This window comes from Bos mutus, chromosome 1 (genome assembly GCF_027580195.1).
Source record: "Bos mutus isolate GX-2022 chromosome 1, NWIPB_WYAK_1.1, whole genome shotgun sequence".
NCBI lineage: Eukaryota > Metazoa > Chordata > Mammalia > Artiodactyla > Bovidae > Bos > Bos mutus.
In genome coordinates, this window is record NC_091617.1 from 91,952,370 (window position 1) to 93,105,802 (window position 1,153,433).

Consider the following 1,153,433-nt stretch of genomic DNA (forward strand, 5'->3'; position numbering starts at 1 on the left):
CCCTGCAGAGGGAATTGGTTTGGGCATGAACCCATGAGCAGTTTAATGTCATTCCGCTTATGCCTTGTGTTATCCTTGAGCTAACTAAACTCTGCCATCAGAAGCAGTGTTGCTGCTTGGGGGCTGAGGATTGGGGGTTTCAAGAGATAGTATTCTATTAAACTTGACATTAACTCCTCCTCTGCTTATCTGCAAACCAAATGATTTCTCAGGACTCCCTCCCTTCCTCTTTTCTTCCCTCTCTTCTTTCCTGCCGTTCTCTCTCTTTTCCTTCTTTACTTGCTCATGTAGTCTGTAAATTTTTATCCCACTGTTGCTGGGCCCTGTGCTAGATGATAAAGGTGTAGGGATAAAAAGTATGGTCTTTTTTCTTGTAAAGCTCATACAGGAAGAACATACAAACAGTCGTAATTCAGCTTGATAACTGTTCAGATAGTATTGTGCAATAAAGAGAAAGAGGAGTGATACATCTAAAGAGAAAGAAGACATGGATGATGGTGAGGGGAGACGTTTTGAATGGAGTCTTGAAGCATAGCCATGTGTGCATTTGTGCATATGTTTTGAGGGGAGATACTATTGCATCTTCAGAAGTTCTGAGGCAAGAAAGGGTCACAAGTAGGAGAGTCTGATCGAAGTCTGAACATTTTGTTTCTGTTCCAAATGGCGGAAGAGAAGTAGAACCTTAACCCTACTTCTGCCACTTACCTGCTAGAGTATATCCATCCTTCTCTCCTATTGTCTCACATCTTCTCTTCAATTGAAATTTCATCAAGGAACACCTCCTACACACACACACACACACACACACACAAGTCACAGGACCTTGTCTTAATCTATTTGCACTACTCAGAAAAAAAAAAGTAACTTTCTTGTTGTTGTAGAGTGTCTATGTGCTATTATCCATTTTTACTAGTCAGGCTGCTGCTAAGAACAGGACAGAGTCATTAGGGTAAGTTCCAGTGGTTTGGAAGGGCTATAGGGTACACAGAAAAGAGTGCATAGTATGAGGTTGCGAAGGTGGACAGAGGTCATATCTCCACGTACCTAATGCCACTCTGAAGAGAATGAATCTTACTCAGAAGGTGATGAGAGCCACTGAAGCTATTCAAGGAAGGAAAGACAAAACCAGACCTATATTCTGTTGGCCATGATTTAATCTGAATCATGAATCATATTTCATAGTATATAGTCAAGAATTTGGCATGGCCATAAGAGGTCTGGTTTTTGCCCTGAGCTTCTTGGTGGTGAAGTGAAATGAAGTCGTTCAGTTGTGTCTGACTCTTTGCAACCCCAAGGACTATAGTCTACCAGGCTCCTTGGTCCATGGGATTTTCCAGGCAAGAGTACTGGAGTGGGTTGCCATTTCCTTCTCCAGGGGATCTTCCCAACCCAGGGATCGAACCTAGGTCTCCTGCATTGTAGGCAGACGCTTATACAGTCTGAGCCACCAATCCACATCAAAACTGATAGGAGTATCTTTGTTCAGAGTAGGGGATGGCCATACCAGATTTTAGGATAAAGCCAGTCATATTTTATAATCTTAAGGTCAAGATTAGTTATGACAGGGAGACCAATCATGTGATTTAGTCATGTGGTATCAGTCAAACTGGAGGCTGAGATCAATGACATGGGGAATAAATCAATATTATGTAGGAAATTCTGACAGTCCAGTGTGTACTTCCACCTCAGGCTGCAAGGGTTCAATCCCTGTTTGGGGAACTAAGATCCCATATGCAGCAAGGTGTGGCCAAAAAAAAAAGTCAATCTTTTATGTAATGGAACACCAATAAAAATGATGAATTCTGATGCTTGGGTAAGCCTTCTTGGTGGCAATGCTCCATGAGTACTGCCACAAGTTGATGCTGGGAAAGTAATGCATCCCGACTCCATGGGGAGCAGACCAAGGAAGCTCACATTTAGAACCTCCTAGACAGTAAGTTTTATGAGTCATTTCAGTGAGTTATTGAAACCAATGATGACTTTGGGACACCGCTCTCCCCACCCCACCACACACTGCCAAACTTGCAGTTGGTATAAAAATTGAGGCCAGTTTTGGGGACTGTGCCTTCTAATTTTAAGGTTGCCTGAAACCTCTTACATTAGTTAGTGTTAGTCACTCAGTAGTATCCAACCCTTTATGACCCCATGGACTGCAGCTCTCCAGGCTCCACTGCCCATGGAATTCTCCAAGCAAGAACACTGGTGGGGGTAGCCGTTCCCTTCTCCAGGGGATCTTCCCAGCCCAGGGATTGAACCTGGGTCTCCTGAGTTGTTGGCCAATTCTTTACCATCTGAACCACCAGGGAAGCCCCACTTCTTACACATAGGAGTTAAAAGTAGAGGCTTTGGAGTCAGACTTGAATATAAATCCTAGTTTGGTTGCTTTTCAATCTGTGTTACCTCTCAAAGTTTTACTTTCTTCATCAGAAGCAGATGCTTTGGTGCTCTGTATCACCTCCCTTGACTTACTTGGGTTTAGCTGAAGCTGTGCTTAATAGTTCATGTGAGCTCGGACTCACTTTGCTCTGGTAGTAGATCAACTCTGGTGTAGGCTGTGTATCTCCCTGGGCTGTAGGAAGCTCTCAATCAAAACAAACATGGCCCAGGGCCAGTCCTCTAACAAAGGGGGACAGCAGCTGTAGTAAATGCCTCAAACTCTCACCATTTGGATGGCCATTTCTTGGAGGCCTCCTGTCCGTTTCTCAGATATTCCTGCTCCTGTTGCCAACAGCGGCAATCATAGCAATTCATCTTATATTGGCTTTTCCTCCCTTCCTTACTTCTGCTTTTCTTACCTAAGACCTTTCTCATGCTCTAGTTCAGAACCTAAACTAGGACACTATCACACTCTTACTATGAAGATTAAATGAGATAACATGTTTATTTAAAAGAGAATTAGTGCTTTGCATATAAAGGCTGCTATTAGAACAGGACATAAAACAAGCAGTATTTAAATGGCTGGAGAGAAGGGGATTCATTTGAGAGATTTGGGGAATTCATCTGAGAGATTTAAAAGATATTGGATGGGTATAATATATACTTAAATATGCTAAGAGATAGTGTGAAATCTGAGATGACTTTGACATTCATCAAGGAAGAGACTATGAGAGAGAGGCAGGTTTAGTGGTGGGAAACATTGAATTTAATATTTGACATATGAAGTTTGATATTCTTGTGAATAGACAAGTATGACTGTTCATTATGATGTTCTTTCTACATCTCCACAACTAGAAAGACAGGCAGTCTAAACACCAAGTTACCACTGATCCTAAGTAACTCTCAAAATCATCAGATGTGTATAGAATAGATTACAAATCAGACGTGTGGCCATTCACATAAATGACTTTTGTTTGATCTGCATAGTGCTTCCCCATGTTTTGGTATGTTTTGTTGTTTGTTTTATTTATTTTTGAATCGTTTTCTAAGTGATTTTATATGAAAATCAAGATTTTTATTTTTTCTTAAAAACAAAATCAACTTAACAACACTAACCCTGCATTTTTGAATGGTAACACTCAGGTGGGCCTGAACAGCCTGTCACTTGTAGAATAGGACATGCTTTCTTCAGCTGACCACACACCAAACCATCTGCCTTTTAGATCAAGGGTGAATTGCTATTCACAATGCAGGCAATTTTTAGTTGTTCTTATAACAGAAGCACATCATTCATTTTTGTTATGTGTTTGCTTCCTTGTAGGCATTTGTGATCAAAACCTGTGCAGAATAGGACAGTAGGGGATATTAAAGGGCAGGTACTTTGAAAAAAAGGTGAAAGAGAGGATCTTGTGCTGAGTTGAATAGTTTTCCATCGAAATTCATGTTCACTGGGAACCCAGGAATGTGACCATATTTGGAAATAGGTTGTTTGCAGATGTAAGCAAGTTAAGATGAGGTAATTCTGAGTTAGAATGGACCCTAGATTCAATATAACTCAAATCCATGTAAGAGGGCACACACACAGAACACTATGTGGCAACAGAGGCAGAAACTGGAATGATGCATCTACAAGCCAAGGAGCATCAAGGACTGCTAGCGACCAGAAGTTAGGCAGAGGCAAGGAAGAATCCTCCCTTAGAGAGGGTATGGCCCTCCCATCCTTAATTTTGGAACTCTAGCCTCCAGAAATTTGAAAGGAAAAGTTTCTTTTTGTTTAAGCCACATATTTTGTGGTACTTGATTATAGCAGCCCTGTTATAGCAGCAGGTTTCATAGAAACCTAATAAGGATAAGATGAAGAAAAGAGGAAAACAACAGAAAAGCTGGTTCAAGGAAAATTCAAATGCTGAAAAGTGGTCAAGTAAAATAAGGACTGAGATGGTGCAAATGACAAGTAAGAGTTTAGTGATGAGCCTGGGAGGAGCCCTTTCAAGCGAGTGATGGGAGTGAGTGGAAACCAGAGGGAAGTGGGCAAAGGAATGAATGTGAATTCAAAAGACAATGCCAGTGAGTAGATTCAAGAAGCCTCTCTTGGAAGGAGATGAGAGCAACAGGATAATAGAGGCTTATCGCACTTAGGGAGCAAAGATAATTTTTTTTTAAGATAGATACTGTGCATATCAGTGTAGTGTACTGTGTAGTGATCGATTGCTGATGTGCCTACTGATCCACTCAGCACCCTGCTCCAGCTGTTCTATTAGGAAGTCAACATGGATGAATCACACTGGCGGGCTCTGGTGCACTCTGACTGCTGGTGAGTTTGCTCAGTGGGAGATACCAGCAAAAACAGAAGCAGTGTCCAAAAGTGAGATCCCTGCCTTCGTCCCTTCAGGGGTCATGGGTTAGCATGGCTAAATTCTCCACAGCTTCTGTCTGGTGGTACTCTTCCATACCAATGGTTCTCTCCCAGCCTTCTGATAAACGCTCCCTCCTCTTGCCCCTTGGAAATGGCTCTTCCCCTGATTCCTCCTCACCTTCCCTCATAGGCACTCCTCCTTGTCAATCTTCTCAAACAATTAAATCCATCTCCCTGTCTGCTGTTTGCTGGACATGGATTAGCACATAAAGGAACCTTCTCCCAGGGCCCAAGGCACACAGCATTGCCTTCTTGCACAAGTCCTTTTCTTTCCTAGAAAGCATTTTGATGACAAATCCCAAGATATTTGTAAAATTATTCTTAAATTAATGGCTTACAAGGAGGAATTTCCTCCCTATTTTCTGTTATTGTCATTATTCTATTTTCTGACCCTTCTCATAGTTCCCTCTCTTCCATTCTGGTTCTCTCCACTGTCAGAGAAAGTAAAGACCTCCACCGGTTTTAAGGCATGACAGTTAAGTGCAGGCTTCTTTATTTGAGGGGAATACAACACATCACCTGCAGATAATGGTGAACTATGTGCACAGAAATGAGGCTTATTATTTAGAGTGTATGTGTATGTGCATGCATGCAAGCACATGTATATAAAACAGTATTTGTTGTCATCCTAGAAGTGCCCAGGAGGAAGAGAAATTTGATTTGATGTGGCTGAGATGTCAGGTTTTGGGGCTGTAGTCCATGCTCTGCTAATGAACTGCACATGACCAATGATAATTCCCAGTTTGGAGTTTTCTTCCCTGTCTCTTGCTTCTGAGTTCCTTTCTCACATCCTCCTCAAGGGACTTAAATTTTTTTTCCTTCCTTCTCACATTCTGCATCTGCTGCCCCTCAAACGGGGTCTTCTCTAAAGCAGTAAGAATGCTTAACTGTCTCTTATTTAAACAAACAAACACATAAACAAAACTCAAAAGATCAAAACTTCTGTACCTGCTTTACAGGAATGTTATAGGGAGCATGAAACCGACTTGGGTGTAAACTCCATGCAAGCAGCGATTATATCAACCTTAATCTGTGCTGCATCTCCAGTGCCTCACCTGTTACCTGGATAATGACAGAAAATAAACTGACCAATGAACAATTACGAAATAGATAAATAAAACAAAATAATACATGTGCTTTGAAAGTGGTGTAAGATATAAATATAAAAGCATATATCCTAATTCATTTTTGAGTAAACTTCTACGAACTATAAAGCACAAGCAGAAACATGCACACACCATAGCACAGCTCAATGACCTTTTATAAAGTACTTTCATAAAGTACTCACAATGCAGAGCCAGGACCAAGGTCAAGAACCAGAATATTAGTGACACCAGGCACCCCAGCATTCCCCACCTTGTTCCCTTCCAGTCCCTACAAACTTCCTCACAGGAAGCTCTCTTGTATCCAGCTTCCCTGATGTGACATTTTGCTTGGCAATTTTAACCGTATTGTTCTGTGACATTAATCCATTCTCATGGATACACAATATTCCATTGTATGATATGTGGAAGGAGGGGAAAGGGATAGGGCACAACCCTTAAAGAATGACACAGCCAGTTGAGAAAAACTTAGGACAGACACTGGTTAGAACCGATTAGATGGAAGATGGTGGAAAGCTCAACTCCCTGTAGACCTTGGGCCTCCTTTGCACTCATTGTAATATATTGCCATATGCTGAGTGATACGCCCACAGGCGCCATGACAGTTCAGAGGTAGACCACAAAAGGCCAAAGAGCGGGCAGAGGTCCAATTCCTGGAAATCCCTACCCCTTCCTCAAAATAGTTGGAATAATCTAGTTAGCATATGAAATTACCCAGCCAGTAAAAGCGAACCACCTTCACAACCTCGACTGCTCTCACCAGATTGCATTCTGCCTATTGATGCATCTCTCTCAATAAACCTGTTTTCACTTCACCACTGCTGGCTCTTGAATTCTTTTCTGCTGCTGCTGCTAAGTCGCTTCAGTCGTGTCTGACTCTGTGCGACCCCATAGACGGCAGCCCACCAGGCTCCCCGGTCCCTGGGATTCTCCAGGCAAGAACACTGGAGTGGGTTGCCATTTCCTTCTCCAATGCATGAAAGTGAAAAGGGAAAGTGAAGTTGTTCAGCCGTGTCCGACTCTTCTCGACCCCATGGACTGCAGCCCACCAGGCTCCTCCATCCATGGGATTTTCCAGGCAAGAGTACTGGAGTGGGTTGCCATCGCCTTCTCCTGGAATTCTTTCCTATAAGAAGCCAACAAATCTTACTTGGTGGGTCATTCCAGGAGCTTGCTAAAATGTGGGACATGACCATCCTCTCACACCGGGTTTTCCTGCAACAAATATACTAAAATTTAGGAATCAGTTCTACTTTCAATAGACATTAGCTTTATCGCCAGGTTTTGGCTACTGTGAATAGTGCTTCTCTGAACATTGTCCTAAGCGTCTTAGGTTGGATTATAACCAGTAGTAGAATTGCTGGGTTATATAGTTTTGTTTTAAAGGCTATGTATTAAAATGTCTCATGTAAACACTCCTAAAATACCTAATAAGTAATAGAAACTCAAATTTACTCAAGTAAAAAGGATTTTATTGCAAGCTACACAAATTCCACCAAATTAAAAAAAAAAGGAAAATTACCAAAAGCAGACATATGAATTCATAAAGCACAGCATTTGTGTTTAAACCACTCTACATATTTTAATAGATCCAGAAGCACTTAAAATTTTATAACCCAGAAGGATGCTCATGAGGAGGCCACTCAGTCATCAAGAGCAGATTAAATTGTCAGGATAATGTACTATATTTTAGGAAAATTTTTATTAAAAAAATTAAAATATAATTTGAATCTTAATAAGAAAAATATTTAGCAATGTGGGAATATCTTCCACCCCAAACTTGCTTTACTTAGGAGTCTAAATAACCGCTATTTATTGAGAGGGAAAACAGCACACTTTTTGTATGGTGAGGAAAAACATAATGGGGAAAACTTAAATTTACTTTCAGCATATTTTAAATAAGGTATATTTTCTATACATTAAAAACACATTTTGTAAGAACATATGCACAGTAACCATTTAATAAATATTAGTTATTTATAAATTATTTACTTTTCTTACATATAATATACATGTAATGAAGTAAAAATAGAAGGATTTTCATTAAAATTTGTTGATTAAATATCTATATAGTGCATATAATATGCATCATGTAAATTTTATATTCATGTACCTACATTATTAAAAGTTCTATTGGCCACACAGTTCCTCACAGGTGATGAATTTGTGCTGGAATCTTTATTCTGATTTCCACAGTGATATTCTACCTACATCATTAGGGAGGTAATCACTGTTTTCTCTAGGTTCTTATAAAGATGACCTCGTGCTTTGTTATTCAACCTTCACTGAAATGTGTCATGAAGTGCAAGAGAGAACAGGACTATTATATTATTAGATAAGCATACCTGTCCCTTGGCTAGTTCAAAAGGACATTGTAAGAATTAATGAGATTATATCACTGAAGTACTTTTAAATACTGGAAAAATTTGAACAATGTAATAGCTATGACTTAAAATAATCACCAAAGGTATATATCGGGAATTTGATTGTATTTCATTCAAAAATTATTAAGTCAATAAATTAGCTTTATAATGTCATTTTTTACTAAATTCAAAGGGTAGAGTATGGGATTAATTTAACTTTTGTGAGAGAGACCTTTTCTGTAAAGCAAGATTCTGCCAGTGGCAAGTTTGAAAATGCAGCCCAAAGGGGCTTAACCATTATAGGGAATTGATTAACTCAAGTAATTGAAAAGGCGGGGGGTGGTATACCTTCAAGCTTGGCTGGGTGCCAGAGGATGGAGCAATGAAATGGCTACACTCTTCAGTCTCTTCTCAGTCCTGCTTTCTCCTCAGGTGATTGCCGTTGTCAGGCAAGCTGTGCTACATAAGAGCGAATTGGGTCAACAGCAGTTTCACAGGCTTTTCAACCCAAGTGGAAACCCAGAGAAAACAGCAGCTTATCTTTCCCAACAGTTTTATGCAAGTCCCCAGAATACTGTTGGTCCACAGGCATTCCCCACTGTGGTCAGTATGACGTGACCTCTGTTAGCCAGGACTGGGCCACCAGTGAGTGGATCCAGGAGTCAGTAGTTTCAGCCTTGTCTGATCCCTAGGCTGAATGGGAAAGTGCTCTCTGCCCAAAGGAAAAGTAGGTGCTGCTACCAGTGGATGAGACTAAAGGCAAAATCAGCAAAGGACCAACTTTTCTTTTCGTTTTAAAAAATTTTAGTCATTTATTTATTTTTGGCTGTGCTGGGTCTTTGTTGCTGCAGCGAGTGGAGCTGCTCTTCATTGAGGTGCACAGGCTTCACTGCACTGGCTTCTCTTATTGCCGAGCACTGACTCAGTAATTGTGGCGCGCAGGCTTTGCCCCAGGCATGTGGAATCTTCTGTGACCAGAGATCAAACCTGTGTACCCTACAGTGGCAGGTGGATTCTTAACCACTAGACAAACAGGGAAGTCCCAGGTTTTCTTTCATCAGTGTGAAACATATGTATCAGAAAGCTAAAAAAAAAAAACAAAAAAAAAACAACTTCCACAGAACCCAGTTTTGTTTTTAACAGTTCTTGAAGATTGATGAAACATTTAACAGTTAGCGCCTAAATGTTCTGGCACTCTAAATTACCTTCTGTGTTTAGTGAAACTACTTGTCAAAATCTTATTGACTCTGTTTTTCAGACTCACTGCCATGTTTTATCCCCATCAAGATCACAACTGTACACATGTTAATCAGGATATTTGGGACTCGTGATCAAATACAATGAATATGTAGACTAAATCTGATGACCCTGGTATGTTCGAACACCTACTAATTAGGAAGCTGTGAGGTTTCCGAGAGCGAGTGACACGTTAAAACTCCAAAAATTAGAGGAAAACCAGAAGACCCATCAACCCGATTTTATCTGTAGAAGATATTCTCCACAAATAAATAATTAAAAAGGAATTTAGAGCCTCAAGGGGAAAATCAAAGATCTCAGAGAATAGTAGGAAAAAGTAACAAGGGCAAGGAAAGTCAAATAGCAACAGATGCACTTGTTGGTGGGCCATTTGAATTTTGCTGGCGGGAAAACCCCAGCAGGAGGGGCATTTTCACATTGTTTAGCAGAGGCCACAGCAAGGATAAGGAGTTCTAATCACTTTATTAGAATTGCAAAGTCATCATAGGAGGTATGGCATGCGGGAAATATTTATAGAACTATTCAATGAAATGCTTGTATGACCACAAGAAATAACGGAAAGTAGATGTTGTTCATGGACACATTAAGAGAAAAAAATTGATTTACCTTGGCTATATAGATGGATTCATGAGATTTTCTTTGGTGAAGAAAAATAATTGTTCTGAGAATGAGGTCTTAAGCTGGCAGCTTTAGTGCACAATCTTGGACCATCAACTCCAATTAAGTTCTTATGCCCCTTTGGTAATGGTGATTAAAATATTAATCTACCTTATAATGTTGATTGTAACATATAAACTTGAACAGAGGTTTTAAAAATCACTTCTGATAGGGAAGTTTTGAACTACTATATCTGGGATTCTGTTCTTCCTATCAAAAATTTCTTAATGAATTTTTTAAACTTAGACACAACAGATCTTAGTGATTTTATAAACCTAATTTGATATGTAAAATCTACTGGTTCATTACACCAATCTCTTATTATGGATGAGGTTCAAAGAAATCAATGTGTGCATAGCAGTGTCTGGGTTCAGAGAGACACCTGTCACCACAGGTCAGGTCACCTTGGTGCAGTTGGGTATCAATTCGTTTTTTATTGCTGTGAAACAAATCTCATACATGTAACAGCTTAAAATAACATCCATTTGTTACTCCACAGTTTATTTTAGGTTAGAAGTTCAGATGTGGAATGACAGAATTCTCTGTTCTGGGTCTTATAGAATTGAAACTGATGGCCAGCTTTATTTTCATTTGGAGACTGGGAGAAAATTTGTTTCCATGTTCATTAAGCTTGTTGGCTAAATTCCACTCCTTGTGGTTATAAGACCACAGACCCTGTTTCCTTGCTGGCTATCATGTGGGGGCTTCTCTTTGTTCCTAGAGACTGCCACATGGCTCTGTTAATCTGCAAATCTAGCAATTGGGACTCTTATATATTGAATCACAAACTTTAGGAAGAGCCCATTCTCTTTCAAAGGCTCACCTGATTAGGTCAGGCTAACCCAGGATAATTTCTTTTTCTCAAAATCAACTGTCCCATCTAATGTAACCCAATAATGAGAGTAAAATCCATCATAGTCACATTATCAGGGATTACACAGGCTATGTACCCCAGGGAGGGGGCATCTTGGAAGTCATCTCAGAATTCTGTCTACCGTAATATATTTTTTTGACCCAAATGTAGGTGGCTTACTCTATAACGGTCTATGTTTCAGGTCAAGTATTTTCAATCCAGTTTTCAACCTATTTCTTCTTATCACTGTCCTGTCTCCCAATGGAGTGCAAAGCCAAGTGGGCCTTAGGAAGCAAACACTACAAACAGAGTTAGTGGAGGTGATAGAATTCCAGTTGAGCTATTTTAAATTCTAAAAGATGATGCTGTTAAAGTGCTACACTCAATATGCCAGCAAATTTGGAAAACTCAGCAGTGGCCACATACTGGAAAAGGTCACTTTTCATTCCAGTACCAAAGAAAGGCAATGCCAGAGAATGTTCAAACGACTGCACAATTGCACTCATCTCACACGCTACCAAAGTAATGCTCAAAATTCTCCAAGCCAGGCTTCAACACAACATGAACCAAGAACTTCCAGATGCACAAGCTAGATTTAGAAAAGATAGACGAACCAGAGATCAAATTGCTAACATCCATTGGATCATAGAAAAAGCGAGAGAGTCCCAGAAAAAAACATCTATTTCTGCTTTCTTGACTATGCCAAAGCCTTTGACTGTGTGGCTCACAACAAACTATGGAAAATTCTAAATGATGAGAATACCAGACGACCTTACCTGACTCCTGAGAAATCTGTATGCAGGTCAAGAAGCAACAGTTAGAACTGGACATAGAACCACAGGCTAGTTCCAAATTGGGAAAGGTGTATGTCAAGGGTGTATATGTCACCCTACTTATTTAACTTATATGCAGAGAACATCAAGGGAAATGCTGGGCTAGATGAAGCACAAACTGGAATAAAGATTGCTGTGAGAAATATCAGTAACCTCAGATATGCAGATGACACCAACCTTATGGCAGAAAGCAAAGAGGAACTGAAGAGCCTCTGGATGAAAGTGAAAAACAAGAGTGAATAAGCTGGCTTAAAACTCAGCATTCAAAAAACTAAGATCATAGTATCTGGTCCCATCACTTCATGGCAAATAAATGGGGAAACAATGGAAACAGTGACAGATTTTATTTTTTGGGGGGCTCCAAAATCACTGCAGATGGTGACTGCAGCCATGAAATTAAAAGACGCTTGCTCCTTGGAAGAAGAGCTGTGACCAACCTAGACAGCATATTAAAAAGCAGAGGCATTACTTTGCCAACAAAGTAGGTCTGTCTAGTCAAAGCTATGGTTTTTCTAGTAGTCATGTATGGATGTGAGAGCTGGACCGTAAAGAAAGCTGAGCGCCAAATAATTGATGCTTTTGAACTGTGGTGTTGGAGAAGACTCTGGAGCATCCCTTGGACTGCAAGGAGATCCAACCAGTCAATCCTAAAGGAAATAACTCCTGAATATTAATTGGAAGGACTGCTGCTGAAGTTGAAGCTTCAATACTTTGGCTACCTGATGCGAAGAACTAACTTATTAGAAAAGACCCTGGTGCTGGGAAAGATTGAAGGCGGGAGGAGAAGGAGATGACAGAGGATGAGATGGTTGGACGGCGTCACCGATTTGATGGACATGAGTTTGAGCAAGGTCTGGGAGTTGGTGATGGACAGGGAAGCCTGGTGTGCTGCAGTCCATGGGATTACAAAGAGTAGGACATGACTGAGCGACTGAGCTGAACTGATCTGATCTCCCCACAATTGTGAAAATTGACAAACTATGACACAACATTAGGTGGTAGTTTCCAAATTTAAGTATGTATGAATCTCCTGGGGAAAATATTAAATTTTCTGATTGCTGTCTGCCAATCCTAAGAAATTCTGGCACAATAGGTCTCAGAGAGAGCCCAATAATACACATTTTAATAGTGATTCTGATGTATCCAATCATTAGAAAAAAGTTCAAGCAACACTATGACTTCAACATCTGTATATTGATCCTGGCAGTCTGGCCACATGTACTCCTTATATCCTGGCATATCTAGCATTGTTCAGACTTGAAAACTGGAATTTCTGAAATCTGAGAAAATGACAAATTAATGTAAAGCTACTTCAGATGAGAAACACAAAACAAAATATATATATATAGAGAGAGGAGAAGGCAATGGCACCCGACTCCAGTACTCTTGCCTGGAATATCCCATGGACCGAGGAGCCTGGTGGGCTGCAGTCCATGGGGCTGCTAAGAGTCGGATACGACTGAGTGACTTCACTTTCACTTTCCACTTTCATGCATTGGAGAAGGAAATGGCAACCCACTCCAGTGTTCTTGCCTGGAGAATCCCAGGGACGGGGAAGCCTGGTAGGCTGCCGTCTATGGGGTCGCATAGAGTCGGACACGACTGAAGCGACTTAGGATGTATATATATATACACATGTGATAGAGAAATCACTTTTCTTAAAGAATTTTAATGACATCCTGTGTCATTATTAAAAATTTTATCAAACAAAACAAAACAAAAAAATTTTATCTTTTTTATCTGTGCTGTAGTTTGTTAGGTTTGCACTAGGAAATTTAAGGCATTCTTTATTGAGATTAAGTATCATGAATATTTAGCTTCTCAGGTGGTGCTAACGGTAAAGAACCTGCCTGCCAATGTAGGAGCCCCAGAAGACATGGGTTAGATCCCCAGGTTGAGTTTGAGCAAACTCTGGGAGGTAGTGAAGGACAGGGAATCCTGGTGTGCTGCAGTCCGTGGGGTCAAAAAGAGTCAGACATGAGCTACTGAACAACAAAATCAAGAATATTGACTGCATTTTCCTTTTATTCATACATAATAATGATCATGGAACAAAGCATGAAAAGTGTTGCAGACTCCGTGTGTGTATGTTAGTTATTCAGCAATGTCCAATTCTTTGTGACCCCATTGGCTCAAGTCCACCAGTCTCCTCTGTCCATGCAATTCTCCAGGCAAGAATATTGGAGTGGGTTGACATTCCCTTCTGCAAGGGATCTTCCCAACACAGGGACTGAACCCAGGTCTCCTGATAGTAGGTGGATTCTTTACCATCTGAACCACCAGGGAACCCTGCAGACTCCACACTCATGCTGAAATAGACCTTGTATTTTGGGATCATTAGTTAAAGCCTGAATACAGAGCCAAAATCTTGATTTATGAATAGAAATGAGAAATGAAATATAAAAAAATAGCATCATAATGAGAGACACATTAAAAAAGAATGCTGTTTTTTAGGACAATTTTTTAGAGTTACTCTGAATATAGGATTGTTTTGTCTTTTAAAATTTAACTCTAGTGATTTAAATTTTATTCATATTTTATTTTCAAGGGCTTTCACTCCAAAATTAAATTAAACCCTGTTTGTTCTGCAAAGTATTAAACATTTTAAACAAGAAATGTGTACATTGCAACTAAGACATTTGCAATCAGGAATGAAGTAAATTTTCCTGAAGAATATGCCACTTTTTTGAAAGTGAGAGCGTTAGTTGCTCAGTCGATCCCAACTCTTTGGACTCCATTGACGACAGCCTGCCAGGTTCCTCTGTCCATGGAATTCTTCAGGCAAGAACACTGGAGTGGTTGCCATTTCCTTTAAAATAATTTTATTTATTTAGGCTGTATTGGGTGTTTGTTGCCGCTCCTGGGCTTGCTTTTGTTGTGGTGAGCCAGGGCTACTCTCTAGCTGTGGTGTGCAGGCTTCTCATTGCAGTGGATTCTCTGGTTTCAGAACATGGGCTCTAGGGCACTCAGGTTTCAGTAGTTTTGGCACGTGGGCTCAGTAGTTGCAATTCCTGGGCTCTAGAGCATAGGCTCAATTTCTGTGGCATTGGGCTTCATTGCTCTGCGGCAAGTGGAATCTTCCTGGATCAAAGATCGAACCCATGTCTCCTGTATTGGCAGGCAGATTCTTTAACACTGCCTGCCACCAAGGAAGCCCTTATGCCACTTTTTGATAAAACAAGGTAGTAGATACAACTTCAGATACTCTTTTTAGGACCTGGTAAAATGCAAATAAATCTTTTTAATTGCCATTAGTAACAATAATTGTGGTAATAAATGAATATGAATATCCAACTTTACTTTTACTTACCCATTCACAGAAACCAGTATAAGATTAATTTATCAAATTTTCATGCCTGCTAATTCTACTATTAGATAAAAACCTGGAGCCTATTATACAGAGTGAAGTAGGCCAGAAAGAAAAACACCAATACAGTATACTAATGCATATATATGGAATTTAGAAAGATGGTAACAATAACCCTGTATACGAGACAGCAAAAGAAACACTGATGTATAGAACAGTCTTTTGGACTCTGTGGGAGAGGGAGAGGGTGGGATGATTTGGGAGAATGGCATTGAAACATGTATAATATCATATATGAAACGAGTTGCCAGTCCAGGTTTGATGCACGATACTGGATGCTTGGGGCTGGTGCACTGGGACGACCCAGAGGGATGGTATGGGGAGGGAGGAGGGTTCAGGATGGGGAACACATGTATACCTGTGGTGGATTCATTTTGATATATGACAAAACCAATACAATATTGTAAAGTTAAAAAAAAAAAAAACCTTACCTTTTTAATAGCAGAGTTCCATTTGATATCTAAACCAAGTGTAGTTACTAAAATCTATTAATTTCAAAATATATGTGGTTATAATACATGATTATTATCAAAGAGAATTCTAGAGCACGATTTGGCTAGTATGGTTATAGATAGAAACCATATATAGACAGAAACCATACATAGATACGGTTATACATAGAGAATGAAGCATAAATCAGGGTGTTTTTTCTTAACCATTGCATTTCCAAATGAATTTTCTCCCAGGAAATAATTTTCTTTTTCTTTCCTTCTTTCTTTTCTAATTCACATTTTTTCCAAGTCACCCCTCAATGAATTGAAAGGCAGATTTTTTTCTTCAAGCTCCTATCTTTCTTCAGTATCTCCTTAGGCACATGTCCTTTCTTTTCTATACAGCTTCTTTCCCTTCTTGGTTTAAATTCTAGGGTCTTGAATTTTGCTAAATTGTTGGAAGGTAAAGGTGGTAATTTAAAAAATTTCCATAACCTTCATCACCTTTCTCATTACCCTTATCACCTGAAGAAATGGCATATAATCTTCCTCCTCCTTTATGGAGTAAAACCTAAGCTCTCATACATAAACTCCCTTTGCTTTCTTCTCTGCAATTCAAAGTATTAATATATTCATACAGCATCCCCTGCTTGCTTGACAGAAGAAATGCCTTATCATATTAATGCTAATACCTTTCACTATGGTCCAGATTCCAAATGATTATGTCTCATCAATCTCTTGCTTTTGGTTCTTCAATTTGTCTACTACTTTTTTCTGTTTAGTTTTGTAGTGGAGAGAAAATAATTTTCCCTCTACTCTTCTAGATTATTGGCTGAAACCCCCATATAATAAAAAAAAAAAAAAAACAGATTAACAGGAAGATAAGCACAATTTTAAACCCTGGTAAGGCTCCTTTTCTGGAGAAGGCAATGGCACCCCACTCCAGTACTCTTGCCTGGGAAATCCCATGGACAGAGGAGCCTGGTAGGCTGCAGTCCATGGGGTCGCTAAGAGTCCGGCATGACTGAGCGACTTCACTTTCACTTTTCACTTTCATGCATTGGAGAAGGAAATGGCAACCCACTCCAGTGTTCTTGCCTGGAGAATCCCAGGGATGGAGGAGCCTAGTGGGCTGCTGTCTATGGGGTCGCACAGAGTTGGACATGACTGGAGGGACTTAGCAGCAGCAGCAGTAAGGCCCCTTTTCTAATGTAAATTTCCCTTACAAAAGAGAAAAGATTACTATTTTCAGAACTTCTTTTGTGTCTGCACTTTTTCAAAATAATCAGTTCAAAATAATCCATAAGCCAAAAGGATATATTTTGGGGTGGCACCTTCTGCTAACCCTTCAGCTTATAAACATACTCAAGTCTCTGTTAATAAATTTTCCCTCAGAAGACTAGCACCACATCTGTAGACTACTCATCTACAACCAAGTTTTTCTTTTTCTGATGTGGACCATTCTTAAAGCCTTTATTGAAAATTTGTTACAATATTGCTTCTGTTTTATATTTGGATTTTTTGGCCATGAGATATGTGGGATCTTGGCTCCTCAAACAGGGATTGAACCTGCACTCTCTTCGCTGGAATGCAACGTCTTGACCTCTGGATCACCAGGGAAGTCCCCCAAGTTTTCTTAAAAGAGTAGTTTACATGAAATTTCTCCATTTCTGATCTTTAACAAACAATCCCTTGTATTCTGGCTTTTCCTCTCATGAATGGAAACATTTATTTATCTTCTAGTCTCTTTCTATTCAGTCTCTGCCCATTTTGTTACTGATTACTTTTGGATTCTTTCATATAGATTAATATCACTTTCATAATATTCCAGCATTTTTCCTTCACTATGAGTTTATATTCATCTCTATCACCATTCTGACTTAGTCTTCTTTGTTTCCTCTTAATGTATACATATAAATATCAGTGTTCTAGTTTTTGTCTCTGGCTGTTGCCTCTTCTTCTATTATTTTTCTCTCAGTGATTTCATTTATGATAACTAGAAAAATCACTTCCTAATCAGATTTTGCTTAACTGCTCCCTTGAATTTTAAAACCAACTCTTCAAATGTTTTGGTGAATATTTCACAAGGATATCCTTCCTGAATCAGAACTTTAGCTTGTCCAGAACTGCCAGTCTCATCATAGCAGTCACATATCCAGAATGGTGCTCCTTCCTGTTCATCTTTATGTCCCTAGTGCTTGGCACTGGGAAGGATTCAACATATGCTGAATAGGTTGCTGCCTCTTTATCAATGGTCTTTCTATTTAATTTCTTATTTAGGTTTCAGTTCAGTTCAGTCGCTCAGTCATGTCCGACTCTTTGCGACCCCGTGGACTACAGCGTGCCAGGCTTCCCTGTCCATCACCAACTCCTGGAGTTCACTCAGACTCATGTCTATCGAGTCCGTGATGCCATCCAGCCATCTCATTCTCTGTTGTCCCCTTCTCCTCCTGCCCTCAACCTTTCCCAGCATCAGGGGCTTTTCAAACGAGTCACTTCTTCACATCAGGTGGCCAAAGTATTGGAGTTTCAGCATCAGTCCTTCCAATGAATATTCAGAACTAATTTCCTTTAGGATTGACTGGTTGGATCTCCTTGAAGTCCAAGGGACTTTCCGGAGTCTTCTACAACACCACAGTTCAAAAGCATCAATTATTTGGCGCTCAGCTTTCTTTATGGTCCAGCTCTCACATCCATACATGACTATTGGAAAAACCATAGCTTTGACTAGACAGACCTACTTGTTGGCAAAGTAATGCCTCTGCTTTTTAATATGCTGTCTAGGTTGGTCATAGCTCTTCTTCCAAGGAGCAAGCATCTTTTAATTTCATGGCTGCAGTCACCATCTGCAGTGATTTTGGAGCCCCAAAACTAAAGTCTGTCACTGTTTCCATTGCTTCCCCATCTATTTGCCATGAAGTGATGGGACCAGATACCATAATCTTAGTTTTCTGAATGTTGAGTTTTAAGCATAGAATTTTCTTGGAATTCTTCCTTTTCTTGACCATCAATATTAAGAAGATCCTGTCAACTCAGTCCTTCCAATATCTCTTGCTGTCATTGTCTTCTTTCCCATTGCTTTTGCCCTGAGTTGATTCACAAGAGGGTAAGAACATCAGACTATTTTGTTCACAATTTTAACCTGAACAGCTATAAGAGTGCTTGGTACGTAGTCATTGTTCAATAAATATTTGATGAAATGGATTGAAGCAAGGGCTCTCTCTCTCTCTCTTTTTTCCAAAACTATTACAATAGACTTCTATCTGAACTCTCTGTACCCAGTCATTTCCCTAATTCATTGTGCACATCAGAGTCACTTACAAACTTCTACTCCTCTATCTTGGTATACAAATTTTCATTTATTTGAAATGTATGCCACTCTTAATCCAGCCTCATAGTGATCAGTGACCAAACTCCTGATTATTCCCAAACATCTGTTCAAGTTGTAGGTGCACAAAACACACTTATCTTTTCCATTTCAAATTCTTTCTTCACTGAGAGTACATCTGTATCTATGTATGCCTCCTGGGAAATCTGTATGCAGGTCAAGAAGCAACAGTTAGAACTAGATATGAAACAACAGACTGGTTCCAAATTGGAAAAGGAGTACATTAAGGCTGTATAAGCTGTCACTCTGCTTATTTAACTTGTATGCAGAGTACATCATGTGAAATGCTGGGCTGGATGAAGCACAAACTGGAATTAAGTTTTCTGGGAGAAATATCAATAACCTCAGATATGCAGATGATACTACCCTTATGGCAGAAGGTGAGGAAGAACTAAAGAGCCTCTAGATGAAAGTGAAAAAGGAGAGTGAAAAAGTTGGCTTAAAACTCAATATTCAGAAAACTAAGATCATGGCATCTGGTCCCATCACTTCATGGGAAGTAGATGGGGAAATAGTGGAAACAGTGGCAGACTTTATGTTTTTGGGCTCCAAAATCACTGCAGATGTTGACTGCAGCCATGAAATTAAAAGAGGCTTACTCCTTGGAAGGAAAGTTATGACCAACCTAGACAGCATATTCAAAATCAGAGACATCACTTTGCCAACAAAAATCTATCTAGTCAAAGCTATGGTTTTTCCCATAGTCATGCATGGATGTGAGAGCTGGACTGTAAAGAAAGCTGAGCACCAAAAAGTTGATGCTTTTGAACTGTGGTGTTGGAGAAGACTCTTGAGAGTCCCTTGAACATCAAGGAGATCCAACCAGTCCATCCTAAAGGAGATCAGTCCTGAATATTCATTGGAAGGACTGATGTCAAACCTGAAGCTCCAATATTTTGGCCACCTGATGCAAAGAACTGACTCATCGAAAAAGACCCTGATGCTGGGACATATTGTGAGCAGGAGGAGAAAGGGGCGACAGAGGATGAGATGGTTGGATGGCATCACTGTCTCAATGGACATGAGTTTGAGCAAGCTCTGGGAATTGGTGATGGACAGGGAAGCCTGGCCTGCTGCAGTCCATAGGGTCACAAAGAGTTGGACATGACTGAGTAACTGAACAGAACTGAACTGACATGACTTTTACATCAAATATCATAATTTCTACTTTACTGTGTCAACCTTCCAGTAACTACTGAATATATTTTAACTTGAAAGGGTACAGTCTAGGCCTTTGCTGAGGTATCTCTGTATATTTTAGTTTGTCCAATGTATTCTTAGAAGTTACCTAATATCAAAAAATAGCTTTCATGATCTATTTGAGTTTTCATAATCTTTTGGTTCCATGAAAATAAATTGGATGCCCACAGGGCTCTCTCTCTCTTTCTGATACTGAAAAGAATGGAATGAGATCAAGAAGCTCATTTTTAATCAAGTTACAAATTATTAATTTAATATATTCCAAGGGTAATATTCCATAAATGACACTGCCAGACATTTTAGAGGACTGAGGTCTTATGAATATCTGTCCTGAGAAAAATAGATTAGTTATTTTCTGCATCTGAATTGCCAGTCCACTTATGTTAAACTTTAATTAGATTAGCAAGACTTTATTTCTCATTTTACTCTTTGCATTGTATTACTATAAAGCATTGTATTTTCATTGGTTTTATAACTATATGGTGCAAGTTGATCTTGCTTTCTGCTCTAGATGTGTTTTGAAAAATAAGTTATAAAATAAACACTGTGATTTAAAGCCATGTTTCTTTTTAACCTTTTGTCAGATCAGCAGTGGCATTAGATTAAAAATAAAGTGCACAATAAATGTAACGCACTTGAATCATCCCCAAATCGTGCCCCCACCACTCATCTGGGGAAAAACTGTCTTCTAAGAAATCAGTCCCTGGTGCCAAAAAGGTTGGGGACCACTGTCCGTACATCTGTTCCATTTCTTTCTCAGGATAATATTCCTTTGGCAATAAACAGAATATGTTCCTTGAACTCTCCTCCATATTTTGATTATAACTTGCATGGTTTTTGGTGTTCCACTCGTTAGGAAATAATCCAGAGATAATTTCCTTTTTAAATTATGTGAAATTATAATGTGTTATTATCACTTAACGGTATTTAATAGTTTAAGGTATCATCTTGCCATTACCAGGAGTCTTGGGCAGAAAGTTTAGAAATGTTATCAACAGATACTATTACAAATCAAGCTTATATGATTAAATATTATTAAAGACTATTATTAAATAGTATTAATTTATTAATAATAGTATTGAGTACTATTAATAATAGTATTATTAAATACTATTATTAAATAGTATTATTAAATACTATTAAGTGATAATAACATTATAATTTCATATAATTTAAAAAGGAAATTATCTCTGGATTATTTCCTAACAAGTGGAACACCAAAAACCATGCAAGTTATAATTAAAATATGGAGGAGAGTTCAAGGAACATATTCTGCTCATATAATATGCGGAGAAGGCAATGGCACCCCATTCCAGTACTCTTGCCTGGAAAATCCCATGGATGGAGGAGCCTGGTAGGCTGCAATCCATGGGTTCGCTGAGGGTCGGACACGACTGAGCGATTTCACTTTCACTTTTCCCTTTCCTGCATTGGAGAAGGAAATGGCAACCCACTCCAGTGTTCTTGCCTGGAGAATCCCAGGGACGGGGGAGCCTGGTGGGCTGCCGTCTATGGGGTCGCACAGAGTCGGACATGCCTGAAGTGACAGCAGCGACATATAATATGAGGCATTCCCTATATTACCACAGATGCAATAGATTTTATGTTTTAAATTTGACTTGATAGATTAAGTAACTACTAAGGTGAGTTAACAATTCAAGTTAATAAAAAAATCAATAAAATTAAAATTAAGAAAGACAGTAAAAGAATAAATGATTTAATACATTTGAAAATCATACTGAAAGGATAATTTTCTGGAAAAATATATATTGCCAATTTGAATCAGGAGTATTATAAAAATGTAATTAGAAAAATACAGGGAAATTTATAATATAAAATAATTATTTTAGCATAGATCTGGTGTAAAATGGCTTATTGGTCAGTTATTTAAAACTTCAAAAGACATATAATGCTTATGCCATATAATATGTTACAGATGTTTTAAAAAAGGAGAAAACTATTTAAATTTATTTTTGAAATTGTAAAACCTTGATACCCAAACTTGACAAATAATAAAACAAGCTCTGGGTCAATATCATTGAGAAATATATATGTATGAATTATAAACAAAATATTAGCATATAGAATTCAACTCTACATTAAAAAGTATAATCTATCATGACCTAGTAGAATTTATTTTAGGAATATGGATGATTTAAACTTAGAAAATCTACTAATAAATTTATCACTTCAAACTGTCAAGTGAGAGAAGTCTTATGGTCATCTCCATCGAATCCAAAAAAGTTATTTCCTGAGAATATCTCTAAGGAAACTCAGAGAGAAAAATGCTTACTTAAAATCATAAACAATATCTACTTTGACCAATAGCTCATGTCATACTTAATGGTGAAACATTTAGAAGACTGCCTTTAAAAATCATGAACAAAATAAGGATAGCTTCTGGTTGTCATTTCTAAAGGAAATATAGCCAGGATCCCTAAATCTTCTAATCTTTTCCAATCATCAGTTGCTAATATAGTTGCTGCTGCCAAACCTTAGTTTTTACACATGAAATATGATAGTCAAACTGATAGTTTTTTGTGTGTTATGGCTTTAACCATGCTATCATGGGAGATGCATGATTCTGAAGGATCAGACTTAGCCTGTTATTTACCTGCTGCTGCTGCTAAGTCGCTTCAGCCGTGTCTGACTCTGTGAGACCCCATAGCCTCCTACCAGGCTCGTCTGTCTCTGGGATTCTCCAGGCAAGAACACTGGAGTGGGTTGCCATTTACCTACTAGTGCGAAAAGAGTCAGTCAAACAGGAAGTCGTATGTGTCTTAATATTATTCACCCATTCACATTAGATAAAGAAGAGAAGAGAGATATACAGGGCAGAGAAAGAAAGAAAACTTGAAATGAGTGACCCTTCCTAATTGATTTCTTCTTATTAATCTGTTAGTATAGTCTAGGTTTTGCTATTGTGACAAAGTATCTATGAGAACTTAGATACTCAAGTAACAAAAATTTGTTTCTCTTTCATGCTGCCTGTTCAGTGAGGATTGATATGGAGCTTTGTTCCACTTAGTTATCAGGGGCATAGGCTGATAGTGGCTTCAGCATCTTGTGCCTGTATCATCTGGCACACGTGGTCTCCTCCTATGGAGGTTGCTCATGGGGTTTTTGTTGCGTGCATGCTAAGTCTCTTCAATTGTGTCCAACTCTTTGCAACACTATGGACTGTAGCCCACCAGGCTCCTCTCTCCATGGGATTCTCCTGGCAAGAATACTGGAGTAGGTTGCCATGACGTCCTCCAGCTCATCTTCCCAACCTATAGATCAAACCTGTGTTTCTTATGTCTCCTGCATTGGCAGGTGGGTTCTTTACCATGAACACCACTTGGGAAGCTTAGGCTTTTTACTGCCTCAGTCAGAAAGTGATTAGTGTCGTTTCAATCACACTTAATTGAATAGAAAATATGATCCTTTAGAATACTCCTTTAAAATAACAAGTGGGATATTTGTTGAGCATCTACCACAAAGATGAAAACTAGTCCTCCTTGGTGGGCCTCAGACTTTAACCAGTGTATGAGTGGGATTACACTGACTGGATGTAAAAAAGTGTAAAAAGTGGAGTGATTATTATCACTGTATTATTATATTATATATATATCACTATATTATTATATATATATATAATATATCAACTATATTATTATCAGTTCAATTATTCCTTACTACAAGTGTGACATCCCAGGTGTTACTAATAAATTGACTTGAAATGTAAATATCAAATATATTCTGTAGTTGTTAGCTTGATCAGCACTCTGTGCTCATAAATAAGCCATAGCAGATGCCAACATTATCAGAATGTTGAGGTGAGCCTAGATTCAGAAACAGGAATATAGTTCAATGATTTAAACTATATTAATGGTAATGATATCACAACAACAAAAGGTCTACTAGTTGTATTATTTTTCTATAGTTGCATAACAAATTGACATAAATTTAGTGGCTCAAAACAACACAGATCTATTATCTTACTATTTCCATGAGTCAGGAATCTGATTATGGTTTACTGGGTCATCTGGTCAAGATCTCATCATGAAGAAATCAAGATAACAGCCAGGGCTATAGTCTCACCTGAGGTTTGAGGTCCTCGTCTAGTCTCACTGGTTATTGGTAGAATTTATGTCCCTGAAGTTCTGAGAGGTCCCCATTTTCTGGCTGGTTTTCAGCTGGGGACCAACCTCAGACTAGATCTTGCCCTCAGGTTCTTGCACATGGCCACCTCCCCTCATAAAGCGGCAGTTTGCTTAGTCTTTGAAGCCAGCAGGAGAATCCTCCTAACTTTAAAGGATTCACCTGATTGTGCCTGGCCTACTGAGGATAATCTCTCTTCGGTTAACTTACAGTCGACTGGATTAGGAACTGTTTTTTTTTTTTTGGCTGTGCTGGGTCATCGTCGCTGCACGTGTGCTCTCTCCAGTTGCAGTGAGCGGGGCTACTCTTCAGTTGCAGTGCTCAGACTTCTCACTGCAGTGGCTTTTCTTGTTGTGGCTTGCGGGCTCTAGACCATGCAGCTCTCATTAGTTGTGGTGCAGGGCCTTAGTCGCCCACAGCTCGTAGAACCTTCTGAGACCAGGATTCAAACCTGTGTCCCCTGCATTGGCTGGCAGATTCTTTACCACTAGACTACTGTGGATGTCCACGATTAGGAACCTTACAATACAAGTGATGACTCCATCATGTTTTTGGGCACATTCAAGGGGAGGTGGTTACCTGAGAGGAGGAAATCTTTGAGGCCACCTTTTAATTTAGTCTACTGCGCTTATAATATTTGAGTGTATACTTTGGGTCAGGCATTACGATAGGCATTTGATGTGCCTTATTTCAGGATTTCCTTTCACAAAACCCTATAAAGTAGGTATCAATAGTCTTATTTTAAAGATAAGAAAATGGAATGTCCCGGAATAACCTGCTCTAAGTATCATAAGCAGCAATTACTGAGACAGAATTTGAACCTAGGTTTGATAGATGCAAAGTCAGTCTGCTTCCCCTCTACACTACATGGTGATTCCTTTTATTGCCACCTACTTAATAGAACAACTGCTGGGTGTGCCCAGCACATCCTGGACAGCATTTGTGTTGATGTCGTGCAGTATGTCTTTTTTGCTACGCATGATCACATCCTCTTCTGATGGATAAAATCTTTAAGGTTTTAGACTTAACTGCTGCTGACCCTAGAACTGTTCTGTTTTCTTGGGAGGACTTTGGTTATCTCTGACTTCATCCATCCATTTTTTAAATATTAAAAAAAAATCCCTCTCTATTAAAAAAATAGAGGTATAATTGATGTACGATAGTACATAAATTTAAGGGGTGCAGCATGCATGCATATGTGGTCAGACGTGTCTGACTCTTTGCAACACCATGGACTGTAACCTAGCAGGCTCCTCTTTCCGGGATTTCCTAAGCAAGAATACTGGAGTGGGTTGCCATTTCTTTCTTCAGGGGAGCTTCCCAACCCAGGGATCAAACCCCTGTCTCCTGTGTCTCCACATTGACAGATGGATTTCTTACCACTGAGCCACCAGGGAAAGTTGTAGCATAGTGAGTCACAATTTTTAAAGATTATACTCTGCTTACAGTTATTATAAGGTGCTGGCTGCATTTCCTGTGCTGTACAATATTTGTTCATTTATGGCGTATGGTAGAATAGGCCTGGGAGAACACGAGATGTCGTTCAAGAGTGTGGATGTGTTCAGAGAAGGGAGTAGTAAGGGTCACACTTGCCTGTCTTTAAGCATTGTGCATAAGACACAGATGCTCACACCTGGTTCAGATCTCTTGATCAGAGGAGACCTGAAGGAGACACCAAAGAACTGGTTGGAAGTAACAAGCATGAAGTAGCTTGGGATATAACACATACACGTCAAATGTAGGGTTAATGATGTGTGGTTCAAAGTATTTTGGGTGCTGGTATCTTCCTTTTACATTACAAATGCTAACTATTAAGAACATTGTTCTCAAATTTCTTTTCCTTGTATAGAGATAAGTTGACTCCTCAACAATGCACTTTTAGTATCTCTGTTGTAGGGGCTTCCAAAGCTAAATACTTATCACAGGAGTAACCATGCAACCCAGTGGGGATAGTTCCCAGGGCAGGGGCTTTCTTTCCAAACGAAAAGCAAAATCTCACTCCGAGAAAGCCCTTTACCCCTTCACTTTTCAGTCTATTCCCTGCTGGGAATGCAGGAGGAATGCCCAAGGGGGAGAGCCATCTAGAAATGGTGATGCAAAAAAGACAATAAACTAAGCAGAAAAAAAAGCAGCTGCTAGGCAGACTTGTCTTTTTCCCAACTTCTTTAGGTAAACTTAGTTGACATCTAACAGATACAGAAAAGTATAGAAGTCATAAGAATACAGCACACATTTTTGTAACCACTACCTGAACCAAGATATGATTAGCACCAGAGAAAACCCTCTCATGCCCTCTACCTGCTATTATCCTCTCTTCAAAGGTTATCCTGTTCTGATATGTATCATCAGTAAATATTTTTCCTGTCTTGAAATATCATATAAATGGAATCACATGATATAGAAGAATTGTACAAAAAAGATCTTCACGACCCAGATAATCACGATGGTGTGATCACTGACCTAGAGCCAGACATCCTGGAATGTGAAGTCAAGTGGGCCTTAGAGAGCATCACTATGAACAAAGCTAGTGGAGGTGATGGAATTCCAGTTGAGCTATTTCAAATCCTGAAAGATGATGCTGTGAAAGTGCTGCACTCAATATGCCAGCAAATTGGGAAAACTCAGCAGTGGCCACAGGACAGGAAAAGTCAGTTTTCATTCCAATCCCAAAGAAAAGCAATGCCAAAGAACACTCAAACTACCACACAATTGCACTCATCTCACACGCTAGTAAAGTAATGCTCAAAATTCTCCAAGCCAGGCTTCAGCAATATATGAACCATGAACTTCCAGATGTTCAAGCTGGATTTAGAAAAGGTAGAGGAACCAGAGACCAAATTGCCAACATCCACTGGATCATGGAAAAAGCAAGAGAGTTCCAGAAAAACATCTATTTCTGCTTTCTTGACTATGCCAAAGCCTTTGACTGTGTGGATCACAATAAACTGTGGAAAATTCTGAAAGAGATGGGAATACCAGACCACTTGACCTGCCCCTTGAGAAACCTGTATGCAAGTCAGGAAGCAACAGTTAGAACTGGACATGGAACCATGGGCTGGTTCCAAATAGGAAAAGGGATACGTCAAGGCTGTATATTGTCACCCTGCTTATTTAACTTATGTGCAGAGTACATCATGAGAAACGCTGGGCAGGAAGAAGCACAAGCAGGAATCAAGGTTGCTGGGAGAAATATCAATAACTTCAGATATGCAGATGACACCACCCTTATGGCAGAAAGTGAAGAGGAACTAAAAAGCCTCTTGATGAAAGTGAGGGAGGAGAGTGAAAAAGTTGGCTTAAAGCTCAACATTCAGAAAACGAAGATCATGGCATCTGGTCCCATCACTTCATGGGAAATAGATGGGGAAACAGTGGAAGCAGTGTCAGACTTTATTTTTGGGGGCTCCAAAATCACTGCAGATGGTGACTGCAGCCATGAAATTAAAAGACGCTTACTCCTTGGAAGGAAAGTTATGACCAACCTAGATAGCATATTCAAAAGCAGAGACATTACTTTGCCAACAAAGGTCTGTCTAGTGAAAGCTATGGTTTTTCCAGTGGTTATGTATGGATGTGAGAGTTGGACTGTGAAGAAAGCTGAGCCCCAAAGAATTGATGCTTTTGACCTGTGAGACTCTTGAGAGTCCCTTGGACTACAAGGAGATCCAACCATCCATCCTGATGGAGACCTGTCCTGGGTATTCATTGGAAGGACTGATTCCAAGGCTGAAACTCCAATACTTAGGCCACCTCATGCGAAGAGCTGACTCATTGGAAAAGACCCTGTTGCTGGGAGGGATTGGGGGCAGGAGGAGAAGAGGACGGCAGAGGATGAGATGGCTGGATGGCATCACCGACTCGATGGACATGAGTTTGGGTGAACTCCAAGAGTTGGTGATGGACAGGGAAGCCTGGCGTGCTGCGATTCATGGGGTCAAAAAGAGTCGGACATGACTGAGCAACTGAACTGAACTGAACTGATGTATGTATATTCATTCATTCAAGTGGGGGCTACTCCCTAGTTGTGGTGCATGGGCTTTTCATCGCAATGTCTTCTCTTGTTGCGGAACACAGGCTCTAGGTGCTCAGGCTCAGTAGCTGTGGTGCATGGGAATTTTAGTTGCCCTGGAGACACAATTTAAGGACTAAACAAGGACAACAATGTGAGATCTTAGTCTCACAGACCAGAGATTGAACCTGTTGTCCCCTACATTAGCAGGCAGATTCTTAACCACTCGGCCACCATGAAGTCCTCCATCTATATTCTTTTTTAATTTTTTTTTTTAATTGGTAACAATGTGGTTGGTACTTCTCTTAACACACTGGGAATACAGCACTCAGGAACTCATGGTGCTTGTATTTTAGTGAAATAAACACAAAATAAAATAGGTAAAATATATGTTAGATGATGATAATTGCCATTGAAAAGAATTGCAAGAAGATAGAGTATTTTGCAGGGGGCCCAGGCAGACCACAATTTTAAATCAAGTAGTCAAAGAATGCAATGATAGGAAAACATTTCGGCAAAGGCCTGGGTGAGGATAGGCAGGCAGACCAAGATTTGGAGTCTGGATATTTGCCAGACTACTCTTAGAAAAAACATTTTCAAGTTTTTTTAAACACAATTTTTTCTAGTGTTTTTAAAACACATAATAGTACCAGCTTTTCTGTACTTTTAAGGGAACATGCAACAGTGTTTCCTTCCAGTCATCCTGAGAGCTTTTCCACCAGTCTGTTCAGACTTTCATTTTTCAAGACCAAGTGATGGAATTCCATTAATTAGCACAAAGTGAGGAGGAAGCAATCCTGAAAAGGTCAAAATCTACAACATGAAAAGAAAGACAGCAGAATTGGATTATTGACAAATGGAACATGGTGCTTGTGACATTGAGCCCTTTGCCTTCCCTCCCTGCTTACAGGGGCCATGTTCTATGGATTGGTGAGTGTTTCTTTACAACCATAAGAGGAGGCTGTACATACTGATGATGCTTTGCTTTTGCTGGCCCCCAAGATGTCTCTATTCCAGCAGCCCCTGGTTCATCTCCAGTCCATTTCAGTTCTCATGTTACACTGATGTCAGAGGGTCCTTCTTTTTTTTTAATTTTAAATTTTAATTAATTAATTAATTTTTGGCTGCACTGGATCTTCATATCTGCACACTGGATTTCTCTAGTTGTGGTGAGCCAGGGCTACTTTTCATTGTGGTGTGTGGGCTTCTCACTGTGGTAGCCTCTCTTGTTGTGGAGTACAGTCTTTAGGTGAGCAGACTTTAGAAGTCGCATCACCTTTCTAATATCTAAAAGTGATCCAGTCCTTCTTTCTTAACACTCCTTTGGGTAGAAAACACTCATTAAGATTTACAAGACCCATCAAGGCTAGTCTGTGCCTAAGTTTCAAGGTTCCTATATCACACTTCTGCCACTTGCTACTGTATTCTAACCAGACACTGCACCCTTTCGCCTTTCTGGATACTGTTTTTATTTTCTTAGGTGTCCTCTCTTCTTTCTCTTTCTCAATAATGTAGTTCTGCCATGGTGCCCTGGCAACCTTGCACACATCCACATAGATCATGCAGGCAAAATCTTTAGCCACAGCTAATCTGAGTCTTGGCAGAGTGCCTTTTGCTCTTTCTAGGACATGAAAGGATGGGGAGCTGTGGTGAGGTCATCTCTCACTTGCCTCTCTATTTCCCTGAGAGGCTTTTGGGAGATAGTTTCTCATCACCTGTGATGAAGTATGAGGCTTTCTGTCCTATCTCCTTCAGAGTACAGCTGCATAAAACCACTTAACAACAGTCCTAGAATTGAGTTTGAAGCAGTGGGGTATCCCACGGCTCATATAGCAGTCCACCAGCACCTTTTTGTTTTCCCGTCACCCTTTTTGGTATGTAGGACAAAGAGGGAATTGGCATTTTTAGCTGTTCTTTCTTTCACTGTCAATATAAGTAATAAATTTCCTATATCTAAGTGTAGCTCATTATATCTTTACTGAGTCAATCAGAACTTAGCCTTGAACCTTGCCTTGACTCTGCCTGGTGGTTTGTGCTTAACAAATAACTCCCAGTTCCTTCCATTCCCAACTCAGCCCTCTCCTCAGTCTGAAGCCTTTCTTGTCTCACGTGTCGTGCTCAGTCATTCAGTCGTGTCTGAGTCTGTGTGACCCTACAGACTGTAGCCCACCAGGCTCCTCTGTCCATGGGATTTCCCAGGCAAGAATATTGGAGAGGGTTACTATTTTCTTCTCCAGGGAAATCTTCCTGACCCATGCATCAAACCCACGTCTCCTGCATTGGCTGTCAGGTTTTTTGTTTTTTTGTTTTTTGTTTTTACCACTGAGCCACCTGGAAAGCCCACAGGCTGCCTTAAATACCCCTTTCCCTCCTTTATTTTTTTTTCTATATATCTATAAATATCTCTGTTCTAACAATTAAGATGAATCTATCTACACCTGCACTGTAAATATGGTAGATATTAGTCAGATGTGGCTATTAAGGACTTGAAATGTAGCTAATGAATTACAAATATGTAGTATGGACAAAAGTATAATTTTTTTCTTAATACTTTAAAAATATTGATTTACCATTGAAATAATACTTTGGAACTGTAAAATTGAGTATATTATTAAAATTAACTTTACTCATTTTTATTTCTTTTTAAAAATAGACTTTATTGTGTAGTAGTTTTAAGTTTACAAAAAAAAATTCCCCAGAAATTACAGTTTCTCATGACTCCTGGTCTCCCAGTTTCCCCTACTACCAATACCTTGCATTAGTGTGGTACAGTTGTCACTCTGATGAACAAATATGATGTATTATTATTAATAACTAAAGTCTATGGTTTACATTAGGATGTGCTCTTCCCTGGTGGCTCAGATGGTAAAGAACTTGCCTGCAATATGGGAGACCCAGGATTGATCCCTGGCTCAGGAAGATACCCTGGAGAAGGGAATGGCAACCCACTCCAGTATTCTTGCTTGGGGGATTGCATGGACGGAGAAGCCTGGTAGGCTACAGTCCATGGGGTCGCGAAGAGTCGGACAGGACTGAGTGACTTCACTTTCACTTTTCACTTTCATGCACTGGAGAAGGAAATGGTAGCCCACTCCAGTATTCTTGCCTGGAGAATCCCAGGGACGGGAGCCTGGTGGGCTGCTGTCTATGGGGTCACACAGAGTCAGACACGACTGAAGTGACTTAGCAGCAGCAGCAGGTCACAACTTAGCGACTGAACAACAACAAATCTTCAGTTCTAGGGTTGGTTGTTTTTTTTGTTTCGGTTTGTTTTAATTTCGTTTCTTGAGGCCAGTTCTTGGAATTGTAGCAGCTTATGTCATGGCTTCAGCCTGGTCATCATGTAGTTAACTTCACATGGTGGGGGTTTCCGTAGCTATAAGATAGCTCACAGGATATAGCTCAGAATATTATCTATAGCCTTTGAGAAGAAGCTAAAGATCCTTGACTATGCTTAATGACTAAACTACTATTACTTGGTCTCCTTTGCTTCTGCATGTTATTGTTTCTCTGATTAAACTTATTCTTTGGCTAAAGTTTTTCCACAGACAAAGGCAGGCTGAGGTCATGGATGGGGAGCAAGGACCATAGGGTTCATAGCCTCTCCATTTCCGTAGTTGTTTATCCAGTTGCACACTGCACCCTGGTTTGGGAGTACATTGAAGGTACATTTTTAAACAGTCTAGTTCAGTTTCTTGGTGGCTTATGGGTACAAATAAATGTTTTCCAAATCAGTAAATACATTGATGGATTGAAATATTAGTGGTGTCAGATGTGTTGTAACATCACCGACCAATAAGCATATGCACCGGGAATAACTGCGTGCTATAAGTGTTGAATTCAGAAAGCCAGCACAAAGCACGGGGTTTTGAAAGGAGAGTGACATCCGTGTCACCCCAGGAGGCACAACAAGTAATCCGTGTTTGAAGACATGAATAACACTTCATTACAAAAGTCAATTTCCTACCTTATCCCTGGAGGGCTAACACAGGAACTGTCGGTTTTCAACCTATTTGCAACTGCTTTATTTTATTTTCCTCTTTGAGGGCAGTATGGATTTTGGTAATTTTAGTGCTCTAGAGAAGCAACGTATTTGTGCATAAACCTCTGTTCAAATAAAGCAGGTAGCTGACCTTTTAATTCTCTGAGTGTTATATTGTTATTTTGTTGTTTCTCTCAGTGATATGAAAGACTGGGAAATTTTTAGAAAGGTTTAGGAGCAGACAGTGAGCCAGAGGAAAAGATAAAAGGAAGAAATCTGTAAAATTCATACATACATTCATCATTCACTGTATATCACTTAGCCTACAGCAATCAAAGCAGGTTTAAACTTGTAAAACCAATATGTGAAATTGTTTTTCAATTTGCTTCAGATTTCAAAGATAATTTGCTTTATTGTTAATTTTCATTTTTGCATTTGTCATCTAATATTTTATACTAATACAATAATTTATATGAAAGAGTTTATCTGTTATCAGAAAAGGCTTTTGTCTATACTTACATATTCTTTGCCTTTTTAATTTTTACATGTCTATATTTGGCAAGCCTTTTATGCCTACTAATCACAAATAGACATTTCCAGCTATATTTAAATTTGTTTAAATTTGGAATTTATCTTTGTTTGAAAATAAAATGAAATTATTAGTCACTCAGTCGTGTCTGACTCTTTGCGACCCCGTTAACTGTAGCCTGCCAAGACTCTTTTTGTACATGGAATTCTCTAGGCAAGAATACTGGAGTGGGTTGCTGTCTCCAGGGGATTTTCGTAACCCAGGGATTGAACCTGCATCTCCTGCATTGCAGGCAGATTCTTTACTATCTGAGCCACCAAGATTTTACATCAGATTTGCTTGACTCTCATGTAATTGATACATGCTTTTTGGTGACAATCATGTTGATAATACTCTCTTGATCCTGACCAGAATAAGAGCATACCTAATTATGTAACAGAAGTTCATGGGGAAGAACAATGGTTTCACAGAGTACTAAAACAAGAGCACCAGTGTCCTTGGTAACTTGGTTGGGAAAGCTTACAAAAGGAAATGTGAGGCCATACTATGAAAGAATACAGTTTTTTTACATGTATTGTGATATTCAACTCCTTATTATTACCCTCATGGATCAGAGGGTCAGACAAGTTAAACAATGACCCCAACATTTCTCCTTTCAAAGATGTGGCAGAGATACCAGTTGAACTCATGCCATCCCAGGGTATATTTAACAGACAAACTGTTAGGAACACATCTGTTCAGAGTACGTTTATGAAACATCTCATTCAACCTTAAGAAAAAGCAAATGTAGCCTGTTTCCTAGAGCAAACCCACCAATCCCTAACAACAATAAACAGGTACATCCATGCATAAACCAATTTCATTGCCAGCACTAAAGTAATTGATACATCAGTTTCCTCCAAATCTTGTAGGGCTTGTAACGGTAATATTACAATGCTTCAATTGATGCTGTATGGAGTCTACTTGCAGTAGCATTCTGTAATAGAAGATCAACAATTTCTTTTCGAAATCCTTGTTAATCGCTTTCAAAGTACCAGCTACTCACCACAATGTCACTTCCGAAAGGTAGTTGTTTAATATTTATAGCATTCTCATGTATGTTAGCCTCTGTGCAGAATACAAACAGCCTAAATCTTTGTTCCCTGAGTAGTAGTTACCAACCTTACACCACCAAGAGCTCTTTTTGTAATTCGTCTTTCCAATGATGGTTCAGACAAATATTTTGTCTTCCAAGTAAATTGTTTATAATAATTTACCATGGTCTTACATTGGGAAAATACAATTTTTATCTCAGGACTTTTCAAATATTTAATTTAGGGTTCCTGTGGTTACCTCATGGATGTCTGGGTTCCAAGAATTCTAGACTCTCTTGTGCCAAAGTTTGGGTCTTTGACAGCCCACATAGTCATGTGCATGGAGCAGGCAGCACCTCCATAAAGTGACTGAAATGGTAACAATTTACTCTGTCTGGACACACTCCAGACCCTAAAATTCCTGCGTTTTCACTGTTTCCTTGGGTGCACTGATTTTAGGCTCCAGAAGGGTCTTCTTTTTTATTTCAGAAGTAGCTCTGAATGAAAGAACAGTGTACAGCATGGGGAGCTGGAAAATAAAAACATCCTGGGCATAGAATTAGGAAACATTGAGAAAAGTTGATTAAATGAGAGGGGGCAGGATAAAAAGAGGTTAGACTGAAGAGTTGTGGGATGCTTGGAAAGGAGTTGAGAACAGTGACTGAGTTTGATGCTTGGGAGATGGTAAGGTGGTAAAAAGTAACTAAGTGATTATTTAGGTGACTGAGTTTAACCCATGTCTGTGCTAAAGAAGCATATCTTCTTCTGTTTCATTTTAGCATCCTCCCACTGCAACTGCAAATGAAGCATTCTTTAGAAAACATTGATTTTTTTTTTCTCTTCTGCATTCATCTTTCTGTATTTGGTGTGATATTGGTGGGATAAGACTTCCTTGGGTCTGTCTGTGCTCAAGTTTCAGTTCTTATAAATTCTATTGAACTTAATTTATGGATAGTGATTAGAAAATTTTAAAACTTAGAATTAAATGCATTATATGCATAGTCAAATAGGATTTATTTTAGGTTGAGATATGATAAGAGTACTACTCTTGGGCTCAAACAATCTGTCTCCAGCTTTGTAGTTATGGATAAGTCACTCATGGTACCTGAACTTTAAGCTCTGTAGCCTGGGCTGGGGAGCACCTGAGGAGACTTCTAGAAGTAGTATCACCTCATGTTTGGGAGTGAGCACCCAGTATCCTTGGGTACTTAGCTGGGAGAACTTACTGAAGACAGTCTAGAAGAGCAGATTAGGAAATGTGACGTCATATTATGAAAGAATATAAAGAGATCCCAAGGCTTTCTCTCTCTCTCAAAGTCACTCAGTCCTGTCTGACTCTTGGCAACTTCAGGGACTGTAGTCCACCTGGCTCCTCTGTCCATGCAGTTCTTCTGGAAAGACTACTGGAGTGGTTAGCCATTCCCTTCTCCAGGGGATCTTCCCAACCCAGGGATCAAACCTGAGTTCCCTGCATTGCAGGCAGATTCTTTACTGTCTGTGCCCCCAAGGAAGCCCGATTCTAAGACTATTGGTACTCAAACCAAGAAAAGTTCAATTGGAAATATTAAACAAAAGTGGGCTCCTATAGGTTTAACTAGATGCCAGAAATGTTGGTGTAGATACATCTTTACTGAAGAAGGAAAACCATATACATGAATATGCGTGCTTACACACATACATACATAATCTTTCTCTATACATAATCTTTTTTTTCCTTTGGCTTCATCTTGCAGCTTGCATGATTTCAGTTCTCTGACTAGGGATGGAGCCTGGGTCATGCATAGCAGTGAAAGCCTGAAATCCTCACCACTAAGCAACCAGGGAAGTCCTTGTATATAGTATTCTTAAACAGTGGAACTTGCTCTTGAAAATTCTGATTTGGTTCCTGTTCCAGATCAGTCAGAACCATGATGAACAAACCAGATGTATAAATCACATCCTCTTCGGTAGTTGTTTTATTGAAACATTTAACAAAAAATTGTGTAATACAATATACATTTAAAAAGGTATAAAACATAAATACATAGACTGATGAATTTTGTATATACCAGTACCTGTGTGGTGAATCTCTCAGTTTAAGTAAGAGAATGTTGTCAGCACCCTGAAGCCCTCGTCCCCCTTCCCAAAGACAACTCTTGGTCTCCCCTTAGAAGCATCCACTGATCCAGCTTCTAGGGTAATATCTTCTTTGCTTTGTTTGATAAGTTTCACACCAAAGATTACACTCCTAAACAATAGAATTTAGTTTAGCTTGTTTATGAAGACAATATATTTTTGGATAGAAATGATTTAGCATTTGCAGAAGCCCAGATCATCACCATTCAGTACTGATTAAGCACAGCCAACATGCTTCACTGATGACATGAGAGGCAAAGTGTGTTCCCCCAAACAACTTAGCTATGTCTTTGTTGACAAGAAGTTAGATGATTTTCAAACAATATTTTCTGTTACTTAAGCTCTTTTCCTCTTGGTTCCTTCTTTTTAATTTCCCGGCTCCTTTAAAAATGTCCCTGGATGTGAAGTTCGAACATAGTTTCATAGTAATGCTTTTTTTTTTTTTTTAATCATTATTTCTATATTCATGGCTGTGAAAGTGAAAAGTGAAGTCACTCAGTCGTGCCCAACTCTTTGCAACCCCACGGATAGTAACCTGCACCAAGCTCCTCCATCCATGGGATTTTCAAGGCAAGAGTACTGGAGTGGGTTGCCATTTCCTTCTCCAGGGAATCTTCCCAACCCAGGGATCGAACCCACGTCTCCCACATTGTAGACAGACGCTTTACTGTCTGAGCCCCCGGGGAAGTCATTCATGGCTGTAGACTGTTCCAACCTTGACTTTGATTAAGCTAATCAATTTCCATTTCTTTACACAGCAGTGTGATTTGCAGAAGCTGGGAGATATGGATCAGTTCATACTTGCTGGTGTCTGTAAAGACTGTTGAGCTGTTTGAAAGAAAGTTGTGGCTTGGACAACTCTCAGTACCATTCTGCCATCTCCTGTGTAGACTAGTCTATTGATCTCATAAAACTTATAGATGTACTTCAAATTGTTTTACTTGTAGAAACCAATCTAAGAAGAGTTTAGCCCTTTAAAAAGCAGCTGCCGGGCATAGAGAGGCTAAGAGTTCAATGCCTCAGAGTATTCGGGGCTAGTAGAAAAAAAAATGAAGTTATTTTTCTTCAGATCAGAAAAGACTAAAGGGACAAAGACTCCAACACATTAATAAATGAGACATGACCTTTTCCACTGATCCCAGATATTAAAGTTGCTTTTCCAAAGTAAGAGTTTTATTTTTCAAGAGAAACAGGGTCATGTGGGAGAGAAAAAGATCAGAAAATAAAAGGTGATGTCACATCAGAGTAGTTATAATTAATAAGTGCTGCTGGAAACAAGATGAGAAATGTCAAGAAACTAAAAAACATCATTTTAAATTACTACTGTAATCTAGAATATTGTTTTCAAAAGAAAAAATTCTTTCAGATACAAATCTGTGTGTGTTTAATCAGATATAGCTCAGTTGAAATTAAACAACCAGAGGTATACTAAGTGATTTCAGGGCATGTGGGATTAATCTTTTTTAGTTCACCATGTGAAAAGAAAGATAAGTCACCCTATGGCCAATGTCTCTTTCTTATTTTGGGAACAACATGTAGCAACATGTTAACAGACTTTGTAGTATAGGAAATTTAAAATGCATACAGAAATAAAATAATAATGATGCCGTATTTCCATCACCTAGCCTCAATAATGATCAGTCAGGATTAATGATTCTCAACCTGGACACTGCATCATTTCATTAGTAAATATTATTTTAGCATTCATCTCCAAACATGTGGATATGTATTGTCATTTTCATAGTTATAATCAATGTTTTCTGTTTGTAAAATCCTTTCTCTCAAATGATCTCTACTATTTCTTCTCTCACATATTAGTTCTCCAACATTAATGTGGGTGAGAATCACCAGGAAAGCATATAGGATGGAGATCAAGAGTGTGCATTTTAAACACACATACTGGAAATTTTCATACTGTTGATCTGTGGAACACTTTGAAAAACAGGACTATGGAAATTCATATTAGAGTTTCGAGGTAATCCTGTGAGGTTAAAACTAAAGTGTTTCATGTGAAGTCGAATTTTAAAGTTTTTTCTCTATGTCCATCATTAGTATTTAGAACTCATCAGTGTACCACTATTTGCCACTTCCTCTTATGATAATTTTACATTTGTTCTCTGTTTAAGTGATTTTCAAGTTTCATGGAAGTGAGGTCTCTGTGTTATATTCTTAAGTAAATTGAAGTTTTATCACTTTTTTATGAAATGTTTGGTTTTAATTATTATTATTATTGCCACTCTGCCCAGCATGTTGGACCATAGTTCTCTCGACCAGGGATCTAACCTGTGCTTCTGCAGTGGAAGCATGAGTTTTAACTTCCCCTCCAGGGAAGGCCCATGGAGGAGTATGTTTTAGGAAGCAGTTGTTTCTGATCCTGTCTACAATATTTGCTATGGGACTTATTAAATATTTACTTTATAAATTGGATAGCTGAAGTTCTCATCAGGAAGGAAGAGATAGATTTGGTTTTCTCTTAGAGAAAATAAACTGTATAGTCCATGGGGTCACAAAGAGTTGGACACAACTGAGCGACTTCCACTTTCACTTTCAATATAAAAAGGCATTCCTCCTATCACTTAAAGTAAAATTACAAAACCATTCCTCTGGTAGAGAAATGCTTGGGATGATCTTTGTCTCTCTGACTCTGCCCAGAAAGAGAGGCAGACAAACAAAATATGAGTGGGCAGACTTAAAAGCCAAGCTAAAAAACTTGGGCCAAAATTCTTGGAGTAGAAGCATTATTGTGAGGAAAAACTAATGATTGCTCTTTTATAAGTTGCAAGAAAGCAAGGATTCTTACTAGAGAGACAAACAATGCTTTCCCTGATCAAGAAAGGCAGAGAGACATTGACAAACACTCTCAGCAAGCATCATTATAAAGAATTTGGATCTCTACTGGCCCCAAAGGAAAGTCTGACCAGAAGAGATGTGGTCACCAAAAATTACCAAAGGGAAATGAAAATCATCCTACTTTTAGGATGAAGGTAAGTCTAGAATTTGCAAGAAGGCCTAAAGAACACCTCATATCAGAGCCTGGGGCTGCTTAATGTCATTCTTGTGTAGTTACAAGTATGTTTGAGGTCCACCTTGGTCCCCAGTTGTACAAATCAGCTGGACATTATTAGTAGATGAAAAAAGCAGATGTGGCACTTAAGTTTGAAGCGAAGCAATAGAAATAGAACTCATAACTTCTCTGGAAAAAAGTATTATAGGTAGAAGAATGCAGGGAATTATATTCAAATTCTGTGGTGTCAAGTAGATGAACCAGGTAGGTGCTAATAGGCAGTATAGGAGTAAAACTTCTCTAGTGATTAACGGATATGCTCCACGAGGCCACCTTTTATTTCTGAGTTGGGGATTTGTTAATGTAGCTTGTGAGTTCCTTAAACAGTATGATTTAAAGCCAGAGGAGGACTTCTCTGGTGATTCAGTGGTTAATAATCTGCCAGCCAATGCAGGGGATATGGGTTTGATCCCTGGTCTGGAAAGATTCCACATGCTGAGGGGCAACTAAGCCCATGTGCCACAACTACTGAGCCTGTTGCTTTTCAGCCCATGCAACTAGTAGTTCTTGAAGCCTGCATGCCATAGAGCCCATGCTCTGCAACAAGAGAGAAGCCACTGTAATGAGAAGCCCGTGCATCACAACTAGAGAAAACCCACGCACAGCAACGAAGACCCTGCACAGCCAAAAAAAATTAAAGAGCCAGAAGACATTTGGCATAAACATACCCTTCTTTTAGAATACATGTGCTTAAGTATTTGGTTGTAAAGTGTCATAATATGTATGATGTACAGTCAAATATTTCATTCAAAAGAGATAGGAGCATAAAGCAGATGTGGCAAAATGTTATCAACTGGTAGATCTCAATGAAAACTGCCATTTGTTCAGTGTTTCTGTGGCTTTGAAAATAAAAGTTGGAGAGTAAAAGAAATAGTACAAGTATGTTTATAAATATAAAGGAAAATACCATATAAAATAGTCAAAAGACTTGAAATTTATTTTCTCTGGAGAGAAAAACCAGGTAATATTGACTGTTTGCTGTTTTTCATTACATGATTTTTGGTACTGTTTGTGTCTTTACAGCCTATGAAGGCAATTCTTCCACAAGAACTAAACACTGGCTTAAAAGAAAAATCCGAATAGGCAAACTGGGAGATCGGATCGCTAGGTGCTTCATAGAATCAGAAAACTGATTGATAAATATACCAGAACAGTTTTATCTATGTGCATGAGGACAAATGTGTACCATCTAAATGAACAGAATCACTCGAGAAAAGAGAATGATAGCCACATCAGGGAGCAAGTCAAAGATGAAATACAGGGAGCCCAAGTGTCAGGAGAGGGGTCAACATTCCCTATGGTCAATCAATTCAGTTTTTCTTCTTTTTTTTATTTAATTTTTTTTTTTTGGCTGCGCTGGTCTTTATCTCTGTGAGTGGGCTTTCTCTAGTTTTGGTGAGTACAGGTTTCCCTTCTGTTGTGGAGCATGGGCTCTAGGCATGCAGGCTCAGTAATTGTGGTCCTTGGGCTTATCCCACAGCATGTAGGATCTTCCAGATCACTGATCAGACCCGTGTTCCGTGTGTTGGCAGGTGGATTCTTAACCAGTGGACCACCAGGGAAGTCCCAATCTATCTCCAGAGATAATACAGGATTATTTATTCATGAAGGATTACCTGAGCAAGGACATTTCCTAAAACAATAAAATTAACCAAATACGCATTTACTGACATCTTAAAGTTCATTCTCTATAATTTGGCTTCATGGACAGGTCATAGGTACCCTAGAAAATTAACTTACTAACTACTAGCTCTTGTTTGAGAGGTCAGAGATCATTCATGGGTGAACAAATGTAAAAAGATACTTCACATTTTGTGATTGTGACAGGGAAACTACATGTCAGGGTCTCTGTCTTGCTGATCGAACCTAGCTGACTTGGACTTTAGACCTTGCTGAGGTTCTAGGAACCAGGTTTGGATAAGTCATGGAAATGGACCTCTAAATGTAGGGAGAAAGACAGAGGGTGATGCCACTGGATGTATAGAGGATTCGGAAAAGATTCTTGGAAGAAACGGATACCAAGGAAGGAGGATGTCTTCGATGGGATACCCACATTTGAGTGGTTATGTGAGGAGTGTGCATTTTCTGCACCCTGTTAACCAAGTTTTGGTCTCAATTTCAAGTATGTGTACTTGGGAAACCCTCAGAGTACTTACTTTGCAAATGGTTTACTAGCTCATTGCTGCTAAGTCACTTCAGTCGTGTCCAACTCTGTGCAACCCCATAGATGGCAGCCCACCAGGCCCCACCATCCATGGGATTCTTCAGGCAAGAACACTGGAGTGGGTTGCTATTTCCTCCTTCAATGCATGAAATTGAAAAATGAAAGTGATGTCGCTCAGTCATGTCCGACTCTTAGCGATCCCATGGACTGCAGACTATCAGGCTCCTCCATCCATGGGATTTTCCAGGCAAGAGTACTGGAGTGGGTTGCCATTGCCTTCTCTGACTAGCTCATTAGTAAGACCTGAATCTGAGTTTCCCTCCAAATGAACAAGAAGACTTCCTGTTGCTCCTGGTATCCAGGGCAAGATGTAGACCTTGGTGAAACAAAGTTGTTTTTGGAATATCTAAGCTGGTTTTCTCAGGTCAGTTTTCTCTTGCATCTAGTTGGTTTGCCTTTGGTAGGTTATAAGGCCCATATGCAGACTCTGATCCACTTCTTATCATGCCAATGCTCAAAGAACTTGGATTCAGGTTCACAAAGGTAATTATTGAAGTGAAAAATAGAGACAAAAATAATTAAACTAATACATTTTTCACTTTTTCTTCCCAGAACACTACCTATGAATACAATGGCTTTCCAGGTGGCACCAGAGGTAAAGAATCCACCTGCCAATACAGGAGACACAGAGACATGGGTTTGATCCCTGGGTTGGGAAGATCACCTGAAGAAGGAAATGGCAACCCGCTCCAGTATTCTTGCCTGGAAAATTCCATGGACAGAGGAGCATGGTGGGCTACAGTCCATGAGGTTGCAAAGAGTTGGACAGGAGTGAGCATGCACACATGAATACAAGAAAAGCTTTTCTATCAACTTAATTAGAGATTGACCATGAAAATGTACTAGGCTCTATCTAGAGCAATTAATATAGATTTCACTAATGTTTATTTATTTGAGGGATCATCCAGTTAGTGTTCCAGTACACTCCTTTAGCAGCCACTTATGAACTACTTTAATTGGGCTCATTATATTTCCATTCAACTCTTCTAATATAACTTACTATTATTTTTCTTTAATTGTGTATATGTGTTGGTAAAGAACCAAGTGCCACCATAATATCCTTAAAAGTCTCAAATATAGGTTCCCTGATTTTCTACTTATATGTTCACCATTCACACTGAAATGTGAGAGAAAAAGAAAAGAAAAAAATGAACTTAAATGCCATGAACTTGAATTTGTTCTAAGCTTTTGGAGAGAAGACATAAATTGCTAAGGAGGAACTTTAAAGACAAACTGAAAAACACTCTATTTCATTGTAGCATGCTTCATTTCATGGGTTTTTAAACTTAACCACAGCAATATGTACCCACGGTGGCAGAGACGTTCCACGATTGTTTGCGCAATTCCACTCAAACAAACTGGGTCAGGCAAGGAGGCATGATTGAAATGACAAATCGTCTGCGTTCTCTTTCAATTCTTCCTGCTCTCTAGCTACTCATCCCTAACCTATTATTTAAGGCCACTGCAAACCCTGCTTCTTTTGTACAGATTTTCTTCTTTGGGAACCCCCTGCTTTTTCCTAACCTATTTGCTTTTACTGTTAGTACCTGTAGTTAGCACATTACGTGGTAGAAAATTTTATTCCATAGTTTTTTTCCATTGTACCATGTAACAGATTATTTTCTTTCAGATATGACATCACTTAAATTGAAAAGAAAAACAAGGGGAGCAGTCATGTTGTCAAGAACTCAATACTAAATTTAGTTATAGGTTAAGGTGGTTACGTCTTTCTATTTTTTCCTTTCTAGGACCGTTTCTTTCTCAGATATAACTACCTCAACTCAACTTTTTCACATGTATGCCTTCAAGCTTCTGTGCCTTTTCAGTTGTTTTGTTCTCAGCCTGGGATGTGTTCTCACATTCTTTGCCCATCTTTCAAGGCTCTTGAAAGTGGTACACTCTAGAGTCTTCTTTGGTGTGCTTGCTCACTGCTTTCTTCTTTGTACTTCCTGGATATGCTTCTTAGACCACTGTTTAATGCTCATTTCATTCTGTCCTGTTTTGCAACAAACTCTTCTGCTCTTATGAACTTCACTATAGTATGATATTCCTTCCTTGAGGGAAGGTGCCTATTTTATTCATCTTTGTACTGCTTGCAAAATCAAAATTCCACTCTTACTATATACTGAAGTCAATGAACTGAATATATATGACAGAGTACATCCATTATCTGTTTTATGAGGCTTTTTCAAAGCCAGACTATCAACATCTTTGGGGCAGAGGCTGAGACTTTTTGCTTTTGTAATACAATAAAAATGAAGTTAGTTAAAATATTGCAATCTCATCTTCCTGTATATTTCACTTTAAAAAAACTCTTTAATTTACAAAAACTCGTTTGGATGTCACAACATCCTATATCAGCAGGCTGTAATGGTCTAAAGAAAAAAAAAAAGTGCATGGTCTTTTCCATGGTCTTAGAGTTAGCCAGACCTGATTTTTAATTCCTTCTCCACTACCTACAGGCTATGAGATCTTGGAAAAATTCCTTAACTTCTCTAAAAGCTGCATTTTTCTCACATTAAGGCTAACAATTAATTTTACAGAATTGTTGGGAGGAAAGTGTGATATATGGATGTAAAGACATATGATACATATTTGACACTGAATATAAGTGAAGATTTCCCTTCCCATCATGCTCCCTAGGAAACAGAGCCTTAGATGGGCTAAAGGATTGTCCAAAACCACACAGCTGGCAAAGGATTAAAAATAGTAACAAAACTAGGAGTGGAATCAAGGCCTCCTGAATCTAGGTGTATGCACATACCTGTTCCTTTGTGCTTAAAATCTGGGCTGAGACTGCACATTCCTGCAGGAAGCTGGAAACTACTCACTTGCTATCATTCTGCTACCACACAAACTCCATAACCTAAGATACCACTGCAGAACTTCTGCTTCCTGGTATTATGAGGAAACTGAGGTTCACAGAGGGTAACTGCCTTGACCAAGGCCATATGGCTCCGTGGGGGCCATGTCCACCTTGCTGTCATCACTCTTGTCTCATGTGACTGAGACACTGTGGTTAAATCTGGATGGATCCTGGATGGAAGAGACAGGCACAGCTGCAGGACAGCAGCATGAAGCCTGGCTCCAGAGCATCACACAGAAAAACAGAAACTTGGTATTTCTTTGGCAAGCTAGACTCAGACCACTCTGACAAGAAGGAGGAGGATTAAGATGGCCAGGAGAGAGGAGACTCAGAGGACAGTAAGGACATGGGTGAGATGAATGATTACAATGAGTAGCCTGATGATGGAGAATCATTGAGATGGACACGGAAAGCAACAGAAAGAATTAGGGCCAGTGGATGACCGTGGTAGACAGAGAAGGTAGCCCCAGGAAGGTTCCTCACCAGCCAATCTGCTCTATACGTGCTGCAGAACCAGCTGATGGTTGTACAGGAAAAAGAAAAACAAAACACAGGGAACTTCTGTGGAAGTCCACAGGTTAAGGCTCTGGGCTTTCAACACAGGAAGCATGGGTTCAATCCCTGACTGGGAAACTAACATCCCACATGTTGTGCACCTTGATCAAAACAAACAAAAACAATACCCAAACAAGCAGTTAAAAAAATGCAATTAAAAACCCCACAAAACACAGCAAGAAAGACTTCTGCTCACCTGGCCTATGAGTGAGGAAATGTCACACTCACAAGGAAATGCAAATAATAAAATTGTGGGTAATTTATTAAATTTCAGAGATGTATCTGTTGCTGATGAGTGAGTATCTAGCTAACATAAATTGGTTAAAATCATACATTCAGTAATTGAAATTATTACCCATGAAGTGGAACCAGGGAGAAAAAGATACTGACCTGTAATGCATTCCACTTTATCCCAACACGTTCTTTCTGCCAACTGCATTCCCTATTCCTTCCTTGCTAAGATTTGTACAAATTAAGTTGGAAAAAAGGAAATGTGGCATGTATATAGTTAAGCAAGAAGTGTGTTTAGTTTAAAAAAATTAACCCTCATATGTATTCAACAACTATCCTCCAGTACAAGAAGCCTGGAAACCATTTGGATAATTGACTACTGATGATTTCATGGAAACTGTCAAAAGAAGTAAAGAAATAGGAAACTTAAGGGCTTGGAACTCCTGTGATGTCACAGAAATGGATTTCAGGAGATAAAATTCAAAGCAATTTCTGAAATATCTGTGCTTTAAATCAGAGCTTCTCAAATTTCTAAGGTGGATATGAATTGCCTGGGGATATTGTTTGAAAATGAAGATCCTGATTCTGTAGATTCCCAGGAAGTCACTAGCTTTCCCTTCTCTAACAAGCTCCCATGTGTGCTGATGTTGCTGGCCCTCAGACCTCACTTTGAACAACATGGCTTTAGACCATGTTGACCATTTATAGGTTACTGAAACGCTGAGATCCTCTAAATAGTTGCTAATATTTGCATTTTGAAAATAGTGGTTTATCTGGATTAATGATGATGTAAAACCAAGTCATGAGTCAAAACTGAACTTCAGGTTGAGCTTGAGTCATAGTGACATCAGCTTTAGAATTTGTTTTAATCCATATGAAGATAAGCCTACATTGTTTCTTGTGTCTGTAAGTGCTGAATTATTCATATGAATGCTTCAGAGCAGCCTTCTATAAATCAAACGGTGAGAACTGAACTGGGAATTGTAATGGTGAGAAATTTTGAGCTCCTAACCTGATTTACCTGGGCATTCTCTCAGTTATCTTTCTTCTGTTCTGACCCAATCATTCCTGGTGATTTAACAGCACCTAAATATAGCCCCAGAGACTCTTTCATTGCAGTCTGTGATCTTTAAGCTCTGTGATTTTAAAGTCTTGTTAGAGTTAAAATTGAAATCTTGAAGTGCCATATCAGAGACCTTCTAGAGAAGGTCTGCAGTTGGTTCATCCAAATGCTTTCACTTGGTTAACAAAGTTGGCCTAATGTGACTTTTCTGGAAACAGTTATTTGTGATAAAAGCATCTGATTTGACTTATTTTACAGCAATATTTTGTTATACCCTTTAATGATAATACAATGTTCTCCCCACTCCTTCTCAGGACAACTTGGTTTGTGTAAGGATTCAAATATTTTATATGGATGATAATCATTTATTTAAGCTGATTTTCTATTGATTAATGGATCCTGAATGTTAGAGGCTAGGAATTTGACCAAGAACCCTAATACATTGATTAGAGGAGTAAGAAGTTGAGCACATTGCAAGTTAGATGTAAAACTCTAAAAGTAAGTTGAAATATCATCAATATGATGCAAGTGGTATTATGATGATAAAACAAAAAGTTGGCCTTTGATGATGCTTTGTCTTATCTGCCTCACAAGGCTGCTGTGAGGAAAAATAGGAAAGTGTCTTTGAAAGTGATCTGTAAAGTCTAAATGGCATCTCTGCCTTTACTACCAATCTGTTTTACATAAGATCACCACACAAACCTTCTTAAAGCATCAGTTTGATGACTTAATTTCCCAGTCCAAGTGCCTTCAACTGCCCATTCCAATGTCCTCCTGATGAATCGGTTTGGCTTCCCTTGGCCTTTAAGAAGCATCATGCTGCCTTTTTAGTCTTCCAGTTATTTTGCTATTCTAACCTTGTATTCCAATGCTATGGGATCATGTCAGATATCCTCTGAGTTCCTGGACCAAATTTTCCATTGTCTCCTGGACATTTCCATCTGGTTGTCCCATAGTGGCCCTAATTCCAAATGTGTCCCAAACTAAGATCATAACCCTTCCTTATATATTTTCCATTATCCATTTAGTTGCCTAAACCATACAATGGGGAGTTTGGGTTTTTGGGTTTTACCTGCACCTGTCTCACAAGCCCACTGTCAATGAGTAATGGGAACTTTTGCTTTACCTGCCCCTCTCTCACAGGCAAACCCTCTTGATTGCCCACATCCATTAACTCTACCAGACATTTTTTCAGAGATAATATCCTGTAGTTCTTTTAATAAACAAATATTGATGAATCACCTGCCATGTGTTTATTGTTGCATGAGTTTTACTTGTTGCTATAATATATTACTGCAAATTTGGTGTATTGAAACATTATTTTACTTTTGGAAGTTAGAAGTCCGATATGGATCTCACTGGGCTAAAATCAAGGTGTGGGCAGAACTATGTTTCTCCTGAAGTTTCTCCATTTCAAAATTCATAACACAGTAACATCTACAAAGTAACTTTTGCCATATTAGGTAACATATGAATAGGATGTGGAGGTCTTTGGTGGAGACAGAGGTGGTTAGGTGAACATTATTCTGCCCATCCTAAGCAGTGTGAACACAAGAGTCAATATGATGATATAATCCCTGTCCTCAAGGAGTCAAAGCAATGAAATGAGTGGGTAGCTATTTTATACATATTCTGTAATTATTGCTGTGTAATTATAATAAAAATGCTAGTATTTCTTTGGGAATCAGGGAAGGCTTTGGAATGAAGTGATATCTAAGACATATGATTAAAACTCTCTTTGAGGTTTTTGTTACATTTTAGGATGGAGAATAATGGCACCAAAATAAGTTTGGTACAGCAATTAAGATGTTTGGGGCTAGTGCACTGGGACGACCCAGAGGGATGGTATGGTGAGGGAGAAGGGTGGAGGGTTCAGGATGGGGAACACATGTATACCTGTGGCGGATTCATTTTGATATTTGGCAAAACTAATACAATTTTGTAAAGTTTAAAAATAAAATAAAATAAAATAAAAAAGATATTAACGATATCAATATGATTCTCTCACTTTTACAGTGATCACCAGACTGGCTTAATATAGACATTAGTTCTACTGCAAAGATACAAATATGGGTACTGTATGTATGTACTATATTTATACACATAATCTTTATATATATACAGTATACCATTTAACAGATAACATCAGTTATAGAACCAACACATAAATGCAAGGCACTTTTCTATGGGCAGAGTGGAATAGCAAATCAGGCAAAATTCTTCTGTCTAGGAACTCACACTTCAGAAGGGATACAGGACATGGGCATACATATTTACAAAAATATGAGGCAGAAAGAACTGACTGTCATAGGAAAGATACAGATACAGCATTGTGTATATAGAGCTGGAAGGTGAATACTTCCAACTTAAAGAAACCAAGGAAGAGACTTGCCTGGTGATCCAGTGATTAAGAATCTGCCTTGCAATGCAGGGGCCCCAGGTTCAATCCCTGGTCAGGGAACTAGATCCCACACACTGCAACCAAGGATCTTGTGTGCTGCAACTAAGACCTGACATGGCCAAATAAATAGAATAAAATAAATGATAAAAAGGAGAAACCAGGAAGACTTTACAAATCATGATTTGAGTTGGAGTATTGAAATATGGGCAGCTGAACTTTTTCACTTTGGTGATGAGGGAAAAAAGCATTTAAAAGGCCATGTGTGGTACTTACCTGGTGGTCCAATGGTTAAGAATCTACCTTGTAGTGCAGGGATGCAAGTTTGATCCCTGGAGGGGAACTAAGATCCCACATGCTGGGGAGCAACTAAGCCCTTGCCCTGAAGAGTTTAATTAATTAATTTAAAATAAATTAATTTTTTAAAGTTATTTTATGAAAAGGCCATGTGCTCCACATTGCTCTTAGACAGAAGAGAGCACAGTTCCTGTGGGGATCTTTGAGTCTTTGGAGATGAGAATTCTAATTACAATTTCACCTACACTGAACAAAATTATTTATGCACTTCTACTGCTCCCACCAAATCTTCAGAGGAATCTTTCTGCTGAAGTTTGGTAAGGGAAATGTAGAGAAATAAATCACATACTTTGTTAGAAAGGGACAGATTAAGAAATTTACAAGGGGGAAAAGTACAATTACTGAACATTTTCTAGAGGGAAAACAGAAATATTTATAGTTTTGGGAAATTATTTTACAATAATTCATTTGGTATATATTAAGCACTGACTCTGCAAAACACTGTGAAAGATGATTTGGGGAATACAAATATTTTAAGACATAGTCCTTATTTTTAATTCATCTATTTGGGGAGGAAAAAACAGAGATTGAGTACATGATAAAACTGTATATTTCATGTTACATGGCTAGGATATAAATTGGATCAATTCTAGTGGGTCTGATTTGTGAATGCTCATGAGAGAGAGAACAACCAAGTCTGACCTAGAAGAATAAGCAGGGTTACAATAGATTAAGGCATGGTCACTGGACAAAGGTTAAACTTGTAGGGATAAAATTTTGGCAAAAAGAATCACAGGTGAAAAATCATGGAGGTAGAGTAGTCAAGACATTTTCAGGGATTTATATGTCATTTTCTTTTACCAAATTTGAACTGAGCAGTAATTTCAGGGAGTAAACTGCAAAGAAGATGGTCCCCGACTTCTTTGAGTTTATAGCCTTGAGGAGGGTACAGAGAAAGACAATTAAGTAAAGTGTGATTTATGTTGTGGCAGAGATAAAGCAGAAAACTGTTTTGCCTAGTTAGAAGTCACCAAGAGCAAAGGGAGGTGCCCAGTGCCATTTGAGCTGAGTCCTAAGGGATGACCTTGAGCTGGCCAACCAATGAGCAGGGAGATGAAGTTGTCTGCTTAAAGACCCAGAGCACAAACAGCACAATGCATCTGAAGAACTTGAGAACATTTCTTTGTGATTGAAGTCCAGGCCTTTGGGACAAGAAGATGAAGAAACTTGTTGATATAAACAGCAGTTGGATCATATGGGATTTTGGAGACTATGTACAAGGTTGTTTTAGCATCCAGATTAGAATGATTAAGAGTGAAAACTATAAAATGGAATCAGAGTCTTCCCTGGTGGCTCAGTGGTTAAGAATTCACCTGCCAATGCAGGAGACATGGGTTCAGTCCTTGATCTGGGAAGATCCCAAATGCCGCAGAGCACCTAAGCCCATGAGCCACAACTATTGAGCCTGTGCTCTAGAGCATGGGAACCACAATCACAGAGCCCACATGCTACATCTACTGAAGGCTGTATGACCTAGAGCCTGTACTCAGCAACAAGAGAAGCCACTGCAATGGGAAGCAACTAGAGAGTAGCCCCTACTTGCTGCCAACTAAAGAAAATCCTACACAGCAATGAAGAATCAGCACAGTCTTCATTAGTCAGTCTTGTATAGACAAAACTAGGTTGAAGACAGTCTTGGCAATGGAGTGACCTTAGCTAGGTAAATGCAACTGATGGGTCTTTTTATCTAACATTCAGAAGAGTAAGTAGTTTAATGATTGACCAATATATTCAAGGCTGAGTCCTCACAAGAGAAAACTAATCTCTCCATTTTACTGTTTTTGCTGGTCTACATAGCAAAGAAAGTCTTCCCTGGTGGCTTAGTGGTAAAGAATCTACCTGCCAATGCAGGAGACTCAGGTTCTATCCCTAGGTCAAGAAGATCCCTGGAGAAGGAAATGGCAACCCACTTGAGTATTCTTACCTGGGAAATGTCATAGACTGAGGAGCCTGGTGGGCTGCAGTCCATGGGGTCATAAAGGGTCAGACATGACAGTGACTTAACAAGAACAATAGCATAGCAAAGAAAGGATAAAGTATTTTCTGATAGATGAGCATAATTGTCTCCATGTCAAATGTATATACAGCTATAGTTTTATATTTCTTAGTTTTTGGTAAAAAGAACTTTCTGATTTAGGACATGGAAAGAAAATGTAGCTTAACATAGAAAGTGAACTGTGGGGAATTCAAGGAGGAACTAGAAGAGCTTGAATCCTAATTGATGAATATCATCTTGATGACTGTTTCCTCCCTCTTTAGATTTTTTTTTTCTGCAAATGATGATTCATCAGCTTCAGCTATAATTATTCAGGACTTCAATCTTTCCCCATGGTTTACAGCCCTTGAAACAGACATGTGTTCAAAGAAACTGTTGGTTGCCAGAGGAAAATATTACTTAAACTTCTCCCTCCCTCTTTAACACATCTTTTCACATCTGCTGGGCATGCCAGTTTTTTCCCCTTTCTCTTCCTCGCCTAACTCTCCAAAATGTTTTATTCTAAACTGTGCATATATCCCTAAGCTCTTTCATTTTGTCTCCCGGAACATGATATAGGCTCAGTGTAGAATGGCAACCTGATGTAGACATAAGATATAACGAATGTTAAGTGTACTTAGATCATCAACTAAAGAGTTCCTTCTATATACACTCTTACACAGTACCCAATTATCCTTTCATCCCTTTTAAAAACATGCACAGCTCCACTGCATGAACTCACTCATGTTGCTAAAAGCCTCGTGAAAATCTGAACAAAAATAGTTTTCATTAGATATTTTCCAACTCTAATGTGGAACCTTTCCTTTATCACTTCCGTTTAGTTTTTTCTTCTTTTTTGTAAAATAACCAATTGCTGTTCCTAGGCTCTTTAGGACTTAAGATTAAAAAAAAAAAACATACTAATAAGTCATACAGCAATAGTGTGGGTTCCAAGAATCAACCTCAAATAAAGATGGCCAGAGAATTAGAGATGACATAGACATCTTGGGCAATGGACAAAGAAATAAAGCAAACAAATAAGATCTTTATCAGCAGCAGGGGAAAAAGTGATTAAAGAACTGTTGCTGTATAATTTGGGAAGAAACTCAAGACCATCACCTAGGGTATTTTTATTGGAGTATAATTGCTGTACAATGTTGTGTTAGTTTCTGCTATACAATGAAGTGAATCAGTTATATGTATGTGTTTGTGTATATTAGAGAAGGAAATGGCAACCCACTCCGGTATTCTTGCCTGGAGAATCCCAGGGACAGAGGAGCCTGGTGGGCTTCCACCTACAGGGTTGCACAGAGTTGGACACGACTGATGCGACTTAGCAGCAGTAGCAGCAGCAGTGTATATATATATATGTATGTATGCATGCATGTATCACCTTCCTATTGCACCTTCCTCCCACCTGTATCCAGTCAACCCCTCTGGGTCACCACAGAGCACCAAGCTGAGCTCCCTGCACTATACAGCAAGTTCCCACTAGCTAGCTATCTTACACATGATAGTATATATAGTGTATCTTAAAGTTAAGACAAACACCTTTGTCTTTAAGATACCCTGCTGCTGCTAAGTCACTTCAGTCGTGTCCGACTCTGCAACCCCATAGATAGCAGCCCACCAGGCTCCCCGGTCCCTGGGATTCTCCAGGCAAGAACACTGGAATGGGTTGCCATTTCCTTCTCCAATGCATGAAAGTGAAAGTGAAGTTGCTCAGTCCTGTCTTGACTCTTAGCGACCATGGACTGCAGCCTACCAGGCTCCTCTGTCCATGGGATTTTCCAGGCTAGAGTACCGGAGTGGGGTGCCACCCTACTTTTTAGAAATTCCTTGCAATTCTGTGGTAGCATCTATCAGACACTGGTTTAGGTTTGTAAAACCAGGGACAGGTGAAGGCGTACTTTTGTTGTTGCTCCTTTCTGACTCCAATCTAGATCAAACTGCTTACCCATCACAGATTGTTTTCTTACTATTGATTTTCTTCTGATTATAGGACTCTGCAAACTTGTTGTTTTTAAGCTAGTTTAATAGTAAGTGGTAGTTAGAAAATATGGTCTGTATATGTGAAGTATATATAAAACATATATACTTAATAACACAAAGCCCTGTGATGCCTTTGTGTGGACTGGGATGATAAGCCAGAGGACCTCCCTTTCACTGACCAGATGGTTTTAAACTCCTTGGGAATTTCCCATCTGGATGTCACATACTAAGGCAACAAGCAGGTTTCAGTCATAAGCACACAAGATAGACAGAGGTAGTAACAATCCACATGAGGTTTAGCTAGTGTCATGCTCTTCTACAGTCTTGTAGATTTTAGAAACTAGAGCTAAAAAGTTTTCAGTTTTACAACACCATCCATTTTACTCAGGCCTGAAATCTTAGCTGGAAAAAAAAAATAAAGCTAAATTCCTCCTTACCTGTTAAGTCAATATAACTTTTAGATGGATCAAAAAAATTGAACTTTAAATAACCAGGCTGTAAATACAGAAGAAAATATGAGCAAATAAACAAAAAATCTTGGAATGGGAAATGTCTTTCTAAGCAAGACACAAAATCCAGAAAACACAAAGGAAACACTAACACATTTAAATAACAAAACACAATCATTTCTTCCCAGCACAAAATAACATAAAATTCAAAGAAAAATTGAGCAAAATTATCTACAACACACATGACAAAAAGTACTGATTTTATTTATCTGTAGAGAGCTCTTATAATTCCATAAGAAGAGATTAATAAATAGAAAAATATACAAAGGAAAGGAAGTCATTTAATATAAAAAGAAATACAATGGTTTATACGCATAAGAAAAGATGTTTTACCTCAATTAAAAAAAAAACTAATTAATACAATAATGACTTTTCACTCATATTAAAATGGAAAAGATAAAAAAGTAATAATTGCATTTTTGGCCATAGTGGAGGGAGATGGGTACTCTAATACACTGTTGGTGGGAGTGTATGTTTGTATAACATCTTTGAAAATCAATCAGGAAATAGTCAAATAAGAAAAAATATCCTTTGATACAACCTTATTCTTACAACCTACTTGTAAGAATTATCCCTTAAGTGTGTATTTCCATTCATGTGAACAAATAAATGTTTCAGGAATACATTTTGTATAATACTTTTTGCTTTTTTCTGTAATAACAATGATCATTCTGTTTGTTGCTTAGTTTTCTATATCCTTCTCAAATTCAGAAGAAAAATTTAAATCCATACAAATGACTTTTTTTTCACTTGCTGAAACATATCAAATACTCCATTTTATATTCAAGACCTCTCTATCATGGTCCCCAGTGACACATCTGAGCTAGACTGGTTGTTCTCTGGTCTCCTGAGCAGTTGTTCTGTCTATTCTCTCCTTCTGTCTCCTGAACCCATGACTTCTTGAATTGATACATCTGGATCAATATTTTATTTATATATAGAATTCTAAGTAGATCATTAATTTGTTCAATATCTTCCACTTTCCAGCGCTGATGCTGAGATCCCCTTTTCTTTGTCTCTAGAAGCTTTAGAAACTTTTCTTCTGATGCCCTGACATTTCATGACTATATGCCCTGATGGAGTGCCCTGTCCATCCATTACGCTAGGCAGGGATAGGCGCTTTCATTTAATAAAATCATATCCTTTAAGGCTGAAACATTTTCATGTATTACCTCTTTTATTGCAATTCTTTTTATTTCATTGCAAATTATGATACAGGTGCAGAAAAACCTCACGAAATAAGGGTTTGATAATATGTCATTATAAGAAAAATACTCCGGAAAAAACCACCCAGATTGAGAAATAGAACTTTGCAGACCTCCTCAAAAGTCCTTCACATGCCCCATCCCAATCACAACTTCTTTTCTCTCCTTTAAATTAACACCATCTTGCGTGTTTGTGATCCATCTTGCTTTTCTTTATAATTTTTTCACCCAAGGGTACTTTATTAAGCATTTTTCTAGTTTCTGTAAGTTTTCTTTTAATCTACATATTATCTCACCATAGTTTTTCCTGCAATTTTTTGTTGAAGAAGGCAGAAATTTTAATTGAGAAAATTTCCTATATGGTTTATTTTAACTGCTCTTTTGACCTTTATACTTCTCAGTAGTTGGACCTAGAGATCTAATCAGATCCAGGTTCACTTTTGGGTGCAAAACTTCTTCAGAGCTGATGGACTTCCATCCAGAGGCACATCATGACTGGTTGTTTCTATTTTTATAATGATGCTAATGCACAATAGTTAGATCTATTAATTTATCAGAAGTGAGAAAATGTGAAATTCTAATACAATCATCCTTCTTTTATTGGCTGAAATGATTCTATAAAGAATAAATTCTTTGCATCTACAATTTGGCTACCTAGTAATATAATTCATAGAGGAGTGATAAGACAAATTCTTTAATGCTTTTTTTTATTTATCAGTTTTCAAAACAATGAACTGAACTCCAGTCAGCATCCATAAGTGACAGAAGAGCTTTTCTTTTAAATCTATTATTGACTTATGAATTTTGATCAACTGAAATTATCCTTATCAATATTAACATTGATAGTGAGATCTTCAAGTTGACTCCTGAGTCCATCAGATATATTTATAGAAGTCTTTGGCAAGATGTTCCAGATTCATCTCATACAGTTTGTTCCCCAGGTCTCTCTTTCTCCTTTATCTCTCTGTTTGCTTTTAAAGTAGTGAACGTTATTTGAAGACCACAATTCAAACTCTGGTGCTGCTCATTGCTACTGACTTGGTGATTCCTTGCATAACTTTTTTTTTTTTTTAATGTTTATTCTGACACTTCCATTTTAAAATCCAAACCACAGCACTTTAATTTAACCTATTCTATCTTGCATCAGCATATCATTCCTTCCACATTAAGATTACTGGTTCTCAAAACAGTGGAGATGATTGAATTAGCATATCACAATATTGTTCGTTTGCTGTAACCCTCACTACACAGGTAAAAATTTGTGTAGCAATAGCACTATTACCAAACCCAACATGATTGCTGAAAGTAATGATAATTTTGCATATGATTTTCCTTTCTCCTCACATTTTTTATAGTTGTATTATGTCTACATTGTCAAAGCATGTAGCTATTGTCTAATGTACTCTACTTTATAACCCTCATTTAGTCATAGTTATATGAGTGAATATACATTTAGTGTTCGACATCAGTCTTTACATCAATGTCTTCTTTCTGTTTGTCTGGGATCATTTTCTGGTAAATTTCTCAGGAAATGTTCATGGAAACAATATTCCCAGAGTTCTTGAATGTTGTTAATGGTTTGTCTATGGCCTTCATAGCTGTATCTTAAGTAAAGATACTTTACTGAATATAAAAATTATTGGCTCACATTCTGTTTCCTTGAGCATCTTACATATGATAATCAATTCTCTTCTGGCATAAAACATTGCTTTGGAAAAGTCTGATGATTACCTCATTATGACAATCTCCATCATAAAAAATTTGACCTTATTACCTGGATATAAATACCCTAAGAATTGTTTCTTTTATTTCCAATAGTCTCACCAGAAAAGAATATGTCTTAATATCATTTTTGTCAGTTTTCTCCAGTATTCAGTGCATTTTTTCAAAATGTAATTTCAAATCTTTTTCTACTACATTGAGAACATTTTCTGAAATGTTTTACACTTTTATCATATTAATTTTGTTCTGTGTTTTGATTTCCTTTTATGAAGATTCCATATACACATATGTTGAGTCTCGTTTGTCTACTTCCTTATTTGTCATTTATACTTGAATCTTTTTCCTTTTTCCTTCTTTTCATCTTTATTTATGGACTTTTTTCCTCCTTTTTACCCTCTATTTCCCTTTAAGAATTTTTAAAAGTTTCTTAAAGCAGTCTTTGCTCTTGTGTTTAATTTGACCTTGATTGTTTCTTTTATTTATAATTATTTCTTGAGTTCTATTAAAGCACTTTTTAACTTTTCTAATGCTGATTTATGTTATTTTTATAGGTTTTATTATTTTCTTAATATCATTTATCTAATTTTTATTTTCCAAAAGCTTTATAGAAATCCTAGTCTCTTCTTCTATTCTTGTTCTGATAGATGTATGTATTTTTCATCTCTTGTTTTTGTGAGGATTAGGGAGAGGGAAGAAATAGACACAGTTTCAATCCACAGTATTTCATCAGCCCCTTTTTACTTGTGAGTTGTTATTTTCCTATTAATTTACAGGAGCTTTATATTCAATGTGTTAATTAATCTTTCATTGCTTATATATGCTCTAAATATTTACTTTCAGTATGTGCTTGAAATTGTTTAAAAAATCTTATTTGATGTATTGAGATTTTAATTCCAATTTCTTATCCTTTCCTTTATTATTTATACTATTTTTATTTCTTGTTTAATAAATTCTTCTCTATTTCAGGGCATGACAATATTTTCTTATATGTTCTTCTGAAACATTTGAAGTTTGCTTTTCACATTTATATCTTTAATTTATCTGGGATTCCTTTTTGAGTGTAGTTTGGCATAGAGATAATTTTCTGTCATGCAGATAACCATTTTTAGCTGAAGAGTTTTCCTTTCCTCTTGATTTGTAATGTTGCTCTGGCATACACCAAATTCTTCTTTTTTCATTGATCTGTTTATGAGTTTACTTTTATTCTCCATTTGTACCTCTGAATCAATACTACATTATTTTAATTAAAACAGCTTAATAGTAACTCTTGAATTATGGTAGGTGAATTTGTTGCTCCTTACTCTTTTGCTTCAAAATAATCTTGGTCATTTTTGATCTTTACCCATCTAAGGTTTGGAAACAAACAAACATACTCTGATGCAATTTTGATTAGTTTGGATTCATGGATAAATTTGAAACAGTTTTATTTACTTAATTTAATAAAGCAGACATATTACATGCTCCTGTGGAGCATTTCCAGATAACTTAAAAAAGAATATATACATTTTCTCCTCCATGTCCACACATAGGCAATACATATTTGCACATTATCCATATATGAATGTAATATTTGTAGAAATATATATATAAATTTGTAACTGTCAATGTTTCTGGGAAGGAATTGGGATTTGAAGTGAGAGAGATGATTACTTTAAAATATGTTATGCTATTTGGATTCTTTTACCTTGTTCATGAGTCATTTTTTTCTATGAAATAATCCCATTCGTTTTTTCTATGAAACAATCCCATGCCTGGCCTAAATTAGCATCTAAACTATGACAGATTTTTAGTGTAAGAATTGGGCAAAGTATTAAAGTGGCAGAACCACATTCTTTTTCTATGATACCATTTACCATAAAAGCGCTAACCACTCAGAAATCTTTAAATAGAAGTTCTAGAGTAATTACCCTAATTTTCCTACTAAAGATGACTATGATGCCATTCAAATATTTTAAATGCAAGAAAATCAGTTCTTGAAATTTACCTGATAATGTCTCTGACTATATGTGTAGACAAAATGAAGAATTAAATCATTCTTCATCATAGGGTGTACACATGCTATATTTTATTCACTTTTCTATCATGAATAGCTCAATGACCTACATGTAATAGATATTTAATATTTTTTAAAGAATTATTTAATGAATAAGTGCATGGAAAACAATTGATGGATGCTTTGAGGGTGGTGTGTGGCAGTTTGCTGTGGGGTGTACTTACAAAACCTAGAATATAATAGGCGCTCGGCAAATGTAGCTGCTGCTGTTCTCAGTACTATACATACTACTTCTTTAATTATTACTCCAAAGCTTTATTCTCATCCTGAGTCTGGACAGTACATTTGTTAATAGTCTGGGTCAATAAAGAAGGAAGTTTACCATTTTGAAGGATTTCATTCCTCTTGGATGGAAAGATTTTCAGGCGGCATTTAATAGTGTTCAATATCCTAAAGATGAGGTAAAACAAATTATCAAGGACAAGATAAAGGTAGAATTTTCTTAATGGCTGTATGTGTGTAAGATTTTAAACAGGCTTAATAGGGAGAATGTCTCAGTCTGAATTGCTAGTGTGCTATGACCATTAAAGAAGGTAATACAGTCATAAATTATATTTAAAAATAGTTTCTACAATGAGGATATTTATAGTGGTCTATGAAGTAGAAATCAACCTGTACTTGAAGCGTTTGCTATGTTCAACTCTTGACATCAAACTTTCTGAAAAGTTTGGTAGTATATCCAAAAAATAATGTTCAGAATGATGTATTGAAAAGAGAAAATTTTCCTTGGAGAAGAAAATGATTCATGGAAGATATAATAACTGACTTAAAATATTTAAAAGGAAGTGAGATGTTGGAAACTTTATGACTCAGGCCAAAAAAAAAAAGAACAGTAGATCATAATAAGGAACAAATTCCAAACAGTCCCATATGTAGTAGGCTGCTTTAGAATTCCAGACTCATAGTATTAGATAGGGTTGACAACCACATGTTAGGACTGTAGAAGAGTATTAAGAAATCAGTTAAGTGGTTGGATCAGATGAGCTTTGAGTATTTTGTATTCCATGATCTATTTTGGCCTAATACAGGGTGACTTTAGATATGGCCATATTTATTATTAGGAATAATTGTTATACATTTGCCTCTGTTGATGGACTTGCTCAATAGAACTCATATAATATTTCTGGGAACTCAACAAATGTTTTATGTTTACTATTTTGAGACCTATCAGATAGATAAAATAAGATGTTGCATAATAATGTGGCATAGTTGGTAGCATAGATGGCAATCTGAGTAGTTTAAGGGTTTAAACCTATTCCTGGTGTGGCAATTATTATCTGTTATTGGGTAAATCACAGAGTTGGCTCATGTGTTTAACACTCAGCACATTGTCTGACACACCTTGCATACCATTTGGTGAGTGAATAGATGTCTAATTTCTCTCATTGCTTGATTGGTGGTCACTAGCTTCCAACCTGCCTGAAGCATTGCTTATTGACCAACCTAGATAGCATATTCAAAAGTAGAGACATTACTTTGCCAACAAAGGTCCGTCTAGTCAAGGCTATGGTTTTTCCAGTGGTCATGTATGGATATAAGAGTTGAACTGTGAAGAAAGCTGAGCACCAAATAATTGATGCTTTTGAATTGTGGTGTTGGAGAAGACTCTTGAGAGTCCCTTGGACTGCAAGGAGATCCAACCAGTCCATTCTAAAGGAGATCAGTCCTGGGTGTTCTTTGGAAGGACTGATGCTAAAGCTGAAACTCCAATACTTTGGCCACCTCATGCAAAGAGTTGACTCACTGGAAAAGACCCTGATGCTGGGAGGGATTGGGGGCAGGAGGAGAAGGGGATGACAGAGGATGAGATGGCTGGATGGCATCACCGACTTGATGGATGTGAGTTTGAGTGAACTCCAGGTGTTGGTGATGGACAGGGAGGCCTGGCGTGCTGCAGTTCATGGGGTCACAAAGAGTTGGACACAACTGAGTGACTAAACTGAACTGAAGACTTTCCCCATAAATTCCACATCCTTGAAGAAGAAGGCATAAATAAAAATGGGAGAAGGCATGGGAATGGAAGCTGCAGGAACTGGGTGGGGGTGCGATTTCCTGTAGTACAGAGGAATTCCACTCTGAGAGGGAAGCCGAGTGTTTTCAGGAGAGAAATAGAAGTGTCTAAAGGGAGATAAAAAGCAACTTTCCAGGATGGGAGCAGTATAAAAGTCTTTAGATTATGATACTCCATTAGAAAATATTGCTTTCATATGAACATTTACAGAATATATTTGGGACTTTTTTTTTGAACTTAAAAATAACATTGTCACCTGTAAGGAAATGTAAAAATATAGTGAGAAAATGAAATCATACCAACATGAAATCCCACTAAACATCAAAATCCTTTCGTGGAAAGTAAAACTCTGAAAATGTGTTTTTGAACTGTTTATTTGATACTGATACATATGTGGCCACAGAGACCAGCAAAGAAAGCAATGACAACAATTTTTAGCAGTCTGAAAATACTGGTCTTTAGACCATGCATAGGGAAATTCTATGATGTCCTATTTGTTGACTGTACTTCCATCATGGGCAATATTCAGATGAGAGATACCACACTTCATTTAGTCTTCCCTACCAAGATCATTACTGATTAGATTGTACAAGGCTAGAAATATCTCTCTCTAGATTTTATTTTTGTGACACAAAATAAAATTTTGTGACTTTTATCTACTGACACAATTTAACCAAGACTTGGATCAAGGATTAAACTTGGTGCCTCTTTCTAATTATGATTAATCTTGTTCTCTAAGGAAAATAAATTATGGTTTAATGGGTTTTGTTCAAATCCCTGTCTTCTCTTTTAAAGTAACTACCATACAACTCTGCTTTTAAAAGCAACTATTTGGAGGCAAGAAGTCATTAATTAAAAACTGAGAAGCTTTTCTTTCTTTCTTTCTCCTTCAGTTCCCCACTCCTCTTTTTCTTTTTCTCATCTCTCTCTCTTTTGACAAGCTGTGTATCAACTGTATCCAAGTTCCCAAACTTTACTCTCCAAATTCTTTCCCTGCCTTCACCAAGAGGTGAACACATCATAAAATATCATTGTTTCCATCAAATCAGAACTGTCAGCATATGTGTGGGCAATAGAAAGAAGTTGCAAGGGAACATTTATTTTGGAAATGTCTTTGTGTGTGTCAAGTGAAGAAAAAAATTATTTCTGAGTTTAAAAATGGTCAACACAACTTGGAAAACATGGTAATATTTATTTGTGATGATGAATTTGTTTTAATGAAAGCCATGGATGTCAAACACAAACTGAAACATGACAACCCAATGGCCTTTTATTACATAATACATGACATATGTCCCATTAATATGCTAAATGATAAGTGCAGAGAGGGATGAATCAAAAACACTAAAGTCCTTCTAAACACACCATCTAATACAGATATCAGTTCTGGATATGGCATTCAAAAATAGTTTCTCTGCTTTAATTTCATCTGCTGAGTTTTTGTAACTGTATTTGTACAGGTTTCTTTAAAGCTCTAATTATTATCATTCATTTCAACACAAAACTGCTAGCACTTTGGCTTGACTTTTCAGAGAACTAAATTCTGTCACATGGATACATATATAGATAGATATATTAATACAATGTCATTTTTCATTTGTAAATATATGAGTCTGAAAGGGCCATCATAAATATTCTATAAACCATATAGTTCCTAAGCTATATATACCATATGGTATATATAATGATTGACTAGAAAAAATTACATAACTGTTTGATTTATTATTGTTGCTGACAACTTAGACTTCTTTTACATTAAAATTACTTATTTGGAAAAAAAAAAGTTTGCTATAGATTTAAATTTCTGCATGTACCATTAAATAAAATGCTAAATAATTGTTGTTATCCAGAAACTCACCTAGATCTGTCCAGAAGTCATTTGGACCCATTTGGTAACATACAAAAATCAAACTAAATGTAAGAAAAGACTTTTCTAAATACAATTTTCTTATTGAAAACTTATAACATGGTCATCCAATTATACCTTTTAAATTGAATTATTAGGAGCTGTAAATTAAAAAAAGACAATATTCATAAATAAAATCCTAGGAAGAAAGGCACTTATGCCCTGCACATGGTTATTCTAGTTTGTAGATGCTATAACCTTTTTCAAATTGAGCTGGTTTAGGCTTGCATACAAATACAGCAAAGTGTCAGAATAAAACCAAATAAGAATGCTTATGAAAAATAATCAAGCTGGTTACTAAATACTTCACCTCAGTAGGAAATTTCTTTAGCGACTTCTGACGGAAATTTGTAGTGCATGATGCTATATCAAGTGCAGGAGAGGTATAAGGCTGTTGGAGAAATTCCCTTAGTTTATTGACTAAAAAACCAAAACAACTGTCGTTAACAATAAAGCTTGACAAGATAATTAAATGAATGATAACAAAATCTCAGCAGGGAAGTGCCCATTAATTGAATTTATTTGGGAGCATGTTTTCACAAGTATAACCAAATCATCTAATTTTCACTCACATTAAAAAGTGATAGTCTATAACAACTAATTGCTAGAAATGAAGGGGAAGGCCAGTACCTTGAACCAATAACACAGAAGAAAACAAACTTCAAAGGATTGCCAGGATATTTGACAGCTTCCTAAGAACTCCATTCATCATTTTACCCTGTGAAAGTATTTCTGTGAAACTCGCCAAAGAAAAGAATCCCAGTAAGTTCTACGTAGCAGTGTCTTTAAAACTGGAACACGAAACCACATTCTTTGAATCTTTTCATTACATTAACATGTGTCATTATAAATATGTCAAGAGGTGAAATAAATGAGAATATGTTATAGATAAAACAACTGAGTTTTGGCATTTCTTTTCTGTAAGAAGATTAATGTCATCCTGCTATATTCTTTACTATTATGTATGGTTGATTGTTTTGAAAATTTTTGCTGCTGCTTTCATGTGGTACAGATCAAAAAAATTAGAAATAAAGCATTATTTGGTCAACTTTCAAATTTGAAATGAAGAATAAAATAATCTATATGTTACTCAAATTTTCTGCTTTGAGCTATTAGCATGATCTCTCCAGATTCAAGCTGGGTATTTTTCATGCTAGAGTAAATTATTTTCCAATTTCTTATAGTTAATAATGGAACTCATGAGAAATCTGTAGTAGTCAAGTAGATTTTGTTCACAGTCAACATATTCAACAAAAATTTAAAACTATGAGAACTGTCACTTTTATATTGCTAATCCCATTCTCTAAAACAACATTAAACCATTGATAAACTTTTGACAATAATTTGTGTAATAGCAAGACAATGAAATCAGATCATGAACTTTTTATTGCCAAATTTAGAAGTAAGTTGAAGAAAGTAGGATAAACCACTAGACCATTATGTATAACCTAAATCATATCCCTTATGATTATACAGTGGAAGAGACAAATAATTCAAGAAATTAGATCTGAGAGACAGAGTTTCTGAAGAACTATGGATGGAGGTTCATGACATTGTATAAGAGGCAGTGATCAAGACCATCCCCAAGAAAAAGAAATGCAGAAAGGCAAAATGGCTGTCTGAGGAGGCATCACAAATAGCTATGAAAAGAAGAGAAGTGAAAGGAAAAGGAGAAAAGGAAAGATATACTCATTTGAATGCAGAGTTCCAAAGAATAGCAAGGAGAGATAAGAAAGCCTTCCTCAGTGATCAATGCAAAGAAATAGAGGAAAATAATAGAATAGGAAAGACCAGAGTTCTCTTCAAGAAAATTAGAGATACCAAGGGAAACATTTCATGCAAAGATGGGCACAATATAGGACAGAAATGGTAGGGACCTAACAGAAGCAGAAGATATTAAGAAGAGGTAACCAGAATACACAGAAGAACTGTACAAAAAAGATCTTCATGACCCAGATAACCACAATGGTGTGATCACTCACCTAGAGCTAGACATCCTGGAATGCAAAGTCAAGATTACAAACAAAGCTAGTGGAGGTGATGGAATTCCAGTTGAGCTATTTCAAATCCTATAAGATGATGCTACAAAAGTGCTGCACTCAATATGCCAGCAAATTTGGAAAATTCAGCAGTGGCCACAGGTCTGGAAAAAGTCAGTTTTCATTCCAATTCAAAAGAAGGGCAATGACAAAGAATGCTCAAACTACTGCACAATTGCACTCATCTCACACACTAGCAAAGTAATGCTCAAAATTCTTTAAGCCAGGCTTCAACAGTATGTGAACTATGAACTTCCAGATGTTCAAGCTGGGTTTAGAAAAGGCAGAGAAATCAGAGATCAAATTGCCAACATCCGTTGGATCACCGAAAAAGCAAGAGAGTTCCAGAAAAACATATACTTCTGCTTTATTGACTATGCCAAAGCATTTGACTGTGTGGATCACAACAAACTGTGGAAAATTCTTAAAGAGATGGGAATGCCAGACCACCTTACCTGCCTCCCAAGAAATCTGTATGCAGGTCAAGAAACAACAGTTAGACGTGGACATAGAACAACAGACTGGTTCCAAACAGGGAAAGGAGTACATCAAGGCTGTATATTGTCACCCTGCTTATTTAACCTATATGCAGAGTACATCATGCAATATGCCAGGCTGGATAAAGCACAAGCTGGAATCAAGATTGCTGGGAGAAATATCCATAAACTCAGATATGCAGATGACACTACCCTTATGGCAGAAAGCAAAGAACTAAAGAGTCTCTTGATGAAAGTGAAAGAGGAGAGTGAAAAAGTTGGCTTGAAACTCAACATTCAGAAAACTAAGATCATGGCATCTGGTCCCATCAATTCTTGGCAAACAGATGGGGAAACAGTGGAAACAGTGAGACTTTATTATTTGGGCTCCAAAATCACTGTAGATGGTGACTGCAGCCATGAAATAAAAGACACTTGCTCCTTGGAAGAAAAGCTATGACCAACCTAGACAGCATATTCAAAAGCTGAGACATCACTTTGCTAACAAAGGTCCATATAGTCAAAGCTATGGTTTTTCCAGTAGTCATGTATGGATGTAAGAGTTGGACTATAAATAAAGCTGAGTGCCAAAGAACAGATGTTTTTGAACTGTGGTGTTGGAGAAAACTCTTGAGAGTCCCTTCGAAAGCATGGAGATCCAACGAGTCCATCCTAAAGGAAATCAGTCCTGAATATTCATTGGAAGGACTGATGCTGAAGATGAAACTCCAACACTTTGGCTACCTGATGCGAAGAACTGACTCACTGAAAAAGACCCTGATGCTGGGAAAGATTGAAAGTGGGAGGAGAAGGGGATGACAGAGGATGAGATGGTTGGATGGCATCACCCACTTGATGGACATGAATTTGAGCAAGTTCTGGGAGTTGGTGATGGACAGGGAAGCCTGGAGTGCAGTAGTCCATGGGGTCACAAAGAGTTGGACATGACTGAGTGACTGAAATGAACTGAACTGAAGACAATGAAATAAAGTTAATTTGGCTTAATGTTTGTATAAATTGTAAGCAGCCTTGGCTATTTGCAGTTTCAGCAAAGGCAGGGAAATCTGAATTAATATGTGATGACAAAAATACTCTTTTAATTTTGTGATTTGTTTTCTAAAGAAAATCATCATAAATAAATATATTTAAAACATTTGGGTAAAATCTAATAACATTATTCAAAATACTTATTGCATTTAAAATTTGTTTCAGCTTTAAAAACAGCTCTTCATATTCTATTTATTGTGGGACATCATTTTACATTCAGAAAACTAGCTGCTGTAATATAAACTAGCAACTAACGTTCACAATGACATCATCATGACCTCAAACAGTAATAAAACTTAGAGCTGCTTTATCTTCCACAAAGTTTTTGCTACATTAATAAAACCAAAATAGGGCTATGCTTTGTTTTCCTAGGTCATTTCCCTAACTTATCTGTTACTCAGTCTACCTAGCTATCATAACAGACATTTATTTTATACTAATTCCCTAAATTAGTATAATTTAGGGAATAAATAAATGTCTGTTATGATAGCTAGGTAGATTGAGTAACAGATAAGTTTAGAGCAACAGATAAGTAGATAGATATAAATAAGGCCATCATTAAAATAGAACGGTTTTGCTAACTGAAGTAAAGCATATGAAAGATTTCGTTTATATCTTATTTTGTTGTCATTTCTATTTTTGTCTTTATCTTTTGTTTAATCAATATAGTAAAAGACAGTTTTTTGATTAAACAATATTTAAGATGCAAAACAATTCTTTATGTTTACACTGGCAGTTCACAGCCTAAAAGCATCATCACATCAGGCAAAAACTGAACATAGACCGCTCTGGATTTTGAAGACTTTGTTTTTCTCCCAACAGATTTTTATTTGAAGCTATGGAGCAACATCTACATTTTACTGATAGTTAATAATTGGGAGGGGGAATTATAAGTAAATAAATTCCTCAAAATGGAAGATTTTTATCTTTATTGTTAGCTTAAAGTCTTGCTCAGCACTTTAAAATTTTCTTAGAATGATAACTTTCTATCCATTACTTTATGGGAATTGAATCACCTTGATATTGGGAACCTAGATATTGTATTTCATAAATGTTGCACATTTATTTCCAATAGACCTGTTTCTTGATGATCAGAATTGGAACGTGTGTTTCTAACTGAAAACAATTGGCACATTTTATTTCCACGCCACTTTCACAAGAAGAGGTATTAAAAAATACATTGCTAATACTTTCCATGAGTTCCTGGGCTTATAAATTCATAATAAAATTAATGTTTCATCAGTTTCATTTTAGATGAGACTTGACTTTAAATACATAGTGTGTCTTCTGTAGAAGTTAACTGCATGTCTTCAAAAACCCGACTGGTCTAGAGAAATGACTCTCTGAGACGGTCATGTTTCATTTTTTTTCTTCTTTTTTTGTTTTTAAAAAAAGACAAAACAGCAATAAACATTTTAGCTCTTTAATGAGCAAAGATCATGTCTCTTAGCATTGGACTAATAGTCATTATTATCTTTATTTCACGCAATGACCAGTGACATGGCCAAGATGTACAAAGTTGTTTCCATCAAGTAGTATACAATTTTTTTTTTGTATAATAAGCTTTCATTCTTGAAAAAGAGTAACTGAAAAGAAAGGTTTCTGTTACTGCAGTTAGTTTGTCAGAGAAAGTTCTTTGCATTATCTTACAAACTATCAAAATTGCTAGTCATCTGAAAAAATGTAAAAAAAAATCACATAACTTTAGTCTAATAGAAATATAGTACAGGTAAGAGAGAAAGTATTTATCAGGATGTGCTCTTTAAGTCCATCTCGATTTTTTTTAATATAAATGTACATCTGATTACATATACAAACATTTGGAAAGGTCTGTGATATACTGTTACTGGTAAACAACAAGGGGATGAAGAGTTTTCTGTGGTCTTAGAATATTCATTTAAAATCACACGTACGTGTAAGACTACAATCCTCCAGGTGTTGACGCTCCTTCTAGGTTCTTTATCTACGTTGCACTCTATTGAGACTGTGTGAGTAAATTCCAGTGAATGAACCTCAGTGAGAAAGATAAGTGACATGAGGAGGGACATAACTTCATATTGAATTATTAGTAGTAAACATTTTGTCATGCAACATGAGTAAATCAATGAACTGAGAATTGTAATCAGAGTGGTAATTTGGGGCATCCTCAGATCATAAAGACTTGCAAGTTACTCTTTGGACACACTTCACCTTACCCTAAGGAACAAAATACAGAATAACAAAAACCACAGCAAATTATAGATCCTGTAACACATGTCCGATTAGGGTTATATTTCTAGAAAATATTTAGATGGGAATGAAAAGAACATTAAAAACACAGGAAATTTTTTTTTTCTGGGATTCATATCAGCGAGTATTCACCACTATACCTATAGTTTCTTCAGATACATTTAGTAACTAATTCCTTCTATTATCAAAACTACTGTGAATTATTTTATTGTAATTACTTTTGCCCCCTAAATTCTTCTTTAGGTTCTGCCAATTGATGGAGGAAGCTTCTATTAAAAACTTCAATGGGATGAGAAGAATTTTAATTACGGCTTAATCAGCAGCACAGCCACCAAGCATATAAATTATCATGCACATCGTGCTAAAAATATCCAGTTTCCTTTATCCCCACAACTTTATACTGACAGCACTTATGTGATAATGTTGTACCTGCCAGTCTTTAAACTTCTTTGTTTTACTGGCAAATTTCAGCATGAGCCTCCGCTAAGGCCATTAACAGCATTGGTGCTTTGTGTACTTATCCAAATATGTAAATATGGTCTACACAATAAAACAGCTCCAAATAAAAACTGGTGAAAATTATCTGACATTCCATTGGTGTGTCCCTTGTGCATATTCATGGTTATTTTTAAAATTTTTATATTTTATATTTCAGACATAGTTCTTTCCTGTTTGGTGTTCCACATGCCTAATTCCATTATGTAACATAAATCTTCAAAAAATTAATTCTTGAATGTGAATGAAAAAGTATCATTCAGAACAATTGCTTCAAGCAATTGAAATTCGCTTTTAAAGTTGATTTGTTATATATGTACAATTCTTTTTTTTTTCCAAAACCCCCGAAGTTCTTGATATGTATATTCACATAATATTCCTCCTTATTTAAATAGTAAGAGTCTTGTAGGTTGAAAGCCAAGGAATCTTCAGTAATCTTTTACTGCAATCCATCAAAAAAATAGTTTGTTTCTCTTATCTGGCTATACCCTGGTTGTTGAATGTGAATGGGGGTGGGGGTGGGGATGGGGCAGAGTATTGTTCTGTCCTCCAGTAAATGTATTGAATGTGTGTAAGGGTTGAATCCCTGGTATAGTGTTGGGAATCATTGTGATGGTGTTGGGTGTCATTAAGGGAACATCATCAGGTGACCTCCTCATAGCTAGTGTGTAATCTGGGGGACAGGCGGTCCGAAGAACCACCTCATGTGGATGGATGGACTCACATTCATGATCCAAATCAGTGTGCTTCATTTGGAGGGACATGATCTCCTCTTCTTGTGCGTGGGTCAGATCATTGGTAGTCGTGCGCTGGGGGCTGCATCTCCTGTGAACGTCATGTCTCCTCTTATCCTTTTTGTAGTACAGGGCTGCAAAGGCCAAGATGTTCAGAAATAGTAGGGATGCTCCAACGGCAATAGTGACGCTCAGCTCTGTTGAGTAGTCCCTTTGATCCACTGAAAATGGACTTGGCTGTTGTTTGGGATCATCCTGCTTGGCAGTGGGAAAGGCTGATGTGACAGGTACGGAATTTTTTCTCGTAGGTCTGAAAGTGATGTCAGTTGATGGCACTTTAGTTGTTGTCGAGGTATACTGAGAAATGTCATTGAGATTATGCAGATGAGGTACCAGCTCCAACCAGAGGTTTACCTTATTGGCTCTGTAATGTTCTTTAACTCTTGGTTTTAATCCAATATGGAGATAAAGTTGGTCTTTCTGGGAATATCTGGTCCATGCTACTTCTTCAAAGCGGTTGGGTTTGGTATGGATGAATTTTGTGTCTTGAGGGACTGGTTGATTTGGGTCACTAGAAAAGAGAAATTATGAGAAAGAAATTTACTTTATTCTTTTAAAAATCACAATGGCACTAGTTTAACATTTAATTGAAGAGGTAACTCAGCAAGGCTTTAGACGGTTTTAATATAACTTGGGTTAATTTAGAAATAGCAATTCCATTTCAGGCAGGTTGTTAAATGTTTGATAACACAATTTGAGTAAATCTCACTTTCTTGTTCTCTCTACCCATGGACTGCTACACATCCAAAGATAAAAAAATTCAAGTACAAGTGAGTTTTCTCATAGGCAAGCTAAGCAGAGACAGCAGTGGGAAAAAGTTGGGATTTGGAATTGGCAGGTGAGGACTGGAGTCCTAATGCTGCTATATACTGGACATTTGAATATATCTATGTGAAGCTTTCATAGACTAAGGCCCCTTTTCTGTAAAATGGGATTATCGTATTTGACCTGCTCTCCTCACAAGGTACTTGGGAGGATCAAAAGGCATACAGTACTGAAACTAAACTAAACTGAAAATCTCTATAAAATAAAACTTGTCATTATTGAATAATAGTAATAAATCCTGTGTAATTAAAAAAGAAACAAAATAAATTTAATTATTGAGTAATGCAATAAAGATAAAAGACTTTCTAATAAGCTTTACAAAGTAAGGATAAAGCAGTGATTTCTGAAACACCACAAATATAAATTTTGAATAAAGGAACTTAAATATTGTTGGCATTAACCTATTAAATTAAATCATTTGGACACAAAACATGTATATTTTAAGTGCTCAAGAGGATATTTTTACTAAAGTATAGCAAATTTCATTCCTTAGGTACCTACCCAGTTTTAGCAAAATTTGTCCAGTATGTCATTACAACTGCACTCAGCATCACATCATTTTTGGAGAAATTGCAAGGAAATAATTCTGTAGGTCCAATCATGGGTATTCCTAGTACATAGGGAACCTCATCTCCATGAGCTGCATCAGCCCAAGCTGGAACCTGATCTGTTTGGCAATGATGGTAAAAGGCATAGAAATAGGTGGGTGAACCAAAATTTGAGTGAAGATCTGCTGTAGCTACAGCTGGTGCCACCCACTGATGGTCCGTAAACAAAGCTAATAATGTCTTCCTTCTGGTTTCAGGGTTATGACGGTCAGCCCAGTCAGTATACATGAATTTAATGGTTTCTCTCAAAACATCCTTGCCTTCAGGATATCCATATAAGTTATCAACAAAATTGGAAACAGCAAAGTCAAAGTCACTAGCAGATATACCATCATCACTATCTACTATATTTTCAACAAATTTTAATCCTTCCCCTTGGTTTACTCCTAACATTATATCATAGTTGAGAAACTCTCCTTGCTCCATCAGTATCTGAGGGTCATCCGGTATCACATCACCATCAATCACAGGTCCAAAGGCTATGTGGTATCGTGCTGGTTGAATATCTTGGTCAACAAGTTCTTTGTAAGGCTTCTTCTGCAGGCATTCCACTAACTCTACTGTATCTGAAACATTGCAACCAACTTTTGTGGCCAACATTCTAGCATATTTTGCAGGTTGGAAACTAACAGCCCAGCTGGAAAGGGCTGTTCCACTTTGAGCTATTGCTCGTTGAAAGAGTCCTATGGGGAAAAAAAAAAACAACAACAAAATGTTTCAGATGACCTTTGAATAATGTTGTGGTAAAACAATCAAATCTGATATTTGAGATGTGTATATAAAAACCCAGATATGACTCAAGAAACAGGGAGATAGAGACATTTTTGCTTAAGAGAAGGTACACAAATTCATCCCCAGGGTACAATGAATTGGAAAGATGGATTAGAGTCTTCTGCTTTCAGTAGCAACTACTTTGAGAAGAAAGAGATCTAAATTGTGCACTGTCTCAAAAAGGCAGTAAACAAGGAGAAATGGAGAATGTGTAAATGGTAGTGGTAAAAGCAGTCTCAAGTATTCATTTGCTCAGCATGTAAACACCTATGTTACTGTCACAGCCAACCAGATGGGGCTCTCTCCCCTTTAGCTTTACATCAGACTTTGTCTTGTCTTTTGAGGTTATTTCCTCCAATTTGGCTGCATGTATCTTTCTTCAAAATGGCTCTGTGTTTGTTTTAATCAGAATTTATTTGAAAACAATTGTTGATATGTTTACACAATTACTGGGGCTGGGAATCTGCTAATACCCTGGGGATGGCCTTAAAGGCACACAAAACAGAATACCACTTCAGACATATTCTTTCCAGCTCTTTATATCAGACACAGTATGTTGAAAACTCATCTTCCTGAGGAAGATATAACATTTTCAGTGTATTCGCTAGGTTAAAGAGAAAACCATCAGCAGAAGGATTTAGTGGGGGCAGGGGGTGATTTAACTTTTTCCACTGTTGAATGTGCACTGCTATATTTTATCAAAAAGATGAAAAGTACATGGTCCATTGCTTTTCACTTAATTACATTTAAAAATGATAAATCATGGTACCATATGCAGCTTGATAAGAGCTGCATACCATTCAAATTTATAAATGAACTTTACTTATTAGGGTATTTTCTAATAAAATTCTCATTTTAAAAATATAATTCATCTATTCTATTTTAAAAATTACCTTTATTGTCAACTTCCAAATACAGCTTTGTATTTCAGTTATTCAAACACATGCTCAATCATTCATATGTGTTAATATATAAGAATTCTTTTCCACAAAGGTGCTAAATTAATGACTAAATTAGAAGCAAAGCTTTCACTTTTTTTCTCCAAACACATATATGTATTCAAAATGCCTGTAATAATGTTTCCAGATAATTATAAAATATTCAAAAAGTCAAACAATACTAATAATATTTGTTTTGATTTCTGACATCTTTATGAAAATATTTTCAGTTTGCTACAGCAAAGAGAATACCTATAGTAACGAATAACTTTTTAAAACTGTGTTTGTCAACATTGGCTCAGAGAAATATTTTACTGCTTAAAAACTTTATAGCTAAAATAAGACTTCTATAAGATTCTTTCCCATTTTAGGGACTTAATGACATTAACTAAATACACCCAAAAAATACATATCACATTTAATATAGTCTGAAATATGCCATCTAAATGGTATTGGGAAAATCCACATATTCTATTAGTGAGAGTGCTCGTATGCATGATTGTTACAGGCCTGAGAATTGTTGCAGCTCTAGGAAGTTCCCAAACGTTAAAGTCTGTAACAGAGATAAAATTAGCCTGATGATTCCAAGACCCCTTCTGAGCATCTCCTGGTCAATTTAGGCAGCTTTGTTACTAGAAATAAGCTTAGAACTAGATCACACATAAGTACATTTATCTAGCCAGGCATGGATAGATTTCCTTGAAGAGTGTGTGTGATGGAATGTTATGTTTTCACCTCTTTGCACAGCCATTTGCCACTGTTTACCACATTGATTGATTGATGAATAGCAACACTAGCTGATGGACTAATTGATTCATCTCTTTATAAAATGCTAGTTTTATATTGGCTGAAAATGGCTTTGATACCCATGTTCACTTTACATTTAGAAAAAAAATTTAGAAAAAAAATCAGTGCAAATAGGCTTTGAGACCAAATGACCCTAAGAATCTGAAGAGATTGGCTAACATTATCCTAGATAAGTACTGGTGTTAGTTTAGTCTTCAAGCTAGAACATTCTAATCTGTTCAAGTACGGAAAAAAACAACAAACTTTATTATTTCAAAATAAGTCATTTCACTGAAGACCAAAATCTCTATACTTTGGGAGAGTTCTCATACAGGTGTCATTTTGTTATCTTGAATCAGAACTCTACTGATAAAGTGAGATATTACATAAACTATGTCTACAAATTAAGTCAGTAATAATATATGATCCTCCAAATACATAAACTCATTTAATGACTGTTATTCTGAAATTTGACATTAATGTGTCTTTGATGCCAAAAACAAATATTCTGTGTCTAATGCTCATATACTAAAACTTAGTCTTACAAACTCACAAGCTTCATGATTTAAAACTGACAGTGTATACTTTCTTAATATCCATAAACTGACAATGGAAAAGCAGAAAATATAAGATGGTTGATATGTATTCTCTCTTTTCCTATCTATTCTGTATGTATAATGGAGAGAAAGTATTTACTTTACAGATTTCTCTAACAAAACACCTCTATTCTTGTGGATATTTCAAGTTAATAATGCTATAAGAATGGGTGACTAAACTCATGGTAAAATGGGAGTTCATAAAGACCAGCATGATAAGCCTTGCACAGGCATTTTGGAAAAAAGATGTCAAGGCCAGAAAATGGAGACAAAAACAATATCTCATGGATTTAACCAGCCTCAGTGTTCCAGGCTGCTTTGCCAGGCTTCAGGGGGAAAAATAACATTTTTGAGTTGAAAATAGAAAAAGCACAAAATCAAACATATTTTTCTTTTTAATCAAAAGCTCTACTAGTGACCTTAATGCTTTGACAATTTTGGATCATGCATGCAAAATAATCAAACGTCTGTCCTCTACTCAGACAAGTGAAAATGATGTTTCCAGACGAACTAGCTAACAACCGCTTCCTTATTATCTTCATACTAGTAAAGGGTTTAAAAGTTTACCATCTAGAAAATAGATTATATACAAGCCTTGCATTAAACGATATTTTTTTAAAAACCCATGTCTTTGATTTTGATTACTGAATCAACATAACAGAAATGTGAACATCTTTGATTTTCCCCAGAATCACCCTTTGGAGGAGAGAAAAGTTACTGTAATGTTAATTATTCTGAAGTGTGCTTGTAAGGGCATCCAAACCAAGCTCCACAGGAAACAAAGAAAAGAGTTTGACAAAAATTTAAACATGCATAGAGAAGCTGAAGAAACAAAGTTTGAAACAGTTATTGAGTTCATTCTAACATTTAGTTTAAACAGAAATATATACAGAGCATCACATACTACTGATGGTGGTGGCATGCAGACACCAAAATTGTCAAAATTTGCAACCTGCATAATACCTTTGGTTGAATTGCTCCAACGGTTACCTTCAGAATAATGGGATAAAGTCAGCAGATTGACACATGAACCCCCAGCGCCAGATCCAAAAACAGTGATTCTTAAGGGGTCACCACCAAAGAATCCAATATTCTCACTAGTCCATCTTAAAGCCTGTATGAGATCAAGGAGTCCATAGTTTCCTTTTGCAGCCTGATCCCCTGTGCTCAAGAAACCTGGAAAATAGAAACCAAAAGACATCAAAGAACACCATTTTGAGTTGACATGAGTCAAACAGATATAAAATTTAAATAAAATTGAAACCTGTTTTCATCAAGATGAGTAAAACCCAAGTTCTTTAGGAAAAAATTATTTTCCACCAGAATAAACTAATTTACTTTAGGAAGAATAGCAGAGACTAAAATCTGGAAAATGATATTTATCTTCCCCAAATGTTTCCCAAGCTATCCAGGTAACAGGTAACAGGTAGCAGGTAAAGACAGAATGAAAACATTGTGAAAGACCTCAAGAGAGACATTCTAGGGGCTGACTTACTTGGTGGAGATATTTGAGATAGTATCATGGGGTGTATGAGGGTGTGTTTTTGCATAAAAACTGTCAGTCCTCAAGTTGCTTGTGGTCTTATATGGCTGGAATTTAATGTATGTGTGGCAGACTGGCAGGATATGAGGACACAGAACAGGGGTATTTTTCTAAGACTTGTGCATAAAATTATATGCAACTCTTTGCATGTATAGGTATATGCACATATTTATTGATGATGCGCCATGGTTAAGAATCACTGTAGCTGATATAATTTGAGATTATATTTTAGAATATAATGCCCAAGATGCTAAACTGAGATAATATAAGAAGTTAGAAAACAATATAGAACATTTGAAGATTCTTGAAAAGTTGAGATTCATATTTCTCCAATGTTCAAAGCTCAATTTCATAGTGAATTTAATAATGAAGAGGAATATATGTTGATTAATAGAATGAGGGTGGGGAGAGGTTACAAAGATCTAAACTGACAGAGTAGAAAAGGCAATTTAAAAAAAGGAGATGGATAGTGCAAAACTGATAAAGAGAAACCTCAATTAAAATAGAGTTGGGAAGTCAGAAAGGGGAGCTCTCATGCACTGTGACAATAGCAGAGCCCAAAAGGAAGAAAAGCTTTCCTTGCCTGGCAAGAGCTCAGCCAATGAGAGACTCTCACAACTCGGTCCCTGAAAAGCCACTATACTTCAAACTCTTCAAAGTCCTCCAACAGACTCTTTGTTTACTATATGCTCCCACCTTCCTTTTCCCTTTTTTTAAAAAAGTCCTTCTTTCCTTGCTGTGGGGGGACTGGCATGTGGCTCGCCATAGTTGTAGACCCCAAACTGCAATTCTTCGTTGATCCCAAGCAAACCCATTTCTACTGGGGAAATTGCTGGCTGTCTATTTAAGTCAACATTTTGGTGGCCTGCATGGAGATCCAGACAAGACCCCTGATGATTTCCAGGCTAGTGATGGTAGACAAGTGTGATGCTCACATTGAACCCATTGCTGCTCACTGCTTTTCTTGTCAGCCCTGGGATTTAAGAGTTAGTCTTTCTTCTGGACCTAAGCTTCTGCCCTATTTGCACTTTGAAGTCCTCCAGGCTTCACTGGGGCTCTGTTTTAAGACTATGTCTCTTCTGGCTACCTGGAGAAGGAAATGACAATCCACTCCAGTACTATTGCCTGGAAAATACCATGGACAAAGGAGCCTGGTAGGCTACAGTCCATGGGGTCGCAAAGAGTCGGACACTACTGAACGACTTCACTTCACTTCACTTCTTTTCTGGCTAAGACTTTGTTCTGTATGTGTGCGAGTACTTATTTGGCATCTGCCTGATTTTTGAAATTGGCCTTTTTGAATTGGAACTGTGCTCATCTTCGGCAGGATTCCTTCTGGAACGGGGAGGGGGAGGTGGGGTGGGGGCTGTTCCTCCTGGAATTGGCTAGCCTTTGGTTCATTCCACTGGGATCAGGGGCTGCTTCATTATAACTGTGTGGGTTCAGCCTTTGACTCAATTCCTTTTGGAAGAGGGGCTATTTTATTGGCACTGTGCTATTAAGCCTTTGGCCTGATTCCCTTTGAATTGGGCTGTTACATTAGAGCTGTACTGAGCAGACCTTCAGAACTAGAGTGTTCCTTCTGAACTGGCTGGTATTAGACCTGCAGGCTGTTTGAGCTGTTTGCGTTGCTTGAGATGTTTATGCTATTTGAAAATTATCCTTTTACTCTAGGTAGAAATCTTTGAGAAATGGGATCCCTACTATCTAGAGTTTTGAGCATGCCCATTTACAGGGACTCTGGCCAATTTTATGTTTAAAAACTATAGTCCTTCCTCAGGCGTATTTCTAACCAAATGGACCAACCTAACTAAAGGTGATTTAGAATATCAGTGGCCATTATGGGGAATTTTTAAAATCCCCAAACTCATTTTTCTTAAAACCAAATTGGAAAATGATCCAACATTTCCAGAAACTTAATGCAATACTTATTTTAATTGGTATTCTGAGGTTTCCAAATGTTATCAGGAGCCTAAAATTGCTTCTCTGCAAAATAAGATGTTTAAGATGAGTTGAGGCAAAAGAAAGAAAACAACAAAGAAAGATTCAGTTCAGTTCAGTCGCTCAGTCGTGTCCAACTCTTTGCGACCCCATGAACCACAGCACGCCAGGCCTCCCTGTCCATCACCAACTCCCAGAGTCCACCCAAACCCATGTCCACTGAGTCTGTGATGCCATCCAACCATCTCATCCTCTGTTGTCCCCTTCTCCTCCTGCCCTCAATCTTTCCCAGGATCATGGTCTTTTCAAATGAGTCAGCTCTTTGCATCAGGTGGCCAAAGTATTGGAGTTTCAGCTTCAACATCAGTCCTTCCAATTCTTGTAAAACCTCATGCTCCTTCCCTGCCTTCTTTGTCTCAGGACCTGCCTCTGGTGCCATCTTCCTCTTCCCTCTATATCACCTGGTGGTGGTGGTGGTTTAGTCACACTAAGTTGTGTCCATCTCTTGCAATCCCATGAACTGTAGCCTGACAGGATCCTCTACCGTGGGATTTCCCAGGCAAGAATACTAGAGGGGGTTGCCATTTCCTCCTCCAGGGTATCTTCCTGACCCAGAGATTGAACCTGGGTCTCCTGCATTGCAGCCAAATTCTTTACCGCTGAGCCTCCAGGGAAGATCTTATATCACCTACACCTTCTTTATAAGCTAAATTCCTCCACACTAATTCTCTTGCCAAACTTCCCTTTTCCTTGAAACCACAGTCAAAGATTTTCCCAAAGTAACAAAAAATCCTCACAGAATTACTAAGGAATTTAATATAGTCATTCAGACTTATCTACCTGGTTTGTCTGACCTATATCAGCTAGTTCATAAGTTTGTTGGTGAAGGCCAGACCCACTACTGGATGAAAACCGCTGAGAATATCCTGAAAGGTGTCTAGAATCACAACTGAAAGAGCAGCCTGCTACTTTACTATCTGATCAGGCTCAAGCAATCACCGGTGACTCATCAGGCAATTCCTAGGGATTTACCTAAGTTTGTTGATTGGACAAAATTCAGGCTTGCACACAAAAATCTGATGAAACTGGTCATAACTATTAAAATCAACTTCAGATTATTTTTAGAGAAAATTCTTTTCTTCTTTCAGATGTTGATTCTATCCTGGTAACTTTAAACTCTGTATTCATGAATGGGCTAACCTGGGACCTTTTCTTCCAGTAAAAAGAATCAGGATGGAATGGGAAACCACATCCACTCCTGGTTTAGTTAATCTGACAAGCCAGCTCTCTCTCACTCTAAATGAGTTACCTAAAAGGAAAAACATCAACCTTCTTAATCTTGAGCTCCAGCAAATGAAGATTCCCTAAACAAAACCTTAGTCTTTCCTGATGGCTCAGAGTAAAGAATCAGCCTGCAATGCGGAAGACATGGATTTGATCCCTGGGTCAGGAAGATCCTCTGGAGAAGGAAATGGCAAACCACTCCAATATTCTTGCCTGTGAAGGCCCATGGACAGTGGAGCCTGGAGGGCTACTACAGTCCATGGGGTCGAAAAAGAGTTGGATACGACTTACAACAACAAACAAAACCCAAACTACCCTGGTTTCTTCTATTATTGAAAGGAGCCAGGAAATTGAAAAAGAGATTGTTACAAATTTAAGTGCTATAGGCACCTTCAGTTTTCCAACCTGCCTTTCTATGTTCCTTTCACTTCTTTTTTTTTTTCCTTTCACTTCTTAATGACGGGGCTCCAAAGGACCACAGGGGCTCTTCCCAACCCTCCCTCTTGATCGGCTTGGAGAAATATTACTCCAGATTGGGGATGAATCTCTTCCAGTCCTAAATAACACTAAAGTCACACTCTCCATGTTCAAACACACTCCTGTAAAGCAGCTCTGCTTTGGAATACTAAAAAGTTCAACTAGTGGAGTTGAACCTCAAGAGGTTCCTGTCTCTGAATCTATTGTCTTTGTTTAGGCCCTTTGAAAGATACACATCCTATGAGGCCAAGACTTCTTAGAGAAGTATCATGCCAGAATTGCTTTCTCCCAAAAGGGGAAGACAATTCTAGAACTTTACAGCAATCATCAAAGTAACCTACCGGTGGAATTAAATTACCCTTTGACATGTTTTATTCACTCTGTCTCTGATGACACTAGGGCTGATCCTGGAAACACTGATCTTTGGCCCTATTACATCTGTTACCACCTTCCTTATGGGTAAATCATCAACTGATGTTGGTAATTCCACATCACATCTCTTATGAGATTCAGATGGGAACTTCCCTGCTGGTTAAGAATCTGCCCGCCAATGCAGGGGATATGGGTTGGATCCATTCCTGGACCGGAAAGATCCAACATGCCGTGAAGCAACTAAGCACATGTGCTCTAACTACTGAGCCAGGTGTTCTAGAGCCCAGGCTCTGCAGCAAGAGAAGCTCCAGCAATCCACAACTAGAGAAAGCCAGCGTGCAGCAACTAAGACCCAGCGCAGCCAAAAAAAAAAAAATTAAGTTCAAATAGATTCCTCAAAATCTTTTCCCAGAATTAATCAATACCCTACAGTAAAGAAGGCATGAAGCCCGTAATAGAAGGTTACAAGGCTCAAGGGCTCATTGTCCCTTGTACTAGTCCCTGTAACACTACCATTTTACTGATGAGAAAACCTAAAAGCCAAAGGTGAAAGTCTGTCCAGGACCTCTGAGCAATAAACAAATTGTTATCCCTTAACACCCTGTTATTCTTAACCTTTATGCTCTACTGATATCCATTCCTGCTGGAAGGGAATCCTTTACAGTAATTGATTATGTGGCACATTCTTTAGTATTCCAGTTGTTGAAGGTAGCCAATAACTTTTTGCTTTCACTTAGGAAGAAAAACAATTCACCTAGCCAGTAAAATAATGTCTGATGGTTTTGCTGAGAGTTTTTATTATTGTCAATCCTGAAGGATGACCTGGATGACACAAAGTTCCTCAGAGGTTCTACTTTGGTGCAATATGTGGAGATTTGCTTCCTTGCTTTCTTCAAGCCTTTTTACAAGAAGGCATCCACCACTTGCTAAGACTTTCAGCCTTAAAGGGACATGAGGTCTCCAAGGGAAAATTGCAGTTTGTTCAAACCTGGGCTCGATAATAAGGGCATCTGATGTTATTAATAGAACAAGGGCTTTACCTAGATCCAAATATATTTCATGGTGTCTTAAATTTCCTTAAACCCAAAACTAAGCACCGACTCTGAGGTTTTAAGTTCAGTCGCTCAGTCGTGTCCCATTCTTTGCGACCCCATGGACTGCAGCATGCCAGGCCTCCCTGTCCATCACCAACTCCTGGAGTTAAGCTAGTCAGTTACTGCCAAAACTGGATTCCAAAATTTCTCTCTTATGGCGAAATGTCTATATGTTTTACTCAACAGTAACAACCTTGACCCAATTTTATGGGAAGAACTGGATGATGACATAGCCTTTGAAGCCTTAAAGAACAGTTTGATGAACTTACCTGACCCTTGGATATCCTAATGACCAGATTCTCTTTTTCTTTTTTTTTTTATATATATAAAAAGGAAATGAATGCCTTGTATGTACTCGCTCATAAACATGGGAACCACCACTGACCCATGCATGCAATAGCCAGCAAATGGACCCCCTGGCACAGGGATATCCCCCTTGGCTTAGAGCCATTATGACTCCTGCCCTTCTGATTAAGGCCACTGAGAAAATTGCTATCCCCTTTAACTATTTTTGTATACCACAGAGTAGAAGCCCTCCTAAACTCTCATCACACTCAACATTTCTTTGTCAGCCACTTAATGTCTTATGAAGTTCTGTTGTTAACTGCTCCTCACATAAGTCTTCTATGTTGTAACAACCTTAACCCTGCTACTCTTCTCCCCTGTGTCTCTGATGAGGTCCCTCACAACTGCTTAATGCTGATGTACCACCTCCTGACTCTCCCGATGATCTACAGAAAATTCTTTTGGGTAACATTTACTTCTCACGGTTCACTGATGGTTCATATTTAAAAGGTAACAATGGGAAATACTGTGCTGGGTTTGCTACTTCAACTCCTTCTGTTAGTGTTGAGACAGCACCTTTACTTACGGCTACTTCAGCCCAACATGCTGAATTATACTCTCTTACAGTGGCTTGTACTTTAGCCAAGGGCAAAACTGCTAATATTTATACTAATAGGAGACATGGTTTCAGAGTACCTCACAATTTTGGAATATTGTGAAAGCTGTGTGGTTTCCTTACTTTCAGCATAAATAAAAGTGAACCCTATGTTCAGGAACTATTGAATACAATATTTTTATTTGCTGTTTTAGTATTAAGATCCTGGGGCATTATAAATTTGAGTCTCTTGAAGCTAAGGGAAATCACCTTGCTGACCTTTCCACAAAGAAATGCTACCTCTAAAGGAACCAATAAACAAATTTAATAACACGTATACATAAGAAAGACTCAGGAAAACTTTGCCAAAATGATTGAAGCCTTCACCTTAAATGCCATTTCAGCTAAAGACAAAAGAGGATGCTGGTTTGGGAATTCAAAGGGAATGAAGGAGATTCACGTGAAGATGGGCCAGGCAGAATGGAGATGCAGATGTAGAAAATGGACTTGTGGACACAGTTGGGGAGAGAGAGTGGGATGAAGGGAGAAAGTAGCCTCAGCGTATTTACACCATCAGGCATGAGACGGATAGCTGGTGAGAAGTTGCTGTAGAGCACATGGAGCCCAGTGTGGCACTCTCTGATGACCTAGAGGGATGGGATGGGGGGTGGCTTGGGAGGCTTGGGAGGGAGGGAAGGAGGAAGAGGATGTATGTAAAATTATGGCTGATTTGTATTGTTGTGTGGCAGAAAACAACACAACATTGTAAAAACTAAAAAACAAAAAATTAAAAAATTAAATTTTTAAAAGATAGACCAGGCAGAGACATGGGACACAGAGCTGAGTTTAATTTATATGAATTGCTAAACTCTCCCTACCACATTGAGCCCATATTCTTCATAGCTATCCCTGGGGACACTTCACTTCCTGTTAAGGGTCCTTTTATCTAACTTTTTAGGCAGCCCAAGGGGGAGGTAAAAGAAAGACTTATTGAGTCTTCTGTTTCTTAAAAATAAACAGCCTAAAATAATCCTCATTCCAAAGACACATTTTGGGGTGGCAAATTTTACTTCCCTGAAATATAAATGAAAAAGTATTTTATAAAATGTTCTGTTTTATAGATTATTAATTTATTACATAGAAAATATTTAGAGATATATAAAGGAGCCTGGTAGGCTGCAGTCCATGGGGTCGCTGAGGGTCGGACATGACTGAGCAATTTCACTTTCACTTTTCACTTTCATGCATTGGAGATGGAAATGGCACCCCACTCCAGTACTCCTGCCTGGAGAATCCCAGGGACGGGGAGCCTGGTCGACTGCCGTCTATGGGGTCACATAGAGTCGGACATGACTGAAGTGACTTAGCAGCAGCAGCAGAGATTGATTAAGTATATTAAGGGATGTATTTTCCAATCTCTGCAAGTTTATGGAACTAATTAATTTTAAAAAGTAGATTTACTCTTATTGAAGACCCATTATAGAAACAACATAATAGTTCCATGTTTGTGATAAAAATTATTTTATTCAATTTAAAATATACTTTTAATTTACTTTTTTAAAAAACAGGAAGTCAATTACATTTGTGAAAACCAGACTGTGATAATAATCTCTATTGACTGAATAACTCAATCCATTCTCAGAATGGATATATGAATCAGAAATTCTTTAGGGTCATTGTGGGAAACAATAGATGAAGTCAAATCTTCCTGGATAATTTTGAAAAACACTAAGAAATACATGATTAGTCTTTTTTTTCCTATGAGACTCAACATGCTAAGAAACAAAAGGACAATCCCTAGTCTATCAGGTGAGTGAGTGTATGTGTGTACAATCCTGGAAATATTAAATCATTCTTGAGATGGAAGTTTTTAAAAATAGGTTCCAAAGACACATATCTTTCTAGTTAACTCATCTTTTATTGAATCTACATAATAATTTAAGGAACATTTCATGATATCTTCTTACATAAAAGAATATTGCCAATATGTAATATTCATATATATGAAAGCATATTAAAATATAAAACAAAGTGACAAGGAATTCTTTTACTTTACTTGCTATTAAGTGAATTTTGGTATAATACAGAACCATTAGTTTAAATTCCTGACAAGGAATTCTTTTACTTTACTTGCTATTAAGTGAATTTTGGTATAATACAGAACCATTAGTTTAAATTCCTGGAGGAATTTGTTACAAATGTTTAGATCTATAAAAATAGGTTGATGGCATGAACCCTGAAAACAACATTATGGAAGGATTACTGTGCATTAGATAGACGGGACTCTTGAAGGATAAAGGAGATATGAGAGTGTCTGTGTTTGTGTGTGTGAGACAAAGAGAAGTTGATTGAGAGAATAAGAATACATTCTAGGTAGTTTATTGCTTATAATTCTACATCAAAATATAGGTATAGATCAAATATTTTCAGATCAAAATTTGATATCTAAATATAACTTATGACACTTGGTGCAAAACCCAGGATTTGTATTTAATTCCTCTTGAAATAATATTGAATGAGTCCAGTTACAGTCAAATAAATCTCTACATTCACACAAAAACTGACTTACTGATAATGATCATTCAATACATAACATGTAAAAAAAAAAGTAGTAATAAATTATCTCTACAATAACTAAATATGTCTCCTCTATAATTCCAGTTTTAGTTGCATCATTTAAATCACTCTGGAAGATTGGTCAAATAGTTCTGTTTGTATAATACTGTAAAGCATGTCAATTATCTCCTTATAAATAGAACCACCTCTATATACAATTAAAAGAATCTTATAGCATCTTAAAAAAAAACGAAAATCAATTCTCCCAAATTGCACTAAGTCATAGCATAAAAAATGGAACAAATCACTGGGTAAAAGACTGTGTCCTAGGCACCTTAAACATAAAGATATTTAAAACTGTGTGACTAATACCTCAAACTCTCTGGCTAAAAATCCAATCAGAAATCCCAGATACTAACTCTCCTGATCTTCTTAGTTGCTAAGTCCGGTCAATTCTTCCCTTACACTCTGTCTCTGTATTCTACTTTGTATTCTACTCATGTCACTGACTTATTCTAGATAGTCTTTTCTTTTTAGATTCATACAATCTTTCTGACTAGTTGCTCAGCCTTGGAGCAAACAAGTTTTCCTTATACTCTGTCACCAAACTCACTTTGAAAAATACTCTGTTTTGAGGGGAGACAGTAATAGCAAAATAAAACCCTTATGTTAAGATATAATTGGTTAGTTTCTCTTTATTTTTTGAGTCAAGATTGTTTAAAATATGATGACTTAAAAATTCTTCAAATTGGATAATTTGGGGTCTGAGTAGGGAAAAAGAACACACATGGTATATTTAATTATATATCATCTTTAGCTAGCTTCCTTTTTTTTGTGTTCTCTTGAGAGCTACTGTCCAAATTCTTCTTGGAAAATAACAAAGGATAAAGTCAAAATAGTTTCTTTTTTGTATATATCCTCCAGAAACAAATTGCTCTGAAATGATGCTCATATCTTAATATCATATTACTAAGTGGTATTTCTAAACTTTTATATTTCGATACATTGTCTTATTTATTTCTTGTGAGATAATTTGCTTTTTAATGTCCCATGTTTGGGAAAAGGAAACTGTGTTACTGACCAAGGCTCTTGTTCCTGGAAGCTGAACATGAAGGAATACAATGGGAAAGCAGGTGAATGCTAAAAGATGTATGGAAAGAAAACAGCTGTTGATATTTTATTTTTTGTCCCCAAATTCCCAATATTTTCAACATGCCCAATGTCAATAGATGAGACTGATCCTTCTATATTATAATCTAATTTTAATATTTTGTCACTCCTTTGGCCAAACAGGACTAAAATAGTTATTTTAATCAATTCCTTCTGAATATAGATAGTAATGGAGAGGAAAAGACCACAATTTGCTTAGCCCTGAATTATGTATACTATTCCCATTATTAAGAATGGCTCAAGGGACTTCCCTGGAGGTTGAGTGGCTAAGACTCTGTGCTCCCAATTCAGGGGATCCAGGTTCAATCCCTCATCAGGGAATTAGATCCCACATGCCACAACTTAAAGATCTTATGTGCCACAACAAAAGATCTTGCATGCCTCAACTAAGACCTGGTACAGCCAAATAAACAAACAAATAAATATATATATATATATATTTTTTTTAAAGAAGGGTTCAAGATGCTGGGGAAAACATCATCCTCAACCCCAGGTTCAGTGCCATGGTCTCCATTCTCCACCCCAACCTAAGATTGTTAACATTCACGCTTCTTGGTCTCTGTGTCAAGAAAAGCTTATCCAACATTCCCTGAATTAGGCTATTGTGTGCTTATCTATTTCAATCTGGAAAAGAAACCTGCTACCAAAACTGACAAAATTTCTGTGTTTTCTGGATAATCTTTCTCACAAAGAAGTGTAAAAAGAGAAATCTCCTTTCTAAAAGGCCCAATAGACAAGAAATCACACTGTTCGTTTCTAATTGTTTTGATTATGCAGGAATGTGGCTAGTGATTTAAATGCATACTTTACAATGAGGGACCCACAACGGTTGCCATATAAAGAAAAGTTTTTAGGAATTACTACACAGTTTAGAACTATACTATATTGCTTCAGGAACAGTAAAGACTATACAAATTTTTATAAATATCTAACTGTCTAACATATATTTTGGTCTCTCTTATGTAGTATGTGTGTGTGTGTGTGTGTGTGTGTGTGTATGTACTTTATAATTATAATTTATATTTACAATTTTCTCGTCTTCTTAATTTTTTTCTGAACTGAATGTTTCACTACATCCACCCCCAATGGCCATGCTATACCTGTTTGCTGAACAAGAATTAATATATTACAATTCTGTTACCACATGGAGACCAACAACTAAACTTTCCAAATGAAACTGTCTTTCTTTGATGGCAACAGAAGAGTGAAAATTTAGGAGCAAACCCTCTCAGCAGACAACCTCTGGGGAAAATGCTTTTAGACGTAAAGTGGGTGGCAGTAATTTTAAAGGAATTAAAATAGGACCATCCTGGGCAAAGCCTATGTGAAAAAAGAAAAATACTATTTTAGCATAGTTACCAAAACTGCTAACACATATTAGTTGCACATATTTACTTTGGACTGTGGGATGAAATAGCAAAACACAAAACAAAACAAAACCCAATTTAAAACAAGTGATACTTGAGTCACTTTGACCATTATAAAACAAGCAGCAGTAGTCAACTGCACAGAGCTGCAATTTGAGGAGGAAGGAGGCAGGCTGTGTTCCTCAATCCCACACTAGCTGATCCCTGAGGACACAAATAATAAAAAGAGAAGGACAGGAAATAAAGTCTGGGCAATGAAGAAATCTGATAATACAGCTTAATTTTTCTATAATCATAGAATATTTGAGAAGATACACATCGTTCTAAGGTATGACTAGCAAAACCTGGTCTTTACTAAGTGCTGCTTTTACTATATTGCTCCTTATTAAAAGGTAATCTGACTGATTTAATGATTTATATTTTTTATTTTTGAATACTTTCAGTATTACAAAAACTTTTCAAAAACCAGAATTAAAAATTACCGTGTATTTCTTCACCCAAATTTCCTACAAGCCAATGCTTCCCTTCTTCCCTCTTTTCTCTCTTCTTCCTTCCTTCCTTCCCTCCCTCTCAATCTCTTTCCCATCACATCTGGAATCACAAATGGAATTTAGTTTTCCACTTAATCTCCTCAATTTCAAACAGTTTGTTGGTCTGTCTTTGCTTTTCTTATTTTTGCATATTTAACATATGTGCAGAGTACATCATGAGAAATGCTGGGCTGGATGAAGCACAAGCTGGAATCAAGATTGCCAGGAGAAATATCAATAACCTCAGATACGCAGACAACTACCTTAGGACAGAAAGTGAAGAAGAACCAAAGAGCCTCTTGATGACACTGAAAGAGGAGAGTGAAAAAGTTGGCTTAAAACTACACATTCAGAAAACTAAGGTCATGGCATCCAGTCCCATCACTTTATGGCAAATAGATGGGGAAACAATGGAAATAGAGGCTTTATTTTTGGGGGGTTCAAAATCACTGCAGATGGTGGCTGCAGCAATGAAATTAAAAGACCCTTGCTCCTTCCAAGAAAAGTTATAACCAACCTAGACAGCATATTAAGAAACAGACACATTACTTTACCAACAAAGGTCCGTCTCATCAAGGCTACGGTTTTTCCAGTAGTCATGTGTGGATGTGAGAGTTGGACTATAAAGAAACCTGAGCACCAAAGAATTGATGCTTTTGAACTGCGGTGCTGGAGAAGACTCTTGAGAGTCCCTTGGACTACAAGGAGATCCAACCAGTCAATCCTAAAGGAAATCAGTCCTGAATATTCACTGGAAGGACTGATGCTGAAGCTGAAACTCAAATACTTTGGCCACCTGATGTGAAGAGTTGATTCATTTGAAAGACTCTGATGCTGGGAAAGATTGACTGCAGGAGGAGAAGAGGATGACAGAGGATGAGATGGTTGGATGGCATCACCGACAACATGGAGATGAATTTGAGTAAACTCCGGGAGTTGGTGATGGACAGGGAGGCCTGGCGTCTGTGGTCCATGGGGTCATGAAGAGTCAGACACGACTGAGCAACTGAACTGAACTGAACTTGCTTTCCTTGACTTCGTTATTTTTTGAGAAATATAGGTCAGTTATGGTGTAAAATGTCCCTCAACTAAGGTTTATATGCTGTGTTTCCTCATGATTATACTTCCTCAGGTTATGAATTTTGGGCAGAAAAACCATAGATATAATGTTTTTTTTTATCTCAGTGTAGCATAATGGGGGGCACTGGTTGATTTGAAACAAATATTAAATTTATCACATTTTATTATTAGATGGAATTGGCTGCTGTAAGAAAAAGCTTTTCTTTCTCCCCAGTTTGGATTAATTCATCCCTTCATTCTTAGCAGTATAGTCTCATGGCTTCTTATTATATCCTGGGGATTATAATCTTTTACTACTATTATTTATTTTGATGCTTAGATGGTCCCACATTTGGCCAATGGAAGCCTCTTTATATTGCTTCCAATGTCATTTTGACATGTTCCCATAATCTTTGAGCACATTCTTATTTCTCTTTGGTACAATAAATTGTCATTTTTTTGCAAGAAATCTCTAACTAATAGTTGAATTCTTTGACTTTCCTTTAGTTAAAATTTTTGATTAGTCTTTTCATATATAAAGAAATGAAAAACTTTTAGTAATTACAAAACTAAGTAAATTTACAAAGAAATTTGGTAAAGTATGTTAATTAAGGTTACATAAAATAATTACAGAGATTACAAAAAGCTTTAGCACTTTCAAAAGAAACTGAAGCATCCTGAATTTTGGAATACAGGAACATCTCACTGTGTAAAAAAGTGGAATACAATAAAACTGCTAATCTGGAACAACACTAAATAATCTCACTAATATCACAAATAGAAGTACCAACATCCCATTATACTCACACACAAACACACATGCACACATCAAACAAAACAGGTAGCAAAAATAAATCTATAACTCTCCTTGTGTGTGCTCAGTCACTCAGTCATGTCCGACTCTTTGTGACTCCATGGACTGTAGCCCACCAGGTACCTCTGTCTATGGGGATTCTCCAGGCAAGAATACTGGAATGGGTTGCCATGCCCTCCTCCAGAGCATCTCCCAACCCAGGGATCAAACCCAGGTCTCCCGCATTGCAGGGAGATTCTTAACATCTGAGCTATCAGGGAAACCCAAGAATACTGGAGTGGGTAGCCTATTCCTTCACCGGGGCAACTTCCAGAGCCAGGAATTGAACCGGGGTCTCCTGCACTGCAGGTGGATTCTTTCCCAGCTGAGTCACCAGGGAAGCCCATAATTCTCCTTAGCTAAAAATAATTTTAATGACAAAGTTTGAGGATTATGTAAATTTCATGGTAGTTTGGAGAAGGGAAGGGCTACCCACTCCAGTATTCTGGCCTAGAGAATTCCCTGGACTGTATAGTCCACGGGGTCGCAAAGAGTCAGACATGACTGAGCAACTTTCACTTTCACCAAATTTTCACTTTCAACTTTGAATTACCTAGATGATGCGAACAGAACAAAATAAAGGCAATGGGCAGGGCAGAGAAACAACTCCTTTTTTGAACCCTTCAAATGCACTTTGAAAACTGTATAAGATAGGAAACATGTAGACAAGATGGTTTAGCAACCAATCTCTGGCTTACCTCTATCTGAGCTCTTGCCAAAGTATATTATCACTGGTGTATAGCCTATCTCCCTGATTAAACAGAGGCCATCTTTGTGTTTCTAACACTTAATTACCATTGAATAAACATTCCATGAAACAATTAATCCATAAATAATGAATGAACTTTGTAGTAGAACTTTTACCACTCTGCTCTCTCACCTGATGGAGTATGTAGCTAATGTGTATAGTACCTCTCAGTTGATTGTCAAACTATCCCAGGAATCAGATAATATTAATATTGTTGTTGTTCAGTCACTAAGTTATGTTCAAGGTTTTTGCGATGCCCCCCAGGACTACAGTCTGCCATGCTTCTTTGTCCATGGGATTTTCTAGGCAAGAACATTGGAGTGGGTTGCCATTTCCTTCTCCAGGGCATCCTTCCAACCCAGCGATCGAACCTGCATCTCTACACTATGTTTAATACATTTAGAACCGCCTTTGTCATTTTTGAATAAAAATTTTCTTTTAAGAAAAAGCCTATAGGGTGAGATGGATTGGGAGAGCAGCACTGACACATATTCACTACCATGTGTAAAAGATATAGCTAGTGGGAAGCACAGGGAGCTCCGCTTGGTGCTCTGTGATGACCTACAGGGGCGGGATAGGAGTACGGGGGCGGGAGGGAGGCTCAAGAGGGAGAAGATATATGTATACATGCAGTTGATTCACGTTGCACAGTAGAAACCGACACAACATTGTAAGGTAATTATCCTCTAGTTAATAATTTTTTTTAAAAAGAAAAATCCTAAGAACTGTAATAATCTTGAATATTCCCTTTAAATTTCCAAATTCACCAAAATATTACAGTCATTGTAGTTAGTGGGATCCTGGCTCTGATTCCATCACTCTCATCCACTGATTCTTCTCTGCAGAGGACCACTGTTTTTTTGGCTTGTTTAAATGGTCAACTTGTACTCAATCTCCAAGCCTCAGCTCAAATATTGTTGTTGCCAGAACTTCAAACCCAGTTAGCCCATCTTCCTTTAAATGCCCAGTTTACTCTGAACATTCCTTTGTAGGTATGTCCCAACACTGGACTGTAATCATTTGTTTGATCCCACCCCCAGATGGGGCACAGTGCCGTACATATAGCGGATATGCAAGAAATGCTTGTGAAGTTAAAGATGCCTATTTCTCAGTACTTCTAATTCCAGAAAAAAACAGTTAAAATATATATGGGAAAAGAGAATTAATGATTTTTTTAATGCAAAAGTAAATAGGTATGTAGTTGGAGTATCCTGGTTTACAAATACCAGAAAAATCTAGCACCATTCTTGATGCTATGTAAACACAGTCACTGAGGAAAAACTAAACATCCATGAGATAAACCTTGTAAAGGTAATATGTTAACTTTCCTCTAACACAATTAGCCAGGCAATGGCAACCCACTCCAGTACTCTTGCCTGGAAAATCCCATGGACGAAGGAGCTTGGTAGGCTGCAGTCCATGGGGTCTCGAAGAGTCGGACACGACTGAAAGACTTCACTTTCACTTTTCACTTTCATGCATTGGAGAAGGAAATGGCAACGCACTCCAGTGTTCTTGCCTGGAGAATCCCAGGAATGGGGGAGCCTGGTGGGCTACCGTCTATGGGGTCGCACAGAGTTGGACACGACTGAAACGACTTAGCAGCAGTAACAGCAGCATAGCCATTATAGTTAGATTCAAAGGCAGAAACCAAGCATGGGTAACTATTCTACAGCAAATGATCTAGAAATATGTTGAAAGAGAAACGTCTCAGGTTAAAAGTAGTGAAAGCTACAATACAAAGAAAACCACACTAAATTACTTCCCAATAACCTCTGATTAAGCTTGAGTGATAATCCAAATTTCCCACTCTCCCAAATTTTAAATTTTATATTTTTAAACCTAACTTTTCTTAGTTTCAATTAGTGGTTCTTAAAAGAAGCTTGTGAACTCTAGATTAGGGTCATATGGCATGCTTTTTAGAGTGGCTGTTAAGTGTACATAAAGGCACTAAAACAGGGACCCAGAATATCCTGAGGCAAATCACCAATTCCAGAGTCCAAAGTAGCATCACCAGCAACTAGCCTCAGGTGATCTTATTTATTGACGCCAAAAGGACATGAGATAAGTCTTGATTAGATGTTAACAATAAATCCACCTAATACTGAAAACTGGAATAATTCTTTGCTTTTGGATTCTACTGAAGCCTAAGTGACATGGTGATATTGGTTCTTGCAATCCATCAGAAATATTGCCTGAAGCCTCAAATCTATTGCTGTGTTAACCAGTGAAGGCTCATCGTGGAGGAAATTCTATATGTAACTTGGCCTTCAGTTAAAGAAATTCTTCAAAAGTTTTCCTAGCCCAGCAATTCCTATAGTAGCTAATATGGATCTTCAGCTCAGAGGGTCATGGGATGCTGTTCAATAGCGAAGGAAATATTGAAACAAATAGAAGGTCAATTTAGAAGAAGCAATGATCTGAATCTCCTCCACGGTGGCCTCGCATTAAGCTTGGATTTGTAATTGAAAATAAATCTTTCATGTCTGGGTGACAAGTCCGAGGTCCTGTCCTGGGTGCAGTTTTCATGAAGCATTATATTTTCCAACTTGAAGTCACTGTCCTTTGCAGCTGATTTTGACCTGCCATGCCACAGTAGGCTGTAGGCTGCCAAGTGATTAGCTATTCAGGAAAAAAGTGAAACTAATCTCTGTATTAATATACATGAAGTGAAATGAGAAAGGATCAGAGACTTGGAGGCACAGAGGCTGATGTTACAAGCTGTGCAGCGAGGCAGACTCCCCCAGACCTGGGAGGAGAACCAAATCCCAGAGAGGAAGGGTGACATTTGGCAGAGGTGCTGGAAGAGACAGTTGCTGCGAGTTGAAGTGACAACTTGATTTTCTTGCACTTTAATGTAAAGAGTTAGTCCTTTTTCAGAGTAAAAAGAGCATTCTGTTACTATGCCACTTAGCGAAAGGCATGCAAGTGGAGAACTCAATTTTTTTTTCTTTTGCTTTGAGGATGGGAAGGGAGCTATACTGAAGAGATGTATGACTTAAAAAAAGTTGCTAACTTACAAAGCATTTCTGCATCAATTTGGAGTTTTCTGAGGAACATAAATATATCGTATATCTTCCAGTAGAAATACCTTCTTTCTCTTAGAGAATTAGATAATCGTGGAGATGAATTAATATCACAAATATGAATCTTTTCATGAAAATTAGTTCATTGAATCAGCATTCATTGGGAGCCTACTTTTTTGCCAGGCACTCTGCAAGATCCCCTGGAGAAGGAAATGGCAACCCTCTCCAGTATTCTTGCCTGGAGAATCCCATGGACAGAGGAGCCTGGTGGGCTACAGTCCGTAGTGTCACAAAGAATTGGACATGACTGAAGCAACTTAGCATGTATGCACTGCTAGTTATGCAACGTACAAAGTCTAGTCAGACATGTCTCCTGTTATTCAGAAAGTTAATTTTATCCAAATGTTTCCTGAACATATTTCTTGGTCTTCCTGCAGTCTTACCACGGAGAAAGTATATGAAAAAGATTCTTAGGAATCTACCTACTGAATCAGAATGTCTGGACAAGGGGTCCAGAATGCCTGTGGGTGGAATATGCACTTTCAGCAAGTTCCCAGATGAGTTCCACGTGCACTAAAACTTGAGAATTCTGATGTCTTAAAGGTAAAGAGTGCAAGAATTTCCTACCCAAAATATTAGGGCTGGAAGTAACTTTAGTAACTAATGTCATCATGTAATTGTATGGATGAGAAACTAGTATCAGAGACTGAACATAAATTGCCTGATGTCACACAGCTGTTTAGGAGTCCAGTTTTCCTATCTTCTAAGCCCTATGCTTGCAAAAGGTAGCTACGTTGTCCACGTTCACTCTTCTTTTTGCTCAACTAACCAACTATTCCCATGTAATAGTGTTTTGGGTTATAGGATTATGATGGCAAAAATTAGCTATATGAAATTATTTACCCTGTTGACTTCTTCTCCAGACTACCTTATATTTGCCCTTAACTCTTCTAGAAAAACAGGGGTATTTACTCATGTAAAAATCAATTCTCCCACAACAAAAAATGAATATATGAAGTCTATTCTATGTACCTTTATTAACTTTTCTTGCAGTGAAAAATGCTGATTATTATCTATAAATTATCCTTATGTTTCCAAAGGAAAGGGAAAACTGAATTTTAAATGCAGGGAAATAAAATCTTTACTCTTACTTGTAAAGCTCTAGCTAGCTTGGAATGAAAATTCTCTTGTCAACTAATTTTTTATTATTCTTTTTGGTAGGAAATTCTTTTCAGAGTTGAAATACCTATATAGTGCAAGCTAGTTTTCTTTTGTTCTGTACTCAGAGAAGATAGAAAACCTCTGGCAGCTTCTGGCAAGATATTCAAGAAAAATCTTTATACTCTCAGGCAAAACAATCCAGTTTTTTTCCCCCCTCCATTGTATGAATCTATTTCCCATCTCTTATATAAATGGATAAATACATAATATAGATGAATATTTGTTGATCAGAGCCAAGTTATAGTAGTTCAATTTGCAATTTATTTAAATAAAGTTAATTATAGCAAAAGCAATGTTATTCTACAGAAAATAGCGTGCTCTTTAGGCTTTTCACCTATTATCCATGCCAAGAGGAAAATCATTATGTAGCATGCTAAGAATTTTTTTGATCTTCTCTAAGAGGAAAGGCAGCTTGCATATTGCATTTGACCAGCTCTACCTCCATGAGGTAAAGATGCTCATTAATAGAGCCACCTGAGTGAGGAAATTGCTGCAGCACAAAGGAGTCGGCCTGTAGAGGGAGCCTTTTTCTAATTTACACAGCGGTGCATTCTGTGTTTCGCAGAATTCAGGGTAGCTGGCCCAAGGGGTAACCAACACGCTTCCTCCAATTGTTTAGGATTATATTTGTGTGTAAACAGGCTTAGACTCTTTCCCCATCTCACCATTCTTACAAAGAAAATAAATAATAAATGATACGCTGTAATTAAATACACATTATTTGTAAAGCTTTCATTAGTTCTTAATCATTTCTGTAAATATCTTAGAATTATAAAAATAGAAGTTTTGTATTTTATACTTGGTTGCCTTTTGTTTCTTAACATTGAAACTGGAGTATTGCTAGCACCGAAGAGGAAAAAGTCCACCAAAGTGCACGTGAGGGGCTGACTCAACAAAAGCAGTCAGCCCCAGTTATAGGCACAAGTTTGCCAATGGAGCAAACCTGGATTTCCTACTAAGCTGAGCTGGTATGGTCATACTGTACCCAGTGGTAAAACAGAAAAATCTCTTTCCTTATTAAAAACAGCATGTCAGATTCTGCCCAGAGAAACTTCACTCAGAGGAACAAGTAGGGCTCGGAGGGTAAGAAGGAGTGATCGGTATTTGATTACATAGATCCTAGGTCACAGCTGCTCCTTTCCTGATCTGGGCCACTGCTGCTGCTGCTGCTAAGACGCTTCAGTCGTGTCCGACTCTGGCAGCCCAGAGGCAGCCCATCAGGCTCCACTGTCCCTGGGATTCTCCAGGCAAGAACATTGGAGTGGGTTGCCATTTCCTTCTCCAATGCATGAAAGTGAAAGTGAAGTCGCTCAGTTGTGTCCGACTCTTAGTGACTCCGTAGACGGCAGCCCACCACGCTCCACCATCCCTGGGATTCTCCAGGCAAGAGTACTGGAGTGGGTTGCCATCGCCTTCTCCATAGCTCCTCTTAAATTACTTGCAATCAGAAGTAAAGAATGTTAATTTCTCAAACTCAGCTTTCAGACCCAGCACCTAGTCTGCTCAACTAGTATGACCTCCTTCTCCTCTTTTATTCAGCCAGGTTCCCAGACTCTTCCTCCAGGCTTTCAGTTATGTCAGTGTCATTCTACTTGTGTTTTCTTTACATCTGAAATTTTCTCTTCATTAGATTCTCACTCCTCAAGGTGCCATTTTTTCTTTTACAACTTTTTACCCTGCACACGAATAAACACTTTGATTTACACCAAATAAAATTAAAATATATTTTAATATATAATAAATTACATACATATGATCTTTCCATAATATGGACTAATTACATGGATTTTAGTAATATCTATTCTATATGCTTCCCAGGAATCTCAGGGGTTAAGAATCCACCTGCAATGCAGGAGACACCGGTTCAGTCCCTGGGTCAGGTATATCTCCTGGAGAAGGAAATGGCGACCCACTCCAGTATTCTTGCCTGGAAAATCCCATGGACAGAGGAGCCTTAATGGGCTACAGTCCATGGGGTCGCAAAAGAGTCGAACACGAGTAAGCAACTAAAACATTCTATTCTAAAATAATTCTATTCTAAAATAAACCATTCTATTATATGAGATTAGTCACTCAGGCATATCTGAATCTTTGTGACCCTATGGACTGTATAGCCCACCAGGCTTCTCTGTCCATGGGGAGATTCTCCAGGCAAGAATACTAGAGATCTTCTTAGAATCGAACCCAAGTCTCCCTCATTGCTGGCAGATTCTTTACCGTCTGAGCCACCAGGGAAGCCCATTCTATTCAAAGCAATCAATAATAATTCTTGTCTTATGTACCATAACTAGAATTTGGTGAGAACATTACACTACACAAGGCTCTTGGTTAGGTACTTTACATATCACATTTCATTTAACTGGATAATGACCCTGAATAGTAGATAAGAGTGTGAGGTCACCTAGTGAGTTAATGAAAAAGTAAGACTTAAAGGTTTTGTCTTGAAAAAAATGCACTTAATATTTTGATAAAGAAGTTTGCCTGTGTGTATGATCTTTCTTTAAATCAAATATTCATCTTCTGCAGCAACCTAAAGGGTGACTTTTCCAGGGCTTCTAAGCATCCCTCTTTTCAACACTTAACTTTTTTCTCCTTAACAAATCATCCAACCGACATAACCCCCATTTCTTCCTTGATAATATAATCTTCTCCTTTCTACAGGTCACACATTGGAACCAATGCATGATCCATTTGTGACAATGAAACACAGCAGTCTCCTTCTTATAATACAAAGGCACAATCAGAGAAGAGAAAAATAACTAAGCAAAAAAGGAAAGTGAGGGGAACTCCTCTGGTTTTAAACATAACTCAATAGAAAATTTGTCTTTCATCAAAAGTATTTCCAGGATAATGACTTGTGGTTTCTTCAGATTTCATATAAGTAGAACAGGACTCCTTTTTCATAAAGTAGGTAAGTGGATAAAGTACTCATTCATTACTACATTAATTTTAAAGGGAATGTGAACTAGCTGCACCTGATATCAGCACTCATCTCAAAGAAAACCGCTGTCAGTCAGAGCTCCGGGGTCAGGACTGTCTAGTCTTATTTCAAGGAAGGGCTATGTTCCCTTAAATAGACTGGCCTTGGATCTTTGCCCTGAGGTCATCATTCTTCACATCTTCTATACAAGACCATATGGTTCTGGTGGGAGGGGGCTCCTTTAATTATGTTCCGAACATACAGTTCAGCTCAAGGGAAAAATGTGCTGGAGCAAGTGACAGGCACAGCATCAGGCACTGAGTGTAGAGAGGCATGGGAATAAGGAACACACATAATTAGAACAATCACAGTGTAATAAAAATGAAGGAAGAAATGCTTGTCTCAACTTACTGCTGTTCTTAAATGAAGTAGTACATAATATTAAAGGCTAGAGTACAGTAGGGTATTACCTACAACAGGTATATTTATAACACCTAGAAAACAGGACTTTAGATGTGCAACATCTTATTCAGAGTCTAAGGCTGTATCATTGAGAGACAAATGTATGGGCACTAATACAATTGTTATATTCCCTTGAGGGCTCCTTACAACTTTCATCTGAAACTTTCCATTGTATGGAGGGCCATCACAAATCTTCTGGGCATGGAAAAGTCACAGAGTAAAGGGCAGAGAAACAAGGGTGGGGAATTTGATAGTATTAAAGTAAAATAAAGAGCTCTAAATCAAGGCTGTATATGGGATTATAGGGTCCATTTTTGGCTCTAACTTCCCATATTCTATACGGAGATATAACCTTTATATTAGAATTCTTTATTTTGCAGTATTTATCTCCCAGTACACTTCCTAACAAACCATTAGTACTCACTAAGTGTTTGCTAAATTGGTGACTATACATATTTATTGTGGATAATCTGTTTTTAAAGTTTCATTTATTTTTGATTGTGTTAGGTCTTCACTGCTGTGTGCAAGCTTTCTCTAGTTGTCGTGAGTGGGGGGCTGTTCTCTAGCTGCTGGGCACAGGCTTCTCTTTGCATTGGCCTCTCTTGTTGCAGAACACAGGTTCTTGGGCACGCAGGCTTCAGTAGTTGTGGCACGTGGGCTCAGCAGCTGCAGCTCCCAGGCTCCAGAGCACAGACTCAACAGTTGTGGCACATGGGCTTAGTTGCTCCAAGGCATGCACGATCTTCCCGGATCAGGGATCGACCCTGTGTCTCCTGCATTGGCAAGTGGATTATTTACCAAGGAGCCACCAGGGAAGCCCCTTATTGTGGATAATATTTATAAAAAATTATGTACAAGACTCTTTTTCATATTAGACTATAAACGTTTGAATGAGATGGAGGGGAGTGAAAAAAATTCATCTTTGTATCCTCCTCCAGCTTCTAGCACACAATAGGTCATAAATTTATAGGATGACACAATGTATAAATGAAGTTGGGTTCTTGGCTCTGCCATTCTCTCTTCGCCTCCCCTCACTTGCTAATGACCTGGCTAAGTCCCACTTGCAAATCTGAAGATAGAGCTGGAAGCCTGGCCCCTACCAGATCTGAAGTAGAACTGACTGTGTGGTGAGCCACCTCACTCACTAACGCAGCCAGTGTGAATGACTAAGGCACTCCTGGTCTGCTAATTTCTTGTGTACAGACACAGGCTAAAAACGTCCTGTGGATGATTATTTTTCAAGAATACGTAAATTTACGCATACCACACATCCGTAAATTTTCAGGCACATTTATAGACACTCTCAGGACTCATTCAGAGGAGCTCAGACACTGGAACAAAGCAGAGCAGAAGCCACTGCTGTGGAGCCTGAAATTCTATCCTGTAACAGCTGGAAGGTTTCTGGCTGAGACGGCTGTTTGTGACTTCCTGCCATAGCTGTGATGGACCTTGGCATTAGCTCGCTATCTCATTTCCTAGCTGGGCCGCTTGATTGGTGAATGATGAATGCAAGTTGGTCTGGCTGACAGCTGTCTACTACCCAGGAACTACGGAAAACTGTGAGTAAGGTTAAAAGATTGGAGAGACTTCTCAGCTGCATTGATAAAATCATTTAGATGAGAAGTCTGAATAAGAGGTAAAGTTGTGAGAGAGACCTGTCACAAGATCCTTTGTGTAAGTTTTGAGAAACAGACTTTTAAGAGAGAAATGGAGGGAGGCTTTTCTCTCAAAGACATTGAACATACCAGATAAAGTTGAAGAACTCATGTTAAAAAGAAACTCAGTGAGTAGTGAGGCTGTTGAGGTCAAGGTTATTTTTACAATTTTTAGGAATTGTGTATTCACATGGCTTACTGTATAATAGGCTCTCAATAAATGTCCATGGACTTGAACTGAAAATGGACACAATACTGTCAAGACTAGAGAATCACCTGTAATGCTGGTCTCTAAACTGGCCTAAATACACGGATGACTCATAAAATTTAGTGGCATTATAAAGAAGCATATACAATCTTCCTTAATGCATGACTGACTCCCAGCAATGTAGAGAATATTTAAGATGTATCAATTTTCAGACTTGGAAATTCTCCAATTAAATAGGCTCTTGAGGTATTGGTTCTTGAGGATTATTCTATTCTGAATGCCTACCTGCAACATGACATAACACTGTTAAGGATCAATGGGCATTTAAGTTGAATTAGTTCGATTTACTCATCATCTTCTTAAGGTAGACTAACCATGTTCTCTCTGGTTCCTACTGAACCATTCATTGCTGTGGCCATCTGCTAATTATCAAGAACCATTTTTCTCTATTGCAAGGAACTTATCCACTCATTCATTCATGAGTGTAATTCCTCTAGAATCAAGGAAAAGATTTTATTAAAAATGAAACTAGGGTCATCCCAGGGAGACTTTTACTGAAGCATAGCCTCACCAATTCCTATCAAATTTTGTCTGTGTGTGGAAAGCTGGTTTTACAATTATAACTAGTTGGATTTAGAGACAAAATCACATACAGAGCAACCAATACAATTGAAAGAGCAATGATTTTATTTTCATTAAATTTGGCTTAGGCTAAATAGATAAGTAAGTGTGTGGTGGGAATCTTGCTATTTTCTCATTTCTTTTAGATTTTTAGGTGTCTTCTAATCTCAGCCTGAACCAGGATTAGCACTATTCTCATTCTAAAATACTTGCTTTGGGACTAGCTAAATAATCTCATGAATGACTATTGAATCTCTAGGAGTCACCTGATGTGTATCCCTAGAGGTTTGTCACCTAATAGGTATTCAATAAATATATATATTGAATTGAATTAAGAATGGGCACAATTTTGTTAATGTGAGAACCACCTTTGATATTAATCTCCAAGTAATGCCAGTTAGGTTCCATTACCATATTAGGTAACATTTTTCATGTAGTAGGGGACTTTTGGAGACAACATTCAGAGTTGGTTATGTCTTAAAAATGTGAAAAGAAATTGAGCAGATTATTTGAATCAAAACATAAACTGATCACTTTTTTCATAGAGAGAGCTTTTGAAACTTACTTTCAGAAAACACCTAGAGGTGTAACACTTGATGTCAATGATATTTACTAGTGATATCAAGAACTGGGAAACAATGCCATCATTATTTATGACCTTTGCAGGGTTAATTGTATCTCTTATCCATTCAGTTATCTGTGTTTAGAGATCAGATTTATTTTCCTCATGTTTTCTAATTCCAGGGAAAAGCTATTCAACCAAGAATATTTTCCTAAATAATACTGGCTAGGGAAATAGGAGAGTATAGTTTTAAATCAGTTGCCTATTATTATTTGTCAGTTATTGGCAATATGTTCTTCCAAGAGTTTTCAAAATTGATAGAATGGAATGCCTAATATTGAGTTAACTCTTATTGCCCTTCCCCACAATCTCAACAGAAAACTTAAGTCATGTTTCATATATTAAACAACAACAGCTATGTAGGATAATTAGTTAAAAATAAGGGTGGTTGTCTTTTGAATTAAAAATCACAGAGACTCTAAATGCCACTTTGGGAAAAAAAAAAAAAAAAAAGATTGCTATGAATCTACACTTCCCAAATGGAATCTAGGGAGATTAAGCTACTGCTGGCTGTACATCTGTTACACAAAACAGCTGCATCAGAGGGTATGGATTAAAATAGAAATAGATTGTGTAGATGCTCTTTTGGCTCCAGAACATCCTTATAAAACACCTAGTCACACACATCCTCCATCTAATTTTCTACCAACAATTTAAATAAATACAAGATGTCAGACAATAGTCCCAGTTCAGGGAAAAAAGGACTTCAATTCCACCCAAGTTAATCGGGGCTAGAATCATTCCTGTGACATCTATGGCAATTTCACATTGGTGCACTTCAATTAAGGAATAATAAGAGTGCAAAGTAATTTATACTCATAGATTAGATGTCGTCTGTGAAAAATTACCGATTAACTCAAAGGCGGCCTCTGGAGTGCTCACCAAGCATTTTAATGGGGGTCTCTCTGTCACCTCTTGTCCTGGTATCTGGTCAGAAACTAGCAACACTCTAAATCTGCCTTTTAGAAGATTCAATATACCTGTTTTGCACATCTATGACTTCCCCTCTTAAAAATTCTCTAAACCATAACTGTTTTGCAGTAATAATCAATTTTAATCACCTCTTACTGTTTTATTTTCTTCACACTTTTTTCTTTTATTTCAACTCTTCCAGTATTACTCAGCATTAAAAGGCATTTTCTTCAATAAGGTAACAATAAAAATACATTTTGAGGGGGATAATATTGTTATTCAAATGTTCTGTATTGATTTTTTCACCTAAATGAGTACACATAACTACCTTTCAATAATGAGAAAATGTGATGTTTCTTGTAAAGAGGGACTCGATTCTTAATCACTGTTTTCTCTAAAGTAAAATTTTATGTCTTAGTCAATGATGATTATCATGTAGAAAATTTTGTGCATAATATTTGACCTTTTTAAACTCTCCACAAATTAAGCAGGAGGATTATTACTTGATTATTTGTTCTCAAAATCTTGAAGTGTCTAAAGACAATAAATAAATAAATAAAGACAATAAATAAATAAATGAAGACAATAAACTAAAAATAGCTTAACTGAAACCATTACTCTCTTTCTCTTCTTCAGTTATTATCTGAAAAAAAAAAAACCTAACAACAACAAAGGAAAACAAAGAAAACCTGCACTTATTTTATTAAGAAAGAAAATGGTCTACTTTCAGTTGTTAGTAATTTATTCTAAAAGATGAAAAACCACAATTAAACACAAGTGAAGCAAGTTGACTTCCCCTTTCTCTGTGATGATGGAAGTGTCAGAGAGCTTGGCCTAACATGAAAGACAATCTGGGTACTAAGGTGAGTTGTCCCACTTATTAGGGGCGTGAATTTCAATGAACTGAACATATTAACTTCTGTGCAACATTGTTTTCTGAAGGCCAAACACGGGAACAATGAAACTACCGTGCCGGGCTGACTAATTGCATTAACAAGGGTTGACCCTGTGAGCTAAGGGCAGTTATCATTTTTGTAGGTCACTTTTCATATAGGATCCCAGAACTTTTAAATGTTTATTTCTATCTGTAACAAGTATTTTGTGGTTCTCTTCCTAAGAATAAGGAATTGGCTACACTGTAATTAATGAGAGCCTGCAACGTTACCAACCTCATATGCCTTTCAGAGAACATAGTGTGTGTGTGCATGTGTGTGGGGCTCTGTTGTGTCCAACTCTTTGTGACACCATGGACTGTAGCCTGCCAAGTTTCTCTGTCCCTGAGATTTTCCAGGCAAAAATACTGGAGTGGGTTGCCATTTCCTCTTCCAGGGGATCTTCCCAACCCAGGGATCGAATCTGGGTCTCCTCAGTCTCCTGCATTTGGCAGGTGGGTTCTTTACTACTAGCTCCAGCCACCTGGGGAGTCAGAGGACATATTTGTTGTTCTTCACTTGCTAAGTCACGTATGACTCTCTGTGACCCCATGCACTGCAGCACCAGGCTTCCCTGTCCTTCCCTATCTTCCCAGAGTTTGCTCAAATTCATGTCCATTCAGTGGGTGATGCTATCTAACATCTGATCACCACCCTCTTCTCCTTTTGCCTTCAGTCTTTCCCTGCATCAGGATCCTTTCCAGTGAGTTGGCTTTTCACATCAGGTGGCCAAAGTACTGGAGCTTCAGCTTCATCAACAGTTCTTCCAACGAATATTCAGGGTTGATTTCCTTTAGGATTGACTGGTTTGATCTCCTTGCTGTCCAAGGGACTCTCAAGAGTCTACTCTTCTCTAGCACCACAGTTCAAAGGCATCAATTCTTTGGTGCTCAGCCATCTTTATGGTCCAACTCTCACATCCATACATGACTACTGAAAAAACTATAGCTTTGACAAGATGGACCTTTATCAGCAAAGTGATATCTTTGCTTTTTAATATGCTATCTATTTTTGTCATAGCTTTCTTCCCAAGGAGCAAGTACCTTTGAATTTCATGGCTGTAGTCAACATCTGTAGTTGATTTTGGAACCCAAGAAAATAAAACCCAAAATCTGTAGATTTTGGAACCCAAGAAAATAAAATCTGTCACCATCTGCACTTTTTCCCTATTTGCCATGAAGTGATGGGCCCAGATGCCGTGATCTTAGTTTTTTGAATGTTTTTAGTCAGCTTTTTCACTCTCCTGTTTCATCTTCATCAAGAGGTGCTTTGGTTCCTCTTCCATACCTTAGAATGGTATCATCTGCATATCTGAACTTGTTGACATTTCTTCTGGCAATCTTGATTCCACTTTGTGATTCATCCAGCCCAGCATTTTGTATGATGTACTCTGCATAGAAATTAAATAAGCTAGGTGACAATATACAGCCTTGACTATTCCTTTCCCAATTTTGAACTAGTCCATTGTTCCATGTCCGTTTCTAATTGTTGCTTCTTGACCTGCACACAGGTTTCTCAGGAGACCGGTAAGGTGGTCTGATATTTTCATCTCTTTAGGAATTTTCCACAGTTTGTTGTGATGCACTGTCAGAAGCTTTCATGTAGTCAATGAAGCAGGAGTAGATGTTTTTCTGAAATTCTCTTTCTTTCTCTATGATCCAATGAACGTTGGCAATTTGATCTCTGGTTCCTCTGCCAGAGATCCTTTTCTAAATCCAGCTTGTACATCTGGAACTTCCCTTTCATGAATCACAGGCTTGTCATGGCAAAGGGGCTTGCATAACTCAATGAAGCTATAAGCCATGTTGGGCAGGGCCACCAAAGACAGGTCATAGTGGAGAGTTCTGACAAAATGTGGTCCATTGGAGGCGAGAATGGCAAAACACTCCAGTGTTCTTGCCACAAGAACCCCACAAAGAGTATGAAAAGAGAACATATTAGAAAAGTTTAAAAAGTGGTTGGGATATAAAAAGTGATACAGAGGGGGATTTGAAGATTTCATGAAGGAAAAGGCCCAGAGGAAATGTGTGTGTGCTGAGGTGCGTTAGTCATGTCTGACTCTTTGCAACTCTATGGTCTATATCCCACCAGGCTCCTCTGACCATGGGATTCCCCAAGCAAGAATACTGGAGTGGGATGCCATGTCCTCCTTCAGGGGATCGTCCCAACCCAGGGATCAAACCTGTGTTTCTCATGTCTTCTGCTTTGGCAGGTGGTTCTTTACCACAAGTGCCACCTGGGAAGCCCAAGAGTAGGGACCTGGCTAATTTAATGTTAGGTAATAATTTCTGAACTTCAGTCATGAAAATGTCATTTTTCTTTGGTTTGGAAATCTTGCTTTGTGGCAGCAGCTTATTTATATTTCTGACTCTGTTCATTTAAACCTGTCATTGCCAAAGTAACTATATCTCCAGCCTGCCCACCTAAAAGCCTAAAAAGCCAGTAAAGTCATTAGATCCAAGAAGATAAACATGTTTAAAAGGAGGAATTTAAATATAATCTTCCTCTTCCTTGAAGCAAAGGGTTATTGAAGCAGTATGTAAAGGACATACTTGTTTTAGAAATTAGGGATGTCTATAAGTGAATATTTAAATACCCCCATGGCTTGGGCCTGTTTAAACATTCTATTCAGCTTTGCAAGATATGTGATTAAAAATGGTAGGTGATTAAACAAACCCAACATACCCTCTCTCAATTTTCCCTCAAATAATGAAAAAGATGTGGAGAAACAAAATGCTTTAATGTTTTAAATGAAAATAAAAATCAAGTCTGGAAGTTAGACTATGACAAACCTCTTGGAGAACATGGAACTGATCATAAAATTGATCAAACTGGATTTTATTCATTTCATACTTACAGATCATTTACAATAGGCTAAGCAGTATAAGCCAGAGAAGGCAATGGCAACCCACTCCAGCACTCTTGCCTGGAAAATCCCATGGAAGGAGGAGCCTGGTAGGCTGCAGTCCATGGGGTTGCTGAGGGTCGGACACGACTGAGCAATTTCACTTTCACTTTTCACTTTCATGCATTGGAGAAGGAAATGGCAACCCACTCCAGTGTTCTTGCCTGGAGAATCCCAGGGACTGGGGAGCCTGCTGGTCTGCCGTCTATGGGGTCGCACAGAGTTGGACACAACTCAAGTGACTTAGCAGCAGCAGCAGCCCCAAGCAGTGTAAGCAACTTACAAATGCTGATTTATTGAATCTTGATTAACCTTATTACTAACCTCAACTCAAAAATCACACAGTTGATAAGTAGTAGAGTCTGGATTTGAACTTAGATGCTCTGACTCAAAAGTCCATGTTCAACCCCAACATATTCTGCTGTGAAAACTAGACTAAAGATGACTTCATGGAGCTGAGCTGCTGTGCTGAGCACACAGTCAAATTGGCAAGGATGTGGGTGTAGGTGGGCTTACTGGTTTAGAACCTATTTCCCCAAAGACCGTAAGATCCTTCAGGACAAGAGCCATGCTGTGTTTGTTCTCTTATGTACATTAAATACCAGGAAGATGTTCTTTTTTTTTTTTTTTATTGGCAGATAAATGTATCCCTGAATGTTGGTTAGAAAACTGTTTCCTAGGTCTCCTGGCTGAGAAGTCCAAGGTCAACACCTGGTTAGGCATTTATCTCTCTATCGCATGAGAGTCTAAGGCCATGCCATCCTGAACACTCCCGATCTCATCTCTACTGCATGAGAACTACATTTAAAATTTGTCTTTTTTTAATGAAAAAAAGCAATACACTAAAGAAAACTTAAAAGCTGAAGAAGAAGAAAATAAAAACATAAAATGGAAAAAAATTCTTACTAAAAAGACAGAAAAACTATGACTTACATTATAAAATGAGAATTTTCCAAAGAAAAGGAGGGTTATGATTACAGTTTCTAGTATTAAAATGATTATAATAGGATGTTATTCACCTTTGCTTTTTTAGGAGAAAAGTAAAGGAGAAAAAAAGATGCAGTGTTCAAAGCATTGTGTGACTCTCAAGACTAGGTTTTGTCATTTTTAGCAACTGTTAGTCCAGGATAGCACCTGTTATTTTAAGTAGATACCAGATAAGTCATGCAAGGCCATCTCAGTTGTAAAGTAGAAGATTTCGCACAAAGAACACATTTTGGAAATTGGTGAAGTGTGGAAAGAGAAGAGAAACAGCTGAGGAAAAAGGGAGAACCTAGTGTCTCCCCCAGTTTGCAGAATTTTCCATTTTCTACTTGGATTCCTGGGTTGGGACCAAACAAAGTAGGAGAGGAACCATAAACCCGCTTGCATATTTCATGTACTTGAATTCTTACTTTGTTTCAAGATGATGCAGGTGTGGTATTAATTCTGAGCCCTTGAATGTCTGAGAACAGGAATTTTGTTGTGTATATTATCCTTGTGCCATGATGTTTTTGCCTAAAACTTGTGTTGTCTTCCGGAAAGAAGTTGGATACAAGGCTAGGGCCAGTGTGATTTTTTGGTTTCTTTCTAGGTATTCTATTTTATGTTGGTTTTTATTGTTTGCTTTATATATATACTTTATTTGGGGGAAACACAAGATGAGAGTATGAATTTTTTCAGTCTTTGTAATTAAAAAAAAAGTTTTAGGACTTGTCTGAATGTGGGTATCTATTTTTAGTCTTTGCTTATAATAAGGGAAAGCTCTTTTATTTGGGATATTCATTTTTTCAGCTCAAGGAAACTGTTCCATAATACATTTTATTATGCTTCTGTTCCAATTTTTATAACTTTCTTAGAAAACTCTATTTTAAAGTTAGTTTTCTGTATTTTTAATATCATATCTGTTATTTTCTCCCTCTGCATTGCAACTCTATTCTCCTTTCCCCCTATATTATAAGTGGGCTTTTAAAGTATAACCTCTGTATCAGTGGGGCTTCCCAGGTTGTTCCCAGTGGTAAAGAATCCACCTGCCAATGCAAGAGATGCAGGAGACATGGGTTCAGTCCCTGGATCAGGAAGATGCCCTGGAGCAGGGCATGGCAACCCATTCCAGTACTCTTGCCTGGAGAATCACATGGACAGAGGAGCCTGGAGGACTATAGTAGTGTCACAAAGAATCAGCCACGACTGAGCACCCATGCGTGGCATGGCTAAGTCTGTACCAATGAATCAGTTTTCTACTGTATTGATTCTACTCTTTGCTAACATCAATCATTGTGGATTTAAAATCTGTCACTATTATTTAATTCTCTTGATATCCTCCCTTATCTCACCATCCATTTTTAAATATCAGTCTGATGTTTTTTATTTCAATCTATTCTCTCCAAGTTGATTTATACCTCTGTTTCAGAGGTAATACATTATACATTCTAGGAAGTATGTCAAATTTCTATAATTATATTCTGGCTTCTGTATCATTTTCAGAGGTCTGCTTTTTTTATTTTCATCATGGTAATAACTTTCTTTTGGTTGGTAGTATTTTTAAATGGGAAAATATTTTTAGTTTTGATGTGTTCTCCTTTATTTTTTCTTGAGCATAATATCCAGACCCAGAATTTGTCAAATTACAAGTTATGACTTGTTCTTAGTCCTACTCAGTTAACTTTTCAACTGGCAAAATTCTCTTCTTAGATCTAAAACTAAATACCTGTTTTATGGACACTGTCCTTGACATAGTTTTCAGCAGTTACAATTTTATGGACTGCCTCTGTCTCCAACATGCTAAAACACATAAAGATATAATAACTATCATATTAGCTAGGATTCTTTTAATTTATAAAAGGAAAAATGTTTAAAGGAATCAAGCAAAAAAAAGCAACCATAAAGGGAATTTATTGGGTCATATAATAAAATATTAATAGCTAAAAAGTCATTGACATCATGCCTGGGTGCATCCAAAGATTTAACCTCTACTGTCATGACCCTCTCTTGCAAAAGTTCTAGATACAAGGGGCCAAGAGAAGATTAGCACAGTACAAACATACTAGATGCAAAGATGTAAGTTCTCAGATTTGGGCAGCACTTCACTCTGCTTTTTAGCCATAAGTATGAAATGGGAATGTAATCAGTTCCCAGGTAGGTTATCGATGATCAGAGCCAAAGCATTTCATTCGCCCTAGTGAGTAGTAAGCATACAGTCAGTGTAGATGACATACCATTTGAAAATAAAATAAAAAATTAAAGAGACATTGAGAAAGAGATAGAGAATAATATCAGCATGGCTGAGAAAAAGTGCTTATCTCCATAAATTATTTACTAAGGGGATTGGAAAACAAATATGGACAATATTATTTTACACTCTCTGTGGGGTACAAAAATGTATAGTATGTGAAGCTGGATTAGAAAGTTATAAAGATAAAATAAGTGTGTACTGAAAATGCAATCCTGAAGGAGGAAGAAAAATTTAAACTCCCCTATAATAGAGAATAAAGGACAAAGATAGAAAAAGAAAGAAAAGAAATTAGAGTTTGAGACAATGGCTATGTAACCTTAGAGTTGTAGATATACATTTTAGAGGAAAACATCATCAAGGTTACTGCAAAGAAGGCAATTATCAAGTACAAATTAACAAGGCAAAATTTCAAGTACAAGGATGGTATATCCCTGAGTTTAAAAATGAATATTATAATAGCTTAGAATAAAAAGATACAAATAAATAAACACCTACTAGAACAAAATGTTTGAATCACAAGGATAATTAATACATCCTTTCATCAACTGTATAGATAAAAAGTTGCCCACAAAGGAATAAAAGCCTGACAAGCAACTGACTACTTTGAGACATGAACTAGAAAACAGAAAAGGTGCTACTGAGTTTTCAGGGCAGGATATCAACCTATGACTTAAATTTTTTTTCCTAAATAAATAATTTATTCACACATGAAAGCAATAGAATGATAATGTCAGATATGCTTGGCTCAGAAATTATGTCCATTCTGCAGATATTATTTAAAAATGCATTCCAACTGACTGAATGGCAAATTAAAACTCAGAATTTAAAAACTGGAATAATGTATGATTAAAGGACATCAGTCATGTCCAACTCTTTATGACCGCATGGACTTAGCCCACCAGACACCTCTGTCCATGGGATTCTCCAGGCAAGAATACTGAAGTGTGTTGCCATGCCCTCCTCCAGGGGATCTTCCTGACCCAGGGATCAAACCCAGGTCACTTGTATTGCAGACAAATTCTTAACCATTTGAGCCACTAGGGAAGCCCAGTTAAATGACTGGATATGATGTAAAATTGTTAAACATAGTTAATACTTTTAGTAACTATAGTTTTAGATAGACGAACAAAATGTAAAACATTTCTGGAATAGAAGCTGTTTAAGCTATAAATAAAAATAATGTAAATTTTTAGATTTAAACAAGTAGATTACATTAATAAGGGCTTTAAATTGTGTGTGTGCTCGGTTGCTCAGTCATGTTTGACTCTTTTGTGACCCCATGGAGTGCAGTTCGCTGGGTTCCTCCGTCCATGGGATTTTCCAGGCAAGAATACTGGAGTGGGTTTCCATTTCCTCCTTCAGAGCTTTAAATTGGGAGGAAAGCAAATAAAAGTGAAGATATAGTATTTAAAATTATTCACACTAAAGGAAAGCAGAAAAGACTTTAATTTTGGAGTTTACCCATGAATTAACTATAATATAACTAACTCCTTGAAAACAACTCACTAGGATTCAAGTTCCATGTTTTCTTGACTTTTAATTATTGATGTATCTCAGCTGCCTAGAACATTTCCTAGCATACAGTAAGTGTACAGTAAATATTAGTTGAATGAATTAATTAATGAACTCACTCTTTAAAGCATAGCATGTATGTGCATTTACTTCTATAGATTTAGAAACAATTGTCCTCATTGGAAAATTAAAAATAAACTCACAGAACCCATACAACAAAAACTGAGAACATAAAGATAACTCTTCAGGAATTTTAACCAAGATAAAGAATAATAATAATAAAAAAAAACCCTAAAACTAAGCTACATAAGGCCAAGCAGAGTGGCAATGATAAAACATCTAAGTAGGATAAATTCTACTTTTAAAAAATGAATTTCTGTTTGATTAAGAAACAAAATCCAAATACATGCTGATTACAAGCAACATGTAAAAAATACAAAAGTCATTGTATATAAAAGCATTACAAGGTAAAGAAACTAAAAGCAAGCCTTGAGGGCAGTAGTAAATTTAGATAAAGGAAAAGTCAAAAAATATTAAATAACATATATTTACATTTTTTCCTAAAGAAAAAAATTCAGAGTTGGACCAGAGTTATAACTTACAATGAAAATAGTTGTCATGAATATTTACATGACAAAGAGAATAACATTAAAATATAAAAATAATCCTCCTAGAAAAATAACAACTTTAAAAATTAATCCATTGGTAAAAGAACAATTACTTAAAAGACATTTATGTAACTGGGTATTTGAGAGACTAAGCAGGAAATATATATAGACATAGAGTATTTGAATTATATGATTTGAATTATGGATTATAGGTTGAATTAATTTGCTTGTAGTGAACCATGAGCACCCTGCAGAGAACACAAGTTCTTTTCACCCACCTGTATCATAGTTGGGTTCCCCAGATGATGCTAATGGTAAAGAATCCCCCTGCCAATGCAGGAGATGCAAGAGACATGGATTCTATCTTTGGGTTGGGAGGATTCTATCTCTAGATTGAAGTAGTAAATGGCAACCCTCTCTAGTATTCTTGTCTGGAAAATTCCACGGGCAGAGGAGCCTGGTGGGCTATGGTCCATGGGTCTGCAAAGCGTTGAACATGACTAACTACTACTCTTATTTATGCCCTGTAAGAAAACACTATTCCATTTGTAATAAAGCCTTTTATAATTTTACATATTCTCTCTCACTATCATTCAAAGGATGTTAACAAATCCAAACTTTCAATATTCAAGTAGCAATCATAAATCTCATTTTTAATCACAAAGGACACATACATCAATAAAATATCACGTCTGTTAAGGAGGACTTCCCAATTTAATTAAAACAGATTCCCTATTTTTAAAAATTAATTAATTTATTTCAACTGGAGGCTAATTACTTTACATTATTGTGGTAGTTTTTGCCATACATTGACATGAATCCTCCATGGGTGTACATGTGTCCCCCATCTCGAATTCTCCTCCCACCTCCCTCCCCATCCCATCCCTCTGGGTTGTCCCAGTGCACCAGCTTTGAGTGCCGTAATTCATACATTGAACTTGGACTGGTGGTCTACTTCACATATGGTAATATACAAGTTTCAGTGCTATTCTCTCAAATCATCCCACCCTTCCCTTCTCCCACAGAGTCCAAAAGTCTGTTCTTTATATCTGTGTCTCTTTTGCTGTCTTGCATATAGGGTCATCATTACCATCTTTTTAAATTCCATATACATGTGTTAATATACTGTATTGGTGTTTTGCTTTTGGACTTCCTTCACTCTGTATATAATAGACTCCAGTTTTATCCACCTCATTAGAACTGATCCAAATGCATTCTTTTTAATGGTTGAGTAATATTCCATTGTTTATATGTACCACAGCTTTCTTATCCATTCGTTTGCCTATGGACATGTAGGCTGCTTCCATGTCTTGGCTATTATAAACAGTGCTGTGGTGAACACTGGGGTATATGTATCTCTTTCAATTCTGGTTTCCTTGGTGTGTATGCCCAGCAGTGGAATTGCTGGGTCATATGCAGTCCCTAGAACTGAAGTCTCAGCCAAGAAGAAATGTTCAGGGGATGGGAATGGAAACAGTTGGAGTTATAGACTTTGCATATAACAAGGAGGGTTAAAGAGGTGGATAATCCTTATTTAGGGGCTTCCTAGGTGACTCAGCAGCCAAGAATCTGCCTGTCAATGCAGGAGACATAGGAGACTCAGGTTCAATCCCTGGGTAGGGAAGATCTCCTGGAGGAGGAAATGGCAAGCCACTCCAGTATTCTTGCCTGGGAAATCCCATAGACTGAGAATTCTGGTTGGCTACAGTTCATAGGTGACAAAGAGTTGGACACAACTGAGCGTGAACATGGACACGCCCAATTTCATTGGGTTAAATGTTCTCAATAGTAGATTTCTAAATGAATTTAGGGGATATATCAAACTTTAGGGCATATGAAATCTGAGTTCCCAGCCCAAGTCAGTGACAAGGTTGAGAAAATTCAGATCAAATGCTCTTACATGTTGGTTTGTTGATGTGTTAACTAAAAAGAAACTAGCTGTCATTAGAATGATAAGAACAATTGCTTATTTTTTTTACCGAAGTCGAGAAGGATGGGATATAAAACATGTGTCAAAGGAAGAAATGTGAAGGGAAATTATTTAAAAATGCAAAATATAAGATAATTTTAGGGAAGAGATTATCTTATATATTTAAAAATTGCAGTTGTAAACTGCACAATTTTATTTTACATTAATTTGGTGCTAAAAGCATAACTGAGTGATTTAGTGGGGCAAAACTAATTTTCATATTCTTTTATTCACATTAAATTGAAAGTAGGTTACTGAAAATAAATATAAAGAATTAAAGTTTAAATGCCCAAATAAAGAATAAAAGGAAAGAGAAACTATATGTCAATATGTCATAGGCAAAACAAAAAATAATCTAGAAATTAGTATATAACACAGATGTAATAAATACTGAAACTGCATTATTGCTAAAGAAGTACATGGCTGGGGTGGTCTAGGTGGCCACTCTTCAGAGATTTGTATTCACTAAATGTCAACTTCAGTGCAGGACTCCTCTTGGCTGAAATTCCCACACTTGCAAATCGTTTCTTTGGCTCAAGAGGATATGCATCTACATATTTAGCTATCTCTATGCTATAAAGCCAGGGAATGTGCAACTCCATAGTTTAAAGATTAACCCGGTCTTAGAAAGGTGGACTCTTTTCTCTATATAATCACCAGGAAAAAGAACCTTAGGGGTGGAGCCAGGATGAGAAAATAGGCAAATGTGGAAGCATGCCAGACTGGCAGAGCCAGCTTCAGTTAGCAGAAGCATCCCAGTTTGGGGTTCTGGAATGAGAGCCCTGCAGACCAGGAATCATGAGTCTAGGGACACTTTATTTAGGGACAAGTGATACTGTGCAGAGGAGATGAGAGCCACCAGAATTCTCCTACAATGCCATTCTTCTATGCTGTCTTGCTGGCAGCCTGCAGTCTTGAACACTGAGGGCACATTTCTTTCGGAAATTGTGGAAGAGTCTGTTGTCCAGACTACTTATCTCTCATCACTTCTACCATCAGTATTTCTTTTTTTTTTCTTTTTAATTAATTAATATAGATATATTTTTTTTTACTGTAGGATAATTGGTTTACAGAATTTTGTTGTTTTCTGTCAAACCTCAACATGAATCAGCCATAGGTATACATATATCCCCTCCTTTTTGAACCTCCCTCCCAGCTCCTTCCCCATCCCACCTCTCTAGGTTGATACAAAGCCCCCTGTTTGAGTTTCCTGAGACATACAGCAAATTCCCATTGGCTATCTATTTTACATATGGTAATGTAAGTTTCCATGTTACTTTCCATACATCTCACCCTCTCCTCCCCTCTCCCCAGTTCTACCATCAGTATGTCTTTTTTGTCACGAGTTAGCCATGCACATTTAGACTCCTAAGGCCCTAATTTTCTCCATTCCTTTTTGAAAATCTACCCTTAGCAAGCTGACTCATTGGAAAGACTGATGAACATCAATCAAAAATTAAATTTCATTTGACTCAAAATTCACTCTTATGTACCTATTCCTAGGTACTCTGGGAATATTTGGGCTTCCCTGGTGGCAAAGTTGGTAAAGAATCTGCCTGCAATTCAGGAGACCCGGGTTGGATCCCTGGATTGGGAAGATTCCCTGGAGAAGCAAATGGTAATCTGCTCCAGTATTCTTGCCTGGGAAATCCCATGGACAGAGGAGCTTGGTGTGCTACAGTCCATGGGGTCACAAAGAGGTAGATACGACTTAGCAACTAACCCACCACTATCACTGGCAATACAGAGACAAATAAGATCCAGTCTTTGCCAGTCAATGAGGAACCCAAACCTATAGTAAAATATAGTATGAAAAGTACAACAATACAAGGTGTAGAAAACAGTGAGGCAGCATAAGAAATCTTGGGAAGGCTTCCTGGAGAAAATGATAAAGCTGGATTTTGCAGGATAATAAAAACAAAAGCCAATATTCATTGAGTATTTTCTATGTTGTTGGTTGAAGCTGTATTATGAAGGATCATATGTACAGTCTTCTTATCTCCTAACCTTACACCACGAGGATTTGAGGCAAGGTTTTAACAAGCAGGGGGAAAAGGAGATTACATGACTCTTCTATCAACTTGGCATCAACATGTAAAGTATGTTGGAGAAATGTAAGGCCAGAGAGAGAGCATTTATTTAGAAGGCTATTGGATTACTCTCAGTGTGGAATGATGTCACCTAAAACAAAAATCATAATAATGAGGAGGGAAAATAGTAGATGGTTTGTTTCAAGTAAACATTTAATCTGCTACTCTTTGAGGTATGTTTGCATAGTTTCAGGGGTTATACCTTCACTAAACTAGGACATTTTTCAGAGTGAAATGGGACACTAATAACAATTATATCTAAAGAGGAGGTATAAACAAAAAGACTATTCCAGGTAACCTGTTAAAATTAGATTTAAGTAAACTAGTGGTAAACTGGCAAAGAGGTCCCTTAGGGGTAGAAATGAAAGAGACATCTCAGAATGCCCGAGATATAAGTGGTCAGCTCTGAAGGACTGCCCTGCTGACACCTAATTCAATGTGTGTTTTTGGAAAGCAGAGGGCAGATTTGCATACTTTTTCAGCTATAACTGTCATACATAAAGCTACTCAACATTTAGAAGCTTCCAGACATTGTAACAAGTAACTTCTCACTGGGGTGATTTCTCAATACCATGTACTACCCTGTGGCTCTAGTTGGCTCTTCCTTGGAGTAATCCCCAATTCTCTCTGAGCTCCTAAGAAGTATGAATATTCTGCTAAGGGGCAGAATATTCCATTAACCCAGCTGTGCTGTGACTGATACAGCAGAAGCTTTCACAAAGCTCTCCTTAGAGCTGGAGCAGCATAAACTTTAGCAACAGGTCAGATGTGCTTTTGAGCTGCTGCTGGACAGCAAGTTGACACTGTTATCATTATTGTTCAGTTGCTCAGTGGTGTCTGACTCTTTGCAACCCCATGAATTGCAGTGCACCAGGCTTCCCTGTCCTTCACCATCTTGCAGAGCTTGTTCAGACTCATGTCCATTGAGTCAGTGATGGCATCCAACCATCTCTTCCTCTGTTGCCCTCTTCTCCTCCTGCCCTCAATCTTTCCTAGAATCAGAGTCTTTTTCGGTAAGATGGCTCTTGGCATCAGGTGGCCAAAGTATTGAAGCTTTACTGATATGACACTGATATGAAAAGGGAAAGTATCAGAAAACATTATGTACCAATGGATAGAATTTTTCTACTTCCTGCCATGTGGAATAGGGATTAAAATAATTCCCATAAGTCAACCACATGCTAATATTTTAAAATACTTTGCTGGGCTTCATAATGTCATTTGTAATCATATTTTTGTAGTTTTAAAAGGTATTTAAGTGACAGTATTAGCAGTACATGCCATTGTTGGAGAATCAAGAAAAAGAAAACTATGATCATGAAAATGATTATTCAACATTTCTTCACTTGAGTACCAACTGTTAAATGATAAGAGAATTTCTTACATCTATATACACAACATGTACAACTTTCATTTGGCTTTTTCATTTAAAATTGTATCAAAAATAATTCCCTACACTATTAAAGTCATTTCAAAGTATAATATGAAACAGGGTAACATTTTGTCTTATAAGTATACTATAATCTCATGGTCATATCCCTATACTTAAATGTTTAGATTGATGCCAATATTTCACCAAAACAAATAATGCTGAAGTAAACACCTTTGCACAAGAATCATTTTTTCCTATATTCTGATCACCTTTAGATTTTTAACAGTGAAAACACTGGGAAGAGCTCTATTCATATTTTAAGGTAGATATATGCATGCTGCAGTTCATGGGGTCACAGAGAGTTGGACACGATCTGGCAACTGAATAGCAACAACTACAACAACAACAATATATTATGGCATTTCTTTCAAAAAAGTTCATATCATTTTATATACCGGTAATTGTGAATGTTAGATCCATATCACTCTCCTACTCTTAGCACCAGGTATTATAATTTTTGTAATCATCTTTGATAACTTCATGAGGTGAAATGGCATCTCATTTTCTTTTAATTTGTCTCTTTGATTTTTTAGTGAGAATGCAAATTTTCTCATGCTGTTCACAAATACATTTAAGCTTTCTTGATTGAAATTTTCCAGGAAAATAGTCATTTCAATTCTCAGTCAGCTTTTGAGGTGCATGCAGTTTTTTCTGTCCTACACTTCTGCAATGACAAAAGGCTCAAAAGGTGCAGAGCAAGGCGCTGTGTACATGGTGGGTGTTCAAGACACATCAGGGTGTCTCATTTGCGCCTGGCTACATTGCCACCTATGAACATGGGAGGCCTTCAAGTGTAGGAAAAGCTTCTGGAAAAATGTATCTGAAGACTGTAGCGAAATGGGAGGAAAGGTTAACGAGAAGTAATTTAAGGACGTCACTGAACTTCTTTTAATTCATCCATTTAGGAAGAGGGTGTTTCTTGTCAAGTCAATATCACACAAGAACTGCAGGCTCAAGGATATTCTGCTCACACAAGAGAGGAGAGATAGGTTCCCATATGCAGGCCACAGAAACAACAGTAACAGCCTTAGGGAAACCAGGCCTAAGAATCAGTAGTCACCTTCCTACCAAAAGAAATCCTTCTAAAAGTCATTATCACATAATCACAATTATAATAAATGAAAATTTACTGTAATCTTTTGCTTCATTCTTATTGATAACTTCTTTGAATGAATTAGCAAATCATACAAATATGTATATCTACTAGTTGTTTTTTATTTTTTTAGTATTCATTGGCAGGAGATCTTTGCCTAAGACAAAGATATGAAGGAAAGTTTATTATGCCTCAAATCAAGCTACTGAAACAAATCTCATTTCAATTTTATTAGTGTGGGAATTATATAATTTGATATTGTTGCAAATTTATAAACTGAGAGTTTTGAAAAGAAGGGGCAAGGGATTAGGTGGGTATATATCATGAGCAGACATGGGTTCAATCTCTGGATCAGGAAGATCCCCTAAAATAGGATATGGCATTATTATTCTTGGCTGGGAAATCCCATGGACAGAGGTGCCTGGTGGGCTACAGTCCATGGGGTCACAAATAATTGGACATGACTGAACAGCTGAACACAGAGATACATATATTATGAGCTGGGCTTGATGGAGATCTCAGTCCCATGTTAGTTCCATTTGAAACATAACTTTTAGGAAACTTGCCTAAGGTCATACAGTTAATGCATGGAAGACTCATAATTAAAACCTACTTCTGTCTGGCACCAAAGCACACTTTCCTTCTGCTTCACTTTCTATCTCCAAAGTCTGTTATGAGTCCTTTAGAAATAGTAGCTCATTTAATTTTCTTAGTAATTCTATATTGTGGGAACTATAATTAATCCTACTTTACTGTGGTGAAGCTAAATGGAGAGAGGTAAAGAATTTACCCTAGGTCACATAGCTGGTAAGTGGTAGAGCTAGGAATCAAAATCCAGTTTGAGGTTGGCGCCTGTCCCCTGAACCACATCACTGCATTACTTGTTGTGCTATGGAAACAGATGGAATTGCTGATCATCAGTGGGAGCAGAACCTACAGCCTAATTTCTACACAGTAACACCCTCCTGGAAATTATCAATGTCTGCTTTACAATCTATATAATACAATAGTCTACTTACATAATGAATATTTGTGCTATTTCTTGGTTCCCACAGAAATCTGGCAGATGAGGAAAATCATACTATTATCTCATCAACAGGTGTGCAAAAAAATGCTTACTGGGGGCAGGGCATACTCTGAAGAAGAGCTGTGAAAAAGAAGGGCACATTTCATGCTGTAGTTTGAAATGAATTTTTTTTCACCCGATGTAGATAAAGGGCAAATGGAATTTTATTTGCAGGAGATTATCACTGAAGAATCAAAAATGGCAACCATGTAGTTACCCCATGCTGAGTAGCATCTATGTCACACTTATTTTCTAAAAGATATTTTATATCCCCTTATATATACATGGTAAAGAAAATACACTGATGTTTTTAGTTTGTTTCCTTAGCCCCTACCACATAGTAAGTATCCTGCAAATATGTGCCTCTGGAGATAAAAGCACAAGCTGGAACGAAGATTGCCAGGAGAAATATCAATAACCTCAGCTATTCAGATGACACCATCCTTACGACAGAAAGCAAAAAGGAACTAAGAAGCCTCTGGATGAAAGTGAAAGAGGAGAGTGAAAAAGCTGGCTTAAAACTCAAGCATTCAGAAAACGAAGATCATGGCATCCAGTCCCATCACTTCATGGCAAATAGATGGGGAAACAATGGAAACAGTGACAGATTTTCTTTTCTTGGGCTCCAAAATCACTGCAGATGGTGACTGAAACCATGAAATTAAAAGATGTTTGCTCTTTGGAAGAAAAGCTATGACAAACCAAGGCAGCAGAGATATTAAAAAGCAGAGACATTACTTTGCCTACAAAGGTCCATATAGTCAAAGCTATGGTTTTCCCAGTAATCATGTATGGATGTGAGAGTTGGACCATAAACAAAGCTGAGGGCCAAAAAATTGATGCTTTTGAACTGTAGTGTTGGAGAAAACTCTTGAGTTCCTTGGACTGGAAGGAGATCAAACTAGTCAACCCTAAAGGAAGTCAGTCCTAAGTATTCATTGGAAAGCTTTGGCCACCTGATGTGAAGAACTGATTCATTAGAAAAGACCCTGATGCTGGGAAATATTGAAGGCAGGAAGAGAAGCAGATGACAGAGTATGAGATGATTGGATAGTATCAACGACTTGGACATGAGAAAGCTCTGGGAGTTGGTGATGGACAGGGAAGCCTGGAGTGCTGCAGTCAATGGGGTTGCAAAGAGCTGGACACGACTGAGTGATCCACTCTGGGGATAAAAGTAAGTGATCTGTGCTAATAGAACCATGATTAAACTCATAATTGAGCCAAATCTCTGTTATGTGGAACTGCATCACATTTGATTTGCAAAAGTTGTTCCATCTGACTTTACAGGAAGACACACTGATGATGCATCATTTTAATTTCTCCCCTGAGCATTCACTGGAAAAATGTAGCAAATGACAAGGTTGTTTATTTGTTACATTAGTGCTCCTCCAAAATCAAATGAACAAAGGTAATCTTAATTTCATGAATCAATTATCTTAATAAATACCTACATAATTAACTGAGGAATTCCCTTTGGAAAAGCCAATTGAGTAATGATTTCAATATAAGGAAAAAGAGGGAAAAAACAACAATTCTGAGGTAATATAAAACTTTCTTACCATTATCAAATGTGATGTACAAACTTTCATAAATATATATACAAATATATATTACAACCACTTAGGTATATATAATGCACAAATAATGTCAGATCTGATTGTTATTTGTGCTCACACAATGACCAAATTTAATGGCAACCAGGAGAATTGTATTTTTAATACACCAGGGATGTATATATAGCAAATAAATATTAGATTATGATAACATTAATTTCTTTCTCCATCTCTGTACATTGAAGATTATTTCATTTGCATTAATTAAATAACACTAATAAATATTTTTGAAAGATGGTTGGAAATCCAGGTTCCAGCATTTGACATATTTATCACCAGACATCTATTAGTCTTTAAGAAATTTTCTTTGCCTTTTTTTGGTCATAGTTTTCTCATCTATAAAATAAACAGATTGACAAAAAATGGGCCAAAGAACTAAATAGACATTTCTCCAAAGAAGACATACAGATGGCTAACAAACACATGAAAAGATGCTCATCATCACTCATTATCAGAGAAATGCAAATCAAAACCACTATGAGGTACCATTTCATGCCAGTCAGAATGGCTGCGATCCAGAAACCTACAAGCAATAAATGCTGGAGAGGGTGTGGAGAAAAGGGAACCCTCTTACACTGTTGGTGGGAATGCAAACTAGTACAGCCACTATGGAGAACAGTGTGGAGATTCCTTAAAAACCTGGAAATAGAACTGCCTTATGACCCAGCAATCCCACTGCTGGGCATACACACTGAGGAAACCAGAATTGAAAGAGACACGTGTACCCCAATGTTCATCACAGCACTGTTTATAATAGCCAGGACATGGAAGCAACCTAGGTGTCCATCAGCAGATGAATAGATAAGAAAGCTGTGGTACATATACACAATGGAGTATTACTCAGCCATTAAAAAGAATACATTTGAATCAGTTCTAATGAGGCAGGTGAAACTGGAGCCTATTATACAGAGTGAAGCAAACCAGAAAGAAAAACACCAATACAGTATACTAACGCATATATATGGAATTTAGAAAGATGGTAACAATAAACTCTGTATGCGAGACAGCAAAAGAGACACTGATGTATAGAACAGTCTTTTGGACTCTGTGGGAGAGGGAGAGGGTGGGATGATTTGGGAGAATGGCATTGAAATATGTATAATATCATATATGAAACAAGCCGCCAGTCCAGGTTCGATGCACGATACTGGATGCTTGGGGCTGGTGCACTGGGACGACCCAGAGGGATGGTATGGGGAGGGGGAGGAGGAGGGTTCGGGATGGGGAATGCATGTATGCCTGTGGAGGATTCATTTAGATATATGGCAAAACCAATACAATATTGTAAAGTTAAAAAATAAAATAAAATTTAAAAAAAAGAAAAAAAAACCAAACAGATTGAGCTAGATGAATTGTGAAGCTCTTTTCCTGTTATAAAATTACACTCTCTTAAAAAAATAAAGTCGGGAACACGTGGTGTTCTGGGAGCCTGTGACCGCCATTCACAAGACCCTCACGCCTTCAAGGGTCGCCTGAGTTCCCTCTACCCTGCAGCCTCTGAAAGAGGAGACCGGAGCCGAGCTCTCAAAGTTAAAATAAATAAATAAATAAATAAAGTCAACACAATATTGTAAAGCAATTATCCTCCAATTAAAAATAAATTATAATTTAAAATATTTTTGAAAATCTTCCAAAACAAAATAGGACTGATATCAATTAGCTAATTGTTAAATTATAAAATATTGGCAGTAAAAATAAAATAATTATTGGGTTGGCCAAAAAGTTCATTGGGACTTTGGGTAACATTTTACAGAAAACTCGAACGAACTTTTTGGCCAACCCAATGTATTAAGTGGTATGACTACTATGTACTGTAGATAAATCAAGAGAAGATTACAGATTATGTAGTTGTTCTACATGCCATTGAGTTTTATAATATCTCTACAGATGGAAATCAGTATCTGCTCTCCCGAACTGCTGAAAATCATTACAAAATAAAAATCTTGTAAAAAAAATAGAGATTATAGAATTGAAAACAATTGTGTTTGCATCTCTGCCATGATTCACATGAGTTTTGTGAACTTCTATTTATTTTCCTAATATTTATATTCCTTAAAATGTAGCTGATAGTAGAAATATTATTGTTATAATTTTTCCCCAGTAAGTAGGAAGAATGAGTATTCCCTTGGGTGGCCATGCTTTAGCCTTACAATTGCACAGGAATTTGGTTGATATAATGAATCCATTGTGTTTAAAATTACCATTGTGTTCAATTAGTTAATTGTACTGGTAATAAACATTGCTTTATATTTTTCACAGAACATCTATGTGAACTTGGCAGGTGAGTGTAACAATTGCTTGTTCCCACTTATAAATTTAAATAAAGCTTTATTATGCTTGACTTGCCTATTATTACTAGACCTAGTCTAGAATTATTTTCAATATTTGAATCACTTGAAGTCAAGGATCCTAGCTCTACTTGCTTTCATTTCTTGTATACCAGTAATAAATAACCAGATCTTTAAGATATAACTTCATTAAAACACACGTGCTCCTTTGCATCAGGGATAAATGGAAAAAGATACTACCCCAGACGTGAATAATTCCCTGAACTGCCAATTTGGATAGAATGACCACAATCAGGCAGCCCAAGATATGGGGGAATATTCACAAAGGAACATTTCAGCAAGTCACTTCTTCATTTTAGTGTTGTTTTAAATTTTAGTGGATGGTATATAGCTCTTTTTAATTGAGTAACAGACATATAGCACCTGGTTCTTATGTTGTAGATACTTAAAAAGTAGAGGAAGTAACAATAAAATTCGATGCGTCGTGAGTTTAGTAAAAGCTGAGCTCAACAAAAACTAGCCTAAAAGCATCTTATATATTCTTTAATAGTATCCCAGTGTTACAGCAATTGCAAAGTCACATACAGACTAGAATTTAAAATTACCACTTCTGTGTCATGCTAATTGAACCTGGAAAAACAAAACAAAACAAAACACAACTCTGGAGAAAATCCGTCTCACAGTATGACCTGCTTAACTTCCTACTCAGCTAGGCCTGGGTCCTGCATTGTATGAGAAATGGATGGTCACATATACACCTAGATAACTAGGGAGGAATAGCTAATACTCCATCCCTTTCCTGCAGATACAGTATATACCTTTAATTAGAAACCATATACTTTCTTGGCATCCATGATCATTTCCTAGCTGTGCTCATAAAAAACTTCCATGCTTTCTTCATAACAGAGACAATTCCAGCCATCTGTCTCTTAATCATCTCTTTGAACAGATTTTGATGATCCAGGAGATAATTAAGTCTTGGCGATTGTTAGTGAATTTCAATTTTATTTCATATAGGAAACATGACATTCAGCATAAAGGAGAAAATTATACGGAATTTTGTGATCATGTCTATACAACTTCTAATAAAATAAGATTGTTATGCTCTTTTGCTATATTTCATATTGGTATTTCTGCTCCAGAAATCTCTTCTTTGATATGGGTAATATATCTTGTTTCTCTAGAGTTTAATTATAGTGATACAAAAAACCCCCAAAACATTAAAAAAAAATACTTCCTAAAATGAAGATAATTCATGGTCCAAATTATAAAACTTGTTTTTCTGCAAGCTTATATTTCTGACTTGCAAGAATAATCTAATAATACAGGGATAGACCAATGGTCTTCCTCGGTGGCTCAGTGGTAAAGAATCTGCCTGTAATGCAGGAGACACAGGAGACATGGGTTGGATCCCTGGGTTGGGAGGATTCACTGGAGGAGGGCATGGCAACCCACTCCATTATTCTTGCCTGGAGAATTGCATGGATAGAGGAGCCTGGCAGGCTGTAGTCCAGTGGATTGCAAAGAGTCAGACACGACTAAAGCAACTAAGCACATACACACAGACCAACAGTACAAGGCATGATGCATCACTTTGGTTATTTATGTTGCAAATTGGTTGACCAGATGCTGGTTGTTGAATTTCTTCTCCCTTTTTCCATTACATAAATTGAATGTCTATGGGATCCCTGGAAGCGTTTAGTGGCATCTGAAAAACCCTTTAAAGTCCCAGGCATATTTTTGTTTGTAGAAAAAGACTATATTTTCCATTAATATTCAAGCAAGATCCAAAACATCTGTATTAGGATGTTTTTGAGACTATTATATGGTAACTAACATCTCAGACTGCATAGACAGCCCTGCCCAAGTCAGGTATAGTATTAGGGAGATACTTAAGACAGTTGTCATTTTCTGTTCTGGGAGAGGGGAAAAGGGCAGCAGAGACAAGTAAAGAACCTGCCCCAAACCTAAAATAAAACCATGGACTATTACTTGTAAGGTTTGTTTTTTCCTTTTGATTCAACCTCTGAGCTCTCTGAATTTAGACACATTAATTGTTGGCTCTTGGCTTCAGATTCCCTATCTTTAAACAGAGGTACATCAGTGACGTTCAAAGCCTGTTCTGTGAAAAATCCTGGGGTTTTTGGAAAAATAATTGAGTGACTTTCCAAAGATGAAAGACTAGTGCAAAAATGTTGTTAGCTTCACACACCTCCTAAAGGGAAAGGCACATGTGGTAGATGCCAAGTGAATGTATGTGTCTACATTTACTTCCTCAAGACAATGACTTTAAGTTGTGTAAGATGGTTCTTTAGGATTTACATGTCATTCCTTTTTTGAGATGTTGAAACTGTTCAAACTTCTAGAATACTTTATATCTGGTATGGTAATTATTGGGTCTCCCAGGTGGACTAGCGGTAAAGAACCTACTTGCCAATGCAGGAGACATAATAGATTTGGTTTCAATCCCTGGATTGGGACGATTCCTTGGAGGAGGTCATGGAAACCCACTCCAGTATTCTTGCCTAAAGAATCCCATGGACAGAGGAGCCTGGTGGGCTATAGTCCACAGGGTTGCAAAGAGTTGGACATGACTGAGGTGACTTAGCACACATGCATGTGTGATCATTATTGGGCTTCCCAGGTGGCTCAGTGGTATAGAATTCACCTGCCAATGCAGGAGACACAGTCTTGATTCCTGGGTCAGGTAGAACCCCTGGAAAAGTGAATGGCAACCCATTCCAGTACTCTTGCCTGGAAACTTGCATGGACAGAGAAGTCAGGAGGGCTAGAGTCCCTGGGTTCTCAAAGAGTCAGACATGACTGAGCACACAAGCATGGAAACTATGAGTTTATAATTCTGTTTCCTCCTCTGCATTGTAAGTATCTCAGGAGAGGCATTATTTCTTGCTTATCTATAGAACCTAGAAAGTGATTGAAACATGGAAGGAGAAAGATAAGCAAACAAAAGTGAAGAAAAATAATGTATGCAGCAATATGAAAGGTGGGTTAGAATTTCATGAGGCAAATAAAAGACAAGCAGAACTTTTGAGATTATCATGCAATAATAGATCTATGTGGTGGGATAGTCAGTCAGTTCAGTTGCTCAGTCGTGTCCGACTTTTTGAGACCCCATGGACTGCAGCACGCCAGGCTTCCCTGTCCATCACCAACTCCTGTAGCTTGCTCAAACTCGCGTCCATCGAGCTGGTGATGCCATCCAACCATCTCATACTCTGTCATCTGCTTCTCCTCCTGCCTTCAATCTTTCCCAGCATCAGTGTCTTTTCCAATGAGCCAGTTCTTTGCATCAGGTGGCCAAAGTACTGGAGTGGGATAGAGTGGGGGTTAAACTCGAGAGATATTTAAGAATTTTATGCTAATGACTTTGTGGCCAATTTGGTAAGAAATGTAGAAGAGAAAAGCCCAAAATAACTTTTGTATTTCTATATTAGGTTCCCCCAAACCAAGAGAAAATAGAAGTAAGACAATTTGGAAAGTGGTAATGATTTAATTATGGTCATGTTAATGGGAACACCAACTCATGCAGTCCTTTTGTGTCTCTGGGTATACTTTTGTGATTTGAGATGCAAAATGCATTTATTTCTGTGGAAAGAAGTCAACAAAGTTTGAAAAACATCTCGGAAAGGTATTCCTGAGCTATTCAGTTGTCAACCGAGCAGTTGTTCTGGATCTAGGATACATATTTAGAAGTTGGCCAAAGACATCTGACTGCACACACTGACTTGAGAGATGCCAGTGGACAGGTTGGTTGGAGGCAGGTGAGTGGGTGAGATTAGGAACAGGCAAAGTGAGAAGGAGGTATTAACAGACTGACAGAAGGAAAGAAGGTAGGAAAAGAAACTGAAAGTGAAGGGACTTGTTATGAACTTTACTGTGATACTTTTCTAGGTTTAATGCCAAAAAACTACACAGATTTGAACTTTCCCCATAGGAACTTATCATCAAGGGCCAAAAGAGGCATTGATCAGATTAATGATAAATACAAAAAGCAGAAGCGGCACACCCGTTTGGCACAAAGGGAGAGAAAGCACACATTTAGTTAGGAAGGGAAGGAGATGTGAGAGATTCTGTCAGTGGGAACAAGGTGAAGTTGTCAACTCTCTTTGATCCGTGTGAGAACCCTGTTAGGAGAAGGTAAAATATTCTCAGTAATTTATGGAAAAGATATAAAACCCCCGAAGGATTCAAGACTGGCTACTCTTCTCTCTGGTGGCACAAGCTATGTAAGAATCTCGGCACATAAGTTCCATGAAATGTGAGAATTGATTTTGGAAAGGTGAAAAAAATATTAGTGGTATACTTTAAAAAGTACGACCTCAGCATAGAAAAAGGATAAGGGGGAAAAAGTGATATTTTCAAATAAACACTTGCATTTACATCAATTCAACAACTCTGTACAGTAAAATAGATACAAATAGCAACTGGGATGGTCTAATCAACACCTGGGAAGAAATGGAAGAAAGAAATGAATCAGTGGTGTGCAGAAAGGAGATTACATTTACATGTGTCTTGTGAACCTGAAAAACGGAAGAGAACTGCAAATTCAGAGAAAAGAAAACTTCGCTTGCCCAAACAGGAATCTTATTTGGCCAGCTATATTGACTGAGCTGAATCTAATGAGTTTTTGTGCCAATGCAAAATGGACCCCAACTATAACCTAGTAACCTTTTATTCAAAAAAAGTGAGTAAGTGAGACAGAACCATGCTGACTGTGAAGTAAATTATTTACTTTGCAAGCCACATACTACATCTGTTTACTGTGTGAAATAATGCATGCATTGACTTGAGGCATGACGACAGCTTTAATTTATCAGTTTTTTAAACTTTGAATCAGATTGACGTTTGCTACCAAGTTTCTATATAGAGCAGAAGAATGTACTCTTAAGTATGGAAGTCTTTTGTTAGTTGAAGTACTTGCAAAATAAAGCACAAGAAGGAATTACACAATCTTCTTGTTATAGCTAACTAAAAGGTTTCAAACAAAATTAACACTTGCTGCATGAGTTAACATACCATAAAGTCAAGCAAACTGCATCTGTATTTAACATGTATATGGAGTAACCCATTAATGAAAAACTATATGATTTAAATTATTTGAATATTTATGTCTACTCACATCAAAATATTAAAAGGTTTAGGGCTATATATTTAATTCTACTGAAGAGGGTTGAATAGTGTTTCCCCAAAACTTATGTCCACCAGGAAACTCAGAATGTGATTTTATTTATAAATGTAGTCTTTGCAAGTATAGTAAGATAAAGTTACACTGGATTAGGGTAGGCCCTAAATCCAATGACTAGGGTCTTTATAAAAGATAAGAGAGGATGATGAAATTCAGACAGACAGCTTGACATTTTCAGAAAAGTAACGTTTATGTATGTTTTTGTGCATGCATGCACAGTCGTGTCCGACTCTTTGCAACACCATGGACTATAGCCCGCCAGGCTCCTCTGTCCATGGGATTTCCCAAGCAAGAATTCCTCCTCCAGGGGATCTTCTCAACCCTGGGATCAAACCCACATCTCCTGCACCTCCTGCATCCAGGCAGATTCTTTACCACTGAGCCACCTGGGAAGCCCGTATGTTTATGTAGGTACTTCTTATCCAGGAAACTGGTTCTAAATAAACGTCAAGGATTGTTCATGACACCAAAAAGTTGAATGACTTGCCCAAGGTCATTTGGTAAATCTGTGTAACTGTTAAAATTGGAACCCAGGACCCTCACACATTTGGAGTCTTTGCTGTAGATACTGTCTCTTGCTGCCTCTGACTTTATGAGGATAATGCTATAGAAAAATGACTCCTGTAAACGCTACTGTCAGTCAGTAGGAGCTGGAAAAGTGCTCCTGTTGATGGCTTTCGTGATTAGAATGCAGTGCAAAAGCCCCACACTCTGGCTTATAAAACAAGCTAAAGTGTCCCCTGCTTCCTCACCTCATCATTTCTGGAATGGTACTTATCTTTCAAGCCACAAAACAGTGCTGATGCCAAGGCCATAAAAAGTATTATACGGCTCTGCCTGCCATCTTTTCAAGGTGGGCTGGCAAAGCAGAGGACCACAGACAGAAAAATGGAGTAGTAAAGTTTAAATAGTAGGCAATAATATTAATCTGCTGTGCTGCAGTGCCGATTAAGAGATTGAACCAACTCCCTGCAGTTCTAATTGGATTTTCCTGTGTTTTCTACAACCCTTAGGGCTTTACCCTGGTAAATCCTATTTTTGCTTGCCTTTTATTCCCCATGAATGACTCCCTGTAATGGATTTATCTGTAAAAACACACTAGTGCTTATATTGACATAGAATTATTTTGTAGTTTTCTTTGTAGATTGCTGGCATGTTTCTTCCTAAAAATCAAGTAATTAATACACTGAATCGTTGGGCTAATTGCTGTCTAAATATTTCATATGCATAATAAGATATAAGACTATAACTCAAGTACTGGGAAAGCACAATCATGTGTAAAGTGATGCCCTGGAAAACTGTATTATGATAAGACTAGGAAAATAGATCCATACAGCATTATGGATAATGTCTAAGGTAATCAAATGTAAAATGAAAGAGGAATAAAGCTTTATGCACACATATGTCAGGTATATTTCTCAAATCCATAAGATCATTTTCACATGGTCAATTCACTATTATTTTTGAAATAATGCTATATTCCTCTAAATTTGTCTTCAAGTGTATGAGTGTAGGAAAAGAATACCTTTGTCAGGATATTCTGCTCTTAAGGATCAAATCACTGCTTGGTTATGATTCCAATAACAACCATGATAGCTCCAGCTATAAAACATTAATCATATATATTCCTAGGTCTAGATCAGAGGTGGAGAGTGTGTGAAATAGGGTCCCAATAGGTGCATTTGTTCAGGGGATCACCATACAAATTTACAACTAAATTTTTGATTGAGTTAAATAGGGCTGTTCAATTTGTCTTTTATCATACATCTAGTGATGCTTCTATTTTCCTTCAGTGTGTTTTAAATTTTGATTTAGGCTAGTACCATCCATGAAACCACCTACCTCTGGTGATTTGCTTACCAGAATCTACCCTCAAATTCCCACTCTCTGCTAGGTGATCAAATTTTCTGCTTCAAACTCTCAGAGCACACTCTCTGCTCTCCATCTTAGGGTGTCTTGCCCTTCGGATTTTGTAGACATCTTAATCCTGATTGCCAATGAGTTTTTCATCCTCTCTCTGCCTAGTTCCTTCCTGCTATAGTATCTACTAGATGTCTAACTTCTTTCCACTGTCTTCCTAATGGCTTCTACCTGATACCAGATGGCTGTTTTTTCCGCTAGTGTTGACATCTGGAACACTGAACTGCACTCAGCCATCCTGCTTATTTTCTGATGGGATGTTTTGCTTTTATGCTGTTTCACTTGCATCAAAGATTCTCTGACTCTCCCAGTCTCTGCTTCCACCTCTGACTAGTGATTTCTAACCATCCATATTAACAAACATTTACTGAGCCTCTCTTATGGGCCAGGGCATTGGGCTAATGGGAATACAAGAGTAAACAGACATCATTCCTGTTTTCAAGGAGCGAATGGTTTGTCCAGGATCTGTTTTGTTATACTCCTTCCACGTACCAGGTGGTTTACCCTTAAATCTCACAGCTGTGGTTTTCTAGGCTTGGCAGGATCTGAGATGTTCGCTGAAATGTCAGAGATCTGGGGTTTTCAATGGTGTTCTAATTGTTAAGAATCCACCTTCCAATGCAGGAGATGTGGGTTTCATCTCTGGCTGGGAAACTAAGATCCTGTATGCTGCAGTGCAACTAAGCACACATTTCAGCAACAAAGACCCAATGCAGCCAAAAAACAAAAAAGTCGGCGATACGGGCTGCATTCCAGATTTATTCAATCAGAATCTTCAGGGACGGGTTCTATGAATCTGCCTAAGCAAGTAACCCCTATAATTATGTGATTGTATAAGAGATGATCTAAGAACCCTATCTTGAGAACTACTCAAGTGCAAGTCTCAGTACAAGTCTATGGAACAGCTTTAATAATCCCCAGTTTACAGATAGAGACACAGAGGAGTACAGAGTTGCATATCCTTCCCAACTGAAGAGTAGAAGAGGCAGGGTGCAAACCCAATCTATATAGTTTTAAAACCCTTGGCATTTTCACTCTGCTCCTTCATAGTCTCTTATCTGTGTCTTTCATGGGTCCTGGTTCCTATTCCAGAGTGGTCTACTAAACAAACTACTTAATTATGGCACTAGCTGACCCTAGTAACAGCAGCGATGGTTACTTTTATGTGTCAATTTGACTGGGCCATGGTGTGCCCAGACATTTTGGCCAAATATTATTCTGGATGTATTGTTTAAATTAATACTTTCTAGATGAGATTAACATTTGAATCAGTACACTGAGTAAAGCATATTACCTTCCATAATATGCCTGTGCATAGTCACTCAGTCATATCTGACTCTTTGCAACCCCATGGACTGTAGCCCACCAGGCCCCTCTGGCCATGGGATTCTCCAGGCAAGAATACTGGGGTGGATTGCCATTTCCTTCTCCAGGGATCAAACCCTCATCTCCTGCATTGGCAGGCAGATTCTTTATCACTGAGCCACCTAGGAAACGCCCTTCCTAATGTGGGTGGGCCTCATCTAATCAACTGAAGACCTGAGTAGAACAAAAGTCCTAAGTAAGAAAGCTTGGCTGTTGAGCTGGGCAGGTGGTCTTTTTTGGTCTTTGGACTCGGACTGAAATACTGGTTCTTCTTGGGTCTTGTGCCTCCTGGCTTTTGGACTAGAACTTTGTCAGCTTTCCTGGGTCTCCATCAGATAGATTGCAGATCTTGGGATTTCTCAGCCTCCATAATTGCATGGACCAATTATATATATATATATATATATATATATATATACACATACACATATATGTATAAATTCTTTTATAGGTTCTGTTCCTCTGTGGAACTCTGACTAATACAAAAGTATTTGCCAGCATTTTAGAAAATAGGGAATCATCTTTTGGTATCATGACAAGTTACCTGAAATAAAGTAGGATATTTCATACTTACTTGAAAGAGGGAAGACTGAGTATGAACAAATATGGCAGAAAATGATCTAGGTCAGAATGAGTCACCAGCTGAACATAAACCAAAATTATTCTATCAGGACTCGAGCATTATCCCAATCTCAATAAATGGCAATAACAGCCAGAGGCAAGCCTCCCACTTTAGGGAACTGATGAAATGCTTCCAAACAATAGAAAAAGGGCTACTGTCAGCTGGATCCCTGCACAGAGTGGGAAACTTAGAGAATAACAAGAACCAAGAAACTACAGTTACAATGAATTCTATGGGGGGAAATAAAACTTGGGAAATGTTGGTAACTTATCTAGCACAAGGCTTAATGAGCAATGTCTTAATTACACTGTTCTGACCCACTTCTCTTCAGAGTGGTCTTAATTTTGAAGTGACACATTAGCTCCCATCTAAGAGTTTTCCAAAGACAAGGATGCCTTTTTTTTTTCAAGGTGTTTACTGAATTTATTAACAATATTGCTTCAGTTTTATATTTTTGGCCATGAGGCATGTGGGATCTCAGATCCCCAACTAGGGACTGAATCCACGTCTTCTGCCTTGGAAGGCAAAGTCCTAACCCCGGGACCATCAGCGAAGTCCCAAGGTTGACTTTTTTGGAGAAGGTCCACAACGTGAGAGTGGGGGACTTCCTAGGTGGTGTTAGTGGTAAAGAACCCACCTCTTAATGCAGGAGATGTGGGTTGGATCCCTGGGTCGGGAAGACCCCCTGGAGGAGGAAACGGAAACTCACTCTAGTATTCTTGCCTGGGAAATCCCATGGACAGAGGCACCTGGAGGGTTACAGTCCATCGGGTCGCAAAGAGTTGGACATAACTGAAGTGACCTAGTATGCACTCACACACCACAACATGGACCTTGGCTGCAAAACTACATGAGGTGAGATTCTTAAGGACATAACTGCTGTTTATTGAAAAAGCAATTCTCTGTGCTGAGGGGCAAAGAAAAAGAGTATTTGTGCTAGGAAATATTCTGGCTATACTAAAAAAAATTTATAAGAGTGAGTGAAGTAAAGCAGCATCACACTTAAACCACCTCTGATAATCTCCTTCCTATTCCTTAATCTCCCTCAAGGAAAAATGATGAAGCAATACTTAAAAAAAAAAAAAAAAACTGTACTGGGAGCATTTTTATTATCTGTCTTAAATCCTCCCTACTGCAATTTTACCTTATTACTCTCAGGAAGGTAAGGAGTGGTCAAAGAATGATATTAGTCATAGTTTTCTTGGTAAGTGATATTCCCCTGGTGGCAGATTCTATTACCATGAATATTCTCATTTTAACCTTGCTTGATTATTTAAAGGGAACTTAAGTGGTATGGATTCAGCTTGTCTAAAGCTTTAATTTTTCCCATGAAAAAAATAGAGTAAGCCATAAAAGAACTGTGAGAGGGCCAAAGACAATTTTCTGAGGAAATTATTCATCGACTTAATTTACTTTAAATTGCAAAACTCTGCATCTAAAGTTCATTTATTTTCTGGTGCAGGCAAACTTATGAAGTAGGTGAGGCTTGTCTTCCTCAGCCCCCCTCACTCTTTTGCTGGCAAATCTTGTGGTGCCCCTTTCCCCTTTGATGCCTGCTATGGCTCCAGTACTCTTGCCTGGAAAATCCCATGGACGGAGGAGCCTGGTAGGCTGCAGTCCATGGGGTCGCTAAGAGTCAGACATGACTGAGTGACTTCCCCTTCACTTTTCACTCTCATGCATTGGAGAAGGAAATGGCAACCCACTCCAGTGTTCTTGCCTGGAGAATCCCAGGGACAGGGGAGCCAGGTGGGCTGCCGTCTATGGGGTCACACAGAGTCAGACACAACTGAAGTGACTTAGCAGCAGCAGCATGGTTCTGGGGTCTTCTGGTTGACCCATTGTCTGTCATTGCACCTCACTTGGGACTGCCATACTGGCTTAATCCCATTCTTCACATATCCTCCCTGTCTTCTCACTCTCCCCTTCACTTCAGAAAAACTTACTGGCTTTATCATTCTTCCAGAGTTCTTGCTTCCTGTGGGTAAGGTCCACTAACATGATGAACAATTTTATGTGTTATGGAAAACTGTTTGTATTGTGTCTCCTCCACAAAAGATATGTTGAAGTCCTAACTCTTATTACCTCAGAATATAGAAATAGGGTTATAAGAAGTGTAGTTAGTTAACATGAGGTCTTTGCTTGCCTTTTCCAATTTCTGGTGGCCTTAGGTATTCCTCAGCTGTGGCAGCATAATTCCAATCTCCACCACTGATGCCTCGTGAAGTTTTCTTTTCCTGTGTCTGCTTCTTATAGGACCCCAGTCATACTGAATTTATAGCCCTTCCTAATAGACTATTACCTCATATTAACTAATTACATCTTGTCAAACATGATTTCAGAGTTCTAACCTACAGAACTGTGAGAGAATGAATTTCTGTTATTAAAAAAAACACCCACAGTGGAATACTACTACGTCATGAAAAAGAACAAATTTTTGCCATCTGTAGCAACAGAGATGGACTTGGAAGGCATTATGCTAAGTGCAATAAGTCAGAGAGAAAAAAGAGAATACTTTTATACATAAAGAATACTTTATGATATCACCTACATATGGGATATAAAACATACAACCAACTAGTGAATAAAACAGAAAAGAAGAAGACTCACAGGTATAGAGAACAAACTAGTGGTTACCAGTGTTGGGGAGGCACAAATTACAGGGTATAAGATTGGCTTAGGATTGTATTGTACAGCACAATGAATACAGCCAATAATTTATAACAACTGTAAGTGAAAAGTAAAGTCACCTTTAAAATAGTATAAAATTAAAAAATAAAGTACTTAAAGCAGTAACAAAAAACCACCACTAAGTTTATGATGCTTTGCTGTGGCAGCCCTAGGACAGCAATACAGAGCCTAATTTGTTAAAATGTTACATCTGAATAACTTACATATGTCTATTACAATAAGACCTTCAGTAGAAAATGATATAGCTGAAGCAATACTACTAAGGATGTGACTCAGGTACCTGACAGGTCAACGGGAAAGGTATTTTGAGATGGAAAGGGATGTGTGGTATCCACCCACTCCACCTAATCCTGTATCAGGGTTTTTTGAGCTGACCCAGTATCACAATCTGAGATCTAAACTATCCTAAATATTGATGTTCCTTAATATTGCATATACAGATGAGTACATGGCATGGAGGTAGTTATCACTGGTTGAGAGCCTAAAGTATTAGGTGCTCTCGTAGATCTTTGCTCTTCTCCTGCAATTTTCCTCCTTACACAGTCTTCTTCATTTCCATCTACCATTTGTTCAAGGCCAACATGATTGGCAGATAGAAAAAGAGATTTTTTTTACCCGCCTTAAATTCTCAGAACCTTGCATAGTGCATGCTACAGAACTTGTTTGAAAGACCTGGGCTGGCTTATCATCTGTCACCGCTGGGGGAGCCCTATGTCCTTCAATTGGTCTCTCTCTCTCACTGGTTCCATGGAGCCTTTTTAAACTCAGAATGCAAATCCATTTGCTGATGACAGGATGTGTAGAGGGAGGTACAGGGAATCAAAGGGAGGAGTCTAGAGTCTGCCCTCAGCTCAACTACTAACCAGATCCCCAAACGTGGACAAGGCACAATTTAACAGGAATTACTAAAGAACACTGCAATGCAATTGAAAGTGAACTGAAAATCCAGTACAATTGGATTTCTAATCTCTGTACTGCCAAAACTTCACCTGTGGGATTTTCATGAATCTCCTCTGTGTCACAGTTTTCTCCTCTGAAAATTAAGAAGATTTGAATATTTAAGAGGAAGGCATAAAACCACTAGGTTCTGTGGGGTAAAGGTCTGCAAGAGTGAAAGCAATGGAAGGAGAAGGGTTGTCACAGTGGGAAGCTGGAGTAGGAAAGATAAAAGCACCATTTTATTTGGAGCCAGTGATGAGCGTAGAAATACTTTTCTTTTACTGTCCTCGAGTATATTCATTGGCAACACACTGCCCTTCTGTTAGATTTCCATGGTTTTCTGTGACCTACATTTGCTGTGATGTTTTACTGACTCCTTCATTTGAATTAGCTGCTTTTTTACAGGTCTCCAAATGCCATTATGAATCACCGAAGCTCACGCCATCTATCACAGTTATAAGGCATATAAAAGATGACAATCATCAGTCAAATAGCTTCACTCCTCCTGAAACAAAGTTTTCTCAGTGCAAAATAAATACTTTCCCTCCTGCTAGGTTAGCTAAAATTTATACTCCTGGTATGCAAATAGTCCTCAAAGTTTCAGAGTAAAGAAAGTATTCAGTATGTTGGTTCAGTCATAGGCAGGAGATATCATTTTAAATGGGAGTTTTTGCTTTGAGACTTATGCACAGGCTTCTGAAAGTATCACACTTTTATTAGTGGGACAACAAGGGGTGTTCGTATGCTTAACTATATCTCAAAAAAACCCGCTTTTAGTTTATGTCTTGAGCATTCCAGAACCTTACATGATAATAGTTAAATCCAACCATAATTTGTTTCTTAGGCCAAGAAAGAAACATTATAAGAATCTCTTTAGTTGCTCAGTCATGTCTGACTCTTTGTGACCCCATGGACTGTGGCCTGCCAGGCTCTTTTTTTTCATGGGATTCTCCAGGCAAGAAGAGTGGAATGGGTTGGTATTCCCTCCTCCAGGAGATCTTCCTAACCCAAGGATCAAATCCCAGTCTCCTGCATTGCAGGCAGAGTCTTTAAATAGGAAAATATAAATTTTAGGTTTTATTATAAATAAATACATGATAGTATAAAATCAGTGAATTTTTACCTAGAAGAAATCCAAGATATGTTCACTGTTAAGTCAAATGATGATTTGAGATTCAAGGTTCAGGTCATTTAGCCAGGGAAAACTCCTAATTAATAATAGCTGGACCTGAAATTGGAGAAGGCAATGGCACCCCACTCCAGTACTCTTGCCTGGAAAATCCCATGGACGGAGGAGCCTGGTAGGCTGCAGTCCACGGGGTTGCTGAGTCGGACACGACTGAAGCGACTTAGCAGCAGCAGCTTTGATTTGAGCTCCCTGTCAATTCCATCAGATTCTAATAGTTTAAACAATTAATTAAACATGGCAGAAACTCCTCATTGCCAATGAATGTTAATTTTTCCCTTCTTGTTCTGATTTGATTTTGGGCATCCATGCATCCAATCAAAACAATATATTTCCCAGGAAATTTTAGACAATGACGTTAAGTGTAAGGATTTTGTGTAATTTCTAAGAAGCTGGCATCTTGGGTTGTAAAATGACCTTCTAGAAGGAACTGAGACTAAGATTATAGAATCCTGGATTACTGATAACCATAGATCTACTCTACAGATTATCTCTGAATTTCTTTTACTTGAGAAATGGATAATCACCTTTTTAATGAGCCACTATATTTTGTTTTTTCTATACTATATATATATATATATATATATATATATATAGTCAAGACTATTTCTAAATACTCACTAGGTTATTCTACAATTGAAAAAAATCTGAAAGCTTTCTCAGTAACTGAATGTTTTGGAATCTGCCATCTCAGATAACCAAAAGGGCACCAAAGGGACTTGAGTATGGGTCCATTCTTAAAGAAATAAGCCTTATTTCAAGAGATAACACTACAATACGTCCCATAAATGTGTTATGTACTTACTAACGCTTTTATTAGGGACCACTATTGTCACACAGCAAAGGAGATTAAGAACTCACTAATAATTATCTGTTTTTATAAGCTAGTTTCATAACAATTTACTAAACATTTCAGAATAGCTAATGTAAATCCAAGTAAATCAGAAAGAGAAACACAAATACTGTATATTGATGCATATATATATTGAATCAAGGAAGATGGTAACAGTGACCCTATATGCAAGGCAGCAAAAGCTGCAAAAGAGACAAAGATGTAAAGAACAGACTCTTGGACTCTGTGGGAGAAGGCAAGGGTGGGATGATTTGAGAGAATAGCATTGAAACAGGTATATTACCATACGTAAAATTGATAAAGAGTGCAGGTTCAGTGCATGAAAGCAAGGCACTCAAAGCTGGTGCTCTGGGACAACCCAGAGGGATGCGGTGGGGAGGGAGATGGGAGGGGCATTCAAGATGGGGACACATGTCCACCTGTGACTGATTCATATCAATGTGTGGCAAAAACCATCACAATTTTGTAAAGTACCCTCTAATATTATACCCTCGAATTAAAATAATTTAAAAAAAGAAACAGAAAAATATTTATCTTAAACTTATATGAGACTCCTATTTTTACCTTTTGAAAAATTATACTTTAACAGAAAAATTAACTATGTATGTAGGCAACTATTTCAGCAGAATTTTATTAATATCAAAAATTGCCTACAATTCAAATGGTGTCACATACTCCAAAAGGTAAACCATAGTGATTTTGAAAAAGTGTGACTTATCAAAATTTTTTTTCATATTGATTCTTGTAGGATGAATGATGCACATAATGTGCCCTCCCTCAAAATTTTCAGTCTATTCCGCAGAATGTGTGAATATGTTACACAGGGGAACGTTGCAGATGTAATTAAGATGAATAATTTGCTAGTCTTAAAATTAGGACATTATCTTAGATTATGCAGGGTGGTCCAGGGTAATCACAAGGGTCCTTAAATGTAGAAGAGTGAGGCAGAAAGAAAAGGTCAGAATGATTTGATGTGAGAAGGACTTGACCAGTTGTTGCTGCCTTGAAGTTAGAATCAGGGAACAGGGTTGGCTTCTAGAAGCCAAAAAAATCAAAGAAATGGATTCCTCACAAAAGCCTTGAGAAGAGAATGTTGTTCTGCCAACACTTTACTTTTAGCCCAGGAAGACCTGTGTCAGACATATACAGCTGACATATACAGCTATAAGTTAATAACGTTGTTCTATTTTAATCCACTAAATTTTAGGTAATCTGTTACAGCAGGTATGGAAAACAATCCTCTCTATAATGAAATATGTCATTTGTAATAAAGCTAGTTTTAGAATTCAGTTCTTAAGGTAGGGACTGGTAGGGAGAGGAAAACAGTACAAAGACTTTGAACTTAGTCTCAGCTTTGTCAATTATTAGTCAAGGGACTATGAATCTCATTTTCTTTGCACCTTAAGCTCTTTCCAGCTTCTCAATTCTATGACATTTCAGGAAACAGAAAATTTAGCCAACGGGGAAAACAGGCAAAGCCCCTCCCCCCTTTGCTAACATCAGTCACCTTGTTAAACCTGTCTATAGTACTCTTTGACGGGCACATTAATGTATTCCAGAAATATTTGTTTTGTACCTGTTCTGTACCGACAGAGGATGAGATGTTTGGATGGCATCACTGACTCAATGGACAAGAGTGTGAACAACCTCTGGGAGATGGTGAAGGGCAGGGAAGACTGGCGTGCTGCAGTCGACTGATGGGGTTGCAAAGAGTCAGACACGACTGAGTGACTGAACAACAACAACCAGGTATTTCAAGGAGCTGGAGATACAACAGCAGGCAAGAGAGACAGGCTGTTTTTACAATGGGGAAGATCTTTTACAATGGGGAAGAGAGAAATACACAGGGAATACATCAGGACATAAATGCAAGTTCAGATAGTGAAAAGTAAAAGGAAGACTATCAAAGAAGGGGATGTGACAGATAAAAACTGGTGTTAGCATATAAGAAGGAGGTTGGGGACTATTAGGCAATATAATTTATGGAAATGATATATAAGTTCAGGTGGGAATGTTAAGGAGGAGCCTGCCATGTGATGATCTGCAGGAAGAGCATTTCAGGAAGAGGGAACAAAGTCCCTAAAGGTGGGAATGACCTTGGTGGGTCTAGAAAAAGATACAATGCCAGGGTTCCCAATTCAATGCATAGCAGTCTGGGTGAGCAGAGGAGGAGATGAAGGGTAGAAAGCTGGACGGGCACCAGAGTAGCTAGTGGGGATGTACTAGTGTCATGAACATCATCCTGCTCCAGAGTGACAAGATGCCTCCTCAAATCAACACGTATCTCATCTGATCTAACCAGTTCTTTAAGCATTTACCTGTAGGAATATGTCTACCCCTGTGTGATGCAGAGATCTACTGGAAAATACAGTGGATACTATTTTCATGTTGACAAGAATGTAGTAACAACAAACTTTGTGATGTTCTTCCATACCATGGTTTGAAGTATGTATTATAATGCACAGGGTTAAACATTGTAATACAAGAGAAGCAGAGTAATGGTGCTGTCAAACGAAAGGATGGAGGAAGACTAACAAAATACAAAAACAAAAGTAGCAGCACCTCAGTTAAAAACATAGAATTACTACCTGCCTATATCCCTAAGTGATATAGGGCTCCCCAGGCAGTGCAGTGGTAAAGAATCTGCCTGCCAAGCAGAAGATTTGGGTTCGATCCCTGGGTCTGGAAGATGCCCCGGAGAAGGAAATGGCAACCCGCTCCAGTATTCTTGCCTGGAAAATTCCATAGACAAAGGAGCCTGCTGGGCTACAGCCCCGGGGTCGCAAAGAGTTGGACACGACTGAGTGATGACTGACACTTCCATCACTTTTCACACTTGCTATATCACTAGGCTAAGGCACACATTGCTCCCTGCTGCACATGTACTAAAGACCTTCACAAACACAGACAAGAACAAAGAGTATTCAGTTCTTTTAGGGCAGTTGATGATTTCCTTTGGGATTTTGCTGACTGAATTGAGGTTTTAGGCACTGTGCTTATTTTCTTGACTCTCGAGATTGATAAATTTTCATTCCCTTTTCACCCTTAAGGGCATTATCTTGTAATAATAGTACACATTAGATGACAACATATGGATAGGCCATCAGATTTATAAATGCAAGCTACCTAAGGCAAGCTCTGTGTCAGCAATACTACAGAGGACTAGCAAACTTTCCATGAGAGCTTAGACTATATCTGATCCCAGACTTAGCTCTGAAGTCCTTGTGATCAGATTTAAATTAGGTGTTTGGAATGGAAGTCATGTCAGCTACAGTAATGGCGAATCATCTGCCTTGACCTACCATTTATTTCCTCTTCTGGTCTGAATAAACTCACTGTTATGCTGTGGGAGCAAACTGGATCACCCTCACCCTGCTCTTTGCTTCATAGATTTACTGCAAATTTGGTGAAGAGAAATAAAGTTTGACTTGATAAAATTCAACCATGTCTTCCACTTCCCACAGACTACCCTCAATTTGAAATGAGAATACAAAGTCACACTGCTGCTTTCCTTTGGGTGGTCAGGCCGGAAGCATAGAATTGAAAATGTACGATATTTTCATGATCTGGAAATAATGGCGAGTGGATGCCCTTTGTATATCATCCATTCATGTCCCCAAAAGGCATTCTTAAGAAGTCTCTTTAAAATAAATTGATTTGCCTTTTGCTAAAGCTTTGTTTTATGTGTCAAGGGGTTTGAAAAATATAGGCAGTATTCAAAGAAAGCAAAGCAAACACAAGCAGTGCTTACAGTATTTACCAATTAGAAATTGGCACACACTTCTAGTTTGCATATATTTGAATTAAGAGAAATTCATTTATACATCTCTAACAAGAATATTAATTCAACTTTTACTGAAGGCATAGAATGTGTAAATTTCTATGCCTGGCACCATGAGGGGTTCAAAGAGGAAAAAGAGATTATAGTTTGGTCAGGCAGCAATACACACAAAGAATGAATAGTTTTGAGAAGGTATAAGCAAATGTCTCTGAGGACAGTTCTTTGTCTGTCTTACTTGGAAAATAGGATAAGAAAATTATCCTGGTGTACAAAATCTCTCTCTAGTAGAACTTTCTCATAGCTTGTGCTACCCATGTAAAGGAGCCATAGGCATGTGGATTATAATAGTCATTCAGTTCACACACTAAGCTTGGCAAGATAATATGAATCAATTTCTTTGTAATAAAAATGCTCATTTTATTTCTCATTGAGTTGAAAACAGAATTGCATGTATTCTGTCTGTATCCTTGTACTGGATCATTTGTACCATAGTTGGTGGCTGAGATGATAAAGAATCTGTCTCTAATGCAGGGAACCCAGGTTTGATCCCTGGGTTGAGAAGATCCCCTGGAGAAGGCAATGGCAACCCACTCCAGTATTTTTGCTTGGGAAATTCCATGGACAGAGGAGCTTGGTGGGCTATAGTCCATGGGATCGCAGAGAATCAGACACAACTGAGCAACTATCACAAATACAAACACACACACACAGGTAGTACACTACACTACTACATGCCTACTACACGCCAGGCCTAGCGCCTGAATCCTTTGGAGTCTCATTCTATGTAGGATCTGGGCACGACCTTTATGCTGGGAGATAGAATTAAAGGTTACACTGGCCAAGTATGTTGTCTTTGTTAATTATGAGCATGCTTTGTTTCCCAGTCTTGCCCTCTTCATCATGGATGAGCTATATAAAATAATGCAAAGTCCTCATGCAATCCCTACAAGTCTAAATGCCAACTCACTAGGCCCGAGCACCCAGGTAGTTTTTATTCACTGTTCTGTTCACTTTTTTTCAGACCCACTTGGTTCTCCAGAGGTATAAACACTCAAAACAAGCAATATTCATTTTTCAAATATCATCAGGCTAGAAGAAGAGGAAAGAGAAAAAAGAATTTTTAATATCCTTTCACATTTCCCACAAAAGCCTGAATCAGGAGTCCACTGTAAGTCATTGGTGTGTGTTTCCACTGTAACTTGGAAAGCAGTCCAGGGTCTAGGAAAAGAGTGTGTGCATGCTAAGTCCCTCAGTCATGTTCGACTTTCTGCAACCCCATTGACTGTAGCCCACCAGGCTCCTCTGTCCATGTGATTCTCCAGGCAAGAATACTGGAATGGGTTGCCATGCCCTCCTCCAGGGGATTTTCCTGACCCAGGCATTGAACCCCCATCTCTGATGTCTCCTGCATTGGCAGGTGGGTTCTTTACCACTAACAGCACTGGGGAAGCCCCCAGGGAAAGGGAGGATAAGGCAAATACACACAAATCACGTTTTACACTCCCAACCATAAATAGGTTCTCTGGAATAATCTAGGAGGCTCAGGCCAATTGAGTATCATATTGTTTCCAGCCCTGTACTAGGTCTTGCTGGGTAAATAAAGGCTTATCTTTTCCCTCTAAAGCCTATCGTTTCACAAGAATAGGAACATTTGGTGCTGCCTGGGTTCTAATGCTCTTTCTCCCTTTCTACACAGGACTTCAGAATGCCAGTTAAGATGAAAAGTCCAGAAAGCAGTTCTCAGCAGAGATCTTAGCCTGCATTTATCTCACCAGGAGCTGAAAAGAAGGCCTGGGAAACTGCAGGAGGCAAGTTCTCTAGAAGATTGACAGATGTCCAAAGCAGTTCAGAATGAACAGCAGTGAGGGGATGAGGCTTGAACACAAGTCCCTCCCTTCCTATCTTCCTTGCAGAGTGGGTGACCTCAGTGGAGAGCAGTGATGAGAAGTTTGAAATATAGGATTTGACAGGAAGTCTGTGAGTCAAGGGAAGTGGTGTGAGGTAAAAGAAGGCTTCTCTCTGGAAAGATGAAAGGGTGTTCTAACTAAAACACAATTCATACTTTTGCCAGTTATTGGCCCTGCTTCCATGATGCCTGATAGTGCCTCCTTGATCTGGATCTGCCTCCTTGACCTTGGTGGCTGAAAGCTGATGTGAGCCTGGAGCACACTGTCTGAGTTCTTTCCTCTCATCACAGACAAACAGGAGACCAATGAGAAAAGAATCACGATGTCTCCTCAAGGCCCTTGGAGGTATCTGCTCAGGAGATGACCTGTGATTATTTGTAGAATGCATGGTACATTTTCCTTAAAATTTTTTTTCAATTGTTATGTTTTTATTTTTGGCTGCTTACAGGATCTTAGATCCCTGACCAAGGATTGAACCTGTGCCCTTGTCAGTGAAAATGCAGAGTCCTGAACACTGGACTGCAGGAAATTCTCTGTATTTCTTGATCTGAAATCAGATTTGTGGCTCAGATGGTAAAGAGTCTGCCTGCAGTGCAGGAGACCTGTGTTTGATCCCTGGGCCAGGAAGATCCCCTGGAGATGGGAATGGCTACCTGCTCTAGTATTCTTGCCTGGAGAATTTCATGGACAGAGGAGCCTTGGAGGGCTGCAGTCCATGGATTGCAAAGAGTCAGACACAGCTGAGCAACTAACACTTTTACTTTCTTATTTTTGACCTGAAACAAATATGATCATCTTTGCTAGAGAGTTCTGGTAGACTCACTTGGACTTTAACAACAGAGGTGTTTGCTTGGTTTCTCCATTTGTTTTCCTATGTTCTAGATACACTGAATTAATAACATGATTTCCATATTTACTTCATCTATGTTGATTAAAATAGTTAATAAAAATAGTCATGGCCACTGCCTATTGAGCACTGGATACCAGGCACTACATTGAAGTATGTTACATGTAGTAACCTCAGTTACCTTCACATGAACCTTCTAAGGTTGGACTTAAGTTTAAGGACTTTTAAAGCCACACAGTTTTTCAAACAGATTTCTTCTCTACAGTATATTGTGGAAACATGTTAAAATTAAAAGAGTATGTATTTTTCAATCAGAATTTAAATGCTACTAAATTTATTATTTTGGAGAAGGCAATGGCACCCCACTCCAGTACTCTTGCCTGGAAAATCCCATGGATGGAGGAGCCTGGTGGGCTGCAGTCCATGGGGTCGCGAAGAGTCAGACACGACTGAGAGACTTCACTTATGTATACAATATATAGTCATCTGTCTCAGTATTTTCTTTTTAAATGGAAAATCATAGAAATTAAAAAGAGGGACATACCTTCAGGTGGTTTAATTCATTATTTAACTCTTATAAAATTTACCTTCCAAATGCCTATGGTAAAAAAAAAAAAAGTCAAGAGATCTGCACATATATAGATACTATGACTGAAATAATACATAAAACTCTTTAAGAGTGGAAAACTTTAAAAATGGCTGCTATAATAAAGAAAAGAATGAAATAATGCCACTTGAGGCTACATGGATGGACCTAGAGATTACTATACTAAGTGAAGTAAATCAGAAAGAAAGACAAATATCATATGATATCACTTAATGTGGACTCTAAAAGTGACATAAATGAATTTATCTATGAAACAGAAACAGACTCATAGACATAGAGAACAGACGTGCAGTTGCCAAGGGTTGGGGAAGGGGGATGGAGTGGGAGTTCAGGATCAGCAGATGAGACTATTATATATAGGATGAACAGACAACAAGGTCCTACTGCATAGCACAGGGAACTATCTTCAGTATCCTATAAATAAACCATAATGGAAGAGGAAAAAAATGGCAACTAATATAAACATTACAATATTATTTGCAGTAACAAAAATACAGTTACTTGGCTTTTTTAATGTTAACTAAAGGCCTGGCATGCTGCGATTCATGGGGTCGCAAAAAGTCAGACATGACTGAGCGACTGAACTGAACTGAAAGTTAAAATTTTAATTTATTATTGTATTTGGAGAGTTGTGCAGACTCATTGTACATGGTGTACATGTAAAATAATGAACATGAACTTGGGCAGACTCCAGGGGATGGTTAGGGACAGGGAGGCCTGGCACGTTGCAGTCCATGGGGTCCAGAGTTGGACACCACTGGTTGACTGAACAACAACAACAACTGACTAATCATAAAGAAGTGCTGAAGTAGTAGCAACAGAATTCTAAACATCTCCATTTTCTTTCTGAAAATTGTAAAGATATAATATTTAGCTTTAACCTCAGGCTAACTGTATTCTGAAAGGAGAATATGACAGAATCAATGTTAAATCTTCAAGGGCTTTATTTTCAATAACTTAGTTTTCTTAAGAGAGGAATTCAGTGGCTTCGGAGAAGGCAATGGCATCGCACTCCAGTACTCTTGCCTGGAAAATCCCATGGACGGAGGAGCCTGGTAGGCTGCAGTCCATGGGGTCGCTGAGGGTTGGACATGACTGAGTGACTTCACTTTCACTTTTCACTTTCATGCATTGGAGAAGGAAATGGCAACCCACTCCAGTGTTCTTGCCTGAAGAATCCTAGGGACGGGGGAGCCTGGTGGGCTGCCGTCCATGGGGTCACACAGAGTTGGACACGACTGAAGCGACTTAGCAGCAGCAGCAGCAAGGGTAAAATTACCACAATTATATTTTCATGTCACTTGAAATATTTGTTGAACATATAAAAATGGTTTCTTATTTTGAATCATATTGAAATTAATAAAAGTGCCACAACAATTTGTTAACTATTTGTGTTAAGCACAATTACATAATTTCTGGATCAAGAGGTTTTGCGGCCACATGATCATGTGACTAGTTTCTAAGTACCATTTTTGCCAATTCATTGCCAGTAATCACATTTAAATCCTTCTTTAATAAACCTCTTCAGACTTTAAGATACGCTATCTGGAGGTAAATAATCCAGAAGGATTTACAGGTGGCATCTAAAAAAAAAAAACCTGTTTAAAGTTTAGTTAATATGTATTTTAATGTTTTGCCTGCCTAGAAATTCAAAAGTTGGGAAATTGTGGTCAGATGATATCCTAAACTGTTGTAGAAAGAGTATCCACATTAAAAATTAAAGTCTTCATCTGTGAAGCTTTTCTTGGGTGTTAGTCATAGAAATGCCATAATCTTCTATAATTTACCATGCATAGATACAAATCTGGTGAATCAAATTACATGTTTTTGCTTCCTCATGAACTTTTACTATCTCAGAACTTTCACTTCAAATTTTGTTATTTAGGAAAAAATATTTATATATTTAGTGGAGAAAATAGCAACAGAATCTGACACACTCCAATGAAACCACAAGGACTTGTTACCATTCATGAATGAGTTTATCTTATGAACTAATCCAGTGACTGATCAGCTGAAACTTTCAATAAGGATTTCTCTGTATCAGTGAAAACACAATTAATCCATGCTTTTGCTTCATTATATTTTAAGTTAAAATATTTTTGACATGCGGAGACTATTTCTCTCTCTGGGAACAAGTCTGGAGTGCTGCAAAATCCTAAAATATACTCTGATTCATTGTCCTTAAAGAACAACAACAACAAAGCTGCTCTTGTATTAGAAGTCATTAAAGACTTGAGCTAATAATATGCTAATTTTATAAAAGTTTTTTTTAAAAAAACAAACCTCCCACTGCTATAAAAAATTAGAGATTTGAAGAAATAAAAAGTATTCAATAAATGATTAGTATCTGATTTAATTTAACTTATGTAGCTATAACTCTGTTGTCTCAAGTTTAATAGAAAAATATAAAAGTATATTTTGGGCAAGATATATTTTACTTACTTTCCCTAAAAATCTTAATATTATTGCTTTAAGGAAAATACCTGTACAATCATTATAATTTTAAAGTAATGACTCCATAAGAAGTTCTGTATTATCTGAATTAAATTATAATATCTACCCATAAAATCTGTTTTGTGTCTGTGTTGCTATGGAAGTTTTTTTTTTTTTTTCCACAAAGAATGATTGGATTTTTCTCTAATAACAACAGAATAGCCACACAGCTTTATCATTCAGTTCTAGAAATTCTGTAGAGAAAGACCTAATAAAAAAAAATTCTGCCTCTTTCAAGAACTTGCTTCATGAGCATTCCGCAACTCTTAGTCTGTATTCATGTAACCTGGCTTCCTATGTTGGTAATGCTGGAGGAGAGGGTACGGACGGGTGTTCTGTGGTCTTTCATCCATTTTCTTCATATATCTGGCTACTCTGGATGGATCAGATCTGTATCTGCCTTCTGCAGCTGAAATAGCGTGGCTGTTGATGGAATAACAGTGCCCTGGGAAACAGAAGAAAGTCCTGAGACAAAGCACCACAGGAAACATCCGCCTTGAGCTGTCCAAAAACGAATGTGCAACCAACTAACCTGCGGGGTGAATGCCTGCATCCTCCAGTCACCCTCTGCCCACTTCACGACCCTCCAACAAGAATCCTAGACATCCTTCAGTGAAGGAAATCCTCACAGCAACTGGAATAATAACCTTTGCCAGACTGTACAGGGCCAGAAAATTACTTCTCTTGTCTAGGTCACTGCAGCATCAGGCAATTTCTGCTAGTGGGGATGTGAGAAGGTGGTCCCCATGCCAAGAACTAATAAACATAGGGGAGGAGATCTTAACTGTGTGCTTCAGTAAGTAAGCCCTTCATACACATATCTGTTCAGTGACACGTTCAAATCTGTCTGCAAAAAAATTGTTAAGGGAGTGTTCCCTCTCTTAAAAGAAAAAAAAAACACACCCAGGAGTTCTAACAGAAAAATAAGGGCAATTTACTTGACTGGCATGTATCACCACTCACTGAGGGTTAGAATCCTGCCCTCAGCCACCTCTGTTCAACTCACTGACTTCCATGAGGGCCAGCCTCTATTATTACTGCTGCAGATATTTATTCTCAAATAACAGATTTTTTAAATGAGTCATATCCAGGTTTTCTTCTACTTCTTCCCTGCAGTAACACCAGAATATTTCATCTGCATCTCTGTTGCCATGGAAAAATGAACATTCTGAAAAGCAGGCAGGATTATGAGTCAAAGGCAAAGTCTAATAGTAAGGAACAGAAAGAACTCAGGTTGAAAACATATACACACCACAGTTAATATTACAGAAAAATGGCAGCTTGAATAACAAGGAAAAAAGGATAGAATTTCATTGAATCTCTGACCTTTTGGATAAAGTACTTTGAGTTTCAAAACTATTTTTTTGGGTTTTGTGGAGTTTTTTCCATTTTTTTTAAAGTGGAAAAGCATTCTTATGCTTAGGAATAAAGTAGGCACACTATTTTCACCACCTGTGCATGGTTGGCAGGCACAAGACCACTGTGCAGCAAACAGCAGATTATTGGATTCCGTTTACACAGTGAACCTGCTAGATCATTAGTAGCCTTTCATGTTGAAAATAGACATGATTAACAGGAGCTGGGAACCAGCCTTTGTATTTCACTTAATGGAGCAAGAAGATTTGTGTTGGACCCAGGTCATTTGACCCCAAATTCTTCAGGTACCATAGGTATTGTGTGCACAAGATATGTGTCAAGGGAGAGAGATAAGAAAAAAGGTAGAGAGATAGCAAGAGATATGAGAAAAAGAAGTGAATTGAGAGTGTAAGAAGTGAAATGAAGAAATAGAAATGGGAAAAGAAAGAAGCGTAAGAGAAAAAGAAGGGATGATCAAAGAATAATATGCAGAGAGAGAAGATGAGCAGGAAGAAATATGAAGGAAAAAGAGAACACACAGGGGAAAAAAAATCTGCCTTCAACAAAAAACTTCACTTAACAGGTCTTGGAAAATTAGGTAAAGGAGAACCACGGAAAGTGCAGTGGCATGTTACCATCATATTAGTCTCATGATCTTGTCCATCTATTGAAGTTTCTGTCCCTCACATCCTAGACATGTAACCTAGCAGGACACTATCGGGTCTTCCTGGGATAGACCCCTCCCTCCACGTCCTCTGCCTACCTCTTGTTTGTAGAAAAACTGTGATCTCCTAGACCTCCCCTGAGTCACAAAAGCCTGAGTCAAGAATGAATGATTGAAAGTATGTGAACAGGTAGTGACACAATTAGTAGTTGGGCCGTGAGGACTGGTAACAATATCTGAAGCACATTTCTTGTATTATATTATAGATGTTAAGACCTCTACCAAATGGAAGACATTAACTATGTGATGATCATGAGCTTACAGCCCCCAGACCAGTTACTAAAGCCAGAGAATTGATGTTAATCCCTCTGACACTGGCCTGTTGCCTTGCCATCAACCAGTCAGAATATTGTGCAGGAGCTGATCACAAACCCTATAACTAGCCTCCCTACTTGGCCTTTAAAAGTGCTTTCCTGAAACCCATTGAGGAATTTGGGTTTTTTGAGCATTAGCTGCCCTGGACTCCTTTTCTGGCACCTTACACTGAATGGTGTACTTTCCTTCACAATCTGGTGTCAGTAGATTGGCCTTTCTGTGAGTAGGCAAGAAGACCCTTTTCTGTTCAGTCATAGGCACAAACTTTAGCTGAGAGTGGATGGAAACCCTGGTGGGAGCTATCTATGTGTGAGAAATCTCTTTCAAGGTTGTCCTCTCCTTTTGCATTTAAACTCTGAGAAGAACTTGAGGATTTTCTGACATCTTGATTCCTACTCGTTAGACCTTATCCATCCAAATGATCAATCCCTGAATCTCCAGACTGCAATTTTAACCTGACTGTCCATGGGGTGAGAAAGCTGTCAGTAGCCCTCCATTGCTGAGGAAAGATGATGCTGTGTAGTAAGGAGAACAGTGAAATGCAAGAGACCTGGACTCAATCTCAGCAGGGCCACTAACGAAAAGAGACCTTAGCAGATGCAAGAACAAATGAAGCAATTTCTACCCTTCTGAGGGTGCTCCTTCTCTAGGTGAGATAAAAAAAGGTTATCAGTACTTTGGACCCCACACAATTGGAATATTTCTCCTGATGGCTGAGAAGAATAGCTAGAGAGAGGAAGGCTAATTGGTCTTTTTAAGGTTGAGTAAGACAAAGTTGCCCAATTTAATGGCTGAGAGGGAGGCTGGAGTGAGATTTTAGTCCCAGATAAAGGCCCATATAAAAGGAAAGGGTTGTTAATATTATTACCTTGTGACCTTTATTAGTTGAAATTAATCTTTCCTCAACATTTATAGCACTTGCTCTGAAATCTTATTCTACTGAAGCATCGATCACTTTCTGCTATATGTACCAATTCATACCTCATTGCAACCGATAGACTGTGAGGACATTCAAGGCTGAATCTGTGTTGGAATAATCTTAATGCCTTCCACGGCATGTAAGTTGAGCCTGTGCACAGTAAGCACTTGCCTTATAGGTGATATAGAAATGACAGAAGCAGTGGAAGAGGTCTGTTTCTGGGCCAGGATATGAAGACTTAAGTTCTGTGCTTATTTTGAGCCAGCTGAGTTGGGAGCACAGGATTCAAGCCTTAGAAGCTGAGTGGCTACTGTCTTGAATATAACTATAAATTACTATTATGTGCTAGGAGCTTGAAAAGTTACCTTTCCTCTCAGCATTGACACTACGAGGTAAATGTTATTATCTCCATTTTACAGATAAGGAAACAGGTAATTAAGTAATTCGTCCAAGGGGACTTAATGAGTAAAGGGCAGAGGCAGGAAGGCTCAAACTCAGGGCTGCTGGTGCATTAGTATTGGAACCCAAGCCAGATTAGGAACTATAAGACTTCCTTTATTAAATTTGGTCTCCAGAGAGAGGTCTCCGTGCCTACAAGTCCCAAAACAGGTCACTGGCAGGGAAAAAAATGCCAGACTAACTTGACTATAATGTGGGCTTTGGGCAGATATTAAACTTCTATGTCATTTGCTTCCTCCTCTGTCAGTAACACTATTCTGTAAATAACAGGACCTCCCTCACAGTTGTTAGGTATATTTCTGTTAAGTTGAACTGGGATGCTTGGAAAACTCCTAGAAACGTGTGTTGGTTCACAGTAGTCACCTCAGTGAATGCCACTTAAATCTGAATTTCTGAAGAAGTGAAATGGTAGAATTTGAAAAATGTGGACACTTCCTTTACATGAGCCATTCAGGGCATATATTTGACAGCCCCTCCATCTCTGGCCATAAGTTCATGGCAAATCTCAAGTATTGTATTCATTCATTGACACAGTTGTCTGCGCAGTGAAAAGACCGCTCTGAGAGGGACTCTCCTAGACTCTGAACTCTAGGACAACTGTTCCACACTGTGGACTTGCTTCCTTCTGCTAGTTAGTTCAGATCTCCCAGAATTAGAAAATAGTGCCCTGACCATACATCCACACTCATTCTTGGTACTATTACTACTGATCAGATCAGATCAGTCGCTCAGTCGTGTCCAACTCTTTGTGACCCCATGAATCACTGCACGCCAGGCCTCCCTTTCCATCACCAACTCCAAGAGTTCACTCAGACTCATGTCCATCAAGTCAGTGATGCCATCCAGCTATCTCATCCTCTGTCGTCCCCTTCTCCTCCTGCCCCCAATCCCTCCCAGCATCAGAGTCTTTTCCAGTGAGTCAACTCTTCACATGAGGTGGCCAAAGTACTGGAGTTCCAGCTTTAGCATCATTCCTTCCAAAGAAATCCCAGGGCTGATCTCCTTCAGAATGGACTGGTTGGATCTCCTTGCAGTCCAAGGGACTCTCAAGAGTCTTCTCCAACACCACAGTTCAAAAGCATCAATTCTTCGGCGCTCAGCCTTCTTCACAGTCCAACTCTCACATCCATACATGACCACAGGAAAAACCGTAGCCTTGACTAGATGAACCTTTGTTGGCAAAGTAATGTCTCTGCTTTTGAATATGCTATCTAGGTTGGTCATAACTTTCCTTCCAAGGAGTAAGTGTTTTTTAATTTCATGGCTGCCGTCACCATCTGTAGTGATTTTGGAGCCCAGAAAAATAAAGTCTGACACTGTTTCCACTGTTTCCCCATCTATTTCTCATGAAGTGGTGGGACTGGATAGTAGCTAACATTTATAAACATTTAGCTCCAATACTTTGGTCACCTGATGGGAAGAGCCAACTCATTGGAAAAGACTCTGATGCTGGGAAAGATCGAAAGGCAGGAGGCAAAGGGTGTGAGAGAAGATGAGATGGCTGGATTGCATCATCGACAAAACGGACATGAATTTGAGCAAATTCCGGAAATAGTGAGGGACAGGGAAGCGTGGCGTGCTGCAGTCCATGGGGTCACAAAGAGTCAGACATGACTGAGCGACTGAACAACAACAAACACTTAGGATGAGTCCCATATTGTCCTAAGTCCTTTATGTCTTACTTAATCCTCACAACAAACCTATGACATACATACTATTCTTGTTGTCATTTTACAGATGAGGAACACGTAGTGTACATCCACAGTCACAGCATTATGTACTCTCAGGATAGCAAGGGTAAATGGACTCCCACAAAGCTGCTCCACGTGTTGAGGGTGCACAACTCATCATAAGACCAAATCAGAAAAAAGAATCCAACCATATTATCTTTGTCATTAAATAATACCTCAGAGGAGGGAAGTGTGGGCATTAGATAAATATGGTGCAGTGAATATCACTTAATTACAATAAAGACAAAAATAATTAATGGAAATATAGCCAATATTGTTATTATTTAAAATGAAAATAAAAATAAGATCCCATTTTTTTTAAATCGTCAAATTTGGAAAGTTAAGCAATAATGTCCAGTTTTGGGAATAGTGTTATGAAATGAACATTTTCATATTCTGCCAGGAAGAGTGATAATTAGTCTATTTGTGGAGGCAAAATATATCAAGGGCTTTGCAAATTTTCATAATCTTTGATTCAATAATTTCCCCATCTAGGAATTTATTTCAAGTAAATAAGCTGTACAAAATATTTATATGTGAGGATTATATCATATTCTATTTAATAAAGCACAAATAGAAACCCAAGACCCAGGCTCAAAAAAGCATCTGGGTTCAAATCTTAACCCTATAGTCACTAGCTCTTTAAGCTTTAGGAATTTTATCTTGCTAAGTCTCAGTTTCTACAACTGTAAATGGGGTTTGGTGTAGAGCACTCTGCAGAATGCCTGACACACAGTATGTGCTCAACAAATATTAGTTGTCTCATTTTCATTATTCTATTATCATTATTACTTGTTAATCTAAACGTACAGCAGTGTGGAATGGTTGTAGTGCTTATAATCATCTATTTAATGGAATCGTGTTTTTGAAGATTAATGATGTATGCTGCTGCTGCTGCTGCTGCTGCCAAGTCACTTCAGTCGTGTCCGAGTCTGTGTGACCCCATAGACAGCAGCCACCAGGCTCCCCCGTCCCTGGGATTCTCCAGACAAGAACACTGGAGTGGGTTGCCATTTCCTTCTCCAATGCATGAAAGTGAAAAGGGAAAGTGAAGTCGCTCAGTCGTGTCCGATTCTTGCGACCCCATGGACTGTAGCCCACAGGCTCCTCAGTCCATGGAATTTTCCAGGCAAGAATACTGGAGTGGGTTGCCATTTCCTTCTCCAGGAGATCTTCCTGACCCAGGGATTGAACCCAGGTCCCACATTGCAGGCAGATGCTTTACCATCTGAGCCACCAGGGAAGCTCTTTTATTATATAGTGTATAGATATATGTAATACTTTGCCTGGAAAGTCCCATGGCTGGAGGAGCCTGCTGGGCTGCAGTCCATGGGGTCGCTAACAGTCAGACACGACTGAGCGAATTCACTTTCACTTTTCACTTTCATGAATTGGAGAAGGAAATGGCAACCCACTCCAGTGTTCTTGCCTGGAGAATCCCAGGGACGGGGGAGCCTGGTGGCTCCTGTCTATGGGGTCACACAGACTCGGACACGACTGAAGTGACTTAGCAGCAGCAGCAGCAGCATAGATACATGTGTGTACGTATAACTGGTTGTAGGAAGGAAAAAAAGAAAACATTAGCATGTTAATACTAGAGAATTCTTGAGATGACAGGTAACTCTGTATTTTCCAAGTTTTCTATAGAGAATATGTGTGACTGTTATAGCTAGAAAAATATTTTAACAAAATATGATTTTAAAACAGTTTTCACAAAAGATTAATACACACACACAAGATGATAGTAATCATTTTCAAAATTGCAACCATGAATTTTTGTGGGATTTTGACTGCCCATATCCATTTCCATTGTCTAATAGCAAGCTCACTGGTCATTAGGAAAGGTATGTTGTCTTCATTAAACAGTCTAGCAGGATTGTATTCTAGTCCCTTCCCTCTCCTAGCCAAGGAAGAGTCATGTTTTTGAAGTGAAACTAATTCAGTCCTCCTTTATTATAATTTGAATCTAGAATCTGAGTATAGCAGCACACAGATTGAAGATATTTGGAATTCATTCATCGTGGTATGGCTCTCCTAAACACTCTATACCTGATATAAACTGGATCTATAGTTCTGCCTTATTTCTCCACCAATATGACTTGGTTCTTGCATTTCCAAGGTTGATTTTTCAGTCTTCCTGTCATTCTGTGGCTTTTTACTATTGTTTCAGTACATTTCCTTTTGCTTACGGTAGTCAGAGATGTCTTCTGTTGCTTGCAACCAGAGATCACGTCTCCTGTATTTAATCTATAGTCTTGAGGAAATGGCTAAAGAAAAACTCATTAGCTTATTAGCTGTGGCCTCAAGACAGACAAGAATTTTGGCTCATCATTAGAACACAACACATGCGCTACATTTTTGAAAAGTATCCTTTTTTTCAGTCCTATGCTCTATTTGTCAAAACTGTTTACATAAAATTTTCTCACTTTCTGTGGTCATGGCCTGCCCAACATATCAGCAAAATTGATAGCAGAAAAGGATAATGATTTTTTTGTAATTCATGCATTCCCAGTAACAAGAAAATGTTATAAAAGATTTTGTTCCAGAGAGACCAAATAAAACATTCATTAAGAGCATGAACTCAGGGACTTGACCACCTAAGTGGTCTAATTAATTCCTTCTTTTCCACTTGCGAGCTAAAGACCTTGGGAAAAGCTACTTAACCTTCAGTTTTCTTCATCTGTAAAACTGAGATAACAACAGTTCCTATTCATATAGCTGATATAAAGATTAATAAAGTCAACATATTTAAATCATTAGGATAGAGCTTGACATATATGAAGTTCTACATGTGTTAACAATTTTTTATACACTGTAGATCTTGACAATAGTGATTATTTGCCACTATTTAAAATCTAGCTGATTTATTCTTCAAATTATAATTCAAGTGTCAAATGAGTATTTTTTATAGAAAATAAACCCCAAAAGATGTCTGAGTACATTTTGACCTATGATCGATGAAAATGTGTAGAAAAGAGTCAATTCTATAAAAATACACCAAAACTTTAATGAAATAGCAACTTCTGTGCATGAAAAGTTAAGATCATTAGTTACAGTAGATGGTTATAATAATTTTTAAAACATATATACATTTAATATTGCATATGAGGTGTATCCAAAATGAAAAATTCAAATTGAGAACTTTTGAAAATGAATTTCAACTCTAATTAACAAATGAATATTCATGAAACCCTAAGTAAGTATAATTTTGGATAACTACTGGAATCCTCTGATTTATCAATAGCTATAAACTTATGTTAGGTTCTGGAGATAAAAGCTGACTATGACAAAATCCTAGGTTATAAAAAGTTTATAAACTACTGCTAGGTACACAATAGGCATTTGTGAAGGAAATGATGCTACTTAAATGAAAGCATTATATTAATGAAAATCATTTTAAGAACTGGTTTTTAAGTTTATTATTGTCAATCTATGCTTTCTAGAATAGTCTATATACTGCTGAAGATTCAACTTACACAGGTTTCGAGCTTCTTTTCTAGTGAATCCTCATTCATCTTGGCAGAGGATGAGAAAACCAGTGAACTTCTATATTCGGGGCCTAGGATTTAGGTTTACTCTCCAGGTTTGGCACTTAGTAAACTTGAAATGAGCTCACTGAACAGCAGCTGATCCCCAAACCATGTGAATGTTTGGCCATTCTACATTAGTAGATTTCCATTTTGACCTCTGATTATACGTCATCTCCCCTGATACAGGGAATTATTTTCTAAACTGTAGCCTGCTTCACTGATGGTTTCCAAGAGTTGGGTAGTGTTTTCTGTACTCACTGTTCTTTAGTGACATCTGTTCTAACCTAGATGAATCATGTGGAATCAAGAGGATGTGGTCCATCGGAGAGGGATACTGGTTGTACACAGATGCATGACCTGTCTTGTATAATCAACAAACCTGACTCCTGGAGATTTCTAAGGCCCCACTAAGTTCAAGTCTAAATTCAAACCCTGTATTGGCTGGATGTACAAGCTCATAGATTAATTGGCCTCCTAATATCTGCAGTGTCTTTCCCTGGTTTATTAATTATCTCTTTGAGTGTTCATATAATAAACTCTCAATTATTCATTTGTATACTTACTGCAGCTTTTTAACTTATATTTTAATGATAAAATAATAATTGATGTTAAGAAGGAGTCTCTGAAATGCCATCAATATCTTTTAAAGCTCCGTTTTCCAGACAAGCAAGATAATAAACTTGCTTGTTTACTCTGTTTTGAACATAAAATTCCAAGAATTATCATATATGATGGAAAGTAAGTAGTCTAAATGTCAGTACTTCTGTGTTTGCATCCAGCTCTGACTGGAAAAAAAAAAAAGACCTTGAGTAGGTCACTGAAACTTTCTGGGACTTTTTTCCTGTATTTTTAGAGTGAAGAGGTTACATTTTATTATCTACAAGATTCTTTTCAGTTTTAAAAGGTAGTGCTAAATCTATTGATGTTTATATCTATGTATATGTCATCTGTTTATACCTATTGATCTAATTTCTTTTCAAAAAAATAGTTTTTTCTCTACAAATAGCTTTTTTACAGCCCAGTTAGCTTTAGTTCTGGATATAATCTAAATAAATTGATTTAGTTGGAAGCACTGAAAATGGATAGGTAGAGTATGTATGAAAGAGAACAATAGAGATTGTTTCTCAAATTAAGGTTGTACATGTTTGGTATTGGGGGAACTTTTAGAAAGTGATCTGACATTAGATTAAGAAATATCATGTTCCTTTACTATAAGTAAATAAAACAATAGAAGTAGAGGAGAATCATGATCCAGGGAATAGAAGCACCATTTCAGCAACTAGTTGAAGAAGTAATGTTCCCCAAAGAAATGACTAGTCATCAAGCAGGCAAAAAAATTGTGGTCATTCAAAATTCAACATCCATTTGTGATAAAAACCCTCCAGAAAGCAGGCATAGAAGGAACATACCTCAACATAATAAAAGACATATATGATAAACCCACAGCAAACATTATCTTCAATGGTGAAAAATTGAAAGACTTTCCCCAAAAGTCAGGAACAAGACAAGGGTGCCCACTCTCACCACTAGTATTCAACATAGTTTTGGAAGTTTTAGCCACAATAATCGAAGAAGAAAAATAAATAAAAGGAATTCAGATTGGAAAAGAAGAAGTAAAACTCTCACTGTTTGCAGATGACATGATCCTCTACATAGAAAACCATAAAGACACCACCAGAAAATTACTAGAGCTAATCAATGAATATAGCAAAGTTGCAGGATATAAAATTCATACACAGAAATCCCTTGCATTCCTATACACTAACAATGAGAAAACAGAAAGAGAAATTAAGGAAACAATTTCATTCACCATTGCAATGAAAAGAATAAAATACTTAGGAATAAATCTACCTAAAGAAACAAAAGATCTATATATAAAAAACTATAAAACACTGATGAATGAAATCAAAGATGACACAAATAGATGGAGAAATATACTACATTCATGGATTGGAAGAATCAATATGATGAAAATGAGTATACCACCTAAAGCAATCTATAGAGTCAATGCAATGCCTATCAAGCTACCAATGGTATTTTTCACAGAACTAGAACAAATAATTTCACAATTTGTATGGAAATACAAAAAACCTCAAATAGCCAAAGCAACCTTGAGAAAGAAGAATGGAATGGGAGGAATCAACCCACCGGACTTCAGACTACACTACAAAGCTACAGTCATCAAGACAGTATGGCTGGCACTGGCACAAAGACAAAAATATAGATCAGCGGAACAAAATAGAAAACCCAGAGATAAATCCACACACCTATGGACACCTTATCTTTGACAAAGGAGGCAAGAATACACAATGGAGAAAAGACAATCTCTTTAACAAGTGGTGCTGGGAAAACTGGTCAACCACCTGTAAAAGAATGAAACTAGAACACTTTCTAACACCATACGCAAAAATAAACTCAAAACGGATTAAAGATCTAAACATAAGACCAGAAACTATAAAACTCCTAGAGGAGAACACAGGCAAAACAGTCTCCAACATAAATCACAGTAGGATTCTCTATGACCCACCTCCCAGAGTAATGTAAATAGAAGCAAAAATAAACAAATGGGACCTAATTAAACTTAAAATCTTTTGCACAACAAAGAAAACTATAAGCAAGATGCAAAGACAGCCTTCAGAATGGGAGAAAATAATAGCAAACGAAGCAATGGACAAAGAATTAATCTCAAAAATATACAAGCAACTCCTGTAGCTCAATTCCAGAAAAATAAATGACCCAATCAAAAAATAGGCCAAAGAACTAAACAGACATTTCTCCAAAGAAGACATACAGATGGCTAACAAACACATGAAAAGATACTCAACATCATTCATTATCAGCGAAATATAAATCAAAACCACAATGAGGTACCATCTCATGCTGGTCAGAATGGCTGCCATCAAAAAGTCTACAAACAATAAATGCTGGAGAGGATGTGCAGGAAAGGGAACCCTCTTACACTGTTGGTGGGAATGCAAACTAGTACAGCCACTATGGAGAACAGGGTGGAGATTCCTTAAAAAACTGGAAATAGAACTGTCATACGACCCAGCAATTCCACTGCTGGGCATAAACACTGAGGAAACCAGAATTGAAAGAGACACGTGTACCCTAGTGCTCATTGCAGCACTGTTTACAATAGCTAGGACACGGAAGCAACCTAGATGTCCATCAGCAGACAAATGGATAAGAAAGCTGTGGTACATATACACAATGGAATATCACTCAGCTATTAAAAAGAACACATTTGAATCAGTTCTAATGAGGTGGATGAAACTGGAACCTATTATGCAGAGTGAAGTAAGTCAGAAAGAAAAATAACAAAACAGTATATTAACACATATATATGGAATTTAGAAAGATGGTAATGATGACCCTATATGCGAGACAGCAAAGGAGACACAGATATAAAGAACAGATCTTTGGACTCTGTGGGAGAAGGCAAGGGTGGGATGATTTGAGAGAATAGCATTGAAACATGTATATTATCATATGTGAAATAGATCACCAGTCCAAGTTCGATGCATGAAACAGGGCATTCAAGCTGGTGCACTGGGACAACCCTGAGGGATGGGATGGGGAGGGAAGTAGGAGGGGGGTTCAGGATGGGGGACACATGCCATAGCTGATTCATGTCAATGTATGGCAAAAACCACTGCAGTATTGTAAAGTAATTAGCCTCCAATTAAAATAAATAAATTAATTAAAAAAAAAAAAACTTTGGTCATTTGATTGAACTCAATTATTTTTCAAAAATTTAAGAGAGTAAACAGTGGTTCTGTTCAAGACTTTGAATTTTTCAAGATAAAATTTCTGTAATGTCTTTCAAAAATCCTATTACAGCATATCTTTTATAATCTCTTCAAATAAAACAATGTGTCTGTTTTTTTCATCATCTGACACTGTCAAAAGTAAAACATATATCTTCTCTGGATATCCTGTTATATGGTCAACACAAAGTTAAATTTCAGAGGTTTAGGAACAATAGAAAAATTAAAATATAAGTATAATAAGTATAGGGAGAAGGCAATGGCACCGCACTCCAGTACTGTTGCCTGGAAAATCCCATGGAAGGGGGAGCCTGGTAGGCTGCAGTCCATGGGGTCGCTAAGAGTTGGACATGACTGAGCGACTTCATTTTCACTTTCCACTTTCATGCATTGGAGAAGGAAATGGCAACCCACTCCAGTGTTCTTGACTGGAGAATCCCATGGATGGAGAAGCCTGGTAGGCTGCACTCCACGGGGTCGCACAGAGTTGGACACGACTGAAGCGACTTAGCAGCAACAGCATAATAAGTATAAAAGTATAAGTATAATAAGCCACAATCACATTTGTTTGTTTTAATAAACCTCTTTATATTGTATAAACAAGTAGTTCTAGTAGACCTTATTTGCAGTATTAATTAAGGACCCCACTTGAAGGAAATTTTATAGATGCTCAGACACTCAGGTTATTTTATTTGAAGATAAACCTTTGAAATTGATTAAAAAAAAAAAAAAACAAAAACTCCAAAACTCCAAAATCTGAAAGTGTAGGTTTGAGCTTCAAAGCCTGGGATACAGCATTTCAGTATTCTTAATGATTCCACTTCTTGATATGGCATTTTGCTAAGCAGGCAATGCCTGTCAGCACTTTATTCGTAGTTTCAGTGAGGTGTCATGCAAACAAGTACATGAACACTACCAAACAACATGTGATTTGTAGCTTCATTTTTGTCTGGGGACACACTTTCACATAATGGCATGCCATAGAATTGCAAGTCAGCCTTCCTTTTTGATCTCTGTCAAGAACAAAACTGGGAAGCAAAAATGGCTTTGCTCATTTGTCTTTTGCTTACTAGTTGCATAATTTGACTAACAGCTTAAAAGGAAGCATAGCTGTACAACTCACTATGTATAATACTAATAAACAACTACATTCTGCACTTTGATTACTTCTTCTCACATGCATATTAGAGCAGTCTCCTAACAGCAGGTGGAACTCTGACAGGGCAAAAATAGGTTAGTGTATAGATGAGTGTATAGATGTATACACTGTAGTGTCAGTGTATAGATCACTGTATAGATCTGTTTATTTGCATAAGAAAAGCTCCTTACAATTAACACATAGAGAACTGAAAGCAGATTTCTAAGAAAAACTTGATCCATGAAGGACCAAACAAGTCTGATTACTTTGGCTTCCTTTCACAATACATGCCATTTTTACCCATGAAAAGGCTTCGATTAACTGAAAAAACAAGTGTAACGTATTGGGTGTATGTAGAAAATAAAAGTTTTATAAATATACATAAATATTTATGTAAGTTATCTGCTGTTTAAATATAAATATGGATTATATAAGATATATAACTATAAATATGCAAGTGAATTTATATAAAATAATGTATAAATTTTATATATAAATATGTGTTATTTACTATTCCTAGGTGGCTCAGTGGTAAAGAATCCGAATGCTAATGCAGGTGATGCAAGAGACCTGGGTTCTGTCCCTGGGTTGGAAAGATCCTCTGGAGTAGGAAATGGCAACCCATTGTAACATTCTTGCCTAAAAATCCCATGGACAGAGGAGCCTTGTGGGCTAAAGTCCATGGGGTTGCAAACAGTCAGACACGACTAAGAACACACTATATATATAATACATGATATACATAAATAACATATAAGTATGTACAGTTATATGAATATAAAGTTTTATAATATTTATTAGTTGGCTGTATATAACTATTATGTAAATAAGTTATTATATATTATTATAATATATATTACTGTCAACAGAAAGAGAACAGAATAAAATCATCTCAAGTATCAGATTATCTCTGCTCCAATGAAACCCTTAATATTTGTCTTTGGAAAGAGATTTCTGGAAAATCAGTTCCTTTGTCCATGTGAAGAGTCAAAAGTGACATTCCCTGATGACTGTATGTAGATCAGAGCCTGTTCGGGCACAAGGGAAAGGACTTTGGAAATGTACAGACACCATTAAAGTGATGAGAGCTTAAGGTATTTAGGTATCAAGAGTATAGAGTCAACTAATAAATCATAAACCAGTACCTGTACATAAACTTAAAATTCCTTCTTAAATGTGTACACATGCACACATGAATATACTAATGATGAGAAAAACATAATCTTGGTAAACATGTGCCGTGCTGCACTTAGCTGACTACTCAGTTGTGTCCGACTCTTTGTGACCCTGTTGACTGTAGCTGGCCTGGCTCCTCTGTCCATGGGGCTTTTCCAGGCAAGATTACTGGAGTGGGTCCATGCCCTCCTCCAGGGTATCTTCCCAACCCAAGGATCAAACCCAGGTCTTTCGCATTGCAGGAAGATTCTTTACTGTCTGAGCCACCAGGAAAGCCCAAGAATACTGGAGTGGGTAGTCTATCCTGTCTCCAGGGGAACTTCTCAACCCAGGAATCAAGCTGGTATCTCCTGCATTGCAGGTGGATTCTTTACCAGCTGAACTACCAGTGAAGCCCCTTGGTAAACATAACCTATGTTAAAAACGTTTGATGTTTTTATAATCTTTTATAGTTTTTATAATCTTTTATTGTTTATATAAAATTATATAATTATCATTATGTATATACTATATATAATTATGAACTTTTAGTAATTAAAACTGTACTTCTCTGAGTGCCTTAAAAAGTTGCATGCTTCCATTTTTTCCCCTAAAATTTGCCACCTTTTATAATACTGTAAGTTTCACAATAGGATGAGGGTTTTTCTTTTTTTGCTTTTTAAACAGACCAAAATTCTAGTAGATGCTATTTTTTCACTTGATACTTTCTTTCTTTTTAAAAATATGGAGTAAAAATTGCATTTGAAATCATAAAAAAAAAAGTCTAGAACTCTTATTCACCATGCTACTTAAATATGACTCAACAAACTAGAAAACATGCTACGTCACATGATAATTCACTTTTTAAAATTGAATTGTAACACAGTGCTCAAGTGTTGTACCTTTTTTTACTATTAAGTCCCAGGTGGCATCATGTTCTCATTTATTGAATGCCCCTGATAGTCAAGTCACCTAGCTGTAAACTGGCTTCCCTCCTAGCCTAATAACTTAGACAACTCTTGTAAAACAATTGTAATATTAAAATTCAGACAAGTGACCCAAAAATGGTCCTAGAGGGCAGGCCTGCCATTTCCTAATTTGTACTTTCCTTATTCCTCATTTGTTAAGTTTCGCAACATCAATTTTTATACTATTGCTGTTTTATCCCGGCCAAATGGTTGTTGAATTTTAATGAACTGTCTCCCTTTGACAAATGAGTTATTGTTTGATATATTACATTAGGGATATAGAGAATAAACAACTTATGGATACTAGATATTTGGATAAAACACATTTACATAAACTAGACTATTAGTGTAATGAGTTCTATTAGTTGTAAAAAAGATAATACACAGCAGATTTTGAAACCTGCTGAAGAATGATGGACAAATGCATACTTTAAATCCCAGTACCTTAAAAGAAATGGTAAGTACTTTCACATAACTTGAATTTCTTTCCTTTGCTACGGTGCTAGAAAAATTTTACTTTCATGAAACAGATCTGAAGGATGGAGAAGCTTTTTCTAGCCCTCTTGGAGGAGGTCACCATTAACCCCACTAGAGAGCTGCTAGAACTTACACAGGACTGGGGAAATAGACTCTTGGAACTTACACAGGATTGGGAAAATAGACCCTTGGAGGGCACAAACAGAACCTGTGTGCACCAGGACCCAAGAGAAAGGAACAGTGACCCCGTAAGAGATTGACCCAGACTTGCCCATGAGTGTCCAGGAGTCTCTGACACAGGAATGGGTTGGCAGTGGCCTACTGCAGGGTTGGGGGTATGGAGTGTAGCAGTGCCTGCATGGGACCTTTCTAAGGAGGTCACCACTATCTTCATACCTCCACCATAGTTTCAGTTCAATTCAGTCACTCAGTCATGTCTGACTCTTTGTGACCCCATGAACTGCAGCACTCCAGGCCTCCCTTTCCATCACCAGCTCCTGGAGTTCACCCAACCCATGACTGTCAAGTCGGTGATGCCATCCAACCATCTCATCCTCTGTCATCCCCTTCTCCTCCTGCCTTCAATCTTTCCCAGCATCAGGGTCTTTTCAAATGAGTCAGCTCTTCGCATCAGGTGGCCAAAAGATTGGAGTTTCAGCTTTAACATCAGTCCTTCCAATGAACACCCAGGACTGATCTCCTTTCGGATGGACTGGTTGGGTCTCCTTGTAGTCTAAGAGACTCTCAAGAGTCTTCTCCAACACCACAGTTCAAAAGCATCAATTCTTCGGTGTTCAGTTTTCTTTATAGTCCAACTCTCACATCCATACATGACCACTGGAAAAACCATGGCCTTGACTAGACAGACCTTTGCTGACAAACTTATGTCTCTGCTTTTAAATATGCTGTTTAGGTTGGTCATAACTTTCCTTCCAAGGACTAAGCTTCTTTTAAATTTCATGGCTGCAGTCACCATCTGCAGTGATTTTGCAGCCCAGAAAAATAAAGTCAGCCACTGTTTCCACTGTTTCCCCATCTATTTGCCATGAAGTGATGGGACTGGATGCCATGATCTTAGTTTTCTGAATGTTGAGCTTTAAGCCAACTTTTTCACTCTCTTCTTTCACTTTCATCAAGAGGCTTTTTAGTTCCTCTTCACTTTCTACCATAAAAGTGGTGTCATCTGCATAGCTGAGGTTACTGATATTTCTCCTGGCAATCTTGATTCCATCTTGTGCTTCTTGCAGCCCAGCGTTTCTCATGATATACTCTGCATATAAGTTAAATAAGCAGGGTGACAATATACAGCCTTAATGTACTCCTTTTCCTATTTGGAACCAGTCTGCTGTTCCATGTCCAGTTCTAACTATTGCTTCCTGACCTGCATATAGGTTTCTCAGAAGGCAGGTCAGGTGGTCTGGTATGCCCATCTCTTTCAGAATATTCCACAGTTTATTGTGATCCACACAGCCAAAGGCTTTGGCATAGTCAATAAGCAGAAATAGATGTTTTTCTGGAACTCTCTTGCTTTTTTGATGATCCAGCAGATGTTGGCAATTGGATCTCTGGTTCCTCTGCCTTTTCTAAAACCAGCTTGAACATCTGGAAATTCACGGCTCATGTATTGCTGAAGCTAGGCTTGGAGAATTTTAAGCATTACTTGACTAGCTTGTGAGATAAGTGCAATTGTGTGGTAGTTTGAGCATTTTTGGTATTGCCTTTCTTTGCTGGCATATTGAGCACAGCACTTTCACAGAGTCATCTTTCAGGATTTGAAATAGCTCAACTGGTATTATATCACCTCCACTAGCTTTGTTCGTAGTGATGCTTTCTAAGGCCCACTTGACTTCACATTCCAGGATGTCTGGCTCTAGGTCAGTGATCACACCATCGTGATTATCTGGGTCGTGAAGATTTTTTTTGTTCAGTTCTTCTGTGTGTTCTTGCCACCTCTTCTTAATACCTTCTGCTTCTGTTAGGTCCATACCATTTATGACTTTATTGTGCCCATCTTGGCATGAAATTTTCCCTTGGTATCTCTAATTTTCTTGAAGAGATCTCTAGTCTTTCCCATTCTGTTGTTTTCCTCTATTTCTTTGCACTGATCACTGAGGAAGGCTTTCTTATCTCTCCTTGCTATTCTTTGGAACTTTGCATTCAAATGGTATATCTTTCCTTTTCTCCTTTGCTTTTTGCTTCCCTTCTTTTCACAGCTATTCGTAAGGCCTCCCCAGACAGCCATTTTGCTTTTTTGCATTTCTTTTTCTTGGGGATGGTCTTGATTCCTGTCTTTTGTACAATGTCACGAATCTCCATCCATAGTTCATCAGGCACTCTATCTATCAGATCTAGGCCCTTAAATCTATTTCTCACTTCCACTGTATAGTCATAAGGGATTTGATTCAGGTCATACCTGAATGGTCTAGTCATTTTCTCCACTTTCTTCAATTTCAGTCTGAATTTGGCAATAAGGAGTTTATGATCTGAGCCACAGTCAGCTCCTGGTCTTGTTTTTGCTGACTGTATAGAGCTTCTCCATCTTTGGCTGCAAAGAATATAATCAACCTGATTTCGGTGTTGACCATCTGGTGATGTCCATGTGTAGAGTCTTCTCTTTTGTTGCTGACAGAATGTGGTCCACTGGAGGAGGGAATGTCAAACCACTCAGTATTCTTGCCTTGAGAACCCCATGAACAGTATGAAAAGGCAAAAAGATAGGACACTGAAATATGAACTCCACTGAAATATGAACTCCCCAGGTCTGTAGTTGCCCAATATGCTACTGGAGATCAGTGGAGAAATAACTCCAGAAAGAATGAAGGGATGGAGCCAAAGCAAAAACAACACCCAGCTGTGAATGGGACTGGTGATGGAAGCAGGGTTCAATGGTATAAAGAGCAATATTGTATAGGAACCTGGAATGTTAGTTCCATAAACCAAGGCAAATTGAAAGTGGTCAAACAGGAGATGGCAAGAGTGAACATTGACATTCTAGGAATCAGTGAACTAAGATAGACTGGAATGGGTGAATTTAACTTAGATGACCATTATATATACTACTGTGGGCAGGAATTCCTTAGAAGAAATGGAGTAGCCATCATAGTCAACAAAAGAGTCTGAAATGCAGTAGTTGGATGCAATCTCAAAAATGACAGAATGATCTCTGATCATTTCCAAGGCAAACTATTCACTATCACGGTAATCCAAGTCTGTGCCCCAATCACTAACGTGGAAGAAGCTGAAGTTGAACAGTTCTACGAAGACCTACAAGACCTTCTAGAACTAACACCCAAAAATATGTCCTTTTCATTATAGGGGACTGGAATTAAAAAGTAGGAAGTCAAGAAACACCTGGAATAACAGGCAAATTTGGCCTTGGAGTACAGAATGAATCAGGGCAAAGTTAATAGAGTTTTGCCAAGCGAATGCACTGGTCATAGCAAACACCCTTTTCCAACAACAGAAGAGAAGACTCTACACATGGACATCACCAGATGGTCAATACCAAAATCAGACTGATTATATTCTTTGCAGCCAAAGATAAAGATGGAGAAGTTCTATACAGTCAGCAAAAACAAGTCCAGAAGCTGACTGTAGTGCAGATCATGAACTCTTTATTGCCAAATTGAGACTTAAATGGAAGAAAGTAGGGAAAACCACTACACCATTCAGGTATGACCTAAATCAAATCCCTTATGATTATACAGTGGAAGTGAGAAACAGATTCAAGGGATTAGCTCTGATAGAAAGAGTACCTGAAGAAATATGGATGGATGTTTGTGACATTTTACAGGAGACAGGAATCAAGACCATCCCCAAGAAAAATAAATGCAAAAATGTCTGAGAAGCCCTTACAAATAGCTGTGAAAAGAAGAGAAGTGAAAGGCAAAGGAAAAAAAGAAAGATACACCCATTTGAATGCACAGTTCCAAAATATAGCAAGGAGAAATAAGAAAGCCTTCCTCAGTGATCAGTGCAAAGAAATAGAGGAAAGCAATAGAATGGGAAAGACTAGAGATCTCTTCAGGAAAATTAGAGATACCAAGAGAACATTTCATGCAAAGATGGGCACAATAAAGGAAAGAAATGGTATGGACCTAACAGAAGCAGAAGATATTAAGAATAGGTGGCAGGAATACATAGAACTATACAAAAAAAATCTTCATGACCCAGATAATCATGACGGTGTGATCACTCACTTAGAGCCAGACATCCTGGAATGTGAAGTGAACTGGGCCTTAGAAAGCATCACTATGAACAAAGCTAGTGGAGGTGAGTCCAGTTGAGCTATTCCAACTATTGAGCTATTTCCAAGTCCAGTTGAGCTAGGAAAGTCCAGTTGACCTATTTCCAGTCCCAAAAGATGATGCTGTGAAAGTGCTGCACTCAATATGTCAGCAAATTGGGAAAACTCAGCAGTGGCCACAGGCCTGGAAAAGGTCAGTTTTCATTTCAATCCCAAAGAAAGGCAATGCAAAACAATGCTCAAACTACCACACAGTTGCACTCATCTCACATGCTAGTAAAATAATACTCAAAATTCTCCAAGCCAGGCTTTGACAATACATGAACTGTGAACTTCCAGATGTTCAAGCTGGATTTAGAAAGGCAGCGGAACCAGAGATCCAAATGCCAACATCCGTTGGGTCATCGAAAAAGCAAGAGAGTTCCAGAAAAACATCTATTTCTGCTTTCTTGATGATGCCAAAGCCTTTGACTGTGTGGTCACAACAAACTGTGGAATATTCTTCAAGAGATGGGAATACCAGACCACATGACTTGCCTCCTGAGAAATCTGTATGCAGGTCAGGAAGCAACAGTTAGAACTGTACATAGAACAGTTTTTCTTTTCTGATTTTCCAAATCGGGAAAGGAATACGTCAAGGTTGTATATTGTCACCCTGCTTATTTAACTTATAAGCAGAGTACATCATGAGAAATGCCGGGCTGGATGAAGCACAAGCTGCAATAAAGATTGCCGGGAGAAATATCAATAACCTCAGATATGCAGATGACATCACCCTTATGGCAGAAAGTGAAGAACTAAAGAGCCTCTTGATAAAAGTGAAAGAGGAGAGTGAAAAAGCTTGCTTAAAGCTCAACATTCAGAAAACTAAGACCATGGCTCTGGTCCCATCACTTCATGGGAAATAGATGGGGAAACAATGGAAACCGTGAGAGACTTTATTTTGGGGGGCTCAAAAATCACTACAATAGTGACTGCAACCATGAAAATAAAAGATGCTTGCTCCTTGGAAGAAAAGTTATGACCAACCTAGACAGAATATTACAAAGCAGAAACATTACTTTGCCAACAAAGGTCCATCTAGTCAAAGCCATAATTTTTCCAGTAGTCATGTATGGATATGAGAGTTGGATTATAAAGACAGCTGCATGCTGAAGAATTGATGCTTTTGAACTGTGGTGTTGGAGAAGACTTGAGAGTCGCTTGGACTGTAAGGCGATGCAACCAGTTCATCCTAAAGGAAATCAGTCCTGAATATTCACTGGAAGGACTGATGCTGAAGCTGAAACTCCAATACTTTGGCCACCTGATGTGAAGAACTGATTCATTGTGAAAGACCCCTTCCACTAGGGAAGGGTGATATTTTTTCTCTCATGGAGGGTGTAGGGCTTGGATTACAAGTACTCTTTGCTCTGTGTTTTCCATTACTACTTGATTTCAAAACTATTTACTCAGGCACTATTTCAGTAAAGGAAAATATTTCAAGCAAACTCCCACATACTCAGAGGCTGAATGGCCCAAAGGTTCAAATGCCAGCACTTAAAAAATATTATTATATGCTAATTATGGGCATGGTGATGAGGCACTTCAAGATTCTGAAGTGCCTTTCTAATCATTGTGTAAAGAGCAAATTGTATTTGATCTGAGTTTAATGTCAAGAGTATGTATATTATTCTAGCTATAGTAAAAATTCACATACTCTAAATATAATAATTTCCTGCTTACTAGGATACTTAAATTCCATTAACATCAATTGGTGAAAAGAACCCTGCTGACTCTCTGAAGTGAGCTTGAGTCTATTCTCTACCACTGACTAGGTTTGTAAACACAGGCAAGGAGCCAAGATTCCTTAAGCCTTGGTTCTCTCACCTGGAATATAGAATAATCAAACCTACAGCTTCCTAATGTTTTGAGGATAAATAATACAATGAAGACCCTATACACAGAACACATGATGGATGGGTTTGCAAGTAGTATTTGTTGTTGTTGTTGTTATTGCTATTTAGGAGTGGGAAGGTGGAACTAGTGGTAAAGAACTCGCCTGCCAATGCAGGAGACATAAGAGATGTGGGTTTGATCCCTTGGTGGGGAAGATCGCCTGGAGAAGGAAATGGCAACTCACTCCAGTATTCTTGCCTGGTGAATCCCATGGACAGAGGAGCCTGGTGGGCTACAGTCCAAAGGCTCACAGAGAGTCAGACAGGACTGAAGCGACTTAGCACACATGCAGGTAGTTAGTGAGTTGGTTAATAGCAAGGACTTTGGGATAAACACACGTGGATTCCAATCCTGGTCTTACTAACTTCCTGCTGTATGATATTTGACGTTCTTTCTGATTTCTAACTCTGAGTTCCCTCCATGGTAGCAAGGAGCTTGCAACAGTTCCTATTTCATAGGATTGTTGTGAGGATTAAGTAAGATGGCCCATGCTGCTAAGTCGCTTCAGTTGTGTCCGACTCTGTGCGACCCCATAGACGGCAGCCCACCAGCCTCCCCAGTCCCTGGGATTCTCAAGGCAAGAACACTGGAGTGGGTTGCCATTTCCTTCTCCAATGCATGAAAGTGAAAAGTGAAAGTGAAGTCGCTCAGTCGTGTCTGACTTTTAGCGACCCCATGGACTGCAACTTACCAGGCTCCTCCTTCCATGGGATTTTCCAGGCGAGACTACTGGAGTGGGGTGTCATTGCCTTCTCTGAAGATGGCCCATGAAAGGTATTTATTACACTAGCTGGAACATATCAACTACTCAGTGAAAGATAGCTTGTGTTTTTGACATTATTACTGTTTTTATGTTTACTATTATTGGCTATTATTTTGTACCTTTTCCTTTTCTTGAAACATTTCTTGGTGAAAGATATTTATACAACTTCAAATCACCATATTTCATAAAAATACAAAGCTGTAAACCAAAAGAACTTTGGAAAAGCATGAAGCACAATGCAAATATGCCATGATGTTATCACAAATACCATTTTTGTTATTAAAATCATTCGGCAGCTGTTAGTTCTACCTTCAAAACCTTGTTCTCTTTGATAAATATCATTTAAGTATTTATATCCTTAAACTCAAAGAGTTTAAATTATTTTATAAGTCTTTTAATTTTACTATGGAGTAAACACTAGAATACATTCATTCAATAATATGTGTGTTGATTCACTCATTCATACATATGTAATGTGTATCTACTAGGCTCTAAGAGCTGAGCTTAGTGTGGAGGATACAAGGGCATTTGAAGCACTATCCTTGGCATCTAGGAGCCCATCGTCCTGGTAAACCCACAATAACAGTTTTACCAATGAGAGAACCATGAGTAGAGGTTAGGGATTAGGGAAAATTTCTCCCAGGAGTCCATCAAGCCAAGGTGGAACTAGAAATAGTTAATGCCATCATTTCATGACTTCCAAGAAGCTCTCCAGATAGAGGTCCCACCTCCTAAAGTATGCAGGTGTTTTTGGAACTCTGATGGATTTGGTTGACTCCCTGTCATGGTTGCCAAATTTCCATTAAGTTGCTCTGTGTTTACAAATCCCCAGCCTTTGGATATGAGCTTTTAAGCATGTCACTAAGATGGGATTTGAATTTGTTCTTCTCTCTGGCCCTTGATCTACCTACTAGATGAGGATAAAATAATCAACCATTATTTCCACAGGACTGGATCTGTGTTTAAGACTGTGCTGATTTGAGATATAAAGAATGTGAAATCTAGAAAAATGCTACAGATGAATTTATTTGCAAAGCAGACGTAGAGACACATATGTATAGAACAAACATATGGATGCCAAAGGGGGAAAGAAGGAGTTGGATGAATTGGGAAATTGGGATTGACATATATACACTGCTGCTGCTGCTTCGAAGTCGCTTCAGTCGTGTCCGACTCTGTGCGACCCCATAGACGGCAGCCCACCAGGCTCCCCAGTCCCTGGGATTCTCTAGGCAAGAATACTGGAGTGGGTTGCCATTTCCTTCTCCAATGCATGAAAGTGAAAAGTGAAAGTGAAGTCGCTCAGTCGTGTCTGACTTTTAGCGACCCCATGGACTGCAACCTACCAGGCTCCTCCGTCCATGGGATTTTCCAGGCAAGAGTACTGGAGTGGGGTGCCATTGCCTTCTCCGCATATGTACACTACTATGTATAAAATAGATAACTAATGAGAACCTACTGCATAGCAAAGGGAACTCCACTCAATGTTCTGTGGTGACCTAAATGGGAAGAAATCTGAAAAAGAGTGGATACATGTATACATATAGCTGATTCACTTTGCTATCAGCATAAATTAATACATTGTAAAGCAACCATACTCAAATAAAACTTTTTAAAAAATTGGCTACTTTCACACTTAGCCCTCTCTGTGTCCTTGTTCTGCGGCCCCTTTCTTTTTATACCCCACCATTATGTTTGTACACATTTTCCTCTTCTAGTTAATTACCCTTGTAAGAGTAGAGAGCATTTAAATTTGTGCCATCCCTCCCCCAGGCACCTAGCATGGTGCTTCATACTCTGAAGGCATTAATACTTAGATAAATATAATTATTAAGAAAATTAATAATATGCCAATCTCCTGGCCTTTGGAATGATTACGTACAGTCAACGTCCTTCTCCTTCCACCTTGCATTTGCATTTTCTACATTCCAATTCTATCAGTCTTTCTGTCTCAGATAAAATTCAGGTAACCCATACAGTGAAAACATCTGTCTAAACTTGGAAAGTACTTTGTTTTGTGCCAGATACTAAGTGTTTCATCCATGTGCCAGGGTCAGAACTATGTTAAGGTATGCACATGGTTGGCCTTAATCATCCTCCACCAGAGGGTTTGGCTTTATTCAGATTATAGCTCAAGAATTTAGAGACAAAAATCTGTCTTTTCCATGTCACAGATGAGGAAAATAAAACTCAAAGTTAATGCATTTTGCCTGATGTCACACATCCTCTAATACAGGAGACAAGATACAAATCCAAGGCTCTGCTCTAAACAACTGTACTAAATTTATTCATTTCTGCTTTGTAACTAATATATATATATATATATATATAATATATATAAAGTATATAAATAGATAGATATCTTAAGTTTCAGAAGAGACCATATATTCTTTGAGTGCAGATTCATGCACTATTTACCTCTATATCCCTCAAAGCACTTAGAACATGGTCTTGGATAGTAAGTGCTCAGTAAATATCTTTGGAATTACTATGTCTTATTTAAGCAATGACAATTAAAGACTTGCTTTCATATTGATTTCTGAGCTTCTTAGATGATAAAAAAAAAGGTAACGATGGCACTTCTTGAGAGAGAAGCGAAAACAATACCTTCTGACATGACAACACGGTAAAAATTTATGTTCTGAGAAGCTGCATTGGCTGGCAAATATAAAGCAGACTCTAATCTATCAGAAATGATAAATTGGATATGCTAGTTAACACGTCAAGCTTGATGCACAAGCATTAGGCAAAATTCCTTCAATTTGTTCTGATTAGTCTATGGTGACATTTTTCTCCTTGCATAGGTTAACCACCCACCACGAGAAAGTAAAAGAAACTCAACTTTATTCTCTTAAGACAACAAAAATACTAAAATAGTGAAAGAGCCAAAGAGGCTAACACCAAACGTAAAACTAAAATCAATGGGACTGTATAGAACAATGGATGGGGGACAGGGAGAAAAAGATAATTGTGATTTTGTTTTAGGAAAAGTTACTTGAAATAACTTACAGGTTTCTCAAGCACAAGGTGTAAATGCTCACATACAATAGATGCCACAGGGTGATTTATTGATGAGAGTCACTTAGGAGTTTTGTAATAGCTATCTTTCCTTTCTGAGCATCAGCTCTACTAGTTTTATTAATTCCTGTTTGATCATTAACTTTCATTTATCCAATAAACATTTGTTGAGCACCTACTATGTTCTAGACTTTATGTTAGGATCTGAAGATACAGTGAGATTAAAAGGCCCTGTTCTCAAGGAGGTCAAGCTTAGTATATGAAGACTTAGATATAATAAAGACAGTACGAAATAAGAGGATGTGTGTGTGGTAGTTGCTCAGTCACGTCTGACTCTTTTCGACCCCATGGACTGTAGCCCACCAGGCTCTTCTGTCCATGGAGTTCTCCAGGCAAGAATACTGGAGTGGGTTGCCACTCCGTTCCCTGAGGGATCATCCCAACCCAGGAATGGAACCTGGGTGTCTTGCATTGGAGGCATAGTCTTTACTGTCCTACACATATAAATTATATGGAGTACCAATATTTCAGCTGATTTTTTTTTGTTAATTTCTATTCTAGACCACTACTGCCAATAATTATTTAAAAATATACTTCCATCCCTCATTACTTTCCATTCTCATGTTTCAGTGCTTATTGTGTCATTAAGATTTGTAAATTTTTCGTGTATCTAATATTTGTGTTCATTACATTGTCAAAAACACACTGAGATCCATCCAGATTTGAGCTTCATTCAGCAAAACTTTCTTGAATAAATACCACAATTGAGCACACTGAGACATATGGATGATAATAAATAATTCTTTCCCACAAGAAGCACATAGTTTAGAATTTCACTGTGTGATACAGTAGCCACTAGCCACATGTGGCTGGTTAAATTTTTATTTTAATCTATTAAAATAAAATGAAATAAGAAGTTCATATTCTCTGTAACAACTACCTTTCAAGTGCTCCATAGCCAATGTGGCTAGAGGCTCTTGCACTGGGAAGTGCAGAAAAATTCTCATCATCATAGAAAGTTGTACTAAGCAGTGCTGTTTTAGATTATGTGGAGAAGGGAGTGGAGAAGTTGGTAGGCTTGAGTATATACAATCATGGCCTATGGAGAGAATTGTTAATAGATGTACAGAGTGCGATAGAAGGTTGAGGATCTGGAAAGGCTTCACAGAGGCAGAGACATTGGGTCTCAAAGGACAGAATCAAGTGAGTTCAGGGAGACTTAAAACAGCACAGTGTATTCAAGGAGCTTTACAGCAGGGCCTCTGAATACAGTTGGGCAGGTTGTACATGTCACAATTCGAAAAGGGCCCTCCTTAAGTCTTAGTTGTGCTACAGGCACCTTACTCCTACAGGCCTCCCTACATTTCTTCACTCTGGGCTTCACTTTATATCTGCTGCTGCTGCTGCTCCTAAGTCTCTTCAGCCGTGTTCGACTCTGTGCCACCCCATAGATGGCAGCCCACCAGGCTCCTCTATCCCTGGGATTCTCCAGAACACTGGAATGGGTTGCCAGTTCCTTCTCCAGTGCATGAAAGTGAAAAGTGAAAGTGAAATCGCTCAGTCGTGTCCGACTCTTAGCAACCCTGTGGACTGCAGCCTACCAGGCTCCTCCATCCATGGATTTTCCAGGCAAGAGTACCAGAGTGGTTGCCATTGCCTTCTCTGTACTTTATATCTAGCTCCTCCTAAAGTCTTTTTTCATCTTTCTATCCCCATCCCATAAAACCAAGCCTGAATTGTAGAACTTCTGAACACTGAATCCCACCGGCCCTTGTCTTCTGAGCTACATGATAGAGTGTATTTACTAGCTTCCAGAGTTCCTCACTATTTCAACTGTTAGTATTGTCTTTTGTCTACATTTTAATGCCCAGGAAGGAAGGCAGTGTCCAAGTTCCCTATTTCTTTTATGTCCTTCACTGCAGCACTTGGAATATAGGTAGATGCTCTGATTGACTGATATGGTTCAGTTCAGTCACTCAGTCGTGTCTGACTCTTTGTAACCCCATGATTCGCAGCACGCCAGGCCTCCCTGTCCATCACCAACTCCCGGAGTTGATATGGTAACTTATTACAAATCATTTTTGTTCAACTTCAATCCATATTGAACTTACAACCTGCTAAGCACTCTAAAGTACTGGGGATAAAAATGATTAAAATGAAGGATGATATAGAAAAGTATGTTATAATTTTGGGGATGGGGAAAAATTACATATATTTAATTGCTATAGAAGAATAATATGAAGTAACCTTGAGGTTAATCCTTATGTAATGTGACAATACTTTACCATATAACTTCCCATTGATGTTTCTGGTGGTGGTGTTTTAGTGCTAAGTCATGTCTGACTCTTGTGACTTCCTGAACTGTAGCTCGTCAGGTTCTTCTGTGGGTAGGATTTCCCAGGCAAGAATACCAGAGTGGGTTGCCATTTCCTCCTCCAGAGGGTCTTCCTGACCCAGGGACTGAACCCATGTTTCCTTTATAGCAGGTGGATTCTTTACTGCTGAGCCACTAGGGAAAGTTCTATTGATTTTGCTACTTTAATTTTTGGTTTAGTGCTTTTTGTTTGGGGTGAGATAGACTGAATACTTTTAAGTTCTTTTACTCATTGTCAGGTTCCTATTAATGATGTAAGTTCTGAGTAAGAATAATTTTGATAATATAATTTATTGATTGTAAATGGCAAGTAATCTTTCCATCGGTCTGATTGCTTATCATTATGTCTAATATTTTTGGGTTTTGTATTTTTCTATTGAGTGGTGGTCCAGAAAAGATGCTAAATATATTTTCTCTCTTAACAATGTGATCATTTATGTGGCTTTTCTCAGGACTTGGTATGAGGTATGCTTTATTTTTATTTGGAACCATCTTTGAATTGTTCCCTGACATTCAAGGTTGAGCTTCACTTTCAACTGAAAAATAATAATTCACATATGTTGTCCATAAGCCTAGTCATGTCTTCTGTAAATAAGAGGAACATTGATTGTTCTCATCCTGAGACCTTTCAGTTCAGTTCAATCCAATATCTGAGACATAACTTTCAGGACTTAGGCAAATATTAAGTGACCTGGAAAAGGAGTAATCATACACTTTCCTGCCTTTTCTACTGATTTCTGGAGATGAGCTTTAATTTGGTAGCATTTTTAGGGCAGCTTAAATTATGAATGGCATGTGTATATGTGGGCATGTACAAGGGAACAGAGACGATGCAGAAGTGAAAAATATTTGTCTTCCTGCTCCTGTTGTAGTGTTTCCTAGCACTTCCCTCCTTTACCTTCTTTTTCTCCTCCCTTTTCACCCCAACATTTACATCTTCAGCATACTGAAATCTCATCACAATAGGCACTGATTTTGTTTATTAGTGCTGTTATAAATTATCTTTTAGTAGTAACTCAGTTCAATTCAGTTCAGTTCAGTCGCTCAGTCTTGTCTGACTCTTTGCGACCCCATGAATCGCAGCACGCCAGGCCTCCCTGTCCATCACCAACTCCCGGAGTTCACTGAGACTCATGTCCATCGAGTCAGTGATGCCATCCAGCCATCTCATCCTCTGTCGTCCCCTTCTCCTCCTGCCCCAAATCCCTCCCAGCATCAGGGTCTTTTCCAATGAGTCAACTCTTCGCATGAGGTGGCCAAAGTATTGGAGTGTCAGCTTCAACATAAGTCCTTCCAAAGAATACCCAGGACTGATCTCCCTTAGGATGGACTGGTTGAATAGTTGGAATTTATTCATTCATTCATTCTCTTAGCCAATAGTTACTGAAGCACCATCTATATTTTGAACAAAGTTTTCTAGGTAGGAACTGCAAAGAAAGAGGAATTTCAGATCGTTCCAAATAGAGGCTCATATGGGGGTGAAATAAAACATATGAAGGTGATATTATATTATGTACTCTGGAACTAAGAGAGGCATTGAGATATCTAACTCTGCCTTGCAAGACAAGAAAAACAGGACAGACAATGGGAACAGGGCTTTCCAACAAAGGGTGCAGCCTGTGAAAAGCAAGGATAAGACAGCTCAAAGTAAAGTCTGGCAACACAGTTTCCATGCGGTGGCAGTGGTGGAAAGTGTGGCTAGAGAGTTGGGCATGGTTGTGGGATGGATTTTCAAGTATGAAATTTATATAGCAGGTGACGGAAAGATATACAAGTGGCAAAATTAGATTTGTATTTTAGAACAATCTTTCTGAGTGCAGTTCAGAGGACAGATAAGGAACTGGGAAAAATAACAGCAGTGTGATTATACGAGGGTGATTCAGGAAGGTTTTAGAAAGGATAGGAGAAATGAGCCAAGTCTTAACAACTGACTTGGAATAGGGTATGAACTTCTATTTTCTTAGCATATATTCTTATCTCAACTTGGAGACTTTCTCATTTTATCTCCTACTGCCTCTGAACTCTACTTGCCCTTAGAATCTTCATATAAGGCCACTCTAAGTCACTTAATGGGTTTTAATGTTTTTCTACTGAAAGAATTGTGCATAGGCCAGTGACACCAGCATCACCCAGGAACTTATCAGAAATCCAAAATCTCAGGTGTCAACCAAGACCTACTGAATCTGTATTTCAGAAGGATCCCCAGGTGATTTGTATGCATGGTGCACTTTAAGAAGCACTTTCTCATGGTTCTCCAGGCCCACATTGTAGTGGTTTGGGAGTAGAATGGTAGTTTCTATGCTCTGTTTCTTCTGACTCCCCCAAAGCACATAATAGTGCTTATTGTTGGTGGGTAGCAGGTACTTTCTAGCTGATTTATTTTCAAAATAAGAGTGTGACTTTAAGCAATTCAACCATTTCAATTTAATAGACATTTATTGCAACTGGGAGACCAGTTAAGAGTTTATTGCAATATTGTCCAGGTGAAAAATGATGTACGGCATTAAGGCAATGTTAGTAGAGATTTGAAAAAGAAGAAGAAGAAGAGGCAAAGGAAAAGAAATATCTAGAAGGAAAGATTGGTATGTTATGCTCATTACAGATATGACAAGTGAAGGTGCGAGAAAGACATGACCTATGGGTGAGGTGACTATAATCACCTATGATTTTCTGGCCAACTAAAGATCAGATGAGATGCCAAGTTTATTCAGAGTCATTCTTTCTACATTTTTCTACTTTTCTTTTTCCCAGCCAACAAATATTTATTGAGTTGGTACCTTCCAGAGGGTAGGTTTTTTTCCAGATGCTATAGATAAAAAAAGCTTATTCAATATTATTTGGTCTTTGCCCTCAAGGAATTTACAGCCTAACAGAGGACACAGAAAAACAAACTGGCAACTGAAATAGAATGAAGTAAGTGATATGATAAAGGTAACAGCCATGGGCTGGTGGCCCTAAGGAGAAATATTGAATCTAGATTTGGAATGGATGATTTCAGAAAATGCTTCTCAGATGAGGGAACTCCCGCAAAGAGCTCTCAAGACCTAATAAATAGCCAGGTATATGTGCATACGTGCAGTGGATAAGATCGGAGGCTGGAAGTAGAATTCCAGAATACAAAGGAAATCTTACAGAGAATGCCTTGCAGAATGAGCACAGAGAGTTTATTCAGTAAATTTATGTCATTCCATGTGGCAGCAGAATGCTGTGTCAGGAGGAGGTTTGCTACACTGAAAAATACAGGTGATTAACATTATGAATGTCACTCATCTAGTTATTGCAGATCAAGGTATACAGTAATTTCTTATAAACCATGTCTCTCACATGGAAAACAGGAAAACTTAGTGAAATCCTGCTCCTTGTCTGCAAAGAAATAAATCAAATGTAAATCTGTTTTCTCTGCACTCCAATCACTTGTTAGACTCTTGCTGATCTTTCAAAACCCACTTAAATATCTCGGTCTCTCTTTTTTTTAAGTAGCAAACACATATTCTTTTTCCACAGTTCCCAAGGTTTTTGTACCTTATAATTCATGGGCTTCCCTTTTTCTTTCTTATAGTCTGAGTTTTCTACTTGCTTATGATCTCTAAGCAGTAAGGAATACTATCTATTTTTATAAACATCTTGGTCATTGACATCATGTTTGGTACAGAGTAGGCACTCAGAGAATATATGTACTATCTTAAATTAACTGGATTCTTAATTATGGGGTGAGGCATATAAATGATGATGAAGGTGAGATTTACCATCTTCATAGGAATAAAATTATAAGTGAGGATTTTCCCACATTGGCTTTATATGTATAAATCATTAGTAGATTAATACTAGGCTTTAAGAGGGTAAAGATTAGCACCTTTGACCCTTCATTAAAGCTATTTGTATCCTGTAAAATATTTCTGAATGAATGCCACATCTGTTTTGGCTATAATTGCATGACATTTCTCTACAAACTGTTCAAAAATAAATTTGCACTTGTTAATTTTCTTTGTTAGCTAAATGCAACCATTCAGCTAGGTCAGATTGCACAAAAATTGGACAACACATTGTAGACTACAAGAAGAGAAAGAAAAGGTGATAAAGCTGCAAACCTTCCTCAGTCACTGGTGGTTTCTTTTTGGAGGGAACGATTCCCGTGATACCGGTGTCCTTGACATTTTACTCTCATCCCCTGAATGCATGCTAAAAGGCTCTCTCACTTCTGCATTGGGTTTAATTTTTCTTTCGTCTCTAACTCTTCTGTGACTTTTTTGCCTTCTTACTAGATTGAAAGAAGGGGCTGCATTCTTTCCATATAGAAATGGCAGCAGGGGGTATAAATAGTGCTTGACAGCTCTTTTATTTTATTAAAGAAAAATAGATGGTCTCACTGAATCAGCTTGGGATTATATTGCTATAATTCTATCACTGTTTTGGCAAAAATGTCCCTCCCCATCCAGGGCATCATAAATGATTAACTGTGAGGGCAGATCAAAAGCTTTTCTATGTAGGTTCTATTGGAGGGAGGAGGTCATATGTTAAAAGAAGGTGTCAGAGGGTGGCTTTGTGAATGTTGCCCCTTAGAAATGGATTTCAAATTAAAATTCTATTCTTAAACCAGTAAGGATCTTGTGGGAAAGCTGAGATCACCTTTGGGTAGCACTCTTAGGGAGATAACTCCCAGACATGTTCCATTTCTCTAGAGTTGAAACACACCCATTTGCCTAAAGCAGTGTAACTACTCTGGCTTTGCCATGGACTCTGCATTGCCCTCCTTCCTCTCAAGGGTTGACAAGGCATGATTTAAAAATCAACAAAGTAAGTGTTTTAAGTTTAAAATACAATTATATCACACTAACCTTTCTTCTTGCCAACATCTAGCAAATAGTATTAAGATGGTGTGATCAGTTAGGGAGACTAAAAAAATCCACTTGACATTTGACCCTGACTCTGTATATACCAGAAACTGTCTGAATACTGATGTTTTTCATTACTCAATTGCAACACTACAATATATTTTCTCTTCCACTGTACTCATTACTTTCTCAAATACACACAATCGGTTTTATCTACTCAAGTCTTTTCTGCAACTTCTTTGTTTCTAAATAATCTTGTAGGTACACATGACCTTGAAATCTCACTTATTCTTCATAACCTATTATGTAGCCAAGAACTCAATTTAATCCTATCTAAGCTTTAATTGAATAGTTTAAAATACTATTCTCCTGTGAGGCAAGCAATTCATTTAAAAATAAATACAGCCTTTCTTATATCATAATCCTGGCCCTGCAATTGTTGAATATTTGAGGAATCTAATGACAACCTTTAGTTTATCACTGTGATTATCATAATTTCACTACTAATAATTACCTACCGACTTTAAAAAGTGATCTGAAGAAGAATGATATGGTAGATGAAATGAGCTTGAATTACATATACTTTATGCTTTTCCCCAGATTTATCAGAATGATTTTATAACCTTGGGAAAGTCACTGAACCTCTCAATATTTCTATTCTGATCTCTTTAAAATAAAGATAATAACTTCATCTTATCATCTACTTCAGTGATGAAGGTGTAAAGACTCATAATCATAAAAAGCACATCAGGCTTTACGAAAGCCAGACTCAGTGTAAGTATAAAGTATTTCTGAGAAAGAGCACATGAAGAGTTTGCAAACACAAAGTTTTTATAACGTGTTTTGGAAAAAAAAATACATAAAGGGAATAAATCATACCTCGATACTCATTTTCTGAGGTAAACTCCTGTATCCACTGTATCCCCTGCATTATTAGTTCAAGTGAAGGACCTGACAAAATTTTAATGTCACTGCAGTTAGCATTCAGCTATGGCTTCCCATTGCCAGGCAGTGAAATACTCATCTTCTTCTTTAAGCACCGGATTTACTGCTCCTAATAGGAGATTTGCATTTGTTCTAAGATTACAAATAACAATTATGCCAAAGCAATTACTCTTAACCTCAATTTGTAGCTCTTGCTTGCAGCAGGGCACTTTCATCTGTTCCATTTATTTTCATTCTCATTTTGGCCTGGAGGTATTTCTAAATAAATCAATCACAGTAGATGTTGGAACAGGTCTATTGAATAACAGCTAGACTGACTACACACGCTGTGTGGAGAATGGAGGAAATTATAACTATAAATCAAGTAAAAAAAGAAGGCATGCTTTGTGGGTCAGTTATCTGAATAGATTAAGGGAAAAAACTTTTCCCCTAGATTAGCTTAATACTTTGCTCTTCTTTCTGCTTATTCTTGTGAATACAGAGATAGCATTTTAAGTGGAAAATATAAAATAAATAATACACTGCCTACTTTATAAATAATTTGCAAATACTTTGCATAGTATACATGAACTTCCTTTATCAACAACCATAATTTGTAGAAATCACTAGTGATTATAAAAATTGTTTGTTTTCATCATAAGTTTCCTACTGTGTCAGGAAATATTAAGCCCTTTATCTTTTTTGTACCTATTTTACAGATGAGAAAACTGAAGCAAAGGGAGATTAAAAAACTTGCCCCAATTCATGAAACTAGTGAGTGGCAGAGTTGAGAATCCATCTTGGGTGTGATTCTGGAGCCTGTGTTCTCCTCACTTCACTCTTCTACTTTCCCAGGATGTGTCAAATGCATGACAAAGCAGTATTTTTTATCTGAAATGTCACTACATCATGGTTAAACACTGATTCCAACATGTAGAATAAAGCAAAAATTTATTAATTGTGACTACACTTTTATTAGAGATACCAAGGGAACATTTCATGCAAAGATGGGCTCGATAAAGGACAGAAATGGTATGGACCTAACAGAAGCAGAAGATATTAAGAAGAGGTGGCAAGAATACACAGAAGAACTGTACAAAAAAGATCTTCACGACCCAGATAATCACGATGGTGTGATCACTGACCTAGAGCCAGACATCCTGGAATGTGAAGTCAAGTGGGCCTTAGAAAGCATCACTACAAACAAAGCTAATGGAGGTGATGGAATTCCAGTTGAGCTATTTTAAATCCTGAAAGATGATGCTGTGAAAGTGCTGCACTCAATATGCCAGCAAATTTGGAAAACTCAGCAGTGGCCACAGGACTGGAAAAGACTGGGACGGATTGGGGGCAGGAGGAGAAGGGGACAACAGAGGATGAGATGGCTGGATGGTATCACTGACTCGATGGACGTGAGTTTGAGTGAACTCTGGGAGTTGGTGATGGACAGGGAGGCCTGGCGTGCTGCAATTCATGGGTTCACAAAGAGTCGGACATGACTGAGTGACTGAACTGAACTGAACTGATGCTTTTATTTCTATAGTCAATACTACTCATATTTCTTAAGAGTATAGCACAATGAAAGGTCATAAGTAAATGATATTTTGACTGTATGGAAGTATATTGAATCAAAAATCTTGCATTTTAAAAAATGTTTAGACTTATTAATATATGAACCACTTCTTACTTGGTATCCAAATAATTATTCCTTATCTATAAAACTGAAAATAATTGTGTTCCATAAATTTCAGTAGTGTGTTCTCCCTTGCTGAAGACAGTGCCTTATACTTAGTTATTTTTTCATAGTTATCACATATGATATATCTCTAAAACCAGTAATGGAGCTTATGAATGAAGGAATTAAAGAGAATTTATCACCAAGTATGGCCACTCCTTCTAATCATAATACAGATGAATGTTTCTCAGTAGATTTTAAAATTTAGTACTCTACTTGTTGTTTAGTATTCTAGTTAGCTATTTTTAAAGTAGTTTTATAAAATCAAAAGCTATAAAATATGTAACTGGGGAGAAATGAAATGCAAAAGGTAGCAGAAACATTACTCCAAATACCTTCTGTCAGAGAAAAATAATCACTTGATATATTTCCTTCCAAATATTTTCCATAAATATTTTTGTGGTTGAAGTACAGTATCTACATAGCCCCAAATTCTGAAATACTTTTCAAATGTTCAGTATAGTGCACAGTTAAATCAGTATATTTTTCTAAATTATTTCTATGTTGTACAATAGCATCATTTCAAATTAAATATTTATAGCTTGTCAGATTATAAAAATCTCCTATTCAGGCCTGACTAGGTAACTCTTTATTTGATGTTTTCCATAAAATTTACCACTGAACAGTTAAAAGCATGCATGGATTAGTTTTGAGTCATCAAACCTGAGTCATCTTTCAGTTGAGGTAAGTCATACACATCACTAGGAACTCTTTCCTGTCCCTATGTTATGCATATAAATTATGGCCAAATGATATCAATATTAACTGTGAGTGTGCATGAGTGTCTGTATGATTGCACACACAACTTGCATTTCAAGTGTATGCTTTTGATTTTTAGGTCCAATTAAAATGATGTACCTGGCCTCTGTTCTGTTCCCTTTGGACAGCAATCTATATCACAAAGTCATCATTCACCATTCTGCACTTGTGCAGACAAAACAATTTACAACATTCCTTAAAAAAAAAAAATTCAGAATACTAAGCTGTAATGGCTTTCTCCTTCCCAAGGAAGCAGTCTGCTCATTAGAGAAAGGGACTTTTAACAGCTGATGGCCTGCAGAAAAGCTTCTCAGTATAAATGCAGAATTCTGTTTTTCCATACATCACGATTTGAATTTTATTTTGATTTTGGCCATGCTGTATGGCATGTGGGATCTTCGTTCCCCAGTCAGGGATTGAACCTGTGCCCCTTGCATTGGGAGCACAGAGTCTTAATCACTGGACCACCATGGCAGTCCCTGGATGGCTAGAACTTTTAAAATGCTATTAGTGGTTTATCTTATTTATATCTGTGTACAACTATAGTTAACTTAAGACAGTTTTAAATATTGTATGAAGAATTTTATTCTAAAAATTCTGAATGTTTCTGTAGGTAACAGATTCAAGGAAATTCTTATTTGACTGCTTCTTATATTCAATTGATATAAATATATTTAATGAAGCTTTACTTGGGTACTGTAAGGTAAAAGGTGAAGGGTATTTTCCACTTAAAAATATACAGTTGCATTTTCCTATTTCCCCACATGACTTCTAAATTACACAGTAAAATACAATATTCAACAAAACTGATTTTACATCCAGAAATCTGAACCCAAAACAGAACTTATGGATGTGTTAAGTACAAACCCTCATAATAATGTATTCCCTGACTTGTTTGTGGCTGTGGATGTGGATTTAATATAGGAAACATATACTGAGTGCAGCAAATGGGAAAGACTAATATTTTCACCACAGGTAGGAGAAGAGAAATATTTCAAAGATTTTCTTATTGGCAATTTTGCCAATGGCAAGCATGGCAGAGGTGTTAAGAAGGCATTATAAATATTTCTAGCATAGCATGGACTGTACTAGGATTATATTACTTTGGGCAAGTCTTTTAACCTCCGAGTCTCATTTTCCTCACTCTGAAAATGGTGAAAAAGATTGTGATACCTCACAAATAATCTAAAATAATTAAATACTGAGGCACTTTATAAATACTAATGCCTACTGCACATGAGAGGTGAAGGGGTTAATAGATGCCACAGGATTCTGGGAATGGGATTTTAATGATAATCTTCTGTGCAATATCCATGCCACTTAAGTAGTGAGTGGATATTTTAAAGATTAGAGATTCCAAAGCGATAGAAAGCCTTGGGAAAACTCTTGGCATCGAAAGACCCAAATATCTGAATATAAACCCTATATAAAGATTGCATTAAAATGTGGGGTTCAGCAAGTAAATTAGGAAGACATTATTATATTGACCAGAATGATTCATTGGGCATAGAAATAAACATTTGGGAGAAGAATCACAGAATTGAAACCTTGTCACCCAAGCTGGAGACCCTGACATGCGGAATGTGAGCTTCTCAAGGCCACAAAACTTGGAGTGAAAGGTGAGAAAATTGGTGGCAAGGAGAGTCCTGGGACTATGAAAGAAGTCTATTGATGTAACTAAATGTTTCAAATTTGGGAATAATGTAATACCTGAAAATTCAAAATAAAGTAAAATATGATTTGAGGTGCTGGCATTATAAGAGTTCTGAAAAATGCTTATGAATTCATTTCAGCCTATTTTATTCGTGGCCTTAGAAGGAAATTAAATACCTTAATATTTAATTTTTCCACATGAAAGATCTCTTAAAAAAACACTAAATGAGTTATTAAATAGAAAAGGGTAGAAACTAGTTTACAACCACATATTATGACAACCCACTCCAGTATTCTTGCATGTAACTTTCCATGGACAGAGGAGCCTGGAGGGCTATAGTCCATGGGGTTGCAAAGAGTCATACATGAATGAGCACACACAGCACATTCTAGATCAGAGTTCTCTTTGATCATAGCATAATGTGCAGCTATTTATTTTCAATGGGCAAATTCTACAATTGAAAAATGATGCAGAGGGAGCATATTCAGGATAATCGATATAACAGACTTTGTCCTCAAACTCATTTTGTTCATGATGCTATTTAATTTAGGATAAAAAACAACAGAGTAGGCAAATTAAAATACACATTAAATCTTGCAAAATTTATGTTTTTCATACAACTCTCTGATGATAATAGACACCTAATTTTAAATTATTTTTCATAAAGTTTTGTATTTTTTTATTTGTTTGCAAAAACATTTGACTCACTATTCTAAAATATGTGATGTTACTATATATTTCAAACTAATTTCTTTAGAAAAAGAAAGAAATGAGAGATTTAATTATATAGCAGTCTACCAATTCTTTCAACAAACTTATGAAAACCCTACTAAAGATATATCAAGTACACAGATAGCATGGCTCATGACTTCTTTTCCTTAAAAAGAATGCAAATTTTTGTTTCACATTTTTCATGTATAAATGTAAAACAGGTATATTTAAGTTCAGTGATAAATCTGTTACCTGGTAAGGATACAGAATGCTGAAAGTTGTGAATTAAACATTTGGGTTAATAGAGCAACAGTATACACGCCTGTGCTTCCCTGGTGGCTTTCCTGGTGGGAAGGGCTTCTCTGGTGGCTCAGACAGTAAAGAATCCTCCTGCAATGCAGGAGCCCTGGGTTCGATCCCTTCGTTGGGAAGATCCCCTTGAGGAAGGAACGGCAACCTGTCCCAGTATTCTAACCTGGAGAATTCCATGGACAGAGGAGCCTGGTTGGCTACAGTCTGTAGGTTGCAAAGAGTCGGACATGACTGAGCAACTAACTTACATGTATAAAATGTTAATGAAAAACCAAAGTTCTTTAATTAAGATGATCAAATTTCTTCGAGATTCTTCCAAATACGGTGGTCACTTACGCACATTAGCTGGTTTCACTGTGTTAAAACAAAAACAAAATTCTATCTTGAGAACTGAAAATATTTGGTGGCTGCTCTCATGTACATATAATTCAATACAGAGCTGAAGGTATAGTAAGTTTTCCTACTCATCTATACCCTTTCGAATCATTTTTTCTTTCATTAGAACTAAAACAATTTATGAAAGAAGTCTGTTTGAAGCACTTTCTTTCCTGTCAGCCTCTGGGCTGATGATGTAATACAACAATCCATCTTGGAGCCAGGGAGCCCTGCTGATAGATTACAGCAGTGGATCATCCATGTGCTGCTCTGCACTGTAGCACGCCTTTACCAGAGCACAAAAGCAAAGTAGTTTTGAAAGAAGTAAAAATTCCAAGGAAAGCACTGTTTAGATTTTATTTTTCAGTCTCAAAAGATCTTATTAAAGGTTGTAGGAGGTGAGAAATGTTGATGGAAAAGTGAATAAAAACTTAAAAGATATACAAAAAAGAAAGTAAAGCTTCCTAGGTTCTGATTCATATGGAAATGTACTTTATATACTGGAGTGGGTAGCCATTCCCTTCTACAGGGGATCTTCCCCACCCAGGGATCGAACCCTGGTCTCCTGCATAGCAGGCAGATTCTTTACCAACTGAACCACCAGGGAAGCTCCTTATATATTAGAGAAAAAAATGTATATTTTATTAGAGAGATTAGAAATAACCTTGGGTAATGAATGATGATCTCATGAAAGGAGAAAAAAAGAAAATAATTAACTTAAGTTTCAGAAGAAGGTTGGTGTTTTCCCCATACCTACCCATTAATAGAAAATATTCTAGTGCAGTAGATAGTGCTGTCCTGTAGTTAGTAATAATCTTAATACAAATAGCACTTAATGAGACTTCTCTTTGTAAGGTTTAGTCTCATTTGTTCTCCACTTTAAAATGAAGATTCAAGGAACTTGCTTATAACACATGGCTAGCAAATGCTGGGAAAAAGACGCAAGCCTAAGCGCCCAGATTTTAAATCCAGTATGGTAGAGTACAAAGAGAACAGATCTGTATATATCTTCCTCTTAGGATTGGGTGTCAATAAAAAGTGATAAATCATTTACCTAATCCTATGCTTGACAAGAGAACAGTTGAAGAATTAAAGTGATTTTTTTCCTTTGCTTTCCCTCATCCTTATTTAATCAGATGCTTCTGCCCTGAATTACAGGCTATTATAGCATCCTATATGTTAAGCCATGGAGAGTTTGCATATTCACAAGATGGCAGAAGAGCCCTAAGAATGCTTTAAACTTGTCACATTTCTTACCGCAAATCCTTAATCAGGTTCCATAGGCATTTTATCGTTGAGGACAATCTGATAGTTTCTTTGGAAAATAATGAAGCAGAATTTAAAAGAATAAATAAAAATCTTGAATAAATTCAATAAACCAATTTCATGATACAGAATGGGATATGATTCAGTTGTTAGCAGTTGATCTTATAAAGCAGAACAAAAATATGGTTTTATAGATGACTTTCTTAGTGAATGAGGCAACTGCTCTGGTGAGAATGATTTGTGATTAGAGTTTATAGTCCCATCAAACCCAGTCCATACATGGATTACTTGATGTGGATCTAGATGTTTCATTTTGACAAACTAAAGAACAAGGTCAGAATCTGGAAGCCATCTCATGTTAGTAAGGCACAGAAGCATTGAGTAAATAGACACAGGGGAAGGGGAAAAAAAGCCCTAAGAAGAATATGAGACCTGCTTCTATCTGTGGGTGAGGGGTACAAGGCAATCATGTTTATATTTCTCAGAGAGTCATAGCTGGGACACACAGGACAAGATACTGGAGGGCCAGCTTATTCCTCAGTTTAGGTACTGTATTGTTCTTTGGTTTAACTGCTTTTTTAGATGACTGCTGAGGTTCCTGTGGAACTACATGCCAGAAGATTCCTGGATTGGACGCAGATTTGAATTAGTCCTCTGAGACCTTCTATCCCTAGAATTCTTGATTTTTTGGTAGCAGATGGAAGCTGAACCTCACAATGATGAAAATCTTGGATCACGTTGAAACAGCCTTTTTTAACAAAATAGTTTTGGTGTTTTGTCAAAGTCAGAGATTTATGGGTGTGTTTACCATGGTTTATGTTGTGGCAGAAAAAAATTGAGAATTTCTGATCTAATCTGTACACCTTGTTTATTGGGCTTAAGGAAAATTAAAGATGACAATTAGAACTCTAGTGCTTGTAAAAATTGGTGTACTATAGCATTGCTTTCTTTTACTTGAAACAATAACACAAAAGAGACAGCTCATAGAAGTGAAAATGTCTCAGGCTTGTATTTGTGCAAATATTCATCAACAGGCTCAAGAGATTTTACAGAGAAAAGCAATGAAGAAAATTTGGAAATATTTAGTGCTCAAAGTCCTCCTTAACACATATGAATCTTGGTCAGTGGCTATTAACATCTTGAACTTCTCAGCAGTAGGGGGAATACCTGACATCCTGTGGATATACTCAAGACGGGAAGCAATAAATCAGTCATTCCTTAATTTCCCTTAAGAATACATTTGGGTATTGTAAGCGATCACTGTTTTTCATTATAGCTTAATAAGAATTCACCATTTTTAATGCCTCTGGTGTTTCTTCATTTATTTTTAAATACTGAATGATATTTTTTTTTTATTGTGGAAGACTCTTTAAATAATAATGAAAGTCCACTTGTGCATCTCCTATAACACACATGACTCAACCAAAATGACAACAGACTAAACAGTCATGGCCAAGTCACAGCAGAGTCAGTGATAATCACGTCACAACTGCTGTCTAGCTCATAGCGATTGTAAGAGGCCATCAACTGTAAGGTATCTGAGTCAAAATAGAGGGGAAAAAGTGTCTTTGAATTGACGAAATATGACATGTGGAGAGAAATTGAGCCTGGCATAAAGTATTTCTCATGTGTCTCAAAAATATTTTATGTAAAGGTACAAACATTTGATGTTAATCAGCTTTTCTTAATAGATTGTTATTTTAAAGCCATGTACTTAATCAATGTAAAGAAAAATATGCTATAATAAAAAGAAAAACACAATTAAACTTTAAAAGCTTACTTTTTAAAAATTCAAAATGGTTTTCTCTTCCTCATGCATGCTAAGTCTCTTCAGTCGTGTCTGACTGTGTGCGACCCTATGGACTGTAACCCACCAGGCTCCTTTGTCCATGAGGTTCTCCAGGCAAGGATATCGGAATAGATTGCCATGCCCTTCTCCAGGGGATCTTCCCAACCCAGGGATCAAACCCGTGTCTCTTACATCTCCTGCATTGGCAGGCAAGTTCTTGACTACTAGCACCACCTGGGAAGCACAGTCTCTTCCTCAATTTATAAATTTATTCATCAGAAAACTAGGCCTATTTATTTAAGATCTTACTACCATCAAGATAGCTGAAATTTCTAAGCAGCATGCACAGTGTTGAAACTAGTATTCTATTATTTTATTACTTAGCTCTATAGCTTTTTTTCACAAAATTTCCTAGGTAGAAAAAGTATCTTCAGTAGATACTAAGCTCTTTTTCCACAAGTTTGCTAGATTCTGAATAATGTCAATTAAATAACAAAAACTGACTTAATAATATTTTGGGCATGCTAATCCGCTTCATTAGTGTCTGACTCTGTGCAACTATTTGGATATCTGATATTGTATATATTGTGTAGATATATCTCTCATTCAGTAGGTAGTTTGTTCTTTCTGTTAACGGTTTCCTTTGTTTTGCAGAAGCTTTTTAGTTTGCTTTAGTCCACTTGGCTAACAGCTTTGCTTTTGTGGCTTCTGCTTTTGGTGTCCTATTTAAAAAATTGTCGCCAAGACCTATATCAAAGAGATTATTACTTATATTTTCTTCTGGGAGTTTCATGGTTTTGGATTTCTATACAAGTCTCTAATCCATATTGAGTTAGTTTTTGTGTAATGGTCAAGCTTCATTCTTTGCAAGTGGTTGTTCAGTTTTCCCGACACCATTACTTGAGACTGTCTTTCCCTGTTGTATATTCTTGCCTCCTTTATCATATATTAACTGACTTTATATGTGTGGGTTTATTTCTGGGGTCCATATTATCTGTCATCTATGTGTTTGATTTTACACGAATACAGTACTGCTTTATAATAGTTTTGCAATATAGTTTGAAATCATGGAGGGTAATGTTTCAGGTTTATTTTTCCTCTCAAAATTGCTTTTTCAAGATTGGTTTTTCAAGATCTTTAATGATTTCCTACAAATTTTAGGATTATTTTTATCTTGCCATGAAAAATGCCACTTAAATTTTGATAGGAATTGCATGGAATCAGTAGATTGCTATGAGTAGTATGAATATTTTAGTAGTATAAAATTTCCTAACCCATGAATATGGAGTATCTTTTCATTTATTTTTGTTTTCTTCCATTTATTTCATTAATGTATATTAGTTTTTAATATATAGGTCTTTCACCTCTTGATAAAATTTATTCCGAAATTTTTTATTATTTTTAAGCATTTTTAAATGAGTTTAAATGAGACTATTTTCTTAATTTCTCTTTCTGATATTTCATTTTATTTCAGCATATAGAAACACAATAGATTTTTTTGGTTTTGCTTTTGTATTCTGCAACATGATGAATTCCTTTGTTAGTTCTAACAGTTTTTAATGGGGGTCTCAGTGTTTTCTGTATATAATATCATATCATCTGTGAATCAGTTCAGTTCAGTCGCTCAGTCATGTCCAACTCACTGGGATCCCATGAACTGCAGCACACCAGGCCTCCCTGTCCATCACCAATGCTCGGAGTTTACCCAAAGTCATGTCCATTGAGTTGGTGATGCCATGCAACCATCTCATTCTCTGTCGTCCCCTTCTCCTCCTGCCCTCAATCTTTCCCAACATCAGGATCTTTTCAAATGAGTCAGCTCTTCACATCAGGTGGCCAAAATATTGGAGTTTCAGCTTCAACATCAGTCCTTCCAATGAACACCCAGGACTGATCTCCTTTAGGATGGACTGGTTGGATCTCCTTGGAATCCAAGTGACTTTCAAGAGTCCTCTCCAACACCACAGTTCAAAAGCATCAATTCTTCGGTGCTCAGCTTTCTTTATAGTCCAACTCTCACATCCATACATGACTCCTGGAAAAACCATAGCCTTGACTAGATGGATCTTTGTTGACAAGTAATGTCTCAGCTTTTTAATATGGTGTCTAGGTTGGTCATAACTTTCCTTTCAAGGAGTAAGCGTCTTTTAATTTCATGGCTGCAATCACCATCTGCAGTGATTTGGGAGCCCAAAAAAATAAAGTCAGCCACTGTTTCCCCATCTATTTGCCATGAAGTGATGGGACCAGATGCCATGACCTTAGTTTTCTGAATGTTGAGCTTTAAGCCAACTTTTTCACTCTCCTCTTTCACTTTCCTCAAGAGGCTCTTTAGATCTTCTTCACTTTCTGCCATAAGGGTGGTGTCATCTGCATATCTGAGGTTAGTGATATTTCTCCCAGCAATCTTGATTCCAGCTTATGCTTCCTCCAGCCCAATATTTCTCATGATGGACTCTACATATAAGTTAAATAAGCAGGGTACAATATACAGCCTTGACGTACTCCTTTACTGATTTGGAACCAGTCTGTTGTTCCATATCCAGTTCTAAGTGTTGTTTCCTGACCTGCATATAGGTTTCTCAAGAGGCAAGTCAGGTGGTCTGGTATTCCCATCTCTTTCAGAATTTTCCACAGTTTCTTGTGATCCACACAGTCAAAGGCTTTGGCATAGTCAATAAAGCAGAAATAGATATTTTTCTGGAACCCTCCTGCTTTTTTGATGATTGCTTAGTTTCCAATTTGGATGATCTTTCCAATTTGGATGATCTTTTTTTTTTTTTTAATTGCCTAATTTCTCTGGCTAGGATTTCCAATATACTATGTTGAGTAAAAGTAGTGACAGTGAGCATTCTTGTCTTGTTTTTGATCCTAGAGGAAACATATTCAGTTTTGCACTGTAGAACATGCTGTCATGTGGTACATTTGTCATATATGGCTTGTATTATGTTGAGGCATGTTCCCTCTATACCTGTTTTATTGAGAATTTTTGTCATAAATAGATGTTGAGTTTTGTCAAATTCTATTTCTGCATCTATTGAGAAAATCATGTGCTTTTTACCCTTCATTTTGTTAATATGTCATATCATATAGACTTATTTGTGGATCTTGAAACATTCTTGCACCCCTGAAATAAATCTTAGTTGGTTATGATTATGATCCTTTTAAACTATTGTTTAATTCCATTGTTAATCTTTTATTAAGGATTTTTGCATCTATGCTCATCAAGTACAGTGGCCTATAGTTTTCTTTTCCTGTGGTATCCTTGTCTGGTTTTGGTATTAGGTAATGCTTGTCTCATAAAATGAACTTGGAAGAGCTCTCTTCTTATTGGAAGAGCTTGAGAAGGATTTGTATTAATTCTTCTTTGAATGTCTAGCTGGAAATTACCAGTGAAGCCATATGTTCCTGGACTTCTGTTTTGGGGAGTTTTTGATTATTGATTCAATCTCCTTACTAGTAATTGGTCTGTTCAGAGTTTCTGTTTCATCATTAATTAATCTGGTAGGTTGTATGTTTCTAGGAATTTATCCACTTCTAAGTTGTCCAATTTGTTGGCGTATGATTGTTCATAGTAGTCTCTTATGAGCTTTTATATTTCTGTGGTATCAATTGTAACATCTCTTTTCTGAAAATAATTTTATATAAGCACATATTTATTGAGCACATAGTAGATACTCAATAAATATTTCCTTTTCTTGATTTCCTCCAGAAGCTTCATGATCAGTTCAGTTCAGTTCAGTCGCTCAGTCGTGTCCGACTCTTTGCGACTCCATGAATTGCAGCACGCCAGGCCTCCCTGTCCATCACCAATTCCCGGAGTTCACTCAGACTCACGTCCATCGAGTCAGTGATGCCATCCAGCCATCTCATCCTCTGTCGCCCCCTTCTCCTCCTGCCCCGAGTCCCTCCCAGCATCAGAGTCTTTTCCAGTGAGTCAACTTTTCTCATGAGGTGGTCAAAGTACTGGAGTTTCAGCTTCAGCATCATTCCTTCCAAAGAAATCCCAGGACTGATCTCCTTTAGAATGGACTGGTTGGATCTCCTTGCAGTCCAAGGGACTCTCAAGAGTCTTCTCCAACACCACAGTTCAAAAGCATCACTTCTTCAGGGCTCAGCCTTCTTCACAGTCCAACTCTCACATCCATACATGACCACAGGAAAAACCATAGCCTTGACTAGACGAACCTTTGTTGGCAAAGTAATGTCTCTGCTTTTGAATATGCTATCTAGGTTGGTCATAACTTTCAAAACTATGTGGAAGTCAAACATAATATTTTCCTTGCTGAGTAAATATTTTACTTCTACGTGTGAAAATTTGACAGTGAATAACAGTTTTCAGGTGAATTGTTTTAGTTGTTATTGCATTTCTAAGCTATGATCCATGAGCCTGAATATTATTCATACAATTTTCCATCACAGATTTGGAATTGCTTTCACAATGCTTTACTCAACTCAGTAGAAAAAGGGAAAGACAAAGAAAACACAAATCTACAGTATCAAGCTTTCTTAAAATTGGTCACTATTTTCTACATAAAAATGAAAATGAAAAAATTTATATTTAAAGGAAGTAATAAAGTTGATATTTAGTTAAGTTAACCCTTTAAAGACACACTAATCTTCAGGGGTTTTTATGAGTTTTTTTCTGGTGTTGTCACATTTATTCAAGAATCAGACTATCGATAACACTAATAGGATATTCTCCTAACAACTGATTAAAACCCACAGCTTAAGTTACAATGTAGCATAACAATAAAATCTCACAGAGGACTCTATACTTCACAAAGTGTATTCACAAATACTCTCATTTAATGGACAGATAAAAAAAGATATATGTTCCAGTGAGCAGGAGTATTTGGTGTGAAGAGGCTGAGGCAGGATGCTGTGTTTCCAATACCTTGGAAGAAAATCACCTGGGGAAGGGAATCTGATAATGCTGTATAGAAAAACTGGATGGGAGAAGAACTAAAACTGTGTAACTAATGTTACCAGACACATGATGTAGTGAGGTCTGGCCCAGACTGATGGCAGTAACATCCGGAACAAATGCAATTACAAAAGTAGAAATAATCAGATGTGTTTGCCTAGAGGTAGAAGTAGGAATAAAGTGGAAGGGAAACAAGAGAGAAAGTTGATGATCACTCTGACATTGAACCTATGTGGCTAAGAATATGACATAACCACAGAGAGAAGTAGGAAAATAATGGGAAGGAAAGATGGCTTTGAAGAATTATTTTATATTAAAATATAATAATAGCAGCTCTCATATAAAACTTAAACCTGCCAAATATTTTTCTTAAGTGCTTTACATTTATTAACAAACTTAATATTCAACAACTTTATGTATAGACAGTCAAGCTGACATGATTTCAATGATGTTAGAAGCACAAAACTTGTTGTTCTGGAATTTGACACTGACTGACCAAAATAAATCATGTTTCTTCAGATGCCATTGTTAAAAGTGTATTTTATATTGATCTGTTTGGAAGTGAGATAGCATCACACTATTTGCAGGGTCAAGCATGAAATTTAGGAAGAAAATGGGAATTTAGAGATTAAAAACAAAAATGTTCAGTTAAAGTATTATGCTTTGCAGTCCTCTCTTCCAAAATACTTCACAAAAGTATAAGAATGAACAGGAAAAAATGAGATGTCAGCAACTCAAGTAAATGTCTTGTGGGAAAAAAATGCTAGATTTAAAAAAAAAGATGTTTAATTTCAATTTTATTGTAAATAAAGTATTTTGGTGGTGAAGGATGCCAAACAATTTTACTAATAGAAACAGTATTTAAATAACTGATTAGTTAAGTGTAAAAAAAATTCTTTTTCTCTCTTTCTTCTTTAGTTTTTTGGAGAGGTGGAAATACTGAAGCATTTGGAGAAAGAGACGATTAGGATCTACAGGTCTACAATGTTCTCACAAATGACTGAGGTAAAAAATAATGAGAGAGAATGCCAGTATGGTAAAATATTAACATTTGAAAAATCTTGAAGTTTTTCATATAATTTTCATAAATCTTCTTTAAGTTTGAAGTTATTTACAAATAGAAGCTAAAAAAGAAAAAACAAGTATTGGATTCTGTTCGTAAAGCCTGTGCTTATGTGCGTGTGTGCCTATCTGAAGGCTCTGGAGTTGGGTAAAAGGAAAAGAATCCATGCTAAAATCAGGGAACAGACTGAATACTTTTATTTGCATGAAAAAGAAGATTCCATAAGAAATTGATTTCATCTGGTCCATCCAAAGTATCTATGAAATAATATTGCTATGGATGTTAACAATGCATCTACGAGAATGAAATCAATCCCCTATGGAGGCTGCATGGCATCTTGTTAAATGCCTACCCAAGGTTAAACTAAATGTAATAGGAATAGTTGAAGAGCAATGGCTAGTGTATAATTGCTGAGAAGCTCATTGCAATTTCAAAGGAGAAGGATAACAGGTGATCACTTCCTTTGATGGTTATAGTACAGATGAACTGGAGTCAGACCAACAACCTAACTCGATTAACACATCAGCCTCATAGCTTAGAGAACTTGTCCCTTCCTGCCTCTCTAAATTTTAGCTTTTCTGTGTGATCTTCTCTTTATAAATATTTCTCTCCACCAAAATAATTTTCCCTATTGAGCTTTCTTTCTCTTTTCCACTCCCAGATTTCACTAGATTCTGTTTCTCTTTTTTTATCTTTCATGTCTGCATAATCAGAATAAATTGGGCTTTATAAAATTGAGTTGTGTATTTAGTGAATACACATGTGAGTCTTATCAGATTTAGAGCTGAATTTTTAAAAAAATGTTTCTCTCAATTAAAAACTGCCCTTAAAATGACTATTTCCTTGGATTTGGCCCTTCACTGGTTTGTTTGTTGGTTGGTTGGCTGGTAGTTGAGTGACTCTTATCAGTTCTAAATATGGATCAAAACTTAACTGTAGTCAGGCAGGTACAGACAGCTAGGGTGAAAATCTCTAAAGTATCTTACTTCACACTTGGTTTTCAGAGTGCCATAAATCCGGAGAGCTGCGGGTAAAGAATAGGAAGTCTTACTTCCGTGGTAGCAGCCGTTCCCTAGGGAGCTACTCAAGCTATTTTTATAACCAATACAATGATGTCCACTGCATCCTGGATGAGTATCAACCTGGCTGTTCCTGTTGACTCAGTGGTTACTCAGGAGGGAATTCTTCTCTACCCTGCAGAAAGGAAATTTTTATGTCTTTCATGTACATTGTGGAGATTTCAGAAACAAGATTTTAGAAAGGAAGACTAAAAAAAGGGTGAAGGCATCCAGTAATTGTGAGCAGCTGTTACCACAGTCTAGATTAACACAGAAGGTTGCCAGAAAGGCCTGAAGAATGAAGGAGGTTGGTTTTTAAGGTGGGTTAAGGAGCGTCGGAGAAGGCAATGGCAACCCACTCCAGTACTCTTGCCTGGAAAATCCCATGGATGGAGGAGCCTGGTAGGCTGCAGTCCATGGGGTCGCTAAGAGTTGGACACGACTGAACGACTTCACTTTCACTTTCAAGGAGCTCAGACATAGTGAGCCTGATGTCTGTACCAAGTAAGTCTTGATAGTTTGATTAATGGCTTTATCAAACTATAGGACATATACTCTGTCCTAGCTCCCCTCACCCCCTCCCACCTCCCCAGCCTGTCACCTTATGAGATACATATACACCCATATAAAAAATACTGCTCTCCGTAAGTGTTTCTCAAACATTAACTTGTTTTAAATTTTGGCATTAATTGTAAATTTTGTGCAAAAATCAGACTTTATTAAAATTATAAATTTCATACTTTTTCAAACTTGCACATTACAGATTAAATTTCCCTCTGAAGTACAAGGACTTCCTTAAGTGAGATGCCCCCCTTATGTTTTATGTTAGACTATGTCTTAATGTCATTCTCAAAACTATTACCTTTAATGTATACAATCAGGTTCTGTAAATTGAACCTTATTCTCTAGCCTATAACATAATTTTATAAGAAAATCTAACTTTTCTCATTGACAGATGACTAATTATATAAAGTCACTGAATGAAAAGGATTTCTAAATATTCCATTCAAATTTGATCATATTATTTTTATTCAGAAAACTAGGAGCATTAAAAGAACAAAATAAGGGGGCTTTTGGTAGAGTATGCCTGACAATGCAGGAGACATGGGTTTGATCCTAAATTGGACAGATCCCATATGCGATTGAGCAACTAAGCCCATGGGCCACAACTACTAAGCCTGGGCTCTAGAGCCTGGAATCGAAACTACTGAAGCTCTCATACCTAGAACCCTTGCTCCACAACAAGAAATGCCACTGCCATGAGAAGCCCACACATCACAACTGGAGAATAGCCCCCACTCGCCGAAACTAAAGAAATGCCTGTGCAGCAATGAAGAGCCAGTGCAGCAAAAATAAATACATAAATAAAAAATTTTAAAAAGAGAACAAAATAGGTCAAAAAGAAAACCAGGTGCTATGGATTAAATTGTGTAGCTCCCCCGAATCATGTGTTGAAGGCATAGCCACCCGCAACGTGATGATATTTGCATGTGGAAGCCTTTGGGAGATAATTATGTTAAGATGAGGTCCTGAAGATGGGACACTCATAATGGAAGTAGTATCTTTTAAGGAAGATAACAGGATAGCTCCTTTCTTTCTCTCAGTCTTTCTCTCTGCCTTCTGTCTCTTCTTTCTCTCTTTTGTCTCTATCTCCCTTCCCCTTTGCCCCAGCCCCATCCCCACAATGTGACACAGTGAGAAGGAGACTGGGCTGCTAGCCAGCAAGAGCACCCTCATCAGGGAACCAAATCAGCTGGCAACTTGAACTTCCCAATCTCCAGAACTGTGAGAAATACATGTCCTCTGTTTAACCCACCCAGTCCGTGGTATTTGCTTATGGCAATCTGAGCTAAGACTCCACGCAACAGGGTGAACACATTTCCTGGAGCCCAGCAGACCTTGATTGTGATATCTCCTGGATATATTTCCCAGAGAAATGAACTATTAGGGAACAGCTGTTAGTTTAAAAGGCTTACTATAGTATTACAGCAGTTGACTGCCTTAAATGGCATACCTAAAGCCACTATCCAGCATATAGCATGTTTTAGCTGCTTTTACCCCATACAGGCTTTTGAGAAGAAGAGAAGCAGAGCATGATGCTATTTTTTCAAGAAAAACCTTTTTTCATCTAATTCTTTACCATTGTTCTTTATGCCTTGGCTGGTTAAAGCTGGTGAATTTTCCTCTCACAGCCTATGTACCCTGCTATTTGAAATAATCAACATGTGCCTTGAATTTGGCCTCCTGCCAGTTTGTGTTATCATGGAAATACTAGATTACAAATGAAGACGGAAACATTGTAAACAAACAAAAAAAAAATGAAAGGAATAACATTCCTTTCTGTATGTGCATAAAATGGATTTCACTAAGGTCTCTTTTGCTTTCTGGAAATCACACAAGGCTTCTTTTGTATTACACACACACACACACACACAGATATGAACACACACACGCACTCTAGCTCTTGCCACCCTTATTTTTTTATTCATTTTGATATACCGTTATTTACTTTGCATGTTCTGCTTATTTTCATTAAAATTTTTGCTATATTCTACTTCTACAATATAAAACAACTCTAGCCAAGGAGACTTGTGTGAAAATGAGAACTAAATGGTAAAAAAAAAAAAAAAATCCATTACATCCTCAGTAGCTATGCTATTTGACATATCACTGAAAACCTGAAAAACATACCAGTAAGATTTTCCTATATTGTCTAATGAAAAGTTTGCAAGCGTATTTTCACTGTATACTGTTCACAAATGCCTCATTGTCCCCTGACAAATGGTCTGTAGCAAATCTCTAAAATTTTCTCTCACAGTACTACAGCTTAAAAGATTCATACCATCAAACACTGCACCTCAAAGGCTAATGTCTACTCTCCAAATTTCAAATACCGAAGCCTAATAAAAATTTAAAGAGTCCGAGCTCCTCTCCAGGGAGCAGCTGTCAAGCATCTCTTGAAAGAAAGAAACATAAACAGCCTCCACCTAGAGTACCAAAGTCTTGTCTTTGAAAAAAGACATAGTAAGGGCAAGTTTTTAATAAAAAAAGAAATTCAAGTTATGCCAGTTGATGTTAAAATGATGGGCTTTTGATCTCTCAATAACTGAGGAACAAAAATGTTTCAAATATATCAGATGTATTTAGGAAGGAAAATGAAAATCTTTTATATACACACACAAACACATATACACAAACATATACACATACAGATTCTATCTTGGGGACATTGTGGTTTCTTTTTAAGTGCTTTCACTGTCAACTCTCTATGCAAAGGCTGATTTATTCTACTCATAGCTGCATTTCATTAAGTCAGGACTGCCCTGGAGACAAAACAAAGTTCATTTTAGTTCGGCAGCATTTCCCATTTTTCCCTCCTCTCAACACATTTCATCAATGATCCTTCATTTACACTTTCTGGTTCAGTAAAATTCCTTGTAGTAATATTCTTTCACAAAAGCTTGATTTGAAAAACCCTGTGTAGAAAGGCCCAAACGACTTACTTTATGTCATCCGTGGAACAATTTATTTGAGGACAGAGAGCCCTAGATTAAGTTGGAAAAATCACCACTTATTCCACAGAAATGCAATCTCATTTTTCCATTGTAGAATCCTAAAGTATATTATACTACCACTCTTTAAAGAAATTTATTTAAAATCAGTTTAATATTGACTTTCTCAGAAGCATAAACTCTCTCTTCTATGAACCATGTTTTGCCTGGGATCTTTCTGCTAATTTCTGCTTTGAGAAGAAAAATATGCCATCTTAAAGAATAATGATAGTTTTAGATCCTTCTTAATTTTCTAATAACTAATATAATGCATTGAAGATGAGTTACCTTCAAAATTTTGCCATTAGCCACTAACCACATATGGAAATGAATCACAGTTATATTTTATTTTGGCTATGTTGTAGTTCACTTTTCTGTAAATGACAAAAGATAACCATGTTGAATTAGATGGCATTTGGAAAAATAGTGATGCTTTTATGGGAATAAATTTAGATGAATTCCCTCATGTTATCTGCATTTTTAAATGAAGTGATTAAATTTATATTCATCCATTATTTCTTATCCAAATTATACTGATAATTTGACTGTGTCCAAATACTTAAAGCTACTATAATCTAGTATTGCTAAAGGAATAAAAAACTTAAAAATAACCATTTGGCAACTGAAATTTGGTAATTGAAAATGCTACTCCACAAAAACATATAAACATAAAAATATAAATAGCACTCAAAAAATTTAAATCCTTAAGTTTCAAAGTTCAGTTTATTTTTAAAAAAACATATATTCTACAACATATTATAGTTTTATTTTGTAAATGTGATATACCATTTTCAACTCAGTTTATATTTAATGAAATTATAAGCATTTCAAGATGTTTACTATTGTTAAATCATGAAAAATTAAGCATAAATATGAATGTAATTAGGCTTCCCTAATGGCTCAGGGGTAAAGAATCCACCTGCAATGCAGGACCATGGGTTCCATCCCTGGGTGGGGAAGATCCCCTGGAAGAGGAAATGGCAATCCACTCAAGTATTCTTGCCTAGAAAATCCCAAAGACAGAGGAGCCTGGCAGGCTACAGTCCAAAGGGTCACAAAGAGTTGAACATGACTGAGCATAAGCATGGATGGATGGGTGAATATAATTATTAAGTTGTAGAACTGACATTAGAAATAAAGAAAAAAGATAAGATCTCCAGCCAGACTATGTGTTGTCTTCAGTGTAATTTTCTCTGTAAGCAAAACACTACATATATCTATGCTATGCTATGCTAAGTCACTTCAGTCATGTCCGACTCTGTGCAACCCCATAGATGGCAGCCCATCAGGCTCCCCCGTCCCTGGGATTCTCCAGGCAAGAACACTGGAGTGGGTTGCCATATCCTTCTCCAATGCATGAAAGTGAAAAGTGAAAGTGAAGTCGCTCAGTCGTGTCCGACGCTAGCGACCCCATGGATTGCAGCCTAACAGGCTCCTCCGTCCATGGGATTTTCCAGGCAAGAGTACTGGAGTGGGGTGCCATTGCCTTCTCTGGCATATATCTATACCTATGGGTATTTTAAATATGTGTGGGAGAATGAATATCACCATGTCTTCCTACATTTTTTTTTTTAATCTGAGGGAAACTGAGTTTAAAATTGTCCTTGTAATGTTATCTTGCTTATACTAAGTACATGACCATTGTCCATAAAATGCAGCCTTCATAATTTTCAAAATTAAAAATTGTTATAAGTCCTATGGCATGTTGGGGAACACATAAGAGAGTGATGCATCAGAAATAAACCTCTTCAAAGAGGAACCACTTAAACTAAGACTTGAAGATAGATGGAGAAGTCACCAACTAGAAGAACCTAGTTGCCCTGTGGAAGACAAAGACATGAGCTGGTGTTTTAAGGCTGGCTGGAGTGTAGTCAGACAGGGGGATGAAAGGAATGAGGTAAAGTTGGAAACGTAAGCTAGGGCTAGATGATACAGAATCTAGTAGAGACTGGCAAAGAATTCATATTTTATCCTATATGCATGAAAATCTATTGCAGACTTATAGGCATATAAGTAAAATGATTTGATAAACTTTTAAAAATGACCATACTGGCTTTTGTATGTTTAACAGACAGTAGTCATAGCAGGTGGTATACAGAAGTAGATGGTTTAGGATCATTACATTAATTATCTGAATTTCTTAGTTGAACATGAAATTTTTAAAAGTGGTCTCATAATATGAAAGAGCTCTCTGGATTCTCAGTGAATACCATGTATCCAGGCCTGAATGATATGTCCTTTAAAAATAATATATTTAGTAAACAAAGTACTATTCATCTTTATCTTGTTGTTTAATTGAAATTGAGAACAGCTTTTCTTTCCTTCTGGTGAAGAATCCTAAGTATGCTAAATATGGTTCAGATGATATATTTATGTATTTGTATATAGACAGATAGGTAGGTAGGTAGATATTATATTTTGCTAAGTGATTAGTATATGATGCATTTTGGGTAGCCTAGATGAAAAGGAGATGACAGAGGATGAGACGGCTGGATGGCATCACTGACTCGATGGACGTGAGTCTGAGTGAACTCCGGGAGTTGGTGATTGACAGGGAGGCCTGGCGTGCTGCGATTCATGGGGTTGCAAAGAGTTGGACACGACTGAGCGACTGAACTGAACTGAACTGAACTGAGATGAAAAGTTTAGCTCTACTTTTCTTTAAATAGTTTAGAGTTTTAGCTAATAATTTTATTTCCACCATTGTACATTTTGCAATTCAGAAAAATACAAAAGTTAGACCTATTTTGGTCAGTTGATTTGCATCTGATGTATGATAAATAATAAATTTCTTTCTTTTCTTAAATTTTTGATGGGAGAGCTGATATACAGAGGTATTTTTGTATGTGTACTCTTTCCTTCATAATCATTTTCTTTTCTATTCACATTGTGAGATCCAAAAATTCTAATGAATGTTTGAGATTTTTTTTTTCCTCAACTAACTTTTAACTAGGAAATGGGCCATTCCTTCTCCAGGAGATCTTCCCAGTCCAGGAATTGAACTGGGGTCTCCTGCATTGTAGGCAGATTCTTTACCAGCTGAGCTACCAGGGAAGTGTAAAGGCTGCTATTGTCAATACATGATATTACAATCTCGCTGTATTAAACATACACTTAGAAAAGAAAGAGGCAATTACATGAGCAGTAGAGATCTTTCCAGACCTGGGGAAAACATGTGTATGGCCCAGGGAATTTAAAGGCAGAGGAGAGCACCTGCAATGTGGAAAATGTCATTAAAAACAAATGACCTTTTATCTATCATATGATGTTCAGGTTTGTAACATATTTTTAGAATTCTCTGGGTTAAATTTTTATTCAGAAATATTTTTTCAGTGCCTATATCATTTAGGAAGGTGATAAAAGGTTTTAAAACCATAAAAAAAACCACAACAACACAACTGTCCTTACATTCAAAGATGTCTATAATTTGATACCAAAAGAAAAGATGCATGCTAATAACTATTAAACAAAGCCTAAAAATTAGAAAAGAAGGTAGTGACAGACTGAATGCTTAAAATACAGAAGTTCTCCTCTTGGGAGGGAGAGGCATATGTAGACTTCAAGACAAGTTTCAGTTCACTACTGAAATGTAGGATTTTAACAGGTGGAGATGTCAGAAAAAGAAGATATTTCAAAGGAGTAGTATGAGGGAAGATGACCATTTAAGAGAGGATGTTAAATTGGAGTGTTAAAGGATGTTAAGTAAGTGTGCCAGATGCTACTGATGGTTGCTCAATATTTCTGGCCAGGACATATCTGTGATCCAATTCTGGCCAACGGAACCCTGGTAGAAATCAGGGATGGGTTTACCGTTACTTTGAAAGATTTTACTCTTTATTAAATATAAAAGTATGAGAGCTAGATGAGGTCATGACTATTGGATGAAGTCAAACCTTAAGAACTTCCTTATTCACTGGGTCCTTGCAAATGTAAATATTCTATTCGTACACATAGAAGAAGAGGAGGGGAAAATGTCACAATGGGCTCATGTACTGTTGCACCAGGTTTCAAATGGTATAATATGGCAATTTGTACTTCCTTTGGTAGGTCTATAATAGCAGAATAATATAATTGTGGAAATGTGTAGTATACGTAATAAAAGGTTTACTGTTTGTGTTGTACACACCTGTACTCCAGTCAGGCACATAGCAGGTGCTAAGTAAATATTTGATGAATAAATGAAGGGTTGAAACCACACAAAGAGTCATTATCAATAATTCTTATATCTTTGACCCCTTTTTAATAATCCTACTTGGATTTATAACACAAAATTTCTCAGAATACATGTATATGTGTAGATGGTGTCTGAATCAAGATCTATGTATTTAAGTGGGAGGACACAATTAACTGCTAGTAAATCCAGTTATGCTGCTGAGAATTAATTATATGTTACTGAAAATAAATTTAAAGGAATATAGGCAAAAGAATAGGAAGTAGGAAAGAATGTAAATGTAGCTATTGGATCATGGCAATTTGTTATATATTTCCAAATTAGCTGGGGACAGTGTTGTAAGATTGTATTTATTTATTTATGCATCTGTAAGTAATGGGGAAGTACCTACCATTTAGGAATAATTACTCTCATCCTGAAACTTCTATAGGCAATGTATGGCTTCTGTAAGATTGTCCAGGATATATTATGTCACTTTTGATTGGAATCTATATGACTGAAACTGAATAGAAAAACAGTGCATTCATAAATGATGCATTTTCCTAAGGTCTATTTTTAAAAAATTAGAAAAACAGTGCAAACGTGGGAAGACACCCATACTCCTTAAACAAATTGGAGAATAGCTGATGTTTGTCACTGACAAAATTAAAAATTCATTGTTCAGTTTAGTAGCTTGAAAGCCTGTTATGTCACGTTCTTCACTGAATGACACACATTCTTCTGTAGAAGTGTTCTTCTGCTAAATGCACACCAGAATGTTGGTAATTGGGGCATGCAAATTTGTTCTGCAACTAAGAACAAGAGGAGGATTTAGAAGCTATTTTAATGTGGTAGTACATTTATGTTTAAAGTACAATAATATTCATCTCATTATCATGCACTATTCGTATGCAGTGTTTGAAGTGGAGGTCTTTCCAAATATATTAAGAAACTCTTATTCTCAATAATCTAATTAATTCCCATATCCTCCCTTTCTCTGATTTCAGCAGGTGTAAATCTTCAGGCCGAATTATATTACAGCCTCTAAACTTGCACTTCATGGGTCAGATCCAGCTAGTGATGTGTTTTGCCCACATAGTGTGCAATGTCTTAAAGATCATTTGCAAGAATCTAGAAAAAGGAAGCTATTACACACAAATCCAGATTTTCAGTCCCTTTTGTTAAAATCAAAAGAGCTGGGAAAAGGGAGCCTACACTTCTTCACGGCAACAATTTTCTGTACCTCAGTAGGCCTGTAGGGGACACCCTTATGCTCTGATTTCATGCAGGCCCCATCAGGCATCATTTGTCTTCCCTCAGTCTAAAGAGGGCTTCTTCAGATACTGGGAATATGTAGATGCTACTCATCACATCCTTATGCACAGCCTGGTTCAATTTCATAGTCTATAGCATTAGCTGTAGTTTGGCATGAATGAAAAATACTGGCTACTTCTGGGATGCTATTTCTGTAACTGGGGATGAATGGTAAAGCAATTTCAACTATCAGGTGGGTCACTGGGAAGCTACATCTATAAAACATCTTGAAGAATCATGTCTGCTTCTTCAAGAATCAAGTTTTCAAGTCTCTAAAAAAGGTGTTTTTCATCATTGTTAAAGCTCAGTTTCCATGAACTGAATTTTCTTTCTTTCTTAAACTTGTTTTATGTAAACCCTACTAAAGAAAAGAGTATGCTATAGATTATGGAGCCATGAAATCAAAAGACACATCTTCCTTGGAAAAAAAGCTATGACAAACCTAGATAGCATACTATTAAAAATCAGAGACATTACTTTGCCAACAAGGGTCCGTATGGTCAAACCTATGGCTTTTCTAGTAGTCACGTGCGGATGTGCGATTTGGACCATAAAGAAGGCTGAGCACTTAAGAATTGATGCTTTTGAATCACTATGTTGGAGAAGACTCTTAAGGGCCGCTTGGACTGCAAGGAGATCAAATCAGTCAATCCTAAAGGAAATCAGCCCTGAATATTCATTGGAAGGACTGAGGCTGAAGCTAAAGCTCCAATATTTTGGCCACCAAACGTGAAGAGCTGACTCACTGAAAAAGACCCTGATGCTGGGAAAGATTGAAGGCCGGAGGTGAAGGGCACGACAGAGGATGAGATAGCTGGATGGAATCACTGATTCAATGGACATGAGTTTGAGCAAACTCCAGGAAATAATGAAAGACAGGGAATCCTGGCATGCTGCAGTCCATGGGGTCACAAAGAGTGAGATGCAACTGAGTGACTGAACTGTACTGAATGATATAGTGTTAATATTTTAGGTAGATATGGAGTTTAGATTTTAATATCTTTTAAAATATTGTAACTATGTACTTTGGCATTATGGTGCAAAAAAGTACTAAAATGTATTATGATTTTACAAACTAAGAATAATGCTAGTATCTTAAATTTCAGGGTATTTTCTAGTCCTTCAAAACAGAGAATGTTATTATCTGGGTTTTTCCATAAGATGTTATGGTGCAACCAATGTGCTGCAAAATGCAAGCAGCAATGTCAGAGATTTAAGATTGATGATTTATTTTTTCTTTAAAGTGCAATGTGTTTCTTTGTTTACCTATTTTTTTCTATTTTATTTTAAATGCCTTATTTCTTCTATGAATACAAGGTAGACACATTAATTAATCAAGCAATATTGCTGTATTCAGTCTGTAGATGTTGTTTAATCAGTAATTAATTTTTGCTATGAAGAGTTTGTTAAAATATCCTAAACTCATGTCTGATGGAGAAAAATAAACACATTGGAGGTTTAAATAGCTGTTGGAAGAGGTAATTGAGAGGACATGACCGCCTTGTTCTGAGAACTGGACCTGAGCTATCAGAGGCTCCTCACCTGCTTACTGTCCTTGGAATATACATCCTGCCCACTATGCCCACAGTGGGAGCCATTTTCAAGGACACAGACTTGAGAGCAACATGCTGTTGAGACCATCTGGGTGTTATTTGTGACCAAACCCAGGTAAGGTCTCTATTCCCTTTCAAGATTCTAATAGGCAGGTGCAACAATCTACTCCTACTGTGGCCGCCCACGACCAGCCTCCTGAGGAGGTTTCCTTGCTAATTAAATCTGCCACCTACCAATCTGAAGTGGTCTGCCTTTTTCTTCAGTTTTCTCCCCACCCTCTGTGTAAGGGGGCCAGATTGGGAACCAATAACTGACCATAAATTCATACTATTTCTCTAGGATGTGCCAAGGGCTGTGTTGTGGGGAGAGGCTTTCAACCCAAGTCATCTCCATCAGCATCTCATCTGAATAAAGAAAGCAAAATTCTATCCTGAAACAAATCTCTGCTTGTTAATTCTTAACCAGGGTACACAACCACTAAGCCACTTAGAGCAGAGAGATGATTAGAGGTGACATCTTTGGAGACAGCAATTGCATCTTACATTGCAGGAATAATAATTGCTAAGTTATGGCCAAACAGCATCACTCTTGCTTCTGTGGCTTTCCTTACTCTGGTGTCATAACTTGGAGTTTTCATAAAATACAAGTTTCCCAGTGGCTAACTGTGGCTTCTTTTGAACTGTGGTGTTGGAGAAGACTCTTGAGAGTCCCTTGGACTGCAAGGAGATCCAACTAGTCCATTCTGAAGGAGATCAGCCCTGGGATTTCTTTGAAAGGAATGATGCTAAAGCTGAAACTCCAGTACTTTGGCCACTTCATGCGAAGAGTTGACTAATTGGAAAAGACTCTGATGCTGGGAGGGATTGGGGGCAGGAGGAGAAGGGGACGACAGAGGATGAGATGGCTGAATGGCATCACTGACTCGATGGACGTGAGTCTGGGTGAACTACGGGAGGTGGTGATGGACAGGGAGGCCTGGCGTGCTGCGATTCATGGGGTCACAAAGAGTCGGACACGACTGAGCGACTGAACTGAACTGAACTGTGGCTTCAACTGTCTGTGGCAGTGTAAAATGTATATAATTATTATTTTATAAATTATAAATTATTTTTTATCTTTGTACTATATAATGACATATATTATACATTATATAATACACACATTTATAATACATTAATATTTATTATCAACATATATTATTGATATAAGTTAATGTATATATATATTTGAAGGTTACTGACAATTAGGTATAGTACAGACAATCATGTGCTTCTCATCCTGATCACTATTTCAAATGTTCCAAAGATTTTATTAGATCTAGCCCTGTCCCAGCTTTTAGACTTCTTGCTATGTTTTAGCTTTTTAGCCTTTCTTTCTCTTCTTAGAACAACCAAGCTCATCCTACTGTATGGCCTTTGCCTGTATTCTCTTTTTGTGGAACATTCTGTGTTCAAACAGTCGCATTTCTAGTGTGCATAGGTACTACCTGAAAGAACAAAAATGTTTCTAGAAAATTTTAATACACGTACCCTGTGATGCAGGAATTCCACATATAGGGACATACCCATAAAGAAACACATATGCATCACATTAAAAGTCTGATTTTTAAAATAATCAGCACTATCGTAGCTGTAATAGAAACAAGAAGAGAACAAACAACTTGATAACAATCCAAATGTCTATAGAGAGCAGGATGGATAAATACACTGCGATGAATTCACACACAGGAATATTACATATTGTATTGAAAATGCATGAATATGCATCAGCATGGATGCATATCAGAAACAAAATGTAGACCTAAAAAAATCTAGTTGCAAACAAATGGGAAAAGCTATGATTTCATTTTTGTAACATTGTAAGTATGTAAAACTAGACACTCTGTTGTCAGGTATATATGTGTGTGGTAAAATCACTAGGAAAATCAAGCAAATGACAAACACAGACTTAAAAATGGTGGCAAATTCTCGATGCGGTGGTAAGGGAGAAGCTGAGATCAGCAGCATACGTAGAGGATTCCATGTTTTATTTCTAAAGCTAGATGTTAAGCATTTGTGAATTTTAGTTCTATATATGTGTTATAAACATGGAATAAATAATATAAATAATGACATTTTATGTATTAAATTGGCCATCAGTCACTATGTATTCATGTTGTTTTATTTTTTTATACTTATCACCATCTGAAATCACCTTATTCATTTATTGATAATCTGTTTATTATGTGTCTCTCCCTTTCCCCACCAGACTGCAGGCTTCATTAAACTGGTACCTGGTCTATATAGTTCAAGGCTAAAAATAAGATAGTATCTTACACTTACTAGGTGCTAAACATCGTGATCTGTTCATTTAATGAATCACTAGCTGATATGTATCACAGATGTACTAACTACAGAATATTGTGAGGGAGACATTTTTAGGTATCTATGTTTCATTCCCATAAGGGCCTTAGGTTGTACTTGGATTTATTTATATCTTCAGTGACTCAAACCATTTTCTCATCAAACTGAGTTTCCTGTTCCTCCACCCATTGCTCCTCCTTGAATAGCTGACCATCCACACATGTGATTTTATTTTCTTCATGGGAGGTCTTTTGAATTTTGGCATCTAATGAATATCAATGTGACAAGATTAAAGATCAGGAGACACTTGAGCAATGCTCCTCTCATCTATTCTATCACTGGATAGGAAAATTACTCGTAAATTTCCTGAAGGATGTAATCCTATTCCTGTTAACCTCATGAAAAATAATTTGCTTGTATTAAAGAAACATCTTTTTCTTGTTAATTTAATGAAAAACAGTAAAAAACCATGACTTAAATGGTATGGAAAAGCCAGAAGAACTTAATTACCAAAGAAAGACCAGAAAAATGTTAACTGAAGTGTAACAACAATTATAAAATGAGCTAAGAAGCCATTAAGCAACATTTACCATATGTATTTTAAGATTTTGCTTTTACTCAAATTGTACTCTTTGGCTATTTAATTATTTCAGAAATAATAAATGATAATTCTTTAATGTAGAGATTAAAAATAAATTTGTCATCCCCAAGAATTGAGTCATTAACTAATATATATATATTTTTTTTTCTAAATGAGTTAATAAAAAAAAAAAACTTTCAACTTTTGCCTGTACAATTTATGAAGTAACCTGTTCTTCCTCCTCAACTCTTTCTTTAAAATTTAATCTCTGTAAAAAAAAATTACTGATTAAAAACCGATCATCACCTACCAGACACAAAAATAAAGGAGATACTACCAACCAAGAACAATCACACATTTTAATGTTGCAGAGAGGAGAAATATGACCCACTGTTAATGGGATGGAATAGTTCAGCCCCAAGTTTCTGGACTACACTGCTGGAGTATGAACAATACTTTTGCAGCCCAGGAACTGTCATACGACTTTCAGAAAGTTACTTTCTTTCTGTCTTATATCCTCATCCATAAAATGTGGATAATAATAACAGTTCTTGTCTCATAGAGTTTTGTCTATGAAGGCTGAATGAAATAATACATATAAAATACTTGGAATACCTCTAGCATACAGTATATATTTTACCACTGGTTATCTAAAATATAAAACTTTAAACAGGGAGTGGGGCGAAGATGGCGGAGGAGTAGGACAGGGAGAACACTTTCTCCCCCACAAATTCATCAAAAGAGCATTTAAACGTCGAGTAAATTCCACAAAACAACTTCTGAATGCCGGCAGAGGACATCAGGCACCCAGAAAAGCAATCCAACTCTTCGAAAGGAGGTAGGAAAAAATATAAAAGACAAAAAAAGAGACAAAAGAGGGAGGGACGGAGCTCCGTCCCCGGAAGGGAGTCTTAAAAAGAGAGAAGTTTCCAAACACCAGGAAACCTTCTCACTGCCGAATCTGTGCCGAGCTTTGGAAGCACAGAGGGCAACATAACAGGAAGAAAAATAAATAAACAATTAAAACTCGAAGATTGAGAGTCCTACGGTAACTCCCCAGTGGAGAAGAAGCGCAGACGCCTGCAGGCGCCATTAACAAGCGGGGCTGGGCAGGGAGGCGCAGCGCGGGCTGCATCGCTAGAGTAAGAATCTGGCCTGAATACCTGAGCACTATCTGAGCGAAATAATTTGGGCTAACAAACCAGACTGTGGGATATCTACTACGCGAAAAGCCAGCCCCAACCTAAGACCGCCAGGCCCGCGCACGGAACAAAGAATTGAACAGAGATAGCCAGCTGCAGACCTTCCCCCGGTGATAGGCAGCCAGAGCCGGAAGGGGGCAATCGCAGCCCCAGAGAGACATTATCTATAAAACTGTAAGCAGGCTTCTTTGCTAACTAAAACTTCTTGGGGTCTGGACGGTTAACATCTGCCTAAGAAGGTGCGCGGTTTTGCGCCCAGATAACCGAGTGGCGGGAGGCGATAAGTCGCAGCATTGGCGCCGCCAAACACCTCATCACTTGAGCTGCTCGGACCTGGGAAGAGCACAATACTCAGGCCCAACTGAGTCTGCGCCTCTGAGGACTATCCGAGTGCCTGAACCTGAGCGGCTTGGACCTGGGAGGTACATGCAACCCAGGGCCAGCCTCGGATTGTTCCCGGCGGAACAACCCAAGCAGTGTGGGCAGGGAGGCTACACGCGCAGTGAGCGGGGCAGACCCAGTGTGGCTGAGGCACTGCGAGCGCGCCAGTGTTATTTGCTTGCAGCATCCCTCCCTCCCTCCCCACAGCGCGACTGAACAAAGAGAAGAAATACAGTTCCACCCATCAGAACACTGACACAAGCTTCCCTAACCAGGAAACCTTGACAAGCCACCTGTACAAACCCACACACAGTGAGGAATAGCCACAATAAAGAGAACTCCACAAACTGCCAGAATACAGAAAGGACACCCCATACTCAGCAATTTAAACAAGATGAAGAGACAGAGGAATAGCCAGCAGATAAAGGAACAGGATAAATGCCCACCAAACCAAACAAAAGAGGAAGAGATAGGGAATCTACCTGATAAAGAATTCCGAATAATGATAGTGAAATTGATCCAAAATCTAGAAATTAAAATGGAATCACAGATAAATAGCTTGGAGACAAGGATTGAGAAGATGCAAGAAAGGTTTAACAAGGACCTAGAAGAAATAAAAAGAGTCAATATACAATGAATAATGCAATAAATGAAATTAAAAACACTCTGGAGGCAACAAATAGTAGAACAACAGAGGCAGAAGATAGGATTAGTGAATTAGAAGATAGAATGGTAGAAATAAATGAATCAGAGAGAATAAAAAAAAACGAATTAAAAGAAATGAGGACAATCTCAGAGACCTCCAGGACAATATTAAACGCTACAACATTCAAATCATAGGGGTTCCAGAAGAAGAAGACAAAAAGAAAGACCATGAGAAAATACTTGAGGAGATAATAGTGGAAAACTTCCTAAACTGGGGAAGGAAATAATCACCCAAGTCCAAGAAACCCAGAGAATCCCAAACAGGATAAACCCAAGGCGAAACACCCCAAGACACATATTACTCAAATTAACAAAGATCAAACACAAAGAACAAATATTAAAAGCAGCAAGGGAAAAACAACAAATAACACACAAGGAATTCCCATAAGGATAACAGCTGATCTTTCAATAGAAACTCTTCAAGCCAGGAGGGAATGGCAAGACATACTTAAAATGATGAAAGAAAATAACCTACAGCCCAGATTATTGTACCCAGCAAGGATTTCATTCAAGTATGAAGGAGAAATCAAAAGCTTCTCAGATAAGCAAAGCTGAGAGAATTCTGCACCACCAAACCAGCTCTACAACAAATACTAAAGGATATTCTCTAGACAGGAAACACAAAAATGGTGTATAAATTCAACCCCAAACAATAAAGTAAATGGCAACGGGATCATACTTATCAGTAATTACCTTAAACGTAAATGGGTTGAATGCCCCAACCAAAAGACAAAGACTGGCTGAATGGATACAAAAACAAGACCCCTACATATGTTGTCTACAGGAGACCCACCTCAAAACAGGGGACACATACAGACTGAAAGTGAAGGGCTGGAAAAGATTTTCCATGCAAATAGGGACCAAAAGAAAGCAGGAGTAGCAATACTCATATCAGATAAAATAGACTTTAAAACAAAGGCTGTGAAAAGAGACAAAGAAGGTCACTACATAATGATCAAAGGATCAATCCAAGAAGAAGATATAACAATTATAAATATATATGCACCCAACACGGAGCACCGCAGTATGTAAGACAAATGCTAACAAGTATGAAAGGAGAAATTAACAATAACACAATAATAGTGGGAGACTTTAATACCCCACTCACACCTATGGATAGATCAACTAAACAGAAAATTAATAAGGAAACACAAACTTTAAACGATACAATAGACCAGTTAGACCTAATTGATATCTATAGGACATTTCATCCCAAAACAATGAATTTCACCTTTTTTTCTCAAGCGCACATGGAACCTTCTCCAGGATAGATCACATCCTGGGCCATAAAGCTAGCCTTGGTAAATTCAAAAAATAGAAATCATTCCAAGCATCTTTTTCTGACCACAATGCAGTAAGATTAGATCTCAATTACAGGAGAAAAACTATTAAAAATTCCAACATATGGAGGCTGAACAACACGCTGCTGAATAACCAACAAATCACAGAAGAAATCAAAAAAGAAATCAAAATTTGCATAGAAACGAATGAAAATGAAAACACAACAACCCAAAACCTGTGGGACACAGTAAAAGCAGTCCTAAGGGGAAAGTTCATAGCAATACAGGCACACCTCAAGAAACAAGAAAAAAGTCAAATAAATAACCTAACTCTACACCTCAAACAACTAGAAAAGGAAGAAATGAAGAACCCCAGGGTTAGTAGAAGGAAAGAAATCTTAAAAATTAGAGCAGAAATAAATGCAAAAGAAACAAAAGAGACCATAGCAAAATCAACAAAGCCAAAAGCTGGTTCTTTGAAAGGATAAATAAAATTGACAAACCATTAGCCAGACTCATCAAGAAACAAAGGGAGAAAAATCAAATCAATAAAATTAGAAATGACAGTGGAGAGATCACAACAGACAATATAGAAATACAAAGGATCATAAGAGACTATTATCAACAATTATATGCCAATAAAATGGACAACGAGGAAGAAATGGACAAATTCTTAGAAAAGTACAACTTTCCAAAACTCGACCAGGAAGAAATAGAAAACCTTAACAGACCCATCACAAGCATGGAAATTGAAACTGTAATCAAAAATCTTCCAGCAAACAAAAGCCCAGGTCCAGATGGCTTCACAGCTGAATTCTACCAAAAATTTAGAGAAGAGCTAACACCTATCCTGCTCAAACTCTTCCAGAAAATTGCAGAGGAAGGTAAACTTCCAAACTCATTCTATGAGGCCACCATCACCCTAATACCAAACCTGACAAAGATGCCACAAAAAAAAGAAAACTATAGGCCAATATCACTGATGAACATAGATGCAAAAATCCTAAACAAAATTCTAGCAATCAGAATCCAACAACACATTAAAAGATCATACACCATGACCAAGTGGGCTTTATCCCAGGGATGCAAGGATTCTTCAATATCCGCAAATCAATCAATGTAATACACCACATTAACAAATTGAAAACAAAAAACCATATGATTATCTCAATAGATGCAGAGAAAGCCTTTGACAAAATTCAACACCCATTTATGATAAAAACTCTCCAGAAAGCAGGAATAGAAGGAACATACCTCAACATAATAAAAGCTATATATGACAAACCCACAGCAAACATTATCCTCAATGGTGAAAATTGAAAGCATTTCCTCTAAAGTCAGGAACAAAACAAGGGTGCCCACTTTCACCATTACTATTCAACATAGTTTTGGAAGTTTTGGCTACAGCAATCAGAGCAGAAAAAGAAATAAAAGGAATCCAAATTGGAAAAGAAGAAGTAAAACTCTCACTATTTGCAGATGACATGATCCTCTACATAGAAAACCCTAAAGACTCCACCAGAAAATTACTAGAACTAATCAATGATTACAGTAAAGTTGCAGGATATAAAATCAACACACAGAAATCCCTTGCATTCCTATACACTAATAATGAGAAAACAGAAAGAGAAATTAAGGAAACAATTCCATTCACCATTGCAACGAAGAGAATAAAATACTTAGGAATATATCTACCTAAAGAAACTAAAGACCTATATATAGAAAAAACTATAAAACACTGGTGAAAGAAATCAAAGAGGACACTAATAGATGGAGAAATATACCATGTTCATGGATTGGAAGAATCAATATAGTGAAAATGAGTATACTACCCAAAGCAATTTATAGATTCAATGCAATCCCTATCAAGCTACCAACAGTATTCTTCACAGAGCTAGAACAAATAATTTCACAATTTGTATGGAAATACAAAAAACCTCGAATAGCCAAAGCGATCTTGAGAAAGAAAAATGGAACTGGAGGAATCAACCTACCTGACTTCAGGCTCTACTACAAAGCCACAGTTATCAAGACAGTATGGTACTGGCACAAAGACAGAAATATAGATCAATGGAACAAAATAGAAAGCCCAGAGATAAATCCACGCACATATGGACACCTTATCTTTGACAAAGGAGGCAAGAATATACAGTGGATTAAAGACAATCTCTTTAACAAGTGGTGCTGGGAAATCTGGTCAACCACTTGTAAAAGAATGAAACTAGAACACTTTCTAACACCATATACAAAAATAAACTCAAAATGGATTAAAGATCTCAACATAAGACCAGAAACTATAAAACTCCTAGAGGAGAACATAGGCAAAACACTCTCTGACATACATCACAGCAGGATCCTCTATGACCCACCTCCCAGAATATTGGAAATAAAAGCAAAAATAAACAAATGGGACCTAATTAAACTTAAAAGCTTCTGCACATCAAAGGAAACTATTAGCAAGGTGAAAAGACAGCCTTCAGAATGGGAGAAAATAATAGCAAATGAAGCAACCGACAAACAACTAATCTCAAAAATATACAAGCAACTCCTACAGCTCAACTCCAGAAAAATAAATGACCCAATCAAAAAATGGGCCAAAGATCTAAATAGACATTTCTCCAAAGAAGACATACAGATGGCTAACAAACACTTGAAAAGATGTTCAACATCACTCTTTATCAGAGAAATGCAAATCAAAACCACTATGAGGTACCATTTCACACCAGTCAGAATGGCTGCGATCCAAAAGTCTACAAATAATAAATGCTGGAGAGGGTGTGGAGAAAAGGGAACCCTCTTACACTGTTGGTGGGAATGCAAATTAGTACAGCCACTATGGAGAACAGTGTGGAGATTCCTTAAAAACTGGAAATAGAACTGCCTTATGATCCAGCAATCCCACTGCTGGGCATACACACTGAGGAAACCAGAAGGGAAAGAGACACGTGTACCCCAATGTTCATCGCAGCACTATTTATAATAGCCAGGACATGGAAGCAACCTAGATGTCCATCAGCAGATGAATGGATAAGAAAGCTGTGGTACATATACACAATGGAGTATTACTCAGCCATTAAAAAGAATACATTTGAATCAGTTCTAATGAGGTGGATGAAACTGGAGACTATTATACAGAGTGAAGTAAGCCAGAAGGAAAAACATAAATACAGTATACTAACGCATGTATATGGAATTTAGAAAGATGGTAACGATAACCCTGTGTATGAGACAGCAAAAGAGACACTGATGTATAGAACAGTCTTATGGACTCTGTGGGAGAGGGTGGGAAGATTTGGGAGAATGTCATTGAAACATGTGAAATGTCATGTATGAAACGAGATGCCAGTCCAGGTTCAGTGCACAATGCTGGATGCTTGGGGCTGGTGCGCTGGGAAGGCCCAGGGGATGGTATGGGGAGGTTGGGAGGAGGAGGGTTCAGGATGGGGAGCATGTGATTTTTTTTTTTAAAAATAAAATAAAAAAAAAATAAATAAAACTTTAAACATAAAGATTTATTTATTTGACTGAAGTTCTATGTGAAAGAAATTATGGATATCTTACAAAATATCTCTTGAAACCTAACTCGTGACAATGAACATGTCTAAAATAAACTAAGAAAATAGATTAGAAATAGTCAAGTTAGCATATAAAGTGATTATCTGGCAAGAAACAATGGATCAACTCTATGTTTAAAATCTTATAAATACTTTTTGCATGTCTAAAATACTGGATGTTTTTAAGGTGGGTGAAATAATATATCACAAATCACATGAAAAATATAGCTAATATTTCCACAGAAGAAAAGTATCTGGTCAATAGAAGGAGAAGACAAGCCATGAACAAAGGGAAATTATTTGCAAGGGACACAATGGATAAAGACTGTTATTCAAAACATTAAAAAGAATTCTTAAAACATTACAATGAGGAAATAACACTATTAAAAATAGGCAAAAATCTTTTCACAGTCGCTTCACTAAGAAAGGTGTATAGATGACAAGAAAGCTTATGAAAAGATTATGAAAGTTTATGAAAAAAATTAGGGAATGGCACATTAAAACAATGAGATAGCATTACATGCCTATTAGGATGGCCAAAGCCTAAGTGCTAACAGTGACTTAAAGCAAAAGAAACTTTTGTCACTGCTGATGAATAATGATACCCACTTTGGGACACAGTTTGGCTGTTTCTTATGAAACTAAAACATTCATATCATACAACTGAATAATTATGCTTCTTGATAATTACCAAAATAAACTGAAAACTTAACATCCACACAAAAATTTCCACACAAAGGTTTATAGCAGCTTTATTCTTAATTGCCAAAACTTGGTGGCAACCACAATGTCCTTCCAGAGGAAATGGATAAACTCTGGTACATCCAGATAAAGAAACATTATCCACTGTTAAAAATAAATGAACTATCAAAGTCACGAAAAGACATGGAAGAAACTTTAATGAATATTACTAAGTGAAAGAATCCAATCTGGAAAAGCTACATACCAGATGATTCCAGCTATGTGACAGTCTGAAAAAGAAAATTATGGTCACAGTAAAGAGTTTAGTGGTCACCAGGGCTTAGGGGGCGGGCAGAGCACAGAATTTTGGGGGCAGTGAACCTATTCTGTGTAATACTACAATGGGAGATACATGTCATATGTTTGTCCAAGCTCATGGAATGGATACCACCAAGAGTGAACCCTAATGTAAACTATGGACTCTGGGAGATTGGGATGTGTCAGTGTAAGTTCATTAAACAAGTCAGTTGTACCACTCTGGTGGGGAATGGCCATAGCAGAGGAGGTAGTATATATCTGTCAACCAGGGGTTCATGGGAACTCTGTACATTCCTTTAAATTTTATTGTGAACCTAAAGCTGTTCTGAAAAAAATAAAGTCAATTCATTAAAAAAAATGTATCTGGCTTGTAGATATCGACTAAGCAATAATATAAATATGTTAGCACAAGAATTTGAGACTGGGTATTGAAAATATGTTTAGCTTATACATGCTTTAGCCATGATTATAAAACAACTAGAAAATTAAGTTCAAATAAAACTGTATCAAGTTTACTGTTGAAATTAATCAACTAGGTGATTTAATTTTTTTACATAGCACTTGGCCTTCCTTTTTTATATTTTAGTGAACACCAAAAGTTGAGGAAATAAAGATTGAAAGTTGAATTGATAAACTCATAAAAACATTTAGATTTATACCATTATGCAGAATAAACTAAATATTAAGCCAAGAGTTCTGTAAGTTAGTAATAAGAGTGAATGTGAGGAGGAAGGGGGAGAAAAAATAGTGACTATAGAATAAATTGTAACTTAATAATGATATCAACAACCTATAATGGAATATAGTCTGAACAAAATGAATCACTATGTTGTATATCTGGAACTAATAGAATTTGTAAACCAACTATACTTCTATTAAAATAATAATGATATCATTCTGAATTGCAACTTAGAGTTAAGCCTCAAGGAATTAAAACTTAACCTTATTAAAAATAATTTGCATAAGTTTGGTAAAAAAAATTTCAAGTAACTTGAATTAACAGGAGACATATTCATTGGTGACTAAATTTTTATACCAAATTTCAAGCACTTTAAATATATATATATATATTTTAAACTGTTACATATATATATTTACTATATTTATCTGTATATATACAGGTTAAAATACAAATATTTTATATATATATATATATATATATATATATATATATATGTATACACACTCATGGGCTGGGCTTCCCACACAGGCATGGCTTCCCCTGTGGTTCAGTGGTAAAGAATCCGCCTGCAATATAGAAGTCACAGGAGACCCAGGTTGGATCCCTGTGTCAGGAAATTCTCCTGGAAGAGGGCATGGCAACCCACTCCAGTATTCTTGCCTGGAGAATCCCATGGACAGAGGAGCCTGGTGGGCTATAGTCCAAAGAGCTGGACACGAGGGAAGCCACTTACCATGCACACATGCAAACAGGCATTTTCTACTGAGACCAAACTTGTTATCTGTAACACTATTTTATTTACCCCAATGTCAAGTTATTTGTGTTTTATATTAAGCATTATGTTAAATTTTAGGGGACTTGAGATTTCCTAGTGTTAGGAATGATGCCTATAGATTAACAGAATGGTTGGAAAACAATGTCAATTCTAACTTTGAGTCAAATGGATTAACAGTCCAACTGGAGTAATCAATTTCTTCTGTGCTAATGGTGCTAACAAGCAGAATGACACTTGACCAAATACTACCAGATGAATGATTTCCAGAACAGTTTGGGCACCATATGTGCAAGTAAACCTGTTTTTGTTTCTTTCTTGAAATCAGGAGCTGAAATACATGTTATTGCCCCATTCTGCCCAATAAAATCAGAGAAAATAACTTTACTTTTCAATATTTAACTTTCCCTACATGTACAATAGCTGAAATAGTACAGACTATTCTCTTGTTTTACCCAAAGAAATGTCAAAATTAATATGTCTGTACTGATTTATTATGCACATTTAGTCTTTTGTTATCCCAGGACATTCAGTGACACGTAGTATTTTTGGTGGAACATAATAGTCCTTCTGTGTGAGAATTTTGAAAGTTATTTCACACCCATGAACTTGCTTGAGATTTTCAATCATCCAGCAAGGGTGTAAAAATAGATATTAATATCCCCATAGAACAGATGAAAAAACTAAGGTTTAGAGAACTGACACGCTTTCCCACAGTCATTTGGTGGTGGTGGTTTACTCACTAAGTCATGTCTGACTCTTGTGACCCCATGGACTGTAGCCTGCCAGGCTCCTCTGTCCATGGGATTCTCCAGCCGAGAATACTGGAGTAGGTTGCCATTTCTTTCTCCAGGGGATCTTCCTGACCCAGGAATCGAACCTGGGTCTCCTGCACTGCAGGCAGATTCTTTACCAACTGAGCTATGAGAGAAGCCCAAATTCTCTACCACAGTCATTCGATTTATATCAAAGCCTAGGTAAGTGACTCCTGAAGTAAATTAGGTAGAGTCCAGATCAAAACTAGGTAAATGACTCCTAAAGAATTCCTCTTTGCTGCAAAATGATGTTTTTTACATTCTTAGTATAATATTTGGAGAAGGCAATGGCACCCCACTCCAGTACTCTTGCTTGGAAAATCCCATGGATGGAGGAGCCTGCAGTCCATGGGGTCGCTAAAAGTCGGACACGACTGAGCGACTTCACTTTCACTTTTCATTTTCCTTCATTGGAGAAGGAAATGGCAATCCACTCCAGTGTTTTTGCCTGGAGAATCCCAGGGACGGGGGAGCCTGGTGGGCTGCCGTCTATGGGGTCGCACAGAGTCTTAGTGACTCTGCAGTGACTTAGCAGCAGCAGTATAATATTTAAACAGCCTTAAGAAACTGTGTAATTCATATTTGTTTGTGATTTTTGTGGTGTGCTTGCTGATATATTTCATTTTCCTTTAGATCGTGTAGGATAATACTCTAGGAGATACTATTCAAAGAAATAAAATTTATAGCAGCATTTCTCAAACTATTCAGTGGAACATGTGTTCTGTGAGGCTGAAGTTAATAAGTATTCCAGAAAAAAAATATATCCTACAGTCAAATTAGTTTGGGAAATCTAGCATATTAGTATCCTTTGAACAATTAATATACTGAATCCTGAAGTAAAGCTACCTGCTTAACTTTGTTACATATCCTTGTATACCAATGATATAACTTAAATTGATTTCTTATGCATTGAATTAGAGCATAAGTGACTTTAGAACAGTTTGTGAAATAATTCTTTACAGAAAATATCTTGAATAAGTATTTGTAGTTTTTCTTTATTTTTTTTTTCTAGTAAAAAGGCCTTGATTCTTCTCTAGTTACAATGATTAAATTTTCATCATTTTAAGCACTTAGAGGGCAAGCACTAGATGTGGCTTATCCTCTTCTTTCCTACTAACTAAGAATTGCTGCCCACACAATGGTAAGTTTTATATGAATATAATCATCAGGCATTTATAGAGTTACTATGAGTATGCTGCTGCTGCTACTGCTGCTAAGTCGCTTCAGTCGTGTCCAACTCTGTGCGACCCCATAGATGGCAGCCCACCAGGCTCCCCCGTCCCTGGGATTCTTCAGGCAAGAATACTGGAGTGGGTTGCCATTTCCTTCTCCAATGCAGGAAAGTGAAAAGTGAAAGTGAAGTCGCTCAGTCGTGTCCGACTCTTCTCGACCCCATGGACTGTGGCCCACCAGGCTCCTCCATCCATGGGATTTTCCAAGCAAGAGAACTGGAGTGGGGTGCCATTGCCTTCTCCTACTATGAGTATGCTACTGCACTAAAAGTAAAAACAAATTTAACCTATTTGTAACAATCTTCCTTGAATTGAGTCAATAAGTGACAAGGAAAAAAGATGAGAGCTCTAACCTTGAGATCTTTCTCCTCTTTTCTGATGAGAAATGAGAATGCATTTCTGATGAGAAAATGCATCCTACTCTGCTAGAGACCAAAGGAAAAGGCAGAAATCATATTTCTCCTGCAAAATCTTCACTTGAACAGGGGAAAATTGGTTCTATTACTGACAAGATAAACTATAATTATACACATTCACACACATTGTTTTAAGATAAAGTAATACAGCATAGCATTGGTGATGGAGGGGCAATGGGGGAGGCAATGCATTGACCTAACACTTTCAAGATAGTGTATGCATCTTCAAATATTGAGTGTAACACTTTAACATCTTTAGCAGAATGTTAGGACTAAACCTCGACTCTCATAAGGGCAGTGACTGTATTTCCTTCACCACACAGCACCTGAAACTTGGCTGAGAGCTGACACACTGGTAGTTATTTGTTGAATGAACGGATGTATAAATGAGCATATCTTCAATCCTGCTCTTTTCAGTATCTTTTGAGAAGTTTTCTCACTGAGCTAAGAGTATCTTCAGTGAAAACTCTTAGTATTTTCTTTTCAAAGTTTGCTTTTACTAAATAATTTTTCATTAAAATTCTCTCTGACCAAGAGATGAAAAACAGTGCCTTCATACATAGTAATATGTATCTGGTTAAATCCCCAGGCATAGAGCTGTCCAGTAGGATAACTTCAGGGTTAGATTATTGCAGACTCTGCTAATGGTCAGTCTGGGCTGGGGCCAAAATGGCCTTGAGGTCCTATTACACTTCTGAGTGATGGCCCGTTTATCATACTATCTGACCCTAGAGATATTTAAGAAGCCCAGAGTGTTCTGCCCAATACAGGAATCCAACTTCTTGTCCTAAAGTCTTACGAAAAGCTGACCTGCCGAGAGAAGACATATTTTCAAATGGAAGAGAGCTAGTTTATTCATGGTGAACTGAGTTGTTTCTCCTGAACCTAGGGAAAATTGTCAAGAAAATAGTATTTTTCCTTTCTTCTAGTAATAATCAGGCAGTCTATACCAGGTATGCTTTTCCTAAAAAAGTTGTAATTGAATAATTTCCACTGTTCAGAACAATGTTGCTCTGTCTACCCTGTAAGTATAAAGTTTTCCCTATATTTTACTTGGCTCTGCAGCCTCAGAATTCAATGACCTAAGTCCAAATTTGATACTATTGAGACACGTAAGTTTAGCATTAGGGTTCATGAAAACAGTCTTGTGTATTCACTGGACTCGGTTCCTTTTGCTAGCATCTGAAAAATGGAGGTAACAAACACCAATAACATGGTAGGTATTGCAATGTGGCTCTATTTTCCTGTTCTGAATATTAATGTAAACACTCCATCAATAACATTAGACACATATTTTCATATTTACAGATATATGCCATATCCTGTGAGTTGCAAAATATTCAGTAATTGAGGACTGCTTCAATCTTGCAATTTTGGACTATTTCAATCTTTCAATTTTGAAGTTATTTTCAGATTGAGCAAAGATCAAAGCACCCTACATATGTGCATAGTTTTAAACATATTAGACTAGAAATAAGCCATATTTGTTGAGAAAACAAAAGGAAGGTAGAATTATAAAATGTAAAAGTAGTCTGCAAATAAGTCACTTTTCACTTTATTGAATTTTGATTTCTAATGAAACACTAATAGTAAGTTCTATTTATGTCACCATATTTGATCTAGGTCTGAGTCTTAAAACTAAGTTTTCCAGAAGCTACTAGTTTAAAAATAAGGATTACTTAGTCAAGATACTTGTTAATCTGTAAATTTTATGCTATATACTTAGCAGCAGATAAACTTCAATTTTAATTTTAAGTTCAGCTAAAACATCAATGATCTCAGTGATTATTTCAGCACTGGACCCTGCCACACCCTTGCGTCTAATAGGCTACATTTTGAACCCCATAGGTGTGTACCTTTTTTTCTGTGAAAGATCTGGAGATGACAGAATATACTTTTAAAAGTCAAAACTGTTAAAACTTTAAGCCCATTTACCTAGAACTAGAGTAAACAATAATAGAGCTTGCTATTTCAAAAATATATTTGGATTATTAATAGGAATCACTGAAACCTTCAGAAGTAGAAAAATATTTGATTTCAACTATGTACTCTCTAAGCAACTAACCCCCTCTCCAAGCATATTCAATGCTATTTACCCTGAAAAAATGTTACACCTTCCTGTCATCTGCTTGCCATTAGGATATAACAGAAAACAAACCTACTGCATGTTCTAGCTGCTGCTGCTGCTGCTAAGTCGCTTCAGTCGTGTCTGACTCTGTGTGACCCCATAGACGGCAGCCCACCAGGCTCTACTGTCCCTGGGATTCTCCAGGTAAGAACACTGGAGTGGGCTGCCATTTCCTTCTCCAATGCATGATAGTAAAGTCGCTCAGTTGTGTCCAACTCTTTGTGACCCCATGGACTGCAGCCTACCAGGCTCCTCCATCCATGGGATTTTCCAGGCAAGAGTATTGGAGTGGGGTGCAATTGCCTTCCCCGGCATGTTCTAGCTAACTACTCACAATTTTATTTGTAAAACAAAATACAAATAAAAATTGTAACCCTGTTCACTTACTCAGTATTTTCAGATATTTACCTAATATATGATTTAAAATAAGGGTTCTGAGTAATATAATCTTCATGAAATTGCCTCAAAAGTGGTTAACTTAGGAAACCATATGTCTGATTAAGATGCATTAGAAATCTTAAGAAACAATAATGTTACAAGTGGGATGATCAGAATGATAGCTATTATAATAAAGACATTAGGAAAATGGTTTAATAATCTCAGAACTTTAGCAGAACATTAAATTGCCTTTATATCAGAAGTAGCTATGATTATTTCTGAAAAGAAAGTATAAATAGCAAGCTCTTGCGGGGAGAGCACCAACCCTTCCAGGCAGACAAGAAGGTATAGCCCTGAATCTCCCTCAAACCCTTTGGAGAATTTGCTTGATACCTAGGAAGGCAGGATTAAATCCTGGCCTCTGCTTGTGCCTGAGCACCCAGCTCCTCCTTCACTGGTCAGGTAGCATTTCACTGTGTTTGATAAATTGATCCAATCTTCACTTCCTGGACTGCTTAAGAGTTTCTTCAGAATTGCCAGGGCCCACACTATCTAGCTTCAAGTCATTTACTCAGAAGCTACAGGCTCCTTTGGGGCTGTCCAGAAAAATGAGGATAAATCAGGTTTCTCTTACTACTTCTCACACCTCAGTCTCTTTATGTAGTGTCATACTGGGCACCCACCATGGGGTCCGTTTCTCAGCCTCTCAGTACAAAGTCAGGAAGGGGACAGGACATCTCATTCAGGTTCAAAAAGGAATATAGCTTTTCTATGCTCAAGGTCTGATTTGTAATTTAAATTATAAAGATGCCCAAAATTATTTATTTAATTATTTTTGGCTAAGTATATGGCTTCATGTACATGGAAGTATTGAGGTGATAACCAAACAAGATGGGCCATGTTGCTTTCCTATTTCTCCCTGTTTCTCTTATATACTGTGTAAAAACTGTTCATTTTTACTTTACTAGTCCCTTATAATCTATTCATTCTTCAGGGCTTCTGCAAACTGACCTTCTCGTTCACTACTTTCCAATATGGTCTTTTTGATTCTCAGTCTGTTGACCACTTTTCAGGTTATTCTCCTATTTCTGTTCTTGAATCACAACCATGCCTTCCTATAGCTTCAATAAAATAATTTGTCCTCTTCCTTTACCTTCAAGATCGAAACTGAGGAAAGCCTTGTCTAAGAAATTATTAACAGTTTAAGTTCTTATTGGTCATGGCTGCAAAGTTTTGTCTGGGTACTGGAATAACCAAAAGAGCTACCCAGGTCTATTTCCAATTCTTAAAAAGGCTCAAATAAAAACAGTGTGTGGTGGGTGGGTGGGGTGGAAAGCGGGGGTGTGTATGTGCTTGTGGTGTGAGGTTGTGTATGCTCATGGTATTGGAGGGGGCATGTATTGTTTGGGGCAGTTGGTAGGGGAAGGATTTTAAAAATCACTATTTTTGTAGTAAGAAATATTCATTCCATTGTGAGAAAGAATGCCTTGATAATTAAAAAGGCAGGTAAGAAAAAGTTTTATCTCATGGGATTGACAACTTGCTTCCAGAAAGTTATTGTTCATCTTTGAGAAGTGTGTGAATTTGTTCATACAGTTGGAGGAGTAATTTGGAAGATTTCTACTGTAGATATGACTGTGATGGAGGTCTTGTCCGTCATAAACTATTTTGCCTGGCTGGGAGTGCCAAAGCCTCTCCCCACATCCTCCATCTCCTCAGCACTGAACCTTCTACCCACCTCCCAACAAAAGTCAAAATTATGCTTGATTCCAAAGGCAAAATTCTCTAAGCATTAACTGGCGGGTGATCCAGGGACTAATTCACCCTGAATTTCTTAGGTGTGGGACTTGTATTGTTGGGAAAGCAGAGATAGTTCCTGAAAGAGAAATTAAAATGATGGAGTTTCCTAAAAAGCAGTTGGAATCTAGATGTCAAAGGATAGAAAGACATTTTTCCAGAAAGGCTCAACCTAAAGATAAGGAAGCAGGATAAGATCTGGACTCTTTAATGATCTGTGAAGATTTTAATTCCTTGGCTGCTTTCCCTTCAGCTTTACATTTCTCCCCTTCCAACAGACAATAAATGCTATGGACCACATGACATCTCAGAAAATTTCCATAAATCATCAAATCCTTGTTTTCATATAAAAAATCAAGGAGTGAGTCTGAGCTGACATGGATGGAATAAAAACTGAATGAATTCACTGGCAGAAGGTGAGTAGAGTCTGAGGTGACAGTGAGAATCTATGGTACCCAGGAATTCACAGCAAACTTTGTGAGGTGCTGGACCTTCCACAAATCATGGGCTAGAGCTTGAACCTAACTTATCTATGGCCAAAGGACAGAGTGACTCTAGCAGATTCTTGGATTCTGTGCTGGGTAAACATTCCCTACAGTTCTCTCAGTCTTGGCAAGGAGTACTGAGTATTATACCTAGAACATATCAATCATTTATGAGATAAAATTTCCCTGTTGAGATCACTTAAAATAATCTTATTACTGGATAAAGAACAGAATCCTTTTCCTGACACCTGAGGCTGTGACAGAATCTACTCTGAACACTGTGAAGCCTATGGTAACTAGTTGAGTGCTTGAACTCTAGGAAGTCCTTAGTAAATGTTTACTGATAATTAATCCAAAATGTTCCAGAAGCTTTATAGGAGGTTACAAACAGACTGGGAAAAGAAAAATCCATGAATCCCTCAAGAGAGAGACAATCTTACAAGAATATTCAACCTATTTTCTCTGAAGCAGTTTTAAAAGAACCATGAAAGAAAAATTCTAAATATCCTATCTTTATGATACAGGTTTACAAATACAATCAGAATGCCAAGTATTACTATAAAAAGCTTGTTTTTTTCTTGTTTAACCTTCCCTTTTGCCCCTCTTTGTTATAAAAATTTCAAACAACAGAAAGTTGAGAGAATAATAAAATGAGTGTTCATATGCCCATCATCTAAAGTCAACAGTTATTAATGTTTTGCCATATTTGTTTGTCCTCTCTCTTGCTCTCTTACTTTCTCTTTCATTCTTGGAGGAATTATCTGAAAGTAAATTTCATACATAAGTCTTTCCCTCAAATAATTAAGTTTTCACCTCCTAAGAATAAGCATATTTTCTTATGTAGCTATAAATTTCACTATCACACTTAAAATACTTAAAATATCACACTTAAAAATATAATTCTCTAATATCACCCAATATCCAATTCAAATTCAAATTTTCCCAATTGTCATCAAAGTGTCTGCTATAACTCTTTTTTAAAAACCAAAATCCAATAAAGGGTCCCCTATTGCCTTTGTTTGTTATGTCCCACCATTTTTTTCTTCCATTATACTGACTTTTAGAAAAGACCAGGCCAATTGCTTTGTAGAATGGCTTACAGTCTGGATTTCTCTGATTGTTTCCTCCTGGTTTGAGTTAATCTGTGCATTTGTCCTCTGCAATTCCAGTGAACTAGAAGTTAGATCTAAAGCTTTGGTTATTTTTAAATTAAACGATCTTAAGCACGCATCCTCTGTAAGCAATACTGTTACTTCTTATTACTTCAAATCAGAAAGCATATAATGTCAGCTAATCCCACTAGTAATAAAGTTAAATTTGATCTCTTGGTTAAGGTGATTCCCACAGGATTTCTCCATAGTAAAAGTAAGTTTTCCCACTTGCACTTAACAAGCAGTCTGTAGAATAATACCTTGAAACCTTACAATTATTCTGTTAGTACTTCCCTACCCTCAACTTTCGTATAAGGGCTTTAGCATTCACTAGTGATCTATCTTTGAATCAACTGTTTCACTGGAGATTACTCAGCACTTTTTACTGCAACTAGAGATACAAGTGATATCCTAGAGGAAGTCTAAAGAGGAAGCCAGACCATTAATAAAAATGTTTTTGTCTTGAACTCATTTTGAGAGTTGTGCCTCCGGAACAGCATAGAATGGATAAACAATATGGTTCTACTCTATATCTATAGCACAGGGAACTATATCCAATCTCCTGGATAAACCATATGGAAAAGAATATTAAACAAAGAACGTATGTGTGTGAAAAACTGAGTCACTTTGCTGTACACCAGGGTTTGGCACAATATTGTAAATCAGCTATAATTCAATTTTAAAAACACCAAAAAACAACACACACACACACAAACAGAAAGCAGATAGAGGAACCACATAGAGGAACATACTTGCTTCTGTGGGACAGACATTTGAAAAATTGTTCAAAGATTCAGGGAAGTTTGAAGAGGATAACTTTCCAGTTTGTCATTATGACCACTCTGGTGGTCTTCATCAATTGTTGGTTACTTATTCTGTGGGAACCTGGAATAACTAGATAGCAAGCATATTAGAATTGCCTACCAGAAACAAGAAATACAAGAGGGGAGAGTAAACACAGCAAATATTTTTGAAGTCTGAAATACTGTTGTTGATGGACAGGGAGGCCTCGCGTGCTGAGATTCATGGGGTCACAGAGTCGGACACGACTGAGCGACTGAACTGAACTGAAAAGTACCTTCGTAAGTTAGGAAGACAAAGAACATCTTCTAGAATGGAAAGAATTCCTTAATTTCCTCTAGTTCAGACCATTTTAACACTAACAAAATCAAGGATTGAATGAATTTAGAGGGGTGGGAGTCTTTGAGATGTGAAGCACAGCTTATCTGAAAACCTGAGTTTGTGAATTTGAGAGTTACCAACTGGTTTATAGTCAGTCTGTGACTTTTTGCAAGCTGGTTTTCTAGTTTTATGATTTAAGATAGAAATACGATGCTTTCTTTTATTTTCCTTTCCTTTGTCTGAATATAAAAATTGGGTATACCATTAGCAGAAATTATACACAGAAAAATAAGGATAACTCCTAATTACAGCCTCCAGACATAATCTTTTCTAATGCTTTGGTGTTTATCATTCAAGATATTTTTCTTTACATATATAGTTTAAGAAAAAATGCAATTAATTATACTGTTTTTCTAATCTGCTTTTTCAGCTAATGTGTATGATGGACATTGTTCTGTGTCCTCTTTGTGTATTATGTTATCATTAATGATGGAAATGATTACATTATATAGATGCACAATAATTTATTAAATAATAATCTTTTGAAAGGCACAGGGCACTACCAGTTTTCACTGCTGTGAGCTGTATAGAAGTGATTTTTCTTATATTTCAGTTTTTGTGCACTGTCCTGTAATTTCTTCACACAAAATTCCAAGATGTAGAATTGCTAAGTGAAAAGACATACATTTAAAATAACTACTTGAAATACATGTTTATTCTACTTATTGCTACATGCTTAGCTATCTAATTCTGTTTTGTCTAAATCTGACTATTTAATTTTATTTTTCCTAAGTTTAGTTTTTAGAACACTTTACATATACAAACTTACCAGAAAGCTAGCTATGACATCACCTTCAGTAGTCTGTTTGTTTAGTAAATATCTCTTCTAGTAATCAGAGGCACAGGATTTTTCTACAGACCTCAGGCTACTGGATGCTATATTACAACAAAAGCAAGTCTTATACCAAATCCTTTTACAAAGGTTGATTGGAAAGTAGACATAAATGTTATCATACATCATTTTATTGTAAATTCAAGGAAGCTTATACTCTCTGTCCTGAGAAACTCTGGAAAAGACTATAAATGGAAATTCTTTCTTTTTTTTTCACATCGTAGGCAGAATGCGGCAAAGGCAAAGACAGCTAATTTTTGTGATGGTCGGGCAACAAGGTACTTCAGAAATGGGTACAAATGGGTGTCCAGATATGGAACACATTTCAGCAGGTTTTGACCTGTTGAGTTCCATATATCCCAATGGCTTGTTTAGGAAAGGACAGTGAAGTCCTTACTACCTTTCTAGGCAACACATTTTATATATCTGTCATTTGTGGTGACCTCAATGGGAAGGAAATCCAAAAACTATATATATATATATCTGATGTTCACTTTGATGTACAGCAGAAAGTAACACAACATTGTAAAGCAACTACCCTCCAAAATAAATTAATGAAAAAATGCTGAAGTCCTCAAGGAGCCTAACATGTCTATTTTAACTCAAGTGTGATATGCACTTTGACTGGCTGCTAAATTCATCTTTGTGAACTTAAGAAAATTCTTAGCTTTTCCTAAGAATTTATGTAGGTTGTGGCCTGTGGGTATTTTTACCCCCTCTTTACAATGGAATGAATGTGTGTGTGTGTGTGTTTTATGTACCTGGTTGGGGAACAGGAGGAACAGGTGGTATGCTAAAACACATTGATTCATCCATTCCATACCAGCTGTCTGGGATACCTTACCTTTTTCAGTTCTAAAAGAAAATGTGGATTGTTTGGCCCTCACCATTTCTAAGTCATGAAGGTACAGAATAGAAAATTTCCTGGGCAGACCAGGACTTCTGAAACCAAATGAAGATGTAATCAGAGTGGAAACTCATCTACTTTTAAATGATACTCATCTGCTTGTATTAAGTCTCTCATTTCCAGATCTGACAACAGGCTAACCATAACGTGTTTGAACTTGTCTGCACTGAGGATTGTTTCCTATAATGTCTAGGTAATAGACTCAAACAGATACAGTTGTTCTTTTGCTCTTCATGTACCCGGGAAAGGACACAGTCTGAAAATAAATTTCTCTCTAATTTCCTTTGTTTCCTGTTTCTATTTTGATTTTCTGATCCTGCTGTCTTTGGCAGGTAGACACATTTTCTAGATGAGGCAGTGAGGAAGGCAGGAATCAGAACATGCTTTATAATGTTCTTTTCAGGTTGCTTTATGCAGCACCATATCTAAAGAACCCAGCCTTCCTGAATGTCCAGGCAGGTGGCTCCTTTATGAAGCCACTGAAATAGCTCGTCCCAAAATGGACAAGTGACAAGCTACCAACTGAGCAGATAAAAGCACTGTGCTTGGGGTTCTCTAAGGTCAGTCAGTTTGACTAAATGTACAAAGACGAGAACTACACTGACTTTGGGGCTGCTTTTAAAATGGGTCAATAAATAATCACCATTCAATCAGAACAGCAGTGAAGAGACTGGATGTATTCGAAAGCAGTTAAATGGAGGTGAAAGTAACTTTCTTTCCATTTAACTGAACTCTTTTAAGGATCAAGCAAGAATCCAGATGAAAATGTTTCAGAAAATGTTAAGTGTAATTCCTATCTATTCTATCCATTCTTTTTCTATTATTATTTAACTATTTTTGATGATTCCAGCCAGAGAGAAGCTATAAATATTACCTAAATTATTACCCTTTACAAAATTATTAAAGAAGAATTCCCCCTTTAAAATCAAATATAGGATGGCTAGTAAACTGCTGACCAACTGTGGTCGGTAGATGGATTTGGTCAGAGCAGACTTTTCATTTTAATGGACTTGTCATCAAAATTAAAAAGTTAATGTTCCAATACAAATTTTGGATTTCTCTTCTTTATTGAGAAAGTGGGAGATTTGGAAGCAATGGTTTCTCATTCATGCATTCATTCAACAAATATGTATAGAGGTTCTACTACATGTCAGGCATATTTCTAGGCATTAAGAAAATGATGGAACAAAGTATGGCAAAAATCAGCTAAAAATAGCAGGTGCTGCTACTTCATACAAGCATATGCTCTTTAGTTTTATCACAGCCTCTACCAACCCCACTTTACATTCTGACCATCAGGAACACCATATTCATTTCTTGTAACTGCCTGATCCCTGTAAACATTTAATGTGTTTGAGATGCCTGCAATACACCTGCAGTTTGCATATCTTCTTCAAGTTCTAGAAAGAGATACTAATGAACCCAATTTATTCATTCTTAATAGTACATGAGGAATTAAGTTAGGAAGAAAATTTCCGTCTGTTATTAAATTCAACTCAAGCCTCTACTGCATCTTTGATACATGTACATTCTTAGAGAGGGAAGTCTGGGAATTGAGCTTTGGAAGGAGGGGATTTTCTGCAGTAGGATGCAAAGGAGGCATGTGTCATTTCAGGGGAAGATAGCAGAACTGGCATGTTTGAAGATGTTGATGAGACCAGTTTAGCAGGAGCATGGGATAAGGGAGGCAACAGCACAGTTTCACAGCTCTTCACATGATCCAAAACATATTATTGTCACTCTGTCCAGAAAATTAGCAATCACAGGTAAACAAATCTTCCAAAAAATACTGAAGGATAACAATCAAGTGGTTTTAAAATATTATGTTCAGCAAAACAGACACTGGTGTATAGAACAGTCTTTTGGACTCTGTGGCAGAGGGAGAGAGTGGGATGATTTGGGAGAATGGCATTGAAATACGTATAATATCATATATGAAACGAATCACCAGTCCAGGTTCGATGCACAATACTGGATGCTTGGGGCTGGTGCACTGGGACAACCCAGAGGGATGGTATGGGGAGGGAGGAGGGAGGAGGGTTCAGGATGGGGAACACATGTATACCTGTGGTGGATTCATGTTGATATATGGCAAAACCAATACAATATTGTAAAGTTAAAAAATAAAATAAAAAAATTTAAAAAAGAAAATGAGCACAGACTTGGATCATGTGTTTGTTACTGTATTTGTAAAGCTTTGAAAGGGTGGAAAACAGGCAATTGAGGAGTTTTTAAGCATCTACATTTGGTCCCACATAAGTTTCAACATCCTTGGGCATGATTGAACCATTCAGATAACTTCAGATAATGCTCACAGAGTATTCTAATATGTTGTTTGATGAGTCATGATGATAAAAGTACTTATTAAGCCTTGGCTCCAGTAAGAAATATTTTTAACTTGTTCATGTGTCAAAAATAACTTTTGAAATCGTATTATTTTCATGACATTTTTGGAAAGGATGATAAGATGCCCAATTGTACATGCATATAAACTATATATAAACGTATTACAAAGAGAAGTGAGGATAGTAGTTAGGAAGTTAGAATGCCATTCTAGCACCTGACATTTTGTAGTTCAGAAAAGAAAAGTTTTGATGTCTTTAGGGGCCAAGAAATCTCCTCTTCATCAACATGCAATTTGTTTATTTTATTTTAGTAAGTGCTGTGTAAATACCATGTGCCTAGTGCTAGATTAGGTACAGTGGAAATGGCATCTTAGAGAAATCACAGAACTTGTTATCAAGGGGTTCATGATTTTCAGGGGTCTAGTTTTCCACTGTGGCATTTGCACAGGTTTAAGGAAAGGCTGAGAATCTCATTTTCTATTCTCTTCTCGGTCCCATGGTAAGGCGAGTTTTCATTATTGGGAGTGGACTGACTGCTAAACTAAATTAGCAATTATGATGGGTACAATTAACTGATAAAGAATTTATTATCACTTAAAGTACCTTAAGAATTAAATCTGATATTTATTTAACCTTACTCGGTATAGCACAGTGGGCTGAAAGGGATACAAAGAAATAATGAAAGTCGCATCCAACACTTGGCTCATCTGTATCTGTCACTCCACAAGACACTTCATGGACATTATAATTTTTAAACTGTGACCCAGGTCTCTCAGGTTGCAAAGTCTATTTTCTTTCCTCTACACTACGCTCTGGTGCTTGCCCTTAGCAAAGTTATAAATCCAGTGGGAGAGACAAGGCTACTACATACACATAAAGCAATAAGAGAATAAATAGAATTTAGTTCTGTGGCCTTGATTTTAATACCAAAACAAACAAACAAGCATCAATAACAAAAATAATACAACTGGTTTGGGCTAAGTGGCAGAACAGAAGTATAGGTCTCCATGTCTTCAGCATCATGAAGGCCAGATTAGCCTACACCCTTTCTTACTGTGTGACCTTGAACTCTGATGCTCAGTTTCTTCATCTGCCTCATGACATTAACATCTACTGCACTTGAGAATTAAAGCTACATGTAAAACACCTTGCATAATGTTTGCCCCAAAGTAGAACCTCTGTGTTATTCAATTCAATGGGCATTTTCTGCCTCATGTTAAACAACCCTCACAATTTTTGACAGTAATACTGGTGCCAGCTCTCTTGAAACATCCTCATTCCTTGTGACCTGAGATTTCAGTCTTATAGTTTTCCTCCTATCTCTGTGGATACTTCTTGATTTTTTTTCAGGACCCAGTGCTGGATCTTAGCCTGCTTCTTTGATCACTGTACCTTCTTTGTATAGACTCTCATGGATATACACGTGTATATTCTGACAACTTCAAAGGTATTTCAGACTTCAAACTGTCTTTTGAGTCCCAAACTGGATTATATAACACCCTATTCAATACCTCCACTGACTATCTACTTGACCAGTTCCCAAAAGGACCATGTCCATACCCGAACGTCCTATATCATACCAACTTCCCCATGCAACTGATAAACCTACTCATATCATACTTCTAAATACGTCAGTGATTTTCATTGCTCTTAGAATAAAAATCTTGCCTTTTCCTGCATAGCCACATTGTAATTTGCCTTGGATTTCTCCAGCTTCATTTCATGCCATTCTCCATCACATTCAATAATCTTCAGATAGACTATCTTTTGTTAAGATCTTTAAATACCCAAGCTCCTTCCTGAGTCAGATGTTTTGCACCTACTGTCTATCTCTTTGCCTGGTAAATTCTTTGTGAAATTTCAAATTACAGCTTAAATTTTTCAGAGAAACCTCCAGGAACTCCAGGCTATGCAGATTTAACTTGGTTCTTTTGCTACATGCTATTATAGAATAATGTGTTTCTCCTTCCTAGAACTTACAGCATTCATTATATGTATATATACGAGAGATCTCTTCCTCTCCTTACAAAGTCCCAATCCTATTGGATTACGGCCCACTCTTATGTCCTCATTTAATCTTGATTACTTAATCTTGACTTCCCTGGTGGCTCAGACGGTAAAAGCTTCTGCCTACAATGCGGGAGACCCAAGTTTGATTCCTGGGTTGGGAAGATTCCCCTGGACAGGGAAATGGCAACCCACTCCAGTACTCTTGCCTGAAAAATCCCATGGGTGGAGGAACCTGGTAGGCTACAGTCCATGGGGTTGCAAAGAGTCCAACACAACCGAGCAACTTCATTTTCACTTTCTTTTTTTCACCCTTCAAAGGATTTATCTCCAGATACAATCAAACTGAGGGTTAGAACTTCAACATATTAATTTTAGGTGAAAACAACTCAGTTCATAACACAATGTTTCATAAATGAGATAAGAGTTGAGATGGGCCAAAGTATGTATGTGGAGTGGGTGGCCATTTTCTTTTCCAGGGGATCTTTCCTACCCAGGGATTGAACTCACATCTCCTACATTTGCAGGCAGATTCTTTACCACTGAGCAACCAGGAAAGCCCCTAAAGTATGTGGGAGGAGAAGGCCATTGAAGTACATAGTATATATTCACAGATTTTAAAAGTCAAGGGGAAGTGCTGATTAGTGCAGGAGTCATTAGGAAGTAACTGCAGATTCTCGAGACATCAGCTATAGGCAGAATGGGTCATGTGGGTTCCAGCTATGATATTCACCCATACATGAGGACTGGAAGCAAGAGCTTCACTAATGACAATGGAAATAGAAATTTTCAGGGAAAATTTTCTGGAAAAAGGAAACAAACGTACAATAGCTTGGAGGGGAAAAATACATATATTTATGACTATGAGGCAAGAAGGTTTAAAAAAGCACTATAAGAATGATGAGATGGTGAAGGAAAAAATTTTAAAATATGGTAGTGATCTCAAGGTATAACCGCAAACAAAACAGCCACTTGACAACAAATTCATCACTGCTTGCCCAGGGGCAGAAATCTTTGACCACTGCAACAGCTGCAGGAGCTCTCTAATCTCTGGTAACTCACCATCAATGAATTCCAGTGTTCAGGTGGCCATCATTTTTTCTGCCTTTGCCACTGGTTTTCATCTTCAAAACCTATGTACAAATGGCTCTCTCTTTGCCTTGGAATCCCAAATTATGAATCCTGGTGAGCTGGTGTGGTATATTAAGAAATATATTTGGTCTTTGTTTCTGATTCCTAGGACAGAGCATCTGAAGCCTTCGAAACTTCCTTAGTGATAGGAGTGTCTTCTGTATTCATAAGGAGCTTTGGAGCACATGCTAATGAGGTGACTAGTTGGGGTCCCTGGATAGCCCCAGGATGGGGCTGGTCACTGGAAAGACCAAGTGACTGGAGGGGTTCTCAGTCCCACCCACTGTCTCAAGGAAAGTAGGAGGGCAGAGAAGGCTGAAGATTGAGCTCTAGAACAACTGTAAAGCAAGTAGATTTGATGAGTTTCTGGGTTAGGGAATATGTGGAGGTTCTGGAAGGATGTACTTGCAGACATCCTTGGTGGCTCAGACAGTAAAGAATCTGCCTGCAATGCAGGAGGCCTGGGCTTGAACCCTGGGTCGGGAAGATCCCGTAGAACAGGGAATGGCTACCCACTCCAGCATCTTTGCTTGTAGAATTCTATGGACAGAGGACCCTGGAAGTCTACAGTCTGGACAGGACTGAGCAATTAACATTTTTCACTTCAAACCCAGACACAGTAAGGAAACTTCACACCTCCCACCTTGCCATGGTTTGCCCTATGCACATCTTCCATCTGGCTGCTCCTAGGTAGTTCACTTTTATAATAAATCAGGTCATGTAAGTAAATGTTTCCCTGAGTTCTGTGAGCCATTCTAGTACATTATTAAACCTGAGGAGGGGATTGTGCAAACTTGAATTTATAGCTGTTTGGTCTGCAGTATCCATGACAACCTGAATTTGAAATTGACATCTGCAGTGGGGGCACTCTTGCAGGACTGAGCCCTTAATCTGAGGGATTTGAAGCTATCTGCAGGTAGACAGTATCAGAATTAACTTTGTAGGACACCCAGTTGTTGTCTGCTGAGAACTAAAGAATTGCTTGATGTAGGAAAATCCCCGCTCATCTGGTCTCAGAAGTCTTGAGAAAAGGGAAGAAAGATATAGTTTTCCCTTACAGGTGGAGCCAATACCAGAAAGCCTCATGTTCGGTGAATTTATCTCAGATTAAACATCTACGGTTACATTTCTCAACCATGTAAATGTATAACTGGTAGCATTTGGCATCCCCATCCTTGAGCTCCAAATTATGCTCAAATACTAGTGGATATTTGAATGTATCCTTAACCATCTTAAAAACTTTCTGCTTATACATTTGAAAGTTAGGATATGTATTTATTTATCATTTTTATTTTTAAATAACTTGATGCTGAAACAAAAAATTTGGTACATATGTGAATATAGAATCTATCAGCATTGTGTAAGTATGGCAGATCCAGCTATAAAGGAAAAAGAAGAGAAATCTCTCTCCACTCTGTTATTTAGAAACCATCAACTAAACAAGGCTAGGCATGATTTTCCATGTGAGGGAGAAACCAGCGGCAATCTTTGCTTTAGAAGATCTAGCTCTAGGTTTTGGCTTAAAAACAATGTCATTGTTGAATCTGAAGGGCAAATTTGCCACATGATAATCATGGGGATGTCATAAATTGCATTCTTTCCTTCTCCCCAAAGAGGTTATTATAGAACAAGGATTATTTTGAAAATGTCATCAGAGATGTGGAAAAAAATAATCTCCCCCTCTAGGTAGAAGATAATAAAAGACTAAGGGATCCTGGTGGATTTTCAGCTAACAGAGGGCACAACCTTGCTTTCAGATAAAGCAAGAAAAAATGCAGCAAGGTTATATTTCTTTTGTAGGAACCTGCTATTTTTATTTTATGGTTATTAAGCCTTTCCTTCATGCTCAAGCTCTTACAGAACATGCAAAAAAAAAAAAAAAAAAAAAACAAGTTTTCAAAATGGGTTAAAATCTTAGGAGAAAAAATTCTTCTCTCAATAAGGTTACCTCTGAAAAGAGAAAAAACAATTAGGCACAGGCAGCATTACACACTTTGCAATGTTTTTATGGAGATTGAGGGCTTCCCTGGTGGCTCAGCTGGTAAAGAATCTGCCTGCAATGTGGGAGATCCCTGTTTGATTCCTGGGTCGGGAAGATTCCCTGGAGAAGGGAATGCCTACTCACTCCAGTATTCTGGCCTGGAGAATTCCATGGACTGTATAGTCCATGGGGTCACAAAGAGTTGTACATGACTGAGTGACTTTCACTATGGAGACTGCAAATGGGCAGTATGACTGGGCTTGGGGAAAACGTTTACTCATTTTTCATCTATTCCCTTTATTCCGTGGGACATTTCAAGGCAGCATGATCAAGAGCCAGTCTAGAGGTAAAGGGATTTCCAAGAGAGGAAAGAGTAGTCTTTAGTTGTGAAAGATGGGAACATTTTCCACATATGTGAAATAGGGTAAAAGAATAGATGGGGCACAGCGTGGGTGTAAACTAGAAGCAGAAAAGTCTGTTTAATTTAAAAAAGAAAATGACAAATGCAAGAAAAGTGAGTTCAGTTTCTCATTTTTTATGTGCATGTAGGTTTAGTTCTGCAAAGTAAAGGAATTATAAACATCTGTTCTAGTAGTACATCCTAAGCTATGATTTTTGTCTCCATAAAATTCCATGCACCTTAAATGATGAGTGCTTAATAGCTGGGCATATAGTTCTCATTCTGTAAGATCCTAGAGATGTTGAAATTTGAAAGTGAAAACTAGTTGTTTATATTTGATGAATATATTCAGTGATGAAGACTGAGAAGACTTGAAGATCCAGAAATGAATCTATTCAAGATCTGCTAAGTCACTTCAGTCGTGTCCAACTCTGTGCGACCCCATAGACAGCAGCCCACCAGGCTCCCCCGTTCCTGGGATTCTCCAGGCAAGAACACTGGAGTGGGTTGCCATTTCCTTCTCCAATGCATGAAAGTGAAAAGTGAAAGTGAAGTCACTCAGTCGTGTCCGACTCTTTGCGACCCCATGGACTGCAGCCCACCAGGCTCCTCCGTCCATGGGATTTTCCAGGCAAGAGTACTGGAGTGGGGTGCCATTGCCTTCTCCGATTCAAGACCTATTCAAGACTAAATTTTATTCCCATAGCTATGAAGCAAAAGCTTTAATTTTTTTTCCCCTGTGCTGAAAGCCTACTTTAGAACTAGTTTCTAGGGCTATTTGAAACTCAAGCCCCAATCACTGATTGCATTAGCTAGTTTCATACACTTGCCAACTTGTCTAGAATACAGATGGGAACTGATGTGGCAATGTTGCCCTGTGCCCTACTGACAATCTTCTCACATAAAGTAGAGATCACCCTATTGGGTGGAAATGTGACTGGTCAGTGATCTCAAAACAAAATGCTGCTGTAGACAACAGCACTTTCAGGCACACTTTTCCCACTTAGGCCCTGTGAACAGAGTGGAGGCCAAGTAGAGTTGAAAAGGTCAAGTGGCTCTCAGACAGAACTCACTGCTTTTGTTCTTTCAAATGGTGTCAGAGTCACTGCTCCAGAACAGCAGAAATAATGAGCATATGTACTTGGCCTGAACCCTCCATGTTTTACTAACTATAGATCACATGCAAGGCTACCCAGTTGACTCTAAAAGTATCATTCAAGTTGAACTTGAATTTCCCTGGCTCTATGGCACTTTCTAGTGTATAAGTTACAGGGTCTTGAAAGCTGCAGGCTATTAAGTCACTGAAGTGAATGGCTAACAACAAGGCCTATTGCCCTACAGATTCAGATATACTGCAGGTCAGATAATGACTGGCAATTTGATCTCATGTTCCTCTGCCTTTTCTAAAACCAGGTTAAACATCTGAAGTTCACAGTTCATATATTGTTGAAGCCTAGCTTGGATAATTTTGAGCATTACTTTACTAGTGTCTGAGATGAGTGCAATTGTCATTACCTAATTATGACCAACCTAGATAGCATATTGAAAAGCAGAGACATTACTTTGCCAACAAAGGTCCATCTAGTCAAGGCTATGGTTTCTCCAGTGGTCATGTGTGGATGTGAGAGTTGGACTGTGAAGAAAGCTGAGTGCCGAAGACTTGATGCTTTTGAACTGTGGTGTTGGAGAAGACTCTTGAGAGTCCCTTGGACTGCAAGGAGATCCAACCAGTCCATTCTGAAGGAGATCAGCCCTGGGATTTCTTTGGAAGGAATGATGCTAAAGCTGAAACTCCAGTACTTTGGCCACCTCATGCGAAGAGCTGACTCATTAGAAAAGACTCTGAGGCTGGGATGGATTGCGGGCAGGAGGAGAAGGGGACGACAGAGGATGAGATGGCTGGATGGCATCACTGACTGGATGGACATGAGTCTGAGTGAACTCTGGAAGTTGGTGATAAACAGGGAGGCCTGGTGTGCTGTGATTCATGGGGTCACAAAGAGTTGGACACGACTGAGCAACTGAACTGAAGAACATTTGAATTCTACACTTGAACCAAGTGAATAAAAGTCCAAAATCAACAGTCAGCTTTCTGGGATGTAGGGGACATATTTTCCAAATGCTATTTTAGCCTGTGAGTGCCCAAAATTTTACATGTCACAATCCATTTTGAGGGCTTCCCTTGTGGCTCAGTGGTAAAGACTCTGCCTGCCAATGTAGGAGATGTGAGTTCAATCCCTGGGTTGGGAAGAGCTCCTGGAGAAGGAAAATGGTAACCCTCTCCAATATTCTTTCTTGGGAAATCCCATGGACAGGGGAGCCTGGCAGAATATAGTCCATGGAATCACAAATTAATCATACATGACTTAGCCACTAAACAACAATGACAACAATACATTTTGCAGTATATAGATAGAAGTGATGTTCATAAATGCAAGACAGTATGAATGTTGATGTTGTTGATAGTGATGGTTGTGGTGGTGGGAGTGATGTTGGTGACAAAGATGATAATGATAAAAACCTCTTACATTTGACTATTTTCCAAAACTCTTATACTGTCCAGTGCAACACTTATAAAAGTGATTATACAAGTTCCATGCTGCTGCTGCTGCTAAGTTGCGTCAGTCGTGTCCGACTCTGTATGACCCCATAGACAGCAGCCCACCAGGCTCCCCCGTCCCTGGGATTCTCCAGGCAAGAACACTGGAGTAGGTTGCCATTTCCTTCTCCAATGCATCAAAGTGAAAAGTGAAAGTGAAGCCGCTCAGTCGTGTCCGACTTTTAGCAACCCCATGGACTGCAGCCCACCAGGCTCCTCCATCCATGGGATTTTCCAGTCAAGAGTACTGGAGTAAGTTGCCATTGCTTTCTCCGATACAAGTTCCATGGAGGCTACTAAATTTGGGAATTGAGGGGTTAGTAGTTTCTCTTCTGGGCTGTATTTTCTAGATGTTTAATATTCCAAGAAATTCTTCTTTTGTAAACTTTTACTGTGTATCACAATAAACTGTGGAAAATTCTGAATGAGATGGGAACACCAGACCACCTGACCTGCCTCCTGAGAAATCTGTATGCAGGTCAGGAAGCAACAGTTAGAACTGGACACGGAACAGACTGGTTCCAAATAGGAAAAGGAGTATGTCAAGGCTATATATTGTCACCCTGCTTATTTAACTTCTATGCAGAGTACATCACTAGAAATGCTGGGCTGGAAGAAGCACAAGCTGGAATCAAGTTTGCCGGGAGAAATATCAATAAGCTCAGATATGCAGATGACACCACCCTTATGGAAGAAAGTGAAGAGGAACTAAAAAGCCTCTTGATGAAAGTGAAAGAGGAGAGTGAAAAAGTTGGCTTAAAACTCAACATTCAGAAAACGAAGATCATGGCATCTGGTCCCATCACTTCGTGGGAAATAGATGGGGAAACAGTGTCAGACTATTTTTTGGGGCTCCAAAATCACTGCAGATGGTGACTGCAGCCATGAAGTTAAAAGACGCTTACTCCTTGGAAGAAAAGTTATGACCAACCTAAATAGCATATTGAAAAGCAGAGATATTACTTTGCCAACAAAGGTCCATCTAGTCCAGGCTATGGTTTTCCAGTGGTCATGTATGGATGTGAGAGTTGGACTGTGAAGAAAGCTGAGCACCAAAGAATTGATGCTTTTGAACTGTGGTGTTGGAGAAGACTCTTGAGAGTCCCTTGGACTGCAAGGAGATCCAACCAGTCCATTCTGAAGGAGATCAGCCCTGGGATTTCTTTGGAAGGAATGATGCTAAAGCTGAAACTCCAGTACTTTGGCCACCTCATGCGAAGAGTTGACTCATTGGAAAAGACCCTGATGCTGGGAGGGATTGGGGGCAGGAGGAGAAGGGGACGACAGAGGATGAGATGGCTGGATGGCATCACTGACTCGATGGACATGAATGTGAGTGAACTCTGGGAGTTGGTGATGGACGGGGAGGCCTGGTGTGCTGCGATTCATGGGGTTGCAAAAAGTCGGACATGACTGAGCGACTGAACTGAACTGAAGGAGGTAGATGACATATACAGAATTTCATATGGGAATATTTAATTCCCTTACCCTAAAACATCTCTTACCCTAAAATTCTAAAAGTAGAATATTAAAAATATTAAGTATCTAGGGGAATAGATTTTATGACGCTGTCAACTGATGTATGGACACATAGAACCATAGTGCTGGAGGTGACCACAGTTACATGCCATCCAGTTCCATATCTTCATTAAGCGGATAGGGCTTTGAAGATCAGAGAAGTTACTTGAGAATTTTAGGGCTCCATACCAAATTAGAGGTAGAAGAGAAATTATAGTCCAAGCTTTCAAACCCTAGGGTCTTTCTTTTTATTACATCTTCTAAGATGGAAGACTAGCCCCAGGCTTCCTATATCTTTGCCCAGTATCTAAGTTAACCTTGCCACACTTTCACTTATCACCTATTCTTAGACTTTTTTATACCTTTAATTTCTTGGTTCAGGAATTCAAAAGTTATCTCCATGACCTCCAGGCTCTCTGCTGAAAGGACCTCTCCATGAATCATTTATCTTTATATGGATTCTGTAATATGGTTTTATATCTGTTTAACCAATGAGGAAAACAATATCCAGACAGTAAGATTTGTTCAAGGTCACACAGCAGTTAGTGGTATGAAGAACCAGGCCAGGATACTCTGATAGCTAATTCCCTTTTCCCACATTTTTATTTATTTATTATTTTAGAGAATAAGGGCTATTACTTTGAGTTTAAGTGCCAATAATTGTCTTATCTAAGTCCGTTAGTTATGTCATTTAATCTTCTCATTGGCAAATAAATAAATTCAGGATAATTATATCATTTTCAAGGTCACAGTGTTAGCAAACAGCTATCCAGGATTTGAACCCAAATCTAACTTCAGTGTACTGCTCCATTGACCATACTCTGCTGACTTTGATTTTTAATTTGCAAATAGAAAAAAAACAAAAATCATAATAAATTTTGACAGAGACAGTCTACAGTCACAAAACCACTTTTAATATCAATGAAATCAACAGTCTTTTGTAACTAGGCAGCATAAATGTCTCTATTAAGGTCTGGAAAACCTAGGTTCCTCTCCAACTTTTACTCTTTATTGGCTTCAAAATCTTAAGCAAATCACTCTGAATTGCAGTTTCTTGGCCTTTAACAGATGAAAACTGATGCATACTAATTTGTAGTATAGTTCTGAGATTAAGATCTGGAGAGTCAGAGATGATTGTAAATTGGAAGATCCTACTCACTGAGAGTCTAACAATGCTAACAAGCATTGTTAGAACCTTCCAGCCAAGGTAAAAATGAGTATTAGACAAAAAGATTTGCTTGCTGGGTACGTCTCTGAGGTAGACAATGATAACAGCACTTTATGGATAATTTAGAAATGCCTGTAAACTATGAAGCACAATATAAATGTGACAAACGTTAACTAGAAAGTGAGTAAAATCATGTTTACCAAGTTTGTAATTTAAGAGGAAACAGATTTTGAAGGAAAGAAAACTTACTTATATTTGGTGGCTTGTTTTTGACACAGTAATTATTTTTGTGACTTGATGGAGTTGAAACTGAAAGCCTCATTGAGTGAAGCATCAGATAAACTGGTATGAAGCAATCACTTTACAATATTTAGAGCACTCCTGGGAGTTTTGAAACTGTTTATATACCATTTTAAAACAGAGGATTATGCAAAATGAGAGAAGAGATCACTTTTACAACTTCACTCATATTATGGGGGGCTTTAACTTGATATTCATAGATTGGTATTTTAATGAGTTACATGAAGTCTCTCCCTTAATGTTTATGACATATGTTTGTTCCTGTAAGCTGCATTTCTGGGAACTTAAATGCTAAACACTTCTAATACTCTAAAAGCCACAAAGGTAAAAAATAAAAGAAATGCAAGCAGTTTGGATCAGCTGGCATAAAAAACAAAGCTTGGGCATGTACAACACTGAAGAATTAAAACTGGTACCCCAGTCTAAATAAATATGATGTAGAAATAAATTTCTGTTGCACAGAGTAGTTTCTTTAAACATATTGGAAAATTTCTAGCTAGTCTTTGCACCTTTCAATCTAAAAATAGAGAAGGAAAGGGAGATAAAGTTAGAGAAGAGAGCTTCTGGCAAAATGAAAAATTACCTTTATTAGAGTGGCACCTACTTCAGCTGTATTGTAGCTAAGTTTTGTCTGAACTGGTGTTGTAAATCCTGATTTCCAAAGATTTATAGAGTGGTTATAAAAAGGGCTGATATAGACCCTTCAAATGTCCAGCCCTTAAGATTTAAGTTGATTCATCGATGTACAATGACTGATAAATAAAAATTTAACAGTGGGCTTATCAAATATCAGAAGTATTTAAAGTATCGATATATTTCTAAATATTAGGCACCATATAAATCTATATGACAGCTCTATGACATAATTTCTATTTGCATCCAAATCCGCATCCAATATTTAAATTGAGTCTCAGAGTAGTTCAGTGATTAGTCCAAAGTCACACAACTAATAAATGGCAAAGCCAGGATGCAAACCTAGAGAGGTTAATTCTGAGCTCCAATTGTTTAATTGTGTAGAAGTTAAGCTCATTAGTTCCTATCACCATATCTAAAACAACACAGAGCATCTTCAGCTGTTTTTATGGAAATAATTGTTGCAAAGTTCTCAGGACAAAAAAAAAAAAGATTTAAATTCATTTATCTAGGGAATAGGGACAACATATTAAAAAGCAGAGACATTATTTGCCAATAAAGGTCCATCTAGTCAAAGCTATGGGGTTTCCAGCAGTCATGTATGGATGTGAGAGTTGGACTATAAAGAAAGCTGAGCACTGAAGAACTGATGCTTTTGAACTGTGGTGTTGGAGAAGACTCTTGAGAGTCCCTTGGACATCAAGGAGATCCAACCAGTCCATCCTAAAGAAAATCAGTCCTGAATATTCATTGGAAGGACTGATGCTGAAGCTGAAATTCCAATACTTTGGCCACCTGATGCGAAGAACTGACTCACTTGAAAAGACCCTGATGCTGGGAAAGATTGAAGGTGGGAAGACAAGGGGACAACAGAGAATGAGATGGTTGGATAGCATCACTGACTCAATGGACATGAGTTTGAGTAAGCTCTGGGAGTTGGTAATGGACAGGGAGGTCTGGAGTGCTGTAGTCATGGGGTCTCAAAGAGTTAGACATGACTGAACGACTGAATTGAACTGAGGGCTTCCCTGGTAGCTCAGCTGGTAAAGAAACCACCTGCAATGTGGGAGACCTGGGTTCGATCCCTGGGTTGGAAAGATTCCCTGGAGAAGGGAACAGCCACCCAGTCCAGTATTCTGGCCTGGTCGGACTCAACTGAGCAACTACCACTTTCAACTTTTCAAAGTAGGGGATGTGCAAATTATAAGAAAGTAATCTAGTCAAGGCTATGGTTTTTCCTATGGTCATGTATGGATGTGAGAGTTGGACTGTGAAGAAGGCTGAGCGCCGAAGAATTGATGCTTTTGAACTGTGGTGTTGGAGAAGACTCTTGAGAGACCCTTGGACTGCAAGGAGATCCAACCAGTCCATTCGGAAGATCAGCCCTGGGATTTTTTTGGAGGGAAGGATGTTTGAAGCTGAAACTCCAGTACTTTGGCCACCTCATGCGAAGAGTTGACTCATTGGAAAAGACTCTGATGCTGGGAGGGATTGGGGGCAGGAGGAGAAGGGGATGACAGAGGATGAGATGGCTGGATGGCATCACCAACTCAATGGACGTGAGTCTGAGTGAACTCCGGGAGTTGGTGATGGACAGGGAGGCCTGGTGTGCTGCGATTCATGGGGTTGCGAGGAGTCGGACACGATTGAGCGACTGAACTGAACTGAACTGAATAGTGCCACAAAGTTTTAAATAACTTTTTACTGACACTTTACCCTAATAAATACTAGACAAGAATATATCTGAATTAAATAATAAAGAATATGTCTCATAAAACTTTGTTATCTGGAAATAAAACATATCTTTTGTGCACTGCTTTAACTTTACCATTTGTCTTCAGAAACCTTAGGAAGTCGAAATCTCTGTATGTTATCATTTGATTTTTTTGAAGATCAATTTTTTGAAAGTGTATGAAATTAATACCGTAATTTACTTGCATATGAAAATGTGTCTTTTGGAGATTTATAGACAGTTGATAAGCAGATGCTCTTAAGATTACAGCCTTCAAACGAAAAAAATTTCAAAGCACTTGCACATGGTATAGAACATAAAAAAGCAAATGTTATCTGGTATGAGGGGTAGAATAATTTCTATTTTGATTTTTCTCATCTTCCTTTCCATACTAATGTATCTGTTCTATGATAATGTTAATATCCCTTGAAAGTGAAAAATCAAAAGCTATAGAGAATACTCTGTGCATGTACACATATAGTTTTATATATACATATTATATAGGAACAGCATATTTGCTTATATTTATCCATAAAGATTTGTGGTTTGTATCAAGTGGTTTTGAGGCTCAACTAACAACAAAAAAAGCTAAGCCATTAATTTATTTGGTTACTGTCTGAAAGTGAAGTTGCTCAGTCATGTCTGACTCTTTGCGACCCCGTGGACTGTAGCCCACCAGGCTCCTCCGTCCATGGGATTCTCCAGGCAAGAATACTTGAGTGGGTTGCCATTTCCTTCTCCAGTGGATCTTCCCAACCCAGGGATCGAACCCAGGTCTCCTGCATTGCAGGCAGATGCTTTAACCTCTGAGCCGCCAGGGAAGCCCTTTAATAGAGAAGCAGGAGTAGTAAGTGACATTTTAGAATGACTTTTCAATACAACTGGAGGTATACTGTATATTCTCTATCCAACCTGGACAGTTAATCTGTGTCCCAAATCTATTGAACAGTGAGCAGAACAGAGTGATATTAGCAAATATTGAAATTTGGGCCTAGTCACTCAATTGTGTCTGACTCCTTGTGGCCCCATGGACTGGGGGAACTGCCAGGCTCCTCTGTCCAGGCAAGAATACTGGAGTGGGTTGTCATGCCCTCCTCCAGGAAATCTTCCCAACCCAGAGATCGAACCCAGGTCTCCTGCATTGCAGGTGGATTCTTTACCACCTGAGCCACCAATAGCACTGAGTTAAAAAAGAAGAGACAAATAAGAATTTCACTGATCACTTCAATATAATAACAATATTGACACTGACTATTCCTATATTTACTTTAATGACTGTATCCATGAAGTTCAAACTCTTATTTTGGGAATTAGTTCTTATATTCATAACAGCTTTCTGAAGTATAGGGAGTTAAAAAAAATTATACATATGGCAATGAAGTAAGAGAAAGTTTAAATTAATATCTGTCTATATATCTATTTCAATATCCAGGTGGCTTTATTTTTCAACTGGACAGTTTGATCTTGTTAAGTTCCTACATATAAACCACCTACCTATACATTAAGACTCAGTTCTTATACCTCATACATACATCTTTCCAAATAGTTAGAGATTATTCTAATTCATTATCTAGTGCCGACTGCCTATATGTTAATTTGGAAAATATTCAGATATTACTTTGTGACCTTTCTTTAGTCATTCTATTAAACCACTGTTGATCTTACATATTAACTTCTCACCTACATAATAATCATCTTGCTAGCTTGGTTTTTCTCTTAGGTTGAAAATTGGTAGTTCCAGGACTAGGTTCACTGGTATATCTAACAATACATGTATTTAGTTTAGTCTAATACATTTTTTAATTAGACTAAATATGAAAAGAATTTGAACTTTGTATGATGACATATTTTCCTTATAAGTTTATGAGTAAGTTCATGTGTTCATTTATTCATATTTTATTTTTAATAATGTAATAGCACTTGGGAACCCTCCATTCAATCCATAAGACAAGATTTTAATTACAGGTATCTAATAATGTATTCTTTTCCTTTCTCCAGCAAATATAATTACCATTCTGTATCACTTATATTCATCATTCTCCTTTTTCTAGAGTTTTATTGCACATGTATATATCCATTAAAAGTATATTTTTATAACTTTAACTCCACAAAAAGTTAAAAAGGCAATATAAAATATTTTGGAATTTTATTTTATATTTAACATATTGCTAAGCTTCATCTATATTATGTATCTTCCTGTAGTTCATTTGCTTTGATCATAGTGGGTTTAAAAACACATGAAATAATTTCCCATATTTAAGGATTGGGAGGTGAGAGTTTCCATAAAAACTCAAAGCTTCAGCTTCTCTGAAGCAATCTTATGAGCTGGAGATACTTGTTCTGCATTTTTATATGTGACTTATCAGAGCTTAGAGGCAGCTGCTGCTTTCCCTGGGGACTGACATAGCCCTGCCCACTTCACTACCTTACCTGGCCACATTGTGGAATATGAGTTTGTACCTCCCCTCTTAGACTGCCCTTTAGTAATTAACAGAAGTAATAGTTGATAGTTAAGAAAATCACAGAATCTTAGATTTTTAAAATGCTTTTTTTAAAAAAAGATGATAATTTAAAAAATTATCTACTCTAGCTGATTCATGAGGACATAGTTATTGCTGCTCAGTGTCAGGTGGTACCCAAGCATGTATAAGAAGGACTGACAATAAATATTTCTCAGCACTTATCTTGAGTCTTTCTGAATGTGACCTTTAAGCAGCAGCAGTAACAATTTACCAAAAGTCAGAAAAGGATTATTCTCTGGAATAATACATTTCTTTGATTAGTGCTTTAAATTTGTTTACCCCATCAACATTTTACCCTAGATCTCCTAAGAGTAAAATAAAATGTTCTAAGGTTCTATGTTTATATAGTCAAGATACATTGACAAATTGAGGCATTCATCCAGATTAAGCAAAGAGCCATGATATTAGGAAAATAATATCGTTGACTAGGATCCTTGGGGAGAAGGCAATGGCACCCCACTCCAGTACTATTGCCTGGAAAATCCCATGGATGGAGGAGCCTGGTAGGCTGCAGTCCATGGGGTCGCTAAGAGTCAGACACAACTGAGCGACTTCACTTTCACTTTCCACTTTCATGCATTGGAGAAGGAAATGGCAACCCACTCCAGTGTTCTTGCCTGGAGAATCCCAGGGACGGAGAAGCCTGGTAGGCTGCCGTCTATGGGGTTGCACAGAGTCGAACACGACTGAAGCAACTTAGCAGCAGTAGCAGCAGCAGGATCCTTGGTCAAACTGACATGTTTTGGCAGTCTACATCAAGCAAACATTCTCTCTTATTCATTTGTTCATACACTGGACTATTCTTTGAGAACTTACTATGTGCTAGGCATTGTCCTTGAAGTTAATGCCATAACAGCTCTCTTTTGATAATATTCATTCATTGCTACAATGTATTTAAACTCAAAAAAATACTTGAAAAGTCAATTAGTAAAAAATTAAAAACATTTGTTTTCTATTGATTCAGGTTTTTATACTTTTCTTATGGATGTTAGATCCAAACAAGAAGAATTATATCTAACCTTACCTGAAAAAAATAATTACAAGGAAATAAATATCCCTTTAAAATATCTAGACAGAAATAAAACTCATCTATAGTAATAATGCAAACAGCCAAACTGAATGCTATGATTAGTTCATTAGGAAGGTAGAGATATGGAAAAGAATGTACAAATCTATAGGGAAATGTAGCACAGTACCTGATGGAAAAGAGAATTAAATACCTACCAATCAGAGAAATGTTCGCTGAAAAGAAGCCATCTAAGTGAACATCGGTAGTTTCAGGCTTTAACAAGTCTGGGGAAGCACGCACTGGAGGAATGCATGCTTCTAAAAATGACAAACCAAGTGTATACCACTCTGAAAACTGAAAAATGTGGAACACTTCACATAATTCTGTGAAGGCAGTGTTTCAGTTGTTTTTGCAGTTATTTAGCATGTCTCTAATCCACAAAAAGGCCTTTGCCTTTTCAGTCGGCCAAGTGAGAAATGGTTCAGGAACTTATGGCCAGCTTATGATTTTTACTTCAGACACGAATGCTACAGCATCAGCAGACAGGATTCCACATTTAAATTTCAAAGATTTTTTTCCTAGAGAGTAACATCAAATGTAACCCTGAAAGGAATCTTTAGATGCTTAAAATATCTTCACGTCTTTGCTTATCATAAATATTCCAATAAGGTACAACACGTTAATGGCTAATACTCTTTTCCAAGCTGGATAAAAATTCAATGGAGCCCAAATAAAGAGGGATAAAGAAACATTTTTAATATGTTAGTTTCTTTCAAAAGTCATAGGTCAGCAATAAAGAAAAATACTCTCAAAGGAAAAGAAAGAGAACTTTTGACAGTATGGGTCAAATAAAATGTTTATGAAAATTAAGTGGCTTATTAAAACATGCATGGTCAAACAAGAGGGAGGAGTCCTTGTAAGTTAGGCGTAGAGAAGAAAAATTGAGGAGCAACTCCAAAAAAGCCATATGTCTATTCAACAGAACATAACAATGACTTCTAAGCTAGTTAAATCCAAAATAGAAAGTGATGAACAAGAAATAATGCCTACTCAAAAGGGGACTGCAAATATACATAGGGGAAAAATACTTTTAAAACTTTAGATAAAGGAGCTTATCATTTACAAGTTCCCCCAGAAGGACGAATCACCCCCAAAGTACAATAATGTTAGCTTAAATTATTAGAAGACACCTGTTTTACATTTTAATTGTTTTTCATTTCTTTTTCCAAATAAGTCAATTAATTCTAAATGCTTAGGAAGAATAAGACAATTCAGTGTAGAGGTTACTTAAAATACTCAGTATGCAACTGTACACACATGTCTATTAAAAATTTACAGAGACTTTTTTGCTATAAACATATCATTACATTTATAAAATACATAGATTCACTCAATATTAAAGATATGGCTTACACTTCAGTATGCAGAAATATAAATATATATGATATCACTTGTATTAATTTCCAGAGATTTAGACTGAGTGAAAATGCCAATCCCCAATCTTACTTACAAAATTACACTTATACAGTGTTCTGGAAAAGACAGAATTATAGAAATGAAAAACAGATTAGTGGTTGCCAAGGATTAGAGATGGGGTGAAGCTGGAGGAAAGTAGGTGTGGCTCTAAAAAGAAACAGGAGGGGTCCTTGTGGTGATGCAGTTATTGTTTATCTTGCCTGTACCAATATCAATATCTTGCTTGAGATACTCTACTATAGTTTTGTAAAATATTATCATTGTGGGAAACTAGGTAAAGGTAACATGGAGCCTCTGCATTATTTCTTACAACTATATCTACAATTGTCTCAAATAAAATATTCTGTTAAAAGTATGATGTTACAGAAACTCATGGCTATTAGTTGCTTTGGCTATTAGTTGCTTTGAATAAGTGAAATGAAGTAAAATAATTCCAAAAAGGATGATAAAAGACAAGAAGAGAATATTTTTTGAGGAATCCTGAGTATGGATGTATGATAAATTTTATAATTTACTTCTAGACCCAGGAATATTGAGGGAAGAAATCAGAAAAATTTTAGCTTCAGTGTATAATATAAAAATGTAACCATGTTGAATTTTTGAGAAAATATTATATACATAGAATAATGCTAAGTTCTCAAAGAAGTAGGCATATATCAAAGAACTCCTTAAGTTCAAAAAGTAAACAATGTCTTACAAACTTTAAATTAGGACTGGATTCTAACATCAGTTAAAATCCTTTCTCCATGACTCTGGTAGTGAGATTTTGGTTATGTGATTTAATCTGTTGAACTTCATTTTACTCATCTGTGAAAGAGGACTAATGATTCCTTCCAAGGATTGAGTAAGATATCTTCTGTAAAGATCTTATCAGTCGCTCAGGTGCAGTATGGATATCCAATCAATGGTAGTTACTGCACTGTTTTCAGGGGTTCAAGAATCTGAGGCAAAGACTGAGCCTGCACTTTCTTGAGCAGTTTACCCATTCGACCCAGCACACACTTCATGGCTGTGGAGTATTGTAGCCATTCATACAATAGCTCCAAAACCAATGTCACTGATGACATACATTTCCAAGGGTCCCTAAGTATCCTCTGTACTCTTATTTTCTAATGGAGAAATGGCAGGAATTCACTAGCTAAAATTGAAAAGGTGGAAATATAATTTTAAGAGTTGTACATATCCAATAAAGAAAATAATTCTCTCAATATGAAGATACTTGCCCAGAATGAAAACAATCTGGCAACACAGTTGACAAGAAAACCCTTTGATCTAGTCAGTCTGGAAACTCAGTCAGTTTCAATTCCTTTCCCTCTAGCACCTTCCCCATCCAGTGACATGTTAACTCTTATGAATTAAACTTTCCAATTTCCCTCTTGGTGATTCTTCTTCTTTTACTCCACCTTACTTGCCAAGACACAAGTATATATTATTTTTCACCTATATCTATAAGGGATCAAACCAGTCAATCCTAAAGGAAATCAACCCTGAATATTCATTGGAAAGATTGATGCTGAAGCTGAAGCTCCAATACTTTGGACGCTTGATGAGAAGAGTCACCTCATTGGAAAAGACCCAGATCCTGGGAAAGATTGAAGACAGGAGGAGAAGGGAATGACAGAGGATGAGATGGTTGGATGGCATAACCGACTCAATGGACATGAGTTTGAGCAACTCCAGGAAATGGTGAAGGACAGGGAAGCCTGGCATGCTGCAGTTCATGGCGTCACAGAGTTGGACACGACTGAGCAATTGAACAACAAGTATCTATGCAATAGCCTCCTCAATGAATCCTCACTTTTTTGCTGCTAGGTATAATGTGAGAACACAATTATGCTGCATATTCTTACTAACGGTCTTCCCAGGTTGGCTCAGTGATAAAGAATCCACCTGCCCGTTCAGGAGAGGCGGGTTCAATCCCTGAGTCGGGAAGATCCCCTGGAGGAGGCAATGGCAACCCACTCCAGTATTCTTGCCTGGAAAATGCTATGGACAGAGGAGACTGGCCAGCTACAGTCCATGGGGTTGCAGAGTTGGACACGACTGAGTGACTGAACCCACACACACACATTCTTTCCAACAATTACCACTAGCCATATCCTGAAAACTCACAATGTCATATAATTTCCTGATCAAAAGAAATCTTTGGCTGCAGCATAATGTTTGAACTCCTCAGTCATGGTACTTTATATCCTCTGTAATCTGACCCCAATTTCATGCCAACCATCTCAACAAAATCTATGACCCTGCCAAAAGAAACCAACACTAACCCTGCTGACTTGCAGGACTTCATGAATATGGGCGTCTCTTCACTTCTCTGTCACTTACAAAACTCCTACTATCTGAAGCCTGGCGTGCTGCAGTCCCTGGGATGGCAAAGAGCTGGACACAACTGAGGGGCTGAACAACAACAACCTCTGCAAGTGTATATGTGCTCAGTTCATTCAACTCTTTGTGACCCCATAGACTATAGCCCTTCGGGCTAGCAAGAATACTGGAGTGAGTTGTCATTTCCTACTCCAGGGAATCTTTCTGATCCAGGGATCAAACCCAGGTTTCTTGCATCTTCTGTGTTGACAGGTGGATTCTTTACCACTGTACCACCAGGGAAGCCTACTCATCTGCAAGACTGAACTCAAATCCTACTTCCTCCCTGAAACTTTTAACTCCTGAGCAAGAACAAAGTAAACAAACAAACAAACCAAAAAACCTCAACTTTTTCTGTACCACTACATCTCATCAAATATATATTTACTATATTATTTAGTAAATATATATTTACTATATTATATAGTAATATTTTTCTATATATATTTTTTCATTTTTATTTAAACATATTTAATTTTAATATATCTAACTTTGATTATGTGATATTGTATTTTGAATTTTTAAAATAAATTTTTTGTTGTTGCTCAGTCATGTCTGACTCCTTGCAACCCCATGAACTGCAGCATGCCAGGCATCCCTGTCCTTCACCATCTCCTGGAGACTGCTCAAACTCATGTCCATTGAGTCGATGATGCCATGCAAACATCCATGTATTTTACAGCAAAAATAAATGCTATATATATATATATGCAAAGACTGAATCTATGCCTAATAAGACTATCTTTGAATACCCAATGTGCTATGCTCCTTGGTATTCACCACATGTAAAACACTGAGTTCAACAGATGTTTTCTGAGTAAATGAAGGAACGACTGCACATATCCGTATCCCTGGACGAATATACCCCAGCACAATATATCCTACAAGTACTCAGTAAAAGCTTTTGAGTCAAATAGTTCTGGTGAAATATTATTATAATATTTCTAAAGCTCACACGTTCAATTTAAGTGAAGCATTACTATAATATTTCTGAAGCTCAAACAGCCAAGCCATACAACATGGATAGAAGGACAAATGAACAACTGCAGAGGAAATAAGGAAATAACAAAAGCTTAAGGAAGGATGGTTCATAATGCTGAAAGACGAAATAAGAAGCCATTGTGAAGGGCTGAGAAATGGGAAATTGTATTAAATATATAAGTAAACAAAAAATAAAGTGAAGTATCATAATTTATGAGATGAAACAGCCAGGTGTTTTTATTTTTCTGCCTTTACACCAAAACTAAGCTAGAAAATATTACCAATAACCAATATATAGAAAAAGGAAATGATAAATGTTTTGTGAAGCTCATAATGTTAGGTATCATGGAGAAATGAAAGAAGAAAAAGAAAGATGTTGTTATGCTCTAGCTGTTGCTGCTAAGTCACGTTTCTAGCTATTTCCCCGCAAATCTTAAAACATATGTCTAGAAACTTCATACGTAAATGCACAGCTATGTCACACAGTACAAACTACACTAAGAATATAGCTGGTGAGGGATTTCGGTGTGATTCTCATAGGTGATAATATTTTTATGTTATATGCAGCAGTTCACCATAACACTAACACACCAGAACATAAAAAAAGACCTCGGATTAAAAGGCATATCTCTTTTGCAAAATGCTGATGGATTGATATTATTTTATTTTTATAATATTAAATAGTATATTTTATATGTGCCCATTCTCCAGAACACTTATTGGCCAATAAAAACCCATTTTAAACCCACTGTGTTTAAAATAAAATCTACTCCAGTTCCAGAAATTTAGATGAGAAGATTCTCTGACTATCTGAGATGGTCTTTCCCAACAGAGAATTTTAAACTGGAGGAAAAGGTGATATTTGGATAAGCAAAAATGAGCCTTGATCTATAAAATTAACTACTTTGAAATATTTTTTAAAGGATTTTTGAAATGCTAACAACGATTATTGGTACTGTTTATATAATCCCCTTTCCAGTACAACATTTTTGGAGGAAATTGCTTTGTATCTCTAATCAGTTTTATACTTAATCAAAACCTTCCTTGAAAGGTTTCAACAAATGTGCCACACCAGGAACCTCCATGTAACAAAATGAAATGTTACTATGACTAACTTCTAATGCAAAGAAACCCAAATGTCAAAACAATGTGGAAGTTGTAAGAACAACTGCAAGCTGAGAAAAAGATTTACAGTTCCTCCTGGTCCCCCACTTATTTTATAGCTGCCATATGAGATTATCTTTCTGGATGAAAGCTGCATTGATAAAGAGGTTTAATTGTCTGTCAGCGTGCCTTATGGTGAAGTTGCTTCATTTACTTCAAGCCTGAATCTCATTACCAGTTCAATTCTCCAGGCTCCTCTCCATCTGAAGGCGGTGCTTAATTAGTGTAGCCGTGGTGATGAAGGCAAATACAGCTTGCTTTCCCTCCCCCATCTTCTCCTGACGAATCTAATAGACTATGGATTTTCCATCCTCAAATAGATCAGACACCATTCAATCATGTTATTAGCTGTCATTAACTTGAATTCCCCACTTTGATGGGATATCAACACCATCAAGGCCATCCAATGAACCAATCAGCAACTAGGCAGCACCTGGAGTTGGAACTCTCTGAAAACCATGCCCAAAATACTGTTCTTTGTTATTTTTTTTTCCAGAGGAGTTTATATTCCCATCCTCATTTTTCTTATTTAGCATTTGAATAAGGCTTTCATTTCCTAACAACTATACTTGGAAAGAGGTGTTTGCTTTTGAAAGGTTGATTGTGTTATCTGCCGACAAGCCATAATTTTACTCAAAACTAATTCTACCCCTTTTCCACATCTGTAATATTTTGAAAATAATCTGACACTATAAACAGTTAGAACTTGTCAAAGCAAATAGATCCTTCTAATTTTAGAAAAAAGATCTTTATTAATTTTAACTGTAGTTTTACGAGATGATTATATTAAGAAGCAAAGGGGAAAAAAATGAACATCTCACTCCCCCACTGCACACACATATGAATGTTCAACAGCTAAACTAAAAGGGAAAAGAAAGCCTGACTGTAATTTTGTTTAAGTGTGGATCAACACAGGAGAAATCACAGTCAGCAATACCTGTGTCATTGAAAAAATGGCAACCACAAAGGCCTCTTCAGAGAGTAAATGTCTGAACGTCTGCCTTCAATTTTAGAAATATTCTTTATTTTTTAAAATTACAGAACATATTATTTACTAAGATATTCATTGTACAATGAAAATATAGTGATCATGCCCTTTGTCTGAAATGCCATTTCTTCTCACAACTTTCTACATGTTGAAACTCTATTCAAGTACCCTTTTCTCTGTAAGTACTTCCTGATATCCCCGTAAAAGCAACTGCAATTTCTTCACTGGTCCTATTGTCTTTTATTTATTAGGGCACTTCTGGCATACAGCATGGCTTATAGTAAAAGCACCTTTCTTCCCTTGAGGACAGGTAATAACATGTCTTTATTCATTCCTTCATTCACTCAGTCAGTTGGTCATTCTTCTAGTCATTTATCCATTTGATAAACATTTACTACAAATCTATAATGTGGTACATACAACTGAACACTTTTAACTTAGGGATTTGTTGATTTATGCAAAATTTAGCCCATGTTGAAAGATTCCTGAGTTGTCTAGAGTCTGGCACAGCAAAATGGGAGCAGCAATGAAAGCACAAGATTACGCTGTGAGTTTTCATTTTAAGTGAAATCCTGGAAAACTCAAGGAAGATTTGTCTTATCATTTTTTTTTTTTTTCCTCAACAAGAAACACAAACTCCATACTCAATTAATGCAAAACCTGAATAAACTAAAGTATGCCTTCTGTGATCCACAGAAAGGTGTAAGAGTAGCCAGGGGTCAGAGCAAAGTTTTAAGGAACATCTTTAAAGATGATACATCAACCTTGACAGCTGCCATGAGAAATCCCTAACTCAGCAAAACACACTGGCACTACATCGCATCCAGAAGTGAACACTGAGAAACACTGCAACTTTTGGAACACAAGTTCATTGCCTGAGAGAATTAATTTCACAGATTTTTTTTTTTCACATTTTAGCTTTCTTTGACTAAACAGTAAGGTTTTTTTTTTTTTTTTTTTCCCCAAGGTGCCTATGTCATGCTAGCAAATTCTTTTGAACTTTTTACTTCTGAGATTAATTAAAGCTTCCTTCTCAATTTCCTTACCATGTTTAACTAAATGGTTAAAATGATGGCACATATATTGCAAGTCAACATAATTACTGATAACACTAATAAGTTTTAATCACTTTCTGTAGCTGTTTACCCAGATATGGAACTACATTCTCTCCTTTAATCCCAGAACCCTAGGGACAGACTTCAATGAGAATGAATAACATTAACGCCATTTAAATGGAATCTGTGCCAAGAGAATCTCTAAGCACATTTTCGGATGAAACCAGGGCATTTTTGAAAATGTAATACCAAATAAAATTGACCAGTTTCTCCCTCATGTGTGTTAAAATCTGGAGATCATAAACAAAATTAAACACTGCAAATTAGCACATATACCACAAGGCATATATCACGGCCTGGTATCTGCAGCAGCAAATAACATTTGCAATTCTAAAAATGTTTTACTTATACATTATAAATGATTTCAAAATGCATACATGTGGATTATCATATTCAGATTTCATCACACATTTATGAGATTTGGATCAGATAATTATCATTTTCAATTTATAGATAATGAAAGCTGGTTCCATGGCAGAACTGGAACTAAAGTGTCTGCTTCATAACTCCCACTGTTTTCCCTTGATTTTCCCTTTTGATTTATACAGTTGTTTTTAAGGACTGTTTTTGGTTTTAATAGAAATGTCCAGTTTTAATAAAGTAGTTTATCTTTAATATGAGTAACTATCAGAATTTCTCAGCAGGGAGCCCAACTTAGTTGATATCTTCATTTTGTGGCATTTTCATTTATTTAATGAGATCTTATTCAAGTTATCAAAGCTAAGATTCCTGATAAGTGCATAGCCAGGCTTCTATGTAATACATTTTCGAATGGCGTAGGTATTTTAAGACATTATTCACTTTTTGGATTTTGGTTATACCACTCATTTGCCTTATGCTCTGTTCATTAAACTGGAAATGATTCTACCTATTAGTAGTTTAACAGACAATCCTTTTGCAACTCAAAATGCTATCGATTTATGGAGCAGCAGCCTTTGTGAGATTTGGTTAGAAATGCAGAGACTCAGGCCTCACAGTGAACTGATTGATCAAAAATCTGAATTTTAACAAGAAGCCTAGGGGACTCAGAGGCACATGAAAGTCTGAGAAGTACTACAGTACTCTAGACTCTATTTAGTGTGTCTCGTCTGAACAGGACCACAGAAAACTGAGACTACCAGACATCCAACTTCCTATATATTTTCTTATTGTCCTCCCCACTTGAAACAGCATTTGAAGCACCGAATTTCCTGAATTTGAAAAATATCCTCCACCTTTTACCTTCACCAAATAATTTTGTAAGTACGTATACCGGCAAACAGACATAGACATGTATATAAATTTTATACAAAGAACAATTATATCATGCACATCTGAATTTTCTTTTATGATAAACACAAATTTTACAAACTTGCAAACACTGAATTACAAGATGTGAAATGCAGATAATCAAATATATTCAGTACATCACATAAACAAAGGAAGAATATTCAGGGGGGTTAATGAAACTCTCAGTGGAAACAGACCCAATCCTGGATAATCTCATTAAGAGCTTTACTGCAAGTAGTAACAAATTAGCAGCATTATGCATGCGATTTGTATTTAAATTTCCTTTTTATATTTTCTGTGAATGCATTTGCTTTGGTCCAACATTTATAGGGAAATGCTTTGATTTTAATCAGATGAATGTTAATACCACTTCAGTGATATGCTGCAGAGAAAATACTTGGAGGAAAGACAGATAAAACAGCTAATCCAGACATAAGCTTAGAGCTACACTAACTGAACTGTGGGCAGTTACGCTTGTACGTATGTACCGCTTATCCACTGACAATGAATCACTGCCCTATTAGGGGGAGCTGCTATGGAGTGATAATGAGTGGGTATCCTTGTTCCTAATTAGAGGCTGTGCCACACCTCTGACCACTTCCATCAGGACTTGATCTCTCTATGAAACCCCAGGAGCTACTTCAGTTACCCTTTTAACTGCTTTCTTTGTAAACCTAGAGCAGAGATTTTCCATTATACACTGTGTTTTTATTCACAGCTGGATACACTGACTCCAAAACACTACATAATTGTGCCCTATACTCATATCAATTGAAATCATTTTGGATTTAATGATTGACTATTCAAAAGGTTGAGTGAGTGACTAGAGGAATTATCTGTTTTTAACAGAAGCTTGATAGAAAGGACTCACGTACATTATATTAATACAGAAAAACAATTCCTTGCAGATCTAAATCCAAATTATTTTAAAGGCTTCCTTTGGCTATTATATTCCATTTGACAATCTACACTGATCAAATAAACTGCCAAGATTTTACTTTTCTGTTTGGTGTGTAGACCGTCCAAACTTATTCACATTCATTCACTAATTTTTACCCTGAAGAATAAATATGAATGATTTCTAAAAGTGATTTGAGTTCTAAGCGGAGCTATACTTGAAATTTTGAATAGTTACAAAAATGAAATGATTAAGCCTTTGAAATTCCTTGCCATGGACAGAAATTTCCCATCTGCTTATTAAGAAAACATTCAGAAAATTGGATAATTATAATCATTTATGTGTAGCTAGCATCTTTCTGCAGTGGTACTCATGGGCCAGTTGTCCCATTAACCATCAAATCATTCTCAGAGTGGAAAAACTGAAGCCCTTCGAATATCTGGTGATGGTGAAAGCCACAAGTTATCAGTTAAAAAATTACATATACACACAAACACACAACACTTGTCTGCTTGTATGTTTACTTAATTAGTTAATTCCCTCCAGGATATTCTCAGAAAGATATTGCCTTGTCTTTTAAGGTCCCCTATGAAAGTGTTAGAGAGCTTCTAAATGCCACTAGTATAGGTTCTACAAATTCAATTATATTTAAAAATATTCTAACAAATATTCTTAATTAAGAAGAAGAATGTTGAGAATTTCCACTAAAATAACATAATTCAGTAAGTTTTCTCAAAAATTATCACCCCTAACAAAAACCTAAAAACATACTAATAAAACAGACTAGTGGTTTCCATTGTTATCAGCTATGTTATTCAAAAAAATCACAAAATATTTAGTAGAAATCCCATCTCAGTCAAACATAATGATTTTCATATTTATTTGGGGGTTTTCACATTTAAATTTTATCCATTTTCAAACTTAACTCCTATCTATTTTTGTAATGGAGCAGTAGATGTGTAGTCATAGCCTCTTGCCATTGCCTCCCTAACACTCCAGTCAGGATTATGCCCTCTGATTACACCTTACAGGTCATTTTAAATGCATGTTTCTCTGCAAGAGTAAAGAAGTCCAAGCTATTCGGTTGACATTAACACATGCTTATTAATCATAAGTTAACTGTGAAGTAATTTACTAGATAAGCTGATTCTCATATGGAAATCTGGATCGTAAAAGAAAAAATGAATATGTATAATTGAATGTGATGATAGGAAGTCTCAGTGATAGGAGAACTGGATTTCTTAAGAGTGGTTTTCAGGGACAGAGTAGGGGAACTACGCCATCTGTTCCTAATTTCCTATCTATATTTGATGGTGTTATCTAATTGAAAGCAGAAGCATGAAGAAGTGGAGCTACCTCATTCCAAAAATAATTTATTTACATTCTTATTTATCAAGAGTGCTATCTGTTGGCATGGTTTGATTTTACCACTCATAAAATTAATGTTGCTATATTAATATAAAATCGAAAGCCTCCAACGGACCAGAGGTGAGGATAGATTCTGAGGTTATAATGACAAAGTTACATGATGTCTGTTTTCACTCACATAGCTCCTGAACCATGTGAAAAGCATTATGGTGAAGTATTAGGGGATAAATAAATAGAAAAGATAAGTAGGCTGCTCAGACTGGGTGAGTTAGAGAGTTAAACTCAGTTGAAAGAGGGAGATCGTGGGAAGGGTACCTTGTATAAGTGTGTTCAGATACGATTTCAACTTCTTTGTCATTGCTCAGCAAAGCAGGAGAAAGGATATGAAACCAAGAGTTCCTAAATTTCAGATGATTCTTTAATGTTCTATGTCAGCTGTCCTAATTTTATTTAATTCTCATCTACGCAGAAAAAGGAAGAAGGCAACATTGACACTAACTGACTGTTGACAAGCTTCTGTGAACAGGTTACAAGAATTTCAGTCAACCTAATGAAGCTGAAACCAGCCACTCGCTGGAACCATGCCAGCAGGTATTAATATGTCAAGAGAAAATAGAGCAAATGCTTATCAATTTGAGAAGAGGCTTATGTTCACTATTAAAAAAAATTACTTCAACTGTGTTTCCCAAAATGAATAGTTTCCACATAATACAAACTCAAATACAATGCCGCAAGTGCTATGAAGCAAAAAGAATCATCAGTGTTTAGCTTCTGAATGTATTCTATGAGGCTAGTATTACCCTGATAACAAAACAAGATAAAAATATCACAGAAAAAAAAGAAAATGCCAGGCCAGGATCACTGATGAACATAGGTGCAAAAATCTTCAACAAAATATTAGCAAACAGAATTCAACAATACAGTAAAAGGATCATACACCATGATCAAGTGAGATTTATCCTAAGGAAGTTGGTTTAATATACATAATTAATCAATGTGATATACCACATTAACAAACTGAGGAATAAAAACCATACTATCAACTCAATAATGAGGAAAAAACTTTTGACAAAATTCAACATCCATTTATGATTAAAAACTCTCCACAGAGTGGTTATACATATCTCAGTATTAAAAAGGGCATATATAATAAGCCCATAGCTAACATCATACTCAACAGTGAAAGCCTAAAAACATTTCCTCTAAGATCAGGAACAAGAAGAATTAAGGAAACAATCCCATTTACTTTCACATCAAAAGCAATAAAATACCTAAAAATAAATCTCAAAAAGGAGGTAAAAGCTCTGTACTTGGAAAAGGACAGAGGCAATGCATAAGGCACTGATGAAAGAGACTGAAGATAACACAAACAAATGAAAACGTATACTGTGTTTGTGGACTGGAAGAATTAATACTGTAAAATGACTATATTACACAAAGCAATCTAGAGATTCAATGCAATCCTTATCAAATAACCATGACACTTTTCACAGAATTAGAAAAAATAGAAAAAATGTATATAGAACCACAAAAATCTGTGAATTGTCAAAGTAATCTTGAGAAAAAAGAATGAAGTTGAAGGTATCACACTTTCAGAGAAGAACATAGGTAGAACACAGGCAGAATATTTATATGACATAAATCATAGCAATATATTTTTTGGATCTGCTGCCTAAGACAAAGAAAGCAAAAGCAAAAATTAACAAATGGGACCTAATTAAACTTAAAAACTTTTGCACAGCAAAGGAAACTATCCATGAAACAAAAAATACAATCTACTGAATGGGAGAAAATATTTTCAAATGATGTTACTGCTGCTGCTGCTACTGCTGCTAAGTCACTTCAGTCGTGTCGGACTCTGTGTGACCCCATAGATGGCAGCCCACCAGGCTCCCCCATCCCTGGGATTCTCCAGGCAAGAACACTGGAGTGGGTTGCCATTTCCTTCTCAATGCATGAAAGTGAAAGTGAAAGTGAAGTCGCTCAGTCGTGTCCGACTCTTAGCGACCCCATGGACTGCAGTCTACCAGGCTCCTCCCTGCATGGGATTTTCCAGGCAAGAGTACTGGAGTGGGGTGCCATTGCCTTCTCCGAATGATGTTACTGATAAGGCATTAATATCCATAATATATAAACAGCTCATAGAACTCAATATCAGAAAAAACAAACAACCCACTTAAAAAATGGACAGAACTGAACAGAAAATTTTCCAAAGAAGACATACAGATGGCTAACAGGTACATGGAAAGATGCTCAACATCATTAATCATCAGAGAAATGCAAAATCAGAATTACAGTGAGATGTCACATGACACCTATCAAAATAGCTATCATCAAAAAGACCAGAAGCAGCAAATGTTGGTGAGAATGTGGAGAAAACAGAACCCTCATAATCTGTTGGTAGGGATGTAAATTGGTGCAGCCACTGTGGAAAACAGTATTGAGGTTCCTCAAAAAATCAAAAATAGGACTACTATATGATCTAAGAATTTGACTCCTGAGTATACAGCCAAAGTGGGGCAGGAAACTAATTTGAAAAGATACATGCACCTCAATGTTCATAGTGGAATTATTTACAATAGCCAAGATAGGGAAGCCATCTAAGTGATCATCAGCAGATAAAGAGATAAAGAAAAAGTACAGTGGAATATTATTCACCCTTCAACAGAATGAGAATTTGCCATTTGCAGCAATGTGGACGGACCTAGAGAGTTTTATGCTTACTGAAATAAATCAAAGACAGCTATTCTATGTCATCACTTATACGAGGAACCTAAAAGATAAAACAAACAAATATATATAATAAAACAGAAACAGACTCACAGATAAAGAAAATAAGCTAGTGTTTACCAGTGAAGAAAAGAAAGGGAAAGGGGTGAGATCGGTGTTTGGGACTAAGAAACATAAACTACCATGGATAAAATAAATAAGTCACTAGGATACATTGTACAGCATAGGGAAATATAACCATTATATTGTAATAACTTTAAATAGAGTACAATCTATAAAAATATTATATCATTATGTTGTATACCTGAAACTAATATTATAAATCAACTCTACCTCAACAAAAAATAATCATCAATGTTCATGTCCTCTTTGATATTGATTTTGAAAACTCACATTTATTATTTTTATTCAGGATTATGATAATACTAATAATTACTCTGTCACAGTCTTATTTTAGGATTTACTTATTTTCATGATGCCTACAAAAATGTACATGGATTTCATACAGCAGTTGTGTTATTGGGAACCTGAAAGAGTCTACTGATAGTAGTGACTGAGAAAAAAATGAGGCTCAAACCTTAAACGACCCACCTACTTCTCCCAGGTTTCTGGGGCCATACTCTAGTCTACTTATACCCTGAATGCCTCTCTCATAGATTAGTAATAAATCAATGCTTGAAAATCTCTATTTGTTGCCTACTTCCTTTCTAAATTTAAATATAATCGATCCTGACTCTGTACAAAACCAAGTAAGCATGATTCCTGGAAATCTTTAAGTAGAAAACTAGGCTGGACTGGAGATTGACTGGAGTATTCAGTGTGTGACTTCTCTTGCCTCGTACCATGTTGATTTCTGAGGCCAGGAATTCCTTCTATGCCTGAGGCATGAAGAAAAGAAGGAATCTATTTCACTCTTTCTCTTTGGGAGTGGAAATGATAAGGATGATTTCTGACCTCCCTCTAAAGTCCAAAGCGGATGATCAGATTTGCCATTCAGGCATTTAAATGTTAACAGAAGTTTACTTTGTTAAGATTTTTTCAAATAACTGTACACTGGGTATTTGCAAATTGCTTTAACACAGTTAAATATATGAGCAGCTTGAAAAAAAGAGCATTGTCTAGTTGTATGATTTGGTCTTTGATCTCTTAATTTCAGATTACTTTGATCTGAGGTCATTGTGAGTGTACTGATCTCTGTTATCACATCTGATATTCTTCACGACCCTTATGATGATTAACACATGGAAGAATATGTTTTCTATGCAAGTTCCAGGAAATGGAATTGTTATGACAAATGCAGAGAAACCATTTGTTCTTTAACTGCCCATATGTTCTTTAACTTCCAAATTTTCCTCCTTGGAAAATTTATGAGAAGAAAGCCACTATGAGCCTCATTTTCTTCAAAATCATTTGTCAAATTTGTCTCAAAGTCTTTCTGCATTCAGTAATATTTGTGAAATATTTATTGACTTTCTGATTTGTTGCTATAAAAATAAGGTAAGACATATAACTTACACAGGTAATTAGTGCTCTATTAAATAACACTTCCATGATTATATTGTTTACTAGACTTTAGGAAGTTTTACACTATTAAGTATTAATATATAGATTTTATTGGTATTTGATTAAATAAACCCATGTTGTGTAAAGGACTTTTCAGGGGTTACCATGGGAGACAGGTGTGAAGGCTAAGTGTATGGAGTTTCTAATTCTTTCCCATAATTGTTTTAATCTCAGTAGTTCCTTTTTAATTTATATCATACATTCAATAACCATTAAAAGTGTCATATAAAAATATTCTACTGCCAAAATAGTTTTAAAATTTACTCCCTGAATGTGGTGCTTATAAGTAGTATCTGTAAAATGTTACACATATAATATGTATGTATATGCTGCTGAGTCACTTCAGTCGTGTCCGACTCTGTGCAACCCCATAGACGGCAGCCCACCAGGCTCCCCCATCCCTGGGATTCTCCAGGCAAGAACACTGGAGTGGGTTGCCATTTCCTTCTCCAATGCATGAAAGTGAAAAGTGAAAGTGAAGTCGCTCCGTCATGTCCAACTCTTAGCGACCCCATGGACTGCAGCCTACCAGGCTCCTCCATCCATGGGGTTTTCCAGGCAAGAGTACTGGAGTGGGCTGCCATTGCCTTCTCCTATGTATGTATATAGGGGCTCTTAAACAAGACAGTGACTCCCCTGTTGCGTTTTTGCAATCTAATTTAGCATATATCTCAGCAATTGTTAGTGACTTTTCAGGTAATCTACAAGATGTATGTAACAACTGCCCTTAACTTAATTTTCATTGGCTACCTGTTGGCTACTAAAATTGGATTTTTATTCTTGAACTAAATCCAGCTCCATACCTGTGTTCCTTTTTTTTTTTCCCTCACAAAGCACCTTTATAACTAACTTTTGAAGCTTCTTCAGTAGATTCAAGGTCTATTTGTCTATTTTTCAGATCCTGTCAAGTCACCCTCAAACATTATCTTATCTCAGTCATGTTGACCATGAAGAAATAACATGACAAGGGTATTGAGGCAGAAAAAGGCTTGTCTAGTCAAACATCCAAAAATGCCCCAAAGAAAGTGTCCAGAACATTTGATATGAGGCTGCATGCCTGATGAACTCTTTTTGCTCCTTGCTGGGGCAAAAGAGAAACGGTTAGATGCTACAGACAAGTCTCCTCTGATCAGCCTGATCCCTCTGCCTCTTTTCACTCTGATTAGGCTATTGCTTTGCAAAAGGTGGGACCACTGCTGACCAAGTCACAAAGCTGCTGAGATGAAAAATGTTACTCGTTGGGAATGGCTTGCTGTTTCCCTTTTCTACTTAAAAACACATACTCTACTCTGTGTGTGTGTGTAGGGCCAAGGAATGCTGAGCAGAAACACAATTTATTTTCCCTGGAAACACACAGGGAAGATATTTATCAAGGTTTAAAAGGGTATAACAAGGAATCTTAAAAAAAATAAATAACAGATACTATTGTTTATATACTCAGGGCAGACTGCCTGAAAGAGATAGAAGAATCAGCACAGTAGGTTTTAAATGATGTTTGAATGATTACCAACTAGAGCTAAGTTTGAGACAAAGGATTTGAAGACATGTTGAAAACAACTCTACAAATATAATTCATCATTATTACACATTATAGTTTGACTCTACAAAGGAGTATAACAACTGCAGGATCTTAGGGTAAGTGTGTGTGTGTGTATGCTTAATCTCTCAGTCGTGTCTGACTCTTTGTGACCCCATGCACTGTAGCCTGATAGGCTCCTCTGTCCATGGGGATTCTCTAAGCAATAATACTAGAGTGGGTTGCCATGCCATCCTCCAGGGGATCTCCCCAGCCCAGGATTTGAACCCAGATCTCCTGCATTGCAGATGGATTCTTTACCCTCTGGGCCACCAAGGGATCCCAAGAATACTGCAGTGGGTAGCCAATCCCTTCTCCAGGGGATCTTCCCAACCCGGGAATCCAACTAGGGTCTTCTGCATTGCAGATTGAGTCTTTACCAGCTGAGCCACCAAGGAAGTCCCTTCAGTTCAGTTCAGTCGCTCAGTCCTGTCTGACTCTTTGTGACCCCATGAATCGCAGCACGCCAGGCCTCCCTGTCCATCACCAACTCCCGGAGTACACTCAAACTCACGTCAATCGAATAGGTAATGCCATCCAGCCATCTGCCATCTCATCCTCTGTCGTCCCCTCTTCCTCCTGCACCCAATACCCCCCAGCATCAGAGTCTTTTCCAGTGAGTCAACTCTTCTCATGACGTGGCCAAAGTACTGGAATTTCAGCTTTTGCATCATTCCTTCCAAAGAACAGCCAGAGCTGATCTCCTTTAGAATGGACTGGTTGGATCTCCTTGCAGTCCAAGGGACTCTCAAGAGTCTTCTCAACACCACAGTTCAAAAGCATCAATTCTTCGGTGCTCAGCTTTCTTCACAGTCCAACTCTCACATCCATACATGACCACTGGAAAAACCATAGCCTTGACTAGACGGACCTTTGTTGGCAAAGTAATGTCTCTGCTTTTCAACATGCTATCTAGGTTGGTCATAACTTTTCTTCCAAGGAGTAAGCGTCTTTTAATTTCATGGCTGCAGTCACCATCTGCAGTGATTTTGGAGCCCCAAACAATACAGTCTGACATTGTTTCCACTGTTTCCCCATCTATTTCCCATGAAGTGATGGGACTGGATGCCATGATCTTCGTTTTCTGAATGTTGAGCTTTAAGCCAACTTCTTCACTCTCCTCTTTCACTTTCATCAGAGGGTTTTTAGCTCCTCTTCACTTTCTGCCATAAGAGTGGTATCATCTGCATATCTGAGGTTATTGATATTTCTCCCGGCAATCTTGATTTCACCTTGTGCTTCTTCCAGACCAGCATTTTTCATGATGTACTCTGCATAGAAGTTAAATAAGCAGGGTGACAATATACAGCCTTGATGTACTCCTTTTCCTATTTGGAACCAGTCTGTTGTTCCATGTCCAGTTCTAACTGTTGCTTCCTGGCCTGCATATAGGTTTCTCAAGAGGCAGGTCAGGTGGTCTGGTATTCCCATCTCTTGAAGAATTTTCTACCTTTTATTGTGATCCACAGTCAAAGGCTTTGGCATAGTCAATAAAGCAGAAATCGATGTTTTTCTGGAACTCTCTTGCTTTTTCCATGATCCAGTGGATGTTGGCAATTTGGTCTCTGGTTCCTCTGCCTTTTCTAAAACCAGCTTGAACATCAGGAAGTTCACGGTTCACATATTGCTGAAGCCCAGCCAGGAGAATTTTGAGCGTTACTTTATTAGCGTGTGAGACAAGTGCAATTGTGCGGTAGTTTGAGCAATCTTTGGCATTGCCTTTCTTTGGGATTGGAATGAAAACGGACTTTTCCAGTCCTGTGGCCACTTCTGAGTTTTCCAAATTTGCTGACATATTGAGTGTAGCACTTTCACAGCATCATCTTTCAGGATTTGGAATAGCTCAACTGGAATTCCATCACCTCCACTAGCTTTGTTCGTAGTGATGCTTTCTAAGGCCCAGGATTCACATTCCAGGATGTCTGGGTTTGGTCAGTGATCACACCATTATGATTATCTTGGACGTGAAGATCTTTTTTGTATAGTTCTTCTGTGTATTCTTGCCACCTCTTCTTAATATCTTCTGCTTCTGTTAGGTCCATACCATTTTTGTCCTTTATCGAGTCCATCTTTGCATGAAGTGTTCCCTTGGTATCTCTAACTTTCTTGAAAAGAACTCTAGTCTTTCCCATTCTGTTGTTTTCCTCTATTTCTTTGCATTGATCACTGAAGAAGGCTTTCTTATCTCTTCTTGCTATTCTTTGGAACTCTGCATTCAGATGGAAGTATCTTTCCTTTTCTCCTTTGCTTTTCGCTTCTCTTCTTTTCACAGCTATTTGTAAGACCTCCCCAGACAGCCATTTTGCTTTTTTGCATTTCTTTTCCATGGGGATGGTCTTGATCCCTGTCTCCTGTACAATGTCACAAAGCTCAGTCCATAGTTTATCAGGCACTCTATCTATCAGATCTAGTCCCTTAAATCTATTTCTCACTTCCACTGTATAATCAAAAGGGATTTGATTTAGGTCATAGGTAAGTAAATAAGCACTAAGCAGGAACTGATTATGAATATGCCATTATGTTAGGAACTGTCATAATGAAGAGAATCCCTGCCCTTACGGTTTTAATAATTAAATGGGTGATATCAGCATATAAGAGCTTCCTAGGTGGCTCAGTGGTAAAGAATCTGCCTGCCAATTCAGGAGACACAGGTTCCATCCTTGGGTTGGCAAGATTTCCTGGAGAAGGAAATGGCAACCCACTCCAGGATTCTTGCCTGGGAAATACAATGGAAAGAGGGGCTTGGCGGGCTACAGCCCATGGGGTTGTAAAAGAGTCCGACACAGCTTAGTGACTAAACAACAACAACAAATCAGCATGTAAATTGTTGTTGCTGTTGTTTTCAGTCGCTAAGTCATGTCTGACTCTTTGTGACTCCATGGACTGCAGTACACCAGGCTTCCCTGTCCTTCACTATCTCCTGGAGTTTGCTCAAACTCATGTCCATTGAGTTGGTAATGCCATGCAACCATCTCATCCACTGTCACCCCTTTCTCCTCCTGCCCTCAATCTTTCCCAGGATTAGGGTCTTTTCCAATGAGTTAGCTCTTCACATCAGGTGGCCAAAGTATTAGAGCTTCAGCTTCAGCATCAGTCCTTCCAATGAATATTCAGGGTTGATTTCCTTTAGGATTGACTGGTTTGATCTCCTTGTTGTCCATGTATATAAAAATGGAGAAATTGGAGTCATGGAATCTAGTCACTAGTTAATGAAAATTTTCAGATAAGAGACAAATATACATAAGAATGAAGAAGGGACTTTCAGACCAAATTTACTATAAAGGTAGATGGAGCCATTACAAGAGTCAGTAAGTATATAAGTATGAGCACCTGTGATGGAGGGTACAGGCATAAGAGAAATAATAATGATTTAAGCTTAAGGTATATTGAGCTGAAATGTTAGCAAACGATTCACAAGGAAATGTTTACCCAACAATTGCAACTACCCAATTGCCAACATCTGTTGAATCATAGAAAAAGCAAGAGAATTTCAGAAAAATAAATATTTCTGCTTCATTGACTATGCTAAAGTCTTTGACTGTGTGGATCACAACAAACAGTGGAAAATTCTTAAAGAGATGGGAATATCAGACAACCTTACCACCTCCTGAGAAATCTGTATGCAGGTCAGGAAGCAACAGTTAGAACCAGACATGGAACAATGGACTGGTTCCATATTGGTAAAGGTGTATTTCAAGGCTGTATATTGTCATCTTGCTTATTTAACTTATATGCAGAATAAATCATGTGAAATGCCAGACTGGATGAAGCACAAGCTGGAATCAAGACTGCAGGGTGAAATATCAATAACTTCAGATATGCAGATGACATGAACCTTATGGCAGAAAGCAAACAGGAGCTAAAGAGCCTCTTGATGAAAGTGAAAAAGCTGGCTTAAAACTCAACACTCAAAAAACTAAGATCACGGCATCTGTCTTACCACTTCATGGCAAATAGATGGGGAAACAGTGGAAACAGTGAGAGACTATTTTCTTGGAATAGAAAATCACTGCAGATGATGACTGCAGCCATGAAATTAAAAGATGCTTGCTCCTTAGAAGAAAACCTATGACCAACCAAGAAAGCATATTAAAAAGCAGAGGCATTATTTGTTCACTTAGTCAAAGCTATGGGGTTTCCAGTAGTCATGTATGGATGTGAGAGATGGACTATAAAGAAAGCTGAGAACTGAATAATTGATGCTTTTGAACTGTGGTGTTAGAGAAGACTCTTGAGAGTCCTTTGGACACCAAGGATATCTAACCAATCCATTCTAAAGGAAATCAGTCTGGGTGTTCATTGGAAGGACTGATGCTGAAGCTGAAACTCCGATACTTTGGTCACCTGATGCAAAGAACTGACTCATTTGAAAAGACCCTGATGCTGGGAAAGATTGAAGGCAGGAAAAGAAGGGGACGACAGAGGATGAGATGGTTGGATGGCATCACCGACTCAATGGATATGACTTTGCGTAAGCTCTGGGAGTCAGTGATGGACAGAGAAGCCTGGCATGCTGTAGCCCATGGGGTTACAAAGAGTCATACATGACTGAACTGAACTGAACTGAGGGAGGCCTGGTGTGCTGCAGTCCTTGGGGTTGCAAAGACTCAGACACGACTGTGCAACTGAAGTGAAATGAATCCAGTCTTCTGAGACAGTTTTTCTGGACTAATTCTAATTTCTCAAAGCACTAAAAATTATATTTTCTCCATTCCTTTTATCCATTTAGTCAATAAGCATTTGCTGAATGCCTTCTATGTACCAGGTACTACATTAGATATATGTAGCAGAACAAAACAGACATGGTAACCTGTTTTTATGGAGTTCAAAGTAAACTAGAGCAGGCAAACAACAAATAAGTAAATAAACAGGTACATAACTACACAGTGAGATCAGTGCTACAAGGGAGAAGAACAGGGTGCTATAGATGGGATGTGTTTTGAATTTGGTAGTCAAGGACATACTCTTGAATGAGATGACATATAACCCGAGACTCAAAAAATAAGAAGCTGGGCATTTGAAGATTATTTTAGGCAAGAAGAACAGCATGTATATTCATCCTGAGGCCCATAAGAACTTGTCAATTTTAGGAAATTTGCAATTACAGGGACTTCTAAGTGGAGATGTAAAGTATGTATCAGATACAAAGCCAGTTTTGCCAGTAACCAGAAAGAGGAAGGGGATTTATTAAGAACAAAGGAGTCTTTTGAAAAGATAAACATTTTCCTGATTTCCATTTAATTGACATCACGCCTTCCCCCATTTTGAAGCATCTCATTAAGTAGACCAGGAGTTCAGTGAAGAAAATGCAGCAGTGACCACTCATCAGTGTGGGTCTGTGCTATGAGACAGGGAAGGTGAAGTCCTTGTGAATTTTGTATGGTTAAGAAAAGGAAAGCCATATGTTTAGAAATATTATCTAACACACTGCGTATTTTTAAATCCTGCTATTTCAAATGTAAATGTGAAATTTTGTTTGTTTTTTGGTGGTTTAGTCGCTAAGTCGTGTCTGACTCTTGCAATCCTATGGACTGTATCCCTCCAGGCTCCTCTGTCCACGGGATTTTCCAGGCAAGAATACTGGAGTGCCATTTCTTTCTCCAGGGGATCTTCCGGACCCAGGAATTCAACCCTGGGTCTACTGCATTGCAGGCGGATCCCTGCATTGCAGGCGGATCCTTTATGGACTGAGCCACGAACAAAATAAACCTCGTAATGGCAGCTTTCAGAGTGATATTACTGATTGGCATTAATATCAATATGTAGTACGACTTCAAAATTTACTACAGTTTTTTATATATACATTTATTTCTTAGAATTATCTAGTGAGACAGATATTATTATTATTTTATTTTTATTAAAGAAGAATCTGAAGCTCAATGAGAAGAAAATTGCCTAGGGCATTACACTAGCAGATAGGTAAAGCCTGCTGCTGCTGCTGCTAAGTCGCTTCAGTCGTGTCCGACTCTGTGAGATTCCATAGACGGCAGCCCAACAGGATCTCCCGTCCCTGGGATTCTCCTGGCAAGAACACTGGAGTGGGTTGCAATTTCCTTCTCCAATGCATGACAGTGAAAAGTGAAAGTGAAGTTGCTCAGTCGTATTCGACTCAGCAACACCATGGACTGCAGCCTACCAGGCTCCGTTGTCCATAGGATTTTCCAGGCAAGAGTACTGGAGTGGGTTGCCATTGCCTTCTCCGAGGTAAAGCCTCAGTTCAGTTCAGTTCAGTCACTCAGTCGTGTCCGACTCTGCGACCCCATGAATCGCAGCACGCCAGGCCTCCCTGTCCATCACCAACTCCCGGAGTTCACTCACACTCACATCCATCGAGTCGGTGAAGCCATCCAGCCTTCTCATCCTCTGTCATCCCCTTTTCCTCCTGCCCCCAATCCCTCTCAGCATCAGGGTCTTTTCCAATGAGTCAACTCTTCGCATGAGGTGGCCAAAGTACTGGAGTTTCAGCTTTAGCATCATTCCTTCCAAAGAACACCCAGGACTGATCTCCTTTAGAATGGACTGGTTGGATCTCCTTGCAGTCCAAGGGACTCTCAAGAGTCTTCTCCAACACCACAGTTCAAAAGCATCAATTCTTCAGCGCTCAGCTTTCTTCACAGTCTAACTCTCACATCCATACATGACCACTGGAAAAACCATAGCTTTGACTAGACGAATCTTTGTTGGCAAAGTAATGTCTCTGCTTTTGAATATGCTATCTAGGTTGGTCATAACTTTTCTTCCAAGGAGTAAAGCCTAGACCTTCCTAAAATCCCACATTCACTCCATAAGATAATTATATTCACAATAAAAGTTTCAAGTAAAATTTTTCAGAGGATTTAGTGTAGATTAATAGAAACTATAACCTTCACATATGAGTCCAAGCAAAATGAAACCCAATGGATGCCTATTAAATCTGAATAGCATATGGTGTAATAAACAGTCTCAGTTTGCATATGGGGACACTAAGGCAAAGTGACATGGAAGGACTTGAGCTACAAGCCACATAAGCTTTGATCAAACTGCAAGATGATGACTTTACCCTGTAGCTACCAGTTCCTGTAAAAGGTATTGAGTCCTTAAAATACTATTGTTTAAACATATTAGATGGAAAACAAAAGGTAGTAACCATCTTTCCATTTATGTTTCAAACTAAATTGCTTTCTAGAGTATTACTTAAATATAAAGTTACTAAAAAGTTTAAGAAAATATGTAAATATTCTGTAATAACCTAAATGAGAAAAGAAGTCTGAAAAAGAACAGATGCATATATATATGTGTGTGTAACTGAATCAGTCTGTGCACACTTGAAACTAACACTACATTGTGAATCAACTATGCTGCTGCTGCTAAGTTGCTTCAGTCGTGTCCGACTCTGTGCAACCCCATAGACGGCAGCCAACCAGGCTCCTCTGTCCATGGGATTTTCCAGGCAAGAGTACTGGAGTGGGGTGCCATTGCCTTCTCCAGTAAATCAGCTATACTTCAATATAAAATAAAATTTTAAAAAAGTAAATAAAAAATTATGCAAAATCATCTTGTTCCCCCTAGATTTGTATTAGAGTTACTATACTACATGGAGGAGGGCATGACAATCCACTCCAGTATTCTTGCCTGGAGAATCCCATGAATAGAAGAGCCTGGCAGTCCACAGGGTCATGAATCCGACATGAGTGAAGTGACTTAGCACACATGCAAGCATGCAGTATACCAGAATATGGGGCTTCCCTGGTGGCTTGGATGGTAAAGAACCTGCCTGCAATGTAGGAGACCGATACTACACAGAACACTAAATGCCAACCCACTCCAGTATTCTTGCCTGGGAAATCCCCATGGCAGGTTACAGTCCATGGGGTCACAGAAGAGTTGGACAAGACTTAGCAACTAAACAACAAAAACAACATATAGAACACTAGGACATAGTGTTCATAGTACTTTCTTGGATAATGTTCAGATTTGTACATCCATGTGATAAAGACAAATTTCCTTAACTCAATTTCCATGGAAAATAGAATTTCCTTCCTTATACTTCAAAACCATAATACTACATTTTATTATATTTTCTTCTTTAGATATATGAGAGCACAGAGAAGACCATCTGAGAGAAACAAAGGAGATTTATGAAACACATTAGAATGGGTATTTGTTGGGGATGAGAGGAAGCAGGCAGGAGGTTCAATCTTTATATTTTAATAAATATGTGTAGTAATAAGTATATATTAACTAAATTATTCTGACATTGACTAAAAGGATTTTCTAAATATTAAAGTTACATAAACTGACAGAAAAAATTATATTTGAGGTTTGAAAAATTTTTTATAAAGTCAAATTTATGGACTAACTTTATATCTTTATGAAATGACCAGAACTGTCATGTACCAACATGTGCCAAAGTGCTCCAGAGATCCCTTTCCTCCTGAAGTGAAAAAGAGAGACAAAAAAATTTTATGAATAATATAACTTTTTGGTTTGTCTCAAAAATGTGAAACACAGGATCCTGAAATTATCATTTCCACTTAATTTTCCTAAATTACCAAATGGCAACTTATTTTGATAACAGCTTTTAATTAGAAGTACAGCTCAGAGTACCTATGGATAAATTATACCTTCTGATAACCAAAATTCTCATGTTCACATCTGAAAAATTTTGCCTTATAATCACTAAAAATAAAACAAATCTTATCTGTCATAGCAATGGCAATTGCCCTCCATTTTGAAAATGAGATTATTCTCTATTTTTCCTATTACACTCATACATAATCCTTCGCATACACTCTTCCCTCTGCTTTTCCTTATGTGTCTTTCTCAGCTCATAGCTGCCTCCTTGCATTTGCCCGTCCACTACTGTCTCAAAAGCTCTAAAGAGTCACCTGTTTTTGGTCTTTTCTCTGAATAATTCCACTTTATAGCTATAGTCAAGGGGCTATTAGGTACTTGAGGACTGCATTGAACACAACATATCCATTTCATTTTTCTCTCTTCATGCTTTTTAAAATTCATTGTATTTTTATTTATAATTTAAATATATTTGTCTGTTCTTTCATAAATCGAGAGATCCAAAACCCCAGATAGTCAAAGATTTATTTTCAACTCACTTACTTCAGGATTTCTTTGGCACAGTATTTGCGGAGTAGATTCAACTACTTTGCTCTTTACTTTGGAACCTGGCCATATTTGAGGAGCCTTATAATAGTAGTGATAATATTAGAGTTTAGATAATTTATAGAGGCAGGGGAACCATTGGTTAGTAATTAATGAATTATAAATTACCTTTTAAACATATTCATAAATTTAACTGACATTATAAATTAGGTGGACTTTATAAAGTTCCATAATATATCTAAAATTCAAGGAAAATCTCCCAAAACAAATTTTACTACTTTTCGAAAACCAAAGTTTAACACTGTTACAAATATGTTTTCCAGTATCTAAGGAAAGGAAAAATAAATAATTTATCAAAGTATGTTAAATAATAATATTTCTAGAGACTTCCCTGGCAGTCCAGATGGTAAGATTCTGTGTTTTCACTTCAGGGGGCACAGGTTCAATCCCTGATTGGGGAATTAAGATTCTGCAGGCCAAGCACATAGACAAAAATAAAAATAATAAAAGAGAATTATATTTCTGTATTAAAAATGATAGTGACCACAGCATGAGGAGCCTATAATAGTAGTGATAATATCAACAGTAGTGATAATACAATAGTAGTGATAATATTCATCTCTTTGTTAGTTTTAAAGAAGAAAACACCGTGAAAGATTAGTTTTGGATCTAATATGGTCACTGGCTAAATACTATACTAGCTAAAGCAAATATTTCTGCAACAGGCCAAGGTTAAAGGTGAACTTAATATTAATTTGGGTTTTCCTTTTAAGTAAGTGGAAAGTATTTCCTATCATTAGGTCTAATTTATAAATCACCTTAAGAAATTTTTAAAAATTCAGAGTGGAAATACATTCTATAGTAGTTGAATAAATGCACAACTCACATGAAGCACTGGTAATAAAAATAGATTCCTATGAAAATAAATAGCTGTTTTAAAAAGTTTAACTAGAGAAGCCCAGCACTGAAGCCCTTAAATAATCCATTTGCCAGATTGATTAGAGACCACCACAAATTTTATCTTGGTTTCATAGCTCCAGGTTAATTTCTTTCAGTTACCAGTTCATCTCAGATCAATCATTGCTCTGGGTAGGTCAGAGCTGTCTGGAAAAGAGAAATTCTGCCTCATAGTTTCAGCACTATGCTTCCTCAGGCTACACAGATTACGGCCTAGCAATGCATCAAGGTTGCAACATTATTTACAATTGTGAAAATCTGGAGGAGGTGGCAAATAACTTTGAAGGTGAGACATTATTACTTTAAAGTAGTAAACATCACCTGGATGGGTCAGACAAGGGCCAAGGATTGACATTTCTATCCAAATTCCCAATGATGTCTACACTGCTGTTCTGAGGACCACATTTTAAATGGAAAGTGGTTAGAAATCCCTGGGCTTTCTGGAAAATTGCTCTGATTTCCTGCAAGAAATTTTTATTTTCTTAAATTTTGCTGTAGATCATGTACAAATATTGCCAGTCCTCTCAGGTTTTTAATCCTTATGAGCCCTTATATGCAACTTGATTTCTATTGGTTTGGTTACAAAAAGTTGCTTTTAATTGGTTCTCAAATAGCCAAGTCACCCTGAATGAATTGATTCAAATGTTCTTTCCCATTGAAATATCTTTGTGAGGGTTTCTAGAGCAAAAAAAAAAAAAATCTTTCTTAAGGCACTCTCTATTTTATTTCTTTTTCCTATTTAAAATTCTAAGTCAAAATAATTTGCATTATATAAATAGAACATTTTGTTGATTCTGACACAGAAACAAAATGACTACACATAAAGATGCATGTTCTTTACAACAGGCAGGCTGATTTCTCTCTACTTGTATGGTGCTTGTCTGTCTTATATGCATGGAAAGTTTTTACTTTATTCCTCATTTTAAAAGTTAATGTTTGAATGGATGCCTATGCTATGAGACAAATGGTAGATCCTTAATGAAAACCAAGTTTTTGTCTATTGAACTGCTTTTTGGCTGACAAAGAGTTAATGAGTTAAAGCAAAATGATTAGATACAGTAAGCATACCATCACAAGAACCTGGGTCTTCTATATGCTATCTTGAAAGAAGGAATGGTTTGTTCATACAGTCTCTAAGGTAAATTTTGTACAGCATATTTAGCTTTCTGTATGCCTTTGTGAATTTGTCATAGAAATCCTGGATGTCTATCAGTAAGAGAATTACATCTTGAACATAACTGGATTAAATGGATCTGTGATACACTCCACATGAATACTGCAGAGCTCTCTTGAAGGAGGAGGGTTCAGGATGGGGAACACATGTATACCTGTGGCGGATTCATTTCGATATTTGGCAAAACCAATACAATATTGTAAAGTTTAAAAATAAAATAAAATTTAAAAAATTAAAAAAAAAAGAAAAAAATACAATTTCCAATGCCACTTATATTTGATAAATGGAAGCCCATGGCATCGCTCACAGAACTACTTGATTCAAATCTGCAATATGTTCATGCTCTGTACTAGCAAGAACTTGTATGATGTATTAAGGTCTTATTTTATACACTAGTATTGATTTGTTATAATTATACTTGAAGTTCATGATTATACTGGATTTTGGAGACACATATCTAAACACATAGATACACACAAATATTGAAAACAACAAAACCAGAAATCTAGCATCAGATTGGATATTGAATGGAATGAAAGTTGAACACAAGTAAGAGCATCAAGAAAAATCAAAATAATTTCACATTATATAAAAAATAATGTGAGAACAAACATTAAAATGTGATGGAATTTTTATCTTTTTAATTAAAAATTATGTATTGACAAAAATAAAAAATAAATTAGTATTTATTAACTACTTTTTAATTTTTTAAGTATAGGTTACTTTTGCCCCAGGGCTTACAAACACAAAGAATAAGAAATATTTTCAGGTCCCTGGGAAAGACTATGTGCTTATAAATTGTGCATTTCTTTAAGCTTATGAAACTCTGAATGTAAATATTTTAATATATTCTCTTATTTATTTTTAACAAAGCTGCTGTTTTTGTGGACTCTGGACTATACATCCACAAGTCTGAGGCAGAAGGCACAATTTTGTGATATTCTGCTCAAGTTCTAGTTGAAAGAAGGAAAGCAGTAATAAAGAGCAGGTTAGAGGAAGAACCACATACTGAGAATGGCTAGATAAGCTTCCAGGGGAAATATTTTAAGCAAATGGTACCCAAGACAGGTTACATGTTTATTTATGGGACAAACTTCTACATCTCCCATTATGCTCTGAAGTGAAAGAATGCTGATCATGCTTCAGTCCCTGGAACTATATGCATTTAAATTAAAAATATAGAAAAGTACAGTATACACTGAGGTGGGATCTATTGACTGTGTCAGCAATAGCAGCGTTTTCATTTTTCCTTTTGTAATAGAAGTCATTGTGTGTGTTCGGGATAGATTCTTGGTCTTTATTAATCTCAGCCATGAAAGCATCTGAGATTTTAAAAGCTATTGATTTTTTAAAAAGAGACTGTAGTTCTGTTCTGTGGTATCCTCAACTTCTATTTCAAATCTGTCATAAACAGGTCTTCATTACAGATGGTCCAGCACTTGCTGATGCATTTTAGGTACCTTCTTTATTCTGTTTTGAAAAATTTGGATACTTGTTTAATTTTAAACAATAAAAAATCATTTTGCTTTGACTGATGATCTTTCGTTCCCCACTCTCTTTCTTTGGACAGTTTGATAAGCAAGGCCTTCAATTGTGACAATTAAGGTTGCAAAATGGACACTTTTCAGAAGGTTTTTATTTTTTATTCTCTGGAGGCCTCCTCCTAAGTAGTCTATTTTCCCTTCTAGTCACTTTTAAATTTTCACTTGTCTTTGAATCTTACTGCTTTCTCTCCTGGAGGAAGGCATCTGAACCTCTGTTGGCCCTTAGATTGAACTGTTTAAGCTTTTTCAAGTTAACTATTAAGTTAGGGTATTAAGGTCAATACAAAGTCAATCTTGAAACAAAATGGATTTTCCCCCATTACTCTATGAATATTACTTTATTTTACATCATGGCATTATAGGAAAAAACACAAAATGTAATGAATGGTAAATATATATCATTTAGTAAAACCTATTAAAACTTTGTTTGCATTCATAATGATTTAAAAGTCTCTGCCTTGAGTAGCAAATGGTACCACACTACAGGAATACAAAGCAAAAGATGACAGTAAAAAATCCTTCCTGAGATGGAGAACTCATTTGCTTTCTTTTTCTGTTATGTAGCTTGGGATTAAAAGAATTCCATTCATCACTATAATTTTCTCTCATAACTATTCAAATGAGAAAAGCATGGGGCAAGGGATCCTTACAATCACTTAGTGAGAGTATTACAGGAACTTGGGCAAACATAAACATGCTAAAATTAATTTTATAGTGTCCACAGGTCTAATTGTGGCCGAGAACTTTATACAACATTTAAAGGCCAGGATATAGAGTTACAAAAAATCCCAGAGAATGAGTCTATGCAAAGATCTAAACTCCGTACTTGGACTTGCAGTGAGAGTAAAAGAGCGGGGTGTACTTGTTAGTTAAATCACTTAAAACTTGGCATCAGTACACATTTTCTTTTGTCTTTCACACTATGTAGCTTAAGATAATAAAGGCATTTTATACCTTTTGCAATCTATGTATGCACTGGCAAGCTTTGTAATTCTGTTATAGAAAGGTGGATCAGCTTGTTCTTACTGTGCTAAATATAAAACAAAATGGCTTTAAAAGGATGAGTGCTTCAACAAACTCCTACCTTATTGTTTGAAAAAAAGTAATAGTCTATGAAAAAAAATGATTTTATATCACGTCACCAGATTAATTGCATTTTGGATGCTAAAAGAGATTCTGAATTTTATCTTTGAAAGTTTATAACTAGAAAAAATTAAAGACTACAATACAAAATATACTTCATAGAGATTCTGCTATAAGCTTTTGATTTTTAAAAAAGTGGATCCATGTATTATATATTATTTAGGGCTCTTTTTCAAATATTTATTTCAAATAAAATAATACTTTGAATATTTTGAAAAGTTTGAGATTGTTTTAGGAAATAGGAGGAAAAACTTTCATGAATTTTACCACAAAGATACAAAGGCTATTTAAATTTTTGAGTTTTCCAATTCCAATAATTTTAAGCAAGTATATGATATATATAGTTGCTTATATTGAGTTATAAAATTTGTACTGTTTTCTAAACTTAACATTATGATATATTCACTTCTCTAAATTTCTACTGGAGTTTTTTATCCTATCATTTCAAAGGTCATAATAAATATTTTATTATATGACTGTTTTCATTAAGGGTACATATTATAGTTATTCAGCTTCCCTGGTGGCTCAGACAGTAAAGAATCCTCCTGCAGTGCTGGAGACCTGGGTTTGATCCCTGGGTTGGGAAGATCCTCTGGAGAAGGAAATGGCAATCCACTCCAGTATTCTTGCTTAGAGAATCTCTATGTACAGAAGAGCCTGGCAGGATACAGTTCATTGGATTGCAGGGTTCAACCGAGTGACTAAGCACAGCACTTTAAAGCAATTAATAACTGAATTAATGATTCAAAATCAGAAAAAAACTATCTAACATCACTTGTTTAACAGTCACTATAATCCAAAATTATATATATATTCACTATACACACACACACACATATATATATATACACACACACACATGCTTCATTAAATATTTATGAAAAGACCAAGTGATTGTGGTTGAGGTAAGAAGTTGGTGAGATATTTGGTACATTTGGTCAGAGAATTACCTTACATTATATATATATATATATGTATAGCAAGGAGATCCAACCAGTCCATCCTAAAGGAGATCAGTCCTGGGTGTGTGGAAGGAATGATGCTAAAACTGAAACTCCAGTACTTTGGCCACCTCATGCGAAGAGTTGACTCATTGGAAAAGACTCTGATGCTGGGAGGGATTGGGGGCAGGAGGAGAAGGGGATGACAGAGGTTGAGATGGCTGGATGGAATCACCAACTCGATGGACATGAGTTTGAGTAAACTCTGGGAGTTGGTGATGGACAGGGAGGCCTGGCGTGCTGTGATTCATGGAGTCGCAAAGAGTCGGACACGACTGAGTGATTGAACTGAACTGAACTGAACACACACACACACACACACACATATATATATACTATTTAACTTTTAAAAATTCACACACAGATGGATATTAATGATTTAATCCAAAAATGCATTCATATGCTTGAAAATCAACTGACAGTATTTTCTGTAATGGTAATTAGGAGACTTTTATTCAAACACTTGACTATGGTAGGAGCTCAAATACTGTTTGTTAAAAACTATAGAATAAATAAATTCATTTTAAAAAGTTGAACTTAGATTCTGATATATTGAAATCTGTTTGCTGCCAATAAACTGAGTATACTATCTATTTTACTTCCAATAAGCTAGGTAACAATAGATAAAAATATAGAAAAATAGATAAAAATTGTATTTTTAATTCAAAGATTAAAAAATGTCTTCTTCCCTCTCTTCCTCAAGCTCTCCTTTCCCACTTTGTAATCCTCTGTTTAGAAGGACAAAATACAAAGGATCTTTGCTCAAAATGTTAAGAATCAGACACAGTGACTACAATACAACTAGAAGGTGGGAGATAGCTTAAGAGGAAGAGCTGTGTTATGAAAATTCCTCAGCATGAAGTTTTAAATAACAAGGAAGGATTTGAACAAGACCCAATGGATAAGAGTGAAATTACTGACAGGACATACACTGCCAAATTATTTGATTCACACTTGATTTATGAGAATACAACTTCATGAAGATATACTCATGAGGGAGTGATTTGTTGTTGCTGTGTAACTGCTCAATTGTGTCCAACACTCTTGCCTGGAAAATCCCATGGATGGAGGAGCCTGGTGGGCCGCAGTCCATGGGGTCGCTAAGAGTCGGACAAGACTCCGCGACTTCACTTTCACTTTTCACTTTCCTGCTTTGGAGAAGGAAATGGCAATCCGCTCCAGTGTTCTTGCCTGGAGAATCCCGGGGACCGGGGAGCCTCGTGGGCTGCCGTCTATGGGGTCGCACAGAGGCGGACATGACTGAAGCGACTTAGCAGCAGCAGAAGCAGCTGCAACCCCACATACTGTAGCCCGCCATGCCCTTCAGTCCATGGAATTCTCCAGACAAGAATACTGGAGTGGGTTGCCATTTCCTTTCCATGGGATTTTCCAAAAGTAGAGATGGAAACTGAGTTTCCCACATGCCACCAGGGAAGCCAAGTGATAATAGAAAGATAATTCAGTAAAGTAATTGAAGGTCTAATAAATGCTACTTTTCTTAATTTGAATTAGGAGGTTTTAATTATTCCATCCTAAGATGCATAATTTCCCTAACATTTCATTTGGAAGAATTTCAATATACAGCAAAGTAAAAAGAATACAGTAAGCATTCATATAACAACTATGAGTTCAGTTCAGTTCAGTTCAGTCGCTCAGTCATTTCCGATTCTTTGCGACCCCATGAATCGCAGCACACCAGGCCTCCCTGTCCATCACCAACTCCTGGAGTTCACCCAGACTCATGTCCATCGAGTTGGTGATGCCATCCAGCCATCTCATCCTCTGTCGTTCCCTTCTCCTCCTGCCCCCAATCCCTCCCAGGATCAGAGTCTTTTCCAATGAGTCAACTCTTCGCATGAGGTGGCCAAAGTACTGGAGTTTCAGCTTTAGCATCATTCCTTCCAAAGAAATCCCAGGGCTGATCTCCTTCAGAATGGACTGGTTGGATCTCCTTGCAGTCCAAGGGACTCTCAAGAGTCTTCTCCAACACCACAGTTCAAAAGCATCAATTCTTCGGCGCTCAGCCTTCTTCCCCTAACCTATTATTTATTACATTTGCTTGATCACATATGTGCCATCTATCCACTTCTAAGGTGCAAATTTCAAGAAATAATTTTTGTATTTTTATAATTGCTGCTGCTGCTAAGTCACTTCAGTCATGTCCGACTCTGTGCGACCCCACAGACAGCAGCCCACTGGGCTCCCCCGTCCCTGGGATTCTCCAGGCAAGAACACTGGAGTGGGTTGCCATTTCCTTCCCCAGTGCATGAAAGTGAAAAGTGAAAGTGAAGTCGCTCAGTCTGTCCGACTCTCATCGAGCCCATGGACTACAGCCTACCAGGCTCCTCCGTCCATGGCAGTTTTTATGAAATTGGATCACATTTCACAACCAACTACCAACATATATCTTAAATATGATAGTGCTGTTTTTCCTTCAAGGATTGTTTCTAACTTGGTTATAACTCCTACAATCAAAAAGATATTTTATAGTTGAGAAAATATAGTCATAGTTTTGACAAAAAGATGAATTACAATTCAGTCTCCCTATTAAGTTTTTTAAAAAGAGATAGTTCACATTATTTAAATATTTGAAGTCGACTTTAAGTAAGATATCAAGACTGAAGCTCATCATTCTAGTATAAAAACATGAATCATGATTGAATTATAGAAGATAGACTTTTATGGCATATCATGAGTGGAACAAAGATTACAGGAAAAATTTGAAGCATTAAATGTCAGGAACAGTATTTTCTGAGAAGTTATTAAGAGGCTGACATCACTCTCTCTTAATTTAGATCAGATAATCCTTTCCAATCACTTTTTCCTTTGAATATTGATGAACCCAACCATCATCTCAACCTTACTTCAGTTATCTGTGTTCATCTGTATTCTGAATTCTTAGAGAACAAAGAATATAAGAATATAATTTATGTGCTTAGTCTCTTTTGAGTCTTCCTCCCTTATCCTTTGTTTTTTTACTCCATACCGTCTTCAAGAGTAGAAAGAGTATGTTGTTTTTGTTTTAAGTAAAACCTAGAGAGAATGGACTATGAAAAGATAGATGGAATTTTCCTGTAACCTATTTATTAACAACTCTTCTTTAGGAAAGACTATGATTAAATAAATTGACTATAGCTGTAAAGTAAGTGCCTGTACAATCTTAGAAAAATATATGAAAAATGCAAAAGGAGAGAACTTTAAAAAACTGTGATTTGGAATTTGTTTTAGTACTCAGTTGTTTGAAATTAAGTAATCAGCCTTTTCATGTAATTATTTCTTCCCATATCCCTTCCCACACAAAAGTACTAAATTAAAAAAAAAATCTTCTAAAACGTGTGAAAAATGTTTCTGCTTTGTGAAATAGTGCATTGAATGGTAACGTACTAAAAATTTAGCAGAAGTATCATCTTTTTGTATTCATTGTACTGCAAAATAAAAAATAGTATTTTTTTCCCCAGAAACTGTTTGTTCCTCTGCAGAATGAATGGTTCTTGAGCTTTTTGTTGTTGTTTTTCACAATACATAGTTGTTGTTATGTCCCTGTCCTAAGACTCTGTCTACCGACTCTCTTTCTTTCTTCTTGTCAGAAACCCTGTTACCAGTATCTTTTCATTTTATTTGCTGTGGTTACAAAGGAAAAAAATTGAGATCAGGGTATGAGCTGGTTGCAAAATAAGAAAAAGTACTCCAAGGGTTTGAGAGTTTTTAAAGAATGAATTACACAGGCACCCGCACTAGTATATGAACTTTCCGAATCTATTTTTTAAATATTCAAAGACTTAAGAAATCCATATTTTAACTATGTTCCAAATAGCTAATATGTTCCAAATTTTAAGTAAGCTACCTCAAAATCCGGATGTTACTGAATATTATAAATACAATTATAGATTTTAAATATGTGTTTTCAAAGTACACTGAATGTCAGATTGTCCTCAATTTGTAATGTGCTTTAAATTATAAATTTAACCATCATACTTAATACATATTGATTACCTCCAAAGGGCCAGGCACTATTTTAATTGCTTTATATACATTAACATGTTTTTTCACAACAGACCAATGAGTGTGCACATTTCATAGATGAAGAAATGAAGGTCGGGAGAGATGAGACAACTTGCTGAAGAAGACTCTCCACTTAAGCTCTGTCAGTCTGGATCCAGAATCTACATGCTTAACCACTCCACTATATCATGCATATGTATGTTCATCTAATATATGTTCCCTTAAGAACAAAACCTATGTTTAGTAAAAAAACAAAAACAAAAACAAAAAACCTATAAATATATAGAAAAAAGCATAAAATAGGATCAGAATTTTACCATACACAGGAAAAGAAACTACTTTTGGTATATTTTCCTATTTTAAAAAGTTTTATAAACAAAGCTCTAACCATGTTTGAGATTTATTATATATCCTTTATTCAATTTACTATTACATCTTAAAATCATTTCCAATGTATTATGCAGTTCTTCTGAGTAATATTTTTCAATGACTGAATAACATGTCATCAACTGCTTATATACTGGTCTTATTTTCAACCAAAAGTAATAAAGAATGATAGCTAAAGCTAGTATGAATAAGTGTATGAATAAGATAGAGTATCTACAATCTACCTCTTTTAATTGCTACTTTCTTTTGAATGAACTTCCTCTTGGCTCAATGATCTAAATAAAGTTTTAGTAGAAGAACATTAGGATGTGTATAAAAAAGGAAGAATGGGCAGTCATATCAAGAAAGTATGGAGAATACATGTATACATCTTATATCAAAGTGTATTTTGCCTCATTGGAAAACCTCCTAATTGAACATTCTTTTTAAACTTGTTTGATGTTCTCACTTTACATAGAGAGCCAAGTACAAAAGTATAACTTGAATAATGAAATCGATTTCTTAGGCTCTCATTTTAACACCCATAACCAAATAATAATAACTCTGTAGCTATTGTACATTTACAATGTACATTGAGTATCAGTCTTATAGCCTAAATACCTCATATTAGAACCCTCTATTGTTCTCTGATATGAACAAATTGGGTGGCAGAAATGTCCTTAAATTTGATTAAATAATTCAAGGTAGGCTTCTATAATTTAAGTATCTCTCTTTTCCCCAGTTATAAATAAATATACAATGCATGCCTTTCTCTGATGTCACCAATGTGGAGCAATGCAGACTTTTTCTTGTCCAGTTGAAAACTCATGGTTGAGTACACAGCAGAGAGGTGCAGCCCACTCATTGATGAAACAGTCTTCAAACTCAGCCAACCACCCAAGACAGCAACCAGATTTCTGACATATATTCTCTACCAGAATGATAGAAAAGGGCTAATTCATTCTGTCTCTTATGACTGAGCATCTCCATCCCATTGGCTATGTTTTGAATGTAGGCATTGGTGCAATGGTTGTTTGAACAGAAATTATGATAGCAGAGTAGAAAGAATCAGATGTAATATACAGAGATCATGCACAGTCTTTAGCCAAGTGCATTCGTATTGCAATCTGACAGATAAGAAAGAGGAGAAAAATACATTTACACTTATACTGTTACACATGCACACACATAATTATATCATGGGTTTTGCTTCACTAAAATAATAAAGAAAAGTAATCTGCATTTACAGAAATACAGTTAATATTAAAGCAAGTATTCCTTAGATTTGGAGGTGGGGAAGGGTTATGCAAGATACTCTCAGAGTAGGAAGTTGCAAAGTATGACTGAAATAAAAATTTCTCTTAAAATAACATATCCAATGTTGCTTCTAATGAAAAACAGCAGTAAATAAATTGCCAGTCCATTTCTTTTTCAGTTGGTGCTCAGTGACTCAGTCATGTCTGACTCTTTGCAACCCCATGGATTGTAGTCTGACAGGCTCCTCTGTCCATGGAATTTCCCAGGCAAGAAGATTGGAGTGGGTTGCCATTTCTTTCTCGAGGGAATCTTCCTGACCTAAGGGCCGAACCTGCATTTCATGTGTCTCCTGCATTGGCAGGTGGACTCTTTACCACTGTGCTACCTGGGAAGCCCCCTTTTCAGTGACTATAAAGCAAAATAGGGAAAGTAATTTCTATCCTTAATATTAAATTGTGAAAAAAGAACCAGGATCTTGAAGATTGGATAATAACTTTAATGTTACATAGGTAGGAAATGGCAGGCAGGATTTAAGTTTTGATCTTTCTTCTGACTTTAAAAAGAGTAAGCTCTTTCCATTAGCTGATTACCATTTTTTTATTTGTTTTTGTTTTTGAAATGTCTATACGCTTTTTGTGAGGAAGAATCCTATATATGTTAATACATGACTAGGATTACAAAATTGAAACCACATAGAATTTTAGTGTTGTAAGAGCCTTCGGAAATGATATAGTCTAAATTTCTGCCCAGAACCCTTCAGAAGGACAACAATTTACTATTAATGCTTGTAAACATATGCTATTGGATACCTCTGTTTTCCTCAATGAGTAGACTCTGCTGACTCCAGAACATAACACAACGGAGTATTTGAAAACTTTTCTCCAAAAAGGAGACTCTAACATGTATGCTTGTCACCCTCTTGCAACGTTACGTTATAAATAAATTAGCAAAACGAAGTCTTCCATTTGCTGCTCTCCTTGGAAAGCTTACTAAGTAGTAACTTTTTTCTATCAATGCAATGAATCCATCACATAAATTAGATTTTTAAAATATTCTACTTAAGGTTTTAGCAGTACTGAGTATTTTTCATCTGTAGGCAAAAGGCTATACAACATATGTAGATGTTTGATTTTGTTCCTCCATCACGAGCTCCTCATGGATCCACTTTAGAATTAACTTTGTAATTTAGAGAATAACTGCACATCTGTGAGATGGTTTTGCCTTTTGTTCCCACTAGAGACCAAATTTTTGATATTTTGAGCTACATTAAAATGTGCCTTCCTTGCCTGATTATTGTGAACCAAAAATTCGAGCAATGAACCTAAAGGTCTAAATATGCCAACTTTGTTCATGTTATTCGATTATTTTCTGAGCATTTGCTACTGTCTATAAAGTTATTTTATATCACTTACTCTAGCATCACAACTTTAGAAAGTAAACTGCTTCCCTTAAATAAAACAAGTTTCACTTAAAAACCAAGTTAGTGAAGCTACTTCACAGATTTCAATGATGTAGTAATGCATTAAACTCCTGTAAAATTAGGGTATCTAAGTTGATGCATTTCGATCGTAATCGAGCAAGGCTTTCAAAGTAGAGCAACGCTCCATTTCCTCCCCACAATATATTCTCCATAATCTCATTTTTAAAATGGGAATTTTTCTTAGAAAATAATGTATTTTTCACTGTAATTTGTCACTTGATGTGTCCATCAGAGAGCTGGTTTAACAGTCAAATATACATATAAGATATATAAAAAATACATTTTGGGGGAATCTGTTTAAAATATGCAGTTGTTTGAACAAATTAGCTTCTGTTAACAGCTGCAGGAAAGTTATGTCCAACCGAGATAGCATATTCAAAAGCAGAGACATTACTTTGCCAACAAAGGTTCGTCTAGTCAAGGCTATGGTTTTTCCAGTAGTTATGTATGGATGTGCGAGTTGGACTGTGAAGAAAGCTGAGCGCCAAAGAATTGATGCTTTTGAACTGTGGTGTTGGAGAAGACTCTTGAGAGTCCCTTGGACTGCAAGGAGATCCAATCAGTCCATTCTTAAGGAGATCAGCCCTGGGATTTCTTTGGAAGGAATGATGCTAAAGCTGAAACTCCAGTACTTTGGCCACCTCATGCGAAGAGTTGACTCATTGGAAAAGACTCTGATGCTGGGAGGGATTGGGGGCAAGAGGAGAAGGGGACGACAGAGGATGAGAAGGCTGGATGGCATCACTGACTCAATGGATGTGAGTCTGAGTGAACTCCAGGAGTTGGTGATGGACAGGGAGGCCTGGCGTGCTGCAATTCATGGGGTTCCAAAGAGTCGGACATGACTGAGCGACTGAACTGTACTGAACTGAACTGAACAGCTGCAGAATATTCTGTAGGTTAATTATTCACAAGATGGACTGCCCAGAGTTGCTTTGGACAGGAGAAATTTGAATTATCTTGTTACCATTGTCAGTGATTTCCAAGAGTTCCAAATCATCTCAGCCTCCTGGACCAAGTGATGGTATGCTCTTGAAACAGCTGTAGAACACAGGGAAATCAGCTTGGTGCTCTGTGATGAACTAGAGGTGTGGGATGGGGATGTGTGGGATAGGGGACCAGTGGGAGGGAGGCTCAAGAAGGAGGGTATATATGTATACTTTTGGCTGATTCACATTGTTGTACAACAGAAACCAACACAATATTGTAAAGCGACGATCCTCCATTAAAAAGAAAAAAGAGAAAAGGAATGGAGGGTATACAGATAGAATACATTAGCCTTCTCCTGTATCTAAAATGTACAGTCATCCAGATAGAGGAAATGTTATTGAAGAAGAAATTTTCTTTTTTTTAATATAAATTTATTTATTTTAATTGGAGGCTAATTACTTTACAATATTGTATTGGTTTTGCCATACATCAACATGAATCCGCCACGGGTGTACACGTGTTCCCCATCCTGAACCCCCCTCCTACCTCCTTCCCTGTACCATCCCTCTGGGTCATCCCAGTGCACCAGCCCCGAGCATCCTATATCATGCATAGAAACTGGACTGGCGATTCATTCCATATATGATATTATACATGTTTCAATGCCATTCTCCCAAATCATCCCACCCTCGCCCTCTCCCACAGAGTCCAAAAGACTGTTCTATATATCTATGTCTCTTTTGCTGTCTCGCATACAGTGTTATCGTTACCATCTTTCTAAATCCCATATATATGCATTATTATACTGTATTGGTGTTTTTCTTTCTGGCTTGCTTCACTCTGTGTAATAGGCTCCAGTTTCATCCACCTCATTAGAACTGATTCAAATGTATTCTTTTTAATGGCTGAGTAATACTCCATTGTGTATATGTACCACAGCTTTCTTATCCATTCATCTGCTGATGGACATCTAGGTTGCTTCCATGTCCTGGCTATTATAAACAGTGCTGCGATGAACATTGCGGTACATGTGTCTCTTTCAATTCTGGTTTCCTTGGTGTGTATGCCCAGCAGTGGGATTGCTGTGTCATAAGGCAGTTCTATTTCCAGTTTTTAAAGGAATCTCCACCCTGTTCTCCATAGTGGCTGTACTAGTTTGCATTCCCACTAACAGTGTAAGAGGGTTCCCTTTTCTCCACACCCTCTCCAGCATTTATTGCTTGTAGACTTTTGGATCGTAGCCATTCTGACTGGCATGAAATGGTGCCTCATTGTGGTTTTGATTTGCATTTCTCTGATAATGAGTGATGTTGAGCATCTTTTCATGTGTTTGTTAGCCATCTGTATGTCTTCTTTGGAGAAATGTCTGTTTAGTTCTTTGGCCCATTTTTTGATTGGGTCGTTTATTTTTCTGGAATTGAGCTGCAGGAGTTGCTTGTATATTTTTGAGATTAGTTCTTTGTCAGTTACTTCATTTGCTATTATTTTCTCCCATTTTGAAGGCTGTCTTTTCACCTGAATAAGAAATCTTCTAGTCTTACATGTTTGATTGTTTTGATTTAAAATATTCTGTGCTCTCTGTCAGCCTTCTCTCTGGTATTTTTTTTAGTGGGTAAGGTAAATAACCTGAGCTAAGAAATGCCATGTCTCTCTCATAAAAACGGCACTCAGAGGTCTTCCCTTGTTGGGTAAGATCAGAACTACCCACTGTAAAAGAGAGCTGTTAAAGGTATATTAGCACCAAACTGAGACTCTTTCATGGTTACCCTTAGAATTACGAAAGAGAAATGGGCAGAAACCATTTCCCCAAACAGTTTTTACTCAGAGGAAAGTAATTCTAATGGCAGTTACATCAGTTTTTGATTAGCTGTGATCTATGAAAAATTTTAAATATGTCATCTCTAATCATCCCAAACCTTGCCAGGAAGGGACTACTGTTTGCATTACATACATGTAGAAATAAGGAATCAGAAATTTTAAATTGATTAGTTATGATTAAAGGCTAGGTGGATAAAGGGTAGGTGTGGGACTTGAACCTTGAATTTTGATCTCTCTGATTTCACTGTTTGCTTCTTTTTTCTCTACTACAGCGTCTTTATTTTTGAGTCTCCAGAAACTTGCCTTGAAAAAATTACATATGAAGAGGAAACAAGGGCAAAAAAAGCAAAGAATTTTATAGCTCTAATATGGAACCTTGGCAAGACCCTACTGAATGCAGTGATGAGTGCAGAACAAATGTTAAACTTACTCACGAGTTCAGTGAATAGTTCTGCATCTACTTTGCTGTTTCCAAAGAGGATGATTTAGATTTTGCAGTGCCTGAGGATTATACAATCTGGGGTAACTTCTTTAAGAAAAAGAAAAAAAAATCCAAACACTAATTTACTGCTACTGCTACTGCTAAGTCACTTCAGTCATGTCCGACTCTGTGCGACCCCATAGACCACAGCCCACCAGGGTCCCCCATCCCTAGGATTCTCCAGGCAAGAACACTGGAGTGGGTTGCCATTTCCTTTTAGGCACAAAGTAAATATTTATTTAGAACTAGAAAGTAGAAGATACCAAATATTGAAACATTAGGGATTCAAATGCCTTCTTTTGGGATCTCTTCACCAGAAATACAAGCAAATGTTTCAATATGTAACGTTATATACCTTTCAGTAACTATCAGTATTTACATTGTGTGTCTGCTCAGTTGCATTCGACTATGCGATCCCATGGACTGTAGCCCCCCTCAGGCCCCTCTGTCCATGGAATTTCCAGGCAAGAATACTGGAATGGATTGCTGTATCCTACTCCAGGGAGTGCTCACAGGGCCTATGCAAATAAGAGGTCCTGAATATTAAGTTCCGTTAGCATCATGTAAATTACAGTGAGTATGGATGATTCAAATGTATTTCAGTAATATTACAAGTTAATCCTTGTAATGAAACTTTAGGCTATCCACCTTAAATCCACAGTAGTTTTAGGAACATGCACACATACATGTACATGGAACATAAACAGACACATGGGCACACACACATATACATACACACATATACAAGCACTCTCATTTTATTGTCCCAGAGAAGGGAGGAACTAATTCTTAACTCTCCCTGGCAGCATCAAGAAAGGTTTCATAGGAGATAAGACCATTTAATTGTATTGAGAAAGATGAATAGTAGTTTGTTAGGCAGAGAGAACATAGAGAAGCATTTCTAATTGAGATAAAAGCTTTGGTTGAACACAGTGGAACACTGTCTGATCTTCTCTGACCCATCCTGAATCCTTGGAATCAGATGGGAATCCAGACCCACTGTGAGTGTTCAGGAAACCTCACTGAAGTTTGAATAGAGTGATGAGAAGAAAGTGAAGTTCTCTCTCTGTACGCCTACAAAGCAGCTAAACCAATAAAGGAAACTTGGGTCTAATGGTTAAAGAACTGATCTTAAAATATTCTAAAATCTAGAATTCCAATATGCCTGTATCACTTCTAAGAAGAACAAATTTATTTGGAAAAAATTTGTTTTCAAAATTTTAAAAATTTTGGTATGTTTCACTGATTCAGTTTTGGAGACAAGGGATGATATATACTGGACAAATAACATGTTATATAATATAATATAAATTATAATTTAATTGGGTTAGTAATTACAAGCTAATTGAATGATGGAGTGTGGGCAGAGATATGTAAAATAAAATGCTGTTGCTTAGTTTAATTACTATCTCAGATGTTATTACACCCACAGTGATTCTTCATAGAACAGTGCAAAGTGTATATACTTAGTGTTAAATTAGCTATTTCCATGCATGATTTGATACTGATAAAGTTAATTAAAGCAATGAAATTAAGATATTATTGGCTTGTTTTCAGTTGCACGGAGACATATCTAAATACTGATACACATAAGAATCAATAATCTACATATGGATTACTTCTGTGTCCTCTTTTTCTTTTTAGTTCTAACTGCAAAATATAAATATCTTAAAGTAAATTTTATGATATTTTAACACACAAATGCTTATGAGGTTTACTGTTAAAAACTGAAGGAAGAGTCATATTAATTTGCAGATATGTCTACTCATATGTGGCTCCATTCTGTCCTTAATTAGAATGTGTAATTCCTGGGCAGGTTACACTGCCAAAATGAATATCAGAAAAGAATTTTGATTCATTTTGTGACATTTTCAATCATGTCTGGCATTTATTTTAAAGGAGCACTTAATCAAAATTGTTTCTAATCTAGAGACTCTGATTATCATTTTAATTGATTTGCTATTTATTGATTAAGAAACACAATCAACCAATTTTATGTTGTTTAAAATCATTATCTTCATAGAATAACTTAATAGTATGCTTCAGTAAAATAAATTATTGATTATTTCGTAAATTTCTCCAGATCTTAGGACATGAAAATACACATTTTAAATTAATTTTTATTGGACTATAGTTGATTTACAATGTTGTGTTAGTTTCTGCTATACAGCAAAATGAATCAGCTATCTGTATACATATAATCCCTTCTTTCTGGATTTAACTACAATGAGGTATCATCTTACACTGATCAGAATGGCCATCATCAAAAAATCTATAAACAATAAGTGCTGGAGAGGATGTAAAGAAAAGGGAACCCTCCAGCACTGATGGTGGGAATGTAAATTTGTATGGCCACTGTGGAGAAAAGTATGGAGGTTCCCTAAACAACTAAAAAATGGAAATATGCATTTTTCAAATATTGATGGAATTGCTTTTTTCTCAGAAATATTAAAAATTAAGTTAAACTATTATAAAAACACTCTTTGAATATCACTCATATTTGGGATGAAATTTTATGGCAGATCCTATACTCTTCTGTCAAATAGCTCCTACAGCTCATCTATGGGTCGTTAGCATCACTCCGGGAGACATCAAGGTAAATAAATCTTGCCCTGGTTCCATAGCATTAAATTCAAGAATGTACTTGATTCAAGTGGGGGTAATCATAGAAAGGGCAAGAGTGATGGATGAGAAGTTTGTTTAGAACTGAACAAGGTTCCTAGTATACACTAGCTTTTTTTTTTTAATATAAATTTATTTATTTTAATTGGAGGCTAATTACTCTACAATATTGTATTGGTTTTGCCATACATCAACATGAATCCGACACGGGTGTACACTTGTTCCCCATCCTGAACCCCACTCCCACCTCCCTCCCCATACCATCCCTCTGGGTCATCCCAGTGCACCAGCCCCGAGCATCCTGTATCATGCATTGAACCTGGACTGGCGATTCGTTTCACATAGGATATTATACATGTTTCAATGCCATTCTCCCAAATCATCCCACCCTCGCCCTCTCCCACAGAGTCCAAAAGACTGTTCTATATATCTATGTCTCTTTTGCTGTCTCGCATACAGGGTTATCGTTACCATCTTTCTAAATTCCATATGTATGTGTTAGTATACTGTATTGGTGTTTTTCTTTCTGGCTTACTTACTCTGTATAATAGGCTCCAGTTTCATCCACCTCACTAGAACTGATTCAAATGTATTCTTTTTAATGGCTGAGTAATACTCCATTGTGTATATGTACCACAGCTTTCTTATCCCTTCATCTGCTTATGGACATCTAGGTTGCTTCCTACTATTAAGTCGCTTCAGTCGTGTCCAACTCTGTGCGACCCCACAGACGGCAGCCCACCAGGCTCCCCCGTCCCTGGGATTCTCCAGGCAGGAACACTGGAGTGGGTTGCCATTTCCTTCTCCAATGCATGAAAGTGAAAAGTGAAAGTGAAGTCGCTCAGTCATGTCCGACACTTTGCAACCCCATGGACTGCAACCTACCAGGCTTCTCTGTCCATGGGATTTTCCAGGTAAGAGTACTGGAGTGGGCTGCCATTGCCTTCTCCGAGGTTGCTTCCATGTCCTGGCTATTATAAACAGTGCTGCAATGAACATTGGGGTACATGTGTCTCTTTCAATTCTGGTTTCCTCGGTGTGTATGCCCAGCAGTAGGATTGCTGGGTCATATGGCAGTTCTATTTTCAGTTTTTTAAGGAATCTCCACACTGTTCCCCAAAGTGGCTGTATTAGTTTGCATTCCCACCAACAGTGTAAGAGGGTTCCCTTTTCTCCACACCCTCTCCAGCATTTATTGCTTGTAGACTTTTGGATAGCAGCCATTCTGACTGGAGTGAAATGGTGCCTCATTGCGGTTTTGATTTGCATTTCTCTGATAATGAGTGATGTTGAACATCTTTTCATGTGTTTGTTAGCCATCTGTATGTCTTCTTTGGAGAAATGTCTGTTTAGTTCTTTGGCCCATTTTTTGATTGGGTTGTTTATTTTTCTAGATTTGAGCTGCAGGAGTTGCTTGTATATTTTTGAGATTAATTATTTGTCAGTTGCTTCATTTGCTATTATTTTCTCCCATTCTGGAGGCTGTCTTTTCACCTTGCTTATAGTTTCCTTTGTTGTGCAGAAGCTTTTAATTTTAATTAGCTTTTGAATTGTGCATTGAATAACCCTAAGATTGATCAGAAGCTCCTCGCTCAAGTATGGTGGCCATCAGCATATTTCTGGACAAGGCTGTGTCTCAGCCTCCTTAAACCCTGTTTTTAAGGCTGAGTTGAAGGGAGAAGTTGTGCTTTCAGAAGATCCGCTGTGGTCCTTACTAAGATCATCCATGACTATATCCACTAGTGAGGCCTCAATGAGGAAGCCCAGCAGCTTACACCTCATTTGTTATGGATAATGTGGCTGATTCTCTGCTGTCAACATGGACTGCAATGACTGAGCTTTCTACTCTTTAGAAAAGTAAATTCGGTGTAATTTGTTAAAGTTAAATTCATATCTGATCCTGAATACTGTGACTTGCATTTTGTTCGAGACTTTCAATATGTTTTCAGCAAGAAAATAAGTAATACCTCTGAAAGTAAGTTCACTCATTTCACATTTTAATTGGTTATAACTATGAAAAATAGTTTTGAATTAAATATTTTCTTTTTCATGTCTATGTTTCTACTAAAATAAACATAATTTAAATTAGTGTGAAATCATTAATCATAAGCAACACCTAAACCACAGAAGCTTAACAATAAGTACTAGCACGTCATCATCTTTGTCAACAGAAAATGGGTAATAATTGTGATTTAGCAAGTCTGTTTGATTCTCTTTCTCTTCCCTGCCCCCCCAGGATTTAAACAGAGCTTGTCTGAGGCAGTTTTCACTTACTTCAATCCTCCTTTTGGAATCAAGTCTTTTATTTCAAGACACTCTCTACACTAAAGTCCAAATAACCTTATGTTACAAACATTCCCAGAAGAGTCCTGTTCCTGACCCTTTCACTGCCTTCAATTTGATTGACATTCTTTCTGTATATTATATTGGTCTCTGCTTTTGCTCTGTTGTTTGTGTGTGTGTTTAGTTGCTCAGTCATGTACAACTTTTAGTAATCCCATGGACTGGAGCCCGCCAGGCTCCTGTGCCCATGGAATTTTCCAGGCAAGAATACTGGAGTGGATTGCAATTTCCTACTCCAGGAGATCTTCTCAACCTAGGGATCGAAGCCACGCCTCTCATATCTCCTGCATTGATATGTAGATTCTTCACCACTATGCCACCTGGAAAGCCCCCAACTGATAATTGGTCTTTGCTTTTGTATTAGATGGGAGCCAACAGATTATTGTGTCATTCCTGGGGATATTTACATTTTAAATTGGGATATTATGAGTACTTTTAAATAGTGGTTCTCATTTTTTTTGGCCTTTTTTTTAACCCATAAAGGACCATTTTATTGTTTTCCCTGTAGATCTTATGTTTTTGAAGACTTTGACTCTCATTTTGCATTTTTTTTTTTTTTGTGGTAATAAGTGATTGAAATGGGCACTGTGATGACCAGACATGTGATTCAGTAAGTGAGTCTGCTCCATCCATCACATGTCAAAAGTTTCAGTGATGCCACTAACAATTAATCTGAGCTTCTGTTTAGCATGAAATTAGGATTGCTATATGTTTAGCCAAATGTGAAGAAGTAAATTAAGGTTTTCATGAGGATTTCCAAAATGTTGGGAAAAAAATCTTTCAGGCTCTACTGCTTGCTACCTATGTGGAATTCTAGAAGGAAGAGAACTGAAGCAGAGAATCAGTGTCTTGGTCCAAAGCAGTGATTTCAAGGTTTAGCATTTTCTACCAATGAAGGAAATGATTTTAGGTAAATCTTGTCAGTTCTGGGCTCAAATAGCTATCCTCTTATTAAACACTCATCCCAACACTATTCAGATATTCTAAAGTGACCACTCCCTAAGAACTCTGAATTCTATCTCTTAAGAGTTACTAAAATATATGCAGCATAAACTCTTAATCTTAGTGAAATAAAATACTAAAATATGTAAACTTTGCATATAAACTTCATGATTGATTACATTGTTATTCAAATGGTATTAAAGGAATGCCCCCCTGTATCCCTAATATAATTCTATGTGGTTTTTCATTCAGGAAAAGAAAAAACACAAAGCATGACTTAAATATTTTCTAGTTCCATCTCTGACAATCTATGTTCCTTGAACTCATTAAATCTAAAATATTATTTTTTATTGATTTGTTTTCTCTTGAGACTGATTAAATAGTTGAGCTACATGTTGTTCATAGTAATACCATACAAACAGAACTTAAGGAATTATTTAGGTAATGGAACCCTTTGATACAGATGAAATTCCACATAAGAAGGTATGTTTTATTGAGAGTCACTCACTTTATTAAGAAGGGAATATTACACTTTTTACATGGGAGCAGCAGTATGTCTTAATGTCTTCAATCTGAGTCATTTATATCAAATACCCTGTACAGGTATGAACACTTAACAGCGGTAATGATTCACTCATCTATTCCCCAATCACTCATAACCCATTAGCTCTTTCCTAACTGGTCTGGCCGTGAACTTATTTTGGACTCTTATGGTCAATTCCTTCAGTGGGTCTTCCCACACAATTGTTAATAACCTATTACCTTATGCTACGGCAGCCACACCAATACTTGTCTCTGTTATCCACAGCGTCTGAGTGTCTGTTCTGTCTGTTCCTGTTGTGGACTGAAAACATGGTGGGAAGCGATTAAATAGCTTTACCAATCTATCAGGTCTCAAATTTTGTATTGCCCAGTTATAACTTAGACCTCATCACTGAACCACATCCTTTTATCATCAGTACCCTTAATATGTCCATCACTTTCATAGTTTTATTATTATAACTTGTCAACCTTTAACTCCTGAGCCTACATTTTCCAATCTTGATTTGGATGACCTGTTACCTGGCAGTCTTAGAACAAACTCTTCATCATCACGCCAAAGTTAGCTTTCTGCTGTTTTGCTCTAGATCCTATATAACAACACCATCTTTCAGCTCATGGAAGAGCAAAACCTCCTTCTGTCCCTTTCCCCAAAGACATGAAATCTCTCCTTGGGAATCAGAGTCCTCATATCATACTTTCTGGTTAAACATGTTAGACCCGCCAATGAATTCTCTGACTCTCAAATTTCTCATTTGTGGAATAAAAAAGCAAGCAACTACTACTTAGTGCAACTGTATTAAATACAATAAATACAAAAGTTTTTTCCTACATCAGACTTACTTTCCAAAGATTCTCAGCTATATTTGTCCTTTTCTGTAGCCAAGAAACACAACTGTATTCATTTCTTAGCAACCATGCACCTCTTCCACTCATTTATTCATTCGGATCTCTTCTATATGGAATGCCTTCTAATCTCTGCTTGTCTAAATTTTTCTAGAAGGCATTGGCTTTCTTGATCCTGCAACCAGATCTAACCGGTATATAAATGGCTTCAAAGAAATTCTTATTATGGATTCTCACAGAAAGCCTGTATTAATAAAGAATGACTTGAGACCATTTCTTAACCTTCTCACCAGCTTCATATTTTCAGTTGCCCATTTGACATCATCTAGTGTGGGATAGGCAATTTTGCCTCAAATTCCACACAACATAACTAAGCATTCAACACCACCTTTTAAATTAACTCTAATTCCATAGAAACCTATGTCCTTCAGTATTCTGCCAACACTTCTCTTTTAGGATCAAATCATCAGTCATCTTTTTAAAAATTCATATCAAATGATACAATAACAGAAAACTGGAAGCTGCCTCAAATTCCTTTTATTCTTTCACATAGTCACCAAAAATTTCAGAAGTTTTCCTGTTTAGAATTTCTCTTTTTAAAAATCATATCTTAGCCATGCCCCTTACTCTTAATGAGTACACCAACTTCATAGTAATTTATCAGTTTAAATATTTAGCTATTTCAGACATTTTAATGTAATAAACTTCTTATTATTTAATATACAGACTTTTATATTAAAATGTCAGTGATTATGAAGTGCATGTGATAAATTATTTAGCAAATAATAACCAACTATAATGCATAGCTATAAGGCTTTTATTTTCAAGTTAATAGAAAAATCTTAGGCAGAAATCTTCTATCTAAGTTCTTTTTAATTCCACCTTTCATAATCTTAGTTTACCCTTTAGAGTTGCAGAAAAGATCAGCTTTCCATATTGCCTCTAACCATGTCCCAAATCATCATTCTATGTTCATTTGTCCATATTATAACAACATGGTAATAACAAGAGCAACTATTATTTATGTACTGATCAATTACTGAATGCCACATTTAGTATGCCAGCATACTAAATACAGCATATTAATGCCACCCTAGACAGCATATTAAAAAGACATATGGAAAAGCCATAGCTTGGACCATCTAGTCCAAGCTATGGCTTTTCCATATGTCTTTTTAATATGGAAATACGGACTAGATGGTCCAAGCTATGGCTTTTCCAGTAGTCACGTATGGATGTGAGAGTTGGACTATAAAGAAGGTTAAGTGCCGACAAATTGATGCTTTTGGATTATGGTGTTGGAGAAGACTCTTGAGAGTCCACTGGACTGCAAGGAGATCCAACCAGTCAATCCTAAAGGAAATCAGTCCTGAATATTCTTTGGAAGGACTGATGCTGAAGCTGAAACTCCAATACTTTGGCCACCTGATGTGAAAAACCATCTCATTGAAAAGATCCTGATGTTGGGTAAGATTGAAGGAGGGAAGAGAAGGAGACAACAGAGGATGAGATGGTTGGATGGCATCACTGACTAGGAGTTTGAGTAAACTCAGGGAGTTGGTGATGGACAGGGAAGCTTGGTGTGTTGCAGTCCATGGGGTCGCAAAGAGTCAGACACGACTGAGCAACTGAACTGAACTGAACACTTAGTATTGCATATTAGCTGTCTCATTTAATCCTCAAAATCACCCTATAGCGAACCTCTGTTGTTTCCATTTTACAAATGAGGATACTGAGGTTTAGTTATATTAGGTCATATAAGAAGTTTAAGAGTTGGAACTCAAAACCTATTCTTTCTGTCTACAGATCCTGTGGTAAAAGGAGCAAAATATGCCATCCAAAATATTGATTATATTGAATTAAAGTTACTTAAGAAACAGCAGTTACCAAAAGGACACTCTGATCCTCCTTTGTTTTCCTAAAAACAGGAAATGAATCTTCCATGTTTAGGGGAGACCTTCCCTGTACCAGGAGGTAAAAAGACATTCTATCACCAGAGACACAGAATTCAAGGGCAAAAACCTATACAAATTAACCTTGTTACTTCTTCACTAATTAGCTACCCTAAGCTCAAAACCCTTTGTCAATCCAACACTAATTTATTGCTTCTTTGCCTAAAAGGTATAAAAGCTACCTGCTTTGGTTACTTCTCTGAATCTCATATTTTGGGGGATACTGTACATAAAAAATTAAATTTGTTTTTCTCTGGTTAATATGTCTTATATCAATTTAATTATTGTCTTAGTTTCCCCTTTAGAGTTGCAGAAATGATCAACCTTCCACATTGCCTCTAACTCTCTCTCAAAAGAAAGAAGGGAAAGGTTTTCCTTTGCTACATGTGTTAATAGCCAACTGCACTAGTATACAACTCTTTCAAGAATAACAAAAATGAGGTTCATACTACTTTCTTGTCACTCTTCTGACACACCCAAGGTGGTTTCTTTATTATCTCTTGACTTCTAGGCCAAAAGCTATCTAGACAGTTGTATAAGCAATGAGCTGCCCACACTGTCCCTCATGTGGTTCAGTTTCACATCTTCACGAGCTCTGTCAACTCCTGCATGTGTGCTGAGTTCCTCCATCGTGTCCAACCCCATGGACTGTAGCCCGCCAGGCTCCTCTGCGCATCTAATTTCCTAGGTAGGAATACTGGAATGAGTTGCCATTTCCTACTCCAGGGGATCTTCCTGACCCAGGAATCAAACCCACATTTCTTTTGCAGTCTGGCATTGGCAGGCAGATTCTTTACCACTGCACCACTTGGGAAGTCCACTATCAACTCACTTGGTTGTATTCCTCCTTCATCTAACCTTAAAATACTCATTTGCTCCAGAAAATATATGTTTAGATATTATAAATTTTATTTTTATTTTATATAGAAAAAAAGTGTATGAAACACATGCAGTTGAGCATCTTAGGGGCCTCATAGCCTCCTTCATGTACTATATTTATATAAACAGAAAGTCTCATTAATTACATCTTCAAAATATCTCCCAGGGTATTCCCTCCCTCTTCATTCCCACTATCATCAGTTATCTGGTCACTGCAATAGTTTTTTAACTTGTTTCCCTCATTCTGTCTCTTCCTCTCTAATCTAACCTGTGCCCAGTTATCAGTTACATTACCAAAAGGCCATTTTGATCACATTACACTCTGATTAAAAACTGCAGGACACACCTATATCCAAGGTAATCAAGTTATTCCTAAGTATTCAACCTTACTGCCCTGTGAGGTACTGCTACAGGTAACATATGACTTATTCTATGCCTTATGCCAAATTACACTTATTCAGACTTCAATATCATACAGCTTCTTCTGGATTTACAGAAAGATTAAACCCCATTTTTTATCCATTTCCAAAGCCTATGCATGTCCATTGTCTGCGAATGAGGATTCCCTTCTGTGAAACTAAGTTATCCTCTTCATCTCTACCCCACAGTTTAGCACAGAATCACATACATATATATACACATATATATACAGCAGTAACTCTTTTCATCTCACCAACTCTTTTCTCTCAGTACCTGGCATACTACAGGTATCACTCCCTCTCCACACACCTTAATGTGGTGTGTACCTGCTGTTCAACAAAATGCTTTGTTTGATTTTTTTACATTAAAAATAAAAATTGCATTTCTACCCCATCTATTATTTTAGATAAACATCATGTTAAGAGTTTAAAATGAGGCAGAAATAAGGTTTTTTAAAGATATTTCTACGGAATGCCCTGTAGTGATCCAAATAGGAAGGAAGTATAAAAGGGAGGCGATATACGTATATGTATGGGTGACTCATTTTGCTGTACAGTGGAAACTAACACAACATTGTAAAGCACCTATGTGTACTAATATGCTAAGTTGCTTCAGTTATGTTGACTCTTTGTGACACTATGGATTGGAGCCCACGAGGCTCCTCTGTGCATGGGATTCTCCAGGCAAGAATACTGGAGTGGGTTGCAATGCCCTCCTCCAGAGGATCTTCCCCACTCAGGGATCGGACCTGCATCTCTTATGTCTCCTGCATTGGGAGGCGGGTACTTTACTACTCGCGCCATCTGGCAAGCAACTATATTCCAACAAAAGCAATTAAAAAAAGAGAAAACACTCAAAAAAAGGAAACTTGTGGCTAGGATCATTTCTTTATCAAATATAACTTCTTCAGGTTCACTAACATTTTCTAAATTAATATTTTAAAACAAACTTTGAAAGCCTGCAAATAAAGTCAGTCCAAGGTGAACATTTCTGATAAGTGAATAATGTTTTGCTAATTCTAAGTGCAAAAGAGACATATCAGGTTCAAATCAAGAACATACCCAGTTTAGCAAGGGGGGTCCATAGAGATTAGGATATCTAGCAGACTGGGCTCATGTTAGTGGCTGGGACAGACTTGAAGCTTTTCAATAGATGTTTATGTATTTCATATGTTTTCATTTTCACTGTAATCACTAGCTTATCCTCAAGAGAGGGCCCAAGGTGCTTAGGCAGAGCAGGCAGCTGCTATCTAGCAAATCTGGAGAAGCACTGAATGGTCATCATACTCAGAAACTCTTTTCCCTCTCAGCTATTTTTATAGCACCTAAAATGTCAATTTCCAGTAGGGAAAGCAAGGAAGCCCAGTTAAGATGCAAATTCACGTGTAGCGCTAGAAGAAAAGACTCAAGGGGGAAAAAGTGTACTCCAACTTCACCTACTTCCCAGTTCTGCCTCAGGCCAGCCTGCTGAGAGGAAATCCTATCGAGCTTCAAAGTAAAGAACTAGGGTGAGCTTTTCCAGGGCTTTGTGTTCTGACAATTCTCTGTACTTGAACAGTCTACATTTACTTTCTTTAATATTTATGTCCTTTTGAGTTTTTCCTCAAATGCCCCAAACTATTTTCTTCAAATAGATGAATTTGATTATCCCATTTCTTAAAGGGTGTCTAAGTTTAGATATCTGGAGACACTGGCACAGAATGTAATAGATGACTTAAACTAGGCAACAGACCTGGTCTGCACAGATACATCACAAATTTGCCAAATGAAATTCCTCTAGTAGGACAGTGTGTGCCCATCAGAATAATTGTTGAGAATAATTGTTTTCATAGAACTCTACTCAGATCTGCCTACTTTAACCCAATGAAGACTTCATCTAACTCTGTAATGTCACTGAGAAGAAAAGTGACACTAACTTTCCATGTGGACTTTTAAACCACATTTCTAAACAAACGTGAACTTCCAGATGTGCAAGCTGGTTTTAGAAAAGGCAGAGGAACCAGAGATCAAATTGCCAACATTCGCTGGGTCATCAAAAAACAAGAGAGTTCCAAGAAAACATCTATTTCTGCTTTATTGACTATGCCAAATCCTTTGACTGTGAGGATCACAATAAAGTGGGGAAAATTCTGAAAGAGATGGGAATACCAGACCACCTGACCTGCCTCTTGAGAAACCTACATGCAGGTCAGGAAGCAACAGTTAGAACTGGACATGGAACAGCAGACTGGTTCCAAATAGGAAAAGGAGGACGTCAAGGCTGTATATTGTCACCCTGCTTATTTAACTTATATGCAGAGTACATCATGAGAAACGCTGGGCTGGAAGAAGCACAAGCTGGAATCAAGATTGCTGGGAGAAATATCAATAACCTCAGATATGCAGATGACACCACCCTTATGGCAGAAAGTGAAGAGGAACTAAAAAGCCTCTTGATGAAAGTGAAAGTGGAGAGTGAAAATGTTGGCTTAAAGCTCAACATTCAGAAAACGAAGATCATGGCATCTGGTCCCATCACTTCATGGGAAATAGATGGGGAAACAGGGGAAACAATGTCAGACTTTATTTTGGGTGCTCCAAAATCACTGCAGATGGTGACTGCAGCCATGAAATTAAAAGACGCTTACTCCTTGGAAGAAAAGTTATGACCAACCTAGATAGCATATTGAAAAGCAGAGACATTACTTTGCCAACAAAGGTCCATCTAGTCAAGGCTATGGTTTTTCCTGTGGTCATGTATGGATGTGAGAGTTGGACTGTGAAGAAAGCTGAGCACCGAAGAATTGATGCTTTTGAACTGTGGTGTTGGAGAAGACTCTTGAGAGTCCCTTGGACTGCAAGGAGATCTAACCAGTCCATTTTAAAGGAGATCAGCCCTGGGATTTCTTTGGAGGGAATGATGCTAAAGCTGAAACTCCAGTACTTTGGCCACCTCATGTGAAAAGTTGACTCATTGGAAAAGACTCTGATGCTGGGACAGACTGGGGGCAGGAGAAGAAGGGGATGACAGAGGATGAGATGGCTGGATGGCATCACTGACTCGATGGATGTGAGTCTGGGTGAACTCCGGGAGTTGGTGATGGACAGGGAGGCCTGGCGTGCTGCAATTCATGGGGTCGCAAAGAGTCGGACAGGACTGAGCGATTGAACTGACTGAACTGAACTGGAACAAACATTGTTAAAAATCTCTTCGCTGATTTAAAATGGAAGAAACTCAATTCTGGATATTGAATTTGTAATTATGGATCTACTGTTTCTGAATACTCAGAGGAAATAAAAGTACAGTTCAGACTGCCTCTATGGTCAGTAAAAATATGCCCCCTAGATATATTCTGCTGCTCCTGCTAAGTCACTTCAGTCGTGTCCAACTCTGTGCGACCCCATAGATGGCAGCCCACCAGGTTCCCCCGTCCTTGGGATTCTCCAGGCAAGAACACTGCAGTGGGTTGCCATTTCCTTCTCCAGTGCATGAAAGTGAAAAGTGAAAGTGAAGTTGCTCAGTCGTGTCCGACTCCTAGCGACCCCATGGACTACAGCCTATTAGGCTCCTCCATCCATGGGATTTGCCAGGCAAGAGTACTGGAGTGGGTTGCCATTGCCTTCTAGTTTTACTAAATTCCCACTTGTAATAAGATTAATTTAATGGGGCTTGGATGGTAGAAAGGTAAATTTATCAAATTTATTTCTCTCCGCAACAGAATAAAAAAGGTCAAGATTTGCCAACTCTGATGACTTTAAACATAGTATCATTATTTACCTGTTTTCTTTTGAGATTATGGTTTTGAATTTTTTTCCCTTATCTGAAGGAGTTATGTATGGCAACTATCCATACTTTCAGGGCAACAGCGAAATATTTATAATGTTTATTAAGCAGAGAACTCAGGAATATAGGGAAGGAAAAAGATTTTTAGATTGTGTCAAATATTCTTTATGTTATTATTTTTATCACCAAGAGCATCACAATCTGAGAAAAACACATTAGCTTCAGTGAGTATATTTGAAGAACTTACTTGCTATCAACTTTTTCTTCTATCAAATACCAGACTAAATCATTTGAAAGATTGTTGGTTCTGAGTTTTTGAATATAGATCATAATTTTCAATACAAACAAGTCATTCACATATGAAGTCCTGCCAAAACACACTTTTCCCACAGCAAGAACCAACTTAAGGTTAGTACTTAAAGAAAGAAGGTGTCATAGAGACATGATTTTACCTTACACAGTAGAAAACCTAAAGACAACTAAAATTAAGAGATACACATGCAGATACACAAAGATTTGCTCCATAATCCATCTAAAAACTATATTTAGATAGAATTGACATCATGGTCAACAGTGAAAAAACTAAATAAGAAAACAAACTTTTTAAAAGTATATTCAACCTTGGAATAAGTTGACAGGTTACTTATACAGATTTGAAGTATCAAATACCCTGTCAAATACAGTGTCTTAACATAACTTCCTTTTTTTATTTGTGGCAGATTCTTCTAGAATATTTTAATTTTTAAAAGTCCATCATTTTCAAGTTACTTTAGTTACTAGATCATCTGTTATAAATGAGGGGAACAGAAGAAAAAAAAGATAAAGAATAAACTGCTTCTGCAAATTTACATTAGTGAGACCATGAATAATTAGACTAACAATCATTTGTATAGTGGTGAAGTTGGCATTAAGTCTATTGTAATAACCCTTTTTGGAGAAGGCAATGGCACCCCACTCTAGTACTCTTGCCTGGAAAATCCTATGGGTGGAGGAGCCTGAAAGGCTGCAGTCCATGGGGTCGCTAAGACTTGGACACGACTGAGTGACTTCACTTTCACTTTTCACTTTCATGCATTGGAGAAGGAAATGGCAATCCACTCCAGTATTCTTGCCTGGAGAATCCCAGGGATAGGGGAGCCTGATGGGCTGCAGTCTATGGGGTCGCACAGAGTCGGACACGAGTGAAGTGACTTAGCAGCAGCAGCAGCAATAACCCTTTTAAGATTTCAAAAATATCATTAAACTTTCCAGCTATTCAAATTTGTTGTAAAAATACACATTTACAAAGCCAACTGTATTAGTTATTTTATGATATGCAACAAAATAATCCCAAACTTCATGGCTTCAAACAATGATATTTATTATCTCTTTGGCACTGCTTAGCTGGATCTTTTGACTCAGAGTCTCTTCAGGACTGCCTTCAATGTATGAAGTAGGGCTGCAGTTATCTTAATGCTCAACTAGGGGGTGGACCTGCTTCCAAGCTTGTTTATGTAGTTGTTGGTAGGATTCAGTTCCTCAAGGGGCTTGATCAAAGGTTACCCTAGTTCCTCATCTCATGAACCTCTCCAAAGAGAAGATCTCAACATGGCCACTGAATTCCTCAGACCAAGTAAGTTAGGAGAGCTGGTCGGGGTGGGGAGGGGAATAAGGATAAGACAAAAATGACTTTCTTTTATAACCTCATCACATTAGCCATATTCTCTTCACTAAGATATTCACCAGGGACTGTGCTCACACACAGGGGTCATGCTGTGTTTTGCTGAGTCACTCAGTTGTGTCCGACTCTTCGAGACCCTACCGACTGTAGCTCAACCGGGCTCCCTTGTCCACGGGGATTTTCCAGGCAAGAATGCTGGAGTGGGTTGTCCTCATCCAGGGGATCTTCCCAACCCAGGGATCAAACCCCAGTCTCCGACATTGCAGGCAGATTGTCTGAGCCATCAGGAAATCCAGGGAGAGGGCATTATAAAAAAGCATGATTATGAGGACACGGGATCACTGCCCGTCATTGTAGAAGTAGTGTACCACATTACCCAGATGGAGTTAAAATAATGTCTTAAAGTGTTTCTGCTTTCCACTTGATTTTTCTAGTAGTTACGTGTAGATCTAAGAGTTGGACCATAAAGAAGGCTGAGGGCCAAAGAACTGATGCCTTCAAATTTTGGTGCTGGAGAAGACTTGAGAGTCCCTTTGACTGCAAGGAGATCAAACCAGTCAATCCTAAAGGAAACCAGCCCTGAATATTCATTGGAAGGACTGATGCTAAAGCTGAGCTCCAGTACTTTGGCCACCTGATGTGAAGAGCTGACTCACTGGAAAACATTCTGATGCTGGGAAAGATTGAAGGCAAAAGGAGAAGGGGAGCAGCAGAGGATGAGATGGTTAGATAGCATCACTGGACTCAAGGGACATGAATTTGAGTAAACTCCAGGAGACGGTGAAGGAAGGGAAAACCTGGAGTCCTGCAGTCCATGGGGTCCCAAAGGGTGGGACACAACTTAGTGACCAAACACAACAACATAGCTTGTAAGTAACTGCATCAAGATTCAGACTCAAACTATGAATCTGGCACCACAGTTCATGTTCTTAATTACACACACTGTATGTGAAGGGCTTCCCAGGTGGCGCTAGTGGTAAAACCCGCCTGCCAATGCAAGGTATGTAAGAGATGGGGGTTTGATCCCTGAGTGAGGAAGATCCTCTGGAGGAGGGCATGGCAACCCACTCCAATATTCTTGCCTGGAGTATCCCATGAAGAGAGGAGCCTGGCAGGCTACAGTCCATAGGGTCTCAAAGAGTCAGACACAACTGAAGTGACTTAGCATGCACAGTATGCACACGTTTGTTAAATTAGGATGGTGGATTAATACTCAGAATTACTTTCCTTTTCTTCTTTCTAATCTCCCATGTCTCGAGTTCCTGTTCATCAATGAATTAATCCAAAATATTTTACACCTACTAAATTCCAGCACTATATTAAGAATAAAGTATTGTCTTAATGCAGCTTTCCATATCTTTTTCATAGACTCTTTCCTTGTTTGTTTCTTCTTTATCCCTAAAATATCGTTATTGACACTTTATATTTGCTGTTACCTTTCCTCTCTTTTTATTATTAAAGATTTTGAATTATAAAAAAGTTGAAAGACTAATAACTACTTATAAGCCCTTTTATTAAATTATCTATTAATATTTTTACCACATCCTCTGTCTTCATCTCTTTCTTCCTCTCTGTTTCCTTCTTTCTCTTCCTGTCTCTTTCTCACATACACACACATGTGTGCTTGTGCACACACAAATCATCATTTTTATATGCTATTTGATAATAAATTTTAGTACTTTTAAAATATGCAAACCTCACAAGAACGTAATTTTATTTATTTTCCCATCCTTTGTGCAGTTGTCATATATTTTACACTTACATATGGAATAAAACTATATTATTATTTTAAACAGACAGACATTTTAAAAAGAAATTTTTAAAAAGCTGATTGTCTCTTCTATGCTTCCTCCCACCAATGTATCACTCTCCAGAGACCTCTGTTCTTTCCTGTAGGTCAGAGTTTCCATTGGTGTCATTTCCTTTAGCACCATAACTTTTTTTTTTTATCTTTTAGCATTTCTTGTAGTACAAGTCTGCCAATGAGGAATTCTATCAGTTGTCATTCATCCAAAAATACATTTATTTAATCCTTTGTTTCAGAGATGTTTTCATTGGATATAAAATCCAGGGTTCAACTTTTCCTTCCTTTCAACATGTTTGAGATGCCATTCCAACCTCATTCATACCTGGCTATGGTTCATTATCATTTTTTTTCCATGTATGTAATGATATTTTATCTCCTTTGGCTGGTTTCAGGGTTTTCTCTTTGGCACTGAATTTTAGCAGTTTGACTAGGATCTATCTGAATGAGGTTCTCTTTCTATTTACTCTAATATTGATGAAAATTCTTTAATCCATAATGATATTTTAAAACAAATTTGGTAAGCATTCAACTATTATTTCTTCAAAAATTTTTCTCCATTTTTTCTTTCTACTCTTTTTGGGACTCATATCACTTGTAACATAGATTACCTGACATTGTCTCTCAAAACATTGATATTCTTCACTTTTTTTTTCAAATTTGCCCTGTTTCCTTTGGATCAGGTACTTTCTATTGGTCCATCCTCAAGTTCAGTAATCTTTTCTTTTGCATTCTACAGTTTCATTTTAAGCCCATGGTTGATTTTTAAAATTTAAGATATTCTAATTGTTAGCTCTAAAATTTTCATTGGTGCACTTTTATAGTTTCTGCTTCTCTGCTGATATTTCTCCACATATTTATTTATTGTGAACACCCTTTCTTTTAAATCACTGAATATATTTATAATAATGGCTTTAAAGTCCTTTTCTACTAGTTCCAAAATATGAATCTCTCAAAGCCTGTTTCTGTTAACTGTCATTTTGTTAATTATGAGTCATACTTTTCTGATTCCTCACATGTCTAACATATTTTAAATATTTTATATTAAACATTAGAGATGATGTTGCTGGGAGTTTAAATTATATTTGTCAACATGAAAATTTTTGAACTTTGCTTTCTTTGATTCACAGTATTTATGTTTATGTATATAAATACATATATATAGTAACACATATTTTAATTATTTTTATTTTTATCCCTCTTTTTTTTTCTTGATTTGGATAACCAGTGGCTTGTTTAGTTTATTAATGTGTCAAAATGTCAACATGGGATGTGCCTACTATCTCTTCCTTTTTCTGGTTTATACTTAATTAACTTCAGTCTCTTTTTCATTATTTACTTCTTTGTAGTGCTTTTATTTTTATTTGCTGTGTTTCTGGATTGAGAAATTAACTCATTTATATTATTCTTTCATATCTCTTGATATAAATATTTATAATATTTTCTGTTATCATCGATTTATTTGTATCACACAGATTTGAATATATGGAGTTTTATATTAATTTTTGGAAATTCTGAAATTAGGATTGGTATGTTCCTTTTTCCTCAGGATTTGGTTAATAGATAATTCTGATATTTCCAGGTTGAAAGTCTTTTGGGACTTCCCTGATGGCTCAGAGGTTAAAGCGTCTGCTTGCGATGCGGGAGACCCGGGTTCAATCCCTGGGTCGGGAAGATCCCCTGGAGAAGGAAATAGCAACCCACTCCAGTATTCTTGCCTGGAGAATCCCATGGATGGAGGAGCCTGGTGGGCTACAGTCCTCGGGGTCGCAAAGAGTCGGACACCACTGAGCGACTTCACTTTCACTTTGTTATGTATTGATACAAAAATGTTAGTATTATTAAAACTTTATAGCATACTAAGATCTTCTTTATAACTTAGTATAATGGTCAACTTTTATGAATGTTTCAAGAGTACCTGAGAAAAATGTATATTTTCTATTTTCATGATGTATATTTCAATATACATTTATAGTATCTACCTTAGGGGAGTTGGTGATGGACAAGGAGGCCTGGTGTGCTGCAATTCATGGGGTCGCAGAGTCAGACATGAAGCAACTGAACTGAACTGAACTGAACCTTACTAATTATGTTATTTAGTTCTTCTGCATCTACAGTAAATCCCCTACATACATAGCTTCAAGTTGCAAACTTTCAAAGATGCAAACGTGTAGTCCACCAATATCAGGCATGAGTGAAATTGCAGCTCGCCCTCTATCTCCTATTGCTGGTGATCCTTCAACTCTACCATCTCCTACCTCCTCTCCCTCCTCCAATCAATAACTCTTCTTGCCTGTTCACTTGATGCCAGTACCTATATGCCAGCTGTTGTACTGTACCTTTTATGATACTATACCATAAGATTAAAGATATTTTATTTTTTGTGCTTGTTTTTGAACGTATTATTTGTGTGAAAACTATTATAAACCTATTAGAGTACAGTAATTCTAAACTTATCATACAGCTGACTGTGTTAATTGGGTACCAGGCTAACTTTGTTGGACTTATGAACAAATTGGACTATGAACATGCTCTCAGAATGGAACTCTTTCATATGTAGGGGACTTAACTGTATTTAATTTTCTCATATCTTAGAGTGAAATTGATATACAGTTCAACTTTGAACAACAGGAGGGTTAGGGGTGCCAACCCTTTGCAGAGTTGAAAATCTACTCTCTGTAGCCCTGGGTCCAGGGTACCTGAGTTTCTTCCATACTCATGGTTCCTCTGTATTCACAGACTCGATTGTGTAGTACTCTAGTGTTCACTATTGAAGAAAATCTAGCATACAAGTGGACTCATGCATTTCAAGGCCATGCTGTTCAAGGGACAACTGTATTGAAATTTTATTTTGCTATGCCATTTTAAAACTACAGCGTTATAAATCAAAAAGAAAGATCTATGCCTTTCAGAAGAACTTGCACGCTCATATGTTGAGAAATTTCACGGTGTGATCAACCTTATCTATCTCTTTAACTCACTGTGGGACATTTCCCTGAAATTCATACTTTAACATTAGGCGCCCTTGCCATACTTTTTCAGACCATCTTATTGGTATATTTTTTATTCTTGCCCCTTGGATCAACTTTATTTGTCCAGCAAACTCCCATTCATCTATCTAAGTTGCTTCTTATTCCTCCACTTTATCTTACTACAGCTTGATAGAGAGAAATTACTAAGAAACTGTTGGATGAGAGAATAAATGAATAAACAAATGAGATAGGTACCACTGCCAAGAAAAGACTCTGGATGTTATTATTAGTATTTAATATAATGTAATACTTAGATGCAAACATAATAAATGCAATATTTATTATACATAATTATAATACTAAATCAGTGTTAAATTAGTAACCAAAGTATTTTGTTTACACAAATTTTAATAGAAAAAGCAGTTTTAAAGTAATAAATAACATATCAATAAATGACTATGTTTCCTTATCACAAAGACAATGATTTCAATAGTATTTATATTTTGGAGAAAAAAATCTAGATAGAAAAGATATCTATCTCCTCCGAACAATGAGACTATATTAATGAATGAAGCATAGAAGTTCTACTTCTAAAGGACTGTGATATAACATTCCCATTCATCCAATTATTGCTTTCCTCTCAAGGAACACTTTGAAATCATTGAATTCTTAGTTGATATTTAATCAGTTAGAATTTTTGGATACAAATTTTTTTTAAATATTGGCATTGCCATATTTGAATGATGGCAAGAGATAAGGCTATGGTTTTCCCGGTGGTCATGTGTGGATGTGAGAGTTGGACTGTGAAGAAAGCTGAGCGCCAAAGAATTGATGCTTTTGAACTGTGGTGTTGGAGAAGACTCTTGAGAGTCCCTTGGACTGCAAGGAGATCCAACCAGTCCATCTTAAAAGAGATCAGTCCTGGGTGTTCATTGAAAGGACTGATGCTGAAGCTGAAACTCCAATACTTTGGCCACCTCATGCGAAGAGTTGACTCATTGGAAAAGACTCTGATGCTGAGAGGGGTTGGGGGCAGGAGGAGAAGGGGACGACAGAGGATGAGATGACTGGATGGCATCACCAACTCGATGGACATGAGTTTGAGTGAACTCTGGGAGTTGGTGATGGACAGGGAGGCCTGACGTGCTGCGATTCATGGGGTCACAAAGAGTCGGACACAACTGAGTGACAACTGAACTGAACTGAACTGGAGAGATACTCAAACTCTACCTGGCCCGAGGAAGCCATTTATAAAGTTTTGATAAAGAAAATAAATCAATTTTTATAAAAACAGAATGCCACCTATTGCAAATCAAATTACAGGTAGCTTTTCTACCATAAGTTTTGGTCTAATACTTTATCCCTTGATAATTACAACAAAACAAGTTTTTGAAAAAAAATTTCTGTGACTCCCATTGTCCTTCATTCCCAAATTTCAAAGCTTTCTAAAACGTCATTTTTATTTTTCTAAAACTTTTAAATCATTCAACTTAAATCAATGGATTTGAGTCAAGTTAAAATGCCTAATAATAGTTTTAATATTATGACATATCTTACCGACTCTTTATCCTTCTGAAGAAAAAGGTTTCTTAGAGAAGAGCTACCCAAGTCCGAGGTCAGGGGTGGCAGCTGGGAGGAGCTACCCCATGCCTGAGGCCAGGGGCGGCGGCCGGGAGGACCAACCTCACGTCCAAGGAGCGGTGGCTGCACGGGTGCAGAAGCGCCTAGAGGTGCTATCCCACGTTGAAGGTCAGGAAGTGAGGCGGTGAGGAGATACCCCTCATCCAAGGTAAGGAGCAGTGGCTGCACTTTGCTGGAGCAGCCGTGAAGAGATACCCTATGTCCAAGGTAAGAGAAACCCAAGTAAGATGGTAGGTGTTGGCAGAGGGCATCAGAGGGCAGACACACTGAAACCATACTCACAGAAAACTAGTCAATCTAATCACACTAGGACCACAGCCTTGTCTAACTCAATGAAACTAAGCCATGTCCGTGGGGCAACCCAAGACGGGTGGGTCATGGTGAAGAGATCTGACAGAATGTGGTCCAGTGGAGAAGGGAATGGCAAACCACTTCAGTATTCTTGCCTTGAAAAGGCAAAATGATAGGATACTGAAAAAGGAACTCCCCAGGTCAGTAGGTGCCCAATATGCTACTGGAGATCAGTGGAGAAATAGCTCCAGAAAGAATGAAGGGATGGAGCCAAAGCAAAAACAGTACCCAGTTGTGGATGTGACTGGTGATAGAAGCAAGGTCCGATGCTGTAAAGAGCAATATTGCATAGGAACCTGGAATGTCAGGTCCATGAATCAAGGCAAATTGGAAGTGGTCAAACAAGAGATGGCAAGAGTGAATGTCAACATTCTAGAAATCAGCGAACTGAAATGGACTGGAATGGGTGAATTTAACTCAGATGACCATTATATCTACTACTGCTGACAGGAATCCCTTAGAAGAAATGGAGTAGCCATCAAGATCAACAAAAGAGTCTGAAATGCAGTACTTGGATGCAATCTCAAAAACGACAGAATGATCTCTGTTCGTTTCCAAGGCAAACCATTCAGTATCACGGTAATCTAAATCTATGCCCCAATCAGTAACGCTGATAAAGCTGAAGTTGAACGGTTCTATGAAGACCTACAAGACCTTTTAGAACTAACACCCAAAAAAGATGTCCTTTTCATTATAGGGGACTGGAATGCAAAAGTAGGAAGTCAAGTAACACCTGGAGTAACAGGCAAATTTGGCCTTGGAATACGGAATGAAGCAGGGCAAAGACTAATAGAGTTTTGCCAAGAAAATGCACTGGTCATAGCAAATACCCTCTTTCAACAACACAAGAGAAGACTCTACACAGGGACATCACCAGATGGTCAACACCAAAATCAGATTGATTATGTTCCTTGCAGCCAAAGATGGAGAGGCTCTATACAGTCAACAAAAACAAAACCGGGAGCTGACTGTGGCTCAGACCATGTACTCCTTATTACGAAATTCAGACTTAAATTGAAGAAAGTAGGGAAAATCACTAGACCATTCAGGTATGACCTAAATCAAATCCCTTATGGTTATACAGTAGAAGTGAGAAATAGATTTAAGGGCCTAGATCTGATAGATAGAGTGCCTGATGAACTATGGAATGAGGTTCGTGACATTGTACAGGAGACAGGGATCAAGACCATCTCCACGGAAAAGAAATGCAGAAAAGTAAAATGGCTGTCTGGGGAGGCCTTACAAATAGCTGTGAAAAGAAGAGAAGCGAAAAGCAAAGGAGAAAAGGAAAGATATAAACATATGAATGCAGAGTTCCAAAGAATAGCAAGAAGAGATAAGAAAGCCTTCCTCAGTGATCAATGCAAAGAAATAGAGCAAAACAACAGAATGGGAAAGACTAGAGATCTCTTCAAGAAAATTAGAGATACCAAGGGAACATTTCATGCAAAGATGGGCTTGATTAAGGACAGAAATGGTATGGACCTAACAGAAGCAGAAGATATTAAAAAGAGGTGGCAAGAATACATAGAAGAACTGTACAAAAAAGAGCTTCAAGACCCAGATAATCACGATGGTATGATCACTCACCTAGAGCCAGACATCCTGGAATGTGAAGTCAAGTGGGCCTTAGAAAGAATCACTACGAACAAAGCTAGTGGAGGTGATGGAATTCCAGTTGAGCTCTTTCAAATCCTGAAAGATGATGCTGTGAAAGTGCTACACTCAATATGCCAGCAAATTTGGAAAACTCAGAAGTGGCCACAGGACTGGAAAACGTCAGTTTTCATTCCAATCCCAAAGAAAGGCAATGCCAAAGAATGCTCAAACTACCACACAATTGCATTCATCTCACATGCTAGTAAAGTAATGCTCAAAATTCTCCAAACCAGGCTTCAGCAATATGTGAACCGTGAACTTCCTGATGTTCAAGCTGGTTTTAGAAAAGGCAGAGGAACCAGAGATCAAATTGCCAACATCTGCTGGATCATGGAAAAAGCAAGAGAGTTCCAGAAAAACATCTATTTCTGCTTTATTGACTATGCCAAAGCCTTTGACTGTGTGGATCACAATAAACTGTGGAAAATTCTGACAGAGATGGGAATACCAGACCACCTGATCTGCCTCTTGAGAAATCTGTATGCAGGTCAGGAAGCAACAGTTAGAACTGGACATGGAACAACAGACTGGTTCCAAATAGGAAAAGGAGTACCTCAAACCTGTATATTGTCACCCTGCTTATTTAACTTATATGCAGAGTACATCATGAGAAACGCTGGACTGGAAGAAGCACAAGCTGGAATAAAGATTGCCGGGAGAAATATCAATAACCTCAGATATGCAGATGACACCACCCTTATGGCAGAAAGTGAAGAGGAACTCAAAAGCCTCTTGATGAAAGTGAAAGTGGAGAGTGAAAAAGTTGGCTTAAAGCTCAACGTTCAGAAAGCGAAGATCATGGCATCTGGTCCCATCACTTCATGGGAAATAGATAGGGAAACAGTGGAAACAGTGTCAGACTTTATTTTTTGGGCTCCAAAATCACTGCAGATGGTGATTGCAGCCATGAAATTAAAAGACGCTTACTCTTTGGAAGGAAAGTTATGACCAACCTAGATAGCATATTGAAAAGCAGAGACATTACTTTGCCAACAAAGGTCCGTCTAGTCAAGGCTATGGTTTTTCCTGTGGTCATGTATGGATGTGAGAGTTGGACTGTGAAGAAGGCTGAGCGCTGAAGAACTGATGCTTTTGAACTGTGGTGTTGGAGAAGACTCCTTGGACTGCAAGGAGATCCAACCAGTCCATTTTGAAGGAGTTCAGCCCTGGGATTTCTTTGGAGGGAATGATGCTGAAGCTGAAACTCCAGTACTTTGGCCACCTCATGCGAAGAGTTGACTCATTGGAAAAGACTCTGATGCTGGGAGGGATTGGTGGCAGGAGAAGGGGATGACAGAGGATGAGATGGCTGGATGGCATCACTGACTCGATGTTCATGAGTCTGAGTGATCTCCAGGAGTTTGTGATGGACAAGGAGGCCTGGCATGCTGCGATTCATAGGGTCGCAAAGACTTGGGCATGACTGAGCGACTGAACTGAACTGAACTGATCCTTCTCCCCTCATATACACATACATAAAACCTCATGAATAAATTAAATAAAAACATTGAGCCAGTCTTATAGAATATCTAGACTTCCAATTATTTCCAAATAAAATTCAGAGAATTGACTTAAGTCAACAGATGGTTTGGGGCTTGTTTAAAGAAGAAATTATTTCACTCCATATGTAAGCTTGTGAGACATGCAATCAACTGCTGCACTTTTGCACATAATTTCTAGAATTTCATTTTAAGAAATGCATCCAGAGAATATTTAGTAGAGAACCAGTAACTTTAAAGTTTCTTTTCCTTTTACAGTAGTCAGGACCTCACTAGCTTGTCTTACTGGTCCTTAATAAATTGGCTTGAATTTGCTGCTATTTTTATATGTTTTATCTCAAATCCATTTAATTAATTTTGTTGATTATTTTAAACAGTTTAATTAGCTATATTTGTACTTCTGAACTACTGAAGCTAAAAACAACAATGTATATATCCTTTTAAGAATAAAAGTAATCACTTATGCAAAGTTCTTCAGAGACTATTATTTCATAGGGGTTGACAATAATTCTTTGAGTGGCAACTAGGAAGGCTGATATGCTTTTATTCCTCCGGTTCTACTCTTCTTTATGGCTGAACCATCTATAGTGCATTTACCAATTCTACTGGCTTTCCTCTGAGTGTAATGACTTTCCTTGTACTCTGTTAAAAATATATCCCCACAAATCAAGAAGAAGCAGATTCAGACTAAGTGGCTGAGAAGATTTACATTCTATTGCTAACCCAGTTATTACTCTGCTGAAAACCCCATAGCATCAATATAATGAATCCCTCAACTTCTGCAGCAAGCACAATTTTTCTTCCCAACCTCATTGGCTCCTAACTTTCTGCTTGACCTTTTACAATCTGTGTGCGGCAGAACTTCATTACAACCTTTTAATGATGCACAAATGGCACACAACACCAAGGTCACAGAAGATCCCAAGTGAAAACTTTTCAAACACCACTAGAATAGATATTGAGACCTCATTTAAGAGGCAGAATAACCTTATGGAGAAATCATACCTTAGGATTTAGTGTGTTCCCCAAGGGCTGGTAATGCAAAATATTGACAATGTGGTAAGTTGAATAACTAACTCTCAACAAACCTTTTTTTAAGAGGAAAAGAAACTGACTTATCAAGCTATAAATGGCTAAGAGATCCTAAACAGTTCTTTTGGTGTCCTATCTCAGTGCTGGGAGGATAATAGCTTTAGAATTCCAACCCAGACAGGTTTCATTATATAATTCACAACATTGATGTAAGCTCAAGAAGCCAACACTCTTATATATATATTTTTTCTTATCAGCTCGAGCCAGCAAAAAGCACCTCAAAATCCCATTGTAAAGTAAGTTAAGAATGTGAAAAGCACAAAATTACAGCATGGCTCTCCTCATGATTGATTGAAAGTGGAGGAATCTTGAAGGTGTAGGAGTAAGCAAGTTGAATTGTAGGGCAGGATGGGATGTGGCAAGAAAGAGGAAGGGAGAATTTGATTCTGATCAGCAATCTCCTTCAAGAAAAATGAACATTTGCTTGGGGAGCGAGAGTAAAGGGGAAAAAGCCTCAAGGAAATGTTTATTTCTACTTGTTACTGCTCAAGGAAAGTAGAGGAGAACACATGTTCTGATTCTTCTTTTTGTACTTTTGAATCATTTCCAGGGTTTGTTTCACATTTTCTCTTTTCCTGCCCTTCCTCTTTTTTTCCTTTTTCTCTATTTTCACATCAGCTCAAAAAGTCCAATTTATCACATAGTCGAAGTTATGTGATCTGCTAACATATGAGATAAAATGGCTTGTTCAGGTTTAGCTGGAAAAGGGAAAACATTCCAATTCACTGCTCCCCCTACCATAGTCCCCCAACTCAAGTTTTTATTACAGAGTATATACTGAGTACCATGTGGAAAGAGAAATGAAAAATAAAAATGACTCTGAATTGAAGGCCTCTAGCCCAACATTGGTGGTACCATGATTACTACTTTCTATGTCCTTAGGAGAGCTAAGTAATTTTTTCTCCAACTCACACACTCATCAGCAGTTTTAAAGAGGACAAAGATGAGAATTCAGAAGTCACAGAAATCAGTTCTAAATCCACGAGGGCTTTGAGTCCTTAGACACAGTGTGTACAAGAATGTGAGTTATACTGTCATATACAGCCAGGTTCAAATCTCCAGCTTAGACGCTTTATAGCCATGCAAACTCAGCACAATTACTTAACTCCTCTGTGCCTTAGTTTCTTCCTGTCAGTTAGGAATAACAACTAATTTGCATAGTTATTGAAAGAATTAGGAATAATAATCCATGTAGAGCTTACTGCACAGAGCTTGCCACTTCATGGATTCTCATGAAAAAACTTGGGGTCATCATAAGTCAGAAGGCATATGACTTGATTCAAATATTGCCAGAAGTCATAGGTTTTAATTTTCACCAACTGTAGTCTCAAGATTGCAGCATGGCTGTTAGGTTAAAGAAAAAGTATGATTTTCCCAGGGTTTTTGCAGAAAAGTCTATCTGATTTGATATAGCACACTATTTAATAGGAAGTGAGTCAGACACAACTGAACAACTGAACTGAATTGAACTGAACATTGGGAATGGCTTCACAGGAGCTTCAGTGGTAAAGAATCTACCTTCCAAGCAGGAGATGCAGGCTTGATCCCTAGGTAGGAACGATCTCCTGGAGAAGGAAATGGCAACCCACTCCAGTATGCTTGTCTGGTAAATCCCATGGACAGAGGAGCCTGGCAGGCTACAGTCCATGGGGTCACAGAGTCTGACATGACATAGTGACTAAACAACAACAACAAAACTGGGAGTAGAGGCTGATGCATTTTATAATCTATCCACAGGTTTGATTACTAAACTTGCCCCACACTCCCCTAGAACACCTTCATTTATAGCAATTTTGCTCTTAAGCCATCCTGTCCCATTGGCACTGAAAATACTCTTATGTGGAATTCCAACATAGTTATCTCCTCTATGCAAAGTTGCCTTTGAGTCCATGCTAACCCATGGCTTTATTTCATGGTCTAAGTCAATACTGGGCACAAAGAGTAGGTTAACTAGCAAGGCTACCCAGGAAGAAATACTAGATCGCACCATTTACCCTGCCAGGCTCTCTGCCACAGGCGTCAGGGCCCGAGCAGTATGATGGCTGGCAGCTTTGGTAGTGAGCACAGATGGAGAATAATTGAGGTGCCCCAGTTAGCACCAGGCACATTGTGGAAGCTCAGAAAAGTATTAAACAGCAATGGGAAACTGCTCATATTCTCTCTACATACAGCTGTTATACATATTTGTGAATATATTTGTAGATCAGATTACTCACATTTCATCCTCAAGCCTGCAGGGTTGAATGTGAAAGACCTGGCATTTGCTTTAAAAGTTCTCAATATCTTGCCCAAGGATATGCTGAACCTTTGGTACCAGAAATTATCTATAGACAAGGAAGTATCGACAAATTCAGTGCTTTAGAGATTCCTGCATAGAAATTTGCTGCTTAAAATTCTTCAAAAAATGGCATAGACTACTGTAAGGAATAAATTTTTTCCACAGTAATCATGCAATAACATATGTATTTCCAAACTATCCTCACACCTTCTGGCAGAAGTAGGTCAGTTAAAATTAGTGATAGGAGAATAATATTTTATTAATGTTAAAATATATATGTGCAAGACTATATGTGCAAACCATATAGTCAAGTAGTTTTTGATTAGTATTCATCTACTTATTTAGGAATTCTTCAACAAATACTTATGAGTATTTACCTATTGTGTTTCAGGCAATTTCATGGGCTCTGGGAAATGGCATGAAAGAAGCAAGATGAAATACATAAATCTCTTTATTAGTGCTATAACATAGCACTCTTAATGCTCTTTTCCAAATTCTGTAAAAGTGAGATTCATCTGCAGTGGAATGGGAATGATGTCCAATTCATGTGCTTTTATCTAATTTAACTGAAATAGGTACTTTCCAGTATAAATGCTTTACCTTGCCATAAAATTTCATTACAGAATGTGTCAAAACGATGTACAAGCAAATGGAGTTAAAGAAGTGAAGTTTTCATAATTCTAAAAAGTCAACTGTGAAAATAAAAACTGCCTCTCTGCCTAATTCCCCATGCACATCCTGCTTTTACATGAATAATGATATAAAAGATTCTGAGCTCATTCACCTGACAAAGGAGGCATAAAAAATACCGGTAAATATATTCTTATCTGCCTTGTTACCATTTGCCATCTGTATTGTTACTGAATTCTACAGTCACTTCACTACAGATGCAAAGAAATCTTAGCTACAACTCTCTTCCCTCAAAATCACAGTCAGTGTCACGGTATTGGATTAGTAACAGTTGAGAGAATGTGGCTTCCTTCGAACACCAGAACAGTGTCGGACCAAGTTCAAAAATCTGCGGAAGAGTTACCGAAAAGTGAGAAATGGCCATGTGCTAGCACCCTGTGCCTTCTTTGAGGACATGGGCACTTTGTTGAATCCTGCAGCACATGTTTCATCCACAGATAAGCCAAGGGAGATCTGTCTCTCCCCAAACTGAAGAGAACTGGCATCAGTGCTGAAGAACAGATCAATTTGGTGGAGGAGGAAGAAGCTGCAGAGGAGTCTGATGGTGATGAAATGGGCGTTGAGTTTATCTGGAAGCCTGAGCTTCATGGTGGCCCTGTCATATTTCAAAACCTGAGTGGTGTGCATGGGGGCTACAAGGAAACCAAGACTTTCCTTGACATCCTCCATGAGACTTGGTCTTATGAAGTGCTGCAAGCCTGTCATCGGAAGAGCAAGTGGTATGGGACCGTGGCTGAGCAGCTTCGAGAGTGTGGCTTCCTCCAAACTCTGGAACAGTGCCAGACCAAGTTCAAAAGCCTTCAGAAGAGTCACCTCAAAGTGAAAAATGGTCATGTGCTAGACTCCTGCAGATCCTACAAGGAGATGGATGCCCTGATTAACTCTCTCGGGCATCTGCTTCTCCCACCATTTCCCCAGAAGAAGCCCCATCGTCCTCAGTTCAAGAAACAGACATCATGGAAATTGAACCTCAGGAATCTACAGGCTGGGAACCTGAGGAGGACTCCCAGGAGGCACTTGTTGAAGATTCTGGCAGCGAGAGAATGAGTGAGGAGGAAATCATACAAGAACCAGAATTCCAGGGACCTCCAGGTTTACTGCAAAACCCGAGTGATTTTGAAATTGAAAGTAGTATCAAAGAGGAAACAACACAGGTAATCTGTAAGGACATGGAGCAGCATACGGCATTCGTAGAAAAGTCTAAAAGGGTCGTTTTCCAGAATGTTGATCCAGGTAAATATCATAAAAGGGATTACATCTCAGGAAGACAGTGGGAAAACCTTCATGGAATTGGACAGGGAAAACTGGTGCATCAGCCTCGAGATTTGGGGAAAGCCATAGTGTGTCAGAGGCCTTTTGTGGGGAAGAGGCCCTTCCGGCTCCTCAGATTATGGAGAAAGCTTTAGAAGGAGTGAGCGTCTCATGTGCCGCATGACCCACCAGAAGGAAAACCCTTCTAAGTGCAGTGTCTGTGGGAAGTGCTTTGGTAGAAGCAGGAGTCTAGTCCAACACCAAAGAATCCACACTGGGGAAAAGCCTTTTAAATGTCTCAACTGCGGGAAAAGCTTTACGACTCCTCCAGCTTTGGTGCCCGCCAGAGAATTCATACAGGAGAGAAAAACTACACATGTGGAGAGTGTGGGAAATGCTGCAGCCAGAGCTCCAGTCTCATTATACATCAGAGAACCCACACTGGACAGAAGCCCTACCAGTGCGGTGAGTGCGGGAGGAGCTTCACCAACAGTTCGCACTTCAGTGCCCACCAGAGAGTCCACACTGGCAAGAATCCCTACAAGTGTGTGGACTGTGAGAAAAGTTTCAATAACTGTAGGAGATTTTGCGAGGACCGGCGAGTACACACCGGGGAGAAGCCCTACAGGTGCAGCCAGTGTGGCAGACATTTCAGCAAGAGTTTTGTGCTCATTAAACATCGGGAGGTTCACGTCAGAGAAAAGCTGCTGCCACCCCTGCCAGTATTCTGCTCCCCGGAGAACGCCCTCAAGGGGAAGAAACTGATGACTTCAGGTAGACTTTATAATGATGAGCTCTTCTCTTCCTAACTGTCCACTTAGCCATTTTACCCTGATCTCACTCTCGGAAGCAATCTTTTCTTAGCTATAAAGTGTCATTTCCAAGATAAGCTTGAGAATATAAATAAGCTAAAGGCTTGGATTCTGTTCTCACCTCTGCCTCTTTCTTGATTAGTCTGTTCTTCTCCTTCTAATACTAATCCAATACTCGCAACCAATACTAATCCAAATATTTTACTTTTTCTTCTATTTTTGACTTCACAAGGACTTCTTTTCATCATCTAAGACTATCTCCTTTCTATTGTAAAAGAGGTAAGAGGTTTTAGCAAATTAAAGGAAATAATTTACCACCACCACCCCCAGAGGATCTAATTTTATAACTATATCCAGCAAATGTAATAACAATAATTCCCTTGACTGAATAAGACTCATCTCTATATTAGAAGGTCATTTTTTTTTTTTTTGGATTGAGGCTTGCAACAGATTTAGATGGACAGTTGAAGGGAACAAAAAACGGATCCCCACTTAGCAAGTTAAATGACCAGAAACAACTCTGGAGAATCAACAGATGACAGATGTGGCAACCAGACTGCCCTCCCATGGACATCCAAACCAAGACCATTGCAGGATCAAGGTTACTTTGAGCCAGAGCTGGCTATCAGTGGTAATAATAATATATAAGGAGATATATATATATATATTATTATATAACAAAAATATTTAAGGATTAGAAAACTACATGGAGGGGCATTCCTCAAATCCAGTTGCCAAGCAACTAAATTTTATGTCCTGTGTCTTGGTGAAAGATTTTGTGTGTATATATATATATAATTATATGTTCACCTTTCTGCCTGGCTATCACCAGACCTAGAGCTGGACTCTTAGTATGAGATGTTCAGAGTCCCTGCAAATTAAGCTTCATCAGCATCTTACACATGCTGGCTTCTTTTTCTGCTAAGCACTGCAGCATTAACACATGTTTAATTACTAGGAAGTTTCCCTTCCCCCCACAAAAACAGTGCCCTGACACATCAATGCCTCTAAATTTTGTTGTGATAAAAAACACCTAAGTTATGACTTACTTCTCTTCTCCTCTAATTACAATTTAAGGCCAATTTAAAACCAATTAAGTTCTTGTTATTTTTTCCCCAGTCTGCCATTAATAGGCCCTAAATCACAAGAATATAAGAGGCTGTGTAACATCAATCTACAGTCACAATACTTTCAGTAGAGTTGTCATGAAATTACAGAAGGATAACAAAACGATTAGATGTAATTAGGCAGGAGGAAAATAGGACTCAACTCAAACTGTCAATCAGCAAATAATTAATCTTAATGTAGAAAAATGAAAAAAATATATATACATGGCTTAAAAGTCATATTATAAATACTGCATCCCCAAGAAAATGAAAGCAACCAAAGATAAATTAGAAGTCCCCTATTATTAATTTGATGAAGTTCATGTTTACCATAATAAATGACAAGGTTTCTCAATTTATTAAAATGCCTGAAAGGAGAATGGTTTTCTTAAGTCTAAAATATAGCACTTGAGCTTATTAGCAAATGACATACAGGAATTTAATGTTTTATTAAATGGTTCCTTACAGAAAAATAGAAACAGAAATGGCCATTTATCTTCGAGGAGTAACCATAAAAATCCCATTATATATACTAGTCTCAGAGAACTTCTATGGTGAGAACTTTGAATTCCCCTTTGTATTGAAAGTAAAACCTGCTCCAATGAAAGATTTATGGTTTACTTATCTTTTAAGAAAATTATAATGCTGAATTAGTAGGAAAAAGCTGAAGTAGACTGTTTAAATGACATATGAATGATAATTCTGTATTACATATAATTCAATAAAAGGAAAAAAATATTCTCAGACGGGAAAGATTAAAAAAGATCTTCCAGTCTATCTTTGTTCCCATCCATATGACTTGCTTTCAGAACCTCCAAAACCTGAATCTATAAAAGAGAGCAAGAAAAACTATTCTGCTCTTAGTAAGAAAATACATTTGAAAGAGAATGTAGCATGAAGAGGGGAAAGAGCAGACATAAGGAACCACCCAATACACTTATTACATCAGTGTAAATTATCTAAATGTATTTCTGGGAAAACAGGCTGTAAGTTATCATGGTTAAGAGCCTGATTTCTAGGGATAGGTCTTTGCTCAGGTTTCCTTGGGCAAATTATTTAACCTTGTTAAGCTTTAAATTCTGCATCTTTAAAGAAGGGATAATCATAGAGTCTTTTTCATAGAGTGTGAGGGTGTACAGTTTAAGCATCTGCATCACTGGTTTACTTAGAATGATTTCAAACTAATAAAAGTCCAGTAAAAGCAACTGGAAAAAGTACTATAAATATGAAGTCAAAACCATATAGCCAGTGTCAAAAGCTGCATTTATAATTAGTATGGCAATTAGTGAAATAGTGTTTGTAAGCCCACTAAGGGCATAAATTTTAAAAATTAAAACAATAATTTTGCTTCACAGTTTGCAAAATTCTTTCATCACCATATTTAATCATCATAATGACCCTGAAACTGAGTGGAACGAGGAACTCCAATCCGGTTTTTGATGAGCAGACTGAGACTCAGGAATAGTGAGAAATTTGTACCTCCCTGCATGATATTAAGTCTTGAAGGCAGGAGACACACCTAAGCTTTTTTTTTTTTTGGCTTTTAATGTTGATTTCAAGGTACTTTCTTCCACATTACACTATCCCCCTAAAAATAATATTGCTCTGACAGAATGCTATAACTCTAAAAATTCTTACATGCGTGCTTTGGGAATAGGATAAGAGTAGGCATGGAGTATTCTTTTTTTTTTTTGCTTTGGCTCCATGGTGATAGAAGCAAGGTCTGATGCTGTAAAGAGCAATATTGCATAGGAACCTGGAATGTCAGGTCCATGAATCAAGGCAAATTGGAAGTGGTCAAACAAGAGATGGCAAGAGTGAATGTCGATATTCTAGGAACCAGCGAAATGAAATGGTATGGAATGGGTGAATTTAACTCAGATGACCATTATATCTACTAATGCAAGTAGGAATCCCTCAGAAGAAATGGAGCGGCCATCATGGTCAACAAAAGAGTCCAAAATGCAGTACTTGGATGCAATCTCAAAAACGACAGAATGATCTCTGTTCGTTTCCAAGGCAAACCATTCAATATCACAGTAATCCAAGTCTATGCCCCAACCAGTAACACTGAAGAAGCTGAAGTTGAACACTTCTATGAAGACCTATAAGACCTTTTAGAACTAACACCCAAAAAAGATGTCCTTTTCATTATAGGGGACCGGAAGGCAAAAGTAGGAAGTCAAAAAACACCTGGAGTAACAGGCAAATTTGGCCTTGGAATACGGAATGAAGCAGGACAAAGACTAATAGAGTTTTGCCAAGAAAATTCACTGGTCATAACAAACACCCTCTTCCAACAACACAAGAGAAGACTCTACACATGGACATCACCAGATGGTCAACACTGAAATCAGATTGATTATATTCTTTGCAGCCAAAGATGGAGAAGCTCTATACAGTCAGCAAAAACAAGACTAAGAGCTGACTGTGGCTCAGACCATGAACTCCTTATGTCAAATTCAGACTTAAATTGAAGAAAGTAGGGAAAATCACTAGACCATTCAGGTATGGTATCGTAATCAAATCTGATTATGGTATCATAATCAAATCCCTTATGATTATACAGTGGAAGTGAGAAATAGATTTAAGGGCCTAGATCTGATAGATAGAGTGACTGATGAACTATGGAATGAGGTTCGTGACATTGTACAGGAGACAGGGATCAAGACCATCCCCATGGAAAAGAAATGCAGAAAAGTAAAATGGCTGTCTGGGGAGGCCTTACAAATAGCTGTGAAAAGAAGAGAAGCAAAAAGCAAAGGAGAAAAGGAAAGATATAAACATCTGAATGCAGAGTTCCAAAGAATAGCAAGAAGAGATAAGAAAGCCTTCTTCAGCGATCAATGCAAAGAAATAGAGGAAAACAACAGAATGGGAAGGACTAGGGATCTCTTCAAGAAAATCAGAGATACCAAAGGAACATTTCATGCAAAGATGGGCTCGATAAAGGACACAAATGGTATGGACCTAACAGAAGCAGAAGATATTAAGAAGAGGTGGCAAGAATACACAGAAGAACTGTACAAAAAAGATCTTCATGACCAAGATAATCACAATGGTGTGATCACTGACCTAGAGCCAGACATCCTGGAATGTGAAGTCAAGTGGGCCTTAGAAAGAATCACTACGAACAAAGCTAGTGGAGGTGATAGAATTCCAGTTGAGCTATTCCAAATCCTGAAAGATGATGCTGTGAAAGTGCTGCACTCAATATGCCAGCAGTGGCCACAGGACTGGAAAAGGTCAGTTTTCATTCCAATCCCAAAGAAAGGCAATGCCAAAGAATGCTCAAACTACCGCACAATTGCATTCATCTCACACGCTAGTAAAGTAATGCTCAAAATTCTCCAAGCCAGGCTTCAGCAATATGTGAACCGTGAACTTCCAGATATTCAAGCTGAATTTAGAAAAGGCAGAGGAACCAGAGATCAAATTGCCAACATCTGCTGGATCATGGAAAAAGCAAGAGAGTTCCAGAAAAACATCTATTTCTGCTTTATTGACTATGCCAAAGCCTTTGACTGTGTGGATCACAAGAAACTGTGGAAAATTCTGAAAGAGATGGGAATACCAGACAACCTGATCTGCCTCTTGAGAAATCTGTATGCAGGTCAGGAAGCAACAGTTAGAAATGGACATGGAACAACAGACTGGTTCTAAATAGGAAAAGGAGTACCTCAAAGCTGTATATTGTCACCCTGTTTATTTAACTTATATGCAGAGTACATCATGAGAAACGCTGGACTGGAAGAAGCACAAGCTGGAATCAAGATTGCCGGGAGAAATATCAATAACCTCAGATATGCAGATGACACCACCCTTATGACAGAAAGTGAAGAGGAACTCAAAAGCCTCTTGATGAAAGTGAAAGTGGAGAGTGAAAAAGTTGGCTTAAAGCTCAACATTCAGAAAATGAAGATGGTGGCATCCGGTCCCACCACTTCATGGGAAATAGATGGGCAAACAGTGGAAACAGTGGCAGACTTTATTTTTCTGGGCTCCAAAATCACTACAGATGGTGACTGCAGCCATGAAATTAAAAGACGCTTACTCCTTGGAAGAAAAGTTATGACCAACCTAGATAGCATATTCAAAAGCAAAGACATTACTTTGCCAACAAAGGTCCGTCTAGTCAAGGCTATGGTTTTTCCTGTGGTCATGTATGGATGTGAGAGTTGGACTGTGAAGAAGGCTGAGCGCCGAAGAATTGATGCCTTTGAACTGTGGTGTTGGAGAAGACTCTTGAGAGTCCCTTGGACTTCAAGGAGATCCAACCAGTCCATTCTGAAGGAGATCAGCCCTGGGATTTCTTTGGAAGGAATGATGCTAAAGCTGAAACTCCAGTACTTTGGCCACGTCATGCGAAGAGTTGACTCATTGGAAAAGACTCTGATGCTGGAGGGATTGGGGGCAATAGGAGAAGGGAACAACAGAGGATGAGATGGCTGGATGGCATCACTGACTCGAAGGACTTTAGTCTGAGTGAACTCTAGGAGTTTGTGATGGACAGGGAGGCCTGGCGTGCTGCGATTCATGGGGTTGCAAAGAGTCGGACACGACTGAGCTACTGATCTGCTCTGATCTGAGGCATGGAGTACAAATAACCTCATTCTGTAACGTTTCTCCCTGGATAAGGTAGTGATTAGCTAGCTATAAAACATTATTGTGACATCTGTTTTGTTAGAAGCATTTTTGATAGAGTATTGCTGCTATTTTCACAAAGCAGTTCGTACTGTAATGTAATAATCTCTGGTGATTAAGCCAAATTGGGAATCCTCTAGAAGTCTATTGGTTGTGAATTTTGTTGTCAGATTTGCAGTACTGAAAATCTCACAGATATCAGTCATTAGTGTCAGTGACACAGATGCTTAAACTGTACACCCTCTACTAGAAGCACCTAATTATCTCAGCATTCTCTTATTAATGACTAGTAACATGAGAGTTTAAATAAATGATATAGTAAAATATTAGCCTCAAGGTCCACCATAACATAAATTTGGTTGGTTCCATTTGATTTTTATTACCATATTAAAAAAATCTGTATAACACCCTATTTAATGCATTAAATTATATGCTATAATAAGAAATATGGCTATTCACTTCAAGTAAAAAATGAACAGATTCCAGTGAACTTTGCATCATGGGTTTTTTAGTATTGATATTTATTACAAATTATGTATTCTCAAGCATGAAAAGTAGAAGTTAGTCATTCAGTTATGTTTGACTCTTTTGCAACCCCATGGACTGTACCCTACCAGGCTCCTCTGTCCATGGGATTTCCCAAGCAGGAATACTGAAGTGAAAAGGAATACCACTCCCTTCTCCAGGGGATCTTCCCAACCCAGGATCGAACCCAGGTCTCCTGCATTGCAGGCACATTTTTTACCATCTGAACCACCAAGGAAGTCCACTCTCAAGTATGAACCTGTTAAGTTGCTTAGTCGTGTCTGACTCTTTGCAACCCCCATAGGCTGTAGCCTGCCTGTAACTCTGTCCATGGGATTTTCCAGGCAAAGATACTGGAGTGGGTGGCCATTTCCTTCTACAAAGGATCTTTCCAGCCCAGGGACTGAACCCGCATCTCTTACATCCCCTGCATTGCAGGTGGGTTCTTTATTACTAGTGCCATCTGGGAAGTCCTGTTCTCAAGTATATTCCTTGCTTAATTAAAAAAAAAAAAAATCATCAATTTTCTTGTTAACTCTGAGGTCTCCAGAGAAAATAATTTATATACTTATGAAGGAAAAGGAAAAGTAGAACATGCTATCAAAAGAGGCCAGAATTGTCTCAGTCTCTCTTACACATCAATTACAGCCTCATGCACTGAGTATTTTTCTCCTATATGTGCGTTCTCTTTGCCCCAGATTGTAATGACACTTCATTTTACATCTCCAACTCAGCACATTCAAAAAGCGGTTCATAGGGAAGAGAGTCCACTGACATCTTATTATGAGTGTGAGGCTGCAAGTAAAAAAAGAAATTAACATCTTGCTGAAGATTTGCTTGGAGTTTGTGAGCCTTAAGTGTTGAAACAGTTTATGCTATATGAATAACTAAATTTCTCCACAGAGGAGAAGAGGGTCTTTACTGGCACCAGAAAGGCAGAGAATCCATGTCTAGAGCTATTACTGTCAAGCACATAAATCTACATCTCTTTTCAATAGTATTGCCCTGCCTCTTTATCCAGACAAACAGAAAGTTAGATAGAGTAAAAGCATATGAGGGAAGCGCATATGCTTCCTGAGTATAGCACAGGGACCTCAACTCAGTGCTCTGTGATGACCAAAAGGGGTAGGATGGAGGGGGGTGGGCAGGATATCCAGCAGGGAGGGTAATGTATGTATACATATAGCTGATTCACTTCATTGTAAAACAAAAACTAACACAATAATGTAAAGCAATTACACCTCAATTAAAGAAAAAAAAAAACATACAAAGTTCATCTGTCTACCAGGGATATACTTTTGACTTCTGAGTAGGTGGGATCAATATTTTAATGACACAAAAAAACATAATTCCGTATTCTTTTTGAGCTTCTCATACAGGCTAATGCCACTTACTCTCAAGCAACATCTCCTTCTATTAGTCTGATCCCATTAGTTCTCCCCATAGCCCTGGGTACTATAATTACTTTCTTCTTTTAGATTTTGTGACATGCCCTGGTTTATAAGCTATTCTGTCCCATTCACATCCTCCATCCCTGAAGCATCTTCCAGGCATCCATGTAGAGTTGATTGCCACATATAAGGGTAAGAGAAAGTCAGAGCCATTCCAAACAGATTGTAAGAAATCTACCTTGCAGCCAGTTAGTTCTACTACAGCAAAAGCCAATTCACACAAAGCAAAAGGGAGCTCCCCTTGGTCTACGTGGCGGCTGACCAGCTAACAAAGGTGAGAATGGAACGGTCTCATCAGTAAAACCCCAGGCTTGGCACCTCTTCGGAGGGACATACCAACTCTTCATTTACTCTGTCTCTTACACTGGGGCTATGAAATTCTGTCCACATGGGTCCCTTTACAAATCGGTCTAATATTGCAGTTTGTGCTCTGAAATGGGAAACCAGTGGGAACTTGTGTGAGTCACTTTATTTCTCGGCTCCTAGTTACTTTATCTTAAGAACAGAATCTTATTTCCTAGTGTAATAATACCTGGAACCACATCAAGCAAAACATGTAAAACAGATCTGGTGCAGCAGAACCAGAAGAAGGGAATCACAGGGCTCCCTGGGTTCCTTACCTCCTGCATTTGGCTGTGAGGGAAATATAAGGAACATTAGCATCTCATAGGACTCTTCTGGAAACTGTGGGATCAGTGTGTGATGTCACACACACACATTTAAACCCCTGTGAAAAACCTTCAGTTTCGAATAATTATACTAACAATGTCCTGAGAAGCACTGGGAAGGGTGTATCTTCACAATGCTTCTGACTGTTGGATGCCAGAGTTGGCCAAGCCTTTTCCCAATATCTAACCTGTCAGCCTAGCACTCTCTTCTTTCTCTAATGAGATTTGTCATGCTCAACTGGTCAGAGAAACAGACAGAAGCGACACTTCTCACCCTCAGAGCAATAACTCTAGTCCCCATTTCACCATTATAGCTTCCCTCTTGTGATTCTAGAATGTTCTTCAACATTCCTGACTACACTTTAAAGGAAAAAAGGGTATAAAGGAATTTATCTATGAAACAGAAATAGTGTTACAGATATAAACAATCTTATGGTTACCAGGGAGTAAGAAGGGAGGGGGATAAATTGGAAGATTGGGATTGACACATACAAACTTCTATATATAAAATAGATAACTAATAAGAACCTACTTATTAGCACAGGAAACTATTCTCAATACTCTGTAATGGCCTTTATGGGAAAAGAATCTAAAGAAGTGGCTATATGTATATTCATAGCTGATTCATTTTGCAGAAACTAACACTACATTATAAAGCAACTATACTCTAATAAAAATTAACTTAAAAAAGACACCTTCAGCTGAGGGAAGAAAAACTTTAAAGAAACTCTTGCTGAAAAAGATCCCAAGAGGCTGCGGTTGTAACGTTTAGAGAGACAGAAGTCCCAAAAGACCGACATAATTAACTTCACCTTTTTAATCCCAATCAGAGCCTCTTCTCTGTAAGCAGCCACAACATTAGCTGTCTAATAGTGACTTTGCCTATTTGATGCTAAATGATGCATTATTGCCTGACAGTTGACTGTGTGTGTGTGCCAAGTCTCTTTTGCCGTGTCTGACTCTTTGTGACCCTATCAGCTGTAGCCTGGCCAGGGGATTCTCCAGGCAGGAATATTGAAGTGATTTGCCATGCCTTCCTTAGTGGATCTTCCTGACCCAAGCATCCAACCTGCGTCTCTGATGTGCCCTGCCTTGGCAGGCAGGTTCTTTACCACTAGTGTCACCTGAGAAGTTCCGACAGCTGATTGCAGACTTTTAACCTGTGATAAATATGAGGTCAATGCGATCCACAATCATGCTGGAAATTTTGAAGAAATAGGCATTTCACAGTCCAAGTTTCATGGAATTGAATTCCTTTCTTTTCATGGTCATTGATACAAGTATCAGCTAAAAACCTGATCCTAAAGTGATTTTTCTGAGTACTTTACATTTGCCTCCTTAATGTCAATGCCAGTAGCCTATATCCATGCCCATTCTTTTGAACTCTAGTGGTTGGTTTCTAATCACTAGAGTTATTCTCTAATGTGACTGTACATAGAAGTGCTGACTACCTTTGGTATAAAATTTAGAATGTACACCTATATCCAGAGAAGGCAATGGCACCCCACTCCAGTACTCTTGCCTAGAAAATCCCATGGATGGAGGAGCCTGGTAGGCTGCAGTCCATGGGGTCGTGAAGAGTCGGACACGACTGAGCGACTTCACTTTCACTTTCACTTTCCTGCATTGGAGAAGGAAATGGCAACCCACTCCAGTGTTCTTGCCTGGAGAGTCCCAGGGACAGGGGAGCCTGGTGGGCTTCCGTCTTTGGGGTCACACAGAGTCGGACACGACTGAAGTGACTTAGCAGCAGCGGTAGCACACCTATATGTAAAGCTGTTCTAATTTCTTTTCATCTCTTTTCATAAACCATACCAATGATCTAAATGAAATGACTTTTAAACTTTTTCCTTATTGCTTAATATTTAGCAGAGAATCCATAAAACTGACATTTTCTCTGTTATTTAATGTAACGTACCTGTCTTTCATCCATCTTAACTCCCCAATACATTACCCTCTTTTATTTCCCTTTCACTCAGTATCCTTCTATCAATGTCTTTAGCCCTCCACATTAAGCAGCATATTGATTATCCAGCTTCTTTCCCTCTCAATATTCTTACACAGTCCTCTTGTGTAGGCTTGGCACATCCATCATCCTGTATTCCTCTTTTACACCTAATGAATACACCTAATGAATAATCGTATTTACATAGTGTCCAGTTCCAAGGAATTAAAGCACTTTAGATTACTTTGGGAAAATATGTGTAATCAGTTCTGACAGCATTTCTGAGACAGGTAGAAGCAAAACACTGAAATCCATTTTTACTAAGTAAGAAAGATGGCAGTGGAGATAGGGAATTAGCCTTCGTTCACACAGTCATTTTCTAGTAGTTACAGATTGACATTCAATCCCTGGCCAAGTGTGCTAGCTAGCCCTTTCAATCCCCTTCTTTCCATTCCTGCTGTGACTCCCCCAGCCTAGGCCATCCACATACGCTATTGCCACAACTGGACTTCCTCTGAGACTTCCCATTCTTTTGACTCTAATCTGCTCTGTTTTATCCTATTATGGCCAGGATGTGTCTTCTGAAGAACTCCTCTGCTCGTGCCATTTACTGGCTCAAAAACTTCAATAGCTTCCTATCATCCAATGAATTGACTTTTCTCACACCAGCATTTGTCAATCTAACATTTCAAATATATCAATAACTGCTGCCTTGTATCAATATAAGAATATTCTATGTGACCAATATAGTTACTAGCTGTTTCCTGAAAGTCTCAAACTTTTCCACTCACAAGTCTTTGTCCACACTGCTTCTGATGCTCAGAATCACATTTCTCCCCCCATGCACTAGTCCTGTCACTTTTGCTCTTTGGGGATCATTTCCAATGCTTCTACTTATATGAAGGTCATTTTGGATTTGTGAGTCAGCTGGAATCTACCTTTTTCAAAGGTGCAGAAAATTTTGCTGTCTTTTGTATTCATGATAGTCTAATGTATTCTTTCTTTCTCTTTTTTACTTATCAGATTCATACAACATATGCATATATTGTAGCAATAACTCTTTCCCTAGTACTTTTAAAAGCTTTTTGTAGTAACTAGCATCTATAAGTATTTATCTAACAAAATTCTTTATGTATATAATTTGATTTCATTAATTGCATTGCATCATACTTATTAATGTATCTTATCCTCACATGTTTTTTTCATTATCATTCACAAGATCATCATTTAACATTCTTTTAAAATTCTTGACCTCTGTTTTTCTCTATTATTTTTGTTGGTTCCTCTTTCATCTCTTAATCCTGGCATTCCATGTGGACTCTCAGATACTCCTTTATAGATTGGTTCTTGTCTCTTACCTGTATACTGTCTCCAGGAGGAGTTCTTTTACTCACAGCTCTAATGTGTGACACACGATACTACCTACAAGTTTTTCTCCAGCCCTGATCATTCTCTGTTACCCCACTTCCAATAGTCTCTTTAATGTTTCTGGGAGGATATCAACTTATATGTGACCAAATTCACACCTCTTCCCCAGACACTCTTTGACCATCATTGACACCAATGACTTCACCTCTCTTTGGCACATTAAGCTGAAATTTATCCTCTAAATCAATCTAATTCTCTCACTGTGCACCTAAGGAAACTAAAGCTTGGAAAGGGTGAGGGGCCAGCCCAAAACCACATAACTGATTTTTAGATCAGTTAATATTAAACCAGCAGCCCATCTAGAGGGGTGTCATAGCATCAATCCCAGGGAGTTTGCTGCATGGTCGCAATGATGAGTTGAGGATGCCTGCTGACTCCGTCCTACAACGTCTCTTCCTGAGGGTAGGTTTAACACATCTCCTCTTGCCCAGTTCTGAGAATAGATGAGTTTCTTCTTGTGCAACTGCTTTATTAGATCTTTCAAATGGTAAACTTGATCAAATCTTCTTTTTATTGCCTTCTAGAAAGCTCATGCTCCAATTTTTGCCTATACCTAGCAAACATTTCAGACTTCAGAGTGCCCGTTTAGAGCCCCAGGGTGCTGCATGGTTTCAAATTATTTTTCCTTCCAAAATTTTTCCTTCACATAAATTTCATCAACTATCTTTGTCTGAAGGAAATAACTTGTAAATTATATCTATTTTTGACTATCTTGAATATTTTGGAAGAATAAAACTGAAAAAATTAACATTTTTCAATAAAAATATTTAGCTGTACCAACAACACAGTGATAGGGATAGAACCTGGTACAAGGTCTCCAGACTCTCAGTGGCACACTCTGTCTTCTCTGGCTATTCTTTATATTTACTTGATACATACTGTGTACTTGTGTGTGTAGGTATATGTGTATGCTTAAGATTTATTCATTTCTTATCCCTCCTATCAGATTGTAAAATCCCAAAGGATGGGAATTGTCTATAAATTTTTTTTTACAATCTTCTCAAGCAAATATAATAGTATGTGCATATGGTATCAACACAATAACTGAATTTGGACAATTCTCAGTCTATCACTAAATCCTAACTCATATCTCAATTCTCAGTTACCATCTCACTTATATATAGAACTGTCTATCTGACCTTGGCTAAAACTGTAATCCTTTACTTGATAGAATAGATATGTAACCTTGGGGTTTACTGTAAAATGAATTTCTGTTAATGGAATCTTGACTTCTCACTAACTTGAGGGAAATGAAAAACATTTGCACTTCATAAAAATATACAAGTGTACCTCATAGATATTGTGGGTTCAGTTCCAGACCACTGTAATAAAGTCAATATCCAAATAAGCAAGCTATATGAATTTTTTTGTTTTTCATTGCATATAAAAATTATGTTTATACTTCATTGTAGTCTATTAAGGATGCAATAGTATTATGTCTAAATATATATATATATATATATATATATGCTTTAATTAATACATATTTTATTGCTAAAATGTCTGACCATCATCTGAGCCTTCAACAAGCTTTTAATCCTTTTGCTCATGGAAGGTCTTGCCTGGATGTTTATAACTGCTGACTGATCAGGTGGTGATTGCTGGAGGTTGCAGTGGCTATGGCAATTTCTTAAAATAAGACAACAATGAAGTTTGCTCTGTTGATTGACTTTTCCTTTCACAAACAATGTCTCTGTATCATGTAATGCTGTTTGATAGCATTTTATCCACAGTAAAACTTCTTCCAAAACTGGAGTCAATCCTTTTAAACTCTGCCACTGCTTTATCAATCAAATTTATGTAGTAATATTCTAAAGCCTTTGTTGTCATTTTAACAATCTTCACAACATCTTCATTAGAAGTAGATTCCATCTCAAGAAACCACTTTTATTTGCTCATCCATCACAACATCTTCATTAGAAGTAGATTCCATCTCAAGAAACCACTTTTATTTGCTCATCCATAAGAAGTAACTCCTTATCCAGTCAAGTTTTATCATGAGATTGGAACAACTCAGTCACACCTTCAGGCTTCACTTCTAATTTTAGTTTTCTTTCTATTTCCATCACATATACAGGTACTTCCTCCACTGAGGACCTGAACCCTTCAAAGTCATTAATGAAAGTTGGAATCAGCTTCTTGCAAACTCCTGTTAATGTTCTTATTTTGACCTTTTGCCATGAATTGTGAATGTTTTTAAAGGCATCTATAATGGTGAATACTTTCTGGAGGGTTTTCAACTTCCTTTCTCTAGATCCATCAGCAGAATCACTATCTATGGCAGCAGTAGTCTTGTGAAATTTATTTAAGTAATACGACTTGAAATTTGAAAGTACTCCTTGATCCATGGGCTGCAGGATGGATGTAGCGCTAGCAGGCATGAAAGCAGCTAATCTCACTATCAGAGCTCATGAGTGACCAAGTACATTGTCAATGAGCACTGATATTTTGAAAGAAATCTTTTTTTCTTTTTGAGCAGTAGGTCTCAACAGCAGGCTTAAAATATTCAGGAAAACGTGCTGTAAACAGATGTACTGTCATCCAGGCTCTGTTCCATTTATAGAGCACAGACAGAATCCATTTAGCATAATTCTTAATGGCCCTAGGTATAGCCAGTGATAAGTGAGCACTGGCTTCAACTTAAAGTCACCAGCTACATTAGCCCCTAACTAGAGAGTCAGCCTGCCCTTTGAAGCTTTGAAGCTGGGCATTGACTTTTCCTCTCTAGTTATGAAAATCTACATAGCATCTTCTTTCAATGTAAATCTGTTTTATCTACACTGAAACTCTTCATTAAATATCTTAGGTAGGTTTTTCTGGATAACTTCCCATCGCTTCTATATTAGCATTTGTTGTTTCACCTGCACTAGCGTTACGGAGATGACGTCTTTCCTTAAGCCTCATGAATCAACGTTCTGATAGCTTCAAACTTTTCCTCTGAAGCTTCCTCACCTCTCTCAGCCTTCACCGCACTGAAGAGAGTTAGGGCCTTGCTTTGGATTAGGCTTTGGCTTAAGGGAGTGCTGTGGCTGTTTTGATCTTCTATCCAGACCCTTAAAACTTTCTCTACATAAGCAATAAGGCTATATATATCTCTTCCTTATCATTTTTGTGCTTATTGGAGTAGCACTTTTAATTTTCTTCAAGAGCTTTTCCTTAGAATTCACAACATAACTAACTCTGGTTCCAGAGGCCTCGGGTTTCTTCCCACCTTAAGTTTTTGAACATGCCTTCCTCGCTAAGCTTGATTATTTCTAGCTTTTGATTTAAAGTGAGAGATGTGTGACTCTTCCTTTCACCTGAACATTAAAGGCCATTTTAGAGTTATAAATTGGCCTAAATTCAGTACTGTTGTGTCTCAGGGATTAGGGAGGCCAAAGGTGAGGGAGAGAGATTGGGGGGATGGCAGGTTGGTGGAGCAGTCAGATCAGACAGCAATATCTATCACTTGCCATCTTATTGGTTTGGCCATATACATTTTTGGTCAATTGTATATATAGGCATGGTTTGCAACACCCCCAAAATAATTACAGAAGTAATGTCAAACAGAGATCACTGATGACATATCACCATATCCAATATAATAATATAAAAAGTCTGAAATATTAAAAAAGTATTACTAAATTACCAACATTTGAAACAGGATACAATCAAATGTTATTGGAAAAATGTCACCAATAGACCTGCTCAACACAGGGTTGCACAAAACTTCACTTTGTAAAAAATGCAATATCTGTTAAGTGCAATTAAATGAAGTATACTTGTATTTATAATAGAGCCAATATTTCACATTAGGGCAACTTGATTACATTCTAATGCACTTAAAATATATATAATCTATTCACTGAATACACAGAATATATGCACTGAATGCACTGAATACATGTACTGAATGCACTTAATATATATTCAGAATATAGTAATCTTATTTTGTGCTTAGAAGTTAAATATAAGAAATATAGTAAGTAAAGGCAGAGAAAAATACAAGAATTTCTCATCTAATGACATTTATTTTATAGTTTTTTTAACATTTCTATTTTACCTAATATTTCTTTCAGCATGCAGATAGAAATATTTAAAACTCTATAAATTCCACCTATTTATCATTAATAACTTGACTTAACAATTTTTGTTTACACTCAAAGTGGATTGTCGTTTGTTTTTTGGCCACATGGCTCATAATGTGGGATCTTAGTTTCCTGACCAGGGATCAAACCTGCAACCCCTGCATTGGAAGCATGGAATTTTAATCACTGGATTGCCAGGGAAGTCCCCCAAATCTTTCAAAAACTATTTTAAGTATACTATACAATTTTCATAGATATTCACTATTAGCTCTTATAAACTTTGTTGGATAGGTGACACAACACTAAATAAAACAAAGGAATAAGAAAGCAATTTTTTGGCTTAGCAGTGGAATCCACCTGCTGATACATTATAAATATACAATTATTTAGCCATTTTAAAAAATTCTCACCTTGATTTTAAAATGTAGGCAGCATGGGAGATATGAGAGATATAAATCTGTATTTTCCAAGATACGGTTTTGAAGAAAGAGATACTTAGAAGTTTGCACTGAGATTGTTTTCTTTTTTCCATGTAAACATAGAAAAGCAAGAGCCTGTTGAATCCAAATTATGGGCTCAAACACAGAAACAGGAGGTAACTAGAGTCTAACAAGTGTTACACTGGGGAGATTGCAGCTAGATCATTAGCAGAGCCCAGAAATACTGCACAGCCCCATTTCCCATGCACTAAAGATGCATAAACATTCACACAAACAAAGGAAAAGAGTTTTTTTTTTTCTAATCTATTTGCTTCTGTTAGAGGCATTGGTGCCTGCTCTTAATGAAACAGGGGTAAATATGTTATTCTGCCAATGTTCAGTTTTCCATTATTATTTAAAGAACGAAACTGCTGTATTCGAGTCCATCTGAGGAAATACTATTGTCATCTTTATATGTATAAAAGCAATTTCAAGTCACTGCTGAATTATATTTAAGAAAATATTGTGTAGAGCCTCAATTTTTCATGTTTTTGCAAAACAGTAGGTATAGTTCTTAGTAATATGCTTGCAATAAATCTCACACATATTGAGATAATACCTTTTTCTTTAGGTCATTGTTGAAACACTAAGACTATAATCACCAAATAGTCTCCAAACAAATAGTTTTTACCCTAGCAGTACTCTAAATCATAGTGCCTTTCTTCAGAGTTCCTGAAACTAAGAAAGTCTGATTTGAGATCAGAACTCTGGTTACAGAAATTATTTCAGAGTACTGAATGGCTTGCTTTGTTTCAACAAAGAAAAAACACCCCTCAACATTCCATTTTTACCCTCCGTTACACTATTTTAGTTGGACTGCAAGGAGATCCAACCTAAAGGATCCATTCTAAAGGAGATCAGTCCTGGGTGTTCATTGCAAGGACTGATGCTGAAGCTGAAACTCCAATACTTTGGCTTCATGCGAAGAGTTGACTCATTGGAAAAGACTCTGATACTGGGAGGGATTGGGGGCAGGAGGAGAAGGGGACGACAGAGGATGAATGGCTGGATGGCATCACCAACTCGATGGACGTGAGTTTAAGTGAACTCCGGGAGCTGGTGATGGACAGGGAGGCCTGGCGTGCTGCGATTCATGGGGTTGCAAAGAGTTGGACATGACTGAGCGACTGAACTGAACTGACACTATTTTAAAATCATATTTGCAAGTAGATTTATTTAAACACTATAAGTAAAATATAAATCATGAAAATGTAAGTCATTAAAGCCATCATGATACGATTTTTAAAAATGCTGGTTTGAAATTCCAGCTTTTTTCCAGGTATTGTGCAGGTTCACAGATGACTTTTTGCTAGGTAGCAGAAGCAGTCCTACCTAATGTTAAGTCAATTCTCACATATGAAATGTATGATTAGCAATATTGATTTTCATTTCAGGATGATACAGCACACTGCTTAGGAATGCAGTTTAGAGATTCAACTGGACCTGGATTAAGCTTTGGTTTTGTTACTTAGGAGTTGTGTGACTTTAACAAATTATTCTACCACTAAAAGTTTGCTTCCTTACTTCTAAGCAAGCATCATAAAAAATGTTTATTTAATAGTGTGTATGTTAGTTAGTGTTGCTTAGTCTCATCTGACTCTTTGCAACCCCATAGACTATAGCCCACCAGGCCCCTCTGTCCATGGGCTTCTCCAGGCAAGAACACTGGAGTGGGTTGCCATTTCCTTCTCCAAAAGGAACTATAGAAAGAAAGAAAGTGAAGTCGCTCAGTCATGTCCAACTCTTTGCAACCCCATGGACTGTAACCTACCAGGCTCCCACATCCATGGAATTTTCCAGGCAAGAGTACTGGAGTGGGTTGCCATTTCCTTCTCCTTATTTAACAGAGTGGATTTGAAAATTAAGTGGAACAACCTATGCTAAGAAACAGCACAGTGACTATTAACTTTTGATTATTTTTATTAGCGTTATTTTTCATTAGGCATATATGTTTTGGGAAAGAACATAAATTGATTTATTCAGTCAAATGTGATTTTTGGCTTTTGTTCCTTGGCCTGAGAAATCTTGAGTAATTTATGTAAAAGTCTTTGAGAAGAACCAAAGCAATACAATAGAGAAAGAAAAGTCTTTTCAGCAAAGGGTACTAGAAAGTTAGATACCCACATGGAAAAAAAGAAAATTCAAAAACTACTTCACATCATATACAAAAATTAATTTGAACATTTGCCCAATTGTGACATCCAAACATTAATGTTTTTAAAGAAAAATAGAAAATACAAAAAGAAAAATCCAAAATATCTATAGGACTTGGAGCTAAACAAAAGTTTCTTAGAAGATAGAAATGAGTATTTAAAAACTGATAAATTGAAATACATCAAAAATCTAAAATTTCTGCTTATCAAAAGATACCTTTAAGAAAATGAATAGGCAAAGTGGGAGAAAATATCTTTGAAATGTATACCTGATAAAGAAAAACTATGCAAAATATACCTAATTCTACATTCTAATGATAAAAAGTCCAACAACACAATTTATAAGTGGGAAAAACATTTGAACAGACTTCTCACTAAAAAAGATAAAAAACAGCCAATAAGCACATACAAAGCTTGGGGGGAAAAAAAAGCACACAAAAAGCAGTCAAGATCATTATTATCCAGGAAATAATCATTAAAATTACTACAAACACTACAAAAATGAATAATATTAAAGTCTGAGCACACCAGTATTGGTAAGATTGTGGAACAGTTGTAACTGACATGTATTATTTTACAGAAAATGGTAGTCACTTGGAGAAATAACTCACAGAAATTCTATTTCTTAGTATTTATACAAAAAAGATAAGAATTTATATTCATAAAAAGATTTGTACAACAATATTCATGGAAGCTTTATTGATAATGACCTCAAACTGCAAGTAACCTAAGTGCCCATTAATAGAAGAATAAGTAAACAGAATACAGTATAATAATAATAGAATGAAATACTATTCAACACAAGAAAAATACTAATATGCCAACAACATGGACAGTTCTCAACATAATTGTGCTGAATAAAAGAAGCCTTATAGGCAAAATGCATCCTCTTTGACTCCATCTACAAGAATTTCTTGGTGGCTTCCCTAGTGGCTCAGACAGTAAAGCATCTGTCTGCCTACAATGCGGGAGATCCAGGTTCAGTCCCTGGGTTGGGAAGATCTCCTGGAGAAGGAAATGGCAACCCACTCCAGTATTCTTGCCTGGAAAATCCCATGGATGGAGGAGCTTGGTGGGCTACAAGTCCAAGGGGTGGCAAAGAGTCGGACACGACTTCACTTTCACTTTCTTTTCACAAGAATTTCTAAACAAGCAAAATTATTCTGAAAAAAAAAATAAAAATCAGTGATTGTACTTTGGATTGGGCAATGACTGTGATGAAGCATGCTGTCAGTGTTACACAGTCTGTTTGCATTTGTCAAAACTTTGTTAAAAAACATTTAAGATTTGTGCATCTGTGTCTGTGCTTTGTATCAACAGGAAAAAAAAGCTATGAGGAAAATATTGAATTCTGGTTATATATGCATATTAAAGCATCTGAAGTATCAGAAATGTACTGATACCTGAAATTTACTTTGAATTACATAAGAAACTAAGATAGATTTATGGATAGAGGGATAAATAGATGGATAAATATGGAGTAAAGTAAGTATACAAATGTTAATGACTGAATTTAATGGTAGATTTAGGAGTGCTTGCTGTAAAGTTCTTTCAACTTTATTGATGTTTGAAATTTTTTATAAAATTTATCAAAAAAGTTGAAATTTTCTGATGTTATTTCATCTTCTGGTAAAGGGGAAATCATAATTTCTTCCTAAAGAATTTTTCTGAGATAAAAGGAGACAGTGACATCTCAGGTACATATTTTGCAAATCTGTTTTCCCACAATGTGGATTCTCTGTTTTTGTTTAGTCACTAAATCGCATCTGACTCTTTGGGACCCCATGGACTATAGCCTACCAGGTTCCTCTGTTTATGGGATTTCCCAGGCAAGAATACTGGAGTGGGCTCCCATTTCCTGCTCCAGGGATCATCCAGACTCATGGATCAAACCCATTTCTCTTACATTGGCAGGCGGAGAATTCCCACCAAGCCACCAGGGAAGGCTGCACTGTGGATTACCTGTCCATTTTCCTCAGAGGTGTCCTTCAAGGAGCATAAGTTTTCCATTTTAATGCAGCTGATCAATTATTCTTTTTATAATGCATGAATGTGTTGCCCAGCACAAAGCTGACCTACTGTGTGTCATGTGTGTTGGTTCTCTTATCCTTTACTTCACCAACATCCTCTTTCAGGGTCACAGGAGGCCCCTTCAGAGGAGGCTAGAATCTGCTTATATTTTCCCACCTAACTTCCATTTCTCACTCCTCCTGGACAGAGTTGGCTGTCACTTGCTCAGAGTTTCTTTTGAAGGGTGTCCTTGACTTCTCCAAGGAATAATAGACCTCCCTCCCCATCTTTCCCCTCACCATACACAGACCTAATCAGTAGATCCACAGTGGACATTCAGCCTTTTTAGCCTCCTGCATCTTTTCTCTGAAAAGAAAAGAGTAGGCAAAAAAGAAAGAGGACAGAGGAATGTAGCAGGCTGGATGTCAAATTAGAGCCTATCACGAATAGTGGGGAGCCGGAGTCAACTGCTATGGAAAGTCAAGGAGAATTAGGACAGAGAAAAATGCCTTTGACTTGTGAGAACTGTGAATACTGACCTCAAAAACATCATTTTCAGGAAAGTGGTTGGAACATCCGAGGACTGGCCTTATTTCTATTCTCAGCTTATCAGTAGCTCAACTTCAACAAACTTTTTGCCTACCGTTGTGGCGACATGAAGGTCCTGCCTATTTTACTGGAGTTTCTCACATTCTTAAGCAGAAAATGGTTACCTCTTAATGTTCCTTATCTTCCTAAGCACAGGCAGTCACAGGCCTGTTACAAAGGCTCTGTGAACACAAATGATTCCAAACACACCGCACCCTCATGGCCAGAAACCCTGGCTGTGCTTGTCGGTCCTGCGACTCACCCCATTGCTCTTCTCATTTGTCTAGGTATGCATATTTTGTCCTTTGCAAGGAGTGAGCTCCAATAGCTGCACTAACCTACTGAATGTTATCTTTCTTACTCGATACCTTTGAATGCTTCATTCTCAAGGGGGAAAAATCACTTGGAGCCAATGAAAGGCTTTTGGAATTACAGAAAGTAACTGAGGAATCTTGGACAGCCCTTTCCATAAGATAACTCCTTTTGAGGTTAAAAAAAAAATTATATCCTGGAACTGAAGGTAAAATTATGAGGTTACTGGCATTGGAGACTGGGTACCTCCTTCCCAAATAACTGGCTTTTCAGGGAGTCTACTTGTTTTCTCATGCCCTAGGAATCCTATACTATGTGAAACAACTTCAAAGGAAACTAGAGCTCGCTAAGTGAATTATGTTTACATCCGATGAGCAATTTTCGATGCTCAAGACTGTGATAGGTTGTGTGGAGCACATACAAGAAAAATACCACATGATCTTTGCCTCAATGGTTACACACAACAAATAACTAAAAAACCATTTAAAACACAAAATAGTTAAGCATCACTGGCTATTGTGGGTACAGAAGGGATTAAGAGAGCTGGAGTATGTTTCTTTAATTCTTCAAGATTTCTAAACAACGAGAAAGGAGACCACTTTAAGAATATGTAGGGGTTATGAAAGGTCACCTGAACACTCAGGAAACAAAAGAAATTTCTAGACAGCTCTAGACTCAGAACAGTAAATTTTTTTTCCAAAGCAAAATAATTTAATTCTTTGTAGTAGCTGTTTTGGGAAGAATTTTTTTTTTTTTTTAAATAAACCAGTGGGCAAACTTAGAATATTCCCTGTATATAGTTATATAGCACATGCAGGAGCATTCTGAACAGAACTTCTATTAGAAAGATGGAAGATGTTGGCATTAAACTTTATTTTTGATACGTGCTTACATGATTAGAAGACTATTCCTATAGTAAGTTGTAGAAGTGGTTTACTACTGAGAATCTTCTAATGGGAATATATTTGAGGTAAAGTACATGTCCCACATCACAAGAAGGGCAAAGTATGTAGGTAAATTCCTTCTCAATACGGTGAATGAGTTAAGAATCAAGTGAAGTTATAATGGCCGACCTTCAATGAATCAGCTTGGTACAATGCGTAAGATGCGCCCAACTGGCCACAGGACAACTAGACAATAGATTTAAAAAAAAACCAGTTTTGACCAAAACCTGACAATTCACTGGGGCAATAAAGCTCCATGACTTGTTCACAGAAATTAAATAAGAGTTAAAACCCAGTGAGGATTGTATTCTTCAGATTCACACTGACTGCCACACTCTCTCTTTATTATCTTATTTTAGTTATTATTCTTTAGGAGGTTCATGCCTCATAACATTCTTTGAAAAAGAAACATAATTTTCCATATTTGCAAATGTATTTATGTCATAAAATTCATTCAATATATTTTTATTACTACCGGAGGCATTAACATCAGGTATCATCTCTGCCCTGACTTTTTTGCACTAATACTTTCTCTTTCAACCTATTACAATCCCAGTCCTCATAGTACCATTCTTTGGTAATGTTTCATCACACTGTCAAGGGTACTTGTTTATTGCTGAAATCACTACCCGATTAATATGCCCAAAACCACTGCTTTAGACTTCTTCTATGGCTATTTAATTACTCTTTTCACATGTTTACTTCAGAGGAAGCAAAATATGCTAAAACATGCAAAATAGCATTAGTGACATACTGGCCTTGAAAAACTTAATTATTCTAAGTAAACACACTACAAAATTAAGTTCACCCTTCACTATCAACCTTAGCTAATATCTAAGTAGTTCTGTTTCCTATTTCCTCATCTGTGCTTGTTTATAAATAGGATTTTGTGCAATGGCACTGTCTAGATGCATGGTTGACCCTTGAACAATGCTGATGGTCAAAACAATCACATAAAGTGACAAGCTGTGCGCCTATTTCTCAAAGGGGAGGAATGGGGAAAGCTGGTTTGGTGACTTGCTTTGACTCTAGAACTACACGCTTATATTCTAACACCTTTTAGTTGTTGTTGCTCAGTCTTTCAGTCATGTCTGACTCTTTGAGACCCTGTGGACTGCAGCACACCACATTTCCCTGTCCTTCACTGTCTACCAGAGTTTGTTCAAGCTCATGTCCATTAGTGAGGCCATCCAACCATCTCATCCTCTGTCACCCCCTTCTCCTCCTCCCTTCAATCCTTCCCAGGATCAGGGTCTTTTCCAGTGAGTCAGCTCTTCTCATCAGGTGACCAAAGTACTGGAGATTCAGTTTTAGCATCAGTCTTTCCAATGAATATTCAGGGTTGATTTCCTTTGGGATTGACTAGTTTGATCTCCTGGCTGTTGAAGGGACTCTGAGGAGTCATATTCTTCTAACACTTAAAATAACTCAATTATTCCAGGACATCAGAGAGATGAGAACTTCCACCTAGTGTCTCCAGCCTGTCATCTTTCGCCCACACTAGGCTGCCTAGTTTCTGTGAACAATGGGCTAAACTTCACCACCCCACTTACCTGTTAGTTTGGAGTCAAAACTGAACTGTTTGTATCACGTCAAGTTTCTCTGCAATCAGTAAACATCCACAGTGTCCTTCCATGTTTTGTTAGAGAAAATAAAATACATTTCCATAGAATGAGGAGCTTGGCTAGAAGTAATACTGAAATTTAGCACTGGGGATATACTCTTGTGGGTGAGATGATAAAACACAGACAAGGTTATCTACTGAGATAATGCAGTAGCTCTGCCTCAGCGGATTCTCAGTCCTTCCACTTTCTGCAACTTAAGCTTCTTGTGTCTCAGTTTATTAATCAATAAAATGAGGATAATAATAGTATCTAATTCACACAGATGTTATGAGCATTAAATCTTGTCATATTTGTAAAGTGCTTAAAATACTATCTGACATACAAAAATCACTACCTAAGAGTGTGTTAAATACAACTAATATGCATAAAATAAATCTGCAAAGCCAGGAAGTGTAGAGGAGGCCTGTGGCATGAATATCCTGGCTGAATTACCTGCATGCTTCTTTTATTTTGTTTTTAAGTACAATCTGGGCTTTAAGTTTCTTTAGTTGATTGACAATTTGTTAAAGAATAATATTTATACTATAAAAGTAATATTTTAATTTCTTGCTTATGTTAATGAATTGACACTTAAAAATGAATGACATTGACTATCTTGACTTTAATGATATTTTTAAAAAATCATGCCATTTCTCACATCAGACCAAATAACATATCGTCTATTTTTTAAATGGAGAATGTATACAGTTGGCTCTCCAAAGGACCATGCAACCAAGAATGAAGTCAGTGGCCTGAAACACTGAAGTTCAGGGCAGTGATAATGGGATGTAGATTTGCTAGCATGTGGATTTCTCAGGCAGTCTCACCAGCCACACCATCAGCCCTTTCTATTATTAAATGGAATCGCATAACTCTGGCAACAAGACCCTGGATTCCAGCCAGCCCAGCAACACGGAAGCCAAGCTTGTTCCAGCTCTACTCTGCAGGGTGAGATGTTTGTGAATGATAAATGGTAGCAGGATATCGAGGCAGGAGCTGCATTAAGTGGAGCAATGCAAACTTGGCAGGCAGATGAAATGTGCTAAGCACATACCAAACACAACATCAAGCCATGTGGCAGAGCTGTGAGACACTGGGAAGCAGTCAAAATTGCCACCAAGATTACACGGGACACAGACACAAGAGCATCAGGCACCTATGAGACAAGATAACCAACCACGGACCACACAAGCCAACAGGCTGACCTGAAAGGTTCTGCTGGCCACACGTCTTCCTTGGTGTCTTGCCTAACTGAGAGCAGCAGTTTTAAATAGGCTTATAAGACAATAACCAGTATGATATAAGATGAGCAAAGTCCATAATGAGGCAGTGAGTTCCTGTTTACAGTTTTCAAGTGATAGTTCTTTGTTACCTGTTTTAATGAAATTAATTTAATAAAATGAAACCAATTCAATGCATTTTTGCATTTTATTAATTTCCTATTAGTCAAAGAGTATATGCTTCCCGACCATTATATTTTTGTGAGGAATAAATGGGATACTGTGAAGGAAAAAAACTGTCATGATTTTAGGCACACAGCAGGTGCTTCAACTGTAATACCCTTAATAATGATCGTCTCTATTGTTCTGAAATCGTCTACTTCAGAGAAGTTAACATTGCTACTCCAGCATTCTTTTTGTCCCCCACTGTCACTTTGGTAACCAGAAGTTTGTTGTCTATGTCTGTGAGTCTCTTTCTGTTTTGTAAATACATTTATTTGTATCACATTTTAGTGCCCACATATAAGTGATATTACATGGTATTTGTCTTTCTTCTTCTGGTTTATTTTACTTAGCATGACAATCTCTAGGTCCATCCATGTTATTGCAAATGACACTACTTCATTCTTTACTACAGATGAGTCATATTACATTGTACATATGCACCACACCTGCTTCATCCATTCCTCTGTCAGTAGATATTTAGAGTCCTCCATGTCTTACCTATTGTAAATAGTGCTGCTGTGAACACTGGGGTGCAAGCATTTTTTAATGAATTCTTTTTTTGAGTTTTCTTTGGATATATGCACAGAAGTGAGATTGTTTGATCATGTGGCAACACTGTTTTTAGTTTTTTAGGGAAGCTTCCTATTTTTTTCCATTGTGATGCACAAATTTACATTCTCACCAACAGTGTAGGAGGAAAACAACAGAATGGGAAAAACTAGAGATCTCTTCAAGAAAATGAGAGATACCAAGGGAACATTTCACAAAAAGATGGGTTCAATAAAGGACAGAAATGGTATGGAAATAACAGAAGCAGATGGAATTAAGAGAGGTGGCAAGAATACACAGAAGAACTGTACAAAAAAGATCTTCATGACCCAGATAATCATGATGGTGTGATCACTCACCTAGAACCAGACATCCTGGAATAGGAAGTCAAGTGGGCCTTAGGAAACATCACTACAAACAAAGCTAGTGGAGGTGATGGAATTCCAGTTGAGTTATTTCAAATCCTAAAAGATGATACTATAAAAGTGCTGCACTCAATATGCCAACAAATTGGGAAAACTCAGCAGTGGTTTCAAGACTGGAAAAAGTCAGTTTTCATTCCAGTCCCAAAGAAAGGCAATGCCAAAGAATGCTCAAACTACTGTACAATTGCACTCATCTCACATGCTAATAAAGTGATGCTCAAAATTCTCCAAGCCAGGCTTCAACAATACATGAACTGCGAACTCCCAGATGTTCAAACTGGATATAAAAAAGGCAGAGGAACCAGAGATCAAATTGCCAACATCTGCTGGATCATTGGGAAAGCAAGTAGTTCCAGAAAAACATATATTTCTGCTTTATTGACTATGCCAAAGCCTTTGACTGTGTGGATCACCACAAACTGTGGAAAATTCTGAAGGAGACTGAATACCAGACCACCTGACCTGCCTCTTGAGAAACCTGTATACAGATTTCTGTATACAGAACTGGACATAGAACAACAGATTAGTTCTAAATAGGAAAAGGAGGACGTCAAGGCTGTATATTGTCACCTTGCTTCTTTAACTTATATGTAGAGTACATCATGAGAAACGCTGAGCTGGATGAAGCACAAGCTGGAATCAAGATTGCTGGGAGAAATCTCAATAACCTCAGATATGCAGATGACACCACCCTTATGGTAGAAAGTGAAGAAGAACTAAAGAGCCTCTTGAGGAAAGTGAGAGAGGAGAGTGAAAAAGTTGGCTTAAAGCTCAACATTCAGAAAACTAAGTTCATGGCATCCGGTCCCATCACTTCATGGCAAATAGATGGGGAAACCGTGGAAACAGTGGAGACGTTATATTTTGGGGCTCCAAAATCACTACAGATGGTGACTGCAGCCATGAAATTAAAAGACGCTTACTCCTTGAAAGGAAAGTTATGACCAACCTAGATAGCATATTAAAAAGCAGAGACATTACTTTGCCAACAAAGGTCCGTCTAGCCAAGCCATAGTAATAGTCAGGACTATGGTCCAGTAGTCATGTGCAGATGTGAGAGTTGGACTATAAAGAAAGCTGAGTGCAGAAGAATTGATGCTTTTGAACTATGGTGTTGGAGAAGACTCTTGAGAGTCCCTTGGACTCAAAGAGATCCAACCAGTCCATCCTAAAGGCAATCAGTCCTGAATATTCACTGGAAGAACTGATGTTGAAGCTGAAATTCCAAAACTTTGGCCACCTGATGCTAAGAGCTGACTCATTGGAAAAGACCCTGATGCTGGGAAAGATTGAGGGCAGGAGAAGGGGACGACAGAGGATGAGATGGTTGGATGGTATCACTGACTCAATGGACATGGGTTTGGGCAGACTCCGGGAGTTGGTGATGGACAGGGAGGCCTGGCGTGCTGCGGTTCATGGGGTTGCAGAGTCGGACATGACTGAGTGACTGAACTGAAGTGAACTGAGAGCTGCAGAGATCAAAATGAGAATAGAAATAACTATATTATGAAGAAGAAAACTAAACAAACACAAAGTTAAAGAAGACGGTATGAGAGAAAAGGGCTAGAGTGTTTAGATAGTTCAAGAAGATACATTTTAGAGGGAGTAGTTGCCAGGACTTTGAGTAGACAGCTAGGTAAATTATATTTTTTCAGAAATTCTGCTGAGTGCTATACTATTCAACAATATTAGTATAAGTTTACATTGCATCAAAGACTTGGTGAAGCTTCATTATTGTTTTAGCATTTATTTTTTCAAATGGTACTACACCTAATTTAACCAAGTTTTATTTGGCTTACCCTTCTAGCTATATTCTTCATGAAAACCTAGGACAATCCATTTTTCCTACACAACTGCTACATAGTTAACATTTTCAAATTGAGTTATAATGGTCTTTATAGCATGAATGAATTTTGGAAATATTTAGTATACAAATACACAATACAGAAAGAGGGTAAGATTAGGAGCTGAAAGTCTTGCAACTTAGCTCCAAGTTCTGCCTTTGTTATTAATAGGCTATAAATAGAGGGGGTTTTATTTGCTTATTGGATCTCAAGTGCAAAGAACTGGGTTAATCATTCTTAACATTTTGTGGCACATGGTCAGGACAAGTATTATAAAGCTATTTATTTCCCCTTTTGTTGTTGTTGTTGTTCAGTCATTCAGTTGTGTCTGATTCTTTGTAACCCCATAAATAGCAGCACACCAGTCTTCCCTGTCCTTCTCTCTCTCCTGGAGTTTGCTCAAACTCATGTCCCTTGAGTCAATGATGCCATCCAAACACCTCATCCTCTATCACCTCTTTCTCCTACTGCCTTCAGTCTTTCCCAGCATCAGGGACTTTTCCAATGAGTCAGCTCTTCACATCAGGTGGCCAAATTATTGGAGCTTCAGCTTCAGCATCAGTCCTTCCAGTAAATACTCGGGATGATTTCCTTTAGGATGGACTGGTTTGATCTCCTTGCTGTCCAGGGGATTCTCAAGAGTCTTCTCCAGCACCACAGTTCAAAACCATCAATTCTTCAGCACTCAACATTTTTTATGGTCCAACTCCCACATCTGTACTTGACTACTGAAAAAATCATAGCTTTGATTATATTTTGTTACTAATTCCTTTACCCAAACTGCTCCTGCGTCAGACTCTATTATGCTTGATAGTTGACGTGTAAAATAAGTAGTAGGGTTTTAGGTTTATCTGTTCTTTAAATGAGTAAGCTTTGTGGTATAGTCTATATTTTAGTTGTGTTTTTTCTTTTCACTTACAATTTTTAAAATTAGCCATATAGCTATATGTGCGCTTTAATTAGGACTTTTTAAAAAACATTTTTTCTTAATTTTTCTATTCATCCAAAACTGTTAGTATCACATACACTCAAGGCACAATAGTGGACATTAGTGTTTGGCTTCTGGAAATAGAAGACTGAATAAATGAGGATATCTGAAATTTTTTTCAATTTTTTTACCAACTTAAATTTCTAATAAAAGGTTTAAAGCTACTGATAAAATACCCTATTTCCCTCTTGTAAGAAAATATTTCCCACAAAATACAAGTAGCTGTCTCTCTGTGACTTTTTAAATAAAGGAGTTTCACATAGTTAAGTTCTGCTGTGTAACCAAAGTCACAGAGCAGTCTTATAACTGTTTCTCTGCAGCAATAACTTTTTCAGAAAAACTAACCCAGTTTACACTCCTATCAACAGTGCACCAGTGTTCCCACATCCTCAGCAATCCTGATAGTTATTCCTTTCAAGTTTTTGCCAATCGGATTGATACAAAATGGCATCTCATTGTTTTAATTTGCGTTTCCCTCCTTACTAATAAGTTTAAACATCATTTTATATGTTTAGTATCCATTGGGCTTCCCTTTCTGCACTTTTCCTTTCCTAAATGTTTTGCCAACTAAGTCATACTTTTATGACTTCTCTTGGAATCTGTGGCATTGTCATTGATTTAAAGGAATTCCTAGTGTATTCTAGATAACAATCCCTGTTATCAATTTTAAATGCTGAATATATCTCCTTTTAAGCTGTGACCTTCCTTTCAGTTTTGTGTATAACATTTTCCAAAGAACAGACTATCATAATTTTCTTCTTTATGCTTTGTATTTCTTGTCTGTGCTTTTTGAATCATGTTTAAGTCATACTCTGTAACTGTAAATCAGAAAGATTACAGGCTAGTTACTCAATGATTCTTAGCAACTGATACCCTCATTTGGAAATCTAAGTTTGGCCTATGTATTCATTAACCATTTTTTCAAAATAGTTTTCTAGAAAAATCCACAGAAATCCATAGAAAATGGATTTCTAGAAAAATCTTCATAATACTATGATTAATAGGAACTGAGAATGTAGTTAAATAACATGTAATAAAGTATAATTCTTGGCACACAGGAAGCATGTACTAAATAGTAGTTATTATTATTACTATAAGAAGAGATTATTAGCCAGAAAGAGCTAAAGAAAGAACCTTGTGGGTTCATGAAAAATGACGGGTGTGATTTAGAGGTAGGCATTTAATTTTTATTTGTTTATCATGTGCAATTAAATGCTAATAAAATGGAATGTGTTTATTTTCTCTTCTAAAGAGTTTTATACGAAAGATGCCACAAACTCCAAATGGCACTCCTGCAGAGCCAAGTGTTTAACTACAGCTAGATTGACAGGATGGTGATGATTTCATATTGCAAATCAGCAGACAAATGATTCAAGGAGTCATCGGTGTTTATGAAAGACTTGATTCATAGTGCCCTTTCATGGGAAATCTGACTTTTACCAGCCTTTCCTGTGCTTCTGATAGAGGACATCAGAATCTCTCATGGCTCTGAATGATGACTTAAAAAAAAAAAAAATCATTCTATTTTTGCCAGAATGCCCTGGGGAGATCTACAGAGGACCGCCTACAAATGACTATCTTGTATGCAAGGAGAAAATTTTTCTCAGTGGGATACAGAAAGTGTAACTCTGAGAACTTATATAAGGGTCATAAACCTAAAGTATTCCCAATCCTAGCCTCTTTCACATTCTTGAAAATATAGTTGATCCTACCCAGAAGATAAACAGTTTTCCAAAAGAGAGACCCTGTACTCCTGTGGGCCTCATTGCATGTAGTACTCATTTACTGGCACAAGTCTTAGGACCTCTCTCTTTCTATTCCCCTAAATACCTATCACTCCAAGCTTTATACCCAACAGATACTCAAGTATTTTCTGACTTAACAGATGATTTGTGTTTTACCATGGGGCTTCCCAGGTGACTCAGTGATAAAGAATCCACCTGCCAAGAGGAGACATGGGTTTGATCTCTAGGTTGGGAAGATTCCCCAGAAAAGGAACTGACAACCCACTTCACTAGTCTTGCCTGGGAAATCCCATGATGAGAGGAGCCTGGCAGGCTACAGTTCGCAAAAGAGTCACACATGACTTAGCAAATAAACAACAACTACAACATGTTCTACTATGGAAGTCTAACTGTGGTCAAGTCCATGTTATTCTTAAAGGGCTACTAGGAACACCAGAGCTTCCCTGGTGGCTCAGAGGGTAAAGCATCTGCCTGCAATGCGGGAAACCCGGGTTCGATTCCTGGGTGGGAAGATCCCCTAGAAAAGGAAATAGCAACCCACTCCAGTACCCTTGTTTGGAAAATCCCATGGATGGAGAAGCCTGATAGGCTACAGTCCATGGGGATGCAAAGAGTCGGACACAACTGAGCGACTTCACTACTACGAACACCAGGGAGTTATGACCTTCTGGATGTAGTAGACAAAGCCCTGTTTAGATTTTTGCAATGAACACTAGTTCTATCTTCTATCTTCTCTCAGCACTAGTATCTACATATGCTCATCTGCAATTTGTGATATGGTAAGTACGTTTTATTTCCTAAGTGTTTACATATGATGAGTGGTATAAAAGGAGGGGTGGGGTATACAAAACAAAACTCCCCAAACTGTTGTTGGCAGTCAACCCTTCCCATTTTCCAGATCAGTCTGCCCTTCACATAAAATCTGCAGCTGCTGACTGCAGGGCTTGTCACTGTTACCAATTCTTCCTCTTCATCACACAGTCAGCACGACTGTTTTTGCTCAAACTTACCCCAATTTGAATTGTTCCATTGGAGTGGTCTGGCTGCTGCTGCTATTTCCCAGATATTAACATAGACATTACAGCACTCCAACCACTCAAAGACTGCAGCAACACAGTTGTCCTGGATGGCAGCCACTCCAGGGAGATCTCAGACAGATGGCTGTTTGCAGAGAATTTAACAGCAGTGCCTCTCCACACTGAGATGATGGATTTCCACCTCAAAGGAAGTAATGGGCATTAATCCCCTTGAGATTTCATGATATTCATTCTATGCCTTTCTACCCATACCTCATTCCTCACCCTTGCAAACAGCAGGCAGATGCCAGCATTTCTGATGCCTGAGAAGAGGGACCTCCTATGATTACCAAAAAGCCTTGTATGTAGGGAGTAGGAGCCTATCTCCAAACAGAATCCTACCTCCTGCAGTGACCAGGTTTGGGACCCTAGAATCATATATCTTTGCTGAACTTTACATTTTTTTTCATCAGTAAGATGGAGATGATAATGCTTAACTCATCAAGTTTTGGGGAGAACTAAATGAGGTGCTGTATGCGGAGCACAGAGCATCTTCCTGGCACGCCATAGCTGTTGGAAGAATACGAACTGTTGCAGGTAGTCATATGCCATGTGGTAATTTGGCATAATAGTGCCTCTCTTACTTCCTGGTTTTTATTTTTTATTTTTGCCTTTTCCTTTTTATTTCTCAATTACTCCCCCTTCTGGTAATTTATGGGAGTAAATTAAATGTATCCTTCTAGATTTTTTTTTCATTTTAAAGTAAAAGTGTATTTAAACATACAGTATGCAGACTGTGGATGTGTGCTCCATCATGTCCAACTCTTTGCAACCTCATGGACTGACGGTAGCCCACCAGGCTCCTCTGTTCATGGAATTTTTCCAGACAAGAATATTAGAATGGGTTGCCATTTCCTTTTCCAGGGGATCTTCCTGACCCAGGGATCAAATCCATGTCTCTTGCGTCCCCTGCACTGGCATGGAGATTCTTTACTACTGTTCCACCTGGGAAGCCCACTGTATGCAGAGATAAGCATCCCAATCCTAAGTTTATAGCCTAATGAACTTTTGCAAAGTGAACAGTCCTGTAACCAACACTTTGATCTATTATAAGAGATCATTACAAGCACTTTCCATAGTCTCCATTTGTCTCCTTCAAGGTCCTGTAAAGTTGTGAAAGATAATAGTAAGCTGGAATGTACCCAGAAGATTCAAAGAATCTCAAGAAACTTTGCATCAGGGACAAAAACTATGTTGTATATCAAATGAATGTTCTTCTAGAAGAGGAAGCTAAACTATGATTTCCCCGACTTGCATCTAGTTCTGCCTCAGTATTCAGGGACAGTGGTGTTTCAGCAGTTCACCCCAGGACTTTCACTCGAAAGATTTCTTTCCTGACTTTTCAGAGCTAATATTCTAGGCTGTATTTAAAGATTACATTCTCTGTTGCATCTTCCTGCAAGCTAGTCTTGGCAATGGAGAATTCATCTTTCCAAAGACAAGATAACTCACCACTAGCCATAACTGTTGGCTTGATGGTATTCATTGGGCATGGATTCTGTTGTGACATTGTTAAATAATTCAGAAAAAAAATCTCTAATAATTAGGATTTACTTGTGAAGAAAACTCTTAAGATTTTTATGTTGTGTAAACTCATATTGGTATAACTAATTATTCAACTTGAGGTATAGTCAATGAGAGTAACTGAAAATTTTAAATTTTAATTATTACTACAGTGCATACATAATTACCGGTTTGTTGTCAAGTGACTACTTCAGAAGATAAGTTTGAATTGTTCTAAAATTAGCATATCAATTATCTGCATGTATATACAGATTTAAAGTGCTTTAAAAATTAGTTATTAAACTGTGGATAATAACTATGCTAATATTATTAATTTTCTCTGCAAAAAAACATTGTTCTCTTTATGAAGATAAAGATACATGAATGTACAATAAATTTCCTAATCTGACTTAAGGACGATTTATTATTTAATTGCCCTTAAAACAATAGAAATATGAAAAATATACATCAGTAGAAGAGAAAGGCAAGGCAAAAAAATGGAAATAAATACTATGCATATTTTAATAAAGAGTTCCCAAGATATGAAGTATATGAAAATAATGTGTTGAAAATATAGTCATACAAGCCCCCAACCACCTTGTTTCTGTACCTACAGCTTTTGAAAATTAAATGCTCATACATTCCTTTTCACTTTGCAGTTCTAGGATTTCCTAGATTGTTTTATATCACAGTAACAAACACACGTTGAATTTTAACTCAGCCCCACAGCAGAAGGCTGTGTAAAGCAAACAGAATAAACAGAGGGAGCTGCTTCACTGGGGCTGAAGAGAGACCCCAGTGCTGCCCGTCTGACTGGGGGAGTGCTAGACATAAAAGGTTTATCCTAACAGGAAACATGCACCAAAGAAACCGAGCTGCTGCTGCTGCTGCTAAGTCGCTTCAGTCGTGTCCGACTCTGTGCGACCCCATGGACGGCAGCCCACCAGGCTCCCCTGTGCCTGGGATTCTCCAGGCAAGAACACTGGAGTGGGCTGCCATTTTCTTCTCCAATGCATGAAAGTGAAAAGTGAAAGTGAAGTCGCTCAGTCGTGTCCGACTCCCAGAGACCCCATGGAGTGCAGCCTACCAGGCTCCTCCGTCCATAGGATTTTCCAGGCAAGAGTACTGGAGTGAGGTGCCATTGCATTCTCCGAAGAAACCGAGAGACACCAGAAATAAGACAAAGGAGGTAGAGATCTCTGCCACCTACTGGCCATCTGTAGAACAGCAAGCAACAGAGCCCAGAGCTGGAGAGGCATCATGATGGAAGCCTTCTCCAAGTCAAGCTCTTGGGCATTGCTCTTGAAAGAAAATGTTCAAGGGCCCTTCCAAAGAAACTGGAGATTTCCCTTTTCAGAAACTCATACCTGGAAACACTCTTGCTTGCAAGTGACTGAAGCCACCACAAACTATCTCATTGAAATAAAAAAGGAATGCATTACTTCATGTAAGGAAAATCAAGAGAAGAGCTAAACTTAGAGACAACAAATCAGAAATGTGCTGACCTCTGGATCTCTTTCTTTTTCTCCCCATGTCTCTCTCATCACTTTTTTCAGGCTTTCTGCATAAAGATTTATAGTCTTAAATCTGTTGTCTCTACACACTTAGAAACACAGTGGCAGTTCCCAGGTGTGCATCTTAACTTGAATGTTGAGAGAAACTGCCTTACTTTTATTTCTTTTACTTTCTATTAGCTGGCTTCCGATATGGTTGTGTTTCATGAAATAGTTAAATTAGAATAAAAAATGTATCTGGGAAACCAAAACAGAATTTCCATCTAATTGCTTTCCCCAAAGGAGATTTAAAAAACAAAACAAACAACCTTTCTTCTACAAATACTACCATTTCATTAAACAAAGGGATAGTTTTAACTTGAGAGAATTTTTTATAATCTCAAAATAAAGGACAGTTCTTTAAATTGAATATATTTAGCTTTAGGAAATGTTATTACTTTATTTTTTTTCCATTTCACCCATGAATGCATCATAACTGACCAGCGACAGTCTTCGTATATCATCAGTCAGTGACACCAAGAGATATGAGAAAGGTGCTGTGGGGACTCGCAAGCAGTATGGGTGTATTTCTCTCTCCACACAATCTTGTTTTAAATTTGTCTTCACCACTGCCCACCCTTCTCCATCCACTCATTTACTAGAAACCAGAGTCAGGACAGGTTTATTAAAAAGAAGAAACCAAGGAGAAAAAGCCAGCAAGAGAAAAAAAAAAAAGGATAAAGAGATATACTCAGTGGTTAAATCATTCATGGGAAAGATGTGAAGCTTGAAGGGAATTAGGATATGACACTCAGAAATAAGCCACTTTGACATCAGATTTATTTTGAGCTAAAGGCATGTGAGTTCCTGAAATCATCAACTGCCTAAAAGCAGGGCCTCGCCAAAGAACTCAGTTGTCATAAATCCCCTCCCTTGAAGCAGGTCACAGAAACAGCAGGAGCTGGAAGGACTCTCTGACCTCCCTCATCTTCCCTGGAATGGGTCAGAAGACCCTCACGGGAGAGATGCCCTTCCTGTGTGAGTCAGAAAGGAGCATCCTATTTGCAAAGATTGAGGGACACCCAGAGGACTCCAAACAGGCAGGCCTTGCTCTTGCCCTCAGTTTACCTCCCTTCCTGCACACCCTTTGTCTTATCGTGGGTTTCCATGATTCTCCACTCTTCATCAAACCTAGAGTAAAAATGCTCAGGCTTAACCATTTCTTTGGGTTGTCATTTCCTTCAGAGGGCTCGCATGTCTCATAAAACTTATGTTAAATGAATGCGCCTGCTTTTCTCCTGTTAATCTGCCTTCCTAAGTCTAATTTTCAGGCCCAGTCAGAGACCTTAAGAGTAATAAGGTTTCCTCCTCTTAAACGCATCTCATCACTTTCCGGACTATGTACTTTTAAATCCTTTCCTCTCTTTGAATCTGCTACACAATATAAAAACACAGACCACAACCCTAGATCTTTCCTTTAGCACCAACTAAAGGACACAAGATTACTTCCAAATTCCAAATATTCATGTAAGAATATGAAGCCTAATTTGCTGGTATTGTTTTCTAACTGCATTGTATGTGTCCCTCTCATACCTTCATAAGCATAATGAGGTCTTTAAATGGAAATTTTTTCTGCAATGTTTAAGAGCAAAACTCAAACTGCTACACTGGAATATATTCAGTCATTCAACAACAAGCCAAGCTTTCAAATTAGCATTTGCATTAGTGAATGACTCAGATATAATATAAAATTAATTCTTTACAAATTTATACAGGCTTCCTCAAACTGTTAGTGTAATAGCTTTCCTTATGAAAGCACATTTAATCACACCTTTTAGGGAGTGAATTACATCAAGACCTAGACATCAATGTTTAAAAAATTAGGTAAAATTACATTTCTAATGAGAAAAAAAAAAAAAGTAAAATTAAATAATACCAAAATTATAGACATAATTTTCAATTTTCAAAAAGAGCTGATAGAAATCCCATCAATCTTGTGGTGTCAATTTTGGCAAGAAAAAAAATTTGTCCTTCCAAGGCAATGCAGCTTTTGCACAAATCTCAAGTTAAAATTTTTCTCTTTGACAAAAAAAATCACATCATATTCATTTCACTTCCTCAAGCATTTATTGCAGAGAGAATCAATTAACAGTAAAGTTAATTACTAACCATTAAATTGTTAATTGAGACAAATTACACATGATGGCTTTGCGATTTGGGTAAATGACAGGTTCAGATGGATGTGTGACCTACAGATTCATGTTATATAAGATATTTGTCTTTTTTAACAAAAATTTCAAAACGACCCGTGAGTTAAAATGTAAGAGCAACAGAAGCTACCATAACATGATGCATTAGAGCACAGAATTCAGTAATAGGACATCTCCAACTTAGAAACTATTAATTCAAGTTTTATAAGCAGGTCATTGAACATTGTTAAACTCATCATACAATCTTGTGACTTGAGACCTTGAGGACTGAGTTACAGTAAGAGTCAAGGTATACTGCTAGAATGGTTTTTATCATGCTTGCTATTTAATATTCTGGTAAAGTCAGTCATTCATTCTAGTATATACCTATGCAAACATTTTAAAGTGTTTAAACCAAATACTAAATGTTTGGAATTAAATGCTTAAAACTTTGGAGCATTATTTCCTTTGTGAAAACTAACTTCTCCCTTTCTCCTAGTATGAAATGATTCGTATTCAGAACAGAAAACCTGAATGAGTAAGAAGCAAAACAAAAATCACCAATAAGTCTATCATCCAGAGATATTCACTATGAAGATACTGGTGCCTTTCTATGTACCTATCTCTAGTTCTACTTGCATTCTTGAAAGTGTTTACTTGCAACAAAATAGCATCATAATGTTCATATAATTTTATAATCTACTTGCATAATATATAGATATATTTGGGAACACATTTCCTTGCTTAAATTCAACTACATATATATATTTATTATTACTGCTAGTATTTGGTGTTATTAAATAAGTGATTTAAATATTATCCCATTTTTGTGACATTGGGAAGTTTCCTTTTTTGATACAAAAACATTGCTGTGGTGATATCCTTTTAAATAATATTTGTTTACATTTAGGGTTATTTGTCTTTCTTACACTTTAAAATAAATACATATGTATTGTTATAGGTTTGGTCCTATTTTAAAAAAATATGGTATTAGAGTTATACACACTTTATACACACAATCCACACTAAAGTTATACAACACAATCCACTTTGTATGGGATCAGATTTATACACAGGCATATTTGGCTACTTTAATCAAAGGTAATACGCACTCCTGTACTTTCTAACCTACAAATGAGTTTGCAGAGGTAAAAGAAAAGTAGGGAAACCAATTAACATCCTTGAGTGTTTCATAGTCTTGAAAGGAGAACCTTGTGTATAATGTCCTCTAAATGCAATTTAAATTTTGTCTTAAGGGTGTTTCCAAATGAATCTATGGAATCTCACTGCTTGAGAAATCAGGTAGTTCAGTTCAGTTCAGTAGCTCAGTCGTGTCTGACTCTTTGCGACCCCATGGATTGCAGCACACCAGGCTTCCCTGCCCATCACCAACTCCCGGAGTTTACTCAAACGCATGTCCGTGAATCAGTGATGCCATCCAACCATCTCATCCTTTGTTGTCCCCTTCTCCTCCCACCTTCAATCTTTCTCACCTGAGAAATCAGGTAGGGCCTTCTCAAAATATCCATTGTGAAATGGCCACAGACTGTACCAATCTCTGATTCCTCTAAAGACACAGTCATGTGAATTGAATTCAGCTAAATAGGGTATTTGACAAGTTGCCAAAGAAATGATTTTTTATATCTATACAACCCAGAGATTAAGGTACACAGGTATGCATCAAAGACCCAGAGATTAAGGTACACAGGTATACATCAAAGACCTAAATTTGATTAAAATGTTTGTGAAGCAACCATAGACTTCTGCATAATGAGGGACCTGGATAAATAAAAACTAAGTCTCTTTAAAAATCTAGAGTTATATTGAGTCTATGGTTAAATATTCAAATATTTTTTATATAGCATAAAATTTGAAATCAGGTTCTGTAAGAATATAATGTGCTGTTTCTTGACTGATGGCCATAAAATTAAAGTAATTTGACATAATTTTATCTTTAAAACTATAGGTAGGGCAAACTTTAAACTATAAATAAATAGAGCAAAAATATGGTTTATAAATGGATCACTTTGAGACAGAGTGAAAAAGACTTGTTTTTGTCCATAGGAAAATCACTCAAATATGTGAGTTGCTGGAAATTTTCTCCAGGTACTCAGTTTGTTTGCTGGCCCTTCTTCTAATGACCATTTCCACTTTCACAGCTTCTCAGACTTGGAAATACTCTCCTTTCTATTACTCTTCCCTCGAGAATAGTAATCATCATTTATTAAGTCTCTACTCAGGGTTAGGTACTGAGTTAGGTGCTTTTATATGGTAACTCACTTAATTCCCATAACAAGTTTGAGAGGTAGGTTATTACCCTGATTTTATAGATGAGCAAACAGAGAGTTGGAGAGATTGAATGATTTTCTCTGAGACATAATAGTTGTGATCTAAGATTCAAAATCCTACCTTGTTTACCTGGCTCTAAAGCCTCTATCTTTTATGACATGCTATTAGAGATTAAGGGACAGATAAAATGCAATCTCTTTCCTCTGGATACAAGTTAAGGGTGAAATACAAGTAAAGAATGAAATGCGATTGTATGGGGAGACAGTAATAACCTTTAATAGAAGTGTGCATCAAGTGTAACAGGTGAGGGGAGGTGACTATTTCTTCCAACAGTGATAATATTTAGGGCCTTGAAGCACAAGTAGAATGTCCACAGATGGCAAAAAAGAGAACAATATAGACGGGGAAGGAATTGAGTGGTTTAAACTTAAGCAAAATATGGGTGAATCTGACAAGTTTGTGATGATATAGCAAAATGTTTAAGACGATATGTTAATAAGTTTGTTCTTTATTATTCAGGACAAATAAAAGAATAAATGTAACAGTCATTTATATAGAAAAATGTGATTATCCTAAGATATTTAGAGCTATTTGGTGATTTTTAATTGTTTTATAGTTTCTATGGGTCTTGGTTTGTTTTCAATTTTGAGATCCTCTGTTAACTATCTTGTTAACTTTTCAACACTTGCACAGTCTTTGACAAAGTTTCAATTTACTTAGAACACATAGCAGTATTAACCCTAACCTTTAGAAAACACCGCTTTTAAATGAGGATAGCAAAATGGAGATTTATCTGATGTTTTCTCTGGCTTAAAGAATGTATTTGAAGCATCACATATGCTTAGGTTCTGTCTTTAGTCTGAAATTTTAAGGTCTATTCAATCGCTAATAATTTTGAATAACTGCTAGATGACCTTATAGCTAATTAGAAGTTGACACCTTTGTATTGGGTTTGATCTTCCTGAAGATAAACCCACTGACTGACATAATTGCCTCTGAGTTAGTAAGATACTGTTATTTCAGCATTCTAAAAAATGATTTCATCCAACTGTGAGCATATTGGTCTTAAACTCAATTATATTGTTATTTGGAAGGCAAAAACAGTTATTTGCAAATCATGCCAGCATTAAAGCCTTTCAAATGCTTTATAATAAAGTATTAACAGTGTGAAGACTGTTAGAAATAAAGAATTCATTCAAGGACACTCAAAATCCCAAGTGTCTATTATCATTCCAAGAAAATACCCTTTAACCAAGCAATGGACTCATCAAGAGGCACTACTTTGTGCAAAATCTTAGACTTCATCTGTCATGTGCGTCACAATTTAAAGTTATTCTCGTTTCTGAATTTACTATCCCCTCACATTTTTGCAGAAACTGCTCTTTATATTTAAATATGACAACTGTGATTCATTTATTGCCATGTATAAATATCAATAAAGCACCTGTGCTTCCTCCTTACTGTCTGATTCACTTTTATTGCTCTAAACTTTGTGCCCTGCTTTGGTAACTTCATGTTGAAGTATAGCAGACTGTGCTATCCCCAAACATGGCACTTTGGCATACTGATTATTTTGAGTTGAAAGCAGGTGAGAAGAAATAGATAAAAAGGAAGTTTTCTGCCCTCCTAAAAGGAGGACACAAATTTACAAAGGTGTTTCTCCTTCTTGCTCTACCAGAAAGGACAAAGTTTAATTCCCAGAGGCAATTTTAGACCTTAACAGTCTGGAGAAGGTACCAAAGGAATCTATACAACATATTCTACTTACTAGCTCTTAGAAGCCTAAAACTGCTTTTCTTTGTCATTTCTTCAAAAATTTATCGTTATTTGCTGATGATACTATATAAACTAAAATTCTAAGCCACCTTAGGAAGTCACTCACTTTTCCCTGGGTTCTCCCAGGTATACATATATACTTGTTAATCAACTTCTTTGTTTTTCTCTTGTTAATATGTCTCTTATTATAGCAGCCTCAGCTAAGAATTCAAAATGATTAAGGGGGCAATTATTTTTTTTCTCTTACAATATCATATTGAAAATCCTCAGAGGAAAGAAGAGGAGCTCTTGATTAATTGTTATATTCAAATCTAGCATCTCTACTATTAATATATCCCTTGAAAGTGGTACCCACAGTCTCAACCATACTGCACACAACATGACAAACAGAATGTAGTCTTAATTCCAGGAGTTAATTCCAGATGAGTAAAAGGGAACAGACCATCCCCAACTCTCACCATAGGACTGAGTTATGACCAAAATTTGACCCTGGTTTCTCTGAAACAATGATAGTGAGAACAGGATTGCTAATTTTCAAGTTGCTGACTTAAAAACTACGAAACTTATTCAAGGACTGTAGAAGGAACACTAGAACTCCTCCAATTGAAGGCGAAATGATAAAGATGACATGAACCAGACAATAGGTACCCATAGTGTTAGTCAAGACCGATCTGTTCTGTTAATTGTTCTGTGGGAAGCTGAGTGTCAGGGCATATGCCCTTTGAGTGGGAAATGGTACTTCCTTTGAAACCAGTGAGATTTCCTAGTCATTCATACTGAAAAAAAGATCAGATTAAGGGGCTTCCCTGGTGGCTCAGCGGTAAAGAATTCTCCTGCACTGTAGGAACTGCAGGAGACACAGGTTCAATCCCTGGTCAGGAAGATCCCCTGAAGGAGGGCATGGCAACCCAATGGAATATTCTTGCCTGGAAAATCCCATGGACAGAGGAGCCTGGCAAGCTACAGTCCATAGGGTCACAAAGAGTCAGACACGACTGAAGCAACTTAGCATGCAAAGGATAGAAAAATAACAACTAGAAAAATAGATTTCATCAAGAAAGAAGTTGTAAATTCTAATTTTGTCTATCAGGCAGTAGGTAAAGGGGACATGGAATTCCCTGAGGCTGGAGTATAGGTACTAAGGCAGGTGGACAGGGCCACCATGGGGCCCCTGGGCTACATCAACTACGAGGCCAGAAGCACAGACTTGCTGTCACGGTGGGCTGAGGAGGCAGAGAATTGTAAGAACTTTAGCAAGTTCTCTGAGCTCCAGAGAGGTTCCTTGGGGGCTCTGAGAAGCACTGAAGGATGTTTTCAGGAGAAGCTCTGGCCCTACATCTATCAATTCAGCACACACACACAAAAAAAGGCCATCTCATTTTATAGCTATAGGCTATAGAAAGTTCTGGAAATATTGGTATCAATTTAGCATTAAAAAAATGCCATCTCATTTTATAGTTACAGGCTATAGCAAGTTCTGGAAATATTAAGCACTTACTCTATACCATAAGGCTTGCTTCATAGTTCAGTTGGTAAAGAATTCACCTGCAACGCAGGAGGCCCCAGTTCAATTCCTGGGTCAGGAAGATCCGCTGGAGGAGGGCATGACAACCCACTCCAGTATTCTTGGGCTTCCCTTATAGCTCAGCTGGTAAACAATCTGCCTGTAATACAGGAGATCTGGGTTTGATCCCTAGGTTGGGAAGGTCCCCTGGAGAAGGGAAGGGCTACCTACTCCAGTATTCTGGCCTGGAGAATGCCATAGACTGCATAGTCCTTGGGGTCGCAATGAGTCAGACAGGACTGAGCGACTTTCACTTTCACTGTACCATAAAATTGCCATTTGTTTTCTCCTGTGACAAAAGAAAAGTTCCAAAGGAGAAGAGAGTTTTCTAGGTTTTGTTTGCTCATGTAAACTTTCTTAGCTCAGTGTTTCAGTACAATGGGAGCTTCAAGGAGTATTGTTGAATACTTGTTATTTAAATATATCTTTACAATAACTCTGAAAGGAGCTATTAGTATCCCCAGTTTACAGATGAGAGAATAAAACTCGAATTAACAGAACTACCAGGGTCCCAGAGTTACTAAGAGAGAAGCACAGCCTAGACTTGAACCTGGATCCCTTCATTACCATTAGACAGCTACAACCACTCGGCACAGTTATGGATCCAAGAAACATAAACTAAAACTTTGATAATAAATAGAATCTTTAAACCCCCAAGCTAGTTTGCATTTTGTGTTTATAGCTACTGTTCTGAATTGAAACTCTGATTATACTTTTTTTTTTTCCTCTTAGGGGTACCAAGGAAATTAAAATAAATGGGCCACATTCACTAATGTGAAATTGGAACCATTTTCCCTCCAGTCAGTTAAAAAAATGAAGGCACATTACACAATACAGCAAAGCAGGATGGCCAAAAAGAAGGGAAAAGCCAACAAACACTAAAGCCAATTTATTACTCCAATAAATGTCAGGGCAGTAATTGTGTGAGACGCAGATTAATACTGAAAAGAATGGATTTGTGTCATTCTTAAAATATAAATATGAATGCTTTTGACCACAGAGTTAATAAAAGTATGTTGTCCGCAGTGACTGGTAATTGATGTGAAACCGTTACCTTTACTTTATCCTGTAAATGGCAGAAGCAAAGCTTCTACCAAGGGTGCTATTCACACGTAAATTGTGTTTAATGGTTTCCTGTTAATGTGTTCTATTTTTATAATGAAAGTCTAGCCAAATTATAAGAGAGATGCTCTTAACTCCTTTACTGCTATCAAATTGAATAGTAATTGAATCAGGCAAGAAATTCCTCTTTGACCTTGAAGACTGAGATTTAGATTTTACCTTCTCATCCTATCATCAGATTTAAGAGAAACATGGTATCAATTTTTCTAGCCTTTTATATTTTATATGATAACTTAATGGCACTAAATAAAATGCTTCCAAATGGAAAATGCAATAAATCATCAACAAACTCATCAATTTTCATACAGAAACAAGAAATTTTGATGAAGCCCAACTTGAATTCATTAATTCAGGTTTCTCATTCAATTTTTTACCTGCTATAAGATATTAACTAATAAGCAATTTGGCCATTATGTAAAATCTGTCAAAAGAATCATGACTATCTGTAGAAAAGAACAATCAAATCAGAAGAAACACAGTGTATAGAATAGATGATACTATTATACATACAGATGCCTTAACAGAATTATTCCTGAAGTATTTAAATAATATTTAGTTCAATTGAAAAGAGTTTTATCCCTTTGTATTATTATGTTGTAAATTTAAAAAATCAAATAATAATTGAAAAGTGTTAGTATTTTGGTTTAATATTGTTAAAAGGACTGCTCCTTTATATAACTTCAGTGATTTTCAGGAGAACATGATTTACATGCAATTGGCAAATTACAAGCTACATTAGATAGATCTATCCTCATTTTGAGGGAGCACATGGCTAATTACCTTCATGCTCATTTGAACTTCAGAGACTAAATTGTCCTTAAACATCACAGAGTTAATCTTCAGAGGTATTATGTTTGAATTAAAAAAAATTTTTGAAGTCCTGTTTGTAAGCCATCTTTAAAGTTGTCATTTCACATTCCCTAAAATACTTATCAAAAGTTGATACTGATTTAGAGGAGAAGCACCTTCCTATTGACATCCATAAAAGTTTCCAAATTCCACTACGGTAGTCACTAAGGTCCTTTGGGGTCCTCACCTTCTCTAACCTAAGTGTCCTATTCATGTAACATCACCCAGCTCTGTGCCTTGTCCTCTCCACATGGCCACACCTCTCTGATCTGGCTCAACCTATACATGCCTTCTGCCTATGGAAGTCTTAACCATCCTTTATGCTCAGATAACTCATTGCCCTTGTGATAAAGGATTCCCATGTCCCCCTTCTGTTGCCTGTTAGAAATTAATCACCCCTACTTTTCTCTATTCTCCCATGAAACACACCTTACAAATTCTATATTGTATTTTCTATTTTTAATTTAACCTAGACATTTACTTTCCCTCATCACCAGCTAGATAATAAGGTTCCCGAAGAATCAAACTACTGTACACTTAGGGTTTAAGAGTGTTGACTCAGAAGTCAAAGAAACCTTGGTTAATTCATGCTCTAACTCTACCAATTTCTAGCGAGCAAATGTAGCCATGTTATGTAACCTTTCTAAGTATTGTTTCTTCTATTATAACCCTATAGTATCTATTTCTTAGAGTTATATAGAGATTTTGAAAAAATTTCAAGAAATAATGCATTTTTAAAGACACTTATCATGGTATCTGACATATACTAAACACTCTGTCAGAGAAGGCAAGCTGTTATATATTATAATTAATAGTTATTCAGTATCTTTCATAGTGGAACACAGAATGTAACACAGAATAGATGTTCAATAACATTAGATGAGGGACTGAATAACGAATGAAATTAAATCAATAAAAAAAAGAAAAGCCTCTAATTTGAAAGGGGGTTTTCAATTTTTCCCAAGAACCACTGTCTATATATCCAAGAACATGAAAGAACCCTAAGTTTCATAAAGAAATTTGCTTCTTTTTTGGGTAGGTGTTTATACAGGGAAGATATGGCCCTAGTCCTGTTGTCTTACATTAATCTGTGTTTCTCCCTAACTGTACAGAGCCCGATCTGTACAGTAGAGTGAGGATCAGTATTCTGAACACACTCAGGATATGTTCTCCTCCTCTAGGGATGGGCATACCTGTACAAGCAAACCTGAATGTCTGCCAGAAGAGCCAAGAATGATTCTATGGAGTTAGGGCAAGGGTAAAGGTGAGGAGGAAACAGAAAAGAACATGTGGAGAAAAATGTTGGGATGAGAAGCAAGGGGAATTTAGGATTTTTATGTATATGCATTTACATTCACATATTTTCTTCAAAGTCAAACAATGATATAGTCCTATTCATAAAGGGTTCCTCTCTGTTTGGGGAGGTGTATAATTCCCTTCCCACTAACATCAAGCTTTAACATGTGACATGCTTTGGCCAATGAATATGAGCAGTAGAGACATATGCTACATCTGAGCAGCACTAGGGGATATTCTGTGGTCCTTTCATTAATCTTTTCCCTTCCAGTGACATGTGCCTGGCAGAAATGAAGAGGAGATAGAATGGGGACACAACTAAACCAAAATGTTTATTGCTGCAAGGATGGAGATGGGCAAACTTCAGGAGATGGTGAAGGAGAGGGAAGCCTGGTGTGCTGCTGTATATGGGGTTTAAAGAGTTGGACACAATTGGGAAACTGAACAACAAAAATCACAACGTAACCCAGCAAAAACCACATTAATACAGAACCCTTTTGGGGTTCATTCATCAAGTAAGATCCTCGTACAAAACCCTGCAGTGGCATCCCCATACTCCTACTACACACACACACACACACACACACACACACACACACACACACACACCCCAAATCAGTCAGGACTAATTTGGGCCAGCAAAACCACTATACTCACTCTGATCACTCTGGAGAACTCAGTTCTAAAAACTGCACACCTAACTAGCATCATATTGTTCGTGCATGTTCATATTAACAAGTGTATGTGTGTGTACACACAGAGATTTTCTATCTTTGAATCTACCTGCATCTCCAGGTATATGTACAATAAGAAGACCTGACTCCTGCTTTCTACAGTTTACGATATGTATGAGATTCCACATATGAAATCCTCAGAAGATGAAAAACTGGTTCTTGTTTCATGACATTCAGCACTGCTTTGTCCCATGTAGTGTGCCGAAAACAGAGGATGATGCAAACATATCTTAGGAGACATAGTTTCTCTTATCAAGAAAATGACTGCTTGTTAGAGACTTAAACATGCACATGATAAGCTATAATCCGTCCTAAGATATAAAGTAATATGTGCCATAAGGGAAGGTAAAACAAAGCGCTCCGGGAGGTCACAGTCAGGAAAGATTCAGGGGATGTTTCACAAAACAGTTTTGAGAAGATTGTTGATTGATGGGAAGAGAATAGAAACATTTGAAAATCAAAGAATGGCATCATCTAAAGTACAGAAATTGAAATAACAACTCATTTGATTAAAGCATGAAACTGTGAAGGATGTAAGAGGTGTGTATTAGTTTGCTACAGCTGCCAAAGCAAAATACAACAGACTTGGGTGTCTTAAACAACAGAAATGTATTTTCTCACAGTCTGTGGGCTGCAAGTTCAAGATCAAGGTATCAGCAGATTGGGCTTCTCCTGATGCCTTTCCTCTGGACTTATACGGCCACCTTCTCACTGTGTTCTCACGTGATCTTTTTTCTGTGCAAAGGCACCCATGGTATCTCTGTGCGTCTTAATTTCCTTTTCTTATAAAGCATCTGGTTCTATCAGATAAAGGCCCACCCTACTGGCCTCATTTTAACTTAATTACCTCCTTTAAAGCCCTATATCCAAATACAGTCACATTCTGAGATACTCAGAGTGACTATCTCAACATATGAATTTGGAGGAGATACAGTTCAGTCCACAACCAGGTGAACAGACAAAATAAGGTATGGTTTGGCTGCAAACTGGAAAGAACTGAAAATGTGTAATCAAGAGAGGGACACACAATTAGATCTGTGATTTACATAGATCACGTTTGTGCATGAGGTAAATAAGACAAGGAGAGAGATTGGACAGATCTTTTCAAATACAGGCAACTAAGGATCTGATTAAAGAAAGCCAACATAACACTGTAAAGCAATTATCCTCCAATTAAAAATAATAAAAAAGAGAATGTCAGTGAGGATGGAGCAGAGGAGATACTCGTGAGAGAAAATGAGAGACAGAATAAATAATGAAAATGAAAATATAACTGAATTTAATTTTGTGACCTGATGACTATATGCTGATGGTTACACAGGTAAAACTCTTGATTAGAAGAGAAATAGAAGTCTTGAAACTAGAAGTATAATCTAAAGAGGTAGAAAAAGATCCTCAAAAGAGTTGTGAAGTTAGAAGAGGAAGCATTTACAAAGTCATTGGGGTGTTTAAAACTGTTTATGGGGGAAAAGAAGAACCAATTCTGAGAAAGGTCATTAGATTTGGCAACCAGGGCAATACTGATAATCTTATCAAATGGTTTATGATAGACAAGGGTAGGTTATGGAGGAGATGAAAATGGAAGTTGGAGAAGGTAGCTTGATTATATGGCACAGGGGAGTATGAGAACAAGATCTTACAGCTGAAAGTATGATGAAGTCAACCTTGCTAGCTATTTGATGATTTGAGTTTTATAACAGCCTAGGAGCCAGAAATTACCATCATCCTTGTTATATGATGGGGAAAATGAGACACAGGTGAACTATAGTGTTTAATGTTACATAGCTGGTTAATCCGGAGAAGGCAATGGCACCCCACTCCAGTGCTCTTGCCTGGTAGGCCGCAGTCCATGGGGTCGCTAAGAGTTGGAAACGACTAAGCGACTTCACTTTCACTTTTCACTTTCATGCATTGGAGAAGGAAATGGCAACCCACTCCAGTGTTCTTGCCTGGAGAATCCCAGGGATGGGGGAGCCTGGTGGGCTGCCGTCTATGGGGTTGCACAGAGTCAGACACGACTGAAGCGACTTAGCAGCAGCAGCTGGTTAATCAAAGAGCTAAATATTTGACTTGGGCATCTCACTCCAGTACACATACATTTAATTGTCATTCTTTTTTTTCTATATATAAATTTAGTTTGATGGTAAAAAAGAAAATCACTGAAGGTGGCAAGAAGAGCATGAACAATTTCACATGGGCAAGAATGAACTAGCATGTGTTTGTGTGGGTGGGGGATGGGGGATTGTGAGATAAGGCAAATGCAGCAATGGGCTTATGCTGTGTGCTCATAAGGGATAAAACAGGAGCAAGTTGAGGGAATAAGTAAAGTTGATTTATTTGCTCTTTGCAATTGGAATCATTTTCTAAATGAAAGAGTCATATATATTCTAGTTTGTCAGTATATTCAATATTATTGAATATTTATATTCAAAATATATTCAATATTTACTAAACATCTACTACATTTCTGGCACTTACACTAGAATCTAAAGACAGGATGAAGAAAAATCAAGAACTTATGGATTTTCCAAATAGTGATACTTAAAGGGATCACTAGCAATTTGATGAAGAATGGAGGTGCTATTTTATATCAGAGGTCATAGATTATAATAAAGCTGCCTTCATCCTTAATGGGACATACAACTTAAGGAAAGTCATTACACCTCTGATATCCCAGTTTGTCCATCAATGAAATAGAGATGAAATTACAGCAGATGATTATATCCTTGAATAAAAGTCACATTGGAGAAGTGAAGTAATATTAATAAATGAAAATAGCATATAATACTATCTAATAAGAAGAAATCTTCATTTTATTTTCATTAGGGAAATATTAATTATTAGATTTGACCCAGGTAGACTTGTTATTTTAAATACACTGAATAATCTTTAGAGGCTTTTATCATTTTCTCCAGAAGTAATAAAGACATAATTTGTAAAATCTGAAGTTAATTAAATTTAAAAAGTCTTACAGTAAAATGATGTTATGATTGAGATTTAACACGGACATAATTTAAGACACAGTTATGACTCCCATGGTAACCATATCTGGCCATATTACACCCTCTCTCGATATGGTCTTTTACTCTGTTTAAACAACAGATGCTAATATTTGGACTGAGTTGTTCTTTGATGACATACATGAAAGTATTTCTGCATTTTGAAATCTTGATGACTATCATTCCATATTAAATACAAAGAAGAAATATTTTTTATTGCTTAAAAATTAGCATCTTTGCATTCAGAAAGTTAACAAACAGAAAGAGCCAATATAAATTCACATAGGACCTTCTTCCAAACTAATTTAATTTTTAATAAAGAATATCTTGATTTTAGCAGTGTACTCCCTTAGGTCTGAACATTTTTGTCTATTATTTAAAGAATGATATAAAATGTATTAAAATTTGCAGACAGCAAAAAACATAGAGGCTTGAGAGTCAAGATTCAAATTTATCTTGACAAATACTAACAAGTCAGTCCTATGCCCAAACACCTGATAATGCAGCAGATATATTTTACTTTCATAAATTCAACTGCACAAGCCTAGTCTGGTAGAGAACACTGGCAAGAAGTCATGGGAGGGTTCTGATAATTTTGGTTAAACATAATTTTAACCATTACAAATGGTCTTTGTAATAAAGCTAACAGGAAGCTTCAAGCTACACAAATTGAATTACAAGTTTCAGTTCGTCAGAAGTGATCATTGTTGTGGATTTGGTGCTTGGTTAAATTCTGAGAAACGTATTTTAAGTGATACAGATACTCAAAACTTCATACATAGACACTGAGGAAGGGATTGCAAAACTGAATGTGAATTATTTTAGGTCATTTACAAGGTCTATTCAAACACTAAAATTCTTTGGTTCTATGGAAAGTATAAACCACTACAGAGCATGCTAATATCAAATAAATCCCATTAAATACTGTACATATAATCTTTGATTATATACTACAGATACTTATAAATATTAGTTTGCATCAAAATTATTATTATCTTGATAAGTTCAATTGTGAAACAATACCAGTTCATATCCTATTAACTCAAGGAAAAGTATCTAATTGTGTAGGCTTTACAGGTAAGATAGACAAATATGTTTTTTCTTTGAAAATCTTATTCCCCGTCCATCTTTTAACAAACCATATTTTACACTGAAATTTACATAAAGAGATATGCTAGAATTTAAAAATATCCCTTTTTGTATTCCTGCAGATAAAATATCTATTAGATAAAAAAATCTTTTAAATTTGTTTTTAGGCTAAGCACGATTTAGAACATGAGACGAAGGGTTTCTTAAAGTCATTTTATTTTAATATATATCTACTCACCAAAAGCTTGACTTTCTAATTTAGAGTAGTGCTTCTGAAATTTTAATGTGCATACAATACACCTGCAGATTTGAAGAGGAACCTCAATTATGCATTTCTAGCAAGCTCCCTGGTGATATCAATGCTTCTGGTCCATGTGGACCACTCACTGACTCGCAAAGATTTAATGAACTCTACTTCATTAGTGCTATCAGTTATTCTAAAATAATTCTCACTTAATATATAACGTAAAATAAAATAAATTATTTTCAAAAGAGGAAAAGAACCTTTGCAATTTTCTCTTTCCTATAAGTCCTTAACATTTATGATGCTGTTCATCTGATTAATGTCCCTATTACTCTTGTGAAATACTAAATCCTTCTTCCCATCTTCCTCACCTCAAAAGGGCTCACAGAATTGTCTCTTGCCACCTCAGCCTCACCATTCCTCAATTCCCTGTTACTTCCTTTTGGTTTTATGCTGTACCCCTTTCCACAGGCTTTTCAGGTTGTTATGGACTGAATATTGGTGTCCTCTCCAGATTCATATGCTGAAACTGTATCCCTCAATATGAAATTAAGGAAACAATCCCATTTATCATTGTAACAATGAATAAAATATCTAGGAATAAATCCACCTAAGGAGACAAAAGACCTGTATGCATAAAACTATAAGACATTGATTAAAGAAATAGCACACACACACACACACACACACACACACAAACAGATGGAGAGATATACCATGTTCTTGGATTGGAAGAATCACTAATGTGAAATGACTATATTGCCCAAAGCAATCTACAGATTCTATGCAATCCCTATCAAATTACATTTTTCATAGAACTAGAACAAAAAAAAATTTACAATTTATATGGAAACAGAAAAGACTCTGAATAGCCAAAGCAATATTGAGAAAGAAAAACAGATGGATAAATTAGGCTTCCTGACTTCAGAGCATACTACAAAGCTACCAATAACAAATAACTTTTTCAAAGTGTTTTCTGATTCCTATATTTTTCTTTTTAAACATACCCTCTATTTTGCATAAAGATAAAGCTTTTTGCAAAAGCAACAAAAGCAAAATTTAAAGGTGGGATTACAACAAACTAAAAAAAGCTTCTACACAACAAAGGAAAACATCAGCAGAAAGAATTAAGCAGCCTACTGAATGGGAGAAAATACTTGAAATCATATATGTGATAAGTGGTTAAACAACAAAATATTAAAGAACTCATACAAATCAATAGCAAAAACAATCCAATTAAAAATGAGCAGAAGATGTGAATAGGCATTGTTTCAAAGAAGACATACAGAAGGCCAACAGGTACATAAAAAGATGCTTTGCATCATTAATTATCCATTTAACTCTTTGCGACCCCATGGAATGCAGCATGCCAGGCTTCCCTGTCCATCCCAACTCATGGGATGCTTGCTCAAACTCATGTCCATTTAGTCATGATGACATCCAACCATCTTATATTTTATTGTCCCCTTGTCCTCCTGCCTTCACTCTTTCCCAGTATCAGGTTCCTTCCCAATGATCAGTTCTTTGCATCAGGTGGCCAAAGTACTGGGGCTTCAGCTTCAGCATCAGTTCTTCCAATGAATATTCAGGACTGACTTTTTTTAGGATTGACTGGTTGGATCTCCTTGTAGTCCAAGGGGTTCTCAAGAGTCTTCTCCAAAACTACAGTTCAAAAGCATCAATTCTTTGGTGCTCAGCTTTCTTTATGGTCCAACTCTCACATCCATACATGACTACTAGAAAGACCATAGCTTTGATTAGACAGACATTTGTTGGCAAAGTAATGACTTTGCTTTTTAATATGCTGTTTAGGTTTGCCATAGCTTTTCTTCCAGAAGCAAGCATCTTTTAATTTCATTAAACTAATGAAATTAATTATTTCATTAATAACAGCTGCAGTCACCATCTGTAGTGATTTTGGATTCCAAGAAAATAGTCTGTCACTGTTTTCATTGTTTCCCCATCTATTTGCCATGAAGTGATGAGACCGGATGCCATGATCTTCTTTTTTTGAATGTTGAGTTTTAAGTCAGCTTTTTCACTCTCCTCTTTCACTCTCATCAAGAGGCTTTTTAGTTCCTCTTCACTTTCTGCCATAAGGGTGGTGTCATCTGCATATCTGAGTTATTGATATTTCTCTCTGCAATCTTGATTCCAGCTTGTGCTTCATCCAGCCCAGCATTTCTCATCATGTACTCTGCATATAATTTAAATAAGCAGGGTGACAATATACAGCCTTGATGTAATCCTTTCCCAGTTTGGAACCAGTCCGTTGTTCCATGTCTGGATGCAAATAAAAACCACAATTATGGTCTTCTCTGAGTATATGCCCAGTAGTGGAATTAGGTCATATGGTAGTCCCACTTTTGGTTTTTTAAGGAACCATACTGTTCTCCATAGTGGCTAGATCAACTTACATTATCACCTACAGTGTAGGATAGTTCCCTTTTCTCCACATCCTCTCCAGCATTTATTATTTGTAGATTTTTGATGATGGTCATTTTGACTGATGTGCAGTGACATCTCATTATAAATGTTTTGATTTGTATTTCTCTAAAAATTAGTGGGATGGAGATGGTTGGAATGAAGCCCAAATGGGAGGGGACACGTGTGTGTGTGTGTTTAAAGAGAGAGAGAAAGAAAGAGAGAGGTGATTAACTTTGTTGTGCAGCAGAAACTAACAAAATATTGTAAAGCAACTGTTCAGTTCAGTTCAGTCGCTCAGTCGTGTCTGACTCCTTGCGACCCCATGAATCACAGCACGCCAGGCCTCCCTGTCCATCACCAACTCCCGGAGTTCACTCAGACTCACGTCTATCTAGTCGGTGATGCCATCCAGCCATCTCATCCTCTGTCGTCCCCTTTTCCTCCTGCCCCCAATCCTTCCCAGCATCAGAGTCTTTTCCAATGAGTCAACTCTTCACATGAGGTGGCCAAAGTACTGGAGTTTCAGCTTCAGCATCAGTCCTTCCAAAGAACACCCAGGACTGATCTCCTTCAGAATGGACTGGTTGGATCTCCTTGCAGTCCAAGGGACTCTCAAGAGTCTTCTCCAACACCACAGTTCAAAAGCATCAATTCTTCGGTGCTAAGCTTTCTTCACAGTCCAACTCTCACGTCCATACATGACCACTGGAAAAACCATAGCCTTGACTCCAATTTAAAAAAAAACAATCAGGTATCATCTCACAACTGTTATAATGATTATTATCAAAGAGACTAGAAATGACAGGTGTTAGCAAGGCTGCAGAGAAATGGAACCTTATTGCACTGTCAGAGGGACAGTAATTTGGTGCAGTCAATATGAAAAATAGTATAAGGTTCCTCAAAAAATTAATATGGAACTACCATATGATCCAGCAATTCTACTGCTAGGCATTTTGCTAAAGAAAATAAAGGCACTAATTTGAAAAGATACCTGATCACCATAAGCTATCACTCACTTGAGATAACATAGATGGACTTAAAGGGCATTATGCTAGGTGAAATAAGTCAGATAAGACTGATACTGTATCATCTCTCTTACATATGAATCTTACATAATATGTGTACACACACACACACACTCATAATAAACCAAGCTAACAGATACAAAGAAGAGATTGGTGCTTACCCAGGGGCAAGGGTTTAGGGGTGGGACAAATAGATGAATTATTCTTTTGTGGCTTTTTGTTTAAATAAATGGAATTTCAAAATAACTAAAATAATGTAAAAAGTAGAAGTGTTCCAAAATCAGGTACAGTATTTGCACTTTATAATGGTGCCAGTATAAACTAGTACAACTTCAAAAAAAATAAGCCTTTTTAAACTCATTAAATAACCAGTTCAAATCATTCTCATCATCTTGAAGGATAAAATTAAAACTTTTAGGGCAGTTGGAAAGCCCATTTTCATTTTGTCCTTATCTATTTTTTCTACTTTATCTTCCATGGAAACTTAGATTAGCATGCTTTTCAAAGGTCTTTTGCGGATAAATTCTTGGTAGAATTAAATCTTGCTTTTAAGCCTGATGAAGCAGGAGTGAACTAAGAAAGGATGGGCTGGGTTGGTCTGGAATTGGGGATTAGAGTGTGTTAGGCTGAAATAGTACATAACAAACACTACAGAGGCAGTCCCTGACTGGGCTTGTTAGATCTTCTGGGATTTGGAAGAGCCCAAAGGAAGACCATGTACCATCCCATCCCCCTAACTCAAGTATTAATAATTTAACTCTGGCTACCACTGAACACATATGACACATTCTGCACTTGCACACTTTACCACACTGCCCCTTTCAGGTGAATTTTATCCTTCCCTCCTTCATCTTAAGTATTTAAATTTACCTATCTATCATTTAAGTTTCACTGAAGTCATGGTTTCTTCTCTATTCATCTCTACCCAATGAGTTCTTTGCATGCTTGCCCTCATTATATGACTCTCACACTATATGTTTAATATATTTTACCATAATACACACAGATAATTTCTCAATCAATGTACTAGAATTTTCTTATACAAGCTTGACTTAATTCTGTGGATTCATCAATCTCTGTGAACTCTGTAAATCCTATTGACAGCTTTCCAAAACCTACAGAATCTGGGAGGTGGTAGGATTTTCTCTGATTCATCCACTCACTTTTGCTTCTGCAAGTGGAACTGTCTGCTTGGCAAAGGTATTCCAACATTGTTTATTCTGGATAAACATTTATTTTGACAGTGTAGATGAATGTGAATAGAGTAACTATTATGAAAACTAATATGTTGCTGTAAATTAGGTATTTTTGTTTACAAGCCATGTCTGATTTTTTTGGTGACCCCATGGACTGTAGCCTTCCAAGCTCCTGTGCCCATGGAATTTTCCAGATAAGAATACAGAAATGGGTTGCTATTTCCTTCTGCAAGGGATCTTCCTGACCCAGGGATCAAACTGGTGTCTCCTGCTTGGCAGGTGGATTCTTTACTACTGAGCCACCTGGGAAGAGTGGCCACATTAGGTACATATGTATAATAATTAAAGATAGAAAACATATAGAATATCTTTTTCTCATATTTGTGAGCAATTTTCTTTAGATTTTTACTCCAAATAATTAGAAACTGGAAGTCCGTAGTCAGGGTATTATAGATAAGAAAGAATGTGAAGGATTCCCATTAATGGACTAGGATGCAAAGTAAAGTTGTTGGTCTTACATCAAAAGACTGGCACAGTAACGTGGGTAATGTATATTTATATGTTTAGGGATGACAAATGTTTAAGGTATTCATACAACTCTTTATTGTAAGTCCTTGTTTTAATGGACTTTAAAAAATCTAGTTATATTAGACAAGAAAAATTGTTATTTTTTTAAATTGATAACTTTAGAAAAACATGCAATTACCACATTGTTTAAAATAAGTTTTCACTATTCTTTTGAAGATGCCACTCTACTTTGAAATGCTTTACCCTTTGTACTTACTAGTAATATGCTTTCATTATTCAAGGGTGGATTCAGTTCTTTGGAATTAGTTAAATGTCAACTGAAGCTCCATTTGTGAATAAAATAGTGATCATGCTGGTTAATACCAGCTTTGGGCAAAAATGAAGTGTAACTAGAAAGAAAATTAATCTCTTTGTCTTATAAATTGGCTCTGAAGGAAAATTAAGAGGTAAGTTCCCAAAACGTTATTAGGATTTTAAAATACAAAGTGTCAGCAGGAGAATAAAGTTACCCTTTTAGCTATAATTCTTGAAAAAATTATATTAATTCTTTCAACCAGTGATTTTTACCAATTTTTCACACATACATTCTTGAAATGTTCATTATTTGCATCATCTTAGTCTTAGTAATTTTTCTCCATTATTATAAGATATACAGCCGAAATTATATTTCTGGTTATTTATGACATAGATTCAGAGATATCAAAGTTAAAATAATTTCCTAGAACTTCTCGAATGTCATCTATGACCAACTACTTCAAATAAAATCCACTCAGAACTTTTAAAATTTTGCTGGGTAGAATATGGGGGAAAAAATGTCATTTAAAAGCTTTCTTTAAAACTCCTTGAAATCCCCTTTTGGGGCAAATTGTTCTTGTGTTCTGGGAAAAGTACTAACCAGAGTTCTATTATAAGAACATTAAGGAGTCAGACTTTTCTGCAATGGATATGACTAATCAACTGTGTCTCTAAGGAGTTCAACTGTTCTATCAAGTAACCAAGTTGATTTTACGGGACATTCAGAGTTGCACCACATGTCTGGAGATACTGGCTCCTAGAGAGACTGTTATCTCCATAGAAGAAACCATGGTCTATGTCTGAAGACTGTTACTGGCCATCATAGAAGTAAGCATGCTTCCTCTGTTGGTGTGTAAAGCTTCTGATTGGAGTTAGGAGCTGAAGACCAGCAGCAAAAAAATTGTTTGTATGGAACCTTTCATAGACTTTGTTATGGGTAATAATGCTTTCAGATCCAGGGGCTAATGTCTGGTATGGAGTTGGAGGGTGCAAAAGGTAAAAGATTTTCCCTTCATCTCTGTCTAGAGTCTAGAATATACCAGTATTTCAGGGGTTGGCAGCTTTGAGAGAACTGAAATCAGCAGGACCATTGGGTTTCTCTGTGGGAGCAGAGGTAGGATAGGCAGTGACTCCTGATGAGAATAAAAGTGTAAATAGATTTAATCCTGAACATATGTCCACATACGCTCTGAGGACTCTGAGATAAATGGACTGTAGGTGATGAGTACATAGTTGGGAATGGAAGGGATGAAATTGCCATAAATGGGTTTTAACAGAAATGATATTTTTTGATACACATAATCAAGTGAAGTTTGACTTTGAGATTATACTTTACCATTTCTTCTTAATATATCAATATTTTAGCCACCTGCTGAAAACATCATAACATTAGTAATTACCTCCTCTACTGAGACATGCAAGGCACATGGATGTTTTCTTCTAAAGATGTAACGGTGTGCCTTAAGCTTGGATAAATTACACATGAGTTGGAAAGCTGACTCTAAAGTAAGCATATTCCAAATTCAAAATTAATTTGACAGCGGAGGACCTGGCAAGTGAAATATCAGTGAATGAGGTAAAAGCAATGAATGCTTTAGAGGCTGGCTGTCCAAAGTGTAAAGCCTACCTATGCTCCTTATTAAAATATAACACAGGAAAAGCTATGTATCTGTGATGGGCTTCACTTTCCTCCTCTGTAAAATGAATATAATTGTCAGGAGGTTCTGCAGATCATGAAAACTAGCCATACCCATCCCTTCAGCCAATCTCCAGTGTGGCTCAATCCATAGAGACATTTGCACTGATGGTATTATGTTGCCCATGGGACGTTAGTAGTCAAAGTTTATTGACAATGGGCAAGACCTTGGATGACTCTTGGTTTAATGGGACCAGTACTAAACCAACTGTGAACCTCAATTCTAGCCCTGGGTCTCCTGCTACTATGAAGCTTGGTTCCATTATTTTACTTCATTGAGCTTTGAAAGTCTCCTTCTTACATTATGTGGTTAGATCAGGAACTTTAAAAAATAGATATATTTGTTTTGTGCTTGGGTATAGTCGTGCTATGAGATGTAGCTATAGCATAATAGTTAAGAACACAATCTGAAAACTTGGGCAAATTACTTAAACTCACCATGCCTCAGTTTCCCTAATTGAAAATGGAGGTAATGATAATATTACAATCCTCACAGGATAATTATGAAGAAACACAGTTGCTTAGAATAGTGCTGTGAACATAGTAAGAACTCAAGAACCACTGTTAACCTTAGAATCCATTTGATAAAGGGCTTTAATTAAAGTAGAATTAGGAACAAAAAACCCTACTCACATAGGCCTCGATTTCGCAATTCTTAGTAAACTTAATACAGTCTTAGGATTCTGAAACACAGTTTAAAATTCACTTTTAATGGGTGATTTTGGGTATTTTATCCAGATCAGAAGTGCATGAATTTGGAAACATCGATAGAGGCAGAATTCTAATAAATTAATATGAGTCTCTCATGCCATCTTTGATGGATAACTGATCTCTATAGAACAGAATATTGAATAGGAATATTCCTATTCCCATCATCATTTTGTACAAAAGTACGCTGTAGCCCCATTCCAAGATTTTATCATTTATATATCTCATCCACTTCTAAAAATGATTTGATGCAGTTTACTGTAAATTTTTATGACCATGACCTGTATTGTGAAACTATATTATGCTATTATTCATAGTATAATAATTACCTTAAGTATAATATGCCTTCATATAATGCATCCTGTTTCATCTGGGAAAAAAGAATCCACTAATTTGATTTAATCATACACTAACACATCACAACCCACTATTTGAAAAACTTTGTATGTATTCTTGCCTGGAGAATTTCACGGACAGAGAAGCCTGTGGGCTACAGTCCATGGTTGCAAACAGTCGGACATGAATAAGTGACTAACACACACACACACACACACACACACACACATGGATTTGGAGCTTATATTTGACATTTTTAGGGTAGTTTTGCTGACGAAATTCCTGAAGGAAGTTCTTGGGATGCACTCCAGATTTACTGAATCAGAAACTCTGGCTGTGAGACTAAGTAAACTGTGTTTTAATAAACCCTCCAGGTGATTCTGATGCACTTTAAAGTTTTAGAAGAGCCAAGTCAAAAAACCCAGCATTTCTTTGTTGTTATATATACAGTAAGTATCTTAAAATAGAGACAGAGATAATTTTATATATGTGGAATGGCGACAAAGTACCACGTGAATTGTAGATACTGAGCCACAACCATTGAACAGAAGAATTATTTTTCTATTTGACACCATTTGCTGCTCCAAACTTTACTCTCAGTTAAAAAAAAATGACAACATAGATACCCCAATGCTTAGACTGATATATTCCCCTTGAGAATTTGATATATATTTGTTGATATTTTGAAACTAATTGAAGTCATTCCTATAATTAAAAAAAACAAAACCCAAAATAGTCTGCCATTAAACAGGGGCATTTTGGAGTGTCGGACCAACTAATGACAATTTTTCCTTATTTCTCACTTCATTCATGGCAGAAAGTCCCCTGCAGCATTTGTACAATAGGATGACACGTGGACACAGATGATTGGTCCAGGATAAGCACACGACCAATTCTAGCTCAGGGTCTCCCTTTAAGGAACTTAGGACTGAGATTCATAGAGATTCATTCATTCCTTTACCCTTCTGCAGCTGGATTTGAAACACACAATTCAAGGAGGTGAGGGGTCAGGGGTGGCATGTTTTCTTCCATAAGCCTTTGAAAGAGAGAATGCTGGTCTACAGAAAGAATGGGGTGAGCACATAGAGAGAAGCAGAAAGTTCTATCAGACTCCAAGTCCCTGGCTGCAGTACCTTCCTTGGGAGCTGTGGCATTCTGGCCTTTGGGTTTCATGACACCCAAATAATCTTCAAACAATATCTCCTTTTAGCTTAAGCCAGTCCTAGTTAGTTTCTCTTATAAGTAACGAAATATTGCAAATCATAGGCTGGTAGGCTAGATAATCTTTAGGAAACTAAGAGTAGAAAAAATGAATTCTTTGGTCCAAGAAAATCCACAGAAATGAGCATGTTTAAAAGATGAAAGACAAAAAGCATTAGACATTGTCACGTCAAGTCAACATTTTTTGTATCTAATGGTTTTTGAAGGTTTGTTGCCCAACTCTACCAGCTTCCATCCTTCTCCTTCTGTTTCCTCTTTGTAGGGTTAAAGATTCAGACATTTTCTCTGTAAAGCTGATGATGTTGGTCTAGCCTTCTGCTTTGTATTTTTACAATTATTTGACATTGGTAAAGTGCTCAGGGAATCCAAAAATTGTTAAGAATTTTAAAAACAAAAAATTTCCATCTTCTTCAGGCAAAGGACATATCCTTAATTCTAACTTAAAATACAGGAATTAGATGCTGGTAGAGAGAAAGAAAGGATTAATATTTTGCCCAGATCCTTTTCTACACAAAATGTTTCAGTGTAAAAAAAGAATGAATCATGCAAGAGCTTAAAATTTTGCCATCAGATGTAAGATAGAAAGCTAAATTCTAATGGGTTTTAAAATAGAGTTAATGCATTACTAATTAAGGCTTTTTTGCTTTTTATCAAGATTAAATATAGAAATATTCACACAAAAGAAAATCTTACAAAGCTAGTATCTACCAATATATTGTCTATATGTTTCACAATTTTAAAGTAAAATATGAAATACATATATATTTTTCCTAATTTATTTTAGTTTTTCCATAAGAGTTAAACATGTAAAATCCTTTATGTAATTCACTTCTATTGACTTATGTGTAATATTTAGATATAATCAGATCAGATCAGATCAGTCGCTCAGTCGTGTCCGACTCTTTGTGACCCCATGAATTGCCAGGCCTCCCTGTCCATCACCAACTCCCGGAGTTCACTCAGACTCACGTCTATCGAGTTGGTGATGCCATCCAGCCATCTCATCCTCTGTCGTCCCCTTCTCCTCCTGCCCCCAATCCCTCCCAGCATCAGAGTCTTTTCCAATGAGTCACCTCTTCGCATGAGGTGGCCAAAGTACTGGAGTTTCAGCTTTAGCATCATTCCTTCCAAAGAAACCCCAGGGCTGATCTCCTTCAGACAAAAAAAAGCATTTACTCTAATTTGATTTGTGTGTGTGTGTATATGTGTTTGTGTATATACACTTGATCTACTCTGCAACAAGAAGAATGAATCTTATGTCCAAATTCTGATGTGATGTTACAAATACAGTTAGCACAGAACAGACCATTTAGTGCACATGGAGTATATCTTTTACAAACCACAAGTAGCAGCATGAATAACTAAATGGGTGAATTTTCTTGGCCACATACAAGTGAACTCATGAGGAACTGATCTGTAAGATGGTTTAATGTTCCCACGGCATATTCAAGTCATCTCGATGAAAATGTTGTATCACTGAATATGGGATCCAACTGTGCAGAGACCACTCATTATGACAGTATTTAACTGTGTCCCAGTGACATCAAAATAATGAAAATGCCTATAAGGTGTCCCTCTTCTATTTATTTACATATTGTAACAAGAAACAGGAGGAATAATAAATGATAATGAAGAACCATTTATCCCCCAGGGATTGAATAGCCTCTTGTCCGATTTTACCAGACAATCATTAATTTTAATTGCTTCAGATTTGTAACCCACATGGATAAAATTAAAAGCCATTCCGACATGAGAAAAACAGACTAAGATTGCTGTAAACAGAAATCTCTTCCAAGATTTCTTTTTTAATAAATAAGCACAAACATTGCTGCATTATTTGGACCAAGCATCTATGATAAATATCTGGATTTTTACAATAAACAGAACTTTAGACTATATGTGTGCTATTCATAAATTCTTGCCTTTTCTGGGTTTATATAAAATGAAAAATATATATTAAAACTAACATAATGTACCTGAGAGTGTGTTAAAACTACTCATTTAACATTCAGCATAAAAAGTTACTATTATACTGATTTTCATCATCATATTTTAAGTTAAGTATTTTACATATAAAATAATTCTTAAATGAGACATTTGTGTTTCATTTTTATGGCAATCAGACCATAACTATGTGGTTTATTCCTGATTCACTTAAAAAAGACAAAAAGCTACTGGTTCATTTGTTGAATCAGGTTTACAGCCATGCGGGGGTGCCCATGAATTAATGTAGAGTGAAACAAAATATCTTTCTCCATTTGCTGTCTCTGTGTCTCTGCCCTGAGGTCCTATGTAAAACATTCAGGAACTGAATCACCACTATCCAGATAATGATTTATTTTAAATTTGAGTCCTAACACATTGTTGAGGCATAAATCATTTTAATGGGTCACCACTAGATTCTTAAAACCTGCAAAAAGCAGAATGTAATTTAAAAGGTCAAAGTTCATTTTACTAATAAAGGTAAATATCAGTTCACTTCAGTCGCTCAGTCATGTCCAACTCTTTGCAACCCCATGGACTGCAACACGCCAGGCCTCCCTGTCCATCACCAACTCCCAGAGTTTACTCAAACTCATGTCCTTTGAGTTGGTGATGCCATCCAACCATCTCATCCTCTGTTGTCCCCTTCTCCTCCCACCTTCTATCTTTCCCAACATCAGGGTCTTTTGAAATGAGTCAGTTCTTCGCATCAGGTGGCCAAAGTATTGGAGTTTCAGCTTCAGCATCAGTCCTTCCAATGAATATTCAGGACTGATTTCCTTTAGGATGGACTGGTTGGATTTCCTTGCTGTCCAAGGGACTCTCAAGAGTCTTCTCCAATACCACAGTTCAAAAGAATCAATCCTTCGGTGCTCAGCTTTCTTTATAGTTCAACTCTAACATCCATACATGACTACTGGAAAAACCATAGCCTTGACTAGACAGACCTTTGTTAGCAAAGTAATGTCTATTTTATAGTGTGCTGTCTAGGTTGGTCATAACTTTCCTTCCAGGAGCAAGCGTCTTATAATTTCATGGCTGCAATCACCATCTGCAGTGATTTTGGAGGCCAGATAAAAAATAAAGCCTCTCACTGTTTCCATTGTTTCCCCATCTATTTGCCATGAAGGGATGGGACCAGATGCCATGACCTTAGTTTTCTGACTGTTTAGTTTTAAGCCAACTTTTTCACTCTTCTCTTTCACTTTCATCAAGAGGCTCTTTAGTTCTTCGCTTTCTGTCATAAGGGTGGTGACATCTGCAAATCTGAGGTTACTGATATTTCTCCCGGGAATCTTGATTCCAACCTGTGATTCATCCAGCCCAGCATTTCTCATGATGTACTCTGCATATAAATTAAATAAGCATGGTAACACTATACAGCCTTGACGTACGCCTTTTTCTATTTGGAACCAGTCTGCTGTTCCATGGCCAGTTCTAACTGTTGCTTCCTGAACTGCATACAGATTTCTCAGGAGGCAGGTCAGGTGGTCTGGTATTCCCATTTTCCATATTTGGTATCCCAATTTTTCACAGTTTGTTCTGATCCACACAGTCAAAGGGTTTGGTGTAGTCAATAAAGCAGTAGTAGATGTTTTTTCTGGAACTCTCTTGCTTTTTTGATGATCCAGCAGATGTTGGCAATTTGATCTCTGGTTTCTCTGCCTTTACTAAATCCAGCAGGAACATCTGGAAATTCACGGTTCATGTATTGTTGAAGCCTGGCTTGGAGAATTTTGAGCATTACTTTACTAGTGTGTGAGATGAGTGCAATTGGGCGCTAGTTTGAGCATTCTTTGGTATTGCCTTTCTTTGGGACTGGAATGAAAACTGATCTTTTCCAATCCTGTGGCCACTTCTGAGTTTTCCAAATTTGCTGGCATATTGAGTGCAGCACTTTCACAGCATCATCTTCCAGGATTTGAAAGAGCTCAACTGGAATTCCATCACCTCCACTAGCTTTGTTTGTAGTGATGCTTCTTCCTAAGGCCCATTTGACTTCAGATTCTGGATGTCTAGCTCTAGGTGAGTGATCACACCATTATGATTATCTGGGTTGTGAAGATCTTTTTTGTACAGTTCTTTTGTGTATTCTTGTCACCTCTTCTTAATATCTTCTGCTTCTGTTAGCTCCATACAATTTCTGTCCTTTATTGAGTCCATTTTTGCATGAAATGTTCCCTTGGTATCTCTCATTTTCTTGAAGAGACCTCTAGCCTTTCCCATTCTATTGTTTTCCCCTGTTTCTTTGCACTGATCATTGAGGAAGGCTTTCTTATCTCTCCTTGCTATTCTTTGGAACTCTGCATTCAAATGGGTATAACTTTCCTTTTCTCCTTTGCCTTTCACTTTTCTTCTTTTCACAGCAATTTGTAAGTCCTCCTCAGACAACCATTTTGCCTTTTTGCATTTCTTTATCTTGGGGATGGTCTTGATCCCTGTCTCCTGTACAGTGTCACAAACCTCTGTTCATAGTTCTTCAGGCACACTGTCTATCAGATCTAATCCCTTGAGTCTATTTGTCACTTCCACTATATAATTGTAATGATTTGATTTAGGTCAAATCTGAATGATCTAGAGGCTTTCCCTACTTTCTTCAATTTAAGACTGAATTTGGCAATAAGGAGTTCATGATCTGAGCCACAGTCAGCTCCGGGTCTTGTTTTTGCTGACTGTATAAAGCTTCTCCAAATTTTGCTGGAAAGAATATAATTAATCTGATTTCAGTATTGACCATCTGGTGATGTTCATGTGTAAAGTCTTCTCTTGTGTTGTTGGAAGATGGTGTTTGCTATGGCCAGTGCGTGTTCTTGGCAAAACTGTTTTAGCCTTTGCCCTGCTTCATTCTGTACTCCAAGGCCAAATTTGCCTGTTACTCCAGGTGTTTTCTTGACTTCCTACTTTTGCATTCCAGTCCCCTATAATGAAAAGGATATCTTTTGGGGTATTAGTTCTAGATGGTCTTGTAGGTCTTCATAGTCCATTCAACTTCAGCTTCTTCAGCATTACTGGTTGGGGCATAGACTTGGATTACTGTGATATTGAATGGTTTGCCTTGGGAAAAAAAGAGATCATTCTGTAGTTTTTGAGATTGCATCCAAGTACTGCATTTCAGACTCTTTTGTTGACTATGATGGCTACTCCATTTCTTCTAAGGTATTCTTGCCTTAGTAGTAGATATAATGGTCATCTGAGTTAAATTCACCCATTCTAGTCCATTTTAGTTTGCTGATTCCTAAAACATCAATGTTCACTCTTGCCATCACCTGTTTGATCACTTCCAATTTGCTTTGATTCATGGAGTTAACATTGCAGGTTCCTATGTAATATTGCTCTTTATAACATCAGACTTTATGTTCATCACCAGTCATATCCACAAATGGGTGTTGTTTTTGCTTTGGCTCCATCTCTTCATTCTTTCTTGAGCTATTTCTCCACTGATCTCCAGTATCATATTGGGCACCTACTGACCTGGGGAGTTCATCTTTCAGTGTCCTATCTTTTTGCCTTTTTATACTGTTCATGGGGTTCTCAACACAAGAATGCTGAAGTGGTTTGCCATTCCCTTCTCCAGTGGACCACATTTTGTCAGAACTCTCCACCATGACCCATCTGTCTTAGGTAGCCCTACAAGGTATGACTCATAGTTTCATTGAGTTAGACAAGGCTGTGGTCCATGGGATCAGATTGGTTAGTTTTCTGTGGTTCTGATTTTCATTCTGCCTGCCCTCTGATAGAGAAGGATAAGAGGCTTATGGAAATTTTCCGATGGGAGAGACTGAGGGGGAAACTGGGTCTTGTTTGACCGGTGAGGCTAGGTCAGTAACTCTCTAATCCAATTTTCTGTTGATGGGTGGGGTTGTGTTCCCTCCCTGTTATTTACCTGGGGCCAAACTATGGTGGAGGTAATGAAGATTATGGAGACCTCTTTCAAAAAGTCCCATGCAGGCACTGCTACACTCAGTGACCCCAACCCTGAAGTAGCCCACCACCACCCCAGGGATTGAACCTATGTCTCCTGTGGCTCCTGATTTCCAAGTGGATTCTCTACTGCTGAGCTGCCAGGTAAGTCCTTTGGTGTGTATACATACATATTTAATATACATATATATTATACAAACATACATTCATAAATATATATGGGAGTATATGTGTGTTGTGGAGAATGATAATTTATTGCTTACTGTGAATTGTAGGAAAAAGACAGAAATGTTTGAAAGGCACTTTGCAATGGAGAGCAGCTTCTGGTGCTGGCTTCTATGGACAGGCAGGGGAAATGATACTGGTATGTTTCAAATCTGGTTCTTAGGACAATTGCATCAGAATGACCTGAACCTAAACCCCACTCAAAACCTACTGAATCAAGCATCTCTGATGTTGAGGAGCTTACATAAAACTGGTTCTCCAGGTAATTCTTGTGTGTTCTGATATGTGGGGGGTCCATTGCACTAGAGACCATTTCCACACTGTGAGAAGGGGTGACTAGAACCTTCAATAAAATATGACAGAAATATTTTCCCTTGTACCTGACATTTCCTTCTACCTATGATATCCAACACAGTAACCACTAGCCACAGGTGGCTATTTAAATTTAATTAAAATTTAATAAAATTATGAAATCAATTTCCCAGTAACATTAACTACATATCAAGTGTTCAAGAGATATGTAAGCTAGTAACTATTGTGTTCGATAGTGCAGATATAGAGCATTTCTGTCATCGCAGAAGTTCATTTGGACAGCTCTGCTCTAGAGGTTTTTAATGAATTATGAATTTGGCACAATATTTTCAAATTGAATACAGTCATAGATTTACGATATTGAACCACATACAACTTACCAAATGCACACAAGTCATACAGACAATATATATATTTTTTGGATTTTAAAAGTATTTTTTATTTCTGGTGGCTCAGCTGGTAAAGAATCTGCCTGCAATGCAGGAAACCCTGGCTTGACTCCTGGGTTGGGAAGTTCCTCTGGAGAAGGGACAGGCTACTCACTCCAGTATTCTTGGGCTTCCCTGTTGTCTCACACGGTAAAGAATCTGCCTACACTGTAGGAGACCTGGGTTTGATCCCTGGGTTGGGAAGATTCCCTGGAGAAGGGCATGGCAACCCACTCCAGTAGTCTTGCCTGGAGAATTCCTATGGACAAAGGAGCCTGGTGCATGCACATATGCTAAGTCGCTTCAGTCGTGCTTGACTCTTTGAGACCCTATGGACTGTAGCCCACCAGGCTCTGCTGTCCATGGGATTCTCCAGGCAAGAATACTGGAGTGGGTTGCCATGCCCTCCTCCAGGGGATCTTCCTGACCCAGGAGTTGAACCCACATCTGTTATGTCCCCAGCATTACCAGGCAGGTGTTTTACCACTAGTGCCACCTGGTAAGCCCTACTAAAAGGTAGTTACATGCCCTTATACATTTGTTCAAGCCCATAGAACATACAACCCACGAATGAACCATAATGTAAACTCTGGACTTGAGTGATAATGATGTGTCAATATAGGTTCATCAGTTGTCACAAATGTACCACTCTGGAGGAGCATGTAGATAATAAGTGAAGTGAAGTCGCTCAGTCGTGTCTGACTCTTTGCAACTCCATGGACTGTAGCCTACCAGGCTCCTCAGTCCATGGAATTTTCCAGGCAAGAGTACTGGAGTGGGTTGCCATTTAGGGGAGGCTATATATGTGTGGGTTCTGGGAGTTTGTGGAAAATCTTTGTAATTTCTCCTCAGTTTTGCTGTAAACTTAAAATTGCTCTAAAAAATAAAGTTTGTTAAAAATGAATATATACTTAAAAAATATTTTAAGTAAGAAAACACACTCAAAAAGCACATTTTATATTCTAATATCCTTTGCTATTTTTCTTAAGAAAAATAAAATTAATATATTTTATTAGGATAAAATATTTATGAATATTTATAACTATACACACATTTCATACCAAACAGCTGTGAGTTGTTTACTAATTTTCCCTTTAAATTATAATGACATTATCTCAAGAAGACACAAACTGCTTGAACTACCATTATCATCAAGTTGCCAATAGAGTAAACAATTTTCATGATACTGGCTGCATCAAATAATATTCAAAATAGATTAAGACTCTCTGAAAAATAAATCTTTAAGGCAATGGAACATTGTTAACTGGAATTGTTATATAAGTCACATAAAAATTTGCAAGCTGTCTGTAAAAAATTTCAAACAATTGCAATCTTAAGTGTGTTTGTAAAAAAACAAAATGTATTTTTATAAAGGGACTATTGACTCTCTTTATAAAGTGTCTTCACCCAAGATAGGGAGAGGGAAAAATAGCTAACAGGCAGAGTCTGGATGAGAAAGGACAGGTAAGCAGTACATGGGGAAAATTGTGAGGTTGCCTAGCACCCAAAGACTTAAAAATAAATGAAGTCACTTTTTCCTAAGAGAATAACTATATAATCACCCAGTGGGGTGTGGTGTGGCAGTCATTCATTTTAGCCTATTTAACAGCCATTTCTACTTCTTGCTAGTTAAGAGAAGCCATCCTTCACTCTCATCCTGGGCGATATGCCCAACTGCTGAGCATGGATCATGATTATTCTAAACCGGTTATGCCAATTCTGTTCTTCTCTGCCAGTGATTTGTCTAGAGCTGAGTTGGTGATCCAGGTCTGCCCAAAGAAAAGTAAAGAGGGAGGCAGAGCTTGGATGAGGTGGGGTGAAGGTCCTATAAGAGTGAGCAGAGAGCCTTTTCCCCCTGTCCCTCCCTTCTTGATCTGTTGGTTGTTTTATGACAACTTGAAGCTGTGAGGATCATGAGAGGCAAAACCAAATTCCTGAGAATGGGAGAAAGGATGGGTGGGAGAAGAGTCTTCCATGACATAATTGAGCTGCTTTCTATACTTGCCCTGAGACTACAAACTCTCAGAGGTCTTTTTAAATGTCTTTATAGTTTTATCCACTGTGAATGGGATTTTTGGTTACTTTTGGCTGGACACATTCTAACATTTATAGTGGGAAAGGTTGAAGCAACACAAAGTCTTATTAAAGTTAAAGGGGAAGACTACTAGGTTGGACTATGACTCAACTCATCCGTCATCGTAATTGAAAAAGAAGTGTCAGTCCAAAAAAGGTTGCTCAGATATGGAGGTAAGGAGAAAACAAAATATCAGAGGAAAAAAAATAATGTCTATTCACACCTGCCCATGGGAGAGGGGGTTTTGGCAACAGACTTGAAACATGATGACACTGCTGTCAAAGTTATCTGTACAGTGGAAAAGAGTTCTTCAAGCTCTCTTAGGTAAGGATCATTTCTTAAGAAAAACTGACTCAGATTGTTTTGAATACAGCATGTGATTTCAGGTGCGGACTTGCCTAAAGGTAAGGAATGTGTAAGTCTTGCTGGTGCTGTTATAGCAGTTGATTTGAGTGCTGGGTTTTCTCATTTTATGATAACAGCTGCCTTATACCTCAGGCTTTGTAGGCTTAGTTAATGAGTAACAACCTGTGAGAGAGGTGATGGAAGGCAGTTAGCCGAGCCAAAGCCTGATGCATTCACCAAATTAGGTGCCACCTCGTGAACATTCTTGCCAATCAGCTGACTGGTCTTTCCTGCCTTATCTTTCCTTCCACATTCTAAGTGGGAAAAACAAAAGTGGATTGCACAAGAGAGATGGAGAGAGAGAGAGAGAGAGAGAGCAAAGCTGAGAGGTGATGGATTGAGATGACAGCGATGGTAGGTAGAAATGGCAGGGAGGGTATGAAGATGCTGAGCAGAGAGCAGTGGTACTGAAGGAAAAGAAAAAGAGAGATGTGCATCTAATAGGAAAATTAAAGTAGAATCAATCAGTTCAGTTGAAGAAAGCAGTACATAAAACATATTTGGCAATGAATACATTTTAAAAACAGAACTATTGGTATGTGGAATTCAGGAAAGTTGTACAGGGAACAAAGAAAATATAGGAAAGAATGTTAATTTCTATGTGCACAACTCTGTTTCCAGGAAGCATTATTAATAATTATTGGAAGAAATAGTTGTACCCTTTGGAAGTCATGATAGGTAAGCTTGTGTGAAGAAGGTAAAGCCCTCTCACCCTCGTTCTTCCAGTTAAAGTCAGAGCAACTTTTTATTTTTCTTCATTCATCCTAGAATTGGCTAAGGAAAGCCCTAAGAAAACAGCAGGTTTTTATAAAGGCCTGACAGAAGCATGGTAGAAGAGAGAATATAAAAGAGCGTATCATCTTTTCTTTTTAAGAATGAGCTTGCCCCTTAGTCACACAGAAACTTTATTCCCCACAAGGAAAGAACATTTCAAATAGGATCTGCCATTTGTTGAAACTCTTTTCCCACAGAGAGAAGCACTGTGATGACTTTCGGTACCAGCCTCCTGATAGGGGTTATCAGACTAGACAGATCTTATTTTATATACTTGTTCCTGTTTACTCCAATGTTTGTGTCCCCATATCTCTCATACGTTTGGAAACAAAATAAGAAATGAACATATGAAACTACATTTCAAAAGTGGGCATATTCAGTAATCAGGTATCTAATTTTTCTTTCGGTGATAGAAAAATGGTGAGCTTTCCCAAAATGTATCTGAGCATCCTTCCTATTGCTCTAGGCACATTATCCAAGTAGAGACTATGAGCTTTAGTAAAAATGAAAATACACTGTAAAATATCAGTATTGATAAAGAAAGGCATTTGGAACATTTGACAGTGAAGCCACAACTAATAGACAAACTCATTAATTCTCAAAGCAAGTGAGAATTCGACAGTAAGAGCTCCTTTCCTGATAAAAGTGAAAAGAATTATTAAGTCATTTGCTAAGTCCAACTGAATCACAGTATGGCATATACTCAATACAATGATACAGTTATAAGTAACCACAGGGCAGAGCTGGGTCTGCACATTACTCTTTGCACAGGTTCAGAGGATGAGGCCCTGAATGACTGTTTTATTGGTGAAAATGAAGTTAATGGTGACAATTATGGTGTTGCAGATGATACTACTCCACTAAGGCAAACTAGGTAATGGATGTAGAAAGGAACTGCAAACAGAGAAACAAAATATAGACAGTGTCATGGAAATGTTTATAAGTTTTTGGATTCAAGCCTTGATATAATATTTTTCATATTATAATTATTTCCATATTTTGTCAACCCTCTTATATCAGGATTAGTGCTAAACTGAATTTAAACATGGGCACTTATTCCTTTTCTAATTGCAAAAAAAAATGGAGCTCAAATTTTCTGAGCTAGTAGCATTCCCACAGTTGATTCCCTCAGATTTGAATTTCTTGATTCAATAATAGGGCCAAAGTCAATTTGAAGTAACATCTGAACTAATTAATGACAAGAGCAATTTGACTCTTCCCTTTGTTACAAGTACCATTTAAAGCTCTGACCTCTCTGCCGTAGGCTAAGAGGAAGGATCTGCATTATGCCAGTCCTCAAAGAACACTAGAAATGGTAGTGGTAATTTCCGGGAAGATTTGTTCCAATTTTCTATATTAGCCACTTCTAACATCCACTTCAAAAATCTAGGCAGTTTTGCCCAAAATGTTGTTTGGTCAACCTTATGAGGCTGGATAAAATGTAGTTTCAAAGTAATTTCATTGCCTTTTATCTTTCCAAATATTTGTAATTTCTTCCAATCTTTACTTCAGCTGAAGCAAAATTCTCTAGAAGACTAAAGGAAAGTTCATTGAAATGTCATTAAGGGCTCTACTCTAAGACTTGAGTTAAACCAGCTATTCTAGGGGGACAAGAACCAAAGAAAGTGGTCTGGGGAGGACCTCTCACTGACTTGCTCTGAAACATCTTAGGCCCACTCATGCATTTGATATTCTGAAGGGAGGAATTCATCTGAGAATTGGACAAATGTACCTACAGGACTAAGAGACTTGATCCCAACATTTAGATCCTATGTATCAGTGTGTTAGGTCTGCTGAAACTAAATCCAAGAATTGGATCACCTAAAGAACAGAAATTTACCGTCCCATGTTTGTGAAGGCCAGAAGTCTGAAATCAAAATGTTGGCAAGGTAAGTTACTTTCAAGGGCTGTGAGAGAAGGATCTATACCAGGATTCTCTCCTTAGAGTGTAAATGGCATCTTATTCCTGTATCTCTTCACATCACATTCCTTCTGTACATGTTTGTCTTGCTGTCCTAATGTCACCTTTATATAAGGACACCACTCATACTGGATTAGAAGCCCTCTCTATCCCATGTATGACCTCATCCTAATGTTATTAATTTAAACTAATTATATCTGTGATCATTTCTGAAGAAGATCACCTTTTAAGGTACCAGGTGTTAGGAATTCAAGGTACGAATTTTGGGGGACTCAATTCAATCCATAATGTAATAGTTTCTTTTTATTTTTTATTGGGATATAGCTGCTTTAGAGTGTTGTGTTAGTTTCTACTGTACAATGAAGTGAATCAGCTATACATATACATACAGCCCCTTCCCTCTTGAACCTTGTTCCCACCCCCATCCCCCATCCCATTCCTCTAGTTCATCACAGAGCACGGAGATGAGCTCCTTGTGCTATGAAACAGGTTCCTACTAGCTGTCTATTTTACTCATGGTAGTGCATATACATCAATTCCAATATCCCAGTTGATCCCACCCCACTGTTTCTACACATCAGTTCGCGATGTTTGTGTCGCTATTCCTGCCCTGCAAATATGCTCATCTGAAACATTTTTTCTAGATTCCACATACATGAAGTAATATATGGTATTTGTTTTAAAAAATCACCTTATTACCGAATGCGTGACTTCAGGCGTATGTACGTATTACCAAGACTTCAGGCGTATGTACGTATTACCAAGACTTCAGGCGTATGTACGTATTACCAAGACTTCAGGCATATGTACGTATTACCAAGACTTCAGGCATATGTAGGCATCCTTTTCATTTGTGCTCTTTCATACAAATGAAAGAGCAAATTCATTTGAGGCATCTGAAGCATGGAAACATTGTGTTAGTGACCGTTAAAGGGAAACTTTTAAAACTCCTTGTTTTAATTTTTCAATGTATATTTTCTATAAAAATAGACCAAAGTTTCTCTCTTAACCTGTCAACTGGCACAAGAATAAATTTCTGCTACATGGATAAAGGTTTCCTTGGCCTGAAATCTTTTAATTTTGCACAGCTTTCTGAGATTTAGAATTTATTGGGATGGAGTGGGAAGGTTGCTTGCACATGCTCTCATAGAAGGGGGTTGATCTTATCTGGGATCACTCCAAACCTTGTGGATACTAGCGAGTGATTTTAGCAAATAAAGCAGAAAGTTTCAAATCACCATAGCTCTTTCTTACTGTTGATGTATAGCCATTCCCAGGGGGATTACACAATTTCTGGAGTGGATGGCAAGTGTGCTTATAACGTGGCACCAGAGAATTCTGGACCACATGTACCAGAAGATAGCTTTAAAATAATCTAATCCAACATTTCTCAAACTGAATTTTGTGGAATATTAGTTCAAGCTGTTGCAGGATAAGAAAAGGTGCTATGATCAGGTAAGTTTGATGAATGCTCAGTTAAATAATATTAAGAGATTTATTTCCAAAGGATTTTTTATTGTTTTAAAATTACAAATGTGTATTTTGAATCTCCAAGAGAGAGAGCTGTAGTTTCCTACATTTTTGTACCATACAAGCTTTTGTAATTTCTTGCATTATTTTGAGTAAGCCAATATTTAGGTTTTAATGAATTGGCATTTTGTAGAAGCTAGTATGGATTACTAATCTGGTCTCATTCTCTCATTTGATATATGCAGAAATTTTGACTATGAGAGATATGGCATCATGATGAGGTCCCTAACGTCTACAATCTTTGGTTATTTGGCTTTAATGAAGGTATATAATAAACCAGAGAGCCAGAACCCAAAGCCAGGATCTTCAGTCACAGCCAGTAAACTTTCTCACAGCCACTGGGCTCCTGGATGTACTAAGCACTCCTAGGGGGTTCAGTAAGATTTGATTTGCCTCTGAGAAGATCTGCTTATGCCAAAGAATTGGAAATCACCTCAGCCATCATGTTGCTTGGTTTTAATTGAGAAATATATGCTAGTCCTGAGACATCCTCTAGCCCCAAGGTGTCAATTTTGAGGATATGTGACAGTAACCTAAGGAGCTTATTAAAAAGATTCAGTCATTTATTCTACCTGTTCTTGTTGGAGCACCTTCTACAAATATAGCCGTGAACAAAGCATAGAAAAGTTCCTGTGCTAGTAGAGTTTCAACTTTAGCAAAAAAGAGACAGATATTAAATGTCAAAAATAAAGAAATAAATAAAATCTGGCATTGCTAACTACTTAGATACAAATAAAACATGTTAATGAGACAGGAACTCCTGGGCGACAGTAGGGATTACTTTGGGGTATCAGCGAACTCTGTTGTCTAGAGGTAACAGTTGAACTGAGACTTGAATGGGGAGAAGGAATCCTTCGTGGGAAAGTTGGGAAATGAGAGATCCAGGCAAAGGAAGAGTTGTGTGTGGACTCTGAAAGTGAAAGTGTTAGTCACTCATTCATGTCCCACTCTTTGCAACCCTATGGACCGTAGCTTGCAAGGTTCCTCTGTCCATTGGATTTCCCAGGCAAGAATACTGGGGTGGATTATCATTTCTTCCTCCAGAGGATCTTCCCAACCCAGGAACTGAACTCAGGTCTCTTGCACTGCAGGCAGATTCTGTACTGTTTGAGCCACCAAGATCTAGTGAAGACAGATTTGGTCTGAGTCAGAGACCAAAAGAAATTGAAGCATAGGAGCCAAGAGGAAGGTAGAGAGATGGACACTGAGGTCAAATTCCTAGAATTCAGCGCCAAGGATTCTGATCTGGGATAGATCAAAGATCCTGCCTTTCAAACAAAGAGCCAGGTGTTTCGGATTCAGGAAGTTCATGAAAAACGCGTAAGGAATTTATGCACTAATCCTTTGGGCACAGACTGAACTCAAAACTGAAATCCATAGCATTTCCTGAGCAGAGTGGAACCAGTGCTCTCCACTCACTGTTCATACAGCCAGGGCAAATTGGGAACAGTTCAACAACTGATCTGGGGAAATTTAAGGCCAGAGGGAAATTTTAAGGTGCCCTGCAGTCATGATTTAAGTAGAGTAACTTACTATTTTTTATTATATTCCAATTGATATACATTTTGATAAGTACATGTAAAACCAAGTAATGCATTCCTCTTCAAATGTGAAGATAAAATTTTAAAAAAATTGACAATGTCTATGAGAAATATGCTAGGGAGCTTATCCAAAATAACAAAAGAAGAAAAGACAGAAGAAATCAATAACTTGTAGTTTTAAATTTAATTATTTCATATTTTGTTCCTTTTTTGTTCCCTTCAGAGAGAAAAAATAAAAGTAATAGGTAAAATAAAAATGATTTTTTATGAAGAAACAAGTAGAATTTCTGTAGTGTCTCTGTTATTCTAACTCTATTCACTATCTTTAGACAACTATCCACATACTACTGACTAGTGACCAATACCTCTTCAAGATTCATTCCAGGAATGGAGTTGTATCATGTTGCCAGGCAACAGAGAAGTGTCTGGTAGTGACAAAAGAATGTAATGTGTGAGCCAGAATTTGGAATGTATTTTTCAAAGTAAACTGCAATCAAAACTTAACTTAAAAAAGAGAGAATAATATTTACAAGTTATTTGTATGTTCCAGGTACCTATCAGTACTACCCTCACAGAAACTCACAGTAGTGACAGAGATGAAATCAATCTCCTACCAATAGGGATCACCCTCACCAATATGACAGGAAGCATTTTGACTCAAAACTGATACAAGGCATGTCTGACGATGACCATTAATCAATCATTTACTACTTTACATTCCTATTTTTTTTTTATTCTCTAGAATAATCATTCTTCATCTAATAGAGTTAACCGGCCTTACTCTAAATTTACAATCCATGACATCCTCTGGCTCCCTATATGTGGGTTCTTAAAGTCTATGAACCAAGCATTCAAAGATATGTGGTAGAGTTAAAATAGTAGGCTATTGGAATTCTACTTTTTCTTTCCTAAAAGTATTTTCTTTTTACTCCCATTAGTTCTATTCTTTCTCAAGAAAAAAAAATGCATAGAATAATTAAATATAAAAATAGAAATTGTGTAGTTTCTATTTTTTTATTGCTTTAGATAAACCTTCTTAGTATGTTTCTCAGCGAAATTGTCTATTTTCTTTTAGTCCTTAGAAACTACAGTGCCTTATTCTTGGCATTTACATTTATACCAAACTAAAGAATGGCATACATGAATAGTTAGAATAGAGCTAATGGTCAGATACCTGGATTCTAGACCTATTTATTTCACTTTTTATACACATGACTATGCGATATGTTATTTAATGCCTTGGAGTCTTGACTTTCTCATGTATAAATTGACACTAATACATATTCTCTGTTCCTGACATGTTTGAGGTGAATATCAAAAGAGATTTGAAAAACCTGAGAGTGAGAGTGTTTTGAAAGTCATAAATGTGGCACAAAAGTGTCATTAAAATCATTTTACTTGAAATAAAAAGAAAACATCATGGCAGGTGATTTATGTATTTATGATATTCATATGTGTATGACTTGTCAACATTTATTATATCAAAGAGAAAATGAATGCTTGCAAATTGCTTCAAAATTTATAAAGTGCTATATAAATATGTGCATTATTGCTAGAATATGATTATATATAAGAAAATATGCCTGGTACCATGGTACACAATGCAAAGAGCAGACACTATAACACAGATATAAGTTAACTATCTTAAAAAAGGACATATGTAACAACATTAAAATAAAGAGCACATCAAAACATACCTAGCAGTATAAAAAACAGAAGACATATCTGGCCAATGTCATTGAACAACAGATATAATGAATCAAATGAAATAAGATCCCAGCTTTAATATAACATAGAAATAGCTGGAATTATACAGTGTGTCAGTGATGCCTATAAGCAATGACCAAAATTCTCTAGCACTTTGAGCTAAAACAACTTTATATGGAAATGTGTTTGGTCAATATTCCCACTAAAAAGATTCAACATTCTATACTTTTATTCCTGGTGTGTGTGTGTATGTTAGTCACTCAGTTGTATCTGACTCTACACAACCCCATGGACTACTACAGCCTGTTAGGCTCCTCTGTGCATGGAATTCACCAGGCAAGAATACTGGAGTGGGTTGCCATTCCCTTCTCCAGGGGATCGTTAGGATCCAGGAATTGAACCCAGGTCTTTTGCATTGCAGGTGGACTCTTTACTGTTTGAGCCACTGAAGTGAAGTGAAGTGAAGTCGTTCAGTCGTGTCTGACTCTTTGCGACCCTGTGGACTGTAGCCCACCAGGCTCCTCCGTCCATGGGATTCTCCAGGCAAGAATACTGGAGTGGGTTGCCATTTCTTTCTCCAGGGATCTTCCCGATCCTGGGATTGAACCCAGGTCTCCTGCATTGCAGGCAGATGCTTTAATCTCTGAGCCACCAGGAGGGAAGCTCAATTCGTGGTATGAAACCATTCAAACACTATCAACTCAAATGCCTGGTGAATCTACAAGAGAGTGATAAAAAACAAATGATCTAAAATAAAATCAGTTATCCTGACTTGCTTGGCTGATAATCTAAATCAGTGAATAGCTGAACTTTGTTGAACACAATACTTCAGTATTTTATATTTAGTCCTCCCACAATTGTTATACTGTAGTTATTATTATTCCCAGATGAGAAAACTGGAAGTTTAAGTCATCAGCAAGACAACTAGAGATTCATATCTGGGCTTCAAATCAAGTTTCATGTGACTATGAGATCCAGAGTCAGACACTAATATAGTCTTAAATATAGGCTTCAAGTAAAGACTTGATATAATTTAATAAAATAATTTATGTAAAACTATGTATAATAGACATAACTGAAATTAATAGTTGTGGAAGTCCGGACTGAGAAGAATGTATGGATTAAATGATAAAAAAGTCATTTCTCCTCAAATAAAATTGATAATAATTTATATTCTACAAAATATAAATAGACCAATTACAGTGCTCAAATATTAGAGGAATATTTACACTAACTTGAAATAATGTCCACTACCATCCAACCAAATTAAACAGAGAAGCTATTTTATATATATTAAAGCAAGAACTTTTATACCTGATGAGTCTGGAAGACTGTGTCATTATACAATCTTTTTTTGAAAGCATATCAACAATCATATGAATGTCTTTATGTTTTGATATAGCAATCTATACTCATAGGTATATATCCAAGGGAAAAATCCAACAAGAAAGAAGAACTATATTTCCAAAGATGTTCCTTAAAGTATTATAATAAGGAAAAAAATAGAAATAACCAAATGTCAAACAAAATAGGAATATCTTAGTAAATTATAATGCATCAACCCAGTGGCATTTTTTGCAGTCATTAAAAATGATAAACATAAACTAAATAATATAAATAAAAATGAAAGTTGAAAATAACATGAAGGAAACTTAAAAGAACATATATTTTAGGATAATATGTATTTTTAATCAATGTAGTTTTGTATACATTATTTCTTACTTAATAGTTAATGTTTTAAATGAGGTTTTTATATGTTAATTCTATAAAGTAATTTTTCAATTTTCCAATTCACTTTCCAGTGATTTAAATTTGGCCAAGAGGCACAACTGGCTGGTATAACCCACTGTATTTTTACTGAGTAGGTGTGTTTGGATCGGGAGCAATAACACATTACTTCTACACATTTTTACCTTTAAGACACCATGCTTCAATATAGAAGATGAGATGGAAGTAAATTTATGCCATTGCTACTACCTGGGAGCTTAACATTAACCTTAAAAGTATCAATACAGTCATTTGAACACATTTATACAGTATTCTTTTATAACAAAAAAAAAAAAGCAAAAAATCTTTGGTATCCTTAAGAAGAGGAAAGAAAGAATTCTAGGAGTTCATAATCTAGACTTATCTGTAAAGATACATACACAATCAATAAAAGGATATGATGAAAAGACTAGAACAGGAAGGCAAAAATAGTTTTTTTTGTATAGGTTGTATACATGGTTGTATAGGAAGATTGTATAGGAAGATTGTATAGGAAGATAATGTCCCTATAGTAACCTTGGTAAGACTTCCAGTCTCATGGTTATCTTGAAAAATTTTGCATTGTGTACCAGGATTAGCCCAAACTTTGTTACAACAGAACATTCTTTAAATATTGGTGCTCAATTACACTAAGAGCCTTTGTCTCACTGGAGTCTTTATACAAGACCTTTCTTACCTATTAACTCTGTCTTATCTTCACATCTTTCCTATTCAACCTAGATTCTTTGAGTCATTTTTAAAACAAACTTTCATGTTTAATAATCTTGTGACCTTGTACCTGCCTTATAAAATCTTTATTTCATACTCGGAATCTCATCCCTTCCCATCTGTTGATTTCCCTCTTATGTATTTCTGATTTCTTCCTTTCTCTTAGATTATTCCGTTCAATATTTAACATTCCCAAGTGTCTCTCATTAAACAAAGAAAATCACCTCTCTGATCCCACTTTCTCCTTTAGTTACTCCTTTACCTCTTCCTCTTTACAATTCATTCTTCTGGAAGGGTTATATATATATTTAGTCTGCCATCCCTTCTTCATTCTTTATTTTCCCACTCACTCCTTAATTCACTCCAATCTGACTTAATTGTCACCTGCCTTTGCCATTAGTTTATTAGTGAAACAACTCCTAATGTCACCAATTAATTAAAATGAATGTTTTTGGTCCTTATTTTACTCATTTTTATTTGATTCTCAGGATAATTTGACAAAGCTGATCACTCTGTTTTTCTTTGGCTTCAGTGATATTCCATACTTTTGATTTTCTTTCTTCCTGACTACTTCTTTTTGTTCTTATTCATTGGTTGTTTCATTTGTACCTAATCCTTAAATGCTGGGGTCTCTCAATGCTAGTTGCTAGGCCTTCTTCAGTTTCTCTATGTCTTTATAAATAATTCCATGCACTTTCATAACTTTACTTACCACTTACTTTTACTTTTAACTGCCTATTGGATAGCTCACATATCTCTTAAACTCAACTAAATTAAAAATTTCCTGCCAAAACTGTTTTATTAATCTTAGTGAAAAATGTCAATATGTCATCACATACACAAGCTAGAACTTGGGATCCATCTTTATAAGTACTGCATGCTAACCAAAAGCTCAGCTGAAGTTCTTGGAAGCCATCTTTAATATTCCCTTATCAATCATTCTTCCATCCAGTCAATCATGGATGAAGACAGAGTCAATGTCACAGAAAGCAGGAGGAGGTATATGATTCTTGGTGACATTGTATCTGACTGAGGCTTATATGAAGCCAGATCAATGCTGGACATGATCATTATGGGTCACTGCTGCTACTGCTACTGCTAAGTTGCTTCAGTCGTGTCCAACTCTGTGCGACCCCATAGATGGCAGCCTACCAGGCTTCCCTGTCCCTGGGATTCTCCAGGCAAGAACACTGGAGTGGGTTGCCATTTCCTCCTCCAATGCATGAAAGTGAAAAGTGAAAGTAAAGTTGCTTAGTTGTGTCCGACTCTAGCGACCCCATGGACTGCAGCCTACCAGGCTCCTCCGTCCGTGGGATTTTCTAGGCAAAAGTACTAGAGTGGGGTGCCATTGCCTTCTCCATTATGGGTCAATAAATACCATTTATTTGTTACTTGTAAACACAAGAGTCATGACCTTTTATCCCCTGACATTGACATTGTTGGTACTTTCTCTTCCCTTGGCTTCAAGACAGTTGTCTCCTGGTCTTCTTCCTATTTCTTTCCTTCTTCTTTCTAACTTTCTTGGCATGTTCATCTTCCTTCAAGCCACAAGATGTTGACAATCTTCTAAAACTGCTCCTTAATTCTCTTTCCTTTTCTAACTTGATATTTTCTCCCTGTGTGATCTCATCCATGCTCACAGATTCAATTATCATCTAGTCAAAATCAATTCATACAATTATATCTCTAGGCCATAACACTCTTCTGAGTTCCAAATCTGTATAACCAACTGCCTACTTTACATCTACTCCTGGGTATTTCAAAGACATTTCAAACTCAACATGGCCAAAATTGAATGCATGAATTTTCTTCCCTCATGCTCCTAGAGTCTGGACTCTGTCCATTATTCTCAGTCTCAGTTAAACCTGATCATTAAAAATTAACTTTGGCACCTTTAACTTCTCATATGAAATGTTTAAATTCCTGCTTAAAAAACTTTAGTTGTTTCCTAGTTCTTTTAGGGTTAAGAAACTCCTTAATATGCTGTAGATGATCTCACATGCTTCAATCTTTACCAACCTTATCAAACTTAGATAAAGCTCCCCTTTATCCTTTGAACTTTGGTTACACTAGTAAATTGCTAGTTTGCCTATCCTTTACCATAAACCCTCTCATCACTAAATCAAGGCAATTCCCCCCACCTACATCCCCATTTGAATTATGTTTTCTTCCCCTGTTTGCCTAATTACCAAACGGTCATGGTTCAAATTTTAGTTTGTGTTATTTTCTCTGTGAAGCATTCTCTTATCTACTTGGTGATGTCCAATAGCCCTATTATAGGTTCACATAGCATGGATATCTATCTATTAGAGCATTTGTCTTCCCTGGTGGGTCAGCTGGTAAAGAATCCACCTGCAACACAGAAGACCTGGGTTCGATCACTTGGTAGGGAAGATCCCCTGGAGAAGGGTGTTGCTACCAACTCCAGTACTCTGACTTGGAGAATTACATGGAATATATAGTCCTGCTGCTGCTTCTAAGTCACTTCAGTCGTGTTCGACTCTGTGCAACCCCATAGACGGCAGCCCACCAGGCTCCCCCATCCCTGGGATTCTCCAGACAAGAACACTGGAGTGGGTTGCCATTTCCTTCTCCAATGCATGAAAGTGGAAAGTGAAAGTGAAGTCGCTAAGTCATGCCCGACTCTTAGCGACCCCATGGACTGCAGCCCACCAGGCTCCTCCATCCATGGGATTTTCCAGGCAAGAGTACTGGAGTGGAGTGCCATTGCCTTCTCCAATGTATAGTCCATGGGGTCGCAAAGAGTTGGACACGACTGAGTGATTTTCACTTTTCACTTTCATAGCATTTGTCACAATTGTAGTCATAGACATATCCGTGTGAGTGTGTGTGTGTGTTTGGAAACTCGAGGAAGAAAGGACCTTGACTGTATTTGATCACATTATATCTATAGTACCCAGCACATGGTAAATACTCAATACATACTTGTTAAATGAAAGAACACAAGAAGGAATGAATGTGTGAGTGAATTTCTCTGCTCAGATATTGAGTATAGAACCTGGATACAAATCAGTAAAGTGACAACATATAAACTTAACAAATTGTCAAGTGGTCAAAAATCAAATTACTAAAAAGTTAAACAGTATTTATGAGGGAAGATGAAAAGAAATGCCAATGTTTACTTGAGAAAATGATAGTGAAACATGAAAGGTCATAGATTCCTTAAGGACCCATGTCATGGAAAGAATCATTGGCTTGCAGAATTGTGTTCTTCAGTGTAGCTTGGAAAAACTAACTGAAAATAAAAAAATTAGAGAGACTAGCTTGTAGTAAGGCATATTTATCCATGATAGAGAATCAGTAAAAGAATAACTTGTCAAACCCATGTCTCCTGCTTGGCAGGTGGATTCTTTACCACTGAGCCACCTGGGCAGCCCTGAAATAAGAGAGAAAAATAAAAACCCAAATGTGGGAATTTGGCAATATTTATGTTAGTTCCATAACTCATTTTGCACTCAATGTATCAATATATCACTCAGCTGTGATTACCCTCATTTGTCAAAACTTAATCCCATGGACAGAGGAGACTGGCAGGCTACAGTCCATGGGGTTGCAAAGAGTCAGGCATGACTGAGTGACTAAGCATGCATGCAACCATTTTGTTATAGTAAATAGTCAGTTGATAAATATTTCTTGTGGGTTTACCAATAGTGTATCAGGTGCTTGGGATACAGTAGTGATAACCAGATGCAGAAACAGTAGTGAACAGGATATATTATTGTTCTCAGGAGACTTAGTCTATAGTGAAATAAAGATAAACATGAGAAAATCAATCAAAATGACATGAACACAAAAATGCCACAAAAAAAGAAGATGAAGGGTAATATGATAGATGATGACTAGAGTGGGAAGGAGTTGACAAGATGGTTAGAGAAGCCCTGGACATTCAGGTTACATGAGAAAAGGGCACTGGAAGAGGAATCAAAAGATACTGTCTCCAAAAAAAGCTCATACTAGCCTGTGCAACCTTGGGGAAGTCAAACACCCTGTCTGAATCTCCATTTTCTCATATTTTCAAAGATATCCTGCACATATTTGTCATGCTTAGAAGAACTATTTTACACTTCTAAGTATTAGTACATTTTCCCTCCTTGAAAATCAATTGCATTTTCATTCTGGAACCAATATTATTCCATGGTCTACATAACACCAGATTGTCACCTTCTTATTACACAATAATTCTTGTCTTGGCATTCTCTCTGTCCCATAGTCTATTTTCCAGTCAAGTATTCCTCACTTATCAGAAAGGACAGTGGTGGATAGTAGTAGAGGGGATCAAAGGGAGGGGTTTGGAGGAGATCCCCATTGTTGAGCCTCCTCCATTAAATCTCCATGTGAACTCATTGTCTACTTTCCCTGAATCCTCAAATTGGTGAGATAAAAACTAGATTATTTTCAGACTGAGGTATCTAGCAAAAAAAAAAACAATGATGTATCTGAAGACAGTTGAAGGTGCAAATAGACTCATCTTCAGAAGAATGTACAATCCATTTCTATGATGCTGATACCATTTCAGATCCCAGGCTTGGAAATATATAAATCCCATTAGCCAGTGTTCTGTTTCTAGAAAGATATGACCATAGGTCACCTCCATGTTTGAGCTCATTGAACCTAATAATAAATATTCAGGGTGGCACGAGAGAAGAACATCATTGAGTCTTGAATCAAAATAAGAGTGGAAAACTGATCATTTATGATTTATGACTCATGGCTTTACTTCTAGTTTCGTGTATCTAGGAAATGACAATGAGACTACAAAATCAAATATATAATTTCAATTATTATGGAAGGGTAAAACATAAAATAGGGCCATCTTAGACAGTAGTGTAAAATAAGACATTTCTCTTTTTATCAATATGTGTTACAGATTATTCAAACTTTTAAGAATTGGGACTCAATCCTAAAGCTTTCTCTGAAGTCCCCACAAAAGTTTTCCCTTCTTTTTATCTTTGCTAGTATTTTATCTATACCTTTCCCTAAGGATTTTCTATTTTTCCTCACCTTGAACTTTGTTTTCGTCCAATCACTGAGTCATGTCCAATTCTTTGGAAGCCTACGGACTGCAGCACACCAGGCTTCCCATCACCATCTCCTGGAGCTTGCTCAACCTCATGTCCATTGAGTTGGTGATGCCATCCAACCATCTCATCCTCTGTCATCCCCTTCTCCTCCTGCCTTCAATCTTTCCCAGCATCAGGGTCTTTTCTAATGAGTTGGCTCTCTGAGTCAGGTGGCAGAGTACTGGAGCTTCAGAACAGTCCTTCCAACAAATATTCAGGATTGATTTTTTTAGGATGGACTGGTTTGATCTCCTTGCAGTCCATGGGACTCTCAAGAGTCTTCTCCAACACCATGGTTCAAAAGCATCAGTTCTTCAATGCTGAGCCTTTTTTATGGTCCAACTCTCATATCCACATGAATACTGGAAAAACCATAGCTTTGACTATATGGACCTTTGTTGGTAAAGTAATATCTCTGCTTTTTAATATGCTACCTAGGTTTGTCATAGCTTTTCTTCCAAGGAACAAGCATCTTTTAATTTCATGGCTGCAGTCACCATCTGCAGTGACTTTGGAGACCAAGAAAATAAAGTCTCTTACTGTTTCCATTGTTCCCCCATCTATTTGCCATGAAGTGATGGGACTAGATGCCATGATCTTCATTTTCTGAATGTTGAGTTTTAAGACAACTTTTTCACTCTCCTCTTTCACTTTTATCAAGAGGCTCTTTAGCTCCTCTTCACTTTCTGCCATAAGGGTGCTGTCATCTGCATTTCTGAGGTTATTGATATTTCTCCCTGAAATCTTGATTCCAGTTTGCGCTTCATCCAGCCTGGCATTTCACAAGATGTACTCTGCATATAAGTTTAATAAGCAGGATGAGAATATACAACTTTGATGTACTCCTTTCCCAATTTGGAACCTGTCCATTGTTCCAAGTCCAGTTTTAACTGTTGCTTCTTGACATGCATACAGGTTTCTCAGGGGGCAGTTCAGGTGGTATGGTAGTCCCATCTCTTTAAGAATTTTCCACAGCTTGTTGTGATCCACACAGTCAAAGGCTTTGGCATAGTCAATGAAGCAGAAGTAGATGTTTTTCTAGAACTCTCTTGCTTTATTTTTGATCCAAAAGATGTTGGCAATTTGATGTCTGGTTCCTCTGCCTTTTCTAAATCCAGCTTGAACATCTGGAAATTACTGATTCACCTACTGTTGAAGCCTGCTGCTGCTGCTGCTAAGTCGCTTCAGTTGTGTCTGACTCTGTGCGACCCCATAGATGAGCCCACCAGGCTCCTCCGTCCCTGGGATTCTCCAGGCAAGAACACTGGAGTGGGTTGCCATTTCCTTCTCCAATGCATGAAAGTGAAAAGTGAAAGTGAAGTCACTCAGTCCTGTCCAACTTGTTGCAACCCCATGGACTGCAGCCTACCAGGGTCCTCCGTCCATGGGATATTTCAGGCAAGAGTACTGGAGTGAGTTGCCATTGCCTTCTCCAACTGTTGAAGCCTAGCTTGAAGAATTTTGAGCATTACTTTGCTAGCATGTGAAATGAGTACAATTGTGTGGTAGTTTGAACATTCTTTGGCATTGCCTTTCTTTGGGATTGGAATGAAAACTGACCTTTTCCAGTCCTGTAGCCACTGCTGAGTTTTCCAAATTTGCTGTCTTATTGAGCGAAGCACTCTAAGAGCATCATCTTTTAGTCTTTGAAATAGCTCAGCTGGAATTATAAAAATTTTAATTCTCCGCCAAAATCTAATTTCAAAGGTCAGGATTTGTGGTTTGTTTTACCTCTTCTCAACAGTGTTTATCTAGAGCCTTGTATATAGTAAGTGCTTAAGAATTATTGTTAGGTGAATGAATGAATCAAAATCTGAGGTCTCAAAAGTACATGTATTTTATAAAAAACACAAAGCACTATGAAAATTCTTAAGTTTATAGCAAAGTTATAAAAACATACATGATAATCACATCTCTAGAAATTCAATGTTTACTCTAAATACTAGAACTGTTTTCTTAGGAATGAAGTAAATCTTTCATCAAATATCTTCCTAAAACTTTACAATTTTATCTCTCAGCCTCCCTTAATCCTAATCGCATAAGAAGACTTATTAAGTCTAATTGCTCTTTGAGCAGACTTTTGATTATTTACCCTCAGGCTACATTGCAGATTCCAAGTTGTTCTGCACAGTTGTAGTTACCATATGTTTTAATTAATCTAATTCTGTTAGCTGGCTGTTTACTGAGTGGTCTTAGTGTCAATCAATTATCCTGCTAGCTCATGCATCAAAACAATTAGAATGGGATTCAGTTCTCAAGGTGTAGTCATTGGGGTATTTTATCACACATTTCCAAACTATTAGAGTATAACCAGAAAAAGACAAATAGGAGATTTTTAAATGTAGTTTTATCACTGATAATAAATACAGAACTACTGGGGAATCATCTATGTGGCTAACATTATGATCAAAGGATAAGGGTCTTGGAAAACTTGAAAAAGACTTGAAGAATGAAGCTCTGTAGATCTAAGTAAATGGAAAAATAATCAACACAAATTGATATTTTCTTTCAAATGCACCGGAAACTAGGCTTCTCTAGTTAACACAGAAATTGTCCTTCACCAGGTCACTACATTAGATATGGTCTCCTAGCAATATTTCTTCAAAGAAATACTTAAAGTGTTTTTTAAAAAATTCAAAAACATAATCTTATTCCTCAATAATTAGTTATCATGTTTTTGTTCAAAACTCTTGCAGAATTTGACTAATTCTATATGCATTGTTTTGCACATTTTATTTCACTCTTCCCCCATTTCCTGAGTCATTGCCTCATGCTGCTAAAGACATTACACAAAAAAGGAAAAGATGACACAGCTCCTGGGCTCACAATCTTGTGGCTGGGGATTAAAACAATGAATCCATGCCCTAAGGGAGCAAATATCTCAAAGCATAGTGCATTAGATTAATCAGAACTACCAGGTGTTTCAAGAATACTGAGCATTTTATTTTCCACAATAATAAGAATTTGCTTTCAATATACCAGAGACTGTTTTAAAGACTGAAGATGCATTGAGTCATATAGATCTTATAAGAATACTATGAGTTGGCTGCTATTGCTGCTGCTAAGTCACTTCAGTTGTGTCTGACTCTGGGCAACCCTATAGACGGCAGCCCACCAGGCTCCCCCGTCCTGGGGTTCTCCAGGCAAGAACACTGGAGTGGGTTGCCATTTCTTTCTCCAATACACGAAAGTGAAAAGTGAAAGTGAAGTCGCTCAGTCGTGTCCCACTCTTAGCGACCCCATAGAGGGCAGCCTACCAGGCTCCTCTGCCCATGGGATTTTCCAGGCAAGAGTACTGGAGTGGGTTGCCATTGCCTTCTCTGACCTAAGGCACAGACAGGCTGAATAATTTGCAAAAGGCACTGAATTAATAAATGACTTTCAGTTCAGTTCAGTCACTCAGTCGTGTCCAACTCTTTGCGACCCCATGAATTGCAGCACGCCAGGCCTTCCTGTCCATCACCAACTCCCGGAGTTCACTCAAACTCAATGTCCATTGAGTCGGTGATGCCATCCAGCCATCTCATCTTCTGTCGTCCCCTTCTCCTCCTGCCCCCAGTCCCTCCCAGCATCAGAGTCTTTTCCAATGAGTCAACTCTTCACATGAGGTGGCCAAAGTACTGGAGTTTCAGCTTTAGCATCATTCCTTCCAAGGAAAACCCAGGACTGATCTCCTTTAGAATGGACTGGTTGGATCTCCTTGCTTTGCTCTACTGTAAACACAGAACCTTTTTTTTAAAGCACTCTATATTACCAGGGTGGTTCTCAAACTCTACAGCCTGTGTGAGAATCACCAGCTGGGTTTGTTAGAACACAGATTGTTGGGTTCTGTGCCTAGAGTTTCAGACTGAGTAGGTGTCACTGGGGCCTGATAATTTGCATTTTTTAAGTTACCAGGAGACGCTATGCTCCAAGTCTAGAGACTACACTTTGAGAACCACTGCAGTATTGTATTAAACTCCAAACCTCTATCATTTGCCTCAGTCTTTTTTAGTCTATCCACCATTTTCCCACTGTCTTAACTCTCAGCAGGAAGGCTCTTCAATTCCCAAAGAAAATAGGACACTTCTTCCAACTTATTTTTCATCTCTCATCTCCTCCTTCAACTACATCTAACTATTATTGTCCCTCATTATCTCCTGTTCCACATATGTGAAAGCTTTCTGCTCAAGCTCAGTTTTCCCAAATGCGGACTTCATTACTGTCACCCTCTTGGGATCTTATTTAATAACATGTACCAGTAAGCTGAATAAGCAAGACTTGTGCATCCAGTTATGACACAACTTATTTTTGTCTCCCATCTTTACATTTATTAAATGGAAATTCCCTCTCCTCCACCACTACTGTGATAAAAATCCAAACAATCCATAACTTTTCCAGTTATTTGTAGAAAACTAATCACTTTAAACCACAAATCCTATATCGACTAAATACTAGTTCAGTCCTAAATAATAGTCAAAACTCTGAACTTTTATCTAAGCTGAAGCTACTTCTATTGCAGGCAGGCAGGCCACCAAGGAAAGGAATGTGGCAGACTGTGTTTCTTTCTTTCTTTTAAATATGGACCATTTTAAAAGTCTTTATTGAATTTGTTACAATATTGACTCGTCTATGTTTTCTTTTTTTGGCTGAGAGGCATATGTGATCTCAGCTGCCTGACCAAGGATTGAAGATGCACCTACTGCATTGGAAGGTGAAGTCTTAACCACTAGACTGCCAGGGAAGTACCTAGACTGTGTTTCTTAACTCTCTCCTCTCCCACTAGGAAAGGGAAAGTGGAATATTCTTACTTGGTTAATGCTGTTGTAAGATGTTTTATGTTTTCTAGCCCTGTTGTATCTTCATTGGTTTGCTGTGTGTTCTTCAGAAGCTCCCCAGGTGGGCACTTTCCACTGTAGCTGTCACATGTGGCCATGAATCGCTCCTTTCATGGCTCCTGATTTCCTGGAGACTCACTCTCCATAGACCCCTCTACTCATTTGCACTTCAGGTAATCCCCTTGGTAAGAGCCAATGTCTACATGCCGGTTCTTGGTTGTAAACCATACGGGTTCAGAGGTAATCCTAACACATCCTTAGCCCTGGCAAATTCTGAGAAGGGACTTTCTTACCAGATGTGCATAGGGAGGCTTGCACTTAGTGTGCATTGGGCACCACTAGCTCCCTGTGCCCTGTGACTAAAGTGAAAGTCACTCAGTCGTGTCCAGCTCTTTGTGACCCCATGGACTACACAGTCCATGGAATTCTCCAGGACAGAATACTGGAGAGGGTAGCCTTTCCCTTCTCCAGGGGATCTTCCCAACCCAGGGATTGAACCCAGGTCTCCCACACTGCAGGAGAATTCTTTACCAGCTGAGCCACAAGGGAAGTCCAAGAATACCAGAGTGGGTAGCCTATACCTTCTCCAGCAGATCTTCCCAACCTGGGAATCTAACCGGGGTCTCCTGCATTGCAGGTGGATTTTTTTTTTTTTTTTACCAACTAAGCTATCAGGGAAGCCCCTGTGACTAAAGGGAACCCATGCCATGGCCTCAGAGAAGCCTAAGAAATCTAAGCTGATATCTTTACAAGGGACGTGGTACCTCACTTTAGGATTTCACATCTACTGTTCCTCTGCCATCCAGGGGAAATTTCCAAATAAAATTTCTATTACCAAATTATTCACCACTTTGTATAATTATCCTCAAACAGCTCTTTCTTTCCATGGGGTGTGATAATATGCTCAAATTAGAAAAACATATTCTTAACCTCTTCTCTCTCTATTTTCAGCCGTCTATATATTATTTCTCCATTTCTTCAAGTTTCAATTACTTCCCATCACATGGAAATTTGATTTTAGCCCTTTTCACTCTCTGAAAGTTGCCAGTGATTTCCTAGTTGCTCTCTCCTGTGGATATTTTTCAGCTCTTATCACAGCTGACTTCTCATTGGCAATTCTTAGTATGAACAGTTCCCTTCCTGGAGTCTTTCTTTATTGACACCGCTTTCCCCTTCTTTCTTTATGTCCCCTCTATCATTCAGAGTCTTCATTGTTTTTATTTTTTTCCACACTATCCCTTAAATAGTAGAGAGTGTATTCAGGTTTTCACCATTAAGATCTTGCTATCTATATCCTATCTATTATCCTTTTTAGGCAATAGAATGAGTGGTGAATCACCACTTACACAGCTTTACCATTTAACACACCACTACCAATAACTCACAAACTGATTTTCACTAGATTTGCACTGTCTCAAATTTAACATCTGAAACACCAAACTCCAAATCTACTCTTCTACCTTTATTTCCAGTCAGCTCTTCAGTAGCACTCAATCCTTCTATTACCTCTAGAATTTGGTCTTCAATTCTACTTTTTAAGAAGTAGCAGCTAGCATCACCAGTAGCAACCACCACCTACTGCAGAGTAACTATACACTACACAAGTATTTATAGATAAGGACACCTGTTTAGAAGTTAAATAACTTGCCCAAGTCATTTAACTCTTAGCTGACAAGGCCAGGATTTAAATCCAGATCTAGGCAGGTCTTCCATGCTGTTCTTCTAGTAGCTCCGGAGTCTGAAAGTGAAGTGAAAGTTTGGTTGCTCAGTCTTGTCCGACTCTTTGCGACCCAGTGGACTGTAGACCATTAGGTTCCTCTGTCCATGGAATTCTCCAGGCAAAAATACCGGAGTGGGTTGCCCGTTCCTTTTCCAGAGGATCTTCCTGACTCAGGGACTGAACCTGGGTCTCCTGCAGTGAAGCCAGATTCTTTACCATCTGAGCCACTCCTCCTATGTCCCAGCTTTAATGTTCACTTATAATTTTGAATAAAATCCAACTTTGTTTCCATTGCAAGCGAAGACCTAATTATCTGGCTTCTATGTCCTTCCTCCTTAATCTCTTCCTACCTACCCATAAAACAGCTGGACTGCAAGCATACAACTTCTTGCATTTGGATTCAAATTTCAGTGAAATGCTGTCCCTTCTAGCTAGAATGACTAACAATGAGATAACCTTCAGGACTCAGGCTGCTGAGGTGACTTTCCTCTGTTTTCACAAAGCATCCTGGATATCTTGTCTCATAATACTTACCATAGACTATTACAAGCCTTTCTTAATGTTTACTTGAATCACCCACCACTAAACACATGTACTCTATTGGTCTTTAGCAAAAAGGACTGGGCTTACTTTATCTTAGGAGCTTAATAAACTAGAGTATATTTTCTAATTGATATGTATTTACAAAATACTAATCTAAATTACTCCTATTATTTTAGGTACCAGAATCTATGAAAGAGTTAAAAAGAGAAACTCTGTCAGAAATTCAATACATGATTTTGTACCTACTGAACGCATTAAAATAACTGTATATGCTGCTGCTGCTGCTAAGTCGCTTCAGTCGTGTCCGACTCTTCACGACCCCATGGACTGCAGCCTACCAGGCTTCTCCATCCATGGGATTTTCCAGGCAAGAGTACTGGAGTGGGGTGTCATTGCCTTCTCCAAAATAACTGTATATATTTCATTTAAAAATATTATAGTGATATAATAAAAATAGGCCATAAAAGGTTCTATTTTATGGTGAAATTTTTTAAGCACAAATATCCATCCTCTCCATGCTTCATGAAGCAGAACTCTGAGATTTGAAATAAATTATTGTGCAATTACTTGGGATGAGTCAAAACTCCTTTTTGGTAACAATTTACATTCTACTTGAGGCACCCCTCTGTGCAAAAGTGGTGAGAGACAAATCGAGTTCCCAGATTTTCATAACAAATGTTAGCTCTAATATAGACTTACATCATGTTTAAACAATATGCATCACTATTGAATCAACAGCATAGAACACTGGCACTTCAGACTCATCACAGAATCTAGTCCTGTACTGACTATAGTTTAATTCTAAAACAAACTCATGTTAATCTATAGTATCTGGGACAGACTGTTCAAGGAACAGGCTAACTCTTGCTTTAGTTTTTTATATTCTGTCCATGGGCTAATTTAGAGTATAAATTATCAAAAGTTTAGATAATCTCTAAAATATTTACTTGCTTGCTTGCTATGTTGCTCCAGTCACGTCTGACTCTTTGTGACCCCATGGACTGTAGCCCACCAGGCTCCTTTGTCCCTGGAATTCTCCAGGCAAGAATACTGGAGTGGGTTGCCATTCCCTTCTCCAAGGGATCTTCCCAACCCAGGGATCAAACCTGGGTCTCATGCATTGCAGGCAGATTCTTTACTGTCTGAGCTACCAGGGAAGTCCTAAAATATTTACTAATGGCATTTAGTTCTTGGTTTTTATAAATGGGTGATAAAAATATTGAAGAAATTTTCCCATTATTCTTCAAAATTACATTGCAATTATGTTACTTTAAAACTGTCTGTAAGGATTCATTTAATAAAGTATATATAAAATTCAATACTAGGAAATAATTTGTTTTTCCAGATGAACTGGTCTGCATTCCTTTATCAAATAATTAAAATCACAGCACATGGCATATTGTCCCTGTGATTTTGATTACAAAAAAATAAAATTGCTTATAATTTAATTTTTATTCCCTATGTTTGGTCACATTTTGATGCTGAAATCATCCTCAAGTCATTTTCATTTACACAATAAGTAGGAAATAAAAATAAAGTGAAAAATACATATAAACCTATATACACATTGACAGTAACAAGCAAATTTTGTTTTTTAAGACAACCCACTCCAGTACTCTTGCCTGGAAAATCCCATGGATGGTTCAATTAGGTCTAGTTAAAGATGATTTCTCAATAATTATAGTGTTAGAGAAAGTGAAAACATCAAAGTTCACTCTGTGATAACTTTCCAGAAAGCCTAGGATTCAGTACAGCATTTATTGAATATCTTTTGACTATAAAGTATTTATTTTCTGTTTGACACACTTTATTAAAAACTTCCAAGCAGGTTTATGTCAAAAAAGTAAAAACTTAACCAGAGGTAATAGGGGAAGTTTGCTGCTGCTGCTAAGTCGCTTCAGTCATGTCCGACTCTGTGCGACCCCATAGACAGCAGCCCACCAGGCTCCCCCATCCCTGGGATTCTCCAGGCAAGAACACTGGAGTGGGTTGCCATTTCCTTCTCCAATGCATGAAAGTGAAAAGTGAAAGTGAAGTCGCTAAGTCGTGCCGACTCTTAGTGACCCCATGGTCTGCAGCCCACCAGGCTCCTCCATCCATGGGATTTTCCAGGCAAGAGTACTGGAATGGGGTGCCATTGCCTTCTACGGTGACTTAAAAGTGAAAAAAAAGGCCCTTATGAAAATGCCAAAGGATAAATTTTGACAAGAACTCCTTTTTAGTGGAAATATTAGTTGTTAAAATTAGTACAATAAAGTATTTAAAGTATTTAAGAGAAAACATACTATTAAAACATCTCATCAGAGTCACCTTATTCCAGTTCAGGCAAGAGTCCTAGAGTGTGCCCGGCAGGGTTACAGGAAGTGAGGCTCTCAGGTTCTGCCTGCTGGAGGCCAGTATGGTCTGTTTGCTGCGATCACTGTCCAGCAGTCAGGAGTTCTGCCACATTGCTTGAAGGCCTTAGAGTACTTCTTTCGCCTACTGTGCTTACAATCACTTCATTTAAGCTAGTCTATCAGCTGCTTTGCCACCCTGCTGTTATCCATCTTCTACACATGTCCAGTCCAGTAAATCTGAATCTCAGTGAGCTTCCCTTCCACGCTGATGTCCCAGGACCCTGCTGTTGTTGACCTTGTCTTGCTATTAAATGTTAAGTGTGACTTGCAGGCAAAGTTTATAAAACTGTTCCAGAAACTGTGGGATTATTTTCTTCAGATATTCATTTCCAATTTTCAGATATTCATTTCCAATTCATCTACTAAAGAAGTTTTGGCATTGGCATTATTTAGTCCTAGACTTTTCTCTTTGAATAAATGTAAAGCTTGGTTCCAGCTTCCCAGGTGGCAGTAGTGGTAAAGAACCCGCCTGCCAATGCAGGAGTCACAAGAGATGTGGGTTCGATCCCTGCGTCAGGAAGATGCCCTGCAGGAGGGCATAGCAACCCACTCCAGTATTCTTGCCTGGAGAATGCCATGGATAGAGGAGCCTGGTGGGTTACGGTCCATAGCGTCACAGTCAGACACAACTGAAGTGATTTAGCATGCATGCACATAAAGGCTTGATTTATGTCATATTTCTGTATAGTAGTAGCATTAATTGCTCAGTTGTCCTGACTCTTTGCGACCCCATGGACTGTGGAGCACCAGGCTCCTCTGTCCATGGGATTCTCCAGGCAAAAATACTGGAGTGGATTGCTATTCCCTTCTCCAGAGGGTCTTCCCGACCCAGAGACTGAACCCGGGTTTCCTGCATTGCAGGCAGATTCTTTACCGTCTGAGCTACAGGGAAGATCAATTCTGTACACTTACCTTGCAAAATGTATCCTACTTAATGAAACCACTCTCAATTTGGGAGTTTAGCAAGGTCTATGCATGACATTAAGGGAATATTTCATCTATTTTTCTATAGTATTCTGTTCAATTTTTGTCTCCTAAAATCTACCAGATTGTCATTGTTGATTCTGCTGAGCAAGCAAATAACAATTCATAAAGTCTGCTTATCAATGAGTGTGGTAATACAGGCAGCTAGAGTTAGTGTATGGAATGTTTATATACGTTCAGCAGCCACCTGGGTCATCTGAACGTTCTTAAATTATATCTATAAGTTTCCATATTTTTTAAGTAATGTAAAAAATGGGTGGTACAAATAATTCACATACATTCTTAGTTTATTATTTAATTATCTTTATATTATTTGTTTGGTAACACAATAATATTTGCTTCTGATGACAGTTCCTTCAAGACTGATGTTTTACTTCATATTAGTATTTCAAATCAAAACAAACAAAAAATATATCTCTTGGCATCTTCAGATTACTTCATGTCATACACTTTGAGATTTAGGAAAACAAGTTATCACCTATAAGGGGAATGCATGAGAGTGTGCTTTGAAAGGCAGAGTTGTAGACTTTTGACTGGAACCAAAGAGTCTCTTGATGAAAGTTAAAGAGGAGAGTGAAAAAGCTGGCTTAAAACTCAATATTCAAAAAACTAAGATCATGGCATCTGGTCCCATCACTTCATAGCAAATAGATGGGGAAACAATGGAAACAGTGACAGACTTTATTTTCTTGGGATCCCAAGTCACTACAGATGGTGACTGCAGCCATAAATTAAAAGTCGCTTGCTCCTTGGGAGAAAAGTTATGACCAACCTAGACATAATATTACAAAGCAGAGACATTACTTTGCCAACAAAGGTCCATCTAGTCAAGGCTATGGTTTTTCCAGCAGTCATGTATGGATATGAGTGTTGAACCATAAAGAAGACTGAGCACCAAAGAACTGATGATTTTGAACCATGGTGTTGGAGAAGACTCTAGAGAGTCCCTTGGACTGCAAGGAGATAAAACCAGTCAATCCTAAAGGAAATCAGTATTTCCTGAATATTCATTGGAAGGACTGAAGCTGAAGATGAAGCGACAATACTTTGGCCACCTGATGTGAAGAGCTTACTCAGAAAATATCCTGCTGCTAGGAAAGATTGAAGGCAGGAGGAGAAGGGGACGGCAGCGGATGAGATGGTTGGATGGCATCATAGATTCGAGGGACATGAGTTTGAGCAAGTTCCAGGAGATAGTGAAGGACAGGGAAGCCTGGCGTGCTACAGTCCATGGGATCACAAAGAGCTGGACACGGCTGAGTGACTTAACAACAACAGAAAGATATTGAGCATAGGAATAAGGGATTTTAAATCGCTGGCTCTATTGTTACAGAGAGAGACAAGAAACCAAATTGTGATGAAAATAATATGTATCTCAAGTATTAGTTTACACTACTCAAAGTTAAAAATCTTCAATTCTCAAAAAGAGTACAAGCTAAATACTACTGAATTGTATAAAATTAAAGTATCCTTAAGACATGAATAAGCTTGGCTCAAAATAGATAGTTGTATTGATAGCCCGTTTCCCCAAACCTAACACATAACATACATATGCATACTATAAAAATATGTATACTATAAAAATATGTATACTTATATATATATTTTTTAAAGTTTTTAAACAGTATTATCAATAACATTTGCATTTACTGTAACGAAGTGTGTTATGTTTTCTTTTCAGCTAGTTTAGCAATTTCTTTAGAGCAGCAAGAGGACTTTTACTTCAGGTAAAGATATCATTTGTGTCCAAAGATGTCTTAAAACTTAGCTACTTAATGAAAGATCCTAAAGGAAAAGGAAAAAAAAAACTCTAAGAAAAATATTTCCCACCTGTGGAATATTTCTATATACATTTTCATATAAGGGTAGCAAGAGCTTATAATAAAGTATAGCATCATTTATAGACCACAGACTTCTTAATTCAAATAATACCTGTAAATAATTAAAGAAACACAATTTGGAAAACAATGACCAAAAATATAAACCAAGATACACTGCTCTTCACAACTATTCAACAGAGTTCTTTATGACTGTGTGTGTTCTTACTCAGATATGATATCTAGATAGCTACCACAAAGTCCAAGGTCTTTAAATTTGATCTATGTGATTGCCAATCCCATCCTAATGCACTATTTCAAAATGTTAACTATAACGCAAACAATATTCTTACTTAAAAAAAAATTGGCATAAAATTTCAAAAAAATGTTATTTGAACACAAGGACATAAATGTATAAGACTGTCATGAAAAATCAAACTGCCACATTTAACCATGCCCCTTTCTATCCATTTAGGAAGAACCATTATTAAAAATTTAAAGAACAAAGTCAGAATTACAGCTGATTCCTCCAACTTTTACAAGCAGGTAAAGTTTAGAAAGCAAGAGGATTGATTGTATTTCAAGCTTCTACCTCATACAAGGTGAATATGATACGCATGGTGCTCTGTGAAGTCCTTTAACGTTCTGCCACAAAAAGTATAACTTTAAGTCTTTGTTTCCTGATCTAGTGGAAAGAACACGTCATGGGGAATCAGAAGTCATATGGCTTGGCTACTGGCCGGATATGTGACCACAGGCAAGCCCCACACCCTCTGAATGTGGTCAAACGTAACATGTCCAAGGTTGCTATAGAAGACTTTGAGGTACTTTCCAATGCTGACATTCTGTCATTTCAGTTGGGTAACAGGATGAGCTACAGCAGCAGTCCCCAAAGGTTTTGTCACTTGGGACTGGTTTCTTGGAAGACAGTTTTTTCATGGACCAGGTGGGTGGTGGAAGGAGATGGTTTCAGGACGATACAAGTGAATTATATTTATTTTGCCGCTGCTGATCTGACAGGAGGCAGAGCTCAGGTGGTAACGCCATTGATGGGGAGCAGCTGTAAATACAGATGAAGCTCTGCTTGCTCATTCACTCACCACTCACTTCCTGACGTGCGGCCTGGTTCCAAACAGGCCTCAGCCCAGTACTGGTCCATGGCCTGGGAGTTAGGGATCCCTAAACTATAGGACTCTATGTTGTCCCTCACTAATCAGAAGTACATAAAAGAAGTATACCTGCATATGTATAACTAAATCTTTTAACTGTATAACTGAAATTAATACATTGTAAATCAATTATGCTCCACATAAAACTTTTAAAAAACAAGAAAACAAAAAAAGAAAATAAAATTTTGTGTGTAAGATGTATGAAAACACACAGATTTACTAATTCTTTGCAAGGGGCAAGGAACCCCAACCAAATATTATAATCATGACAAATAGATTCTGTTTTGCTACTGTGCTTTTAAAAAAGCAAACACATTTCATCTAGATACAAAAGTATATGGTGGTGGTGGTGGTTTAGTCACTGAGTCGTGTCCGACTCTTGCGACCCCACCAGGCTCCTCTGACAATGAGATTCTCTAGGCAAGAACACTGGAGTGGGTTGCCATTTCCTTCTCCAGGGGATCTTCCTGACCCAGGAAACGAATCCACGTCTCCTGCATTGCAGGCAGATTCTTTACCGACTGAATTACGAGGGAAGACCTATACGGTAGGTCTATATGATGTTGCTAATCATTTGTTTCTTCATATAGCTGTTCAAAGATGTTCAAAATGTGTGCTAAATTCTTGCCTTGATAAGACATTTGACAGTAACTGTTAAAATTGTGCTTGAATCTTGAAAGATTTTTTATAACATGACATGGAGAATTGAAATAAAAACAAAACTACCAGCTTCATGCTACATTTTGGGCTGCTACTAGTAAATACTTGTGCAAATTAGAAGTCAAAAAAAGAAGTCATCATTTCTGGGAGGATGAATTATAAAAGGTATCCTTTTTGAGAAGACTAAATCGAAAAAGCAGCCCCATTTGGACTATTAACAAAAAAGCACCCTCTGTTCCAGCTGACATGGCTGGGCAAGCAGGGATGGGCTGTGTTTCAGGATCTAGTGTTCCTTTCACTCAGGGCTCTATGTCAGTATCTGATGCAGGCCTCTTGGGACATCCTGTTGAGAGGTATGGATCTTCCTTCAAGATCTTCCTTCAAGATTTCCTTTGGTATCCTCTCTCTCTGTCTCCATATTTTCTCTTTCCACAAATACACGTGTTTAAGTCCCTCTAATAAAACTCTTTTGTGAATTTCTAGCTACTGACCTTGTCTCTACTTCTCTGCACATGCTGGCTTCTATAAAGTTTCCACTAATTTCCCCACTAGTCACCTACCACATGCTCCTGAATAGACCACGGAGCTCTCAAGTCTGTCCACATCCTCTTGCTCACTTGCTAACCAACTGACAGACCCACTAGATACCTTCAAGTTTTATCTTACTTGATCCCAGAATTCAACATTTTCACTATTTCTATACCATAAAATCTCTTTTCTGTTAGCTTTGGTATTAACTCCCTGTTTGAATGATTAATTCTCCTAATACTAATTTTATTGCTTTCTGAATACCAATGTTTCCCCATGCTTTAGCCTTTGTCCTCTTTTTTTTTCCTCAGTCTACACAGTTATTTTAAATTAGCTTCTCCAGGACTTCCCTGGTGGTCCAGTGGTAAGAATCAGCCTGCCAATGCAGGGGACACGGGTTCAATCCCTGGTCTGAGAGGATTTCACATGACGCGGGGCAACAAATCCCGTGTGCCACAACTACCAAGCCTATGCTCTGCAACCAGAGAAGCCACCACAATGAGGCCCACTCACTGCAATGAAGACTAGCCCCTGCCAACTTGAGAAAGCCCTCGCACAGCAACAAAGACCCAATACAGCACACCCCCCAAAAAAATCTCCATACCTGAAACTTCAACTTCTATTAACACTGATGACTTTCAAAACTGTAACTCAGACTCTTTTCCTGAACTGCAGATGCCATCTAACTAATCTACAATCTCTCCTGAAATCTGCTAGCACGTGGAGTGCGACACGTGTGAGACAGAATTGGCCATTTTTATTTTCTCTGTGTTTTCCTTTATCTTTCCACATTATCTAAGGTTCACAGACATTAGAAAAGCAATTTATAAAACTACAAAAATGTTATTTATAAGATTTTAAAGTTCTTTAATGAACCCCTTTTCTAACTGCCCCTTTTACCCCCTCTCCCCCACTTAACTTCATGGCTTCCATCTCTGTCTTAATTAAAACCATCCTCTTTTCTCACCTCAGCTGTTTTAATCATAGAATTGGAATAACTCACATAGTTGTGGCATGAGTCAGATGATATGACATATTTAAAAGGCCTGGAACACAGCAGGAGTGAAATAAATGAGAGAACATTATTATTGTTGGAATTATTATTTTTATTACTAGTAGGATTATGAGGTTCCATAAATTGCAACTTGATCATAACTACCACAAACTTTATTCAGTATAGCAATAAGAGTTCAGGGTTGAACTTGATCTGATTTACTAAATTAGCATTTTTTCAACTGTTACACAGCAGTGAAAGATTATAGACTAATACAATATAAGAGATCCCAACTTAATTTAGAATTGCAGACAGATACGGTATACTGAGCATCAGCTTTCAAAATTTTAATTAGAAAGTACCCTTAGGCTATTCTGTACCAGAAGGATAACTTCGTAGTTACTGAAACACATCCAAGAATGTATTTGTTAGTTAATGGAACTAACACACGCTTTTGCATTAATAGAGAATTTCCTAGTTTAGTAAATAGTAAATTCTTTATCCTTTCAGAACTTTAAACTTTGGGACTAAATTTCCCACTTAAAAAAAGAAATGATTATTTAGGAAATATTTGAGACTTTCTAGCATCTGTTTTGGAATTGAAAAGTAGTTTCAATAGTGTTCAAATAAAGGGAGAAATAAAACATCCATGTTGAAAGTTTTAACTAAACTGTGACAGTTCATGGTAGAACGTTCACCAAGAATAGACTTGGATGAGTAAGCTCAGCCTGAAAAGGATGTTTGACTTAATACATTGCATTATAAAGAGAGGATGAAATACTGTCTTCACCAGGCCTTCAATTTAAGATGGCACTTGAATAAGAAGCTTCTTATTTGACTCCTTATAGTGACCTCCGAAATGCCTTCAAAGACACAGAAAATAAAACTATATATATATATAAAACTATATATATATATAGGTCAGAATTCTGTATTGTGAACTTCATTTTGTTGCAAACTCACTGTCTTGTGCTTGAATTTCAAAGTCCAACTTCATTTTTAAAAATCATCTTCTCAGTAGAAACTGTTCATGAACTGAGTACAAAGACTCAAGACTTTTAAAAACAGCTTACTACTTTTCTGTCTCCCTGTCACATGTTACTCAGACCAGCAGATAGTTAAGGAGCTGAAGACAGAAGGATGACTTCAGGATGAAGACTTTCATGAATGACAGATCAACTATAAGTCACTTTTGGGCTCAAGATAGTAGACAGTAAGAACTGCCTTTATTAAGCTTTAAGATCAATACTAATGAAGCTTCTCTAATGAAATTCTTCTAATTTCCAGAAGGCTGAATTTAGATCCTCCATCAGCATGGAGTCTATCCTTCCCCACCTGCAGAGGAGGCACCATCATTATCTCCGCGGTACTGAGTCCTCTGTCTTGCCATATGGTTTTTCTTTAGGTTTACAGAAACCTATATCCACCTTAGATTCAACATCTGTATTTAATGCCAGTCTGTCTTCAATTTAAGCAGTATATGCAAGGGAACTAGGTATGCATATATCTCAACTACTACAAAGGACTTGTCTACTTCATAACATTTTTAAAATAGTCCATATGTACAGACACTATTTTATAGAACTCCTAAATTGGCCCTGCAATGGAAGAGAAATCAAATTATAATCAGCTTTGATTAGTAAAGTTGGGAATAGATAAAGACATCCCAAACCCAAGAACTGCTACAAGTCTGTGGTATACATTCAAGGTAATAATTTTTTGAACTTCCTTTCAATTATCTCCACAGTAGTGTATTTCTGTTTTCACACAGAGCCAACAGTACTCAGAAGAAAAGAAAGGAAGGAAGGGGAAAGAAAGAAGAGGATAGGAGATGAGCAGAAAAAAAGTATAGAGATAGGTACTTACAATTTATATTCTAGTTCATATAGCTAAGGGATGCAAAGTACACAGAGTAAACAGCAAGGAATCACAAAAACAGAAAACATATTATTACATTGTTTTATAGTATCAAGTTCAAATGATACCCATGATAACACACCTAAAGAATGTGCTATTGGACAATTAAAAATAAACAGACAGATTAGGAAATGACATCTAAATTTGATGTGAAAACAGGAATCACAACAGTATAAACCTAAGTAATATTTCTGACATTAATGGTGTAACACTGATAATCTATACAACATATAGACCAGGCATAAGCCTTTACAAAGTGAGTAATATTGTATTTAAACCAGAAATAAAAAAAAAAATGTTTATAGTGGGCAGAAACTTTAGACACAGAAAAAAAATAACTTGCTTCTATTTTTACTTAAATATGTAACTGACAAGTATATACAAAGATCTTAAAAATAAAATTAACACAATAGAAGTAATGTATTTCTCTTTATATATTTATAATTAAAGTCCTTGGGTCAGGAATTTTCCTTGGAGGAGGAAATCACAACCCACTCCTGTATTCTTACCTGGGAAATCCCATGGACAGAGGAGACTGGTGGGCTACAGGGGTCCAAAGAGTCACAACTGAGCGTGCATATGCACAATATCCTATATCTTTGCTCTAAAACTCCACAAAAGTATTTTAAAATTATCATGTATAAATACCAAAAAACCTGAATAAATTCCAAGAGTAGACAGCTCTTAGGCCATCTGATCCAAATAAAATCAGCCCTTTATGTTCTCAGGTTTTGCAGCCATGAATTCAACCAACCATGAATTTAACCAACAGCAGATAGAAAATATTTGGAAAAAAACTTTCAGAAAGTTCCAGCAAGCAAAAGTTAAATTTGTTGAGCATCAGAAATTACTTACATAGTATTTTACATTGTATTTACAACTATTTTCCCTGGTGGCTCAGCTGGTAAAGAGTCCACCTGCAGTGTGGGAGACCTGCGTTTGATCCCAGGTTGGGAAGATCCCCTGGAGACGGGAATGGCTACCCACTCCAGTATTCTGGCCTGGAGAATTCCATGGACTGTATAGTCCATGGGGTCGCAAAGAGTCAGATACGACTGAGTGACTTTCACTTTCACTTTTTTGCATTGTATTAGCAGCAGTAGCAGCAGGCATTATAAATACTCTAGAGAAAATGTAAGTATGTGGGGGGATGTGCATAGGTTATGTGTAAATACCACACGGTTTTATATAAGGAACTTGAACATCTGCAGATTTTGATATCTGCAGAGGAGGAAGAGGGTCCTGGAATCATTACCCATGGATACAGAGGAATGACTGTACTATAAAAAAATAAAGTTAGAAATAAAATTGCAAACATTCCAAAATCCCCTGAAATTTAAATGAAAAGGACTCTACATAACAACTGTTGGGGCCAAACAGAGGGAAAAATTCCACTCAGGTATTAGTTATAAAAATGACAGTAAGAATACTGCATATCTAAATTTCAAAGCCATAGTCAAAGGTTTAATCAGAAATTAAAATTTTATCTACAAATGCTTTTAATATTAAGAAATGAAAACTAAAAGCAAATTGACAAATCAATTTATTCAGTTTTGCAGTGAAAAATTTAATGAGTTATAAAGCAGAAAAAAAAACAGTGAAAGCTATTTGGCAAAGGCAATCAAATAGACAAATTTCTGCCTTATGTAATACTGAGAAAAACAGGGGAAAAAACCAAGAAATATCACTGAAGAATAAAAGAAAATCCAATTTTAGAATATCTATCTAAAATAAAATAGAGCAAAAAATAATATTTCAGAAGTTCCCCATAGACTATAGCTATCTAAAATATAATAAGCTTTGACGTGTATATATGCATTACGATCTGTAGGATTAAGCATCTGTTTGGAGGCAAAAATTTTTCTGATATTTCCCTTTTTGACTTAATGCAGGCTGTGATTAATTAGGGTTGGTTTAACCCAAACAACTTATTCATACAGATAAATACCATATTTTTCTCAGAAAGACATACACATTTAATGCTAAGATGTTTAAAATTTGTCATATACAGTATTCTTCAAATTTGTTATTTTTTCTGCAATTTTATAGCATGAGTCATAGTCCTGCAGCTGTATCACTAATATTTTTTTGTTTTGATAGCCTTTCACATGGATGCCTGAAATCACCATTTCATCACGCTCAGCATACTATTAACTCCCTAAAAAGTATCCAGCTTGGTAGGAATCAGTGAGTTCTATTAAGAAAGTCCTCCATATGCTTAAATTAGTGGAGAAAATAAATTTTCTAATCCCCATAGAAATCCGTGGGCTATTTAATATGCAGGGTTTTGCAAATCTTCTTTAGGATTCATGGATGAGAAGATTATATTAATGTTATTTATCAATAAGTTTCCATCATGAACAGTATCATCATGCTTTATTTTGAATAGAACAAATACAATTGAATACCACTCTTTAAGTGTATTTGTGTGTGTTAGTCACGTTCATTTGTGTCTGACTCTTTGTGACCCCATAGACTGTAGCCCACCAGGCTCCTCTGTCCATGGAATTCTCCTGGCAAGAATACTGGAGTGTGTTGCCATTTCTTTCTCCAGGGGATCTCCCCCACCCAGGTTTCAAACCCAGGTCTCCCACATTCCAGGTAGATTCTTTACCATCTGAACCACCAAGGAAGTGTATTCAGTATGTTATAGGAAGTGTATTTAGTATGTTGGAAATATTAAGAAACATTTCTTAATGTTAAATACATTAAGTGTAACATTGTGTTATCACATAACAATGTTAAATACATCAAGTGTATTTAGTATGTTGGAAATGTTAAGAAACATTCAAATACACAATCAGGACCACCATTGAGGCATTAACGTTTCATAAAGTACATTTTAATTGAGAACACATAAAATACATTTTAGGATAGAAATACCTACAAATAAAATTAAATTACATTAAATTAAATTAAATTTCTTTTAAAATCACAACATTAAGCTTACCACTAGCTTTTAAGGAATGAGGAAGAGAATGGGGAAAGTAGATGGGAGAGGAGAAGATGATGACAATGAAAGATCATGTGGCCAATTTAAAATGCTGTAATTATCTTTTCTCACAAGCTGGCTGTTGCTTGTTTCCTTCCATTGCAGAATATTAAGAGGAAAAATAAAACAAAACAAAATTGGGCCCTTATCTTAATTTACCACTAACATGCTGCATAACCTCAGGTAAGTCTCTTTATATTTCTCTGCTTAATATCCTTGTTTCTAAAATGAAGGACTTGGCCAGGCCACATCACCCAAGTATTTAATCTCTGCCTCACCAACTGACTGTGTTCTGATAAATTCTTATTCACCAAAACAGGCCAGCAGGCTGGATTTTGCCTACTATGTAAATATAGCACATAGTTTATGGACCCTGTTCTAGATCTTCAGTTGAGTGATTGGTTGACGGATGATTATTTTATTATCATGCTTCATAATTTTCAAGCATGCTTAAATATGAAACATTAGATAATAAATTTAAAAAATAAAATTTAAATATATATCTTGATAACAATTGATGAAATCTGATAAAATCTGTAGATTAACTAACAATATTATAACAATGTTGGAAAAAAAAAAACTTGTCTCATCATATATAGGTGTTTTTATTTTAATGTCATTTAAGATCTCTATACAGAGAAGGCAATGGCATCCCACTCCAGTACACTCTTGCCTGGAAAATCCCATGGACAGAGAAGCCTTGTAGGCTGCAGTCCATGGGGTCGTGAAGAGTCAGACACGACTGAGCGACTTCACTTTCACTTCTCACTTTCATGCATTGGAGAAGGAAATGACAACCCACTCCAGTGTTCTTGCCTGGAGAATCCCAGGGACGGGGGAGCCTGGTGGGCTGCCGTCTATGGGGTCGCACAGAGTCGGACACGACTGAAGTGACTTAGCAGCAGCGCGGCAGCATGTTAAAAAAGAATTTACGTCAATTTAGTAAAAATATAACATTAATTTCCTATTTTGCTAATAATTAGCACTAAACAATGACCAACCTAGATAGCATATTGAAAAGCAGAGACATTACTTTGCCAACAAAGGTCCGTCTAGTCAAGGCTATGGTTTTTCCAGTGGTCATGTATGGATGTGAGAGTTGGACTGTGAAGAAAGCTGAGTGCCAAAGAATTGATGCTTTTGAACTGTGGTGTTGGAGAAGACTCTTGAGAGTCCCTTGGACTGCAAGGAGATCCAACCAATCCATTCTAAAGGAGATTAACCCTGGGTGTTCTTTGGAAGGAATGATGCTAAAGCTGAAACTCCAGTACTTTGGCTATCTCATGCGAAGAGTTGACTCATTGGAAAAGACTCTGATGCTGGGAGGGATTGGGGGTAGGAGGGAAAGGGGACAACAGAAGATGAGATGGTTGGATGGCATCACCGACTGGATGGATGTGAGTTTGAGTGAACTCCGGAAGATGGTGATGGACAGGGAGGCCTGGCATGCTGCAATTCATGGGGTCGCAAAGAATCGGACATGACTGAGCGACTGAACTGAACTGAAACTATACTTTCATATGATAAGCTGTATTTATTCTTGAGTATTTAGAGTGGTCTATAATTATATTATTAATACTGATCTATATAATAGAAATGTATTCAAAATGAGCAATTTCATTAACCAATAAATTAAATGATATCAACAACTTTTAAGGTTCTTCACCATTAGATTATATCTTGACAGTTATAGAAGCAACAATTTTAGGATATTCCTAATACATTCACATGTTAGTAATGTCGTCCTTCTTCAATTATTCTTAACTAAAGTTTAAGTCAAGCAATTATTTTCTAGTTTCCTGTTTATATACCATGTTCCAACCTATCAGTCAAACTATGATTATGCCTAGACATGATGTCACACCTATCTATAGCATTATTTGATTGGCAAGGAAGCTGGTTATACATGAAACTGACATTATATCTCCACATAATAAAGTATTCTTTTGACAGGGTATTTGTCATGGACTCTTTATATAAAAACCAATTAGAAGCTGTTGTGATAGAATTTTTCCACTGTTACAACATTCTGTATTTTCTAAGGAAAGAAAAAAATTCAACTCCTGTTTTTCAAAGCATTATATGTATCTTAAAGCACAATTGAGAAGTTTGTTGTATGCCACACACAATTCTTTGTTATTTTTTCGGTTCTGACAGGGCTCAGCAAACTATGACTCACAGGCTAAATGTCACCTCTTGACTGTTTTTCTATGGCCTATGAATTAAGAATGGCTTTTATATTTTAAATGGTTGGAATAATTCAGAAGAAGAATTTTATTTCATGACTTGTGACATTTACATGAAAATCAAATTCCAGTGTCAGTAAGTTTTATTGGAACACAGTCACATTTATTTTTACATTATCTGTGGCTGTCTGTCTGCTACAATGGCAGAATGAAACAGTTGCAGCCAAGATCATATATATGGTTCATGAAACCTAAAACCTTTAATATCTGCCCCTTTACTAACAAAGTTTGTCAATCTTTTCCTATGGTCTATTGATACCTTAAAGAGTTTTTCATGGATCCTGAAATACACAGTATTATATCCATATTCAATGGATAGTTGTCATATTTGTGAGCCAGCCCACCATTCCTATATTTGTGTGCATATGTGTATGTGGCTGAATAAGGTAATCTACATAAAATGATGGAAGTGTATTTAAAAAGAAAGTCCTGGAAAAGCTGCTTTGGTTTTAGTTTGCCCACTGTGTCTGAACCTAGTTTATTGTGGTTTAATATGGTTAATAATAAATTATAAATAATTCCAATCAATTAATGATTAATTTCTTTTGTTCCTTCAGAAGTATTATATTTATACTGAAAGAATATACATGAAGAAAGTAGGACACAAAAGTGACATTTGGAATAGGTGGCAGATTTAGTAAAATGCTGATTCCACTTTAACCTAACAGTTTATCCAGAAAGTTCAAAATGAAATTCATCTCGCAAAACAAATTTTCTATAAATTTTAAATGCAAGGTTCCCAATGAAAAGGGTTATACTGCTATGCACTTTAATGATAATGCTTATAACAATAATAACATTTTACATTTATCTCAAGATTTAGTTTAGAAAGACCTTCTTCGGTGACTACTGATGTAGATGATTAGTAAAGAATGCTTCATTTAGCACCAAGTTTTCCTATACAATGCACTGATGTAGACAAAACAAGTAGCTGGCGGTGACATTCAATTCCTGTTTTTCAGAAATAGTTTATTGAAAGTTAGTGAGTATAGCAAAGTTCATTAAGAAGCATCTACATTTCTTTCATGCTTTTCTTCCACAAATTGCAGAATATAATGATGATAATATTTTAGATTTTATATATTGTTTCCATATATACCATTTGTAGTTATATCCCCTCATACTTGATTTATCAGCCTTTTATTTTACCATTTGGCTATAAAGTATCTCTGATGGCTGTATCTGGGTGACTATATAATTTTTCTCCAAACTGGGATACTTACAATATTAAAATGAGACCCCATTAATAATTACAACAGGAAAACAGATGCCAGCTGTAACAGATCAAGGCAATCCAGGTTAATGTCCACCATTAACCAGGATCTCACCTTGATATCTGTACTCGTTTGGATAACAATCAATTTTAAGAGTTAACATAACTTTATTCAAAAAGTGACAGTGCTTTTTTTTTTTTAATGAAACTTCTTCTGCAGGACAATTAATAATATTTTAGGGGAGTTTAAACAAAGTGTGTCTTGTGGTAAATCACTTTAGGTAAAGATAATATGATTTGGGTGTTAGTTAAGACAATCCAGTCAATAAACTGATTTATAAATGTGAATTTTTTTCTTTCACTGTCATTTATGTGGTTAAATACAATTAATTGCTTTTATTAATATTTTTAAAAATTAACAACTCAAGTCTATTATGAATTTTATAAATAGCAGAACAGATAATTAATCATTAAAAGATATAGAGGAAAAAAAAGATATAGAGGTTAAAAAGAAACTAAGCACTTTAAAAATTTTTATTTATTTATTTTAATTGGAGGCTAATTACTTTATAATATTGCAGTGGTTTTTGCCATACACTGACATGAAACAGCCATAGGTGTACATGTGTTCCCCATCCTGAATCCCCCTGCCACCTCCTTCCCCATCCCATCCCTCAGGGTCATCCCAAGGCACCAGCCCTGAGTACCCTGTCTCATGCATCGCCTGGACTGGAGATCTGTTTCACATATGATAATATACATGTTTCAATGATATTCTCTCAAATCACCCCACCCTTGCCTTCTTCCACAGAGTCCAAAAGTCTGCTCTTTACATCTGTGTCTCTTTGATGTCTTGCATATAGGGTCAACATTACCATTTTTCTAATTTCCATATATATGCGTTAATATATGCCAGAGGATGAGATGGCTGGATGGCATCACTGACTCGATGGACTTGAGTCTGAGTGAACTCCGGGAGTTTGTGATGGACAGGGAGGCCTGGTGTGCTGCGATTCATGGGGTCGCAAAGAGTCGGACATGACTGAGCGACTGAACTGAACTGAACTGATACCGTATTGGTGGTTTTTTTCTGACTTACTTTACTCTGTATAATATGCTCCAGTTTCATCCACCTCATTAGAATTTATTCAAAAACATTCTTTTTAATGGCTGAGTAATATTCCATTACTCAATGGGTGTTCATTGGAAGGACTGATGTTGAAGCTGAAACTTCAAACTTCAGTACTTTGGCAACCTGATGTGAAGAGCTGACTCATTTGAAAAGACTGTGAGGCTGGTATATATTGAGGGCAGGAGGAGAAGAGGACGACAGAGGATGAGATGGTTGGATTGCATCACCGACTCAATGTACTTGAGTTTGGGTAGGCTCCAGGAGTTGGTGATGGACAGGGAGGCCTGGTGTGCTACAATTCATGGGATCGCAAACAGTTGGACACAACTGAGAAACTGAACTGAGCTGAAGGGTCTTAGCATGCACATACTATGGTTATTTTGTCTATAAAACAAAAGATTGGAGAGGATGTTCCATGATGTCCCCTTCTTAAATCAAAGTTTATTTTTATGACTACATAAGCTTAGTAACAGAGAGCACATATATATTTTGTATCAGAATATACCATATCTAGAGTTTTCCTTCCTTTTATGTTTATCTTTAACAATAATTTTTAAAAGTGCTTAGTTTCTGACAAAGAATTAATCTCAAAAATATACAAGCAGCTCCTGCAGCTCAATTCCAGAAAAATAAATGACCCAATTAAAAAATAGGCCAAAGAACTAAACAGACATTTCTCCAAAGAAAATATATAGATGGCTAACAAGCACATGAAAAGATGCTCAACATCACTCATTATCAGAGAAACGCAAATCAAAACCACAATGAGGTACCATTTCATGCCAGTTAGAATGGCTGCTATCCAAAAGTCTACAAGCAATAAATGCTGGCGAGGGTGTGGAAAAAAGGGAAACCTTTTACACTGTTGGTGGGAAAGCAAAGCAGTAAACCCACTATGGAGAACAGTGTGGAGATCCCTTAAAAAACTGGAAATAGAACTGCCATACAACCCAGCAATCCCACTGCTGGGAATACACATCGAGGAAACCAGAATTGAAAAAGACATATGTACCCCAATGTTCATCGCAGCACTGTTTACAATAGCTAGGACATGGAAGCAACCTAGATGCCCATTGGCAGATGATGAATGGATAAGAGAGCCATGGTACATATACACAATGGAATAGTTCAGTAGAGTTCAGTTCAGTCGCTCAGTCGTGTCCGACTCTCTGTGACCCCATGAACTGCAGCACGCCAGGCCTCCCTGTCCATCACCAACTCCCGGAGCTTACTCAAACTCATGTCCATTGAGTTGGTGATGCCATCCAACCATCTCATCCTCTGTCGTCCCCTTCTCCTCCTGCCTTTAATCTTTCCCACTCTCAGGGTCCTTTCAAAAGAGTCAGCTCTTCACATCAAGTGGCCAAAATACTGAAGTTTCAGCTTCAACATCAGTCCTTCCAATGAACACCCAGGAGTGATCTCCTTTAGGATGGACTGGTTGGATCTCCTTGCAGTCCAAGGGACTCTCAAGAGTCTTCTCCAACACCACAGTTCAAAAGCATCAATTCTTCAGCGCTCAGTTTTCTTTATAGTACAACTCTCACACCCATACATGACTACTGGAAAAACCATAGCCTTGACTAGATCAACCTTTGTTGGCAATGTAATGTCTCTGCCTTTTAATATGCTGTCTAGGTTGATCATAACTTTTCTTCCAAGGAGTAAGTATCTGTTAATTTCATGGCTGCAATCACCATCTGCAGTGATATTGGAGCCCCCCAAAATAAAGTCAGCCACTGTTTCCACTGTTTCCCCATCTATTTGCCATGGAGTGATGGGACTGGATGCCATGATCTTAGTCTTCTGTATTTTGAGCTTTAAGTAAACTTTTTTACTCTCCTCTTTCACTTTCATCAAGAGGTACCTTAGTTCTTCTTCTCTTTCTGCCATAAGGGTGGTGTCATTTGCATATGTGAGGATATTGATATTTCTCCTGGCAATATTGATTCCAGCTTGTGTTTCATCTAGCCCAGCATTTCTCATGATGTACTCTGCATAGAAGTTAAATAGGCAGGGTGACAATATACAGCCTTGACGTACTCCTTTTCCTATTTGGAACCAGTCTGTTGTTCCATGTGCAGTTCTAACTGTTGCTTCCTGACCTGCATATAGGTTTCTCAAGAGGCAGGTCAGGTGGTCTGGTATGCCTATCTCTTTCAGAATTTTCCACAGTTTGATCCACAGTCAAAGGATTTTGCGTAGTCAATAGAGCAGAAATAGATGCTTTTCTGGAACTCTCTTGCTTTTTCGATGATCCATCAGATGTTGGCAATTTGATCTCTGATTCCTCTGCCTTTTCTAAAACCAGCTTGAACATCTGGAAGTTCATGGTTCACATACTGCTGAAGTATGGCTTGGAGAATTTTAAGCATTACTTTACTAGCGTGTGAGTTGAGTGCAGTTCTGCAGTAGTTTGAGCGTTCTTTGGCATTGCCTTTCTTTGGGATTGGAATGAAAACTGACCTTTTCCAGTCCTGTGGCCACTGCTGAGTTTTCCAAATTTGCTGGCATATTGAGTGCAACACTTTCACAGCATCATCTTTCAGGATATGAAGTAGCTCAACTGGAATTCCATCACCTCGACTAGCTTTGTTTGTAGTGATGCTTCCTAAGGCCCACTTGACATCACATCCCAGGATGTCTGGCTCCAGGTGAGTGATCACACCCTCGTGATTATCTGGGTCGTGAAGATGTTTTTTGTATAGTTCTTCTGTGTATTCTTGCCACCTCTCTGCTTCTGTTAGGTCCATACCATTTCTGTTTTTCATTGTGTGCATCTTTTCATGAAATTTTCCCTTGGTATCTCTCATTTTCTTGAAGTGATCTCTAGTCTTTCCCATTCTGTTGTTTTCCTCTCTTTCTTTTCATTGATCACTGAGGAAGGCTTTTTTATCTCTCCCTGCTATTCTTTGGAACTATGCATTCAAATGGATATATCTTTCCTTTTCTCTTTGCTTTTCACTTCTCTTTTCACAGCTATTTGTAAGGCCTCCTCAGACAGCCATTTTGCTATTTTGTATTTCTTTTTTTGGGGATGGTCTTGATCCCTGTCTCCTGTACAATGTCACTAACCTCCATCCATAGTTCATCAGGCACTCTGTCTATCAGATCTAGTCCCTTAAATCTATTTCTCACTTCCACTGTATAATCATAAGAGATTTGATTTAGGTCATACCAGAATGGTTTAGTGGTTTTCCCTACTTTCTTCAATTTAAGACTGAATTTGGCAATAAGGAGTTCATGATCTGAGCTACAGTCAGCTCCCAGTCTTGTTTTTGCTGACTGTATATAGCTTCTCTATCTTTGGCTGCAAAGAATATAATTAATCTGATATCAGTGTTGGCCATTTGGTGATGTCCATGTGTAGAGTCTTCTTTTGTGTTCTTGGAAGAGGGTGTTTGCTATTACCAGTGTGTTCTCTTGGCAAAACTCTATTAGCCTTTGCCCTGCTTCATTCTGTACTCCAAGGCCAAATTTGCCTGTTACTCCAGGTGTTTCTTGACTTCCTACTTTTGCATTCCAGTCCCCTATAATGAAAAAGACATCTTTTTGGGGTGTTAGTTCTAAAAGGTCTTCTAGGTCCTCACAGAGCCATTCAACTTCAGCTTCTTCAACATTACTGGTTGGGGCATAGATTTGGATTACCGTGATATTGAATGGTTTGCCTTGGAAACGAACAGAGATCATTCTGTCGTTTTTGAGATTGCATCCAAGTATATATTTCAGACTCTTTTGTTGACTATCATGGCTACTCCATTTCTTCTAAGGTATTCCTGCCCACAGTAATAGATATAATGGTCCTCTGAATTAAATTCCAGTCCATTTTAGTACACTGATTCCTAGAATCAGTCGCTTCAGTCATGTCCAACTCTGTGACCCAGTGGACTGTAGCCCATAGGGCTCCTCTGTCCATAGGATTCTCCAGGCAAGAATACTGGAGTGGGTTGCCATGGTCTCCTCCAGGGGATCTTCCTGACTCAGGGATCAAACCCAAGTCTCCTGCATCTCTTGCACTGTGCGTGTTCTTTACCTGCTGAGCCACCGGAAACTCCCAACCATAATACAGATTACTGTATCAAACATATTTCAGTTGCAAGTAATATAAGTCCAACTTAAAAAGGCTTAAGCAAAAATAAGGGTGTGTTTATGTGCTTAATTGCATCCGACTTTTTGCGACCCAATGGACTGTAACCCACCAGGCTCCTCTGTCCATGGGATTCACCAGGCAAGAATACTGGAGTGGCTTGCCATGCCCTCCTCCAGGGGATCTTCCTGACCTAGGCATCAAACCCATGGCTCTTCAGCCTCCTGCATTGGCAGGCAGATCCTTTACCACTGAGCCAACTTTATTAGTTAAAAAATCCATGGTAGTATTAGGTTAAAACTGGACAGGATCCTAGAATCAAAGGATGTTACAAGGACTCTTTGTAGGATATCTCCTTTTGTGGGCAATACGGCTGCCAAAAGCTTGAGGCTTATATTTTCCATCTTTATGGCTCAGCATAAAGAGCTGAAGGAAAGTGTGGGACTTGAGACTATTGATCTCATTGGGGCAGGAGCTCCCTAAAACTATGTCTTGAAGGTGGAATAGACTGATTGGCGTGTACACAGGTCAAGAAGAAACAGAACCAGATATGGAACAACAGTCTGCTTCAAAATTGGAAAAGGAGTACGTCAAAGCTGTATATTGTCACCCTGCTTATTTAACTTATATGCAGAGTACATCATGCAAAATGCTGGGCTGAATGAAGCAGAAGCTGGAATCAAGACTGCCAGGAGAAATATCAATAACCTCAGATATGCAGATGACACCACCCTTATGGCAGAAAGTGAAGAGGAACTAAGGAGCCTTTTAATGAAGATGAAAGTAAAAAGCTGGCTTAAAAATCAACATTCAGAAAACTAAAATCATGGCATCCTGTCCCATCAGTTCATGGCAAATATGTGGGGAAAAAATGGAAACAGTGATAGGCTTTATTTTCTCGGGCTCCAAAATCACTGTGGACAGTGACTGCAGCCATGAAATTAAAAGACACTTGTTCCTTGGAAGAAAAACTGTGACAAACCTAAACAGTGTATTAAAAAGCAGAGACATTACTTTTCCTACCAAGGTCCATACAGTCAAAGCTATGGTTTTTTTCAGTAGTCAGGTATGGATGTGTGAGTTGGACCATAAAGAAGGCTGAGCACCAAAGAACTGATGCTTTTGAACTATGGTGTTGGAGAAGACTCTTGAGAGTCCCTTGGACTGCAGGGAGATCAAACCAGTCAATCCTAAAGGAAATCAACCCTGAATATTCATTGGAAGGACTGATGCTTGAAGCTAAAGCTCCAATAAACTTTGGCCACCTGATGTGAAGAGCAGACTCATTGGAAAAGACTTTGATCCTGGGAAAGACAGAAGGCAAGATGAGAACGGGACGACAGAGGATGAGACGGTTGGATGGCATCACCACTCCATGGACATGAGTTTGAGCAAACTCTGGGAGATGGTGAAGGACAGGGAAGCCTGATGTGCTGCAGTCCATAGGGTCATAAAGAGTTGGACGTGACTGAGCGACTGAACAACAATAGATTGATTGGCTTGTCCCAGCTCACATGCTTATCTACGTTTGTGTAGGAAGGAGGTTCTCATGCCTAAAGTGTATAGACTTAAATAGTGAGAAAGAGGTATTTTCCCCTGAGAATGCTCACCCCTCATATTCTACTCCTGCTACAATGTTATTTTACAAAAAAGAAAAGGAAATCACACCAGATATGGCATTGAGTATGGTACTGTGTCCACTAAAGAATGCCCTAGGTCACAGACACATATACTTTCTATTTCATGTGCCTCAGTTATCCTGTGAAAGAATTATATAAGATGATGTAACATTAAACCATGGTGAAATTATGTGAGTATGTAAAGACATATATTAAAATTCACAAAAAGGTTATAAGATATAAAATACAAAGATCAGAATAATACCTGTTCTTAAAGAGGTTCTATCTAGTAGGAAGAGACCAGATCAACTATGTTGTAGCTTCGGTTATTATTAATATGCTAATCAACACTGTTAAAAATGCCAAGCAAAAGTCTTAGCCATTGTCTGATTTTATCAGATTATGTGAATTTATCAGACTAATTTTAATAAATTGAAAAGCTCCCACAAAATTTCCAAGGAAAATTTTTTAATATTTATTTTCTCTAGTTAGATGGAGAAATAGCTCTTTATAAAATCTAGTTTTATAAACACCTTTTGTTTTTACTTTTTTTTAAATTTTATTTTATTTTTAAACTTTACAATATTGTATTAGTTTTTACTTTTTAAGACTTGTTAAGAATAAGTTGGAATATGAATGCATATATTTAAACCCTCCTTTTCATATAAACATTTATTTAATGATTAAATTTATTACATGTTAAACATTCCAATTCCAAATGCTTTTGTAACTATGAAAAAAATATTTTATATTTTTCAATAATTAATTTTTTATGTCATCAAATACTTAACTAATACTTATTATAAATGAGGCTAAACAGACTTGGTTGAATGAAAATCTTAATATTTACAGAGACCAATTTTCAAAGTATTTACCATTTTTTTCCACTGAGTTAATGCAGTTTAAAAGTTTAACATAGATTACTGCATGAAATATTCTTTGGAACATTTTAACAAATGAAGAAAAACAATAATTCATTAAATTTCCTTCATATTCTTAGTTATAAAATGTGATCCCGACATTTATTTAAGCCACAGTAACCACACAAAACCTATTTGTATCTTTCAATTGCTAACACTTAATAAGCACTCTGTTGAAGCATTTTCCAGGTCTATAAACGGAAATCTTTCCAGAAGCAGATGGCTAAACATCCATCAAAATCAGAAGGCAAAATTTATTAGATTCTGCAAAGGTAATTGATCTAGCAATGCAAGACATAATGATTTCCTTCTGACATCTTAAAGTCTAGCAACACTTTGGTAAATCTATGGTAATAAATTTGTATAAATTCTAGTTTTATTTAATTTTCTTTTTTAGGTTTATTGCAATGTCATACTTCACTTTCGGACACAATATTATACAGATACTCTTTAGTATTTTTTAAGCTGAACATTTATGGATGACTTCAGTTTTAGGACTTAGTTTTACCAATGGAAGATTATTTAACAATTCATCATATTTAGTTTCAAAGTAGCAAAGACAGGATTTCAAAAGCACAATTCAGATGCTTCTTTTACCTCAGAGTTCATAAATTGACATTTATAGCACTGGCTATTAGAGGAGTTTTTCTGAAAATAAAATAAGAAGAAGTAGAACTTGTAAAATGCCCCAAGTCATATAGGAAAATAAATCTTTCTAATTATGTTTTATTTACAGTTTTGCTCTTTTCCACCCTGCAGATTAAGAAGTCTTATATTTCTTAAATGTATCATTTCTGCTAGGAAAGAAAAATGACTAAAGGCGGGATCATATATAAAGCTCTCCTTTTGGCAGTCAATTATTGAAATAATTAAGAATATATTCAGAAAGTATATTTATACCTTAAGAATTTGCAACTATGGGGTCGCAAAGAGTCGGACATGACTGAGTGACTGAACTGAACTGAACTGAATTGAAAACATGCTATCCTTACATAAAGGGAACTATAAGTCTAGAGAGAATGTATAAGGAGTTATTTTTCCAAATACTCTTTTATATTGATTATCTAATTGTTTAGCTGTTTCTCTCTATATGTAAGTGCCATTTCTTACATGGGTTAGGGCTTTAGATAAAAAAACAGAGTGAAGAAAGATGTCTTTCTTTGCCCATTGGGCAAACCTTTTCCAGGATACAAAATTATGATTCCTAAAAATTTAACAAACTGTCTTATATTTTCTTAAAAAAAAAAACACAAAAACTTTTTAAATGCATCATTTATCAATTTCTCCAAACTCTTTTATTCTGGCTAGGGTTTTTCTGGAGAGCTAGTAAATTTGAGTTTTTTTATAATCAACTAAAGCTTCCAGACACATAATCACTTTAAAATAAAACTTTAGTAAGAATCAAGACAAAACACATTACCTTTTAAGATTCATAAGCACAAGTACTGGAGTGATAAATAGATAAATATTCATGAATTCACCCACACTCATCTTTCACCTGCCTCCTGTTGCTATGGCATAGACTTCCCTCTTCCTCTCTGTATAAAATATTCTCTTCCTGTGTCCTGGGGCCTGCTTAAACCCGGTTTTTTAGGTACCATCTTTCTCCTGAAACTGTTTATCTCTGTCTATATATTCACTAATGACAAACAAATGCATTTCTCATTGAGTTTAAGGCAACTATACCTACTTGTCTGCTGATCATCTTCACATTTATGTTCTGCAGATAACTCAAAATCAAATCTTGACACATCAACAGAATACATGTTGGATAATTCAGCATTGTCCACACAGTAATAATTATAAAATCAACAACTAACATTTACTTTAGTAATGTGCTTCATGTTCCAGGCCCTGTGCTATACAATTAACATTCCTTATCTCATTTATTTCTCACATCAACTTCTGAGGTAAATATCTTCATTTTATAAATAAAGAAATTAGAACCTGGAGAACTTAAGTAACACTTCTAGTGCCAGCCAGCTTGAAGTGGCAGACTTGAGATTTGAAGACAGGTTTTTCCATCACCAAAATGTGTGCTCATAGCCATATCTCTACGCTTCCTCCCGCATTGCCTCATAGAGCTTTAAATGTTGATACTAATTTTAAAACACACAGTCATAGAAGCAATCTAAATGTATACTGACAGAGCAATGGATAAAGAAGATATGCTACCTACCTACAATGAAACACTACTCAGCAGTAAAAAAAAAAAAAAAAAAATGAAATAACACCACTGCAGAGGTTGTCACACGGAGTTAAGTTAGAGAAAAGACAAATATCATATAAAATCACGTGTATGTTATATGTGGAATTTTAAAAAATGGTACAAATGAACTTAGTTACAAATATACAGAAACAGAGTCACAGATGTAAGAAATAAACCTATGGTTACCAAAGGAGGAAGGGGAGGGAGGGATCAACTGGGAGATTGGATCTGACATATACACACTGCTATACATAAAATAGATAACTAATAAGGACCTACTGTATATAGCACAGGGAGCTCTCCTCAATACTCTACAATGGTCTATATGGGAAAACAATCTAAAAAAAGAGTGGATATTTGTATATATAGAATTTATTCACTTTGCTGTACACCTGAAACTAACACAATACTGTAAATCAATTCTACTATAAAATAAAAAATAAATTTAAAACAAAAAGAATGTCAGCAGAGAACTAACCAATGATTTTAAAGGTTATGTGTTTTTCAAATGGAAGTGAAGGCAAGAGTGTTGATTGCTTCTTCAGAAGATAACATTGAACAAAATTATATTTTTACATTAAAAAAATCTATATCAGAGTTTTCCACTGGATATTTGTTAAATAAATATTATCCTAGAAACAAATATAATAATAAATAAGTAAAACACACACTTAAATCCACCAGAAGCCAAATATCAGGATTTTGAAGAATAAATTAACAAGTAGTTAACTGTTTTATCTTTCAGTTTTTGAACTCTGATAGCAGCAGATTCTACAATTCAGTAAAATGGAGAAATAATTTTTTTTTTTTTTTACTATCCAAATAAATTGCCTCCACTGTTCCAATTCACTAAATGCCTATTTGATTCTATTCCATGTAATCTGTATATTACAATTCTAACAATGAGTAAGAACACCGAATACTGGCACTTGATATGTCAATAATAGTGATGTTACTTACTAACCTACTTTTTCAAACATCCATCCTTCTCATAATCTTATCATACATTAAACAAAAAATGAATTTTAAATTATTGCTCACAATAAACTTCTGCATTGGATATTTTAAAGCAATTTTATGTGGACAATTTGAAAATGTTTTAGTAAAATCATTTTTCATCCCTAAGAGCCCATGTGTAGCACATGTTGTAAGAAAAGTATAATATTTACCAAAAACAACAGTTAATGTTTATTGAGGGTACCAAGCATGTGCTAAATGCCTTATACATAATTTTATAATATAGTAAAAGAGTTAACATATGTAAAGCACTAAAGACAGTGCCTATAATGTAGAAAGTACCATAGAGATGTATATAATATTATTTTCCTTATTACTATTATATGTAGGAATATATTAATCCTAACGGCTAATTAGTATTTACCACTGTTGCATTATAAACATAAACTAATTTCACCCAGGCCATATGACATGGGTGAAACATTGTGGAGAACCAAGCAATGTGATTCAAGGAACCCCTCTTTCTAAAATGACAGTAAGCTACTATTTAAGTTGGTTTTTCCTTCTAAATGAAATGAGTATTAAACATATAAGAACGGTTTAAACTCACCAATGTGAATATTTTTAAAAAGGTTCTATATTCCAGTTGGCATATTGGCAATGATTAAAGACAAGATGTCCCATTGAGTAAAGGTCAGTTCAGCAAAAGTCTCATTCTTAACAATGCAAGTATGAGAAGATCTCATCTTTCTGTAGGGTAATTTGCAATAGATATAAAAGATCCAACATGGACCTAGCCTTTGATTTGGTTGTTACTGTTAAGTCAATAAGTCATGTCCAACTCTTTGTGGTCCCATGTACTGTAGACCACCAGGCTCCTCTGTCCATGGTATTTCCAGGCAAGAATATTGGAGTGGGTAGCCATTTCCTTCTCCAGGGGATCTTTCCAATCCAGGGATCCAACCTGGGTCTCCTGCATTGCAGGCAGATTTTTTTTTTTTACCACTGAGTCACCAGGGTAGCCTTTGATTTGGTAGTTCCATGTCTAGAAATCTGTCCAAAAGATATGATCCAGGAAATGCAAAGAGAGCATTTATGCATAGCAAAAGCTTAAAAATGAGTTAGATATCCATTAATGGGGCAGTAGGTTAAGTAAATTCCTATACTGCCACATGACAGTGTATTAAAAATCATACTGTAACAGTTACTGACATGAGAAATGTTCATAAACTATTGCTAATAAAAATGTATGTTACAAAATAATATAAAATGTGACCTTTTCTGTGAATAACAAAAAATTAAACATCTGTATATAGATATGAACCCACAAATCCTACATGAACCCCAAAAAAATGCATCAAAATATTAAATTAATTATCAGTGTGGTGGAATAACAGGCTATTTTGGTTTAGTCAATGTAAGTTGGGAGTGTTTACTTTTCTTCAGACTGAATGCATGTTACTTCTACTATTAAATGTTCCACGGCTTCCCTGGTGGCTCAGATGGTAAAGAATCTTCCAGGAGTACAAGAGACCTGGGTTCAATCATTGCACTGGGGCTATCCCCTAGAGAATGAAATGGCAACACATTCCAGTATTCTTGCCTGGGAAATCCCATGGACAGAGGATCCTGGTGGGCTACATTCCATGGAGTCACAAAGAAGCAGACAAGACTGAGCAACTAACCTTTCTACCACTAAAATAGTAGATGTTATTTTAAATAATTTAATGAAGGAAATAAAACACTGAGTGAGATTTTTCCTGTTATATGGAAGTGGGTCTGTGCAGAAGAAGCCGATGCCATCTCTAAGGAAGGAGACAGATGACACAGACACATAAATATAAGCGCTCAGCATTGGTTTATGGCACCAGGAAAAGTCAGACTGTATTTGACTCAAAGTTGTGGCGTTAAGACCCACCCTGACAGCCTGGAGCTGCCTCCCTTAAGGAATGCAGTCTACTTTCATGGGAGCTTGCAACACATCCCTGTCCTTTCCCTACAAATGCAACGTATAGAGTGGAAGATTGACAGCTTGTTAAAAGCTAATTAGGAAGGGGAGAAAAGAAGCAAGCTTAGTACAAGCAAGGGGGTACATTTTCCTCCCTCAATTATGCTGAAGACCAAACCTCTTTTAAATGCAAGTGGGAAATAGTACATTTTTACATACTGAATGTATCATGTTAATACATTTCAAGAGTCAAAATCCTGGATGCAGAAAAATAATATATGTGTAAAATAAACAACTTTTCATTGGCATTGAAAATATGTGCATATTTCTTCCAGGGGAAAATGGCATTCTAGCTCATTAAATTATGTCAAGAATCATAGCTAAAAGTCAACACAGACTGTCACCAAGCATCACACAAATAATGTGGCATGGGTTGGCAGCTGAATACTACAGACTGTGCAAATAATGACAAGGAAAGCCTGATTCCCAAACCACTTAGTACAGATTCCAGCCAGCTCTGCACACTCCAGAGGCACTAACATTATGCACAGGGAAATTAGGTTTACACCCACATCAAAAACTGTATTTGTTAGGATAGAGGTGTAGGAGGAAATGCTGATAGCTGCACAGATGCAACCAACGTCACTAGGGAGAGATTTCTGGTTCCTGGTCCCACCACCCTCTCTGAAGGAAGCCAAGATGTAATGAAAAACACCATCTATTTCAGAATTTCTCAAAAAACTCCTGAAATCAAGCAGATGAGGCATATATTAGAATCCTGCTATCAGATCACATTATTGACTTTCAAATCAGGTCAAATGAAGCCCAGATTGGATGAAAGCAATCCAATCAAATTTCCATCTAAGGCCAGGTAAAGGGGGCTTAAGGATCTAAATTATTCACAAGTGGCCTCTGTCTCACTTTATCTTCACATCAAAGTATGTCAAATATAAAGTCACCCATAGAATTCTTAGACAGAACAAATTCTTTTATTATATATTTATTTATATAATAAATCAACGTGAATCTGGCTTGGTCACTTCCTTCAAGGAGCTATCATCTGCTAATAATCTAGGAGGGGAAGCAAAAATACAAAACAGATAATTAAAATACATTGCATCCAATCATCAGACTAGAAAACACAGGGAAGGAGCAAAGGAGTAGTCAAATATTCTGGGGATGACAGAGAAGGTGAAAGATGGCCTTACAAGTGAGTCTCACAATTTTCCAGCTTTATCAAAACTGATGATAGGAGAGATCAATGAGGTCACATCTCTCTTTCTTCCTAGCTAGACTTGCTAGTTAAACTCCACACTTGGCAATGAATACCCTTGGTTTCTGAGAGGGATCTAATAGCATTCCATCCAATCACTTTCTCCAGGACCCGAAGCTGCTCCTCCCAGTCTCTCCCTACAGACTAGCATAGAGTGCCACAGAATGCTGGGGAACATTTCTACTGACTTGTGTGTAAACAAAGCTTTAGATAGAAATTCTATTTTTGTCTTTTTTAATGCAGAATTTTTTCCTTTATGATCATTCATGATTCATTTTAATTGAGCTCAATTTGGAAATTAACATAAAATAGAATACAAAAATACATATTCTTGCAAGAAATGATTGTTCTTAAGAAGGGAGTACAATGCTTTCTTCCTGCCATGTTTATAATTCTCCTTCCACAGGGACCAAAATTTTTGGTAATATTAACTGGACATTTAAAATGAGGTTTTATTATAAGAAATGATAAAGTGTTTCAGTTTCTTATTTTACATTTTGCTTTGTCTAATATTGGCTGGCACATTTGTCTGTCAAATAGTTGCTCATTATCTGTGTTTCTTGTCACTTCTCTTGGAAAATATAAGCAAACATATTTATTACTAATGATGTTTGGAAGAGATTGATTTTCCTCTGTTTTACTACTCAGAGAATAATTCTTTAGCAGCTGCAAAACATTAAATGTTAAGTAGAAATACAACGTTGCTTCCTGAAGTGGTTCTGGAATAACAAAATGTCACAGCTTCACACTTGGGAAGCTTTGTTGGGCTCCCTAAATGCTGTTCTTACTTTTATAGGCAATAATAGTAGGAGATGTGAAAATCAGATGGCTGGGAAAGAAATTTGTTTGTAAAGTACAACAAAATCAAAGACCCTTCAAACTTAAGAAGTTTAATTCCTCCAAAAGCTTCAATTATTGGCTCATTTTCAATTCTTAAGAGTTCTCTGACAAAGCAGATAACACAAAATATTACCCAACCGAAGGAGGAGCAGAGACTCCAAGTACCTAAGGAAGAAAAAAGCTGAAATGCAACTGATTGTGAACGACCTTTCACTGAAGTTAACTTCAAGCCTTCCATGCTTTCCTGATCTGGCTTGTATCCTGGTAGGAGTGATGGGTGCCTCACTGAAACATGAAGAACTGATTCTGAAATGCAAACAAAGGATGGATGGCTCAGCAAGGATCTTGCTGGGGTTACAGTGAGTAAAGAGAGTAAAGAGATGAAAGTAACTAATGTGGAAGCACTTACAAAGAAAAAAATGTTTTAGAAAATGTTATGCCCTTTTTTACTTTCAGGGCTATTAATATGCTAGACTGTCAGTCCACAAAGAGAATTAAGAGTAATAAACTGTACTTTTAATTAAATTAATATATGAAAATTTAGTTCTAACACTAATTCCCAGATCTGTACCTTTCATCCTTATCATGACTACCACTATTTTATAAAGTATCAATCATGCAAGGAAATACTTGAAGCTATAATAAACCATGGAAGAAAGGGAAACAATACAAGTCTATTCCCGTGGGCACAAAAGTTTCACACCTCTTGTGACTGCATTTTGCTCTTAATAGATGGAGACTTTTTTCCCCTCCAAATTGGAAAAAAAAAAAAATTCCTGGAACTGTATAATGCTGAACTGAACATGTGACATGTCAGTAATTGCTGGTGCTATTATGAGACTGAGATAGGCTGGAAATAAGAGTAAAATCTGAACCATATCATAATCATTTGAACCTGAGATGTCTTACCTTCCTCCTATAACGGCTATTAGGCTAGTCTTCAGTGAATGATAGAGGACAGTTTTACATTTTTTATTGTTTCAAACCAATACCACAAACTCTTCCAAGGGTTACTTTTGAGTTAATTAAACAGATGTAAACTTGACTGTGGTGTTGGAGAAGACTCTTGAGTCCCTTGGACTGCAAGGAGATCCAACCAGTCCATCCTAAAGGAGATCAGTCCTGGGTGTTCATTGGAAGGACTGATGCTGAAGCTGAAACTCCAATACTTTGGCCACCTCATGCAAAGAGTTGACTCATTGGAAAAGACTCTGATGCTGGGAGGGATTGAGGGCAGGAGGAGAAGGGGACGACAGAGGATGAGATGGCTGGATGGCATCACCGACTCGATGGACATGAGTTTGGGTGAACTCCGGGAGTTGGCGATAGGCAGGGAGGCCTGGCGTGCTGCAATTCATGGGGTCGCAGAGTTGGACACGACTGAGAGACTGAACTGAACTGAAACTTGACTGACCATATAGTTCTTAGCTTTAAAACAGTATACAATCATTACAGGCTGGCCAAAATACAGACAGTGCTTCATATATATATATATATATATATATATATACCTATGTCTATGTATAATATATGTTTTATATAAATACATACATATATATAATGTGTATTTATATAAATATAAATGTAAATATACATATATATTTTCCTCAATATTCTTGACCATGCTTTTCCCTGGAAAAATATACTCCAAATCTAAGAACACACTTATTAGTGGGTAAAGAAGGATCATCAAAGTTCTACAAACGTGGAGGACTGGGCAGCTTTTTCTATCAGTGTTGGCATCTAATTAACAACAAAGAGCCGGTGTCCCATAGCATCAGTGGACATTATTCATAAGTAGAATACTTTCACAGTGAAAAATGATAATATGTGTGTATTCATGGTATAGTGTCAAGTGGAAGCTGATCATTGTGTCTAATGAATGCCGAATTGGCTAAGATGGAAGAGAAAAAATCTAAATAATTAATCAAATGCATAGTTGATTTCTGAATAATCCAAAGACGATGGCAGAAGGACAGTGAATTCTAACGTCTTTTTGTTTTCCCTTGAAAGAAACTGAAGAAAAACTGTTGAAGAGTCAACAACACATAAGCCAATATAAATTTTTAAAAAAATCTTTCTATCTATCCTTTCATCTGTCTAAACAAGCTCTCAAAAGCCTTTGGGTTTTGTTGATTAGAACATCCAGCATAATAACACATTCTGATGTGTTTAATGTAGTTCATGAAGTGAAAAGGCGTCTCTAGTCAACCTTTTAAGTCAACTGTTTGTTTTAAGCTTCAAACCATGGGGGGTGGGGAGTCCAATAGGATGATCCAAGCTGTCACTCTGAAACATTTAGTGATGCCTGATTCTAATTAAGCATATCAACTGACGCCTGACTTCAGTGAGACAAAGGGTGCCATCAATTTGATAAGACTTCACTAAGCAGGGCTTAAAATTAATTCATAATTTCTTTTATGTTTGTCATGTGCTGTGAAAATGAACTGCCATTCAATTTTTCATAAGCCATGCACAAGCAGAAGATTTAATTTCAGGCAATGTTCTGGAAGGCCTGGGTAGTTTGGGAAGCAAATTATGATTCCATACTGTGATCTTCATATAATTGAAGCAGCAAGCAAAACTATCTGGTGTGTGGATATTGACATTCACTATCAAAGTCTATACACATTTATAGGCTAGACAACTTCCACTATTTTCTCCCTGTAATTAACCCCTGAAAGCGCCTCAAAAGCCCTTTTATTAAGCTGTACCAAGTGAAATGTTTAAAACTTTTAAATAAAATATTCTATAATTACAGAAAATGGGGTAAGAATTGTGAAGTTTCAGAAGCAGTGAAAATAAATGGTGGTAAATGATGATCATTAAAGCATCTATAGTCAGTATTCATATAATACAGTATAAGTCAATATTGATTATTATAAATTATAATAATAAGCAGCTGGCTGGTTTCAAGAGCACCTGGTTGACAATGCACACAGAAATTCAATAATCTTAACCTGTTTATGAGAAATATGTCACTATCAAATATCATCTGGGGAGAAATTATAAGGATACTTTATGAAATCAGGAGGGATATGGTTATGAGAAGATCTCAAAGAATTTTAGATGAGATATTGTCTCCCTATTCACAAGTGTTCTCAGAAGGGTCAGTCTCCATCATACTGTTGGGAGATAGAGTAAAAGATTCATTTTGAAATTTAATTTGTTCATATTGGCTTTTCAGAATGGAGCATATTAAATCTGTAGTTTCCTACAGATGTTTTAGGACAAAGCTCAGGAAAGAAACTCAGGTTGATTGAGTTAATAGGTTCCATTATTTCCTCCAATGGGAATGAGGTATAATCTATACTGTAGACCAGAATCTACAAGATAGAAGAAATTTTTAAAGGTGAGTTTTAATTTAACCATGACTTTACTGTTCACAGATTAGTGCTTGAGGCATAAATTGCAATATATTTTAGTTGATTATACACAATGTGTTTTTTGTTTAAGACCAAATAATCCTTTTTGACTTGAAGAGGCACTGAACCATTTTCTAAGAACACTGAGATAAATACCATCCAGCTTCTCAAAAGATAAAAGCAGACTTGAGTGGATGCTTCAGCAAAAGCCAAAACCAAAACCAAAAATAACCCAGTAACACTCTAAAGGTGACAAATGGCATGTTTCATAATTATTTGGGCAAAAATGTAAAGCAAGAATTTAATCATCTATTAAGATAAATTTTAAATGATTTTTTTCATTTGTAATATCATTATAGTGAGACAAGAAAAGTGGATATGATAGCCAAATGTTTAAAAAAAAAATGTTTCTGTCAGCTGGAAACCCTTATGTCTGTTTTGACAATTCCATCACACTTATACAGACTGTCACAAAGGGAAAATCTTTCAGTTTCCTCTCAGCAAGATCATTATGAGCCTTTTTTATTGATTGCTTCCTGCAGTATGTATAATCCTCTTTGTGGCTCTGTGCTGTCCAGGGAAACTGTTGTGTGTAAACAACCACAGGTGATTAGCGATCAATGAGTGATTTTAACCTACAAGATAAACGTAATAGGACAAGGACCTTCATGTTAAGAGCTGTTTAGTTTTCATTCCCTACGGATTTAACTTGATTCTTTTCAGCGGAAGGGAGAAGAACATGGAAAATCAATGTTGCTGGTTGAGTTCAACACAGTTGAGCTCTTCTGCCCATGAGAACAGTTAGATGAACATTTCCAGTTGAAATTTTAAGCTATATCATGAACTGTAATTTTTCTAGTATTTGCACATTTGGCATTTTGTGGTATGCTTTTACAAAATATTCTGCTAATGACTCATTTCTATAAGCCCATTTTGCATAACCCACACAATGCTTCTCTACAGAAATGTGAAGTATAAGGCACACAGCAGATCTAAGTTCAAAGTTATTTAATTGTCTAGACTAAACAGACTGTATTTATATGAAGAACCAATGAAACTATAACAGTTTTATCATTTATGTGGACATACCATGAATTTAAAACTCTTGGAGATAAAAGGAACCTTATCAATTACCTTATCAATTACAAAGTTTTCAATATGACTGACCATTAGAATTACCTGGTCAGCTTTTTAAATATAAACATTCCTGAGTTTTTTTGTCCAGGTACACTCAAGCAGAACCTATGGAGGCCTGGATATTTGAATTTTTAAAACATCCTCAGATGGGAATATATCAAGAAGAAAAAGACATGTATAAATGGTCTCATAAATAAATCTATTTCAGCAAAAAGATTAGAAGTGTTTACTGTATACATATTTTTCCATATGCTACATAAATATATCATATACTGCAAATATCTGGAGGCATACAAAACTAATTACACTAATATCTTCTTGAAATAAGATATACAGTCTAGATAAGGGAAGAGATTTAGGTTCATTGTCTTATAACCTTTTGGTTGTGTTTTGTTTTTTGTTCAACTTTCATTGCTTAAAAAAAAATTGAACTTTTAAAATAGGTTCATCAGGTCTTTGTGTTGATCAGCTAAATTCAGGAAATACTGATTTACTCATTTCACCCCCAAACATCATCCCTGAATCAGCTGAGAGATAGAAAGTTGTGTGGGGTACAGATCACCATCCCTAAACTCTGCTTTTACTATCAAGGACACGTGTGTGCTAAATTGTTTCAGTCGTGTCCAGCTCTTTGCAACCCTAAGGACCGTAGCCCACCAGCCTCCTCTGTCCATGGGAGGAGAGCATGGCAAGCCTCCATCAAGGATATCTGTCATCAGTTACTGATGCTGACAGCTCCTGGCGTGACGTCTTTTCTCAGTACCTCTCTCTGTAGGATTCGATTGAATGGGATGCAGAGTACAGAAAAAGGGATAAGGGCCTCCCTCAATCTGGAAAGTGTTCTGGCCCTCCTATCAAGCTATAGCACTGCAAAAACCAAGCTAGTGATTAAGTACTCATTTGTTCTTAACTGTCATAGCCTAGAACAATATACAGGTTCTAATTTGTGCCTCCTTGATATTTTATATATACTAGCAGTATCAGTTAAGACAGATGAAGATGGGCAGTCAAGATGGACCACAGTCTCAAAGAATTCCAAAGTTCTAGTAGTTTAACAGGACAAACAAGTTTCATTTGTAAATACCCGAACGCCTCTCACTGATAGGTGAATTATTTCATAAACTTATGAGACTAAGTTTATCATTAATAAAGAAACAAAAAGGCACCTGAGCAGCTAATATAGTCACAAAAGGCATTAATTGAACTAACATTATCTGTTAGTTATGTACTCATAATTAACAGCTCATGCCCTTACTTTGAACCAATGTATCTTAAATCTGGTCATTTTTCTAACAGTCTTGATGGTCTTCTTGCCCATTAAATGGTCTGAGAGCTGCAGCATGGAAATAGAGAAGATGGTAAAGGAATAAAATTATTAACTCCACAATTTGAAAGTTTGTGGTACATGTTAATTCAGAATACTTGCTTTATATTTCTCTGTATGTCTCTGTGTTCACCTGAGTTTTATTTTACATGGTTTTACATACTACTCTAGGGGGAAAAAAATCTTATTTCTGTAACATTTCTAAACAATGAAAAGAAATGTACTAATTTAAGAAAGATAGAGTACAATTAGAATCACTTCAAAGTCCTTCAATTTGTTAATACACAAGCCTTCTAACATATGACAGTGAATGCTGAAGCAAAAGCACCAATGTTAGGGTAAAAACTAAGGCAATAGAGTCTTCCTTTCCATGTTATAATGCTAAAACAATGGTGGTACAGCAAACATGGCATATATTTTGTAAACCTCAAAGAATGACAGAATCCATACACTGATTCATGGAAGGTTACACAAGTTGCTTCATTTTAAAGGTAGTTTCTTCAATCTTATGGCACCCTTTCAGCTGAGAATTTTAATTTAAAACATGTGAAAATGCAACAGTAAAACTTCAGTAATAATGTCCACAGGCTGCCAATCCACCATTGTAATTCCAGTCATCCAAACAGACTCACCATGGTGTCACACTGCTTAGATGTCACTACCCTTATAATGCTAGAATAAATGAGAGAAGTACTTTTATAGTGCTTATTAACCTGAAATGTATAAACTCATAGTGTAGGAACCTGAAATAATGCAAATTAAACACACTGTAATAAACATGAAATGCACGGTACTTATAAGGAAGTGTAGGAGGTAGACACCTATATGGCCATGCTTAGGATGAAACATGGTGCCCTTAAGGAGAAAGCAGATGCAGAGACTGGATTTATAAACTACAAACCCAGAATAAGTATTTGAAAGATTAAAAAATGCAACACTCAGGCTATTTTGTTAGAGCTGTTACATAGAATTCTAGATCTGATTTTTGCCTTCAGACAACAGAGAGCCCAGTTAGCATTTGAGTAGACACAGAAAAAGATTAAAATACTTTTTTCTTTAAAAAATGAGATATCCAGGACCATCCTTTCAACACAGGCCTCTGTTCATAAAATATTCTTTAAAGAAAATATTTCTTGTAATTAAGTCTTTAATCATCTTGATGGTTGACATTACCAATTTTACTGATACAATGAATATGCTAGGCCTTGAGAGAGACCTGATAAAAATAAATTAAAGGAGGCTCACAATTTTGGGGAAAAAAGGAAACAGATGTCTCCCACATTAAAAATAATTTTGGAAGACTTAAAAATTATTGCTTTAGATCAGGATTTGGCACATTTTTTAACTGCAGTGGTCCAGATATTAATTGCTTCAGTTTTGAGGGCCACAGGGTCTCTGTTTCCACTAATCAATGCTGCCACTGTAGCATGATAACAGTCATAAGCAGTAATTAGATGAATCAACAGGTCTGTGTTCCAATAGAAGTTCAATTATGGACACTGAAATTTGAATTTCATAGTTTCTATATGTCTTGAAGGATCTTTCATTTGATTTTGTTCAACCACATAAAAATGTAAAAAGCATTCTTAGCTCAAGGGCTGTACAAAAATAAGCAGCATGCTGGATTTGACCTATGGGCTGCAGTTTGCTGACACTTACTTAGATGACCCTGCTTGTAGAAATTCTTGTGCCAGTTGCAAGTGAAAATAATAAATGCTTGGAAAAAACATAAAAATAACATAATAGAGGAAACTACTCCCTTTAAAGGGTTAATATTAATGTAGTGATCCAATAATCTTCAGGAAATTAGTGATAATTTTGAACAACATAATCTATGTCTATGACAAGTTTTGGCAACTAGTTCAATATTTTCCATGAGGTGTTACCCTTGAAAATATGTTTAAGAATTTTTAACAAGCTCAGAATAACATTGCTGAAGTCTTTACACCATCCATGGGGACTGATATATGTCTTTGGAGACTGAAAATCGTATTAGTTACCACCTTCCCTCATGGTATAATTCAATATTTCATTAGAGTTTATAAATTCTAATAATTTTTTCACCCTAGTTACTAAAAGAATGCTTTTAACACTAACAATTGGTTAAAAACATTCAAAAATACATATACAAAAATTAAATAAAATCTCAGACAAACCAGTTAGAGTATTCAAATTCTAGTTTCTGGTTTTACCAGATTTTTTTCCTGAATCACTTTTATAGAAAGTGTGTGTGTGTGTGTGTGTGTACACTCATGCCCTATGTAGATTTTATATTCTCATAATAGATGGAACCAGCCACTTTGAACTTCAAGAGGCTGGAAATTGGTTGATTTTGTGGAGGAGTGGCTTTACTGGATTTTTCATTTATCCTGGGGTCCAATGAAACTAGCAGCTGTTGACCTTCAGGGCAGATAGGAAATTCCATATTTTCATGTCACATAAAATAAGTTTTAGGTTAGATTTTTATTATTGATTTTTGTCCCAAGATTTTAACTAAGAATTGTATCTCTCATTCATTAAGTTGCAGCTAAACTTCATCTCTGAAATTTTTTTTTAGCTGTATGAGGTTAGGTAAGTCTCTTAACTTCTTATAAGCCTCAGATGGTTCAACTATAAATGATCTGATATGAGCAAGATCAAGAAAGGCTTCACAATCTAAAGAACTAGTTTGGATTTCAGCAAAATAATGATGGCCTGAACTAAGGCAGTCAAATTAAAAAGGAAAAGATTCTAAATTTCTCAGCAAGAAGGAACTTAGCACAGAACTTAAGAGCAATGGCTAGTCTGAAAAGCTAGCTTTATTTGTGAATAATGTTGAGGTCTAGGAGAGAACATATAACTACTAAACTTCACTTTCTTCATTTATATAATGGAGATGTTAGGGGAAGCACACTGACTGAAACCGCCTGCCCCGGCCAGGCACCATAGTAACCATTTGCATGAGGTGTTTTACGACAGGAGGTCCTGCTAAGGAACATAGAACTAATAAGCCTCCACCAACTGGAAGAGTTGGGGAAAGGTCAAAAGGAGACACCATATGTCTGACCACTTCCCAGAATCCTCTCTCGCATCCATCTTGGCTAAACAAGGTGTGCACCACCAGGAAGGACTCTGAGTCAGAATGATTGGCTAAAGACAACCTGGAAACTAATTTCAACATCATAAAACCCAAGACTGCAAGCCATATGACAGAGCTTTCTCCTGGGTTCCCTTATCCTACTGCTCTCCACTCAGGTACCCTTTTCCAATAAAATCTCTTGCTTTGTCAGCACATGTGTCTCCTTGGACAATTCATTTCTGAGTGTTAGACAAGAGCCCAGTTTTGGGCCCTGGAAGGGGCCTCCCTTCCTGCAACAGAGATAACAATATTTACCTCACAAAGTTGCTGTGAGCACTTCATGAACTGAAAAGTAAACACCTACAACAAGGACTGGCCATACGTCTTCACTAAATCCTGGCTCTTTTATTGGAGAATATGCCACAGGCATGCATAACCTCTTATATCTCCAAAGAAAAAATCTGAGATTTTAAAATTCAACCTCATCAGATATTTAAATAAGGACATGCTGGTGGCAAAACTATGGACTCAACCTGCTCTGTGATTTGGTCTTTATCTAAATAAAGGTTCATTTTCTGATTGAGACCAAATCATCAAGAGGTTTTCTGAGAAAACAATTTGAGAATGCAAACCTTTTTTTTAATCAAAAACAAGGAAATTGTAATTTATTTACAGAATGTGCTTTTTCAGGATATATAAGATAAGGGGAAAATCTTATTTGCTAGGAATAAAGATAAGGTATACAATGTGATCTCCATTGCAGAAAGGACCAGAAAGATAAGCAGCCCTATGATAAGTGCATAGTTACTCACAATAATTCTTACCCTTCATTTAAAAACTATCTGTATTTGAGTTTCATCACAATATCTCCTTATAATTCAAATGCAAATCTCTACTATTCACTTTTTCTTGCAACCTCTTCATAAAACGACAAAGTAGAATGAATAGCTCTGATAATTTTTTATCTGCACAGAACGTAAACTATCCCCCAATTTTTGTGATCCTGGTAAACTGTTAGATGCACTGAAAACCGTTCATTCATAGCCGTTTTACTTGTGCGTATGTTTTTTATCTAATGATATTTTAGTCTTAGAAAACAATCCAAAGTCTTTTGCACCTCCCTCATCAATACTGGGGACTTCCCTGATGGCTCAGATGGTAAAGAATCTGCCTGCAATGCCTAAGACCTGGGTTGGGAAGATCCTGTGGAGGAGGGCATGGCAACCCACTCTAATATTCTTGCCTGGAGAATTTCACAGACAGAGCAATCTGGCTGACTTACAGTCCATGGGGTTACAAAAAACTGAACACGGCTGAGCAACTAACACATTCACTTTCCTCAATACTGATATAACATTGTGTATCTTCAGGTGTTAACATTTCTCCTTCAGTGAGGGCAGTATTTGCTTATCATATTGTTATTTGGTAAATGATCCTTATTCAATTACAATACACATTTAAAGAAAGAACTATGATCTGAAAAATATGTTAAGAAAAAGAAATCTATCAGGGAATTCTCTGGAGATCCAGTGGATAGGACTCAGTGCTTGCACCGTGGGGACCTGGTTCAATCCCTGTTCAGGGAACTAAGATCACGCGAGCTGCACAATGCTGCCCGCCCCACCACCCCACCAAAAAAAAAGAATCTATGAAAACCAGCTGAGATTTTGAGATTAGGCGAAATGGGTGAGATTAGCATCTCTGGAATGCACAAAGAGTCTGCTTAATGTTATTCAGACACAAAAACAATCTGGTCATTGCCTAATGGGATTTGCATCTACATTAAGGGAAAGTAAATAAAATATCACAAGAAAGCACCACTGATTTGTCTGATGGTCATTATCATCTCATCACACGTTTCTGAAAGAGGAAATGGAAAAGGCCAGAAGGAAAAATAACTAATTACATCAGATCTGACCCCTCCTAAAGTGCTTGGGGTCTTCCCAAGCATCAGTGGGTCTGAGGTACCTGTAATTTTGTGGCAAACTAAATAAACTGTCTCCAACACCTGCTGTCTTTCAACCCCCAAGACAGCCACCTTTCCACCACTAACACATGGCCTTAACTGAAAGATGGCTTTTGTGAAGTATTCTTAATGGAGGCTCATTTTTACCTACTTGCAAGTCAGGTGATGGGAAGCATATCCTTTCTCTGTACCACAATGCTTTCAAACCACTATCTTTCCATGTTCTTTTCTCCTGCCATTCACTGCACTTCTAATTTCTCCCTTGTGGTACCATCAGTCACTACAGACTTTGGCATCTGATTCATGGGTCTCTCTAATCCAATTCTAAAACTGCCCTGGATAACTCCAGTGTTTCTCTGAATATTTAACTTGTTTGCCATCTCATCTCTTTGATGATTGATTCCTTCTTTCCCATCTAATTGTTCCATAATTCCCAAGATACCCATTTTTGCTCATCACCAGTATCTCCCCTACTTGTTTCAAAGATTCCCAAGATTCCTGAGGCTTCCTGTTGTCTGTCCTTCTCAATATATGGTTGTTTAGGACATCTGTGATTCTTTGAGCTTCCTTCTAATAACTGGCACCACTACCCATCATACCTGCCACCTTTATGCTGATGTTAATCTCTCTTGATTTCAGGTGGCTTATACCAAAAGAACATTAGCAGATACTCCCACATTTACACATGAGCTGAGCTGTAACACAGTAACTGCCTGAGGCAATCAGTGTCTGGGATGAGTCACAGCTGCCTGACTCGTCCTGCAGGCACATGAGTTATTCCCTGATCTTCAGTCAGTTATCTACCAGCTGGTCTTTAAAACTGCTAACTCATTCATTCTCTTTAGCTCATAAGACATGTGATGAAACCATCACTCTAATCAAGATTAACAAATAAAAACTAGTTTAGTAATTCCAACCATTTAGTCCTCTCTACTCCCTGCCACCACAAACCTAGTTTGTGCTAAAGAGCACACTGGAATTAATCATAACACATTGGCATATTTTTTTTTCTATAATTCTGTAGCTTAGTAATAAATAACAACATAAATGACACAGAAAAAGGAGTTATAGCCTAATTTGTTCCTTATGAATCAACCTTTAAAAAAACAAAACTAAGAACTAACCTATTGCTACAATAACATAAATCAACTTGAAGCAGTACCATTTCTTGTTTAATAACTGTAGGAACAGGAAAACTCATACTGGTAACTGGTTGAAAAATAAGCAAGTAACTTACCTTATATTGACCTTAAGTACTCATATGCTCACTCAGACACAAACACACTAAAAACAAACAAAACAAAACAAAAACTGCCCTCAGTTAACAGAAACCCAATTCTTCCATTTGCTCAGGTGTGCTGCTGCTGCTGCCAAGTCGCTTCAGTCGTGTCTGACTCTGTGCGACCCCATGGACTGCAGCCTGTCCATTCTCTGTCCATGGGATTCTCCAGGCAAGAACACTGGAGTGGGTTGCCATTTCCTTCTCCATGCTCAGGTGTAAACCTTTGCATTTGCTCAGGTAATCCTGCCTCTGTTTTTCCTCTCACACCTCTCATCCAAACTATGAACAGATTGTGTTGGCAGCAACTTCAGACACACTGAGCAACTTCACTTTTCCCTTCGCTTTCAGACACCTAGAATCTTCACACTTCTCACCTCTCTTAGTGCTACTGTTCTTCTCTAATCTACCATCTTGTTTCACTTGGATTATTACAATGTTCTCTTGACTGGCCACCTAACTCATCCGTGCAAAAGTCAGAATAATCCGGTTAACACATAGGTCAAATTTTGTCATAAGTCCTGTCAAAACTTTCCTTTTTTTCTATTTATGCACAAATAAAAGGTCAAATCTTCAATGACCTTAAAGTCCCTATGATATCTGGCCTCCTAACTCTGAGACTATTTCTATCCGTTTTTTCTTACAGTCACTTTTTCCTAGTCCCTCAAGAGTTATTGATGGTCCTTGAATACCAGGGACATACTTCTGCCTCAGGATCTCTGCACTTTCTGCTTCCTTTGCCTGAAATGCTCTTTCTTGGATATCCACAGAACTTGCTTCCTCATGCACTTCAAAGTCTGGCTTTAAATATTTGCCTATTGAAGGCTTCCATGACCAGTCTCTTTTGAAATTACTGAACCCAGCTCTTCTACACTCCTGCTACCCTCCATACTTCTTATTCCACCTTCATTATTTATTTTCCTCCAAAGTGCTTCTCATCTATAACAAACTTAATTTGTTATGTAGTTACATTAGATTTTTGTTGACATTCCCTAAATAAAAATAGGCTCCACACAGTTGGGATATTTTGTTTTGCTTATTGATTTATCCTGAGCCCCTAGAATGATGCTTGCAATTTAACAAGGTCTCACTTAATATTTATCGATTGAGTATCTGAATTCACTTATTAATTCATCTATTGCAATTAAAGAGAATACAGGCAATAAACATAAAAAGGTCAGTAAAAGTAAGCCATCACTGAGGTTGGAACTAGGCTCCACAAGTATACTGAAATAAATACCAGGAAACTATAACAATAAATAATTTATGCTGCTTCATCATTTATAAAACACTTTCACATACAGACATACTCCTCAACAAAACCATGTGAGTGAGGAAGTAGTGCTATGCATTTTACAGGTAGCAAACAGCTAAGACTTCCCTGATGGCTCAGATGGTAAAGTGTCTGCCTACAACGTGGGAGACCTGGTTTCAGTCCCTGGGTCTGGAAGATCTCCTGGAGAAGGAAATGGCAACCCACTCGAGTATTCTTGCCTGGAAAATCCCATGGACTGGAAAAAAACCTGGTAGGCTACAGTCCATGGATCGCAAAGTTGGACATGACTGAGCGACTTCACTTTCACTTATCTTTCTTTCAAATAGCTGCAGATCTTAGTGACTTAGTAGAGGCCACAGAGATTTTAAGAAGCAGGCCACATTGAGTGCTTGAACAATACTATATCCATCAAAAAAACTATGCTTCATTACCTCTTCCAAGAGAATTCCCTAGACTTTCAAAAGTGAAGTGAAGTCGCTCAGTCGTGTCCAACTCTTTGCGACCCTATGGATTGTAGCCTACAACGCTCCTCTGTCCATGGGATTTTTCAGGCAAGAGTACTGGAGTGGGTTGCCATTTCCTTCTCCAGAGGATCTTCCCAACCCAGGGATCGAACCACCTACCAAATTCAGATTATGTTGGATAGGATGTTTAAAAACCTTGCTCCCATTTATTATGAAAACTGGGCATCAGAAGCACCAAGATAAATATGACAATTAGATTAACTCTCCATCTTCTTGGTTCATAGTTTGAAGTACAAAATGCATGCTCTATAAACTCTATCCTAAAAAACAAAACAAAACAACAAAAAAACTCTATCCTATTTTCTTAGATTATCTCATTCTACCCAGTTTCCTTCACTGAGGTGGAATAGCCTTTTACCTACTTGTGTTGCATTACCTTCGGTACTTACATTTCATTTTCAATGAAACCCTATTTAATGAATATTTATGAGTATGTCCCTGCAGTGTTCATTCAATGTGTAGACTTCCCTTCACAGCAGGCTGCAGTTTTACATTTTGCTTTTTATTGCTAAAATGTTAGCCATACAAATTGATGTTGCTTAGGAAAAATGAAAATAACAGTTCCTCTTCTAACTGTAACATTTCTACCAGAGTCACTAGGTACAACATTGATGGTGATAAATAATAAACAACAATAATTACAATAATTGGCCCCAACCCTGGGGTAATATGCAAATTACATTTTTGATAGATGACATTAAAGAGTAAGTCTCCCAGTAGGCGCAAAGTTTCCTAGCTAAAACATTCATCATTTCTAAAAGCATCAAGTGCAGATGCTGGCATTGATATTGTCTTCTTACCTGAAAGAGCGTCAACTAGTTCATTCGCTATCAGGTGTCATCAGGAGGAATTATAGGGAGGAATTAATTTGAAAGAGCTCATTGGATAGACATATACTTTTTTTTTTTTGACATATACTTTAATAAGGAATTCCCAGGAGGTTCAGTGGTAAAGAATCCGCCTGCCAATACAGGAGATGTGGGAGATGTGGGTTCGATCCCTGGGTCAGGAAGATCCTCTGGAGGAGGGCATGGCAATTCACTCCAGTATTCTTGCCTGGGAAATTCCATGGACAGAGGAGCCTGGTGGGCTAGAGTCCATGGGGTGACAAAGAGTTGGACCTGACTGAGTGACAGCACGCATGCACACACACTTTAATAAAGAGATCTGATCCTCCCAGAAAAGACTTGGGGAAATTAAGTTGCTCTGTTTTTCTTCTCTTTTTGTAAGTGACAGTGATTATCTATAAAATATTCCATTATAACTACAGAATCAAAAATCACATAATTCCCATCCACTCAGGGAAAAGGTAACTTCAATTAAAACTCTCAGTGGGTGGTCTGACATCTGATACTGTGTGGGCAAATCTGACAACCTGCCATATACTTCAAATTCCTTTAAGGTGAATGTACAACTTAGCTGGTAATTTACAAGAAAGAAAGACTATGCAGGAATGCAAAATAAATGACACCAACCATATGGTGCTCAGATTGTAAACCCCTGATGACAAGAAGATAGCTGATCATCTTGCAACTGTTACAAGTTTTTCCTCCATCTAAAGCCATTGTGAAGCATTGAATTATGCAAGGAGCACTTTGCTCTTCTCATATCAGGGAAAAGTAAGAACTGCATTAACTTTTGTCCATGAAACATGGATTAAAGGGATTGTATCTCATATACCAAGTTGATATAAAACCTCTGGATTGGGTATGTTTATAGAAACTGACCTTCACAAGAAAATTCAGATATTCTGTAATACAGAATTCTATAAGAATGGTATCTATAATAATAACTGACCTTTGTTTTAAAACTTTATTCCTTTCAGAAGTTAACTATACATTATCTATTGTGAGAGTACTTCTAATTGCCACTCCATTGGTGACAGGGGAAAAGAAAACCAGATCTCAAGTTGAAAATTAAGACAAAAGCCATCTTATTATCTGTGAAACTTCATTCAATTCGAACAGTATTAAGTGCCTTATACATGTCACAAACTATTTTAATTATTCCAATAAGTATCTGAGATAGGAATAATTAATATCATTTTATTTTAACAGATAAAATCATTGAGATTCAATAGTTTGTCTGCGATCACAGAAGGTAATGTATCACATAGTTGGGATACATAGCAGTCTTCACAAGGCTAACTGGAATGTCATCAGTTTAACTGGCTCCCTGAAGGAGGTTATATGGTGACCCTGAAGAACAGAGGATCAAAAGGCTCTGTCACAAGTGTGTGACCCCAGGCAAAAAATTAAATTCCTGAGTCTCAGTTTCCACATATAAAAGAATATGAACACTAACCACTCCCTAAGATTAACAATAGGTAACTCAAAACTCCACATGTAAAATAATGAAGTTTTATATTTAAAGTTGTTTAGAAAAACTCCTTGGTCATGGCAATAAAAACAAATAACAGAAATCTATCTACAGGTGTATTCCAGGAAATCTGTGTGTGACTCTGAATGTTGGGGAATTTCAATGACTTAGAAAAGGGCTGTACAGTTCCTACATACAAGGCCCTAGGCTGGGCATGACCAGGTCTTCAGAGGAGTATGAGACTCTCAGAGTCCCTCTTCCTATCACTGCAAAGTCAGGGTACAGGGACACAAGGGGTAAGACCCCTTAGTAGCTGCTCCCTTGCTCAGGATAAAGAAACCTTTAATATTCTCTGTGGCACACAGAATGACTAGATGAGAATGGAAGCCAAGTTCCCCTCAATGGTCCTCACTTTTTCCCCCAATCCAAAAATGAGCCCACTCTTGGAAAATACACACATACTCACAGTTCCAAGAATGGCCTTTCTAATTTCATGCCCTCTTCTATTCATACTCTTTCTCCAGCCTGGGAAGAGTCAATGGCAGTACCGTGAAGGGAGAGAGAGGTGAAGTAGGTGAAAAAGTTGTAGAAAAGACTGATAGTGTCTCCACCTCTTCCTGTAAGTTTCTGAGCCTCAGTTAGGCCTGAGCTGGGAGAGGGGAGAATTCAAACCTGATGAAATATTTCAGCTTTGCCAGTATACTAGACTTTCAATATTCAAAATTTTAAAAATTAAATAATTCACAAAGTGTCTGGAAAAGCTATAAGGAAATTTTTAATTATCAGGAGAAAAAATGATTTGCCAGAGCTTATTAAAAGGGGAAGTGGTAAGAAAAGACTCAATTGGCTTTTTGCATATAGTCTACCAAAATCAACAGACAGTAAAGCTACAATAAAATTATAATGATGTAGGCACTGTATTACTGGATTATCCTAAGGTTTGGAAACACTTGGTTAAGGTTTATTCTAAAGTCAGAACTGTTAATGCATTCAGTTCAGTTCAGTCGCTCAGTCGTGTCCGACTCTTTGCCACCCCACGAACCGCAGCATGCCAGGCCTCCCTGTCCCCGGAGTCTACCCAAACCCATGTCCATTGAGTTGGTGATGCCATCCAACCATCTCATCCTCTGTCATCCCCTTCTCCTCCTTCCCTCAATCTTTCCCAGCATCAGGGTCTTTTCAAACAAGTCAGCTCTTCGCATCAGGTGGCCAAAATATTGTAGCTTCAATATCAGTCCTTCCAATGAATATCCAGGACTGATCTCCTTTAGGACGGACTGATTGGATCTCCTTGCAGTCCAAGGGACTCTCAGAGTCTTCTCCAACACCACAGTTCAAAAGCATCAATTCTTCTGTGCTCAGCTTTCTTTATAGTCCAACTCTCACATCCATACATGACCACTGGAAAAACCATAGCCTTGACTAGATGGACCTTTGTTGATAATGCATTGGGTTCTGCCTTCATCCATGCTCCCCAAAACTTGGTTTTATAAAATTTATAACATGAGTGTGGTTCCCTGCCTTCATGCAGCATCTAATCACATATACATATGGGATGTAAAAGAACATATGATGGGTAGTAAAGATGGAACCAGTAACAAAAACCTCATATGATCAAAGAAATGAAATTCTCTGTATACTACTCTAGAGAAAGAATTGCTTTAACATGGATAGATTTTGGATGGGTGGTAAAGGATGATGGATGATGGTGAATACACAAAACAAGTGAATTTGTTTGAAGTGGATTATTCTCAGAATTTAGTGAGAAACAAGGTTGGGATCAGACAACAGGAATCCCTACAAGGCAAACTCATGTGTGCATGCTCAGTTGCTAAGTCATGTCCAACTGTTTTGCAACCCCCTGGACTGTAGCCCACCAGGCTCCTCTGTCCATGGTATTTCCCAGGCAAGTATACTGGAGTGGGTTGCCATTTCCTCCTCCAGGGGATCTTCTCGCTCCAGGATTAAGCTCACATCTCCTGCACTGCAGGCGGATACTTTATCACTCGCCACCTGGGAAGCGCAAAAGCAAGCTCAGATGAATTTTAATCTCTGTGGGAAGCTAGAAATTGATTTTTGAGTTTCATGATTAGAAAGGGAAAATAACAGAAGACAATAGTGTTATCTAGGGAAACTAGAGTTGGGGACCTAGATCTTTATGAGGTTTCATGGTATAATTCAGTTACAGTTAGGGAAACAAAATTATCTTTTCCAGAATATAAGAGATAACTCTTTTGTAGTTAGAAAGGTAGTCTTTTTTGATCTAATTATTCATAGATAAGGTGAAAGCAGAAAAAACAAAAACACACCATTTAAAGAATGAAATTATATTTTAAAAATTTATCTTTAGGCCTGGATTTTTAGAAGTATTTCATTGTATGATCACTTTAAAAATATTTTTAAATCGAACTAGATTATAGTAAGATCTTAGAGTTTTTAACACACCAGGATTCTAATGAAAATGACAGTACTAAAATAGGAATGAGTGACAGTTAGAGAAGTTTTGAATGACACATAATTTTTGAAGATCTCTGCATCCTAATTGGAGTGGGAGAAATCAGAGGAATGACATATATGTTACTTCAAAAAATAAACTTTTTTAACAGTAATGTTCTATTTCTTACTCTGGGTGCTGATTTATTATTATGTAAACTATGAATATATATTTTTCAAACTTTAAATCTATGGTGCATTTTAAAATTTAACATAATTTAAAAATTATGTTAGAAATATTTCAAATTGGTCTTTTTAGAACATATTTACCAACATATATTTGTCAAATGATCTGTTCTTTATGGGGAAAGTCATCATTATCTTCCTTGTTCTATAGATAGGCTATGCTTTGGCAGCAGGTTCTCCCTTTCTTTTACTCTGAATCTAGAAATGGGACTGCAGTTCTTCAGCTCCCAGGTTAGCACAGTGGTCCTGTGAGGTGGGCAGCTGAAGAAAACATCTGGACAATAATAGCTGTTACAATTCTACATTTTATCCAGGTCAATGTTTTTTAATTGTTCTGAATTGGTAACAACCATCTGCCTCAGAAGTTTCTCTCCTCATTCCTGAAGGCAATGGGCTGGTTTGTCAGTCAGAGAGTTATTACTGTTTGAATTTTGTAAATGCACCATTTTTTCTTCAAAATGTTGTTAGTCCAAAACCCCTGTCAAAATACCAACATCCCCCAAAGAACCTCAATGGTTTACTTTCATTTTCTACACACAGCTGTCTAAAATGCCATTTTTTAAATTAAGTACTTAAAGTGGATTATATTGTTAACATCTCTTTAGGGCATTTTCTATCACGATAAACAGTGCTTTAGTGAATGTTCCTGGCTTCCCCTTCCCTCCTACTCTTCTCCCCAAACTAACCCCAAAGGCCTGGCCCATGGTGTATTTCTACTTGTGTTTCTACCTGTGTCTTAATCCTTTTTTAAATTTTAGGGAGACTATCAAGTTGCCAAAGAATTTCCACATGAAAATAAACATTAAAAATGGAAAATAGGTTTTGAAAGATCGTAACATTAAATATTCTAAAACAGTTCTGGATAAGATTTCAATTAAAATTTTATTAAATGCACATAAATATTATTTTCTATTCAAAGTAAACATATAATCTTAGAACCAGATAATCCCTTAAGGAATCACCAGTCTGTAGTTTTTAGGTATATCTGCTCATATGCCTTCTAAAGAAATATTTTTAAAACTATGTACTTTCATATATTTCACTTCTAAAATGTTTTTTCATAAATTTAACACTTGAAAATATGTAATTCCCAATACACTGTAAGTATTGGCAGGTTAAAATAATGTTTGTAAATTTTATTTGTATCTGATTGATTCTAAATGTCACATCAGTTTAATATGCACCATGATGTATTACAAAATATACTAAATTAACAAGCTTTGCTGAAACAGTTAAAATATTTTACATAGTTTTTTATCCTTGAATTTTTATTTGATTTCACATCTCCCTCAAAAATGTATTTTAATAGAATAAATTTTTTACATATGAAAAACCTCTGTTGAGCATCCTCTTAAAATTTTCTGCCACAAAACTATGTATATAAAAAGAAAAAAGCAAAAATTTCCTGCGATCAGGAGAATCTAAGTGTTAACATTTTCTTTTCAGCTTTAACTTTTAGTATAATTATTTTTAGTATCTACTTGATTAAGACAAATAAACATCAGTTTTGATAATTACTAAGCAAAATCAAAATAAAGTGGAAACTCATTTCTTAATGAGATGGATGGTTCTTGATTCTATTAATACAACCAGTTCTTGTGCTCAAGGATGAATATTTTTATTGCTCTAATAAGATGGTATTCAAGATAATTTTTATTGTTAGTTTTTATTTTTATATGTCAGACCTGAGAAAACTAATATCCTTAAATAAAAAAATGAGAATAAACGGAGTTTTGTTACAAAAGTGTCATTCAATTCTTTGAACTCCTTCCAAATTATGTGCCAGAAATCACATAGTAATCTGTAATAAAAAATTACTGTTAATGATCTCAGCTGACAATTCAATTAACATCACCTTCAATTTTGTTGAAAGGGAAGAACTGGAAATTAATTGACTTGTAAAAGAATTTTTTTACTCAGCTATTCTCTTTCTCAATACAATTTTCTAAATTTTCTTTGTTTAAGGCTCTGAAGATGTTTGAATTCATTTATCAGATATATACTGAAGATTCCACGAGCTAGAAGAGGGAAATCATACCATAATCATAGATCAATCAGAAATTTTAAAAATATTTCCTCAAGATTGCTTCATCTTAGAAGATGTTTAAACCATCCCTGAGACTTTTAAATCACAGATATCAGTAAACTTTAGGTAGCAAGAGATGGATATTGTTCTTTATGAAGTGCACTTATAAAAGAAGGAAATGGCAACCTACTCCAGTATTCTTGCCTGGAAAATCCCATGGACGGCTTTTAAACCACAGAAGTCAGTAAACTTTGGGTAGCAAGAGATGGATATTGTTCTTTTAAACCACAGAAATCAGTAAACTTTGGGTAGAAAGAGATGGATATTGTTCTTTATGAAGTGCACTTATAAAAGAAAAAGGAAATGGCAACCCACTCCAGCATTCTTGCCTGGAAAATCCCATGGATGGCAGAGCCTGGTAGGCTACAGTCCACGGGGTCACAAAGAGTCGGACACAACTGAGCGACTTTCTTTCTTTCTTTTCTACAAAAGGAGAAGAAACAGAACACGTGTTATCTCCAAAGCAGTCACATTCTCAGAACGATCCATCTTAGAGTGAAGTGTGTATCATCATTCAGGATGGACAATGATTCCTTTAGAAGTACTGATTCTGAAACCTTTGGAAAATCTTAAAAGTTCCAGGATTTGTTACTTTAGCTTGAAGATCACAGTTATCAGGGCTTCCCTTGTGGCTCAGCTGGTAAAGAATCCACCTGCAGTGTGGGAGACCTGGGTTTGATCCCTGGTTTGGGAAGATCTTCATGGAATGTATAGTATTTCCAGTCACTGTAACAAAAGATTTTCATATATGAACTTATTTAAATCTCAGAACAGCCAAAGGAGATGGGCACTATTGGTCTTTCCCTTTTACAGATAAGGAAACTGAAGAATAAAGAGGTAAAATGACTTGCTAATGATATTTAACCCCCAAGCAGCCTCCTGCTGTGACTGCACACCTACAGCTATCCCAGAAAAAGGTCATACTCTTAGTGAATAAAATTATTTTCCAGGGACGATACACAGCATTAGGAAAAAAGGGCAAAGTGCTTAGTTATTTTCAAAAAATAACTTCCAACTTCTTTTTTCCAATTCCCTTTACCCCTCATCTGCCATTTTCCCTATTCTGAGAAGAAACTCTGCAGTTCTTAAAGAAGGCTGTGCAATTAATTAAAAAAATATTATCTTGGAAAAATTCAGCCAATGCCCACTGGGATAAATTTAGTAATTCTATGAAAGTATAATAGCTTTTATAAAACATAATATTAAAGCATTTACCTATTTTCTAGAAATAACTTCTCAGTTTCAGAATGTGTACAAATGTGTTTGGATTTATGGAGAGAAATGGCTTTTTAAAAATTTGAGCTATATTTCCTAGTAAAGTTAATATTATATAAGAAAATTTGTTGAAAAATAATTAGCCACTAAATTGAGTTGATTAGTTTTAAAGTGAATGATGTGGTATTCGTAAGACATTCAATTTTCTTATTAATTTTAAAATTGTACTATATTTTCACATTTAATATTCATGTGGGGATTACAATTAGGTGAAAGTTACAAAAGGAAAGCATTGTGATTTCATAGTCTTTTAATGGTCAAAAAATGTAGCTCCTTAGCATTTAACTAGAATTTTTATTTCAAAAGTACTATTAAGTATATAAAAAATAAAGTAAGTACAATTGCTTATGTAATTATGATATAGAATCTTTGTAAATCACTTTTAGTACTAATAAAGATTATTTAACATAGTAACATTTATTTTCATATATCCAAATCCTGGTTTCTATATGAATAGGTTTGAAAATCTGTGGGAGATGTTAAGGTTTATATGATGTTTATTGGTCAGAATTTTTTTCTCATTCATCTGTTCCTTTTATTAAGTTGTTATATAAATATGAAAAGAGTCAGTCATGATTAAAATAACTAGATAAAAATCTATGCCACCATAATAAAACATATTATGTGAAATTAAGTATGAAGGGGACCTTGTTAGAAAATACAAAGCTTTGTTTTTTATTCATGTTTTGTCAAAGTAAAGAATTCTATTTTTTGTTAAATTAAATCCATAGTTTATCTTAAAAGGAAAACAATGAGAAACCATAGAGGGATATAAGAAATACATAAAATCAAATTTGAAAATATATAAAACTTTAGACTAGTACACATAATTTTATACAATAGTTATAAAACAGTTATATCACTAAAAAAAAAAAAAAACAGAACTTTATGCTAATAGCACAAAAAATTCTCAAACACAAATGCCTGCAGTATACAAGAAGGTAATGTAAATACGCAGTGGGCTAGGTAAAGAATGTATGAAAAGGAAGTTCCATGTTCTGTCTAAAAGGGAAGCCATTAGTCAGCTATGGAAAATGGTTGCCAGTGCTCAGTCGAAGACAGAAATTTTTTTTGGCTACATGGTGTGGCATACGGGATCTTAGTTCCCCAAATAGGAACTGAATCCATTCCCCCTGCATTGGAAGCTTGGAGTCTTAACAACTGGACTTACAGGCAAGTCTCACGAATTTTTTTTTTTTTTTTTTAAATGTAGAATCTTCCAGTTATTCAAAGTCAGCCATTGACTCCACTTCTTTTTAAACTACTACAGTTAGCTTACTTCTAAGATGGCCATTATCAATTCTTTAAGCCCTGTATGCACATGACATTCCTCCACAGGGAGCAGCTCAAGTGACACTGTGTCAGCAGCAGACATACCTTTAAATAGAGCCAAGGCCAGCCTCATACAGGGCCCGGTGCTTCACATGGGAGCCTGAATTCTTACCTGACTCTGGGCTTCACAAATTATATGTAATCTGTGAAGCCCTGAACGGGACTTGTCAGCTCTGCTTCCTGGCTCTTGTTAAGAAGTCCATGCTACTCTGCTACAAAGAGTGGCCCTCACAGAGGGACACAGAGGCATCTGATGTGCGAGTGAAGAAACCGTTTTGGATGTTCAGCCCATTCAAATCTTCAAATGACTAAAACCAAAGAAACTGTCTGACTGAAAACCCATAAGACCCAAATGAGAAACACCCAGTTGAGCTCAGTGAACAACAATATTATGAGACAACTCTAAAATATATTGTTAAGTCGCTGCATTTTGGGTTGGTTTATATGACAGTGGATAATCAGAATAGGCATTAAGTTGGCTATACAAATATGTGCCTATGGGCCTCTACAATCTTTGGTACATTACCTGTGGCATGCATTAGCCACCAAGGTTGATGGCTATCTAGAAATATTCATCAACATATTATTTTATCTTGGTATTTTAAATGATTTTATAATCTTGATTACATTGTTTGAAGACTTCAGACAATAGATTGTCCTTTTTTCTCATATTGAGCTGTTTTATCATTTAATCCAATATTAGACAAAACAAATATTTAAATTATTTGAAAAGGTTGCTGTAATTTGTTGGTCAGTTTATGTACATTTGATTAGCACATGCTGCCAATGCAATGTTTTTGATTTTGTTCCCATCTGAAGACAACAACTTGAATTGCAACGATTGTCTTATTATTGAGTCATTCTAGACACCTTTCACAAACACAAGTCTAATAAGCCATCAAATCCTCTCCAAAGTACCCAAATGCCCCCTAAAATCTAAAACTATTGCATTCTTCCAGGAGACAATTCCTCCAAAACTTTAGGCTATGTACCTTAAATCATTAATTTGAAAGTGAAAGTCGCTCAGTCATGTCTGACTCTTTGCAACCCCAATGGATTATACAGTCCATGGAATTCTCCAGGCCAGAATACTGGAGTGGGTAGCCTTTCCCTTCTCTAGGGGATCTTACCAATCCAGAGATCGAACCCAGGTCTCCCACATTGCAGGTGGATTCTTTACCAGCTGAGCCAAAAGGAAAGTTCAAGAATACTGGAATGGGTAGTCTATCCCTTCTCCAGCAGATCTTTCCAGCCCAGGAATCCAACCAGGGTTTCCTGCATTGCAGGTGGATTCTTTACCAACTGAGCTATCAGGGAAGCCCTTCATTTGAGGTGTTATGCAAACAAATGATTAAATAATTCTCCTTGAATTTACCTTAGTAAACATGAAGATTTCCTGAACTATATTTATATTTTCTTTCTTCTATCATGATTGGAAACAACTTATGTTTGCCTGATCCTACCCATTTGAATTTCAAGGAAGGTTTATTAATAAATATTGATCCAAAATATTAAACATGAATATTAAAGTGTTTTTGGGGGGACAGGAAGATTCCCTGGAGAAGGGAATGGCTATGCACCCCAGTATTCTTGCCTGGAGAACTCCATGGACAGAGGAGCCTAGTGGGCTACAGTCTATAGGGTCACAAAGAGTCAGACATGACTGAGTGACTAAACAACAACAACATTTAGTTTTTTATACAAATTGGTTTTTATTCCAAATCAGGAAGAAAATCTGTTTCTATAGTCATCCTTAAACACTTCTAGTTGCATTCACCTGGATCAATGAGGCTGTTTCCTTAAGACCTTATTTTGTAATTGATATGTTTAGCAATCATCAAGGAGCATCACTACCACCAAAATATTACATGAGACTTAGGAAGTGTCTAGCAGCACCCTGGTTGCTAAGGCCTTGCCACAGCTTTCGGTATAACATATTCAGAATGGCACAGAGGAAAATATTCTACATAGGACAGAAAATGAGTGACAAGAACAATCATGTCCTAGGGGTCTGTTTCATTCAATCAAGCAATTCAAATAATCCCAACTACTACAATTATCAAAGATCAACAGCACCAAATTCTTTATAATGTCAATTTCTAATTATTTGTATCATCAAAGTTTTTATATATAAGAGATGAAACATCATGGTGAGAACAAATACTAGTTGGTAAGCCTTTAGTTTCTTTTCTCATTTTGATAATTACTTACTGTATAATTGGGACAAGTCATAGAATTCATATACACTTTAATTGCTTCCTTCAACGAGGAAAATATAATCCTGTTGGGAAAATGCCTTGATAATCTCTTAAGTGAAGTGAAAATTCATCTTTATAAGTTCAATTAAATTTGAGTTGCTGAGAAATGATTATTTTCTTAAGGTAAAATAGATGAGATTTAATCACAATCAACACAAAATAAATCAAATCTTTAGATGATGAAAGCAAGTCATTTGAATGTCTAGATGCATTCCTAGTATCAACTGAATTTGAACACAGAAAAAAAAAAAAAATGACTGCAACCAAAACTGTAGATTACTGAAGTCAACTGCAATGTTTCTACTGTATATCCATTAAATAACAAGTGTAGTGAAATCAGTTCCTGTGAACTCCATGTTAAGTTCCAAGCTTGCAGGGTGCTTTTCAATTTAATTCATTTTGAGTCTCAAACTTGAAGTTAAATATATTAGTTGAAAAATAAGTCATTAGATTCAGAAACTGAAATACATATGCTAAATTCTAGTTCACTTTTATATTATGGTCCTTGAATTTATATTCACAGTTTGAAACTACAAAATGTTAATTTTAAACTTGCTAATGTATTTGTTAACCAGGTATGAGGTGCTGGAACAGTGATTTTCAAACACTTCTCCCTCGTTCCATCTCTGTCTTTCAGTCAAAACAAATAACTGAAAAGCTCTGAATGGCATAGGTTGAGAGGTCTGGAGCACTTAAGTCTTCCTTTTCTCAGCAATCCTTTCATCTTCATTTAGGTGGCTTCTAAATGAATCTGACAAACAGTTTAAAACCTATAGGTTGGGCTAGGGAATGGCAAAATTTTTATAAAAAATGAGATGAGCTAATGGTTCCTATTTTGAATTTGGTAGAGAATTATAACAAAAATGGCTGGGAGGATGAAAACAGCTAAATAAACAAGTTGGCAGATATAATGGTAACACGGCTGCTTCAACCAGGAACAATTTTGCATTGTTACACTGGCTAACCTTTTTGCTAGACTGTGCCTTTTCTGTATGATAAGATATAATACTTAGGCAAAATCTGAAGGCAACAGGTTAGTTTTCAACTCAAATTTGGAGTCTCTTTATTATATGTGTACTCTCAATGGGGAAATAACATTTATATTTCTACTAGCTTTCTAACACACTTGCTTTAGTAATTAAAGAATCATTCAATCCAAAAGGTCATTCATTTCGTATTAACTTGGGGGGAAATATCAGTAGACTAGATGACTACAGAAGTAGAATAGAACACATGATAACTCTAAGTAATTATCTTATTTTATTTTCATTTCACTTCAGTGCCTTAAAGTAATTGTGTTTAGTCTTTCTTGTAAGATTGGAAGATCGATATTTGAACTGCTGAATTCATACAATATAAGATTTGCTCTGTTTTCCTCAATGTCTCACTGAGAAATACCTTAACCACTCAGGGCACTTTGCAATGTAGGGCCCCTCCAATAAAACTTAAAAGATAAATAGTATCTCAGGACACTAATTTGATTAAAGTACAAAACTCTTCAGCATCCATGTTAACTTTTTTGATACTGTTTCTTCTAAAATATATGTGAATCTTTAAAAAAAACCATCCATTATCAAAGAAAAATTAATCTTTTTAGCAAAACCATTCATATTCAATAACTACATATGTAATAGAAAGATACTTTCTATTTGAATGTTTTCCATTTTTAGTTCAATAAAAGGTAAAATTACTAGTAAATATATAAGCAATTAGCCATATAAAGTAATATGCAAATCTTAAAAAAATTTGTTTATACTATAGGAATACTTTTAACCTCTTTTAGTTAAATTACAATGATTTATAGACAGAGCATAACTCAGTAAAGAGTGTGAACTTTGGAAGTGGTCAGTTCAGTTCAGTTCAGTCGCTCAGTCACGTCTGATTCTTTGCAACCTCAGGGACTGCAGCCCATCAGGCCTCCCTGTCCATCACCAACTCCCGGAGTTCACTCAAAATCGTGTCCATTGAGTCAGTGATGCCGTCCAACCATCTCATCCTCTGTCATCCCATTCTCCTCCTGCCATCAATCTTTCCTAGCATCAGAGTCTTTTCAAATGAGTTAGGTCTTCATATCAGGTGGCCAAAGTATTGGAGTTTCAGCTTCAGCATCAGTCCTTCCAATGAATATTCAGGACTGATTTCATTTAGGATGGACTGGTTTGATCTCTTTGCAGTCCAAGGGACTATCAAGAGTCTTCTCCAATACCACAGTTCAAAAGCATCAGTTCTTCAGTGCTCAGCTTTCTTTATAGTCCAACTCTCACATCCATACATGACTATTGGAAAAACCATAGCTTTGATTAGACAGACCTTTGTTGGCAAAATAATATCTCTGCTTTTTAATATGCTGTCTAGGTTGGCCATAACTTTTCTTCCAAGGAGCAAGCATCTTTTAATTTATGCCAGCAGTCACCATCTGCAGTGATTTTGGAGCCCAAGAAACTACAGTTTGTCACTGTTTCCATTATTTCCCCATCTATTTGCCATGAAGTGATGGGACCAGATGCCATGATCTTAGTTTTCTAAAAGTTGAGTTTTCAGCCAACTTTTTCACTCTCCTCCTTCACTTTCATCAAGAGGCTCTTTAGTTCTTCTTCACTTTCTACCATAAGGGTGGTGTCATCTGCATGTCTGAGGTATTCTCCCAACAATCTTGATTTCAGCTTGTGCTTCATCCAGCCAAGCATTTCTCATGATGTCCTCTGCATATAAGTTAAATAAGCAGCGTGACAACATACAGCCTTGACATACTTCTTTACTGATTTGGAACCAGTCTGTTGTTCCATATCCAGTTCTAACTGTTGCTTCCTGACCTGCATACAGATTTCTCAGGAGGCAGGTCAGGTGGTCTGGTATGCCCGTCTCTTTCAGAATTTTCCAGAGTTTGTTGTGGTCCACATAATCAAAGGTTTTGGCATAGTCAATAAAGCAGACATAGATGTTTTTGTGGAACTCTCTTGCTTTTTCCATGATCCAGCAGATATTGGCAATTTGATCTCTGGTTTTCTGCCTTTTCTAAATCCAGTTTGAACATCTGCAAGTTCATGGTTCATGTATTGTTGAAGCCTGGTCTGGAGAATTTTGAGCATTATTTTACTAGCATGTGAGATGAGTGCAATTGTGTGGTAGTTTGAGCATTCTTTGGCATTGCCTTTCTTTGGGATTGGAATGAAAACTGACCTTTTCCAGTCCTGTGGCCACTGCTGAGTTTTCCAAATTTCCTGACATATTGAGTGAAGCACTTTCACAGCATTATCTTTTAGGATTTGAAATAACTCAACTGGAATTCCATCACCTCCACTAGCTTTGTTCATAGTGATGCTTCCTAAGACCCACCCAACTTCACATTCCAGAATGTCTGGCTCTAGATTGGTAATCACACCATCATGAATATCTGGGTCATGAAGATCTTTTTTGCATAGTTCTTCTGTGTATTCTTGCCACCTCTTCTTAATATCTTCTGCTTCTATTAGGGCTTGTTTCAAAGTCTTGATTCTACCACTGGCTGGGCTATTTTGGATAAATTGCCCTAAAAGTCCTGTTTTCTCTTCTGTGAAATAGGGTAAACCAACCTACCTAATAAAATGGATGTGGCTTAGATAATTTAATTAAATTATGTAAATTAACAGGCACAGATTCTGTTACATGGTAAAAACCCAATAAAAGCTTCCTCTGTTATATCCTCCTGGATATACTGTAAATTTAAATATGAACAAGATTAAACTTGAACATTTTTCTTAACATCTGCTGTATGATCCCAAAGTAGCTTTCCTACTTCCCAAAGATATCCATGCCTTAATATCCAGAATATTGAATATAAAAATTTTATATTAATATAAGAAATGGGATCTTGTAGATGTGACTAAATTTAGGAAACTTAAATGAGATCATCCTGAATTATTAGGGTGGATACAACAAAATAATAGAAGTCTTTGCAGTGGAAAGAAGGAGGCATGAGACTGAGAATCACAGAATATGTGATGATGGAAGCAAAGGTCAGAGAGAGAAAATGAAATTAAAATATACTGGGTCACTGGTTTTGAAGATGGAAGAAGGTGCTACAAACCAAGGAATGAAGGCAAGCTTTAGAAGATGGAGAAGACAAGTAAATATATTCTTCACTAGAGCTCCCAAAAGAAATGCAATCCTACCAAAACCTTGATTTTGAGACTTCTGATTTCTAGAACTGTAACTGTAAGATAAAATCGGGGCTTCCTGCTGACTCAGATGGTAAAACGTCTGTTTGCAATGTGGGAACCCGGGTTTGATCCCTGAGTTGGGAAGATCCCCTGGAGGAGGGCATGGCAATACTCCAGGGTTCTTGCCTGGAGAATTCCATGGACAGAGGAGCCTGGTGGGCTACAGTCCATGGGGTAGCAAAGAGTCAGACATGATACAGCTACTAACACCTTCACTTTTTGAAGATAATAAACTTAGGTTGTTTTAAGCCTCCAAATTTGTGGTTGTTAGTTATAGCAGCAATGGAAAACTTAATTAGTGAAGATAACAAATGACTTAGAAGAGGCTGCCACTCTATACATTTTAACATTCTGCTTTCTAATACCCTCTAGAGATGTGTGGCAAGCTACAGAGATCTATGATGATATCGGTAACTAGGTTATTTGATGTTGTAACACATGATGAAGCGTAAGTACAGTAAAGATCCCATAAAAATACAACAAAAAGATTACAGGTAACACATTTTGAAGATATTAATGAGTAATAACTAATATATTATTTACTTAATAAATAATACTAAACATACCACACTTGAGTGAATATTTACTGTCAATGGGATAGGCATGTTACAAACACTATTAATAAGTAATAATTAAAATATTATTTATCTTAATAAATAATACTAAAAGTTACTACACTCGAGTGACTATTTACTGTGTGTCAATGAGAGAGGTGTTCATATATCAGTTTTATAGATGAGAAACTATATAAATCTATTGATATGCTTAACTTGCAAAAGGACAAACAAAAAGAAAGTGAATGAATCTGAACTACAGTCTGTTGATTTAAAATTCTATGTCATTCACCAAAAATAAATTGAGATAGGGACCAAAAATGAAAGGCTGAAGACTGTGAGGTCGCTTTGTGAGAAACATTTGTGAGTAGCTTCTTCCTACTTCAGATGATAGTATTTCAGCTTGTTATATATGTGAGGCCTCTCCAACAGGTAGGAGTTATCAGGGAGACCAGTGCTTCTGCCTTACTTTTAGTCTGAATATCTTCCCTAACATGAAGTAACAGTCTGACCATCACTAGAGAACTCAGGGCTGACCATTTTAGGTCATGACTTAAACAAATCTAAAGGTCAGAAAAGAAAGGCATGTTTACATACTTTGTTTCATAGAAAATCTGCTTTTGTATTCAAAAGCCATTGCCATTGTCTTAAGAGGTGAAGCATTAATATCTATATAAGAAATCCAAGCAAAATTAATATTTAATGAATACTGATTCTGTACCTGGTCTTATACTAGTCACCTTAATATATATATATATTATACTTTATATATATAAATATATATATTAGTATTTGGTGCTGCTAAATATTAGTATTCGGTGCTGCTAGTGGTAAAAAACTTTCCTGCCAATGCAGGGAGATTCCAGAGACAAGGCATCGATCCCTGGGTCAGGGAGGTCCCCTGGAGGAGGGCATGGCAACCCACTCCGGGATCCTTGCCTGGAGAATTTCATAGACAGAGGAGCCTGACCAACTACAGTCATAGGGTCCCAAAGAGTTGGACATGACTAAAGTGACTTCTCATGCATGTATGCATTTCTATAAAAGAGGTACCTATTCCTCACAAAGTTTGTCTAAAATTACACAGTCAATTCAATTCCAGGGATGACTGATTCCAATACTCATGATAAAATATTAACACAGAGAAATACAAAATAATCCAAAGGATAATTATCTCCTTTACTTTTCTTTTATAGTAAAATCCAAGAACTTCCTCCTCATCCAGTAAAGCAATATCAGATTCTGCAAATCAGATCCTTCATCTCTAAATTTATTCCTAGTTTCTCTTTTGTAAATTCTTCAAATCCCTTTGGAGTGCACTTATTCAGATTTTCTTGCTAGAACTAGTTTTTAAGCACTGTGTACCGCCTTCCCTTTCTAAGTCATTCTCACTCAATTAAGTAGTTGCTGGAAGTCAGCTTATTCTGCAACTGTGGAGAAAAGAAGAAAACAATACCCAAACTGACACAAAACAAGGTCTGTTTTTCTGTTTGTTTTTTGGTCTTTGCTTCTTTTGACAATTTGGTCCAATCTCCAGAAACCATCCAAAACGTTCATTTGCTCTTCAAACATTACTTTAATCAAAGCATTAGATCTGTTTTTAGTATTCTCAAGGAGCCAGTGAATTGTTAGCCTCATAATACTAGGATATCCTTTAGGGACAAACTAGAACATTGATTCTATATTACAATCAGGTCAAATTTATGCACTTTTATGAAAAGGTAGCCTCGTCTCTGTTATCCATACATTTTATGTAATCTTCACTAAACTATGCATCTAATTGGGCTTTCAGTTCAGTTCAGTTGCTCAGTCATGTCCAACTCTTTGCGACCCCATGGACTGTAGGACGCCAGGCTTCCCTGTCCATCAGCAACTCCTGGAGCTTGCTCAAACTCATGTCCATTGAGTTGGTGATGCCATCCAATCATCTCATCCTCTGTCATCAACTTTTCCTCCTGCCTTCAGTCTTTCCCAGCATCAAGGTCTTTTCCAATGAGTCAGTTCTTTGCATCAGGTGGCCAAAGTATTGGAGTTTCAGCTACAGCATTAGTCCTTCCAATGAATATTCAGGAATGATTTCCTTTAGGATGGACTGTTTTTTTTTTTTCTCTTTGCAGTCCAAGGGACTCTCAAGAGCCTTCTCCAACACCACAGTTCAAAAGTATCAATTTTTCAGTGCTCAGCTTTCTTTATAGTCCAACTCTCACATCCATATGACTACTGGAAAAACCATAGCTTTTACTAGATGTACCTTTGTTGGCAAAGTAAAGTCTCTGCTTTGTAATATGCTGTCTAGGTTGGTCATAGCTTTTCTTCCAAGGAGCAAGCATCTTTTAATTTCATGGCTGCAGTCACCATTTGCAGTGATTTTGGAGCCCAAGAAAATAAAGTCTCACTGTTTCCATTGTTTCCCCATCTATTTGCCATGAATTGATGGGACTGGATGCCATGATCTTAGTTTTCCGAAAGTTGGGCTTTACAAAATTGGGCTGTACAATAGTTAAAAATTACATATAAAGAGATGTTCCATTAAAATTTCTACCTTGAAGGTCATCAGTGATCGAGGTGGTCAATCCTTTATTGTCACTATTATGACAACATTTAAAAAGAACTCTTACATGTGTCCAATGATTTGATGCTAAATATTATAATTACACTGCATTGTAATTATGTGCCTCCCTTATATATTTCTTTAATCTGGAGTTTATTATTTATTTGTTTCTAATATCACTCTACTTATAGTGATCAATATATCAATGAGTCAGTGAATGAATATATTATTTCTAGCATGCTACAGGTGTGTTTGATCAATTGTGTTTGGAGCTTTGTAATACAATAGATATTATGCCTTCAGTACAATATTAATACCTTCCAAAGTTTGGAATTTTCAAGTTTTAAAATATATCTTATATAAGATCTTAACTTTAGTTACTGAGTGTTTCATGATGTGTTGCAAAGGATTAAGTTATTAGATATCTTCATAGTTTTTCACAGCTCACTCATTAACCTCAGCCATAGTGAGGCAATTGGACCCCAAATCCCCTGTGTCTGATGATCATCAAATTAACTTTTACTGTGTACTATATGCTTGGACTGTACCAGTTTTAATAATGTGCCTATCTGATGCTGAAGCTGAAGGTCCAATATTTTGGCCACTTGATGCAAAGAGTCAACTAATTGGAAAAGACCCTGATACTGGGAAAGATTGAGGGCAAAAGGAGAAGGGAGCGACAGAGGATGAGATGGCTGAATGCATCACTGAATCAGTGGACATGAGTCAGTTTGAGCAAACTCCGGAAGATAGTGAAGGACAGGGAAGCCTGGCGTGTTGCTGTCCATGGGATCACAAAGAGTTGGACATGACTTAACAACTGAACGACAATAATAACAATGATCTTGTTCTCCCAAGAATCCTAAGATAGAGTGAATCATTACTTAAACTTTATAGATTTGAAAACAGGTTCAGAGAAGTTAAAATCATGCTCACGACATTCATGTTCTATATTGCCACACAATCTAGATTCAGCCTAAAATGATACTTTAATCCAAAAAATTTAAAAAAAAAAGGAATGGGAAAGGAAAAAGAAAAATTAGGATAGGCATTAAATATGAGCATTAGACAAAGGAGAAAAAAAGCTGCATGGACATTGGTAATAAAAGGAGACACATAAGCATTATGGTTCTCTAAAAAAATTTAAAAGGCTAGTCCAGGCTTGAATGCTGCTGCTGCTGCTAAGTTGCTTCAGTCGTGTCCGACTCTGTGCGACCCCATAGACAGCAGCCTACCAGGCTTCCCCATCCCTGGGATTCTCCAGGCAAGAACACTAGAGAGGCTTGCCATTTCCTTCTCCAATGTGTGAAAGTGAAAAGCGAAAGGGAAGTCGCTCAGTCGTGTCCAACTCCTAACGACCCCATGGACTTCAGCCCACCAGGCTCCTCCGTCCATGGGATTTTCCAGGCAAGAGTACTGGAGTGGCTTGCCATTGCCTTCTCCAATAGGGGAGCAGCAAATGACACATTACATGACTTGAGCTTATAAAACTGCAGTTCGCCATAACTATTTCTGACACATTTACTATGTATCTGCATGGTTTAACAGATGAAATAGGTCTTTATTAATTTGACTGTATTACCTATGGTGAAAATAATTCTAGAAGTTACTGATTAGTTGTAAGATAAAGAATCATGAGCAGGAGAGTGTATACATACATACATACATATATATATATATATTATTTTTCCCCTTTTTTGCATGCTCCTCACAAAATGTTGAAAAGCTTAAATGGATATTATTCAAAAGCAACAAATTTCATGCCCTCAGACACAGATTTCAGTCTACTGATCTGTCAAGAATAAACAATGTTTTCAATGTAAATTCGTTCTATCTTGACATGTATGTAGACATTTGAAAATAAATGAATTAATTATGCCTTCCATATGCTAAGATACTGGTTACTCATAAGATGTAGGTCATAAAATTTGAGTCTTTCTCCAATTGGAAATCAATTTCCACTGATTTGTTCACATAGTCTTACAAAACATCCCTTGAGACCAGAAGAATGCATTTAAAACAGACAGGTTGAGGCTAGAGGTCTAATCTATAACCATGGAATGGAGTCAGGTTAGCCAGGTCCCAAGACATTCATGCCTGAAATCTCAACCCTGTTAATATGCTGCCCAAACAAGCTAATCTAAAAGACCAAAGTCATACTTTAGGTGTAAATGATTAAAAAAAAAAGTCACAATTAATGCTATGAGTAACTTTACTGATTATTAAACAAACTCAAAATATTATATGTCATTCAAGATAAAATCTCATGCCACATTCAAATACCAGCTCAAATATAAGCACAGCATCTAATGAACAACCCCCCCACACACAAAGTATGGCACACTTTTGACTTTAGGTCAAAACAAATACACTTGAAAGAGTTATATTGATTTCTGAAACAGTGATCTCTGGAGCTGACCTCACATTAGCATGAAGGGCCTATGTCAGAGAACTCAAATCATTTCCCCACTCAGCCTGGGGATCTTACCATTACTGATTCATGTTTGTTTTAGCATTCCCTGTCTCCATGCCTCTATGCTTTCACTTTCATATGGCAACAAAGCCACACACACACAACTTTATGCTTTGTCCTAGACTATGAAGGTATGCATTTTAGTGGCGAATACTGTTTTTCCTCGCTCTGTATGTTATCCTTTACCTTTTTTTTCCCGGTAGACTGTATGTGTCATGGCCTCTGGAGATGCATAAGGCCAACCACAAATTAGGCAGAGCCTGTAAAAGCCTTGCTGGCTTTTCCTTTCCAAAAACCTAAAACTTTTGAAGAGGCAAAGGGATGTACAGGCTGAAGTGGAGCAGGGGTGCCTCTGATTCAAAAGTGATCTTTCCAGGGATTTGAGAGAGGGGAGAAATCTGTGGCTAACAGAGCAATGGGAACTCAACCATATCCAAGAGAGAGGTGAGATCACGAAGAGAGACGGATGAATGAGGGAGAGACAGATGAACGAGGGAGAGATGGGTGAACTAGGGAGGGAGAATCACAGCCTAAAACTATGACCCTTGCATCCTAAGGAAGCACAGGGCCACCAAATTTCAAAAGACCACTTGGGCTTGTCAGTGGGAATGACAGTGACACAATACTTGACAAGAGTGTAGTTTCTTTGTTTTGAGTCTACTATATAAGCCCACTGGACTGTGGTGTGATTCTGGCCTTCAGAGGAGACTCTAACAATGAATGAGACAAAAGTTACCAATACCAGCAGGACAGAATTTCAGTCCATATTTTTACATCTTTTTCAATACATATTCTGTAAGCAGCAACAGAAAATTCAACAGAGACTCTTCAGGAATCACCTCATGGGTTAAAATCAGAGCGGTCTTGATAAGAATACTGTTAAAAGGCATCATTCTTCTGCTTGACATACTTTTTGCATGAGGTGAAATGTGGCATGTCCTTGCCAGAGTAAATAATAGTACCTGGATACTCACCAGCTTAGCTGGGATGTTGGGAGAGGAAAGCATGTCAGCACTCACTGAGAGACCCACCCAGCTGAGCTGGCTCTTTCAATGCCTTCTTACCTGTCTTCCTCACTCCTGCCCAGGCTGTCAGCACCGAACCTGGCTCTCTATGACCTGCTCAGCTGCTACTTTAAAACTCAGCTAGAAAATCGTGTCTCTCAGTTCCTGTGGTCATTAGTGTGAGGTTATAATGAACTTTTAGTTCTGTGGAAAACACTAGAACGTGACTTATAGCTGTTCCTTCCAAATGCTAGGATATCTAAGGTCAAAGTCCTAAATTCGAAAGAAAATGCATTCCAAACGCGAACCACATCTTTTTATCAATCTTGCAGATTGCTTTCACTTCTACTATCTCCGTGGTGCATACACTGCAATTCTTTCACACATGAATTTTTTCTTGTGAAGTCTTTTCTATTTCTCACTTGAAGCAGCACTGCTCTGGGGACATAAAGGTAATGTTCAGAAGTGTTGGCAGAACCACATTTCAGTGCTTATATTGGAGTTTGGGTGAAGGAATCTTAAGTGAAAGAGAAAGAGGGATATGTAGGGGGCTCCCCAGTTTCTTTGGCCATTGAGGGCACTCACTCTGCCACTCCAACCTCTACATTCTTTCTTTCATTATGCAATTTTATTTGAAAAGAGATTATAATACCCTAAAGGAGGTGTTCTACATTAATACAGTAATCACTTATAGTCATAAGACCTATATACTATCTTCATTTGGCAAACTACCTTCTTCATAAATGTCTGTTTCATATGATAGTGTATTATAAGGCCCATAATTTTACTTCTGCTATTTGTAATATTGATGTTTTTATATTAAGTCATAAATATTCCCCCATACGTCCATTTTTTAGTATGAAAATGTTAAATGATCACATCGTATTTAATTCTGTTGATACACGTATAGAATTCATTGACTCATATTTCTAATTCGGAGCATATGATATGGATTGTTTCCGAGTTTTTGCTTTACAGATGCTGCTGCACTGAGAAGGACTGCATTGCATCCTGAGAGCTCAGATAGATACATGAGTATCTAGACACTTAACACATATGATTTATAAGGCTCCCAATCACTGTTCAGGATGGACACTGTTTAGCCTGTTTCACAAATGAGGAAACCTGAGGCTCACAGAGGTAGAATACTTCCCTAAGGGCACTCAGTGAGCAAGTGGCAGAACCAGGATTTGAAATTCATATCTATCTGACTCCAAACTTCATTCTTTCTCCCCTATGTCACAGAGCTCTTTCTTTATTGGAATTTCCTCAAGATAAAATCCCAAGAGTGGAACTGTGGAATCAAAGAGTGTGACTATCTCTATGGCCCTTGTTACTTACACATCAATGAAAATTCACAGTGAAAAGGAGACAAGAAAAATTATGTGCAAACCTATTGTCTACCTTCCCTAAAGATCTCATGTTATTTCTGGTCAGAGAGGAACACTGCCAGGCTCCATTTTTTATATTTGAGAAAATGACATGCAGGGAAATTTAATTATTAGCTCATTTTTCATACAACCAGATTTATTTTGATTTTATAGAAAATATTAGAAAATGATGCTCGAAATTTAGCACACTGTAAGTAAAATATCATTAATATCATAAACAATTTAAATATTTGTTTGCAACTCTACTGGCATGGACAAAATGCTTCATAAACAGAGGTATGCATATTTAATCTGTGAATTACTAAGGAACCTTTGTATAGCAAAAATTAGAGGGGTCCCTTTATCCAGAATAAAAATAAACGTCAAGGAGACAAAGGGATGCTTTCATGGTTTGAGATACACTATTATTATTATGCCTTTTCAACAAGTATCAATGCTCTCTCTTCCCTTTCACTGGAAACAGTGGAACCTTTGCTAAACTGACAGTCAATTAGAGCCAGTCAACAGAAACTGCTTTGGGTCACATGGCACCAAGAACTGTTGTTGCCATCGCAACTGCACTATGATAAATTAGCCTGTCTCCGCTAAGTATTTGGTTTGCCTACATGCCCTAGAAGGTGCTGTTTTGATACGCTCCTTGACAGTTTTGAGCTAATCTCTGATTCAACCTTTTCAGCAGGTGTGCTAACATTTACATATATTGGGGTAGAGCAAAAGGAAATTAATATTTTTGACTCATTAGATACATGCGTCAGTGTTTCTAAATGATTATCATATTTTAGGAGTATTTTCACGGTTTGATCATTGTTTTAGAAGCCATTCTACACAAGGTTAATATGAATTTATTTCACCTCTTGAATACTTACATATTAGCGTCACTAAGTAATTGAGATAAACTACTAGATCTAGGAAAGCTAGAGGAAAAAATGTTAGGCATAAAAGCACTGGAGCTTGTAATAGCTTAAATAATTATTTCTCAAAAATTAGCACATTTTCATTGTTTAGAGGATTACTCTCAATAAATTCTGTGTGTATATTATAACAATTTGCTTCTTTCTAGAGGTGAGTTAGGGTGAGTTTAAAGAGCTTGTTTTTTAATTTACTATCTCTCTTATAGTTAAGTTTAATGAGGTTCATTGATATTGGCATGTGAAATGCAATAAAACATATTGTGATCTCAGACAAGGTATATGAAAACAATAAATCATCAATATTTAGCAACAATGTAAAATATTTTGTTTGCAAGGTGTTTCATGTAAATTTTCTATTCTAGTTTTCAATACTCCCTGATAATGTAATGATACCCATTCTACAGATGATGAAGAACAATTTAAGATGGTAAGAAAACTGCCAGTTTCAATGAAATGAATACAGCCCTAATTTATAATCAAGTATCTGAACCAATTATAGATTCTTTAAGCTGCATCACTATCAAAATGATTGTTTTTTCCCCTAAGTATTTACATAACATACATATTAATTGAGAGCTTTATATATTATTTATAAAAATTTAGCAATTTTAAAATCTTAAATATAGTAACACATATATGCTGAAGTTGCATGAAAATCTGCATACCACACTCATGCTCAGTCACTTCAGTTCTGTCCAACTGTTTGTGATCTATGGACTATAGCCTGCTAGGCTCTTCTGTCCATGGGGTTCTGCAGGCAAGATACTGGAGGGCTGCCCAGCCCTCTTCCAGGGGATATTCCCAACCCAGGAATCGAACCCATCTCTCCTGTGTCTCCTAATTGCAGGCAGGTTCTTTACCCACTAAGTCACCTGGGAGCTCCCTGCATACCATTCACAGAACTTAAATAAAAGGATACCAAAGAAATATGACCTATATTAAGGAATTAACTACATTACTTTTTTTCCCATTTTTTTCCTGCATTGGGAAAAAAAGAAAGAAAAAGGAAAATCACAAAAAAGCACAATAAAATAATAGCAAATTTCAAATTTTAGACTTAGAATGATCATATGGATTACTGGAAGGGAGAATGAAGGCTAATACTCAGTTTGTTGTAGGAAAACTGCATTCTCTCCTCCTCTGTCTTTCAGGGTTTGGCTCATTTTTGAGCCTATGTTTTTTTAATGGCAGCCCATGGATAAGCAACACAACCTGCGCTACCTGAGGGAGTTGGAACTGCAGAATCTAAGGCACCACCTCAGTTCCACTCAACCAGAATCTGTGTTTTAGTAAAGTCCTGAGTGAACTATGTGGTGATCCACGTGGTGATCAATGGACATGGGTTTGGGTGGACTCCAGGAGTTGGTGATGGACAGGGAGGGTGCAGTTTATGGGGTCGCAAAGAGTCGGACACGACTCAGCAACTGAACTGAACTGATGTGGCCTTTAATATTCACTGCAACTGTTACCAACAATCAGGGAAAAGAAGAAAGAAACTGAGTATCAACCCCAGTGGTTTCAAGTGCCTAGATTAATACTCCAGGGACTTAAGGGTTTAACACTAGGAGGCCTCTGGGTTAATAAACTGCTCACCCATTGACTTGACAGATGAAAAACGATATAATCCATCAGAAATAATCTGCATCTTCAGGTGAACTGATTGTTCAGTAGTGGAGCCGGAACAAGGTGAGTCTTAAAATGAGATTGTAAGGTCTAGGATGCCAGGGATTATTCCTGGCACAGAACACACACACACACACACACACATACACACACACACGCATAAACACAGAATCTCTTTTGAAAAAAAATTGTTACAGGAAAGAAAATCTGCAATGCTTTTATTTGGGGAAGTCCTATGGTAAAGTTTGATCCCTTAGGGACAATTTATCCACAGAAGAATCCAGAAGGAAACACAAGATCAACAGCTTCCTAACCTTGATAATGAGTCAAGCCCAGGGTTAAAATGAAGTTTGCGTTACTTTTTGAGATACCAAATGCCAGTGTCTGGGCCTTTTCTGTATCTTAACTGAGCCTTCCTGACTCCCTTCAGTCAAATATTCCTTGTGTTGAATCATTCCGTAAGGACTTCTTGACTCAGTAACTAGCTAAGATAATAAGATGCATATGCTAGTTGTTTCCTAAAAATGAATAACGTTCATTTTGAGAGAAAATGTCCTAATCCAAACGTGTGCCTGTAATGGAAGAATGACCCATTTTCCTGTTCCACTGGTAGGAGAGGCGCTTGGTGGTGCGTTACATACGGTGACTCAAGACAAATGGTGACTCTTAAGACACTGGGTTTAAGCGACTTGAGTCTGGCCGATTGATGTTATTACTTGTAACCTTTAGACAAATTAATAAAGTTAAAATATATCTTTAGCCTGCCAATAGTTTCCATTAAAAAGGTTTGTACAGGCATTAAAATTATGTTAAGAGAATTCAAATGAAAGAAAAACAATTATTGTACAGTTCCACTATTTCAACAAGCCAAATCATTTTCATCTTTCTCTATTTCCTTCTGGTCTTTTACAAGCAGTTTCTTTTTTAAAAAATATAATTTTAGTAATGACATCAATACTAATTGCCCCTGGCTTTGCCAACCCCACTAGAATCAGATATCTGCCACCAGTAGGCTGCATTCTGCCTGGTTTCAGAGCCAACTCTGCACTAGAAAAGCTTTAAACCCGACATAGGCAGGTGGTGTTATACTGGTGGGTGTGGGGTGATGGGGATAGAAATTATTATTGTCCATTAAATATTCAAGTTCTTTAAATTTTTATGTATAATAAATAACTCCAAATTCCTCTCATGTAGTTCTTCCCTTATATTTAATTATTTCTTTAGAATAATTTACCATAAGTGAGATTATGAGGTTTAGAAATGCAAACATTTCTGTTGCTCTTTAAATATAATGAAAATCACTTTCACAAAGCTTTTTTTTTTTTTTTTGCTCCATCCCTAAAGGTTTAGGGTGGGGATGGAGGATGGCACTGGAAAGTTGCAAGAACTCCCCAGGATGCTCTGATGAACAGTTCTGAGTTGCAATGACCAGGTAAGTGTGATGTTTTCACTGCACTCAAACTAGTCATGGTATTAACATTTAAATATTTTTTTAAAAAATTTAGTAGCTGTAAATAGTCCCTTAATCCCTTATTGTTATAGTTTTAACTGACATATATTTAAATCTATAGAGTGTGCTGTTTGCTTCTTTTAGCTCCATAGTGTGTTGAAAGATAGCTGAAGCAATTGCAAGTTACACCATCTTTAGGATACTTATTTCAACCTAGTAGTCTCGACTTTTCATACAGGATAATGGAAGAAAATGACTTAGCTGGAGGACAGACATATAGGGACATGGGGAAGGAGAGTGTTTGTCCTTGACTCCAAAGAAATCCTCTGTGGAATATTCGACTCTGTAAATTCTAAGAATGCATTGCTCTACACCAGTGAAGGGGCAACACACTTTAAATTGTCCCTCAGGGTCAGAGGGTATCATCTGACGTAACACTTCAATCTGAATATCAAGGGCTTGCTGGGGAAAAACTCTTGCACTTAAATATCCTTTCAGAAAGTGAAGTGAGAAATGCTGGTGGTGGCATTTCTTTATAATGAAGCAGAGCTATAGGCTTGCTGGGTTTTGAATCTTTCCTGCCTGCTGAGCCTGGCCAGGGGCAATAATTAGATATTTCATGCCACCATTTCTTCTTCTTTAGGTTTTAACGATGACTAGGTCCAGATGATGGGAAAGACCTTCAACTGTTTCTAGAGGGGAAAAATGCCAAAAGCTATAGGAGAAAATAGTTTACAATTTGCCTCTTATTTGAGGTTTTCAAATACCTTTCCAAGCAGTTATTAATTAATCAAAGAGAACTGAGCCTTAGTAAAGTAGGCATTCTTAATATTTCATGAAAAGAAGGGAAAAAAGGGAAAGAAATCTAGTGTTACAGAAGAAGTAGATTTGAAATAGTCCAAAGCAGCATCCTCATTCATGGATCACAGCCCTGTCATGGCAAAGGGGCATGCATAAGCCAATGAAGCTATGAGCCATGCCATAGAGGGCTACCAAAGAGATAGTGAAGGACAGAGGAGCCTGGGGTACAGCGGTCCATGGTGTCGCAAAGAGTCAGACAGGACTTAGCCACTGAACAACAACAACAACAAAAAAGAAACAGCCTCTGCTTTAGCTCTGTGTTGGGAATGATGGAAAATGTAATTATATCAATAACTTAACCACAAATTTGTTTACAAAAAGCAATAGGTTGTTCAGATAGATGTGTGCATGCATGCATGCTCAGTCACTCAGATGTGCCCAACTCATTGCAATCTCAAGAACTGTAGCACTCCAGACTCCTCTGTCCTTGGGATTTTTCCAGGCAAGAATAGTAGAGTGGGTTCCTGTTTCCTCCTCTAGGGGATCTTCCCACCTCAGGGATTGAACCTGCATCTCCTGAGTCTCCTGCATTGGCAGGCAGAATCTTTACCACTGAACCACCTGGGAAGCCCCAGATAGATGGCAGTGCAATAACGCTCTGGGATTTTTCAGAGCAGGGTGAATTCTCTTTTCTATTCCTAGAGACTATCACAAAATAGGTATACAATAACTGTCATAAGACATTAAGTCTTCCCAACACAAGTCACAAATTAGTTTATCAGGTGTTTACTAAGTCAAATGTATCAGAGATCAGATTTCAGTAGAATTAGATAATAGAGTGAGTAAATTGGATAAGGACAAGAATAGATGGGAAGAATAATAAGATAGAAAGCAATGTGATCTCATGCAAAGAGCATGTGGGCTTATGGGCCAGAAAAAGTTAGATTTGAATTCTAACTGTGCTACTAACCTAGTTGCATAATCTTAAACACATTACATAAACTCTCTGCTTTCAAGTCTTCTGATCCATAAGACAGTTGGTAGGAGCTAGTGAACAAATACCAGTTTTCTTTCCCCTTGAAATGAAGAAGAACCAGTTGGTTAGGTTGTTTCAGTTCCCTCGATGAGAAAACAGGAGAACCAGAATCAATGACCCAGTGTTCCTTCTTACTCCAAGAGTTCTTTAATCCTATTACAATTTAGGATTTATTACAATTCATTCACATAGTATATCATAGAGATATGTTCTCTATGATTAAATTTCAAGAAGCACCCACAAACTGATGGAAGAGATTTTTATTTCTGTTAGGGCAAGAGTTCTAAGAACCTCACAAGCCCTACAGAGTCAGTGACATCCATTTTGCTTCAAGAAAAGAATATGTAGTAAGACTTCCTTGCAATTATAGAGGCAAATGTGCTAGAGAAGGTGGTCTTGGATCCATACCTTGTTATTTTTACCAAACATTTCTGCATTCGCTTGAAATGCACAAATGATGTATTTCTTATCACATCCATCGTCACTAGCAGATCTGGTAATATAATTCACAGACAGTGAATGCCCCATAATTCAACAGGCCAGTGTGTGCCCCAGGGCGGGCCACTCAAGAGGTCTGTCTTCCTTTCTCTTAAAGATTTAGGATAGTGCTAGGCCAGGAAAGGGAAATGTCAGGAACACATGCCATTATTGCCCTGCCTTGCTGATGGAACATATCCCTTATAGACCAGCACTCTCTCTCACTGAACCAGCACGAAACCTTGGCATGCTCCTTAACATGGTGCTCTAAGCAGGCAGTACAAATTGGGGTTGGAAGTTAACATGAAATTTTTGGCTCTACCTGCTCTAGAGTCATTTTACAATTGGGCTGAAGTTCCAGATTCAAACTGTGCAAAATAAGAATAAAGAAATAACCAAGGCATTTGCAGTGCCATTCATCTGTAGAAAATGAATAGAATCTGGAACCTGTAGGAATAGATCTCAGCAGGCCTGAGGCCTCATCCTGCTATGGAGATAGTCCATTTGGGAAAGAGAGCTCAAGCAAGCATGTAGAGAGATCCTGGAATTGTTACCAGTTACTTGCATCAGGCAGGTAACCTGAACTTGCCTTTATTGTCAGGAGGTGCCAAGGTGGTGTAAAACCCCATTTTCAAAGTTCTTACAGGATCCTCACCACAAGAATATGGCAGAAGCAGCAGTATTAGGGTTTTTCTGGAGCCAAGAAAGACAGGGCACCTTATCCTCACTGGAAACACTGAAGGTTCTCCAGCTTTGTGCAGTCTGTATTGGTAAGACTATCCTTCATCTAAATGAGTGGAGCTCATTCTAGTCTACAGCTGCTGGCATTTTTCTGTCAAATCTTATTGCCATCACTTTGTTGCCTACCAAGCCAGGCCACAAACACAAATTCATTTTTGTACTGTCGGATCTGGGCCCAAGCATTCCCTCCCAGAAGGAGAAGTAATCCAGAAGAAATGAAAAGATGTACCATTCATGTCTTTTTCCAGCTGCCATGCTGAGGATGGAAACATTCCATGAACCTATATGCCATGTATTTGTGCTTGCCCACTTGAAAACGGGGGTTTCCCTGCTGGTTCAGTGGTAAAGAATCTGCCTGCCAATGCAGGAGATTGGGGTTCAATCCCTGGCTCAGGAAGAGCCTGTGGAGAAGGAAATGGCAACGCACTCCAGTATTCTTGCCTGGAGAATCCCATGGAGAGAGGATCCTGGCAGGCTACCGTCCATGGTGTCCCAAAACAACCGGACACAACTTAGCGACTAAACAACTTGAATACTGAATGGGGCAAAAATGCTATCTACTCACATACATACAAAAGTGTAGTCCATTTAGAAAAACAGGGCAGGAAAAAATAGACAAGATGTATTTGAAAAAAAAAGGAGGGGGGGTGAAAGTTAAAAAGAGAAAAGCAAGAAAAACAGGGATTCTAACCACCTGACAGTAGAAATAACTTCTTTTTGTGTTTCCAGGGCTCCCACAAAGTTTCGTAAGTATTAGTCCAAGAATAAATATTTGTTGGAACAAAAGTGAATAGAGAAAAGGGAGATAGGGAGACAGAAAAAAAAAGAATGAAAATCAAAGATTTTTACATCAATACCTGTTTTATTTTAAAAAGTCCATGCACTAATGAAATAACATGTAATAAATAAGAATTTATATGTGGACTAAAAACCTCAGAAAGTTTGATTTTTCAAAAAACAAAATACAATTGGCAACTGAAAGTCACATAAGATGGATATATTACGAAGTTCTTAATGTTCAAATTGTACTGTCATATAGAAGACCTTCAAAATTTCTTGAAAAGGTAAATCTACTTCAAAAGTAAACTTTGTAGCTACTTGAAAATCAAAAAAAAAAAAAAAAAAGAAAGAGAGAGCCTTCTGAGTCTGTGCTGGGGAGAAAAAAAGACTACAGGTATTTTAAAGCCAACTTCTAGAGGGCACATCAGGATTTGAAAGGATATAATAAAAGATCCCCTTACAGCTGCCTGAAATATATGACAGTATTTCAAGGAATTTGGCTAAGACAGACACTGACTCTGATTTGAGACTTTAAAATAGAAGACAAACTGTCCCAGCTTTCAGCAAATGCTTCATTGTTTCAGAAGGTATATACCCACAGGTATAGTTTCCTACCTTTTCTCCAATATCCCGTACCTCAAAGGCAACTACCTTGATGAGGTAACCCTGGCTTCGCCAATTGATAATTTCCACATTTTAATCACCTCTCCCCAGTCTGCGGCTGCCATCCGTCCCTTCTAGAAGGGAAATATGAAACTGCAGTGGTAGAGACCTTTGTTAAAGAGTTTAAAGAAACAATTTTATGTTTTATATATTTTTTATATATTTTTAAATATTCAAAACACAAAATTAAATCATCATCATCATACAAGGGCTTTTTAACATTAGCACATATATACCTCTAGCCCAGGTAGCACAGTGGCAGAGTCTGTCTGCCAAAACAGGAGACACAAGAGATGCGGGTTCAATCCCTGGGCCAGGAAAATGCCCTGAAGTAGGAAACTGACAACCTATTCCAATATTCTTACCTGGAAAATTCCATGGACAGAGGAGTCTGGGGAGCTACAGTTCATGGGGTCACAATGAGTCGGACATGACTGAGCAACTGAACACACACATATACGTCTAAGGTAAAAGCTTCATCATCTGTCCAGGCCATGATTAATCCTGGCTAGTCCATTTCCTTCCCTCATTCAATTGGTAGCCAAGTCAACCTGGTCTATTCTTTCTCCAAATCACCCTTTTCATAGAAATCCCTTTTCCTTAGATCTAATCATCACTTTCCTGGATGGCTACAGATTCGATCTGATAAGGCCATAGTCTTCCTAAAAGTCCATCAGTGTGGGGTCCTTTTCTCCCAGGATAAACTTAATAGAAGAGGCAATGCCCTTCCTGACCTGGCCATTCTGTACTTCAGAAGTCTCTCCTCCACACTTTCTAGACATTTACATGTGTTGTTCATCTTGGGTAGAATGTCCTGATCCACTAAAGCTAAGTTAGGTGGAAAACCCAAGAGTTCTTGCAGATTTTTCATCATCGTCAGCTGCTGCTAAGTTGCTTCAGTCGTGTCCGACTCTGTGCGAGCCCATAGACGGCAGCCCACTAGGCTTCTCTGTCCCTGGGATTCTCCAGGCAAGAATACTAGAGTGGGTTGCCTTTTCCTTCTCCAAAGCATGGAAGTGAAAAGTGAAAGCAAAGTCGCCCAGTTGTGTCCGACTATTTGAGACCCCATGAATCACAGCACGCCAACTCCCAGAGTTCACCCAAACCCATGTCTATCGAGTTGGTGATGCCATCCAGCCATCTCATCCTCTGTCGTCCCCTTCTCCTCCTGCCCTCAATCTTTCCCAGCATCAGGGTCTTTTCAAATGAGTCAGCTCTTCGCATCAGGTGGCCAAAGTACTGCAGCTTCAACTTCAAAATCAGTCCTTCCAATGAACACCCAGGACTGATCTTCTTTAGGATAGACTGGTTGGATCTCCTTGCAGTCTAACGGACTCTCAAGAATCTTTTCCAACACCACAGTTCAAAAGCATCAATTCTTCGGTGCTCAGCCCTCTTTATAGTCCAACTCTCACATCCATACACAACCACTGGAAAAACCATAGCCTTGACTAGATGGACCTTTGTTAGCAAAGTAATATCTCTGCTTTTTAATATGCTGTCCTAGGTTGGTCATAACTTTCCTCCCAAGGAGTCAGCACATTTTAATTTCATGGCTGCAATCACCATCTACAGTGATTTTGGAGCCCCCCAAAATAAAGTCTGACACTGTTTCCACTGTTTCCCCATCTATTTCCCATGAAGTGATGGGACTGGATGCCATGATCTTCATTTTCTGAATGTTGAGCTTTAAGCCAACTTTTTCACTCTCCTCTTTCACTTTCAGCAAGAGGCTCTTTAGTTCTTCTTCACTTTCTGCCATAAGAGTGGTGTCATCTGCATATCTGAAGTTATTGATATTTCTCCCGGCAATCTTGATTCCAGCTTGCGCTTCCTCCAGCCCAGCATTTCTCATGATTTACTCTGCATATAAGTTAAATAAGCAGGGTGACAATATACAGCCTTGACATACTCCTTTTCCTATTTGGAACCAGTCTGTTGTTCCATGTCCAGTTCTTCCTGACCTGTGTATGGGTTTCTCAAGAGGCAGGTCAGGTGGTCTGGTATTCCCATCTCTTTCAGAATTTTCCACAGTTGATTGTGATCCACACAGTCAAAGGCTTTGGCATAGTCAATAAAGCAGAAATAGATGTTTTTCTGGAACTCTTGCTTTTTCCATGATCCAGTGGATGTTGGCCATTTGATCTCTGGTTCCTCTGCCTTTTCTAAAACCAGCTTGAACATCTGGAAGTTCATATTTCACAGAAGTTCTTTAATAAGGTAATGAGTCTCACCATTGGTTTGGTTCCAACGCCAGAAAACTCTCTGGCACACAATAGTTAGGAGATTAATCTTAGTAAATAGATGCTCCTGATATCATATTTAGACTTGATACTGTGAGTTCACAGAATAGTTATAGTCTAATACAATTATAATTATGTTCTCAGCTGGCCCAGAAACAAGTCAAAATTCATTATTCCATGTCTCTTCCAAGCTTCCTCAATGACCACACCCCACCCCCGCCCAAAATAAAGAGTAAGGCTATGTAGCCTGTTGAAAGAACCAAAAATCAAATAATAGAATATAGTTGCTAGAAGCTTGCCAGTTTAAAAACAGTTTGTGTAGCCCTGGTTACTTAAAGGTGATATGTAAGAATAAACACAATTTTAACTTATTCCATTTTGTAAAAAGTAAGTTTATGTTACCATTAGAAAACATTGCTATATAAATCAAGTTGACCTATAAATCCGAGATATCACATTTTTCTTTATTCTTACAGAAACTCTCTTAAAATCACATCTTTAGTGTCAAGAATTAGCCTCCTTTTTTTTTTTTTTGGCCACATCATGAGCCATGTGGTATCTTAGTTACCTGACCAGGGATGGAACTCACACCCCCTACAGAGGAAGAACAGCATCTTAACCACTGAAGAAGTGGAAGTCCCAAGAATCAGGTATTTCTAATCCTGAATCTTCTAATAAGGAAGGTGAAGACATAGACCAGTCATGTGTCCAATCCCTAAGTGGACTGTTTCATGGGTCCTACTCAAGAAGAATAGGAAAATTGTGGGATTTTGAATAAGTTAAAGAAAAAATTATACAAGCTAAAAGTAGTTGGGATATGGGGAAATGGTAGAAGGGGAGAAACCGGAGGGTTTCTTGAAAAAGTCTGAGCATTGATTAGGATAATTATTAACATTTTATTCAAAGGCTATCTGTATAAGCAGCCAGATTTTGGATGCCAAGCCAAGTGCAAACCTATCAGAAAAAAACCTGCACCAGAAGATCTGATCATTAGTTTTTATACTAGCTTGTCATTAAAATGACTTAAATATAAAAGTTGTATTTTAGACAAGCAAAATGTATCTGAAGTTTCAATATATACTGTGTAATGTTGTGAGACAAATGGCTCCATCTCTGATACAGCAACTGCAATATGTCCTTTCAATTCAGTTCAGAGTTCTTGAAGGGCAGTGCAGTGATTTTCAAAGTAAATCAATAAAATTCCACACAATTTTAGGGTCTATTCTTGAAAAAGAAGTTAAACCCCCTGTGTAAATTCAGATCATTTCCCAACATAGTTTCCAAAACGAAATGATCAAATCAAAATGTCTTGAGTACCATGAAGAGAGATACCACCATTTTATACTTGAGTTTTAAAAAATAGAATATTTTATTACTTTGCAGGGAATCTATGAAATAAGAATCTCATTTACCTAAGTTTTATATACAAAATATGCAAACACTGAATAAGCAAAATAAGAAATATTCTTTAGGGGGTAGCTAACAAATGGAATAAACTCCAAAATGATATTGCAAACAGATTTAACTGTAATTTTATATTATTCAACTCTAACATGCAATAGAGAAAAATGCCAAGCTGCTAAAAGAAAACACATTCTTTTTTAAAAAATCACACAAACAACAACAACAAAAAATCATGCCAGCTTCCAAATATTCTGTTTCTATTTCTATTTTTTAGTTATTGGTTTCAGAAGCAAGTCTATGTTAGTAATCCTGCTTCTTCCTTCTCCCCTCCCCACATCATGGTGGGCCACACAATGTACAGGAACATCTTACAGAGAGCATACACATGTGAATTCCTAATGCATTTCATGATGCCATGTTAAAAACTGGAAAACAGTTTTTCTGGAAGGTGAGGGAAAAAAATATATATATATATTAGCTTTTGCTAGGCTAAATGATAGCAATGGAATATTTTTTAATTAGATGGTCAAAATGTCCTGAGAGGATTCTTATGTGCTTTTCTTAAGTTCTATGCTGTTTTCCTTGAAGAGCAGTTGCAAAAGAGAAGACGTTGGAGTCAGAAGTCTTGGCTTTAAAACATGGCTATGTTAATTATTGTGTTTGTGACTTTAAAACAATTACTTCATAGCTAGCTAGTTTTCTGTGATGCAGTATAGACAAAATATCACACCTCTCCTATCAGGATAAAATGCTGAGCAGAAAATAATTAAGTTTAAATTGTTTTACTGATTTACTAGGATGACTTTCTTGGTCAAAATAAATGTTGCTCTGTCTCAGTGTCAATTGTGTCTCTGAATCTTTGTACTTTGCATATCTGCCTTTCTCTGAAACTCAGAAGACCTCAAGATGGTTTGGGATTGGGACAGGTAATCGTAAGTAAGCCCTGCCTCTTAACAATGAGAAGTTAGATTCCCTCTTTTGCTCACCACAACCCCTACATAGTTATGAAAACCTGCATAGCATAGAGATAAAGATAGGGCTATTCAAAACCATATTTAATTATAACAAAAGTAATAAAAAGGGATTCATGGGGAGAAATCCATGAGTTTTTAAAATCCATTTTTTTCTTCATTTGGCCAGCCTTGATCCAGAGATAATGACTTCTTTTCCTAGTTGGTTACCTATATTTGCATATAAGCAGGACAATGACATTAAGGTGTATACACATCTACAATGTAACAGATGCACCCAGAACTATGGTCAAACTCTGAGAAGGACCATTCCCATCATTTAGGGGCTCTTCATTATTAAATAAATGAAGTAAAGCCAAAATAGAGTTAACAAAGCTTGGGCACATTTTAAAGTACATGTTTGAGAAATCAATGTTTTTAGCATTTAGTAAAAAAGAATACAATATAATTATGAGGTATTTCTTTATTTTCTGTCTTGACCATTATCTTTATTGACCTCTTTTTAATATTTCCAAAAAGCTTTGCCCTTTTATCTTCTGTGTTTTGGTGAGGTGAGAACATGAGGAGCGGAAGAGCCGCCAACTGCTCGAGTCATTGGCTGGAGACAACTCAAGGGAAGAGAAAAATCTGAACACATAATCTGTTATGAACTCAGTTGATTGCATATGCATCATTTTATTTCCATGCTTAGACATTTCATAGTTGCTTATATAGGTCTTTGAAATCCTTAAGAAAATTGTTGATTTTGTTAATTTAATTCAAGTAAAGGAATGGAAATAAAACATCAAATAAAAATAAGTATAATTTAGTCTCAGCTTAAGCAAATGTCTTCGGTTAATTTCTTCTGCTGATTTCTATAGGTAAAGGGTCAGATAGTAAATATATTAGGTTTTATAGGCCATATAATCTCTGTCACAATCACTCAACCCTGCCATTATGGCCTGAAAGTGACCAGAAGACTATATAATAAAAGAATGGGCATGGTTATGTTCCAATAAAACTTTACTTATGGAAATTTAAATTTCATATAAATTTTATGTCATAAAGTTATACTTGCTTTGATTTTTCTCAATCGTTTAAAAATGGAGAAATCATACTGAGCTCAGCGGCTATGTAAATCAGGTGGTAGGCCACATTTGGCCTACCAGGCAGAGTTTGCCAAGCCTGGTTTAATCTCACTGTTCTAGTTTAACTAAGAGCTGTACAGCAGTGACCTAGGGTCACTCATGTTCCCAACTGAAGAGTTTCATAGCGGTAACATCTTTCAGTCTTGTTCAAAATGTTCTTAGAAAAACTTAAACAAATGTAGTCTACTCATACAAGTCACAATTATTTTTTACCAATTTGCTTGAAAAATGTCAATGTGTTCATTTTAATCACAAAAATCATTAATGCGTACTCTAGACTCTGCATCAAGTTTGGTAAAATTTTGTTTTCTAAGATCATCCTTTAAGTTTTGAAGCTTATGTACCCCAGTACCTCAAAGCTTTTTGCTTCTACTAAAGTAAAGAAAGCCCACAGTTTCTTGGAGATTGAAATGGGAGTGATGGAGGGAAAGTAGAAGGAATGGAATTGGCTTCTTATTTATATTATTTTGCTAAAAGATTCAGAGAAGTATATGTTTATCGTTCTTTCTCTAAACTGAATTAACACATAATATTTTCAAATAATTCTGTTATCTTTAGAAACAACTAATTTTTTACCCCCTGATCAAACTTGATTTTTTTATTGCTATTATCATTTTCTATGTTCTCTTTAAGTTCTACCTGAATCATCCACAGAACAATTTCATTTTTTCCTTTAAACTTCGGCTTGCTCAACATCTTTGGATCTCTTTGAAAATGTATTGATGCTGTGGCTGATAGTCTGTTTATGATAGTAACTATTTGTGGTTGGTGCCTTGTCAAGGAATGCACATCCCTGCTACTAGACAATGACTCACAGTTCATACTGACAGCTTTACTTCATTATTGGATGAGTCCCTAGTTAACTGTTAAAAAAAAAAAAAAAAAAAGGAAACTAAAAAATAAACCACAACCACTGCACAGATGACAACAAAAACAAAACAAACCAATTAACCACATTATCTGGCTCCTCAGATCTACCAGCTAGTATATAAGGGAGGATATCCTAGGGAGGGATTGAGGGCAGGAGAAGAAGGCAACAGAGGATGAGATGGTTAGAGAGCATCACCAGCTCAATGGACATGAATTTGAGCAAACTCTGCGAGACTGAAGGACCGGGAAGCCTGATATGCTTCAGTCCATGGAGTTGCAGAGTCGGACACGATTGAGTGACTGAACAACAACAACAGTATACCCTAACAGCAGTGGTATGCTGGTTAATACTTAAGAACCAGTTGTCTGAAAAAAGAGGCCTGATTTGTAGCTTTTGATGATTTCTATGATGTGAATATTCCCACCATGGCCCATTTTAAGTTCTCAGTGTAACATATTTGAGTCCAGATTTGGGGAGAGATGGATGCAATTGGCTTTTATAAACCAGTAAGAGCTAGCTTCAGCACATCACTGCCTGCTACTGTACTAAGAAAACTATAGTAATTTTCTCCCCATATCTAAAAGAGAAACTGTAAAGCATAACTCCTTCCTATATTTACTTAAGCAAAATGTAAAGTAAAAAATGTACAAAGAAATATAATTGCATAAATGTAATTTATGCATAAATGTATAAAATGCATAAGTGTATGCATAAATTTATGCATAAATGCACAGCTATAAAAATAAAATCTTCTAAAAGATTAAAATATGGAAAAATATTGGACTTAAAAAATACTGGCTAATTTACAAATAAAGATCTTGATACTTTATATCTTTTAGTAAAATTTAAAATTGTTACATACAATAAGGGGACATTTAGCAGAAAAATGATCATTTATGTCAGTAGAGGACTTCCCTACTCAGGCTCAGTGGTAAAGAATTTGCCTGCAATGCAGGAGATACAAGTTCAGTCCCTGGATTAGGAAGATCCCTTGGAGAAGGAACTGTTAACCCACTCCAGTATTCTTGTATGGGAAATCTCATGGACCGAGGAGCTTGATGGCTGCAGTCCATGGGGCTGTAAAGAGTTGGACATGACTTAGTGACTAACCAATAACAACAAAATATCAGTAAAGCTAATTTTTAAGACAAAACTTTTCATTAGATATATTTTCTCTTTAAAATTATGGCAATTCCAGTATAATCTCAATATGCATTTCTCTTATGTGTGACTTTTAACTTCTTTTTTCCCAAATATTAACGTTTTACAGTACACCATGGCATTTACAATATGATTGATTGAAATGACTCGTGCAGCCTAAAAGGAGTGAGAACACCCTGCTGTTTTTTGATACTGATTTGTAACATGAGTGATAGATGTTCACGGTATGGAGAGAAGAAATCTATGGCTTCCTTGTAGAACTGAATCCTTAAAATTTTTCCAGTTCAATCTTGTTAAGATATTTATTGTTTATCTTGCCTTTCACTAGTTAGAACAAAAACATTCCACTCGTTTTACATTCAAATAAGGTTATCAGTATGACAGTATACATAACCTAGACATAATGAGATCAAAATGTAAATTCTCACTGGATTTAAGGGGCACACTCTAAAAGTAAAATCTCTTTATAAGGATGAACCAGGCCTATTGGTGACTGAGACTATATTTAGACAATATTTAGTAGCTTAACAATTCATCCAATCTTGGATCTTCATATTTATACCTTAATTTCTAGGTTCTACAGAGCCACAGTGGGCCTCAGCTAGTGTGTTTATTTAATGATTATACTAGTAGGAATTGAAAAGAGTAGCAATGATATGGAAAAGTACTCTTTGAGGGAAAATACTAAATCTCATACTCTGAATTTAACACAGTAGTTATTTAGGAAAATAGTAGGTTCTTAAAGATTTTATTACAAGGCATCAAGGTGCTACATGGGTGATGATCTCTATTCGGATTGCCAGAAGGGGAAAGAGTGGGGCTGAATCTTGGGGAATCTTATTATGAGGCAAAACAAAAAAGTCCAGAAAGATCATAAGAGTTTAAAAATATGTAAAACAGAAAAGTAAAAAATCATGGGTTCAATAGAATAGAGATTTTCAAAAAGTAGCTAGATGGAAAAGGGAAGTAAGGTACTTTCTTGTGAGTAACAGAACATTATTTCTAACAAATAAGATCCTCAGGGACTCTGGAAACAACATTTGGTAAGACATAGGAATGGTTTATGGCAAAAATTTGACAGGCTGTATTTCCTAGTAGGACCAAGGCAGGCTGGGAACACCAGATGACAGTCCAGTTCAAGGAAAGGTAAAAAGGTGTGTGACAAGGAATGAAGTATTTATTTGAGTGAAATGAGAATTGAAGTCAAGTTCTCTAGCTGAGGAAGATTATGATTAAGTGAGAAAAGGTGGGAGTGATGCTAGATAAGAACGCTAGATTGAAAGAACTGGAGACTTCAGGGCTGAGAAGCACCTTATAATGATATACACCAATGTCCATTCGGTGAATGGGAACTACACTCTGAGGTTGGAATGGAAACAAGAATGGAAAGCAGAGGTAATGTCAGAGAATTACCAATAGCGCATATTCCAGCTTTGATCCACATGCCAACTAAGGTCCTAAATACTAGTGAAATAAAATGCCTTCCAAGGGCATGGGGAATTCACAAAAGCCACCTCCAAAATTTGTTACACCGGAGACGCAAACCTATCTAGTCCTTTCAGATACTTTACAACAGGGTATACAGAAGACTTAATTTAAAGGAGATATCTTGTTTTCCAGAACCAAAGATACTTTAAGGCTAAACACCATAAGCTTTTCTAGTTCTCCGACAAACCAGCCTGACAGTAATTATTGGGTTCTGTTCTGTGTATGTGGGCAGAATAATGCTCCCCAAAGATGACTATGCCCTAATCCTAAGAACATGTGAATACACTGCCTTCCATGGCAAAAGGAACTTTGCAGATGTGATATGCAGACATACCTAATCTAAAATCAGTAGTTCGTAATGAATCCAGCCCCGCCACTGCAAGAAATTGAAATCTGCCAACAACCTGAGAAAACAAGGAATTAGATCTTACCATAGAGCCTGCAATTACAAACACAGTCCTGCTGACACCTGATTTTAGCCCAGGGAGACTTGTGTCTGACTTTCTAATTTCTTGGTTATAAGATAAAAAGTGTATGCTGTCTTAAGCCACTGAGTCTGTGGCAATTTGTATGGCAGCAATGACAGGGAGGCCTGGCATGCTGCGGTTCATGGGGTTGCAAAGAGTCGGACACGACTGAGCGACTGAACGGAACTGAATGAAAAGCTAATACATTGTGTGACTCTGAAATTTTTATAGAGTGTATCTTTAATGAACATCAAAGTAGAATGAGAGTCAATTTAAAGAATCTTTTAGGACAATGAATGACTTGGAGATTCCTTCCCTAACCCCACGTGGTTGGAAAAGTTGCCAGCTATCAAGGACTATTCCATTCTTATAAACTTGAGCCTCTGAGATGAATTGTGTCTAGCGATGAACTTGCATGCTTTCCTTTTACCTCTTGGTAAGCCCCATGCTCCACAAGTTCCCCAGGCTTTGGCCCGGTTTCCTGTAGAATGGTGTGCTGGATGTAGGCATCCGGTGGGACCAGACTAACTATATAATGATAATCATCTTACTGTTGCATTATTATTACTGCAAACCCTGTGATAGTGATATAATGGAACTCGATACCAAATCCATTGTGTCATAAGAGAGAAAGCAACCGGTTTGGGAATGGTAGGAAAGAGGACATGGAGGTGCTTCATGGGATTTTAAACAGTGAACAGGAATTTGAAAGTTGGATACATTGACAGGACGTTTCACGCAGGAGTAAGGGTACAAGTAAGGGCATGAAAAGGGGAAATGACTTTGGTTCCTTTTCATTCAAACCCTGCATGAACAAGGATAAAGCATGGAAGCGGCAGGAGGCCAAGGATGTTGTTGGATAAATATTCAGAGCTCATATCATGAAAGACCTTCTATGACATGAGAAGGAGTTTGGGATTTATAAACAATAGGCAAGCTACTACAGAATTTTAAGCAGAGGAAAACAAACTCATATTTATGCTTCTGGGGCAACATGAAGGACAAACAGAGCTGGCTTAATCAAGAGTAAAGAAACATGTTAGGAGCCCATACAATAACGCTTACACCAAAAAAGATCAAGGACTAAGGTAAAGTGATAAACAAAAGGTGAGGATCTGAAAATACTTAGAATTTGCAGGATTTGGTAACCTTTCATGAGGATGAGTGAGGAAAGAGTCAAAGATCATCATTAATCATCATGGTCACCATCAAAATTAATTTCTGCGGGTGCTTATATAGGTCTGCCTCTATGCTAAGCTGCTGCTGCTAAGTCTCTTTAGTCGTGTCTGACTGTGCGCGACTAGCACAATAAAACTGAGTATGGTATGACTGTTACATCCATTTTGGAGATGGAAAAACTGAGATTTAAAGAGTCACACTGTTAGTTTGAGAGCCAAATTCCAGATCATGACAATTGACCTCAGAACCCATATGCTTTATAGCTGTTAACCACCATGTCATTGCCCATAAGGCTTATACCCAAGTTAATGGCTTGGAAGACTAGGTGGATGGGGGTATCTCTAATGAGAAAAGTCAGAACAGACAGATAACAGCTTGAGTTGGAAATACATTCCATTTAGGACATGTGACTTTGAGGTGCTGGGAGACATCTAGGTGAAGAACCAAAGGACTCGGATTTGGGGGTCTGATTTCTCAGAGAGTTGTGGATGGGAGATAACTGTTTTTGTTCTGAATCTCAGTCTGGGTTAATCATTAATGTAACTAACAGGTATACAAGAGGCAGGGGACAAGGAATTACACAGCTGCAATATAGATTCGAAAGCTACTGGAGGTGATGGAATTCCAGTTGATCTATTTCAAATCCTGAAAGATGATGCTGTGAAAGTGTGGCACTCAATATGCCAGCAAATTGGGAAAACTCAGCAGTGGCCACAGGACTGGTAAGGTCAGTTTTCATTCCAATCCCAAAGAAAGGCAATGCCAAAGAATGCTCAAACTACCGCACAATTGCACTCATCTCACACACTAGTAAAGTAATGCTCAAAATTCTCCAAGCCAGAGTTCAGTAGTATGTGAACCATGAACTTCCAGATATTCAAGCTGGTTTTAGAAAAGGCAGAGGAACCAGAGATCAAATTGCCAACATCCGCTGGATCATAAAAAAAGCAAGAGAGTTCCAGAAAAACAACTATTTCTGCTTTATTGACTATGCCAAAGCCTTTGACTGTGTGGATCACAATCAAATGTGGAAAATTCTGAAAGAGATGGGAATACCAGACCACCTGATCTGCCTCTTGAGAAACCTAGATGCAGGTCAGGAAGCAACAGTTAGAACTGGACATGGAACAACAGACTGGTTCCAAATAGGAAAAGGAGTACCTCAAGGCTGTATATTGTCACCCTGCTTATTTAACTTCTATGCAGAGTACATTATGAGAAACGCTGGGCTGGAAGAAGCACAAGCTGGAATTAAGATTGCAGGGAGAAATCTCAATAACCTCAGATATACAGATGACACCACCCTTATGGCAGAAAGTGAAGAGGAACTAAAAAGCCTCTTGATAAAAGTGAAAGAGGAGAGTGGAAAAGTTGGCTTAAAGCTCAACATTCAGAAAACGAAGATCATGGCATCTGGTCCCATCACTTCATGGCAAATAGATAGGGAAACAGTGGAAACAGTGTCAGACATTATTTTGGGGGGCACCAAAATCACTGCAGATGGTGATTGCAGCCATGAAATTAAAAGACACTTACTCCTTGGAAGGAAAGTTATGACCAACCTAGATAGGATATTGAAAAGAAGAGATATTACCTTGACAACTAAGGTCCATCTAGTCAAGGCTATGGTTTTTCCAGTGGTCATGTATGGATGTGAGAGTTGGACTATGAAGAAAGCTGAGCATCGAAGAATTGATGCTTTTGAAGTGTGGTATTGGAGAAGACTCTTGAGAGTCCCTTGGACTGCAAGGAGATCCAACCAGTCCATCCTAAAGGAGATCAGTCCTGGGTGTTAATTGGGAGGACTGATGCTGAAGCTGAAACTCCAATACTTTGGCCACCTCATGCTAAGAGTTGACTCATTGGAAAAGACCCTGATGTAAGGAGGGATTGGGGGCAGGAGGAGAAGGGGACGACAGAGGATGAGATGGCTTGATGGCATCACCGACTTGATGGACATGAGTTTGAGTGAACTCCAGGAGTTGGTGATGGACAGGGAGGCCTGGTGTGCTGTGATTCACAGGGTCGCAAAGAGTCGGACATGACTGAGTGACTGAACTAAACTGAACTGACTTAATACAGATTCAGTTCAGATATTTAAAAGGCGGGGGGGGGCTTCCCCAAATTTACAAGGCAGTACAACATCGCCATCTACTGTTAAGGCTGTCAAGAACAATATTTCTTCCTAGGCAGCTTAAGAGCTCCCTGCCTGTTATGGCAGTGACTCTTTTGGCAGTCTTCACTACCCTCCCCCTCTAGCTGCTGCAGTCACCATACTGAGTCACCTCACATTTCCCTGCCCCATGGTTCCTGAACCATAACTGGGATACAGACCCGGGCAGGAACCCCACAATAGTATAGCAATGTGGAAATCATAGGAAGTGTTCCAATCAATAGATGCTATTATTTATTTCTCATTTCTTAACTGTCATTTTCTTTTTTTGCTTTGTCTTTTCCAAGTTCTGAATACAGTGCTGACAGTGGGAAGTTATACACTTTTTGAAACTCATTTTTCTCATCTATAAACTGGGGCTACAATTAGTTACTTAACAGTGCTCTTCTGAAGGTAGAAAGAAAACGATGTATACCAAACATGTACAGGAAAATTCTAATACTGTTTTGTTCCTCTCAACCTTCATTTGGCCAACCCACATTTAGAAAGAATGCGTAATATCTGAAAACAGAAGCTGCATAAAATGAAAACATAGATGGCAGGAACTGTTGGATACCATGTTATAGAAACTTATAAAGTAGCCTGTATTCACAGGTCCAAGCAATGAAACAATGGTAACTAAAAATGAAAATACATAAAAATAAGGCAATTGCAAAGAAATATATTTAAATATGTGTATAAAACTCTGTTGTAAAGTATATTTAAAGTAGTGTTAATCGCTCAGTCGTGTCTGACTCTTTGTGAACCCCTGGACTGTAGCTCGCTAGGTTCCTCTGTCCATGGGATTTTTCAGGCAAGAATACTGGAGTGGGTTGCCATTTCCTCCTCCAGGGGATCTTCCCAACCCAGGGATCATACCTGAATCTCCTGCATTCCACGCAGATTCTTTACCATCTGAGCCACCAGGAAAACCCCTATTTAACATAAGTAAATACTGATAAAGTGAAAATAAATGATATCTCTCACATTTCCGTGATAAAAAAAAAAAAAAAAAAAAACCTATTTCTTCTATGTGATTCAGTAGAACACTTATACAGGTGACTTACTTCCCCATGAAGCCTGCTTCCAAAACATAATTGCTATGACCTTGGCTGTAGAATATTTTGCTATTTAGTGCACTTTCCTGCATATTCATTCATCAAGTATTTATTACTCACTGCTAGGTGTGAGGCAGTGTGCTAGAAGCAATTTGGTCTTTTCTGCATGATGGGCATTATTGTGACTTGATTAGGACAGAGCTGGAAGGTTTATTTAGGGATAGTATAATTAGATTTCAGTGGAACACTGGGTATTGGAAAGGACCAACCTTTCTAAATTTGAATATGTTGGATTTCAGAAGAGTCCCCAGGATCCCTCAGTGGGGGCCACTCACAGTCACTGTCCTGGTAAATTTTGGGATTGTGCTGGGGAGCTTGGAAAATGGCCCTGAACGTTGGCCAGGAGTAAATCATTCCTGCTGTTAAACATTTGTGGATTTTTCAGCTAGAAAAAATTGGATTTGGGAATTTTGTTGGAAAAGGTAAAGTCAAACTAGGCATTAGCAGAAGAGGGATGTACTGGGCAAAGATATCATGTACAGAAAAAAGAGAAATTATTTTAGGGCTGTGCTTTGACCAAATGCAATATTCTGCAGGGATTTGTAAGGCTTTTTCTCTATAAATATTTTAAATGATTTTTCAGATTATTCAGATAACTTGAACATCCAACAAAATACCACATCAGGTTAAAGAGAATCTTGGGAGATATTATTAGCCTACAATGCTCCAAACTGGGAAACGAGAGATCAACAAATGCATTTGCTACTTTTGGTTATTTAGGCCATTGCATCTGATCAACAGCTCAAAGAACACATAGTGTACAATATTACTACTGTGTCCATAAAGCTTACAGTGCTTTACTGACATCACCTATCAACTTTTCAAGCATCTATGTGTTATGTGGAACAAGTGGTCCTGTATCACCCTGTTTTTTCACAGAACTAGACTTGGAGGTGAGGCTCCGGTAGGAGAATAGGTCCTGAGCAGGAGAAATAAACAGAAACGAGGCCATGCCTGCCTATCTCCACTCTTCTCTTCTTCAGTCTATACATTATCCACTTCAAAATAAATACTCAATGATGAAGGATTCAATATTTAATTTCCTTATAATTTTTTCCCAAGGTTATTTAATTCAACTCTCATTACAGGTGCAACCAATTCCTTTTCTATCTGTAGCTGAAAATTGCTGTAGCACACAGAATCTGACCATATTTTAATGAAGTCTTTTATTTGTGCAGGGGTTCCTACTGCCATGTGAAGGAGCTCTCAGATTTTCCATTAGAGGCCACATTTTGGATGGGTTTATAACTTGAAAGTAAACCTTTTCGTCAGGTTGAAATAGGGCAAAAAAGGTTTTAGCCTTAAGAGTACTTTGTTATTTCATAGTAATAAATCAATTTTCTTTCAAGATCAGAGTGCAATAACAATTTTCCTCCAATGCTATCTCTGTGTATTTCTTCAGGTTTATATAGATGACCACCTTTCACACATTTATATCTCCAGAAAGCATTTGTCTGGGGTCAGGGAGAAGGGTTCAAGAGTAAGACAGTTGAACATTTTGTGCACAATGCTAATGCAATATCCATAAACGTCAGTGAGATTTTGCACTGAGGAGCATCTCACATCTCTGTATCCAAGGCACAGGCTCCATCTCTGATCCAGGCAGCCTTTTCACAATGCATTCTGTTGATCACTCAAGAAACAGACAAGCATGGGTGGGTGGTTCTGAACAAACCTCTCACCATTCTCTGAAAATCTAAAGGCTAGGTCCTAGGAATGAGGGTCAGTTTTGGGGTCTGAACACATGAAAGACAGTTTCCTGTGTGAATGGTAATACTATCACTTTTAAAAGGGAATTTCCTCTCACAGTCCAGGTTAACACAGAATGCTAAAGGGGACAGCTTGGTTGCAGATTTCTACTCTATACACGTTATAGCTAAGTGGAGTAACTGAAAATGATTACTTCGTCACCAGAAAAATGATACTGAGCCCAAATAAACTCATACAATTTTACTTAAACACATACAGACACATGCTCATGCACACATACACAAAAACAATGAACATTTTATTTTTGGCAAAATCTCCTGATTTCTGCAATTCAACACGCTCTTTCTTATCTCTATGAGATTGAAGAATTCAAATTTTTTTTTTTTGAATCATTCAGAATTGGAGTTAGTGATGGTGCTTTTCAAAGTGTAAATTTATACACCATATCTCTTTCAAAGGGTGTGTATTTTGTTGGATGCTTCTGAATTAAACAGCTTTCTCAACCAGTACAAGTAGTCCTTATTACTGCTACTGGCAGCCAAACAACTATCATGGCTGTTGCCAGACCTTATGTTTGCTGGGGTCTTTTATTCCTTTTCATGTTTCACTGTCTTTCAGTCTCAACCATCTTAGCTACCTTTTTTAAACATAAAATTGGCAGGATTTAAAACATCATTTAACAACAACAAAAAAAATCTTTTTACTTCTTGACAACCCAGAGAAATGGATCCTTCTAAACAGAAACAGATTGCTTGAAAAATTGGCATGTCACAACTAAATGGTCATGCCATCAAGCTTTATAATAAAACGTATTAAATTAACCCTTTGGATTACTACTCTGGCTCTGTTTTGCTTTCTTTGTCGCAGTCTCCAGTAAAGTAGTGGCAGGTAGCTGGCTAGAGACTGCAGTTATATAGAAAAAAGGACAGAGAAGCAAGATGGCCTCAAAGATGGGTAACTCACCTGTCAGCAATTCACAAGCCTCCCCTCAATAACCATCTTGTCATGCTGCCTATAGTCAAAGCTCCTTTTGCTTATATGCAGCTCTGAAAATCATGCTTATTATTGCCATGATCTCAGAAAGGCAAATTATTATTATTATTCATCCCCATGTCCTACTTTCACACTGAACAATTATGACTTCAGATGAGAAATAATAGTTTTATATCAAAATGCTCAGACATTTATGGAAATACATAGCTGTCATTCTGCACAAAATTAGAAGCCTTCAATTTTAGTTTCAAAATGATTCTACATGCAAATAGTGAATACAAACAAAATATTTCTATAGCTGTTGTGAAATGTAGTATTCTGCCCTAATCAGAGGAAGTTTCCAGCCAGAGCAGTTGATTAACAACTAACTCATGACAACCCTGTCTTTGTGCATGTCTTGTAAGTGATTTGCTGTCAATAATCCATGCACAAATGACAAATGAGGTATTGAAAGGAGGGCTGACTTCTGAGTCTTGGTTTTAACTGGGACATTGCAGAGTTGAAATACTCCTCAAAATCACAATGCCCTCTTCAATACCTGAAAACAAAAACCATGTAGTAATATAATGTAGAGAAAAACACACTTCATAAAAACTTTCTGCTATCTACTATTTTAGAAGTTCTGAGGAATCATATTCATAAAATTTCATAGTGTAATATACATTCACTATATATTTAAAAGATTAGCCTATATTGAAATGAGCATAACACAAAAATATGTTCAACACTATTTAGTTTATCTGTGATATTAAGAAGCACTTCAGTATCTTATTTTGCTTTAGGATAGCTATTATTAAATCAATTATTATCGGACTGGGAGGTTCAGATATGCTGATAATTGAGAGTCCTGGGAATAGAATAAAGAGGGTATTGTGAATCACAAAGATTTTATTCCCTGCCTCGTGTATGCAGATCACATACACCAACATGTTCCACTGTCACTGGCAATAAATATTTTCTGCTGATGCTAAATATCTGCATTACCTTAAGGAATGAGATATACTTAGAATATCAGTTAAAAAATCACTTAGAAAGTTCTAACTAAAGTTTATAAATTACTTCATTGAAAAGAATGCATATTTTGGTGATGACAGTAGTGGTCAAAGTGTTTTTGTAATGTTATTTTTGTTTTGAATCTTCAGAGTGACATTTTTATAAAAGCAGATTAATAATTAAAAAATAGTTATTAAAATAAGATAAAATGGGAAAATCTACTTTGGAGCTGGTTATCTTTAGAAATAAAAAAAAAATATGTTTCCCTAGTATATTTTGAAAATGATTGTGCTTTAAATCTAGCCATGGAAAATTAGAATTAAAATTGTCCTCAGTAGCAACATAAAGTATTGGATAGAGCACTGAACAGGAGTTGAGAGATATGGGTTTTCTGTCAGAACATTGCCTCTAATTAGCTACGGTCCTTCAGTAAGTCACTTAAAGCTTTCAAAATTTTAGTGAGGTGGAGAATGGTAACTAGGTGACAATTTTCATGACTTGTTCCAGCTCTAAATATACAATATTTGATATTTTAGACAAAATTTACCAAATAATTTTATCATGATTACTAAACGTGTTAAGTCCACATTTTGACTGGATTCTGACTTTACAGTCAGCATTTAGCTCCAGTGGTGAAAGAAGATAAGGAAACAAAACTGAGAAAATATGTATGAGATGTGAATTTCGAACTCTTTAGGCTTCCAAAGCTACTGTGATCTAAGAAACGAAACTAGAGTCCCCCCAATTAAAGTTTCTTAAATGTGATCAAGTCCTGAGAATCAGAAAAGTATATATTCCCACTCTTGGATGGTGTCTTCAATCTTTCCCAAACAATATTGTTTAAAGATTATGAAGAAATGCATTTTGCCTGAAATGAGATGAAGAATCTATGCCTTAAGAAATAAACGGTAATGATGAATTTTGACTATTCAACTTTTGATAAACACACTGGATGGCTAATACCTCAAGACTTATTCTGGTGACAAAGAAGTGTAAAAACATTTTGTCTCTGAAAAACTGTGAAATCTAATCAGATAAGAGAGCCATATTTTTAAAAATACATTTTTCCTTGAATTCTTCTATGTTTAGTCTATTTTGCAGAATGAAGAGAATCATAAATATGGCATGATTGCAAAAGCATGCAGGGGGTTGACGGGTATTTTTATTAGTTTGAATTGTCTCTGGTCATGCACATATTACTTCACTTACTGTGAAGGCAGGATACGACTTTTTATCCAGGAATTTTCTGAGTTGAGACACCAAGCCTATATTTATATAGCTGAAGAATTTTGTCTGTCATTTTGATCCTTAGACTCATCCATATTTTAGATTTTACTGGTAAAATGAATTATTAAAATTATTTTTGCTTCTAAAATATTTTTGCTCTATGTACAGTTTATGGAGGCTTCCCTGGTGGCTCAGATGGTAAAGACTCTGCCTTTAGCAGGAGACTCAGGTTTGATCCCTGGGTTGGGAAGATCCCCTGGAGAAAGGAATGGCTGTTTATAATTTATGTGCTATGGAAATCTTGAGAACCAGAGGGTTGTCTGCACTTGCCTCCTGTTGAATACTCTTTGTCCTCATGAAAGTGAAGGTAAGCATGAAAGTGAAGATCACTCAGTCGTGTCTGACTCTCTGCGACCCCGTGGACTGTACGGTCCATGGAATTTCCCAAACCAGGATACTGGAGTGGGTAGCCTTGCCCTTCTCCAGGGAAATCCTCCCAAGCCAGTGATTGAACTCAAGGCTCCCATACTGCAGATAGATTCTTTACCAACTGAGCTATCAGTGAAGCTCCTTTGTCCTCATAAGGAAAGACAAATAATAATTGGTAAAACTGATGAAACTATTAAAAATGTAGAATACACATTAGGGTATATCTGGTACTAAGATGCAAATTTTTAAAATTGTATACTTAGCTGTTGTTTTTGTAGTTAAAGAGTAATATTCAAATAAGAGTAAATTTGAGCAGTAGAAGAAGGGAGTAAAAAATTACTCATGGTGTCTCCATAATGTACATAATTTCACAGTTTAGAGATATTTACTTTCATTTTATTTTTAAGTGTCCTTCTTTTACATAGATATAATTCTGTTTTTTATCATTTTATATGCTGATATTTCATTTTGCATTATATAATAAACAAGAGGCCATGACCTTACAGGGTTTAGTGACCATTATTTGTAATGGCTGCATAGGAGCCTATGTGGATGTACCATAACTTACCTGAATAATTCACTATTGATGGCTTCTAGTGGAAGTGAAAGCGTTAGTCACTCAGTCGTGTCCAACTCTTTATGACCTCATGGACTGTACCCTGCCAGGTTCCTCTGTCCATGGAATTCTCTAGGCAAGAATACTGGAGTGGATGCCATTCCCTTCTCCAGAGGACCTTCCAGACCTAGGGATCCACCCTGGGTCTCCTACATTGCTGGCAGATTCTTTACTGTCTGAGCTATGGCCTCTAGGTGATATGAAATACTTCTGTCTTAAGTAACATTGGAAAAAAAAATCCATACAGTATATTTTTTTTTCATATTTTGGATTCTTTCCTGTTAATGCATTCTTTGAAAGGAAATAATAATAAGTAAGGTTATTATGTATATGATTTCTGGTACAAATTTCCAATTACTCTCTAAAAAATGTTTTACCAATAACAGTATACCATTTACTATATGATATTATTATTATTATTTAACAGTGACTGATTTGGGGACTGGAAATAGATCTTTAATGTTATTTCAATGTACAGGTCTTTAAATATAGAAGGGTTGAATTTTTCTTATAGATTAATTAATTACATTTTTAGTAGTGATTATATAATGTCTTTGTCCATTTATCTTCTGAAATTTAATATATTTCAATATCTGAATGCTTTGGTAATGAAGATATGTATTTTTTTAATATTTGCTAAAAGTTATATCTCAAAAAATTAAATTTTTCTCTGCAGTTTATTTCTTCCCTGTGTTTTCTCTGTTTCCTGAGTTTTGATTTTTAACATTTTAAAAATATTCAAGTGTTTAACTGAATATTTAGTGAATTGACAATGGGTGACATACATTTTATTTCCTTTAGATAATTATCCCTTAATCACTTATTGAATGACCTTCTTTTTATTAATGATTTAAAATTCCTATTTATCATGTATTTAATATGATACATATATCAGATTCTTACATGTAGCAGGATCTATTTCTAGGCTGACCATATAGCATTTATCATGTTAAATATTTTAGCTTTGCAATATACCTTAAAATATTTCCTTTACTTTCAAACTATAATACAGCAGTGAAGATAAATGCATTCTTTCACTTCTCAATCACATACTATACCTAATACAAATACTTTTACTTTCCTTTAGATAAAGTGCTTCAAATGAGCTGGATAGATATAAATATTTATTTATATATTTATTATTTAATATTTAATTTAATATTATTTAAATATTTAATATTTATTCAAATATTTATTCATATATATTTATGAAAAAATAACAGAATACAGGATATGAATATTGTTCTACATTGTGTGGGGAGTTGATTTTAGAAACCAGTTTTAAGAATAAAATTGAGGTCAGGGGAAAAGGCATAACATAATGTCACAGTAAAACATTAATATTTGCTAGATTCCATAGGGCTGATCTTCAGATTCCATGAACACTGTGACAGTTCAGCTGACTTTTATTGCACTGGTAGATTATATATGTGTTGATCTGATTTTAATTTATATGAGATAAAAAGAAGTGTACAGATAGAATGTAGGGTCTTATGTGTGTGTGTATATATATATATATATATATATATATATATATATATATATGCAGGAAACTTCCTTTCAGTTTCCTCCGTGTATTATGGGTATATGTGGGTATAAAAATTTCAGCTCATGGCAAAGTTAGTCATTCCTTATTAAGTAACCTAAATCAGACTTCCTATCGTTCACTGTTAACAATATATTAGTAGACAGTACAGAAAGTACTATATTTCTATTTTTTACCTGAAGATCACTATGAACAGATGTAGGGCAGGCCATAAATCTGAAACAATCTATATTCGAATATGCTGCATTACAAATAGCACACAAGGGTAAAACTTTAAGATTAGGACAGGTGGTTTGAGCATGCCCAGAAATAGAAATTGGGTGCAAGGAAAAAAAGTCATAAATCGAAGTTGATTTCTTCTGTCTGATTTTTCTGCCTTATTTTTAATTTTTAAAAAATCTATTTATAATTCCATCTCCCCTAGAAAATTCTTGTCAATTACAGAGCAGGAATTCTTTGTAAAGGCAATGAAACATTATCATTTTTTAATGTTGATCTAATTTCATGAGAAAGAAAACCTCTTTGGATTATCAAACACATTAATAGGTTTAAAAATTAGAAAGAAAAAATCATATTTAGTTATAGACTATGGGTACAAAGTAATTAAATTTAAACAAAGTCTAGAGAATTTATCTATGCAGTGATGGTCTGTCTGCAAAATACTATTCTAAAGTTCAAAGCATTTTAAAATACATCTGAAAAATGCTCTCAAGAATCAGTTTACATGGAAATGATGCTTCTGGCCATGGCCAAGTGGCTCTTATTGGAATAACTATCTCAAATGTGACAACTATAAATTCTGGCAATTAAAACCACACAAAACTATCTGAAGACACTGGACAACATCTACAAAGGTATGCATATCTTTGGAAGAACATAACAGAATCAGGAGTCTCTACAATATGCCATTCATGATGTTCATTGATATAATCCAAATTATATTAAAAGAATAGGAAAATGTGATCTATACTCAATAAAGAGGCAACTAATGAAGACTGATTTGGAAGTACTGCAGGGTAAAATTGAATAGATGAGGATTTTAAACTGCTATTATAACTCTGCTCAAGGATTTAAAGACACTATACTCAGCATTAGTTGAATAATAAGGTAAATCAGCTGGGAAATAGACACCGTCCAACACATGAACTTTTTGAACTGAAAAATATAATATCTAAGATAAAATTTCTAAGTTAGTATATCACGAAAATTCAGTGAATTTTAAAATTGATCAACAGAAATCATTCAATCTGAAAAACAGAGAAGAAAATATTGGAGAATCAATTTCCCAGGACTGTTTAAAATATTTCTGATTGTAAATTGCCACAACTTCTTTAGACAATAATGTGGTAAATCAGTCAAAATATGTTAATATCCATATATTTTTGGAATATCCATAGAATTTTGACTCAAAATTCTACTTGCAGGCATTTATCCTAAAGAATATGAGATCCTTAAACGTAAAGGATAGGCTTCCTGGGTGGCTCAGCTGTGAAGAACCTACCTGCAACACAGGAGCTGAGGGAGATGAAGGTTAGATCCCTGGGTCAGGAAGATGTCCCTGGAGGAGGGCATGGCAACCGACTCCAGTGTTCTTGCCTGGAGGATCCCATGGACAGAGGAGCCTGGCGGGCTACAGTCCATAGTGTTGCAGAGTCAGGCATGACTGAGGCAACTTAGCACACATGCTAGGGTATAGAGGATAACTTCTTTTTTGTCTGCTATACTTCTAGCACAAAGTATAGAGTCTGACACTAGTGTTATTGTTCAGACATTCAGTTGTGCCTGACTCTTTGTGACCCCACGGACTGCAGCACACCAGGCCTCCCTGTCCCTCTCCATCTCCTGGAGTTTGCTGAAATTCGTGTTCATTGCATCAGGGATGCCATCCGGCCATCTCATCCTCTGACGCACTCTTCTCCTTCTGCCCTTTATCTGTCACAGCATCGGGATTTTCCCAATGAGTCGTCCGTTTGCATCAGATGATCAAAATACTGGAGCTTCAGCTTCAGCATCAGTCCTTCCAGTGAATATTTAGGGTTGATCTCCCTTTACATTGACTGGTTTGATCTCCTTGCCATCCAAGGGATATTCAGGAGTCTTCTCCAGCAACACCATTCAAAGGCATCAATTCTTTGGGGTTCTGCCTTCTTTACAGTCCAGCTATCACAACTGTACATGACCACTCGGAAGACCATAGCTTTGACTATATGGACCTTTTCCACAGAGTAATGCCTCCACTCTTCAACACACTGTCTAGGTTTGTCATTGCTTTCCTGCCAAGAAGCAATTGTCTTCTGATTTCATGGCTACAGTCACCGTCCATAGTGATTTTGGAGCCCAAGAAGAGGAAATCTGTCACTACTTCCACCTTTTCCCCTTCTATTTGCCATGCAGTAATGGGGCCTAAAACAGTGGAAACAGTGTCAGACTTTATTTTTTTGGGCTCCAAAATCACTGCAGATGGTGATGGCAGCCATGAAGTTAAAAGACACTTACTCTTTGGAAGGAAAGTTGTGACCAACCTAGATAGCATATTGAAAAGCAGAGATATTACTTTGTCAACAAAGGTCCGTCTAGTCAAGGCTATGGTTTTCCCAGTGGCCATGTATGGATGTGAGAGTTGGACTGTGAAGAAAGCTGAGTGCTGAAGAATTGATGCTTTTGAACTGTGGTGTTGAAGAAGACTCTTGAGAGTCCCTTGGACTGCAAGGAGATCCAACCAGTCCATCCTAAAGGAGACCAGTCCTGGGTGTTCATTGGAAGGACTGATGCTGAAGCTGAAACTCCAATACTTTGGCCACCTCATGAGAAGAGTTGACTCATTGGAAAAGACCCTGATGCTGGGAGGGATTGGGGGCAGGAGGAGAAGGGGACAACAGAGGATGAGATGGCTGGATGGCATCCCCGACTTGATGGACGTGAGTTTGGGTAAACTCTGTGAGTTGGTGATGGACAGGGAGGCCTGGCATGCTGCGATTCATGGGGTCGCAGAGTCGGACATGACTGAGCGACTGAACTGAATTGAACTGAACTGAATGGGGCCTGATGCCATGATCTTAGTTTTGTTTTGTTTTCCTTTTTAATATTTAGTCTTAACCCTGGCTCTTTCACTCTCCTCCTTCACCCTCATCAAGAGACTCTTTAGTTCCTCTTCATTTTCTGCCATTAGAGTGGTATCATCCACATATCTAATGTTGTTGATGTCTCACTCAACTTTCTTGATTCAGTTTTGTAACTCATCCAGCTGGGCTTTCCTCACGATGTGCTCAGCATATAGGTTAAACAAACAGCATGACAGCAGACAGCCCTGTCATACTCCTTTCTCGATCTTGAACCAATCAGTTGTCCCATATAGGGTTCTAACTGTTGCTCCTTGACCCGCATACAGGTTTCTCAGGAGACAGGTTAGATGGTCTGGTATTCCCATCTCTCCAAGAGTTTTCCACAGTTTGTCATGATTTACACCGTCAAAGACTTTAGTGTAGTGGTAAAAATAAATATACTTGAAAGAATGAATGAGAAAAAAGATGAATGAATAAATGTATAGATGGAAAATGATCCAAGAAATTACAGCTGATCCTTGAGTAACACAAATTTGTAATGGTCTACATATAAACATATTTGTTTCCATTTCTACCACCTAAGCTTGGTTGGATCCACAGGTTTGGAACTTTGAATCCAGAGAAACTGCATATACAGAGGGCTGCTGCTGTTTCTGCTGCAAAGTTGCTTCAGTCATGTCCGACTCTGTGCGACCCCATAGACAGCAGCCCAGCAGGCTCCACCGTCCCTGGGATTCTCCAAGCAAGAACACTGGAGTGGGTTGCCATTTCCTTCTCCAATGCATGAAAGTGAAAAGTGAAAGTGAAGTTGCTCAGTCATGTCCGACTCTTCACGACACCATGGACTGCAGCCCACCAGGCTTTTCTGTGTATGGGATTTTCCAGGCAAGAGTACTGGAGAGGGGTGCCATCACCTTCTCCAATACAGAGGGCTAACTATATATTATACTTGATTTTTGACTGTATGGGGTGTCAGCAGCCCTAACCTCATTATTCAAGGGTCATCTGTATGTATACAAGGGTCTTCATAGCAGTATTGTTTCTTAAAAAAACACCAAATATCCAAACCCACATACTTGATTGTATGAAATCTAAAACATTCATAGATTTAAATGCTTCTCTTATTGCAAGTGATGCAGATTAGTATTTATTGCTATTATATTTATGCTATAAATTTAGTGAAAAATCCGGTTACAAATCAGTATCCATGTCGTGCATTTTTATTAGAGAAAGGTGATCAAAATTAAATCTCTTTAAAATTTAAAAATAATACCCATAAAAAGACAAAAGATGGCTGGGGTCATTACTAAGAAACCACACCTTACTTTTTATTTAAAACTACCTAGCTTAGTGACCCTAAATAATTTTTAAATACCAAAGACATTTTCAAAGTACAAACATTAGCTAGCATACACAGGTTAACTTTTTAAAGTGGTATAAACGCTAAAATAAATTCCCAAGGCGCTTAAAACAAAAGTGACACCACTGAAGTAGCTGTATTTTTTTTATAGGTAAGTCATTTATCTTGGCCACTGGACAGTGGTTTAAGAGTTCAGATTCTAGAGTTACAATCCTGAATTGAAGTCCTAAGTCCACCATTATCAAAACGGATGACTGGGAAAAAATGTATCCCCTCTTTGCCTCAGTTTTCCCATTTTTAAAATGGTTATGTTAATAGCAGTTAAAATATGTTAAACATCATCCAGCTAGTAAATGTAAAGCATTTAAAATAGTGTGTGGCATACATTGCTGCATAACTGTTAGTCGTTACCTTCCACTTGTATATGCCAGTTTTATTATAACAGCTTTTTAAAAAAGTTATATTGAGATAATTTTAGACTTAATAGAAGAGTTTCAAAAATAGCAGTTCCCATATATCCTACACTCAAGTTCTGTTTATGTTGACATCTTATATAACCATGGACCATTTGTCAAAAGTACAAAATTTATCTGGGTGAGTACTATTACCTACAGTACAGAATTTATCCAAGTTTTCCAATTTGTTTCACTAACATAATTTTTCTTTTTCAGAATCCAGTCCAAAACCCTACATTGCATTTAATTGTCATGTCTCTTTAGCCTCCTCCCTTCTCTGACGGTTTCTCAGTCTTTCTTTATCTTTTATGATCTTCACACCTTTGAAGAGTAATGGTCAGTTATTTCATAAACTCACGACTGACTCATGAGTTGGTCTGTCTAATGTTTTCTCATGATTAGTTTCAGTTTCTGTATTAGTAGCAAAGATATTAGACAGGTTTTCTGCCCTTCTCAGTGAGTGGAGTGGAGGTATGTCATATGATTCTGTACTGATGATGCTGTTACCCTTATCACTTGGTTAATGTAGTGCAGTATCTGGCAGGATTCTCTATCATAACGCTATTTTTTTCGCTTTGTAATTACACATTTGGTGAGAGGATACTTTGAGACTATACAAATATCCAGTTTCTGTTTAAACTTTTACTCACCAATTTTAGCATTCACTGGTGGATCTTGAATAAAGCAATTATTACTTTGGGGTTTAATGGTGATTTTCTTATTCATTCTTTCTACACTTATTCATTGAAATTCTTCTCTAGAAAAAGGTGTCACTTCAACCCCATTCATGCATTTACCTACTTATATATTTTTGTCAGTATGGATTTATAGATATTTATTTAAGGTTTTGGGTATAATCTAAAAATTATTCACTTGTTTTATATATTTATTTATGCTATTCATTTTGTTGGTTAAGTTGGTCTACTTTCAGCCACTGGGATCTATTTCAGGTTAGCTTCTATGTCTTTTGGATAAACCCTATTTTTCTAGAACTTTTTTATTTTCTGGCAACACAAGATGCCCCAGGCTTATCTTATGTTTTCTTGACCTAGCTCTGGAATCATATAATACCTTTTAACATCACACTATTTTTAGCAATGCTCTATATTTCTTTCATGGCAATTTAAATCAACACTATCTCACTAAAATTTTTCACTTATTGTCTAATTTTAGTCCTTTCATTAGTTGTTCTAAATTGAAAGGTACTATTTCAATTTTATACATGCAAACACCTGAACATTATTTTAATGAATCAGAATTAAATTTTTAAATAAAATGAAGCTCCCCAAACGATTTCAACTGTGAGATGTAAATAGTCAGTGATTAAGTTACAAAGAGGAAAAAGTATTTTGTAAAAGTGATTTAACCTGCTCTGATACAGAACCAACACAAATGTGTTGTCAAAATTACCCATTTCCACAAGCATCATAACCTACTGTTCAAAAATCTTGTTTCCTCCAAGAACCCCTACCTACTTGACATTTCTTAATATGTTCCTGCCTTCCAGGGGAATCAATTTGATTTTTCAGCTCCTCAGCACTGTTACTATACTTAGAATATTATCACTTTTATCAATCACTATCTTCATTTTTAAATTTTTCTCAGGAATTTTTTGAGATGCTTTTCAGGCACATGTTAAAGTTTAAAACCTCTTATCTATCCCAGACAGACCTGTACTAAATTCTTTGTAAGTGTCTTCTAATTTCATATTGAGTAGTAAGATTTGATTTACAAAGTCACATCTGAGTTTTTGCTTGCTAATCATATGAAAATAAGTCTGTCATTCCATTAGATAAAACATTCAATTAAAATATTGGACTCCTGTCATAATTTGAGAAAGAAGTTTCCTAACATCTAGTATTCCCAGCCTGTTTAATATCTTAAAACCAATGGAAAATACAATGCTGTAAAATGTAGGATATTATTAGGAATATTTTTGGACTATGAAAGGTTAAAACCAAAGTGTTTTTTCATTAAAAAATAGTGATGCCTTGTTTTTTGTACAGCCACTATGGAGAACAGTGTGGAGATTCCTTAAAAAACTGGAAATAGAACTGCCTTATGATCCAGCAATCCCACTGCTGGGCATACACACTGAGGAAACCAGAAGGGAAAGAGACACGTGTACCCCAATGTTCATCGCAGCACTGTTTATAATAGCCAGGACATGGAAGCAACCTAGATGTCCATCAGCAGATGAATGGATAAGAAAGCAGTGGTACATATACACAATGGAGTATTACTCAGCCATTAAAAAGAATACATTTGAATCAGTTCTAATGAGGTGGATGAAACTGGAGCCTATTATACAGAGTGAAGTAAGCCAGAAGGAAAAACACCAATACAGTATACTAACGCATATATATGGAATTTAGAAAGATGGTAATGATAACCCTGTATATGAGACAGCAAAAGAGACACTGATGTATAAAACAGTCTTATGGACTCTGTGGGAGAGGGAGAGGGTGGGAAGATTTGGGAGAATGGCATTGAAACATGTGAAATGTCATGTATGAAACGAGATGCCAGTCCAGGTTCAATGCACGATGCTGGATGCTTGGGGCTGGTGCACTGGGACGACCCAGAGGGATGGTATGGGGAGGGAGGAGGGAGGAGGGTTCAGGATGGGGAACACATGTATACTAATTAAATAAAAATTTTAAAAAATTGTTTTAAATAAATAAAAACTCTTGCTACATTAGTTTTCATTTGCAAATACAATGTTCAGTATGTTTATGTTTATTATCATCTTATTACCCATATTTGCATTGTGTTTCACAAGTTACAATAAATGGCGTTTGTGTACATTATTACATCTGATGCTTTAAACAAATCTTTTTAGAAGGCTGACCAGATTTTATAAATGAGTAGTCCAAAGGTGAAGGAAATTCAGCATATACTGCAGAGTCAGGACTTAACTACAGATCTTATGAATGAAGGTTTCAGACACAGATTTTGCCTGGAAAGTCAAGTTTGAATGGAAGTGAGAGGGAGCTGAAAGTCACTGCCATATGTGCAACAAATAATTGTGGATTCATGATTTTCTGTTGGTGTGTCTCAGATTGTTAGGGCGGCTTTAACAAAGTGCCACAGGTTGTGGATCATAAAAAAATGACAGAAATTTAATTCTCACAGTTCTTGAGGCCAGAAGTCAGACCCAATAGGGCTGGTGAGGGCTTTTCTCCCAGTTCACAGACTTGGCATTCTTATATGGTAGAAGCAGCTGGGAAGCTCTGTGGAGTTTCTTTTCTAACAGCACTTATCCCACTCATGAAGGCTCCATCTCACCTAATCACTTCCCAAAGGCCCCACCTACTAACACCACCACCTTTAGGAGTTAAGATTCCAACACATGAATTTTGGGGGGACACAAACATTCAGTTTAGAACCCAGCTCAACCAAATCACACATTCCTGCAGTATCCAAACATCTTTTGCACTTTTCTTGTGGCACTCATGTCCTAGATGGCAAAGTCTGACAGGGACTGTGGAAGCTTGTGAAAACTCTTTGCTCTACTACAGGAATACCTGAGAAGACATGGTTTATTCCCCAATACTCCTTAGTCTTTGAAAACCAAAACCCAATGATCTGCTAAACTTACTAACCATGACTGTAGAGCATTGCCTTAGAGCACGTATGCCTTAAACGCTTCAAAATCCACTAGTTAAAAAGGGCACTGTCTTAGGGCTTGGGTTAGATTTTCTTTATTTATAATCAGATTGCTCCCCCCTTTCATTATCTTTCAAAAACACTGTACTAGTCACAAAGGGAATAATCAAGAGATGGGGATAGATCTGTGCAAATTTATTACTCAAAACATACATCTTATTAGAAACATTTGAGTAATAAAACTTTACCTTTTTACACAGTGGAGATCATGCTGTTATTACTGCTCTATGACAGGGGTTTATAACTTAAGTCTGTGAACTTGAATAAGGAAAAAGATTATATGTCTATCATCACTATCCTCTAATTGCAATTTTGCATTGTGTTTCATTTTGAATGCAGGCAATAAACCACAGCAGTATTAGAAGTACTGTAATTCTATTATCAATAGAAAGAATCAGTAATGTCATATCACATGATAATCATTACAGATATGCCAAAATATTATTAATATTTATACTCATCCAGAACTTTGAAATGATGATTGCTATTAGACCACTTGTAGATGAAAGCAAGGCTTCAGCAATACGTGAACTGTGAACTTCCAGATGTTCAAGCTGGTTTTAGAAAAGGCAGAGGAACCAGAGATCAAATTGCAAACATCAGATGGATCATCGAAAAAGCAAGAGAGTAAAAAAAAAAAATTTATTTCTGCTTTCTTGACTATGCCAAAGCCTTTGACTGTGTGGATCACAAGAAACTGTGGAAAATTCTGAAAGAGATGGGAATACCAGACCACCTGATCTGCCTCTTGAGAAACCTAGATGCAGGTCAGGAAGCAACAGTTAGAACTGGACATGGAACAACAGACTGGTTCCAAATAGGAAAAGGAGTACGTCAAGGCTGTATATTGTCACCCTGCTTATTTAACTTATATGCAGAGTACATCATGAGAAACGCTGGGCTGGAAGAAGCACAAGCTGGAATCAAGATTGCCGGGAGAAATATCAATAACCTCAGATATGCAGATGACACCACCCTTATGGCAGGAAGTGAAGAGGAACTAAAAAGCCTCTTGATGAAAGTGAAAATGGAGAGTAAAAAAGTTGGCTTAAAGCTCAACATTCAGAAAATGAAGATCATGGCACCTGGTCCCATCACTTCATGGGAAATAGATGGGGAAACAGTGGAAACAGTGTCAGACTTTATTTTTGGGGGCTCCAAAATCACTGCAGATGGTGACTGCAGCCATGAAATTAAAAGACACTTACTCCTTGGAAGGAAAGTTATGACCAACCTAGATAGCATATTGAAAAGCAGAGACATTACTTTGCCAACAAAAGTCCATCTAGTCAAGGCTATGGTTTTTCCAGTGATCATGTATGGATGTGAGAGTTGGACTGTGAAGAAAGCTGAGCACCGAAGAATTGATGCTTTTGAAGTGTGGTGTTGGAGAAGACTCTTGCAAGTCCCTTGGACTGCAAGGAAATCCAACCAGTCCATCCTAAAGAAGACCAGTCCTGGATATTCAATGGAAGGACTGATGCTGAGGCTGAAACTCTAATACTCTGGCCACCTCATGTGAAGAGTTGACTCATTGGAAAAGACCCTGATGCTGGGAGGGATTGGGGGCAGGAGGAGAAGGGGACAACAGAGGATGAGATGGCTGGATGGCATCACCGACTTGATACCCATGAGTTTGGGTGAACTCCGGGAGTTGACGATGGACAGGGAGGCCTGGAATGCTGCGATACATCGGGTCGCAAAGAATCAGACACGACTGAGCGACTGAACTGAACTGAGATGTTGTTATTTTGTGTGTTAATAAGAATGCCCACATAATCTTAAGCTTTACATTTAAAAATATTTTGATATTTTGTATTTCCATATAATTGGTTTTCCTTGTAATTTTTAATATTTTATTTTATTCATTAAAGACATTTTGGCTTTCCTGGTGACTCTGTGGTAAAGAACTCGCCTGCCAATACAGGAAACGTGGGTTGAATCTCTGGGTCAGGAAGTTTCACTGGAGGAGGAGATGTCAACCCACTCCAGTATTCTTGCCTGGAAAATCCCATGAACACAGGATACTGGCAGGTTACAGTCCATGGGGTTGCAAGAGTCAGGCACAGCTTAGTGACTAAACAACAACAAAAGACAATGTTCCGAGAAAAGAGCCACCACATTGTCAAACAAGTGTCAGACCAAAACGTGTCAAGGATCTTCTTTTAAAAGTGAAAAAGCTGACAGTCTATACACCCTGGAGGTTCTCTTGATTGTCCAATAGCGTAAGATAGTCACTGTCCAAAGTCTGCAATCCAAGAGACAGGATATGTAGCTGAAGTAAGAAAATATTATATCTGAAACCAGGTCATGACTGTTTGTCATGACTGTTTAAGAAAACTAGGCTTTCACAGATGACCAGGACATCCTAATATGCATAAAAGACTACTTTAAAAACATTTACAATATTTGTAAGTATTTATCTTTTACTAAGAACAAAAACTCCACAATAAAACAAAACACAGATGTTAAATAATGTCTTGTTCTATATAAATAGAGAACACAAACAGCTAGAATTACATGACTCCATCATTTACATAATTTATAATAAAACCTTTGAATATTATTTTTACTATGCTAATTTTAATTATGTTGATAAATTTTTTTAAAGCATCTCCTTAGCTTACAATCTTTTAAATCCATAATGTATACATTTTTGCAGTTAACAAGTTGAGTTCCTTCATGTGCCAGGCTCTGTTGACCTCGGAATTTGGGTTATTTCATAGTAATTTGATGTAACTGACATAATGTCCTCACACTCTGATCTGGTTCACTTCCTCTTTCACCTACTTTCCTATATCCTCTCTGTCTCCCTGTGTGATAAAGAACCAAAGACAAAGCTTCCAAAGGATAAAGGAAATTTCCAGACATTATTCAGCCAAAAGCCCTTTGTGCAAAGAAATAAACTAGATACTTAGTGAGATTATAAGCTTTAAAACCCACTTCAAAACTTTACTTTTAGAGAAGCCAAATAAAAGCCAAACAATAAAATCCTTAAAGCAAGCTGCAGGGCCTCAGTGGGGGAATAAAAGAGCAGTCATTCTGCTACCCCTGAAGCATATGGGCTCACCCCAAACACTGAAGAATCCTATGCTGGACCCTCTGGTTGGCCTCAGGGAACTAAGAAGCTGCAGCATGCTAACACACACACACACAATCTCCAAGTGAAAACATTTTTCTATAGCAAAAGTAGCAGAAAAATAAATTCCCCTTAAAAAAGGAACAAAATTTTGTTTAGTCAAGACATCATTGGACAAATCCAGTAATCACTTAGGCATTTTCCCAGAAATCCTGCCTGCCTACAGAGATAAAGAGAACACAGCCAAGATAGTACAGAAGTCATTTGTAATTCTAGAAATTTTGCTTCATTTTAGTTCAGACTGTAGTGCAGTGAGTCAGTGGTAAAGAATCCATCTGTCAGTGTATCAATGTAGAACTTGCAGATTGGATCCCTGAGTCAGGAAGATCACCTGGAGAAGGACATGGCAACCCACTCCAGTATTCGTACCTGGAGAATTTCATGGACAGATGAGCCTGGAAGGCTACAGTCCATGCGGTCTCAAAGAATTGGACACGATTGAGTGACTGAGCACTCATGCATACTCCATTCTAAATCATATTTGCTCAATCGTTAGCACAGGCCCACCCTGAAGACACAGTAAAGACCCTTCTATTGCCCACGTGTTCAATTCAGACTAAAGAGCTAGCCAGTCAGTCAAATCAAACTGTCATCCTGTTTAATGCAGACCAGGGGACTTTCTTGAGGAATGCCTTCCATGAGAGGGAGGCAACTTCCCATGCCCTTGCCCCCAGGATCACAGTCCGCTGTTTCCTTACCCAGCCCCCCTGGCTGCAGCTGGCGCTGCCTCACCTGGTGGATCTTCCAAACAGTCTTCATTTGATTAAAATATAAGCCAAAGGTTCTGTTCAGCAATTTATTTCTCATGGATTTCAGTTAACTGCCATGATTGTTTGAAAATAAAAAGTTCTATGGATAATAAATATTTATGTTTTATTTTAATGTCACCCAAGTTTCAAAATTTCATTTTCTAGTTAATGTCCCCCAAACTTCCAGCCAAAGCAAGACAATGATTAGGTATTTCACACCTCACCTGAAGCAGCAGGACATGTATGCTCTTGCGGTCTCTATAAAGACCACTCTTGTATCAAATGAAAAGTATTAACAGCAAACATGCAGGTTTGAAACAATTGAGAGCTTGTATCAATATATTATCAAGATGGTGGTCCAGACATGACTCTACCATACCATGTTATCTGGGATTCAGGTATCTTATACATGTTTAGCTACTAGCAGGGCTCTGAAGATGGAGAAGGCAATGGCACCCCACTCCAGTACTCTTGCCTGGAAAATTCCATGGGCAGAGGAGCCTGGTGGGCTGCAGTCCATGGGGTCATGAAGAGTTTGACACAACTGAGCGACTTCACTTTCACTTTTCACTTTCATGCATTGGAGAAGGAAATGGCAACCCACTCCAGTGTTCTTGCCTGGAGAATCCCAGGGACAGCGGAGCCTGGTGGGCTGCCATCTCTGGGGTCGCACAGAGTCGGACACGACTGAAGTGACTTAGCAGCAGTAGGGCTTTGAAGAACAAAAGTCAGTGACCTATCTCCAGCTTGCTTTTTAATTGAGATTGAGATATTTCAACTTGAGCAGCATTTACTGAGATCTTCTTATATGCCAGGCATTTTGTTAAATCCTAGGAAAACAATGGTCAATATCTTTCTGGCTCTGGTGGCTCCTCAGTATAATATCCTCAGTGCATAAACATCTAATTTCACACTATCCATTTTCACTGAGGGCTATCAGAAGAAAGAAGAAACATAAAAATTGTTTCTGTTCCTTTCAAAAAACTATATAGTTTCAACTATCTTCCAGCTTGACACATTCTTACATTCAGAACCAGATAAATCTCTCATCCTGAGTACTCCTTTCATTGGACTGTTAGAGCAAAATTAAACAGTTCCCCTTTTTGCTGGAATTATCAGAAAACTCTGAGCTAAGACAAAGGAAGACAAAAGCCAATGACCTCACTTATATGTGGAGTCTAAAAGCAAATAAGCTAACAAAAACTCCAAGCTTGGAAGGAGAGGATCAGAGGAATTGAGAGAGTAGCACTGAAACATACACATTACCATGTGTAAAAGAGATAGCCAGTGAAAAGTTGCTGCATAAAACGGGGAGCTCAACCCAGTGCTCGGTGACAACTTTGAAGGCATGGATGAGGAGGTAGGAGAGAGGTTCAAGAGGGAGGGGACATATGTATTCTTACGGCTGATTTATGTTGGATAGCAGAAATCAACACAGCGTTGTAAAGCAATTATACTTTAATTAAAAAAAAAAAGCTCATGGTGGGGAAAGTAGTTGAGGAGGTAAGGCAAATGGGTCAAAAAAGTTAAAAGGCACAGACTTCCAGTTAAAAAATAAATATGTCATGGGGATGTAAGATACAATATATCGACTCTAGTTAATAATACTATATTGACATCTGAGTTGCTAAGAGAATACATCTTCCAAGCCTCCATCACAATAAAAAAAAAAAAAAAAAAGCATAACTCTGGTGAGGGATGTTAACTAGACTTATTGTCATATACATTTTGCAATATATACAGATATTGAATTCTTAATGATGTACTTGTTATTGTTGTTCAGTCGCTAGGTTGTGTCCAGCTTTTTTGCAATACCATGGACTGTAGCCCTCCAGGATCCTCTGTGCATGGGATTTCCCAGGCAAGGATACTAGAGTGGGATGCCATTTCCTTCTCCATTAACAATGTATACCTGAGACTAATAAAATGTTGTATATCAATTATACTTCAATAAAATATATACAAAAATCTTAAAAAGAAAACACTGAGCTAAATGAGGCACTAAAGCGAAAGTATTAGTCCTTCGGTCATTTCTGACTCTTTGCGACCCCATGCACTGTAGAGAACCAGGCTCCTCTGTCCATGGAATTCTCCAGGCAAGAACACTGGAGTGTGCTGCCATTCCTTTCGCCAGGGGATCTTCCTAACCCAGGGATTGAACCCAGTTCTCCAACATCGCAGGCAGATCCTTTGCCATCTGTGCCATCAGGGAATTTTATCTAAAACCAGCCTCTAGGCCTATATGTTTTTCTAGTTCTTTTTAATTCCCCAAGCTGTCTCAACCTAATTAAGTATTCATTATTTCAATAGGCAACAACTAGGTGAGATGTACTTTATTAGGTTTTTTCAAAGATGTGGTCCCTAATTTCATGGAATTTATAGTTTTGGGGTTTTGATATACATAAATAAATTTATTTAAAAGTTTGAATTTCAAATGAGATAAATATAATGGCAAATATACATTTAGATAACTTAATAAGAGGCCTTAAGAGACACATGGTAATGTGTATAGTAAATACCAGATATTTTTGATGGATAAGTAAGGATATCTGCTAAAACCTAGGAAATGCATTCTGAACAGACTTTCCGATAATCCAACATGCTTCACAAACTGAAATGTATTTGTACTGGTCAGCACTTCCTCTCTCTCGGCCTCTGAATCTATTGCTGAACATCACAGCTAGCAATGAAGTCAGCCATGTCTAGAATAAAAGACTTTCATTCAAATGTGTGCTTAATTTATCTGAATCAGATGCCTCTGTCTGCTGGAATTCTCGATACAGAGTGAAATTGTAATTTGTCCTCTGTCAGGCATCTGATGCAAACAGCAACAAAAACACTAGTCAAAAAGAATTAATTAGAGCTTTTTTGACATATATATATATATATATATTATATAATGCCTAATATTATATGAAGATATAATTCCACTGAGGCCAGTACAAAAATGGGAAGCATGAGTGGAAAAATGCATCTTATTTCATGCTGGTTTGAGGGTCTCTTCCCACATGAAGGAGCCTGTGTTTCCACTGAAGTGGTCAGGTTAGGTTATTGACCACCCATAAATGTAGCTTCCTACAGACAGATTTTTTCATCTATTTCCTATTCAAAAACAGAAAGTGTCTTCTTAAGATAAGCTCTGGGAAGGGATTTAAAGAGAACCTTCATTTTTCCTTACAATAAAAGATTATAGGTTTCTGGTATCCAGGGAGTAAAACCAAACATTTTCCTTAAGCAATTAATTAGCATACATCTGCAATCTTAGATACCATCATCTGGCAATGTTCAAGATTACTTACCATTTTCATTAAATTTATGGACACTCTAGTAGCATTTTGATATGTGGAACTGGTTTTAAAGGCATATAGTCATTTCTATGTTGAGGAAATCACTCATTTTTATCAAATATGAGGAATTACTAATTGAAAGGAATTGCTTTTATTTCATTCTAAATCTGAGAGCAATTTCAATAGCAGTACATGATTCTGTCATTTAAGCTACAATGTTCAGATTTAATGCTACTCACCATTTATCTGCACTTAAAAAAATAACGGTATAGCCAAATGATATCCTCTGCAGTTGGAATTAACTTTTTCTGATCTATTGCTATGTTCCTTAAAAGTCTGAAACACCACTCAGTAAAAATATACTTAAAAATATGAAAAATGACATTTTAAGTCAAGAAGAGACATTATCTTGTGCTCTTTCAGATTCTACTGATAACCTTTGCCTTTTAGTCCAACTATTCCAAGGATTTTCTTTTCTTTCTGTTTTCTTAATTCTCTATCCTTTCTTGCCTCCCTCCCTCCTTCTTTTCCTCTTTCCACTTTTCAAATGCCTCATGAAATATTACGGCTTTAGGTCCACCTAGTGACTGAAAGTGAAAAGTGAACGTGAAGTCGCTCAGTCGTGTCCGACTCTTTGTGACCCGATGGACTGTATAGCCTACCACGCTCCTCCGTCCATGGGATTTTCCAGGCAAGAGTACTGGAGTGGGTTGCCATTTCCTTCTCCAGAGGATCTTCCCGACCCAGAGATCGAACCTTGGTCTCCCTCATTGTAGGCAGACGCTTTACTGAGCCACCAGGAAAGTCAGGTTACCTCAAAATATGGAATATGGTCAGTGGAAACCTGCCTTAGACCACCTGAGGTGTTTGTAAAATGCAAGGGTCTTTTCCCACCAGAACTAAGGAACCAGTTTTCATGGCCATAGGACCCTGGGAAGTTCACATTTTTACCAAAGTTTGATATACCTGGTGAAGCTTGACAGTCACTGCTCTAGACTTTCTTTTCTGTAAAGCTTTAAACAGTCAGATTCTGACTGATTTCTGGTTGAATCCTTCTTTTTGCCACAACCAAAACCATGTTACTCTTCACTCAAAGATGCGTAAACCACACGTTATAGGAACACAGATGTACAAATGCTGTTTTATTCACTAATCAGTGAATAGTGATCAATATAACTTTATAAATAACTTTGTAATTTACAGTATCCTAATTATTTTAAAACAACAATCCAAGTAAACTTTATGTGATGCCATATATACCAGAATCTCTGGGCAGCAAAAACATGATATTTTTCAGCCTCTGAATGATACCAATATAGACATAGGTATTAATTGAACTTACACGGATAAATCATTTAAAGTATTACTGTCTTTGATATCTTCCCTTAAGTTCTTGGGTATCCAATACCTGTAGATTTTCACATTCACCTTCTCCATACTCACCCACATCAACTATTTCTACCTCCTCTCACTAATCCGACCCATAGGATTCTGTAACTGCTGATAAAAAGGTCAGGACTGTCCAACTATTGCAGTTTTACCAACCATTTCTCAATCACTGATGTGAAGAGAAGAACATAGATATGAATTGCATGGAATTTATGAACATAACTGGAAATATTAGAAAGATACAGTTTTAAAATTATATTAAAGTGCTAAGATATGTAGGAAATCTGGACTTTTATCCATGCAGGATTAAGGTTTTGGACAGTGAGTTACTTTTTTAAAAATGGCAGTAAGTCACATAAGAACCTTCTCCAGGGCCATAGTTGGAATAGCTAAAGCAAGTCTAACTCTTAGTTCAAACAAATGAATCATGGTTCCTTCACTTTGAAAACATGTATGTACCTCTAAATATTATTAGTAACTGAATTTGAAACTTCTCAGTCTATCACATGTCCCCATTATCTTGCTTCTTCAGGTGACTATTTTCTAGGAATCAAATGTGTGTACATTATCACAATTCAAAGAGTAACTGAAGTATCCTCCCAACCACCATCACCTAATAAATCACCTTTGGTCACAATGTCCATTATCAGCAGTTGCCTGATAATTCAGCCTGATAATTAATATGAACTAATAGTTTACTAACAAGCCATGAGGCAAGAGAATACATGTAGAATGTATGTTTCCTTGAAAACTAGTATACTTGGTTTAACATCTGAAAGACACATTTGTAACTTATATTGGACAAAGAGTTATGGTAAAAAATTACCATAAAAATCAGTTTATCTATCAAAGATAGATAAAAGCCAAAACCACAATATAAATGACACAAATTGGTAGTTTCAGTAATCTTGTGCAAAAACATATAAATTAGCAAATATTGGAAAGCATATATTTCTTTTCATCTAAGACAGCCTGTTTACTAGATGTATGAACTCAAGCTTCTTGTCAAAATTGCTTCTACTTTCTGGTTCAATAGAGTGAACATGTTTTTCCTAGGTTGAAACTAAATTTAGGAGGCACAACTGACTGTTTTCCTGGTATCTGATATCATTTCTGCAGACTTTGATACGGAGAGCATTGCATTTTAAGCATTATTTGACAGCTTGTATATAAATCAATTTTAAGAGTTTTAATTGATCACCAAGTGATCTTTCATGTGCTACTCAGATCTTCCTAGCAGTATAGACAGGCTGTATTGTTGGAAGATAGTACTGCACATATAACATAAACATACCATATTTATAGTTGGAAACTTACAGTTCTGAATGATAGAATTTTCTAAGTTTTAACTCTTGTTCATTTTTACTCCTCTCCCCATAAAGACATTATAAACATTGCATATCCTTCTGAAATAATTTAAACCTTATTATATCTAAATACAGGAGAAAGACTGGCCCCAAAAGGATGCTAGATAATTAACATCTCTACTATATAAATCTCCACTGCCAACCTAATACATATTATTAAAGAAAATGTGGCTTTATTGAAAAAGTGATCCTTTCAGCGACTATGAGTTAACAAAGGCACAGCATCTTCCATGAGATTCTTTTTTGTCTAAACCCAGCAAATCAATTGAATGCTGCTGAGGTTTCATATTTGATATTGACTAAAACTTAGTTGAGAATATAAAATCAACTCTATGTAAGTCAATTTTCAAAAATTCAATTTCTAAAATAGTTCTACTCATAATAGATAATACCAAACATGACTGCTTTTCCAAAAAACCATCATCATTCTCCCATTCTCTCTCATTAACTATTCATTCATTCATTCTTCCACTCATTCATATACAGAGAACTAGACCTTAGCTACTATTAGTTATATACTATAGAAAAATAATGACTCTCTATTTAATTACTGCCATTACTGTTTTCAAATACCTGCCCCCCACTATTAGAAATTCTCAAAGTAACAAGCTGCCTTATTATTTACTTGCAGAGTTTTTCACAAAAATATTCTTGCAACCAGATCTTTCCAAACTACAAAATTACCTTCATAAAAGAACAGGCTTAAAGAAAAGAAGCAGATGTATTCATAGGTATCTGGGTTTTTTTGGGGGTGGTTCTCTCAGCTGTGTAGGCCAAGTGCTATTAAACTAGTCACCTGAAGAGGGAGTCTACCACCCCTTACTTCTCAGACAAAGAGCGTAAGATAACTTTCACATACTTTTCTAATCAAATTGTCAACTAAGGGTCTTGTGTTTCCCAGATTCTAGCATCTCAGTTCTTTGTCATATTTCATTCCCAAGAACCATCTCTCTTTCAATGTCAAATTTATAATCATCAAAATTTTCTTTCCTTCATTCTTTCTGAAGCATAAATAATGTCTAGAAGCCACATTAAAGGTCATCCTTGCAAGAGGCATTTGTATTTCAAAATATCAAAACTCTATGTTTAAGATTCAGGATAAAGTCTGGAATCAGGCTACCTGAATTTAAACTTCAAAATTTCCAGTTCCAAGAAAAGTTACTTTCATCAAGTTTCTTCATTTCTCTGTGTCTCAGGCTTTCATCTGTAAGCTGGCAAATACAGTAGGATTCTCTCTTAAGGATGAAGTCAGGAATAAACTTAGTGTACGTCAAAGCACTTAGAAAGGTTGTTGGCACAATATACGTCCAATAAATTTTGGCTATAATCATGTATGTATGAAAACAACACAGTCATTGAGGGTGGAGTATTTTGGAGGTAAGGCAGTGTATCTTTCCTAAAGACATTGAGACAATGGTATATAGTGCTCATATAGTACACTATGATGCTAAAACTTTACGAGATGAAAGGGATAAAAGTGAGTTTTAGAACTGAGATTTTTTAAGTATGGATGAACTGAAATAAATACAAAGAATAAAAGTTAAGTATCAATACAGTTGGAATTATAGTTACTTCATACCAAGTCTCTAAAATAAAGGTAAAGTTGTCTCTCAATATGGAGTAGCATTTACTTTTCTCTTACTCTGGAGTTGGTACTAGCTAATTATACCATGTAATGGACAGCCCACTCTGAAATAATTTAAACAGTGTCATTAGTTAAACATTATCTATATGCACTTACTGTTATACTCCCAATAGAAGCTGAAGGATTGTCACCACATATCCAGTCAAAATTGTGGGATTTTTTTCCCCTCAAAAGGCAATTCTGACTTTTTACTCTATTTTTTCCCATCTCCCTCCTCCATAACCCATTTACCCAGAGTTTCTCTAAAAATAACTCCTTTACACCAGTAGAACTCTTTACTTTTACAGCCTCTTTATAGGTGCAAAAGAGGTGCATGTGCAGAGTTAAAATCATACAGAAGACTCCTGCCATCAGAGCTGACTGGAAGTGTTTAATTATACTTGCACTTAAGTTTCAGTTGTATATATATCAACAATGCCTTAGTCTACTCAAATTTTCCATGGCATACTTACAAAATTAATGGCAAAATAATTACATATTTAAGATAAAATATGAGTTTTTTTGAGAAGGTAAATGTCACATTTTTACTAAAAATAAAGTATTTTTCATTAGTTTTTTCAAGATGCCAAGTAGTCTGAAAATTCCAAAACGAATTGATTTCTATTATAGTTTCCTCCTGTATATAGCAGTTTTGGTGAAATTGCCTTATGATAAATAAAGATTTTGCTTAAGGGAAAGAAATTTGTCATCATGATGCAAATAGATTAAAGACAATGGAAGATCACATTCTAATTAAAAAAGTGACAGTAAATGATAATCTACTAAGCAAATTCCCAATATGTGCATCTATTAGCTGTCACATTGATGAACTGGGACAAATTTATAATATGTTACTTATACCTCATTTCTAAAATGGAGACAAGAGGCTATTTTTCCTATCATATTATGCTTGTTAAATAAAGAGAATAATATCGTAATTCTTGAATGCTATACTAAATTCTTGCATTTAAACAAGCCATTCAACAGTCTATTACTGGATTGACAACTCTATTTATACTAAAGCAAAATGGTTACATTTTTCCTTTCTGATTATAATTTTACCATTTGAGACATTTCCAATTTTCCTCTCACCAACATCAGAATATGAGAAACAGCTATGTCAGGTTGTACTTTGAGTTTGAAGAGAAACATAACTTTGCCTGTTTAGAGAGACTGATCAGTTTCTCTTTATTAATATAAGAGGAAGACACCATGATAAGTGACCAAGCTCTCATCTGCCTGAAGACTTCCAGACCTCATCTTCTAGGTTACTGGGTTATGGCTACTACCATACTGTGCAGTGCCAGTCCTGTCAGTAACTGATTTAATTTAAGCTAAATCAGAGCAGCAAAGTACCTCTGGCATCTCACATTTTACTTTTGCTTTCAGCTTTAGTCCAAAGCCTGAGGGAAATGGAAACTCATCGGAAGCCATAACCATCAAATTAGCACATGTGCAATTCTCCCTTTTCCTCACTCTGATCATGACTGAGGCTTCTTGTCTATTAAAGACATTCAGAATGACTTTATTGACACAAGTTCTAGCACAGTCACAATGAAATTAATTGAGGAAGTAAATGCCATTATATACTCTTGTACTCAATGGGATTTTATTGTAGATAGAACTTACAAGAAAGGAGCACCAAGCTGCTTATCAGAATTCTAAAACCTAAAAGTAAGCAAAGATTTCTGCTGCTGGTTGCTGATATGAAGAATGATAATAAAGAAGCTTTAGGCAATGTATTATCTATTTTAGAGAAATCTGGATTAAACATAATCTGTAAAGAAAGGCAGGTATATGCCACTGACAAAAATATAAAGGTACAAATGAGAATGTTCTGTTTTAATCTTGAGTGAAAAGATTCAGAAGTTAACTTTTTAATAGCTCTATTATTTTAAAAATGAAATATGGGTACAAGTAGATAATTTTAAAAATGCACATAGGAAAATAATAGAAAAGAAACAGTTTTCCATCAGCCATCACTCACATTGCTATTTGAATGATTTTTAATTCCTGAAAACTAATTATTTTTATTGGTTCATATAGGCTATTTAACAAAACAAGAGGTTTCATCTATTGCATACATATTATATGCCACATATTAAGCAATCCTCATTTATGAATTCATTCCAGATTGGATGCCTACTATATATCACATATTATATTAAGCCATCTGTTTAAATTTATGAATTCATTCCAGAAATATTTAAAGAGTTTCTATTATTTGTGACTGACTTGGTCTGGCTGCTGAGCAGTGAGCAAGGCACACTCCTGTATCTACAGAGTTGAAAATCTAAACATTGGAAACACAGAGTAAACTAAGTTAGATATACTGTTAACTAAGTTATCTAGAATCTCCTTTACTCTTAAAATTTTAACGTATAATCATGAATTGTTTCAGTGAAAATAATTTATTTAAATAATAAATATGATGGAATACAAAAAAAAGCATCGCCCACATAGTCTCTGTTATTAGTTTGGTGTGTTTCTTTCTGAGTATTTCCCATGCATTGATAAAAAGAAACATACATGTATCTTCATCATTCTTAAACAATTAGAATACGTAATATTCACAACTGGGCTTCCCTGGTGGCTCAGATGGTAAAGAATTCACCTGCAGTGTGGGAGACCTGGGTTCAGTACCTGGGTTAGGAAGATCCCCTGGAGCAGGGATGGCAACCCCCTCCAGTATTCTTGCCTCGAGAATCCCATGGAAAGAGGAGCCTGGTGGGCTACAGTCCATGGGGGTCACAAAGAGTCAGACACAGCTGAGCACAATATACACAATTATATGTAGTATGTTTTTATTTTACTTATAAAGATATTGTAGTCCTTTTTCCATATCAGTATATACAGATATCCGTATATACAGATGTAGCAAGTTAATTATCTGAACAGTGTTTCTTTGCCTGTATATAGGATGGTTTCTTTGCCTTTATACAGGGATAGTAAAATTATTAAGTCATGTTCATAATTAAATATTTTCAACCATATAGAAGGCTATAAAATTAAAAGTTCAGAAGCACACACACATATACACATAATCTGCACTATCCAGGGTTTTAACTTTTCTGTTGGCAGTAACTTTAACTTTTATTGTTATTTTTAAATATTACAAATATTACAGCTATATATGAACAATTATATAAACACATGCATGCCAAATACTGGAACTGCCAATTCAACAATATCTATTAACTTACCATTATGAAAAATAAGAAATTTAGGAGACAAAAATGCTATCCCTCTCTTCTTTCCACCTCCCAATTCTGGATTATGCTCTTTCTTTTATTTTATCATTATTTAAGAAACCTTCTAGTGGTTACCGTGATTTATAGACTTTAAGATACATAGACTTTCCCTGTTTGGGAAAACCATCTAAGGTTTGGAATCTGTGATATCTGCTCATGTTTAAGGATCCTGGACTTCATTACTAATTCCTTCAGCTTTGTCTTAAGTCAGAGATTCTGTCAGCAACCAAGGACTTCTGTTTAGTCAATGGTGGGTTTTACTTCCAATTCCAGGGCGTTTGTCTATGTAATCTGCCGTGTTCAATATGTTGCTCCATTAAAAGCTCTGCCTATTATAATTTTATTTCAACAATTATTTGCTTTCAACATTAAAAGCTCTGTCTATTATAATTTTATTTCAATGATCATAACATTGGTTTAAATGTTAATAAAACAGTATACCTAAAAAAAAAAGATATATAGACTTTTACTTCTTTCTTTTGATTTGCCAAAATTGCACATCATCCATAGAGTCCATCATATAAAAGAGGAAGTAGTTACCGTTCTTTCAAAATCATATCTTTTCCACCATGCAGTGTATGCTATTTTATAGTTATTATTTGTATGCTTCCAAGGTCTAAAACACGTACTTCAAATTTTGAGATATAATAAAGTCTTTCCTGATGTTACAATATGTTAATTAAGAAAACCTTAAAACAGATAATAACATTAAGAGTATAAATTGTGTACTGTAACTGAACTATAGACAAGTATATACAAACCTATATTATAACTCAAAGAAAATGGCAAATACCCTTTGGCTGCCCATTTATGTTTTATGTTGACTAGAACAGGCAACTGGCATGCATTTCTTTGACAGTCGTAAGTCTCTCTCCCACAGGCCTGTCCCTCAATGTGCCCTTTTACTGAAGCAGGGCAGGTGACAAGCACTGTGGATAAGTCTTATTTAAGAACAGTTTTATAAAGAATTGAACTTATTTACATTTCAACTCTTTAGAGAGCATTTCTCTTTATAAAAGAATAGAAGCTCGAATGCAAATGTCCTTGCCTTTGCGAATCTTTTAATGAATCAATCTGGTCACATTGTCACAAGGGCAGTTTATTTACTCTTTTAAATGTAATTTAGTCTATTGATGGCACTCATTTTCCCTCCAAGGTATCTGGTCGTTGATTTACTAATTTGAGAAAATACTTTTGAATCTCTAGAATGAAATAGATAATATTTTTATAATAACAATGGGTCACAAAGGAAAATTTGAAAAATACAAAATAATCAATAAGCTAAAAACCACACTCAGAAAAATCAGTATAATTAGAAATCAAAAAGTAGGCAACGATTCTCAGAAATTTAGAAACTCGAAAAAACATGTATATAAATAATGCCTGGGGTCAAAGAATATCATAATGGAAATTTCTAAATATGTAGAACAGAAGTTAAATATTACTTGTAAAAATATTTCAGATACATCTAAGTGTTAATGTTAAATATTAATAAAATATTTACTAATGTAAAAGAAAAAGTAAACTAAAAGTAATAAATTTAAAGGTTCTAATAAAATTATAAAATATAACAAAGTAAACTTCAAAATAATAAGGCAGAAAACTAATCAACTAATAACAAGAAAAATAAACAAAATAGTGAAGGTGAATAATACCAAAAGTTGACCCTTTGAAAGATGTATAAAATAAATAAAACTCTGGTAGGACTGACTGAGAAAATAAGAAAGAAGCACAAATTTTTAAAAATTAAGACTGAAAGGAAGTAGGAGTGACATAACTGCTGATACTCTTGAGATTTAGGAATATCAGGAAAACAGCATAAACAATTTTATGCCAAATTTTCTAAAATTGGGACGAAATGGACAATGTTAGTGTATGTGCTCTATACATCTTAAACAGAAATTCAAATATATAAAATGAGACCCCACTTGTACATTATCCAGTGCAAGTCCCTAAATAGATAAGAAACTGAGGCCTAGAGAAGAAAATTTAGTTTTTCAATGAGGGAAGGGAAAGAGCTATTTTAATTACCTAATTTTATTTAGTGTATCCATGGATTCAAAGAATATTATCAAATGTCTCTTTTATTGTTATCTTGCTCATTCACATCATATGACAGAATTGTTTCCTAAGGACTAAAATAACAGCCCTTACAAATATTTTCTGAGACACCTACATGAATAGAGATCTCTCTGAATATACTGAATGCGGCCTGCTACTGATACAAAGCAATAGCATAACAAAAAAACCAAAATAATTTTGCTAGGTTACAGTTACATGTGTCTCAGAGGTGGAGAAAATAAAAAGAGGCTCAAATGCATATTTTTTGACAAAACAAACAAGAAAAGAATGTTTTGTTTTTTTTTAATACAATTTTATTGTAAGCTCTTTGAGAGCATAATACCATTTTCATGGTGTTAGTTATTAGGAAGATGCTACCAGAGCCCGTGAATTAGAAAGATTCACTTCTTTCTCTTTCTTTTTTATTTTTTTCTTTCCCTGAAGTATTTCAGGCTTCATTGCCATGCAAAGTGAGACAACAACAACAAAGTAAAATTAAGCCATACTGAAACACTATCTTAAATATATTTTTATTAAGGAGAGAAACACTTTTAATTTATATTATGATTTTCTCCAGTCCAAAACCTTAGCTGGTTTTATTATAGACAAAAGCTGTAGAGACATTTTCAAACTAAGACATGATCCATGATTTCAATTAACCACTGACATTACTAGTGTGGCTTCTATAGTTGTGAAGACATGAATAAATGATCTGAAAATCACTTTCAGAGCTAGAATGAGTACTTCACAGAAATGTTGTAGTAATGAAAAACCCAGAGCTACCTGTATGAACTATACATGCAATTTAGTCCTAATGATGAATAAGGAGTCTCATATAAAAATTTCCTTTGTGCTCAGTGCTTAAAACTGACATTCCAAATGAAATTAAATCAAATAATGTACGAGTTAGGAATTATCATGGGAGCCATCTGTACCGACTCCTTTCAATATTAAAGTTGTATGTTTACAATGGGATAACCGATGACAGAAATCATGACCCATTTTAATCAACAACTGGGATAAACAAGAGAGTCAGAAATTGGAAACCTATCCAAATGGCAGTGCTCCCTGAGATATATCAAACTTTAACATTTTACCCAGGCCCTACATAGGCTTGACTGCTAGATTATAACTTTAAAACAGAAGGTAACCACTTTTTTCAGACATTGAAAAAGGTGTTTGAAATCAAACATCCCAGAACAGAAAATGACAAATCATTCTATCCTTCTATTTTGTCTGGTGTATGGATAGAGGGAAAATATATGAGTCAGTCCAAAGCAGAGCAATCTGACAGAGCTCATTTTTCTTCACTCATGCATGTTTTAAATCCAGCACAATGTTGTCCTCTGAGATTTCAAAATGGAAAAGAAAAGGCTGGAAATCTCTTTTCAGGCTCACTGTGTAAGTGAAGAGTATAACAAAGAGGTAACTGCAAAATGAGGTCATTGAAACAGTAGTGTGTGTGTATATTTTATATATATATATATATATATATATACACACACTTTTTAAAAGAGAAATGTTTTTGTACCTAGGGTAATACTGAGACTTAAACAGTTTTTAAAAAATATTCTTTCTATTATTAGCACTTGGTTGTTATTGATTTAATTTTTAAAAAATATGCTTGAGATAGGAAGCAAGGGGATCCTGGAGTTCTTGGGCAGTAAAGTAAGAAAAAAGTAATGTCCTAAAGATACCCAATATAGCCCAATAAATGAAATAAATGTCCAAGGCTACAGTTTTTAAAGAATTTGATCCCATTTTTCTCCTTCCAAGGTGGTAACATGATTTTTTGCCCCCTTTTTTATTGCTAATTTTAGGTCAATTTTCAAAGCTTGTTCAATACTGCCAATTCCAACAATATTCATTTCATGTCCACTTTGTAGAATTGGGAGGTGAGAGAGGAAGAAAATAAGTCAAGTTAGTTAAGAAAGTTGGAAGTTAACTTGGATTTGGAAACCAAATGTTAAGATCTGCAGGACTGACATGGAGGGAGTCCTAGGATGAGAAGACGATGTGTTTCAAATCTTGATACTGGGGATATTTAGAACACAGAGGAAATACTGAGTAATGTTTTAGGATTTTGATCATGAATGTGCCAGGCATCAAGCAGTCAATGGGTTCAAGCTAGATCAACAGTAAAATTTGGATCAACTCAAATTACCATGACTCTGCTTCCACCTGCTTGACTTAAGGCAATACCTCTCAAAGCCACCCATTTCAAAGTCTTTAGTTGTTATTCCTACATGTTTCTAGAATGTTAGTCAGTGATTCTTATATGAACTTCTTCTAGTGATCAAGAGTGAGTCTTAAAAACAGGAGCCACATGAATGATCTTGTTTCTTCTTATTTTACTTAGTTTTTTACTAATGCCCTGAGAAAATGCCAAAAGAATCTCTTCTAGATTCCCAAGTTCCCAGTGTCCTCAAAGCCACAGCATTGTTGGATTTAAAGAATGGTGACTTCACCCCATGTACTTTGTACTTCCCTGGGAACGTGGGCTCTAAAGTTCATCTGACACTGAGTCTCACAAAACTCGTCATGAAATTGCATATGCCAAAGCTGGCTTTTCCAGTGATATTGGACCTCTTGCCACATTTGCCGTACACTCTAGTCTTTTACTACTCTCTGGTCTTCCACATACAGACAACTCTCATTTTCTTTTGATTCCCTGTGGAAGGGTCTGCATGCATATGTATTTATGCAGATAGATTCCTGGAAGGGTCTTCAACCTCTTTGTTTTTGCGCAGCTTGTTTTGGATCTAATTTAGATGGAACTGTCACACCTATAGACCATAGCTCCTGGTTACAAGCTACATTTTCTGTGACAGGAGTTATGTACGCTACTTTCTCTTTTTCAATCTCTGGCAAATACAAGTGGTAAATGCCGGGTTTTTTAAAAATGTGTATTCAGATAGTTTTCATCTGAGAGAGATCTGCCTTGTATTTCCATTTCAACTACGTGACTTAGACAAAGACAGCACTCTTTAAAATTCAGTCACGCTCAGGTGAAAAACAGGATTAACACCTCCAAGACACAGGTGGTTTAGGATTAAATGAGATAGGCTAGCAAGTAGATAATGTATACTCAAAGAGCTAAATGCTACCCATATGTGGTAATGTTACCATTACTACTTATGGCAACAGCATAAACATGTTGCGACTACATTACATAGACGTGAAGAAGTCTCTGCAACATGAGGAAAGCAGCTTTTTTTTTTCCTATTCACATTAAAATAAGAGGTTATACACTTGACAAAGTGCCCAAGAGGAATGCCTCAAGATCCCGATATTGGACACAGTTGAGTAACAGAAGAGAAATAGCATCTTTCCTTCTTTTTGCTATTTGTGGAAAAAATAAGATCTGGTAATGAAGATTCAGGGAGAGAGAAGATTCTGGACAGCACCAGTATTTCATCAAAAGTAACAAACACGATTTAGGAAACATGAAATTAACTTTTTTAAGGATCATAGTGCTGTGCCAGTGCACGCTCCCCATCCTTCAGTCTGGGACCATAATAATATAAATTATAAGATGTTTGGCATATTTATTTATAGAGTTGAATTGGGATGTTGCCTTGCCAATATTGAGGATGACTGGCAATACTCAGAATTTTCTAGAATTCCATGTTAAATGTGGTTACAGGATTTCTTGACATGCAAGCCATGTATGTTGATTAACAGAAATTTGGTAATTGTTAGTACTGGCAGCTCTCTTTGAATAGTCATGGTCATTCTTTATATATAGCAGGTCTCTTGATCTATGGCTCTTAGGAAAGATTACAAAATTTGGCACATATTGGAAGACTACAAGAATGCATTATACTGCCATAGACACATCTAAAATTAATGTTTCAAATATGTAGGGCTTAGTGTAGAAAACTCCTTTGCCAGGCACATGCACATCTCAATTTTTAAAAATCAAGAGTATTTTGTCATTAGTTAGCTTCTTGTTAACTTACCAAAATACACATTTACTAGACAGCATTTAGAGTACAGTTACTCCTAAAAATTATAAATATTTTCATGAGAATTTTAAATGATAAGCTTATTTTATTTAGATATACACACTTGAATGACAACAAGCAAACATCCAGAAGAAACAACCTTAGCAAAGAAAATGTTTTCAAATTAATTGTACTATAATTCTTCTTCCTTGGACATGAATTTGAGCAAACTCTAGGAGATAGTGAAGGACAGGGAGCCGGATGTGCTGCAGTACATGAGGTTGCAAAGAGTCAGACATGACTTAGCAACTGAACAATTATTCTTTCAAAGAGTCAACTTTAGTCAGTAACTTGGTACACAAATAGAACTAATTTTAAAATACAAATTTCTTATATTACCTCTCTTATGAACATGGTCATCACTTGTTAATTATAATGATTCTAAAAGAATTCATCCACATCTTGGCAAATACTATTTATTGAAGAACCTAAAATGATAGCCTATGTTGTATTTCCTTTTTATTCCTTCTTTCTAATAGTGATAAAATGTGATAGTGTGCATTAATATACAAAATACCAGGATTGACACACTTTGCTCTGTGAAGCATAATTCTTCATAACTTTGAACAAAATATCTAGTCTCTTCTGTTCTGATTTTTTGGTTTCATAGTATTGTTAAAGAAACAAACAAACTGGCTTGGCAAAGACCTGAGCCACTGGGTATAAGTAAAGTGAAAGTTGCTCAGTTGTGTTCAACATTTTGCTACCCCATGGACTGTAGCCCACCAGGCTCCTCTGTCTGCCGAATTCTAGCCATTCCCTCCTCCTTGGGATCTTCCCAACCTAGGGATCAAACCCAGGTCTCCCGCATTGCAGTCAGATTCTTTAGCATCTGAGCCACCAGGAAAGCCCAAGTATAAACAGGGAGGTAACTATCTTGCAAAACCTCATCCTGAAAAAACAGCAGTGACATCTTTCTCCACGTCTCCCTCTATTTCAGGCCTATATGTCCTTTGAGCTCCAGTTGGGTTTCAATTACTCCACAATATTTTCCCTAATGAATATAAATTTTAATGGCATTTCATTCCCTGCAACTTCCATATTTTTTATCACTCAATATAATTTTTTATTTCCCATACATCTTTCTTCTTTGGCTTGTCGTTATTATAATAAAAGAATGAATGTACATATTGATTTGAAAAGAGTTAAAGGTATTCATTATCTTGTAGATAAGCGAATCCTGGTTATGATATGAGTAAATATTAGATATACACAGAGAGTTAGCACAAATTCATACTCACACAACTTATACATTTTTTTTTCTTTAACAATTTTTACTATTTTCATACACGCTTCAAAGGCAAGGGTCTTCCTGGGCAAAGCCATAATGAAGTAGAACTTTCATTTGGCCTACTTGCACTGCTTCCCTCTTTGCATATTCAAATTGAAGAGTGTTTATAGGGTATTTAAATTAGGTAGCAAATGTAATTTGATTACTTTAATTAAAATGAGTTCCCAAGGCACTATTGTTTTTTTAAATCTATACAGATGTACTTTATTAAGGAAAATGGACATTTGAATTATGACCAGAGCTTTTCCCCTATATTAAAGGTGTATTTTGCTTTCAAAAAATATCTAGCACAAAAATCTATAGCATAAAAATGGTAAAATGAAAATAATTTTTTTTTTTAAAAGAAAAGAAGTAAAAGGTAGGAAAAGAAACACTAAAAAAAATGAATGGGGGGTCAATACACTAATTTTCAGAACTTAGGTATCTGAATGGTAAAGAGTTACCTACTTTGTTTCCACATTTAAGTGTTTGATCAGTTTTTACAAGTAATCTTTATAAATACATTAAAGATGTTACATATAATCAGTAAAAATGTTTGAGGTGTAACCTATCAATTGTTTAAAACAAGGTACATCACCATCTAAGTATATACATTTTGGTAACTAATTTGTAAAATGACTATCACAGTAATTTTACTTAAAACTCAAAAAAAGGTACTGTCACTATTACTGCTGACCATGAGTTCTTAACATACTATTGGGTTGATTTATTTTGATTTTTAAAATTATAACATTTGGCACAGAAAAAAATCTTAAGAAAATATGAAGCTGAAATACAGTCTGTTAAGTAATGCAAGTTTCTAAGGTTGTATCAGTTTATCAAAAGACATGTATTCAGTACAAAGTCAAAGACTCTTAGTCAAAATGCACTCAGTAGACACATACAAGAAATACTTGATGTACCAGTTTATAGTTCAATTCATTTGTGAAAGTCAGCCACTCAGTAAACTACAGTATAAATATGAAGTTTTCCCTGTGTTAGATTTTGGGGACACTCTATATTTGTTATATTTACTTTTCAGTTCAGTTCAGTTCAGTCGCTCAGTCTTGTCCGACTCTTTGTGACCCCATGAATCGCAGCACACCAAGCCTCCCTGTCCATCACCAACTCCCGGAGTTCACTCAGACTCACGTCCATCAAGTCAGTGATGCCATCCGGCCATCTTAAAATAGCAATAATAAACTTACTTGAGACTATCTGTAAATACTTTGGCCTTTTTGCTCTTTCCACATCAGTTTGATGGGATAAAAACACGACCTTTTTTCAGACTAAAATGATATTGTTCCTATTATAAATGTTTCTTCTTAGACCTCATCAAGTTGTTACTGATCATTTCAATACAAAGACTTACAAGTTTAAGCAACAACATTAAGCCCACTGGAATATAAAAACTACAGAGAAAGGAAAGGACGCTTTTCATTTGTTTTCACAAAACATATCACTGATTTAAAACTTTATAAATAAATCCTGAAAAACATGCTATAAGATAATTTCATATGAATCTTAATAATTTTAATTAATACCAAATAGAATTAAACAAGATATCTAATGAATTATGCCATGATCAATTAGGGTTCACCTCAGAAACAAAAGGTTAGTTAAACATTAGAAATTTGCTGTAATTCACAACAACATGAATTTGATGACACTTTTACTCCTAGAGAACTCTTCTATGGCAGCTTTTCCTTTTTCATTCTAAATAAATATTCACTTTCACAGTCCACTAGGCATTCACAATTTTGTACCTCTTCTTAAAGAGAGTCCTTTAAACTGTGTAAGTTTTAGCCTCCAAATCAACTAGAAACACTCTAATTTACCACATTAATACATGAAAAGAAAAAAAATGCCAACAGATATTAAACTGCATTTGATACAATTTAGGTTCTATTTTAATAAGACTATTAGCATGTAAGAAATGAATGAGTAATTAAGATTTTAACATGAGTATCTTGTGACTCTGACCAAAAGACCAAGTCTGGTTTAATGGTAGAGTTTTTGAAGAAAGTTGACAGCTACTCCTTCTCTTCTTTAAATCCTAAGCTAGAACCATGTAATCAAAATCTTTTAACAGTTATTTATTGAGCATCTTCCAGGTTCCTAGCACTGTTAATGAAAGGATAGTATTGTTAGTAAACAATTGGATCTAGTCCTCATCCAGTTAACCTAAGTATGAAAAGACATGGATAACATTATTAATATTTTCAAATACTTAATTGTTCACTTGGAAAATTTAAGTTATATGAAAAGCTGCTGCTGCTAAGTTGTTTTAGTCGTGTCCGACTCTGTGTGACTCTGTGCATAGACGGTAGCCCACCAGCCTCCGCCATCCCTGGGATTCTCCAGGCAAGAACGCTGGAATGGGTTGCCATTTCCTTCTCCAATGTGTGAAAGTGAAAAGTGAAAGTGAAGTCGCTCAGTCGTGTCGAAAGTATAAAATCATTCTTTAGGGTGACTGTTTAGGAATCACTTCAGTAAAGTAATTATTTATAGAATATAATTTTCAAAAAATCTCAAATGTATGTTCACAAAATCCTAAAATATCAAGTAATATTTATATATAATTACAAATGTATGCAACCTAGACATATGTATTATTGAAATAAACATCAAAGATTTGAAAATAGAAGAGGCCTTATTGGTGGGAAAAAATAACTTGACATTGTAAAAAGTGTTTATCTTTTAAAAATTAATTTATATATTCACTACAGAATTAATTACAATTCTATAATGTGTTTCAGGAGGTTAGATCCGATGAAATGTTCTAAAATTTGTCAGAAAAAAATTAAACTTCTGAACATACTTAGGAAAGTAAATGAACAAAAAGTAGTGAATGTGTGTGAAGTGGTCTTGACCCATCAGATATTAAATCATAGTATAAAGCTAAGATCCCAGGGAGAAGGAAATGGCAACTCACTCCAGTAATCTTGCCTGGGAAATCCCATGGACAGAGAAGCCTGGGGGGTAACAGTCCATGGGGTCACAAGAGTCAGACACAACTTAGTGACTAAATAACAATATATACATACATATATAGGTATATGTGTAAAACATGCAGTTTATATAAAATTGTATATTACCTTAATATGCAAGGATTAATGCCTTAAAACAAGGATTAATGTTTGGAAAGATGATTATCAAACTATTTTTACTGACTGCTCATGAGCAGTAAAACTTGAGGGCTTTTTACACCCTTTATATTTTTTGTATCATTTGAGTTTTCCACAGTAAGTAGTACACTTATATGAAGAAATATGTATTGGTGTGTATGTGTGTGTGTGTGTGTGATTAAAACAAATGCATTAATATAGACAAAGCATTATGCTCACGTCAATATATTTCTCTTTATTATATATCATTCTCTTATATTTGAGCTCAGATATACTTGGTGATATTAAAGAACTATGAGTCACACTTCTAAAAGAACACATCTATTTATTGAATGGAAATTTTTCATAGTCATGGGATCTGAGAATTACATCACCATAGAGGAACATAGAAATCATCTGGTTTAATCACCAGTCATAATTTTATACATGAAGAGGGAGCCTCAGATAGTTGAAATGAGTTAAAATTCACACTTGAGGCTATTGCCAGAGTAGGGATGGTTTCCTAATCAGTACCCTTTCTACCATATCACACTGTTTTCTTTCCATGTTCCCAACATTGCCCCAAAGTGCTTGACTAAGGACAAATAATTAACATAGGCTTTAAAGCCAATTTTAGGACAGCATGAAACTCATACCTAAATTATGTTGAATTAAAAATCTTAAGAAGTATTTAATATTTTGCACACTACAGATTTTTATTAATAAAATAGTATTAATAAATAAATAAACTAAAGTAGAATTTTCAAACAAGCTTCTGATAACATGTGAACACCTCATCATATTCAGATGAAGGAGCAACTGTCACTCTGCAGTCTCTTGCTTTGACTAATTGGTCTTAAGGTTTTTTAGATGACTGGGTGAGAACACATGAAGTCAACTAGAGATCAAATTTGTCATTTTCTGTCTTATCATCTATAAAGTTCAGTAGAAACCTAAGTGACTAACCAATGGGAATTAAAATTAAGTACATATTTATCTGGTACCACATATAGACTATTTAAACAAAACAATATTAAGTTTTGGAAGGAAACAATATAACCCTTTTCCCAATGAAAAAATTATCTTTTAATTATAGGCTAGTTATTGTAAAGTTTATATGAAATTTATAAAAAATCATCTATAGTCCAAGGAGAATTAGTGATACGCTATACAAAAAAATTATTAGAAATATCTTATGTATGTCTTGCATTTTAAGAAGTTATGAATTCATTTATCATTTCATGTGCAACTTGCCACCCACCCACCCTGTACACACACCTTCTTTATGCCTAGAAAACAGCTTTTCAATTCTTTATAACTGGTTTAAAAATACACCTATTGCAGGTAATTATAGCTAACTGTTAATGTCAATAGATACTGTTTAATTCTATAACAGCTAGAAAATAAAATACTTCACATCTCATTAAAATCCAATAGGAGGTAAAACAATTCACATGAAGATTAAATATCTATTAAAAATAGAAGAAAAATTAGCTGAGAAAATTGACTAAGTATTCCAAATTGGAAGGTGATTGTCTATACTTCAGTAAATGCAGACTGATATTGTAGGTGGTCTATTGCTTACTTCAAATCTTCTCTTAGCATAGCAGTTCAGGGGAAAATGGCATTTATATATATAAATTAAATATATAAAAATCATATATATTATAAATATATATAAAATGTATACATATACTTTATACATACAAGTAGACACAAAACATATACATACATATTTTTAATGTTAAAAACAATGAAATAAGACACTATACCATTCACAAAGATGACATTTGCAGTAAAAATAAAATATATTGGGGCTTCCCAGGTAGCTCAGATGGTAAAGAATCTGCCTGCCAATGAGGGAGACCTGGGTTCAATCCCTGGGTTGGGAAGATACCCTGAAGAAGAGAATGGTAACCCACTCCAGTATTCTTGCCTGGAAAATTCCATGGACAGAGGAGCCTGGTGGGCTATATACTCCATGGGGTGGCAAACAGTCAGACACAACTGAGCAACTTTCATTTCACTTTCATACTATTACTATCTTGTGAGAAACATGACTTGAAGATTTTTTCATTAAAATTAATTTGAAAACCAGTGTGAAGACCAGTGGAATTGGGAGTCTGGTGCTCTGACATAGGACTAATTCATGGCTTTGTCCTCTCTAGGGTACAAACTTGGAAAAGATTTGATGTCACTAAGATTCTCTGTCAGAGATTATGATATCTACCTTGTAAATGTGGAATAAGGATTCAGGTTGCTGTTTTTTCTTGTTTAGTTGCTAAGTTGTATCCAACTCTTTCTGACCCCATGGACTGTGTAGCCTGTCAGGCTCCTCTGTCCATGGGATTTCCCAGGCAAGAATACAGGAGTGGGTTGTCATTTCCTTCTCCAGGGGATCTTCCTAACCCAGGGACCAAACCCACATCTCCTGCATTGCAGGTGGGTTCCCTTTACTGCTGAGCTAACAGGGAAGCCCAGGAAAGACTCGATGTCACCAAAGTTCTCTGTCAGATTATGATACCTACCTCAGAATGTGGAATAATGACTGAGGTTACTAATAGCTAACACTGATTTCATGCTTACTGTGCACCAAGCACTTTTACCGAATCTTTACCCTTATCAATTTACTAAATTATCACAACTACCTTACAATTACCACTATTTTCTAGAAAAGGATAGAGGGGTTAAATATCATGCTCAAGGTCTCACAGATAGTAATTGGACAATCTATAATCTAATTCCAGATATTAAGGCTTTAAAAACCATGCCTTGCCATTAACAAGATGTATGGCATAGAGTAAATGTTCAGTACAGGGAAATCTAGACAGTAAACTTCCTGAGAACAGAAAACATTTGTTTACTGAATAACTTTATTCATCTCTTTGACATTATATTCACCTAGCCTGTTTCAAATCTTCAATAAATTGTTTCTTACATTATATAAGCGCACAGCATTGAATGTAAGCTTTTATTCTATTATATTACTGATTAAATGAAAATATTATTCTTAAGGGGAATAATTTGTGTGGTTAACTTTATTGCTATTGTTTCAAAAACATTCCCATATAATCAAAGCTGTATTTTAGAGAAATATAAGTAGGAAAAGGTGCAAGTGGATGAATTTCATAATATAAAAAAGTTTTATCTTTTTCTGTACATTCCTAAAATCTAATTTTATAATGAATATACTTTTTTGGAGTGCCTAAAGTAATACACTAATGTATTTTAAAAACTTTCCTTTGGAATAAATCACTGTTTTTAAAACTAACATTTCTAATATAGCTGGTAGCAGTCATTGTTGAAAACATTTATTTGCAGAATTGAGGCCTCAATCAAAATATCTGCTTTCCCTTTGTGTTTAATTTGCATTTTGTAAGTAATATAAAAACCCTACCATCTTCAAGATGTGAGAAAAATACATTGAGAGATCTAAGTAATGTATAAAATCTTTCTGGCATAAAAAGAGCAAAACAAAGCTATTCATCAGTTGTCATCTCAGAATGCAATCACAAGATATCTTTTAAACAACCTTCTCATTGGAGTGTTTCTTTTTTAAAATAGGAACACATTTAACTGTCTTTTGCGAGTTCATCATTTCAAACAGTTGCTCTTTAAACATTGAATCAGATAAAGGAAGACCTGTAAGACAGGCACCTTTAGTATATTTTTAAGACAACTATTCTGAAATATTAGTAAATGTCAGGGCCAATTTAACATTTTCCTCTTCTTTCTTGTGTGCTCATGAAGCAGTGGTGGTGGTGACGGCCTAGTCTAGTCACTAAGTGCCACACCGTGAACTGTATATGGCCTGTAGCTCAGGAGGCTCCTCCTTCCATGGGATTTCCCAGGCAAAAATACTGGAGTGGTTTGCCATTTCCTTCTCCAATGGGTCTTCCAGACCCAAGGATCGAACCCATATTTCTTGCATTGCAGGAGGTTGCCTGTATTGCCTGCAGATTCTTTACTGACTGAGCCACCTGGGAAACCCCATATGGAGCCCTCATGGAGCAGTAGAAAAGAAAAAATATTAATTACAAAGGAAGGTTTTAAAATGTTTTAAACTATTAATACTTCAGGGAGATATTTACTAGAGGGGTTCCTTGATTCATTTAGACACAAGGACAATGTCCATTGTTCACATGGTTATTAAAAGAAAAGCTTCCATTTAATTTAGTAACTCATATACTCATAAATGGCATAGCTCATGCCCATCAAGAAAACTGCCATCCTAAAGGTAAGTGAGACCAGTCTGAGGTCACTGATGCTAATGTGTGGAAAGGGGGGTATCCGTTTGGTGTAGTGCTGTGAGCACACATAATTCATGGTACCCTTGAGCAAATGAGTTAATCTTTCCATGTTTCAATTTCCTCCTCAGTAATATATCATCATTCTCTCCCCAACAGGGTTCTGTCCATTCAGTGTATTTGCAGAATGGGAAGGGATGACACACAGGGAAATCAGATTTCCTGTCTTTCCAGGTCAGAGTCAGGGTTGTGGTATCCAGAGAACTAAATGTGCAATGTTGATGGGATCTGAATAAGGATTCCCCAGCTTGGGTCCTTCCTATCATCCTCCCATCTTCTCTGATTCCAGACACCAAGGTAATCTCCAGATATGTTTCTAACTTTCATTCTAAACTGCTTGGAAATGTCCCTGAAATATGAGGCCCAGATATCCTTATATGAAAACACTGAGCCCCGGGTCTCCTGTTACCTGCTGAGACTGTACCCTTGTAGGTCAGAGGATCTAATGGAGTGGGGGAAGTTTTTTCTGTTCAGTGAGACTTTACTTGGCAACACTGGATGGAACTCTGAGTGGAGGATTTATAAATATCCATTTTATAAAAGATGGCTCATTCATTCATTTCTCCTAATATTTTCAAAACACCAATTATGTTCATGGTACTTGTACTTGGGTCACAAGCAAGCAAAGCATAGCTCTTGCCCATCAGTAAAATTACTATCCTAGAGGTGAGTGATAAACAAATGACTAAACAGATGGTTAAAGGACAAAGTGTTGAATACTGTGATATCAAAACAATTTAAATTAAAACTCAAAATGAGAGTAAAGAGAACTAGATTCCAGCAATATATTTTCCTCTAATATCTCACCTCAATTTTTAACCTATAAAGAGTTGGACTAGATAATTTCTATTTCAGTCCCTTTCAGTTCTAAGATTCTTTGTATCCTACTAAATCGCTCATGGATTAAATCAACTATCTAACTAACAGGAATATTACTGGATCTTAAAGATATATTTGAAAAGAGTATTTTTCTATATAACAATATAAATTTCTCATCATAATAACATTAAGATACTTCAGAGTTTATGTGTGTGTGTTTCGGTTTATTTTGTTTCTTTGCTTTTGTTAATAGAAGATAATTAGCCTAGAGTTTCTATACTAGAAAGTAAATAGATGAAAATTCTTGAGAGTCTCTTGGACTGCAAGGAGATTCAACTAGTCAGTCCTAAAGGAAATCAACCCTGAATATTCATTGGAAGGACTGATGCTGAAGCTGAAGCGCCAATACTTTGATCATGTGATGCAAACAGCTGACTCATTGGGAAAGATCCCAATGCTAGGAAAGATTGAGGGCAAGAGGAGAAGGAAATAGAAGAGGATGAGATGGTCAGATAGCATCCTGGACTCAAGGACATGAATCTGAGCAAACTCCAGGTGATAGTGGTGGAGGACAGAAGAGCCTGGCATGCTACAGTCCATGCATTACAAAGAGCCAGACATGACTTAGCGACTGAACAGCAACACAGATATTAATACGATTTATAGCACACAAGCTATATATTAAGTTCCAATAAAGCAAGCCCTCTTTTGTACTGATGCTGTAAAGAAATTGTAGGGTTTGATCATTAGGGCATAGACTTATTTTACATTGCTACATCAAAACTTGGGCTTCCCTGGTAACTCAGTAGTAAAGAATCTGCCTGCCAATGCAGGAGATGCAGGAGACACAGGTTCAGTCCCTGGGTTGGGAAGATCCCCTGGAGAAGGAAATGGCAACCCACTCCAGTATTCCTGCCTGGGAAATCCCATGGAAAGAGAAGCCTGGTAGGCTACAGTCCATGGGGTTATAAAAGAGTCAGATACGATTTAGGGACTAAACAAAAACATCAAAATTATATGGTGACTGCAGCCATGAAATTAAAAGATGCTTACTGCCTGGAAGAAAAGTTATGACCAACCTAGAGAGCATATTCAAAAGTAGACATTACTTTGCCAACAAAGGTCCGTCTAGTCAAGGCTATGGTTTTTCCAGTGGTCATGTATGGATGTGAGAGTTGGGCTGTGAAGAAAGGTGAGTGCCAAAGAATTGATGCTTTTGAACTGTGGTGTTGGAGAAGACTCTTGAGAGTCCCTTGGACTGCAAGGAGATTCAACCAGTCCATTCTAAAGGAGATTAGCCTTGGGATTTCTTTGGAAGGAATGATGCTGAAGCTGAAACTCCAGTACTTTGGCCACCTCATGCAAAGAGTTGACTCATTGGAAAAGACTCTGATGCTGGGAGGGATTGGGGGCAGGAGGAGAAGGGGACGACAGAGGATGAGATAGCCAGATGGCATCACTGACTCGATGGACGTGAGTCTGAGTGAACTCCGGGAGTTGGTGATGGACAGGGAGGCCTGGCATGCTGCAATTCATGGGGTCACAAAGAGTCGGATGCGACTGAGTGACTGAACTGAACTGAACTGAACTGAACATAAATAACCATACATCTGTTAATAAAATAGAATTTGTTCAACTAATATCAGCAGGGGTGGTGGGAGCATGAAACAAAATAAAGAGTGAGATACCATTTTATAGAAATTCACTATCTTTTATGATCGCCAAGAAACTCCTTTTCACATAGTCCAATGTCAGTTTCTTTATGCCCCCAAACCCTTTTACTTCCTAGAGATGCCATATTAAAGTGCAAGGTATTTTGCCAAGTCAAAGAATATCCAAAGATCATAAGATAATGTTTTTATTCCTATGTCATAACCTTTGCTTTATAACTCTTGGTCATTTTAAACTACTAGTGAGTTCCTTGAAAGTGGCAGCAACTTTGTTTCTTGTCTTTTCTGATATAGTATATAATCAATACTATACACTCAATAGGGAAAAGGCAATGACAACCCACTCCAATACTCTTGCCTGGAAAATCCCATGGACAGAGGAGCCTGGTAGGCTGTAGTCCATGGGGTCGCTAAGAGTCGGCACGACTAAGCAGCTTGACTTTCACTTTTCACTTTCATGCATTGGAGAAGGAAATGGCAACCCACTCCAGTGTTCTTGCCTGGAGAATCCCAGGGATGGGGGAGCCTGGTGGGCTGCCATCTATGGGGTCACACGGAATCAGACATGACTTGAGCGACTTAGCAGCAGCAGCATACACTCAATAAAAGTTGTCAAATGAGTTCAAATGTTGAATGATCATGCCAAATATGTCTAGAACTATGCTTACTCTGTTAAAGAAATATCTAGAATGAAACAATGAAATACTTTATTATTCACTGTTCCTCCCTTCCAGTATTTACAGCCAAATTCAACAAATTTAAATGTAAAAGCAGATGACACAAGTTGGAAACTTCTCTTACTCTGCTGCTAAATTTGCAGAAAAGGTACTCTGATTCCAGCCTGAATACCTCAGCCTGTCTCTCATGTTTCAAGAACTTGTTGCATCAAATCTTCAGTCCTTTATCAAAAACTCATTCTCCATTGTTCTTATTTTCATATTTAATTTTCCTTAGAAATGTGCAGGACGACCCCTCCAAACACACCTACCCACTTGCAACCACACCCACACACTACATCAACACATGAAAACAAAACAAATATAGCACTTTCCTCCACTCGACTTTCCCCTCACAATGCCTTCATCACGAGAGTTCTTCATACAGCAGTCTACAAGGGTGATCTCTCCCTCTTCCCAACCTCAGGTAAGTATGTGTTCCTTAGCCTTATGCCATTTGAACTATGACTCTTTCATTCTTTAAAAACCATGTTCCCTAATGCATGACCACTAAAGTTACCAGTATTTTTCCATTGCCTTCTTGGAGCATCAAGCAATATTTTTCATCATGTTTTATTCTTTGGATCTCCTTTCACTTGAGTGTCTCTTCTTACCTATGCTGATTCATCTTTGTTGTGATTTCTTCTATGTAGAAATTTCCCGAAGTTTTAACTTTCAACACATTTTGCTCCCCAATATTTCTCCTTTAGCAATTTATTTGCACCCAAGACTTCAGCTATGCCCTCTATGGAAACCATCCAAATGCCTATCTCCACAACAGGTGTCTCCAGAACTACAAATCAGTGTTTGCCATTGCTCATTGGCATCTCCACTTCCCTGTCTCACTACAAACTTAAATCAGCAAAATTGTAAGTGACTGAACTCATCTTCCATTCCCTGAACAATTTTCCCTCATTCCCTTGGAATGCCAAGACAATCCTCCTAAAATAGACAATCCTCTATTTTAGGTGCTCTGTTCAAAATTTTTCTAAAGCTGCTTTAATGGGTAAATATACTCTCATTTCAGTGGAATGGGATGAAGTCACACCAGATGAACTATATTTGAGGAAAACGCTACACTGGAGATAATGATCCATTTATAATACCACAACAAACAATTTTGCCACATTTGGTATTTGATTTGGGATATATAGATGCAGATATAGATAAAAGGATAATTTGATAGATTTCAAATTTTTCCAAAAAATTTAGAATTGCTTAGACACTACAGAAAAAAGTGGGAAATAATGACTATAATGCTAGTAGCTTCTATGCTTGCAGTGCAAAATCATCTGCATGTTTGTAATTATTAGTATTCTGCATGTTTATAATCCTCGATCTAATTCTCAGAGTGAGGTGACAGCAGTGATATTCACAGAGATGCTGGAGGAAGGGAAGCTGCACAGGTAAATTGAAGTCAGCTTGTGAGAACATTAAAAACTGGGCAGGGCATATCAAAAAACACAGCTTCTTCTTTGACTCTTGCTCCCTTCATCCATTCACGAGGTGTCCTATAATATCTCTCACTGCTGCTGCTGCTGCTGCTAAGTCGCTTCAGTCGTGTCCGACTCTGTGTGAGCCCACCAGGCTCCCCCCGTCCCTGGGATTCTCCAGGCAAGAACACTGGAGTGGGTTGCCATTTCCTTCTCCAATGCATGAAAGTGAAAAGTGAAAGTGAAGTTGCTCAGTTGCGTCTGACTCTTAGGGACCCCATTACTGCAGCTCACCAGGCTCCTCCATCCATGGGACTTTCCAGGCAAGAGTACTGGAGTGGGGTGCCATTGCCTTCTCCTATATCTCTCACTAACAACAACAAATCCTCTTTCTTTTCATGCTCATACTTTTGGTGAACAAATTTGCACCTCACATTTTCCTTGCTGTGTAGGTACATGGCCTTCTATTTACACTCTCCTACCACTATGTACCTACTTATTATCTACCACTATTTTCTTTATCATAGTCCAGGCATATCTTTTTAATTCAAAAATGATCACTAAATTTCCAATCTTAATTTGTCTGTCAAACTAAGGATAAAATATACCTTCACTCAAGTTTTCCTTTGTAAAATACCACAGAAGTTAGGCTGGAATCCCTGCTTCAGTTTGTCTCTGGGTTCCAATGCGCACAGCAATCACTTACTGGCAGAATAAATATTTCAAGTTACTTATATTTTTCTGGGCCTCATTTGCTTTTTTTAAGAGAGAACACTACTGACAGGGCTGTTAGGCACATCCATAATAACATATTTCCCTTCTGATTGTCACAACTGTTTGGATGATTTAAGTAATATCCACCTAGTCTTAAGCATTTGTTAAGAGTGTAGATATGTTAAATGGTCTTGTCACAGTAAAAAAAAAAAAAAAAAGTACACAATAGTTTTTAGAGAAACTCAGAGGATCTTCAGGGTCTCACTGTGCTGACGACCTGACCTAGATCAACACAAGGTGAAAACTCACTGTTTAAGAATATTACAATTTTATATAACAGGTAAATTAAAGTTTTACTTGAAACTAAAAAAAAAGAAAAGTAACAAAATGACAGGCAGGGCAATGACTTTGTGTTACATGATTTAAGCTTAATGAATTAAGAAAGGCTGATGGATATATATATATATATCCATTCACAATAACTAGAGATGAAATAAGTTTCTGGCCTGTCTTAATCTCTAAAGAAAAAGTAGTCATGCAATTCAAGGAGTTAAGAAAAGAGTAACATGAGGGTCTCATTTTCTGTTCAATATTTGATTGTTGATAATATAAAATTAAACCAAGAAAACTAGTTTCATGAATAAAATATAATTCCTACATTCTAACATCTTGAATATATACAGAAGAAAAATATAGCTCAGTATCAGTGAGACTTTTCATGTGAAGCATCAGTCAACCTCGAGTGCTTGCACATCATATTTTTCTTCACACTCTCAGGATTCCAAACATAGAGACAATTTCACTCTATGAGTATAGAATCCATTGCCTCAGCAATCATAAGCCCATTTTTTTTCTCTCTCTAAGCAATTCAGAAGTTCTTGGAAATATTCTGAAACTCCACCAACATCATTATCTACTTTTTTTTTCACAAGTTCTGTAGAAAAGCAGCAATGAATCACACATTCATTCAACAAATAGTTCTGAAAAGTCTCTTTGTGACAGGCAGAGATTTAGGGCTGAGAATCCAGCATGGAAACAGGCAGACAAATCCTGTTCATATTAAACATATATTCTAGTGGAATGACTTTAAGACTAGGGTTGGTAAAGTTATTTATCATATTAAAAAATTACTTTTCGAGGAATACAAAATTACTAAGCAAGTTCTTACTTGATAAATGTGATAACTTATACCAGTAATTGAACAAACCACAATGTAAAAGCTAAAAGTTAACTTTCAAAATAAAACATGTCATAAATATGCAGTTGGTCAAACAAAATATGACACATTTAAATTATCCAAAATATGATATATGTAAATTATCCAAATCTTGGGGGTTATACTTATTTTGCAAGGCTGTATATCTGGCTAAATCTGAAGGTAAAACAGATATAAATAAAATGTTGTTCTTATATAGCCAATTACCAACATATACCTTCCAATCTTTCTTTCTTAAAATAGCAAGTTGACCAGGTGGTAGGTAATTTCAAAAAGTCACACTACACAAAATTCTCAGGTTAACCAGATTACAATGTAAAGAATAAGCCTTGACCCAGACACCAAAAAAATCTGGTTCTAGACTCAGTTTTATTACTTTCTGTCACTTACCTGCATAACACTGTTTCCTATTCTGTCCAATCAAAGTAAGACTATTTTTTTCAACTGCAAGCATGCCATTTATAAAATTTCAAAAATACAAATTTTCAGTGAAGCACTATTTACAACTGCCAAGTTATGTAAATCACCTAAATGTCCCCCAACACATGAATGGAATAAAAAAAAGGGGGATATATGCACCTAATGGAATATTATTCAACCTTAAAAAAGAAGAAATCCTATCATTTATCACAATACAGATTAACTTGGAGGACATTATGTCAAATTAAATAAACCAAACACAGACAAACTGCTACATGATTCCCTTTATATAAAGTACCTAAAATAGACAAACTCATAAAAGCAGAGATCATTATGGTATTAGCAGAGACTGGGGAAAGAAGAAGGAGAGTTGTTTTCATTGGTATAAAGTTTCAGTTTTTTAAGAATTCTTTTTAAATATTTGTGGTACAGTATAGTGTCCATAGTCAACACTAGTATATTACACACTGCAAAGCTTTTTAAGAGGACAGTCTCATATCAAGTGTTTTTACCACAAACAACAACAAGACACAAGGAGACTTTTGGAGGTGATAGCTTGATTCTTTCATCAATACCTTGGTTGTTGTGACGGTTTTTTTATACATTCATATGCCAAAACTCATCAAGTTATCTCCATTAAATATGCCCAGGTTTTAGTATATCAATTATACCTCAATAAAACTGCTTAAAAATACAAATTGGCTATTTTATGACTTGAAATTATACAAAAACTTCAGATCATGAATACCTATTGTCTAGAGGTGTATAGACTCCACCCTTTCTTACCTTCTTCCTCTGCACAGAACCTAACCATACCACATATACACACTTTGGCTAGTTATAGAGGTCAGTTTTCATTCCAATCCCAAAGAAGGGCAACGCCAGAGAATGTTCAAACTATACACAACTGCACTCATTTCATATACTAGCAAAGTAATGCTCAAAATCCTTAAAGCTATGCTTCAATGGTATGTGAACCAAGAACTTCCAGATGTACAAGTGGGAGTTAGAAAAGGCAGAGAAACCGGAGATCAAATAGCCAACATTCGTTTGATCATAGGAAAAACAAGAGAATTCTAGAAAAACATCTACTTCTGCTTCATTGACTACACTAAAGCTTTTGACTGTTTGGATCAAAACAAATGGTAGACAACTCTTAAAGAGATGAGAATACCAGACCACCTGACCTGCCTCCTGAGAAACCTGTATGCAGGTCAAGAAGCAACAATTAGAACCAAACATGGAACAACAGACTGCTTCCAAATTAGGAAATGAGTATGTCAAGGCTGTATATTGTCACTCTGCTTACTTAACTTCTATGCAAAATACATCATGCAAAATGCCAGGCTGGATGGAGCACAAGCTGGAATCAAGATTTCCGGGAGAAATAGCAATAACCTCAGATATACAGATGACACCACCCTTATGGCAGAAAGCAAAGAGAAATCAAAGAGACTTGATGAATGTGAAACAGGAGAGTAAAAAAGCTGGCCTAAAACTCAACATTCAAAAAACGAAGATCATGTCATCCTGTCCCATCACTCCATGTCAAATGGAGAAACAGTGGAAACAGTGAAAGACTATTTTCTTAGGCTCCAAAATCACCGAAGATGGTGACTGTAGCCATGAAATTAACCAACGCTTGCTCCTTAGAACAAAAGCAATCACAAACCTGTTACTGCTGCTGCTAAGTCGCTTCAGTCGTGTCTGACTCTGTGCGACCCCTGAGACGGCAGCCCACCAGGCTCCCCCGTCCCTGGGATTCTCCAGGCAAGAACACTGGAGTGGGTTGCCATTACCTTCTCCAATGCATGAAAGTGAAAAAATAAAGTGAAGTTGCTCAGTCGTGTCCGACTCCTAGCGACCCCATGGACTGCAGCCCACCAGGCTCCTCCATCCATGGGATTCTCCAGGCAAGAGTACTGGAGTGGGGTGCCATTGCCTTCTCAATGACAAACCTAGACAGCTTATTAAAAAGCAGAGACATTACTTTGCCTGCAAGTGTCCATATAGTCAAAACTATGACTTTTCCAGTAGTCATGTATGGATGTGAGAGTGCAAAGGTCCATATAGTCAAAATTATGGCTTTTCCAGTAGTCATTTATGGATGTGAGAGCTGGACAATAAAAATGGCCGAGTGCTGAAGAATTGATGCTTCTAACTGTGGTGCTGAAGAAGACTCTTAAGAGTCCCTTGGACAGCAAGGAGATCAAACCAATCAGTCCTAAAGGAAATCAACCCTGAATATTCATTGGAAAGACGATGCTAAAGCTGAAGCTCCAGTACTTTGGCCACCTGTTATGAAGAACCAACTCATTGGAAATGACCCTGATGCTGGGAAAGATTGAAGGCAGGAGAAGAGGTGGGTGACAAAGGACGAGATGGTTGGATGGCATCATTGACTCAATGGATATGAGTGTGAGAAAACTCCAGGAGAAGGTGAAGGACAGGGAAACCTGGCATGCTGAGTTCATGGGGTTGTAAAAGGTCAGACATGACTTAGTGACTGAACAACAACCAATTGTTTACTTATTTATTTTTGATTTGCCACAGTTAAAAAGAAAAATAATTGTATATTATTAATATGGTAGGAAAATACTCTGCAGTAGAAAGAATTAATTAGCATTTTAATATAGAGAAACACTTTAATATACAGATACAAAGGAGAACTTTTTAGAGTGCATTTGAATTTGAATGCTCAGCATGTCACTGAGTTTGCCTTTCTGTTCTAAGACTCAGATAACTGGAGTCTATCTCAGGTAACAGCTATTCCTTTTGCTCAACATATTGTACATTAATGAATATCATTATGGAACAAAAGGCTTTTCAGAATCTTCAGATAATTTTATAACAGACTTTCTTTTAAAATTCAGGTTGTGTCATAAAGAAAGGAGACCTGTCTATTTCTACAGTCCTAAAGCAGATTTCCCCTTATTCTATAGTTTCTATGCTCAGTTCAGTTCAGTTCAGTCGCTCAGTCATATCCGACTCTTTGCCACCCCATGAATCACAGCACTCCAGGCCTCCCTGTCCATCATCAGTTCCCAAAGTCCACCCAAACCCACGTCCATCGAATTGGTGATGCCATCCAGCCATCTCATCCTCTGCCGTCCCCTTCTCCTCCTGCCCCCAATCCCTCCCAGCATCAGAGTCTTTTCCAATGAGTCAACTCTTTGCATGAGGTGGCCAAAGTATTGGAGTTTCAGCTTCAGCATCAGTCCTTCCAATGAACACCCAGGACTGATCTCCTTTAGGATGGACTGGTTGGATCTCCTTGCAGTCCAAGGGACTCTCAAGAGTCTTCTCCAACACCACAGTTCAAAAGCATCAATTCTTCGGCGCTCAGCCTTCTTCACAGTCCAACTCTCATATCCATACATGACCACTGGAAAAACCATAGCCTTGACTAGACAGACCTTTGTTGGCAAAGTAATGTCTCTGCTTTTGAATATGCTATCTAGGTTGGACATAACTTTCCTTCCAAGGAGTCTTTTAATTTCATGGCTGCAATCACCATTTACGGTGATTTTGGAGCCCCCAAAAATAAAGTCTGACACTGTTTCCACTGTTCTCCCATCTATCTGCCATGAAGTGATGGGACCAGATGCCATGATCTTCGTTTTCTGAATGTTGAGCTTTAAGCCAACTTTTCCACTCTCCTCTTTCACTTTCACCCAGAGGCTTTTGAGTTCCTCTTCACTTTCTGCCATAAGGGTGGTGTCATCTGCATATCTGAGGTTATTGATATTTCTCCTGGCAATCTTGATTCCAGCTTGTGCAGCTTTGGCCACCTCATGCGAATAGTTGACTCATTGGAAAAGACCCTGATGCTGGGAGGGATTGGGGGCAGGAGGAGAAGGGGACGACAGAGGATGAGATGGCTGGATGGCATCACCAACTCAATGGATATGAGTTTGAGTGAACTCCAGGAGTTGGTGATGGACAGGGAGGCCTGGCATGTTGTGATTCTTGGGGTTGCAAAGAGTCGGACATGACTGAGTGTCTGAACTGAACTGAACTGAATATTGTTGCTAGTATTCAAATAATTACTACTATAGTATTAGATGTAGTAATAACAAGAATAGTAGTTGTAGTAATAGGATGCTAACCTCCAAGAATAATTAACTTCATAGTATGAATAATATTTCAAAATTCCAATATATTTCTTACTTATAATAACATTATAAGACTCTGAAGTCATTATAGAATTGTCATTATGGTTGAGATTTGATATATTATGCATTATAAAGTTAGAGCTATATTCCAAAACATTCTAGTGTCTTTAATAGCCTCTATAGTCATGATGATGTAGATTTATGTTACAGACTTATCTTAACCATTTTGAATTTATGTTTTAATCATAAACAAGGACCTGGTAGCTAGTTCCAGCCCTGGCTTGTAAACCTATCAGTACAGCCATCCCTGCTAACATCTCTGAGCCCCATGTATTCCACATACAAACTGGAATTATCAAGACATATCCTGCCAAATTTACAAAGATCTTATGAGGATCAAATGAGAAAAGAACTATAAAAACAATTCATAAATTTCTAAGTTCTATGTATATCTATTATTTTTCTAACTGCCTTTAATCTATTGAGCTATATTCATTCTTTTGTTCTAAGTTTTTCATTTTCAGTAAGAGAAAGACAGATGACCACTTCTTTCCTACCAGGAAGGAAGCATCTGCTATACTTGGATTGTGTCTCAGGACCTTAATTCAGGATTAAAAGCTTTCTACATATCTGTGGTAGCCAAATGTTATTTTAAATCTTCTTGGAGATAGAGAAGGCATTGATGAAAGAATCTCTGTGTGTACATGTAATATTGAATACATTTTGTTGTTGTTTAATTGCTCAGTCGTGTCTGACTCTTTGTGACTCCATGGACTGCATGAATACATTACTATCTATATTATTACATGTACTAATAATGTGTATTATTCAAAATATACATCTATTAAAATAAATAACCTGTTGACTTAGATTATTGACAATGATATATGTTCCCAAAGAAAAAAAATTGGGGCCTACATTTTACTGTTGCAAATTTAAATTATCATTCTAGGAGAATTTTAACAACAAAAAAAATTCTATTGACTATCAGTTGCAAACAAAACACATCTTTTACTGAGAAATCTCTTTCCTTTTTACAAATAATATATACCTAAAACTAACATAGACTGCTTTGTGTTCTAGAAAGTCATATTTTATTTTTTTCCTAAATTTTAAAAAGGCAAATATCACAAAAGATATTTTTAAAAATAGTTGGGTTCTATTTGTGATATGATTGAATTTCTTTGACACTTCCTAGTATGGTGTCATCATATTAAAAAAAGAGCAACCATGTGTTTTAAATAGATGGATAATGCCACACTGTTTTGTTGAAAGGAACATAGAAATGAGATTCATATTAAAAGAGCTATATATTTTCAAGAGGTTCATTTCATAAATAACTTGCCTGTTGTGCATTAGAGTTAATGCTGTAGGCATACAAAGCAGTAACCCATTGTTTAGTATAGATCTATTTTGTCATTTTGATGATACAGATTCAAGTATGGCAATCTTCTTTCCTTTCTCTGCTTCACTGGCTACATAACTTCCCTTGGCTAAAACCATCCCAAAACATATACTTGAATGTCATAAGTTATGACAGCCTGGGAGCTGAATGGGAACCCTATTAACTGACCTATGAAATTAGAGAATTATAAGCCTTGAGGAGACAGGTGGGACTATATGCATAGTTACTATATTAAACAGATATCTCTTTAACATGCTCAGATAAGTCCAGGTAAAAATAAAAACATCGCATGGAAACATATTGATAAACTGATTGAATATATATATTCATATGTACACACACATATATTATACAAATATATATTATGCATATGCACACATTCACATATATCTATACATACACACACATACCCCAACTCTAGTAATTCTATAACCTACTAAAAGTCATCTTGAAAATAATATTATGGCCACTCAGTGGGGCAGCTTAGGATCAATTAACTATTTGCTGTAGGTAAGAAGGAAACATCACCGATGATTTTTAAAACCATTAGATACATAATTATGCTCAAGGCCAAGTACTAAATAAGATGGGCTGCACGTTAACTGCTAGAATACAAGAGGGCAGAAGAAAAAAATTAAAATATGAATGAAGTGGATTAGAGAAAACAAATCAGGAAAACCTTATAGAGGAATACAAACCCTGAAATTATGATTATTTAGATTATGAAGACCCACTAATTTTACCCACTTTTCTTTCTAGCTGGACCTTTCCCCTAAACTCCAGAGTTGCATATCCAATTACCAAGTAGAGACCTCCACTTTGCTACCTAATAGGCATTTCCAGGTCTTTCCAGGTGGTGCTAGTGATAACCTGCCTGCCAATGCAGGAGACAAAAGACATGGGGATTCAATCCCTGGATTGGAAAGATTCCCCTGGAGAAAGGCATGCAACCCACTCCAGTATTCTTGCCAGGAGAATCCCATGGACAGAAAAGTCTGGCAGGCTACGGTGCATACCATCACACTGAGTCAGACACGACTGAAGCGACTTAGCACGCGTGCACACAGGCATTTCCAATTTGCTATCCAGCCCTGAGCACCTGCTGTACCACCACCAAGGTGTTCCTCCTGTTACCTTATTTTTCTCAGAACATGGAAGCTCCCTGTCTCAGTGGCTAAGGAATAAAAACCTTAGAAACATTCTTGTCTCCTTTAAACCATCTTTCAAATCCTATTAGCTCTACCTTCAAAACACCCAGAATCCAGCCACTTCTATGGTTACTATTCTGGTCTGAGCCACCATCATATTTTACCTGGATAATCACAGTAGCCTCCCACCCATTCACCCTACATATACTCTTGCCTCTCTCCAATCTATTCTCAACACAGAAGACAAAGTATGACAGTTAAAAAAGTAATTCAGGGCATGGCATCATGGCTCAAAACTCTTCAAAGCCTTTCCATATTACTCAAAGGGTAGGGACAGGGGAGGGTGGGCAGGGAGCAGCTACATTTCCTCCAATGGCATCTCTGCATCATCCACCCCATCCCAGTCCCAGGGCTCATCTAACTTATTTGGAGGCTGATCTTCTGTCCCTCTTGCAGCTCAGTTCCTTTGCTTTTGATTTCTTCTCTGCCTAAAACCCTCTCTTCTCTAGATATTTAGTGATACAGACTCTCAATCATATCTTTATTAACAGCCTTCTCTGGCTACTCTATTAAGACTCACTACTCCTTTTTCAAATTTCCCATCTGTTCTATGATGTGTTTTTCTTCCTCAGCACTATCACAATCTAACATATTCCATATTTTACTTATTCATTTTGTTTATTGTTTTTCTCTTCTCACTTGAATCTGAGGCACAACAAGGGAGAGAATTTTGTTACTTGTTTACTTCTGTGTCCTCAGTACCTAGAACAGCGTCTAGCATGGTAGAGTCGTCTGTGAATATTAGCTGAATGAATGTTGAAGGACTCCTACCTGAGAATCACCTGTCTTTATCACATAGAAGGGATTTTTATTTCTGGACATAAACTCTCAGCCTAGTTTTTTAAATCTCATAAATTTCTGAAAAGCCTACAAAATAGTTTAAGTCCTGAAAATCATGGCAGAATTCACACAATAAAAAAGCTGCAATGTCAAAATTAATAAGCATTTATATAAGTGTCTACATAATATGACAGCGACTCAAATTATTCCATTATATATTCATATAATGAAGAAGCTTCAATCATAGGAATGATTTTAGGAAACTGAAGATTCTAAAAACTATAAAACATCCTTTAATTTTCTTTTCTTTAGATAACCAAAATGTTAATGTGAGAAATGGTACAATTTTGTTTGATATTTTTTTCAGGATCTATAAAGAAATACTGGGAGTCTTCAGTTGCTGTCCTTTTGCTGTCCACACCTCCAAATTCTTAGCAGTCAGGTAAATTTTTATGACCCCCCTCCTCTCATTTTCAGCTTTAATAATAATGAGCAGCTTAATGTTCCCTGCATGTGCTGACCCTCAACTCTTCTGGACCAACTGATTCATATTAATTCTTTAAAATCCAGCTCAGGAACCCTTTCTCCCCAAACAGTTTTTCTCATTGATCCCCTGCCTAGCTATGAGATAAGAACCAATTGTGGGCCCCTAAATAGCCTAAGTTTATTTCCATCTCTTCACTAGAATACTCATCTAATCTTGCAGACGCTATGTAACTTACATTTTGCATCCATCTCCAAATTCTATTTCTATCACTCTGCTCTGATATGCTGTGCTCCAGTGCCACTGGTCTGTTTTCTATAGTCTTGTTCCTAAGTCATTTCTGATTCTTTGAGACTCCATGGAAGATCCTCTGGAGAAGGAAATGGCAACTGACTCCAGTGTTCTTGCCTGGAATATCCCACAGGTGGAGGAGCCTGACAGGCTACAATCCACGGGGTCACAAACAGCCTGACACGACTGAGCAACTTCACTTTCTTTCCATGGACTGCAGCACACCAGGCTTCCCTGTCCTTCACTATCTGCTGCAGTTTGCTCAAACTCAAGTCCATCGAGTCGATGATGCCATCCAACCATCTCATTCTCTGTTACCCCCTTCTCCTTCTGCCCTCAATCCTTCCCAGCATCAGGGTCTTTCCCAATGAGTTGGCTCTTCCCATCAGGTGGCCAAAATACTGGAATTTCATCTTCAGTATCAGTCCTTCCATTGGATATCCAGGGGTGATTTCTAGGATAGAAATCACAATTTCTTTAGGATAACTAATCACAATTTGAGGAACTTGATCCTTCTTGGTCTTTCTGCACAATGCTGTATCCCAGGATCTTGGAATGGATGCACCTGAGGTCTCAGCAGGAGTGGCCCCAATTTGCACAGTCTTTTCTGGTCACCTAATCTAAAGTAGCTTGTCAAACTCCATTTCTGAGCATCATAATGTTTTATCTTTCTCACAGTACATATTGCTCTCTGATATAACTTCTTAAATTTTTCTATACACTATCTTTATTCTCATGTAGAATATAATCATTATGAACCAGAAACTTTGTCCTGATCCCTATTATAGGACCTGGTGTCTAACTGCAAGGAGATCCAACCAGTCCATTCTGAAGGAGATCAGCCCTGGGTTTTCTTTGGAAGGAATGATGCTAAAGCTGAAACTCCAGTATTTTGGCCACCTCATGCAAAGAGTTGACTCATTGGAAAAGACCCTGATCCTGGGAGGGACTGGGGGCAGGAGGAGAAGGGGATGACAGAGGATGAGATGGCTGGATGGCATCACTGACTCAATGGATGTGAGTCTGAGTGAACTCCGGGAGTTGGTTATGGACAGGGAGGCCTGGCGTACTGCGATTCATGGGGTCGCAAAGAGTCAGACACGACTGAGCGACTGAACTGAACTGAACTGAACTGAAACACTTGTTGAATTGGTAAGAGGAATTTTTTACCAATATAATTTACAAGTTCAACTATCTTTTTCACAGATCAGCAGGCTTCTCAAGAGCAGAAAGATTATATTTCACTCCTCTTTGTATCCTCAATATCTAGCTTAGGATAAATTAACTATCTAATTATTGTTTTTCAAAAAGAATGAATCATCATCAGTATTTTCTCCAGAAGCCCTTATTTTCAAAACATTGCAAACTAGCTTTTTAAAGAAACGTACTCAGACTGAACTTTAGAATGAATCTCTGAGAAATCAGATCCATAAAGTTTAAGTGTTGCCTTAAATGACAAAAGCATCATGATTGAAACAGTAATGGCATATTTCTTTGCTTCCTGATGTGCACCAACTCTCTTGCATTGAATGGAGGCACAGCACTTGTTGTGGCTAACACCATCAGTTACTTTGACCTGAGGCAATGAAAAGGCTGCATGCAATTCTATGATCTTTTTCTGGCCTCGGAATAAAAGAAGGCCATGTATTGCGATGGCAGAGACACAGATCGAAATTGAGATAATCTGAGTTATAAAAATGTCACACGGAGGATAGATGATCAAGAGAGCTGCCTGTATCTCAAGAAGAATTTGAGTGAACAGGAAAAAAAAAATATTATGTCATATTAAGTGATACTTTGTTTTAATTCCTGGAGCAAAACTTGGCCTATTTGGAGGAATAGAGAAACACTCTTCTGTTTAGACACACACATAGTCAATAGTCAATGTACTTTTTGTAATAATAAAATACTCTGGAATTAAATCACATGACTTTGTCAACTTTTTGAATTAATATGTCTCATGGGTGCAATTATATAATAAATTTAGGAGATGAGTGTACATTTTCAGTGAGATGGCTTAACTTTGCCTACTTCCATCAGAGCCTTGACTCAGAAAGCATTGTATTTTGCTCAACAACATGACCTGTGTAATGAAGGAAAACCACAGTTTAGCATTAGGCTCTCCCTTAGTTATCTACAGAGAAATTATCTTAGAGTGGGAGGTTAGTAACCTTTCACCTGGGAAACTTCAAGTATTTTAGAAGCTTGAAATAACAGGATCAATGAAATAATTTGATAATTTCAATAATCAAAAGGAAGCAAATGGTGATTTCAATTTTATCATTTCTTTGATCTAATCTTCATAGATCTATTTCCCATTAGTGGAAAAGAACATATCAAAAACCATATAAAAAAAAGATCATGCTAAATGGAGATGAGCATCTGAGATAAATGTGGCTGCAAAGTTCCTGAGATTTGGAGAGAAGGGTGTAAACACCAATTATTTTTGACTGATAAAAGGCCTTACATTGAGGAGGAAATAAAATAAAAAGAAAAATATTAAATAACAGAATACATTTTACTGATATTAGCCACTATAAATATGACATGGCCAAGCAAAGGATATAAAAAACACAATCAAGCTGAAATTTTTTAAAAATGTCATATGATTATGTTTTTCCCACCATGAAATATGAAAAAAAGATCTTTTTAAATGTTCATTATCATAATGACTTTTGCAAAGAAGTAGACTTTATTTTTAAAAATAAATGAAACTCAAACTTCCAACATTTTGAAACATCACTTAAAAAGTTTTTTTTCTTTTTTGACTAAAAAGCTTTCTCAATCCGTTTCAGCAGAGTATCAAAATCTGAAGTGCAATAAAGCCTAATTTGAATTTTTATAAAGTGAGTGAAACAAGGAATATTTTTAAAACAGAGATCCTAATTCCACCACTCTTGCATTCGTTCTTTGGCTGGCACAGTTTTCTGTGCTCTTCTCTTGGGCACAGTTTGAGGAGGTTTAAGTGGCTACTTGGGTCCACTTTAAGGCTGCAAGATTGCTGGATGGAGTTTTTATATACTCACAAAACTGAAAGAATCCATATAAAGTTTCTAGTGTGCTTTAAGAATACCATGGTGCTCACTGTTAGACAATGAAAGATATTTCTAGTTACTTATATTAGATATATTGAAACTACTAAAAATGCTCAATAAAAGAAAAACACTCAAACTGTAATATCAGTACATAATGTCACTAAAGTATACTCCTTATGATAAGGAACATTTAAACTTCTATCAGTAGTCTTTATAATGGGAAGTGCTTGCCTAAGGGAGTCACAGCGTAATCCAAAGGATTGGAGGAAGAAAACAACAAAACATATGTTTATGTTTATCTTTCATAAAGGAAAAGAAATCTAACTTTTCTGATATACAGAATGACACTGAAGCCTTCTGCCTGGGTCTGTAGATGAAACACACCAGGTAAGTGCACATGTCACGTACACCTGTCTATACAGTGCATGAGGATTCCTGAGGGCAAGAAGGATACTGCTTACCAGTCTATTATGCCCTTTTTAATTTTGTTGTTCTAGGGCATACTGCACATTACATCAGCTCAGTTCGATGGATTTATTGTTTACATTATCTAATTGTAACAAATCTAGCACTCACAGGGGGCAGGTGGCTTCAAAGGGTTCCTACAATAAATATCCACAGACTTAAGGTGTTACAAGTACAAATAAGCCACAAAAGTGACAAAATGGCACTTTTTTTTCTGTTAAGTGAGAGCCTGTAGCCAAGTACATTCCAGGGCAGAAACCATGACCGTTTAAAGCTAATTAACTAGAATTCAATCTTTACAATTATCAAGACTATTATATGGATTTAAATATACTATGATTAGTAATGAACTGCTACTTAAAATACTTTGGTGTCTTTGTGAATCATATTTTTCAGCCCTAACAGCCATTAAAACTAAACATTAGCCTAATCCTGCAGTCTTCCAAATATCTGTATGACAAAAGTATGAAACTAGTATCTTAAACAACACAATGATTTTTAGGCACATGGCTTTTAAAATGTGTCTAAAAATGAGTAACATAACCATTATTTTAAAATGCCATTTCATCTTTAAAACTTTAAAAGTTTTAAAGTTTTATGTATTTTTATGATATAGGTAATATATTAGGACCATAGTATATGCATATAGATTACAAATATAACCATGAGCTGAGGATTCTTGCTTCAAAAATTTATCCTAACAGAGAGTATACTCAAAACATAAAGAAAAAACAGTCTAGAGTAATAGTACCTAATGTGGTAGCCACTAACCACATGTAACCAATGAGCACTTAAAATGTGGTTTGTGTCACAGAACTACATTTTACAATTTTATTTAGTTTTAAAAACAAATCAGTGTCAACTGGTAGGAATACATTTTACTTTATGTGTTAGAAATAAGCATATGAATTGAGATGTTCTGTAAGTGTAAAATATACACTTTATTGCAAAACAGAAAAAATACATAATGTCCATTAAGATTTTGTTTATTCCACCTAGATATCATAGCATTTTGATAGAATAAAATAATAAGTTGAATGAAAAAAATTAAATGAATTTTATCTGTTTCTCTGTAGTTTAATGTGGCCACTATAAAACTTAAAATTAAATATATTGATTATATTATAATGAAAATAGTCATTTTCTCATACAAAACAAATATCCATTAGAAAATTTACCTACATAATGTCTACATACCTTAAAAACCCATCTCTTTATATGCTTTGTTTTCAACATCCCTTGTCCTCACCTGTTCTGTGTTTGGAAGTTCTTTTTTTGCTGGCTCTAGCAACAGGTAGAGGGTAAGTAACCCATGGGGCAGATAACTGTAGGTTAGTAGAGCACACGAAAACAAGCCACACGATTAAGCCTAAACTACAGGGTTTGGCCTGTTTATTTTTATGTTTTTTTACAATAGAATTCTATTTATATAACTGTCCTCTGAAAATGAAGCAACACATGAAAAGGTTTTTTTGAAAAACTTAATGCCTAGAATGTCTTTGGTTTCTCTGAATAGTCATGTTTCACCACTCTTCTGTTATTAAGAAATAAAGAAAACTTGGTAGAGTCCCAGCTCAGAGCCCAAATTATCAACTCTGAAAATGTTTTGAGACTATGTCTTTTCCCCTTTTCCATGCCTTCTATTTTTTATAAACTCAATTCATTATTTATATGTAAGCATATTTTATTGTATATGCTCTGATAAGCTGTCACAAATACTTTCTAGAAAATGGAAGGGTAAAAATAGGTGTTTATTTAATATGTAGTTAATTATCTTTGTAAATATCAAGATTATGTAAGTCATGGTAAAATATTACTATGGAAGTATGCATTTACTATTCATTTCAATGTGGAGTAGCCTGGAATTAGGGAACTGTTGTATAGATTTGCTGACCTAAATCAAATCCCTTATGATTATACAATGGAAGTGAGAAATAGATTTAAGGGCCTAGATCTGATAGACAGAGTGCCTGATGAAGTATGGATGGAGGTTCGTGACACTGTACAGGAGACAGGAATCAAGACCATCCCCATGGAAAAGAAATGCAAAAAGCAAAATGGCTGTCTGGGGAGGCCTTACAAATAGCTGTGAAAAGAAGAGAAGTGAAAAGCAAAGGAGAAAAGGAAAGATATAAACATCTGAATGCAGAGTTCAAAAGAATAGCAAGAAGAGATAAGAAAGCCTTGTTCAGTGATCAATGCAAAGAAATAGAGGAAAACAACAGAATGGGAAAGACTAGGGATCTCTTCAAAAAAATCAGAGATACCAAAGGAACATTTCATGCAAAGATGGGCTCAATAAAGGACAAAAATGGATGGACCTAACCGAAACAAAAAATATTAAAAAGAGATGGCAAGAATACACAGAAGAACTATACAAAAAAGATCTTCACGACCCAGATAATCACGATGGTGTGATCACTGACCTAGAGCCAGACACCCGGGAATGTGAAGTCAAGTGGGCCTTAGAAAGCATCACTACGAACAAAGCTAGTGGAGGTGATGGAATTCCAGTTGAGCTATTCCAAATCCTGAAAGATGATGCTGTGAAAGTGCTGCACTCAATATGCCAGCAAACTTGGAAAACTCAGCAGTGGCCACAGGACTGGAAAAGGTCAGTTTTCATTCAATCCCAAAGAAAGGCAATGCCAAAGAATGCTCAAACTACCACACAATTGCACTCATCTCACACGCTAGTAAAGTAATGCTTAAAATTCTCCAAGCCAGGCTTCAACAATACGTGAACCGTGAACTTCCTGATGTTCAAGCTGGTTTTAGAAAAGGCAGAGGAACCAGAGATCAAACTGCCAACATCTGCTGGATCATGGAAAAAGCAAGAGAGTTCCAGAAAAACATCTATTTCTGCTTTATTGACTATGCCAAAGCCTTTGACTGTGTGGATCACAATAAACTGTGGACAATTCTGAAAGAGATGGGAATACCAGACCACCTGATCTGCCTCTTGAGAAATCTGTATGCAGGTCAGGAAGCAACAGTTAGAACTGGACATGGAACAACAGACTGGTTCCAAATAGGAAAAGAAATACCTCAAGGCTGTATATTGTCACCCTGTTTATTTAACTTATATGCAGAGTACATCATGAGACATACTGGGCTGGAAGAAACACAAGCTGGAATCAAGATTGCTGGGAGAAATATCAATAACCTCAGATATGCAGATGACACCACCCTTATGGCAGAAAGTGAAGAGGAACTCAAAAGCCTCTGGATGAAAGTGAAAGAGGAGAGTGAAAAAGTTGGCTGAAAGCTCAACATTCAGAAAATGAAGATCATGGCATCTGGTCCCATCACTTCATGGCAGATAGATGGGGAAACAGTGGAAACAGTGTCAGACTTTATTTTGGGGGCTCCAAATCACTGCAGATGGTGATTGCAGCCATGAAATTAAAAGATGCTTACTCCTTGGAAAGAAAGTTATGACCAACCTAGATAGCATATTGAAAAGCAGAGACATTACTTTGCCAACAAAGGTCCGTCTAGTCAAGGCTATGGTTTTTCCTGTGGTCATGTATGGATGTGAGAGTTGGACTGTGAAGAAAGCTGAGCGCCAAAGAATTGATGCTTTTGAACTGTGGTGTTGGAGAAGACTCTTGAGAGTCCCTTGGACTGCAAGGAGATCCAACCAGTCCATTCTGAAGGAGATCAGCCCTGGGATTTCTTTGGAAGGAATGATGTTAAAGCTGAAACTCCAGTACTTTGGCCACCTCATGCGAAGAGTTGACTCATTGGAAAAGACTCTGATGCTGGGAGGGATTGGGGGCAGGAGGAGAAGGGGACGACAGAGGATGAGATGGCTGGATGGCATCACTGATTCGAAGGATGTGAGTCTGAGTGAACTCCGGGAGTTGGTGATGGACGGGAGCCCTGGCGTGCTGCGATTCATGGGGTCGCAAAGAGTTCGACACGACTGAGTGACTGATCTGATCTGATCTGATGGTCCCTCTAAAGAAGTTTTTCTAGAAAATTAATCCAAATATAAACTGTAGACTATACATCTGCTTTGATAAATATTATATATTGACCCTAAAACAGAAGAGTTGAACATACACTCTGAAAAACAAGTTTCTTATGACTTTAAACATGTTTAAATTATGGCATGTTTCAAGGAAAAACATTATGTAATGAAGCAATGTTTTTATTTATGTTTAAAAGGAATAATAAATATTTCTTAAAGCTTATAATATGAAATGAAAAAAAAACTTAATTCCAGCACAATTAAATAACTTAAGAATAGTTACATATTTTCTATCAGAAAAACTATTCCTAATTATGATGATATTAACACAAAAATCCTTTTCAAAACTTCTTTTGTTTGAGTGTGTTGTATATTCTCTCTGAGAACTAACTTTTCTGGAAAAGATGATGTTTTTCAAAGTTCAAGTACAAGAAGCTAGCACATACCAGTATAGAAATTAATATTTCTCTTGGATCTGTCTTATCTCAGGGTATGCCTCAGCTCTTTAGAAAGAGTTTCTAAATGGATATTATTATCAGTTGAGAAATATAACTTGCCTCATATATGCAGATTTTTTCTAAGAATAATATCTAAATCTATGGTCCTAATTGCACTTTTAGAAAAAAATGGATCAGGATGAGGTTAATCAATAGTTTATGATCTCTCAAGCCACCACTGTCTGCTCATGGCAATAGTTGAGCACCTGTAAATCAATTCAAGATAGGTAAAGTATCAAAAGGCAAAGTCTAAAAAAATTACAAAAATATTTTCCTTTTGTTTCCTCTTGCATTTACAAAAGAGCAACTCAAATCTGAGTTCAAAAAATTTATATAGATTGCATAGCCCATTACACACATAGAATCCATAGTTACCCTTTCTGCCATTTTTATATATTTTAATTCAAACACTGGTGTTTAATACTGTTTTTTATGTTTAATGCCCAGGAGCACCAATCTTTTTACTTATCCCAAGCTAAGCAGGAAAGAGAATAAAGCAAGTATTAAATGCAGGGTAAATGCAGAAATTGAGAATCCACCATGGCTCACCAGTAAAGAATCTGCCTGTAATACCACACAGGTTCAATCCCTGGGTCAGTAAGATCCCCTGGAGAAGGAAATGGCAACCCACTCCAATTTTCTTGCTTGGGAAATCCCATGGGCAGAGAAGCCTGGCAAGTATAGTCAATAGGTTCACAAGAGTCAGACATGCCTTAGTGACTAAACCACAACCACCAAAGGCAGAAATCATTTATCAGTTTACAATAAATTACAGCTTTCATGTATTACAGTACCAGTACACAGTGTGCTTCTCCAGAGGATACTTTTCTCACCACTTCGCCTGGGGAAAAATACCATTTTGCTACCATTAACAAGATCTAACCTCATTTATATGGGACTAGACACAAGGCTCATGCATGCACATAGTAGTACTCTTCACTACCCACATCCAGCATCAGCCATCCTTTCCACCTCGTCTGTATCCTAAGACATGTATATCCCAAGAAGAGGAGACAGTGAATTCATTTGCATGTTTATTAGTGAGTTTTGAATTATATATACTGAGTACTTACTAGTCTGAAGCATATTGGAAAACCAAATAACACAAAGTATTTCTAGTTTGGGTTGCAAGGCAGCTACTATATTAAACAGTTATTACATGCAACAGTAAAAAGTAGGATTGGCTTTCTGCATGCCCAAGTGAAAGCTATGGGAGCACAAAGAAGAGACAGATCTGGCCTGGGTTAGCTCTGCAGAAGGTACGGTGATAGTTGAGTCTGGGAGATTGGGAAAAATGTGGCAAGTAAGATATTGAACTGATCCTGGTAGGCTGTCAAGAAGTTAGCCTGGATTGTGTGGACAGGACTTTCCAGAAATGAATAAAAGATACAGTTTGCTGAAGAGAAGAGCAACAGCAGACCTTAGCAGACCTGAATGGCAGGAAATATCTACAATGGATCCTAGAGTTAATGAGAACCATTTGGAGATGATGATCAGAGGAAAACTAAAAACAGAAATTAAAACTGAAAAAAAAAAAAAAATAATACTTATTTTTATAAGCTATTTTGCCTGCCTGTGGTGTGGAATGAAATTACATATAAATTTGAATCTAGAGGCTAGAAGGTCAGCTGGAAGACCTGGGACCCAAGGTGAACAGTCAGTAGCAATAGAAAGAAGAAGAAACAAATGTAAGGAATTTAAAAGAAAAATTAAATTGTACCAATTAAAAATAGGAAGACAAAGGAAAAGGAGCAAAATTCGAATGTTTATGAAGTAGTTCAAGAAAAGACTTTAGAAAGAAAAAGAAAAGAAAAGGAGGAAGACCTCATGAGATGCTCTGGCAGAGGAAGTTGCAGTATGTGTTGAAGGCAAAGTAGTGCAAGTGAATGGGATTTCGAGGACCCTGGCACTAGGTCATGGGAAGGTGAGGGAGTCCTGACTTGGTCTCATATTGAGGACTCATCAGAGCAAGGAAAGGATCATTTTTGATCCCTTAGCAAACTAAACCCCAAAGCAAAATCCTAGCCCAAATTATTTGTTTGGAACAAAGAGAAAAAAAAAACAACTGATACTGGATGAAAAAAGAGACCATATTCCATTTAATCATAATAATAATAAACAACAATGGAACTGCCTTACTACTTTGCATAGACTATCTCAGGGATATAAGGCTGATGACGGAGGACACTTGAATTGTCTCTGAAAAGAACGGTGTCCTGCTCTCTAAGGATTCAGTAGCTAAGGGCTAGTCCCTCCAGTGGGATTCTTTCCTGGTATATTTGCATTTCACAAACCAATTTTGCTCATTCAATTCTGATAGAGAACTTTGCCTGGTTAATTGTGGGTGGTCTGTTTGTTTGTTTGGATTTTTGTATTTTTAACCTAGCTGCTTGTTCAAAGGACTTATTTTGCTTCTAATTATCTTACATCTTTTAAAATTACTTCAAAATATTTATCTATCTTCCAATATTTAACTTTGTAAATACATGGAGAAAAACACAAACCAAAGCTACAACTGTACTAGCATAGAGGCCTTTCCAGAATCCTTCAGTCTACATTTTACCACAAACATTCTTTTTTTTTTTTTTTTTTAGTCTATTCTTTTTGGAAATACAACTTAACAAAATTTGTGCTAATAGTTTTATTTGTTTGCTGCTAAGTCACTTCAGTCGTGTCCGACTCTGGGCGATCCCATAGACAGCCTCCTACCACTCTCCTCTGTCCCTGGGATTCTCCAGGCAAGAACACTGGAGTGGGTTGCCATTTCCTTCTCAATGCATGAAAGTGAAAAGTGAAAGTGAAGTCGTTCAGTCATGTCCGACTCTTAGCGACCTCATGGACTGCAGCCCACCAGGCTCCTCCGTCCATGGGATTTTCAGGCAAGAGTACTGGGTGGGGTGCCATTGCCTTCTCCGTTTATTTGTTTAATGGCATTCTTTTTACTCACTGTGGGTTCAGAAAGGAAGGTTTCGGTCTGACTTTTTCCAACAATGTGACACAGACCCCAACTACCAGGAACTGATAGTGGGCCCGTAACTTATGTTCATGGAATAAGTTCATGGAATAATGTTCATGGAATAAGTCAATGACTGAGTTAAGATGATGGTCTCTGCTCTGAAAAAGGAAACTCAATATCTTTTTGTTTATGGACTAGTGAGTTGCAATCCTTTTGAGTGCCTGAAAATAGTAGTCCAATTCTAGTCACAGATCACTGTAACTAGAAATGAAGGAAATGTTTCTTCTGTTCTGAGGTCTTATTCCAAACCACTGGTCTTAATGAAATCATAAACCACATACTTCCAACCCTGTCACAGAATTTTTTTTTTTAATCTCTTTTTAGGACAACCCAGAGATTCAATGTGGTCATATTAACAACACAGAAACTTAAATAAGACATCATAGTACAATATTGGCTTGGGAAAAAAAATCCTTCAGGTTTTTCCATAAACATCTTAAGGAAAAATCTGAACAAACATTTTGGCCAACCCAATAATTTATTGCAGTTTCTTGTACAGGCCAGTCTCTGGAATAATATTGATCATATTAATTCATATTCCTCTAAGCAGGAATTCAATAGAGTTCTCCATAATGATGGTTTGATTTTTTCCATTATCAAAAAACAGAGGCAAAAGCAGCAAAACCCCTGTGATGCTCTTCGTATAAAAGACAGATTCCCATGCTCACCTGAGTCAGGCAACACTCAGTTTGTGCTTCAATCCTTTATGAGCAAAATATCTGTCTCATTCACAGAATTTACCAAGCATGTCTCTTTAATGAAGCACAAGCCATTTTTTGTTTTGTTTTGTTTTGTTTTGTTTTGGTATCCATAACAGAATGTCAACTTTGATCAGGGTCTAGGCCTACTCAACACATTTTTAAATGCAAATCTAATCAAGTCACTCATCTGCTCAAAGCCCTATCATTGTTTCTCATTGTTATTGGAAGTCCTAAATCTTCAATGAGATGTCGTGTGACCTGCTGCCTGTTTTTAGCCTTTTTTGACACTGCTCACCCCTTACTCAAAGCATTCCTGCTAGCCTTGCTCATATCTTTTAATATGCCAAGCCTCTCTCTTCCTCTGGCTTTCACTCAGACTTCTCTCTCGGCCTCAAACTTGGCCTCCTCCACTCCATGACCACATCAGATGAGCACTTATTGACTCTTCAGATACACTTTAAATTTGTTTAATAAATATTTTCTGAGAAAATACCATGTGTCAGAGATTAAAACGGATCCCCAGGTGGCTCACTGGGTAAAAATCCACCTGCAACGCAGGAGACACAGGAGACGTGGGTTCGATCTATGGATCAGGAAGATCCCCTGAAGGAGGTCATGGCAGTCCACTCCAGTATTCTTGCCTGGAAAGTCCCAAGGACAGAGGAGCAAAGGGTTGGACATGACTGAAACAACTGAGTACACAGCACATGGGGACTAAAAGTAGCCTAAAGAGATTTCAGAGTGCCAGAGAGTAATAAAATTTTAAAATTCAAATATAAATAGGAAGTAATTGGGTATGGGCTTCCCTATTAGCTCAGTCAGTAAAGAATCTGTCTGCAGTGCAGTAGACCCAGATTCGACCCTGGGTCAGGAAGATCCCCTGGGGAGGAAAAGGCTACCCACTTTAGTATTCTTGACTGGAAAATCCCACGGACAGAGGAGCCTGGTGGGCTACAGCCCATGTGGTCACAAGAGTCAGACATGACTTAGTGACTGTTTCATTCATTCACTCAGTTGGGTATGACTGATCAATGCAATAGAGAGAATTTTCAAAAGTACGTGACTTGTAACTTGGTGACTCTTTGTAGACTGGATAAATGTGGACAGTCTCTCCAAGAAGAAGACATTTTAAACCAAATCAGAAGAATAAGTAACTGGCCCCATAAAGATCTGATGCAGGGGGAACAGCAAGTATAATATCCCTAAAATGGGAATGAGTTTGGTGTGTAGGAAGAACAAAATGTGGCTGGCATAGAGAGGAAGAGCATTTTGAGACAAATTAAGGGATACATGTACAAGAAGTACAGATACTAAGTGATACAAGTCCTTCTTCACACAGGGTTCTGTGAAACAGAGCAGAGACAGAGTTTGGATTCTATTCTCAGTGAACAGTGGGGAAGCTAGTGGAGGGTATTAAGCAGAAAAGTGAGCTGGTATAATTTATGGCTTAAAAAGATAATATAATTTTGCTGTGTGGAGAATGGATTATAGGTAGGGAGCAAAAGTGAAAGAGATAAATAATATAAGAGTCTCAAGGAGAACTGGCTTAGTTTGGCAAAGGGAGAAATGGAAAGGAGACAGATCCAGGATATATGTTGGAACAAGTCACTGAGAGAAGCTGATGAATTGGAGGTTCAGCCTAAAGAAAAGACAAATTGGAAAAAGTCTGCAGAAGTTTTCTTTGCTTGTCCAGATGGATGGCATTACCAATGCCATCAGTGGGGGTTGTGCTCAAGAGAAGACCATCTGGGCTAGAATCCTGGTTCTACCACTTAACACTCTTTGATCTGCATGAGTATGAACTAGTTACTTAAGCTCTCTACTCATTTTTTTTCTTCATTTATAAAATCAGGAAAATAACAATCCTACCTCATAAGGTTATTATGGGAATTTAATAATCCAATCCTTGATTCTCAATGGGGAGCCCAAAAAAAAAAAAAAAAAGTGATCTATGCAAACTGCCCAAAATAGCTTTTGGAATTTCTCAATGAATGTGACTGTGATTGTTATTACTGTTGCTGCAATAATTACTATAATTAGATGCAGAAGACAAATATGCAGACCTGAGAAAATCAACATATTTCAGCTATTAAGTTGGAGATTTTCATTAATCATTAGAGATGTCAGTAGGTGGAAGTACATAAATCTGATGCTTTGAGGAACAGTCAGTCCTAAAGATGCAGTTTGGAAGTCACTATTTATAGGTGGTATTTAGAACCCTAAGAAACACCTGGAGTAACAGGAAAATTTGGCCTTGGAGTATGGAATGAAGCAGGGCAAAAGCTAATAGAATTTTGCCAAGAGAACGCACTGGTCATAGCAAATACCCTCTTCCAACAACACAAGAGAAGACTCTACACATGGACATCACCAGATGGTCAACATTGAAATCAGACTGATTAATTTCTTTGCAGCCAAAGATGGAGAAGCTATATACAGTCAGCAAAAACAAGACCAGGAGCTGACTGTGGCTCAAATCATGAACACCTTATTGCCAAATTCAGACTTAAATTGAAGAAAGTGGAGAAAACCACTAGACCATTCAGGTATGACCTAAATCAAATCCCTTATGACTATACAGTGGAAGTGAGAAATAGATTTAAGGGCCTAGATCTGATAGACAGAGTGCCTGATGAAGTATGGATGGAGGTTCGTGACACTGTACAGGAGACAGGAATCAAGATCACCCCCAAGAAAGATAAATGCAAAAAAGCAAAACGGCTGTCTGAGGAGGCCTCAGGGAGTTGGTGATGGACAGGGAGGCCTGGTGTGCTGCGATTCATGGGGTCACAAAGAGTCGGACACCTCTGAGCAACTGAACTGAACTGAACTGAGAACCATAAATAAATTCTCCTATGGATACATGGTAAGGAAGGGAGCCAACACATCTGTGTAGCGGCACTTCGATATTTAGGTATCAGGGTAAGAAAGAACAAAAGGAGCTGAGAAGGAGCAGATAGTTAGGCAGGAGGAAATCCTGGCATCAGCAAACAAACAAGCATACACGCAAGGGACTAGTAACTGTGTCCTGTGCTATGGAGAGATGAGATAAGGTAAGAACAGAGAAGTGACCAATGGAATTGACAATCTGAAAAGCTCCTATCTATCTACAGTTTCTTTTTTTCCAAAAGACAAACAATATCTCTATTCCAGGAGATCATTTAAGCACTCAAACTAAAATTGATTACCATCCAGCCCCTATTAAACCTCAGTTAACACAACTGGTATTTGAGAGAAGAAATCTATGGACCAGGTTAACTATCATTGCTTTATATTGGTTTTTAGTTCTAGTCTATTAAATGTGAAACCACCAAATGTCTTACTTGAACTGCATTTGGTTAGTTCTTTGCTAAAATGACACTATAAATGTTGTGGACATTCATCAATGTGTCTTTGGCTTTTACAGAGGGTTAGTATATAAACATGTGCTGAGAATATTTCTATATCTTCTAATGGCATAAAGACTATCACATGATTTCTATTTTTTTATTTTTAGTATTCCAAATACATACAACTCATGATAAATTTCTCTGTAGTATACTGTGAAAAAAACGTCTGTGTATTTTTCTGATATACACGTTTCCTTTATCTCATAATAACAATTATGAGATTCAATCCATTATCCTTTTTACTTTGCCTCTAAGAAATTGGGATACATATTTATGTTCAATTCCAGTATATTTTCAAAGCCTAAATTTCTGAATCTTTCTCTATAATCTATGCATTCATATTCCATATGGTTTTATCAACCTATGTACATGTGTGTGTCACAAGTCACTTCCAATTTTTTGAAGCAGAAAGAGTATAAACAAATACAAATAAAAAGAATGTCTTTCTCTCTTCATTTAATCCCATCCTTCACGGTTTTGCTCAAATACTACCAAGTCCATGAAAACATCTCTGACTCTTCAAGGACAGATTGATTCCCTCTTCCACCTACTAATAACACATTTGGATGACAGGGTGATATTAGTATCATAATATATAATATTTGATTATATTATATATATATCTCTCTCAAATATAAGGTCATATTTAGAGTTTGTTTCTTTCAGGCTTCAGAGCCAAAGAAATTTGAAAAATGCAAAAAATAATGACAAAACATTGAGTCACTTAAATGAATATATTTTTCTTTTTAAATCATGATCATTACCTAAACTTTAGCAAATCTGATAAACTTCTCTGATTCAAATAAGAATCTCATCACTGTATCATGTTGATCCATCTGATATTCTATGTTTTCTTTCTCTGTTGTTCTGATTTTTTATATATCAAGTGACCATGTACATACAAATCAATTAATAAATACATATTATTATAAAATATGAAGTAGAATATCAATATTCTTTATTGATTGCCTATTTCCTCCCTCGATTAGACTGAAAACTCTTTAAAGATAAGGATTGTACTATTCTTATATTTATACGTCTTAGAAGATATACAGTATTAGAAACAAGTGTTATATATTTGATGACCGACAACTCCAAATTTAAATTTATTTCTTTCATTTGTCTCATAATATTTGAAGCATTATTATTGCATAGACATCATACTTATAAGAATTAACAGGTCTCACAACAATAGAATAAATATCAATTTAGGTGTTCATTAAAATTTATATTCAGTAATGTTAATAAAAGTTTGTTTTAGATGGCTTAGCCTTATATGACATTATGCTGTTGCTGCTGCTAAGTCGCTTCAGTCGTGTCCGACTCTGTGCCACCCCAGAGACGGCAGCCAACCAGGTCCCCTGTCCCCGGGATTCTCCAGGCAAGAACACTGGAGTGGGTTGCCATTTCCTTCTCCAATGCTTGAAAGTGAAATGTGAAAGGGAAGTCGCTCAGTCATATCCGACTCTTAGCGACCCCATGGACTGCAGCCCACCTGACTTCTCCATTCATGGGATTTTCCAGGCAAGAGTACTGGAGTGGGGTGCCATTGCCTTCTCCACATGACATTATATAGTTAGCTAAATATAATTCTTCAAACATAACTGGTAAATGAACTAGCACTTAATTATTTTTTCCATAGATGGGTAGTAGAGACATTAGATTACTAAGCAAAATATTTAATTAGACCCTTTACTAAGAAGTTGCCAAATGTCCAGAATTATCAGTAGCTCTGAAATATTTAAGAGAATTTTTTTCTAAAATAAATCACATGTGTTTGAATTATGAATGCATAATTGCCTCTAAAATATCCATATCAAAATAAAACTATCTTATTATATTTCCATCAAATAAAAACTTTATGTTTATCTAAGATCTCCATAGAGATAATTTTTAAACTTTTTTTCTCTAAAAAACAATAAATTTATTCTAAATTTAGAGAGGGGGTTGAAACACATTTTTAACACTAAATTAGTGAATGTATGCTTCCATTTTTAAGATCTGAAAATATATTTGGATGGTTTCTATTTTCAAAAATGTTTATTGAGTATCTCCTCTTAATACAGAAGAATTTATTTCATATTCCCTTTCAATGCTTGTCCATAAGTACATATACTTATCCTATGTAAAATAAAAAATTATTTAATACTACTTTCCTCTCTTAAGACCACTTAACCAAAGCATTTCTCACTGTTTCCAACATTATAATTTTTATTCTGATTTTTTAACCATATACTATTGATAGAACACTAAAAATAACTATTAATAATTATTTAAAAAAACATTTTAAAGAGTAATTTATATAATATGTATTAGATAACAGAGGACAAAGAGTTAAAATAAGGACAAAGAACATATACAACTAAAGTCTAAATTTTTACTAAAAGAATGTGACAGTGAATAACATATAGTTGTGGAGAACTTTAAGAGAACCTGAGGAAGTAGGTTAGCAGGCAGAATCCTCTATACTCTAGCCATTTTTTTTTCATCAACCTTATTACAGTTTTTTTTATCACCACCAATATAGCATTTCCAATGCAATGATAGAGATAGTCTGCGTTACCATTTTGAAGGAAACCAAGACAGGGTCTTGGTTGGGAAACAATGTTATCACTGGAGGTATTTTTTTTCCTTTTATGCTAATTCTACTTTGCAACAAACAAAATATATATATATTTTTCATATAAAATACTTTAAACTGTGAACTTGGCTGCTAGATATCTGTATGAAATTTTTGACTGAAACATTATCACATTTTACTTATTGCTAAAACAAACTTGTAATAGTTTTCCTCTGGGATGGCAAATTCAAAGCAAAACTAATTACATTACCTGTTTCAGTCAACTTGATATGTTTTGTCAATCACCTGAGATCAAGTCTCATAATTAACCAATTTATACATTGGACCCCAAAATTCATTTCCATAACACCAAAACATTCAAATCAAAACACAGCTCAGGATATACTCTGACATGTGATCAAATCTTATTTTCTACTTAAAGTCCAAAATTCTCCCAAGAGCCAACTAAATAGCAATACTTTTGGATACCACACCCAAGAAAACTTGGCTTACCTTGTTACTGTTAGACAAAGTATTAACTACAACTAAAACCCTACAGTCTTTACTCTTGCAGTCCCCCTGGTACATCGGCTGTTGTTCTAGTTGTGGTATAACACACGCAAAGTGTGCTGAAACAAATATTTTGATAATTTATTCTTCATGAATTAATTCACTTAAATACTTTTTCTAAGGCCCAACACATATTTTAGGAAGTCACCAGAAAATATCGGCTCTAGAGGTAAGGTTCCAAAACACCCCTAAAAATGTTTCACTAACAAAGTTTAGTACTTTATGGTGTAAGGGCAGATAAACATTAGGGTATGATGTCTCTTAGAGGAACAAAGGAGCCCACTAAAGTTTAAATCCTAAATGCAGCAGAGCCAGAGCAAATATTTAACACTGGAAAAATTATCCATTATCAACCCCAACACTGCCTGCCATTATACAGATGAAGTTCTTCATTTTTTAACTGGTGAATCTTTTGGCCTGAAATCCAATCATTTAGAATACACATTTAAAGAGGATACAAAGATCAAAGTCACGTCTTTATCAGTTCCAAATAAATTTTTAAAAATGGGCGAAACTTGTACTAGCATAACAGCACAAGTTACTCTATGAGATCTTATGTGAGTATAACCAATCATAGGCAACATGATGTATGGCCAAAAGACTTTTTAAAATAAAATCACTGAATATAACTATGCAGATCTTCAATCCTTGAAAACACTATTACCATAATTTGGCATCTAATTTTGAATTTTCAATTGGAAAACTAGTCACTGCATCAAGATTTTCAATTTAATAAATTTAGAAAAATATGAGAATAATAAACATTAAAAACAATTTAGCTATAAACAGTGCCATAATTAAAGTTACATGCATTAAAGATAGTGAAGATTCTCACATTCAAATCTTGTCTAACAAACCAATGACAACACTAGGATATTTAAGATTAATTTGAGAAGATTATTATTAACATCTCTTTATATATCTTCTAACATGGAGAGTTTTCATTGGCGTGAGGTCATTCACCCCTATGTAGTGAAATTATAAGAACATCTGAACCAATGCATGATTACACATGATGGGTACTTGAACTGATGTGTATTTGAACAATGCTACAGAAATATTTTACACCTACATTGCTAGAGTGTACCTATTATATTATCCACCATATTCCAAATTCAAAATTGCACACTAGAAAAAGATCAAGTCTCACTTTGCTTTGCTAACACATCCCCTTCCCCAAAACACACAACCTTGATTGACAAAATTATTCCTTTTTATATTTTAAGATTGGCATAAACACAGAACTAGGATTACATAGAAGGGATTAGAATAATAATAACTAACACTGATGAGAAAAATAAACTGATTCTCAATGTGGCTAAAATAAATGATATGAACAATTATTGTGAAGGAGAATATAATTCAAACTTGTTTTTCAAAATGTTTCAGAGTAAAGAATGAGTGTAGTATCTCTTTGTGCCCAAGTAACATAAATTATAACTTCTAAGTGCATAGTAAGAGATAGGACTTTGATCAATTAAGATTTAAAAAACAACTTCTTGTAATAATTGTACTCTTAGCAAGTATTTTTAAAACACCACAGATAGAGGAGTTTTATTAAATGATACAGATTTTTTTACTCCTTAAATTGTGATAATACTGTAAAAAAACAAACTTATACAAGTAGAATAGCAAGTTTATACCTATTTCAGAGTACTTGATAATTTTTTTTAAATAATAACACTGCTCTATACTTTTCTTCAAAAAACAAAAGATCTAGAGTTTGATTTTGTTTCACATGCATATACATTATTGAACACACTGACACTTTGTGAAATCAATGTATGTTTTGCAAATCAAATAATTCAACAAATGACATCTAAACAAAATATTTCTAATTACATGTGATAAGCTAAAAACAAACCAACACAGCAAAGGCAATCATTTCCCAAAGCTAGTCCATACACATATTCTTGAAGAGAATATAAACTAGTTTCTACGTTCCTGGCAAACCTCAGCCAATTTTATAGCATTGTAAAAAAGAAATGCAGAAGAGAGAAAAATCTGTCCAGAAACTAATTCTTCTTAAGAAAGGCCCTGCCATTGCTGCTTTTCACATTTCTATACAGCCAAGCTAAGAAGAGCATTCTTCAACAATGTGAATAATGTCATTACCTTTTATCATTAAATATCAAAACTAACCCTAGCTGTCTTTTGTCAAGTAATTTATGAATATTTATAGAATTAATTGAAAATATAAAAAATTTTGCTTCAAAATCAGCAAACATAGAACAATGAGTGAAAGGAAGCAAAGCAAAAAAAAACAAATCAAAACAAAATTATCATATCTTCATGGAATGATGCTGAAAAAAAAACAGAAACTTCTTACCGAGTACCCCAAGTCGATAGTTGACTGTGATGACGATCACATTGCCATAACTTGCCAAGACACTCCCATCATATAAATTTCCAGTCCCTTCCATATATGAGCCACCATGGATGTATACCATCACTGGTTTGGGACCCCCACTGTCCCGAATATCTGAAAAACAAATGATTGGCAACTGTTCTTATCCTCTACATGCATAATGAAGCAGAGAATATATTTTCCAATTTAGAAACAAGAGGGCATGATGTTAAAATAATTCTTTAAATTGTTGTCTTCGTTAAAGTGTTTCTTAAGCAACTTGTATTAAGATCTATTGCTGAAAAAAGCAATGAATATTTGTTGTTTTCTTTCTAAAATTTTGTTAAATATTATAAAACTGAATTACAAAATTTGGGATAATTGCAAGTAGGTGTGAATTTCAGTGCTATTTTTAATTGATTTCTGATGTGACTAGTATTGAAATAATAGAATGATAATGATTCTTAAAACTTCTTTTAACAATTGTTTAGACCGCCTTTGGAATTTATGAGCTAAAAACTAAGGACAATGCTATCACTGCTATTATGAATAAAACACTCTTTTCCCCATCTTAATTAATGTAAAGATTCATATTGAATGCATCATAATTACACTGAATAACTTATGCTCCAATTTGAGAACATAATTATAACATTATATTTTACAGAATTTGAAAGAAGTATCATTTAACTATTCAAGTACTATCAGATGAATTGCAGGCAATAGAGTGCAAAAATCTATATTTTTATCTTTGTTGCATTTAGGGGACTTTCATTCAAATGATATTTTTCAGTTCCATTCAAGTCATCTGTTCATTCAAATTACCCTTATCCTTTGAAAGAAGAAAACTGACTGACACTTTGACTCTATGATTTTGTCATGTAGACATTAGAGAAAATAGAGCTAAGTTCAAGTGAACAATTCTAAAGTTTAGAGTGATGTTGAAGTGATTTATACAGTTCTAAATTTTAATCAAATATATTTGCTTTTCTAAGATACTTTACCATGATTATGTAGCTTTCAACAGGGTCTAGAAATAATATATAAGGGAAACACTGGATAATTTTAAATGGTAAAAAATGTACTAATTTCTAGAGACAAAAAATGCTAAACTGTATATTGGTTAACATTGGAAGTGAAGTCACTCAACCGTGTCTGATCAATGGACTGTAGCCCACCAAGCTCCTTCGTCCATGTGATTTTTCAGGCAAGAATACTGGAGTGGGTTGCCATTTTCTTCTCCAGGGGATCTTCTTGACCCAGGGATCAAACTTGGGTCTCCTGCATTGTAGGCAGACTCTTTACCATCTGATCAACCAGGGACTGCATACTGGTTAACAAGGTTTTAACTGTTATATAAATTGAAATATTATATGTGTACATATATCTGTATGATTATGAATATGTACATACTTGAAACACTATTATATAATAGCCCATGATCTCTTCTACCCACAATTGAAACCAAATTATACCAAGTGTGTAATCTTTCTTTTTTAATGTTAATAGTAATAAAGTATCATTTAATATGGCTTTGTTTCTTTGCTTTTGACATATTTTATCAAACAAATCCCCTACATCATAACAATTGAGGTTTCAGCTTTCAGAATAGACTAATATGATACAAACTCATTGAAAAAACTAGTGATAATTTAGAGGCTGCTTTACATTGTTGTTTTAAAAAAAATAAGGTGACAAGCAGAAATGTGTCAATTTTTCTACTATAATAATCATTTTTTTCAATGAAAATCATTGTAAAATCAGGAATTGTAGCTCAACTTCTTAGTCCAGATTTTCAAGTTGGAGAAATAGCTAATTGCAGAATTTAGAGACATTTTTAAATGTCTAGTTTAAATTTGACTTAATATCTAGTATCAGTGTGAGTTTACCATACTCTCTCCTCCCCACAAATGTGTACTTGAGAAGTGTCTTTAAGTGGTGAGAGGAGGATACTCTGACATAAAAACCATCTACTAGACACACCCTACATTTAGTGAAAAAACCTAAATGTATTTTCTCCTTAAATCCACGAGAGGGAAATCATATTCACTCATTTGTAAGACTTGGGGGGCTCATAGAGATGTTAGGCTTATAGAAAGAAACAATTCTGAAATTGTCAAACTCTCCTCCTTAAATGCCTGTTCACTGCACACAGTTTTAGCTTATTTTTCTAGTATGTCTGGCACCGAAGAAGCAATAATAAATTATTAAATCAAAATCATTAACTGACTATTCACAGCAGACACTGTACTTTGCTAATTGTATGCTTGGAGGTAGCACAGAGGGAGGCTGTTTCAGAATTCTTCTTTAATTAAAATTACATAGAATTACAAAGCACCAACTGTGAACAGTAATGAAATCTTGGTAGAACCATTCTGTTCACCTGGAAAACAATATAGGCACACATTGAGAAGACCTGCCACATCTTATACACCTAATATAGCAGAATGGAGTAGACAGTGCCAGAATACACTGAAAATATGACAATAGATTCTAGGAGGGATTCTAAGTGGCATCTCTCTAGTTTTCTTTGAAAATTAGACTTGAAAGGATTACTGATTGATTGGGCTGATTTTAATTTCCAATTTGTCTTTCCAAACTTCTCAATGATTTCAACTTTGCTTAAGTACTTGAATGTGTCCAGCAGCTCTTTTCCAGAAAGTTCTATAAAATTCTAATGCTGTGTTCTAAACAATATTTATTTTTGTTTGAAGTAACCCTGAGGTTAATGCTAGGTAGTATATTAATCACCAACATAGGCAACACTCTTGTACATAAAAACTCAATACTGCTAATAATAAGTTTGGGAAATGCCATATTACATTCCCATACTACAGAACAATTGCTAACTTTTGATAGTGCTTTATCAGAGTGGCTCACCTTTAGTGGCTCATTAAAAACTTTACTTTTGATAGCATTTTATCATAGGGTCCATCTTAGATTTTACTTTTCTTCATAGTCTACAGGTCTTTTCTGATGTAAATATAAATAGTAAATTGTTCAACTATAATAAAAATAACAACATAACAATAAAGGTAGACAGTTTAATATAAATATAAATTTTGATTTTATAAAGAACTAGACTCTATAAATGAAATTGATATACCAGATAACCTACTATTGAATACTATCAACTAATGCCATCATTTTAATAATAAAATTTGGAATAGCCACGTGGTCTTGAGTGCAAATATATCAGGTGTAATAATTAATAATGAATTTCTTAGAGCCATATTGTCCCTCTACTTTGTCTCATATGTTCCCTTAGAAATTAAATGCATTTCACCTAAGATATCTGACTTTGCCTGAACAGCTGCTACTGACCTCACTAAAATCAAAAGAATACTCTCAGAGACTAAAACACTAGGTCAGGTTTAGTAAAACTACAAATATTCCTAAAGTATGCTTATATTTTCTGTTATTTACAATGTCTTAAAGTTTTGCTAAGCATCTAGGTCTTTGAACTAAGGGAGAAGAAATACTATACACTACTGATTATTTTTATTCTAAAATTTTTACAGTAAAAAAAAATTTTTCAAGTTATAAACGAATAAACTGGAAACTGAGTAGGTATCTTGATTTTAAATTTTAGTAACTATTTTATCTTTCTGATAAATCAAAAATTTAAGCCAATGTAGCAAGTGCCAATAGCTCTAGAGCAGTCAATTGGGATTTATTCTTGCCTGACAACCAATATTTGAAGTCATAATTTCCTTTAACAGTCCTGGTGAATAATTATTAGTCACATAAGTACTTGAACATGTTTACTGGTTTCTTTTTTCTTAAAGGATTCATGCAGTTTTTAATTGCCCATCATTTAGAATTTGGGGGCATCTAACGCAAAGAGTCTGACACGACTGAGAGACTAAACTGAACGAATTTAACATTGGGGGTATTGCCTGAATCAAATCTTTCCCTGATACATTTAAAGACATTTCAAGAAATTTTTTGCCCTCTACTCATTTGATGAACCTCAATTATTATTCAAAGGTTTTTATCCTGGAGGGTATTTGAATTTATCCTTATCTGCTAAACAATTACCCAAACAACACAGAGGAATAAGAACTTGGATTGATTTCTTGGACTCTACACTTATGAGTCTTTAAAAATATTTACTGATTTGGTAACTCTTAGGATAACTGGCTTAATACTCAACCTAAATACTACCTGCCAATTTAAGTTGGGGTTTAGGATATTTTTAATGCCTATTTGAAAATGTTAAGTATGCTTCAAATTATGTCTATGAGATATACTTACATTTACAGGGCTTAGTTCACTGTGGTTGTTCAGAGGTATCACTTGTAAACATGTAAATATCTTACTTGATGCTGTTTTACCAAAAGCAAAACAAAAGTAGCACATAAAATCAGCCATCAAAATATTTTTTTAAATGGGATATGATATAAACAAACATTGTGAGTATTCTGGGAAAATTTGGAATTACAAAGTTACATCAAGGTCCCCAAGTGTAAGCTGTTTTCATAGAGCACTAGGAACAACAACCCACGTCCTCAAGGTGAATAAATATCTTTGATGTTTTAATTCTTCAGATTTCCAACAGGGTTTAAAAAAATCACAATTTGTATTTTGATATTATAAATTTATTTTTAGCTATTTAGCATTAAAAATGACAATCTTGGGCAGCTATAAAGACTTATTTCAAGTATAATGACTGTGTTGTATTTAACATTTAACCCACTGGTAGTATTCATGGCAAATGAATATTTAATCAAATGTCATAAATTTCATTTAATCAAAATAATTCTTAAATTTTATAAAAATATTAACATCTAATAAATTTTTTAAACATTTAATAATTTGTTTCTATAATTTTCTATTCTGAAGTAGTTTATTAAATGTATATATCTTAATGAAAAAATCTCAATTGTTTAGTAAGAACACATTCATAGTTGTTCCTTATGGAACTAGCACTTCTGCTGGCCTGTGTGTGGATTATCTTGTTTTGGAAAATCTTTCTTACCACATTATTGTTTTCATGAGATTTAATTTCCAAGGTTCTGGGAATTATTTTTAAACCTAGGATTATATTAGTCATTTCTATAAGAATCATAACTAGGGTGGCATTAAAAAAATTAATTGGAGGCAAAATCATAACTAGGGTGGCATTAAAATAAAAAAACTAATTGGAGGCAAATGAACTGAAAGACTCAATGGGCCTCTCTAGACACTCCATTTAATACCAGGTAAAGGTACATAATGGAATGAGAGATCTCAAATCAATCTAGTGAGTACTTACATGTACAGAGTATATCAGAATTGTAAGTCATAAGAAAATTGGAAAGAGAAAATAATTTTGATATTAGTATAGTATGAAGACATTATTACTTATAGTTAGCAATAATCTGAAATTCAGAATATTTTACTTGCCCATCTTCAAATTATGTGCCTTTGATATTAAAAGATATTCATTTAATCTTCTCAGAGTTCTTAAGTGGTTAAGTAAGGTTTACTACAATTATCTAAATAGGTGTATGCCTTTTACATCCATATCATTTTATTATTGATGTAATATTTAAGCACATAAACACAAAACAGTATTTTTTTAACCTAAATTATATTGCTCAAGAAACACTTTATATCAGCTTTTAGCTTGTCCTTCACGTTATTAGGTGTGTTTTTTTTTAAACAAATATAAAATGTCAAAATGAAACATTTTGTATTGGGTAAAATATTTACATAGATTAGAAAACATGCAAAAGGCGTACAAAGAGACTACAGGGAAGAGATTGTTAGTTCAAAGAATATGGACAAGTTTCAGTCAAAATGTGGAATGAAACATATCAAAAGTCAGTTCAAGAAAACAACAACAAAAAATGCCCCTCTTTTTAAAACGTTGTAATGGTTGGCATCAAAATCAAAATTTAACATTCATTTTTTAAAAAATTAAAAATGTATATTCATATGTAACAACAAGCAAGAAGACAAAACACATCAAAAACGGGAATTAAAAACAACTCTTCAAAAAAAGACAAGAAGCAAAAAAATAGAAAAGGGTGGAAAAAGTGATTGAGGCCCTTGTCATGCAAATAGATTGGGTGGAGAAAAATACCTTCATCTTCAGCACCGTCATTATCACCTAAATCATCTGTCTGTTTCTTTGTAAGGGGACCTAGGATTGAGAACGGAGAAATGGAGGGGAAAAAAAAAAAGACAATTCAAGAATAAACAAGACTGAGGGGAAAAAATAAGTGCAAATACTAAAATTCTCAAGGACTATTTTCAAAAAGCATGGGGGAGTGATTATATCAAAGTTGGTTATCTATTTTGTTAAAAAAAAAAAAAAAATTCCCTTTCCCCAAAATATCTCAGATTTGGCTTGTGAATATATCCAGCATAAAAAATACATATGGTTTGAAAGTCACATCATAAGCAAAGGAAATGATTTTTTTTAATACCAACTGCATACAAAAAAAGTAAACAGTTTTATTAGCTGAAAGAATTTAATTTATTCAGTGTCTTTTCTAATTTGAATTGGTGACAACAACAAAGAAAGTAGGCCAAACTCATTCATTAATTTGGGACAATATAATACCATTAGGGAAAACAGAGATATAAAAATTTTTAGGGTTTTTTCTTTTCTTTTCTTTTTCTTCTGTTTTATTGTAAAAGCATTAACACTTAGGTTTTACGCATTTTTATGTCATACATTTTTCAAAACTGTGATTTTTTTTAAAATTACTTGTCATTACACAAATATTTCCCCATGTGTTTTGATTAAAAAGTAGCCGTGGATTTAAAACCTTTGCAACTTGCACAAATGTATGAAAAAATAATCTCATCGTTTGGTAGAACAAAGGTACCACTGTAGAAGTCAGTGTTCGTAATTAAGGCAGTTACAGAGTCAGGGCTTATATTTCATAATCAGTTTAGAAATATAACGAATTATGCCCTAGTGCAATTTCATGCCCAGTGTAGTTATTTATAATGGGTCATGTTTTAGGATAATAATTGTATTAAAATACTGTGAATGTTTAATAAATGTTTTATTATTCTTAACAATATTAATTTGCTAAGAATAAAGTAGGACACCAAAGGGGAAGTCAAAGACCATATGAAAGTAATTTTAAGCATCACATAATTGACATATTCAGCACACAAAAAAGCATGTGAAGCCCTACATTTCTTTTTGTTTCCACAACCATTTAATTTGTATGGCATTTCATAATCCTCATGCAAAAAGCAATCATTACAAACACATAACACCCAAGTTAAAAGACAGCCAACCACATAACCATAAGCAAGAGAATTTTGTCATGCATAAAATAACAGCTATAGAAAAAGGAAGGAAAAAAAGAGGACTGAACACCATATGTCGATTTTAATAATATAAATAGTAAAGAAGCAGGCATTAATTCTAAGCACACTTGATAGGAAAGGACTGTTAAACATTTTGAGAAAGATTTCTAAGTCTTTTCAGCGATTACCATGTATTGTTTGTAATTCAAAACTACATTTAATATCACAGCCTTCAGAGAATAAAAAACACCATCCCAGGAAACGGAAAAAAATGAGACATATATAAGTATCATCAGCTCAGGGGGACAGCCTTGAAAAATAGGAATAACTGACAAAGATCAAAAATTGGAAATAGAGAAATTGATGATGTAACAGAAGGGACCCATTGATAACTCAATTGTAATGTCATGGTTTCAAGGCCATTCCCAATACAAGGGAGCTCTACATAGTAGATTAAATGGTAAATTTCATAGTCCTGCAAGTAATCATTCCACTGAGAAGAAAAACTAGATGAAAGCAATAGTTTACAATTAGCACTCCTTTGCAAGTTCACAGAAATCAAAATTTCTTGAATATAACCCTGTTTAAATGAAGAAAGTGTCCTCAGTATTATATGATGTTCATGCAACAATGTTGCTGCATTTCTGAAAAATAGAAAAACATTAATTTCGATTTTAAAATTACTGTATCAGAACTATATTTGAAATATTGAATATCTTACACCATGTAAAATATTAGACTTAGAAATATGTTTAACACTTCTGTAATTACCTAAAGGAATAAATTAATAAACCTCAACAAATATATTTTCTTGCATTTCTATTTTCAAGGACACCATATAAAAATTATGGTTTTATTTACCAGTTAACAACACAGATTAAAGTACAGGATAGTTTCTTATTGATGCCAAAATACATCTGTTTTCCAATTTTAGCTAAATTACTTAATTTGCTTAACTCTTGGCTATATTAGGAAACCTTTAGTGTACGTTTGTTTTGAGGTGGAATGTGGCCAGGGTAGTTCTCAGGTTGTGCTAGAGCAGCACTTTGTTACATGGAAGACAGGTTTCATAAGCAGCCTTTGAATCCAGCTAGTCAAGTGTAACTGAGAAGGCAATGGCACCCCACTCCAGTACTCTTGCCTGAAAAATTCCATGGACGGAGGAGCCTGGTAGGCTGCAGTCCATGGGGTCGCTAAGAGTTGGAAATGACTGAGCGACTTCACTTTCACTTTTCTTTTTTTTTTTTTCCCTTCTTTTTTTTTAAATTTTATTTTATTTTTAAACTTTACATAATTGTATTAGTTTTGCCAAATATCAAAATGAATCTGCCACAGGTATACATGTGTTCCCCATCCTGAACCCTCCTCCCTCCTCCCTCCTCCCTCCCTATACCATCCCTCTGGGTTGTCCCAGTGCACTAGCCCCAAGCATCCAGTATCGTGCATCGAACCTGGACTGGCAACTCGTTTCATACATGATATTTTACATGTTTCAGTGCCATTCTCCCAAATCTTCCCACCCTCTCCCTCTCCCACAGAGTCCATAAGACTGTTTTATACATCAGTGTCTCTTTTGCTGTCTCGTATACAGGGTTATTGTTACCATCTTTCTAAATTCCATATATATGCGTTAGTATACTGTATTGGTGTTTTTCTTTCTGGCTTACTTCACTTTCATGCATTGGAGAAGGAAACGGCAACCCACTCCAGTATTCTTGCCTGGAGAATCCCAGGGACAGAGGAGCCTAGTGGGCTGCCATCTATGGGGTCGCACAGAGTTGGACACGACTGAAGCGACTTAGCAGTAGCAGCAATGTGAGCTCAAATTTTTCTTTGCTAAATTGTTATTTCAATAATTTTTGGAGACAAACGTAAACCCTATCACAATTACATTAAGTGTGTGGCTCTATATCTCTCTTGGAAGATATCTTTCTTTCTCTTCTTAGGGTGCCCAAGGCAATTTACATGATTTGGGAAATCATTCAGGTTCTACAGCCAAGAGTCAGTAGTTTTAATACTTTACACACACACAAAATTGTTAGCTCTTGGTCTAAATGAAATAAGATAGCAAAAAAATTTTATTAACACAATATCTCCCAGTTGTCTGCATGGCGAACATAGTTCTCAGTTGCTATCTGCCTCTGGGTCTATATTAGTAGATATACCAGGGAAATGATACTATGTCTGTGGGAGAACTTTTCCACACAGGGCATGGCTGAACCAGCTTTGTGCTACATTATTTATAATCACTTTTCATATTCAGAAAGTTGCAATGATCTTAACTGATGTGAGATAATGATTACAAACATACATGGAACATCTTTTACTGTGGCAAATCTGAAGGGTTAGAAACATACAGATACTGCTTCAGCATCATGAACAGATGAGGGCATCATTATTCAAAGGAAGTGTTAAGCCACTTTCTCAACTAAAGAATTCCATTTACTGAATACTATTTGAGAAAAAAGAAAGTGAACTCACTCAGTCGTGTCCAACTCTTTGAGACCCCGTGGACTGTAGCCTACCATGCTCCTCTGTCCATGGAATTTCCCAGGTGAGAGTACTGGAGTGGGTTGCCATTTCCTTCTCCAGGGTATCTGCCTGACCCAGGGATCAAAGCCGGGTCTCCCGCATTGCAAGCAGATGCTTTGCCATCAGAGCCACCAGGGAAACCCTGGTGAATACTATTTAGTAGGTTTTATTTAAAATTTTCTTGTTGGATATTAAATTGTTTCCACATTGCGGATTTCAGTAGCATTTTAGATTTTAGTGGGTCAAGTACAGTTGGGTTTTCTTAACATCAAGAATTTTTTACACATCTGATTTTTTGAAGGGTACCTGGGAAGAAGGGCTGATAATTTTCCAGCAAGAAAAAAAAAAGGATTATAAAAAGAAAGAAAACAGATTTCCTTTATCTTATGTGCCTAAAGGCACTGAGAACAAATATCTGAGAGGTTTTGGGTTGCAAACTGAGAAACTAGAGTAAATATGTTTATGGATTATAGAAATATCTCTACATGATCTCAAGATTCATCATTCCCAAGCTGGAAAGAAAACCATTTCCTTGATCTCTCTTCTTTCTAGAATATTAGCAACTCTGTCTCACTTTTCCTTTATTTCAATCTGTTACTGTTGATGTAATTACTGATGCTTAAAAATTTTAAGTAGAAATATTTTAAGGGGTAATTGTCATTCATTTTCTAACAAAAACAGGCAACCACTATTTAGACACCATGCATTCCAGCAAGTTGATCACCATGATTTCCTCAAAGGGCAAAACATTTACTGTTCATCATAAATAACAATCGTTATCAACATTCCAACCACAGCTTATGCTTCTTTTAAACTACAAATAGTGCATCTTCAAAACCAGCAGTTTAAATGGGCATCTTAAATCACCAAAGTATAAAGGAAATGAGTCCTCTAAAACCTGAGTGTGGAAGTGATTTATTCTATATTGAAACTCCATAGGGTCTGTCCTCCTTGAGGAACTCACTCATAACTCTTATGAGAGTTAATAGGAAAGCAGATCGCATGTCTTTTAGAAATGAAGTGAGAGTAATTACTATATTTTATATCTCCCACAGCCAATAAATAGATTCAGCGATGAAACAATAGGACTAAGAAAGGTACAGGAACGTCTAACCATGAACTTTGAACTCATTTAAATCCAAAATAGTTCCTTTTCCATTAACGTAAGTATAATTCAAAGCATCATCCTTTACAAAAGATGCATGATGCATTCTTACATTTCAGAATCTGACCACAGTGCCTTTTATATTTTGAAAAAGGAATAAAAATATCAGCATTTCTCTGTAGTTAACTGTAGAATAATTATGAGCACCGAAATAATTATTATCCACCCACATTAAGGCTGCTTTTTATCATTCCCTTTGATGAAGGTCTAATATACTTTAAGTCTCAAATACATTAGAACTGATTATAAATTCCTTCATTACAGGTTCAATTCAGCAGAAGTTATTCATACTTTGTGTCACACATATCTGCAAAAAAAGGCAAGCAGGTTGAGGGTATCACTAGCTTCTGATTCAGAAAGCTGTCCATGAGAAATGTGTCCTTCTTAAGAGAATACGTGTGGAAATTTTAGAATTATTGAGAGCTCCCGGCTCCAGTGAGTCCCATCATCATGGAGATGGAGAACCCTCGCTAAAGACACTGCTGTACTCTTTCCCCACCCTCTTTACCCAACAGCCTTTGAGGTACACTGACTGTAAAAGATTCCTAAGGCAGTTTCCACAGAATGGGAAAATCTAAGAACGTAGTCATTGTTGTTTTGGAGCCACTGGAAGCTGGCTAAATCTTTTCAGGGATGTTGTTAGGACAAATTTATTTACAAAACTAAGATCAAGGATGTAAAAATCTAACTATGTCTGAAGAATATATGGAGGACAACACTAGACTTCAATACATTTTAAATAAAAACAAGTATATTATTATATCTGATTTTTTCCAAATTGATAAACATTTAAATACAATGACTTTAAAAATCAAATATCACAACAATTGGTGTCATTGAAAAGGTATTAAATTTTACCCACTGAAATTTATTCTATTTAATATAACTGCAATATATATCTCTTAAGAATGTAGAAATGCGGGAAAGTAATTGACTTGGAATAATACTCATTAATTTACTAACACTATACTACTTAAAGTTATCACTCTTCTTAAACAATTGATTATATGAACATGTATCAAAATATTATACCAAAAATATTTTCCTGAAAAATTTTCAATTAAAAATATTTTTGAATAATGCCATAAATCCACATTATGATAAAATTAAAATGTAATGCAAACAGCTGTAATGAGATACTAGAAGCAAACTTTGGAACAACTGATAGTTTTCAAAGAATCCATCTATTGTGCAAATTTTGATAGCACTAATATGCCATTCATGACGTTTCAGTATCCTTTAGGTAAGCTGACTGTTTATGGTAGTGGTTCATATGTACACATGCTATGGAAATTGATTTCCAAGGTTATGAAAGCAGTAGCATTCTCTATATTTACCCTTGTGTTTGAAGAAATTGCCAATATGAACACAAAACATATTCCCTCAGACAGTTCTTTAGGGAAGAATACAGATGAAAACATGATGTTTGGGAAAAAAAGAGACACTGTTGTTAGAATCCAGAAACAGAGGAAGAACAATTTTGGTCCCAGAGTGTTCTAAATAGTGTTCTTAGTGTTTTAAATAACACTGAACTGAAGAAGTACTTATTTATATTTATATGAAAAGTGAGTTTTTTCTTCATAAAATTACTTTGACTGTAACACTTTAAAGTCAAAAGCAATCCTGTCTAAAATAAAAATGATAAGATCTGGGAGAAAATTTTTAACTAGATAAAAAGTAAACTAGGTTAACCCCTAATCTGAGCATCACCAAATTTATACATGCTCATTTTATTTTTTAACACCATATTTGTTTGATTTAAAAAAAAATGCACATGCAATATTGCATAGCTTGAAGAATGTCAGAATAATGTTCCTTTCCCATCTGGGACAATGTGGCTGTCTGCTATATAAACCCTTCAGTACTTTGTGAGGATACATTCTGTACTGCCCTAGCTTTCCACATATTATCCAGAGATGTACTTGGAGTATGATGAGGATACAAGTGCCATCAGATGCTCAGAGATATCTCAACTTGGCTAGATGATTGGGATGGCATCAATAGTCCAACTTCCCTCTCATGGCTGCCAATATTCAGTCATTGAACAAATGTTTAATATATTATGTTCCGTCCTCTAGATATACGGTGGGCAAAAAAGCAAGACATTTGCCCTTATGAAAATTCCTTTTGTGGAGAAAGAAACACTGAACAAATAATCACACACATAAGTGCATATTCAAAAACTGTGTTAAGGATATTAAGTCTTGATGTTACCAGATGTTATACAAAGGGATCTGGTTGAGCCCAGGCAGTTTTCACTGAATAAGTGCAGTGTAGCCTGATTACTGAAGGATAAGTGAGTACTAAGCAGGAGAAAAAGCTGCAAATGGGTAAGTAGTGTGGGAAGATGTTCGACAGAAAAATATAGTACATGCAAAGTCTTAAAATGAGAAGGAAACTAAAGGTCAGTGTGGCTGCCAACTATGGTGTAGAACAGAGTAGTGAGTGATGACAATGAAGAGACAGACAGGCATCATTCCGAGCATGCAGCTCTTTCAGCCTGGGGAATTTTTTTCTTAATCCTAAAAGCAACATGAAGCCATTTAAAAGATTTAAGCACAAACTGATAAACTCTGCTCTATTTGAATCTTAAACAGAAAATCAGAAAGAGGCAAAGTCATTCTAATAAATATGACAGAGGAAACTTTATATAGGTTTTGGATTATATTTTTTATCAGACAAAAGTAGCTATATGTCACCAAAAAATGAAATCTAAGATACTAGCATATCTGAGATTTTATAAATATTTTAAAGCTTTCTATTAAATCCATACATGGATTTATTTTGCCTGAAAATCAACACACAGAAAATTAATATATCCTAATTATTCTTATATTCATAGAAAAATATAGCCCACAAGCTTATTCCTTTTTGGAGATTTCATTCCCATCTCAGTATATCAGGATGGCCAGCATGTCTACCTCAAAGTCAGTTTTAACTCCTATCATAGGTTTTGCTTTTTTTTTGTTTCTAAACTATAAATCTAGAAATAGTCTTGAACCATTCCTTCTTCCTCCCTTTTGCCTTAACCAGACTTCATTAATTTTTCAAGAGAAATTTTGTTCCTGTCACCTTTCCCCCAAACTATTACTAGCCTGGTCTGTGGCCACCGTTGCCACATGCTTGAATTATTCTAGTAGTCTTATAGTTGCTCCCACTGTTGTCCAGACTCTAGACTGTCTCCCAAGTCATCCTGTAGTCCATAAATCTTCAAAGTAGTAGATTACAATAGTTGTGAACCAAAAAAGAAGATTTAATAATTATCGTCAACTAAAATGTACACACATTCAACTCTTTCTAAGACTAAAATTGCAAGCACTCCAAGGGAATGGGAATGTGAAAGCATGTACAGCAATTTTGTACTGTGAGTTTTAAAATAGTTTTAAAGACAGATGAAAACTAAACATAGTTTAACACTCATTTTGATGTTTTAGAAATTCATGAGGAAAAATACGATTTTTTAAAATTCAAAATGGAAACAAATCATGTAAAATATGTTTTTTAAATACAGTTCAGATTAGTGTTTATTAAACACTATTTTCGTTGTTTCACTACTCTGTTTAAAAACATTTACTATCTCCTTATTCTGTATTATCTTAGACTAAATGCCCAAGAGTGAACCATAAGACACTCCTATTCTTTCTAGATTTCATCTTTTCATTCTACTGCTTTCCAAAATAAATCACATCTGAATTCTAATAAATATTTAAAGAGGAGCTAACACCAATTCTTTATAAACTCTCCCAAAAAAGATAAGAGAAGAGAATGCTTCAAGATTCATTATGCCAAGCCAGCATTACTCTGATATCAAGATCAAACAAACAGACTACAGAAAAGAACAGTACAGGAATATCAGAAAAAGTATCAGAAAAAGAAAAGTATAGGAATATCCCTGATAGATGTGGATGCAAAACTCCTCAACAAAATTTTAGCAAACCAAATTCAACAATATATTAAAGGGAATCACGTACCATGATTGAATGGGATTTATTCAAGGATTTATTGAACCATTCAAGGATGATTCAATATTCACAAATTAATGTGATGATATCACATTAATAAAGTAAAAGATATAAGTTAAAGATCATCTAAATAGATACAGAAAAAGTACTTGGAAAGATATTAAGTATCTTTTCATGATAAAAAAAAAAAAGAAACCAAAAAAAAAAACTTTTGTCAAATTGTAAATGGGTAGGTATCTCAGCCTAACAAGCGTTCTGTATAACAGACAAGTGTATAGGTAAAATCATATTCAGTAGTGAATTACTGAAAGCTTTCCTCTAAGATCAGAAACCAGAAAAGGATGCTTATTTTCACCACTTTTTTCAACATAGTATTTGAAGTTCTATCCAAAATAATTAGCCAAGAAAAAGAAATAAAATATATCCATCATATAAGAGTAAGCAAAAACTATCTACTTGCAAATGACCTGATATCATATATATAAACCTTTAAAGTTACCAGCCAAAAAATTGTTAACATTAATAAACTATTTCAGTAAAGTTTCAGAATATAAAATCAATATATAAAAATCAGTTGTGCTTCTATAGCAATGAAATATAAGAGAATTTATGAAAACAATCTGATATATAACACCATCAAAAAATTAAAATTCTTAGTAATACATTTAACCAAGCAAAATATTTATACAGTAAAAATTATAAGACATTGATGGAAGAAATTGAAGAGGACTCAAATAAATGGAAAGATATTCCATGTTCATAAACTGAAAGAATTAATATTTTTAAAAAGCCCATACTAATTGAAGGGATCTACAGATTCAGTGCAATACCTATCAAAATTCTAGTGACATTTTTCACAGAAATAGAACAAAAAAATTCTAAAATTTGTATGAAACCTCCAAGATTCCAAATAACTCAAACACTTTTGAGAAAGAATAACAAAGCTGGAGGTGTCACACTTACTGACTTCAAATTGTATTACAAAGCTACAGTAATCAAACAGTATGCACTCATATAAAAAATAGATACACAGATCAGTTGAACAGAATAAAGACTCCAGAAATAAAAACATGCATAAATGGTCAATTAATTTTCAACAGTGGAGCCTAGAATATACTATAGAGAAAGGAGAGTTTCTTCAATAAACAATTTTGGGGAAACTGGACAACTACATGCAAAAGAATGAAATAAACCCCCATCTTACATCATACACAAAAACATAATAATACATTATTAAAAATATATTAATAATACATTTATTATAAAAATTAATAATACATTAATAAAAACTCACAATGCATTGTGACTTGAAAAAAAATATGAAACATTAAACTCCTAGAAGAAAACATCTTTGTCATTGATCTTAACAATGATTTTTTTTTAATCTGATACCAGAAGACAACTAAAGCAAAAATAAACAAGTGGGACTACATTAAACTGAAAAACTCTGCACGGAAAGGAAACGATCAATAAAACCAAAGACAACCTATGGAATGGGAAAAAACAATTGTAAACCCCATATCCAATAAGAAGTCAATGTCTTAAAATGTATAAGGAACTCATTCAACTCTGTAGCATACAACAATAAAAATATTCAGAACGTGAATAGACATTTTTCCAAAGAAGACCTACAAATTATAAACAGGTACATGAGAAAGTTCTCAGCATCAATAATCATCAGGTTAATGTAAATCAAAACCACAATTAGATATCACCTCACCATCTCTTAGGATGTCTCTTATCAAAAAGACAAGAGATAACAAATGCTGGAGAGAATGTAGAGAACAATGAACCCCTATACACTGTCAGCAGGAATGTAAATAGGGACAGCCATTATGGAAAGAGTATGGAGGTTTCTGAAGAAGTTAGAAGTTGAAGTACCATATGATTTAGCAATCCCTCTTCTAAGTATACATCCAAAGGAAATGAAATCATTATCTCAAAGAGATGTCTGTACTTCCATGTTCATAGCAGCATTATCCACAAATAACAAGGTATGGAAACAAGCTAAGTGCCCATTGGCACATGAATGGACAAAGAAAATGGAGTGTATATATTTACCACCCCACCCTTTAGTTAGTGTGTTAGTCATTCAGTCATGCCTGACTCTTTGCGATCCCATGGACTGTAGCTCGCCAGGCTCCTCCGTCCATGGAGTTATCCAGGCAAAAATACTGGAGTGAGTTGCCATTTCCTTCTCCAAGGGATCTTCCCGACCCAAGGATGGAACCCAGATCTCCTGCACTGCAGGCAGATTCTTTACCATCTGAGCCGCCAGGGAAGCCCATATATACACACAATAGAATATTACTCAGCTTCAGAAAAGAAAGAAAGAGTCTGCTTTGTAGTAAAATGGATGAACCTGGGGGGCATTATGCTAAGTTAACAAACCAGAAAGACAAATAGACAAATATTCAGTTCAGTTCAGTTCAGTCGATCAGTCGTGTCCGACTCTTTGCGACCCCATGAATTGCGGCATGCCAGGCCTCCCTGTCCATCACCAACTCCCAGAGTTCACTCAGATTCCCATCCACCAAGTCAGTGATGCCAACCAGCCATCTCATCCTCTGTCGTCCCCTTCTCCTCCTGCCCCCAATCCCTCCCAGCATCAGAGTCTTTTCCAATGAGTCAACTTTTCGCATGAGGTGGCCAAAGTACTGGATTACTTTGCCAACAAAGGTCCATCTAATCAAGGCTATGGTTTTTCCAGTGGTCATGTATGGATGTGAGAGTTGGACTGTGAAGAAAGCTGAGCGCCGAAGAATTGATGCTTTTGAACTGTGGTGTTGGAGAAGACTCTTGAGAGACAAATATTACATGGTGTCAATTAACACATGGAATGCTTAAAAGTCAAATGTATAGAAAAAATATAAAAATAAGTGGTAGGGTTTGCAAGGTCTGGGAGTGGGAGAAATAGAGAAGGGTAAAAACTTTCAGTTATAAGATGAAGATGGTTTGAGGATCTAATGCACAACATGATAACTACAGCCTTAGGTGATAACAGTGTACTGCATAACTGAAATTTTTAAGAGAGCATAAGTTAAATGTTCTTACCAAACATATGTGAGGAAAAACCAAATAATAAAAATAGAATGCTTCTCTTCCCACTGTAAGTCTCGTCACTATTTCACAGAAGCGCACTCTTGCACTCACATCTTGGGTGTTTTATCCCATAGCATTAATTCTTTAAAGTTCTATTTATAATAAACTCAGAGAGGAGAAAATGAGATGGATATCATAGGGCATCTCCTCAACAATAATATGGAAAAAGTTTTTACCCTGAAAAAAGGAGTACTACTGTATTTTTCTGCCTCAACTGCTGTATTCGGGATATGAACTACAGGTAGTTCTATATGCCTCAGCAAGACCTGATTGTGAAAATACCTTGATTCATGGACATCACTCTATTTTAGGTCCATGAGTTAGATAAATAAATTGAGGCAGTAATTATTAAGATCCTATTATCCAAGTGGGTCTCACTGGGAAAGAAACCAGTGAAGCAAGTCCTCTAATGCTGAAGTCCTAGGTAAGCCTAGTGGCTGAATGTGTGTTCCTGAGATGACTACGTGAGTTTCCAGTCTCCTGCATGCCTGTCCTTGTTAATCATCTGTGATCCCCAATGAAGCAGTTTTACTCTTTCTACTCCATGTACTCAAGCCCACAGGGGTTGACTCTCTCTTACCATGTGATCTCGAATCTGTTGGGGACACAGTTCTGTGCTTTCTCACCTGATGTAATAAATGTCAAGTTTACACTGGATACTGTAGAAACACTTCTGAATCCAGTGATCAAATGGCCAGATTCATAGGGCAGACACTAGAGCTGGAAAGGGACCCTACTGAGTGACTATCAAATCCTCGCTTCACAGGTCCTCAACAAAACGAAAGTAGAGCGTGAAATGACTTTACCTGGCCCCAGAGCTGGTCAAAAGCAGCGCTAGGTCAAGATTTCAGGTTTCTTACCTAACGAGCTCCTTTAAAATAAGCCACATGGCAATAAAGGACAAGCAGGAAAATGGAAAAACTGAGTGTGGAAGTATCAGATATAATATAGATATTTTTTAAATAAACCACAAACTGATAGACTTATCATAATTATATTACAACTAAAAGCCTTTAGGACTTCCCTAACCAGTATTTTATTTAGAAGTCATTGAAATTAAACTTTAAATAAAAATAAATATTTACAGAAACACCTTTAAATGGAAAAACCAGAAAAAATATTAAAAACAAGCCGATAGACTAGGAAGGACGAAGATCACAGAATTTAAACAAAATAAGTAATGTAACTTAAGAGGGACAACTTCCTCACATTGAATATTATTAGTAAACTAAATTGCTATGGAATAATTTAAGTGCAGACAAATGAAGTATTCAACCTGACTTAAAAGAGGAGCAAGAGGCCTTGTAGACACAGCCACCCCAGAGCCTCCTGTGCTGTCTAGCCATGGTCAACCCCACCATGTTCTTCGACATCGCTGTCAACAGCGAGCCCTTGGGCCATGTCTCTTTCAAGCTGTTTGCAGACCAAGTTCCAAAGACAGCACAGTGGTGACTTCACACGCCATAATGGTACTGGTGGTAAGTCTAGCTATGGCAAGAAATGTGATGATGAGAATTTTATCCTGACACATACAGGTCCTGGAATCTTGTCCATGGCAAATGCTGGCCCCAACACAAATGGTTCCCAGTTTTTCATCTGCACTGCCAAGACTGACTGGTTGGATGGCAAGCATGTGGTCTTTGGCAAGGTGAAAGAAGGCATGAATATTGTGGAAGCCATGGAGCTCTTTGGGTCCAGGAATGGCAAGACCAGCAAGAAGATCACCATTGCTGACTGTGGACAAATCTAATAAATTTGAATTGTGGTTTACTTAACCACCAGACCACTCCTTCTGTAGCCCAGGAGGGTACCCATTCACCCCCATCTGCTTGAAATATCCTATAATCTTTGTGCTCTCACTACAGTTCTTTGGGTTCCATATTTTCCTTATCCCCTTCCAAGTTTAGATGGATTGCAAAGTTAAATTTATGATTATGAAATAAAAACTAAACAATTAAAAAATAATAATAAGAGCAAGAGCAGCTAGGGCTAATGCACAGCCTTATAGGCCAATGAAATAGTGAAATGCTCTGTTGTTCAGTCACCCAGTCGTGTCTCTTTGTGATCCCAAGGACTGCAGCATGCCAGGCCTCCCTGTCCCTCACCATCTCCCAGAGTTTACCCAAGTTCATGTTCATTGCATAGGTGATGCCATCCAGCCATCTCATCTTCTGAAGCCCTCTTCTCCTTCTGCCGTTGATCTTTCCCAGGATCAGGGACTTTTGCAATGAGCCGTCCTGCAGATTAGATGACCAAAATACTGGTGCTTCACTTTTAGCATCAGTCCTTCCAGTGAATATTCAGGGTTGATCTCCCTTAAGATCAACTGGTTTGATCTCCTTGCTGTCCAAGGAACTTTCAGGAGTGTTCTCCAGCACCACAGTTGGAAGACATCAATTCTTGGGCGTTCTGCCTTTTTTGTAGTCCAGAAAATGCTCTGTACAGGTCAGCAAATTACTTGTTGTCTAGAAACCTCTACTCTAGCACCTCAGATGCTTTAGCTCTAGCCCCTTCCCCAGATGTCCTCAATGTAGCAGATTTAAGAAACTAAAGGATTGATGCCTGGCACAGCAGGGGGCTCCCAGCACCAAAAGACATCGCTATATAGGCTGATAGTCTTTCTAACTAGACAATTTATATTTTAAATATTACCTCTGGACTAATCTGAAAGACATTTCTAAACCCAGAAGCCTATGACTCTAAAATGTATTTCCTAAAATACACAGTAATACTTTTTGGTATTGTGAATGTGTTTAGAGACAGATATGTGTGTGTGTGTGTATGTGTTTCATTGTTTGTTGTTTGCTGTTGTTCAGATGCTAAGTCGTGTCCAACTCTGCAATCCCATGGCCTGTAGCCCACCAGGCTCCTCTGTCCATGGGTTCTATACACAAGAATAGTGTAGTGGGTTGCTATTTCCTTCACCGGGGGATCTTCCAGGACCAGAGATCGAACTAGCATCTCCTATATTGGCAGGAGGATTCTTTACCATAAACCACCAAGAAGCCTGTATATATAGGTTTAGAGACAGATACATACATACATATATATATATAAAGGTTCAAATACTGACTCTTTCATGTGCCAATTGTGTAACTTTGGACATGTTTTTTAACTTCATAGATTTCTTAGCAGCCCAATGCCAATGCCCCTTAAATATTGTTGTAATAATTAAGGCACCTAGGAAAGGGCTTAACATAGAGAAGTTTGGTTAAATTTTTGCTTGTCTTTCACCTCTCTCCTATCCATTGACTCAAAACAAATTCTTAATATGCACACACATACACACACACTCACACATATACTTCCTTTCATAACAGGTTCTAAAGAAAAAGGACTTAGAATTAGGTCATTCCCACTCAGTCATCTACCAGCTATGTGACTTTTGCAATGTTCTTATGCTCTGTATTACTCAAGCATCTTTAAATATAAAGCTGGAAAATGTCAACAGAATAGAATCCAGTAAGACTGTTAAAGTACTTCTGCACCTAAGAACAATTTTCCTATTATCTATAATGACAATATGCCAGAAATAGCTTTCTGGATGATCTTGTGTCTAACAAATAATGGATTTTCATATATTTTTAACAGTTAGGCTAAGCCAAGAAGTTCAGCATACTGATTAAAGTAGAGGTTCTAGAACTCTGCTATCTAGTTCAAATCCTGCCTTGGCTAATTACAAGTTCTGTGATCTTAATTTCTCTATTTCTTCATTTCTTGGTTTGTAAAATAAGGATATTAATAAGGACAGCTACCTATGAAGTTGTTATAAGAACTAGTCAAAAATATCAAATTGCTTATCTGATACAATGTAAATAGGCAACCAAAATACTAGCTATTGTAGTGAAGTAGGTGGTATTATCTTTACTTAATAGTTTAAGAAATAGAAACTAATGAACTTGTTCAAGAAAACTGACACTATATTAACTACTCCACATGGTTGATCACACTGACTCCTCATAACTATTTCAAATCCCAGGATTATTATTATTCTGTTAACAGGTGAGTTGGAGAGGGAGTCTACAGAATAGAAAAATAACAAATTAGTCCAGTATCTTTTTCTGTAAACAGGGAGCCAGGATGTGGACCCAGATCTGTATTATTCTGAAACTCATACCATCAGGACTATTCTGTGCCCTCACAGAATATCACAAAAATGTTTTAAAAATTGCATTTAGGGATATCAATAGAATAGCAGTTAAAATCCAAGAGAATCTCAATGAGATGGATATCTATATCTGAAATCTGAGACTCCTCACTCACTCTCCTTCTAATCTGTTACAGGGCATAGATGCATTGAAATGATGAAGAAAACAGTAAATGAAACAATTACAACTGAGGGAAAGTAGAGCATAAGATATGCTGAGTAACTCTTCTATGGTAGGAGGAAAGAGAAACAAGACTGTATACACAGGATTAAAAAAAATAAAGACATGTGTGAGTACTGTGCTCTGCAGAAGGAAGGAGTCTCATAGATGTCCTGTCCCTAACAGAGACATTGAGTATGCAGGAAACTAGCTTTATACAAGCAAGGCAGCCTGGAAGAAGTCGGGAAGCATGATCTATATAGATGGAGAATATCACATTTGAACCAAATCTGTTACTTTGACCCAGGGCTATGGACCCCACAGGTACATTAGAGCCTAGATGAAGCTATGAACAATTGCTCTCACAGTACCCAAAGGCCTTACAGGCATGAGATGGTTCACCGCAAAATGACACCTGCCAGGATCTGTAGTGAAAGAGCCCACATTAGTAACAAAAGAACTAGGTTTTAGGTTGAACTCCACCATTTATTTAATTTGTGTGACGCTGTTCAACTTACTTCACATCTCTAAACCTCCCTTGCTTTAGCTGTAGAAAGGAAAAGACAATGCCTTCTATCCATCTCAGGAGATTATTGTAGAATCAAATAAGATGATGTTTATGAACAGATTGCAAAAGGCTTTTCTCATGTAACATAGGAACCTTGTATTACGCAATTATTAGTAAGTGAAGCGTAAATCATGGGGACTACCAGTTACAAAGGTCACAGTTATGACACAAAGAACTGGCTGCATCACATATTCAAAAGAAAAGTATCTGTATTATCTTAAAGAAAAAATCCATATATACTTAAGGCAATTATTAAAATTAAAATCCACTTGTATCCTTATATGTCTATAAAGAACAAGTTTTGGAATCAGATTTCCTGTTGCTGAATTCTGGTTCCACTGTCCTACATATTGTCAGACTTTAAGCAAGTTACTTGAAAACCCTGGTCCTTGATTTATCCATCTGTTAATTGGGAATAGAAATATTATGAAGCTCATATTAAACGTGGTAATAGGGCTTCTCTGGTGGTCCACTGGTCAAAATCTGCCTTGCAATGCAAGGGACATCAGTTCAATCCCTGGTTCAGGAAGATCCCACATGCCGCAGGGCAACTGAGCCCATGTGCCACAAGCAATGAGCCTGCACTCTAGAGACCGCAGGCTGCAGCTACTGAGCCCAACAGACCACAACCACTGACGGCTGCGCGATGTGCCCTAGAGCCCATGTTCTGCAGTAAGAGAAGCCGCCACAGTGAGAAGCCCGGGCACAACTGGAGAATGGCCCCCGCTTGCTGCAACTAGAGAAAGCCTGTGAACAGCAACAAAGACCCTGATCGGCCAAAAATAAATAAATAATTTTTTTTTAAAAAGTGGTAATATATCTGGTACTTTTAAGCCAGTCTCTGGTACATTTTTAAGGACACACTAAATATTAAAAATTAATATTAAATAGTAATTGAAACATTAAAAAACTAGATTAATTGATACTAGGGCAAGTGTACAATAAAATAAAATAGGTATTTTATGATGTCTTTATACAAGTAAACATTCCAAATGTATTTAATAAAACTATTACCCTTTTGATATCTAGCCATTATAGATTTGAAAATGATTACCAGCAAATGAAAATTAAAAAAAAAAAAACTTGCTTTTTTATCATTTTTGGAAAAATGTCAGGTCTGAATTTGTAGCATTATAAAAAAAATACAGAAAATTTAAAAGTAAAATGTCATAACAATTCTTTATTTCCATTGTAATAATAATCATCAAGAAGAGAGTTGACAGGTTTGAGACAGCTAGCATTTCTCATTCTTTACTCAGTTAAGACGCCAAAAAAAATTTTGAAGAAAGGTTAAGAATGATATTCAGTATGAGATTATGCTTTTAAATGATTTGAACATTAAAATATTCTTGTTCATTCTATTATCATCTCAGACATTCTAGCTTTATTTTATAATGTGTAACATGTTTTAAAAAGTGAAATCACACTATAATAAGCAGTTGCTTGAGGGTTAACTCCACTCACAGTGAGCCTTTAAGACGCTCAGTTTAAGAATATCTATAATAGGAAGCATGACCAGTGAAAGCTTGCATTCTATTTTGTGCATGAACTGTGTTTTGGGGAAACCCATGAGCAAAATTAAGGCATTTGATCTTCAAAATACAAACATGCCATCTTAAAACAGGCTTATCTCTCAAGTATTTAATAATTACTGGATTACAAGAATCAATGCGGGATAAGAAGCCCCATGCTTTATTGATTTCTCCTTCCACATATTTTCATTCTACCCTTTAAGCCATTAAAATGCCACAAATCAGGCAACTTTTTGCAAGATAGTCCAAAATAACAATACTTATCAAAGATGACATATTTAATACTTATATTTTGCTATTGGCAATCAAGAATGCCTTTGAAGAAAAAAAAATGTACCCATATAAATATAAATGCTTTTATATTTAATCTCCAATATTTTTACAATGAAAACAGCAAGCACATTTTTTCAAATATGGAAATCACATTTGATTTTGTGAAATATTTCATATTTAGATAAACAGCCATGTCATGAATATCACAGAATTTTTTTACTATAGAAAACTGGATCCAAAAATAAATAAATAAATAAAATAAAAAAAAAAACTGGATACAAATGTATTAAAATTTAAAGCAATAAAAAATATGCACTTGACTTCAGGCAAGAGATGTGTTTCAAAAATTTGCACATGAATCAATGTTTGTAAGTTTTAGATACACTAAGAGAGGTTGCAGTGTTGAAACCCTGTGGTGAATTATTTGGATAAATAAATTCCATTTACAAGAGAATAATCACTCCAATGTGTGTTTTCTAAGTTACCATCCCTATGTATTTCCCCTCTGAATAGGATTGCATCTGTATTTGGGCTCCCCAGGTGGCTCAGTGGGTAAAGAATTTGCCTGCAATGTAGGAGACATAGGAGATGCAGGTTTGATCCCTGGGTTGGGAAGATTCCCTGGAGGAGGACATGGCTACCCACTTCAGTATTCTTGCATGGAGAATCCCATGGACAGAGGAGCCTGGAGGGCTATAGTCCATGGGGTTTCAAAGAGTCAGACACGACTGAAGTGACTGAGCACACACATCTGTATTTATTTAGTATTAAAACCCAGCTTTTCTTGGCCATGTTAAGAAACACTAGCTAATGTTTAAATTGCATAGAATTAGAGTTCATTTATCCTTTGTGATTCATCTGAAGATTACTTTTCATTGAGAGCAAATGAATTTCAACATAATTTTGTTGAAATGGAGTAGAAATCTGTAGGCAACTAAATTGTTCCAGACATTTCTGATTAAGCAGATGGACAATGAAAAACCTCACAAGAGAACAAGAACATAAAAAGACTAAAATGGTTCATCATCTTAAAAAAGGAAGAAAGGAAACTGAATAGATAGATTCAGGGCAATTTCAATGTACAAAACTCAGACTTGGAAAGCTTTCTCACACTGCCCTTTTTCTGCATTTGAACTTATTTTTCAGAGTTAATGCCTATAAAAAATCAATACAGTTTAGTTTGCCAGACAGTGCTTCTCCAACAGTGTGCATAAGAACACCTAGCTGCTAAGTCGTTTCAGTCGTGTCCGACTCTGTGCGACCCCATAGACGGCAGCCCACCAGGCTCCCCTGTCCCTGGGATTCTCCAGGCAAGAACACTGGAGTGGGTTGCCATTTCCTTCTCCAATGCATGAAAGTGAAAAGTGAAAGTGAAGTCGCTCAGTCGTGTCTGACTCTTCGGGACCCCATGGACTGCAGCCCACCAGGCTCCTCCGTCCATGGGATTTTCCAGGCAAGAGTACTGGAGTGGGGTGCCATTGCCTTCTCCGAAAAACACCTAAGGAGCTTATTAAAAATCACAATTCTTACCTCCCCTTTCTCCTGAGACTGGTCATGGTTCAGCCAAGAATCCAACAATTTGATGATGACTGAGGTCCATGGGCTAAAATTTGAGGAAAACTTGTGTTCTAGATTCTTTTCTATTTGGGGAATCTTGACTCTTTTTTTTCTGTTTTGACTCTCAACTGGAGTAAATGAAAAGTTGTCCATAAATACATTAAAATTGACCACATTGCGTACATGCTTGGCTATGACACATATTAGCTGTAAATGTCTGTGTGATTGCAAGCTCAAGACTAAGGATGCCTTCTCTTTGAGAAGACAATGCCCAGAAGAAACAAAGTTGCCCACTCCAAATAAAGTTGTATTTTGTGGGAATATTTAAATAGATAGAAGGTAAAACTATCATATATGTAAATAAAATCAATGCAAACACATATGTGACATTAAACATACTAAGTAGCTCTATTCCTTTGCTTTCATATTTATAAATCTACTAAAGAAATAATCTTTATCTCAAAGTACTTCACACTATACTGGTGTGAATAAATAAAATTTATTTGATTCTAACAAAATTTTTTATTCTTTGGGGTTCAGCTATCAGCAGGGATATCTACTTTACAGTGGCACATAATGGAAGAAAAAAGGCTATGCAGGAAATCCTAAATTGGGAAAGGTCATTTTTAGACAATGAACCCAGCGTGAAGCAGTTCAGAACTTTCTGTTTTAGAGTAATTAAGGAGTGTAACATAAGGAAGATGTGAAAATTGTCAAGAAATACCCAAAGGGGATAAACATCAAAAAGTGAGAGACATTTACTCCCTAGAACATAATGAAATAAACAGAAGTATAAAAATGCAACAGGAACAGAGTACTGTGATCCAAGCGTAGTGGCACCATCTGTGGCCTGGGAAATGAGGAATTCTTGACCTTCTGTCTAGCGTAGGAGCCAGGGAAGCAAGGGACTATTATTATATAAAGAACTAAAGTCTTATTCTCTTTGTCTACAGGCTGTGGATATCTATATCTCTCTCCCCGTTTATGTGTGTGCCTATCTTTGCGTGCATGGATGTTACATCTGCTTCTGTCTGTGTTATTTCTTTGTGTGTGAGCATCTGTGAGTTTTTCTGTCTAGTTAAACATGTGTTTCATTCTTGTGGAGTTACATGTCACTCACTTTGCTTTGGTCTAAATGGCTCTGAATGTATGAGACTCTGACTGGCTGCTTATTTGCATGCTTCACTCTGCCTTGTGTATCTATCTGACCAGGCACCTGCTTTTTTTTCTCTTTCATATATATTTCTCTGTGTCTCCATTTATGAGTCTCTCTTGCTGCTTCCGAATGTCTTTGACACTCAGGGTTCCATTCTGTTTGTATTTTTGTGTGTGTTTTCCTCTGTGAGCCTCCCCACTGCATCTCACTGTATCTCTATCGTGGCTGTCTCTGAGTTTGTTTTAGATGGCATGCATATCTCGTTCTGCATTTCTCCCTTTCTCTCTCTTTTTGTGCCTGTGGGTATGGTTTGTTTGTGAGTGTGTGTGTGCCTTTCTCTTGCTCCCATTTATGTGTGCATCACTGAGTGGTTATCTCATTGTGTCCACTACTCTCTGTCTGTCTCTCTGTTCAGCATGCCTGTGGGAAAGTAGGCAGACAAGAGAAGCTCCCATGATACACACCCTCTATCAGACCCAGTCTGTCAGTGAAAAGACTTAAGGAAATTATTTAGCCTTTTACTGCCTCTAGACAGCGCTACAGCTAACATATTCCATAGAGAGATGTTAATATTCATCTTCCTTACCTTTTCTAATACATCTGTTGACACTGAAGTTTTATACTTAGAATATCTATTCTGTCATCTAAATGTCTTTAAGCCCTATTTCCTCAAGAAGAAATACATGTATAAAAGTAACTTTTTGTAGGATTGGTGTGAAAATTACAGATGTAAACTTCTTAGCACACGACCTGCCACATAGTTGGTACTCCATAAATTCTATCACTACTTTCAGGGCATAAATTTTTGTTGAAAAGTTAAATTCCTCTAAGGAAAACTGCTACATAATCAAATACTTTAAAGAGAAATTATGTCACACAATGTCTCTACTTTTTAAAAGACACAGAAGAACATTATAAAAGGGACCTTGTCAAAGAAATATTATGACAACTTTTTGGATGGAAAATATATTAGAAAACATATTTCCATACTTTCAGTGACCCATGGGATTAATCCAGTAGCTCTAGATTATGCACTTTCTTAGTTCAATTAAAATATAACCCAGATGACATCTACAGCATGAGATAACCTATTGCATCCTGTTCCCGTGGAGCAGGTGAGGACATTGAGGCCAGGAAGACTGACTCAGTAACTTGTCTTAAGTTACAGGCCACAGTAAAAAAATGTGCTACCAAGACCGATTTCCTTCAGGTTTATACTCCATGCCATTTATAATGCATTTTTCTATATCTACTATGAATTTCAAAATTTTTTTTTAATTTGGTGTATCCTGTAAATAGATATTCATTCACAAAGTTGAAAAATCAATCAATAAATATCAAAGTACATTGAAAAGTCATGGTCCCATCTCATCTAGCCCTAACTGCCTGTTCCTTCCTTTTATGTCCAATCCTGTAGATAACTACTTTTCAGTTTTGTGTGTGTTGTTTCTGTATTCTCCATGCAAATTCAAGAAAATTATTTCTACAGCCATGAGCAATTATAAACTATATGCATTTTTACTCTTTTTTACATAAAGGATAATATTTTAAATTAACTGTTTTGCTCCCTGCTTTTTTTACTTAATGATATATCTGGGAGTTTTTCCATATCTGTAAATATAAAACTCCCTCATCTTTTTTTTTTTTTTTAATACTGGATAGTGATTTCACATTTTTTAAAAAAAAATTTAATTAATTGTGAATACTTAAAGGGGGAAACTGAAGTGTGGTAACAAGATATAAGGCTATAGTTTGAGAAATTCCTGTAACGATTTTCATTCATGGTGGTAAGGAACAATACAAATAAAAGGAACGAGCTGAGCTTGGAGCACAGGATAAAAGTTGCCAAGCCATACCTGCTCCCTTTCCTGTTCTCCGTCTGAGGCGTGGAGAAATACCTACAGATATTTTACTATTTATTCCCCAAAGCAAAAGTCCATAAAATATGAACCTTGATAAAACAGGAGCTGTTAGAAGGAACTGAACTTTTTGAAAATATACAGTGCTCACAAATACAATAGTAAGTTATCAGTTTACAAAAACCATACACAAAGTTTTTTCAGTTTTGTACAATAAATTTTTAATGATTTTATAGTAAAACAAAGTTGCTGAGATTTTTCTTTAATTCCATTACCTTTACTGCATTACAATTAATTTGGTTATCTGTGTATTATGAGGGAATTAACATTTGAATGACTATGAGCCTGTCAGGAACTTTGCTAGATGTTGTATGTACTTTATCCTACTTAGCACTTTCAAAGACCTAATTGTCACAAAGTTACACAACTAAATACACATATCTGATTTGACTTACTGTTCTCTATCCATCCACAGTTTACAGTAGACAAATATGACTAAAAGCTTCAGAAAATTCTCCAACAGTAGGATTGCTTTTGTGGGGCTCACAGGACCGGTTGTAATAACAGTAACTAAAGGAGGAAGTAGAAGCAGATTCATCCACTGTCTTGAGTGTTGCCCAGTGAGATCTCAGACATCCCTTAAATCTCAGATCAAGTAAAGCATAATCAAATAAAATTGCCAGAAGTTATTTTTCCATGACTGAGGCACATAACACAGCCCATGTTTGAGCTATATAACTCTATTAAAAGCTGCTGCTGCTGCTAAGTCGCTTCAGTTGTGTCCGACTCTGTGCGATCCCATAGACAGCAGCCCACCAGGCTCCCCCGTCCCTGGGATACTCCAGGCAAGAATACTGGAGTGGGTTGCCATTTCCTTCTCCAATGCATGAAAGTGAAAAGGAAAATGAAGTCTCTCAGTCGTGTCTGACTCCTAGCGACCCCGTGGACTGCAGCCTACCAGGCTCCTCTGTCCATGGGATTTGCTAGGCAAGAGTACTCGAGTGGGGTGCCATTGCCTTCTCCATCTATTAAGAGCATGGGTCGCTAAATCTACTTTACATTTAAAAGGGACTTAATCTTTTTAGAAACATATATTGCTTCACTGTGTTCTCCTAATCACCTTGTACATCAAGGGCTGATTTTCTTATTTTAAAATACATCCATCTTATAAATATAATGACAGAAACATTGTAAGTTAACTCCACCTTTCCAAAATCTCATCACTAAGCAGTGATGGCAACTATATTACCCATGTTTGATCTGATACCTTTCATGGAGATCAATCTAAACCATCTTCAGATTCAGAAATGACCAAGTGCCCATGATAACAATATAATCATTAAGTCATTCCAAAAATGAAATGATAAAAGAAAAAAATGGCAACTATAACATCCATCAAATCCATCCATCCATTAGCAGTGAACCAATTCAGTCTTAGACATTTGTTAAAATGAATTAGATAGATCTATATGTTCGGACATTAAAATTATGTAACACACATGATTAAGAAGAAAGGTACATTTCAGAACAATATGAAAAGCATCACCTCATTTGCACAGAAAAAGAATTAAACTTACACATGTTTATATGTACACAGATATTCCCTTGAAGGATAACTAGAAACTGTTTTAAATTGTTTTCACTAGGGAGAAACTGGGCTTCCCTGGTAGCTCAGCGGATAAAGAATCTGCCTTCAGGAGACCCTGGTTTGATTCCTGGGTCTGGAAGCTCCCCTGGAGAAGAGATAGGCTACCCACTCCAGTATTCTTGGGCTTCCCTGGGGGCTCAGTGGGTAAAAAATCTGCCTACAACATGGGAGAGCTAGGTTCAGTCCCTGGGTTGGGAAAATCCCCTGGAGGAGGGGATGGCAACCCAATTCAGTATTCTTGCCTGGAGCATCCCCATGGAGAAAGGAGACTGGTGTGCTACAGTCCATGGAGTCTCAAAGAATCAGACATTACTGAGCGACTAAGAAAAACAGAACAGGGAGTAAGTACACTATGTGATATGGGGAAATAGGTTAAATGTTTACTTTTTCACTTACACTCATCTCAATATTCCATTTTTATCATAAATATATATATATTTATCATTCAAAATATCATATGGTCATAATTTTCAACTGCTGTTACACTTGAGACAAATCAAATAAATACCCTGAAATGTTTGCTTTTCTTAGATTACTTCTTGCTCTATGATGCTTTGACTTTATTTGTGCCAAAATCTCTATTGACTCTGAATAAATGTTTGATTTCTCCAATTAATTATAATGCTAGTGAGGAGTTTAAACTACACAGGGATAAATGTGTTGAATTTTTAGATCATCAATAAAAAGGCCACTCAGAATGACATTCTGGTTAGATGAACAACACACACTATCATCTTGATCACCAGTGCACATGACATTGAAGGTACAGACGGGCAACTTAAAAGTATGTTCAAGAAACACTCTCTGAACCTTTAAAGTCTTCCAGTTATCTGAACTCACAATAGCAATTATTTCAGCTGACAAACTACTGAGTCTGATCTGAGACTCACATTTAGGACATAAATATAACATTTGAACCCATTTATGATAGTGTCACACTTTATTTTTTGGGGCTCCAAAATCACTGCAGATGGTGACTGCAGCCATGAAATTAAAAGACGCTTACTCCTTGGAAGAAAAGTTATGACCAACCTAGATAGCATATTGAAAAGCAGAGACATTACTTTGCCAACAAAGGTCCGTCTAGTCAAGGCTATGGTTTTCCAGTGGTCATGTATGGATGTGAGAGTTGGACTGTGAAGAAGGCTGAGCGCCGAAGAATTGATGCTTTTGAACTGTGGTGTTGGAGAAGACTCTTGAGAGTCCCTTGGACTGCAAGGAGATCGAACCAGTTCATTCTAAAGGAGATCAGCCCTGGGATTTCATTGGAAGGAATGATGCTAAAGCTGAAACTCCAGTACTTTGGCCACCTCATGCAAAGAGCTGACTCATTGGAAAAGACTCTGATGCTGGGAGGGATTGGGGGCAGGAGGAAAAGGGGATGACAGAGGATGAGATGGCTGGATGGTATCACCGACTTGATGGACGTGAGTTTGAGTGAACTCTAGGAGATGGTGATGGAAAGGGAGGCCTGGCGTGCTGCGATTCATGGGGTGGCAAAGAGTCAGACACAACTGAGCAACTGAACTGAACTGAACTGATGATCCCAATAAGCACACACACACATATGCATGTATTTCTATATCATACAGAGAGAAACATCTAAGAGTGGTTTTTACACTGTTAAATATTTAAAACAAGTGACAGCACTAGCAACTGTAGACTAATACATTCCTTAACTCACATTATTATGTAGGGAAGTTAGAAGCATTGCAGCGTGAATTAAGGACAAAGTGTCAACCTTAAGTTTAAATAAGGACTTTTCAAAGAACAAATGATATATTCCATGGACAGCTGTCTAGAAAATGTGTAGCTTTTTATGCATGCTATTTTTAAAGTCTGTTCATGTATTTTAATTCCCTGACTCACAGACCATCCAGGTTAATGGATAGCACTTTTTGGCAAACAAACAAACAAACAAATAAATAAAAATAGCTGACAGAAGATTTTTAAGAATGTTAAAAGAATTTGTAAACAGAAGCATCAGTTCGTGAACCTTTCACATAATCTTGTAAAAATAGTGGTTGATGAGAGAAAGCTACTAAAATATTTTTCGGTGTTTAACTACATATTTGGGTGCTGCTGAGTTACTTCAGTTGTGTCTAACTCTGTGCGACCCCATAGACAGCAGCCCACCAGGCTCCCCTGTCCCTGGGATTCTCCAGGCAAGAACACTGGAGTGGGTTGCCATTTCTCTCTCCAAGGCATGAAAGTGAAACATGAAAGTGAAGTCACTCAGTCGTGCCCAACTTAGCAACCCCATGGACACAGCCTACCAGGCTCCTCTGTCCATGGGATTTTCCAGGCAAGAGTACTGGAGTGGGGTGCCATTGCCTTCTCCAACATATTTGGCTACTCTTCCTTAAAGTCTGTTACCCATTGCCTGGGACCCACACAGTTAGATTTGTAGCTGACAACTCTTCTCAAAATCTATTTAACTAAAATGCAATCAGTTTAATTTTATTTTTTCTGTAATATGCAGATTCATCTTAGGTTCTACAATAATTAGTTCAAACCACATTAACCATTCTTGCCATACTACTTTCAGTTGGCCTGATGCTTCTCTGGTTTCTGCAATATATTTTGAGCATCTGAAGGAAGGGGGTCATGTCAAATTCATCTTTATACCTTAAGTCACTCTCTAAATCTTGACACATTTTAGAACTCAGTAAAGGTTTGTTAAGTAAAGAAGAATAACAAATATTAAGGTAAATTACTTGAATCAAAGTAGCATTTCACCTGAACTGGATGCCTTCTAAAAAAAGAATCAAACTAATCTCTTCTACCTAAATAGTTACAGGTACCACATGCTATTAGTTAAACTATAGCATTCACAATGTTTATTCTGAGGCTTATCAGACACCTTATACAAGAAGAAAAATTTTTTTTAATTCAGTCTGTGTTCAATACCATGTACTAAACTAAGAACAATCAAATAATATTTTCTAGAAACAAATAAAGTGTTAAAATGAAATTCTGAACTAATGTCTAATTAATGAGAAGATCAAAATTTTCTAACTTATCTAAATCTTACTGTTTCAACAATCCTATTTATTGCCACAGATCATTGATGTAAAATTCATCAAGAAACTATCTCTTAGTTATGAATATTATTATTTAAAATATTTGATATTTTATAAATAAAACATTAAATGTGATGCTAGCCTACTTACTTTAATTATTTGTTATACCAGGGACAGATTAGGTATACAAATTAAATAGGATAATTTTATGATTATTTTTACTATATAAGAATAATTTTATTATTATAAATATTATTAGTTAAACCATAATATAGCAAAATCTTCAAGCACATTGATTATTACTTTTTGTCTGTATTATCCTAAATTCTTCTTATAATGTATAATCTTAAATTCTACCTTTGTTCCTCTACTTAAAGAACATGAAGTAATTGATGTTGCTTATTGAACAAACATCACCTGCCACTTAAAATTTATTCTTGCCATCCATTTTTAGAGCACTGACTTCATTGTTAAGAAAGAGAAGACTGAGAGACAAAATACACTCAATAGGGATATAATATCTTTGACAAGAAATATGGAGGTTAAATATTGTCTTTGTATGACAACCTTAAGGCAGATAAACAAGAGGAAACATATATTAGTAGAGAATGATAGGAAAAATTATTTTTAGGAGCAATATGTTATATTATTCATATCTTCTTAGGGAAAAGATGGCAAGTTTATTGGCTCCCCTCTGCCCTTATCTCTGCCAGCAAGAGCCATCTGTAAAAAGATGGAAACATTGGCACACAAAAAAATTCACTTCTGTTTCCTAAAATCATTGCCTAATAAAATCTGGGGCATATTTTCCAAGGCTCTAGTCTTTTCCATTTTTCTTATTTTTCAACAATCAGAGGGATACTGAGGTACTTCATTTGGGTAACTTAAAGTCTAATTTCAAAATAAATAAGAGATTCATAAAACTAGAAAACAATAGAGTGGACCCAAGTGAATAATATTCATATTTATAAATATAAATATATGATCACAGGCCATGAAAAAAGGTGCCTAAAAAAGCAGGCACTAAAGATACTGTATGCTATTTTGAAATACACTTTTACAATCCCAGCTTCTATAATTAGGAATGGACTTTCAGGGACCAAGGATCAACTTTAAAACTTAATTGAAAAATAAATTTGATTAATGTTCATAGGATTATACCCCTTAGGAATGTACTATAACCACTAGAGCATTGATTGTTTAATAAAATGATCATTCTCATTAGTCACAAACATATGCTCAATTTTTCATTCATGAAATAGACACTTAGGAAAGTTGCATGAACTCTTTCAGACCAGCATGAAATTTGGAAAAGAGTGGTAAATGTTCTTCTCAACAAGTCATTTGAATGTTCAAAGGTAGATTCTACCACTTATTTATGAAGATTAACTCACAGAATACATAACACACTACTTTGGATACTTTAAGTACTTTTTATGGTTACAATAAAATCTAACAAAGTTACCCCTTATTATCTATTATATTCTGGGCACTGGCAAAACACCCTTTCATGAATGACCTTATTAGTTCTACTCAATAACTCCATGAGGTAGATACTGTTATTATCCCCATTTCATGAATGAATAAACTGATATTTCTAGAAATATTATGTAACTTGTCCAAAACAATGAGTGGAGAACATGAATTTAAGTTGTGTGACAGAGCCTGCAGTTTCAATCACTTGGGCTCCAAAATCACTGCAGATGTGACTGCAGTCATGAAATTAAGACACTTGCTCCCTGGAAGAGAAGGTATGACAAAACTAGACAGTGTATTAAAAAGAAGAGACATCACTTTGCTGACAAAGGTCCATATAGTCAAAGCTATAGTTTTTTCAGTAGTCAAGTACAGAAGTGAGAGTTGGACCATAAAGAAGACTGAGTGCCAAAGAATTAATGTTTCTGAACTGTGATGCTGGAGAAAACTCTTGGGAATCCCTTGGACAGCAAGGAGATCAAACCAGCCAATCATAACAGAAATCAACCCTGAATACTCATTCAAAAGACTTTTGTTGAAGCTGAAGCACAAAAACTTTGGCTACCTGATGTGAAGAGCCAACTCATTGGAAAAGACCCTGATTCTGGGGAAGACTGAGGGCAAGAAGAGAAGGGAGTGACAGAGGATGAGATGGTTGGATGGCCTCATCAACTTAATGGACATAAGTTTGAGCAAACTCCCAGAGACAGTGAAGGACTGGGAAGCCTGGCGTGCTGCAGTCCATGGGATCACAAAGAGTCATACATGACTGAGTGACTGAACAACAACAACACTGCTTACTTAATTATATAGATGTTCTATTTCAACTGAGTTTTATTTTTAAAAATTTGAATTCATCAACACCTCTTTGTATGGTCTATGCTGTTGGCTTGGATATAAAGATAATGACAAAAATAAAGTCAGGGTCACAGATTTGATTTGTGTTCAGTTGGTTGTGTTATGAAACACATTTCTACCAAAATCCATGTATCAAGCCACCCTACATGAATTCTTTTTCATTGAATCATAAGAAAAGGTTGTAGAGGTATTAGCATTTAGCTTGGCAAAAACAGGTACTCTTGCTGGACAATCACTTTAGGGTCATACATATTATTTTTGTGTATAGAACAAAATAAGCATATAACAAGTCATTCATTCATATGGCTTCCACAGGAATTTGATTTATCATCAGAGTGTGATCAAATATGAGGAAGTTTCTTTTAATCATTTAATTTTCTTCTCTTACATTTAAAGTGCTGAAGTTTGATTAAGATGGCGAATTAGGAGGACATGGTATTCACCTCCATCCATGAACACATCAAAAATACATCAACATGTGGAAAAAACCTTATTGAAAACTAGCAGAAAGACTCCTGTACAACCAAGGCAATAAGAAAGATTCCCATGGAAGAGGGTAGCAAGTGAAAAAAAAAAAAAATCAGGTGGGACCTGTGCCCCATGAGGAGGCTCAGAGGAAAAGGAAGATTACATGGACAGAGATCTAGCCTGGGGAGTTAGCAGTTCAAGCTATAAATTGGGCAGCCCAGTCCTGGGATGTAACGTGGAAGATAAGCCCCCTTGGCTGTTTTGAGGGCCACCAGAACAAAAGGGAAGCCTGTACTCAACTTGTGAGGAATGTGTAAATGCTTGTATGCTCCCAAGGCAGGGCAGAGAGGGTGAGGACTGCTCCAGTGGCTGACCGATTTCCCACAATGAGCACAGCAGAGACGCCAGCCTGAACCAAGTAAGTGCTCCAGTTCTATATACTTCACCTCACAATTTCATGTTGGAGTGAGGATTACCACAAATGGCAAGAGAGGTCAGCCCTTGGCCATGGGATATGGAGGCAATTTGGGACCCTGGAAAGTGTCTGATCATAGTAGGAATGGCCACTGTTGGCACATACACAGGTAGCATCATGGGTGGTCCTAATCATTTGGAGTGGCTGGACTGTGACAGTCTGCACCCTGATACATACTAAGAGCCAGTGGGGGCCCTGCCTGCTGCACAAAAGAGTGAGGGTAGCAGGGGCCAGAGGGAGTGATCAGCTGTAAAGAATAATGGAGACTCATCCAATGGAAGTCATTGTCAATGCCAGCACCTGCATAGGCAGTGCACTGGAGGCACTGCCTCTGTCTGTGGCCGGCCCACTGCAGCCCACACCATGTCATGAGGTAAGAGCCTACATAAGACTCCTTTTGCTCCAATACTGTTTCTCCTTAGGGCAAGGATGGTGGTGCAAAGACCACAGATGCAAAGGGAAGAGAGGCAACATAGATCTGATCCTCACAACTTCTGCTCCATCAGCTTGGTGTGTGACTCCATCCCCAACATGGAGATGATGGCCACTGAGCAGAGGGGAACACTGCCTCTTCACACCAAATCCAGTTCTCTCACCATAGGCATGGGCACAGACTCCTACATAAGGACACCCCTTAAAAACCTCAATAGGCAACTGTTTCATCTAAATTCATAGAGAAAGAGAAAGTTAAGCAAAATGAAATGACAGAGGAACTGGGCTCTATTGAAAGAGAAAAATTCCTCAAAAACATAATACTATAGAAATATTTTACTATATAATGAACATAAACCATTAGTGATAAAATGCTAACTAAATTAGAAAAAGGAATAGATAAACAAAATGAGAATTTTTAACATGGAACTAGAAAATATAAAAAAGAACCTGTCAGACTGAAGAATACAATAAATGAAATGAAAGACACAGTAGAAAGAATGAACAGTAGACTAAATGAAACAGAAGAATGCACAGGTGATCTAGAAGATAGAATAAAGGAAATCACCCAATTAGAACAGCAAAAAAAGAAGAACAAATTTTTAAAATGAAAATAGTTTAAGAGATCTCCAAATACCTTCAAGTTTACCAACATTTGCATCATAGGATCATAGAAGTAGAAAGGGGGGAGGGTGGTTAAAAATAAATTTGATGAAATTACAGCTAATAATTCTCTAAATCTTAAGAAGAAAACAAAATTCAGGTAAAGGGAACACAGAGGGTCCAAAATAAGATGAATCCAACCACACCCACATTGAGACATTTCATAATTAAGATGGCAAAAGTTACAGTTGAAGACAGAATTCTAGAGTCAGCAAGAGAAAAACAAAGAGTAATATATAAGGGAACTCCCTTAAGGCTATCAGCTGAATTTTCCCAGAAACTTTGCAAGCCATAAAGGAATGGTATGATATATTCAAAGTGCTAAAAACCACATTTAATGGTAACATGGTAACAGACTGGGTAAAAAATCAAGAATGGCCAGGACTTAAAAAAAAAAAAAAAACCAAGATGTTCATTTGAATGTTTTCTTTCTTAGACAAGATCAAGAACAAAATTATTCCAAAGTGAGCTTCTACAGCATCAGTGAAAAACTTGGAAAGGAGATGACAAAATAGCTGGCTTGTGATTCCTAACACAATACTGACTATATGGAAAAATGATTTATATGTACACATTTTCCTTCCCCTCCCCATGGAGGAGGGAAGATGAAAGCTTTGTCTCTCTTCCTATTCGGTATGAGTAGTTTCAAAGAGTAGACTAGAAGACCTTGGTGGGCATGCCTTGGAGCTCACCTTGCAGAGTAGGAAAAAAGGTGCCAGCAAACACTGACTGAAATGAGTCATGGCAGGGGAGCAGAACAGTAAGTGCCCTGTATATGCATGAGTTCCATTCCAAGAGTGTGTTCATAAGTCCATTTTTTTTACAAGTCCAACAAAGTCTAGATATCCAACTAAAAAAATTGGCTATATAAGATTATATTGTAATAGACTTATAACACTTTTCACTCAAATACATAAAAAACAAACACAAAAAAAGAAAACATTTTAATCTTACAGTACAGTACCTTGAAAAGTACAGCAGTATATAATACCACAGGGCTGGAATCCAGTGAACAGGCAAGAAGAGTTACTGACTGGAGGAGGGAGAAGAGATGGGAGAAGGTAGAGTTGAAGGATTGTCAGCAGTAGGAGATGGAGGGCAAGCTGCAATTTCACTCACGCCTGATACTGATGACACAGGTTCTGGTTCCTTGCTGGATTCAATTCTATCTACCCTCAAGAAAAGATCTAGTGATGTCTGGGTAGCAGATCTTATTTCTCATCATAGACGACATGGTAGCACGCTATTGCATTCTGAACAGCTGTTACAACCTTCATGTTCTGGTCTACACTCAGGTTTTGTGACTCAAAAACTAACAGTACCTCCTCAAATAAAGACAATCTTCTGGCCTTTTATATTTTGTGAATATTTTCCGTTCTTCACTTATTTCTTCTTCCTCTTGTCACTCCACTCCCTCGAATATATTCACTTTTGTTCCCATAGTTATCACTTGGCACTTAGCAGTACCAGTACATCATGGCTGCTTTTATACTTGCTTCTGGACATCCTGGGCTTGAAATAAAGACACTGTACTACTCTACTCTATGCAGCAGTAGACAGTAAAATACACAAAATCACAACCACCTGTAGGGATGCATGCACGTGCCAATGCATGCCTGACATGGAAACTAACATGATTGGAAACACAAACACACTGCGTTGGATCTGTAACTGCCCTTGCACTGATAGAAGACCAAAGGTGAAGACTTCCAGGAAAGTGAGTATGGAATTCATGGTACAAATGCTGACCTGGGATCATTAGAAAGAAAGTTTAACCAACCAGAGTTTTGCCAGAGAAAACAGCTTTTTCAGGAGGAGGTCAAAGTGATGCCCTTGGATGCAAAATTAAGGGGAATTATAACCTGCTGGCAGAAGGAAGGAAACAGTGGCTGAAAGAGTCAGGCAGCCTGCAAAAGAACAAAAGAACACACTTAGTGAGCGAGGAGGATCAGAGTCACAGAGGAACAGGAATGAGAAGAGCTTAAGAGGAAAACATGCCAGCGTCTGCTTCAGGCTTCTAACATGATGCAGTTTCAAGCTGCGGGAGAAGTTTAACATTGAATAAAACGTGGGATGTTCACAATTACAATGGTCTGGGATTATTTCTTGGGCGGGGGGGGGGGCGGTAATCTAAGTGTGACCTATCATAAATTTCCTCTGAGGGAAAGAAAATAGTCCATCAAGCAGATTAAAAGGCAAAATAGGAAAAAGAAGTTACTTTATGATTGTCATGTAATGAGTTATTATTTCCATCATTGATTCTACTCAACACAGAGAAATTTTATGCCAAAAATAGGGGAAAAAAGATGTAAATATAGGAAAAGAAACAACATCTATAAGAAATACTAACATTTACATATATGATTTAAGAATCAATGTCAAACTATAACAAGTCCAATAGGTCTAACACACAAAAATCAAAAGCTGTCAAATATAAAAATAAAGAGCAATCAGAAAATATTATAGAGAAAACTGTCCATTCATAATAGCAACCAAAAATATGTTAAATTAAAAAAAATTTTTAATGCATTATAGATTGTTAACTTACTAAAGAGTACAAAAGACCAAAAAAAGGGGGGGGAAAGGTGTAGAATGATATGTATGTTTTGATTAAATACACGCAAAATATTCTTGCAAAAGTTTTGAGTAGGCATGTAAATATATAGGAAATGATGGCAGATACACTGATTACAGCAGTTGTTTCTGAGAATGGAAAAGAGATTGGATAAGATTGTGTGGATCACAACAAACTGGAAAATTCTTAAAGAGATGGGAATACCAGATCACCTGACTCATCTCCTGAGAAACCTGTATGCAGGTCAAGAAGCAACAGTTAGAACCAGATATGGAACAATGGACTGGTTCCATATTGGGAAAGGAACACATCAAGGCTGTATATTGTCAGCCCACTTATTTAACTTATATACAGAGTACATAATGAGAAAGTCAGGCTGGATGAAGCACAACTTGGAATCAAGACTGACGGGAGAAATATCAATAACCTCAGATACACAAATGACATCACACTTATGGCAAAAAGTAAAGAGAAATTAGAGAACCTCTTGATGAGGCTGAAAGAGGAGAGTGAAAAAAATGGCTTAAAAAAATGGCTTATAACATTTAAAAAACTAAGATCATGGCATTTGGTTCCATCACTTCATGGCAAATGAACAATGGAAACAATGACAGACTTCATTTTCTTGGGCTCCAAAATCACTTTGGATGCTGACTGTAGTCCTGAAATTAAAAAATGATTGCTCCTTAAAGCTATGACAAACCTAGACAGCACGTTAAAAAACAGACACATTACTTTGCTGACAAAGGTCTCTATAGTCAAAGCTATGGTTTTTCCAGTAGTCATGTATGAACGTGAGAGTTAGACTGTAAAGAAGGCTGAGTGCTAGAATTTAGGCTTTCGAACTGTGGTGTTGGAGAAGACTCTTGAGAGTCCCATGGACTGCAAGGAGATAAAAACCAGTCAATCCTAACAGAAATCAACCCTGAATATTCATTGGAAATGCTGATGCTGAAGCTGAAGCTCCAATACTTTGGCCACCTTATATGAAGAGCTGACTTATTGGAAAAGACCTTGATGCTGGGAGGAGGATAAGGGGACCACAGAGGATGAGATGGTTGGATGGTATCACCGACTCAATGGACATGAGTTTGAACAAACTCCAGGAGATGGTGAAGGACAGGGAAGCCTGGTGTGCTGCAGTCCATGGGGTCACAAAGAGTCAGACACAACAGAAAGACTGAACACCAACAACCACAGTATAATCATGTTTTTTTATATTAATTATAACTTTGAAAACCTAAAATCAAAGAGATTATATAGTTTTGAATGTACTGACTTGTAAAGAAATAAATTAATTTAAACATATGATAAAACTTGATTTTAAGAATATCTGAGAAGCACAATGATTATAATTTTGCTATATTCATTTTTTCATAATCTTTTTTAAAAAGAATATCTTCTGTAATTTTTCTACTCAAGCTTGAGAAAAATTTTGGGTTTTCCTTCATTATAATAAAAAGAATTTATTCAAGTTAAATAAAAGAAACCTTTCTACTGTACACTATTTAAGGTGAGAATAAATTAGTCAAAACTTTAACATCTACAAATGGAAAACAAATGTATTAATAATCTTTTAAATCTCTTCTCCCTTTAAATAACTGAAACATATATGTATGTTTCTAATAAAAATGTACCATGGATTTTGCTCTGTATGTGGTCAATAGTAATGATCTGATATAATTTTTAAAAATAAAATTATACTTTACTACTTTTTGGTTAAATTCAGGACTAAAATGACTACAAGTTAATAATAGCATGTTAAACTTTGAATGCATAGCTGCCTCAAGATGGGTATATAAATATACCTGAATGTATATATTTATTTAGAATTATAGCATTTTAATTTGTTTCCCCATCTTCTTCCTCAAAGGATTTCCATTCTTACAATACAGCATGTATAAAATAAGTTTGTTTAATATGTATCAAATTTTATTTTTTAATTTAAAGTGTAAACATTCTAACTATAAAGCCTAATGTTACCATATGTTAACAATATTAAGTTCTAGAGAATAAATTAGTACTGATTATTTCAAATTCTAGAGTCTTATTAAAGGTTCAATAAATATTTGAAAGAGATGAATGGATACATGAGTGAAACACAAATTACCCATTTATTAGCTTTTATTTTTAAAATAGAAACAACCTACAGATTCAAAGATATCCCTATCAAAATTCTAGTGGCACTTCTCAAAGAAATAGAACAAAAAATTCTAAAATTTTTATGGAACCACAAAAGACCCTATATAGTCAAAGCGATCTTAAGAAAGAACAAAGTGAAAGGTATCATGCTCCCTGATTTCAAACTATACTACAAAGTCATAGCAATCAAAACAGTATGGTACTCACAGCAAAACAGACACCTTGATAAATGGAATGGAATAAAGAGACCAAAAATAAATCCAGGCATTAATGGTCAATTAATCTACAACATATTTTTTGAACTGTGGTGTTGGAGAAGACTCTTCAGAGTCCCTTGGACTGCAAGGAGATCCAACTAGTCCATCCTAAAGGAGATCAGTCTTGGGTGTTCATTGGAAGGACTGATGCTGAGGCTGAAACTCCAATACTTTGGCCACCTGATGCAAAGAGCTGACTCATTGGAAAAGACCCTGATGCTGGGAAAGATTGAGGGCAGGAGGAGAAGGGGACAACAAAGGATGAGATGGTTGGATGGCATCACCAACTCGATGGACATGGGTTTGGGTGAACTCTGGGAGTTGGTGATGGACAGGGAGGCCTGGCGTGCTGCGGTTCATGGGGTTGCAAAGAGTCGGACACAATTGAGCAACTGAACTGAACTGAACTGAACTGAATCTACAACAAAGGAAGCCAAGAATATACAGTGGGGAAAGGACAGTTTCTTCAATAAATGGTGTTGGGAAAACTGGAGAGCTACATGCAAAAGAATGAAGCTGAACCACTTTCTTGCACCATAAAAAAATAAGCTCAAAATGAATTAAATATTTAAATGTGAAGCATGAAACCATAAAACTCCTAGAAGTAAATACAGGTAGTATGCTTTTTAACATAAACCTTAGCAATAATTTTTGGATATGTCTTTTCAGGCAAATGCAACCACAGAAAAAATAAATAGGAATACATCAATCAGCCACGGTAAGGTAATCATCAACAAAACAAAAAGGCAACCATTAATGGAAAAAGATACTTGCAAATCATATGTTAATAGGAGATTGATATCCAAAATAGAGAAAGAACATATACAACTCAGTATAAGAAAGCATACACTCTATTAAAAAAATGGACCAGAGGACCTGAACAGACATTTTTCCAATAAAATATAGAGATGACCAACAGGTATATGAAAAAAGTGCTCAGTATCCTAATTACCAGCATCACCTACTCAATGGACATGAATTTGAGCAAACTCCAGGAGACAGTAAAGGACAGGGAAGTCTGGTGTGCTGCAGTCCATGGGGTCACAAAGAATCAGACACAACTTAGTGACTGAAGAACAAACACAAATTATCAAGGAAATGCTAATCAAAATCACAATTGGATACCATGTCATACCTGTTAGGATGGCTATTACCAAAATAACAAAAATAAAAAGGATTGGTGAGTTGTAGACAAAACATACCCCGGGTATACTGTTGATAGGCATGTAACTTGTGTATTCACTGTGGAAAACAGTGTGGAGGTCCCTCAAAAATTAAAAATAGAACCACCATATGATCTAGCAATTCTACTTCTGGGTATTTATCCAAAGAAAATGAAAATACCAAATCAAAAAACAAACACACAAAAACAACAATAAAAGCACCCCTATTCTCATTGTAGCATTACTTACAATAGGCAGGATAGGTATGCAACCAAAGTGCCCAACAATAGATGATTGGATAAAGAAGACTTAGATGGTATTATGCTAAGTGAAGTAAGTCAGACAAAGAGAAATACTATAGGATTTTACTTACATGTTGAATCTAAAAAACAAACCAAATGATCAAATAAAACCAGAACAGATTCATAGATAAAAATAAATTGGTGGTTTCCAGAAGGCAGAGGAGTCGGGAGATAAGTTAAATAGATGAAAGGGATTAAGAGGTATAAAATTCCTGTGATAAACAAGCCACAAGAATATAACATTCAGTACAAGGGATATAGTTAATAATACTGTAACAACTGTGTATGTGACAGATGGTAACTATATTTGAAGTGAAGTGAAAGTTGCTCAGTTGTGTCCAACTTTTTGCAACCCCATGGACTGTAGCCTGCCAGGATCCTCTGCCCATAGGATTCTCCATACAAGAATACTGGAGTGGGTTGTCATCTCCTCCTTCATGGGATCTTCCTGACCCAGGCACCTGCATTACAGGCAGATCCTTTACCATCTGAGCCACCCTTACAGTGATCATTTTTTAGTGTGTAAAATATAAAATCAAAAAGTGGTACATACACCTGAACTAACATGATATTATATGTCAATTATAGCTCAATAACAAATAAAATTAAAAAATGAGTGAGTTTACCATTGCTTTCCAGTCCAGAAAATTACTTCCTCTACACTTTTCTAGAATTATGATTTCCTCAGTGTGCTCAAATACCCTAATCATCACATCTGCATTTACTCTTATAGATTTGTTTTTAAATGATGGAATATGATTGCAAAATTAAGATGAGTCACAAGGATAATGAAGTTCTTCATTTCCTATTCAGTTTAGAAGAACCTACTATGCACAAAACTGTGTTAAACGTTCCCCCATATGCTTACAGATCCCATCATATTATGGGAAGATAGACTTGTAGAGAATTTTAAAATCAGGATGTTTGAAATGAATGATAACAGCAAACCACTATGGGTAGGGAAAGAGGGGAAAGAGAATCAATTTTTCTGTGCAGTCTTAGTGAAGGCTTCTTTGTGGAAGTACATTTGAGGTGAAAACTGAAGAAACAGAGGGCTTTTGAGGGCTGAGAGACAGGAGCAAGACCACTGCAAGCTGAGGAATCGGCTTGAGCAAAGGAGTGAAGAAATGATTTTTACTTTGTAACCTGAGTGAACTCCAAGTTCAGTTCCAAAATGTTATGTTATTGGCAGCATGTTTTCCAGTTCACTCGACTTTAAAGACATCTATAAAGATGGTATATAAGCAAAGTAACAACAATAGCAAACTTTTTCACCAATTTTATGGAGTGCTTACCATGTTTGTTGCTTCACATTCAGTGTCTTATTAAATACGCTGAAAGTCGTATATGGGAGGAACAATTCCATTCCTATTTTGCAGTTGAGGAAACTTAGAAAGGGCAATTAATTTGTCTTAGGTTGTATGTCTTACAATTGGACTAGAATTGTGATTCAAGTGTCTCTCACTCTAAATGGTGTTTTCTTCATCATTACACCTTATATTGCCTCAAGGGAATTAGGAGTCCATGAGAAATAACACCAGACCAGAATTTTAGATATACTGTAGTAAATATTGGTTTAATATTGAACCAACAGAAATGTAAAATATCAGAGGGGGTAGCATGAGGTAATGAAAATATTTATATATCACTCTATAGTTTAAAAAACTTTTAAAAACTATTAATTTTAGAAAGAGCAAAGGACAGAAGTTAAGACAATTCATCTGTACCCCACACTTTAGATCAACCACCAATCATCTATGCCCAAAGCTTTAATTTTGCAAATGTTTTATCTGTGTAATTATCTTGTTAAATTTCATTATTTCAAAATAAACAGTGAACTCTCAGAATAAGAGTAAGCTTTTTCAATTTTGTCACAGCATCAGGCATTTTCTTGGCATTTTAAGCTAATAAATGGATGATGGATATATAAGCAAATGTTTCTTCATCTGCAAAACAAAAGTTTGTTCTAGGTCTCTTGAGGTTCCGACATTTTTCTGAAGTCCAGGAAAAAGAACATAACTTGAAAATTTTGCTGCATTTTTGTAACATAGCAGAAACTAGGTACCTCCATTAACTGCCTTGAGCTGTGAAAAGTACAGATTTTGCATGCATAAACTATAAACAGCAAGAATACTGATATTTTTCTCATGTCCTGTAAGGGAAATACCACCTTTTATCAATGGGGTGAGTGGTGTGAAAGTGAAGTCCCTCAGTCGTGTCCGACTCTTTTTGACCCTATGGACTATAGCCCACCAGGCTCCTCTGTCCGTGGGATTTTCCAGGCAATAGTACTGGAGTGGATTGCCATTTCCTTCTCCACGGGATCTTCCTGACCCAGGGATCAAACCTGGGTCTCCTGCATTGTAGACAGACCCTTTACCATCTGAGCTACCAGGGAAGGTGTGAGGAAGAATGTAACAGAAGCAAACTAACTCTGAACTCTTGAGTAGTTCAAATCATAACTCTAATGAGATGTTCTTTTCCATTTATTCGCTGGCGGTTGACTAAAGAAAGTTAAATACATGAACTCAACCTTTTACTCTTCTTTCCATTCAGGGTCTCTTTTACCAGACTAATGCTTATCTCTAAACCTGCATTTTGTGTGCCAGGTACCAGGTAGATCTTCACAAACGACTCTTCAGACACAGACTCACCTTTCAAAGAGCTAAGCACCTAGAAAGGCAGACAGCTTACACACACACACACACACACACACACACTCACACAAACACACATACACACACGAGTTGCCAAGGGAGCACATGCTGAAAAGTTCAGAAGAGTTTTCTGAACTGAAAGCTGGGTTATGGAAGGAGCTAGACTGGCAGGGAATACAAGACACTAGTATGTATGTTTGGGGAGAATGTTGAGAAGTGAAGTACAGATCAGGAAGCCCAATGGTTAAGTTACTTGACCATGTACTATAACCAAAGTAAAGGTAGAAGATGAGGAACGGGTCAGGTTACAGCTCCCCTGGTAAATCATGCTAACTAGCTTGGTTTTTCTTCTGGAAGAAATAGCTAATATCACTGAAAGATACTGGCAGGGTTTTATGGTAAATACTAAACTGATAGCTGTGAAAAAGATGGATCAATGCGGGAAAGATCATTATTCACGCTGAAAAATCACTATTAATCATTATAACCAAAACTATGCCTCCTGATTCAGACTCTTTGGGCCATGATGAGTCTCAAATTAATGGAGACCCACCTAGGTCAATTAAAATTTAAGTTTGTTGTTTTGCTTTTGACTGAAAAAAATAATTTAGTACTTGTGACTATTACATTCATTTGATAAGTAAAAGGATGAAAATTAAATAAAACATAAATGTATTTTGATGGAAAGAATTTTTAATAGTACTAGGAAGAGATAATTAAAAGGTAGCCTTGAAGAAATACTTGACATATGTAATGTGTAAAGTGTAAGCTGATGAATAGCGACCGTTCCAAGAGTTTGAACACATTTGAAAGAACATAAGAACATAAACCTTTGAAAAAACATAAGTTTGAACACCTTATGCTTGAGATGAAGATCTTCTCAAGATCCTAAGAAGCAAATCTGTACAGGATTGTTTACTAGGATTGGGGGAGGGGGCTATTCATTCATTAAAAAACTGCTTGGTGCATGAATTGTCTCAGCCATTTTTCTCTCACATCCTATTGAACCATTTTGAGTAACTGACAATTCATGAATAAACTCATTCTTTATCAGATAAGAAGAGCTTCACAAAGAACATCTTTGCTCTCACATAGCAGGAACTAGATATTTTCTAAAGGATCAGTGAAGTACTATACTCTGAACAATAACACTAATCTTTCTCTCTCTCTTTTTTTTTTTTTTTTTGTTTTTGGTAAAACTCAGGTATTGGAAAATCAAATTGGGCTATCTAATTTCCATCTCTTTTTTTTCCTAAATGTTTCATGAATACATATGAATTTGAGACAGAACTTCAGGTAGGAAAAAACTAGAAGTCAATGCAGGAATTTATTTCTGAAAAATAACTGTACTTAGATAATACTGAGGTGAATTGAGAAACTTAAACAGAAGGAAATTTAAATGTTTAAAGGAACCTTAAAAATTACAATTTAAACTATAAAATAATATTATTCAAAAGCAGAAAGTAAAATGATTAGGGATGGAATTGTATCAAATATGAAGATCCTCTTAATGGCTGGACTTTGACAAATGATTTATCTAGGCTAGTTTTTTGATTTTGAAACTATCATAATTTGAAAAAAAAAAAGAAATTTTAAAACATATACAATCAGAATATCAAGTAAGATGTTTTTTACTTCTCCAAATTGAGAGTCACTGTGTCCATTCTCTTTACTTAGTAAACAATGTATTCATATATGGAATGATTTAATGAATTAGCTGGATAGTTTAAATCAAATAATAAATTTCTCATGGAGAGATCTTGAAAAGTCAGTATCTGAGACTATCTGAATAAATTATCCAGTACTATTAGTTTTAGTTTCTTTCAGGTGAAAACGCCTGTTCCCTTGAAAATATCTTTGTATACTCCAAGATTTTGTCAATCATTTCCTATATATTAGAAAATATTTTTATGTTAAGTACAAGCCAACTTCAATCTATATTGTCCATCACTCATTCATTCACCAACATATTTAGTATATTATGTGCCAAATATAACTTGGTCATCAAGTGTAAAAAATTCCTTTAGGTTTACAGTATTGTTTTAAGTACCAATTTCACATTACTAGTTCAGTGTCTAAAGACAAATGTTAAGCACGTAAAGAAAGCATGCCAACCCCTTCTTTTGTTTTTCCAGGTTAGTAATTTATTTCCACATTATAATTACACATTAAACATTTACAGCCACTTATAGCTGAAGTTTTAAAGTGCCCTCTCAAGATAAACTGTAATTACTATTTATTGTACCATTACTGATCTGAAGAATGGAGCATCAGTGAAGGAGATAATTTTAGGGAGAGAGGCAGCAGATAACTTTTCACTAAAATTTCAAAATTATTATTTAACCAGATAAAACTTTGGTAATAAATCATTTTCATTTAACACAGGAGTTTTTAAATGGCTCTGTCTATGATAAAATGATAGCCAGAAATAACTGAAGTTCACACCCTGCATTAATTTATAACCTTGTCCCTAAATTATACAAATGGAAATATTTATTATTTTTGCATCTGTAAGATAAGTTTCCCTTTGTTTCTTTCAATATCCACTGAGGCTAGCTCTCTTAACAAATTGTGAGCTAACAAATTCACGTTACAAATTGTGAAATTTTAGTTTCAACAGTTTCCTATGAGAATAATTCAATGCAGGGATCATGCTCTACTAACTTTGTGACTTAACCTTTTTTTCCCCTCTGTTTCTACCCCTGCAAAATGGAGAAACAAATACATTTTAGGTATTCTACGTAATACATATAATAGGATGACAAGCACACACCAAATATATAGTCATTGTTCAATAAATAGAAGATAATACTGTTGCTACTGCGACTAGTACTATTACTAATAAACGCTAATACTAATAAAAGTAGGAGAAGGAGAAAGAAAAATAAGGTGATTGATAAAAAGCATAAGGAAAAGAGGAAGAAAAGACAAAACACAATAAAGAAATCACATTTGTCCATGTGTGTGTATATATATATATATACAAATATATATACACATGTATATAATAATACGAAAATAGTAATTTAGAAGATAGAGGGTATTCTCTTCCACCAAGTTGAACTATGCCACCAAAACCCTGTGTCTGACCTACCTCTAAAGGACATACCAGATGTAACACAAAGATGATGAAGGATCTGTGACCAAATAATCATATGCTGGGAGAAAAATGTGCTGAAAAGAAATGGAAGTCAATTCACTTTTCTTTTCTCATTGAAGCAGATAGTAAAAGTGTGTAAAACCACTTTTCTTGGTAACCAACCATATTATATAAGAATAGGTCTCTTTGTGGAATCAGTGGTTATTCCCAAAACTCTGGAATTGAAGGAAAACAAACAGTGGACTGGACCAATGGAATCCTTGTTTTAAAAAAGCACATAAAATTCTCTAAAACAGGATGCCATCCCTATTAAACACTTGCTGACTCTTTTGGGTTGTAGAGAAAGGAGAAGGCTACAGGAAAACGATTTCAATTTCAAAACAGGACATAAGAAATTCTAGTTCCTTTTTCAACCTTCTGTTCATACTGGTAAGTTTTCTCTTTGTTTCTTTGCATATCATTTTATTTACCACCTCTCCAGGGACATTATCACTGATTTCTCTCAATCTGCTTAACCCACAATGTAGAAACAGCTCTTGCCTATCTGATTAAATTATCTTTTATTTTCAAAAACATGGAACTTTCCCTTCACATTGTTTTAGACTATGAAAACACATTTTCCTGTATATCTTTCTCCACTGTATATCATAAGAAACTTCATGCTGTCAAAAAAAAAAAAATGCTTTACAGGTCTGGGAAAAATTCACAATGAATGAGATATGAAGTAAGGTAGACCAAAAATAGAAAAAACACAAGTATCCTAGCAAAACAAAATTAAACTTGTTATATAAAAGCAACCAAAATTATGATTTTCTCTTGTATTTTCCAATTGTATTCAAAAGAACATATATATATATATCTACATCTATATCTATATCTATCTGTATATAGATACTTTCTTCCTACCCCTTGCATAAGACCTGGCAAATAGTAGATAGGTGAATAATGTTTGCTAAATGAAGAAAAAAATTCAATCAGACAAGTGAACACATATTTGTACTTTCGAATATACTAGAACAAAAACAGAGGGGGGCTGCCTTATGTCAGGGCTTCCCTCATGGCTCAGACAGTAAGGAATTTGCCCGAAATGCAGGAGACCTGCGTTCGATCCCAGGTGGTAAAGATCCCCTGGAGAAGGAAATGGTTACCCACTCCAGTATTCTTGCTTGGAGAATTCCACGGACAGAGGAACCTAGTCAGCTATGGTCCATGGGGTCACAAAGAGTCACACACAACTGAGTGACTAACACTTTCACTTTTCTTTTCCCTTACATCATGTGCTAAGATAACATTCATGAAATAATTAGCAGTTAATTATCTCTGTTCTTAGCAGTATAGGAAGTGCAGAAATTTTTTCTAACCAAATAAGTTTAACAGATTGGAGGAAGAAAAAGAGGGAAGTAAGTTCTCCAAACCCTGTCTATCTCTCTAATCATATCCTTATCAGCAGTTGTAACAGGGAAAAGGGCTTCCCTGGTGGCTCAGTTGGTAAAGAATCTTCCTGCAATGCAGGAGACCAGGGTTCCATCCCTGGGTCAGGAAGATTCCCTGGAGAAGGGAATGACAACCCACTGTAGTATTCTGACCTGGAGAGGAACCTGGTGGGCTACTATTCATGGGCTCACAAAGAGTCAGATGCGACTGGGTGACTAACACTTAACTTTTAGCTTCAGCAGGAAAAAGGCTACAGACATACCTCTTGGAGGGAAAGGAGGGTATATCAGATCCATATTCTCTGATTGGAGAATTTTGTGACAGTTGTTGAAACAGATATCCTAGATTGTCATAAAATCAGTATTTAGAACTTCTGTTTCAATGAACTGACTCTTTCTTCCTCTTCTTCCTTTTATGTTTCCTAACATGTTCTGACCCCCACCAAACTTGATCCTAATCTTGGCAGAACTAGAGTCAATGAACAAGCAGTCACTTTTCAATGTCTAAGTTACTCTCTTGCAGTGAGCTAAGCACTTAAAGAAATACATTAACTTACAGGCCTCTTGGGTGCTATTTAGAGTAATGGTTTATAACAGTTAATAATGTATAACATAACTAGAGAATGCCTTAGGCAGGCTCATTGTGTAGTAAACATAATAAAATGGTTGCTTTTTAGTATCAATTGGAAGTACATTATTTCTCCCACCATTAAGACATAGTAAATGAAGAAAAAGATCACATCATTTGCATATTTTATGTAGCTATGTTATATTTTATCTCATTTAGATTTTAATCACTCAAATGTTTTGTTGTTCACCTTTTATGTATTATATTTTTAAAAGGTACAAATATTTGTTTACACCATCACAAGATTGATCCCATGTTTAGCAACCCACTGTTACAGTAACTGCTTTTCATTTTATTATAAAACAAATGTGCTTCATTACCAGGAAAGTCAAATTTAGACACAGCATGTTTGCTTGTCAGAGAATATCATTCTCTGAGGTCTGATTTAACACTGTTCTTTTGTTATTTCCCTTCTTTTCAAGGGGGATACTTCTCACCTCTCAACCACCTTAGAACCCCCTCAACCACCCTTGGCTTATTTCCTGTCCTGTAGAAATAAATAAAATAATCAGGATTAAATCAGAATAATGCCTCAATATTACTAACATTATTAGCAGATCAAAAAAAATTTTTTTAATTTAAAAATTACTAGCAGATTATAAGATTATTGTCCCTCAAACTTTCTCTGAACTTTCAATTGCTTTCTGGAATTATTTCTTTGCTTTGAACTCTGAGAACTACATGTCTTTGCTGGCTCATTCCAAGCATTTAATCAAAGACTTTGATATTAAGCTGATATTTCTTGGCTCATTGCTATTAGGTTGGCCTTCTGTCATTGATTTGTTCCTGGTAAAAGTCCGTTATTTCAATTGAGAGCTTAAAACAGAGGAAAAAAGTAACAAGGACAAAAAAAAAAAAAAAAACCATCACTCAGCTAATACAATGTTGGCCAAGGCCTTATTTGCTCATTTTTACTAATTTTGGAGTTACCAGGCTAGAAGTATTTCTGTAGGAAATGAAGGTTATTAAAGAAGATGAAGTCTATTAAAACATTAATGGAAGGTCCCAATCTCAAAAACATGATGATCTATTTAATAAAAAATCTCAGAAAGAGCTGTCCAAAATGAGCTAAATAACCATATTTAAAAGTGGCAATGTTCCATAAATCTTGACCATCAGAGTGCCTCATCAGGACCCCTTAACTTTTACCCCAATGCAACTGCACTTCTGATTTACACTTAATTATTCAAATTGTCTCCCTGACATCTTACCCATCACACTCTGCCTAGCTGTCAGGGCCAATAAATACAGCTTAAGTGATCAACCTGTCTCCCTGGTTTGGAACCTCTGCCTGCCTCTAAGGAGACATCGTCTCTCTTTTCAATAGAAGAGATAATAGGTTTTCTAGTGGGCTTTGAACACCCCACCAGAACAAACAAATTAGGGTGTCTTTTAAACACAAGGAGTCCATCTCAGTATTATCCTTACAGGCCAATCTGAGTATTTAAAAATTTGCATATTGGCTTATATTCAGTTTATATGCTGAATATAAAGAAAGAAAACATTATGTCAAAAATGGGTAAAATTGAGTCAGCCTTCAGCAGTTCCCAGGGTACTTCACAAAATGGCTGGAAATGAAGCAGAATTTACTATCTTATTCTACCCAGAGGCTACCAAAAATAGTTCTTATAACAACTGTTATCGGCCCAGAGTCAAAGCAGTATGATTTTAGGTAGCTCCTGGAAAACATTTGCTAATCACTCTTTTTTTGCTGACTTGAATATCAAGATTTGTGTAATGCCAACATATTCACGAATTAGAAACTTTAGTTGCTGTGATTGTCATTTGTTATTGTAACAGCAAAATTGGCATTTCAAAAACTGTGAATAAGAAAAATACACAAATTTTTTCCATGGCTTGTTTTAGTATTATCAAAGGTTTCTGAATCTTGCAGACATAAGAACTCATTTGTGTCATGCATGGCTTTAATAAGTGGAAAATATACTAAGGAAAACTAAACTGAACCACTTACTAAATGATCATATAGTAGAATGAACTATGCAAGAAGGGTAATCTGGTTTTATGTACCAACGAATAAAACATTAAGAGATTACATAAGTAAAATTCCTTAGTTCAGTTCCATTTTCTGTAGCAAGAACTTCTGAAGTAAAATGAAAACAAAATCCTGCCACATCTTGACTAGAATCATCATCATTTTAGGCTTCTAAAATTATAGAAAACTCATGCTGCTGTTGCTGCTGCTAAGTCACTTCAGTCATGTCCGACTCATGTCATCCCACCGGGCTCCCCGTCCCTGGGATTCTCCAGGCAAGAACACTGGAGTGGGTTGCCATTTCCTTTTCCAATGCATGAAAGTGAAAAGTGAAAGTGAAGTCGCTCAGTCGTGTCTGACTCTTTGGGACCCCATGGACTGCAGCCTACCAGGCTCCTCCTTCCACGGAATTTTCCAGGCAAGAGTACTGGAGTGGGGTGCCATCGCCTTCTCCAACAAAACTCATAGTTTTCACAATTTGTGTTAAATCACTCAGTCGTGTCCGACTTTGCAACCCTTTGGACTGTAGCCTGCCAGGCTCCTCTGTCCATGGAAATTTTCAGGCAAGAATACTGAGGTGGGTTGCCATTTCCTACTCCAGGGGATCTTCCCGACTCAGGGACTGAACCCAACCATGTATTCTGTGTCTCCTGTATTGCAGGCAGGTTCTTTACCCCTTGAGCCATCAGGGAAGCCCATAGTTAATAATTAGTGTATTCATTCAATAACTATGTCCAAAGTTTCTAAATTTCTCAAGAAACTGTGAAACGTGCAAAGATAAGTGGGGATTTTTCTCTTAAAGGATTTTATAGAGAAGTTGAGGAGACATGTATATAAGCAACTATAATTTGAGGTGGGAAGTGGTAATTGCCTTAAGAGAAGTAAAAGTAAAGTGTTATGGGACCCCAAAGCAAGATGATAGAACTTCCAACTAGTAAAAGAGAAGATTTTATATGAATGTAAAATTTTAAAGCCACTGACAAAGAAGCACATGTGGCTCAGAAATAGACCACAGTATATTATTGTGGAATATAATGGATCACTAAGGAAGTTTTTCAATTCATTCAAAAGGATGGTATAGTTAGTAAATGGATGTTATAACTGGCTATCTGTTAGAAGAAAATACATTGGAGCCCTCCCTGTCTTACCCAATTCCCATTGATTAAAGATGTAATTATAAAACAATAAAAATCTTAGAAGACAATGTATATTATATAATACAACCTAGATATTTGAGAGTTTGTTAAAAACAAGATAAAAAACATAGACGATAAACATATTTACTACCTACGCATTTAAAATTCATATATGAACAAAATATATCTTCAGCAATTAATAAATGATAGATTCAAAAACAATTACTTGTAATACACATAATTTTAAAAGTTTATTTTTCATATACTAAAAGTTTTAAAAATAGATAACAAAAATCTGATATTCCAGTAGAAAAATGAGCCAAAGATAATCATAGAAAATTTATGGAACAAATCAAAATGGCCAAAGATAGATGGAAGTATGATGAACCACCTTGGAAAGTGAGAGAAATGCAAATGAAAGCAATTCTGAAATATGACTATTTTTTTCAATAAACGGAATATGACCAAAAGCATAATAATGCCCAGCACTCCCCCATGTTGTAGAGAACTCTCATACATTGCTTACAGAAATGTTAACTTTCACAAACTTTTCAGAAAGTAATTTGAAAGCATGCGTTCAAATTAAAACCCACATACCAGTGATTCTACTCCCACAGGGTTTTAGTGTCAAAACTAGCAGAGGAAACCTGAATGCTTATCACTAGGGAAATGGTTGAGTGAATTGTGGTTGATCTCTGCTGAGACTATTACGAAGTTATAGTCTTCACCAGCTATAATCTTCACCAGCTGATGAGGCGGGATTTCTGTAATGAGCTGTTAAGTAAGAAAAAGCAAGATGCAAAGATGTATAGATGAAATCTTTCTATACTGTAATTCACACAAAGATATGAAAGGGGTGTGTGTGTGTGTGTATAATTATATGAGTTAATAGAATATGGAAGCAGCAAGCTAAAAATCAAGATCCTGGGGGCAGAAAGTGAAACAAAAATGTGATGGGAAAGGGAAAGAAAATGTATAAGGTAGAATAAAAGCAACTCAATAATATGGGCTGAACATCCTGCATGTCTGTAAGTACAAAACTACTAACTCATCAGTAAAGGTACGGAAAACTGGAGACATCTCTGCACCAATGGAGCTCCCAGAGTGAGAACCATAGGAGAGGATCTATAGTTCTACCAGAAGTAATTTCATAGCCACACTGATTGAAGGTTATTACCAGTTCCCCAGGAAGGAAAAATCAAGGGCTGCTGTTGGAACCTACACAGCCTTCATTTATTTAGCTGCATATAATTGGAAATAGTAACTGTTTAGTTACCTTTTTTTTTTTTTAATTTAAAAATTGAGTTGAATTTGAAGAATCATTACAAATATAAATGGAGAGTGGGCAGTTTTGGTAATATAAAGTTAGTTTATTTTGCTAAAGTATAAAGATGTGTTAACAGAGAGCAGAGGGAGGTATTTCTGGAAATATTCATTTAGAGCTTAATTATGGGAAAGACTGGCTGGCTAAGCAGCTTGGACTTGCTCTTGTAGGCTCTAGGTTGCTAACAATATATTAACAGGAAATCTATAAGATCAACTGGATGGAGGCTAGGGGACAGAGTAGCAAAATGAGAATTTAATTTTAAATAATATTTTATTTCTACTCTCATGAGTCAAACTTTCAGCAGAAGAATTTTTTTTGTTTTCTAAATATATAAAATTAGAGAGTCTGATATCATCAATTCCCCTCTATCCATTGTCTTTGTCAGCTTGGGCTGACATGACAAAATTCCATAGACAGGGTAGCTTAAACAACAGAAATTGATTTCTCACAGCTCTGGAGCCTTGTAAATCTAAGATCAAGGTGCCAGCCAATTCAGTTTTCAGTAAGAGCTCTCTTCCTGGATTGTAGAAAGTTACCTTCCTTCTGTGGCCTCACACAACCTTTCCTTGGTATGTGAATGCATGGGGAGAAAAAGAGAAACTTCTGTGCCTGCCTCTCCTTATAAAGTGACTAATCCTATTAGATTAGAATCCCACCATTATGACTTCATTCTATCTTGATTATCTCCTGTAGGAGATAATTATCTCCTGTGAGTCCTATCTCCAAAGCCACATTGTAGCTAGAGCTTCAACTTGTGAGTCTGAGACAGACCCAATTCAGTCCACAGCAACTATCATCCAAGTTTGATAAAGATTTGTCACTCTTATATCATGTCCTACTTCTTTTAAGTTACAAAGTATCTTAAAGCAAGTTTCAGATATCATATCATTTCACACCTATACACTGCAGTAAGCAATTTTGAAATCTATAAGCTTTTATTTACATAAACACTTGGCCATTCCACCTCTAATAAAATCAACAATAATTCCTTGGTATAATTTAACTACCACACCATTTTCAAATTTCACTGTCTCCAAAACACCATTTTTCTGTTGTTTTGTTTGAATCAGAATATAAACAATGTCTGCACATTGCCACTGGTTGCTAAATATCTTAAATTTAGTTTACTATAACTATCTTCTCTCACCCATTTTTTTGTTACCATTAGTCTAATTTAAAAACTGAGTCAGAATTTTTGTTAGAATGTCCTATATTCTAAATGTATATGTCTTATCATGATGTCATTTAAAGTGTCCTCAAATTATCTACATTTCTTGCAAAATATTAGTTAACTCTAAAGACTTTTTTAGATTCAGGTACAACTTTTAATTTTTTAAAGATATTTTATAAGTGATGCTGCATATTTTATTTCCCAAAATATCAGGGTGAATATGTCGCATGATGTTGCTTTGTCCTACTTTTAATAATTCTAAGATTAAACAGTGGGTCAAGATGATGACATCTGATTCTCCATTAACCTTTCATCTGATGGCTTGATCTATTAATGATTTTGCCTAAATCATTGACTTCACTGGGTATTGCAAAAATGTTGACTTTCTACAATTTACACACATAATTTTTTTTAACTAACTTTTTTCTCATCAACATTTAAATGGTATTACTCAGCCATTAAAAAGAATACATTTGAATCAGTTCTAATGAGGTGGATGAAACTGGAGCCTATTATACAGAGTGAAGTAAGCCAGAAGGAAAAACATAAATACAGTATACTAACGCATATATATGGAATTTAGAAAGATGGTAACAATAACCCAGTGTACGAGATAGCAAAAGAGACACTGATGTATAGAACAGTCTTATGGACTCTGTGGGAGAGGGAGAGGGTGGGAAGATTTGGGAGAATGACATTGAAACATGTAAAATATCATGTAAGAAACGAGTTGCCAGTCCAGGTTCGATGCACGATACTGGATGCTTGGGGCTAGTGCACTGGGACGACCCAGAGGGATAGTATGGGGAGGGAGGAGGGAGGAGGGTTTAGGATGGGGAACACATGTATACCTGTGGCGGATTCATTTTGATATTTGGCAAAACTAATACAATTATGTAAAGTTTAAAAATAAAATAAAATTTAAAAAAAAAAAGCTTGGCACCATCTTGGGCTAAGAGGAGGACCACATGTTTATATTTTATTTTCCTCCACAGGTTAGAGTTGTGACAGAACTATTGACAATTTCCTATAGATTTATTCATCCACCCAATATTTCTTGTAAGGCCACTATAATAAGCCTAGGGAATACATCAGTGCACAAATGTTCAAAATTTTTACACAAAATCATTAATAAAGACACTAATGATAAACCATACAAATAAGTAAACAATAGTCTTTTAGATGGTGAAAAGTCCTCTGGAAAAATGCATGACAGAGGAAAAACTAGGGCCTGTTAAGAGAAAGGGGCATTGCAATTTCATATAGCAGAGTTTAGAAAAAGCCTTAAAATATTATGACACTTTAGTGAAGACAAAAAAATAAAAACAGAGAGAGAGACCACACCGTGTAGATATTGGAGGGAAAATATTCTTTACAGACAGAACATCAAGTAAACAAATGTCCTAAGGCTAGAGCATGCCTACTTTACAGAAGACCAAGGAAGCCAGTATAGCTGAACATGATAAACAAGTAAGAGAGGAAGTAGATACTCAAATAGGAGCTAGACTTTGTAAGACTTTGTAGGCCACTGTGTGAACTTTGGTCTTTACTCTGGAAAGAAAAGGAGCCACTGAAGTGTTCTGAGGCAAGGAATACCATGATATGACATCATGTGAACATAATCACTGTGGTTGTTGAGAACATGCCTACAAGGGCAAGGACAGAAGGAGAGAAAGTGTAATGAAGGTGAGGGATGACGGTGTTTTGGTCCAGAATGGATGAAAAGAGATCAGATTCTAGACATATTTTGAAGATACAGCCAAGACAGTTTGAGGGACTATTAGATGTGGGGGGTGAGAGGAAGATGAAAGTCAAGGATGACTTTAATATTTCTGATCTGAGCCACTAGAAGTTTGGAGCTGCTTTTAGCTAAGTTAAGGCAGACCATGAAGCCAAGAAAAAACATATGGACATGTCATGCTGGAGATGACTATTGGAATTCTAAGTGTAGATAGAGAACAGGCCGTGAAATATCCAAATCTGAATTGAAGTAGAGGCCTGGAGTAGAAATTTAAATTTTACCATTATAAATTCAGAGATAGTATTTAAAATCAGGAGTTTCAGTAAGCATAGCTTTGAAAAAGAGTTCAAGGATTGAGCCTTTTTATCATATTCACATGCTGATGGAAACGATCACAGGCTGATGGTAAAGAGGAAAAAAAAAAAAAAAAACAGACGGTGGTAAAAGGAGGGGTTGTTATGGAACAATTTCCAGGAGTTGGCAAAAGGAGATGATGTCTAGTATATAAGTCAAGGGTTTGGCCTTTCTTGCAATATGAGGGTGGAGATGGGGGCTGGCAGGAGGTGAGGTGAGGCGAGGTAAGGTAAGCTAAGATAAGGTAAAGAGAGATCATGAACACTCTCTCCTCGTTTTTATTTTTTCACTGAAATAGGAGGCAAGATAACAAGCTGAGAGTAAAGACTGAAGAAGAACTATTGACAATTTGAGGGAAGGAAAGGTCAATGACAGAAGGAAGCAAAATAAACAACAGAACTGTAACATAATTATCAGGCAGCCTGGGAGCCACTTGAAGTCGGCAGTATATTTAGAGTGGCCAGCTACACAATGTGGTTGTGGCCTTTCCTATCCTGTTTAGCAGAATGAGTAGAGAAGCAGACAATCAAGGTCTAGGAAGAGAAGGGTAGAGAATTAAACATGGTTGTAGATAAGAGATAACAAAGATGGACCGTAAGCTGTTTAAACTCCAGGAAGAAGATATGAATAGGATGAGAACAAGGAAGAGTTAGTTAAATCAACAAGTGCATTGCTGAATAGGATTGAGCATTTAAAGATCTGGGGGTATCAAGGGTAAGCTTGGAATAAAGTAGCTGGTATTGTAGAGAGGTATCCTGAAAACAAGATCATGGAGGAATTTCTACTTCTGACAAGATACAGGATGTGCCTTTGGGAGTGAGTGGTTGACAGAGGGCTGAGGGCAAGAAGGAAGGAGAGAGTTCAGGAGGTCTACAGTCTTCACAGAAAAAACTGGGGAAGTTTTCCATGCTAAAAAAAAAATCAAGAATACAAATCTATATTTTTAAGAAACCAGAAAACATATGTTACTTGCAACTCAGAAGTCTGGCAAGAGGGATATTTGTTACCATAATCCTGGAAATAACTCACATTCATGAATGGAATTCTGAAGACCAGAAAAATACAATTACAGTACACATGGAACATAAGATCTTCACCTGTCTGGAAAAGAGACCGTGTTTCAGCCACTTTTCCCAGAATTCTTTTCTCTGGCTGTGAAAAACCACTCACATTAAAACACAGTGTTTTCACATCATAGGACTTGGAGTCAAAATCAGAATCAAATCACAGCTCCATGATTTACTACATGTAAATTTTGGTCAGCTAAAAGTTTGATTAAGCTAAAGGTTAACCCTTAGCTTCTTATCTGTAAAATTGGGAAGTAAACTTCAAGGATGATCATGGGACTCATAAAAGGTAATGCTAATATTATTAAAGAATAAATAGATTATTGTAACATTAGATAATGAAATTCTTAGCATAGTACTTAGAACAGTGCTTGGTAACTATTATATTTTATTGCTAAATCCTCTTAAACTTTCACATTTCCATGACTTTGTTTCTCTTATTGTCTTTTAAGAATATGCAGTTCCTTCCTATGTACAAAAAAATGTGTTGGCTTGTTTATCTAGACTCTTAATGCCTTGACTGAAGCCTATCTTACCAGTGTTTGATTCTTAGCACAGCAGACTCTCACTCACAGAGGTAACTTAGTTAAGGCCTATTTGAATGAATTGAAAAAATGGATGTAACATATCTAAAACATGTCTACATTTACAAAAATGTGACTAAGTCCTGAGACTCTCTGTGATCTCAATTAAAAGACAGTGGGTTCAAGTCCCAATCTGACTTCTGTGGTTTCATTATGATCATCATGTCTTTATTATGTATATTAAAACCTGTTATTTTTATAATCCTCCTTGGCAAGCAATGAGCAGAAATGTGGAATATTTAAGCCATTTGAAATTGGATCATGGCAGGTTTATTTCTGTTTTTGTTTTCAAAAAGCAAATGATCTGTCCTTGCACATAACTTAATTATAACTAATATAGTCTGATCACAGGTAGTCCCCTACGTTGGTCATGGCTCAGTTAGTAAAGAATCTGCCCGCAATGCAGGAGATCCAAGTTCAGCCCTTGGGTGGGGAAGATCTCCTGGAGAAGGAAATGGCAACCCACTTCAATATTCTACCCTGAAAAATCCCATAGACAGAGCAGCCTGGTGGTCTACAGTCCACGGGGTCACAAAGAGTCAGACACATCTTAGTGACTAAACCACCACCACCACTTTGGTCATACCAAAATTATATTTTAAAATTCAAAGCTATACTTCTTGCAACCAGAATTCAGTTTCAAGGAATATATTTGTTACATGGTTGAACACTTGGCCTTCCAATTGTTTTTTGAAATATGTTCTCTGGAACTATTATGCTTAATTTTTTACCCCAACCACCATGGTTAAAGTACTTCCTCAACAGAACTGTTCTTTGCTCAGGCAGTTAAATTGTGTTGAAATGTTCTAATGATCTCAGGGTCAAGTACATTACAAAGAGCTTTTTTGCTTTTGAATTTTCTACCACACGTCATAACTCTGTTAGAGCTTAAATCTCAATGTAAATTGCAGGAAGACTGGCATTTGCATAAAGGGATTATGTACCATCTAAAGACTTAACTACAGGGAAGTTGACTTATCTGCCTTTCTATCAAAAGAAACCTCTACTAACTACTATTTCTGCAGTGTACAACAATAATTAGTGTGCATAATGATTCCTTTGAGGCACTGAAGTGCATTCTGAATTCTCAATAGATATAAAATTATTTTGGTAAGATCCACTACTACTTGTACTGTATTGCATTCTAGTTCTTAGAAAATTGGCAAATCCCATTCAGTCTGTAAGCTGATGTTTTGTTAAGTACAAAATATAATACCCTTACTCAAGGAAATGAGTTTTCTATCTTAGTTCAGTAACCTCCAATTTGCAGAGGCGATGCAATCCAGAGACACACAGTTACCAGAAACTTCATTACTCGAGTTTAAAACAAATAAAGGAAGCACAAGGTTATGGTCTAAGACATGAGAAAACTGTTGTTGTAGTAATAAAATTTCATTAAATATGGAGCAAAATAAAGTCACAAGGACTGAACAACATGAAATAGGTTTCAGCAGGAAATCCAAAATAATGAGCAGGGTTACAAGGGGTAGGAAGAGAAAAAGGACAGGGGATAAGGAAGATTGGTTCAGTACAGGGTAAGTCAGGGCAGGCCAGTATCCACATACTGGAAGAAGCCTCTTAATGGGATATCAGAATCAACTCAGATGAGGCTGGACAGAGAAGAGGAAAAGCACACGGCAGAAGCCTGGAGACAAACTTTATTAAGTTTACTTAGTTTAGGCACTGTTATCTTCCACTGAGCATGAATAAACAGAAGGTATACAAAATTTATCAGGAACATTTCCACTCTCCAATTAACTTCATATAGTTTAGAAGATTTTATTGTAATATAAAAGTTTTACCCTGTTACAAAGGGAGTTGCTCTCAGAACACCAAGTAATGGAGGGACATATCATTCTGTTTTTAGTTAATATGCATTGATCATCATAGCCCAGTGACAGCAATGTTTAATGGGTCATAATTACCTTTTGTTGCAAGAGAAATCGGAGAAGGCAATGGCACCCCACTCCAGTACTCTTGCCTGGAAAATCCCATGGATGGGGGAGCCTGGTAGGCTACCATCTATGGGGTCGCACAGAGTCGGACACGACTGAAGCGACTTAGCAGCAGCAGCAGCAGCAAGAAAAATGTTTGGAATATATCTGTTACTATCAAAATTAATTCCCAAAGTAGAAACACTAGCTAGGAAATGGTGTCTTACATGTGGAATAAGAATCATTGGTGTTTCAAACTATGAAGTTGAGCTTTTATTTTGGACGGAAGGTCTTTCTTGTTAAGGAAATCATTAGTTATGATTTGATTTACTGACATCAAATTTGTCTAAATTAATTGAATATGTCATTAACATGCTAAATTCCCAAGCTGTGCAACCCAATGTAAAATGTATAATATTACAGTTAGATGGGATCCTTAGAGACCATTCAGCTGGGACAATCTCCTTATATTCCAGATGAAGAAACAGAGGGCTAGGAAAGACAAATTGATCCATTCAGGGCCAACACAGCTCCTAACACATCTATTCAATAGACATTGTTTTTTGTTTGTTTGTTTGTTTTATTAAACCATGAGATCATACAGAAAAATGACTGTAAATCTAGCAGGCCATAAATTATCTTATTTTGTCCTGTGACTTTATACCAAGCTTGCTTTCTACATTATAGCAAGACGATGCTTAAGTTAAAAAAAAATGAGCGAAACAATTTTGGAGACAAGTTGTATATTTAATTCAATTGTAGTGTTCTCCACCATGTATTTTCATCTTTACTTTTTAGTCTTTGATTAACTTGAGTAAATTTGGCATAAAATAAAATACAATCTACCTATACATAGTTCTTTTTCTGCCCTGGCATTTTTGGCTTCCTAGAAAAAGAAAGAAAACAGAAAGAATGTAGATGAATAAAAGAAAAGGTGAAAAAGTAAAGAAAGCATGCCTAAGGGTATGACCAGAAAAAGATGACCACACTCTTTCGTGGTCATCAAAACGGGATGCAGTCAGAAGGGTTTAATCCATGTACCAGAACCTCTAAGTACATCTGAGTGATACCCAGGTATTCTGTTCACCGATATATGATGGCATCAAACACAGAGAGGATGCCTCATATATGCAAACAAAACATAAGCATGCATTTGAATTCAATTTCACAACTTAATCATGCTATTATGCATACCATGACTTCACATGTTTGCAATCAGAGATACAAACAACCTGAATTCTCTATACCCAGAGGCAGGACCAAGGAGTAGCTATCTTATTATGCCAATTAACTTCTCCTAGCTGCACTCAAAACTTCCCCAAATAAATAATCAAGTCTTAAACAGTAGGCTTGATCTACAAATGTAGTTTCCAGAGGTTACAAAGACACAAATCTCCCACTCATTCAACTGTACTGCTACCAACAGCCTCTCCTTTTTCAGAACCTACAAGTTTCTTCTGATCTTTTCTTTATGAGAATGCAAACTGTTTTTTAAAAAAAAGAACAACCACATATGTGTAGTAAAGAATTTGATCTCACCTACAGAGAGGTCTAGTCTTTGTCCTGGCTCCTTTTAAAACCCTTATCCTGTGTGATAAGAGTGTCTTTTGGAGAAGGAAATGGTAACCTACTCCAGTACTCTTGCCTGGAAAATCCCATGGATGGCGGAGCCTGGTAGACTACAGTCCATGGGGTCGCTAAGAGTCCGACATGACTGAGCGACTTCACTTTCAGTTTTCACTTTCATGCATTGGAGAGGGAAATGGCAACCCACTCCAGTATTCTTGCCTAGAGAATCGCAGGGAGAGAAAATCCTGGTGGGCTGCCGTCTATGGGGTTGCACAGAGTTGGACACGACTGAAGTGACTTAGCAGCAGCAGCAGCAAGAGTGTCTATGTATCTGTGTACCCTTCTCCTCTTACCTGGTCATTATTCCTAACTCAGTGACTCATGGAGGGCCCCATGGACCACACCTGATAGCTTATGCTAACAATGTATTTAGGGTCCAGCGGTTGGTCAGACTGAAAAAAACCACCACATAGTTTCGAGCCACATATCTCCAAAGAGGAGAAGGGGGCTGAAAATTGAGCTTAACTCTACTGATAGTTGTTCAGTTGCTCAGTCATGTCTGACTCTTTGCAACCATATGGACTACAACATGCCAGGTTTCCCTGATCTTCAGCATCTCCCAGAGCTTGCTCACACTCATATCCATCGAGTCAGTGATGCCATCCAACCATCTCATCCTCTGTCATCTCCTTCTCCTCCTGCCTTCAATCCTTCCCAACATCAGGGTCTTTTCTAATGAGTCGGTTCTTTGTATCAGGTGGCCAAAGTATTGGAGCTTCAGCTTCAGCATCAGTCCTTCAATGAATATTCAAGACTGATTTCCTTTAGGATGGACTGGTTTGATCTCTTTGCAGTCCAAGAGACTCTAAAGAGTCTTATCCAACACCACAGTTCAAAAGCATCAATTCTTCAGTGCTCAGCTTGCTTTATGGCCCAACTCTCATAACAACACAAAACTACTGGAAAAACCATAGCTTTGACTATATGGACCTTTGTTGGCAAAGTCATGTCTCTGCTTTTTACTACACTGTCTAGGTTTGCCATAGCTTTCCTTCCAAGGAGCTGCTGCTAAGTCACTTCAGTCGTGCCCGACTCTGTGGGACCCCACAGATGGCAGCCCACCAGGCTCCCCCATCCCTGGGATTCTCCAGGCAAGAACACTGGAGTGGGTTTCCAAGGAGCAAGTGTCTTTTAATTTCATGGATGCAGTCACCATCTGCAGTGATTTTGGAGCCCAAGAAAATAAAGTCTGTCACTGTTTCCATAAAATGGCTGATAGTAATTAAATCAATAATTACCAGGTGATAAAGCTGTAACAAAATGCTGAACACAATGGGCTCAGGTGGGCTTCTTGGTTGACAATAATCTATAAGGATCATCATCCATCAGTATCAGGAGAGTAACACATTTGTGAAAATGATGGAAGCTTTCCATTTGGAACTCGACCAGAGTTCACCCTATGTGTGTCTTCCTTTGGTCGGTATGTGTGATACAGTGTAATAAAGAGATACTGTTGTGACCAATGTGGTGGCCTTGCCTAGTCCTCATCATCAGGCAAGTGACCTCTCCTCTGTAGCTCCTGATAGGCACAGTTTCCCCTTTATTTGGAAAATTGTCTTTGGGCAAACAGGAGCCATTCTGTCCAGTATATTACACATTGCAATGATTCACAGATTGGACAAAAGGCCCCCAACCCCATAGAGCAAGATGGGAACAGCTTTGTGGAGCAGTTAATGCTCCAGGGCTCCTGGAGTGATCAGACTAAAGTTCAGTTCCCCCTAAGACCACCTTACTTACTAACTTCTTCTCCTGCCCTATCCTGCCATTTCTTGCATGAGCATTCCCTCAGTAACTGCCTGTACAAGAATCCTCCCCCTCAGTCTTTACTTCTAGGGAACATGAGATATGATGGATAAACTAGCCAATATATGAGGAATTGAAGTATAACTTTTGTATCTTTTAGTTTTATTGTTCACATCAGATACTGAGAAGAGATTGTTCTATTTGCTACTGCTGTAAGAATGCTACTTTGTTCCTTGACTTTGAATAGAAGATAAAGGAATGTACTTTCCCATGCTTTAAGTCCTGGGTGTGGGTCCAGGACTGGGCAGTGTTTGCATGTACATAATCATTCCATCTCTCCCATCTTTCCAGATCAATCATTCTTATTTTATAGAAGTGGTAAAAATTTCCTTAAGGTCATACATATGATGACTGGGAAGCTGGGGGTCAGAGACAGGTTTGAGTTCAAAGTTCATCATTTTTCAGAGCCCATGTCATTTTCTCAGAGGATGATATATTGTAAATGTACTATAAACTCTGTAAAAATATGGAAGCATCAAAATAGGCTGAAATTCTGACAATTTTCCAACGCCACTTCTACTCTGCATGCATCTGATTTTCTTTATCTATCTCTGTTTTCTTATACTCCACATTATCCCACAAAGGCTTTTTAAAGATAGTTATGATGAAACTGGGCTTTCCTGGTGCTGTAGATGGTAAAGAATCTACCTGCAATGCAGGAGACCCGGGTGTGATCTCTGTGTCAGGAAGATCTCCTGGAGAAGGGAATGGCTACCCAAGGCAATGGCACCCCACTCCAGTACTCTTGCATGGAAAATCCCATGGAAGGAGGAGCCTGGTGGGCTGCAGTCCATGGGGTCGCTAAGAGTCAGGTAAGACTGAGTGACTTCACTTTCACTTTTCACTTTCACGCATTGGAGAAGGAAATGGCAACCCCCTCCAGTGTTCTTGCCTGGAGAATCCCAGGGATGGGGGAGCCTGGTGGGCTGCCGTCTACGGGTTCGCACAGAGTCAGACATGACTGAAGTGACTTAGCAGCAGCAGCAGCAGCAGTATTCTTGCCTGGAGAATTCCATGGACAGATGAGCCTGGTGGGCTACAGTCCATGGGGTCACAGAGTTGGACATCACTGACCGACTAACACATGCATGCATATATGATGAAACTGCCACATTTCTTTTCACCTATGGGGAAGAAGTACATGTCTCAGCTAACTCTCCATCCCTAAACACTCACATATAATAACCTACAAATAGGTAATTCAAATATACCCAAGTTCTTGCCTTGGACAGAGGAGCCTGGCAGGCTACAATCCATAGGGTCGCAGAGTCAGACCAGACTGAGTGACTGATAATGCAACACTTATGGAGAAAGTTGATTTAAAAAACATATATATATTTCTGGATATAGTGATAATATGTACATACAGTCAGTAACCACGAGGCTAATTCTTTACATTCATCCTTTTCTTATTCTCTCTCCCTCATTTAGATATGGGAAGACACCAGTCAATGTGTACAGAGATGAAAAGTCCAACCAATTTCCGCTAACACATTGGAGGTAAACTCTGAGGGAAACCATCCCACCATTACATTTTCTTCCCAGAAGCTGTCACCAGGTATCAAAGATGGCTCTGCACATACTAGGTGGATACCTTTTCCTCCATTATAACTTCCACTTTCCCGATGTGCCCAGATATAATGCTCTTTCTGTAAAAACAGGGAAGTCAGCTGCCAGAGTAAATCTAAGGGATAAGCTGTTTTCTCTCTCCAGTGCTTAAAATTTTCTATTACCTGCACCTTTCCAGATAGAATGCTTCTTGACTCTTACAACAAAAATAAAACAATGTAGTTATTTCCAGATCAGTAAGCATATCAACCAATAAAATGCTGTTAGGCTCTTAAATATATATTTCAGGAGAAAGAAAATTTTGCTTTATAAACTTCACATCATACCTCAATGTTTGCACATATCCGAAGAATATTCCCTAAACAAACAAGATTGTGAATTGCTTTAGAATGTAGTGTAGTATTTGATTTTGGATACAAGGAAATGTGTTTCAGTGAATGAATGAGTGCATGAAGAAATATCTCCTACAGGATTTGAAAGAGATTATGAGAAAATATGCCATTGAGATTAGAATATGACTCTCCCTTGCCAATCAAGCAAAGCAGTAACAAGTCATTCTAAGAGAGATTCATTCATCTATTCAGACACTTAGCAGGTAATTATTGATGGCCTACTATTTACCAGGCTCCAATTGATATGCTAGAAGTGATGTATTAAACAAAAAGAAACATGATCTATGTTTTATGGGGATTACTTATCTTCTGGTGATAAACACAGATCTTGAGTAAATAATTGTGTAGATATCTATTATTATATACGACTCTGAAGGACTCAATATGCCAGCAAATTTGGAAAACTCAGCAGTGGCCACAGGACTGGAAAAGGTCAGTTTTCATTCCAATCCCAAAGAAAGGCAATGCCAAAGAATGTTCAAACTACTGCACAATTGCACTCATCTCATACACTAGTAAAGTAACACTCAAAATTCTCCAAGCCAGGCTTCAGCAATACGTGAACCGTGAACTTCCAGATGTTCAAGCTGGTTTTAGAAAAGGAAGAGGAACCAGAGATCAAATTGCCAACATCCACTAGATCATGGAAAAAGCAAGAGAGTTCCAGAAAAACATCTATTTCTTCTTTATTGACTATGCCAAAGCCTTTGACTGTGTGGATCACAAGAAACTGTGGAAAATTCTGAAACAGATGGGAGTACCAGACCACCTGACCTGCCTCTTGAGAAATCTGTATGCAGGTCAGGAAGCAACAGTTAGAACTGGACATGGAACAACAGACTGGTTCCAAATAGGAAAAGGAGTATGTCAAGGCTGTATATTGTCACCCTGCTTATTTAACTTACATGCAGAGTACATCATGAGACACGCTGGGCTGGAAGAAGCACAAGCTGGAATCAAGATTGCCAGGAGAAATATCAATAACCTCAGATATGCACATAACACCACCTTATGGCAGAAAGTGAAGAAGAACTAAAGAGCCTCTTGAGGAAAGTGAAGGAGGAGAGTGAAAAAGTTGGCTTACAGCTCAACATTCAGAAAACGAAGATCATGGCATGCGGTCCTATCACTTCATGGGAAATAGATGGGGAAACAGTGGAAACAGTGTCAGACTTTATTTTTCTGGGCTCCAAAATCACTGCAGATGATGACTGCAGCCATGAAATTAAAAGACGCTTACTCCTTGGAAGGAAAGTTATGACCAACCTAGATAGCATATTCAAAAGCAGAGACATTACTTTGCCAACAAAGGTCCGTCTAGTCAAGGCTATGGTTTTTCCCAGTAGTCATGTATGGATATGGACTGTGAAGAAAGCTGAGCGCATAAGAATTGATGCTTCTGAACTGTGGTGTTGGAGAAGACTCTTGAGAGTCCCTTGGACTGCAAGGAGATCCAACCAGTCCATTCTGAAGGAGATCAGTCCTGGGTGTTCATTGGAAGGACTGATGCTAAAGCTGAAACTCCAATACTTTGGCCACCTCATGTGAAGAGTTGACTCATTGGAAAAGACTCTGATGCTGGGAGGGATTGGGGTCAGGAAGAGAAGCGGACGACAGAGGATGCGATGGCTGGATGGCATCACTGACTCGATGGACGTGAGTTTGAGTAAACTCTGGGAGTTGGTGATGGACAGGGAGGCCTGGTGTGCTGCGATTTATGGGTTGCAAAGAAATGGACATGACTGAGCAACTGAACTGAAAGGACTCACTGAAATGTTCTATAAGAGTACATGACAAATGAGATTTCATACCGTTTGGATAGATAGGAACAGTTTTCCTGAGGGGCATTAGACTTAGACTTGAAAAGAGTCAGAAACAGCTAGTATAGAAGGAATCGCATGTAGGAGACCTGACAGGAGTTAGATAGGGGTGTGGGTTTTGTGGCTGGAGCCCAGTGAGTGGAGGTGAGTGTATTGAGAGATGAGTTAGAACTGCCAGAAAGGGAATGGCCAGCTATAGAAGACCAGGTAGGCTCTAGGTTAAAGATTTTTAACTTTATCTTGAGAATAATGAGAACAATTGAAGGTTTTTAATAGGGTCCCCTTAACCTGAGATCAACTTTTAAAGGATGGGCATGAAGCTTCCATTCTTTCTGCTGGCTGGGAATTACAAAAATAAGACATCAATCTTCAGGGAGCAATTCTATCATTATCTTCACAACCCCCCATCTAGTACAATGCCTCTGGAGAAGGCAATGGCGTCCCACTCCAGTACTCTTGCCTGGAAAATCCCATGGATGGAGGAGCCTGGAAGGCTGCAGTCCACGGGGTCGCTGAGGGTCAGACATGACTGAGCGACTTCACTTTCACTTTTCACTTTCATGCATTGGAGAAGGAAATGGCAACCCACTCCAGTGTTCTTGCCTGGAGAAATCCCAGGGACGGGGGAGCCTGGTGGGCTGCCATCTATGGGGTCTTACAGAGTCGGACACGACTGAAGTGACTTAGCAGCAGAAGCAGTACAATGCCTCACTTACAGAAGGCATTCATTGACTGTTGAGTTAGTTTTAAGTCCAGTGCCCTGACTGCAAATCAGCTATACACCCTTAGATTAGTAACCACAATATCTCAGTTTTCCCATCTATGTGAATATATTTGATTATACTTACTCTGAAATCTCTTTTGAATGAACAGACTATGACTCAAATATGCTTTTGTCATACATAAATACATAGAAATCTGACTCCTTTTCTGGAGGAGCTGTTTCCTGGCACTGAACCATCCAATATCCATGTCACATTCCATCCAAATGTCTCATCTGATACTTGGAGAGTCCCATAAATGCCTGTCATGTGACCTTGGGCAAGTCACAATCTCATGTATAAGATAAGAGCTACGGATTTTATGATCTTTAAAATTCCATTTTAGTCCTCAAATAACACATATTACTTTCCTCCCAATTCTATGTTTGTCTGAACTTATAAAATAAATAAATATATACATAAATAACTGACTCTTTCCTGTGGGAAAAAAAAAGAAAATTCTGATATACTTAAGCAGAAAACATCATTGTCCATTTATTTAACTAAATTAGCCAATTACTAAATGTTAATTCAATTAAGCATAAACTAGGTAGGATCTCCTAGGATTTACCACTTTAAAAAAGTGATCTTTGGCAACATATTTAGATGAGTACATGGAAATAAGAAAGGACAAAGAAAGCTATCGTTCTGCCCACATTTTCCATTTTTCTTCATCCGAACTGTAATAGGGATATTAGTCACAAGCAAGGCATCTCTAAACTCAGAAAACATGGTAAGAGTTGAATTATAAAGTCCCTGTTTCTGCAGACATTTCATGGTAAATGAGGAAAACAAGTACCATTGTACAAGTCTGCCATGGTTTGCCCGTACATAGGGCTCATCTACCAGGTCAGGAATGAACTATTAGGAATCCACACCACTGACTCAACTGGACCTCCCAGTTTCAGTTTAGTGCTAGGATACACAGATGGCCTGTTAACAATGCTAGGAACATCTGGAGTTCATGATGTGAGCCAAAAATGACTGATACGACTGTGCTGAAGAATAGAGAGATTTTAGTGGTTGGAAGGTATACGCAGTAGTGAATAGAGATGTATCAGCCTCACCCCAACAGAGTAATCAAGAGATCAAAAGATTAATAACAGCCTCTCAGTACCACTGCTGATCAGCAGCTTCCAAAAGTGACTGAAGGCAGGGATATGCATACAGAAAGGCAGATGGAAAAACAAGGATCTGATACATAGCACAATTAAATGAACTGCAAAATTTGAGATGGACTTTCCTTCTCTGGAAAAACATTTCAAAAAGCCCAGTATTTTATAATGGTGATGGTAGGGATAATGATGGTGGTGGTGATGATGATAATGATGGGGATGATGGTGGTTTTTCACTTCCTACTACGCTTAGTTAATTCCTAGTTCTCTTTTAGACCTTAGATCAACCGTTACCACTTTACAGAGGCTTGCTAGACCTTCACAGCTCTCAAATTCTTCTGAAATATGCTTTCACCTGTCCCTCCTTTCTGCAGCACCTGCCTCAGCAAGAGTGTGCTTCTATTTGTATGACTGCTTCTTTGCTGTACTTCTCTCCACCCAATTATATACCCACTGTGAGCAGATAGTACACGTACTTTTGCTTATCGCCATGTCCTTAGACCAAAGCATAGCATCGGAGGGCTCAATAAATGTTTAAAGGAAGAGGAAGAAAAGGAAGGAGGAAATAAAAAAATAAAAAAACATTTTTTGTATACATATCATATAGCATCTATTATCCTGATGCGGCATATATTTCTCATGTCAGCCCTTCAAGGTGAGTCCTATTATTTTCATTTCATTGAATCTCAGAGAATGAAGTCAATGATCTTAGGTTCCATAACTAGAATATGTGAAGCACAGACATAAACCTTGACAAGTGTGGCCCCAAATCCACGCATTTTCACCACTCCTTACTAAATATATCATGGTGCCTCTTTACATAAATTTGTCTGAATTTAAATCAGAATTCCTAACTGATTTATTTTAATTTTTTTTAAATGGTGATGTGCTAGTGTTCAGAAATCTTACATAGTCGATAACTGCCTCCTCTGACAGGTTTTACTATACTAAACATTAAACAAATGACAGAAATCTGAGTGTCTATCTGCCAGCACCAGGCTCTGCAGGTTGTCAACGAAACTGCATAGGCTGGAATTAACCTTGAAGGAGAAAACAGAGAACTTGCCCAGAGAATTCGGAGTCTGTTCCTGAACATTTCCCACTCCCTCTCCATCAAACAGCCCAATGAGAGGCCAGCAGCATGCTGATTCTGTTATCTCATCCCTGTAGCCCCATAAAACACTTTTCCCTAAGATACAGAAAACAGAATGTTGGCAATACTGTTTCAAAGCTGAAAAACAGTGATGAGAAAATTCTAAAAGAAAAAAAAAAAAAAACTGCTTTTCCTCCCAAATTCTATGTGAAGGAGGCAAAGATATGGATACTTGCTATGATATATTTGATAGTACAAAGCTCTGACATGAAGTAATATGAATAATAAATAGCAGCTGTTCAAGGAAGGAAATATAACATGGTAGAGTAAATGGTGTATTTGTCCCTCGAGCTGATGAGTACTTAGTCATTACAAAATCATTCTCCCAGAGCACATGATTTAGACTACACTCCAGGACAAGCTCCTCAAGATTCTATACATGTTACCACTCATTGTTAGATATTTGCGTGATTTTAAATATTAAAAGTGCTATCAAATATTAATGATAAAATAAATTAAATTTAGACTGCAGAACTCAAATGTTGCAGATATTGCTAAAGTGTGAGTTTATTATGAGTCTTTAAGGGTCAACAGCAAAAAGCTTCCATCTAGAGAAAGGTCTCAATAATAATATAAGTTTTGGTAGACACAGCATTCTGAGGGAATCAAACACTGCCCTGTAATTGATCTTCTATAGCGAAGTTGCTGCTATTAATAATAGGTCTACCCAGGCAATCTCTATAAGTTTTTGGGAAAGTATATTTAAATTCAAATATGTACAAATAATTTTACTAGTAGAATACAAACAATCCACCACCCAAATCTAAAAAATAATTTATCCAAAATAAGACCCATAGGAAGATCCTCTGAAGAAGAAAATGGCAACCCACCTCAGTATTCTTGTTTGGGAAATCCCATGGACAGAGGAGCCTGGTGGACTACTGTCCATGGGGTCACAAAGAGTCAGACATGACCTAGCGACTAAATAACAGCAACAACAGGACCCATAGGAACAGGTTCCTGAAACCTCACTAAAACAGTGAGTCACTTTTATGAAAATAAAATCAAGACTTTCCTTCTTGCAAAGGAATCTGGCACAAATCAAAAGTGAAAGAGAAATGTATGCCAAACTCAGGCAGAATTTGTTGCATCAACATATCATATAAAAATTAAAACTTAATTTTCTGATATGGTCAGTGGTGCTTTATGAAAGAAAATATAATGGTCTAGAGCTAGAGCCATAATATACCTAGTTATGAGCCCTTAAAAAATCTCAATATTTCTGGCACAGTATCCTCATCGGTAAAATGGGAATGCAGTAGCTACTTTTTTTTTCAAAAATATCACTGTAAAGATTAAATAAGATATTGCATATATTAATATATCATGTTCCAGTCATGTATAGCATGTAGTTGGAACTTGAGAATATTTTACTATCTTTCTTTCATTAAGAAAACCAAAGCATTTTGAAATAGCATTAACTACATTTAGTCAATTGGGACAAATAGAAAAATTCTATATTTACTACCTGGTACAGTGACAATTCATCAAAATATTAAAAGAGAATCTCAGTTCTTTTGTTCCTCCCTCTTCTTCTCCAAGGTCTCTGTTGATGATTGCTCGAGTCTTTAGTTTCACTAAAAATGTCAATGTCCTTTAAAGGGAAAACAGATATACTGTCATCTCTAAAAAGATGATACAGTCATCCTTGGAGAAAAGGAAGTGAAATGGAGTTCTGGAGAGAAGAGAGATGAACAAAACAAATTATATCATGAAAGGATGGAGGGCATTACACGATAAACTAAGGCATCTCTGCGATTTGGTTGATAGAAGAATTGAAGTGAGCCCAGTTCTGCTTGCTCACCAGAGGGCCTGGAGGGAACAAGAATGCCAGCTTCCATAAAGGGAGCATGAAATAGAGAGATGTGGTGGGTATATGGATACATACTCAACTTTCTCAGGGATATAAGCTATCTCACTTTTCTCAGACTTTGTATCTTAGACTTTTTTAGTTGTAACATGACTATGTTTCCACGAGTTGGAGCATTGTTACAAAAGACCACAATAAATAGAATAAATGGCAATGAGCCCATTTATGCCATTTCAAAGATTATCAACCCTTCAGAATATCAGTGTGTTTTTTGATCTGCCACATAATGTGCATATAAGTAATATCTGGTGAAGGCCAACAATATCACCTGCTTTGTGAAGGCATTGGATAAAATATATTTCTATATTAACTCAAGAAATAGTTCTCAGTTGTCAGTTATATATCATATATTGTGCTAGGCACAAGAATACAATACGTGCCACTTAATGAAAACAAAGAAGCAAGTTAAAAGATTGTTATTTCATTGATTATTATATTTCAGGTGTAATACTTAAGTACTATCTTAATTAGACTCTACTGGTTTGGTGTTGCAAAGAGTTGGACATGACTGAGACACTAAACTTTCACTTTAATTTATAAAATACTATGTCAAATTTCTGTGTAGTCTTTCTCATAACTAATTCTGAAATCTACTAACTGTTTTTTGGATGCTAATAATTCCGTGTGTTTTATAAGGTCAAACTTTTTCTCTAGTCCTTGAAAATGTCACAGAAGATAATCTGATTCCTTCTTGATTTTACATCTCATCTACTTTCATTTGGTTCCTCTTTGTCAGTGTTCGTCCTCAGCCCTTACCTCTCCCACCTATGTATCACTTTTTTTTTACTATTGAGAACAATTTATTCCTTTAATTTCTCCTTCAATTCCAAAATCTGTCATTATCCAAGAATTAAACATATGTGTGCTTCCTTGCCTATAAACTGCAGTATAAGGGGAAAAAAAAATACATATTTTTACTTTAGACATTGTTGCCTGTCATCATTACTTCTATTTTCTGTATTCTCTAGTTCCTAAACTTCACTGTGTTATTTTACTTCTGTCCCTGAGATTGTTCTTTCCTCTTCTGTATTAATTCTTCTCTTTCCAGTCACCATTTCTTGGGAAAAGGAGGTTGGGTAAGGGATTAGGGAGAATCTGTGACCAGGATACTGGTTTTATTCAAAATACATTGGTTTTATATCTAGTTTTATATGAATTTATCTAAAGAGCTATTTTAATTCTGTACCTTGTGCAAAAAAGATGGTCCATTCTTTAACTGTTCAAAAGTCACCTAAGAAGGTCATGAAAGTGGGAATCCACTTTTTTTAAAGATTAGAAATTTTCATTTACCCTTACTGTAGGAATAAACTAGTATTGTTCAAAATCACTGAAGTCATTCCAACTACTTAGTTTAGTTGATGCCCAATAATTTTAATTGTTTGCTTCTATGGCAGCCCCCAGGGGTAGTACTCTGCATTAATTTATAGACCTTCATATTTTATGGGTTCATCACAGTGAGTTGGACCCATCTGGAGAAATGAACTGGTTTTGAATCACAATATTCTCTTATTAGAAGACACATCCAAAAGTTAAGGTAGGTTTCTTTTATCCTTTTTTTTTTTTTTTAATAAACAAACTAAATTAGGGAAAGTGAGGATAGCAAGGACAACTCTTTTATCCCTAATATGTTAAAAACTATCTGTTAGGAGACAAATCCCTGTTGTATCATTCTATTAAATTTTCACGTGACATCAACCCAGAAGGAAAAACATCCCATTAAGAATCCAGGAATTTTTATCAGCATTATTGGGACTAGTAACTAGCAATGCTAAAGTATAATCATTATCTTTGTTTTGTTAGCAAATAGTCTATTCACTGAAGCTGCTTGATTGGAAGTCCAGAGCCACTAGATAAAGAGTCAGCCTTTTACACAAGGCATAAAAATATTTTGACCCGACATTCATATTTTATCATTTTCCAAGTAGAGTCATTTTTTTCCTCTGCCCTTGCCATGATGTGACATTTAATTATGGATTCCCCAGAAACCTTTCCCTGAGGTCTCTTGCATCAGAAGTACCTTTTCCGGAGGACTCCAGTGGCGTTTATCATCATGATAGCAGCTCCCTATGGCTTAGCTTGCTATTAAATCCTGAATTAATATAAGCAAGTCCTTTCCATTGACAAGATAAACAATGTTTCCCTTTGTTTTTCAGAAGATCTACTAGGTTGGTTGTCAGAGCCTGGACCTTTAGTACATAGCCTTTTGTGTAGCTTAAAATCTTTACAGATATGTGTGCTTTTCATCTAACCAGATTTTGCACATCTATTATAGCACACCCTCAATCAAAAGATGTTTCTGCTTTGCCTACCAAGTAAAGGCTAAATCAATATAAAACTATATTCCTCAAAAAATGCTTTTAATTCTTGTGGGAAGAAGATTACATACATAGATAAAGATAGATATTATATAAATAGATAAGATAGTTGATAGATAAGACAGATGATAAATAGATAAATATATATGAAAAACAGATAAATAGATAAGGTAGATGATATATAGATCTAGGTCTACAACTTTTTTTTTCTCCTTATCTCACAGTGGAGGCAGGGATATCTTTCTGGGACATCTAGATTCAGATTCAAAATGTTTTTTCTGGCTATAAACTGATTGTTAGGATTGGCACAATTGTTATTTTATGGATTCCTTTGACAACGCCACTAACGTGCACACATGTTGTTGTTGTTTAGTTAGTAAGTCATGTGCGACTCTTTTACAACCCCATGGACTGTAGCCCACCAGGCTCTTCTGTCCATGGGATTTCCCAGGCAAGAATACTGGAGTGGATTATCATTTCCTTTTCCTGTGGATCTTCCTGATCCAGAGATTGATCTCACATTTCCTCCACTGGGAGGTAGATTCTTTACCACTGACCCACTAGGGAAGCTCAATGGACATGTATATTTCATACCAAATACTTTAAATTTGTACCTCCTCATTTTTGTTGCTGATGTCAAACATGTTGAAAGAAAATAGGGCAAGAGTGAAACACGGTCTGTATCTATCTTTCAGCCCGGTTTTACAAGTGTTTTGCATTATAAAAGTGAGTATCCTATTATATCCAGGAACACATTAAAAAAGATCATCTGCCATGACCAAGTAGAATTTATCCCAAGAATCTGAGGCTGGTTTTAGATTTCATTAATGTAAAATACTATAGCAACAAAATAAAGGACAAAATCATGATTACTTCAGTATATACAAAAAACTCATTTGAAAAAACTCTACAGCTCCTCATGAGAAAAGCACTCAATAAACTAGAAATACAAAGGAGTGCCTTCAATTGGATACAGGACATCCATGAAACACCCAGAGCTAATTTTACTATTTTAATGATTAAATACTGAATGCTTTCCCCATAAAATCAGAAACAAGCATGTCTGCTCTTGATACTTCTATTCAACATTGGACTAAAGGTTTCTGCCATGGTAATTAGGCAAGATATTGAAATAAAAGGCACCATATTAGAAAAGAAGAAGTAAAAAAATCTATTCAAAGATAACTTGTTCTATAAAATAAGGACTCCATTAAAAAACTATTAAAACTTATAATCGAGTTCAACAATTTTACACTATACAAGATCAATATAAAAGCTAAATTCTATTTTGTATACTATACTATTTTCATTTGAATGAATAATCAAAGAATAAACTTAGAAACCAACACCTTTATAAAAGCATAAAAATAATCATAAAATATTTAGGACTAAATTTAATAAAAAGTACAAAACTTTTATTCTGAAAACTATAAAACATTATTGAAAGAAGTTTTTTAAAATCTAAATAAAAGGAAGAACAGTTTATGTTCCTCAATCAAAATACTTATTATTGTTAAGATGGCAGTACTTTCCAAACTGACCTATGCTGCTGCTGCTGCTAAGTCGCTTCAGTTGTGTCCGACTCTGTGTGACCCCATAGACAGCAGCCCACCAGGCTTCCCCGTCCCTGGGATTCTCCAGGCAACAACACTGGAGTGGGTTGCCATTTCCTTCTCCAATGCATGAAAGTGAAAAGGGAAAGTGAAGTCGCTCAGTTGTGTCCGGCTCTTAGTGACCCCATGGACTTCAGCCTACCAGGCTCCTCTATCCATGGGACTTTCCAGGCAAGAGTACTGGAGTGGGGTGCCATTGCCTTCTCCAAATTGACCTATAGACTTAACCTAAACCCTATCAAACTTTAGCTGTGTGCAGAAACTGGTAAGCTGTTTCTAAAATTTAAATGGCAGTTTGAGGGACTCTAAAATGCCAAAATAATCTTGAAAAGCAACAAAGTTACAAAATTCACAATTTCCAGTTTCAAAACTTACTACCAAGGTAGACTGTGGTACTAGCAAATGGATAGACATATAGATTGATGGAATAGAATTAGGAGTCCAGACATAGATCCTCAGGTTTGCAGTAACCAATTTTTGACAAGGATACCAAGTCAGTTCAATGGGGAAAGAACAGTTTTTTCAACAGATGGTACTAGGTCAACTGGCTATCCACATATAAAAGAATGAAGTTCGGCCTTTCATCATAGCACAAGCAAAATTAAGCCAAATGGGCCATAGACCTAAAGGACAGGGTCTATAAATCTCTTAGGGAAAATATATAGGAGCAAATCTTTTGTGAGTGGAGTTAGGCAAAGACTTTTTATATATGATACCAAAAGCACAAATGGCAAAAGACAAAATTTATAAACTAGATTTCATCCAAATTAAAAACTCACTTGCAAAGGATACCATAAAGAAGATGACAAGACCAACCACACAATGGGAAAATGAAACTTGTATTGGTATGTGGATTTTCAAGTGAAACTCATTTTGATTACTCTAATGACTCCTTTCTCACACAGCAATCCTCCCAAAGCCCCCAAGCCTTCCTCCTACATAGGAGAAAGCCTTATGAGAAGTGAAAAGGGAAATGTTTTTGTTCAGAAATAAAAACAAAAGAGAGAAGGCTTAATTATATCTCATAACTCTGTTCTGGTCCCTTTTTGTATTTGCATTTCTTCTCCACTCCTTTGATGCTGGTTCTGTAAACCTGTCTGTGAATTATGTTCCTTGGACATTATGCTTGCCAACACATTACACATAAAATGTCCATAATGAACCTATATGCTTTGTCTAAGCTCAGTGTTCACATTTGCAGGGCTTTGTAGGGAACAAGGATGGGGCACAGGACCAAGTTCCTCTTTCTTCAACTAAGAAATCAATGAGTAATATCACTTCTATGGATGAGAAGGTTGGAGAACAAACAAAGGTACAAAAGAATTGAAGGTAGGTAGAAAGAGTTCTCATTTTCACATATTGCATGAAGTATTGAATATAAAGCTTAAAAGTGAATTGAGCTGAGTTCATTTTTACTCTAGTCCCACAACTATCTCTAACCTAGGGCATCTATTTCCTTTTGTCTTTGCCTAACTTCCAAACATGGGGTCTTCCAGATTTTCTGTGCTCAAATCTTCTTAGTTTCTGCCTACGGAAGAAGTTTCTAAGAACTCCTCCAAAAACTAAAATCCCTTGAAGGGAGAGTATGGTTATACAAAGATAAAATTTTAATAATGTATTTGAATGACACCAACAAGAAAAGCATTTTGAAATGCCACCCGTAATTGGAAAAATAATATTTATATATAAAAGGTATCTTTAAAAAGTCATGTGGACATCACCATTCCCCAGTGCAGTATGAGTCAACTTTAGACCTGAGAGTGACAAGCCTAACTGAATTGTCAATCTTTAATGTTATTTCAAGACCCTAGAGCAGAAAATTATTATATAGTCTCCCGTGAAAAAGGAACAACAAAAATAGCAAAAGCAAATTTCATCCCCAAAGGGACTCTGCTCCTCTAAAAACTTATCTCTATGCAGATTTGAGACAGAAGAGTTGGCCTGGTGTGCTAAGAATCAACCAGCTGATGAAAAGCTTTATATGCAGTAGAAGAATAAAAAGTTAAATATAATTTGTGAACTAGTAAGAAATTTTAGTCCTTCTCATCAATTCGTGAGAGGGGTCTTTTTCCTAACCCTTTGATTTGCAGCACTCTGGGATGTAAGCTGGAATTGTTTCATTAGTATTTTACATTCCTTTTCTTGAGCTCTGCAGTAAATTCAAGTAGCCAAAGATGAACTGGGAAAGAAATTTGTTTCACTGATTCTGATATGCAAGATCTGAAGGGAGAAAGGCTATGAAAATAAGCTCCCATGAATAAAAACAACAAAATATTCACTCCCTGGACCCAGGAATATTTGGACTTTGGATTTCGGTTATTACATTTTTCAATAGCAGTCGGAGTTTGAATGAAACATGTATTCATTTTGCATCTATGTCTACTCCTAATCATAAGAACCTGGAAAATAGAATAGTAAAATGACACCACCAATGGAGCTCACAAAAACAAAATGAATTTCATTCCCTTCATCACAGACCTAGTAGACCCTTATTTGTGTAGCCTGATTTATAACTGACAGATAGTGTATTAAGTTTAATTTTAAGAGGGAAAAGAAAATTGAAGAAATGGATAAGTGATGCCATGTTAATCATACAGAAGAAGGTCTATTATTTTATTTGTTTTACTTTGCCATTGCTTATACAACTGGTCTGACACTTTAAGTCAGAGTTCAGGAAGAAACCATTACAATAATTGGTTGAAGAATTAACTCTAAGAGGGAAAATTTCTGCAGAAAATAAAATAGGAGAAAGTGAGCTTTTCTTGAGAGGAAAAAAAAATGTGATCTATTCAGACTGCTTATATTAAAATGAATTAACTATCCACATAGTTTATTATCTAAACTAATTCATAATAGAGAAACAGCATTCTTATTACTTTAGGAATATAACTTAGTTATCACCTAAGCAAAAACATCAGAAATATGATGGTATGTATAAGCTTCTAGGACCTTAAAATCATCCATACTATAAAACAAAATATTGCTTAATAAAAACAACCATAAAGGGATTCTCTAAAGTTAATGCAATTATAAATTGGTATCTGATTACTTTTGTAGAAGTAGTGGACCATCTGGAACTTTTTTAGATTTAATATATAATAATTAAAATATAATAGTAAAGTATACTTGATTTGCTCATGGAAAAAAATCACACTAAGTATGCTGAGGTAAGGAGAAGGCAATGGCACCCCACTCCAGTACTCTTGCCTGGAAAATCCCATGGACGGAAGGGCCTGGTGGGCTGCAGTCCGTGGGGTCATTAGGATTCAGACATGACTGAGCGACTTCACTTTATTTTTTCACTTTCATGCATTGGAGAAGGAAATGGCAACCCACTCCAGTGTTCTTGCCTGGAGAATCCCAGGGATGGGGGAGCCTGGTGGGCTGCTGTCTATGGGGTCGCACAGAGTTGGACACGACTGAAGCGACTTAGCAGCAGTAAGCTGAAGTATAATGTCCTTTGTTATTTAGGAACTATGGTCATTCACTAGAATTAGTAGATCTAATTTTAAAATGCACCATATTTGCATATATATACATATATATATGTATATATAACTGAATCACTCTGTTGTACACTTGAAAGAAACACAACATTGTAAATTAACTATATTGCAATTAAAAAATGCACAGTCTACCAATAAGCAATGCTTTTCGATTTCTTATTCAATTTGGCCAAATGGTTAATTTTTTTTTCTGGAAAATTTAGTACATAAACACCCTGCCTAGTACTTGTAACAAATGTGAAAAGACATAACTTTGTTACTTTTCAAACCATATGTGTTTTGAGGATTTAAGAAAGTGGAATCACAATAAAGGACTCTGCATATTAACAACCACAGGCAAAAAGAGTTGAAAGCCACAGCAGATTGAACTTGGAAACTGGAGCCATAAAGTACACCAAGATTTCCAGATGAAGGGCCAGGGACCTCCTCAAAGCCCTCCCATATAGAAAGGGCGGCACCTGCAGACAACATGCCTGACTCTCTCCTTGCGCAGCTGACTGTAGAAACAATGTATTACACTCCCACCACCCAGGTGCTCTGCTTTGCAGGAAAGACTTCAGGCTTCCTACCAGACAGTACAATTGCTGAAACAACTGTGGAGCAGGAAACAATGATTAGAGAAAAGAGGGAGGGAGGTAAGGGAAGAATAGAAAGGAGTTAAGCCTATCGATTCCAGACATAATTTAGAAGCACTAAATATTAATATCTTTCCCTCTAAAATGTAATGACTCCTATATAATAAATGAAAACAGGAACAACAATTCCTGAAGGCTGTGCAACATTATTAAAAAAAAAAAAAATCACTATCTTAAATGCACTTATAACTCAAGCACCACCTGCTGGTTCAGTGCTAGATTTTCCCACTCAACAATTCCAATTTGATTTGCATTCAAATCAGCCAAGAAGACAATTCAATTTTCCATAGGAATAAGGCAAGATCATTATCAATTTTAAAAATCAGATAACCCAAAATTTTCCTTGATTTAAAACAACTTTCTACTTCCATCTTACATTTAATCCCAAATTCACATTTGGTGAAATATTTAAAATGTACTATTAGAGGAATTGAAAGATAACATGTTAATCTGAAAGATATGGTAACCTATATAACAAATGTTAAAATTTATGTACATTTCAGTGGGTGCATCGATACTCTCATTAATTACTTGGTTACAAATATCTGGCTAATGTTTATTTTTATTGTAATAAAATTTTATGATAATATATGAACCTTTTAATATCTTAATGAACTGTAATATGTCACACAGACTAAATAAAAATGTAACAATAAAAGAAACTATCAAAAGAAAAAGTTTATAGAAATGACTCCCTGTGAATAGCTAGTTATCTTTTTCAGTATTTCAGTAACCAAAAAAAAAAAAAAATTATATTCTTGGACAATGGCCTGAGAATTACGTCACTGAATCAATTTTGCATTTGTTTTAAAAACAGTCACTTTTAGCTTCTCACAGAAGATTACACTAAATTAAAATAAAAATAAGTATTATCAATGTAACTACTCAAAAATAGTTGGTTATTTCATTAATCATCACGCATCTCTCCCAAAGTGTCTCTCTTAAATTTATCTATTAAAGCAGCAGCTACGTGCAGCACTTTCAGGCATGGCCTCAAAGCCTAACTGGTAGCAGTATCTTAGGGCTACATTAACTGTGTATCCTAGGCAACCAAGTAATGGCTAAAGCACCACAGTGTTTGTTTAAAACGTGATGTGGAAAGCAATCAGAAGAGCTTCAATTCCGGGGAAATTCCTTTTCAATGTAAGTCTCACACTGTATTAGAGTGGTGCTATTTGCACCATTATAATTAAGATTGTGTCACCATATTCATTATTTTCAAGGGTTTGTAACTGAGCTGTAAAAAATTAGTCATAGTAATTAAAAGACGGAAAACATCTAGTTATGTTAAGATGTCCTACTGGGACATTTAAGGTCCTAGTGAAGAGGGTTTAAAGCAATTTAAATGACAGACAATATTTTATCTTAACTAGCTTAAAATACTGTCCTCGCCAATGATAAATGGGAGGTGTGCAATAGAATAAATGCAAACAATAATTTAGTTTGTATCTCTCTTGAAAAAATTATACATCAGCTATTCTGACTATAATGATTATTCTTTTATGATTTTTATTGAGTAAATTCCTCAGTGGCTGTCTTTTGATTAATATGTTGACAAAGAGCAGTATTTTTATCTTTAAAATTTTCATTTTTGATGTTTTGATTACTTAATCATTCATGATCCAAGAACCTAAATACATGTTATTTTGTACTTTTCACTTAAAAATTTATATGCCTACATAAATCATAGGAACAGGATTTTGTTCTTGATGGGTATTTTAAAACCAAGTCCTTTTTTTAAAATCAGTTTTCTTAAGAAGGAAAAAAAAAAATGTTTCATCTTCTGTTGTTCAGATTGAGGAAAGAACTTGGTTTTGTTTTCCTGTTGTTTTTAACAGAAAAAAATAAGCTGTGGTTATGGTGAGAAGTAGTAATTAACCTTTACTAATATTCACACAATGCTTTGATAATCTTAAATGCTGCATGTGTTCATGCCTGTTCAGCAGCTTCAGTCATATCTGACTCTTTGCAACCCTAAGGACTGCAGCCTGCCAGGCTCCTCTGTCTATGGGATTCCCAGGTAAGAACACTGGAGTGGGTTGCCATGCCCTCTTCCAGGGGATCTTCCCCAACCAGAAATCAAATCTGCATCTTCTGTGTCTCCTGAACTTAAGGTGGATACTTTAGAGTTGAGCCAATGGGGGAGTCCAAAATGCCATATATCACATATTTATTTCATTTAATTCACTGAACAGTTCTACAAGGAAGGTAGTATGGTTCCCATTTCACAATGAGGAAACTCATAATCCTAGTGGGATCCAAGATGCAAAGTCCATACAAGTTTCTGAAGTACTTCTGAAGTAAAAATTTAAGATTGAAAATAATCTATCCTTAATTATGATTTTATAAAGTATTAGAGACAGAATTACAAAGTAACTCCATTTCTCTTTTCATTCTCCAGATTTCAGTGCCAGGTTTCATTGTAATATTAACAACTGTATAACACTCATCAAATCTACTAACTACCCAAGAATAAAATGAAACTAAGAATTGCAAAAAAACTGTTTTCCCTTTAAGCCATCTAGTAATAATATAATCTAAATTATACATAAAATAGTACTGAATTCTGCCAGAGAAAAAGAAAAAATATATCATCTGAGACTCAATACAGTAGATATTGGAAAGAAAACAGTTACAGGTTATATGATAAAATTCCTCTTCAGAGCTGCTCCAATGAGAAAAATCCCTTGGTTGCTGGCCAAGAATCTGTCAAGGTTCATATCATGGCTTTGACACATTTTCCAAATTCCTTTAAATTTCTAAACCTAAAAATATTATTCACCTAGTTATTCTCAGAAAATAATATATCAAGAGATTTTATTAACTACTTCTACTATCCAAACAATATTTTTCTAAGGAAGTTATAAACGTTTTTAGCTTTATATTTTTTAAATGTCCTTTTAATACATCCTATAATTTGTGCTTGTATTGGAATACCAAAGAAAATAACAGTATAAATCCTTGCTTTTCTCCTCCATCTTTTCCATTTGTAGACTGTTGAACAAGAGGGAGGAGAAAAGATAGTATGTCTCCATTTTAAATGAAAAAGGCAAGGAAAAATCCAAGGCATTAGATAGGTATTGTGCCCTATAGTCACCACTAGCCACATGCGGCTTTGAGCACCTTAAATGTGGCTAGTCCAAATTGAGAGATATTGTATTTGTGAAATATACATTGAATTCCAATGCTTGGTATGATCTCATGAATAATTTTTATGTTAATTACTTGCTAAAATGATAGTATTTGGGTATATTGGGTTAAATAAAATATATAGTTACTATATGTTTTAATATATTTAATATATTCATTTCTTTTTAATACATTTTTCAAGCATGGTTGCTAGAAAATTTTAAATTACACATGGTGAAATTTGTAGCTCACATTCTATTCCACTGTGTCAGAAAATCAAAGCATGAGTTACGGCGGTTTAAAACAGAAGTCACTAATATTATGTACAAAATATTCCCTAAAACAACTTTGTTTTACTATTTCTATCTTAGTATTTCCCTGAGAATTAATCAAATTAATCTCAAATGCATGCATATACATAAGCATACAACCATATTTTACTCTCCTGTTCAATGTATCTTCAATATCTAGAATAGTGTCTGGCCAATAGTAGGCCCTTAATCAGTAACCATTGATTGTATTTTGAACCAATGTGTTTTTCTAGTATTAAAACAATTCAGAGTAGACAACAAATAGAAGAGAATTTGCCTTCCAGCCCCACACAGAAATGTTAAGTCCCATAAATGAAGTATTTGAAAAAAGGAGACATGCAAATGAGAAATGAGACTTTCAAAGCATTTACAGTAATATGGAGATTGGCAATAAATAAAAATTTAAGTGTTCAGATTATCAATTCACCCATTTATAAATCCAATAATGTATATGTTAAATATAATGGGGGAAACTTGGCAATTTAAAAATTGAATTTACCTTCAGTATATACTATAAGCATGGCTATGAAAGACATTTTTAAAGATTTCTATTCAATCTTGGTGATATTTCTCCTTCCAAAGGAAAAAAGTTCACTTGCTAGCATACATCTTCTGTAAACAGGAGAAAATCCAAAGTGTGGATTTGCATTCCATCAAAGACATTATGATAAATTAAGAAGAAATCATTAAAAAAGCTTAAATATTTTGCATATTGCTTCACTGAGACTCCAAGTTTATGAAGTGTGTGTATTTTAAAACACCCACAGAACTTATGTCCCTGGGAAAAAAATAATTAGAGATTATAAAAATCTTTAGTTACTAAAGACTGGAGAATTGGGAAAGGTGAAAACAAAATGAAGTAATCCCCAAAGACTCAGAGGCCCAGAGAAACCTAAGAAGTTGAAGCACAGGAATAAGATGTCTTGCCTGGGACAGGAACCCTGGACCTATTCCTGACTCTGATCACTCAACACAAAATGCTTTTTTCAGAGACCCTTAAATCTTGAAATATATTTATTTCCTGGGAGTTGCTCTGAAGCTGAAGGAATGGAGGAGAGGGCATTTGCTTGGTGGATCTGAGTTAAACTCTAATTACAAGAATCCCGTCTCCATGAGTTACTACCACTGTGTTCATAGGGCAAAACTTCTTCAAATCCTTGGTTTCCTCATTTAAAAAACATATAATGATAAGCCCTCCATGACAGATTTCTGTAAACTCATCCAAACGAAGCACTAAGTACAGTGTTTATAACAAATTACCACAGACTTAGTGGCTTGAAAGGAGAGAACTGTATTCTGCCACAATTCTGGAGGCTTGAAGTCTGAAACCAAGCTGTCATCAGGGCCATTCTTCCTCTGAAGTCTAGGGAAGAATTTTCCCTTGCCTCTTCCTAGTCTGGTGGTTCTCAGCAGTACATGGTGTTCCTAGACTTGCAGCTGCCTCACACCAAAGCCTGCCTCTGTCTTCACATGGCATTCTCCTCTACATGTGCATCTCTGTATTCTCTCCTTGTCCTGTAAGGACGCCAGTCCTTGGATATAAAGCCCACCCTTATCTAGCATGACTCATCTTAACTAATTACATCTGCAGAGATCCTAGTTCCAAATAAGGTCATATTCTGAGGTTTTAGGTGGACATGAATTTTGATGTTGTTGTTCAGAAGCTCAGTTATGTCCGACTCTTTGTGATCTCATGGACTGCAGCATGCCAGGCTTCCCTGTCCTTCACTATCTCTCAGAGTTTGCTCAAACTCATGTCCATTGCGTAGGGGGTATCATCCAACCATCTCATCCTCTGTCACCCCCTTCTCCTTCTGCCTTCAATCTTTCCCAGCATCAGGGTCTTTTCTAATGAGTCAGCTCTTCATATCAGGTGGCCAAAGAATTGGAGTTCCATCTTCAGCATCAGTCCTTCCAATGAATCAGTTGAGCTCAGTTCAGTTGCTCAGTCATGTCAGACTCTTTGAAACCCCATGGACTGCAGCACACCAGGCTTCTCTGTCCATCACCAACTCCGGAGCTAACTCAAACTCATGTCCATCTAGTCAGTGATGCCATCCAACCATCTCATCCTCTGTCACCCCCTTCTCCTGCTGCTTTCAATCTTTCCCAGCATCGGGTCTTTTCTAATGAGTAGGCTCTTTGCATCACGTAGCCAAAGTATTGGAGTTTCAGGTTCAGCATCAGTCCTTCCAATGAATATTCAGGAGTGATTTATTTTAGGATTGACTGGTTGGATCTCCTTGCAGTCCAAGGGACTCTTAAGAGTCTTCTCCAATAACACAGTTCAAAGGCATCAATTCCTCAGGCTCAGCTTTCTTTATAGTCCAATTCTCACATCCATACATGACTACTGGAAAAACCATAGCCTTGACTAGACGGACCTTTGTTGGCAAAGTAATGTCTCTGCTTTTCAATATGCTGTCTAGGTTGGTCATAGCTTTTCTTCCAAGGAGCAAGCGTCTTTTAATTTCATGGCTACAGTCACCATCTGCAGTGATTTCAGAGTGCCAAAAATAAAGATTCTCACTGTTTCCATTGTTTCCCCATCTATTTGCCATGAAGTGAGAGACCGAATACCATGATCTTACTTTTCTGAATTTTGAGTTCATAAATATTATTCCAATGCATATTCAAGGTTAACTTCCTTTAGGATCAATTGATATGATCTCCTTGCTGTCCAAGGGACTCTCAAGAATCTTCTCCAGCACCACAATTCAAAAGCATCAATTCTTCAGCACTCAGCCTTCTGTATGGTCCAACTCTCACATGAATTTTGAAGGGGTGCTATTCAAACCACTATTCAAACCACTTTAGATACTGGACTAATTCAAAGTCTCACATAGCTTTAATCAAAATAAAAAGCCAAAAACCACAGAGTATAAAAAGAAGAGTCACCTCTGTTATAACTGTCTTCTTGTACATACATGCCAAGTTTACATTGACCTGTAATATAAACATATTATTTTTTCCATTTCCCAAAACTCGCCTTTGAGACAGTTTCTACAAAAGTTTTTGTATTTTTGTTTTTCTTAGGACTCACAGTCTAGCCACATCGTATACATTTGTCACATATATCACTAACTCTGGTCATTTTTCTCTGCTACATCTCTCACATCCATTTGTCTTTCTCACTTCTAATTCTACCCAACCTTAGCACTTCACACCAGCATGAGAATAACTATCTTCAAAGTAACACTGGTCTCAAGATATTTGAATCATAGGATAAACCACTAAAGATTATCTGCTTACTTTTTTTCACAGTTCCTCATAATCCTTAAACTATCAGTGATTCCATTTCTTTGGGGTAGAATCTAAGCTCCTCAGATCAGTGGCAAAGGTTTCAATGTTTTGACCTGAATTACCTACTCAAAAATACTTTCTTTTACCACTAAATGGGAAACCTCATCTCCACTGAGCCCGAGTTTGTTGTATCTGTTGCCCTCCTTCACGTCTTGCTTGCAAGAGGAAGTAATTAAAAAAATCCTTTCTCAGCAATATCAAAAAAATGTGCCAAATACATTATATCAGAATAATCCTGCCTTCATCTCACAAGGCACTTTATTTATTTATTTATTTTTGTAGTCATAGTTTTCATTTTCTCAAATTGTGGCAAAGTATACAAAACAGAAATCTCACCATCTTCCCCATTTTGAAGTGTACAGTTCAGTAGGGCTTCACAAAGCACTTTAAATCAATGTTCCAAGGCAGACTCTGCGTGCATGCTCAGTGGTGTCCAACTCTTTGCGACCCTATGGACTGTAGGCTACCAGGCTCCTCTGTCCATGGGATTCTCCAGGTAAGAATACTGGAGTGAGTTGCCATGCCCTCTTCCAGGGGATATTCCTGACCCAGTTTTGAACCTACATCTCCAGCATCTCCTGCATTGGCAGGCAGAATCTTTACCACTCAGCCACCAGGGGAGGCTCCAAGGCAGAAAAGTTTCATAAATGCACCAGAATTCTTCCCTGAATGAAAGATAAATAGTTCAGATACATGTTTGTGCACTGTGGGCCCACAGCACATGCTACATGTGGATGCTCTTGTCCTTGTGGTGATAAAGAAGGGAAAGTGGACTGAGCAAGAGCTAGCTTGAAAGGTTAGAAATTGGCTTTTACTGAAATGAATTTCAATTGAAAGAAGACTATTTATTTGGAAGTAGTGGATGGTGAAAGGCGAGCCTGGATTGTGTTAATATCATTTTCAGGAGATTGATTGAGACGCTAAAAGGGCATAAAACTCAGCACTAGATAGATCAGTGACAGGCATAAATGGGAATTATTGACAAGATGCTATTAAGTGATGAGCACTGGAAGATGTATTTGATGAAACTTTAAAAATTTAAACAAATACAAAAGGGATACTGTCTTGCAAAGAAAAATATCTTTCTCTCCTGGGGATTCAGCTCTGTATATTATATAAGATTTTGTAGAATGGTCATTTAAGCTTACCACTTTGACCAACTGACACGATCCCATGAAATAGTCATGGTATCTAGATTTGCTCTGCTCTAATCTGTTTCTCCCCTAATGTTTCATTGTTGCTTTCTCCTTCCAAAAATGACTTGTGGGTCTTCTGGTAGTTGAGGAACCATCCAAATCAGGCAAATTCCCAATTTTGTTCTCTACTGAAAGATGCTGAGTAGCAAATTTAAGCTTCAAGTTTTAAAAAATTCTCTCTCCTTTTTTCTACTCCCCTGATAAACCACCAGAAAGTTTTCTCATATTTTAATAAGCAAATGGAAAGTGAGTTGCTTCTGAAGCAGGAAACATAACTTTTATTATCCCTATTCCCTGTTACTGTTATTAATTTTAAACTTTTGTTGCATTTTTTAGGTAATAAAAAAAAGCAATAAAGTAGTCCTTTAGTACAAACTGTGCAACACTTGTGGTTTGCTTTAAAAATCAAACATACTTTATAAAAGGAGGTAAAACTATCTATGGCTCCCAAGATAGACAAAACTAGTTATAAACCAAAAAGAGAAAAACATACTTTATTCACTCAATAAGTATTTGAGAGCTTGCTATGGATAAGGTTTAGAGCAAGGTGAACTGCCACAGGTCATTGATAATATTGCTGTATCTGCTCAGGTGACTAATGAGAGTTCAGAGAATTAAAGTATAATCATCACCACATAGAATACTGTCACTTTATCATTTTTATACTGTCACCACTGCATAGCTCAAAATTCAATTTTACATAAATTATTTCATATCATACTCATGAGAATCCTGTGAGAAAAGATGCAGGAAAGGCACTACCATCATCATCTTAAAGATGGGAAAACAAGGGTTTTGATAGGGTAATTATATTGTCATATTCATCAGAGAAGAGTGAAAGATTTCAGTAGAGTTCATGTCTTTCTGACCCTTAGTTTGTGCTCTCCTATTTTGTAACCAAGGTGAGAACCAGTGATTTCACTCTTTTCTACGTTTCAGGTTGCGAGGAATACCTGAATGGAAAGGACAAGGGCAGGAGGACACAACTTAAGGTGACCTCCAATAAGGTCCTTTTATAATCCTTTCCCCTTAAGGGCATAACAAATAACTTGCTTTTCACTAACAGAGCATGAAAAAAGTGATAGTCACTCCCTGATTATATTATGGTGTTTGGCAAAGGTAGTGTGTTGTCATTCTCCTGACTGCGCTACATTGTACGAGTCCATCTTAGCAGACTGTGTACCTAGTCGCTCTTTGCAACCCCAGGGACTGTAGCCTACCACAGTTCTCTGTCCACGGGATTCTTCAGGCAAGAATACTGGCATGGGGTGCCATGCCCTCCTCCAGGGGATCTTCTCAATCCAGGGATCAAACCCAGGTCTCCTGCACGTGGGCAGATTCTTTACCATCTGAGCCACGAAGGAAATCCTCTTAGTGGACTCGAGCTTAAAAAATTCACCTGCTATGCTTGAACAAGTAAGACACATGCTCTGAACTGTCTATGGAGAGGGTCAAGGAATAGAAACAGGAGTGGCATCCAGGAGTGGAGACTGACCCCCATCAGATAGCCCACAACTGAGGATTTCAGTCCTACAATTCTAAAGAAATGAATACTGCCCACACCTTGAGAATCTATGAATTGGATATTTCCCCAGATGAGCTTCTGATGAGACTACAGTCCTGGCAAACACCTAGAATTTAGCTGGGGATCCTGAATGAGAAAACTCAGCTAAACTGTACTCAGATTTCTAAGTCATCAAAACTGAAATAATAAACGTATGCTGTTTAACTTACCAAATTTGTGATTAGACCTTATACACCATAGAAAAGGAACATATGACCTATTTCTTTTTCTATATACTATAGCCTGAGGGCTTCCTTACTGGCTCAGACAATAAAGAATCTGCCTGTAATGCAGGAGACCTGAGTTCCATCCCTGGGTCTGGAAGATCCCCTGGAGAGGGGAATGACACCCACTCCAGTACTTTAGCCTGGAGAATTCCATTGACAGAGGAGCCTGGTGGACTAGAGTCCATACGGTCGCAAAGAGTTAGACACGACTGAGTGACTGACACACACACACACTTAGCCTGAGCCCTCTAACTGTAAGAGTGATATAAATAAATCAAAGAATGTTTGGAGGAGGGAATAATTTTAATAATAAAACTTGTTTAAAAACTTAAAAAAATTGAGTTAGGCATTGTTGAAAATCTTTGCATATACTATATGAATTAGACTTCTGAATGCTGAAGAACTACAAGGTTCAGCCCCTGGAACTCACATGTTCTCTATTCTCATTCTCATTGTAGGCCATTGTTTTTCAAAGTTAGAGGCATGTAGTAACTTGTGGTTTTTGAACAAAAATAGAAAAGGAGACAAGAAAAACAAAATGTATCACACATAGTAAAATAGTTACCATGGAGCAATACATCTTTTTCTAGTGCTTAGGTCTGTGTACCTTCCTGACATAAAATGTTATTTTAAGTGTGGATAGTACCAAAAATATTGAGAAACACTGCCCTAGGTGATGCTACCCTGTTTCATGGTATTAAACAGCATCTATTCTAGGATGGAGTCAATTTTGTATCTCTAGACTATACTTCTCCAAAATTCAGACCCATTTTCTAACTACCTGCTCAACATTTCTATTTGAATGAGTAATAATTTTCAAATGCATCATGTCTAAAATCAGACTCCTGACCTTCTCTATGGACCTTAAACCGACTGCCCACAGTATTTCCAATTGCAAGACAAAACCCAAGAGTCATTCTTTCTCTTTCTCTCATTCCCCATATCCAATTATCAACAACTTTGTCAATGCAACCTTCAAAATACAGAAGAACCTAACCACGTCATATTATTTCTGAACTCCCATGTAAAGTCAAATCACTACCATCTCTCTGAATCCCTGTAATTAAACTTTCTGCCCACTCTCTGCCTCCACCTTTGCTCATTTCAGTCAGTCTGTTCTCTTTGTGGGTGCAAGAATGATTCCGGAAGCAAATTATTACCCCTTTTCTCAATAATCTTTCCTCTGAACTTCTACTGCATTTAGACCAATATTTAACTGATAATAATAAAAGTTACTTTTTAATATGTAGGGGCTTCCCTGGTGGCTCAGATAATAAAAAAATCTGTCTGCAATGTGGGAGACCCAGGTTTGATCCCTTGGTCGAGAAGATCTTCTGGAGAAGGAAATGGAAAACTCCAGTTTTCTTGCCTGGAGAATCCCATGGACAGATGAGCCTGACGGGCTACAGTCCATGGAATCACAAAAAGTCGGACATGACTGAGCAGCTAACACACTTTTATCTATGAAATCAAAAGTTGTATGATGTTTGCTGTCAATCATCTGGCAGTTGTGATGCAGCTGCTGCTGCTGCTGGTGCTAAGTCACTTCAGTCGTGTCCGACTCTGTGCGACCCCATAGACGGCAGCCCACCAGCCTCCCCCGTCCCTGGGATTCTCCAGGCAAGAACACTGGAGTGGGTTGCCATTTCCTTCTCCAATGCATGAAAGTGAAAAGTCAAAGTGAAGTTTCTCAGTCCTTTCAGACTCTTTGCGACCCCATGGACTGCAGCCCTACCAGGCTCCTCCGTCCATGGGATTTTCCAGGCAAAAGTACTGGAGTGGGGTGCCATTGCCTTCTCCATGTGATGTAGCACTTGTAGCTTATTCATGAATAAACCTGGTCATAGCTGCTCACAGCATCATCACTTCAATTGAATTATAGGTACCATTAGGACTACATATCTTGAGTTTACATCTTCAATAAGTCTCTATTATGATTCAATGTTGAAATTGGAAGCTATTGTGTTTGCAACAAGACCCAGTGGCAGGCCAGAATGGCAAAAAGATGAATCTTTGTCTAAATAAAGCTAAATGAACTCTTTCAATAAATAGAAAATAAAAATATTTAATTGGAAAACTATACTACTGTTTACATGGAAGGTTTGTTTTTTTCTTAGTCATATATGGAATAATATATGGCTTCCCAGGTGGCTCAGTAGTAAAGAATCTGCCTGGTAATGAAAGAGACGTTAAGAGACATGGGTTCAATCCCTGGGTCAGAAAGATCCCCTGGCAACCCACTCCAGTATTCCTGCCTGGAGAATTCCATGGACAGAGGAGCCTGGTGGGCTACCGTCCACGGGGCTGCAAAGAGTTGCATGGAACCGAGTACAGCACATATGGAATAATGATGAAAGTAACACAGTCTTAAATGTGATAATATATGGTAAAAGACAGGTATAAAAGCCTTATAATGTTCTACAAGGCTCTTAAATGCTCTTATCCTGATATCTTTCTGAACTTATCTCTGCAAAATTCTCCCCCTTGCTCACACAGCTCTAGCCATGATGGCCTCCTTGCAGTTCTATGAATACATCACAAATGCTCATGTCAAGGACTCTGCCTCTGCTCCTCCTTCCACCACTATGATCCCACTCCCTCCACCCCTGTAAGACTTATTCACTAATTTCTTTTAGGTCTCTGCCCAAATGCCATTTTATTAGTGATATCTTCCCTACATATACTATTTAAAATAGTCCTGTCCCTCTCAAGTTAAATTTCTCCATATTCTATTATTTTTTTGTTTGTTTGTTTACTGTCTTTCTTTCCTCCACTGAAAAGAGCCATAGTCCCTGACACATAGTAGGTGCTCTTAAAAATGTGTTGAATGAATGAATGAATGGATCTTCACAAAAATCTTATGATACGTACTAATATTATCAATGATAGTGATAATATTATAATATTGTACTGATGAAGAAAGGGAGGTGCAGAGAAGCTTGTGAAGGCCGCATTGGTACTAGATTTGTCAGACCCTGGATTTGATGTGGCCATAGTGTCTAAACAAGGAAACTTTCCTTAGTATTGTTTCTCATGGCTCAATATGTGAATATTGAGTCTAAGGCCACTTACAAGGATAAAAAAGTAAAGCTTGAACAGGGTGACGGCATTCACAAAGCTATCACAGAGCTTACTACTAAGACCGAAAAGGCTACCAATCCAGTCTGTAAATACTAACTTTGGAGCAATTTTTCAATTCTGTTATTTTACTAATCCCTTAGAGGTGCCATGGCTTCAGGTATTTCTTCATTCTGAGAAATTTAACATTTTACAACAGATTCCTGAAAAATATGAAAGACTCTAAAACTCTAATAATTAAATACCTAATTCAGGTCCACAAGGGCTCATTTTTGCCCAGCATATACTCATGATGTCCATCATAGCCTCCTACTCAGCACCAATGCCTGCCTGGTACTTAATACTGGCCAAATAGAGGCCACTTTTCCATTCTGTTAAAATGATTAAATGGATATGCAGAGAGAAGAGTAAGTCATGGTTGAGTGACTACCATACTGCAGAGATGATACAAAATTATTTTATAATTTTCCTAGCAGTAATAAACATATGTTCTTGCTTTTAAAATTCTCTACTATCTCAAGGCCTTCTCTAATAATCTCTATAAATAATTACATAAAATGCACATAGTGTGTTTTGCCTTTGAAAATCCCATTGACTTGTTGTAAAGATGGAATAAAGTAATTCATAAATATACTAAGAGCAGTAATTAGCACACAGCAAGCACCCTAAACACATCATCATTATTATTATAAATTCTTACATATTTGTATTTAACCTTAGAGTTTGGTCAACTGACAAATTTGGAAGTAGAAAGTAAGGAATTGATTATGTACAACTAAAACTATAAAGTTTACTTACAAAATACATGTTGTGCCTCATAGAAATCCTCAAAAAAAAAAAAAAAAAGTCATTTACAAATGAAAGGATAGGCTCTTCACTGATGCTTTTTCTGCCAGAAATACTCTACCTTACCCTCTTCCTGGTCATCTACCTCTTGTTCATTCTTCAGGACTGTGATGAAATGTTGTTTCTCAAGGCAGCCTTCCTTAACCCCTAAGGGCGGCCTGGTCTACCACTCCCATACTTATTGCAACTGTACTTCAATATCATTCAAAATTAACTTCAAAACTAATTATATCCTAGAATTATCAAAAGCTCCATGAGAGCAGGTATGAAGTCTTTGTTTCTTCTCCATCTCCAGATCTTAACATTGTTCCTGCTATCTAGTAGGCATTCAACACTATTCACTTAAAAGAATAAATTTAATTCCCTTACCCTTGCTAGAAGAGAAACTCAAATGGAAAATCTAAAGGTCTAGAATTTCCATAATATATTTGCATAGAGATAAAAATAAAATATTTAGTTCTGTTGTGTTTATTCTTTAGTGGATTTAACTTTTAAATAACGTGTGGGATAATGAAAGATTTTTTTTTTTTCTAGAGCTGAAACAAGATTAAAAGATCACCTACTTCTACCCTCTCATTTAACATCTTTTGTCTTTCCTAAGCAAATAATTTGTGATAAAATGAAAGCTCGCTCGTCCTATTATGTAGGTAGACTTTTGATAAGCCTTGATAAGTAATCTAGAATTCACCACACATTCCTATTGACTAAACTGTACTTTCATATCACATGGTCCCAAAGCCCATTTATAATGCAAGAAGAAAAATAAATGACATTTGGATCATCTGGATAAAGGGGACATTGAAACTTATCTTCAAACAAGTTATCATAGATATTTTTAAACATGAAAAATAAAAGTTTCAAATTTGGGTCTTCAATTTAACATGCATGGGTACCACTTGAGATAGTTTAAAATAAAGATTTCTCATTACTATATTCAGAAATTCTTATTTAACAGGTCTAGACTATGACTCAGAGACTGACACTTTTTAGAAGCACCCCAAAATTCACAACCACAGTTTGACAAAACTCCCCTGGACCATAGAAAGGAATATGTGTGTGTGTGTGTGTGTGTGTATGTATGTATATATATATATATGTGTGTATATATATGTGTGTGTGTGTGTATATATATGAACAGTTCAATAGTTTCAGGATTTCTCATTAATCTCTGTCCCCAGCATAGTGTCAGTATTTTCTGAGGAAAGTTAAAAATAAACTATACGAGGTTATTTGTGAGATACTGACAAAATATGATCTCTTAACTTTCCCGTGTCTTTCTGACAGTGTTAATTACACCATCCAATAGGATGCCTTCTCCCAGAAGAGAGATGAGTGAGATGTAAATTCTTCTGAAAGCTATACTAGAAGGTTTTAGTGAGACTTGTTCATTCTTTAAAGTGAATTAATTAATGTGTAACTAAAGGGACTGAAGAACCAAATAGTGAGCGCTAGTTAGTGTGTCGGAGAAGGTGATGGCACCCCACTCCAATACTCTTGCCTGGAAAATCTTATGGACGGAGGAGCCTGGAAGGCTGCAGTCCATGGGGTCGAGAAGAGTCGGACATGACTGAGTGACTTAACTTTCACTTTTCACTTTTATGCATTGGAGAAGGAAATGGCAACCCACTCCAGTGTTCTTGCCTGGAGAATCTCAGGGACGGGGGAGCCTAATGGGCTGCCATTTATGGGGTCGCACAGAGTCGGACACGACTGAAGCGACTTAGCAGCAGCAGCAGCAGTTAGTGTGTAACTAAATGATCTGAAGAACAAGACAACAGGCAGGTTAGTTTTGTGAGGAAAATACAAAAAGATAGTTAGGAACTTGGTCAGGCAAGAAGTCCCTCATAACGAAGTAGTCTAGGTGAAGCAAGAGATCAGAATGGGTGCATTTTCTAAGGGAATTAAGTCCAGGAAGGACTAAAAGAAAGTAAAACCAGAGATAAAAAGACAATGTTGTTATTTCCAAACTACCTAGAGCAAGCCTTAAAAAAAAAAGCCTTATTCATCCATCCATTCACCTAATCATTTACATTGATACAGTGAACAAATACCTGATGAATGCCATGGAACTGGGCCTGGAATATGGGGTATGCCTTGGTTTGGGGAAAAAAGTGGTCAACAGGGCTAAAAGACATGATGGTCTCTGTCCCGGTGAAATTCCCATGCTGCTGCTGCTGCTGCTAAGTCGCTTCAGTCGTGTCCTACTCTGTGCGACCCCAGACACAGCAGCCCACCAGACTCCCCGTCCCTGGGATTCTCCAGGCAAGAACACTGGAGTGGGTGGCCATTTCCTTCTCCAATGCATGAAAGTGAAAAGTGAAAGTGAAGCTGCTCAGTCGTGTCCGACTCTTCGCGACCGCATGGACTGCAGCCTACCAGGCTACTCTGTCCATGGGATTTTCCAGGCAAGAGTACTGGAGTAGGGTGCCATTGCCTTCTCCAGAAATTCCCATGCAAGCCTGGTCTATCCTGGGGACACAGAAAATGACAGTGGTATGAAAAGTAAATCTCATTATATAAATTACCTTCAACTTAGCTCTGCAACTAGATAATTATTTTGTATCAGTGATTCAAGAAAAGTTTTTCACATTCAGTTTACTAATCGTAATTCATATTATACATAACAGTAAAGTTTCAGATATTTTTATAAGCATATTTTGGTAATTATTTTCTTTAAAAAAATTCATATATTTTAACACTTCTTTTAGAAATAATCTTCATCAGACAGAGCCTCATACTGAATGGGATCATCCAGGCAGGTGATGCATCCATTGACCTATTTAGGATATTCATTGATTTGAATCTACCACATGAGGATCACATCTAATGCATTTTCTAGTGGGAGTCATAGACTTTTACAGTTGGGAGGATCTTTGAGAAATATATTTTATGCCTCCCTCTATTCTAAGTTGCGTAATATGTGGTCTAGAGCAGAATTTTACAAACTATGACCCGTTCATGGATGGTGAAATCAATTTAGTGATTTGTGACCAGCATCTCTTTTCAATGAAATAAAGCAGAAAGTAGAGTCCACTGTCTGTTACAAAAGATATTATTCTGTGGAACACTTTTTTTCAGTTTTTAACATCCTGTGTATGTTAGTATACTGTGCCTACTGCGTTAGTGTATTGTGTATACTGTGGTGCCATGGAAAATGTGCTACTTACTATGGAGCATACCCTAAACACTTAGGGAGTGACTGGTTAAGAGCTGTTACATCAAAATCGGGGACCAAGACCTCTAGTTTTCTACCTCACCCTGTCTTACCTGGCAGGAAAAACCTTTTTTTGTGTGAAAATAGATGAGCAATATCAAGTGAATGTACTTCCCTTAATAGATTTTTACAGCTTAAAAATGAAAACTATTTACCTTTATTCTTTTTTTTTAACTTTAATTTAATTATTTATTTTGAATTTTTATTTTTTTTATTTTATTTTTTTCTAAATATATTTCATCTTTTATTTTATTTTTTTAATTTTATTTTATTTTTAAACTTTACAATATTGTATTAGTTTTGCCAAATATCGAAATGAATCCACCACAGGTATACCCGCATTCCCCATCCTGAACGCTCCACCCTCCTCCCTCCCCTCCCCTCCCTCTGGGTTGTCCCAGGGCACCAGCCCCAAGCATCCAGTACCGTGCATCGAACCTGGACTGGCGACTCGTTTCATACATGATATTATATATGTTTCAATGCTATTTTCCCAAATCTCCCCACCCTCTCCCTCTCCCACAGAGTCCATAAGACTGATCTATACATCGGTGTCTCTTTTGCTGTCTCGTACACAGGGTTATTGTTTCCATCTTTCTAAATTCCATATATATGTGTTAGTATACTGTATTGGTGTTTTTCTTTCTGGCTTACTTCACTCTGTATAATAGGTTCCAGTTTCATCCATCTCATTAGAACCTTTATTCTTTTCCATAAATCTTTCAACCATAAAGTCTAGCAGAAGATAAACATAACCATTTCAGACCAGATCACATCAAATTCTATTAAAACCAAAGTTCATTCACAATGTCCACTAACTCTAAGGATTGTCATGGCATCATCATATCAAATTGTCTAACTGAAGTTTCTTTTATTAGATGTTCCCTTAATGAACTTCTCATGACAATGCAGTGCAAAGATGGGCTTAGCAGTGGTTACAAACCATCTGCTGAGGCTGGAGTCACTTAATAAAAAAGTAGCTTGTAATGGCTGCTGGAGGCAAAATCAAACACTAGAAATGAATTCAGGTCCTGAGATCAGAGGCACAGTTTCATTGATTAATGTGTCAGGATAAACATTCTGAGGCAGTCCTGTCCTTTCAGTGCATTCACTGTGCTTCCGTTGCTAAGATATCTTCATAAAGATGCATGGCAATTATTCACCTTGGAACAGTAGGCAATAAATGAGTACAGAAGTAGGAAAAATTAAAAGGCCAACTTATCAAATAATAATCTAAGCCACATTATACTTCACTCTGTCTGCAGCATTTTCTCTTGGACTTAAGGATACATTTGGCTCCCAGCAACACTAAAGCTCATTATAATCATCATTAAAATAACACTCTTCTTAAGTCAGCAGGAGTTGAGTATCTTGTTGAAGCTGTGCATTCAGCCCCTAGAAAGAAGGAGAATCAGGCAGTGCATCAAGTAACCCCTCAGGATAAACCTGAATGGGCTCTGATAAGCTCCAAAGGGGTGCCATCTGAGGTTTTCTGTAGGCAAAGAGATTCTGCTACCTCTTTCTTCCTATATATCATTAGTGCTTAGGCTGCTCTAAGAGAGAGACGGGAGTTTAAATGAGTCACTTTCTTATAGATTGTATAGATGATGTGCGTGCAGTCTAAATGGCTTCAGTCATGTCTGATTCTGCAACCCTATGGACTATAGCCCACCAGGCCCATCTGTCCATGGGTTTTTCTAGGTAAGAATATTGGAGTGGGTTACCATGCCCTCCCCCAGGGAATCTTCCCAACCTAGGGATCGAACCAACATCTCTTGCCTGCATTGGCAGGCAAACTGTTTACCATTAGCACCACCTGGAAGCCTTATATAGATGATACTTAGTTGAAATACAGATATTTTGTATATATGGTATATATTATACATAAAAGAAACCCTATTGACACTCATGTGTTCAGGTAAAATGAATATATATATATATATAAAATCTGTGACATCTTTCCAGTAAATGAGAAATATTTTAGTTAAAGTCAGAATTTTAATGTCAGTAAAGATTAATTCCTTTAAATCCCTTTTCTAAAACTTCAAACTCTTCTCTCAACTAGCTCTTGCATGTAGTCAGTTTTGACAGGAAATCAATAAAAAGCTGTAAACTCAATTTTATTTTGTTTTTTAAAATAACTCAAAGCTTTTTATATTAATGGTAGAATTGTTTTATGAATATCTCTATCTATTGTAAACATGTTTATTTATTAGGCATTTTAAAAAGTCTTCAGATAATTTACAATACAACTCTCTGCTGTCTTATTTAAGTTGTTTTTGTTCAGCAAAAGTTGAAAAAATTCATTAACTCTAAATAAAGAAAAAAATAACTCTGAAATCCTGTCTTCCTAGTGTTACAACATAACAGAACAAGATTTTGTTTTCTCATTTAAACTATCAGCCAATGCAGTGTGTGAAAAAGTTTATATATTTTTGACTAATAAACTTTTCATCTATAAAATCGAAGCATGCTACTTAAGTAATTTGATTTTTCTTAGCAATGCAGTATCAGAAAGTATAATAAGAACTCTATATAATGGTCAATGGATAGAAAATGAAAAGTAAACTGAAGTCAAGGTTGTTTGTAATAAAACGAATGCAAAACCTTTCTCCTTTTATAGAGAAACAGTACCTTTTGCTACCTTTATTCTGTTTTGGTGTAATACCAGACCCTCAAATGTTGAAGCTCTTTACTAAGTGAGGTGAATCACACGAAGAAAACTGTCTGTTGCTTGTGGACCAAGGTAAAAAGAAATGGTATATTTATTTTGCTATTCTTCTCTTGGTAACAGAACCACGGACTTAACAATAAATTCTGAGCAGAAATAGTCTATATAATAGTTGTGGAATTGGGCATGAACAATGCTTATGTGGAGGCCATCAAGCATGAATATTTTAAGTTCTTATTGGGCAAAATAAATTATAACATCCAGATTTATACTTAGGAAATAAATTGAAAAAGGATATGAAACAATCATTTGAGGAAGGCCTGTATTCATATTACGGAAGTGAGGAAATACCTACTCAGATTCCACCTGAGTAGAATGCATCCACTTCTTTCTTTCCCCACTGATGGGCCGTTTTCTGGTGGCTACTCTGACTTCCTGATTGGATTTTAGGAAGTGCTTACAAAGGGGTTGCCAGAAACTTCCTTCCTTCCATCTCTTTCCTATGTTGTAAAAGGAAGCAAAGAGTAGTCTTCCACAGCTTCATTCTTACCATGTGGTTATTCTGAAAATGCCTGGCAGTCTAACCTACTTAACACCTATAACAGACATTTCTGATCTTACCCCTGCTCACTTTTCTCTTTATCTTCTACCAACAGTTGCACTCTCTTCAGCCAACTGCCACATTTTTCTCCAGCAAAATTATGCAGTTTGAATTTTCTCAAAGTATCCTGGGCTTCCCAGGTGGCCCTAGTGGTAAAGAATCCGTGCACCAATATAGGAGACATAAGAGACACAGGTTCGATCCCTTGGTCGGGAAGATTACCTGGAGAAGGAAATGGCAATCTGCTCCAGTATTCTTGTCTGGAGAATCCCCTGGACAGAGGAGCCTGGCAGGCTATGGTCCATAGGGTCACAGTGTTGGACATGACTGAAGTTCCCATGCATCCTGGGAACATGCTGTACCCTCAAATTTTGATACCCTCCCCACTCTCTTCTCAGGTTAAACCACATTTTCTCAGGATCTAGTTCACAGATTCCATTCTCTAGAAAGGCATCTTTCATTCACAGAGTAAATGGGTTCTCATTACTCATTATGAGCAGCAACCTATACACACTTCTATCTGCTGCAGAACAATTACCACAGCATGTGACAAGAGCCTATTTGCTGCTGCCTGTTTAGTTGTGAAATCATGTCCAGCTCTTTTAAGACCCCATGGACTATAGTCTGCCAGGCTCCTCTGTCCATGGGATTTCCCAGGCAAGACTACTGGAATGGGTTGCCATTTTCTCCTCCAGGGGATCTTCCCAACCCAGTGATTGAACATGTATCTCCTGCTTGGCAGGAGGTTCTTTACCACTGAGCCACCTAGGAAGTGAGAGCCTGTTTACTCAAGAGCCTATATACTATTTAATGTATTTGTCATTCAGCCATTCAGTCGTGTCTGACTCTTGTGACCCAATGGACTGCGCCAGGCTTCCTGTCCTTCATCTCCTGAAGTTTGTGTAAACTCATGTCCACTAAGTCAGTGATGACATCCAATTATTTTGTCCTCTGTCATCCCCTTCTTCTAGCACCTTCAATCCTTCCCAGCATTAGGTCTTCTCTATTGAGTTGGCTTTTCTCATCAGATGGCCAAAGTATTCAAGCTTCAGCATCAGACCTTCCAATGAATATTCAGGACTGATTTTCTTTAGGATGGACTGGTTGGACCTCCTTACAGTCCAAAGGACTCTCAAGAGTGTTCTCCAACACCACACTTCAAAAGCATCAATTCTTCAGTGCTCAGCTTTCTTTTTAGTCCAATCCTCACATCCATACATAAATACTAGAAAAACCATAGCTTTGACAGTATGGACCCTTGTTGGGAAAGCAATGTCTCTGCTTCTCAATATGCTGTCTAGGTTTGCAATAGCTTTTCTTCCAAGGTGAAAGTGTTTTCTAATTTCAAGGCTACAGTCAACATCTGCAGTGATTGTGGAGCCCCCCAAAATAGTCTGTTACTGTTTCCTTTGTTTCCCCATCTATTTGCCGTGAAGTGATGGGACCAGATGCCATGGTCTTCGTTTTCTGAATGTTGAATTTTAAGCCAGTTTTTTCACTCTCCTCTTTAATGTGTGTGTATATATGTTAATTTTCTATTGGCACATAGTTGATTGATTTGTGTTACTTTCAGGTATACAGCAAAGTGATTCAGTTAGACATATATGTGGTATCTATTTTTTTCAAATTCTTTTCTCATATAGGTTATTACAGAGTATTGAGCATTGTTCCTTGTGCTGTACAGTAGGTCCCAGATGGTTACCTATTTTAAATATGACAGTATGTACATGTCAATCCCCAAATTCCAATGTATTCCTCCACCCTCTACTTCCTTGATGCTGCTGTTGCTGCTAAGTCACTTCAATCGTGTCCAACTCTATGTGACCCCATAGACTGAAGACCACCAGGCTCCCTCGTCCCTGGAATTCTCCAGGAAAAAACACTGGAGTGGGTTGCCATTTCCTTCTCCAATGCATGAAAGTGAAAAGTGAAAGTGAAGTCGCTCAGCCATGGCCAACACTCAGCGACCCCATGGACTACAGCCCTCCAGGCTCCTCCATCCATGGGGTTCTCCAGTCAAGAGTACTGGAGGGGGTGCCATTGCCTTCTCCAATACTTCCCGCTAGTAACCATAAAATTGTTTTCTGAGTCGATGAGTCTGTTTCTGTTTTGCAAATAACTTCTTTTGTATCATTTTTTCCCACACATGAGCAATATTTGTCTTTCTCTTTCTGACTTATTTCATTTTTTTAAATTTAATTTTATTTAACTTTAAAATATTGTATTGGTTTTGCCATATATCAAAATAAAATGAATCTGACTTATTTCATAGAGCCTATATACTCCTTCAGTTCAGTTCAGTCACTCACTCATGTCCGACTCTTTGTGACCCTATGAAGTGCAGCACGCCAGGCCTCCCTGTCCATCACCAACTCCCGGAGTTCACTCAGACTCACGTCCATCGAGTCGGTGATGCCATCCAGCCATCTCATCCTCTGTCGTCTCCTTCTCCTCCTGCCCCCAATCCCTCCCAGAATCAGAGTCTTTTCCAATGAGTCAACTCTTCGCATGAGGTGGCCAAAGTACTGGAGTTTCAGCTTTAGCATCTTTCCTTCCAAAGAACACCCAGGACTGATCTCCTTTAGAATGGACTAGTTGGATGTCCTTGCAGTCCAAGGGACTTTCAAAGGCATTCTCCAACACCACAGTTCAAAAGCATCAATTCTTCGGCACTCAGCTTTCTTTATAGTCTAAATCTCACATCCATATATGACTGCTGGAAAAACGATAGCCTTGACTAGACGGACCTTTGTTGGCAAAGTAGTCTCTGCTTTTTAATATGCTGTCTAGGTTGGTCATAACTTTCCTTCCAAGGAGCAAGCGTCTTTTTATTTCATGGCTGCAGTCACCATCTGCAGTCATTTTGGAGCCCAGAAAAATAAAGTCTGACACTGTTTTCACTGTTTCGCAGTCTATTTGCCATGAAGTGATGGGACTGGATGCCATGATCTTAGTTTTCTGAATGTTGAGGTTTAAGCCAACTTTTTCACTCTCCTCTTTCACTTTCATCAAGAGGCTCTTTAGTTCTTCTTCACTTTCTGCCATAAGGGTGGTGTCATCTGCATATCTGAGGTTATTGATATTTCTCCCAGCAATCTTGATTCCAGCTTGTGTTTCATCCATCCCTGCGTTTTTCATGATGTGCTTTGCATATAAGTTAAATAACCAGGGTGACAATATACAGCCTTGACGTACTCCTTTTTCTATTTGGAACCATTCTGTTGTTCTGTGTTTGGTTCTAACTGTTGCTTCCTAACCTGCATAGAGATTTCTCAAGAGGCAGGTCAGGTGGTCTGGTATTCCCATCTCTTTCAGAATTTTCCAGTTTATTGTGATCCACACAGTCAAAGGCTTTGGCATAGTCAGTAAAGCAGAAATAGATGTTTTTATGGAACTCTTTTGCTTTTTCGATGATCCAGCAGATGTTGGCGATTTGACCTTTGGTTCCTCTGCCTTTTCTAAAACCAACTTGAACATATGGAAGTTCATAGTTCATGTATTGTTGAAGCCTGGCTTGGAGAATTTTGAGCATTAAAGAGTACAGAAAGGTCAAATAAATTGTCCAAAGTCAGTCATATAGTAAGTGGTGAAGTTGGGATTCAAAGCCAGGCAATCTGGCCATATATTGCAGGATTATTATAATTTTGAAAATGGAAATAATTTATAATTTTCCCAAAAAGGAGGACAATTTTCAGTGTCCTAAGCATCAAATCTGAAAATAAAGCTAACATTTGTGTCATCCTTTTCCTTCCCTTAAATATTCTACTCTTACACATAGTAACTCATTAGCACTTTCCTCTTTACAGATAAAGAAAAAATAAATTTCATTTTAAATAAATGAGAACTATGTTATGAAACCATGTGTCTCTGTAATTTGTAAACCCCAAGATGGGAATAGTTTATTGAGTAAAGAAAACACTGATAAAGTATACATTTTCTTATGTTTTGTTCATTTAGGGACTATCATTTTTTTTAAATTCTGATTCCCAGGGCTATGGTGACAGCTGTTTTTTGTAAAGTTTCATATCAGCTTCCATGTGAACCAGTTCAAAGAGAGAATATTTTGATGTCTACCTAGAATTATGAAAATGCAATCTTGTTTAAAGTAACAGTTCACTTGAAATCACAAGTTAATTGTCTTGCTTGATGAGCAGTCTCTTAAATTGTACTTTTGTCTTTGTCTTTGGGTTTATCACTGTCTCTAACCCGGCAGCTGCTATATAGTTCTCTGACTGTTTCTTTCTTCATGTCTGTGTGTTCTCTCCTTTTCATTTTTTCTTGCTGTTTTACAGTTCTCTCCACCCATGCCAATCTGTTTTGAAGTGTTTAAATCGCTGGTGGCTCAGCAGGTAAAGAATCTGCCTGTAATGCAGGAGACCCAGGTTCAGTATCTGGTCTGGAAGATCCCCTGGAGAAGGGAATAGCAACCCACTCCAGTATTCTTGCCTGGAGAATCCCTTGGGCAGAGATGCCTGGCAGGCTACAGTCCATGGGGTTGCAAAGAGTCAGAAACCACTGAGCAACTAAAACTTAAGTTTGCTCATCTTAACTTAAAAGTTTAAACTTTAATACTTCAAGTTAAAAGAAATTTTATTTATAAGGTTTTGTTTAGTTCTTACTTGTAGGGTTGGTGGTATTTGATAATTAGTAATAGTCATGATATGATAGCAATATCAGCTACAATGGGCTAGGCATGATTTGTTCTAAGCACATCCCACATATTAATTCATTTAATATTAATGAGATCCATAGGAACTGAATTCTATTATCTTCATTTTATACTGAGAAATCTAAGGTCCAACAGAGTAAAACAACTTTCTTGAGGTCACACATGTGGTGGTCAAGCTAGGTTCTGAACTCAGACAGCTTAGCCACTGTGCTAAAAGACTAGACAAGCTTATTGATTCAGAATCTTGAGTAGTGAGCTTAATCACAGCTAATAAAGAGTAGGTAGCTTAGGCTTGAAATTCAACAACCAGGGGTGTGATTCCCTCTTCTTACTAGCTATGTGTTCCTAGGCAAGCAATTCACCTTCTCTAAATTTCAGTTTCCTTAGGTATACTTGCACATCCAAGTATAATACCTTCCTTACTATAAAAATGAAGTGAACTAAAACCAAAAAATCACTATCATATACCACATGTCTTATAAATTATTATTTGGCAAAGCCACAGAAGAATGTCCATTACTTTCTGATCTATATTCCATTCACTTTCTAAAGCTGCTTAGAAGCAGGAACCAAATAATACACCATGGCTCTTGACAAACGTCAGATTCAAAAGTAAAATGACCTGTATCATTCTGTGCCCTCACAGTTTTCTATTGCTCACTCTCTGACCCACTCAGAAGCCGTGGTCTCAGAATCGCTTCAAACCTGGACAAGTATTGTCGCTGCTCTGGGGAATGCTGTTGCTTAGTCTTTGGGGTGGCATCCAGATCGCTGTATTGCCAGTTAAGTTCTGGCTCTAACCATACCTTATCCTTAGGTAGCTTGGCTCCATTTCATGGGGACTCAGCAGCACCTTGTTGGGCCAGTTCCTGTAACAAGCATAAGCAGCTGCCATACTCAGCATACTCAGCAGGTGCTCATGATGCCATATTGTGCTTCGTTGCTCAGTTGTGTCTGACTCTTTGTGATCCCATGGACTGTGGCCCACAAGGCTCCTGTCCATGGGATTCTCCAGGCAAGAATACTGGAGTGGGTTGCCATGCCCTCCTCCAGGGGAACCTTCCCAACCCAGGGATAGAACTCAGGTCTCTCACACTGCAGGAAGATTCTTTACCATCTGAGCCACCAGGGAATCCCAGGAATACTGGAGTGGGTAGCCTATCCCTTCTCCAGGGGAACTTACCAAGCCAAAAATCAAAGCGGGGTCTCCTGCATTGCAGGCAGACTCTTTACCAGCTCAGCTACTCAGGAAGCCCAGCAGTTACACATAAGAGCAGGTAAAAGATAGAATGGTGGACACACATTCCCTGGCAAAAGGACAAGTCCCTTCAGCCTCCAGTTTTTATTTAACCCTTTGTTGATCTGAACCTAGTAATATGAACATTATGAGCCTTCCTGCCTTTCAGTTCAGTTCAGGTGCTCAGTCATGTCCAACTCCTTGTGACCCCATGAACCACAGCAGGCCTCCCAGTCCATCACCAACTCCCAGAGTCCACCCAAACCCATGTCCATCGAGTTGGTGATGCCATCCAACCATCTCATCCTCTGTCGTCTCCTTCTCCTCCTGCCCTCAAACTTTCCCAGTATCAGGGTCTTTTCCAATGAGTCAGCTCTTCGCATCAGGTGGCCAAAGTACTGGAGTTTCAGCTTCAACATCAGTCCTTCCAATGAACACCCAGGACTAATCTCCTTTAGGATGGACTGGTTGGATCTCCTTGCAGTCCAAGAGACTCTTAAGAGTATTCTCCAACACCACAGTTCAGAAGCATCAATTCTTCTGCGCTCAGCTTTCTTTATAGTCCAACTCTCACATCCATACATGACTACTGGAAAAACCATAGCCTTGACCAGATGGACCTTTGTTGATAAAGTAATGTCTCTGCTTTTTAATATGCTGTCTAGGTTGGTCATAACTTTCCTGCCAAGGAATAAGCGTCTTTTAATTTCATGGCTGCAATCACCATCTGCAGTGATTTTGGAGCCCAGAAAAATAAAGTCAGCTACTGTTTCCACTGTTTCCCCATCTTTTTGCCATGAAGTTATGGAACTGGATGCCATGATCTTAGTTTTCTGAATGTTGAGCTTTAAGCCAACTTTTTCACTCTCCTCTTTTACTTTCATCAAGAGGCTCTTTAGTTCTTCTTCACTTTCTCCCATAAGGGTGGTGTCATCTGCATATATGAGGTTATTGATATTTTTCCCGGCAATCTTGATTCCAGCTTGCGTTTGCTCCCCAGCGTTTCTTATGATGTACTCTGCAAATAAGTTAAATGAGCAGGGTGACAATATACAACCTTGATGTACTCCTTTTCCTATGTGGAACCAGTCTGTTGTTCCATGTCCTGTTCTAACTGTTGCTTCCTGACCTGCATACAGATTTCTCAAGAGCCTGCCTTTATATGTCAGCAAAGAGACATGCAGTAAGTTGTAGCTTTCATTGTCTTGTTTCATTGGGGGACTTCTTTTCTTTATGCCCCATTTTTAAAAATAATTTTATTTATGTATTTATTTTTGGCTGTGTTGAGTGTTTGTTGCTATGCAGGGTTTTATCTAGTTATGGAGAGCAGGGGATATTCTCAAGTTGTCATGCGCAGGCTTCTCATTGTGGTGGCTTCTCTTGGTGTGCTAAGTTGTTCCATGACAAGTGAGATCTTCCTGGATCAAAGATTGAAACCAGGTCTCCTGCACTGGCAGGTGGATTCTTTACCACTGAGACACCAGGGAAGCCCTATGCTCCGTGTGTTGACTTGAGAGATTGTCCTTTATCTCCCTGACTTGGAAAGCAAGTTACACACTAATTTTTCTTCCCTACCACCAGAAACAAATGAATAACCCTACTGTTTTAAGCCAGAAAACATCCAAATTGGGATATCTGTGAAATAGTATCCTGAATCATTTAAATCTAAACAGATGGCCCAAATGAGCTTAACAATACCAGATACTCACCATAAAATCAATATTGTCATTTCTCCTACAAATGTTAGCATCACTTGATTGTATGTTTTTTCTGTTTTCTCAATTTAGAATTAGGCAGTCTATGGACCTTCTAATCTGCATAGGTAAACACTGAATATTTAATATGTATAGAAAGTGAGAGTCTGAATTCTGAAGTTTCAAACTTATAGCACATAGCAGTGTTTAGTTTCACTGGCACAGTACTTTATTCACAAGAGTTCTAACAGATGCCTTTAGGAGGTATGTGGACTCCCAGGTCACCTCAGGAACCATGAGTCCCTATCTTCTTTAGACTGATAATATCTATTCTCTTACATGCTGTGCTAAGTCACTTCAGTCGTGTCTGACTCTTTGTGACCCCATGGACTGTAGCTCACCAGGCTCCTCAGTCCATGGGATTCTCCAGGCAAGAATACTGGAGTGTGTAGCCATTTCCTTCTCTACTATTCTCTTATAGTACTGATCTATTCTTTCATAGTATTTAATTGGTTCTTTTTTTTTTTAATTTATTTACTTTTATTTTATTTTTTAAAATTTCTGTTGGAGTATAATTGGATTTACAATGTTGTGTTAGTTTCAGATGTAGAGCAACAGTTATATATGCTTTTGAGTTTGCAAAGCCTGAATTAGATGCTTCTAAAACTATGCATTACTTCCAAACTCTCTCAGGTATAAGGGATTTCATTGTGAAAAGAATCTCAGTTAGTAAAAAATTTACAGATACAATTAAAATTTAATTATTAAGTTTTCATTAATTTAACAAAAGCCCTGCTATCTGACACTCTGCATTCGTGCACCGTGAGGCATGCATGCAATGATCCCTGCAGATATAGACGTAATACTCTGCATATACCAAGTTTTAGAAAATTAAATTGTTTTTAAGCAATATGACTCACTTTTTGTACATAACAACTGGAAGTAATTCAGAAACACTGCATTTAAAACTAGGTTTTGGTACTTAAATACTGAAAAGTTAGACTGTGTTAAGACAGTCAAACAAGAAAGAAAAGAATGAATCCTGGAAAATCAGTGCAGAGGGTTTTGTTTTGTTTTGACTTGATTAATGTGAATAGGAATATAATTAATAATGTATTAAACAAAATGTTAAACATGACAATAATGAGATTCCTGAATCTATAGGATTCCAAAGAAGTCAACAAGGTATGTACTGGTCCTTTTCTATTTTATGTTTTCTATTGTTATCTTTTGTTATGTTAATTTAAATTTTCTTATAATAACATGTTAAATCTATATTCATTCATTAAATATTTGAAAATCCATGGATCAGTTGTGTCTACTGAATGCCAAATTTAATTAAAGATAAGTCCATCACCAGTTGGGCATGGTATAGAAGCAAAAGTAATGTTGGGTGGATGAATACTTAAATTTCAATATATAAGTACTGTATTAGCTATTTATACCTTTAAAGTCTATAAACGGTCTTATGTTTTAAATATACTACAAAAGTATTGAAAGGACAAAAGCTTTTTAAAATATTGATTCCATCTCCAAGTAAACCAATGTTAACAATTTGATACATATGCTTCGAATAGTTTATGTTCTTCTATAGACATACTTATATACTGTGTACAGGATTGGTTGTTAGTTCTGTTAGAGAAATACCAAGACTTTCCTGACAGGCACATATACCCAAAGCTGTAGCTATGTCCACATGAATTATTTGGTACACTCTGTGACTTTGACATATAAGATTTATTGAAAAATCCATGTTCTATAAATGTGTTAAAAGAAATGCCACAATAACCCTGTATACAAGACAGCAAAAGAGACACTGATGTATAGAACAGTCTTTTGGACTCTGTGGGAGAGGGAGAGGGTGGGATGATTTGGGATAACGGCATTTAAACATGTATAATATCATATATGAAACGAGTCGCCAGTCCAGGTTCGATGCACGATACTGGATGCTTGGGGCTGGTGCACTGGGACGACCCAGAGGGATGGTATGGGGAGGGAGGAGGGAGGAGGGTTCAGGATGGGGAACACATGTATATCTGTGGTGGATTCATTTTGATATATGGCAAAACCAATACAATATTGTAAAGTTAAAAAATAAAATTAAATTTAAAAAAAAGGAATAATAAAAAAAGAAAGTTAAAGATAATTTAAACAAAACAAGAAAAAAGAAATGCCACAACTCAACACACCCCACCATATTATAGAAAATCCTTGTTTCTAAAACAAAATTAATATACCACATAATGCACTGGTTTAAATATAAAGGGTGGCTCAGTAGTAAATCATCTGCCTGCCAATGCAATAGACATAGGAGACATGGGTTTGATCCCTGGGTCAGGAAGATCCCTTGGAGGAGGAAACAGCAACACACTCCAGTATATTTGCCTGGAAAATTCCATGGACAGAGGAGCCTGGCAGGCTACAGTCCATGGGGTTGCAAGAGTTGGGCACAACTGAGCACGCACACATATCTTCTTTTTTAATTATATAAAGTGTATAAAATTTAAAATTAGTATATTAGACTCATCATTATCATTGAGATATTTGTGGCATTATCCATTGGTATCTATGGGATATATTCAAGAGTGTCAAGTATCATCATTACCACCCCCTGACCCAGGTGAGGTGGGCCCCTGGGCCCTCTACTTTACAAGGCCTATTTACTCCCTACGATTCTATACTCCTTAAGTGACAATGAATCTGCAGGGCCAAATGGATTTGCCCACTTGCAGTTTATGATACTTTTCTAGACCTTTTTCCAGGATAGATAAAACTCTGACATTTCCTGCCCTAATACTAAGCTTGATCTCGGACCTTGTAAGATTCTTTCCTGATCCATCCTCCTGAAGATAGAATATGTGTTCCCCAGACCAGAAGGTTGGCCAAGACAGAGCTTTGGAGCCTGGGAAGTTGCATCAAGAATTCATTAGAATCAGAGCACAAGATTTCTTGTGGTGCAACACTGAGCGGAGGGTGGGAAAGTGATGCCTCGGGCAACAAATGGGAGGCCTCTTCAGTAAAGGTCTGAGGCAGAAGTCCAAAAGTTAGAGAATTCTAAATTCAAACCTGAGCTTCTGAGTCATTATGAAAGTGTATTTATCCAGAAGTACATATTTAACAGTTTCTTATTTTACAATTCTTTAATAATTTGCCGATTTCCTACAAAAAGTTAGGGGTAAGCCTACATATGATTAATACTCTTAACCTCAGTATAAAATTGTCATGATCAAAATATAATTTCTTATATAATTGCTAATATAAATTTAATCTGACTATAAGAGATTTTGCCTGTCACTGTTAATTAAAACTGTACTTTGTCATCTGTGATAATCCATTTATTACGGTAAAAGTCGTTAATTTTGGAACCAATAACAAATTACAAAGTGTAATTGCAAAGGCTGTTTTATTTCTAAGGATAGGTAGCAAAATTGCCTTAATATTCAACAATGGTGAGGTAATTTCAAGTGTTGCCATGTTCCTATCTCACAGTCCATTGGGTTTAGTATTGGCAGCAGGCAGTGCTGTAATTTTTCAGTTTCTTAATTAGATTTAGCCATTAATTTAACTATTCTATCATATAGGAAAGAGACTATAACCCTATTTGTGAGTTGATTTTTCTTTCAGCTTTTACTAAACAATCTCTGATGGATGCATATGGCCTTAACATTTATAACGGGAATCTTGTTATCTATTTATGTACTTAAGATTCACATCACTGTGAACACATGGGGAGAAGGGGACTCAGTCTCCTTGTTTACTTCCTACTGACATAAAAATTTACATCTTAACTGTAATATTTATGATTATAGAAAAATGAGCAAAGCACTTGTCAAAATATTATTTATTCTTCATTTATTATTTATTTGGGAAGTATATTGTTATTACCTTCATTCCATAGATGAATTAAACTAACATTCACAGAAGAAGTGGAACAGCCTCAAAATCACACAGCAAGAAAGTGACGAATTCTCTGACTCCACATCCTGTTTTTTCCAAAACAGCATATTTATCAAAAATCACACCTTTTGTGGCAGAAAACAATGGGAATTCATAAGCAGACAAAAATGACATTACCTTCCCTAAATTAATAAATATTGCCAAATCATAAGCTATTTGATTATTATGAGATGGCTCGATGGAATCACCGACTCAATGGACATGAGGTTGAGTAAACTCTGAGAGTTGGTGATGGACAGGGAGGCCTAGTGTGCTGCAGCCCATGGGGTTGCAGAGTCGGACACAACTGAGCAACTGAACTGAACTGAACGGAAGCTATCCATAGAGGATGAAAGATGGATAAGATGTAGTTCCTGCAACCAGAGAGCGTACCTACTAATACTGAAGCTGAGAAATGCCTACATCAAATAAAGAAGATAGGATAAGTCTAAGTTGTTCCATAGGAGTCCAAGACACCACAGATATTTAAGGAAGGAGATATGATTTCTGACAAGAGCAATCAAATCAGTCATGATTTAATAGGGATAGCAGAATATGAGCTCAGCTTCCCATGATGAATCAAGGCGTATAGGGAGAAATCAAAGTTTGTGCATGGGTATGTGTGCCTTTGTCTATGTCTGCGTGCTATATCTATGTCTTTATAGCCATGTAGCTATGTGTTTATAGTTATATCTGAAAGTATATAACTATGTCTATATCTCCATCTATGTCTATATCATCTATAAACACTCTATAGGCAGATACTCATATCAATAGGTTTGGCAATACCTGTTAAACTTGACATCTGAAAAGAGCAGTAAATTTAAAAGCCAATTAAATATATTTTAACCTAACATAGCAACTCAGGCCAAAAAAAACTTAGGGACAATAAATGAAGGTTGTGAAAACCCTAATTTTCCTAAATTGATGGTGGGGGTGTAAACGGCCTGAACACATTTGAGCCTCAGGAACCTACACATAGGAGATGAGGAGAACATGGCAACTCACTCCAGTATTCCTGACTGGTGAATCCAAAGGACAGAGGAGCCAGGCAGGCTATAGTCCATAGAGTTGCAAAGAGTCGGACACAACTGAAGCGAATTAGCATGCATGCATGTCTAGACAGCATATTAAAAAGCAGAGACATTACTTTATCAACAAAGGTCCATCTAGTCAAGGCTGTGGTTTTTCCAGTTGTCATGTATGGATATGAGAGTCGGACTATAAAGACAGCTGAGCACTGAAGAATTGATGTTTTTGAACTTTGGTATTAGAGAAGCCCTGGGATTTCTTTGGAAGGAATGATGCTAAAGCTGAAACTCCAGTACTTTGGCCACCTCATGCGAAGAGTTGACTCATTGGAAAAGACTCTGATGCTGGGAGGGATTGGGGGCAAGAGGAAAAGGGGACAGCCGAGGATGAGATGGCTGGATGGCATCACCGACTCGATGGATGTGAGTCTGAGTGAACTCCGGGAGTTGGTGATGGACAGGGAGGCCTGGCATGCTGCGGTTCATGGGGTCGCAAAGAGTCGGACACAACTGAGCGACTGAACTGAACTGAACTGGTGCATAATTAGGAAGTAATTGAATATGTATTCAAAGATATAAGTACATTTATTATAGTAGAATAGTAACATAGTAGTATAGTAGAGAAGTATTTTTTTTTTAACTTTACAATATTGTATTGGTTTTGCCATACATCAATATGAATCTGCCACAGGCATACACGTGTTCCCCATTCTGAACCCTCTTCCGTCCTCCCTCCCCGTACCATCCCTCTGGGAGAAATATTATTTATAATGGATAAAATGTGAACAGTCCAAATCTTAATCATATGGAATTTTTAAAATAAATTACAGAATATCTTTTTCTAAAATTAGTAGATCTACATGTATGAACAAATCATCACTGTATTAATTGCAGGGTGTAAATGATGGAACAGAAAATACAGTATGCCAACATTTAAGTATATAAAATATATGTACATATGCATAACAAGTATGGAAAGGTCTTCAGCAAATCATAAATAATGTTTATCTCTAAAAGTAGAACTAAAAGGAACTTTCAAGTTCTACTTAACACTAACATTGTTTGAGTATTTATAAGCATATATAATTATTATAAGTTATCATAACACATAATTCTCCCCAACCTTACTGTACCCAAATAATATCAACCTTTTTAGAATATTTTTTCTTAATTATGCTTGATTTCTGAAGACCACAAAGCAGCATTACAACAACTAATTTTCATAAATACAAACAAGGTTTTATTGGGTGGTCAAAATGTCCAAAGGGGAAAAAAAAAGGACAGATGGTTAGATTTTCTGTTTGATAATAGAATAATTATTCCATTTGCATTTATAATAAAAAATGTCAGACTGTTTCAAATAAAACTTTGTACCCACTAAAGTTATTCTTAGATTTTCTATTTTCTTCATATTTTTTCCATAAAAAGAAACACTCCCTCAATATTTTAATTAGGTGATTATTTATACAACTTTAAACCCCTCTTCAGAAAACGAAGATCATGGCATCCGGTCCCATCACTTCATGGGAAATAGATGGGGAAACAGTGGAAACAGTGTCAGACTTCATTTTTCTGGGCTCCAAAATCACTACAGATGGTGACTGCAGCCATGAAATTAAAAGACGCTTACTCCTTGGAAGGAAAGTTATGACCAACCTAGATAGCATATTCAAAAGCAGAGACATTACTTTGTCAACAAAGGTCCGTCTAGTCAAGGCTATGGTTTTTCCAGTGGTCATGTATGGATGTGAGAGTTGTACTGTGAAGAAGGCTGAGGGCCGAAGAACTGATGCTTTTGAACTGTGGTGTTGGAGAAGACTCTTGAGAGTCCCTTCGACTGCAAGGAGATCCAACCAGTCCTTTCTGAAGGAGATCAGCCCTGGGTGTTCCTTGGAAGGAATGATGCTAAAGCTGAAACTCCAGTACTTTGGCCACCTCATGCAAAGAGTTGACTCACTGTAAAAGACTCTGATGCTGGGAGGGATTGGGGGCAGGAGGAGAAGGGGACGACAGAGGATGAGATGGCTGGATGGCATCACCGACTCGACAGACGTGAGTTTGAGTGAACTCCGGGAGTTGGTGATGGACAGGGAGGCCTGGCGTGCTGTGATTCATGGGGTCGCAGAGAGTCGGACACGGCTGAGCGACTGAACTGAACTGACTGAAACCCCTCTTAGGAATTCAAAGATCTCAGGTATGCTTCAAAGCAATAGTATGTATATATAACTGTCTAAAATCCATTACATAAAATGAAATCTGCCAGGTAATATAAAGGTATTTTTCCAGGCTTTTCTTTACATAGTATGGAGAAAAAAGAAGGAGAGAAGGAAGGAAGGAAGAAAGGGAGGGACAGTGGGTAGGTGGAAAGAAGGGTGAGAGGGAAAAGGAAAAAAGGAAGGAAGGAAACAAAGAAAGAAAGTTATTGGTATCACTGGTTGCTATTAAAACACTTTCACAACAACCTATTTCTTTACATCAAAAATGACAGGTCCACCCCTGACCGGTATATTTCACTGTTGAAATTGTGGATCCTGCAACTCCATATGTTAAAATTGTGGATCCTGCAACTTCATATGACATTTTTCAAAGTTAGCTTCAGGTTTGTCACTAGATTTAGGTCACAAATTTATCTAGTTTCTATTATTTCATTAAAAGAAAAATGTTTCCAAAGGATATTAGTTGAAAAATAATATTGATTTGTACTTGCATATGTCTAAAGCTGTCAGTGCCTTTTTGGGGTTGATAATGCCTGACACTGGAGATTTGAGTGAAGCTGGTTTGTCGACTGGGATGGTAAAAAGCCTATGCAAAGTAATTTTCCACTAAAGAAAATTGTCAAGATTGAAAGTACTCTGACTGTTATTGATTATATGGTAGCAGAAGTAGAGTTGCCTGAGCAAATGGTAGCTAACATACTGAAAACACAGAAAAGAAAATGCACTGTTAAGTTCAAGGCAAATGCAACAGTACACACATAAAATTTTCTGTCATTTGATGAAAGAGTTTTGGAAAGTGAATACCAACTCTTCATCACTAATATAACAACTCTAAGTGCAATAACCTGCGGTTTACACAGGCATTTTAATTTAGAAACAACAGTGATTTTCATCATCATTAAATTATTAACAGTAATCTCATTGAATCCTTCTGTGTCACGGAGAAATTCAGTAGGCTAAGTGGCCAAAATTTTTCTGCAAAATTTTCCACCGTAGCATGATAAACTCCTCCAAACTACTACTGAATTTTCTAACGTTTTTGCCAATGTTTCTATTAGATCTCACAGGGGAATTTCTGACTCATCATACAAATTGAAATTTCACAGATGAAATGTTGATTGTGACAACTGTTATGAGCACTTTTGAAAAGTGTCCCCATTATTTACCTCACTAAACAATGCATAATTCCCAACTGACTATGGGAGCAAATAAATTATTTTGTCTGAATAAATCCATACATCCCCAAAGACTACAGTTTGACCAGCTCTGACCATCATTTTAAACAGTGAAACCATCTTGTCATTTTAGAGAATGGTTGAAGACTTTGTTCTTCTATGACTGAGAACATTAGCACAGTGGAGACAATGTCATACACCAGGACACACTGCCACATGCCAGACCCCATAACATGTTCCTGTTTCTAGCTTATGCCCCCCAATCCAAGCTTTTGCACTGGCCAACAACTACTTGGTGTACTCACAGTAACTGAAGCTTCTGCATCTGTTACTGCAGGTAAAAAATAAAAAAGCAGGCAATAACACAATATGTGTGTGATTTAAGGAACAGCTCCGCTAAAGCCTCTAATTGCTCTCAGGATCTGAATTGGCAAAACAGTAAGACATTCAACAAAAGGCTCTATGCAGGTAGGCCTATAAAACCTAATTATTTCTCACAAAGCAGACCATTCCATTTAAAATAAAAGAAAGCTATGAAGCAATAAAGACCGTGCTATTAACAATTAGTCTTCTGCACACATGATTAGACTCAGAGAGATAAAGAACCCTCTAAATTTAATGGCGAACCCCATACTTCTGGCAGGGTTCAATATTCTGTGCTAATTATGTTGAAAGACCTTGTGCTACTTAAAAGTACTCAGACCAAGAAGTATGACACTATCTCCATGGATTCACTGTTAACATTTAACTTTGATATTAAAATATATTTGAATGCATGAATTCAAGAGTAATTTTTTTCTTACAATCATTTTGGGAATGGTTTTATGCTTTCACCAACTATAATATTTACTGATATGTATGTAATTCATCATTTCATAGAACTTAAAATAAAAGGAGGCAGAGAATCCTATTTTAAGGAGTAATGAAAATTCATCAAAGGGTCCACACAGAGCCGATGCAAAAAGAGTTCAGAGCAGAGAAGCCTATCTGCTATTTACCAAATATGATTTTAAAACTTATTTTAAATGAATGATACAAAAAAAAACAAAAAACAAAGAAAAACAGATTGGATCCATCAGAATCCAGGAAGAAATCCAGTGTGATATATTTTTTTTATTAAATAGAACCATCATGCCTCTTTTTAAGTAGAAACGACTTATTTATTCTTTCATATAGTTTTATACTAATTGGGTTGTATAAAGGGTACTTTCCTACTAGCATGCAAATGTAACTTCGGTTAATATAAATGGAAGTTATCTACACACCACAGCTGTGCAAAAGACCAAAGGTAAAGTTATTGGTAGTGTTTAATGGATGAGTTATTAAAAAAGGAACTTAAGTAATATAATGTAAAAAAATTCTAGATTTACTAAGCAGACAGAGGAAACGCTATCTTTGCCATTCGAATGGGATGGTCAGGGATGATCTCATTTTTTGTTGGACTGTATTTAATCTGTAAATGTTTATAATCTTTGTGAAATAAATGTGAATCCCATTGGCATTCAAATAATATTGTTTGAAAAGAAAATCATTTTAATTTTATTTCTGCATGTGTGCAATAGGAAAACAAGTACAAACAGTTTTAAAGCCACAGGGAAGCAGAAGAGTCTTTTTTATTCCCCCTTAACTGCATAATAGTTAGTGTCTCCATAGAAACTGATGATATTGCCGTAACGAGTCATCTACAAACCTGGGCTTCTAAAATATACACAAGTATGTTTCTAAAGACATTGAGAAAGCATATAAATCTCTATAGAGCAAGAACGACAGCTCAAAATTATGATGGTCTCTTGGTGAAACAATTCTTTTTGGTCATCATCTTATTCAAAGACCATATAGCTTATTAGAAACATTGCTCAGATGTTGTGATTGAAGACTTCTCTGCATAATCTTGCTCTTGCAAGTTATTTATTAACTATAATTATATGTGTTTATGTCTGCCTTCCTAACAGGTACCAAGAGGGCAGGGGTCATGGTTTATCAGTTCATGACTCTTTGCCTTGTCTTGAATTCAGCAGGACATGTAGAAATTCTTGTTCTGAAGTGATCCCCTCCCCACCTCTATCCCCTTACCCTCACATCCACTTTTACCCCTATTCCTTATCATAACATATAAAAACATTTTTTAAGCAATGGCCTTTTGTAGGCAAATATTTTCATATTATGAAACAGAAGCAGTTTAACAGAAATTACATATCTGTAGTCTGTTTTACTTAACCCCAAAGTTAGTCTTATTTGCACTAGCTGTGTGCAATGTTACATTTATTGTAACTAGCTGTGTACCTTGAACAGATCATTTATCTCCTCTGGCTTTAGTTACTCCAGTGCAATAGGCTTATATCACTTAGATATATGCTATCTCTCTTATTTGAAAAGAACCAAGAGTATGGCTCTGGGTCCTGTATGAATCCCTGTATTCTAATTGAAACCTCAATTACATATTTTAAAGTTAAAAAGTAAAAACAACAACAACAACACAAAACCCCACAACTATTAGTTTCTTGCTAACAAAGTTTCACAAATTTTAGGGATTTTTAAATGCCATAAATTTATTATCTGACAGTTCTGAAGTCAGAAGTCCAAAATCAGATTCACTAGCCTAAGTTTTAAGGGGTCAGCTGGGTTGCTCTATTTCTGGGGGATCTAGGGGAATTGCTTCTTTGCCCTCTCCAGCTTTGAGAGGCTGCCCTCGTCACTGGCTCAAGGTTGCATCAGTCTGCCTTCGGTTTACTTCCCCACATCTCCTCTGACCCTTATTCTCCTGCCTCCCTTTTATCAGGGCACTTGTAATTACATTGGGTCCACCCAGATCAGTCAATTCAGTTCAGTCATTCAGCTGTGTCCAACTCTTTGCGACCTCATGAACCGCAGCACGCCAGGCCTCCCTGTCCATCACCAGCTCCGGGAGTCCACCCAAACCCACGTCCATCGAATCAGTGATGCCATCTAACCATCTCATCCTCTGTCATCCCCTTCTCCTCCTGCCCTTATCTTTTCCAGAATCAGGGTCTTTTCAAATGAGTCAGCTCTTCGCATCAAGTGGCCAAAGTATTAGAGTTTCAGCTCCAACATCAGTCCACCCAGATAATCCAGCATAATCTTCCCACCTCTATGCATGCAAATTAATTACACCTACATGTAAACTTTTATATATAGAATAAACAACAAGGTCCAACTGTATAGCAGGAAGAACTATATTCAATACTCTATATAAACCATAATGGAAAATAATATTAAAAAACGTGTATATATATAGATAGATATGTGTAACTGAATCACTTTGCAGTATAGCAGTATTTAACATACATTGTATATGTTTTGTTGTTGTTCAGTCACTAAGTTGACTACAACTCTTTGTGACCCCATGAACAGCATGCCAGGCTTCCCTGTCCTTTACTATCTCCTGCAGTTTGCTCAAATTAATGTCTTTTGAGTCAGTGTTGCTATCTAACCATCTCAATCTCTATCTACTATACTTCAATAAAAAATAAATAATTATATCTACAAAGTTCCTTTTGCCATATAAGGTAACATATTCATAGACTCAGATTAGAACATGGACATCATTGGGGGGAAACATTTGTCTCACTTTATACTTTAGAAAAACTTTAGATAAACGTTAATGGGATTTTCTGGCAACTTTGCGAAGGTCTAGATTTTAAGATTTCTATTCAGTTCAGTTCAGTTGCTCAGTCATGTTCGACTCTTTGTGACCCCATGAACTGCAGCACGCCAGGCCTCCCTGTCTATCACCAACTCCCAGAGTTTACGCAAACTCATGTCCATTGAGTCGGTGATGCCATCCAACCATCTCATCCTCTGTCATCCCCTTCTCCTCCTGCCCCCAGTCTTTCCTAGCATCAGGGTCTTTTCAAATGAGTCAGTTCTTCGCATCAGGTGGCCAAAGTATTGGAGTTTTAGCTTCAACGTAAGTCCTTCCAATGAACACTAAGGACTGATCTCCTTTACGATGGACTGGTTGGATCTCCTTACAGTCCAAGGGACTCTCAAGAGTCTTCTCCAACACCACAGTTCAAAAGCATCAATTCTTCGGCAATCAGCTTTCTTTATAGTTCAACTCTCACATCCATACATGACCACTGAAAAAACCACAGCCTTGACTAAACGGACCTTTGTTGACAAAGCAATGTCTCTGCTTTTGAATATGCTGTCTAGGTTAGTGATAACTTTTCTTCAAAGGAGCAAGCGTCTTTTTATTTCATGGCTGCAATCACCATCTGCAGGGATTTTGGAGCCCCCCAAAATCAAGTCTGCCACTGTTTTCACTGTTTCTCCATCTATTAGCCATGAAGTGATGGGACCAGATGCCATGATCTTAGTTTTCTGAATGTTGAGCTTTAAGCCAACTTTTTGACTCTCCTCTTTCATTTTCATCAAGAGGCTCTTTAGTTCTTCTTCACTTTCTGCCATAAGGGTCTTGTCATCTGCAAATCTGAGGTTATTGATATTTCTCCCAGCATTCTTGATTCCAGCTTGTGCTTCATCCAGCCCAGCATTTCTCATGATGTACTCTGTACATAAGTTAAATAAGAGGGTGACAATATACAGCCTTGACAACTATTTCTGCTTTATTGACTATGCCAAAGCCTTTGACTGTGTGGATCACAGTAAACTGTGGAAAATTCTGAAAGAGATGGGAATACCAGACCACCTGACCTGCCTCTTGAGAAATCTGTATGCAGGTCAAGAAGCAACAGTTCAAACTGGACATAGAACAACAGACTGGTTCCCAATAGGAAAAGGAATACGTCAAGGCGGTATACTGTCACCCTGCTTATTTAACTTATATGCAGAGTACATCATGAGAAACGCTGGACTGGAAGAAGCACAAGCTGGAATCAAGATTGCCAGGAGAAATATCAGTAACCTCAGATATGCAGATGACACCACCCTTATGGCAGAAAGTGAAGAGGAACTCAAAAGCCTCTTGATGAAAGTGAAAGAGGAGAGTGAAAAAGTTGGCTTAAAGCTCAACATTCAGAAAACGAAGATCGTGGCATCTGGTCCCATCACTTCATGGGAAATAGATGGAGAAACAGTAGAAACAGTGTCAGACTTTATTTTTGGGGGCTCCAAAATCACTGCAGATGGTGACTGCAGCCATGAAATTAAAAGATGCTTACTCCTTGGAAGGAAAGTTATGACCAACCTAGATAGCATATTCAAAAGCAGAGACATTGCTTTGCCAACAAAGGTCCATCTAGTCAAGGCTATGGTTTTTCCTGTGGTCATGTATGGATGTGAGAGTTGGACTGTGAAGAAGGCTGAACACCGAAGAATTGATGCTTTTGAACTGTGGTGTTGGAGAATGCCTTTGAAAGTCCCTTGGACTGCAAGGAGATGCAACCAGTCCATTCTGAAGGAGATCAGCCCTGGGATTTCTTTGGAAGGAATGATGCTAAAGCTGAAACTCCAGTACTTTGGCCACCTCATGCAAAGAGTTGACTCATTGGAAAAGACTCTGATTCTGGGAGGGATTGGAAGCAGGAGGAGAAGGGGATGACAGAGGATGAGATGGCTGGATGGCATCACTGACTCGATGGACGTGAGTCTGAGTGAACTCCGGGAGTTGGTGATGGACAGGGAGTCCTGGGGTGCTGCGATTCATGGGGTCGCAAAGAGTCGGACACGACTGAGCGACTGAACTGAACTGAACTGAATACTCCTTTTCCTTTTGCAACCAGTCTGTTGTTCCATGTCCAGTTCGAACTGTTGCTTCCTGACCTGCATACAGATTTCTCAAAAGGCAGGTCCAGTGGTCTGGTATTCCCATCTCTTTCAGAATTTTCCAGTGTCTTGTGATCCACACAGTCAAAGGCTTTGGCATAATCAATAAAGCAGGAATAGATGTTTTTCTGGAAGTCTCTTGCTTTCTATTAGATTTCTATTACTCACTCCCAAATACACACATTAGCAGTCTATTCTGGTTTCTTTATAATTGATTGCTCTGCCAGATATCAGTCATAGCTCTTATAGAAAAGTCTTTTGCATGCAAAAGATAAATCCTTTTATCTCTCCGCAGAAATGGCAGAAATCCTTGGAGACTGGGTTACAGTCAAGTAGTAGCTAAACACCAAAAACACAAACACAAGCTTCTGCCTAAAATTGATGCATTAGAGAGGAAAAACAGACCTTTCGTTGCGTGCATACACCAAGAAAACTCCATGAAACTATGATAGAAGTTCTGTGTTCAACACCAGAAAGTTATTATGAAAACATAAACCACTACTGTTCAGCTTCCTTCATACAGTCTTAATAATGGTGGGATTTATTTGTTTCTACCTGTAGAGTACAAAGTACTTTATAGTAATATGAAGGTCTGAATATATCTTATCTCACCTTGAGAAAGTCACTAACTAGGGTTCACAGCTATAACAAGGCAGTTTTCTGTAAGATTTAATTAAAATGAACTAATCTGGCTCTTTTGATTGCTTTTAAAATTATCTTGTATTTTTCCAAGAAATGGAACATTATAAAACATAAGGAAATAGAGCACTTTTGCAGTAGTGATTAACATGAGTGCATTTACAAGAATTTTTGCAGATATACAATTAACAATAATATTTTAGTATATTTCCCAGGAGCATGTGGCTTTTGGCATTTGGGAATACATTTCATTTTGCTGATTTACTCCATTGCCCATATCTTACCAAGTTATTTCCCAAAAGATGAATAACTAGCTATGCAGAGTCTCATCCTTTGGATGGGAAGAATGTAAATTTCCTCAGTTTGGTAGGTGAATTAGCTCTTTCTAGCCACGAAGGTCCACTTAATAAATGATGCTCCAGTGCCCTAAATGGTACCTCTGTGACCAGCAAAATCCTTCTTCCTTTTTCCTTTCATATCATCCTCTAACTTTCTAATAGTGGGCAATTTTCTCCCCGCTGGGGGGACAGGAAAGCTCATTATTTGTGAGGCATTTTACGATGTCTCTATTTGCCAGTCCTCAAAAAATAACTTGCTACTACTCTTATACCTTTCTACATTAATCTTTCCCACAAGCCTTAGGGCATGCAATGTTCTTGGTCATATTATAATTCCCATTTTTCAAGACAGAAAAACAAGTCAAGGTCACAGAGGTTATGATGACTCAGTTTTGGAGAGGAGGACTCAGACCTCTGACTTTAAACCTCCCATTTTATTGCTTAGCTGACTGAGACACTTAAGTTCACTGCAAGGGCAACTTATTTCAAATAATCCATGAGAAAGCAAAACAGTTTTTACTTCTGGCCTGGAAAAATCAGGCCATCTGGCTGCCCTCATGACACATTTGAATAAGAATATCAGGCTGAAAATTTAGGTCAAAGCAAGCCAAGAAGAAAAGGGCTTCACAAGAACAGACAGACATATTTAATGTCAGGTTGATTTTAGATAGGTCCTAAAACGTATAGATGTATGTTTTTAACTGTATTCATGACATTTAGTTTGGATTCTTTTATCTTATGTTCATGCTTGGTAAATCATCACGAAATCTGGGTTCTGAAATGGAAAAACAGATAAAGTAGGTAGAACACAGAATACAATTAAGATGAGGCAGTACCTACATTTTAAATATATCCTTTCTTTAAGTATAGAAAAATGCTTATTTGTATTCAAGAAAATAAAAATATGACATATTACAAAAATCAATAATCAAGTTGCTGAAAATATCTATGTATGCACAGCTATATAATGGACTAATAGCCATAAAGTTTTAAATCTGTCATACATAAGTTTGTTTTTGAGGTAAGGCTTTGTAAGATGTGTTTTAAATGAGGTATCCCATACTTTTAAGGCCATGTCCTGTTTTTGGAAGGGAAATGTGTCTTACTATCCATATTATTATCAATTTTGATTACGACTATGAATGCAAGTAGCGCCACCTAGGAAGCCCAGAAAGGTACATACAACAGCTAAAATAAACAGTTATCTTAAAATTATCTTACAGGCATGAGGTCATATGTGCTTCACAATTAATGTAATGATAGTAATTTAAATAAAAGAAAATTTAGATTAATTTTAGAATAACTTCCTTCAATTAGCTGTAAGAAACATTTTGACTATATTTAGAACAAATAGTAGAAGGAAATGGCAACCCACTCCAGTGTTCTTGCCTGGAGAATCCCAGGGATGGGGAAGCCTGGTGGGCTGCCAACTGTGGAGTTGCACTGAGTCGGACACAACTGAAGCAACTTAGCAGCAGCAGCAGCAGCAGCAGAACAAATAAGGTAATTCTACATTACCGAAGTATATATTTGTCAGTCTTATTGTATGATTAGTTCATCTAAAAATGTTATTTAGAATAGATATTTGCCTTAGTTTTCTCATTTTTTACATAATAGACAGTGTGTAAAATTGGGACAGTTAGGCACAATGAATAGATGTCCCTAAGATTGGCTATTGTAAGGATTTAACCATGGCTTATGAGTAATGACCAAATAGTAATCTAAGAAATAATTTGGCCATGATTAAGAGGTAGAGGGTTGTAGTTCTTAGTGTTAAGAATTTCAGGTATTTTTTTTCACAATACAGAAAAAATTATAAAGCGAACTACTACTTTTTGAGGATATATTTATTTTGTATGGACCACAGGGTATGATAAAAAACAAAGTGTAGATTACGAACTGAATTAATATGGTGGTCAATTGAATCTGAGAAGCGACTATCCTTTTAAGGCATTTATCCATCAGTGGGTGAAGTCTTAAACATCAAAAGGGAATATTTTGTTGTTCTCCCATTAGAAGGTGCATGAATCCATTAGGTTACCAGAATCTATTTAATGGAATGGTCTGAAAGGTCTCTTATTTCTGATCATTGGAAGAATCAGTATTTAAAAGAACACCTGAGCCCTGATTTTATTTTCACTTGTATATGGGAAAAAAAATCTTCAATTTGATAATTCAGTATTACAATATAATGCCTTTGTTGCCTGAATTTCCATTCTTAAGCAAAAAAAAGAAACACCACCATTATCACCAAGTAGCGTTTATTGGCTGGCTAATCACTACAGAAAAATACAAATCTCCACAAATCAACAATCTCCTGCAACGAAGCTATGATCCTCCTAATAATTTATGGGCTGACACAATAAAATGTGAAAAAGCAGACAGTCTGTAAACTACCTAGAGTAAAGCATGAAGGAAGTTTTTCTCACTTCTTAAGCCTTATTTTAATGCTTTTAGTCCACTAGTTACCATTCATTGCATTGCAACACACATTTACAGAATGGCCCCAGTAATCTGAAAATATATAAATATAACACTAAAAGGTGAGTAATTTACCCACTAATCACAGAGAGATTCTAGTCTATACAGAAGAATAGACATGAAAATTAGATTTAAAATTGTTTTCCCTCTCCCTATCTAACAAATAGCATAGATACTTGAATATTGCTCTCAATCTTATTTAAAAATTCCATAAAATCAGATAACAGGAGTCAAAAAGCATCACTAATTCATATATAATAACCTTTATTATCACTAAATTATTTTTAAACACTGTGTACAAGATAATTTGCATGCATTATTTATATTTCTCACAAAAGATCTTATGAGGTAAGCACTATTTATAATTCCATTTTCTTTTTTACCAGATGTAGAAATTGAGGGCTTCTCCGGTGGCTCAGATGGTAAAGAATCTGCCTGCAAAGCAGGAGACTCGGATTCAATACCTGGGTTGGGAAGATCCCCTGAAGTAGGGAATGTCAATCCACTCCAGTATTCTTGCCTGGAGAATTCCATGGATAGAGGAGCCTGGCAAGGGACAGTCTATGAAGTCTCAAAGAGTCAGACTAAGCGACTAACACTTGCATGTGTAGCAATTTTGGTTAAAAGGGTAAAATATTGTAACTTTCTTGATGTCACATAGAATTTCACAGGAAATTCAGAGCTCCAAAAACTCCACACACAAAAAAAATAAAGAAAAAGAAAAGAATCACTGGTCTACTCCCAAACCTATGTTTCTCATACAGCACCATGCTGACTCTCATCACAATTCTCTATAGACAGCTATAAAATTAAAATATGTAGTTAAAATATGTATCTATATGTTAGCCAATAGAAGACAGCATAAAAACTGGAGAGAAACATGTAAGTTTCCCCATGATCAAAACCAATGTGGTAATATTACTTTTGATGGTATTTTTAGAGATATCTGAGAAGAGTAGCATTGGTAAGTATAGACAAGGATGATGCACTTGGGCCTCCTCTGTGGCTATGGTAGACTATCAAATTTTGGCAGTTATATCTGTACATCTTTTTCTTTACAACAAACCTATTGTTATCTGGCAAAACACTTCTATACAGCATGTTCCTCTGTTAGGTATTTATGCTACAATATTGTAGAACTCTTTGTAGGTGAATAATGATCATAACATAATCATGGAAATATGAGTAGTCTTCAGAAATTGAGAATTTTCTGTTCATGTGGGGCAACATGTCTCTGTGGCTCAATCTCATAAGAAACAAGTAAACAAGTCTAATTAGTGTTCTTTCAATTGTCAGTGGGGCATATTCTTAGATAAAGGAAAAGGAAAAAGAAAGTAAAGGATAGAAAAGGACTCAGAAGAGTAGCAAACAGGCTTGTTTGTCCAGCACTTGTCTACCACCTTCTAGAAACTTCAGTCTACTCTCTCCTCATAAATAGTCCTCATATGCATGTTCACTTTAACTCAAAATGACTCCATTCTTGGGCCACAGATGATTAGTTCAGTGTTGGGAGCTAACACAGTCATTCCTCCACTATGTCATCAGAGAAGTTAAAGTGTTCAGGGAGGCACTTGAAGGCAAGATACCAAGATAAACAGAAACAAAATGTCAGGAGAGAATGTTGTCAGCATTCAATCTTTGGTTGTTATTCTTGAGGGCCAGTTGCCCCTATATCATTACACAGTTTTATTGTTCACTATTTTATTGAAATATATAATCTAATAGATTTCCAGTTTTTTATCAAGTTAGTTGGAACTAAATTTCTACGTAGGCACAACTCACAAATAAATGGCCACCATATATTAAGTATCATTCTGGGCACTATGACAAGTCATAAACAGCATATTAAAAAACCAGAGACATCACTTTGCCAACAAAGTTCCATCTAGTCAAAGCCTCGTTTATCCAGTAGTCATATACAAATGTGAGAGCTGGACTATAAGAGAGGTTGATATAAAGAATTGATGCTTTTGAACTACAGTGCTGGAAAAGACTCTTGAGAGTCCCTTGGACAGCAAGGAGATCAAATCAATCCATCCTAAAGGAAATCAACCCTGAATATTCATTGGAAATATTGATGCTGAAGCTGAAGCTCTAATACTTCGGCCACCTGGTGCAAAAAACTGATTCGTTGGGAAAAAAACCTCTGATGCTAGGAAAGACAGAAGGCAAGAGAAGCAGGGGACAACATAGAATGAGATAGTTGGATGGCATTACTGACTCAATGGACATGAGTTTGAGCAAACTCCTGGAGATAGTGAAGAACAGGGAAACCCGGCACGGGGTCACAATAGGACACAACTTTGCGCATGAGAAACAACAATGACAGGCACTTCACAAACTTTCTCTCTAACGTTTTCAGACATCCTATAATAAAGGTATTATTCTCTGCGTTTTACAGGTAGAGAGAGAAACTGAGTGCAAGTCAGAGATTAAATTGCCCAAGATTTTACTGCAAGAGTGAGAAAGACAAAACTGACTCACAGATATGCTTCCTATATCCAAACCAGAAAGTGTATGGACTACTCACTGACACCCGATCAACAGAAACAAAAACGTGCAGAGGTAGCACACCAGTGTAAACAGCACTGGAAAACAACAGGATCAGAAGATTCAAATATGAGGGCGAGTTTTGCCACTAAAACTTTATCAATAACTCAAAGCAATAAATGGGTGGTAATAAAACCCAGATTTGAATGTATCCCATGAGTGGCATTGTTTTTGAGAAAGACTTTGCGAGGCAGTCTGGGAACCTAATCACCATTTTCTACATAAAAATATATATGTATTTTTTTACTTCCAAACTGTTGACTAACAAGTGAATGTTAAGACACAACTCCTTTGAAACTTGGGGTCTGACTGTATTAATACTGCTCACGTTGATAGAATATTGAAAATTACAGAAGTACATTTTCAAAGCACTATAGATACTGAAGGTAAATAGTCTTCCTTATTTTTCTTCTGAAAAATTAATTTATTTTGAAATACATTATTTATTGACAACTTTATTTGGCCATAAAATATGTAATATTTTTAAAATTGACTAATTTATAAAAAAAATTGGAAGTCTTTGACTATAAGGCTCCATATGCTCAGTCCTATGGACTGTAGCCCAATCAGGCTCCTCTGTCAATGGGATTCTCCAGGCAGGAATCCTGGAGTGGGTTGCCATTTTCTCTTCCAGGGTATCTCCATGACCAGGGATTGAACCCCCATCTCTTATGTCTCCTGCACTGACAGGCAGATTCTTTTCCAGTGAGCCTGCTGGAGAGCCCATATAAGGCTCCACATATATGGTTAAATGTCTCTGCTGCTGCTGCTTCTGCTCTAAGCTGCTTCAGTCGTGTCAAACTCTGTGCAACCCCATAGATGGCAGCCCACCAGGCTCCCTCGTCCCTGGGATTCTCCAGGCAAGAACACTGGAGTGGGTTGTTCCAATGTACCAAACACACTGAGACACCAAGAAGGACTTCGTCATTATCATTCACAAGCTTTTAGCACAACACTTGCCCCTCAAGTGTCCAAATCATTTTCAGTTTGCTTAGCACCTCTACATTATATAAAATTTAATTGGTGATTCATCTGGTCAAATTTTGTCCTATCCTATCCTAACAACGAATCTGACTTAAACATATAGAAAAATAGGTATAATTGATAATTGATCTTACTTAATTTAAAGCAAGAGAAAAAAACCCTTCAGTTTTATAACACTTTTAACCAGCAATAACCAATATATGTCTCACAAAATCACTAACAGGGTCAGTCAACTCCCTGTTGATAATTTAGGATTCAGTTTCCTCCGGATTCTCCTCATGCTTTTCTAGGATTGTTTTTTCCTACTATTTTCCTATATCTTCATTCTGCAGCATGCACAAATTAAGGTCCCCATAATAAGAATTTTCAAATCACTTTTATCTTGTTCTCCAATGTAATATATACAATATCCCCCGAAAATATTTGCTCTGGAGACCCCAAACAAAGCCAAAGAAATCTTTTTTCTTGGTAAATTTACTTATTTTTTTCATCTTCCTAACCACAATTTCCTACTTTCCTTTTGTTCATTGTTTTCCATGTTTTCAACTCCACATATTGATCTGTGATTCTGTCCTATAGCAAGTATTAGAGAAAAAAAATTTAATTCATGTTATTAAATTCAGGAGAATAAAGGCTAATAAGAATAAAAATTCCAATAAAACACAAATAAAAGCAGGTTGCTAAAGCGATGCCTAGAGAAATTCTCTTCAATAAACAGATCATTTAACTTATAAATATCGTATCAGTATTTCAGCAACTTTTTATGTAGTGTTTGAAGTACTCATGAAGTTTAAACTCAGACTAAATGCTATTTTCTAATTAGTCTTAATAAATCTGGAAAACCCTTTGACCTTTATCAGAAAGCTCAATCTAAAATCCTGCAACCTGAATGAAGGTGGGCCTGCAGATGTTTGCTTTTCTGGCCCAAAGACAAAATGTAAGTTGGATTTGAATACATGTGGGTGGGTTATTTACTCTTTATTTTCCTATGTGCCCCATCATTCTTTGCTTTGACCTCTGATGAGTTACAGACTTTTGCTACTACCTATGTAGGAATTTGGAAAAAAAACACTCATTGCCTGTAGATGATAGGTAAATTTTATTTCAGTTCCACCTTGAAATTTATAGGTAAAACCTACTTCCAGTCCTTAAGAAGACTGACCTTACAGATGGTCCACTGGTCACCAGAAACACTACCTCCAAGATAGCAAGATCCTCAGTATTTCATCTTATTCTGCTTCAAGATGTCAAAATTACTCACTACTATTTTCCCATGAAATTATGTTACAAAGATCCCTACATTACCTTCTCATGATTCTAATTCTTAACCACTCTCACAGTATCCTCTTGAGGAAATTATGTAACAAACTCTCTAGGACCACAAATTTGTATTGCATGAAACAGTAAAGATATTTGATTCAATTGACTTGCCCCACCCCACACTGTGGAAAAGACAGTTGTGTCATCAGCTCTTTCTGAAATCAGGCACCTACTTTTCTCTCTATACAGTAGCTGTTAATGGGATAGTGACTCCTTATTTCTATCAGCCTTCTTTCCATTGCATTTAACCCTGTTCATAGAGACCATCTTCACAGATGTGTTCTAAGGATTAGAGCTAATCCAACTACAGAGTTGAGAGTGTCTTGCCAAAAAAAAAAAAAAGTTAGCTTTTACGTATAAAGTACTATATTATCATTTTAGTTCATATTAAATTCAAGTAGTTCATCTTTGCCTTCAGGATTCTGTAGCTTTCTGTGCACTTGTAAATCTCAGCTATCAAACACATTTCTAAAATAATATACAAGTTAAACTGGTAGGTTACCAAGGATTTTTGACACCCACTGCAGATGTTTGATCTGTACTTAGAGAAATGTGGTTGAAAAAAGTCAAAGTTCATATTTACATAGTATTCTGTATTTTCAAAGATCACTTGCTATATTATACAGCAGTCACATGGTAATTGGGTCTCAGAGATAATTATCAGTTACTTTATATGCCACATATGTGAACATATCATAGCTTTTTAAAAAATAATTGAGTAAAAATGCACATCTGCCATGCACAGAGAAGTGGTAACTGCCAAACAAGGTTTACAGCTTACTTATTTTATACCTGAAAAGACAGGGACTACATAAGTAAGTGATGCAACGATGCCTACAAGGTTAATATAAGAAAATGGGCTTAACAAAATGTCAGTTTTAAATCAGACTTTCTCATCTCTAGAAACTAAATATTAAGGAAATTATAATGATGCCAGATTTTTTAAAGATGTCAATTTTTGACATAATCATCAGTACACTGAATTTATTTATACATGGAATTTTACTAATTATTGCTACCAGAAAAATAAATCTACTAATTTCTGATATATGAAATCCACAGAATGCAAAATATATGCATCCAAGAGCAATGAAATTAATTTTGTTTTCAATTATAAAGATATGCATTGTGCTAGGCCATCTTGGCTTTCACATGACTAAAGTCCTTCTGCAAGAAGAGACCCAATTTGTCCATTATCACCCAGCAGCCAATAACTCTTCAAAAACTTCCAACAGTGAAAACATTTCACCTAGAGGAAATATTTGTTCTTGCTGCTTCATTTTGTTTTATTTTTAAGACAGATCAATATCATTCAGAACAGCTTTGGTGAATCTAGCATACACTCAATCTAGAACACACCACCAATGGTCAAAAGTGCAATAGAAACCATTTGTACTGATTCCATATTTGATCTCAACATAAGCTCCGGAGAGGATGCAAGGTCTCTTCTAAACTTTAACATTTATTTATTTCTGAGTTGATACCTGGGTCATATTTTTCCCAGTATAGCTTAAAGATATGTATTAAGCATCAATGTACTTAGATCTATTCTAGAATATAATATACAATACCTTCCTACAGAGATCTATTTTCCATCATTATACAAAAGAAACTCTGGGTTACTGAATATGACCATATAATAAAACACAAAAAATATTTAAAGAGTCAATTATCAATTAAGACTAAAGAATTAGGAAGGGTGCTAATTTTGTAGTAAATGCAATGGGATGCAGGTGAGACAAAGAAAATGATAGAGAGAGAAGCAGAACGCACATTGACTAAAATAATCAGAAAAGAAAAGCTTCAGAGATGGAAAGGCTGGAACTAGTATTTGAAGGAAAATGGGCTGAAGAGAAGTAGGAAGAAAGGAAAAGAAACTTCCAGTTGGGAAAACAGTGTGAGCAAAGGACAGGAGTAGGAATATTCCCTAAATGTTATTGCACGTTCTCCTTCCCAGAAGCCAAAAATGGCTCCAAATTATCCTTTGAATATATACAATTCCTAATCATCAGCTTCAAAAGGTCCACCTCCCCATCACCTAGATCCTACAGCTAATACTCCATTCAGGTCTATGAACTTAACTCTACAGAGTTATCACTTCTGCAATCTCTAAAACTTCTCCTAAGGTACTTCTCTAAGGCACCACAGCCTGTTCAACTCAAAAACTTCAAAAATGACTTAAACTCAAGACTTTCTGTCTTTGGTTCCCTTCACTAACCACTGCTAGAGGACAGACACACTAGTCTTAGCAAACTGTGTAGTGTGCATGATAGTGTATAAATGTGCTCAGTCGTGTCCAACTCTTTGCGACCCCAGGGGTTGTACCCCACCAGGCTCCTCTGTCCACGGGATTTTCCAAGCAAGAATACTGGATTGGGTTGCTATTTATTTCTCTAAGGGATCTCCCTGACCAAAGAAATGAACCCGCAGCTCCTGCTGCATCTCCTGAATTGCAGGGTTTTTTTTTTTTTTTTCAATCACTGAGCCACCAGGGAAGCTCCTCTTCATATACAAAACATAATTTGTGTTTGTGCTTCACTGTGCTTTATTCTTCCATGCATTCAGTGTTGTTGTAAACAAAAGCAGAAACTAAATATTTCATTAACTAGATTAGATTATGAGGCCCTGGAACCATTTATGTACCAGGGAATTTCTATTAGATCTAGAATCATGGATTTTTATTACATACTTCATGCATTTATTCACCAAACATTTACTGATAACTGCGAGCAAAGCACCATATACATTTACAGTATATAGTATTTGGACCACCAAATGATTTCAACTCAGTGGGAAATCAAACAGTAATTCAGGCAGTATGTGAAAAATGCTATATGAGGTAATTTCAGGAGTTGAGAGCTTATTTCTAGATGTGGTATTCAGAATTAGACTCATGAATAAGGATGTGTCTGAGCTGGACAAGAATTATAATGCCTAGAAATGAGAGGAGATGACAATCTAGGAATGTAAAACAAAAAAAAATGAACATAAAGGTATGAAATAGTTAAGCTATGATGGAGGTGGTGAGCAGCCTAGTTTAATTGGAGCAGAGTGTATTTAATTGCATAAGATTTTATACAAACAAGTCCAACTTGCACTCACTTCAGAATCACTATAATTATTATTTTTAAGTGTCACCTGTGAAATGGGTTCACCAGAAAGGATTCTGGAGTTCTGTCTTAACTCCTGACTCTGCCAGTAACTAACTGATTAATATTTTAAAAGTTCTAAGTCTCAGTTTCTTTAAATATAAACAAAAAATTAGAACCACCCAATATCTTCCAATTTCCAATATTCCCTGCTTTAACAACCTATTTACTTTTTTTTGTTACACTCATTTCTATTTATTTATAGTTACTTATCTGTGTCCGTTCTCCACAAATAGAATGTGGACTCCATGAATGTAGGGATCATTTCTACCCTCTATACCACTGTATTCTAAATATGTAATCTACTGGGGATATAGTTTGAAAATTATCAGTGTTTTTTTATCATGTGAAGAGGATTTTTATTTTTAGTTCACCCAAAACACCTAATTGAATGGGGCGAGGTAGAATAGGAAGACTAGTATTTGTTTAAGATGAAATACAAAAAGGGAAAAGAAATGGAGATAAAAGTAAGCTTTTGGTAGTCAAAATCTGATTTTTCTGTACATCTAAACTTTGCATTATTTTATCTTGAGAAATATGTCAAAATTAATTTGGCTCCTCTTGAGGGTAATGAGGATCAGACTTGGCAGAGTCAACAGGAAAAGGCTATGGAGCCAAATCCCACTCTCCCCTTTCTGGTGCCAGAGAATACTGGAAAAAAGTTAAAGTTGAAGAGCCATTCCAGTAGATGTGTGTCCTGACTTTCCAGATTGTCCAAAAGATAGGGAGGAGCATCAGGTAAGTGGGAGGAACCTTAAGAGCAGAGTGGAGCTTGTAATAGTTGAAAGCTCTACCATTACTCGATCTAGTCTCTGTAGCTTTGGAAGAAGGCAACTCATGGGATACCCCACATGGTCTTGGAACACAGCTTAATCTCATACCATTAGATGTAGAAGTAATCACACAAATAAAAGCCCTTGGGTTGGTTTTGCCAGATTGCAAGCACTATCTGAAAGTTTCCCAAGTGGCCCAGTGGTAAACAATTTGCTTGCCAATATAGAAGATGTGAGTTCTATCCCTGGGTGGGGAAGATCTCCTGGAGTAGGAAATGGCAATCCACTCCAGTATTCTTGCCTGGAAAATTACACGGATAGAAGGAGACTGGAGGGCTACAGTCCAAGGAGTTGCAAAGGGTTGGACATGACTGAGCATACACACACAAAGCACTGTCTCATATGGTCAAGATATTGAGTTAAGGACCAGCAAGCCTGCAATGCATCCACCAGGACGATATAGAAGAATCCAGAAAAGTGGGTGGAAGTGAATCGGAGCAGAAACCAGGGTCCAACTTCCTTGAAGCTGAATGGGGCCAGTGCAGTCAGTCAGAGATCAAGATCTATCAGGATGGGACATAAACTGTAGTAGCTGCAAATATCAATCACAAATAATTGGTACACTCACATGGAAGGTGCAGGAACTAAATCTGACAACAAGATACTGAAATGGAGAAACTCACTGTTTGCCATAGTCTCACATATAACACTGTTCCAAATACCCCTGATACAACTTTAGGGAGGAAAAGCCAGTAATAAAATTTTATTTCAGAAAGTAGCAATTTGTCCATGAGATTTTGAAGCCTAATTTTGATTACTGACTATAAGACTATATAAAACAGATAGGAAGTTCAGCTACATTTAACCAGTACAGGAAGGCAAGAATAATTTTCCTACATAGCCAGTTAGAATATGAGTTAGACCATGTGATTTGCCTACACTATCTTTAATAACATAGTGTCTGGCACATGTTTAGTATTCAATAAACACCCTTATTTTAATGACTAAACAATTAAATGGCTCTCTAAGTAACTATGAATCTTTAATTCCACGGTATTACTAAGATTAAATAGAAAATGCAAATGGCCTTTTAGTCGTTCTCTGCTTCCCAGCCATGACGCACTCAGAGGAATCCAAAGTCCTAAGAAAACCATATCGTTTTTCGAGGCCAGAATTCAAATCCCAGTGAATCATTAACTTGGTCTAAGCTTACTGAAACTTACTATCTCAGGACAACAAACAAATTAAGAAGATTCCATTGGCTTTTCAGAAGCCATTAACAAATCCTTATATCAGTATTTAAAAATTTCCATAACAAAATTTCAAGCATTTATGGGTCTCCCTGGTGGCTCAGCTGATAAAGAATCCACCTGCAATGTGGGAGACCTGGGTTCAATCCCTGGGTTGGGAAGATCGCCAGGAGGAGGGCACAGCAATCTATTCCAGAATTCTTACCTGGAGAACACCCATGGAAAGAGAAGCCTGGCAGGCTATAGTCCATGGGATCTCAAAGAGTTGGACACATCTGAGTGACTAAGCACACATATTTAACTTATCGATTTGCAAAACATGTTCAACAAATACTATGGCATGCAGTGTCATTTAATATTTGAAGAAAAGGGCCTTGAAAAGTCCAAGCACACTCCCACTCAGACTCAGTTTGGGTCCACAACTCAAACAAATACATTTCTATGTATGAACCACAGAATGCGCATAAGATCAGGCATTTTAAATACTAGAATGTATTATTACTGGAGAAGGAAATGGCAACCCACTCCAATATTCTTGCCGGGAAAATCCCACAGACGGGAGCCTAAAGGGCTACAGTTCATGGGGTCGCAAAGAGTTAGACATGACTGAGCAACTAAACAACGTCTCATTATTGTGTTCCCTACTGTTGATTTTAGACCTTTCTTAGAAAACTATTTCTTGAAATTTAACTCAGATTTTAAAACTAGTATGCAATTAGAGTGGCTGGTGTCCTCTAGACTGTTTCATGTTGGTTTGTTTCTCATTTGGGAGCCTCTTATTGATTGTTTGGCACTACTTGCTAGATGCTCTGTTTTTAAGAACGATCTTGTGCAGGAGAATTATCTGAAATCTCAGCTTATGCACTTTTCAAACACCTTGCTGGAGATATATATGTAAAAGAAAAAAAAGTACTTATCTGAGCCCATAACTTAACCCCTTTTTACATATCAATATTTAAAAATTGTATTTTTGTCACAGTTGAATAGGAATATGAATCTTCCCAAATACAACTATTTTTTTAAATTCAGACACATTTGTATTTTCTTTTTCAGAATACTATAAAGAGTCACTTACCATTTTGGAGAAGGGGGTGACTGACAGCAGAGCTGCTGATAGTGTTTGTGTCTCCAACACCTGTATCTCACACATGTATTTGTCTGCATTTTAGCCATTTTAGCAATTCTATGCATAGGCATATGCATCTGACTACTTTGTCTATCTTTTAGTGAAGCCATAGCCATGCATTTACATAATAAAGTATATATCATTTTAAAATTAGTTTTTAAAAAGGCATATGTAGGTAGAGAATATCATCTATTAGTTTCATTTCAGTATAATTACAAGTACACTAAGTTTATCTTTGTTTTTATTTTCATTAGGAGGTGGGTCAAAGAGGATCTTGTGATTTATGTCAAAAAGTGGTCTGCCTATGCTTTCCTCTAAGAGTTTTATAGTCTCTAGCCTTACATTTAGGTCTTTAATCCATTTTGAGTTTATTTTTTGTGTATGGTGTTAGGAAATGTTCTAATTTCATTCTTTTGCATGTAGGTGTCCAGTTTTCCCAACAACACTTATTGAAGAGACTGTTTTTTCTCCATTGTATGTTTTCATCTTTGTCAAAGGTAAGGTGCCGAAGGGTGTGTGGGTTTATCTTTAGGCTTTCTATCTCATCACATTTATCTATATTTCTGTATTTATGTCAGTACCATACTCTCTTGATTATTGTAGTTTTGTAGTATACTCTTCGGAGAAGGCAATGGCACCCCACTCCAGTACTCTTGCCTGGAAAATCCCATGGATGGAGGAGCCTGGAAGGCTGCAGTCCGTGGGGTTGCTGAGGGTCGGACACGACTGAGCGACTTCACTTTCACTTTTCACTTTCATGCACTGGAGAAGGAAATGGCAACCCACTCCAGTGTTCTTGCCTGGAGAATCCCAGGGATGGGGGAGTCTGTTGGGCTGCCGTCTATGGGGTCGCACAGAGTCAGACATGACTGAAGCGACTTAGCAGCAGTATACTCTTAAGCATAATTAAACTTAAAAGTGTTTGCACAGCAAAGGAAACTATAAAGAAGATGAAAAAACAACCCTAAGAATGGGAGAAAATAATTTCAAATGCAGCAACTGACAAAGGATTAATATCCAAAATATACAAGCAGCTCATGCAGCTCAATATAAAAAATAAATAACCCAATCAAAAAATGGGCAGAAGACCTAAACTGACATTTCTCGAAAGAAGGCATACAGACAGCCAATAAACACATGAAACGATGCTCAACATCACTTATTATTAGAGAGATGCAAAACAAACTACGAGGTATCTCTTCACACTGGTCAGAATGGCCAACATCAAAAAATCTACAAACAAGAAATGCTGGGGAGGATGTGGAGAAGAGGGAACCCTCTTCTTCTATTGCACTGTTGGTGAGAATGTAAACTGATACAGCCCCTGTGGAGAACAGTATGGTGACTCCTCAAAAATTAGGAATAAAACTACCATATGACCCAGCAATCCCACTACTGAGCATATACTCTGAGAAAAGCATAATTCAAAAAGACATATTTACCCCAATGTTCATTGCAGTATTATTTACAATAGCGGGGACACATAAGCAACCTAGATGTCCATCAACAGATGAATGGATACAAAAGTTGTGGTACAAATATACAATGGAATGTTACTCAGTCATAAACAGGAACAAATTTGAGTCAGTGAGGTGGGTGAACCTAGAGCCTGTTATACAGAGTAAAGTAAGTCAGAAAAAGAAAAGCAAATACTGTATATTAATGCACATATATAGGGAATCTAGAAAAATGGTACTGATAAACCTATTTGTAGGGCAGGAATAGAGACACAGACATAGAGAACAGACTTGTGGACACAGCAGTGGGAGGAGAGGGTGGGACAATTTGAGAGAGTAGCACGGAACCATATCCATCACTATATATAAAAGAGAGAGCCAGTAGGAATTTGCTGCATAAAACAGTGAGCTCAACCCAGTGCTCTGTGACAATCTAGGGTGGTGGGAGGGAGGTGCTACGGGGAGAGGACATGTATATTTATGGCTGATTCATGTTGTTGTACAACAGAAACCAATACAGTACTGTAAAATAATTATATTCCAATTAAGTTTTTAGAAAAATTAAAAAGTACATTATATTTTATACCAATGAATTACTGCGTCTGCTCATTTTGAGAACCACTGTTTCAGAGGAACCTACTATGCTTCCACAAATACACAGCTAAGTCCCAAATCTGAGTAAAACAACATAACTGTCAATTCCATTTGGAGTTTCCTGGCAACCACAGCAAAACCCAACATACATAGAGTAAGCACATCCCAGCGCCACACACTTTCGCAACCATGATAACTACCCTTCCTGAACACATGTCAGTATACCAAATACATCACTGAAATTTAATATGAAGTCCCTGAGTGTCTGTTATATGTAAGACATTGACGTGCAGTTGTCTAGTTTATCTACACGACTAGGAGAAGCACAGGTAAGCAACAGCATACCTAAGATTAGAGGCTGGCAGAATTTTACACAATGATGAAAACAAAAATTAACCATCCTTTGGAAATCACCAGAGAGCACAATTTGAATTCAAAAGCTTTAAGAATACAGTAACTCTGACTTTAACAGAAGTGAAATAAAATAAGTTTAAATCTCCTTTTTGAAAATTAAAAAAAAAGAAGTAAAAAAAAAAAATTCACTGATTAAATCATCGGGGTTATTTTGTCTTGATTATTTTTAACCAAATACTTCATGTCTCTTCATCACAATACAATATTAATTCAGCAACTCAAGAATAAGCTAAAATTTCTCCAGCTTCAGTTATCTCAATATTGCTCCAGAGTTATGCTATGAAAAATCAATGTGTAGTGTGACCAAAATGACAAGGTCCTTGGATTTTAACTCAATGCATTTCCTTATAAAATGTTTTAAAATTTATAAATATTAGCCACCTCTACAAGTGAGCATGTCCAGTGATTACTGGAATCTGCTATGCCTCTTTTTCTCCTTCTTCCCTTTACTCTTCTTATAGCTTGATACAATCGACTTCCTTCCTCCTCTACACACACACCCCCCTCATGAGTTTTGGATTCTGATCTTCTCAACCAAGTGAGAAGATTATTATTTTGATTTTAATTGTGTGATGACATCTGATGCTGAGAAGTAAATGATCTGTTCATGCCCACATTAAACTCTGTCATCATGCTTACCTTTTTGATATAAAATATACAGAGAACTCCAGTTCCTGCTTCAGAGTCACTCAGAATCATCCCATCTTGATTTAGGTTGAACTACTGAATTTCCTGGATATCAGTTCTTACCTGACATTCATCTCCCTTCATATCAACATAGTGAACGAAAGAGAAAGTCGCTGAGTCATGTCCGACTCTTTGCGACCCCATGGACTATACAGTCCAAGGAATTCTCCAGGCCAGAATACCAGAGTGGGTAGCTGTTCCCTCCTCCAGGGATCTTCCCAACCCAGGGATCAAACCCAGGTCTCTGGCAATGCAGATGGATTCTTTACCAGATGAACCACCAGGAGAGCCCAAGAATTCTGGAGTGAGTAGCCTATCCCTTCTCCAGGGGATCTTCCTGACTAAGGAATCTAACTGGGGTCTCCTGCATTGCAGGTGGATTCTTTACCAGCTGAGCTACCAGGGAAGCCTATTCTATCAACACAGAGCTCACCTTCCTGAATCACTGACTCTCAACCTATCTCTATAGATAGATCTTAATATCCTCTTTGCTTCATGCCTGGTAGCCCATGTTCCATGCAGGGGCTAAGGAATAACAGTGATACCTATTAACTTAAGGCCTCAAAAACCACCCAGCAATATTGTTTGGGTAAGAATCCTAGGAGCATTTTACCATAGTGTTTAGAACACTTCAAATTATCAGTGCATTCAGAACACATTTAGCACTTAATTTTCTTAAGATATTAGTAACCTCAGCCCACACAGCTCATAAAACCTGAGGATATGTCTTAAGCATACATAAAATATGATTCAAATCTGTTCTCTTCTTGTCCACAGGGTTCCTAATGATTTTGTCTTACAATTAGTAATTACCAATAAGTTTCATTTTGTGTCTATTGCAATATTGGGAATAACTTATTTAAATTGATTTTCAGCTGAAGCAACTATTGGGTATTCTGTAATTATCTTTTTTTTTTTTTTTTTTAATTTTATTTTAAAAAAAAAAATCACATGCTCCCCATCCTGAACCCTCCTCCCTCCCAACCTCCCCATACCATCCCCCTGGGCCTTCCCAGCGCACCAGCCCCAAGCATCCAGCATCGTGCACTGAACCTGGACTGGCATCTCGTTTCATACATGACATTTCACATGTTTCAATGACATTCTCCCAAATCTTCCCACCCTCTCCCACAGAGTCCATAAGACTGTTCTATACATCAGTGTCTCCTTTGCTGTCTCGTACACAGGGTTAACGTTACCATCTTTCTAAATTCCATATATATGCGTTAGTATACTGTATTTATGTTTTTCCTTCTGGCTTACTTCACTCTGTATAATAGTCTCCAGTTTCATCCACCTCATTAGAACTGATTCAAATGTATTCTTTTTAATGGCTGAGTAATACTCCATTGTGTATATGTACCACAGCTTTCCTATCCATTCATCTGCTGATGGACATCTAGGTTGCTTCCATGTCCTAGCTATTATAAACAGTGCTCGATGAACATTGGGGTACACGTGTCTCTTTCCCTTCTGGTTTCCTCAGTGTGTATGCCCAGCAGTGGGATTGCTGGATCATAAGGCAGTTCTATTTCCAGTTTTTAGGAATCTCACACTGTTCTCCATAGTGGCTGTACTAATTTGCATTCCCACCAACAGTGCAAGAGGGTTCCCTTTTCTCCACACCCTCTCCAGCATTTATTATTTGTAGACTTTTGGATCGCAGCCATTCTGACTGGTGTGAAATGGTACCTCATAGTGGTTTTGATTTGCATTTCTCTGATAAAGAGTGATGTTGAACATCTTTTCAAGTGTTTGTTAGCCATCTGTATGTCTTCTTTGGAGAAATGTCTATTTAGATCTTTGGCCCATTTTTTGATTGGGTCATTTATTTTTCTGGAGTTGAGCTGTAGGAGTTGCTTGTATATTTTTGTATATTTTGTATACAAAATATACAATATATTTTGTATATACAATATACAATATTTTGTATACAAAATATACAATATATTTTGTATATACAATATACAATATTTTGTATACAAAATATACAATATACAATATAAAAAATATTTATATATTTTGTATATTTTGTAATTATCTTTTATGAAACACAAACCATATATTATTAAATTAGCTTCCATTATTAAAGAAAAAGGCCCTTAGATAGCCTAATAATGAAGGCTAACATCATGGTAAGATTCATTTGACACCATACTGAGGCATAGAGGCTTAAAATGGTGACACAAATTAAGTTCTATCAGTATGAAATAATATATTATCTGCAATGTAAAAGAACTTTAATAAAAATAATGACTTGTGAATCATTAGATAGACGTAAGACAAGGATTATTTACCTTTAAAGGTTTTGAAATACCATTCCATTGTTCATTTCTTTAAGTTTTAGAATAGCTGAGCAATGGTCTCAGCTGTTTTGGCCAGGAAAATACTACATTGAGATCAATGTATAGTCCATTAAACAGCATACAACTTTCAAATTTTAAATATCTTTTCCAGAAAAACTTCTTTCATCTAAATTCTCGATATATAATTTTAAAACTAACAAAGAAGCAAACAATAACCTGACTCAGTGACCATCACTTTAAAAATGTTTTAAATTGAGTATCACATGAGCTCACAGATCAAATGGGATCACTTCAGTACACTTTAAAAACTGAGTTCTTTGGACATTACAAGCACATTTTCCTTTGGCCTAGGTCTTCAAAGTCAAGATGTGAGGAAAGCTAATGGCCTGTAAGTAAATGAGAGCAACATCACTTACATCTTGTTACTCAGGGACACTTCAGACTTACACTGTGCTGAAAACATGGCAGGTACACTATGCAGATTCTGATGTTTAACCTCCAAATTTATCCTTGTCAAATATGTTTCATCTACTTTCTGAGCTCAAAGTGAAAATGCACTGAAGGGACTCGTCAGTTTCACCAAGCCACATTTCTAGAAATTTGAATATAAATGAAGTCTCTAAATATCAAATTGTATCTTAATTGCACTAGGAAAAAAAGTTCTATTTAAAATACACTCTTGTGTCATCAAAAGCAAAAAATTCTTTTGAAAAGTTAATAATCACCCTGAATTATTTTCTGGTTTAGCAGCTTGAATTTTAACTCACTGAATAAAATAAAGTACTCATATAATTAAGTGTTAAAAATAATATCCTATATTTGCATATCATGATCAAAAACAGTAACCACTAGCTTTGGAATCAGCTGGACCTTGGTTAAAATCAAACATTATAGACATTACTAACATACATCCTTGGTATCTGTTTCTTTATCTGCCAAATGGTGATAATATGCACCTCTTAGGGTTGAAAGGATGATTAGATTTGCAAACATTCACAAAGTACAAAGCATAATACTTGACATACCCTTGTCAACTTCACAGTTTATCTTGTGCCTCCACCATACACATTATCTTATTTGATCCTTCCAACCAAGTGAAGGGAATGACTTGCATCTTAATTGTATGGATCTGAGGTCAAGCATAAATGATTTGCTCACAGGAAGTGGTTAACTTTCAATTAAGGGATTACTTTATTACTATGAAAATGGGGAGTGAGAAAACGAGGACAAGAAAACTATATTTTGTGTTCCTACCTCTAGGTTATCAAATCTAGTCTTTTCTCAATTCTTTACCTTTTACACGTCTCAGCACTGCTTATCATTCTGTCCCTGGGAGATCCCTCCATTTGGAGTCAATTCTACACGCTCATTTATGACAGGCTGAGGAAAGCTTAATGGGATCTGAGAAAATTTCAACCCTATTTTACAGAAAGATAATAGCAACACTCACTAAATGTGGTCTTTTCAAACACACAATGCATGAAGCAGCATTAAATTCATGGGAACAGAGGAAGGGACAGGGAAGAAGAACCTAAAATATGCAGGAAAGATCATTTCTTCCATTGAGAACACAAGGGGATAAAAATGAAAGAAATGCAAATCAAGTGAAATCTCTGTATTTTAAAGGGAGTAAAAAATAGTTGCTTATACATCATTTATAAATACATGCCAGCTGCATATTAATACTAAATGGAAGAAAGCAACATTTAAATTTATTTTTGTAAAACTAACCACAAAAATGCATGCTGTATACAGAATGCCCTATAATAAAAGCACAGCTTTCATCTCTGTCACTAGTTCCAAGAACAGCAACTCTTACAGGGATGACAACTTAATAAAAATCTCTAAATATTCTCTCATACTAGAGAAACCTCCTTAAATTACAAAAGCTTTGGTGGATTTCTTCAACTGAAGAGACACCTAAATTTGATATAACCCTCAGATTTCAATACATATGACTTTCTAGTACATAATTCAATGACATCTCAGGCAGCAATTTAAAAGGTATACAGGCAGCATGCATTTTTGTGGTTAGTTTTACAAAAATAAATTTAAATGTTGCTTTCTTCCATTTAGTATTAATATGCAGCTGGCATCTATTTATAAATGATGTATAAACAACTATTTTTTAAATATCTTTTGGAAAAACATGGCATATCTAGTAACAGCTATTGTTATTATAGACGAGCCGAGATGACTTCATAAAAGGAATTACTTAATAAAATTTTTCAAAATAGTATTAATAATAACAATAGTTATCATTTCTTGAATTCACGATGTCAGCCATGTGAAGTGGTATGTTTATACTCTCCATCTAATTCTTTCAAAACTCTGTAAGGTGTATTATCACCATTTTGAAAATGAAAAACAGAGTGAAGAGAGTTGCAAAGGTCAGGTTCAAATCAGGTCTCACAAACTTCACAGCTTGGTTTCCTACTAAATAAGGCTTACATCATCTGTCAGTCTTAGTTCATTTTACAAACCTCTGAATCCTTTATAAATATTTTTAAAAATAAGGGTGCTGAGTGGAATAGTTCAATGAATTCCCAAATACCCCAGTAAGTACAGTACTGAACATTCATTGAGCTCATACCAGCTCTGTGCTAAGGGTATCCCAGGCCTGCTCTTCAGCTTGACCACATTCCTGTGAGGTAGGCTGCTGTCAACATTCCCATTCTCAGTGCAGGAATCTGGTGGAGAGAGCTGAAATAACTTGCCCCCTCACACATCAAATAAGTAGTTATTGGCAGTTTTTAGTCCAGAGCACAAGTGCTTAATCAGCATTCAAATGCTTCTTACTTTGGGAGTTCATTATAAAAACAGTTCCAAAAGACTGTGGGTCTCATCCTGAGAGGGAGGGGGTGCAGAGACATACCTCCAGTACAGCAGCCAGGGAGGGCTGAAGGGGCCAAGGACAGATTCATCAGGCAGGCTCCAGAGGGCTGACTGTCACTGAAATACCTACTTACAATTACTGATAACAGCTTGAGCCACAGAAATATATTATTTAGAATGACAGCAAGGAAGCATCAGTGCAAATTCATCCTTGCCTTTAGAAGAGGGAGAACAGCTAAGAGTCAATTATTATCCATCAAAACATCAATCTTCTTCTATTCCTCCTCCATACCCAAACACTGACCATAAAGTCATTTTGCAACTTGACTTGAAACAAACATTTCTTGTTTCTATTTCCTTACTGTGTTGTGTTAAAAAAACAAAAAAAGTGCTCCGCATATAAAACAACCTCTGTTTATCTCATCTCACAGGATGGAAAATGCTACATATGTTTTGGAGAGTACTCTGAAATTATACAAAGTTAACAGTCAATCTTGCCATCATGTATTTGATAGCCTAACAAATTACAAATGAAAAAAATGTAGCTAAAATCCCTACTGGTAAACATTATTTTCCTGAAAAATATGCTTTAACATGAAGCAAATAGGCAATCTTTAAGATGAATTATTCCAGCTTTCTTTTTAATGTAGCCTGAAACAGAAAGTCTGATCCAGTTTCCCATGCCTCAAATTCTCATTCCTAGGCATCAGATTGATTAATTTGGGTCAGAAAGAGTGCATCTGTTTCAGTTCTTGGTTCAGAATAATCTTTAGCCTTGTATTTTATTTATATATACATAAAGTGTATACATAATACAAAATATATAATATAAAATATCTCTATTCAGTAGATATATTTAATGTGTATTATACATCATATATGTATTGTATATATTATGTATTATATATATAGTCATTTAAATATGAAGTCAGATCAAAAAATTTTAGGGCCAAGAATCAAATTATAATATATATCTATATATGCATACATACACACAGACACACACATAATTCAACCCCCAAAGTTACTTCAGTTTCCTTACATATCCCCTCATGACAGAGGTCTAGACGGGCTGTCAACCAACTTCCTCTCCTTCAATCATTTTCCCTTAACACGTTTCAAATTCATGCTGGAATATCATCACGGTCATAAAATGGTGTTACTGAGAAAACACAAGGACTGTGACCTTGATCCATCTTGCTGCTTGACATTCACAGAATTAGAATTTAAAATGAATTTCATTTAGAATTTTTAAAATTCACCACCTTCATAACACAGAGAACACTGTTCTAAAAACTAATGATTATATTTAAAATTAATCAAAAGATTACACTATTAACTTTCAACCTTTACTTTAAAAAAATTTTTTTAGGCATTTCTAGAACTACGAGAGTGGTGATTTGTACTAAAAGTATATTTCTAATCATTGCTAAAATGGCATCTTCTTTTTCAAATAAATGCTAAGTTACTATTCTACAAACGACTATCAGCATGCAATATGTAAATAAAATTTCTAAGAAACCTGCAGTATATTCACATAAATTAGCACAAAACTAATACCCCTGCTAAAGAAAAAAATATAAATTTAAAGACAAGATAGTCTTTTCATCCTCATCTTCTTTTCACTGCAGCCTCAAAATATTTGTTATTCTGAAGTATTTCCCTCCATCTTCTTCCTTTATTTTCCTCCACCCAAAATCCTATACTCCTTCCAAGTATTAGTCCAATATTATATCTTTAGTAGAATGTTTCCTGACTACTGGCAATCATAATTAATGTTTCTTCGGCATGTATTTTCCAAAGAACTTTTATCATAGAACATGCTATATACTTTAAAACATGGAGCTGGTTTCCATAACTCAGTCATCCATGGTCAGCCTCTGGTCATGGTACTCATGCAACTGGTTTCTCATCAGACGCAAGGGTTACCTCAGGCATTTTCTTGGCTTCTGGCTTCAATTTTAAGAACATGAATTCATTCTTGAAAAAGTCCTTTCTCTTTGAGGCCAAAAGTATTCTACTACACTATCTTTTATTCTTCTCTCTAATAATTTCTTCTACTGATCTTCAAATTATTCCCTTACATGCACAGAAAAAAATAACTTGGCTTACAATCTCCCTGTCCAATCTAACTCCTGTAATAATTTTGAGCGATTTCAACATAGGCATTCTATTCCCCAGCTTCTCAGTTTTTTTAATCTCTTTTTCTATAAAAATATTTATCCCCAAATTGTTTCAGCAACCCACTCATTTAACCTTAATCTACAGAGTACTATATGACTCAGGATTGTTCTACCTGTAAACTCTTTAAACTATTTTCAGCTCTTTCATTCCTTTATTCTTTCTGAGATCCTGAAACCTCTGAGTCCTTGATCTGTGCATTTTCTGCTGATCTATCAGTTTCTTCCTATACTTAGTCATTTTTACTAGCCCTATACTAGTCATTTTTACCAACCACATTTTTCTCTTACCAAAAATCCCAATTAACTCATCCACTTGTCTTTTATCAACCTTAGATTGCTTCTAAAATCTAATTCTACATTTTTAACATCTAGACTGAATAACACTGCAGAATGAAATTCTTTGTATTGACAGACTGGCTCAGTACTAACTAACTGGTGGTCTCCAGAGTGTTTTCAAACTCAGCAACATATCTAAATCAAATTTATTTAATTCCCAACTAAACCCTGCTCCACTTACTATATTCTCTCTATTCATGAAACCACCCAGCCTTTAGAGACTGTTCAACTCTGACATGTCACAAAGCAACATGTTCTTCTAAATATCTCTAAAATCTTCCCCTCTTCTCAATTCCTGTTGAATTGGCTCCTATATTTCTCAACTATTTGAAGGCCCCCATATTTTTCCCCAAGATTACATCTAAGCCCCTCAACTAGCATTCTGCTTCCAGATGCTTTTAAAATCTTTTTTTCCATGCTGTTGCCAAAAGTGATTATTTTGAAATTCATATCAGATCATGTCATTCTCCTGATTAAAAAAAATTGCTCATGAACGGTTTTCATTACCACCATCATGAAGACTAAATCCTTTGGCTACTGTATAAGTTCCTATAAATCTGGCCTCAGTGTACCTCTCCAAGCCTCTTTTTCAGCCACTTCTTCAACTTTTTGAGTCAATCCATGGTGACTATTGCAACAATGAACTATTGCAACACCTCTGAACTCTCAGGACATGAATCTTTCTGTTTAGAATGACTCAAGGATGTCCACCTGATAATTACTGCTGCTGCTGCTGCTGCTGCTAAGTCGCTTCAGTCGTGTCCGACTTTGTGCGACCCCAGAGACGGCAGCCCACCAGGCTCCTCCGTCCCGGGATTCTCCAGGCAAGAACCCTGGAGTGGGTTCCCATTTCCTTCTCCAATACATGAAGGTGAAAAGTGAAAGTGAAGTCGCTCAGTCATGTCCGACTCCTAGCGACCCTATGGACTGCAGCCCACCAGGCTCCTCCACCATGGGATTTTTGCACTATTCCTTTAATTCATAGTTAAGCATCATTACTTTCTTGAAGCCTGTCCAAGTTTCCCCAAGGTTTGGTAATAACTAGGCACAGATAAGCTCTCCCTTCTTTGTACAACCCATGGCCTTTCTGTTACTTCTAATGCTAATTACATAGTTCTTATATAAGTCTTACATATCCCTTCCACCAATTAAGTTCCTTAAGAGGAGGATTCATGTCATATTCATCTTAGTGTCCCCAGTATGTGGTGAAAGTACTGATAAATAGTACGCATTTAGTATATGTTTGTTTTATGACTATATCAGAGATGCTGTGAGAATGAACTACTCTTGTCACATTAAAGGCCCATGGACACTCAGGTTGACTGCATGTGTGGCATTTCAATTTAGAAACTGTTTCAACAGCTGATATCATAGCTGTTTTCACATACATATAGCAAGATAAGGGAAAAACTGAGAAAATGACACATATTCCACTCACAGGACCAAACATAAGTTTTAAACATTACACCAGAAATTGTAGACAATTGAAAATTAAATTATATTATATTGGGCCTTTTTTCCTCTGAAAACAGCCACTTAATGTCACAGAAGGAACAGGGCTCTAGTCAGCCATTGTATTTAATCCCACCTCAAGTATTTTTATATCTCTTTCAATCAACTACTTAATGTTTCCAAAGTTTAGTTTCTGTACCTACCAAATGTGGACATTAATACACAACAAAGGTATGATTGTGAGGAATGTTATGTGAGTAGTTAGCACACAGTGTCTGGTTGGTAGTGAGATGGTGCATTTATAGTAGTGTATTTTCCCCATGGATATAAGTATTTAGATATTTACATCTCTATTTCTATCTATATCCACGTTTTTAAGACTAGATGTTCAGAATGTGTAAGTGTCATATATTGGTTATAAAGCTATCCAGTCTATATGGTGGTCTCTGGACAATAATAATTCTATCTATCTGTAAAGAAATCATCTTGGTTAAAAACAAAACAAAACAACTGTTGCTAAGGAATTCAAAATCAAATTCTCTCCGAAATAATTTAAGGGCCACTTGAAGACTTTAAATGATAAATTTATTAATAAGTTCTGGGAAATGAAGATGAAGCAATGAATACAGACAAAAGAGAGATGAAATACATAGAATTATATGCAAGAAGAGCTTAAATTTCATACATGTTTCTGGACTAGACTAGATGACAGAAATCTATTCTAGCATCTAGCTCCAAGCAGATGTAAGATGGAACTACTTTTAGGTCTGGAGAAAGACAAAATCCTATAACTGTTTGGCTTCCTATTGTATCCCTAGGTATGAATCTCAGGTCTCCAGACCACCCTTCTGGCCCAGATGATAGCTATCTTTCACTCCGTAACTGTTTGGACAGCTGTATCTCCTGCCCTGGTCCCTCAACAAAGCACTGTCTGAGCGCTTCAGAAATATTCTATCTCTGGGTCTCGGGTCCTGTAGCTCTGATTCTGTAGCCTCTCCTTTCCTGGAAATAACATGCTCTGAGTAGTTCTACATGCTATTTCACCCTTTTTTTCTCCTCACCATTCACTTTTAAATTATTTCAATACACCTTAATTAAGTATCACTATTTGCATGGTATTATGCCCAAGGTAGAAGACAATACTAACACTGCTGCTGCTGCTGCTGCTGCTGCTGCTGCTAAGTCACTTCAGTCATGTCCGACTCTGTGCGACCCCATAGACGGCAGCCCACCAGGCTCCCCCGTCCCTGGGATCCTCCAGGCAAGAACACTGGAGTGGGTTGCCATTTCCTTCTCCAATGCATGAAAGTGAAAAAATAAAGTGAAGTTGCTCAGTAGTGTCCGACTCCTAGCGATCCCATGGACTGCAGCCCACCAGGCCCCTCCATCCATGGGATTTTCCAGGCAAAAGTACTGGAGTGGGTTGCCACTGCCTTCTCCAAATACTAACACTACTAATTCTTTAATACTAAAGATATTTTAATAAATGGAGAAGAATTGTCCCACAATCCTAGGACTCAACATCTAGATAGGCAAGAAACATGAAAACAAATAATGAGAAGAATGTATCAAAAATTGCCTTGTTTGGAGTATATTAAGATGTACAAGTGAAAATTTAGGAATTCTTAAGTTAAGGATGAATATTTACTTAACATTTCCAGTATGCAGCAACTACATATTCACAATAAAAATATCATTTGTATTAAATGTATTTTCTGACAAATAACTGTATATGAGTAGTATACCCAAGTTACATACACAAAATCAGTTATACATTTAACATAGTATCTTTATTAGCAAAAAAAAAAAAAAAGCACATTTTATCTAAAACAGATAGCCTGTGCATTCTCTATATCTGAGCAGTTATTAGGGGCTGAATGGCCACTGTCAGGGTCCAGGAAGAAAGGACTGGCTAAAATTTTTTACATGGGGTTTACACTCATTTGAAATATAGCAGAGCTCTGGTTCTATTACCAGGCCTTGCTGTCTTTTTTTCCATTTCCATTTGGGAAAGTTTACAGATTTACAGTCTACCAAAGTCTACCCCAGCTCCCTGGCTGTTTAGAAAGCAGGGAAGACCAGCAAGCTCTAAAGCTTTTTGAAGGTTCCCTTTCTATGCTCCCTTTGCTACCTTTTTAAAATTAAACTTCTTATTTTAAATTATTGTCTATTCACATACAGTTGAAAGAAATATTGCAGAGAGATCCTCTGTACTCTTACCCAGTAAGGTAACATCTTACAATACTGTATTACAATATCACAACCTGGGATCACCATCAACACAACCCACTGACTTTATTTAGATTTCCCCAGTTTACTTGTACTTCTGTGTGTATATATATGTGCATATGTGTGTGTACATGTGTACATGTGTATATGTGAGGATTGACAGTGTGAGTGGGTAGTTCTGTGCACTTTTATAACTTGTACAGTTCCATGTATTCACCACCAGAGTCAAGAAACAGGAAGATACATGTATCCCAGTGTTCATCGCAGTGCTATTCACAGTAGCTAAGACACAGAAGCAACCTAAATGTCCGACAACAGAGGAATGGATAAAGAAGATGTGGTACATATATACAACAGACTATTGGCCATAGAAAAGAATGAAACAATGCAATTTGCAACAACATGGATGGACTAGAGATCGTCATGCTAAGTGAATTAAGTCAGACAAAGACAATATCATGTTATCCCTTATATGTGAAATCTAACTTCTAAAAAACAAGACAACCGAACTGATTTACAAAAAGAAGCAGTCTTACAGATATCCAAAACAAACTTATGGTTACTAAAGGAGAAATATGTGGGGAGCATAAATCAGGTGCTTAGGATGAACATACATACACTACAATACATAGAAGTTAGACAACCAACAAAGATAGCATATAGCACAGGAAACTACTAAATATTCTGTGATAACCTGTAAGAGAAAAGAATCTAAGAAAGAATGAATATATGTACGAAGCAGCCCATGGGCTTGCAAAGAGTCGGACACGACTGAGGGACTGAACTGAACTGATACATGAATCACTTTGCTGCACACCTGACACAAACACACCCTTATAAATCAGAGGCCAAGAAAAATAAAATTTAAATAAATTAAATAAATGAATACATTTAATAATTGTGTAAATAAAAGAAACAGAACAATTTTATCACCACAAAGATCCTTTGCATTATTGTTTTGTAACAATATCCACTTTTTTCTTGGCCCTTGCCACATGCACTCCCTCCCTAACCCCTAGCAACTATTAATTTGTTCCCCAATTCCATAGCTTTGCCATTTCAAGAATGCTATATAAAGAGAAGCACATAGTTTGTACTCTTTTAGGATTGGCTTTTTTTTTTCCACTCAATATTATTCTTTTGAGGTTCATCAAACTTGTTTAGTATCAACAATTCATTATTTTTTATTGCTGAGTAGTATACCATGGAAACATTGCTACATCTTTTATTATACTGCATTTTAAAATGGCATGATAGAAGAGACCATGGATTTTTGCATCAAGCAAGCATGGGTTCAACCTCAAGCTATGCAACATTATACAAGTTACTTAACCTTATTTTTCATGTACAAACCAACCTCAAATGTTTTTTAGAACATGAAATGTTAGGTATTTACAAAGCATCTAGCTTGATTCCTGGCATCAATAAATGATAGCTAATAAAGTATTAGCAGATGCCAAGAATAAAATAATTGGTTAAAACTATGGAGTAAAATGATACTTGCTCTACCTACTACCACTTTTTTCTCATTTACCTGTAGTTTGACTTTCAGATTAGTTCTTCTATGGAAGGACTTCTCAGAGTTTGTTTTTGTCTTTTTCTCTTTTTTTCCTTGTTTATTTGCTCTAATAAATTGCTCAGTTTACTTCTGATACTTGAAGTCCTAAACCTATTAAAATGATCAGGTCTGGAAACTGAGCTAGCTGCTCAATTGAGAGATGTATGTGCAATGAAATGAGGCTGGGGTTCTGACATTTTGAAAATCATCTATTTTGAAGACCAAAAAAGAACAAAAATAGGATATTATATTGATATTCATCCATTTATGAATAAAAATATTTCATTAAAAAAATCCACATAGACTTCAGTGCAATCATTTCCAAATATTTAATCAACAAATATTTCATTTTTATTGCTTCTCTCCTTTATACTAAATCCAAAACTTCATTTTTTTTTTCTCTAATTTTATTTTATTTTTAAACTTTACATAATTGTATTAGTTTTGCCAAATATCAAAATGAATCCGCCACAGGTATACATGTGTTCCCCATCCCGAACCCTCCTCCCTCCTCCCTCCCCATACCATCCCTCTGGGCCATCCCAGTGCACCAGCCCCAAGCATCCAGCATCATGCATCGAACCTGGACTGGCAACTCGTTTCCTACATGATATTTTACATGTTTCATTGCCATTCTCCCAAATCTTCCCACCCTCTCCCTCTCCCACAGAGTCCATAAGACTGTTCTATACATCAGTGTCTCTTTTGCTGTCTCATACACCGGGTTATTGTTACCATCTTTCTAAATTCCATATATATGCGTTAGTATACTGTATTTATGTTTTTCCTTCTGGCTTACTTCACTCTGTATAATAGGCTCCAGTTTCATCCACCTCATTAGAACTGATTCAAATGTATTCTTTTTAATGGCTGAGTAATACTCCATTGTGTATATGTACCACAGCTTTCTTATCCATTCATCTGCTGATGGACATCTAGGTTGCTTCCATGTCTTGGCTATTATAAACAGTGCTGCGATGAACATTGGGGTACACGTGTCTCTTTCCCTTCTGGTTTCCTCAGTGTGTATGCCCAGCAGTGGGGTTGCTGGATCATAAGGCAGTTCTATTTCCAGTTTTTAAGGAATCTCCACACAGTTCTCCATAGTGGCTGTACTAGTTTGCATTCCCACCAACAGTGTAAAGGGTTCCCTTTTCTCCACACCCTCTCCAGCATTTATTATTTGTAGACTTTTGGATCGCAGCCATTCTGACTGGTGTGAAATGGTACCTCATAGTGGTTTTGATTTGCATTTCTCTGATAATGAGTGATGTTGAGCATCTTTTCATGTGTTTGTTAGCCATCTGTATGTCTTTTTGGAGAAATGTCTATTTAGTTCTTTGGCCCATTTTTTTGATTGGGTCGTTTATTTTTCTGGAGTTGAGCTGTAGGAGTTGCTTGTATATTTTTGAGACTAGTTGTTTGTCGGTTGCTTCATTTGCTATTATTTTCTCCCATTCTGAAGGCTGTCTTTTCACCTTGCTAATAGTGTCCTTTGATGTGCAGAAGCTTTTAAGGTTAATTAGGTCCCATTTGTTTATTTTTGCTTTTATTTCCAATATTCTGGGAGGTGGGTCATAGAGGATCCTGCTGTGATGTATGTCGGAGAGTGCAAAACTTCATATTTTTAAACATTAATAAATACCATCTTTAATAATCAATGCATTTTACAAATTAAAAGGATATAGCTGCCAATCAAAACTTCTGGGCAGCTTGGGAAAAATAATGTTACCATTCTGATTGATGAATTTGAGTAAAAAATGACAAAATACAGCAAACTTGAATAACCTCATCAAACATGGAAACAATTAGGTTTTTTAACAACAAAAATAAATTTTTTTTATTTAAATAAATAAAAATAAATCTCAGATTCCTATCACTACCATTACAGATTCCTGGAGACAGAAATTTTTGCCTAATTTGGATCATTTCCCCCAAGTTTATGAGCTTATGTCTTATGTCAACTGAGACTATTTAAATTCTTTAACATGTCTTATTCACCTTTATTTTAGGGGAAAAAAAAACTATTATTAGAAAGGTCTTTGTCCTGAAAAATTTTTAAGCTACCTTAACAATTAATGTGCTTCAGTCCTTAAGTTATTGTTGTCCCAATTAACTCCCCAGTAGTGGTTTCTTATGCAGACACCATTTTTGAAAGGATAAACTCTTATATCTTCAACAAATTTTTCTGTAACTTAGAATCATGTGTTCAAAACACCACATTTCTTCCCTACAAGGCTTCCTTTTCAGCATAAGATAAAGCTATTAAATGCATTTGTTAATGAACTTAACAAAGCAGTTAAGTTTTTTCCAGTTAAGGCCTGGTGACCTGGGTAAGTTATTTAAACTAAACTCTCTAAACCTCAGTTTCCTCATCTGTAAAACTGAGATAATAATGTGAATGCTTAATGTTTGTCATGCAATAAGGTCTTGGTAAACATGCTTGATAAAATGACCAACAACTCATGTGGGAAATAAGTAAATTTCAGAAAAGACCATTTTACTACTGATTGTTCTTATGTTTTCTTTTGTCTTTTATAGAAATCTGCCAAAAGAAAATTTTAATATTGTACACTTTTCATTTACTTTTTATTACTCCAGAAAATGAAACAAACCTTCATGATCTCTAGATACTAATGATTATTGGGTGACTGGATGTAATTAAAATAAAAACAACAAAAATGGATATTGTATTCAGAGATCGCACTGTAATGTCTAACTAGTTGTGTGATATTAACTGCATACTAATAATACTTCCCAAGCCCCAGTTTTTCTCATGTGTAAAATGAGATAATATCACTGAGCTTACAGGGTTATTCTAAGAACTAAATATAATAATGTAGGTAAGATACTTGGTATCATGCTTGATACTCCTTTCTTTTCCTTAAAAATTGACATTTTAATATTACTGCAAAAATCATGGTCAGTAAGTATCTAACTTGACAAACCAGACCAGTATTTCAAAAAGCGGCCATATTTTAAAACTTCCTCTCTTAACATATATCCTAAAATGTGGATAGTATTTCAGAGTAAATGGACAGGATTCTACTGAAGTAAATAGGAAGATGTTCTCTTCCTCTATGTGGATGACATGACCACATCATCATATATTAAAGATTTCATCAGGGGTTAACTAGGACTGGAACCTAATTATTGCCAAAGAAATGCCTTAGCACGAATTATGCTCAAGCAAAATCACTGTATTTGGAGACATTCTTCACAATTCGACTCTCTATGTTGTTTGGCAACTTAGTTTTCTCAATTACCCAGGGGTATATTTCATAGGGCCAGAAAATGCCATTTGTCTTGCATAGTTCTTCCATATTACTCATGAGGAAAAATTTTGATACTGATAATGGAAATCTCTGAATTATCCATAAAAGTTCCCAAAATATCAATTTAGTCCTTAAAAAAAATCAACCTTTATGAACCACAAACCAGCTCCCCTATCATACCATAACACTTCTTAAAAATAAAACAATCATTCCAAATTTCCTTACTCTGAGCAATCAATTGCTTATTGACAAGGCCTAAACCAGAAAAATGTCCAGTGAGTCCCTGAAAGTCTACTTCCTTCTAAAATATCCCCCAACAAAGAAAGTCAATGCAAAATTGGAACTCATGTTTCCTTCTGTGCCATGAATAATAAAATCATTTACTTATAAGAAATAAATAAATAAACAAAATGTCCCCAAATAATGAGCATAATCATTTATGTTGTTATAAAGTGACACTGACCTCTCTTTTTCAGGAAGGAGAATAACAAAATAATTCACCTTAAAGAAGCGCACTATAATAAGTAGTTAAATTTGAGGAAACAGATGAACGTATTTGCAAAGCAGAAACAGAGAGACAAACTTAAAGAACAAACATATGGATACCAAGGGAGGAAAGGGGAGGGTGGGATGAATTGGGAGATTGGGATTGATATATACACAGTACTATATGCAAAGTAAATAACTAATTAGAATCTACTGTATGGCACATAATACTCTACTCAATGTTCTGTGATGACCTACATGGGAAGGAAATCCAAAAAAGGGAGATATAATTATAGAGAATATGTATACACATAACGGCTTTCATGGTGTCTCAGATGGTAAAGAATCTGCCTACAATGCAGGACACCAGGTTCGATCCCTGGGTCAGGAAGATCCTCTGGAGAAAGGAATGGCTACCCAATCCAGTATTCTTGCCTGGAGAATTCCATAGACGTAGGAGCCTGGCAGGCTACAGTCTATGAAACTGCAAAGAGTTAAATACAACTGAGCAACTTTAATTTCACTTCACTTCATGTATACATATAACTGATTCACTTTGCTGTACAGCAGAAACTTAACAGTCACTGAAAAGCAGCTATTAAAATTTTTTTTAAAAACAGCAAAATGGGGGGGGGAAGCTGGGATAAAACTACAAAGTATTATAAATATGGTATCGAGGTCAATAATAAAGAGGTTTGGAAAAGGCTACCCACTCCAGTATTCTGGCCTGAAGAATTCCATGGACTACAGTTCTTGGGGTTGCAAAGAGTCGGACACAACTGAGCGACTTTCATTTCACTTCCCTTTTGATTAAAGTAAACTAGGATGAAACTATAAAGAAGTGTTTCAGGTGGTAGAGGAGAGAGGGAAGAAGTAAGCTCCCTTGAACAGGTCAGACCTCTATTAGGCAATTTACATGTGCTCTTCCATTCAATCCTCATGTCGACTCTTTTCAAGACATATTACCAGCATCCCACTGTATTGATGGAGCACAGAGGCTCTCAGAGGTTTAATATTAAAAACATGTCCAAAGCCATTGAGAATTCTACCAGGATTTAATCTTTAACTATCCAAGGGTTTTTAAATCATTAGGTGTCAGAACAGACTGTGCTATAAACAGTGATCTTATACAGGTCTCTTAAGCATTTGGGCCAGTCTTTATCTACTCTAATAGTTACCATCTGCTATCTCACAGGTATAGATTAACAGCACTTGAAATATTCTTGTATTCTCTTTGAAGGAAAGGTAGCATATAAACCCCAAGTGTTACTCTGCTCAAACCTCAAAGAGTACTATAGTTTCATGACTACAAATAAGCTATTCCTTTCTGCTTTAACTCTGCTCAGCCTTAAATCCTTATTCTGCACTTAAATAAATCATCTTATCTACAATACTTTGTAGTGGACCCCTGACCTCTAGAAGACCCAAGTTCTTGTCCCTGGTCTTTCAAGCATTAGCATGTGTTTGCCCTTGGGTCAGACACTAGAAATACCAGAGGGTCAGTTTCTTTACCTCATCTGTCAAGTGGGATGAGGTACTGACTCCATCTGCATCCTGGGAAGAACCAAATGAGTAAAGTCAGTGTGAAAGTGTTAGGAAGTTGAACAAAAAGCCTAATATAAAGTGTCAGGAGAAATAGTGTTGCAGGTATATTAAAGCATGAAGTCATTTCCTATCTAGGTCTTCTCTCTTCCAAGTGAATAAACATGCTAAAGTAAAGTAGTCTGATCCTATATCATTTCATTAAATGTTTTAGACTTCTTCTTCCATTTGCTAAGAATTTTGTCAAGAAAGCAAAATTGTATTTTCCCAAACATATGAATAGCCACATATGTATCTCAGGATAAATGGTATATGTGTGAAGGATGCACTAACCATCCCTCTGCCTGCTTATATAATTAAAAGCCAAGGCATATCATCTTATAAGAACAAAATTAAGGAATATGCCATTATATACTATAAAGGCATTGCTATCTGTGTCATTCTTAGCCATTGTAATTTGAGTATTATTTTAAGTACTCAAATAATTAGTTGAGCACTGTTTTAGCATTCTGTTTCCTTTTTGCACACTGGGATATACACTACCATAGATGCTTAACTTTTAACCTTTATTTTTTATGCTAAGAACTTCTGACATTTTAAATCTCAACAGTGATGATTAACATCTTTGCTTTATGCCAGAAGCTAAAAACTGATAGGCCCCTGCCTATATGACACCTTTCAGCAGTCACACACTCCAGCAGTTACTAATTTTCCAACCCAGTACCTGAAGATGACATTTTGATAAATTTGCAAGGGACTTTCTGAACTATTTATTAGTTCAATATATGAAAAAGTACACCTTTGGTAATGACATTTTGTTCCCAAAATAACTTCCTACACTTTGTCCATTTTTAAACTGAGCTACTTACCGAATTTCTGAAAATACCACCATTAACTCATAATTAAAAAGTGGCACACTTCTATTTCTCATTTCATTACACTTGAAAGCAGTGTACTTTTATATGGCATCCAAAATTACATTTTCTAGAAAGAAAAGTCTAGCATGATACTTTATAATCCTTCTGTAAATAAACAAGATGATCATCACTTTTTCTTCCTTACTCTAAGTTAAAATGAGACTGAGTTATACATTATCTCTCTCAACCTCAAGAAGTAGGTCAATAGTTAAAATAAAAATAGAATGTCTGCTGTAAAACAATTCACCACCTCTAGTCGCTTTCCTTGTCATATCTGAGCTGTGGTATTAATAATCACATCAAGGCACTAAGCATTTACTAAGCTTCTTCTGTGTGTTCAGAATAGTGATGATCATTTTCAAATTGCATGGAAATCAAGATCTAAGAGTAATAGCAATCAGTTTTAATAAATCAGCTTATGTTTTTGATTCATCTGCTTTCTCTTTCTTTATAGGAGAAATCAACTTAAGAAAAATTTGGGGGAAAATATCATAATTTTACCATCATAACAAAACTAACACTTATTTTTAGTATGCTAAATTTGAGACATGCACATACATGAATATTTCTTACATAGTTTTAATTATATTGTAAACATTTTATACTTTGCTTTGTTGAAACCTATCACTCAATAATTTTAAACTGTCTGATCCATGAATGCAAGCATAAATAAGAAATAATTATAGGCACCAACCCACGTTTGCCCAGTATTTGAATGGTGAGGTTTGTTTTTGATTAGCACTGATAGCAACTGGCTCTATTCCAAAACTGACATTATAACTATAAAGTAGCTTTGAATTCTCTCAATCATTACCACAATGCTGAGAAATACCTAGAAGGAACTATGTGACCCTGAAGTCAGAAAGAACCCTACTATCTGTTGAATTGTGTCCCTCCTAAATTCGCAAGTTCCAGTTCTCATCTACAGCACCTTAAAATGCAATCATAGCTGGAAATGGGACAGTTGCAGATGTATTTATTTAAGAGGAAATCGTACTAGAGCAGGATGGGCCCCAATCCAATATGACTGGTATCTTTATAAAAAGGAGTCATTTGAAGGATAGACATTCATGCAGGGAGACTGATGTAAGAAGACTTAAGTGATACTGCCACAAACCAAAACTACCAGATTCTTGCACCTTCAGAGGGAGTATGGCCTTACTGACACCTTGATTTCAGATTTCTGAACTCTAGAACTGTGAGAAAATTGATTTCTGTTGTTCTAAACCACTCAGTCTATGGTACTTTGTTACAACATCCCTAGGAATCTAATACAAACAATATATTAAAAGATTGTACCATATTACCCTCTACACAACAACAAATGTAACACCTTGTAAGAAGTCTTACTGCCTCTTAAGACCCTTCAAGCCACTCTTCAAACTGCCACCACACTGTTCTTTCTTAAATTAAAAACACAATCATTTTGAGAATGCAAATTGGTGCAGCCACTACGGAAATCAGAAAGGAGGTTCCTCAAAAAATAAAAATAGAACTACCATATGATCCAGCAATCCTACTTTAGGGTATATATCCAAAAGAAATGAAAACAGGATATGAAAGAGATATCTGCGTTCCAATGTTCATTACAGCATTACTCATAGTAGCCAAGACAGGGAAACAACTTGTGTCTATCAACAGATGAAAGGCTAAAGAAAATGTAATATATATATATATATATATAATAGGATATTATTCAGCCATAAGAAAGAAGGAATTTTTCGTATTTTTGACAACGTGGATGAGTCCTGAGGACATTATACTAAGTGAAATAAACCAGACAGAAAGAGAAATACTGCATGATATCATTTCTAGGTGGAATCAAAAAAAAATTAGTCAAACTCATAGAGAGTAGAAAAGTAGTTGCCTGGGGTTAGAGGTGAAAGAATTAGGGAAAAGTTGATTAAAGCTTACAAACTTGCAGCTATAAGATGAATGAGGTCTAAAGCTTCAAGGAATAACACAGTAACTAGAGTTGATAACACTGTATTGTATAAGAAAAAAAGATAAATACACAAGAATGAATAGAAAAAAGAGAATGTAATCATTTTCCTCAACTAAACTAAAATGAAGAAGAGATCATCCCATCCCAATTTTTAATAAAGACATGTAATAATTCACTCTACTACTTAAAATGACAACAGTGTTTCTAGGAAACATCTAGGAAACAACAATGTTTATAAGGAAAAAATAAACATAGCACAAAAATACAGCAATGGTAGCTTTAATATTTATGATAAACTACTCTAGGCCATTCTCTTCATATCTCCAGTTTTCTTGAAGAGATCTCTAGTCTTTCCAAATCTATTGTTTTCCTCTATTTCTTTGCTTTGTTCATTTAAGAAGGCCCTCTTATCTCTCCTTGCTATTTTCCGCAACAGTGAATTGAGTTGGGAGTATCTTACCCTTTTTTCCTTGCCTTTTGCTTATCATTTTTCCTCAGTTCAGTTCAGTTCAGTCACTCAGTCGTGTCCGACTCTTTGCGACCCCATGAATCACAGCACGCCAGGCCTCCCTGTCCATTACCAACTCCTGGAGTTCACTCGGACTCACATCCATTGAGTCAGTGATGCCATCCAGCCATCTCATCCTCTGTCGTCCCCTTCTCCTCCTGCCCCCAATCCCTCCCAGCATCAGAGTCTTTTCCAATGAGTCAACTCTTCGCATGAGGTGGCCAAAGTACTGGAGTTTCAGCTTTAGCATCATTCCTTCCAAAGAAATCCCAGGGCTGATCTCCTTCAGAATGGACTGATTGGATCTCCTTGCAGTCCAAGGGACTCTCAAGAGTCTTCTCCAACACCACAGTTCAAAAGCATCAATTCTTCAGCACTCAGCCTTCTTCACAGTCCAACTCTCACATCCATACATGACCACAGGAAAAACCATAGCCTTAACTAGACGAACCTTTGTTGGCAAAGTAATGTCTGCTTTTGAATATGCTATCTAGGTTGGTCATAACTTTCCTTCCAAGGAGTAAGTGTCTTTTAATTTCATGGCTGCAGTCACCATCTGCAGTGATTTTGGAGCCCACAAAAATAAAGTCTGACACTGTTTCCACTGTTTCCCCATCTATTTCCCACGAAGTGATGGGACCAGATGCCATGATCTTCGTTTTCTGATTGTTGACCTTTAAGCCAACTTTTTCACTCTCCTCTTTCACTTTCATCAAGAGGCTTTTTAGTTCCTCTTCACTTTCTGCCATAAGGGTGGTGTCATCTGCATATCTGAGGTTATAAACCTCGTAAGACAACCACTTTGACTTCTTGCATTTCTTCTTCCTTGTATGGTTTTGGTCACTGCCTCCTACACAATGTTATACACCTCCATTCATACTTCTTCAGGCATTCTTGTCTATCAGATCTAATCCCTTGAATTTATTTGTCATCTCCACTGTATAATCATAAAGGATTTTATTTAGGTCATACCTGAATGGCCTAGCAGTTTTTCCTACTTTCTTCGATTGAAGCCTGAATTTTGCAACAAGGAGCTGATGATCTGAGCCACAGACAGCTCCAGGTCTTGCTTTTGCTGACTGCACAGAGCTTCTCTATCTTTGGCTACAAGCAATATAATCAATCTGATTTTGGTATTGACCATCTGGTGATGTCCAAGTGTAGAGACATTTCTTGGGTTGCTGGGAAAGAGAGTTTGCTATGGCCAATGTGTTCTCTTAACAAAATTCTGTTAGCCATTGCCCTGCTTCACTTTGTACTTCAGGGCCAAACTTGCCTGTTATTCTGGGTATCTCTCGACTTCCTACTTTTGCATTCCAACCCTCTATGATGAAAAGGACATCGTACTAGATGTATAAGACATCATACTGTCTTGTTTTGGCATGAATTCTAGAAGGTGTTGCAGGTCTTCATAAAAATCAGTCAACTTCAGCTTTTTCAGCATTAGTGGTTGGGGCATAGACTTGGATTATTGCGACTTGAATAGTTTGCCTTAGAACAAAAGTGAGAGCATTCTGTCATTTTTGAGACTGCATCCAAGCACTGCACTTGGGACTCTTTTGTTGACTATGAGGGCTACTCCATTTCTTCTAAGGGATTCTTGCCCTCGGTAGTAGAAGCAATGGTTACTTGAATTAAATTTACCTATTCCTGTCCATTTTAGCTTACTGATTCCTAAGATATCAATGTTCACTCTTTTCATCTCCTGCTTGACCACATCCAATTTGATTCATGGAGCTAATATTCCAGATTCCTATGCAATATTGTTTTTTACAGTGTTGAACTTACTTTCACTACCAGACACATCCATAACTGATTGTTGTTTCCACTTTGGCCCAGCTTCTTCATTCTTTCTGAGCTATTAGTTTTCACCCTCTGATCTTCCCCAGTAGCATACTGGACCCCTGCCAATCTAGGGGACTCATCTTTCAGTGCCAACTCTTTTTGCCTTTTCATATTGTTCATGGGGTTCTTGTGGCAAGAATAGAGTGGTTTGCCATCTCCTCCTAAAGTGGATCACATTTTGTTAGAACTCTTCACTATGACCCATCTGTCTTGGGTGGCCCTGTATGGGATGGCTCATAGCTTCATAAGTTACTCAAACCCCTTTGCAATGACAAGACTGATCTGAAGGAGGATAAAGGACAGAATTGCTAAGGACCTAACAAAATCAGAAGAGATTAAGAAGAAATGGCAAGAATAGACAGAAGAATTATATAAAAAAGTCATTAATGACCCACATAACCACCTAGAGCCTGACATCCTAGAGTGTGAAGTAAAGTGGGCCTTAAGCGTTACTACAAACAAAGCTAGTGGAAGTGAAGGAATTCCAGCTGAGCTATTTAAAATCCTAGAAGATGATGTTGATAGAGTGCTGCACTCAGTATACCAGCAAATTTGGAAAACTCAGCAGTGGCCACAGGACTGAAAAAAATCAGTGTTCATTCCAATCCCAAAGAAACGCAATGAAAAGAATGTTCAAACATTGCACTCATTTCACATGCTAGTAAGGTTGTATTCAAAATCCTTTAACCTAGGCTTCAGCAGTATGTGAACTGAGAACTTCGAGATGTACAAGCTGGGTTTAGAAAAGGCAGAGAACCAGAGATCAAACTGTCAACATTCACTGGATCATACAGAAAGCAAGGGAATTCCAGAAAAACATCTACTTCTGCTTCATTGACTATGCAAAAGCCTTTGACTGTGTGAATCTCAAGAAACTGGAAAATTCTTACAGAGATAGGGATACAACCACCTTACCTGTTTCCCGAGAAATCTGCATGCAGGTCAAGAAGCAACAGTTAGAACCTTACATGGAATAATGGACTGGTTCCAAGTTGGGAAAGGAGTACAACAAGGCTGTATATCACCCTGCTTATGTAACTTATATGCAGTGTACATCATGCGAAATATCAGGCTGGGTGAATCACAAGCTAGAAACAAGATTGCTGGGAGAAACATCAACAACCTTAGATATGCAGATGATACCACCCTAATAGTAGAAAGTGAAGAGGAACTGAAGAGCCTCCTGATGAGGATAAAAGAGGAGAGTGAAAAAGCTGGTTAAAAATTCAACATTCAAAAAACTAAGATCGTGGCATCTGGTCTCATCACTTTATGGCAGCAAGTAGAAAGGGAAAAAGTAGAAGCAGTGACAGATCCTATTTTCTTGGGCTCCAAAACCACTGTGGATGGCGACTGCAGCCATGAAATTAAAAGATGCTTGCCCCTTAGAAGCATCCTAAAGCATGCTGTTTATGACGATCCTAAACAGCATATTGAAAAACAGAGACATAACTTAGACAACAATGGTTCATATAGTCAAAGCTATGGTTTTATTTGTTGTAATGTACAGATGTAAGAGTTGGACCATAAAGAAGGCTGAGTGCCAAAGAATTGATGCTTTTGAATTGTGGTGCTGGAGAATACACTTAAGAGTCCCTTGGACTGCAAGGAGATCAAACCAGTTAATAGTAAAGGAAAATCAACCCTGAATATTCATTGGAAGGACTGATGCTGAAGCTGAAGCTCCAATACTTTGGCCACCTGGTGTGAAGAACCATAGAAAAGACCCTGATTCTGGGAAAGATTGAAGGCAAAAGAAGTGGGCAGAAGAGGATGGAATCACTGACTCAAAGCACATGAATTTAATCAAACTATGGGAGGTAGAAAAGGACAGGTGCCTTTTGTGTGGCAGTCCGTAGGAACACAAAGAGTCAGACACTACTTAGTGACTGAAAAACAACAACTCTATAGGCCATGCATGGAGTTTAGCCACAACTATTATATGCTCCTAGCATTCATCTGAATTAAGCATTAATATGTCTATCAGTTCAGTTCAGTTCAGTCACTCAGTCATGTCCAACTCTTTGCAACCCCATGAACTGCAGCACACCAGGCCTCCCTGTCCATCACTAACTCCCAGAGTCTATATTAAAGATTTAAAAAAAAAAAAAAAAGTAAGAAAGTGAATTGTTCATAGGAATACCACAAAAAGAAGTCCAAGTCAGGGTTTCACCCAGACTTGTCTTTCTTGATAGGACACATAGTTACAGAACACGTGGAGACTACAATAACTCAAAGTCCCTTTCAGGTACCGTTTTTACTTGTGTTGCAATTCAAGATTATTTCTTCACTTCATCCCAGCCTTCCCACTACCCTACCTCCCATTCAACATGCCCATATGTGAACTTCCAAATGTACAAGCTGGGCTTTGAGAAGGCAGATGAACCAGAGATCAAATTGTCACATTAGGTGGATCATAGAAAAAGCAAGGGAATTCCAGAAAAAACATCTACTTTTGCTCCATTGGCTATGCAAAAGCCTTTGACTGTGTGTCTTTATGTGCCTTGAATTTAGCTGGATGTTTCCCTGTTCATTATTTCTGCTAACATCTTTTTTTTTTTTCTTCTTTTTCTTCTTTGAAATCTCAACCAAAGTGACAAATGCCTTCCTATATTTGAGAACTATCACCTGCATAAAATCTAGTTAGGTTCTCCACAAGGAAAATTTGATGATCACTGCCTACTATCTGAATACAAGATAATCTGGAAAAAATCCAGTTACAGTTTTTAGACAATTATATTACTATTCACTTAATTACATTCTATTATATTCAGGTCTATATCTTCCTTCTAGACTTAAGGAAAGTACACTGCATCCCTAGTACCTACAACATATAAACACACATTTATAGATTACATAAATAAATGAATGAGATGTAACATTATTTTTCTGCTTTACTGAGGTGAATTAACAAAAAATCGTAAGTTATTTAAAGTGTGTAATGTGATGATTTGCTATACATTTGCACTGGGAAAGGACTCCCCCATCAACTTAACATAACAATCACCTTACATTTTATATGTTTTTATGAGAATATAGCATAATATTAAGTTTTCATGGTCCCATGTTTTTGCTATTACAAATAATGCTATAATATCTGTACTAAAATATAAATCCTCTTCTCTTTAAAGAATCCACTTTAAAGTCAGAGAACAAAACATTTCTTGGTCCCCATAGTAGTTGCTCAATAAATGTGTTGAATTAATGAAGAATCTTAAATGTATTTCCTTAAACATGTGGAATATTATCGACTCAGTTAACATGAATGGGCTAGGTCTATGTGCATTAACACTGATAAATCTAAAAGACAAAATGCTAATGTTGAAAGATAAAAAGTAGGGAAAGTAAATTTGGTTTTATATGTATAACAGGGTTTAGATATAAAATTGAAATGTATAATATTTATAGTATTTATGGTCAAATATATATGCATGTATATGATTTAAAATGACTGTGATTAATAAATGCCAACTTCCTAGAGAGAGAAGGAGAATGAAAGGATAGTCTGAGTGAATTTAGCTATAGTATATCTATTATATTTTATTTCTAAAGAAATATCAAAACAAAAAAATTATATGCAAAGGTAAGAGATCTAATGTTAATGTGCCAAATGTTACCATCCTATTACATCAGATTGAGGAAGTGCATGGGTATCTGACTTACTGTTTTCTGAATATTTTATTTTTGAAATATTCCATAATTAAAAACAAGTCATTTAAAAAGTATAGCATCAATGAAGAGGGAAAGGAAATAGAAAAATCACCATTAGGTAAATGCCACAATAATGTTTGTTGCAGGCAAGATTCACTCATAGATTCAAAAATTAGCGATGATATGGTAAAGAGAAACAGGATATTTGAATAGTCTCAAAGTATCTCCTCCAGGGTACTTATTTGTTACCAGGGGAAACACACCAATTTCACAGTAGAGAAACCCAGCAGAGGCCATCTTATCCATGTGTTCAAGGTTGGTAATATTGCCAGTGATAGAACACGTGCACATCACAAAGCCCCAAGTGCCAGGCATTGTGAAAGATGCAGCTCTTGCCCAGAATGCATAACCTCTTTCGAATCAAAAATTGTGGAACATTCTCCAGAAAAACTAACTGGTATTCTTCAAAAGTGTCAAGATCAGGAAAGAAAAGAAAACTCTGAGGAACTATCAGAGACTAAACAGAAAAAGCAACTGAATCCAAATGAGAACCTATATAAATCCTGGTACAGAAGAAAAAAAAAAAGACATAACAGAGAAAACTGGAGGTTCAGTTAAGGTCTGCAGTTTAGATAATAGTGTCCTACTAATACAAAATCCTGGTTTTGATCATTGTACTATGGTTACACTACATGTTTACATTAAAAGAAGCTTGCTGGAGGGTGTTGGGGAAATCTCTATATTATTTTGCCAAATTTCTGTAAGTCTAAAATTAGTTATTTTTTAAAATATAAAACACATTGCATACCTATCAATCCCACAAATTTACCTGTAGGAATTTATCCTAAGGAAATAATGTGAAAAACTCACAAAGCTGTATGTGTGCATGAATGCTTACGGGTGTATACATATTCCATTATGGAATTGCTTAAAAAATTAAAATGGAAATAACCTTAAATGTCCAAGAAATAATTATGTTTGTTACACGAAGATATATGTAGCCATTAAAAGTAAGATATTTCTTGATGTTTATTGGCATAAAGAGATATTTGCAATCTGTGTGTGTGCTCCTTTGCTCAGTTGTGTCCAACTTTACAACCCCACGGACTGTAGCCCATCAGGCTTCTTTGTCCGTGGGATTTTCCAGGCAACGATACTAGAGTGGGTTGCCATTCCCTTCTCTAGGGGATCTTTCAGACCCAGGGATTGAGCCTCCATTTCTTGCACTGCAGACAGATTCTTTATCATCTGAGCACCTGCGAAGCCCATTGGCAATCTACTGTCATGTGAAAATGCAGAATAAAACACATATAAAACACAATCTAATTATTATTTCATCTATTTTTACTTTTTGTATTTAAGTCCAAAATGTTCCTATTTCTGAATATGTTCAAAATAACTGATCTTAAGCAATATACAGTATTTATTTTACATTTGCTTTTTAAGAGAGTCAAGAAAATGGGTGTTCTGTTTGTTAATATCTATTCTTAATAATTTTAGAATAACTGTTCTTCTTGGATTTCAAGATGTTTTGGTAAAGAATACAATTTTTAAAAGTAATATTATAAATAAACTGCTCATCTTTATCATCATTTTAATTAATATTCACACAAAAGTAGTTTTGTTTTTTAACTTGTGACAGGAGCAGAGCTTTTACCCTCAGGATAGCGATGCATCTATGACACATTCAGAAAAAACTGGGATCATTTTCAAAGAGAGACAGCATCATCAAGAGAGTCCCTGTTAGGGAATGACTGATCTGTTAGTCATTTCTCTATACAAGAGTAAAGATCCTTAAACTCTGATATCTTCTGATTAAAATGAAACTAACAACACGATTTTCCTTCAAAAACAATACATTTTTTAAAAATAAATATATCAGGCATGCTTTCAACTTTCTTTACAGTATTATTTTTAACTCTCACTGAATATAGTTCATTTCAAATGATGCACATTTTGGTCAGAGGTTATGGTTTGGTCCAGAATTGCGGCAGTGTATTCTATTAATAGGGAAGATGATTCTTAGGCTTGTGTCTATCTATGTCAATAGAATATAACAGTCAGAAGGGGAAAAAAAAACTTTACATAACTTCTGAAATGCCATGATTTTATCAGGAACTCAAAGTCAAGAGACATTTAGGAGAAGATCTGAGTTTCCGGTCCCGGCATGATGCTTTTTCCAATTACATCACAGTTTGCACCCTTATTCCCATGCAACGGTATAGTAAAATAGAAATTCACTCATCAGCCACCTGCAGGCCTACGATGATGAATAGCCAGTTCCTGCCCACCAGGAGTTTATGAAAAGAGATCAAGCACATAAACAAAATGCTTGGGGCTTCCCTGTGGCTCAGTGTTAAGAATCCACCTGCCCATGAGGAGACATGGGTTCAATCCCTCATCCGGGAAGATCCCACATGCAATGGAGCAACTAAACCTGTCTGCCACAACTGCTGAGCCTGTGCTCCAGAGCCCAGGAGCCACAACTACTGAGCCCACAAGCCACAGCTTCAGCCTACACGCTCTGGAGTTCATGCTCTGAAACAAGAGAAGTCATTGCAAGGAGAAGCCCTCTCACTGCAAATAGAAAGTATCCCTCACTTGCTGAAACTAAGGAAAAGCCCAGGCAGCAATGAAGACCTATCACAGTCAAAAATAAATAATAATAATAAGGCAAAATGCTTTGGCAATGCCCATTTTAATATCAATCAGGGCTAGAAACTAACAATTAAAATTTTAAAAATTTGAATAATTATAACACATTTCCTAACATAAAAATAATTTACCTAAAGGATTTGATCACTACTCTTTTAGATATTCTAATTACAGTTGATATATTCCATTTGCACATTGAGAAAAGCACACACCACATAGGTATATGTAAATGCTTTCCTTTGAAATACATATTTTTGTATTAATATTTTTCCTATGTTCTAGACAAACTGTCTGAACACATACCTGAAGAACTGGGGTTTTACAGTAATATATATTTAAAAAAGAACTGGGGTTTTTTGGTAAAGTGATTCAAGTAGACAGAAATTAAGCAGCATTTATACATGTTGAAGTCTTCAGTGTCATTCACATAAACCTTGTCATTTCAGCAGAACTAGAACCACACATTTACTTAACACTGACCTTCAGAACATCTAAATGCTTTGACAGGTATGCCATTCTACCACCTCTGCTAAGCAAATGAAGGATGATGTTTTCAATTTTGGTATCTATTTAACAAATATTTGTGAAGACCAACCATATGGCAGTCAGTAATACTGAATACTGACTGTATTTGATGAGCACTAAGATGTGCAACGGAGAAGGCAATGGCACCCCACTCCAGTACTCTTGCCTGGAAAATCCCATGGAAGGAGGAGCCTGGTGGGCTGCAGTCCATGGGGTCGCTAAGAGTCGGGCACGACTAAGCGACTTCACTTTCACTTTTCACTTTCATGCATTGGAGAAGGAAATGGCAACCCACTCCAGTGTTCTTGCCTGGAGAATCCCAGGGACAGAGGAGCCTGGTGGGCTGCTGTCTGTGGGGTTGCACAGAGTCGGACACGACTGAAGTGACTTAGCAGCAGCAGCAGCAGCAAGATGTGCAAACCCTGGGTGACTCTCAAGAATTCATCCAACAGTGGAGACTTAAGGTGGTTGAGAAAGTTTTTTTAATATAAACAAATATAAAAGAACAATAAAGAATGTAAGCAGTGTGATTAGAAGAAGGAGTATTAGCTTTAGAGATCTTCACATTTGGACTCAAACTCAGACCTTTACTAACTAGCTGAATGAGATTAACCTCTCTGCACCTCAATATTCTCATCTATGAAATAGACACACTACAGTGCCATTCACCCTACATGGCGGCTCAAAGGAGTCCATGAGAACATATGTGAAAGCGTCAGAAGTGTGTTTTTCTCTCAGTAGGTGCTCAGTGACAGGAAACCTCCTTATCCTTTGCCTTAGGATTACAGAGGAGAGAATTACTAGCTCTATGACTGTAGCCCTCCAGGTTCCTCTGTCCATGGGATTCTCCAGGCAAGAATACTGGAGTGGGAAGCCATTTCCTTTGTCAGGGGTTCTTCCCAACCCAGGGATGGAACCCAGGTCTCTAGCATTGCAGGCAGACTCTACCATCTGAGCCACCAGGGAAGCCCAAGATGCCCATTACTTTTTATGCTCCTTAAGGGGATGATTTGGTCGTACTCCTTCTAGAAGAGTTTCTATGTACAATGAAGTTGACTCTGCATTTCTAAAAATTAGACACTGATTCTAAAATTTTCATTTCCAAAAGAAAGCATCTTAATAGAAAGACAAGAGATAGTGAATGTCATGTGTTCTAAATTAAAGATGAGGTGAACTTTCAGGGCATCATTAATTTTTTTTCAGAAGTTCATTTTAGATCCAAATAAAAGAGTAGTCCTTAAACATGTCATGATGAAGATTTTAAGTATTTTGTTTTTGCAAAAAGATGTGATTTTTATTATTCAGAAAATACCATCCTCTTAGCTATGATATGTGCATAATTGAATATGGATCCAGTCCAATGTTTCATTTTGTGAAGAAGTACATTTTTTAACAATTCATATTGTTCTGGCACAAAAATAAATTACAGTGCTGAAAAAGCCCTAGAATAAATATAATGACAGTATACCTCACGCTGAATACTCCTCCAATCTTCCCAACAGCTTGCTAAAGGGGAAAAACACCTAAGAAATACTTCTGCAGTCCTTTCAAACAGTGCACTCCTACTCATCAGCCAGGATTCCTTTGGGAAAAAGGCTGCTCAAAGTGGAAAAGAATAGCACTGATTTACAGATTTTTAAACTGATTGTTTTGAAGGAGCTTGGCTTTCAAGCATGTAAATTCATTGCTCTACACTTGACCATTTTCTGACCAAGATTACTGACAGGACATAATAGTGCAGAAAAGATGGAATCTTTAGAAAAGAAGTGTGTTGAAAATGGTTCCCAGCTCAACTACCAGTACATTGCTAGTCATCTTTCAAGTGCAGTTTTTTTCTGATTCATTTGTGGGTGGTTTTAATATCTCTAGGAGCTCCTCTTGTTCAGCACAGTTCTTTACAGTATCTTTCCAATGCTATTTATTATTTTGGCACCAGTTTCTATATATGTAAGTACTTTCTTTTTTACAGCATATAAAATTATTTTTTCCATAGATTATTTAAAAATGGGGAAGAAACTTTTTTGAAAGTTGTTCTTGTCCTATTTTGTTCTCCAGGTTCAGTAAGAAACATAAGCATATATCAGTATTCCTTTTCTGCTATAAAACCTTAATAATTCAAACAACCGGTGCAAAGAAAATTTTGATTCACAATTTTTTTTTAGAAAATCAATTAACTAAACCATACTATTCATTTAAGTCATTGCTAGCATAATCATTGTGGTGTGTCGATTTCAAACAGCTTTTAGTTACAAGCCTTTAAATGCTCTATGTTAAGTCTTACAATAATAAAAAGAAGGCATAGTTAAATACCTTGCAGATGAGAGAACTGAGACTCCAAAAAGAGAAATAAACTGTTCAAAGTCCTATCTATCAAGTTATTAAGTCAGGATATGAACTCATATCTGACAACTTTAGAATATCTCTTACTATCTAACCCACTGTCTTTCAAATATTTCTTTGTAGAAATTGAAAAAAAAAATTTACAACTGAATGCTGCTTTGTGCAATTAAAATAGTTAATGAATTGATTTATATATTTCCCCTGTAATATGCTGTATAATATGGTACAAGACCCCCAGACTAGTTTCTGTTTAATCTGAAGTACATATCTAGTTTAGGGTTTCTCAACCTTAGCACTGTTGACATTTTGAGCAGGATAATTCTTTACTGGGAGTAGGGTTGGTACTGTACATTACAGGATATAAAGCAACCACTTGTTCTCTACCAATAGGTGCTAGTAGCAATCCTCAATGGTTGACCATCAAAAATGTCTCCAGACATTCCCAGACATTTTTCTTTCAGTGGAAGGGTAACAGAATTACAAGCTATACAGTGAAGACTGAAATGATTAAAGAATGTACCTTGTGCAAACACTGGCATGTGTCTCCAGTTGGGAACTGCTAATTAGATTAATAAAATTCTACTACAATGAATTAAAAAAACTCCAGTTTTTCATAGAAAAACAAACATCTAATATTTATAAAGAATAAAATAGATAAGACTGTCACCATCTTGAAAGATACTTCAAATGGATTTCTGAATCAGCCTTCAACTGCATAGATTATTCTAACAATTTTAATATAGTTTATGAAATGAAACATATTTAGAAGACCAGGTTTTAGGATATCATAGATGAGAGAAACCTTAAATTGTACAACCTCCTCATTTCATCTTTGAGGAAACTGAGATAAAGGGACTTTGTCAAAGCTGAATTTTTAAGTAGCAGAACTATTTAAGTTTGTCATGTCTTCTTTATGAGGTTAGTCCTGCATGGGCCTATTTGACAATGGACTTGAACAGCCTTAATAATTTTCTTCTTAAGATCCCATAATGTCCTTTGTCATGAGTGTGCATGAGCTAAAAGGAGACTTCAATAGCCAGGAAAAGATAGCTTGTTTTTCCTTCATTGGGAGGGTAACAGAATTATAAACTATACAATGAAGAGTGAAATGATTAAAGAATTTACCTTGTGCAAACACTGGCATTGGTCTTGTCATTTGAGTTCTGACAGAACAATATCTTCAGCAATAAACCCACAGCAACGTAGTTAGTAAAAAGCTGCTGCTGTTGTTTGATTAGCTAGGATCCCAAATGCTGTTGCACACATGCTTCTTGTTCTGATTACCATGCAAATCACATAAGTAGATCACTTTTTATATTAACTATATCAGTATACATTTCTTTTTAATCAATAAAATGGTTATTCTTATGACCTTCACTAAATGGCCAAAAATGCTGGATTACAATACTTAATGATGCTGGATAATTTATAATCATGAATGGCAGCTGCATTTAAGAGTCAGCTAAAGACAAAGAACACTATACATTTCTTTAATCATGAGAAAGACTCATATCTGGTGATACATTGCTCTAGGAACTCATATGTTAAATATATAATCCAAAAAGAAATGTTTTCAAGTGGTAGAAAGCAGACTCAGTATTCTAAGGGGAATTATTAGTGCTCTAATCCATCACTACCACTGTGTAATTTAATAGTAAGCCATATACCCTTACCACATAGTTTGTTCTGTACCTAATAATGGGAGCTTGAACTTAGAAGTCAGACAGATATAGATAGGATCAAACCCATATGCATTGACTTAGCCATGTAATGCTAGGGAAGGTGTATTCCTTCTCTGATTTCAATTTCTCCATCTGAAAAATGTGGATAATATCACTCACTTTTATTAAGACACATTGTAGGAAGCCTTTAATAAACATTAAGTGTTATAACCATCATAGTCATCAACCATATTTCTTGTCTTGGAGTTCTAGAGGAACTCTACAAATTTTTCAACTTACCATTCTACGTTTACTTCTCTTGATCTTGTTCATCTAAATATTTCATTAATTAGTTCATTTATCTTCAATTCTGCTGCTACAACAACTATGAGAGGCACAGTAATTCTCAGGTGAACTAACAGATCTTTAATTGGATACTACTCATTCATGCTTACTCTCCAGACTCTTCAAAGTATGTTTTAAAAGCATTCTTACAGTCTCCTGGTTTACAGCTGAAGAAACTAAAGCTCAGAGAAGTTCATTAACCTGAAGCCACACAAAGAGTAAATGGCTGAGTCTGAAACTGAGCCAAACTTCCTACCAGTTCATAATGATATCTCCAAAGGCAATGTAAGGAGAGAACAGTCTGGGGAGACTCACAAAATGTGAACCAGAATGTTTGTCACCAAAGGGACTTTATTGTACTGCACATCATGTATCTTTGATTCTAATTTCTCATTTTAAAACAGTAGTAACATTCAGCATTTTCATGGTATCAGATAAGATAGAATATATTAAAGCAGTTTTTATCCCACAAAATTGTTTTTAATGTCAGGTAAAGTAAAGATGAATTAATATATAAAGCATCAGATCCCAAAGATCTTCACTGAAATGGAATTCTGATATTAATCTTGAATGGACTAGATTCAAACTAGAATGGTTTTGATTCTTAATCATTCAGGTAATTTAAGAGTTTTGATAACTTTTTAGAGGTTATAATAATGAACATATGATCAGAAACCTGTAACAGAAGATTTAAAAGTTCTGTTAAATAAATTTCAATGCACATATACAGAAAATGTCTTTAATGTGATCCCAAGCATGTTTTTCACTTGAAAAGAATATAAAATTATGACAAGTCCAGTATGACTACTTTGCTTTTCTTTAATAACAAGCTTTTATCCCAACGGCTATGATATCTGAAACAAGTGTTCCACGGATGTCAACTGACTTTAATGAGTGATTCATTGTACAATGGAAACTACTTTGCATTCTCTCTAGATGCTTTCACTGTGTGGGGAAGATAAAGCCCCATTTAGCTTGGGGCTGACATAGTGGAACATAATTCACCTGCCTCCGCTCTTTCTATGTTGGAGGCTTCTACAGAATGGCAAGAACAACCATTCATTTTGCTACAACATGTATCACACTTTCTCTTGCTACCTGCTTAGGAAAGGAGACCAACAGAGAACATACACCAACAGAGAACAGAAGAAGAAAATCTGTTTATCTATCGTTTAAATACAAGAAGTTAAGTAAATTCAGAACAAAACACATGAGTTTCAGGAAGCACACTTAGTCTACAAGATGCATATTGAGGTAGGAGACCATTATGACAGGGAGTTTTGGCAAAATATAGAACCACACACAGATAACTCCTATCTAAAAACAAACACATGCGTGCAAATGAAACAAGCAGTGACGAAAACACACTCAAGGACACACAAAAGAAACCCAGAGAGTCACAAATAAGCAGCAACAATACACACATCAAGATCTGAAGTTAGCTCTGCTCTAAAATGTTTAAATCAGGGATCAAAGAATCACAGTGTCCCTTTGATATAATAAACCAAGGATGTTAGCTGGTGAAGACAACTCTGTGGCCCAAGGCTATTTTTCAAACTGCTGCTCTGAAAGGTTATAAGTGCTAAATGATTCTGGTCATATTTACTTGCTTTTTAAATGACTCCCACATGGTTAATATTTCTGACATACCCTTGTATACGCCAGGTAGATGGTTATATCGTGCAGTGATTGTCATTTTCGCTGTGTCACGAAAAGCCGACACATGGCAAAAAGAGAACTCAGCAAATAGAATAGACTTAGAAATCACTGCTTGCTTATTCGAAAAAATTACAATACAAATGTCTGTTCTTTAATCCACTTTGTTTTTAACATCTTATACATCACAATTAAATATAATATGAAAATACATATATCTTAATTCAACACCCTTCTGAACTCTAAAATTCTTCTATATTTGTGTTTTATTTTCACTGAACATTTTATTATCAGTTGCACTGGCTATTGCTCACAGTGACACTAATGGTAAGCCAGGACTCTTTGGTTAAAATATAAAAATAGAAGCAACAGAAGTTAAGGGATTCATCTGCCTAATAAGACAACCTAAGCTTCACGTTCCTGGTGTTATATTTCTCCCTTGGAAAACACAGGGCTGCAATAATTGTGTGCCTGCCTTCACACAAGTGTCAAATAAGGGTACCTGGGATAGGTATTCTCTTTGAATAATTTTATTATTTTACAGGATAGTTTTACAAATGTTTTAAGGATGGCCCTCCATTATCTGCATGTGTATAAATCATATAGATGCAGTCCTGTAAGAATTATAAACAACACACAGATATCATGCCCCGCATATAATTTGGGGCCTCCACTTAAAGGCCATGATTAGAACTGGAATCAACAATATACCTCCGTATACTTCAAATAGGTCCTTGGGGAGAGACAGGCAAGGTTAATCCAAAAGAAAGTCTTAGGTTAGCGGCACCTTTGGGCTTTCTTGGTGGCTCAGACAGTAAAGAATCCACCTGCAGTGCAGGAGACCGGGGTTCAATCCCTGGGTAGGGAAGATCCCCTCGAGGAGGGTATAGCAACGCACTCCAGTATTCTTGCCTAGAGAATCCCCATGGACAGAGGAGCCTGGTGGGCTACAGTCCATGGGTCGCAAAGAGTCAGACAAGATTGAGCAATAAAGCTCAGCATTGCACAGCAGCACCTTTAGCTCTGAACCAAAGCAGAGTGGCAAGAAGACTGTGATACCTTCTTCACCCTGATGGATTTTTGCCAGCTTTGCAAGATGACGCACAAATGAGAGTGAACACAAGAGAAGTTATCTGAAGGTACAGGAGAGTTCTGTGCCATTTCCAGATTAAGGTTAAAGTAGCTAAAATGCTTCAACATAGAAATCAGAAGTAGCATTACACTAGCATGTTAAAAAAAAAAAATTATCATTCTTGTAGGTCACTATCCTGGAGTCCACACTAAGAACCTAGATTACTTTTCTTATTTCTCATCCAAACTTGTCTGTCCCAAGCGGTTTCTCTTTTCTATAAAGCAAATACTAGAATTGTACCCAATAGAATTAATAAAAGAGTAATTGAGATTATACTTAAGTTATTCCCAAGGAAAACAACAGGAGTGGGACCTTGTCTGTGAAGACCCAAGACCCTCCTGAATACTAACGGTTGTGGGATGTGGTGTTTTAGACTTGTGGTGTAAATATGTATAGTCACAGCATCTACTAATATATCCACGATCATCTTGTCTCTTCTGTTACTTTATTGTGTGTGTGTGTGTATTTATTTATTTATTTTTAATTTTTATTTTTTAAATGTATTTATTTTAATTGGAGGCTAATTACTTTATAATATTGTATTGGTTTTGCCATACATCAACATGAATCCGCCACGGGTGTACAAGTGTTCCCAATCCTGAACCCCTTCCCACCTCCCTCCCCATACCATCCCTCTGGGTCATCTTATCTACATTTTATTGGTAGGGTTGCTACAGACTAATTTCTCCCAAACCCTATTCCTAAATTTTGGTGAAAATGTCTATGCACTTTCAAACTTAGGTTTATCACTCCCACAGCAGATCTGGGCATACATCTGCTGTCACATTTATCAGTTTTTATGAGAAAGAAACATGAAGCAATAAGAAACTTTTGGGAAGAATGTTTCTAACAAGAATCATCATCCAGTACTTCTCAAAATGATTCATGGTGCATGGCTCTGTCTCTCAGGAAGCCCTGTTATTTATTTATGGCAAAATATACACACATATTGTAAAACATTCTAAAACAAGAATGTTTTATCAGGTTTCCAACTAATGATTTTAAAGATAAAGTACTTATACTTAAAAAAATACCAAACTCAAAGTAAAAACCTTATATTAGCAGTCCTCACTGCTTCCTGATACTCCTTAAAAGGACAATTTAGATCCTTTGAAACAGGCAAAATCTCAAAATAATAAAAGAGGAAAAAGCAGACAACAGTATTATTTTGAGGCCAGAATCTAGAAAAACAAGAAACAAAGTACTTCACTAAAAAAGCTAATTCTTAAGCTGACAGTAAGAAGGTCAAAACCCAACCAATTTCACTGTAGAACTCCAAATGTTCCAAGAACTGGCAAACAAATAGCTGGAAGGGTGGTGAATCAAGTCTAAAAACAGCAGGATTCTCTGAAAGTATATGTAAGAAGCAGAAAGATCCCAAGATTCCCTCATCCCCAGAATTCAAGGCTCTAACTTGAGATATCAGAGTGAGTGGAATTCAAGAGTCAAACATACCATGAGATCGCAAAGGCATACATATTCCTTAGTACAGTTAGATCATGATACCATTTGTTTTCCATGATAATAATGAAAATAGACTCTCACTGTATTTTATTCCATGGTTTTCAAAGAATTTTGACATTTACTGTTTAATGTAATCATCAGTACATTAGACGATAAATGTCCCTGGGTCGGGAAGATCCCCTGGAAAAGGGCATGGCAACCCACTCCAGTATTACTGCCTGGAGAATCCCATGGACAGAAGAGCCTGGCAAGCTACAGTCCATAGGGTCGCAGAGTCAGAGATGACTGAAGCATCTTAACTCACAATCATCATAATGGCCTCCTTGTATGTAAAACAAAATAATTTCCTCTGTTTTTACAGAACGAAACTGAGGTAAAATTAATCAACTTACTAGTTGTGAAATCTTGAATAGTGGTGCACAAAGTCTTCCCATCTCAAATTTCTTGTAGCTTAGATTACCCTTTGATCTCCCCCCATAGGTCTACTTCTCCAAGAAAGCTATTTGCCATTATTGGTGTTCATAACAATTCCTTCAGAAGCTTGATTAAAATAACAGTTTTAAAGATTCTGATTAAGACTGAGGTGAGGTCCTGAATAAGTAACAAATTATTCAGGTGATTCTAACGCAAGTAGTGGGAGACCATCCTTAGAGAAATACTTCATTAAATATTTTCATTGTTACCAGAGAAGAAGGCAATATATCTGGGCCACATCAGCCAGGTCTCACTAAAAACAAATAAAATAACCCCAAAGCCAAAGCCAACTAAACTTTTCAATAAATGACATTATCAAGGTATACCCTCGACTATTATTGAGGGTGGTCTGTGATATAAGGAACATCTTTGCAGTTTTTGTAAAAGTTCTATAAAGGATATTTTTCCTGGATTGGTAGAAACTATACACACACATACACACGCACACACAAAAAAATGTTTTTCAAAATTCAGGACAAGAAGAAGAAAATTATCGGTTCTAATTAACTTGGCTTAGTCTCCCTTTAAAAAAAAAAAAAATTTACAGGGCTAGTTCCTGCTGTACAACAAAGTGAATCAGCTATGCCTATACGTATATCCTTCCCTCTTTGATCTCCCACCCACCCTCTCCATCCCATCTCTTTAGGTCATCACAGAGCACCGAGATTAGCTCCCTGTGCTATGCAGCAAGTTCCCACTAGCTAGCTATTTTACACATGGTTCCTTTTTATCTTGCTTACCAGGAAGTTCAAACCTGAATGTAGTATAAATTATTAAGATTTTAGGCATATGTACTTTACCACTGAGAGCCTCACCCTCACAAATAATCGTGTGAGTTTGAGTTTTTTATTTTTTTAATTTCTTTATTTTTAAACTGAAGGATAACTGCTTTACAGAATTTTGTTGTTTTTAGAGTTTGAGTTATTTTTATTTTAATTGTCTTATTATACATGAATTTTAAAAAACTATCTTAAAGTCATTTGGGAAGTAGTCAGGGTATAAATTATAAATAAACACACCTGAGAAATAGGAAGCAAACAAATTCATGCAGGAATAATTTCAACATGAAACAAGGACAGGGAGCTAGAGATTTGCAGCGGTAGTCTTTTTTTATTTTTTTAAACATAATTCTTTCAGGCACAGTTGGTAAGTACACCTGTCATATATGCTTCCAAAAATGTAGCTCAAAATGATAACATACTGAGAAAAACAAATCTTGAGAATACAAAATTCATTTGTTATAACCAGTTTTGCTTACACTCTCTCAAAATAGCCATCTGTACTAAAATGTGTACATAACAGAACAACTTGCTGCGGTACAAAAAGGTTCGCATATATTTAGACCTTGGAATTTTCTAAAGGCTTGGAAACTTTCCAAAAGCACCTCTCATACTTGCTACAGAGATGTTACAAATAAGTGAACAGGAGTGGATGTACATGAATAGCAGCTGCTTAAATAAACCCTATTTTAATGTCATAGCCCAGTTTGTCACTTTTTTCCCCTTAAAACACCAACCTTCCCCTTAAAACACCAATCTGCCCCTTCTAAGGTCCTCCCTGCCTTTTACTGAATTAAGAAGCACTTGCATGATGCTTGATACATGCAGGTAATTTTCCTGCGTGCGTTACAAATATTAGTTGATTTAATTTTCATAGCAAACTATGACGTGGGCAGTTCAGTTCAGTCAGTCGTGTCGGACTCTTTGCAGCCCCATGGACTTTAACACATTAGGCCTTTCTGTCCATCACCAAATCCCGGAGTTTACCCAAACTCATGTCACCCAAACATCTCATCCTCTGTCGTCCCCTTCTCCTCCTGCCTTCAATCTTTCCCAGCATAAGGGTCTTTTCAAATGAGTCAGCTCTTCGCATCAGGTGGCCAAAGTATTGGAGTTTCAGCTTCAGCATCAGTCCTGCCAATGAATATTCAGGACTGATCTCCTTTAGGATGGACTGGTTGGATCTTCTTGCAGTCCAAGGGACTTTCAAGAGTCTTCTCCAACACCACAGTTCAAAACCACTAATTTTTTGGCACTCAGCTTTCTTTATAGTCCAACTCTCACATCCATACATGACTACTGGAAAAAACATAAACTTGACTAGATAGAACTTTGTTGGCAAAGTAATGTCTCTGCTTTTTAATAAGCTGTCTAGGTTGGTCATAACTTTTCTTCCAAAGCAAAAACATCTTTTAATTTCATGGCTTCAGTCACCATCTGCAGTGATTTTGGAGCCCCAAAAAATAAAGTCTGTCACTATTTCCACTGTTTCCCCATCTATTCGCCATGAAGTGATGGGACCAGATGCCATGATCTTAGTTTTCTGAATGTTGAGCTTTAAGCCAACTTTTTCACTCTCCTCTTTCACTTTCAAGAGGCTCTTTAGTTCTTCTTCACTTTCTGCCACAAGTGTGGTGTCATCTGCATATCTGAGGTTATTGATATTTCTCCCAGAAATCTTGATTCCAGCTTACGATTCATCCAGCCCAGCATTTCCCATGAGGTACTCTGCATGTAAGTTAAATAAGCAGGGTGACAATATACAGCCTTGACATACTCCTTTCCCGATTTGGAACCAGTCTGTTGTTCTATGCCCAGTCTACCTGTTGCTTCTTGACCTGCATACAGATTTCTCAGGAGGCAGGTCAGGTATGGTATTCCCATCTCTTTAAGAATTTTCCACAGTTTGTTGTGATCCACACAGTCAAAATTTCCCCAAATCTCATAGCTCCTGTGGAAGAGCTGGGATGTGAACACAAGTAGTCTGGTTTCAGCATCTGTGACCACTAAATACTCTACAGACTCTATGCTATATAGACATAGAGACGGAAAAGGCAATGTCTTAAAGTAAAAATAGTTCCATGCACTAATTTCTCACCTCTTGGGAGAATGGAGATATACATCTACCTATATTTGCCATTTCAAACAAAATACCAGAAGAATCTTCTTGCAGATATTAGACATTTATAGATTCTTACTTTATTTTGAAGAGAAAAAGAAAAATCTTTCATGATGTGGTTCCTCAACTGTGAGACATTTCTGTTATTTAATGATAGCTTTAGGGGGAAGGAAAACAACTATTTCAAACATACATGCCAATCGCAAAGAGCATTCAACTTGAGAAACAGTGAAAATGTAAAAAGATGAAACTTAGAACCAAGAAAATAATGCAATTATTTAATCCCTTCTTTTTATGGGTTTCCTCCTTCTGTTGATATTTTGTTATAACAAGGACCTGACCTATATATAGCTTTTAAACTGCCTTGAATACTTACTTAGATAGGATAAAAGTAATAACCAGATTACTTCCAATTGTTAGAAATTATTCTATTAAGACAAATCCTATGTTATACTATTCAGGATCAATATTTGATAAACGTTCCTAGTACTGTCCATGTGTTTAAATGCACTAAACTACAACTCTTTCAATATTCTTTTTTTAAATAAAATATGGTAGGAAAATGAAAGTTAAAGATTTATGTAAGGCATCTTAGCACAAGATAGGAAGTTAAAGTATTTAGCTATCTGCTTTTAATTCTCTCTAAGGTAACTGCTCTGGCAATATATTACTATGTAATAAACTACAGCAGAATTAGTGGCTTAAAATAGCAATGAAAGTGAAAATGAAGTCGCTCAGGCATGTTCGACTCTTTGCGACCCCATGGACTGCAGCCTGCCAGGCTCCTCTGTCCATGGGATTTTCCAGGCAACAATACTGGAGTGGGCTGCCATTTCCTTTTCCAGGGTATCTTCCCAACCCAGAGATCAAACCCAGGTCTCCTGCATTGTAGGCAGATGCTTTTACCATTTGAGCCACCAGGGAAGTCCTAAAATAGGAATCTGCAATTTGAGTAGGCTTCAGTGGAAAAGATTCATCTCTACTCTATAAGTATAATATGGGATAACTCAGTTGGGCTAAAGGACTTATGTCTAAGAAAATTCACTTACATGACTAGCTAGTTGGCAGGGCCTGTTGACTTAGTCAGGGGTGTTGGCCAGGATCTTTGATTCCTGTCCATATGGACTCTCCATAGAGCTGATTGGACCTCCTCACAGCATGGTGTCTGGGACATCTTGATACCTGGAAACTTTCTGTGATACTTTCTCTGCCCTGGCCTTTATACCTCAGAATGACACTTCTGCTTCATTCTGCTAGACAAGCAAGTCACTATGACCAGCCTAGATTCAAAAGAAGGGAGATTAGACTCCACGTGTTCATGTATGAGTAACCAAGAATTTGTAACCATCTTCAATCAACCATCAGTTCGGTTCAGTTCAGTCACTCAGTTGTGTCTGACTCTTTGCGACCCCATGAACTGCAGTACGCCAGGCCTCCCAGTCCATCACCAACTCCCAGAGTTCACTCAAACTCATGTGCATCGAGTCGATGAGGTCATCCAGCCATCTCATCCTCTGTCATCCCCTTCTCCTCCTGCCTCCAATCCCTCCCAGCATCAGAGTCTTTTCCAATGAGTCAACTCTTCGCATGAGGTGGCCAAAGTACTGGAGTTTCAGCTTTAGCATCAGTCCTTCCAAAGAACACCCAGGACTGATCTCCTTTAGAATGGACTGGTTGGATCTCCTTGCAGTCCAAGGGACTCTCAAGAGTCTTCTCCAACATCACAGTTCAAAAGCATCAATTCTTTGCTGCTCAGCTTTCTTCACAGTCCAACTCTCATATCTATACATGACCACTGGAAAAACCATAGCCTTGACTAGACGGACCTTTGCTGGCAAAGTAATGTCTCTGCTTTTCAATATGCTATCTAGGTTGGTCATAACTTTCCTTCCAAGGAGCAAGCATCTTTTAATCAACCATATCAATATATAATTTAAGATGTCTATAAAAGTGTTAACTGCATTTTTGAGCTAAAAAAATAATGTTAAAGTTTACATAAGAAAATAAACATGAAGGAATAGCTAGAATATATAAGAATAGATATTCTAGATAAGGATAATAAGTGAGTATCCTGTCACATATGAAAACACATTTCTACAGCCTTTACAATCTTAAAGCTATATGATGCCACTCTAATGGAACAAATTATAACACTGAAAGTACACTCAAGAAAATATGAACATTTAGTATATCATAAAAGTAGTATTCTAAGTCAATAAGAAAAAGATGGAGTTTATAAATTATGTTGAAACAAGTAGACAGTCATTTTTAAAACAATCAAACTGGCTCTGCACTTAACATTACTCAATATAGAGTACATTCCAAATGAAACACATTTAAGTGAAAAGAAAGTAAACTATATTGACACTAGAAGGATATATAAGTACATGAATTACTTTATAAACTGAGTTTCTAAATTATAACTAAAGATTTCTTAATTATAACTAAATATCCAAAAACAAAAAGTTTGATAACTTCAATTACAACCAAAAGAAAACTACTGTGTTCTAAAAGATACCATAAACAGAAGCAAAAGAAAAAAATTACAAATTGCAATAAAATATCCGCAGTTTATCTCACAGAAAAATCACCCTAATAAACAAAAAAGATTCTAAAAATCAAGAACAGAGAGGCAGAGACATAGACTGACCAAGATGGAAAGACAGTACAGAGAAAAAGATACCAATTGTTTCTAAACAAATATTAAAGGATACTCAACATCTTTATAACCTAAATAGTAAATAAGACCAAATTTAACATAAAAGGGGAGACCATTCCCAATCTGTCAAATCGGTAAGACTTCAAAAGTTTGACAGCACACTCAAAGACGAGGCTGTAGGGAAATGAAGTCTATAGATTACTGGTGGCAGTGGAAATGGACAAACAGATGGAGGGGAAGTTGGCAGTATCTCCACAATAAAAGAAATTCCAATTCCAGAAATGCATCCTTAAGATAATCTTTCAAAGGTAAAAACCAATATATCCAAAACATTATTCACTGTGTCATTACTTGTCATGGCAAAATAGTGGACATCATTTAAATGCTATCCATAGGAAACTGATTTGTTTAAAGAATGATGAAAGAGAATTATCTAGGTGAAAAATGAAGGAAGAAGATGTCAAGAGAGAGTGCTACCTCCAAGGCATATTATTAGGTAAAAAAAGCAAAGTGCAAGAGAGTAGATAAAAGAGACACTATGAATTTATGCCTCATTTAAATGAAAAAGAGAAATAAAAATACTTTTATAAGAAAAAAAATTTTTGGTTTTTTTTGCAAGAAGAAATTCAGAGAATTATTTTCTTTCCATTAACCAAGTAGAAGTAGATGTTGAAGGAAATTTTTATGAGAGAAAGATTTGAGCATATGTTTTATTTTTTGAACTATATAAATACTTTACATATTCAAAATGTAAATTAAAGAGGACTATCACAAAATTTAACCCAAGCATAAACAAATAAATCATACCTGTATATCATAAATTTCAATGCAAGCAGAAACAAATTTACTGCACTTGTATATCAAATCATAACATGACCCACATAAATAAAAAGAAATAATTGAAGTGAACTGAATACAATTTTCTAGTTGTACACTGTCAGTGTACCTGAATGTATAAAGGGTGAAAAGAACTGCGAGAAATCCTTTTTTTTAACCTATTTAAGGTAAAATTTTGTTTTATTTTGAAAACTCACAAAGACTACTGCTGAAGGTTTATGATTGTCATAATTAATATTCATTAATCAATTTACTAAATATTTATTGACCACCCCTCTCTTCTCAAGCACAACAGATATAAGGATTGGAATTTACTTCTTTGGTTTTCTCTGGTTATAGCGGGAAAGATGTCATCTAAACAGTGTGTGTGTCTGTGTGTGTGTGTGTGTGTGCGCGCGTGTGTGTGTATATGTTGCAAGACAGAATAATGAGTACATATTCTGATTTTGTTAGGAACCAGTTTTCACTATGAGAGAAGGAATATGCAAATATGGAATGTGGGAAGTTGAGAAAGAATCCTATGGTAACGCATATCTGAATTTGAGATAGAGATGTGAACTCAATGATTTTTTAAAATTTCTTTGTTGAGGTATAATTGACACATAATAAATTGCATATGCTAAATGCATAATTTGATAAGTTTTGACAGATGTGTGGACACGTAACTATCCCTATAATAAAGACTGCATTCAAGTTTATCACTCCCCAGTTTTATCCTATCCGTTTGTAGTTCCTATGCTTTGTCCTTTCTCCCCAGTTTTCCTTCCCTGCAGCTTTTCATGTTCTCTCTATAACTATAGATTAGTTTGCATTTTCTAAAAGTTTAATACAAGTCGAATTATCCAACACATACTGTTTCAGAGGGAGAGTCTGGCTCCTTCCATTTAGCATAATTATTTTGAGATTTACTCATGTTGCTTGTATCAATAGTTTGCTTGTTTTTTATTACTAAGTGGTATTAAAGACGCTTACTCCTTGGAAGGAAAGTTATGACCAACCTAGACAGCGTATTCAAAAGCAGAGACATTACTTTGCCAACAAAGGTCCGTCTAGTCAAGGCTGTGGTTTTTCCAGTGGTCATGTATGGATGTGAGAGTTGGACTATAAAGAAAGCTGAGTGCCAAAGAATCAGTGCCTTTGAACTGTGGTGTTGAAGACTCTGGAGAGTCCCTTGGACTGCAATGAGATCCAACCAATCCATCCTAAAGGAGATCAATCCTGGGTGTTCATTAGAAGGATAGATGTTGAAACTGAAAATTCAGTACTTTGGCCACCTGATGCGAAGAGTTGACTCATTGGAAAAGACCCTGATGCTGGGAAAGATTGAGGCCAGAAGGAGAAGGGGACGACAAAGGATGAGATGGCTGGATGGCATCACCGACTCAATGGACATGTGTTGGTTGGATTCTGGGAGTTGGTGATGGACAGGGTGGCCTGGCGTGCTGCGGTTCATGGGGTCACAAAGAGTTGGACACAACTGAACAACTGAACTGAACTGAAGTGGTATTTCATTTTATGAATATTCTTCAATTAGATTATCTGTTCAGCTGTTGATGGATAGTAGATGATGGTAGTTTAAGATTTTTGGCTAATACTAAAAAGGATTTTATAAAAGTCACATATAAATCTTTGCATTGACATATGATTTCTTTTCTTTTGGTTTATTCCTTAGTAAACAGATGATCAGATCAGATCAGATCAGTCGCTCAGTCGTGTCCAACTCTTTGCGACCCCATGAATCACAGAATGCCAGGCCTCTCTGTCCATCACCAACTCCCGGAGTTCACTCAGACTCACATCCATCGAGTCAGTGATGCCATCCAGCCATCTCATCCTTTGTTGTCCCCTTCTCCTCCTGCCCCCAATCCCTCCCAGCATCAGAGTCTTTTCCAATGAGTCAACTCTTCACATGAGGTGGCCAAAGTACTGGAGTTTCAGCTTTAGCATCATTCCTTCCAAAGAAATCCCAGGGCTGATTTCCTTCAAAACGGACTGGTTGGATCTCCTTGCAGTCCAAGGGACTCTCAAGAGTCTTCTCCAACACCACAGTTCAAAAGCATCAATTCTTCGGTGCTCAGCCTTCTTCACAGTCCAACTCTCACATCCATATGACCACAGGAAAAACCATAACCTTCACTAGATGAACCTTTGTTGGCAAAGTAATGTCTCTGCTTTTGAATATGCTATCTAGGTTGGTCATAACTTTCCTTCCAAGGAGTAAGTGTCTTTTAATTTCCTGGCTGCAGTCACCATCTGTAGTGATTTTGGAGCCCAGAAAAATAAAGTCTGACACTGTTTCCCTATCTATTTCCCATGAAGTGGTGTGACTGGATGCCATGATTTTCGTTTTCTGAATGTTGAGCTTTAAGCCAACTTTTTCACTCTCCACTTTCACCTTCATCAAGAGGCTTTTGAGTTCCTCTTCACTTTCTGCCATAAGGGTGGTGTCATCTGCATATCTGAGGTTATTGATATTTCTCCCGGCAATCTTGATTCCAGCTTGTGTTTCTTCCAGTCCAGCGTTTCTCATGATGTACTCTGCATATAAGTTAAATAAACAGGGTGACAATATACAGCCTTGATGAACTCCTTTTCCTATTTGGAACCAGTCTGTTGTTCCATGTCCAGTTCTAACTGTTGCTTCCTGACCTGCATACAAATTTCTCAAGAGGCAAATCAGGTGGTTGGTATTCCCATCTCTTGAAGAATTTTCCACAGTTTATTGTGATCCACACAGTCAAAGGCTTTGGCATAGTCAATAAAGCAGAAATAGATGTTTTTCTGGAACTCTCTTGCTTTTTCCATGATCCAGCAGATGTTGGCTATTTGATCCTCTGCCTTTTCTAAAACCAGCTTGAACATCTGGAAGTTCACAGTTCACATATTGCTGAAGCCTGGCTTGGAGAATTTTGAGCATTACTTTATTAGCATGTGAGATGAGTGCAATTGTGTGGTAGTTTGAGCATTCTTTGGCATTGCCTTTCTTTGGGATTGGAATGAAAACTGACCTTTTCCAGTCCTGTGGCCACTGCTGATTTTTCCAAATTTGCTGGCATAATGAGTGCAGCACTTTCACAACATCATCTTTCAGGATTTGGAATAGCTCAACTGGAATTCCATCACCTCCACTAGCTTTGTTCATAGTGATGCTTTCTAAGGCCCACTTGACTTCACATTCCCGGGTGTCTGGCTCTAGGTCAGTGATCACACCATCGTGATTATCTGGGTTGTGAAGATCTTTTTTGTACAGTTCTTCTGTGTATTCTTGCCATCTCTTCTTAATATCTTCTGCTTCTGTTAGGTCCATACCATTTCTGTCCTTTATTGAGCTCATCTTTGCATGAAATGTTCCTTTGGTATCTCTGATTTTTTTGAAGAGATCCCTAGTCTTTCCCATTCTGTTGTTTTCCTCTATTTCTTTGCATTGATCGCTGAAGAAGGCTTTCTTATCTCTTCTTGTTATTCTTTGGAACTCTGCATTCAGATGTTTATATCTTTCCTTTTCTCCTTTGCTTTTCGCTTCTCTTCTTTTCACAGCTATTTGTAAGGCCTCCCCAGACAGCCTTTTGCTTTTTTGCATTTCTTTTCCATGGGGATGGTCTTGATCCCTGTCTCCTGTACAATGTCACGAACCTCTGTCCATAGTTCACCAGGCACTCTATCTATCAGATCTAGGCCCTTAAATCTATTTCTCACTTCCACTGTATAATCATAAGGGATTTGATTTAGATCATACCTGAATGGTCTAGTGGTTTTCCCTACTTTCTTCAATTTAAGTCTGAATTTGGCAATAAGGAGTTCATGGTCTGAGCCACAGTCAGCTCCTGGTCTTGTTTTTGCTGACTGTATAGAGCTTCTCCATCTTTGGCTGCAAAGAATATAATCAATCTGATTTCGGTGTTGACCATCTGGTGATGTCCATGTATAGAGTCTTCCCTTGTGTTGTTGGAAGAGGATGTTTGCTATGACCAGTGCATTTTCTTGGCAAAACTGTATCAGTCTTTGCCCTGCCAAATTTGCCTGTTACTCCAGGTGTTTCTTGACTTCCTACTTTTGCATTCCAGTCCCCTATAATGAAAAGGACATCTTTTTTGGGTGTTACTTCTAAAAGGTCTTGTAGGTCTTCATAGAACCGTTCAATTTCAGCTTCTTCAGCATTACTGGTTGGGGCATAGACTTGGATTCCTGTGATATTGAATGGTTTGCCTTGGAAATGAACAGAGATCCTTCTGTCACTTTTGAGATTGCATCCAAGTACTGCATTTTGGACTCTTTTGTTAACCATGATGGCCACTCCATTTCTTCTGAGGGATTCCTGCCTGCAGTAGTAGATATAATGGTAATCTGAGTTAAATTTACTCATTCCAGTCCATTTCAGTTCGCTGGTTCCTAGAATGTCGACATTCACTCTTGCCATCTCTTGTTTGACCACGTCCAATTTGCCTTGATTCATGGACCTGACATTCCAGGTTCCTATGCAATATTGCTCTTTACAGCATCGGACCTTGCTTCTATTACTAGGCACATCCACAACTGGGTATTGTTTTTGCTTTGGCTCCATCCCTTCATTCTTTCTGGAGTTATTTCTCCACTGATCTCCAGTAGCATATTGGGCACCTACTGACTGCGGAGTTTCTCTTTCAGTATCCTATCATTTTGCCTTTTCATACTGTTCATGGGGTTCTCAAGGCAAGAATACTGAAGTGGTTTGCCATTCCCTTCTCCAGTGGACCACATTCTGTCAAATCTTTCCACCATGACCCCCACGTCTGCGATGGGTGCACCAAGCACGACCAAGAGGAGCCACCCCACATCCGAGGTCGGGGCAGAAGCCGGGAGGACCCCATGCCTGAAGGGCGGCAGCCAAGAAGAGTTACCCCACGTCCGAGGTCAGGGGCAGCAACGAGAGGAGTTACCCCGCGTTCAAAGTCAGGGGCAGTGGCCGAGAGGAATACCGCATGCCCCAAGCCCGAGGCCAGGGGCAGCGGGTGGGAGGAGCTACCCCGCCCCAACACCCGAGGCCAGGGGCAGAGGCCAGGAGGAGCAACCCCATGCCCGAGGCCAGGGGCAGTGGCCGGGAGGACCAACCCCACGTCCAAGGAGCTGTGGCTGCGCGGGTGCAGGAGGGCCTAGAGGAGCTATCCCATGCTGAAAGTCAGGAAGGGTGGCGGTGAGGAGATACCCCTCGTCCAAGGCAAGGAGCAATGGCTGCGCTTTGCTGGAGCAGCCGTGAAGAGATACCCCACGCCCAAGGTAAGAGAAACCCAAGTAAGACGGTAGGTGTTGCAAGAGGGCATCAGAGGGCAAACACACTGAAATCATACTCACAGAAAACTAGTCAATCTAATCACACTAGGACCACAGCCTTGTCTAACTCAAATAGATGATAGGATCATATATAATAGCTTTTAGTTAAGGTTCTTAAGTATCTGGTAAACAGTTATCCAAAGTCCTGTACCATTTTACCTACCACCAGCAATGTGTCCATTCCTCCACATCCTCCATTAACATTGCATGGTCAATCTTCTTAACTGGTCTACTCTAATACAGATGTAGCAGTATACCATTGTTGTTTTAATTTTCATTTCTTCAGTAAGTAATTATGTTGAGCATCTCTTCATGTACTTGTTTCTTATCCCTAAATTTTCTTTGGTAAAATATTTGGTCATATATTTTGACCAGTTTTTTTCTGTGTTTTGGTTTCTCATTATTGCTTTTTGAGGCTTCATTATATATTCTGGATATGTCTTTTATAGAGATATGATTTTCAAAAACTTTCTCCCAACGTGTAACATCTTTACATTCTCTTAACAGGATCCTTTGATGAGCTGAAGTTTTAAATTTTGGTGAAGTTCAATTTATTACTTTTCTTGAAATCAGGTAGTACTAATTCTCCTATTTTTTTCTTATTTTTGAAAATTGTCTTAGATATTTCAGATTTTTTGCATTTCTCTATGAGCCTGAGAATCAGGTATCAATCTTTTTAAAAAATAAAAAGCCTGTTAATATGTTTATTGGAATTATACTGAATCCACAAACCATTAGGAAGAGAACTGAAACCTTAACAACAGTGATTTTTTGGATCAATGATCAAGTTATATCTGTTTATTCAGTCTTTTTTACTTTCAACAACATTTTTCAGGTTTTGAATATCTTTTGGCAGATTTATCCCTAAGTATTTTGTGTGTGTTTATGTTAAACTTGATTGAAATTTACTTCTGTTTTTCTAGATTCATAAAGTGGAAGCTGATGCTATGGATTTGAGACCTTCTGATACAGGAGTTTATTGCTGTCTTCCCCTATATTGTGCTTTAAGGGTAAGATTATAAATTTTAATAATTGCATTTTTTTCATTCAGTTTAAAATACCTTATAACATTCATTTTGATTTGTTTTGACCCATATATTATTTAAAAGTATATTATTTAGGTTCTAAACATTTGGAAATTTTCTGGAGAATTTCTCTTACTGATTTCTAGTTTAATTCCATTAAGGTCGGTCAAAAAACATACTTTGAATGATTTTAATCTTTTACAATTTATTGAGACATTCATGGCCCAAAATATGGTTTCCCTTGGTAAATATTCTGTGTACTTTGAAAAAGAATGTGTATTCTACTCTAGGTTAAGCAGAATGCTATATGTACGCCAACTATTTCAAACTGGTTGTTAATATTGTTCAACTTTTCTGTATTCTCATTGGTTTTCTACCTACTAGTTCGATCAATTAGTGAGAGATTATTCTAATTTACCTATTTCTCTATGAATTTTGATCAAATTTTGATTCATACATTTTGAAGAACTACTACTGGGCATAAACATTTAGGCTGGCTATGTCCTCTTAACCTCTGCTTTGTCACTTGCTGTCAAACCAAGCTCTATCCCTTCACTTCAGTTTTTGACTCAAATGAGTCCACTGCCTGGTTGAACTTTCAGGACTGTAAGACCCCAAACAATTTTCTCACTCTGTTGGGTAGGTATGTGAGAGATTGTTGATCGGTAGTATTTCCCTAGATGTAACTGAGTCAGAAAGAGCATGCTGGCTAGGAAAAAATTTATTGCTTAGCTATTTTATTCTTAATAGTGTGTCCTACTCACATTTAGTGTCAGAAAGCAAATACAGTGGAATCGCATTTTCACTGGGTGAAGTACCTTATATCAAAGATTCAAGCCCAACAATACTACTTCCCCTATCCCTGCAGTCCTCACAAAGTCTCAGCATTCATGTTTAGCACACAAAACAGGCTGGAAATAACACAAAGGCATGACAATCCCTCACTTTAAAGTTTCAATTCCTCTTCTTTTTCTATTTTTGTTAAAAATAAATTCACTTAATCCATCTTTTACATGAATGATTCACCTTTGGTAACAGCAAATATGAAAATGCAATAATTTATAAATACCGGTGGTATCAAACCCAGAGCTAAGTTTGGCCTCTTCCTTAAATTCCCACTTCTTTGACTTTTAAATGTTATGACTATACTTCCTCAATTTATGCAACATTTCCTTTAGTGTGTGGTGATACCTTCCCGTACTATGTGCCCATAATGCACCTTCCTGTAAAGTGTGCCACATTTTACAAATGAGAAATACAAATATCAAAGGAATTAAAAGACCTGATGTCACTTACTGAGGGAGTGATAGGAGGGAACTATTAAAAAATAAAACAAAAATATAAGATAATAACCTCCTAAAACTTTATTTTTAAAATCTATGTATTTCTTTTAACAATGCTCACAAATCTGCAACTTACTGTCCTTTACTTTTACAACAATTTGTGTTACCTTTTCCTATTAGAGAATGAAATCAACATCTTCCTACTGAAGCTGACAGAACCATCAAACTCATTTTATACTCACTTCATTTCACAACTACAGTAACTTCAGCCTGGAACATCAATACAGAAGCACACCCAGGGTTTTTCATCTTTATGGCTACATAAAAGAAAAATTCTAACATATACATTTTCCTATCTATATATTGGGTTTTGTTTTATTTTATTTTATTTTTTTTTATTAAAGGAACTGTACTGATGAACATGAAGTGGCATAAAACCAGAGTTTTATCCTAACTGGAAAAAAAAAAGTCTTATCTCAAGTTTTAGATGCCTCGAGGATGCAGGAAAGAAAACATCTATACTAAAATCTACCAGTATACCTAACAGCATACATCTTCAACTGCAGTGAATGGTTTACGATCAAGGTTTCACAACTTGGAACTTTTTGGAACTTTTCACTTCCAAATGCAGAAAGGTAAGGAATGAAACAGCATCTCTGGTGAATTTTTATCTGGGTTCAGAGGACTGAATACAAATCATAGAGAGAAGCACAAGCACCCAGAAAAGTTTATATCTTATGTACATAATACAGAGATGTAGGCACAAAAGAAACCATCTTTATGTCTCTGCCTTAGGCTTCCCCCGTGGCTCAATGGTAAAGAATCTGCCTGTAACACAGGAGACTCAGGAGATGAGGGTTTGAGCCCTGGCTGGGGAACATCCCCTGGAGAAAGTGAAAGTGAAGTCACTCAGTCATGCCGGACTCTTTGTGACCTCATGGACTATACAATTCATGGAATTTTCTAGGCCAGAATACTGGAGTGGATAGCCTTTCCCTTCACCAGGGACCTTCCCAACCCAGGTCTCCTGCATTGCAGGCAGATTCTTTACCAGCTGAGCCACAAGGGAAGCCCCCACAAATGGAATGGGTAGCCTAGCCTTTCTCCAGGGGATCTTCCCAACCCAGGAATCCAACCGTGGTCTCCAACATTGCAGGTGGATTCTTTACCAACTGAGCTATCAGGGAAGCCTCCCCCGGTGAAGGAAATGGCAACTCACTCCCTATTCTTGCCTGGGAAATCCCATGGACAGAGAAACCTGGTGTACTATAGTACATGGGGTTGCAAAGAGTCACATGACTGAGCACAGACATACATTTGTGTAATGTCTCTGCACAATAGTACAATTCGTGATATAATTTCCCCATGGCCTTCTCACCTACAACTCAGTACTATATTTTAAAGCATAATAGACATTTCCCTGAGCTCAGCCTCCAGAGAACAAACATTTGACCTACACAGACATGGCTCATAACATCACATTATCACAATACCTCAACTATAAAATAATGCCTGTAAAAGCAATAAGGGTCATAAAAAATAAAATTCTGATTATATTAGTAGCCTTAAATAGGTATATAGTACTCTTTCTTGACTAGCTTTTTAAATGTTACTTTCACCATTTTATAGTGACCAAAGCAAAAACATATAAAGAAACTTACACTGTCAGAAGACACCCAAATGTCTTTTTTTTAACTTCTTTTCATGGGAAGTCATTTCCATCCTAATTCTTTATTTCAGATTTCTATTTTTGTTATCATTATCGTTTCCATTATATTTATTAAGGACTCAAATAGTGTATGAATCCAAGAGAAATATGAGAGTCATTGTGTTATCTGAAAGACAAATATCCTATCCATCCTTAAAATCTGATGACGTTAACAATGAATGTCCCTGGAACTATTTTTGAGCTAGTCCAAAAATGAATAAAAAGTTTAAAAGAATCATGTTCTGAAATTCCAGACCATGAACTCAGTTCTGTTCAGCTTAGAAATCTTTAGTTATAACATACCCAAAATATTCCAGTCTGAGGTTTTAAAAAAAGATACACTAAAGATGAGGAGTGAGGGTTTTTCTGCTTGACAAAACAATACAATAAAACGAAGGAAGGCAAAAGGAGAGAGAAATGTCATGGACAGATTATGATCTTACGGAAGGTCAGCAACTTCTGAACCTGTTTCATAATCTACACAGGTTATAATTTCCTTTAGGGATTTAACTCCCTCACATAATTCTGGTACCTTAAGTTTTACTTTTCTTTGGGGATCTATGTTACCTCTAAGTGTACTAGGATCACTTCACCATTCCATTAATTATATAATGAAAAGACAGCTGACAGAAGCGATTTTTTTTTTTTCCTCTTTCTTTCCTTTACTCTCTTGGTTTCTAAAGGGAATAACCAAATGTGGAGTTCTGGAAATCAATAGGGGTGAGTTCTTCTGGAACTGAGGAATGAGGGGTGAGTTAGGAGGAATCACAGATATTATTTACACATGGCATTTCCCCCTTACACCGATTAATTACAGTCTACTAAACAACCAATTGATAAATGCCATTCTTAAGGCCCCTTCTTACTTTCTAGTAGAAATATAAAACTAGGGTATGCAATTTTCCAAATAACAAATTATTTTAGAAACAAAATAATTTAGAAGTTGGGAATAAACCACTGTCCCCTTGATGTCTTTGCATGGCCAACAAATAAACTACGGTTTTCCTTTTCTTTGGAATTGCATATCAGGAGCCTGACATTCTTGATCACTATCTTTTTCCATACCTATTTATTAACAGGCTCAATAGTAAAACAACTCCATAGAAATGTGGGTCTCATTTTATTAAACATAAAACTAAGTCCTTTCAAAAATGTTTAATATAATTAACTCACCATGGACAGATTCTCTTAATAATTTTGAGGAAATAATGAATGATATTTCAAGCTTTTCATTGATATAAAATGTCTTCTAATTAATAACAGTAATGAGAAATTAAGATAATAAAGAAAAATTATTTTTGAGTACAGAAAGTACCAAACAAAAGAAGAGAAATCGAATTGTAACCAGTTTCTTAAATGGCCTGGTGAGAATTCATTCCAGAAAAGTGTGTCTGAAATCATTCTCCTCAGAAAAATCTTCTATATTCCTATTAGAAATACAATCAGGACACTACAAATCTTTGTGCTTGTTTTTCCTTTTCTAACAAACGGAAAAAATAAACCCAAAACATTCAAAATCAGAAAAGTGGAACAACAATACCTCTATTTCAAAAGTAGAGAGAGGGCTCTACTTCTATAGCCATCTTGCCTATTTCCCATTTATTAGAGAACTAATGAGAATTAATATAGTAAACAGAAGCTCCCTCATCCTTAACTGCAGAATCAGCATTGCTCCAAAGATAATAACTCTTTATAAACTTGAATTACTTAACATCTCTGAGACACATAAATAAAATAAAATAGGCATGACAATGCCTGCTTCATAGGGGGAGTGTGGATGGCATGTGTATAAGAAGCAAATAGCAGATGGTAACATACAATAACCTATAAATATTTTCATTATTATTTATAGTATTATATAACTATCTGTTTTTAGGCAAAAGTAATGTTCATGGACTCTGTACAAAGTAAAGCAGATTTTTACTATTAACAATTTTATTTTTTAAGTAGTTATATATTAGGAGAGATCCAAAATTTAAATCTATATATGTGTCACAATGGCAACCTTCCTGTACTGTGTAATAAAGCACTTTCGTCCACTTAAAGGTTCTACTGTCATCCCAAGGACGCTTCCCTGACTGCTTCTTTCTCCATCTCTTAGCTTCAACCCTTCCTCCACTCCATCCGGGTCTGTCTCTCTCCATCGCAGATTGGGATCATCATAGGGAGAAAAAATACCTTATTGCTCTTTGTGTGCACCTCCTTTTCAAATTCCAGTTCCTCCTGCACACTGATGGCAGGACAATCTTCCTAAAGCACAGTTTTCATTAACAACAGTAAATATGCTGAATTATAAATGCACTAAATAAAATAATAGTTAGTATGTATCTTAAAATATATTGTATTTTTAAGACAGGAATGGTTAAATGAATCATGGTAAATCCTATCACATATGCATTAAAAATTAGTGTAAAAAAAAGTAAAGTATACATTACAGATGTGGCTGGATGCTCATAATTTATTGCTAATTGAAAAATAGAAAATTGCTGAGTAGCATCTATTATGTCATTCTATTTTGTAAGAGTTAATTATATACTTATTTGCATGATAAATGTTTGAAATATAGATATATAAGAACATAAGGCACAAAAATATATGTAAATGCAGAGGATTGTGATATTGTTCATGTAATCATATTTTTGGGATAGGATTGAAGAGCATGAGGGAGGAGATCTTATTTATTTATTTTGTGGGGCACATAATGGGCATTTTGTGTAACTTTAATATTAGTTTTTAACCATATTTTTCACTTATTCTATCTGTAAATTATCTGGTGAGATGGAAGAGGTCAATGAAATATTTATTTACTGGATTACCTAAAACTATATTGTTTAGCTTTAGAAAAAACAACAAACATGTATTTTACAAGTAATTTGAAAATTTTTAAAGCCTATAATGTTTTATATTAAAAATATTGATTTAGGCAAGATTACATTTATTGCAATATAAAGTCTTGAGTAGATTGTCTTTATTCTACTGGGGAATTATTTAGACAAGTTGTCATTTATCATACCATCTCAGAATTTTATTACATTGGGCAACAGAAAAAATGCCCTGCAGTGTTATCTTAGTATAAGCTAATATAAGTGAATTATATGTAAGAAGCTTAACAAGCTATGGGAGATGAGAAAGAGTTAAGAGTAAAAAAAAAAAAAAAAAAACACAAAAATCCAGCCCAATATATTCTGTTTTTCTATAATATGATACTGCTAAATGAGAACTAAAAGGAAAATCAGGAAGTTTCTTTCTGTTGTAGCCCTAGAAAGTCTAATTTTCTTTATTTGATAAATTTCACCAGAAATTCATGTCTCAGAAATTCGTGTCTCATAGAAGCTGTTTCAAATAGCTCAAAAAGACTGGACTTCTTTCATAGGTTGCAATTCCTTTGCCTGTCACTGGGGATGCCCACATAGAACCCACATCGCCATTTCTGAATGATACAAAAATATTTGAATCAGATATCCCCAAAGTTTCTTCCATGCATGAACTCCTGGGCTAGAAGTTTTGCCAAAGTTTCTTCTTGTGTGAACTCTTAAGCTAGGAACTTACAAAATCTCCCATTTCCTATCAGATCAATTGTAAACACCCGTTTTGTCACTTAATAGTACACACATATGGAGAAGACAATGGCATCCCACTCTAGTACTCTTGCCTGGCAAATCCCATGGACGGAGGAGCCTGGTAGGCTGCAGTCCATGGGGTCGCTAAGAGTCAGACACAACTGAGCAACTTGACTTTCACTTTTCACTTTCATGCATTGGAGAAGGAAATGGCAACCCACTCCAGCATTCTTCCCTGGAGAATCCCAGGGATGGGGGCGCCTGGTGGGCTGCCATCTATGGGGTTGCACAGAGTCAGACACAACTGAAGCGAGTTAGCAGCAGCAGCAGCAGTACATATATATGTGGCTAAGAGCATACAGTGGGAGAAACTGCCCTAGTGAAAGTATATTAGAAATGCTAAAGGAATGACAAAGTAGCTGCACAATCCGGATAGCAAGGGTGTGTGTAGAATGAGATAAGGCTAGAAAAAATTGGCAGAGGTCAAACCACAAGAGATACTATATGAAGAGAAATTGAACACCAAATAAGGGTTTTTAACTAGAGTCTATGAAAGGACAGTAAAATAATCAGTCATGTTATGAAGATATTAATTCTAGATATAGTATTAAGATTGAAAGGAGCCAACAAAAGTTAGCTCTTGACAATACTTGGCTCAAGATCCTTCAAAGACTCCTCATCTCAAACAGCGTAAAAGCTAAAGTCCGTAATGTAGCCGACACGGCTTTCTGTGTTCCGACTCCCATCCCCCAATTTGTCAAATGTTAGCTCTCACAAATCTCTTTTATATGGTAAATATTGCATGGTATCAAAAGTTAAGGATATTTTAAGAGCAAACTACAAATTTTTGGCTACTGGAAAGGCTTTAGTTACCAATTAGACTCATAGTTCTCTGAAAGTAGATACTAATCTCATCCCAACCTTTCTTTGGAAGATCAACTACAAAACCTTCCTTCAAAGTGAATCCTCTGCAGTTATCAAAAATCCCATCTGTGTAACTAGTGACCCTACAGCATTAGAGAAACACAAATATCTGGCAGCTGTTTTCCTTGGCTCTTAATCTCAAGAGAGAAAGAATGGATGGGGAGAGCCTAGTTACCTTAAGAAAATTCTGCCTCCTGGAGCTTTTCTAGGCATGAAAGATTCACTTTGCTGTACAACTGAAACTAACCCAACACTGTAAATCAACTATACCTCAATAAAGTTTTAAAAAAAATCAAACAGCCAGCTGGTATTCAAATCTATAATGATTGAATTTTCTGGCCTTCATCTGATCATAAAGGACAAAATGACAAAACAAAAAGTAAACCAGTCTTCTTTTCTCTCTTTTTTTTTTTTTTTGCTGCTGCACTTAGTTTATGCCATTTTTTGAGTGTTTATATATAGACCATTAACAAAAGCATCCCTTCAGATAAAATAATCTCAGAGTAACTTCAGGCATTTTCCACAAGATTAGGATGCACCAATATTTTTGAAAGGAAAGCAAGATGAAATTCTTCACTCTATTCCTAGAAATTTCATGGCTATGGTTTCCAGACACTGGGGGAAAAATAAAGCAGAACAAATGTTTGTACAACCACCATTCAGGAAGCCCCACGTTATAACCAAAATATCCAGCAAAATTCAAGAAGCACTAAGTGACATGCACAGCATACTAAACCCATTTCCACTGATGCAGCCCTCAGCAAAATGATTTTTTTTTCTAAGAAGAAGATACTTTATTTCCTACAATCTGGAATGCTCAAGATAGACATCGCAGATGCATCTGAAAACAAACTTCTATGTTGTCAGCAAATCATGAAGATTGAAGGCTGCCTCCTAGCTCTGCTAGATTTAAAGTTATGGTAGCATTTCTATTATAAAAACCATTTTCTAAAAGTTTATATCCCAGTTGTAAAAAAAATCTGCTCCTGGATCAAGTTTTGTAGGCTTAAGAAACTAGAAGAACATTAAAGTTCATTATGAAAGAGGAACATTTTTAAACTCCATCTTACAATTATAAATTACCAAAACATAATTTTCCAGGCTTTTGTTCCACAACATAATTTTAATATACAATGCAAGAAAAATAATGACCAGAAATTTATAAAATGGAAACTCATTTTCACTTATTCTGAAGGCATGCTGGAAAATAATTTCTCAAGTAAATAACTGTCATTCCAGAGTAGATTTTACTCCTAGTTGGACTAGATTTACTCTTGTAACCATGGTTATCAGTAACTACAAATATCTATACTCACTGAGTTGTCAAATGATATTATACTTCAAAAATAACCCCGGGACAAAAAACAACATTTGCAAAGTACAAAGACAGAAATGAAGCCCTTGCTCCTGGTATCATCACTTTCACTCATTTATACATATTTCACACAAATATGTACTCATCACCAAACATCCACAAACAGAAACATACAAACACAGGAGCCAAGCACAAAGTCTTTTGCTGTTTTTGGCTGTTTAGGAGTAAAAGGAAAATTAAGTTCCAAAATAATTTTAAAAAATAAAAGGCAAGAAAATTTATGCCCTAAAGATTTATTTATTTAAATCTACACTTAGGATGAACAAATAGCATCATAAACAATCTTTGGCAAAACAAAGACTCTGTATTCTCCACATGTAAGTATCCTCTACCTGCTTGCTTAATAGAATACTCCTTACTGAATGATTATTTAACAGATACCTGCTAATAATGATGATTTGAACCATACATTCAATTAAAAAAAAAAAAAAACCTGCTTTCAGAATGAACTTGTCTCTCTCCAATCACTGAAATCTAAAACAATAAACAAGGAAAGATCAGTGACAAGGCCAAGTTGTCATACACAACTTCACCTCCTAGGAAGGCAATTTAGTTACTGGCTCTTACCTTGGAATTGTCTCCAAAGCTCTCCATCTGGACCAACTTCCACCAAATCATAACTCTTCTCTTTTTCATTTCCCTTACTACACCTCTTAAGTCCCATCTCTCCTAAGTTTCTTCTGATCCAACCTCTAACAACTCTAATATCTGCATACAATGTTAACTGAGGTAACAAAGTCAAAGATTTATGACATTTGAAAGATAATTTAAGTAAGGCTGGAGTGCAAAATCGCAACCCACTCCAGTATTCTTGCCTGAAAAATCCCATAGACAGAGAAACCTGGTGAACCTCCATAGAGTCGCAGAGTCGGTTGCGACTGAGTGAGCACAAAACGAGAGAAGAATATTGTTCGACAATAGGGAAACATGTAAGAAAGGAATTTTAAAGAATATTAGTGCCTAACATTGGAGAAGGCAATGGCACCCCACTCCAATACTCTTGCCTGGAAAATCCCAAGGATGGAGGAGCCTGGCAGGCTGCAGTCCATGGGGTCGCGAACAGTCGGACACGACTAAGCGACTTCACTTTCACTTTTCACTTTCATGCATTGGAGAAGGAAATGGCAACCCACTCCAGTGTTCTTGCCTGGAGAATCCCAGGGACGGGGGAGCCTGGTAGGCTGCCATCTATGGGGTCGCAGAATCGGACACAACTGAAGTGACTTAGCAGCAGCAGCACCAGCACCTAACATATATCATTGCAAAAATGAACCTCACAAAGGAATGAGCTTTTCCCTATGGAAAAGAAGAAATTCTGAAGGATGATAATATTAAATATGAATGTTGTTATATTGATTACTGCACAAAATACTGGTGGCAGGAGAAGATTGTCTAAGTATCAGAGGTCAATAGGAACTATCTGAAAGGAATATGTTGAACCACTTCATTTGGGGGGAAATGCAGTACACTGTCATCCATACATATTTTAAGAAAGTTTTCTTATTATTATTATTATAGATTATAACCAACTTTATTTTGAAGTGGTCTTTGGTTCTATCTCCTTAAATATAGCATACTTACTCCAAAAATAAAGAAAAGCAGGTAAGAGTATGAATAATTACAGTTAGGGGTTCTAGAACTTCATATTCATTATTTTAAAAACATTACTGTTCTCTCTCCATGATGCCAATAAGGGAAAACATTAGCTCTGTGCCTTAAAAATCTTCCTCATCCTTTGACGAGAATGTCAGCCATTTAAGCACTTCCTGAAGATACTTTTCTCCTCGACTGTGTAGACTTGGTAATTCCTTCCAAAACATCTTAGCTTCCTAATTATGCTTGACTGGCTCTGCTTTGTTCACTTTCCCAGGCATGTCTCATAAGCAACTGAGAAACATAGTTTATTCTAAAGACATGCATTTTTTTCTCTTTTCCTTTGTCTGGAAAAAAGAAAATCCTTCTCAAACAACTCCTGCCTTATTTAACCTTCAGCATTTTTCAAGTTCTCTTGAATTTTTGGTATACATTATTAGACAAAAATTTTTCTATAAAAGTTAAAAGAAGAATTTATTGGATTGTGAAGGCTTTTTCAACTATAATTATACAAGTGTGATACAGTCTGAAATGAAGATTGATTTCTTCAATGTCTTAACAGAGTGAAGCTTTTTTTTTTAAATGAAGGTACAGATGTTTAAACCATCAATATTAAAAAAGATGCAACGGGGTTGGAAATAAATGGATTAGTTATGCATATATGATTCAAAGGGAGTTGCCTAATAGAAACTTGATATATACAACTTGCAGAGAGTTCTTCATCTAAAGATTCTCAAGTTTCAAATAACTTTGCATTGGGTATTTTGCAACCTATTATTACATGACTCTTCCTTTAAACCAAAAATATATATATTTTAATGATGTTAAGTCTCTGAATATGGAATATTTCTTTTTAATTTGAGAAGTATTTGTTAATTAAAAAGGTAATTACCTATTGATCACTTTGCTATTCTTGAAGTATAATTTTTAAGAACTCAGAGATGGTGTTTGCCAACTTAATTAACATTGGATCAACTCCAATCTGGGAATATGGTCCATGTACAGGGAAATAATTAGATGCTCCTGTCTAAAAGACTTTAAAAAAACAAAAGCAATAAGTTAAGTTCTACAACTTAGATACGCCCCTTACCACTGTGATTAAAATGAACAATAAAAAGAAAGGATTATAGGAATCCTAAAATTGCTTACAAAGTAGTAATAATTATTATATAATGTTCCACAAAGTGCCTTGACCTCATTAAGTAACTAAAATATTACATTTAGCTTCTTAAGACTAAATTCTAAAGGCATGTCAGGTCCTAAAAAAATTACTTGCCTGACAAAATGCAGGCATGGCTTAAAGTATCTCTAAGATTCTCCTCAATTTTATTAGACAGTAACTATACAGTGTTTTACATATTGAGTAAATATAGATTTAAAACTTTCATTTGGCATATCCTTTAATTCCTTTCTTTATGTGCATATTTACAAGGACTTCTTCATTGGAACCAATCAAAAGGTCAGCAGGTGGCACTGCACAGCTTGGATGCTCACATTAACTACTGTTAAAGGGCAAAACCTAAAATGCATGAAATGCATGGAAATTCATATGAATTGTAGGCACAAAGCAGTAATAATGAAAGAATGAGAAATAGATTTTGTGGGATTCCCCCGTGAAAGATGAGTGAGCTCACCCTAAGATTAATGCCAAATGACATCCTCACATCTGTAAACAAGAATAGAAGATAGTCTTCACTAAGAAGAGTATGTTATATGGAAACATTATCTCAGAGGTGAGGAATCCAAGCCTGTTCAGATGATCCTGGGGCTTCAGGAAATTTGCTTATTCAGGCAAGCCAGACTCAAGTCAGTAAGAACTAATTTTCACTGCCGAAACTCCCAGCTATGTAAATGACAGAAGATGAGAGCAGTATCTGACAAGAAGAGAAGAGAGCATTCACATAGAAGAGAAAGGTACAGAGATACAAAAAAAGAGGAGTTCAAAGGACAAATACGGGATTCAGGTACAACATCAACAAAAGCCTCACAGGAAGACAGCCGAAGAATTCAGACAATGAGCACAGATTTTTAGGAACGATTTATTTTGCTGAACAGGCAACAGACAAAAAGTCTCACCTGGATGAAATGTACAGCCAACTGGTTGAAAACTTAAAGTATGAGTCCTTGTGAGAGAAAAAACAAAAAGTATGTAAAATAAGTGACACATATTCATCTTAAAAATTGGGGGGGGGGGGAAACACAAGCTGCTGTTAAGAAAATCATGAGTAAAAGAACAGCCTTTAAAGCAAAAACTTTTGTACTAAAGGCTCCAATGAACTCATTTCCCACAAACAAACAACAACAACAAAAATAATGCTAGGTAAAATGATGCAATAAGGCAAATAAGATTTTGGCTCTCAAGTTAATATGCTAGAAAATCACAAATTGCAAATTCTTCCATATAATGCATTCAGCTTAAAACCATGGCAGGCCAAAGTACAGAAAGAAAGGCAAGAAAGAAGATATCAATTTTGATGACACTGGCTTACTCATGAACCAATTTTATGAAAATGTTTTTGTTCCCTAGACAGTGAGTTTCAAGAGATTCCCAAGGGAAATCTACTTTTGTCTCCCACTGGGATAGTTCTGTCATTTTGGCAACAGTTAGTTTTTGAAATGAAGATTATGAATCATCAGTACAGTCTTAGAAAATGATTTGAAAAGTCAACAGTTATAATGGTCAATTTAAAATCTCTAAAAACAAACCATATGACAATTTGTAAGCTGAGAGCAACAACAAAAGAGAAACTAATAAAAATAATTTGAAATGATTAAGTCATGTTTTACAGAACAATTCTAGAATACCTGGGAGAATGTGCCCCCTGCCCCCAATATATACTCTTTAGAGAAAATTTGGTACACACTAGTTTCAATGACAAAAAACATGCTCTGAAGTATATATATTTCTGGAAAAAAATTATCAAGAGTACCCTGTATAAAATAATAAACTTTGATGCTACAGATTGCTCTGAATATCTTTTACTTCAATTTTGAAACACTGATGATACAATTTCAAGGAAAAAATCATGCAAACAGCTGGTTAAAATAAATTTTATAGAATCTTATTCTGAAAGTGCCAGAAATTAAAAATAGTCATACTTGACATATTCCATTTGAGTAAGTTCATTTTTTGTAATAATTTCTAGCTATTATCTTCTAAATTCAAAATTTATGAAAACAAAGACACTTTTTACTCATGTATGAAAATCCAAGATAAACTTTATCTTTCTTCTGGTGATACTAGTATTCATCCTCCAGCTTCATTGTCCAAAATGGTAGCAGTTAATTATAGATGCCTATTTAAATTTTAATTTGTACTAATAAAAGTTAAGTGAAATTAAATAGTTCCTCAGTCATATTAACTATATCTTGGAGTTCTTAATAGCCACAGGTAACTAGGGGCTGGCATACCAATCAGAGCAGATACAGAACATTTCTATGACTACAGAAAGTTCTGTTAGACAACATTGATCTATAGGCTATAAACCGAGAAGAGGCTTCATGCATTTGAATGTATTATGATATAGATGCCAATATAAATTCAATTACTAAAGCTATATTTCTAGCTATAAGAAAAATAATCTCACTAAATTTCAAAGACGTTTCTATCATCTATTATATTAATCCAAGTCCATAGTCTTAACACTAGGTTTTTTCACTTTTGTACTGAGTTTTCAAACTGGTAACTCTGTTAAATGTCAATTGATTTATATCTGTAGACTCCTTAAAAACTTCTTTTATTACATTAAACATTCCAAGATTTTTGAGGCAGATGTAGTTGACTAAATCTGGCAAGTAGAATGAATACTTCTTAAATACTTTATTATTTTACTAGTTAACAGCTGCTCTTAATTTTGAATCAAAAGCTAAAATATTAAAGTATTAGTTAATTCATAAATAGTGCATAACAGATTATTTAGTAAATAGTTCATGATTTGTAGCTTGAAACAAATGTTTATTTTCTATCTTCTCAAAGAGAGAAGGGAAAGACTAAGACCCATTTGGAAATGCTACTTGGGAGAAGATGTAGAAGCATGAGTAAACGTTCACAGGTTTCCACTTAATCAAATATACTAAAACCAATAAGGAAATCCAAATTTGTTTATTCAACTGCAATCTGAGAAAAAGTACTAGGGTGGTAAGTAGTGGTGATATGTATGTCTGAGAGCGGGTGAGAGTAGGAAAAAGGAATAGTTTTTCCATTTTCAACAAAAATATTTGGCCAGTCCACATTAGCTTATCTCTAAAATCCATATCAAGGATATTGTCCTAATGCATGTAATATCATTCCTTTGCTCTAATTCTTCACCATTGTAGTTTATCTGTCCATTTTTCTGCAAAATTAAAGAAAAATGGAGTGGTACTTCTAACAGTGGTATCTCCAGCCCCTCAATGACTCAAACTCTGTCTGCAGAATAGTTTTTAAACATAATAGAATATATCCAGAAATAGTTGATGATTCTCTAAATATAATCAGAAAAGTGACAAATGAGTAAAGACTATTTGATTTACCCATCTGTGTGACCAAACTGACATGGATGAAATCTCTGACAATTATATACAATTCAAGAAGATTATCACTGAAATACATATTAATAATGCTATCCTCAGAAGCTTATTAAACTATCTGGAAGTCTCTAGAAAAAAAAAATTCTCATTTTTTTTAAACCATGAGAATTATAAACCTTATTACTTCCTTAGTTAAGAAAAATCAGACAACCTATGAGCTATAAATTAGTCTTAGAAATACTACCACAGGTCGTCTAATGCCCTCTAGGCTGTATAAGATTTAACTAATAAATGGAAATAGCCTCTATTTGTTCTTACTACATGTGGTGGCTATCTTGAATTCCCATCTTTAAAGTATTACACTTCAGAGCTAGCTGATTTAAATTATTCCCTTGCAGATAAAACTAAGATATATCAATATTACACCACAGATAATTTATTTAAATTGGTATTATTAGTCTTTTTAAATATAAAGAAGAAAATATATCCTTGTTGTAGCCTTAATTCATTGTAAGACATGGGAACAGACATCTGCAATGGTTTAGTTTCTGGGAAACAGGGAAAAACAGCAACAGTAGCAGACAAGAAAACATTAAAGATGGCATTTAAACTGTTACAAGAAATGAAACAAGCTCACTTAAATCCACACATGAAGTGAGGTGTTCCACTCATCCTCCTCTCTGAAATTCTTGGTGAGTCAGTGAAATAGGCAGAAGAAAATGCAGCAAACATTAACCCCTTCTCCATTGCAATTCCCTTTGTTCCTATAAAACAAACAAATTCTGAAAGAGTTAAATATGGAAACGTCTCCAGAGATCATGGAGCCCAAACCTCATTTCATAGATGAGGTGAAAACTGAGGCCCAAAGAGGTAACATGACTTGTTCAAAGTCACACAGCAACACGGTTACAGAATGAGAATAGGAAGCCATGAATCCAGCCAGAGCTCTTTCCACAGCTGATGTGTGGGCAAGAGGCTGGAGGGCCAGTCCCTTCCCCAGAAAACAGCCTTTCAAGTGCATCTACTGATTCTCCTAGCATACCTTTCTTTGTTTGAAAAAAGAAAAGATAAAGCTAATAATATCCTTTATGCTCTTTTAGCGGAGAAGGCAATGGCAACCCACTCCAGTACTTTTGCCTGGAAACTCCCATGGACAGAGGGGCCTGGCAGGCTGTAGTCCATGGGGTTGCGAAGAGCTGGACACGACTAAGTGACTTCACTTTCACTTTTCACTTTCATGCATTGGAGAAGGAAATGGCAACCCACTCCAGTGTTCTTGCCTGGAGAATCCCAGGGACGGGGGAGCCTGCTGGGCTGCCATCTATGGGGTCGCACAGAGTCAGACATGACTGAAGCTATTTAGCAGCAGCAGCAGCATGCTCTTTTAGAGCCTTTTAAATAGATATCAATAGGACTGCAGGAAATTTTAAAATATTTGGTAAGATTTTTTAAATTACTGATCAATTTCTTGTCAGATGACACAATTGTAAAAGCCTATTAATTAATTTTTTTTTCCAAGCCCCAGCCTCTTGTAACATCAGTCTCACCAAAGACAATTGCCAAATTAATCTTCCTAAAACAGTTTTAATCATGTCACTCTCTTCAGCACAAACATCTGGTGGCTCCCCTTGGCCTACCAAATTAAATGTGAAATCCTCACACTGGCATTCAAAGTCCTTCACAAAATCCCAATCAGTCTTTCTTTCCCTGGTATTCTTTACTTGTTTCCCAGTCCATCTCCAACCAGGAGACAGTAACAATCATCGTTAACCAGGAGACAGTAACAATCGTCATTCTTTTCCTACCTCTCATGCCTCCCCTCACTCTGCTATTCTGTCCTCTTGGCACACATGCTCTCTTTTCAGATCTACTTGTACAAAGCCCAGGACACCTTAAATATGATCATTTTTCTGTCTGTCCACTCTAACCTGATCTAAAACACATTCACAATTAGATATCATCCCTCCTATCTTCCCAGCCTCCAAGGACTCCAGTTTTTCTTCTTCAGTGAAGATGATCACATTCCCTTACATTTACAGAATATCAGACCTGTCCTAATTTCCTTTCTTATCCAACTGAGTGCCTTTATAACAGAGTCACAGGTTCCCCTGATTCCAACATGCAGTCAGTATCACTGGCTTTCATGCCAAAGGGTTTTCAGGACAAAACAGATAAGAATGAGCTAAACTTCACTAAGTTTAACCTTCACTGAGATTTATGTTGAAGTCCATGTCAGAGACAGGCCAACAACACGGACATGGTAAACAAGATAGATAGAGAGGAATAAACATATCTTGCTGTAGAATGATGATGGGACAGGATGCTAGCACTTGGGGTTTCAGGAATAATCAAGTTTAGTCCTTCACACAACTGAGCTTCCCTGAGACTCAGAATTCCCTTGGGCATTGTTGCTGTTCAGTCACTAAGTTGTGTCTGAACTCTTTGAGACCCCATGGACTGTAGCACACCAGGCCTCCTTGTTCTTTACTGTCTCCTGGAGCTTACTCAAACTCATGTCCATTGAGTCAGTGATGCCATCCAACCATCTCATTCTTTGTTGTCCCTTTCTTCTCCTGCCCGCAATCCTTCCCAGCATCAGGCTTTTCCAATGAGTTGGCTCTTTGAATCAGGTGGCTAAACTACTGGAACTTCAGCTTCAGCATCAGTCTCTCCACTGAATATTCAGGGCTGGTTTCCTTTAGGATTGACTGGTTTGATTTTCTTGCAGGCCAAGGGACTCTGAAGAGTCTTCTCCAGCACCATATTTAAAAAGCATCATTTCTTCGGTGCTCAGCCTTCTTTATGGTTCAACTCTCACATCCATACATGACTACTGGAAAAACCATAGCTTTGACAATATGGACCCTTGTCAGCAAAGTGATATCTCTGCTTTTTAATATGCTGTCTAGGTCTGTCATAGCTTTTCTTCCAAGGAGAAAGTGTTTTTTAATTTCATGGCATAGAACACATTTAGACACTTTTTTCTTTTTAACTCTTTCAATATAATTAGTGCACCGAAGAAAGTCATTTGTTCAATGATCTGGAAGATGGCATGCAGCTCCCCTAAGGCCTGCATCTGTTATTGGGCAGGATATATGGCAGCTTGCTGTGTTTACTAATTGGGTTGGCTAGTTACTTTGTTCCCTCTTTCTATTTTTCAGAAATCCTCCCAAAGAAGTAATTTCCCTATTTGACTCAAATTCTTAAAAGTGAGCAGCATGATCACTTTAGAAATGCAAACATTCATTTGCCTAAAATCTCAAAATGAATTTGATTTTTTTCTCTGTCTTTTCCTGGGACTACTTTTCTTCCTCTTCTAGCAGGTCAGCATCAAAAAGCAATTGGGGCATTCTATCATGTTCTCATCTTACCAGATAGTCTGGCCACTGCTCTAGATCCCACATCCTGTATTCTCAGTCTTTCTTTGAGGTTTATGTGATTTTAATGACCGAGGTGTATGAGTCTGAGGGAGGAGCCTCCCCGATCCCATCTGTACTTCTCACAGCAAGACAAGTGGCTATGCTGCTCTAAGGTTCTTTGGGTCCATTCCACTTCCATGCAGATAAACGCAGCACTTGATGTGAACAGTTAAATAGCTGGAAAAACAGGATGGGTCTGTGTAATTGGCCTTGTATACTTTCTCAATCTTGGCTTGTCAGTGAGAATTATACTCACACAGGCTGTGGCAGTGGGTGGCCTTTTCCTGAGTGAAGTGTTATGTACCCTATTCATTTCTCTTTTGGAAATCTAGAGCTATGTCCAGCTCTGAAATGACAGTAGTAGAGGAATTTCACTGCAGAATATTAATCATCTTTTGCCTCCTCTTTGGTTAAAAAAAAAAAAAAAGAAAATAGTATTTTTTTCAGAGGCTTTCTCTGCCTTGATGAGGTTAATAATTTATTTGAACACACTATAATGGCATAAATAGCTTTTTTTGTACCTTCATTTTGATAAAAAGAAAGAAAAGGAGGGCATATTCGTTTCCATGATCAATTTTGCTGAAAATTTCACAAGCTCATCTATTCATGGAGGAAATCTGGGAATATGATTTATTGACAGCCTCATCTTCCTCAGGACCATACAGTCACCAATCTGCTGTCAACCTTGCCAAGGCTTCCTTGCTCACTGTCCACCCCCATATTTTTGCAATCAATTTCCAATTCTGCTAACTCTGCTTTGAAATGTCTCTCAAATTCATCATCCTTTTTGTTTCTACTGCCAGCCATTTTTCCTATGAACTACAGGACCATTTTTTCCTATATAGGCTTCTTTCCTGTCATCTAACCAATCATACCACCTTCCTGTCCCTTGCTTACTTCTTCTGAAACCACACTTCTTATCATAATCCCTTGCCCAAAAAATCATTAATGGGGAACTAAGATCATGGTATCCAGTCCCATCACTTCATAGCATTCAGTCCCATCACTTCAGTCCCATCACTTCAAATAGATGGGGAAACAATGGAAACAGTGACAGACTTTATTTTCTTGGGCTCCAAAATCACTGCAGATGGTAACTGCATCCATGAAATTAAAAGATGCTTACTCCTTGGAAGAAAAGCTATGACAAACCTAGACACTGTATTAAAAAGCAGAGATACTACTTTGCCAACAAAGGTCCATATAGTCAAAGCTATGATTTCCCAGTGGTCATGTATGGATATGAGAGTTGGACCATAAAGAAAGCTGAGTGCTGAAGAATTGATGCTTTTGAACTGTGGAGTTGGAGAAGACTCCTGAGAGTCCCTTGGCCTGCAAGGAGAACAAACCAGTCAATTCTGAAGGAAACCAGCCCTGAATATTCATTGGAAGGACTGATGCTGAAGCTGAAGCTCTAATACTTTGGCCACTTAATGTGAAGAGCTGACTCATTAAAGAAGACCCTGATGCTGGGAAAGATTGAGGCAAGAGAAGGGGATGACAGAGGATGAGATGGTTGGATGGCATCACTGACTCGATGGACATGAATTTGAGCAAGCTCTGGGAGATGGTGAAGGACAGAGAAGCCTGGAGTGGTGCAGTCCATGGGGTCGCAAAGAGTCAGACACAACTGAGCAACTGAACAACAAAGTTGATAGTAAAATCACTCATCTTCTTAGCCCTTTAGGCTTTCTAACATTTCACTAGAACTAGTATTGATCTTTCACTACGATTCAATATTTCCTACGACATAAATAACTGAACACTACAGTCCTCAGTCTCTGTTAACTGCTATGCCTTTCTTCTTGCTGGACAAAAGTTCTACATGTTTTTCTGTTGACAGACTACCCATCATTCAAGGCTGATCTAAAATATTACCTCTTCTATAGAACTTTTCTGATTCACATCCAACTTGATGATTTCTTACATTCTTATAAGGATCAATAGCATGTCTTTCCCCTAATGACCTCTCTAGTCTTATAGTTCATATACTTGATTATTTATAATCTACCTTCTTACTAGATTTTAAATACCCACGTGTAGTGTATATAATGTGTATGTCTGTGTGTGTTATTATTTGTACAGTCTAGATTTGTATTCCAACATCTAGCATGAGGCATTCCACATAATAAATGCTCCAAAAATATATGCTGAATTCAATCAACATGTATTTTCTGAGTTATTACTGAATGAATTTTAAGTTCATTTGTCTAGTCATTAATACAAAGCTACATAAATTATGCACCTGTCTGTTCTTTTTAGTAAATTACATATAAATAAATGATTTTACTCTCTTTCTAGTTGACAGTTTGTGATTTGCTGTCTATGTATGTTTCTCTTATCATTTTCAAACTTGTTCCAACCAAGGGTAGGTTACAAACTTAGGATTCTTTCTTCTGTCTCATTACATTTTCCTGTCATCTCTTTCTGTACTGTTCTGACATACTTATCTCTCCCTCAAGTTCCATTGTTAAAAGATAACTCAGTTGTGTATGTATGTGTGTGTATGCGTGTGTGTGTATATGTATGTATGTATGTATATAATACATATGTATATATGTATATATATGTATATGTATGTATATATATATACACACATATATATATATATGGCAGGCTTCCCTTGTAGTTCAGTCGGTAAAGAACCTGCCTGCAATGCAGGAGACCTGGGTTTGATCCTTGGGTCGGGAAGATCCCCTGGTGAAGGAAATGGCAACCCACTCCAGTACTCTTGCCTGGAGAATCCCATGGATAGGGGAGCCTGGCAAGCTACAGTATATGGTGTCACAAGAGTTGGACACGACTTAGTGACTAAACAATCACTATATTTATGACATTATTTTCAGTTTTCCTCACATTTGGCACATGGGAGATTAAAAATTTGTTCAGTGTTCTATCCTGTTCTTCTGTTTTTTATCTGCAACTCTTTTTTTTTTCCTTTATCTTTCCTCTCTGCCATTGACACTTTGCCTTTTATCAAACTTCGTTTCTCTGTTCTAACTCATTCTCGATCCTGTCTTTCCCTCTTAAGTCCTGGTGAAAAAGCGTGGTCAAGGTGGCTGGTTACGGGAAGTAAGGGCAATGGGTCAGAAAGGGAGGCACTGGGCAGTGAGACATCCTAGAGATATCCTGTGCTCCATCCCTTCTTCAGCCCTCCCGATACCAGTCAACCTGCTAATTCTATCAGGTTGTCAATAAGTATCTCCTAATCTTCATTTCCCCCTTTCTACACTCCAGGCATTGCTTTTGGTAAGGCCTGCATGGTCACTAACACCCATTACAAGAGCCCTCTGGTCATCTCTGCTGGGGTGTTTCAACCAGGGATTTTATAATTTACACTGTTGTCAGAGAGAATATTCTAAAGTGCTCATCCAATCAGGTGAAGCCTTTGTTCAAAATGTTTAATGACCCACCATCACCTAGATAAAACCTCCAAAGTCCTTAGACATGAAGATCTGGGAGCTGCCTTATCATGGTTTCTCTCTCATGCACTCTCTGATTACATGTTGCTCTCTACCTGGCAAAACTCCCTCTTTCTCACCCCAGTAGATCATTTTGCTCAGGAGATGGGCCGCTTCCTCATGTTTCACAGTTCATTTCAAGCAAGACGATGATGATAAACCCTTTTCTCTCCAGCTCCCATCCAAGATCAAACTAGCCCTTCCCTCCTTGGGGCAGCACCCAGCCACACAGAACCTATATATTTACTTCCCTCAAAGCACCTCTGACATCTGTTATACTAGTAACTAAGGGCACAGTTAAAGGAGTTGAGCTGCTTAATTGTGAATCCTGGCTCAACCATTCTCTAGCTATGTGGAATCTCACACGGTTTATATAACCTACCCATGTCTCACATTTCTCATCAGTAAAGCAGGGAAACTAACAGTAACAACTTTGTAGGGCTTTTGCGAGAATTAAATTAATATTTAAAACCCTTAAAACAATGACTAGCTCATGATAGGTACTGCACAAGTAGTACCTATTATAACAATTATTATCATTATTATTCCTTGTTTGACTGTCCCTTACAGGCAAATACCAGTAAAATTTAAAAAAATAAAAATAAAAACAGTAAATACCAGTTTTTATCCTCAGTTTCTAGTATAGCCCCTAGGACAAATTAGACACTTAATAACCATTTCATAAAAGAATGAACAAATGCATAAAAATAGGAATAAGAGAAAAACAGATCTTTTATTTTCCCAAATTACAACATGTCCCTTTTCCATTGTTCTCCTTAGATGTGAAGGCAACTGTAAGGCGACACACACAAACGTTCATAGTGCTTTAATAGTTGACAGTTTTAATCAAACTTTCCAACTTGCACAGAGGGCTTCTGTTCTACCATATCTCAGAATTACAAGAGCATCTATGGGTATGCAGAACGGGGAAAATGCCAGCAAAGCCAGGGAGCAGGACTAGCTGCATAATTTGTGAGGCCCAATGCCAAATGAAAATGCTAAATCGCTTGTTCAAAAAGTCTTAGAAATTTCAAGATGGCTACAGTAGAGAGTTTTACTAAGTGTGAAGCTGTTCTGAGTACAGGAATCAGTTTGACTGCACAGACTACCCTCCTATGAAGCCAGCCCTACCAGGAATCTAACATCTTCTCATCAGCTCCACAATGTGTTCTGAAATACATATTTAGTCTATGTTACTGCCAGATTTCTCTCACTCTCAACTAAACTGTGACATTCTAGGTCTACTGTGCACTTACTCTGCCTCTTCACCTTGAACTGCCCAAGATCCAGCCTCCACCATCCACTAGAAAAGTCACTGACCTCTCCAGATATCTCAGTAATCTAAGCACCATCAGGCTCAAAATATGTCTCCATCAGTCCTTTTAGGGTACAAACTTTGTCCCCACAACTCTGCCTATGATTCTGTACATATCGGAAGGTCTCATTCTCTGGTTTGCCTCATTTTATAAAGAGATATCTGTTTTTTTGTAGGAAAGTCAGTAGTTGTGAATGCCTAATAAAAGAAGAAAAGGGCTAAATAACCCTCTGGGTTCATTAACATGTTAATGGTGACATGACCTAACCGAATGGAAGGCTAAATCCTAAGGAAAAAGCTCCCCAGAACAAGTCCCTGGAGGAGTTATTTCATACTATATACAAAATCCCTTAAGCAAATCCAGTTAGACCTCTTCTTATCTCATCTAGCACTCAGGCGTTGCCTCTTGAATAACCTCAAATGAAATGAACCTCAAATGAAATGTCTTAATAGAAATAGTGGTGAGAAGGCCTATCATAGAAGTAGATGGTAGAACAAGGACAAAGAAAGTGAAATAATTACAAAAGAAAATATATTTGTCACAGGAGGGAACTTGGAGTTGGGTAAGAGGGAAAGGAAATTAAATTAGAAGGTGGGAAGGGAAAATGAAGCTGCTGGCCTGGAAAAGGAAAATCATTCTCTGTGCTCCTATTACACAAATGCGTTGCTGGCGTTCTGTATTAAAATATAAATTCAGTGCAGAGGCAATAAGGCTGGCAGAAACGTGCACAGGCAGAAAGCCAAGAGCCTTGGCTGTTGGCAGCCACTCGGGCCCAAGGGCCCCTGCAATGGAATCCAGGTTATATCTGTCACAGACTGAGCCACTGAACACTGTTATTTCTTAGTTAAGGACTCTGGTGTTGGCTTTGAAATTTTCTTCATTTTGGGAGCCATAAACACATAGTGATTTCATAGCAGAGAGGAACAGCATAAATTCTTACTTGCTCTGTCAGGTGAAGAATGATAACATTACTCAAAGAAATGCAGATGGTGGGAGACGAAGACTTTCTCCAACAAAGTGCATTGTTTCTCAAGGCTGTTTATGTTTTAGAATAATGTTTATTGAATCCCTTGTGAGTACTGAGCACAGAGCAGTGAAGAAGAGAAATGTTCTTCTGGGGCTGACAGTATACATGTAAGCTCATAAATGAACAAGCTAATTTCATACAGAGATAAAAATGTAATGCAGGAGATAACCAAGGGGATGTAAGACAATAACCAGAGGAAAGGTGTGAGGTGAGGTTAACTAACAGAGTGTTCATCAAAGGCTACTTTGATAAGGTGGCATTTTGCCAAGACTTTGAAAAAGAGGTAGTCATGGTACATTCAAGGTAACAGGAGTAGTAAGTACAAAGGTCCTGACGCAGGATAGAAATTGGTGGGACGAATTGAGAGCGTAGCATTGAAACATATAGATTACCGTATGTAAAATAGATAGCCAGTGGGAATTTGCTGTATGAGGGAAGAGGTAGCTCAAATCTGGTGCTCTGTAACCTAGAGGGGTGTGATGGGGTGGGATGTGGGAGGGAGGTTCAAAAGGGAGGGGACATATGCATACCTATGGCTGATTCATGTTGATATATGGCAGAAACCAACATAATATTATAAATCAATTATCCTTCAAATAAAAATAAATTAATTTTTAAAAAGAAAGCAAATATATATATATATATATATATATAAAATATATACTGGCTATTCCAGTAACCAAAAAGAGATCAGTAAGGCTAGAATCTAGAAAGCAAGGGTGAAATATATGGAAGAAGACATGGACAGAGGTGGGCAGGAATCATCATGTAGAATCTCATAGACTATGGTCAGGGGTCCTACATTTATTCTAAAAGAAATAGGAAGCTCCTGAGGGAACAAGAAAGGGGCCGTAGCAACTGATTTCAGACTTTAATGATCTCATTGGCCCCTCTGTGTAGAATGTATTGCAGGAGCAGAAATGGGAATAGAAAGACCCATTATAAGGCTATTGTAGTGGTTCAGGCAAGAAATTATGGAGATTCTAGATTATGGTGAGGGAGTTGGAGAAGGAAGGAGGAAAAGAGTACACGGACATGGAAGGATAATGTCTGCAGTGTCCTGAGTAGGAGGAGGAAGTGATATGTTCACACATTCCTGAGGGGTCACCTCGTGAGGACAGGGTTGGCTCCTATACCTTTACAATTAAGAAACACCTCATTTACTTAAAGACTACATCTTCAAGAGCCTCAGTTATTCATAACATAAAATTTGTTAAAAAAATCTTTGAACAAATTTATTTAAATTGTTATATATTACTTGTAATAGAGACAGTCATTTCAAGACTATTTGTTTTTATCTCATGAACAAGTTTATTTTTCCTTTTTCTTAACTGTCATTGTTTCGTTTCCCAACCCATGACAGATCAGATTCAGTACCCCGGAAGCTGGCAGGTAGTGTTTCTAAAGCCTGGTAAAGCGATAGAAATAACAAAAGATAATTGCTATTAGGGCATACAAGGTGGAGACACAGGTACTTACACTTACATATCCATATCAACAAATAAACAAGCAAACAAACATTTGAAATGAGTACGCAGAAATATTTTGATCCAGAATTACTCAGCAAAATGGTCCCACAGGCCACAGTCACCTTTGAAGGCATGCAGGACAACCATAGTCTTACCTGGGTGCTCACATCAAGGACAACTTTCTATCACAAGACATCTCTAAACCATGGACACCTCTCCCACGTGTTCCCATAATGCTTCTTGCTTCCCTTCCTCAGAGTGCTTACTACCTTGTTTTCTCTTTCTGTATTTGCTACCCCCACAAGATAGGGAATGCTTTGAGGACAGCTCTTTAATGCCCCTTTCATCCCAGATGGCTTAGCAGGTAAAGAATCTACCTGCCAAAGCAGGAGATGTAGGAAACACGGGTTTAATCCCTGGGTTGGGAAGATCCCCTGGAGTAGGAAATGGCAACCCATTCCAGTACTCTTGCCTGGAAAATTCCATGGACAGAGGAGCCTGGAGGGCTACAGTCCATGGGATCACAAAGAGTCAGACATGACTGAGCACACATGCATGCACCTTTGTTATCTCCTAGGCCTATGAGAGTAGACGCTCAACGAAAGTGTGGAAAGAACCACAGAGCAGCAGCTGTTAATTTACCTCTAGGAGAGACAGCCTGCAGCCCAGAAACTCAGCAGCTGTTGTATCAGTAGCCAAAGCATTCCCAAGCTTTAGAGATTTGTATAGGTACAGCATAGGCTGTTTATTTATTTATTTATTTTAACAGATGGACAGAAAGTTTTAAACCACTGCTTGTTGGCAGAGCAACAAAGGCAGGCTCAGGCAACTGGGCTGGTATAATTATAGTGTTGGTTATGCCTGATGTGTTTTATTCTGATGTGCATATTTTGTGTTCCATACACATTTAAAGATTTAATTAAATGTTTTATTATGGGGAACACAGTGCCAAATATCAGCATCATTACCGTTTTTAGTTTTTTCCACAGGAACAACCGTTCCCTGATTTGGTTTTGAGATTTAAGTAAAGACTAGGCCTATATTTACTTGGTCATACTGACATGGTCACTAACAAAAATGTCCTGTGTTTCTTATTGCTTGCCAGCTGCTGTGGCTGTTTAAGCTCCCTGAGGGCAAAGGATGGGTCCTGCCATACTGAGCCTCCAGCTGAGTTCTGGACATGAGTGCTTTGTCCACGGCGGGTTCAGACAGAGAGAGAGGGGACAGCCATGTACGAAATCTGATGCTGGCTCTTCTGGATGTACAACAAAACAGAGCAAATCAGGATCAACACCAAAGAGATAATAAATTAATATACAGAGACAGATAGATAGATAGGGAAAAGCACTGTTTTGATAGTCAAAGATTCCATTAATGACAATCTGAGGCCTCAGGAAATATTCTACAAGGTTTGACATGTATGTACATATGTATGCGTATGTGTGTATGTATGTTTCCCTCAAAAAGCCTTTGCTAGACAGTGCAGCAGATGACCAAAGATCTCCATAAATTAAAAACGTGAAAAAAAAAAATCTCATCCTTGCTCTTTTGGAGTGAGTTGGAATACAAAACATTTTCAATGGTCATTACAGAAAAAATCCTCTTCTGAATCCAAATTTATAAATATTTCAGTTCTCATTGAAATAAAGTTAATTACCTAAATAAATGACTTCCAGAATTTTTTAAGCAACAGAATCCCTTCCTCCTTTTTAAAGAAATCTTGGAACTGTAGGCAGTCTCTCCCTATATGTGTAAGGAATGAAAGTCAAGCTGTGCGGGTGCCATGAATGTGAAGGAGCATGACAGTACGTGATGGTGGGGACTTGGGTGTGGGTCAAGAGAGGCGCTGGCAGGCTAGGTGGCTGCCTAGCTCAGAGGCAACTCAGAATCCTCAGGAACTGCCTGGCTTATAAATTACTGCGCCAAAAGGACCTATCAATTCTCTCTAGTTAAAGCTTAGAGCTGCAAACTGAGGCCTGACCTGTTGACTACCTGAAAGGATGGTGAGCTTGAAGAGGATCCTGAGTGGGAACTTAGCAGGAATGCAGAGTGATCACTGGCTAGAGGCATTCCTCTGTCCACAGACCCCCTTCACTGGGGACATATCTACACCTGAGAGACCTAGGCATCCAAATCAGGAGTATAAATATTATTAATAAGTTTACCCAGGGCTCCCTCTTCCTTTCCTAGCAGCAGCAATACTTACTCTTGCTTCATATCAACTAGAAAGGGTTATATTTGTCCTGTGTCATTACTGTGCTATACACACTTATCCCTCTATCCTCTCTGTCTCCTTCCACTTAGAGAAGCTGGAAGGAAGATTCTAGAAGAGAAGCCCAGAAGTTTTTTGGAAAAACAGGATGTGAGCCAAAAAGAAGAGAGGAAAGATGCTTTTGTCTCACTTTTTGTCATTGTTTATAACTGATTTTTATAAAAAATTTCACGTGTCAATGAAACTTGTGGGCTATAATTAAATTGCTCTAATGCTATCATTACATAGATATCAGATGCATTGGATTAAAGTAAACAAAGAAATAGCTCTTTAATTAAAAATTATTTTTAAAAGAACTTGGTCCAATTTCCTAAATATGATAAATGAAACACTATTGAAAAGCAATGCTACCGGAGCTTTAATTTATAAGATCTTAATCTTAACTAAAACTGTGTTCGCATGTAAGCAACCATCTGGATAAGATGCTTAAAACTCAAGGAATTAAAAAAAAAAATCTGAATCATTTTCTCTACACAAAGTCAAACACTTAAACACTTAAAAGTATCGAAATTAATGCATAGTATGCAATCTTGATAGAAAACTACTTAAACACAAATTAAAGAAACTTCTAAGTAGAGAAGAGAGAATCTGGATGACAAATTAAACTTGACTTAAGAGATGGGATATCAAGTTAAATTTGAGTTTTTATTTGAAAAGGAGTGTCAGCATGCCTAACTAGCAGCATGTGACCTTGAGTGAGTTATTTAACCCCTACAAGCCATAATTTTTCAACTACAGAATGGGTATAATTATCATACCATTTTGAGATCTTTCTGGGATTCAGTGTGGATGAAAAAAATGGAAAAGCTCATGGTATCTTAAAGAATTTATGTCCAACTAGAACCTCTGTTACCCCAAAATTCATGTGCTGAAGTCCTAATGCTAAATACCTCAGAACATGACCTTATTTAGAAATAGGGTCTTACAGATATAATTAATTAAGAGGAAGTCATTAGGATGGGCTCTAACACAATATGATTAGTATCTTCATAAAAAAGGGTAATTTAATAATTCAATAACAAAATACATCCCAAAATCCAGTTAAAAAACAGGTAGAGGATCTGAATAGATATTTTTCTGAAGAAGACATACAGATGACCAAAAAGTCATCTACAAGAAGATGTTCAACATCACTAATTACCACGGAAATACAAATTAAAACTACAATAAGACATCATCTCATATCTATCAGAATGGCTATTACCAAAAAGACAACTAATAGAAATTGTTGGCAAGGATATTGGGAAAAGGGAGCCCTTGCCCTCTGTTGGTGAGAATGTCAATTGGTGCAGCCAGTATGGAAAACAATGTGGAGGATTCTCAAAAAAAATAAAAATAGGACTACCCTATGATTTAGCAATTCTTCTTCTGGGCATTTATCTGAAGAAAACGAAAACATTCATTCAGAAAGATATACCCACATGTTCATTGCAGCATCACTTACAACAGCCAAGATATGGAAACAACCTAAGTACCCACTGATTGCTAAATCGACAATAGAATACTATTAAGCCATAGAAAATGAAACCTTGCCATTCGAGACAACACAGATGGGCATTATGCTAAGGGAAATAAGTCAATGAAGACAAACACTCACTTATAAATGTGGAATTAAAAAATCAAACAAGCAAAACAATAAAAAGTAAGGTTCCAGATAGAACAGCGGCTGGGGTGAGGCATTGGTGAAACGGATGAAAGTGGGGGTCAAAGGTACAAGCTTCCAGTTACAAAATAAGTCACTGGGATGTGAGGTACGGCAAGGTGACTATAGATGATAATATTGTATAATATGTTTGAAAGTTGCTAAGAGTTAACTCATTGGAAAAGACTCTGATGCTGGGAGGGATTGGGGGCAGGAGGAGAAGGGGACGACAGAGGATGAGATGGCTGGATGGCATCACTGACTCAACGGACCTGAGTCTGAGTGAACTCCGGAGTTGGTGATGGACAGGGAGCCACGGTGTGCTGAGATTCATGGGGTCGCAAAGAGTTGGACACGACTGAGCAACTGAACTGAACTGAACTGAAGAGTAAATCATAAAACTCATCATAAGAAAAAAAAAATGTTTGTAACTATGTATGGGGATGGCTGCTAACTAGACTTATTGTGTTGATTATTTTCAAGTATATACAAATATCAAATTATAATGGTGTGCACCTGAAGCTAATATAATATTGCATGTCAACCATGCCTCAGTAGAAAAAGGGAGAATGCCATGTGAAGATATAGGGATAAGATAGCCATCTACAAGCCAGGAGAAGAGACCCAGAACAGCATCTTCCACACAGCCCTCAGAAAGAACCAACCATGCCAATGTCCTGATCTCAGATTTCCAGGCTTTAAAACTGTGAGACCAAAATTTTCTGTTTTGTAAATCATGCAGTGTGTGGTGTTTTGTTACAGCAACCCTAGCAAAGAAATGATCTTATCTGGAAATAGGGTTTAGAAAATGTAATCAGGATGAAGTCACACTGGATTGGGATGGGTCATAAATCTTATGATCGGTGTCCTTATGAGAAGACTATGTGAAAACACAGAGACACTGGGAGACACCCAGAGAAGACCACACAACAACAGAAGTAGAGACTGGAGCAATACAACTGCAAGCCAAAGAGTACAAATGACTTTGGCCACCAACAGAAGCTAAGAGAGAAGCAGGAAGATTCATTTCCAGAGATTCCAGAAGTAACCAAATCTGCCAGCTCCTTGATTTTGGACTTCTCAACTCCATAACAGTGAGAGAATAACCTCAGTTGCTTAAAGCCACACAGTTAATGGCAATTTGTTAGAGCAGCCCTAGGAATCTAATACAGGGAGTGTTACATAAAGTATTCTGTCCACTTACAAAAGACTATGTGAAGACTTATGACTGGAAATTATGCTTCCACATCAGTCCAGAATTTTAAATTATCAAATCCAGAAGGAGATTATGTGATTGTTACTAAGAAATGTATGACTGGTGTGATTTCTGAAGCTGGTCATTTCTTAAACTATTTAGCATGTATGTACTGTGTTGGCCAAAAAGTTCATTCTGGTTTACCCATAAAATTGTACAGAAAAACCCAAACGTTTTCACCAACCCAATACCACCATGGAAGGAAAAAGAAGAGGAGGAGAAACATGAAAGGTGAAAAGATTATCAACAAAATCTGTAATGGAAAGTAAAATTAAAGCAATGACTACATCATAATTATGAAGCTAGTAGTATGTTCTATTTGTGAAATCAATAAAACATGTATTATTATACTGGGTAAGAGAAAGAGAAGCCTTTTCTACAGAGGGTTTATTTCCTGGCATAGCTCTTTTTGCTGGTGGCATATCATATGTTTTCAATTTCAATCCAATTTTCTATAATAAAAAAAGGTATTTATTCCCCAGAAAAACTGAATTGGTCAACTATAATAGTCTTTTAATCATCAGCTTCAGTAGATTCTCTGCCTGTCAGTAAACAATGGGACAACTGATGCTGTTCATTTAAAACTTTACAACCCTTTTAGATCTACTTCATTTCAGAGTTTTGGCTTAAAGTGTTTCGCTTTCAGAAGTCTTAACCATAAGTGTCCAAGGTACTAATTCAAATATGAAGCCATATCTCTGGTTTAATCTTGTTTCCCATTCAAGTCCCCAACAATCCAGATGCTGTCCTTATTCCAATATGCAGTGATTTTTCCACTACCAAACTGGCCATTAATTTCATTTTCCATTTGATCTGGGATCCCAGATAAATGAGATTGCTGTTGCTGCTGTTATACTGCTTTGTTTTATTCCCTCTGTTCTAAAGTTTCCTCCTTAAAGAAAATACAGTTGGCCGGAAAACAGATTATATATCATTGGGCAGGATACTTAACTTTCTTGGTCCTCCATTTTTGCATTTATAAAGTGAGAATAAGAATCTCATAGGATTGTTGTAACATTAACTAATAAGACTAATGTCTAGAACTTACAAATAGTTCAACAATGTTAATTCTATCTCCACTTGCCTTAATGTTATGCATTGAATAATTAAAACAGGATCAATAAGAACAGAATCATACCATGACTTCTGCCCATGTACTCATACTCATGGACTCCACCCAGCTACATGCTAATTTAAATTACCTATGAATGCTTTTTTTAATCCAAAACCTCCAACTGTGTACTGGAACCCATCTTTTTCTAAAGATATTATTCTAGAAGTCTATCATCCTTCTCCTATATTTTTAATTGTTCCCTTCCAACTATACACAAATATTTCTCTATTTCTTCCATCTTAACCTAGAGCAACAAAACAACCTCTATGGTACCTAATACCAAAACAGAGGTTTTTCTGTGCGCTTTTATAGCAAAACTTCTTAAAATTATTATTTATGCTTAGTGACTTTGATCTTCACCCATTCTCTCTTTTACCCACTCCAGTATGTCAGACCCGCATAACCTCACAAAAGTTGATTTGGTAGCATTAATCACTCTTATCTATTTTGATGCATTTTCCTTACTTAGATTCTAGGACAACAAAAATATCTTGGTTTACTTCTCATCTTCTCGTCTCACATGTAATACTTTCTTAGTCTCCATTGTCTTTCCTTCTCTTCTTCCAGACCTCTTCATGTTGGAATGGCCCATGGATGAATCTCTTGTATGATTTTCTTTCCTCTATTTTCATTCACTTCCTTTTATTCTCGGTCTCACAACTTTAAAATTTTACCTTTTATATCACAATTCAGTTCAGTGCAGTCAGTCGTGTCTGACTATTTGTGACCCCATGGACTGCAGCACACTAGGCTTCCCTGTCCATCACCAACTCATGGAGCTTGCTCAAACTCACGTCCATTGATTCGGTGATGCCATCCAACCATCTCATCCTCTGTTGTCCCCTTCTCCTTCTGCTTTCAATCTTTCCCAGCATCAGGGTCTTTCCCAATGAGTCAGTTCTTCACATCAAGTGGCCAAAAGACTTCCAAATTTGTACCTCCAAGTATATCTCTCTGCTGAATGTCAAATTGGTCCCTTGAAATCTATACATGGATAGAGTCACCTCAAATTGAACATGTTCAAAAGTAAACATCATCCTTCTGTTGTGCCCCCCAAAAAACTATTCTGTGTTGCTTGTTTTTCCATCTTCAGTTCAGTTCAGTTCAGTCGCTCAGTCACGTCTGACTCTTTGTGACCCCATGAATTGCAGCATGCCAGGCCTCCCTGCCCATCAGAAACTCTCAGAGTTCACTCAAACTCATGTCCATCAAGTCTGTGATGCCATCCAGCCATCTCATCCTCTGTCGTCCCCTTCTCCTCCTGCCCCTAATCCCTCGCAGCATCAGAGTCTTTTCCAATAAGTCAACTCTTTGCATGAGGTGGCCAAAGTTTTGGAGTTTCAGCTTCAGCATCATTCCTTCTAAAGAAATCCCCAGGGCCAATCTCCTTCAGAATGGACTGGTTGGATCTCCTTGCAGTCCAAGGGACTCTCAAGAGTCTTCTCCAACATCACAGTTCAAAAGCATCAATTCTTCGGCACTCAGCCTTCTTCACAGTCCAACTCTCACATCCATACATGACCACAGGAAAAACCATAGCCTTGACCAGATGGACCTTTGTTGGCAAGTAATGTCTCTGCTTTTTAATATGCTATCTAGGTTGGTCATAACTTTCCTTCCAAGGAGTAAGTGTCTTTTAATTTCATGGCTGCAATCACCATCTGCAGTGATTTTGGAGCCCCCAAAAATAAAGTCTGACACTGTTTCCACTGTTTCCCCATCTATTTGCCATGAAGTGATGGGACCAGATGCCATGATCTTCGTTTTCTGAATGTTGAGCTTTAAGCCAACTTTTGCACTCTCCACTTTCATCAAGAGGCTTTTGAGTTCCTCTTCACTTTCTGCCATAAGGGTGGTGTCATCTGCATATCTGAATTTATTGATATTTCTCCCAGCAATCTTGATTCCAGCTGTGCTTCTTCCAGCCCAGCATTTCTCATGATGTACTCTGCATATAAGTTAAGTAAGCAGGGTGACGATATACAACCTTGATGTACTTCTTTTCCTATTTGGAACGAATTTGTTGTTCCATGTCCAGTTCTAACTGTTGCTTCCTGACCTGCATATAGGTTTCTAGGAGGCAGGTCAGGTGATCTGGTATTCCCATCTCTTTCTGAATTTTCTACAGTTTATTGTGATCCACACAGTCAAAGGTCTATTCGTCTAGGTATTCAGATCAAAATCTAGGAATCTTCTCTGACTGTTCATTTTCTTTTACAATCCATAACCAAATGATTAAGAAATATATCTGTAATGTATTACGACTTCCACTTCTATTGTTACTTGTCTGGTCTGTGCGTGGATCAGGCTGATGTCTGATCCAAACTACAACAGCCTCTTATTTGCTCTCCCAGTTTCTCCATACTCTTCTACAATCTACTCTTAATATGTCAGCCAGAATGACCTCTTTAATATAAAGTCATACATTAGTCAATATTTGAAGTCAATTTAAAGTCAATATAAAGACCTCTTTAATATAAAGATCATTGCTGCTCTCGCTCTGTACTCTTTCCAGATTCACCATACTCCCAGTTGTTCCTTAAATACAGGAGGAAGAATTAATCTTAATGCCTTTATACTTGCTCTTTGCTGTGTTCTTTCCTCAGATACTTATTTCATTTCCTTCAGGCCTTTACCCGAAGAGGACAATACTATTATTTTCATGTTCCACAAGATACTCTGTTAATTTCTCATCTTTTGAAACCCTTTAAATTTAGTCATTTATTGTGTTTATCATCTAGAGTGTGTCCCATACACTAAGATATAAGCTCCAAGAGGGTAAAGATGTTTTTGCTTTTTATATTTTACTGATGTATTTTGGGGGCCTAGAGTGGTAATCTAACTAGCACAGAGTAAGGACTCAATAAACATTTGTTAATTGAATAAAGAAATTAGATAAAATTGTATAAGCATGAAGAAAGAATATTCTTGAATATAATTCCCCTTTAAAATCTTAAACACACTGACAGCAATGAGTCACTTTTATACATATATCATTCGGAAAATACCAGTTTCTATGTTCAATACACCACCAAATAAACCCTAACTTTATGGAAAAGACTCTTGAATGAATTCAATAGTATCTCAGGTAAAGACTACTGAACAGAGTATGCAACAGTAAAATATTTATGAAAATCAGGAATAAAATTCTTAAGGAGTCAAGAACTGTACCAGAGCCATATACAGAGATTCTAGTTTTCTATACAATAAAACTGGGGTAAAGAACTTGTGCAGAAATGAAAACTGATTCTGCATTCACCTTACAAGAGTTGTGCAAATAACAGTCAAGGTACTGGAGAAATACAAAGCTAAACATCTCTAGGGTATCTGTAAGCCAATTGATTTCCAGTGGATTCTCTGGGTCCCTTGTTCTTCCTTCTCATGTTGACTGCCTAATATTTGACCACATTCCTGTTTGTTGGCAACTCTCACAAGAGCGCAAACTAGAGAATGCAAAAATGAAACATAAGCAAATTAAAGCTACTCCTGATTGCAGTCAAGAGGACTATGCTGGAATCTTGGGACAGAGAGAAAACACGTGTACTATTTAAAAGTATTCACAGAACCTACTTTCATATTTCTAAAGTAAGGACGGTCGTATACTTTCTTCATAAAGTTTTGGTGATAAGTTGTCAGTCCTCTATATCCAAATTCCAATTTATATCACATATCGTCTGCCCATGTGGCCAAGTGTTGGCAGTCATCTCATTTTAAGCATTAATCCTTTCTTTCAATTTTGCAAGGATAAAAACCCTGAAGAAATATCTAGAGAGTAATTAACATATGGCTAAAACTATCATGGGAAATTTAAAAAGATGGATTAAAGGGTACAACTGGGACCTGTTGTAAATGAGAGGAAACTGATTGGTAAAAATATGGTTTTTTCTTCACTTGCACAGGAAAAAAATCTTATAAAGGCTTTATTTAAAAATCACAGCAAGGCATCTCTTAGAGAAACATTTCTTCATCTCATACAAATTAAAAGTGTAGAAAATATTTGTTCTTTGTAAACGTACTTGAATGTAAGTTCTATAGGAAGAGAGAACTTTGTTTCATTCATTACTGACAGTGCCTATAATAGGCAATTAAGGAATATTTTTGAATGAATATAGCATACACGGATTGACACAAGGGTAGGAGTCCATCTGCCTCTGCAGATGACCATACACAATTTTAAAAAAAGAGATGAATAATAAGTCAGAATTTTATTGGTACCTAGATAAAATGCAACACAACTACTCCTATACTTCCTAAATCATCCTTTATAAACTTCCAGAATTTTGTTGAAGAACTCACAGTCTATTTGCAATATATATATTAGTATATACATACACATGAAATGATTAATATTTTCAACCAGGAAAACATGATTTCTGAAAATGACCAAAATAGACACTTCATGATAAAAAAAAGAAAAAAAAAAGGTGAAAGTTTGGGGGGAAAAATTCAACTACTCTATGTAAAAGACTAGCTCTAAAATTTATTTTCTTTTTTAAAAAAACTATTATCTATAAAAAATTACAGTAAAATTTTTGTTATTTAGATTCTAGGATAATATAAAAAGTAGCAAATAAGTAAGTATAACTTAAATAAGTTATACTTACTTATTTGCTACTTACTTATTATTTATTAATAATATAGTAAATACCAAAGTAAACCAATTTTTTAGAATTCTTAATATAAAAACACAATTGATGTGGACTATAAACTCCACAGACTGATGTAGGTATCTATAGACCTTGTCCTCGGGCTAATTATAAATTAGCTCAAAGTTTGCCAAAGTAAATAGCACAGCTTACATACTTCTTTGCCAACTGTCTCATAAAGCAGATGGAACCAACAATCTAAAGGACAATGAAAAATAACTTTTTTAACAAATCCGTTTTCTTCTGAAGTTGTATGAAAAGAAAGGTCACTTTCTCACTAGCTTACCTTTTGATGTCCTAATCATTTTTTGATTGTACACATTTTTATGTATTATGCTCTATTTATGCATTCTTCAATAGCATCTTTATTTATGACTTTGTGAATCAACATCTTTGTGATAGGAGGCGAAAGTCACTTAGCTAATTACACATGCTTGATAAGCTGCATAATAATAACCACTGCAGCATTGTACATTAGTTGAAAGCATGTAAATTACTGCAGTTATTCTCATTTGGGAAAAAACAAGAGACTTTTTTTTTAGTTACTTAAAACATCTTTGTTGCCTCCATATCCACCTTCTTAAGTATACTATTCTTTCAGCCCAAATCATGACGTTAATAATAAAACGAAGGTTAAATCCAATTCTATGAGTCTAACCAAAGAAATAAGAACAAAAACAAAATTCCAATTAATGCAAATACAGTTGAGGACTTGGTTATATGAAGCTTCTTCCAGATAATGCAATTGCAGTAAAAACGAACAGTTTAGACACTCCCCACCCCACACTGTTGTTGTAATGAAATCTGACTTGGTCCAGCCAGGAGATTAGAAGTGCATACAGAGAGAGAATGTACAGCACTAGAATATTAATATGACTTCTGTATGAAGATTGAAAATTCGGCAAAGTTATAATAAGGTCAAAATAACACTTAGATAATTTACTGCCAGAGAAAATCATACTCTCCTATGAGTGATTTACTGGATGTTATATAAAAATGGAGTGTGGACAAGCTACATTCAGATGCAAGCTTGCAGCTGTCAGTGTCTACATTTGCTCAATCTGGCTAGAGGATGATTTGAAGGTTGATTTAATTGTAGCTTCTGAATCATGTTCTTCCCTATGTTTTAAATTGTTTAACATAAATATAAAAATGTTAAAGCAATTTTAAGACTGTAAATATTTCGTATAAAAAGCTGCAAATCCCTTTTTTTTTTTTCTGGAGGAATGACTGAAAATAGGAAGACTGTCTGGGAAAATATACCATTACTTAATAATGGTGATTGCCCAATAGTTACAGCAAATATGAGAAAGTTCATAGGGTCTTCAGAGAGAACTAAGGATAAACAAACAAAACCTAGGTTTTTGTCATCTGTTTCCTATAAAAGAAACAGGAATCTATTATCTACTAAAAAAAAAAAAAAAAAAAGGTTCAGAGATCAAAGTTGACCAGCTGGGAAGGCAACATCTTTGGTTACCCTGCCGGCAATGTAATTACCTAAGTATCTTCTCTATACCCAAACTCAAAGCAGAGATTCAAATCCTGCCCATGCTACCAGCACCAACACAAGGCTCCACCAAGGAGCTTTGTCAACGTCTAGTCAGCTAGAGCTCTCCTCAACCATCTCTCTCTTCTTTGACAGGCTTCATTAAATTCCAGGTGTCACCTAGCCATTCACTTCCACCATCAGCAAATCATCCTTAGGGAGAATATCTTGTTCCTCCTCTGCAAGCTGTTTCCCCCATTTTTTTATTTCCACTTTTATACATACCTCCTTTTCTACATATTTTCTTGCCGGGTTTTCTGGCACATTCCTTGGATATTCTTTTTACTGAAAAATGAATAGAAGACTAGAAAATAACATGGCGCTCCATCACAGACCGCCGGAACATGCAACACCACTATCTAACTTAATATGCTCCTGCATTTACTGAGTGCGAGATCCCCGACTTGGCTGAGTCTGCACATGCAATGGAGAAATGTTGATGCATCTTCTCAGAAGTCATTCGGTAGGAAATGGAAATTAGGAACCCATTTCTACCTAAATATACGTGCTGCAGAGGAAAGAAAAGGAGTAGGCACAGGGAAAAATAAGAACAGATACACTAACACATATAAACAGAGAGGCATGCACGCATGTAAAATATGTCTACATGCCAACAGGAAAAGCCATGCATGCTATCAGTGCATACAGACTAATATCGTTAGAATAAAAGAGAGAAATAGAAATATATCTCCCTGTTTTTCCTGTAGTAAACTCACCATCCTCAGTTGGGACGTATATGTTTAAATACAGGCAATCTTCACTCTGGTCTTGTACATACGATGAAACCACATCCAAGTTATTAGTAAACCACACAGGAAGCATGACTTCCGGCAATCTGCCATCAATGATATTCTGGGGGCAGACAGGAGCAAACTGAGTAGCATTCCTGATGTCGGACCAAGGAGACGGTGGTTCCGGAGGCTGAAAACGATGTTCCCCTGTTGGCGGGGCTGCATATGGAACACCAAGAAACTGAATAACAGGACCCAGAATTTCATTATTGAGTTCTTTCTTGATCCCTCTTATTTTGCCAAAGTTGGTAGTCACCAGGGGGTCTGCATCATCCAGTTTTTGTGAGAGCACATGGGCAGCGTGAAGCAAACAGCTTAACACACAAAGAGTCAATGAGGCACCCAACCCCCTGTGTACCAAGCAGGTCATGACTGCTCTCCAAACATAATCCGGCCACGTGCATCTGGGCACTGCCATGGTCCCACATTAGTTGTGTAGTTGTCTGGTTACAGTGAGTCAAAGGTATTTGTATCCACTTGAGAAAAACTGTATATTGGTAGACTACACCTCTGATTTCTTAAAGGCGAGTTTGTCAAGAAAAGCTCAGAAAGCTCTTCGTGCAGCCAGTATCTCCACTGATTTCATGTGTATTGAAGTAACATCTTCAATTATCACTATTTATCAGACCATATCCTATTGACTATTCTGTTTTCCATCGTAGCAATGTGGTGAGAGTGGCCACTGACTGTACATTTCCCGCTTACAAATCAAATCCAGTTGGCTGCAGGTCTATATCCTAGAGAAAATGAAAATAAATAATTAGTACAAACGAGCTAAAATAGAGTGATAACTAGATGTTTTACAAGCTACAGAAATACATTAATAGTGGCTGGAGTCAGGTGAGTTAAATGCTACCACAGGAAAATTATGCTTTGATGTAAGATGACAGGTAAAATAACCGAGTATTAGAATATTGAGAAACTTGCCTCCTGACTTTATACACATTTAACAGAAAGCAGTTCTTGTCAAAATATACAGTGTCAGGAGCATTTCACAATACAGTTTTTTTTTTTAAATACTGAAGGCTTATGTTAAATTTTTCCTTTATTGAAGATCTTCAATCATTTTATGGAACCATAGTATTAATCATCAAATATACTAAAAATTAGGACTCAATAGCAGAAAACCTTTTTTAAAAAATATTGGTAGGGGATTAGTGGAATCGAAATAAACTTTGTAAGAATGACTATGTTTATTAAACAAACAAAGTATGGGCCCAATCCCATGTTATACAGATAAGACAAAAATAATTTTAGAACAAGAACATCAATGCTAGCTCAACTATAATCATTTAAGTGCAACTAATTCTGAAAGAGATGGGCATACCAGACCACTTGACCTGCCTCCTGACATATCTGTATGCAGGTCAGGAAGCAACAGTTAGAACTGAACATGGAACAACAGACTGGTTCCAAATAGGTAAAGGAGTACGTCAAGGCTGTATATTGTCAGCCTGCTTATTTAACTTATATGCAGAGTACATCAGGAGAAACGCTGGGCTGGATGAAGCACAAGCTGGAATCAAGACTGCCGGGAGAAATATGAATGTCTTCAGATATGCAGATGACACCACCCTTATGGCAGAAAGTGAAGAAGAACTAAAGAGCCTCTTGCTGAAAGTAAAAGAGGAGAGTGAAAAAGTTGGCTTAAAGCACAACATTCAGAAAACTAAGATCATGAAATCCAGTCCCATCACTTCATGGCAAATAGACGGGGAAACAGGGCAAACAGTGGAAACAGTGGCTGACTTTATTTTTCTGGGCTCCAAAATCACTGCAGATGGTGACTGCAGCCATGAAATTAAAAGACGCTTACTCCTTGGAAGGAGGGTTATGACCAACCTAGATAGCATATTGAAAAGCAGAGATATTACTTTGCCAAAAAATGTCCATCTAGTCAAGGCTATGGTTTTTCCAGTGGCCATGTATGTATGTGAGAGTTGGACTATAAAGAAAGTGAGCGCAGAAGAATTGATGCTTTAAACTGTGGTGTTGGAGAAGACTCTTGAGGGTCCCTTGGACTGCAAGGAGATCCAACCAGTCCATTCTAAAGGAGATCCGTCCTGGGTGTTCATTGGAAGGACTGATGTTGAAGCTGAAACTCCAATACTTTGGCCACCTCATGCAAAGAGCTGACTCATTTGAAAAGACCCTGATGCTGGGAAACATTAAGGGCAGGAGGAGAAGGGGACAACAGAGGATGAGATGGTTGGATGGCATCACTGACTCAATGGACATGGGTTTGGGTAGACTCCCGGAGTTGGTGATGGACAGGGAGGCCTGGCGTGCTGCGGTTCATGGGGTCACAAAGAGTCGGACACGACTGAGCGACTGAACTGAACTGAACCTTATAAGGTCAGTCTCCTTGCTATTTCTCAAAAGTATACACAAAGTCATTGGCTACAGTTCCTTCACCTTCAATTAAGATTCAAGAATTTAAAAGACAAATTACCATTAGACACAACTTGGAAAAGAGACAGAAGTTGGCATCATTATTTGCAGATTTTTTTAACCATCTAGTTATATATTTTAGGCCTTCCCTGGTGGCTCAGTAGTAAAGAACCCACCTGCCAATGCCGGAGACATAATATATATATTTTAGATATCAGTAAAATTGCAACAGGAAAATGAATTTTGAGTCAAAGTCAATATATTTTAAATTAGAAATGTTCTTACTATCTGACAGAAATCAAAGGAACAGTACAAAAAAGAATGTGGTAGTTTAAAAGAACAACCATACCTAATCATAACATCCTGCATATTGACACTAATCAAACATCTAACACTGTCTACCCAGTCCAACTTAAGACACATCAGAATAAAATGTAACGTTCAGTGCCATGCATTTCACAGCATACCTTACATTAACTGCAAAATACCAAACAACTCAGCAAATTTGTCTTCTCTTGTTCAAGCAACTTTTTAGAGTGCTTAGTTTGAAAACAACAGTGTTGTTTTGTATTATAGATGGTTCTATCCTGTCATTTTATGGGAAGATTCCTGAAGAAGTGCTGGTCTGGCAGTGAGGCTGCCCTGACTTTGTGTTAAAACTATATAGGGCAGCAGGAGATTTGATTCAAGCCTGGTGTTCCCTTAGCTCTGAACAATTCATCACAGATGGCAATAAGGAGATAAATGTCGTTCTTCAAGAATATCTCAGTCTGTGTTAATTCGCATACCTTTGCTGTGAAAGCATATTAACATACAAAAGTCAGGCTTAGACCACCCCATTTCTGTGCCAGAACTCCAGCATCTGTTGAAGATTTAGCTACACAAACTCATTTCTGTTGAGTATGTAATGCTCATTCTTGCACAGAATTGTGGTGCGCCGCAATTAGGTCTTTTCTGATCACATTTTGGTCTTAAACAACTAGGTCTTTCCTGGTCACATTTTGGTGTTAAAATGCAGCATTTTTGACACCTAAAGTAGAGAACCTGTGGTAAGGATTTAAAAGTCTCCAACACCATATTTTATACAGCCTAATCTTCAATAGTTATTTCTAAATATTCATTACACACTTACATGCTCATCAATAATAAAAAAGTACTTGTTTGGTTCCTAACAAAATAACTCTCATTTTCATGCTCACAAATCCTTAACTGTGTTAAAAATAAAAGGGCTGCTGTTTCCCACTAATGTGCTACTTTAACACAAATTGTAGAGGATGAGAATTTTGCATGCCATGGCAAGTTTTAAAATTCTAATGTTTAGCTTTCGAGGTTACAAAAACATCCCATTATACATGGGCTGACCTGTACAGGGAATTATAGTATGACCCTAAATAGTTTTCAGAGGTCACTGTTATAACAACAGTTGCCCAAGTGCAATGTACAAATATGGCTAGTTTAAATAACCGAAAATTTAAACGTGTGTGTGTGTATTAGTTGCTCACTCATGTCCAACTCTTTGCAACCACATGGACTGTGTAGCCCACCAGGCTCCTCTGTCCATGGGATTCTCCAGGCAAGAATACTGGAATGGGTAGCCATTCCCTTTTCCAGGGGATCTTCCTGACCCAGGGATGGAACCCGGGCCTTCTGCATTGCAGGCAGATTCTTTACTGCCTGAGCCACCAGAGAAGCTGTGTGTGTGTGTGTGTGTGTGCGCACGCCAAAATATAGACTCTCAAATTTGTTGTTAGGAAATTTTTCCTATTTATTGGTGTTTCCTTGGTATATGCCAAACCCTTAGCTTTTAAACCTTTACACCTCATTTAAAACAACCCTATAAACTGGGTTCAACAGTTATTCCCTTTTTACTCACAAGGTATCAAGACTTAAAGAGGTTAAGTGCCTTGGCCCTGGTTCTCAGCTCATCAGTAGCAGATCCAGGAGCCCACTGGCATCTAATTTAAAGGCCATCCTTTTGATCATTACACTAGATACAGTCTCTAACTTCACAATTAACACTTTAAAAAAAATTGATCCTAGTGCCTTTAAAATTGAATTGTAAAAGTGTTTTATGTTCCTTCAGAAGATAGACTCTAGGTAAATTCTCTGACAATTTCATAGAAACAGAAATTTAAATGCTTACCCTGTTCTTATTGGAACTTTGGATTTTGTTACCTTTTTCTAATGACTTTTAAAAAAATTATTTATTTTAATCAGAGGATAATCAATTTATAAATTATTTATTTATTTATTTATTATAAATCACTTTATTTATGTTTTTGCCATTCATCAACACGAATCAGTCACATGAAGACATGTGTTCCTCCCACTCTGAACCCCCTCCCGCTTTCCTCCTCACCCCATCCCTCTGGGTTGTCCCAGAGCACTGGCTGTAGGTGCCCTGCTTCATGCGTTCACTTGTATTGGTCATCTATTTTACATATGGTAATGTACATGTTTCAATGCTAGTCTCTCAAATCATCCCACCCTCCTCCCACTGAGTCCAAAAATCTGTTCTTTACATCTGTCTCCTTGGCTGCTCTGCATGTAGTATCGTTATTACCGTGTTTCTAAATTCCATATATATGAGCTAATACACTGTATTTTTCTTTTTCTTTCTGACTTACTTCACTCTGTATAATATGCTCCAGTTTCATCCACCTCATTAGAACTGATTCAAATGTTTTCCTTTTTATAACTTAGTAAAATTCCATTGTGTATATGAACCACAACTTCCTTACCCATTCATCTGCCGATGGACCTCTAAGTTGCTTCCATTGTAAATATTGTAAATAGCTATTGTAAATAGCACTGCAATGAACATTGGGGTAGATGTGTCTCTCTCAATTCTGGTTTCCTCAGGATGTATGCCCAGCAGTGGGACTACTGAGTCGTATGGCAGTTCTATTCCCAGTTTTTTAAGGAATCTCAACACTGTTCTCCATAGTGGCTGAATCAGTTTGCAAGATTTTGTTACCTTTTTTTCACCTTTTTTAATTTTACATTGAATGGGTGTTCATATGCATTTACACAAGATCATTTTAAAATAATGATGAGTAACCAAAAAAAGCCCAAGTTTATAAGAGCACAAATGTCCATTAACAGATATTGACAGATGAACTATGATATATTCACAAATTAAAATTCTACACGTCAGTGAAAATAAGGAACATAGACCTAAATATCAACATGAGTAAATCTTAAAATTTTTGAACAAAGATTACATACAGTAAAATGTTATTTAAATAAACTTTAAAATATGTGAAACAAAACTACGCATTATTCACAGATGGATGAATATGTAATAACACATGATTTATTATCCATGGGTAGGAAGAAAAGGATATAAAATTAGTTCTAGCAATTAATTAATGCCATTAATTGATTAATTGGAACTATGAATGATAACCTACAATGGGACCGTAAAAGACCACAATTAACTACAGCAAGTTCTAAAAATCTAAGATTTTGATCATGTTGGGTGATGTGTATACACACATGTGAATACACACGTGTGCACACACACCTTTGTTGAGGAATTCTCTACATTTTTCTGAATGTTTGAAGTATTTCATAATAAATATTGATTATACATTAAAATAATGAGGTCAGAAAATCCTTATTCAGCAGTCCAGGCAAGTAGATGAATTTACTAATCCACACTGGATTAGCTTTCCTCTGACTTCTTAGTAGGTGAAGATAACTAGCTCACAAAGTCCTCCATTATTCTTCTTTGCTTAAGGCATGTGCAATTCCAAAGGGACTGCAAAAATAAAACAAAATCAAATGACAAAAATAACAAAACAAAATAAATAACATTTAAACAAAACATCAAAAATGGGAATATATTATCTCCTGCATTAATTTATCATAATACCTGGTCCATTAACTAGTTTGTTCCTGAGTGACCCAGATCAGAGATGATGTTAGAAAGAATATAAAGAAATTTCTAGAACATTAAATATTCACAGTAGGTGGACACATTCATCCAATTCTTTCTTTACTCAACAAACATTTATTGGGTATCCATGATATGCATGCTGTTGTGATAAATCTTACAAGAATTTAATGATAAGTACAGCCTACTAATTGTTTCCAAGTAGCTACAATATTGAAAAGAAACATCACATTAAAAATGGCTCTACTGCAGGTTGGAATGTGACATGTTTTCAGTAAATATATAATTACAGGGAGTTGGAACCCAGGAAGGTGTCTGCAACTTTTAGCTTTACATAGCCTATTATGTTGTATTTTTAACATTACCTATATATTTTCTATTTTACTTTGTTTTTACTGATTGTTTTCATTTGTTCAATCCAACCCCACCTACTGAATTTTTTATTCAGGGGCAAGAATTTTGTGTTATTTTTATATCCATCATAAAATCTATGTGAAAATCCTTTACCAAGTGTAGGCATAGGTTGCAAATGATCTGGACTGACCACACACTTATTACCAAAGCTGCTTAAAGTTTGACCAATGCTACACAACCGATAGTTGTTATTCACCATAATTATATGCCATAAAGTCACTGCAAACACTGAATTGGGAAATATGGATCCATCGCTCAAAGAGAAATGGGTGTGTGTGTGTGTGTGTGTGTGTGTGTGTGTGTGTGTGTATGTATATATATGTGTATATATGGGCTTCCCTCACAGCTTAGTTGGTAAAGAATCTGCCTGCGATACAGGAGACCCCAGTTCGATTCCTGGGTAGAGAAGATCCACTGGAGAAAGGACAGGCTATCCACTCCAGTATTCTTGGGCTTCCCTTGTGGCTCAGCTGGTAAAGAATCTGCCTGCAATGCAGGAGACCTGGGTTTGATCCCTGGGTTGGGAAAATGCCCTGGAGAAGGGAAAGGCTACCCACTCCAGTACTCTGGCCTGGAGAATAGTCCATGGGGTCACAGAGAGTCAGACACGACTGAGTGACTTTCACTTCACACTTCACACATGTATATACTTATATACATATTTCACATTGTTGTGAATGAATTCATCCCGGTAGATTCTATTTTCTTTATTTTACAAAAGAGAAAACAAAACTCAAAAGTGTTTAGTGACTTGTCTGAAGCCACTTCACTAATGGGCTTCCCAGGTGGCTCAGTGGGTAAAGAATCCCCCTATAATGCAGGAGATGTGGGTTTGATCCCTGGGTCAGGAAGATCCCCTGGAGGAGGGCATGGCAACCCTCCTTGCCTTGAGAATCCCAGGGATAGAGGAGCCTGGCAGGCTACAGTCCATAGAGTTGCACAGAGTCGGACACAACTAAAGCAACTGAGCATGCACGCACCTCATTAACAGCTGGAATTCAAATCCCCTCTACCTCACCCCAGAGCTGGAGCTTCTTGCACTGCAGTGCACTTTCTACTGTCTCCATGCTCTGATCATCTCTGTGTGGGAGTTGAAGCAAGAAGTCAGATCATCACCTTGCTCAATCTCAGCAGGAAGTGTGCTCATGTGGTGACTCACATTTTTTGCTGCTTTGCTCATGTCTGTGAATGACTGCAAAAGCACTATGAGTATTGACTTTGGGGTTAAAAAAAATTTAGTGAACAGGCAAAACTGTAATACAGATCCAGGAATAATGAAGACTGACTGTATTAACTAAAGAAAAATTATGTTTTGTATCTATGAATCTATAAGTTATTTTGAGGTCAGAACATATTAGCCTTGTAACAGCACTTAGTAATAATAATGGGATTTAAGAGTTGCATTTCATAATAATAATGTCATAAAATTTCATTTAGTAACATCTGGTTTCAGTGGAGTGTAGCAGTTTCAAAAGCCAAGCCTGGCCATGCAACTGAAATGTGCTTTCGGGAGGAGCTCACTGTAAGAGAACCTGACCATCAGCAGACTGTGGGCTTCCTATACCAAGATGCTTCACATTCACACTGGTGGTGGTTCAAGACCTTGAAACAAGGGGTATCCCATGAGACCCAGGAGTGGGAGAACAAAGAAGCCTGAGTCTGAGTTTCCAGGCCCCATTCAGTGCATATCCTTCTCCTGCTATTGCTCTATTTGCCTGTAATAAAGCTGCCCAATGAGTATAAACTATTTGACCACTTAATGTAAGTAATGTGCAATTAATTCACATAGTAAGTAATTAAAAATGAAAAGAATAAACAAATGTATGCAATCAGAAAAAAAAATGTTAGGCTTTAAAAGAAGAGACAGGTCTACTTCAAGTTAGTGAAACAGGACAGAGTTAATGAATCAAGAGGAATATGAGCTTGGCCTCAAAGAATTAGACCAACATTGATGGTCACAAAAGGAATTCTGGGTAGAGGGCACATTCTAGAAACAGTGGAAAATATATGTAGTGAATAGTGTGGTGCTCAACCTCCCTGAGGGCAAGCTCATACTCCAAGGCAGGAAGTCCACACCAGTGCACAAAGGTCTGCTCTTCCTTTCTCAATGCAGACCCACTCAGAGGGGCCATTCCAGCCCCCAAGCTCCCTACGGAAAGGGGCCAAGGGAGAGGCTGGTGGTGATTCCCTGGTTCTCCCCGCCTGGGTGCTTTTCCCAATGGCAAGCCCAAATAAACTTTTAACAAGCAAATCTTCATCTCAGAGTCTCTTTTATTTTTTTCCCTGAGAAACCTGAAAGAAAGGAAAAAGAAGGAGCCACATTTGAGAAGGGCACAGTTTGGTTTGGCCAGAACACAGAGTAAGTGAGGCTGAGCACTGGATGAGACTTGAAAGGCAGGCTACAGCCAAATCAAGCAAGCTCTCCATTAAAAGGCTAAAGAGTTTGGATATTTTATTCACTGGATGATGAAAAGCCATTAAATAGACTTAGGAGGGGGAAAGTATTATCAAATATATTCACAAGAAAATTAAACTGGCAATACTGTGGAGCAGAAATCCCCAAAGTAATGGGCTTATACCCCACCACAAGAGGACCAGATGAGAGAAGGGAAGTAAATAGTTGAACTTCTATGTATTATAATTTTTTATAAAGCACAAAGAGAACAAAACTAAGCTTGATAATATGTATACATGGTTTCATACCAGTGACCTCACACGGTTGTATGTTGCATACAGCGCTTGAGATGTTCTTGGGAAGGTGATGGTTCTATTCTGTAGTGGATTTGCCAGGAGTGGCATTTTGTTGTTGTTACTGCTCCTTTTCAATGTTTGGTGATGTATTCGAGCTAATACCACTGGATAAGCACATTTACACATTTTTCATCATGTTTTAGTTAATATAAACCTCACATAATTGACTACTAAATTAAGTTTTCCCCACAAGATAAATACAGATTAAAAGAAAGTACTAACAATAGAATATTGATGTGAAACGAGCAGAAATGAAACCTCTCCTGGTTCTAGCATAAGCTCTTTCTCAGCTATACTGCAAGACTGAAAATAATGACTACCTTGTCATATATAATAACAGGCAGAAAAAATATTTGAAAACATGAAGAAGATAACTTTGAAATGGAAATACAGATACATTTTAGTAGCTCTGACCTGTGCCTTAAGAATCTCTACAACTTTAGATATTAATAAATAATGGGAAGAAGCTATCAAGTTTATAAGATATTAAAAAAAAACCCTGACTTTTTCTCATTATTTGATGTCTATTTTTGTGTTGTGTTGCAATCTGATAATAGAAAGATTTATCAAGGAGTATAAATATATGTACTATGCTTAGTCGCTCAGTCATGTCTGACTCTTTGCGACCCCATGGACTATAGACCGCTAGACTCCTCTGTCCATGGGGATTCTCCAGGCAAGAATACTAGTGTGGGTTGCCATTTCCTCCTTCAGGGGATCTTCCAAACCCAGGGATTGAATCCAGGTCTTCAGCATCACAGGCAGATTCTTCACTGTCTGAGCCACCAGGGAAGCCATAAATATATATTTCATAATTTTTATGATTTTGTTATCAAAAACAGAGTAGTATATGACCACAAACGTGGAAACCATTACCTCAGTAAATGAACTGGTGGGGAAGAAACCAGAAACAGTTTTATTTTCATATTTTATACATCAGTTTGAAGTATAGTTAAATATATCTAAATTTATGTGAAAATGACATCAAAACCAGCTAATATTAGAGATCACAGCTACTTGCCAAGCTGTCTCAAGCACTTTACATTAGTCCTCACAACAAACTTATAATCCAATTATTCTTATTTGAAAGGAGGAAATATGAGACTTTATATGGCAAGATAACTTTCTCAAGACCACAGAGCTTAAAAAAAGAGAGAGAGAGAGACAGAGACAAGACTCCCTACCTCTTAAAGAATATGCCCTGTGTAGGATACATGACATGACATGTGTTAGTCTCCTGAATGAGACTAACTCAAAGTCGCGTGCTCAGTTTGAGAGATTTTAGAAAGAAAAACACAGGACACCAACAGGAGGGAAATATGAGGTTAACAGCCATAATTTGGAGCAGATGGCATGGTATTGAAAGTTTTCTCAGCAATGTTCCATCACATGAGGCAAAGAGTAAATGACAGAAGTTAGGACTGAGGATAAACAAGGTAAGAATGATGGAATTTCAAGGAGCAAAGGTTATAAGAATTGGTCATTTTAGTATTTAACAGATTAACTAAATCTTTGGAAGAAAGCAAGCAGTACCAGAAGGGCACAAGGACAAAAAAGACAGGATTAGAACCAAAAGTCACATAGATGGGAATATCAAAGTTCAAGAGCAGTCATGTGGAAGTTCAAGTGCTATCATAGCCCATGTTGTGGCCATACCAACATATAGCTATGGAGAACAAATGTCCTGACAAGTATATTCTGCAATGATCATCAATTAATTAATAACTTCATCAATGCCAGCACCAAATACCACGAGTTAGAATTATCATCTCTGTGGAACAGATAATTAAACTGAAAATCAGAAACACAAAGCCTCTGAAACATTTTTCAATTAAAAAAAAAAAAGAACACAGTTTTATGAATGTAGGGAGTTTCAACAAATAGAAAGAGATAAGGCAGAAGAATTTAAAGGGTTTAAAGATAAACCCTGCCTCCTCCTCAATTTTGCCCAGAGCCCCCTTCCAGGAGGAAGGGCAGGCAGGACTCTGCAGGTTCTCAGTTTATAGCCCACTCTCCCTTCCCGTCACAGAACATGTAAGCAGGGTTCTACTTGTTCTCTCTCTCCTTGGGCTACTTCCACTCTGAATGAACTTCTCCAATGATATAAGCCAATAGTAGAGAAAATAGAATGGTAGGAGAAAAGGCAAACTAAAATTTGACAGTAATAAGAGAAAAAAATTTACCAACAAAATATTTTAAAGAATAGCAAGGAAAAAATTGTAAGTATATTTCAGATATTATACCCGGTAACAGGAGGAAAAGGGAACGACAAAGGATGAGATGGCTGGATGGCATCACCGACTCGATGGACATGAGTCTGAGTGAACTCTGGGAGTTGGTGATGGACAGGAAGGCCTGATGTGCTGCGATTCATGGGGTCACAAAGAGTCGGACACGACTGAGCGACTGGACTGAATTGAACAAACTATCTTAGTGAAAATACAATTCTAATAAAAACAAACAAACAAAGAACATCACTGAGAGTCCTGGTCAGTGAATTCAATCCAACTTGTTTACCAAGATTCTTCCTTCCTGGGGAATACTCTTCCCATTAGATTTTGCCTGGAAAGACTCCAGCCAGGATCCCTCAAGGCCATTTGAACTAACAAGATTCAAATGTCAGTTCAGATCCTCCCAGCCACAAAAAACACTCCCTCTCTGCAACTCTCAAAGCATTTGTTGCCTTTTTCCTTCAGGAACCTTTAGTACTTTTCACCACAGTAATTTGTAAACTCAGATTCCCTATTCATCGTTATTACATCATTTAGTGCCAAGCACTGGGAAGACCCACAAGAAGGAGATAGTCATGGTGCCGACACTCACAGAGACTAAAGTTCAACGGGGAAGACAAACTTTACGTAAATCCATCACACCATTTAGTTATAAATGCTTTGCAAAGGATAATTCTTGGAGGGGACAGTTAATGAGTCTTGAGTAAAAAGGATGACTGTCCTGAAGAAGTAATCTGTAAACTGGGTTCTGACAGATGAGTGGAAGTTGACAGGGGACAAATCCTGTCAGAGGCAAGAGAAGACCCAAACACTGCGAAGCCTGGGGCTCTCTGTGAACAAAGAGTTAAGTGTGACTTCAGAGAAGGGTGAGGCATCAAGCCAAAAAATCGAGATGTGAGATCTTACCCCAAGTATGATGAGAATAATTATAGTCACAAAAATAACAATCAGGTTAGCCTTAATATTTGAGAAGAGAGGCTATGGCTTTTGAACAGTTGATTTGAAAGCAACCATCCCCAGAACAATTAATTACATTGTAAGTCATTAGAAAATATCTCTTGAATGACTAACCCATTCATTCTATATATTATTTTTCTTTCATTAACCCTACCCTCAGATTTTATTTATTTAACTGTGATACATGACCGCTGTGAAGGCATTATCTTAATTACACTTGGCAGCAAAAGGAGATATAACAGAAAAGAGGTGAAGATAAATAGAAGGACAATGAAAATTCCTCATCATGCAGAGGTGTGGAGGCATGTTCTTATAGACTGGTGACTAATTTTGTTACCATTTGGGAAAAAAGTGAGATCTGAAGATGCCATAACAGCTTTCTGACAGCAGAAAGAAAAAGAGATCAAAGTGATAGCATTTCCTTCTGCATTCTACAACTGAATATTTCTACTAACACCATCATTACAACAAATGGCTAAACGTTAGTGAGTTTCTCCTTTATTTTATTTTGGGGATCAAGCGAAACAATCCATTTAACATTTGACTATATAAAATAAGTTTTATTTCTGTTTACTCTGAACCTACTCTCAGAATCTCTACATATTAATTGCTGTTTTAAAATCTACAGAAGAGGGTTAACTTTCAAATGTGGAAGGACATTAAGAGGATTTGAAGGACAGCAACTGTAAAACAGAATGTTTAAAAATAAAAGCACAGGCAACTGTTTTAATGCATACGTCAAATACCACAGGACGCATATTTATAACCAATTGCTGATGCTATGACTCTCCTAGAAGAAAATGAATAATCACTCAAGAGCTCAGGAGAGACAGCCAGGTAGAGTAGATTACTTCCCTTGATATTAAACTGAAGCTTTTGTCTGAAAAGGGCTACTTTGGGGCTGCAAGTCATTGTGTCCAGAAGCATGCCTGCCAGTATCTTAAGTATGCCTTAAGTAACTTAAGTATGCCTGCCAGTATCTTTATAGTGAAGACAGTACAACCTAAGAGCAGTGCTACCTTCTCAAGTCACTGTTTAAGTCTATTCTTGTTTATGGTGCATTGTGCCTGGGAAGAGCGGAGAACTGCCACTCCTGGTGCCCTGCTTAACTGAAGTCCTCTTTAAAAATCCTGTGCTGCAGACAATGGCTACAACGTTGGCAGAGGCAGTGCTAAGTTTCTCAGTGTGGCCCTGTGCCAGGGTGAGTCAATCTTGACCCCTTGCAGGATGATTAGCAGAGAGGGGGTAGTTAAACATTTATCCCCATTCAGTCCTAGGTTTCTGCAGGAATTGGCAAATACTATAGTTACTATTGTTTAGCGAGTAACTGTCTGCTAGGAACTGGACTGAGACCACCAACTCCTTTCATGTAAGGTACCAGACAACAGTAAGGGTTCTGTCACTCCTGATTTGGCTTAGAGCTCAAGCTTTGCCCCAAAGTGACAGACGATTATACTTGCAATCTTCTTCAGATATTCACATCTTTTATTTCCTTTCATATTACAGTTCTATTAGTACTAACAATAACAAAATTCAAAGCAATACTCTATCCATGTGTCATTTGTGTAACGAAACATCAATGAATACACAAGAATTTAATATACACATAAGTTTAAGTGAAATCACCATTTAAATAAAGTTGAACAATAGGAAACTTGTAACTATAAATTTTTTAAAAACTGAAAAAAGAATTAATGACCAAAATGCCAAACATGATTATATTTTAGGTCTTACTGTCCATGTTTTAAGTGTTTGCATTAGTGCTTCCAAAGTTCCTCGAGATATCACATTTTCTACACAGCAGAAATAACTCTAATATTCATTTTGGTAAATTATAACCTCGAATAATCCTATTATACTTGTGAGTCCTGATAAAATAATTTATCACAATAAATAAACTACATAAAAATTTCACTAAAAAGTTTCAATTCTTATTTGTCTTTAATTAAAATTCAATCTTTTCAATATATTTCTACTTTTGGAATTTGCACATAGTTTTAAAATATATATCAATTAAAAGTAACAACTGACTTAGGTTTGGAAAAATTAAAAGCAAAAATGAAGAGATCAGGTATTAAGCAAGAGGTTACATATTTAGTTGTTAATATGCAAGACTAGGATGAGATTTTTTTGATCATTCAGCAATATTTGTCAGTTGCTAGTAATATGTTAGGCACTATTCTGGGTGTTGGGAGGAAACACATAGCTTCGAAAAGCCAGACAATACCCCCTGCCATTATAGAGGTTATATAAGCTATACCGCTGTATTATTGCAGCATGTAAAATGTATTACTCATATATTAAATAATTCCTCAGGTTTATTACTAAAGACCACAGCTTTAAATAACAGAAACTTTTGGCAACAATCTCATTGCAACATATGCATTAGAATACTGGGCACAGTTAAAGAGGTAAAGACACTAAGTGACTTTATTTTTTTACCTATAAGAAAAAGGATAGATAACAATGTCACATGTGTGTAAAGTTTTGGACACCTAAGTAATATAGATTTAAATTAAAAATGACAGATGCACTGACTTGAAACTTGAAACATAATGGTTACTGAAGTGAACCTTTACTCCTTGTAGCCTTATGGTTAACTATTAGATGGCTGAGTATGATTTTTCAGGTCTTAATATTGACAACTGTTTGTCAGTGTGATATGTGGTAATCACTGTTTTTCTGGTTAGTTGTGTCATAAGGGGAATGGTGGACCTATGGGAAAAACTTATACCAACAATAATTCCAAGTTAGTTTTTATCAAGTCAGTATTCATTGATTTAATGAGTGACCATGTTAAATTTCCAAGCGTGGAATATTCCATATGAAAGTATGCACCATAACTATCTAAAAAAAGACAAGAACATTTTCAATTCACTTTGAAATGTTACAGCTAACCTCTTTTTTTCCTCAAAGACTCAATATTCACTGGGTATTTCAAAGAGGAAACACCCACTGTTACACATAGGTGATGCCAAAGGTGTGTATTAGAATAAGTTAGCCTATCAAACAGATGTTGCCAAAAAGACAGTTGTTGAAGAGCATGTATAAGACCTTCATGTTATTGCCTGACTGCTTCCCTCTTTCAAGAAGTACACATTAAATACAGATGAAATTCTAAGGAAATATTTGCCCAGTATTCCGTCTCCTCTCCAACTTCTGCCCAGATGTAAAATGCCACCACCAAATAAATAAATGGGCAAACATACACAATTTCTAAAATTTATTTCTAAATGCCCCAAATCAAGCAGAACCATAGGTGCAGGTAAATTGATACATGAGCAGTCCTCTTACTGAAACACCACCTACTGCACACCCAAAGGGATGGCATGGATTCTGACTGGTAGATTAGGTAGGCATATACGGTATTAGGAAAATTGACCACAGAAAAGTGAAAGGCTATTGTGTGGCTACTGAAAGGCTACTGTGTCTGAAGGGAACTGGTACAGAACATGCCTGGATACAGTTTACATATTAAACCAAAACTGTTATAGAAAAGTGAAAACTCTGAAATAGTGTACATTCTTTGATTTCATAAGGCAGAGCCAAGTGCATCAACTTAAAGGCAGGTCCTAAGATGTCAACTGCGTTTAGTAGGTCTAGTTTCAACCTGGAACTTTCTTTCTTGTCATGTATCCCTGTGGTTTTTGATTTTACATCTGCAGTAATAACTTAAGTTGCATTTGTTCCAAAATGAATTTCATGCTTAACTTGTTTTTCTTAATTAAACTTTCTTTAGCAGTCCCTAATATGTGTATTATTAAAACTCATTAGTCCTATTCACGCTTGCTTGTCAGTTTTTGGCTACACATTCATATATTGAAGTGTTCGGCTGCTATATATAGGAAGAAAATTAAATAATAAATATGGGGATTGAACGTTTTATGAGTGTCAAGATGAAAGAGTGCCTGCAAGGCCCATAAGGTTTCACACAAAAGAGGCATTACTGCTAAAGCTAACATGCTGACACATCTCTCATCTATAAAGTCTGCAGTAATGGCAGCAGTAAAGCGTTTTGCCATTGACTAGAATTTCTCTTACATGCAACGGAAACAGGCACAGAAGAGATTATATTGACTGTTATAAAAAGAATTCATATAAAATCCTCCAAAAGTTTAACGTCTGATAATTTCAAATGCCTGGAGTGATTTATTAGTTTTCCTTAACTTCAGTTAAGCTTAGAGTTGACAGTCTCTCTCTCTTTCACACGTTTGCTACCATATAGGTGTTTTTTGTTGGGGCGGGGGACAGAAATAATTCATATCCTTCTATAGTAAGAGAGTGACAGTTGACATTGTCAATGTGATGTCATTAATAACAAAGGAAAAGTAATCAAACCTGTTAGTATTAAGAAATTCTTCTTAGGAACAGTTGAGAATGTTGCTATCCCACAAGATTAAGAGGTTACCTACTTCAAAATGTTTTAAATTATCTTTCAAAAGGCATTTAAAAGGACAGCCTAGATTTATCATGAGTCTTCTATATGTTAATTTTTCAAAGATTTTCTGGGCTTTGCAAATTTGAAATATTAAAAACTGAAGTTTTAAACTAACTCTAAGTTTTAAGTTTTGTTTTAGCATTTCTTGACAAAGCAAAAGAAACAGAAGATTTGCATTTTGAGATGCCATGTGTTAAATTCCAACAAATCATTAAAATAGGATTGCCCTTTTAATTTTGCTTTCAATTAAGAGTGGAGCAATTTCCTTTAAAAAAAAATCGATTGGTGTAGAATAACATTTAACTATTTAAATATCTCAAAATCATAAAACAAATCTGTAGCAAATGTATTCGCACCCCCTGAATGTTAGGCCAGCTAGAACACATGGAAGGGTTCTAGGGATAGGCGCAGCAAAGCTCCAGTGAAGCAACGTGAGTTATTCCATGGTGATAAGCCTCGGGGAATCCAAAGCTATTTCTCATCACACACATTAGAAACCATGCTTGTCATCTTCAGGGCTAATTGAGAGTTTCTGCTTCTTTATCCCAAACTACCACATTTTGTGTATTCTGTAGCAAAATTGGGACAAATGATCATAGGCCACCATGTTCTTTTTAACAGTCATGACCAAAAAAAAAAAAATGTTATTTGAATAAAGTAGAGCAAATTTAACTAAGTGAACTCTTGAGGTTTTTTAATAGTTCTCAAAATAATTCACTCTATTAGTAGAGAACATTTATCTAACTGGATAAGTTGCTCTTCGTTTACTGGTTATTTGGGGGTATATAGTTTTATTTATTTTTATTCCTATTATTATTAACTTTCCAAAGTGGATCTACCACCTACCAAGTTTACCAAAGTTTTATATTAGGAACTGCTTGTAGAAACCACAGAGTGGGTTAAAGTTTTCACCTTTTCATTTTCACTGCCAAAAGAAAATGGAACAAGGGGCCACAAAGTATTGATTATTCTCGCCAGAGGAAAACACTGTTCAGTCATGACAAAGGCACTTTAAGCTAACTCTACTGGCTTTCGCACCATTGCACACGCCATTACCACTGGGTCAGTGGTTGTGAAAGATGTAAATTAACTTTTACAAGGACTTCCTTTTTCATGTATCATACTCTCCATCTACTTTTATAGTATCAACATTATATTCTCTACTAGCCTATAAAGAGGGATTCTAATCCATCTCACATTTGCCTTCATGATATATTTACTATTATATTTTGTTATTTGTTAGCTGTCTGTTTTAACTTAAATTTTTAAAAAGATGTTAATATTAGTGGACAGTGTAGCTATGATCAGTGGCTAGAATGTACTAAAACACAGAATATCCATTCTTCTAGCTCATGCTGCACTTAAACCACATGACTTAGTGTTTAAAAAAAAAACAAAAAAAAAGGCAAACCCAGCCTCTGAGATACCTTCTTAAAACTAACATGCCTGCAGGATTTCTTGCTATCTCTTTAATCTCTAGAAAAACTCAAAGTCTGCAGTAATAAGTAGTAACTTTTCCACTGTAGAATCCTTGGGAGACAAGAGTTTCATTTTTTGCTATTTAATCTTAAAAAGGAAAAAGGAATGGCATTGATCTTGCTTCAGAATTTAGCCTTAAGAAACACATATATACATACAAATCCAAGAAGAAAGTTTGGTGAGGCTCCTCTTTTAATACCAGAATGTCTGATGTATCTGGAATTCTTGAAGTACTTGGATGATGAGTGCTTTAGATGACATTGAAGAGTTGCCTTTCAGTGAGTTCACGATGAAGAGGTTTTAATGCTAAAACCATAAAGGTATATGGTATCTACATATATTTCACAGTCTATAAACAGAGACCCCTGCAAAAATATTTGATGCTCTTCTTTAAAATAATATGTAGAAAATACATTATTTTATGTTTTAACAATTATCTATTTCCAGTGTAGTCTAGTGCAGCTGAATGAGGTTTAAAATTTAACGAAATGGCCTTAAATAGGAAAAGCCAACTAACATTCTGAAGGTATAAGGAGCCTATGAAGGCAGGGGAGTGCCTTAACTTATTTAACATATCTACATACATATTTTAAATCCGTTCTCTCTACGTAATTGTTCTGAATCTATGCGGACTCCAAAATTGGTTCAGAATTATATGCTTTTCTGGATTCCAAAGCAACTTTTAGTTTCCTTAGTCAATTAATATTCACTCATTGGAGTGATTATTTTTAATTACATCTACTGAAATTTATTTCCCTTCCGTAAATAAAGATGAGCTTTTGTTGAGAGCAATGAAATAATATTTTAAAAGAAAAAAAAAAAAAAGCTCTTAATGCAGCAGCAAGAAAACGTCTGGAAACGCGCGCGCACCGCTCAGTAGGAAAGAAAAGCCAGTAAGTGGCGAGGCAGCCAGGGTAGGCATGCATTGGAAATACAGCCGGCTGCCTGGCGCACTTGCCAGCCTGGGCCCTCGGCAGAAAGGCTGCAACGCCTTCCTGAACTGGTCCAACTCGAAGAAAAGTTACCTCGGACTGTATTATGCAAAGTCGTACAAGTGAATTACAAGACAACACGTGTGGCCGGTCACCCACTCTTACAGTATCTATCCGATGCAGTGAACCTGTAACCCTTTAGTGTTCGGCGGGGAGGAGGGAGAGGCGGGAAGGGGAAGGGAGAAAGAGACAATACGAAAACGGCCAATACCCCTGCAAAATTCCCCTAGAAGCCAAGACAGCTGCCAAAACAACAGCAGAGATAGCAGAGATTTCTACTTGGGCTTTCCCCCTCCACATGCAGGTTTTTCCAATGCATCGCTGCCTCCTCTCTTTAAAGTATCAGTAGGAGAAAGCACTAGATCCAAGAGGGATCTCTCAACTGAGAGATTTTCAACGCAAAGTTCAGAGCTTGGAGGATTGCTCGGCTTTCCCACTGATGCCACAAAAACACGGTTTTTAAGCTCGATCTAGGTAGCTCCCTAGAGATCTACCGGAGACGTGCGAGGTGGTTCACATCCCCCCACTTCACTCCCCATTTCAGAAGCACCGCGTCCGCAGCACCTTCCGCGCAGCGGCACACAGACCCAGGCAGCCCCCTCCCAATAAAAGACCCCAAACTTACCCTCAATAAGATAAATCCACAGAGGGAGCCCCCTCATCTTTCCCCAGTCCCCTTCCAATAATTGAAGGAGACAGTTTCTACAACACTTCGCCGTCAAATTCAAGCTGAATTGCTCCAAGTATTTACCAGTTCCTAGACGCTTATTCTGGAATCTTGAGCATTCGGTAATTCTTGTTTGACAATTCAAGATGCTTCCTTTATTTGTTTTTTTTCTTCTCTAAGCAGCCGCAACCCGTTTTGCGCCCCCCACCATTCCTTTTTTTTTTTTTTTTTTATTCACCCACGGACACTTCCAAAACGTGTCGATTGATCCTTTTTTCTCTCCAGCTGCAACCACGATCCAGAATCCTTAGGACCCGAAGCCACCTCCATGTAAATCCGAGCATCAGGCAAGAAATACAAATGATCAAACAACGTTACTTCTTTCAGCTGCAATCAGATAATCCTACTAATCCAATAGATTTATCTCGATTGGAAATTGACCTCAAAAATGAATCCCTGGTGCTGATGTCCAGTAGAGCGATTTCGTAGCCCTGTTCGGATGACCAAAAGAACTGTGGATTCTTTCTTTCTAAAATGTTTTTGGATTCTGGGTGCACAGCTAGCAAAAAAATGCCGAGGACCCTGGTTTTCCCCTAATATAGGTTTCCACTCCAAATGAGTGCAGGATGAAAAATGGTACAAAGATACCCCTAGTGGCTTAAGGTGATATTGCAGGGATCTCATTTTCTTTTTTTCTTTTTTTTGAAATCCCTGCTCTTCACCTTCCCCCCCCCCCCTCCCCCGCGACCCCATATAGATAACTGGCTGCTGTGGTAGTGAAACAAGAAGGCTGACCGTAGATTACCATGAATAGTATGTGACTACCTGAAAAAAATCGTCTGATCTTTCTTCTTTGTTTTACTTTAAAGACTGAATCTGTGCTTCTGTCTCCTCAGTATTCCATCTTTTTCCTACAGAATTTTTCCCAGTGGGATAGAGTAGCTAAAAGGCCAATTTGGGGCAGCCAGTGATTTCAAAGCAAATGTATTTGCTTCATGAATAACTACAGATATCAAAAGAAGCCTCAGTGTGCCTGAGATATGCTGGGTTTTTTGTGGGGGAACCTAAGGAGCATATACATATATTTGTATATATGTATACATATACTCACACATATATATGTATATACATGCATTTATGGCAGGTTTTAGAGGAAAAGAAAAACAATGCAATGAATTTCAGGATTCCATTTGGTAAGCAATCTCCCTTAAACTTTACTGTGCCTACCAATAACCTAGCAATCTTTTCAAAAATGAGGATTCTGATCTAATAGGAACAGGCAACAGATGAAATTTGCCTTCACAGCAAGTCTTCTGACCACACTCTGATTTATCAAGGGCCCAGTAAACTCAGGATGCTTAATTCACCTTCCTGCTGGTGGGTGTAGTAGCTGCAAGGACTCCAAGATTTTCTTTCCTAATTGACTAAATAATTAAACCTTTTTTAGTGTAAGAGCTACTAAGGAGTCAAGAGATCTTACTTCTACCACTGGTTTTGTTATTAATTGGCTATGTGACTTTGAGCAGTCACTTTTGACCCAGGGTTAATTTATCTATTAAAAATCAAAGAGTAAACTCAAATAAATTAACAGGTATACTTGTTCCTGGATGGAAGACTTGACTGTAATTTAATCTATAAAATTAAAGTAATTATTATTGAAAGCTCATGTAGTCTTTCATAGAACTTGAAAAGTTAATTCTACAGTTTGTTTGCAAGAGGGAAGGGTCAAAATTTGTCAACACAATTTTGAAGAACAAGATGTGGGGAATTTCTGTATTGACTATTAACATTTAATATACAATGGCAGTAACTGAAGCACTGTAACTTTGGTTCGGAGATAGAAGTTAGTCCAAGAAAATAGAATACAGGACTTAGTAATATATCCCCACATTTATGGAAACTTGATAAATACCAGGTGGCATTATGGGCAGTACAGAAAGATGAATTATTCAGACAGTAAATTAGGCATATGAAAAAAAATTTATGTTCATCACAAAAGTCAAAGCATAGATTGACAGGATATATTTGCTATGCAATGTTTGGTTACATAATCAAAGAAGGATTAGTATCCAAGTACCTAAAGAATTCTCATAAATCTATAAAGACAAAAATGTTATTTAAAAAATGACCCAACAAATGAATAATTGACAGAAGAGGATTCTCAATGTTCAATAAACATCTGAAAAAGGTATTGAATTTCCCTAGTTACTACAGAAATGCCAGTTAAAATGATGAAGTATCATTTCACAACTATGAAATTGGCAAAATTTTGTAAGTCCAGCAATAAGAAAAACTTATGAGGATATGGAGAAACCATGAAGGACAGGTAATAGTACAACTTCAGAGAGAAGTTTAGCAATAAAGATTCTTCCATCCCCAATTCCAATTTCTCCACTCCTGCATTCTTTTCTGTGTCTCTACACATGTACAGAAAATAACCATTACAGAATTACATGAAAAAGAAAAAAACAGAAAAGAAACTTTGGATATATAAGTGAACAAGGAATTTATAGAATATTCACATATTGTAATTTACATGCAGTAAAAAAGAAAAATGAATGCACTGTAGCTACTTGAGTTAGCATGACTGCATTCAGATGCAATGTGGAGCTGCAACAACAAAAGCAGGGTGCAGAAAGAAAACTGTGGGTTGATACATTTATATATCAAGTTTGAAAACATTATTATGTATATGATTATATTTATTTTTGAGCATATGCATATGTAGCAAAAGTATATAAACATGCAAGACAATGATAAGCTTGAAATTCAAGGGATACTTTATCTTTGGAAAGAACCAAAGTTAATGAAATTGGAAAGACATCATGGGGAGCTTCAACCCAGTGTTCATGCTTTCTTTCTCAAACTGAATCTGGAGTACACAATGTTTATAGAATTACATTATAAATTGATTGTATGTCTGAACCATTTCCTTAAAATGAAATATTTAAATTAGATGATTTCTATGAACCCTTATAGTTTTAGAAAAATTTCTATTTAGAAAAGTATATGTAGAAGTGAAAAAAATAGTATGGGAGTTCAGAATTTAAGAATCTACTGTCTGCACAGAAGTCTATACAGATGGAAATAGAACTGCCTTATGATCCAGCAATCCCACTGCTGGGCATACACACTGAGGAAACCAGAAGGGAAAGAGACACGTGTACCCCAATGTTCATCGCAGCACTGTTTATAATAGCCAGGACATGGAAGCAACCTAGATGTCCATCAGCAGATGAATGGATAAGAAAGCTATGGTACATATACACAATGGAGTATTACTCAGCCATTAAAAAGAATACATTTGAATCAGTTCTAATGAGATGGATGAAACTGGAGCCTATTATACAGAGGGAAGTAAGCCAGAAGGAAAAACACCAATACAGTATACTAACGCATATATATGGAATTTAGAAAGATGGTAACAATAACCCTGTGTACGAGACAGAAAGAGACAGTGATGTATAGAACAGTCTTATGGACTCTGAGGGAGAGGGAGAGGGTGGGAAGATTTGGGAGAATAGCATTGAAACATGTAAAATATCATGTATGAAACGAGATGCCAGTCCAGGTTCGATGCACGATACTGGATGCTTGGGGCTAGTGCACTGGGACGACCCAGAGGGATGGTATGGGGAGGGAGGAGGGAGGAGGGTTCAGGATGGGGAACACATGTATACCTGTGGTGGATTCATTTTGATATTTGGCAAAACTAATACAATTATATAAAGTTTAAAAATAAAATAAAAAAAAGTCTATACAGATTTTTTAATATATGTAGAATTTTTTAAAAAATCTATAGTACTTCATATTTCTAAGAACTGGAAATGTATAGATCCTTATTTCTTTCTAGAAGGGATATACAAATTTCCAGGTAGCAAGCAAAAATCATCACCTAAATAAGAAAAAATGTGGTTGAAATAGGGGGAAAAAGTAATGTTCAACTACCTTTTTTGTGGGGAGTGGTATTTTCCTTTGATCTTACATATAGCAATAATGCCTCTGAAATTGTGAAACAGGCAATCAATTGATCATGTTCAGTTCTGACCAGTTAACTGCAAACCACCAAATATGGAGTAGCCATATGTCAAAACACAGCACAGAAGAAAATCCTTCCAGAACTTAAAAAATCCACATGTGAATTCAAATAAGGAGGCTTTGTTGATTAGAAATATGAGAAATGGAAATCTCATTTCCAAGTCATTATTTTTCATAATTCATGCAAAATAGGAGAGGATACCAAGGAGAGTCCAATCTTAGAAGTAAAATAAACTACATCCGTAGTTAATATTCTTAACTCATACTAAACTCAGAAAAAACGTCTGGAAAAATCAACAACAGACTGTCAACCATTCAGAACAGTTTTCCTGAGCAATAAACAAAGCAGCTTTGTTATAAAGAAAGAGTGAAAGGACAATTTAATTTCCTTTGAGAACGGAATACACAGGGCAGAAGAAGTAGTTATATTTCTGAAATTTGGAGAGGTTGACATATTCTTTCAGTAACCACTTATTGAATACCTCTTGCATACTGGGCACAGTACAAAGCATATCACACAAGAGTTGACTTTGATACAAACAACTACCACAGTCCCTGAATTTGCTCCTGATGATTGATGTGTTGATTGTAAATGGTTAACAATTAATGTGAATTGATAATTAATCATGCACACTGAAGAGATACAGATATTAATATAAAACTGAAGTTTCATTTTCAGTGCGTTTCAGTCAGTTCAGTTCAGTCGCTCAGTCGTGTTCGACTCTTTGTGACCCCATGAACCGCAGCACGCCAGGCCTCCCTATCCTTCACCAACTCCCGGAGTCCACCCAAACCCATGTCCATCGTGTCTGTGATACCATCCAACCATCTAAGTGCACACTTTTTGATGGGTTGAAAGTCATGTAGGTAACAAAGAAGGAAAAGTAGGAGGATGAGAATAAAACATGAATAAAACTCACTTCTTTCCCTGATGATTTACTTTACACAGATGATAGAAAATTACTTAATCTTATATTCTTCACAGTACAAATGGTCAGTGAATGAATGACTTAATAGACCAAAGAGTGAAACAAGTCAACTAGTACATGAAGAAAACAAATTTATTCTCTACCTTGGATGGGCTCTCTCTTCAGAGAATGAAATAGAAAAGTAAAAAATTACTATGAAAAACAATAATGGGAAATGAAGAGCCAAGAATGGCAAACTTGAGTGCCAATTGGAATATGGGATTCCAATTTGATGATGTCACTAAATTTCAGCTGTGCTAAAACCAAGGGTAGATATGATTACACATCCTATTTCAATTTCTGCAATATAAACAAAAAATGATTAATACCAAATGGATCATGTAAGGAAATGACATGGTTCTACTAAATAATAGATGAGAAAGCATTGTTGCTTTTAATACAAGTCATTATGAAAACAGAATTGTGATTTTTTTTCAATAATTGATATAAGAGCACACTTTTATGATGAGGTCAAATCCATCAAGTTCTATCATAATAAACATTTTAGGATGTCATGAAAGATTGGTCTATGTTTGAAAAAAATCTTATAAAATATTGTAAAATAGATTTCAAAAGCAAGTCTTGGGGAAAAAATACTCCTTTACCATCTTTAGAACTCCCCTGAGGTAACTTCATTTTAAGTGCTCAAGTCTTGAATCTAAATGAATGGCAATTGGGAATTATGAAAGGCATAAAGATAAAAAGTGTTGCAATATTTCAAGTCCTAACTACTGCAAAGGTGGCTGTTTACGAAGAGGTTCTTTCTACAGAGAATAGTCTGTTCACACAATCCTGCTTAATTAGAAAAGACTACTTAAAACACTTGACTGATACTGAATATCTCAGGTATGTATTGGGAGAACACATCTGCTCCAATGCTAAATTTACCAGATGCATCTTTATATTTCTTGGTGGGAAGACCTGTAATGGAAACCAAGGAAGGAATGATCAAGACTAGATATTTTAGGATGAGACTGTTACACAGAGAAATAGGGTTTCTTCATTAAAGCTGGTTTGACATAATGAAACACGTGTTCAAAGCTCAGGGGCTTAAGTCAGAAATGCATCCAAAATTTCAAAACAAATTTTTATCATCTGAATTCCTAAAAATTTCCAAACCGTGTGTTATGCTAATAATTAAGAATTTGTTTCTTTTTGAAGGAGCTCTTAAAAAAAAAAAAAAAAAACTTTATAATTGATATTTAGGCTTCCCTGGTGGCTCAGTGGTAAAGCATCCACCTGGAATGCAGGAGACATGGGTTCAATCCCTGGGTCAGAAAGATCCCCTGGAAAAGGAAATGGCAACCCACTCCAGCATTCTTGCCTAGGAAATCCCATAGACAGAGGAGCCTGGCAGCCTCGGTAGCAAAAGAGTAGAACACGACTGAGTGATCAAACAACAACAAACAATTGATATTTACATTTAATTGGTACAATTATTCTTTACTTAACAATACATTTTAAGGTTCAAAGATTTCAGCTGTCACTAGCTCAATACATTATTATTTTATGGAGTATCTTATTTATTTAAAATTGTACATTTTTATATATTTGTAAGATTGAATATTATTTATGCTGATCTTCTCATAATCGTCATAGCAGTAGTTTAGCTGCATTAGACTCTATCATATCATGATTAATTTTAGTACCCTGCAGTGTAGTCTAGAATGTATCTTATAATAAGCATTAAAAGTATTCCTTAAGCATGCCCTTAGTACCAAATAAATAAAACCAGGAAACCATCCTATTGTAAATCATCCATTAAAGTTTATTGTATAATATTAGCTTATTTGAGTCTATGTTTCCAGTATTTGTAAAATGTATTGTAAAATTTGACCTAATTATGGAAAAGTCACATGAAAATTAATGTTCTATAGTTCAAGCTGGAAAAGAAAAAATTCAATTCTATCCCAATGGCATCACCATCTCATTGACTTCAAAGACATGGGTTGGTTACTCTTTCTTCTCTAAATAGGATTTTATGCTAATAACACAATTAAAAGTAAACACAAGCCTGGATTTTCATCATTGTTCAATTAGTGATCTAATGAGCATCACCTACGTGTCCCAAAATATTTAGGGAACATTAAATAAAACATTAAATAAAAGAGACCTTTAAGCTACATCTTATACGGAAATGGATATTCTGTCTCTTGGTGTGTGTGTCTGTGTGCTTCTGTGTGTTTGTGTCTCTCTCTCTTTCTCTCCCTCTCTCTCTGTCTATCTGTCCCTCCCTCTCAGAATCCGTGAGCACATAAATCTGTTTCTTTAATTAATTTTTGATTACTTACATCAAATTAGAAATTATGTCATGAATGTTTCAAAAAGATGAGTTTTCCTAAAATCACATGTATTCAGAGTTAGAGCTTGTTTCTTGAGTGTATGTGAATAAAATCATTTCTGATACCTGGAAACAAACAATAAAATGATGCAATCAAATAGAATGATAAAACCACATTACATCCAATGTATAAGAAGTTGTTCAACCATTTAACCATCCATTATAAAAATCACGACCTTCAGCTTTAGCTCTTTGCTTTTTCACTAAAAATTTCCCAACCCTCCCTAGAAATTAGCAAGCTCATAAATGTTTTGTTATTTTAAAAATTAAATCTGGGCCTCTATATCGAAGTTTACTAGAAGAGAGGGAGAGAAGGAAAGAGAAAAAATAGCTTTTAAAAAGTAGTTGCTTAAGTAGATTATGCAGAGAAGATAACGTCACAAACATTCAAAGCAAAATTTCTTATAAATCACAAAGTTAATAGACTATAAGACAGTTAGTTTTGGAAAACAGAAAGTTTACATATCGGACAATGAAGCAAGTATTATTCTTGGCTATCTTTAATACATTAAACCAATACATAATTCATATCCTCAGGATTCACAAGTCTGATAAAGACATAGAAAACATCATATAGCTGAAATTAATTTTACCAGGATTCAAACCAATCATTAAAAGAAGTAGAGTACATTTGAACTGTGACCCAAAGAATTACAATTTTATAGTCCTTGCATAGACTCCAAAAATCTCCTTTTGCTAAATAGAAAAAACCCAAGAAGACAAATGACTGATATAACTAAGGTCACACTGCATGCAGTCTATGGCATAGATAGATGAGAATCCATTGCACCATGCCACTTCAGACTTGCTGCTGTTTACATTTGGAGCTTATATTAATGTATCATCATTCCTAAACCAAACTGTAAAAATTGTAATCAACAAACCAACCAAGGAAGCATGACATTAAATGTAGTTAACATAGTGAGTAAAACAATGGTCCTCCAAAGATGCCCACATCCTAAACTCTGTAATCTGTGAATGTGTTAACTTTATGTGACATAGGGGAGTACAGGTATGATTAAGGATCTTGAGATAGGCCTGATGTATTCAAAGGATCCTTATAAGAAGGAGGCAGAAGAGTCAGAGATGTAATAACAATCATAAGGAGATAAACTGAGAGAGTTGAAGATGTTACACCATTGGCTTAAAAAATGGAGGAAAAGGCCAAAAGCCAAGGAATGCAGGTGGCCTCTAGAAGTACAAAAGGCAAAAAAGTGGATGCCTCTCTAGAGCCTCTCAAAGAGCACAGTCCTTGCCAAGACACTTTAGATGATTTCCTGAACTAAAAATTAATACATTTCGTTGTTTAAGTCACCAAATTTTAAGGTAACTTGTTACAGCAGCAATAGAAACATAATGCAATTAATTAAAAAATTAGAAGTATTTTGAGAATAATCAATGCTATCTAATAGAAACATAACGTGTACAACATACTATTTTACACTTGCTAACATACATTTTTAAAAAGGTAGAATCAGGTGAAATTAAATTCAATAATTTATTTTGTTTAGCTCAATATATTTTAAACAATATCATTTCAACATGTAACACTACCAAAAATGCTTGAGATATTTTATAATTTTTCATACAAAGTATCCAAAATCTAATCTGGGACATGGAGGTGTCCAATTTCATTTCAAGAGCTCAATAACTATATATGCCATTTTGAATAGTGCAGCATCAGACTGTATGAAACAAAAGAAACAATTCATATATTATTTTATAGATGATTCTAATATTCTCTTATATAAGAATCTAGATTAAGACTCAAAATGGAATCTAAAAAAATCAGGATAATTATGTGGCTTATTTTCTTATAACTTTGTGCTTGAGAAGTGTATTTAAAAAGAAAAACTAGGAAAGGAAGAACAACAAAATAATGTGAAAGAAAAATATGATTACCTAATGACACTAAGTCATCTGATGTTTCTGAAAACTGCTAAGGATAACAGAAAAGAAATTTCTCTGATATTTTCACAGCAAAAAGATAACCAAGGATAGGAAAGAATGACATTGGTTACGGCCAACTAGGTGATATGAACAAATGACAAAGAGAAAAGCAAAGCATTAAACTCTAGCTTCCAATTTCTCCACAGAAGAATGATGTTCAAATTAGAAAAAGAATATGATGGTGAGGAAATGGTAAGAAACCCTGTAGGTAATTTAAATTAGTTTTAAGATTCCAAGTCTAAATTGGTTACCTAATAGGATACTAAAAATATTTGAAGATGTATTCTTAGAACTAGTATCTATTATCTTTGAGTCACCATGGAAAAACATCAGGAAAATTGTAAACTGTCCTATTTTTCAAACAGAATTCCAGAAACTAAAGTTTACTATTCTTTACATTAACTGAAATTCTAGAACCCACATTCCCATGTGCTCACTAAATGTATGTCAAATCACAATAAAACTTTTTATTAGAGCTACTGGTATGACAGATACAAAATGTGGCTTCATTTGTTTATCTTGACTCCACCCAAAGACTTATAAGAACCACTCATAATTTTTTGCTGCCCAAAATTAAGTATGAGCTGAATGATGGAGTAGTTCAGTAGATCCTTTGAAAGTTGAACAATCATTCTTCTGTAGCATCCAGTGAATGTTCTCTGATGTCTTATTCTCTTTTCTCTTTTTTTGAGGATTAAAGTTTCCATAAGGGATTTGTTTTGTAACCAGGACTGTCCATTAAGCAAATTAGTCTAATGATGGGTATGAATGAGAAGCTCTGGTAGGAGCCTGCCCTTGATCATAGACTTTTAAAACAGAATATCTAAAATGATCAACTGTTTTTAGAAATATGCTTTTTAATAATGCTTTTTCAAACAATTTATTTATCAAAAGTCTGATTTAAATTATTTAAATATTAAATTTCAAACAAAATTTTAAGTTTACTTAATCAAATTTAACATGGAGTATCTTGCTCTATCTTCTAGTGCAATTGTTTTGTTGTTGTTTCAATTCAATTCAGCTCAATCACTCAGTCGTGTCTGACTCTTTGTGATCCCATGAAATGCAGCACACCAAGCCTCCCTGTCCACCACCAACTCCCAGAGTTTACTCAAACTCATGTCCATTGAGTCAGGGATGCCATCCAACCATCTCATCCTCCATCGTCCTCTTCTCCTCCTGCCCTCAATCTTTCCCAGCATCAGGTCTTTTCAAATGAGTCAGCTCTTTGCATCAGGTGGCCAAAGTATTGGAGTTTCAGCTTCAACATCAGTCCTTCCAATGAACACCCATGACTGATCTCCCTTAGGATGGACTGGTTGGATCTCCTTGCAGTCCAAGGGACTCTCAAGAGTCTTCTCCAACACCACAGTTCAAAAGCATCAATTCTTCGGCACTCAGCTTTCTTTATAGTCCAACTCTCACATCCATACGTGGCCACTGGAAAAACCATAGCCTTGACTAGACGGACCTTTGTTGGCAAAGTAATGTCTCTGCTTTTGAATATGCTATCTAGATTGGTCATAACTTTCCTTCCAAGAAGTAAGCGTCTTTTAATTTCATGGCTGCAATCACCATCTGCAGTGATTTTGGAGCCCAGAAAAATAAAATCTGACACTGTTCCCACTGTTTCCCCATCTATTTGCCATGAAGTGATGGGACTGGATGCCATGATCTTCGTTTTCTGAATGTTGAGCTTTAAGCCAACTTTTTCACTCTCCTCTTTCACTCTCATCAAGAGGTTCTTTAGTTCTTCTTCACTTTCTGCCGTAAGGGTGGTCTCATCTGCATATCTGAGGTTACTGATATTTCTCTCGGCAATCTTGATTCCATCTTGTGCTTCTTCCAGCCCAACGTTTCTCATGATGTACTCTGCATATAATTTAAATAAGCAGGGTGTGACAATATACAGCCTTGACGTACTCCTTTACCTATTTGTTGGTTAGACTGACACTTTTGCAACCAAGGATGGTAATCCGCCAGACTCCTCTCTCCATGGGATTTCCCAGGTAAGAATACTGGAGAGGGTTGCCATTTCCTTCTCCAGGGGGATCTTCCAGACCCAGGGATCAAACTCACGTTTCGTGCATTAGTAGGCAGCAATAAGGTCTCCTTATTTCTGGTTTCCTCACCAATACCATATGAATATTTCTATTTCATTAATCAACTATATTTTTATCAAAAAGTATTTCTTATTGATAGTATTTAACTGATTTACAAAAAACTTTGGGTTATAAATAAAGTGCTTTTAACAAAAGCTTCAAAATTAATCTAAATCTAAAACAAGCTAATCAAAATACAACTCAATATCAATCTTAATTTTGGCTGCATATGTTTCAAATGAAATTTCACAACAGAATGTCAATGTTGTTTCATTTTTTTGACTCTTAATATTGCAAAATTAAAAAAAAAACTCTCTCTCCTCTCTCTCCCTGAATAGACTAGGAAGCAATGTAAAAGACAAAATATTAACAGTAATAGTAATAACAATAATAACAAAAGACAGAAAAGTCTCAATATGGTCTGCCTCTGTCCTTGTCTTATTCTCACTACCCTTCGACCTCTGTTGTTTTTAACATACATTTAATACAATAGATAATGTATAAGTGTGCAAGTGAAAGTCACTCAGTCATGTCCAACTCTTTGCGACCCCCATGGACTGTACAGTCCATGGAATTCTCCAGTCCAGAATACTGAAGTGGATAGCCATTCCCTTCTCCAGGGGTTCTTCCCAACCCAGGGACCAGACCCAGGGACCAGACCCAGGTCTCGAGCATTGAAGGCAGATTCTTTACCGGCTCTGCCACCAGGGATAAGTGTATATTATATTAAATATATTTAACTGAATTAAACTGGACTTTGTTAGCACAGAGTGATGTGCACTGGATTTGCTATCAGATGGATCCAGGTTCTGTTTCTAAGTGCTCCATGTGCTAGTGATACTTTACTCCCTCTGAGATTTTCTCTCTCTCATCTGCAATATTAAAATGGCCATATTATTTGTGGAAAGCCAGAATTATCTATTTTCCTCAGTCTTTTCCCCTATTCACCCTCAACAGAGAAAAATCTCCTAACCATGCCTAAGTTCTGCTATTAGGAATAATCAGTATTAATAAGAGGAATGTTTGTTGGTTTTATAAATGCTCTATTAAAACAACTGCCAAAATCAAAAAGCAAAACATCTAAACCAACTCTCCAGAGCTTTGTAAGGAAGGCACTATAAACAACAGATACATTTTGCTGCATACATAGTATCTCAACTTAATATATACTTGGAGAGGGAATGAATAATTCAAGGAAACATCCTGGAGGGAGTTCCCTGCTGACCCAGTGGCTAGGACTCAGTGTTTTCACCTTGGTGGCTCAGGTTCAATCCCAGGTCAGGGAACTAAGATACCACAAGCAGGACACTACAGTCAAAAAAAGAATGAAAAAAGAACAACAAAAAAGGAAATATCCTGGAATACAGGGTTACCATCACTGGGCAATGAACCACATAATGCTTATTTTTATTAATTTTTATTAAAATAAAAGTTTCAAATAAATAAAACCCATTTTGACATGTCTTAACAACTGTGGAGAAAATTTTCCACTATAGAGATTTTTATATCACTTCTAAGTAAAGGAACTTGAACCAAGGAAGGTATGACATAAGAAGTTTGATAATTCCATTAAATAACCAAATCCTACATGCCAAGAGCATCTTTGATATGAGACTCATACACAGAAACACCTTTCAGTATAGGTGATATTTTCCTTAAGAATACCAATAAGCATGGTTGTATTTTGAGTATTAAGTACTTCAGCCTATCTGATTTTATTTCCATTGTAAAAAAAAAAAAAAAAAAGTTTTGAGACAAGAAAGCAGATAATATCTGTTTGTTTTCATGATTGAAAAGAAGGATTAGGAGGAAAAATAAATTCCTTATGGCCACATAAGGGTTTTTCAAGTGTAGAAATCAGATTCTGGACTCCCAGTCTGATGTCTTTCTAATAGTACTTGTTGCTATTTGTCCTAAATTGGCAGAAAGACCCAAGATACTTAGTCCTTTAGTTCTCAGAATATTTTTGGTAGCGGTAAGCTCTCAAAAACAAACAACAACAACAAAAAAATACATGAAAATTATAAGGCAAACAATTTCAGGTAAAAACAGAACTGATGTAGTAGACGTGAAGGAGGCAGGGGACCAAGAGGCCTGGCCACAGCGCTCCTCCATCCACAGGAGGGCAATTTAGAGCACCACTGGAAAACTACTTGCTCCTTTTACACATGAGAAAGTAACCAAGTGATTTGTCCAAGAAGCTCAGTTAGTGACTTCACATCTCCTGACTGGTAATCAAATGTGCTTCCCCTTCCTCTACAATGTCTTCTAGGTCACGTGGGTGTTGACAGCCCTGGTTACCCCCTCTAAGTCAGCCTCCTGCTCTCATGTCCAGCCGTCGCGCCTGCCACACACTGCTTCTCTAAGCATGCTCAACTACTTGTGGTTTTCCAAATCCACCATGCCAAGCCTCTGACTTCTTCACATGGCTTTCCTTCTGTCTGGAAAGTTCTCTTTGAAAGCCCTCTTTCTCACCTTTCTTACCTGTACAGATCCACCAAATATAAGTTTACCTAGCACTGACTCTAGAGATCATGACACCACCTCACCTCTCATGGGTCCCATTCCCAAAGTTAGGGAGGAATTTTAGTCAAATTTTACTTTTCCTTTTCTCATCATGCTTGCACTTTTACCAATTGCTTTTTGAGGGGGACTTTCACCTTCACTAGCACTTTGAACCGATTCAGTGTCACAACAACAACAACAAATTGTTGAAAGAAGAAATGCAAAAATGAAGGAATGCTATTTTCTAAGTGGTTTTTACAAAACGCATGAACATGGGAGAACATGGTATACATTTCAGTAGAAGTGGGAACTTGCTGCCTGTGCTGTATCATGCCGCCAGGAAACAGGGCAGCCATGAGCGTCAGCAGCTCCTAATTCACAGCTCTCAAACCTTCCATTACCATAAGAGGAGAACCTTGCCAGATACCTATATTAAACAATCTAAACTTTTATTCATCAATTTGAACAGAAAACCAGAACCAGCAAGCATTTGAGGAAAACCCATAGCATTAAAAAGAAAAGAACAGATAACTAAATAGGGAAAGAAAAGAAAGAAAACCATGGTGGGGAAATAAATATTTAAGAAAAAAAGAAAGAGAAGTTGTTGTTTGTTATTTTTTTCATTTATTTGTTACTCTTTATGAGACTCAAGGGACTACTGTTTTAAGAAAACAAAAATAGGTTTCTCTGAAAATATACCTATAAAAGAAAGAAGAGTTTTTATATAATTTGAACACTGAAATGAACAATTTAATAGATGCCCTCAGTAACCAAATGCACATGGATACAGATTAAGTCATACACTGAAAATGAAGTGAAAATGTCTGTTTTAAAATCTAATACATAATAGATTGTGAAGAAACATCTATATGAAGGCTCAAAATCCTTAGTTTGCCCTTGGTTTTTTTAACTTCTTTTGCTTTTAAGGTAAACAATATAATGATTTAATTAAAATTATGTCTAATAAAATATATTTTCAGTATACACAACACTCACAAAGCTGATAGGATAAACTAGTACATTAGTGGTGTGAAATCCTTTTGGAGAACAATTTTACTGCACTTTTTAAGAACCATAACATTTCCATTGTACTTTTACATTTTTCACCTCAGGCAAAAGTACTGGGAAACTAACATATAGTGTTGAAGAAATAAATCCTAGAATCTTTTTTTCCTGAAGCTAAGCTATCTTTATTTCCCAAATTTATTTTTTTAGTTTTATATGTTACTTAATGGTTTTGATTATTCTTGACATATCTCAGATTGTTATGTGCATTCATTTAATTTAGCTTTAATGCTGATGCTCAACAGAAGACTTATTTATTAAGAAAGAAAATATTTTTCCTTTCCTCTATACTTGTTTACTGGAGGTAAACTTAGGCCAGCGATTTAATTTCCCCTTCTCTAGAAGTTTAATTCAAATTAATAATCCCGAGGAAGGAAAACTTGTTTGGAAAGCTATTCTTTGCAATATAGTTTATAATAGCAAAATCAGCAACAATCAAAATACCCAATATTAGTGGGATATTTAAGTAAGATGACCTACAAGACCATTTGGAACTAACACCCAAAAAAGATGTCCTTTTCATTATAGGGGATTGGAACGCAAAAGTAGGAAGTCAAGAAACACCTGGAGTAACAGGCAAATTTGGCCTTGGAATACGGAATGAAGCAGGGCAAAGACAAATAGAGTTTTGCCAAGAAAATGCACTGGTCATAACAAACACCCTCTTCCAACAACACAAGAGAAGACTCTATACATGGACATCACCAGATGGTCAACACCGAAATCAGACTGATTGTATTCTCTGCAGCCAAACATGGAGAAGCTCTATACAGTCAGCAAAAACAAGACCAGGAGCTGACTGTGGCTCAGACCATGAACTCCTTATTGCCAAATTCAGACTCAAATTGAAGAAAGTAGGGAAAACCACTATACCTAAAACCACTAGGTATGACCTAAATCAAATCCCTTATGATTATACAGTGGAAGTGAGAAATAGATTTAAGGGCCTAGATCTGATAGATAGAGTGCCTGATGAGCTATGGAATGAGGTTCGTGACATTGTACAGGAGACAGGGATCAATACCATCCCCATGGAAAAGAAATGCAAAAAAGCAAAATGGCTGTTTGGGGAGGCCTTAAAAATAGCTGTGAAAAGAAGAGAAGCAAAAAGCGAAGGAGAAAAAGAAAGATATAAACATCTGAATGCAGAGTTCCAAAGAACAGCAAGAAGAGATAAGAAAGCCTTCTTCAGCAATCAATGCAAAGAAATAGAGGAAAACAACAGAATGGGAAAGACTAGAGATCTCTTCAAGAAAATCAGAGATACCAACAGAACATTTCATGCAAAGACAGGCTCAATAAAGGACAGAAATGGTATGGACCTAACAGAAGCAGAAGATATTAAGAAGAGGTGGCAAGAATACACAGAAGAACTGTACAAAAAAGATCTTCATGACCCAGATAATCACGATGGTGTGATCACTCACCTAGAGCCAGACATCCTAGAATGTGAAGTCAAGTGGGCCTTAGAAAGCATCACTACAAACAAAGCTAGTGGAGGTGATAGAATTCCAGTTGACCTATTCCAAATCCTGAAAGATGATGCTGTGAAAGTGCTGCACTCCATATGCCACCAAATTTGGAAAACTCAGCAGTGGCCACAGGACTGGAAAAGGTCAGTTTTCATTCCAATCCCAAAGAAAGGCAATGCCAAAGAATGCTCAAACTACCGCACAATTGTACTCATCTCACACGCTAGTAAAGTAATGCTCAAAATTCTCCAAGCCAGGCTTCAGCAGTATGTGAACTGTGAACTTCCTGATGTTCAAGCTGGTTTTAGAAAAGGCAGAGGAACCAGAGATCAAATAGCCAACATCCGCTGGATCATGGAAAAAGCAAGAGAGTTCCAGAAAAACATCTATTTCTGCTTTATTGACTATGGCAAAGCCTTTGACTGTGTGGATCACAATGAACTGTGGAAAATTCTGAAAGACATGGGAATACCAGACCACCTGATCTGCCTCTTGAGAAATGTGTATGCAGGTCAGGAAGCAACAGTTAGAACTGGACATGGAACAACAGACTGGTTCCAAATAGGAAAAGAAGTACATCAAGGCTGTATATTGTCACCCTGTTTATTTAACTTATATGCAGAGTACATCATGAGAAACGCTGGACTGGAAGAAACACAAGCTGGAATCAAGATTGCCGGGAGAAATATCAATAACCTCAGATATGCAGATGACACCACCCTTATGGCAGAAAGTGTAGAGGAACTCAAAAGCCTCTTGATGAAGGTGAAAGTGGAGAGTGAAAAAGTTGGCTTAAAGCTCAACATTCAGAAAACAAAGATCATGGCACCTGGTCCCATCCCTTCATGGGAAATAGATGGGGAAAAGTGGTAAGTGTCAGACTTTATTTTGGGGGGCTCCAAAATCACTGCAGATGGTGATTGCAGCCATGAAATTAAAAGACACTTACTTCTTGGAAGCAAAGTTATGACCAACCTAGATAGCATATTCAAAAGCAGAGACATTACTTTGCCAACAAAGGTCCATCTAGTCAAGGCTATGGTTTTTCCAGTGGTCATGTATGGATGTGAGAGTTGGACTGTGAAGAAAGCTGAGGGCCAAAGAATTGATGCTTTTGAACTGTGGTATTGGAGAAGACTGTGGAGAGTCCCTTGGACTGCAAGGAGATCCAACCAGTCCATTCTAAAGGTGATCTGTCCTGGGTGTTCTTTGGAAGGACTGATGCTGAAGCTGAAACTCCACTACTTTGGCCACCTCATGCGAAGAGTTGACTCATTGGAAAAGACTCCGATGCTGGGAGGGATTGCGGGCAGGAGGAGAAGGGGATGACAGAGGATGAGATGGCTGGATGGCATCACCGACTTGATGGACATGAGTTTGGGTGAACTCCGGGAGTTGGTGATGGACAGAGAGGCCTGGTGTGCTGCAGTTCATGGGGTCGCAAAGAGTCGGACACTACTGAGCGACTGAACTGAACTGAACTGATAGAGGGTGACTACTTTTAAAGTCACAAAGGAAAACTTACATGTTTAATGTACTATGGTTTTCAGAATTTTTACACACACATACACACACAATTATTCAGTTCTCAATTCTCTTCAAAGCAAAGATTAAAGTAGATAAAAGGAATAGGTATTACCATGCTTTTTTACAGTTAAAGATAAAAGGGTTAAATTAACTTCTTAAGGTACTATGGGGCACAGAATGAAACTCACCATAAACCTTCCTTCTACATAATTATCATCTTATGATAGCATATGATATTAGAATAATTCATTATATATTTACCTACAGAGATAAGTGGCTTCTTTTTGGTCTTCAAAACGCAGCAGAAAGTTTAATTCTTTATAGTTTTATTTGTTCATTCTTTTTTTAGCAATAAAAATTTGAAGACACACTATGTACCAGGCAGTCTGCCAAGTCCTGGAGGTAAAGAGATGCCCAAGCCACAGTTCATCCTTAAAGGATCTGCAGTCTAGGAAGGGAGATACACAAATAAATTTTAAAAGGTAGGAGTAAAAGTGATAACTGCTGAAATAGAGCTATCAGTAGCACACAGACAAGAAACTATTTAATCACTTGTACGATGAGGATATAGAGGATGTTGGAGAAAATACTTGAGAAAGGCTAAATAAGGAAGAAGAAAATCAGCTATTGAGATATAAAATAGGGTAGAGGGTGACATTATTTTAGAAAGCAAATTCTTTTTCTGAATTTAAGGATTTCACAGAACTCGGCTAATGAGTGTCACTAAAGAATCCAATTTTGCAAGCATTATTTAATTCTCAAATAATTTAGTCTTGATTTGCATAAGGTTTGTTCAATTATACAAGTTTGGGTGACCTACTAACCCATATAATTAACTAATTTGTCTGAATGCTATTGAAGTTGAGGTGAGGGAAGGTCAAGCACAATGCCTAGCAAGTAAAAGCCTGGGGGGAAAGCTATAATCTGTAGCTTCAATCTCTATCCTAAAGATATTTTCCATTTAAATCATGATGCATGAAATATGTGGATAAGTTAACCCATTTACTAACAAGATATGGTGATGGATGCTTTCAAGCTCTCTCTAGACTAATTTGAAATAATAAAGTACTATTGTGTAATAGCTGCCTGACCTCAGCCACTCTGAGTGTCATTAATCCTAGGCTTACATCTCTCTATTATATCTCACTCCTTATAGTCCATTCTTTACATAATCCCACTATTCTCAGCCCTTCTTCTTTCTCTATGAATAATTCTATTTGCTTTGAGTTTGAAGATTAACAAAGTGATGGATTAAATCTCTATTCACAATTAATGGAAAAAATCAGTTTAATTCACTGAATTCTAATATGCTTAAAATAGCCTTAATTGGCATTGTTTTCTTTCATCCAAAGGAAATGCTCTTCAATACATACACCTATACTCTTAACAAAATTCTCATTGTAACATCTGCTCCATCTTCACTCCAATTAATTCTGCTGAAATTCGAAACTGTCAGGTCTGTCAGAGCACTTCTTTCAGTCAAGGCACCTTGGTGGTGATGTGAATCGCTTTATCTTTTGTTGCAGAACATACAACTAGGAATCTGAAGAGCCATGTCTTGAAATCATGTTTCTGGAACTGTTCCTCCTTTTCTTGTGGTGACAGATATCATACAACTTTCCTCTTTTTCCCCACACAATGTGAAAAAGAAAGTCATCTCTTTGAAGAACTGTCCATGTTTATTCCACCATCGTTTTAGTAGCTATCCTTCCCTATCCTGCATGCGTGCTCAGCTGTGTCCAACTCTTTGCGACCCCATGGACTGTAGCCCATCAGGCTCCTCTGTCCATGGAATTTTCCAGGCAAGAATACTACACTGGCTTGCCATTTCCTTCTCTAAAGGATTTTCCTGACCTAGGGATCCAACCCACGTCTCTGGCATTTTCTGCATTAGTAGGCAGATTCTTTATCACTGTGCCACCCGGGAAGTCCCATCCTTCCCTAGGTCCATTAAAATTGTTAGAAGGCCCCAGCTTTCTAAATGTACTCTCACTCTTTTCCTGACATCAGGGCATCAGAACAAGTGGGAATTCAGCAGCCCAGGTCCTGGGATTTGGAAGTTTGGAAAATATAAGTTTGCTGCTCAGCTACTTTTCCTACTCCACGATGCACCTCTGCACAATTCTGCTCTCATCTTTGCATCCACCTCATCCTCCCTCTGTAAGGCAGCTCAGATGACTTTGAGTTGACTGCTCTCTTGAATTCTTCACCTGGCTGTCTACCCTTTTCCACATCCAGATGGTGTTCACATTCCCTATTTCTCAAGACTAAGTTGTAATGGTCCTTTTATGAGTTCCTCACCTAACATTGGTTGTAACCTTGCTAGACATCTCCTCCCAATTTTGTGCCACACTCCTAGGTCCCTCATCCTCATCACCCTGGGCTGGGTTTCCCATTTGGCAGGATGCTTGCCCCATAATTCCCTCTACCCAACACTTGACTCCATTTTCTCCTAGACTATAAACTCTATGAAGACAGAAAATCCTGCTTATCACTATATTACCAATACCCAGACAATAAGGATAGATAATACACAGTAACTGGATGAAAGACTTTCCTCATTAATTCCTGTTACCTTTCTGAACTCTTTATTGTAACCCTGGTAAATATGATAAGTGAATTAAAACAACAGCATATTATTCAAAAAAGATTAGTTTAGGCTATAAGTACAACTTTAAAATCCCCATTATTTATAACAATAAAGATTGACTTCTTGTGCATGCCATGTTCAATGGGTTTCAGTAGAGATTCAGGTCCTCATAGTTACTGAAGTGATCAGAGAATAAAGGCTGAACCATCTTGTGACACTTCCATTTTTTCATGAACTCAGAGTTCATGAAGGAGAAGAAAGCATGGATAACTGTATACAAGCTCTTAGATAGACAAACAGCATACCATTAGCATCTTCTCATATGACCAAAATAAGTTATATAGTAACAATCAAACTCCAAGAAGGCATGGAAGTTTAATCCTCCCATGGCCCCAGATGGAAACAAGAACCAAAAATGTTGATAAGCACTTGTCATGTTTTACACGATTAGTAAAAAGGATGATATCCTTAAGCATTCATTTCTCAGTAGGATCAGCATAATTAAACTTAATGTCTTTCTACTTGAACAAGGTGGATAAACAGAAATTTACATTCTTCATTATTAATCCCATATCCTATGTGGTCCCTTCACTCAGATTTATAAACGGTACAGAGAAAAAGCAGAGGTATTTAGAAGCCTGTGCCTACAACAGGTGGGAGGTGTTTGAAAAGGCAAACTTCTTCTGGGGAGAAAGAAATTCTACGCAGATGGAAGAGCAAGTGTCTGGTGTTCCTGTTATCTGTCCATGAGCAGCAGTGAGGCCAGTGCTGGTGGAGCAGAGAGAAAGGGGAAGGAGACCGAAGATGAGGTCAAACAAGTAGTAAGGGACAGATCAGACAGGATCTTATTTGCTATTGTAGGGATTTCTACTATTATGAGAAATGGGAACCCCTGGCAGGATGTTGAGCATAAGAGGGAAAGAATAAGTTTTATTTTGTGAAAAAAAAAAAATCAGTCCACTATTGTGCTGAAAATGGACATAAAAGGACAATGGTGGAAATAGGAAGACCAGTGAGAGGAAGCCAGTTGCAGAAATTCAAATGGAATATGCTGGTAGCCCTAACTGGAGTGAGAGTAATAGAGGTGGTGAGAAATGTGTGGGATTTTCATATATTTATATTTCATATATTTTAGACCCAAGAAGTTTTCCTGAATATATAAGGGTATGAAAAAAAGAAAGACTCAAGGATGACTCTAAGATCTGTGACCTTGTTGCCTAACATTATCACATTTTCAAAGATCTCAGTAAAATAAAAATTTGTCTGAGAGCAAACATATACAAGCAGATTGGAGAATAGCTGGAGTCCTGCTAATGCTAGAGGCTTTTAATTAGATAAAGTTGTTGCTTTTCTTCTCTTCAGGAATATAATTTTACCACTAGATGTAAATAAATGTCTCCTGATAGTAGATAAATCATTCCTGGCTTTCGGTGTCTATTTACCCTATATTTAACTTACCTTAGTTTTTCCTACAGATATACCTGTTTATTCTGAATTTCTCATCCAACACTTTTTCAGGTGAAGTTGGAGCATCTCTAAAAGGCCCTATTGATGCTTTTCAACTAGCAAATGCATGTACATTATCAATAATCCCAAGGTGTTTTCAAATTTTCATTGCACAGCCATTCACTCTGAGCAGGCACACTGAGTTCTCACTACACAATATGCACAGCTGCAGCCTTATCCTGTGGCCAGCTCACATCCTCAGATGACCCATACCAGCAACAGGCTTCTCTAATATTGTGACATATCATACTACAACCTGAGTGATTAGAATGGTGGAATCAACATTATCTCAGGAGATGAGGCTACAGGTGGAACAGACAAATTTTTTTGGAAGATGTAACAAGATAGGGATTGCAATTCTGGATATACTAGGTAAAGTTTATGAGACATCTTTGTGTAGTGTTCAGTAGGTAGTACTGAGTGTCTTTATATACAAATTTGGAATTCAAAGGTACTTTCTGAAATAGAGATGTAGCTTTGAGAAACCATAGCATATAGGTGCTATTTTCAGCCATGAGCCTGAATGAAATAACAAAGGTAGTGAATGGAAACACAGAGGATGAGAACCAAGAACTGAACCTCAGAACACTCCAGTGTTAAAATATCTAGATGAAGTGGAGTAACCAGCAAAGGAGACTAAGGGATGACGAGTAAGGACCACTAATGGGCAGACTAAATAAGATGACATATGTAAGTGTACTTTTTAGACTGTAAATTGCTAAATAAATTTTAGTTGCTGCAGTTTTTAGTGGTTGAATTAAGCCCCCTTACAGCATTACCTACTGGCAAAACATATATTCTCATATATACACATATACATATATACACATACATATGTATGTATATATACATGAATATATATATGCAAGTTATTTTGGCATTTCAGTTAATTTTGAATCATTTCACCATTTCTAGTGTGTTTGCCTTTTTATCTGTGGGTAAATGCAATTAACTAAAATTTTCTGCAAGTTTTATAAACGTCTACTATTTTAATGTGTTATAATCTAGTCCAAAATGTACAGGTCTACAGAAAAGCTAGCACTGACCTAAAACTAGTGTGTCTGAACAAGGAAAAAATCATTCTATTGATTGCTTTAAATTTACAACCGTAAATAACCAGTCAGTTCTCCCTTTTCCCCCCTATCTTTCTTCCTCTTCTGTCCCTCTTCCTTTGCCCCTCTCTCTTTCCTCCATATAATTCTACATTTCTAGGGCTCTAAGGAAAATCATAATGCTCATATTAACTATAAAGTTGACCTAGACAAAATAATGTTATCACTGAAATCAATTGATAATATACTTTAATGTATTTTATTAGTGATCGGATGTATTCTCTTCATGAGAGAGAATGTTTCATATACTATTTTAAAATCTACTAATATATAATTTTCCTTTAACTAGCCATAAAATATATATAAAAAGCCTTCTAGCATTCATAGAACATAAAACACATATTAAGCTAAAATATTTCTTTAAGAGTATATCTAAGTCTCTATCTCTCTATATATCTGTATCTAGTTATTCCTACAGAGAAAGAATGCATTGATTTAAAGTATTTACTGCTGGTGGGTCTTTCACTACCATCATAATAATAAGAAAAAATTAGACAAATAAAAGTTCATAATATTCTGTGTGATGAATGAAGCATAGTAGATGCTAGGAAGCTTTGATGAACCAAATTCCAGATAAGAACAAGCACTCAATAGGTGAACCATGGGTACAGCAGCTTCTATACACTGAGTTAAATACTTTATCTGGGCAGAGATAGAATAGTCTGTCTTAGACAGACTCTTCAAGGAGGTCAAATCAACCATGCCTTAGATAATAGTGTAGGGCATGTAAATTGTATTATATCTGAAAGAGATCCAAATGTTAGACCTGTTTGGACCATCGGATTTTCCCTCTGATTTTTTCCAAGAAAGCAGCTGCAGATGAGCGGCTGAAAGTTGAGAGATCCCATAGTATTCCCATTAGATTTGGAGGTTTTGTTAGGGACTGATCCAAAATATCTAAAAGTGCAAGCTCTTTCCTCTCCTTAGCAGTTAATATGAGGGATTACTCTTTAAGCATTCTAGTAGACTGAGTTGATCTGGCAATGGCACTCATATTTAACTAGATTAAAGTCATCTGCCATTAGGTGTACCAACTACCATCAGTGCTGACTCTGACTTTTTGATCTTACAATTTTGGAAATAGAAGGGTGGTGCACTGCAGTTTCAGATATTTCTCAACTTGCTTAAAGACAATTAAAGCAAACTGATAATGAAGTGTCATGGGTTTAGTAATATAGAAATAAATGTAGCAATAGAATAAAATACAAGGGAAAGGGCTCTGTGAAGAGGTAAGTAATAATTACTTAATTTAAGGTAGACTTTGATGGGTTAATAATTTACAAATTCTAAAGTAATCACCAAAACAAAGAGGGTTCACTAAAATTTTAACAGAAAATGTATAATGAATGCTGAAATACACTTAATTCGAAGACTATAGAGAAGCAGGAACAAAATAAAAGGATTAGATAGGGTAAACAAAATAATAAAAGAAAAGGAGACTTCAACACAATCTTATAATAATTATGTAAGAGGACTTAAGAGGATGTAAGAGGACAAATCATTCAAAGACAGACTAGAATTAGGTTAAAAGGTGAGGTGGATTATATGTTGTACACAAGAGTCACACTTCAATTATAAAGTCATAAATAAATTAAAAATAAAAAACAGAAACACATGTGCCATGCAAACCCTTATTACAAGAGAGCTAACATGGCTATCATAATACCATAAAAATTAGGCTTTAAGATAAAGAGTTTTAAGAAAGATAAAAATAACCTTTCATAATTATAAAAAAAAATAATTTATCGGGAAGATACAGTAACTGAATATGCATGCACCTAATAAATGAGCTTCAAAACTTATTTCAGGAAGAAGTAAATGTATTCACAATTATGGTTATGGAATTTATTCCTATTTTCTCAATAACAATAAACATATATCAAAAAGTCAGTAAGTCTATAAAAAACTTGAATTAGGTATCAACTATCTTGAACTAATGGATATTTATTTATTTATTTAATTGAAACAAAAACTAATGGATATTTATTTATTTATTTATTTAATTGAAACAAAAACAAATGTACATGGGACATTTGCCAAGATGTAATATGTACTAAGGCACAAAATAAGTTTTAAAACCTTTAAATATAATTTCTTCAATTGAAGGTTAAAAATTATATAATCATCTCAATTGATGAAGAAAAAATAAGTATCAAATTTTATACTCCTTTGTGATTTAAATATATGTATCAGCAAACTAACAATAAAGGGATTTTTCCTGATCTGATAATGCACTTATATCTAGAAAAGATATAAGCAATCAAAAATATATAGATAAATAGCACAATAAAAAGTAGCCAAACATTTGAACAAACCACTCACTAAAGAAGACACATAAATGGTTTATTAGCACATAAAAAGGTGTTCAATATTATTCGAGTATTCATACCCTCCCAGAAGGGTTTAAATTTAAAATACTGAAAATACTAAGTGTTGACAAGATATGGAGCAACTGGAATCTCAGACATTGCAAATGGGAATGTAGAAGATTCAACTATTATGAAAAGCAGTTTGTAAGTTTTTTATATTTATACAATTACTGTTGAATTAGAAATCTACTCCCTATTTACAAAAGAGAAGTTTAAGAATTCATAGCAGCTTAATTTATAGAAACCAAAAACTTTAAATAAGCTAAATGTTCACCATCAAGAGAACTAATAAGTTATGGAATACTATTTACAAACAAAAGGAACAAACTACGGATAAAGTCAGCAACCTGAATGAATCTTTCAGACTCAAAGAAGCCACTTTATACTAAAGTTCAAGAAGGATGGGCAATACTAACCATGCTGATTAAAGCATGATTCAATTCAGAAAAGTAGTTTCTTGGGGTGTGCAAGTGTTAGAGATTGAGAAAAAGCACAAAAGGAACTTTGGAGGATGATGGAAACATTCTACAATGGGGTATTTCCCCCCCATGTGTTGGATTCTCCCTCAATATTACTCCTGCATCCTAAAAATGACAGTAAATTAACCATCACTGTCGATTCAGTCTTAAACAAAACTATCTTTAAACATATTGAAGCAGGGGAACCTTTACATAGTTTTGCTTCTCTTCTAAAGTAATTCTGAATTCTCTTTTATTCTTAGTTTAGGAAACTGCCAGTTATCAAAATTATACTTTGTAAAGCTTTATATAGTTATAAATTTTGGCAAATTTTTTGAAAATAGATTCAGTTTAAATATTTAAAAATAGATAAGTCATTTGCAAATGTCACCACATGGCACCAATTGAATCAGCTGCTATTAAGAAGATAATCAATAAGAAATTTCCAAGAGCAAAACGATTTGCAACTCTCAGGAGCCATCTTAATCAACTGATGGCCACTCTTTGTACCTCTCTTTATGTACAAACACCAACTAACATTACACCCAGAGAGTAAGTTTTGTCTCCTTTCAGATTAAAAAAAAAGCATTAGTGCCCAGCATATCAGCCGGCAGAGGGCTCAGTGAGAGAATTTCCAAGTCCTCATAAAATAGTTAAAAGCACCTCTGTTAGCCGGCTTTGTTAAACATGTAATTTGCCTCTTAAATCTGCACAGGCAGTGTAGCTGATAATTCTTATTAGTTGTTAAACCTAACCACTACTTATGTTCATTTCAAACAGTTCTCTTTTCACTTGTCACATATATCCAATTATTCACAGGCATTTTTAGTACCTCAGTGGACAAATCCTAGAATTTTCAAGTTGAAAGTCACCTCTGAGGTCATTCTTCTGAGGTCTTTTAGTTTAAATCTCCTATCCAAGAAACTCCTTCAACAATGTTCCTGATAGATAACTGAATAACCTATGCTTGGGGAAGGGACATAAACATATTACTTGTGAAGGAATGCGATGCACACATGCACAGTTCAATTATCTGTCATCAAAATCTCTTTTCCTGATATATTCTATTCACCGATCATAGTAATTCTCTCTGCATCTATAGGGAGTAATTTCAATTCCTCTTCTAATGGACAGCCCTTCATATATAGAGAGACTCTTGTCATTGCTCTGGATTTGATATCAGCCTTGGTAAATAATATAATTTCCTTTTCATACATATCTATGTGCACTTAGTTTTTTTTTTTTAATTAGGATTTCTTTCTTAATGAACTAGTTAACTGTGATAATCCCCATCACTCTGGAAATTTGGATTTGCAAGGCTAAATCTCCAGCTATTCTCAATTTTGAAATAATAGAGACCTCCAAAGTCAGGAATAACTTTGGGATCTAACCCAAGGCCTCTTGAACTTTAATGCACACTGAATTACCTGAATTCTTACTAAAACACAATGTCTGATCCAGTAGTTCTGAGGCAGAATCTAAGAGTATGCATTTTTAATAAACTTCCTTGTTGCTAATCCACAGATTATACTTTGAATAACAGGATCTAAATAGAGTTCCTTGTATAGAAATCATTAAGTTTCAAAAATATAGTGTGCTTCTCTACACTACTGTATTTTATAAACATATGATTAAGGCAAAACATTAATAATAGCATATATATATAAATATGATGCTATTTCATACAAGCCCCTCAAATTTATATGAAAAATTACAGACTATCATATTAGTTCTCCACTGATAATTATTATATGAAGTATGGATGCTTTGAGCTAGGAAATGAATATTCTTTCAAATTATGTTGGATTATTTAGAGGCCAATAATTGCTCAAAAATCATGGTATATTTAAAATCACCATAAATTTTCTGACCCTGTATCTGTTAACAAGAATCTGATTTCTATAAGTCAACTTTCTTTCCTCTCAAGTGGCCAACTCTCACTTTTGCCATCAAAAAGACTTCTCAGTGTTTTCACAAAGATGAAAATGAGTTTATTATCCAGCAAATAATAAATAACTATATAACTATATAAATTGTAATTACTACCAACTTACTGTAGTTCCTAGGAACTATATACAGAGCTTTTGTTAATGACAGCAATAATAAAACAGCTACTACTACCATTTATTGAGTACCTATTTCTTGCAAAGTATTATCACTGGTCATGCTTACAGAAATCTGAATAAGTACAATTGGTACCATTATATAAATGGACAAACAAAAGTTTATAAATGTGAAATAGTTTGGTTGGATCACCTGAGTAGTAAATGGTTAAGCTGGAGTTTGAAGCTGGATGGCTTTGATTCAGTGATCAGAATCCAAACCTTGCCTGTCTCTGGAAGGGATTTCATATCAATGCATAAGAGATTTTCTGCTAAAGAAAGTAATTGTAACTATCCTTAAAATTGATGGATTATATCAAACCAAACTTTATGTAAAAGACAAAAGAATCTTTTTAAGTGTGGATCCTCAGGACAAGAGATCATTAAAAAGAACTTATGTCAAGCAAAATAGTTTTAAAAACACAAAACAATTATTCCAGGCTTTAAGCTCTTTAAATCTCACATATTAACCAAGTGGCAAAGAGAATGTAGCCAATTTAATGAATCCATAATACAGACAGTAGCAGAACTAACATGTGCTTTAAAGTTAGCACTGAGGTGACTTAGTGCTATTTTCCCAAATGTAATGATCCTTCACTTCCTTTTTTTTTTTTTTAATTTGTAAAAACTTTGGTAAGAACCTGAAAATGACACTTCCTATCACAGATATTCCTTTACTTTCTGTAGTCATCACCTCACTTCATGTCCACAACCCCAGCCCAAACTCAATCTGTGAGTTATAGATAACAGTAAGACAAAAGTGGAAGTGATTAGATGAAAGAACCAGAATAAAGTTTTTTCAGATAAAGTGATAGTACAGTAAAGAAATCTGATTATAGAAATGTTTGCAATGAGAAAAGGCAATATGTGTAGGGAGAAAATTTCGAAGAATGTCAGGAATTTAAATTAAAAAATATTTCTTATGGGATATAGCTACAAGTGACTAAATCGTAATATATATTTTAGTAAGTCAGAACTTCTCAATGTCTAAGACGTTTGATAATAATATCCTGGTTTACATTCTACTGTTCTAGTCACTGGCCTACCAGAAATGTTTATGTTAGTAAAATTAACTTTACTAAGTAGTAACATAATGTTCACACAAAGACTTTACAAGTTACTAATGTGGTTTGTGAACTTTGAGAATTTAGCCAATACTTTCTATAGTTTTTCAGTAGTTTTAGGAAATATACTTAACATCAAGGGGCCATATGATGACTATGATGACTCTCAGGTCATTTGAAAATTTTGTGTGATGAATGTGTTGAAGGGAAATAATAAGACAGATTTCTAATATTATTCTTGTTGATGAATGTCTTTAGGTTCTTTAGTTTACTCTTCTTGCTCTCCCCAAACTTAGTCCTTTGTGAAGACTGATGGAGGACATAATAAAAGCAGAAGTTTCTTCCATGACACCAGGCGCATGTGCCTAAACACGCTATTTATCAAAACATGACATCTATTGGATCCAACACCCAATTACACTGATATTTGCTGGAAACCTCATTTGTATTTATTGAAAACAAAATTTTCTCCATCTTAATTGATTAAATACACTTACCATTCACATGTCACTTGTAAAAATATTCTGGAAGGTTGCTAAAAAAAAATTATGACAAACTACAATACTGTATGGGAAACGCAAAAAGAATCAGTTCAATTGAGATATGAAAAGGCAAATCTTGACTAAGCCAACAGAATTCATGACTCCTTTCAGACTTTTAGAGTCTAATTCAAGTAACGCAGATCCTCATAACCTCCTCATCGCCTTCTGCATTTTGAAGACTATCACCTACCAATGACCTGTGGAATTAATCACTGTGGTAGAAGATAGGGTTATGTCACCAATCATGGCCCACTGGGAAGCGTTAGTTTTTAGGAGAGACTATAGGATTGATTTCTGTAATAGAGTGAACAATGTTGGATTACTTGCAGGCAAAGGGAATATGAACATAATTTGTAAAGGATTGCTTTGTCCTCCAAATCCTAAGGATTAATGTAGTCAGCTGGCTAAATCTGGTTCAAAAATATGCATGGTCATCTTCTCCAGTAATGTAAGTATCACAAAGAAGTGGTTCAAAAACTTTTATAACATTCATTGCATGAGTTAGCATCCCTCCTGTAAATAATTTAAGAAGAGGAAGCCTTGTTTTCGTTCAGGGAGAAAGTAAATTTTAGTATAAAATGATAGGCAACTTTTTTATTGACATAGGAATATAGATTAAACAAGTAAACAAGAAAAAAGCCTGTATGGCTTATTGAAACTATATTAAAAATATATACAGCATGAAAGATACTACGTAATCACTCTGCTTAGCCAAAATTTGAAGTTTTGTGTTTGTGTATGTGTGTGTGTCTTTTGCTAAGGACTATTTATCACTTGTAAGTGTGCTGGATGTAATCTTTCATTTATTCAGGAAACAAATAGGGATGAGTAAAATGAAAAATCTTGATACTCCTTTTAAACACACAGCTTATCCGGATTTATTATCTAGTTATGTGAAAAAGGGATAGTTAAAGACTATTTTAACCCACAGTAATAGTAACCACATTTGTAGTCTTAACTCAGAACATGTGGTACCTTTAATCTAACAGAAATTCAGAGTTAGTGGCTAAAAAAATTCCCAATGCATAAACATATCTTATGATAAATCTTTTTCTGAAATTAAAGCAACTGTGGTAGGAAGAACAAAATACAGAAATATATATTCATAATTCTCAAGGAATCACAATAAGTGTAAGTAAGTAAGTGTTAGTCGCTCAGTCGTGCCTGACTCTTTGTGACCCATGGACTGCACCCAACCAGGTTCCTCTGTCCATGAGATTTTCCAGGCAAGGAGACTGGAGTGGGTTGCCATTTCCTTCTCCAGGGTATCTTCCCAACCCAGGGATTGAACCCGGGTCTCCTGCACTGCAGGCAGATTCTTTACCAACTGAGCTACAAGGAAAGCCCCAAAAGAGTAGTGTTTTTCAAAATTCAATATGTAACCCAATAATGGACATGAAATAAATCTAATGGGATGTGATTAGTTATTTTTAATGGTCACAGTAAAACAGAAAACAATAGAATATATGAGAGGGCATTGCACATTGTAAAGTAAGAATCATTTAATAAAATCATTTCATTTACACTTTCCATTTCATTTTCCATGCATACACATGAGTCTAAATATATTTACATATATGTTTACACATATTCACATGTGTCAGTGTGCTTATGCATACTGGATCTTAACATAAGATAATACATGTTTTGTGGGCCATAGTAAAAAATAATTGAAGAATTCTCCAATAAATAATATCAAAGTCCAGGCTTTACTATCAAACTAAAATCATATGCTATACTTTCCTTCAGAAAATTGTCTTAAAACTCACTGACCATCATTGCTCTCCAGACAGATGATGTTATTTCTGTAACCCCTTCAGAAGCATCACATGATCTAAAAATAAAAGTTCAAGTGCTGATCTCAAATAAAAACTCTACTTTTCAAGCACAGTTCCCAGTTTGATTTCCTCAATGCTTTCTCTTTCATCTTTTTATTATATTAAGGCATGCAAACTTTCAAGCCTGGCTGATACAACAGAATGCATTTAAAAATCATCAAATACATATTTTTGTATCCTAGTTCAACTTGATCATATGTACATAAATCTCCCTTGATATATTGACCAGCAATTAATTTTAGAGAGCAGCATAGATTTCTAGGTATCATTTGATGGGATGATAAGCTATGAGATCCAGAGAAACATCAGTAACAAGGTAACTGCAGGTGTTAAGTGAGGAGCCAAAGATGTTTGTTTATGGCAGGCATTAATTTGAACAAGGGAAATAGACACAATATCAGAGAACTTTTTGAGCTTTCACATTTGGAAAGCAGTAACTGAGTGAGTTACTATAGTATGAGCAAATTGCTGGGAAGTAAGAATGCAACATTTTATCACTACTCCAGGGATAGAACTTTTGGGGAAAAAATTCAAATATGTTCAGGTTTTGTTTTAACAGGCCATTCAAAGGAGACATCTCGTCTCTTTACCAAGTCTTCTGTTCTAGCTCTCTGTAACAGAAATCATGCTCCTTCTTAATGGCCTAGAATTGTAATCAGACCACCTTCATTTTATACTGACCCCAAGGGAGTCCTAACAACTTTTGATTACTGATAGCATGGGAAGAATTCAAACCATTAATCCATTGTCTATAAATACTTTATTCTCATACCAATGCCATAAACAACCTGATTCTGTGAAAGCTGTCACATAATACAACTAGGATGAAGGAAGAACTTGTTATTCAGTAGCAACCTGAGAAAAAAATAAGTACATAAAATTAACAAGGAAGTATCAGTGTGGTTCATTGGAGGTCTGGGACTGCATATATGGATATAATATTAGATAAATGGAGAAAATTAGGGCAATCATGGATCAAAATGTATAACACAGCATTTCTGTACATCACAGAGACCCTTCTGGGAAACCCCAGCTCAGCAGTGAGTTCATTTATCAAAGGGATAATGACCCAAAACATTCTTTTGGAGACAGTGTGGAAACTATTTCCTTTTTAAAAGAAAGGTACCTGTGGAACTAATTAGAATGAAGTACTTCTTTCAAAGTATGGGCTATAACCCTGTTGCGTGAATAAAAGATTTACAAGATTGTAGTTAAGAATGCACGGGAACTCAAATGACAGCGTCTGATGGTTTCTGGTATGAAACTGAGATTTGGACAGACGCAAACTTGTGTGTACTGAAAAAGTCACAAGAGAAAATAGTAATTGTACCCAAGAACAATTTAAATACAAGCCTAGCCCCAAATTCAACTAGCAAGTGCACCAAAGTGGATAAACCTCCTCTAAAAAGGATGGTTTCCTCCAGGAAGTAAGCCAGGAACTTGATGTAAGGGGTTATATTTTTATTTCATACTTTTTGAGTTGTGCAATCTTTTTTTAAGCATATCAATGTATTAATTTAAAACAATATTTTAAAGAGCATTACTCATTTTGTTAAGGAATTTGGTAAGATATTTATTTTCTTCTTCATTTAGGATGCAGAACAATTTTTTGTTTGCAGATTCGTGAGTACTGCTCAACTTATGTGTATAAGTACAGGTATTTTCAAACAGATGATATTGAACATTTATTATAACTTCACTGTCAGTTGAAGAATAATGCAGAGATTTGATAACATGACCCAGCTGTCCTGGTTGATCATATTAATGTATCCAGAGAGATGATTCAGTGATTTCTAACTCATATGCATTTTTATTTTATGGTTACTCTTGTGAGAAAGTTTCAAATTTTACTTAAATTTAATCTGTTTATCTACCTAACATCTCTCTATTCTTAAATGACAGGGCTTCAAAGAAAGCTAGTCCTCACACACTTTCTTAGAGTTATAAGTCTTCTGAGGTACACATTTGTTTCTTTCTCTGCCTTTACCTTACCTCTGAGGCTTCATCTCTGACAATAAAATTTTTGCAGAGTCATCAATGATTATCTTATAGCTAAATCTAACAGATAACATACTCTTCACCATATACTGACTTGTCAGTATCATGCCATACTCTTGATTCCTTTCTCCCTCTGTGTTACAGCACTGTCTTTCCCTGATTCTACTGTAATACTCCTTCCTGCTTTTTTCTCCTAACCTTAGGGACTTCTTGGTCTCCCATGTCTTCAGTGTTAAGGTTTCTCAGTTTTCTATTATGGACTGTTTCCCTTTTCATTCTGTAGTCTCTTTATGGATTGCATCATCAACTCTATGACTTAATTTGCCACCAATATACTGAAAATTTCCAAATCTATGTATCTAGGTCAAACATATTTTTAATCTATTTTTCTTACTATTACATGCCTCTTTTTGGATGTTCCACAGTGTTTCAAACTCAATATATCTCAAATTTGTTTCAAGATTTCTCCAAACCCAATTATTTCCATGTACTCCTTTTATCTCAGGGAATGGTATAATAACCATATAGTTGCCCAAGCTAGAAATATGGTGCTTCCTGAATCCTTTTTCCTCGTTATTTATATCCAATAAATTACTAGCATGTACAAATTCTATGGGGCTTCCCAGGTGGCTTAAGGTAAAGAATCCACCTGTCAGTGCAGGAGTTCTGGGTTTGATCTCTGGGTTGGGAAGATCCCCTAAAGAAGGAAATGACAACCCACTTCAGTATTCTTGCCTGGGAAATCCCATGGACAGAGACATTTTATTTCTAGCTTTCAACATAGTGACTAGTACAGATTTTGAGTTCAATAAACAGTTAACTGCATATATAAATGAATGAATCATCATCAATCTTACTGATGTCTTATTCTCAGAAATTCAAGATTCTGTGGCTACTCATAAAAAATTAACTTATGTGACTTTATCTAAACTCATTTAGTCATGTTTCAGAACACAAGATATCAGAATATGCTTGCTATCTTTTGATAAACTTTCCACTCACTAGTCACTGTCAAAATCAAAAAACTTCAGTACTGTTCAAGAACTGGCTTTATTTACCTGATGGATATGCTCATATGTATATACACCAGGAGTTTATGAACTGCTTTAAAAAGGGACACTAGTGCTAAAAATAAAGTATTATTTTGAAGAAGGTCCTTGTGTGACGGAAGCCCCACATCCAAGTGATGTATTTCATTAGTGTATCCATTTTTGCTATCTTTGTAGTACATTGCTAAGTGCTATGCTAATAGACAAAGTAGAAAATCTGAACATATGTTGTGAAATTAGCTGGAAGTTGTATAAGCAATAATTTTTTTTTCTAGATGAATAGTTTTGTTTCAGTGACATAGTTTCTGACATTTTAGTGCAAAAAAAAAAAAAGAAAATCAATAATAGATATTTCAAACTGAAGTAAGAAATCAGACAAAATTAAGCTAGGTAATATGTTCATCTGAATTGTTTAAAGCCAGTGAAGCAAAAGAACTAGAACTAGATAAAATGATGCAGGTAAATACTGAGTTTTCATTAATGTATTCTACTAGACCACTTGGTGCAAAAGAAAAATAGAAGACAGGCCATTGAGTATGATGAGGTAAAAAAGTTAAAGAAATATTCAAAACTGTGGAGACAAATCACACCAGCTACAACCATTTAGATGAAGAGAAGTATTCTATAGTTATGAGAATGGAAGGATAACAGACATGTAGCACGGATTTTTAATTACTCTTAGTGTAACAGTTGGAGAAGGAAATGGCAACCCACTCCAGTATTCTTGCCTGGAGAATCCCAGGGATGGGGGAGCCTGGTGGGCTGCCGTCTCTGGGGTCGCACAGAGTCGGACATGACTGAAGCGACTTAGCAGCAGTGTCACAGTTGACACCTTCAGAAACAACGTGTTTAGATAAAAATGACAATTCTATATAACCAACACTAGAGTTGAGGGGTGGGACTGAAAAATGGCTAGATTAAATGAAAGTCTCTAAAGAGAATTCCAGACCCAGCAAACCACCCAAAAGCCATCACTTACCCCAGGCCAAAAATAAAACAGAAATCAGAGCGTTCCTCTCTAAAGAAAATGGACGAGATCTCAGTATCTAACATTTACAGAAGCCCAGTACAAGAGCTGGCTTCCTTCCTGTTCACCATAAAGATAAAACTAATGATCAATCCTGTGCATATCTACAGAGCTTCTAGGAAACTCTCATATAACTCATTTCTAACCATTAAAGGTAACAAATCACTAATGAACATTTAAGGGGGAAAGAAAAGTGAGAAAAAAGGCACCAAACTATTCAAATGGAAAAGTAAACTCCAAAAAAGAGAGAAAAAATTTAGAGAATAGAATAAGATTTTAAAAGATGCTTTCATTAGTATCTGGAAAGAAGATATAGGAACATACTGAATGTATAAAATAAGAAATGGATTAAACAAAAATGGAGCAATAAAAGAATAAGAGCTCTTGGAAAAAAGGCAAATAAAATTTCCAAAATAAAAGCTGAATACAAGAAATGAAAGTCACATTAAAGGAAATAACCTACAAAGAGTAAAAGTATATTTAAAAGATAAATAAATAAAAGACAATATATAATGCAGGAGGTAAAAAAAGCAAGTCCAGTATCTGATTAACCAGAATTCAAGAACTAGATATTAAGAAAAAATGTAGGGGAAAAATTATCAAAGACATAGTAGAAGAGAATTCCCCAGGGCTGAAGGACATGACTTTTCAATTGAAAAGGTTCATCAAGTAACGAGTAAAAGAATGAAAAAGATATCCATGTATAGATTCATCTTTGTAAAAGTTAACAACATCAAGTTCAAGGATGGGGTCAAATTATTTTAAGAAGGAAAAAAAAATAGGTCACCAATTCAGGAACAAGAATAAGAGTGGATTGTAGTAATACTGCAAGTATGAAAACAAATAGAGCAAAACATTTAATGGACTATCAATGCAAAAAACGATTCTATATAAAATGAAACTAGTGGTTGACTCTAAGGGTAGAATAAAGCCATTTTTAGAGATGCAAAGTATCAGAAAATTTACCACTCTTACTTCCTTTCTCAGGAAGTTAATCTTTCAATATACATATAATTAAATCATTATCCTCAGTCCCTTCATTAATACTTTTGCAATTTCAAACAGTGTAGCTAAACCTTCACTTCAAATGTCAGGAATCACAAACAACGCACTGACTCCCAATTATGCAGAATGAGAAAGGATATTAATGCTCCCACCCACACCTCATCCTCTCCCTTGCTCTACCCAAGTTTTGACAGCCTTAAATTTACTTCTATATTTATGTAGTTTGATTAGTTCCAAACTCTCATACCTAGTAATTATTATTACTGTGATGTTGCTGCTGCCAAGTGTAGTCGGTTGCAACCTTGAATCATATACTAGGATTATATTTCATCTCTTATAAACCCACTAGCCCTTATATTCGGAGAAGGCAATGGCAACCAACACCAGGATTCTTGCCTGCAAATCCCATGGACGGAGGAGCCTGGTAGGCTGCAGTCCATGGGGTTTCGAAGAGTCGGACACGACAGAGTGACTTCTCTTTCACTTTTTACTTTCATGCATTGGAGAAGGAAATGGCAACCCACCCCAGTGTTCTTGCCTGGAGAATCCCAGGGACAGGGGAGCCTGGTGGGCTGCCATCTGTGGGGTTGCACAGAGTCGGACACCACTGAAGCAACTTAGCAGCAGCAGCAACAGCAGCAGCCCTTATATTTCTAGAAGGAAAATACTTTTTTGTGTCATTTAGAATGAATTACCCTTTTTCATTTCTCTACCAAATCCCTTTACCATATTCTTATTTTTGCACAGGTAGTTGATCATTCTTTATATTTTATAGACTCCCCCTATTCCCCAGAGTCTTCCACCCAAAACCTGTTATTCTACTGTTTTCTAAGCCAGCAGTATGGATATCATAGTAGGACAGCATTTTATTGTGCTTCTAAGTTAAGCTCACTCTTTCCTTGACATCATATATTCATCTTTCTTTGTATACCCTCTTCTTACTAGATAGCTGGGGGACAGGTCAAGGGCAGGGAGCAGAAGGAAGGCTGATGGGGTAAATAAATTAAACTCTCCTTTCATTGCAGGAAATCAATACACTATGTATAGGTGGATTTAAAAAAATAAAGAGATATCAATACACATTAGAAAAAGTAAACACAGAAACAGAAGTGGTTGTCACTTGGGGACAGAACCAGGGAGGAAGAAGGAGTTTAAAAATAAACTTGCTTTTCAATAAAGTTGTAATCACTAGTGCTATTCACCAAATATTCCCAGTCTCTGCCCCCTGAGAATATGGCAGGACTGAACTTCCTGACAATGGAGCTGAGTGAAAGTGACATGTGTCACTTCCAGGTAGAAACCTTAAGAACCAGGGCATAATCCACCACCCTCTCCCCTTTTCTTTGTTACATTAGTCAGAAACTCCAGGGGCTTATCATCAGCCTGAGTCCCAGAATGAGAATACACATTTCCGAGCTAGCCCCCAGACAATTTGCAATAGATGCACAGTATGGACTAGAAGCAAGCCTTTGCTATTATGAACCACTGTAATTTTGGAGTTGCTTTTCACTGCAGCAAACATTAACAGAAGAATGCTACTTGAAATTTCTTCCCAACGTGTGCACGATCTACTTTGATAATAAGACATTTTGAAACATCAAAAGACAATTTTTATGTTCCAATTTTTAATTTGCCCTAAATAATATCAATTGTCTTTTGAAACAATTATCAATATCAATATAATTATATATTGATATATATCAATATATATATCAATAATATCAATATCAATTGTCTTTTGAAACATCAAAAGACAATTTTTATGTTTCAATTTTTAATTTGCCCTAAACAATATTGGAGAAGGCAATGGCACCCCTCTCCAGTACCCTTGCCTGGAAAATCCCATGGATGGAGGAGCCTGGTAGGCTGCAGTCCATGGGGTCGCTAAGAGTCAGACACGACTGAGTGACTTCACTTTCACTTTTCACTTTCATGCATTGGAGAAGGAAATGGCAACCCACTCCAGTGTTCTTGCCTGGAGAATGCCAGGGACAGGGGAGCCTGGTGGGCTGCTGTCTATGGGGTTGCACAGAGTTGGACACGACTGAAGTGACTTAGCAGCAGCAAACAATATCATCTCTGTGTTAATGGATAAGAATGCCAAATTTATAAACCCAATAAAATGATTTTAATTCTACTTCTCAATAAGGATCCTCCTCTGAGCCTCAAAATATGGAAAAGGAATTTTCTTCATCTCTGAAGTTTGTACATAACTAGTATCATTCTAGAGGCACAATAGAAAAGGTCATTACATATAGTAGATGCCTTAAGTCATTAGGGTTTAATTCTTTGTGGGACACCAGTTAACAAACACAGTACCTGTAAGAGTTAGTATGGCAACTAATGGAAAGATAGATAGCATTATTATGAATGCATGCAGGCTAAGTCACTTCAGCCGTGTTCAATTCTTTGCAACACTATGGACAGCAGCTGGGAGTTTCCAGGCAAGAATACTGGAGTGGGCTGTCATGCCGTCCTCTAGAGGATCTTCCTGACCCAGGGATGAAACCCACATCTCTTTTGTCTCCTACATTGGCAAGTAGGTTCTTTACCACTAGCACCACCTGGGAAGCTAAGCATTATTATACTTTAAAATAATTTAAACCATGAAAAGTAAGAACGAACTACTTTTTTGCTATGTTAGTTTACATAAAGTACTGTTTTTTTAAACTTCAATGAGTCTGGAGTGGGGATCATAAATTTGTATTTAACCAATACATGAAGAAATTCTGATATTGGTAGCCCTTAGACACAATTTGAGAATACTGCCTTAATGTTTTATTATTTACATATTAAAGTTCAAAAGATTGTCTACTTTATCTTCAAGTGTTGATGAGTGATTAACTCTCTCAGTGAAAAAAGTAATGGGAATGGAAACTGGAAGGAAGCAAAAATAACAAGTACAATATTATTAAATCCTCATTATTAGGGAAGACTAACCATCTCAAAAATTGACTGGGATTAAGAGAGAATGGGAACCAGAGAGTCATTCTTGATCACCTCTCAGAAGAGCTCAGTGATTGGTTAAGAGATCAGCTGGACCAATGGCCATCTTCCCATCCCCACAGATGCATGCAGAAGAGGAAGAGGGGGACCAGAGAGAAAGGGATTTGCCAAGTAAAATTTCTGGAGGCCCCAACACCACTCAAAAAGATCACTTCAAGAGGCAGCTTGGTTTGTATTTTCCAAGCCCCTTCTGCTGCCTAGTCACAGTGCTTTGCTTTTGCCACGTGACTCTGTAAATCAAATAAGTTTCAGATCAGGACAGCTGACCTGATGACTGTGAATGTATTCTCAGTTGTGTCAAAACTCATCTGTCCACTTCCTTGGCTATATTCAAATCTCATGCCTTTTTGGGGAATAAAAAGTGCCATATTCAGTTAACCTTCTGTTTTTTCCTACTTATTTTGACAACAGAAAACCAAAAGCTAGCAATGGATGCTAAAGAAACCACACTGAAGTATGAGCAAGTATTAAAAATGTATAAAATCATTCTGAAAATAGGTCTTATCATCATCATCAAAAGGGAGTCAACATCTGTGGTCACTGTTTTGCCTGGTTCGACCATCTCACTCCAGTTTTGGAGTCTGATCTTTTTGGTAGACCAAGTACAATCTTACTTACATCTTACCCCTGCATTTTACAAGGTATTTTAATACTGCAGGTTCTTTCCTCAGTCCTGTCACTTAGCGCCTGATGTCTAAATGTAGCAGAGAGTAAGATGGGCATTTAGTGAAAAGACAGAATACACAATACACATTTAATAAGTGAGTTATGTTTCACTGCTATGACACAAAGCAAAACTTAGCAACTTGCCATGGAAAAAGTAATGTTGTATTTAATAAATGACACTTTACACAACACCAAAACATGCTTGCATATGTTAATTTCCCCCTGAGCAAGCAGTCTTTTTCCATATTAGGAACACTAAACCTCACATTTGATTACATTTCTACTTGGCTTTGGATAAAGAAGATTAGCAACAAATTTGCAGTCTTTTCCCACTCACTGCCCAGGGTCTTTTGATGTGTCCTTGTGAAACAAACCATATTCCTGGCATCTGTTTTTTTACCCTTAGTTTCCTTTATTCCATTTTTCTTTTTCCATCTTTTCATTGTTATTCTATTAAGTTGTATGTATTTTTATGAGCTACCTCAAACATAGGATAAACACATATAAATAATACAGATATAGATAATATAGATAACAAAGAGACAGAAGAGGAAATGTTTTCTATAGTGTAGACAGGCCATGCACCAAGAAGGAGGCTTGAAACTGTGGCCCTGAAGCTTAGAAGTTAGCTCCTACCTAGTTTAAACAGGCCCTCTCAGCATGTTCTGTGATTGTTCTTCTTTATCTAACATAATGGAAAGAAAGGTATTATTTTCTGTGGTTCTTAAGTTACTGATGTTTTTGATCCCTTCAGTTTTTGTGAATAACATGAGTTGACTACTATTAAAAGTAATAATGGTTATGAACATTTTGATTTAATTATTAATCAAGTAAAAGCATGAATCAAGACAGTATGCTGAGTGTTACTGGGGTGAAGAGGTCCGCAGAAGCTGAGCAGAGGTAGGACAGGACATGTGGGTAGTGGTTTAGAACTTGTAGATAGAGGCCCACTTGGCTTTGAATCCATCCTATTGGTACTGCTATGGGTACTTACTGTCTTGTAGTACTACTATTGAGGTGAAAGAGCAGAGTGAAAAAGCTGGCTTGAAACTCAACGTTTGATATACTAAGATCATGGTATCTGGTCCCACCAATTCATGGCAAACAGAATGGGAAAAAGTAGAAGTAGTAACATATTTTATTTCTTGGGCTCCAAAATCACTGCAGCTGATGACTACAGCCATGAAATTAAAAGATGCTTGGTCCTTGAAAGAAAAGCTATGACACACCTAGACAGCATATTAAAGAGCAGAGACACCACTTTACCGACAAAGGTCCATGTAGTCAAAACTATGGTTTTTCCAGTAGTCATGTATGGATGTGAGAGTTGGAACATAAAGAAAGCTGAACAACAAAGAATTGATGCTTTCAAATTGTGGTGCTAGAGAAGATTCTTGAGAGTCCCTTGGACAGCAAGGAGATCAAACTAGGCAATCCTAAAGGAAATCAATTCTGAATATTCACAGAAAGAACTGATGCTGAAGCTAAAGCTCCAATACTTTGGCCACCGAATGGAAGAGTCAGCTCACTGGAAAAGATCCTGATGCTGGGAAAGACTGAAGTCAAAGAAAACAGTAGCAGAGGATGAGACAGTTGGATGGCATCATCGACTTGATGGACATGAATTTGAGCAAACTCCAGGAGATAGTGCAGGACAGAGAAGCCTGGTGTGCTACTCTCCGTGGGGTTGCAAAGAGTCAGACACGACCTAGTGACTCAACAACAACAACAAACTGTTTTAGCCTCAATTTCCCTTATCTATAAAACAGGAATAACATAGTATCTGCCTTTTTGCATCCTTCAGAGATTTAAATTGAGACAAAGGCATTGAAGATCTTAGTACAGAATGTATTTTCCATTTACTTTTAATTGATTCTTAGTGTGAAAGTTCCCTCCCTTAAAAGCCTAAAATTTATAGAGCAATAACTCTTATACATAAGACTATAGTAAAAGGGCATATGTAATAAATGCCACGAGAGTGGCAGAAGCAAAGTAGGGGAAGATGTGGAGAGGAATGATCAAAGTCAGAGACCCAGCTGTGGTGACAACTTGAAGAAATGCCTCCAGTGATTTAAATGAAGGGTTACCTAAGGTGTTTGAGAACACATAGTAAAGATACAATAAGACTCAGGGTCAAAAGACAAATTGGAACACATTATACAATTTCAAAATAAAATGAAAAAGCTCTCAAGAAGAAACTATTAATGAGAACACTTCTATATAAGGAATCTATCTGTGAAAATATGCTCTTTATGTTGTCATCAATTAGGATATGACGTTACATTATAGATCTCATCGTAACAACTAGCATTTACTGGGCAATTAATACATGCCAGAAGTTGATTAGACATGTAACAGTCCTACAAGGTAAGAACTACCCCCCATTTTCCAGAGCAGATGAGGCTTAATAAGCTTAAGTACTTTAACTAAGGTCAGTTAGCAAAGGATGACATGGAGATGCTTCTTGGCTAAAAGTCTGTTCCACAGACCCTGATATTCTAACTATCATCCTATACCTTTTTACATAATTGCATATTATGGGATTTTTCTTTGGTGATTGTGCCAAAAATATAGTTTAGTCACTTTCATGGAGAGTGAGCATCTCATAAGCATTTTATTTTTTTTTTACCTTTATCTGAGTTTATTTATAACTTTCAAACACATCAATTCTCTGGAAAAAAAAGCATAAGGTGAACTTAGATAAATAAAATTACAGGCTTTATTTTCCAGAAGAACCAGGTAATGCCAAGACCAGCAATGTCTCATAGAAAGAATGGTTGTCCCCATGCTCATAGGGTAACAAATAATCCAATATTTTCTGTTATTCTAATGATTACAACTCATGAAAATGTGTTAATTGCTATGAAGCCTCTGCTAAACTGGAAACACATCTCTGGAAACACAGAACTATGAAAAATATATGTGTGTGTGTGTATATGGTCCTTTAACATGGAAAAAAATCATGAGTACAATAATCTATAAACAAAGAGGATAAGTAAAAATCGCCGTATTTTCTAAATTTTCTAATACATATTTAATTTGAACTATAACAGTTGTGTGTGACTTGCCCAATAATGAGTAAATTCTAATCAGAAACTTAAAATAATTCAAAGTACTGCTAAAGATTATATAACTATTTCCATTATTCTATAAAAAACAATGATTGCCAAAATAGCATTTGCAAATAGCCAACTAAGGGAAAACAGACAACTGAGGCCATTTTTACATTAAATAGACTATAATCAACGGAGAAAAGTAATCACAAAGGATTTTCCAAAAGACTGTAGAGTATGTTAATGCTATTTGTCATATGACTTGGGTTCTCTATCTCTATCTCTATCTCTATCTCTATGTCTATCTCTATGTCTATCATAGGACTTGGGTCCTATCTACTACAGGACATAGTAGTGCTGTACTTCCTGATCTTATAGCTGTGTTGGACCGTGCAAACTTTGCTGATCAATGAATCAGGAACAGAGGTGTCAAGTGAGCCACTTCCAGGCTAAAGCATTTCATTATTCATTCAAAACCCAAGGACTTCTCTTTCCTTCTGTCCCACTGACTGGCCAAATTTGAGACAGTAGCTGTTCCATGAATTTAGATTATAAAATGAGGGGTTTAGAAAATGAGTTTCAGTTAAACTGCAATAGACATGGAGTATGAGTGAGAATTAAACCTTTGTAGCTGGGAGTCATTAAGATTTGGGGGTTGTAACCATAACATAACCTATCTCAGAACTACCTAATAAAATAAAATATAACCTACATATGTAATTTTAAGTTTTCTAGTAGCTGCATTTAAAAATGCCAAAAGAGGGCTTCTTTGATGGTCTAGTGGTTAAGAATCTGCTGGCCAGTGCAAGGGACATGGGTTCAATCCCTAAACCAGGAAGATGGCTTATGCCATGCAGCAACTAAGCCCATATGCCACAACTATTGAGTCATGCTCTAGATCCCAGGAGCTGCAACTATTGAAGCCTATATGCCTAGAGCCCACGCTGTGCAACAAGTGAAGCCACCACAATAAGAAGCCCACACACCCCAGTGAGGAGTAGCCCCTATTCACCACAACTAGAGAAAGCCTGCAGGCAACAGTGAAGATTCAGTGCAGTCAAGGAAATAAATAAAATCTTTACAAATAAGTAATATAAATGCCAAAATAAACAGGTGAATTTTATTTCATTAATATTTAGTCCTATGCTATGCTATGCTAAGTCACTTCAGTCGTGTCCGACTCTGTGCAACCCCATAGACGGCAGCCCACCAGGCTCCCCCGTCCCTGGGGTTCTCCAGGCAAGAACACTGGAATGGGTTGCCATTTCGTTCTCCAATATTTAGTCCTACAAATACAAAATATATCATTTGCATCTAAAAATGAAAAAGAAACAGGTGAAATTAATCACCAGTCACATTTCCAGTGCTCAATAGCCAATCATGGCTAGTGACTACTATATCAGAGCAGATTTAACTTATTATGATGATACAGACAATATATAGTATCTAATTAATCACTAAAATTCCTTCAAGAAACACAGGAAGACAAATGGGTTAGAAATAGGAAACAGTTGGTAAATTCTGGTTTGCTTTAAGATTGCAATGGTTTATCCCAGTGGATATGTCCTCTGAACAGTGTGAAAACTGAATAAAAAAGCAAAAAAAATTAGGAATGTAAATGCAGTTCCAATTATCCTTTACTTGGCCAATTCCTGAAAATAGAAGTGTTATACCTTGAAATATCCACAGGTGGTCCTCTAGAGACCAAATAATACAAATGACATTAAAAAAAAAAAAAAGTTTGAAAGATCTATCTGAAAGATCAAACATCTACAGCTCATAGGGTTTTAGAGCTGAGAAAAATATATAAGCAAGAAAGAGTGTTTTTAAATGTGTCTAAAGTAATCAAGAGTGAAAGAAATCCAACAACAGAGTGAAAGCTTTGGGTTTTTAAACAGGAAATGATTATTAGTGACATCTGAAAGTGTAGCTTTGGTGGATTCATGAGTTAAGGGACTAAATTAAAGGAAATTCAAAAGAAATCTAGTGAGGAGGAAATTGAAGCAATAAGTGAAAGGATATAGTAATAGTTAGAGGAGAAAAGCATTTCTATGAACTAGAGCTCCATTTTAGTCGAAGAGCCCAGGAAAACTTAATAAGAGAAAACAGCCATTTGCAGATCTGTGTGAAGCCAATAATGAAATGCAGGATTTTATAAGGAGATGAGTGGCATGAGGGCGAAAAAGAGCAGTGGACTTAGATTTGGATCAAATATCCTATTTGGAGGCTTAGAGGAATAAATGTAAGGTAGGGCTTAGACTGGCTGCCAATCAAAGGTAAGATCTTTGATCTGTTGAGAATTACATGTTTAAATAATTGGTTACCTTGATTCTGAATGAAAGGAGGCATGGGATTCATAGGTAGCTGAAAATTTAGCTAGGATAAAGAAAATGAGAACTTGACTGGCTAATAACATGATTTTTATAGTAATGTGTATGTATTTTTTTCATACTGGTAAAAATGAATAAAACTTTAGGAAAAATAAAAATGAATCAAACCAATTCCATCATGTAAATTAGAATAACTTAAGAATGAAGAAAAATTTAAAGATGATAATTGATTTTTTTCATAAAACTGAATACTATAAATACTTGCACTTTTAACCATCCTATAGAATAAGCAACAATAGGAAATTCCAGAAAAGATTTTGCAATACCCATGACCATGATATTTTGCCTATATCCTCTTCTGTTTATCCCAAGTTTCAAAATTCTTGAAAAAACAAGGTCTTCAAGCACTTCTATATATTTTCACCCATTTTCCCACACATGTCCTGATATTAAGGTGTTTGGAAAAATAATAGCAACAAAAAATGATGAAGACAAAATCCAAAAATTCTTTAGTTCATATGCTTAAACACAAAATGTATGAAACACATGTCAGTTTTAAGTATATTAAGTGTCACAATATATTAGCATATAATTTCTTGAATAGGCTAATAGTATATGTTAAAACTGAAGAGCTATATAGGTCACAATACCAAAACAATAACAAGGATTTCGGAAGGAAAAAAAGAAAAAAAGATTTTGAAAGGTTCAAAACAGCTGGAAAACTGGAAGGTTATGTCAATTAAAGAAAAGCCCAAGACAATCAAAAATATTTCAAGAAGCTTAATTTTTAAAAAAGAACATCAAGCAGTGAGAAGAATTTCAACTAAATCAAAGAATATTTTAAATATAATTATACACTAAGCAACTGACAAAAGAAAAGTGATGAAGTGTAAAGAAATAGTCTATGAAGTAATTATTTAGACTCTATCTTCAGAAATGTAGCAAAAGAACAGCATTTACTTAGCATCAAACCAGATTTACAAGTAGAAAGGTGAGAAATTAAAGAACCAGCAGATTAATATCTTAAGTGACAATTAACTCAGTAATGTTTTCTCTGCTGATAAAAGACCAACAGCAGCAGCTCTCAGTCAAAAGTGCAACAGTAAGAACCGATGATGAAATTCGGAGTTTGTTCTAACATCTGAAAGCAGTCCAACTAAGCTCACTTCTGGAAATTACCTTCACAAATAGATTTTGCGTATGAGATATTGTGTATCTACTACTGCCCAAAAGAGATTTCTTCCTTAAGTGAGTTTAGCTTCTGTTCCATTCATTCCCCCTACTGTCTCTCTTTATTATCCAGTATGACAGCACATCAAACCCAGCAGTGTCCATTATTCCTTCCCCCCTCACTACCCAGTGTGGATGAACTGAGCTAGACCAGAATGATGGGTACACCCCATACATGGATGGAGGGCAACAGTTTGGCTTTTTGAGTCAAAACAGGCCTATGCTTAAATTACTCCAGATTCACTCACTACCTCCTAGCAACTTCCTCCTAGCATCTTCTATGATGTGCACTTTCTTCATTTATCAAATGGGGATAATAATACCCATCTCACAGAGTACTGTGAGAATTAAAGCTAACAATGCAAACAAAGCACCTACTGCATCTCAGAACACAGGAAGTGTTTAATAAATTAATTTCATTGTTAAGATCTGAGCCCAAATCATGCTCTGCCATGAGAAGCTCTGTAGCTTCATTCTGTTTTTTATCATGAAAATATTTATTTGTGATAATCATAAGTCAATAAGTAAGACCAGCACAGACTGACACGGCCTTTACAGCCCTGGAAGTGCTTTTATATTTAAAACACACTCACCACAGGTGACGCTGGTGGACTCCAAGGCTAGTGAAACCTACCACCAGAACCAGAGAGACGACCCCACCTCAAAGCCAAGACTGAGCTGTGTCTTGAGGCTGTAGCACGCACTTGAGAAGCTGCTGTTCCTACCTCAGAGCACTGCTGGGAGCATTAAATAAGTTAAAATATGTAAGGGTCTTATAATGGTGTCAAGTAAATGATAAGTGCTATATAAGCACTATTATTATTATTAGGCTCATAATAAGTGAACTGGGAAGCTCTGGAAATAAGTTCTAATGTATGGGATTTTGTATGTAATATATAGAGGTCAAACTTTCTATGAGAGCAGGTATAACTCAGAGATCAGAAAAGGGGTAAAGAATTCATCTTAAAAATTAGTGAAGAACAAGAGATCAGACTAAGCACAGTGCCAAATCTAGGCTTTATCACCCTTTTGTAGAGTCACTGCTACATGTGGGTATTCAATACTTGTAGGTGTATAGTAGCCACAAGGAGAACTGGGATCTTACAAAGGCAGTTGGTAGAGACAGAAGGTTAGCCCCACAGGAAGGTCTTATTCATGTCTCCATGCTGATCTCACGCTTCACATAGGCCCCACAGGGTATGGACATGCCCAGGACTTGTGTGGTATCTCTAGGCATCCATGTCTTCAGGTTTGTGATGTGTCTCACTATACTCCAAAACCAGCCAGATATGGGTTCTAATCCTGACTCTGTCACTTACTAACCTTGTTACTTAAGCACATTGTGTACTGTGTCTGTTGTTTAGCAGCAAAGTTGTCTCCGACTCTTTTGCAATCCCATGGACTATAGCATGCAAGACTCCTCTGTACAAGGGATTTCCCAGACAAGAATATTGGAGTGGGTTGCCATTTCTTTCCCCAGGGGATCTTCCCAATTCAGGGATTTAGCCCACATGCCCAGCATTGGCAGGCGGATTCTTCACCACTGAGCCACCTGGGAGGCCCAGTGTGTCTGATCCTTCACTTATGAAATTCTCTCTTAGGATTGCTTGGAGATTAGGGGATATTACACATGGAATGCTCATTGGAAAAGACTCTGATGCTGGGAGGCATTGGGGGCAGGAGGAGAAGGGGACAACAGAGGATGAGATGGCTGGATGGCATCACTGACTCGATGGACGTGAGTCTGAGTGAACTCCGGGAGTTGGTGATGGACAGGGAGGCCTGGAGTGCTGTGATTCATGGGGTTGCAAAGAGTCGGACACGACTGAGCGACTGATCTCTCTCACACATGGAATGTCTGGCATACATTCAGCAAGTATTTGTAAAGTATTAGCTACGCAGTCTCATCTGATTTCTTTCTTTGTCTCACAGTATCAGAATGTGTTTATTCCCAATGCCTCTCTTTACATAGTGGAATCATTCTTATCCCGTTTTGGAAGAAATGTTCATTGTGCCCAGAACCTCACTAGACTCTTGTACACTTTGATTTCTTGTGTATATTGACCACCTGGTTACACCTGGTTGCTTTAAGTACCATCTTTCAGGTTAGAAAAGAATGCTATCAACCACGGTAGCCATATAAATGAAATAAGTCCCAAGTTTCCTTTCAGCCCTTATAAAATAATTCTACTTTAAAACTTTGTTCTATAAAAACATATATTTTAAATTCAAGTTGGCACTTCCTTCTAGGTACAGGCTACCTGAAGCCATCTTGTTTCCTAGTAAACCATACCCTGTTGCTGCTGCAAGTATCTCTCACATCAAACTTCGGTCTCCAGCACATCATCATGAAATGAGGATATCCTACATGCCAGCCTGTGTTTCTTTCTTTCCACTTCCCATAACAAACCTTAAATGTGTCCTTCTAAACCAGAAGACGTGTCACCACCTGCGATGCCTTCCCCAACAATCCCAAACATTTCAGACTGTCCTGGTCCCTGAATTGCTGTGGCTGCTACAACTGCAAGAGCATTAACAGTGCATTATAATTTGCTGAATGTTTTTCCGATTCACTCATCTATGTTCCAGTCTTTGAAGATAGGAATAATCTCCTACCCATCTTTTTAATCCCAGTGTTAAGCACAATCCTTGCTCCTAGCATGGGATTTAAATGTTTGGTAATTAAATAGAGTATCACTCCTCTTACTTCAGTAAAATGAACAAGGATATTAATATCAAGCACACACATTTGCTCATTCCCATCTCAATATAATTTTCCATCTATTCCCATCCTATCAGTCTAAGTACAAATGGATTTCAGCAGCATATTAAACTACCAAGTATGTTTTCTTCCAAGAAATGTGAAGAAATCTAAATATTGAGAAATGTATTAGTATAATTCACCATAATAACAGATCTAAAGCTAAAAAATCATTATTATATATAGCAATATTACACTTTATAGTATATTAGATTTTATGTAAATTAAAATTCATTGTTGATAATGACTATAATTGTTAATAAGAAGAGTGGTGTAGAGAATTATTTTATTACTATGCTAAAATATAACTATATTTATGTGAAATAATAAACTCATAATATGAGTTTAATAAATTTACAATAGAAAAACCTTCATTAATGCCAGAAGCAATACAATGATGTTTTCTCTTACATATATTTTTTTGACAGAAGTAAAGAGGTACTATCCAACACAATTAAATAGGGAAAAGAAATACAAATTGGAAGGGAGGTGAAAATACATCACTTCATATCATTATAATTATTTTATCTGTAAATTAAAAGATATCAATGATTAAGTAAAAAATTAACATGTAGAAATCAATAGCTTTCATGCATGCATATAAAACCCAGTCATGCTGAATAATAAAAGAAAACATTCCCTTTAAATAGCAACAATAATTGTTAAAATTAATGAACATTCACTGACAAATCATTGTCCCTGAAAAGCCATCATTTACTTTAGGGTTGAATCTTGGCACTATACATTCTACGGGTTTTTGACAAATGTAATGACACATGTTTATCACTGTAGTGTCAAACAGAATGGGGATTCCCAGCTGACACTCGTGGTAAAGAATCTGCCTGTCAACACAGGAGACATGGGTTTGATCCCTGCGTCAGGAAGACCCCCAGGAGAAGGCAATAGAAACCCACTCCAGTATTCTCACCTGGAAAATTCCATGGACAGAGGAGCCTGATGGGCTACAATCCATGGGGCTTCAAAGAGTCGGACATGACTGAGTGACTGAGCACAAACAGATAGCAATAAATGTCAAAGATCTAGAAATAATAAGAAAAGTATATAAGAAAAAAGTTTAAATTCTATATATGAAAATAAATTTTAATCCCCTGAGGACCAAAAATGGATTAAAACAAAACTATGCCCTTGCAAAGGAATACAAAATTATTAAGTTGTTAGTATCTGTAAGTTAATATATTTTAATAATAATATTCAACAGAAGTTTTGTAAAAGCTTGACAAACTATTCTAAAGACTAGATAGAATAATAAACAATCAAGGCCAGGTAGTTTAAAAAAGATTAATGAGAAAGAACTATCTTTACTAGATATCAAAATATATTATAAGGCTTTAATAATTAAACAATATTTGATCTAGTGGACAAGTAGAAAGAAGAGTCAAATTGAATCAAATCAAAACCCTATAAATCACATATGAAAACTGAGCAAATCATCATTGACATACATAAAAAGAATAAGACTTCAAGTCAATGAAGAAAATATGTGTTATATTAATACATTAAAAAGCGTGAAAATCTGGGAAACTATCTGAAGAAAACTGGATGTAATCTCATATTTTAAAACCAAAGGAAATTATGTTGAATTTAAAATTTAGATGTAAATTTAAATCAGTTAATTACTCAAAGAAAACAGAAATTTTTAAAACATAATTTAAAACGAGGAATGCCTTCCCAAATCACAAAAAACTCAGAAGCAATAGAAGAAAAACTGATAAATCTGACTATACACAGGTAAAATATTCTCCAAAGGGAAAACAACTTCATAGCAAAGTCAGAAGATAAAAGATAACTTATATGCAGAGTACATCATGAGAATTGCTGGGCTGGATGAAGCACAAGCTGGAATCAAGATTGCTGGGAGGAATATCAATAACCTCAGATATGCAGATGACACCACCCTTATGGCAGAAAGTGAAGAACTAAAGAGCCTCTTGATGACAGTGAAAGAAGAGAGTGAAAAAGTTGGCTTAAAGCTCAACATTTAGAAAACTAAGATCATGGCATCTGGTCCCATCACTTCATGGCAAATAGATGGGAAAACAGTGGAAACAGTGGCTGACTTTATTTTTCTGGGCTCCAAAATCACTGCAGATGGTGATTGCAGCAATGAAATTAAAAGACACTTACTCCTTGGAAGGAAAGTTATGACCAACTGTCAAGGGACATTCAACTTTAAGGGATCCAATATGTTCTTCTTTGTGTGCTGTTTCTCAAGGACTCTCTATTCCTTATCAGTTCCTGGAAAACAGGAATGAGCAGAGCTGCACGCACTTCTCAGGACTGAGATCATGAAAAGGGCACCTGCTTGGATTCCTTTCAGTGACTCCCTTCAGTGACCTTTTCAGTTATGCCCCTCTTACTCAGGATATTGAATGCTTTCTGGCCCTTTGAAGATTGTTATTCGCTTGGCTTTGTTTTTGCCCAATTTTTTTTACTGGCTAAAGCATGCATTTCTACAAATAAAGCACCCTTGTTTCACTCGAGACTTGGGTCCCCTGCGTCCCTCTTCTTGTCGACTCCAGTTCCCATGTCCCAGTCTACAAAGACCATGACAACCAACCTAGATAGCATATTAAAAAGCAGAGACATTACTTTGTCAACAAAGGTCCATCTAGTCAAGGCTATGGTTTTTCCAGTAGTCATGTATGGATGTGAGAGTTGGACTATAAAGAAAGCTGAGCACTGAAGAATTGATGCTTTTTAACTGTGGTGTTGGGGAAGACTCTTGAGAGTCCCTTGGACTGCAAGGAGATCCAACCAGTCCATCTTAAAGGAAATCAGTCCTGTGTGTTCATTGGAAGGACTGATGTTGAAGCTGAAACTCCAATATTTTGGCTACCAAATGCAAAGAGCTGACTTATTTGAAAAGACTCTGATGTTGGGAAAGAGTGAGGCAGGAGGAGAAGGGGACGACAGAGAATGAGATGGTTAGATGGCATCACTAACTCAAAGAACATGAGTTTGGGTAAACTCTGGGAGTTGGTGATGGACAGGGAGGCCTGGCGTGCTGTGGTTCATGGGGTCACAAAGAATCAGACACGACTGAGCAACTGAACTGAATACATACGTATATAATTATTATAGTTACTGTTATAAATATTCAAATATAATTATGTTATATATATTTATAATGATATATGACTTAGAAATAAATCATCACAAGACTCATAGCCCACTAAGAAAATAATGAGCAAAGCATATGAATTGTTTACCATAAAAAAAAATCAACTACATATGGCTTTTAAACATAGAAAAGAACACTGTATTTTTAGGTATATTAGCGGCAATTTAAATTAAAACTAAAATGAGATATTTTTTAACCCATTAGTTTGGCAAAAATAAACTTGTCTGGCAGCAAATTGCTTTGGTGGCCGTGCCTGTAAAGGCAAATGAAGATGTAGTTGGTGGGAGTATAACTAATGCAGTTTCCAATGAAGGCACCTTATAAGGTTTTTTAAGATTAAAAATATTTCTGTTAAGTGTTTATATGTCATGTCAGCAAAATGATGCTCACGTAAGGTATACATTGTAATGTTCTTTGTCATCGTAGAAGACAGAGCACCGTCTAATTGTTCACAGTGTGCAACACATTAAATAAAATCTGACACTTTCATATAATGGAATTCTATGAAAGTTTAAAAAGAATAAGGTTATGCTGATGAACACATGATAGATAATAGATGAAGAGCAGAAACAAAGCACAGAAAAGTGTATATTATGCTACTGACTCTAAAATATATTTAAAAATCATACATATAAATATATATAGATATTTAGGATTACATAGACTGTATGTAGAAGGAAAAGAAGAAAACTAATCACAGTGATTATCCCCAGGGTGGGGAAAAGGATTGGCTGCATGACATGTGACACAGGAAATTAATTTTTTCACTATATAATCTGTTGTACTTTTGAATTTTGTATAGCAAGTATAAATGAGCTCCTGAAGATAAACAAATAACTATTTTAAATATTTAAAGTAAGAGATATCCCTTCTCTCCAACATGTTTCTTCCCACCTCTTTCCTAAGAAGCATCCTCCTGCTGTTCGTCCCCCTTCCTTTCCTTTCAAGCATTTTCAAATGCGTCCCCTTTCCCTGTTTAAATAACAGAAATATTCATGGGTAAGTACTTCAAAAGTGCAAACAAATAAACAAAAATCCCTGCTATTATTTATAATGCTTTCTGCCAGCTGTCTTAGTTTTTATTCCTTCATTAAGAAAATATTTTTAACTACCTATTCAATGTCAAACACTTGTTAGATTCCAGAGGCATAACAGGGAAAATGGCAAGGAGTGTCATGGAACTTGCAGTCTAAGGGAGGACAACCAATCAGGCAATAATGAAACACTGCAGTAAGTTTTGCACTAGAGAATATACAGAACTATATGGGAACTTACAGACCATCCAGGACACACACTTTGGATGTCCATAAAATGATTTCCAGAGAAATCAACATTTAAGCTACATAAGTAAGATAACTAGAAAGGAATTGGTCATAAGAGTGAGTTCCATTCAAGGAAACCAATCTGAGTGTACACAAACAAGAGATCAATTGCCCTTTATGCAAGAAGTTTAAAGTGGTTGAAACTTCAACAATATTCACAAAGAGTTTAATAAAGAATGGATAAGTAGAAAGACTGGAGAGAGGAAAGCCAATTAGAAGACAATGGTGGCGAACGTGCATGTGTGTTAAGTCGCTTCAGTCATGTCCAACTCTTTGCAGCCTTATGGACTGTAGCCTGCCAGGCTCCTCTGTCCATGGGATTCTTCAGGCAAGAATACTAGAGTGGGTTGCCATGCCCTCCTCCAGGGGATCTTCCCAACCCAGGGATCAAACCTGAGTCTCTTATGTCTCCTGCACTGGGAGGCAGGTTTTTTACCACTGACGCCACCAGGGAAGCCCAAAAAAGGATGGCAATTCCATTCAAATAACACAAAATTGAAAAGATGGAGGAAACTGAATATATTCAAGACATTCTAAGGAGTTCAAATACACAAAATTTGATGACTGAACATGGGAGATGAGAAAGAGGAGTTAAGAATTATTCCAAATTTCTCTGCTAGAGTGAACCGATATCATTGACTAGGTTAAGGGACACAGAAAAAGAACTAGAGAAAATCTTTGAAGTCAGTATGCTATACATTGAGTTCAGGATGTCTGTAATATTTCCCAGTGGAGCTGTCCGGTAAGCACTTGAATATGCTGGTCTGTAGCTTATGGAGACTGACCCAAGCTAGAGGTATAGATGTAGGAGTCGTAACTATAAAAGTTGAAACTTAAGCCATAACTCCTCTGTTCTGTCCTCGTTACTTCATTTACATCCACAAGCGAACAGTGGAAGAGCAAGAAAAATGATGAAGGAAAAAGAGGGGACAGGCAATATGATAAAAGGGTCAGCACTTCAAGGAGACTTACAATTCTTAATGAGTATGTACCTAACAACAGAGCGTCAAAATTGGTAAAGGCAAGAGCTGATGGAACTACAAGGAGACATAAAGGCACTATTATAGTTGTAGACTATAATATCCCTCTATTAAAAATATATCCAGAAGGTAGATAATCAGTAAGGACAGTGTACTCAACAGTATCATCACTTAATTAGATAAAATTGGCATATACGACTGGTATATCTAACAACAGGTTAAACTTTTTTTTTTCAAGATTACTTGTCACCATCACCAAAGCAGACAACATTCTGTCCCATAAACACACACTAAAATATTGGAAAAATAGAAATCGTACAAGGTCTGCTCCCAGGCCACCATGAAATTAAGGTAAAAACTAAAAACAGAAAGAAGCTGAAAAATCTAAAATACTTGAATAACAGAGATTAAACAATACATTTGTAGATAATACATGGGTCAAAAGGAAAAAAATCTTGAGAAATTTTAAAATATTTGAACTAAAATAAAAACATGATTTATCAAAATCTGTGGGATGAAGTAAAAGCAGTACTTAGAGGGAAATTTATAGCATTGAACACATATATTTAAAAACAAGAAAGATCTAAAAATCAATAATCTAAGCTTCCCCCTTAGAAACTAGAAAAAAAAAAGCAAATAAAGTCCAAGTAGGTAGAAGAAAAGAACAAAAACTAGAGAAAAAGAATGAAAGAAGTTGTAAACATAAACTTAGGAGAGAAAAATCAACAAATCCAATTTATAAAGATAAAAAACTGATTAACTTCTAGACAGTCTAACTAAAAATACTGACAATACCAAATGCTGGGGAGGATGCTGAACAACAGGAACTCTCATTCATTTCTGGTAAGAATGCCAGCAATATGGTACCAACAGTTTGCAATACAGTTGGCAGTTTCTCATTAAAAAAACATACTCTTACCATGTGATCCACAGTTGTGCTCCTTAGTATTTATCCTCCAAAACTAAACCCTTATTCCACACACACACACAAAAAACCATATTTGGATGCTTATAGCAGCTTTATTCATACTTGCCAAAACTTGGAAGCAACCAAGATGTCCTTCAGTAGGTGAATAGAAAAATAAACCAATGTACATCCAGAAAAACCTAGATAGTGCATTGAAAAGCAGAGACATTACTCTGCCAACAATGTTCCATATGGTCAAGGCTATGGTCTTCCCAGTGGTCACATATGGTTGTGAGAGCTGGACTGTAAAGAAGGCAGAGTGCTGAAGAATTGATGCTTTGGAACTATGGTGCTAGAGAAGACTCCTGAGAGTCCCTCGGAGAGCAAGGAGACCAAACCAGTCAATCTTAAGAGAAATCAACCCTTCATTGGAAGGACTGATGCTGGAGTTGAAACTCCAATATTCTGGTCATCTGATGCAAACAGCTGATTCATTAGAAAAGTCCCTGATCCTAGGAAATATTGAGGGCAAAAGGAGAAGAGGGCATCAGAGGATGAGATGGCTGGATGACATCACCAATGCAATGGACATGAACTTGGGCAAACTTCAAGAGATGGTGAGGGACAGAGAGGCCTGGCATGCTGTAGTCCATGAGGTCACAAAGAGCTGGACCCAACTGGGTAACTGAAAAATACTACTACCACCACCACCTAGACAAGGAGCAATGAGCTATAAAGCCTTAAAATAGTCTTCCACAGGAAACTTAAATGCATATTACTAAGTGAAAAAATTCCAATCTGAAAAGGCTACATATTGTAAGGTTTCAATAACATGGAAAAGGCAAAACTGTGAGGAAAGTAAAAAGATTAGTGGTAACCAGTGGTTGGGAGTGGAGACGAAGGAATGAAAAGGCAGAGCACAGAGAGTTCAGTTTCTTCTGTATAATACCATAACGGTAGATAAGTGTCTATTACACATTTGTTCAAACTCATAGGATGCACAACACCATGAGTGAATCCTAATATAAACTATGGACTTTGAGTGATAATGGTGTGTTAGTGTAGGTTCATGTATAATAGCAAATGTACCATGTGGTGTGGGATATTGACAGTGGGTGAGGCTATCACTCACTATCAATGTGGAGACAGGGCCTATATCAGAACTGTCTGCACTTTGTGATCAATTTTCAGTTCAGTTCAGTCACTCAGTCGTGTCCGACTCTTTGCGACCCCATGAATCGCAGCACGCCACGCCTCCCTGTCCATCACCAACTCCCGGAGTTCACCCAAACTCACGTCCATCGAGTCAGGGATGCCATCCAGCCATCTCATCCTCTGTTGTCCCCTTCTCCTCCTGCCCCCAATCCCTCCCAGCATCAGGGTCTTTTCCAATGAGTTAACTCTTCACATGAGGTGGCCAAAGTACTGGAGTTTCAGCTTTAGCATCATTCCTTACTGAGAACCTAAAATTGCTCTAAAAAAATAAAGTTTATTCTCTAATTAAAAAAAAAAAACAAAACCAGCAAAGTAATTTATTCAATTGTAGGTTTTCACCCATTTTATTCACTGGAAACATAAAGATTTTAAGGAATAACAGCTTTTTCTTTTTAATACACAATGATATTCTTTGATGTCAAATGTTTCTATAAATCTGTCATAAATGGATACAATAACATAAAATTATTGGTATTAGCTTAGCTTCACTAGAATTTCAAGTTTTCCCTCTACTTCCAAAGCACACACAAAAGTGCATTTGTCTATGCTACAATTGATTTCTAGTTTAAAATAATTTAGTAAGGGCAAAAGCAGATGTTTAATCCTGCAAGTTTGGAATGATCTATCATATATCAAGTATCAGTAACAGTGTAAGTTTTATGCTTTGTCCTGGGTTCTTTAACATTCATTTCCAGACAGTACCCACAGCATACATGCTACATACGATTTGTGAAAGGAAAAATCCTCTGTGCTCTCTCTAGGGCCTTCTCATCTCCTGCCAGGCCAGTGAACAAGATGAGTTTCTTCTTATAACGACAAGGCACAGAGATAATTCATCAACTGGAGAGCACAAACAATCCTTTATTCAGCAGAATGACAAAAGGTTATTTAGCTTCTGGCATCTAGTATAGTTCTTACAAGAACCAGGCCCAAGAGCCAATATGATAATTAATAAATTTCCAACATCTGGGCAGTAAAACAATTTTTTATGAATGTTAAACAATGCCAGTGCCAAATTAAAACCTCCCCTTCTCATATTTATCTATCTGAACCCTTCATTGTAGAGCCAAATTTGCCTGTGTTAAGGCTATAAAGTGGGGATAGTGATGACACAGTAGGAAGGTATTACACAATTTGGGAAATCCATATTACTAAGTGTCATTTAATCATATGGACAGTGATGATATCACCCCCTGAGCCTAATGGAGAATAAACCTTGCCAAGAGTAGAGTATCAAGTTAAATGACAGGTGAGTGATATCAGTCTTTACACTGAATAAAGGAAACATGTTTAAAGGCAGAATCAGAGTCTCAATTTTTCTAACTTTTCTTCAGCATCCCTTTTCCATGCTTTTTTTAAAAAATAAATCAAATAGAAAAATACTTTTGTTTATGTGGTTATTGCTTGCATAGATTGAGAAAGGTGACCTTCAAGTCCTAAAAGCCTTCTCAGAAACTCAGAAGCACCAAATTTAGCAGATCATCCAGTTCAAGCCTCTGTCCCTTCCTTAGATTTCCCATCAAAAACAGCATATGGTTATGACTGCAGGTATTTGAATTAAACAATGCATGCCATTAGAATCTTTAAGAAGAAGTAAATGTAGTATTCAAAGTATTTGAGTACTAAAGTATTCCAGTTATTTTATGAGACAGTATCAACTTCATAAATCATAAATCCTAGGTAGAATATATTGCAATTTGTGACAGACTGAATAGATACAAATTTAAAACAACATGATCTGGAATTTTAAAATGGCCATATTTAATTGAATTAAAATAGATTCCAAAAAGGGGAATCTGGTAGGATGCATGAGGGTTCCCTTTATTGTTTAATTAATGTGCCTATATGTGAGAAATATCTCTTCCCCCACTTTGATTAGAAGTCATCATTACATAGAAGTTGTATTTTTAGTTGGAATTATTCAGAATTTTACTTTGAAGATCAGTTACAATATAGTTGTAATTCTCCGTGAGAACCAGAAAGCTCAACTGTGAGTGTGTTTACAAAAAGGAGTATGCATATACTAGGGAACTGATAGATGATGCACAGAATTGCAAGAATACTTTAGTATGGTAATAAAATATAATGATGGATTATCATAAGAATATATATTTGAATTTATCATCTCAAACAGGTTTTAGTAATGAGGCTGTGTGATCAAAAGAGCTTGGAGAGCAATGTTTTAGACAAGGCTCAGTAAGGTGCATTATCTACTGAAAGCTCTAGGTTATGTGATAAAAAATCTATAGACTATGAGTTGGAAGAATAATTTTTTCATTCATACAAAAAGTTTAGATTGAACTCTTTGGTATTACTAGTGTCTGCCTATTTCTGACTCTAGACAAAGGGCAATTTATGTGATTCAGTCTAATAGTTACCAAATGTCTTTTATAGGGAAAAACCATGTTATCTATTGCAAGGAACACAAAGATAGCTATGCCTCCAAAAGATAACAGAGATTTATAAAATCTATACAGAAATAAGTACAATATGCTAAAATTGTGCAGTACTGAGGAAAGTTAAAGAGAGAATGTTGAGGAATGACTCTAGTCTCATATTCTTCATTGCTTTCTTTTCTGGATTTAGCCACATGATTTACCATGTTGTACATATTTTATTTTAGTATGGCTTCCCTGGTGGCTCAGATGGTAAAGAATCTGCATGCAAAGCAGGAGATCCAGGTTCAATTCCTGAGTTGGAGAAAGGAATGGCTACCCATGCCAGTATTCTTGCCTGGAGAATTCCATGGACAAAGGAGCTTCACAGACTACAGTCCATGGGGTTGTAAAGAGTTGGACATGACTGAGCAATTAACAATTTTTAGTATGAAGACAATTATTACATTTCTCAGACCTAACAATTAGAAAAGGCAGGAATTTATTAAAGTTCCACCATCACAAAATGGCAGCAGCTTTAGTGGCTGAGTTCATAGCTATGTGGGAGCTTTAGACAAACACTGTGAAACATGGCTTTGTTAAGATCTTTTCTCTGTTTGATTTCTAAATATGCCTGTGATAAGCCCATAAAACATGCTGAACTTTAACAGAAGAGTAAGTACTATAATAAAAATAAGTATCCTTTCCTAAGCTATTCAAAATCCATTTGACTTATTCTGAAAGAAAAAAAATTCAGATTTAATCAATCAATTTTGTCTGAAACTGCGAACATAGGCAAGAAAGGGCAACTGAGGAATGCTTATCTGTGTTTAACAATTTGAAACCTCATGCTTCTGTTGACTAGATAGATTATCTAAAATTTAAACACAGTCTTTCAGTGAAAACTATATTTAAACTATATTCTTTTGAAGTAATTATCTATTTTTTTATAGTTCCTACTACATAAAAGGCAGTCTTCTATGCACCTGGTATATATTTTTTAATTTTAAAAATAATTTTTAATTGGAGTATAATGGCTGTAAAATGTTGTGTTAGTTTCTGCTGTACAACATCATGAATCTGCCATATGTATACATATATCCCCTCCCCCTTAGCTTCCCTCCCACCCCAATCCCACTCCTTTAGGTTACATCACAGAATACCAATCTGAGCCCCCTGTGCTATATAGCAGCTTCCCCCTAACAATCTATTTTACACATAAAGTGAAGTGAAGTGAAAGTCTCTCAGCTGTGTCTGACTCTTTGCAACCCCATGGACTATACCAGTCCATGGAATTCTCTAGGCCAGAGTACTGGAGTGGATAGTCTTTCCTTTCTCAATGGGATCTTCCCAACTGAGGGATCAAATCCAGGTCTCCCGCATTGCAGGGGGATTCTTTACCAGCTGAGCCACCAGGGAAGCCCAAGAATACTGGAGTGGGAAGCCTATTCCTTCTCCAGCAGATCTTCCCGACCTAGGAATCGAACCGAGGTCTCTTGCATTGCAGGTGGATTTTCTACCAACTGAGCTATCAGGGAAGCCTATAGTAGTATATAAATTTCAATGTTATTCTCTTATTTCATCCCACCCTCTCTTTCCCCAACTGCGTCTACAAGTGTGTTCTGGACATCTGCAATTTTATTCCTGCCCTGCAAATAGGTTCATCTGTATCATTTCTTAAAAGTTCATACACATGCATTAACATGTGATATTTGTTTTTCTCTTTCTGACTTACTTCATACTGTATGACAGACTCTAATTAACTACATTTAACTCAAATGTTAGTTATCCCTAAAAGAGCCCTTTAGATAGTCACTTTCCTCTGACTTGACTTTACATTGCTCCCAAAAGAAATGCAAATATGACATGTATGCTTATAAACATTTTTTACCTGTCACAATTTTTAGATTTAAAATTTTTATTATTTTTCATCCAGCAGGATTGAATACAAAAATAAATATCTAATAACAATTCATATTATTCATAAGCTATTAATTGAATGCTAGGTCTAGCAACCATAAATCCCACCTCCTTTTCAAGAATCTCTTCATGAAATACAGATATATTCCTCTCCACACTCAATTTATCGCTGTTCCTCTGCACACATGTCACAGTTCTCATCTCCTTCCACTCTGTGATTTAGTTGTCTATACATTTCTTTGCCCTAGGGGGTTAGGAGATAGTGCAAATTCATACCTTATTTATTTCTGTTGCTCCATATAAACTAACACAGCTTTTGCCAGATTTTGTCACGGAATAAATGCTTGTTAAACAAAATTATAAAACATTACTGAAGAAATAAACAGCTTACAACAAAAAACAGTTTAAAAACCCACAAAAAAAACAAATAAACAAAAGGTCTCTTTCACACTGAGGCACAGAATAGAACCTAGGAGTGGATGGTGATGAAACACCACCATAATCCTAATGAGGCAAACCCAGAAGCTATGTATGTCTGCTTAACATTTTGGTCCATTAAGTGAAGAATTTACCTTGCTACGCTGTTCCACATGTAAATTCCTATTCCAGCTGAATGTGATTCCTATCAAATCTTCCCCTATGACTAAACTCTGTTCTGTGTACTGAAACATCTTCCATATGCTTATCTCCTTCACATTATGGATCATTTGAACACTGAAGTTAGATTTACAGTAGTGTTTTTAAAGCAAATCCATTCTTCTAAGAGTAACTTGAGATGAAAAACACCTCAATACAATCAATTCATGATTCAGAGAGAAATAAATTACACCACAGTATTTTTTTCATAGTATTTTTTAAATTCAATAAAGTACTACCACACAAACCTTATACTTTCATGCGAGGTACAATTCCCAAGTGCATATATTTACCTAAAATGTTTAGAACTGCTATTACACTGCTATGATAGCCTGAATTTTGCTTGTTATTGAAAAGAAAAATTCATGAATATAGAAATACTATTTATAATTTAAGCACATTTTGACTGCAAAAATTTGACTTAAAAATGCAAATTCATAAAGACAGAGTAATAGGAAAAATGTGCAGTGAAAGCTTCCCATGGGATGAAAATGAGTTTTTAAATCTTTCTTTAAAATATCTAAATGTTGAAAACATCAAGATTTGTCAAACTTATTTTTGTAACAGTAAGTTTTAACTGAGCTAGAGCTGAAGGTTGAATTCGAGTTTTACTTTGTTTGGGGTGGTGGGGAGGAAAGGGAAGAAAACCTTTTATTAGCTAATATTAACTTCCTGTCTCCAACATTCTTAAATATGGGCCCCGCAGAAAAGAAATTTGAATGTATTTCAGAAACACAATCTTTCTGATGGACTTAGGAGGATGGAATTATGACATCAGAATACCAGGAAGATGGCAAGACTCTCAAGGAAAATTGTAAGAAAATGAGTAAGAAAACATCCAGTGGAGATGGGCTTGTTGATGTGGAGGAGCAAGACCAGGGTGTCAGAATGTGTTGTGCTCAGCCCCACCAGGACCCAACCTGCCCCCCTCAATGTCACCCTACAGCTGCTCTCTGCCTTGGAGAAAACAGTTTCATATGATTGGAGAACTATATACCTGGGGGAGCGAGCTATATACCTGTGGGCTTGTCTCTTAATTAGCAGGACAAGAAGAGGAGGTTACACAACACAGGAGACTGACAAATGCCCCAAAGCTCTAGCATGATAGGAAGAGAGGGACAGGAGAAGTAGTGACGTCCCCCAGATGTATGACTTGCAGAGCTGAGGGGACCACACAGGAAAGCAGCCCCCGACTACATGTTTATCCATGGTAGTTCCCATCATCTCAAGAGAGATAAAACAGAAAAGAAGAAGAAAAGTCTCTGAACAACATAAAATCACCCAAAAAGACAATAGGATTTGTGAGAAAAAAATAATCGCATGCTTCAAAGAATAATTCATTAGTTCATTGATCAAACTGAAAAAGTATATGCACTGGCTAACCCTGTCTATGAAACGAAAGCACTGCAAATCATAACACTAAAAATTATGAACTAAAATTACAAAGCAAGGAAGGAAAAAAACAAGGCAATAATAAGGAAGGAGCTACAAGGTACAACAATTACTCTTTCAGCAGAGATATGCTAGAGATATACTTTATGTCCACTAAAAGTAGACAGAAGAGCACTCTAACAGATCTTTCATACAGAAAAAAAAGCACAAAGGATTCAGTCGTCCTGAAGGTAGAATTTTTACAACACACTAATACTGTCACTACCATTTATTAGGTACCAGATAAGCACCCCTCAACGCACATCTCCTATTTCATTTGATTACTGAGGTAGTATTAATACCCTCTTTTTACAGTTGAGTAAGCTGAACTGTGGGTAAATAAATTGTCCATGGTCACAAAACTGTTGAACAAAAGAGCTAGAAATCAAGCCCAGATGTGTTGCTTCAAGCCAGTGTCCTTCCAGATACCAACACTTTACTCTCATTATAGGTAATCAGAAAATCTCAGGAGAAGTAGATCATAATTAACAGAATGCAATACTTACGGTCACAATAAAATAATTTTTAGAATGCAGGCAAGATATGTATCTGTGGATGTGCATGTGTATACCACATCCACAAACACACCTTAAGTAAGGAAAGATGTAATACATTCAGAAGTAATTTCATCAATAAAATAATATGAAACAAAATGTCTACATTTACAAAAACAAGTCAACAATCACCTAGAAAATTCAGTAAAACAGTCTATTGCTAGTTTGTTTAAAGGCATTATTGCATGGTGGAAATACTGAGTATGACTATATTCTCAATAGCAATCACAGGATTCAAATATATTATCTCTTATTAGGGGATAATAATGACTATAAGAAATGAAAATTTCAGTTCAAACAACTACAAATCCTACTTAAAAACAGAAAGGCGCTGTGCCCCCATTTTCTACGAGTTTTAATTGAATGTGTCTGATGGTCCCTTATCAACCATGAAAGATTCCTCAACCAACTCCTCCACCTTCAGTGGGACAAAATAATAAGAATGCTTCTTGCAGCCTCCTTTCATTCAGAACCATAGGCTTAAGCAGCCCAGAATAGAGAGAGCCTGAGGTTAATTCTTTCTCATCATCAGCAAACATGTATTTATTCCCTATGGTGGAAGAGAAAAATTTAGCCCAAAAGAATGACTTCCCTGCAGAGAAGTGTGAAGTAGCAAGTGTTCAGGAATTCAGCTCTACTTCAAAATCTCAGTTACAACCTGAAATGATTAGAATTTGGATACAAAACAAGATAGGGATGGAAAAGAACATATTATGTGTTAAAGCAAGGAATTTACAAAACAGTGAAAAAAAACAAAGTTTTAACAACTAAATGTGAATGTAAGATCTGCTGCATTCTTTTTTAATTTTGACCCTTAACAAACACCCACTTCCAACAACACAAGAGAAGACTCTATACATGGACATCACCAGATGGTCAATACCAAAATCAGATTGATTATATTCTTTGCAGCCAAAGATGGAGAAGCTCTATACAGTCAGCAAAAACAAGACCGGGAGCTGACTGTGGCTCAGACCATGAACTCCTTATTGCCAAATTCAGACTGAAACTGAAGAAAGTAGGGAAAACCACTAGACCATTCAGGTATGACCTAAATCAAATCCCTTATGATTATACAGTGGAAGTGAGAAATAGATTTAAGGGCCTAGATCTGATAGATAGAGTGCCTGATGAACTATGGAATGAGGTTCGTGACACTGTACAGGAGACAGGGATCAAGACCATTCCCATGGAAAAGAAATGCAAAAAAGCAAAATGGCTGTCTGGGGAGGCCTTACAAATAGATGTGAAAAGAAGAGAAGCAAAAAGCAAAGGAGAAAAGGAAAGATATAAACATCTGAATGCAGAGTTTCAAAGAACAGCAAGAAGAGATAAGAAAGCCTTCTTCAGTGATCAGTGCAAAGAAATAGAGGAAAACAACAGAATGGGAAAGACTAGGGATCTCTTCAAGAAAATCAGAGATACCAAGGAACATTTCATGCAAAGATGAGCTCGATAAAGGACAGAAATGGTATGGACCTAACAGAAGCAGAAGATATTAAGAAGAGGTGGCAAGAATACACAGAAGAACTGTACAAAAAAGATCTTCCTGACCCAGATAATCACGACGGTGTGATCACTCACCTAGAGCCAGGCATCCTGGAATGTGAAGTCAAGTGGGCTTTAGAAAGCATCACTACAAACAAAGCTAGTGGAGGTGATGGAATTCCAGTTGAGCTATTTCAAATTCTGAAAGATGATGCTGTGAAAGTGCTGCACCTCATATGCCAGCAAACTTGGAAAACTCAGCAGTGGCCACAGGACTGGAAAAGGTCAGTTTTCATTCCAATCCCAAAGAAGGCAATGCCAAAGAATGCTCAAACTACCGCACAATTGCACTCATCTCACATGCTAGTAAAGTAATGCTCAAAATTCTCCAAGCCAGGCTTCAGCAATATGTGAACCGTGAACTTCCTGATGTTCAAGCTGGTTTTAGAAAAGGCAGAGGAACCAGAGATCAAATTGGCAACACCCGCTGGATCATAGAAAAAGCAAGAGAGTTCCAGAAAAACATCTATTTCTGCTTTACTGACTATGCCAAAGCCTTTGACTACATGGATCACAATAAACTGTGGAACATTCTGAAAGAGATGGGAATACCAGACCTCTTGAGAATATCTGCCTCTTGAGAAATTTGTATGCAGGTCAGGAAACAACAGTTAGAACTGGACATGGAACAACAGACTGGTTCCAAATAGGAAAAGGAGTTCGTCAAGGCTGTATATTGTCACCCTGTTTATTTAACTTATATGCAGAGTACATCATGACAAATGCTGGACTGGAAGAAACACAAACTGGAATCAAGATTGCCGGGAGAAACATCAATAACCTCAGATATGCAGATGACACCACCCTTATGGCAGAAAGTGAAGAGGAACTAAAAAGCCTCTTGATGAAAGTGAAAGTGGAGAGTGAAAAAATTGGCTTAAAGCTCAACATTCAGAAAATGAAGATCATGGCATCCAGTCCCACCACTTCATGGGAAATAGATGGGGAAACAGTGGAAACAGTGTCAGACTTTATTTTTCTGGGCTCCAAAATCACTACAGATGGTGACTGCAGCCATGAAATTAAAAGACGCTTACTCCTTGGAAGGAAAGTTATGACCAACCTAGATAGCATATTCAAAAGCAGAGACATTACTTTGCCAACAAAGGTTTGTCTAGCTAAGGCTATGGTTTTTCCTGTGGTCATGTATGGATGTGAGAGTTGGACTGTGAAGAAGGCTGAGCGCCGAAGAATTGATGCTTTTGAACTGTGGTGTTGGAGAAGACTCTTGAGAGTCCCTTGGACTGCAAGGAGATCCAACCAGTCCCCTGAAGGAGATCAGCCCTGGGATTTCTTTGGAAGGAATGATGCTAAAGCTGAAACTCCAGTACTTGGTGGCCACCTCATGCGAAGAGTTGACTCACTGGGAAAGACTCTGATGCTGGGAGGGATTGGAGGCAGGAGGAGAAGGGGACGACAGAGGATGAGATGGCTGGATGGCATCACTGACTCGATGGACGTGAGTCTCAATGAACTCTGGGAGTTGGTGATGGACAAGGAGGCCTGGCGTGCTGCGATTCATGGGGTCGCAAAGAGTCAGACACGACTGAGAGACTGATCTGATCTGATCTTGAAGACTGCAGTTTCCTTCTGAAAAAAATTTTTTTTTCTGAATGAACTCCAAATGCAATGAATGACAAAACTTAAAAAATAGAATAATGCAGTAGTCCTTTAGTATTTTATAATAAGGAATCCTTGGAAATCTGGTAAAAGATAAATTCCTCTTCCCAGAAGAATGTTTCAAAATTCATTTTAAAAACCCACAGAATTTCAAAGGAACCAATATACAGTCATCAATATTTTAAATGGACCAAATTTCTAAGGTAACATTTTATGTGTCTATTAGAGCATTAAGTAACAAAATGCAACTACCAATAATTTCAAAGTAGAGATTACTTAAAATGATATTTGAGATGCCTGCCACAACTCAGGAAAAGTTTTTAATTTCTATAGGTAATGATGTCACAATTAGAGCTACTTCTAGTGTTTATAGGGCTTAAATTCATAATTAAAGGAAATGCTATAATTTAGCAGAGGATACTCAATTTGTCAATAAAGTCTTGAGAGTTTACTTTAAATATCTGGAATAATATGCTGACAAAGTGAATTAAATATAAGAGTTGCAGAAAATTTATTCAACCCCATTTGGTTAAAATCTGAAATGTATAGATTCTTACAGGAAAAAAACAAACAAACAAAAAAAACTTCCTAGCTATAAAATGGTAACTATCAGCTTTAGTACATTGACATTCAAGCATTCCATGCTCTCTTCTTTGAACTGTATGCCTTAAAATCACAGAAAAATTCATTTGCCAAAACAAAAAATAACAAACATCATTTTAATAATAAAATGTATACCTAATAATCTGGCCAGGTTTCAATATTTATCTGGAGTATTCTTTTTTTTTTCCTGCTGACTATAGGTACAATAAATTTACTTTTAGTTAAGAAACTAAAAAGCAAACCAAAATGAAACAACCAACCAAAAAAACCAAAGTAAGTGTAACTCAGGGGTTCTCTGGTAGCTCAGACAGTAAAAACTCTGCCTGCATTGTGACAGGTGTCGTTCAATTCCTGGGATGGGAAGATCCCCTGGACAATGGACCAGCACCTGATGCAAAGAACTGACTCATTTGAAAAGACCCAGATGCTGGGAAAGGTTGAGGGCAGGAGGAGAAGGGGACAACAGAGGATGAGATAGTTGGATGGCATCACCAACTCAATGGACATGCGTTTGAGTAAACTCCAGAAGTTGGTGATGGACATCTATTTCCCATGAAGTGATAGGACCAGATGCCATGATCTTAGTTTTCTGAAAGCTGAGCTTTAAGCCAACCTTTTCATTCTTCTCTTTCACTTTTATCATGAGGCTTTTTAGTTCCTCTTCACTTTCTGCCATAAGGGTGGTGTCATCTGCATATCTAAGTTATTCATATTTCTCCCGGCAATCTTGATTCCAGCTTGTGCTTCTTCCAGCCCAGCGTTTCTCATGATGTACTCTGCATAAAAGTTAAATAAGCAGGGTGACAATATACAGCCTTGACGAACTCCTTTTCCTATTTGGAACCAGTCTGTTGTTCCATGTTCAGTTCTAACTGTTGCTTCCTGACCTGCATACAGATTTCTCAAGAGGCAGATCAGGTGGTCTGGTATTCCCATCTCTTTCAGAATTTTCCACAGTTTATTGTGATCCACACTGTCAAAGGCTTTGGCATAGTCAATAAAGCAGAAATAGATGTTCTCTTGAACTCTCTTGCTTTTTCCATGATCAGCGGATGTTGGCAATTTGAACTCTGGTTCCTTTGCCTTTTCTAAAACCAGCTTGAACATCAGGAAGTTCACGGTTCACATATTGCTGAAGCCTGGCTTGGAGAATTTTGAGCATTACTTTACTAGCATGTGAGATGAGTGCAATTGTGCGGTAGTTTGAGCATTCTTTGGCACTGCCTTTCTTTGGGATTGGAATGAAAACTGACCTTTTCCAGTCCTTGGCCACTGCTGAGTTTTCCAAATTTGCTGGCATATTGAGTGCAGCACTTTCACAGCATCATCTTTCAGGATTTGAAATAGCTCAACTAGAATTCCCTCACCTCCACTAGCTTTGTTTGTAGTGATGCTTCCTAAGGCCCACTTGACTTCACATTCCAGGATGCCTGGCTCTAGGTGAGTGATCACACCGTCGTGATTATCTGGGTCATGAAGATCTTTTTCTGTACAGTTCTTCTGTGTATTCTTGCCACCTCTTCTTAATATCTTCTGCTTCTGTTAGGTCCATACCATCTCTGTCCTTTATCGAGCTCATCTTTGCATAAAATGTTCCCTTGGTATCTTTAATTTTCTTGAAGAGATCCCTAGTCTTCCCCATTCTGTTGTTTTCCTTTGTTTCCTTGCACTGATCGCTGAGGAAAGCTTTCTTATCTCTCCTTGCTGTTCTTTGGAACTCTGCATTCAGATGCTTATATCATTCCTTTTCTCCTTTGCTTTTTGCTTCTCTTCTTTTCACATCCATTTGTAAGGCCTTCCCAGACAGCCATTTTGCTCTTTTGCATTTCTTTTCCATGGGGGTGGTCTTGATCCCTGTCTCCGGTACAAGGTCACGAACCTCATTCCACAGTTCATCAGGCACTCTATCAGATCTAGTCCCTTAAATCTATTTCTCACTTCCACTGTATAATCATAAGGGATTTGATTTAGGTCATGCCTGAATGGTCTAGTGGTTTTCCCTACTTTCTTCAGTTTCAGTCTGAATTTGGCAATAAGGAGTTCATGATCTGAGCCACAGTCAGCTCCCGGTCTTGTTTTTGCTGACTGTATAGAGCTTCTCCATCTTTGGCTGCAAAGAATATAATCAATCTGATTTTGGTGTTGACCATCTGGTGATGTCCATGTGTAGAGTCTTCTCTTGTGTTGTTGGAAAACGGTGTTTGCTATGACCTGTGTGTTCTCTTGGCAAAACTCTATTAGCCTTTGTCCTGCTTCATTCCATATTCCAAGGCCAAATTTGCCTGTTACTCCAGGTGTTTCTTGACTTCCTACTTTTGCATTCCAGTCGCCTATAATGAAAAGGACATCTTTTGGGGGTGTTACTTCTAAAAGGTCTTGTATGTCTTCATAGAAACGTTCAACTTCAGCTTCTTCAGCATAACTGGTTGGGGCATAGACTTGGATTACTGTGATATTGAGTGATTTGCCTTGGAAATGAATAGAGATCATTCTGTCGTTTTTGAGATTGCATCCAAGTACTGCATTTCGGACTCTTTTGTTGACCATGATGGGTACTCCATTTCTTCTGAGGGATTCCTGCCCACAGTAGTAGATTAATGGTCATCTGAGTTAAATTCAGCCATTCCAGTTCATTTTAGTTCGTTGATTCCTAGAATGTCTACATTCACTCTTGCCATCTCTTGTTTGACCACTTCCAATTTGCCTTGATTCATGGACCTAACATTCCAGGTTCCAATGCAATATTGCTCTTTATAGCATCAGACCTTGCTTCTATCACCAGTCACATCCACAACTGGGTATTGTTTTTGCTTTCGCTCCATCCCTTCATTCTTCTGGAGTTATTTCTCCACTGATCTCCAGTAGCATATTGGGCACCTACTGACCTGGGGAGTTCCTCTTTCAGTATCCTATCATTTTGCCTTTTCATGCTGTTCATGGGGTTCTCAAGGCAAGAATACTGAAGTGGTTTGCCATTCCCTTCTCCAGTGGACCACATTCTGTCAGACCTCTCCACCATGACCCAGCCATCTTGGGTGGCCCCACACGGCATGGCTTAGTTTCATGGAGTTAGACAAAGCTGTGGTCTGTGTGATTAGATTGACTAGTTTTCTGTGATTATGGTTTCAGTGTGTCTGCCCTCTGATGCCCTCTCGCAACACCTACCGTCTTACTTGGGTTTCTCTTACCTTGGACGGGGGGTATCTCTTCTCGGCTGTTCCAGCAAAGCGCAGCCGCTGCTCCTTACCATGGATGAAGTGTATCTCCTCACCACCGCCCCTCCTGACCTTGAACGTGGAGCAACCCCATGTCCAAGGAGCAGCAGCTGTGCGGGCGTAGGAGGGCCGAGAGGAGCTACTCCACATTCTGAATGTCTTAGCACTTACTATTTCCTACAACTGAATCAGCATTCCTTTCTATCATAGAGGCTACAAAGCTGAAGCATTTTGGTAAAATAAACTCAAAGGTGATTTCCTCTACAAAGTCTTTTCTAATTCTTCAGCTGGAAATTATCTCTGACTTGTTTAAATAAATACTTTATATGTACTCTTCATATGGTAATTGTAGTCTAATTCCTATTGTCCTAGGGAGTTAGTCTCAGTGGTAAAGAATCTGCCTGCCAATGCAGGAGATACAGGAAAGGCAGGTTTAATCCCTGGGTCAGGAAGATCCCCTGGAGGAGGAAATGGCATCCCACTCCAGTATTCTTGCTTGGAGAACCCCTTGGACAAAGGAGCCTGGCGGGTCACAGTCCATGGATTCACAAAGAATCAGACATATATGAGCACACACATCTGCTGTCCCTATTTGTCTTTTGTTGAAATCAGAGATCTCAGTCTGGTACCCTATGAGCTAAACCCAGTGTGCAAGATCATTTAAATCATGAATTTTTTGGCTTCTCTTGGAGATACTGGGTCGAGATAAACCAGTAGGCTGGAACTCAGGAGGGGTCACCCCAGTTTGCCTCTTAGGCCACTTCACTCATTTGTATTAAGTACCAAGGCCAGGTGGGCATTTGAATACAATGCAATACTTAGTCAAAACTTTGGTATTCTTGAGGCAGCATCAGTCTTAATCATCTTTACAGCCTGCAACAGGCATTTAGTAATTTGTAGCTGTTGTTACTTCCTTCTTGTGCCTTTCCACTCCTAATTTGGTTCTCCTTTTACATTTGACTCTGACACCTCCTTTCCAGCAGGTTGCCAATATCCTGGGGCTGAATGCAACAGCAGCATCTAAGGTAATCAGGGTCAGGTTTCTGACTTCTTCCACATACCCCATAATGGAAATTTCTGGGTTTTTTGTTTGGTCAGCTCAGATCCTTTCCTCTTTCTTCTGACACTCCAACAATCTTTTAGGAACTACTCACTCCCACCCTCAGTCCTTCTGGTTGTCTATCTGCCCTCCAGGAGCATTCTTTATTTAAGCAAAAATAGTACCTTTTAAAAATTATATACTTTGATTTATTTATAAACATTTATTAAGTTCCTACCATGCGTCAGTAGTTTTATCTTTTAAAATATTACTTGTGCCAGTTATCTTTTAAATTATTACTTGTTCATCTGATCATTCATTACATACATACACTTAAAACTGCTTTCATGGCAAGGTACTATTTTAGTATTGTGCAGCAGTGAGCAATATAAATACAATTTGTTATCCCATGGAGCATATATTATAGCAGGTGAGAAAAACTTCAGACAAGTAGTTGTGTGCATACTAAGACGCTTCATTCATGACCGACTCTTTGAGACTGTGGACTTGGCTCGCCAGGCTCCTCTGTCCTTGGGGATTCTCCAGGCAAGAATACTGAAGTGGGTTGTCATGCTCTCCTCCAGGGGATTTTCCAAACCCAGGGATCAAACCCGTATCTCTTATGTCTCCTGCATGGGCAGGCAGGCTCTTTACCACCCGGTGCCACCTGGGAAGGCCAAAACAAGTAGTCACTTAAGCCATTATTTAATAATTGTGGTAGATTCAACAACAGAGAAGACTAGAGAGCCAAAAAAGACTTTAAAACAAGAGGATTCTGAATGGTCAGGAAGGCTTCTGAGGAACCAACATTTTCACTGAGCTTTAAAGAGTACGTCATTATTCATTGGGTGAAGGAAGATGAGACAGGGTTCAGTGGGTGCAGAAAGTTGTCAGAATGGAAGGAATGGAGTATCCCAAAGTCCTGAGACAGAAAGAAACCTGGAACACTGAAAGACACGTAGGAGAGGAGTGGCGCATGGTAAAGCTGGAGAGGCAGCTGGGATTATGTTCCGTAGGGCATCTTGGGATATGTTAAACACTTGATCATTACCCTAAGAACTGTAAGATATAATTAAATTGCATTAAATTAAAACAACGTAGAGTTTTAAGTAAGGCAGTGACATGATAGATCTCTGTTTTCAAAAGTTCACTTTGGCTGCAATGCAGTGGCTAGATTAATGCAGAGAGTTCAGTGAGCATCAACCACTGCAGATTTTAACCCAGGCAAGAAATGTAAGTCACTTGAACTGAGCTTGTTACAATGAGAACTGGAAATAGGCAAATCAAGAAAGATTTGGAAATTAAAATTTATAACTAAGATAAAGAAGATGAAAAAAGACAGATGCCTAGCATATTTTCCTATTTTCTGACTCAAGCAATGGTTGAAGAAGTGTACCGTTTACTGAGACAGAACACAAGAGGAAGGCTGGCTATGAAGGAGTGTGTGTGTGTGTAGTATGTGTGGGGTGTGTGTGTATGTGGTGTATGTGAGAGGGGAGAAGAAAGGTATACTTTATTTAGTTACAGACATGTTAATCTGGAAACATGTATGAGATGTCTCCAATCTGGAAATATCAAGCTGGCTGTTGAATCTCTGAGCCTGCTGTTTAGAATTGGGGCCTCATCTGTTTACATCCAGGAGTTATTGGTCTTGAGAAACTCTGACATTAAATGGCCATATTTGAGGAGACAAGCCTGCGGGGAATTCTGAAAGAAGAAATGAGAGTGATAGGAAGAAAAGATAAGGAAAAAAGGAAGTAGCCAGTGAGGTCAAAGGCTGCTGAGAGATCAACAATAAAGAGGACTGAAAGATGTTATTTGATAAAATGTATTTTGGTGCAGAGTTGATGTGAAACCAGACTGGAGTGGTTTGAAGAGTGAGTGAGAAAAGAAGACAAGGGAACCTGGATGTAAACAGGTCTTTTTTAACCTTGGGCTGTGAAAGGCAGCAGACTAGAGTGGAGAATGAACGTGAGGTCAAGAGATTTCAAGGGTCCTCATACTATCGGAACATTTGAACCACAAGATATGCATTTTACAAACTACATTTTTTTTCTCTTTGTAGTCTATATTTTGAGTTATTGAAGCTGATGGAAAAAAGTTTGAAATAAATTTGATGTAAAGGAAATCAAAACACTATTTCTGGACATGAAGCACACTTACGAGCTATCAGTTTAAAAGTCCTGGAATAGGTTCCGCCTGTTTCTTCATGAATTCAATAAGTGCTGTATAAATATGTTCTATATTATGTATGAATAAACAAATATACAGATTATACATTCCCTGTAGTCTCCAGATGATAATTCTGAACTTAAAAGGTTTGCCCATAGTGGTCCAGTGAAAGAAAAGCCAAATTAGAAACTGCACTGACCACTGAATGGTTGTCAGGATCTTATGGAAGAGGAATTATCAGTAACTGAAGTCATACATTTCTTATAATCAAGACTAATTGGCAGTTTACAACACATATGCACCATTATAGGCCTCCTAATTATCACGTTTCTGATGTTGCTATTTTCCTGTTTTGCTGCCAATAACTCTTGTGTGTTATTTCTTCTCTTCAGTGAGCAAAGGAAACAAATTGTCTTCAATGGGGAATAATAAGTGAAGGAGAAAGAACCCCAGCCAAGACTGCCTTCTAGATACGCATTCAGAATTTCCCATGGAAAGATATCATAAAGTGAAAATTAGCAAGTATCAGATTTACAGTGCTGTTCTATGTAGTACCTTTGGAAATGGCATTAAGTATTTCAGGATAATTAGAGACTGGTAAACCAACAAATTAATAAACTATCCCCAGGTGGCCTCAAAAAGATAATGTGGTTCCTACAAAGTGACAAGCGTTCCCAGGGAGAATGGCATGCACTAGGAATGTCTGCTTCTGTAACAACTAAGTAGGCCAAATTGATGAACAATCTTCAAATATAAGTGAAAACAAATGGTTTAATTCAAAAAGTAAAATATTTTACACATTATTTTTATGTAAAGCATATTTATAGAAATCTTTCTCATGGGCAATTTTGCTTTTATAAATTATCAGATGACAAGAATAAGCCTTTGCACATTATCTCATGCTGTTCAGTATTTGGCTTGAAGCCCAGGAGAGGGTCATGCCTTTATAATGATGGAAAATGCAACTATAAAACAGCCAAGGAGTTTAAAAAGTGCCACTAAGCAAAGAGAAAATGAGGTTCACTGCTTTGCACACAGTAGGCACTCAGAAAATATTTGCTATTAGATTTGTTCTATTCATTGCCACATTGCTTAATTCTTCTATATTTACTTAAGTAGGCTTTAACCAAGATTTTAAGTATCCAAGTTGTTGTGTAAAGGCCTTAGTAGCTATGAAGCTTCAGGCTAGTCATTTGAGGTCCTTAAGTGTCAATTCTCTCATTGTAAATAGGGTTATTTTTATAAATATAATATGTACATATAATGATACATATACATAATGTATATATACAAACATCCATATCTTCTTGCATGTTAATTGTGGGAAAAAAGGAGATACTATACACAAGCTTCATAAATTGTAAAAGGTCTATAAAATTATATATAATTACTAAATATAATGTAATTAATGTATAATTCAGCTTTAGTTTATATAACTACAACAAACAGCAACTCAAATATAAGTAGGCTCTAAGACTTGAAGTGCATTTTAGCTTCTGCTGCTAACCTGCTCACTGCTTCCTCTAAATGTTTTAACATGAAACCTCTCTGTGAAGGTCACGTAAGAACTTATAAGTACTGCCAGAGGAGAGGATGTAGATTAAAATTCAGTGATGTGTGGCATTTGCTATTTCTCTTTCCCAGTTGTTCTACGCTTAGTACTTATACTCTGTACCAAATTATTAATATCCCTCCTGCAGGTGACTTATTTCATAGAAAAAACAAAAGCACCATATATTTTTCAGTATAAAGAATAAACTTAAATATTTGGCAACACACACACACTATACTTGAAACATATGTGGGCACATGAAAAAATATTAGCTAGAAAATCTTATAGCCCTCTTGTGAAAAACCAAGAATTGTAGTAACATCAGAGTAGTAGTTCATATTCCCTAGAAGCATTTATTAAATATATGACTTGACATGGCACAAACCTCAAACCAACTTAATTTGTGTCATTTAAGAGTTCACACACGAATAAAGGTATCACATCTCATTGAAATTACCCACTTTAGACCTGGAGATTTATTTATATACTTTAAGAGATTTTGAGACATAAGATGTTCTCCTCCCAAGTCTCTAGGAAAATTGCCAAGGACAAGCTTAATGTTTATGGCTAAAAAATTAATAATCACTTCTGAACACTGAAGAATAGAAATCCACTCTTGATAATAGAGTTTGATTCCTGTTGAAATGAACTACTTATCACTGGAAAAGTTTCAACTTGCAAAAATATTTGTAGAAAAATTATTACAGTATGAGTTAAGATATAAAGTCATTAAGTGTCTGGCAACCTCAAAGTCTAGGTCATGACAGGTATTATTAAATCAAGAATTAATGAAAGGATACAATGGTGCCATCTGTCATGGACTTGCAAACTGGGGGTACTCAGACTCACTGTCTTATTATTACAGGGCCATGACTCTACTAAGGCGTGAGGGTGCCCTGGGCAGCTGTTGTTGTTTAGTCACGAAGACATACCCAACTCTTGGCGACCCCATGGACTACAGCAGGCCAGGCTCTCCTACGCCACGAGGGTGCCCTGGGTAGGCTAGCCATTTGGAACTCTTCCAATCAATAGTCTTTAAGGATTGTTCAGCATTTAGTTAATGAACCAGAGGGAAGCCAACTTTCTTCTGATAAAAATTGTATAACTATATCTATTCTTTACACTAATTTGATAATTTTTTTCTATGCACTTAACATAAAAAAACTACTATTTTAAAAATTGTCTTCCATTCACATTTTTTTCACATATCTCAAAGCTGGAAAAAATGTAACATTGAAAATCACTAATTATAGTGGTAAAATAAATAGCAAATAGTAAACCGAACTATCGTCATATGATAAAGGAAAGCTTCTAAGTGAGAGAAGTAAGTGGGGAAAGTCCCCTCCAATTTTGGACTTTGGGTTATGTTTGTATTTGCTTACTTATTTTAATATTTTCTAGGTTCTTACAAAATAATTATTACTAGACTTCTGAAGTCATCTTATTTCCTGTTCACAACTCTGGAATATCTAATTGGAAGAGTTAAACCTGGAGGATATCAGCTGAGAAGGTGGGTACATACTTATTAGATTATCACTGAAATGCAACAGATATTGTCTTTGGTGTCCACCCCAAATCAAGCTTTGTAATTGATGTTGGAATAAACAAGAACCTCCATGAAACTCACAGTAGAGCAAGAAAATAAGAAGCTTCATGACACACAGTATAGCAAGAAATAGAGACAAGGAGAGAACATAAATAAGGCTTTCGGAGGGAACAATAACAAAGTCAGAAAACAAAAATCCTTTGTCCAGACAAAATGTATTTAATAGAGAACAGTGCCCTCAGAGCACTATATAACTTTCTTTATCTGCTATTTTGGAAGTACTTGGTACTCTTTACTAAAAAAGATGAAAAAACAAAAAAAGAAAAGATGAGAAAAAGAAGAAAAAAAAACAAAAAACTGCTGGTAGAGTAACAGAAGCCCCAGGACTTCAAAATCTCAGTGTTGGATTAGGAAGGGATTTAGTAATTAATAAAGACTAAAAGACATCTAGTTAAAACAAGAAATCGTATTTCTTTAACTCTTACTCTAATTAAGTATATATTCTGTTTAAACATGAATAATATTAATAGTTATATCAATCTATTTTTACCTATTCTCACAAAGAAAAATCTTTTATTCTTTCCTCTGCCAGCCACATTTATGTTCATATTTCAAACTCACAATCAAAACATCTCTGTTAATTACGATGAGATAACATCCAAATGGCTAAACAGTCTGTCCCTGACTGAAGAATCCACATAGCTAATCTCGCCACTGCTCACAATTTCAATGCATCACAGATTTTTCAATGTTTGGTTAAAAGTATTCATTTATTTGATATCTATCACCTAATTGGTTCCAATTTTCAGCAAAATAGAGAAAAATAAAATTTAGTACATGTGTATACATCTTCAATTTAGTACTGTTCACCTGCAGTATATGCTGCATTCTTGATGAGTATACATTTCAATACTTTGTATGCTTACATAAAATTACATTTTTATTTGTATCAAATGGGAAAGTATTTATTGCTCTAAACTTTATCTGTGCCCAGTATCCCAGAATACTCTAGAAGTCTGCTATTGAAACTTCTTGAACGAGCAGGCATTATTTTAAAGCCCATAATACAGAAACCCAGGCCCACCCAAAACTTTCTGAACCAAAACCTTCTGTGACAGAATTTTCAGGTAAATTATACGTATATTAAAAGGTATGAAAAACTGTTCTAAGAACTTTGTGAGTATTGTTACAGATGAGCAATTACCAAGACATTTTACAACTGTCTCAATTGCCAGGTTAAGATAACTACTGAGGGACTGCAAGCAGTGACAGTTATAGGCTAAAAAAATAAAATAATACTAAAATTTCAATAAAGTAGGAAGTTTAGTTTAGCTCAAATTTTGTGTTATATCAAAATTTACTACACAGCATGACAAAAAATTTTAAGTGAAGGTACACCTAATTATAGACTACTTAAATAGTTGATGGCAATTCAGTTCAGTAATTTGCTCTTTATTGCAAAGTGTTAAGTTAAGGACTGGACAGTGGTAAAGATGAGGGATGAAAGAGTACATGTCCTACACAAGCAAAGACGGGATCTACATCTTTGCATCTAGATACTCAGAACAATACAGACACACCATAGGCGATCAATAAAGGACCGATTAATGAACATAGAGTGACAAACATATGGTCTCTATTCTCAAAGAGAGAGAACAGAATCCTTTTAGGAAGAAACATAAGAAGAGGCATGAAAATATAAAAATCCAAGTATAATTGGTAGCACAAAATCCATGGAAGTTGAGAAGAGATGAAAACAAAAGCATAGAGAGATCTGTCTAGTTAAAAAAAAAAAAGGGTCTAGAATTGTGAACTTTGAAATTGGAGGGAAACAATTAATTTTACAACATGGAGAAATAACAAAATGGCAGAAAGGTAATTAATTAAGTAATGAAAATAAACTTTATTGGAATTCATTGTAAATTAGGAGGGAAAGTATGGTGAGGAGAAAAAAGCAAAGGGCAAAAGAGAAAAAGTAAAAATAAGTAGGGCTGAACCAACATCAAACTGTGACAAGGAAAGACATTTAAAAGGAAAGATAGGGTACACGTACAGCTGTCATAAATAATGTAGGTGCTACAAAAAGAAGGCATACAATATTTCTTAATTGCTATCCAGAGACAAATAAAAGCCTGCCATAGGATCCAGGAAAAGTTACTTATACACTCAAGTTAAATGGCAGGCAAAATATATACTCTGTAACTAAGAAAATGTGTCTGGGTTTTTTGTATCAAGTAAAAATAAAAAGGAGTGCATGTAAAATTAACTAAAATCTCAATCACTGCTTTATGCCAAAGATGGCTATTCTAACAATAATAGAGTAGAGTTAGGTTCAGTATAGAATTCTGTTTATCCAGAAGATCAGGTAGTACCTTTGTAATTAAATTATCTACTGATGGCATAGACATAAAATATCTATGTAGACAAAAATCCATCATCAACCCACTGATCTACCAGCAGTCTCAGAAGCAAGGCACAATTTTAGATTCTATATCAGATAAAAAGAAAGTAGAGCCTGTGGCAGGGTCTCAATCCTTGGGTCCTTTCTGGCTAGGTAACTATAAAAGAAATTATGACTGCACTTCACTGATAATAAATATATCCAGATAATGATTCTCCTCATTGTTCAGTTGCCAGAAAGGCAATGCCAAAGAATGCTCAAACTACTGCACAATTGCACTCATCTCACACTCTAGAAAAGTAATGCTCAAAAGTCTCCAAGCCAGGCTTCAGCATATGTCAACCGTGAACTTCGAGATGTTCAAGATGGTTTTAGAAAAGGCAGAGGAACCAGAGATCAAATTGCCAACATCCGCTGGATCATTGAAAAAGCAAGAGAGTTCCAGAAAAACATCTATTTCTGCTTTATTGACCATGCCAAAGCCTTTGACTGTGTGGATCACAATAAACTGTGGAAAATTCTGAAAGAGATGGGAATACCAGACCACCTGACCTGCCTCTTGAGAAACTTGTATCCAGGTCAGGAAGCAACAGTTAGAACTGGACATGAAACAACAGACTGGTTCCAAATAGGGAAAGGAGTACGTCAAGGCTGTATATTGTCACCCTGCTTGTTTAACTTATATGCAGAGTACATCATGAGAAACGCTGGGCTGGGAGAAGCACAAGCTGGAATTAAGACTTTGAGAGAAATATCAATAACCTCAGATACGCAGATGACACTACCCTTATGGCAGAAAGTGAAGAACTAAAGAGCCTCTTGATGAAAGTGAAAGAGAGAGTGAAAAAGTTGGCTTAAAGCTCAACATTCAGAAAACGAAGATCACGGCATCTGGTCCCATCACTTCATGGCAAATAGATGGGAAAACAGTGGAAACAGTGGCTGACTTTATTTTTCTGGGCTCCAAAATCACTGCAGATGGTGACTGCAGCAATGAAATTAAAAGACGCTTACTCCTTGGAAGGAAAGTTACGACCAACCTAGGCAGCATAAAAAAACAGAGACATTACTTTGTCAACAAAGGTCCATCTAGCCAACGCTATGGTTTTTCCAGTAGTCATGTATGGATGTGAGAGTTTGACTATAAAGAGGGCTAAAGGGTAGAAGAATTGATGCTTTTGAACTGTGGTGTTGGAGAAGACTCTTGAGAGTCCCTTGGACTGCAAGGAGATCCAACCAGTCCATCCTAAGGGAAACTGGTCCTGGGTGTTCATTGGAAGGACTGATGTTGAAGCTGAAACTCCAGTATTTTGACCACCTGATGAGAAGAGCTGACTCATTTGAAAAGACTCTGATGTTGGAAAAGAGTGACAGCAGGAGGAGAAGGGGACGACAGAGGATGACCTGGTTAGATTGCATCACCAACTAAATGGACATGAGTTTGGGTAAATTCCCAGAGTTGGTGATGGACAGGGAGGCCTGGCATTCTGAGGTTCATGGGGTCGCAAAAAGTGGACACGACTGAGCGACTGAACTGAACTGAACTGAACCTGGGTATTAAGAAAGTACTATTTTCTCTGCATTCAAAGAGAAAACCTTCACATAAAATCCATAATGGTGACTTCCATTAGTTCACATAAAAATCACAAATTAAACATTACTTTTATTATGATTATTATTAATATATCTCAAGATGAGTGAAGACTTGATGTCTCTGGTTACAATTTTAGAGTTCATATTTGCAAGAATGAGATGAAGATGGCTGGGTATGGGTGCTATATATAGGATAGATTTATTAAGGAGAAAGTCAAATAAAACAAACGTATACAAATCCTCCTTACTAAGTGAGATGGAAGCCTACTTCTAAATCCACATGGATTTCTTCCAATTTATAGCATAAAAACATTTTTAAAAGATATGTTAAACAACAAAAGTTGAAAATTTAAAACAGTTTATTAACAAAACCCCCCAAGGGCAAAATAAAAGTTTTAAAACCTATTACAGAAAAAAAGAAAAAAAAGATAATTTTAAAAAAGAAAGAGTTAATATATAAAACCAATAATACAAATTAGAAAATTTTTAATGATTATTATAATATTAATAAAATGGCTAATAATATAGAATTGAAGTCTTATGGAAAACACTATAAAATAAATAAACATTATATAAATTAAGTACAAAAGAATTTAAAGTACTATGAAATTTTAAAAGACACAAGTTTTTAAAAAGCAGAAACTTTAAAAAATACCAAGAAGTTCTGTTATGTTTTTAACTCTAGGCTTGAAGCCCCTGGTTAAAAAAAAAAAAAAGAACAACTAATAGCCCATCAAAGAAGAAAGAAAAAAATAACACTGAAATTTGAGCTGGAGCCCAAAACAGTTTTAGTTCTATCCAAGCAAGTAAGTCAATAAAAACAAAAATATTAAACTTCAAAGGATTATAATAAAGCTCAAAGACTCTACAATGTAACATTCACAACGTACAGTATATATCTAAAACGGCTCAGCCTATGAAAGACCAAGAAACACAAACTAGTCTCAAGAAAATAATGAAGGCCAATGCTCCAATGATCTTGAGGCTGAAATCAGCAGAATTTAATGAAGTCCTTGTCACCATGCACAAAGAAAATATATTCAAATAAAATCAAAGAATTCTCAGAAAAAAAGCAACTACTGAAGATAACTAATAAAATATGGAATTGAAAATAAAATATTTGAAATAAAATGATTCATTGCATAGTACACTAGAGACAACAGAGGAAAGAACAGGAAAATCTGAAGATAAAATAACAGAAGTTATACAATCTGAAAAACAGAAAGAAAAATATTTTTAAACAGAGAGCTTTAAGGATCTCAGCCATGATATCTAAAGGTCTAGTATACATATAAGAGTCTTGAAAGGACTGAAGGACAAAGAAGGGGCACAAAATATAACAAGAATTGATGGCCAAACACTGCACAATTTAGTAAAAGATATAAATTTACCTATTAAAGAAGTTTAGCAAACAATAAGTAGGATATATACACAAAAGAAAAACACAACTAGGCACATAACAATACAAATTATAAACACAAACCTACAAAGATAAACAAAAAGTCTTGAAAGCAGATACAGAAAAAGGACATATTATGTTCAAGTCAGTTTTCATTCCAGTCCCAGAGAAAGGCAATGCCAAAGAATCTTCAAACTACCTTACAATTGTACTCACCTCACATTAGTAAAGTAATGATCAAAATTCTTCAAGCTAGGCTTCAACAGTACATGAACCAAGAACCTCCAGATGTTCAAGCTGGATTTAGAAAAGGAAGAGGAACCAGAGATCAAACTGCCAACATCCATTGGATCATAGAAAAAGCAAGAGAATTCCAGAAAAACATCTACTTCTGCTTCATTGATTATGCAAAAGCCTGACTGTGTGGATCACAACAAACTATGGAAAATTCTTAAAGAGACGGGAATACCAGACCACCTGACCTGCCTCCTGAGAAATCTGTATGCAGGTCAGGAAGCAACAGTTAGAACCAGACATGAAACAACAGACTGGTTCCAAATTGGCAAAGGAGTACATTAAAGCTGTATATTGCCACCCTGCTTATTTGACACATATGCAGAGTACATCATGTGAAATGCTAGGCTGGATGAAGCACAAGCTGGAATCAAGACTGCAGGGAGAAATATCAATAACCTCGGATATGCACATAACACTAGCCTTATGGCAGAAAGTGAAGAGGAACAAGAGCCCCTTGATGAAGAGGAGAGTGAAAGAAGAAAGTGAAAAATCTGGCTTAAAGCTCAACATTCAAAAAACTAAGATCATGGCATCCAATCCCATCATTTCATGGCAAACAGATGGGGAAACAATGGAAACAGTGACAGACTTTATTTTCTTGGGCTCCAAAATCATTGCAGATGGTGACTGCAGCCTTGAAATTAAAAGACGCTTGTTCCTTGGAAGAAAAGTTATGACCAATCCAGACAGCATATTCAAAAGCAGAGACATTACTTTGCCAACAAAGGTCTGTCTAGTCAAAGATATGGTTTTTCCAGTAGTCATGTATGGATGTGAGAGTTGGACTGTGAAGAAAGCTGAGTGCCAAAGAATTGATGCTTTTGAACTGTGGTTTTGGAGAAGACTCTTGAGAGTCCCTTGGAGTCCCAAGGAGGTCCAACCAGTTCATCCTAAAGGAAATCAGTCCTGAATATTTATCTGAAGGACTGATGAAGCTGATACTCCAATACTTTAGCCACTGATGCGAAGAACTGACTCATTGGAAAAGACCCTAATGCTGGGAGAGATTGAAGGTGGGAGGAGAAGGGGAAGACAGAGGATGAGATGGTTGGATGGCATCACCAACTCAATGGACATGAGTTTGAGTAAACTCCGGGAGATGGCAATAGGACAGGGAAGCCTGGCGTGCTGCAGTTCACGGGGTCGCAAAGAGTTGGATGTGACTGAGTGACTTAACTGAACTGATAACTAAGTTATGGTGGGGGTAAGGATAGCTTGATCTTTATGGATTCCAGATTTCTTTCATTCTTTTTTTGTGTGAAGTGATATTAACTATAATTAGACTACAATATGGGTTTCCCGGGTAGTGCTAGTGGTAAAGAACCTATCTGCCAAGGCAGGAGACAAGAGATTAAGATTTGATCCTGGAAAATCCCCTGGAGAAGGGCATGGTTTCCCACTCCAGTATTCTTGCCTGAAAAATCCCATAGATAGAGAAGCCTGGCTGGCTACAGTCCATAGCATCTCAAAGAGTCAGACCCAACTGAAGCGAGTTAGCATGCATCCATGCACAGACTACAATGCATTGAAGAGTTATATGGAATCCCTACAGGAACTGCAAGAAAAGGACAAGTGGTACACTAAAAAATTAATTTAAAAAAATTTTTCTAAAAACATTTTAAATAATCTAGAAAGCCATAAAAAGGAAAAAGAAAATCAAAAAAGAAGACATGAACAGAAAAATAATAAAAATAATATGCACAGATTCATGTGATAAAAATTACATGAAATGATAATGGACTAGTATACATTTTAATTAAAAGGCAGACTTTCTCAAAATGCATTAAAAAAGAAACTGAAGCACATGGCAGGCACAAAAAGATACATTTTAAATATAAAGATACAGTTCAACTCTCTGACATAAATCACAGCAAGACCCTCTAGGATCCACCTCCCAGAGTAATGGAAATTAAAACAAAAATAAACAAATTGGACCTAATTAAACTTAAAAGCTTTTGCACAACAAAGGAAACTATAAGCAAGGTGAAAAGGCAGACTTCAGGATGGGAGAAACAACTGACAAAGAATTACTCTCCAAAATGTATAAGCAGCTCATTCAGCTCAATATCAGAAAAATGAAAGACTAAAGCAAAAAGTGGGCCAAAGAATTAAACAGCCATTTCTCTAAAGCAGACATACAGATGGTTAATAAACACACGAAAAGATGCTCAACATCAGTCATTATCAGAGAAATGCAAATCAAAACCACAATGAGGTACCAGCTCACGCCAGTCAGAAAAGCTGTCTTCAAAAAGTCTACAAACAATAAATGCTCAAGAGGGTGTGGAGAAAATGGAACCCTCTTACACTGCTGGTGGGAATGCAAACTAGTACAGCCACTATGGAGAATATGTGGAAATTCCTTAAAAAACTGGAAACAGAACTGCCAAACGACACAGCAATCCCATTGCTGGGCATATACACCAAGGAAGCCAGAAGTGGAAGAGACACATGTACCCCAATGTTCATCGCAGCACTGTTTACAATAGCTAGAACATGGAATCAACCTAGATGTCCATCAGCAGATGAATGGATAAGTAAGTTGGGTACATATACACAATGGAATATTACTCAGCTATAAAAAACATTTGAGTCAGTTTTAATGAGGTGTATAAAACTGGAGCCTATTATACAGAGTGAAGTAAGCCACAAAGAAAAACACCAATACAGTATATTAATGCATATATATGGAATTTAGAAACACAGTAACAATGACTCTATATGCAAACAGCAAAAGAGACACAGATATAAAGAACAGACTTCTGGACTATGCGAGGGAAGACAAGAGTGGGATGATTTGAGAGAATATCATTGAAACATGTATACTACCACAGATGACCATCGCAAGTTCAGTGCATGAATCAGGGCAATCAAAGCCAGTGCTTTGGGATGACCCAGAGAGATGGGGTGGGCAGGGAGGTGGAAAGGGCATCCAGGATGGTAGGACACATGTGCACTATGGCTGATTCAACTTGATGTATGGCAAAAATCACCACAATATTGTAAAGTAATTAGCCTCCAATTAAAATAAATTTTTAAAAAGATATAATTCAAACTGAAAAGTTATAAAAAGATACATAATGCAAGAGAATAATAGGATTATCCATATTCAGTTCAGTTCAGTTACTCAGTCATATCTGACTCTGCAACCCCATGAATCGCAGCACGCCAGGCCTCCCTGTCCATCACAAACTCCCAGAGTTTACCCAAGCTAATGTCCATCAAGTTGGTGATGCCATCCAGCCATCTCATCCTCTGTTGTCCCCTTCTCCTCCTGCCCCCAAATCTCTCAGCATCAGGGTCTTTTCCAATGAGTCAATTCTTTGCATGAGATGGCCAAAGTATTGGAGTTTCAGCTTCAGCATCATTCCTTCCAATGAACACCCAGGACTGATCTCTTTTAGGATGGACTGATTGGATCTCCTTGCAGTCCAAGGGACTCTCAAGAGGCTTCTCCAACACCACAGTTCAAAGGCATCAATTCTTCGGCACTCAGCTTTCTTCACAGTCCAACTCTCACATCCATACATGACTATTGGAAAAACCATAGCCTTGACTAGATGGACCTTTGTTGGCAAAGTAATGTCTCTGCTTTTTAATATGCTATCTAGGTTGGTCATAACTTTCCTTCCAAGGAGTAAGTGTCTTTTAATTTCATGGCTGCAATCACCATCTGCAGTGATTTTGGAGCCCCCAAAAATGAAGTCTGACACTGTTTCCCCATCTATTTCTCATGAAGTGATGGGATCAGATGCCGTGATCTTTGTTTTCTGAATGTTGAGCTTTAAGCCAAGTTTTTCACTCTTCTCTTTCACTCTCATCAAGAAGCTCTTTAGTTCTTCTTCACTTTCTGCCATAAGGATGGTGTCATCTGCATATCTGAGATTATTGATATTTCTCCTGGCAATCTTGATTCCAGCTTGTTTCTTCCAGTCCAGCATTTCTCATGATGTATTCTGCATAGAAGTTAAATAAGCAGGGTGACGATATACAGCCTTGACATACTCCTTTTCCTATTTGGAACCAGTCTGTTGTTCCATGTCCAGTTCGAACTGTTGCTTCCTGACCTGCATACAGATTTCTCACAAGGTAGGTCAGGTGGTCTGGTATTCCATCTCTTTCAGAATTTTCCACAGTTTATTGTGATCCACACAGTCAAAGGCTTTGGCATAGTCAATAAAGCAGAAATAGATGTTTTTCTGGAACTCTCCTGCTTTTTCGATGATCCAACGGATGCTGGCAATTTGATATGTGGTTCCTCTGCCTTTTCTAAAACCAGCTTGAACATCTGGACATTCCTGGTTCATATATCGCTGAAGCCTGGCTTGGAGAATTTTGAAAATTACTAGCATGTGAGATGACTGAAATTGTGCTGTAGTTTGAGCATTCTAAATAGACTTCAAGATAAACAGTATTACCATGGATGCACTTGCTAATAATAAATGAATTTATTCACCAGGAATACAAATATTCCATAAAGATATTTGGGCCTAATAAGAAATATTTAAAATATATGAAACAAAAATGAACAGAAAAGAGGAGAAAAAGACATTTACATAATAGCAACTGAATATTTTAACATGTATTTTTAAGAATTTGTCAAGATGTTTTTAGAAAACTAGACCAAAATTATATAAGCTCATAGATGAGCTGAATGACAGTTTAACCCTTTCATTTTTAATTGATATTTATAGAAGAGAGCATGCAACAATTGTAGAAAGTACATTCGTCAGATGAACATGGTACACTCACAAAGGTAGACCATGTGATTGGCCTTTAAAAACAAAATCACAGTAATTTAAAAAGTACTGAAGTGTACAGGTCAAAGACAAAATAACAGGGGATAGTAGAAAATATTTTTAACTAAATGATAAGAAAGATACAACATACAAAATGTATAGGGGAAAAAACATTAAGCAGTGCTTTGAGGAAATCTAGTTTCAAATGTCTTTATTATAATAAAAAAAAAGTTAAAACCAAGTATCTAAATGTCCATTTGAAGAAAAATAGAAAATTTTAAAAAACAAATTGAACTGAAAGTAAGTAAAAGGAAAATAACCATAAAGAACAGAAATCTGAAATAGATTATAAAGCAATACAGAAAATCAGTGGAAGAAAAAAACTTCTTCCTTGAAAAGTTCAAAACAATCAATAAACACATAAAATGAGTATGATCAGGAAATATGGAAAGAAAACACAAATTAACAATAACAAGAAATGCCAGAAGGAATATCACTCAGCTATAACAGAAATTAAGGGTAATAGAGATTAATATAAACAACTTTACAACAATACAGTTGACAACTTAGATAAAATGGACAGATTCCATGAAAGGCACAGTCTTTAAGGGCCATACAAGAATAAACTGAAATTGAATTAAAGGGAAATAGTCCCATAAATAAAAGTCCAGTCCCAGATGGTTAACACTCAAGAATTCTACTAAACAATTACAGAAGAAATAATACCAAGCCCATAAAAGAACTTTCAGGAAACAAAAAAGAAGGAAAAACTTCACAACTTATAAAGCCAACTTTAATAGAATGTCAAAACAAATAAGTGGGGAGGGGCATTCTAAGAAAATAAATCTACAAACCTATAAACCTGCATGGAAAAAAAATTCTTAGCAAAATATTAACTAATTGAAATCAGCAATATATAAAAATGATGACACAGCTTGATGAAATGGAACTTTTCTGAGCAATGCAAGGTTGGTTTAATAATTGAAATTCAGTATGTAATCAATCATACTAACTGTGGTGACTAAAAAAGAGGCCAATATGATGTTATCAATAGATACTTTTAAGAACAATCTCAAAATTCAATACTCTTCTTTGGTTAAAAGAAAAAAGTCTCAACAACTTAGTAACCAAACAGAATTTCCAAAACCTGATACAGCACATTTATTTAAAAGTATATGGCTTAAAACAAGACAAAATATGTGTACTGATATCCTTTTTTAGATTTCTGAGAAATAAGTGCAAAAATGAATGTATATTTCTGAAATCTCTGGTACAGTCAACTAGCCAAATAAATACAATTAGAAGCATATCTTCAGTCTTATGTTTAAACAATAATAATAAACTCTTCCTTGATTAAGCCTCTTAAAAAACCAACGACCGTGGCAAATAACCTGCTTAATTATGAAAATCTGAATACTTTCCTTAAGATTGGAAACAAATCAAGAACATCTGCTTTTACCATTTCCATGCAAGTTTGTGCTAGAAATATTACTCAGTGAATCACAGTTAAGAAAAAATAATGCAATGAGACATATGGAAAGGGAAAAAGTAAAAACATTAATTGTGAACAACATGATCATCTGCATAAAAAACCATAAAGAACTGATCCAAAATCTATTAGACTAGAAAGTGATTCTTTAAAAGTAGCAGGATAAATATCCAATGTCAAATATTATATTTATATAGACCAATACCTAACATGATATTAAAATTAAAAGCAATTCCATTTATGATAGCATCACTATATGAAATATTAAGAGATAAATTTAACAAAAGTTGCAGAAGATCTATGCAAGAGAGTGAAAATCACAAAACACTGCCAACATAAATTAAAGAAGTTCTAAATGATGGAGCAATATTCCATTTTGTGGATTAAAAAATATTTATTCTCCAAAATTAATCCATAGATTCAATATTATCATTAATAAAATCCCTACAGCTTTTTTGTAGAAATTGACAAGCAGACTATAAAAATTATATGTATATACAAAGGAATTTAAACAGCCAGAACAACTGTCATGCTGCTTATCAAACTCACATGAAGTATGAAGTAAAGTCGCTCAGTCGTGTCCGACTCTTTGCAACCCATGGATGACTGTAGCCCACAAGGCTCCTCCGTCCATGGGATTCTCCAGGCAAGAATACTGGAGTGGGTTGCCATTTCCTTCTCCAGGGGATCTTCCTGACCCAGGGATCGAACCCAGGTCTCCCACATAGTAGGCAGATGTTTTAACCTCTGCACCACCAGGGAAGCCCCGTAAAACTCACATGGTAATGTCTAAAACATTGAAAGCAATTTAGTAAGGAATAGCAATGTCAGAGGATTCATACTATCTGACTTCAAGAGTTAGCAAAATTCTACAGTAATCAAGGCTAATAATACCAGTAATAGAGGGATTAAAAATGGCTAATAGATCGGTGATACAGAATAACAAGCTCAGAAACAAATTCCCATTTATTTAGTCATCTGATATTTGATAAACATGCAAAAGCAATTAAATGATAGTGGGAAAGTCTTTTCAGTAAATGTGCTGGAATAACTGGATATCCATAACAGGAAAAGAAAAAAGAAAAAAAAAAAGACTCTCACCTTCTATCTCTATCATACACTAAAATAACTCAGATCATACATTTAAACATAAAATGCAAATAAAAAGCTGTTGGAAAACATACAGAATGTCTGTATAATTTGAGGGTAGTCAAAATTTCTTAAGTAGGCCACAGAAAATACAAACCAAAAGAGGAAGAGGGATATATATATATATATATATACATATTAGACTTCATTAAATCAAAAAGTTCTACTCAGTAAAGAAAAAGAAGAACATTGAGAAAATTAATAGGAAAGCAATAAACTCAGAAAATTATCTGTAAAACATAAACCTGACATGGGACTAGAATCAAGGATATATTACAGAACATTTACACTCAATAATAAAAAGACGACCAATAAAACAAAAGAGCAAAACACCTGAAAGAAACACTCCATTAAAGATTTACAAATGGCCAATTAGCACATGAAAAACAGCTCAACACTTTCAGTCAGGAGCTAAATTTAAAGGAAAAACAAAATAAGATGTCACTGTAAGTCTACACTGACTAGAATGGTTAAAACTAAACAACGAAATACCAAAACATACACATCCCCATCTAGCAACACTAAATATTGGCAAAGACATAAAAAAATTGGAAAAACAAGTTAAAAAAAAAAAAAAAAAACCACAAAGAACCAAACAGACAAGTCTACATCGTAGAACATTCTAAAGAACAATCATTTGATAGGGTGAAATGTAGTAATTTTGAATATGAGGCAGTGACTATATAGAACGTTATTGTCATTTTCTTTCAAGTTTTATAAATATTTAGAAACTTTCCCAAAAAAGTTTAAAAATAAGAGTATGAAGCCCAAGGAAACACTGTGTGTGTGTGTATATATATATATATATAAATCCTTAAAAATGTCAGCTTTATAATATGACATACACAAATTAACTCAAATACATCATCCAGTCCATATGTATTTGCAACAGACAAGAGTATACACTGAAATTGTTGATTAACTGATCCCCATTTTTATTAGCAGTTTCATCTAATAAGCACAAATTGCAATCTGTTATTAAATGCTGAAATGAAGCCATTTTATATTCTTTGAACCAGGAAGCATGTAAGAATGAATTCCTTCACTACACAGGCAAAATATGGCACATATCCAGAAGGCAGAGACTGTGGTTCATACCTCATAAACACGCCTGGATTGAATTCTCAGACAAGTGACTCAACAGCTGTGTAACCTGGGGCATGATATTTAATGTTGCTGAACTTCAATTTCTTCATTTGTAAAATGAGGTTGATAACACTCTACAGGCATATATTGAGGAATAAATGAAATTCACTATATGTAAAACCCTAGTACAGAATATGGCATATAATATAAACTCAATAAGTGGAGCTCACATTTTTTTTTACTAAGAAATATTTATTGATATATAAGAATATGTCTAACAATGACCTGCAGCTGTATGATAGGCTCAAAAATCCAGAAAGTTCTTTCTACCAGGACTCTTAGGAAGATATTTGTAATTGTCATGTTATAATATCAGTATTTCAAATTTTAAACCCAAGGTACAGAGTTGCACTAGTAAAATTAAATTCTCAAATATGGAGAATATTATGTTTATTTTACTCCATTATTTTTATAAAACAAACCAAAAGACTATGTAACTGCCAGAGAGAAATAAGTTTGAAAAAAGTCTCAAGAAATAAGGATTATGCATAGTAGTCTATAGTTTACATTCATATTGTTTGAATATTTCATTTGAACTGATATTGCCTTCTCAGGTAGTTTATTTATCTCTCCAAAATTTAAAAATGAGAGGCATGAGTGTATTAAAAAAAACAAAAACTGCATTTTACCACCAATAGCAAATTTGAAGAGATACTATTCTTGTTGCCTAGCTGCTCAATGCCTTAAAACCAATTTATTCACATATCATTTTTTTAATAATTCAGTGCAAATAAATCAAAGATTACGGATTCATTTATTCTTTTATATTCTTCCACTTATTCTACTTTTATATTGGCTCTCTGATGCAATGAATTACAATCACCCGTGGTACTCACAAGGGATTGGTTCCAGGTTCATCTCTTGTACCCTCCACATACCAAGATCCAAGGATGCTTAAGTTCCTTATATAAAAAGTCACAGTATTTGCATATAACTTACATATGACCTCTGGTATACTTGAAATCATCTCTAGATTACTTATGATGCCAATACAATACAGTTCAGTTCAGTCACTCAGTCATGTCCGACTCTGCGACCCCAAGGACTGCAGCACAACAGGCCTCCCTGTCCATCACCAACTCCCAGAGTTTACCCAAGCTCATGTCCATATAGTCAGTGATGCCATCCAACCATCTCATCCTCTGTCGTCCCCTTCTCCTCCTGCCCCCCAATTCCGCTCAGCATCAGGGTCTTTTCCAATGAGTCAAACTTCGCATCAGGTAGCCAAAGTATTGGAGATTCAGCTTCAACATCAGTCCTTCCAATGAACACCCACGACTGATCTCCCTTAGGATGGATTGGCTGGATCTCCTTGCAGTCCAAGGGACTCTCAAGAGTCTTCTCAACACCACAGTTCAAAAACATCAATTCTTTGGCGTTCAGCTCTCTTCACAGTCCAACTGTCACATCCATACATGACCACTGGAAAAACCATAGCCTTGACTAGATGGACCTTTGTTGGCAAAGTAATGTCTGCTTTTTAATATGCTGTCTGCTGCTGCTGCTGCTAAGTCGCTTCAGTCGTGTCCGACTCTGTGCAAGCCCATAGACGGCAGTCCACCAGGCTCCCCCGTCCCTGGGATTCTCTGGGATTCTCTAGGCAAGAATACTGGAGTGGGTTGCCATTTCCTTCTCCAATGCATGAAAGTGAAAAGTGAACGTGAAGTCTCTCAGTCGTGTCTGACTCTTCGCGACCCCATGGACAGCAGCCTACCAGGCTCCTCCATCCATGGGATTTTCCAGGCAAGAGCACTGGAGTGGCTAGGTTGGTCATAAACTTTCCTTCCAAGGTGTAAGCATCTTTTAATTTCATGGCTGCAGTCGCCATCTGCAGTGATTTGGGAGCCCAGAAAACAATACAAATGCTATGTAAATAGTTATAAATACAATTTAAATGTTATGTAACTACCAGCACACAGCAAATTCAAGTCTTGCTTTTTGGAACTTTATGGAATTTTTTCCATGTATTTTTGATTTGAGGTTGCTTGAATCCAAGAATGCAGAATCCATGGATATGAAGGGACAACTGTATCGCACTTGTAACAGATTCTAGACCACTATGTTTAAAAATATTTTCCCATGGACTTCCCTGGTGGTCCAGTGGTTAAGAATTTGCCTCCCAATGGAGGGGACATTGGATCCATTCTTGGTCTCTGAAGATCCCACATGCCTGGGGCAACTAATCCCATATCCCACAACTACTGAAGCCCACGGGCCCTAGAGCCTATGCTCCACAACAAGAGAAGTGTTTCCATGGGGAAGCCCACATGCCACAACTAGACAGTAGCACCCCCACCCACAGCCGCAACTAAAAAGAGTCTGCACACAGCAACAAAGACGCAGCTCAGCCATAAATAAATAATTTTTAAATGCTTATAAAATATCCTACTTTTAATACAATACCCTACTTATTTCCTATTATGCAATTCTGACTGCTTAATTACTATATTCTAATATCTTTTTAATTTAATAATTTTAATAGAAACATGAACCATAGATATTCACTCCAATTTTAACCTTAGCTGGAAAGCATCCAAATCTATAGGAAATCCTTACGGCAACAAAATGCTATCATTTTAACTTTCAATTCTTTCTGCATTTAAACATTGGTGAATTGATTCATACAAACATATATCGTTGTTTAGTCACTAAGTCATGTCCAACTTTTCTGCAGACACTCTTGAAGTATACATGTGTCAAAAGAGGTTGAAATTGAAAAAAAGTTAAAACAATAATAAAAAAAATAGTGACATAGCATTCATGCCACCTTTAATCATCATTAGAGGTAAACAGCATTCAGAGATTTTATCCTGTTCAGTTCAGTTCAATTCAGTTGCTCAGTCATGTCCGACTCTTTATGACCCCATGAACCACAGCACGTCAGGCCTCCCTGTCCATCACCAACTCCCGGATTTCACCCAAACTCATGTCCATTGAGTCGGTGATGCCATCCAGCCATCTCATCCTCTGCCGTCCCCTTCTTTTCCTGTCCCCATTCCCTCCCAGCATCAGAGTCTTTTCCAATGAGTCAACTCTTCATATCAGGTGGCCAAAGTACTGGAGTTTCAGCTTTAGCATCATTCCTTCCAAAGAACACCCAGGACTGGTGTGCTTTGCTGGAGCAACCTTGAAGAGATACACCACGTCCAAGGTAAGACAAACCCAAGTCAGACGGTAGGTGTTGCAAGAGGGCATCAGAGGGCAGACACGCTGAAACCAGAATCACAGAAAACTAGTCAATCTAATCACAGGGACCACAACCTTGTCTAACTCAATGAAACTAAGCCATGCCCTGTGGGGCCACCCAAGACGGGCGGGCCATGGTGGAGAGGTCTGACAGAATGTGGTCCACTGGAGAAGGGAATGGGAAGCCATTTCAGTATTCTTGCCTTGAGTATGAAAAGGCAAAATGAACAGTATGAAAAGGCAAAATGATAGGATCCTGAAAGACGAACTCCCCACATTGGTAGATGTCCAATATGCTACTGGAGATTAATGGAAAAATAACTCCAGAAAGAATGAAGGCATGGAGCCAAAGCAAAAACAATACCCAGCTATGGGTGTAACTGGTGATAGAAGCAAGGTCCGATGCTGTAAAGAGCAATATTGCATAGGAACCTGGAATGTTAGGTCCATTAATCAAGGCAAATTGGAAGTGGTCAAACAGGAGATAGCAAGAGTGAACATCAACATTTTAGGAATCAGCGAACTGAAATGGACTGGAATGGGTGAATTTAACTCAGATGACCATTATATCTACTACTGTGGGCAGGAATCCCTTAGAAGAAATGGAGTAGCCATCATGGTCAATAAAAGAGTCCAAAATGCAGTACTTGGATGCAATCTCAAAAACAACAGAATTATCTCTGTTTGTTTCCAAGGCAAACCATTCAGTATCATGGTAATCCAAGCCTACGCTCCAACCAGAAACACTGAAGAAGCTGAAGTTGAATGGTTTTATGAAGACCTACAAGACCTTTTAGAACTAACATCCAAAAAAAGATGCCCTTTTCATTATAGGGGACTGGAATGCAAAAGCAGGAAGTCAAGAAACACCTGGAGTAACAGGTAAATTTGGCCTTGGAATACGGCTATTATTATTAGCAAAGGCTAATAGAGTTTTGCCAAGAGAAACACTGGTTATAGCAAACACCCTCTTCCAACAACACAAGAGAAGACTCTACACATAGACATGACCAGATGGTCAACACCAAAATCAGATTGATTATATTCTTTGCAGCCAAAGATGGAGAAGCTGTATACAGTCAGAAAAAACAAGATTAGGAGCTGACTGTGGCTCAGATCATGAACTCCTTATAGCCAAATTCAGACTTAAATTGAAGAAAGTAGGGAAAACCTCTAGACCATTCAGGTATGCTGCTGCTTTTGCTGCTAAGTCACTTCATTCGTGTCCAACTATGTGCGACCACATAGGCGGCAGCCCACCAGGCTCCCCCTTCCCTGGGATTCTCCAAGGAAGAACACTGGAGTGGGTTGCCATTTCCTTCTCCAATGCATCAAAGTGAAAAGTGAAAGTGAAGTCACTCAGTCATGTCCCACCCTCAGCAACCCCATGGACTGCAGCCTTCCAGGCTCCTCTGCCCATGGGATTTTCCAGGCAAGAATACTGGAGTGAGGTGCCACTGCCTTCTCCAATTCAGGTAGGACCTATATCAAATCCCTTATGATTATACAGTGGAAGTAAGAAATAGATTTAAAGGACTAGATCTGATAGATAGAGTGCCTGATGAGCTATGGAATGAGGTTCATGACATTGTACAGGAGACAAGGATCAAGCCCACCCCCATGGAAAAGAAATGAAAAAAAGCAAAATGGCTGTCTGGGGAGGCCTTACAAATAGCTGTGAAAAGAAGAGAAGCGAAAAGCAAAGGAGAAAAGGAAAGATATAAGCATCTGAATGCAGAGTTCCAAAGAGTAGGAAGGAGAGATAAGAAAGCCTTCCTAAGCAATCAGTGCAAAGAAATAGAGGAAAACAACAGAATGGGAAGGACTAGAGATCTCTTCAAGAAAATTAGAGATACCAAGGGAACATTTCATGCAAAGACGAGCTCGATAAAGGACAGAAATTGTATGGACCCAACAGAAGCAGAAGATATTAAGAAGAGGTGGCAAGAATACACAGAAGAACTGTACAAAAACGATCTTCATGACGAGGATAATCACGATGTTGTGATCACTCACATAGAGCCAGACATCCTGGAATGTGAAGTCAAGTGGGCCTTAGAAAGCATCACTACAAACAAAGCTAGTGGAGGTGATGGAATTCCAGTTGAGCTATTTCAAATCCTGGAAGATGATGCTGTGAAAGTGCTGCACTCAATATGCAAGCAAATTTGGAAAACTCAGCAGTGGCCACAGGACTGGAAAAGGTCAGTTTTCATTCCAATCCCAAAGAAAGGCAATGCCAAAGAATGTTCAAACTACTGCACAATTGCACTCATCTCACACACTAGTAAAGTGATGCTCAAAATTCTCCAAGCCAGCCTTCAGCAATACGTGAACTGTGAACTTCCAGATGTTCAAGCTGGTTTTAGAAAAGGCAGAGGAAACAGAAATCAAATTGACAACATCGCTGGATCATCAAAAAAGCAGAAGAGTTCCAGAAAAAAATCTATTTCTGCTTTATTGACTATGCCAAAGTCTTTGACTGTGTGGATCACAATAAACTGTGGAAAATTCTTAAAGAGATGGGAATACCAGACCACCTGACCTGCCTCGTGAAAAACCTGTATGCAGGTCAGGAAGCAACAGTTAGAACTAGACATGGAACAACAGACTGGTTCCAAATAAGAAAAGGAGTTCGTCAAGGCTGTATACTGTCACCCTGTTTATTTAACTTATATGCAGAGCACATCATGAGAAACACTGGACTGGAAGAAACACAAACTGGAATCAAGATTGCCAGGAGAAATATCAATAACCTCAGATATGCAGAAAACACCACCTTTAGGGCAGAAAGTGAAGAGGAACTCAAAAGCCTCTTGATGAAAGTGAAAGAGGAGAGTGAAAAAGTTGGCTTAAAGGTCAACATTCAGAGATGAAGATCATGGCATCTGGTCCCATCACTTCATGGGAAATAGATGGGGAAACAGTGTCAGACTTTATTTATGGGGGATCCAAAATCACTGCAGATGGTGACTGCAGCCACGAAATTAAAAGATGCTTACTCCTTGGAAGGAAAGTTATGACCAACCTAGATAGCATATTCAAAAGCAGAGATATTACTTTGCCAACCAAGGTCTGTCTAGTCAAGGCTACTGTTTTTCCAGGGGTCATGTATGGATGCGAGAGTTGGATTGTGAAGAAAGCTGAGCGCCGAGGAATTGATGCTTTTGAACTGTGGTGTTGGAAAAGACTCTTGAGAGTCCCTTGGACTGCAAGGAGATCCTACCAGCCCGTTCTAAGGGAGATCAGTCCTGGGTGTTCTTTGGAAGCTCTGATGCTAAAGCTGAAACTCCAATACTTTGGCCACCTGATGCGAAGAGTTGACTCATTAGAAAAGACTCTGATGCTGGGAGGGATTTGGGGCAGGAGGAGAAGGGGACGACAGATTATGAGATGGTTGGATGGCATCACTGACTCGATGGACATGAGTCTGAGTGAACTCCGGGAGATGGTGAAGGGCAGGGAGGCCTGGCGTGCTGCAATTCATGGGGTCGCAAAGAGTCGGACACGACTGAGCAACTCAACTGAACTGAACTGAACTGTTCCATATCATAGACTAAAAATTTATAAATATACTTTTATATAATTCATGGGTCAAAGAAAATACCACAAAGGTAATATAGAGATCTCAAATAGTAGCAAGAGCACTACATGTTTTCTAGGATACACCTAGAACAGTATTCAGAGGAATATTCATAAGCTGAAATGCATATATTGGAAAAGAAAAAAGATTTAACAAAACTAGGCAAAAGTCTAACTTAAGACACTGGAAATTAAAATTTGAAATAATTAAAAAGGAAGGAAGATTTTAAATCTAAGTAAAAGTCTAACTTAAGACATTAGAAATTAAAATTTGATATCATTAAAAAGAAGGAAATTCTATTTGAACAAAAATTAATGAAATATACAAGGTAGTTATACTGGTATAAATCAGGCAAAAGTTGATTTATGTGAAAAGAAACTGAGAAAAAAGAAACTCCAAAACTGAAGAGGACTGTATTGCCCAGGTATGCATCTTAAGCAGGAGACAGCCATTCATAAACACTGAAGGATAAAATAATACAGAACAATTAGCATTATACTCTTGCTTCTTTCCTGCCATTGCCTTGAACCACATAATGCCTGTTCTGAGAGCTGCAGTGACTCAGCTCTTCTTCAGTATCTAAGAAGTACATTTGAGTGAGACAGAACCTGTGTATGTGAAGGAATAAAAAAACAGAAGGAGTACTAAAGAGACTTATGAAGTCTTTTCTCCACAACTTTCCCTCCAAATCCCTAACTGATAATTACAGTCTAAAGTTCTTAGTTTTTGTATGCCATGAGTCACTTTGACAGTCTGCTGGAACCTATAAACCTCATCTCAAAATATCCATTAACATAGCATTACAAAGAAATTAAACTGAAATTCAACCATCAAAATATTTTTTTGTATTTATGGTATAGCATTATGTGTGCTTTTGAAAAAATAAAGCATTAACTGTGATAGCAACAAGACTAGAACTTACTGTAATTTCAAAATAATAGTAAGCAGAAATAATACTTGAGATATATATCTCTAACACTAGCGGCATGAAAACATTTGTGAGAGTCATTGAAAACATCTGAGATATGTACTGTGATAATCTCTATTAACATGTTAATTATTTAAAAAATGTTAAAATTCAGTTAGCTAAGACTGAAAATAAAAATGAGATTTTGTTTCACATATTCTGATGCTTTCCCCTAATGCGCTTCTCCTCAGGATAAAAGAGAGAGGCTTTGATCCTAGGATTTATCTTCTTGTACACGATAGACTTTCTATGATTTTGTGTTCCTTGGACCTCACTCTACTCCCTAGGGGGCTCTTCTTTCCTCGTGGCTCAGAGGGTAAGGAAATCTGCCCGCCATGCGGGAGACTCAGGTTCAGTCCCTGAGTAGGGAAGGTTCCCTGGAGCAGGAAATGGCAACCCACTCCAGTAGGCTTGCCGGGAGAATTCTGTGAACAGAGAAGCCTGGCGGGCTACAGTACACGGGGTGGCAAAGACTTGGATACTACTTAGCGACTGACACTACTTCCTATGGTTCACCCACTCCCCTTCACTCCCTGGCTCCCTGGGGCTAACAGGGGCTATCACCTAAGCCTTCACCATAAGGATTATCTGAGAGAGTAGGCAGCATGCCCAAGGGAAAAGAAATGGAGAAAGAAAGAGGAAGAAGAGAAGAATGACTATCCCATGACCACTCTATCTAGGGATTCAAAATACCAAGGGATTTACAATTTTTTTTTAATTGAAATCCCTACGTGATATTGTGAAGAAGCAGAAAAATAGTCCTATAATTCACTTAGAAAGTAAAAACCTATATCCAGGAAAATTTTGATAGTGCATTAGAGGTATAGCATCTGCCTAGAATGTGGGAGACCTGGGTTCGATCCCTGGGTCAGGAAGATCCCCTGGAGAAGGAAATGGCAACCCACTCCAGTACTCTTGGCTGGAGAATCCCATGGAGGGAGGAGCCTGGTAGGCTACAGTCCACGGGGTCGAAAAGAGTCGGACAGGACTCAGCGACTTCACTTTCACTTCCTTTCAGACGGAGGGGATAGTGTTAGGAATACAAATGATTAGATTACCAAAACCAAACACAGAGGTAAATCTACACTGGGGGAAAAAAAATCAAGTATATTAAAACATTTGTATTGCATGTCAAATTAGTAATTTCAAAAGTACTTTGAAACTACTTTGAAAGAAATGAGTTCCTCTTCAGACTTTATATAAAAGAGAAATGGGGTAATATTAAAGTTTAATTGTAAAAAATGAAAATATAAAAGCACTAATAATATATACAGATTAGTACAATCTGTGAGTGAAGATGTTTCCATATGTGCCATCAGAATGGAAAATAACACATAAAGGACCACTTTATTTGATTACACACATGTGAAATACAACAAACACTACCACAAACAAAAGCGGAAGACCAATTACAATTTAGAAATAGTGGAGAGGTTCTGGAAAACAAAGTCACTATGTGTAAATTGATGAGAGAGAGCTAAATAATAAAAGATGTCAGCAATTCATGAGACATAAAAAGCTTTAATTATTAATATAGAAATGAAAACTAAAGTACCAATGAAATGTAATTTTGTCACTTATCAAACAGCCAAAGTTTTTTAATATGAAAATATTCATGCTAATGAGGGTGTGATGAGATGGGTACTTTCACACTCTGCTGGTGAGAATGTAAACTGACATAATAATATTCCTCGAGAGAAATTTGGGAATGTCTTTCAAAGAGCCTTAAAACCTTCATATACTTTAAGTGAACAATTCAACATCTAAGTGAATACCTTTACAAATTTTCTAAAATGTGTAACAGTTATCATCATATTAATATTTAAGTAAATAAAATACTGGATTATTCACAAAGTACCCAATACAAGAAAAGTAACATATCATGATCAGATCAGTCACTCAGTCATGTCCGACTCTTTGCAACCCCATGAATCGCAGCATGCCAGGCCTCCCTGTCCATCACCAACTCCCGGAGTTCACCCAGACTCACGTCCATCAAGTCAGTGATGCCATCCAGCCATCTCATCCTATGTCATCCCCTTCTCCTCCTGCCCCCAATCCCTCCCAGCATCAGAGTCTTTTCCAATGAGTCAACTCTTCGCATGAGATGGCCAAAGTACTGGAGTTTCAGCTTTAGCATCATTCCTTCCAAAGAAATCCCAGGGCTGATCCCCTTCAGAATGGACTGGTTGGATCTCCTTGCAGTCCAAGGGACTCTCAAGAGTCTTCTCCAACACCACAGTTCAAAAGCATCAATTCTTCGGTGCTCAGCCTTCTTCACAGGCCAACTCTCACATCCATACATGACCACAGGAAAAACCATAGCCTTGACTAGACGGACTTTTGTTGGCAAAGTAATGTCTCTGCTTTTGAATATGCTATCTAGGTTGGTCAGGACTTTCCTTCCAAGGAGTAAGCATCTTTTAATTTCATGGCTGCAGTCACCATCTGCAGTGATTTTGGAGCCCAGAAAAATAAAGTCTGACACTGTTTCCACTGTTTCCCCATCTATTTCCCATGAAGTGGTGGGACCGGATGCCATGATCTTCGTTTTCTGAATGTTGAGCTTTAAGCCAACTTTTTCACTCTCCACTTTCACTTTCATCAAGAGGCTTTTGAGTTCCTCTTCACTTTCTGCCATAAGGGTGGTGTCATCTGCATATCTGAGGTTATTGATATTTCTCCTGGCAATCTTGATTCCAGCTTGTGTTTCTTCCAGTCCAGCGTTTCTCATGATGTACTCTGCATAGAAGTTAAATAAACAGGGTGACAATATACAGCTTTGATGAACTCCTTTTCTTATTTGGAATCAGTCTGTTGTTCCATGTCCAGTTCTAACTGCTGCTTCCTGACCTGCATACAAATTTCTCAAGAGGCAGATCAGGTGGTCTGGTATTCCCATCTCTTTCAGAATTTTCCACAGTTTACTGTGATCCACATAGTCAAAGGCTTTGGCATAGTCAATAAAGCAGAAATAGATGTTCTTCTGGAACTCTCCTGCTTTTTCGATGATCCAGCGGATGTTGCCAATTTGATCTCTGGTTCCTCTGCCTTTTCTAAAACCAGCTTGAACGTCAGGAAGTTCATGGTTCACGTATTGCTGAAGCCTGGCTTGGAGAATTTTGAGCATTACTTTACTAGAGTGTGAGATGAGTGCAATTGTGCGGTAGTTTGAGCATTCTTTGGCATTGCCTTTCTTTGGGATTGGAATGAAAACTGACCTTTTCCAGTCCTGTGGCCACTGCTGAGTTTTCCAAATTTGCTGGCATATGGAGTGCAGCACTTTCACAGCATCATCTTTCAGGATTTGGAATAGCTCAACTGGAATTCCATCACCTCCACTAGCTTTGTTTGTAGTGATGCTTTCTCAGGCCCATTTGACTTCACATTCCAGGATGTCTGGCTCTAGGTGAATGATCACACCATTGTGATTACCTGGGTCGTGAAGATCTTTTTTGTACAGTTCTTCTGTGTATTCTTGCCACCTCTTCTTAATATCTTCTGCTTCTGTTAGGTCCATACCATTTCTGTCCTTTATCGAGCTCATCTTTGCATGAAATGTTCCTTTGGTATTTCTGATTTTCTTGAAGAGATCCCTAGTCTTTCCCATTCTGTTGTTTTCCTCTATTTCTTTGCACTGATCGCTGAAGAAGGCTTTCTTATCTCTTCTTGCTAGTCTTTGGAACTCTGCATTCAGATGTTTATATCTTTCCTTATATATCATGATATATATATTATATATTAAGTATAATATATAATACATATATTATATATATTATATATATATTAAGTTTTTGGATAAAATATTTTTATATAGGTGATATATATATATATCATGATATATATATATATCATGATACACCTATATAAAAATGTTTTTTCCAAAAACTTACTTAATTTAAAGAATATGTAGAAATTTAGGAAAATACGCATTCCCCATATATTTAAGTTAAATGAAAAAGGTGAAATTTATTTAAAATTTGCAAAACAAAAAATTAATGTCTTACTAAGAAGGTCAGAAGAAAATAGACTAAATTGATAACAGTTCATAGCTCTGCATGATAGTTTATATGTAATATTTTTTTAAAATTTTCCATGACGATTCACATTACGTTATAGTCAGAAAAATAGTAAATGCTATTTTAATAGTAGGTACTTACTACAAATATTTCAGTAGCTGTTATGAATCATCACTGGAAAATAATAATTCTGAAAAAAAATAAAATTCTGTGTACAAAATGTCTCTAAAATAGCAAATACTTAGAGCATAATCATTTTATCATTGGGAGCATGGATTCTGGAGCTGGACTGCCTTGGTTTGAACAGCAGCTTTTCCTGTCTTAATTTCCTCACCTGAGAAATCAGAATATTACCACCAGACTAATAATAATAACACAAATATCTACCTCCAGGCATGTTGGTGAAGACTTCATTGAGTTTTATAAGAGTACCTGTCACAGTACATAGAGTATAAGGGTTTGTGTACACACACACCTACACATGTAACCATGCATATATACAAACTCACTGTGCTCATGAAATACTAACTACTTAATACCCGATTGATTTTATTTTACTTATAGTGATGAACAAATTAACTAAACATTTTAGAATTTTGTTGCAGCTTAGTTTCAAAGACTCTGCAGTTACTAAATTCAAGTAACATTTACTGAAAGAGCTTAGAGACCTAGATAAGTGATTGACTAATTAAGTTGAATAATTAAAAAGCCAGAACTATCACCTAGCCAAATTATCCAGAGATTTCCTATTGATAAATTAGAAAATTTACCACATTTACTACCAATCTAATCAGACTAAATCCTGTTGATGTCCTTGATTGGGTAATTATGTAACGAGACATTGAAAGTAATTGCTATAAATCTGTCTTAGTATCTATCCAGACCCCATGAGTAACATCTTGGACCTATTCTTATATTTTCCATTGGTTTATTCAGATCTGAACACATATGTGCAGAGCATCACCAATATAACATGTTCATTTAAAAAATATTTCAAAACTAGAGAAAGGAAAGTGAACTTTATTTTCACATTTTCTGTTCAGTGAAAGTTAAATATTAATTTCAAATAGAAACCCATCATTCATTTCTTTTCCAAGAAGCAAGTCATGCATTGTCTCCTATCAGTTTAATGTCATTCATCTGATTCTGAGTCTGCAAATCCATAATGCAATATCCAGTTTGTGGTCAGCCCCAGGATTCATGTGCTTTGAACATTTCATTTGCACAAATGAAAAAAAATGAAAATAATAGAGGGTTAGAGAAGAGGAGTCGCCTAAACTCACACAAATATGTGACAGCACTAGAATATACTCCAATCCCTCTGAACCAAATCTAGCAACTTTTCAACTGTCTTATATAAGAAACACCCTACAAATTGTCCATTGCTTTACATATTCAGGTCAGATTTCTTTCCAGTTTTCTTCAATGACAGTTGCAAATCTCTATCACTGTCTGCAAGTCTCCTACTTGACTTCAGTTCTCACTTTTATACCATCTTTTTCTACTTCACACACATGCACCCCAAAAGATAAAAATTAAGATGATTGTGTGCTTACACCCTCAATCATAAGCCCTTTCTCAAATCATATAAAATCTTCTTCTTTTTGAGGACAGCTGATTTTTCTTCCTTTTCCCAGATAATTTTGATGGTTCCTCCCCCATCAAATTTCCATCCCCTGTGGTCTTGACTAGGCTGCCAAGCCTGTTCCCCACCCCCACCTTTGTCTGTAATGCCCCCACCTTTTTTCTGGCACATGGCCAGGAAAAGTCAAGCAGAGAACTTCTCTGGATTGATATTTCAACACTGAGAGCAGAAGAATCTTTTCCCTAGAGGTTGCTAAAATGGAAGGACTGAGATCTGCACCTATCAGAGACCACCAAACTAATGACACACAAAAAGCCTGTGTGCAGAATTAAACCAGCACCATGAAGGACCATGATTGTCACAGCTGCAATGACTTTGATCCTCTGGATCTAACTTTATGGAAGTCAGTTCCAGCCCTGATTCCCACAAGGATGAGAATCAATCAATTGCTTTTTTGCTTGTGATATTTTGGGTTGGTATTTTTAAATATATATCAGTTCTATCTCTTCCCTCTTCCACTTCCTCTCTGCCTCCCTCCTATATTTTCTTACCTCCTTCATCTTCACTCTTACCAAAGGTTTCCTTTCATCATTTCAGAAACTTTGCTTCACCAACTCATTCCATCACAGCCTTCATTTTATTTTTTCACATAACAAAGACAGATTCCATGGCATATCCTGCTCTATTAACTTCCATCTCTGTCTACTTTCTTTCATAATTAAGCTTCTTGAAAGAATAGTCCATACTTGTTTCATCCACTTTAGCAAAAGATTTTAGCCCTATTTCTCTGAGTGAACTCTGGGAGTTGGTGATGGACAGGGAGGCCTGGCGTGCTGTGATTCACGGGGTCGCAAAGAGTCAGACACGACTGAGCAACTGAACTGAACTGACTCTGTTAAATGCAATACACAAGAGTTAAAATTGATATACTCTTTTCCAAATCCAATTTACATTTTTCTGTCTCTGTTTTACGTAGTCTATCTCCAACACATTACATTATAGATTACTACTCCTTGAAACTTACTCTTCCTTTGGCTTCAAGGTCCATTCTCTTTGCTTTTCTTCTTTCATTATTCAATCTCAGATTCCTACAGGGCATCTGTTTCCATGCCTATCCCTTAAATGTATTCTTAGGGATATTATTATTTTAATTCTTGGCTTCATCTCACTTTTCACAGCTTCACCTACCACTTATATGTAAATAACACACATGTCCATATTTCTAATCCAGATCTTCTTTCTGAATTCTGAGCAATATGTACAAATGGTTGCCGATGCTCATTTCATTCAGATATTACAGACAACCTCAACCTCAACAAATCAAAACATGAATTAGTCACACTCTCCTCTGTTCTTCCTTCTCCCCTCCTTATCTTGGTCAATGTCACTATCATCCATTCAATTGCCCCCACAATGACCTTGGTTCAAGTTAACACCTTAGATTCTTCTCTCTTTCTCCAACTCATAATCAATCTATAATCAATACTTAGGAATAAATTTTCTATCTCTTCTAGTATACTGAAATATTCTATTACTGGTCTATCTATCATTGATAAAACCCTATCCACTCATACTCTATAGAGATAACAGAATGACCTTTCAAAATACAACTTAATTTTCCACTCCAGTTTAATGATGGATAAGGTATAGATTCTTCATGTTAGCACACCGGACCCTTCATCTTAGGGTCCTTCTTGTTTCTTCACTCCATTTTCACAAGCTATGACATCTATTTATTATAGAGTTTCATAAAATGCTCTATATTCGCATCCTATTTATTTATTATAGGGCTGTACTCATCCTATTTATTTATTCTTCCTGGAATTCCTACTCCAGTATCAAGAAAGCTCACAAACACCAAAATACACACACACACACACACACTCACCAGTTTTAGAGCAATTTTCAGAGTTTATAAACAGATTCACAATATGTATGTGGTTATCTTACCTAATGGTTTTAACTTCTAAAAGTTACACCAAAGAATATCCAAACTTTCCTTTCATATACAGGTTATAGAAGATAAATCATTTTTATGTAGATTATAAAATTTGGACTTTTTGCTAATACCTGCCTGGAAACCTATTTTCAACTTACAGCATTACTACTGCCTCTAGAGGACAAAGTCCCTGTTCTGCTAGTCAAAGGGAGACATCCACTTGCTTTCAGTTGAATTATGTTTTCCTGCCACATGGGGTTTTGTTCTCTTCTTGGCCTTCTCCTTAGGTAATTCTCCAGCTTATCTCACTCTCCTCTCAAGTAATCAATATTTATGAGGCACTGGAGGCAGAGAACTACAGTCATAAAATATCATAACACCATGCCGACTTCACTAATTTCTCAGAGAAGAAAATGACTCTCTTCCTTCCTTTCATCCCATTAGCTGGAATGGATGCCAATTCTTTTAAAGCACAAGGCTTGTTTACTTAATAAATGGATCCAATTAACTGATTTCTAACAACATTTACCAGTTGATCTCTTTTAGAAACTTATCCAGATACAAAGATTAAAGTATTTATATCACCTTCAAATTTTATAAATCTTGCTAAGAGTAATGGGCTTAGTCAGAAAAGATAAAACATACACTTGAAGAATGATTAGTGATAATCAATCACTAAATCAATCAATCATTCATTAATGCATGCTACAAATATTTATTAGATTCCCACTACATCAAACATCATGTAAGGATCTGGGGATTCAGTGCTAGACAAGATATAGTACTTGCTCCCCAAAGGTTTGCTCTAATGAGTCAGACTTGTAAATCATATGAGATATTTTGCTTTTGATCAGCTGATACTAATTCATACACAAGTTGAATTAGAAGTTGGAAAGTTGGAAATAAAAATAATAATAACTCCACATATAAATAGCAGGTAAGAGAGTTGAGTAATCAGATGCTAAGTATTAATATATATATGTATGTATGTATGTTTTCATGCATGTATATATATATACTTGCATACACACAGATTATAGTTATCTCATAAGGCTTTTATTAATCAGGAAACAATGGAATGATTTAAGAAAATGTTTAAAACATTTGTAATGTAACTTTATATGTAACTTTTTACATATATAGATAACATTGACTACACTAACAAAAGTTGTTGCAGTAACATTACTTTGCAACTAAATTCTATTTTTCATAAATTTTAGTAATTATAGAGGTGTGGCCTGAAATTCTAAGTTAATTAATAAAAAATTAAGTGTCACTATTATTTGTTCATTTTTGGAAAACTGATTAGCCAGGGTGTAACTATTTCAGTAAATTTCATTCTGCGCTTAAGATAATTTGAAAACTATTTTTAGTTTACATATAATATCAAAATATCAGAAACCATATTAACTTGTTATACTTAACTTCTACCATTTCATGAGAACATATAATAAAAAATACATATATTTTATGTTTAAAATAACCAGGAAAAATTGTGGCTATCATTGTGTATGTGTGTGTGTACACACACACACATATATATGTGTGTACATATATATATATATATATCTCAAATTACACATAATGACTTTTAAAACATTAACAAAATGATTTCTTATTTTTCTGTTCTGTTCTTACATTTCATTTAAATGCTGCATATTTGTATATGCAGGTAATTTACATATATGTGCGTGTGCATGTGTCTGAATCTGTATCATCTATGGGTATGCCTAACTGGACATATCTATAAATGCATAGGTATTTTTAAGAAATAAATTGGAATTAATTTTTTAGGATGATGTAGCATTTCACAGAGTACATGGCATGTTTGCCATGCAAGACTTCCAGAACAATTTGTTCAATCAGTTCCTGATTCAGGTTTATTTAATTTGTTTTCAAGTAAAAGATGATTTCTTTTGTCAAGTACTAAAGATTCTATCTCATACTAGCTAACGGTGGTTCTAAAACTCTGAAAGAAAACAAACTAAACTTGAACAGGAAAAAATGACGGAGGAGGAGGAGGGAAAGTGAGAGAGAAGGAGGAGGAGAAGAAAAAATATACGCAGGACTATAAACTTCACTAGAGACCTGGCCTAGTTAACCATATATTTTTTACTTCCTTTATTTTGTTCTAGGTTTGAGGCTAATAGTGGCACTCTTTCTGCTGCTCCTGAAAGAAATTTTATAAGGAAAGGCAGCCCTCTGCCAGATTACTGCAGAGACCAACATTCTTAATTTTCAGAGGTAGGAGATTCGCCACCTTGTTAAAGGCAGCCCTGTGTTATTAGCCTGCTGGCATCCTGGCGGCTGCAGAGCACACAGCAGGTTTCTCCTCCTGACCAGTAAGAACATGCTGAGAAGCTGACTTAAGGATATTTCTTTGGGGACTGTAAAGTGAATGCACACATTTAAAGTAGATGAGGAATTATTCCCCAATGCAAAGAGAAATCCATTATTTTATTATATAATACTCCTATTAACAGACCATTGGCAGTGGGCAAATTGAAGGGGAGGAGTGAGAGAGAGTTTTCTAGAAGAGACCCTGTTGGATCACTATCTGAGAGGAGTCATACTCAAGATTCAAATTCCTTAAGTGGCAATTATTTCACTAAAGTTTATAATTTTTCTTTTCTTTCTAGTATTCAAGGGGTACATTTGAAGGTCAAAGCAGAGAAAGTTGAATTCATTATAAACATCATTTCTGCAAATTAGAATTTACAGAACTTCAAAGCTCATTTTCCACAGTGGGGAAACCATCCCTCCTTTTAACCCAATGGCCAACATTCAAAATGAACAGAGAAAACAATGTCTTCTTTGAAGTTTTCTGTCATTATTCTAGGAAGGCCTGCTATGCTTTCCAGGATAATAAAGATTCTCAATTTTCAGTAATTGTAAATACAGCTTTTCAGTATTTCTTTTATTTTGTAATAGTTTAAATTCACAGACTTAGAGACAGCATTAACATTTTTCATAGATCTTAATATTAGGAAGGATACTGGGCCATAAATAGATTTCTATTGTGTGCTTACTGACTCTTTGATTATCAGAGGTTTGGGCTTCTCATTACATGAATAATTTCTTATACTGTACACTTGAAAGTAAGCTTTATATAGAATTAGAAGATTTGCTTCCTCAATATATCTGTCTTTTGTGAAATAAATACTGATCTCTGAAATACTGCATGCTTTATGGAATTTACAATCCAACACTGTTTAATTATTCATGATGAGAGATACATCAACCCAAAAGATTCCTGAGAGGACAGATAAAAACAACTTGCTATCTTATTTTGGTCAAAAACTCAAGAGTTAAATAAAAGTAACTTAACAGAGCATAAATAACAGATTTTTTTAAAGTTGATAATTGAAAAATGCTGAGAACAAGATACTGCAGGCATAGTAATTAAATTCTCTAAGAACTTATGTCCCTGTGACATTTTTTGTGTTCACATTCTAGGTAGGACTATTTCTTTATTAATAATAGTAAGAGAGAAAAATATTAATTTTCAGTAAAAAATATTAAATAGAGGATAATTTTAATAAGTTTAAGGAGGTTGGAAATATTAATAAACTCCTTCTACCCAAGGCACAATGCTAGATACTGGCAGTTCCTCAAGGTTAACTCAAATACAATTTGCTAAAAGAAGCTATTTTCTATTTAACTATTTAATATAATTCCTAACTACAAATTTTACTCTTGAAACATTCTTTCTGCATAAAGAACACAATTCCCTACATGGCTCACCTATACACTTTCTATATAGGTCAAGATGTAAGGAGGTAAAACAATGGAGTCATTCATAAAGGCAAAATGAAAAGGATGAAATAACAGAGAAGATAGGGAAGATTTGTTTCTTTGTTGGAAAAAAAGGAAGAAGAAAGAAAGAGACAGCTCTAAAGCTTATGGTCAAATTTTAAGATACATTACCACTGGGCACACTAAGAAGCTAAGCATTTTCAAATTTATCTTACAGTGTAATGTAACCAGCATCCTGTGTCTCTGCTTAGGGACTGAGAATACAGGGTTCTCTATTTTGGATCTAATTATCTTTTCTTAAGAGAAGGATAGCATGTTCCCCAAGTCCCTAAATTCTATGATAGCTCTACAGTTGTTCTAAATATTTTACTTCTGGTGAATTTTATATTAACCCCATTAACTTCTGCATTAATAATCAGATCTGAATTTCTGAAAGCTGGAATTCATTATCTTCTTTCTTGGAATGTCAATACTGCTAAAATTTGCAAACCTGCCTGCTTCAGCAAAGTTCAGGTTCATGATCTCTAAGCAATCATAAACCTATCTATTTAGACAGGAAATTTCTCTAGGGCACAGGAATAGCAAGTATCATAGACACAAGTTGAGAAACATTAAATGTGTTTGTTCTCAACACCTAAGTGCCAAAAAGCAGCATAAAACAATGCCATAACAAGCCAAGTAGAAGGACAAAATCATACGCATTGAAATTCTGCCTTTAATAAACGTTAAACACATTCTCTAACGTCTTTGCTGAAGGTTGATGACCTCTCTCCAAAATTTATATGTTGAAATCCTAACCCCTGATATCTCAGAATGGGACCTACAGCAAAAGCAACACGGTATTTGCAGATGTAATTAAGACGAAGTCATACTATAGTAGGTTGGGCTCCTAACCCAATATGACTTGTGTCCATATAAGGACTTGCGTCCTTATGGCTCAGATGGTCAAGAATCTGCCTGCAATGTGGGAGACTTGGGTTTGATCCCTGGGTTGGGAAGATCCCCTGTAGGAGGACATGGCAATCCACTCCAGTATTTTCACATGGAGAATCCCCATGGACAGAGGAGCCTGGCAGGGTTACAGTCCATGGAGTTGCAAAGAGTTGGACATGACTGAGTGGCTAAACACAAGCACAACAAGTCCTCATAAACAAGGGAATTTTAAACAGATATAAGGAGAATGCCTTGAACATGAAGGCAGAGACCAGAGTGATGTACCTGTAAGCCAAAGAACACCAAAGTTTGCCAGTAAAACACCAAAAGCTGGGTAAGAGGCATGATTCTTTCTCACAGCCCTCAGAGGGATTCAACCCTGCTGACACCTTGTTCTAGGGCTTCAGGATGGTGAAACAATAAACTTCTGTTGTTTAAGCCATTTAGTTTGTGATAACTTGTTACGGCACCCTAACTAACAAGTACATCTGTGATAAATTTTAATCTTAGTAACTGATTCTGAAGTACTATTAGCTTATTGTGAATTTTTGTCTCTTTGTCATCTGTTTCCTTCACAATTCCTGTTACCTGCACTGCACTACAGTCATTTCCTAGAAATTACCTTTATTTCCTCGAGGATGATCTGAACCAACAGAAGTATCCCAAAGTGCAATGTCTTCCTTCAGTAAATTGCTAAAATGACAAAGACTTCTACTGTATTCTTTTTCCTGGAAAGCAACTTACTCTTTCACTTGATTTTTTCCCTAGAAAAACATCAGAATTCTTCTTTGCTGAGATTACAAAAGCAATTATGAGCTAAAGATTCAATGCAGATTGCACCTTTGCTTTATGTTATGTCAAAGATGCCTCTTACAACCTATTCTGTCAGAAGCACATTTACCTATAGAATCAGCAGTGTTTATTATCCAAGAATGAATTCTACTGAAACCGGGGCTGGAGGTATAAAGATGAATAAACAAAGGTCTTAACCATTAAGAAGTTTATAATCTTCCATGGGAGACTGACAGATACATAAACAACTAATCAGAATATCGGCTTCGCAGGTGGCTCAGTGGTAAAGAATCTGTCTCCCAATGCAGGAGATGCTGGTTCTATCCTTGCATTGGGAAGATTTCCTGGAGAAGGAAATGGCAACCCACTCTAGTACCCTTGCCTGGGAAATCCCATGGACAAAGGAGCCTGGAAGGCTGCAGTCCATGGGGTTGCAGAAGAGTCAGACACGACTTAATGACTAAACAACAACAAATCAGAATATACTGAGTTGTGTGCTGCAAAAATCTGTAATTAACATGTTACTGACTCCTTACTATTTTCTATACTGTTTTAGGGAAAAGGAAATGGCAAACCACTCCAGTATTCTTACCTTGAAAATTCCATGGATGGAGGAGCCTAGTAGGCTACAGTCCACAGGATTGCAAAGAGTGGGACACGACTGAGCAAATTCACTTCTTCAGAGTCTAACAGGTGGCTCAGACAGTATAGAATATGCCTACAATGCAGGAGGCCTGGGTTCTACCCCTGGGTCGGGAAGTTCTCCTGGAGAAGGGAATGGCAACCCACTCCAATATTCCTGCCTGGAAAATCCCATGGACAGAGGAGCCTGGTGGGCTACAGTCCATGAGGTCTCAAACAGTTGGACAAGACTGAGCAACTAACACACAACACATACAGTTTTAGGCACTTAGAAGCTAGAGGCGTTATCTTATTTAATACTATGAACAGCTTCAGGAGATGAGTGCTATCATTACTAACAGCTTACAGGTAAGCAGCAGAAGAAACAAGGAAATTTATGAAAACCACATGGCTAAAGAATACAGACCCAGATTCAGCCAAACAAATCCATGACTTTAGTCCCTATGCTACAAGTTCTATGTGTTGGGGGAACAGGTCAGGGATCTTCGATCTGACAGAGCATTTAAGCTGAGCCATGGATGAACCTAACAAGGAGACAGAGAGATAGATATAGCTACAAGAAAAAATTTCCAGAAAAATAATTCAAAACATAGGCAATCAGAGGCAGTTCAGTACGGATAGAACTAATGACAGACAAGGAAATAGGGGCAACTGAAGAGGTGGGAGAGGAGATCGAAGACAGAATATAGAGCAGACTGAATGCTGTACAAAACAGATTACCCTGTAAGCAAAAAGGAGTTTTTATTGGGTTTTGATTGTATGAGAGATATAGCCACGTCTATGCTTTAGATGCAGTCCTGGTGGCCTATAGAACAGGACAAGTCAGTTCTAAAGGGGAATCTGTCCAAACCACACAGGTGTCTAACGACTACTCTCAAACTGATTTATAATATATCTATATACATGGGTATAATTATAGAAGAATATATATCTATAATTAATATGTAATTATAATAATTACATATTTAAAGAAAGAGGCAAAAGGGTTAAAAAATTTACAGTAGGTGAATCTGGATAAAATGCATATAGGTATCTTTTGTACTATTTTTATTTTGTAACTTTTCATAAGTTTTAAATTATTTCTAAGTAAAAAGCATTTAAAAACACAGAATTCAGAATGGTGGTTGAAGGGTCAGAGAGTAGGGAGAATAGGGAGAAATCACTTAAGGGGTTTAACTTTGGAGTAATAAGGACGATCTAGAATAAGATGGAGGCTGTGGCTGCACAACATTGTAGATGTACTAAATGCTACTGATTCTTTTTAAGTTTTCAAATATATATAAATACCAACAGTTTGAGGACTTAATTTTGCATTATAGACACCCCCCAAATGCCAGTTTCAATCCAACTACCCTAGGAATATTCTCTAGAATCTTTTAAAATTATGGGTACAAGTGCCACAAGTCAAGAAGCATTTTTAAGTGACAGAGACTAATCAGCCAAGCAAACATACCACAGCCTATGTCATAGAACTGCTTTCCTAGGAACCATTAGAGAAGAGGAGACAACCATCACTGTTAAGTGGAAGTAGGAGAACTATTAACAGTTAACAACACATAGCTTCCCTGGTGGCTCAGAGGATAAAGCATCTGCCTGCAATGTGGGAGACCTGGGTTTGATCCCTGGGTCGGGAAGATCCCCTGGAGAAGGAAATGGCAACTCACTCCAGTATTCTTGCCTCCAGAATGCCGTGGACAGAGGAGCCAGGTGCAGGTTACAGGCCATGGGGTCGCAAAGAGTTGGACATGACTGAGCAACTTCACTTTCAACAACACAGAAGGATACTGCTATGTTTTAGTGACCAAACGCTCAGTTGGAAATTGACAAAGTTGCTCTCTTTAAAGACATGTTTCAGTAACTATTTTAAAGGTACATTATCCATTGTAATGTCAAGGATAAATTACTGAAGTTTTGTGTAAAATATATCCAAACAAGAAACACATAGAAAGCAATACAGATGATTAAAATTTAAAGCTTTGAAATATAAATAGTATATTATTTAATATAGTAGTAGTATTTTTTGATACCACCTTTATTTCTTTTGAATGCTTGATCTCACCCAATAATAACTCACTAATAATATCTCACTCACTAATAACCTTATGATGGACACAGAACAAATATTATAAAACATCTCAGATGAGGACCACACATTTAGTAGCTATGCAATCAAGAGTAGCTCTATCGTAACCTAGTCATACACCAATTCAGATCAGTTCCTCAATTACAGAACTCATAGTGAATTTCCCTTTATATACTTTTAGTTCAACTACAGTGGATAACATTTAGAACAAGTTTTATTTTCAATTTTTTCAACCACAATATGAAACTGCACTGACTGAACTCACTTATTACAGATGCAGTACACAGCACAGGAACTACAGTTAACATTCTGTATTGTACTCCTGAAAGTTGCTAAGACAGTAAATTTTAAAGTTTCTCACCACACATGCAATTATGTAAGAAGAAGGTGTTAACCAACCTTATTATGACAATCACTCTGCAACATATGTATATCAAGTCATCATGCTGTACATCTTAAACTTTCTTCTATGTCAATTATACTTCAACAAAGCTGGGAAAAAGAAATAGGAAGATTCCGAGGCTCAAAGTGATGGTGGAGCCAACAGAGGGAAGAAGCCTGGATTCCTGTATGAGAGCATAGAGCAGGCCCCTCACTGACCCATACTGAATGTGAATGAGAAATAAATCTTTATTTCATGAACCCATAACTGTGACCTATGAAGCTATTATTAAACAATAACTGTGTGCCAGGGAACAGACTACGTGCTTTCACTTATCTCATTTATCCCACTTATGTGAATGATGATGACTGTCATTATGACATGCAGCACATGGGTTAAAAACAGTGGCAAAGATACCTATACTTGTTCATGGTGAAAACACAAATAGATGGTTACTCTTATACACTTTTTATGGAAGTATTAATTTTAATAATCTTTCTGAAATCAAAGTTTAACCAATTTGTACTATAATTTGACAAGTTCCACTAAAAGTTTAAAACAATCACCTTATCTTTTGACCAACTAATTCCACTACCAAGACTCTATTATCATGAATGTCAAAGATGTACATAAAGATAAATAAAGTATCCATTACAGCACACTACATTTAAGAAAAAATTGAAACAACCTGAATAACAGTACACCCAAAAAGATGCCCCTTTCATTATAGGGGACTAGAATGTAAAAGTAGGAAGTCAAGAAACACCTGGAGTAACAGGCAAATTTGGCCTTGGAATACAGAATGAAGCAGGGCAAAGGCTAATAGAGTTCTGCCAAGAGAACGCACTGGTCATAGCAAACACCCTCTTCCAACAACACAAGAAAAGACTCTACATATGGACATCACCAGATGGTCAACACTGAAATCAGATTGAATATATTCTTTGCAGCCAAAGATGGAGAAGCTCTATACAGTCAGCAAAAACAACACCAGGAGCTGACTGTGGCTCAGATATGAACTCTTTATTGCCAAATTCAGACTAAAACTGAAGAAAGTGGGGAAAAACACTAGACCATTCAGGCATGACCTAAATCAAATCCCTTATGACTATACAGTGGAAGTGAGAAATAGATTCAAGGGACTAGATCTGATAGACAGAGTGCCTGATGAACTATGGATGGAAGTTCATGACATTGTACAAGAGACAGGAATCAAGACCATCCCCAAGAAACAGAAATGCAAAAAAGCAAAATGGCTGTCTGAGGAGGCCTTACAAATAGCTGTGAAAAGAAGGGAAATGAAAAAAAAAGGAGAAAAGGAAAGATATACCCATTTGATGCAGGGTTCCAAAGAAGAGCAAACAGAGATAAGAAAGCCTTCCTCAGTGATCAATGCAAAGAAATAGAGAAAAACAATAGAATGAGAAAGACTAGAGATCTCTTCAAGAAAATTAGAGATACCAAGGGAACATTTCATGCAAAGATGGGCTCGATAAAGGACAGAAATGGTATGGACCTAACAGAAGCAAAAGATATAAAGAAGAGGTGGCAAGAATACACAGAAGAACTATACAAACAAAGATCTTCATGACCAAGATAATCACGATGGTGTGATCACTCACCTAGAGCCAGACATCCTGGAATGTGAAGTCAAGTGGGCCTTAGAAAGCATCACTACAAACAAAGCTAGTGGAGGTGATGGAATTCCAGGTGAGCTCTTTCAAATCCTTAAAGATGACACTGTGAAAGTGTTGCACTCAATATGCTAGCAAATTTGGAAAACTCTGAGCAGTGGCCAAAGGACTGGAAAACGTCAGTTTTCATTCCAATCCCAAAGAAAGGAAATGCTAAAGAATGCTCAAACTACTGCACAAATGCACTCATCTCACACACTAGTAAAGTAATGCTCAAAATTCTCCAGGCCAGGCTTCAGCAATACATGAACCGTGAACTTCCAGATATTCAAGATGGTTTTAGAAAAGGCAGAGGAACCAGAGATCAAATTGCCAACATCTGATGGATCATCAAAAAAGCAAGAGAGTTCCAGAAAAATATCTATTTTGCTTTATTGACTATGCCAAAGCCTTTGACTGTGTGGATCACAATAAACTGTGGAAAATTCTGAAAGAGATGGGCATACCAGACCACCTGACTTGCCTCTTGAGAAACCTGTATGCAGGTCAGGAAGCAACAGTTAGAACTGGACATGGAACAACAGACTGGTTCCAAATAGGAAAAAGAGTATGTCAAGGCTGTATATTGTCACCCTGTTTATTTAACTTATATGCAGAGTACATCATGAGAAATGCTGGGCTGGAGGAAGCACAAGCTGGAATCAAGATTGCCGGGAAAAATATCAATAACTTCAGATATGCAGATGACACCACCCTTATGGCAGAAAGTGACGAAGAACTAAATAGCCTCTTGATGAAAGTGAAAGAGGAGAGAAAAAGTTGGCTTAAAGCTCAACATTCAGAAAACTAAGATCATGGCATCCGGTCCCATCCCTTCATGGCAGATAGATGGGGAAACAGCGGAAACAGTGGCTGACTTTATTTTTCTGGGCTCCAAAATCACTGTAGATGGCAACTGCAGCAATGAAATTAATAGACACTTACTCCTTGGAAGGAAAGTTATGACCAACCTACATAGCATATTCAAAAGCAGAGACATTACTTTGCCAACAAAGGTCCATCTAGTCAAGGCTATGGTTTTTCCTGTGGTCATGTATGGATGTGAGAGTTGGACCGTGAAGATAGCTGAGTGCCGAAGAATTGATGCTTTTGAACTGTGGTGTTGGAGAAGACTCTTGAGAGTTCCTTGGACTGCAAGGAGATCCAACCAGTCCATCCTAAAGGAGATTAGTCCTGGATGTTCATTGGAAGGACTGATGTTGAAGCTGAAACTCCAATACTTTGGCCACCTGATGCAAAGAGTTGACTCATTGGAAAAGACCCTGACGCTGGGAAAGATTGAGGGCAGGAGGAGAAGGGGACGACAGAGGATGAGATGGTTGGATGGCATCATCGACTAGATGGACATGGGTTTGGGTGGACTCCGGGAGTTGGTGATGGACAGGGAGGCCTGGCGTGCTGCTGTTCATGGTGTCTCAAAGAGTCAGACATGACTGAGCGGCTGAACTGAACTGAACTGAAAACAGCATGCATATATTTAAAATAATTGTAATATATCCATTTGCCGAAATAGTATGCACCCATTAAAAATCATGTGTTCCAAGAATAGTTAATAATGCAAGAAAATGCTTACAAATAAATTTATGTGACATATGCTAGATACAAAATAATTCAACTCTTTAAAAACATGAATGCAGATAAGATAAAAATGAAATAAACCAACATCATAATATTAATTATCTCTACATGATGAGATTAAAAACAGATTTTTATTTTATCCTCTATATGTCTATTTTAAAATGTTATATAATGATCATACATTATTTTTGAATTCACAACATATGTTATAAATATAAAAAGGCAAGGAATTGTCTAATCCATTTTTGAAGTTTCCACATAAACTTGTTTAAAATTAAAAAGTGCTAGTACTTAAATCTGTAAGTTCTATTTAATAGGAAAATTCACTTATGTGAAACAGCTCATCCCCGATGGTGTTAGATAAATGAGGTGTTATTACAGTATTTCTAAAAGTTGTATACCATCTGTGAGTTTATTTTTTAATTGTCTGTTGTTTTTCACATCTAAATTTAAAATTATTTTCACATATAAAGATCTATGATTAAGGTGATCTTTTTGATAGCTTGCATCCTCCTGCTTTTGATTCCACCAAAACTATTCAGCAGTAAACTCCATCTCTATAATAATTGCAAAATAGTTTCTCCACTGTACAGATGAATGAAGTCAAGTTAGAAGTATATCAATAAACTCAGAACACAAAACAAGACATGCCAGGACCATGCTGAAGGCTGGCTGTACTGGCTCCGAGGAGGCCATTCTGCACATGCCCAACTCAAGTACGTGGTATGATGCTGTAGCTAGAAACTGGCCATTGTATAATATTTACACCAAGAAAATAATCCAATAGTACATTATGGCTTTTCATTTTTAAAGGTTTTTCCCCCTCAGGGAGCCAGTTTACTAAAACACCACATCACGTGCACAACAATATGATTCTTCAAATGGTGCTTAATTAGCCCAGGGCCAGGAGATCATTAAGTAGTTAAAAAAGACATTAGGCTTCACAGTGTGGGGATGCGGGGTTAAAATATACTGGTGTATTCCAAGCTCCGAGAAGAGTGCCGTGGAGCACAGGTGCTCAGAGGGTATATGTTTCACATGCTGACCAGACAACCTGAGGATAAAGAAATTTTTCTCTTGAGTCAACCATGCATAATTCCAACTGCATCCATCAGTCTACTTTAAAACCTTGTCTGTTTATTTTCATTTCTTTATTTACAATTGTTGTCTTTCCATTAGTTCCTTAAACTACCATCTTATTTCTATTCTCATTCTTACAGGATCTAGCCTTCACACCAACAATTCACAGGTCACCGATGACTTTCTGGTTGACAAGCACAGTGTTCTTTTTCTCTTTTAATTCCACCTCCTCTGAAACAGTTTATACTGTTGATGAAATATCCTTTCCTGAAATTCTTTCTCACTTGAACCTGTGTATTATAATTGCATGTCTCCTATATTTTATTTTGGCCATTTTTATCTTGTTCTTTTCTTCATCTTTCAGTCTGACACAGGATTTGTACAATGCTTAGCAGTCATTCCTTTAGGCTTATTTCTTTGTGATTTCCATTTAAAAGAAATATGGCCGCATCTCTCACTTCTAATCCAAACTGTTCACTTATAGTAATTCCATCCTGTTCTTTCCTTAAGCTCAGTCAGAGATTTCCAACTGCCTCCTTGGACATTCCCATTTGAAAGTCAGGTCTTTACATCAAATTTGACTAAAACTAAATGCATTACCTTGTTTTACCAATTCCCTTCCTCAGGTAACTACTGTGCTTCTGTACACTAAGCTGGGATGTTTCTCTTTTCCCTGCTGTCCTGATAGGTCTCACCTCCTAGGATCTTTCCATTACAAATTTATGTAAGGTTCCTACAAGATGAGTCAGTCCTGCAGTGATCCTTCCTGCACAAAATTCTCAGGAACAAATAAAATCAATGATTTATTTTTTTTCTGAGCACTGTATCTTAAATGTGGGCTCAGTCTACAAAAGCCAGTATCCTCTGTGATGCTGTTTTAGTTCTCTGAGTTGCAGGACATAGCACCCTACAAGCATGACAGTAGGCAAGTTAATTCAGCAAAGCTTAACTGTGCACTGATAACTTTGAAAAATCCTAATTTCTCTGTGGTGAAATGACTAAGCATATTATCAAGAAATGGAATTATGAAGTGTTTCCAGATCAAGTTAAGCAACTACAGGTGAATTAATATAGAATTAGGTTTCAAAAGCTCATCCTAGGAAAAGCTGAATGAACTGTGTTCATTCTTTAAAACATATTGATTTGTGAAACCAATATCCCACTGTCTAAAGAAGGCAATTCAGAACTGAAAATAATTTCAAAAAAAGAAAAATAGTTCTAAAGATAAACAGGTCATTTGAAGATTAACCTTGCCTTTAAGGGTTTCTGGAAAATGTCCATATCTATCCAATAATAATTTTGTTCATTAACTCCTTGTGTATAGAGTTTTAACTCATGCCATAGGAGGTGGTTTTAGTAATAACGTGCATTTATGAAAGACGGTATTAAATAGTAAGAAATACTAAAGATTTGGAGTCAAGTGGTAGTCTGACGCTACCATTTAATTTCTGGGAGAACTTGGAGGATTTCTTAATTTCTCTAAACTCCAGTTTACGATCTGTAAAATTAGAATAAGAAAGCTAATTTACAGAGTTATTATGTGGCTTAGAGATAAAATAACATGTATCTCTTTGGTAGACTCTCAGTAAATGATATTTATTTTAACTTATACAGCTGGAGAATATGAGCAGATAGTTAACAAAATGCCCCTTGTATGCCTAAAACAACAGTTCTCAAATTTTTGGTCTTTGGACTTTTTCAGACTCTGAAAAATTACAGAGTATGGCAAAGACTCTTTTTATTAATATATTTAGGGTACACCTATGGATTATCATAATATAAATTAAATTTTGAAACACTTAAAATATGTATTTACTGCTTCATTTTTAAATAAAAATAATAAATCTAATATACATCAACAATATATATTTTATAAAAATAAAATACTTTTCAAACCAAAAGATTCAATGAGAAGTGAATAGTAGCATTGGTTTACACTTTTGTGTCTTTAATGCTGGGCTTATTATAAGACAGCTGGGTTGTCATATCTGCTTCGGCACTCAGTCTGTTGCGATATGTTGTTTTGCTTGATATATTACAAGAAAATCTGTCCACACACAGATATGCAGTTGAAAGGATATCAGGAACTTCGAGGGATTCTCAGGTCATATTTTGAAAACAGATTGCCTAAAGTTAGTCAAGACAATTTCTTGGAGGGAGGAAGTGAGTCATTAAGCCAAATCAGAGATGATGACAATGACAATGATAATAATAATGATAAAAGCAGTAATAAACAAATACTAAATGGCAGAAAAATGACAAAGAAACATTCAAGGCAATGGTAACATCAGTGGTGAAAGTTGAGGAATAGGACGTAAAATATGTGAAATATCATGACAAATATTTGACCAATGTGAAGTATCATTAGAGAATCAAGCCAGCAGGAGTAATACATCTGTACTGAAGAGAACTAAGAAAAAAAATGTAGATAAATTGAGGGGTTCAGGTGTGGAAGAAACATGGGTTGTGAAATTTCCAAAAGCAATTGAGAGAAAGCATACTTGTATTTATATCTTGTATTAACTTGTTTTCAAATAGTTTTGAATGAATTATGCTCTACTGATGTTTATGAGCAAGATGATTCTTACTAGTGTAAGTGGAGTTTTAATTATGCAGAACATTTAATAATATCAATGCTTGGGTGTACCAATAAAATCACAGATCACTAGTAGAAATTTTAGCACTCCCCAAAGATCTTCAGTCCATAGTTTAAGAACAATAGGTTTCTTCACAGAGCTAGATTTGAGCAAAGATAACGTCCCAGAGGCATCAGAACAAGGTGTAAATTATACCTTTCTTATATAAAACAATTCTCCATTACTAGAATTATAAAGAGTCTTCAGAGAAGAGATGAGGGATGAATGGTGGATAGATAAATGGAAGAAACTAAGAGATAGATTCTGGATTTTTAATAGAATGGGTAGAAGACACTGGTGGAGTTAAAATAAAACATAGGAGAAAATAAACATGTATTTCTGAACCTGCTTGGAAATATTGTTATCAACTCCTAAATAGAAATTTTAAAAGGAAAAATAAATAAATGGCAATCATTTTGAAGTAGACGGAGATATGAAAATGGTGAATAATAACTACTGCATAGGAAATAATTTGAAACAGAAGGAAAATGATGGTAGAGAGACCAGTAGGGGGTTATTGCCTTAATCTGGGAGTCCAGTAACAAACTAAAGGGTAAATTCACAGTGAAGGCAGAATTTATTGAATTTATTGACTACATCAAAGCCTTTGACAGTGTAGATCACAAAACACTGGAAAATTCTTAAAGAGATGGGAATATCAGACCACCTGACCTGCCTCCTGAGAAATCTGTATGCAGGTCAAGAAGCAACAGTTAGAACTGGACATGGAACAACAGACTGGTTCCAAATAAGGAAAGGAGTACGTCAGGCTATATATTGTCACCCTGCTCATTTAACTTATATGCAGAGTACATTATGAGAAATGCCGGACTGGATGAAGGAGGGAATCAAGCTGGAATAAAGACTTCAGGGAGAAATATCAATAACCTCAGATACACAGATGACACCACACTTAGGGCAGAAAGTAAAGAATAACTAAAGAGCCTCTTGATGAAAGTGAAAGAGGAGAATGAAAAAGCTGGCTTAAAACTCAACATTCAAAAAACTAAGATCATGGCATCCAGTCCCATCAATTTCTGGCAAATAGATGGGGAAACAATGGCAACAGTGAGAAACTTTATTTTCTTTGGCTCCAAAATCACTGTAGATGGTGATTGAAGCCATGAAATTAAAAACGATTGCTCCTTGGAAGTAAAGTTATACCAACTTAGACAGCATACTAAAAGGAGAGACATTAGTTTACCAACAAACGTTCATCTAGTCAAAGCTATGGATTTTCCAGTAGTCATGTATGGATGTGAGAGTTGGACTATAAAGAAAGCTGAGCGCCGAATAATTGATTGCTTTTGAACTACGGTGTTGGAGAAGACTCTTGAGAGTCCCTTGGACTGCAAGGAGATCCAACCAGTCCATCCTAAAGGAAATTATTCATTCCAAGGACTGATGCTGAAGCTGAAACTGAAACTCCAATACTTTGGCCACCTGATGTGAAGAGCTGACTCATTGGAAAAGACTGTGATGCTGGGAAAGATTGACGGTGAGAGGAGAAGGGGATGACAGAGGATGAGATGGCTGGATGGCATCACCAATGTGATGGACATGAGTTTGAGTAGGCTCCGGGAGTTGGTGATTGGACAGGGAGGCCTGGTATGCTGCAGTCCATGAAGTCGCAAAGAGTCAGACATGACTGAGAGACTGAACTGAACTGAATGGAAAGACAAACTCTTCCGGGTGGAAGTGGTAGAGGCAGGGAAGAGGGACTAGGTAATAGGGATTTAGAAGTGACCTTCTAATGAAATGGAAAACCCAAGGAGACGCATGCACAAAGAGGGAGCCTCCAGTCCAAGGGTTAAATTTTAAGGAAGATTTGACAAGAGCAATAATGGTGCAGAGGAAGAAAAGAAGTAGTTAAAAATCTAAGAGAGAAAATCTGGAAAGAAACAAGTAGTTTGGAGAGAGGGTTAAACGGGCAAGAAAGGTAGAAACTAGGAGTGCCATTGGTACCTTTCTTATTTTCAACGGAAATGCAAATACTTTTCAAGCATTTAACATGCACAGGGGTACTCTCATGGGCTTTACATCAGTGTTACTCAAAACAGCACTGAGGAACTACCACCATTCAGGGATCTATCCCCTATCAGTCTGCCGTGAGACAAGCACAGAAATGACAGTAACCTTTGCAAAAATGTTATAGCCATTTGACATAGTAACCTCATCTGCTGAATCTAATCATAAAAATTTCTTTTGATTTTTCATTTAATTTTTCCTTAAGGAAAACATTCTTTCCAAAAATGGTCCTTTACCACAGACAGTCTGAAAAGTACAACTTCACAAGCTTTATTTAATTTATTTCTCAAAGCTATGCCATGATGTATTATTCTTAGGGCCACTGTAGAGGTGGAGAGGCACTGAACAAACTGTGAAGTAGTTTGAAATTTAACCTACACAGGCATGTGCAGGCTAAGTCGCTTTAGTCGTGTCCAGTCTTTGAGACCCTATGGACTGTAGCCTGTTAGGCTCCTCTGTCCATGGGATTCTCCAGGCAAGAATAGTGGAGTGCGTTGCCATGCCCTCCTCCAGGGGATCTTCCCGATTCATGGATCGAACCCGTATCTCTTAGTCTCCTGCCTTGGCAGGTAGATTCTTTACCACTAGCACTATCTGGGAAGCCCTACATAGGTTCAGAACATTTAAAACAATGTATGAAGAGAAGGGTTGAGCAGTAGTAGAAGGAGAGAAATTCTTCATAGAATACCACAGTACACTTTCAAGGTATAAAGAAAGTATCACACAAGGAGTGACTCTTTCTAGTCTCCTTTGTGAGTGCAAAGCACGTGGTTAGTTCGATATCTGTGGGCTAAGTCATGAATGTGTATAGAACAATGATAAAACCAACTTGAAAATTAAAAGTATTACTGTTGACTTGTGAGTTATTATTCTCTTTCTCAAATATGTATTGAATGCCTACTACATGTATGACATGGGGCTATGCTGAAAACTGGGCCTTGGGAGCAGGAGATGTTTTAATTGAGCAAAGTAAGCTGATAATTTTTCTAAGCCTCAGTTTCCAAATCTACGTAATGGTCATGGGAATAGAATCTTCCCCAGTTGGAATTAAATGAGGCAGTCCATGTAAAACTCAGTGCAATGTCTTACTAATGCAAAGGCTCAAAAAATAAAAACAGAAATAAATGAGGTGGGAGGAACAAGTGTACTCAGGAGCCTTATATTTTCCCAAGAGGACTAGATAACCATATGGTTAGCTAGACTGGGAAATTCCCCAAGTGCTACTAAAAGCTCTAACCGAATTTGGTACTTTACCATCCTTTTAAATCAGAATCAAGGACTTCAGCCATGCATCGACAATTCAATCTGTTTGATTGATTTTCTTACATCAAAGCTTATATAGGTGTTAATTGCTTGGAGTTGATGTACCTGACTTGCCTGTAATGGACCTCTCTGGCACTCAATAATTTCTAGAGTAATTTCTGTCTCTTCATACTCCTTTCTCTCTGATTCATTCTCACGTTTGATGCTGTCTAGATGACCCTGGGGAAACAGCCTAAGTTCCTTTCAAACTCAACTCTGTAAGACAGTTACAGAATAGACAGAACTGTGCTTTAAGTCTGAAAAAAGAATTCCTAGACAGATCCTTACACTGTGGGAACATCAGAGTTGCCTGTAACCAATGCCTATCCCCAAAGATGATTTATCCCTGAAAATCTCTCTTTTATTGTTATGTAGACACCAAGAAAACAGATCACAACCAAATTAACACTTCTTTATCCTTTGTGGACCCAACTTTGGTCTGGGCCAAGAAAACAGAAATTCTGCAATACAGACCACATCTAACTTTTGGCAAACAGTACAATGCAAAGATCAATGCAAAATCAATTGCTGAAGTCTACTGACTAGGACTTCTATCTTTATTGGTTCCCAAGAAAGATCAATAAAACACGCCTTGAGTTCTTGTACTCTGAGGTAATATTTGGGTCACAACATCCAACATTCTAACAGTTCAGTCTTAGCTGACTGAACCATTACAGGAGGAAGAAATATCAGAGTGTAAAAAATGAAATACTCAAGGTTTAGAATTTTCTGGAGAACATGTTGGTTGTCTTAGTTACGAAACATGTAGGCTTTTTAAATTTATTACTCTTTCTTATTTTGGGCCTGCTTCTCTGGTGGATCTGTGGTACAGAATCCACCTGCCTTGCAGGAGATGCAGGCTTGATCCCTGAGTCAGAAAGATCCCCTGGAGAAGGAAATGGCAGTTCGCTCCAGTATTCTTGCCTGGGAAATCCCATGGACAGAGGAAACTGGTGGGCTACAGTCCACGGGGTTGCAAAGATTTGGACATGACTGAGTGACTGTGCACATGCACACACACAAAACCAGCTTAGAAGTATTTCACAAATAACTAAAAATACCTATTTTACACTGTTTAACTCCAAAGGATAATTACAGCACATAAAAATTCCTATATGACTTATAAAAACACATATTCCAACTCAGAAATTTGTAATCAACTCATGACCACACTGCCCAGCCTACATCAGTAGCTCTCTAAATATGTGTTAAATCCCATGGACAGCGGAGCCTGGTGGGCTGCAGTTCATGCGTTCGCTAGGAGTCGGACATGACTGAGCGACTTCACGTTCACTTTTCACTTTCATGCATTGGAGAAGGAAATGGCAACCCACTCCAGTGTTCTTGCCTGGAGAATCTCAGGGATGGGGGAGCCTGGTGGGCTGCCGTTTCTGGGGCTGCACAGAGTCGGACATGACTAAAGCGACTTAGCAGCAACAGCAGCAGCAGCAATGCTAAGTAATAAATATTGATTTTTATAAATACTATTTAGGGTACGTATATAAGAATTCTCATAGCCAAATATAATTCTGCATTGCCAATTTTCATCCACATAGGCTAAAAAAAAATTGCATCTCATAAAACATTTTTATTTTAAGTAAAAGCTTAAAAATTCCCAGTAACCCAGAATAACTGCTTTAGGTCCCTGATTATAATTTTATTTTAAATAAAATGCAAATGTGTATGTGACACTCTTACAAAAGTGTTATTAGAGTGTTTAACTCCAAATTATTTAAGACTTGCCTCTTACTCAAATCTATTATAAAGACTCTTGAAATGGGTTTGTTTATGCCTTATGATTATAGCATAAAAATATCATAAATATAGTTATGGTAAAAGCTTTACTTCTCTTCTTTAAGGGTAATCAGACATTAATTTCTTCAGATTATTTCAGTTATTAGAGAAAAATATGAACACAGGGAAGTTTGTCATACTCTCTCATAATCTTATTTTCAATAAGAAATTAAGTAATATCTCATTGGGCTGTGTGTGTGTGTGTGTGTGTGTGTGTGTGCATGTGTGCACTCAACAGTGTTTGACTATTCACAACCTCATGGACTCTTGCCAGGCTCCTCTGTTCAAGGAGTTTTCCAGGCAAGAATACTGGGTGGGTTGCCGTTTCCTTCTCCAGTAGATCTTCCTGACCCAGGGATCATACTTGTATCTCCTGCATTGGCAGAAGGATTCTTTCCCACTGGTGCCACCTGGGAAGCCTAGACCTCTCTTTGGTCTAGATGCTAATCTCTGTTTACCTTAACAAACTCAAGAACCAGAAAATTAGCATATAAGGCTTCTGAGTAACCAAGCGTATGTCAGAGTTTGTGCCTTAGTTACTAAGAGTTGTCACTCATTCTTGCCAAGCTTATTTGCTAAGATAGTCACATAACACATTCATGCGTGTGTGCATGTGCGTGCATGCATACACACACACAAATGGACTTGGGGATTTGGTTAATCCTCAGCAAAGTGGAAATAGAAAATTAAAACTGAGTATAGCTGACTGAAGACACACTGAAATTCATTCATTCACCCATTAAACAACTGTATTTTAACTGAGCTAAGCGATGTGCTGAGCACAAAGAATAAAATGGTGAACAAAACAGATACTGCTAAAGATCAAGTAGTTTAGTCTAGTAGGCATTCTTTGGTAATGTAATAAACACACAAACTGATGGATACAACACAGCAAAAGTGCAGGAAACTACAAGATTGAAAGAAGAGGGCAGCATGGGGCAGGGCAGGTGGAGAGAATTAGGAAATACTCAGCAATACCTGAACCGTGAACTTCCAGATGTTCAAGCTGGTTTTAGAAAAGGCAGAGGAACCAGAGACCAATGTGCCAACACCCGCTGGATCATCGAAAAAGCAAGAGAGTTCCAGAAAAACATCTATTTCTGCTTTATTGACTATGCCAAAGCCTTTGACTGTGTGGATCACAATAAACTGTGGAAAATTCTGAAAGACATGGGAATACCAGACCACCTGATCTGCCTCTTGAGAAATTTGTATGCAGGTCAGGAAGCAACAGTTCGAACTGGACATGGAACAACAGACTGGTTCCAAATAGGAAAAGGAGTACATCAAGGCTGTATATTGTCACCCTGCTTATTTAACTTATATGCAGAGTACATCATGAGAAACGTTGGACTGGAAGAAGCACAAGCTGGAATCAAGATTTCCGGGAGAAATATCAATAACCTCAGATATGCAGATGACATCACCCTTATGACAGAAAGTGAAGAAGAACTAAAAGCCTCTTGATGAAGGTGAAAGAGGAAAGTGAAAAAGTTGGCTTAAAACTCAACATTCAGAAAATGAAGATCATGGTATATAGTCCCATCACTTCATGGGAAATAGATGGAAACAGTGTCAGACTTTATTTTGGGGGGCTCCAAAATCACTGCAGATGGTGATGGCAGCCATGAAATTAAAAGACGCTTACTCCTTGGAAGAAAAGTTATGACCAACCTAGATAGCATATTCAAAAGCTGAGACATTACTTTGCCAACAAAGGTCTGTCTAGTCAAGGCTATGGTTTTTCCAGTGGTCATGTATGGATGTGAAAGTTGGACTGTGAAGAAAGCTGAGCGCCGAAGAATTGATGCTTTTGAACTGTGGTATTGGAGAAGACTCTTGAGAGTCCCTTGGACTGCAAGGAGATCCAACCAGTCCATTCTGAAGGAGATCAGTCCTGGGTGTTCTTTGGAAGGAATGATGCTAAAGCTGAAACTCCAGTACTTTGGCCACCTCATGCGAAGAGTTGACTCATTGGAAAAGATTCTGATGCTGGGAGGGATTGGGGGCAGGAGGAGAAGGGGATGACAGAGGATGAGATGGCTGGATGGCATCACTGACTTGATGGACGTGAGTCTGAGTGAACTCCGGGAGTTCGTGATGGACAGGGAGGCCTGGTGTGCTGCCATTCATGGGGTTGCAAAGAGTCGGACACGACTGAGCGACTGAACTGAACTGAATGATGAAGTGACTCTTGAACTGAAATTAGAAAATAGGCATAAACCAGATAAAGGGATAGAAGAACTCCAGGGAAATGACTGAATAGCCTGTAGGAAAGCTCCTAGGCAGGGGAGCACAGTTCTAGTGTCTGAACACAGATCCATGTAGCTGAAGGGAAAAGATCAGGAGTAATGAGTTATTTGGCAGAGTTGCAATGGCAGGGTAAGCTAGTGATGAAACTTGGGTAGTAGGCTAGTATATACCTTTGGTTTTATCCTAAGAACAATGGGAAGCCACTGAGAAGTAGACACATGAGGAAAAATTCCAGAACAGCTTGATGTCGCTGAAGGCAAAGGAAGAGGCTTTTTCCGAAAAAGGAAGGCAATCAAGTAAACAAAAACTAAAAACCACAGTGAAGCAGCTCTCACTAATTGACATCTAAGCTCTTTCGGAGGAGGAACCGGGTGGGAGCCATTGGAGTGGGTTGCAAAGAGCATACCGTTACCTACCCAATGGCTATTGCCCTCTTCTTTCTTGTTGACAGATCCTGTCTCCCACCACTGAGGCTAAAGATGCCTTCCTCATAGCTAGGGAATGTTTTCCAGTATTGACCAGTGAAATCTAAGTGACCTCTGCTGGTGGCTTTTTGAAAGGTTTTTCATCCCTTACAGAAATGTGAAAGAAACACTGAGAGATAAAAACAGGTCCTATTTGAGAATATATCCTTAGATCCACTGCAGCTACCTTGTGACCATGAGGGGAAAACCAAGATCACAGAATATCAACACGACTGAGTTGCTAAATTAAACATGCCTAAAAATTGTGGTTCAGCTGGTAAAGAAGCCACCTGCAATGCAGGAGACCTGGGTTTGATCCCTGCATTAGGAAGATACCCTGAAGAAGAGAATGCCTACTCACTCCAGCATTCTGGCCTAGAGAATGCCTTGGACTTGTGTAGTCCATGGGGTCACAAAGAGTCCAACATGACTGAGCAACTTTCACTTTCAATTTCAAAAATACTTCAGGGGCTTCCCAGGTGGTACAGTGCTAAAGAATCCACCTGCCAATTCATGATACACAAAGACGCAGGTTCGATCCCTGGGTCAGAAAGATCCCCTGGAGTAGAAAATGGTAACCCACTCCAGTATTCTTGCTTGAAATATTTTTTCACAGACAGAGGGGCCTGGCAGGCTACAGTCCATGGGTTGGCAAAGAGTTGGACACAACTGAGTGACTGTGCATGTGTGCACACCCACACACACACAAATATTTAAGTATGCAAAGAAATCACCTGATGCAGAAAAATAAATTATCATTTTTAAGTCACTTATAGCTGGGCATTTAATAACTTGCTACCAAAAGAATCACGTCTCAGTTAAGTGGATGAAGAACTGCCTGGGTGATAACTGGAAGTGGAGAGTTTAGACTGCTGTTGAAAATGACTGAATTATGGAACAGTGGGGAAGCTGCTGGATCTGGAGTTTAGGGAGAGATTTGTGTTTTTTATTTGTTTGGTTGGTTAATTTTTGCTTTTAAGAGAGAAAAGTTAGAATAGGAAAAACGAGTCCAGAATGGCAGTGGCTAAAAGACAAAGAAGGGAAAAGCCCACGAAAATAGAACAAAGGAAGGTCTGAGGACCGGAGTGAGAACCTCAGGTGAAACAAACAGCCCTCCTGGCTAGCTCAATTTACATACGGCAGGCTCAGGAAGAGGAGAAAAAACACATAAAAAGAGGAGCAAAAATTGAGCCTCTGGCTTCTCTTCGAGTCTTTTTAGTCGGCCCACCTTCACACTTCAAGGATGCATTTTCCTTTGCTTGCCAAATAAAACTGAGCTATAACACTGGTCCATCCGTTGCTTCAAATTTTTGCTGCAGCGAGACAGACCAGGGAAATTACAAACTCCCCCAACATCTATGGTTCCATTTCTCGGATTTAACCTGGCTGAAATAACCTCGGCTCGGCCCCTCAAGGTGGAGGCCGAGCACAGCAGAAGCCCAATTCAGCGAAAGCTCCCACGGTGGAAGCTGAACATGAAGAAAACCCAGTGCAATGGAAATGACAAGAAGCCCAGCCTTCTGGAAACCAGAACAGCAAAAACAAACTCGCTCACGCTTCTCAGTCTCAGATTCCAGAAGACATCCTGTTGGGGTAGGAAGTCCTTGCTTCTGTGGCTGGAAGGACATATGGCTAACAAAATCTTAATTCCCTTACAATCTCTCGATATAGAGAAGACAAATGATACAGAGAAAAAAATAATCAACTTTAGCATAAGCTTCATGAAACTGAAAGGAGAGGGTATGTACAGCCCCACAGGACACAGGATACCATTCCCTCTTCCTTAAATCATTTTTTTTCTGGGTTTAGCTGGGTGTTCCCCCCACCCTCACAAAATCACTTTGCTAAATTTAAGAATCATATTTCAGAAAATATTTAATTTTTTTAACTTTTAATTTTGTATTAGGATATAGCGAATTAACAAGCAATGCTATGATACTTTGAGGTAAACAGGGAGAAGACTGAACCATACATTTACCTGTATCCTTTCTCCCCCAAACTCCTCTCCAATCCAGACTGTCACATAACACTGGACAGAGTTCCACGTGCTACACAGTAGGTCCTTGTTGGTTATCCATTTTAAACATAGCAGTGTGTACATGTCCATCCCAAACTCCCTAACTATCCCTTCCCCCCAGCGACCATAAACCTATTCTCCAAGTCTGTGAGTCTGCTTCTGTTTTGTAAGTTCATCTGTATCATTTCCTTTTAGATTCCACATGTAAGAGGTGTCATATAATATTTCTCCTCTGTATGACTTCACTCAATATGATATTCTCTAGGTCCATACAAGTTGTTGCAAATGGCATTATTTCCTTCTTTTTAATAGCTAAGTAATATTCCATTGTATAAATGTACCACATATTCTTTATTCATTTCTCTGCTCTTTGTTTTTATGTTTTTTTTTTTTTTAACATTCATGTCACAAACACTCCTGGTTTCCTTCCTACTTCACTATAAGCTTATTCTTACTCTCCTATGTTGTCTATAAGAGAGTTGTCTGTATGTTGTCTCCTATGTTATCTTTGTAGGATCTCTCAAAGGGGGCTTAATCCTTAATCCTCTTTATAGTTTCCATAGCTTTGCTACTGCTACTGCTGCTAAGTCACTTCAGTCTTTAATTACCATCAGTATACCAATGACATTTAAATGTGTATTTCAGGTCTTAATTCACCACTGACTGCTTCCCTATCTCCTAAATATGTCTACTTCTTTGCCTCACAGACATCTGTCCTGATCCACAATTACCAATTACCTTCACTCCCCCATTCCCCCACACACATGCAAAATTCAGGGATTTCTTCTATTTCCAGGCTTTCACTCTTGTGTAAATACCAATCTCATCTATCTGCTTGTTTAAATCAAAGACCTGGAAGGATCCCTGATTCCTCTTTTTCACCATCCCCAACTCCTCCCATATTCGATCAATCAATCAGAAAGCCTTATTGGCATTACTTTACACATACCCAGATTCAGTCTACTTCTCTCTCCATAGTCTCCACTCTAGTCCAAGCCACCATCATCTCTCACAAGAGGACTATGAATATTTTTCTGCTTCTGTTTCCCTGGCCAAAATTCAGTCTCCAGGTAGCATCCAAAGTTGTCTTTGTACAGTTGTCAGTACAGATAAGCTCAAGTCACTTCCTCATTTAAAACCTCATCTCCAGGGGATTTTCTCAACCCAGGGATAGAACCCAGGTCTTTTGGGGAATATAGATTCTGTGAATACCAGACCCTACAAAATCTGCACAACCACTGCAGCCAGTCTGCTTCAGAGCTTTGATACTTACTTTTCTCTCTTAATGGTACTGTTTCCCCTGACCTCTGAATGGCCTGACTTCTCAGCTCCAAATATACTTAGTAATGATGACAATAATTTACATCATAAAAAGTAAACTAAATAAGATGAAATATGACAATTTTGAAATGGCAGAAAGTGGTAGAAAATGGTAACTGAATGAAGGATATAGAAATGTTCTGTATCACTTTCGCAACTTCTCTAACTTAAAAAGTTGAAAAGTAAAGCCTGAATTACTTCTTTAAAAAGTAAAATTTGAATATAGCAGTGAGTACATGTCAATCCTAAACTCCCAATCTATCCCACCCCTAATATTTAATGAGACATGGTAAAATGATGATGATAGCTGATCATCTACTGCCTTCCCCCAAATTATTCTCTACTCTTCTCTTCCTTGTTTTGTGCTTTGGAAAGATGACATCCCATGATGGCCCCACCTAAACTCTCTTATCCCTGAATTCTGGCTGGGTGTCCTGATAATGAACAGTGCCAAGAGACTGAAGGGTGGGACAAGAGAGGTCAAGGTATTGTCCACACTCCCATCTCCAGTTTCTTCCCTTTCAAGACACTCTTCAAACAGTGGCAGAGTTTCTCTATCACCTCAGTTCTTGTTAGGGGGGATCCTCAACCGCAGTTACTGCTCCCTCCCATAGTCTCTGGTAAGTAACAACATTCCTTCTCTTTGTCCCTTTAGGCTTAAAGGCAGTAATGCCTTCCTATTGTTGCTATTATCTGGGTGATCTGCCATGTCCTGAGAGTTCCCTTAGCTGAGTCCACACCTCTACAAACACCCGGCTCATTAAACCCTCTTCAGTTGAACTCTTTTGAGTATGCTAATTGATCTTTGACCAATATAATAGCTATGACCATCAAACAATTACTACAATCCAGGCACTGCTCTAAACACACTGCATATATTTAATCTTCACATTAACTTTAGTATAAAGGTTTTATTAAGGCTCCAACTTTACAAATACCGAGGAAACTCAGCAACAGAGTTTAACTTTCTCAAGGCTTCCCAGTCAATAAGCGGTAGAATTTGGATCTCGCTCTACATTCTTAATCACCAAACTGTATTACTGCCCAAGAAGCATCATTCCTTGCCACCCTATTCAGTGCTGCCTTCTCCCACACCTGTTTTATTCTTTTCCTAGGAACTATCATTTTTTAAATTATATTTTATATTTAATTTATATGGGAGTTTATTCTTGGCCTCTACTATAGAATGATAACTCCATGAGACCAGAAAACTAGTTTGGCTTATTCATATCTATACACACAATGCATAAAATACAGTTTATATATTTTAAGTTTTCAACAAAATATGACTTTCATTTTAATGCTACACTAAGAAATTTGAATATGAATGTTGGCAAGAAAGCTGACAGAATTTATACCTGATAGCATTTATTTTCTCCATAAAGCAGAAAGAGGGGTCATTTGTTGACAGTAATAGGGAGGACGGACAGACCAAATATCTGCTAAAAGTGGAGAAATCTTTTGAGGGCTCTGAAATCTTTTGCATGGAGCAGGACACTAGAGAAAGGCAGGAGAATTGTTTAGGCCATGCTGAGAGCTCAGCTGAGGTTGGTCAGTATGAATTTAAAGTGTTCCAAACTTCTCTGTTTTCTGATTCCCTTCAACAGTGTTCAGGTGCCCTGGTGCAAACACAAAGAAAACAGACCCTAGTGGAATCAACCAAGAATGTAAAAGAAGGCTGCTGGTCTATTAAAAGCACAATGGTTCCAAAGGCTTATCGATCTGAAGCCATTTAGCATGGAAGAAACTGTCCAACATACCTTAGGAGGATCTAAAAGAATTAGTGTATTACTGCAGAGGGTAACAACTGAGCTCACTGCATGGGGAGGGCAACAAGCTCAGAACTGGAGTCAGCTCAGTCATTTGTTAATACTAGCTGTGTGATCATTGGCAAAATACCTAATCTCTCCAAGTCTCAGGTTTTGTTTGTATAATTTGAAACATGTATGCCTTTTTGAGGAGTTATTTTGAGCCTGGGAATTAAATTTTAACTAACCTAGGAATGTCATACATATAAAACAGATCTCTCTACTATAATACCAGATGAAAGAAAAGTCACTGACAGGAAACCATGATGGTTCTTCACAGAATTTTTTTTTTCATGTATTTCCTTATAGTTTTCATATCTGAAGCAGAACAAAACACTAAAGAAAAAAATTTTAATAATTTAAGTAAGCTGTTTAATTTAAATTAAATAAGCTAAATAATTTAAATAAAATAAATAAGCTATACAATAATATATATATGAATTAATCATCTTAGTATGATTTCAGACACGACTGAGTGACTGAACTGAACTGAACTGATTTCACAGCCTATAGTTGTGAATATAAAGCTTTTGAAGCCAGGCAGAATAATAAAAAAATAAAATAATAGAACAAGGGCATTTTCAAATATTAACCATTTTGATCATTACCCATTTACTTCAGGGCAGCCAAACTGAAGAAGGTAAAATAAGCAAGATAGACTTTGGGGCTTTTGATTTTATTTTTACAAAATGTTAAGAGTCAGGGGCAGGAAGTTTTTAAAGACTAAAATCTATACATTTGTACTTAAAGTAACAGTCATAAAACATGGATCATAAATGAACTATGCAAAAGTTACCTTGTCAAGATTAGAAGAGAATGGCAGTTGTAAAGGTGGAATAAGTGTATCCTGGACTTGCATGAAATTACATCAGTGGCTCATTTAACTCAAGCAGAAGCCTAAGCTTCATCTTCCATTTTATGGCTATTAGAGTCTATCCATTCTGATGAGCAGCACTGCCTGCTCTCCTTCTGCTACACAGACAAGTAGCCACAGAAATCTATCAATCATTTTATTAGACATATAACATAATATCAAATATGAAATAAATTTCATAACAACTTAAAAAAGAGGATAGTGAACTTTCTGAAAAGATGTCTTAAATCAGAGTTTTATGAAGAGGACTGTAATTTTGAATTTCAATAATTTTTATATTATTTTCCAATAATAGCTCCAAGATAGGCTAAAAGGTGAACAATATGTGTTATATTTTTCAAACTGTATTTTTTGAAGATTTTTTCAAGGTAAAATTCTATAATTACGAGCAGACAAATACCAAAATGTCAATAGAATCATTTATAGCTTATTAGCCAAGAAAGTATGTGCACTGGTCAGTTAATTCATTAGTTACAGAGTGACATGCTATCCATGAATAATTATGAGTAGGTTCAAATGATCAGCATCAAAAGTGAAATACCTTGTAAGAATCTGATTCCTTCTCATTTTTTATAGCATTACAATGTTCAATACTAAATGGTTATGAGTTTAACTTGCATAACATTCTTTCTACTGAAAAACAATAAAATTATTCTCTAGAAAAAATTTCCAGCTTACCAGTAATGTTTATACTTTCTTCCTCCCTAAGCAATAAGCCACGAGATTAAAAGATGTTTGCTCCTTGGAAGAAAAGCTATGACAAACCTCGACACTGTATTAAAAAGCAGAGACATCACTTTGTCAACAAAAGTCCATCTAGTTAAAACTAAGGTTCTTTCCAGTAGTCATGTATGGATAAGAGAACTGGACCATAAAGAAGACTGAGTGCCAAAGAACTGATGCTTTTTAACTGTGGTGCTAGAGAAGACTCTTGAGAGTCTCTTGGACTGCAAGGAGATCAAACCTGTCAATCCTAAAGGAAATCAACCCTGAATATTCATTGGAAGGACTGATGCTGAAGCTGAAACTCGAATACTTTGGCCACCTGATGTGAAAAGCTAACTCATTAGAAAAGACCCTGATGCTGGGAAAGATTGAAGGCAGAAGGAGAAGGTGACAACAGAGGACAAGATGGTTGGATGGCATCACCGACTCAATGGACATGAGCTTGAGGAAGCTCCAGGAGTTGGCGATGGACAGGGAAGCCTAGTGTGCTGCAGGCCATGGGGTCACAAAGAGTTAGACACGACTGAGCAATTAAACTGAACTGAACTGAACTCATCCAATTTTAAAAACATACATTAATAATAATGAACCCTTATGTGGTAGCATAAATAACATGTTCTTTTTGAAAAATAACGAATTTCCAAAACAGGGAGATCAAACCAATCAATCCTAAAGCAAATCAACCCTGAATATTCATTGGAAGGACTGATGTTGAAGCTGAATTTCCAATACTTTGGCCACCTGATGCGAATAGCTGACTCAGAAAAGACACTGATGCTGGGAAAGATTGAGGGCAGGAGGAGAAGGGAACAACAGAAGAAGAGATGGTTGGACGGCATCACTGACTCAAGGGACATGAGTTTGAGCAAACTCTGGGAGACAGTGCAAGACAGGGAAGCCTGGCATGCTGCAGCCCATGGAGTCCCAAAGAGTCAGACTTAGCAATTGAACCACAGTGTGTATATCCTAGTTTTTCAATCAAGCCATACTATAATTAATTAGGCAGAGTAAAAATTGTAGAAGATTTATAACTATTACTAAAAAGAGACAAAATTAATATTCTTCAATTCAAGAACACTAGGTTTCATTTTCTCTCCAATCCTTATCATAAAATCTTGTTAAAATTTATAGAATAAATCAGGTACCTTTCAAAAGAATAAATTTTTTTTGTTTTCATATAACCCTGAAAATATATTTTATAGTTGTTTCAAATCTAATGTTGCTGCTGCTGCTGCTGCTAAGTCGCTTCAGTCGTGTCCAACTCCGTGCACCCCCATAGACTGCAGGCCACCAGGCTCCCCTGTCCCTGGGATTCTCCAGGCAAGAACATCGGAGTGGGCTGCCATTTCCTTCTCCAATGCATGAAAGTGGAAAGTGCAAGTGAAGTCGCTCAGTCGTGTCCCACCCTCAGCAACCCCATGGACTGCAGCCTACCAGGCTCCTCCGTCCATGGGATTTTCCAGGCAAGAGTACTGGAGTGGGGTGCCATTGCCTTCTCCGAAATCTAATGTTAAGACTCATTAATTACTTAAAATATACAAGAAAACTGAAGTGAAATTTAAACCCTTTAACAAGGACATCTGTATACAGTTATTTATGTGGCAATAAAGTTACAAAAATTATTCTCTCCTTCTGTAGATTTCTGTAGGAGTCTCTCCTTCCTTGGAGAACACTGCACATTTTTCATGTTACACATTATTTTTAGATGAATACAAGGAAAATGTGATCTACTTTATTAAAAGGAAGAGACTAAATCAAGTTAACCCTATAATGAAAATAATGAGAAAGGTTTAAATGGTAAACATAATGAGAAAGGTTTAAATGGGAAAAGGTTTAAAAGGTTAAATAGTGAGAAAGGCTTAAATTTCAAAGGGGAAAAGTAACCACTCAACACATTTTAAATACAATTATAATAACTCAATACGCTTCATATATTGAAAATCCTTTCTAGTTCTTTATAGCATTGCAATTTTAAATATTTAATGATTTTAAAATCAAGAGTGAAGTGACAATGCACTCAACATAAGTCATTGCAAGAATACTGGGTGACAAAGTTAAGTTTTCCAATGCTGTTGGCATTTTTCCAGCCTACAAAGACACATTCATTCCTCCAACTTAAAAGTAATTGCTGTTTATATATACTTTTACATAATCTGAATCCAAGTGTCATGATTTTGAAGTTAAAAGGGCTAATACGCACTTCTGCTTTCTATAATAAAAATAGGTTTATTTCAAAATACTAAAATTAGATTAATGCAGAAAGCATCCAGGCATTTACAATCAGGGCCTGGTAGCTTAAAAGATTTAACATACACTTCACATACTTGCAGGTGCAGACAGAGCACTTTTAATAGGATAAAATAAACTTCAGCTTCTCCAAATGCATGGAACCAGCACATTTCCCCTTGTATTATCCATCCTGGTATATACATATTTCATAGGAAGAGAAGCATAAGACATTATGCAACCTCCAGGTAATTCTGTATGCTGCTGCTGCTGCTGCCAAGTCGGTTCAGTCATGTCCGACTCTGTGTGACCTCACAGACAGCAGCCCACCAGGCTCCGCCAGCCCTGGGATTCTCCAGGCAAGAACACTGGAGTGGGTTGCCATTTCCTTCTCCAGTGCGTGAAAGTGAAAAGTGAAAGTGAAGTCACTCAGTCGTGTCCCACCCTCAGCAACCCAATGGACTGCAGCCTACCAGGCTCTTCCATCCATGGGATTTTCCAGGCAAGAGTACTGGAGTGGGTTGCCATCGCCTTCTCTGAATTCTTCTGTATAGTTTCCTATATATTTCTTATTTAATTCCCATTCATTGCTAGGATTAAATTCCATGAGTTTATAACCATTTCTTAATATAATCTTCAAAGTCAATAGTGCGCCTTAACAGGTTTGGAAGTTCGTTTTCCAAGCTTTACACTAGTGCTTCCTAAACAATTATTAAAGAGAAAACTAGAGTCTGAGATGTGTGTTATGGGGGAAAAATTTTTTTTTCCCTTTCTGCAAATAAACATTGTTCCCTAAGCATTAAGCAGACCTCAGCAAGCTCATCTTTCCAGGTCTTCTCAGAGCCTACAATATGCTAATGCCTACATCCTTGCTTACATTCAAGGAGAGGATAGGGTATGTAACATTTCTCGAGCATCTTTGATCAAGAAAATCTAAGAAAAATGAACCCAAGCCATGTCTCTACTGAATGTAATTTGGGAAATGCTGGAAATTGTTTCCAGGTAAGTCTATTTTTGAAGAACTTCAGAAAATAGAATTCTAAAAACGTCCACATGGAAACAGTCTTTTTTTTTTTTTTTTAACTTTTCTCACTAACATACATCACTGTTCCCTCTTCTTACATTCAAAGAAAAAAAAGGAACATTCGGTCCCCATTAATCCCCTGAAGGCAAATTGTACCTTCATCTCTCTACTGAATAATTCTAATTCCTTTAAGGTTTCTTCAGAGCTCCCATTTTAAAACTCTTGAGTCATTTTTAATACTTCCTAAATCTTCTACAGTTTGTCTATAACTTTCTTAAAAATGGTAACCCTAAACTTTGAAAATAAAACTATAAAAATAAGTAAAAGCTTTTCTCAATGATTCCTAATTAGCAACAGATATCAGGATCATGTTCATTTTGTAGGATCATGTTATTTTTTTTTTAAGTGTTATACACTGCTTAGGAAAGGCTGCATACTATGTCTGTCTATAATCCCAGCACCAGTGATATAGCCCAGAATCTAGAGAATTTTTTCTGAAGAAAGTAGGCAGGTCTCTTTCATTTGCTCATCTCCTTCATTTCTTTCATTTACTTATCTCCTTCATTTCTGTCATTTTTAATTATATTATTTTAATAGGAAAGACAATATGTATATGATTCAGCTTGTCAATACCTTATTTAAACTGTACTTTTGTCCCTGGTGGCTCAGAGGTTAAAGTGTCTGCCTGGAATGCGGGAGATCCGGGTTCAATCCCTGGGTCGGGAAGATCTCCTGGAGAAGGAAATGGCAATCCACTTCAGTACTCTTGCCTGGAGAATCCCATGGAGGGAGGAGCCTGGTAGGCTACAGTCCACGGAGTCGCAAAGAGTCAGACACAACTGAGCGACTTCACTCACTTCACTTTGTCTTAACCAGGCAATTGGATTTCCATTAGAGAAACTTTACTGCACAATTTATGTATCCAGAACATAAGATTTTCTCCACTGTCAAATGAATACAGTTTGGATTTCAAAACAGAGTCCAAAGGAAGAAAAGAGATAAAAATGAAATTTACCTCAAAATAACAAAGTGATCAAAGGTATATTCCTATTGCCTCAAGAGAAAACGATATTAATGTGTACCTGCTATAAACCCCAAACTAATGAATCCTTGAGAACTAACCTCTCTTGATATTGTCTGCAGTATTAAAAGCAAATTTTAAAATACCACACTCTATAATCTATGGGGACTAGATATTTGGGAGTTCAGTTTTAAGGGCTGAACTGCAGAAGGAAACAGACTGCTAAATTGATAGCTGGTGCAAAATACAGAGCTGGTGGCAGAGATGGTGGTAGCAGTCATTGATGGGTGACTGACATAGGGAAGGCAGAGTCAAGGAAGGCAAAGATGGCAGACCAGGAAGCAGCAGGACCATGTGCATGTAGTGAGGAAGGGAGTGGAAAGGGTGGGGATGGCTGTGGTAAAAAAAAAGCCATTAGCAGAGGCTAAGGCATGAGTGTCCTATCTTTTTTGCCTTTTCATACTATTCATGGGGTTCTCAAGGCAAGAATACTGAAGTGGCTTGTCATTCCCTTCTCCAGTGGACCACATTTTGTCAGAACTCTCTACCATGACCAGTTCGTCTTGGGTGGACCTACACAGTATTGCTCATAGTTTCATTGAGTTAGACAAGGCTGTCGTCCATGTGATCAGTTTGGCGAGCTTTCTGTGATTGTGGTTTTCATTCTGTCTGCCCTCTGATGAATAAGGTTATGTAGCTTATGGAAGCTTCCTGATGGGAGAGACTGACTGGGGGAAACTGCCTCTTGTTCTGATGGGTGGGCCATGCTCAGTAATTCTTTAATCCAATTTTCTGTTGATGGGCTGGGCTGAGTTTGCGCCCTGTTGTTTGAATGAGGCCAAACTGTTGACCCACACCTCACCAGACACTCCTGGACACTCACAGGCAAGTCTGGCTCAGTCTTCCACTGGCCTCCAAAAGTCAAATTCTCTGAGAGTTCTCAGTCCCTTTGCCGGATCCCCAGGTTGGGAAAAACTGTTGCAGGTCCTAGAAAACCACTAGACCATTTAGGTATGACCTAAATCAAATTCCTTAAGATTATACAGTGGAAGTAACAAACAGATTCAAGGGAATAGATCTGAAGAGTGTCTGAAGAACTATGGGTATGGACAGAGATTCTTGACATTGTACAGGAAGCAGTGATCAAGACCATCCCCAAGAAAGGGAAATGCAAAAAGGCAAAATGGTTGTCTGAGGAGGGCTTACAAATAGTTGAGAAAGGAAGAGAAGTGAAAGGCAAAGGAAAAAAGGAAAGATACACCCATCTGAATGCAGAGTTCCAAAGAATAGCAAGAAGGGATAAGAAAGCCTTCCTCAGTGATCAACGCAAAGAAATAGGGGAAAACAATAGAATGGGAAAGACTAGAGATCACTTCAAGAAAATTAGAGATACCAAGAGAATATTTCATGCAAAGATGGGCACAATAAAGGACAGAAGTGGTATGGACCTAACAGAAGCAGAAGATACTAAGAAGAGGTAGCAAAAATATACAGAAGGAAATATACAAAAAAGATCTTCATGACACAGATAACCACGATGGTGTGATCACTCCCCTAGAGCCAGATATCCTGGAGTCCAAAGTCAGGTTGGCATTAGGAAGCATCACTATAGACAAAACTAGTGGAGGTGATGAAATTCCAGCTGAGTTATTTCAAGTCCTAAAAGACGATTCTGTTAAAGTGCTACATTCAATATGCCAACAAATTTGGAAAACTCAGCAGTGGCCACAGGACTGGAAAAGGTCAGTTTTCAGTCCAATCCCAAAGAAAAGCAATGACAAAGAATGTTCAAACTACCACACAACTGCACTCATCTCACATGTGAGTGAAGTATTGCTCAAAATTCTCTAAGCCAGGCTTCAACAGTACGTAAACCAAGAACTTCAGATGTTCAAGCTGGATTTAGAAAAGGCAGAGGAACCAGATCAAATTGACAACATCTGCTGGATCATAGGAAAAGCAAGAAGAGTTCCAGAAAAACAACTACTTCTGCTTTACTGACTATGCCAAAGCCTTTGACTGTATAGATCACAACAAACTGTGGAAAATTCTTAAAGAGATGGGAATACCAAGGCACCTCACCTGCCTCCTGACAAGTCTGTATGCAGGTCAAGAAGCAGCAGTTAGAACCAGACATGGAACAACAGACTGGTCCCAAATTGGGAAAGGAGTACATCATGGCTATATACTGTCACCCTGCTTATTTAACTTATACGCAGAGTACACCATACAAAATGTATTATGGTATATGTATTGAATACGTACAAAATGTATGTATTCTTGCTGGGCTGGATGAAGCACAAGCTGGAATCAAGATTGCCGGGAGAAACAACAATAACTTCAGATATGCAGATGTTATCTCCCTTATGGCGGAAAGCAAAGATGAACTGAAGAGCCTCTTGAAGAAAGTGAAAGAGGAGAGTGAAAAAGCTGGCTTAATACTCACCATTCAAAAAACAAAGATCATGGTATCTGGTCCCATCACTTCATGGCAAATAGATGGGGAAACAATGGAAACAGCAACAGAATTTATTTTCTTGGGCTCCAAAATCAATGCTGATGGGGACTGCAGCCATGAAATTAAAAGACGCTTGCTCCTTGGAATAAAAACTATGACCAACCTAGACTGCATATTAAAAAGCAGAGACATTACTTTGTGAGTTCAGTTCAGTTCAGTTGCTCAGTCATGTCCGACTCTTTCTGATCCCATGAATTGCAGCACACCAGGCCTCCCTGTCCATCACCAACTCCCGGAGTTCACTCAAAGTCACGTCCATTGAGTCAGTGATGCCATCCAGCCATCTCATCTTCAGTCATCCCCTTCTCCTCCTGCCCTCAATCCCTCCCAGCATCAGAGTCTTTCCAATCAGTCACCTCTTTGCATCAGGTGGTCAAAGTATTGGAGTTTCAGCTTTAGCATCAGTCCTTCTAAAGAACATCCAGGACTGATCTTTAGAATGGACTGGTTGGATCTCCTTGCAGTTCAAGGGACTCTCAAGAGTCTTCTCCAACACCACAGTTCAAAAGCATCAATTTTTCAGTGCTCAGCTTTCTTCACAGTCCAACTCTCACATCCATACATGACCACTGGAAAAACAGTAGCCTTGACTAGACAGACCTTTATTGGCAAAGTAATGTCTCTGCTTTTGAATATGCTCTCTAGGTTGGTCAGGACTTTCCTTTCAAGGAGTAAGTGTCTTTTAATTTCATGGCTGCTATCACCACCTGCAGTGATTTTGGAGCTTAGAAAAATAAAGTCTGACACTGTTTCCACTGTTTCCCCATCTATTTCCCAAGAAGTGATGGAACCAGATGCCATGATCTTAGTTTTCTGAATATTGAGCTTTAAGCCAACTTTTTCACTTTTCTCTTTCACTTTCATCAAGAGGCTTCTGAGTTCCTCTTCACTTTCTGCCATAAGGGTGGTGTCATATGCATATCTGAGGTTACTGATATTTCCCCCCGCAATCTTAATTCCAGCTTGTGCTTCTTCCAGCCCAGCATTTCTCATGATGTACTCTGCATATAAGTTAAATAAGCAGGGTGACAATATACAGCCTTGACGTACTCCTTTTCCTATTTGGAACCAGTCTGTTGTTCCATGTCCAGTTCTAACTATTGCTTCCTAACCTGCATATAGGTTTCTCAAGAGCAAGTCAGGTGGTCTTGTTTACCCATCTCTTGAAGAATTTTCCACAGTTTATTGTGATCCACACAGTCAAAGGCTTTGGCATAGTCAATAAAGCAGAAATAGATGTTTTTCTGGAACTCTTTTGCTTTTTTGATGATCCAGCAGATGTTGGCAATTGATCTCTGGTTCCTCTGCCTTTTCTAAAACCAGCTTGAACATCTGGAAGTTCACGGTTCACGTACTGCTAAAGCCTTGCTTGGAAATTTTGAGCATTACTTTACTAGCATGTGAGATGAGTGCAATTGTGCAGTAGTATGAGCATTCTTTCACATTGCCTTTCTTTGGGATTGGAATAAAATCTGATGTTTTCCAGTCTTGTGGCCACTGCTGGGTTTTCTAAATTTGCTGGCATATTGAGTGCAGCACTTTCACAGCATCATCTTTCGGGATTTGAAATAGCTCAACTAGAATTCCATCACCTCCAGTAGCTTTGTTCGTAGTGATGCTTTCTAAGGCCCATTTGACTTCACATTCTAGGATGTCTGGCTCTAGGTGAGTGATCACACCATCGTGATTTTCTTGGTCGTGAAGCTTTTTTGTACAGTTCTTCTGTGTATTCTTGCCACCTCTTCTTAATATCTTCTGCTTCTGTTAGGTCCATGCCATTTCTCTCCTTGATCGAGCCCATCTTGCATGAAATGTTCCCTTGGTATCTCTAATTTTCTTGAAGAGTTCTCTAGTCTTTCCCATTCTGCTGTTTTCCTCTATCTTTGCATTGATCACTGAGGAAGGCTTTCTAATCTCTCCTTGCTTTTCTTTGGAACTCTGCATTCAGATCCTTATATCTTTCATTTTATCCTTTGCTTTTTGCTTCTCTTCTTTTCACATCTATTTGTAAGGCTTCCCCAGACAGTCATTTTGCTTTTTTGCATTTCTTTTCCATGGGGATGGTCTTGATCCCTGTCTCCTGTACAATGTCACGAACCTCATTCCATAGTTCATCAGGCACTCTACCTATCAGGTCTAGTCCCATAAATCTATTTCTCACTTCCACTGTACAATCATAAGGAATTTGATTTAGGTCATACCTGAATGGTCTAGTGGTTTTCCCTACTTTCTTCAATTTAAGTCTGAATTTGGCAATAAGGAGTTCATGGTCTGAGCCACAGTCAGCTCCCGGTCTTGTTTTTGCTGACTGTATAGAGCTTCTCCATCTTTGGCTGCAAAGAACATAATCAATCCTGTCAGTGTTGACCATCTGGTGATGTCCATGTGTAGAGTCTTCTCTTGTGTTGTTGGAAGAGGGTGTTTGCTATGACCAGTGCGTTCTCTTGGCAAAACTCTATTAGCCTTTGCCCTGCTTCATTCCGTATTCCAAGGCCAAAATTGCCTGTTACTCCAGGTGTTTCTTGACTTCCTACTTTTGCATTTCAGTCCCCTATAATGAAAAAGACATCTTTTTTGGGTGTTAGATCTAAGAGGTCTTGTAGGTCTTCATAGAACTGTTCAAGTTCAGCTTCGTCAGCATTACTGGTTGGGGCATAGACTTGGATTACTGTGATATTGAATGGTTTGCCTTGGAAACGAACAGAGATCATTCTGTAGTTTTTGAGATTGCATCCAAGTACTGCTTTTTGGACTCCTTTGTTGACCATGATGGCTATTCCATTTCTTCTAAGGGATTCCTGTAGTATATATAATGGTCATCTGAGTTAAATTCACCCATTTTAATTCACTGATTCCTAGAATGTTGACATTCATTCTTGCCATCTCCTGTTTGACCACTTCCAATTTGCCTTGATTCATGGACCTAACATTCCAGGTTCCTATGCATTACTCTCTTTGCAGCATCAGACCTTGCTTCTATCACCAGTCACATCCACAACTGGGTACTGTTTTTGCTTTGGCTCCATCCCTTCATTCTTTCTGGAGTTATTTCTCCACTGATCTTCAGTAGCATATTGGGCACCTACCGACCTGGGGAGTTCCTCTTTTAGGATCCTATCATTTTGCCTTTTCATACTGTTCATGGGGTTCTCAAGGCAATTTTGCCATTCCCTTCTCCAGTGGACCACATTCTGTCAGACCTCTCCACCATGACCCGGCCATCTTGGGTGGCCCCACACAGCATGGCTTAGTTTCACTGAGTTAGAGAAGGGTGTGGTCCGTGTGATTAGATTGACTAGTTTTCTGTGATTGGTTTGTGTGTCTGCCTTCTGATGCCTCTCGGAACACCTACCATCTTACTTGGGTCTCTCTTACCTTGGACGTGGGGTATCTCTTCATGGCTTCTCCAGCAAAGCACAGCCAATGCTCCTTACCTTGGATGAGGGGTATCTCCACGTCCAAGCAGCGGTGGCTGCATGGCCGCAGGAGGGCCAAGAGGAGCTACTCCAGTTCAAGGTCATAAGGGGTGTCCATGAGGAGATACTTTGCCAACAAAGGTCCTTCTAATCAAAGCTATGTTTTAGCCAGTAGTCATTTATAGGTGTGAGCACATCCATAAAGAAAGTTGAGTGCCAAAGATTTGATGCTTTTAAACTGTAGTGTTGGAGAAGACTCTTGAGAGTCCCTTGGACTGCAAGGAGATCCAACCAGTCCATTAAAGGAAATCAGTCTTGAATATTCATTGGAAGGACTGATGTTGAAGCTGAAGCTCCAATACTTAGGCAACCAGATGAAAAGAATTGATTCCCTGGAAAAGTCCCTGATGCTGGGAAAGATTGAAGGCAGGAGGAGAAGGGGATGACAAAGGCTGAGTGGTTGGATGGCATCACTGACTTGATGGACCTGAGTTTGAGCAAGCTCCAGGAGTTGGTGATGGATAGGGAGGCCTGGTCTGATAGTGCAGGGGACATGGGTTCAGTCCCTAGTCTGAGAAGATCCCACATGCCACAGAGCAACTAAGCCCATGCACCAAACCACTGAGTCTGTGCTCTAGAGCCTGTGCTCTGCAACAAGAGAAACCACTGCAAATGAGAAACCCGCGTGCTACAAGTACAGAGTAACCCCCAGTCACCACAACTAGAGAAAGCCCAAGTGCAGCAACGAAGCCCTAGCACAACCAATAATAAATAAATCTTTAAAATAATGCACAAACAAGGAGAGAGTAAGTCCAGTAAGTCCAATAACGAGTCAGGTCAGAATAGGGAAACCAACTATCAGCCAAGTACCAGGAGCACAACTCAGATTAGAAGCAAAGTCACATCCATCAAGATTCAAAAGCAAAAGGTACAGCAGCTGCCCACAAGAGTGCTAGATGAGTTCCAACCCATGCTTTCTTGCAGCCTCACCTGCCTCTCACTATTGTTCCTGAAAAGGTCTCATCTTCTTTCATCCCACCTAAAAGGCTTCTGATCACTCTAGCCAATGTGGTCCCAGCAGTGGGAGAGAAGGTGAAAGCAGCAGTGACAGTAGGCACTGTAGCTTCAGGGGTGGTAGTTAATGCCAGCAGCTGAGGAGCTGGTTGCAGTAACTGAGAAAGCAGGCGTTGAGGAGCAGTAGGGAGCAACAGTCAAGCTATATCAAATGTAAGCATTTGCTAGGTAGATTAGGTCTCAAGACTCTTCCTTAGGTTTCCCGCTCTTTTTCTATATCCGAGAATGAAATTTTGACAATCAAATGGATCAGGTAGTGCCTCTTACTGCTGTTTCATGCTGTGTCAGTCACGCAGGAGTCAGAGTCCAACTCAGAAGATTTAATAGAGGACACATATAGAGGTGTGGACAGGGTAAAGGAATCAAAAGGGAAATGTGGCAACATCTATAGAGAAGAAAAACAGAAGGAAGTCATCTCCTGACCTAGAACAAGACAAATACACAGTGTTACTGGAATACAGTTAGAGCAGGAGGGTGGGGGAAAAACCTGTTAAAAGTCACATAGTCATGGAAGGATGCTAGAAATCATGGTCCAAAGAGAGAAAGAACAGGGAAAATATAACCCAAACTCTCTCTCCTACTGCCCTCCATTCTCCTCCTATTGACTGACATCTGCTAGATTTAAACAGGAAGCCAGTTGTCCAGGAAACCTGAGAAAATGTAGCTGAAAGAGGTCAAAGCCAGCCTCTCAGGGCATAGAAGAAGACAGAGGGCACAACATGGATCTGGGTGGGGTGGGGTCACAAACAGAAAACAACCAGTACCTGTATTATAGCATTAATGGGATGCATAGTTAAACCATGCATTGGGACTTCCCTGATAGTCCCTGATAGACTTACCCAGTTGGTAATAATCCACCTGCAATGCAGGAGATCCCGGTTTGATGCCTGAGTTGGGAAGATCCCCGGGAGAAGGGAATGGCTACCTACTTCAGTTCTGTGGCCTGTAGAATTTCATGGACTGTATAGTCCATGGGGTCGCATAGAGTCGGACATGACTGAGAGACTTTCACTTTCACGTTCAGTTAAACCATGCCAAGAAATCAATTCTCTGGAGCACAGGTACAGAGTTTTATCCGTTTGAAATATCTGTAGCAAGGGGTCCCCAAATTATGAGATATGGGTCATGAGTGGTAGGAAATTCAGAGTTATTAAACTATGTTTCAGAACCCCTAGGTGTGTCATGCATTATTTGCCAAAGAATGGGAGCCAGTAACCAGAGCAAACAGAAAATGTGTGATGAGTAGCAGTTTGTGTTTACTTCTAAAGATTCAGAAATGATTTGATTATTGGGAAATAGATTCTACATGTTTATTCATTAATATATTTGAATGGTGATTAAAAAATGTTTTGCTTTTAATGCTGGTCCCTTAAAAGTGATTTCTTAATTTCTTAGCAAAGGGTATATAATAATCATTTCTGCCTTTTTGTTCATCAAGTGCCTAGTATTTGATAAGTTTACTTTAAAAGGGACTTTTAGACATGTTCAAAAGAAAAACATTACTGCTACTAATAGAGATCATGTGTTGTTTGCTTTAGTCCTTGTCATTATAGATAAGTAGTTTTCTGAACAGAGTTATAAAAAAGAGCAGCTTGGTACTGGTGTTTCTGCCTAACCAAAAAGTCATTACCTCCCCCTCATAAATACCCTCCTTCATTAAAAATGTTACCCTTCTTTCTTGACCTAATACATAGACTACACTGCATTTTTCTCTAAAAATGTCTTTCTTTTACTGAATCAATGCTAAAATATCACAAAATAATGCTTCAGTGAACATGAGGTTTTTATTCATAACTATACTATTAAAAGAGGATCTAACTTTATAACATGTAAAACATCATATATTTAAAGTGAAAGTAACAGCTGAAAAGGGTAAAGAAATCTTTAAAAATAAAATCAACTTTTCTGTGGCAGATGATGGGGATAGACAGAGGAAGAATGTGAGAAACACTGGCTACACTCAAAGCACAGTTAAATGATTATGCCAGTTTGTGAAAACCATACCATACATTATATGGAGAAAAGTATTAAAATTATTCAACAACAACAGCAAAAAGCTATGGAACAAAAGAGTTAAGTCATCACTATGGTGGACAGTCAGGAAATGGAATTGCTGTTTTCTGTGGGAGTCTTTGTTGCTACTTTTCTAACACTTCAATGGTTGAAAGGAAATCAAACTGTGAGAACTTACTGCCACTCCAATGAGCCCTGGGGAATTTGTCACAAATTTGGAACCTGAGTGGCCTCCAGCTTCACAGTTTTGGCTCTTAGAAGTGACAGAAAGCAAACAGACCAGCAGAGAAAGTAGAGCATTAGTTACATGGAACTGAACACCAACATATTTTAATTTGCTGGACGAACTTCAGGCTACCTATTCAGTTTTACATCAAGCTAAATGATCAAATAATTTCCTCCAAAACATATGCTATACTTAGGAAAGTTCAAGCAACTGCCAATACTTTGTAGCTATTCACAGATAATCTTGAACTTACTCTTGTCTAGAAGAAAGCTTCTGAAACACTAAAAATTGGATAAATAACTAAAGACTAGAGTAGTTTTGCAACTCCTTTTAGACTATTTTATATAGTGCCATTTTCCTAAAAACCTGAAAAATGACAAGAACATTCAAAGAACTTAGGTCTTGGTCCCAGAGAACCATCAAGCCTATTTTAAGAAGTAAAATATATAGAGTGCAGTTGACTCCAACTACATGATACGCTCTATTCTGTGAATTCCAATACCCTCACTGGGAAAAAACACTTCTGTTTGTTCCACTTGGAACAAAAGCATGTTCACTGAAACATTTATTTAGACATTGCCCAACTCTAAATCAGTGTTTCTTAGGTAAGGATCATGACTCTACAGTCCCTGGAATGTTTGATGAAAATGCCAATTCTCAGCCTCCATACACAGGTAAATTATAAGCCTGTTAAAATTTGAAAACCACTGCTACAAAAAGCTCATGTATTAGTTCAGAAGTTAAGAATATGAAAATTAGAACCTACTTTGCTATGCTTTTGATACTTTTAGAAAATTTTAGGAAATGAATGGAAACTTGATGAAAGGATATTTTGAGTAATTTAAGTAGGCCTAAAATTGCCTACGGAGAAGGCAATGGCACCCCACTCCAGTACTCTTGCCTGGAAAATCCCATGGATGGAAGAGCCTGCTAGGCTGCAGTCCATGGGGTCACTCAGAGTCAGTCACAACTGAGCAACTTCACTTTCACTTTTCACTTTCATGCATTGGAGAAGGAAATGGCAACCCACTCCAGTGTTCTTGCCTGGAGAATCCCAGGGACAGGGGAGCCTCGTGGGGCTGCCGTCTCAGGGGTCGCACAGAGTCGGACACGACTGAAGCGACTTAGCAGCAGCAGCAGCAAAATTGTCTAACATGAACCCATCATAATAAATAGTTTTAACTTCAGAAATTTCTTATCCCTCCTGATCCTCCACCTTCTGGCTAAGGATTGTGAATTTAGTAGATTCTAGAATTCTGTGTAATCATGGATTTCTACTTCTGTATTCTAGAAGGCAAATAATCTTAATGATCAAAGAGGATGTTAGCTGATTCTTAAATAATATTTTAAAAATCCTGACTATTCTAAATTTAATATTTTTATATATGTTAATACAGTATATTAATGAGAATATAAATCAGAAATAAACCTTAATACTAAGCAGGACATTTTACAGAAATCTTTATTTAAACAACTTTTTTCCAAAAACAAATTATACAAGCTAAGCTAGAGCTTCCCAACTGTAAAGAACTTTTATCTATTTAAGAAAACTTCCATGCATAAAATGATAAGAAAACTCATGTTCCAGAAAAAGCCCAATTAAATATATATGAGGAAGAAGCAAAAAGATCACTATCTGAAGATGAAATTATGATTTCTAAATTGAAAGTGATCAAATCTAAATGGAAGAGCTTAAGAACTTGGTTGGTTATAGATTAAACTCAACATATAAACAAAACTTTCTTATATACTAACCATTATATGAAAATAGAAAAAAAAAAGCGTTCACAATAAAAACAACCATACAACAGCTAGGAATGTACCAAAGAAAATAACAACTAAGTGTAAATTTAACTGAAGGATGTAAAAAATCTGGCTATCTTCTCTCCCCCTTATTTTTCCTCAGTAAAGTAACTAGGTAAAGCAGAGTAAGGTAGGGCCAGATCCATGATGGCCCAGAGCAAGGTGTCAGACCCTGGAAGATTGAGGAGGGGTTTGCATAGGGAGGCAACCCTGTGTGAACAATCAGAGCATTATGTGAGGAGAATTTACACAGAGGGGCAAGCTCAGACGCAGGCTATTGGAGCCCAAATGAGAGGAGAAGGGGACAGTCCAGTAAGGAATGTCAGAGCACTGGTGGGGTGAAGAGAGCATATCTATGCAGAGGAAGAAGTGGCAGCAATGGGATATTTTTCATACAGGGAAACTGATCAAATGTGTACATATCTTAAGAATATTGGAAGCCATATACCTGATTTACAGATAAGAAAATTACAAATATGGAAAGGAACAAGATCAGAATTAATCTTGTGGTATTTCATTAGAATCTGAAGTATTAATGTAAACTCACTGTTTTAAATAGGTAGAAAGATATAGTAATATTGATGTAAATGTGTGTGAATATATTCCCTAGCTCTGTCTATAGAGACAGCCTGGAGGGAGTAACACTCCAGTAGTAATACATAGTATGCAGATTTGGGATGCTACGTATTACTACTATACTATTACATATTACTAGTATAATATATAACATTTTATATATTATTTTCCTCTGAAAGGAAATAGTCACTCCTAAAATAGGACATAAGAGAATATCTCAATGACTTTGGGTATAACAAAGACTTTTGAGAGACAACATCAAAGATGAAAGCAATATTGATAACTTAGACTTCATTAAAATTAAAAACTTCTCTGAAAGATTTTGTGAAAGAGAATGAGCTACAGACTGAAGAAAAATATTTAAGTGTAAATGACCAAAGAAGGAGGAAAAAAGAAATAGTGTACCTTGGAGAAATACCTGGCTTCAAGGCTGGAAAAGGGAAAATATAAGATGAGCCTGGAACATCTTATTGTGCCAGAAAGCAAGGTACTATTTCTCCAAGCATGACAGCATGTCAAAAGATCACAAGATCTACCCAGAAGTGCTCCAACTGGTCAAATATGAGCATAAGAAAGAAAAACATGACAGTAACTTGTACCCTATTAAATAAAGCTGAATATTGTGGGAAAATCCTGATAAAAATCAGTTCGATAATTAATTAAAAGTTAGCTAGGAATGAGACATTTATGTAGTGTTAAAGCATCTCCTAGAAAATAATTATTACAAAAGGTAAAAGAGTAACTTTACAGAGAAGAAGACTGGCAGACATCACCTTAATCAAGTGTCATCTGAGAGGATGCAATGAAGAAGAGCACAGGATCTCTCCTGTGGTATTCTCTGCCCTTCCTGACCTCCCAAGGCTGTGGTTCCCAGTTAGGTCCCAGGAAGCACACTTCTGCGATATTCCTCCCAAAGATTCATGCTCTCAAGCTAATTGTGAGGGAACATCAAACAAACGGACTGACTACCAAAATATTGCCCTGTAATCATTAAAAGTGTCAAGGTCATGAAATAAAAAAAAAAAGATTGAGAAACTGTATCAGATTGAATAAAGCTAAAAAGACATGGCCGCTAAATACAAAACATGACTCTAAACTGGATCCTTTTGTTATAAATGGCATTACTGAAACACTTGACAAAAACTAACTAGTCTGAGAGCTAGATTCAGTAATATATCAGTGTCAACTTTCTGATTTTGATGGCTAAATTGTGATTAGGAAGCAGAACGTTTTTTTAAAATTTTTTTTATTCTTGTTTTTTATTCTTAGGAAATGCACACTAACATATTTAAGAGAGGAGATGGGCAACTTACTTCCAAATGGCTTAGAAGAAAAATGGGTACTTGTTTTCTCCTTGCAATCTTCTATAAGTTCGTTTCAAAATAAAAAGTGTATAATGATTTGAAAAAAGTGATAGGTAGACTGGGTTCCTGTTTCAGAAAATTCAACAGCATAAAAATTCATTTGGCTAGTTAATAAAAATTCTAATAACATTATTTTTTACGTAACAAATATGCTACACTGCATCCAGAAGACTGGACAAGATAGTAGGAAAATATGTTAAAAAGTGTAATACACAGGACTTGTATTACTTGCCATTATAAACATCATGAAAAATATACAACAAAATAAAACAATGTAGCATTTCTCCAAATAAACAGATCAACAAAACTGAAGAAAATGTCTAGAAGTTGCATGCACATGTATTTTGTACATAAAAAAGAATACATCTCAAATTAGGATGGAAAGATAGGCTTTCAATACTGCTATTTAGATCCTTATCTCATACTTCAAAATAGTGAAGTAAAAATGTAAAAAAACAAAACTCAAGGTATCTAAAGAAAATATAGGTTAATATGTATTAATATATATAATTTGGTGTTACAGAAGTTAAACTTGAAGTCAAAGAAAGAAACCATAAAGGAGATCTATATTCCCATAAACAGAATAAAGGGACAATAGATTAGAAAAAGTAGGTAAATCTATTTTGGCTAATAAATATATGTTAAGGTGTTTAAATTATTAGTAGTCAAAGTTTTTCCAATTTAGGCAATGAGAAAGAAGATCACATTTCCAGAATTAACAAATATTGCAAAAAATGTAATGTCCAGTATTAAAGAACACACACCAAAACTTTGCCAGAGGGATTACATATGGCCACCACCATGAGAGAGAACACATTGGGAATATATATTAAAAGGACTGGAAATGTGCATCAGTTCAGTTCAGTTCAGTTGCTCAGTCATGTCCGACTCTTTGCGACCCCATGAATCACAGCACGCCAGGCCTCCCTGTCCATCACCAACTCCCGGAGTTCACTCAGACTCACGTCCATTGAGTCAGTGATGCCATCCAGGCATCTCATCCTCTGTCATTCCCCTTTTCCTCCTGACCCCAATCCCTCCCAGCATTAGGATCTTTTCCAATCAGTCAACTCTTCACATGAGGTGGCCAAAGTACTGGAGTTTCAGCTTTAGCATCATTCCTTCCAAAGAAATCCCAGGGCTGATCTCCTTCAGAATGGACTGGTTGGACGAAGATCATGGCATCCGGTCCCATCACTTCATGGGAAATAGATGGGGAAACAGTGGAAACAGTGTCAGACTTTATTTTGGGGGGCTCCAAAATCACTGCAGATGGTGACTGCAGCCATGAAATTAAAAGATGCTTACTCCTTGGAAGGAAAGTTATGACCAACCTAGATAGCATATTCAAAAGCAGAGACATTACTTTGCCAACAGAAGTCCGTCTAGTCAAGGCTATGGTTTTTCCTGTGGTCATGTATGGATGTGAGAGTTGGACCGTGAAGAAGGCTGAGCGCCGAAGAATTGATGCTTTTGAACTGTGGTGTTGGAGAAGACTCTTGAGAGTCCCTTGGACTGCAAGGAGATCCAACCAGTCCATTCTGAAGGAGATCAGCCCTAGGATTTCTTTGGAAGGAATGATGCTAAAGCGGAAACTCCAGTACTCGGTGGCCACCTCATGCGAAGAGTTGACTCATTGGAAAAGACTGTGATGCTGGGAGGGACTGGGGGCAGGAGGAGAAGGGGACGACAGAGGATGAGATGGCTGGATGGCATCACTGACTCAATGGACGTGAGTCTGGGTGAACTCCAGGAGTTGGTGATGGACAGGGAGGCCTGGCGTGCTGCGATTCATGGGGTCGCAAAGAGTTGGACACAACTGAGCAACTGAACTGAACTGAACTGAACTGTGACACACTTCTTAGAAGAAGAGAATTAAAGAGTAAAATAAAGCCACAGAAACAAATTGAATGGATAAAAAAAGTTATCTCAGAATGATAGGACTGTAAGATTTTTCTATCTGTACTATTTATTTTCTAATGATTATAAAGTTAGCTTTTGTTTCTTATTTAGTACAAATAATAAAAGCTATTTAAAAAGCTGTGAGGAAAACAATCTGAAAATTAATACAGAGACAAAAAATGTACAAAAATTTTAGTCAATAAAGAAACACAATATCTAAGTGCCAGTGCCAGTCTCTCAGTCGTGTCCAGCTCTTTATGACCCATGGACTATAGCCGGCCAGGCTTCTTTGTCCTCTCTCCTGTCCCCCTCTGCCCCCTCGAATCTTCCAGCAAGAAAACTGGAGAGGGTGCTATTTTCCACACTAGAGGATCTTCCCGACCCAGAGATTGTATCCAGTTCTCTTGCATCTCCTGCTTGGCAGGTGGATTCTTTACTACTATGCCATGTGGGAAGTTCAAAATATCTAAAGAACGTAGTTAAAACTGCATTTTATTCATATTTTGTATGACATTGAAAATGAAAGTGAAAATTGCTCTGTAGTGTCTGACTCTTTGTGACCCCATGGACTGTATAGTCCATGGAAATTCTCCAGGCCAGAATACTGGAGTGGATAGCCATTCCCTTCTCCAGAGGTTCTTCCTGACCCAGGAATTTAACCAGGATTTCCTGCATTGCAGGCAGATTCTTTACCAGCTGAGCTACTAGGGAAGCCCCTTGTATGACAATATCTGTTATGAAATTTAAAATATCTGCTATTCTTACAGAAGAATTGTATAGCTGATAAGGATACAAAATCGTATCTATAAATTTACAAGTCATTGTTATAAGCAATGTTATAAATTTATACATTTCTTTGCTGTGTATGATATAAAACTAAGCAACCCAAAAGATTTAGCATTGATATTTGAATCATATTTTCCAAGAGATAATTTAGGAGATGCAGGAGACGCTGGTTCAATCCCTGGGTAGGGAAGATCCCCTGGAGGAGGGCATGGCGACCCACTCCAGTATTCTGGCCTGGAGAATCACATTAACAGAGGAAACTGGCAGGCTATGGTCCATGGGGTTGCAAACAGTCGGACATGACTGAAGCAACTGAGCATGCACAAGGATAAAATATGAATTACTAATTTTATAAAGAGAACGTCTATTTCCATGAAATTAGAAATGCTTATATTTGATTCAAATAATTAAGCAAAGCAGGAAAACATCCTTTTTAAATATAAATAGACTATTTGGAGAATTGAGTTGAACTATCATATCAAGATTGCCAGGAGAAATCTCAATAACCTCAGATATGCAGATGACACCACACTTATGGCAGGAAGTGAAGAGGAACTCAAAAGCCTCTTGATGAAAGTGAAAGAGGAGAGTGAAAAAGTTGGCTTAAAGCTCAACATTCAGAAAACGAAGATCATGGCATCTGGTCCCATCACTTCATGGCAAATAGATGGGGAAACAGTGGAAACAGTGTCAGACTTTATTTTGGGAGGGTCCAAAATCACTGCAGATGGTGACTGCAGCCATGAAATTAAAAGACACTTACTCCTTGGAAGAAAAGTTATGACCAATCTAGATAGCATATTAAAAAGCAGAGACATTACTTTGCCAACAAAGGTCCGTCTAGTCAAGGCTATGGTTTTTCCAGTGGTCATGTATGGATGTGAGAGTTGGACTGGGAAGAAAGCTGAGTGCTGAAGAATTGATGCTTTTGAACTGTGGTGTTGGAGAAGACTCTTGAGAGTCCCTTGGACTGCAAGGAGATCCAACCAGTCCATTCTAAAGGAGATCAGTCCTGGGTATTCATTGGAAGGACTGATGTTAAAGCTGAAACTCCAGTACTTTGGCCACCTCATGCAAAGAGTTGACTCACTGGAAAAGACCCTGATGCCGGGAGGGATTGGGGGCAGGAGGAGAAGGGGACGACAGAGGATGAGATGTCTGGATGGCATCACCAACTCAATGGACATGAGTTTGAGTGAACCTCAGGAGTTGGTGACGGACAGGGAAGCCTGGCGTTCTGCGGTTCATGGGGTCGCAAACTGAGTGACTAAACTGAACTGATCATATCAAGAACTATTTTAAATGATTTTAATTAGTAAACTTTGAAATGATTGTCTAATTCTATAGTTTTAAATTGGAGAAAAGTACCACTTTTCTAAAAATCATCAGAAAAACTATTTTAATCTATTTTCTATGGTACAAACTTTCTTAGACTTAAAATTTAAATAGGATTTTTAAACTCAGTGACATAAATGACATACAGAAGTAATTTGTGCAGCCACTGGGAATACACTGTGAAATGAAAGAATATGTCCAAATACAATACATAATACAAAACGCAGGTCACTCTCCACAAACAAATAACAAAAAGTACTAATTCCAAATAATGGATTTCCAATGTCACTACATTGTACTCACAAACATTTTTAATTTTACAATTATAAGAGCATGTATGGATATTACTGGACATAAGCTTTGAATTAAAACAGACCAGTGAAATGTTACAGTTCAATCCATGGAAACGCAATTACTTATTCTAAAAAAAATTCTGAAAACATATTTGTACATTTCAAAATGAACACCTGGGTTTTCTTTTACTTTTTCCAAGTATATTAGACTTACTTCAACTATAGACTTTAAAGTGATAATAATCTTTGTGTTTGTGCCAGCATCAATTTGATCATACAGAGTCTAAACAGCTCAATTATTATTTTCAAGCATTTATGTCTTTGTCTCTTATTTCCAATTTTGAGTCCTTCATGTTTTGGAATGGTATTCAAGTAAGAAGTAAACACATTACTCAATATGTAAATTTTTACATGGCTTTACTGGGCAAAGTCTCAGGATTATACTTGACAGGGGTCTGCTTTGTAATCAAAGACAATATTTTCTGAACTGAATCAGTCATTTAGAAATTGAGAAAGCAAAAGCAAATGTGATTTAAGGGGGAAAAAAGTCATACTGCTCTCTGACGCCCTGTTTAAGCCCTGTTTTTCATTTGACCCTTAATGTCATCTTTGTAGGTTGGGTTATCACTGAAAGAACAGAACAAAATCAATTTGGTGTTATACCATGTGTTCTCTATACACTATCGCTTAAATCTCGTATGTTAAGAGGAAAAGATTGCTACTTCTACTTTACAGATGAAAAATGAAACCCAGAGGGAAAAGGGGCTTGCCTAAAATTACATAGTTCATATATCTGGGGGATGTAATGTGTATCTTGGGCTTTCATCTTTGCCTACTCTTTTGGTGATCTAATTCAGGTCTCAGGGCTTAAGTGCCATTTGTATGTCAACAACTCCCAAATATATACTGATATAGAGACAGAGAGAGAGACACAGATATAGTAAGCCTGGATCTCTTCCCGGACTCTGGATTCTTTGTATCACAGCCCAAAAGACATCTCTACTTGAATTCCTAAAAGACTAAGTTCAATACATCCAAAACTGAACTCCTGAAATTCATCTCTCAAAACCCATTCCACCCTAAGTCTTCTCCGTCACAGGCGATGCCAACTTCATCCTTCCAATTTCTAATGCCAAAAATCTTACTAAAGTTATCCTGTACTCAATTCTTCTTCTGGAAACTACTTTTAATCCACAAACAAACCCTATAGGCTCTATTGTCAAAGTGTTTTCAGAATTCAATCTTTTAAAAAAAAAAAAACACTTCCATATCACTAGACACTATTTACCTAGATGGTTGCAAATAGTGTTGTAACTGGTCTCCCCACTTAAAAACTTGTTTTCCCTATATTCTATTACTGATACCACAAACAGAATTCTCCTTTTTTTAATTACTTTTTCTTTATTTAATTTTTGGCTGCACTGGTCTTCGCTGCTGCACGTGGGCTACTCTCTAGTTGACGTGTGTAGGCTTCTCACGTGGTGGCTTGGCTTGTTGCGGAGCACAGGCTCTAGGGCACGTGGGCTCAGTAGTGGTGGCACACAGGCTTAGTTGCCCCTCAGTATATGAAATCTTCCCAGACCAGGGATCAAATCCCTGTTCCCTGCATTGTTAGTAGGATTCTTAACCACTGGACCACCAGGGAAGTCCCAGAATTAGCCTTTTAAATTGTCAGATTACATCACTCTTCTAAAGTCACAATCTTTCAACCAACTCAGCTTAATCAGAGTAAAAGCCAATGTCCTTACCAGGGCCTGTTAGGTCCTACATGATCTGCACCACTTCCCTTAAAGACTTTACCTCTGACTTTTTTCTTCCTCTCCCTTAGTAATTCCTGCCTTAGTTGCTTCCTTCATGTTCACACCAGGCATACTCCTGTCAACTGCAGGAATTTTGCACTACTGTTCTCTCCACCTAAAGAGATCTTTCAAGTCTTTTCCAAATATCACCTTCTTAGTGAGATGTATTCTGATCATCTGATTTGGAACTGAAATGATACCTTCTCTCCTCAAAGTTCCCCACACGCCTTCTCTCCATGATACTTATTGTCTCTGAACACACTATACAAATAATTTATTTGTCTTATTTATAGTCTGTCTCTCCAAAAGTAGGATTTAGCTCCATGGGCTCAGGGATTCTCTTTGGTATAGTTCACTGTTGTAGCCCAAGATCCTAAAACTGAGCCTAGCATTACAAATGCCAGAAAGATTTTTTACAAATGATCAAGATAGATGCATGCCCATGCATGGAAATTAATGTCAAGATCTGAATCATGAAAAAAAAATCTACAAAAGCTTAAGGATTGAGAATAAAAGATAAAGGTTGAAGTCACCTAAAATATTCAGTCTATCAAACTGCTAGTGAAAAGTATTACACACTTTCTGAGAAAGAAAGTCAATATCTGTCCAGAAAAAGCTGAGTTAAGAATGAAAGGGAATGAACATTTATTGAGCTCATCCTACATCAACATATTGGGCACTTAGCAACAAACTGATGCTCAAAGAGGTTAGTTAACTTAACTGAGACCATAAAATGACCAGAAAAGAGAGAATGGATTAGAAACCATGTCTATCTTATTCTAAAGCTCACTCATGCAATTCAGAAAGCAATTCTATATACCTTATAGAATCCCACTATAAGTCTCAGCAAAAAATTTTGGAGTCAAAAATAACTGGATTTTTTAAAAATAGGATTGTCATACCATAGGTACAAAAAGCACCATGCCTTTGTTTGAATTACCTACTTAAAGACCTCAATAACTGGCAATCTCTTACTCTCCTTTAGAGACTGAATTCAGGTGCCCTCTCTATTAAAGCATCACCGATCATCACCAGATAACATTTACAACCCTAAATGTTACCAGCAGAGGTGGAGAGGAAGTCTTCCTGTAGCATGGCAACAAACCATGGCAGGAGGGAGGAGGTATCAGAGTGGTTCATCAGTCTTCCAAACTTTTATTGAGAACTCACAAGACTAAGCTCTCAATCTGCTTGATATTAGGAATATCAAGCTAAATGCCACATGGCCTCCTGTCTTAATCGTTCTGGCTGCTATAACAAAATATCATAGAGTGGGTGGTTTATTAGAAGAAATTTCTCACAGTCTGGAAGCCGGAAATCTGAGATCAGAGCACCAGATTTGTTCTATGAGGGCCCTCTTCTAGGTCACAGATTTCTCCTTTTATCCTCACAAGGCAAAGGGTCAAGGAAACTCTCTGAAACGTCTTTTAAAAAGGCACTAATTGCAGTCATGAGGTCTCCAATTCCATGACAATCACCTCCCATATACCCCACTTCCTAATATTATCTCAAAGGGGAATGGGATTTCAGCATAGGAATTTTGGAAAGACACAAACATTCGGACCATAGCATCTCCCTTTCATGGAGTTTAGATAGAGTGAAGGAGACAGACAGAAATGGGTTGCAACAGCACAATGTGGCCTTGGGCATGAAGCAAGGCAGAACAGGAATCAGAGGCAATAAAATACCCAAAGTTAGGGCAGGCAAGATGATGGGGAAATGAGAAGCATGTATCATAACACAGATGATGAGTTGGCTTGAGCGGGTGCTAAGAGCAGGTAGCAGAACCTCAGTCCCTTAGGCAAGGCTCAAGGGCCCGTCTCTGTCAAAGTAGCTCTTCACAAGGCAGGTGTCCATTTACCAACTGAGGAACAACAAAATCAGAACGGGACATCAGAGCCAAGCAGAAGGCCAATGATCACTAATGTGTTACATCCTCAAATTCCAGAGCCTTTGAAGAACATAGTTTATGTCATTGTGCTCTCAGGCAGTAAGGCGGTGTCTTACCACAGTTAGAGTGCTAGCTATTGCTTCACTGACATTAGCTTTGGGAAAGAACTGCAGAGGCTAGGAATTAGGAAAGGTGAACAGAGATAAGGGTAAAAAATAACTTTTGCTTTCATTTGACTTCTAAGCATCCGTTTGCAAACCTGACAAGTCATAAGCAACTGCAAGAAAAAAATTCTTTATTTGGCAAAAGATTATAAAATATTCAAAATATACAAATAATATTCATAATGTTTCTTGAAAGGAAATTACATATGCTAATGATAAAGAAGTAAAGGAGAGAGGATGGGAAGAATGTGGACATGACCAAGTCTAGGGTAAAAAAGAATAGGAGAAGAATTAAAAGGGGGTGATAGCAGAGAATAGGAAAACAAGGACAAAGAGTAAAAGGAAACACCTCTGCCCTTCTCTTTTGTAAACCATCTGGGTTTTGCTGCCTCACAGCTTAAGTAAACATGGTTGGGGCCACAGAATGGGGAAGGGAAATTCTCAGAATTCCTTCGTTGTGGCCAAATGGGTCTGCACAATCAGTGTGTTCATTCAGCCTTCTGATAATGATGTAGCACACAGGATGCTGAAGGATGCAGCAACCCATAAAACTAGATAGAGAGATAGACAGATCCCAATAATACAGTGTTAAATTTCAGGTCACCAAGTTCCCCAAGTGAAAAAAATAATGTACTTCCTGTACATTGTTAGTTGTAAAATATAGCAATTCCAGCCCTTCGCTCTTCCAAGCTACATACCCAGATAAACAGACATGGGTGTTATACAGAAATATAGTGCTTGAGCTTTGAGGTCTCTTTCTGTGAGGTTCAATGGTTTATTATTTCCAAGATAAATAAACTCAACAGAGTTAAGCACAATAATCACACGTAGTAATAGTTAATATTCATTTTATTTACTTACCCTTACGTGTCAGGCTCTTTGACAAGCACTTTATATACATTATTTCTTACACTTCTGAATGCTCCAAAAGTAGAATTAGCTTTATCTTTCATTATAAATAAAGAAATTGATGCATAGAAAGGCTAAACAAATTGATGGAAAAGCTGGAATTCACAAATGGTCCCCTCTAACCATAAAGCCTATACTCTCAATCACCACACTTCCTGACCCTACTTGAGGATGCTGCATTCTGCTCTGCTATATTCAAGAGTATCCTATATTCATAAAGAGCTTAATACTGTATAAACTGCCTTTTCAGATTCTGGCTCATTTGATCCTTACAACTACTTCATGAGACAGACAAGGACATGCTGTCTTTTCCGTCTTATGGGTAAAAACTGCACCAGGTTAAGCAGCTTCCACCAATCATTACTGCATGGCAAACTTAGGACTTATGTGTACATCATTCAACTTTAAGTTCAGGGCATTATCCAATGTATCAAGCTCTTTTCCATCTAACTTCTTCTAGGAACAGCCAAGGTTTGTCTTCATACTGTTAAAATTACTTGTCGAGGACTAAAAAATAAATAAATAAGGATCAGAGAAAGAGATATAATACCTGTCAATTGCCTTAAATTATTGCCCCCCTCCAATCTCCTGCCATCTCCTTAGATTTAAATAGCAATACCTATATAATGGGGAGCTGTAAATTTGCCCATTTTATACTTGACAACAGGGTTTTGCTGAAAGCATCACTTGAAGGTCCAGAATTTAACTATAAACCACTGAGTTACTATAATTATTTGAAGGAATGTTAAATCTAAATATCTAAAATCACCCTTTAATCACAATTAGCTTGAAAACCAAGTGTGGTTTTCAAGATACTTCAAGTACTCTGATTTAGCTTGACCGACATGGAACCAAAGACCAAAGAAAAGTTTTATTTTGCAGTTTCCTGCTTCAGTGCCCCTTGTTTCCTTCTGCATCTTATTGTAAGTTCCTATTTCATATTATTTGTTTAGATTTCAAAGATGGACCTTTTCATATGCAGATGTCTTAGGGACTCTCCCCTGTTAATGCCCAGAATCCTTTCCCATGTCAGACTTCATATCTCATACTGTTTATCTTTTTAGGTCCTACACCTTCAGCCTTCTCAACACTACTCACTCCACCCCTTGCGGTCCTGTTTCAACAAATCTGACTTCAAACTCAGATGTTGCTCCCCAAATCCTCCTTCCTTGCTCTCCCCAAAGATATAAACATGCAGGTCATTTTCCTTTCAAGGGTTTTACTGCTAATCACAGAGGGAAACAAAGAGTAACACAACACACAATGTCATTCTAATTTCCTATCTAAAGCTCCTGCCTTCCCTCTCAGTTCAAACTACCGCACAGTTGCACTCATCTCACAGGCTAGTAAAGCAATGCTCAAAATTCTCCAACCAGGCTTCAACAGTACATGAACCATGAACTTCCAGATGTTCAAGCTGGATTTAGAAAAGGCAGAGGAACCAGAGATCAAATTGACAACGTCCACTGGATCATCAAAAAAACAAGAGAGTTCCAGAAAAACATCTACTTCTGCTTTATTGACTACACCAAAGCCTTTGACTGTGTAGATCACAACTGTGGAAAATTCTTAAAAGAGATGCAAATACCAGACCACCTGACCTGCCTCCTGAGAAATCTCTATGCAGGTCAAGAAGAAACACTTAGAATTGGACACGGAACAACAGACTGGTTCAAATTCAGGAAAGGAGTACATCAACACTGTATATTGTCACTCTGCTTATTTAACTTATGTGCAGAGTATATCATAGGAAATGTCGGGCTGGATGAAGCATAAGCTGGAATCAAGATTTCCAGGAGAAAAATCAATAACCTCAAACACGCAGGTGACACCACCCTTACAGCAGAAAGTGAAGAAGAACTAAAGAGCCTCTTAAAGAAAGTGAAAGAGGAGAGTGAAAAAGTTGGCTTAAAATTCAACATTCAGAAAACTAAGACCATGGCATACGGTCCCATCACTTCACGGCAAATAGATGGGGAAACAGTGAGAGGCTTAATTTTCTTGAGCTCCAAAATCACTGCAGATGGTGACTGCAGCCATGAAATTAAAAGATGCTTACTCCTGGGAAGAAAAGCTATGACCAACCTAGACAGTATATTCAAAAGCAGAGACATTCCTTTGCCAACAAAGGTCTGTCTAGTCAAGGCTATGGTTTTTCCATTGGTCATATATGCATGTGAGAGTTGGACTATAAAGAAAGCTGAGCGCCGAATAATTGATGCTTTTGAACTGTGGTGTTGGAGAAGACTCTTGAGAGTCCCTTGGACTGCAAGGAGATCAAACCAGTCAATCCTAAAAGAAATCAGCCTTGAATATACACTGGCAGAAATGACGCTGAAGCTGAAGCTCCAATTCTTTGGCCACCTGATGTGAAGAGCGGACTCATTTGAAAAGACCCTGATGCTGGGAAAGACTGAAGGTGAGAGAAGGGGATGACAGAGGATGAGATGGTTAGGTGGCATCACTGACTCAATGGACATGAGCTTGAGTAAGCTCCGAGAGCTGGTGATGGACAGAGAAGCCTGGCATGCTGCAGTCCATGGGGTTGCAAAGAGTCGGACATAACTGAGCAACTGAACTGAACTGAACTGAAAGCTCCTGACTTCCCTCTGAAGTCCATTGGTATCCTAGCTGCCTGAGGATTATTCCTTCTCCTGCTGCTGCTGCTGTTGCTAAGTCGCTTCAGTCGTGTCCGACTCTGTACGACCTGAGACGGCAGCCCACCAGGCTCCCCCGTCCCTGGGATTCTCCAGGCAAGAACACTGGAGTGGGTTGCCATTTCGTTCTCCAATGCATGAAAGTGAAAAGTGAAAGTGAAGTCGCTCAGTCGTATCCGACTCTTAGCAACCCCATGGACTGTAGCCCACCAGGCTCCTCCATCCATGGGATTTTCCAGGCAAGAGTACTGGAGTGGGGTGCCACTGCCTTCTCCGTTTCCTTCTCCAGTCCAAGTCAAATATAACCCTCTAATCTTTCCTGAGCAGAGACTGGGCCTTCTACTCATTCTGACTTCTGCCCTCACCCAGATTTTTGCATACTACTAATAAGAGTGAAAGTCACTCAGTCATGTCTAACTCTTTGTGACCCCAAGGACTATAGCCCACCAGACCCCTCTGTCCATGGGATTCTCCAGGCAAGAATACTGGTAGCTATTCCCTTCTCCAGGAGATACTATTATAGATTGAATGTTTGTGTTCCTCCCAAATTCACAGGTTGAAACCTAATCACCAATGTAATGATATTTGGAGGCAGAAGATTTGAGAGGTGGTAAGACCGTGAACTTCCAGTTGTTCAAGATGATTTTAGAAAAGGCAGAGGAACCAGAGATCAAATTGCCAACATCCGCTGGATCATGGAAAAAGCAAGAGAGTTCCAGAAAAATATCTATTTCTGCTTTATTGACTATGCCAAAGCCTTTGACTGTGTGGATCACAATAAACTGTGGAAAATTCTGAAAGAGATGGGAATACCAGACCACCTGACCTGCCTCGTGAAAAACCTACATGCAGGTCAGGAAGCAACAGTTAGAACTGGACATGGAACAACAGACTGGTTCCAAGTAGGAAAAGGAGTACGTCAAGGCTGTATATCGTCACCCTGCTTATTTAACTTATATGCAGAGTACATCATGAGAAACACTGGGCTAGGGGACGCACAAGCTGGAATCAAGATTGCCAGGAGAAATATCAATAACCTCAGATATGCAGATGCCACCACCCTTATGGCAGAAAGTGAAGAGGAACTCAAAAGCCTCTTGATGAAAGTGAAAAAGGAGAGTGAAAAAGTTGCCTTAAAGCTCTACATTCAGAAAACTAAGATCATGGCATCTGGTCCCATCACTTCATGGCAAATAGATAGGGAAACAGTGGAAACAGTGTCAGACTTTTTTTTTGGGGGGGGGGTGCTCCAAAATCACAGCAGATGGTGACTGCAGCCATGAAATTAACAGACGCTTACTCCTTGGAAGGAGGGTTATGACCAACATAGATAACATATTAAAAAGGAGAGACATTACTTTGTCAACAAAGGTCCGTCTAGTCAAGGCTATGGTTTTTCCAGTAGTCATGTATGGATGTGAGAGTTGGACTGTGAAGAAAGCTGAGCGCTGAAGAATTGATGCTTTTGAACTGTGGTGTTGGAGAAGACTCTTGAGAGTCCCTTGGACTGCAAGGAGATTCAACCAGTCCATTCTGAAGGAGATCAGTCCTGGGTGTTCTTTGGAAGGAATGATGATAAAGCTGAAACTCCAGTACTTTGGCCACCTCATGTAAAGAGTTGACTCATTGGAAAAGACTCTGATGCTGGAAGGGATTGGGGGCAGGAGGAGAAGGGGACAACAGAGGATGAGATGGTTGGATGGCATCACCGACTCGATGGATATGAATTTGAGTGAACTCTGGGAGTTGGTGATGGACAGGGAGGCCTGGCGTGCTGCAATTCACGGGGTCGCAAAGAGTCAAACATGATCATGAGGGTGGAGTCCTCACAAATGAGATTAGTGCCCTTATAAGAAGGACCCTAGAAGACAGCTGTCTATGAACCAGGAAGTTAGTCCTCACCAAACACTGAATCTGTTGCTGCCATGATTTGGGGTTCCCCAGCCTCCAGGAAGTATGAGAAAAAAGTTTTGTTTGTTAAGCCACCCAGTCCATGGCATCTTTGTTACAGCAGCCCAAATAGAATAAGACAAGTACTATATAATAAGTGCCTGCTTCCTCATATGCAAATCAATGTTCAGGCATTCCTCTCTCATTCTCTTAAGCCAGTGGTACAGCTAGATGCTGCTGTAAGACATAGCTCAGGGACAACAAGGTGTGAGAAAGACCATTTCAGGTCCTACATACCCCCTGCTCTGGGCTTCCTGTTCTGATATGTCAAACGTCCCCATGAAACCTAAGAATGGAGACACCACTGAGGTAGTTTGAGGCACCTTCTCTGTCCAATCTCATACCAACCCTCTGCCTTTGATGACGGCCTTCCACCCTACCACCACTGCTGCTTCCCCCCATCCTCTTTCCCGGGAGAAGAGGTCTCTTTCTCCCTTCTTGCCCATGGGGTGGGTAGGTCACCTGATATGTTCAGATTCAGGCCTTCTCACTTGACACAACTTCTCTAGACATCTGGGGGCCAAGGCTCCATGAGGACATGCTACTGGACACCAGACAGACCCCTGACAGATGGCAAAATTCCTGTGGATCCTTTCCTGAGTATGGTCCTCCTTTCAGGACTTGGAGGTATTATTTTAAAAATGAAATATAAAATAGACAGGGATGCACTGATAGACAGACAGGAAGAAAAAACACCCAAAAAGTAAGCAATACCTGTTTCTCTGACTTGGAGGCAACTCTGCATGACTAAAGTCCCACAGGCAGAAGGATATTAGATCAGATCACATTAACTGCCCCCATCCCTCAGCCACTTCCCTCACTGATTAAATATGAGTACTTCCTCAACGGAGTAGTTTGGCTGGGATGGCAATGCAGGAAGAGAATGAAAGGTGGTTGTAAAGAAAGAAGAATAAGCACTGCCAGAGAGTCAAGTGCAACTAATCTTCACTCTCATTTTCTCTTTTCCATCTGTAGCACAAACCACAAATAATCAAGTACTGTCTTGAAGAAGATGACTATTACCTGGAAAGGACCCTAAGAAAGCATTCATTGTCAGCATTACAGACTGCAGACTTTATTGTAATCAGGTCAAGAAAGTGCCATTACTTGAGCCAATAGAGATCATCTTACTTTATAGAATCATTTTTTCCTGTGATTCTGTGTAATGAGATTTACCTGATGTGGACAAGGCTAGGGGGTGCCGGGGACTGTTAAGCACAAAGCCTTTTTTGTTCAAAGAACTAAAGCAATTTCCCCTTTCCAATGTCTTTATAATTTGGATTAGAACTGGCAAAGATAAAACAGCAGAAGACCTAGAAACCTCCCCTCCAAGATGAGACAGTTGGAATCAATACATTTTCCTGAAATATTTTGTCAGCATGGTATTTAAGAGACTATCCTCAGAACTGTATGCATTTGACTGTTTCTTCATAAAAAAAGGTCAGTGTGCTAATGAAGTTACGTGCCTTCTATTTTCTTTTTGGTGTAAAGATTTTTCTCTTTCCCACTATGGGACTCAAAGACAAGCTTACTGGATGTCCTTAAAGCAACCCTGGTTCTATTGTTTTACAACAAATTCACTAGTGCAAACATGTGTGTGCATATGTTTGTGTGTGTCTGTTTGCATGTTTATGAGTGTGTGTGTGTGTGTGTGTGTGAGAGAGAGATAGAGAGAGTATGTGTTTGAGCACTGGAATATGCATGTAGAATTTTATTCTTCATTTTTATTTTTGGTAGCATCATTTACATTACAAAAACAGTATACTGGCATAAATTTCAAACATACAAACTTGCTGAAAGTTTTCTGCAAAGGGACAATGGCAGGATCAGAGAGAATACCTCTTGCTCCAAATATTATTTAACATTTTGAAATATGATTTACTTTCTGGACAGCAGCCAGGCAATTACCATTGGCAAATATTTCAAGTGGGAGAAATGAAGTGGTTGCTACTAGTCCCATAATTTGGAATTGCTGCTAACAGATTTTACATATCACCAACTTTTCTGCTATTCTTTTTAGAATAAAACAATAAAATCTTAATATTTCTGCATATCAAGCCTTAGTGTCAGCTTTGCTGATGCTTCAGACTAAACTGTGCAAGTGGCTCCCTCTGGTGCTGCTAATAGTATTAGTTTTGTTTTGTTTCTTTTCATTCACAGCCATGGATGGAAACCAGAGTAGTTGCTGGAAAAGGTAAGGAGAAGCCCTGAGGGCCTGCATCACTTGAAAGGTTTCTTGGGACACAATCCCACCTGGAATACAATTAGATAAAGGTTGACATCTTTTATGATATGGGAAGAGACACAATTTCTTCCTTGGCCTTTTTTCCTTTACTTCATATATACCAAAGAGAACTACAAAAGGTAAAAGAAAAGTCATGTTCACTGAACCCTGGCCAGAGTCCCCCATCCTTGCTGTTGTTGCTGAAAATGCTAATGCCCCAAGAAACTATTTAAGTACTTGTAATGGACCTCCATGCAGCCATGAAGTCTCCAGCCCTGGACTCCACTTTGACTTGTGACCTACATAGTAGTAATTAGAGCAAACATGGGGTCATAAATAGTCTTGCAAGAGGCAACTGAGGGCTCTAGAACAGCCTCTCTGAATGGCAGTGGGGAAGAAGCTGGCAAAATCTCCTTTCATGGCTGCGGTCCACAGTTGTCTCCAATGACTGCTCTTTCAAAATAAGTTCTACCCACAGACAGCCAAGGTTCGAAGTCTAGGCTCCTAGGTCAGTCTCCGCATTGCAAAGCCATGGTAATCAGTCAAAGCCCCTCTGCAATCTGCAGGCTCTCCAATGTTGATCTTGTCCTCCCTTCTTTCCAAGAGGCAGTACATCCTCCTTGATATACTTCTCTAAAGCACAGCATAGCTTCCACCATCAGCCAGAATGTTAATGCATTATCACTCTGTACACTGAGAAACAAGTGACCATATGTAGCCTATGCCAGCGGAGCTGTAACTGTGAAGAACAATGGCTCTGAGTCAACAACAGAATTAAACTACTCCCTCTTGTGAAGCTCTTCTGAATATTTTAAGTGTTGCCTTGAAAGTGTGGGATTATGTGCAAGCATAAACATTAGCTTAATGCAATTTTTTTGGTACAGAATATGCCAGAGTTTAAAAATCAGAATTGAAATGCAGAAAATAACTTTGGGATAAATTTCATTTTTTTCATGTGTGATTAAAACATGATTGAAGAGGCATACTTTATGTATAATTAAAGTTGCTTTGTAATTAAGAGATTTAAGCATGTATAGAAAATGATACAGCTTAGTTTGGAGATTTTACAAAGGCGCCTATTAAACACTCACTCCCTAGCAAGCGTATGACTCAAATGTTTTCACATTCTAATGCTGATAGAGTCCTTGAATTTTTTTGAAGCTGCCAATTTCACCATTTCTAAATGCTTTTCCCTTCCTTCCATGTGCTTGGAAAATAAAAACAGCTTTATCTTCCTTGCATTAGCCAAAACAATGATGTAGAACACTCTATAGTCTAATTTCAAAGGCTCAGGAGGCACAAAGAAAGATCCCCTTAATGTCTTGAGACAGAATCTGACTTACCTTTGCCTTCTCCACTATGCTGAGCACTGCGTCTGACCTGTTCTATAAAAAATGTGTCAGTCAGTCAGTCAGTTCAGTCTCTCAGTCGTGTCCGACTCTTTGTGACCCCATGAATCGCAGCATGCCAGGCCTCCCTGTCCATCACCATCTCCCGGAGTTCACTCAAACTCACGTCCATCAAGTCAGTGATGCCATCCAGCCATCTCATCCTCTGTTGTCTCTTTTTCCTCCTGCCCCCAATCCCTCCCAGCATCAGAGTCTTTTCCAATGAGTCAACTCTTCGCATGAGGTGGCCAAAGTATTGGAGTTTCAGCTTTAGCATCATTCCTTCCAAAGAACATCCAGAGCTGATCTCCTTTAGAATGGACTGGTTGGATCTCCTTGCAGTTCAAGGGACTCTCAACAGTCTTCTCCAGCACCACAATTCAAAAGCATCAATTCTTCAGCACTCAGCCTTCTTCACAGTCCAACTCTCACATCCATACATGACCACTGGAAAAACCATTGCCTTGACTAGATGGACCTTTGTTGGCAAAGTAATGTCTCTGCTTTTGAATATGCTCTCTAGGTTGGTCATAACCCTCCTTCCAAGGAGTATGCGTCTTTTAATTTCATGGCTGCAATCACCATCTGCCGTGATTTTGGAGCCCCCCAAAATAAAGTCTGACACTGTTTCCACTGTTTTCCCATCTATTTGCCATGAAGTGATGGGACCAGATGCCATGATCTTAGTTTTCTGAATGTTGAACTTTAAGCCAACTTTTTCACTCTCCTCTTTCACTTTCATCCAGAGGCTTTTGAGTTCCTCTTCACTTTCTGCCATAAGGGTGGTGTCATCTGCATATCTGAGGTTATTGATATTTCTCCTGGCAATCTGGATTCCAGCTTGTGCTTCTTCCAGCCCAGCATTTCTCATGATGCATATAAGTTAAATAAGCAGGGTGACAATATATAGCCTTGATGTATTCCTTTTCCTATTTGGAAAAAATGTGTACTAAATGGCTATTACTGAGCAAGCAGAGACTGTGTTTTTACATATTTGCGGAGTGTTATCATGGTAGTAACACTTCTGGACATATTTTAAGCTATATTACATTATTTCATGTAATTCTACAAAAGCCATATGTAGTTGACAATATCAACCCTTTTGGACAGATCAGTTCAGTTCAGTCACTGAGTCATGTCCAACTGTTTGCGACTCCATGGGCTGCAGCACGCCAGGCCTCCCTGTCCATCACCAACTCCAGGAGTTTACTCAAACTCATGTCCATTGAGTCTGTGATGCCATCCAACCATCTCATCCTCTGTCATTTCATTCGGCTCCTGCCTTCAATCATTTCCAGCATCAGGGTCTTTTCAAATGATTCAGCTCTTCGCATCAGGTGGTCAAAGTACTGGAGTTTCAGCTTCAACATCAGTCCTTCCAATGAATATTCAGGAGTGATTTCCTTTAGGATGGACTGGTTGGATCTCCTTGCAATCCAAGGGACTCTCAAGAGTCTTCTCCAACATCGTAGTCCAAAAGCATCAATTCTTCGGCACTCAGATTGCTTTATAGTCCAACTCTCACATGTACTTGGACAGATACATAAACTAAATCAATGAAAGAGTGAAGAATACACAGAATCATGCATTTTTATTGCTTGGCAACAGGATCACCTCTGAGGCTAAAGCGCTTATGCATGCTCAATTGCTCAGTCATGTCTGACTCTTTGCGACCCCATGAACTGTAGCCTACCAGGCTCCTCTGTCCATGAGTGAGGCTAAAGAGTGGGACAGAATAAGTTCCTTTTCCTAAGTATTGTTCATTTTTCAGTTCCTTTCCCATGCCTCAGCTCCTCAATCTCCCATCCTTTCCAGGGATTGCCTCTTGGCCTCTCTCTAGAGCCCTAAAGGATTCTTCTGGTAAGCACCTGGCATGAACAGAAGCTTCATCTCACTGGCAATGGTCCTAATTTAAACTGATTTTCCAGGCCTCACTCTCTTGTTCTTTATGGGTTTGCATGGTACAGACAGGGCCCCCGGAAGGGAGGTGGTTCTGTGAAGCCTCATACTCCTTTAGAGTTTAAGAGAACACCAGTGAGGGAATGACATTCTAAGCTGAATACCAAGGCTATTCCCAGTGTACTTCTGACAGGCAGAGTCGTAATGCACCGATTCATGAGAAATTATGACCTTGTTTATGGAGTTCTATAGAAAACATGCTCATGCTCTTCTGACTGATTCCTTCCTTGTTCCCTGGGTGCTGGTTATTCTACCCACTGATTCCCAAAATGAGCTGCTGTTTTTACAGGGAGTGGATTCAAGGAAAGTCAGAAGGGACATGTTGATTTCATGTGCAATTTAGTAGAAACTAAGGAATATATCTCACTTGAAATTGCACCTCTTAGATCTTAGAAATGGTACAATTTTTTAAGTGGTGATGAGGATGATTGCTGGGTATTAAAAGGCAGATTAGCACCAATTAGACCCTCTCTCTCTGAAGCAAATAGGACATTTCAATAAGTTTGCTATAATCAGCAGATCTGAAAGGACTGACTGGAGCATTATATTGAAAGGGAGCTTGGGAAAAGAAGGTATGTTTGGAGAGACAGAATGTTTCCAGTGCTTCCTGGGGAGAGGGAACCCAGGTCAGAAAACACTATCTAGGCAGGCTATGATAAGAATCTCCTTATAAGAATTTGATGACAAACAATCAAATGATCTCAAGTTGATTTGGTATCAATCACTTACATGCATAAACACACATTCAGAAAGTTGTATTTTCCATTTCAAATAATATAATTTATTTTCTGGCAGAAATGAGTTTCTTCTTATATAAGCAATATGGACTAGTTTTTCCAAAAACCTGTTTATCTCAGGATAAATATATTATTGATATTTCTGATCTGCAGAGGTCCTAAGCCAAACTACTGAACACAGGTCAGAATGAGATGAATTTTCTCAATGAGGACACTTCTTTCTTTTCTACAATAACATTTCTCAATGTGGGTTGGTGTGGGGATTTTTGCTTTTCCCTTAGAAAAACTCTAGAATGACCAGTTGCTTCTGTCACATGTCCTATTCTTAATTTTCATTGTTTTTTTTTAAGCAATGCTTTGCTTCCTCTTACCCATTTATTCATATCCCAATCTCCGTCAAGTAACACTTTCTTCACAAAATCTTCCTAAAAATAAAACTCTTTTCTTTATATCTTCTGGCACTTATTGCCTATATTTCTAAACTAATAACTCTATAATCACAGATATGTCATATATGATGCTGGTATATGTATTACTGTCCTGTATATAAAACTGATGCAAGAAGATATTACATAAAGATTGATTTATGAATGCATGTACATAAGCAAGTTCTATCATTGTGTGTATTGAGCAAGTCATTTATCTCAACCTCAGCTTTGCCACCTGCAATTTAAGAAAGATGCCCTAAAACTGACTAAAAAAAACAGTATGGCCCAGTCAGTTTCTCAGCTGGAAATACCACTGAATATTTACTGAAAGCTTTAAAAATAAATTACTCTCTTTTACAATATGCATTACAGATCATCTGGGGTCAAAAACTGATTTTCCCCTTTTAACCATAAAAAAGTGATTGCAATGCAAATATAATCTCAACATCCTATTTTACAGTCTAAGACTCTACTATTAATAATATTCTCCATCTTAAATATTCGTATCTCGAATATTTTTCTTGTGGACAAATGGATCTACATTAAATTAGGATTAAAACAATTTAATCATTCAATAAAAATTTACTTGCAACAATACTGAATCTCTATCTTATATAATCCATACTTTTTTTAAAAAAAAGTTTCAAGAATATCTAGTTGAAAAAACTAGGAAAGGGTTTCTTCATACTGTATAAATCAACTCACTTTTATGGCAAAATAGGTGGGTAAAAGGCAATATTGTGTTTTCTTTGTGATGACTACAGCTACAATGAGAGAAAAGAGAGCGGGACACCTTTGGAGAGCTTGTTATTCATCAGAAAGTAAGTACCCAGCTTTCTGACCACTTAAGAGCAGTGGCAATTTTCAAATACAATACAGAGAAGAAACACTGTTGTCTATGGAATTGCACAGTAAGAACTGTCAAGATATATCCACAAATAGTAGCATCTGACTGATCTAAGCTGAAACTCCTTTTCCTTTTATTCATATCTTTTAAAATCAGTAGTATGTGGCTGAGTAACAATAAAACAAAAAATAAAAAAGAAACTTCATTTTTACCTGCCAATTTCCTCCTGCTTTTTACTGATGACTGTCTTTTTAAGCAGAACATTTGTATATAGTGATAGTTAATTTCTTGTGGAAGTTTTCTTTGTTCTTGATAGAAAATGCATTACCTCCTTGCCTCTTCCCACTTTTACACCCTTTATTTGGCTTTGATTTATTCAGTAATCTTTCCATTTCAGAATGTTTGAGGAGAAGTTTCCTCAATACTAACTCTGTTCTTTTGAACTTTCTGCACAGCTCACAGTTGTTCTAAATAAGATATGCACGTGTAAACCTCCCAAAAAAGCTGTAAAATCTTAAAGCTATATAACATATATTATATATCTTAAGTTTACCACTTTAGAGTAATATATTTCTATTACTATATATTTATGTAACACCAGTTTAAATATACATATATATATATAATATTATGAACATTCTTTATTACTGATTATCTTTACACAAAACAGTTCTCAGGGCCAAAAGATACATTTAATTTCAATTTGATAATATATGGTAAACACTGAAACCAAGGCCCAGAGAGAGGAAGTGAATTACAGGAAGTGACACACATAGTTATTAGAAGAGTCTGTTCCATAAACACAGGTCTCTTGATTCCTAGTCTTATGCTTTTTTATCATACCATTATCCATTTGAGACTAGCTACATTTTCTATACTGCAAACTGGGAGGGTAAGAAGAGAATAAAAAGGGTTAAATCAGATTCTAATCATGCTCACTAAGAATTACATGGTAGTCTCTCTTATCCAAAAGCTTAGAAATTAATCAGTTTGCTTAATTATCATTATTCCATTAGGTTGTTTAAAAGTGAGGATGCATATATCATTAAAGTTGTCATATTTCATTGACTCTGACACACTGTTTTTTTAACCTTTAACATCTCTAGAATCAGGACGCATTTTATAATTTGGTACAGCCAAGCAGCAGCAGAGGCCATTGACTTTGTATGCAAAAATTGGTTGCATTCCCCTTGCCATGACCAGACTACCATCACTCCTGACATTTCAGGACAACTGAAAGAAGAAATATGAGAGCTGGTTATTGTCTGAAAATCTTCCACTGTCACATTCTAGCAAGATCAACATAACACCAGCATCAAACCTTTCAGAAGCTATCAGCTGCTTGGAATGAAATCCTGAAGACCATCATGAAGTACTCTTAAGAAAGGGTGCATCAGTAACACACACAGAGACTGCTGTCAGCAAGAACATGGGTATGGATATGACTCAGTCAAAAAAATTCTTCAAAAGAATGAGAAGCTGAAAAGAACAAAAATTTTTGAATTCTTAAACCGATGTGTTAATTAATATATTTTTCACACATACACAAAATTAATATATTAGTAAAATCTACATCCATTTAAGTCTAAATTGCTCTTTATTAAAGTATAATGTTCTAAGTGATAGAAAAATACTGTATAACGATTTAATTGGGGTGCTTCTTCTTTCTAGAGCATACGTAAAATAATGATGTGTTCTGTAATCAGTGGTTCCTTTGTTTAAATGAAATATTTGTAAAGTATTAAATGTAACTAAACATTTTATCCCCTAAGAGAAGCTTCAAGAACTTGCAGTACCTTGGGGCCAATACTGTGAACCATAATTATGTCACAGTGGAGTATGGTGAAGTATGAGACACTGCCACGTCCAGTGGAAAGGTGGTCAGATAAATACCTGGAATACCCATTCCTCTTATGATCTTTATTTGATACAAATGTGCCCACTAAAATGTGAACTACTGTATTCAAAACTCAATATCACTGTTTTCACTTTCAAATATGCCTTCTTAAAACAAAAAGTAGAAGCATCTGTTTCTGACCCCAAACACAGATGGAGCTGCTAATTATCATTTTAAGTTTAATTCAAAAATCAGTTTCCCTGGAGGCGAGGAGCCCAGGTCAGAGGTGGTCGCTGTGGGGCAAACTGCTTCAGACCTGGAGCCTGAAAATAGAGCACTGACGACGCAAAGATATGACTCTGAACACATTCTAAAACGCCGGAGGTAACGGAGAGGATTGTCAATGTCCATCACAAAATTTGCTTTGAAACAAAGAGAAATCAGATCCATTCCTTCTTAGTTCACAGCTCTTTTACCGTGTGGCTTTGGTGTTAAAGCTTCATTGACCCTTTATATTGGTCACAAAGCAAAATACTTTAGCAAAATGACTTCAGCTATCCACCTTCCATCTACCCTGCCTTACTTTTCCACCTGTCTGCAAATTACTACATGCATCTCTGTCAAAATGACTCAGACATCACCAGCATCTTCTTTCCCTGAAACCCTACTGCACATATTGATGGGAGTATAATTCAGAGTTTATTGCACACAATATTGTCTAGTTTCTGAACATATATTCATTCAGGAAAAAGACACTTATTGAGTGATGTATGACACCATTCACTCTTGTACATGTATTTATACATGTACATACATAGACTTTCTCCTTCCAAAAGTAATTTGAAGTAGCTTATGATAAAAAGGAGATCTGCAAGGAGATACAACCAGTCCATCCTACTGAAGCTGAAACTCCAATACTTTGGCCACCTGATGCAAACAACTGACTCTTGAAAACACCCTGATGCTAGGAAAGATTGAAGGCGGGAGGAGAAGGGGACCACACAGGATGAGATGGTTGGATGGCATCACTGACTCAATGGACATGAGTTTGAGTAAACTCTGGGAGCTGGTGATGGGCAGAGAGGCCTGGTGTGCTGCAGTCCATGGGGTTGCAAAGAGTTGGACACAACTGAGCAACTGAACTGAACTGATGATAAAAAAGCCCAAATACAATCAAATCTTGATTGAATCAAAGTTTAAGTTCAAGAATGAATTCAAATAATGAAACAGGATAAAGGGAGACAATTCAGGACCCCTGTTTCAACTGAACACAAAATTGGCTCTGAGATTCCATGGAGTTAGACCAAAAAAAAAAAAAAAATAAGGCTTTCTATGTTTTTTTTTTTTTTTTTAAAGACTCATCATGTTCAACAAGATACTGGCATGTGAGCTAAAAATTAGTTCCCTCTTCTAGACTCTCCAAGTGAACAGGTACCAAAAGCAGGGAGTGATTTCAATTTGGGCATAACTGATATCAAGTCCTTCTGCATGAGAATAACTGGCAAAAAGTTTCAGTCATTTCTCATATTATTTCTAATTTACAATTATAAGATCATATGATAGACACATGACAAATTATAAGATCTTACATGCTACTTACAGATCATGTAAGAAGAACATGCTCTGGTTTAACTATGGTTTCTGTTATGTGATATATAGGTATAAGTTGAAATGTAGGGTTTGGGATTTATACATGGAATGTAGTATTATTTGGTGTTTGTAATTCCTCTATAAGGCCCATTCCTACATTTTCTGATTCTTCAGAAAATATTTTAAAAAATCTCTGAACAGTATGAAAGCAAATCATTCTGTATCAGAAGCATGAAGCCTGACATGTATACACTTTGTATCCACAGATCCAAGTACTGCTTAATTCTTGTGTGTGTGTGTAAGGACTTAATTCCAGTGTAGACATTCCACATTATTAATATAAGAACTTCAAGCAGGCGAGGGTGTGATATTTATGGCACACCATATTAGGTGCCCTAGGTTACAAATATTGCTTCCTTCCTGTCAGTTAACAAGAGCTCTGGATTTGTTTAAGTGTAACACTGCCATGTCCATGGGAAAAGCAGACCTCTCCTCCAGGCCTTGGGAAAGGACCATGGTTGATCAAAACCAGTCATGCAATGTATCTCTTTGGATGGGTCATAGTTTTAATCAATCAGACATAAAAGGAAGTCTGCTGATAGCTTCTGGTAAAAAAAAAAATCCTTTCTGATAAAAAGAGAGATTTCCCTGAGAAGACTTCCTCTCTTTTTACTTTGGGTAAGACTGTATGAAGAGGTGATGTTTGGCTCTGTGGTAGCCATATTGTTTGTTTCAAAAATTGTGAGCCAAGAGAATATAGCAAAACTGTCCCAGAGCACTGACAGTTCAAGGGCTGCCAGAGGTAGCCAATCATGGACCAGTATACTCTAGAATTCCAGTACTCTTGCCTGGAAAATCCCATAGACGGAGGAGCCTGGTAGGCTACAGTCCATGGGGTCACTAAGAGTCTGACACGACTGAGCGACTTCACTTTCACTTTTCACTTTCATGCATCAGAGAAGGAAATGACAACCCACTCCAGTCTTCTTGCCTGGAGAGTCCCAGGGATAGAGGAGCCTGGTGGGCTGCCATCTTTGGGGTCGCACAGCGTCGGTCACGACTGAAACAACTTAGCAGCAGCAGCAGCATACTCTAGAATTCTTGTTCTGAGAGATAAGTCTTTACTGTTTGGACTTTTAATTGGGTATTTTGTTGCCTACATGCAAAAGTTTCATAATAAACATCATATTTTATATTGCTATGTTGTACACAGAACTAAGCAAAACCTGGCATTCAACAAATTCATGGAAAAAAATTGTAATCAATCAGATAAGATCATGGGTCATGACAGCAACACTGATACATCTTTGTAAGGTGTAGTTCTTCCCTATAAGTGTATCCAATAAAAATAAAAGTTGCTCAGTCATGTCCGACTCTTTGCAACTCTATGGACTGTATAGTCCATGGAATTCTCCAGGCCAGAATACTGAAGTGGATAGCCATTCCCTTCTCCAGGGAATCTTCCCAACCCAGGGATAGAATCCAGGTCTCCCATATTACAGGTGAATTCTTTACCAACTGAGCCACCAAAGAAGCCAAGAATACTGGAGAGGGTAGCCTATCCCTTCTCCAGGGATCTTCCCACCCTAGGAATTGAACTGAGGCCTCCTCTTTGCAGGTGGAGTCTTTACCAGCTGAGCTACCAGGGAAGCCATACTTATTGTATCCGATAGAACTTAAAAAAAACAAAACCCTACACTGAGATAAATAATTAAGCAACCTAATTTAAAGTTACCATAGTCCATGTTAACACACATGTACAAGAAAACGTTATTAATCAAATGCCATCACTGGGATGTGCTGTCTTTATACAAGCCTTAGGAAGGAGTATTAAAACAAAAGATCCGTATTTTCCTTGACAACATTTCTCACATAATTATGGCTATCTAATTTATAATTATGAATATCAAACTTTACTGCTTTATTCAACAGATTGAAGGAGACAAGGTGCTCTCTGACACCCCCAAAAAAACAAAGTTAGGAAGAGTAAGATGCCTCCATTCTGCTCATTATTTTTCCAATTAAACTATCATCCAGAAGAAAAATAAAATCACAGTTTTATCATAGTTATTTTATGAATATTTAGCATGTGAAAAAATTACATCTATCCTCTTCTGTGACTATTTACTTTTTTTCTTTACTTTTTCTCCTTTCTAAATTCTAAAGTACTTAGGTGAACTTTTACATATTCATTTATTCTTTCACAGTGGCAAAAACTTTTAAGTTTCCAGCCCCAAATCTGTTTCCCCTTCTTTTTTCATAGATTCTGACTTTCTCCAAGTTAGTGGTATGCCAAAGGAAAGACACATTTCCCAACGTGTTGGGTACCTGGAAGTAGCCATTTGATACAGTTCTGGTAGGTATGGAAATCTATGGGGAGAATGTCCACATGACAAGAAAGACAAAATGCTCAAAGAGAAGGCCTGTTTGGTCCTTCATCTCCCATTTTTCTTTTTTTAATCTCATCAAGAGCCCTCTGCCATTTATTAACCAAAAATCAAACAGATCCTTACCACCACTGCAGTGCAAAGAAAAGGGGGAAGTAGGAAATGAGGAATTTCCTTCCTCCAGACTCCAATCATTCTCAAGTTCTCAACTCAGGATGATTTTACCTCTAAGGGACATTTGGCAACTTGTGGAGAAAGTCCTGGTTGTCATAACTGGGTGGGTGACTGGGTGGGGTGTGCTGCCGGCATCTAGTGGGTAGAGGCCAAGGATACTGCTAAACATCCTACTAATACAATGTACCAGACACCTCACACACACACAACAAACACTTATGAGCCCCAAATGACAACAGCGCCAAAGTTGAGAAATCCTGAGCTAGAAAACCCTGTTAGCTTCCCCCACCCACTCCTGCTTTGGGCCTAGAAAGCAGACATGATGCCTGGGGTACAGCAGTGATCTTAGGACCATAGGAAACCACCAACACGAAAGATGAAGCCTGACTCCTTGTTCAAATGCTTAATCAACTCTCTTCTCCTGACTTTTACAATTAGAAGAGATAAATAAATCCTTATTTACTTAATCCATTATTAGCCAGATTTTTTGTTGCCTCATAGCCAAATGTATTTATAAGCAATACATTTATCATTCACTTATGGTCTACTTTACATTCAGACATGGAGCTAAGCATTCTGAATGAAATGATAAATTACGTATATTTTTTAACCTCTGGGAACTTACTCTCCAGTGAGGGAGCCAACCATCAGCAAGTGTGAAAGGTGGGCTACTTCTAGTATGGATAACATGTTGTGGGAGCTCAGAGTAAGGATAGCAGGGTGACAGAGAAAAGAACACTCTAAAGAAACAAATGTTTTCCCATCCTAGAGTTAGGATATATCTGGCAGGGGGGCGTAGAGGAGAATAGAAAGTAATCCATAACAGAAGATTAGTATAAGGAAAGCACAGAAGCCTAAAATGTCAAGTAGTATTGGGGAAAATGGTAAGGAGGAGTCAAGTGAATGGAATGAAGAGCAAATTGGGGAGGAATTCCAGGTGGAAGGTATTTTAATCTAAAAAGGGAGACTGGGGAGTAAATTGTGAAAAGAATTGAGTGCCCTCAGAATTATGGATATTAGCATCCAAAATATAAAGAGCCACTGGCCATGGCTGATAAAAGATCTGTAAGACCATACCTGTGTTTTAGAAAAATAGGTAACTTAGGTGAACTGGTCTCGGATGATTTCATTTACAAATAATTAAATATAATTGAGGAATCATAACTTTCTATTTACATTCTAATAAGATAGATTCCAAACTTCACTTCAAAATACTTAAAAGTATTTTGTGGCAAAAGTGTATTGTTGAACTGTTGCAGTTTCCAATGTTACTGTTAATTCCAATTGTGTTTTGCTTTCAAAAACTATAAATTAATATTTGTTAGATAATTCATAAAATTCCTTTGTATAAAAATTTTAAAAAAGAATTCTAGAAATAAATGATTATTATGCTTTGCTTTAAAGAATGTTAGAAGGGTTTGTTTCAGCACATGGAAACCCAGAGAGGTATTTATCAATTATACCCACTAATCAATACTGTCCCTCAGAAAGTTGCCAGTAACATTGGGGCATGTGTTTATATCTGTATTCTCTAGCTATAGCTTATTCACTATCCTATAAAAATTGTAATTAATTAAAGAAATGTGAAGAATGATATAGACCCTGTCACTGAATAACCATGTGGAAATAATAAAAATAGAATAAAATATAAGAATTTCAGGGTTGGAAGAGACTTCAGACTCAGGGAAGTCAGCCAACCATGAAAAGAGTCATCAAACATTCAAATACTCTACCTGTAGCAAATGGAGTTCTCAGCCTACCTTCTGTGAATGTATATTCCATCTTCAGTTTCAAAACAATTCAGACATTTGTAATTGCAAATACGTTATACCTAAACATAAAGGAAAATTTCGCAAAATGAAGCCCCACTAAGGGAGTAAAAGACTGAGAGAAAATACTTTGGAAGGAGGGAGACTATGGAAAGGAGAGTTGCTTCAGAGGGCTTTTCTGAAACCTACACTGCAGGAAGTCTATTACAGTAGGCTGAAAGACCGACTCCCTCAATTTCTGCTTATGTTAAGAGGATTGGAAAGACTAACTGTAGAATAGCAGGCTTACAGATAACAGTTACTTCTTTTCATCAAACCATGTAATCGGAAGGCCTGAGTAATGATTAACTTCCACTTGCTCTGTGAATCACTCAATCACTCCGCAGAGCAGGTAGACTTATATTCATTCTCTGCCAAGGGCACGGTAAACCTAATGTTTTTGCACTTAACATTTAATATTTTAAGTAGGTGCATGGCCCTTGCTTCTGAGCTCATTTCTGAAAGCTGGTGTTCTGTTAGGCTGATTGAAATGCTGAGGCATGTTATATCTTTTACACATGTACCTCCACTTTCTCCAAGTGATATTTTTATATCTACGATCCTATTTATAATTAAGCACAATTAATTTTTGAGAAATATATTATGATTGGAATCTTCATGGACGGCATGATTATTTATTTAAGCAAAAATAGTCTAGTTTCAGTATGAAAAGAAGGAAAAAGTATATGAAGTATCTATAAAATGGCAGAGTAACAGACACGGGGTTAGTTATCCGAATTCATGTCTCCTAAGTCCTATATGTATCACTATGGTCCTGGAAATGAAAAAAGAAATAGTATAATACCTTTGTGGAGAGCAACTACTCATGATTCAGAATGATCACAAATGAATCAAATATTAGACACAGAATTTTCCTCATCTCTATAACACCCTAACAACCTCTTCTGGAATAAATCATTCCCACTAGAAAATCTCAACCTAAATAATTGCAGGTGGCTTTTCATTTCTACTCACAAAGCATTGGGCTGGCCGGTCAGGAGCCGAAGGAGAAGGTTGGAAATGTTTGGACTCCCTCTCTGTTCTGCCCGGGGACTCGACTGCCCCATAATGCATAATCTATTAGCTGCTCATCGCAGGGGATCTAAGGAGTGACATCTTGACTGGAACCACGCAGAACTGAAAACCACTTCGCAGGAAATGTGGGGAAGAGCAACTTTCCTAGCCCTGTCAAACTACGAGGCTGCACCGGCCCCAGAACGAGCCGGAGGGCCCGGGAGGGAGAGCCCGAGGCTGGAGGCAGCTCCTCGGCGCTCCGCCCCGGCCTCAAGCGAGGCTTTTCTCGCGGAGGAGGCATTGTTCCTCCATCTGCTCAGCCTCCGCGTTTCGCCAGGAAACCCTCCCCGCTCTCTGGTAATCTTTTCCCTAATGCTTCGGTACCTCTCTGCCGATTTTTCGGCTCCCGGTCTCTGGTCCCTGGACACCGCTCTAGGGTGAAAGGCTGCAGCGACTGGGGCGCCGCTCTAAGGCGTCGGAGGCGACTGCACTCGTCCGCCGGAGCTCGGGCGACGTGCGCGCATCGCTCTCGCTTCCTGCCTTCTCTCGGGGCTCTCCGGCTCTGACGGGCTCCCCCGGCCTCTTAGCCCGACTCCGGCTCGCCTTCCCCGCGGTCTGTACTCACAACCGCGCCTCGCGCTCCGCGTAGCCGCCGAGTCGTCGGCGCGCCGACACGACGCCCCCCAGCCCGCAGACCCGGACTCGGGCTTGGAAGGGTCAGGGCGCCGCGGGAGGTGGGGAGGAGGGGCGCGGCGAGCCGGGGCAGGTGGGGAGCGCGGGGGGCGGCGCGGGGTGGGGGAAGAGGGAGCCCAGGAAAAGAGGAGATGCATTTGCTTTGAAAACGCCAGTAAGGAGAGGACGGAGCGGGCAGGAGCGGAGAAGAGCCGAGAACACCCACCAGGAGGTGTGGGCAAAAGGGGCAATTTACAAAGTGCCGGGGCGCGAGCTGTGCACGGAGGAGGAAGGAGGCTGGAAGGAGGAAAGGGAAAATAAGGGCAAGTTCCCACCTCTCCCCAGAAGGTCGAGTCTGAAAACGCTTCCACTGAACAGAGTTAAACAGGGACTGATCGTGTTGTGAAGGGTGGATTTAAAAAGGAATTAAGTGTCGTGTAGTTTTGCCTATACTAGACTCCGCTCCATCTTGCTCAACTCTGGTAAATGACCCGCCAAGTAAATGAACTGACAGAAAGAAATGGAAGCTGCCTCCGCGGCGGAGTCGTCTAGAGGTACTGGCTGTTCGTTACAAGAAAATAACAATTTGGGAGGTTCCACGACCCCCACTGCTAAAGAAACCACCCAGTTCGTTAAAGTTCATCATTTTTTATTGCTTTTATTTTCGTCAGAGGATAGAGGTGAGGGGTTGGCACCAAGAAACGTTTAAAACAGCTATCTAGGTAGCATTCTTTTCCAAAACGATTAAATGACTTCCTAAAAGGGGATTGGGAAACTCAGTTACTCGGCTGGGAGAAGGGAGGGAGGAAGAGGGGGGAGAGAGAGGCGGGGGGGGGGGGGTTCAGGGAGAGAGAAGCATTTAAACTCTAACAGACGTTAACACCTCCAGCAACCCTCTTCTCCCGCCCCCGCCCCAACCCGACGGAATTGAAAAAGGGTTAAGCGTACGGAGAGAGCAGGGCAGGGTGGGTGGAGGTGGGGTAAAAGAGGGAGAGGCGAGGAGTAGGAAGTTCTCGGCAATCCCCGAGATTAAGAAAAACGCCGGAGCTCGGTGGACGCAGGAAGCTCCCTTACCTTTCTCTCTAAGCCCCGTTTGCACCTGATCTGCAACCATAAATACTTCGTGATGCTTAGAGTGCAGCCAAACGATGGCCGAATGTTAAACAATTCTTCACTCTCCCTCCCCTTTTGAAAAAACAGGCTCAAAAGAATGTTAATACTGTTCTCGTTATCCATCCGCTCCAAAACATTCCGCTTTGTCGCTAAGAGAGACGAAAACCCAGCGTTTGGGCACGCGTTTATGTATTTATATATTATGCAGTCGGTATATAAACATATATACGTTTTCTGCGTATAAATCCAAAAAGAAAAGCACCACAGATGCCTCTGAAACCGGGAGGGGACGGGGAAAGAAAAAACTTGGCAAGCCAAATGTATCCAAAGATTTCGTACCAGGAGCCACCTGCTTCAATATGCAGAATTCCCGGGAAGATTTAGAAGGAGAAGGGGAAAAAAATTAAAAATAAAATACCCCAAGCACACACTTGAAACTGGAAGACGACTAAGACGCGTGGAAATGGAGAGGATGAGAAGATCTCCCGAGGGTACAGATCCGTCAGCTAAGTGAGCAGTCGCCTCCGAAAATCACAGTCGAGGAGGTGGCTGCAGACGCGTCCCCTGCTCCGGTCCCCGCCGCCGCCGCCGCTGCTACCTGTAGACACGCGCACACACACACACACACACCCGCGCGCACCCACGCGGGCACACACACAGCACAACCTCCTCTCCCTCTCTCCCCCTCTCTGTGGCGTTGCTGGGTGCAGGAGTCTGAATCAAGCTAGACCCATCCTCCCGACCCCGTCCCGCCCCCGCAGAGCCACGATTGCCTCCCCCGCCACTCTCTCTGCGCCCCGTTTATTGCACAGCAGTCCCTTCCCTGCAAGCCCCCTCCCCGGGCCGGAGCCACAATTGCCTTGGGGGTGGGCTTCAGGGGCATGGGTCCAGCGGTGGCAGACGTGATGTGGGTCGTGGTCCTTCCCTTTTACAAGTTCCGCCCTCCTCCCTCCCTCCTCCAGCAGCGACCGAGCATCCTCCGCCCTCAGCACCCGCAGCGCCCGCGGCGGCAGGAGGGGTTAAGGGCCCCCGGCGTCACGTGTGACGTTCACCAAACCCCTTGCCAGAGCGTGCGAGTGAACCGCGCGGCAGGCAAGCTGCGAGGCCTCAGATGCGATGACTTTCTCGGTTCTAGGCGTCATTATGCTTCCCTTCCAGGCGTTTTCGTCTTGGTGACTGCGAGTGAGGAGTTGGAGGCAACAGCCTTCTACTGTGCTGCTTCAGTTTTTTTCTTTTTTTTTTTTTTTTTCCCCTTCCCCCTTGGTAAATCCCTTGCCACAGAACTCGCCCCTGATTTCTGTTTCCACCAGCCAGAGGCAGAGTGAGCTCCGAATTAAAGTGTTGGTTGTAGTCTCGTCTGTGGGAGTAGTGTAAATGCAAAGCCACTGCCTCTGGCCTCTTCCTGCTGGTTGCACCCACGTCTTTTGCCCCTGGATTGGTGATTTTTAAGAATTTATCATAGCTAATCAGTGTTGGCTTTTGTGACGGGTGTGACTCACTATACCACATTGTTTACACCTACACACCTCCTAGCAGCTTCTCTGTGTGAATTTTAGATGCAAGCGAGTTGGGTGGGGGACAGGGGCCTGCCAAGGGAACCATTGAATTAACTGACTGCAGCTTGTAATAATATTAATAAGAATGAAATTCACAAGTAGGAAATCCCTAGGAGAGATCTGTGACATATAGTCTTGAAAAGTGTTTTTGCTTGTTTAAGTGCTTGCTTCATATTTCTCATTTGCATGCATGCTGTAATCTGTAAAATTCAGGTCAAAGAAAGGAACTTTAACCAACATGTAGAATGCAGTTGCTCTAATGTATTACTCATTAATTAATAAAAATAAATAACCAGAATATGTGATCTGATTTTGAAAAATAATCTTTAAATATGACATATTACTCAGTCATAAAAAAGAACAAAATTGGGTCGTTTGCAGACATGTGGATGGATCTAGGGCTTCCCAGGTGGCGCTAGTTGTGAGGAACCTCCCTGCCTATGCAAGAGACATAAGGGACTCAGGTTCAGTCCCTGGGTTGGGAGGATCCCCTGGAGGAGGGCTTGGCAACCTACCCCAGTATTCTTGTCTTTATAATCCCATTAACAGAGGAGCCTGGGGATGGTCGATAGGGTGACAGAGTCCAGAACAACTGAAGCAACTAAGGATGCAGCATATACACAGATAGACCTAGAGACTGTCCTACAGAGTGAAGTAAGTCAGAAAGAAAAACCAATATCATATATTAATGTATATATGTGGAATCTAGAAAAAATGATATAGATGATCTTATTTGCAAAGCAGAAATAGAGATACATGTAAAGAACAAACATGAATACTAAGGGGGAAGAAGGGAGGAGGGGTAGGAAGGATTGGGAAATTGGAATTGATACATATACCTACTGATACTGTTTATAAAATAGGTAACTAATGAGAACCTACTGTATAGTATAGGGAACTCAATGCTCTGTGGTGACCTAAATGGGAAGGAAATTCAAAAAAGAGGGGCTATATGTATATGTATATGTATAGACTTCCCTGGTGGCTTAGACGGTAAAGCATCTGTCTACAATGTGGGAGACCTGGGTTCGATCCCTGGGTCGGGACGTTCTCTGGAGAAGGAAATGGCAACCCACTCCACTCTCTTGCCTAGAAAATCCCATAGACGGAGGAGCCTGGTGTCCATGGGGTCGCAAAGAGTCGGACACAACTGAACGACTTCACTTCATTATGTATATGTGTAGTTGATTCACTTTGCTGAACAGAATAAGCTAACACAACATTATAAAGTAACTATATTCTTGCCTGAAAAATCCCCAGGACAGAGGAGCCTGGCGGGCTACAATCCATAGGGTTGCGAAGAGTTGAACACAACTGAGCAACTAAACACACACAAACACACACACACGAGTGAAAATAGAAAGTCTTAAATATGACATATTCCTCCTGCTTAAAAGGAATTTAGTACCACATTTTTCCTGACATAGTTTTAGAATTCAGTGTATCTTGTCAACTTTTCCTCCCCGCCCTCCCCCTGCCCTTTTCTTTTGAAGTAACATTTAGGTGATGTGTTGACAAATAGTAGATTTTGATATTGCTCCCAGGAAAGTGAAATTTCATTCAAGTAAAACATATATCTGATTCTTGGTGACAGATCTACCCTGCCCAGTTTATCTAAATCCTATGAAAGGTCTCTGGACTATGGAGAGTTCTCTAGAATTTCCTTAAAAAGATGAGAAATAAGTATCTATTCCAAAATCAATGAAAGTACTGACTGAATACTTTCATCTTTCATGGGATTACACAATTAAGGTAACCTGATAGAGGTTATCATTATGACAACCACAGAACCTCATTTCTTTCTTTTTAAAAAAGAAATAAGGATGATTTGATATATTGTCCATAACATCTTATGGGAAAAAACCCCAGTGAACTTTTGGCCAACCCAATTAAAGAATATAAAGTTTTGTATACTTTCTTTTTTCCCAAGGCTATGGGTACCATATTCTAAATGCATCCGTTGAAGTTAATATCAGAATCCTAAAGGTAATGACTGAACGTTTTTCATTTTTAATATTTGGTATTTATAGTATACATTAATTCTAAATAGGTTCTATTGTGTTTTTTCATTATTCTTTTCACAGCTATACTTTATCAGCTGGGCACTATTATCTCATTTTTATGTTAATCTAGCAAAAACTCAAGAATTTTAACACAATAGAATTGTCATACAAACAGCATTTATCACTGTCTGTAAATACAGGCAAATGAACCAAATTCTCTTGCCTATTTTTTCTCCACTTTCTCAGTCAAACCCCCTGAGGGAGATAAACCCATACCATACCACTGAATCCCACAAGCAATTAAAAAAACAAGAAATTTTGCTTTTTATTTTTCTCTTCATTTGTGGATATGCAGTTAAGAGCTGGGATCAGATTGCTTAGTTTGAATCCTGGATCTACACTTAATATGTTATTGCCTGGTGCAATAATCTCTCTAAACTCATATTCCACTGCTGCAAAATACAGATAATAATAGTATCTACTTTGTAGGAATGTTGTGAGGATTATCCAAAATAATACATGTAAAGCTCATGACACATGAGTAACTAATTTTTCAGGGTTCATTCTATTTTTAGTGTCTCTGTGATATGCTTCCTCCACAGATTCAAACTTCAGTATATGTAGTGACATTTGGGCTTAGTGTTAAAAGCTGATCATGAAATTTGGTTGCATTTATGGTACCCATAACATGAAAATAATTAATGGTTAGTGAATTCCTAGGCCCTCCCTCTTTTCTCTTTTCTTTATGGGGCTGTATCTGTCTTCTATTAGCCAATTTTAGTGTAAGGGAGCATATTAAATATAGATGAGACAGAAAATAAAACACTAAACATATGAATAGGTGAGGAAGGCATCAATAAAATATAAGAAATTGGATTCAGTTTACATTGCAGATCATGTGATCCTCCAGGTTGTGACATTAACCACACTGAATTTCATGGACTTGTACCATGTTACATACTATTTGGAATAAATACTGGAACTCTCTGCAAAGTCAATTACAAATAAAAACCTTGTGAAAATTTCCCAAACCTATCTGTTGATCCATAGATGTGCAAGAAGATGTTAATATAACACAAATGTAAAGGATTAGCATTTTCTGGGGAAAAAAAGGTTCAGAAGAGACAATCTATTGAGTGGAAGTGGGGGAAAATAATTACCAGGGGAGTAGTGAAACCGACTTTGAAAATGTGTGTATACAAGTTAATTGTTGTGATGGTAAAATTTCCTTTCTCAGAAACAAAAATGAAAATATCAGAAAAGGAATGTGGGTTTGAGGGTGAATATTATATTGTATTTTCAGATACTTCAATACAGTGGTATGTAGACTCAGTTTGCTTTCTGTCTAGAAAGTCATTAAGTGGGAAGATTTTTTTCCCCCGGTAATTACATATATAAAGAAAATTAAACAACAAGTTCTCCTAAAGCAAAGAAAAAGCAAGACTATTACTCCATTCTTTGAAAATACCAAAGACTCACAGCAGAAGATTAGCATTTTTTTATTTCTTTCAAGGGGCTTCAGAAGAAAAAGTATTAATAAAATGTTATGCTTAGATGAAATTTTACTACAACATTTCTCATAAACATATGTATTTTAGTTAAAATAGGTTAAATATAAATAATATACTGAGGAAGAGTTCATAGGGGCAATGAGAATTAATATTTCAGCTCTGAAAGAAATAAAAACTAAACTTTCATAATTTGTCAAACTGTGGCAATGCAAGGTAGACCACCTGCTCAGCTTCCTGGCAATTATTATAACCTGGACAAAAGATCAATGCTATTAGTACAGAAAAGACAGATCCCAACTTTTAGAATTACCAGCATAGTCTGATAGTGTTTAGTATCCATTTGGCCACAATCCACCTGGTCTCTAAAGCTAGTGCATCCACAGACCCCTTCTTCATTCCATACAGTCTGTACAGCAAGGTCAAATTCATCTTTTTATCTAGTCCTTACTAAATCAAGAGGCTTCCCTGATAGCTCAGTAAGCCTGATAGCTCAGTTAGTAAAGAATCCGCCTGCGATATAGGAGACCCCAGTTCGACTCCTGGGTCAGAAAGATCCCCTGGAAAAGGGATAGGCTACCCGCTCCAGTATTCTTGGGCTTCCCTTGTGGTTCAGCTGGCAAAGAATCTACCTGCAATGCGGGAGACCTGGGTTCCATCCCTGGGTTCAAAGGATCCCCTGGAGAAGGGAATGGCTACCCACTCCAGTATTCTGGCCTGGAGAATTCCATGGACTGTATATTCCATGGGGTTGCGAAGATATGGATATGACTGAGTAACTTTCACTTTCACTTTACCAAATCAAACCGTTCTTGAAAATGCTTAATGAAACTGTATCTCCTATCATGTGAAATGCAAGCTCCTTATCCTAAAATCTGTATCTAACATACTCTCAATCCCATACATCTTTATTCAGCTTCTCTCATTACTTCTCTTGCCAATTTCTACATTTCTCCCAAAAGATAAAATCTGTTGGTCTCCAAGGAAAATTCTAATGATTTCTTTTCTTGGGCTGTCCATCACCATCACCACCTACTAAACACTTCCAAAAATACTACCTCAAAGATCCATTCCATCAAAAATTATTTTCCCTTATTTACTCTGAATATAACCAATGTCCACCTCCCATAATGCAATTGCACAGTCTCTCTTGTGTTACCATTATTTCTGAATCTTTCATCTCTCTTAGGTTGTTTATAGGATACTAAACAATCTCTTACTCCAAGACCTTTCCATTTACTATCCCCTCTTCCAACATCTCTCTTCCTCCTAATTGGCTCTATGACTCCGTCCCACATTCATATGAGGTCTTTGCTGAGGTGTCATTTTCAAAAGATGTCTTCACCAACTCAACTATGTAAAAAGAGCATTTTCCTCTTCATTTAGCCTGTCTTCTCAACTTCCTACATTTGCTTCAGAATACATATTATAACCTGACTATATTTGTTTTTCCTTACTAAAAGGTAGGGCTTCTCAGGTGACACAGTGGTAAAGAATCCACCTACCAATGCAGGAGAAGCAAGAGACAGGTTCAACCACTGATTCAGGAAGATCCCCTGGAGTAGGGAATGGAAACCCATGCCAGTATTCTTGCCTGGAAAATTCCATGGATGGAGGACCCCGGCGGACTACAGTCCCTGGGGTTGCAAAGAGTTGCACAGTACTGAGCCACTAAGCACGCATGCACCAGAAAGTAAGTACTGCAAAACTGGGCTTCCCTGGTGGCTCAGACAGTAAAGAATCTGCTGGCAATGCAGGAGACCTGGGTTCGATCCCTGGACTGGGAAGATCCCCTGGAGGAGGGCATAGCAACCCACTCCAGTATTCTTTGCTGGAGAATCCCCATGGACAGAGGAGCCTGGAGGGCTGCAGTCCATGGGGTCACAGAGTCAGACACGACTGAGCAACTAAGCACAGCAGCACCACAAAATCAGGTATTTAGTCCGTTTGTACTACTGTATGATAAGCACCAAGATGTATGCCTGACTCTTTGTGGTCTGTAATCATTGGATGAATGAATGAATGGTTGCAATCAATTTGATTTGTTAATATTGTAGCAGTTTAGGGGGCACGATTATAGAATATCATGATCTCAGCTAGCAATCAAATATAAAGGTATGGGAATACAAAGGCATAGGAATTTGCTCAGATATTCTTGAAAGTTATATTTTCAAAATAAATGTCTTACTTAAAATATATTAAAGTCATAATAAAAGGACACAGGCCCCCATTTTTCTGAGATAATATTTAGAATGGGCATTATTAGCCCCAAATGTGTTCCTAAAGCAGAGATACCCTACTTCCAAAGATAATCTGCTTCTTTAAAAGTCAATGGTATTTTATTACACATGAAATAAATTTCACATTTGCTCATTTCCCTGAGTTTTATGATTTAAATAGGGTATCTAGGTAATATTCTTTTTCTTAAGTTCTAAAATTCTTTTGTTGTTATTACTTAAAAACTTGAATTTATATGGGATTTCCCTGGCAGTCTAGTGGTTAAGACTCCACACTTCCACCCCAGAGGGTTTGATCCCTAAATAACTTGAAATTTATAGAAGCAATTATAAAAACCTAAAATCACACTTATAATACACTGTGTAGTTAATTCTTAAATCAACTCAAGAGTGTTGTTCAGTCTCCAAGTTATGTCTGACTCAGTAACCCCGTGGAGTGCAGCATGCTAGGCCTCCCTGTCCTTCACTATCTCTCAGAGTTTACTCAAATTCATGTCCATTGAGTCGATGATGCCATCCATCTCATCCTCTGTTGCCCCCTTCTCCTTTTGTCTTCAGTCTTGCCCAGCATTAGGGTCTTTTCCAATGAGTCAGCTCTTCACATCAGGTGGCCAAAGTATTAGAACTTCAATATCAGTCCTTCCAATGCATATTCAGGATTGATTTCCTTTAGGATTGACTGGTTTGATCTCCTTGCTGTCCAAGGAACTCTAAAGAGTCTTTTCCAGCACCACAATTTGAAAGCATAAGTTCTTCAGCACTCAGCCTTCTTTATGGTCCAGCTCTCACATCCATACATGACCACTGAAAAAACCATAGTTTTGACTATGCAGACCTTTGTTGGCAAAGTGATGTCTCTGCTTTTTAATACACTGCCTAGGTTTGTCATAGCTTTCCTTCTAAGGAGCAAGCATCTTTTAATTTCATGGCTGCAGTCATCCTCCACAGTGATTTTGGAGCCTGAGAAAATAAAATCCGTCACTGGTTCCACTTTTTCCCCTTCTATTTACCATGAAGTGGTGGGACCAGATCTTAGTTTTCTGAATGCTGAGTTTTAAGCAAGCTTTTCCACTCTACTCTTTCACCCTCGTCAAGAGGCTCTTTTCTTCCTCTTCACTTTCTGCCATTATCAGTTATTTGCATATCTGAAGTTGTTGATATTTCTCCCAGCAATCTTGATTTCAGCCTGTGATTCATTCACCCTGGCATTTCACATAATATACCTATTTCATAGATGGAGATACTAGATCCAAGGCATAAAAGTTTAAATTTGATACTACATCTTCTGATTGTAAGTTCAGGTAACTACCACCATCACACTACCCTCCGGAACAGAAAAGGAATGAACAGGTATGAGAATACGGCTTTCAAATACAAGTTGGTCAAGTCTGTATTAAGTATGAGTTCAGGAAAAAACTGCTTGAGCTGGAGTTCACTGAAAATGTGCAAAGTTTAGATATTCTGTGTCGTTAGTTAAAATAAGTTAGTATGCTTGATGTCAAGAATTGTCCAAAACTTCAACAAACATAGAAGAGACAGAGAGAATAAGAGAAATAAAGACAGAAAGAAAAAGAAGGAAGGATGGGAGGGAGGGAAGAAAGGAAGGGAAGGAGAAAGAAAAAGAAAGATTAAGAGAGAAGCAATCCAAGCTGCAGCTAGAAAAAAATCAATTGAGAACTGAGTTTCTAGTGCATCTTATAAGATCAATTTGCGTTAAACATGTGGATGGAAGGATAAAGAATTAATGGCCTGAATAAATTTATTTTCCAGATTGACACTACTATTTTTAAGAAATATGAAGTACTGGCTTCTGGTAATGGCTGTGAAAGATCTTATTAGATTGACCTTCCTGAAGATAACAGCCATAAACTCTTGGACATAACACAAAAAAGCAGTCATGTAAAGGAACTTCACAGTAAACAGAACCAAGAAGATTCTTGTAAGGAATCTTCACACAGAGAGTTCTGCAGAATAAGTTCTCATTTTTGCATCTGTTAACCTAGAGCCAGGAGCAGTCAGTGTGGCAGGAAAACCAGTGATTTCTTGGCTTGGGGAATCAGAAGACTGAATCCAGGGGAAACTGTTAAAGAGGGGGAATCTGAAGGAAGAGAATATAGACATAAAGGGAATGCTTAAATTCTGTCTGCCTATGTCTTTGGTAGACTCCCAAACAACAGTTGGTGCGATAGGTGCATAACAGTTCACTTAAAGAAAAAAGATCAGAGTTAATTTGGGAGCCATTGCCCAGTTTGTAGCTGGAATCTAACCAAGATAATTTCCTGCTAAAATAAAAGAAATAATACTCTTTGGAGGAAAAAAATAGAATTCAGAGTCTCCATATCTTAACATTCATAATGTTCAAGATAGAATCCAAAATTATCTGATGTATAAAAATTTAGGAAAATATAATAGATTGTCAAGAAAAAAGAAAATAGTTGAGACCAACCTCTAGATTATCTTGTATGTTGAAATAAGGCAACTAGGATTTTAAAACTGCTGATATAACGATCCTCAATGAAGTAAAAGAATCTGTTTGGTGTACATAAAAAAAGGGACTATTTAAACAGAGAAATATAAATAATAAAAAGAACCAAAGGATATTCAAGAACTGAAAAATACTATATATGAAATTAAAAATTCTCCAGATGAGCTTAAAGGTGAAATGATGGAGGAGACTGAGGAAAGAGAGAATTGTTGTCTAGTAGAGTCAGGGATCTACTATCCTATGTAAAGAACAGAGAAAATAGAAAGAAAACATATATAATGTAGTCTCAGAAAGAGAAGAACAGTAAGGGGGTAAACATATTTAAAGGCTAAATATTAGCTGGAACTTTCCTATGTTGCTGGTAGTATGCAAAATGGTGCATCTACTTTGGAAAATAGTTTAGTACTACTTTATGACAATAAAACTATACATGCCAGGATCTGTTTTAGGAACCAACAGTTTTACTTATAAGTATTTACCACAGAAAATGAACATATAAGTTTACACAAATGTATGTAGGCAAATTTTCATAGTAACAGTTTGTTGTTTGTTTTTTTAAATAATAGCCCAATCTGGAAACATGTTATTAAATGTTCATTAATTGGTAAATGGATAAACAAATTATATTACGTGCATATTTAGGGGGTACTAGTTCGCAACAAAAAAAGAACATAACAAATCAAAAAACATCATGCTAACTGAAAGAAGTCTAACACTGTTTGATTCAAAAAACACTGTTTGCTTCAACTGGTACAGCCACTACGGAGAACATGAGGAGATTCCTTAAAAAACTGGAAATAGAACTGGCATATGACCCATCAGTCCCACTGCTGGGCATACACACTGAGGAAACAAGAATTGAAACAGACATGTGTAGCCCAATGTTCATTGCAGTACTGTTTACAATAGCTAGGACATGGAAGCAACCTGATGTCCATTGGCAGATGAATGGATAAGGAAGTTGTGGTACATATACATGATGGAATATTACTCAGCTATAAAAAAGAACACATCTGAATCAGTTCTAATGAGGTGGATGAAACTGGAGGCTATTATACAGAGTGATGTAAGTCAGAAAGATAAACACCAATACAGTATACTAACGCATATATATGGAATTTAGAAAGATGGTAATGATGATCCCAAATGCAAGGCAGCAAAACAGACACAGACATAAAGAACAGACTTTTGGACTACGTTGGAGAAGGCGAGGGTGGGATGACTTGAGAAAATAGCATTGAAACATATATTATCATATGTAAAATAGATGACCAGTGCAAGTTCAGTGCATGAAGCAGGACAGTCAAAGTCAGTGCTCTGAGACAATGCATAGGGATGGGGTAGGGACGGAGGTCAGAGAGGGGTTCAGGATTGGGGGACACATGTGCACACATGGGTGAGTCATCTTGATGTATGGCAAAAACCACCACAATATTGTAAAGAAATTATCCTCCAATTAAAATAAATTTTTTTTTTAAAAGACTGCTTCATGGATTTATTGATACGAAATTCTAGAAAGTGCAAAACTATGATAATAGCATGACCTATTGGGGAGTCTCTCAATGGCAAAGGGTCATGAGGGAGCTTTTAAGACTAATGAATGTGTTCTGTACCTTAATCATAGTCATGTTTCTAAGCCTGTATACAATAGCCAATATTCATCAAACTCTATACTTAAAATAAATGAAATTTATTTTATGTAAATTATACACTAATAGAGCTGAATAAAAGTAAAGAAATGGTATGCAGCTAATGTTAAATTTTATGAAACATTTTGCAGTTGAAACAAAGAAAACTTATACCTAGTGAAGTTGGTAGTTGTCAGTAAAAAAAAAAGTGTAAGTTCTTATTTATGAATAAAACCCCGTGCTTTCGAAAGATTAATCTAATAGCAGAATACATGATAGGCTAAAAGAGAAGCAATATGGGCTAATGAATCTGTCCAGATATTCAAGTCAAAAATTTCATTATAGCAATTGGAATGGAAAGGAAATGGTGCATATGAAACATTTCAAAGGAAGAACCTATTTATTAGGTATATGATTCATTAATCAATTCAGTTCAGATCAGTTGCTCAGTCGTGTCTGACTCTTTGCAACCCCATGAATTGCAGCATGCCAGGCTTCCCTGTCCATCACCAACTCCCAGAGCTTACTAAAACACATGTCCATTGAATCAATGATACCATTCAATCATCTCATCCTCTGTTGTCCCCTTCTCCCACCTTCAATCTTTCCCAGCATCAGGGTCTTTTCAAATGAGTCCGTTCTTCGCATCAGGTGGCCAAAGTATTGGAGTTTCAGCTTCAGCATCAATCCTTCCAATAAATATTCAGGACTGATTTCCTCTAGAATTGACTGGCTGGATCTCCTTGCACTCCAAGATTCATTAATAAAAATTTAAAATACTGCACATAAATGTAAAAATAAGACATGACAGTATTCACTGCAAATACTTTATCAGTGCTTACCCACTGGGAAAGAGAATTTACCCTTTACTTTCTATACCATACAGCTACTTCACATTGAGCCTTTACTCTATTTCAATCACTCCCCATTTATTATTATTATTATTCTAATCTTCACAACTAAACTCTGAGGTAGGTTTCTTATTTGTTGTTTAGTCACTCAGTCATGTCTGACTCTGCTAAGGAACCATGGACTGAAGCCCACCAGGCTCCTCTGACTACAGGATTTTCTGGGCAAGATTACTAGATTGGGTTGCCATTTCCTCCTTCAATGGATCTTCCCCACCCAGGGACTGAACCCACATCTCTGGCATCTCCTGCACTGCAGATGGATACTTTACCACTGAGCCACCCAAGAAGCCCTACAAGGTAAATTTACTAACCCCACTTTATAGATGAGGAAGCTGAAGTCCCATGTTAAAATGAATCATTTAAGGTTATGCAACTGAAACACAGTAAAACTGGATTGAATCTAGTAACAATTCTGTGGAAAAGGCTGAGTAGAACAAACAGGTGAAGACCACTGGTGTTAAGAAGAATAATCAGAGAATGGATAAATAAAAAGCTAATATAATTCTGATTTCCTGATTCTAAAAGTCCTCAGTGATCTTCCATCTTTAAAGTAAAAACACAAACCACCTTTCAACATCATCCACTCCCCTTATCATGTAACTGACAGAAACTCCTTAAGTCCAATTAAGTACAAGAAGCAAACTCCTATAAAACGAAACCACAATTTGTTGGGTTATGTAAGGATGTTAAGGATGCATTGAACTCTCACATGACTATTCAGAGACTTGACTGAAGTCACTATCTTTCTTTCCCTTTTTTTCATTCCTTGCCTTGCTTCAGCTTTATTAGCAGGCAGACTCTGGGAAGTGAATTCCTATCAGCAACTCCAGAGAAGCCCTTTCAGCTCAGCATCCCTAGGGAAAAGTACCTTGTTAACTCTAGGAAAAAACAAATCATATGAAGGACACTTTTCTGCAACCAGAAATAGAGTTAATTTGCTATACCAAGCCCATGACACATGGTATACATCTACACCAGCTAAGGGGACTTACACATACAGTGAAGGCTGATGTAGGAAAGGCCTGGGATGGTTACCAGAAGAAAGGTGAAAAGACTTTCTGGTGAGTAGCCATAGTAATATAGTTTTCCATATGCTGCTCCCAATTTCCTCCCATTAGCTCCTTTCCAGGTCCTTCTATCTAATAGAAGTGGACTGGCTGTGTGTGTGTGTATGTATACTTAGTCACATTCAACTCTCTGCAACCCAATGGAATGCAGCCCACCAGGCTCCTCTGTCTATGGGATTGTACTGGAGTGGGTTGCCATTTCCTCCTCCAGGGGATCTTTCTGATGCAGGGATAGAACCCACCTCTCTTGCGTCTTGTCTCCTGCATTGGCAGGTGGGTTCTTCACCTCTAAGATGTCTGGGAAGCCCAGAAGTGGATTAGATGTTGTGAAACCACATTTCATGCTTTCCCATCTCTGAGTCTTTGTTCAATCTGTTTATGCTACTTTGAGTTCCTTCTTTAAACCTGTCTGATGAAATATAAATTTTAGAAACTAATGCATTGAATATTTTAAGTACTTAATGAACTTCATTGAAGGGAATTGTCTAAGTAATTCATTAGACATTCAGGAGACAAGATTATACCCTCAAAGAGCTTTTAATTAGAAAGTTAGAAAAAACACATACAAATAACCAAAGTATGAAACAAAACAGTGCAAGTAAATTAAAGAGAGTAATGGGAATTCACAGAAGGAAAGGATCAAGGGCGTCTTAGGAGAGGGGAAAATGGACTTCAAAAAGGGTTTATTAAGAAGGAAGTAGATGATTTGGCTCTTATAAGTAGTTGAAATTCAGTGCATATTTGTTTTGAATGCATAGATGAACAAATGAATAAAATAATATAAATGAAAAAACAAAAGCTTATAAAATTTAGATCTTCCATAAAGGAAGAAAGATTAGGTTTTTAACTCTAAAAGGTAGCAGAGTCAGGAAAAGATGAGTTTTCTTTTTTTTAATTTGGATAACTGAGCCTGTTTGAAGAAGAAAAATGCAAAACAGGATACATTATCTTAGCATTAAGAAAAAATTAGATAGATATAAATTTTAGGTCCAAAAAACATGAGAATAAATTCAAAAAATAAATGGAGTATGTTAAAGCTAGTCTTCTGAGGAAAAAACTTACATAGATTTGGGGAGGGGGGAAACATAAAGTTCTATGGGAAAATGCCTTTCTTTAAATAATTGACTTAAAAATAAATAGCAAAGATTAGTTCAGAGTGGATTTCTGTGTTTATAATTGTTTTAGATATGCTCAATTATAATTTATGGACTACATTAAAGTAAAAGAATACTTCCTCATACAATATTGAGTGCCTTTTTCTTAATAATCTTTAGCTGAAAGTATAAAACTGTTCTTCCTGTCATTAATATATAAATAGAGGTATTAAGTGTCCCTTACAGAATTAGGAAATCAATATTTAGTGGAAAGGAAACAAGAGATGATTTAAGTATCCTAGGATTCAAGTTAGAGATAATTGCCCTCTCACATTTCTTTCTTGTTTACTTTGTTTCATAGAAATAAATGTACTATATTTGATACCTAAAATAATAACAAAAAATTTTAAATTCATGAACCAGATTGCAAACCTAAAGCAGCAGTTTCATATTCATTCCAATGCTCTCACAATGGAAGATGTATTAGAATAACTCGATATTTGGGCTGTAATTATGCAGAGGAAGAGGTTTTACCTCAATCTCATATTCTTATATGCTAAGTTCTTTTTTTTTCTTTTTTATGTAGCAGTCACTTAGTTGTTCAGTCTCTAAGTCACATCCAACTCTTTGTGACCCCATGGACTGCAGCACACCAGGCTTCCCTGTCCTTCACTATCTCCCTGAGTTTGCTCAGATTTATATCCATTGAGTCGGTGATGCTATGGATTTTTTTTTTTAATTTATGTAGCAGCCACTTAGAGCTATAACTAAAACATTTTGATCACTTGAAGGTGGTAGATATTTGTTCCTACAGGTACTGGGAGGTAATGAAGCCTCCTATCGTAACAAGGATTCCCTAAAAGTAATTTTTTCTTGTAAATATCACAGGTGGAGGAAGGAACTAGACAAAATGTGACTCTGAGGTTGTTAGACGTGATGAGTAATGTGCTCTGAAAGGTCATTTCATCATCCTGGGCTATATCTAATTTTTCCAGAGGCCGGAGGGATCTCCTTCCTCTTTCAATCTGTTAAGAACTTCATACATGGCCCTCTCTATCTCTATACATTTGTAACAAAATGCAATGTATAGAGCGGTAGGAAACGTGGAAACAATGCATTCCCATGAATTATGTTCAGTGTTATGTCTCAGCTGACTTATACCACATATCCTCCAGCCACTCACCAGTTGCTAGATTCAGTAAGTGCATCCTTGCTCTCTCCAGGTCTTACTTCACTGTATTCTCCTTCTTTTTTCCTTCCTTCCTTCCTTTCCACAACTCCCTTCCTTTTATCTTTTTTCAGCTCAGTACTCTCAAGACCAAAGCAACAGAGTTCAGCTCAAAAATCCCTTTTCTATGAAACCTCCTACCCCTTCCCCTCAAGAAGGGAGTAGCACTTTTTCTTCTCAACTTGTCTGGCACTTTTCTGTAGTACCCTGGATGCAGGCATCACTGTTTGACTCATTGACTTTTTATGCATTTCTCACTTACTCTATTTGAAAAATGGTTTATAAAGCTTTTTTTTTTTAATATTTGTCAGAGTGCCTGGCACATGCGTTATCTTGCACATGTAAACAGAACATTTCTGAATAAATGAGTGAAGATAAATACGTAGGAAAGAAGAATATTTAAGAGGTTATTAATCACTCCGTGATGTTAACCTTCATACCAGTATGATGGTGATATTCACTAGACTGGTAGCTGTGGAAATGAAGTAAGAAAATTATGAAAGCTATTCAGGAGATAGAATTAGCAAGGCATGGCAAAGAAAGTGAGGAAGAGGGAGCATTCAAGATTATTTCCAGATTTCCGGCTTTAGGAAATGAGCAGCTGATTGTACCATTTACAAAGATAGAGAACTCTGAAGAAATAGCAGCTTGGGGGAGAAAAATAATTCATTTTATTTGCACATGCTGAATTTTAAGTGCCTGTGAGATCCAAGTTAAAAAAAACAACAACTCGGCGATTGATTATGAATCTAGAGTGAGAGTGGTGTGGATATATATATATAGGGAAACTGTCGGTACATGTGTAGTAATTGAAGCTATATGAGTGTCTGGGAGAGATTATGAGGGACAGGGTGTAAACAAGGACTAGAAAGGACTTAGCATCAAAGGAACAACAGAATGTTAGGGTTTAGGCAAAAAGGAAATTGGTGGGGACTGAGTAAAAAGTATCCGATACCAGTGAGAAAGATCAGGATGAGAACTTAAGTGTCCAGCAGAGAGGCGGGTGGCCTCGGTGAAAACAGGTCCTGTGGAGCGTTCAGAAGAAAAGCCAGATAGAAGTGTATTCAGTAGGGAGAGGAGAGGAGAGTTGATGCAAACAGCAGCTATGGAAAATTCACTCAGGAGTCTGACTGCCAAGAGAAGATGGAGATTTGTGGCTGAAGAGAGAAACTGTTGTCAGAGGAGGTATTTTTTATTTTCTTTTTTAGTTTTTATTATTGGAGAGATTAATTTTGAAATATTGATGGAAAGAAGATAGTAGCAAAGGTCAAATTAATGATAACAAAGAGCAGGAAGATTGATAGGTTCTTGAGAATGTAAAAGCGCCTACACACTAAAGCTAAGAGAAAAGATATTGCCCTTCTAACAGGGAGATAAGTGCTGTATAGTTTTACTGGTAGACATGGGAAGTTGAAGGAGATTCTGCCTAATAGCTTCTTTTGTTTGGTGACATGAGATCCAAAGATATCTATAAAATGCGTGCTTAAGTATGTAATGTAAAGGGATACTTAAGGTTTGAAATGACGAAACAATCAATATTTAAAACAGCAAATGGATACATGCATATGTATGTGTGTGTGTCTATTTGTACATGATCAGACATCAAGGGATAATGACTGATAAAAGTGGTGACCCCTACCCAGGTCTGCTCCAGTGGGTAGGGTAAGAGCTACTGTGCAACTTGGACATGCACCAGACCCCCCACCAACTTGGAGATGCCATATGCAATGCCACACATGTGCAGTAAGACCTCCGTGTTACAAAAATAGATCTTGTTCTGGATCCTGAACCCAGGGATAGAGACATCAATACAGTTTCTGGAGACAGCTGATGGGCACACACAGAGAGAAATGAACTACTCAAAAAAAGGTTGTAAATTCGTACTTGAAGTGAAAAATTATTCCTGAGAAAGGTAGTTAACAAAAATTAAAATCCAAGAGGCAATTTCACTGCTGGTGCTGGTGAATTGAAAATAACAGAGCAATCTAGAAATCACATTAGGGACTTCCCTGATAATCTAGTGCTTAAGACTCCACACTTCTAATGCAAGGGGCACAGGTTCAACCCCTGGCTGGGGAACTAAGATCCTATATGCTGCATAGCCAACAGATAAATAAATTAAATAAATAAATAAAAATCACTTTAACATAAATATATTTAATATTGTCAAGAGACAGAGGAGAAAATGACACTCAAAAAATAAGAGCTAAAATTCAAAAACATAGATATATCTCTATACATAATATTTAGTAATGTTTAATATTTAGTAAATATTACTATTATTTACTATTTAGTAATAGTAAATAATTGTAACTTTCTTCTAAGACTACTTAGTTACTTCCAGGACTTAGTAACTCTTTGTTACTACTTAATTACTAAAAATAACTAAGAAATAAAAAACACCAGACTGTATAAATTCAGTTAAAGTATTTAGACCCTCACCCAAACATAGCAGGAAAAGAAGAGGGTAGTAAATATTAAATACTCAGAAAAGTTACAGAGCCTGGTGTTTATGTTATGTTTATATTTAGGATGTAGAAATATGGAAAGAGTGTTGCTCCTGCACTAAGAACAACAATGACAAAAGCCTGATAAACTGCAAAATCCTAAATTCTCTTGAAACTATCAGAGAGCTAAGTCTGTAGGGCAACTAAGTAACCTGAAGTCCAAGAGATGGCAGGTCCTGCAAGCAGAGACGACGTGAGCACCCTTTACCTGTGGCCTCAAGTGAGGAGAGGAAGAGATTGATGTCAAGTGCACACAAGCAGGTAAGGAGAATTCAGCTAAACATATTCACAAACTGCTAAAGGCAATTTTTAGATAATAGAACTCCTGGGAGCCATAGACACAAGGGCAACCCATACCCACTGACAGTCTCTTCTCTAAAGGCTTCCAATGGGTGCTAATGAAAGCTTACTAGAAGGACTGGCGGCTGGGGAAAACTCATCAGTGCAGGGCTGGAGAGGGGAAAAACGTCCTTTCTGCAGGAAAACCAGGAAGCCCCACCCAGACCCTAGATCCTATGGAACAAAAGCTTTCGTTTGCTAGAGGAAGGGCTGAAAACTGTCACCCATACCTCTACCCCAGGCATAGTTGTAAAAGACCCACTGCAGCTGGGAGATGCATAGAAAAATAAATAACTTCTACTGTACATTGCAGATGATGTCAAATATAAGTCTGATAGCATACTGGCTTTTTTCTCCCTCTAAAATATCTGAGACCTTTTGCTCTTTTTTTTTTTTTTTTTAAAGAAAGATACAACAATGCATAAAGCTGAGTGATTTCCTGGGCAGTGTAACTTAAATTTAGCTTACAGGTTTTGGCAAGTGATGTTGTTCTAATTCTTCAACTATGTTCTTCACAGTTGCTATATAATCCCTTGGACTTTTAACACCATTATTTAAAAATATATATCAATAGTTTTATCAGCCAACATATTATCCAAGTTTATGTGCTCTTTGATGAATATGAAACTAAAATACTCTTCGTTGTTTCAAATATTTTGCTGGAAAGTTTTGAGAAAAGTGTATTCTTGAGCCCTCAAAGCCTTGATCCCTCTCTGAAGAGGACGCTGAATTACTGCTGACATGACCCTGCTGCTGCTGCTGCTGCTAAGTCGCTTCAGTCGTGTCCGACTCTGTGCGACCCCATAGATGGCAGCCCACCAGGCTCCCCCATCCCTGGAATTCTCCAGGCAAGAACACTGGAGTGGGTTGCCATTTCCTTCTCCAATGTCTGAAAGTGAAAAGTGAAAGTGAAGTCGCTCAGTCGTGTCCGACTTTTCGAGACCCCATGGACAGCAGCCTACCAGGCTCCTCCATCCATGGGATTTTCCAGGCAAGAGTACTGGAGTGGGGTGCCATCGACTTCTCCAGACATGACCCTAGGCCACACTTTTCACCAGACTCTCCCCAAATCTGACTTTGAGCAGAAATCCAGGCACGATTATCTCCCTACTTCCTTCCTTGTCTTAAGAACAGGTTCAAAATTCTTGCATGTCTCTCCTGCTGAAACTGTTATTATAGTTTCATCATTCAAATAGGTTACGATATCTAAATTCCTAGATTGTTTAGGATTTGAATGAGATAAGAATTCAAAATCAAACTAATACCTCACAACCATTCATAAAGAACTGTAATTAAAGACTGTTTTTATCCAAGTTCAGTGTCCTCTAGAGTTCGTTGGGGCTTCCCTGGTGGCGCAGAGGTTAAAGCATCTGCCTGCAATGTGGGAGACCTGGGTTCGATCCCTGGGTCAGGAAGATCCCCTGGAGAAGGAAATGGCAACCCACTCCAGTATTCTTGCCTGGAGAATCCCATGGACAGAGGAGCTTGGTGGGCTACAGTCCATGGGTCGCAAAGAGTCCGACATGACTGAGCGACTTCACTTTCACTTTTCATAGCTTGTTCAGAGTATTGAGCAACTGGGATTATACCTGGAGGTAAAAACCTCAAGAGCTAAATATTTTCCTCTATTGCTCAGGGAAAATTCACCCTGAAAACAAAAACAAAGAAAGAAACAAAAACACCTTCTGAACCCAAACCAAACCACGCTAAACCAAAACAACAGAAAAAATCAGCAATACATCAGGTGGCACAGTGGTTACAAATCTGCCTGCCAATGCAGGAGACGCAGGGGACATGGGTTCAATCCCTGGGTCAGGAAGATCCTCTAGAGTAGGAAATGGCAAACCACTCCAGTATTCTTCCCTGGAAAATTCCATGGATAGAGGAGCCTGGCAGGCTACAGTACATAAGGTCACAAATAGCCAGACACAACTGAGCGTTTGTGCTTGCGCGCGTGCACACACACGCTATATGTACGCTGAATCTAATAGCTTTAACTGTCATTCCAGGATGGCAGCCTATCAATAAGACTATCAGTTTAACTATGTTCCTTGTTTATGCTTGGTCACTGGGCAAATGTGAGACCCTTTATCAATCCTGCTATCCACATACAACTCTGTGATTCCTTCCTTTTAAGTCCCTTTTTTTCCCCAAATGGATTTATTTTGAATCCATCTTAGTGCTCTCTAGAATCCTAGTTCTGTGGTAAAAATATTTATCTACATCTTTCTCACTCAATGTTTTTTCAAAGCTCCTACACTAACCACAACCAAGTCAAGGAATAACTTCCCTTGAAAATCTCTCAAGGACCACCTGTTCATATCTTATACATCCTGGTTCTGTTACCTCAGAGAGCAGGAGGGACTTTGGCAATCTCTTAGCTCACCATTGTTGCCTCTAGATATATTACTTTCTTTTTTTGAGTGAAAAATATTTCCTCATTTGATATGTAATATTCGGTAGCACTCCACTCTGCTGTTGTCACTCATTGACCTTCTGGTCATGTCCCTCTGTTGAACTTAAGATAAAATGACTCATGGTTTTCTCTTTCATCACATCTTGCCATCATCATAGGGAACTTCAACTGTTGCATGAACAACCTCCAAGATTCTTAAAAGTGCTTGCCATAAGGTTCTAGGAAAATGATATTTTCTAACAATTATAATATGCATGAATTTTTGAAGCAACTGTTCTATACAAAGATAGTTAATTTTCTTTTTCTCTTCAAATACATCCAAGAAGTCTGCTTTAGTCAGCAACCCCATGAAACTGCTCAGCAGTTGGACTGTGCTTATGCAAAGTTCAGCACACTTAGCAAGGAATAAGATTTTTTAAGGTAATGATCTATATGGAAACATGAAGAAACACAAGGATGAGTATAGGATAATGGAACAAATGAACTAAAAAATAGCCATATCTACTATTCAAAAAACTATTAGTGTTTGTTTTCATAGTTTTCAAGGGCAAGAGCCTTTGTATTCAAAAAACTTTGTATTAAAAAATAAAAACCTTGCATTTAAAAAAAAGGAGGCGGGGCCAAGAGCCCTAGTATTCAAAAAACTATTTCTGTTTGTTTTCACAGTTTTCAAGGGCAAGAGCCCACTGTCTCTCCCTTTTCCTAGCAAAGGAATAAAACTATCATTTTCTACTTACAATTTTTTTTAAACTGTGTGAATGTTTATTAAAAACCACAGATAATTACTGTGAATACACACTCTTCTTGAAACCTCTGCCAGGAGGGCCAAGGGAAACAGTTCTCTCAGGCCGCATGGATTCTCTTCATCATCTAGTGCTGCCACCTGCTGACCTCTTTGGTATCCCACACTTTTTATGTCCTGTGTTAGATCAGAACTGGCTCTCCAGGTGCCTCAGTGGTAAAGAATCCGCCTGCCAGAGCAGGAGCTGCAGGAAACAAGAGTTCAGTCTCTGAGTTGGGAAGATCCCCTGCAGGAGGGCGTAGCAACCCACTCTAGTATTCCTGTCTGAAGACTCCCATGGACAGAGGAACCTGGTGGCTACAGTCCATAGGGTCGCAGAGTCAGACACGACTGCACAACTGAGCATGCACGCACATTAGATGGGAACAGATGTTATTAATTTTAATGTGTAGCTGAAAATTATCAAACTCCCTGCATGGAGCTGCCTTACACTCAGGCTCTTTGGAGCCTTTATCAGTGGTATTCCTGTAACCTGTATCTACGTCATTGTCTGTACCATTCTGGGATTTAAGATTTGCACTTCTTCCAAAAGCTCTGAAAAGTGCTGGCCACAGCCATTTATTGCCTGAGAATGGCCTTTCCGCTCTGTATGTCCTGCTTTATGCCTGCTGGCTATTTCTGGGCCCCTCTGAACCGTGCTGCAGCTGTAGTAGGACAGGATATTAAATGTTTTGGCAGGATGATGGCAGTCCGATCCATTTCTGTTCAACAGAAGCTTATTGGAGCTTCTGAGTCCTACCTCACAAAGGCTCCGTCTCTGGACTGAAAACACGAGATCTACATGACTTGATTGCAGGGTCTGACACTTCTTCCAGCCTGCCCTAGCCAGGTGGTACTGCTTAGCTGTTTGCATTCACTTTCTCTAGGTTATAGACAAAAATAAATCCAGGGGGCTGAGGGGACCTCCAAGTCTTATTCTTCTAGATGATTGGGAAGAGCAAAATCTGATTTTCTGAGTGGGGTCTGTATGAATCAGTGAAGTGAACTTTCAAAACTCACATGATTTAGTTGATATGTGTTCACAAAAATATTTTACCCTCCCAGTGAGTTTGAGTTACATCTTCTTCACATTCATTCACAGGGAGCCAGTAACATCCAGTGTATTTCAATATATGGTCTGGTTCCCTCTTCATCATATCATTCGTGGATCTTACTCCAGATCCACAGATCACAAATGTTGTGGAACAGGGGCCTGGAAATCTGTATTCCAAGGTGCTAAACAGAGGTCCTTCTGCACAGAGTTGAAAGTCACCAGTCCCTGAGCCCATGAAGGCTGCTCTGCCTTGGCTGTGCACCAGCACCATCTGCAGAGCTTTTAAAAAATACGGATGCCTGTTCCCCACCCCAGAGCCACACTGCCTTAGAATCTTCAGAGCTAAAGCTTTCTGAATGTCTATGATGGAGTTGAGTGAAAATATTAATGAAAATATATACCTGCATTAGTCAGATATATATTTTTATCAATTAATAATAACAGCTCCCTTTATTAACTGTTTGCCAAGCAACATACCTGGTAACATATCACTTCATCCCCCCAACAACCCTATGAGGTTGGTACTATTATTAAGCATTTGTTATCATTGCCAGTTTTCAACAGATAGCTTAGAAATCCTAAAGAAGTCACACGATGAAGAAGTTATAGGACTGGGACCGAACCTGTTCGATTCTAAGCGCCGGTCTGCTCATTTGCTCTGTCACACATGGTCATTGCCTTCCTGTCGTACAGCGACTTCCCTGATGGTTCAGTGGTTAAGACTCCACACTTTCACTGCAGGGGGTGTGGGTTCAATCCCTGGTTGGGGAACTAGGAGCTAAGATCCCGCATACCTTATGACCTTATGACAGGGCCAGAAAAAAAAGAAAAAGAAATTAAATTAAGAACAAATAAAAGTGTGTACAGCTTTTCCTCACTTGTTTTTCTCCTTTTTGGATTTCAAAATTTTTACAATCTTTTTGTTTCTGCTCTTTTTGTTTTTGTAATTGTTACTGTAGATTTAATTATCAGAGATACCTAACATATATTCCAAATGCACAGAGGATTTAATGAGGGAGGGAGGCTTTCTACGTCTCATGGCTTAGCATGTTACCAGAGAGATAGAGTCTTCACCCACAATAGGATCCTTCCTTGATTATTACTCCTTATTCAGTACATTGGGAAGTGTGTGCCATGAGTGTGCTACCTTAGTAAGCTTTTTATTAACTGTGTCTTTCCAATGATCCACTTTATTGTAATGATATATATATACAGGGTACAGGGACTGTTCTCCCAGACTATAGGCTTCTCAAGGAAGGATGTGGCGTCTCTTATTTCCATATGCCTGAGGCTGGCAGACTGAAGACCATCAAGACAATGTCTTAGAAGCAAATGGCTCTGTGCACCGCCTATGCCATACCTCCACCCTGCATGTGGGTATATGCAACTTAACATTGCAGAACCTGACTCTTTTGTAACACAGGGATAGTAATGTATCTGTTAGGCTTGCAGAGAAGTAATGTACACAAACCATGTTGTTACATTATGACACATTAGGTCACATTATTACATTGTGACTGTTACAGTCACAAAAGAATGACTATTATTGTAATTACAGGAAACAGTAGACTGGTCACTCATTACTTTACTTACTGAGTGTCCACCCTATGTGTCAAATACTGTTCTAGATTCTAGAGCCCATAGGACTTAGTATAGGACACCAATATAAGAAAAATTATACAATTAAAAAAATCATGTATGGAAAAAGAGAAAGGTGAAATGAAATATCGAAGCCAGACATAAAAAGACATATATTGTTTACATGCAGAATCTTAAAAATTATGTAAATGAACTTATTTTCAAAACAGAAACAGTCACATGGACTTACAGTTACCAGGGGGAAGGATGGGGGGAAAAGGATAGGTTGGGAGGTTAGGACTGATATATACACACTGCTGTATTTAAAATAGATAACCAACAAGGACCTACGGTATAGCACAGGGAACTCTGCTGAATATTCTGTAATAACCTGAATGGGGAAAGAACTTGAAAAAGAATAGATCCATGTATACACATAACTGAATTACCTTGTTGTACACCTAAACTAACACAATGTCGTTAATTAAAATAAAAAATAACAGTAGATAACCTCATCTGAAGCAGGTTAGGGGGAAAGAGAATGCTGCTCAGAGAGTCACATAAGCCTAACTGAGAAAACCAAACTTGTTCCTTCTTTTTTCTTAATTAATTAGGCAGTAACATCAAGTTGCAAGCAAATGAGCATCAGAAATAATAGTTGCAAGGAATGGAAAGTGATCTGACTATAAAACATAATAGAATTCCCAGGCAGTACTGAGGAATCAGTTCTTAATGAATATGAATTCAGAATGAGAAAAAAAATCTTAATTGCATGGTTTCTTCAAGCAGGATTCAAGAAATTAGAAAAGAAGAAGCTGTTTAGTTGAGTTCATGCAGGTTTGCATTGACTGGGTAGCTGGCAAATGGATTCAGGGTCTTGACAAAAGAGTGATTAAGGTTATGGGCCATGGACTTTACACTAGATACAGATGGAATTGGCAGTAAAAAATTACTAACAGGAAGAATATGGAGAGAACTATTACCTGAAAATTCTGATAATGCTAGAAAGCTTGTAATGGAAGTAGATGAGCAGATGATTTAAATTTAGGAAGTTGTCATCCAAGAGTAAGACGTTTGGATTAGTGATGTCACAAATGGAGCAATTTGAGAAAATAACAAATCAAGATTGTGACCTCAGAAGCTGGGTGTCTGCGGTGGAGAGACGGAGGATATCCCTGAGGCTATGGAGGTCGTGGAGACCAGAGTACTGAAGTCTGCATCTAGACTTGCACAGTGAACCTTGCCACAGTCATTAAATCATGAGGTGGAGTGATCGGGAGGTTAACAACAAGGCAGGGGAGAGAAGGTGAGACTGCACAGAAGCAGGGAGGTTGCCAGTATGGAGAAGGAACAATGGTCTGAAAGCCACTAATGGGAGCAAAGAAGATACCAACACCATCTGAGGTTAGCAGGTTAGGAAAGTAGAAACTTCTTCCAAGTAAGAGTTCTGCAGAATATGTGTCCTCAGGGGATAGCCAATTTTCAGGTAAGAAAAGAAAGTTGAGAGAATATTCTGAAAAAGTTCAGAATATAAAGGAATGTTTTGATCACAGAGTCCTATGGGTTCAGGAAAAGGAGAAAGCGAAAGAAAAATTAAGTCAGAATGTAGCTTCCTGTACGAAGAAAAGTAGGTGAAACAGACTAGGTAAAAACAGCAAAATTGAGAATGGGGATTTAATTCTATTAGTTGCTTGTACAATTGAGGGTGTGTATGTATACGTGGTTGGTCAGTCAGGTCTGATTCTTTGCAACCCCATGGACTGTATCCTGCCAGATTCCTCTTCCATGGGATTCTCCAGGCAAGAATACTGGAGTAGAACCATTCTCTTCTCCAGAGGATCTTCCCTATCCAGGGACTGAACCCTGGTTTCCTGTCCTGCAGGTAAATTCTTTACCATCTGAGCCAACAGGGAAGCCCACAATTAAGGATACTTCAACCTAACCACACTCAAGGATAGCCCCAACCAAAGACTTAAAGACTGGGGCTTAGGTCCAGGCATTTCCTTTTCACATTGTCTTCCTTTTTTTATTCAACAAATATTTATTTCAATCTAAATGATTGGAATGTGTTGGTGAACTAAACCGTCAAAGAACTGTGTTCTTATGCTGTTTTATGTTCAAGAGATAAGACAGAAAATAAGTGATCAGTAGATTTACACAACAAATGAGAACATAGCATAGTATGTTAAAAAGTTTGATTCCATTTGTTTGACTTCCTATGAATGTGTGCGTGCAAAGTCACTTCGGTCTTGTCAGATTCTCTGAGATCCTGTGGACTGTAGCCTGCCAGGCTCTTCTGTCCATGGGATTTTCCAGGCAAGAATGCTGGAGAAGGTTGCCATGCCCTCCTCCAGGGGATCTTCCCAAACCAGGGACTGAACCTATGTCTTTTATGTCTCCTACATTGGCAGGTAGATTCTTTACCACTAGAACCACCTGGGAAACCCCTTAGTATGAATAGTATGCTAGATTTCTAATTTATATTCACTCAAAACTTTGATATAGTTCCATGTATTTTGGCATCTAATATTTCTGCTAAAAGACTAGAAAATTTATTATCTTAGTGATTAAAAAATTTGAATGAACTTATAATCCAATTCTGAGAATATAAAGAAATACTATGTCATTAAAAAAAAGAAACAGGAAATTAACATGTGATACAGTATTATTAATTAAAGCACAGATTTTGTTCAAATTTCACAAAATTTTATGCTAGTGTAAATTATTTGGTTTCATACCTTATTCATGATTCCACATTGTATTTAGTTGCATTGAGCAGCTTTAGCAGCATGCAACACATTCTGATAAATTCTCTATTCATTTTTATTCTGTTACAAATATTTTCTAATTTTCCTTGTTATGGCTTCTTGGATACACCCATCGTTTAAAAATAGACATTTAATTTCCAAATACATGGAGTTTTTAAAGTACCTTTGATATTAATTTCTCATTTGATATTAGCTTCACATTTAAATGGTTTCTTCTCTGCAATCACACTGTGTTTTTTCAGTCTTCTAATTTTATTGAAGCTTTCAATGGCTAAGTCAAAGATCTCTCTTGGTAAATGTCACATTGTACTTGAAAATATGTGGGTTATTTTCAACTATCTTTTGATATTGATTTCTAACATAATTCCACATCAATTAGAGAACAGACTCTTTATGATTTCAGTACCTTTAGACCACGAAATTTTTGCACCTTGTTTTATGTCCCTGGAGTGTCTCCTAGTTTATAGTCTACGGGAACTTTGAATAGTATTGTATCCTACTTTTGTGTTAAAATTGCATAAATCTTAATCTTGTTGAATTGGTTCACAGTATTTTTCAGGTATACTATACCCTTCTACTTTTCTTTATATTCATTCTATTATTTTTTGAGTTTTTGATATTGAAGCTCCAACTAAAAATCCTAATTTACCTATTTAAGAAATAATTGTACCAAATAGTGGAACTACATGTAATTTTGTTCTGTATTTTCCAAGTTTCTTGTAAATGTGCTATTATACTTTCATAATTTAAAAAAGAAAGAGAAAAAAATGATGAGTGCAACCAAAATAAATAATGTAGCACATATAACGGGTAGTTACACATGACAAGAAGAATGAGTTCAAATAATGTAGGGTGGTTGGATTAGGACTCAATGAGATACTGATGTTTGAACAAAGCTTGAAGGAGATGATGGAATTAGCCATGTAGATACCTAAGGAGAAGAAGATTTCAAGCAGAGGGAATAGCCAGTGCAAAGACACTAAAGCAGGAGTGTGCCTGATTGTGCACGAGCGCTATGTTGGTTCAGTCATGTTCGATTCTTTGTGACCCCGTGGACTGTAGCCCACCAGGCTCCTCAGTTCATGGGATTCTCCAGGCAAGAATACTGGAATGGGTTGTCACACCCTTTGCCAGGGGATCTTTCTGATCCAGGGATTGAACCCATGTCTCTTACGTCTCCTGCATTGGCCTGCAGGTTCTTTACTGTTAGCATCATGTGGGATACCTATGTCCCTGGTTATATTTTAGGAATAGTTGGAAGCCAGGGAAGTTAGAGTGTGTAAGACAGAGGTCAGAAGATCAATGCTTCTCAAACTTTCATGCATGTGCATATGAGTTACCTGGAAATCTTATAAAAATGCAGAATCAGATTCAACAAGTTCTGCTGGAGGCCTGAGATTCTGCATTTCTAATGTCCTTCCAGGTGCTGAAGATGCTGCAGGTGCATGGTTCATGCTTTGAGTAAGTGAGGATTTAGATGGCTTTCACCTTGGAAGGAGGAGCCTGGTGGGCTGCAGTCCATGGGGTCGAGAAGAGTTGGACACGACTGAGCGATTTCACTTCCACTTTCACTTTCACGCATTGGAGAAGACAATGGCACCCCACTCCAGTGTTCTTGCCTGGAGAATCCCAGGGACCGGGGAGCCTAGTGGGCTGCAGTCCATGGGGTCGCTAAGAGTCGGACACGACTGAGTGACTTCACTCTCACTTTTCACTTTCATTCATTGGAGAGGGAAATGGCAACCCACTCCAGTCTTCTTGCCTGGAGAATCCCAGGGACAGGGGAGCTGGGCAGGCAGCCATCTATGGGGTCACACAGAGTCGGACACGACTGAAGCGACTTAGCAGCAGCAGCTGGTGGAAAGTCAAACAAGGTCTTGTGGCCTTCACACCTAACAGGGCAGTGATCTTAAGCAATAGTTACTGAACATATGATCTCACCCTTCGTGGGGTTGATGGTACATGCAATAGGTGGTTTCAACATTTTAATGAAAAAATAACATTTTCAAGGCAACTTGCATTGAAGTGTCAGTGATACCTTTAGGTTTGCAATGTTGATGCATGGATGTTATTAATACACACAGTGACACACAAAAACACACAATAATATTCTATACTGTTCAGTTCAGTTCAGTTGCTCAGTCATGTCTGACTCTTTGCGACCCCATGAACTGCAGCATGCCAGGGCTCCCCATCCATTACCAACTCCGAGAGTTCACCCAAACTCATGTCCATTGAGGCAGTGATGCCATCTAACCACCTCATCCTCTGCCATCCCCTTCTTCTCCTGCCTTCAATCTTTCCCAACATCAGGGTCTTTTCAAATGAATCAGCTCTTTGCATCAGGTAGCCAAAATATATAGTTAGGAAATGAAAATCCTAGAAGAGGGCATGGCAGTCCACTCCAGTATTCTTGACTGGAGAATCCCCATGGACAGAGGAGCCTGGCGGGCTGAAGTCCGTGGGGTCACAAAGTGTAGGACATGACTGAGCAAATAAGCACAGAAAATGAAAATATGCTATACTGTTAGGAAGTGGCTTAAAGGGTAAAGCATCTGCCTGCAATGTGGGAGACCTGGGTTCGATTCCTGAGTGGGGAAGATCCCCTGGAGAAGGAAATAGCAACGCACTCCAGTACTCTTGCCTGGAAAATCCCATGGACGGAGGAGCCTGGCAGGCTACAGTCCATGGGGTCGCCAAGAGTCAGACACGACTAAGCAACAGATTTGTTTGTTTGTTTGTTAAGAAGTGAAAATATGCTATAATGTTCAATTCAGTTCAGTTCAGTTCAGTCACTCAGTCGTGTCTGACCCTTTGCGACCCCATGAATCACAGAACACCAGGCCTCCCTGTCCATCACCAACTCTCAGAGTTCACCCAGACTCATGTGCATTGAGTCCGTGATGCCATCCAGCCATCTCATCCTCTGTTGTCCCCTTCTCCTCCTGCCCCCAACCCCTCCCAGCATCAGGATCTTTTCCAATGAGTCAGCTCTTCACATGAGGTGGCCAAAGTATTGCAGTTTCAGCCTCAGCATCAGTCCTTCCAATGAACACCCAGGACTGGTCTCCTTTAGGATGGACTGGTTGGATCTCCTTGCAGTCCAAGGGGCTATACTGTTAGGAAATGAAAATTTGAGATTTAGGACGTATTCCATCATGTTGCCTTTTGATAGTAGCTCTGCTCATCACTGTTTGAGTATCTGCCAACGTTACACTTCATTAATATGTAATCACCACTGTGGCTGCCGGTAAACCCATTACTGATTCTTTAAAATTCATTCATCCACCATTGCAAAAACTTCCTGCTGACCTAAAAGCAAACTCCAAATGCTGCTGAGTTATAAACTATCCCACAGAACTCCTCTTTCCTTTATCTTATATCTTGGTTTAGTTCTGTTTCACCTTGCTTTCTAGTTCAAATACTGATATTCATATGGATTTTGATCTTAATCTCTAGCTTGAAGGTAAAGAATTTTTTCTAATCTTCCACTCATCTTCAGTATCTAGATCATTTCTACTACAGATTTTTTTAGGGTTATCTTGCCCCTATGGCCTCATTATGCTATTTTTAATTAAGATTCCCTGAAACAATGAATGACCCCTCCTCCCCTCACAGTCATTTTCCCCAGCATCAGTAAGACAAAAGATGCTACTAATTTCCATTTCTCTCTTCCCTGGCTTCTTCTTTGTTTCCTTTGCATGCTACTCTTTCTCATATACACACACAGAAAGTGTCATCTTGTCTAGAATTTAGTCTATCTTTTTTTTTTTTCCTCTTGAAGAACTAATGGGGTTCTTAACAACATGGGGTTTAAAATTGGGTTTTTATTTCATCCAGGCTTGTTCATTTGTTTATTTCAAGTGTCTACAGGAAATAGGTCTCCATGACAAAAAAGAAATGGGCCAAAGTGATATCATGTGTGCATGTTTTCTCCAGTTGTCTTCAGATCTGGACAAAAGCCTGAGGTTTTAGGATGTCTGGTCTCCAGATAGGCAAGCTTTACTATAATAAGCAAATTGTACACAGAGATTAATGCTAATAGCTACAATGGGAAATAACATTAACTTTACAATCAAGACAAAAACTTCATATACACAAGGAAATACAAGTGTTTTTTAAGGATTATAACCATTTTTTGAGCTGGATGGCACTGAGAGATCTTTCAGACAAATCAGGAGATGAGAAAAATTAAATATGTTCTTATCAATATATGCTATCACCTCCATCACTTGGATGCATTTTACTGCAAGCTGTACCCACTCCAGTATTCTTGCCTGGAGAATCCCCATGGACAGAGGAGCCTGGTGGGCTACAGTCCACGGGGTTGCAAAGAGTCGGACACAGTTGAGTGACTAAGCACAGCACAGCACATACTGGAGTAAGAGAAATGAGATATGCATTAATTTGCATGTGTCTATTGATAAGGCTTTGAAACCACACATATCTCTGTTTTATTTCCACAACACTTGGTTCAGAGTTCTATTATTCTACTTCTTATTTAATGCATATCTAGAGATGCAATAAATAAGACGCAGGGAAATAAGGTTTCCCTCTGAAAATTAATGCTATTTAAATAACATGTAATTTGAAGATACATGTCTTCCTGAAATAGTTAGTTTCAGTTTAATCAATAATAACCTATTCTAAGAAAGCACTTTTTAATCAGTTTCTTGCAAAGACTTGGCAATATAGCGTAGAAGTTATGAGCGCCAACTTCAGAACCAAACTGAGTTCAAATTCTGGTTTTTCCATTTCCTAGCCTTAAATTAAGCAACTTACTTACCTTCCTGTGTCTCATTTTCCCTACCTATAAAGTGGGCATAATATTTCCTGCCTCAAAAGTTTGTACTGAAGGTTAAATGAGTAAATATGTAACCCATAGTAAGTTCTATAAAAGTCTGGAAATTGTTCTTTTTTAATTTTAATTTTATGGGATTAGAGTTGATTTACAATGTTGTCTTAGTTTCAGGTGTACAGCAAAGTGGTTGGGTCACACATATACATGTGTTCATTCTTTCTTAGATTCTTTCCTCTTACAGGTTTTCACAGAAGGTTGAGTAGAGCTCCCTGTGCCATACGGTGCGTCCTTTCTGGTTATCAGTCTTACATATAGTAATGTGTGCATGCCCATCCCAAGCTCCTAATTTATCCAGCCCCCACATGTTTCCCTTTGGGTAACTATAAATTTGTTTTCAATATCTGTAAGTCTTCTTCCATTTTGTATTAATAAATACATTAATTTTATCACTTTTAAATCAGATTCCACCTGAGTGATAACATATATTTGCCTTTCTCTGTCTGACTGGCTTCACTCAGTTTGACAATCTCTAGGTCCATCCATGTTGTTGCAATTGCTATTATTTTATTCTTTTTTATGAGTGAATAATATCCCATTGTATATGTGTAACACATCTTAATCCATTCCTCTGTGGATGGACATTTAGTCTGCTTTCTTGTCTTGACTGTTGTAAATAGTGCTGCAATGACAACTGGGGTGCATGTATCTTTCTGGATTATGGTTTTCCCTGGATATATGCCCAGGAATGGGATTGGTAAATCATATGCTAGCTCTATTTTTAGTTTTTTAAGGAACTACTCTACTGTTCTTCATAGTGATTGTGCAAATTTACATTCTCACCAACAGTGTAGGAGGGTTCCCTTTTCTCCACACCCTCTCCAGTGTTTATTGCTTGTACACTGTTATCCATAACAGGAAAGGGGAGTAACATAGAAAGGGATTAGGAACATTCTGACCACAGCAAAGAACATCTTCAATGATTTACTCAAATAGCCAGAATTCAGTTACTATTTCCTGTTTGAGAGATTAATCATTTTCCCTTAGTGCATTAATCATCTTTCTTCAGTGTTTAGTCATGGACCTACAAGGATGAGAAACACTTTCTAAACTATTGTAAGTTGTCCAAGCCATACAATCCCATGAGGCCACTTGCCTGCTGACCCTGTCCTTGCTAAGACTTTTCCACTTCACACACATACACACACACTCTGTGTTGTATTTTTCATTTTATTTTCCTTCTATGTTAGACTTGGAGCTTCCCAAGAGAGAAATCAAACTTATTTAAGTTGGTGTCACCATTGGGCAAGAGTGTTATTCTTTTATTTGAATAGAATTTGAAAGCTATGCTGGAATGTAAACATCTTGCAGTTGGGGTCTGTATCTTACTTGTATTTGCGTGCTAGACTGCAGTGGAATGCCCAGCTGACAGCAGGCACTAAGTGGTTGTTGACTGAACATGTTAAAAATGTTGAGGTTCTTTTATGATAAGTCTAGACAGACTCCAAGGTATAAGTATCAGGGTTCCATAGTGCTCAGTTGATAAGGGCTCACTGGCACAATAGCTCCCAGAAAGAATCTAGGTTAATCTCTTTTTAAAGGAAATGAAAAACATTATTCATAGAGGTCTGTTATTTCATTTTAAAAACCAAAAAGTTGGAAATAATATATATTTCTGTAATCTTTCTTAAGAATAAAACATTTCTCACTGTTTCTCTTGTTTCCATAATAATAAAATGGCTTTTTAATGTTAATGATTCCCTAACAAAATGAAAATAGGGATTAATGAAGTGACACTGTACAAACTTTAAGTGAAACAAATGCTGGAGCACTAAGGAACCCAAAGCAGTCTCCCCTCGTTTCACATTTTCTGCACAGAAGTGCATTTTTGAAGAGGCACGAAGCTTAGAAAGAGGGGACAGTTCATTTCTTAAGTTGCACAGTTTTCCACACCATAGATTTTATGACTCTGATAACGCCTACCCTCAAAATCTTCCAGCTCAAGTTCTGCTTCAAAATGCAGAATTTATCAAGGGTATGGAGCCCATTAATCTTCTTTTATGCACCATCTGGTGAAGACCAAAGTTACCTCTGGTCAGGAACTAGAGTTCCAAGAATTTCAGTAAACATCAGCTTCAAAACAAACCTCTGAGATGGACATTTAGGAGGCCCAAATTACTATTTAAGGGTCATGCTCAAGAACAGATGGACTTCCTCAAAATTTTACTAGGTTTTAAAAGTTTGAAGAAAGCAAGATCAAACTTCAGTCCTATGTTTGCAGAATGCCATTTACTGGACTGTGATACCAGAGTAATTTCTGAGACACATGTAATAAGGACATGTTATTTGGACCCGTATCATGGTATATATCCTTTGGACTATGATGGGTGTAAAGCAGTATTCACTGGTGAGCAATAAAATCACTAAAGACAGGGGGAAGAAACTAATTTAGTATGTAAAGTCACTTGTATCCTCATCATTGGTCACTTTATTCCCAACTTTTGAAACAAGGAAGGAGGAGAGACTATGTGGGTGTGGAGAGACTATGGAAGGTGAGACTATGTAGATGTGTCTAAGTTAAGGATCTTGAAATGGAGAGATTATCCTGGATTATACAGGTGAGTCCAGTGTAATTACCAATGTCCTTATATAGGAAAGAAGCAAGCAGGAGTCAGAGAAGCAGGTGTGACAATGAGAACAGAGGTCTGAATGTTGCAGCCATGAGCCAAGGAATACAGGCACCTCTTGGAGCTGGAAAAGATAAGATTCTTCTTGAGTGCCTGCAGAAGGAATGCAGCTATTCTGACATCTTGATTTTGGCCCACATAAGACCCATTTCAGTTTTTTGATCTTCAGAAGTATAAGATAATAAATTTGTATTTTTTAAGCAACCAGATTTGTGGTAATTTGTTACTACCAGCAATAGGAAAGTAACAAAGATACTATAATTATTAGGTTGGTGCAAAAGTAATTGCAGTTTTTGAATTGTTGCAATTTGCCATTTTGATAGTGGAATACGCTGTTAATGAATGTGGTTATATTATAGATCATTTTAAGGCACATTTATCACTTTATGTTTTTCTGCTAGTGACTTATTACTTCCTATTTATCTTTATATTTATTTAGACTAAGGAAATGATGTTATACAAAAAGCAAATGAGTGATTTTCTTATTTGAGTTCAAAATGAGTTACAAAGCAGCAAAGACAACTTGAAACATCAATAATGCATTTGGCCGTCACTTCAGTCGTGTCCGACTCTGTGCGACCCCATAGACGGCAGCCCACCAGGCTTCCCCGTCCCTAGGATTCTCCAGGCAAGAACACTGGAGTGGGTTACCATTTCCTTCTCCAATGCATGAAAGTGAAAAGTGAAAGTGAAGTCGCTTAGTCGTGTCCGACTCTAGCGACCCCATGGACTGCAGCCTACCAGGCTCCTCCGTCCATGGGATTTTCTAGGCAAAAGTACTGGAGTGGAGTGCCATCTAGGAACTGCTAATGAATATGCAGTGCAGTGGTGGTTCAAGAAGTTTTGCAAGGGAGGCAAGAGCCTTGAAGATGAGGAGCATAGTGTCCGGCCATTGGAAGTTGACAAGGAGGAGAAGGGGACGACAGAGTATGAGATGGTTAACTTGATGGACATGAGTTTGACTAGGCTCCAGGAGTTGGTGATGGACAGCAAAGTTTGGCGAGATGCAGTCCATGGGATCACAGAGTCAGACGTGACTGATCAACTGAACTGAACTGAACCTGCCAACCGACTACCACTTCATCAAGCATCTCCACAACTTTTTTGCAGGGAAAATGCTTCTACAATCAGCAGGAGGCATAAAATGCTTCACAAGAGTTTGTCAAATTCCAAAGCACAGAATTTTATGCTACAGAAATTTTATGTATTTTATGTACAGAAATACATTTCTCACCGGCAAAAAAATGTGTTGATTATATTCATTCCTATTTTGATTAATAAAGATGTGGTTAAGCCTAGTTATAAAGACTTAAAATTCATGGTCTGAAATTGCAATTATGTTTGCACCAACCTAATAAATTTTGGTTTAGTAAAAATGTGAAACTAGGTTTCTGAGTCCTGAGAGGCCCTAGACAGTCCAGGAAACATGGGAATACTGAAGTGATCACTCTGATATAATGAGCCATGCAGGGCAATCCTAAAATCAGAGTTTATAAGGGAATAGGCAAGGTGCTAAGGATACATGTTCCTACAAAGTAGTTAAGGGGCACGTGCGAAAACAAAAGAGAATGTTAAAGTTCAAAATTGACCCAAGTTTAGTGCCTCTTGGCAAGGCATATATAAATTTTTCTGAGAATCAGGGGAAAAAAGATTAATTACCAGTTAGCATTTTGATTTCATGTCATGTAATCTAATCCACAAACAAATAGTTTATTTGTTTATTCATCCATTTCAATTTTTGGTTTGTCTTAAACAATGCATTCTCACCGTGTCTTAAAATTTCAACTTCTTGATTCCACACAAGTTCAGAATGAGTAAGTAAATAGAGCAAAACTTTACAATTGGGATTCAGACTGTCAAAAACCTCACAGAAAACAACACAAAAGATTTCAAACTCTATTTCAAATAAAATGATAGTATGTTAACCCGAGTCTACGTCTTTTGTTATTAACTTTTCAAATATGATCATGTTGAGCTTTATTTCGCCTTTACTTGTGTAAAATACAGTGAATAAAAGTACATCTTTGAGTCAGTCAACCTTGGGTTAACATCTCAGCTCTTCTATCTACCAATACTTGGCTTGTCTGTGCTTGAAGTTACTTAACATCTCAATGCTTTAGTTTCATCGTCTATAAATCAGTGAGAATAATAGTATACCACTCATCGTGTTGTTGAAAGGATTTACTGGGGAAAAAATAGGCAGAAAATACTCAGTAGAAAGTTTAACATAAAGGACAGTTAGGGAGTTTGGGCAAGTCATGTACACACTGCTATATGTAAAATAGATAACCAACAAGAAAGTCTGCTCAATGCTATGTGCCAGCCTAGACAGGAGAGGGGTTTGGGGGAGAATGGATACATGTATATTTATGGCTGAGTCCTGTTGCTGTTCACCTGAAACTACAACATTTTTAATTGGCTCTACTCCAATACAAAATAAAAATTTTTAAGTTTGAAAAAAAATAGGGTTTTCAGCAGAGAATCTATTTCATCATTGTTTTCAAATACCTCACTCCTCCTCTCATCCTGAGAGCGTAGGTTTGACTAGGTTTCTGGCTTTCAGTTTGAATGGTTATACTCTTGCTTGGCAGAGAGTAAATCACGCCCTAAAGTTTATAGACTTCCTATAAGCAATCCAGTGAACAAAAAGATACATTTTAAGTAACTGCACTATAAAATTGTCAAGCTATGGTTTTCCAATGACATTACTCATGTAAGCAAATCTACAAATAGTATGAAGAAAATTTTTAAACTTTCATAATTTATTGTCCAATGCCTATTAAACACTTTGCTATGAAATGGCTAAACACACTGATTTATCTCTTCATGATTTTACAAAAAGCACTTGGGCCAATATTTTTTCAAAAGAGAGTTATCAATTACCAATAAGAGTCTATTTTATTTAATCACCCTATCTATAAATTGATGTTTTCAAGAATCAGCAATCATGCAGCAAACTTATCTAATAAGTAGAAAAATGGGAAGGTGAAAGATTTTGGGGAAAATATATTCACTTTGATGCAGACAAGAAAGAAACTATGGTTGCTAAGGACAAAATACATAAAGTTACACACGGCTGAATGCATAACAGACCTTAACAATGCCAGCTATTTAAAATAACAATTCTGGAAACATATTAAAAAGCAGAAGAAAAAAAAAAAAAAAACACCCTGTTTTCTTCCCTTGAAAACTACCTAGACCACACTTTCCTTGTAAAAACTGTTGAGGATGTGCCGCCAACTAAAATGAAAGCTTTGTTTCTCTTTCACATATGGGCTCTCAATTGACGTATAACATATTTTGGGAAACAAAGCATAAGCGAGTCAAAATTACCAGGTTGATTTTGCTCTCAAAAACAGTTTTTGCTTCTACTTTTTGTGTAGACTGCCAAGCTCATCATACTTTTGGCAGATATAAGGCACCTCTTTTGAATCAGTCTCATGAAGCTGGTTAATGCCACTAGCAGCCACTATAACCTGGCAATACACATCATAGGCTTTTATTATTGCTATTAATCAATGAGGTGAACTGACATTTAGAATGTGCATAAAACAGGCATGGCAACTTTCTTTCTATAATCAAAAGATTTAAAGATATTTGGAAGATATTTGGGGAAGACCCTAGTTTGTTGAAAGGGTCAGGGATTTGAAATTAAAACATGTTCCTAGTCTCATTTATTAATTCAGAGCATGACAACCTTTTATACAAAGAGATAAATTTTTTAGCTTCAAGGCCCATGTATAACTTCCTCCTCTTCCTTCTCCCCTCCAGCCCCCAACCCCAACCTTTAAAATTTAAAATCTTATTAGCTTGTGGACTGGGTCTGGCCCACAGGTATTATTTACTGACAACTGATTTCATTCAAGTGTTTTTAAGCAATATGGGCACAGTCCTCATATAACTAGTCTACTCACAGGGGTAAATGAATATAAAAGCAGTTGTACGACAGTGTGTCTGGTGCCATAATGAAGTGTAGTTTGCTATACCTAACCCAGCTGCAAAGGTGAGGTAATTTGTGACAAAATGATTAGTAGAAGGAGGTAGAAGATTAGAGGTAAACACTTGGCAGGCAGAGACAAAAACATGTTAAAAGGCTCTTAAAGGAGAGTTTGGTATAACTGAGGAATCACAAAAATTTTACATGGCTTACAATGCAGAAAAAGTGGGTAGGAAAATGAACAGCAAATCAGAGGCAGAACATGCAAGGTTTGATAAGCCATATTAAAGAGTTTAATCTTACAGGCAATGAGAGGGCATTAAAGCCATTCAATAAAGAATATAAAGTATACATGTACCCCAATGTTCATAACATCACTATTTACAATAACCAAGACATGGAAGAAACCTGAATGTCCACTGAGAGATGAATGGATAAAGAAGATGTGGTATATACAATGGAATATTACTCAGCCATATGAAAGAATGAAATGATACCATTTTCAGCAACATGGATGCAACTAGAGATTATCATACTAAGTGAAGTAGGTCAGATAAAGATCATATGATATCACTTGCGTGTGGAATCTTAAAAAAAAGATACAAGTGAACTTATTTACAAAACAGAAACAGACTCACAGACATAGGAAACAAACTTACTGTTACCAAAGGGGAGAGGTATGGGAAGGAATAAATTAGGAATTTGGGAATAACATGTATACACTACTACTGTGGAAAATTCTGAAAGACATGGGAATACCAGACCACCTGATCTGCCTCTTGAGAAATCTGTATGCAGGTCAGGAAGCAACAGTTAGAACTGGACATGGAACAACAGACTGGTTCCAAATAGGAAAAGGAGTTCATCAAGGCTGTATATTGTCACCCTGTTTATTTAACTTATACGCAGAGTACATCATGAGAAACGCTGGGCTGGAAGAAGCACAAGCTGGTATCAAGATTGCCGGGAGAAATATCAATAACCTCAGATATGCAGATGACACCACCCTTATGGCAGAAAGTGAAGAGGAACTCAAAAGCCTCTTGATGAAAGTGAAAGTGGAGAGTGAAAAAGTTGGCTTAGAGCTCAACATTCAGAAAGCGAAGATCATGGCATCAGGTCCCATCACTTCATGGGAAATAGATGGGGAAACAGTGGAAACAGTGTCAGACTTTATTTTTCTGGGTTCCAAAATCACTACAGATGGTGACTGCAGCCATGAAATTAAAAGACGCTTACTCCTTGGAAGAAAAGTTACGACCAACCTAGATAGCATATTCAAAAGCAGAGACATTACTTTGCCAACAAAGGTTCGTCTAGTCAAGGCTATGGTTTTTCCTGTGGTCATGCATGGATGTGAGAGTTGGACTGTGAAGAAGGCTGAGTGCCAAAGAATTGAAGCTTTTGAACTGTGGTGTTGGAGAAGACTCTTGAGAGTCCCTTGGACTGCAAGGAGATCCAAGCAGTCCATTCTGAAGGAGATCAGCCCTGGGATTTCTTTGGAAGGAATGATGCTAAAGCTGAAACTCCAGTACTTTGGCCACCTCATGTGAAGAGTTGACTCATTGGAAAAGACTCTGATGCTGGGAGGGATTGAGGGCAGGAGGAGAAGGCGAAGACAGAGGATGAGATGGCTGGATGGCATCACCAACTAGATGGACATGAGTTTGAGTGAATTCTGGGAGTTGGTGATGGACAGGGAGGGCTGGCGTGCTGTGATTCATGGGGTTGCAAAAAATTAGACATGACTGAGCAACTGAACTGAACTGAACTGAACAGCATAGCACAGGGAACTGTACTCGATACTTTGTAATACATTATTGGGAAAAGAATCTGAAAAAGAATATATATATGAATTACTTTACTATCCACCTAAAACTAACACAATATTGTAAATTAACTATACTTCAATGAAAAATAAATTACTTAATTTTAAAAAGAATATGCAGTGAACAAATTTTGATTTTTAAAATATTTCTTTGGTTGCAAAAGGAGATCGAATTGGAGAAATTCAAGACAGGAGGGAGGTCACCATTTAGAAAGTAATGGCCTTAGATACAGAACAGTTACTAAATAACAGTAGCTAAATGTGGAAGGACTAAATTGAAATCTCATTTATGTATAAAAATCGCTTACTCTCCTGGCATCTACAAAACTGAACTACTGGGCATCCCTGATGGCTCAGGGGCAAAGAATCCACCTGCCAATGCAGGAAACACAGGTTTGATCCCCGATCCAGGAAGATCCCATATGCTGCAAAGCAACTAAGCGTGTGCACCACAACTACTCGGCCTGAGCTCTAGAGCCCAGGAGCTGCAACTGCTAAAGCCCGAGCACCCTAAAACCCATGCTCCACAACGAGAGAAGTCATTGCAGTGAGAAGCCTGCACACTGCAACCACAGAGTAGCCACCATCCACTGCAACTAGAGAAAAGCCTGTGCAGCGATGAAGACCCAGCATAGTCATAAACAAATAAATAAATACAATTATTTAAAAAAACTGCTATTTCTTCACCTATCTGTCATAGAAGGTTCTTGTGAAGCACAAGTGAAATGACATATATAAAATAACTTAGCAACTCTAAAAAAATAAATACTGTGTTTTCTTATAAGAGTAACACCTTCCATTATTAGGTTATGCACATTAAAATTATTAAACACAGTAGTCTTGATAAAATTATAGTTTGAATAACATTCGAAAAGGCACATGGACATCTGCAAACCCAACTTTATCTCTTTTCTCCTAGATCTGGAGGCTCCTGGTTATTGGGGGTTGCTCCAGGCTTGACTCTTGATAATCTGGGGGTCTTTCATTAGCTGACTCTAGATTACTAGCTCCCTTGTAACTTCCCTATACTTACTTTGGAACTGTAAAAGTGACAAGCAAATGATTATTTTAAAACATACTCCAAAAAAAAAAAACCATACTCCAGAATTGTTAGGGAGAAAACTGCCTTTGGTAGGTTATAAAAAAATAAATAAATAACTGCTTGGTATAGATCTTGAGTGTTTCAAAGACTTCAGAAAAGAAGTTGGAATGTCTTTGGGACTAGGAAAGATGATTTTTCCTTTCAGAGAGATAACAAGAAAGGAGAATGAGAAGGAAATGGGAACAATGAAAAAAGAACCCTGGGAAGGACAGAAGTGCACATGGAGAGGAAGCCAGAAGAAGAAACCATAGGATTACAGAAAAGTCTCATTTCAATCTTAAAAGTGTTTACCACCTGCTAGGCAGAGACCCGGAGAAGGCAATGGCACCCCACTCCAGTACTGTTGCCTGGAAAATCCCACGGACAATGAAGCCTGGAAGGCTGCAGTCCATGGGGTCTCTGATGGTCGGACACAACTAAAGACTTCGCTTTCACTTTTCATTTTCATGCATTGGAGAAGGAAATGACAACCCACTCCAGTGTTCTTGCCTGGAGAATCCCAGAAATGAGGAGCTTGGTGGGCTGCCGCCTATGGGGTCACACACAGTCGGACACGACTGAAGCGACTTAGCAGCAGCAGCAGCAGGCAGAGACCACTTCACCCTTTCCCATTACCAAGTTCTTTAATACTTCAGAAACTATTGTATCACATCAATTTCATGAAGGATTTGTAAGAAGTGGGTGTTGTAGATAATTGTTATATTTGTGGGTGGAAATTGGCAGTGGTGTTGCATTTGTAAGAAATTAACATGTGGGAGCAGAAGGTTGGGTGACAGAGGAGATCATGCAAATATGAACCCTCTGCAAATCTGAAGAAAACTTGGGAGAAACCTTGATTTATGTTGGCCATGGAGTTGAGTTGAGCTCTTTTAGATGATATATAGAACTCAGCTGACTGTCTGTTGTAGGATCATCATGAATTATCAGAAGGCCTTGTTTCAGATAATCAAGTCTACAATTAAGAAGGTTTGAAACAATCTATTGAAGCCAAGTGCTTAGAGATAATCAGTAATGCAACTAAATTATGACTGTATATTATTCATACTTTACTAGTAGTAGAACAACCTAATAAATGTCCAAATAAACCGAAGTTTCCTGTAAACTCATGCTCTGCTTTTGAAAATTATCTGTTTCATCTCTTTCTTGAGGCATAAAAGTATAAGATAGAAATATATGGAGTACCTTTCATAAAATCATTTCAAAATTAATAATATGAAGCAATATTCATACAACTTCTGGAAAAAAGATATTAGTTTATTCATTATATTGATGGAGCAATGAAATATATACAATATTAATAGCTAATGTAACGTAGTGATGTTCTAAGAAGTAGTAAACTTCATAACCCCATCTCGCACACTACAACTACAAATTTTAGTACGCAGAAGATAGAGCACTAGATTAAATTCCCATGGTTCAATTACCACGTCTATGACTAGATAGCTCTGGGACATTTAATAAGCTAATTTACTTTTCTAAGTCTATGTTTTCTCATCTGTAAGATGAATTGTTGAATGTAACTATTTTTAAATATCACAATTCTAAAATCTTGTTTCTTTTATGAATGCAATGGGAAGGCCAGAACTATGCCATGTACTTACACTGTTGCCTTAGTGACAGAAATTTCCATCAGCATTACAAATGCATAGTAATACAGATGGAATTATTTATTAATCCATATAACTCTAAAGAGCATAAAATAAGAAAGTTGTAAGGGATTTCTGAGTATTCTATCAAATCTCTACTTCAGTACAATATGATCAATATATCCCCCAAATGGTCTCACTTCTAGAACATCTCCCATGAGAAACACTTTTTTAATATATGACATCTATGTGCCTATTTGCTGGTGTCAGGTTCTATGACTTGTTTGAGACATTTATTTTGGTGTCAGTAGCAGGTGATGATAATTGTTAGGGCCTTTACGGTAAAGATGATGAAAGGTCCCTCTCCTTCTCCTTGCCCTGTAAAAACAGGTCCAAAAAAGGTTGTTTTCTCTTTTTTCTACAATTGACCAGCTACTCAGTTATTTCTCTTTCATTTCAGATTTACACACACACACACACACACACACACACACACACCCCTCTCCAGATTCTTTCCAGCAGACGGATAGAAAATATTGTGCACCTGTAAATAGGTCTGTGAGGCCATATAATGCTAATATGGATGGAGCTGGCTTCTATTGACTTGTGCATAACAATGCATGGGAAATCAGAGCTGGATTCATGCTTTTTATTTTTGTTACTTTTAATGCTGTAGTAGATAGAAAATAGAAGCATTTCAGTTTGAAGATGAAAAGAATCCTTGAAACATCATATGCATTTGTCTTAAGGAACATTTGTAAATAGCATGCTCTCATCTTTACATAGATGATACTATTTTGTAATGCCAAGCAACCCTTTTTGGAGTACGGTTCTGCAGGCTTTATTCCTGAAAATATTTCAATAACTGTAACTAAATAAAAGACTTGAAGCTCAGTACTCTCTTTTTCCCTCTTTCACTAGCAAGAAAATGTTGAAAGTGGACCCATCGTTTGATATGAGAGAGATGCCAAATGAGTGAAAGAAGCAGTCATAGAGAAGAAACAGTAGAGTCTGGGCAGCTTGCCTAAAGGGACACTTGGGTCAACCTTCATACTGGAATTGAAAATATGAATAATTTTCTCTTCATTTTTTCCATGGATTCTAACAATGAAGACAGTCTTTGAACTTGTGTTACTTTTTTCTTGTTCTTTTGTGAAGCAGAAAGAGGCAACAAGAGAACAGGCTTTCGATCAGAAAGCCCAGAGCTTAAATCTAAGCACCACAGCTTACTTGTTATATGATCCTTGTGAATAGTCTTGATCAGTTTAATTTCAGTTTTCTCATATAGATATTGGCATGAAAATAATAATGACTTTATAGCATTATAAGAATTTTAAATTACCTGTAAATAGTATACTATGTATTTTGCACAAAGACATCCTTGTTAAATCATATCCATTATTGTTATTTGGATATATTGAATACATATACTAAATTTGGTTGTATATATTGCTGCTGCTAAGTCACTTCAGTCATGTCTGAGCCTGTGCGACCCCATAGACAGCAGCTTACCAGGCTCCCCCATCCCTGGCATTCTCGAGGCAAGAACACTGGAGTGGGTTGCCATTTCCTTCTCCGATGCATGAAAATGAAAAGTCAAAGTGAAGTCGCTCAGTCATATCCAACTCTTAGTGACCCCATGGACTATAGCCTACCAGGCTCCTCCATCCATGGGATTTTCCAGGCAAGAGTACTGGAGTGGGTTGGCATTGCCTTCTCCATATATACTGAGGAACCACTAAATAAAAAGAGACTCACTTTTTAACTTTTAAATTTATAAAACTTCCCCCTCTGTTTTAAATAATATGCATGAACAAATAACCAAAGTGACTACCTATTCAAAATTATGTATTGGAATAAAACATGTAAATGGAAATTCATATGTATTTTCAAAACTGGAAGTTGTAGAATGACTGAGATTATCATATTTTGCACAGTCTTGGAATGCTTCAAGCAGAGAATGAGGCCAAAAGGCTTAGTTTAGTTTATTTCTGAGAATAACTTTCCTTAAGTGGCTATGATGAAAATCATACGGGTAATTTATCCTGTATATCCTCTATTTGCCCTTCGTATCCTCTCTCTGACCTTCTCTGCCCAGCTTTACATTGCATAAGACTAACCTCACATGTCTATATTAACTGGCTCTTTTGCCCCTTGTCTTTGGCTTGAGTTCAGCCAGTGGAAAGCACCATCAGGAGATCAAAAACAGAAAAACAGGAGAAATTATCCTTCTTGCCGAGATGAAGTAACAGAAATCACATTTAACTCCCGCCTAAATAAACTATGGAATTATACAAATATATTTAAGAATGCGGTATCAGTTATTGAACATCAGGTGATATAGGGTAGTGATCCCTGAGAGAGAGAAAACAAGCTGAAATCTGAAATTTCCCAGTGTACTGCCAGGAGAGAGTTTCCAGCTTGCAGTTCAGGAAGCTGAGAACTTTCTGTGTTGAGGAGATGGAAGTAGGAAACAAGGAGGGCCAAGGAAGCTAGAGAAGAGGGCTGCACAGAGAAAGAGAGCTTTAGGTATCTACAGAGGGTTCCTATGGAGTCTTCAGCTGAATACTGATCAGCAAATGTTTTTGAGAATCATTGATCTTCAGGAAAACATAAGTCAAAATCATAATGAAATGTCATATTACATCTAGTAGGATGACTAAGATTTAAAAAAAAGAATGATAATATAAATGGGGCGTTTGTGGAGCAACTGGATTTCCTGTTTTTTAATGGTGCAGGTGTAAAATGGTACAACTGCTTTTGAGAACTGTTTGGAATTTTCTCATAAAGTTAAACATAAATCTACCCTATGATTCAGCAATCTTACCATTAAATATTTACCCAAGATAAAATAAATATGCTTATACTAAGACTTATATAACTTAATCTGATCAATGCAAAGAAATAGAGGAAAATGACAGAATGGGGAAGACTAGAGATCTCTTCAAGAAAATTAGAGATACCAAGGGAACATTTTATGCAAAGATGGGCTCGATAAAGGACAGAAATGATATGGACCTAACAAAAGCAGAAGATATTAAGAAGAGGTGGCAAGAATACACAGAAGAACTGTACAAAAAATATCTTCATGACCCAGATAATCACAATGGTATAATCACTCACCTAGAGCCAGACAACCTGGAAAGTGAAGTCAAGTGGGCCTTAGAAAGCATCACTATGAACAAAGCTAGTGGAGGTGATAGAATTCCAGTTGAGCTATTTCAAATCCTGAAAGATGATGCTGTGAAAGTGTTGCACTCAATATGCCAGCAAATTTGGAAAACTCAGCAGTGGCCACAGGACTGGAAAAGGTCAGTTTTCATTCCAATCCCAAAGAAAGGCAATGCCAAAGAATGCTCAAACTACCACACAATTGCACTCATCTCACACGCTACTAAAGTAATGCTCAAAATTCTCCAAGCCAGGCTTCAGCAATATGTGAACCAGATGTTCAAGCTGGTTTTAGAAAAGGCAGAGGAACCAGAGATCAAATTGCCAACATCTGCTGGATCATCAAAAAAGCAAGAGAGTTCCAGAAAAACATCTATTTCTGCTTTATGGACTATGGCAAAGCCTTTGACTGTGTGGATCACAATAAACTGTGGGAAATTCTGAAAGATATGGGAATACCAGACCACCTGACCTGCCTCTTGAGAAACCTATATTCAGGTCAGGAAGCAACAGTGAGAAATGGACATGGAACAACAGACTGGTTCCAAATAGGAAAAGGAGTTCGTCAAGGCTGTATATTGTTACCCTGCTTATTTAACTTATATGCAGAAGACATCATGAGAAATGCTGGGCTGGAAGAAACACAAGCTGAAATCAAGATTGCCCGGAGAAATATCAATAACCTTAGATATGCAGATGACACTATCCTTATGGCAGAAAGTGAAGAGGAACTAAAAAGCCTCTTGATGAAAGTGAAAGTGGAGAGTGAAAAAGTTGGCTTAAAGCTCAACATTCAGAAAACGAAAATCATGGCTTCTGGTCCCATCACTTCATGGGAAATAGATGGGGAAACAGTGGAAACAGTGTCAGACTTTATGTTTTTGGGCTCCAAAATCACTGCAGATGGTGACTGCAGCCAGGAAATTAAAAGACGCTTACTCCTTGGAAGGAAAGTTATGACCAACCTAGATATTCAAAAGCAGAGACATTACTTTGCCAACAAAGGTCCATCTAGTCAAGGCTATGGTTTTTCCAGTGGTCATGTATGGATGTGAGAGTTGGACTATGAAGAAAGCTGAGTGCTGAAGAATTGATGCTTTTGAACTGTAGTATTGGAGAAGAGTCTTGAGAGTCCCCTGGACTGCAAGGAGATCCAACCAGTCCATTCTGAAGGAGATCAGCCCTGGGATTTCTTTGGAAGGAATGATGCTAAAGCTGAAACTCCATCCAGTACTTTGGCCACCTCATGCGAAGAGTTGACTCATTGGAAAAGACTCTGATGCTAGGAGGGATTGGGGGCAAGAGGAAAAGGGGACAGCTGAGGATGAGATGGCTGGATGGCATCACCGACTCAATGGATGTGAATTTGAGTGAATTTCGGGAATTGGTGATGGACAGGGAGGCCTGGCATGCTGCGATTCATGGGGTTGCAAAGAGTCGGACACAACTGAGCGACTGAACTGAACTGAACTGAACTGTTTATACTAAGAATATTGACAGCAGTTTCATTGATAATTGCTAAAACACCCAAATATCTATCAAGAATTAAATGGATAGACAAATTGTGATATATTCACAATACAGAATACTCATCTGAGATAAATATGAACAAAGTACTGGTAATTTTAACAACAGAGACAAAACAAAAAATACTTAGTGAAAGAATTCAAACACAAAAGAGTACACACTATTTGATCTTATTTACAGGAAAGCTGAGAATAGGCATAACTAATGCTCAGTATTAGAAAAATGCTTCTGAACTATCTCTTGAAGGTGGTAAACTGGCTAGGAAGGGGCCTGAAGAAAGTTCCTAGGGTTAATTATCTTTCCTGAAGTTGTAGTTGCACAAGTTTATACAATTATCAAAACTCATCAATCTGAGCATAAATCATACCTCAAAAATGACAACTTGTTGATGACTCAGGTAAATTTGAGAAAAGCGAGATGATGCCAGAAATCAAGGAGATGGAAGAGACTTGAGACAGGGAACCACGGACAAGGTCAAATATTTGTGTTAGAGGAAAGGAAGACATCGAGAAAGAATAGTGAGCATGAGAAAACCCACCACTGTGAATAAAATTGCTCACCAGATTAGAAAGAAAAACTGGAAAGACAAAGAAATCTTGTCATTATGTACAATTAGTAAGAATTAGGGTCTTCCCTGGTGGCTTAAGTGGTAAAGATTCTGCCTGCAATGTGGGAGACCTGGGTTTATCCCTAGGTTGGAAAGATCTCATGGAGGAGGAAATGGCAACCCACTCCAGTATTCTTGCTTGGGGAATTCCATGGATAGAGGAATCTGGCAGGTTATAGTCCATGGACTTGCAAAGAGTCAGACACGGTTGAGCAACTAACACTTTAGTAAGAATTAGAAGAAATAAGGGAAAAGGTAAATTGAACATGGAGATATAGAACTATGAAATAAGTATTATAAGAAGGTTTGTGGTACATGGAGGCATAATGAAGTTGTCTACAGTTACTTTCCTGACCAATTCTAACTCCAGTGTTAACACTCCTTGAGCTTTGAAATTCTGTGCTGCTTAGGAGAAAAATCTTTCAATTCTGGTAAAAGGAAAGAGAGAAAGAACCATTTTTCTTACTCTTACTTTTTCATGTTATAAATCTTCAAATATATATTTTTGGTGTTCATAATTATTGTAAAAAATATTTTTCTTTTTTCTGTCAGTTCCTTACTACAATAAGTCATTATACAGTTATCTATGCTAGAATGGATATGTTAATTTACTCATTTGCATCATTTATGAGGCTTTTCCCAGAAAAACACATTTATGTTAGAATAAACACACCTTGTGTGATTTAAAAGCAATCTTTAAGCTTATTTTTCATCTTGGTATTTTCTTTTTTTTTAAAATCAGGTCTACTGCTCCTGACCTCTTGTATGATAAAAAGCAAAGAAGTTACTCAGCAGCTAGTATGGTGGACAGGCTTATATTGTCATAAAGTGTGTCTGGGTCAACTGACAGGTATGTACAAATCCATCTGAAATAAAGTAAATTTTTCTGCTATAAAGCTAGATCATTGCTTTAGCTTGGTTTTACTTTTAATTATTTAGATTTCATCTTGCCTGTCACATCATTGTAAAGATTCGAAAGAAATCAAAACCATTTATGACATTTACACAGGTATGCTCTTTGAGCTACCATAACTGTTTACATTAACAATGATTTTCGCACTGCCTGCTACATTTCTTGCAGAAAAAAGAATACATTTCTTGTATTGTCCATTAAAACATTCTTTGATTGATGTATTTATTTTTCTTGCTTAAAAAATAGTCACTTTTGTCTGATATTTTCTTCAGTAAATTCACTATTAATAATGATGTATCTTCTGATACCTTAACCCTACAGATCTTTAATCTCCTCAAAATCCTTTCTTGCTAAAGAGTCACTTTGGTGTTTGCTTAGTTCCAACTTCCTCAAGAAGATTAAATACAATTCTTCTCTGTTTCCACTGCATCTCGTATAGTACAATAGCAATCATCACACTACATTAATTTCCACTGTTAAACTGTCACCAATTGGAACTACTTAGTTTATAAAATTCTTAAAACTGATAGCTTATGGTGAACGGTGTCAGATTCGTGATCTCCGAAGAAGAAGATTTAGCTTCGGGACCGGGGACCAGGCTTGATCACTTGAGAGCTTTTGTGTAGCAGACTTTTATTAAAGTGAAAAAGGGACAGAGAAAGCTTCTGACATAGACATCAGAAGGGGCATGGAGAGTGTCCCCCTGATAGTCTTTAGCAAGCTGTTTTATGTCTGTTAGAAAACTATTAATCAGATAAGAGAGAAACCTCAAGGAAGATGGAGTTTCACCAGGCCCCTCTCCCAGAATATGCATTTTTGAGATAGGATGACATGAGGTGTGTCATCTTCCAGCCATGAAACAATTAATATGAATATTGGTTTGTTGAGCTATTATCAGCCCAAGGTTTGGGAAAAGGAAAAAAAGTTAGTCTTAGGTGGAACCATTTTGAAGAAAGGCAAATTCCAAAGCAAAATCATAGTTTCATTAACATAGCTTAAGAACAACATTTCCATAAGAAAAATGCATTGGTTAGCTCAAGGTTTGAGAAAAGTTAAAGTGGAACCAGGTGTTGTCATGGCAACACAGAATTTTAAGAGACACTTGCAGCCTATTTCCCCTCCGTTTGGAGACCCTTGGCCTTCCTGCCTGTTACCCTCTCAAAATCATACAGAAACCAATACAACATTATAAAGCAATTATCTTCCAATTTGAAAAAAATTATAAAGAAGTTGAAAAAAAATAAAACCCATACAGACGTATTGTCCTTTTTCGCCATTTCTCATTCCTTCTAACTTTGCCTTTTTCACTCAGAGTCACAGTCCTTCTCATCTCCCTATTCTTCTCAGTCATATTCTATTTTATTACTACTACCAAACCTAGACACAATTATGGTTAAAGGGAGGGACAAAATAAAATATGCAAAATACCATCTAGGGAATTGGTTCCCAAATGGTGATATTGTTCTGGTTAATTCACTATAGAGTTGACACTGGGCCATGATGCTTTAGTTTTAAGAGATTTATCTGTTTGAGTTTCATAAGACAAATGTATTCAAATTAATATCTATATCTACACCAAATCTAGGTTTACGTCAATGAATATAATTGTTCTTATACCAAGAACTGTGGGGCCCAATACTGTGGACTGGATAGATATTCTGACATTTTATCAGTGGATCTGTTTATACTAAAAATGCTGTAAAGCTAGATTCCCTTACTACTGCTGCTGCTAACAACAATAATAAAAAATCAACTCTTATCTAACCTTGTGTGTGTGTGTGCCAGAAGTGGTTCTAAGCATTTAACATTTAGTTCTCATAACAATCTGCTGTTTAGGTATTAATATTTTTCTCTATTTTACAGATACTGTAAATTCAGACTGAAGGCAGAATTTAAAACCAGATGGTTTGGCTTTAAGTTGCGTGTTCTTAATCGCTATGTCCAAAATACCTTTCCATTAAATATACTTACCTCATGAATTGGACTCAGCAATGAAAGCAGAAGGAGACAGAGGACATGAGGAAACCATTTTGCAGAATGCAGATTATGGCAAAGGCAATTTAGTTTAGTAGTTAGCACTTACAGATTTGATATTTCTCTGCAGTAGTAAAAGTTGCTTTACTATTCATATAGAAATGATGTAACTATGACTTAAAGAGTTGCTGCCAGACACTCAATGGAGTCTGCTTTTCTAACCCTCTCAACTATATTGATAAACAACCAGTAATAAAACAATTTTTCCTTAAACTAAAACAGTGTCTGTTGAAGCTCCTGGTCTCTAATCAATACAATAATTGGTACTGGAAATGAGAACAGCAATTGAAAGGGGCAACAAAAGAAGACAAGATAGGTATCTTTTTACAGCAAGTTTGATGGTACTGTTAGCAAAAATGGGATTAAAGGTGCAACTTTCTTGCCAAAATTTTTGTACCAAAAAAAGTGGAAACATTATATGAAACAATAATTTTCAAGACAATGGATGTCTGGAATAAAGGACAACAATGCTTGAAAAGGTGAAAAAAAAAATGAGCTCCTTAATTGCTCCTGCAATATTCAGGCTGTTGCCTTGGGAAAATGAACTGAGTCAGAGCCTGTGGGACTCCCTGAGTTGAGAAGATAAACTTAAGAGTCTGGGGAGATATTACACAGCTACTGTAACCAGGGAAAACTATCAGAGAGGAAAGAGCTGCCCAAATAGAGAACTCCAGAGATCTTCAGAGGATCCCCAGCAAGCATTTAGCTGAGTATTAATCATTGTATGAATGAGGAAACTATCAGAGACTGAGAAAAAACACTCAAAAGGCTGAAAAATAAATAGTGCCCAACTGTCACACAGGGCTGGAGATGGTGTTTGTTCCAATAAACAGATTGAACTCATGATTCACAGAACAATTCATGGAGTACTCAAAACACTCTTGCCTCAATAATAGAAAATAGCTTTAGCCTGAGCCCTGTCTCAGTCCTGCGTAACAAATCTTAAAAGCAAATTCAAAGATCAAACTATTTCCAAATAACTGCATCTCAGAAAAACCCAAGGGATTTTAAAAACTGAAGAAGACACAAGTAAATGAGATTTCTTACGTTCATGATCTAAAAAATTAATATTGTTAAAATTTTACACCACTTGAAGTCATCTATGGATTCAATACAATCCCTATCAAAATTCCAGTGGCATTTTTTTCCACAGAAATAGAAAAAAATAACCTAAAATTCAAATTGAACTATGAAAGATCTCAAACAGCCAAAGCAATCTTGAGAAAGAACAAAGCTGGCACATCATACTTCCTGATTTTGAACTCTATTTAAAGCTAATTTGATAAAAACCATACAGTACTAGCATAAAAGTGGCACATAGACAAAAGGAACAAAATCAAAAGCCCAGAAATAAAACCATATGTATGTGATCAATTAATATTTGACAAGGAAGCCAAGAGTCATAATGGGGAAAGATAGTCTCTTTAATAAATGCTGCTGGGAAAACTGGATATTTTCATGCAGAAAAATGAAATTGAACTCTGACCCTTATGCCATTTATAAAAATTAACTTGAAATGGATTAAAGACATAAATGTAAAACCTGAAACTATAAAACTCTTAGAAGAAAACTTAAGGGAAAAGCTCCTTTACATCAATCTTGTCAATGATGTTTTGATATAATAACATCAATAACAAAAGCAACAAAGGTAAAAGTCAACAAGTGGGATCACATCAAACTAAAGAAACAATCAACAAAATAAAAGGCAATCTATGGAGTGAGAGAAGATATTTGCAGACCATATATCTGATAAAGAGTTAATATCTAAAATAAGAAACCATACAGCTCAATAGCAAGAAAAAAATCTGGTTTAAAAATGACAGAAACTTAAATAGACTTTTTTTCCCCCAAAAAAACATACAAATGACCAACAAGTATGTGAAAAAGTGTTCAACATCCTTAACTATCAGGGAAATGCACATCAAAACCATAATGGGATATCACTTCACACCTGTTAGAATGGCTACTATTAAAAAGGCAAGAGATGACAACTACCAACCAGGATACAGAGACAAGAAAAAACATGGTGAATTGATGATTTCAGTATGGGGGTTTTTCAAAAAATTAAAAATAGAATTACCATATGACCCAATAGTTTTACTTCTGAGTATATACCTAAAGGAAATGAAATCACTATCCTTAGATATTTGCACTCCTTCATTTATTATAGCATTATTTGTAATAGGCAAGACATGGAATCAACCTATGTGTCCACTGACAGTTGAATGAATAAAAATAAAATGTGATATATGTCATAAATGGAACTTGGAGGGCATTATGCTAAGTGAAATAAGCTAGAGAGAGCAATCACCAATATGTAGAAACTTAAAAAAAAAATAAGTCAAATACATAGAAAGAGACAATATAATGGGGATTGGGAAGATATTGGCCAAAGGGCACAAACTTTCAGTTATGTGATGAATAACTTCTGGGGATCTAATATACAATATGCTGGCTATAGTTAAAGGTACTCACTACTACAGATGGTGACTGCAGCCATGAAATTAAAAGACGCTTACTCCTTGGAAGGAAAGTTATGACCAACCTAGATAGCATATTCAAAAGCAGAGACGTTACTTTGCCAGCAAAGGTTCGACTAGTCAAGGCTATGGTTTTTCCAGTGGTCATGTATGGATGTGAGAGTTGGACTGTGAAGAAGGCTGAGCACTGAAGAATTGATGCTTTTGAACTGTGGTGTTGGAGAAGACTCTTGAGAGTCCCTTGGACTGCAAGGAGATCCAACCAGTCCATTCTGAAGGAGATCAGCCCTGGGATTTCTTTGGAAGGAATGATGCTAAAGCTGAAAGTCCAGTACTTTGGCCACCTCATGAGAAGAGTTGACTCATTGGAAAAGACTCTGATGCTGGGAGGGATTGGGGGCAGGAGGAGAAGGGGACGCCAGAGGATGAGATGGCTGGATGGCATCACTGACTCGATGGACGTGAGTCTGAGTGAACTCCGGGAGTTGGTGATGGACAGGGAGGCCAGGTGTGCTGTGATTCATGGGGTCACAAAGAGTCGGACACGACTGAGTGACTTATCTGATCTGATCTGATCTGATATATAGAAAGTTGCTACGTGAATAAAGCTTTAGTATTTTCACCATAACAAAAACAATAAAATGTGAAGTTAAGGTTGGGTTAACAAACCACTGTGTGATAAACACTTCAAACCATTACACAGCATGCCATAAATGTATACAGTGTTATATGTCAACTGCTTCCCAGGTGGTGCAGTGGTAACGAATCTGCCTGCCAGTGTCAGAGACACATGAGATGCAGGTTCAATCCCTGGGTTGGGAAGATCCTCTGGAGTAAGAATGGCAACCCACTTCAATATTTCTGCCTAAGAAGTCTCATGAACAGAGGAGCCTGGAAGACTATACAGTCCATGGGGTCACAAAGAGTTGGACATGTTTGAGCACATACACACATATGTCAATTGCATCTCAATAAATGGAGAAAAAGTATTTCTCCATTTAGAGTAATATAAAATTATCCAGGAACTGACATGGCAAACTGTACTGTGTCTGACATTCAATAAAAAAGTATTAGTCGTATAAAATAGAAGAAAAATATAATCCATAAGAGGAAGAAAAAGTAATCAAAACCAAGTCACATCTGGCACAGTTATAACAATTAGCAGATCAAGATATTTAAACAGTTATTATCACTGTGTCCCATAAGCTGGAAAATCTATTGGGAAAATTGAACATGCTAAGTAGAGATATGGAAGAGATAGAAAGATTTAAATGAACTTCTAAAAAGTGAAAACTGCACTGTCTAAAGATAAAAACACATTCTGTAGGATCAATGGTAGATTAGACACTGCAGAAGAAAAAATAAATGGACTTGAAAATAAAGTAATAGAAACTATCCAAGATAAAACAAAGAAAAGAACATTTAAGAAATTACTGGATCATGACTAATTGGCAGAACAACTTCAAATCACTTACTAAATGTGTACTTGGAGTCCCTGAAGGAAAGTAGAGGAAAAGGACAGAACAACTATTTTTTTAATGACACAATTTTTTCCAAATTTAATGAAAACAAAAAACTCAGATTTGTAGAGATATAGAAATCTCTACAAATGTAAACACAAGTAATATAAAGAAAACTACACCAAAGTATAACATAATCAAAATCAGTGATAAAAGAGATTTTTATCTCTTTATCTCAGGGAAAAATGACACATTATGTGTAAGGGAAACAAATGGTAAGACAACAGATTTTTGGTTGGAATCAGTGCAAGCTAGAAAACAAGAGAGGAAAGAAATAAACTATTAACCTCGAATTGTATAACCAATAAAAATAACTTTCAAAAATAAAGGAAGAATAATAACTTTTTCAGATCTACTAAAACTGAGGTTTTCATCAGCAGCAGACTCATATACAAGAAATTTTAAGGACTGTCTTCAGATAAAAGGAAAATGACATTGGGTGGAAATTTGGATCAACATAAAAGGTGAGAAGCACTGAAAGTGGTAACTACATGGATAAATACATAAAATACTTGTTACTTTGTGTAAATTTCTTTAAAATCAAATTCAGTTCAGTTCAGTTCATTTCAGTCTCTCAGTTGTGTCCGACTCTTTGCGACCCCATGAATCACAGCACTCCCGGCCTCCCTGTCCATCACCAACTCCCGGAGTTCACTCAGACTCACGTCCATCGAGTCAGTGATGCCATCCAGCCATCTCATCCTCTGTCGTCCCCTTCTCCTCCTGCCCCCAATCCCTCCCAGCATCAGAGTCTTTTCCAATGAGTCAACTCTTCATATGAGGTGGCCAAAGGACTGGAGTTTCAGCTTTAGCATAATTCCTTCCAAAGAAATCCCAGGGCTGATCTCCTTCAGAATGGACTGGTTGGATCTCCTTGCAGTCCAAGGGACTCTCAAGAGTCTTCTCCAACACCACAGTTGAAAAGCATCAATTCTTCGGCGCTCAGCCTTCTTCACAGTCCAACTCTCACATCCATACACGACCACTGGAAAAACCATAGCCTTGACTAGATGGACCTTTTTTGGCAAAGTAATGTCTGTGCTTTTGAATATGCCATCCAGGTTGGTCATAACTTTCCTTCCAAGGAGTAAGCGTCTTTTAATTTCATGGCTGCAGTCACCATCTGTAGTGATTTTGTAGCCCCCAAAAATAAAGTCTGACACTGTTTCCACTGTTTCCCCATCTATTTCCCATGAAGTGATGGGACCAGATGCCATGATCTTAGCTTTCTGAATGTTGAGGTTTAAGCCAACTTTTTCACTCTCCTCTTTCACTTTCATCAAGAGGCTTTTTAGTTCTTCTCACTTTCTGCCATAAGGGTGGTGTCATCTGCATATCTGAGGTTATTGATATTTCTCCCAGCAATCTTGATTCCAGCTTGTGCTTCTTCCAGTCCAGTGTTTCTCATAATGTACTCTGCATGTAAGTTAAATAAGCAGGGTGACAATATACAGCCTTGATGTACTCCTTTTCCTAATTGGAACCAGTCTGTTGTTCCATGTCCAGTTCTAACTGTTGCTTCCTGACCTGCATACAGATTTCTCAAGAGGCAGGTCAGGTGGTCTGGTATTCCCATCTCTTTCAGAATTTTCCACAAAATAACAATGTAGTGAATGTTTTGTAATATATGTAAAACTAAAATTTTACACTGCAAGGAGATCAAGCAAATCAATCCTAAAGGAAATCATTGGAAGGAGTCAATGCATCAATGAAGCAAATGAATGAATCAAAGGAGTCAATGACTCAAATATTCATTGGAAGGACTGATGCTGAAGCTCCAATACTTTGGCCACCTGATGCGAAGAACTGACTCACTGGAAAAGATCCTGATGCTGGGAAAGATTGAAGGCAGGAAGAGAAGAGGGCAGCAGAGGATGAGATGGTTAGTAGTATTACCAAATCAGTGGACATGAATTTGTGCAAACACTGGGAGATGGTGTTACCGGGAGGTAGAGGAATCTGGAGTGGGATCACTCCATGGGATCACAAAGAGTGGGCCACAACTTAGTGACTAAACAACAAAAACTAAAATATAAGATAACTGCATAAAGGTCAGGAGAGGAGAAATGGAAGTTTATTACTGAAGACTTTAATACTATATATTAAGTGATATAATATCACTTTAAGGTATATTGTTATGTATTTATACTGTAAACCTTAAAACAACCACTAACACACACACAAAATTATAGTTAATAATCCAAAGGAGATAAAATAGAATAAAAGTATACAATTTATCTACAAGAAAGACAGAACATGAAGACAAAGGAGCCAAAGAATAGATGTGACAAACAGAAAACAAATAGCAAATTTAAACCTAATAGTGACAAACCTAATGGCATTAAAGTAAGTAGTCTGCTGCTGCTGCTGCTGCTGCTGCTAAGATGCTTCAGTCGTGTCCGACTCTGTGCGACCCCATAGACGGCAGCCCACCAGGCTCCCCCATCTCTGGGATTCTCCAGCCAAGAACACTGGAGTGGGTTGCCATTTCGTTCTCCAATGCATGAAAGTGAAAAGTGAAAGTGAAGTCGTTCAGTCATGTCCGACTCCTAGTGACCCCATGGACTGCAGCCTACCAGGCTCCTCCTATTCCAATTAAAAGACAGAAATCGTCAGATTGAATAGAAAGCAACTCCTTACTACATGTTGTCAATAAGAAACACACTTTAAATATGAGAAAAATAGGTGAAAAATTTGTAAATGTTTATAAGATACACACAAATACTAATATTTTAAAAGGTTTGGAGTGGTTATATTAATAGCAAAGCTTATTTCAAAGCAAAGACAGCAGGAGAAAATAAAGGTCATGTCATAGTGATGAAGGGTTAAATTCTTCAAGAGGATTTAACAAATCTGGATACCGACATACTTCATCATAGACCTTAAAAATGCACAAGACAAAAACAGATAAAACTACAAAGAAAAGTAGACAAATTCATGATTATAGTTAGATATTTCAACAATGCTCTCACAATAACAGAATAATTTTACAGAAAGTCAGTAAGGATATAGATTTGAATAATACTATTAACCATCTTGACCTAATTGGCATTTATACAGAATTTCATTACAAACATAGCAGAATATACATTATTTTCAAATGTATATGGAAAGTTTACAAAAATATACCATATTCAGAGAAATAAAATAAGTATACATATATTGGAAGGGCTCAAGTCATACAAAGCATGTCTCTGACCAAGATCAAACTATTTTCATGCTCATTTGGCATATTTGCCTTTTTTCTCACTCTCATTCTCTCATGAATTTAGAGGGGAGTTTTCCAGAATTTATATAATGTGTGATATCACAACATATTGAATGCAGAAGCTGACATGAGAATCCAACTGTCTTTTATTAAGCCACACATTAAAGCTATTTTCAAAAAATTAAAATAGTACCACTCTACTCACTGATTTTTTTTTGAATAGGGGTTATTTTTTCATAAAATACACTGAATATGGTGATATATAAGATTTGTTCATTATCATTTTAAATTATTTATACTAATTTCTAAAATTCCTGTTTTAATTTCTAACATTGTAAAAAATGATAGGTATAGCTCATATGAAGAAAGATTCTCTTTGGAGAGTTCAATAACTTTTAAAACTACAAAGGGATCATGAGACCAAAAAATGTGATAACTATAGCTTCAAAACACAAGTCAAACATTGCCACTCTTTGATTCATAAAAACATAACTGGTTTTTAAATTGAATATTTCCATTTTGATGTGTCATTCACATGCTTACATGGTCAATACCAAATTCATCCTCTCCTCCTCGCCCATGAAATCAGTTCCTTCTACTAACCTATCTGTTTTTATTAGTACTTAATTCTCTGAGTCACTGATACTTGAAAGTTTAGAGCAGACATAATTTCTTCTTCTCATGCCCATTTTTTTGGTTTCTGTATGAAGTATTTGTATTTCATTAGTTTATTAGATACATTTGCCCACTAGATAGGTAAGTTTCCTGAAGATAGAGTCTATATATTAATCATCTTTTCTATTTCCTATGATATTCATCACTTACTCAAAAATAAGATCTACTAGTGGAATGATCCACAACTGACTTTGATAGAAATGATGGCAAATAGGCACTGACAACTTATTTAACATTACAGACACAATAGTATTTGTATAACCTGGAATGTTTATATTCCATGGTGGAATTAATTTGTTCTTTAATACAAAGTCATGAGTGTGTTCATGAGCCTCTGGTCATAATTAAACACAACAATGTGATTTTAATTATCTTTGAATTAACATCATCATAAAAATGCCAATATGTTAGGCAATGATAAAACATCAGTATGTTAGTATATGGAAGCCTCAAGATCAGTTTAGAGCTGTGCAGAAAATTACACTAGGCAGGAGAAACTGCAATACTACCATACAGTTTCAATTTTACATTATGCTTTCTATATCTAAATTTGTGCCCCTAATTAAAATAGCTGTGAGTCTTGAAAGCTGGGAAAAGCATTAACAAAGGCACCAGTGCCGGACTCTGGCTTCATTCAAAGTGTAGACAATTTTAACCACAAGAAAGGGGCTTCCCTGGGGGCTCAGATGGTAAAGATTCTGACTGCAATGTGGGAGACCCAGGTTTGATTCCTGAGTTGGGAAGATCCCCTGGAGAAGGGAATGGCAACCCACTTTAGAATTCATGTCTGGAGAATCCTATGGACAAAGGAGATTGATGGACTACAGTCCATCCAGTCGCAGAGAGTTGAACACAAGTAAGTGACACTTCTAACAGTCCACAGGGTCACAAAGAGTCAGACACCACTGAGCACTTAACACTTTTAACTTCTAATGGTATTTGAGGAAGATGAGTTATAATAGGGTCATAATAGGGAAATGTGGGGAAGTTTGACAATATGGCTGCTGACACCAGCTCTCATGTGATAATAAATGTTTTGAGGTAGGTTCTTTGCCCAAGTGCAGAGGAGCCAACAGCTATAGATATTCTGGTGGTGGTTTAGTTGCTAAGTTGTGTCTGACACTTGCCATCCCATGGATTGTAACCTGTCAAGCTCCTCTGTCCATGGGATTCTCCAAGCAAAAATAGTGGAGTGGATTGCCATTTCCTTCTCCAGAGGATCTTACCGACCCAGGAATTGAACCTGGGTCTTCTGCATTGCAGGCAGATGATTTACCAACTGAACTATGAGGGAAGCCCCCATAATAATATGTGAGGTGAAAGGTAAGAGCTCTGTGCTGTTGGTGAAAAAGTGGCAGGACGTTGATTGCAAATTACCTGCTGTGGGTGTAGTGGAGTGACATGCAAGATTCCCTCTCTGACTTGGCTGGCTTGGGGGCACTGCCTGGCTTACTAAGTCTTGCTTAGGTTTACCTTTAAGAAATACAATTTTATTGACATTTTGAAAAGACTATGTCAGCTTGTTACACTGCCCCCATACCATAGGAAGCTGTACTTACCAAAATAGGTTATCTGGACAGCTAATACAATGAGGGAATCACTATTCCCTAATTATCTAAATTGATAGGTAAAGCAGTATTCCATGAACTACAGTACTTTTAAAAACATAACTAGTAGCTTTTCCCCTTTTTTTTCCTGAACCATTTGCAAATTTGAGTTTAGACCTTAAACCCTGTATCATATCAGCTATGCCAACTGTTAAAATCAATGGTGCTATTTTGACTTCATTTTATTTTGCTTTTTTAAAATCAAGCATACTATGTTAACTTAGGTCAGGCATTGACTGGCTTTTGGCTAGTCAGTTCAACCAAAATGCATTTTGGAAATAGGTTGAAATTATAAAAATACAAGAAGAATTTTTTTCTAAGCTTATTTAATTCATGCAGCAGTTAACCAGTTTAAATTTCTGGGTAAGAAAACCTCAATCAAGAAGGAAAACACAAGCACTACATTTAGTTAAATTTAGTAATAATTTCCTTAAGTGACAGTTTCTAACATTTAGTATGGAAAAGTTTCAGATGTATGAGAAAGAATCAATCCTTCATTCCATCAACAAACATTTATTGAGTGTCTAGTGTGAACTTGGCACTGATAAAGAAAGTCTACGTAAAATATCCTAGCTACTTCTATAGAACAAGGTAGAACTAGTTTCTAGAAAATGTAAACAGTCAATATTCTAGGGCATATGAAAGCTCTTGAATCCAACTGTATTTATGCATTTCTATTACAAACAGAAATGCTATTATCATCAATGTGACAGCACAGCACCCTTAAAAACCAAGACGTATTTTAGTATTCTTAAACAAGGGCTTAGATAAATGATTTAAGAGTTCTTTAGTTGCTGAAGTGTAGATAAATTATAGTCAAATAAAGCAGTTAAATCAAATGTACTCAATTTCATTACTGATATGGATATGACAATTGTACAACTTTGAGTCCATTTTAACCATCATTCCATCTACCCTAGAGAGATGAAAACAGTTTTCTGGTCTAGAGACAGTAAGGTCTTTGTCTTTATTCTATTCCTTGACTTCATGGCCCAACACTCTTGCCTTCAGTCTACCATTATTACAGATCTTGCCAACTAAATTGCATGTCTCCTTTTACAGCATTATATTTGCAGCAAACTTGCAGAGGGAGACTTCTACAAGTTACTTAATCTTTAGGTAGGAAAGAATTTCCAGTGAATATGTTATTTCATATTAGATTTCTTTCTTTTTCCACTTTTCTTCCTTTTCAGTTTCTGTGGTATTGTACTGTTCTATTCTCATTTGATTCTTCTGAATGCTCTGTTCATGCTACTGTTGTTTCCTTTAACACCAGTACTTACTTATACTGTTTTTGGCCCTAAAACTTCCATCTGAGTCTTTCTCTCGATGGTTTGTTTTGCCTTGATTATTTGAAAGACAGAAGGAGCTATTTATCTGCCACTTAGAAAATCCCATCATTGTGATTTGAAGAGAAAAGCTCTTCGGCTGTATCATCAGAAAGATACTTGGTACAAGAGAGGAAACACTGTTTGTGCAACATGCCAGTTAGTCGTCATGATAAAGCACCTGCCACTTATCAAGGCCTCCAGCTGAAATCAGAGCCTCTGAAAAATCACCAACGTCTATAAATCCACTTTCAATTCTTCATACTTTCCTGGGTAAATAAACATGTGATTTCACAAGAAGATTTTTGAGAAACACAGAATGATTTCTAAAGAAAGACCTCTTTCCTTCTAAATTTAACTCACTATGAATAGATGGGTGTAATCCAAAAAGTTCTGAACATTTTTTTGAGTGTATACTGGGCTAGCATTTCCTGGAATTGATCTTGATTGGAGGCATCTGGTTTATAATCTCAGCATCACAAAGAGGCTCTGAGACTCCAACATGAGCTGGCAAATAAGTTTCAAAGAGTTGCGTCTGGAAAAGCCTCTCCTTTGGGGACAATATATTCTACAGATCTTTTGAAAATTAAGTTGCTTTGTGAAAACTGGCATTGACATACTTCAGGGTTTTTTTGGACTTAAATTCCAAGAACATGTGAGGTGATCTGATCATTTTTGTTGATAGACTCAGGAAATTGATGAGACTCACTGTGCAATTGAGACGTTTTCTATAATAATTAGTGGATCTTGGGTCATTATAGTATCTGATCGTATTAAAGAATTATCTCATTAATTAGTCTTATAAAATTGATAAGCAGTATTTATTTCAAGACTGCTTCTTCTGCTCATGGCACATGTATTTCTTTTTGTTCAGATGAGTCATCTTTATAGGCTTGATGGGCTTCAAGACTTTGTAGGACATGTCCTACTTGATTCATTACACCTTTTTTCAAGTATTTTTCTAGACATCTACTATATAAACTGATCAAAATGAAGTTGGACAGTTGAATGTATTGGACCCCACTCACTCATCCTCCCTTCATTTCCTGCTCTCACCCCAGAGGCACCTCAGCGGAACACCTAACATCAATCGGATAGCTCATCTAAAGCACACAGCCCTAGACACAACTCCTATTTTCAGTCTTTTGTAAAGATATGATGGTAACCACAACATCTTAGCATCTAAAGTTTAGTAAAAATGCAGGAACTTTTACCTTTTTAGGAAGTATTTTTATTTACTTTACATGCTCCCTCAGCATTTCTTTTTTTTTAAATAATTTTTCATCATATAAGTTATACACGTAATGCAGAAATACCAAAAATTACAGCACAGCAGAGTGAAAAATATCAGCATACACACTGATCCTTTCTCACACACGTGTGTGCTCTGGCACTCTCTCTCTCTCTGGATTTCTTTAAGAGAAAGCTGAAGAGACTGAAAGAGGAACAACCATCCCTGTTTTAGCCAGAACAATTTTAAATTTTATCTCTTTCAAATATTACAGTTTCATGTAAGATCTTGTTCAAAGGAGGGTGTTTTTTTTATATATATAAAAAAGTTGAAATGCTTAGTTTTAGTCAACAGAGAAAACATAAGCAGCTTATCAAATTGCTTCCCAGCATTAACTAATGAACAAAATTTTATAACCATCTACAACTTCAGATGCCAGAAGATTATTATCTTTGCAGCAACCAATATGTTTGAATTTCTGTGGTTGATTAAGGCTTACAGATCAGCCAACAAAGAAGTTTTCTTAACAAAAAATAGCATTGGTCTGTCAGGTTAGAAAGATTATTACTAACTTGAACTAGCACCAAGAGGCTTCCCTGCTGAGGTGGTATTTTAATGCAAGAAACCAAAAATGGAAAACAAAGGGAACTAAAGCATGTGCTACATAGAACATACCATGACAACAATACCACAGAAGTTAAAATGAGTGACTATGTAGAAACAAGATTTTTATATTGAAACATTTGTGGCTACAAATACTTAAGCAGTTAAAATGGTATAAAAGATTAATATGACTCCATAAGGCAAGTAATCAAATTAATGCCTGAATTAAAAAACATAAAACACACAATAAGAAAGCTATGGCTAGGAAAAAAACAACAGTCCAAATGAATGTATCTAATTCCATTTCAAGAATCCTAGTAAACATGCCTCATTCACAAAATTTAAATAGCTTTTTTCAAGTAGCAGATAGAGAATGTTAGATTAGGAATGTTTTCTTTTTTGACATTTAAAATTAATGATAACAAATTAATATATGTTTGGAAACCAAATTGCCATTAACAAAGAAAGTAACATAAACAAATTCATATTCATTAAAATGCATTAGAAACAAATATTAAATATACCAAATTTCATATATTTGCCACAGGAAACTGCTCCTTGAAATTTCTTAGTGTAAAAAATTATGACACTAGATCACAGTGATTTTAAACTGTTTGTGATGAAACACAATGTCTAAGTGATTTTAAAAAGCCACTTTACTTTCAGCTAATAGGTCAATTATAAAGTATTTTTATATCTGTTTCAATAATATTTCTTATCAATTCAATTAGGTGTTTTTAACCCCATAACTCACTTTTTATATTAATAATTTTCAACCACTGAAAGTACTTGTCATTGGAAGTTAGCCAAGACTTATATAAATTATAAATGTTCTTATTACAGCTTTTGTCCTGAAACATGTATAAGTATAAAGCAAAGAAAGGATGACAAAAATGACATTAATTAATTTGGCTGACTTTTTTCATGTTTATTGAGATATAATTAGCATGCTGCTAAGTCACCTCAGTCGTGTCTGATTCTGTGCGACCCCATAGACAGCAGCCCACCAGGCTCCTCTATCCATGGGAGCCTCCAGGCAAGAGTACTGGAGTGGGGTGCCATTGCCTTCTCCCATAATTAGCATAAGATATTCTATAAATTTAAGATGTACAATGTGTTGATATGATATTACATGGGAAAGATGATATATTGCATGGGAAGGAATGTGGGCAGGAGGAGAAGGGAAGACAGAGGGTGAGATAGTTGCATGGCATCACCAATTCAATGGACATGAGTTTGAGCAAACTCCCGGAGATAGTGAAAGACAGGGAAGCCTGGCATGCTGTAGTCCATGGGGTCTCAAAGAGTCGGACATGACTTAGTGACTGAACAACAGCAACAACAACATATATTGCAAAATTATTACCATAATTTCGTTAGTTAACACTCCATCACCTCACATGATTTCCATTTCTCTTTTCTGGTGAGAACATTTAAGATCTACTCTTTTAGTGACGTTGAAATATGTAATACAGTTTTAACTATTATTATAATCATCATGCTTCACATTTTTTTAACTTTTGTGGTAAATAAATTGTACTATCCTGACATCCATTAATATGGAAAATAAAATTTTTACATATGCTATGTATTCAATAGATGAAATAATCTAGTTATTTCGTTTGTCTACTATGTTAGAATGACAATTAGTGGCACTAGAAGAGAATGTGTATGTGATTCACAAAAAGTTTACTTTTATTTATCAAAGTTTTTTAAAATAAAAAACCCCCTCAAACTGCAGATCCTTCTGTTAGTACAATATAGTTTCATTTTCATATGTTGGTGTGTAATGCAATATAATTTTGGGAGGTTTTATTCAAAATAGAGGGACTCAAAGTTTATTTTTATTTATTTATTTATTTTAATTTACATGCAATGGCATGTGATGACTTGGTATACATAAACAGAATGCTGTACATTGAGATTTTAAATGAAATTTTCAGTGAGCACTTGACAATGTTTTTTTTTGTTTTAATGATTTGAAAAGTAAATCTGTGTTGATGAAGTAGGATCTAATTCCAAAAGGGGATCAATATAGCAAAACAGATATAAAAGTCTTTTATCAATAGGCTGTTTCTATATAAATTGCAGAATACCTCTTCACTGTCTGAATTTCCAATTTCTAAATAAAACAACAGTATTTATAACATGCCCTATATACTTGATTGGAGAAGGAAATGGCAACCCACTCAAGTGTTCTTGCCTGGAGAATCCCATGGACGGAGAAGCCTGGTAGGCTGCAGTCCATGGGGTCGCACAGAGTCAGACATGACTGAAGCGACTTAGCAGCAGTAGCAACAGCATATACTTGATAATTTAATATCAGCTCAAGAAATATAGCAAATTAAAGTATTTGATATATAAATAATAGTATAAAATGAGGCAAGGTTTTGAAAAAGAGGAAATCTAGCATTGCAGTCCTTCTCCATTCATACACTTGTAAACTTCTGGGCCAAAACTCTGGTGAAAGATACCACATAAATGAGTATATGGATTACATTTAATAAGACATGTGCACTAAATTCCTGAGATAAATAAAAGAAGACCTAAATAAATAATGAAATACAATACTTTTCATGAATTAACAGTCTCGATGTTAACGTTGATTCTCTCCAAATTGATCTACACATCCAAAGCAATTCCAATGAAATCTCACTGTTTTTTCCCTAAACATCAAAAGGTTAATATTTAAAAAGTACCTATGACATAGAATAGGTCAAACACTTTTGAATAAAAAAATCAAAGAAAAACTTTGAAATAGCAAAGAACTTGCATGGACATTTCTCCAAAGAAGATATATTAGTGGCCAGTAAACACATAAAAAGATGCTCAACATAACTAGTCATTCAGTTCAGTTCAGTTCAGTCACTCAGTCATGTCCGACTTCTTGTGACCGCATAGACTGCAGCACGCCAGGTCTCCCTGTCCATCACCGCTCCCGGAGTCTACCCACTCTCATGTACATTGAGTCACTGACGCCATTCGACCATCTCATCCTCTGTCATCCCCTTCTCCTCCTGCCTTCAATCCTTTCCAGCATCAGGGTCTTTTCAAACGAGTCAGTTCTTTAATTGGTGGCCGAAGTATTGGAGTTTCAGCTTCAACATCAGTCCTTCCAATGAACACTCAGGACTGATCTCCTCTAGGATGGACTGGTTGGATCTCCTTGCAGTCCAAGGGACTCTCAAGAGTCTTCTCCAACACCACATTTCAAAAGCATCAATTCTTCAGCGCTCAGCTTTCTTCACAGTCCAACTCTCACATCCACACATGACCACCGGAAAAACCACAGCCTTGACTAGACAGACCTTTGTTGGCAAAGTAATGTCTGCTTTTTAATATGCTGTCTAGGTTGGTCATAATTTTCTTCCAATGAGTAAGCGTCTTTTAATTTCATGGCTGCAGTCACCATCAGCAGTGAATCTGGAGCCCCCCAAAATAAAGTCTGACACTGTTTCCACTGTTTCCCCATCTATTTGCCATGAAGTGATGGGACCAGTGATGCCATGAAGTGATGCCATGATCTTAGTTTTCTGAATGTTGAGCTGTAAGCCAACATTTTCACTCTGCTCTTTCACGTTCATCAAGAGGCTCTTTAGTTCTTCATCACTTTCTGCCATAAGGGTGGTGTCATCTGCAAATCTGAGATTCTTGATATTTCTCCCAGCAATCTTGATTCCAGCTTGTGCTTATCCAGTCCAGAGTTTCTAATGATGTACTCTGCATATAAGTTAAGTAAGGGTGACAATATACAACTTTGACATACTCCTTTTCCTATTTGGAACCAGTCTGTTGTTCCATGTCCAGTTCTAACTGTTGCTTCCTGACCTGCATACAGATTTCTCAGGAGGCAGGTCAGGTGATCTGGTATTCCCATCTCTTTCAGAATTTTCCACAGTTTCTTGTGATCCACACAGTCAAAGACTTTGGCATAGTCAATAAAGCAGAAATAGATGTTTTTCTGGAACTCTCTTGCTTTTTTGATGATCCAGCAGATGTTGGCAATTAGATCTCTGGTTTCTCTGCCTTTTCTAAAATCAGCTTGAACACCTGGAAGTTCACGGTTCATGTATTGTTGAAGTCTGCTTGGAGAATTTTGAGCATTACTTTACTGGCGTGTGAGATGAATGCAATTGTGCAGTAGTGTGAGCATTCTTTGGCATTGCCTTTCTTTGGGATTGGAATGAAAACTGACCTTTTCCAGTCCTGTGGCCACTGCTAAGTGTTCCATATTTGCTGGCATAATGAATGAAGAACTTTCACAACATCATCTTTTAGGATTTGAAATAGCTCAACTGGAATTCCATCACCTCCACTAGCTTTGTTTGTAGTGATGCTTTCTAAGGCCCACTTGACTTCACATTCCAGGATGTCTGACTCTAGGTGAGTGATCACACCATCGTGATTATCTGGGTCATGAAGATCTTTTTTGTACAGTTCTTCTGTGTATTCTTGCCACCTCTTCTTAATATCTGCTTCTGTTAGGTCCATACAATTTCTGTCCTTTATTGAGCCCATCTTTGCATGACATGTTCCCTTGGTATCTCTAATTCTTGAAGAGATCTTTAGTCTTTCCCATTCTGTTGTTTTCTTCTATTTCTTTGCATTGATCACTGAGGAAGGCTGTCTTATCTCTTTTGCTATTCTTTGGAACTCTGCTTTCAAATGAGTATGTCTTTCCTTTTCTCCTTTGCTTTTCACTTCTTTTCTTTTCACAGCTATTTGAAGGCCTCCTCAGACAGCCATTTTGTTTTTTTGCATTTCTTTTTCTTGGGGATGGTCTTGATCCCTGTCTCCTGCACAATGTCATGAACCTCTGTCCATAGTCCATCAGGCACTCTATCTATCAGATCTAGTCCCTTAAATCTATTTCTCACTTCCACTGTATATTCATAAGGGATTTGATTTAGGTCATACCTGAATGGTCTAGTGGTTTCCCCTACTTTCTTCAATTTAAGTCTGAATTTGGCAATAAGGAATTCATGATCTGAGCCACAGTCAGCTCCGCGTCTTGCTTTTGCTGACCGTATAGCACTTCTCCATCTTTAGCTGCAAAGAATATAATCAATCTGATTTCAGTGTTGACCATCTAGTGATGTTCATGTGTAGAGTCTTCTCTTGTGTTGTCGGAAGAGGGCGTTTGCTATGACTAGTGTGTTCCCTTGGCAAAACTCTATTAGCCTTTGTCCTGCTTCATTCTGTACTCCAATGCCAAATTTGCCTGTTATTCCCAGTTTTTCTTCACTTCTCACTTCTGCATTCCAAACCCTATAATGAAAAGGACATCTTTTTTGATGTGTTAGTTCTAAAAGGTCTTGCAGGTCTTCATAGAACTGTTCAACTTCAGCTTCTTCAGTATTACTGGTTGGGGCATAGACTTGGATTACTGTGATATTGAATGGTTTGCCTTGGAAACAAACAGAGATCATTTTGTCATTTTTGAGATTGCATCCAAGTACTGCATTTTGGACTCTTCTGTTGACTATGATGGCTATTCCATTACTTCTAAGGTATTCTTGCCCACAATAGTAGATATAATGGTCATTTGAATTAAATTCACCCATTTCAGTCCATTTTAATTTGCTGATTCCTAAAGTGTTGACATTCACTCTTGCCATCTCCTATTTGACCAGTTCCAATTTGCCTTGATTCATGGACCTAACATTCCAGGTTCCTATGCATTACCTCTCTTTACAGCATCAGACCTTGCTTCCATCACCAGTCACATCCACAACTGGGTGTTGTTTTTGCTTTGGCTCTGTCTCTTCATTCTTTCTGGAGTTGTTTCTCCAATGTTTTCCAGTAGCATATTGGGCACCTACCAACCTGGAGAGTTCATCTTTCAGTGTCCTATCTTTTTGCCTTTTCATACTGTTCATGGCGTTCTCAAGGCAAGAATACTGAAGTGGTTTGCCATTCCCTGCTCCAGTAACCACATTTTGTCAGAACTCTCCACCATGACCCTACATGGCATGGCTCATAGTTTCATTGAGTTGGACAAGGCTGTGGTCCATGTGATTAGATTGGTTAGTTTTCTGTGATTGTGGTTTTCATTGTGTCTGCCCTCTGATGGATAAGGATAAGAGGCTTATGGAAGCTTCCTGATGGGAGGGACTGACTGAGGGGGAAACTGGGTCTTGTTCTCATCCACAGGGCCATGCACAGTAAATGTTTAATCCAATTTTCAGTTGATGGGTGGAACTGCGTTCCCTCCCTGCTGTTTCAGTTCAGGGATCAAGACCGTCCCCATGGAGAAGAAATGCAAAAAAGCAAAATGGCTGTCTGGGGAGGCCTTACAAATAGCTGTGAAAAGAAGAGAAGCGAAAAGCAAAGCAGAAAAGGAAAGATATAAGCATCTGACCAAAGAATAGCAAGAAGAGATAAGAAAGCCTTCTTCAGCGATCAATGCAAAGAAATAGAAGAAAACAACAGAATCGGAAAGACTAGAGATCTCTTCAAGAAAATTAGAGATACCAAGGGAACATTTCATGCAAAGATGGGCTCGATAAAGGACAGAAATGGTATGGACCTAACAGAAGCAGAAGATATTAAGAAGAGATGGCAAGAATACACAGAAGAACTGTACAAAAAAGAGCTTCATGACCCAGATAATCACAATGGTGTGATCACTGACCTAGAGCCAGACATCCTGAAATGTGAAGTCAAGTGGGCCTTAGAAAGCATCACTACGAACAAAGCTAGTGGAGGTGATGGAATTCCAGTTGAGCTATTTCAAATTCTGAAAGATGATGCTGTGAAAGTGCTGCACTCAGTACGCCAGCAAATTTGGAAAACTCAGCAGTGGCCACAGGCCTGGAAAAGGTCAGTTTTCATTCCAATCCCAAAGAAAGGCAATGCCAAAGAATGCTCACACTACCGCCTAGTCATTAGGGAAATGCAAATCAAAACTACAATTAGAACCATCTTACACCCATTATGACGGCTACTATCAAAAAAGAATGACAAGAACAAGTGAAGATGTGGAGAAATTGGAACTCTTGTGGGATGCAAAATACACAGCCATCGTGAAAAATAATATGGCGTTGTTTCAAAAAAGTAACATTATCATGTGCTGTGCTGTGCTTTGCAATTCCATTGACTGTAGCCTGCCAGGCTCCTCTGTCTATGGGGATTCTCCAGACAAGAATACTGGAGTCGGTTGCCATATGATCCATTAATTCCACTTTGGAGTATATATTTGAAAGAATTGAAAACAGGGTCTAAAAGAGGTATTTGTATTTGTATTTGTATTCACAGTATCATTAGTCACAATAGCTAAAGTGTAGAAACAACCCAAATATCCATGGATGAATAGATAAGGAAAATGTGGCATATATATTCAATGAAATCTTGTTGTTTAGTCACTAAGTAATGTCTGACTCTTGCAACTCCATGGACTATAGCCCTCTAGGCTCGTCTGTCCATGGGATTTCCCAGGCAAGAATAACTAGAGTGGGTCCCCATGCCCTCCTCCAGGGAATCTTCTTGACCCAGGGATGGAACCCACACCTCCTGCATTGGCAGACAGATTCTTTACAACTGCATCACCCAGGAAGCACCAATGAAATCTTATTCAGCCTTAAAAAAACTTTAGGATGCTACAACAGGGATGAACCTTACACTAAGTGAAATAAGCCAGTTCAAAAAGATGAGTATTGTAGTATTTCCTTTTGTGAGGTACTTACAGAAGTCATATCATAGATACAGAAAATAGGATAGTGATTTTCAGGGGCTGGGGATACAGGGAAATGGAGTTATTGTTGGATGGATACAGAATTTTAGTCTTAGAAGATTACAATGTTTCTGGAAATGGATGGTGATGGTGGTTTCACAACAATATGAATGTAATTGATGCCACCGAAGTGTACACCTAAAGTGATTAAAATAGTAAATTTTATATGTATTTTACCACAATAAAAAATGGTAGGAAAATCAGTCAGTGCAATTCACCATATTAACAGTCTAGAGAAGAAAATCATATGATCATCTCAACAAATGTGGAAAAAGCAATGTGTTTAAAACCCTTAGCAGACTAGGAACAGAAATAGCTTCTTTGATTTTGGTTAAAGGGCATATACCAAAAATCCTACAGCTAACATCACTTGTAATGGTGAAAAAATGCATGCTTTCTATCTAAGATTGTGAAAAAGAAGGATGGCTGTCTTCATCAATTGTATTCAACTTATTCTAGAGGATACTAGAAAGTCCCTTGGATAGCAATTAAAAGAATAATGCATTACTATAAGCAAATAGAAGAAAATAATTATTATTAAAAATGTTTGCTTGATCTCAAAGAAAGGCAGAACTAAGAGAAGCTTGTCTCTAAATGGGAGTAGAAACAGAGGTTAGCAACAGGGGTAAGATAATAAGCAAATGTTCTGTTCTGTTGTTCTTTGTTTTAAAATGAGAAGACACTAAAGCTTGTTTTCATACTGGTGATAAAAATGCAATATTTTAAAAAGTGGTTAGTATAATAAGAAGGAGAAACTAAAATAGAAAGTTCTTTGAGCATATGGGAGGAGATGCAATCCAGTGATTAAGAAGAATTAGTATTTGATAGTGAGACTTACTCTTTAACAGAGTAGGAAGAGTTTTAGTGGCTTACAAATGGTTATATGGTGGTGGTGATTTAGTCACTAAATTGTGTCCAACTTTTTTGCAACCCCAAGAACTGTAGAGCTGGCCAGGCTCCCCTGACCATGGGGTTTCCCAAGCAAGAATACTGGAGAAGGTTGTTATTTCCTTCTCAAGGGACAAATGATTTTAAGGGTCCACAGAAATATTTTCATGAATTTTAAAGTCAGAAAGTCATAATGTATACCTGTGATGGATTCATTTTGATATTTGGCAAAGCTAATACAATTATGTAAAGTTTAAAAATAAAATAAAATAAAAAAAAAAAAGAAAGTCATAATGTCTTTCTCTTCCTTCATTGAATCCCAAGAAAATGAGTATGGAAGCAATTGCAGGATTGTTGGCAGATTTAGTGGTGGAATAAGAGAAAACACTCATATGATCACTTTTATATTCTCTCTATAATATGAGCTTATCTGGAGGTGGAAATGCCTTGGTACCTTAGGAGAGATTGAATGAATCAGAAAAGTAAGAAAATATTTACAGTAGACATTTCTGAAAATAGTGAGTATAAAAGGGAAATATAGAATGTTGAATAGGGTTGGGTACTCATTTGAAATCAGAGATCATGCATATAAACAGTGATGCCATTCTTGCTAGGCTGTGCGATTTACCCCTAAAAAAATAAGCTACATTCAGGTAGTCCCTGTGGTGTGCTAGTCAGTTGCCAATCAAGGAAAGAGAAGAAAAGACAAAAAAGGAAATTTCTTGTTCTCTCCTTTCATTTGGTATCTCTCTCTCACATAAATATATCCCCTTAAATGACAAAAGAGGATTTACTTTAAATTTTAGTATGATTTGAAACATTTATAATTAACATTTCTCAAAGACACAAAAGAGAGAAAATGTGGTTCCATAATTGGTTTGTAGAATCATAAAGGGTTTGGGCTTGGGAAGACAGACAAAACCCTAGCTACTCACAGCTGTACAACATAGAACAAGATGCTTAACCCTTCTGAGCCTTTATGTTTTTCTAACTGTGAAAAAATAAATTCTATAATGGTTTTGATGAAGATTTATTGATGTTAAGTACAAAGAACAATTTACTACAGTGTATGTATATAACTGTTACATTATTAGTTAAAGGAAAAACTCCCAGTAGTGAAAGTTATTAACAAAAATGAAAACACAATCAAATCTTCAGATATTGTCAAAGATCTTAATGTGATCTCAAAACTGAGTGGAAAGATACACACATAGCTCTTTTAAAAAAATGACGTCCTTGGGAAACCCTCCATTCATTCTTTCATGCTATTATTAATTAACTTATTGCAGAAATATTTACCTAACATATGTTCTATGCCCAGCACTTCCTGAGTGATGGGCTATAGTGGTGAATCAGGCTTCTGAAGCCCTCTAATCCTGGCACTTTTTAATTTGGCACTAAGTGTAATTCCACGTGACTCAAAGTCTCACATACAGAGAACAAGTAATCAAGCCAGCTTCAGTTCTCAGTTGTGCTCTTTCATTAGGAAACTATCTTGGTTATTTTGAAGATAGATAACTGCTAACTTACATTGACTTTTCTGTATGACTTGTTTTCCTCACTAACAGAATCTGCTATTTATCTGATAATTTTTAAAAATTAAGCCCTACTTTCTGATTCTCTATGGCTCTTCCTAGGATGGGCATATGATATACACATTCCTGAGCCAAGTTGATCCCAGATAGCAATGTATCTGCGCTTTCTCAGCCTTGTTGTCCATAGAAATGCCTGCACTAAGTTATAACTCAATGTTATGAACTAAGCTGTTATCAAAAGCTGATATAAGAAATGACCATTTTTAAAATGTTGCTCCATTTTCTGTAAAATGTGTGTTGAAGACATTATCCATCATTGTTACTCAACATCCACATAATAAATTTCATCTAGAATACAGGGACAGGAGAATATTTGTCTCACTAGATAAACTTTTATGTTTTCTATAATCTCACAAAAGTAGTATAGCACAGCGGTTAAGATGATGGCTTTGGAGTCAGATAGATTTGGATTTGAGGCCTATTCCGAACTTTTTCTGACAAGGGAAATTAAGTTTTTAAGTCTTGGTTTTCCAATTTGTAAAAAGGAGATCCTGGATTTTATTAGAATCAGTGAGATAATACATGTAATATACTTTACAATATCTTGTATGTAGTAAACACTCAGTTAACAGCATCTTTATGTTTAGTATGTGAAATATATAATGCTACACTTTTTCTTTCCTACCTTAATCTGCTTTTATATTAAATCGCCACTATAACATTGCCCAGGTTATCTGGTACAATAATTTTTCTCATTCTTTCTTCAAAGTTTTTTCAATGATGCTTCATTTATATATGTCTTTCTAAACCTATTCAATATGATTGATGCCTTAAAAGTTTTTTAGATACATGTGTGTATAAATATCTAAAGAACAGAAAGCACACACAGAGATTTTATTTTATAGAGAAAATAAAATAATAAAGAGCATCTCAAATAAATGAAAAACTGTTTTATCCATAAATAAATGATGTTCAAAGCAAAATAATATTAGATTCTTACTTGTGTGTATGTGCATATATATACCTGTAGGTATGCATGTGTGTGTGTGTTTGTATATATGTATGTGTGTGTGTGTGTGTGTGTGTGCATGCTCAGTAGTCTGCCAGGCTCCTCTGTCTATGGAATTTTCCAGACAAGAATACTGGCATGGGTTGCCATTTCCTACTCCAGGGGATCTTCCCAACCCAGGGACTGAACCCATGTCTCCTGCAACTCCTGCATTGGCAGGCAGATTCTTTACCATTGAGCCACTAGGAAAGCCATTTGGATATCATTTTTGGAAAAGGTCTATTTAATTCCTTTGGTTATCATCAAGAAGATAATACCAAGTAAGTATCGGTGAAGATGTGGATAAAAGGGAACCATTGTACACTTCTGGTAGGATTTAAATTGCTTCAGTCACTATGGAAACAAGACAGAGGTTCCTCAAAAAATTAAAAATAGAACTACCACATGATCCAGCAATTCTACACCTACGTATACATTGAAAGGAAATGAAAATAAAATATCGAAGAGATATATGCACTCCCATGTTTACTGCTGCATTATTCACAATATACAAGATATGTAAACAACCTAATTGCCTGTCAACAGATGAGTGGATAAAGATATGGTATGTGTATACAGTGAAATAGTATTCAGGCATGAGGAAGAAGGAAGTCCTGCCAATTGCCACAACACAGATGGAACTTGAGTGGGTGGAACATATGATGGGTGAGGCAAATCACACAAAGAAAGATAAACACTATATGATAGCCCTTATATGCAGAATCTAAATAAAACAAAAAGTAAATCTAAAAAAAAAAAAAAAACATAAACCCAAGAGTAAAATGGTGGCTACCAGGGGCTGGGTGGTAGGGGCATAAGGAAGAAATTATTTAAGGGTACAAACTTGCAGCTAAGAGACAAGTCCTAGAGATCTAGTGTGCCACATAGTGAATACAGATAACAATACTGTATCATAACCATAAAACTTGAGACTAGATATTAATTATCCCCACCACAAAAAAGAAATGATAATTATGTGATGTGATGAAGGTGCTAACTATAACTACAACAGCAATCATATTACAAGATATAAATATATCAAATAAACATGGTATGTACCTTAATTATGTCAAATATACTTCAATTAAAATGAAACAAATACATAAAAAATTTTAAATGTCAATTTCAATGGCAGTAAAATATGCAAACCAGAGATATACTTTTTAAACTGTCAAATTGAGAAAGTTTTACAACTGTTTACATTTGTTACGTATGCTAAAATAGATATCCTTACATATTATTGCTAAAAGTTTAAATTGTTAAAATTTATCTGGAAGGAAATCCATTACAAAGTATCAACAATTTTTAATATCCTATCTTTAACCCTTGCTATTCTTTGGAACTCTGCATTCAGATGCTTATATCGTTTCTTTTCTCCTTTGATTTTCACTTCTCTTCTTTTCACAGCTATTTGTAAGACCTCCCCAGACAGCCATTTTGTTTTTTGCATTTCTTTTCCATGGGGATGGTCTTGATCCCTGTCTCGGTACAATGTCATGAACCTCCGTCCATAGTTCATCAGGCACTCTGTCTATCAGATCTAGTCCCTTAAATCTATTTCTCACTTCTACTGTATAATCAATCATAAGGGATTTGATTTAGGTCATACCTGAATGGTCTAGTGGTTTTCCCTACTTTCTTCAATTTAAGTCTGAATTTGGCAATAAGGAATTCGTGATCTGAGCCACAGTCAGCTCCCGGTCTTGTTTTTGCTGTCTGTATAGAGCTTCTCCATCTTTAGCTGCAAAGAATATAATCAATCTGATTTTGGTGTTAACCATCTGGTGATGTCCATGTGTAGAGTCTTCTCTTGTGTTATTGGAAGAGGGTGTTTGCTATGACCAGTGCGTTCTTTTGTCAAAACTCTACTAGCCTTTGCCCTGCTTCATTCCGTACTCCAAGGCCAAATTTGCCTGTTACTCCAGGTATTTCTTGACTTCCTACTTTTGCATTCCAGTTTCCTATAATGAAAAGGACATCTTTTTTGGGTGTTAGTTCTAAAAGGTCTTGTAGGTCTTCATAGAGCCATTCAACTTCAGCTTCTTCAGCATTACTGGTTGGGGTGTAGGCTTGGATTACTGTGATATTGAATGGTTGCCTTGGAAACGAACAGAGATCATTCTGTCATTTTTGAGATTGCATCCAAATACTGCATTTCAGACTCTTCTGTTGACCATGATGGCTACTCCATTTCTTCTGAGGGATTCCTGCCCACAGTAGTAGATATAAGAGTCATCTGAGTTAAATTCAGCCATTCCAGCCCATTTTAGTTTGCTGATTCCTAGAATGCCGACATTCACTCTTGCCATCTCCTGTTTGACCACTTCCAATTTGCCTTGATTCATGGACCTAACATTCCAGATTCCTATGCAATATTGCTCTTTACAGCATCGGCCCTTGCTTCTATCACCAGTCACATCCACAACTGGGTATTGTTTTGCTTTGGCTCCATCCCTTCATTCTTTCTGGAGTTATTTCTCCACTATCCCCAGTAGCATATTGGGCACTTCCCAACCTGGGGAGTTCCTCTTTCAGTATCCTATCATTTTGCCTTTTCATACTGTTCATGGGGTTCTCAAGGCAAGAATACTGAAGTGGTTTGTCATTCCCTTCTCCAGTGGACCACATGCTGCATTCCTCAATGATCAGTGCAAAGAAACAGAGGAAAACAACAGAATGGGAAAGACTAGAGATCTCTTCAAGAAAATTAAAGATACCAAGGGAACATTTCATGCAAAGATGAGCTCGATCAAGGACAGAAATGGTATGGACCTAACAAAAGCAGAAGATATTAAGAAGAGGTGGAAAGAAACACAGAAGAACTGTACCAAAAAGATCTTCATGACCCAGATAATCACAATCATGTGATCACTCACCTAGAGCCAGACAACCTGGAAAGTGAAGGCAAGTGGCCCTTAGGAAGCATCATTACAAACAAAGCTAGTGGAGGTGATGGAATTCCAGTTGAGCTATTTCAAATCCTGAAAGATGATGCTGTGAAAGTGCTGCACTCAATATGCCAGTAAATTTGGAAAACTCAGCAGTGGCCACAGGACTGGAAAAGGTCAGTTTTCATTCCAATCCCAAAGAAAGGCAATGCCAAAGAATGCTCAAACTACTGCACAATCGCACTCATTTCACACGCCAGTAAAGTAATGCTCAAAATTCTCCAAGCCAGGCTTCAGCAATACATGAACCGTGAACTTCCAGATGTTCAAGCTGGTTTTAGAAACGGCAGAGGAACCAGAGATCAAACTCCCAACATCTGCTGGATCATGGAGACAGCAAGAGAGTTCCAGAAAAACATCTATTTCTGCTTTATTGACTATGCCAAAGCCTTTGACTGTGTGGCTCACAAGAATCTGGAAAATTCTGAAAGAGATGGGGATACCAGACCACCTGACCTGCCTCTTGAGAAACCTATATGCAGGTCAGGAAGCAACAGTTAGAACTGGACATGGAACAACAGACTGGTTCCAAATAGGAAAAGGAGTATGTCAAGGCTGTATATTGTCACCCTGCTTATTTAACTTTTATGCAGAGTACATCATGAGAAATGCTGGACTGGAAGAAGCACAAGCTGGAATCAAGATTGCCAGAAGAAATATCAATAAGCTCAGATATGCAGATGACACCATCCTTATGGCAGAAAGTGAAGAGGAACTAAAACAACCTCTTGATGAAAGTGAGAGAGGAGAGTGAAAAAGTTGGCTTAAAGCTCAACGTTCAGAAAACTAAAATCATGGCATCTGGTCCCATCACTTCATGGGAAATAGGTGGGGAAACAGTGGAAACAGTGTCAGACTTTATTTTGGTGGCCTCCAAAATCACTGCAGATGGTGATTGCAGCCATGAAATTAAAAGACGCTTACTCCTTGGAGGGAAAGTTATGACCAACCTAGATAGCATATTAAACAGCAGAGACATTTGCCAGCAAAGCTCCATCTAGTCAGCTCTATGGTTTTTCCAGTGGTCATGTATGGATGTGAGAGTTGGACTGTGAAGAAAGCTGTGTGCCGAAGAATTGATGCTTTTGAACTGTGGTGTTGGAGAAGACTCTTGAGAGTCCCTTGGGCTACAAGGAGATCCAGCCAGTCCATCCTAAAGGAGATCAGTCCTGGGTGTTCATTGGAAGGACTGATGCTGAAGCTGAAACTCCAATAATTTGGCCACCTCATGCGATGAGTTGATTCATTGGAAAAGACCCTTATGCTGGGAGGGATTGTGGGCAGGAGGAGAAGGGGATGACAGAGGATGAGATGGCTGGATTTCATCACCAACTCAATGTACATGAGTTTGGGTAAACTCGGGAGTTGGTGATTGACAGGGAGGCCTGGCGTGCTGCAATTCGTGGGATCACAAAGAGTCGGACATGACTGAACAACTGAACTGAACTGATCCTTAACCCAGTAGATGTTAATTTAATTTTAATCCAATAATTCCACATTTAAAATTCCATGCTACAACTACAATTATAATTTCATGTGAAAATATTAATTTAGACATAGTATATACAATGAAAATTTAGAGACTATAAAATTATCAAATAATAAATGGGGAAAGGTAAAATACAGCACATACATCCATTATCTCAAATTTTACATGGTCACCAAAAATTAGAGATGTTTAAATAGTTAATAGTATGATAAAATATTTGTAATAATATTTAAGAAAAACAGGAAACCATTAAAATTTATTCTATGAAAGTATGGTTTGAACAGAAGTCCTCAAATATATACATTACATATTTAAACATACACAAAGTATCTTATATATATTTTATGTTTGGATACTTTATATGTTTATATATTATACATTAACTAAATACATAATACGTTCTACATATATAGAAATATACATGTATTGAAAGTGAAAGTAAAATCGCTCAGTCGTGTCCAACTCTTTGCAACCCCATGGACTGTAGCCTACGAGACTCCTCCATCCATGGAATTTTTCAGGCAAGAGAACTGGAGTGGGTTGCCATTTCCTTCTCCAGGGGAACTTCCTGACCCAGGGATCAAACTCGTGTGTCCTGCATTGCAAGCAGATGCTTTTATCACCTGAGCCACCAAGGAAGCTGGGGTATTATGTGTTTTGTATATATGTTAACAAAAAAAGCTAAAGTGCCTATTTCAAAGAAAAGTCATAAAGCTTTTGTTTCTTGCTAAGATGGCAAATTAGTACAGAATGCTGGCTCCCTCTCTCCAGATCACCTCTGGGCATACTATAAAAGTGTGAGAGACAGGCACATTCATAAATTGTTAAAAATATGAGTTAACTCTGAGGAAACCAATGTTATCATGAATTGTATGTATGATTGGAGCCTAGTGTGAAGGTGACCAGAGTTGATTTTTCTCATTATACTGTGAAAAATAATACACATAGAGAAGAATACATAAAACTAAGAGCTTAATTTTTATTAAATCATCAGATTAACTCTGTACAGGTTAAGAAATAGAACCTAAGCTGGAAGCCTGAGCATATCTCTGCAATCAAAGCTTCCTACCTACCCTGCTTATCCCACCTGTACAAACTAACCACAATTATGACTTCCATGTACATCTATTCTTGCTCTTCTGTATAAAATGATCAACTCTGTATCTCCCAAAGCACTTTAATTTTTATTTAATTTTTGAAAGTATTATTGAATAATGAGTTTGCCCTGTTTATTATAATTTTTAGATACTGTTTTCAATTATATACCTTCAGGAAAATATTGCTTCAGATTTTTTTTACTTATTCCTATATTCATTAATTCATTCATCTCTAATAAACATATGGAGGTATGGTTTATAACCAATATAATAAACCCATTTTAGTGCACACATGGATGGTTTAAATATTCACGTTGTTGTTATTTAGTCACTAAGTTATATCTTACTCTTTTGTGACTTCATGGACTGGTGCCCACCATGGCTCCTCTGTCCGTGAGATTTCCCAGGCAAGAATACTTGAGTGGGTTGCCATTACCTTCTCTGGGGGATCTTCCCAACCCAGGAATTGAACCCATGTCTACTGAATCTCCTGCACTGGCAGGCAGATGCTTTACCATTGTGCGACCAGGGAAATACTTTCTTATTGTTAGTAATAATCAATTTGATAATCAACTGTTCTGGCATGGAATTACTGTGTGTGGATTCTTTGAGTATCCTGGAACCATGGTTTACAATTTTCATCTTTTTTTCAGACCTAATTTCCTTAAATATTTTTTTTCCTTCACACCTTTCTTTCTTCTGGGTTTCTAATTAAATATATGTCATATCACTTGATGTTTCCCCCACAGATCACTGAGATTCTTATCATTTCTTTTGCAGTCTTTCTTTTCAATTCTGTTTGTTTTGGATTGATTCTATGATTCTATTGTTTTGTCTTTAAGTTCACTGATTATCTTCATTTGCAGCATCTAATCAGCTCCTTATTACTTCAAATAAAATTGTCACCTTTACTATATTGAGACTTCCAATTTATGAACACTATATGTTTCTCCATTAATTTAGGCCCTTGATTACTTCATCAAGATTTTGTGTTTTTTAGCATATAGATATCCTTTTAGATAATTTGTTATATACACACCTAAGTTGATCATTTGGGGGAACTAATGTAAATCATATTTTAAAAACTGATTTTATTTTAAACAAAAAGGAAACAGAATTATAACTGTTTTTTGTGTGTGTTAACCTTCTATCTTGTGACATTGGAAACTAGGAGTTGTGTTTTGCAGAATCCTTGGAATTCTATACATAGACAAGCATGTTATTTGTGAATATGGAGACTTTTATTTCTTCTTTCCAATTCCTATGCCATTTATTTCTTTTCCTTTCCTTACTACACTGGTTGGGAGTTCTTTGTATAATGTTGAGTAGAAGTGGTGAGGGTGGATAATCCTTGCCTTGCTCCTCAAGGCAAAATGTATTAAGAGATCTTAGGAGAAAATAATTTGGTGTTACATCATTGAGTATTTTGTTGGCTTTAATTTTTTTGTACATGACTTTTGTGAGACTTATAATGTGTCTCTCCCTTCCTAGCTTTCCAAGAATGTTCATCAAGAAGAGATGCTGGACTTTGTTAAATGAGTTTTCTCCATCAATTTATATGATGATGAATTTTCTCAACATAGTGAGTTATCTTGATTGGTTTTCAACACTGAACCATTCTTACATTCATGAGATAAAAACCCATTGAACCTGATGAGATTCCTCCAGAGAGAATTTGGTGGTGCTAGTGGTGAAGAACCAATTGCCAATGCAGGAGATATAAGAGATGCAGGTTCAATCCCCGGTTCAGGAAGATCCCTGGAGGAGGGCATGGCAACCCACTCCAGGATTCTTGCCTGGAGAATCCCTTGGACAGAGCAGCCTGGTGGGCTACAGGTCGCAAAGAGTAGAACATGACTGAGTGATTTAGCACACAGCTCAATGACCCAAAATGCCACGGTTTGACATCTTTCCTGTTAATTTATCAGCATGGGGTTTACTGTGTCAGATTATGTACACATATTATGCAATAGTATAATGTTCAAATGGAAACATGTTGCATGAGAGTTAGCCTTCAGTTACCATTTCTAAAGATAAACTTTTGTTTTTACTTAGACACTAAAGCGAGATAGAGAAATTTCCTTGTCTTATTTTCTTGATGAGTTCAATTTTACTAGTCTACCTTTTACTATGGATGAAACTCAGTAATAATTTCATTTTATTTTTTTATTTATTTAGTTTTTTAATTTTATTTTATTTTTAAACTTTACATAATTGTATTAGTTTTGCCAAATATCAAAATGAATCCACCACAGGTATACATGTGTTCCCCATCCTGAACCCTCCTCCCTCCTCCCTCCCCATACCATCCCTCTGGGTCGTCCCAGTGCACTAGCCCCAAGCATCCAGTATCGTGCATCAAACCTGGACTGGCATCTCGTTTTATACATGATATTTTACATGTTTCAATGCCATTCTCCCAAATCTTCCCACCCTCTCCCTCTCCCTCTTATAGAAGAGTCCATAAGACTGTTCTATACATCACTGTCTCTTTTGCTGTCTCGTACACAGGGTTATTGTTACTATCTTTCATTTTAATACAGACCTCAGTCCCATTTCTCGCATTACATGGAATCAAGGACTTGTTACCTATTTCGGTGTAACTAATAAAATGCAAATCTCTTATTTTAGAGGTTTCAACATTCCCCTAGGAGTTTTGCAGTCCCAGGATCAACTTAGTCCTCTGGAGTTCAGCCATTTTGGGGGTTTTGTGTGTTTTGTTTTGATTGTTTTTATTTTTTTTGAGTTCTTAGATTTTTGATAGTTTTACTTTATTTTATTTGTTTTAAATTGGCAGATTCTTAGGATATTTAATGGCTATAGCTAGTCAAAAGTGGGAGTCTATTTAATTGATTTCTAATTATTTTTCACATATAAAATTTTAACTGATTAAAAAATTGATTTGATTATTATTCACGTTCAGGGTTCCATGCACTGCTCTGTCATTACCATACTTCCTGACTATATTTTTTGTTTTCATTTATTATTTTGAAATAGTCTACAGAAACTTTCAGATATGTGTGGCAAAAGCAAGTTATTGCAGCAGTACCAAGATAGAATGGCAACTTAAGATCATCACTAACCAGTACAAGGTCATATCAAATGTGGGTAGCTCTTGACTTAAGAAGCCGGTTAGTAAAACCAACAAAACAAAAAATAAAAATGGACACATACAAAAAAGTTCTATCCCAAATAATATAGTGAAGAGTTTCAGAGAAACTACAAGAGAACTCTTGATGCTCCCTTTTGATCTAGAAATGCCCACTGGGGACCTGCTAACTCTCATGAATCTGACCTTTCTCTCCCTCTTCATTCCTCTGAGACATACACTTGTTTTCTATCTCATGTCATTTCCTCTGGGTTCTGCTGTGTGTTAATAAGTTTTAATAAGATGGAAAAATGCATGCTATTGTGTTTGGGTAGTGAATGATTTACCCCGGAAATATGATGCTTTAACCTAATTAAAATGCTTGTCTCCACAAAGCCTTCAAGGAGCAATGTTAATGGTGAGATTTTCAGACATTGTGTCAGCCTCACAGGGATCCATTTTTCACTGTAAGGGAATTTGGCATCCTTCAAGTTTTACTACCACTGAATGGAAGATCAAGTTAAGCTTCCACCCTGTACCTTAAGCACCCTGTTGATTTGTAACAGCATTTATATGAAAGTGAAGAGAAGTTTATCATGCAGAATGGACTTTATTTTAGATTTGGAAACATACTGATGATAGTCCAGACTATGGGAGAGTAAAAGTAAAATAGTTGAAAACTGTGAGTGGAAAGACTTATTAAAACTTCATTTAATATTTATATTTCATTAATACTGCTCCACACATTAAGCAAAAATCCTTAATTTTAAAAATATCTATTAATTTCTTTTTGTATTTTTAAATTATTGATTAAATTTATGAATAGGTGATGTATTTGCATGGTTCAAAATCAAAACTGAGAATCACCATATTCTGTAATCAGGTTTTCTAGCCAAGGAGAAAACAAGTTTTATCCAATATTTTAAAGGGCATTATCAGGGCACATATGTACCCTTTGTAAATACAGACATATACAGAATGACAAAAAAAAAAATAACAAAAGGTCTACCTTGAATTTTTAACACTGAACAATGTCAGGCTGAGTGGCTGAATACAAAATCATAATGAAAAACTGAACTGCCCACAAAGAGGAGAGATGTCCAGCAGATAGATATACTAGGATTGTTCCAAAAGAGACAGACTTCTGTCCTCCTTCCAGGCTAAAGTTTTTCGCCATTTCCTTAGGAGAAATTAGAAGTTTCTATCTACACATCACTAAACAGCATATATGTATATGTATCTACATATACACTTACCTACACACATGCATATATATTTAAAGTTTTGGAAACAATTACTTATTCATTACAGATACTTAGACTTGTGGATCCTACCTGACCATTTCAAACTCAAAATAGGCTTTCTAGTTAAGCAGCACCCTTTCCAGAATGTGCTCTCTAAAGACAAATTTCTTACTGTATGCATCACATATCAGAAATCATAAGCTGTCACATTATTTGTAGCAAGATGTCAATGCTTATAAATGCACTAAAACACAAGAATCTATCAATAATTTATGTTTCTATATAAAGAAGATTATAAAGAAGATATTGGGCTTCCCATGTGGTGCAGTAGTAAAGAATCCACCTGCCAATTCAGGAGACATGGGTTCAACCCCTGGGTCGGGAAGATCCCCTGGAGTAGGAAATGGCAACACACTCCAGTATTCTGGTCTGGAAAATCCCATGGACAGAGAAACCTCACAGGCTACAGTCCACAGGGTCACAAAGAGTCAGATATGACTGGGCATGCACGCATAGAAAAGATAATAGAATCATAAAATTTTAGAGCTGGAAGGAACCTAATAACAATGCTTCTGCTGCTGCTAAGTCACTTCAGTCGTGTCCAACTCTGTGAGACCCCATAGATAGCTAAACACAAATAACACTAATTATGTGACAGGCACTGTTATATACACCTGAGAAATATTAACATACTTGATCCTGAGCACAACAGGATAGGTTCTAGTACCATTGCTGTTATCTGCAGATGGAAACTGAAGCACAGACAGAAAGTTTAGTGAATTACCCAAGGTGATGTGGCTGAATAATTTTTGAACTAGAATTTGAAATTGGCTCCAGAATTTGTGTTCTTAAGCAGTGCAAGTCTAAGAATCATTTCTAAATAAGTGAGGGTAGACAGTTTTACCCTCACAATGAGGATAGAAATATTGGGTTGGAGTCATATGTAAAATTTACGACCACTGAAAGGAATTTGTCATTCATATTTTCAGTTTTCGATTATTGCAATGTAACTGCACTAAAGAAAAATGGATTTGGCTGTCCCTCTTGATTAGTCTAAGCAATTATATACTTTCCTTTATCTCAAAAAAAAAAAAATCCCACAAAAGTCTATTAACTCAATATAGAATAATAGGCCTCATTTTTTTTAATGGGAAGATAAAGGCTTGAGCCTGCCACTCTTAATCCTTAGTGAATGTTTAAAACTTAAGACTATTTTCACTTAATTCAAAATGATTTTATTAGAAATAATTGAAGTAATTACACTCCCAAATTGATCTATGCTTCCCACTGCTTCAGATTTCTAACGTTTTTCTTTTGAGCTTTCAAAATGTAAAGTGCTTTGAGACTTTTGTAAAAAAGATGCTTTTAAAAATACACACTGTCAAAGTGTTGCCAGTTTCTGTAAAACTCAGTTATATCAGGCACTGTACGTATTCAAATGTTGAAGTGACTCATGTTAGATTCCCTGTTTTTATGACCTACACCATAGACATAAATGGTTTCAAACTAGAGAACAAGAGATTGTCACTCTTAGCAAGATGACCTTGAATGAATGAATAAGTGAATTAAATTTCCAATTTCTTATTTATTCCTAACTTGAAGGAAATCTCTTTCTCTGATTCTCTCGCTCACTCTCTCTCTCCACTTGAAGTTTACAATATGCATGGTGTTCTGGGGGCCTAAATGTTGTTAAAATCTCAAAGAATAGCCTCAGCCATTGCCACACAGATGCTATCTAGAATTCTTGAAACCGAAAACAGAAATTGGAACCCAGTTTCTAAAACTAAACCAAGGAAAGAGTTTGCTTCTAAATATGATTATTATCTCTTCAAATATTGCCATAAAGTGCTTAGAATATTTTAACCAGCCTCTTTTGTTTTTTAAAGAGGGATAAGCTTTGTAATGTTCAATGGGAAAAAAAAGTATTACTTTATAATTAAAAGCATGTATATAGCCACATACTTTTCTTATATTGGTCCATATGTGTTTCCAATCACAGGAGCCAAATGTGGCAGTCTCTCACTTGTCCCCCAATGACCATTTCATCCCTTCTTCCATATGAATAGAATTATTAAGTGGACACAAGGCCACTCTCAATAAACATAACATTTCCCAGTCTCCTTTGCAATTAAATTAGTTGTGGCACTGCAACTATATTTGGCTGATGTGATGAGATGAGAATGTGAAGAGAAGTAGCTTGTGAGAGCTTTGGGATATTCTTTAAGAGACAATGCAACTGCACCATTTGACTTCCTTTGCTTCTTTTTCTATTCATTGCTCAGAACCAATACTGACATCCTGAACTGTGAGGTCAAGACCTCACAATGTAATGCCACTCAAGCTAATTTTGAGTCCTCGGCGTCTCAGAGTGCTGCAGGTTCCTGGGACAGACATAATAGCTCTGTCTGAAATAATTTTTACATTGTTATAGTAACCTTCAGACCGCAAATGTGCACTAACAGGAAGTGGTTTACAAAGAAAGTCATGCTACACCTAAAAGTCATGCTGCACACTCTCCAATGCCCAGCTTAGATCAGTCTAGGATGGACAGTAGATAAGGAGAACAGAAACCATTACCAGGATGCACAAAGGCCAATGAACAAGACAGTTTCCAGTGAGACAGCAATAGCTACTATGTGGTCTAATCAAGGAAATCCTTTTATTGATAGAGAAGACAGTTCTTGCTCTTCCTGACCATTGTGATTTGATAAATCCTCCAGGTTTCCCTGATGGCTCAGCTGCTAAAGAATTCTCCTGCGATGCAGGAGACCCTGGTTCGATTCCTGGGTCAGGAAGATCCCCTGGAGGAGGGCATGGCAACCCACTCCAGTATTCTTGTCTGGAGAATCCCCATGGACAGAGGAGCCTGGTGGGCTGCAGCCCATGGGGTCCCAAAGAGTCAGACACAACTGAGTGACTAAGCACAGCACAGCACACTAGAATAGTAAGCCTGATTGTCTCTTTTCTCTAAATAGGAGCTTTTATTGTGATTATCTTCTTCATGACCCACTGTATCAGCCCAAGCCTAATTTAAGAGATAGGAACCACACCATTATTTGAACAAGTAAAGTTTAATATAAAGAATTGCCAACCATAAGGGTTAAAATAATGAGAAATCAGGTAGTAAGAATAAAGACAATTCTAAAGAGTCTAAGAATAGCAGATATAAAGAGCAGTCACTACCCCTGGGACTGTGACAGAGTACCCAAGAAAGAACCCCTACTCCCACACACAGGGTTGAGAGCCTGACCTTGGTGGATGGGACATGGTGGGACTCACTGGATAGCAGATTGGGCACACTAGGGCTCAGCCTATATGCATGTTCAGTCATGTTCGACTCTTTGTGACCCTATGAACTGTAGCCCACAAGGCTTCTCTATCCATGGATTCTCTAGGCAAGAATACTTGAGTGGGTTGTCATGCCCTCCTCCAGGGATCTTTCAGACCTAGGGATCAAATCCAGGTATCCTACATTTCAAATCCAGGTATCCTACATTGCAGGTGGATTATTTACCATCTGAACCACCAGGGAAAGTGAAAGTCGCTCAGTTGTGTCCGACTCTTTGCGACCCCATGGATCATACAGTCCATGGAATTCTCCAGGCCAGAACACTGGAGTGGGTAGCCTTTCCCATCTCCAGGGGATCTTCCCAATCCAGGGATCAAACCCAGACTTCCCGCATTGCAGGTGGATTTTTTACCAGCTGAGTCACAAGACAAGCTCAAGAATACTGGAGTGTGTAGCCTATCCCTCTCCAGTGGATCTTCCCGACCCAGGACTTGAACCAGGGTCTTCTGCATTGCAGATGGATTATTTACCAACTGAGCTATCCAGGAAGCCCGAGCCACCAGGAAAGACCTTGTATATTTTATATGTGGAAGCAAATAATCTACCTTTTAATTTTTAACATTAATTTATTATTTATTTATTTATGGCAGTACTGCATCTTCATTGCTGCTTACATGCTTTCCCTAGTTGTGGTGAGCAGGGGCTATTCGCTAGTTGTAGCTCCTGGCCTTTACAGCAAGTAGTTGTAGCACAGTAGCTGTAGTACACAGGTTTAGCTGCACCCCAGCATGTGGAATCTCCTGGAGCAGGGATCAAACTCATGTCCCCTGAACTGGCAGATGGATTCTTAACCACTGGACCACCAGGGAAGTACCTACCTTTTAAGTTTGCTTCACTGGACTATGACAAACCACAACCACATAGAGAAAACTACATATGATCAAAAAATATCGACTCTGAATTGGATGTGAAACAACAGACTAGTTCAAAATTGGGAAAGGAGTACATCAAGGCTGTATATTGATACTCTGCTTATTTACCTTATATGCAGAGTATATCGTGTGAAATGCTAGATGGATGAATCATAAGCTGGAATCAAGATTGCCAGGAGAAATAGCAATAACCTCAGATAGGCAGATGACACTACCCTTATGGAAGAAAGCAAAGAGGAACTAAACAGACTCTTCATGAAGGTGAAAGAGAAGAGTGAAAAAGCAGGCTTAAAACTCAGCATTCAAGTATGAAGATCATGGCATTTGGTCCTATCACTTCATGTCAAATAGATGGCAAAACGGTGACAGACTTTATTTTCTTGGGCTCCAGAATGACTGCAGATGGTGACTGCAGCCATGAAATTAAAAGACATTTGTTTCTTGGAAGAAAAGCTATGACAAACCTAAACAGCTTATTAAAAGCAGAGACATTACTTTGCCGACAAAGGTCCATCTAGTCAAAGCTTTGGTTTTTCCAGTAGTTATGTATGGATGTGAGAAGTGGACCATAAAGAAGGCTGAGCACCAAAGAAGTGATGCTTTTGAACTGTGGTGTTGGAGAAGACATTTGAGAGTCCCTTGGATTGCAAGGAGATCAAACCAGTCCATCCTAAAGGAAACCAACTCTGAATATTCATTGGAAGGACTAATGCTAAAGCTGAAGCTCCAGTACTCTGGCCTCCAGATGCAAAGAGCCAGCTCATTGCAAAAGACCCTGATACTAGGAAAGATTGAAGGCAGGAGGAAAAGTGGACAATAGAAGATGAGACGTTTGGATGGCATCACTGACTTAATGTACATGAGTTTAAGCAAGCTCCAGGAGATGGTGAAGGACAGGGAAGCCTGGCATGCTATAGCCATGGGGTTGCACAGAGTCAGACATGAGTGAGCGACTGAACAACAAAAACTGGATGTAGTAACTTGATGAGCTTCTGGGTCATTTTTCTTGTGGAGGGAGTTACTATCGTTTTATGTGTGTGGGGAAAAATATCTATAGTTGATCCTTGAACAACATCAGGATTAGCAGCACAGACATTAGTGCAATAGAATATCTATGTATAACTTACAGTCAGCCCTCCATATAGACCACCCCTTCAAATCCAAGGTTTTGCATATGTGGAGTCAATCAACTGCAGATCATATTTGTTGTTGTTTAGTCGCTCATTTGTTGTTGTTTAGTCTGACTCTTTTGCAACCCTATGGACTGTAGTCCATCAGCCTCCTCTGTCTGTGGGATTTCCCAGGCAAGAATACTGGAGAGGGTTGCTATTTCCTTCTCAGGGGATCTTTCTGACCCAGAGACTGAACCTGCATCTCCTGCATTGCAGATGGATTCTTTACTACTGAGACACTTGTAATATTCACTATTGGGAAAAATCCATGTAAAGGTGACCTACAACACAAGCTGTTGAAGGATCAACTGTACACAGATATTTGAGTGCAAAAGGGATGCACAGTGGTAGTGATTGCCAGTTGTCCGCTGTATCTGTCCTTTCTTTCTTTCAGAATATAGTTCTTAACTGGATACATGGCTGCCCAGAATAGAGTTTATTTTCCAGCTGATAGCAATCATGCATCGCTGATAGCAGCTCATTCGTCAGTTTGACAACTGAGCTGGAAGGAGAAGTATGTAGAGGCTTTCAAGAACCTCTTTTAGGAAATAGTGCACATGACCCCTTTATCCATTTCTCAGTTCCATCCACCATCATTTTTCAAGGACTGTAGGTCTCTTGAACTAGAGAGCAAGGACGTGTGCAATGGAATAAAAAGACAGCTGCCTTAGTCTCTGACACTTGTGGCAGGCATCCCATGCTAGATCTGCAATATTTACTTGATCATTTCTTACTTGAAAGAAAGGTATATTTTACATTGCTCAAGCTGTTTTTTTTTTTAAATCACAATTGGCCTTAAATATAATATATTCTTTGTTTAAGTAATTCTATCATTTTTAACCATTTACAGATAAACTACTCAGCTATAACTGTGATTACCCTCTGTTGTTCATAATGTCCTTTTGACAAGATAATTTGTAAGTTTTTAAAATATTTTTTTTTGATGTGGAGCACTTTTAAAGTTTTTAATTGAATTTGTTACTATATTGCTTCTGTTGTTTTATGTTCTGGTTTTTCAGCCATGAGGCAAGTGAGATCTTGGCTCCCTGACCAAAGATCAAACCCACACCCCAAGCACTGGAGGGCAAAGTCTTAATTAACCACTAGACTACCAGCGAAGTACCTAATCCCCTCTGTTGTTCATAATGTCCTTTGACCAGATAATTTGTAAATAATAATTTTATAGCAAGAAGTAGTTAACAAGTTAAAAGATAAGTTATGTTTTAAATCTTTAGATTTAAATCTTTAGTTAAAAGGTAAATCATGTGTTAAATCTTTTATATTTAACACATGATTTACCTTTCTACTTGACTACATCCTTCTACAAAATTATTATTTACAATGTGGGGATTTGGGGTTATTGTGAATTATCCAGACAAGACCTATTCTATGTGTTAGTATGGATGACAGAAAGTTGGCTATAAAGTATGTCTCTCATATGAACATTCACATATTTCAAAGATGGTATATAAATTTATAAAATGCATGTGAGTGGGTCTGATTCATTTTCCTGTGCCAAAGATAAAGTTAGTGGAAGAGGCATGCGACTGAAGGAGCTTTCCCGATTCCCCTTTGCTGTCTCATTAATGTGAAAACATTGACACTTCAAAATAATACAAAACACACAAACCATCACAAGAGACAGTTAAGCAAAAATTTCTCTTCCTAATGCTTCCTAAATGTACACAAATAGATAAAAATATGAAATAATTGTAGATGCATCAAAGTTTGATGGGGGTTATTAAAAAATGTTAATAAGGTCAATTTTTGAAATATAGCTCATATTTTAGCTGAACCAAAATTCAGTTAACATTAGTTAAAAGTAAGAAAAAACTGGAGAAAATTCAAAATACAGACACTTTAAGAAAAGAACTCCAAGAGTTGAATATGAAAGAAAAATATCAGTATATAAATATGGATAGTTAAAAATGATGGAAAGTTTGCATATTAATAAACAACTACATAAGGGGAAGATAATATACTATTGAGGAAAATCATAAAATTCATCTTTTTTAACCAGGGTCCAAATTTTTGTTATAATGTGTATTACGGACTAAATGTGTCTTCCCTCACCCTAAAAATTCACAGATTGAAGCCCTAACTCCCAGTGATTATACTTGGAGATAGACCTAAAAAAGGTAATTAAGATTAAAAGAGATCATGAGAGAAAAGTCTGTAATTCAACCGGATTATAAGAAGAGGAAGAGAACCAGAAGTGTGTGGACATAGAGAAAAGACCATGTAAACACTGAGAAGAGGGAGAGAGAAGAAATCCAAGGAGAGGAAGCCACTCAGTCTGGGGTATTTACTATGGTAGCCTAGTTGACTAATACAATCTTGCAATGTGGTCAAGAAAGCAATAAAATAAATTGATTAATGAGAAGCTACTATGTGCTTTAACCCTAATTCTAGATTTATTCAGGCTAAATTCTGTCTTGAGATGGTCCTCAAAATAGTCAAACTGTCTTTGCTGGTGTTTGATGTCTCTCTGTCTTTCCCTGAATCTCCTATTCCATTACTGACAAGCAAAAAGTATGTAGTAATGCTTTCTGTGACAGGTCTCAGGCCCTTGACTACAAACAAGCTTATTAGCAATTATTACAATGGTTTAGGAAAATGTAAGCACTGACATTAATACTAAAAATGCCAACATACACCGTACATTCTTAAAGTTTAGTGTCAACAAAGATGGCAAACTCATTCACCAACAGACCAAAAGTACAGCTTAAATTAAATTACTGTTTGATAGTTGTATTTCCTAATGAATCAACTTATATTTTCCTTGCATGTCTTTCATTGCCCAGGAAATTTAAAGGAAAAATCATTTAAAATGATTTTAGGGGAGCAAAATATCATAAAAGAAACATCAAATTCAATATTTTAAGAGAAATCTCTCTTTTATATCATTTAAAATATTTTGTATATTCACAGAACTATGTTAGAAAAAGATAACAACCTTGACTCATAACAGTTTTAGGGGTTTAGATGTCCACTTTAAATAAATAATTTTGATGAGCAGAGTAGAATAAAAATTATACAAAATAAATTTTTGTACTTGGAAGAAACATTTTTCAAATTCCCTTGGTACTTAAGTGGGTCTAAAGCATCATACTATTTTTGACTCAGGGCAATATACCAATTAGCTGTGTGGTTTTGCTGGAGTTCCTTGACCTCCTAGGGCCTTACAATTCCTCAAATGTGAAAACAATGACCAGAGGGTTTCTATGGAGGACCGTTACAGAAATGGCCTCCAATTTCTTCCAAGCTGCTTGTACCCATGCTCTTGGCTATCTCTTTCCACATCCATTTTGGGTTCAATCGTGTGTTTGGCTTTGACTAGTGGGACAATAGCTGATGTGACTCAAGCAGATCTGAACACTGCTTTCACATGTGGGATTATCCCCACTTGCCGCACTTCAAACCCTGACATGTGAGCAAGTCCAAACCAGTCTGCCAGAGAATCAGAAACATGCCAGGCTGTCACTCTGACACTGAGGGTTTTGGCCAACAGCCAACCCACCACCAGATTATCTGGCTTTGGTCAGATCATGCAGGACCAACAGTATGCCATTCCAACTTGCTAACTCTGAAGACACGTGTGATCCCAAATGAAATAGCCAATTCCAGTTCAAACTAGAAGAACTTCCCATCAGGTTCTTAAGTTAAACTAGTGGATGTTGTGAAGTCACAGTTACCAGTGGTTTGTAACACTAACAGAAAATAATAGCTTGACCAACCTAGATAGCATATTCAAAAGCAGAGACATTACTTTGCCAACAAAGGTCCATCTAGTCAAGGCTATGGTTTTTCCAGTAGTCATGTATGGATGTAAGAGTTGGACAGTGAAGAAAGCTGAGCGCTGAAGAATTGATGCTTTTGAACTGTGGTGTTGGAGAAGACTCTTGAGAGTCCCTTGGACTGCAAGGAGATCCAACCAGTCCATTCTGAAGGAGATCGGCCCTGGGATTTCTTTGGAAGGAATGATGCTAAAGCTGAAACTTCAGTACTTTGGCCACCTCATGCGAAGAGTTGACTCATTGGAAAAGACTCTGCTTCTGGGAGGGATTGGGGTCAGGAGGAGAAGGGGACGACAGAGAATGAGATGGCATCACCAACTCGATGGACATGAGTTTGAGTGAACTCCGGGAGTTGGTGATGGACAGGGAGGCCTGGTGTGCTGCAATTCATGGGGTTGCAAAGAGTCGGACACGACTGAGCAACTGAACTGAACTGAACTGACTGAAAGTCTTTATGTTAATGTTAACGATTAAAACATTAATGATTCTTGATTCTATTGCTATGATACAAAATTACAAAAGCACAATCTTTGCAGACAGAGAACCTGTTCAAGTTTCCATCTGGACCAATTTTTGCACCTCAGAGGTCTACTTTCATGCACATAGGCTGACTGTGCATCCCGATTCGCCAGAGATAATCCCAGTATCCACTGTCATCCTAATGTAATTCTTAATAGGGCCCTCTTCAAAAGAGTTTCAGTAAAGTCAATATGTGATCTTAAAATATATTTTCTACATTTGGAATTAGGAATAATGAGCTTAAAATAATTTTGATTATTATGATTAGTTTTTGATAAGTAATCTATATCTTTACTGAGTATAGAATATGCAAAACCCTACTGTAGGAGTCATGGAGATACAAAGATGGACAAAATACGGTGCATGAACACAGACATTGACAATCCACCATTGCTCTGAATGGTGTTATGTCCTCCCCAAACCCATTATGTTGAAGCCCTAATCCTCAACACAATGGTAGTTAGAAAGGAGGCCTTTTGGACATAATTAGGTATAGACAGGCGGTGAAGGCGATGGCACCCCACTCCAGTACTCTTGCCTGGAAAATCCCATGGATGGAGGAGCCTGGAGGCTGCAGTCCATGGGGTTGCGAAGAGTCGGACATGACTGAGTGACTTCACTTTCCCTTTTCGGTTTCATGCATTGGAGAAGGAAATGGCAACCCACTCCAGTGTCCTTGCCTGGAGAATCCCAGGGACGGGGGAGCCTGGTGGGCTGCAGTCTATGGGGTCGCACAGAGTCGGACACGACTGAAGTGACTTAGCAGCAGCAGCAGCAGCGGGTATAAGACAGGAGGGTGGAGATCTCATAATGGGATAGTATTATTAGAAGAAGAGACACCACAGAGCTTATTCTTGCTATTTCCTCCACAAGAGGACACAGGAAGCAGGCGGTCATCTATAAACCAGGAAGAATACTCTTATAAAAGAGAAGCCATGCTAGCACCTTGATCTCTGACTTCCTAGGCTCCATGACTGTGAGAAAATTAATTTCTCTTTAAGACTGCTGCCACTCTATGTATTGTATTATAGCAGCCCAAACTAAGATGACCATATAATTCCTCTAAAATATATAAACTGTAGAAAGTCAAACACCCCAGGTGTATGAAGTAACTTGCATAGTGAACATATACACGTGAACTTACTTGTATGTTGAGTGAGTACAGTAGTTAATAGGGAAGATTTTACAGCCAATTTGCTTGTGGTCAACATTCACATGAATACTGTGACCTTTGACTAGACACATCCCTTTTATAGCTCAGGTTTTCAATCTTGAGAATGGGATAATAGTAACAACATTGAATTCACCATATTTTTGGAACTATATACATACATATATATATCCACACACACACAACAGTATTTAGCACTAGTGTTACTTAAGTATGAGATTTATTATAAGGAAAATAGTAGAAGTGCTTTACTTTTTTCCTACAAAAAGAAAAATGCATTAATAGAAACTTGAAATGTATGTATTTATATGCTATACAACTTAAATATGAAATACCTCTGAACTACAATAGAGTCAGACCTTGGAGATTATACTCACTGAGTGAAATATCAGACTCTGACATATTTAAATATCTCCCCTTTTCTGAGTCACCTTAGTTGATTCTGTCTAAATTTAATTCATGTATGATGTAATATTTGTACCTGTACTGTCAAAACAAAGCAATATTTTGTTCATTCAAATGATGGATGTTGTAATTAGCTGCTATAAACTGATTAGAATGATATACATTAAGGTTAGAATGCTAATATTTTATAATTATTCTTTTGTTTCCCAAACTAATTTGTGTTTTGAGTTGCCAAAGAACTTGTTTAGAACTGAAATAATTCTTAATGGTTAACCAAGTATAAAATACTAGTTTAACAGAAAATGTGTCAGTAGAGGACATAATTGGATATCTCAGAGAGGTCTTCCAGATGTATTACACACAGAAATATAGATATGTACTTTACGATTGATAACAGTGCTCTTTATTATCTAGAAATGACTTCCAGGAATAATATGTGCATACTACGTATACAGTTGACCCCTGTGAATACCAACCCTCCCTGCTGTTGAAAATCTGTATGTAACTTATAGTCAACCCTCCATATCTAGGATTTCTCCATATCCATGGTTTCTTTCCATCCAAACTTCCACATCTGCAGATTCAACCAACCAAGACTGCATAGTACTATAATGTTTAGCAATACTACTGAAAAAAATTCTGTGTATAAGTGGACTCAGACAGTTTAAACTGGTGTTGTTCAAGGGTCAAGTATAATAGAAAACTTTCCTTATACGTGGCTGTTATCTATAATTTTAAACTTTGTCTCTGTAAATACCTGCTTCTTACCAGGCCTGTTCTCAGATCTGTCCTTCATACTAATAACTAGTATGTGCTATATTTTTTTCTGCCACTATTGATACCAGTGGACTAGAGCAAGAACACGATTTGAATTGTGCTTTATATTTAATGACTCCTGTATTTCTGAACCATGATAGGAAACATTTTAGACAAATTCAGTGGCTAAAGCTACCTGACAAATCTTAAAATGATCATAATTGCCAAAAGTAATTTGTTTCACTTGATTGTTCCACTGATTTTAAAAATATCAATTCTATTTTGGTTGTGCATATTGAGACCAAATCAGCATATATGAACATGATAGAATTATCCTTAGTTTGGGGCTTACAAAATTAATAACACAAATAAAAATAAAGTGTATTGGCTTTGAATACAAGTGCTGTAATTATAAAAAGAGCAAAAACAAACAAAAAATTCCACATATCCTCATCCATTTAGGACCCAGAACAAGAGAGAGCTAGTAATAAAAGTTACATTTGTACTATAATAGTCACTAGTTTTAGGGCTGCCTTTATATGAGTATCAAAGTAAAGCACAAAAAGTAAAAGAAATGAAGGGTCCTCACGATTTGCACTTGATAGAAATGTCAAAGAAGCTATAATTTTAGGCAAACTAGGAATATATACCTAGCTTAAAGTACTCTTTCAAAGGCATAGCACTTGTATTTCAGAGACCTCATTTTAGTTTTACTTTAAAAGGATTTTTGCTAACCCATCACAAAGAATCAAAATTAAGGGTTAAAAACTGTAAAAATAACAAATGCAAAGTGAATTTTTTTTGGAGCCTCCAACCTTATATATGGACACAAGAACTTATGAGAGTAACTATAGGAAAGTAGAAAGATTCTTTGATAGTCACAAACTGCCTATTGAGTAGCAATTTGTGGCAGATGTTTCCTTGAGCACCTAAGTTGAGAAAAAGAGCTATTCCTTAAGAACTGTAAGAAACATAAAGGTTGAAGAGTTTTAATAAACAATGAGCACAGTGAATGGAGGCAGTGAATACGACCACCAAAAAGTCTGATAGCATTTTAGGATATTCTAACAGAATCAGCAAAGTAGCAATTCCTTCTATTTTGTTCTGGACAATGTGATCAGGTACAGATGCTACACTTAACATAATATCCATCCATAAGAGTGACCAGAAGAGAGTGACGAAATGGTGAAAGAACTGAAAACAATATTTAGTTGAAAGACGTGTAGATGTGAGAAAGATACAAAGAAAAGACTTGATAGGTGAGACATAGGGTCCATGATAGTAACATGAAAATAATTGAAGAGAAAGGACTAGAAATCACACTTGCTTTATTATGGGTCCCCAATTTTGTCGGAGAGACATTTTGTTCAATAATAACTGCCTAACAGGTCAGATTCTCTAAACAAAGACTAGACCACCTCAAAAGGTAATGTGTTCTCATTCCCTGAAGTATCAATTCAGACCACATAGATATTTAGGAGAAATGCTGTAGATTCAGTAATATAAGAGTAGATGAGCTATATAATGTTTAATGTTCCTTTGAAGCCTAAGGGGTTTGATAGCGGGATACTCAAGTAGACAATTAGCTAAGAGAAAATAAAAACTATTTGTTTTTATAATGAGTGTGAGTAGCCATGAAAAAAGGAGCCATTCAACACATAACCTCAAAAATTGCAATATCATAAATTTTGTAGGCAATTTTATTTCTCAAAGTGAAAGTGGTAAAAAAAGGTAGGTATAAAGTTACCTGACTAAAAATGCCATTGTTTTCCTAGCTGAGATTTATTTAAAGAGGAGGTAATGGTTTGAATTTAAAATAAGAAAAAGTAACAGCAAATAATACTTAAAATGATCATGAAGTGAAGTGAAGTGAAGTGAAAGTCTCTCAGTCATGTCAGACTGTTTGCACCCCATGGATGATACAGTCCTTGGAATTCTCCAGGCCAGAATACTGGGGTGTGTAGCCACTCCCTTCTCCAGAGGATCTTCCAGGGAACCCAGGTCTCCTGCATTGCAGGTGGATTTTTACCAGCTGAGCCACCAGGGAAGCCCAAAATGAGCATAAGGTGATATTTCCTAGAAATACTAATTTTTTTAATGTGTAACTCATATAGGAGAAAAAGAAATGCATGACGTTTTTGGTAAGAGAAATAAAACTGCTCATAGAAGAATGCTACGCTTTCCTTTTTCTTCTTCTTCTTTTTTATAAACAGGACATTTAGGGCATCCTGACAGAGTCCGACAGAAGCTGGATATAATCCCCAAACACAAGTCCATGCAGGCAGCCTACACATCTCTGAACCTCCTGGTCCCAGGACAGCCAGAAGTACTGATCACCTGACTGAGGAGCCAGGTTCACTGCTTGTGTCCCACTCAAGGATGCTGAGATCTATTTTTTTTTTAATTAATTAATTTGCCTTACTGCATGGCATGTTGGACTTAGTTCCTAGACCAGAGACTGAACTGGCGCTCCCTGCAATGGAAGCACGGAGTCGAACACTGGACTGCGGAGGAAGTTGCTGATCTCAGTCTTACTAAATGTTCTATACCCATGTGTGCCTAGGAGCTCATACATTTTATGAGCGGCTTCTGTTCTCATAGTTCCCTCAGTACCTAGCTATTGTCTATCCTCATTTCCTGTCCTAAAGGTGGGTTTAATCTCTGACTTGTAGCTTCTTAGGCTACATTGTCTCTAACTTTCCTTCATTACTCCTTTATGGTAACCCATTCTAGACTCCAGAGGTGGGAACTGTGACTCTTCTTATCTATACATCCCAGAAGGAGGATACAGTTACCACGTTCAATTTTAAAATATGTAAGACAGATGTAATACAATAAAAATTAATTTGCAGCCTTAATTCTCATAGATGTTAAACTGCAGAAAATAAATTTTGAATACTTTTGATTGCTTTGTGGCAGTTTCTTAAAAATTGTCCAACAATGGTTCACACTTCCTAGACCCTAAGGGCTATCCTTATACTGTTCGTAAGGTACATACAAAACCCCATTTCCTTGTATAAGAGTGCAAGATATGACTTGGAACATTTACTGAATATTAAGTTTCTCACACTAGGAATTCATTTTTTTTCACATTTAATAATCATCACAAAACCATTTTCACTCCAGTGCTCAAATACGCCACTGAATCTGTTAATAGACTCAACTGATGTTTTGTTGGATCAACATATGTGAATGGAAATCAAAACAGTATTACTACTGTTATGTGGAGCTTAAGCAATTAACATTTAATCATGTTCAGAAATGGTCCAGGAACATCAAGGTTTGTTCTTTCTGAGACTAAAGAGCTCCAGGTATAAACTGAGATCCAAGACTAAGAGTCACTTCTACAACACTTATGATCAAGGGTGGTCCCAGCTAAGGGCAAAAGAGTCTCTCCAAGGTGCCATGGATAAATTTACTTACCTACCTCGGAAGTATATTTTGAAGCAAACTCATGCTGACATACTCATCAGGTGCAGCTCTACTCACACTTACAGCCTGACAGAGACGACAGTAAGCTCCTTTCATAGGTGAGGGAGCTGATGAGTAATGACTGTCAACAACACTTCCTGATAGAAGTCATCTCTTTTATCCTTTTCAGTACATAATCCCAGAGTTTCTATCGAACACTTGACAAAGAACTTATGGATTTAAAAAGAAAACTATTTTTTTTGAGGAAAGAAATGATCCTTGAATATCTGTAGCAACCTAGAGGTATACATTCCCAGGAATGTTTCTTCCATAGTATACTTGGCATTAGGTAGGACTATTTATTCAACAATATAAACAATTGGCAAATCAGATGTGTCAGAAAATGCTGACATCAACTGACTAAGAGTGCTAAAATCATGGCTGGAACGAACAGAATTTAAGAGGTCATAGTCGAAGAAATGGAGAAGGCAATGGCACCCCACTCCAGTACTCTTGCCTGGAAAGAGTAAGAGGCTCCTGGAGGAGCCTGGTGGGCTGTGGTCCATGGGGTCACTAAGAGTCGGACACGACTGAGCAACTTCACTTTGACTTTTCACTTTTGTGCATTGGAGAAGGAAATGGTAACCCACTCCAGTGTTCTTGCCTGGAGAATCCCAGGGACGGGGGAGCCTGGTGGGCTGCCGTCAATGGGGTCGCACAGAGTCGGACACGACAGAAGTGACTTAGCAGCAGCAGCAGCAGCATGATTCTTTATTTTATTCCTACATTCATTAGATACCCAGAAACAAATGCCCCCAGAATACATCATTTTAACTTCCTAAATAAATACCTTCAGCTAATTACTTCTATGTGGTATGCTCATAATTTTAAGCAAGAGATAAGGATTTACCACTGGAAGTGCTTTTATTTATCTTCCCAGATAATATGCAAAACTATGCAGTAAAATGGCAGATACATAATAATACATGATAACAGTAAATAAAATTCAGATGGGTTGTACTTTGCTGGTGTTGTACAATTGTAATACTGTTGGTTAAAAGTTGATTCCTATGAACTAAATCCTCCACCTTTTATAAAAATTTGTTTTGCAGGTGTCTACATCTTTTACATATAAAGTTAGCCTTTTATGTTTAAATTCATAATTTTCCCAGTTTCTATTTTAAATTTTATTCCACTTGTTTTGCTGAAGTATTCTAACTTCCTGAAATAATTTTAAATCTTAATACTAATTTACTGAATTCACAATACTTCCTAGAGTCCTGAAAATTTCATAAGCATCTCTCTTATCCTTTCAACCAAACACTGCTGACAACAGTGACTTATACAGGGCCAAGGACAAAACACTATGACATTCAATGGATAAATTTTCAAGGGCAAAGATTTGTTCTTTGGGGAGAATGACAGCACAGTGATGTAATTTTATTCATTCTAAGAGCAAATGTGGCTCATTCAGCATAATTTCTTAATTATGATCCAAATGAAAATGTAAAAGAAATTATTTCTGACTGAAGTAAAGGCATATAGAAAGAAGATACTGTGTAACCTACTTTATGTCCATGAGAGATTTGGATCTTTTATATTAATCACATCTAATTCTTTGAATATCTCACCAACATCATTTAAAGTCATAATTAGCACTAAATAGCAAGAGGATCACCATCTTGGAGGTCATGGAATGAAGCCAAAGTATTGACATTGGAGCCTACTAATGCTATTTGCTTCAACAAAGCTGATGAGTTTGATGGGTGCGAAGGTTGGACATTCATGCAGTAGCCACGTGATGAAGTGGAGCCAATATGCAGCAGGCACATTTAAAACACACAGGCAGCTTGGAATATGGCAAGTACCTATAACATGTACTTTTCATCCAAAATGATGCAAATGCAAAGGGGAAAAATAGAATGAGTAGTGACTCCAGTTGTAAACCATTATGCAGCCTCAATGAATTAGGGAAGAAAAAATAACCTTTTGAGTCATGGTCACAGATAGCAACTTCCTTTGCTTATATCTCCAAAGAGGAAAAGCTCTTGAAGACATAGGATTAGCATTTCTACTTGTAATATTTGCAAAAATGAAATTATATCCCCTACTGAAAACTCAAAGAACAAAACAACCTTGTTTTGCTGTCTATGTCTGGAATACCACATCCCTATATATGTATTTGGAGAAGGCAATGGCATCCCACTCCGGTACTCTTGCCTGGAAAATCCCATGGATGGAGGAGCCTGGAAGGCTGCAGTCCATGGGGTCGCTGAGGGTCAGACACGACTGAGCGACTTCACTTTCACTTTTCACTTTCATGAATTGGAGAAGGAAATGGCAACCCACTCCGGTGTTACTGCCTGGAGAATCCCAGGGATGGGGGAGCTTGGTGGGCTGCCGTCTATGGGGTCGCACAGAGTTGGACACGACTGAAGTGACTTAGCAGCATATATGTATTAATATGGAAGAAAGGTCATGTAACATTTCAAATTATTTTTCATATTGCCTTTGTTTTAATTATGAAAGTAAGTGGGCAAACACTCTAAATTAACATGGCAGAGTTTACCCACAATGAGGTTCACATCTGATCCCCTCTCTCTGCTGGAGGGGCCAGTATTAAACAGGTAGCCTGAATAGGAATCACCATGTGGTATAGTACTAGGGGACACGCTAGTAGAATGGAAGATTTGGGCTTTGAAATGAAAAAAAAGACTTTAGTTTTAAAAGAATAGATATATGAATGTGTATAACTGATTCAATTTGCTGTATACTGAAACTAACACAACACTGTTAATCAACCATATTTCAATTTAAAATAAAATTAAAGAAAGAAAGAGACTTAGATTGGAACGCTGCACTGTCCCTCACTAGTTCTTCTACCTTGGGCAGTCACTTTATCTCTCTGAGGCTCTGTTTCCTACATATACAATGAGGATAATAATATCTGGGATTCATGTGAAAAATACTAAGAAAATGTAACATACATTAAGAGTAATGATAGCAGCGATCATCATTTCCCCAGATACATTATCAGTTCAGTTCAGTCACTCAGTCATGTCCTACTCTTTGCGACCCCATGAATCGCAGCACACCAGGCCTCCCTGTCCATCACCAACTCCCGGAGTTCACTCAAACTCATGTCCATTGAGTCGGTGATGCCATCCAGCCATCTCATCCTCTATCTTCCCCTTCTCCTCCTGCCCCCAATCCCTCCCAGAATCAGAGTCTTTTCCAATGAGTCAACTCTTTGCATGAGGTGGCCAAAGTACTGGAGTTTCAGCTTTAGCATCAGTCCTTCCAATGAACACCCAGGACCCATCTCCTTGAGAATGGACTGGTTGGATCTCCTTGCAGTCCAAGAGACTCTCAAGAGTCTTCTCCAACACCATAGTTCAAAAGCATCAATTCTTCGGTGCTCAGCCTTCTTCACAGTCCAACTCTCACATCCATACATGACTACTGGGAAAAACCATAGCCTTGACTAGACGGACCTTTGTTGGCAAAGTAATGTCTCTGCTTTTCAATATGCTATCTAGGTTTGTCATAACTTTCCTTCCAAGGAGTAAGCATCTTTTAATTTCATGGCTGCAATCACCATCTGCAGTGATTTTGGAGCCCCAAAAAATGAAATCTGACACTGTTTCCACTGTTTCCCCATATATCTGCCATGAAGTGATGGGACCAGATGCCATGATCTTCGTTTCCTGAATGTTGAGCTTTAAGCCAACTTTTTCACTCTCCTCTTTCACTTTCATCAAGAGGCTTTTTAACTCCTCTTCACTTTCTGCCTTAAGGGTGGTATCATCTGCATATCTGAGGTTATTGATATTTCTCCCAGCAATCTTGATTCCAGCTTGTGCTTCTTCCATCCCAGCGTTTCTCATGATGTACTCTGCGTATAAGTTAAATAAGCAGGACATGTTATAGTCATTCTAATTGTTTGGACAAGCAACATCACCAAATAAGCAAGTGAGGGTCATAGATGCAAAAAGCAGATTAAATAAGTTCTTTATTCTATAGAGCTTTACTTTGATCTGAAAGAATCATCACAAGGAATCTGGTGAATTGTGGGTTCACCTCTGGTTCCAGGTTGAATCAGGAATGTTGTCAATAGAAAGAGCTCATGTATATTAGTGCTTATTTAAAAATCAAGCTAGTGAACAACCACTGTGGAAAATGGTTAGATGGTATCTATAATACTAAAGCTAGAGACATAACCTATGACTTAGCAATTCCACTCCATATATTAATATATACTGAATTATATATTATTCACATGTTCACCAGAAGATGTGTGCTAGAATGTTCATAACAACACTATTCAAAACAGCTTCAAACTGTAAACTTTGTAAAAGATCAACAGTTGACTAAACTGTGATACATTCATACAATGGAGTACTGCTTAACAACAAGAATAAATTGTATACATTAGATAATAATATGGATGATTCTCACAAATATAATGTTGATAAGTTTCTGTTGTTTAATCTGTATATAGTTGCATAGTTTATTAAATTTATGAATGCTCAGCAAATTCTAGACTTACATGTGTACATTTCTATATATGTACTGTATTCAAATAAAAAATAATAAATTAATCTGTGCTAATATTCAGTGCTTAATTTCAATGTATTCTTTGGTCATTTATCCCATGGCCCTCAGAAAGCATAAGCACACCAGGCAAGAGAGTTCCCAGAACGGTTTTGACCAAAACAAGTTTTAGTATGTTCCTCAGTCCCTGAATAAATGCCAGAACACACATTGTTTAGAGACATTATTAAAATTCATGCAATTTAAATGTTAATGTTTTAAGCATAACCTTATGCTAGGGGAAAAGTGTTCTATTTGTTATTTGTTTCCAATATGCAAATTCAAAATTTACATAACTATATCCTAATATTTTGCTTATAAAAAGGTGAATTAGTATAAGAAAAGCCTTTTATATCTGCATTGCACATTTATATGCAATATTGTCATCTGCCCCTTCAGCTCATTTCTGGACATAGTAAACAAATATATTGCTACCTACTGATGAATTCAATGGTAGGTGCATGCTATATGAAATTCAAAGAAGATAAATGATGTAATACACATTACTTTACAACTCATATACCTTGATATATAAAATCACATTCACATCTTAATAATAGTCTTGGATTTTTCTTTAAATGAAGTGCTACTTTACATACATAGAAGTATATGTATTAATTCTACTTTATGTATTTGAAACATTACTTTATACATTGTATATGGTTTCTATTTTTTGAGACAACTTATTTCTCATTTTAGAAAGTATACCCTTCTGTTATTCTTGTCTGCTGTGTTAAAAATGATAGTGTTTTTAAAAGGGTTAGTGAAACTTGGCTGTTTATTGATGCAATTATTTTTGATGAGATCAAACCCTGCCTGTTCAAATATTCTCTTTCTACCTTTGGGAAAGTTGTTTGTTTTTTTAATAGTAATGAAATATTTTTTTATTTGTATTAAATCAAATGTGCTCAGTTTTCTCTGTGAACAGACAACCTTGCAATGCTCCCTAAAATTACTTATCTTTATAATTTCCATCGGTTGGTATTTAGACTTTAGTTTGCAAAAGAGTACAGTAATTGCCATAATGGATTAATTTCCTTGAGTAATGAACATGTCAAATGTGCTTTCAGTTCTATCAATTTCCTCTAAAGCCAAGATTCCAAAGAGATGTTATTTTGACCTAAAACAACATGAAGAAATTCAGCATCAGGTTGAGGGTTCCCTGGAGCGTCTCCTTTCATTGTCCACAGCTCTGCTTTTCCTTGTGGAAGAAACATTCTCCCTGTAACAAAAACTCCTTCCTCAAGAAGAATCCTAGACACAGTCTCTCAAAGGAAGGACACTTTCTGCCGGGGTCCTGCCCCGGCTGATCCAGGGTATTCAAAGGGGAGACGGCTTAGGCGACTATTTAAATATTCATCAAAGATATAAAGAGTAATAGAATGAGGATAGCTCAGTAGGAAAATTCAGTGGAGAAAAGAGGCTGAGTAGCTTGGTTTACGCGGGAGACCAATAAAACTTCAAGACAAGAAGCTTGCACCACTTACATAGGCCGCAGGCGTCCTTCCGTTCTCCCGAAGGAGAGGAGACACTGAGGCCTCCCCGGTTGGATCTTAGAAGCCCAGGCATAATTAGTAAGCATGGCGGGTTCCGCGCTCCAGATGGAGACTCAGCCAGAGTGAGAGAGAGAGAGACATGGGGAGACCAGTCTTTCGAGAAACTGATCCCAATTCTTTATTTTCCAGAGTCTGTTTTTATACACTGAGATGTTATACAAAAGTCACGTGGGGACAGCAGTCCTGACTTTTTTTAAAGTCAGGTGCTTCATACAAATGTATACAGAGGTCTTAGGGGTGTTACATCATCTTCTGGCCAGGGAGGCCTGCTGACAATTTATGACCCTCTCCTTGTGACAGTGGTCAGTCAACCAGAACACTTTTTTCTCCAGGGGTGATTATTCTTAAAACAGACGCCACCCAAATAAAGTTACATTCCTATAGGGTGAGGATGTAGTGGGTTTTAGTTAAGGAAAGAATTTACTTAGCCTAGGGTCTAATGTGATTAATATCAAAGGTTAATACTTATTTCTTCTATATATTCATTAATGTGTGTAAGGGCAGGGGATGTGGAGTCTTTAGCAACAAACATTGGCTCAACAAATGAAAAACCCTTCACCAATACAATTTCTAATCAGCCCATTATACTTATACTAATAGTTTTCTAACTTCTCTAAAGAACCTGTTTTTTAGAAGGTTTAAAGCATCTCGTGCCTCTCACAGTTGGGAGGCTGTGAGCAATCACATGTGGCCGCACAAGCCCGTCAGGCAGGCTAGAGAACCTTCAGAGGAGTTTGTAGGTTGAAACACTCCTATCACACCCAGGAATTATTATTAACTGGAGCTCTAAGTTAACTCCTTCTCCGAAAGAAGTGGTGGGGGACAGCCCCCCGTAAAGTCAGAGGTGTAGGGGAGAGCACAAAGTAGTAAAGTAGGCAGGCTCTGGTTATGGGGGTAGATGCTCGAGGATTTCCAGGGGGACTCCTGAGGCTCGATCCCGCCTTTGCGTATGTTGAGCCTCCTTCCTCATGACCTTTGCCATGGGCGGAGTGCATCACTCTGGCCCCCAACAACTTTCTTTTTTGATTCACCATATTGGTTCACGTTTTTAGATAGTTAGAATAGGAAAAAGGAGTCCAAAATGGTGGTGGCTAAAAGACAAAGAAAGGAAAATCTGGCAAAAATGAAACAAAAGAAAATCCAAGGACTGGAGTGAGAACCTCAAGTGAAACAAACAGCCTTTCTGGCTAGCCCAATTTACATAGGCTCAGAGGAATAGAAAAAACATACAAAAAGAGAAGCCAAAATTGAGCCCCTTTCTTATTTTGGGTTGGCCTGCCCTCATGCCTCAAGGATGTATTTTCCTTTGCTTGGCCAAATAAAACTGAGCTGTAACCAAGCTGTAACACTGGTCTGCCATTTCAAATTTTTGCTGCAGTGAGACAGGAACAAGGAAATTGCATACTCCCCTAACAATTTCACCAAGTTTTTATGTGTCATGTATTCTTGATGTTTCTTGATTGCTTTGTCTTAGCCATTTCCTACACTTCATGGTGGTGACATATAATATTCATCCACTTCCCTCTTTCTCTTCCCTATGCCAGTCCCTGTTAGATGCTTGTGACAAGAGCAGGATATAAAGGTGATTAAGAGGCAGTTTCTACCCTCAAAGAGCTTATAATTTAATGGCCACTGATTTTTTTTTTAATTTAAGATAATCCATAGCAAAGGGCTATAATAATTGATCAAATGAACATATTTTCCTATAATTCAGAAGGGTTAATTATGCTATGAAAGTTAACAATTTCCTCCACAAACAATACTCAAATGTAAGATTGTTCTATTTCCCAAATTTCACATATGCTCATAACTTGTTATTGAAGAACTAAGTCACTATGTCCTCTCTGTCATGGGTGTTTGGGTGGTAATCCTTAAATCTCACAACCATCTTACAGGATAGGGAAGTCAGAAAAGTCAGAGAGCAGATAAGGACTATATTTGAGGGGCAGAGGGTTCTTCAAGTGCTTTTGAAATCACCCCTGTGGGCACATCATGTCAGTCAGGCAGGCTAGAGCCAGAAATAATATTAACAATGTAAAATGATTTTCCTGAATATTAGACCTAAACTTGCATTAATGCAAAATACATATGTAGAAATGCTATTACTTCAACTATAAATTAATTTATAAGAGTGGTACAGAATGTTAAATAACTTTACAGAAGGAAAGTCATTTTTCCTATTCTCTGAGGGAGTATTTTACATCTTTAGTCAAGTTTTTGTTGTTCAGATATCTTGGCTTCTTGGTACTTTATAAAAATAGGCAAAAATCTTAGAATTATTGGGATTGCCTGCATGCTGTCTCAAGTTATTTGCTCCAGTTGTTTGGACCAGTGTTTCTAAAATTCAGCCATGATGGGCTAATGTATCTCTGACCAAAGCTGTATAAGGGTAATGATTAAAATTAAGGAAAGGCTACACACACACACAAAAGGATAACTTTACTGGTGGCTCAGAGGTTAAAGCGTCTGCCTGGAATGCAGGAGACCCGGGTTAGATACCTGGGTCGGGAAGATCCCCTGGAGAAGGAAATGGCAACCCACTCCAGTACTCTTGCCTGGAGAATCCCATAGAGGGAAGAGCCTGGTAGGCTACAGTCCATGGGGTCGCAAAGAGCCGGACACAACTGAGCGACTTTACTTTCACTTTCACTTTACTAAGTTATGAACAGGAATGTCCACCAAATGCATAGGGAAAGGACACATATAGTTATCAAAAATATATATTATAATGAAAACATGTGTATGTCCTTAGGCAAAATTTATTTATCTACTATTTGCTCTATTTCAGGTTTCTGGAGTAAAATATGAAATGGTTCCCTTCCTTAACAGAGTTAGTCCTGAAAGGATGACAGACATATGCAAAATACACACTGTGATAAGGGTTGAGGAGAATATGCTGCTTGGCTGATCAGTACTTCTCAATCTCTTTTGTTGGTTCCTCACCCTCTGATTTTCCAAACAATTGATGTTCCCTGGCATTCATCCTCCTTCTAGCACTACACATTATCCCTGAGCAATTTTCTTCCCTGTAATTGCTTCAATTACCTCCCTATGCTGGTGAGTCTAGATATTTCTATTCAGTCTGATGGCTCCTTCCATTCTCTCCATAAACCTACTGAACATCTCTACACAGGTATCTCATGCTCATCTCAAAAGCAATTTACCCAGGACAAAATGTATCACCTTTCCTTTTCTTCCTTCTCTATTTATCTACCTTAAAAAAAAAGAAAAAGATATCACGATACTCTGTGGTTCTAGCCAGAAACCTAGGCACTAGCCATTCCCAGATTCTCTTTGTCTTTCAGCATCCACTCTGTGTGCCCTGAAGCCTACCTCTTTGATATAACTCACAGACTTCCAGCTGAATATACCCCTATCTTGTTGCCTCAGTTCAGGATCTCCTTCATTCATCCACCCATACATTCATTATTCAGCAAATATTTCTGGAAAGTCTTCCCTCCCTTTCAATTTCTCATCTTCTTTTGGCAGTAATCATCTGTTTGCTGCTGCTAAGTCACTTTAGTCATGTCCGACTCTGTGGGACCCCATAGACAGCAGCCCACCAGGCTCCCCCGACCCTGGGATTCTCCAGGCAAGAACACCGGAGTGGGTTGCCATTTCCTTCTCCAATGCATGAAAGTGAAAAGTGAAAGTGAAGTCGCTCAGTCATGTCCTACTCTTCGCGACCCCATGGACTGCAGCCCACCAGGCTTCTCCGTCCATGGGATTTTCCAGTAAGAGTGCTGGAGTGGGGTGCCATTGCCTTCTCCAAATCACCTGTTTGGTGTCCCAATATCATTTTCATAAGATATAGAAACTGCATTTCTACCAGAGTAATGATTCTGAAATGTGAATCTCGTTCTGTTACTTCTCCACTGAAATATCTCTTTTAGTTTTTCATGGTCCTAAAACATAGCTTTCACATACTGGGGTGTAGGGTAAGGAGGCATCAGGAAATTGTCAAAATATTAATAATAGTTTAGCATCTAATTCTAGAGTAGAATTGATATAAAATCCGACAGAAAATGTCAAATCTGCTATCCTTTTACTAAACTCTACCAGAGCCCCAAATCAGAATAGCATTTCCTAACTCAAGGCTGTATATTGTCACCCTGCTTATTTAACTTCTATGCAGAGTACATCATGAGACACTCTGGGCTGGAAGAAACACAAGCTGGAATCAAGATTGCCGGGAGAAATATCAATAACCTCAGATATGCAGATGACACCACCCTTAGGGCAGAAAGTGAAGAGGAGTTAAAAAGCCTCTTGATGAAAGTGAAAGAGGAGAGTGAAAAAGTTGGCTTAAAGCTCAACATTCAGAAACGAAGATCATGGCATCTGGTCCCATCACTTCATGGGAAATAGATGGGGAAACAGTGGAAACAGTGTCAGACTTCATTTTTTTGGGCTCCAAAATCACTGCAGATGGTGATTGCAGCCATAAATTAAAAGACGCTTACTCCTTGGAAGGAAAGTTATGACAATCTAGATAGCATATTGAAAAGCAGAGACATTACTTTGCCAACAAAGGTCCATCTAATCAAGGCTATGGTTTTCCAGTGGTCATGTATGGATGTGAGAGTTGGACTGTGAAGAAAGCTGAGCGCTGAAGAATTGATGCTTTTGAGCTGTCATGTTGGAGAAGACTCTTGAGAGTCCCTTGGACTGCAAAGAGATCCAACCAGTCCATTCTAAAGGAGATCAGTCCTGGGTGTCCTTTGGAAGGACTGGTGCTGAGGCTGAAACTCCAATACTTTGGCCACCTCATGTGAAGAGTTGACTCATTGCAAAAGACTCTGATGCTGGGAGGGATTGGGGGCAGGAGGAGAAGGGGACGACAGAGGATGAGATGTCTGGATGGCATCACTGACTCAATGGACATGAATTTGAGTGAACTCCAGGAGTTGGTGATGACAGGGAGGCCTGGCGTGCTGCAATTCATGGGGTTGCAAAGAGTCGGACATGACTGAGAGACTGAACTGAACTGAACTGAAGAACATTAAAGAGAATGTATGTATGAAAAAGGATGTATGAATCACTTTTCCATAGAGTAGAAATTAATACAACATTGTGAATCAAATATCCTTCAATAGAATAGAAAATCTAAAAAAGAATAGCCTTTCCTTTCCTCCTCCACTAACTAAGGAAAGATGAAGAACATGTTTTCCCATATCTGGTATACATACTTAAGGCTCTTCTTTCTTATCTTGACAAAGGGACAGTGAGGAGTCTGGTGATAGCCTATGTTGGATATCAAACTCCTCAGGACAGAAAGCAACGTTAGCTGAATCACAGAATACCCCCATCATCCTACCCTTCTGAGATTCTCTCCAGTTCCCAGTGGATATTCCTTCTCTTCTGTTGATATGAGTAGTTGAAATGGTGTGGTAAGAAGAAAGATTTAATTGGCATGGAATAATATGGTAATGGTATACTTCAACATGTTTGTGAAGTGTATACAAAAAAAAGCCTCTATCAGGTTTGATCCTGATAACGTAACATGGTCCAAGGAATAAAATCTGACCTATTAGATATTCTAAAGACTTCAAGCCAAATGCTGTATGTCTTAATTGCCCCAAGAGCTCAGAGGCCATGGAGCTATGGATTCTTGAACAGTTTGCCATGAAACCCTTTTAAAAATAGAAGCTCAACATGCCAAGCAGATAAAGTGGGAGTTGTTTCTGTTGAAGATCTTTTGAGATTTGGAACTCCACTTACTTCTCTGTCTGACCCCTCATCACTTGTCCTTCATCCTCCACCACCTGGAGGCCCCTCCAGCTGCTAGTTTAGTCTTGGAGAGCATGATCTTAAACCCACTAGCCTATAAGATAAAACATGTAAACATTTAATATGGCTACTAAGACTTCCAAAGGCCCATTCCTAATTTTTTATTCCAATCTTTCTTTGCACCACCCTCCCAGCCACCAGCTTACCCCTGCTACCACTACTTTCCCCAAGCTGTCACTGCACACACTCTCTGCACCAGCCCACTGGTTATTCACCTGGTTACTTCAAGAGAATGGTCATTTTTCATGACCTTCTCACCTTCAGACTTTCTGACCTTCTCCACTCCCTCCAATCTCCATCTGTCCATCACATCTTATCTCATAGAGCTCAGCTAGAAGGTCACCATCCATAGGAAACATTTCCTGGCCCCTCAGTTAGAAATGACCACTTCCTACATCTTTCCAATTGCACACTATATACACTCCCAATGCAGGGTCTATAAAGTTTCATTATGTTCATTATTGAAACTGAGCAGGACTCTGTGGTGCCTTTCCAGGAACATACCTCCCTCCACCATGTCCCCTGCCTCTTGTTTGTAGAAAAGCTTTTACTTTCTGGGCCTTCCTGGAGTTCCAAAGAACAAATTTAATCAGAGAAATGAGAAAATACAGAAACAAGGGAAAACAGTCAAGCAAGACAAAATAATAATAGTTTAGCCATAAAACAAAGTTCAGGGACCTTTATTTCCTTCTCAAGGCTATGGATAATATCCTGAACCATGTCCTAGAGTTGTTTTGCAGATACTAACACCCACATTGGAGAAGGCAATGGCACCCCACTCCAGTACTCTTGCCTGGAAAATCCCATGGACGCAGGAGACTGGTAGGCTGCAATCCACGGGGTCGCGAAGAGTCAGACATGACTAAGCGACTTCACTTTCACTTTTCACTTTCGTGCATTGGAGAAGGACATGGCAACCCACTCCAGTGTTCTTGCCTGGAGAATCCCAGGGATGGGGGAGCCTGGTGGGCTGCTGTCTATGGGGTCGCACAGAGTCAGACACGACTGAAGTGACTTAGCAGCAGCAGCAGCAGCAGCAACACCCACATCAGGTGGAAGAAGTTAACTGCATGTTGACAACCAGCATGCAGACCCAAGACTAGTTGGAACTGGAAGGTTGATGACTGAGATTCCCAAAACATCACCCTGATATCTCAGGAACAACCAATCAGAGAATTGTGCATTAGTTTATCACACATCCTGCAATCCTTTCTCTCACACTGTCTTTAAAAATACTTCCCTGAATGCCATCAGGGAGTCTTTTGAGCATTAGCTGCCCATACTACTTGCTTGAAGCCTTGGGGAAATAAATTCTGTGCTTTCCTTCACCATAACTTGGTATCAGTAGATTGGCTTTGCTGCATGTTAAGTAAGGGGACCATAATTCAGTTTCATAACATCATTCATTTCTTTTAAATATGGTAAATTTTTAAAATACAGAAAAGTACAAAACAGAAAGTAACAAACATCTAAATTCCTTTCATCCACAATTTATCATTATAAAATTTTTGAGGTTTTGATTTTCATCTTTTTACCTTTTGTCTTCTTTAAAAAATAAAGTATGTTTTGTTTAAAATTACATTCTGTTCATAGTATATAATTCAGATAGTGTTGAAAATCAGGAAGATTTAAGTTTAAGAACACTCAAAAGTTTATCACTCAGAAGTAAACTTTACTATTATTATGTACTTATTGTTTAAATCATCATAAAAAAGATATATACAGACAGAATGTGAAAGCCAAGATTGCTGGCATGGAAAGGAGCCATATTACAGATATTAATTCTGTGACTTTTAACAAGAGAGAAAGAAACAATGAACACCTAAACCTACAGAAAAGCAGCAAAAGCAGGACAAGGTATTCCTGTTAACTTCTGCCTGGATTACTCAAATATTACGTTCTACCACACTTGCTTTACCTGAAAAGCTTAAGAGAAAATTGCAAACATAGTTTCTCTTTACCTATAAATTCTTCAGTATGCATTTCTTAAAAGCAATGACATCCTCTTATATAAACACAGTACAACTATCAAAGCAAGAAATTTAACATGGATGTAAGAGTATTATCTAATCTCCAGACTACATTCAGATGTCACCAATTGTCCCACTACTGCTCTTTTTGATTCACTGTGTATAAATCCAGGATTATTCACTACATTTAGTTGTTATGTCATTTTTCTCTCTTTTAATCTTTAACAGAGCCTTAGTCCTTGTCTTTCATGATCATGACATTTTTAAGCTCACAAGTCAGTTATCTTGCAAACTGCCCTGCAGTGGTTTTGCATGCCAATGGGTACATGCAAGAGAGTCCAAAGCCTCACCTTCCTGGTTTCTGTCTTTTGATTCAGGAATGCTGGATTTGCCTGAGTTCTCTGTTGTGTTTGGTTTGGGGGGTCATATTTTCTACCTCTTAGACTAGTGATTCTCAATCCTAGCTGCACACTGGTATCACCTAGGTAGCTTTCATGATCAGGGATTTCTCATACATCCACAATTTTGTAGCCTGACAAGAGGGGGAGTCTTGAAATACCTGGGCTGATTCTTCTCTAAGAACCTACAGCATTCACTATAATATAGCTCAGTCCATTTACCCTTATCAGAAAGATCCTTATTCTTTGGATTTTTCCTCTAACTATGTGTCCAGCTCTAGAATCTTCGTTTCTCAAGAAATATCCAACCTAGCCCAGTCTCTCACTTCTATTTATTTCTCCCCAACGGCTCTGCCTTTATTATTCCCCAGGAAGAAGAATCAAAAGATACAAGCACTCACTTATTTTCTTCTCCCCAGCTTTGGGTATACAGGTGAGAGTCTATAATTCAGTACTTTGTTGATCTACATGTATTATTCAGGACTTCAGTAAGTCTCTCTGCTCCACTCTTGACTCTTATTTCTTTTCTTGGGTGCCAATTCTTGGAGCTACTGCATTAGTTTCTGCTCTTTCCTTATTTGGCTACTTTTCATTATTATTTTGTTGTTGTTGTTGTTGTTGCTGTAGTTTATCTCTCATATTTAAGGTATTGAGGAAGGGAGGGGATTTTTTGGCACAATTTCAACCCATTCTCTTAACATAATACAGCACTTATTTATTCATATGTCTGTTTTTCTCTGATGGACTATAAGTGCCACAAGGTCAGGTATTTATTTTCATTGACTCAGGGTATAGCAAGGTGTCTGACACGTGCCAAGCATTCAATAAATATTTTTATTAATTTTTAAAAAAATATAATGAGAAAATATATTGGGGAGCACCAGAATGTTATTCATTTAATAAAAATTTGGACTCTTCCTTCAAGGTGTCTATCGTGTGTTTGCCCATCACATATAGAGTACAAAATTGTTTGCGTTATGTGGTTATTTCTGACACCATCTCAACATTGTATGAATATCAGTAAAATCTTACTCTTTCCCAACCTCTCCCCAACTATTCACTTCTCAGGCCAAAGGATAGAAAGTAGGACTCAAAGGCTCACTAATTTACCAAGCATCATTTTTTCCCCGCTTTTCTGGTAATCACAGGCACATTTTTTTGTTCTTCCTAGAAAGTTCCCTTAGAATTCACAGTACCATCACCACCTCCCAAAACAAATCAAAACACCTTCAGTAACTGAAGTTTATGTAAAAACAGCCAAGCCCTTTATTTTTGTAAACATTTATTTTCTGACAAGGTAAAAAAAAACAGGCATTCTGCTCCCAGGCTGTACCACAGCATCCCTTTGTGTAGTATTACTCATTGTCATAGGATGTTCCAATGTGAATAAACAAAACTGCTTGTTCTTTTCCAGTGTAGTTTTATGAGGGGGTAAAGAGTTGGTCTTAAGGTTTCATTTAAGGGACATGTAGACAGTGTGGGCCTAGAAGCATACTCGTTCCAACATGAGCATCTCCCAATGCCTTGGCAATTGGTCCTTCTTAGACTGGCTCCCCAGGTCTGCAATCATCCGATGCCCTCCTACCATTTGGCTATTTGTTGAGTTTTTATTTTTATTTTTTTGTCTGTTTACTTTTATCCAGCTTTGAAACTCTTTGGTAGCTTTTAAAGATGTCACTTGCTTACATGCATTCAAAATCTTTTAACGAGGGAGTCTTGTTGAAATTTAATAAATGCATAAACATGAGGTTTCTAAGAAAGGAGAAATGAATGCCAAACAATTAAAGATAAGTATTTTATACTATTTTAGAACTTATAAAGGGTCTATTCATCTAATTCTTGGCTACAGAAAATAGCTCCAAGGACAAGACAGTAGAGGAAGCCTATTAAACCTATTGGGCCAAAATAATTATGCACATATGTCAATAAATTGACTGATTTAACTGATTAATTAATTTACATTTCAAGAAAATAATCTTTTATCTTGCTGGCAATAACACTGTTTAATAGGACTGAAAAGGTTTGGATGGAGTGAAATAAAATATAAAAAATAAGTTAGGATTTGTGTTAAGCTGAATGAAGGCCTGCAAAGATATCAACATTCTAAACCCCTGAATCTATAAAAATGTTACCTCATACATTAGAATGAATTCTGCAGGCAGGATTAAATTATAGATCATGAGATGAGATTATTCTGGATTATGTTGACATGCCTAATATCATCACAAGGTTCTTTTAGAGGGAGGCAAGAGTCTCAAAATGAAAGACGGTAATGTGATTGAGCTGGTGGCTTAGATGATAAAGAATCTGCCTGCAATGCAGAAGACCTAAGTTTGATTCCTGGATCAGGAAGATACTATGGAAAGGGAATGGCAACCGGCTCCAGTATTCTTGGCTGGGAAATCCTGTGGACAAAGGAGCCTGCTGGGCTACAGTCCATGGGGTTGCAAAGAGTTGGACACAACTGAGAGACCTGCAGAGTACATCATGAGAAACGCTGGACTGGAAGAAACACAAGCTAGAATCAAGATTGCCGGGAGAAATATCAATAACCTCAGATATGCAGATGACACCACCCTTATGGCAGAAAGTGAAGAGGAACTCAAAAGCCTCTTGATGAAAGTGAAAGCGGAGAGTGAAAAAGTTGGCTTAAAGCTCAACGTTCAGAAAACGAAGATCATGGCATCCAGTCCCATCACTTCATGGGAAATCAATGGGGAAACAGTGTCAGACTTTATTTTTCTGGGCTCCAAAACCACTGCAGATGGTGACTGCAGCCATGAAATTAAAAGATGCTTACTCCTTGGAAGGAAAGTTATGACCAACTTAGATAGCATATTCAAAAGCAGAGACATTACTTTGCCAACAAAAGTTCGTCTAGTCAAGGCTACGGTTTTTCCTGTGGTCATGTATGGATGTGAGAGTTGGACTGTGAAGAAGGCTGAGTGCCAAAGAATTGATGCTTTTGAACTGTGGTGTTGGAGAAGACTCTTGAGATCCCTTGGACTGCAAGGAGATCCAACCAGTCCATTCTGAAGGAGATCAGCCCTGGGATTTCTTTGAAAGGAATGATGCTAAAGCTGAAACTCCAGTACTTTGGCCACCTCATGCGAAGAGTTGACTCATTGGAAAAGACTCTGATGCTGGGAGGGATTGGGGGCAGGAGGAGAAGGGGAAGACAGAGGATGAGATGGCTGGATGGCATCACTGACTCAATGGACATGAGTCTGAGTGAACTCCGGGAGTTGGTGATGGACAGGGAGACCTGGCGTGCTGCGATTCATGGGGTCTCAAAGAGTCGGACACGACTGAGTGACTGATCTGATCTGATCTGAGAAACCAATACTTTCCCTTGCACATTATGACTGAAGTAGAGATTGGAAGTTAGGGGCCGTAAATCAAAGAACGGGCTTCCCAGGTGGCAGCAGTGTGAAGAATCCACCTGTCAATGAGAGACACAGGTTCGATCCCTGGGTCAAAAAGATCCCGTAGAGGAGGAAATGGCAACCCACTCCAATATTCTTGCCTGAAAAATTCCATGGACAAAAGGAGCCTGGCAGGCTACATTCCATAGGGTCAGAAAAAATTGGACGTGATTGAGCAACTGAACACACACACACACACACACAAACACACAAGTTAAAGAATGCCAGTGGCTTCCAGAAGCTGGAAAAAGAAAAGAATGGATTCCCATCCAGAAGCTCCAGTAAGAACGAGCCCTGCTGACACCTTGACTGTAGTCCAATGAGACTTCTGACCTCCATAATTGTCATTGCCACTAAGTTTATGGTAATTACAGCAGCAATAGGAAATAATGTGGAATTTTAAATTCTTTCCCCAAAGGCCAATACAATTTCAAGAAATAAGCTGCAAAGCTATGTGATAAAGTCAAAAGTGAAATGCTTTCTCTGTTGCTTTCTTAAAATATGTGATGAAATGTTTGCTCATCATCATACTATAAGGTTTTGGTTTTATGTAACTTCAGTGCTTCATATTTCTGCTTAAAGTTCTGTGTTGATACACATGAGTGTAAAATTCTCCACAGCCCTCTGCAACATAAATTTTGGTTTTTTTTTCCAATAAAATATCTGATGTAATTACCTCTTATTGGTTTTATAAGATAAAGCCCCCTGATTGTGAAAGCAAAGATGTTATTTGAAATGTTAGTCTCTGTGATCAAGATATTTGCTACATCAAGGAAAAGCTACCAATTCCTAGAGAGTTTTCACACCTGAAAATTAAACCAATTTGTATTGCAAATCTGTTTTATGTAAATTACAAAATCAATCACTTAAATAGAGGCCTGTTAACAAAAGATTTTCCAAAGGGATTAAAGATTCCCTACAGAGGTCAGTTCCTCAAATATCCCTTAATACAAATGCATACACTGAACAGTCTAGGGTGAGACTGGTTATTTAACAAAAGCCATGCTACAGAATATATCTTGAAATATTTGACTGACATGGGAGAATGCACTGGATAATAATACATTATAACAATTCATTTTTTCTTATGTTTTTAGTGTTTCTTGCGTGAATTCACAGTTAAATATTTGAGGTCTGGGGTTAGACTACTTAGATTAAATCCCAGCTCTGCCACTTGTGACCTAAAGTTAATTATTTAATTTCACTACTCCTTTAGGAGACATTAAAAAACAGAGATATTACTTTGTCAACAAAAGTCTGTCTAGTCAAGGCTACGGTTTTTCCAGTGGTCATGCATGGATGTGAGAGTTGGACTATAAAGAAAGCTGAGGGCTGAAGAATTGATGCTTTTGAACTGTGGTGTTGGAGAAGACTCTTGAGAGTCTCTTGGACTGCAAGGAGATCCAAGCAGTCCATCCTAAAGGAGATCAGTCCTGGGTGTTCATTGGTAGGACTGATGTTGAAGCTGAAACTCCAATACTTTGCCCACCTGATGCGAAGAGCTGACTCATTAGAAAAGACCCTGATGCTGGGAAAGATTGAGGGCAGGAGGAGAAGGGGACGACAGAGTATAAGATGGTTGGATGGCATCACTGACTCAATGGACATGGGTTTGGGTGGACTCCGGGAGTTGGTGATGGATAGGGAGGCCTGGCGTGCTATCGTTCATGGGGTCGCAAAGAGTTGGACACGACTGAGTGACTGAACTGAACTGAACTCTTTTAGGAACATGGGGTAAAGTGATAAGACCAACTTCATTTGATTGTTTTAAAGGTTAAAAAAATTAAGGTATGTAAAATACTTACTGACAGAATGACAACTTGTATCAGAAAGCCTTCAGTTAGCAATTATTAAAGTCTGAAATGTAAAATAAATGTCCATCAGTCTCATATATATGTATGTAGCTACCATTATATAGTCAGCAAATATTTACTAGGGGCTACTATATCCTACAGGGGTTTTTCAGATGGTGCAGTGGTAAAGAATCCACCTGACAAGGCAGGAGACACAGGTTTGATCCCAGGATCAGTAAGATCTCCTGGAGGAGGAAATGGCAAACCACTCCAGTATTCTTGCCTGAAAAACCCCATGGACAAAGGAGCCTGGTGGACTACAGTCCAATGTGTTGCAAAGAACTTGGACATGACTGAGCTGTTGAGCACAGCACAGCAATAGAGTAAGAGATAGTATTATAAATGTATGTATTTAATATTCAGGATAACAATAATAGATAACTGAGCAAAACTTTTGGCAAAAATTTTGGCAGAACTTGCAACAGTTCTCTTGAGGGGCAGCATTTTTTAGCAGTCGAAGGGAAGATTTTTTTTTCTTTTTTAAACATATTTTTTCTTTTAGCATTCAGAGAAAAGTTAGTCCCAAAATCAACTTTACAATCACATTTACTTGCAGAGGATACATCATGTTCAACAAGAATATCAAGTTCAAATGCAAGCATTTGCTCAACATAATCAACTTCCCAGAAAAGATCTTGACCATTATAGTGAGTATGTACTTGCAACTGAGTTGCAAGTAAAAGTCTGGATTGAAGGAGAATTTGTAATTGTTCATTTTCTTTATCAGTTCAGTTCAGTTCAGTTCAGTCACTCAGTCGTGTCCGACTCTTTGCTTTTTCTTTGCATTTTCTTTATATCAACCTAAATTTGATTGTATCACCCAAGCTTGGTTTCAGATTCAGTCATTTGAAGCATTTTCTCCCATCTCAGTCTTAGTGTTTCAAGGTC

The 1,153,433-nt window shown here is 37.1% G+C and overlaps 1 protein-coding gene and 2 pseudogenes across 2 annotated transcripts; 2 read left to right on the forward strand and 1 right to left on the reverse strand.

The window, feature by feature from the left end:
• Nucleotides 1-67,223: 67,223 nt before the first annotated feature.
• NLGN1 (neuroligin 1) lies at nt 67,224-846,347 on the reverse strand. 2 transcript variants are annotated; one of them, XM_070373059.1, is made up of 7 exons: nt 846,166-846,347; nt 825,915-826,726; nt 597,435-597,494; nt 591,347-591,499; nt 74,794-75,006; nt 70,633-71,422; nt 67,224-69,817 (listed from the first exon to the last, which is right to left on the reverse strand). In XM_070373059.1, exons 2-7 carry the CDS (start codon nt 826,405-826,407, stop codon nt 68,995-68,997), a joined length of 2,532 nt encoding a protein of 843 aa, XP_070229160.1. In that variant the 5' UTR covers nt 826,408-826,726; nt 846,166-846,347; the 3' UTR covers nt 67,224-68,994. The 2 variants fall into 2 exon arrangements, with proteins under 2 accessions (XP_070229160.1, XP_005889990.2); XM_005889928.3 differs by lacking the exon at nt 597,435-597,494.
• Nucleotides 315,648-325,361, forward strand: LOC102266249 (zinc finger protein with KRAB and SCAN domains 2 pseudogene; annotated as a pseudogene).
• On the forward strand, nt 610,727-611,182 carry LOC106700578 (peptidyl-prolyl cis-trans isomerase A pseudogene; annotated as a pseudogene).
• Nucleotides 846,348-1,153,433: the final 307,086 nt, after the last annotated feature.

What these genes read in the sequence shown, in the direction of transcription:
- NLGN1 (XM_070373059.1), bottom strand. Translation starts at nt 826,407, where the DNA reads ATGGCAGTGCCCAGATGCACGTGGCCGGATTATGTTTGGAGAGCAGTC. An exon ending in CTATCGACTTGGGGTACTCG is followed by an intron (nt 75,007 to 591,346) that starts GTAAGAAGTTTC and finishes TCTATTTTCCAG; the next exon opens with GTTTCTTGAGCACAGGGGAT. An exon ending in ACAAATTTTGCTAAAACTGG is followed by an intron (nt 69,818 to 70,632) that starts GTAGGTACCTAA and finishes TCTCTTTTCTAG; the next exon opens with TGACCCAAATCAACCAGTCC.